The sequence below is a fragment of the Megachile rotundata genome, chromosome 7, assembly GCF_050947335.1.
Source record: "Megachile rotundata isolate GNS110a chromosome 7, iyMegRotu1, whole genome shotgun sequence".
Taxonomy (NCBI): Eukaryota; Metazoa; Arthropoda; class Insecta; order Hymenoptera; family Megachilidae; genus Megachile; species Megachile rotundata.
The window spans coordinates 1,689,369-2,689,737 of record NC_134989.1 but is presented as its reverse complement, the minus strand read 5'-3'; the positions used below and the strand labels follow the sequence as shown (position 1 = coordinate 2,689,737).

General features: G+C 35.4%; 10 protein-coding genes and 9 long non-coding RNA genes across 27 annotated transcripts in view; 11 read left to right on the top strand and 8 right to left on the bottom strand.

Annotated features, from left to right (window-relative positions):
* Positions 1-46,095: 46,095 nt before the first annotated feature.
* Positions 46,096-734,554, top strand: LOC100877819 (uncharacterized). 2 transcript variants are annotated; one of them, XM_076533686.1, is made up of 13 exons: positions 46,096-46,306; positions 49,373-52,957; positions 491,434-491,884; positions 505,554-505,787; positions 509,162-509,628; positions 700,433-700,626; positions 714,939-715,118; positions 724,073-724,398; positions 726,250-726,410; positions 727,079-727,576; positions 729,647-729,819; positions 733,013-733,162; positions 734,091-734,554. In XM_076533686.1, exons 2-13 carry the CDS (start codon positions 50,755-50,757, stop codon positions 734,208-734,210), a joined length of 5,157 nt encoding a protein of 1,718 aa, XP_076389801.1. In that variant the 5' UTR covers positions 46,096-46,306; positions 49,373-50,754; the 3' UTR covers positions 734,211-734,554. The 2 variants fall into 2 exon arrangements, with proteins under 2 accessions (XP_076389801.1, XP_076389800.1); XM_076533685.1 differs by having other exon boundaries at positions 727,079-727,633.
* Positions 118,898-120,601, bottom strand: LOC143264830 (uncharacterized). The gene is made up of 3 exons (XR_013038789.1): positions 120,365-120,601; positions 119,854-120,229; positions 118,898-119,771 (listed from the first exon to the last, which is right to left on the bottom strand). It is a non-coding gene; the product is annotated as an uncharacterized LOC143264830 (long non-coding RNA).
* Positions 184,653-356,676, top strand: LOC143264825 (uncharacterized). 3 transcript variants are annotated; one of them, XR_013038784.1, is made up of 3 exons: positions 184,653-185,664; positions 354,954-355,016; positions 355,931-356,676. It is a non-coding gene; the product is annotated as an uncharacterized LOC143264825 (long non-coding RNA). The 3 variants fall into 3 exon arrangements; XR_013038783.1 differs by lacking the exons at positions 354,954-355,016; positions 355,931-356,676 and adding exons at positions 200,168-200,956; positions 201,782-202,210; XR_013038782.1 differs by lacking the exons at positions 354,954-355,016; positions 355,931-356,676 and adding an exon at positions 201,782-202,210.
* Positions 227,389-231,589, bottom strand: LOC143264829 (uncharacterized). Its single transcript, XR_013038788.1, has 4 exons — positions 231,399-231,589; positions 231,088-231,301; positions 227,959-228,532; positions 227,389-227,863 (listed from the first exon to the last, which is right to left on the bottom strand). It is a non-coding gene; the product is annotated as an uncharacterized LOC143264829 (long non-coding RNA).
* On the top strand, positions 267,341-292,508 carry LOC143264828 (uncharacterized). The gene is made up of 3 exons (XR_013038787.1): positions 267,341-267,520; positions 274,688-274,866; positions 292,226-292,508. It is a non-coding gene; the product is annotated as an uncharacterized LOC143264828 (long non-coding RNA).
* Positions 407,591-408,692, top strand: LOC143264827 (uncharacterized). Its single transcript, XR_013038786.1, has 2 exons — positions 407,591-408,286; positions 408,538-408,692. It is a non-coding gene; the product is annotated as an uncharacterized LOC143264827 (long non-coding RNA).
* Positions 595,606-598,663, bottom strand: LOC143264820 (uncharacterized). The gene is made up of 2 exons (XM_076533688.1): positions 595,976-598,663; positions 595,606-595,749 (listed from the first exon to the last, which is right to left on the bottom strand). The coding sequence occupies exons 1-2, from the start codon at positions 596,963-596,965 to the stop codon at positions 595,735-595,737; spliced, it is 1,005 nt and encodes a 334-aa protein (XP_076389803.1). The 5' UTR covers positions 596,966-598,663; the 3' UTR covers positions 595,606-595,734.
* Positions 624,248-626,721, top strand: LOC143264826 (uncharacterized). Its single transcript, XR_013038785.1, has 2 exons — positions 624,248-625,476; positions 625,614-626,721. It is a non-coding gene; the product is annotated as an uncharacterized LOC143264826 (long non-coding RNA).
* LOC143264821 (uncharacterized) lies at positions 642,606-649,604 on the top strand. The gene is made up of 2 exons (XM_076533689.1): positions 642,606-645,624; positions 649,307-649,604. Exons 1-2 carry the CDS (start codon positions 645,242-645,244, stop codon positions 649,338-649,340), a joined length of 417 nt encoding a protein of 138 aa, XP_076389804.1. The 5' UTR covers positions 642,606-645,241; the 3' UTR covers positions 649,341-649,604.
* LOC143264831 (uncharacterized) lies at positions 673,540-676,076 on the bottom strand. The gene is made up of 2 exons (XR_013038790.1): positions 675,953-676,076; positions 673,540-674,363 (listed from the first exon to the last, which is right to left on the bottom strand). It is a non-coding gene; the product is annotated as an uncharacterized LOC143264831 (long non-coding RNA).
* Positions 734,555-744,164: 9,610 nt separating the features above from the next.
* Positions 744,165-747,715, bottom strand: LOC100877708 (E3 ubiquitin-protein ligase RAD18). Of its 2 annotated transcripts, XM_076533687.1 has the most exons (8): positions 747,148-747,715; positions 746,864-747,074; positions 746,688-746,766; positions 746,081-746,609; positions 745,688-745,949; positions 745,544-745,604; positions 744,748-745,470; positions 744,165-744,624 (listed from the first exon to the last, which is right to left on the bottom strand). In XM_076533687.1, the coding sequence occupies exons 2-8, from the start codon at positions 746,891-746,893 to the stop codon at positions 744,422-744,424; spliced, it is 1,887 nt and encodes a 628-aa protein (XP_076389802.1). In that variant the 5' UTR covers positions 746,894-747,074; positions 747,148-747,715; the 3' UTR covers positions 744,165-744,421. The 2 variants fall into 2 exon arrangements, with proteins under 2 accessions (XP_076389802.1, XP_003707819.2); XM_003707771.3 differs by having other exon boundaries at positions 746,864-747,715.
* Positions 747,716-748,234: 519 nt separating this feature from the next.
* LOC143264822 (MICOS complex subunit MIC13 homolog QIL1) lies at positions 748,235-902,200 on the top strand. Of its 5 annotated transcripts, none has more exons than XM_076533692.1 (3): positions 748,235-748,576; positions 748,670-748,829; positions 902,078-902,200. In XM_076533692.1, the coding sequence occupies exons 1-3, from the start codon at positions 748,563-748,565 to the stop codon at positions 902,183-902,185; spliced, it is 282 nt and encodes a 93-aa protein (XP_076389807.1). In that variant the 5' UTR covers positions 748,235-748,562; the 3' UTR covers positions 902,186-902,200. The 5 variants fall into 5 exon arrangements, with proteins under 5 accessions (XP_076389807.1, XP_076389808.1, XP_076389809.1 ...); XM_076533693.1 differs by lacking the exon at positions 902,078-902,200 and adding an exon at positions 750,113-750,662 and having other exon boundaries at positions 748,240-748,576; XM_076533694.1 differs by lacking the exon at positions 902,078-902,200 and adding an exon at positions 753,118-753,427 and having other exon boundaries at positions 748,241-748,576.
* On the bottom strand, positions 765,242-767,313 carry LOC143264824 (uncharacterized). The gene is made up of 2 exons (XR_013038781.1): positions 767,230-767,313; positions 765,242-766,584 (listed from the first exon to the last, which is right to left on the bottom strand). It is a non-coding gene; the product is annotated as an uncharacterized LOC143264824 (long non-coding RNA).
* LOC143264823 (uncharacterized) lies at positions 891,381-896,308 on the top strand. Its single transcript, XM_076533695.1, has 2 exons — positions 891,381-895,375; positions 895,806-896,308. The coding sequence occupies exons 1-2, from the start codon at positions 895,010-895,012 to the stop codon at positions 895,833-895,835; spliced, it is 396 nt and encodes a 131-aa protein (XP_076389810.1). The 5' UTR covers positions 891,381-895,009; the 3' UTR covers positions 895,836-896,308.
* A 3,769-nt stretch (positions 902,201-905,969) lies between the features above and the next one.
* On the bottom strand, positions 905,970-908,217 carry LOC143264767 (uncharacterized). Its single transcript, XM_076533378.1, has one exon. It carries the CDS (start codon positions 908,091-908,093, stop codon positions 906,273-906,275), a length of 1,821 nt encoding a protein of 606 aa, XP_076389493.1. The 5' UTR covers positions 908,094-908,217; the 3' UTR covers positions 905,970-906,272.
* An 11,444-nt stretch (positions 908,218-919,661) lies between these two features.
* LOC143264774 (uncharacterized) lies at positions 919,662-926,407 on the top strand. Its single transcript, XM_076533425.1, has 7 exons — positions 919,662-920,127; positions 920,304-920,803; positions 921,082-921,808; positions 921,947-922,053; positions 923,918-924,042; positions 924,907-925,059; positions 925,519-926,407. The coding sequence occupies exons 1-7, from the start codon at positions 919,662-919,664 to the stop codon at positions 926,405-926,407; spliced, it is 2,967 nt and encodes a 988-aa protein (XP_076389540.1).
* Positions 926,408-935,708: 9,301 nt separating this feature from the next.
* LOC143264799 (uncharacterized) lies at positions 935,709-939,242 on the top strand. The gene is made up of 2 exons (XR_013038735.1): positions 935,709-937,291; positions 938,035-939,242. It is a non-coding gene; the product is annotated as an uncharacterized LOC143264799 (long non-coding RNA).
* A 12,232-nt stretch (positions 939,243-951,474) lies between these two features.
* On the bottom strand, positions 951,475-953,500 carry LOC143264863 (uncharacterized). Its single transcript, XM_076533841.1, has 3 exons — positions 953,147-953,500; positions 952,998-953,110; positions 951,475-951,640 (listed from the first exon to the last, which is right to left on the bottom strand). Exons 1-3 carry the CDS (start codon positions 953,337-953,339, stop codon positions 951,584-951,586), a joined length of 363 nt encoding a protein of 120 aa, XP_076389956.1. The 5' UTR covers positions 953,340-953,500; the 3' UTR covers positions 951,475-951,583.
* A 44,215-nt stretch (positions 953,501-997,715) lies between these two features.
* The window catches only part of LOC143264773 (uncharacterized), a 9,869-nt gene continuing 7,215 nt past the window's right edge, over positions 997,716-1,000,369 (top strand). Inside the window, exon 1 of the mRNA XM_076533422.1 lies at positions 997,716-1,000,369. This exon is cut by the window's right edge and continues 1,111 nt beyond it. Within this exon, the coding sequence (XP_076389537.1) occupies positions 997,716-1,000,369 (2,654 nt within the window).

Below are 1,000,369 nucleotides of genomic sequence, written 5' to 3'. Positions count from 1 at the left end.
TGAGCTACCAAAGCCGAAATGACGCTTTTTCCTTTGATAGTCCTTATCTCATGAACCCATTATCGCACAGAAATTGTAAATACGGTTCCAGAAAGCGGAGAATGCACTCTTTAATATGGCTATATCAGTTTTTGATTCGATGTGTTCTTTTATGCTTAATATTGATGTAAAAAAACGTCAAAAAACGGCGTTTTTTCCTCAAATTACAAAAGTTACGGTATCTTTGTAAGTAAGTATTGTAATGATTCTGCCTAGGTTTTTTTTTAAAGCTCATATTGCCCACAAAATGTGTGCGAAGTTTCAAATGGCTCCGATTCTTTGTTCCCTATGAGAAGATGTATCAAACTTCGAAAATTGAACGATAAGTGTTAAGGAAACGTCATTATTGCTCCTATCCGCGACTAATCTGTTTGTTCGGTAAAAAAGTTTGTGTCTCTGCATTTACCGGTACTTTTGCTGAATTTTTAAAGAATGCTTTGGTCTGAAAAGGTCGGATTTACGCTTCCCCTTGTGTGTGTGAGTTCGTGCGTATGTGTGCCGTGTATATGCAGGTACATGAACGTGGGAGCGCGCAGGTATGTGCGCCTGCAGCAATGTCTGCGCGGGTGAGTGTAATTTTGTTGTTTCAATAAAAATTCGAGGACTTGTAAATTTAATATCGAGTATTACCACCACGGTTGTGAATTACATCTTGCAAACGTTCGCGCATATTAATGCATCGCCGTATGATGGCTTGGGGAATTTGGTTCCAAATTCGAAGAAGCGCATTTTCCAGCGCACGTAAATTCCGTAAATGCGAATTCGGATAGCAAGCCGGTATATCAATGAAATTTTAAGTCCGCATGTCTTACCTATTCGTCAATACACTTGAAACCGATTTAGATTAGTCCAAGACAATGCTCGACCACATACAGCGGACGTTTCAAAACGGTTCCTGCGAATTAATACGCTACCAGATCCAGCAATGAGCCCAGATCTCAATCCAATTGAATACGTTTGGGATATGATGGGGCGTCGATTGCGAACGGACTATTCGCATTTACGGAATTTACGTGCGCTGGAAAATGCGCTTCTTCGAATTTGGAACCAAATTCCCCAAGCCATCATACGGCGATGCATTAATATGCGCGAACGTTTGCAAGATGTAATTCACAACCGTGGTAGTAATACTCGATATTAAATTTACAAGTCCTCGAATTTTTATTGAAACAACAAAATTACACTCACCCGCGCAGACATTGCTGCAGGCGCACATACCTGCGCGCTCCCACGTTCATGTACCTGCATATACACGGCACACATACGCACGAACTCACACACACAAGGGGAAGCGTAAATCCGACCTTTTCAGACCAAAGCATTCTTTAAAAATTCAGCAAAAGTACCGGTAAATGCAGAGACACAAACTTTTTTACCGAACAAACAGATTAGTCGCGGATAGGAGCAATAATGACGTTTCCTTAACACTTATCGTTCAATTTTCGAAGTTTGATACATCTTCTCATAGGGAACAAAGAATCGGAGCCATTTGAAACTTCGCACACATTTTGTGGGCAATATGAGCTTTAAAAAAAAACCTAGGCAGAATCATTACAATACTTACTTACAAAGATACCGTAACTTTTGTAATTTGAGGAAAAAACGCCGTTTTTTGACGTTTTTTTACATCAATATTAAGCATAAAAGAACACATCGAATCAAAAACTGATATAGCCATATTAAAGAGTGCATTCTCCGCTTTCTGGAACCGTATTTACAATTTCTGTGCGATAATGGGTTCATGAGATAAGGACTATCAAAGGAAAAAGCGTCATTTCGGCTTTGGTAGCTCATAACTTTGCAACCGATCGTCGAAACGAACTTCGTGGACGTGCAAGTTATAGGGGAAGGAACAAGGAACAGCAGTCTGGAAGTGGCATTAATCAAAAAAATTTTTCCATGTTTTTACAAGCCTTAAAAAAAAGAAAAAAAATTCTAAAATTTTTTCATCGCCATTTTTTGTATATTTTGTTAATGATAATGGGTTTAACAAATTTTTGAGATAAAGGGTCGAAAACTAGAGACCTGAAGCTTCAAAATGACTATTCTGGATGTCTTCTGTGATGAATTTCAACGGAGGCAGAGCAATTTGAAAATGACCTAAAAATTTAAGGAATTTTTCTGTTCCCTTAATTTTTTTGACTAGTGTATATTGTGAAGATATACATATATATATATATATATATATATATATATTGTCAGAAATTGTGAGCCGAATGTAGCCGAATATTGTTATACATACATATTTTGTTTGCGTGCAGCTTCACACAAATAATAGCAATCTGTTCCTTTCTTAAAATTCTTCTTTTTCAGTTTCTCATACATTCTACTTTCCGTAAACACACAATCATAATAATTGTACTCATAATGACGAATAATAATTTATGTATGTAATCTGATAACCTATTCCCATGTGTTAATTGCCTTTTGTAATTGTTACATGTAAAATAATAGGTCTGATTTTATACATTTTTCAATTAGTTGTTACTGTAAGCTTCATATAAATGCAGCATTCAGAATATTTCATTTAAATTCATCATCCAAATTATTTTGATTGTTATGAAATATCGACGTTCAAATAATATTTCCAGTAATTTGGGACAAACTTTTTTATCGCTCTGAAACCATACAAACATCCGTCAGATATTTTACCAAATTTTCGATACCATTGAAAATATAGATTTAAATGGGACATTTTATGTCTGCATTTACACATCTTTAATACTAACATTGCAACATTTGAGGACAAAGTTTGACACGATTAAATTAATTTTTTAAACAATTTTTTATACAAATATATTCAAGTTCTTTGGAAACGGTATTTAACTAAACGTTCTTTTACACTTGCAATAAGACAGGGTGTTTAAACAACATATTTTGAAAATATTTTGCTTCAGTAAAAATATAATTCAATACAGAAATGCAATGTTAATATGATAATGTTAATATACATATGTGTACAGTTAATATGACGTTAATATAACTTATATATAATGTTAATCATGTTCTGTTGTTTTTTATTCACTTAAAAAAAAGAATTTGACTATTTTTAAGTAATTTTTATAAATATCAATTTTAAATTAGAAAAAAATGTATATGTAAAAGTTTGAAGGTTATACGTAAGAAAACAAATAAAAACATTACATTTACTAATTAAACAAGAAGAAGTTCGTTAAAATTATATTTTTATGCTTATAAGATGTTTGTAATGTTCGTAAATTGTTAAAAATGATTAAAAAATACAAAAAATACTTTGGAATTGTTTATATAAAATCACTACGTGGTAAAGTTTACCATCGTGAAAAACAAAATTTACGGATCCCATTAGGGAATTATTGTTAGCATTGCGGAAAAGTAATAATAAAAACTCGAAATTATTGCTACAAAAAATTCCAAAAAAGGAGAAAGGGGAAGGGGAGAAATGCACATTGCGTTCTTCTATTAACCACAAAAAACTTGTGCGCAAAATTTCAAATCGAAATTTACAAAATGACTTTCCTTACTCGGTTTCATACAAAATAAAAATCGATGTATGAAATTTACTAAACGTCAATGAAAGTTTACTTTTATTGCACAAATTGTAGGTCTCGTCGTCTACTGGATATATCATTGCAATGTTAAAATGTTTATTTTCGATATAAAATGACTTAACACTTTGAGCTTATAAATTAAAATATAAATTGATCTATAATGCACACATTAACATTGTTAACACTTTTAGATTATAATAGATACATGATAGAGTAGATTAAAGTGGGGAGAAGAATAATATCAAAATAAACGTATGAGTAAAAATTAAATAAAAATTATACACACGTTCCACGTTCATGATGTAACAAAATCTTGTCTTTAGTTTATATTATGAGAAATTATCTTTTGTGTATTTCATATTATGAAATTATTTTCTTTATTTATACTAGAAATTGTTTAGAAATGTTATTTTATATTATGAAAAAATTTTTACATTTTGTTATATGATACAAGTAAAATGCTCATTTGATCCTTTTAAACAATTTGATTGCAAATTTAAGCAAATTAACGAGACACCTCGTTATTATTCGTGACACTTTCCGACAGTTTGCAACTGCTGTTTTCTTCAGAAACGCGCTTTTTCGTTACACAATCGCTGGAGATGAGTAACGAAGTGATATATGGTACATATGGCGGGCGCGGCAATTTTTGGCAATTACGTATCCAGCGTTGACTCACGTTTTGCATAAATGTTGCGTAAATGGAGCGTCTATTACCGGTCTTTGCTATCGATTAATGGCAGCTCACGCATATAATTCTCCCTAAATTTAGGTTGCTAGTTGGATCGCATGATACCAACGACACGATCGAATTAACTTTATCACAAATGAACTGAAATATTTCAAGCGTTTCGAAGCATTGCCGTCATTTCACAAAATTATGAATGAAATAGTGTCGAATAGTTGCAATCGTAATAATTGCATGATATTTGAACGTCACAATATTGGAATATACTAATGATTCCTGGGTTGAACATGAACTTTGGTGTTTTGGAACTACGAAATTTAAAAACATTTTATCTTTAAGACTGTCAGGCGTCGGAATTATAAAATTTTCAAATCTTAGGGTTTCAAGATTTCAGACTTATACAATTTTGTAACATCAAGGTTTTGAAATTTCGAAACTACACAATTTTTAAACTATGAAATTTCTAAGTTTCTTAAGTTTGGGATTGTAGAATTTTTAAACTTCAAACTTTTGATAGATATGCTTACTTCGATGTAAAATATTTTTGCAAAGGTATCAAGAATCAGATTCAATGACGACAAGTCTGCTGCTGGAAACAAACTTAACATTTGTTCCGATAAATTGACCGATTTATTTGTGCATTCAGCCGTGATGCATAGGTACACATGCATTGTTGTACGCTGTGATCGAAAGTAAACAAATTTTCCATAAACCATTGATCCACAAGGACTACGCTTTATCTTGAGCAAACAATGTCGTGTAGCTCTAATGCACGAGCACCTGGAGAGGTCTTCATCTCGTCAAATTTCGCGTTATGTACAGCTGGAAACTTCTAGGAAAACTTTTGATGGAACTTCGCGTCGAGCTTTTAGTCACTCCGGCAGGATTCTTGTTGGTTATTATGTTAATGCTTCGAATGGCGTTAAGATTAGCGATTTTTAGGAAAAATCGTGAAATTTGTAAGAAATTTTTGTCAACAGAGACAAGTTTACTGCACATTATTCTACAGTAAGATTCTTAGCTGCCCATCTAATAGTACCGAATAATATACAGTTAAATGTACAGTCAATTAAACAGACATTACCAAGAAATAGTAATCCATAGCGTTTAATAGAACAATATGATAGGATTAGTATATTAAAAAACAGTTACAATGAGAGCGACAAAAGTAATAACTACTGTTCATAAAAAATGAAACATTTACCAGAAGAAAATTATAATGTTATCATATGTGGAACGACTTTATTAATGCATTAGAAAAACAGTTTGAAAAATTCAATTCTATCGTAATGATAAAAAGCGCTATGTTTTAAAATTAGTAAGTTCGATAGAGAATAAAATTAGAAATACTGATCGTTCAAATATTACATAAATAATTGCACGAACTTCCTCGCGAATTATATTGAACAAACGAGAAGATGTTTAAGACTTAAGGCACGTAATACTTAAGAAATAAGAATCTTCATACAGTACACTGTGTACTTTGACCTCGAAAAAATTTAAATATTAAAATATGAAACTTTGTATAAAGGATTAATTTTGAAAATGTTAAATATAAGGGATAATAAAAATTCTGTCAATAATAGAACGATTAGAACGATAAATGTAAACAGTTTGAATTTAGATTATGTTATATAATATTATTATACTTTAACCCATTAACAGTATATCCTGAGACAGTCACGGACAGGATAAGCCGTTCAAACTATTTAGTCTACCAAAGATATCTAAGTCTATGGCTAGATTCTTTGCTTTCTCTGTTTCCTAAGATTGTTTTAACTGAAGAATGAACCTGGATATTCTTTTATTTAAGAGCTTTATTTAGATTATCGAAGAACTAGATATTTTTTTCATTAGGATTCGTAATTTTACCTCATTATGAAAAGGTTAATAAACTTGAACCCTATTTGTATATATTACATTATTTTCTAGTAAAAAAAATTTTAAATAAGGATCCATTAACATACGGTAAATTTACGCTTAGTGTAGCTTACGGAAGCGACGCAGCTACACCATGATTTATTGGAGTACAATTTTTCATTAAAATGTACGAAAATTTATTATAAAATTCAAATGATACATATTGTACTAAATTTACACACAAATGGAATATGTCAAAAATAGTAGACATTTTATATTAAAGCATTTTCCTTTTTTTCCTGTTTATTTCACACATTGACTACTTCGGAAATTTAATATTATTGATCTATTGATATTATGTTAAATTAAACATTGAATGAATAAGTTGCATCATTTGCACACAACACTATTAAGGAGATCGGAAAATATAACGACCATTCTTATATACATATAAGGTGTTTCATAGCAAACTGCTAAAACCGAATCTATATCACTACCATTTATAACTTTACAAAGTTTTTGTTGAACCATAATCGTTTATTCGAAACTCCATAGTTTTGCTCCAGGTTTAACAGAAGTATGAACACGTGTATCAGAATGAGTAATTTTACAACAGGAGAAAACATTTTACCACATATATTTAGATGCAAGCAAAGACACTGTAATATATGTGTAAACATTAATCAATTATATTCACTTTTGTGAAATGTTATACAAGTTTTTAAATTCTTTTTCACATTGTTTGCATCTTTTGGAGTATTTTTTACAAAAAAAATCGACAAATTTATTACATAAAAGACTTACTATGTATAATAATATAATTTACCATGTATAATAATTTTTGAAAAAGTTTTAATTTTTATATGGCTTCTGGTGGTGCATATCTTGAAAACAATTACTGCTAGTCTTTATTTTACTAAAATATAGAATATAGAATGCATATTTGAAGTCGCTATGTATCATTTATAAAAAACTAAATGCATTTTTTTGTGAATAAGTGCTAAAATAATAGCCACTTGATTTCACCAACTTGCCAAGGAACACCCAGTACATAATACGGATTAGTAGTGAGGTAGAATGAACGTAGACTGTATTTATGGTATAATGAATTTTACGTTTAGTTCTAATTAGTGACGATGAGACGAATTTGCATACAATGTACAACGTAGATATTTAGGTGACCTCCTTTAGATGGGACATCCTGTACACAGCCATATTGCTTGGGTCCAGAAAGTTTACATAAGTTTCCACAGTAAGTATTTCATTACATGAATATGCAAAGAAAAGTCAAGATTTTACCTAAGAAACTGAAGATTTACGTAAAAATGACATGTTAAATTTTATTAATTAAAATTATATATTAATATTAATTGAATATTAATCACATTAATCTAGCCGAATAAGGTAGTCAAATATGCTCCTGAGCCAAATGAAACACCTAATACGTCAGTCTTGGATAGAATGTCCAAAAAAAGATCTCATACCAAGTTTCAACCTCCTGTCTCATCCGTAGGTGTAGTAAAAAGGAGAAATCAAAATTTCGATTCTTGGCCTATTTTTCGTAATTAATTTCGTACAAAAATTCTGAAGAAATGCTGAAATATTGAGGTTTCACGCAGTTCCTCCGTAGTTCTACGATCATAATTAAATATTACTTTGCTCACCCAATCGGGAGGAATATTCGAGGTATACAATACGTGAATCATATATTTTCAAAGCACGATCCGAACAGTTCTTTATTCATTGGTTTTATACGTTTTCTTGGCTAGGTTCTGGGAGTTTCGAATCACGAAAAGAGCAAAAAGTTTCGAATCACGAAAAGAGTACAAAGTTTTGAATCATGAAAAGAGTACAAAGTTTGGAATAACGAGGAAAGTGCAAAGATTCGAATTCTCGAAACTTTCCCGTATTTCGAAAAGTTTCGAGAAACTAATCCCCACTATTAACGCTGCAATAAACTATTAACACGTTGACAGCCACGTCACTCATATACATATAGGTGACACTTAAGGGGTAACACCACTCTAGAGCCCGAAAAAGAGGCCTAACTTTGACAATTTATTTTGGAAGAGTGACAAATGGAAAAGAATTTCTTTTCAGAGGGTTTATTTAACACATATTGAACTACAAAAAAATATTTTTTTATTGTCAGTTTCGTACAAAATGGTGGCGACAGAGCCCATCGTCGGAAACACGTTTTGGAAAAACACCGCCACGGGAGGACGGATTTCTCGCCATGTGTGAGTCCCGGAATAAAAAATCAGAAAAATTTAGAATCTGTATACCATTGGCTATAGAAGTACGTAGGGGTTTTCTGATTAATCAATTTTTGTGGAAGTTATGCGTTTTTTAAGGAATGAATCGACTTTTTGCATGAAAAATGAGCACTAAATTGTTTATAAAAAAAAAAGTTTACATTCAATCAAAAAACGGCTACGTACTTCCAAGGACAATATTGTTGTGCAGCTACTGTAAAAATTTCAATTCAATCCATGCAGTAGTCACCGAGAAATCCGTCCTCTCAGTATGAAGAAACTGGTTTCGAGAAAAACGCGTTTGAAGTTTTATGAACATTTTAATCCTCAAATTCTCTATTCACCGCTAATCTGCAATGCTTGTGTAACGTCTCTGGGGAAACGTTTTTTTTCCCTACCACCAACATCACGACAATCTTCTGCCCACCTATTAGAATACCCAATTACCGACAGTAGTTGCCAAATTATCGACAGTATGTCGCGTATCGATCATCGATCTATCAAATTCAACAGTCGGTAATCAAAGTAGATACATATATATATATATTTCATTTATAATTATCTTATAATTCTGATTTAGAATATATTTTTCATACCAATAATTGGATGTTAAGTTAGAATGATTAAAACCAAATTATGTATTATTTTATTTTTAATTCTAATAAATGCGTAATTTAGTATGGAAATTTCCGTGACGCTATGATGTGCCTACGTGCCGCAATACACGTCCGAAATCCTTGAGATCAGCGCTAATCCTAGAAAAGGATGGAGCTACTATTTCTATTTTCGGCATTTTTGACCATTAAACTAATTAATTAATTAAATCAATTTATGTACGTAAAATCAGTCATTACTAAACTACTTATGGCCGGAACCACGATTATTTTCTTAAACTAGAAAGCTGTAAATCGAAATAGACTCGCCTCTGATAGAAAAGGATAGAAAATGTATTTTTCGCTAAAACACCATTAGAGTACCATTTTAGTATCGAAACGATAGCCATTAATTAAAGAGCGACATTTAAAACATAATTAAACCGTTCAATTTCATAATTAATGTATAATAACGAAATTATATGGAGATTTAGAGATTCTGACGTCATAGAGATTCCAGGAATTTGGCAAGCCTGCGAGTATAAAAGGGCGAGCGAAACCCGTCTAAGAGCAGAACAGTTTTCGCAGTCGAGCACGATAGAAGTATTATTGATAAGAATAAGAACTCAGAACAATTTCCGCTGTTAAGAGCCGCAACGAATCTTGATACTTGATTGGTCAAGCGAGTATACGCCATTTGGATACTTGGTCGTGGGTCGTTTTAGTAGCTGGCTAACGCAGAGCTCCCCATTCAAACGATCTCGTATCTGAAACTCCGTCAGGAGAGAGCTATACTTAGCACCAAGAAAGGCTAAGATATCGAAACGATAGCTCTCAGCTACTCATAGTTGATTTTTGGTCGAATTGTTAACGCGCCATCAGATTCTCGGAGCTCGCTCTGGGTAGTTTAGTAGCCAGCGAATAGCAGGCTCCCCATTTGAGCGGCTTGGTCTCTGAAGCCCGTGTTTTTTGGGTGGCAGTTCAGCAATCACGACTTTACGTTAGAATCAATTGATTTGCTACCCTGTCAGGCTTATACTTCTTATCTGACTTTGGATCGTTGGGTTGTTTAGCAGCTAGCTAACGCAGGCTCCCCAATTAAGCGATCTGGTTTTGATTGTCAGTATTCGTTTTGGCTAAAAGGGTCATGGACCATTAGTTGTCGAGTCAGATAATAAAAGAGTAACTGTTCCGAAAAGTAATTCATTTAGATTCAGATAAATTTCGATAATACGAGTTATTAAAGGAATACTGTTCTCACGTTAGCGTAATTTACGTAGTCGACTACACCGCGTTAGATAGTAGAATAAATCTGTCTAATTTTTGCGAAAGCGTATTTAGGTGCGTTTAGAGAATTTCACTTAGGTCGAGTTCCTCGCGGCGGTAGATTACAAAGCGCTAACATTATAAAATCTATCAAATTTCGTTTATACAAATCTAGATACCGAATTGCTCTTAGATTATAGCGTCGAGCACAAAAATCGAATATCAAATTTAGTTAATATTACGAATGCGAAGTTTGCTTTATCAGAGACTCGATTCAGATACGGTCCAATATAAAGTATTAAATTGCGAGTTTCATATCGTTAAATTCACGATTATCAATTACATATTGTTTAATTTACCAAATTCTATTACTATTATTATTTCAAGATCTATTTAGTTCTCTATTCTAATTAATCAATTATAATCTATATATTGTTCTTTATTTGTTGTTCTTGTTATTTGTTAGTTCTATTTCTTATCGTTTTATTGAATAAATCTAATTGTTGAAAGATCTTGACTTGTGGATTTCAATCCTTAACCGCACACCACACGAATCCCACAATCTTTATTCGTAAAATCGAGTCGTTTAGAGGTAAAAGCCGCTCTTTACCTTTTAGCGCTTGTAACTAACTAAACTTAGGTTCTAGGGACGTTACACTTGTACTATACATTTGGCTATCCAGATCAGTGTTTGCCACCTTCTCCAGCTTTCTGGATGCTTCTGTTTGTTTTGTAGGAAACAAGTAAACTTATATTTTAAATGATAACAATAATACGAAAGCGATGAATTGCAACATACCGCGCGAGTACTCAGTGCGCGCTCTGAGGCGCTGTGGCAAAATTGATAATTGAACCATTTAAAATCTGTTTTCCACTATAAATCAAACGGCATTCTGTTCTTAAGTCCCTGAAGTATTGTTTTAGCAAAGAAAAAAAAAATTGACTTTCTGAAAATCCTAGAGTGGTGTTACCCCTTAAGTTTCTATACTAATCTAATATGTATTAGGTTGTCCGGAAAGTTCTTTTCGTTTTTTTAATAGGTGTTAAGTTTGAAATATTTTGCGTTCAGTGTATTATTCTTAAGTAATATATAATAATCCGTTCTGTTCTACCACCCTTCTGCCATCTTTCTGGAAGCCTCATAATGCCACTTTTCCAAAATTCTCTTGGTTTACTGTTAAAATATTCTTCAAGACCGTTTTTTATTTCATTAATTGATGTAAATTTTTTATTGCGAAGAAAATTTTTTAGGGAAAGCAACAAATAATAATCCGATCGAGCAATGTCTGGAGAGTATGGGGGATGTGGTAGAACATCCCAATCGAAGTCTGAAAGTTTCTTTCGCAGAGGTAAAGAAATATATGACCTCGCGTTGTCATGGTGGAACGCGACACCACGTCTATTCACCAATTCTGGACATTTTGTGAATATAGCTTCCCTAAGTTTTCCGAGTTGCATGCAATATTTCTCGTTGTTAATTGTTTCCCTTGGTTTTTCATCGAGGTAGGCCTTGATAAGATCGGTATCAGTGGTGGATGGACGACCGCTGCGAACTTCATCTTTAAGATTGAAATTTCCGGCTTTAAACCTCCTAAACCAATTACGGACATTTTAAACAGTTATAGAATGATCCCCATAAACATCACAAATCTCCTTTGCTGTATTTCCAGGCGTAAGGTCTCTTTTAAAGCAGTAAAACATGACGCAAATGCATCTTTTGATCTTCCATCTTTCACAACGCGAAAAATACTGGATTGAATTTCTACTGATGCTGAAAACAGTCCTCTTGTAGTGTCAGAGAATGACACTGGACCAAACAATTGATTTTGGAGTGATCTGGATGTTTGTTTACTTAAGCACAACAATGTAAAGCTTCGAGCGACAAACGCGAAAAGAACTTTCCGGACAACCTAATATATTATTAAAAATTCACTTTCTTAATCGAAAGTTGTCGAAAGTTGTTGAGAAATTAAAACATTACTGAATGCAATTTTCAATTGCTTCAGTGTGGTAATCAATGTGTTAAAGACGACAATGCTATATATTTTAAGAAGCCAAACCGTGCGATTATCTTTATTTTATTATCTATACTTACAGTTTCTGCGTACTTTACTATGTCGATAGGTTTTATTGTGGTCTCACAAGTAAACCTACCCAAGTGTCACTCTCCGATTTGTATGAAATTTGGATATGTTATAGTACATGAAAAATTAGGGGACACGTATTTTTTTTTATCTGCGGCAAAACATATTTAGGGTATGAAACAACCCCCCAAAATGTGAGGGTAAAATGGAAAAATTGCGATATTTTCGAGATCAGTAAAGCAATTTTGATGATTTTTGGTATGAAAGTATTGATCATTGATCACATATTTTTTTAATTCCTTTGGTTTTTTTTTTAATTTTATTTTTTTTTATTTGAATAAATAATTCCACACACACCAGAATATGAATAAAGACAGTTATATTTGACAAAAGACGATATAATAAATATATATTTTCTTAACGAATACATACCATGTATGCAACACTTTTAGAAACTAATTTAATCGTTAAATCGGTCATTTATAAAATAAAAGTAATAGCAAGAAGATAAATAAAATACAAACACAAAAAAATAAAATTAAAAAAAAAACCAAAGGAATTAATAAAATATGTGATCAATGTTTCCATAGACATTTTTTGCATACAATGAATGCTGTCATCAGATTTTAAAAAATTTCATTTTTAAGCTATATTGTTCAAACAATTTTGTTATAAACAATATACAATATGTTCTTAACACGCTTGATTCACCTTACACACCTAACAATGAATGTCAGAAATTGTATTATATTTTGAAAATCGTATGTCACAGATACAGTCTATTTAAGTAGGTTTTCGAGTTTTCGTCCGCCATAACGGATCCGTTATATTGAATTTTGATTTCAGATTTCCATTCAGTAACGTAAAAAACCGATATATTAAAAAGATCGAACAGTTAAGAGATACAGTTTTGCAAGGCGTTTCATGCGTAGTGCCAAACGAGCGCGGTAATTTAGGAGTTATTTACGTCCCAAATATTTATGTAAAAAAAAAAAAAAATACGTGTATGGGATGAGGACGCGGCAGGGAAAAATAATAACTTTACTTTTCACCCTTAGCTCTCCGTTTATTTCGTAAGCAGGTCCACGACCTTACTCTTCGACTAACAGTGATGAACTAACTTCATGCTTGCAACACTCACCCCCACACACCCTGATGCATTCTCACTCGGAATCATTCTTTCCTCGTCCAAACCGAATCGCTCTCGCTCTAAACCAATCATTCAACGATACACGCGTATTTCACAGGCATTCCTCGAACTCGGACACCCAACGCGACACTCGTCTCGATGATCCAAACATCCTCTCGCAAACTCTACACTCGGACTCAGGTAAACAACTCATTATCGCATCTCATTCACACCTAAATTCTTAAGACTAGACTAAATATAATAAATTAGACAGGGACGTGGCGGCCGCTAAATCGACGCCACACGTGTTCCCTAATTAACTTTCCTCTTGAAGTTTTAATAGATTTTATTTCGATCAGATCAAAACTGATTTTTTTGCAGCAAGAAATTGGTCGCTTTAGGGTATTTCACCCCCTAATTTTCACTCCCCTTCCAACATACCTAGGCCAATTTTTGTCTTCTATCGAAAAATACTTTCATACCAAAAATCATCAAAATTACTTTACTGATCTCGAAAATATCGCAATTTTTCGATTTTACCCTCACACTTCAGGAGGATGTTTCATGCCCTAAATATGTTTTACCGCAGATAAAAAAAAAATACGTGTCCCCTAATTTTCATAAAAATCGGAGAGTGACACTTGGGTAGGTTTACTTGTGAGACATATAGGGGGCTAGCTTGCATAATATATGTTCAGTGGAAACAACTAGGCCGATTTATAATGAGTAAACTTTCGAAGACATTTTTGAAATAGTCGTAACTAGTTCATTTTTAGCAACGCATTTTGAAACAATTTTCAATCAGCGCGAACAGCATAAAATGAAAAGAGCGGCCTCTTTCAAATGTCATAAATCGTGAGTTTCTAAAGGGCTTGTACGACAACGTCAAGCAACCCTCATCAGATAAAACACGGACCTCTTGGGACCTAAGGAAGCGTCTACATTATGCCAGTAACTGATGCCAATAGCTTTGTTAGTAGGTAGTTGAATTTTTTCGTTCTTTACTTTGACTTCAAAACTTCAAAAATTGGAGGTGTGGAAATCTAATGATTTGGTGATCTAAGGTTTTGAAGATTTGAGAATTTAGGAACCTAGGAATGTTGTATGACCAACTACAAGAATCATTTCACAAACAGTACCGATTCATCCCTATATAAATCACTCCACAGACTCATCCCTATACAAACATACTAATCACGATTCCTAAGCCTTACTCATCCTAGACCTCGCAACCATCCTGAGTCACGCTGTCCCTTGACCACCATCCCTACCACTACCTATCCTTAAGCTAGTATTTAAAAACCCACAAGTTTTAGAATAAGTTTAGAATTAGAAATAGTTCGGTACTCAGCGAACCGCATTCGAGTTGTACGTTTCGTCTTCGTAATAAAGTGTTGTATACCAGAACCCAACAGAAATTTCAAAATTTAGCGATTTGAGAATGTAAGCATCTAAGGATGTAGGGATTTGGAAATGTAGAAATTTGTGGATGTAGGAAATTGTGGATATAAGGATTTGGGGATGTAAGGATTTAGGGATGTAAGGCTTTGAAGACGTAGGGATATGGGGATGTAGGAATTTGAAAATGCAGTAATTTGGATATTTTGAAAAAAAAAAAAAAAACGGTTTCCTTTCTTTCCTGCCTTCTTTTCCCAAGTTCAGGCGAAGCAAGAAACGCAAAAATTTGACTACCTTCTGGCGCGGCTAGAAACACCAGTAAAGGACATATGTTCGGCCGCGAACCGAAGCCTTTGTCGCGATCAAGGAATTTACAACAGGGTTCAAGTGGTTCGGCGCGCGGACCGCCGTGAACCGTTCATACCTCGAAATACGGGTCACCGAGGACCCTTTTGTCTCTCAAATCCTGTCCGAACTAGTCTTACTGTAAACACGTGCGTGTCATAAATCAGCTAACAGCTATACCTCTCTTTTTAAACAATTTTAACGAACGAAAGCATAGAGTTCTTCCTAACCGTTACCTTCGGAAACGCGAGGGTATTTAGGCGATCTTTCGTACAACGAAAGACACAGTCGAACGTTGAAGCTTACACGGTTCGGAACGAGAGTCGAAGAAGTCAATTGTGACTTAGAAGTTTCCGCGTAACGCGACGTAGCATAGCCAATGCAGGGTGGTTCGGAAATCATTCACGACGCCATTCGAGTGAGACCCTGCACTCCTCGAATGGGCCACGGTAGGGTGGTTAAGTCACACACTGTATACTGTTCGTGCGAGTCCTACACCCTCGAACGAGCCACGGTAGGGTGGTTAACGTACATACACTGTACACTGTTCGGGCGAGCCCTACACCCTCGAACAGGCCACGGTAGGGTGGTTAAACGTACACATCAACATGATCCGAGTGAGTCCTACATTCTCAACTCGATCATTGTGAATAATCTCACGCAACGTGAATTATCACTCAAAACGAACAACGCTGAGCGAGACTCTGTTCTCCTCAAATCGAACGACATTGAGCGAGACCTTGTTCTCCTCAAAACGATTCTCATTCAATACGCAATCAACACAACGTACACATACTCGTACACATTTTCACCGTAGAATCATTAACGAACACATATTTTTGTAAGGGGTTTTTTATGCCGCAAGGCTTTTTCCCCTAATTCGAATCGATAGAGCCAATAAACGATCACGATTTTTCAGGCTCAATTGTGTCTAAACAATTTTTATTTACCCTCTTCCTCAATCGAATTCATATATTCCTTGAAACACGAAATTTCTCCATGTTGGACAGATTTCGACGATACAACATAATACAGGTGCTCCTTAAAGGAAATTCCGTTGCATTGTGAAATTTCACCAGAAATACTCTTCCACCAAAATTGTAACGAGATTTTACATAGTCAGAAAAAATCTCAGGCAAAGGTAGACTTTTTCAGCGTCTCATAGGGTACGAATCTCGGCACGGAATTGATGTTTATTTGGACTCGCGACAACTGCCAAGTAATCACCGAGTACATATAAAGTGAAGTGCACTTCTGAATCCGAATACTGTGCGGATTGATTAAATCTACCAAGTTTTCCTCCTAATAAGAAACCTTCCTTTAAACATCTAAAATTATCGTATGTAATTTATTATGCGTCATTCACTGCGCAACAAAAGATTCTTCCCATTTTGAAATATTGAATTACAAAATTATATTAACTACTGGCAGTGTTTCTTATATAAAATATGTATTACCATCACAACAGGGGTCCCTCTCATAATTACCTAACAATAAATGGATTGGACTATGCTATTGTTACGTACGGGAGGCGCAAGTTATGTTACTGGAAGGTCGAATGGTTTTTAAAATAAATGCACAATACTTTGAAGTAAATACGTTTCTTTTAATTTTGTCTGTTCGTACAGGCCACAGGCTTAATTAAGAATGAATCAGTGCCTCGTCGCCAAGGCGATGGTACCCACGGCTGTTATCTTTTGTTTCATCTATGGCGGGGCCTCATCCCGCCGGTGGCGGTAAGACCGGACTGCAGGTGGTCACATAACTTGCGCGTATAAAGCCGCGAAGTTGTATGCCCTAGCGAAATTAATTGTCAATGGGATTTAATGTTTTGTGGATCCGGAAATACGCTAGTCCCATACGGGTTCTTTCATAAGATCGCAAGTGTTAGAAAATTCCCAATGACTCACCCCAATAAAGCAGGGACGACGGGCACATGGCCGTCCTACGACGACCATCACGGGGTAGAGGCCTGACGCTGTGACGTCCGGGCCATAAAACAACCCTGGGGCCTCAAGTTTCGCGGGGACTAGGAAACCTCGCGGAACGGGAAGAGGGCATTCGTTTAGAGACCTTTGGAAAAGGCATTCGTCTACAGACCTTGGAAAGGCATCCTTCTCTTGAGGACATTACTTCGCCCACGGAATCGGCATATATAAAATATATAATATCTTTGAAACCGAACTCAGTTAGCGTTTCAATCATTTTTCTACCTCGTCTTACACAAGGTTTATGGAATATGTAGGAGGCAATAAAAGAAATGTAATTCAAAATAATTAAAATATACAAAACATTATATTTTGCAAAATATGAAATGATTAGAATGATAGCGTGTGCACTATAATATGAGTTACGAAGGTTAAATTTTGAACGGAACAAAAATATTGTTAATACCCAAGATACGTAATTCGAAGTGTCGAGTCGAATTCCAAGAAAAAGGGGGAAACGCGTAGCCCGAAATTGCGTCGCATACACAAGCACGTGTTGTTGATCGAGAACACGTGCGCCTATAGCTAGAATCCATTTTTTAACCGACTTCGAAAAAGGAGGAGGTTACTCAATTCGATCAGTATATTTTTTTTTTTTTTTTATTATTATTATTATTTTCTATGTGTGCCCGCCGATTACGCCTAGTTGGATGCACCGATTGGAACGAAACCTTTTGCATCTGGTAGGTTCTGACTCCCCATTGGTACCATTATCAAAAAATTTTTCATTTTTTAATTGCAAAGTGTTGTTATTGCAAAAAAACCGGCAACTTTTGAAATAAACTTTTCTCGATTTTAGTGCGCTTTTAATATCTCATCACGGACATGATTTTGAACAATTTTGTTCATATACAAATTTCGCGGAAAGCTTTAGTTTTCGAGATATTAGTGAAAAATTGTTGAAAATTTTTGAAATCAACTTTGGACGATTTTAATGTCGTTTTAATATGTTATCAGGGGCATGATTCTGAACAACTTTTTCCTTATCCGCAATTAAGAGGAAGCTTTAGTTTTTGAGTTACTAGCGAAAAACTATTGTTACTAATATATCGAATTCTGCGTACGCCTTCGTGTCTCTGGTGGTGTACGAGTCAACATGCAGTCGCCGATTTTCTACTGTTTCTACAAACACGTCTTATCAGCCGAAAATCAGTATACAGTGGATATTCTATATAAGCAAATCTTTCGGGAGTGAAGTTGTGCTTATATCGTACAGGTCCTACATTGATTGATGTCTTGCCGAACGTAGAAAAGGACAGAAGAAAAAAATATCACGGTCGCCGTTTGCGTATATCGTAAAGGTGCTACATTTCGAGCGATGGAGACCGAACGTAAACAAACAGTGACCTACTAGAAAGACACTCCTAATGCAAAAATAAAACTTTTTTATTTTTTATTTTTTTTTGTTTAAATTTTTTCCATCATATTTGTAACATTTTTCTCATTAAAATGAGACCAAACACGACATACTTCGGGACATATTTACTTGTAATTTCAAGTGTTACGCGTACATCGATGATTTTACTCTAATAAGATATTGGAAGTAAATATAACTCAAATTACGTCATGTTTGGTCTCATTTTAATCAGAAAAATGTCGCGAATATGATGGAGAAAGTTATATAAAAAAATGGATGGAAAATAAAAAAATTAGCAATGCTCAAGTATTGCAAACAATCGAACAGACTTTTGATCTTTGCCGACTGCCACGATCGTAGCGTCTCTTTCTTTTTGACTCGCTATCCTCTTCGACGTGAGAAACTTTTATCGTCAATTAAACCAGTAAATATAGTCTAAATTATGTCGTGTTTGGTCTCATTTTAATCGGAAAAATGTCAAGAATTAATTGGTAAAAGTTTGATAACGAAAAAGTCAAAAATAAAAAAGTTTTATATTTGCATTGGTATTGTCTCACGGATACACTAATACCCGGGTCACGTTACATTTCCCGGCGAGCGAACCTCGGGCGTCTCGAGGGGTCTTCCCCCCAGTGGTGGGGATAACATTTGTGCTTATATCGGAAAGGACATTTTTGCTTATATGGAATGAACACTGTACATGTATAATAACTATTGTTATTGCAAAATCCTATTCTTTGGTATTGTTATGTAAGAAATGTCTCACAGTATCCTATACAATTCTCCCCAATCCACTAAAAAGCGTGAAATAAAATAATTTTAAGAAAAAAAATACGCCGACTTCGAAATGCACTAAAAAGTATAAAATAATTTCTATTTCCTAATGAAGTAATTTCACATAACAGATTTCACGTAACAGATATGAATGAAATCTATTTACTCGTTAGGTAGCATATTAAATGCATTTCAACCTTTTCGGAGGCGAAAATACTGAGGTATTCTTAATTTTGCGCCGCCTCCGAAAAGGTTGAAATGCATTTAATATGCTACCTAACGAGTAAATAGGTTTCATTCATATCTGTTACGTAATTGTATGATTGAATGAAATAGAAATTACTTCATTAGGAAATAGAAATTATTTTATACTTTTTAGTGCATTTCGAAGTCGGCGTATTTTTTTTCTTAAAATTATTTTTTACCGGATCATTCGAGAAACGACAGGTTCGAGCTTGTCCGTTACGATTCGCGAATCGACAGGTTCGTCCGGGATCGGTTTGGTTCAGGGACCTTCGTGACCGTGACGGCTACTCCGCGGTGGCGCGGGGTGGTCGCGCGGAAAGCGAAGCCGGTGCGGCACGCGCCCGAAAAATTAATTGCTAATCGACAATCGAAAGAATCACAGCTCTAATACGCATAGTCGTCCCCTCCACGGATTAGTCATGTCGAGTACAAGTATAATTCAGTGTTCGGTGCGAGCTACGATCAGTAGATCAGCCGCATCCTTTACCGCGTTAATTAAAATCTGATATTATTCATCAATAAAATAATTTTAAGAAAAAAAATACGCCGACTTCGAAATGCACTAAAAAGTATAAAATAATTTTTATTTCCTAATGAAGTAATTTCTATTTCATTCAATCATACAATTACGTCACAGATATGAATGAAACCTATTTACTCGTTAGGTAGTATATTAAATACATTTCAACCTTTTCGGAGGCGGCGCATATTTACCAATATAATTATAATATTATTACATGTATTATTATATAGTATTTCATTTAAAAAACTAAAAGTCGCTTTCACTTCTCTAGCCATAATGCAAATATAAAAAGCATTAACTTTTATATATTAATAGGTTATCATATTCTTAATAAAATATATTACAATTCTTTTATTTTTCAATTTTTGTTAATACTTGTTTTACATGGAAACAGCACAGGTACATATTACCGCGAACATCCTGTATATTGGAAGTTATAACCAATTTTCTGTTTCACCCTGCAGGTGACAAGTCCTTCTGAAAATTTACTCGTCACCCAGATCTGAGTGATGAGGCACTCAAAGTATTAATAATAGTTACTGTATCGACACCTTATATGAACAACTTTATAACTAGTTTATATTTCCGTTAAAGTTACAACGTTATTCATAGCGGATGTCGATATCTTTAACGAGCAGACTGCAATTTGCAGGCACAATCGAAAAAGAGAAAAAGTTGCATGAAAAAAGAAATAAGTTAAAAATACAGAACAAAATTTTTTCGCATGGAACTTCATTTCCGAAATTGATTTTGAGGTAAACATATGTAATAAACTTTGCTCACGACACAAAAAGTTATAAGTGCAACTTCTGTTTTATTAATTGAAGAATTAGTAGATGTTAAATAAATAAATATTGTTGTTTATATAATTAGATCCTATTAGTGGTCATTCTTCACAGTATTATCGATGTAGGTATTAATGTAACAAGATAAATTTAGATGATGATAAGAAGCAACAAAATGTATTATATGAAATTAAGATAAATATAATTTAATGATATTAATAATTACATTAAAAATATATTTTACAAGTACGCTTGAAATGTTTGTTTCGCTACATTAAATTAAACTATTGGAAGTTTTATTTTTATCGAGAAAAATTTGTAATGTACCATGATTTTATAAATTGCTTTTTCCTGCCTGATGATACATTAATCACAGCTATAAAATTTCGGTTTTCAAATTTTAGATCGACGATTCTTAACCAGTGATACATTTCGATATTTTTTCAATAATCAAAACGTCAGGTTAAATACTATTTTCAATGTTACATATAGGAGAAAAACTTAAATTAAAATCAAATTCACGTTTAAATGTAAGTAAAATAAAACAAAATATACAGAAATTGCTTTCAACCAAGTCAATACAAATATCACATTATATTATGTTATTGTTTCATTAATAATCATATTGTTTGTTAGTTACGTGTATTGGTTTATCTCTTTTCGCATATCTTTTCATTTGTAATACATGTTAGCGTCGAGTTCTCTATAGAGGACATGCACGTGCCAAAAGTCATACACGTGTCAGAAGGCAATGCATTCAAGGTCTTTGACCTGCTTCTAAGAGGTCTTAGGTTGCCGATATTGAGGACCTACGTCTGTCATCGGCTGAGGATCGGTGGTGGCCGATATCTAACTGCGCGACGAATTCTAAGAGTCGCGGATGTTATGGTTAACGGTCGATGCCTTCTTCTTTGAGGATCACCGAAGGTGTCGTGTCTCGTGGCCGATGACCCGACGTCATGGTGCTGCGTGGCACGTGCATAGAGATTAGGATATTCCTATAGAATCTGGCCACGGAGTGAGGAGGCAGGGATGCCTTTGGTAAGAGGACTGAGTTTGACCTCTTGGCACTTACCCCAGAATCTTCGTAGCAAAAAGATCGTTTTAATTGGCATAGTTTTTAACATCAGAAGTGGGATACGCAATCCAATTTAGTTCGTGCGATCACATTATTTTTTTAGTTTATTTACTTCATTTACTTTATTTACAGACTTTATTTACTTTTTATTGACTTTATTATTATTATTTTTCTGACTTTACCATTTTAAGGTGTTGACTATTGTGTGTGTGTAGTTGTTTGGTTATTTCACGTGTAACATTATTTTGTGCTTCGTTAAAAATGGAAGGTACTAGTGCTGCACTCGACATAGAGGCTATCGTTCAACGGGTGTTAGCCCAAGTAAAAGTACAACCGACGATAGAACCGTGAGTGTTCCCATGCCACTGTCTCATCCTTTGCTAGAATCTATACCGGAATTTGACGGTGATGAATTGGGGGATGACGCGACAGTGTGGTGTAGTTTAGTTGCGGAAATAACCGCAGGTGTGAATAACTAACAGAGACTCAGCCTGGCTACACACGCTCTAAAGGGAGCGGCTAGAACCTGGTATCGAGAGTGGAAGGGAAGACCTCGCACGTGGGAAAAATTCCAGGAGGATTTATGTGCAGTTTTCGTGTCCGAAAAGAAGCTACACATGCGTCTGCAGCGAGCATTAGCTTATGACAGCAATGGTGCCTTGACCTATGCTGAATACGCACGACGGAAGCTGACGTACCTGGAGCAAACGCGAGTGGCCTTTACCCCCGAAGAACTGGTGGAGCTAATAAACGCCACAATCGTAGATCAGAACGTGCGTCAGGCCATGATTAATGGACAGTATAAAACCACTTCGGCAATGCTCGTCGGCATTTCGCAATATGTGAAGGAGAAGCGAAACGGTAAAGAAAATAAGGACTCAAAGGACGGATACAAAGAGCGGGACCAGGGACAGGGTTCCTCCAGAAAGCGCTGTTATGGCTGTGATGGGATCGATCATGTCACGAGCGAATGTCCTAAAAGGCGAAAATTTGTGTCTGTCTCGAATACCAGAAACCACCCTGTCCGAAAACACTCTGTGTCATGCACATATTGTGCGAAGAAAGGACACGAAGAGTCTCAATGCTGGACCAAGCAACGGGCTATCCGCAACAGGGAAGGCCACAGGAAACCAGCTGTGAACGCTTGCCTTTCTAACACTTGTAGTTTGACGCCCGTCGTTATTCGTAACGTGACGCTTCGGTGTCTGTTAGATAGCGGAGCCGAATGCTCCCTAATACGGGAAGACACCGTCCAACGCATTGGCTGCAGGATACTGCCACTATCAGGAGCGGTCCAAGGATTAGAGGGTCAACGGGTGAAAACGATAGGCCGTATCATTGAAACGCTTCGATTTCAAGATACTGCTGTCGAATTGGAGTTGCTGGTGGTACCAGATTTCCAGGTCGTACCGGAGGTAATCATCGGAAAGAACGTGCTGAAAAGGAAGGACTTAAAGATGGTGACCGATGCTACTGGCTCAAGACTGGAGTGTGGAGCAAACCTGCATGAACCGGTCGAACCATCAAACTTGTCGCAGTGTCTCCAACTCACCGGAGTCGAGGATGCTGTGCGAGGACCGCTGAAGTCTTTGCTTGGAAAATACCAGGAGATGATGACAACTGGTAATCCCGAGCGTCAGGTAACGACTGGAGAAATGACAATTACGACGCAGGAAAACAAGGTAATCAGTTATCATCCATACCGATTGGCGTATACTGAACGTGAAAGAGTTCGCGCCATAATCGATACTTTATTAAAAGACAATATAATTAGAGAAAGTACATCTCCGTTTGCCAGTCCCGCAATCCTCGTAAAAAAGAAAGACGGATCGGATAGATTGTGTGTAGACTTCCGAGCGTTAAGTAAAATTACTATCCGCGACCGGTACCCACTTCCTCTAATCGATGACCAACTCGATCGTCTGGGAAAAGGGAAGTATTTTACCACTCTAGACATGCTGTCCGGATTTCATCAAATTCCGATAGCTCCCGACTCAATTTGTAAAACTGCTTTCGTAACACCCGATGGGCATTATGAGTATCTACGTATGCCTTTCGGTTTAACGAATGCGCCGGCTGTTTTTCAGCGGGCCATTAATACTGCTCTAGGTAACCTCCGCAACAACATAGCTTTGGTTTATGTAGATGACATACTTATTCCGTCACAGACGATCGAAGAGGGATTGGAAAGACTAGATCAAGTGTTGAACGCTCTAACAAAAGCTGGATTTTCACTCAATATAAAAAAATGTAAATTTTTCCAAACTACCGTCGAGTATTTGGGTCGCGAGATATCTGCCGCGGGAATTCGGCCCAGCAAAGAGAAAATAAAAGCGTTGCTCGAGTCCCCGGTGCCTACGAGTGTAAAGCAAGTAAGGCAATTCATGGGATTGGCTAGTTACTTCCGTAAGTTTATACCATCATTTTCAGTTCGTACAGCCCCCATCACAAAATTAACAAAAAGTAATACAACCTGGGAATGGGGCAAAGAACAAGAGGACGCTAGACAGTATATTGTCGAAAAACTGATTAGCAACCCATTGTTAGTTATTTTCGATCCGGAAAGAGAAACCGAACTGCACACCGATGCAAGTGCTATCGGCTACGGCGGAATCCTATTTCAAAAAGTAGATAGGAGAATTGCGGGTTGTCTCCTACTTTAGCCGACGAACAAGTCTCGAAGAGTCTCGATACCACTCTTACGAGCTGGAGACTCTTGCCATAGTAAACGCCTTAAAATATTTTCGCGTCTACCTGTTAGGTATTAAATTTAAAATAGTGACAGATTGTAATGCTATTAAAGCAACTAGTAATAAGAAAGATTTAGTTCCACGAGTCGCAAGGTGGTGGATCTTCCTACAAGATTTCACCTTCGATCTGGAATATCGTAAGGGAAAATATGTAGAGCATGTGGATTACTTGAGTCGTAACCCACGACCTGATTACCGAATAAATGTAATTCACGATCAGGATCACCGAAGGTGTCGTGTCTCGTGGCCGATGACCCGACGTCATGGTGCTGCGTGGCACGTGCATAGAGATTAGGATATTCCTATAGAATCTGGCCACGGAGTGGGGAGGCAGGGATGCCTTTGGTAAGAGGACTGAGTTTGACCTCTTGGCACTTACCCCAGAATCTTCGTAGCAAAAAGATCGTTTTAATTGGCATAGTTTTTAACATACAAATAGAGTGAAAATATATATTAGCAATCGAATTACGTGCATAACGTATCTTCAATTTTTTAATTTTGGTTTCAATGATTACAGATATTTGATAAGGATGACAAGTATTTTTTTAAATAATAAGGAGAAATGTTGGAAGTATTCCTGGCAAAAGGATTTTTTTAAAAGAAATCACTTTTAACATAAAGCCATTTGCCAGTAGTACTATGTCAATTTTATTATTTAAGCAGCAGTTATTGAAACTTCAAGTTACTAACCTTACCGGATACCGTATAAACTTAGCCAGTCAAAACTTAAATTCTAGTTTGGATGTAGCAATTGTAGAGTGGGCACTGGAGGTTTAAAGTGAAATTGTGTATGCAGATATTAAAGTCTAATTATATCTTCCAGGTGCTACTTACGTCCATTTCAGACAACTTGAGGTTCAAACATTTAACTGTCTCGACCATTCAAGTAGAAATATCTACAGGGTGTATATTTTAAGTCGACTTTTTAAAATAGAAATCTAAATTCTGAAATTTCAGAAAGAACTGTAAATATTAAAAAGTGATTTTACACAAATTATTTGGAATGATGCAGAAGTAACGTAGTTTAAATACTTCTTTCATAGGTGAAGCAGATATTAAAGCAAGCTAATTTCTTTAAGTGGAACACTACATATCTTTTACATGGGTTAATTCTCTGAAAGACTCTGCACAGAAAGGTATCAAGGTATAAGTACTAATTCTTAAGAATTTAAATAATAAATTTATTGTTTTTTAACACTGCTGTAATATTATTTTCAGTAGAACGTTCTAAAAAATAAATTCAGATAAAAACAAAGCACGGTTCTATTTGAAAGCAGAAAATAGTGAATTTGCATTTCATTTTTTAATGCAACTACATTATTCTTGGTATGGATCGATTCTTTGTTATATCATCCATAAAAAAAAAAACATTAAAATTTTCAATAATAAAAAATAATTGGTGAAATTTTATAAGTCCTTACATGTCACATACCATTTTAAAATTTAAAGCATCCCATGAATTTATTTACTTTTTACATATCATATCATAATACTTTTTTTAATACAGAATGTGTCAAAGAACTTATATACACAAACAAATCTAGTGTTAAAAATGTTTAATTTTTTAAAAATTAAGAAAAATTAATTCGATTTTGAAACTTCCTCAGAATCTCATCTGTGAAATACCCATTCATACTACATTATGTCTGTCTCACACCCCGCTCTTACACCAAACGATTTTTGTAAACATATATTTTTTTATATTTTTAGTTCTTTCTACAATACTTCATCGAATCAACGTAAAATGAGTACATTATATGTGTATTGTAACGAGGCATATTTTCTTTTATTTGTTTGCTCTTTTTTTTTTACGAGGATCCCCCAAATTGCCGGCCTCACTCATCCGCCCAAGCGGACCCCCCGCCGCTAGGGCAGGAATTATTGAAAGTTTTTTTTCTTTTTTTTTAACGCTTTTTCCCCCTTTCCACCCTCCACCCATCGAAGAGAAGTCGCCGGCCCCGGTCGCGGAGGAACCTTTTCCTGAGCGACGGAGCCGCGGGACGGGCCCACTGTCTAGGTGTCCAGTCGCGGCGCCACCCCGTCATCCTTCGCGGGGGCAACCGGCAGCCCGCTACCGAGAAACGCCAGGCCTGGGGACGAGCCACCCCCAACCGCCACCTTGAGAGGACCCCAGGACCTGGCCGCAAGTCACCATGGGATGGCCCATCCCCGACGCTGAAATCCTCGGGGTGGGGGAATACCGCGAACCGGGGAAAAAGAGGAAGAAGGTGAGAGAGAAGTAAGCGAGCTACCGGAGCGTCAAGGTGGATCTTTCGCAAAAGCCCCCCCCTCTAATTTCATTTGCTTTTTCAATTCTTTTACGCGTTAAATTTTCTTTTTCTTCTGTTTCTTTTGTTCTTTTCTTCAATCGCCATGATGCGTTTTTTTTATTGTGTGTGCGTTTTGTTGATGTTGTGTGAACGGTCAACTTGCGGAGTACTGTGTGTGGATTCATCGCCGCCGCCCAGGTAGAGAGTTGAAGGACCACCGCGCCTGATAAGGTAGGCGTTACCTCCTTACCCACTATTCTTCTTTTCTTTTGCGCGTAGGCGAGGGCGATAGGACCCCTGGCCCCAGTGACGAGGACTCTAGAGGCCGCGAAAGATTTACGTTTAACCCCCTTACTCTCTCTTTTTCTTTTCTTGTATTTGATACATTTAGGGCCAGTGTCCCCTTATTTGTCCACGACCCCTAAGAGGGCGTGTTCCTTAGCGTGCGTTTTTTTTCTCTTTCTCTTTTTGTACAGCTCGCGCGTAATGTGGCCCCCGCGCCGCGAAAGCTTCCCACGCAATTGGCGAGTCAACCTCGTTCCCTCCGCCGTTGCTTGTAACGCGTGGGCCCACTCCATTTATTTTGCTTTTGTGGCTTACTTTAGAGACCCGAATAAAATCTCTTTTTGTTGGATACCTAATCGCAGGTCATTTACTCATTTTCTGACATTTACCCCCTTTGATTTCCGCTTCTGATTGAGCAGCCGGAAGGGCGATTCCCTCGGACGCGTGCATTGGCACTGGCGCCCCGTGAAAGAAATCGTCCGTGGGTGTGAGCGTCGGTACGTGGAGGGCTGCTTTCCCTGACCGCCCCCCTCCCTAGAGAACCTCTTCCCAGTTCCCCACCGACCCGTCACAGTATCTAGCATAAAACTCTATAATACAAATTATTAAAGACATTAAAGGTGTTAGAAGCAATAACATTGTTTTAATATTATTATAATATTTAGATATTATTTTTTAATGTAACATTAAAATTTGCTATTTCAAATTATTAATGTGCTCTTTACTTTAAAACTTTCCTGCTGTGCTTTCTTTTGTTACCTAATAAGACAATATCTGAGTTGATTCTAAATTTATTAATATTGCACCCATTCAGAAATTAATTTTATTACAAATATGGACATAATTACTTTTCCGTTTGTTAAATTTCAGGATCTATTAGAGAATGAATTTCTAAAAATCAATAATTTTAATTTCATTTAATCTTAAGGTTTTAAATTGTAACTTATGAACAAAACAAGGCTCCCTTCATTTATAACCTAGTGTTAAAAATACATGTGAAACGAAATTTTTAATTTCTTAATCTTTTGTTTTTTTAACGAAGGTGTTTGCAATGATCGAATCTTGTAACGAACAAGTTTTTAGAACAAATAGTTCGAAAATTAACGAAAACGTATCCTACCTATGGTAATTACAATATTTTAGTATATTTTTTCAAATCCTTGCAAACTTTCAGTACTATATACTTTTTATTTGCATTAATATTTTTAATTGCAAAATATTTATTTATTGTCATTTTTGATTAGTATAACTAATGAGAATTCAAAAATTCTTTATTATAAAGTGAGAAAATCATGGAACAGAGAGTAACATCGCAATAACTTGTTGACAAGAATAAGAGAAACAGAAGTAAAAACTATCATAGAATGTTAATTTTACAGTATCATAACCTTAATATTATTAACATAGAATAGAGATTACAATTAAAACTCATAAGCTTTATATTAAGTAATAACACATATGCCATTTTTAGACAAAGCGAACACAAGAAAATAAAGTTGTAAAATATGATTCATTTTTTTGGTTTCAATCAATGGCCTAGATAAAATCGAGTACTATGTTATATGTGTATTGACCCGAGGACCTATAACAACGCTAAAGTAGTGTGCAGTAGGTACCTCCAAAAACGAATTTTTCTGTCGTCGCAAATTTAAAATTTTTTCATTCGATCGGCTAAAATAAATTGGAATACTCCATATCGTTGGCTACTAACTTTTAATCCATTTTTCCGATGTGTAATATCCAGAATAACTTTCACGTGCTCTTTTCGTTCCATAATTATCGGGCTGTAACTTACTTGAAATTTCATTGTACATTTTGTCGGAAAAATATTCAATTTTATCAAATATAGGAATATATTTTATATTCCTCAGCGTACAATTTTATTAGATATTGTTAACTATGACCAATATCATAACAAAGTAAAGACTTCTACTTCTAAATTATTGATATTTGAATAATTAATAATGTTTATAATATTCAACAATATTAATATTTATTATGAACAAGATAAACAATATTATAATAACATATAAGATATTAGTTGTAAAGCAATTTTAAATAATATTTAAATACTTCTTCGGTTTGCTATAATTAATATAATCCATGTCACACCGTGTTTCAGTGAACATTGTCAAAAATGCTGAAATTTCATTATTATCGATAAACACATAAAATGATATAATTTTAATAAATAAAATTGACACGTTTCTTTTGTATTTTGTTGATGAAACAATTTATATGATGTAAATATGTTATTGTAATAAATCGGTGAACGTTATGCAATTATTTTTAAAATAACGGTATGTTCCAACTTTATCCAGATTCTTGGTTTTGTTCTAGTGTTCTCTATAACACGCAGACGGTCGCACAGTCCGTTTTTATTATCGGTTGAACGAACGAATGTTATTTATACTTATAGTTCCAGTGAAATCTGCAGCATTCGGAGGTTATATTACAGTCTTAATACTATTGTATAATACGTCTTTACAGTTATCCACATTAACATTCGAACAACCTTATTATATAGTACACGTGTGATATATAAAAAATGACGTTTTTACTCTTATGAAAGTAATGTAATATAATATCGTAAAAATTAGTCTTCGTATCTTCCATTTCTAAATATTTACGTAAATCCACAGAATTACGGCTTCCGTGGTAACTGTTGTTTTTTTATCAGATATGTTCCAAGTTGCTCGGAATATAATTAGCCTAATATTTGTGGGTATTTTGTCAAACCCAAAAACATTTCACTCTTACAATTTTAAGCGGATATTTATGACCACATGAACGTCTCCACAACTTGACGTTCTTAACTATTAACAATAGCCTTCTAACAGGCCAGAAAAGCACATCTTTCTAATGCCAATCTATCTTTCCTTAAAGAAGTTTATTTCAATGGTTCTAAAATGTGCACACCAGCTGTGCGCAATATTTACCAAATCCTTACTTTTCCATCGGGCCAAAACATTCAAACAATCGACAGTCTAGCAATGTGCCCCACTAAAGCGGGACTAGGCACTCGGACTCAAACGATAAACAGCTACACATGGCACCCATTCCTCAATTCAGTGATTGGGTCACCTTATTAACAAAACGTTATTTACAACCTTGGAGTGAGGGCTAAAAGTCTTACAATCTCATTCGTTGAACCATCTCACCAATCACTATTTTTTCCAAATAACAATCTGTCCTGATTGGTCCTTTTGGTAACGCCTTCACGTCCTGAACTTCCTCCATTGCTTTCTTTTCTGGCTGTTTAGAGGCGACTAAGTCAGTCTTACACTACCTTCGGTGAAACATACTAACGTTCACAAACTATAGTCACTATCAACGATAACGACATTCATCAATTATTACAACTAGTCAGATGATGATCTACATCCTTCATTGACCTGGGCACACCAGTGTGGAGGATTCTGAACCACTCTATAAATTCTATTTTACAACAATAATTCTACATATAATTCCATTACCGTAACAAGTTGTGGAAACGCTATGGGTCGACGAAGATTTACATCCTTCGAGAACAGCAATAAAAAGTTCATATTTTACCCATCGCGCGAACAAGATATGCAAAAATAACCTAACCTAACCTCACTTTCCATAACTTTCTAATGTCTTAAAAATGATATTACACTTTCTCGCATAGAAAATAAATCAATACCTTGTATTAAACCAACTTCCCACCCACTACACATCATGATAATGCTTAACTAATTCTATTTCACGATTTTTATTCTAATAGTTATAAAAATTAAGTATTTGTCTACATGTGGAATTGTCCATGAAGAAACTTTAGCGAGTTCTTATTTTATAAAAACAAATTTTTTATTCCATATGTTTAAATGTTAATAACGGTTTTATGTACGAATTTTTCATGATGCACCAATATATAATAGCTATTTGTAAGTAAATATATTATTTAAGAAAAAATAAAAAATAATAAAAATGCGGTAATTCTTTATATTTACCAGTATTTATAACTGACGAAAAGTTCCATTCTTCTTGGTACTGTCTTTTTTTCTTCAAAAGGAAATTGAGAAATGTAAACATATAGACCATGTATGTATTTGTTGAAGAAAAAAAAGCAGAGATGCATAAGTTGCATTTACCCTACCTTGCGCTCAAATTATGCCATAAGAAGTCATTAATGTAAAAATATCGTCATATAATAATGCGAAACATACAGAGTAGTTAGACATAATTACATTGTCTTGAAATGACTTAAGGGACTTGTACAGGATTTTGTGGGCATAAATAATTTAACTGCAAATTTAATAATTAATATAACCAATTTTATTTCACGAAAGTATTGAATGAGGAACGCAAACGTCTTAAAATGTTATTTACTCGGTCGCCGGGAAGAGAATGAATACCTGCTCCGCGCTCACGGACTCGACGGAGCGATAACGCGATACCGATTGTTGATTAACGCTACCGATAACGTCCGAAAATGCTTCGCCCTTCATAGACGCGGAACCTCGCTACTTACGAGCATTTCTATCGAATTTTCTTATAAATTCGAATAATCACTCATTAAAAAAGTCAACTCTGCCGGTTTCGCCGGTAGCTTAGGGGCCCCGGGTCGACTTCGTCTTCCCGTGCACGCGTGGACCTTCATAGCGGTAGATGTCTACCCAATTGAGGTCTATAGCGGCCTCGAAAAGATTTTCATCTTTCCGAGCACACGGGGGAGCTTGACGGCCACAGAAAACCCTTTAGTTTTCCGCGCACGCTGGGCTACACCGTTGAGAGTTGACACAATCAGACTTTTCCGATTTTAATGACAACATATGCCCTTTATAGCTAATATTCCCGCGTCTATGATTACAATGTTGCGAATCGGTGCATCAATCGCTTATAAAATAAACATCAGACTGAAATAAATGCGCTTCTTATAGTTTTAATGGAAACTTAACATTAACATACATTAGATATTAAACATTATAAATAAATTTTCCATTACGATACATTAAATAAACTTAAACTAAATCTATACTATACAGGACTATTCTAGTCTAAACTTATAAAAAAGTTTATTTTTTATTTTGTATTATCTGGAAGTAGGCATTTGTACATGTAAAATTATTATAAACACTAAAAACTAAAAATTAGGACTATAGAAGGATTTTTTTAGACATGAAACAAATAAGCCGATAGTAGAAACTTAGTTATTATAAATAATAGCTTTAGCTCTGAGAAAATAGTATACCTGTATCCGACTGCGTATTTGGGACAACTTTTCGCATAAATCTTCATATATTTGAAGTTTCAAATTTAGAAAGTTTTAAGTTTGCGAATGTTTAAACGTAGAAATTTGCATATTTACAAATTTATAAATTTGTGAGTTTACAATTTTTCAAATTTAAAACCGCCCAAATCTTTAAATTTATAAAATTTCAAGCGTTATATGGAAGAACGTTTTTTCAAATCTCCAATTACCATAGCTCTACCCGTAACGAAAATCAATTATATTTATTGATACATCGATGTAATGCAGCCAATAGTTTAGAAGCGTCGAAAAAAGCTTAAGAGAGGCCCTATAAATTGTGAAAGTAGTTTTGATTATATAAAAAGTGTCATTGGCTACGAGGAGTACAGTAAAACTATTCTGGAATCGTAAATAACAATACTGAGTCAGATTTTATGTAATTTTTTTCAATCGTATAATTATAATTCTTGTATTTAAAGGAAGTGGTCTAGTTTAAGATCTATAGATGAGCTAGTTGAAGTATAGGGCAATATTAGGTGCTTCATTATGGAGGAAGTAGGATAGAATTACGATTCAGAAAGATACGAAGTTGTAGGAAACAGACTGTCGTTTATATTTGTTATTGTAAAGGTGTGATATAGAGTTGTATGGATACAATTTTACTTCTTATACCGTTTTAAAGATTTTGCAGGTGTGTTATTATTTTATACATATTGTAGAATTAATAATTGTTTGTTTATTAAGATTAGAATAAATTCAATATATGTAAATTGAATATAGATACTATTACTGCATTTAATATATCTACATCCACATAAATACAAAAATATTATTTCGAAATAGAATAACATAAAACGAAATATAAAAATCAAAGAAATCAAGAGTTGAAAAAACAAAATAAAGATAATTAAGAAACTATGTATATTTATGCATTAGAAAATTAAATATTAAACATCGTTTTGAAAATATTACTTCTGAGTAATACGTATTAAACAAAGTGTTTAAATACGGACCTGTTTATTTTTTATTTAGATGCTCTAGAAAAATCTACAGTCACGCAGATGTGAGTTCTTCTTGCAAGAGATAATTTGGTAAAGCTATTACAGTATCGAAATTTGTAAGATTATCTTATCATATAAAATAGCGTTATAAATATTCTGTTACGTAATAAATTTCATTCCGTAATAATAATTACCACTGTTTTAAACATACCTACACAAGATCTCTAAACAGAGACTGTAAACCTAGCTCCATGGTTTAACTAACATTTATTTCACTATTTAGGATGTTTCAGCATATCTAGTATTCGAAAATTCACGCTATTACATCAGAAAATGTTGAAAATTAGAATATTTGAAAGTGTTGGAAACTAGTTAAGTCTTATTATGTTACATTATGTGAGCACACAATGGCTCTGCAGGTATTGAGAAAGGCACGTACATTTGTAGCCGCTGTATATTCAATGATCTATTGACGATTAATATTTAATTGTAAGTTCATTTTTATCATCGTTTTCATAATGATTTTAAATATTTTTATCTGGCAATGTTCCGAAGCGCTCGGAATATAATTAGCGTAATATTTATGGGTGTTTTGTCAAACCTTTACTCTTGCAATTTCAAACGGATCTTCAAGACCACATGGATGTCTCTACAGCTTGACATTCTTAACTATTGACAATAACATTTTAACAGGCCAGAAAAGCACATCTTTATAACGCCAATATATCTTTCCTTAAAGAAGTTTATGTCCATAGTCCTAAACTGTGCACCCTTGCTGTGTGCAGTGTTTACGAAAATCCTTGCGTACTCGGCGGACCAGGCACCCTGACTCGGTCATTCAGCAGTCTCGCAATGTGTCCCACTATTTAGTTCTTTTGAAGGACCCAAATCACTTAACTGTTTGGGTCACCTTATTAACGAAACGTTATTTACAACCCTGGAACGAAGGCTAAAATCTTACAATCTCATTCGTCGAACCATCTCACCAATCACTGTTTTTAACAAATAACAATCTGTCCTGATTGGTCCCTTTTGGCAACGCCTTCACGTCCTGAATTTCTTCCTGTGCTTTCTTTTCTGACTGTTTAAAGGCAACTAGTCAGTCTTAGATTAACTTTGTAACTATCAACTACATTAACCAGTTAAGTGCGTTCGACGTGTATACACGTCGGACCAAATCTCTATTGCGGTGCATTTGAATAACGTATTCAGAAACGAATTGTTAGTTTTTTTAGCGAATAAAAATGTAATCCTTCCTCATTTTTCGTAAAATGTATAATAGTACCATTTGCCTTGCATTTGACGTGTATACATGTCGTTGCTTGTTTTTAATTCCGCACACTGTGGTGATCTTTCGAAACTAAATTCCACAGTTAACTGGTTAACACACAACAACCAGTATAACTAGTGGGATGATGATCTACATCCTTCATTGACCTGGACACACCAGTGTGGAGGACTCTGAGCCACTATATAAACTCTACTTTACAATAAAATTCTACTTCATAATATTAACTTTAGAAATATTCCACTACTGTAACAGGTTCTGGAAACGCCATGGGTCGACGAAGATTTACAACCTTCGTAAATAACTGTAAACAGTTTATATTTTACCCATCGCGCGTAACAGGCAATATGTGGTTTGTCATTTTTTCTTGGTTATTTTAAGATTAGTCCGCATTTAGGCCACATTTTTACTAATGAGTACTTTTACTTTTATTTTAAATCAATCATTTTAAACAAACATTAGTTTTGTTCAATTTATTGTAGAATTATTTTCATTAAATATAAACATGTGTCATTGTTAGATGTACGTAACCATATTGTGAAGTGTTATATCTCAAAAATGTTTAATAGATTTGAAGTCTTCAAATAAAGGCGGTGGCATATATTGTTTTAACAATAAATTATAGAACAGTATGTATACATATACATAAATATTAATCACTATTATATATATGTACATTCATAAATAAATATCGAGGTTAATATTATCTTGTCTCATATAATTTTCTATAAAATTTATTTATTAGTTTACCAATTTTGAAGTTTTGAAATCACAAATATTAGTCGAAAGGCTATCAATAAATATTAAGGAATAAAATTTGATAACGGAGTTTTATGCTGTCTGAAGTTCGTAATTTCTTCATTTTAATATAATTAGTTCGACATCAATGAGTAGCTAATTAACGTGTAAATGTTGTCATTAAATTAAGCTAAATACAGCTTGTAGCCAAAAAATTGGTACCATTCATATTTTTAAATTACAAGGTATATGTGTTATACCTATATTTATTACATATATATATGTTATTTTTTCATTTTAGTATTTTATTATTCGATAATTTAACTACTTCACCGTTTCACTATTTTGCTATTTTCCTACTTTACTACACTGCTGGCCAAAATTCTCTCACTTCGTTTTCCAAGTAGTCTAGTTTAGGCATAATACTATAATTTTTTTTTTCGTAGTGCCATATAAAAACATAAAACAAAACAACACATGTAATTTATTATTATTTTTCTTATAGAAAATTCTATTTGTAAGTAAGACAATACTGTTACTTTACTTATAAAAAAATCATTTATTTACTAATTATTTACAAGAAAAATTGTTTTTAATAATAAATTGCTGCTCCCTTGTAGTCAATTAACTACAAAATTTCGGTTCTTATTCTTTGTCAAAGTTTTCAATTAACTTTTTATCAATTTCTTCTTTTATTCTTCTTTTATTCTCTGATCAATAGTCGTGTTTAACTCTTAAATTGGTGAATCTTTTTTCTCTGGAAAATCTCTAGGCCTGATTAAAGTTTGTAATCAATAAGCTATGTTGCGCGCTTGCACTACGACGTGGAGGAATATCCCGTTAAAATGTAAATATTATATCATCGTTTTTTTGACAATAAGAGAGCAAACATAATTATAAAATTCTTTCTTGTTTTTGACTATTCATACTTGCAATTCGAATATTTGCAACTTCATATATTAACTTATTGTCGTAAAATATCATATCACACTCGTGACACACACCACAGTTCATACTTGATCAACCAGACTCATATTTTTATCCCAATTGACTTTTGGGTTCACTTTTGCTTATAATCTTCACAATCGAGGATCATTGAATACAAAACATTTCTAACTTTTTAACTTTTTTTATTCGTCTTCTCATCGTAGGAATAATTAGTCATCGTACGTAGCGCAACTGTCTAGAAAATTGTAGGTTAGAGGTTAAAAGCTTCCCGTACCATTTCACAGTCTGCTACAAAATTACGTAGGAAAAGATATATCTACTTTCCTTTTTAATATTGTTATAATAAGGATTGAAATTATTTATTATTATAATCCATCTAACGTGACTACGTTTATATTGTAGACTATTCTAAAAATTGTTAATTCAAATTGAGATTTTATTTTTCCAGTTGCATAATTTTGATCTGATCTTCATATACATGCAGAATTTTTGACATTTTATTTATTTATTTTGATATTTTATATTCATATTGTTCTTCCCAAGAATCAGGCGCAACCGGCATTTCACATTTTGTAAAGGAAGTTGTTAATCTTAAATTCATTCAAGTACAGATATTTCGGTGAGTTGTTTCCTTTATTCTTCCAGTTATTTTATATTTTAGGATTTTGGGATTTCCCTCACTGGATTATAATTTTATTTGGTATTTGAGTAATTGCTTCTCCTTCAAATCTTCGAATTGCGCGTCTTGGATATTTACAATATTTTTGTTCAGTTCATTGCAATTCACATTATATTATATACGCTACCATTTTAATCGTTTCATATTTACAAAATATAATCTTTTGTATATTCTAATTATTTTGAATAACACTTCTTTTATTGCCTCCGTCTTATCCTCTAAACATTGCGATCTTGTGAAAGGGCCCGTATGGGACTAGCGTGTCCCCGGAACCACAAAAACATTAAGTCCCGTTAACAATTAATTTTGTTAGGTCAAACATTCTTCGCGGCTTTATACGCGCACTTCCCGCACGTAACAGTACACAGCTTAACTTAAGAATTACGATATTTAAATTTTTGTATGTCTACACGTATTGCAGATGTAACATTGAAAATGTACAGCGAATACGAATGAACCAAATCTATAACGAGAACAGAAGTATTCAACGGTTCAGTAATTAAAAATCATTATTAAAATGTGAGAAAAAGTTTATAAAAGTTTAATCGAAAACTGTGTTAAAAGCTTAAGAATCCGAGTTTGCAGCTAATTAATCGTAAATAAGTTATCAGTTGATTATTGTAAACAAATTTTATTGTAAGTAAACCCGAATAAATGATTTTTAAATATGCGAACTTATACATGTAGTTCTATCTAACTTACAAATACATTTTTCTATAAAAAGATCAATAATTCATTGTATATGTAAAACTGATGAAATTCCATCTCATAGACCACTAGTGTACTTTTCAATTCTACTACTTTACTATTTTATAATTTTATCATACTGCTATTATATTATTTATTTATTCCAATGTATTATTATAACCCCACAATATTATTTCATTATTCATTATTCTACTATTATTTTATTTAAGCAAATTTTTATACTTGTAATACATAAATTATATACAAATTCCAAACTAGAAAAATTTAATTATTAATTTTATTAATTATTATGTTTGGTCGAGCCCTGATTATTGCACTTCGTGCCGTCTAAAGTCTATATGGAGTCGAAGGACCACCCAATGTTTTTACGGATTGGGGCCGTGTAGAAACACTCACTGAATTGTATTAAAAATAGTTTTTAATAAAGACGTGGGTGTGTGTATAAGCACACCCACGTGTGTTGTGTGTGTGTGTGTGTTTTAGTGTGTCGAAGTGTTCAAATATTTATAAGTATTAAACTAGTTATGTTCTATATTAACTGAACTCTGTATTATTCTCTATCTATACTGTTTTAAATCTGAACTGTTGGCTATCTGTTCTGTTGTCTATCTATACTGTTGGTTATCTGTCTGTTTTGTAATTTTCTAGCTTCGTTAACACCTCTGTCCTCCCTTCCATTGCGCCCTTAGCGTGGTCAGTTCCTGTCGGCGGGACCCGTTACTTCTACGGGCCAGATCGCCTTCTGACCTTCTAAGTTGGGAGATTTATGACATGACCTGTGTCACTGAAACCAAAAACTGTAAAGACTAGTGCAGCAATAAAGAAATCTGCTAAAAACTACAAATTGTCACGTACCATCGTAGTGCTGACATGCAGATGGTACGGATACTAAATTATGGGGTTCAAAAGTGACCATTCTCTCGTCATGTCGTAAACCTCATTTGTATGAAACTCTAACAATTACATTCCGTAGTTATCAATAATCCACATTTCGTGGATTATAATAAAAATAATCCACTACTTAATAAAATACATTTTTTTCATTTTTGGCTTAGTTTATTTCAAAATCAAATTTGAAAATTTAATGCGTTTCCCTGTTGTTACGGTAATAGTACTGTCCGTCGAGCAACGTAAACATATATTTTCGCCACACTTCAATTGAAATATAAAAAGATTTTTTTAAATGATAATTATAATTATTGGATAGAACGTGGGAGAACGATTACTGGGCCTCACAGGTTCATAGATCGTGCGCCCATAGATTTTTATCTATGGGAATACATTAAATAAAGAGTATACAGTGACCATATTGAAAGTAATATATTAAAAAAAAAAGCGAACAATAATGTTATCGAAATCACGCATTGATGGAACTGAAAAGACAAAGCACATCATTGAAGGTACATGTTTCAGTAATGAGATGGACATATACTATATGCACATACATATATGCAGCTATGTGGCAACATTGATAACAATTTCAGTAATTTTGTAATTGAAAAAATAATGTTATTTTCGTTGAAAATTTCTTTCATATTTTCCGTTTCAATTGACATTTACAAGCTTTGTAGACATCGTTTGCAAGCGGGTCATTCCACGCCAAATCGATCACTTTTGGAAGTCACCATCTCCGATTTTGCTCTAATTGAAATATGTTGTAGTTCATGTGAAATTAGAGGGGGTTTAAGTCACCATTTTCCCGGTTTCGAAATTTTTAAGGAATGGCAAGCCTTCACAATTTGCAATTTTTGCTCATTTTGGCTAAAATAGGGTTCACATAGGAATTTTTTTCTCAGAAACTACTTAACCGATTTAGCTAAATTTTTTTTATTTTATTCACGAAAGATTGGGATATTTTAAAATATTTTTCTTTACTTTGTTAATTTGTCATCAAATGTTGAAAAATTTAAATAAATTCTTTTTTTGCGTGTTTCTCAATGAGGGGCGTAAAGGGTTAAAATTTAAAAAAAACATGGTCATATTCTTTGAAGCTTCCCCTTTAAAATGAGCCCTTCAGAACGATAGAACCTCGAAAATTGACGTCTCTACAAGCTGGAAAAGGACGCGGTGTACCCCCGTTTTAGGTAGGTGAGTCCTGTGCTCTGCTATTATGATTGGTTTTTTTATACCACCGGTCTGAAAACAATACGACAAAACTTCGTATACGACTAAATGACTCTGTTCATACCTAGTAATGTACATTAGTACTCACTTTTGGCGAGTCACACATTTTTAGTTCCTATATTTATAGTTTATATTTTAAAAAAGGCATCATTACTTGATAGAATCCGCAAAAAAGTGGTGGTTTCTTTCTATCGCAATGGGATAATGATGAGTTGTGATCAAAAGTATGGAAAGCATTGTGTGGTTGGAAAAAATATAATGACAGTTAGTTCATACATTAACAAGGGACATTACCCAATCGCCAATCGCCGATTTTGATGCGCTTTGAGTATGATATAGAACGCAAAAAATTTTAAAATAAATTTTAAAAATTTACGTTCACTTTTAAATATTATTCAGTCCAACCCTATATGGACTATTTATACAAGAAAACCCCATTTAACGATTGAGCCCTATACAGTTAATATAACCAAAGACAAACAATAGAAGTTACCTGAAAAGTTATCTAAAAGAGTCAACAGGACAAAAATACATGAAGATAATGAAACTAGTGTTTGTGAAAATGAGGAGTAACAAGAACTTTCGATGGTTTTTCTACAGAAAAGTTTAGTCATTACACCGGAAATTATGGATCAGTTTATACAAAATAATTTAAATTTTGATAAAAGTTTATACGTAAGGCGAAATATCATTGATGCGATGACTTTCTATCGTCAACAGCTTGCTGAACAAGTAACTTGTAGGAAAGGACAAACGACGTTAGATGACTTAAAAAAAAAAAACCAAAAATGATAAATAAGGAACAACCTTCATCATCACAAACATAATTTCTTTACTCAAATTTTTTTCTGACTTTCATGAATGTTCCATAAATGTTTCAGGAATGCTTTAATATTTTAAAAAATATTTAACAATAAATATTACAAAGCAAAGCAAAAAAATGATCAATTTCTTTATTCTTTGTTCTGTTTCAGTTATCCTCATTTTTATAGTTATAAGAAAACCTTATTTAACGTCGTTTCGTTTGGCATTATAACTTATTGGAATGTATCCACCGCATTAAGCAGGATCTTACTGTATGTATGAAATATACATATTAATAATGAATAAAATTTACAATTAAATTCTGTTCAGATTTTCAAATTTTGTTAGAAATGCGAAAGATGCTGAAAACTGTGAGCGTGAGACTAACGTTCTAACCAGTATCCCTACATTTTCAAGGACACAATATTAACCCCTTGTGCTATAACAACAGCTACTACACTCATGATGCACTTCCAGTTCAAATATGGTAAACTTCTCTTATATTTTCAGTATGATTAAATGTTCAATTTAAGCCTAATTGTAATCTGCATAGTCAAGGATCGCCAAATACAAAACGGTTATAATTTTTGTCAGCCAGCATAACATTGCAGCAATGAATATTTCGTTATGTCTGACGTATTTAGCAAATAAATGGTAGTATAAGAGGTTAAAAACCCCTATACTTTTTGAATCGCGAGTCAGAGAAGTGGTGTTTGCTCGAACTCGTTTGTATACTTGTAGGATGGTAGCATGTGGGATCGTGATGGCAAATAATATTCGTGACACATCCCACGTGCCGGAATTCCTGTATGCTAGCCATTGGATCCCGCGGGATTTATTTTAAGATCGGTATGACGCCACCATAGGTTTACCGTGAGGCCGGTGCCGCCACGCAGCCGCATCAAGTCGCATCGCGGCGCGGCGCGGTCTCAGTGAATCCGTGGCTGGCTCGTACGCGAGTCACGCGATCGACGATGCTGCACGCCGATAGCGATCGATCGATCGATCAAACGGTTCGTACACGGAAAGAGTCGTGATCCGTGTTTACGTAACCGGATTCCAGAAGTGAGTTCGATCGCGGATTCGATCGATCTTTCGATATCTACGTTCGTTCTTGCTGTTCCTGCTGTTTCGTGACGTTTGCTGGAACATGGTTGGCTGTTCGTCAAGAATCGACCAATGATTTGGTCGGATTATTTGCTCAGTAGGAATACGTAAATGGAATGATTTCAGACTTGCAATGGTTTCACCATCTTCGCTCAGGTGAAGATGTTAGCGTTCTTACGAAAGATGGATGTGGAGCAAAAATTAAAGAAAACTACTTGTTGCTGCGGATGTACGAGTTTTAAATGTCAGATTACTGTCTTGTAACATCTTAACGCGCTGACTGACAACTATAAGTTAGTCAGTATTTTACTGTTTCATTATCAAATAACTAAAAGAGAAAGTTTAACTGTGACAATTTTCATAAAAAAAATTCGTTCCAAGAAAATTTTAATGTGATGTTAAAATTAAATTATTTACGGAAGGTAGTAAGTGTCAAGTTTACATTAAAAAATTAAGTAACTGCACCTTGAATAATTGCAATTATAACTCGTTCTACCACGCACGGTTTTTTTCACTATAGCAGTTATCTTGTTAAATCAGGCTCTTACGAAATTTAATGGTGATGTATGCTAAATATTAATTCTTGATACTAAAGACAATTATACTCATTTACCATTAAATTGTATACTGCCGATCATCCTAAACTTTCCTAAAAAAGAAATCGATGCATAAATAGTATAAATGCATAAACATCATCAGCCCAATAATCATACACTCCAATTTATGATTAAAAAAAATATGTTATTCTAAACAAATTTGAAATATACCATAAATATCAAAATTTCATCAAAATACCTTATATTCAACGAAATTAGGTTAACAAAATTTAGCTAATATTATCGCATAACATCTCTTTAACCTTAATGGATCTTGTCGCTTCGCATGAAAATAATTAGAAACTGTATAAAAGCCTTGTGTTTTTTTTACATTTCATCCACTGATACGTACACTCGTTTCGTAGTTTTTCGTTTCATCCGGCTAACTGGCTATATATTTCCGAGATATTTTGAGATCTGTGGGTACAGTTACTGGCAGGACGTCGATGTCGGAAACCAGGACACCTTTGAACTTACAATTAGTGTTTCATGATCAAATTCGTCGAAGGGAGCCTCGTGGAATCATACCTTTGAGCCACGTTTCGTTTCATTTCGTTTATTGATCTTGTTCGAAATTGGACTTGCGTTGTTCCTTTCGTAGTATTTAGCCCACAATTTCGACGAATTGGAATGGAAGTTCATTTTTTGGAATGAATGCACTATGATAGCGTTAAAGAAATACAGTACAGAATTCAGCAACACTTCTTCTCTAAAAAAAAATCATGGTAATTTTCCTAATAGTGATAGATCCCTTTAGAAAAAATAACGATATAGAAAAAGCAATGTAAATCTTCGTTCAAAATAATTCTATTTCGTTATTTGTATATTTTAGTTATTAATTAAAGTTTGCAATATACTTTGAGACATGTACTTTTAAAATAATAAACATTAAAAAAAATACAGTGAAATATAGTCTTTATAATGATGGATTATCCTATCAATCGATTATTACTATTATAATCAGTCGGCCGTAAAGTAGTTTATTAAAATTGTTTAAATATAATCCGCTTATTATAATAATACATCTGCTATTATTATCAATTGTGATAACTATTCTTACGATTAGGAACAAATGATAAGAATTGTTAGCAAATTTGTGCTAAAGTGTTTCGTCAGCAAAATCGTTTAACGGAATCATATGAGCAGTAAATAACACTTCATAAGTTTTCTGAGTAGTGTGATATTGTTTTCAAAAATAGAGTTGTACGAAATGTAGCATATATGAATATGTAATGTAGCATATATGTATAAATGTGTATTAAGCTTATGATAAATATAAACTCAACGAATGTTGCACAATGAAACACATTATTTATAGTAAAGTGAATTCAATATTGACAATTTCTCACCCATCGTTTAACATTATAAATTGGTTATTATTATAAAAAATTATAAATTCTAATATGGTAATAAACGGATTCAACTGCGTTAAAATAACTTCCGCAGCTTGCCATTTTTTGTAGCAAAAGAATAATTCTTTTAAAAATTCATTAAAGAGCTACCTCGTGAATCAGTCCGATCTTTCTTTACTAAAAAAAGAACGCGCTATAGATTATTTTTAAAACATTTTCAACATGTACAGATTACTTTTAAAACATTTCAAACGTGTATAGATTATTTTTAAAACATGTCTAACGTATTAATAACCATGACCAACAAAGTGCTTTTCATACATGTTCGTAGGATAATTATAGATTTACCGTTTACACGATTTTAATTTCCACAGTGGTCTAATTAGAAAATGGATGGTTTTTAATTAAATTTTCATGAACTAATTATAACATTTTAAGGCAGATTTATAAATTTTTTCGCACTTACAAAATTATGTTATTTAAACAAAACGTGGCATATCATGCACAAACGAATTTCCTTATTGACGAATAAACACTTTAAAAATTAAAATACAAAAAAATGCTTGATTCACAATAGATAATTTTGGCAATGACATGCACATCCAATGTCGTGAAAAGGTATTAAAAATTTGCAGTATATCGTGCTGACATTTACCAAAAAATGTTTTATGAGGAAGGCTCTTAAAGTTTTACACGATAAATTTATTATTAATTGAAATATGTAATGTTTTATTGATCAATTTAATTCCCTTTGCTTGGTTTAATTTTTTTAATTATTTATAGAAAAATTTGTGTGTCGAAATTATTACTAATTACTTCTCAGAATTGTCATAATTCTGATTATAAGATCGGTTATTTTCAGAATCGTCTAATAAAAGGAACTGGTGCAGAGATTTCAAAGTTCATTACCTTACTGTTGAGTCCATTAGCAAAAAAGAAACAATAAAATCTGAAAAATTGGATTAATTACGATTAACTATATTAATTAACGTAAAGAATTATTATTATTTTTTATGATTGCTCATTATTATCCTTATAATTTCGATATAGCATACCTGCACTTAATGCAGAACATTTGATTTTAAAAGCTTGCCAAAAGTAAAGGCATGTTTTTTCTTCAACATTTTTCTTCAAATAAGAAAGTAATGCTACTATATGACATAGTAGATATTTGTATATTAATAGTTAACTATGTAAAATTATATGTATTTTGCAATTGTGACAAAAAATATAAAAACTAAAATATAAACATATGAAAATGTAAAAGTTCGACAGACGAAAATTTCACTTTTATTATCTAAAATACATATTTATTTAAATAAAAATGACTAATGAATAAATGTCTTTTACTTTTTCAAAATTTATCTTATGTGATATTTTTCAACATTTTTTGCTTTGCATACACATTACTTATACATGCGAATACATTGAACTCTTTTTTTTCTGATCATTATAATACACTCAGAATGAAAAGTATAATTGAACCATAAACTGGGACTTCAACATGAGCTTTTAATAATCAACCATGAAATAAATTGTATAACATATAACACAATGTAACATTAGCAAAGAACGTTTACGCTGTATTGAACAAGTTCCACATTACGCATATGAAACGCATTAAATAAGTTGTCCATGCGCATAGTAAAATAAATATTCTAAGAAGAAAAAGAATAACAGTCAATTGCTTTTGAATACTCGAAAACAAACAAATTGAATAAATCATCCAAAAGTAATTTATACTTTAGCTTCAGTAACAAATTTAACTATTTAACTTACTTTCTAAACATTTTTAAGGACTATAAAATCAAGGAATGCATTACATTTAACGACATATTTTTAACTGCAAGCTCAAATGCATGCTCTCTTTATGATGACATATTTTACATGATCACTGTTAAAATTAACTACTAATTTACTAAGAGATTGTGACGTATCCACATTAGACGTTGATCCTTATTCGGCACAATTATCCTGATCATTCGATTTGATCGAATTTTTATTTAACAAGATTTTTAATTTCACGAGAGTTTCGATTTGTCATTCTGTTACAGCAGAATATTCTTCTTAAGTACAATTAAGGATGTAAATTATAAAGAAACAATTTTTTGAAGTTCGCAATGGGGTACCTCGTTAGAGAATGAAATTGGCAAGAACTAGAATAGTTGGACGGAACTGTATTTCTACTGGAAAAATTTCAATATCCTAGTCGATTTTCCGCTAGATTATTTATAACCGGTGTATATAAACACGCGTACTTTGGCTTCCGTGCAAACCAGCCGTCATTTCTCGCCAGTACGGATGCGAAACGAGCGGTGAACGTTACGTTCTTGCCAGACGTTTATTCCGACGTTGTTGTGTTACGTGTTAATTAAACCGGGATTTCGTACTTTTTTCAGTGCTTTTGTGTGTGAAAGAAGAATTGAGATAAGTTGATGCTTTGTTTAGTGTTTCTTCGATTCGTTTCAAAGTGTTTGTAATAGTTTTAATGAGTATTCATATGGTAAATAATTTACTCTACTTGGAGTAATGGAAATGACAGTAATGGAATAATAGGGATTACATTATATGTAGACTATCAAGATTGTTACACATAGTTCGTTTCAAAAATATTTGCATACTTTTCAAAATAGAATAACTCAAAATTATGACAAATGGCATAGTTCTTTAGAAAAGCTAGAAAAATTGTTGTCGTTTTGATCGAATTGTTAACAACTTGTCATAAAGTTACTCTCATAAAGAAGAATTTTTTTAATCGCTTTTATGTGATATATATGCAATATATTAAATATCTGTAACTAAAAAAAGGTTGATTTTACGTGAAAAATAAGTGAATAATATACGAGATGGGAGCATTAAGTTGCGGGACTTATCCCGTATATGCACATAAGGTCACCTGTTTCAAATTTCGCTACTATCCCCTTCAAAGTAGTCCCCTTGTGCAGCCATGCACCGATCCCAGAGCCTCTGCCATTTTTGGAAAGCTTCTTAGAAGTCTTTTTGTTGAAGCGTGTCAAGCACCTCCTGCGATTCGCGTTGAATCTCGTCCACCGTGTCAAGTCGGCGACCTTTGAGCTTTAATTTCATTTTGGAAACAAAAAGCAATAACAGGGTTCCAAATCTGGTGAATACGGAGGGTGAGGAAGGACGACCATTTTCCATATTTCTTTCTTTCCATGTTTCTTTCAAAAAATTGTGTCCCTTTCTTCCAATTTGGAGTCCATCGTGATTTCGCCAAGGAGAGCGTACGTATGCTACCATAAACTTGTATAACACAGGATTGAATGAAGATATCGCTTCCAAACTTCGTGTCCTTTTTCTCGAAGATTGTTATTCTTATGTTCTGCGAGCGCATGTCAATCGTGTGATCCATTTGATCACAGCAGACACAATCCCGGAACTTAATGATCGCACCTCGTAGAGTACATTTTTTTATACGTAGGTTCGTTTCAAATACTAATTGTACCAGTGTCATAATGCACACATAATTTGAAATTGAAAGTAAAGTATGATAACAAATAAACAAACGATTAAATATAATTGAATGTATACATTAATTTTCTATCTTAATAAATATTAACACAGATTTTAAGCAAAGTACCATAACAAATTTTATTATGTTAAATAAGAAATTTGTGAACTGGTCATTTGATCGATTTGGTAGTTTCAGTGTTAAGAAAATTTGTTTGAAAGATTTGTCTAAATATTTGATTATTAGATTATTAATTTTATTAGATTAGATTATTAATAATTGTATGTATTAATTTATAAAATTAGTTGTTATAATCCAAGAAGATTTATTAAAATTCTCATTTCTGACATAAACAAATTTCTTAAATATTTTGAAAAATTTTTTAATTCACTTTTCTTGCGAATAATGTTATTTTTCTGCCAGATTGGTAAAATCCTAAATAACAGGACACATAAAGAAAAGTGGGCAAGTTTCAATAACTTTACAAGAAACAAAAAGTAGTAGATTATCAAATAAATTTTGTACGTCGTGAAATTGTATTAATTATGAAAATGCAGTTCATTAGTAAAACTACTTGTTGTGAATTTAGTAATGTATTTTATGTCAATGCATTAATTTGTAAATATTAAATTTGGCTCACCATCACATCTCACATCTCGTTGATTAGTAATTTCAAGCCATCCTACAGCTGTTAACACAAATATAAACTAAATATTGAATGCATTCGTGTTAATGTAATTCGTAAACATACGGACAGTGTTATTTTTATTAAGTTGTTGTTCGTTCTCCATTGCTGTAACAAATATTATTTATAACGTCTTTAAATTTCGATCACTTTTCCTTCCTGTACCATATGTTTCCATCCGATCGAAAGTACACTTTTCCTTATATGATTGATATTCGAATTTGTTCGGACAATAATATTTTTATTTTTTACTTTACTTTTTTCATGATCAATAAGGTTCAATTAACCTATTAAATTTTTTTTTGTGTTAGTTAGTATTAGTTATGATTAGTTAGTATCAGAATTGGGTAATTAAAAGAAATCTCGTTTAAATCCGCCAAAGTAGGTAGGTTTCTTCATTAGTAACAGAGTATCTAACCTTTTCTCAACGTCATTGAAAACCAACCACCCGTTTTTCATTATCCTTTTGCATTATACATGTATATGTCATAATAAAAGCCACTCAAAGATTTTATTCAATTTATGAACGAGTAGCTTCCCGATAAATTCGTCAAAATTACAATTCAGAATAGCACAGAAAATAGCAAAGATCGTTTTTCACAGCCCTTTTATATGAGCCTGTAATGAAAATTGAAGTAGTACTTTTTACACATTTCAATAGGATATGGAAAATTTCATTGAAAATTATGGGAGGACATATCGTAATAGGTAGCTACTTGTATGAGTTTATGTCGAAATAAAAGTGAAAGCTAAATCTTTTATGGAAATAATTAACGAAATCGTGTTATACTGATCTTCACGCACAATACTTAAAAACTATTTTACCTCCTTTCAACATTTATTTCATTATGTCTGTCTCAGAATCAGTAAAACTATTTTTGCCTTAAAATTAAAGAGACCGCATTATTTTTGCAACGCAGAGTTTTTCAAAATTTTTGCATAATCATAGTACATGATTCTAGTACTAATTCTGAAAAATCATAATATGCAGTTTTCTCAAATAAGTCAAAATTTCATATTAAGTTTTTAAATCTAATAGTGAAAAACTAATCTAAACACTACGAATCAGATTTTCAGATTTTCATATGCTTTAACTTTTAAATTCTAAAACTTTTGCAATTTTTTATATTTAAAAATTTTTAATTTTGATTTTCAAATTTTTCAAATGTTCAAATTTATACTTTCTTGTAGCAGTACGAAGTTTGGTCTTAATCAGTGTTCGAAGTTCGTACCCATGACATGTTAGCCCATATCAACAAACTCTAATAAAATTAAATTTCAAAACAAAAGAAGAAATACGTAAAGATACATGTTTCAAAACATTTTACCTTAAAAAGCAATGTTTTCTTTTAGAATAAAATATATGTAAGGTGAAACAAGTTACGACTAAATTTACCTGTTTACTTTTTCAGTCACGCTTTCAAACCTCGCGTGAACCCATTATTTACTCATAACCGAACAACCTGTTTTTCGAGAAAAAAGAAGCGTTACTCAATATTCATTACACTCGCTCCTCCCCAACTGAAAGGGAAAAAACTCTCGCGTACGCTCGTGAATAATAAATGTAAACACAAAGAAGCAGGATCGTGGAACTGCATGAAACCATTTCGGAAGCGACACAAAGTCAAGCTTCCTCGATTTTGACAAGCTGCCAAACGTTTGAGGTCACGTTGCATAAGCGACGTGATTCTCGTACGATTCTTCGTCGAAAAACAATTTTCGATCTTATGGATATCGATGGTCGTCGTTCCAAAATAAGCTAACAACAATCCAAAGCAGAACAGCGTGAACGAATGTGAGACAATGATCGATGTTGCGATCCCTAATGCGTCTGGCAATTGATTAACGAGCCTGAAAGGGAAAGCAAACAGCAACCGTTGAGTTTCGAGTGATTTTCGTGGTGAAAATATTTGTGTTCTGTTTGAAAATATTTTATCAGCTCGGCTAAATGTTTGACTTTCGATGATGGATACAGTGTAGCAGGTTCTGTGCAACAAAGTGAATGGACCTGGCAAGTGTTACAGCGTTGTAGACTGTGTTTTCCACGGTTTTAGGTGTTGCTTCGGAAGAGTATAACGGTTTCACTGTTTTCTAGACAACAAACAGGACTTCGTTAACTTCCATCGAGACTTTGTTCCGCTATGAAACAGTCTTGCGAGATAAACGAATATTTGTGCATCACGGCGAAGACAAATGGTCACGCTTCGATATTGATGTCTACTTTAAAATTGTGGACGTAACTTCTGATTTTAACTTGCTTCTTCAGCTTAAGCGAATCATGTTTTGTAGCTAATAGTTTGATCTGAAATTGTCAAGAAAGAAATGTGTCAGAGTGAATAAGATTTTGGTATTGATATTTTTCTTGAACACCTTCAGTTGACTTAAATTGAAGTGTACTAAAGAGAATTACAAAATTTTGTCGAATTACAAAAATCAAATTCAAGACGGAGATGATGACACTATAAATAGTAAAACACTTATACAAACGTATGTCCTGAAATCACGAATATAAACCTGGATCTTAATTTGATACTTCAGCCAAAATAATGATATTTAAGTATTAATTCTACATTCTCAAAGTTTAAATTCAACACTAATTTATAAAAACCGAAATGATAATTTCCAATTTTATTATCTCTAAAAGTAGCGATATCGTGTAAGTAGACTCTGGCAAAACGCTGAACGATTCTCTGAAATCATTAAGGGACCCTCGCAAATTTACGGCGGTCCTTAAGTTGAAGGTGATCGAACCCGCAGCAAGAAACGAACCTCTGCGTATTCGAGAACCGGAAACATGAAGAACGCTCACCCGATTATAAAAGCTGCATCGTCGAGTCTGGTCAATCCGGATTCCTCGTCCTCCAGTGAACTTACAGAACCTATCATTAGATTGAAGGTGGACAAGCCGCCCCACTGGGAGTGGGAGCTGACCACGTCCGCAGACACGGTTCCTGTCATCCAGCTATTGGACAAAGATGGCCGTTTGTTGGTCGAGACAACTGGAAGAACCGCGCAGAGGGCTAGAGGTTCCTTTCGAGAAGGTCTCAGGTCGCATGAAGAGTTTCCGAGCAGTGAGAAGATTTCCACTGTTTCCACCTCCTTCTCTTCGTCATCGACTCCAAGCACGATTATACTCCCAGCTCAAGGGAATCGGAACATTGACGGATTCAGCACGAAGTTTGGAAGCTGCGATTTCGGATACAAGCCGACAAAATCTCGAAGTGAGGTGACAGTGAAGGAGAAAGAGAAAAAAGGAAAGAAAAGATATTCTGTTGGTTCAGAAATGAAACCGAATGAAGATACAAAAACAACCCCTAAGAGGTATTCTTTAGGCGACTATCTGCGACAGCAGATCATCGACGACCTTCGAACGAAGAACACATTGGGCAAAAGTCCAGAGGAGATCGCTAAAGAGAGATGTAAAAAGGTGAATGCCTATTTTAGAAGCCAGAGTGAGACTTTGCCGAGACTTGTCCACGTAGAGGAGGAGACTAGCGATGACTCAAAGTCGAAGATTAACGAGGAAGAAGAAAATCGATGCAGGAGAATCGAGGAGGGCTTCAATCGCCTACGAGAAGCGATTAAACAAGAACACGCCGAACAGCCGTTAGAATCGAATGGAACTTCGGCATCGACAGATAATGTCAGAAGTAAAATTAAGGAGGAGGAACTGGAAAAAGTAAAGGCGTTTCTACAGAGGAAGATTCAGCAGAAAATGGATCAAGAACGATCTGGAAGCACGAGTCGATGCGACACATATCAGGCGGAAGGTGGAATTAAAAAGAGGTACTCATATTACGAACGACCTGAAGATCCCAGAGGTTATCGTACTCGAAAGGTGCGCAGCGAAACGAGTGTCATCAGGTTCGAACCAGAAATTCTTCAGAAGGACAGGCAGAAGACGAGGCGGCAAGTCGAGAGGGAGAGATCGAAGACTGACAGGTCACATTTCGAGGATTCGCTCAAACAAAAAGCTCACCAACGATCCAGAAGCAAGACGAATCTCGAAACGTCCAAGGTGACGGAAGCGACTGGTCGACAAAGATCCCAGACACGAGAATCCACTAGCACGGAGAAGCGGAAACTGTATCGAAAAACGAAGAGCGACGTGTTGTTAGGTCAAATGGGAGGCAATTTTGACTCAGAACAGGAGCATCCTCCGAGACGCATCAAGAGCCAGGACAACGTCGACTTGTCCTGGCGGGAGTACAAAGAGAGAAAAAAACAAGAGAGACTGCACCAGGAGTTGGAAAAAGATGTGAAGGAGGAGGACTTCATGAGCAAACCGAGATGGAAGGATCTTCAGGTGGGTCTGTGTTCCACCAGGAATTGCACGGTCTGTCAGAACTTGCAGAATTGCCTGAATCCGTTAGAGACGCGAGACGACAACCCCGTGACCCAACGATTCCCTGAGGATGGACCGACGAAGGATTCCTCAGACGTGATCTCCGATTGCTCCGACAGACCCAGCACCAGTCTGCAAGAAAATTACTTGGTCGTTGATAAAACATCTGATGGTTCGAAGAATTCCGCAACCACGAAGATCCAAGCGAAGAGTCATGGAAATACCGTGTCTAACTTGAACTCTCCCGATTGCGGTTACAATACGATTCCAAGAAACGCGAGTAAAGATTATAAGGAACTATACACGCGATCGAACGTAAAAAAGAGCGACACATTCAAGATCGTGGATGGTAGTGAAGACCCTGAAGAGACGATGGATCGAAGCAATTCTAAGAGGGAGCTCGATGAAGAATCGATTGACAGTTTCGATTGCTCGAAAAGCGAAGGTTTACTAACGAACAAGTCGAATGAAGATATTGCTAGAGATTACTTTAAAAGAGTGTACGAGTTGTTGAAGAAGCGTCAAGAAGAAGCTAGAAGGATCGCAGAGAAGCAAGAAGCACCGGGTTGCGACGATTCGTCGTCTTCTAATTACGCGGAGAAGGTGCAGAGGAGAAGGCTTCGACGCAAGAAAAAGGAGCGCAGTGTGCAAGGTAAGGATTGAATTGCTTTTGTTCTTTGTCTGTTTGCGAGGAATGTGAGATTGTATTATACGAAGAGGAAGAAGTTTTAATTGAGTTTGATCGAGGGTAACGTAGCTTACTGATACCAATGAAATAGTTATGAAGAGAAAATTGTTTAGCTCGATCATTTTTGACTTTGAATAGGTTACTTTTGAAGCAATGAAACTGTTAGATACAGAATTGTAGAGCAATTAGGTAGCCGGAAAGATATAACTGCGCAGTAATTAGGACAAGTATACTAAAAAATGAAAGAAAAATACTGGTATACTTCAGATATAAGAGTTGGTTAATGAGACTGTTCCACCGTGCATAAAAATAATGAACCCACGAGTTGCTATTTTCTTAGAATTAAATGAAAATTCCGTGTTTGTTTTAAATGATAGAAATAAGTCAAAACAGCGTAATATGGAATAAGACTACATTAAATACCTGCTAAAGAACTCGGAATATTAGAATGCATAGGGTGTATAATTATGATGTGTTAAATATTCTCGGATGCCTGAAATGTCCATATTGCTGTGATTTTAAAATGAGAAAATTGAGAGATAAAGAGAGAAAGTGAAAAATTTAGAAATTTAAAAATTTAGAAATTTAGAAATTTAGAAACTTAGAAACTTAGAAATTTAGAAATTTAGAAATTTAGAAATTCACAAATATGTATAAAAATACAAAGATTTCAAATGTTCAAACTTCCAAATTTTTTAATTTAAAAACCCATTCCTAAGTAGAAAAATTTTGAGAAAAGTTTAAGAAAATTACTTTGAGTTAACATATTTAATTTTTAGATATTTTATAGTGTATGACCTGCTAAACAAAACAAAAACGTAAATTATGATGGTTTCTCTTTTTCCAGAGTACTAGTCAGATTTTTCTAATCAACAGATGTTTTGTAAATCTAATGATCACAAATTAGATGTTTATACTCAAACCTCAAAGAAGTCAATTCTTTTTGAAAAATAGTTAACTACAACCGCATTACATAGGGTAGGATTTGAAGGAAATGGAACATCAAAATATATTAAACAAGGAATGCATTTTACGAACAAATATTGTATACAAAAACTGGCAGATTTTATGAGATCTACTAATCAAATCAGTGTTATTACGGTCTCAAGACCTAGTTTTTTCTCTGTAAGATGCAGGACATTTTTAATAAAATTCCTCTGCTTTATATTTCTTTTTAATTCTATATTTTAAAGCAAAAATACTTTTTACTGAATTAACTTTTTTGAACCTATTTCGCAAGATCCAAAATGGCACATTACCTCCAATTATCTTAATTCAAAATATTATTTTGAATAAATTGGAAGGAATATACCAAAAATTAATAAAATTGATTTCATGCAGAGTTTTTTCCGATTTTAAACGTAGAATGTAACTCCACAATAACAGAAAGTGTTATTTGAGAATCATCTGGAACCTCATAAAACTTGAAATAGAAATCGACACTTTTTATTCCAAATTTTGATTTCACATTTCAAAATGAAAAGATGTTACACATATTATGATCTCCTTTATCATATATTTTAGATACACAAATGTGAATTTCCATTTCGTGCCGCGTCAAATCCATTTTTAAATACCTCTTTTCTTGTTGCTGCAGATTTTTATTCTTTATTTAAAAATGAAAATATTATTTATCAAATCAATTTTTGGTAAACTCCTCCCAATTTATTCGAATTAGCGTTTAAAGTTAAAGAAAGTGACGAAATTTTTCTCCTTGTGAAACTGGTTTAGAAGAAACTGAATAGGTAAAAATTATTTTGACTACATTGTCCGAAAAGTTCTCTCGCATTTTGCTTCTGTTTAGTTTTAAGGAGGATTATAATATTTAGTCGGTAAAGTAATTAAACTGTCATCGTTACTGCATTGTTTTATGCGCCATAACCTATATTTTCATTAGCTACAATTAGCTTAAATGGGTCATTTGTGAGTGTTTATCTAACCATGGGGAATCATAATTTACGTATTGCTTTTCTGTGCAAATTTAAAAACGAATTATCTGCTGCTGAAACAGCTCGTAAGATTAGTGCAGTGTTTGGCATTGAATTAACTACTTTTCACACAGTTCAGCACTGCTTTTACAAATTTTGTGGATGAAATGAAAACCTTGAAAATGTCGAACGACCTAGCCGTCCAAGCATCGTTGGTAATACATGTCTTGAAAGAACTAGTTGAACAAAATCCAAAAACTATAGTACGGGAAGTTGCAGCAAAAATGATTTGCATCCGTTAGTACTATTCAAGGACATCTGAAAAGCATAGGAAAAATTAAAAGAATGGATATGTAGGTTCCACACAAATTATCCGAAAATCAATAAATACTTCGTGCTTCCATTTGTTTGCATATTCTATGGAATGTCCATGATTCTTTCTTTGACTGAATCATTACCTACGACGAAAAGCAGGTACTCCATGATAATCAGAAAGATCTGAATAGTTGTTAGATAATAATGATTCACACAGACATTTTCCAAAACCTCAAGCACATTTTAAAAAACATATAAGTTGTTTCGTGGTCTATTAATGGAATTTCCCATTACAATGTTCTAACATAAGCAGGAACTCTTACGTTGAATAAATACTGTAATGAAATTGACGAAATGCATAAAAAACTGTGAATTATCAGTCTAGCATTAGTAGACAGAAGGAATTTACATCGCAAATAATATTATTAGTCTAGTGAAGTCGATTTCTTAACGTAAGAATATTTCTAACGAACTTAATTGGTTCATAGCAGTAATACAGACTTTTCCTTCATCATTGGTATATAAGTTGTAAATAATCCGACTATCGGATTTATAAAGAACTTCATGTATGAATTTTGTCATTTACAATATTAATGTAAGCGGGTTGCACCCTCTAGGATATTATAAAATGTAATAAAACTTTAGGCAAGTCAATTTCTTATCATAAAAAACAGAATGTTAAAATATTAAATCAACATTTTAAAAGAGGAATGTTCAACACCACCGTATTCAATATGTAGAATCCCCAATTCCAAATTTAAAGTATTTTGGTCCATCCAATTTGGAAATATGCCCAAAACAGGCCATTATATGTACCATCAATGAATAATATCCCATCTATAAATTACCTCCGTTTCCCTGTTCTAAAAATAAATTTTCCATTCATAGGATTCTTAATTCCAAATTTGAAGTATTCGAAACCATTCTATTTCAACCAAGTCAACATTCATATACTTATGCTGATCTATAAATTATACTTTCTTCTTGACGAAAGTGTCTCAATATTTAATAGTAAAAATGCTTCACAGATAAAATTTTTAATTCCATATTTTGAACATTCTTATCCATTTAGTCTAAAGATGTAAGCCTAAAAACGAGTTCACATATGTAGACTCTCGTATACACTCGTCTACACGCATAGAAAATTTCATGCGTTTTTTTTTTTTCATTTCATCTGTAATATGTTATAAGTGGTAGGAAAGTGAAAAACATTTGATTAAAAATAGGTTTCTATATTATCTTAAAGTTAATGCTACGTATAAATACACGCTATTTATTTTTACTGAATATCTTTATAAATTAAAAGATTACAACACTTTTGATTTAACTGAAAATAAAAGATTTCAATCAGACAAAATTATAAGAAATTAATATATGAAACACAGAAAATTATTATAAATAATTGTCGAAATAGTTTTAATACTGTTAGTAGGTCAAACTTTTTTTATTTCAACATATTTTTTATTTTTCATCAATTAATTTGATAAATTTGTTCAATTTTTTAACCGATTTGGCAGATTTTTATATAATTTTTCTGTACACACTTATCGAAGTCTTTGTATATGTATACACATAATCGCTATTTTTAACTGTTTAATATTAGTACTAAATATTAATAACAGTTAATAATTTTGAATACGGTTACAGTAGTTGTTGCGTTCATGCAGTATTTTATTCAATTTTCCTCGCATATATTTACTTACTCCGAGAACGTGCTGGCAAGTCCAAAATTGATATATTTTTAGTACTAACAATAAACTATATATAATTTTAGCTTTATGCACAGGTGCATTGTCACGCTGGAAAATTAAATTTTCTGCAACTGTTGTGCTGACACAGTTTTAAATTTAATTTTTGCTTAATTTTAACACGTTCGCTACAGCCATGTAAGAAAATGTCATTTTCACAGATTCAATTCCATATTTCCATAATGTTATATAAGTTATATTTTTATAAATTTGTATTTTAATATTACAATATGTTTTATATACTTTATATATTGTTGTTGCATATTCTTGTTGCATATGCTTTTGGATATGCATTACCGGTGTATAGATATGTGAGACTAAACTTTGTACACTTTTTTCAACGTCACCCATGTGTGACGCTTGGCATCACACATGTTAAGTAATCGGTACATTTCATTGCACCATCAACCAATTTGATTTCTGTCTTTTGGTAGAAAGCTATACCTGTTCGTAACATTATTGAACCTCCACTACACTGACGACAATTTTGAAATTCATTCCTTTTTTTGAAGATCGTGAAAATCGTATTTCCGGCCATCAGGACCACCCAAATTCATCTTCTCATCTCCAAAAAGTATTTTTCGCAATTTTTTTTCTCTTTCATTGAAAGTGGCTAAAAGTAAATCTTAATCGACGCTTTTTGTACATATCTATTAATGGCAGTTTAATAACATATTTTTTCTTTTCAGGTGTTTTATCCGCTCCTTTCACTATTTCCACTGCAATATTTAGATCATATCCAGCTAAAGTCTGACCAAAAATAGGGATTGAATTTCATTTCATACATATTTTAAAATCGTTCTCTTGTTCCTTGAAAACAAAGTTGTAAACTCCATTCATTTCCTTTTTTTCTGTAATTTTGCGGACATTGCGTATAATGCACTAACTATTTTACATTTTGAACAAAATATCATGAAATCCAAATTTATAAGCTGATAGACACAAATATATTTTGATAAGATGATTTTCTCTGAGAGACTAATCCTAATGCTATAATTTCCTCCTATATCCCTTCAGAAACATTCTTTACAGAGAAATGCTTTGACATTTTTCGTTCGTTCGTGGTGATATTCAGAGTACACGCTTTTTATATCTATTTTTCTCCTTACTTAAGTGCACATAAAATTCATAGACCTATTTGAAATGACTTTCTTGAATATTTACAAAATGCATGCAGTAGACATGATTTGATGTTAATAAGTTTTTTGTACGCCAAGGCATGAAGAACGCATGTAGGTTAACTTCATTACTTCATTCTTAAGGAAAGTATATATCTTTTAATACCCCAATGTTGTAACATACAAAAACAGTCATTCACTTATTTATATTGAATAACTAGTTTAAAAGATTTTTAAATTTAATGTCAGATATTAGTTAATTCCAACCTAGTCAAAATCCATAAAATTGAATTCTCTCTGCTTCTTTGGATGTTTGTAAACAGAGATTATTGCGTAAGTTGTTTGTAAATTACGGTTATAGCAGTATTTGAATAACGTATAGAAAATACAAATTAGATTATTAAGTTGATACATTAAGTATTATTTAAATAATACTATAATTATTATTATAGTATAATTATTAATTAATACTATAATTATTATTATAGAATAATTATTTATAGAAAATAATGAGTTACATCACTCGTTGTATTAAATGTATACTATTCATGTATACTATTCATGTATACTTTAAATGTATCAAAAAAGATTTCGAAGGGATCACTTCAAATTGAAGTTCCTGTATAGATATATACATATTTATGAAAATTAAAACTTATAAATCAATATACGCTACACAAAAAAATTAAGCGAATATAAAAATTCCTGAAATTTTTAGGTCATATTCAAATTGCTCTGCCGCCGCCTAAAGTTATCGCAGCAAACTACTAGCATAGTCATTTTGAAGCTTCAAGTGTCTAGTTTTTGACTCTTTATCTCCATATTATGTTGACCTTTCTTTATTAATGAAACAAATAAAAAATCGCGTTGGAAAATTTTTCGAAATTTTTCTTTTTGAAGTTTCTACAGTAGCAGGAAAATTTTTTTGATTATTGGCGCTTCCGCACCGTTTTTTATTATTTTTTCCCTATAATTTGCACTTCTATGGGGTTTGTTTCGATGATTGGTTGCAAAGGTACGAACTACTTAAACCAAAATGACTTAACTCTTCTTTGACAGTCTTTATCTCATGAACCCTCCATCGACCAGCACTCTAAGAGTATACCCTCCAATATAGGTAAATCAGTTTTGGATTAAATATTTTTCTTTGATGTGTGATATTGATGTAAAAAAACGTCAAAAATGGCGTTTTTCCCTTAAATTAGAAAAGTTACTATATCTTTGTAAGTAATAATGATTTTTTTTTAAGTCTCTAGTGTCCACGAAAAGTGTGTGAAGTTTTAAATCGTTCTGATTCTTTGTTCTCTATAGCTCGAATGCTCAAACTTTGAAATTTGTGTGTAAAAGTTAATGTTATCGTAAAAGTAAAAATGATTGCTTATATCCATGATACTGGTACTATTGCTAAGTCTGTAAAAAAGTTTTGGTTTCAAAACAAATGTAAAAAAAGTTTTTGCTATCCACTATTAACACTAGAATTACCTAAAGTATACTCATACACACAAATAGAAGCGTAAATCCGTCCATTGTATGTAGCATACTCCAGTTGTACTGTTTTGTTTAAACAAGGTTTACTCTTAATGAAATAAGTATTTTGATAAATAAAAGAAATACGTGTAAAGTGAAATTACTATGCTAATCTTAAATGAGATTTAACACTAACCACACTGACGTATAATACATGTATCATTCGAAATAAAAAAAAAATTGTAAATAAGAAACAAATAAATGATAAAACGATTGAATATACACACTAATTCATTATCGCTATAAAAATCAGTACAGATTTTTCAAGAAAAGCATGTTATAAAATTTTGTAAGCATAAAAAATATACGAATCAGTCATTTGACCGCTTTAGTACAATTAGATTAACTTTCAGAAATATTTAGAGCTACTAAACAAAGACAGTTTGTCGCTAAGAAGTCATAATGGATTACAATATTTGTAATATTATTTTGTCTGTGGAATTTCTATATTATAGAAATAATATAATTTTGTACATTATTTATGATACTTCCATCATGTAATATTTTAATGTAGAAAACAAAAACCAGAAGAGTAAAGTGCCGTGTAGTCTTAACAAGAGATACTTTCGTATGAAACAAAAAAATAATTGTCATATGATGCAATTTTTCAAAATATACTTCTAGGTTTGTTGGTGTTAACTGCTCGTGTTTACCGTGAAGGTTTTTGAGCTTTGTAGGCGTTATGCACGCTTGTACCAACGAAAAACTAGGTTCTATACTCGAAGGACCACTCGATGCTTCGGGGAAAAATGACTAAGTGTTTAGGGTTCAAAAAAGATCTATTCGAATACTATGATAGTTTATTTCTAAGTCAAGTACTATGTTCTATCGAGTGCTATATGGTATCTAGTGTTGCTTATGTCAAGTTCTAGTTTGTATTTAAGGGGTAACGCCACTCGAGAATTTTGAAAAAGTCGATTTTTTGTTTTTTGCTTAAATGATGCTTTATTATGTATAGAATATGAGAAAAAAATTTTAGGTGAGGGGCAGGTCGGAAACACGAATTTTTTTACAATTTTTGCCTACAAACCGACGCCCGATGCGTAGAGTTTTCAGAACGATCTTTGAATGAAGCTTCAAAAATATCGAGATTGAATCTTAGATTCAATAAGAAGGAAGAGAACATGGAGGATGTTAATATAGAAGGCCAAATGTATGGTGCAGGCATCGCTGATTAAAGTTATATAACAAATTTCTTATGCTGAATGGCAATCAAAACTTTACACGCGTTTTTCTCGAAATCACTTTATTTGAACTGGCCGGACAAATAACTCGAAAAGTTTTTAACTAATCAACTTGAAATTTCGCGGAGAAGTGCAAAATAGTATAATGCAGTGAACATCGTACGGATTTTTTGATTAATTAACTACTTTAATTAATTAACTAGGCATTAATTTAATGCCTAATTTTCTGCCGTTTTTCGAAACTTTTTGTTCATATCTACACTAAATTAACAATTATTAATATTTTTTAATTTCCGTACGATGTTCCATAGATTTTGGTATATAATATGAGAAATTTTTGGATTTTTTGACTTAGGACCATGCGTTAATGAAAAAACAGTCCGGCCATGAAGCCCTTTCAAAGAAATAGTGTTGTTGCTTGCTAGCACCTGCAGCCGCCATTTTTAGTGCAAATTGTTTATAAAAATTTACCAACCATCTTCAAAACACATCTAATAAAGCTTTTTTTATTCTGACCTTATAACTTGTACGGTTATTACTTTAAAAATTCCCGAAAATCACATTTTTTTCTGATTTCTAGAGTGGCGTTATCCCTTAATGCTGTTTTTGTATCTAAAATGTCTAAATCTATACCGATGTAACCTCGGTAAGGATGTTCTTGGTGGGGCAGGAATGTTCTGATTGGTTTACAAAAAATGTGAAATCTAGGGAAGGGAGGTAAAGGTTTCCGCCCTTCCTGGGTTTTTCCCAGTCGCCAAATATGACCAATTTCGGCCCTTGACCGTGGCAAGTAATAAAATCAAGCAGCGCGCTGACCGTGGTAAAACATGCGAGAAATAACGGACTAGAAAGTTGGAAATGATGATACCTAGCGACTATATGCGAAACGAAGAACGAAAAAAGCTACGGTAAGAATCGCGGGTGTTAAACCCAGAGTCTGAGTCTCCGAGTTTTGGGTATTGCACTTCGTGCCGCCTAAACTCCGAAGGACCACCCGACTGATTCGGGAATAAAAAACTAAGTCTGTTGGTTACTAACTGATATATTCTAAGTGGAAAACTGATATATTGAGACAAGATTTGCTGAGCTGAAACTGTTACTGATACGAGTGCTAAAGATTTCTGATTCTTCCTGACGACATTCGCTTCGACGTCAAGTCGATTTCGCACCCCACCTCTTTCTCCTAAAAAGAGGGTGGGTCCTAATTCTAAGTTTGCTATTTCCTAAAACTAAGGTGACCAATACCGTGTCATCCCCTTCCAGTGCGCCCAAAGCGCGGTACATCCCTGGAACGGGGGTGACAGGCTGGTCACTGTCGTCAACGCATGTTTGGCAACATCGGGGAAATTCCGTCAGGTCAAGATCCTTGGGGACACTAATTTCTGAATTTCTAAGGAACCCTCTGGAATACGACTTTATGATACCCGGGCTGAAGCAAAAAAACTGAACAATAGCTAAATTTCTAAGTGACCTTATGTGCCGCATACTGGCTGCAGGCCGGCCTGCTGAAACTCATAAAGAGGAAAAAACTAACGGTTACAAATGACTCTACGAATATTTAGCCGTATCATAAAGTTGTCCCCTTGATGTCTTAACAGCGGGTCTTTATGGCTTCATGAGTTTACTGCTGCCACAGAACGTTTTACAAAATTTCAAGGGATTGGCTATAAATCAACGAAAAAGTTAAATACTATGAATTTACAAACTAAGGCTAAGCTAAATATGTACAGTTGAATATATGGCAAGTCTTAACAGTTGGTATCCTAAATGCAAAAACAAAGTCGAATATATAACGAGCATAAAGATCATTATTCTTCTTCAAAATTTAAAAGAGTAATAATCATAATAAAACATTAGGTTATTATTCGAATTACAGTAAGACCTCGCTTAACGCGGGGGATACGTTCCAATAAGTTCCAGCGTTAAACGAGGAATAGTCGTTGGAACCTTTATTTTGGACAGAGTAACAAAAGAGTGTAGTGAAACAAAAATCATGTGCATCGTCGCTGCATAATGCACCGCTTATAGTTGTTGCATGCCGGCTTCTTTTGCACACATATACAAGTATCAATACCGTGTGCCATTTCGAGAAATCCAAATACAACCGCGTAATACCGAAATAGCGTTAAGCGAAGTAGCGTTAAGCGGGGTCTTACTGTAGTTAACATTTTGCACATGCAATAAAGAACCTTAGATGCCAAAAACATTTACGTAAGGAAATATTATAAAATTCTCTTTATACCAGGTAAAGCCTAACATAGAATCATCTAGTTTATAGTCCAAATATTTCTTGTTTCTTTTTAATCTCATTTCTCTGTGTAACCCACTTCCGTTTCCATATGTTACCACCCATTCTGAAGTAATATGGAAATCATAAAACTGTAGTATGTAAAAATAACAATAAAATCATCATATACATCTTGTTCGGACGCTAATTTAGACCTTTGTCGGGACTGAAAAATTTATTACAGAGTTCAAATAGTTCGACGCGCAGACCATCGTGAACAGCTCCGTACTTTGAAATACGGGTCAACGAGGACCCTTATCTATCAAGTCGCGTCCGGATCGGTCCTAACGAAAACATGTGATTACCATAAATTGGCTAACGACTATACATTATTTTTCTCGCAGTATTAGCAAACAAAGCATAGATGTTTCCTAACTGTCACCCTTTGAAACGTGCCAATGGTGCTCGGACGATTTTTATATCGAATAGTCGATCTTGTGCGGGTCGGACCAAGAGTCAAGAAGCTCCGTGTATCGTGGAGTAACGTAAGGTATCCAATGCAGGGTGAATTCCAATACAAATCATAACGCTATTCGTGCAAGATCCTGCCCTCCATGAATAGACTAACATAGGACAACCAATGCATTGTGATTCTTAATACAAATCGCAACATTATTCGAGTGAAACACTACAATCCTCAAACAAACTACCGTAACCAACTATTGCAGGGTGGTTTCCAAAACAGATCGTAACGCTATACGAGAGGGACCTTAAACTCCTCAAATAAATCGTCGTGAACAATCATACACCATGTGGATTATAACACGAATCGTAACATCATTTGAGTGAGACCCTGTGCTCCTCGAATCAATTAACAATCGTACTCACTTACATACATATCATATACATAATCGCTCACACTTTCACCGTTCAATCACGAACAAATATATATTTCGAGTTTTTTATGCTGCAAGACTTTTTCCCCTAAATCGAATCATTCGAGCCAATAAATTATTATGACTTTTCAGGCTCAATTCTGTCTAATTAATTTTGTAGTCACCCTCCTTCTCAATCTACTTCAGATATTATTTTGAAACACGAAATTTCTCCATGTTGGAAAAACTTTGACGTTACATACTTCATTAAGAAAAAAACAATCAATTCTTGATATACCCTCACAATGATTGTAAATTTTCATTATTTTAATAAATTTTTGCTGTTCATACGTAGCATTAAATAAAAGACTTTTAAGCTTGTCTTCTTTAGATAAACAAGATAAATAGTATTTGCATAAAATTATCGCTGCTTGTCGTTTTGGATGTGTTCCACATTGTTCGCTTTTACGTGCATAATAGCAATTGTAAATAGTAACCATTAACTTTAATATTACAAAAAAATTGGGTTAGAAAAATACGAACGTATGAATACGTAACTTCAATATTACTATTGTAGATATTTTAATTAAAACGATAAATATTTCATAAGTGACTTACTAAAAAAAAAGTAAGGTAACATTAACTCATGTCGACGGTTTATCTGAAGGAGGTTGAAATCGTCAAAAAGGATATTTTCATGAGTAAACTCTTTAATTACCACGAAATTTCAACGATTTCGGTTCTCGAAGACGAATAATGAATTATCCTTTAAGCAGATGGTCCACGTAAACGGACGTCTTTCGCTAATGCGAAAACTTTTGCCTTAAAAGCTCGCTCGCTCTTCACCGCGATCCGTCGTATTTACCCGACACTGATTCTCGATGGCATTCGAGAAATATTCAGCGTTCCGTTATGACGAAACTTTTGCATTATATCAAAGAGAGTTCGTTAATATTGTTCCGCGAACAATGTTAGTTCTTGCTGTTTGTATGCGACTCGTGGCCGATAATACACGCGAGGACGACGAAACAGAATGATAAGTGTGACTTGAATAAATGTCGCGTCTATCAATGTATACCACCTCCGTTTCACTCTGAAAAATATTTTCAATTCTTTTTACAAACAGTCAAAAATAGTATAGTACCAATGATTTAACGATCCTCTTTACTATTTTATTAAGTCTTGATACTGACAAGTCTTTAGTAAATATGAACTTCAAGCTTTTTCGGTACAATAAGATATAATATTTTGATTTACATACATGACGTATTTAAGACATAAAATGAGTAATACTGTACAATTTTGTATTAAAAATTAAACTGCAAATGAGCATTATTTTCTTTAAAATCGTTTTATTTATAAACGACCATAAACTGGTTAAGAGGAATTCTACTCCATAGATTTTGAACATAGTAGATTTCCGTTGCATTGTCAAAAGTAGAGCTATAAAATTGAAATATTCATGTAATCGGTAGTATACTGTTTTGGCAGAAAGTTCTCTTGTAAGATTATGGCAATTTCTGTATATCTTTCTGTCTCAAATGCTGTCGAATGCGGTCGTATGAGTTCGTATAAAGGTGACGATATTCTGTTGTATTATTCGTAAAAACATGCAGTTACATTTTATGCATTTGCGGAGACACGAGAAATAATTTGATCGTATGAATTAAAGTTTAATTTTGTGATTATATTGCATTGCTAAATAAAAAACTGTCCTGAGAAATCAATAAGCTTATTAGGAATAAAACGTATCCGAGCTACTTTTATGCTAAATAAATTGAATTTTTAACTAAATTATATCTTATACTAAAGTAATGAATTTTATTTAAAAAGAAGAGCCCATCTGCGTAATTACTATAATTCATCATCAATTTAAAACTGATTAATTTTTCTTTGTAAAATTATGAGATCAAAAATTTTAGATGGGTACTGTTATAATAAAATTACGTTTACGAAAAAGGCCGTTAAAAATACTATTGTAAAAGCAGAAAGCTTTAATGAGATACATTTTGCATGTGAAAAGACTGACGTGTAATTAAAACCATAACGGTGTAGAGAAACTAAACGTATATCTTTAAAGAGTGGGTTAAAATTTTTAATTTAAGGAATATAAATAGGAAAAAATATAAATTGGGCCAATGGAAAAATTACCAAAGAAGAGATCTAGCATATGCAGGAATTATCGGCGAATTTTTACTCTTAATGTTTATTTATAGTTGGCCCGTCCATCGCGCGCATAAAATAACAAAAATCGAACCAAACTTGAATAATAATTTAGCCGCTGCTGTTGGAAACATGATCGCGTCTACGTAGGTGGTTAGATATAGCTAACGTCCAATTCTCATTGGAAATTGAATTACTTGTCTCTTTGAAGCTTTTAGTGATTTCTCTGCTGGAGTATTCCAACGGAATGCCCAACGAAATAAAGGTCGGATTAAAGTGGCTTTTAAACGCTTCCTGACATTTCAGTCTGCGCTCGATAATCTTGCAAATAAATTTAGGAGAAACAGTAAACTATATCAGTTATTAATTAATGACGCTTTACTTAAAAGTACATTTTAGTGCAATCACATGTTTTCGACGTTAAGGCAAATTATAAACCTATTCATTTTCAGGAATTTCTGATGTTTTCAATCTTCTATTATGTGCGAAAGTATTTAACAAATACATAATCAGCAGTCGGACTATTTTATGGTAACTGGAGGCCATAAAAGTGAAATCTGCCGATTGCAGACCTTCCAGGAAGGTTTTCAGGAAACATTTATCGAGAACTACTACAAATTTCCATGTTTTAGAATTATTAATTTCTAGATTTATTATTTGTAATTATTTTGCAAAAAGTCACCCATGTGTCTCGTAAATACATGCCCAACTAATGGAAGGTTAAGTATTTGCATTTTTGTACTTGTTTACACAGGATATTTCAAAGAATTGTTCCGTACAGAAAAATTTATAGCTCGGTTGCAAAAATAAAGGTTACCTTAGTTCTTTGAAGAACATCGCAAAAGTAAAAAGATCGTATATTCTGTTATGTTGACTGTGAAAAACAGTGAAAGCGTTTCCTTTTTCATTTTCTTTTTTTAATGTTATTTGCAAGAAAAATATTGACAGATTGTACTGCAAAGACCCCGTAAGGTAAATGTACTGAAGGAAGATTGGGGCGAGTTCACACAGAGACAGGTTGATACAGTGACATTTTCTATAAACTGCATATGTATATAAAACTCCACCTAAACGAAGTGTCTGAACTTTACTACGAATTTAACTGTTTATCACGATAGAACGTACATTTGTGCGTACGTCCTTTTCGTTTTTAACCGACTTCGAAAAAGGAGGAGGTTACTCAATTCGATCAGTATTTTTTTTTTTTTCTTTTTCTTATGTATGTTCGTCGATTACGCCTAGCTGGATGGACCGATCGGAATGAAACCTTTTGCATCTGGTAGGTTCTGACTCCTCATTGCTACCATTATCAAAAAATTTTTCATTTTTTAATTGCAAAGTGTTATTATTGCAAGACAACCGGCAACTTTTGAAATAAACTTTTCTCGATTTTAGTGCGCTTTTAATATGTTATCAGGGGCATGATTCTGAACAATTTTGTTCTTATGCAAATTTCGCGAAAAGCTTTAGTTTTCGACATATTAGCGAAAAATTGTTGTTAACTTTTGAAATCAACTTCGAACGATTTTAATATCCTTCGAATATGTTGTTAGGGGCGTGGTTCTGGACAACTTTTTCCTTATGCATAATTGACGGAAAGCTTTTGTTTTCGAGATATTAGCGAAAATTGTTGTTAACTTTTGAAACCAACTTCGAACGATTTTTATGTCCTTCTAATACGCTATTAGTGGCATGATTCTGAACGAGTTTTTCCTTATGCATAATTGACAGAAAACTTTAGTTTTCGTGATATTAGCGAAAAACTATTGTTATTAATATTAGTGGAACGCCGTGCTATGCACGGGAAAGACAAGAAAGGGCAATTACAATGCACTGTACCAAAACACTAACTAAGCTTTGCCGCTTTGACACGCGACTTATGCAGCAAGATGAGTTCACGTTGACGTTGGTGTATTATTCCACCTGTACCATTGCTTGGTACAGTCTCCGTATCGTTCTAAAAATGCATCAATTTGATTTGTTAGAAAATTTGTTGCGCAGGATCGGCTATTATTTTACGGATACTTTGACCTTTGCGCAGTCCTAAACCGTAAGAGATACACATGCGCAGTAAATTCTTGCAATAAAAGTTAACAAAGAACAAATGGATGAAGCACCCTCAATCATGAAGTAATTAGTTCGTACTTGTCCCTGAAAGAGTGTCCCTTATTTTTTTTCTATGCATGTTCGCCGGTTTTTCCTAGGTGGGTGGTGCGATCGGAACAAAGCCTTTCGGATCTTGTAGAGTCTGACTCCACATTGGTACCATTATCAACAATTTTTTCATTTTTTAGTTGCAAAGGATTATTGTTGCAAAAAAAATTGAAAAACGAATATCCATGTTGTCTTTTACTTAATTATGTTCATGGCATTTACGCAGACAAAAGAAAAGCCCGGAAAAACTGTCTCACAGTATCCTATACAATTCTCCCCATTCCACTAAAAAGCGTGAAATAAAATAATTTTCAGAAAAAAAATACGCCGACTTCGAAATGCACTAAAAAGTATAAAATAATTTCTATTTCCTAATGAAGTAATTTCTATTTCATTCAATCATACAATTATGTAACAGATATGAATGAAACCTATTTACTAGATAGGTAGTATATTAAATACATTTCAACCTTTTCGGAGGCGGCGCAAAATTAAAAGATTTTCTTGAACATGTCAACCTTTGGACAGCCGAACATAGGCAAAGCTTGTATAGCTATTTTTTTTTCTATACATATAACTCGACAGCACGCCGCGAAGTAGGTGTTAGTGCATATAGAATGTATTGTAACTATGGTCTATCTAGATTCATAGAGTATGCGACGGAAAGACTCGATCGCCGTATATACTATAAAGATAGAGCCCATCTGCCGCAAATTTGGTAATTCCCGCGTCGTGGGCTCCGTTTATAGGTTCTAAGATCCATGGCTTCCACATGCGAACGAAGTCGATTCAATTTCATTTATATCAAAAACGTTGCGAAATGAAGATGCAGTCGTTACATTTATGTACGTATATTACCAGATATATCTATAATGGTTCGTATTCTTTCTCAGGATTTATTAATTTGCAATACGCCATATCACAATCAACTGGTTATTGGCAGCAACGTTGACTGAGGTATTTTTAATTTTGCGCCGCCTTCGAAAAGGTTGAAATGTAGTTAATATACTACCTAACGAGTAAGTAGGTTTCACTCATATCTGTTACGTAATTGTATGATTGAATGAAATAGGAATTACTTCATTAGGAAATAGAAATTATTTCATACTTTTTAGTGCATTTCGAAGTCGGCGTATTTTTTTTCTTAAAATTATTTTATTTCACGCTTTTTAGTGGAATGGGGTGAATTGTATAGGATACTGTGAAACAGTTCTTCCTGGCTGTTTTTTGTCTGCGTAAATGCCATGAACATAATTAAGTAAAAGACAACATGGATATTCGTTTTTCAATTTTCTTTTTTCGCTAATATCTCGAAAACTAAAGCTTTCCGTCAATTATGGATAAGGAAAAGGTTGTCCAGAATCATGCCCCTGACAGCATATTAAAAGGACGTTAAAATCGTTCGAAGTTGATTTCAAAAGTTAATAACAATTTTTCGCTAATATCTCGAAAACTAAAGCTTTCCGCGAAATTTGTATATGAACAAAATTGTTCAGAATCATGTCCGTGATGAGATATTAAAAGCGCACTAAAATCGAGAAAAGTTTATTTCAAAAGTTGCCGTTTTTTTTGCAATAACAACACTTTGCAATTAAAAAATGAAAAATTTTTTGATAATGGTACCAATGAGGAGTCAGAACCTACCAGATGCAAAAGGTTTCGTTCCGATCGGTGCATCCAGCTAGGCGTAATCGGCGGGCACACATAGAAAAAAAAAAATATACTGATTGAATTGAGTAACCTCCTCCTTTTTCGAAGTCGGTTAAAAAGAAACAAATATTAAGAACTTCTCATTTTCAATAAAGAATTGTTTTATTTCATCCATTATTCATTTAAATAACATTCAACACTTGCCAGTAACCTCTGAGAAAAATGTACGTCTAGATAAAAAAAAGTAATGTGTTACGTCACTCGCGACAAGACTGAATCGTTGCAATTCGGGCCTATGAGGGTCGTAAATCCTCACTCGAATTATTTCGATGTCCCGGATTCACGTATTTCCTAACCGGTGGTTAAAGCGGTAAGGATAATTCTATGGGTTTTTGAATGGAGACTATGTTTTAACTTTAACGAAAATACTGTCTATTTTAAAAAGACGATGGAGTTTGGAAGTGTATGTGTTGCGGATAGAACTGGCCAATTGAGGCATTTCAGAGCATGGAATGAGAATTTAAAGATAAACATAAGATTTAATGAATTTAGCGGGGTTTTCGGGGACGACTGGTCAAAAGCAGCAGGCATGGCGAGTTTCCATGCCTCGAAGCCCTACGTGCACGGGGAAATCTGTGGCCGTATTTGTCGAACACCATGAGTGTCTCGGCATGAAAAACACCATCGTAGCACCGGGGTAACCAATCCGCCCGGGAGTGGTGGTGCTCACCAAAACACCGAGGGCCACTCCGCTCGGGAGAGGTGAGAACCCGGGCGGGGGCAAGCTTGCTTGCCCCGCGCTCCGGCTAGCTGTCTGCGGGATCGGTTGCACTCGAAGACGATAGATAATTAATTTTTCTAAGAAATGTACACGTGTGTGGTGCACGTGGCAATGGCACGTGGCAAAAGTGGCACGTGGCACATGCTCTGAAATTCCGAGGAAAATGCCAATTAATAAGTACAGTATTGCCTCGAAACAAGCAACACGCTTCGGATCGGCCAGTTGCTTATTTCGAGGGTGGTATGCTATTCGGCTTGCCTTTGTTCCCGAGCGCGCCGACGGTAGCGGTAAACTATAAAGTAATCGGTCGAGCAGCGATGTTATTCTTTAGACGAGGACAGAACATAACATGCTTTCCCTTTTTAATACTAGTAAAAATTCGTGAATGGAACATGTATATAATACATATTGCCTCGAAACAGGCAACAGTTTCGAGCCTCGAAATTAGCAACTGGCCGATCCCGAGCGAGTTGCTTGTTACGAATCAATGTAGAATCAAATGAATGGATCACGCTCTAATTCCTAACTTGTCACACTTCATCTTATTTTTTTACAATTATGTGAATATCAGTATATAGCTACATATGTATGTGTTGTGTTATTATTGTGTATTGTATATGTATAATTCATATAGTATTATTATATTGTATATTCTATATACTGCATTACACTTAAATGATGTTTCATTTGATTGTTAAATAGCTTTATTCAAATTATTAACTAGGCATTAAAATTAAAAAAAAAAAAAAAACCAGCACTATAATTTCAGAAAATATATTTTTCGTAATACTCCAAAATCGCTATGTGTTAGAGTGAGAAAACAATACATTTATTAAACTTAAATAATTTTTCCTCCAATTTTTTTTTATTTGTGTTATATAAATTAATTGAAATTATAGGTAAAAATATACCTGAAATTATTGATCATTGTCAACCATTAGATTTAAAAAAAAAAAAAACATTGATATAATATAATTTCGGAGAATATACTTTTCATAATACGACAGAATCGCTATGCATCAGAGTGAGAAAACAATACATATGTTCTGTCCTCTTTCCGCTATACTGTTCAGTCAACCGTGAAAATTTATGACTTCTTCGGTTTCGCGGACCTCTCACTCCTTCTCGGATCTCTCACTCGGCGGCGGACTTCAATCAAAGAAGTGGGGATAAAAATTTGCTAATTTCGAGGCTCGAAACTGTTGCTTGTTTCGAGGCAATACTGTATTTGATCCACCGCGAAATGCCGGCGAACCCAGGTGCGCACTTCGGCAGAAAAGAAAGGCACTCCTTGGCGACGTCTCCTGATGCGTAATTTTCGAGAAACGAGTACAAAGGCGCGGACCGCTCCGTTTGACGGCGGGTACCGGCAAGTGCCGGCGCGACATCGGTATCGGCGCGCGGCGTGGCGGCGCGGCGGCTCGGCCGCAAAGGGCGGGCGGCATCGCGAGGTTCGGTCGTAGAGGGATGACCCCGAAGCCAAGGTCGACGGAGGGCACGTGGCAGATTTCGAAGAAATTGGGTGGTTGCTAGGAGACGTCGTAGGGGAGTGAAACGTATAAAATAAGCGAGGGCACCGGGCCCGCACTTCATTCTTTAAATTTGTCGTTACGAGGCTTCACTTATAATTTGTCGCTACGGGACTTACTTTCGTATCGCTCAGTACTTCACTTTGTATTTTGCTACTTCGAGATTTACTTGGTATTTGGCATTATGGATTATACTTTATATCTTGTCACTACGGGACGTACTTGTTTTGTCATTACGGACTTTACTTTATATTTTGCAAAGACTTTCGTTGCAGGATCAAGTATTTCGGCATTTGATTGTAATATTGAGGTCTATCACTCGTAGACTGAATTATAATACGTTGTTATACAATAATTGAAATAAACTGTGTGTATTCACCGTCGCAAAAAGTGAGTTGTTCCGATACAGTATGATTGTGTCGGATGTTTGTTGAATTCTGATTTCTGAGTGAAGAGATGTCGTGTAGGTAGGTTCGTGTGGGTGTGTTTAACGGGGTAGTGTTAGGGGGTAGTTGTCTGCTATTGGTGTGAAAAAATGTGTAGTGAGGGGTCTTAAGTGACCGCCTACATGTGACGACAGGGTTTTTGAGAAAAACCCTGAAATGGTCACGTTGCCTTGATTTATTAAATGGACCCTTGACCTTAGCAAACAATAAAATTAGAATGCACCTTGACGTGAAGAAACATATGTTTGGAAAAAGCGAAAAGCTAAAAACTATTACCGGCAATAAACATGGGCAAACGGTGACTCTAAAGAAACTCGCGGGGTTCGTACTGGCTTCATGAGTTTATTGCTGCTGTAGAGGGTCAAAATTCGTGCGGACGACGCACAATGGGCCAGAACGACGAATTAGCTGTTCACGGCCAATTGTAGCGCTATTTGAAGACTTAAAACGAAAGTATAGCGGCCGCTGTGTCGTTCCAGCATTTAAAACAAGTATTATTATTGCATTTAATCACACCGGATTATTTTCTTGCCGAAAAAATTAAAAATAAAACAAAAATAAGCGTTATATTTCAAAAAGTTAGTGAATATACTATACTCTTAATGTGGACGTTCAGTCTATAAGCATAATTTTTATTAACGTAAACATAAGTTTAACATGGAAACAATTTTTATGAATAAAAATAAAATTTATTTATTATTATTTATGTATCATCGTCATCGTCTTGTAGGTCTGCTTGTAACATTAATTTTTCTATTTCATCCTTGAAAATATTAAAACGCGAAAGTGTTTTATAAACTTTTCTGTCTCCTGCCGAATTTGAAGATATTAAAATATTGGACGTATATAATAAAGTCTGAAAAAGGTCCGTCAATGTTTCTAATTGCGAAAATTTTCGTGTGTGGTCTCTTCTAATATCTCAGAAATCTTTGTTTCGTGTCTCCATTGCTTCTTCAGAAAACAAGAAGGTTTACAATGAAGGTTTTCAAGCTGGTTTCCAATGGGCAACCCAGCACTTTGTATTATATCTGCACCATGCAATAATATTTTGTGCAAACTTAATGGCATATAAAACCAGTATAAGTGTACGATTTACCCGCTCAAGTTGCCCATTTCCCCTCGGAATTCCAGTTGTAATTAGCGAATGTTGAATATTTTCCCTACTACAATACTCTTGAAATTCATTAGATGTAAAAGCAGTTCCTCTATTCGAAATAATACGACGTGGGTTTCCAAATGTTACTGCCTGTTTTTCAAGTCGCAGAATCACTTCACGAGTATTAGCTGACTTCGTCGCATAAAACCAAACAAACTTAGTTCTTTCCTTTACCCTTGAGCTATGGATTGTTAATTAGCTATTGAATAATTTTACATGCATAACCAATACAATATAAAATGTTAATCTGTATACATTATAAAATTTAGAATGAAACATTATCTATTTCGTTTTACAATTATTAAAGTTAAATCGCGCTCGGTACTGTAACTATTGTGGAACTGATTGACGTGTGCGTATTAATAATAACGGTATAAAGAAATACTATGAGTAATTTATATAATTTTGTAGTGTTGCAAAGACAATTTCTATTACAATTTTATATTGCGTCGTGGGCCCTTGAGGAACATTCTAGAACGCTTGGCGTTATCGGACCACACGAGTGTGATTTCAAGGAAGGAATGTGTTATATTAACAATCATAGCTTAGTCGCCAAAAGATAATCTATCTAATAAACATTGAAAGACCGTTACTGCGTTCGATCAGGGTGTTCCCAGAATGCAATACGCATTATCGATACACATCCGGTCGGTCAAAACTACAAAGGAAATTTTGAAAAAGATTCCTGTTCGGAACGTAACAGTGTAAATATTAACTGTTCTTTACAACATAACGGACGCGGTATCTGGCCGCGTAACAAATGGTTTCCCAATAAATGCTTTTAAATTATATAACAATTTACAATGTTATTACAAATGTTTTCAGGTAATTTTTATTTCTTTTATGAAATTTTTGATATGCGAATATAACATAAAAATTTATATTTTATGGATAATCAGAATGATCTGTGTCAACTAATTTATAATATTAATCACCTTTATGTTTTATTAAAGCTTAAAGAAAATTTAGAAATAATGAAATATTCTGAAAGTAACAGTTTTATACAGTATCAAATAAGGCATCTGGACTCTTTAAAGATACGGATATTAACAATACTTTCTATTGGGTATTGAAATTGTTTACACTTAAGGGCAAATAAACTGTACTTGAAATAAACTGTAAGTATAATTCCACACAATGCTTTCCTCGATCGCAGATAGGTGTATAACACAAAACTGCAGCGCGTGCAGTATTCTACTTTGTTGAATAACAGTTCGTGAGCACGAAATGCAATAGTGATAAAGACTGCTACGTAGGGAACTATTACATCGTGATAAATGAACATTACTCCTCGTAGTAACCGAACGTTAATCTACTAAATGTTGCTGTTGATTTAATGTCCTTTTTTTGGGAAGAACTTTCATGTTACCGATAAACTGAGCGTATTTTCACGTTAAGAGAAAGTTATTGCGTGCAAATGGGTACTGCAAATAAATTAATTGTCTACATTAATTGAAATTTACCGAAGCTTACAGTTTTTGCTAATAATAATTGTTTATCGATACATAAGTACTTTAAGTTCATTGATATTAGTAAATAAATTTTTAATATAATACTATTTTTTCTGAAAAATAGATTTTGACAAAAATTTGTTTCCTTCATCTGTCGTAAGAAATGTTTTATCTATATTATTTATTTATTTGTTATCCAATAGGTATAATAATATTACCTAGTTGTGTAATATAATTTCTTATCATACTCTCATACTCTATAATATAAAATCATAACGTAACGGTGTAACCCGTAACGCGTAACGCGTAACGCTGTCACGGTTATATTGTATTCTATCCTACCCTATCATACTCTCTACAGTATAAAATCATAACGTAACGGTGTCACGCGTAACACTTTCATACTTACTAACCTAACCTAACCTTTTTTTTTCACGCGGGGAAAACCTTGCATAGGTTCCCCGCACCCGCCGGGGGAGGGGCACAGGCATATGTCAGATTCCTGCTGACTAAAAACCCCGCGGTGGCCATTCCCTGGCATCTTCGGGTGAGGACCGGGACCAAGCTGAACTACTCTGCCTTTGTGTCCTCCCCCTCCCGCCAGCTAGTGCTCCTCCTGGGCAGGCCAGAAGGATCTCCCCATAAAACATCACACTGCCGACACCAGCGACCACTACCGCTGCCGGCTCATCCAGGGCCGCGTGTAAGGGTACCGAGTCCCCCGACTCGGACGCCTGTGGCCCGGACGGCCCTGCTGCAAGGGAACACTCACAGAGTGATCCCGGCAGGGCCGTTATCTCTATTTGGGAGGATACCGCCGCGCCGATCCAAGCGCTATGCCTTAAGGACCGCACGGACACCCACCCCCCTCCCGTAGGGGGACAGTCCTAGCCGCGGCGACCGGAGTTACGTCTCCAAGCCACCGCCCGTCCCCCTCTACCTCTGCGGCCGGGATCGTGATTCCGTTCGCGATCCCGTTCCGCGGCCTCCTTCTGCGACATAACCCGTTCGCAGAAGGAGGCGAATTCGTTCCATGACCTCTCACTGGCGATGATCTCCCTGATCACACTCGCGAACGAGAGGTCCCACCCCATGTGGCACCGTAGGCCCACTCTCGGCCCAGCCCACGCCGGACAATGTTCAAGCGTGTGCTGGGCCGAGTCCACTGCCTCGTCGCAATGGTGGCAGCGTGTCGTTGCCTCACGTCCGATTCGGCACAGGAACTCACCGAAGCACCCGTGTCCGGTGAGTGCCTGTGTCATCCGAAAGGTGAGCCTTCCGTGACCGCGGTCCTGCCACTCCCGCAAAACGGGCAGGACCGCGCAGACTGCACGCTGACGGGCGGCGCCGCTAGATATTATCTCGCAGCGCCACTTCGTCAGCGGAAACCGTCGGGCCTGACGCTTGAGGGCTTGCGCCTCTGACTCCAGCCGAGGTACCCCCTGCTGCTGATGGAGACGCCAATAGACATCAGCGTCCCCCTCAGCCAGCAAGTGGTAAGGGATAAACCCGGCCAGAGTCATCGCCGCCGCATAGGAGACCGTGCGGTACCCCCGTATGACAGCAATGGCCACCTGGCGCTGCACTCTTTGCAGTAATTGCTTATTACGCCGGGAGGCCAACAAATCCCCTGCCCATACGGGTGACCGATACAGGGCCATGGACCGCACGACTCCCGAATACAGGCGGCGAACCCTCTCATCTGGCCCACCCAGGTTAGGGAGGATGCGGCCCAACGCTGCCGCAGTCCTCTCCAACCGGGGGGCCAGTTGTTTGAAATGCTCCACAAAGCGCCAGTGGCTGTCCAGTTGGAGACCGAGATACTTCATCCCGTCTCCAATCTGGACATATTGCCCACCTATTCGGACGAACGACTGGGGCGGGCCCTCGCCCCGTCGGCGGCAAAACCACATCGCTTCGGTTTTGCCGACCGATAAGCTTAACCCCAGCAGTCCGATCTCTGCAGCGACCGCTGCCACTCCTATCTCGGCGAGGCGGATGGTCTCCGTCCATTTCCTCCCGGTGGCGAGGATGTGCGTGTCGTCCGCAAAGCAGGTCACCCTCATCCCGGAAGGTAGGGGAACCCGCAGCGCCGCGTCGTACCCCACATCCCAGAGGTAGGGGCCAAGCACTGCCCCCTGGCGTACGCCGCGGTCAACTTCCCTCCGGTACACGACACCGTCCCGACCCAGGTACTCGATCCATCTATCCTTCAGATAGTCCCCGATCATGGCCTTTAGATAGGGAGGCACCCCGTGGTATTCGAGTGCCTCCCTAATCTTCCCCCAAGGCAGGGTGTTAAAGGCATTCTTGATATCTAATGAAATACCAAGTGCCACCCCACCCTGGGAGAGGGCCGATTCCGCGAAGGACCGGACACGACTTAACGCGTCGACGGTGCTGCGTCCTTCGCGGAACCCAAACTGCCTCTCGGCCAGATCGGGGCCGACCCGGGCCATGTGCTTGGTGAGGCGGGAAGCTATGATCCTCTCAAACAGCTTCCCAACCTCATCCAAAAGCACAATCGGCCGGTACGCGGAAGGGGAGTTTGCGGGTTTCCCCTCTTTGCGTAGGAGAACCAACCGCCCCACCTTCCACTGGGACGGAAACCTCCCCGACTTCAGGCAGCCATCGAAAAGCCGCCTGAGTCGGGGAGCGAGGACGCGGAACGCCATCGCCCAGGCACGGCCGGGGATCCCATCGGGACCCGGAGCTGTGTTCCGGGCCGCCATTTTGCGGATCGCCACGGCCATTTCCTCCTCAGTGACCCCCATGTTGTCGGACCAGATGATTTGGTCCGACGTGGCGGGAGGTGGCGTCCCCTCACCCCGAGGAAAAAGGGTGTTCACCACCTCCGCCAAGAACTGGCGGTCCATGCTCTCCGTGAGGGGGGGGGGGGGGGGGGGCGCCCATGGTCTGAGTTTCCCCATGACCATTTTGTATGGGCGCCCACACGGATCCTCAGCCAGCATACCGAGGAGGTCCTCAAATGCCTGGGACATGGCGTCCCTGATGGCCCGTTGCAGAGACGTCGCTAACGTGCGATACGTCCCATACAACACTTCCTCCCTCGCTGCATCGCGGGTTCTGCATCGGCGGTCCCGCTGCCACCGGCGACGGGCACCACGACACTCACCGCGCTGCCGCGCGATGTCGCCCGTCCACCAATAGGCGGCACGACTTCGGAAGCCTTTTGCCCGGGGCATGGCAGCGTCACACACCATCTCCATGGCGCCCCGGAACCATTCGGCTTCCGCTTCCACATTCGCGACTGGCCCAGCCGGTCCCTCCGGCCAAAACCTAACCTAACCTAACCTAACCTAACCGTGACAGCGTTACCCGTGACACCGTTACGTTATGATTTTATACTATAGAGAGTATGATAGAGTACAATATAACAGTGACAGCGTTACGCGTGACACCGTTACGTTATGATTTTATAGAGTATGATGATGATGATGATATCATTCTCTATAGTATAAAATCATAACGCAACGGTGCCACGTGTAACACTTTGAGACTTATTCCGCACTCTACAGTACGAAATCATATCGTAACTGTGTCATGCGTAACGTTGCATCGCTTATACCATACTGTATAATATAAAATCATAGCGTAATGTTGTCACGCCTAACGCTACCCTTTGTATTCCACAGTCCACGCGCATGAAGCGCATTCACACGAAATCGGCGCGAAGTGCATTGGGGGGTTGGGCCGCGAAGCGGCTAGGGGGCACAGCCCCCTAGTAAATATAATATATACACAGTGCCCCACGCAATTGAAGTAGGCTGTACCTCCTGTTTTCTGAATTATCTCTTAACATCTTCTATTCCCATCTGTTCAGATGGTGCAGCCTGTTATAGTTGCACGGAATATCCTGTATAGTCAAGTATTTTCAAATTATTTGTATCATGAATTGCTGAAACATAAATAATACAATTAAATAATAATTATAATAAACAATTAAATAATATCAATCAAAAAAGTGTTAAAATATTGAAATCAAATCGTTTTGACTATTGACAGTTTTTAAATTATTTCAAAAATATTGTGGCCCACTAATTGTATTGCATATATGGAATATTTTTTTTGTCTACTAATATAAAATTCACATAATGACATTATATTTTTAAGATTATATTTTCCGTGTAATAACATTGTATTTTTAGATCGATTGAATGCTTCTGGAATTAATTTTGTGGATAGGCCGATTATTTTTAACCGACTTCGAAAAAGGAGGAGGTTACTCAATTCGATCAGTATATTTTTTTTTTTTTTTTTTTTTATTATTATTTTCTATGTGTGCCCGCCGATTACGCCTAACTGGACCGATCGGAACGAAACCTTTTGCATCTGGTAGGTTCTGACTCCCCATTGGTACCATTATCAAAAAATTTTTCACTTTTTAATTGCAAAGTATTGTTATTGCAAAAAAAACGGCAACTTTTGAAATAAACTTTTCTCGATTTTAGTGCGCTTTTAATATCTCATCACGGACATGATTCTGAACAATTTTGTTCATATACAAATTTCGCGGAAAGCTTTAGTTTTCGAGATATTAGCGAAAAATTGTTATTAACTTTTGAAATCAACTTCGAACGATTTTAACGTCCTTTTAATATGCTGTCAGGGGCATGATTCTGGACAACCTTTTCCTTATGCATAATTGACGGAAAGCTTTAGTTTTCGAGATATTAGCGAAAAAAGAAAATTGAAAAACGAATATCCATGTTGTCTTTTACTTAATTATGTTCATGGCATTTACGCAGACAAAAAAAAGCCAGGAAGAACTGTTTCACAGTATCCTATACAATTCACCCCATTCCACTAAAAAGCGTGAAATAAAATAATTTTAAGAAAAAAAATACGCCGACTTCGAAATGCACTAAAAAGTATGAAATAATTTCTATTTCCTAATGAAGTAATTCCTATTTCATTCAATCATACAATTACGTAACAGATATGAGTGAAACCTACTTACTCGTTAGGTAGTATATTAACTACATTTCAACCTTTTCGAAGGCGGCGCAAAATTAAAAATACCTCAGTCAACGTTGCTGCCAATAACCAGTTGATTGTGATATGGCGTATTGCAAATTAATAAATCCTGAGAAAGAATACGAACCATTATAGATATATCTGGTAATATACGTACATAAATGTAACGACTGCATCTTCATTTCGCAACGTTTTTGATATAAATGAAATTGAATCGACTTCGTTCGCATGTGGAAGCCATGGATCTTAGAACCTATAAACGGAGCCCACGACGCGGGAATTTCCAAATTTGCGGCAGATGGGCTCTATCTTTATAGTATATATGGCGATCGAGTCTTTCCGTCGCATACTCTATGAATCTAGATAGACCATAGTTACAATACATTCTATATGCACTAATACCTACTTCGCGGCGTGCTGTCGAGTTATATGTATAGAAAAAAAAATAGCTATACAAGCTTTGCCTATGTTCGGCTGTCCAAAGGTTGACATGTTCAAGAAAATCTTTTAATTTTGCGCTGCCTCCGAAAAGGTTGAAATGTATTTAATACACTACCTAACGAGTAAATAGGTTTCATTCATATCTGTGACGTAATTGTTATGATTGAATGAAATAGAAATTATTTTATACTTTATAGTGCATTTCGAAGTCGGTGTATTTTTTTTCTTAAAATTATTTTTGTTACATTCACAATTATCTATTACGTATTGTTTAATTTGCCAAGTTCTATTATTTCTATTATTAATATTATATCAAACTCTATTTAGTTTCTTTTGATCAAACCAGTATACTTTTTATATTTTGTAGTTATTTGTTAAGTTCGTCATCTTCGTTATTCTATTGAATAAACCTTATTGTTGAAAGATATTGACCTGTGGATTTCACTCCTTAACCGCACACCACACGAATCCCACAATCTTTAGATTTAGTTATTTTTCAAAACGAGTTGTTCAGTAGAATCTAGGTTCCAGAGTCGTTACAGAAATAAAAACAACAATATTTTCTATGTTATTAAGTATATTTAATCATATATAGCTGTATATTAGACATTACACTTACAGCAACAAACGATCCAAAACCGAAGGCAATAACATCATGTAGTAACTTGAAATGACTTGAAATTCACAAGAGTGTAAGAAATTGCCGGGACAAAAGTATTCGTACATTTATTTATTGCAACAATTATTTTAGTAGGAATTTTATAAATTAATATTTTGTATGGTAACCCTTTCGGCAAATCACTTCATGTAATATATCAGGCATTGACAACATCAAACATTTAACGAAGTCAGGTTCTATATTACACCATTCTCTTTTTAATATTTCTTTCAAGTGTTCTTTCGACGTTATATTATGTTTTTGTACATCTTTTTCTAGTTTTGCCCATACATTTGATAGGATTTAAGTTAAGCAATTGTGGAAGAATTGCTAATCTGTGGGGAGTATTGGTATTAACAACCACTGACACACTATTTATATAAGCTGTATGTTTTGCGTCAAAGTCTTGCTGAAAATAAAATTCATCTAATTCATAAATCTAATTAATTCTAATTCATCGGCACTGTTTTATAAATTTTCTTTTAAAATATTTAAATATAAATGTTTTCTCCATTATGTAACCGTTCGTACAAGGTTACTCGCGTCGCGAAATTGATCACACGGATTTTTTAATTCCGTGCCACGAGGTTGTAAGTCTTGTGACTCGTTCGATTACGATTATTCGCGACGCACTGCTCTGCCGAGTTAACTTCGGAACAGTAGTTCAAAGTCAGTTCGAACGTTCGACTCTTAAAAATGACTAACAAGAGACCATCCCGAAGTGATAATTTCCGATTTTGATGAAACTTGGATATAATGTAGTTCTCGAAAAAATATTCGACGCGTATTTTTTTTAGCTGCCATCGTTCATGTTAAGGGAGTGAAAATAGCCCTCAAAGTGGGGGTGTGGGGGGGGGGGGGGGGGGGTGCGAATCACGTTTTGTGGAATATCTCGGGAACCAGTAGAGCTAGAGGGATGGTTTAAATTGCAAAGTTGTGCATCTTTTAATGCGGAATCCAACTATGCAAATGGATTTTAAAAAATCGCATTTGTTTAAATAATGTATTAAAAAATGACACTTTTTTTGTTAATTTTTCTATTTAAAAGTGGTTCGGTACCAGAGCGTACGTGAGAAATCCGCAAGTTCGGCAATGCCGGGGTTTTTTCTCTGGGTCTCAGGCCCGATGGCTGTAAAAGTACCGTAACGAATGTACCGTCGAAATGACCCTTCAGAATTACTGAATTTATGACAGGAATTGGCTATCGAGGACGAAACGAAACTAAAAATTTAACGCTATTGTACGAAAAAAGGTAAATGAATATTGCAGGAAATAAGGAAAAAGTCTTTCTCAAAAATAGCCTTTGTCGCGGACCTATCATAAACTCTCCAAGCGGAATCCTCACGTACCGTGTTCCGACGGGTGGAACACATTATTTTATCTATTATTACTAAATTGCCGCCTCCAGAAGGAACAATACGTCCCCACACCATCACACTTCCATCTTCGCGTTTCGTCGGTGGTTGCAAGTCGTCGTTTATAACCTGCAAGAATTGAAGAAATATAGAAAAGGAAAATGTTTTAGTATATTAGACTGGCAATACTAGGACATATATTAATAGTTCATACTTGCATTATTTCTCACGAAATGGAGGTGATCTTCAGTTTCTGAAATGCTATGCTATATTTGTTTATATCGTATGAAATTGTGTGTTGAAACAAATTTAATCTTTAGTCTTTAATTTAATTTAATTTTAATACTTTGATAAATTCTATTAGATTATTTATTAATAACTCATTTTAATTATAACACTCAATTTCAAAGTTTGAATTTCATTAAATTATACAAATTTTTATTTAACTACACATTATAACTTAATTAATTCTTCGATATAATTGAAACAATTGTGATTTCAAAATAATTTTGTATTTAATTTCTATAACAGAAATCTCTTTCGAATAAATATTATAAAAATAATAATAAATATTAATAAATATATCTTAAATATTTCAAAATTTATTTACTTCAAATAAATAAATTTTTAAGCCTTCCACCTTGTATTATTTATTTATTATTAAAATTGAGATGTGCATATTAATTGAACGATCTTTTAATATACATTTGGAATAAAAGCAATGAATAGTATTTAAGCCAAAGTACTCGAACCTATAGAAATTGAAAATAATTGGAATTAGTTTTACATTTGCGAGTTATTCCAATAATTCCCAATTCTGCTGGAATTAATGTTTGCAAAATTAATCACATACCAGTATGCATATTTCGATACAGTGAAAAAATAATAATCAATGCTAGGAGGTTCAAGTAATCTCTGCGATTAATATTTACGTACCAGTGTTATTCAATGAATAAGAAATCGAATAAATTACTTCTATTAACAGATTCCAGTATTATGTCAGTAGCTAAAAGATATCTCGAATAGTTACGATCCTCAAAAACAAAACAAAATTTTTCACATTATTACTACTTTCAAAAGGTCTGAAAGCTTTTAGAAAAGGCATTTAAGCAAAAAGAGCTTCACCTAAGGACAAAGATTGACACAGGGATAGGCGCGGCGTTGATCATAACCGCGTCACGCTCATACCTGCGAGGCTTACAATAATTATTCAGAAATCAATTAACGGCATATGAAAAGGTATCAAATGTCTAAAATATTGTAAAAGATTTTAAAAATAGTGATATTTTTAATAAAAATGCTGATTGCCCCTCTTCACAGGAGGTGATGTTAAATTATATATCTAATAAACATTGCAACAAACAACAAATTCCAAAAACACGTATCCTCTATTTTTGTCCATAGTTTACGTACACGAAGTTGCAAAAAAATAGATCAACATTTAGTACAAAAATTTAAACAGAAATGATAAATTTTCAAAATATTATTTAAACAAATAAAGTTTATTGAAATTTTTTTACGTACAAAAATTTCCTATTTAAAGACAAACAATTTACAAAAAAAAGAATCCAATTATCTTCTTTAATTCCGGAGATATTCCCAAAAATATGGTTCCAACCCTCAACTTCGAGGGCTATTTTCACCCCTTCAATATGAACGATGGCCGATAAAAAAAAAATACGTGTCAAATATTTTCTTCAGAACTATCTTTCACAAAAAAAAAATATACTGATCGAATTGAGTAACCTCCTCCTTTTTCGAAGTCGGTTAATAAGTTTCATTAAAATCGGTGTGCCGCGGTTCGATATGTTTCCTTGTGAGTCGTACACTCTAATACTGTATCTATGGGAAAACAGAGGAGTAAAGGTTTTATTACTTATACCTGCAAAATGGTGAGTGTTCACTTACCGCGTTCATTCGTCACACGGTTTTTGTGCAGTAAAGTTCAGTGTGCAAGAGCGAAGTGTAAAGTGAATAATTTTAAACAGACTATATTAATTTCAATTCTGCAAAATGTATGCTGTTCCTGGAAGTAAATAGAATGTTTTTCAGTACTATTATATTGAAAATTGTTAATGGTAACGGTGTATGATTGGGTATACGCGTAAGCGTATTATTCGCTTTCGCGAGAGTCCCACACTATCCAGGAGAGGATTTACCTAAGTGGTAGCCTCCCTGGTTGTGCGTAATGCATTTCCCCTCCCACAAAAAAAAAGAAAAAAAAAAAAAAACGGTGTATGATAGGGATATTCAAAATAAATAATAAAAGGTGAAACTTCATGCGCGAATGTCAAAAATGTGGACTAAAAGTTGTATATTCCACAATATCCCGCTAAAATTTTTGTTCAGGCTTGTAGCTGATACTATTAGCTTGCAATATTTGCAAAAATTAGCTGCGACTAAGTGCTATCTTGATCGTATGACCATTTTTTATAATGTGACGTAGGCGCGATGTAATGAATTTTCTTTAAACTGATGAAAGTACTGATGATGACTCTGACAGTTCGGATAATTCGATGTGACATTTCATTTGATGTTTACATTCTTTATTTATTGCTGTATATAATTAATTTAATAAATGTAATATAATTTGTGACTTAAGTATTCTCATTTACAAATGCCTCATAATTCCATCACGAGTTACTATTTGGATCGACTATTTAAAAACAATAATTTTATCATTTTAGTTCTTTAGAATTCTATAAGTTTAGTTTTTATTTAGAATATTTGGAGCTTTAATACCGATTTAGCGATTCGAAAACATCATTATCCTTTTTTTCGAAAAGTACAAACAATTTTTCAGTATACACAACACTCATATCGAATTCGCCATTTTGTTTTTTTTAAACATTGACTTCTGCTTTGTAATTAATAACATTAAATACTCCTATACAGTAAACTTCAGCCAATTTTAACACCTTTTTCGTACATATATTTACTACGTCAGATATCGCCATTTTGTTTTTTGTAATTTTAACTTTTGATTTGTAATCACCGACCTCGAAAACCCCTAGGTACGAATTTTCACTTAAATTGGAGAACGCCTTCATATTTTGGCCAGGTTTTAGCAATTTGGGACCATTGTGCGGCGCGCAGTGTGTCGTTAGGCCAATCTAGCGGGACAAAAATCCTGCTTCAACGAAATACTGATTATTTTTCGTTTTATTGGTATTTTATTAATCAAAAACATGATATTTCATTAAATATTAATGATTATATATATTTGCTAACTTTTTAACAGTTAAATGAACATAACAATAAAATAAACATATAAAATTATTACACAAATTTTTCTATTATATTATACATTATTTATTCAATAAAACTAGTATACAAAATCTTTATTATATTTGTTAAAACATGAATATATTTTTTAGTCAGCGTTGCTTTCGTGTGATACGTCTTTCGAGGATCTGGGATCAATTAATGGTTCTTTCAATAATTGTTGTATTTCTATTGTAGAATAATATTTAATAATTAGAAAGGTTAATGAAATTTATTAACAAAGAATGAATAGTTATAATTAATTAAACACAACACAACTGGAATCTCTCGAATTATATATCTCGCACATCTTTATCTCACGATTTCTCTCAAAGCAAAGCGCTCTTTGTTTTGTTCCCAAAAACATTCGATTACACCAAAAAGACAATCTAACAATCTTCTAGCAACCTTCATTACATGCAAACTTCAATCATACCATATGCAAGCTTCATTCATATTATGCACCCATGTCGATCATACAATTACATACTACATACACACACACATACCACACTATTATTATATTTTTCCGGACAGTTCTTGGAGAAGTTTGTAAATGTGAAATAAGCGGATCTGAAGAAATTAATAATCTGTTTAATAAATCCCTGTTAGTATCCATTCTTGAAGCTTTTCTGTTTTAACGAGAAGCGGATGCGTCAGCGCGATATGTCTAAATAAAAATGATAGATGTCAATATTTGTCTGTAATGTCCTTTCAGGTTTATATTACTTATAAGTCTAGCTTTCGACACAAGAAGTGGGAACGTTGTATAAAGTGGTATACTGTGTTAAAAGTCTACCTATATTGTGAAATAGAATTTAAATTATATGCTAACATTTGAAAAGGTATAAAAGATTAATAAAATGCTATTTCAAAATATGACAAGTGTAGAAATCATTCTGAATGATAGAAGATAACACTACATATACACAAATATTAATATTGAATACTGGTACAACACAATTGTTAAAAATCTCAAGCGCGGAAAAAGTACTCGTAGAAGCAGTTGCGTCAAACTACATCTTCAGATACTATTAACAGATCATTACATATTGTTTCTCACATTGATATTGATATTTTCTTATAAAATGGACATTCTACTATCGATACATAATGTCAGTGAACATATCTGTGTAAGTTGCAAAATTGATTTTTGTCCCGCTAGATTGGTCGAACGACACACTGTGCGGCGTTTATCTGAACTACTCAGGAGAACATAGAAATGTGTTTCGCGTATCTATGGTATCACGCATTCGACGTTAATACTATGCATACTTCAACATTGATATGCATTATGATTTAATTATCTTATGATGTAATATCTTGTAAATGTTACACTGAAGTACTTGCCTCTCAAAACTATTACACATTTATTGTATTATTATGTATATACCTGAAGTTTAAATTTTCATAAACTATTTTAACGATGGTTTATGGAAACATTTTGATATTTAACTAATTTGAACAATTAACATTCACATTGTATCCTTGTCCTAAATACTTTAAAAATAAAAAGGTTTGATTCAACTAAATAAATATCGACGAATAGTTGAAATTTAATTGATGAACAAAATGATTATACAGTTGAAAATATTTCAAAATTTAATACAATTAATAAGCACTTATGTGATTCATATTTTATGGGTTCGTGAATATGAGAAAATCTGTAGCACCCTATATATTATAAGGAAATTCTATCAGACCTGCATATAACTTTCGAACTATTATAGTTTCGAAACTATCGACAAGTGCGGAACGAAGTGTTCAAGCGTAAAATGGATATTATAAATACACCATTCAGTTAACGCGTATTCGCAATGCATTTCAACACCGCTTTTGCGTGTATTTCTGTTCAAGCTGTTGGCATTAACTCGAAAGTACTTAACAGTTCTTGTCGCATAACTATCGGTTTGATCTCAATGTCGGTGAGCAGACGTTCGCTTATAGACGGAAACATCTACTTGTTGCTAGACATGAGGCGATACAGCATTTTATGTTGGCAGAGGAACAATTGGCGAGTACCGTACTGTCAACTGTAAATCGAGTTTCGTTTAAACATCGTCGTGATATTTACAAACCCAGGAATTTGAAAGATCATTCTCGACATTCTTTCATAATCGATATGGCGTGCAATTGTGCACTTTACTACAGCATTTTAATTTATGTAATTGTATAACACTTGATATGATATGCTGAGCTTTTAAATTAGGTTATTTAGCATGAAATCGAACCATTACAATTCTTATGGAATTTGATGACATGAAAGTGCTATAAAATAATATTTATAATAATTGTCTTATGCATAATACGAAATACGTCTAATAAATACGTGTTATATTGTATAATATGAATTGGCTGGTTACCAGAGAATCTCCTGAATTAAATTACACAGTGCGCGAGAAAGATAGTTATCGAATAATCAGCAATTTCATCTTCAGAACCTTAACAAATTAGTTGCAAAAATATTAGTAGAATACTTTGTATAGTTATTTTCAGTACATGGTAAATGGTAAGGTGACTATTTCTCAAATATACTTTATTATAAAATTTCTTTCAAATTTAAATGAATATGAAATGTAATTGAATATAATGAATTTCAGAAAAGGTTAACTGTACTAAAGTGGAGTATAGTATATATAACTTCTCTACATCATATAGCTACGTACAGTATGCAAAAACTTCAAATACTTATAACATAAGGCTATTTCAAATCTCAATTGAAGAACTAAAGTATTATGAAATGACATAACACGAATTACTTTGAAAAGATGAAGGTTATTCACCCTATAGTTTCAGACATAAGGCTTTACAAGAACAAGTATACTTCTTATCAACAGCTTTATGTTCACTACATTAAAGAAATGGTACATTCTTTGTTTACTTAAAAGTGTTTGGATTTTTTACTTGCTATATATCAATTTCGTATTAAAAAATTTCGCATTCTGGAAATTGTTAACTACTTCTAGGATCACTTTATTCATGTTGTTTACTAATGTCTTAATTGTTTAACTTGATTGTTATCAATAATGCACCTACTGTTTTAGTATATTTATATCATTAAATTGCATTAAGTTTTAAACTTTAATGTTTTGAGGTTCTAAAATAGATTATTGTTTTTTATAACTGATAACTATTTCCCACTAAAAGTATTGATAAAATGTTTACGCATTTATTTTCATTGAATTATAAGCTTCAAATTGCTATAATGCAAATGTTATTTCATTTTTATGTCATCAAATCATGTCAGACTTTGGATATTTCAAAATCGTCCATTTAATATATAGTACTACAATCTAATTATATAGTATAAGACAATTATTTAACAAATAGTCGGTTTGATGAAAAAACATAAATAAGCAGATTAAGTAATCATTTTCATTAAATTTATTTTTATTAAAGCTTTAAAGGGACTTGAAGCCGCAGTAGACAACCAGCATTTTATATTAATATTTAACATTTTATGTTAAAAATATAAGAACTAATAGAGGGTTAACGCAATCTTTTACATTAAGCTCTATCTTAAAATAATGTGCCATAAATGCTTTTGTGTAGTATTTTTATACCAGCAAATTGTATTTAACTTCCTATTTTCAAAACCAGATATTTTTTATGCACTAATATATTGCACTAACTACCACAACTATGCACATATATTTCCATCCAGGAAGTGTAATACATATAAAAAGAAAAGTACTATTTCTTAAGTAACCTTAAGCAGTTAGAGCAGTAATAAAATAACATATCGAATAGAGGACCACGTTCCAATAATCTTCATTTGGACATACATACATACATGTATTTATAGACACCTTCAGAGTAACTTTTTCTATCCACTCAATCGTTGGTTATCGTTTACTAAAAAGTGATTAAGAAATAAATTGAATGTTATAGTTTTAAGAACTTGTTTATTTTTAAATTTATGTATAACAAACGGTATAATTATGGTAAAAGCATAGATATATTTTGCAGTATAACGAGTTCAATATGTTCATCTCAAATAAGCAAATAAAATTTCTGCTCAATTTATATAATTCTATTTATATCACAAGTAAATGATAAATGTAAAGATATGATCAAATCTCTAAGGTATATGATCAATTCACGGAAAATGTTAAAATAACAACTCTGTGGGATGATTTCCCTGAAGAAAGCAAGTGATTTGATCAAATACATTAACTGTTTTAGAGAAAAGATGAAATAATATTGTTTAAATATTAAAAGTATTTATTTAGTAAACTATGCATTATTAAATGTAGAATAGTTAATATAACAATAGTCATTAAAACACAAACTATTTATTCGAAACTAATTAACGAAAGAAACAAGTATTTAAGCTGATATTTTTAAAGACAAAAAGGATATTTTTAGTAAAATTTCAAACATTTTTCGTGAATGTAATTAATAATAAATAATAATGTTTATTCATTTTTCTTAAAACACATTGTAGAATTGTGCAATTTCGAGTAACAAAATTGTTATTTTAATATCTTCCATAAATTGATGATATACTTAAAGGATTTGATCAAATCCCTCTTTTTATCATCTCCCTGCCACATATTGTACATGTAAAGTTTCCGTTACACCAGAAGTATTTCTACATATATTCCCGCTTCTTTAGTAGACCTGATACGTAGTTCTGTCTTTCATGTGACAGGATTTCATTACAAAAATATCTATCGTAAAATATCAATAGGCATTAAAATCATTTATATGGACTTATATAGATTGAGAATATTCACTTCCAAAAACATCCTAACCTAATTTAACATATTTCTAATCCCATTTTTACATCCCATGACTAATTATAAAATGTAAATTAAGTTAACCCTTTCGAACATGACGTCCTCATATAAGGACGTACTAAGTAGGTACTTGGTGTATCTAAATTCTGTAAATTTTATTGTTTCTAAATGTTGTCCTCATATTGTCACAACCATAAACTCTATTTCTTTCTAATATTTTTAAGGTATTTTATACAACTGAAAAAACCTATTTTAATTTAAAGAAATATTTAACTATGTTGCGTTTATTTAAAAGCAGGAATGCATAAATATATAGAGTGATTCAAGGAATTTTGACAGATTACTGTTCTTTTTTAAGTAAAAATACAACAAAAATGATAGAGAAAAATATCACATGACATAATATGTCCAAACTTCAAATGACCTTATTTCTTGTACGGATATGCCAATGCATCTGCCTTGCACTTTATTCTTTAATGCAACCGAATTTTCTTGTTATACCAATCGAATCCTTTTATTGTCCTGCGTATAAAAATAGTAACCCAAAGATATCGACATATCAATACTTCGCGAGATATTTGACATTTTGCATCAAGAACGCGCTTTATTAGAAGTGTTCGATTCCTCTACCACTGCTTCGTAGAAATGGAAACGAATTTTTTTTTACTGATATTTTCATTTTACTACCATGATTTAAAAAAAGAAAGATTAGTAAAAAAACAAAGACAAATGGGTGGGGTGGTGTAATGATTTGGGCTGGAATTTAAACGGAATGGATACAAAGGCAAAACAAATGAGCAGTTTCTTCAAGGAAAAATGAATTCTCAAAATTATATAAATTTACTCTCAAAACAAAGTATTGAACACGCACTACGAATTACCACTGATAAATTTATTTTTTAACATGACAATGCTGCAATTCTCCGAATTAAAGTCGAAGAACAATTTTTTCAAAGAGAAAACGTATCAGTTTTTCCGTTGCCCGCACGCTCCCTGGACCTGAATATTATTGAAAATTTTTGGTGAGAACTAGCACGTGCTGTATATAAGAATGGAAAACAGTATGATATTATTAAACAATAAAAAGAATGCTATTAAGATGCATTGGGATAATTTGCCACAAAATACAATTAAAAAGTTATACAAATCCTTACCAAAGCGGGTACTCGAAGTAATAGAAAATAAAGGCGGATTATTATTATTATCATATCATTATTAACTTTGTATTAATTGCAATGTAACTTTCTTTTTTTGTGAAAATATATGTATAAATTTTGTGAATGTGCTATCATTTCGCCGCCAGTATTTGTATATTTCTTCTGCTTGCTCAGAAAGCTAGCAAGGTCAACCATATTTACTAAGAAGTTCCTTCTCTCTGCAATGTAACAATTAGAATGGTATGTATTACATTAAAAAATTCTAAGTAGTTTGCAAGAAATTAAAGATAGCACACATGTGCTATCTTTTTGTCCAAGGGTGTAGGAGTACTTCGTGCTAAGAAAATCCACATTTTTGGAAAAATGACAGCAAATTTTTCAATGCTTTTGTTATTAATAACTTTTTAATAAACAGTGACCACAGTTAAATTATAAAACGTACAGAGAGGAGTAACCTGTATAATACATATGAAGGCCAAGGTCATCGATGAGGAGTTCCCTACCACATACGATATGTTTACTGCAATGAACACTGCGGGTTCAATTACAACTAAAATATTTAACATCAATCACTACATTGGATTGTGACATCATATGCACTCACGATAGAGTTAAGGATATATAAGGTTGGACATTGTTATCGCGGGCAACAATTCCCTTCGTGTGATTTCGCTTGCATTAGTAAAGTAAATGACGGAGTATTATCAGCACAAGTGACCCACCTATATGCTACAATCCTATCCACGTAATTTATTATTTGTTCTATCAAAGTAAACTGTGCCTTTAAATTACACCAATCACCTATCCAATAGTTTACATAAATACACACTCGAATATCAATTACTTGCACTAATTGGAACAGAATTGATTTAGTAAATCGAATTCCTTGGATAATTAAACATGCAGCTACTGTCTCAGTTGATAATTGTATGAATTAAGCATAAAATGACGTATTACATACATAAATATCATTGGTGTAATTTGAAATGTCTTTGAAAAATTGCTTTAAAGTAGCGATTTATAATTATTATTAAATAATTATATTTATATACATATATAAAATTCCAAAATCCTGGCATTTCGAAATCCCAAAATCTTGACACTTCGAAATTCTAAAATTATAGTTTCGAAATTTCGAAATCATAAGGTTCGAAAGCTTCAAAGTTTTTAAGTTGTAAAGTTCCAAAATCTCAAGGTCTTATTTTCCAAAACGGTAATTATTTACTACCTGTCAATAGAAACGTAATAATAGTCTGCATTACATATTTACTGTATTTAATGATTTTTTAAAGAAAATCGTTCAATTTTTAAATTGAACATTCTTAGATACATGCCTCCTAGTCAAGTTTAATTTCAAATTATGAAAATACTGTAATTTGTATTAGAGTATTCAGCGATATTAGAATGTTTCAGCTGCATGTGTAACGACCGCGGGACATGTTTACACATGTATAAACAGTTTCCTGGATGTACTACTCTATCTTCCATTTAACAAATTGTATTATAGCTGGAGTGCATCGTAGAATCTGAATTCTTAGGCCACACACACTGCGTAGTGAAGGTTCTAATCATTTTCAGTAAATTACTACTATCTAAGCTAGTTTCTGCAGTCGTATATCAATGCCTCTTCCGTACGATAAGAAGAGCTTAACGAGAGCCTCGTCTAAGCGGTTCCCTTTAATCAAAATGTATCGTATCTGCGTGTACGTTGGATATACATGGTATGTATGTTTAATGCACGCATGTAAGTGTGAGTACAGAGTTCTTGGTCGGAAGAGACATAGAAACGAAAACAGAATACTATGTTCGACATCAAAACATGCGTTGAAATGTGATCAACGTTCGGTTGACATGTTGATTAACACAAAAGACGTACTCACATCTACGTAATATAGTACATGATTTATATATACATATAGTTATTCACATTAATATTCGAACGCTGCAGTAATTCTGTATTTGTTATTATATACAGTGCCGGACAAAATGATAGGACGATTAATGTATTTGTGTATATCGTATAATATAACAAGATATATTTACATTTTACAAACCCTATGTATTAGATATGTCCTCTAAAGTGTGCCTATAGAATTGCAAGTCTGTGTCTGGTACGCAAAAGCAGTTATAGAAATAAATGTAAATACGTTTTGATTTTAGTAGGACAAAATGATAGGACTTTATTAAAAAAAAATACAATTATATGAACAAAAATATCTTAAATGATATATTAATATTTTGTGAAGCCACCTTTTCGCTGAATAACATCTAATAAACGATTAGGAATCGATTTGAATAATTTTTTAATACGTTTTTGTCTTAGCAGACTCCAATTTGTTATAATACTTTGTTTTAATTCTGCAATATCTTTGTACTGTCTTCCATTTTCATATACACTTCTTGATAGATCTGCCCATACGTTTTCGATGATGTTAAGGTCCGGTGAACGGGCCGGCCACTCGAGACATATCAAATTTTTAGATTTTATATACGATGTAACACACTTTGCAGTATGTATAGCAGCATTATCTTGCTGAAAGATAAATGTTCTGCCTGCAATACGTGTCGCGTGCTTACTTAATTGTTCGTCTATTAATTGAATATATTTTACACTGTTTTGACGGCCTGATAAAAAATTTATATCAGTTTTTCCGTGATACCCAATACCGGTCCACACCATTATATTACCACCACCCATTTGCCGACGGCTTAAATATCGTTCTTCTTTCCTTAGATCATGAAAATAATAATTCCAGCCGTCAGGACCGTCCAAATTAAATTTTTTTTCATCACTGAATATCACACTTCTCCACTTTTTGTTCCATAATACATGATTGCGAGCGAACTTTAAACGAACTTCCTTATGTTGTACACTTAGAGGAGGTTTTCCTTTCAATTTTTTCCGTTTGATTTGTTTGCTGCTTTGGATGATACGTCGTACAGTCCTTACATTAACTGAAACTCCTGCTTCTTCAGCAATTCCTCTTGCAGTTCCCTTATAATTAGAAGCTACGCGTAATATGGCCCGTCTTTCGCGTTCTGTTGTAGCACGAGGCCGGCCAGTACTTTTCTTTTTGCCATAGATCTTCGGATTTTTTAGAAAGTTGTATACAACGTGACGGCTTCTATTCAATAACTTCTCAATTTTCGTGATAGTTTGATTTTGTGACCGTAATAACAGGATTCTGTCGACTTCACTTTCGTTTAATTGTTTTCCTCGACCCATTTTAACTTTAATAGCACAAATATTATAGATAAAGGAAGATTAATACGTCTGCTTCTGCTCACTACTGATAGATTACTGAGGGAATACGCAATAATGAAAAACATCGCACGTGTCCCATCATTTTGACCGGGCAATGTCAGCCCATGTTTACATTTATTTCTATAACTGCTTTTACGTACTAGACACAGACTTGCAATTCTATAGGCACACTTTAGAGGACATATCTAATACATAGGGTTTGTAAAATGTAAATATATCTTGTTATATTATACGATATACACAAATACATCAATCGTCCTATCATTTTGTCCGGCACTGTACAGGAAGGAATGATTTATACATATAGAGTATTGCTTATTTTGTAAAAACATAAAGCATTTATTGTAGATTGAAACTATATGAACAATTTATAAACTATAACTTTTCGATATGTAAAACATTTCTATCAACAGCTTGTCACATTTTCACATCATAGCGAGTAGGTGTGAATGTGCAAATGGGAAAATGTATGGAAGCGTGCATGAACGTATGAAGGATAGAGTACGAATGAGTGTAGGTAAGTGCGTGTATGCGTGCAAAGGAATACGAGGAAAACAACAGAAAGACAAAAGAAAATTAGGTCTTGAACAATCAGTCGAAAAGTGATCGGCAACATGGATGGCCCTCACAACACGTTCCTGTGATTATTCTGTAATTGTTCCTATATATTCTTAATTATTCCATTTATCGTTAGATTATATTACATATTTTTGAAAACCAACATATGATGAGCCTTTATTTTGCCAATTTCCTCAAACACAGTTCTACATTAATGTTTCTATATTTTATGAAAAATGAAGAATTTATATTTAAAATATAGAAAAAACTAGAATTTTTAATTTGGTTGAAAATTCTTTTTAAAAGAAAATTGTAAATAAGTTCTTTCAAATATTCTGAAGAAGCAAAATGCCATTTTTCTTTCAGCCGCAGCTTTTAAATTTGTTGATGTTCTTCTAACTTTGTGGTCTAATTTACCCTACACTTTATCTATGGGATTTATGTCTGGGGATTGTGAAGATGTATGTAAAATTTCTATAGTATTCTTGCTTTGGATCATTGTCCTGATAAAATTTGAAGGTATTTTTTATTCTCATATTGTTTGCACTTTTTAGTAATTTTTTGTAGAAGATTCAAATATTTATTTTTATCTAAAATACTGTACATGAACAGCACTTCAATAACGTTTTCACTGGAAATGCACACCCATACAATCACAGAATCTCATCCGTACTTTAAAGTAAATTTTAGATTTTTTCGCTTTAAAACTTTATTTACTTTTCATCACACTATACTTTTTTTGTTCATACCAAAAATACAATATTTACTCTCTCAGCGAAAATAACATATTTTCACAGATCTTGAGTCTTTTTAATAAATTCTCTGACGAAAATTGAAAAAAAAAAACTTTTTCCGTTTAATGTACAGTGTTCCTCTTTCTATTTGACCATTATATTCGCTGTTTCTCATTATTCTACATACAGTTGTAACACTGATTTTCTTTCCACTTTCATGCTAAACATCTAAAGCTAATTCTACAGCACTGCAATGCGGATTTTTTTGACTCAGCTCATTAATTTCCTTTTTTTCCATTCAAAAATCGAGGTTGTTCCTTTTGTTTCTTAAATTCGGCCTGATTTCCTTCCTTATATCTTTTATTGATATCTGCTACTCTTCCTCATTATTAATAACTGGGTTATTTTTCGGTAAGTTTTACTTTTCTCGCTATTATAAATTACAAATTGTCTCTTATCAATACTGGGATTTTTTCCTTTTCGCTTTTTACGCTTGGAAATGCAACTTTATACCGAAGTAGAATTGTATTCCAGACATATGAATAGAACATAAAATAATTTTTAGAAAAAAAATACGCCGACTTCGAAATGCACTAAAAAGTATAAAATAATTTCTATTTCCTAATGAAGTAATTTCTATTTCATTCAATCATACAATTACGTAACAGATATGAATGAAACCTATTTACTCGTTAGGTATTATATTAAATACATTTCAACCTTTTCGTAGGCGGCGCAAAATTAAAAGATTATTTTGAATATGTTATTTAATTTTGCGCCGCCTACGAAAAGGTTGAAATGTATTTAATATAATACCTAACGAGTAAATAGGTTTCATTCATATCTGTTACGTAATTGTATGATTGAATGAAATAGAAATTACTTCATTAGGAAATAGAAATTATTTTATACTTTTTAGTGCATTTCGAAGTCGGCGTATTTTTTTTCTAAAAATTATTTTATTTCACGCTTTTTATCGGCCGGCAAGACGTGTTTGTAGAAACAGTAGAAGATCGGCGACTGCATGTTGACTCATACACCACCAGAGACACGGAGGCATACGTAGAATTCAATATATTAGTAACAATAGTTTTTCGCTAATAACTCGAAAACTAAAGCTTCCTCTTAATTGTGGATAAGGAAAAAGTTGTTCAGAATCGTGTCCCTGATAACATATTAAAAGGACACGAAAATCGTCCAAAGTTGATTTCAAAACTTTTCAACAATTTTTCGCTAATATCTCGAAAACTAAACCTTTCCGCGAAATTTGTATATGAACAAAATTGTTCAGAATCATGTCCGTGATAAGATATTGAAAGCGTAGTAAAATCGAGAAAACTTTATTTCAAAAGTTGCCGGTTTTTTTGCAATAACAATACTTTGCAATTAAAAAATGAAAAATTTTTTGATAATGGTACCAATGGGGAGTCAGAACCTACCAGATGCAAAAGGTTTCGTACCGATCGGTCCATCCAGCTAGGCGTAATCGGCGGGCACACATAGGAAAAAAAAAAAAAAAAAATATATATATACAGTCGGTGTGGAAAGTATTCGTACAGCGACCAATTTTAAATAAAATGTTGTGCGTAAACGTCAATTACAAATTTTAAGGGGAAAAAATGATGAATAAATATTCTTGGGTGTTTGTAGAAAAGATGTCGTGAAAACTAAATTTTATTTTCTTCAGGATTAACAAAAATATACAATAAGATCAATTGAATGTAAGAAATCGTCGCACAGAAAGTATTCGTACAGATATGAATAATGAAAAATAAACTAATAATGTAAAACATAACACGATCTTCGGATTGTGGCGAATAAAAACAAAAATTATTAGTTTGTACAGAGCACTAATAGAAATAAGTTGGTTTATAATATACTCCAATATGGGTCGTAAAAGTCGCGAAACGACGGAAGAAGAGCGAAAAATTATTATTCGATTACACAATCAATGTAAATTACTTAGTGAAATTTCTTCCATAGTGAATAGAGCAAGATCTACCATTCAAAGCATAATTGATAGATTCGGAGAACGAAAAACTGTATCAAATAAAAGGAGAAATGGGCGTCCGCGTAAGATAAACGAGTATGATCGACGACTAATTATTCGTAAAGTGAAACAAAACCCACGTATAACTGCTGTACAAATTGCAACGGAACTTAAAAACAACACTGGCATAGATGTGTCAGCTAGTACTGTGCGTGACTATTTGAGAAGTAGTGAATATCATGGTCGAATAGCACGAAAAAAATATTTTGTAAATGAAACTAACCGTAAGAAAAGATTAGAATTCGCGAAACAACATATTAATACTCCAATTGAATATTGGAATAAAGTAATTTTTACTGACGAAAGCAAATTCGAAATATTTAACTCTAAAAAAAGATTTACAGTGTGGAGGAAGAAAAATACACAGTTCAAAAAAGAAAATTTGCAACCGACGATAAAACATGGAGGAGGATCTGTATTAGTCTGGGGTTGTATGAGTGCAAATGGAGTGGGATCTCTACATTTTATTGACGGTATTATGAACCACACAGTTTATATTGATATTTTAAAAGAACATCTCCATGCTAGTGCAAATAAAATGGGTCTTAAAAACAATTTTATATTCACACACGACAATGATCCAAAGCATTCTGCATATAATACAAGGCAATGGGTATTATACAACACGCCAAAATATTTACAAACGCCACCTCAATCGCCAGATATCAATCCCATAGAACATCTATGGGATTACCTCGAAAAAAAAATACGTAATCATAATATTTCGTCAAAAGAAAGTTTAAAAATCGCTTTGTTAGAGGAGTGGAACAAAATAGAACCGGCTGTAACATCCAATTTAGTAAATTCCATGCCAAGAAGACTCAATGCTATTATAAAATCCAAAGGCAATCCTACAAATTATTAAAATATAAAAAATATATTGTTCTTTTATAGTTTATTTTTCATTATTCATAACTGTACGAATACTTTCTGTGCGACGATTTCTTACATTCAATTGTTCTTATTGTATATTTTTGTTAATCCTGAAGAAAATAAAATTTAGTTTTCACGACATCTTTTCTACAAACACCCAAGAATATTTATTCATCATTTTTTCCCCTTAAAATTTGTAATTGACGTTTACGCACAACATTTTATTTAAAATTGGTCGCTGTACGAATACTTTCCACACCGACTGTATATACTGATCGAATTGAGTAACCTCCTCCTTTTTCGAAGTCGGTTAATAAAACTATTTCGCAGTTCAAATGACTTCTAAGTATTGCTAGCTTGTACAAAGTGTACCAGTGTCCGAATATTGATAGAATGTGAAAATACATTTTACTTAAATTAATTTTACTAAATAGTAAAATAAAATAAATATTAAATAGTAAAATAAAAACAAGTTGTTGATATATTTTTAATCTAGAATGAATGGTTCATCTTTTTGTAAAATAAGTAACTCGTCATATGTAAGACAACAAAGTTGAGGGTAATATTGTGTTCGAATATTAATGAAAGTCACTACATTTAAAATTAACGTCTTAATGTGACGTATTGCTTTGAATAATTGAAATAATACTCAACGTTTTACTTTCTTAGCTATTCTACAAAATGGTTCATTTAATTAAAGCAACCTAAATATCTATCAATTTGAGTGCTACATGGAAAAATAATTTTTCATGGATCACCTATTTCAGAGTCTTCATTGATACGTTTTGGTTTCTATTATTCTATTTGTAGACATAATGTTAGATTTTAGGATGTTTTATAATATTGAAGGTTTGGCATAGCAGTAATAAAAGACCAAGGAACCGTTACTTGAGTAGCGTTAAGCGGGGTCTTACTGTATAACTTCATTGGTTGTGATAATTTTTCTTTACCATAAATTTTTCGTCATAGTAAATCAAAATCTTTGAAATAGGGCTCGAAGATCTGTGTATACAAGGTGGTTCACTCAACTTGCACACCCCGCATAACTTCTAAATATACATCGTAGGAAAACCTTTTTTATACAAAACCTCCATAATTTAGATGCATACATTTCGAAGGTTTCAAGATCCATCAATAAAGCGAAATTATTTATTACTGTTAAGTTAAGAGTCAATGAAGGTTTTGTTTTACTCAAAATACAACATACTTGCATATTTGGTACAAAATACAGTATTCTGTTTAAAATAATAGTTGTCTTTGATATCTTCGAAACACCTTCATCTATAAGAACAGTATGTTCATTGTATAACGTGTTCTTTTAACAGATAGAACTTTTGTATAAAAAGATTTTTTTACAACATGTGCTTCACAACTAATTCGAAATATGCGGGTTGGGTGGATCACCCTGTGTAGTGCATCAACAGTCACTTAATTTTGAGAAAAATTGCTAAATATGTGTCAAAGATATTTTGATTTAAATATACGAATTGGAACATCTGTGGCAGATAAATAATTAACTGCAATGAAATACTTATTGTCGAGTTTGTCTGCCAATAACACAAGTTTCATACTAACTTTTTGTACATAATTACTATGTACGCTTAATTTCCACACATGGGTTTAACTCTCAAGGTTATTTAAAAAAATGGTTCTTTAAACAATATCATAATTTAAAATATGTTTGTTATACATCTTTTAATCCAATGATACACACTAACCAAACTCAGTTTTGTTAGTTTTATACAATTAAGTTGGGATAGTCCTAAAATCTCACTGGCATTTTTTAAATTATTTGATTAATTTCTTTCGTAATTAATACATATTAAATAGTTAACACTATCATAATATCTCTAATTACAATTGATTTTTGCGACAACTAATATGTTAATAATAAATTGTTTATTTTGTATTGTTTAAACTGGATAATTTGAAAGTGAACGCTAAGAAGTTTATTTATGCCTTTAATTCTTCGAATTATATTACTTCCATGTAATTTAATTGAAAAAGTGGATCGAAATTATGATCAGTAATTAAAATTTATTGAACGGTGTTAGTTTTGAATATGACGAATTTCATTAATCCATCAATTATCTGTATACAATCGACTCTGCGTAATTGCAATTAACAGCATAATTCGAACCTTGTTTGCACTTTGGTAATGTAGTATTTATTTATCTGATCCGCTTGCATTTGGTTACTGCTTTGCATATTAAAATTTAAAATGTTCGTTGAATTGCAATCAAACCTTTATTGTAAAATGGAATAAGTTTCCAACAGTTAACTAATTATACGAGTTATGTTTGTTGAAGAGAATTTTATGGAGTTACCTGTAGTAAATTTAATATTTCCTTATTAACCCTTCAAAAGCGAACGCTTTGTAACTAGCGTTGTAATTGAATACAAAGCCACTTTGTCCTTTAATAATGTCATTATGATCGTACACAAACTTTAAGATACATTTCCGTGACTAAATGTATTTAGCAATAAATGAATATAACAAAGCATATATAGTACATACGGAAAGTGATATACAACTAGAATTGAATCAAAATGATCTTGCATCAGGCGTCCTAGAGTTAATGTGTGTGTGTCAAATAATAGAATATACAGTCGTCATTATTAAAAATAATTTAGAACACGAAAGTTAATGTTTGAAGACCTGTTTCATCTGAAATAAATAATTTCGTTCAGGCGATAATATTAACGGAACAAAGTCTTGTTATTAAAATATCTGTACTTTATGAAATAAAACAAACTTCCACAAGAGAAAAGTAGTTTTTATTCTATCAAGGAAAAGTCACGTAGTTCTCTTGAATTTAGGGCTCGTGTAATCTTAGAATTGCTTAGGTAAGGACGTTATACTTTTAGCTTACTCATCAGCATTGCCAAAAAAGAAAATTCGTATTTTAATCAAAAAGGGGTATTGAATTTTATGAGTGAAATATGAATGTAACTAGTGATGTAAATGATTGAAACAAGTTAGATGAATCACACTGTATAACTACACTGTAAGTATTTTTGTCAGATGCAAGAAACTCGGCCAATTTTCTGCGACGAAGAATTATTTTTAGAGGGAAATATTCGACTAACTTAGTTCAGCATGAATATCAAAATTTCATTTCTCAAATATAATATTTTCAAAACTTCATTCATTTGTTAACAAAGTCCCTCAGTTTTGTTAATAAATTTAATGAATTTTTCCAATATAATTTGAGTCATATGGCGAATACTCATAAGTTATACATATCAACATGTAGTGCCCGCTGCTTACATTAACGAGATCTGAGAATTGACATCAAGGACAGTATATACTTGCAGATATGCGAGATCGAAAGTGAAAAATTTTTCATGAATATTCACCATTTTACTCATCACTGCTGCTATCGAACTTAATAAAAAAGTCTTGAGTGTATTTAGAGGGTGATTTAATACGTATACATTCAAATGTATCACATATTCCAGGTATCATATTATTGTTATAATATGAATATCCCACTGCACAAACTTCATTTTTATGTGCTTTCTCAACCTGATTTTAACACAATTCTAAACAGCCCGCAGGCCGATATAAGTCGGATGACAATACAATATTGCATTGTTAAACAACCATTTTCTCATTATCTCCTACCTTAAGACTGAAATGAAAATTGCGGAGGTTAAAGAACAAATAAATATATCAAGTTGCAGTTTCCTATCTTTTAACCCTTTCAAAGTATTCCTAAAACACAAACAATTTTTAAAATATTCTTTTGTTAAAAATAAATCATAACCAAAAAGCAAAAAAATAATCCCTTTGAAAGGAAAACGCAAATATTAATATACAATCATATTTTTATTATAATCTTATAATAAAAAGCTTTTTTGTAAATATACATGTTTTTACTTTCAAAAATAGTAAAACGTGCTTATATCTCATTAATATAAAATAGCGTCCTATCTTCGCCATTAATGCTCCCATTTCAAAGATATTCTTCCTTAAAAATCCACCAATGAATAATATTGTATATAAAGTGATAGCATATTCGTTTAGTTTTCATAAATAGAACGTTGTTAAAAATATTTCCAAAAGATTATTTTTAACTTTTTAGTACAATCTAATTGTAAGAAAAGCATGTTTTAAAAAATTTGTTCTTGGTTTCTTCTCTTTATTATAACTATGACAATACGTTTATGTTACTTATTTTGTTATTTTTTACAGCCAATACATCGATGTAACTTTTTATTATTTTGTTTATTTTTTTTTGTTAGAGAGTGTGATATTACTAAATGTTTCGTTGTACTTCAAACATGTATCATAGAAATAGAAATTATTTTATACTTTATAGTGCATTTAGAAGTCGGCGTATCTTTTTTCTTAAAATTATTTTATTTCACGCTTTTTATCGGCCGACAAGACGTGTTTGTAGGAACAGTAGAAAATCGGCGACTGCATGTTGACTCATACACCACCAGAGACACGAAGCCATACGTAGAATTCAATATATTAGTAACAATAGTTTTTCGCTAATAACTCGAAAACTAAAGCTTCCTCTCAATTGCGGATAAGGAAAAAGTTGTTCAGAATCGTGCTCCTGATAACATATTAAAACGACATTAAAATCGTCCAAAGTTGATTTCAAAAATTTTCAACAATTTTTCGTTAATATCTCGAAAACTAAAGCTTTCCGCGAAATTTGTATATGAACAAAATTGTTCAGAATCATGTCCGTGATAAGATATTAAAAGCGCACTAAAGTCGAGAAAAGTTTATTTCAAAAGTTGCCGGTTTTTTTGCAATAACAATACTTTGCAATTAAAAAATGAAAAATCTTTTGCAATTAAGGGGAAGCTTTAGTTTTTGAGTTACTAGCGAAAAACTATTGTTACTAATATATCGAATTCTGCGTCCGCCTTCGTGTCTCTGGTGGTGTACGAGTCAACATGCAGTCGTCGATTTTCTACTGTTTCTACAAACACGTCTTGTCAGCCGAAAATCAGTATACATGTATAATAACTATTGTTATTGCAAAATCCTATTCTTTGGTATTGTTATGTAAGAAATGTCTCACAGTATCCTATACAATTCTCCCCATTCCACTAAATAGCGTGAAATAAAATAATTTTAAGAAAAAAAATACGCCGACTTCGAAATGCACTAAAAAGTATAAAATAATTTCTATTTCCTAATGAAGTAATTTCTATTTCATTCAATCATACAATTACGTAACAGATATGAATGAAACCTATTTACTCGTTAGGTAGCATATTAAATGCATTTCAACCTTTTCGGAGGCGAAAATACTGAGGTATTCTTAATTTTGCGCCGCCTCCGAAAAGGTTGAAATGCATTTAATATGCTACCTAACGAGTAAATAGGTTTCATTCATATCTGTTACGTAATTGTATGATTGAATGAAATAGAAATTACTTCATTAGGAAATAGAAATTATTTTATACTTTTTAGTGCATTTCGAAGTCGGCGTATTTTTTTTCTTAAAATTATTTTATCCCTATGGAAGCTTACCCCGCTTGGTACTTTATCTTAACGATCGTCCTAACTAAACTTCAATTTTTATAAACATCTACTTTTTAAAATTTCATTCCCAATTTCTAATACATAATTTTCAATTAATGGATTAAAATTAAGCAGCATATTTTTTCAGTAAAGTTCATTTAACGGTATAAACACTCTACGGTGGATTACAATTATCATGATGAAATATAAATGAATTATTTTAATTAAAGAAAAGTTATGTCTGTGATTGCTGCCTACGTTAAACATAAAGTTTTGTATTTATTATGGATCGAAATTTAGGAATCTGGAAATTTAATGATTCATAGATTTGGAAATTTTGAGATCTGGAAAATAAAAAATTTGAAAGTACATTTAAAAATTATCTAATTCTTCAATTCTTCAGTTCTTCAATTCTTCAATTCTTCGATTCTTCCATCTTTCAATGTTTCAAATGTTCAATTTGTTAAATGTTTGATTTCTCAATTGTTTGGCCTTTTAATTTGTCAATGTTCAAATTCTTAATGTATAATTTCGGTCCTTATTCTCCTCGCTAGTATACACATAAAGCGTCAGCTAATATTATTTCTACTTTTATTATAGCATGATTATATTAATTTATTATAGTTTATTATAGTGTGTTACAATAAAAGCGATTGTACATAATGAAACAAAAGAATATAACATAACGCAAAACGTATTAAATCCTCAGAGTCATCCCAATTTATTAGACAGATTACATGCTTAAATGCAATTTTGTTGGATCACAATTAACCACGAATAAGTAGCGCATTATATCATAATATTTCCACACCACCACAATGGCAAAATAAAGAAACCTCCATGCTAGCAAAGAAAAACCACAATCCCTGCCAAAGAAGTTTCGATACCTGTTTGTCCCATGCTTTTATTGTCGCTAATAAAATTTGGTCCATAAACCTTACAAGGCTGCCTATGAACTTCAACAACAATATGTAATTTATCTTGGTGATAAAAATCAGATAACAGCACGAATTTTATAGTTATCGAAATTTTTTATTGCAACATTTCCTCCAAATTATGGATATTCGGTTACAAACTGATGGAATATTTAAGCGATAATATTTAAATACTGTTTTAATTTAAAATTTAAATATTTTTATTTTTATTAGTCATATGAAAAAATTCCAAAGGGAAAAGTTATACGTTTGAGAGTGTAATTCGTTAATAAAGAAGGCTTTTTTTAAAACCATACTTTTTACAAGATTTTATGTTCGTCGTTATTTATTAAATGGAACTACATTTTTTGTTTATATTCTTATAGAGTATCAAATTGCAAATGTAGCCACCTAGTAGCATATACAGTTTCACACATTTGATCTCAAAATTTTTACAGTTTACTTGCATGCTCTAAAATCGGTAATTATTTCAAATAACAGAGTCTGCTCCAATGATCTTGACCTTGATGTGTGTTGTCAAGGACATGTTCCCGAATAACTTTTTTCAATAACGTAATTGTCGCTCATTGCTTATTGAAAAGTTATTAACACAAAGTTGTAAGTAGAATGCAAGTAAAATTTAAAGCCAGTCCGAAGGGGAAAATTAGTTAGGAATGGTTATTTCGGAGATGGTTAGTTTATATTATAGAATGAAGTATAAACGGAGAATTAAATGGAGAATTTATTTGCTCTTATTGAATTTTAAACAAAATCTGTGTTATAACGTTTTGTTTATATTTTTTTAATAAACAGCTAGCTACTGTTAAAACTTTGTGTATGTTATTCAGGAACATGTTCTTGTCAGCATATGTCAAGGTCAAGGAAATTAGAATTGGCATTTTAACTCCAAAATCATATGCTTTGTTCAAAACGATCTCTAATTGTATTGATACATTACTAAATTCTCTGTATATATGTAGTATTTATCATATCCTGGGACGTCATACATTTTTTTGGTAATAATATTTTTTAGTGTTATTCATAGATAGAAATCTAATAAAGTGAGGTACCAAGAACGAGTTGACTATTATCTACTTTTTCTCTTTCGTCTAACCAAACGTAATGGAAATTTAGAAATACTCCATGGTTAAATATACAGTAATCAATCAGTTAAATGGAAATAGTATTATACAAATGATATACGAAATATAATATACCGGAGTACATATATTACTTTAGGAATATTTATAAAACATGCCATATTATATACATTATTTATTGAACTGAATTCATTGAATTTAACTAAATGTTGCGTTTATCCTAAAAAATAAGGTCAAAACATAATTACATAAGTAAATAAAGAATTTAAAATGTTAACCTTGACAATGTATTCCAAGGCTACCGAAATCGGTGAAATGCGTACCTTTTGTACATAACATTTCAGATTAAAAATATTTTTGCGAATATCGCTGAAATTAAAGCCGAATGACAGTTATTACATACAGGAAGAAGTTGCTCGAAATGATAATAAGATTTTTCGCTGTAGTTGAAATTGATGAGATGTGCATTTTTCCATATTATTACCTTATTAGCAATATAAGTTAATATACAGCATCATTAATAAACATTTGGCAATTAGTTAATGTATTAAAGAAAGATAATACATATATGTATAATTAAAATCCTATTGCCTTTTTGTACTGTCGGTTTTAAAGGGATCTTTATTTCAAAAATACGCTTGACGTAAAGGATGTACCAAAACTCCGACAATTCTGGAATATGTTAGAAAATAAGAATGATATGAAAAAATGATTCGGATAAAAATAATACGGTATTAATCAGCATACAGTATAATCTTGTCTATTTAATCTTACGATGACCTTGAGGAATCGTAAATATCGTGCTTTATTTTTAACGGACTGGCATTTTTTTGTATAGATTGAATTTTTGTAGTATTCTATATAAAAAAGTACTGAGAAAAGTACCAATATTATAAGAGTATAGTATGCATCTTTCGATACTATACAATTTTTATATTCAATACATTCAGTGTTATTTATTCATATATTTATTATCCTAATTAATTTATTGCCCTAATTTATTATCTTAATTAATTTATTATATTTATTTATTATATAAATTACCTAAATAATAAATAAGTAATTTATTATCCTTTTAATTCGTAATATGCTCTATTCTAAATTTTGTAAATATTATTCTTATTACTTTTTTTATGACTTTGTTCTAACTATATGAAATTTTTTTTTCTTTTATATTCGATGTTCTTTGTTTAGATACAGTTATTTCAGTAAATACTAATAGAGTTAAGCGTTCTCAGGCTTTAAAAGCATTCTTTATTTTCCTTTCAATTCGAGTTAAATTAAATACGACTACAAAATACCTGAAAAATGTTAGATTTGAAAACTTGATTTTGTCGTTGCTTCGTTTAAATCGTTCTGTTACCTTTTGATGAGCAGTTCGTCTGATTAGAGAATCGAAGCCGAAGTTGAAAGAAAATGGACGCAAACGTTATTTTGTGGCAAATGTCTTTGAGAATGAGCTTGACGATGAGCCAAACTCACCGTCGTTGATTTTACTTTCGTACACGGTAATAGATTTCGTATGTTGGTACAAATATCGAAATGAAAGAAGGAAAAAAAAAGAGAAAAGGAAATAGGAGGCTGCACGTTTGACCGATTCTCGTTATGTAACTTCCTGGCACCGATCGGAAGGACGAACTTTTTTATTTCCGGCTAATTGGGTCCTCATTATCTTGAAATCGAATCAAGTACTCATCCATGAGTCATTGGTGAATTATCAATGGAGATATCGATGACGTACAGAGGATGTCCTGTATTTAAACGTAATCGTGCGATGTCGTTTTAATTCAATGCGGATGTTTCCTTCGAGAATGGCCAAGAATATTGAACCTATTACAACTTGGCGTGCGTTCGAATGTGTTTAGATATTCATAGAAATTGCTTGAGAATTTTCAAGGTGATTGAATGTATTTGTTTGATAAATTGAGCATAGCGAAGGTATAGTGAACTTTCGTTATATTTACTTCAATGTCAACAAACTATTATTATTTCATTCAAAATTTCCTACTAAACCAGTTCAAAATTTGAACTGATAATAATAGTTCTTTTTAATCTTGTAGGTTAATAAGATGGATTTAATTTGAGGTTAAGATAAAATTTGGTAAATAGTTGACAAAAATTAATTTTCGCTAAAAATTAAATATACGAAACATATGCAATCCTATTTCAATTGAAATTCGGTGCTCAAATTTTTAAACTGAAAGATTTTGTACGTGACATAATGAAATTTTAAACAATTAAAATAATGTAGCAGGTAACACTATATTTAAGATGTTCTATCCCAGCAGCCTGAAATTTAAAAATGAATAATTAATATTGTACATATATTTAATTTCTTTAATATACAGTGTGGAAATGACGTGACATTTTATTTTTATAAATACGAATATTGTATACATATATTGTACGAAATAACCCACAGAATTGAGCCAAGTTATATTTTTAAAATGGTCAGAGTTATAAAAGAGTTAAAAAAGAAAATGTCGTATTACGTTTATATTTTTTTTTAACATTTGAGATGTTTATATAACTATAAACTTTTTTAATTATTAAAGGAGTTCAAATATGACACTTGAAACTCTTTGTTTAAATACTAATAACAATACTATTGTACAAATTTACTTCCTATATTTATTGCATAATCTTCTTCTGGATATATTAACACAAATACATAAAAGTGTCACATATATACACAGATGTGTGTATATGAAATGAATAATATTTCATTCTGACGAGTATTTGGAAAGATTAATAAGTTTCAACGATTTGTTGCAGTGTGTTTCAAATGCATTGCCCCGGACGTATTACATTTTAACGCGCTTGCAGGAGTTTATTTTTAATTAAACGTATGAAACATCTTAGAATTAAGCTTTGGTTTTTCAGACAGTGGAAAGAACATTATTAAGTAAATATTTCCATGAAAATGTTTTACTTCAAAATGCTCAATAATATGATTAATTTACAATACAAATAGGTTCTTTGAACTATTCTGTATAAAAAAATATTAGAGTGTGACATTAAAGAAAAAGAAAAGAAATTCATGGAATCTTTCAATTTCAGAAATAAATTTTATACAAACGTTTCAAATATTTCACGAATTCTTCATTTTATGACACTTCATTCTAATGCATTTTATGGAGAATATTTAAATCTATGTAAATAAAAAATTTATCTATGTAAGGAAAAAGTGCATTTGTTTTCTTTGTTTAACATAACTATATTTGTTTTCAGACAGATTGATTTTTGTAAACATTTTGTGTAAGACATTATTATGGTATAATTTCAAAAAATTAAAATCGCATGTGTTATTTCAAATTTTGTAGAAAATATGATATTTTCTAATTTCAAATACAGTTTAGGAACTGCTGATTTTTAAATATTATATCCTAACATCTTTTTTGTATCAAAAAAGGTTCTGAAAATCGAACTGCGGAAAAAATAATATATAGTTGCATTAGAAAAATGCATATGTTGTTGTATTTATATTGTTTTTGTGCATTGTTGTACTTTTTTATGTCATCTAACTTATTCCTCTAATACAAACGTACATATATGCACAGTCCGTGGCTATCAAATTAGGACCACGTAGGAAAAGAGTTTAACCGAATAAAGTAGTCAAATGTGCCCTTGAGCCGACTGAAACACCCAATACTGGGTGTGTCAATAGCATATCCAAAAAAGACAACTCACACCACGTTTCAATTTTTATACATTTGTCCATTCATAGAATAAAAAGTAATAGTATTATATATATGTATACTCTTATACTAAAAACTACTGTATATGTATGCATATTGTATGCAGGTTCTTTGTACCCTGTAGATACAGAAATGTATAACAATTATTCAACAATACTTTGAATCTACATTATTATTACAAAAGATTAAAAAAAATGAAAAACATAACATGGAAGAACTAAATCCACTGGGACTTGAATCTGCGACCAAAAAACATGTGCAGATAATAAGGCAGGACTACTAACCTCCCTGCTAATGCTTTCGCTGCAGTAACATTTTACGTTCCGGAATATAACCAATTACGACCTAAAATTAATTACTAAATGAATTTTATTTCTTTAAGTAGTATATTATTATTTGTATCAATTATGAATGTGAATCTATTTAAGATTATTTGATAAGTATACTGGGGAAAAAAGGCATGCAAATTCAAAGTCGAAAATACTTTTTTGACGGAATGTATTGGTGTATAAATTTTTAACTACGGCGCACATCACCGCCAAATATGAAAAGGGAATAATAGTAATAGCAATATATAATTACCACATTAATATAAAAATAGTGCTGCAACATCCTCAATAAAAAAAAGCATTTTTTCTCATTTTCTTTCGGTTTTTGATTTTTTGGAACTACCATTTGTGGTAAAAAATCTGAAAAAATGTTCATAATATGCATTATGTGGACCACAATGTTTCAGAATTTTTTTATGCAATTAAATAGTGTAGCCATCTTATACACAGGTTAGGATATTCGGACACAAGGAAATCGTAAGGATAACAGGAATTCTGGAAAATAGAAATATTTATTCGGAGATTAGGAGAGGCGTACAGGAATTAATGGGGTTACTTCTCTTTCGCAATTTACGCAAAGAACATACAAATGCATAACTCTCTCTCTCTCTCTTTCTCTATATCTCTCTCTCTATCTAATCTTTTCCTTTCGTCAACCAGGTGTCCAGGAGTAACTCTGTTCTCTCCCGTTCGAATGGCGTCCAGGTATTCTCTCCGAACTCTCCATTCCGAATGGGCGACCAATAGTTTTCTCCCGTACTCTCCTGTACTTTACCTGTGGCGTCCAGGAGATGCTCTGTCCTCTCTCAGTCGACAGGCGTCCAGGAATATTCGCCGAACTCTCCATGTCGACCGAGTGTCCAGGAACAAACTCCCGTACTCTCCCCCTATTCACCAGGCATGCGTCCAGGAGGGTTTCGCCGTACTCTCCTGCCTGGGTATCAACAGTTATCTCCAGGTGGGCGTCCAGGAATTGTCGCCGAACTCTCCCACCGGAGTCTCTTAAACTTTACCCCACGGCAGGCGTCCAGGAGGGGTTTGCCGTACTCTCCTGCCGGGGTCTTAAACCTTTACCTCCGGTCGGGCGTTCAGGTATTATCGCCGAACTCTTCCACCGGAGTCTCTCTTTACTCTGCTCCAAGCAGGCGTCCAGGAGTGTTTCGCCGAACTCTCCTGCTGGAGCTTCCTCTATTTCTACTCTCCGGGCAGGCGTCCAGGTATTTTCGCCGAACTCTCCTGCCAGAGTTTCCTACTAGCTATTCTCCGAGCAGGCGTCCAGGTATTGGTCGCCGAACTCTTCTGCCGGAGTTTCCTACTAGCTAGTCCTCCCTAGGCTAGTCCGAGAGCGGCCGATGGTACTTACCTCGTCCTCTCTCCCAGACTGCCAAATAGGCCCGTTCCGGGCGCGCGACTCTATTTTATATAGGCCGGTTGCTATCCTGCGGCCGTGCTATCAACAACGCGTCGCTAAGTTTCGCGCTCGCGGCTCGCGGGTCGCGCCTTGCCTCTCGCTCCGCTGAGCGGCCTACGAACTCTCGCATCGCGACAGAATTTCGATTAATCTGAAGTATTCGCTTTTCTGGAATGTTCTCGACGCTAAATATTATTTCCATCTATTCTATTATATTTCGCAAAGGGAATTCTAAGGATTTTCTCGTCTGATTCTCTTTGAATATAATTAATTTATTTGTCGCGCTTTACAATTATTCCTGTACGCTACAATAGGATAAATAGACCAAATACCGGAATTTCGAATTTTCCCCTTTAATTATCTCTACCGGTGAGATAAGGGGTTAAATTTTGTGAAATGTTTCTTTTTGGATATGCTATCGTCTGTCGTATTGAGTGTTTTATTTGGAACAAGGGCATTTTTAACTACCTTATTCGGTGAGATTCGTTCAAATAAGTACATTGATCACATTTCGATGATTTTAATGTAAAATATATACATAAAAAGTTTACTGTTTTTATTGTTAGCCTAATATTCATATATTATTACATTTTGTAACAAACTATTATATACAATAACGATCTTCTTAAACCAAAGAAACTGATCATGTTTTTGCGATTAATGTTTCTTGACTGAGTGTCTTAATGTTGTTACTTGGGCAATATTCTCAACAAGTACCATCGTATTACGACTTTTTAACACTTCGTCGATCAATATAAGTCAAACTGTTCTTTTCTTATATTAGGACTATCACAGACATATATCACAAATGATTTTATCTCATGTCAGCAATAAATAGAACACGTGGATGCATTTCGAAATTTACAGGTAGAATGAAAAATGCTGAATTGAAACGTGTAACTCAATAGAACGGTATTGTAGAGGCGATAGTCGTTACGATCGCCTTCACAATACGACCGTAACACGGTTTAATTACATCATATCACACATTATATCTATTCCTGTAATTGAATTCGAAATGTGATGAATCAACCGCAGACACCGCGTTGCTAAAATTAAAAAGTAAACTGTAATTTAAGAGCCTCGATGCTTCAAGGGAACGTTCATCGCGTTTGTTACACAAGGCCATGCATGTGCGCTTTAGATGCGTGTAATGGTACTTCAGAAAATGCAGGAAAGAAAATAGAAAAGATAAATAAAAGGTTTCAGAAAATGAAGTAGTGAATTTTTGAAGTAATAACATCGTCTCGAATATTTAAAAATTTAATGATTCTGTATATGTATTGTAATTACTAACTGAGCAACATATTTTATACCGGTAGCAAGAGATTTTGAATACTTTCATATTTTATAAAATTCAATAAAGAAAGTAAAAACCAACTACCTTTAAAAATAAATTTTATTTGAAGAAGTTTTTTTGAACCTTTTTAAAGCTATATCTGTAATTTAAAATGCTTTAATGAAATAATTTTGGTGTATAGTATTATATGCGTCGTTGGAATATTCCATCGACTGGAATGTTCCAGAATCGACCGTTAAATAAAAGAATTTCGGTCGAAGGAGTCGATGTTCGCCTTTAGCGTCGTGCGATCGCGAGACGATAAATAATATGTTGACTGACCTACTATAGGTGCTTGTATTATTTATAAAAAGTTTGAAAGTGGAAGGAAAGAATCTCAAAAAATACAGTATGCCTTTTTGGAATATTTATTGTAGAAACTTATTTCTTTACAGTTTTTTAGCCTCTCACAATTCCTACGATTATGAAGGAGTTATTTTATTACTGTAATAATATTATGATATTTATACTTTTATAATTTATATCGAATGAAATTTTGGATTAAAAATTTTAATAACCTGCAGCATTCCGTACATGCGAGGAACTGTTTATGAATATACAAGCACATAGAAGCACATAATTTACAGATTACTGAGAACGTAAATGAGCTCTTTTACATGAATAAAATTACTTCCTTCTAAAGTTATTTTACATTAGGTATATATTCAAATATTCATCTGGCTATAAATAATGAATACACAGTATAAATGATTAAAATGAGATCTTTAAAAAATTTCAAAATCGCTCCCTTATGATCATTAAATTATGTAATACATTAAAATGAAAAATAGGAGAGTTGCTATGTCTAACATTTCAAACAGTGCAAAATTTTAAATATTATTACATCAATTATTATAAAAGGAAATTTACAAAACGAAACTTTCGTAATATTCTAAGTATAATTAAATGTAATTTATTAATTTAATTATAATTAAATAATTACATAAATTAAGAATAATTAATTAATTAAGTATAGGTAACAATATCATATATCGAGTGACTTATTTAACATTATTTTAAAACTTAAATTACCAATAAGTTACTTGCAAATTCATTAGACTTGTTATATTGCCAATATAGCAAGTTCCACTTTATGTAGATTTTGGAATTTATTAATAATGCTCTCAATTTTATCGTGTATACAACTTTTTGATACAATACTAATTAGTTTTTGTTATATTTTCTGACAATCCCCATATAACCTCTTATAACCAACAATACACGAATAATTTAAATTAAATATACAAATGTTTAAGTTAAGTTACTTATTTTATATATCACGTTACTGGATATAGTTAATTAAATAATTACTGCAATTAATTTATTTTATAGTCAAAATATTATTTACATAACAGTTCAACAATATATCTAGTTGCTATATTAAAATTTGGACGACCCATTTTTTTTGGATGTCGGATCAGATTCTTAAAGTTATAAGAATGTGGATGTTCACAAAAATTTATCATTAATTATTTATCGCAAAGTGTCAGTTTTTCGATCTACATTACGAACTACAGCTGTGCTCGATAATAGAACGTCGAAAGTAGAAATACAACGCTGTAGAAAAAGAGGAGAGTGAAATGAATGCTTGTAAAGCAGAAAGGATTGCCTCCGATTGAATTATACTCATCCTGACAATGTTACAGCGTTTGAAGCCTTTTTTAAAAACTCGTTTCACAATGGAAGTGCAATTTCAGTTATCATCAAACATCTAAAATGTTGATGGGAACTACTCTGTGATAATGTAATTTGGTAAGTACTAAAGGTACTACAAATTTTTGCATACTAGATCTCTCGAACAGCAACTGCAATTACGTTCTTCATGTTAGGACACAATTTAAATTTTGAAATGCACACTTTTTTAGTTGAATTTGCATTTTACTTAATTAGAAGAAGTTTCGATCTAACTTAGGAACATAAAAAACAGCATTATTTAATAGTTTGTTTGGCAATTTTTATTTTTGTCAAGATGTAAATTAGATCGAATTCAGAATAAACATAATTTGGGTATGAAACAATTACCATATAAAATAATGTAATTAATTAAAGAATTAAGTATTACAGCATATGAAATTGAAACAATAATGTAATAAGACTCATATTTAATTCTGACAGCTAATTGTTTCACAATGTCTAGTCAAATACTAGTGATTTTAAGAAAACTGTAGCAAATTATACATATTTGTGACTCACATTTATATTTGTGTAACAGATTAGTTTCTGATTCTTTAGTACTGTGCGTTACATGTATAAATTACTAAACGTAGTGAGACTCGTAGGGCGACTTCGTCTGCATTTTTTCTTTTGTCTGCTTGTTTATACCATGCTACAGATTGTAAATTATAAGGATAGACTCATGAGACACACTAAATTGGCTATATTTTTGGCAATGATCTAATGATAGTGGCCCGTCGTCATCAATATAGATTGTCGTCGAATTAACAAAAACCCGTATTTTAATATTGTTTTCGATAATTTTTGAAACATAAAATCGAGTGGATTCGTACCAGAAACTCTATAACTCATCGCTGACGACAATTATTCGTTGTCAAATCCACAATAATCATGTTCATAACGTTTTCAATAGTTTCAGTTACATTTAATCGTTTGGAACGACTTAAAAATCTCTACATCTCATTCTTGTTCCATCTATAGGGTGTTCAGAGATTTACTAGCCAGCGTTTTTCTCGTAAACGACTGGTACGAGAAAAAAATGAAAGAGGAAAAAGTGATAGTGTTTTTTATAATCAACATAACAAAGTATATATTTTTTTCGTGTTTATACTTTTTTTTGAGACATGAAGATAACCTTCAGTTCTTTAAATGGAATGGTATATATTTTTTTTACATCATATGAAAGGGTGTATCGAAACGAATTCAATGATGTATCATATCATGACCTTGAAACCCATTCAGAGCCAAGAACAAACGAAATAATTCAAATATTTCGTATTACTGTACTTACCGGTAATTCTTACTGATATGTTTACATTTCTGTAACGTCCCCGGAAATATCACAATAAATCCAGTCGATAAATAAAGAAACATGCTAATGCGTATATCTTTTTCTATTCTATTACCGACCGCAAATTACCGACTACACCATAAAAATTTGCGTGGTAATGGGATGGGATAGCTCACGCGTGCAACATTGTTTAGAGTAGATCACCGATCGATGGCGCGCGCGTTAGTTAGAAAGAGACAAGAGATATACTTCGAAACAGAGTTATTATAAATTATCATTTAAATGTTTATATTATATATATTATTAATTATTCACTCATTATAAATTGCGTTATATTTTTAGCTATTATTTTATGTATTGTTTGCGATTAATTATTTCTTCTATTGAAACACTTATAATTTGCGTATATAAAAATTATTAAGAATACGATTTAACGGGAAAACTTGTGAGAAACTAATTAATAATAAATCAAAGCGTATTTTTATTAATCAAACTAATATATATTTGCTACTAAATAAAGCGTAATAAAAGAATAACTACTTTTTGAGCGGGAAAAACCCATGATTCTCTGGGTATAAAAGGGCGTGCAGCAGAGGCTGCGAGCGCAGAACAATCTTTGAAGTACTACGTGCCAGACCTCTTAGGAAGCGACTAACTAGAGCAGTTTTAACTGGTAAGAGCCTACAAGATTCTTAGTTTTGACTGGACAGCGGGTATCAGCCATTTGGATACTCGATCATTGGGTAGTTCTAGTAGCCAGCTAACGCAGGCTCCCCGTTCAAACGGTCTTGTATTTGAAACTCCGTAAGGAGAGTGCTATGCTCAGCCCCAGAAAGGACTAAGACATCAAACAAGAGCTCTCCAGTCACTCATACATATTTCTTATTTTTCTGAGTTATCAACTCGCCGTCAGATTCTCGGAGTCCGCTCTGGGTAGTTTAGTAGCCAGCTAACGCAGGCTCCGCATTATTGAGCGGCTTGGTCTCTGAAGCCCGTGTCTTTTGGGTGGCAGTTCAGCAATTACGATTTTATATTAGGATCAATTGATTTGCTACCCTGTTAGACTTATACTGTTCATCCTGTTCCTGCATCGTTGGGTCGTTCTAGTAGCCAGTGAACAACAGGCTCCCCAATTAAGCGATCAGATTTTGGGTGTCGATTTGTGCTCTGACGAAAACGGCCATGAACTAATTAGTTTAGAGTCAAAACAAGGTGTAACTGTTCCACGTCTAATATAAATTTTAGAGTTTTTGTAATTAATCAAACATTGTTCTGACAGTTTGTTAGGACCTAGATCCATCGTAAAATTGCGTTATATTTTTGCGTTGCGTATATTTATTGCGTATTATAAAACCGCGTAATTCAAGTAGTTAGCTACCGTTCTGCGATTTACGACAACAACAAGTCTATTATACTCCGATTTACTTATAGAATTCAGTCATACATACATTTTTATATTCGCTGAATTGTTAATTATAAATTTTTTTCTCATCATTAATTGAATAAACCTAATTAATGAAAGGTATTAACCTGTAGATTTCACTCTTTAACCACACGCCACCACGATCCCACATTCTGTTAGAATGTTATAGTAAAAACGAGTCGCTTAATAGGCAAAAACCGCTCTTTGCTTCATAAGTGCTGTAAAATACCTGAGTCTAGTCGCAGGGACGTTGCATTTCGTGTTGAATGTGATTTTCATTAGCTAGAAAGCACTTTCGGTGGTTTTATGTTATGATTAGGTCATGATAATGGTGTTATGATAATAGATAAAGTTTGAACCATTGGATCATAGGGAACAAAGAATTGGAGCCATTTGAAACTTCGCATACTTTTTGTGGACACTATGAGCATAAAAAAAAAACCTAGGCATCATCATTGCGATACCTATTTATAAATATACCGTAACTTTTATAATTTGAGGAAAAAACACCGTCTTTTGACGTTTCTTTACATCAATATTACGCATCAAAAAAAGAACATTTAATGAAAAACTAATATACCCATTTTGAAGGGTACACTCTTCGCTTTCTGGAACCGTCCTTACAGTTTTTGTTCGCTGGTGGGTTCATGAGATAATGACTATCAAAGGAAAAAGCGTTATTTCGGATTTGGTAGCTCGTAACTTTGCGACCGATCATCGAAACGATCTTCATGGACGTGCAAATTATAGGGGAAGGAACAGGGAACAGCAGACTAGAAGTGGCATTAATCAAACAAATTTTCCTACCTCTGTACAAACCTTAAAAGAAAGAAAAAATTCTAAAATATTTTCATCGCAATTTTTTGTATGTTTCATTACTGATAAAAGGGCTAAAAAATGTTTGATATAAAGGATAGAAAACTAAAGACCCGAAGCTTCAAAATGACTATTCTGGATGATTTTTGTGATGAATTTCAACGGAGGCAGAGCAATTTGAATATGACCTATAAATTTAAGGAATTTTTCTGTTCCCTTAATTCTTTTGATTAGTGTATTTTATAAGACACGAGTGGCTTGTAGTTACAATTTGTTTTTTTGTAGATTATATTTACTGACGAGAAATAATTCAACTTGATTGTGCCAGATGGTTTTAATTTGTACTGATCCGATATAAATATAAAAAAATGTGAAATATTTTTCGAAACACAACTTCGGTGGCTAGGTTATGGTTTGAACGTGTTTTTTGATTCATGGAAAAAGCTCTGTAACATTTATTATAATTCGTGATGATAAAAACACAATCAATTATTCAGTTTCGTATTTTAGTATATAAAACGTATTAAAACAGATTTTCTTAAACCGTTGGTGTTTTATGGAACTTCTACAAATTAATTTTAGTTGCGTTTATATGCCAAATTCTTTCATAAAATTTTTTTGCTTATTTGAATTAGTATTTATAGAATATTAGCCATAATTTTCTACCAAAAACTTAGATTATTATAAACAAATGGAGGTGGTATATATATATTTATAGCATGCAGTGTGTAGTCACTAGTATAATATCTATTGTCCAAGTGTCTATGTAGTTTCGTTGTTGTACGTCTTCTTCAGTCTGAAGTGCGCAGTTTAATTTCGTGCAGTTTCCCTGTTTCGCATCCAACTTTTATACTTTACTGCAACCATGGGGTTTATAACTTCTGTTTTCATAGATACATCTGTGTACAGACCGTGTTATCCGTCGACATGTCCAACTTCTCCCTGAAATTTTTGCTTGCGTGCTCACGTTTGTTGAATTCATAGATTTCGTATGTAAATACACGTATAAAATTAGAAAACTTACAATTGAATAAACCTGCGTACTAACAGTGGAACATGACTTTTAAATATACGATACACATTTCGAAATAATTAAAAATTTAATTTGATTTATAGCTGACTGAAGATTCTAAATGATTTTGATCTTTTATTGATATAGTTCGATTTGTTACATTAAACAATAAGATAGAGAAAAATGAAGCATGATTTGACTTTCTATTAATTCGTTTTCTTTGAATTACTATTAATATTTTCATTTTATATTTTTTATATTTCTATATTTTAAACTCAGATGAGATATTTGTGTCAGGCGCCATTCAATAGTAGTGCCTACATCACAATTTTTATGTATGTATCTGTCAGATTCATACACGATTTGTTGAATTCGCAGAGATTTTTTTCTGAAATATTATTTATTTATTATCAGATAAGTTATTAAATATCTATTTAAAATTTTGTATATTTTGTAATTTTCATATTCTTCAATTTGTATGCTTCTCACATTTTTATATTTCCAAACCTTCAAATGTCTGTACCTCTAAGTTCTTCAATCTTCTACTTTCTATATTCCACAGTTTCTATGTTTTTCAAGTCTCTATATCTTCAAAGCTTAATGTTTCCAAATTCTTACGTATCCGAGTCCATATTCCCAACGTTCGAAATTCTTATACCGTTCAATTTCTGTATTCTCAACGGATTCTGCACACGTTATACCTGTAAAAGTGGTCGAATGCTCTAATATTTATATAAGTTGTGGTATTAGACGCTGCTGATGAAAGATCTATAAACGTACACAAAAGTAAGTAATATAGAACATAGAAGACTGTTCCGAGTTGCTCGGAATATAATTAGCTTAATATTTATGGGTATTCTGTCAAACTCAAAAACATTTAATTCTTACAATTTTAAACGGATATTTACGATCACATGAACGTCTCCACAACTTGACGTCTTTAACTATTAACAATAGCCTTCTAACAGGCCAGAAAAGCACATCTTTCTAATGCCAATATATCTCTCCTTAAAGAAGTTTATTTCAATGGTTCTAAAATGTGCACACTAGCTGTGCGCAATATTTACCAAATCCTTACTTTTCCATCGGGCCAAAACATTCAAACAATCGACAGTCTAGCAGTGTGCCCCACTAAAGCGGGACTAGGCACTCGGACTCAAACGATAAACAGCTACACATGGCACCCATTCCTCAATTCAGTGATTGGGTCACCTTATTAACAAAACGTTATTTACAACCTTGGAGTGAGGGCTAAAAGTCTTACAATCTCATTCGTTGAACCATCTCACCAATCACTATTTTTTCCAAATAACAATCTGTCCTGATTGGTCCTTTTGGTAACGCCTTCACGTCCTGAACTTCCTCCATTGCTTTCTTTTCTGGCTGTTTAGAGGCGACTAAGTCAGTCTTACACTACCTTCGGTGAAACATACTCACGTTCACAAACTATAGTCACTATCATCGATAACGACATTCAACAATCATTACAACTAGTGGGATGATGATCTACATCTTTCATTGACCTGGGCACACCAGTGTGGAGGACTCTGAACCATTCTATAAATTCTACTTTACAACAAAGTTTGATATATAATTCCATTATCGTAACAAGTTGTGGAAACGCCATGGGTCGACGAAGATTTACAACCTTCGAGAACAGCAATAAAAAGTTCATATTTTATCCATCGCACGAACAAAGACTAAGTTATAAATAAAAAATGTGAAAGATACGATGACTTAAACTTAACAAAACTAAGAATTCAAAAATATTTGTTTTTGTTCTAACGTGTATAGTGTAAATTTTTCAGTACACTTGCAACAATACGTTACATTAGTAGATATTGTTATAAAATAATATAATCTAGATATCAACAATAAAAAAAGAACAGATAACTTGTATGTGAAACTTGTAACGAGGCATATTTTCATTTGGTTGATTACCTTCTTTTTTTTTGGTTATGCCTCGTTACGAGGATCCTCCCGAATTGCCAGCCCCACTCCTCCGCCCAAGCGGAATCCCCTCGCCGCTGGGGCAGGTATGAATGAGCGAGCGTGTGTGTTTTTCTTTTTTTTTATTTTATTATTTCGGACGCTACGTCTTCTCTTCTCTTCTCCCCCCCCCCCCCCCCTCTCCAACACCAGGAAGGGGCCACCATTGTCCCCGGTCACAGAGGAACCTTTCCCTGAGCGACGGAGGCGCGGGATGGGTCCACCGAAGGGGACACCGGCTGTCCGGTCGCGGCGCCACCCCGTCATCCTCCGCGGGGACGACCGGCAGCCGACCACCGGGAAACGCCAGGCCTGGGGACAAGCCACCCTCAACTGCCACCTCGAGAGGGCCCCAGGACCTGGCCACCAGACACCACCATGGAATGGCCCATCCTCGACGCCGAAATCCTCGGGGTGGGGGAATACCGCGAACCAGGGAAGAAGAGGATGGTTCAGGAGAAGCTAGCGAGCCGCCGCATGCTAGAGAAGTTTTTCGCCACAACCCCTCGCTTTAGCCCAAGTCCGTTCTCTTTCTTTTGTATTTTTCTTTTTTTTTTTTGCGTCTCAGTTTTTCTTTGTTAATAGTAGTGCGTTCCGTTTTTATTGCTTCTTTTTTTTTTCTGTATTGCGTGCTTGTGTACTGTATTGTGTGCCTGCGTGGAGAGTTGTCGCCGCTGCCCCAGCGTGGATTTTTGGATACACCTGCGCAAAAAGGTAGGAGTCATCTCCTTACCCTTCTCTTTTTTTTTTTTTGTTATTCATTTGCGCGTGGGCGAGGGCAATAGGACCCCTGGCCCCAGTGACGAGGACCCTAGAGGCCGCGGACGGTTTATACGACACCGTCCCCTCTAATCTAGTTTTTTTCTCTTCTCGCTGTATTTTGGTATTTAGGACCAACGTCCCCTTACTGTCCACGACCCCTAAGAGGGCGTGTTCCTTCGCGGGCGAATACCGCAGCGTTTTCTTTGTACCCTTCTATCTTTGTACTCGCGCGTACCGTGAGCCCCCGCGCCGCGAAAGCCTCCCTCGCAACTGACGAGTCGACCCCTTTTCCTCGACCGTTGCTTGTAACGCGTGGGGCCCACGCGAATTCATTTTTTCTGTTTTGCTTACGTGGCCTACTTGGAGGCCCGAATAAAAGCATTTTCTATTGGATACGAACTCGCGGGTCTTTTACTAGTTTTTTTTCTGACCCCCTCTGATTCCCGCTCCCGACAGAGCAGCCGGAAGGGCGATTACTACGGACGAGTGCATTAGCACTGGCCGTGGGTGTGAGCATCGGTGCGTGGAGGGCCGTTTTCCCTAACTGCCCCCACTCCAGGGAACCCCCTTCGGGCTTTCCCCCACCGATCCGTCACAAACTACACAAACGTAATTAATTTATTTGATGCAGAAATTCAATTCAGGTTATATGTATGTACATGTATACAGGGTGTATAAAAAAGGTCGGAACCCTTGAATATTTCGAAAAATATAAGTTTTATCAAAAAATGTTTCAGACAAAAGTTGTAGGGTTTAAAAAGTTCTATTTACTGGCAATATCATTTTGTCCTTGAAGAGTCACTGGAAGGTCACGTGAAGGTCACTTCAATTTTTTTAAATGGAACACCCTATATATTTTTGCATATTCTTGTAGCTTACCTCGAGAGCTTTCTAAAACACTATGATAAAGTATTTTTTGATTAAAAACTTTTTGAGTTATTAAGGTTTGAAAGTTCCAATATTTTGACAAATTACAAAATATCTTACAAAATATTCATTTTTCAATAATCTTACCCTAATACTTTTATGCACAGAATAATGAGATAAATTGATTGGCGTAAAGAAAATAGACAATTGTTTAAAAAAAATAAATAAATTTGCAACAATTATAAATTTACGATGTTTCAAAAAAGCTATCTTTTGACATGGATACTGATCATTCCCCACTTCCAGGTACGCGGGAGTACAAGGGGGGTTAAAAATTTTAAATAGGACCCCCTATTTTTTATTGCATATTCTTGTAGCTTATCTCGAGATCTTTTCAAAACATTATAATAAATGATTTTTATATTAATTTTTTTTTGTGTTATAAGTTCATTTATTTCATACATTACATCTTTTTCATCGTCTCAACGACAATACCAACTGGCGAGTGAGATATCATTTTATGTAAAAATACTGTAACTTTTAAGCCTCATAACTTAAAAAAAAAATTAGTCTGTCGTTTTCCGTATGTGTATGATTTTTTACGGCGATTTTGTCACAATTAATTTTCTGAAATACTCGGAAGTTTACTCAACAATAAACGAGTAAATATTATAAAAATTGTTTCCAAAGAACTGTAGGAGTGGGTTGCGTGTCTGAATAAAATCACAAATATATTTGCGTTTTTCTGTTAACTTTATTAAAGGAGCGCATGTCTTTTGGGAGTTGGTGGGTGAATAAAAATGTCTAAGTCTTTTAAGCAATACGGAGCGAATTTTTATTTTAAGAGATGAGGTGCTAAGCACGAAGGATTGTTAGTAACTGATTTTCTGCACCCTTGATGCGTTTCTCGACACATCGTATATCCCTTGGTGGGGGTGTCTTCCAAACGATAAATTTGGCAACGCAGCGGGATTTCCCGGTGACCACTTACCGCTCCCCTGCACGGTCAGGGACTGCCAGGCCCGGAACCGTGGTCCCTTCGGGAATCCCTGGTTTATAATGCCGTACGTAGCTATTGAGACCGTTGACGAAAAACTACAAAACATGCGCAGAGAAAATCTAACGGTATCCTCAAAAATAGCTGTTTCGACCATACACGTCATAAACCGTGCTGGCCTTTTGCACTTACAATGATCGCTTAAAAATCACGAAGCCAACCGCTATAGTCTTATTTTTCCGAAACTTGCAAGACTACTTGTACAGAACTTTGAACTCTGAACTATGATTGTGAACTATCTAATTTTTGCGCTAGAGCTTCTTGTTTTAAAACTTATGCTTTTTCCTAGGCCAACCCCCGAGTAGATGGGGTTAACCAATTACAGAAACCTAAATCCCGCCAAATCGTATGACCTCCCTCTTATGCCCGAAGCACGCTTGCTTGAAGCAAGGGTACGATTTGACGGGGGTGCGTTTGCTGGTAAAGGTGGCAACGCAGCGGAATTTCCCCGGGCTCTAGGTCAGCTACGCGGCCAGCCGATGGTCGCTTGACCTCTCGTTGAAGGCCCACGGGGAAACCCAGGATTTATGACACTTAAGCGTTTTACTATTGAGACCGTTGGCAAAATTCTAAATACGGTCATGCTTTCACTAAAAATTCTAAAACGGTTTCCTCAAAAACAGTTCCACTGTCGTCCCTGTCATGAACCGTGCTAGCCGTTTGCACGTTAACAAGCTATTTACAAAATTTACAAATTTATAGCTAGCCGCTACAGAACAAAATAATTTATCAACATGACTTTCTATAATTTTAGGTAAACACTGAAAGTGCTAAAAAGTAATCTTCACCGATTTTAACGATTTTTGTATGTATCTGCAACGGCATATCTAAGAGCGTACACCTTATAATACATATAAATGTGAGTTCATTTTATGTATATCGTGTCATTACGCAAAATGTACTGAATATTTTTGCATAAAATTTTTCACAGGTGTAAATCTGACACTGTAGATGGTTTTAGGATAAGTTTCGTGGTGATAAACATTACTACAAACATCTCCTTAACCGTAATTTTACATGCATTTTGACAGCAAACAAATGATGTCAAAACAAAACAAAAAATAAACAAAGATACGTTTGATATCTTATACTCTTATTGAATCTTGTAAGTGATATTTATTTTTAATCCTACAAAGTGGGTAGATTGGCTAGTTTTAGTGTATGATAATTGGTCCTTTCAATTATTTATATCATTAAGAATTATTTATTTATGTATACATATATCAACCTGGCTATCATTTTGAAATAATTCTCGTTAATAAACCATTATTAATGCATAAGTTGGCTATATTGTTAAATAGCTACAGTAATTATAAACTGGAATAATAGGAAACAATATTACATTGGGTATATTACAGAATTTTTATTTCGGCAACGATTGCATTTGAATACATTGAATATTTACATATTTGGCAACTACATTTTTCGATATAGTAGCAGAAATATTTGATCGTTACATACATACGTTCCTAGCATTCTTATTAAGTTTTCATCAAATGCCAATATTAGGCAATTGTCACTTGCAAACAGATACTATTGTCCGTTTTTTTAGCTAATTGACAGATCGAGTGACAGAAACTTTCACGAATTAAAGTATTCGAAGGCTTCAAAATCTTTTTGGAATATAATTGAGATAAAAATTATCTTTTCCAAGACACCAAAACTATTCCTGAGCAGTAAATTCACAAATAGAATATTTGCCATAAACCCCACAATCGCTTTCAGCGGTTTTGGTAATATTTGAAACCTGGTTATATTTGAAGGTATCAGATGACGGAAGTGTACGCTTTTCTCCCTAATGGTCTATTGTTTCCAATCTATAAATAGATAACTTCAACAGATAACAAAATGAATAGAAGATAAATCTTGTACGAAAAGAAATCATCTGTTCAATGATATGTATTAAATGCCTGAAAATCAATTACACGGTAACAACATTTTTTGTTCAAAAGTGATAACACTATTAATTTATGTTACAACCAATATTTACTGTTATATAGTATTAATAATAAAATGTATTAGTAAGTTTGAACAAACACAATTTAAAATTAATTCCAACATAATTTGAATCTAAGCCAAACTCGTACCATTAAATGTACAGGATATCGAAGTAAGATGCAAATATAAAATAAAACTTTCAATACTAATTTAATGTCTCATAAAATTCTAGTATTAACTATTGACCACGTTGTTAAAATTCTACAATAGGTTCTGTTCTTTTTCATATAAAAATTGATGCAATTTTCCTGCATTTAAAACCAAAATGTTTCTAATTGTAAGGATTAAATGGTCAAATTAGTTTTTGTTTACGTGGTAGTGATTCACATCGGATCATCTGTTGTGCTAAAGTTGTAGAAACAATTCCTTTGCTTGCTAGAAAAGTACAGTGAAGAGCAAATCTCAATTCCCTAGGGAAAAATGATAATTTGGTGTAAAGAATTCTCTTAATTGCTGATGCATAGTTACGAGATTTCTAAACTAATAGTCGTAGAAATTTGGAAGTTTATAATTCTGGGATTTAAATATTTGGAGATTGAAGAATTCGAAAATTGCAAAATTTCAGGATGTAGAAGTTTGGGAATTTGATAAATTTGGGAATTTCAAAATGTAGGAATTTGAAAATTTTGAGAATTTAGCGATTTAGGAATTTGAAGATTTCAAAATTTGTGAATTAAAAGATATAGTCACTTAGAAAATTTCGAAATTTAAGCATTTGGAAATGTAAAGATTTGAGAATTCCGGAATTCGGAGATTTGGAGATCTTGAAATTTGAAAATTCTGAGATTTTGGAATTTAGGATATAGAAATTAGTGAATCAAGATTTGGGAAATTGCGACTTTGAAAATTTGGAAATTCGAGAATTTGAAAATTTTGAGAAACAGAAATATTGGAATTTAAAAATTTACTTTGGAAATTTAAAAAATGTAAGTACATGAAATGTGGGAATGTGTGAATTGCGAAATTTGAAATTTAATCATTTTCAATTCTGCATAGAGTTGTTCTTATCTAAAGGAAGGCTACATATGTAGTCTCCAAATATACACACTATACCAGCGTATTCGTAATAAGGCATACCATTGAAGAAGCTAAATTTTTCATTTTTTTTCAATTGTATAGTAGGAGAACTCCACATATACCTTACATTTAGCTACCTTAAGGCTTACAATTACTTTGAAAATGCAATTTTAACCTGTATATTTAATTCAATAACAATTTGTAACGCAAGCGTTTAATTACTCGACTGTGCCTAATAAATTATTGTAAAGTGTACAGTAGCATCTTTATCAACTCGTTGAATCGAAAGTTAAAACATCTGTTTCGCGAGCCCATTAAAGTTGGTACCTGTAACGAAGGATTACACGAACGAGGGTTAAGGAGCAAGAGGGTTAAGACAGGAAACTTGATAATTAGAAGTTCTCCAGTCTTGACTTGCAAACTACAATAGCTATAGTCACTTTTTTGGTGTCAAGCAGTTTTGTGCGGGACGTTTTGCAGGAACTGTTTCCACAACTCGTCGAAGTTATCCACTAATCCGTGCACTTCACTTTGTTAATTTGAACTGAATTTCAAAGTTTACTGATTGCATGAATATTCCTTGTATCTTGTGAACGGCGTAATATCGAAGTGTCACTAATGAATTAACACAATTGATGAAAACATTACTCCTGGGCGTTGGATTTAATCGAGACGTTTGTGCCGTCATGCGGCAAGTAGTTACATCTCGTGGTTTCGTTTAACATTATGTAGATGTTATACGGAGCATAAATATGATATTAAAGATTATGGTACTAAATCATTTTATATTTATGTGTAGTAAAAGTATAGTTAAAATGCTAAGGAATGCTAATTTATCCCAATTACCATGTCCCTGGGTAACATACACAAAGTGTCAACCATCGCTCATTGTTTACTAAAGCAAATATAAACAAAAAGTTATAACATAGATTTTATTTAAAACTTCATTTATACTCCATCCTATAATACAAACTAAACGTCTTCGAAGTAACCGTCCCCAACTGACTTTTCCCTTCGGGCTGATTTTAAGTTTTATCTGTATTTTACTTATACCTTTTTGTTAATAACTTTTTAATAAGCAAAGAGCGACAGCTAAGTTATTACAAAGTTATTCAAAGACATGTCCTTGGCAACTATCTAGGTCAAGGTCATTTGTGTAAGACGTCTTATCCGGCATAATTATCAAAATTTGTACTGAATAAATATGATTTTGAAGAACAGAAATGTTAAATTTTAACATACATATTATTCAATTATTATACGGGTAGATTAATTTGTGATAAAATTATACATGTTTCTGTTGCACCAATGCTTTGATCTTTTTGTCATGTTCTAACCAGATAGAAAAGTTGCTATAATAAAAAGCTGTGTAATTTTATTAGAAATAACTGTTTGTATATGATTGGGTTGTTAAATTATTAATAAATTTAGCATATAGCGACATCTTACAGTATTAGAAATGATGTGCGATGTTAGTAACAGAATAATTGAATATTAGAAACAGAATAATTGAATATTGTACTTCCGTCTTGTCGTTATGAAAATGTAAGCGTTCGTGATGTTTTATTTGAAGTAAAAGTAATCCCTGTTTAAATGGTTAATCTTTAAGTTAAAATGTTTGTTGTTTGTGTCTTATATTAAATAATTTGTTCGTGTTCAAAAGTGTATTATTAGTTTTGTTATTTTCCATAATTCTGATTATTTAACATGGGTAATCAGTACATTAAAAGGATAAACTTTGTTTTAAAATACATGATTTTAAATGTTGGAATTTATGAGAATTAATTTGTTTCGAAGTCCAATTATTGTTCAAGTTCATAATTTATTTTGGTATAGAAAAATATGAGTTGTTTAAGCTAAATATTCATTCGTAATGAAAATGTATTACAAATCAATTCATATTTCTACATAATATCAAAGATCGACGAAACGAAGGGCGAAAGAAGATACAATCATGTGTTACGTGCAGGAAGCGCGCGTATAAAGCCGCGAAGATTATTTGCCCCAACAAAATTAATTGTTAACGGGACTTAATGTTTTTGTGGATCCGGAGATACGCTAGTCCCATACGGGCCCTTTCACAAGATCGCAATGTTTAGAGGAAATGGCGGAGGCAATTAAAAAAATGTAATTCTTTAAAAAGATTATATTTTATAAAATATGAAGCGATTAGAATGGTATCGTATATAATATAATGTGAATTACAATGAACTGAACAGAAATATTGTAAACATCCGAGACGCGCAATTCAAAGATTTGAAGGAGAAGCAATTACTCAAATACAAAATAAAATTATAATCCAGTGAGGGAAATCCCAAAGTTAAATAATTAACTACTGGTTTTACTTGCCGAAACATTCATAAAATAGCTGGAAGAATAAAGGAAACAACTCACCGGAATATCTGTACTTGAATGAATTTAAAATTAATAACTCTCTTTGCAAAATGTGAAATGATGGCTGCACCTGGTTCCTGGGAAGAACACACACACATGTAAGGACTCAACCAATGAGAATTTTGAATCTGACAAATTGCTGAATTCAAATAAACTATAAAATAAAATTGTACTTTAAAATTAAAAAAAAAATTGAATATAATTGAATGGAAAAATAAAATAATATATTGAATTAAAAATTTAACGTGATTATTAACGCGAAAGCTTTACGTGGAAATAGAGTCTTTGTCTGAATTTTGCACTTTAACAAAATCAAGAACAAACTCGCCTCTAAACCCTTTCTCGGACTTTCGACACGCACCTCGCGATTATATACCGAAGAGTGTTGCAACTTGCACCTCTCGCAGAAGACCAGAGTGGGCCTAGTCCGAAATTGTCTATGTTGCATTGATATGTGCCTAACGAATTAAGCTGCGAGGCCAATGTGTAAGAGACCGTGATTCGTTAATTAGGTGGTGATGGTGGGTGCATGTGTGTTCCTCCCTTGTCCAGCTCTTATCTCTCTCTCTCTTCCTAAATAGTTCTTTTCCTTTACTCTTGAGCTATGGGCTGTTGATTTACTATTAAATAATTTTTACATGCATAACCAATACAGTATAAAGTGTTAATCTGCATATATTATAAAAATTTAGAATGAAACATTATCTATTTCGTTTTACAATTATTAAAGTTAAATTGCGCTCGGTACGGTAACTATTGTAGGACTGATTGACGTATGCGTATTTATAATAACGGTATAATGAAATACTATGGACAATTTATATAATATGGTAATGTTACAAAGACAATTTCTATCAACACAATTCTATATTGCGTCGCGGGCCCTTCAGGAACATTCCAGAACGTTTGGCGTTATCGGACCACATGAGTGTGACTTTCGCTTATGTTTGGCAGTTCGCAGAAATAAGACGATCTAAGAGATTGGCCGTGGGACTACGTTGATTTCAAGGAAAGAATGTGTGATATTAATAATCTTACTTTGACGCCAAGAAATAGTCTATCTAATAACATAAAAGACCGTTACTGCGTTCGATCAGGGTGTTCCCAGAATGCAATACGCATTATCGATACACAACCGGGCGGCGAGAACTACAAAGGAAATTTTGAAAAATATTCCTGTTCGGAACGTAATACATGTCAGAAAATTAGACATTCATTGAGGATGATCAACGCTAACACAAACGACTATTGTATGACTGTAATTGAGAATCATATGGTACTCACTATACATGAACGGACACGTTAATATCGGCAGTGAAATTTACACGGACTGTTTCAAAAGTTACACAGGACTTAAAACAAAAGGCTGTATACACAAGAGTAACAATCATAGTACAGAGTTGGTAGACAAGTATTGTTTGCTTTGAACTTGAATTAGATTGTAGCTATATTTTGATTAAATTTTAATGAAGTGAAGTTTAATAAATTTTAGCTAGTGACGGCACGTATACTCAAAAAAATGGAATCATATTGATGCCCTGCAAAAGACTGGATAAGACGAGGGATACATTTTCAGAGCAATAAATTAGTGACTTGTGCGAATACTTATGACGACAATTCTGTCGCTGCGATAATATCAGCCTAATGGCATTTTTAATTTATGCGATCCGAGTACAAAATGTGTTTTATTAAATAATAAAATTCACCTGGTTACCATATTAAAGAAAGCCGAAAGATATACTGCACCAAACTATCGAATTTTAACAATATGTTACTATTGAACCAATGAATTCTGACATTCGAAATTATTATATTTCGTCTATATGTATTGAATGCTATCAGATTATGTAGAGAGAGTTAAAAAAATATTGATACTCAAAAACGAATTTGAACTAATTGAAGTATGACATTCTCGTTGTTAAAAGCAACTAATCAATATTAAATTGTATACTACATTATTTTGGAGAATGTAAATAAAATGTATTACATGAACATAAAAAATTTCATCGTTTCATTAATTCATGAACCGTTCGTGGTGTTCTCATATGTAGTCATACAACGTATGGCGATAAATAACGTGTGGCAATACAACTAACGTGGTGCGACACCACGCACATTGTAGTTACGCTAATTGGGTAAATATGCCGATGGAGGGAGCCAGCTCCGATGACCTTGACCTTGACATATGTTGTCAAGGTCACTGTCCTGAGTAACCTACAATAAATTTTAGCCGTCGCTCATTGTTTATTCAAAAGTTATTAACAATAAAAGTTACTAAATAAAATGAATATTTGTGACATTACATACATTTAAATATATTATATGTTTGAACATTCTAGAACACCCTTTACACCCAGGCAAGGCAAAATTAGAGGTTAGGTTTCATTTTATTTAGTAACTTTTATTGTTAATAACTTTTTAATAAACAACGAGCGACGGCTAAAACCTTCTGAAGGTCACTCAGGAGGGTAACCTTGACAACATATGTCGAGGTCAAGGTCATCGGAGCTGGCTCCCTCCATCGGCATATTTACCAAAAAAATTTAGCTTCCTTTCGACTGATAAAGTTCAGCTACGTGTTACGTTATACGTTTATCCATGTCTCGAAATGAAGGACTTTATAAAAAAAAACTATTGAGGTTCGAATAGTTCGTTCGATGCTCGATGTTGATCTTGATCTATTCGACGGTTGATTGTGTTCTCTCCTTAGCTCTCGATAGTGCGAGCTAAGGAGTCCTGGCGAAAGTTTCGGAAACACGTTGATTGGTCATCGTTCGATTTTTGATTTTTCAATCAACGTGTCCCTGACTTTCTCCCACCCTTCCGTTACGCCCTTAACTCGTTTTTTAGGATAGGGTGGGACGGTACCAGAGCGTACGTGAGAAATTCGCAAGTCCGGCAACGCCAGGGATTTTCCTCTGGGTCTCAGGCCTGATTGCCGTAAAAGTACCGTAACGAATGTACCGTCGGAATGACCCTTCAGAATGACCGAATTTATGATAGGAATTGGCTATCGAGGACGAAACCAAACTAAAAATTTAACGCTATTGTATGAAAAAAGGTAAATGAATATTGCAGGGAATAAGGAAAAAGCCTTTCTCAAAAATAGCCTTTGTCGCGGACCTATCATAAACTCTTCAAGCGGAATCCTCACGTACCGTGTTCCAACGGTTGGAACACTAATGATGGAACTTCATTCTTTTTTATGTAGGTCACTTTTTTTAACTTGACACATTTTCGTATCTGTACAAAAGACAAAATAATTAAAAGTAGTATAGGATCATTGAACGTGGTTATAGTAAAAAATAAATTTATTAAAGTAAATTTAAATATAAAGTGTGCTCGCCGTATACATGTTTGTTTTAGCGCGTCGTAGCTTCAACTCCCTCGCGAACGCCTGATCGCCGCAAATATATATTACCCTAACGCTCTTTTGTCTTGATTGGGGTTTTTCCGTACGCAAATCGTGCCATCGCGCAAAACATCAAATTCTACACTCGGCCGTCCTGCACCGACATTCGACCCCGAATGTCTTCCTCTTCACCGTTATCTTGCCGATTGAATGCAACTTCCTCTTCTTCGTAGTATTCCAGGTCATCATCATCGTCTCTCACCCACAACTTCATAAAGTCTGCAGCCGTTGATGTCCGTTGGGATTCCTCGTTTTCGCCGACCTTTTCTACAATATAACGATTCAAAAACTTCGCCGTAAATTTCCACCCCGGTGTTTGTTGCGTTCGCTTTATGGCAACCAAATCACTTTCTCTGTACATGCGTGCCTGCTTCCGCTTTCCGTCAAATCCTCGTCGGTTTTCTTCCTGGATTTCAGCGATCTTTTCCTTCGCCTGGGCACGCAATTCTTCCCTATCGTCTTGAAGCGAGTTGACCCATTCCTTCTCGAGTAGCTCTCGAATATTATCGTCTTCGTGTAGTCGTGCGTGTGTTCCAAACAATAAATGGAACGGCGTCGTGTCAATGCTTCGATGCACCGTCGTGTTTAGGTACTGCTGAGCGATACTCAAGTATCTATGCCATTCAGCAGGCTTCGGAGCAGCTAATTTCGTCAAGAGCGGTATAAGCGTTCGATTAACTCTTTCTACCTGCCCGTTCGCTTTCGGAATTCCGGTCGTCGTCAAAATATGTTGGATTCCCTCGTGTTGACAATACTCCTTAAAATCGCTAGTTGTAAATCCCGTACCTCGATCAGAGACTATTCTACGCGGATTACCGAAAACTGCAGATTGTTTTTTCAGACGGTCCAGTATCTCAGCGGTGCCCGTCGACTTCGTGGCATACAGCCACGTGAACTTACTAAAACTATCGACAACCACGAATATATGTTTGTAGCTCTTCTTCGTCGTAGCCAGCGGACCCAGATGATCGACGTGAAAGGTGTCCAGTGGAATCTCGCCCTTATCGATAGTAAACAGGAATCCTTCTTGCTTTCCCTGTTTTTTCTCGGCTAAAATGTAACTTATGCAATTCTTGCAGGTTGGGTATGTAATAGTCTCGTTTAACTATAGCTTTCGTCTTTGCTACTGAAAAGTGTCCCCTTTCGTGAGCTCTTCGTATAACCTGGGAATGCATCGGAACTATCAAACAATAATCGTCGTCCACTTCTTTAAACAATAGCCCGTTTCTCGTAGCATACCCTGAGATCTCCTTTTCTTTCATTCGTTCAGTCATTTTTCTGGTCTCGTCGTCGTCGTGTTGTGCCTTCTTGAGTCGAATCGTCAGGCTTTCATCACTCTCAGCGATAAGCAGACATGTCGGTAGCGGGTTTCGGCTTAAGGCGTCGACGTGGGGCATGTTTTTTCCGGACCGGTGCTCGATTTCGTAATTAAACTCCTCGAGCAGGAGCGCCCATCGCGCCACGCGTATGCATAAATCTCTCTTCGCCATGGTCAAGGTAAACGCGCGACAATCGGTGACGATCTTAAACGCGATGCCGAGCAAATAAACTCTAAACCTTCGCAATGCCCTAACTATCGCGAGAACCTCAAGCTCATAGCTGATTAAACCATTTCGACTCGCGACTTCTAACACTCGCGCAAGATATTTCAATCCCGTTTCAAAATCTACTGAGGGTATTATCAAATCGTCTATATAAACTAATAGCACATGCTCGCGAATAAGATCCCGGAAAACAGCGTTTACAAAACTTTTGAAAAATCGCGGGTGAGTTACAGAGTCCAAACGGCACTCTGAGAAATTCATAATGCCCATTGGGAACTATAAATGCGGTATATTTTCGACTTGACTCTTCTATTTGTACGTGAAAAAATCCGTTCTTTAGGTCTAACGTGCTGAACACCCTTGCACTTTGCAGTGCATCTAGCTGATCTTCTATTAAAGGCAGCGGATACCGATCTTTGACTATCTTTTTATTTAATAACCGAAAATCTACGCAGAGTCTGTTCGATCCGTCTTTCTTCTTTACTAAAACAACTGGGCTTGCGTACTCGGAAACGGATGGCTGTACAATGCCGTCATTGAGCCATTCTTCAATTTGCTTATTAACTATGTCTTTTTGAACCGCCGATAATCGTCTCGCGCGCTGATAAACGGGTTCCTCGTCTTTTAAAACTAAATTCATTTTAACATTCGCGTCTTGGGTTCGTCTTGGTTTATAATTATCTATTAAGTCTCGTATCGCCTGTTTATGTACATCGTCCTGAATGTTTGCTAAATCTACATTATCGGTCCGCAAACTACGTCGATCTGACAAATTTCCGCAAAACTGCAATCTTTTTCATTCAACGGCTTAATCGTAGCTTTTCCACATTTAATTCAATCTCGTCAAGGAAGTTTTCCGATCAACAACGAATATCGCGTCAATACATCGGAAACGACATTAATCGATATCGCGTACGAATGATCATCAACCGTTAGCTTCGCGTGAAACTTGCCCATCGTTGCGTTTTCGTCGGTGGCTATCCCTTGGAACGGCGTGATATCGTTCTCGAGTCGCGGTGAACCGATTTTCGTATACGCGTTCGCGCTCATGATCGTGATATCGCTTCCCGTATCTACAATCGCTTGGATCGGAACATCGTTAATCAAAACGTCTTTAACATGCTTACTTAGTCTCGACTGGGACACTGCGCAACTATTTTTTGAAACGTCGTTCTTTTTTATGCAATTACGCGCGATGTGACCGTATTCATTACATTTAAAACATTTCAGGCTCTTACCTTTCGTCGGACAATCTGCGCTTACGTGATCTTTCATGCCGCAATTAAAACAACGTTTTGACATACCTGGATCCCTCTTAATATATGAATCTTTCTTTTCGCTTCTTTCACCTGTATCGTCCTTAGAGTTCTTATCTATCTTACGCCGTGCCACACTTCTGTCTCCGTTCTTCGAGCCGGTCGATGTCCCTGCGAAACCCTTGTCCTGTAGGGAGATCTCCTCAAACGCCTGCAGGATCTGCTCCTTCGTCGTGAATGCCTGCACTCGTGCCATGTTGCGTAGGTTCCGGTCTGGGATGCCGTCGATTATGTGGCCCATGATCTCGTCGTCGTCGATAGCGATTCGATTCCCCATTATTACCTTCTCGTGAACGTAGCTGTGGAATGTTTCGTCTTCTTTCCACACTCTGTCTTCGAATTGTCGTCTTAGAGCGATCTTATTTGGGCGGTGGAAAAACATACCCCGGAGCCCTGCGAATAACTGGTCCGACGTCATATGCATATACTCTGGTTTCGAATGGAACCATTCCCACGCCTTTTCTTTTAGCCGCTTGCCGATCAGTATCTTCGTCATGTCTTCCTCGAGCTTAAAGGTCATCTTCAGGAACTTCATCTGTTTCTCCCACGTTTCATACATCTCCTAATTCCCGGAGAAATTACCCAGAAGATTTGCCACTGCCTCTACGTTCACTTTCTGCGGTATAGGGAGCGATTGCACTGATTGACTTGACGTCGATTGTCCGTCGCTTTGAAGATCGGCACTTCGGCGCAACATTTGGATTTCACGACGGGCGAACTCAAGTTCTTTCTCAAGCACTTCTTTCTCCCGTCGGCAGACCTCGATTTCTCTTCGTCGCAGCATTTCGTTTTTTTCGCTGCTTGCAAGTTCGTCGTCACTGTCGTGCGGTGATTTTTTGTCACATGCACCATCACTGTTTATGCACATTGTCATCCACGCACCACTGGGATCGTCGAGATTCAAGCGACCTATCAATTCGTTCTTGCTACCTTTGGTAGCGAGTCCTTTTACCCTTAGAATCTCCTTCAACTCAGCGAGCGTGAACGATTTCGGATCTTTACCACCTTCCATTTGGTATCACTTTTGTCGTCGTACGTGTCTTTAACTCAAAAGTCTTTAACTTGAAATCGCCTTTAAATCGTCTTTAAATAGTCTTTAAATCGTCTTGAAGTCGTCTTGAAATCGTCTTGAAATCGTCTTGAAATCGTCTTGAAGTCGTCTTAAAATCGTCTTAAAATCGTCTTCACACACTTCACTTTGACTAATAACTCACACTCGATCCCGGCGGAGCCCCCAAAATTTATAGGATCATTGCACATGGTTATAGTAAAAAATAAATTTATTAAAGTAAATTTAAATATAAAGTGTGCTCGCCGTATACATGTTCGTCTTAGCGCGTCGTAGCTTCAACTCCCTCGCGAACGCCCGATCGCCGCAAATATACAGGGTGTTCGGCTACTGGTGGGCATAATTTTAGGGGGTGGTAGCTGGAGTGATTCTAAACAACTTTTTCCTTTACCAAAATGCTGGTTAACCTTTATGATAAAAATCTGAGGAATTGTAGGAGGCAATATTGTATATATATATACCAATGGATTTGTAATAAAATTCTCTACACTTTTTGTCATTATACAAATTTGAATAAATTGTAAAATAAGGTTATGAAAAATTTTTTTGTTATAAACAAATTGTATTTTGCAAAATTGGTTAACATCCTGTTATTATACGTAAGAAACCATACAACTTTTCTATTAGAAGTTTTAATGTATCTCGTATGGTTTTCGAGATAGCCAAAAGGGGTCGAAACTTTAAGGGCTCGTTTCACCCCTTAAACCCGCGTCTCAGCCGATAAAAAAAAATACGTGTCCCTTATTTTGCCTGCTTAACAAACCTACGAAGTTTCATCAAAATCGGAGGGGGACACTTGCGTGCCTTTCCTTGTCAGAATGATTTCTACACTTGTCATACTTTGAAATAGCATTTTATTAATCTCTTATACCTTTTCAAATGTTAGCATATAATTTAAATTCTATTTCACAATATAGGTAGACTTTTAACACAGCATACCACTTTATACAACGTTTCCACTTCTTGTGTCGAAAGCTAGACTTATAAGCAATATAAACCTGAAAGGACATTACAGACAAATATTGACATCTATCATTTTTATTTAGACATATCACGCTGATGCATCCGCTTCTCGTTAAAACAGAAAAGCTTCAAGAATGGATACTAACAGGGATTTATTAAACAGATTATTAATTTCTTCAGATCCGCTTATTTCACATTTACAAACTTCTCCGAAAGCTGTCCGGAAAATATAATAATAGAAATACAACAATTATTGGAAGAACCATTAATCGATCCCAGATCCTCGGAAGACGTATCACACGAAAGCAACGCTGACTAAAAAATATATTCATGTTTTAAAAAATATAATAAAGATTTTGTATATTAGTTTTATAGAATAAATAATGTATAATATAATAGAAAAATTTGTGTAATGATTTTGTATGTTTATTTTATTATATTCATTTAACTGTTAAAAAGTTAGCAAATATATATAATCATTAATATTTAATAAAATATCATGTTTTTGATTAATAAAAAACCAATAAAACGAAAAATAATCAGTATTTCGTTGAAGCAGGATTTTTGTCCCGCTAAATTGGCCAAACGACACACTGCGCGCCGGGTGGCGACGTCATCGCCCGATTTTCTTTTTTTATAATGGTCACTCGATTCTGAAATATTCCAACGACGTAAATAATACTATTGTACGCTCGCTCTTACAAATCGATAATATTCCAGTTGTTCAGTTATTTTTTTCTTATTTTCGTGGAATCATTTTGGTCCGAACTGCCTTCATATCTACAGTGGCGGCCATATACTTACGTACACTTACTAGAATTAAATATTATTTCCTCTACACTTATACGTTACACGAATATATGAAAATCAATTATATTTTTTATAGGTTTACAATATACATAATAAGATTTCAAAATAGCTTTCTTTAATTTGCTATAATTAAAAAGTTTTTCGTATTTTTATGACAAAGTGTCAAGTTTCTGCGGACATATACTTAAGTACACATCGAAACACCTATATTTTCACATGTTTATTTAACTTATAATTATAATACATTAATATTTCGTATGTAGAGCCTTATTTTTTATAACTGCGGCACACCTTCGCGGCATGGATTCGATAAGTCGAACACATCTGCTGGCGGGTATCAAATTCCATGCTTCCTGTACAATAGTGTACAATTCATCAATATTTTTGGGTTTCTGCTTTTGTACATGTTTGTCGACATCAATCCACAGCATCTCGATTGGATTTAGATCCGGAGATTGTGCTGGCTAGTTCATTACGCGAATATTATTGTCACTCAAAAATGTCTTGACAACTTTAGCGGAATGTTTTGGATCATTATCTGCTTGGTAGACCCATTCCTGTGGCATGTATTCTTCGGCGAATGGTAGTAATACGTTTTTTACAATATCCAAATATGCGTATCTGTCCATGATTCCAGTTATGCGATGAATAGGACCAGTACCTCTTACTGTCATAGCTCTCCAAACGAGTACCGACCCACCACCACCTTTTACAGTCGGTTTAATACAATTTTTATGAAATTCTTCTCCTTTACGACGTCTCATGTATACTTTGCAATCAGATCCAAATCGATTAAATTTCGATTCATCTGTAAAAATTACTCTGGACCACTGCTGAGGTGTCCAGTTTAAATGGTCTTTCGCAAAAGCAATCCTAGCCCGACGATTTTTTTCTGAAATGAGCGGTTTCTTTCTGGCAACGCGTCTGTATAGTTGAAACTCATTAAGTCTTCGCTGGACAGTTCTAACACTTATTTTTTTATGGAGATCTGCTGCTATTTCTTTGTGGATGGCAACTGCAGTTTTGAATCTGTCCGCTTCAGATAATCGGTGAATCTTGCGATCTGTTCTTTGATCAGTTTTTCGAGGTCTCGCTTTACGAGGAACGTTGTCTGGTGTTCCATGAAGGGTAATATGTTGTATAGCTTGATGGCAAGCCATAACAGAAATCTCTAATTTCTCGGAAATCTTTCGGTACGACATTCCATCCTTCCGAAGCTGTTGCACTAATCGCCGTTGTTCTGGCGTGATATTTTTTCCTTTACTCATTGCAGCACTATTATAATACGTCTAACTGCAAACACTGCCCACTAAATACTGGTAAATATTGTTTACAATTGGCGTAGCTGTGCGAAACAAAAGCGTACGTAAGTAATTGTCCGCTGCAAAACCGACAGAACAAAAGAAAACATTTACAAAGTACTCATTTTTTTTAAATAAGCCAAAGCTCTACTGTAAATATGAACATCAGGGTTCAAGATTCTTAGAAATTAATTGTTCATACCACTATCTGAGCTTTGTAGAAATATATCAGATTTTAAAGTTAATATATGAGGTGTGCGTAAGTATATGACCGCCACTGTATATCCTGATTCCAAGATACTCCTTTTATTACCAATTTGCATGGGACTTATTTCTGTAAGTATAATAAAAATTATGAGATTCCTTGGAAATGAGGAGTGGCGTTATTACCCAGAAAAATATTTTTATTTTCTTTGATGACTCGTGAGCAAAATAGTCAATTTTTTATATTGAATGATACTTTCGAGAATGCTCACTTCACACGCTGAATTCACGGCGAATGAATATTTGAAAATAATGGATAGTGAATAATGTTAAAGTACAATGTAACACTTATATTTAATAATACAACTACAAAAATTTCAGAGTACAAGTTAATGAATTCTATCGGACGGCACGTAGAGGATGATTTTTATGTTGTTCGTATGCTAGTATGTTTTGATCTTATCTTTCTCGCAAAATTTTCTATCGACGTTAACTTTTTCTTATAGTGGGGGCTTTTTCTAACGACGTTTCTGATTGGTTATTCGAGATTTTCTCTATTTTGGGGAAATGGCATACATTTGGCGGGGACTACCGTTAGACTCAGGTAGGTTCTCTGGAGCTTCGATGTTTAGGGCGGTTAAGATTGTAAATTTTTTAAACTTTCCTAAGTGTGTAAAACCGGTGACCTTTTTTATGGCATCTATAGGGGTAATTATGTATATTACTGAACTTTTTGGCTTCATGATCTTCGGAGATTTCCTCGAAATATGTTTTTCAAATTGTCCTACCTGAATAGTTAATTTTTGTTACCTTGGGAGGTCACGGGTCACTTAAACGAATTACAAATTTATACAATATTTGTTACGCAGTAACATTCTTATTATTTCTTATGAGCTTTACTTTGAGATACATCACAATGGTAATTTTCATTGAAATAATTCTGAAATAAATATTTCTTTTTGTTGAAATTGTTGAGAGATTTAAAATAAGAACTATGTATTTTCTTTTGAGTATTCATTAGAAACTGAACTAAAAAAAAATCATCAATGATACTTATTGTTAGACAGACCTGCAATACATTTTCACTTACATTGAGGTTACCTATACCACTATACAATTTGCAGTTTTGTATAAGACATCTTATACCACTTTTAAAATAAACGGCATATTTGACGTGCTTCATTTCTAATTACAACACGAAGGATGTTTTTAAGGAGATAAACAGTTAGAGAAGGTTAATATGAGTTAAATGTATTCTGAACAAAAGAAATGCACATAAATAAATGATGGGATTTGCAGAGTAATATTTCATTTATTTGAAATATAATACACAACGGTTTTAACATATAACGGTTTTAACAGAAACGATTCACACACAATATTTACTTGTTCGCTATGATACATCGACTTATATTGGTTGGGGGTCTAGAACGTTCGAGACGTTACGACGCAGACGAACGAATTTTGAATATCCCGAACAATAAAACCTTAAAGAAAGAATAAATGCATTCACGCTTCATTCATCGTTTAACTGATTTTGATAGGAAAAATATTTTTTTTTAAATTGCTTACGTATTGTTGGGTTGTTTTATATAATCCTCAGTAATATTAATTTAACAGTTATGTAGGAAACAATTAACACTTTGACTATACTTATTGCATTTGTTAAGTTTTCCAACGTTATCATTATTCAATGTAACTATTACGATATAATCAATTCACAAAGAAGATGCGATGATCTTTAAGAAACGTAACTAACAGAAATTGGTATATATAAAAGTATATACATAGAAGATACAAAAAGATCGAATTGTAGTCACTTTAAATACAATGTAATTTATTTAATATTAGAAGTACCGACAGTTAAGACGAAACTATTTTTATCAAAACCAATCAAAATAACTGGTCTTTAGAAAAGACGTCATAATAAAACTTACTTATGGTTTATTACTTTATTTCAAAAGAAGTTGCATGATATGTAGTACATTTTTAGTATTTTCAATCCATCTGCAACCATGAACCTAAACGTGAGTTGACACAATTTATCATTTGCATATCTATAAGAACAATTGTAATAAAGAATATATACTTCAGTACCAAAAATATTTAAGTAAATTTCCATTTCAAAGGTAAGTTATGCTTATAGAACATAGTAAATTTTTCGGTACAAAAAGTCATAATTTGTAATTCTTTTTACGAACATAAAAAGTTCGTTTTTATTCTGCGTGTATTTGCCGCATACAAATTTTGTACAGTTATTACAAACGGTAGTAGATCCATTGTGCAGTAACCTATTTGACACCATTTGCACGATCAAAGCGAACTCTGAAATTTTTTAGACATTAAGCTCTCATGATTTCATCCCTAGATTTACATTTTTATAACAAAATATTCTTACCAACGTTTATAATAAAAATTTCAGTTTACATTCTACGTCTCCAGATTTAAATAAACGACTAAAGGTATATTTGAATGAATTAATTATTTTTGCATTAGTATTACAATCGATCCGTAATTTTCTTAATAATTATGACTATTATATTGAATTATATGCAGTAAAAATTCTAAAAGCAATTTAAACTCGCACAAAATGGGAAAACTGGTTTATTTGAATTCGATAAACAGACTATAGAACCCTTTTGTACTTTGACAAATATCAGTAATTTTTATTGGTATTGATATAAGTAGCCATGATACAGAATTATTTTAACATTGAATGAATACAAAATACAATAAAATTCATGATGTTGTTTCTTTAGTCATCACTGCAAAATTCTTTTTGAAATATATTAAATTTTGAAATATAATTGCAAATTCAGACGTTTTGACTGTTGTAGAAGTTCTAATATTAAAATTTTTCTTGGTTTGGCTAGCGGAATAGGAGTAAGGAAAAATAAAGGAGAGGAGAGAGAGACGTTTCATCCGAAACCTGCTAGTGCATTCGTCAGTAGGGCATCCTAGCAAGCCCTTGCCTTAGACACGGGGATATATGGAAAGGTTGGACAGGAACTATTTGTAGGAATCGGAATGCTCGTTGAGTACTATTAAGGAAGTCAGTCTCACAAGGAAAGGCACGGAAATGTCCCCCTCCGATTTCGATGAAACTTCATACGTTTGTTAACCCTTTCGCGCCGAGCGCCGCATATATGCGGCATCCACTCGACGACCTGTGAGTATGAGCGCCGCATATACGCGGCATCCGCGCCACGACTTTCGGGTATGAGCGTTCTGTTCCGTGACGGTACTTCGGCGGACGGGCCTACCGTAACAAAAGGGTTAAGCAGGCAAAAATAAGCGACACGTATTTTTTTTATCAGCTGAGACGCGAGTTTAAGGGGGTGAAACGATCCCTTAAAGTTTCGACCCGTTTTGGCTGTCTTGAAAACCATACGAGATACATTAAAATTTCTAATAGGAAATTTGTATGTTTTTTCCCGTATAATAACAGGATGTTAACGAATTGTGCAAAATGTAATTTATTTATGACAAAAAAGTTTTTCATAACCTTATTTAACAATTTATTCAAATTTGCATAATTACAAAAAGTGAAGAGAATTTTATTACAAATCCATTGGTATATATATACGATATTGCCTCCTACAATTCCTCAAATTTTTATTATAAACATTACACGTGCGCGCTCGTTGACGCACCGCACGATACTGAACCGAATCATGTCTCACGATATTACACTATCAGTCAATGTTATTTATAAATATAAATGAGAAACAATTATATTTGCGTTATACATAACTGTTAATTTTATTAAATTTTTTATTACCAAAATACTTGATGTTAATATAACCGTGCCTTTCCTTGTCAGTCTTATACGCCATCTAGTGGCGATGAGCGTAGAAATGAAACCGCCACAAGATGTTAATACAATGAATAGTTACTGAATTATTACAGATAATAGTTCCCATTAACATTTTTATACAATAAAGACTGTATTAGACTGACTATAATAAGCACAAAAGTATCATAAACAAACTCTGTTTATCCAAATATGCTATAAATCAACTGTTAACTATATCAAACAAGTACTTTTATCATAGAGATTAGTTTTATTTCCTTAAATAAAATCGAAATACTGGAATTGTCCTTTTTGATATCTAAAGAAGAGTAGAGAAAAGAATTTTTTGGAAATGTTAAATTACGCTTAAAGTATTGAAATTACATTTTGTGTCACTCGTGACTTCACAGCGTCACGTTCAGACCGTACTAAAATTATTATCTCATTTTGCATGGTACCCAAATACGAAAACTATGGATTACAAGGAGGATTTAGATCATTCAAATTCAAGTTTGTTAGACGCGAAGCCAAACCTTGACGTAGGCACGTGAGGATCTTCTCATTGTTCCCGTTCTTGCCTTTTGTGCACAAGAGTTAGGCTGCAGACAGCCGAATAAACGTGAAGGACCAGCAAAGATGATATTCGCTTATCTCTGCTCGCGGAAAGTCAAAAGAAGCCGACTCCTTAGAAGATTGTAATAAATCAGATAAATTACAGTAATAAGATGAAGAAGAGCTGCGTTCCTTTCCGTTTTACAGCACAGCAATTTTGATTAATCGTTCGCCATCTTTGTACACAGATTAATATAATATCATCATGAGCTTTGTTTACAATAATTACTCGGTCAGATGCAATTAGTTGTTACCGTCCTTTTTATTTAACTAAAGCGGAAATTGTAATCTATGACGTTCTAAAATAATTAAAACCATGAATTGCAAAACCGCAATTGCGCAAGTTCATCAATCACTGATTCAAGGAAAAATATTTCTTGTTTACGTTCGTTTATGCTTCAATAATCTTTTTAATCCTTTCTGAAAGCATTGTCATTATCTTTACATTACCTTTATATTTTCAAACTTTTCAGATAACTATTTCGCTAAAAGGATAGTAGATAAGTATAACCGCATTTTTACATGGACTACCCAACACTTTTATAATTTAAAGACTTTCAAATCTGAAAAGGGTATAGCCGGATAAGGTGGTCAAATATGCCCTTGAGTCGAATTTGAGACCCAACTCGTCAGTCGGTAGCATATCCCAAAAAAACATCTGACACCAAGTTTCAACCCCCTATCTCATCCGTGGGGGTAGTAAAAGGGAAAAAACGAAATTCTGGTTTTTGGCCCTTTTTGCCTATTTAATTTCGTACAAAAATTCTGAAAAAATTCTAAAACGTTGAGGTCCAGATAGCGCATCTTACAGAATTTTTTCAGATTTTTTGATCGCAAACTGTAGTCGTGAAAAATCAAAAACCGAAAAAAAATCCGAAAAAATGCGATTTTTTAGTGAAGATGTCGGAGCACTACTTTTATATTAATGTGGTAGTTAGGTATTAGTACAACTATTATTCTCTAATTTTTTCAGATTTTTCGGTGAGGTGCGCCGTAGTTAAAAAAATCAAAAACCGATTTTTTCGCGCGAAAAACTAACTTCTGCTTTGAATTTTTATGCCATTTTCCCATAAAAGATGCATTAAGTAATTTTAAGAGGATTCACGTTTACACAATTACTACCCCCACGGATGAGATAGGGGGTTGAAACTTGGTGTGAGATGTTTTTTTGGGATATGCTACCGACTGACGAGTGGGGTCTCAAATTCGACTCAAGGGCACATTTGACCACCTTATCCGGCTATACCCTTTGGAAATTTGAACATTACGAAAGTTTTTAATTTTTAGATTGGATAATTTTAATACATTTACAACACCTTATAACACTTAAATTTTCAAATCTAAAAGTCTATAGCAAATTAGAAATACAAAAAATACGAATTTTCAAACTTTTCAATTTAGAAATTTAGGAATTCAGAAATACAGAAATTCAGGGATTCAAGAATGTAAAAATTTAAGAATTTAGGAATTTAGGAATTTAGGAATTTAGGAATTTAGGAATTTAGGAATTTAGGAATTTAGGAATTTAGGAATTTAGGAATTTAGGAATTTAGGAATTTAGGAATTTAGGAATTTAGGAATTTAGGAATTTAGGAATTTAGGAGTTTAGGAACTTAGGAACTTAGGAACTTAGGAATTTAGGAATTTAGGAAATGAAGTGTTTAGGAATTTAGGAATTCAAAAGATAAAAAATTTAGAAATTTAAAAATTTGAAATTTATAATCGTGGAAATTAAAAAAATTGGAAATGAAGAAATTTGGAAATTTGAGAACTTAGGAATTAAAAAATTTGGAAATTATTAATTTGGAAGTTTAAGAAGTTGGAAATTTAGTTATGTAAAAACCAAATGATTGACAGTTTAGAAACCTGAAATATAGAAATTTGGAAATTTACTCATTTATAATTTTCAAGTTCTATAATTTAGAACTTCTAAGCTCAAAATTACGTTAGTATCATAACATCTCATTTTGTCATGTTTTGATCGTTTTCAACTATATGTAGGTATGCTTGCAGTAGTTATAAGCAGTAATAAATTACATGGTGTCGAAAAATAGACTTATGTTGTTTTGGAATTGATCGCTTCAATTGCTACGACCATATATTTCATTCGGATGAAAGGATGGTCTGTTTTCGCAATTTGTTACGATGCCAGCAAACGTCACTGAGAATTTGAGGGAAATTAATTGAATTGCAGAATAAAATAGATGCGATAAACTCGACGATTAGAGCAACATGAAATTCAAAATTGCATTGGATAAAAGATACAAAATGGAAGAGACATTTTGTCGGTGTTTCCTTCATGCTTTATTTAAATCGTTGTTTCTGCAACTTAGGAATAGAGTATTCTAATTTTAGAAATGAGTTTGATCCACTTTAGCTCTTCCTGGAACTTTTTACCCAATGCTGCAATTATAAACGTCATTATTGTTTCTACGACTGCTGTCAGCGTTTTATGTTCCGATTACCTTAAAGAAATATTTTTTTAATAGGTAAGGAAACTTTTTGAAGTATGTTAAAACTTCGACACATTTTCTTACATTGTTTTCTATAACGTGGAATATATCGATGATTCCATTCATTATGCGTCAGGCATAATTAATCGACTGCAAATTGGAGTAGATTAATATTTCAAATATTTGTTTTATCTTAAGGGTTGGTATTAGTATATCAATTATACATATCTTTTCTCCATGTGTACGTGAAAGAATTAATGTGAAGAAATATTTCTCTTACTGTACACACGGCAAAATGTTTGAACATTATTTTCATTAAATACTTATGATATTTATGTTTATATATCTTGTGACGGATCGGTGGGGGAAAGCCCGAAGGGGGTTCCCTAGAGTGGGGGCAGTTAGGGAAAACGGCCCGCCACGCACCGATGCTCACATCCACGGCCGATTTATTTAACGGGGCGCCAGTGCTAATGCACTCGTCCGTAGTAATCGCACTTACGGCTGCTCTGTCGGGAGCGGGAATCAGAGGGGGTCAGAAAAAAAAATTAGTAAAAGACCCGCGAGTTTGTATCCAACAAAGAAAACTTTTATTCGGGCCTCCAAGTGGGCCACGTAGACGGAACCAAAAAAAAATGAATTCTAGTGGGCCCCACGCGTTACAAGCAACGGTCGAGGAAAAGGGATCGCTCGCCAGTTGCGAGGGAGGCTTTCGCGGCGCGGGGACACACGGTACGCGCGAGTACAGAAATAGAAAAAATACAAAAATGCCGAGGTATACGTCCGCAGGGAGCACGCCCTCTCAGGGGTCGTGGACAACAAGGGAACGTTGGTCCTATATACCAAATACAGCGAAAAAAAAGAAAAGCGATAGATTAGAGGGGACGGTGTCGCGGTAGACCGTTCACGGCCTCTAGGGTCCTCGTCACTGGGGCCAGGGGTTCTATCGCCCTTGCCCACGCGCAAATGAATAATAAAAAAAAATGGGTAAGGAGGTGACTCCTACCTTTTGCGCAGTGGTCTCCAAAAATGTTCCACACAGGGGCGACGGCGACGAAAAATCCTCGCAGGCACACACACACGCACAATATACAAAGAAAACCAATACCGAAAAAAAAGAACGCACTACTAATTAATTGACACACAAATCTGAGACGCAAAATATATAAGAAAAAAAAAGAAAGAGAACGGGCTTTAAAGTTAAGCGGGGCTTCGGCGAAAAACGGGTATATATCGCGACGGCTCGCTTGCTTCTCCTATCCGTAATCTTCTTCCCCGGTTCGCGGTATTCTCCCACCCCGAGGATTTCGGCGTCGAGGATGGGCCATCCCACGGTGACGTTTGCGGCCAGGTCCTGGGGCCCTCTCTAGGTGGCGGTTGGGGGTGGCTCGTCCCCAGGCCTGGCGTCCCTCGGTGGCGGGCTGCCGGTCGCCCCCGCGGAGGATGACCTGGTGGCGGCGCGACCGGACAGTCGGCGACTCCTCTTCGGTGGACCCATCCCGCGCCACCGTCGCTCAGGGAGGGGTTTCTCCGCTACCGGGGACAACGACGGCACCTTCCTGGCGCTGGAGACAAATCAAGTATCATAAGAATTCAGTAAACTGTCGGTAATAAATGTATAGTTCTATATGGAAAATTCCGTAATGCTATGTGCCTACGTGCCGCGAAGCTCGCCCCGAATTTCCTAGTATTCTCGCGTTATCTTAGAGAAGAATAGGAATACATTTTACAATTCAGACATTATTAGTTATTAAAACCTATTAGTTAAACAAATCAATCAATACACATCAAGCTTACTGATATTATGTTATCCGGAACTAGAGTCAAATGTTAGTTTATTGCAGAATATACTGTAAATTATAATATTACGCTATGGAATGTTCGAGAAGCATCGTATGCTTATACATTTAGCTCCGATCCGTGTAGAATTCATGCGTAGTATATATGTAGAAGAAAATGGAAAATGCAATTTTCATTAAAACACTATTAAACTATTATTTTTGTATCAACAACATAAACTACCGAGTAGAATGCAATATTAATAATGTAATTAAATCGTTCGTTTTCATAATTAATGTCTAATTGCGAATTTATACGAAAATTATATATTTCGACGTTATGGGGGTTTTCTAAGAAATCGACAGGCCTGCGAGTATAAAAGGCCGAGCAAAACCCGCCTAAATCGCAGAACAGTTTTCGAAGTCAAGCGAGCAAGAAGTCTTCAAATAAGTATAACCGGAACAGTTTTCGCTGTCAAGAGCCGAAACAATTCTTAATACTTGACTGGTAAAGCGGATATACGCCATTTGGATACTTGATCGTGGGTCGTTCAAGTAGCCAGCGAACAGCAGGCTCCCCATTCAAACGGTTTCGTATCTGAAACTCCTTTAGGAGAGTGCTATACTTAGCGCCAAGAAAGGCTAAGACATCGAAACGATAGCTCTCAGCTACTCACATTTGATTTTACATCGGATTGCTAACGCGCCATCAGATTCTCGGAGCTCGCTCTGGGTCGTTTCGTAGCTAGCTAACGCAGGCTCCCCATTTGAGCGGCTTGGTCTCTGAAACCCGTGTCTTTTGGGTAGCAGTTCAGCAATTACGATTTTATATTAGAATCAATTGATTTGCTACCCTGTTAGACTTATACTGTTCACCCTTTTCCTGTATCGCTGGGTCGTTCTAGTAGCCAGTGAACAACAGGCTCCCCAATTAAGCGATCTGGTTTTGGCTGTTAGTGTTCGTTTTGACAAAAAGGGTTATGGACAATTAGTTGTTGAGCCAGATTAAAAGAGTAACTGTTCCGAGGAAACAGTTCATTAGATTCAGACAAATTTTGGAATTTTGAATTAGTAAAAGAATATTGTTCTGTCATTAGCGTAATTTTCGTAGTCGACTATACCGCGTTAGATATCAGATAAAATCATTAATCTGTCTAACTTTGCGAAAGCGTATTTAGGTACACTTAGAGAATCGCACTTATGTCGGATTCCTCGCTGCGGTAGACTATAACGCGCTAATATTATTAATTTCGTAAAAGAATAATTCATTATAAATTACAAACGTATATATTCAGATAAATTTTGTCATTGTGATAGCGTTCAAAACGAGAATATAATAATATGGAATATCGAATTTAGTTAATTTATAAAAGCGTAGTTAGCTTTATCCGAAATCAGATTTAGGTACAATTTAATATAAAGTATTCACTAGCGAGTTCCATTTGTTAGATTCACAATTATCTATTACGTACTGTTTAATTTGCCAAGTTCTATTATTTCTATTTTTAATATTATATCAAAATTTATTTAGTTTCTTTTGATCAAACCAGTATACTTTTCATATTTTGTTGTTATTTATTGCTTGTTATTTGTTAAATTCATCATCTTCATTATTTTATTGAATAAACCTTATTGTTGAAAGATATTGACCTGTGGATTTCATTCCTTAACCGTACACCACACGAATCCCACATTCTTTAAATTAGTTATTTGCGAAAACGAGTCGTTCAGTGGGTAAAAGCCGCTCTTTACCTTCCTAGCGCTAGTAACTATCTGAACCTAGGTTCCAGAGTCGTTACATATCGTATAGTGAATAGGTAGTCAGTTATTTTTAATACTTTATGTAAAGATTACTAAATTACTGAGCTATCATTTAGCGATTACAAACTACTGTATTTCACTGTATACCATTGTAAAGTAAAACGAAATAAATACCATTGTACTCAAATGAATCCACGTTAATGCATATACATTTTTAAAAGCTAATAGTCATATTTCAATGAACCCATTTCAATAAACAATTAACACCGTTTTATTCTATTTATCTTCAGTTTTGACTGGACATTTTTATCCAATTTAAATAATATTGTGTACCTACAAATTAAAATTCTGTACGCTACTTTATTTATCGTAAAACGTGTTTATACTAATTGCTGAAACCTTTTGAATATACGAATGTGCTTCCAATTATTATTCGGAAGATACAAAGTAGCAAATTTAATTAGTATTCGATGTGAACAAGCTCGTGATTTGTTTCACTGTATGCGTGTTATCGACTATTATCGGTCCTTACATTTTTTTTTCGCTCGAAATTCTCGGTGAATCGCAATGCAAATGACTGTTACGTGCATTCAATTTTAATTCCCTTAAATACTTGGAGTATTCCTCCTCTTAATTGTCGAGCAAAGTTCTCTTTTAAATACATTAACGTTTTACGATTAACCTATAAATAGGAAGAAATAAGCTTTAATTTAATGCGTTCACTTACGACAGCGACGGCGATTTATTTATACCATTCATAGAAGATGTAATATATTATCATAAGCAAATAGTATCTGCTTCTTCTTTATCTCTGTACATTATTCCATTACTTGTTAAATGATATTGATGTGTAAAATAAATGGCCATCGGAGTATACAATGTGTACTGTATAAAGATGTCAAAGATACATGAAGATTTCAAACTTTCATATGTATATTTTAGTAATTTACTAATTTGATAATTAGGAAATATGGAAATATGGGAATGCAGAAATTCAGAAATATAAAAATATCGAGTTTATAAATTTACAAATATGAGGATACACATATTTTACGTTTATGAATTTTCCATTTGTCAAAATTACCAATTTTCAAACAGTAAATTGAAGAATTTAGAAAAATAGGAATTAAAAATGTTCAAATTTGAGTGCTTACAAGGAAAGGTACGCAAGTGTTCCCCTCCGATTTTGATGAAACTTCGTAGGTTTATTAAGCAGGCAAAAATAAGGGACACGTATTTTTTTTTATCGGCTGAGACGCGGGTTTAAGGGATGAAACGATCTCTTGAAGTTTCGATCCCTTTTGGCTATCTCGAAAACCATACGAGATACATTAAAACTTCTAATAAGAAAGTTGTATGGTTTCTTGCGTAACTTAGCTTCCATCGTTGATAGAGATACCGTTGGTTGTTTCTTGGATTTCCAGCTTATCGCTCCTCCTGCCAGAATTATAACACTTCCTGACTGTGACCGTCGATCTTCAGGGTTACCTGCCCAATTTGAGTCGGTGTAGGCGTTCAACTTTTGATTAGTTTTGTCGTATTTGATACTGTAGGTCGTAGGTCTTCATTCCCTTCAAATAACGCAGCAAGCGTTTCGCCAATTGCCAGTGTCTCTCTCCAGGATCTTGTGCAAAATCTGCTCAGCGCATTCACAGCATAAATGATGTCTGAGTTCTCTATAAGGGCGATTTTTCATCCGGTCTCTTTCCTCGTCGTCTTCCGGTCCTAATACCTTAGTAATTTTTGTATTCGATTCTATTGGGGTAGACACAGTTTTGGCTAAATTTACGTTAAATTTCTTCAATAAATTGTCTATGTATTTTCCTTGAGATAATCTGATGCTACCCGTATCACCCTCTCTGTCAACTTTTATTCCTAGAATGTCGGTAATTTTTCCTAAGTCCACTATTTCGAACTCTGATTTTAATTTTTGTTTTATTATGTTTAAATTTTTTAGGCTTCTCGATGCCAAAATAATATCGTCTACATATATTATCATTATAACGCGTGTTTCATTTTTACCGAATACGTATAGACACGGATCAGCTTCTGTTCGACATCCACCTCGTCGAGTCACGAACTCGTCTAGTCTTTTATACCACTCTCGTCCCGATTGCTTAAGACCATATAGTGGTTGTTAACGCTCGTGGTTGAAATAAATTCTTTCGAGCTTTGGTGAATATTGCACGTGGTGTGCCGACTAAATTTGTGTTTATTCTAAAGTATATAACTATTTCCTTACTCGAAGGACCATTCCAAAACTTGGAGACTATACAAACTAATACAAGTTGTTACTATGACGAATGTTGAGAAGCGAATTACATTTCTCTTATGAGCATGAAAGTACGTTACATGCTTACAGTTTTTACATGGTGAGGGTGAGGGAAAAAATACTTAATTTCTATTGGCTGTACGAATGGGGTGGAAATGGAAGCTTGTGACGTATGAAGAACATGGGGTTTTCCCAAAAAATGACCATAGCAAGTAATAAAACCAAGCAGTACCTCAACATGAATAGAAACTGAGAGTAACGGACTCGACTGCTAAGCTTAAGGTACTGGCAATCAGATGTAAGGCAATAAACTAAAATACTCGATACAATGTAACGACTCCTTGGGTGTTATTGCTGCTATAGGTAAAGAAATTAACCGAAGGTCTGACCCTTGGCTATGGAACTAAATTCTAAAATTTAATAGCGGGCCTAAATAGTGATTTATGCAGTTTACAAACTCTTTTGTCGTTTTTTTCCTTGAACGGTTCTGGCTGTTCCATGAAGACTTCGTCGTAGAGGTTTCCTTACACATATGCAGACACCACATCCATTTTATGTACATGCATTTCTTTTTCGACCGCTGCTGCGAGAAGAGTTCTTATTATGTCATAGCGAGCGACTGGTGCGAATATTTCTTCATAGTCGATACCAGCTTTTTGAGTGTGACCTCGAGCTACCAAACGTGCCTTATATTTTTCTGTGTTTCCTGCTGAGTCTCTTTTAATCTTAAATACCCATTTGATCGAAAGAACCTTTTTATTTTTAGGTCGGGGTATCAACAACCATGTTCCGTTTTTCGTTAGAATTTCAAATTCTTTTTTCATCGCTTCTAGTCACAAGTCAGCATCGTCTCGCTCAAGTGCTTCGTTGACCGTCAATGGATCTTCCATGATGATGTCCGCTTTGGGCTCTTCTGTTGCATAAATCTTTTTCGGACGTCCAAGTTTTCCTGTTCGGTTAATTTTTGGCCTGCCTGGTTTGCGTTTTGGTGTTTCCCTTATGTTTTGTTCTTCGTTATTTTCTTCGAAGTCGTCATCTTTAGCATCGTCTGTTTCGTTATCCTATTTTTCTTCAATATCATTTTCTACGTCTAGATTTACGAAAACATTATTTCCAGCTTCTTTCTCCATATTATCGAAGAATCTGACGTCTCTTTGATGATTTTTCTGCTACCTCGTTGCCACAGTCGATAGGCCTTTGACTCATGGGAGTAACCAACAAGTATATATTCTTGCCCTTCCGGGTCGAATTTCTTACGTCGTCCACTTTTGTTTAGAGCAATTACTCAACTACCAATTATTCTAAAAAATCCAATTTCTCCGAACCAGGCTTCGTATGGTGTTTTGTTATTAACAAATTTTGTTGGACACCTGTTTCGAATAAATGTGGCAGCATTGACTGCTTTCGCCCATAATGCATTCGGTAATTTTGCTTAAATCATGATGCAACGTGCCATCTCCACCAGGGTCCGATTCGCTCGTTCAGTCACGCCGTTCTGTTGAGGCGTGTATTCCACCGTCAGCTGCCTTTGGATGCCTTCATCTTCAAGAAACTTCTTGAATTCTTCGGAAGTGTATTCTTTACCATTGTCCGTCCTCAGTCGCTTTATAACGCATCCGGTTTCTTTTTCAACTCGGTTCTCAAAATTTTTAAACGCCTTTAAAATATCCGATCGTTGTCGAAGCATCGTCGGTTCCGTGTATCGTGAGTAGTCGTCTATAAAAGTGGCAAAATATTTTGCTCCGCCTAAGGATTCTGTGCTCATCGGTCTACAGATGTCCGAATGAACGAGACCAAGTTTTTCTTTTTGCCGATGCTCCGAATTTTTATACGGTAATTGTTGCATTTTTCCTTTTGCGCAAATGATGCATTACGTACCGCTAGTTTTTGAATTGAAATGTATACCTTTAACCATATCATCTGACTGGAGTTTCTTTAAATCAGTATAATTGAAGTGCCCGGAACGATCATGCCATCTCTCGATATTACCTGGGGTGGTAGGTGTTTGTAACATGCGATCTTCAATGGTGTCCACAATGTACAAGTTATTTTTCTTTTTGTGGCGTTTGAAATAGGCGCCGAGCGTGAGTGGCAGGGATGCGTGCGAGGAGCGGGAGAGAGTGAGTGTGAGCAGAATGTGAAACGGAGCCACACCGAGTAGACGTATGAGAGAGATTAATAAAGTTTTTGGATTTTTGGCGACTGATCTTGAGTACTTCCTACAAATTCAGAAGTGGGATTCACCTGCGTGAATCGCGTGAACGTGAATTCGCGAACGGGAGTGAAGAAAATCAAAGTTTCAAGGTGTTTTGGGTGGGTCGACACGTGGAGAGACACGGGAAATCGACGCCATAGTGGAATTTGAAATTTGATTTCGTACGAGTTCGCGAGTTTGTCTTCTCCGGTCGTGATGGCTAACGAAGGGCAAGGCAGAGAAGAACGGTGTTTCCGCGAATTGGCAACGGTATTGCCGGCTTTTGACCCTGTGGAGGGTGAGTTCACGATTGACGAGTGGATAGAGAAAATCGAGGAGTACGGGGACCTGTACCAATGGGACGAGGTAGCTGTTCGTCACTACGCCCTGATGAAGCTAACGGGTGTGGCGAGAAAGTGGAGGGACAGTCTACCCCGTATGGACCGATCATGGGTGCAATGGAAGGAACTGTTGAGGGAGAATTTCCCGTCGGATGAAAGCATGGTGAGTGCCAGATTACGGGCTGAAACCTATAAGAAAAAACCTAATCAGAACATTATCGAGTACTTTTACGAAAAACTGTCGAGGTGTAACAAAGCGAAGATGGGAGATCGCGAAGCAATCGAATGGATCGTTAACGGCCTCGATAATTTGCGAATTAGAGATTATCTAGAACCGTTAACTCGATACAAAAAAAACGAGCGAATTGCTAACGGATTTACGAAGCGCGGGGGTCTATACGAAAGAAACGGCAACAACATTCAACGAACGACCCGGCAACAGCGGTGCGGGAAATCGGCAATCACCTCTAAGGTGCCATGAGTGTAAACAGATAGGACACACGGCACGGTTTTGTCCCAAGCCGAGACACGTGCCTACATGTTTCAAGTGCGGAGCTAACGGACATATCTCGCGTACGTGTACGGTAAACAGGGCGTGTGGGTCGTCGGGAGGTGGAACCGAATCAACACCAATACATTCGCGGGATCGAACAGTGTTACACGTTAATGGGGACACACACCAAAAGTATTTTAAAGACGCGAATATTAACGGGCGGCAAGTTAAATGCTATATTGATCTAGGAAGTAGTGTGGTGGCCCTGCGAAAGGACGTTGCAGACGAACTTGGACTCATTTATCACGAGACAAAATTGAATTGTTTTGTGGGCTATGGCGAGGGGCGCGTGCAGCCACTGGGTGTGCTGACCGCCGACATCACCATCGAGGGCGTGACCGTGAGGACGGAAGTACACATCGTTCCAAGAGGGAGCCAGGCCGTACCCCTTTTGGTTGGTCATCCGTATACGGAGAATCCAGGCGTGGTCGTGATCAGCAGGGCAGGAGAGCTTCGAATAACGGATAGAGAGGACAATTCGTTGTCGATCGAGCCGCACAGTGTGAGTAAAACTGTGCTTCGTGCTGATAAAATGTGCGTTATTCCAGATAATTACTTGGGACACATTACGGTTGCGGGGGGCGCCCCGAACCAGGAGTTATTCATCGAAGGTGGGCTTCGTGAGAGGGGCCCAGCCATCCCGAAGTGTGTCGTCGCCACGGACGGAGAAGGAAAAACCATCCTGCCGGTCCTGAACGTGACGGGGCAGACGGTGGCGATCAACTCTGGAGACACCGTCTTACGTGCGGAGGCCTGCGAGGAGGAGACGCCACGGCGCGAAGTCAACGAGGAAGCGGTGACACCTGAAGAAGTCGACACCGATCTCACGGGCGAAGAGGCGGAGAGGCTGATGGCTGTGCTGAACGATAATCGTGATCTAGTAGCGCGAACATTAAGGCAGGTGGGCAAAGCGAATCGAACATCTATGCGTATCGAGCTTGTTTCAGATAAACCCGTAATTTACCGACTATACAGACTGTCGTATTACGAAAGACAGCAGTTGAGGGATATGATCACCGAATTAAAAGCAGCAGATATTGTTGAGGATAGTACGTCGCCGTTTGCTAGTCCGGTGCTATTGGTCCGGAAGAAAAGCGGAGAGATACGCATGTGTGTCGACTATCGCGGCGTCAACAAGGCCACCGTAAAAGACAGGTATCCGCTACCCCGAATTGACGATCAGCTAGACAGGTTGGGGGGGGCAGAAGTATTACACGTCCTTAGATCTTTTTAGTGGATATTACCAAATCGAAGTAGAAAAGGGCTCGAGAGATAAAACGGCTTTCGTGACGCCAGATGGGCACTATCAATTCACGCGGATGCCCTTCGGGTTGTGCAATGCTCCTGCGGTTTTTCAACGGCACATAAATACTGTATTGGGGGCGATGCGGTACGACGTTGCGATGGCGTACATAGACGATATTGTTATTCCAAGCACGACTGTGGATGAGAGGTTAGCTCGGTTGATTGAAGTGTTTGAAGCGTTTAGAAACGCTGGTCTTACTATTAATTTGAAGAAATGTCATTTTTTAAAGCCGCGGATACAATATCTAGGGTTCGAGGTATCGGTGATGGGCATACAGCCCAGTGATCAGAAATTAGCGAGCGTTAGCGCGTTCCCGGAGCCAAATAACAGTCGCAGCGTGAAGAGCTTCTTAGGTTTGGCGAGCTACTTTCGCCGGTTTGTGAGGAATTTCGCGGTGATGGCGAGGCCCCTGAGCGATCTGTTGCGCAAGGGTGCTGAATTTTCATGGGGTCCGGAACAGACTAAAGCGTTCAACGAAATAAAGGAAAGATTAGTGTCAAAACCCGTCCTCGCGATATACGATCATCGCGCGAAAATGGAGGTTCATACCGATGCGTGTATGGCAGGCTTAGGCGCGGTATTGCTTCAGAAGCAAGACGAAGGAAAGTGGCACGCCGTGAGTTACTACAGTCGCAAGACGACCCCCGAAGAAGCACGGTACCACTCTTACGAGTTAGAAGCTTTAGCCATCGTTAGCGCACTTGAAAAATTTAGAGTGTATCTGATCGGGATTCATTTTGTGATACGTACGGATTGTAACAGCCTAAAGTTATTAGAGAATAAAAGGGATTTGAATCCGCGTATAGGTAGATGGTTCGTCAGACTCGCAGAATTCAATTACACGATCGAGTATCATAAGGGCGACCAAAATAAAGTGGCGAACGCGTTGAGTAGGAACCCGGTCGGGGAAGGTGAGGAAATAGAAGTTGCGGGACTACCCATCTTAGGTGTCAGGATCACGACGGATTAGGTGGCCGCGATGCAGCGAGCGGATCCGATAATTTTGGCGTTACGAGACCGTTTAGAAGCTGGCGATCAGGACGCACACGGAAAATTTACTATGTGCAACGCGCGAGTTTATAAAATTACTAAGGGAAGGTGGAGGCTATACGTGCCCCAGGATTTGCGATATGAAATTGTATCCGAAGCGCACCGAGCGTTATCACATCTCGGAATAGACAAAACCCTCGCTAAGGTGAAGGAAGAATATTATTTTCCAGGAATGCGCGCCTTCGTTACGAATTATGTTAACCGATGTATAAATTGTTTGTATTGTAAGGCGTCAGGCAGAAAGCAGGGTTTTCTTCATCCACTTGATAAGGGTAGCACGCCGTTCCACACGGTGCACATGGACCATCTGGGCCCATTACCGACGACCGAATTAGGAAATAAATACGTGGCAGCGATCGTGTGCGGTTACAGTAAATACGTAGTGTTGAAGGCAGTCGCGGACGTAGGAGTAGAAGCGACGTTACGATTTGTACGTGAATTTATATCGCATTATGGCAAGCCCAGCCGCATAATCACAGATCGAGGAACAGCGTTTACTGCGCACAATTTTGAAAAATTTTGTAAGGATACGGACATCCAGCACATTAAAATAGCGACAGGCGCACCACGAGCGAACGGCCAAGTAGAGCGTGTCAATAGCGTTATTTTGAGTTGCCTATCGGCAACCACGGAATCGGTCAATGGAGAAAATTGGGATGAAAAATTGTGTGAAGTGCAGTGGGCAATTAATAGCTCCCAGCACAAAATAACGAAGCAGACTCCGTATGATATCGTTTTTAACCATAAAGTTATAGGGTTACGCGACAATCCACTAACGCGAGAAATCCCTGAGTTAAACGAAACAATAAGCGCGCGGGAAGCGCACACTGAAGTTTCGGCGTTGCTCGAAAAAAATAGAGAAACTCAGCGCAGACAGTTCGATAAGGGAAGGGTTAGCGCACGGCAGTTTGAGGTAGGCGATCTAGTGTTAGTAAGAACCGAGCCGACTGCAACCGGAGAAAGCAGGAAGCTGTAACCGAAACACCGCGGTCCGTATGAAATTACCCAGGTGTTAGGAAATGACTGATATGTCGTGCAGGACGTAGAGGGAGAAAAGCAAAGTCAAAAGATATACAGCGGAATATGGGCCGCAGATCGATTAAAGTACATTTGCAGCGCAAAAGATTACAAGAATCGCGCAACGACACGCACTCGAGACATACGTAATGTCGCCGACGATGAATGATTCGCATGTACAAAAAACCTAGAGCGTAGTTTATAAGATATAAAATATGTATGTGGTGCAGAGTATACGTATAATATAATGCATGTATAAACGATGAAATAGATTGTAAGCCGTAAAATGTATTATCAACGCGAAATTGAATGTAGTGCGCCGTCGTGGGCGACGGATCAGCAGGAATGGCCGAATGTGGCGTTTGAAATAGGCGCCGAGCGTGAGTGGCAGGGATGCGTGCGAGGAGCGGGAGAAAGTGAGTGCGAGCAGAACGTGAAACGGAGCCATAGCGAGTAGACGTATGAGAGAGATTAATAAAGTTTTTGGATTTTTGGCGACTGATCTTGAGTACTTCCTACATTTTCAGCTATCAGTGCCGTTGATCCGTCCCTTCGTTTGACAATCGCCTTATCACCGACGAAAATCACTTTAAATCCGTTTTTCGTTATTTGCGAAACTGAAATTAAATTATTTTTAAGCGCTGGCACATAAAGCACATTTGTTAATTTTATTCGATTCGTTTTATTATTGTTTAGTTTCACCTTTAACTTTATTTCACCGACACCGCACGAATTTGTCAATTCACTACATGCAGTATTTACTTTCGTTTCTGCGTCTTCGTTGAATTGGTATACCTTCCTTTGTCGTTCGTCATGTGTTTTGTTTCTGCGCTATCTAAACACCACATAAGTACTTGACTTTAACACTTCGGCGTTGTAGGCTATTGCTGTCATTGCGTCTTCTCTCCTTTTCACTTCGCGTTTTTTTTTCTAACATAACAATCGGCTCCTCGATGTCCAATTTTTCCACACTCGAAACATTTTCCAGTAAATTTCGATGGTTACTTCGATTGACTGTATTTATTTTCGTTCGTGCGGAAATTTACTTGTTTTGATGTTTTCGTATATAATGCCTCGTCGTTGACGTCGTTTTTCTTTTCTTTTTGACTATTTTCATTTCTTTCATTTTGCCGCGCTTCTTCTTCGAGTAGTTTAGCCTTCAAATTATTTACGCTAGGAATTTCATCTCGCGATTCGATTACTACTATAAAGTTCTCGTACTCTTCGGGCAACGACTCAAGCATCATGATCGACAGTAGATCTTCGGATATGTTAATACCTGCCCCCGTCAATTGCTCGGCTTTACTCGTAAAATCATTAAGATATTTTGCCATGGATGTGTCTGGATCTTTTTTCATTCTGTATAATTGTTCGTATAACGTCGCTCCACGAACAGGGCCTTTTGATTCATATATGCGTTCAAGTTCCGTCCATGCCGCATGAGATGTTTCAGCCTTTTTTATGTGATTTAATTGACCACGCGATACACTGAGCATAATCATGGCCAATGCTTTCTGGTCTTTCTTCGTCCATTCGACGCAGTTTTGTTCGGTTTTTACTTCCTTACCGTTAACGTATGACCATAGTTCGTTGCAAATCAAAACGCTTTTCATTTGTAGCTTCCAAGATTCATAGTTCTCGTCGTCGAGCTTCTCAACGCTTTGCGCACCGTTCCACGCTGCCATGTTCGTTTTCTTCGTGACCACGTTTCTTCACTTTCACTATTCTCATCGGAAATTTTTCGTATTTCCTTCAGTAATAGTTTATTGCGCAACAAATGCGTCTCCTGGGCCCATAACCTGTCAGGAGCGAGAATAAAACACACGGTTTTGATGAAAGTAAAGAATAAATGTATTTAATATAAGTATTTACAACGTGACGCGCACTCGAGACTGTATTCCAGAGGACTAACTTTCGGAGCACGGTTGTCGCCGTTGCGACAATACATAAAACCGAAAAATAAACAAAGTAACCCAGAGAGGGCAGCAAGATGTCGGATCGATCTACATCGTTTTATTCTATCAGTATGGTTTCTTGCGTCTAATAACAGGATGTTAACGGATTTTGCAAAATACAATTTGTTTATGACAAAAAAAATTTTCATAACCTTACTTTACAATTTATTCAAATTTGTATAATGACAAAAAGTGTAGAGAATTTTATTATAAATCCATTGATATATATATATACGATATTGCCTCCTACAATTCCTCAGATTCTTATCATAAAGGTTACACGCGCGCGCCCGCTGACGCTCCACACTATACTAAACCGGATGAAGTCGAAGGATATTACACTGTCAATCAACATTATTTATAAGCATAAATGAGAAATAATTACATTTGTGTTATAATTAACATTTATCGTTAAAGTACATAGATATTCTATATGTTAATTTTATTAGGTAACAAATAGTTTGAATAAGTTAGGGAACATAATCACGGCAATGATGGTATTGCTCGAAGAAATGATTCAAACGGTTTTCGATGCACCATACACATGAAATAATTGTTGCGTTACTACATATGTGGCATAGTGGTTCATTATGTGATGCATAGCAAAATACGGGATTTTGAAAATGAGGTGATCTTGACGATATATATTCACTTTATACCATGGAGTATTCGAACCTCGATTACAGCAGACCATGTTCAAGGTGATGAATATTTTTGTTATGGCATCGACATCCGGAAAATTTGCAAAAGAAAATTTTAAAACCTGGTTAACAGAAGTTTATTCTTCAAATATAAACAACAAAACAGCTCTATTATTAGATTCTTGGAGCGTGTATTGTTGTCGTGGGGTTGACGAAGCTATTCCGATAAATAAAGAAATAACGTTATTTATGATTCTAACTGGAACTACAAAATATTTACAATCATTATACGTGTACAGATTTCGCGTATGGAAAAATTTTGTTCGTCGCTTTTCGGACATAGTTGTTATATTGCAATATGACATTAATCTCCACACACGAGATAGCATTCTGAAACTACAATGACTTGTTCATAATCAGTTTTCTTCACCGCGATTTGAAAATTTCATTAAGTGTTCATGATATAAAAGTGGATACATATCGTCAAGACCACCTCATTTTCCAAATACAGTAGAATTTTATTATGAATCACATAATGAACCACTATGCCATATGTATACATATGTATGTGGTGACGTAGCAATTATTACATATACTTAATGTCGAAAATCGTTGTGTTTGAAACATTTTTTCGAAGAATACCATTATTGCCACGATTATGTTCCCTAACTTATTCAAACTATTCGTTACCTATAAAATTGACATATACCATACATAGAATACCTATGTACTTTAACAATAAATGTTTTGTTATACAAATTTAATAAAATTAACAGTTATGTATAACGCAAATATAATTGTTTTTTATTTATGCTTGAAAATGACGTTGACTGGTAGTGTAATATCATCCTATATGATCCGGCTTAAATTCTCTACACTTTTTGTCATTATACAAATTTGAATAAATTGTAAAATAAGGTTATGAAAAATTTTTTTGTTATAAACAAATTGTATTTTGCAAAATCCGTTAACATCCTGTTATTATACGCAAGAAACCATACAACTTTCCTATTAGAAGTTTTAATGTATCTCGTATGGTTTTCGAGATAGCTAAAAGGGGTCGAAATTTCAAGGGCTCGTTTCACCCCTTAAACCCGCGTCTCAGCCGATAAAAAAATACGTGTCCCTTATTTTTGCATGCTTAACAAACCTACGAAGTTTCATCAAAATCAGAGGGGGACACTTGCGGGCCTTTCCTCGTTAGTAGTTTAGAATTTTGTTAACATACTTTGGATGCTTAGGAATTTATAAATTAAAAATTTTTAAGCATAGAAGTTTCCAGTTTGAAAATTCTTAAATATTCAAATTTTTTTATCGGAAAATTAAATGTATATCATTGTCGGCAAATATACAGCATTTTCATGTCAATACATCACACTTTAATGGTCGTAATTGCCCATGCTTTGAAATAGAATGTCAAATGAAATTTCAATGCCAGATATTAAAATAATAGTAACTCAACGGGAAAATTTAAAAAGTTTCCTTTCAACAATATTCATAATTGTTTTTGATTATCTCGGTTAGATTAAATCATAATTTTTCATGTGATCGTCACTTAGCTATAATTTATTATTATTCATGCATTCATCGGTTACATTAATTTGAACTTTCACTTTAATCCACAGCAGCCTATTGATATGTCGTGTACGTTGCACGGTAATTAACCTTGAATTATCAGCTATATGTAAGCTTCTCTTGGTTTCTGACGAAAGTATGACGTAGTTAATTTATTCGGAACACGTTTTAAAGCTTACAATTTTAATTTTAATCGCTACACTATCGATTGCTCTAAAACCTACACATAAGTCAAATAAATGAATGGTATTTGGTCAAAACAATAATTAAAATATAGCGACGTATTTCTTTGAATAGAATATAAATTCGAAGCCCAGTGTTTTATTTACAACAATATGAAATCTTTCTCCACGACTTCGTGCAATACGCGTTCCAATCAAAAAATCCCGTCACGATATTCGTCAAACGAAACTCCATTAAATTCGACAAAGAAAGAGAGAAAAAAAAGATTCATCGAACGAATCGGCTGTTTCATAAAACAGTCAACCGAATAGATATGTTATCAGTGGGGGGTGGGAAGGGTAGCAGGTGACACAGAAAAGGGGATTTCGATTGCCCCGATCTGAGTCTGGGATAAGTTCGAAAAGGGAATGCGTGTCAAAAGGTCGAAAGTAACAAGAGTACAGAACAATGGGTGAGGTTAAGACTTGGTGCATATAAAACGTCATTAAATTCGAGGAAGAAAGAATATATGCTCAACGAATCAAAGGTTGTATAAAGCAATAGCTAAATTGATCCTTTTGTGACCCATGAAATATATAAAATAAGGAAATTTAACATGTTCATAGCTACGGTCAAAAATTGACGTTTGTAGTCGGACACACTATAGTATACATTATTAAAAACAGAGGTATGTAATTTTTCAACTTCATCTTTTGATCCACTAGTGTATATCATTGTCTCAACATTAAGAGTCCTCAAATGTTTCTCTCCTTTGCTTTTTCTGTAAATAATTAATTTAATTGAATTTGCAGCGCCCGTTAAATATAACCACCTTGACAGTCAACACATTAAATAGGCATTTATGAATATAATTATTTATAACTTTTATAATAGACCTCTTATAACATGTTGATAACGCTACTTTTATTCGAAGAAGACCCCTTAGTTTGTTTGACAATGATATTCTGTTATTGATATGACTGTACATATTTACATAGTACCACTATAGCAATAAGTGTGAGTCCTTTTGCACGTAGGAACAAAATCCTTTATACAACAATAATATTGCAAACTAATAAACACATAACGATTCTCTCTTTCTTTTTCATGTATACATAAATTTTAATAATTAGTCGAGACATCATTTATATCAACGAAACGAAGCCATAGATAATCCGGAGATATTAGGCAATTAATACTTAAAAGCAGCATAAATGCGTTAATATTTAAAGAAGTTGGAAACGTATGAAATTTTAAACACAAGAGTTACAAAGATAAATGTAAAAAAGTATGATACTACTTGTAACTTAATAAAATCTAGTACATCAATGAAAACTTTAGGTAGACATGTCAACGTGATAATATGTACAATAAAATCTAATTTCTCTTTCTCATTCCGAGAAATGGAATAGAACTGAAATTTCAGAATGATACATGAAAGAACAGTGACAGTAAAATTAAATAAAAACGATATACTTTCATAAAACATAATTCCGTTTTGTAAAATTATGGTGACTTTTTATATCGTTTACTGAACTATGTACGTTATTGTCGAATCAAAGATGTAAGTACTGTATTTAACGAACTATTTTTATATTTTTTACGGTTAAAGTGCAATAATAGTGCTTTTTACCTAAGTGTATTTCTTTTTCTTTTACTATAATGAAGATACATGATTTTGATTCATATCTTTATTTATATTTAAATAATACTTTTCATTGCTTAAAGTCGCTTCATGCTTTTACGCGAAAGTACTAATACTAATACTAGATAGGGTCATTCAAAGTACCTTTTTTATTGGCTTGTTGATTTTATTTAGTGAAAAAGGTTTGAGAAGTAGAAAAACTGAGAAAAGAGATACGAGATAGCTTAATGCATTGCGGCCATTGCAAAGTACTTTCTTTTATTTCTACTTCAGAAAAAGATATTTGTACTTTATTACAAATAATTCTTAGTACTCGTCATTGTGATTAATTAAAATTAGTCAAAATGTCTTATACAAATATTCTAATACTCTTATTAGTATAATAAGATTGTACTCTTATTTATAACATCTTATTAGACTTACAATGCCATGTGGGTTAGTAGTGATATATGATGTTTATCAAAAATATATGTTTAATTAATAGAGAGAAATGTATTTTTGTATGTACGAGGTCTGTCCCAAAAGTATCCGACCTTCCTTCATATTTCCCTGCTGGTGTTATCCTGCGTCATTAGGCTGGTGGCATCCTTCGAAGTAATCCCCATTTGATTGTAGAATACTCTGCCAACGACCTTTCCACTTATGGAAACAGTCCTGGAACTCGTTTTTCGGAATAGCCTTTAGAGCTTTCGTCGTATTAGTTTCGACCGTTTCTTCATCGTCGAATCGGTGTCTTTTGAATGGCATTTTCAATCTTGGAAACAACCAAAAATCGCAGGAAGCTACATCAGGATCGTACGGAGGCTGACGGAGCTGTAAGACTTTGTGCTTCGTCAAATATTGCTGCACAAGATTCGATGCATGCGCTGGCGCGTTATCGTGATGAAGAAGCCAATCACCGCTTGACCAAAACTGAGGCCAAAACTAGTTTTCGGTATTCCAAGATCACATTCTAGTTCTCGCACAGTCAATCGACGATTTTCGTTGATCGCAAGTCGCACACGTTCGATATTATTAGGTCTTGTTGTCGTGGAAGGCCGCCCAGAGTGTGGGTTACTATCAACAGATGTGCGGCCATCTTTGAACCGCTTATACCACTCTTCGATTTGTGTGTTACTCATATATTCAACCCCAAATGCCTTCTTCATCATATCGATGGTTTCCGAACAACTCTTTTCGAGTTTTAAGGAAAATTTGATGCAAATTCGTTGCTCCGATCCTTCCCTCATTTTTCACAACAGCAGAATGCGACGAACGTAAAAAACGCTTTGTAAACAAATACACGTTGCACATGAACTAATACTTTTGGGACAGACCTCGTATATATGTTATGTATATTTTCTGTATTTATCGCCTTTGCCACTAGTAAAAAGATTGTTTTCATTTGTTTTAATACTAGATTCACCCATACACTATTATTCTTGATTCACGGATTAATTATTACAAATTGGCATATATAAGCAGTCAGCAACATACAAATTTTAATCAAGATATTAACTTTCGTAACTTCTTGTGCAATCAAGAGAAACCTTTACTTCATTCTATTAATATACAGGTTGTTCTACCTGAATGAAGCCACCTAAATATCTGCCTTGTTTATTTCTCCATGCAAAACTTTCTACCTTCTATAAAGTTATACTTCAACATGAAAAAGTAGAAATAATTTCTTTTATAATCAATTTTTTCAAACGTTTCTAAATGAAGCCACACACTTTTTTATTGAAGTTGAACCGTTTCTGTGTAATATTTTATATAAAACAAGTAATATGGTGTAGTGTTGATAAGAATGAGCGATTCGTGAAATGTTATAAATTCAAAAACGAAGTATTTTCTACAAAAATTTTAAAATCTTATGAGTGGGTGATTTTATTAACATTGTACTTCACTGTATTGTTCCACAGAATACATTTGAAAGATTATCCTAATTAAAAAGGTACACAACTGTTTACAAAGAAATGATCAATTCTCATTTCATTATGCTAATTGCATTGTATATTTTTTCTATAAGGCAATTATTTTTTAAGACATGTTAAGGTATATATATAAAAAAAGCACTAATTTGTAAGACTTTTTCAATTTCTATTTAAAGTATCTCATATTTGAGTTTAAAGTATTTCATAATTTATTGAACTTTGTATCATTGCAGTATTATACATTGTGTTGGGATCCGGGTGAGAAACGTATTACACCGATACACAACAACAAGTATATTTCGGACGTTTTAAAAAATACATTCTGGATACAACTAACGTTCGTGGAAATCGACACGCAGAAGGTTCAAAATAAGTCTAGCTAACTCTAAAGGTTTTCGGTTCTTATACCTTAGGTTTCTGGGATGAAGAGGGGTTATCTGTGACCCTTATCATGGATGACCAACTACCCTACTATGACGCATTGATGAATCTTCAAGTTTTCTCCTAAGTTTGTACACAAATAGAAAATGTGAAAAACAAGGCTGACTAAAATATGTACATGGGTTCCGATATTCTTATCTGGAATGAATCATTAGGTTGGTAATCCAACAATTGTATGCAGAATGTTTAAGACAATAGATCGATATAAAAATACATTTTTATGGTTTCACTCAAAAAAATATCTTGTAAGAAAGGTGACATTGAGATTACATGTGCTTCTTGAAAAGAGGCATCGCATTCTGAGGAAAAATTAAATTAAATGTTTTGATTTACTTGTCCAAACTGTTACATATGCATAAGCACTTTATTATTGATTATTGCACAAATGGCTGTACCATGTAGGTACTACTCGCGGTTACTACACGAAGGTAGTACAATTATACTTTCAATATACCATTTTTAGTCAGTATCCGATGTAAGTATATTTTATGATATATTGCTGAATTTCTTATATACATCACTTATGAAATATTCTTTAAAAATAAGTATCGCATCTGTGGCGGTTTCGCTTCTATGCTCATCGCCATTAGACGGCGAATAAGATCGAGACTGATGTTCTCGCTAACACTCGACAAGCCTTCCGATTCCTATAAATAATTCTTATCCTTCCCTGTAAAAAATCACTGTACCTAAGGCACGGATCTGCTAGTAGGGTGCCTTACGAACAAGTCGAATTATCAGATCCCGGATGGAACCGCACTTTTCCCTCTCCTTCATTTTCCCTAGCCTTTCCATCTTTCTTGCCTAACCGTCAAATCATCTTTATGACAAAAGTAATACTATTATGGGATGTAGAGTTGTGTAAGGGAAGAGAGAAGACTCTTAATTTTATTCTTTAACTCTTTCAGACTTCATTCAGATATGCGGTAACTGACTGACTTTCACGCACTCAAAAATTTCTCACCCCCATGTACTCTGACGCATTCTATCTCGGAATCATTTTATCTTCTTCCAAACCGGAATCGCTTTTACTCTGAGCTAATCACTCAACGATACACGCGTATTTCTCAGGCACTCTTCGAACTCGAACACTCGAACGTGACACTCGAACCGATCATCCAAACATTCTCTCGCCAACATCACGCAGCATTCATTCGGACTCCTTCATGCAAACAATTCATTTACCCATTTCATTCACACGGATATTCTTAATTCTGGACTAAATATAAATGTCACAAGGATGTGGCGGCCACTTATTATTGACGCCACACAATTAAAAGTATTAACTCAATTTTTGGATTATCACTTTGATAATATTGCAAAAACTATGTTTGAGTTTGGATGAGTTTGTCAAAATCTCGAAATACCAGAAAATTTCGTGTTCCAAAAATTCAAAATTCTGCACCTTTTTCGAAATTCCAAACTATCGAAAGTCAAATAAGAAAACATAAAGTCAACAAATAAAAAAAACCACGTGTGTTTAAAATATTTGATTCGTGTAGTCTATACCTGAAATATTCGGTGCATGATGTTTTGTGAAAGTTCGATGATTAATTTTTGTCTTTGAGGATATAAGTAATTACATTCAATCGTAATTGTAGAATTGCAGAGCGAGTATGTGTGTTGTTTGTGCACTAAAAAATTGTTAACATCGGTTCTTATAATAAAATATTACTTTATATTCTATAAGTTACTACACTGCGAAAATAATACTAATGATCACGACAAATAAACTTGTAATTAAATACATAAACATATTATACATACATATCATATACAGCGTGTCTCGCAACTAATGTAGGTCCCTGAAATGTAGGATATCTGACGTAATTCTGAATAAGATTTGCCTTTGCAAAAATGGGGTTTGAAGCTTCGTTTTTGAATGGAAAAACACGGACCAATCAGAGCGCGAGGATCACGTGTGCTCAGCCACTAGGCTCGAAGCTGTCGCTTTCGCATGTGAGCTTGCGTAATTCTCGCGCTCTAATTGATCCATGTTTTTTCTTAATAATTCAAAAACGAAGCTTCAAATTCCATTTTTGCAAAGGGAAATCTTATTCGGAATTACGTTAGCTACCAGGTCCATTTCAGGGACCTACACTAGTTGTGAGACGCCCTGTATTGTTTAATTTATGTATTAATTTAATAATATCTAATTATTTTAAAAGACAGTGTTCTGATTTTTCTAGAAAACATACTGTTTGAACTTATGTCACTTTTGTTATACGATAAAGAGATTATACAATAAAATTCAGTATTCACCTTTATTAATTACAATAAATAAGCATTATCAAAATATAAAAAATATTAGTGACTTATGAATTTATATAAGATTTAAAAATAGGCTTATAAAGTAGATAAAATGTAATGAAGAATGTAGTTTATATAATCCGTAGTTAGGCAGGTTTATTCGTTACAACAAAACCCATTTAAGTATGTTTAAGAATAAAGGATTAAATCATTCTTAATTCTTTATTTTCCGTTAGTCTTATAAACATTAGAATTATTCTAATATAATATTTATATTAAAATTTCTATTAAAAATTTTTTATATACAATTTTTCGGAATAACTTTGTAAGTAAAGTCATATTGAGTTACATCAACCTGTTTAGTTTTATTAACCGACTTCGAAAAAGGAGGAGGTTTGTTACGCGCGATGGGTAAAATATAAACTGTTTACAGTTATTTACGAAGGTTGTAAATCTTCGTCGACCCATGGCGTTTCCAGAACCTGTTACAGTCGTGGAATATTTCTAAAGTTAATATTATGAAGTAGAATTTTATTGTAAAGTAGAGTTTATATAGTGGCTCAGAGTCCTCCACACTGGTGTGTCCAGGTCAATGAAGGATGTAGATCATCATCCCACTAATTATACTGATGTGTGTGTTGATGTAGTTGATAGTTACAAAGTTAATCTAAGACTGACTAGTTGCTTCTAAGCAGCCAGAAAAGAAAGCACAGGAAGAAGTTCAGGACGTGAAGGCGTTGCCAAAAGGGACCAATCCGGACAGATTGTTATTTGTAAAAGACAGTGATTGGTGAGATGATTCGACGAATGAGGTTGTAAGATTTTAGCCTTCACTCCAGGGTTGTAAATAACGTTTCGTTAATAAGGTGACCCAAACAGTTAAGTGATTTGGGTCCTTCAAAGAACTAAGTAATGAAACACATTGCGAGCCTGCTGAATGACCGAGTCAGGGTGCCTGGTCCGCCGAGTACGCAAGGATTTTCGTAGACACTGCACACAGCAAGGGTGCACAGTTTAGGACTATGGACATAAACTTCTTTAAGGAAAGATATATTGGCGTTATAAAGATGTGCTTTTCTGGCCTGTTAAAAGGTTATTGTCAATAGTTAAGAATGTCAAGCTGTAGAGACATCCATGTGGTCTTGAAGATCCGTTTGAAATTGCAAGAGTAAAGGTTTGACAAAACACCCATAAATATTACGCTAATTATATTCCGAGCGCTTCGGAACAAGGTTATTCAATTCGATCAGTATATTTTTTTTTCTTTTCCTTTTTTTTTTCTGTGTATGTTCACCAATTGCGCCTAGCTGGGTGGACCGATCGGAACGAAACATTTTGTATCTGGTAGGTTCTGACTCCGCATTGGTACCATTATAACAAAATTTTTCATTTTTTAATTGCAAAGTATTGTTATTGCAAGACAACCGGCAACTTTTGATATAAACTTTTCTCGATTTTAGTGCGATTTTAATATCTTATCATGGATATGATTTTGAACAATTTTGTTCCTATACAAATTTCGCGGAAAGCTTTAGTTTTCGAGATATTACAGAAATTGTTGTTAACTTTTGAAGCCAACTTCGAACGATTTTTATGTCCTTCTAATACGTTATTAGTGGCATGATTCTGAACGAATTTTTCCTTATGCATAATTGACGGAAAACTTTAGTTTTCGTGATATTAGCGAAAAACTATTGCTGTCGAGTTATATGTATATAGAAAAAAATAGCTATACAAGCTTTGCCTATGTTCGGCTGTCCAAAGGTTGACATGTTCAAGAAAATCTTTTAATTTTGCGCCACCTCCGAAATGGTTGAAATGTATTTAATATACTACCTAACGAGTAAATAGTTTTCATTCATATCTGATACGTAATTGTATGTTTGAATGAAATAGAAATTACTTCATTAGGAAATAGAAATTATTTTATACTTTTTGGTGCATTTCGAAGTCGGCGTATTTTTTTTCTTAAAATTATTTTATTTAGACGAGTACAATTGTCTCAACTAAATCTACTGAAATAAAATTATACCAAATTTATGTAAACACTTAAAAAGAAGAAAATTCATGAATTATATTTAATATTTAATATTATGTAGAACCTCTGTTACATCTAATATAAGCATTCGTAGCAATCATAGCAATTTTCAATAATGTTTAGATTGAGTGACCTTGTTAGCCCAAATAAAATACCTCCAAATAATAACTTCACTATTTTCATGGAATGTGTTACGATGTTATCACGATAGAAAATAAAATTATCTCCAGCAACTCTTGAGCCATATGCATTTATCTATCGTCTGATCACTGCAATCATTAATCATTTTTATTAATGCTGTTCCGTTTCTTCCGCTTTAAGTTTCATATTTTTTATAAAATAAAATTATATTTTTGTTTCCAATTTGTTGCCTTCATTTATTTTGTTCTAGACATATACAACATTTAATGTTACTTCTATGTGATTAATGCACAGTAAATTAAAGATTTATAACGTCAATTATTTTCTACGTTCAATATTTTCAATTTTACTAACCAGATTTTTACGAAAATATAAAAATTCATTTTTATAGTAGAATAACGGGCAAAGGAAAGTGTAAAACTTAAACGATATAAATACCGCTACAGCCTTACAGAAGGGAGTTATAATTTAAAACGTAATAAACATATCATAAATAAGTGATATCAAGTAGGAACAACAAGAAGGTCAAACATGAAATTTGATGTATAAGTTTTATTATCGAGAATGGAACAGGTAATGAAATCAGCTAGATAAAAATAGATTTAGCTGTATGCTTTTATAATTATATCATTGATATTAACACATATACTACTTTTAATATTTTATGTGTTTTTCTTTTTTTTCTATCAGAGCTTGTAACCTCTTTAGGATACTGTCGATTAAGTTTTTCAGTTTACTTATTGGAAAATAATACAGATTTTTATCTAATTTTCTATTAATGCAAATATTTAAATGAAAATAAAAAGCTAAAACATGTCCATGATTCTTAATCGAACTGATGCGGTTGCTGATTAAATTTGTCAATCCTTTTTTCTTTAAATATTCAGATGTAACTTTAAACACGTTTAGTCATTTAACGTAATCAACATCAGCCGTTTCTTCGTTAGTTGTGTCCAACGTTTCATACGTTTTTACAAAAAAAAGCCGAAAATCGTTATCAAGTTTCATTTAATGTTACGTGTAACGTTTTGCAAATTACGGTAATTTAACAGTTTATACGATATTAGTTTTCTTTTATTTTAAAATGAAACAATTGATGCTCTAACAAAGTCAATCAACCAATAAATCAATCAATTGATCAAAATATAACGCCGAAAACTATAACAATTTGCTTATGAACTGTTTAATCAAAGGCAGATGAGTCGTATGATTTTTAAAGCACATAAAAGATTTCCTTTGACTATAAATTTTAGAGCCTTTTTTTCTTCTTTTTCATTATTTAATCTTCTTTTAACCATTCGTCCATGTATATTATATGTTTTAATTTTGTTTTGCTGTTTCAAATGAAAGCAAGAATCTTCGTTTATTTAGTGGATTATCATCTTATCAGATATATAAGGTTATATAAAGTTATATACATATATAATAGATATACATATAAAATTGCTCTTACAATTAGTGTATTATATTTGTCTAAACTATTAACAGTGTTCAACATATTTTCTTAAATCTAATGTTTCTAATATCTTTAAACATTCATACATTTTGTCTAGCTTTAGCTATTAATTGCTTAATATCCATTACTGTACTGTGTAAATCAAGTCCTAAAATTATTTAAATTAATACATATGAAATGAAAGAACTGTCAATATACACTTGCTTTTTTGTAATGTTATTATTATTTACCAAATGTTTAACTTAATTTTGTCCATTGTACCATTTTCAGAACTGAATTAGTTATGTAAAATGTAAATACAGCAGTACATTTAAAAGAATAATTATATCAAATAAAATGAAAGAATACCCTATAATATTATAAGCTCATTACAAAATATCTATTGTAGAAGTTACAAATGTTTATGTACACTCTTAGTTATATTAAACTGTCTTTTGTCTGCCACTATAAGTTATTTGTCTTTTATTGCGAGTCCTTTAAACGCCTGCGTTGCTGTATGTCGGAATTAACCTTGCGACGTTTGCGGTCCTAAAACTTTCATGAAGTTCGCGGTCTGTTTGAAAGATGCAAAATGTAAAATCGGTGTGGTAGCGTTAATTTTTGTAGAAAAGTTATATGAATATGTAACATCCCTGTGAGTTATGGATAAGAAAAAATTTGATGTGAATTTTATTTTTCTTATTATATACTATTATATTTTTATTTATTGACCGTGATTCTCTTTTTATTTATTGACCGTGATTCTCTTTTTATTTATAGACCGCGTTGTTGAAACAATGATTTATCATAAAACTTTAGTTAAACTGTCGCTTATGTACATAATCTGTAATTTACAAATATGTATTAAAATTATTGAATAATTATTATATCAATCAGAATATACAAAACCAATCAATGAAATGTTGAGTTAAATTATTAGTAATCAGATTCGTGTATTATTTTATCGTTTTGAATAAATAGTAAATTGTAAAAGTATTGTAAATAATACAGCAAATAAATAATTGAGAAATTATACGTAAAATTATATACATTTAACATAGGGGTAGATTTACATAGTCTTAAAAAGGAAAAGGCGAACTGCGGAATTTTTGGGGTATAAAAGGGCGAGCGAAACCCGCGTAGGGTGTAGAACAGTTTTCAAAGTCGGATAAGTTGGATCTCCAAAGAAGTATAACCCGGAGCAATTTTCGGTGGTAAGAGTTAAAAAGATTCTTAGTTCCTGATTAGGCAACGTGTATACGCCATTTGGTTACTTGATCGCTGGATCGCTTAGTAGCCAGTAGACAACAGACTCCCCAATTAAGCGATCTTGTTTTAGGTGTCAATGTATGCTTAACTAAAAGGGCCATGGACATATTAGTTGTCGAGTCAAATTGAAGAGTAACTGATCCGTAATAAATTAATTTATTAATTTCACATAAATTTTAGAATTTTTAATTAATAAAAGAATATTGTTCTATACAAGCGTATCTTGCATAGCGTACTAGTAGTCAACTACTCACACGTTAGATGACCGAGTAAAATTCCAGAACTTTTTAATTTTGTAAAAGTGTATTTAAGTTAGCCTAGAAAGAGAATCAAACTTAGGTAAGATTCATTGAAACTCTAATGTGGTAATATTTGATTACAACAAGAAAAAAAAATGAAAATAATGCATAGAGAAGAAAAACCAACGCACTGGTCCGAATTCGCAACTGCTCAACACACGCTTTTCGTGATCGCTGTTCGAAATCATATCTTTCTTTGCCGCGCAACGTACAGGATAAGGAGTGGGAGAGCTTCGACCGGAGACCCCACGCGCATTCGGCGCGGAATTTAAATGTTATCACTAGGTTCCAAAATTATTAACTAGCGAATTGCATTTCTGTTAGATTCATTTTACATTCACAGCTTATATATTATTTAACTTATTGAGTTCTATTATTATGCGATAAAGTCTATTTTGTTCTTTAGATAGAGTCGTTCGCTATACGAAATTATAATATTAAATACATATACTTGCCATATTTTGCAATAATATGGAAGCTATACGGATCATATGAGCGATTGCACCTTTTGAGATGGAAGAGAGGAGGGTTCAAACTTCGTGAAAGGCCAATCCGCGGAATGCCAATTGCCTCCAATAAGTCGTGGCTGCTAGGTGAACTTGGAGTTGAAAATCTCAAAATTTCCACTTTTTAGCATATCGCGTGAGAACGATTCGAGTAATCGACTTGAAAATTTGTACAGAAATGCTCCAATGATCCCTTAATCGATCGCATGCACCCAATTTACCCGCCCACCCCCGGGGGTGGATTGAGAGGATTGGAAGATCCCTCAGCGGGGGTTGGTTTTACACCAGGCCCAAACCATCAACAAAAACAATACCGTTGGCACGGAAACAAATTTTTCCATGAACTGCAGGTCCAAAATTGACTTTTAACTGTGAAAAAAGTGAAAAAACAGTAAGAGGTGATTTTTTGACAGCGTGTAGCGACCAAGGAGATGGTGCAAACGCGACCAAGCTTTTACCAGGTATAACTGGCGTCGAGAGGAAGCTTCGCTAAAAGTTTGAGCAAAATCGAAAAAACCGCCCCTTTGGGAGGGGCGGAAAATTATGAAGGGAGTTGGGGGTGTCGCAGGCGGTTGAGCCGGGCATTTTCGGAAAGGCCGCAACCTAAAGAACCTCATTCTGTAAAAAAATTTCGGATTTTTTCTTTTTTTCTGTCAAATTTAGAGCCTTTTTTCCGGTTTTTCGACCCTCTAGCATTCAAGGGGTCGCCGATACCGCAAGGGGGTGGCAGGCAACAATGGCACTCCTGGAGCATTGAGATAACCCATGGGCCCACCTATCCTCAAAATTTCAAAGACCTACCTCCAACAGAACGTAAAGAAAGAAACGGCTAAGGAAAGTGGTGCGTTAATTTTGGCCAGCAAACTATTTACTTCTACTAAAATATATATAATTCATAATTGCTCATGATTAATGATATATGAATATTTTAACGAAAATGAAAAGATTTTGTCATAACAGAACTGATTACAGTCAATATGAAATTCTGAAATATTCCATATCTATATGAAATGTTATTTTTCCTTACTAGTTTTATTTGTAGGTTTTTTCTGTTTTAAAATACATCAAAATACTATATAACCCTGTGAGCTGACTGGCATATACAAACTATCGTATAGAAGGAGGTCAGACACAACTCTGGCGATGTGAAATTTTGACTCAGCACCTTCGAAACCCTCGTTGAAAAATTGTCGAAAATGCCAAAAGGTGACTAACGAGGGGTCCGGAGGACATCGCCAAGCAATGAGCGAAAACGAGTTTTTGCAATATAGTGGATTTACGCTGTAGGGATATTCCATAGAATACTTTAGTATTGCAGAAACAAAAAAAATGGATAACCGAAGTTCGTACAAATGAATAAAACAAGCCACCCGGTGTCGTCTGCAACGACGATCAGTCAGTCTTCTAGCAAGCGGCAAATCGTTTGTTGTGCATCCTTACGTTCCCTGTTTAATAAATGAGCCTTTTATACTGAAAATAGGGCAAGACCATTTTGCATTCTTGAGAAATATTTAAGGGTTTTCACTACAATAAATTTTAAAATATTTATAAGGACCAATAGACAAATTTTTTATATTTTATTGTGTTAGATAATATATTTTTATTATCTGATAGTGTTTAAAATGCTGGCTAAATAAAACAAAATAAAATTTTATTATACCCAAATAAACTTGTCTCACTTTCAAAATTAATGAATTATTCTAATTTAATTTTGAATTATTTTCATATTCAGATCTTGACTCCAAAATACTTTCTTTTATTACCAATTTCCACGGATATTATTTCTATAAGCATAATAAAAGTCACGAAATTCCTTGGAAATGGGGATCTTATTGGAATGGTATTATTACTCAGAAGAGTATTTTTATTCTCGTATTATTACTTATCCGTTTCACTTTGAGATGCATCACAGCTATAATTTTCGTTGTAGTAATTCTAAAATAAATATTTTTTCTGTTTAATAAAATAAACCACAATTCGTAATTAACTTTTAAATAACAGTGAAATTGTTGAGAGATTTCTTGCTCTAATACTAAAATAAAAACTATGTCAACTTTGTTGACTATTAATTAGAAACTGCACTGGAACTTATTTACAAGCTAATAATAGAAATCAGTAATAATATCTAGACAAGTTTACAGCACATCCTCACTCATATTGATGTTACTTATCTTACCAATATTATATAATTTGTAGTTTTGTACAGTGTTGTTAGTATTGTAAAAATTTACGGAATTGTAGCGTAATATGTTCGACTAAAAATAATTTTAACCTAAGGTAGGTTTGCACTACTTTCAAGATCTTTCGGGTACCATCAAACACCTAAACTTTCATTGCCCAAGTATTAGGGAGTTCGAATTATTTTGACTATAGATTACTTACAAATAAAAATACATATATTAAGTTTTATTTATTGTTGCTATTATCTTCAATTTTTTTTTTAAAGATTGACATTCTGCACTTTCAAAACAAGTGACTCAATTATATCATTACTGAAGTGCCGATACATTTAATGCTATTGGATCTTCGCCTACTACATCACAAACAATACAATATAGTTATTTTCATCATTTTCGCTCTGCACGATAAAACTATTTTACTTACATTTTATAAGCGCATATAAGAAATATTGTTTTCAACTCTTTTTATTTTGATACTCAATTTGTTCATCTTTTATATGAAATTTAAGCAATACTTTCTGAAATGTTCCAATACCTTTTAGGTTATCAAATCAATGTGTAACGTCCCCGGGAAGAATTTTTTTTTTGGTTCAACATCACGACAATCTTGGACCCACTGACTAGAATAATCAATTATCGACTGTAGTTGCCAATTACCGACAGTATGTCAGATATCGATTATCGATCTATCAAATTCGACAGTCGGTAATCATAATATATATATATTATCATTTACATTAATTATCTTATAATTTTGATTTACAGTAGGTAATATTTTCCGCGAAAATAATTGAACATTAAGTTTGAATCATTAAAACAAAATTATGTATTATTTTATTTTATTTTCTAATAAATAGTTTGTACGAGAAAATTCCGTTACGCTATGATGTGCCTACGTGCCGCGATACTCGCCCGAAATCCTTGAGATCAGCGCTAATCCTAGAAAAGGATAGCGATACTATTTCTATTTTCGGCATTTTTGGACATTAAATTAATTAATTAATTAAATCAATTTATATACGTAAAATCAACCAGTGTTAAACTACTCATGGCCGGAACCAAAATTATTTCCTTGAACTAGAAAGCTGTAAATCGAAATAGACTCGCCTCTGATAGAGAAGGACAGAAAATGTATTTTTCGTTAAAACGCCATTAGAGTACCATCTTAATATCAAATTGTTAGCCAGAAATTAAAGAGCGATATTTAAAATATAATTAAACCGTTCAATTTTATAATTAATGTATAATAACGAATTTATATGAAAATTTAGATATTCTGACGTCACAGAAATTCCAGGAATTCGGCGAACTTGCGAGTATAAAAGGGCGAGCGAAACCCGTCTAAAAGCAGAACAGTTTTCGAAATCGATCTATTCACAAGTCTCAGTAATAAGTATACTCGGAACAATTTTCGCTGTACGAACCAAAAAGATTCTAAGTTCTCGATTGGCAAGCGGGCATATGCCATTTGGATACTCGATCGCTGGGTTGTTTTAGCAGCTAGCGAACAGCGGGCTCCCCGTTCAAGCGGTCTTGTATCCGAAACTCCGTCAGGAGAGTGCTATGCTTAGCCCCAAGAAAGGCTAAGACATCAAACCGAGTGTTCTCAGCTACTCATACTTAATTTTCTGTCGAATTACTAACTTGCCTTCAGATTCTCGGAGCTCGCTCTGGGTAGTATCGTAGCTAGCTAACGCAGGCTCCCCATTTGAGCGGCTTGGTCTCCGAAGCCCGTGTTTTTTGGGTGGCAGTTAAGTAATCACGACTTACAAGTAGAGTCACTTTAATTTGCTACCCTGTTGGACGTATATTGTTCATCTGACTCTGGATCGTTGGGTTGTTTAGCAGCTAGTGAACAACGGGCTCCCCAATTAAGCGATCTGGTTTTGGGTGTCAGTATGCGCTCTGACAAAAAGGGTCATGAACAATTAGTTGTCGAGTCAAATCATAAGAGTAATTGTTCCGAATAAAAATTCAATTGGATTCAGATAAATTTTGGTCACTTGAATTAATACAAGAATACTGTTCTCACTTAGCGTCATTTCCGTAATCGATTACACCGCGTTAGATAATAGATAAATCTGTCTAATTTTTGCGAAAGCGTATTTAGGTGCGTTTAGAGAATCTCACTTAGGTCGAATTCCTCGCAGCGGTAGATTATAAAGCGCTAATATTAATTAATATTGAGAAAAACTTTGTCATTGCGATACCTTCGAACACGAGAATCGAATACGTGTAAAAGCGGAGTTAACTTTATCAGAGATCAGAATTAGATACGGTCCAACATAAAGTACTGACCAGCGAGTCTCATACTACACATTGTTTAATTTATCAATTTCTATTATTTCTATCATTATTATTATTTTAAGATCTATTTAGTTCTTTATACTAATCAATCATTTATAATTTATATACTTTCTTTATTTTGTTGTTATTGTTGTTTGTTAGTTTCATTTCTTATCGTTTACTGAATAAATTTAATTGTTGAAAGATATTGACCTGTGGATTTCACTCCTTAAACGCACACCACACGAATCCCACAATCTTTATTCGTAAAATCGAGTCGTTTAGGGGTAAAAACCGCTCTTTACCTTTTAGCGCTTGTAACTAACTAAACTTAGGTTCTAGGGACGTTACAAATGGACCGTTTCAGCATTTTCAAAGGAACGACCGACAAGTTCCGAGAACGGTATTTATACATATAATAAGACGGATAAGTCCTATGAACTTTTGAAAAAACTCCAAGTCACACAGTGACAATCGGGGTTCATGAAAAAATGCCGATGTAGAGAGTTGTGGAAAGTCGATTTTTTATATGGTCCTGAAAAAGTGGTCTCAGGATGGATTGCATTTTTCAGCTCCATCAATCTCAATGCAAAGCAATTTTTTAACGACCAATAAATGGTCTTTAAAAAAAGCAATTTGAATATATGTGAGCTATCAGATTAATGGTTTTGCGAGTCTGCATCGAATAGTATAATCTTTATTTGTGGGAAAAATCGGGATTTTCCGCGAAATCAGGAAATGTCACACTGCTATAAATAATTTTTGCCGTTTAAACTAATCCCTGTTATTGATCTTATTCTTAACGACTTCGATAGTTAATCTTTAAAAATTCCAATTGTCTTTCACGAATAATTGAGCATCGATTTCAATAAAAATTACTTTTGAAACAAACTCTGTTAACTGCGAGGGCAAAGTTCGCGAGTTTCACTATTTAAGTGGAACATTACTAATTATTATTATAAAAAAAATACTATTAATAGAATTTTAGTAGGACAAATTATCGTCGAACATTTACTGGATTCGATCAATTTAAAGCATATTTGTTATTGCTAAAGACAATACAGGATGATGATCCCTATAAAATGATCAATCTCTTTCCTAAAAAAGTACAAAGTATTACATAATACTTTCTTCATGTAATAAAATATAATAGATATATTTGTTTCAAGTATACTTATATTTTCACTAAGGTGAAGTGGGGTAAGTTCGTAAACGGGCAAGTACGTATATAGGCTATTTTTATTATAATATCAGAGAAATTTCTCCATTTAGTATGTTTGCTTCCTTGTTTTGTTTCACTATATCTCCTTTTATATTTCTGCTAAGAGTACTTGTTTGCAGTATAGAGTACTTACATAATGCAGTAAAAAGTATTTTATAGCAGATTTGTTAATAATTCTGCTCTTGCCTCATTGCACATGAAATAAAGTTTCAAAGTATTTAACTTCAAGTTACGCTCTTACCCCATTTTCCGGGAAAATAATTGATATTTTAAACAATTTCCTATAAAAATCAAAATGTACAAGGAAAATTAAGGTTCTAGTTAATATTAATTAAATAGTAGTAATTGTGCAAAGCGTTCGATATCGATAGCGTTAAGCATTTACATAATCATAACGTATTAGTAAATGATTTTTGTACGTTTTTAATTAATAAGAATTATAAAAACTCATAGTATAAGTGTATGTATATGTATAACATATAGTCCAACGTTTTCGAGAAAAAGTTACATGAAAAAAGTATGTTATCAAATACATAACGAAGGTTAAGGTGTTCCATTACAATGTTTCTACATTTTGTTAGTGTCTGATTAAGGAAGGATAATACTAATTTATACAAATTACTAAATTAGTAAAATTATTCACCTAAAAAGTTAATACTTGATAATGAAGTGAAGTAAAGTATTGCAGATAAAAGATATATAAGGAGATATTATTCTGAAATGAGCTGAACTTTGCAAAATACTGTTTCAAAACATCTACTTTATTTCAGATATGCGAAATAGCTAAATTAACATATTGTCTTAATTTGTGTGTACAATTACGTAATGTTACTTGTTTTATTATTCTCAAATATTTTCAATATGATAACTACAGTTTTTATTCTCTGATTTCGGCAATAAACGCTTCCATTCCATAAATTATGCAACAGTGGTCCTTAACTAGTTAACTGGGTTTGATGTGTATACTCGTCATTGCTTGAGGGATTCCCTTGAGGAATTTTTGAAATTAAATTCCACAGTTACCTAGTTAAACTATTAGTGACTGTATACATTATCCCACATTGTCTGCATTCGTTCTAATGTAATGGATATAATATTGAGAATTTCTATATCTACAGTTATTTTTGTCGATGAACTCATGGTGCAAAAACAAAATTTTTCTGTATATTGAGATAACTGTAAATAACATCTGTGTTTTTGTACGATTGTTTGTTCACTTGCAGTGGTTTATATGAGGTGTGTTTTGTGCTTTGTCACAATTTTTGTGGTGCTGAAAACTAACGATCAAAGAAAAAAGGGATCAAAGAAAAAAACTGCAAAACTACTTGACTGCAAACTATATTAATCTCATCCCGCAAGCACCACATTTGATTTGTCACCACGTGACGTTTCTTTCAAGTTTCGTAGCGACTACTTATTTTGAACTGGTAACAATTGGTATTGATAAATAAATGAGTAGTTCGTATTTTACTTAACAATTCCAATTACCTTTGGGATAGAAAGTATACTACGATTTTTGGAGTATTTGTAAAAAAATGCTATAGATGTCATAAATGATAAGATAAATGTATTGTTAAAGTAAGTATCGGTAAGTAATAATTGAATGAGAAGTTTTTTAATATTAACATTTCTGCTTATTCTCAACATTTAAAGTAATAAAAACGTATTAGCAAAAGGATTAGCTATAGACAGATATAATTATAAATTTCTGCAATTCATTGCTCATATCGCGCATAAAGTATTATTGCACAATACTCCAAGATTTAACGTTTTTAAATTTCATTACAACTCAATATTTTAGATTGTTTTATGACAAGTTGTAGTTCATAAATGTTATATCCTCCTTTAAGTAGTAAAATTCTTTTTCAGGTTTTTTATAGTGTAGAGTTCAAATTAATCTTATTTTTTATTGAAAGTAAATATTGCGTTTTTCCGCTAGCATATTATAATATAAATCTGGCTAATCAGTAAATATCATTAAAGTACATGTGTTTTATATTCCACACATTTATGTTAATAATAAATATACAAAAATATATTTCTACTACATAATTATTATTCTTAAATTCGCAATAATATAGTCTAAATTTTATAATGTATATTTAATTTTTCTTATATTATAATCATAAATTTTTCAGAATGTTCTCCAGAATTCTTCAGAATACTTTCCTAAGAAAAAGAAAAAAAAAGACACTGAAAACCTTTAAAACATTATAATAGATTAAAATACTCTCACCTTGATTTTTTCGTTAAATAAGAAAACAATTAAATTAATACATATTTAATATTTACGAAAATAATGAATAAAGTAATGAATAAAAAAATTGTTATAAATTGTTCATTTACTGAATGATACGTATATTTTCAAATATTAATTAATATGCACCAGCTTTTACGGAACCCATGAAATTAATAGATTTAAAATTCATTTCAAATTTCAAAAACTATTAAGAAGCTTTTGTAAAAATGTATGTTAACATTCGTTGAGATCAAAAAATCATTATATACGTTCATTCACGTGTTAGCCATTACTTATTTATTTTTGTAGTTTAGTTTCAATTTAAATATAAGCGGTTATTAAGCGTCCATAAACGTACAAATCTAATTCACTATCTAAATATAAGCGAAGTTGTAGTCTTAACTGCTCCTTTAATCGATTGAGTATAAGAACATTTACCTTACATCTACCCTATATCCAGCGGAAGTAGTTAAGAGTGTGAATAAGACACCGTATCTGTGAAACTGTTAAATTCAAGAAAGAAAGTCGAAGGAAATCGGTAATTTCATAAAACAGTGAACGAAATGGGTACGTTAATAGCGAGGACGGAAAGGCTTTACATGTGACACAAAAGGAAGGGTTTCGATTACACCGATCCAGGTCTGGGATAAGTTCGAAAAGGGGATGCGCATCGAAAGGTCGAAAGTGGCGAGGGTGCAAAGCAATGGCGGTGAATGGTGGGGGTAAGTAAGGGACGGTACCTGCGCGAGATTCTCGACTCGAAAGGGGCGGTCGGGTATCGCATTAACGCGCGGCCGGCAGTTTCACGCGAGCCGCAAGCCGTGTCGTATCGTCAAGGTGCGCGCGCAATCTTTCTTCATTCGTTCCTGCACCTGTCACGTCTAACTTCGCGCCTCAGTGATGCGACGCCACACAACACGGTTGTTCGTGTTTCCGCACCGTTTGCGGTTAATCGATGATCGTTTTCAAAAAAGTGTCTCGAATACACAGTTCTCACCGTTGATTCATAACTTTATATTTTTTCTTCACGCTAGTAGCGAAACGCGATTTATATCGCGTGCGTGATCGAAATCGACTAAGTATTCCCGCGAGAAACTCAACACCAAATTCGAACAGTGATTTTCGTGGCAACGAATCGATTCGCGATAGTCGGAGTTCTTTCGAACAGAAACGGAGTGCGGGATTCATCGATGCCACGGTCTGAATGCAATTCGCGTCTATTCGCTAAACGATAAGCCCCGAATCGACCGTCTCGAGGGCACTCGACCGCTTGAATCTCGAGTGGTGATCGTCGAACTAATTGCCAGTGAGTGTGTGCCCAGCGTAAAATCTGTCTAGTCAGAGGGGCTTGATAAGAGAGTGTTCTAGCTGCGCGTGACTTCCGTGCTCGCGACCAAAGTCGAGAATCGATTGTGTCGAGGTGAATCGCGGCGCTGTTACGGTTCTTGCAAAGTTGTAGCACATTTTAGACCACCCCTGACTCACTTTCGAGAGATCGGGCCAATTGTCTCTTTCTTGTCGACACGTCGTCGCGTTGCGGTTCGAACGTATCTTCTCACTATTCGAAACCGGGGAAGCTCTTTGTCCGAAGTGAACTGTGACAGAGTTAAATTGCGATCTCTGAAGCGGGACGTCGCGGCTGGTGTGCGTGCGTGAGGCCAGAATTTAGGAGAATTCAGGGAATGGGCCGCAAGTGCAGCGGAACTGCTAGCCACAGTAGGCAGCTGTGCAAGCAAGTGCATCAGCCGGTCACCGAGGTAGCCGTACAATTCTCGATCGCTTTTCCAGCACCCGTAAGTGGCAAACACTTTTTTTTTCTTTTGTATATGTTGGCACCTGATACGAAGAATATTGTAACTACTTTATGCTGGGTACACAGAAGAATAATTTACAATTGTTTACCCCCCTTTTTCTGTATTTGCTGTTTATCTTTGTTGATGTGACAAAAACTTAAGTATAACTTTTTTCTTAATTCTTTGTATGTTATTAAAAGTGAATATTATGTTTTTTGTAAAACTATTAGAAGACAATTTTCGTGGGAAATGTGCGAAATTTAACAATTATAATACAGTATTATTGTACGTAATAGTTAGAATGATATGCGTAGATGTCTGCGTAAAAATAAATGTAATGTAGATTACAGAATTACTTCTGTATATATATTTCTTAGAATATCATTGTAATGAACACTCACTGAGACGTTTATCAAATTTTTCGAACTATTTGAACAAAAAATTCATTAAATCTTACATGAATTACTAACTACAATGAACTATTTACTAAGTCAAGTACATAAAATTGATTTTAAAACAAGAACCTTTCTTTTGTGTTTTCTTTTCAAGTTTAAAAATTTTTGACAGACGGAACGATTTATTATAATTATGTAAAAGATCAATTTTTATTCTAAATTAACAAATTTATGGTTAATGAATGAATTCATTCATATGGTTAATGAATGAATGAATTCATTCATTCATTTTTAATTTTCTAGATACTTATATCAAACGACATTATATGATTTCATTAATGTAATTATTAGTAAAAAAATAAACATATAGGAGATGTTAAATGAAAGCATTCAAATTTTTCCATCACAATGAACTATTTACTTTATTAAGGACTTTTACATAAGAACAGAAAGAATCAGTCTTTTAATAAGGTACGTAAGAATAATAAAAAATTAGTTCTTTATTAAAGCACTTAATAGTAATAAGAAATCAATCCTCATCATCAGATAAATTAAATTGCATTAAATTAACTCTGCTATAATTAAGTAAGCTATAATAACATTACAGAAATGTGTATTAATAACATTGTAACTTTATATATAATATTGTTTTAATCTTGTTTCTGTTTAATTTCGGATACCATTATTTTACTTCTATTATTTATATGAATAGTACATATATCGTCATAATGAGGTAAATTACTATTGTATTGTTTAGGAATTGCATCACTATATACAACACTATAATGTTATGACATTTTATGTTATTATAGTGTTGTATATAGTGATGCAATTTCTAATATTGTATTTTATTAACCAATGTTATTAATAAGGAGGTGGGTAAGTAGTTAGTTCTCATATTTTTTGTGGTTTAAAATACAATGTTCATAAGGTCCAAAGTCTGAAAATGGCGACCTATAATGTCTATAATTTTTAATAATTAACCTTTAAACAGTCACACTGTGGTGTGAAACGACCCCCACCAATTTAGCTTTAATTTTAGCCATTTTATATCCTGAAAATCCTGAATAAATACTTTCTTTGAAACCCCGGTAATTTTATTTTTTTTTTCTCAAACTGTTATATCTCAAAAGTGTTCAACTAAAATTTTAGCTCTTTATATTCAAATTGAAAAAAGTTTTGAATTTTTCTGTGAAAACCATAATTTTTTCAAGTCTCTCACGTTTCTTAATTGTTTATATATTGAACGTTTAAATTTATTGAAATCAGCTTTGATACGTGTTAAAACAACTTTCAAAGTTTAGTTATAATATTTTTAAAATTAAAATAATCAGTAGCTTTTTTGTAAGAAACAAGTTTAGTTACTGGGGTGTTACACATTCTATTGTGCCAGATATGTTATTCTGACGAAGTGTGACTGTTAAGAGTTAAAAATAGTTTCAATTGTAATGGAAGCGCGAAATCAAGAAAGGAAAGTCTTCTTAGAATCAAAAAATGTTATTTTTTTCTATATACTTTTTTTTTTACAGCAGCATCAAAAGTAACAATGTTCATATCAGGTGTTAATATATTAGAAAACCAAGTGAAGTCAAAGTAATGTATACAGGGTGTCCCGCAATTAGTGTAGGACCCGAAAAGGGGTGGTAGGTGGGGCGATTCTGAACAACTTTTTCCTTTGCCAAAATATTGGTTGAGGCTCCATTTTCGAGTTATTAGCAAAAAACACTGACCAATGAGAGCGCGCATAGACCGGGTGCGCGAAAGCGTGAGCAAAAGCTTCGAATATGACGGCCGATCGTCGTCGTGAACAAATGTATCGATAATGTCGGTATAACGACGGTATAACGTCGGAATAACGTCGGTATAATAGAAAGCTGTTAGATGAAAGTTACATTAAATAATGAATAAAAAAATCTGGATTATTTTTGAATTATCATTTATTCATGAATAAAAAATAACAAAATTAGTCTCTACTCACGTAATCAAAGTAAATCGAATTTATTCGATACGTTTATTCGTTATGGCAAAGAAATAACAGATAAAATATGGAAAATTATTTTCGTTCGATATTGTGATGATGAAAAAGAACAAATTCTCATTTTTAAAAAGTAAATAACTTTTCTATTCAACAAATAAAAATTTGAATTGAATAATTAATAAATTTAAATGTAACTCACCCATTGAACCGCAAATAATCACGATGAAAATGCATCTCTGTCACTGGGCCAATCCACCGATCCCTACTGTTCTCATAAATAATAGAAACTCTGAAAAAACTCTCAAGAAACTTCACTGTCACCTATCACTGTCATCTCTCATTATTAGTTTTCATTATCACTTTTTTCTGTCATTTTTCACTAATTTTCACTAATTTTCACTGTGAGTTCAGCACATAAATACGACGAATGAAAACACATAAACGAATATTCATAAATAATTTAAACTATATTATCTTGAAAGCAAGAAAACAGAATTTTTTATTAAAAACAACGATACACTTTATTTCAACACGTATCTTTCGACAATAAACGATGACTGTCGATCGACGCCGCAGTCGTTCAACAGATCATCGTTGCATAGCAACCGTTCGCGACGTATGCCTCGCGATCGAGAACGAAACCGCGATCCGTGGCCATTCTAACAATGTCTTCTAATAAAATACAATATAATATCGATTCCTCAATTCGGATACCTTATAATGAGAATATAGCGTATCGTTAAACATACATATCTATGAATAATCGTTCACGCGTTTTTATTCGGTCCGTTTACCGGTCGTGCTTATGTTGTGCAATTATTAGAAAGAGACAGTGAAATAAATTGAGAGTTCATTGACCCTGCCAGGATATCAGCTGTTGATGCTCTGATCGGTGGATCTACCCGGTGACACAAATATTTTTTATCGAAGCTAGTTTTTTCATGAATCAATGGGTAAGTTTTATTTAAGTTGTTTCCGTATTTTTAAAATTATACGTACGCAGCAATTGATTCATTTCACTTCAATGAGGTACTGCATTAGATATTTTATTCCAATTTTATCCCATTTCGTAGGGAAGGTACTCATTCGTTTTGAAACGTGAATTTATTCATTTGCTTCATTAGAATAATCGACAGAATGAATTTTCGTGAATTTATTCTTTTTCCTTTTTGAAGACTTAAAATAAATACAAGATACTTGGTCTGGGTAAACAACAACTAATTGGTTTATCTCCCATTCACGAATTACGAAGAACTTAATATTATTCTTAACATGTTAATTCATTATTCGGTTTAACTTTTACCTAATAGCTTCCTGTTATACCGACGATATACCGACGTTATACCGACGTTATACCGACGTTATACCGACGGTATCAATACGTTTGTTCACGACGACGATCGGCCGTCATATTCGAAGCTGTCGCTCACGCTTTCGCGCGCCCAGTCTATGCACGCTCTCATTGGTCAGTGTTTTTTGCTAATAACTCGAAAATGGAGCCTCAACCAATATTTTGGCAAAGGAAAAAGTTGTTCAGAATCGCCCCACCTACCACCCCTTTTCGGGTCCTACACTAATTGCGGGACACCCTGTATATTACCTATATAGGCACTATATTTTGCTTATATGTTTCTTAAACAAATCTACAAATTACCTAAACTGCTTTAAGCAAAGTATTAATGTAATATATCTAGAATGTCTCAGCTATAGAAGATCACCTAAATATTTATCTTTTCCATTATTATTTAAGAAAATTTTTAGAACAAAGCTATACATTTAATATCAAAGAACATATAAGATGACTCATGAAAACGTTCAGATATCTCTTAAAACGGTATAATATTTTTAAAATTGCAGTAAACAATGTCAACCAACTTTAACAATTAGAGGGATAAATCTCCTAGATGATATGCATTCATTATTTTAAACAGTTTGCAATTCCTGAGAGTAGTAAAGAAAGAAATAAAATTGAATATACTTTTTAAAGATTTAATTAAGTTAAACGTACACATAAGTATATTAGTGAAATCGACTAATGTACTTAAAAGCTACATGCAAATAGAATGAGGAAAAATTGTGTTTTATCTTCTAAAATCACGATTAGTCATGATTCTAGATAAAAAGATGTAATTTTTATCAATTTTAAATGCAATTTTAAAAACATTTTATGTCGAATACTTTTGAGAATCACTGCATAATAGTGCAGATATTTTAAACGTTTTTTTGACGTGATTTTATAATGTACGATATATTTTTAATTCGAACTATGCATTTTTGTATTAAAAAATTAACTGTTCTTGAAATATTCTCTATTCAAAAGTGAGGTGTTTCATAAAAGATTGTTGAAACGTCATAAATTGCTGATGTTCTTAATAATGTACTTTAATACTGTTGTACAAAAAGGATACTATGAAGAATGAGTTCATGCGAAGAAATATGCAATTCCATTAAAGGGGTGATATGTAAATTCGCTGCTTTTTTATTTTGAACGATGTTTTTTAGTATACAAAAATAAGATAAAATAATAAAATAATTTTCAAGAACAAATATAGGAGTTGTAGACTACTATACACAGAGTGTCGCAAATAAAACGGAACTTTAATTTCCTTTATGATTTTTACATCATCATTTCAAAAATTCAAATTACTATAATTCACATTACAGAATGGCAATAAAATAACGTTTAAGCGTTAAATTCTTCTAAATTGATAAAACAAATTTATAGCCTTCCAAAAAGTAAAAATGGCGACGAAAAGAACGTACATATCCTGACTTTAAAATTGTGCAGGTCGTTCCGATAAAGATTGTCAAGTTTATTATGAAAGTCAATTTATACAAATTTGTCTGTAAATTAATATACAAGAAAAACATTTTATTTTTGCACAAAATACAATCCTTAGTGAATTACGCGAAGTGAAGCAACGAATAATTTTAAATACATGTATAAGTATTTCTTAAACTAAAATTTAGCAATAATTTTAAGAATCAGTTAATTATTTAAAATATCAGTACAACTATGTAAAAATCAATGTTGTACTTGCAATATTAATACATCTGGTTACTCTGGCATAGATTTGTATCACTGCGTAGGAATAATAGGTCGTTCATGAAAAATTGTTCCACACTAAACGATCTATGCTGGTATACATTTTTAAATTGAAAAAATAAATGAATAAAGGATAAAAAATAATTTAGCATGTATCTATAATAGTTTTCTATTTAGATTAAAGTCAGCGTAATTTTTAACAAAAACTTAAAATAACTTCTGCAATTAAAAATAAGAAACTAAATTATTTTATCAGATTTGATTATTCTATTCCTAAATTTTGCATTTACATCATTTGTGTATTGTATATTTGATTGTATGTAGTAAATAGTTTGTTTTGCGCTAGTTTATTTTTAAATACATTTAATTTATAGGTAAGTGTAAAATGTGTTCGATAATATAGGTACATATAATAAACGAAATTTGCATATGAAAGTTATAAAATATTATGAGTATTTTTTTCCACATTTCACAATCTTGTTGTTGATAATAGTCTATCAAGCACGTTCTTTTACTATTATAATTTAAATTTCATTGAAGTTGACTTATACAAATTTTTTTTGTTAAAATATCTGAAATATTTGAAGCAAGTAGTAAATGAAAACGAAAGTAATGTACATCAGTACTGAAATAACTTGATTTGTTTAATTTTACGCGTTTGAACAACATTTTTGTACTGTATTTTTTCCAGATTAACAATTTAAAATAGTTGGCAATTAATAATTTAAATAGTTGGAAAAATGTTATGAGGCCTCATCTTTTACTAACTCAAATAAAATGATAAATTTCAGTGTAAAATATGATGTTTTTCGTAATCACTTAATAATAAATAGAAACAAAGAATCATTTTTTTCTATTATTTTTATATTTATATTCCTTGTATTATTATTGTTATATTTTACTATTTTTATACAATAAGACGAGAAATGAGAACTGTGGTACACATGTTTCTTTTGTTCATTCTTTTGTAGATAAAGAATGTCGATAATGTGGCAATGTATACAAATAATTTGAAACTTATAGATAGTACTACATACATACAGTATGTATAATAAATATGAATATGTTTATAAATGTGTTTCAGTACACGATATTTATAAACATATTTATAAACATATAAAATAAAATTTCTTAGTGGAATTTTACAAAATATTTTCATTTTTTTATATAATCTGTAATGTTTGAACGACGATCAATTTTTGTAATTTCTCATGCACCGGATTTTCTTAAAGCACCTTATCGTGTGATGGACAGCTAATAAAGATAAACGTCAACAACATAGTTTGAGGAATTTAAAGCAGAATTACATTATTCTCGTATCTTTATTCGCACATGAAACACATTTACCATTAAAATGTAGAATATTTTTATGCCTCTTCTTTTTAATTTATTCTGGCGAAATTTCTTGAAAATTTCGGTCTCTCCCAAAATTTACTGAAGAAGTTCTTTGTTAATTTATATAGAACAAAAAATTATAAAAGAAGGAAGTACCTTGACCGATTGTATCTCATATTTATTCTTATAAAAAGAATCTGGAGGATTGTAATGTGAACTTGGTGGTAATCTGTGTCGCAGTAGATTTATATTCATGAAAATTAAATGCGATTGGACTTAAAATTCCTTGAGAACGATTTCTTGGGTTACCGTTTAATGGGTTACGGAAAACATCAAATATGACAGTCACCCTTTTTACTTGACAATCCCATAGAGCGGGTATCGATATACTCTTGTGGATTTTAGCGAGTAAATAGGTATCTTGTCATACGACGATATACTTCAAAATTAATGAAGAATTCTCGCATCGTAAATTCACTCTAGAGATAAGCGTCCGAGTATTCTTTAATTTTATGTCGTTAAACAAATAATCATTTTTTTTAATTATCTAAAAAAACTGCGCTTGATCTTTACCTTTATTTTCGCTTAATCCATATAATTAGTTTCGTTAATAAATTTATACTTATTAATAGTTGTGAATTTTATAACTACTTACCGACTGACGTATTACCGATGATGGTAACTATGTTACCGATATCGCGCGATTTGTTTGTTCACGACCAGGGTCAACCGTCACGCTTGCACCCGTCGCTCTTGCATCTGAGCGCGCGCTATTCTCGCGCTCTGAATGGTCAGTGTTTTTCATTAATAATTCAAAAACTAAGCTTTAACCAGCATTTTGGTAAAGGAAAAAGTTGTTCAGAATCACCCCAGCTACGACCCCCTAAAATTATGCCCACCAGTAGCCGAACACCCTGTATAACTCTTTGATCTGTCATTATAACTAGGGTATTTTTTAGGAGGCGCTAACTTTGCATTACAACCTCGTTATATTGTCAGGCATTATGTATCCACGTATTAAATTTTGAAATAACTTGTTATTTATTTGAAATAATAATGGAATAAATTAAAAATATGAACAGAGATAAATATCCAGGTTGACATTTTATTTTGCCTTTCATAATGTTTTGTAAAATTTTTTAGATTTTCAATTTTTAATCACAGTTTTTAGTGTATGAGAATAAGGGTTATATGTATGTAAGGGACTACAAAAAGATTCTGACTTTGGAATAACAATAAATAAAAATTATCCATATGAAAGTGAAGGGTATAGTGAACAATAAACTTCAGTAAAAATTTGTTTATATTATTTTAGTATATAAGAAAATATAATATAAAAATTGATTTTTCATCGTTGCATAACTATAGCACCATATGAATAAATGTCAAATATATACATATAAATATGATTTTAATAACTTGTAGGGCCTCCTTGTTTTGTTATAAGTGGAAAATTCTATCTGGCATGCTCTTGATGAGTTTCTGAGAAATTTGTTGACTAATTTCACTACATGCTCTTACAAGTAAACCTACCGAAATGTTACTCTCCGACTTTTCTGAAATTTGGATATGTTATAATTCATGGAAAATTAGGAGACACGTATTTTTTTTTATCTGCGGTAAAACATATTTAGGGTATAGAACAACCCCCCAAAGTGTAAAATGGAAAAATTGCGATATCTTTGAGATCAATGAAGTAATTTTAATGAATTTTGGTATGAAAGTATCTTTCGACAGAAGACAAAAATTAGCCTAGGTATGTTGGAAGGGGAGTGAAAATTAGGGGGTGAAGTACCCCTAAAGTGACCAATTTCTTGGTGTAAAAAAATCAGTTTTGATCTGATCGAAAAGAATCTAGTAAAACTTCAAGAGGAAAGTTAATTAGAGAACAGTGTAGACTATTCCGGGTTAAGAGGTGGGAAAAATAAATCAATGGCCGACCACAATTTAAAATAACAACACACGGAAGAGGTTTAATGTTTCCAATCACAATTCTCAATGAAGACTCTCTCGCATCCCCTTGTACACGGTGTTTTATCATTTCCTCAAGACTCCAAGAAGGGAGGAAATACGGGGTGGGGAAAGTGTGACGTTCTACAAAATTGGAAATTCCCACTTTCCCCTGCAGCGGTCATCCGGCCCAAAATCATTGACCGGTGACCCATCCGTCCCTCGATTTACAAATTACCGTAGCAGTAATAAACCCAAGGATCGCCTCGACTTTTCAAATTACATGTACCGAAAAAAAGAAATACAACTACGCCAACCCTGGGCTCAATGTGTCTACCAAATGTTAAAACGGACAAGTAACGGTTCCTTGGTCCTTTATTACTGCTATGTCAAACCTTCAATATTATAAAACATCCTAAAATCTAACATTATGTCTACAGCAGGTATTTTTTTTTTTTACATAAATATTTGGGGTGTAAACAACAATTAAATTTCCGCGCTCGTTTGGCACTACGCATGAAACACCTTGTAAAACTGTATCTTTTATCTGTTAGATTTTTTTAATATATCGGCTTTTTACGTTACTGAATGGAAATCTGAAATCGAAATTCAATATGACGGATCCATTATGGCGGACGAAAACTCGAAAACCTACTTAAATAGACTGTAACTCGATACGCGATTTTCAAAATGCAATTTCTGACATTTATTGTTAGGTGAAACAAAAAAATTAATAAAATATGTGATTAAAGTTTATGTAGAAATTTTTCGCATACATTTAATGCTATCATCAGATTTTTTAAATTTTATTTTTAAGCTACATTGTGTAAGCAATTTTGTTATAAATAATATATATTTTGAACACGCTTAATTCACTTGGCATAACTAAATAATAAATGTCAGAAATTGTATTTTGAAAGACCAACAATTAAAAAATATAGTTTTAGAAGGTGTTTCATGCGTAGTGCCACACGAGCGCGGTAATTTAGGAGTTGTTTACACCCCAAATATTTATGTAAAAAAAAAAAGAAAATACGTGTTTCCTAATTAACTTTCCTCTTGAAGTTTTACTAGATTCTTTTCGATCAAATCAAAACTGATTTTTTTGCACCAAGAAATTGGTGACTTTAGGGGTACTTCACCCTCTAATTTTCACTCCCCTTCCAACATACCTAGGCCAATTTTTGTCTTCTGTCGAAAGATACTTTCAGACTAAAAATCATTAAAATTACTTCATTGATCTCAAAGATATCGAAATTTTTCCATTTTACCCTTTCCATATTACACTTTGGGGGGTTGTTCCATACCCTAAATATGTTTTACCGCAGATAAAAAAAATACGTGTCCCTTAATTTTCCATGAACTATAACATATCCAAATTTCAGATAAATCGGAGAGTGACACTTCGGTAGGTTTACTTGTTAGTACAATTGCGTTTTTTTGTATTAAAATATTTTCATACTGCCGATTTTCGACATAAACTTTTTGGACAATAATGGCCCAAATATTTTCCATGTGATTTTGGTCTGGTGAACACGCTGGCCATTTAACAATATTAATTTTGTTCTTTTCCAACCATAATACTGTTTTTCGACTGGCGTGTACAGCCACGTTGTCCTGTTTGAAAGTTCAATTCATTACATTATGTTTGTTTATAAAAGGTAACAAGTTGTTGCGATAAAATTGTGGTGTCATCACTACCCACCTTTTTCGATGGAGAAGCCAATTGTAACATGCCATAAATAACCTTGTTATCAATAATAGAAGTTTAAGTAAATTAGTGTAAAAAAATTTTGACATCTAAGGTTACCTTACGCTTTTCCAGTCGTGATGCATGTTCGCTCAAACGTATTCAAGCTTCGCAACATTATGCCGTGGTACAAGTTTTGGTGTAGATTTTAATTTCTGCCTTACTATGTTAAGTTTACTTTTCAAAATTCGACGAACTGTCCACCGTGAAATATTTAAGCTGAGTTCCTTTTTAATTTGGTTACAGCTGTTTTGGGTGTTACTGGCTGCTTTTACAATTGCACGTTCGATACGGGAACTCAATTTTTTCTTTGGACCACCCTTTTTATTATTGCCGTAATTAACGGAATTATTTAAGAAAATCAAAATGACTTTATGTTCAATTACGCGATGTTTGATCGTCAATCTTTGGATTAACTCCCGCACTTTTCGCGTTTCCTTACTCCTTTTACGGTAATAAGGATGATTCAATATGTTATCAATGCTCTTTTTGAAACGAAATATTACTTGGTAAGAAAGATGTTGTTAGAATTTGATTGTACGAAAACGCTGCTCCGTAACGAAAGCTAATCGACTATATGTGATCGTCAACTCGAAAATTTAAACTCTGAATATGTCTTTTCGTTATAGATTGAAGTAATATTTACATGTACAATTGTCTGAACTGAACTTGTTCTCTTATCGGTTTCTTGTAAACCGATTCATCTCTCTGTCCTGTCCAATCTGATTAGCAATTGAGCTTCCGGAAGTTGGTCTAGTATGAATGTTATCAAAGGTAACCAATCAAAGTGGTTGTTTGATCTTTGAAAAGATATGACAGGTTAGTTTTGAACAACCGTAGACACTTACATTGTATGCCCGCCATAAATCCTGCTGCTGTGGTGCACGTGGTAACTGGTATATGGTTCAAGCCCGATACATTGGGAACCCACGTCCTTGAAGTATGCTTAATGAGAGGACCCCTTGATAGGTCTCATCTCTGACTTCGCGGAAAGTATCACAGGAGGTTTGGTGAAGACACGGGACAGAGATTCAGAGATGGTCTAAGCCAGTTCAGAATGTCGAAAATCAATTTCTATATACAATGATCAAAACAACAATTACAAACATTATTTGAAAAAATGAATAGACTGTATTGCTTGTTTGAACTATATATTTGCAACTCCACGGAACACTTTATGTCAGTGCCCTAGCCTACGGGCAATTTCCCGAACACTAATTTTATCCTCCTTAAATGCCAGAATTTGAGGATTTGGAAATTTCCTTTAAATTTAAGGATTTAGGCCTTTGGAAAATTGAAAATTTTGTGTTGGAAAGTTTAGGTATTCAAAAATTTGCAAATTTAAAAGTTTGGCAACTCAAAAATTTTATAATTTGGTAATTAAGTGATATAGAAATTTGAAAACTCGGTAACTTAGATATTTGGAAATTTGATAATTAAAAATTTTTAGATTTGAAGACTCGGTAACTGAGGCATTTTGAAAGTTGATCATTTCAAATTTCAAAGTTTAGGAATCTAGTGACTCGGACATTAGAAAATTTCAAGGTTTGGTAATGTGGAACTTTGAGAACTCTGATATCTTGAAATTTTAATACTTTAAAATCTAATAATGAATTTAAAAAAAAAAAAAATATATACTGATCGAATTGAGTAACCTCCTCCTTTTTCGAAGTCGGTTAAAAATTAGAAATTTCGAGAGATTAGTAGTTTGGAATGATGGAATTTTGTAAACTTGAATTTTGGTAATTTCGGAACAAAAAGTACTAAAACGTTTCTCAAACTTCTACGTATGGAATTTCATAAGCAAAGTCTCATGTGTGGAGTACACTCGACTGTGCACCTATTCTATTCAACTAACGCTATGTATGGAAAACAGAGTTTATGCTACCCGAATTTGGTTATTGTACAATTATAATATCTGCAGTCTAATTATTTGTTTTAGCAAACATAGAAAATGTGGTGAGTTGCCTTCTAAATTCGTTTAATGCTGATGTGAAATCGACATCCGAAGCAAAGAGCTTTAATAATCCATCATGCTCTGGATTCCTTCGAAGCTCCCTATTTCGCCCGTAATGGTCGGAGTCTGAATGACGAAAATTCAAATCGAAATCGCTTTGCGAGCAACACAACCAATCGGTTCTATTCTTAACCTACAACGCGGACTTCGTTCAGTCAGCAATGATCGGTTATACGAACGTTCGAACTCGTGACGCGTAGAAGACAAGAACATGAACCGACAAATCGGCAGTCCGAGTGTTTCACTTGAGGATTCCGCGGATGTTTCAATCGTCTTAAATTAACCCGCGTCTGTTCTCACACAACGGTGCGTTACGGGTCGGTTTTGATACTCGGAAATAAAATCTTCGTGATCGAATCATGGTTTCGTGGAATTTTATTTGTACAATGAACTGAACGAAGCAAGTGCTCCAGTGGTCAAACGGTTAAGAAAGCAGTTAAGATAATTAAAATTTCATTTACATGTAAACAATGCAAAATTATAATTAAATATGTTTATCCAAAAAGATAAAGTACCTACTTTTAGATAAAATAATAAAAATCTACCTTCTCGAAAGAAGGAAATTCGAAAGGCAAAGTTTCGAATTAAATAAAATAATTAAATTAATTAGAATTTGAAATTGTTGATATGGACCAATAATTAAACAATATTCATGGTATTAAAGTAATTAATTATTACTGTCCCAAGTAATAAATATGTGTCACTTTAATTACTTCCAACATTTAATTTAAAAAAAATCATATGATAATGTTTTATGGAATACAAATATTTTATTTATAATAAATTCATTTAATTAATTACAATATGCATTTTTTCTTGAATGAAATATAATGTGCGTGAAACTTTACACTGGCAAGTTGTAATGATGTGCTTGTTTTATAGTTTTTCTGCAACACAAATATTTTTTCGTGTATAACATTTTCTCTTTTTTTTTCTCGTCATTTTGAAGAATGATAAATCATTCTTCAAAAGTTATGAAGTATTATGTTATCATGTACTGGTGAAGAAACACAATGCTTAATTGCAATATTTAAATAAAATTAATAAGAAATAAGATATATTTGAATTTTCTATTATTAAATAAATATAAAACAACTTTACTATCTAAAAAATTATATAACGTTAATTAACCAGAACTTTAATAAAACTTCTTCATTTGCTTAAGTCATTACGAAACGATTTAGAACGTTGAATTATAACGAAATTGGAGAACATTTAATCTTTGAGTAGTGTAAAATAATATTTTTGTGTAATATCAGTATTGAATTGTAGAAATAACATCTGTAAAGCTAATATATTTTAGTATCACATTTTGATTATTTTAAACGTTTAAAATAAGCAGATATGTTATTATAAACAAAATTCCCATTCAAATGTGAAATACCGAAACTCATTTGAGCAGTAAGTCATTCACCTTAAAATAAGGAAACTACTACTTACAGCGAAGCAAAAGTACTACTTACAGCGAAGCAAAAGTGTTGTTGAGTAATCAGAGGTGAATTGTTTCGATTCTGTAAACCTTAAATGCTAGAAAATATAAATACAAAATTAGTGTATATTAATATGTTAATACCGGCTTATTTAAAACCAACTGAATATATTAATATTCAATAATTTTATATTCTATTACTATACCTTAAAATTACAATATACTCTTGAATTTGTAATTACTTATTAAATGTATTTAAATATATAATTCAATGATATTTAAATTTTTAAAGTTTTTGTCCTAATGTACAACGTACATTTAATTTTTTAATTATTTATTATATTTATTCAATTAAGCTATAATATAATACAAAAATTGTAGTAAAATTGTATAATACAATTTTTAAATGCCGAGTCTATCGATTTGAAGATAATGTATCAAATTTCTACTGTAAAAAGATTTTCTTCCTTCTTTTCACTGCGTATTACACTGACCATCGTATCCTGTAATAAGTAAACAACGTAACCAATATTGCGTTTTAATTGCATGTTATAATTTAGAAACATAAATATCTTTAAAGTTATTTTAATTATTTGGTTTCAGACATATATAAACGAAGAAAATTCTATCGGACGTCATTTTGAATAACGAGCTTCGGATGGTATTATAAACTGCAGCCTTCTTTTAAATAAATTCAATATAAGTGATCCTTTTAGGAGTGTTACAAAACTTTCATCCAGGATTTTCCTCTAAACTTGAGAATTTGGATCCTATTACCAAGTTACTCTTAAACGATTACGATGGTTACATTGACATTTTCTACAGTGATATTCTCACTACCCTTTCAAGCAAAAATTCCGTTCCATCTTGTTATCATCAATGTGGTCCAGTACTTATTGTTAATTAAATAAATTTATAATTCAAAGGTTTCGTTAAACGAATAAATAAATAATTTAAAGTATAAAAAGTTGTAAATGTATTACGTATTCGAAGATTAGTCAGAATTTGTAAGACAGCTGTTAACACCTAATGGCGTTTTAAACCGATAAATTTTAAACATGCATCGCGTTTAATTTTTCTCTGCACGTATTATAACATTTTTAAATTTCATTTCATTTAAAAACTTGTTAATTTTTGTTTAGCGACAATTGTAATTGTGTTAAATTGATTAATGAATTCGATTTACATTGTGTACCGTAATATAAAAAAATGCGTCACAAATCTCATTCGCAAATAAGTCTAGAGGATTAATAGTTGTTTAATAGTTTGCGTTTTTTATGGAAGTTTTATGGGTATATTAAAAATTCAATAAACTTACGAAGTTAAAGGTATTCAAATAATTTCAGACGATTTAAAGTTATTTTAAGCTTGACGTTAAAAACTAATGTTAAGGTGAGTGCTTCGTTTCATATTTGTACATATACAATATATTTATAATTGCAACTGATTATTGTTAGATTGAGAATTAGTGAAATAACTACTGTTAATAATGTTTCATATAATAGGTCATTGAGGCATGGACTAAATAAAAACAAGATTACTAATCAACCTTTAACAGTCATACTTCATCAAAATAACATACCTGCCACAATGGGTCGTTTGAGACCCCAGCCGCTAAAAATGCTTTTTACAAAGATATTACTGATTATTTTAACTCGAAAAAATTATAAATAATCATTGAAAATTGTATTAACATATGTCACAATTGATGTCAGTAAATGTAAACCTTGTATATGAAAACGAATTCAAAAACGTGAAAAAATTAAAAACAATGATGATTTCCACAGAAAAATTCAAAACTTTTTATGAATTTTAATATAAAGAGCTAAAATTTTAACTAAACAGTCTTAAGACATACCAGTTTGAGAAAATAAATAATAAAACTACTGCGGTTTCAAAGAAAGTATTCATTCAGGATTTGATGGACATAAGGTGGCTAAAATTGAAACTAAATTAGCTGGGGTCGTTTCATACCGCAGTGTGACCGTTATGGGTTACATAAAATTGAATTTGCAAGCCTGCATTAAGTACAAAATACATTTTTAAAATATGTACATGTCTCATATATTCTTTTTCTTTTTGTATTATATTACAAACATTATTAAAGAGAATTTTGTATTAACAGAGTACATACAAGTGTATAAAGTACGCGTAATGAAAATTCAGTTATTGGGTCAAAAGTAACCTAACGACGGTCTACCTCCTCACTGTTTTCAGTTGACCATTCAAGGATTCAATGTAAGAAATCAAGAAGCAGCTTCATAAGAAAAGCAAAGACTAGGAACTAGTTTTCTCGAAGATGGAAACCGTGTCGATCTTACTGGCGATTCGCAGGTGCAATACGAACGTAATTCAGAGCAGAACTAACGACCGATAACGAGTACGAGGGTTTGCGATCGTTAAAGCCAGACCAAGTTTCATGTAACAAGCGTAGATGACACACAGCGGACATAAACCATTTTATTTGCAACGCTAACACTATGGATTCTGAGGATTTTACACTGTTTTTTATGCTCTTACACCAATAAATTTCGTAATAAATAATTTTTTAGCCTGATGATACATAACGTCTCGATGTATTTATTGAAATTTAAAATCTGTGAACTTTACAATATTAATAAATGTTAAATAAAATTAATAATTTCACATTTTGTAATAATTTTTTTTGCGTTTCCTTCGCATTTTCTCACATTCACTACTTTATTTCCTCACAGAATTTTGAAAGTAATGTTTTTGCTATGTAACATATTTATTACCTAAATTTAAGATACCAGGAATGTTTGCAATAATTGCTGTATTTTCTTTACATCTTCTTAATTATTCAAAATTTCCTCAGCATTTTGAAAATATGTACTTCTTTAAGTAAGCAATAAGTAATGTTCCGAGATGTTTAATAAAATTTAGAATATAAACTTTTGCATTATGTTTTCATATTAACTGATGCGAAAAATTTGTATTTCTACATTTTCTCAAACGTAGTGCAATATGTTTCCTCGTTGATGTTTTGTGCAGATGATGGACGTCTCGAAATTTTTATCGAAATTTGAAACATTTGCATGAAACAAAAAAGTGTAGGTTCGTTTCTATGGAAATTTGTAAATAGCAGATTATGATAATGAGTTTGTTTTTTCTTCAAGACAAAAGATAACATTTTTAGTAGAAACTTTAGGGAAGAAAAACTTCGGGCTCCCCTTTACTTTGCATAACGTACACACGATTGATGCAGGAACGACGGAAAGCTTCTTTATGAAACTAATGATGAATTAAAAACTTAATCAATATGCGCTATTTTACTCCTACATAAGTCTACTAAGTATTATAACTTTCGTTTCTTAATTGAAATTTTAAAGATGGATTTTGAATGGAAGGAAGTTTTTTTCATCAAACTTTTATAATGTAGGAGTTCAAAAAATACGGAAGTATAATATTAATTACTTCACGATGAAGTGAAAAATTCCTAGCTGGTCATTTTCTATATTTTGATCAAGATTGCTGATGGGAAGAAAATCCCATTAATTTTCTCAAATTAATAAACCGTTTTATCTTGCAACTTAATATTAAGATAATAAGAATTGTTATTTAAATGAATTTCTTATAACGAAGTACAACTGTTTGTGGGTGTGAAAAAAATAATATATTATTTCTTTTCTAAAAGGACAATTTTCATATCGTCAGTAAAGGTTGAAAAATTGTTATAAAAAGCGTTACCAACAAATATTTTACTTTTTCATACTCAATAATTAATATTTTTGTTTTCTTTTAAATAATTCTCAGGAAAAATATGAGTTTAAATTTTCTTCTAAAATTATTGAATTAGAATTAATATGATTATCGATTACCAGTGATTAAATAATGTGTTGTCAATTTTTATTTCTGAGGAAACGATCAGTGCGTAAACGTGTATGATTCGTTTGAAAAATCTAACCCCATAGAATTACTCACAATTCCCTAACGTGAATTCAGTATTTCGAACAGTATCAAAAAATATTTTCAACGAATATCAGCAGAAAAGAGTCCCAATGGTTCTGCCACCATACATCGTCATGTATAAATGCGACGTATATTAGAAATAACGACCAATAACACCATAGGTACAAGTATTTATGACCTGCAAAATGGATACGTGTCTGCAATAGAAGAGGATTTTAAGCACTTCGCACGTTTTTCGATATCGTTTATTCGTATGAATTTTTAAGACTCTACATATCTTCATGGACACGTATAGCTGATTCAAACGATACAATGCGGTCGTAAAGTCAATCGATTGCTAAAACTTGTATCTTCTTCAGTAAAACTTAAAAATAACTATTTCTTTAAGATTAAAAATTTGGCAAATATAAGTTCATTTAAAATGTATAGCTCTTACAGTATTGCTTGATCAAACGAACATTCAACAAAAGCTTTTACGGTTTCGATTCATAATATATTCGTGACCATTGAAGTGAATATTTAATATACTATTATCTGTAATTTGTGTTTAAATGCATTTCTTCGGGAGGTCAAAGGATGTGAAATTTAATCCCTTGTATTTTATTTATCCGTTCAAGTTGCTAATGAATTCAACTTATTGTAAATTAATGTGTAGAGTATCACAACGAATACTTTAGAAAATAAAGTCATGAAATAAAAATGAAAATTTATACTTATCTGAATTTTTTTGTCATTACAATTTTCAAATTTTATAGATGTTGAAGCGTCTTTATAGTGTACATATAGGGTGTCTCACAACTCGTGTAGGTCCCTGAAATGGGGGATAGCTGACGTGATTCTAAGCAAGATTTCCCTTTGCAAAAATAGGGTTTGAAGCGTCGTTTTTGAGTTATTAATGAAAAACACGGACCAATCAGAGCGCCGGGATTATACGCGCCGAGAAGCGGGAGCGAAAGCTTCGAGCCAGTCGCCGGAGTACGAGCGCGAACAACTGAGTTTTCCTCGGAACTGTTTTAACGTCTAATAAGAAGTCTTTACATCGAAACTCAGTTAAATAACGAACAGAATAATTAAAAGTAATAATTAATTTATTATGACCCAAATGATAAATCATATACCATATAAAAAGGTAATATCTGGAACATAGAAAATATTTAAAAACGAATTTACAATTGAAAAGTTCTAAACTATGCTTTACGATTTGAGACTTGACACAATTAAGTATTATGAAAGTAATAACTTATCTGCTTAATAATTTTCAAATATACTAGAAAGTCTAAAGTTTAAATGTTTTGAAGATGAATAGTATATATTCTATTATTGAAAAATAATACATTTAAAAGTTCCTTCAAATGTTTGTATTAAAATTTATTTATGGCACCAGAAGTAACAATATCATCAAATTTATCATTACTATAGTGTAAAACGCGTGAATAATTGAGACGATGGGGGCTAAGTCCGTTTATAAAAATACGTTTTATTCTATGGAAGATTGTCAGGGAAGAAACGACGACTCCGAGCGCTCTTTCCAGAATGGCCTCTTCTCGTTCCGCGAGGTGTCCCAGCCCCCGCGAAACTTGGGCTTCAGGGTTGTTTTATGACCCGGATGTTACCGCGCCAGGCTTCGTTGCCGGGCGGTCAGGGTCAAGATGGCCATGTGTCGCTTGTCCCCTGCTTTATTGGGGTGTAGTTGGGAATTTCCCAACAATAGAAATTAATAAATGTGAACTAATATCTGTAACTATTTGTTAGCGTCAAGCCGTGTGCAAAGGTGGCACACGTGTCAGGGTCATCGTATCCCGGATTTTGACCCGGTTCTTAGGGGTCTTGGGATGACGATAATATAAACTCATGTCCGTCATCGAGCTAAGGATCGGTGGTAACCGATAGCTAAGGACCGCGACGAATTCTAAGAGTCGCGAATGTTATGGTTAGAAGTCGATGCCTTCTTCTTTGAGGATCACCGAAGGTGTCGTGTCTCGTGGCCGATGACCCGACGTCATGGTGCTGCGTGGCACGTGCACAGAGATTAGGGTATTCTAGTAGGATCTGGTCACAGAGTGGGGAGGATATTGCATCCTTCGTTAAGCGGACCTTGAGGGACAGCAAGGCACTTAACCCAGAACTTTCGAAGAATACGGATCGCTAATTATCACAAAGACTTTTTATCTAACATATTAGTATCGCTGAAATATGTATCTAATGAATATTTGATATGTATAAAACTCTTGATGTATTAACATGTGTAACGTAATATGAATTATTTGTACGATAAATATGTTCGTAATATTCATTGCGCATATTAACTACATATGTATATAGACTAATATACAAACTAAATACAGACTAATCATACATTTGAATAACATTAATAATATCATTTATTAGTTAATAGAATCTATTGATTGCTGAATTTACACAGGAACTGTTGAAATTTTTATTTTCATTGTCGTCATTGTTTATACATATTTTTATAAACAATCCAATTCAAAAAAGCAAAAAGTATTTTTTTAAATGTACTGTTATAAAATATATTACTGTAATGTACATACCTGACTTCAATGTACCTTTAATATATCTGACTTCATTGGATAAAAATGTATTAAAAAGGATACATGTAATTTCATCCATGTGATACGTTATAATAATTTTTTAATATCTAAGACCTCAATAAGATGATATTAAATCATCTAAAATTTTAAACAATCATGAATGCACATTAAAGGACACTTGAGGTTTACAGAGTTGTAGTGTCTAACCTCTGTAATCTAAAAATGGATTAAATGCGTCATAGACCTAATAAAAAGTCAAATCACTGCACAGTGTTAATAATTATTTCAGTAGAAAGCGGGACAGAATAGAAAATAAATTAGATCTGACTAGCATACATAATGTACGAATCTAACATTTTTCGGCCTAAAATGATTATTATATTGAAATCATATTACGGGAAATGTAATTTTGATATAGTATTCAAACATCTGAACCAATATCGTAATAGTAATAATTAATCAGTCGACCAATTAATCGGATCACATTTGCATTGCCTTTAGGGAATCATGATTGATTCCTAATATGGGACTCTGTCATTTATGTCTTTGATCTATCCAATTTTATTCGATTGGATTGTGGGTACTAGTACTGATTGCTCCATTTATTAAAACATTGTTAAATTATACCCAAATGTTATTTTTGCGCTTTTCTAAACCTCCAAGATTTAATATATCTGACAATCGTTTTAATAATTAACATCTTTTTATTATTGTTTAGAAATTACAACATTTTAACTGCTTTATGGTACGCTAACTTTGCTGAAGTTTTATCTGGAAAATAAAACGAATCATTCTGCATCAAAAATATCTAATTGAAGATTCGAAAATAATTTTTTTTGGACAAATAAATCACTGTTTTTCGGGAACAAAGTTAATAGTGTTGCATGGTTTTGCAAAACTTAATGAAATACTAATCAAGTGCTATTGCAAATTGCAAGAATGTCATCAGCTTTTTTGATTGAAAGACTTTGTGTTCACGTTTGTCAATTGCAAGCATAAACATGTCAGTTATTTGCAATCGATTCAAAGGCTGGAAGTGGTAGTACAACAATAAACGGGTTTGTCACACTGTTAATTCGTTAAATACATAAACGGTTTATGTGTTGTGACGTGTCACAACAACAGTCCTTTTCTTCACAATTCAAGAGTGTTTCCGTTTCTCCTGAATGTTTGTTAGCACTAACTTCATTAGTTTCATCGCCGTTGTATTTATTTTTCTACGAAGATAAAATTGTCTCGTTGCGAACGATCGTTGCATTTAATGTATTAAATTGGGGACGAATTTTAATACAGATAAAATAATTTTCAGAAAAAAAATACACCGACTTCGAAATGCACTAAAAAGTATAAAATAATTTCTATTTCCTAATGAAGTAATTTCTATTTCTTTGAATCATACAATTACGTCACAGATATGAATTAAACCTATTTACTCGTTAGGTAGTATATTAAATACATTTCAACCTTTTCGGAGGCGGCGCATAATTAAAAGATTTTCTTGAACATGTCAACCTTTGGACAGCCAAACATAGGCAAAGCTTGTATAGCTATTTTTTTCTATACATATAATTCGACAGCACGCCGCGAAGTAGGTGTTAATGCGTATAGAATGTAACTATGGTCTATCTAGCCCTTTGCGAACGGGACGGTTCGAAGTGAACCGTACCGTGGGACCGAGCTCCTGCCGCGATAGTCATTAAAAATTGCCAGCGCATATTTGTGCTTTAACGCGGTTTTCGTTCATAGCATTCCAAGTCAAATTCTGGACATATTATATGTACATGCACAGATTTATGTGCATGCACACATGTACGCGTTTCTCGGCTCTATCAGTTGTTTTCGCGGAACGCATATATGAGTTCTTCGGCCAATTTGATGATTTACGCAGAACGCATATATGCGGTGGTAGTCCGCAAAGGGATAGATTCATAGAGTATGCGACGGAAAGACTCGATCGCCGCATATGCTATAAAGATAGAGCCCATCTGCCGCAAATTTGGTGATTCCCGCGTCGTGGGCTCCGTTTATAGGTTCTCAGATCCCTGGCTTCCACATGCGAACGAAGTCGATTCAATTTCATTTATATCAGAAACATTGCGAAATGAAGATGCAGTCGTTACATTTACGTATATTACCAGATATATCTATAATGGTTCGTATTCTTTCTCAGGATTTATTAATTTCCAATACGCCATACCGCAATCAACTGGTTATTGGCAGTAACGTTTACTGAGGTATTTTTAATTTTGCGCCGCTTCCGAAAAAGTTGAAATGTATTTAATATACTACCTAACGAGTAAATAGGTTTAATTCATATCTGTGACGTAATTGTATGATTCAAAGAAATAGAAATTACTTCATTAGGAAATAGAAATTATTTTATACTTTTTAGTGCATTTCGAAGTCGGTGTATTTTTTTTCTGAAAATTATTTTATTTCACGCTTTTTAGTGGAATGGAGAGAATTGTATAGGATACTGTGAGACAGTTCTTCCGGGCTTTTTTTTTGTCTGCGTAAATGCCATGAACATAATTAAATAAAAGACAACATGGATATTCGTTTTTCAACTTTTTTTGCAACAATAATCCTTTGCAACTAAAAAATGAAAAAATTTTTGATAATGGTATCAATGGGGAGTTAGACTCCACAAGATGCGAAAGGCTTTGTTCCGATCGGACCACCCACCTAGGAAAAACCGCCGAACATGCATAGAAAAAATAATCCTTTGCAACTAAAAAATAAAAAAAATGTTTGTTAGAACGGTAGGGAGACTGTACCAAGCAATGGGAATAATACACCAACGTCAACGTGAACTCATCTTGCTGCATAAGTTGCGTGTCAAAGCGGCAAAGCTTAGTTAGTGTTTTGGTACAGTGCATTGTAATTGCCTTTCTTATCTTTCCCGTGCATAGCACGGGGTGTTCCACTAATAATAATAACAATAGTTATTCGCTAATATCACGAAAACTAGAGCTTACCGCCAATTATGCATAAGGAAAAACTCGTTTAGAATCATGCTACTAATAACGTATTAGAAGGACATAAAAATCGTTCGAAGTTGGCTTCAAAAGTTAACAACAATTTACGTAAAAGTAACGAAGAAAATGACGTACGATATATTAGTAAAAAGCTTAAAGTTCAAAGAAAAAACCACACACACTTTTCATTATATTCTAACTATATAAAATAACGATTGATCTTAAAACAAAGTTTCACACATATTGATAACATAAATGTATGTTATAACAATATTTATGCTATATCAATACGAAGTTTCCACGAAAAAAATTGGATCAACACGTTTTTCAATATTTTTCACAAAAAATGGCTAACTGGCATGTTTCACTACTAGAATGCATATGTCATGATTTTTATGTGCCTGTCATATACATGCCGCATCGAAGCCCATTGGAATCTGAGAGATATTTTTCAAAAATATGATATACTAGCTATTAAATGAATTATTAATTATTTTGTAGAATATTTTTGATGTAATTTTATTCTTCACGTTAATCACGACAAAACATAATTTCCAAATTGACAAAGAATCAGATGTAATCCAATTTCTATATTATACAACTTTTACTTTGTCTAATTTTCTTATGTCCAAAATTTCTATATTTCTATGTTTCTGTGTTTGCAATACCTATGTTTTCAAATGTCCATATCTCCAACATTATATGTTCCTCAAATCTTTATATGTATATCTGTATCTGCATTTCCTCAATTTCTATTTTTTTACTTGTCTGCATCCCAACATTGTTATATTCATTCATAATTGTATCATTAATATCATGAACAAGGAGCACCGATTATTAATTGTAGAAGACAATGATTAATTTGAAAATCTATATATGTACAGTCTGGTACACTTTGATGATATAAAACCATCGCAAAGTAGCAGTTATATTATTAGATTCGAGATGTTCTTGCATTTGTGATATGTCGAAGGCTGAAAAGTACTAATCATGTAATCTATTGATTGATTTATATATGTCATAAATTTATAAACATTCGTTTGGTATATACTACATTTATAAACGTAGTTTACAAGATTTTTCATTAATCTTTTTAACACAAAATTGTTAATTGATAAATGACTATCTGACTAATCCGTGAAACGATGTAATTTGTAAAATGATTTTCTATCACTAGTCGATTCGTACCAAAAACGTATTTTTAAAATTGATGTATTCATTTTCAACGTATTTTAATCTTTAAACTGATGTATTATAACACTATTTAATAATACTTGTAAGACATGGGTGAAAATGACCTATACGTTCGCTAAGTCCGCTTTTGAAAATACAATATATTCTATAAAAACGCGATCCCAAGTGCGAAGTCACGTCTTCCAATGCTCTTTCTAGAATGTCCAGTTCTCTGTCCGCAAGGTTTCCTAGTGTTCCGTCCCGAAATGCGTCTAATATTTCAATGAATTAATATCAACACGTTTTAACTTAACACTATTTATTATCTTGTCAGATACTGTGCTGACTCGCGCACGTTTATTCAACAGAAATGAATCCGTTGAATAATAATTGAATATGAGTCCGAACGGTTGACTCGAAGACGTCCTAAACGTTGGACTCGTGAAATTGATAAGTCCGTCGCGAATGACTCGTGAAATTTCTAAGCCCGTAATCGAATGACTCGTAAAATTTCTAAGTCCGACTTAGATGACTTTGCTCGAGATTAATGTGTCCGATATGATTGACACGACTGGTTTATTTTCATGTCCGACTCGGTTGACTGATGTTGGAAATCTGACGAGACGTTCCGTCGTTACTTCCTCGAAACGTCGGAAGTGCAAGGAGGCATGCTGATTGGTTCTCATTAGAAACGTTGATTTTCCAATCAACATGCCCCTTGACTTGGGCCCACCCTCTCTTGCGCCCTGAGCGCGCCTTTTTTGGAAGAGGGTGGGAAAAGATACCGATGAGTACGGGAGGATCTCGAAGGCCGGCAACGCCGGGGTTTTTCCCTCCAGGTGACACGCACGTTGTCCTAAAAAGTACCGCTAGGACGGAACCGAGGCCCATCCTCGGTGACCCTTCGGGAAAAACCCTGTTTATGACGGAGTAGTTATTGAAGACTAAATGAAACTTAGAAATTCTAAAGGCATTGTTCGAAAAAATGTAAAACTAAATTGCCGTCGATGGCTAAAAATCTGTCTTTCAAAAATAACTGTTACCCGGACCCATCATAAACTACCTACGAAATCCTCGCGTATTGTGTTCCGTAGCACGTTCGGAACATGCTCCCCCCCTTGAGAGCCTTGCCGATCAAAATACATTAACTAATCGAAAAATACTAAATCTAAATCACGCTGAATAACTAATAAAAAAACACGAAATAAGATAAATGAAGAATACAATAAAACGATATAAAACGAGAAATGCTACGACGCCGTGACGCATTCCTCAGAGTCAGCTATCGGAAGCTGAGCCAACTTCTGCACGTTCCTCCTGTAGCTGCCATGGGAAGTCCGAACGGTGACTGCTCTGATGACGTTGTCCTGACCAGGATGAATCTTCTCCACACGACCGAGATGCCACTGGAGCGGTGGTAGATGATCGTCCTTCATGACAACAAGGGATCCCTCCTTGATCTCGTGCGAGCCTCTGGTCCACTTTTGGCGCACGTTTAATTGGTGTATATACTCTTTATACCACCTGGACCAGAAATCCTGCTTCACCTTCTGAATGTGCTGCCATTTTGATAGACGATTCGATGGTGTTTCGCTAAAATCAACCTCGGGCAAACTCGTTAAAGAATTACCAATCAGAAAATGGGCAGGGGTTAAGGCTGAGGGATCGTTGGGGTCAGAGGATAATGGAACGAGAGGACGAGAGTTAAGGATAGCCTCGATCTCGATGACCAACGTGTTGAATTGTTCAAACGTAAACAATTCCTCACCGACGACGCGTTTCAGGTGATTCTTAAAAGATTTAACGGCGGCCTCACATAAACCCCCAAAGTTCGGTGACAAGGCTGGCATGAAATGCCATGAAATTCGCTTATCCACCAAAAAATGCCGAACCTTTTCGTCCTCTTGAAGTTTTCGTTGTATGTCCAGTAACTCTTTATTCGCCCCTACGAAATTTGTCCCGTTGTCCGAATAGACATTTCGACATATTCCTCTTCGCGCGATGAATCTTTTTCAATGCGGCAATAAAAGCTTCCGTGGTCATGTCACTGACCACCTCAAGGTGCACGGCCTTGGTTGCGAAACAAATAAATACCGCGACATAGATTTTAATACGGGAGCGGTTTCGCACGCGTCGCTCCTTTATGAAAAACGGACCGCAATAATCGATGCCGCAATTAGTGAAGGGCCTGCTTTCCGAAATGCGCGTAGCAGGTAGATTGCCCATAATATATTTCGTTACCGGAGGGTTAATACGGAAACACCTGACGCACTGACGGACAATCTTCCGTACGGTGTTTTTGCCGTCGATGAGCCAGTAACGCTGTCGAATATTGTATAACGTGGAATTGATGCCTAGATGGTGTCCTTCCAAATGCGCGTTGCGAATAATTAAAACTGTGATGGGATGATTTTTCGGAAGCAGTATCGGATGCTTTTCGTCGAATGGAATTGCTGCGTTCTGTAGTCGACCACCAACCCGTAATATTCCCTTTCCATCGATGAAAAGTTGTAGTGGCAATAATTTACTAATAGATTGCAGTTTTGACCCGTTTTGTAGATCCTTTATCTCTTGCGCGAACGATGAAGACTGGACCATTTTAATAATTCGCTCGTCGGCGTCGCGAATTTCCTCAACGGTAAGAGGACCTTTAAATTTGTTGGATGTACGAAATCTTAAACAATAGGCAATAATTCTACGGAGCTTCTTAATGCATGAATAGCGGGTTAAAAGTGAATCGTCACGATTAACAGTTGCAAAACAAGCCAATGGTCTCGATTCTGGAATTTCTTGCGTGATGACGAACTTAGACTCAGGCCAGACCGATTCGTCGCTGGCGAGCCAAGCTGGTCCATGACGCCAAATAGACTCAGAGAGGAACTGCGACGGCGATTGTCCTCTGCTGATCAAATCAGCTGGGTTATCTTCTGATTTAACATGTTTCCAGGCATCGGTTTTCGTTTTTAATTGAACTTCCGCGACGCGATTCGCAACGAACGTCTTTAATGTGGAAGGTTCTTTGTTGATCCAATTTAATACTATTGTCGAGTCGGTCCAAAAGTTGATACTATTGAAATTGTGAGTTATTGCCTTCGAAACGGTGTCGTATAACGATGCTAATAAAACTGCTCCGCATAATTCCAGACGAGCCAAACTAACTGTTTTTAATGGTGCGACGCGCGATTTCGCACATAATAGTTCTGTTTTAATGTCTCCGGAATTGTTAATGGAACGAAGGTAAATACAGGCTCCATAGGCCCGCTCGCTCGCATCGCAAAACCCATGGAGTTCTAACCTTTCGACGGAATCTTGAGATACTCTTCGACTGAACGAGCATATGTTTAACGTATTAAACTCGGTGGCAAAATTACACCATTCAGTGTGAAGACTGGCTGGTATCGACTCGTCCCAGTCCAGCTTCAATTGCCACAAGCGTTGTAGGAGTATCTTGGCGGTGATAATGACCGGTGCCAATAACCCTAACGGATCAAATATCTTTGCGATCGATGATAATATTGACCGTTTCGTAACTTTATCGGTAGTTATGGGTTCGACGGTGTAAAGAATTTTATCTTGCCGCGCGTCCCAGGCAATTCCTAAAGTTTTCACCGTAGCAGTCTCTCCTAAGATCTTGGGATGAATCTGGTCTTCATCGAGGCCTTGGAGAAGATTCGGGTCATTAGAAGCCCACTGTCGTATGTTGAGGCCACCCTTCGTGAGCATCCTGCAGATTTGACCTTGTATCGCTTGAGCTTCTTCGAATGTGTCCGCACCGGTGAGAAGATCATCGACATACAGATCTCGTTTCACGATTTCTGCTGCTTCCGGGAACCTGCTTTTTTCATCATCCGCGAGCTGATGAAGACACCTGATAGCGAGGTAGGGGGCTGATGAGAGACCGAACGTTACCGTGTTCAGCTCGAACGTTGCTAAATTTCCACGGTTGTCTCTCCATAATATTCTTTGGTATGCACGATCTTCCGGCCGAACGAGGAATTGCCGGTACATTTTCTCGATGTCACCGGTCATGACATACGCGTACATACGAAAGCGCAGAAGCAGTGAAAAAAGGTCATCCTGGATCGTGGGGCCTGTCATTAGCGTATCGTTAAGAGACAGACCGCTACTCGATTTAGCTGATCCATCGAAGACGACACGAACCTTCGTGGTCGTGCTTGAGGGTTTTACCACTGCGTGATGCGGTAAATAAAAACCTTCTCGTCCGTATGGCTGAACTTCGCTCATATGTCCGAGCTCTTGATATTCCCGAATTACGGCGGAATACTCGCGTTTCAAACCCGGATCGCGGTTGAATTTCTTTTCCAATGATAGGAAACGATTTAAGGCGCGCGCACGAGATTCGCCTAATTGTAATTTCCGGTCATTAAACGGTAACGCTACGATGTATCTACCCGTGTTATCCCGCGTTGTTGTTTTCAGAAAATGCTCCTCGCATGCATTTTCCTCGTTAGTCAGGTGTCGTACCTGAGGACCTTCCTCTATCTCCCAAAATTTCTGTAAATCGAAATTTGGAGTAGCGATGTATGTCCTATGCTTCCCCGTTGTCGTTGATATGTTCCCCCCGATTATCCATCCCAGCAACGTCTTCTGGAGAATTAAATCGCTTTTCTTCGACGGAGAAATATCTATTTGACCAACGCTCAAGCATGCTAAGGCCGGACCGATGCCTATAAGCATGTCAACGGGCTTTGGTTGGTCAAATTGCGGGTCAGCTAAATTTATATTCGCGGGAATCGGAATTTTTCGACGATCGATTTGTTGATCCGGTACAGCTCCTGAGATCTTCGGTATTGTGATAAATGTGAGGGTGCGTTTAAAGTTCGATACTCTAGATTTGATAACTGCGGAAACGATTTTACTGGTTACTGTGCTTAATTGATTTAGTGACTCGATTGTCGTTGTATGATTTTTAGTCGTTAGCCGTAATTTCGATGCCAGTTCGTCAGTAATAAAATTCGCATTTGAACATGTGTCTATTAACGTTCGACATTCTACCGGTTTCTGGTCTTGGTCCAGAACATAGACTTTCGCGGTAGCTAGCAACCCGTTCGTAGGCACGTCCGTTACGAACGCGGTGCCATGTCCAAAATGCGACCTTTGTTGGTGTAGTCAGGATCTCGATTCGCCGTTCGGTTGCGCGTCCTGATGCAACTGAGTGTTGTGTGCTCGTTTGCACACACGACACTTCCCGAAAGTGCAATCCTCGATTACGTGGTCCGATCTGAGGCAATTGAGGCAAAGTCGAGCGTTCTTCGCGGCTTCGATTCGTTGCGGAACTTCCATAGCACTAAATGTCGGACATTGATACTCCGCGTGATGTCCTGAACATATTCGGCATTTCGCATTTGAAACGGACCTCGATGGCTGGACGTTAAACGATTCGGTGCTCGCGTTGACCGGCGGTTGTCGTCTTCGTGAACGCGGTGACGTTGGCGGCGATCGCGAACCCGATTTCTGTGTTACGAATGTCTGTTGCCTCGGTTGCGACGGCATTGTTCTCGCGGGAAAATTATAGGAACGCGCTGGCGCTGGACGCGGTTTAAAATGATCCGGTTGCTGATGATATCCTCTCGTTTTAACATCATCCGCGTAGTCCTTGCTCTGATGGGACGCGTTGTGTAGATATTTAAAAATATCGTCGATAACGGGGACTTCGGTGTTCGATAAGGTACGCTCCCAAGCCCTTCGCGTCTCTTTTCCCATCTTCGATATTACGACGCTACACAAAAGATCGCTCGCCATTTCTTCCCACGACCTGCCCAGTGCTTGTAGCGATCGCACGTGCAGCTGCATGTGATTCACCAGATCTCGAATCGCTTCTGATGAATCGTTAGACATCGCGGGGGTATCACGCAACATGGCGGCATGACGCAAAACGAGCACCCGTTTGTTGTCGTAAATTTCGGAAAGATGCTTCCACGCGGCCTCGTAATTTTCTTCGGTTATGGTAAACGCAGCAATCGCGTCTTCGGCTCGTCCAGACAACGAGAGCTTCAAATAATGCAATTTTTGGACTCCACTAAGACCCGGTTGCGTGTGAATTAACGTATGGAACGCGTCTTTAAATGTAACCCAAGTTTCAATCCGTCCGTCGAACTTGGGTAAATCTATCTTGGGTAAATTGACTGGCAATGAAAACCGTGAGGCATTTAACGCGGGCGATCCTTGTGAAATTTGTTCCTCCGACGGCAGCGTTGGATTTACGGTTCCCTCTGCATTTTCTAATATTACTGTCGCGGTCGCAATAATATCATCGAAAAAGTCGGTCGTCGTTTCGCGCTCCTCTTCTGCCTTTTCGAAATTCTCGAGCATCCCTAATTCGTCTTGAATCGCGTTAAATGCAATAAATTGCCTACGCAGCCGCTCGATTCGATCACGTAGTTTAGCGCGTTCTTTACGGGAGTCTTGGTATTTCTCAATGTATTTAGCAAACATGGTACATTGGGACTTGAAAGTACGCCGTTTATGCTTAAGTTCCTCAATATGCGCGTCGGTTTTATTGGAACTGTCTGAGGTAGCCATTTCAACCGAGATTGGAAAAAATTAGGAACAACGGAAACGAAGTGCGAAAGGAGAAAATGTACGAGGGATCTGACTGGTAATTCGTAATAACGAGCCTACCTTTGGCTGGATTCTGCGTGCTGGAGTCGTCTTGAGCTCGAATCGTCGCTGTTGACCTGTAGTTCCGGTTGTAAGGCGGCAGTACAGCTTCCAGGCACAGGTGGTCCACTCCAATATAGTCGATCCCGAGCGATGATCTCCTGATGCTGATGGACCCACTTGGTAGGAGTTGGCGCTTGCAAATAGGAAGACCCCTTGGTCTTCTTGAACGGGTTAATAGTCTTTTTCGAAACGTAAGACAAACGCACGTGGCACTATTGTAGTTCGTTTGCGCACTGCACTCCACAGATCGCGGATCCGGCTCGAAGGACCATAAAATGTGCTGACTCGCGCACGTTTATTCAACAGAAATGAATCCGTTGAATAATAATTGAATATGAGTCCGAACGGTTGACTCGAAGACGTCCTAAACGTTGGACTCGTGAAATTGATAAGTCCGTCGCGAATGACTCGTGAAATTTCTAAGCCCGTAATCGAATGACTCGTAAAATTTCTAAGTCCGACTTAGATGACTTTGCTCGAGATTAATGTGTCCGATATGATTGACACGACTGGTTTATTTTCATGTCCGACTCGGTTGACTGATGTTGGAAATCTGACGAGACGTTCCGTCGTTACTTCCTCGAAACGTCGGAAGTGCAAGGAGGCATGCTGATTGGTTCTCATTAGAAACGTTGATTTTCCAATCAACATGCCCCTTGACTTGGGCCCACCCTCTCTTGCGCCCTGAGCGCGCCTTTTTTGGAAGAGGGTGGGAAAAGATACCGATGAGTACGGGAGGATCTCGAAGGCCGGCAACGCCGGGGTTTTTCCCTCCAGGTGATACGCACGTTGTCCTAAAAAGTACCGCTAGGACGGAACCGAGGCCCATCCTCGGTGACCCTTCGGGAAAAACCCTGTTTATGACGGAGTAGTTATTGAAGACTAAATGAAACTTAGAAATTCTAAAGGCATTGTTCGAAAAAATGTAAAACTAAATTGCCGTCGATGGCTAAAAATCTGTCTTTCAAAAATAACTGTTACCCGGACCCATCATAAACTACCTACGAAATCCTCGCGTATTGTGTTCCGTAGCACGTTCGGAACAGATACTCTTTTTAGCTTATAACGCTAGGCAATAAAAATGATCTAAATTAGTATCTAAATATATTTGAAATAACTTTAATGAGAGCATTGAAACTAATGACTTTTTAATATTGTTTTATTTCTAATGTTTCTAATTTGTATTTCTAATATTTTGTCGTCTATACCCGTCCGTAGTATTTCATCATCTGGTGGCACCCCAAATCCTGATAAGCTATAGCCCCGGCAGTCAACATACTGACTGCCATAATCCCGAGTATACTCATCCAACGCACCACATGTGAGGTTTTAAGTAATGAGTATGTTCATCAAATACAGTGAACAGGCAATGTTGGGTAAAGTTAGGTTAGTTTTATATATTTCTTGATTCGACGAGTGTAATGGTCGACCGCCTCACAGGCAAGGTTTTAAATAGTGAGTATATTCGTAAAATGGAGTTAACAAGTTATTCCACGCTTCTCCGCGTCCTCTACGGGGTTGCAGCAAGTTTGGAAGATATCCCTTCGTGGAAAAAAATACACGCGATTTCTCTCGAATTTGGCTGTTGATATTTTAAATCGTCGGAATTTTGGGCTGTTGGGATTATGGGTGTTGCGATTTTGAGGTGAACCTCCCGTGATCATGTTATGTTGATATAGATATCTACAGTCTTTAGTAGCGAAAGAGTTAATATCGTACAGAACATAATGTTATAAAGCACGGACGTATCTGTTGAAGCAAGCGTAACATCCCTGGCATAATTTTTTTTGTTTTCGTCCCCAACTTGGCAATTCTGTGTTCTATCCATTTACCCGCCGTAAGAATAGTTTTATTACCGACAGTATTAGACTATTACCGACAGTATATTATATATCAATTATCTTATGTATTTAGTTCGACAGTCGATAACCGATATATATGTATATACGTTTCTAATTTGCAATAATTATTTTATATTTTCGATTTGAAGTGAGTAATATGTTTCACAAAATCAATCAAATGTTAAGTTAATTCATTCAAAACAAGATTTATGTATAATTTTCATTTTTGTAATAAATGTATACATATAATTCTGTATGGAAAAATTCCGCAATGCTATGTGTCTACGTGCCGCGATGCTCGCCCCGAATTTCCTAGTATTCTCGCGTTATCTTAGAGAAGGATAGGAATACATTTTATAATTACGATATTATTAGTTATTAAAATTATTAGTTAAACAAATCGGTCAATACTTATCGAGCCTACTGATATTATGTTATCCGGACAAAACTAAAGTCAAATGTTAGTTTATTGCAGTATACGTGGTGTGACCCAAAAGTAACGAGCCTGGTCCAATAAATCATTGTACCTGTAGAATCAGTTCTCCGTGACATTATTACCTTCAAAGTAGTCCCCTTCAGCATTCACACACTTTTGCATTCGGTGCTGCCATTGCTGGTAACAGTTCTGAAACGTGGTTTTTGGTAGTCCTTTCGGGAGATTCTTCGTTTCTGCCTGAACCTCTTCAACTAGGGTGAAATGGGTTCCCATTAAGCAAAATTTAACTTTAGGAAATAAAAAAAAGTCGCATGGAGCCAAATCAGGTGAATAAGGAAGATGCCCCATCACAGTAATATTTTTACTGTTCAGAAACTGCTTGGCAGACAGTGCCGTGTGAGCGGGTGCATTGTCCTGGTGCAACAGCCATCCATCGCTCCACAACTGTGGCCTTTTTTTCCTAATTTTTTCACTAAATCTTTTTAGTACTTCAATGTAATAGTGTAGGTTAACAGTCTGATCACTGGGAAACCACTCAATCATTACAATTCCATTAATGTCGAATTTTGATTTTGACATGCGTGCTTTTTTGGGTTTTGGGGATCCTGAAGATTTCCACTGCATCGACTGGCGCTTACTTTGTGTGTCATAGGTAAAAATCAGTGTCTCATCACATGTTACAACAGATTTCAACAAATTTTACAAGAAACTTGATGTTTATTCGCTGTTCGGTTTTCACGTTAGACATTTTTCTATACATAATAACGTATTGTTTAATTTGCCAAGTTCTATTATTTCTATTATTAATATTATATCAAAATCTACTTAATTTCTTTTGATCAAACCAATATACTTTTCATATTTTGTTGTTATTTGTTACTTGTTATTTGTTAAATTCATCATTTTCATTATTTTATTGAATAAACCTTATTGTTGAAAGATATTGACCTGTGGATTTCACTCCTTAACCGCACACCACATGAATCCCACAATCTTTAGATTTAGTTATTTTCCAATACGAGTCGTTCAGTTGGTAAAAGCCGCTCTTTACCTTACTAGCGCTAGTAACTATCTGAATCTAGGTTCCAGAGTCGTTACACAAGTATCAAATCTAAAGTTGTTTTAATTTGAAATGTTTAAATTACAGTTTCAGAGCAAAAAAGTATTATAGGATTTGAATGATTTGGCGCAGAATAACATATGGACTTGATGTTATTTTTACATTAATATGTTAAAAAATAAACAACTTCAAACAAAATAGTATTTATTATAGGAAAGAGCACAAAATTTAATATAGAAAACAATGGAAATATAATCTTTTTCCAAAAGTGAACGTAGTACGTTCTGGTTATGTAGTTCAGATAAAAGAAACCAAAACGTGCTAAATTAAAATCATATTTTTCCCCTAAATACAGAATTTTTTATCTGTTACTCGCATGTATTTACTGTATTAATTCTGCCATTCAAATGAACTTTGTAATTGGTATTTCATTTCTTCGTGTTTTGTAGCATTATTATGGTGTAAATTGAGTTAAGATTGTTTATTCGCAATTTACGGTATTTTAATCTACTTTTATGTGGAACCAACGAAAGTTTGCCGAATAAATCAGCCATTTTATCGCCAACAACCATTAAAAAGAAAAGGCAATAAAGATTACTTACGATTCATTAATGGGTACATTTAAATAATGTTCCAACAGTTAAATGATAAACTTGTCTCTTGCGAAATAAATGCAAATTTATTTCGACATCCAAGGGCACAAGATATATTAGCATCGATTTTCATTAAGTCGATCGTATGTGCATGTTAGTTGATGGAGTGCAGCTTGAAAAATTGCCGTCTAACGGCCTATTGTCAGCTTTTTTATGTATCCGGCGTCGTAAACCATATCGTGAAACTCGTGCAATGAGAACGGGTTGCCGAATAAGGCGGCATAAAAAGTATTGAAAAATATTGCGGGAAAAGATACGAGTTAAAAAAAGGAAGAGAGTTTACGTCACAAAGAGAAGAGGCCTATAAAAGTTTTGCTTTATCTTGTGTATGTCTGAACGAGCTAACTTTTGCGCCGAACATTTTTCCGCGCGACTGAAGAATTGCGACAGCATGGATGAAATTGCGATAACGCGTGTTGCATGGAGTTGTTGGAAACAATATGGAGTAACTATAACTCAACACATTTCATTCTTATACTAAAATTATTTGTACCTTGCGAACGTCATAAATTTTACTTTACCATTTCTATACATATTAGCTTCATATATGGGAGTAGAGAGCATGTCACCATTGTTTAAAACACTTTTTTGACTTTTTCTACTCAACCTCATAAATTTATTGTAACGTACTGTCGACAGACGTTAACACCGTATACATATAATACTTGGTTATTGCTAGCAGCCCAATGAATCTATACATATATCAAGGATAATATTTCAATAGTTAAGATATAAATTTGCAGTTGAAAATATCGTAAACTAAAAAAATTATGATTTTCCACAAAAACTCAGTTTTGTCGGTAATTGTAATTTTTTATAACCGAAAACTGCAGTGGGTACAATGAACACACAGTGGTAACTACGGAGTTCAAAGTGAATTTTCAAATTTCCAGAACTCGAATTAGAAGGTTCATAAAATTTGAAATTCTCGAAATTTGAAGTAGTGATTTTGTTTTGAAAGAGGAAAATTTTATTTTAAGAGCCGATCACTAATTACTGAGCATTTGCAAAGCACCACACTCTAAATATTCAGGATATACAATACATGAACCAAATATTCTGAAGGCACGTTATTACTTCAATATTCATTGATTTTATGTATTTTAGTATCGAATCACGTAAAAAGTACAAGGTTTCTAATTCTCGAAACTTGAAGCTTTCTTACGAACCCAGGCGTTCCGAGATCCATCATTAATAGAAATATGTACGATAATTGTACGCTGATACTGATATTGATATTATCGTATAATATTATATGTATAAATTTTTGTAAAACCGTCTATAGGTCTGGTTATTCCATTTCGTAATAGCGAATAAAATATTGGTAAATGTTAATAATTTCAATGTGAAGTTATATAGTATGTATATAGCATAGTATAGTTTATATAGTATATGAACATTGAACAGAATTACTAAGACAGTTACAAAAATATTAGGGATTTTTTTGTTGTAAACAGACTTCTTTTCCTTTAAACTTGTATGAGTCTATTTATTCATGTATGCATATTATTCAGAATTTATTTATTAACTTAATTGAAAATATTGGTGTTATCTATTCAGAGCTAAAAGTAATAAATATAGCAAAATGTTGTGAAATGTTTAGTATGATTTGTTGACAATAAAGATGCCTAATAAAATTGATAACTTTCAACGTCGCTTTCTACGTTAAATTTTCTACTTTTATATTTGGTATTATTTTTTTTATCTTACTACTTATGACTTCTTTACATTTTTATGTAAATAACCATTAACACTTTCACGACCGCATCTTTGCGCAGTGAAACGTCGCCATGAACCGGCAATATTTTTGACATCACGTGCAAGTCAACGGCTAATAACAACGGCCTATCAATGACACCACATAAGTGTCACCGGCCAACAACGACTGGCCTGCCTATGGCACCACGTTGATGTCACCGGTTGTGAAAGTGTTAATGGACGAATATCAATTAATTTTGTTGTCGATTAACATTAACTTTGGGGAAAAGTAAATAGAATCTACTTCTTGGTAAACTTTTAAAGTCAGATATACCATGTCCAGCGAAGATAGTTATCTCATTAGCATCAAATGGCTAATTTTGAAGATATGAACTCAGGTATAATGTGATATGCATATTATTTTAAAACTTACTGTCTGAAGAAAAACTGTACAAATCTTTGATTAATATTCTTAATATCAAATAGCTAATTGCCAGTTGAAGAAAGTAATGATCGATTTTGAAACTTAGAAAGTCTTTCACAAATTGATAACATAAAGGTACTTATGCTATATCAAAATAGCTCTTATGTTATATAGATTTAATGTAATCGTTACAATTAACGATATAATCGTTTTTAGAATAGAATAATCCGTTGATTAATATTTCTTTAACATTCACTAGTATTTATTGAAAAATGGTGAAGAGTTACAGAATCACTTCGAGGTGTGACAGATGAAGTGAACAATTAAAAAAACAAAAATCTGATAAAATTGAACGACATAATAAAATAACATTGTATTATATCTAAAACGCAATTCAAAATATAAGGATCAGAAAAAGTAACTGCATAAATACTTTATTAACATTTTGAGTACAAAATTTAATTCTTCCAATACAAATCTTAAAATCTGTGATGTTTGATATAATTTCATGACGTAGAAATACTATAATATAATATTTATATTACATCAATTTGTAACACAATGTCTGTTGAAAATGACTATAAAAATTTTTTTTTCATTAATTCTTTGAACATAATCGCGTCAAATGTTTGCGTCATATGTTAAATTTGGTTGTTTGGTACTGATAAAATGCATACATTTTGGACGAATAACATATGTCCTGAAAGTAATATCAGTAAGTTGACAAAAATCATTTATTGAACTGCTCGTTACAAATGATTAAAAATCTTCAAAATAGGCTCCTTCTGCGTCAATACATCGGCTCCAGCGAATCTTCCAGCTCTCGAATGCATTGCTGTAGGCCTCCTCCGGAATTTCCTTCAATGCCACCGTACAAGCTCTTTTGATTTCGTCTACTGTCCCGAAATGCTTGCCTTTCATGGGTGTTTTCACTTGCCGATCTGACAGGGCATCTTCTTTATAAGCTGACTTGATCACAGTAACCGTTTCCGCCGCGGTCTTCCCAAGTTTCACACAAAATTTGATCGTAACTCTTTGTTCTAACGAGCGCTGCATTTTGACTTGTACAGTGACACAAAACAATTCTCACGGACAGGCTCGTCCTCACTCTCTGGATGGTCGGAGCACCTTCAGCAGCGGAGATCTGTTTAGCTGACGTCCTGTACTACCAATTTTGACCGAAACAATCGCGGTCCGACGTGAAGTCGTGTCACAATAAAGTCACTGACATTACTTTCAGGACATACCTTGTACATACGATATTTACGTATTTTGAATTAATTCAAAAATATTAAATTTGCTGTTATGAAGGGCGACGTTATTACACCACATATTTTTCTTAAAAACAAATTCTTTGAAATAATTAATCTTTTGTCATAACTTGCATCGTTGATAAACGGTTACCCGTAAACCACTGCATCTATTTTGTCTCAAAATTCGGCGTACAGTAATGGGCAGATCAAGTCTCTGCTGAAGAATTCATGGATACCAAACAAGCAAAATGCGCACGGAAATGATATACATGTGCAACAAATAAAGAAATATTTAATTATTCTTCCCATAATTAAGAATTTGAATATTGAAATTTAATAGTTTACAAATTAAAAAAGTAAAGAATGTAGAAATTCAGAAATTAGATAATTTTCTGATTTGAGACTTTATTATGTGAGGATACATCTAATGAAAATAAAATTAATATTTTTCTCTAAATAAGCTATGCGAAGATATATTGTTTCAGGCAACAACTGTCAACCAAAAATTCTTTAATGTTAGTTTAATGGATATGTTGCATCGCCTTAGAGTGCGATGCAGCTATCTTTTCATATTTTTACAAGGCAATAGACCGAGGATCTCGAGCTGACCGTACCGGCATGCGGCAATAAGTTTATGAAGCCATTGACCATTTTTTGTTAGCAAAAAATACCTTCGCGTCGGCAACCCAAGTTTACTGCTTGGGACCAGCATGTTTAATTTCCTATTCCGCTACTTTCAATCATCGTCGTCAGGGTCAGAGTGCTTTTTCACCTTATTACCTGCTACGGGTTTTTCTCAAATCGCTGAATCCCTCGTGCGTCACCCCTTGGTCGCGGCTACTTCCAGGGGTGACCATTTCTTGTACGAGGGAGGTGATCATTTCTTACGAGGGCAGTCACCTTTCAAAAATCACGACCAATGAGAAAACATACCCCCTTCCAAATTACCGATTCCGAGGTAATGTCGATAGTTGCTTTTGCGGAAAACGACAAAACTCACTTATATCTCGAACAGTAATCATTTAAGTCACGAAAAGAACTCAGTAATATCACGAACAACACGCATCTAAACCACGAAGAAAATCATTGTACACATCTCGAACACACTTTAAATCACGAACCGAACGCATTTATATATCAAAATAAATAGCACTTAAAAACACGAACCGAATCGACTAATATCTCGAGCAACGTACCTATAACACGAAACTAATTGAACATTATATCACGGACATCAATTGGAATCAGACTCAGAGCTCGTTAAGTTGGGACTGAGTCAGAATAGTGTCAGGTGCTCGAATCTGCGCTGTTCACGCAACAGGATACGTACTTTGATATATCTTTGTTTCGAATTTATATCTGTCGAAACAATTTGACAAAAGGTGCGATTTATTTTCACAAACCAACAAATCATAAGTAAATGATTCATAAGTCACGTACCACAGTTTCGCGTGTACGATAGAGGAAAAGTAATTCGAAAAAGAAATGGCACTACTGTACAGCCATTACAATGAAACGAGAAGACATTTCACGTGACTTACGTGAACGAATGTTCCTTATAATTTGTTTTATAGTGTATCCACAATAGAATTTTCAAATTTTTATAACATTACAATACACCTGCGTGTACAAAAGCATTGCTTCAACGTATTGTGTAAACACGATGTTACGGAAGTTCCTTGTACAATGCGATCTAACGTGTATTAGAGGAGCCGCTTGCTCGTGTTAAGCCGAGCTTAACTTTGTATCGGATACAATTCTAGTAAGGATATAGCTCGTTGATTCAAGTTCTGCAGAGAACGGATTATAAAAGAAGAATAGCGAAAAGCTGAGGGGATTCAACCAAAATACATGTGATTTATTTGACAATAGGTAAGGTGCAAGCAAATTTAAATATTACATTCAAATTACAAACTACAAAACTTGTAAGCTGAAAACTTACATGAAAATTTAGAAGTATAAGAATAGAAGCATTTTGAAATTTCCAAATATTTTAAAATTTCAATCTGGTAATGTAATAACTAAGAAACGATTAAATTTAAAAATATTCAAAGTATATAATTACAAAGTTATGATTATCAGATTAACTTAAATTCGTAAATTGTTAAGTTAAATATGAAAATTTGTAAATTTATAAATTCAAATTTATAAATTCGTAAATTTCCAATTAACATATTTTTAAATTTAAATATTTCTTAATTGTCAAATTACCAGGTACAAATATTAAAATATTTTGGAAATTTAAAAATTTCTAAATTCAAAAATTTACAAAGTTGCTAATTAAAAAATTTAGGAGTATAGAAATTTCAAACTTTCAAATATAAACAATTTGGAAATGTTTTATTATAGAAATTTGAGTACTTAAATATTCATATATACAAAACAATTTGAAATTTTTAAACTGAAAAATTGATTACCCATGAGTGTACACTTATTGCATACTTATGCAACTATGTAGTGCGTCGAATATACCAAATTTCAAATTAAGTTGCTGAGTAACATATCTACAAAAAATTTACAGATCATCATCCATTTTACAGCCTCATAAGGAACAAGTTGCCCTTAGGTAGGAAATTATGTATGGAACGTTGTATATACAGACGATTTTTTCGAATTTATTATAAAGAAACTTTTAGATAAATCATTCTGAATTTTTCAGTGCTTTATGTTTATTATTCATAATTATAACAAAATTTAATGTATTAAGTATGTTAGTTGCAGATACCGTTATTAAAGAAAGTTTACTATAATTTTACAACGTGTGATATAAATTGATGAGAACGATGAAAAAAGGTTGTTTAACCAATGTACATTTTCCTGAGTATATAACTATAGTATAAAAATATGAAATATATACTGTTATAAAGTACATATGATTAGTTAAATCTACATAATTAATGAAATAATACATTTAAACAATTATATTTTACATAAATGAGTCAAGAAATTACCTTAAAAGTCGTTCTTTTTTTACAACTATTATAACTTTCGAAAGTAATAAAAGCTATATTTGCTTTTTTGATTTCAAGCTCTGGAGGAACCAGAATGTCAACAATGTATGTCTTCGACAATAAAGCTGTAGCAAACTTTCTTCAATAGCCACACCTGCAGCCAACATTTTTAATGAAAGAAATTTTTTTGTGATTACAAATAGTAAATATAAAATATTGAAAGTTTAACAAAAAATGAACAATTTTCCAAACAGGTTTCCTGTTCTACTTTTGCAATAGACATTCTTTTCAGCGTTTTATGTACATGTAACTCATCTTGCCTAACTTACTCAGAACCGTCATAACAACAAAGAATTCTTTGAAAAAAAAAATAATTTCTTTATTACTTATACAAAAAGCATTTTGCAATTTAGCATACATTCATATATGTCATATATTCTCCATCCAGATAGCAATTCCTCTACTGCAATTGTTTTCTCTAAATCGCTGATATTTTCTGAACTGCGTCGTTGTTTGTCTTTTAACTATATGCAGTGTTACATTTCAATGTCTGTTTTTTTTAATTTAAAATTTATTTTCTTTCACCAGATATAAATGGATATTCAAACCAGTATATGAACAATATATATTAATGAATTCCACCATTCGTATTTGTTTCGTGTAAACCTGCCAATTGTACAATAAAGCATTAACTTAAGTAGAACTACAGAAATTTCGTACACCGATGTTTATAAATTGCATAATTTTTAAATTAATTTTACCTTACAACTAATCAAACGTCGTATTGTTAGTAAAACTACGCAAAATTTCAAAAAGTTCCATGCAGAATTTTCTCTAGCGTACCGAAATATTCAAGTGTTATTAGAATTCAACGTCTGCAATGATAACATTAGTTTTTACGAATATTACCGGAGTAAATCGTCATAACTGAAAAGTAGGCGTAAATGGACTTCAATGAAAATAGGTATTTAAGAAGAGGAAGCGTCAAATGCTTCACCAACAACGCGGAACGCATTTGCATTAAACGCCCATCCACAGCCGCTGCGTTCATTTTCCTGTTTCTTAAACAGAGCAACCAAGAAATTTCTGAGTTTAAATTCCCGTCCTTTCTGTTCGCAAAAATTTACTCTATCTACGACACAATCTACTTAGGAGGTTAAATTAAAATACATTTACCTACAAAACTTAAAGTTTTAAAATTTAAACAAGGTGGCTGTACACAACTCTGTCATGCCACTGTTTGGAGTCCACAGCGTTATTATTCTCTCTAAGTATTTATTTAATGAAATTTCTTGGTGTTTCGTACAGTTCAAACTTTTAAACTACATTTGGTACCTAAAATAAATTAAGAGAGAGGAAAGTAAATTTTCATTAGTCTATAACGAACAGAATAAAACGTTATAGCTGGTGGAACTATTTATATCGGGTATTTGATGGCGTAAATATAATCGCAATATGCTATTTTTACATATTATTTTATAGATTAAAGAGGATTTCATAAACTATAAAAACTCAATATATTAGGTATACCCAAAAGTCCTAATCTACACATTTACAGGTGTTTACTTCGTAAATAAAGCACAATTCAACCGTTATAATATTTTCTCTTATTTTATATAACCTTTTATTTAATATATTTTACAATTCTCTATTTTCAATCTCATAAATAGTATAAATAATTTAGGAAAAAGGATCATACTGCTCCTTATTTTAACAAAGTATTGAACATTATTCTGCTTTTTATTAACCGACTTCGAAAAAGGAGGAGGTTACTCAATTCGATCAGTATATTTTTTATTTTTTTTTTTATTTTTTTTTTATTATTATTATTTTTATTTTCTATGTGTGCCCGCCTATTACGCCTAGCTGGATGCACCGATCGGAACGAAACCTTTTGCATCTGGTAGGTTCTGACTCCCCATTGGTACCATTATCAAAAAATTTTTCATTTTTTAATTGCAAAGTGTTGTTATTGCAAAAAAACCGGCAACTTTTGAAATAAACTTTTCTCGATTTTAGTGCGCTTTTAATATCTTATCACGGACATGATTCTGAACAATTTTGTTCATATACAAATTTCGCGGAAAGCTTTAGTTTTCGAGATATTAGCGAAAAATTGTTGAAAAGTTTTGAAATCAACTTTGGGCAATTTTAATGTCCTTTTAATATGTTATCAGGGGCACGATTCTGAACAACTTTTTCCTTATCCGCAATTAAGGGGAAGCTTTAGCTTTCGAGTTATTAGCGAAAAACTGTTGTTACTAATACATATGTACATTGAATTCTACGTATATCTCCGTGTCTCTGGTGGTGTATGAGTCAACATGCAGTCGCCGATTTTCTACTGTTTCTACAAACACGTCTTGTCGGCCGATAAAAAGCGTGAAATAAAATAATTTTCAGAAAAAAAATACACCGACTTCGAAATGCACTAAAAAGTATAAAATAATTTCTATTTTCTAATGAAGTAATTTCTATTTCATTCAATCATACAATTACGTAACAGATATGAATGAAACCTATTTACTCGTTAGGTAGTATATTAAATACATTTCAACCTTTTCGGAGGCGGCGCATAATTAAAAATACCTCAGTAAACGTTGCTGCCAATAACCAGTTGATTGTGATATGACGTATTGGAAATTAATAAATCCTGAGAAGGAATACGAACCATTATAGATATATCTGGTAATATACGTAAATGTAACGACTACATCTTCATTTCGCAACGTTTTTGATATAAATGAAATTGAATCGACTTCGTTCGCATGTGGAAGCCATGGACCTAAGGACCTATAAACGGAGCCCACGACGCGGGAATTACCAAATTTGCGGCAGATAGGCTCTATCTTTATAGAATATGCGGCGATCGAGTCTTTCCGTCGCATACTGTATGAATCTAGATAGACCATAGTTACATTGTATACGCACTAACACCTACTTCGCAGCGTGCTGTCAAGTTATATGTATAGAAAAAAAAAATAGCTATACAAGCTTTACCTATGTTAGGCTGTCCGAAGGTTGACATGTTCAAGATAATTTTTTAATTTTGCGCCGCCGCCGAAAAGGTTGAAATGTATTTAATATACTACCTAACGAGTAAATAGTAAATAGGTTTCATTCATATCTGTTACGTAATTGTATGATTGAATGAAATAGAAATTACTTCATTAGAAAATAGAAATTATTTTATACCTTTTAGTGCATTTCGAAGTCGGTGTATTTTTTTTCTGAAAATTATTTTATTAAGCTCCACTTATATGCATGTGTTTCTGTTATGTTGCAAACTTATTATTTAAAGAATTGATTTCATATTCATTCCGAATTGACTTTTACCTCTCTTATACTATTTTACAGAAAATAGGCACGGATAGCAAACATTTTGGCATTTAAAAATACGTTCAAAACTTTGTTTGAAGAACTTGGAACAAGTAAAAAATTCTTATTTTCTCATTCCTGCTTTACTTAAATGTTTTCCATATAATTATAGTTTTAAACTTAAAGTTTTACAAACCAAATGCAAAGTCGGACTTCGTTACATTTTCTATAGTTACGCAACAAATATTATTATTAAAATATTTATTTTTAGAAGTGCATGAAAAAATTTTGCTTTTCCATTTCAAATTCTTAGAATAATGAAGTCGTTTATTAATATTAAAATATTATCTGACTTTTCACCAGATGAAGCTCCTAAAGTCAATTGGGAGTTATTTTCTCACTCTACCACGCCTTAATTTATTGAAAATTTCTTTCCAGACTAATCATATCTATGTTTACGCCATATAATAAAAGAAGTAACCTTCCTGCCACGATCTACTTTAATCAAAACTCATCCACTGTACAGAAGACAACAAGAGTACTTGAATGATGAGCTCTTTTATATTACTTACTTGTTTTCATATTTGTAAACAATATTATCCTTCTTGTATTGTTGTATATTAATTAAACGTTGTGTTTCTACATTACATGTCAGTTTCAGCTATCGATTAATGGTTTTGGTATGTGTTTGATGTCCAGAATTACCAATGTGGTTTTGGGTATATGTATGCCTTTTGCAAATAACAGTCTTTAGAAGATATACATATATGTATGTATATGCGTCATCTGTAGCAAAAATGCCAAGAGTTATAGAACTTTAAGTAATTTACCATTCAAATATATGCTGTGCTGACTCGCGCACGTTTATTCAAAAGGAATTAACCTTAAGAATAATATTTTAATATGAGTCTGAACTATTGACTCGGAAGTCGTCCTAAACGGTTGACTCGTGGAAAGTTGCTAAGTCCGTAACGAATAACTTATTTTACGCCCGACACGATTGGCATTTATGTTAATTCTCAGTCCGACTCGGATGACTGGAATTTGACTTTTTTTTTATGTCCGACACGGTTGACTTATATTTGAAATCTGACGATGCGTTTCGTCTTCGCTTCCTTGAAACGTCGGAAGTGCAAGGAGGCATGCTGATTGGTTCTCATTAGAAACGTTGATTATCTAATCAACATGCCCCTTGACTTGGGCCCACCCTCTCTTGCGCCCTGAGCGCGCCTTTTTTGGAAGAGAGTGGGAAAAAATACCGATGAGTACAGGAGGATCTTGAAGGTCGGCAGCGCCGGGGTTTTTTCCCTCCAGGTGACACGCACATTGTCCTAAAAAGTACCGTTAGGACGGAACCGAGGCCCATCCTCGGTGACCCTTCGGGAAAAACCCTGTTTATAACGGGATAGTTATTGAAGACTAAATGAAACTTAAACATTCTAAACGCATTGTCCGAGAAAATGTAAAACTAAATTGCCATCGATGGCTAAAAATTTGTTCTTCAAAAATAACTGTTATCCGGACCCATCATAAACTACCTACGAAATTCTCGCGTATTGTGTTCCGTTGCACGTTCGGAACATATGCCATTTCGCAAAATTTGGTTTAGTTCTTCTAAAATGCAACGACAGAAGTTTATGTAAATTTTAAATGAGTATATCAAAACATGGAGAAAACATATTACATCTTAATTATGCCCCATTTGCAACATAATAATTCAAGAATCAGAAAAAAAAGATTTAACCAAAAGAGTAGGTGTCCTAAAAAAGTGTACTCACCTTTTATTAAGTAAAACTTTTTATACACGCACGGATGCATAAACAATTTGCAGCAAAGATTAATCTACTCCTTGACTAATGAATCTACTCATTAACTAAATGGCTATTTAATTCATTACGTTTTGTTAATTTGTCCTATTGGATTTGTAAATACGTCAATAAATACACTTTCATCTAAGTTAAATATATGTATAATAGCTAGTTAAAACGTGAGTATATTTTTCGGGATATCCTATCTAATAAATACCTTTAGAACCAAAAGTAATATACACTTGTGAGTCTCAATTGCAGTTCAATTAACAGACTGAATGCTGTGAAGGCTATCCGTGATCGACACCACAAGTTATATATACTCGAGTAATTAAAAGGACATAGTAACGAAATAGTGCATTAAATGGAGTTACTATTTATGTTAATAATGTGAAATACTAAATTGAAAGTTTAAATTTCTAAATTTATAAATAATTACTATTGTTATTAATAATTAGATTTTCGATATATCGAAACATGTTATTTTCATTGCAGCAGTCAACATGTTAATCACAGAGATATAACAATAGAAGGCGTGAACTGCACGCTTGCTTAGAGTGAAATAAATAAAATAATTTTTAGAAAAAAAATACACCGACTTCGAAATGCACTAAAAAGTATAAAATAATTTCTATTTCCTAATGAAGTAATTTCTATTTCATTCAATCATACAATTAGGTAACAGATATGAATGAAACCTATTTACGCGTTAGGTATTATATTAAATACATTTCAACCTTTTCGAAGGCGGCGCAAAATTAAATAACATATTCAAAATAATCTTTTAATTTTGCGCTGCCACCGAAAAGGTTGAAATGTATTTAATATAATACCTAACGCGTAAATAGGTTTCATTCATATCTGTTACCTAATTGTATGATTGAATGAAATAGAAATTACTTCATTAGGAAATAGAAATTATTTTATACTTTTTAGTGCATTTCGAAGTCGGTGTATTTTTTTTCTAAAAATTATTTTATTTCACGCTTTTTATCGGCCGGCAAGACGTGTTTGTAGAAACAGTAGAAAATCGGCGTCTGCATGTTGACTCATACACCACCAGAGACACGGAGGCATACGTAGAATTCAATATATTAGTAACAATAGTTTTTCGCTAATAACTCGAAAACTAATTGTGGATAAGGAAAAAGTTGTTCAAAATCGTGCCCCTGATAACATATTAAAAGGACATTAAAATCGTCCAAAGTTGATTTCAAAACTTTTCAACAATTTTTCGCTAATATCTCGAAAACTAAAGCTTTCCGCGAAATTTTTATATGAACAAAATTGTTCAGAATCATGTCCGTGATAAGATATTAAAAGCGGAATAAAATCGAGAAAAGTTTATTCCAAAAGTTGCCGGTCTTTTTGCAATAACAACACTTTGCAATTAAAAAATTAAAAATTTTTTGGTAATGGTACCAATGGGGAGTCAGAACCTACCAGATGCAAAAGGTTTCGTTCCGATCGGTGCATCCAGCTAGGCGCAATCGGCGGGCACATATAGGAAAAAAAAAAAAAAAAAAAAAAAAAATACTGATCGAATTGAGTAACCTCCTCCTTTTTCGAAGTCGGTTAAAAAGGAAATACTATTGTATGAAAACCTCTTATGTCATTGCCTGAGTACGAATAATATCTCATCGGTATCGTCATGATCTTATATAGCCACTCAGCAGTTGCGATACAATCATTTCCAATATTTATAAAAAAAAGTACATAATTATGTTGATTACATAGATTCAGAAATCTTATGTTTTTAATTAATTTCAGTTCTTATTAAGTCATTTGAACAAGAGAATAATTACGTCTTGTTACTCTGTTCAAAAGTTTCGCATTATTGTATCAAAATGTTTCCATGTATAATGACTTTTTATATGTTAGATTAATGTGCCACGATAAAAGAAGGTTCATTGTTCCTGATAGTGTAAGCTGTAAAAAAAAATTGTAAATACGTATTAAATGAATAAAATGATGTTTATTAGGTATTTTCTATATTCTGCAAAAATTTAATATGACTTATCCTTCTAGGACACAAAAACGGAAACATTTTATGCATTTTACACATATGTATATCACATATGTATATGTGCTTACTCCACGATGACGTAAGTTAATTTTAATTTCATCAGATGAACGTTTTCCAATTTATTTATTTGCAATATATTATTTTCACATGATCATTTGCAATATATATAGAAAACAGTATAAAATATAGTTTAGAATATTTTTGATGAAATAATTAATTTGAACAAAAGTTGTAAGAATGAAAAACTGCAAAATGTATCAACTATAAAATCATGTGACAGGGAAAAGAGATTCTTCAATGTAGCGTTCTCTTTTTATATTTTTCTTACATTTTACAACACTTAATCTTGTAATATACATTGTAATACATTATACAATGTGTAATATGTCTTGTAAAATATACAAGATTAGGAAAATAATAACTACGAAGAAGAAGGACTAGTATATGATATATGTTGTAAAAACGGGATATATATATTTTTATTTTAAGAATATATAAATAAAGAAACACATAAATATTTATTAAACGAATTTATCAAAATAATTTATATGAAAAGTTCAGCGTCGATCAGTTGTAATAGCATCTAATATATTAACTAAATTTTTAACCGAAGTTAAATGAAAATTAAATGATTAATGAATTAATGAAATAAAAACTGTCAGAGGTCTTAATAATCATATTAATGAGGCGTACTAATGATCCTTTCTCAAATTATCTCCGGATCCTCGTCTTACGACCAATGATTCATGTAATTATATGTCTCGAGTCTCGAGGAAAGCATTAATAAAATTATCCTGCTTCAATGCCAACCGATGACAGTGAAAAACACATGAACGCGAATAAGAAACGCGTTAAGAACCGTATGCTAATCGAGTCGACATGTTGATAAAAAATGTCTATCGATACAAGAAAAACCACTGCGGTTTCCGCTACTTATTAACCACGCATGCAGCATGAAACGTGATTACCTTCTATGAACTATAATTAATTCAAGTTTCCAGTTCTCGATTTATCTCTTGTTTTGCGATACAAAGAAGAATATGGCAATGTCTCTCGATTAAAAGGAACTGCAATGTATGAATCTTATAATCTTTATACATTTTTAATACGTGGGTGAATCAAATATAAACGAGCCTTTTTTTAAAATAAAGTTTATTTTATAGATATAATTTGCAGGTATACAAATTACTTTTCTACATAGTCTCCTCCTAAGGTAATGAATGAAGCTGTGCGCGTACCCAACCAGTCGCGCACGAATGTTTCCACTTGATCGTTTTCCTCAAATCGCTCACCTCCAAGTGCTTCTTTTAAGGGTCCAAACAGATAGAAATCACATGGTGACAGATCTGGGCTGTAAGGTGGGTGATCCAGCGTTGTCCATTTCATATCTACCAATTTCTGCTGCGTTACAGCTGCTGTATGCGGCCTAGCGTTGTCGTGGAGAAACAGTACATCGCGGATAGGACAATCTCGCCTTTTGCGTCGATACTGAAGCCTAACTTCATCCAAGAGGTTGCAATAATAAGCTGCATTGATGGTTCGACGATCGTGTAAAAAATCCACGAGTAGAACCCCTCTCCAATCCCAAAAAACCGTGGCCAACACTTTCCCCGCAGACAGTCGAGTTTTGGCTTTTACAGGATTTCCTTCGCCTATCCTTCTCCATTCCATGCTTGCACGTTTTGACTCGGGAGTGTAATGGTGCACCCATGTCTCGTCACAGGTGACGATTTTATGCAAAAATGGGTCTCCTTCTTTTTCGAAACGTGTTAGCAGCAATTGAGATATCCGAACTCGTGTAGCTTTCTGATCTGCGTTTAGCAGTTTTGGGACCCAACGAGCTGTGATTTTTCTAAATCCCAACTGTTTCCTAATTATCGATTGGACACTGCCATAACTAATTCCAAGCTCACCCGAAATTTCGAGCACTGTAAGGCGTCGATCATTTTCAATCAATTCACGAATGCGTGCAATGTTTTCGCTAGTCGTACTGCTCCGAGGACGACGTGCATGCGCTTCATTTGCAACGGATTCACGACCTTCTTTAAATTTCTTACACCATACCTTCACACGTGGCCATGAAAGGGTATCTTCCCCAAACTGGGCATGAAGTCTACGATAAATATCGGCCGGTTTTACATCCTCACGAGTTAAAAACTTTACTATTATACGTTGCTCAATGGAAACGGGCACAGTTTTCTCAGTCATTGTTAGAAATATTAAACGAACTACAGGATCACCCGATTGCTCTTGTTTTCTTACTCTAAGAATGCCTACCAAACGACTTCAACTGTTTAACAACACATAAAAATATTTCTAAATACACAAAGAACAAAGGCTCGTTCATATTTGATTGCCCCACGTATAATTACTCTTACATTAGTAACTTATTGAGATATACAAAGTGAGAAATAGTTCAAATATATTACTAGATCAAAATTCAATTAATAAAATGTTAACTGACAAATGTCATCAGATAGCTATGATAAACGTAAATTCTTAAATATTTAAATTTAAACATTAATGAATTTAGGCCACTTTTAAAATGAAGGACTCATGTTCTATTTTTGCATATGTTCTTGTATTGTACATATATTTATATTTCATGAAGTATATTTGCATGTCTCTACCATTTTCTGATATCAATGAATTTGAAATTTTGTATATTATTAAAGTTATCATTTGGAATAATGTCATAAGGTTTTACTCGGCACTCAGTATTCGGTGAAAAGTTATAGGCAAAAAAGTTTACTATATTTATTGACTATATTTCCTCAAAACTCTAATTTATTTCTTATCGCATATATGTACGTGTTTTTAGACTTCCATGTTGTTGATATTCGCAAACTCGACATTGCAAAAACTGTTATGACGAATCAATACAGAAGAAATTGTTGCAGTATTAACATTATTTAAAATAATTACCAAAATGTCCATTTTGCAGAATTGAACAAATCGTAATGTTTAAATAAATTACATTTTAATAAAATGATAATGTTTCTTCATTTCTTCTGATTGTTGTCTATTATTATTGACTTCATTTAAAATAACGAAATACTAATATTATGTTAACATTCAACGTACTGCTCATTTTCCGTAATAATAAAGTATAAAAAGAACGGTTCTTGCTGGAACTTTTTACTAGAAAAAATTCTAAAAGTGAACTTTTACAAAGGAGCACCTGAAGGAGGTTTTCGTGTAATGACCGAGCAAAGTTATTTAAAATATTTGAACTCGCTTTTCCTGAAATCAAAGTTGTAACATTCCCGAAGAATTTTCAAACTTTTATCCCAGTGTTATTTCTTCAGTTATCGACTGTATTTCTCTCTTACCGACCGCGACATTAGACAAATCAAGTATCATAAGAATTTAGTAAACTGTCGGTAATAAATTTATAGTTCTGTATGGAAAATTCCGTAATGCTATGTGCGTACGTGCTGCGACGCTCGCCCCGAATTTCTTAGTATTCTCGCGCAATCTTACAAGGAAACATATGTATCGAACCGCGACACACCGATTTTAATGAAACTTATGTGAAAGATAGTTCTCAAGAAAATATTTGACACGTATTTTTTTTTATCGGCCATCGTTCACATTGAAGGGGTGAAAATAGCCCTCGAAGTTGGGGGTTGGAATCATATTTTTGGGAATATCTCCGGAATTAAAGAAGATAATTGGATTCTTTTTTTTGTAAATTGTTGTTCTTTAAATAGGGAACTTTTGTGCGTAAAAAAATTTCAATAAACTTTACTTATGGATAAAAATAGAGGATGCGTTTTTTTGGAATTTGTTGTTTGTTGAAATGTTTATTAGATATATAATTTAAAATCACCTCCTGTGAAGAGGGGCAATCAGCATTTTTATTAAAAATATCATTATTTCTATAATCTTTTACAATATTTTAGACATTTTATACCTCTTCATATGCCGTTAATTGATTTCTGAATAATTATTGTAAGCGTCGTAGGTATGAGCGTGACGCGGTTATGATCAACGCCGCGCCGTACGGAACATAAGCTCTTATATCCACTTCTGCTTTTATACTTTTACAGGCGTAAAGTCTTCAATCTAAATAAAATATTTAGAACTTTTGAAAACATTGGGATTTTTTAAGAAACTAAGAAAATGGAATTACATTAAATTATTTTTTAACAATATTCGCCATAAAAGCCTACGTTCCTTACAGCGTTGATCATAACCGCGTCACGCTCATACCTGCGAGGCTTACAATAATTATTCAGAAATCAATTAACGACATATGAAGAGGTATAGAATGTCTAAAATATTGTAAAAGATTGTAGAAATAATGATATTTTTAATAAAAATGCTGATTGCCCCTCTTCTCAGGAGGTGATTTTAAATTATATATCTAATAAACATTGCAACAAACAACAAATTCCAAAAACACGTATCCCCTATTTTTATCCATAGTTTACGTACACGAAGTTGCAAAAAAATAGATCAACATTTAGTGCAAAAATTTAAACAAAAATTATAAATTTTTAAAATATTATTTAAACAAATAAAGTTTATTGAAATTTTTTTACGCACAAAAATTTCCTATTTAAAGACAAACAATTTACAAAAAAAATAATCCAATTATCTTCTTTAATTCTGGAGATATTCTCAAAAATATGATTTTAACCCCCAACTTCGAGGGCTAATTTCACCCCTTCAATGTGAACGATGGTCGATAAAAAAAAAAGTGTCAAATATTTTCTTGAGAACATCTTTCACATAAGTTTCATTAAAATCGGTGTGTCGCGGTTCGATATGTTTCTTTGTGAGCATTGTTCTAATCGTGTGCGCATAAGTGGGGTAAAAACTTCACTTTATCTACGTGATAATTTATTCCGAAAACACTTACTAAATTAAATTTCTTCAATACTTACAGCAAATTGTTTGAAAGTAAAAAGTACAGATTTATATTTATAAATTCAAAACGTAATATTTGTATGTATTATTATTTTTATATTATTATTTTATAGAAAACAATGACAGATCATTTTACCAACCGAAATATGTTATTCAGTTTTGCTCTATCGTAAATTGTGCGAAAATTTCTAGGAATAATGTAAAAATGTTACTATTACGTATTTAAGATAAGTTATATATTTTAAGAACTTGATTGATTGATTTGTAATTTGAATTTCAGTAATGTAAGATACAGTTGTATGATTTTAATATTCAGTTGTATGTATGGGATAATATAACCAATAGGATTTAATGCTTTTTATATTTAAACCAATATTTTAATTGTACCGATTATAAACAATTAAATATAAATATGATAAATATTACGTTCTCAAAAAGTGTTTGTTAGTCTATGTAGATTTTGTAATTAACGGCGCTTTCTTTTCAATTGCAGGCTTTCTAAACCTATTGAACTATAATTTCACGGAACATAATTCATTATGGTAGAAGCAAACGTTCGGGTGTGTATACTAATTGAATTGTTAATCACGGATGTGCAAATGCCGATTAGTTGTAGAAATTAATTTCAATGAACGAACACGTTCACATGAAATTTCATGGAACACGCTGAATTATAATTAATGAATATCTAAAAAACATGAAAAGCTCAAACTATAATTTATGACGAAATTATTTAAATTTTAATGATCTTTTATGTTGTATTATATTCATTTAGTTATATAGCGACACAATTTAAAAACTTTGTAACGACTCTGGAACCTAGGCTCAGATGTTAACAGCGCTCACGAGCTAAAGGCGGTTTTTACCTATTGAACGACTTGTTTGTACAATAACTAAATCTAAAAGAATGTGGGATTCGCGTGGTGTGCGGTTGAGGAGTGAAATTCACAGGTCAATATCTTTCAACAATTAGGTTTACTCAATAAAACAATGAAAATGATGAATTTAACAGACAATAAATAACAAATAACAACAAAATATGAAAAGCATATTAGCTTGATCAAAAGAAACTAAATAGACTTTGACTTTAATAATAATAATGGAAATTTGACAAATTAAATAATACGTGATTAGAGAATGTAAAATGAGCCTAACAAAATGTAATTCACTAGTTAATATTCTATGTTAAATCATACCTAAATCTGATTCTTGGATAAAGTTAACTACGCTCTTATAAAATTAACTAAATTTGATATTCTGTATGATCCGATTCTCTTTTCCGAAGCTGGCACAATGACAAAATTTAACTTGATTAATATATGTATAGTTCACAGTGAATCCTACCTAAATGTGATTCGGTTTCTGAATTTATATGAATGTGCTTTTACAAGATTAATAATATTGGCGCGTTTATAGTCTACCGCTGCGAGTTATCCGACCTAACAAGGAAACATATCGAACCGCGACACACCGATTTTAATGAAACTTATGTGAAAGATGTTCTCAAGAAAATATTTGACACGTATTTTTTTTTATCGGCCATCGTTCACATTGAAGGGGTGAAAATAGCCCTCGAAGTTGGGGGTTAAAATCATATTTTTGAGAATATCTCCGGAATTAAAGAAGATAATTGGATTATTTTTTTTTGTAAATTGTTGTTCTTTAAATAGGGAACTTTTGTGCGTAAAAAAATTTCAATAAACTTTACTTGTTTAAATAATATTTTGAAAATTTATAATTTTTGTTTAAATTTTTGCACTAAATGTTTATCTATTTTTTTGCAACTTCGTGTACGTAAACTATGGATAAAAATAGAGGATACGTGTTTTTGGAATTTGTTGTTTGTTGCAATGTTTATTAGATATATAATTTAAAATCACCTCCTGCGAAGAAGGGCAATCAGCATTTTTATTAAACATATCATTATTTTTACCATCTTTTAGAATATTTTAGACATTTTATATCTTTTCATATACCGTTAATTGATTTCTGAATAATTATTGTAAGCCTCGCAGGTATGAGTGTGACGCGGTTATAATCAACGCCGTAAGGAACATAGGCTTTTATGGCCAATACTGCTTTCATACTTTTACAGGCGTAAAGACTTCAATCTAAATAAAATATTTATAATTGTTGGAAACATTGGGATTTTTTAAGAAACTAAGAAAATAGAATTTGTAGGATGGATTTTCGCAAGGATAATCGCAAAGGAAACTTCTCAAAGGATTCTGTGGAAAACACAAATAACAATATTTATTCATATTTGGTTTTATACAACACAAACATAAAATTCCAAAATCTGTCAATTAAACAATTATACAAGTACAATTTTAAACAACGGAGAACGGATCGGACGGAAACGTCGTGTTCGAAATTTACAATAGTTTTGTACAATTTCTACTAGAAGCGTCCGGGAGATTCTTCCGGCCATTCCCTGGAAGACGACCGGCGGATAATCCAGCCGTTCTCTCCATTCCAAGGGCGGCCAGGATAGAATTCCCGTACTCTCTTCATTAGCAGGCGACCGGCGCGGCGGCAAGTTACAACCGTTCTCTCCCGAAATGCAATATACTGGGCGACCGGCGGCGAGTTCCAGCCGTTCTGTCCTATTTAATGCAAACCAGAGAGTATTCTCCCGCTTGCTCCTCCTGGATGGCGACCGGTAGTAGGTTCCAGCCGTTCTCTCCAACCCAGGAGAAGAGCAGAAGGTGCTTTCTGGATTCCCTCGGGCGTCCGGGTGGTTCCACCGTCCATTCCCTGGTAGACGACCGGCGGTAAGATCCTGCCGTTTTCTCTATACCAGGGCGGCCAGTTAAGAGCCCCCGTACTCTCCCGTGACTCTAAAGGGCGACCGTGGCAATTACTTCGTTCTCTCCCAAAAGAGCTCAGCAGGAATCTGCTGCGATCGCGGCTCCGAAACCGATATTTTTATTACTGCGTTGCTATGCTCGGCCTGCTCTCGTGGCTTCGCGAACGTTCGATGGCTCCGTGGTCGGCGAGCCACGCGCTCGTTTCGGAGTTCGCAAATGTTCGGCTCGTTTCTCGAAGCAAGCTCGTTTCGCAGTTCGTGAATGTTCGGCTCGATTCTCGACGCACGCTGCTCCGTTTCGCCAGCTGGTTTTCTCGATTGTTCCAGGCGGTCGAGAATGTTCGGTGTTGTTACAAATTAAATTAAATTATTTTTTAACAATATTTTTAACCTGCGACACTTACCTCAACAATAAGACCGTTTTTATGACTTACTACTCAAATCGTGACGTTTCTGCTGATAATTAGTAAATTCCTAAGCGTTATATCTCGAAAACTAATAAAAATCGGATAACTATGTACATAAAACCTTGATGAATTCGTCTTGAAAAGCACTATCGCCTGATGGAAAAAGAAATATGCAGTTCCATTTGAGAAACGAAACTTCACCATCATATCTTTTACATTAATAACATTAAACAAACTTTTTTTACGCCAAAACATAGAGCCCCTTTTACCCAGCAATTACCATAAAAACACTTTTCCGTGACATCAATAGTTCATGAAATATCGCGCTGTCATACTTAGGCGTGGACACCCTGTATAAATATTGTCTTCAGTCCTGTATTATATTTTGGAAATATAGAGCTTTACTGTATATAAAAATATTACAAGTTAAAAACAATATACCATATTTAATATTTTATACATATTAATAAAATTCCTATAAGTTTAAAAAAAATGTGATCTTATATATCATTACAATTAAGTAATAAATCAAGTTATAAATTAATATATACTTACACACATATCTAAAAATTATATCAGGTACCATGCAGTCTATTATTATCCAAATTATTTTCAAAGGAAGATATTTCTAATCAAAATACTGATAAGTGTACATATGTTTGAGAATTATTATATAACAAAGTGCAAAAGAGACTGAATACAATGTTTATGTTATGGTACAATAACTTTGTGCAATATATGATATTTTGTGTAATTACACTGAATTTATAACAAAAAATAATAATAAAAAATGTTTTGAGAATAACAAATAAAATAACTAAATTACATACTATTTTGGTTCTGTTCAATACATTTTAAAACATGTATTCAGTAATATTACGTAAAGAACACGAATAAATAATTATTTATTTATATGAATTGTGTTCCGGACATTTTGTCACGCAACCAGAGTTTGACTTGATGACTATTGTAAAATGTTCCTTCCAAGATTGATGGAAATAAATATTTCTATTTATTTTTTCTTAAATTTTCTTTACTACATCGACATAATTCTGAAGAATTTAGTAGAGAACGCCCGATAAAACTACTATTACTCTAATAATTATACATGCACTTACACATACACTATTATCCGAACTAACTAACCTAATCCTCGAATTAGAACGTCGTCATATCGACATAGTGTGAAGCGTATACAATGGCATTTCCATTAAAGTTGAACGTTCAAATTTTCAAGCAAGCGCCTGTTTTACATTGGAAAAATAATATCTGAAATAGCAATTCAAGATCTTAAGAAAAATTCAAAATTAATTCATTGGCTTACAACGTCGAGTCAGACTTGTGACGCACATTGCAGTTCAAACATGACAAACCTAAATTTTATTTGCATAAGGATTAAATTTTGAAGTCAATACCGATTACAATCTGTACAACTAAGGATTGCCAAATGCAAAATATACTTAACATTTCAACTTTCTTCATGTATCTTAACACTGCAGTAATAATTAGTTACCTATGACTGACGAAATTGTCGGCAAAAGCATATATGTAGGTTAAGGGGTTAAATTAAAATTAGTACTATTTTCATGATCTGCCATCCGAGGAATGAAACTTTTTTTATTTCAATTAACATAAAAAAGTATAATAATAAATGAATAATATAATAAATAAAATACACAAGAATCGTCTTCTAACTCTAAATATGTAAGAATACAAAAACAATTCTTTAATTCATAAAATCTATTCAAAGAATTATAAAATTATATTGAAATATTAGAAAGTTGTTAAGAGTACAAACAGATGTCAACAGATGTCATAAACTTTAGGCAATATATTATTTTGAGAGGGAACCAACATTTCATGCGGGCCATTAATTTTTCCATTTTTTGTTAGGCACCACTGAATTATTATTGGAATATTTTTGCGCTGAACTGTCAAAACAAGCTGGAAAATCATGATGAACGAGTTGTTGACTGCTTTTTCGAAACAGGAAACAACGCATGAATTTACTGGTGGAAACTATAACGGTCGTAAAATGATCAACTAGAAGAAATCTGATTTCATTTAGCAGAAATATTAATTGCATATACACTTCTTTATCGTAAAAACGATATTTCTATACTACGGAGATAAAGAAACTTCATAAATGGAGAAAAAAAATTTATATGTTTCGACTCTGTTCAAGTTTGCTATCATAGATTTCAGGCTTTCCTCTCCACAATGTTTTTGACTGTTTCATGCAATGTGTTTTCCGACCTTTTTCGCGGTTGCATACGAAAAGCAGGCAAAAAGAGTAGAAAAAAACGTTCGAGTGAAAAGGTATTGCTTTTCAGCGGGAGTGAATAACGTTTGAATCGACGCTTCACAGAAAAAAGCTCAAAGTTCTAAGGGGAAAATGCAACTGAACGTTTGCAATTAACTACGCTTTTGTCCTTGCCGATATTTAATCATTAATAATTACTTTATTCAATTGAAAATATACTTTTAAGCGTGTTATGAATTTTTGAACGATGAGGCAGTTAAATCTTCAAATATGAAATAAAATAATTTTAAAGGCGAATTCTTTCTATATAAAAGAAAATATTATAAATATGCAATAAAATAGCTGGTTTGATGTCTTTTTAAATAATAAATAGCACATAGAGGATATTATATTATAGATTTTTCAAATATCAAGATTAGTAAACGTTTATTAATTCCATTTTTGTTTTCTCACTGATATTATTTAAAAATAATATTAATCTCGTAATAACGTCATCAAAAGCAAAAATATAACTATATCCGCAAAAGATGACAATTTAGATCCTTTTCAAACATTTAGTTTATTCCGAAACTGTTCATGTGACACAATTCTGACACAATATGCGGCAACCTTAAGTACCCAAGAAGGAAATTGTTAAATGAAATTAATTACAGGAAGAAACACAGAACTAATTACAGGAAGAATTACAGAAAGCACCGAAATTAGGATAGAAATGCTGTAGTGTAACGTTTATACACAATACGCACAATATAACGGTTATATACAAAGAGAAAAAGAAATAGTTTAAGATTCTCTTATTTGACTTTCGTTATAATCATTATTATATTGCAAAAATTATTAGGCAAATAAAAACGACATAAAATCGATTTTATATTTGGTCGAATAATTTATACAGTAATTATCCCGTGTGTTGATTTCTATGTAAAATGCGAGTCAGTGCAAACCGCAATTAATCAAGCGTCATCTTGCGTCCTGTTTTCGAATTAGTCGTCATGAATTGCGTTAAACCGAACCCTTCTCGTGATCCACATCGAAAATTTCCTATCGTGCAAATATTCCTGTACCCAGGGCGATGAAGATTTGATACCGAATGGACGATCGTGTCAATGTTTTGCATTTTAATCGCCATGGATCAATAGCATACTCGCAATAACGACCGCCAGTCTAATTTTCCTCTAATTATCCAACTAATTTTCACTGCAGTTTAAACACGTAGCCTCGTATTTATGTTCTTTCCAATATGCACGAATGAGCCAACAGGTGAATTTTATATGCTGTTTAATCGTTATTACATGTTCTCGACATTCTTTTATTCGTTTAATTAGGTAAATCAAAATTAAATGCATGAAAAGGAATTTATCCGAGTTTCAAATATTTTTTAATCAATTTCTGAAAACTGTTGTTGTATTCTTCTTCTTCAGTCTACATGTGAATCGAATTAACAGCACGTTTAAAAATATTGATTATACGTGTTCGTATTAAGATGTTTTTATTTAATTACTAAGTTATTATTATTTAATTACTTTTAAAATGACGTTATTGATATACGTATTCAATGCATAAGAAATATTACATTAAAAATATTCAATATTAAATATTGAATACAAATATTATTATATCACATGTTATTATATTAGATTTCTATTGTTTTTCTAAATTATTTGGAAGATTTTCAGATTTTTCATTTTTTCTTTTACACTTTAACCCAATGTTTTCCACCTTTTACAGTTAATGGTATCGTTAGTACATTATCATTTTTCACGACGTCTTCAGTATTTCAGAACTTTTTCACGACACCCTTAGTATGTTAAAATCTTTCCGTGGGACCTTTATTATATTATAATTTTTTCATGATGTTTTTAACGTATCCATCGTCCGAATAAAATCCTTCGTATCACTAATACATCAATGATCTAATTTTAAGCACACACGTACCTGTAAACTACATATTTTGAGAATTACTATATTAACCACGTCAATAACCATACATATCACAAGATATGACGATATGAGTTATTTAGGATATTAAACATTAATTTTTTAATCTAAAATTATTCGAATAAAGTTGCATCGAATTAGTTTCAATAAAATTCAAAACTCCCTTTCCATTTTTCTTCGTCCTTCAAATATTGGATGTGATTAACTCCTTTCTGCATAATGGCTCATACATGAGCCAAACATTGTTGAAAAATACTAAACTGTATTCTTATGTCTATAAGTGCCTGATGTGCTACACATAGACCAAACCTATTTTTAATGAAAATTTGAATAATAAAAAGATTTTTTTCAAAACTGCTGGCTTTTATTAACTACTAGCATTGAAAGTAACAACATATATTTTTTCAGCTCTTTCCAAAAAATCGTGCAGAAATGAGTTAATCCAAGTGTTAAGCAATATGTTACACTTATTAAAATAATATTCTTTATTTGTATGATCAGTGTATAATGTATAATGTATGACTTAAAAGCTATAATCTATTTTGTATTATTTTTGATTACTAAAATATAATTTTTATTATGTTCTTTGCATAGGGCCTACGTTTATTACTGCCAAAGATAAATAAGTATCAAAAACAATTAGTTTTATTAAGTAATTTAATTAACGAGTTTTATTTCGTAGTAGTAGTAGCACTATTGTCAACTCTTTATATGTATAGTAGCGCCGGATCATTTGTGTCATAATCATAATCTATTATATTTATATTATTGCAATATACACTACCGTTTAACCGCACAACACCGAAATTCCGTCATGCGTTAATATCGTGAATAACATGATATAATTAAGTATTATTGAAACGGTAATATTGATAACTGTTATATCCATTCAAACTTTAAATAGCATTATGATTTATATATAATTTATTTGTTTTCTACAATTTCGGATGCGTTTCAATTTTTAGCAATACCATAAATATGACATAAAATATTAGCTCAAAAGAAAGAATGATACTAATCAGCTAACGGGTGATCATATTAGAAAATAATCAGAATTGTAACGGAGTAAGTAGACTAACTCATGAAAATTCGGTTTTGTAGCACTCAAATGAAATACTCTTAATTTAATATCCTTTTTAAAATGAAATATTCTCATTTTACTTTTCCAATTAAATATTATTATTTGATTTTTCAATTAAATATTCGTATTTCGCTTCAGAAATTAAATATTCGCATTTCATTTTTGCAATTAAATATTCTTAATTATTATTTTTTGAATGAAATATTCTTGCTCTCCATTCTCGTATTCGCCACGTATTATAAATGCATTTCAATGATTTTATCATTATTACGCTCTCCTTCAGTTACCTCTGTCTGAATACTGTTTACCAATATCATAACGATGTTGACACATCTGTAACGTCCTTAGACCTTTCACAGTGAGGAGGGTTGGCATAGATAAATAAGGAAGTTCTCATGTCCGACCATTTTTTTACTTTCTTATCGGCCGTGAATTACCAGCCGCACTATGGAAAATCGCGCGATAAGGGTCACGAATTGATCACGCGTTACGTATAACATTGTTAAATTAAATCACCGATTGATGGCGCGCGTAATTGTTAGAAAGAGACGGAAAATATGTATATATCGAAAATAAATTATTATAAATTATCATCTAAATATTAAAATGATTAGATATTAGTACATCATAAATCGGAATGTATTTTTAGTTATCATATTGTGTACTTTTCCGATTAATTATTTTCTTATTAAAACACTCATAATATTCCCCCATGTTTGCATCAATTCACATTTCAAAACACATTTTTATCAATCAAATTAATGCATATTCTCTATTAAATAAAGCACAATTAAATAATAATGGTTTTTATACGTGTCTAAACTCGTCACTTGGTGAGAAAAACCCATGATATTCTGGGTATAAAAGAGCATGTACCAAACGATGCGTGTACAGAACAATCTTTGAAGTAGTACGAGTCGGACTTCGGAGGAGACGTATAAAGGGACAAATTGGAACAGTTTTAGCTGGTAAGAGCCTACAAGATTCATAGTTCTGTCTGGACAGCGTGTATCAGCCATTTGGATATTATCATTGAGTCGTTCTAGTAGCCAGCGAACAGCAGGCTTCCCATTTTTGAGCGGTTTGGTCTCTGAAGCCCGTGTATTTTGGGTGGCATGTCGGTAACTCCGATTAATAAATTCGAGTCACTCTGAATTTGCAACCATATTAGGTATATGTTTGATCATTTAACTCTTGTATCGTTGGGTCTTTCTAGTAGCCAGCGAACAACAGGCTCCCCAATTATGCGATCAGGTTTTGGTTGTCAATCTGTGTTGCGTCAAAAAAGACAGCCGCATAAATAGTCGAACTGTCAAAGAGCAGCTGTTTTAAGTCCAACTATTTCTAACATAAATTTTCGAGTCTTGATAAACCAAACATTGTTCTGTCACAAGTTAGAATTTAGATCAATTATAAAACCGCATTTCTTGTGTTGCGTCATAAGAATCGATTAAATAATTAATTAATAATATGTACTCTATTGAAAACCGTGCAAACGAAGTAGTTAGCTACCGACTTGCAATTTGTGACACTAATAGGTCTCATATATTTAATTTCTTTTACTAAACATACTAGAATACAATATTAGACATACATATACTTTTTATATCTTTGCTAGAGTAATTGTTAAAGTTAATTCTACTTTTACTTTTAATTACTTGAATAAACTTAAATATTGAAGGTATTAACCTGTAGATTTCACTCTTTAAGGACATGCCACATAATCCCACATTCTTTTAAAGTTAGTTATAATAAGAACGAGTCGCTCAATAGGCAAAAACCGCTCTTTGCCTCATGAGTGCTGTAAACTCCTGAGCATGGTTTCAGGGACGTTATACATTGAAACATTTCGATATTACCGATGAAGGTGTCGACAATAATAAAATAAAACAAAATTAATACGTATAGTTTTTAATAAGTATGGCTAGTCTGGACATTGGAGTGTATTGGAAAATTGTGGATAATTGGCCAAAGATTTGGGAAGGCTTCATTATTTCAAAAATAATGTTTATAAAATTATAGTAGTAATTAATTGATATAAATAACTGTTGCATAACTATTCAGTGTATAACTAAAGGATTAGTCTGTCGGTAAGAATTTAAGCCTCAATTTCCCCGATTAATTAGTATCTACCTCATAAATTACTATTTCCTTCATTTTATTTTAATTTTTCTAGCCATATGTTGCGTGTGACAGGAAAAGGAACGAAGAAGAAGGAACACACTTCGACCCTGCTCCTTACTTTTAGTTGCAAGCTTCCCGCCGTTCGAATAAGCTCCTCAGTGTATTCTCGATTCTTATTACATGGATTTGTTCTATGTGTCTCGTGCGAAAAACGTTCGATCCTATCACGCACGACGGAGTTCACGAATTGTTTACCGAGAGAGGCCAAACGAAAAACAGGGTTAGAAAGAGATTCGAATCTAGGTCAACCTCTATATTCTGCCCCTACCATTTTACCCCGCTTTCTACTTCCATTTCTCTCACTCCCTTTCTTTTCTGTCTTTCTACCCGGTTCCAACAGCGTTTCTAAATTCACCCACCAAACCCGTCGCGATGCATAACGACGCGTTCCAAGCTACTACAGAATGCCAACGGCGTTCGTCCATTTAAGCGATACCGTTTCACTCAAACTTTCGAAATGACACGCAACGTATCCCCCAACCCTGTTATCGATAAATCGAACGCGATCAATCGTGTCCGTTGATTGGAAAAAGCGAATTATCGAGGCCATCGCAAATTTGCCTGAAGCATAATGTGACCTGATTCTTTTTAAGGGATACATCCATCTTTTAATTTAACCCTCTTGCATCTAACGTGTACTGGGTAATAGTGACGAATGATATTGCAATTGATACTGTATCTAAATTATTGATATTGATTGATCGGTGTGATTACGATCAAAATTATATTATTGTTAGTGTTTTCTGCGTTTAAACTTTCGATGAACGGTAATTTGTAAGTTTTTATGGAAAATTAAACATGGAAAATTTGCAGATTTACAATTTTTATAAATTATAAATTAGCAAATTTAAAAATAAAAATATTTTTTAAATTACAAATTCTCAAATTTAGAAACCTGCAAAATGATAAACTATCAAATTTAAGAACATGGAAATTCCTACATATTCTAACTTTTATGTACCTATTTTAGAAAATTTTTAAATGTATGAAAATTCAGAAAATTTACAAACTTTTAAATGTGGCAATTTAGAAATGTTCAAAATCTGAATGCGCATACACAACATGTATACAATACGTGATCACAATAATAAAGTTTGATCATACGATATAAAGAAAATCCATTGTATGTAAATTATTATTTATTGTATTAGGTATCATCAATACGTAATATTGATTTTAACCTCTGGTCTAATATAAATCTAAAAGTATTTATTTGATATTTATGCGAAAATGTTAATACCAACTTGATACGTGAATGAAAATATCAACGTATTATTAGTTCGTCATAACATGAATTCTGTTACAATATTAAACGATGCAGCTGCGATTGTTTAAGTTGAAAAGTATATTCTAGGTTTTATACAGATTTTTGGCAAAAGTGAACAATCGATTATATCAAATCAAATCGAAAAAATAAAAAAAGTAGACTTATCTGTCACATGTGTAGCACGTGCTGTATTTGAGTCATTTCTTTTACATAGTATAAATTCAATTTCAGAAAAAAATATATGGTGGTGGTTTTAGTTATATTATATAATAAATATCTCCCTTTCGTATTTATAATAATACAGTCAATAGTGCACAACATTATTATAAATTAATGTAAAGAAGTTTAATTATAAAACGTTATTTTATAGAATGCTTTTTTTGAAAGTGATGTAAGTCCATTCATAATAATTAATAATAAACACAACTTTCAAAATGTAATTAATTATTGATTGTTAAAGTTACAATCTGCATCGTCCATAAAGTCTTTAAAGCCGAAAGTATTAAATATATTTAAAACATAACGCCATTGATAAGATGCTGATGATTAGATGAAATGATAAGAAATCCCACGTTTTTATTCCATTTAATATTGTTTCGGAACCTTTTAATGATTGATTAGATTTCGTAATCTAGTAGATTTCATATATTATTTTATATAATCGAAGTAAGTTTTATTTGATGTCATCATTATCGAATCTGAAAATGTATTATCCGAGCAATTGCAACGTCTGTGAAACAGACGGTAATATCGTAATTTAGACTGATATTGACAAGTAATAGAAATACATGTTTTCATAGAAATATTGCAATTCTTTTTACTAAGTGCCTTTTATTGATCAAGAAAATAGTTTGAGAAATATTAACTCAAAATAGATGTAAAATAAATATAACTATATCAACAAAGTATTTTACTTCCCATAATTGTATTATTATAAATTATTATATAGTATAACTGAAAATATTTCTTAATAAAGATATTTCTTCATTTATTTACATGTTGCCATTTTAATTATTACCTATACATTAATAAATGTTACATGGAATATTTTTACATTAAAATGATACATTTTCGAAAAACTAACTTCAATTAAAATATAAATTTTAAATTGATATTGTGTATGTTATTTAGAATTTGTTATTATTAATACAATATTTGTGATTAAAAAACCCGTTTATTTTTTTAACAATATTATTAATTTTACTACACTAACAATAAGTAAAATTTAACATATTTATTAATGTTTACCAAAAGTTTACTAATTCACACGTACATCCTTAGGCTTGGCATAAAAACCCAAATGTCACCCATATACAAGGTGACATGACAGTTAATGTTAAAGTAAACTGAAAGAACTTTAATTTTATCGTGAAAAATGAATATTTATCTAGATAATAAATACAAATAGGCGATGAAAAGTGATCTTGAACTATCTTTACCAAAAAAAACAACATTGTATAACAAGTATCAATCTTATATTTTAACCGTATTATTTCGTTAATTACCAGAGAAATTCGGATTGTCGAGTTGCACTCTACTTTTTCTATTCAGGTGTATGTACAAATTCTGAAAAATTGTTAAATACATTGTAAACATGCCAAAGAATACACGAGAATTATTCGAAACTTTTTTACTACAAGAAGTGCTAAAAAATATAGACTTTGTACTAAAATCTGTCAGCGACAATTTTCTGCCGTCTTTAGTAGAAAGATATTGGCACAGCTATGATCCCATTTTTCACATTTTTTAGTAGGGTGCGCCATAATCTTTTTCGACGTATTTCGTGCAAAAACGTGGATTACTTGCTTCAAGTTTTTCATTTCTTTCTCATATGCTCATTGAACTTAGTCGATAGTAAAGTATGTGATTGCAAAACTGCTCGTGGATTCTTTATCATAGATATCCCACAAAGAACTAAGTTCATTTTTTATTTCCTTCCACTCTAACTTATTTATTTGTCATTGCTCCATTAATTGAGTAGTATATCAATTTTATCAATTATATGTAATTTTCCTTCGATTCAGAGGAACCTGGCAGTATTTTTTCATTATATTGTTAATTCTTGCTAAATCTTCTACAAGCTAAGATTGTAAGTACGAGGATGATAATTTCCAAGAAGAAATAATTGGAAAATAAGTTATATTTGTCAAACAATTCTATTTACCTTTTAGAAAGTTTTAGGTAATATGAGGTACATACAACACTTCGTATTCAGCGACGCATTTTTAAATGAAACATTAATATGATCATTTTTTGTTTATAATGAAATATTTTGGTCTCATAGATTTTGATACTTCTGTATTGACTACATGTCTGTATTCTAGATTGTTCGAAATTAGAGACTGCTCTATACTAGAGACAATCAGCCTAAAATACCTAATAATAATTAAATTGCACCGTATAAGGGAATTTCTGTCAGTAAATTTTGGAAAAATTAATTTCTAGTTATCAAACAGATTAAATATAAAGAGATAAACCATTATTTTTCTCTCAGTTCATTTATGAGTTCTTCATTTAACAACAAATTCCGTTTCCAAATTAATCCACCTCTATCATAGTCCACTTACAATGTACATAATCTATTCGTTGCACCGAAACCATGTCGTTATTTATTTAGTCATTACAATCACCTACTAATTACTCGACCTTAAACGTGACTACAATAATTTACCGAGTACCACTGCGTTTATTCATCCTAGGGATTACGGCCGTATCGTAGCGAAATCGTCGTCACAGTCAGCCCTAAAGAATGCAATAGTTGATTACAATGGACGATACGTCTGCTTTACGTGCAGGATCGCGTAGCAAACGAGCGTAACACTCCATCTTCGGCTTTTGCTTCCTCGTCGTGAGGAGCAAGCGTAAGGATACGATTGCCCTTGCGTTGTCTCGCAAATAAACAAATACCTCCATTGTTCTTTCAATACTATCTTTTTTGTAGAAGTATTTCAACTCTTCATTGGAACAAAGTGAAAACTGTATAATTTTCGTTGACTTAATGAGTGCAGTTTGCAAAATCAACTGTAAAACTGATGAAAAGATACTCGATGTCTTGGAAGCAAACAGGATGAGAATAAACATGATTCTCTTATTGATTACGTCACATGCATACTAGTGTAACTGACAGTAGAATAGCAGACGTAGCAGCAAAAGAAACTGTCGGTATTTTTCAAAATCATACCTAAGCAATAATACACCATATTAATGTCTCATTTTCAAGAAACTAAAAATGATATGGAAAACAATATAGAAAACTACATCCGCATACGCACGTAGTTAAAATTTTATCTGATAATTCAGATAGAAATATCGAGGTTCATAAGTAGTAAAGAATGTTATCTAAGTAGCTTTCTCCAAAAAAATTTTTAACAAAAGATTTCTAAAGTTATGGTTGTAAAACATATTTAAACTTATATTTTGGGAATTATTCATTAAAATGTAAATGCTGTGTTTTTCAATTGTTAAAGTGAACGAACGTTTACAAAATTTTTAATTCTTTGCATTCGGAGATTTTGGTACAGCATTAAAATGTCTCCTCACAAAGAGCGGTCGAATGTAAGGGGTTAAACTAATATGCGATTATAAATCACTTTTATAAAAGATCATTCTTTCTTTGAGATAAGTTTAAATACATGAATTATACGTTCTATACATATATTCTATATTAATAACATTTTATTACTGAAAACAAAAAAGTTTTAATTGAAGGAGTTTTTGAAAATAGTTTGAATGATTGCTCGAATATAATATTCTCGGTCCATAGTTGTGTCTTTATAGCTGGAGTTTGCACGAATTTTTACAGAATAACAAATGGACAAAGTTGTGACAGCAATGTGTGCACAGAATATAAATCACAATACAAATATGTTACACCAAGAATGGTTGTACGTACGTGGGTAGGTTTTCAGGAAACATAAACCTACATTGATGTGATGAACATGCAACGCACTTTAGAATAAAGCTCCTCGCGGCGTTTCACTGATACTGTTATGCGCAGAGTGCTTTGGCCCTTCAAATAAACCAAAATATTTTATCTACCCACAACTGATGTTTTGTACATATTCTTCAAAATATTTATATCCTCTCAACAGACACTCCGGCCCCTCTATGTTATTTGCATTGTTAAACAATATGTAAATCTTAATAATAATAATAAACAGATGACAAATGTGATAGATAATTAATTTCTTAACTTGAGCATTTTTTAGTTTTTTAAATTTCTACATTTTTGAATTTCTGAATTTCTGAATTCCTGAATTTCTGCATTTCTGCCTTTCTGCATTTCTGCATTTCTGCATTTCTGCATTTCTGCATTTCTGCATTTCTGAATTTCCCAATTTCTGAATATCTAAATTTCTAAATCTCTGTATTTCTGAATTTTTGAATATCTAAATTTTCAAAAAAATATTTTCACATTTCTATACATGTCGCTGCTCGTGACTGCTAATTGATTTATGGGATGAGGACGCGGCAGGGAAAGATAATACTATTTTCCGCCTTTGATTTTCCGTTTATTCTGTAGCAGGTCCACGACCTTACTCTTTGACAAGCAGCGATGAACTAACTTTTTCCTACGACATTCACCCCCACACACCCTGATTCATTCTCACTCGGAATCATTCTTTCCTCGTCCAAACCGAATCGCTCTCACTCTAAACCAATCATTCAACGATACACGCGTATTTCTCAGGCATTCCTCGAACTCGGACACCCAACGCGACACTTGAACTAATGATCCAAACATCCTCTCGTAAACGCTACGCAGCATCCACTCGGACTCAGGCAAACAATTCGTTACGCATCTCATTCACACCTAAAATCTTAAACCTAGACTAAATACAATAATTTAGACAGGGACGTGGCGGCCGCTAAATCGACGCCACAGATTTATCACTTTGGAAAAAATATATTAAGGAATCAACTGCGGGATAGAAATAACAGAGTTTTTCATACTGTTTTCTGAATATTGGCATTAGGATTAAATTAGTCTATTTTTAATTTTTGAAATCTGATATTCATGTTGTAGCTATGAATGAAGCGTAATTGTAAAAACGATAATTTAAATCGCATAATATTTTTTGTAATAATGAAAATATAGTCACTAGGCCATAATTAGACAAGAGTGTACGCTAGCGTCAATAAACATGTATTTTTAACTGCCCACAATTACCACCTGCTGAATTTAATAACAGGAATTTAACTCAGTGCTGTAATGGTCTACTTGAAATAATTGAGGGTTCACCAAATCAAACAAGATATACAATACGTATTGAACGTGTAATGCTTAAAAACTGGACGACGAAGTATCTTGTTACTGTAGTTATAATGATTCACATTAATATTAATATAAGCGCATCAATTTTTGTAAACAGAACTTTTGAAAAATTTATTTTCAAAAGTAAATTGGTTTCTCTATTCTTAATACAAATATTAAACAGTATTATGTATGGCTGTTTCATATTTTTAATATAGTAGTAACACAAATCTGTTTTATGTGACTTACCGTAAGAAGTAATTTTACAAAATTCCTAATTTTTTTTGGTAATTTCAATGCAAAGGTATATACATCAATATGGAAAATTGTTAATCTGTTTTTATATATCTGCTTTTAAATAAAGTAATTTTAAAATTTTTGAAAATATTCCTCTTTTTATTCTAGGGTCATGATAGATTCAATAATCCATCAAATTATTTCAGATGTTTATACCATTTCCGCATAAAATAAATTTTTGGAAATTCGTATAATATGTTCTTTTTCTAAATATTGTTATCTTTATATCAAACTTATTCTGTATAATTCTACAAATTAATTACGAATTTAAATTTCTAACAAATTACTTTCAGATAACTCTCGTCATATAATATTACTATTACGAAATCGTTCCAGTTTTCCAACAATAAAAGTCGAGTTTTTCAACGTACAAAATGGTGTCACGATTGTGTCAATTTCGATGTTAAACATTTAACCAGTTACATAAGCCTCGTTGTTGCATACCTGTTCTACAAATGAGTTCGCGTGCATATGCATCGTTGTTTTCGCTTCGTCACTATCTACATACATGACAACACGTGTGCGTTCTAGTTTGCTTTGTAAACGTATGGATATCACGTTCGAGCTTGCTATATGCTTTCATTGCCGTTTAACGAAGTTCTTTTTTCTGACATATCAATGCGCTCGTTTTTCCTATAATCGCAGATCACTCATCAGTTGCGACGACACAAATTGAATAAAAGTTACTACAAGAATAATTCATACTCGTTGGAAAACAATGCAGAAATAATGTCGTATGCTTTCATTAAGTAAATGTTTACTTTCTGTTGATAGGAAATCATTGTTCCATTTTAGAGCTCATGCACATGTACATGGTAGTCGATTCAATGAAACGTAAAAATTTAACTCCAGAATTGGAATAAAATGACAGTAGAATGGATCGTTATCAAGTAAAAATATTTAGTTATTAATTATTATTAATTATTCGTGATATATTATTTATCAACATTGAATTGTAGTCAATTTGTTAATTTCTAAATTTGAAGTTGTTACATTTATAAATTTTCAAATTAACAAATTCTCAAACTTGAAAGAGAAAAAATTAAAAAGTTTTCAATTTATAAATTTCCAAGTTTGGTTCAGAATGGGCGAAGTAATTCTTTCTATTAATTCTTTGAACGTTTTATTTACCTCTAGAATAGTGTATTTACGTAGTTGGCAATTTTTAAACGACGACGTCTATGCTTAACAAAAACAGGACATGTATATTTGCTATAAAATTGAAATAAATTGTAACAAAATGATAAATTTCTTTCTGTGCTTTTTTCAATTTGTTTTTGCATTGTTTGGAGATTCATTAATATTAATTATAAAGTTTAAACCCTTATTAATTCTTAAACAAGAAAAATATTCAATCTGGAATTAAAAATAGTATTATATTAAATAATCAAATATTTGAGAATCAGAAATTAGAAATGAAAAATTTAATTTACTTTTAGAGAAACGAATGATATTTTTTATAAAACGTTACACTATTTTTAAATTCTTTGTGTTTTTCGTTACAACTAAATTTTCACTTTATGCACTAAACTTGCTTTTTCCATGACGAGAACGCTCATTATTAACAAAATATTACTTTTTTTACAGCCAGTATAGTAGACATAAATAGTTGTAAATGTCCACTTTTACTTAATGTTTCAAGATATTGTTTAGTAATAGAAGGAAAACATTGTTATCGAATATTGTTTTAATTTATTTTTAAATCTCTGTATTTCAAATGGGATTGTGAATCAATTAACTAATTGTTTCGTGTAGAACTTGTAAAAAGGAAAAAAATTAATAAAAGATATGACTCTAAAGTTTTGATTATAAATGCAACTGTTTTTCTTTCTCAGTAAAACTTGGAACAACACAAACACGAAAATATGTATCAATTTGTAATTAGTCAACCGAATGAAAGCATACGCTTGACGTAATAAATGTCACGCGCAGCAAAAAACGAAAAGTTCGATAGAAAACAGTACTGGATAGTGGAAATAAATAGAAGTAAAATTTCACCAAGGCAATTACAGTTATCTAGAAAGGTTGAATTTAGATTATTTTTATTTTTTTGTTTGAATTTTTATTTTTACTCATCAACTTCCACCTATTTTTTTGAAAATTTCTATGTAATTTTATTACATTTTAGTGATCTTCTGATAAATATTCTTTTTCCAAACCATTCTGCTTAAACACACAAATTTAGAAAACTATATAACATTTTCATAAATTAGAAATTGATTAAGGATGATTTTTTATACCAATCATTGACAAAGTCTAATTATTTTAGTTTTTGTGCATTCAAAAAATTTAAAAAAACTTTTATAATCTTATACGAAATCTTGTTTCAGGATAGTTTCCTGCAATAAAACAAAAATTAAAAGAATTAACAATACAATCAAAGGCAGAAAATGTACTTATACATTTTTTTCAAGAATCTTTTTAAGTCAGTAAAATTAATTTCTAAAGCTTTGTTATCACGCGAAGTAACAAAATTTAAAGATATAGTAACACTTTAAACGATGTAAAAGAGAAAAAGATGCAGTATGAAATGTATGAGATTTGCAATTTTAATTGGTACCTAGAGTATTAAGTGTCGTAGTTCATTTTCGTTAACGATTATTATTAAGACTAATTGTATTGTATTCCTTTTCTTCAAGCTAGACGATAATAGTTACTCGTACTCATTGTCAGACCGGAACAAAAGTCGAATTACTAATTTTTTAAAGAGAATTTACAATATTATCGGGAGATCGGAATAAATTGATACATTTTGCAACATTTAATTTTTAATTTTTGCAATTTTTGTTCGAATTGAATATTTAATCAGAAATATACTGAATTATATTTTAGATATTGCAAATGAAAATGTGGAAAATGAACAGAAAATACGGTAGTGAATGTATATTTGATGAAATCAAAAACTTATGCTTACCATGGAATAAGTTGATAGTACTTTGAGGTATATCGATATAACCGTATCTTACTGTAACCCGTAATATTTACTTCCATTTCTATATACTTGAAGGTGATTTTATATTTAATTTTTGAGACATACATTTTGCATTAATGTCGTTTCTATTTTGTATGTATTCGCACTTACATTAGTCTTGTGTTATCAGAATGAATAATGAATCTCCTTTTATTGCAGCACAAATTTTATCAAAACTGACTTGTGATATCGAAATATAATTTATTTTCTTAACATAATTTTGAACCACTGTTTACGTAAATAAGCGGAACAAATTCAGTAAGAGTAGTTGGTATAAATCAAAACTTTATCAGCATATTAGTGATAAAACATATTAACCTAACACATAACAAGTCATTACGTAGAAATATTATTATACATACAAGTAATGTAAAGCACATAAGCAAAATATAAGAATAACAAAACGTAATTATTTCAAGTGATAAAATAAGAAGTCAAGCTAATTCAAGAAATAATGTTTCATACATTGTTTCTAGATGTAAGTCAATATTATAAAAACAGAAATAGTTGAATCGCAGCTGCTAATATCGGAGTACATGTGTAACGTTCCTAGAACCTAAGTTTAGTTAGTTACAAGCGCTAAAAGGTAAAGAGCGGCTTTTACCCCTAAACGACTCGATTTTGCAAGTAAAGATTGTGGAATTCGTGTGGTGTGCGGTTAAGGAGTGAAATCCACAGGTCAAAATCTTTCAACAATTAGATTTATTCAGTAAACGATAAGAAATGAAACTAACAAACAACAATAACAACAAAGTAAAGAAAGTATATAAATTATAAATGATTGATTAATATAAAGAACTAAATAGATCTTGAAATAATAATAATGATAGAAATAATAGAAATTGATAAATTAAACAATATGTAGTATGAGACTCGCTGGTCAGTACCTTATGTTGGACCGTATCTAATTCTGATCTCTGATAAAGTTAACTTCGCTTTTATACGTATTCGATTCTCGTGTTCAAAGGTATCGCAATGACAAAGTTTTTCTCAATTTGTAAGATTGATTTGTATAAAGGTTCTTTGACGATATTAATTAATATTAGCGCTTTATAATCTACCGTTGCGAGGAATTCGACCTAAGTGAGATTCTCTAAACGCACCTAAATACGCTTTCGCAAAAATTAGACAAATTTATCTACTATCTAACGCAGTGTAATCGATTACGGAAATGACGCTAAGTGAGAACAGTATTCTTGTATTAATTCAAATAACCAAAATTTATCTGAATCTGAGAACTACTCTTCGGAACAATTACTCTTATGATTTGACTCGACAACTAAATGGTTCATGACTCATTTAGCCAAAACGAATACTGACATCCGAAACCAGATCGCTTAATTGAGGAGCTCTGCGTTAGCCAGCTACTAAAACGACCCAACGATACCAGAAGCAGGTGAACAATATAAGTTCGACAGGGTAGCAAATCAATTGACTCTAATTGTAAAATCGTAATTGCTGAACTGCCACCCAAAAGACGCGGGTTTCAGAGACCAAGCCGCTCAAATGGGGGAGCCTGCTATTCGCTGGCTACTAAACTACCCAGAGCGAGCTCCGAGAATCTGATGGCGCGTTAACAATTCGACCAAAAATCAACTATGAGTAGCTGAGAGCTATCGTTTCGATATCTTAGCCTTTCTTGGTGCTAAGTATAGCTCTCTCCTGACGGAGTTTCAGATACGAGATCGTTTGAATGGGGAGCTCTGCGTTAGCCAGCTACTAAAACGACCCACGACCAAGTATCCAAATGGCGTATACTCGCTTGACCAATCAAGTATCAAGATTCGTTGCGGCTCTTAACAGCGGAAATTGTTCTGAGTTCTTATTCTTATCAATAATACTTCTATCGTGCTCGACTGCGAAAACTGTTCTGCTTTTAGACGGGTTTCGCTCGCCCTTTTATACTCGCAAGTTCGCCGAATACCTGGAATTTCTGTGACGTCAGAATATCTAAATTTTCATATATATATATATATATATATATATATATATACATACTGATACATACTGATTACCGACTGTCGAATTTGGTAGATCGATAATAGATACCTAATGTACTGTCGATAATTGGCAACTACGGTCGATAATTGACTATTCTAATCGATGGATATAAGATTGTCGCGATGATGCCGGTAGAAAGAAAAAAAGGTTTCCCCAGGGCGTTACACATGTATGTACGGTTTATCGTGATAAACAATTAAATAGTGAAGAAATTGACTTGAAGTATATACAAACAGCGGTAATATATAATATTATAATATTAGCGTTCTTATTCTGTTTTGATCAAAGCACAATCACTCTTTTGTCTATGCATTGATTTGATGATATACACGAGACTTGGAAATTATTCATATTTTCTATAAAAATATGTGAAACTACAACCAAGGAAACATAAAATGGTAGAAACAGTATTGTGAGACGAATTACTTTTCATACAAATTTTCAACACTTTTTATATGAGTTGATAAAATGATTTAGATGAAAGTGAGGAATATTCAAGCACCGTCACAGTAACTAATCTTATCATGCACTTTTCAATAGACAAATATTTATGAACGCCTATGTTGAAAAGAAATGTCGCTCGTTTGCTGTGCGCATAACTATAAAATACCGCAGCTCATTAGTTATCACGGAAGAGGTAGGAACTATAAGTAAGAACCAATTAAAAGAAACGGGGGTATCATGAATCACACCTCGTGATTTTCACGGGATACGACAAACCTCTGCAGACGTATGAACGCAAAAAAATCGTACCATCTCCTATAATTCCCATGCAAATTGCAAATACTTTTTTCTCTCAGTATTTTACGCGTTGGTCAGTGATTAGTTTGCATAGGTGTAAAACTAACCATCAACCATCTGATATGAAGCTTGAGAGCAACTTCGATTTTTGCTTTCATGCAAGAAAGAAAAATTTACATAGTAAAGCTTGTGCACACAAGCCAGTATAGAGGGTTTTAACACGGTTGGCGATCGAATGAACAACAGTAGCTTTGAAGTCGACTGGTGTTTTTAATATCGTTAGTTTACTACGAACCCTCCTTTTTTACACACTTTTATTTTTTGCGGATCAATCTCTTGACACGTTCAAAAACAAGGTTATTTAAATCACTATTTTTGAGTTAACGAGAAATATATTCCGACAAAATGTTTCATCACTTAATGTAAATAAATTGAAGTGCGTGATATTACACAAAGGATTTAAGCATACGTTTATTGAATGTTGTGTTATACACATAAATGTAAGAAGACAAGATTATTGCATTATTACTTTCGTTTATACATACTTAAAAGAAATACCAAATGGGTAAGCTCTATTATTTGCTATGCTATGAAAACAAAAAGAATGTAAAAGGAATGTAAAATTAACGGTTTTAAAAATGTCTATAATATGAGACGCAATTAGACAGTTTAACAATTTATACACCATATACATAGGTTTTCCTTTCTTCATCAATAATTAGCTTCCTTTTAATTGCTCTAAAATTATAAAGCCAATCGTATAAATTAAATTTGTAACTGAAGCCTCTATAACATATTTTAAACTCTTAATTTTTTGTGAAGGTAGTAGTATAATTGCTGACTCAACGGCATTATGGATGTTGATTTATAAGTGCTTGCTGGAAAGAAGCTTAGCAAACTACGCAGAAGAAAATCGGAAGGCAGAAAGGTTCGTGATTTATAAATATCGTACAATAGATATCGATTCCTGCTGTACCGTTGCAGCAGCTGCTATCATTTTTCGGGTGAAATTTCGACGAAACGTGATTTAGTAGTCACCATAGATTCTGAACATTTTCAGTTAGCTACTGTTCACGGAACCACTATATTTGCGAACGAAAGAAAGTAATGATGCCATTATATTGGTATACCATGATTAATCGAAACTACTATTTCATGATTATAGTTGGAAAAATATATTCTTTATTGTGATGTATGTACAGACAACCTTTAAAGCTGAAATTTACGTACATAAAATCTCAATACGATAAAATTAAATCGACTATCAAACTTGTTTGTATACCAGACGTTTAATGTTTTTAACATACTTGCATTGAAGATTTAACATTTTCTGTTGAAATTGATTAAAGCAATACCAAAATATCAATTATTGTTAACTGTAATTAAAGTATACGATATAAATTTTCTAACACACTTACTGTATAAATAGTACTAGAAATATAGAATTTGGAGATATAGATTTTGATTTCAATATAATGTATTGATTTTAGATCTCATTGTCAGTATAGTGTATACATATGTTGCATTTGACTAATAAATACTTTTACTTGTTAGTTTCAAAATTTGATGAGATAATATACAAAAACATAAAAAGTCCAAAATTTACTACCCTCGAATATTTATATTAAATTAGCAGTAATATCATTGTTTATGCGTTTGTATTTTCGTCATACCTTTTATTTGTCTCCATGATTTAACTATATCACATAAAAACGTTGAGAATCTAAATGTGACGAGGGAACAGCTGTATAAAATGGCGATAATTGATCGTTCTAAAAGTACAATCACGAGTTTTGTTATTACAAGACGTAATTATAATTAAAATATGTATCCAGATTGATAGAAATTGTCTCTTCGAAAACAACGAAAAGTACTTTGAAACAATTCTCATTTAACTAAATCGTTGATTACAATAAAATATGAATGTCAATTATATGTTTCAACAAGTACATATAATTTAGGTGCTTTTTAAGATTATCGTACATTGTGAAATGAGACAGCATAAAAACTGAAAAACATATGTGGAAACAGAACTCCCGTTTGCTTCAGCATACATAAATAGAAATTGGGAAGTGGAAAAAAGTCCATTTTTTTGTAGAATATGTGATATACCTAATGATTCCGGTACAATCAGATCTATTTGCGGCGCTTCGAATCCCATTTTTCAGATACTTGCGCATCTATCTGATGCGTTTCCTTAATCACAATCCTAAAATTCTGTTCTCGGGAGTACCCCTATTTTCATTTTTATTATCACTGTATCAAATTGGGGCTTTCCGAGGTCCCAAAGTCACTAATCTTTTCACAGTCCCTTTACTGGTGTTATACTCTTTCATAATAATTGTGCTAAAATATCAAACTTGAAAGCCTGGAGAAATAAGATATTAAAAACCAATTCGTCAATATCGAAAGGCGATACGAAGGCAAGCCTAATCATTCGTTTCAAAATCTGGAATTTGTCGAGCGGGATCTAATCAAAAGACAATCTCAGTGAATAGAAGGCTTTTAAACTCCTAGAGCTATAATAAAATATTGCTTAACCAGAACTTTATTATCATTTTTGTTTCCACTTATAAATCCTAATAAGGCTAGACCTAAGTAATTCGCATTTGCTACAAATTTCAACTCATTTAAAACAATTCATTGTTGTTAACCACGAAGCAAAATGTGTTTCAGAAACGAAACCCTAAAACAACTTCGAGTATGCGCAGATCAATTTATCATCAACGTGTGTCGCAAATACGAGTAGTTTTCATGTTTAAGGGAAACGAACAATTCAATACAAAATCCTCCCCTTCAACTTTTCACGAAGCGAGATTGATTCGTAGATAAACTATCTCATTATAACTTCCGAAACTTTATGAATTTTGTAATTATTTCATCACTTATCATAGACAACTAATTATAATTTACGTTAATCACATTTTCTGTAGTTTGCGTGTATGATACAAAATATGACTTTTATTCAAATTCTTAGTTATTTGTCATTAAATGCCAAGTATTAAGAATTTCTATGAGCATTGTTTAACTTTTGTTTATCTATTTATTCAAACTGGCTAAATAGCATTAATTTTAATATGGTACGTATGTATCACCGCTGCGTTTGAAAATAACGTTTTCAATACAGTAATATTCTATTTTCAAAATGTTTCTATTTTCAAATTGATAAAATCTTTATTTCTGTAAGTCAGATTTAAAATATAACGATCTTTTCTAACAGTTTGTATACATAGTTATGAAACACGGTTTAAACATTTTCTACTCTTCAGCTACTTATTGTAATAAACTAATAGTATTATTTCTGATATTCAATTTTATAATACTACGTACATAGTAATGGGAAGCAACATTATAAAATAAGTTGCTTCCAAATAATAATTGTACGATGCTTAATACAAATATTTGTGAAACCAAAAAACTAATAATTGATAAAAATGATAAAAACCTTGAATAATGGAAACCTTGGTTAAATTATTAAAAAATAAATGGACAATCAAAAGTATGAAAGATTAAAGAAAAAATTTGTCAAGAATTTTCGTGACTGAATAAAAATTCCTTTTTCAGTTCAATATTGACGTAACAATATATTGTTCGCATCAAGTGAAATCTCAGAAAAGAGATCGGTTTCCTTGATATGTGCTAACACGAGCTTTTAACACACACATCGAACGATATCGAAATATCGTATACCGGAAGCGGTATCGGCTACAATGGCAAACGTGCTTGCCTTCCTGGTTGAAAGCTGCCAGGACGCTCAACAATGACAGACATTACGTTTACCTCGTTCAGCTTGCGTCTGATTTATGGGGTCAACCCCTTGATACTTAATTTACATCGAGCTTTTGTGGGTCAACCCATGAAAAAGATTGGATGAACGACTGCTGTCGATATAAAAGCTCAGCAAGTTTTGAAGACCTCGAAAATATGGATGTTTTTCTACGGTCTAACACTTTCTTCCAACTTTATTGATGCAGTAAGAATTTCTAAAAATATTAGAAAATAAAAATATTTGGTTTCTCAAATATAAAAACTATTACTAACTAAAAATTGAAAACTGATTATAAGGAACGAATTTTTACTTTGTCATCTTTTTTAAATTTTGTTTCTTAAAAAGTTTATACTGGGTATCGTTATTTTTTGCTATCAAATTTTGTTACCACGTTTTATTCATAAAAAGAGAATTTAATATTAACTTAGGGTTACAATCACTTTGTTAATAAATTATAACAAAAATACAAGGACTGCTTTGTTGCTAAATATTACATACAGAGCGTTCTAGTTTCTTCCACATAATTTTATTAGCATATTCTATAAATAAAAATAAGAAAAAATGTTTGTATTAGCATGGGCTCTTGAATGTATTATTAAAAGTTATTAAACAAATATATGAAAATTAACAATTATTTGTATGTAATAGTGAAGAAGAAAATCATTCATTATCATTTCGTGTATTTTTGTATGTTTTCTATATTTAAAATCATATGTTTACATAACATTTTTTTATCATTTCTAATTATAGAACATTTGCTAGTAAAGTTTTACCTACAAAACTGGGATACATTACATTTTGCATCGGAAAACAAAGTATTCCGAAGTCATTCTGCACTTGTATTGTAACTTTTTAATACAGTGTTTAAAACCTTATATTAATATAACATACTTTTTTATTTTTGCGTACAGAATATGTTTGTATCATTTTGCGATAAAAAACTGGAACACCCTGTATATTCGATTCCAAACAGAATTCAGGTCTTTTTTTATATATTTTTTTTTAACTGCTCGAATTCTATTGTAGAGTTTTCGAATAGCTATGGTAAATGTGGTAAAAAATGATCTATTTAGATTATGTTTACGAAAGTAAAAATACTTGTTTATTAAGATTTAATATATTATACTGCAGGAAGAAAAGCGTGAGGGTTGTAAATTGTTGGTACTTGAATCTCTCTAGACTAGAAAATAAGTTGGCAGCAATATCGAAATATGCATTCAATTGTTTATTGCAATGTGTTGTACGGTTATCGGCAAAGCACGTTGCCACGTGCATTTACGCGTCTCATTTATACTTCCATTACGCATTTATCAAGTAAGATCTTTTTCCTTTTTAATAAACTATTCTTTAATTTAACTATTAATATGTGTAACTCGGTCATAAATTTAGTAATCTAACAATGTAGCGTACTTCTGAAAATCAAACTGAAAACATATTTCGAGTAGAAGACATGCCCATTTATGGAGCTATAAATTACAGCCCCATGTCAGATATAATAACGATTTATAGCAGATTATTACAGCACTACTCATTATGTCATGTACGAATTTATCCCTGTTGAAATTGTTTGTGCAATCAAAATGTCGGAATTTAATGCATGTCTTCTGTTTATGGAGCAGTAACGTTTAACTTAATTTCGAAATTATGAAAATTTCGAATACATTGTGCATTTATCTTTTGTATTTTAAATATCATATCAACACGGATTAAATTAGAATAAAATCACAATTAAGCAACCATCATATAATTAAGCAGAATTTTTAATACAATAAAACTTATATTTCAGTAATCAACTCGAAAAGTTTTTTGTGTTAATTTATTTTTCATTATTGGATCCTTAATTTTATTTGAAAATTTTCTGGTTTGTAAAAGAATGTTAATTAAAAATTTTTCAATTTAAAAATTTAAGACAGAAATGGCATATTTCATTTTTTTTACTCAATTGTTCGATTTAATGATAAAATATACCAAAATATTTTTTAAAAATGTATATATATCTTTAACATTTTGATTGCCACGTGTCCCACATATAGGTGACGCTTAATCTTCCATACGAATATATCATCTATATTATTAAGAATTTGTGCACAAACTAAAATGGAAATATTCGTATTAATTATTTGAAACTATGCATAACAAATGATAAATAAATAATACGTTGTGTATCGTCGAAATCTTTCCAACATAGAGAAATTTCGCGTTTCAAAAGAATGGATGAATTGATTGAGGAGGAGGGTAAATAAAAAATATTTAGACATAATTGAGCCTGAAAAATCATGATAATTTATTGGCTCGAATGACTCGAATTAGGGGAAAAAGCCTTGCGGCATAAAAAACCCCTTGCAAAATATGTATTTGTTAATGATTGTACGGTGAAAGTGTGAATGAGTATGTATACGTTGTGTATATTGTTGAGCTTGATTATTGTTTGATTTGAAGAGAACAGGGTCTCGCTCAATGTTGTTTGATTTGATTTGAGGAGAATAGGGTCTCACTCAATGTTGTTTGGATTCGTATTATAATCCACGTTGCGTGAGATTATTCACGATGATCTATTCGAGGTGTGTAGGGTCCCACTCGAATAGTGTATAATGTATGATTTCTACCACCCTACAATGGCCTACTCAAGGAGTGTAGGGTCTCACTCGAATAGTGTTATGATTGATTTCCGAACCACCCTGCAATGGTTATGCAATGTTACGTTACGCACAACTTTCTCACTCTCGATCCGACTTTTTGACTCTCGATCCGATTCGCCAGAGATTCAACGTTCGATTGTGTTTTTAATGTAGAAAAATCGCCTGAACGCCCTTGCGTTTCCGAGGGTGACGGTTAAGAAAAACTCTATGCTTTGTTTGTTGAAACTGTTCAAAAAAGAGAGGTATAGCTGTTAGCTGATTTATGGCAAGCACATGTTTACGGTAAGACTGGTTCGGACAGGATTTGATAGACAAAAGGGTCCTCGATAACCCGTATTGCGAGGTGTAAGCTATTCACAGTGGTCCCCGCGTCGAACCACTTGAACCCTGTAATAAATCCCTTAGTCGCGGTAAAGGTCTCGGTTCGCGGCCGAACACGTTGATCGCGAATGAATAATAATATTTAATTCGAGAAATCTTGGTACGAATACAAATAATTAATATGACAGATACAAAACATTACCTGTTATTCAAATAAAATATAATTTGAATATTTTGATGTTCTACGTATTATTTTCCGCATTTCGACATTTTAGTGACAGCATAGCTAATTTCCTTAAGGGTTCGATAAGGTAGTGACACATATCACTATCATAACACTATGTATCAGAATATTGTTTCGGAGAAGACAGTATGTACCTATCTGTTGCATAAATTACAGTAATCTACATACCATGTTCTATCTTAATCTTGCGCGTGTCTGCTGAGTATTGAGTATTGCACAGATGCTGTGATCTTACCTTATGATATCAGGGTGTGAAATTGCATAATTGCTGTTAATTAAACTGGTAGCTATAGAATGTCTTAAACTGACACAGATTCGAAATTATAATAAAAGTTTTTGAAACCATAACTGATAATATGAAGAATTTTAACAAATTAATATTGTCTTGTCCAGTAAAATCATTATTTTTTAACGTGACTGCAATTATGCAATATTTTAACAGTTCCAATATCACTTTATGTTCAAACACTTGTTCAGGTAGTTTTCTTCTATTAATGTTTATTTAACTTTAGCTTAAACTTTTAAAGGATAAAATTTTATAAAATAAAATTGATCTTACTTTTATAATATATAAGTTACATTGTCCTATAGTTAGTATTTTTATCGTTTTACAATAATATACAGGTCTTTCTATTAAAGAAGAATAGTACTTACAAAGTTTAAATCCTGGCTTTATTTTTTATTATAATCTTCTAAAATGTAATATAAATAATCTGAGTAAAATTAATAGTTTGTTATCATTGTTATGTTTCGATCTGGAAAAATGAATACACCATAATGATTCTTATTTTCATAATAAATTTTAATTTTAATTCTAATGAATTTCATTCTAAGTTAAAATTATTACTTAAAATTGCTGCATAAAAATTGTCATTATTTCTGCACCAACATAATCTCGTATAATAATTACTGAAGGATTTTATTATTTTTGTCCCAATTATTATAAATATAACTTGTTCTATAGAAAAAGAACCTATATTTAATATACTATATTATGGCTGTAGCGTGCCGAATGTGTCGCTACTACGTCACGATAAAATTTGAAGTTAAAAGATACCGCAACGCGATTTGCTTCTAATACTAAATATTACAAGCAATGGTTCAAGTTCTCCCGGCTGTTGGAGGTTTGTAATGTTTCTTTCAATACTGAGTGAATGAATCTGACGACTCGCTGTCGTCTTGACTCCGACGTCGACGATGGAGTCAGAGGTCGTACGCTGATTGGCTTTTCGCCTTTTTTAGGAAATTCCAATCAGCGTGTCCTTTGGGATTGGGCCCACCCTTCATAGCTCCCTTAGAGCGTCTTCGTCTAGGAAGGGTGGGGAATCCGGTGAGTTGGCGGGAGGACCCCGAACGTCCGGCAATTCCGCGATTTTTTCTTCTAGGTACATTTGGCGACCATAAGTTCCCGTTAGGTCCGTGAGTGACCGTTCCTAAAGTACCCTTCGGAAAAAACCGTGTTTATGATCGGAAAGTGACCGTTGAGGATGAAGCGAAAATTAACTCTAAATTTATGGCAAGACATGTAGTAAAATTAACAACTAGAAAAAAACCCGAAATATTCTAACTCAAAAACGGCTGCCTAACGGACCGATCATAAATAAACTTTCGAAATCCTCACCCAGATGTACCGTCGTACGGAACAATGGCAAAGAAGTTAAAATGTGAATTATATGCTGCCAATTATGTATTATTTGTTGAATTAGATACAAAAGTAATTTTAAGTTTAAATTGCTATCGATTTCAATGCATGGATAATAAAGATCACAGTCAAGTTGTTTCAAAACTTTGTTTGCAATTAGTAAAGAAAATTACCGATCAACCTCACAGAAATTAGTATCGATATTCTTTAATTATTAAAACAGCTTCATTATTCACATTTCCCAACCAATAATTGTCTGAGCGTTAGCGAAGACTATAAGATGAAAAATGTAGGGAAATTACCCACGCTAGGGCCAAAACTACTGGACCAATCTCAACCAAATTTTGAACTTAGCATCCTCATGGCATGGGGCATTGCAGATGAAAATTTGGTTGAGATTGGCCCACTTTGACAAAATTAGTTCTCTTGACAATATTCAAAGGAAACCATCCGTTGTTGAAAGGAGAAGATTTATGGCATCAAGAGATTTGTAGTTTTTAAATACATCCTACTTTGAATATAAGTTGTAAATTATCTTTTCATATTGTTTTCCGCATAAATTGCTTGAATTGATTCCATAATTTTCACATATCACAAATTTCATCCACAAAAATAAAAAAATTTTAAAACTTAATACAATTGACATAATTTACATGAAGCATAATCGATAAAATAAACAAACTAAATATTATCAAAGTTATAGAAGTTTTTAACAGCATAAAATGAAAAAAAAAGCTCGAGGCTAATGCTATTTATATCTTTTCAAATCATAGAATGCACGATTGATTTTTATTGGTGTAGCACAATCAATCTATATACGCACGCTCAGACTTCACTGTTATCAACAGTAGTCTAGTATTATATTTTATTAAAAATTAATATTTGAGTACGTTTAACGAGTCAGATTCGTTATGCGTCCATTGCGTTAAAATGCAAAATTGTGAGTGTAATTCGTCACTCGATTTAAAATATTTAGCGAATTTAAAATTGCACGTACGTGTTCATTTTGAATTGCTTAATTTAATGAGGCCATTAATATTTGGAACATAGTAAGCGGTCACAGGTTTCAATGTAATTTGTCTGTGAGATATAATTCCAAAGCGGCAGTTGTGATGAAATCAATTTTGAATAATTTGATTAAGAATTTGATTTTGTAAGCGAAAATCACAGTGAATTAAGAAAATAATGGCGCTATACGAATTAGTGTATACACATCATTTTGGGAACTGGGATATGTTACTGCTCTTTTTTAAGTAGAAATAATAGAACTGATAGAGGATAAAATCTTCTCTTTTAATATGCCTTAATTTCCCTGACCTTATTTTTTACAAGGATAGATGCACTTGTCTAGTGTAATTGCACTTTATTCTTTAATGCAACTCAGACTTTTTGTTGGATCAATCAATTGCTATTGTTATCCTGCGTAAGAAACTATTGACTTGAAGTCCAAATATCAATGCTTAACAAGATATGAGATGTTTCATTTCAGAAGCGTATTTTATTACACTAACAAGTAAACCTACCCAAGTGTCACTCTCCGATTTTGATGAAATTTGGATATGTTATAGTACATTGAAAATTAGGGGACACGTATTTTTTTTTATCTGCGGTAAAACATATTTAGGGTATGAAACAACCCCCCAAAGTGTGAGGGTAAAATGGAAAAATTGTGATATTTTCGAGATCAGTGAAGCAATCTTGATGATTTTTGGTATGAAAGTATCTTTCGATAGAAGACAAAAATTGGCCTAGGTATGTTAGAAGGGGAGTGAAAATTAGGGGGTGAAATACCCTAAAGCGACCAATTTTTTGCAGCAAAAAAATCAGTTTTGATCTGATCGAAATAAAATCTATTAAAACTTGAAGAGGAAAGTTAATTAGGGAACACGTATTTTTTTTCTTTTTTATTACATAAATATTTGGGACGTAAATACTCCTAAATTACCGCGCTCGTTTGGCACTACGCATGAAACGCCTTGCAAAACTGTATCTCCTAACTGTTCGATCTTTTTAATATATCGGTTTTTTACGTTACTGAATGGAAATCTGAAATCAAAATTCAATATAACGGATCCATTATGGCGGACAAAACTCGAAAACCTACTTACATGGACTGTATTTGTGATATGCGATTTTCAAAATATAATACAATTTCTGACATTCATTGTTAGGTATGTAAGGTGCATCAAGCGTGTTAAGAACATATTGTAAATATATTGTTTATAACAAAATTGTTTGAACAATGTAGCTTAAAAATGAAATTTTTTAAAATCTGATGACAGCATTCATCGTATGCAAAAAATGTTTATGGAAACATTGATCACATATTTTATTAATTCCTTTGTTCAAATAATTTTGTTATAAACAATATATTTACAATATGTTCTTAACACGCTTGATGCACCTTACATACCTAACAATGAATGTCAGAAATTGTATTATATTTTGAAAATCGCATATCACAAATACAGTCCATGTAAGTAGGTTTTCGAGTTTTGTCCGCCATAATGGATCCGTTATATTGAATTTTGATTTCAGATTTCCATTCAGTAACGTAAAAAACCGATATATTAAAAAGATCGAACAGTTAGGAGATACAGTTTTGCAAGGCGTTTCATGCGTAGTGCCAAACGAGCGCGGTAATTTAGGAGTATTTACGTCCCAAATATTTATGTAATAAAAAAGAAAAAAAATACGTGTTCCCTAATTAACTTTCCTCTTCAAGTTTTAATAGATTTTATTTCGATCAGATCAAAACTGATTTTTTTGCTGCAAAAAATTGGTCGCTTTAGGGTATTTCACCCCCTAATTTTCACTCCCCTTCTAACATACCTAGGCCAATTTTTGTCTTCTATCGAAAGATACTTTCATACCAAAAATCATCAAGATTGCTTCACTGATCTCGAAAATATCACAATTTTTCCATTTTACCCTCACACTTTGGGGGGTTGTTTCATACCCTAAATATGTTTTACCGCAGATAAAAAAAAATACGTGTCCCCTAATTTTCAATGTACTATAACATATCCAAATTTCATCAAAATCGGAGAGTGACACTTGGGTAGGTTTACTTGTAAGTGTTGGAATGTTTCACCGAATAATTTTATTCCATTGGATTCCCTTTTTGTGTTCTTCTAAAAGACAAAGTGGGTTTTTGTTTGTTTGTATGCATTGTTCGAATGCCAATGCAAATCAACTAAAACATGTAATAAAAAATGTAAAAAGACGGATTAGAAGATATTTGAAGCACAGTGGTGAAATATTTAAACATATTATAATACATATGTCTTTTTAAGTTATTAACTTATTAGGAGTAAGTATGTCTGACCTTTGATTATCATTTTTATATACAGGACAATAAAAGGAATCAATTGGTTTAACAAGAAAATTAGCTTGCATTAAAGAATAAAGTGCAATGGTACTTGGCACGTGCGTTAATGCATCCATATAAAAAATAAAACCATTGGAAGTTAGGACATTTTATACCATATAGGTTTTCTTTCATAATTTTATTCTATTTTTGCTTTAAAAAGAGCAATAACCTGTCCCAGTTTCTAGGATTGCGCTGTATAGTATCAAGGTTTCAGGAACGTGCAATATGCTTATCGAATAGTGATTATGAATCTTCTTCACAGCCATTATTGGAGGAATAAATTTAGAAGAAAACGTCCCTGAGGTAAAACCTTTTACTGAAATACCTGGATTAAAAAGAAGAAACATTGACTGCCTGGCAAAGTAAAAACTCCTAAGTGTTACCGCATCGGCAGAGGCCGAAGATATTATTTTGAAGATACTACTTTTATTACAAGCAAAAGTAAATGCAAGTAGAATAGTAAAATAGATATTTATTTATAGCAAAAAGTAATGTACTTTTTAAATGAAATATGTATAGGGTGTGGCTAGATGGGTTGTACAACCGGGCGCGGGGTGATACTACATGTAAAAATAAGTCGAAAAAAAGGAATAACATTTTATCGTTTAACGCTTCATTTTCTAGAGAATCGAATTGGAAAATTCTATCCAGTACGCAGCACTATACTTTAGGTTTAAATATGTATTGTAAGAAATATTAATGTTAATGTTATGTATTGCGATCAATAGTTCTGGTACTGGTATTATGATGAGCACGAAATTTTCGTACACTTATTGTAGGATTATTAGCAACGGTATTAAGAACTTCTGTTTCTAAAAGGGATCTTCTACTACCACCAGAGTTATCGTAATTATGAAAAGAACCACACTCAATTAATCTTTGCTCTGTTCTGTGTGTTCTGTGTCTCTGTTTCTGTATCATTGTCCTATCCGGAAAGCAACGATTTGGAAATTGTTGCGTATAATAGTGCTGTTGCATTTCCATGACAAGCTCCTAAAGCTTTTATCATATCGACATATTCGCACTTACTATAAGTAGACATTGTCATGGCTTGATTGATCGAAACTGAATAAAAGTAGAGGAAAGTCGTATGGTTGAAGAAAAGATGTAAATATTAGAAACGTCAACATTAAAATGCAAAAGAAAACTCGTAGCAAACAATGACTTGAAGAGACAGTCCAGTGGACACGTACTGAATAGAATTTTCAAATTCGATTTTCTTGAAAACAAAGCGTTAGCAAAAAAATGTTATTTTTTTTCAACTTATTTTTACGTGTTGTATCACCCTCTGCTCGGTTGTACCACTCGTCCGGCCACATCCTATTAAATATAAATGCGTAAATAAGTAATGTTAGAAAACATATTTGTGACCTCAAAATGCAGCAAAATGTTACGTACCAAAACTTGAAGTATTAATGGATTTAAAAATACGATGCTTTTCAAAAATATTACTGTTGAACCGTTCGTATTGGGTCAATTGAGTTTCAGATTTATGAAATTTATGCAAGGTCGTTCTGACTAAAATTAAGCATTCACATTTTTTAACGCAATATTGCCATATGTCGGAATACTAATACTTATGGAAATGATCTTATATTTCGTAAGTGAAAAATGGTAGGAGACTGTCGGATTTTGAATAATTTTTGTTTTGCACAAAATAAATAAAAATCTTCGCAAAATTTATTACGTCAATATAATGCCTAGAAAATTTGAATTTTCATTCATAATATACGTTGCAGGAATAGACATGTATCAGGTATGAGGTACCAATTAATAAGAACAATAACTAATATTAATAAATGTTGCGTGAACAGCGCCGATTCGGGCACCCGACACTATGTATTCTGACCCAGTCACGATTTAACGAGCTTTGAGCCTGGTTTTAAGTGATAATTGTGATGTGACGATTCGTTTGAAATTCGTTGTTCGAGATATTAGTCGATTCGTTAGTGGTTTAGGTGTTTATTAAATGAGTTCGTTCGTGATTTAGATATGTCTTATAAGAGATATTATCGTGTTCCTTTTCGTGTTTTAGCTACGTGTTGTTCGTTGTATTACTGAGTTCTTTTCGTGATTTCGATATGTGATGTTTGAGATATTATCGTGTTCTTTTCGTGTTTTAGCTACGTGTTGTATGAGATATATTCGTGTTCTTTTCGTGTTTTAGATACGTGTTGTTGAAGATATATTCGTGTTCTGTCGTCTTTCGCCAAAGTGGCTGTCGATGTTACCTCGGAATCGGCAATTAAGAAGGGGATGTGTACGTTCATTGGTAGCTAATTTTTGAGAGGTGACCGTCCTCGTAAGAAATGGTCACCTCCCTCGCACAAGAAATGGTCACCCCTGGAAGTAGCCGCGACCAAGGGGTGACGTACGAGGGATTCCGCGGTTTAGGAAAAACCCGTAGCAGGTAATAAGGTGAAAAAGCACTCTGACCCTGACGACGATGATTGAAAGTAACGGAATAGGAAATTAAACATGCTGGTCCCAAGCAGTAAACTTGGGTACCGACGCGAAGGTATTTTTTGCTAACGAAAAATGGTCAATGGCTTCATAAACTTATTGCCCGTACGGTCAGTTCGAGATCCTCGGTCTATTGCCTTGTAAATATATGAAAAGATAGGTACATCGCACTCTAAGGCGATGCAACAATAAGTAATAAAAGTAATAAGAGTAGTTAAACTGTGGGATGGTGTGGAAAATAATAATAGTTCTTTATAGATTTAATAATACACACACATGTATATATATATTTCACATTATAATAAACGGTTCGGAGATACAGAAAGATACGCGTTACTCGATTGCTAGCTTGAACGGAAGTGATTTATCGATCGCTAATGGTAAAGTCTACTAACAATAAGATCAGAAGATGGCGCTTCCTTCTTCAAGTGGGAAGAGCAAACTCCTTCATAAACATCATTTAATTCTACAATAAAATTTATTTAATACCTTTTCTCGTAAAAGATGCATCCGATTACACTCAGCACATGCATGTATGCATTAGCAAAAACATCATGCACTAAAGTGCTAAAGGCTAGAAGCATCTTCTGGAAACAAATTAATTTTATAATTAAATCTGTTGATATACTTTTTGCATTAAATCGTGTAGAATACTTGTTTAAATGAAATCGATAACGAACGATGATACGATTTAAATACTAACTTTAGTCAGATGAAAAGAAAAGAACGCGGAAAAACAATCAACGTTTATTTCTCTTCACTCCTAGATATGCATTTCCCTGTTATTTTTCGCTCGTTTCACCCTCTATATTCTACAGCTACATGTAAATGGGGCCTTGTTCAATCGTATTGACGGATTCGAAAGTGGACGAGTAACAATAGCACGGTTCCACGCAGATTGCAAATTGGGCATCGAGGCTGGTCGAGTGCACTGCAAACTTCTGCGATTTCGTTCGACAGAAAATTCTTGTGAAAGTCATTAAGCCGCTTAATTTCGAATCTATAAAAGTCAATCAATTCCGATACTCTGTACCTTTAATTGGCCCGTTAAAAGCAATTAATATGTTCGTGCTATAGCCACGTTCAAGCACGCGAATATCGTTGACGATCCAATAACGTGCTCGAAGATTTTCATTTGCTTACTCGAGAGATAGGGAATACACGTTCGTGCATGCTTCGATCTATGGTAAATAATATACCAAACGTAGTTAAAAGCTTTTCGTTTTCCATTTTCCTAATTATTGCAATGAGAACATTACCAAGAAGAATACCAAATAACAATTTTGTTGAATTTTCATATAAATGAAATTGGCAAAAATAAATACATTGAGAAGTTGGTAATGTATTAAGAAGTCGGTAATTAAGTATGTTCATTTATCGATTATGTATATGATACCGCTCGATTTTAATTAGATCCTCACATGTTAATAAAATAATATCCACATACTTCTTCTTTATTCTTTCTCTGTGATTACGATATTTTCACGCGTATAAAAAATAGTCCTTCCTAGTTATTTTTCCTTATATAATAAATTCATTTAGTGTTTAAAAGTCATTGTGTTATTTGTGCTATTTTAAATTTAATAATCTCCCATATTTCATTCGAAACCATACCCCATTTCCATCATTAAGTCAATAAATTAATAAATAAAAATTTGCAAGATATTACCAATTTAGTAATACAGAAGAGAAGAAAGTGCTTCCACGTGAGAAAGTAGATCGAAATATACAATAAAATTTTTTCATATGCGACTTCACTTTTCAGAAAGGGTATAGCCGGATAAGGTGGTCAAATGTGCCCTTGAGAAACCCAATTCGTCAGTCGGTAGCATATCGACTTTTTGGCCCTGTTTGCCTATTTAATTTCGTACAAAAATTCTGAAAAAATTCTAAAACATTGAGGACCATATAGCGCATATTCTGAAGCCACTACTGACCTGCTCTTCAAATCAAATGATTTCTCCCCGGTCTCTTCAGGTTTAGATCAGTATGATCTGTAACTACTCATTAAATCATCATTTCTGCATTCTTCTTCTTAAATTGTGTTTGTGGTGCGTACTTAATTAATTCAGTTTGTGCTTATAATATAAATATCATAATATATTAAATAGTCATCTGGCATGTCCATAATATAATATAGAAATGATAAAGACATTTGTAAATTATTAACATAGATTCAAATTTATATTAGTAATGTTTTACAATATACATATATGTTATATGTATAGTATATTACATATACAAATAATGTATATGAATGTATACAAATGTACAATATAATATACAATATACTATTTTGTACCAATATATTATTATATTATATATTACATTATGAAATTATGCATTGCTTAATTACACATTACATTATACTATACAACATTCCATTGTATTACATACATATTATATTCTAATGTGTATCAAGTATCAGTAATATATCAAAGTTAATTAACATCGCGTTTTGTTTGAATAAATAATTCCACATACGCCAGAATGTGAATAAACCCGGTTATATGTATTTGACAAAAGACGATATACATAAATACAAGATATGAAAAAACGATGGAGCGCTCACGAAAATAGTACTGATACATGCGACAGTTCGAGACTAACTATTGTACTTTTAAAATACGGACGGTTTCGAAAAGGTGACCCGTCGCGTCGTTTGCTTCGTGTAAACCGTTAGCTCACGACCTTCGCTATCCTCAACGCATTTATTGTTTATTTTTACAGAAAAAACATTTTGAGTATAATAATATGGCTATCCATTATATTATAAATGTATAAAACATTACGAATATAACTTTATTAGAAAATTATATGTTCTGACTAAAGTGCCACTAAAATATCATAGTAAATAGTAATATTTGGAAGAACATCATTATATTTCTGAAACGCCTAATTGGAACAGCCAAAAACCTAATAACCTAATGACTTTTAATGATGGCTTACTATGCACTTAAGCGTAAATTGTTGGCTTCAAAGTATGTTAAAGTGATTGAGAGTATAGAGCTGTTTTACGTTAATTGATATGGAGTTGGAACGAGGTTTCTGTTTACAATTAGATTTAAATTTAAACTCCCAGAGTTTACGTTTTGAGATAAACACACACTCAGTTTGGCTGTGATCTACTCAAACTTAAAATTACCGATTCTTATATAATGAATCGAAAAAATGACGCTGATATTAACATTACTATTAAAATATTGCTCTTGTATAAAGTATTTGTTTTCCTTAATTATGTAACATATCATTCTGTAGTCACAAAAAGTAATTTATATTCATTATGAATAATGAAAATTTATAATTTAAACCGTATTCAAATGGAACAATGATGAATCAAGAACCAGTAAATTTTTATCAACTAAAGAGATATATAATATTTAAATGTACAAAATCTTTTCTTTCCTTATACTCGATTTCACTGCTAACAAATTAATTTATGGTTATATTTTGAAATTATTAAAATTACATGGTTTTCTACCTGTCTTCTGATAGAGTCTTTATAGCGTTTGTATTTTAAATATCTTCAGGTCACTACTAGATATGCAATTAATGTTACCGTATACAAGTAACCGTGTTTACATAATTATATACATGAATTTATTACACTGAAAATAACAGCTACATAAGTTTCATAAACTCGGTACATTAACCTGTTTAACAAGGCAAGTCTTTTACCTTGTAATTTACTTTATTCGCAAGGAGGTATTAAAGTGTTGTAGACTGTATTAAAGTACTGTAATTAACACTACCTGTTACAGTAAATGGACTTCATAGTAAAAACTAGTTCAATATTACTTTTGGTCGAGAAGATATTATAGAGCATTATACATAATTTATCTCAATTTCGTAATTCATTTACTTTAGATGAGTACATTTTAGTAGATCGAGTAAAACGAAACAATAAAAATTTTCATCTACAGATATATATCATATTCTATAAGTATAACATCGACTTATCTAAAGGGATATTAATATTTGTCTTAAATGAAAGCAAATAGAATATAAAAAAAGTTATCAATTAGTTACTTATATTATACAGCCAGTATTTTTATTGATTTACAAAGAATTTTAGAATTGAATTGAAAATATAGTTTAAAAAATATTTATGTTTTCAAATAATATATTACAAAAAGAAAGTTACAATATCTTCGATACATCAAACTAATTATTACATTGGTGCATACGAAATTGCGTTTTCTAAATACAAATTTAAAAATGATAATTGTCTATTTGTGTAATAATTCTATTATAAGATAATCGAAGACATGTTCAAATTTTACAAACTAATCTTTGACAGATTACAAGTTTCTATATGCCATTTTTGAATGATAAATTAATTTTTTTATGAGGTTCTGCTGCATTATTACCAAATTTATATTCTTCTCAAGAAGCTTCCATTACATTTAACTGCCGGAAATTATTTTTGCATACTTAATCGGCTATTATCGAGTATTAATATGCGCATAGTATAAGAAACTCATTCTTGGGTAATATGACTAATAACTGCCACAATGAAATACATAGTTTACAAAAATTTAACATGAACGAATCTAATAAAATGTCACCTTAAAAAAGCAATGTTTTATACATTGTAATATATAAAATGTATTTTACCGTAACATAAAATAATTAAAAGAGTAATATGTTACAAAATATATAATAAAATTATTATAGTCATTCCAATTAATTTTATATTATTTTTCGTTACAAACATTTTGTTGTTCAAATTAGTAAAATTGCTACAAAAATTCGCAAGTTGTATTTGTTAAAAATGTTTATTAATAGAACAATTTATAGTCCATAAAATAAGTTATATTAATTAAAAATTTGCGTAATATAAAAAATATACGAATAATGAATGTATCATTAATTTTATTATCATCATAGGTGGAGATATACATATAAAAATGTATATTATAAAATTTTAAGTTTCTTTAATAAAACAAACATTAACAACGTAATAAATTGAGTAAAGCTGATTTATTCAATAATTCGGTGTCATGTGGAATCTCATCTATAGTCAAGATTAATGATTGGTCAGCGACTTTAGTAGTCGTTGGTAGTGAAAGCACAGAATATTTAATTCCAATATTTAAACAAACTTAACAAGAAATAAGATTAATTTGAATTCTAGGTTATATTATTTACCATAAATAACTTTACCTTATTGTAATTACTTTACTACACTTTATTATATCTTATTTTATTCTAATTTATTTAATAAATTATATGTATCATGTTAATTAATTACAGCCTTAACAAAAGTACTTTTTCACTCACATGAATTATTATGAAACGATTTAGAACGTTGCGTTTTAACTACATTTAAGAACGTTGAATCTTGGATTACAATGCTATAATACTTTTTACTTCTTGCATGATATAAGTATTGAGTTGTAAAAGTTTATAATTATGTCTATATAAAGCTATTGCATTATGATTACTTTACACATTCTAAATATACACAAATGATATTTTGATTAATGGCAATTACAGCGTGTCGTACAAATTGTAGGTAGAATAAATTAAAAAAGAAAGCTACCCTGGATAGTAAAATCTCTAAAGATTCCCTTCTCAAACCCTATTTCACAGAAATCACTGTCAACTGATCAGATAAAAATTCCGACTACGTAAGATTTCTGGCAACGGAATTCGTATTTCCGGTACCGACATTCAAGCTTTTACGTGACTTTTCCGCGTTCTTTAACGGATTATGGGGTTTATTTGAATTCCTAAGGAGGATATCCGTAGTGCAGAGATGTAGGTACACCAGTTACCTGTGATCCTACATGACTAAACTTCCTTGGAAATGAAAAGTTTCGCCGTAGCTCCAAAATTCAAGCACGGAAATGGGAAACTATGCAACTCGGAATTAGAGCAAACACGAGATCGATCGACACGGCGGGAGAGTTGAAAGGAAACGAGGGGAAAGCTGGCGATTCGCACGCAGAAGGAATTTCAAATTTTCCTGACGATTCCGGAAACGGCAGAACGCGCGAAATTAGATGTACGAAGGAACTGACGACTGACTGGAAAACTGGCTAGGAAATTTCGGGGATTATTCCCCGAATTATCGAATCGAGTCAAACAAATGAGGGAATGAGAATTTTATTGTGCAGTTTTTTCTGGTTTTTACGATTCGTGTTTACGGTGCACCATTTTTGTTCAATAAAAGATTATGATCAATCTTTCAAGTGTTCTTGTAAAGATTTAAAACTTTCATTATAGGTACTATGAAAGATTCTTGCGTGGTATCGTAAAAATTTTAATTTTTCATTCAGAACTCTGGAATGGCCAAGTTTATGACTTTGGTTTCAGATAAAAACATTATTGCAAGAAACCTAAAAAGATATTCCAGTATAACCAACTTAGCAGAGAAAAACAAACAATTTGGTAGCGTAGTAGGTATCGTGTTTTATGACAATTACTTAAAATAGTTTTAGTATAATTTATATATACGTACTTCGTAAATAAATAAACTTAGTTTAATATAAAATAATTAAAATAATACGTAGTATTATGTTGTTAAACTGGTTGTCATGTAGTTTAAGACTTTATTAAGGTCAATACAGTACTATTTTAAAAACCGCAAGTTCACTTTACTTCTTGATATACACAAGTTATACGTACATAATTTGTGATGTCATATTGTAAAATATTTATTGTATTAAGTTATCAAAACTATTAAAACACATTAAAAACATTAAAACTAATGTCTTAAAATCACGGCCTGTGTAATGTCTTAAAATTTCAAATTGTAGTTGAATGAACATTTATCAACTATATTTTAAACATGTACCTTATTAATTGAAAACTGGTCATTCAAGAGATAAATAATTTTGCAGAATTTATCAGTAGTAACTGGTATGAGTACTTCAACATGATTAAAATTAGAAAAGACGGTAATCAAGATAAATGGTCCGACGGCAGAGTTGTAATTAGTTGGAGAATTAATTTTCTGTTATAATTTGTGATAAACGTTTCCGTGTAACCTTTAAGTGCAGTGACAGAGGCAGCTTTAATCGAGTTACAGTTAGATTTATAAGTTTACTCAAAAATATACATTATTTACTATAAAGTGGCCCATAAGGTGCAATAATAAAATGACGAATATAGCATCAAATATATTTTAAAACAAATAATATTATGAAAAATGACATTTGGAATACACATATCCACATTCTAGCAATTTAAATACACGATATAAACATGTACAATGAATAAAATATCCTATTGATATTCAAAAGTAACTTTCTTATTGGTTTAAAATGGTAATACAAACACATTGCAGGTATCTGTACTTTCTCTATTTTGATTCTTTAATTTGTGCTTTGTTAATGAAGACAACAAATATTTGATTCACAATTAATAATTAATAATTGCTTATAATTTTTAGTAACTATTTATTAAACATATTAATGACATAAATTATTAATTTGGAAATTCTCAAGTGATTAATTGATTTTTTTATTAAAATAGAATATTTACAGAGTGATCTGTTACTGCAATATTCGTAACTCATATTGTTTTATGTTTTTAAAATCGGACATTTGTACTTAATATGGAAATGAATAAATAAATAAATGCTTAATAATTGCCATAATATATTAGTAATATTTTTTTAACATAATTTTTCTTTCTGCATCAACCTAATTTCATATTGTTATTTTTTGCATGTACTTTCATATTATCGAATCATGTCAGATTTTCTGCAGTTCTAAAGTCGACGTTTGATATTGAAGAACGTAAAATATATTTCCATGGGAGGTTATAAATCCCTTACTAGAGGTCTGTTAAGTACAACGATATTGGTCGACATATCGCTCTGACAGAACGTAATCATTCTTCAGACCGAAGAGATGCTAACTTCCTAATTCATACAAAAAGTTCACTTCTAAAAGTTTGCGTCTGTACTTCGTTAACTGCGAAACTTTCGAACGAGAAAATGGCATTGAGCTTTACCGCATCGATGCCGTCGAGTTTACGAATAGCCTTCCGCAAGTTTGAAAATAAAGTAATTTAATTACGAATCAAACTTCTACTATATCTGCTTGACAATTTCCATATTTCTGTAATGCAAGGATGTTTGCACAGAATCATTATTCTACGAAACGTATACAGAGATCAATTTCACATTTAATATTTCGTATGAAGTTAATGTCTCATTTTTGCCTTGCTGTAAATTATAAATAATTCATGGCCTTTGTTTATTGTTTTTGGTATTAAAAAAAATGGTATAAGTTTAACATGTTTGCTGATAAATAGTACAAATTTACAAATGTACAAATGCCTATTAATACGCGAATATTCATTTCAGATATAAAAATGATAACAAATATATTAGTTGATGCTGATAATCGTCAGCATTTTATTCTATAAATATGTATAATGTAGAAAAAACGGTCAGTTTCAAATTTTGTTTACTATGTAAAAGCAAAAATTATTTTATTGAAATCGTCACTTAAATATGATTTTTTGAATTTATATTGTCTAAAGATTTGTAAATATTAATGTAGGTTATTAATTTAGTTAAAGAATAAAAATACTTAAGAATGCATAACAAAATAAACTTACAAGTCATTTCAAAATAACATGAAATACAGCAATAAATTTTCAGAAATGATTGAACAAAAATTCTGCATCCTACAAAGCGGTATATGATGTCCCAAGGGTGCTACTAAAATATAACACAGGAAAGCATTTTTAGTACCACCCATGCACTGCACGTCTGGTAAATTGGCAGCCGGAAGTAATGCGAATCCTATTAGTTCGTATGCCAATTTACAAAGGCCTCACAGTACCATTTTGCAGTGTGTGCAAAACACAGTATTTTACAGCACCCAGCATCAAATTTATACAGGTCTCATACTCCAAATTAATCCTTTTATAGATCACATTCGACATTTTAAGCTATAAATTATCCATTTTGCAGCACTCATTCATCTTTTTGCAAAACAAATTCGTCGCTTTGTAACCAAATCCCTCTTTTATAGATCAAATTCACCTTTCACAGATGGAATTCACCTTTTTGTAAATAAAACCCGCCATTTTGCAATTCAAGTATATCTACAAATTTTGTTAAGTGACATATACACATAAATTTATTTGTAATGGCTCTCTTGCTACTATGTGGAGTAAATTTACGAATATATTCATGTAATAATTATAGTAATCTGTGAGAGTGATAATTACGACATAATGATTATCTCTTAATGGCCATACTTCGTCAGAGTAACATACTTGGCACACTGGGACGTTCAAGACTCCCGTCAGTAAAAATATTTCTTACAAAAAAACTATTTATTCTTTCAACTTGAAAAGAATTATAAATAATCTTCAAAAGTCGTTGTAACATCTTTCACAGCTGATTTCAGTAAATTCAAACGTTCAATATGAAAAGGAGTTGAAAGAATGACAATTTTCACAGGAAAATTGAAAAACGTTTTCCGATTTTTATATAAGGAGCTAAAATTTTAGCTGAATACTTTTGAGATATAACAGTTTGAGTAAAAAATTATTGAGGTTTCAAAGAAAATATAAAGTGGCTTAAAGTGAAACTAAATGAACTGGACGCGTTTCATGCGTCAGTGTGACCGTTAAGAGTTAATAACATCCACTTAAGTGTTCTCAATGTTTGAATAATCAGCCCAAATATTTTTGACGCAGAATTTAATTATTGAGGAAACTTTGTTAATAAGATTCATTATTGAAAAGTATGGTGATAGAAATGATAAAATATACCTTGTCTAAATAAGAACATGCATTTATTGTGTTTTATGGAGGTTTACATTGTTCAGACTACTCACACTTCTTGCAGATTATATGCATTCAATTTTTGCCACAATCTTTGAAGAAATTGCTAAAAAAAAAATATTTTATGTAACTGAACATGTAATTATTTCATGTAACACTGTCATAAATATTTATTACAATAATTAGAAAAACATTTCATTCGTTAATTATTGGTACGATTACGTCGACTAGTGTGTTAACTTCTAACCGTACTTTTGTTTATCGAAAATAATTTAATTCCGATTCTTCAATCAATAAAGTAAATATTCTAGAGATAAAAGAATTATAGAAGTATGTTAAGATAATTGCAACTTCTGTTATATTTAAACAATGTGAAATTATAATTAAATATGTTTATGTAAAAGGGTGAAATTTCTACTCTCATATAAAATAATAAGAATTTACATTTATGGAAGAAAACAGTTTACATTAATTAAAATCTGAAACTGCGCATATGACTCAGTAATTAAACAATGTTCACGACATGTACTAATTATTAATTATTACACTTCCAAATATGGAATACGCATTAATTTAATTATTTTCATCATTTAATATTTTTTTTTCAAATGATGCAGTCTTTTATGCATGGTGGGATTAATTGAAACTTACCTCGAAAAGTTAAAATTACTCATAGCCCTACAGGTTAGTAAAACTAATTTAGTTAATTCAACTTGTTTATAGTTTAATTCTGTGCAATTTGAGCTTCTGTTTTCTTTAAAATCGTGTGTTTCAAATACTTAATGACAAGTTTGTGTTATATTATCAAGTACTAATGGAGAAATATAATACTTAATTTCAATTTTATAATAAAATTAATATGAAATAAGTTTATTTTGAATTTTCTGTTACTTAATAAATGTAAAACAGTTTTGTTACTTGAGATATGATGTAACATTAATTAATTACATACTCACTTGCATGCTTGAGTGATTATGAAGCATGTTTAGTAGTTAAACTACTAAACCATTCAAAACGACCGAACACTAGTTTTTTATTTTAATTCACAAAATTTGTTAAAATGCTTTTTCTTATAATCAGTGATGATTTTGATTAAGAGTAAGAATTAATGTATGTACATATTGCTTTATAGTTTAAGTTTATTTATTTATCATAATCTTTTATTTTTAATTTCAAATTAAATGAGCATTATACACCAATATGTTAAGTGTTAAAGACATTGAATCTTGGAATAGTGTGCAATACTTTTTGCGTGATACGAACATTGAATTGTAAAAATTTATAATTTTATCTACGTAAAGGTAATACATTTTTATTAATTTTATTAGTTTAAAAGTTAAAAGCAAACAGAAATAATATCATTAACAAAATTCTCACGCAATTGTTCATTAGCGAAACTCGTTTGAACAATACTAGAACATTACTATCTTTTTGTCTAGCTTCTGAAGCCTTCCGAAAAAAAACTAACGCGTATTATTATTTTTTGCTCATTAATTGTCTTTTCAAAATTTCAACAATCAACTTGTTATGATGTACATTTTAATATCATCCGTATTTCATTTTTTGTACTACAACATTGTACTATGTCACTTTTAAAATACTTTATATGTTGAATTTGATTTGCAAAGAAGCGAATTTGTCCTGTGAAAGCGTGAATCTGATTTGTAAAACATTGAATTTGATTTGCAAAAGGCCGCATTTTTCCTGTGAAAGAGTGAATCTGATTTATAAAACATTGAATTTGATTTGCAAAACGTGGCGTATAAAACCTGTAAAAGGGTTAATTGAAAGTGCAAAAAAGTGAACATGATCTAGAAAAATCTAACTTGTATTACATCGGAATGCGTCTGGCTGTGTAAAAGTTCTGTTCCCTGAAAGTTGATAAAATACATGTAACCCTGACTTTGAAGACGTGCAACATACCGTGATGCATATTTCGGTGCAGAGCAACGCAACCCCGAATAACAGCATTCCAACGAGATTCGTGCAATGGCATTCCTTGCGTTGGTACATTGTCGATGATACTTCGTGTGGTATTGGTGTTGACCCGGCAGTATAATCCACTGATGCACAAGCAAAACACGGACCCATATTTATTTTATGGATACAGTTCCAACCCAAAAATTGTGCTGTTTTCATACATTTAAAAAATACCTTATCTGATAAGGGGAATGCATATCAAATTGCGTATATACAGTAAAATTTCCTAATATGAATCCTTTTTAACCGACTTCGAAAAAGGAGGAGGTTACTCAATTCGATCAGTATATTTTTTTTTTTTTTTTTTCTATGTATATTCACTGATTACGCCTAGCTGGGTAGACCGATCGGAACGAAACCTTTTCCATCTGGTAGGTTCTGACTACCCATTGGTACCATTATCAAAAAATTTTTCATTTTTTAATTGCAAAGTATAGTTACTGCAAGACAACCGGCAACTTTTGAAATAAACTTTTCTCGATTTTAGTGCGCTTTTAATATCTTATCACGGACATGATTCTGAACAATTTTGTTCATATACAAATTCCGTGGAAAGCTTTAGTTTTCGAGATATTAGCGAAAAAAAAAAATTGAAAAACTAATATCCATTTTGTCTTTTACTTAATTATGTTCGTGGCATTTACACAGACAAAAAAAAGCCCGAAAGAACTGTCTCACAGTGTTACGTGCGGGAAGCGCGCGTATAAAGCCTCGAAGATTTGTTTGCCCTAACAAAATTAATTGTTAACGGGACTTAATATTTTTGTGGATCCGGAGATACGCTAGTCCCATACGGGCCCTTTCACAAGATCGCAATGATTAGAGGATATGACGGAGGCAATTAAAGAAATGTAATTCAACTAATTAAAATATTCAAAAATTATATTTTATAAAATATGAAGAGATTAGAATGGTAGCGTATATAATATAATGTGAATCACAATGAACTGAACAAAAATATTGTAAATATCCGAGACGCGCAATTCGTAGATTTGAAGGAGAAACAATTACTCAAATACAAAATAAAATTATAATTCAATGAGGGAAATCCCAAAGTTAAATAATTAACTACTGATTTACTTGCCGAAAAGTTCATAAAATAGCTGGAAGAATAAAGGAAACAACTCACCCCAAATATCTGTACTTGTATGAATTTAGAATTAATCAACCTCTTGTAAAATGTGAAATGCCAACTACGCCTGGTTCCTAGGAAGAACACACACACATGAAAACGCTCCACCAATGAGAATTTTGAACTGGCCAATTGTGAAATTCAAATAAACTATAAAATAAAATTATACTTTAAAAATTAAAAGAATAGAATCGAATATAATTGAATAGAAAAATAGAATAATTAATTGAATTGAAAATTTAATGTGATAATTAACGTGATTATTTGACGCGAAAGCTTTACGTGAAAATAGAGTCTTTGTCTGAATTTTGCACTTTAACAAATTCAAGAACAAACTCGTCTCTAAACCACTTCACGGACCCTTGACACGCACCTCGCGATTATACACCGAAGAGTGTCGCAACTTGTACCTCTCGGAGAAGACCAGAGTGGGCCTAGTCCGAAATTGTTTATGTTGCAGTGATATGCGCCTAACGAATTAGGCTGCGAGGCCAATGCGTAAGAGACCGTGATTCGTTAATTAGGTGGTGATGATGGGTGCATGTGTTCCTCCCTTGTCCAGCTCTTATCTTTCTCTCTTTCTATATAGTTCTTTCCTTTACTCTTGAGCTATGGATTGTTAATCAGCTATTGAATAATTTCACATGCATAACCAATACAATATAAAATGTTAATCTGTTTACATTATAAAAATTTAGAATGAAACATTATCTATTTCGTTTTACAATTATTAAAGTTAAATCGCGCTCGGTACTGTAACTATTGTGGAACTGATTGACGTGTGCGTATTCATAATAACGGTATAAAGAAATACTATGAGTAATTTATATAATTTTGTAGTGTTGCAAAGACAATTTCTATTACAATTTTATATTGTGTCGTGGGCCCTTGAGGAACATTCTAGAACGCTTGGCGTTATCGGACCACACGAGTGTGACTTCCGTTTATATTCGGCGGTTCGGAGAAATGAAATGATCTAAGATTTTAGCCGTGGGACCACGTTGATTTCAAGGAAGGAATGTGTTATATTAACAATCTTAGTTTAGTCGCCAAAAGATAGTCTATCTAATAAACATTAAAAGACCGTTACTGCGTTCGATCAGGGTGTTCCCAGAATGCAATACGCATTATCGATACACATTCGGTCGGTCAAAACTACAAAGGAAATTTTGAAAAAGATTCCTGTTCGGAACGTAACAACAGTATCCTAGACAATTCTCCCCATTCCACTAAAAAGCGTAAAATAAAGTAATTTTAAGAAAAAAAATACGCCGACTTCGAAATGCACTAAAAAGTATAAAATAATTTCTATTTCCTAATAAAGTAATTTCTATTTCATTCAATCATACAATTACGTAACAGATATGAATGAAACCTATTTACTCATTAGGTAGTATATTAAATACATTTCAACCTTTTCGGAGGCGGCGCACAATTAAAAGATTTTCTTGAACATGTCAACCTTTGGACAGCCGAACATAGGCAAAGCTTGTATAGCTATTTTTTTTTCTATACATATAACTCGACAGCACGCCGCGAAGTAGGTGTTAGTGCGTATAGAATGTAACTATGGTCTACCTAGATTCATAGAGTATGCGACGGAAAGACTCGATCACCGCATATACTATAAAGATAGAACCTATCTGCCGCAAATTTGGTAATGCCCGCGTCGTGGGCTCCGTTTATAGGTTCTTAGATCCATGGCTTCCACATGCGAACGAAGTCGATTCAATTTCATTTATATCAGAAACGTTGCGAAATGAAGATGCAGTCGTTACATTTACGTATATTACCAGATATATCTATAATTGTTCGTATTCTTTTTCAGGATTTATTAATTTCCAATACGCCATCCGATAAGGTTGAAATGTATTTAATATACTATCTAACGAGTAAATAGGTTTCATTCATATCTGTTACGTAATTGTATGATTGAATGAAATAGAAATTACTTCATTAGGAAATAGAAATTATTTTATACTTTTTAGTGCATTTCGAAGTCGGCGTATTTTTTTTTAAAATTATTTTATTATAAATATTTATATACGGAGGAATACACACAATTATTTCAAACTACGTTACCAATGCAATTGCAAAAAAATATTAAAGAAAAAAAGGTTATTGGTTTAAACAGTATTGCATACGTAGGATATTTTATGTAAAACCGTATTGAGGTATGAAAAGAAAAATATTTCATTTTTTAATTTCAGAATATTCGATAACCTAATGATTTTCTTAACTTTGCACACCAATATTTTTCGTGCAATGCAATTGTTGATTGTATAATTATTCTATTACTTAAAAAGTACGCCCCCACATGTCTAATATTTATTAAACTATTCATTTTCTACATTGAAAGAATTATAACCCAAAATAATTGCGTTGGTTAACCTGTGTAGTCCTTTCAATAGATTTTTAGGTTTATTAGTTGTATATCATTTAGCTAAGAATATGTTATATGTATTACAGATTTCCAAGCTTCCGCAACTCTTCGAATTAATCGATGCTCGAAGTACTGAAAATCTTATCAAAGAATTGTAGCGTACTTTACATCGTGAAAAGCATAACTGATGAAAAATATAAGTTATTGAACGTTTTTTGTCGATGTTGGAACTAATCTTACTATCTACCTTTTTGCTGTGTACAATTTTAGTGCAAAATGAAGAATATTTTTTATAATGCAAACAGTTTTTATTTTTTCGTACAATAATTTTCAAAGTTAAACAGTAGATTAAAAAAGTATTAAACACGTATCTTTTTCCTGAACATAACCATTTATTATTTAATGCTGGTCGTCTCAAAGCTAAAGATCGAAAATATATATTTTTTTTTCATATTTCAGAAATCAAGGAGCGTGAAAAAAGATTTTTTATTGCGTAGTCACGTATGAATGATAAGGACAGATTTTGACAATTTATAATACGTAAAGTGTTTCGAATAATTAAGTTATTTATGTTAAGAATTTTCGTAAATCATAATAATAGGTGAGATTCTGTACATAACAAAACAGAGAGAAAGGTATTGATTGATACAGGTTTCGCGAAAATTGAAATTGAATAACAGAATAAATGAAATTTAAACCGTGTTTTCTGTTGCTAAATCTGATCGGATATATTTAATATTTCAAATATGATTTTCAACGGAATTCATTATTTATGTGTTCCTTTATTAATTAAAATCTTGCAAGTACGCGTTTCAACGGATCATCATTTTAATCCGCCATTATATTTCTTGTTAAAATTAAAATGAGAAATAGAAATACGTTGTAACATTGTTGTTTAAAATTAAGGGAGAAAAACTGTTGCAGAAAAGTTTAACCTTTTACCATTTTAGTCTCCATTACATAAAAGTTAAACATTTTTTACGCTTTAACTTCACGTTGAACTCAATTTACTACATAGTGCTAACCAACTTTTATTTTATTTTCGTGAAGAAAGAAAAAGCAAAAACACTTTGAAGAAAAAGTTCTTTCTTTATTATAACGTTTTCTGCGTTATAATTATGAACATGTGTGATTTAAAGATTTAAAATGACTGTTCCAACCGTTGGAACACGGTACGTAGGATTCCGCTTGGAGAGTTTATGATAGGTCTGCGACAAAGACTATTTTTGAGAAAGACTTTTTCCTTACTTCCTGCATTACTCATTTACAGAACAAAATTATCATACGAACCGAAATCACAGTCGCGCAGAACATATCTTTCAATAAGTCATTCGTTACGGACTTAAACATTTTCAAGAATCACACGTTCGGACTCATTTTCAACTAACTGTCCTTTATCAGTCGAAAGGAAGCTAAGTATTCTTTGAATTACTGCTCAAAGTTAATTCCGCAGAGCAACGCGTCGCAGCAAATCGTAATCGAACGAGTCACGAGACTTACAACTTCGTGGCACGGAATTCAAAATTCGTGCGATCAGTTCGCGACGCGAGTAACCTCGTACGAACGGTTACAATGACTATGATTTATATTTCACTCTTTCATTTATTGAAAATAAAGACTGTTTATCATTTCTTAATAATTAATTTCTATAATTATTATGGACATACAAAGTCATTCATCTAAGTGATTTAACTAAATTACTTACGAATCGTTATATGAAAAAATGGTTGAGATATATTTAAGTACATGACGTAATAATTAGTTTGTTGCTTCTTTTATTCAGATTATTCTTAGATTTTTGGAATTTGATTATACTTGATTGCACACAGTGTTAAACACTGAATGAGAAACTATTAAAATATAATACAATAATAATATACGTATATTATTATAACTGTAATAGTTATATTATACATAATTATACTATTATTAATATATATATATACTACTATTAATATATATATATATATATATATATATATATATATATTATTTATACTATTTATTTCTTATGTTTATAGTTATTATATATAATGTAACTAGTACAGTATATGCATATACATATATTATAATAAGTATTTACGTACATTAACAGTTATATACATATTATAATTATTAAGATGTATTACATAACAACTAGTATAATATGTAATCCACATTCCATATGCTGCTTCGTACATGTAGAGTTATACAATATCATCTACTATATTAAATTATTACTATAGAAAATTTGGAATATTTTCATCATATTCACTTGCGAGCACAGTAAGTTTCCCGAGGGAAGGTGGTGATGTGAGGAAAAGAGACTTCATCACAAATTTTAATGCATTCGTTGGAAAATAAGAATTGCAATCATCCGCTAAGCGAATGAAATAAATTTTATGAATTTAAAAATTTGCAAATGTTCAAATCAGGTATTTAAAATTTGAAATTTATAAATTTTAAAATTTGTTCATTTTCTGATTTCAAAATTCAAACATCTCCAAGTTGTTAATTATACAAACTTTCAGACTTACAATTAGAAATCTTCAAATTCAATCAATTTTTAGATCTTTAAATTTAGAAATCTTAAAATATAGAATTTTTTCAATTTACAATTTTTCAAATTTAGAAATTTGGGAGTTTTTAAATTCATATATCTAATTTCCAAAAATCAGGAGGCTCTCTTTTCTATGCATATTTTTAACTAATGAAGATCTACTATCTACATCTCTCAAGAAAATTTACGTGAGGAATTTAGGTCTAATTGGTCATAGCTGAAAAAGCATGACTTGATTTTCACGTACATTGCGGCTACAGTGTGCTATTAATTTGAAGTCTAAGCAATCGCATTTATTAATCAAGTTCGTATGAAACTAAAGAACAGGATGATATATGCTGAATATCTCTGTTGTTCTTGTGACGTCTCACGCGATTTCTTGTGTGATAAGAATACATTGTACCTAAAGAATATAACAAAGAATATCTTCTACCAGAGTATTCATGAATCTCAAACTTAATTATTTTTTGTATCACAAATTTCTAAAATTTATACGATCTTATTAACCTATAAAATAAAATCAATATTTTCAATAGCAATGATAATAAAAACAAAATCAAACTATAACAAATATGTCCTAAAGAATTGGAATAACAAACAAATATGTACGATTGCGAACAGGCGGCGAGTGTTTCCTGTGAAATTTTTCGATTATAAAACTCGTTTATCTTTCCCTGGAATATCCATGTCACATATATTTTCATGAAAAATATCCTGCTGTCTCGCGTAACAAGAGATGAAGCCTACACCTGCGTATCTCTTGCGTTTGAATTTAAACAGAGCGACGTAAGATTACATGTTCGCAGGGGACATGAAGGAAATGATAGTCAGGTAATTGCAAATTAAGACATTTAAATGATCGCTTGAAAAAGTTTTAGAATCTTTAGGAGTATTTTAAGCAACTTATGAATAATTATATTGCTTAGATTGTATTATCCGTACATTTACAAGTCAAATTAAAAATTGAAGAATGTACTATCAACACGTTACTATCGATGTATTATCATATACGTAACATAATTTTATTGTAATTCTGTAGGTTTTCCAAGTTTCTTTTAAAATATCGAATATAAAAAGTTAATTGTGAAAAGCATCAACTATGAAAGTATATTCTGAACTTGCCAATTTAAAATTTCAACTAATCATTGTTATTTTGTATCGTAGAAAAATGGAATCATAATCACTCTTGCACTTTATGCATAGCTTAAAATGTTCTTAACGATAAGTAATTATTCCGCTTGCCACAATTCTAAACTAAGTTTAACACAAAGTAAAATAGCAATTAGCCCACTGACAGAATTATTAAAGTTTCTTAGCGTGAATTGCGATTAAAACAATATTTCCGGGGGACAAAGTTAAACTGTAGATCACGGAAACAGGGAAGAAAAGGTATTATAAATCAGTTGGTACTTACACGTACCATGCTTGAAGTCATTATACTCCGCAACTCTAAAGTAAATAAATTTGCACGAAAGTTTTATGAAATCAATCTTCCTCCACGTCGAAAGATAATAATGTAATAACACTGATAACTACCACAATAGAATAATTAATAACTATAACAAAATTTAACAATAATTCAACGAAATTTCGACAAGACAATGAAAGAAAATTCAATTCCTGGATCTTAGAATACAAGGAAACATAAGTACAGCCAGCAAGCTGCATCAATTATGAAATTCTCGTGTCACATTAGAACATAGTGTTTTGCGACAAAATAGCGGCTTGATTTTCCTGGAAACACATATTGAATTTGCTAATGATCCTCGTGTTTCATTTATATTCTACACTAGGTAGAATACAATTTCAAGGTAACGACTATATGAGATACTACGCAGAGATATTTCAATATTGCTGTAATTGTGAAACGATAAAATTAAATAGTAAATTACAGAATTTAATTAAAGAATTAAAAAAATTTAAATTAAAGAATTTTGTAATTCAATGAAATAAATAAAAAGCAAGCGTATAACTTTTATTAGTACCTACATTGACAAGATTAGTTTCGGATCCTTGATAAATTGCCAGGAGTTCGGTTCTGATTAGAGTTTATAAAATTCAACCCGCAAATTTAATCAAAGATGCGTTTGAATAAATTACATTAGAATTGTAATACACTTCGATAAAAGTATTAAACTAGATTTTAAATTCTGAATCTCTAAAAATGTAATATAGAAGTAATAAATTCGTCATAAATCTTTAAATTTATTTTTAAATACTGTATTGCCGAATATACAAAATACGTATATGTATATGGATAGAATGTGTTACATAGATTAACTCTGCTACAAACTTCAGTTTAACTATGTTCACAAAAGCTATATACATATAACGTGATATCTCATGAACTATTGATGTCACGAAAAAGTGCTTATATGGAAATTGCAGGGTAAAAGAGGCCCTATGTTTTGGCAGAAGCAAAATTTTTTTATTGTTATTAATGTAAAAGATATGATGGTGAAGTTTCGTTTTTTAAATGGAACTATATATTTTTTTTCCAATCAGGCGATAGTGCTTTTCAAGACGAATTCATCAAGGTTTTATGTACTTACCCGATTTTCATTAGTTTTCGAGATATAACGGTTACAAATTTAGTAATTTTCAGCAGTGACATCTCGGTTTGACGAGTAATTCATAAAGGCGGTCTTATTGTTACGGTAAGTGCCGCAAGTTTGACTCTGCCTGCCGAAACAGATAGGCGGGGTCTATGGTCGAAATGGCAGATCCGAAGAGTAAGAAATGTGAAAAGTATTGTCCATTACAGTTTAAGTTTTCCGTATCGAAGATGATATTAATTGTAATTTGGAAGAATGGGACATTTATTTAAATGTTTCAGTAGAAGGTAAGTATAAAGACAATTTAACAAAAAATTTATTCCACTTGCTTTCCGCTATTTGAAATACAAGTTTGTGGCTGCGTAAAGTATTCAACGACAAATGGTTAGGCCGTGGTGGACCAATTTCTTGGCCACCGCTGTCACCTGCTTTAACCTCGTGCAATTTCTTCTTGTGGGGTTACATTAAACAAGAGATTTATAAAACGCCGATAAACAATATAACTGACTTAAAAAATTTCCATATAAGCACTTTTTCGTGATATCAATAGTTCATGAGATATCACGTTGTAACACTTTGGCGCGGACACCCTGTAGGTTAGGTTAAGTTAGGTTAGATAAGCTTAGTAGCAGAAGCAGGAAACCATTCTATACAAAAAAAAATAAACTAAAAATGTACAATAAAATTATTTCGTTCGATTTCATTTTCAGAAAAACAAAATTTAAAGATCTTTCAAAATATTTGTCCAGCATTTGGTTTACGGCATAAAACTTTCTAATAATTCAACAATTACTAGATATTATAAATTGATAAGCGCAATTATCAATATCACTAAACTGTATTATTTATCGCTACTCTTCATGATATTGTTAATATTATAAATTTTAACAATGTGGTATTTTGTGATAATCATCATGATGAATTTATTTGAAAGTATGATAAATTCATCATGGTGAATTATCGTAGGTAACAACATTATAATGGTTACTAAACAGCAATAATTCAAAAATATTTATAATTACGTTTATTAATTTATAATTGCTATCTTACATTTTATAAAAATATTATAAAAGTCCCTTTCTTGTTTAAACAAAGAATAGAGAGGCACCCTATATAAAAACATTTTATATTGGTACCCAGATGATAAATTTTTCACACAATGTTAATGAAACTATAATATTAATAATATTCTATTTTGATCGCACCTTTTTGATAATAGTAAACGGTTTTAAAGCTATAAAATTCCAATGGGTAAAACAGATTTGAAAAAACTATAGCTACGCTAAAGTCAAAGGAAAAATTAATATAGATAAAAACTAAAAACTACACGTTAAATTTTAATTTTTAGTACAAATTGGTAAAAAAAGTACAGTTGATCAAAATTGTGAACCAAAAGTTTCAGATCCACGTGCCTACATCATCGTATTTTCCTTTTATAAATCAAGTTACAGGAGCCTTACGATGCAATCATGGGATCCAGTTTCGCGGTTAGCAGCTTCGTTTTCAGTTACTGATACGAAAAATATCAACGAAGAATACTGTGGACAACTGTGTGCAGGAGTTAATATAGAAATCTAGGTTTTCTTGTTTTCAACTGTTCGATATTGCTCGACTGACTTTCAGATCCCTTTTAAATCGAGGTGGTTTAATTTCGAAGCCCATCCGGGGGCGTTCGAGTTTATGACCGAATAATCACGCTTCCGCGAGTAAATTGAGGACTTTCAGTCGTTTCTGAACCCTGTACACTGTTTGAACGTTTTAATTAAGGTAATTAAAAATATGAAGATTGAACTGTTCGTATGTGTAATATTTATATTTAAATTTGTGCAATATGGATTGATTCAGACTTTGATCAAATCTATTGAAGAAATTATATTTTAACGAGGTCGAGTAACTTACAGATGAAATCGGTAGAACTATTCTAAACTCAACTACAATCGTAATATTGTGTGGAATGAAAATATTTTACTTATAATAAATTCATTTAATCAATAATAATCGGTATTTCTCTCCTGAATTAACATTGGCATATGAAACGTTTCACTGCCATCCTATAACTAACAATAAGTACTTATTTTATCAATTTTTACTGTGGCACACACGTCTTTTTATGTACAATCTTTTCTTTTTCTTTCACTTCCGAATTTTAAAGAGTTTATCTGACTTTACAATGCAAGAAAAATTATTTAAAGTACTTTATGAAATCATAGGTTATGTTGATACTATGACGGTATTAAGAATTAGCAGAATTAAAGGGTATAGCCGGATAAGGTGGTCAAATGTGCCCTTGAGTCGAATTTGAGACCCAACTCGTCAGTCGGTAGCATATCCCAAAAAAACATCTGACACCAAGTTTCAACCCCCTATCTCATCCGTGGAGGTAGTAAAAGGGAAAAAACGAAATTCCGGTTTTTGGCCCTTTTTGCCTATTTAATTTCGTACAAAAATTCTGAAAAAATTTTAAAACGTTGAGGTCCAGATAGTGCATCTTACAGAATTTTTTCAGATTTTTTGATCGCAAACTGTAGTCGTGAAAAATCAAAAACCGAAAAAAAATCCGAAAAAATGCGACTTTTTAGTGAAGATGTCGGAGCACTACTTTTATATTAATGTGGTAGTTAGGTATTAGTACAACTATTATTCTCTAATTTTTTCAGATTTTTCGGTGAGGTGCGCCGTAGTTAAAAAAATCAAAAACCGATTTTTTCGCGCGAAAAACTAACTTCTGCTTTGAATTTTTATGCCATTTTCCCATAAAAGATGCATTAAGTAATTTTAAGAGGATTCACGTTCACACAATTACTACCCCCACGGATGAGATAGGGGGTTGAAACTTGGTGTGAGATGTTTTTTTGGCGCTTAGAAATTTTGTGTTTGTGTTACTGAGAGCACCTATAGGCGCCCACTTTTATACCAACAGAGTTCTTTCCTAGCGATTAAAAAATTTTTATAAAAAAGAGTTATGACGGTGTGTTATAACATTTGTCATTTGTATTATCCTTTGTACATAAAGGAAGGATAAAAAACTGTATAAAAAGGCTTTAGCTTTGCTTTTTATAAATAAGAATATCTGACTTTTTATTATAATAAATAAGACCATAATCACATTTCTCAGAAAAAATCACCGTAGCGAAAGGGTTAATTTATACTATGAGCTCCTAATATAAGTTTATACTGTACTGTCAAGATATTTAAACATAAGAGAGGAGCATTCCTAATCGTGAAATTAATATGTAGAGTATATGTATATGAATATATATCATGCAATTTTTATTTGCAGCTCAAATGCGTCATACGAGTTCAAAATTAACCTCGAGAGATTCAACTATTTTTCGACATTGTTTTGGAACTCATTGCATATAAAAGATATGCAAAAATTTCAAATAAAAGATACTTCGATTAATCAAATCTGTTTAAAAGGTAAAAGTTCTACCAATTAATTAAAAAAATTATAAACAAATATATTAACAATTTCTTCAACCATTCATTTTCTCTCGTCAATTTTCTTCTTTAAAACATATTTTCAAAATACCAAACTGAAGTGATTCTACTAGTATATTTTATTTTGTATAGTGAGTTACGCGGCTTCTTTTTTCTATATTACCATTTTCCTCGATTAAAACCTAACGTGCACAGTAGTCGACGATCTCCAGAAGTCATAAATCACATCTCGAAGTAATTCTTTATTGTGGAAATCCATGCTTTCATATTAAAATCATGATTCGTTTGGTTTATCACGGCAAACAGATATAATCTTCATCAACAGTATAAATTAAAAACAGTTTAAAGAATGATAATTATGCATTAATTATCATTTAAAAACATCATTTCATTTTCACCGAAAGAAAGTGGTTTCTCCTGAGTTATTTCAGAAACTTCATATTTTTCACAGTTCGTGAGATGCACATTCATTTGCTCACTTTCGTGTTCGATCCACGGAGTAGAGGAAAAGTTTGATAGCGCGATGTTCAGCGAAAAGTTTCATTCATTTATTTACACACATCCAAACAAAGCGCAACAACGCGTGGCACGCGTCTACCGTATAATTTCTCGTATTTTATTTTCTGTATTCTAGTGTTAATTTCAGTATTCTGCCAAAATTGCTTTCCATTTGGTATTACAGAAGATTGAGAGAAATATTGTTAAAAACAAGTTTCCTAACTTATACATACACTGGAACAAAATAATTGTATTTTTATATCTTTATATATGATAAACTACATACAGGTATAAAATGTTACAAGTCATTTCCTCCGTACCGACGGAAGACAATTTCAATTTTTTTTTTTTTTTTTTTTTTTTTTTTTTTTTTTTTTTTTGTTAACACTAGATTTACGAAATCCTCAAAAATGACGAATTGTAGATTTCTTATTAACCGACTTCGAAAAAGGAGGAGGTTACTCAATTCGATCAGTATATTTTTTTTTTCTATGTATGTTCTCCGATTACGCCTAGCTGGGTGGACCGATCGGAACGAAACCTTTTGCATCTGGTAGGTTCTGACTCCCCATTGGTACCATTAGCAAAAAATTTTTCATTTTTTAATTGCAAAGTATTGTTATTGCAAGACAACCGGCAACTTTTGAAATAAACTTTTCTCGATTTTAATGCGCTTTTAATATCTTATCACGGACATGATTCTGAACAATTTTGTTCATATACAAATTCCGCGGAAAGCTTTAGTTTTCGAGATATTAGCGAAAAATTGTTATTAACTTTTGAAATCTACTTCGAACGAATTTAATGTCCTTCGAATATGTTATTAGGGGCGTGGTTCTGGACAACTTTTTCCTCTTGCATAATTGACGGAAAGTTTTTGTTTTCGAGATATTAGTGAAAATTGTTGTTAACTTTTGAAACCAACTTCGAACGATTTCGATGTCCTTCTAATACGTTATTAGTGGCATGATTCTGAACGAGTTTTTCCTTATACATAATTGGCGGAAAACTTTAGTTTTAAGTATTAAGAATCGTTGCGGCTCTTAACAGCGACAACTGTACCGGTTATACTTATCTGAAGACTTCTAGCTCGCTCGACTTCGAAAACTGTTCTGCGATTTAGGCGCGTTTCGCTCGGCCTTTTATACTCGCCAGCCTGGCAATTTCTTGGAAAACCCCCATAATGTCAAAATATATAATTGTCGTATAAATTTGTAATTAGACATTAATTATGAAAACGAACGATATAATTACATTATTAATATCGCACTCTACATAATAGTTTACGTTCCTGATATAAAAGTAGTAATTTAGTAGTATTTTAATGAAAATTGCATTTTCTATCTTCTTCTATATATTGCGCACGACTTCTGTACGGATCGGAACTAAATGTATAAGCATACGATGCTTCTTGAACATTCCATTGAATAATATTATAATTTAGAATATACATGCAATAAACTAACATTTGACTCTAGTTCTGGATAACATAATATTAGTACGCTTGATGTGCATTGATTGATTTGTTTAATTAATAGGTTTTAATAACTAGTAATGTCCTAATTGTAAAATATATTCCTATCCTTCTCTAAGATAACGCGAGAATACTAGGAAATTCGGGGCGAGCATCGCGACACGTAGGCACATAGCATTACGGAATTTTACATATAGAACTATACATTTATTACCGACAGTTTACTAAATTCTTATGATACTTGATTTGTCTAATGTCGCGGTCGGTAAGAGAGAAATACAGTTGATAATTGAAGAAATGACACCGGGATAAAAGTTTGAAAATTCTTCAGGGATGTTACACATGCATAAACATCCGCTGTCTAGAAATAACAATTCAGTCGAATGAAATTAAATAGTTATACAATAATTATATATAGGTGGGCAGTGCTATATAAATTTTCTTTGTAATTTTTTTCGATCAATTTACATTGTTGGATTTTGTTTGGCTTGCAGCATTAGTGTTGTAAAATAAAATTTCTGCTTTATTTAATTACTTTCCCGTATTTCAGTATTTCTTCTTCCGAATCATCAATTGTATAAAATTTGAAAAAATTGAAATACTTATAACAACATAATAAATTACCCATTTTTGTGATAAAAATTGTGTTTGAGGGCAATAGCATTATATTGAAAGGTTTTAACGTATCCCTTTTGGCTGATGATCTGATTTTCCGTGGGATTTTTCACACGAATAAAGTAGTTGGAATTCTTTTCAACATCAAAGCTTACTTTTTATGTACACCAGAAATTCTTGGAATAATTGCGCACTGCGAAAGTATGCGAGTAAAGGGTGAACCGAGTCGTTGAAGTTTGATAATGGAATTCTGCTCCTTTAACAGCTAGTTCGTGTCAATTGAATTTGCGACGAGTAAGTAATTGTAACTGAAAATTACAAAATGTTAAACTTTTAATTGAAAAATTTGATTTTAATTTAATAATGAAATCACCAAACGTATACAAAAGGTGATTTCCAAATTACTAATTTTAAATGACATAAATTATTAACGTATTCTTATCAAAATATTTGGTGGCTTTATCAACATGATGATTTCTTTTCCATTTTTTATTTAATTATTTCTTCCAATATATTATCAATTTAAAATCTGGTATGTATCCAACGCTGCGTCAGTTTTTCAGTTTTAATAAATGTATCACAAAACTAATTATAAAAATGATCATCAGTGTCTCAGTAACTAAAATCATTTAAGTTTTAATTCATAACTTGAAAATACTCGTACTAATATAAACGGTATTTATAATTATTAACATTTGACTTTAAGTCTAAATTTAATTTTTAACCGACTTCGAAAAAGGAGGAGGTTACTCAATTCGATCAGTATATTTTTTTTTTTCTATACAGAGTGTTACCTGTAACGCTACTCACGATTTTTCTCCCACTTGCAATCACCCTACGAAAAAATGTTTAAAACAATATTTGCAAAGTATAAAGTGCACAATAGATATTAGTAAAGCAAATTTTGAAAATCGTTTGTTCTCTTGACAAAATCAAGGTCACCTTGGGTTTTTTAAATAGGAACATACATTTTTTTTTATTCATATCATTAGAGGACATCGAAACGAATTCAAAACATATATTACATGATATTTTTATTAACATATTACTCGATTTACATGAGTAGAAATGTGAAGTAAAAGCCCGGAATATTACGTGATGGGAGCGGAACAAAGCCTTTCGCATCTTGTAGAGTCTGACTCCCCATTGGTACCATTACCAAAAATTTTTTCATTTTTTAGTTGCAAAGGATTATTGTTGCAAGAAAAATTGAAAAACGAATATCCATGTTGTCTTTTACTTAATTATGTTCATGGCATTTACGCAGACAAGAAAAAAAGCCCGGAAGAACTGTCTCATAGTATCCTATACAATTCTCCTCATTCCACTAAAAAGCGTGAAATAAAATAACTTTAAGAAAAAAAATACGCCGACTTCGAAATGCACTAAAAAGTATAAAATAATTTCTATTTCCTAATGAAGTAATTTCTATTTCATTCAATTATACAATTACGTAACAGATATGAATGAAACCTATTTACTCGTTAGGTAGTATATTAAATACATTTCAACCTTTTCGGAGGCGGCGCAAAATTACAAGATTTTCTTGAACATGTCAATCTTTGGACAGCCGAACATAGGCAAAGCTTGTATAGCTATTTTTTTTTCTATACATATAACTCGACAGCACGCCGCGAAGTAGGTGTTAGTGCGTATACAATATAACTATGGTCTATTTAGATTCATAGAGTATGCGACGGAAAGACTCGATCGCCGCATATTCTATAAAGATAGAACTTATCTGCCGCAAATTTGGTAATTCCCGCGTCGTGGGCTCCGTTTATATGTAGGTTCTTAGATCCATGGCTTCCACATGCGGACGAAGTCGATTCAATTTCATTTATATCAGAAACGTTGCGAAATGAAGATGCAGTCGTTACATTTACGTATATTACCAGATATATCTATAATTGTTCGTATTCTTTCTCAGGATTTATTAATTTCCAATACGCCATACCACAATCAACTGGCTATTAGCAGCAACGTTTACTGTGGTATTTTTAATTATGCGCCGCCTCCGAAAAGGTTGAAATGTATTTAATATACTACCTAACGAGTAAAGAGGTTTCATTTATATCTGTTACGTAATTGTATGATTGAATGAAATAGAAATTACTTCATTAGGAAATAGAAATTATTTTATACTTTTTAGTGCATTTCGAAGTCGGTGTATTTTTCTTCTTAAAATTATTTTATAGATTCTTCCCTGTTTCATTTTGTAAATTTCATACTATTTATATGGACATTATTCTCCTAATATATAAAAATCTTTAAAATATATGAATCTTGTAGCCTTTTCTTGTAAATACCATTGTTTTGTTAAAATTGACAGAAATAGCTTTAAAACTATGTATTTCGGAAAAATAATAACAATTCTAATTATAATGAAACTATAATATAATATATAATTGTTTTTTTTTTTTGGACTAGAATGGACTCAGCCATATTGTTGAAAGTGTTAAATAATGTATTATATAGTTACAATTTGTCACACCGTTACAATAGAATTGTTTTCTTATATGTAAATTAATTTTTTGTACTTGTATCCTTTGTCAAATGTTTTATATCTTAGGTTGAATAATTAACAATATCGAGATTAATTAAAGTCTATACCCTGGAAATATCATTCAATATGCTTTCAATAAGTAAACTAGCATGAATTATTGTCAAAAGAGTGTATCGTTCATGGAGAAATGCAAATCCGATGCAGAAAGTAATTAAATTGGTTGTTATATTTTTAGTTGCGACAGCAATGCCTATTACATTGCTTCCACTGTATTAATCAATTTTAATTAAACATTATCGTACAATCGATAGCTAACACGACGATTGATGTTTAATATGTACCATTCTATTATGTAGTTACTAGTCCATTAAATGATCTTTAATTGATAAATTGAACGAAGAAAATGATCTTATAAATGTCGTTGTTCAAATTACATACACTTTAACCCTTTTATTGTCGAACAATGACATATCGTTGCGTATACAGTGGGGTCTTATCTTATTTTCATTTGAATAATTTTGTTATAGTTTAAAATACAGTATGTCTGCTTTATACTACGTGTTCTGCATCGAATTATGACCAAACGATAATTCTTCTTTGTAAACACAATGTATAAAATAAAACTTATTTTTCTAACTTTCAAAACATAAAAGGAAACAGTACTTACTTTCTCAGTATGCAAATGAAATCTATTAGACTAAATTATAAATTACGAATTTCAAAAATGTATAATATAATAGTAAAATAGTAACAACTGTATTATTCTTTTCACATTGTAATTTTTATAACCCTTTGTTAATTCTACATCTTTAAAACTTTCACGTCTTCGCTGCTTTTTCTGGTACCCTACCACTTTTTAAAATTAAAAATACTGCTATGAATGGATTATTGCATTCACGAATACTAAAAAGCGCAGAAAACAGCTTTCTGAGAAGTAACTTCGCTAGTACATGTATTAAAATTATTTTCAGACTAAATACTTTCTTTTGTGCTGATAGCTGCTCGATTTAACAGAAAAAATCTCGAGAAAAGTGTATTTTTGAATCGTAGCATATTGTGTATTGGTCCCATCTGCTAATAAAACTACTGCTATAATATCTACTTTATATAACACAATTAGGTTGTTTTTCTTGACATAAACTGAATATTTCGCCTCAGTGTTCAATAAACATTTGGAATGGCTAAATTAAAATATTCGATGTTATGAAGAAAAATCAAACTACGGAACCATACAATCACCCCTTCTTTTAAATGTTTGAGTGATTCAACTTACAAAGAGGAGAAGAATAATTCAAAGATGAATCTTGATACAAATTTATTATTTCATAACCTTCTTCGATATGTTCTTTCTACAGAAAAAAAGTGTATTCATTTTCAGCATGAATTATCGCTTTTCTATCTAAATCGTGTCCATTGGGAGATCTTTCTTTGTAATATTCAGTTGCAGTATTAATCTGTGAACGACAGGAGCTAAATCAGTAAGAACCGAGAATTGAATCGAACAACCGAATTGGTAGAAATGAAATCATGCTATGGACAATGCCTGCAAATGTATATACAACGTGGAGTCACTAACGAAGGTCTTCGAACATCGAACGAAAACACCGTTCTCACGAAAATGAACAATAACTTCATATAATAATATATTTATTTTGTAATAAATGACTGTGATGTTTCACGTCATTATTCTTTCCATAGGTATGTACAAAATTATAATTACATATTACATCTAGAATTATACTGAATAAGACTATAATAATACGATTAATAATACGATTATCATTTGCAGACACATTAACGCATTTACCGCATTGACGACGACTATTGTTTATTACTTTGCAATATTTTATTGCTTTTATTTTGTAAAATTTGGAGTGTCCAGCATGAATACTTTTGATTAGATAAATAAAAATTCTTAAATGAAATTCACGTGTATACAAAATACGTATACAAAAATAAAAAACATGAACGAAAACTTTGATTTCAATTAAAGCAAAGCTATATTCAATTTTTTTATAGGTACATATCCAAGGTTGTACATAAAAAAAGGTTGAAATACGAAACATTAAATAGTTGTATTTTCTTGTGTGATATGATGTTAAGGCCTGCCGTAGTTTTAGACATTGTATATATTTATTTTCGTCATAGGTTTTGTAGTTTGTACAGGGTCAGATTTTCTTTAGTCGTAATACCTTCGTTCCCGTTACGATTTACGCCCGGTTCTCTCGGGAGTTTCGGAAACCGTTCCGTGATAGCCTTAAGTTCATGAAACCTTAAAGTCCAGCGATTTTTACTGTAGTTTTTAATTCATTGTCCACATTTGATTGGCAGATACTAGCATTTCTAAAGGTCCAAACGCGTCGGTTATTCATCAAAATCGACGAGTGAAAAAATCCAAGAAGGGCGGAAACTTGTCGTCTCTCTTCCACAGTGTTATAGATTTTTAAACTTATCAGGACGTTCCTCCTCTGTCAGGAAAGACTATGCTGAGGTGACATCGACCATAATTTGTCACGATTCAAATAGAATCACTTAATCAAGAAGTTGAATCATTTAGTTAGAATCATCCAGAGAAACTATAGCTAGTACTAGAATACAGTTAAATGCAGACCTTAGTTAAAATTTTAGTTAGACGCAACTATTTCACATCGTTGAGATTCAAATAGTATGGTACATTTGCCGACTTTGGAAGTGCGAACATAGTTGTCGCGTCATATACGTTTAATTGATACTTCATAATGCATTTGTGCATTTCAGAGTTAAAAATATACGAACTACAAGACACTGGCTTTGAATCGTTCTCGAATATTCGAGTGGTCCTTTGATCCAGTATTTTTTCTGTCGATACACGCGTGCAAAGCGCCTACAAGGCTCAAACACCTCTTGAGGTAACCGCGAAGAGTTAACATATAATGTTTCGAGTTGCATCGACTCTTGTAATTCGTCACAGTTAAAAGAATATTCTTAGAACTCTTAGAACTATTTTATGACCTTTCAAGAACGTTTCTACGCGTTCATGAGCGGATGCGCTCATGCTCAAGCATTTAGTAGCCTTGGTCCTTCAGTATACCTCAAGGCCGAGACCCATGGAAGAACTCAAATCACTCAAGTGTTTGGGTCACCTATATCCATCATCAACACTTACCTTAGAGTGAGGGGTAAAGATCTTATGATCCTATTCGCTCAGTCATGTCACCACTCGGCGGTTCGGCTATCCCCTCCCATGCTCTCAGGTCTTACTCTTTTTTAAGCAACTCATCAGTTTTGATACGTATCTCTTGTGAAGACCAATTCACTCGGACAAGCCATCGTCTTGGAGATTTGCGTGATAGCCATCTATCAGTTGACGACCTTCGTTTTCAAGACACGAGTACACACATTAAATTTGTGGGGAGCAGCCTTACAACCTTCGTTAACCTGACTGGCCATTGTGAGTGTCCCTCCACGACCCATTGCTCGTAAACATACAGCGTATTACTATACTATAGTGTTCGATTTACGTTAAAGTATTCCATTTCTACTCTTAATTTCATGTATTATTGTCAAAAAATAATAGATTGTAACAAAATATACAATGCATTATATTGTAAAAATAATATATTATATAATAAATTACTTTAGTAGAATGTTATATAATAAGATGTTACCTAGTGTAATATATGTATAACACAAATACATATATTATAAAATAATATATTGCATATTATATTGTAAAAATTGTTTCACAGTATATATTTGAAAATCGCGTTCCTTACAATAGCTTTAGAAAACTTTAAATTTATGACTTTGTTTTTCACGAAGGCAGCTAGCAATTTGGACACGGGACCAACATTTGGCCTGCACGTTGCTAGAGCGTTCATGGCATGCAAGTACCAGAGCTGTTTTTGAGAGTCTTTTTGTATTTTTAAATTTACGATTTCTATGTCCAAGTTCTTTCGACAGTCTCAACAGTTAATTGCCAATGCCATAAACGTGAATTTCCTGAGGGTCCGAGGACAGGGCCTCGGAGACATAAACCAGGTCCTCTTGTTGACAACCCAACGGAAATTCTGTCTTACGTCCACTTTCTTTTTCCACCTCCACAAGGCCCACTGTACTCCGCACGGATCGCGCTAAGGGCTCACGGGGTAGGGTGATGTCCTTTTTTAAACAATATTATTGGCAAACAGAAGAGCCAATCAGGAAGTCACCCCATTTTCTAGCTTTTCTCAGTTTTCCTGCCTAGAAACAAACCTTGCAGGATTACTCTCGCAAAAACTATCGTACAGTAAAGATCTCTCTTAAAAAAAAAATCGTCTACATACAACTCTCGTAAGAAAACATTCCAACATTAACAGTACACGTATTCAACAGAGTCACATCTTGTTATATTTCTATCTTAGTTATAAGTGTTTCCTACGAAATATTAAAATAGTTTATTTAGTTTTCAAGAAAACAGTACTTTATTTTCAAAGACACCACCTATTTAAAATTAAACGATTAAAAAATCGGGCAAAGATTTACAACCTTTGTTGACTTCGGCAACCACAATGTTCGTACAGTCGCAGCGCGCCGCGTATTACGTGAAAAATAAAAATTATATATCATAATATTACAATAAAAATATCTGTTTTGTCATATCGGTTAAAGTTATAAAATATTTTATTGTTTGAATATAATAATTTGGTCATGCACTGTATTTGCACAAGTACAATTACTATTTTTTATTATGCCGGTAGTTAAGGCATATTCTTAACATTTCAGATACATTTGATATACGTTTTGAATATATTTTTGCACCTACTGTGCATGTATTTTGTTTATTCTGATATATGATAATTGTATAAACATCCGCAATCTAGTGACAATATACGTAGCACAGTGTGGTCTTTGGATACACGCAATGGTAAACCAAATCACGGTGGAACTCGTTTATTCAACATGCTCACGAAGATGCATCGAGGTCGAGGGTAAATTTTTCGAAGGACCCTCACTGTAAATATCGCTGTGCGTATTGAATTCTCCTTCGAGGGGTGAAACGTAAGCAAACGAAATACACGAGTGAATGCCGGAACAAAAGCAGTTTCTCACGTTTTATTTACTCTGTGCCGAGCCATGATTTCATATACAATCGCGTTGTTCTCTATTTCTATAGCTATTTTTAACGGCCATTTATTCAGGAGCACAATTTTGTATCGATGGATGATAGGACGAACGTGTAAAAATAAATTTCACGGTCTATTGATTATATTGGTCTCTGAACTACAATTTTCTAGAAATTTTTCCGCTGTTTTTCATGGAAACTTTTTTCACGTAGGTTTATAATGAAATATTTCTGAGTCAATTACTGTACTGCGTTATTACCATAAAATTTAACGGATGAGTCAAATTTGTATTTGTATGGAGTAAAAGGCGATAATTATACAATAAAAAATAATATTTTTTTTCGTGTGTTTCAAGTTTAAAAAAGTTAGATTTAAAAATTCTTCCACACATTTGTACATAAAGTCGTTTACGACATAAAAAATGGTAATTTTAACAATTTTACCAGTAAAATAAATATAATTTTAACAATAAATATAAATATTAAAACCGTTAAAATACATGACTAATCATTATTTGTTATAATAATATTATATACATACTATTGTACAAGGTGATAAATTCAGTTAGAAGTACAATAAATAACAATAAATAAATAACAATATCAAATATCAAATAGTACACTGACTAATAACATAAATAAATAACAATATCAAATATCAAATAGTGCACTGACTAACAACATAAATAAATAACAATAACAAATATCAAATAGTACACTGACTAACAACACTCATTTCCTTAGTAATTACGTTTATTAATTATTAGTTTCCATTAATTGTTGAATTAACCAAACAAGTGTTGGAACTGTTATTAAGGAATATAAAACATTTTATAAATGTTTTTTAAAAAAAATAAAAGTTTTAATTAAACCAATAGAACATTCCTTTTTTAATCGAACTATAAACTAAATTACGGTGTGCACTAATTTTTCCTCCTATTTGCAAACAAGTATAGATTGTATCAATACACATGAATGTTTTAAATAATTTGTCTTATGCAACCGTACGAATTCTATCTACGTACATAAACCAATATTTTTAAATCGTTGACTTACACCATCGTGACTTTTACCCCCTCGTGTATTGAAGTCCGCAACATGTACATAAATTATGTAATCTATAGATTGTCGATTCCTGTACGTGACAGACACGTGTACACTTTATATTTATATATAGCATTACATTTAAAATGTGTCCATTAAATGTCACCATCATATTTATTACAATATACTCTTATTATTTAGAAAACAAAATCAAAATGTTCAATTTCTTGTACACAAGTACCAAACTTTAATAACGCATAATTTTCATGAACACTAAAAACCGCTGTATTTCATATATATTTACCAAATACCATCCGATTATGCAAAACAAAAATTTTTTTAACTTGTGCCCCATGACGATGTTTAGCCCAAATGTTCAATTTAGTTTCTGTAATAGTACATATTATTTTATACAAAACAGTGTTCTGTATAGGCTGATTTAATAGGAACAATGCATGTCAAATTACATATACGTCTATTACATATTTGTGTCTGGAGGCAATTGATCAAATTAAAAATAAATAAATACGAAAGGAGAATTCCTGACATTATTTCTGAAAAATGTGACAATGCTTTCATAAATCAAATTCAACCTGCGGCGACATACCTAGAAAAAGCTTCAACATGAAATATTCAAAGTTAAAATTCTGCAGCGCGATTCGAAAGATTGATAGGTGTCTTCCGGTGGCCGCCTCGAACAGCACAACGTGACACGAGGAACTTCAGTTTCGAATTAACTTGTTAAACCGCGTTTGGTTCGCACTGAGGTACGGACAGAAGCAAAAGAGGGAATGTTGACGAACGAAACTCCCCTTTGGGTTAAGTTCCAGAAAATGGGGTACCCTCCGATTTAACTGATTTATATATCAAAAGAAAGCCCTTGACTTGGCGATTTCAACGGTGGTCATCCCACCCCTTAACTCCCACCCCTCTGCCCCCTAGAAGCCAAAAACTGAAACGTTCCAAAAAGTGATTTTTCCACATATCTCAGCGAGTTTATCATTTCTATCCCTTTTTTTTTATACGTTAGGTGAATCTAACCGTAAAAAACCGAACCTAACCTAACCTACCTAACCGACCTAACCTAACCTAACCTACCTAACCTACCTAACCTCACCAAACCTACCTAACCTAACCTAACCTACCTAACCTAACCTACCTAACCTAACCTACCTAACCTACCTAACCTAACCTACCTAACCCAACCTACCTAACCTGACCTACCTAACCTAACCTACCTAACCTAACCTAACCTAACCTACCTAACCTAACCTACCTAACCTAACCTAACCTAATATAATTGAATGTTTATATTGCACGTTTTCGACGCTTTGGCTCGATTGGCAGGTTCGGCTGCGGTGGGGCGCAGACCAAGCATTCACACTCACCAGGCAAGAAATATAAATACAGTTCAAAATCTAAACGTATTGGCAGGGGAGGGTCTACACCCCTCCCCCTGCACCCCCGACCCAAACGAATAACCTAACCAAATCTGATTATAAAAAAAAAAGGGATGGAAATAATAAACTCGCTGAGATATGGGGAAAAATCACTTTTTGAACCGTTTCAGTTTTTGGCTTCTAGGGGGCAGAGGGGTGGGAGTTAAGGGGTGGGATGACCACCGTTAAAATCGCCAAGTCAAGGGCTTTCTTTTGATATATAAATCAGTTAAATCGGAGGGTACCCCATTTTCTAGAACCCAACCCCCCTTTGTCTTCGTTAAATCGTCAGTGAAAGGCAACGAAGATGAATCCACACGAGAAATATTCTTTATCTTCAAAAGCTGCTCACACAAAAGATTCTCTCTTCGCCAGTGCCTCCGTTCTATTCTACCCTTATCACTACTCCCCTACGATTCATTCCCAACTGTTTCATGACTTTTCTGTGAAACAAAATGCTGCTCTTCGTCATTTCTTGATAACAAACAATACGAGAAGTCGTTCGAATCTGCTTGCAAAAATAGGACATCGTAACTATATCGTTTGTGTTGTGAATTCTAAAGCGATAACCATCAATCAGCAACGATTTCAATTGATTAGCTAATGATTGTAAATCAGAAACTCTCAATGTTTTTTACAGATCGTGTTAAATATTAAAAAATTGAAAATTTTTAAATATAAAATCGATATATTTAATTCAATACTTCCTTTCCTTAAAAATGTTCATTACAAGTAATTGAATCGTGAAGAATTATCATTCTCAATAGCAAAAGTTGGGGACATTGGAATTTTGAAATTTACACATTTTTTATCTTTGAAATTTGAAACTGCAGAAAATTATTAATTAAATTATTTATTTAGTACACAAATAATTACCGATGTAATACGTAAGGAACAGAGATTTTAAGTTATGTAAATTGTTACAAAAAAAGTTAGGAGAGCTGCAGACAGTGTCGCGTGACGTATAAAGTCTATTGATCGTACCGTATTTACCATGTAATGTAAAGTGCGTATCTAGAGAAAAATGAACATGATGTTTGGGATTTCGAGATGTTACATGAAATTTAATTAATAATACGGTTTCGCAACGATCGATACAATATTTGTAAACAAATATTACGCCAAATATCAGTGGCTGTTCTTTTTAAATTACAGAATTCAATTTACGCAGTTTATATTTTTTTATAATTTTGCTTATAATGTACTCTGACTGAGTGAATTGTGAAAAGTTACCATTTATAAAAGTGGATACTTAATACTTCATGAAAATTTCGAATACATTGATACTGATTTATTTTACAAATATACAGGGTGTTCAGCGATTTACTAGCCAGCATTTTTCTCGTAAATGACTGGTACTAGAAAAAAATGAAAGAGGAAAAAGTGATAGTGTTTTTTATAATCAACATAATGAAGTATGTATTTTTTTCGTGTTTATACTATTTTTTAAGATATGAAGGTAACCTTCAATTTTTTTAAATGGAATGGTATATATTTTTTTATATCATATGAAAGAGCGTATCGAAACGAATTCAACGATGTATTATATCATGACCTTGAAATCCATTCCGAGTCAAAAGCAAACGAAATATTTCAAATATTTCGAATTACTGTACTTATCGGTATTTCTTACTGATATATTTACATTTCGTGCTCAATGTGGTTTCCATTATCATAACCTAATCATAACATAAAACCACCAAAAGTGCTTTCTAGATAATAGAAGCCACATTGAACACGAAATGCAAACATATCAGTAAGAAATACCGATAAGTACAGTAATACGAAATATTTGAAATATTTCGTTTGCTTTTGACTCAGAATGGATTTCAAGGTCATGATATAATACATCGTTGAATTCGTTTCGATACACTCTTTCATATGATATAAAAAAATATATACTATTCCATTTAAAAAACTGAAGGTTACCTTCATATCTTAAAAAATAGTATAAACACGAAAAAAATACATACTTCATTATGTTGATTATAAAAAACACTATCACTTTTTCTTCTTTCATTTTTTTCTAGTACCAGTCATTTACGAGAAAAACGCTGGCTAGTAAATCGCTGAACACCCTGTATATGTATGTACACTTATGTATGTACTTATACATACCAAATCATTTTTCATTCATAATCAAAGAGCGGTCGCTGTTAATTGAACTGTAAGAATTTAAAAGTTATATGTGTATAGCAAATTACAAGAAGTATAACATAAGTGTGGCTCATATAAATGGTGAAATGCACGCATTCTCTAAATATATTTATCACATACACTTTTAAGATATTTTATTTCTTTGTTCGAATTGTATATTGATGACTAAATCTGCGATGTCCGCAAACATTTTGCTCAAAAATTTGTTTACTTCTACGACAGAAAAATAAAAGAATTATAAAATAATATTACAAGAAATTATTCATTTAAATAGTACCTCGCATTGATCGAAAACTGTTCTTTGCAGAATTTTAATAAATAATTTTGTAATGAAAAAATTGAAGATCGTAAATTTAGTTGTCATCATTAACCATTATGAAATAGCACTTTATATTGAAAAGATAACTCTGAAGTGTATGTCATAAAAACATTACTGTAGGTGAAACGTGACCAGGTATTAGCACGCTACGGTATTACAGGGGTCCGAAAAAGTAGATTTACAGTTATAAAGATACAAAACAGAGCTCATTTGTGTACTACTTGTACATTCGTTAATTTCTACATTATTTGATTGTATTGCTTGTCTTCTTCTGTTTATTACAATTCTACTGTTCAAGTTATTATAACAATCACAGTCTACCCTTTTCTTTACACGAACAATTGTAAACCTACTTTTGCCATTTCTTCATTGTCAGTCGATTTTTGGAGGTTTGCTGAATGTTAAGGAAACAGTCACAGTTTTCACTAAAAAATCATAAACTATATTTCAAATAATAACTTTAACTTTGCAAAAGACTGCATTTTTTAAATCTCACAAATAATGTTAATAAAAAAGATACAATCAACAAACATTTTCCGTTTAAAAAATTCATTTAAGAAAAATTAATACGATATTGCATTTATAACATTTTCAGAAGGCAAAACAAACAGTTAAAGCTATGAATGAATGAGTAATGTTTTCAATAATTCTATCAATTACGTAATTCGATATTCGTTCATTATTGACAAAATACAAGAATAGCCTACTATATTATCTCATGTATAATGTATTCAGATAAAGATTAAAATAATTACTAGAGAATATGCTTAATTGAATTGAAGGTATTTAAATTATCATTGTATTAATCCATTAAATACGGATGTTCGGCCGCGAACCGAAGCCTTTGTTGCGATTAAAGAATTTACAACAGGGTTCAAGTGGTTCGGCGCGCGGACCGCCGTGAGTAGTTTATACCTCGAAATACGGGTCACCGAGAACTCTTTTGTCCCTCAAATCCTGTCCGAACCAGTCTTACTGTAAACACGTGCGTGCCATAAATCAGCTAACAGCTGTACCTTTTTTTTTAAACAGTTTTAACGAACGATAGCATAGAGTGTTTCTTAACTGTCGCCTTCTGAAACGCGAGGATATTTAGGCGATTTTTCGTACAAAGAAACGGTCAGTCGAATGTTGAAGCTCGGACGAGTCAGATCGAGAGTCGAAAAGTCAATTGTGAGTTCGAAAGTTCCGCGTAACCTAACATAACATAACCAATGCAGGGTGGTTCGGAAATCAATCACAACACCATTCGAGCGGGACTCTGCACTCCTCGAATGGGCCACGATAGGGTGGTTAAATCATACATTACACACTGTTCAGATGAGTCCTACATTCCTCAAACAGGCCACGGTAGGGTGGTAAGATCATTGCAACACTATTCGAGTGAATCCTACACTCCTTGAATAGATCATCGTGAATAATCTCACGCAACGTGAATTATCACGCAAATCGAACAACATTGAGCGAGACCCTGTTCTCCTCAAATCAACCACATTGAGCGAGACCCTGTTCTCCTGAACAACATTGAGCGAAACCTTGTTCTCCTCAAATCAATCCACAATCAACTTAACCATACACATAACGTACACATACTCGTACACATTTTCACCGTAGAATCGTTAACGAATACATATTTTTGTAAGGGGTTTTTTATGCCGCAAGACTTTTTCCCCTAGCTCGAATCATACGAGCCAATAAATTATCATGATTTTTCAGGCTCAATTATGTCTAAACAATTTTTATTTACCCTCTTCCTCAATCGAATTCATCTATTCTTTGAAACACGAAATTTCTCCATGTTGGAAAGATTTCGACGGTACACATGAACTCACATAAGGGAAATTTCAGTCCTAATCCACACGGATTTTAATGAAATTTAATGTAATGAAAGTTCTGTATCTATGTGAAATAAACATATATGTAATTGTAGCCTTTAATGCCAACAGAACAAGAAAAAATTAATTAAAAGAAAAATCGTGTATTTGCTAGTATACATTAAAGCAAATATTTTGATAACAATTGTGGTGAAATAATAAATATATTCAAATATAAATCTTTTGTTTCAAATTCGCATTCAGTTAAAAACATTTGTTTAGAACAAACTTTGAATGATCTTATAATTTGTTATAAGAATATTATTTTTTATTTAACTCTAGTAAGAAAACTGTTCCTTTGAAAGTAACGTATCAGGGAAATACAGGATGTCCCAGGATTTACCAGCTAAATGTTGTTAGTATATTTCATGTTGAAATAAGGAAAAAAGTCATATAAAGATAAGTATTTTAAGAATGTGCCGAAAAGTTTTGATAATAATATAAAATGAAGAAAACTGTAGTAAGCTTACAGTTATTGTAATATAATACAGAATAATATTTACTCTGTTTATTTAAGAAGCAATTAATATTCGATCTCAAAATTTCTACCATTCTTGATAATATAAGATTTATATGAGTAGAAAATAAGGTTTATTACTTCTTGAATTTATAAATAATTCTGGCATTTCAGTATGAGCTTTATAAACTTCTTAATGAGACTGGTATACATCAACCTCAGGTAGTAAACATAGCGCATATAAACAGAGTAAACATAAATATTGCTGATCTGTTTCCGTATCGAATCAAATTAACTGTTTGCTACTGTTGACTTATTTGGTATTACTGTCGTAACGTTTTAATAATGATTTAAAAGATCCATATATTTATAACATTTCTTTTTCATTTCCATCTATAAAATATACAAAAATTTTACCATTAAAATCTGGAATATTCTATATACTGTCTTTTATGAAAATGTTTCATCCAGGATAAATCAGAAATTAAATTTAATTGAAATCTGTGAAGACTAAGTCGGAAGCCTCCTTGTTGGAAGATGGTTGGAAAGAGATTGACATTGCAGAATAATGCAAATACTTTTTAACCTATATTTAAAAGGGTCTTATGTGTAACTAAGCTGTGTAGAAAATTTAAAATATTCGTACTTTCACGTATAAATATTATATTTTAGTATTCAATAGCAATACTGTTTAAAGCAATATCATTTTATTATTTGCGTTTGAGTATACAACCACATATACGGTTACATTAATATTTGGGCGCAATACTATTCCTGCATTTGTTGCTTTGTATTAGATATTAGTTACTTATTTTACAGAAAAATGAACCAGATATTGTAGATTAAAAATACATCAACTACTTCTTTTCGCTATATTATTTATTTGAACGAATCATTTTAAATAAAATGTTGTCTTTTTACGCTTCATTAATATTTGGACACTGTGCATTCCCTTCAAGCTTGCAATATTTAGAAACCATTTGAGCTGCGGGATAAAATGTTTTCTATATAAACATTTGTAATATAATCCTAATACAGTATAATATGTATTAATATTAATATATGTATTAATATGCAATGAAAAGAAAACAATACCAGTTTTAATAAGAAAGGTAAGACTTATCGAGAAATAGCACAGTTATTAATAATAAAGAAGACTACTGTAGTAGATGTCATTGAAGGATATAAGGAAAGAAATCGCATCGAATTTAAAAAACTAAAGGGACAACCTCGAATTTTTAATGGAAATAACACAAAAAATTAATATGAAGAGTTAAAAAAATCCGCATTGTGGTTAGTTTTAATTTTAAGAGTTAACATGGAAGGATAATCAGTGCTGAAACTGTGTATAAAATAATGAGAAATAATAGGTATAATGGTCAAGTACGGAAAAAACCGTACATTATAGGTATTCATTGTCCATATTTTAAATAAGAATACATATTTGGATCTTTGAAAACATTTTATTAAAGAGACCACATATTACAGTACTTTCAAATTTTATCAGGATAATAATTCAAAGAATATTACAGAAATATTTATTATATTATTATTCAAAAGTTTTACATCCACTGTTTTGGCAGAGCAAAGATTAAAAATTTTATTTTTGAAAGGAACTTTCGGGAATGCTCCACTTCACACGCTGACTTAACAGCGAGTGAATATTGCAGTTTAAAAAATGGATGCTGTTTTTAGCAACAAATTACACTTATTTATTATTTAACAATGACAGTGAACTAACAATTTTTGTATAATTAGGATGTGTTTGAATGTTATGTTTAAATGATTCAATGTGTTGAGTGTTTAATGTTTGACTTTGCCTTGCTGATTGATTTTTGCTTTCTTTCTATTTGATTGATTTTGTGTTTCTGATTGACTTTGTATTTCTGCTTGACTTTGTATTTCTATCGTTTTTCGGCATATGTTGCTGTATTTAAAAATTCTGTTCTCCCTTCCTTTGCGCCTTTGGCGTGCTACATTTTTGGAAGGGGAACAGGGTTGTCTGTATGGGGGAGGACAACGTCACAGAAAATAGGTTTCTCCCAAAATTCGTGACGTCTTCCTGAGGGACCTGGAACCATTACTCTCCAGGCCCACGTTACCCTTCGACCTTTGGGTCCGCAAGGTTTATGACATGGCCTGCACCGCTGAAGCCAAAGATTCGACTAATGATGTATCAATAAATGAATTTACTAAAAACTAAATTGTCACGTACCATCCTAGTGCTGGTACACAGATGGTACGGATACTAAATTGAAGGTCTTCAAAAGCGATTACTTTCTTTCGCCACGTCGTAAACCTTTTCCTAAAATTTTTATGTGTAGTCTGATTTATACGTTATTTGTTACGCCGTAACATCCACCTTCGCAAACGCCAGAAAAATCCCATAGAAAATGTAAAAAATAAATTAAGCCCAAAAATTAGAACATCAAAGAATACAAAAGTTGAATTACGAACAATACTGAAAGGAGAATGGCAGTCTGTTTCTTCGAAATATTTAAAAAACATTTTTAATATGCCCAAACGATTAAATAGGGTTATTAAACAAAAACGGTTTATAACAAAATATTGAAAATTGTAGATTTCCCTCGTTTTATATATAAATTCTCTGCTCTTTATAAAATGTATGAATATATGTTTCAAATGTAATATACATCGAAAAGTTATAATTAAAAAGAAATTGTTAATGTATTTTTAAACTGCAATAAATGATTCGTGTTTTTGTAAAATAATATATGTATAGTAATACATATAAATCATCCCTTCCTGTATACAATATCAAATATACAAGTACTGCAGTAGCTGAATGTTAATGTGAGTAACTGTATCTAATCTGTGATCACGGTAAACGGCGAACTTCATGGCATTAAACGCGTTAATCTTTATATGTTCGTATTACGTTTTTGCTGGTACATAAAATTATTATCATCTTTTTATCTCGGCTCTCTTACGGTTCACCCCTTGTCATGTTATAACTTTACTGTGAAACAAACTGCTACGCTTCATCATTGTCCGATAAAACACAATACGAGCGAATCATTCGAAGCTGTTCGGAAAAGTGAACAATCGTACGTATTAGAGGATCATTATTCGAAAACGTCTCTTTGTCGCATTCCCATGAAACGAGAGAACGGAGCGATATCCGCAGTGCGTATGTCGCACGCTCGTGACCCGCTTCGAAGACGCTTTGAATATCCGGCAGGGAATAACGAGAGCCCATTGTTTCAATGGTTTTCGTTGGAGTATCTGGTTATTTTTCTGTCGCGATAAAACGCTTCAAGAAGACTAAGGGTTGGGGGAAGGGTGTAATAAGAACACCTTTATCCCTAGAAAACGACCATGTGACTGATGTTCGTCGTTTGTAAAATTTTGGAAGGAAAAATTGACTGTACGTTGGAGACACATCGATACTACGTTCATTGGTTCATGGATTCTGTTTTTGGAACGAGGTCTGGGTCGTCTGCGAGCAAAAGATCTAGGTGAACTTTTTAAGCAGGATAATCTGAAACGTGCAGAAACGCAGTACAACTTCGTGTATTAAATAAACTCTTAGATTAACTTTAAATATGGTAATTATGATACTAGAAAAAATCAAATTAATTAACTAATATGTTTACAAAGTTTTTTTACGAATTCGAGCCAAGAAGTAGTAACAAATTTCTTATCGCGAATCTAGATTCACATTTGTTAACATAATACTTTAGATTCAGAAACAAACAAGATGAAAGTAATAAATGATTTTAATATTGCGTGATCGATGTAACCCGTTAAATACTGTTAAAGTTGTAACGCAGTCGTAACGTGAAATGAGATATATTTACATAATTAGGAGGTAATAGAAATATGCTGATTTCTGTTCTTGGTTCTACATACAAATACTAATTCTATAGATATAATATAGAAGGAAGTTCATCCACGAAAATTAGATTTCCAAATTTTCAAATTTCCAAATATTCAAATATCTAAATTTATAAACTTGCAAATTTATAAGGTTTACATTTTTGGATTTCTATATTTCTTAATTAGTAAACTACTACATTTGTAAATTTATGAATTTTCAACTTTCCGAATTACTTAACTGCTATATTTATGTCGTTTTAAGTTTAAAAACATTTAAATTTACAAACTTTAAATTGTTAAATTTTAAAACTTTTAAGTGTGTAAATTATTTAATTTAATTTAACTTTTAAATATTACAGTTAAAAATTTTTGAAGTTTTTAAGTTTTTAAGTTTCTAAAATTGTAGATTTGAAAGTGCAAGCATGAGATTCTCACAAACGCTGAATTCGCGATAAAGTATCTCGTTTGCTCGACACTAATAAGTGGCACTAATGATACTAATAATAACACGCTTGCGGTGAGTAATGCAACACTATATAACGCAAGACTTTATAACGGATGGTGATGTATCACGAGGTTACGCAAGGCATGGCCATGCAACATGAAACGGTATATCACGATTCTGTGCAATATTATACACTACACATGTAGATTAATAATATAAGGTAATAAACTGCAAGCTTTAAATTTGAAGTTTGGCCACGACCTATTTCTACTCTTCAGTTTGTCTTGCGAAAAATGTGCACTTTTACTGTAACAGTCAACGAGGAAAATATTAAAAAGCAAATCTATGTAAAATCTATGTAAAAGTAGATCACGCTATCTACCATTAAAATGTATCAAAGCGTTTATGAGACAACGTCGCGCCAACAAGGTGGAACATATTTAAAATGAATAAAAATGCTTTCATGAGGTAGGGGATAGATATTACAACATGTGGGCATAACTTCAGCGAAGCATTCACACATAAAAAACAAACAGTTTTAATTAAACTGAACTCTTAATTCAGCATTTTATAAGCAGCGCTTGAAATAACTTTACTGATTGCGCTGTTTAACGCATATTTGGACCATTTACAGTTACTCGATTTAATATTCGGACACAATGGTATTTACGAAATTAAAGCTTTATGTACTTACTTGCAATGTGATTATCGAATTTTCTGATCCGTAATGAGTTAAAGCACATATTCTAGTTTACAAATATGTAAACTTAAATACTTTATTTTTTATTGTTTTCTACATAATAAATGATAAATGAAATTAAACTCGATAATGGTGTCGAAAAAATATTCGGACACTTAATATTACATAAAGTTTTTTCTTATTTAGAGTGTATGTAACAACAAAGTTATAATTTTAATATTAATTTAATATTTTTTGGGACATTCCTTTTGTCTCATGACGTGTTGCAAACGTGTTGGCATGTTTGAAATTATTTTATTTAAATAATTTTGAGTAATGCGTTTCCACTCTTCCGTCAGTCGCATTTTTTAATTCGTCTTTTGTTTCTATAGGGGTGGTTTTAACATTACGGTCCCATAAATTTTCAATTGGATTTAAATCTGGTGATTGTGGTGGAGGATGGAGCACTTTCGGACAAGCATATAATAAATATTCCTGAACTATTCTCGATTTGTGTTTCGGATCGTTATCCTGGTAGAACTTAAAATTGTCGCGTATACCCATATTCGTTGCATTTTTTAATAAATTTTTTATTAATGTGTCTAAATATTTGTTCTTGTCCATAATATGTTCAATAAAAACCAGCCCCCCTACTCCAACACTAAAAATGCAGCCCCATACCATCAAGCCTCCACCACCGTGTTTAATCGTCGGTCTCATATTTCCTATTTTTAATTGTCCGTTCGATTTACGTGATACTAATTTTCGTCTGTTAAGTCAATTTCATGTTACTTGGTGTAACAAACGAAAATTGAAAATCTATGGGACTTATTGAATCGTAATGTTAAGACCACCCCTATAGAAACAAAAGACGAATTAAAAAATGCGACTGACGGAAGAGTGGAAACGCATTACTCAAAATTATTTAAATAAAATAATTTCAAACATGCCAACACGTCATGAGACAAAAGGAATGTCCCAAAAAATATTAAATTAATATTAAAATTATAACTTTGTTGTTACATACACTCTAAATAAGAAAAAACTTTATGTAATATTAAGTATCCGAATATTTTTTCGACACCATTATCGGGTCTAATTTCATTTATCATTTATTATGTAGAAAACAATAAAAAATAAAGTATTTAATTTTACATATTTGTAAACTAGAATATGTGCTTTAACTCATTACGGATCAGAAAATTCGATAATCACATTGCAAGTAAGTACATAAAGCTTTAATTTCACAAATACCATTGTGTCCGAATATTAAATCCAATAACTGTATGTATTCAATGAACGCTTCTTGCGGATTTTTATTCGTTAAATTTGAATCTGCAAGCTGTTTTTTTTGTTTTATAGGAAAAGTAAATTGTCATAAAAATCAACAATTAATGAAAGATTTCAAATTGTTGTAGAAGGCACTCGTATCTCATGTCTCCATTTAAAATATCTTATAAACTATTAATTTCCTTCCTTATAATGCATTGACACTTTTTTATACAAAATGTTGCAAAGAATAAGGTCGCATAAACAAAAATGAACCGTCCCGTTTTAAAATTTCAATATGGTCTTTAAAGGATTTTTCCGGGTCATCGGAAAATCAAATATACATCAGACGTCATTTATGTCCCGTGCTGCCCTTCAATTTTTCTCTGAAATATTTTTCTGTGTTATCTATGCTTACAAGATATTTACAGCTTCCGAAGCAAATCATACATTCTGTAAAAACATGAAGTCACCTGCAGTAGGGCACTTCAAGTTTGAAGTGAAAAAATTAAAAGTTCCAGACTGTTCGTACTTGACCGCGTGTAAAGAATAGAAAAAGCGGCCTCTTACCGTTCTTCCGGGTCTCTCTTGATACTAGTTAGTCAAGAAAGCGGAGTTCTTCCACAGAAATCCGTCTCCATAGTTTCTTGATACATACCGAGGAGTCGTTAAGACAAGGCAACCTTTGTACTCGTTCCAATTGGACCACTAATGGCTTGTGTAACTCGTTGAAACACATATTCGTCTTCGGTGTATCTGGAGCAAACGGATGACGACGGGTACACGTATATACTACGTACCACCTTCTGGCTACGCTTGTGACACAGTTCGCGACTCGTAAACGCTTGTATTGTGAATCGTAAACGTAGCTCCTGCCGCGAATCGTGAGCCTATTACATCACTTCTGGGTTGCTTTGAACCGTAAACGGAAATCGAGTGTGATACGAACGAAAGAATTTCGTATGAGGATAACACTGGAATTTGGACAAGAGAAATAAATATAGATTTATATTAAAAGGGCATTAGGCTACTCGCACATTAAATGACTTATTTCAAACTATCCGCAATCTAACAAAATTTAATTATATAGAATTGTTGTAACAGGATATCTATGCCACATCTATATGTAGCTTGAATTTTGCTGAAAATGAGTATGTAATCGTTTCATTAATGTTCTTTATATAAATTGACTATTTGCCAAAACATAGCTAACAATGGCCAGTTTCGAAACATTGAAAGTGTAACATGATTTCACGACTTAAAAGTGCAGCAAGACTCGAGATAGTACTTATTATACCTCACTTCGAAGCTTGAAGTTTGATAAAAATAATTGCTTAAATATTTTATCCGTTTATACTGCAAAAAAAAACACGTGCGTGCACGTGAGTGTGTGTTATCAAGATATTTATTTCTAAATTCCTAGATACCTTATATGCAAATGTCCCTAAAACTCTGTGTCCATATCCTTAGATTCTAATATCTAATTTCTAGAACTCATAATAATTTCGTTCGGCTATTTTAACAATAGCAGAAGCCATTAAAGATATAATATTGCAAAATAACTGAATGTCTATCAGTGTACTATATATGTATAATAATCAATAAGATGATTCTTTGGTAATCAGCCAATTCGTGTCGTATCACAAGAATATTTGAGCCGTTTGTAATGCAAGTGGAGTGACTCCACTTATTAAAAGAGTTTAATTTTCTCTAATTTAATAAAACCAAGAAATATGGTTTTTAATATGGTATAAATAATCAAAGTGTTTACTTAGTACCTTTCAGCAGATTTTAAGCTCAAAATGAACGTGTTATTAGTGTTATTAAAATGGTGTTTTACCTATATTTCAAAATCGACAACAGTTAGCTATGCAAAAACTTAATATTTACGATTGCAGACGTATGAAATAGCGTACAAAAAATATGTATGTAGCTTCCAAAACCGCTGGAACTTTCTAGAGCAGCTGATATTTCGTACACGTGTTAAGGTCCGAAATTAATTTGCCTGGCATTAGTCAGCGTGACTGCGTTCTTCGCGTTTCGCCATAAATCACAGTCGACCGACTGTCATCGTTTTCGTTCCAGTTCCTTCGACGAAGGCCGTTTCATGTAACAAGGTAAAACGCGCATTCATCTCCGTACAGAGTGCAAAACATAGAAGCGTGTGTAGATCACATCACCCCTGGGTGTTGACGCGGCACGTACACGTCGAGAAATCGATGAACACTCGAAGGAGATCAACGAGTTCACTTGCTACCACGTCACAATGGCGAAAAACGGCGAAAACGTGGACAAAAGTCAAAAAATGAATATCGCAATTCTTGAAATCTGTCTAGTGGAATTAGTTTAGAAGGAATCTGTGCATAATGTTCCTGCACTTTAAATGATTTTTAACCGACTTCGAAAAAGGAGGAGGTTACTCAATTCGGTCAGTATATATATTTTTTTTTTTTTTATTATTACCATTTCGAAGAAATGAGCTTCCAAAGTTGAACATTCTTTAAAGTCAATTTTTCTGGGCAAAGTTTAACATAATGTTGTTCATTATTTTTTAAATATTATGTTCATCCAGTAGCATTAGCTTTTTATATGATATTTTAGTATTATAATTATGTAAGTTGCACAACAAAATGTTTATTTTTAACACTGATATAAACTAAAGAATGAGATATAAACTATAGACATATTTAATGTTTATTCAAGGTAAAAGTTGTGATTCTCGCCTCGGTTCACCCATCAAATAGGCTTAAATGAAAGCTGGAAGCTTCCCGAATAAGAATCTGCAACGATATTTTGCGGTAATTTACGATTTTCTGAGTTATTCATGTTTTTGTTCACTTGCGCGCCTTAGTATCATATGCGACAACAGCGGTTTCGGATGTTTTTCAAATATGTCGTTGCTGATCTCTGCAGAAGGTCTTGTTTTGTAGGTAAGATTTCAATATCCTCATCCATATATATATATTACATATTAGATATTTAAAGTTTATTCAACAATTTAAAAAATAAAAATTTATTTACAATTTCTGATATTAAAAAATGAATTTGTTAATGAAAAAAATATTATTATGATAGTTCAAACATTCAAGATTAAAATGCAAAAAGATTTAATTAATTTCGATAAATAGTTTCCGAGATAAAAATTCATACGTACTAGTTAACTAACCGTATTAGTTAACTAACAAAACAAAATTCGATTTTCAACACAAAAAATTAATTTGCAACATTAATACAATCATCTTATCAAAAAACATTTGAATAATTTATCTTAGAATCGAAGATATTAGTTTTGTCTACGTTTTCGCCGTTTTTCGCCACTGTGCGCGTGTCAGATCTTGCTGAAAGCCTTGTCGTTCTCTTACTACTGTTTCGAAGGACCTCCTTTAAATCTCGCTCAAATTTTCATGTACGAAGCTCGGAAGCTTCTGAGGCTTTGTAGTTCGAGGCAGAATGTTCAAATCACGAGGTGTTTGTCGAAAATGATGAATACAATGAAACGTCGATTATCCTACTTAATAGGAAGACAAAGCCGTTCTAATGAGCAGATTCATAAATAATCTACTAATAAAAACCAAATTTACAAGTATAATAACATTGTATTGTATGCAATTACAGAATATGTAATTGAAAAAATTATATAAACAGTATTTACTTTATTTTTAATAATAATTTATTGTTTATTATTTTTTAATACTTTAAAATGTTTGTGATACAACTCGAACGATTTTGAAAGACAATTGTTGTTTAAGAAAAAGGCAGTACAAGTTAATCTACTTCCATTTTGATGACAGTTAGATACTAATTGCATTTGGTAATTGAGAAATATATAAAATATACATATGACAAAACCCACGTTATGATCTGCAGATTATCTTGAACACCACTATACATATGTATATATTGAAATTACAAGAAATTATAAAATAAGAATGATATATGACCTTGATTAGGTTAGAAATACACAAGGTGTATTAACAGTGATAACATTGATACCAGTGAGATACGAAATATATAGCATTATATTTACCAGCAGATAAAAATAAATATTGATTAGAATAGACAAAATAAGTTCCTGTCGAAGAGCTCACGCATACCTCATAGTGCAGTCTAAAAATTTTGGAAATTCATGTAAATTTCAAAGTTTTTAATTTTCATATTTGAAAAGTGTGCAACTTGATAAATTGTAAATGCGAAAATGAGAATATTTACTAATTTGAAGATCAGGAAATTTAGAGATCAAGAATTATTCCTATATCCAAACTATACATTTAGAAAGCTTAAAAATATGAAAATATTACATTTTCACGCTTCTAACTTCTAAATTAAAAAATTTTTAAATTAAATATTCCGAAAAGTTATAAACTGTGAAAATTTGAAATCTTGGAAATATAGAAATTTAAGTATTAAGGGATTTAGAGATTCAGTAGTTTAGCCTTTGAAATCTTGGAAATATAGAAATTTAAGTATTAAGGGATTTAGAGATTCAGTAGTTTAGCCTTTGAAAGTTTGGAAATTTAGAAATTTAGAAGTGTAAAAAGTTAGAAATTTAGAAATTTGAAGATTTAGAGATTTGAAAATTTAGGAAGTTGTAAACTTTCAAAAATTTAATAAATTTATTTTAGAAATCTTAAGATTTAAAATTTTTTAACTTCCAAACTAAAACATTTCAAGACTTTATTTCTTCTGTATTTAAGAAATTAAATAATTATCAGCGTCCGTAAGAAATATCACTTGTATGTTCATCCACAGCCATAGTTGATTTTATAAAATTTGATTTCCCGATGTTTAATTTTATTTAGTAGTAATATTTTTTTTGGTAAATTATAAGTACATTATAATGAATGTATTGAATGTATGTTATTTCCAGTCTATTCGTATAATCGACTATCATATTTACTTAAGGTTAGACTGACAGATCTTGTTATGGATTAATGGCTGTGTTCATGTTCATAAATGTTAGCTGTGGGAATATTCGCTTCCATCAATCCTATTATCTCCCTCAGTTATCTGACTCTGTCAAGTAATTGTGATGGAAAGTACAGTAATCGATAGTGTATAAACGCGATTTTCGTCTACAGATATCCAGCGAAGACTATGTTATCAATGATTCATGAAGCGATACAACATATGAGATATTTCATAACTTTTTGATCAAACTTCTGTTGTGTATTTAATGAATAAAAATGAGGAAAATGTTTTGTACAAACATGGTCCGAAGAAATTTTTCTTCGAACATATAATGAATCATGATACGAACATATAACGAAATATTGAGATGCAACAAAAAAATAATATATGATGGCTAAAATGTTTTAAATTTCGTATTATCCAAACACTATCATGAAATTAATATAGAAGCTAAATTTAAAGGACTTGAAACAAGTAATTTTGCAACTTGTAAACTAGAAGATTAAAAGGTTTTCAGATATGAAAATTTGAGAGTTTGGAGAATTTAAGAATTTAAGAGAATCTTAATATTTAGAGATTTAGAAATTTCAGAGTGTGGAAATTTAGAAATCGCGAACAAGCAACATGTAGCTGTGAATCTCAATGTAGAAAAAGTTTATAACATCGTTTGGTGACACTGAATTCTAAACAAGCTCTATGGATCGAGAATTGAGAAATTTCAGAGTTTGCAAATTTAAAAGTCTAAAAATTTAGGAAATTAGGAATTAGAGAATTTGGAAATATAAAAATTTAGGCACTTAGAAATTAGAACAGTTGGAAATCTAAACATTTGAGAACTAAGAAATTGGGTAATTCCTAAATTTGTATGTTTGAAAACATTATTTTGTATAATAAGAATTTTTCGAATTTGTTATAAGCGTTATGATCTAAGGTAATATAAACTTTAAAATCATAATATTAAGAATTTTTTACATATTTCAATTTTTTCAGTACCTTATATAACTTATAGTCTCACGCTGTTCATCACTACCACCGCTCGAATATGACAGTTATTCTTTTAATCATGTTTATCACACAGCTTAATAGCGACGTTCAGTGAGAACGCTATTATCAAACGTAACCCAGAATTTACAAACAGATTATATTGCTTTCATGGCCCGTACACACGTACAAATATGCGAGATTCTAGGCTACGCTTTCCATGGACAATAATTTCGCACGATTATGCGACTACTCGACACATTCCCGACGATTCCTGTCTCACGATTCCGTGGGCGACCTCAGGTGAAATCTGATTAATCTACCTTTCTTCTGTGATTTCCTCTACAACCCAGAAACGGCATCTCGTGATCCCCTTGGATCGCGAACAGAATAATCCCTCGTTGATGCGTTTTAGCGTGGGCGACGATGGGATCACGGTGACTGTAAAGTCAGAAATAATTTTTCTCAGAATCTCGACGATTCACTAGCTGAATCACGTAAATGTTAAGTATTATATACAGTAGAAGATAAATCTAACAAGGAAATCACTCCTATACCCTGACAGGTATTCCAGATTTTAATGAACTTTTAACAATTGATAGATCGAGTTGTTACGAGTTTCACAATGCATTGTTTTAAACGGGATCAGTAATTGAAAAGATATTGATCATTATAGTTTCGATTGGATTTGTCTTTCCTGTTGCAAAACAATTTTTTTTTTAATCTGTGTGGAGTTTTGCCTACGCGATAAAAAGTTACAAAAGTTCATCTTTGTGCACGCGTTCAAATCTCTGCTGGCAACTTTAATTCCTTCTTCAATTCTAGGGTTCACACAACGTTAATTTCAAAAATACACATTTTGTGTTAATAACAGATTTACGATCACAAGATTCGTACATTCCGGCTGTAAAAATGTTATTATAAAAAAATAAATAGTTTCAAAGCTTTTAGAGACAACGTTTTGATCTTGTGAAATACATATATTGAAGTCAAGGACAGCTAACTAGACGTAGCGTCGCTTGACTCTAATTTACACAATTCTATTTAGAATTATGTGAATCTAAACCCTCGAATTATACAATTATCTTCGTAAACTCTATGCAGTAGATTGTTATATGTTAATAACTTTGAGTTTAATAAAAACAATTTTAGATATCTTTTTTGTATTCAATGCTGTTTTCCTTACACAATAAATGTGTAATATTGCACAAAATATTTATTTTGTATGATATAACAATGTTTTATCGCATGGGCTTTTCAACCTTGATTTTAAATGTACGAATTCTTATATGCGTGTAGGTATTTTCTGTGCAGAAAATAGGTATCGTAAAATATTAGAATAATAGAATTTATTTCAGATAGTAAAAACTGTATTAAAATTGTGTTACTAGAAAATGTAAGAAAATTGTTGAATTTGCATTCGCTATAATAGTATTTTTTAATTAGTAACCATTCATATACAGAATGAACTGGTAACTTGCAAAAGCAAATTAATATCTAAGTGGAGCTCTTGTAGTTATTTCTTCGTAATTTTAGTTTACATAAGTACGTTAATAAACACATAGTTTATTGAATTATATTACCTAAATTTAATTAACTAAAAGTACATGCAAGCATAATTTATAAAATATATAAACTGAATTATGAAAAACAGAAGACCTAAATTCATCTGCTGTTTATAGAATATGAAAACAATTTATGCATGCCAATTATGTGTTATTAAGCAGCCATCATGTAATAGTAATGACTTTTCTATACATAATAAATTTTTAGTTATTTCAAGAATAATATTGTCGTTTTAACTGTGATGGTATATTTTTCCTTAGATAGATCCATTCTTATATGTTGAAATATTGTACCAGAAAAATAAACAGTTTGTAACATAATTTAAATTAAACATTATGTTATATTCCGATGTTTGAGTTAACGGTGCTCTAGTAAGAAATTAAATAAAAAGTTAATTTTTAGCCAAATAAATCTATTTATTCTTCTAATATTTCGGTGGCGAATCGGAATAACAAATCTTTTTGTTGGTAATTTGATTTACTCTGCTAAGATTTGATAGAGTTCTCTAAAAAACTTGTGCGAAGAAGAGGGGCGATAGTACGATTAATTTAATACAGCGAGAGAAAATTTGGGTAGTGTCGATTGGTCCCGACGATGAAGGTAAGGATTGCGCTCGACGCAAATTTAAGTTAAGAAAAGGATGATTTCACAGTTTGTCCTCGAAATTTTCCAGATGAACTAATCGCTTTTTAACAGCCAGCATTTTTGTTGTCTGAATAAAGATATATGGTCGAACGCGGTGCAACGGTATACGTTATAAAATGGTTTTGTCTTGCCTTCGGAGGATTTATATTTTAATGACATGCTGTTAGGATTTTTCAGTCGGTTAAAATTTTTAGATGAACAAGAATTAATAATAGTAAACGGGTCTTAACACATTGAAATACTTAATATAGAAATAAATTTCTTTTCAATGATGTGTTTTCTTTGTATATTACATTCTTCTTTATGCATAATCTTCTGAACAGTCGATGTATACAAGAACAAAAATATAATTATTTGTTAAAGATTTGTATTTTAAACTTTGAATGGACCTGCATATTGGATGTTACATAAATCGGTTCTATGATCCATATTTAACCCTTGACACTTGAAAAACCTTACGGACCCGCCATTTAATACAATAATTTTAAATAAATATTTTGTAATTAAATCTATAGTGTTATACACGTGACGTTTAAACACAGCGAAATAGGCTGTAGCGGCAATTAATAAAAGAAAAATAATAATATCATCAAAACTTGTCAAGTTCTCCAAATATGAAATTTTAAAGTTGATACTTATCAACAAAATAAAAAATAAAAAATAATTAAAAATTAAAAGTTAATTAAAATAGCTTTTAATTTCTGTTGTGAGGAAAATATTAAAAAAGTAGAATAGTTAATTATGTCTAAAGATGGTACTTCTAAGTCAACACTAACAAAGAAATTTCAAAGAAATCCTTAAGAGCGAGTAATGACTTTACTGTCAGACATTCATCGAAATCACCAGGCCGCAACGTTGCTACGTAACCAGAATGTCCAAACAAATGTTATCGATCACAGGTACTACTGGCTAAAACAGTATGAATCAAGTGTACAGTAGTTCTTCATTGATCAAACAGCACACATGATACAATAGCACGCGTCAGCATGAAACAACGAGAACTATTCACAAGGAATGTTAACCAAGTTCCCTTCCCGACGTTTAATGAAACTTTAATATAATGTAATATTTTGAAAAGATTTTTATTTTTTGTTTATAATAGAAAGACATATGTAAGAATTCGTACACTTAAAATCAGGATTGGAAAGCCCATGCGATGAAACATTGTTATGTAAAAAGGAAACAAAATCAAAATAAATATTTTGTGCAACATACTTTAGTGTAAAAACAATTTCGTCGTACTTCCTTTAATTTTTATCTCGTATCAACATACACATTTTTGTTCATTACATAGAGAATCATACGCTTTGCTCACATATGATGGTGTCTTCTTTCAGGGATTAACAACGTTTAGGATAACTCAGGTTTGGGAGCGATTAAAAAACTAAAGTTCACCGATAGTCGGGGAAAAATAAAAAGGGTTTGATTAGTTACTGATTTGTGACCTCAAGCTATTTTTAAGGACGAGTATGGTTTCTACATCGTCGAGTTATAAGAGTTTAACAGTAGGAATGTCCATATTTAGTCGTATCGTAGGTTTTTTTTCGTACGACACGTGTCGCCGAGTTGCACATTTTTCAACAAAGCGATGATGGTCGCTCGTAGTGTCTCACGTTGTAATCTTAAACGTACAGTCGAAAACAAATCTGGCTTCCATATGAAAAATATCATAACTAAAGATGCACATCTTTAACATCCGTCATTTTTAGGGATTTTTGGGGATTTCACAATTTGTAAATATGAGAATCTTTGAATTTGGGGGTCAAAGGATTTGATGATCTATGTATGAATTTGGGATCTAGGGATTTGGGAGTATAAAAATTCAAAAATGAGAAATTTAAAAACTGTGATATCAATTTTTTATATGAGACTACATTCTAAAAAGAAATTGAATTTGAAAAAGACATTAATACAGAGTGCTTCTGGGAATTAAGACAGGTTACTGTTCTTTATTAAGTGAAAATGAGAAAAAGTATCATATGATATTATATCCTAACTATGTTCTGTAATGTAACTCAATTTTTTTGTTAAATTAATCGATCCTTTTTATTATCCTGTATATAAAAGTACTAATCCAAGGTCATCTAAATGTCAATACATTGCGAAATGTTTGACATTTATGTCGTAAGTTATTATTACAATAGGTACTTACCATTGCACTTTAAAGATTTTCTAATACGTTTTTATATTTTCTATTACATTAAATCCATCAAACTTATTTCTTCAGAGTTGTCTAAAAAATACAGCGAATTTACGACCATTTGTATCAGTTGACGATTTGAAGAAGTGTATCAAAATGCATTGTTTAAATGTTAATGCAAGTTTATTGTAATAAAATACAATCGATTGATTTAACAAAAAAATTGGGTTGCATTATAAAATAAAGTGCAAATGCATTTGGCAGATAAAACAAGTTAGGACATATACAATATGATTTTATCCACTATCATTTTTTCTACTTTTACTTGAAAAAGAATAGTAACCTGTCCCAGTTCTCAAAATCATCCTCTATATTTGTAAGAAAAGTTGCTTGCAACCAGTAAGTGATCAACAAATTTTTTTTAATTTTATGAGTGAGGAATATTATAAATTAATAAATATCTATATTGAAACCGTTGAAGCATGTTATTAACCTATAATATCTGTTAATTGTTGAGTTAACCAAACAAATTCTGATTGAAATTGTCATTTTCATTGCTGTAAATAGACTCCTTTATAAATATTTTAAAAAAATTTCAAATTGAATTTTATCAAAAACGAAAGCAAATATGAAAACATATTATTTCATTTTACATGCAGAGTCATGCAGGAACTTGTACCAGAATATGTGGAATATTCTGTATTTTAAAAATACATGGAAATAGAAAGAAGTTGCAAAGAAAGAAATTGAAGTCGTAAGAGGATAAGCTTCTGTATAGCATTATGGCTTAACCCAATTATGTAGGAGTTCGTGTGTAACAAAGTTTCTATTAGTCGTAAAATGAAAATATCTAAAATAACAGTTTTCTTTCTCAAATTGTGGGAATTGATCATAAAATTACTCTTATTTTCGCAGAAATTAGTTGTTATTAAATTTCACAATGACGTAAAATATGACGTGATTAAGATATGTTAATTCTTAATTGTTCTGATTAATAATGACTATTATGTAACTTTTGTTAACTATTAGTAAATCATTACCTTAGAGTTTCATTTATCATTAGTAAACCATTATTAATAACGGTAATTAATTTCGAATAGGACAAACCGTTATAAATGAAGGAAATTTAATCTTCATTGCTGTTAATCAATGCAAATGATTCAAATTTCTGTTAGTTGTTAGTAACTGTTAATGATGACGAAAATTTTATTTTGGTTACCGCTTAACTAATACCGATGTCGAACATTTTTTATTGCATTTGATCTAATGATTTCTCTGATTTTATTTATTCTGTGATGTTATTGGTAAAATTTAAAAGTGAATGAGAAAAAAGTGCTTCTTTATGAATGACTATAGTCAATTATGACTAGAAAAAATTTTACTCTCGATACTCGTTAGTCTTACCGTCAATTAATAATGGTCATTGATACTGAAATGAAATTTTGATAATCGATAGTGGTTACTAATAACCTACAAAAATTAGGTCATTTATATCGATTAATGGTAACTATACTTAAACTTCGGTCATCGATAACGATTTTTTGTAACCAAAGTTAAACTCTACCATCAATAATGGTCACTATCGGTTACACAAACTTTTGTTAAATTCATAATAGTTTTTGTAACCAAAAATATTTCATCTTATAACTTTACATACTTTTTTATGAATAACAGTGGTGACATCTGCTAGAAAATTGTTGGGGGTTAAATTTCAAATCCTGACATATTTACCTCTGGTTGGGACTTCTAGTGTACATAGATAACGGTTTCTAGTAACCAAAATTAAATTCCATTGTTAATAATATACAGCTTATAAAAATTATTGTTAAATTTATCATAATTATTCGTAACTAAAATTATGGAGGTTGAATTCCAAATCCCGACAAATTTTATTAAGAACAAAATGGCCCCCTGTGAGGATTTCTATCGCAACAGTTAACGCGTTAATAGCCGGTTTTCAAGGACATGTATATGCGCCGAAAGGATTAAAGGGAACCAAACATTTCATCGCAGACATGGTCGAATTTCCTCCACTCGTTACCGTAATTACGCCGTTCCTGAGCAACCATCCATATATCCGTACATTGTGACCATCCAGCTGGCATCGGGTCCCATCTGTTTCTGGATCGTCGGTTTGGACAATTGGCTGCGCTGTCTCCGCTATTTTATACTCGGTCATCGTGGTTCGACCATCGATACGCGGTTCCAATTACCGGAAGATGCGAAAAACGATTGCGTGACGAGACACGCGAAAACGGTTTCGTTTATGGAACGATCGGAGGCTAACGATGGAAAAGATTGACCATGGATATTGAGAAACCGTTTAGAGAGCCAATTTTTGGACCGGGTGCAATTTTCAATGGTGATTGAGTTTTTCGGCGGAAAATTTTCGCTTAAGGGGGTATTTCAGTTAAAACTGTTAATATGTTCGTTCGAAATACGCGGCAATCATCGCGTGGTAAGGTTAATATCGATATTGCAATGTTCTTTTGTTTTTTTTGGTGTTCGTGTCGTTGCACGTTGCATAGTTCTTTCTTCTCTTCCTGGCGATCACGCGGATCGGACGCGTCGACTACACTTCTGCGTATAATAATTTTATATCTGCATTTCACGACCCTTTTGTATATTTCAATATATATAAATCATAGTCCTTAACAAAAACCCTTGACAAAAATATATTTCTTCATTTTGCAGTCCTTAGAAATAGACATTTATAGACGTGAAGCTGTAAAAGGATTTTTTCAAATTCGCGAAATAGACAAAGTTACATATAGTTACCGATGATACGTATGCCGCGGAATGCGACCATACAACTCTCATATAACGGATAGGAGAAACTTTAATAGCATTTTCCTCGATACAACATCTTATTACATGACTGACGTGATATCTCAAACTGTAAACGATCGATTAACTTCCAATTTGGCATACATCTTCAGTGCATATGTCGTTATCATCTGAATTACAATTATTAAAAAGAAAGAATTTTTACTATTTATTTTAGCTTGCTAAACATGAAAAAAAGTCAATTGAATTTATATTTAAAACTCAAAGTGCCGCCATTTTATACATTTTCTCTGATTTCTTTTCATTCTAGTTCATACCATAATCACAATCGTACTAATCAAAACTTCTTTTAATGTTTGCATTTCAGATAAACAGAATAATCAGAATCATGTTGGCCTTTTCTTTAAAAAAGGAACCTTGTTCAATAATACATAATTTAGTTAGTTTTTATTATTTTCTCGTAGAAAAAATTGTGAACATTCTTAAAACATAAATAAATATATACGCTAGATGCTAATATTGTAGAATGTATTTGTTTGTAAATACATTCCTAAAAATGCCAAGAAAATGAGTTTGTAAACTAGAATACCCTCTTAATGACTTGAGGGTACATGCTTTGAAAATACTGATAACACCATACAGTTTTCAGTATTTCAGGCGTCATTCGTTTTGAAATTATTTATTGTTAATTCATTTGTAATGAATTTCATTTGTAATTGTTAATTCATTTATCATGCGTAATAAAGGCATTGGGGTAACTCCGATTTATATATTTATAGATAATATAGAAAAGGATAAACAATTTTCAATAATTACGTAGTATGATTTAATTTGTCAACCAATTTTCATGCATTTTTCATAACAGTATTTCAGTAGTATTTAAATAGTATTAATAATAATAATTAAAAATAATTAATGCCATGAATCGTGTACGAAGAATGGTGCAACTGTTAACAAACTATTGTTAATTGTAATAAAAAATAAAAAATTATAACACTTAGATATAAATATACATGTTTTACCAATATTTTCTGTGCAATATGCATACAATAAGTATAAAATACGTATTATACATATTGTCATTTACAATAGAATACAGGGTGTTACCTGTAACGCTACTCACGATTTTTCTCCCACTTGCAGCCATCTTACGAAAAAAAGTTTAGAATAAAATTTGCAGGGTATGAAGTGCACAATAGATATTAGTAAAGCAAATTTTGAAAACAGTTTGTTCTCTTGGCAAAGTCAAGGTCACCTTGGGTTTCTTAAATAGGAACATACATTTTTTTTTATTCATTGCTTTAGAGGACATCGAGACGAATTCAAAACATATATTACATTATATTTTTATTAACATATTACTCGATTTACAGAAGTGGAAATGTGAAGTAAAAGACTGGAATATTATTGTGATGGAAGGCGGCATATGTTACATTTTGAACATGTAATTAAATAAAGTGTATTTTTCTTATATTCTAGTCGCGTGTTTACATTCAGTGATCTCTTTGGAACCAAATAATGGTTACCCTACCAAAGTCAAAAGCTAAGTACTTTACATTTTTCCACTTCTGTAAATCGAGTAATAGGTTAATAAAAGTATAATATAATATATGTTTCGAATTCGTCTCGATGTCCTCTAAAGCAATGAATAAAAAAAAATGTATGTTCCTATTTAAGAAACCCAAGGTGAACTTGACTTTGCCAAGAGAACAAACTGTTTTCAAAATTTGCTTTACTAATATCTATTGTGCACTTCATACCCTGCAAATTTTATTCTAAACTTTTTTTCGTAAGGTGGCTGCAAGTGGGAGAAAAATCGTGAGTAGCGTTACAGGTAACACCCTGTATATGTATAGACTATGGAATTATATATTAACTATACTCTTTTTTGCTGTAAAATATAAAATAACATGCGATATATTTATGGGACATAATATGAAATAATAAGAACATTATTTACATGCTATAATATAATTTGCTAGAAAATATAGGTTGACCATGACAATATTGATTAATTATACATTTTTCTATAATATTTAATAAGAAATAAAATAATATAACTTTAGATTATTAACACTGGGTTTACTGGAGCGGTCAAAGTGACAGATCTTAGATTTTTTATTTTCGATGATGAAAAGTCTTAGGAATCTTTTATTAAAATGTGTGTTAACCTTCATCGAGGTAAAGAGTCATGTGGTATAAGCTGGTTTACGTATTATCAATTATTCAGTTATTTTTGTATCGTTCTTATCTAGGGTAAATGTCGTTTTCTAAAAATAATATAAATTTTAACATGCATTTCAAAATAAAATGTCAAAATAAAATTCAAAATAAAAATAAAAGGAATTATATAGAAAAAAAATATAAACAGAAGAAAGGGTGAATAAATGAGAAGTAAGAGGAAGTAAGAGGAGCAGTAGAAAGAAAAGTAGAAGGAAGTGTTGAAAAGAGTAGTGGGAGTAATAAAGGGAAGAATAGGGGAAGAAACAGATTGCCGAATAAAAAAAGATGAAAAAATAGAATGGAACAGATGAATGGAAGCATGTAGGTATGAAATAAAGCAAAAGGGAATAAAAGCAGCAATGGAAATAAAAAGAAGGAGCCAAATCGTTTGTTCATATTCCGTACCATTCTGAAAAATAAATGTAAAATTGAAATGTCAAGATCAAATGCTCAAAGCAAATTCAAAGCATTTTATTATATGTTAGAATGTATTAGAGAAAAAAGAAATTAAATTGTTCGTCCATGTATGTACCATATACCATTCAAAGTAATGAATATGAAGTTGAAATGTCGAAATTAAATACTGAATACAAACTTGAAGCACTTTATTACGTACTGAAATATCACTTGTTATAATCAGAAAGATGAAGAATATTTCTTTCCTTTCAAAAATAAAATCGTTAAAGCTGCCCGTTTTATTAAGCTTTTTGGTGCACATATAATAAAACTTTGAGGTAGATGAATACACATGGTCAAAATGTTAAAAACATGTTAAAAAAATAAGAAAGAGAAGGAAATTAATTTTTTGTTTCTATTAATCGTAAATATAGTTCGATTAGTTTGATAATTAGATAACTTTTGTAGATATGTGGCTGCTCATGCACAATAAAATGCAAATAAACAAAATTATATTCGTTTTGTAGATAAAAAATACTAGTATATAATTCTCTTAAATATAAGTTAAATAACAAAACTAAATGCAAAAATTTCTCAATCAAAACACATTTCACCTGTCACGGATTTCAGAAAAACATGTAAATTGAAATTGTGTAAATCGAAATTACCATGAATTAAACTGATAGATATTGTCTAAATTCAATAAGTTTGGTTTCACCTTAATCAGGCCAAACGTCAAAAACCTATTCGTGAATGTATAAACCTATTCGAATAAGAAAATGAAACATATTAAAGTTTTATCTGTGCATTGATATTATTAAAATTTACCAGTTTTTGTTTAAATTCGTTATTTTCAAATCGTATAAATAAAGTATCGTTTAAATCGGCAATATGTACATTTTATATGAATACATTCAAAAAATATTACGTTAGCCAAAAGAGTGGAAAAAATGTCTCTAATAGATGCTGGGGAACTGAAACCATTATTTAGTTCAAAAAATCATCAGCTTCTGTACTGGTAGGTTTTTATTTTTGTTGAAATACGCAATGTATCATAAGTTATAATATGTGTGGTCCAAATGTCGACATACAGAAAAAAAACTGGTAAATGAAATGTGATACATAATGATAATTTCTCTATAATATTTCGTTTCAAAATATATGAATAATAAATGAAATTAAAATTTTTTCTAATTCAATTAGTAAACCATATTTACTGAATTTTCAGAGGAAAAATACTGCAATTATTCTTCTTTCATTACGTTTCAGACTTTTATATTAATTATACACATTAAATATTTTAGTATTAAAATTCATTTTTATTATGTTGATATTTGAGACCTTCTCATTTATTTTATTCTGAAATTTCCAAAATTCTTTTAAAAAAACTTGAAAAATGACAAGAAATATGACAAAAAATTATTAATTAAATTAGGCAACCAATATCAAGTTTAGCACTGTCGTAATCATTGATACATCCAATTTTAGTAAGAATACATTAAAGTTGCATATTAAGTGTTATTTCCTTTCAGTATAAATCTATTGCCTAACAATTATGTTTAGCAAATTGATTTTTTCAATTTGCAAAATCGCCATACGTTCTACACATTTATTAAAAAATTCATACTTCCTTTATCAAAGTAATACAAAATTATAATACGTCAATTATTGGGATACAATTTCAATCACAACTGTAAATACATCAGTAATCATACTTTGTAATATTTTTTTATCGTTTTTACAATGTATTTCATAATTAAACATCCCTAATTATTCATATTATTTTCTCATCTAAAATTTTAACTGAGGATATCAATCATTCTGTAACTCCCTCTACTTTTATTTAAACATTATTATTGGTTGAATTTTAACAGATAATTCTGCACGATCTTGTATATGAAAAAGATAAATTTAACTGTCAACGCAATAGTAAGTATGGGAATTATTTTTTTTATTTCCACTCGTAGAACATTGTGGAGTTTATTCTTTATTCTTGTAATGCACTGTATATTTTAAAATATCCTCAATCCTGGTGCTTACTCCAATAAATTTTTCTTCCAGCATTATAAAATACATTTGTATTGTATATGTATAATAAATACATGATAAATACAAGTTACATGTAATAATGTATCATTTCAGTGAGAATAAGACAAGCTATTTCAATGATTTCTTCAAATTTATTGAACGCTATGTAAATCATTTTCTACCACTTTAGTAATCAAACTTTAGATTATACTCCAATTTGATTGTACTCGAAAAGAGCAAAATAAGTGTAACTAAAATTTAAATTTAAATTTTATTTAGAAGTGTTACTGAGAAGTCGATATAATATCATGCAATATTTTAATACCGCAATGTTTGTACAAAACCAAAACGATGTTACAAAAAAAGAGTATTTTTATAAAATAAAGTTCAGCGATTCCTATGCATCTGAATTTTTCATTTACACTCCCTACTTAATTACGTAAAAGATTTATCATGTTGAAGCATGTTTTGCAGCAGACAGGCCGAGCTGAAACACAGGCCAACAGCAGGATAAGCTTTGGCTAAATAATTGCAGTGTTTCGCGCCTCGGACCACTCCAAGCCTTTTCTTTCGTCATTCTTTTCGTAAAGTACCAGCTTAACTCTTATGTTTGAAACTTCAGAAGAACATTTAATTATCCTTGAATCCCTCGGTTTTTCTTCGTTGCATATCGCGTGTGTTTTGTTTTCCCTTTTTGTTGTATACGTACTGGAATTTAATTGTTAGGTAAATATCTGTTGTAAAATAAAATAAAAACGTATCACTGCTTAATGAACTACTTTTCTCTGTTATAATCTTTACACAAAATATATGTATTTTAAAGATTATTGAGAATTTAATTTTCGAGTTTCAATAAAAATAGTAAAACATAACAATAATTCAACATTTAATACGAAATGTTTCATGTTTTTGTTCTCTTTTTTATGTTGTGTTAATCTCTTGATGATTTACTTTGTTTCATTGTGATACTTAGACATAATATTTTTTTATATTAATACAATTTCTACATGTATAATATTTTCGAGTTATAATAATAATTACGGATACAATTCGGAAAAGTCTCCAACTGCGATTGCGCTGAAATTTTAACCACAGCTCATCCTTACTTAAAAAAGGAATTCCGTAAAAGGATTTTTGTTGTAATGGCCTGTTTCGTTCCTCACCTCCCTCTACATATCACCACAGACATTTTGAAAGAAAAAGTTCAAACAGAAATTAGGGCCCGTAAAAAACTATACAAGAAGAGTTATGTGCATTTAACTCTAAATTAATATTTTCGAAAATATACACAAAATTTTTCCAAACGTTAGACGAGGGGAGGGGGGAGGAGGCGATGCAAACAAGGTCTAAACTGTGAAAATCATTTTAGAAAAATTTTTCTTTAATTAACCCTTCCGCTACGGTGATTTTTTCTGAGAAATGTGATTATGGTCTTATTTATTATAATAAAAAGTCAGATATTCTTATTTATAAAAAGTAAAGCTAAAGCCTTTCTATACAGTTTTTTATCCTTCCTTTATGTACAAAGGATAATACAAATGACAAATGTTATAACACGCCGTCATAACTCTTTTTTATAAAAACTTTTTAATCGCTAGGAAAGAACTCTGTTGGTATAAAAGTGGGCGCCTATAGGTGCTCTCAGTAATACAAACACAAAATTTCTAAGCGCCTATAGGCGCCCACAGTAGCCAAGGGGTTAAAGGTAATTTTTGTTTAAAATTTCAACACAATCAGAAATTATAGTATCTTCGAACTGCAGCCGCAATAATAAGTAACAATACTTTAATGATTAGTAATAAATGTTTTAACATATTTTTAATTATTTGTATCGTAATAATGTTAGAAAAATTAGTGTGATAAAGAAAATTTAAAAAAAATTAATTGAAATAAGGCACCAAATAAAAATAATACATAACACTATGGTGAGAAGAATAACGCGATATTCGAAAACTAGTAGCAATACTTGCCAACGATAAATCAAATAGTAAAATAGATGGTTCCTAATGATACTTCGCTATCATCCATCCATTGATTGATGTTGATACGAAATAGTTTATTGCGTGCCATAACGTTGCATCAACTGGTAAGCTCAGCTTGATTTAGATTGACATCAACCGTGAAACACCATAAAATAAATAGTTCTCTTCTTTATCAGCAAAATTTATACATGTATCTGAAAGAAGATACATGAATAATGTAATATAGATGGAATAAAATTGTGTTAACTCTTTACATATTATAATAATTGCACTATATTACAATAAATCAATCAATGACTTAGATTAGTTCGTGATTAAGTATTCTCCGTAAAATTTTTTGTCTTCTATAGTAAAGGATTAGATAAATCTAACTTACTTCAAACATAAACTACTTAATTATGTTAATACTTTTGTAGTAGGTCAGGCGTCAAGAATGATGATAATACTAATTGATTTGAAATGCTAAGGATATACATATATTTCTTTAAACATAAATCACCGTTGCTGACTACTACAAGACTAACGACGACTGTTCGCCAGATAGTGACGTCGTTGCATAATTTTCATTTGTTTCTCGATTATACAATTTCTTCTGGAATATTTCTACGATGTAATTTATATTATACTTTAATATATGTATATTAGAAAAAACGAACCAGCCTGTTGAAGTTAATATAACTAGTCGGGCAGCATATTTACTCAAGAAAATATTGAATGTTTTTGAAGATAAATAGGCTATTATAAATATTGATAAGTGGTAAGCACACGATAGTGAAATAATTGCGTAGGCAATGTGGTACGTAAGGAGTCATTTACCCTGTGCCAGTAACCCATATTAGTAGCATTGCTAATAGATAGTCGAATTTTTACGTTTCTTACTTTACCTGTACCTAACTTGTCGCTGGAAAGAGAAAATGGTTTCTTTCCTTTCTTGCCTTCTTTCTAATGACACACCTCATACAAGCAAAGTAAGAAACGTAAAAATTCAATTAACTACTGGAAATGTTACTAGCATGCGTTACTGGTATAGTGTTAAACCTCTTTCGGGGACTCACATCCATTAATGGCAGTTGCGGACTGTAAGTATCGGTAGTTTACTATTTCGGATGCGTTGAACCAGCGTTGTTCGTTTTCGGTCAATCAGTCGCCGAGTGAACGTCCGAGTAATAGGATAAGGTGGAGATTATGCTAGTTTTAGCTAGTACCAAATAATTGCGAAAGAAATGTAATGAGTTTATTTAAATTTATATCTCCTTGCAATAATTTATTAAGGGCTAATGTTACAATAATCGCACATAAAAGTATCAGTATCATTTGTGCTCACCAAATGTAATTAAATTCCATATTAGTTGTGTTTAAGTCAACGTTTCTTGTTGTATATATGTATGTATAATTCCTTGCCTTATAATATCGTGTTTCAAACGTGACGCACATAATTGTTGAAATGCGAAAAAGTCATGAGTAAAAATACTAGAGACAGATACCGGAAATAATATTTCCCTATGTCGCGAATATTTGACTATTCTGAAACGTCGTTCACAAATTATATTTTTACTCTTCGGCCAGCTATGCTTTTAGTGTAACCTTTTTTTTTGTATGTTGTTTTCTCTCGATATCATCAACGTTAAATTTTTTCAGAAATACAGTAGAATAAAAGGGTAGATTTTCATAAACAATTTATCACTCTTGAATGTTCAAATTGTTCATATTGTTAATACCATGCGCTTTTCTTATAGATTATAAACATTTGAAAAACATAAAAAAGGAAAAGTTTTATATTTTCCGGTAGCCAATACGATGTACTTACATTCTTTGCATTTATATTATTGTTCACGAAATGAAGATGTTCGTTCATTTTTTAAGTCAAACGGTGCATTTTTTTTTATAGGAATCGATGTTTTGAATTATTCCAGAAGATCGGAAGTGTGAGTCCAATATAGCGTTTCAAATGAACGCACAAAAAACTGTTTATAGAATTTCCACGATTTTGACTGATCTGTTTATGACATAAAGCTTGACAAACTTCTCATTTAACATAAGTCTAAATAACGATAGAAAATAGAACAAGAAGAAGATATGGTAAATTGAAAAAGTAGTGATTTCCTAAAGATTCCGATATTTACAACTGTTGCATTGTTCGGCCGCGAACCGAAGCCTTTGTCGCGATCAAGGAATTTACAACAGAGTTCAAGTGGTTCGGCGCGCGGACCGCCGTGAACCGTTCATACCTCGAAATACGGGTCACCGAGGATCCTTTTGTCTCTCAAATCCTGTCCGAACTAGTCTTACTGTAAACACGTGCGTGTCATAAATCAGCTAACAGCTGTACCTCTCTTTTTAAACAATTTTAACGAACGAAAGCATAGAATTTTTCCTAACCGTTACCTTCGGAAACACGAGGGTATTTAGGCGATTCTTCGTACAACGAAAAGTCAGTCGAACGTTGAAGCTTACACGGTTCGGATCGAGAGTCGAAGAAGTCAATCGTGACTTAGAAGTTTCCGCGTAACGCGACGTAGCATAGCCAATGCAGGGTGGTTCGGAAATCATTCACGACGCCATTCGAATGAGACCCTGCACTCCTCGAATGGGCCACGGTAGGGTGGTTAAGTCACACACTGTACACTGTTCGGGCGAGCCCTACACCCTCGAACAGGCCACGGTAGGGTGGTTAAACGTACACATCAACATGATCCGAGTGAGTCCTACATTCTCAACTCGATCATCGTGAATAATCTCACGCAACGTGAATTATCACTCAAAACGAACAACGCTGAGCGAGACTCTGTTCTCCTCAAATCGAACGACATTGAGCGAGACCTTGTTCTCCTCAAAACGATTCACATTCAATACGCCACCAACACAACGTACACATACTCGTACACATTTTCACCGTAAAATCATTAACGAATACACAATTATGTAAGGGGTTTTTTATGCCGCAAGGCTTTTTCCCCTAATTCGAATCGCTAGAGCCAATAAACGATCACGATTTTTCAGGCTCAATTGTGTCTAAACAATTTTTATTTACCCTCTTCCTCAATCGAATTCATTTATTCCTTGAAACACGAAATTTCTCCATGTTGGACAGATTTCGACGATACATGCATTTTTCCAGAAATTCAAGAATTGAAGAAAAGGAAAAGTCATTACTAGATATATGCTCGACAAGTATGCACTAATAAGACACGAATGCTATCTTAGGAGACATAATTAAAGAAGGAATCATGTTTAAAGTTTTAAGTGTCGTTTTCATATAAACAATTCCATTTATAATTGATCAACTAAGCCAGAAGAGGACTTTTCTTTGCTTAAAAAAATTTCGTTCGGTTGAAGAAAAAACATTTCAGCAATGTGATAAATAACATTGTTGTAAATATTAACTAATTTAATTTCCTTTAATTTTGTGCTAACAGTTAAAATAACTGTTAGCTTAGAAATTTTTATAAATTTATAATTTTAATAAACTTGTGTACATTCAACTAATCTCACATTTATAATATTTTCTTAGTAATACTTTTTTATAATGAAATATCACGAAACGATTTTCAAATTAATACCTATTGTTTCATTTACGTAAAAAAGAGAAATGTAGATAATCATTAGATGTAAATGAAAAATGTGTATATACAAGGTGTTACCTGTAACGCTATTCACGATTTTTCTCCCACTTGCAGTCACCTTACGAAAAAATGTTTAAAACAATATTTGCAAGGAATAAAGTGCACAATAGATATTAGTAAAACAAATTTTGAAAACAGTTTGTTCTCTTGACAAATTCAAGGTCACCTTGGGTTTTTTAAATAGGAACATACATTTTTTTTTTATTCATATCATTAGAGGACATCGAGACGAATTCAAAACATATATTAAATGATATTTTTATTAACATACTACTCTATTTACAGGAGTGGAAATGTGAAATACTTAGCTTTTGACTTTGGTAATGTAACCATTATTTGATTCCGAAAAGATTACTGAATGTAAACACGCGACTAGAATGTAAGAAAATACACTTTATTTAATTACATGTTCAAAATGTATGCCGCTCCCATCACGTAATATTCCGGTCTTTTACTTCACATTTCCACTTCTGTAAATCGAGTAATATGTTAATAAAAATATCATGTAATATATGTTTTGAATTCGTCTCGATGTCCTCTAATGATGTAAATAAAAAAAAATGTATGTTCTTATTTAAAAAACCCAAGGTGATCTTGACTTTGCCAAGAGAACAAACTGTTTTCAAAATTTGCTTTACTAATATCTATTGTGCACTTTATTCCTTGCAAATATTGTTCTAAACTTTTTTTCGGAAGGTGGCTGCAAGTGGGAGAAAAATCGTGAGTAGCGTTACAGGTAACACCCTGTATATATCTTTTTTATACTAACTAGATTCCATTTGTGTAACAAAATTGTGTTAAAAATAAAATGGTTTCTAAATAATAAATATGGAACATTATCTTAAAGCTTTAAGGCTGATGAAAATGCTTACTCAAATCCTTCATTAACATTCTTAATATAAGGTGGCAGAGTGCCAATTACAGCACGTAACAAGTGATTTCAAAACGTATAAAATCTGACCCTATTTAATGACATAAAAGTATTCCCAAAATAACCTTTATTGGAACATCAATTTGAAGCTTAAGGTTTGATGAACACAACTACTCGAATGCTTCAGTGATGGTTTTAATATAAAATGCCTGAGTGTTAAATACAGTAAATAATAACCGATTTCGGAACATTTAGAATCTGACATGTTATAGTGACATTAAAGTACATTAAAATAATTTTAACGGCACGTTAGTTTTAAGCATAAGGTTTAATGAGGATAATTATACAATCGCCCTGTTAATACAATATTATTCATATAAAGAAGTTAATATTTCGTTGAAACAAACAGTAATTCCAGTATCTCATAGGTACTTTCAAAGTATAATAACCTCGATCTTTTCTTTCGTGTACAACATATTCCAAAAAAAGGTTATAAAAATCGAAAGTTATAGAGTTTCGACATAATAGCAAATCGGAAAGTTAATTAGAATATAAACATTTAGATACTGAATATTCGTTAATAAACAATCATAAACTATAAATTACTTTTTCTATTGTTTGTTCTGATGAGAATCAGCCATATATTATAGGAGCTATTTTGTAATATTTTTATGTTATAAAATTAGACATTATTTATGTTTCAAAATGAACTATTTTATATGCAATAATTGAATAGTTTACTTTATTTTCGCTCTCAACCTAAGGTTATTGTCAGTTAAGTGTTATTTCGTGATAATTTTATGTCACCAAAGAAAGTTTGAGTTTATAGGTATATTTTGCTATTTGATAGGAAACAACCTCGTATCTTGTCGAGTTGAAATATAAAATCCTGATTTTGTACCAAGATTTAATCGAAACTAGACCATATTATTTTCAACATAAAATCAGGATTTACAAAATCTTTTTAATTTGTAATACTCTACGAAAGCGAATTAAATCACATTAAACTTAAAAACCTAATCTGGGTCTGACACTTTCCTTCCTCATATGAAAAATATGTAAAACTTCTACCTATACCTGTAATGCAATGAATTTTACCTTACCTTCAATAAATTTAAATTGTTTTCTAATGAAAACAATTTTTTTTTATATCATTTCTTAATAAAATTTGTCTATTATCTCATTCTGTGAAATTCTTTCCACGTATACATGTATAATATTTCTACAACAATCTTTCAAGTCAAATTTTAAATTTGATCTGCTACATTTTATATCAAATTTATTTCTGATTTTGCGTTACACAGGACATTTCGAAACTATAGATACAAACGAATAAGATGTTATTCTACTAAAAAACTAAGCATGAAAATAAAAATAAATAATTTTAGAAACATTGAAAAAAATTGTCTATTACTTTATATCTACTTTGATTACATAGTAGATAACATCTATTCCATATTTTATACATATATATCTATGTGTCGAATAAATTGAGGAGCAAATGTATTTCTAACAGGGATTAAATAAAGGTAATAAGAAGAATGATGTCAGAATAAAACAGATGAAATAGTATACAGTATTATTCTTTCTCAAAACTTTCGCAATTTGAGCTCAGAATAACAGTTAAATATTAAATAGTTACGTGCAGAATGAAATTATGTTGAATAAAACAGAATCAAGTTGATCCAAATGAAATCTGATTAAATACTGTGTGACATGTCCATTAGACTGAAACCAGGTTTTAATTCTTCAACTTCATTTTCATAAAGTGCGGATAATGAGGTTCTAATAGTAAACTTATCGATTCCTTTTCGCAGTTCCTGATTAGTGTCTCTCTTGCCAACTTATGAACCTGTATATATACAAAACGAAATCGAGGAAGAATAAACGAGCGACAAGGTTCAGTTGCCAACGCAAAAGTTTCGAGTGCAGCGTCGCGTCAGCTCGACGGCTCGTTTTTCGGTAGCAATGGTACAACTGCATTCTCCGGTACCAAAATGCCGTTGATGCGGTGGAGAATGCGCTCCTTAGGACCGCAAGTTATTTTAAGAGAACTGGTTTGGTCGCTGTGCTATATTTACTTTTCTCTGGCATGCCAAAGTCATTGACAGGGACTCTTGCAGGGACCACCTCACCTTCCTCGTCCTTCGGATTTGCTGAAACGCGAGATGGATATCGAGATTGAGATTGGATGCTTTATAGATCTATATTGAATACCTGTCGAACCAATAGTGTTCTTGACTCGAAAATATTATACTTTATCGAACGGAACTTTCCGGAACTTTCGATCACCTGCGATTACCGATGATTGAAGCTTTATATTAACACTTAACATATTGACCTATAGTTGCACAGATTATTACAGCAATTGTTTATCACACAAGTTTTTAATTTGACCTCTTATACAGTAGACTCTTGCCATGTCGTCATAATTTACATTGCCGCTTGGGGCAATTCCCGTCGCACAAAGTTTCCGTATACAAGCAGCGCTCTTTCAACATCGAAACGCATGAAGTTCGATAAAGACTACCGATGGTGACAAATCGCTAATAGAAGAACTTCCGCTTTTACAGCTTTTTCCGTGGCAATAAAACAATAAAATGTTGTACAATACTTGAAGTTTTATTCTATAAATATCCTGAATTATCTTTTCGAAATATGCAGCTCTCAGTAAAAACGAAGAAATAATGAATATTTTTAAAATAGAATTTAAATAAAACTTCTGCTGATAGAGTTAAGGAAAACTTCATTTTTAAATACTGGGTTTATTTCAATTATACTTTAGAAAAGAAGTGAATGATTCAAATCCAGAGTCGATTCTTAGATTCATTCTTGCAGGAAACCTTTAATGCGTTGAATACTTGCGAGGTTTGACTGGACTTAATTAGGCAAAGTTCAATGGACTTTTAGTATATACAGTCAGTGTAAAAAGTATTCGTACAGTAATTAATTTCAACAAAAATGTTGTGAAACGTCATTTATTAAAAAAATTTGAACAAATAAAAAATACATACACATTCTTACATAGAATACATAGACATCTAAGAATATGTATGTATTTTTATTTGTTAAAATTTTGTTAATAAATGACGTTTCACAACATTTTTGTTGAAATTAATTACTGTACGAATACTTTTTACACTGACTGTAGGTTGCACAGGTTTCAGTACTTTTATATCTGCATTTTAATGTCAGCAATATCAGGGTCTGCATTCTAATTCAAACCATATCAGAGGTTTTCTGCAATATGGGAAGTTATACGTACTTTACTTTTATTAACAATACCAAAGATTCTTAGTAATGCCAGAACTTGTATTTTTATTTCAGTAATATAAGAACTGATACTGTGTTAAAAGCAATATGAGAAAATGTTTCTGATTATCATACAATATACAGGGTGAACCAAAAGTCACAGAAGAATTTGCTAAGATAATTTGTTATTTTATTTGGTATCGTATCTTTTTCGTTGGGATTTACTTCTTCTACGGATTTATTGAAAATCTTTAGCAACATAATTATATAACTAATAACAAATTTTTAGTTCTACATTTAAAAACTATTACACAATAATTGTAAGGGAATTATAATAATTAAAAAACAATCCTATTGCAAGTAGCTGTGGTCATTGTTCACAGTTTAAATAAAATATAAGCATTAGAATCAGATATTTTGCAATCATTTACTAATAACAGAATAACATGTTACATAATTTATATTATATTCGAATAACAGTCTGAATTACAGTTATTTGAAAAGTAATAAATGAGAATTAGTCTAACAAGTAAACCTACCCGAGTGTCACTCTCCGATTTTCATGAAATTTGGATATGTTATAGTACATGGAAAATTAGGGGACACGTATTTTTTTTTAGCTGCGGTAAAACATATTTAGGGTATGAAACAACCCCCCAAAGTGTGAGGGTAAAATGGAAAAATTGCGATATTTTCGAGATCAGTGAAGCAATTTTGATGATTTTTGGTATGAAAGTATCTTTCGATAGAAGACAAAAATTGGCCTAGGTATGTTGGAAGGGGAGTGAAAATTAGGGGGTGAAATACCCTAAAGCGACCAATTTCTTGCTGTAAAAAAATCGGTTTTGATCTGATCGAAATAAAATCTATTAAAACTTCAAGAGGAAAGTTAATTAGGGAACACGTATTTTTTTTTTTTGTTACATAAATATTTGGGACGTAAATAACTCCTAAATTACCGCGCTCGTTTGGCACTACGCATGAAACATCTTGCAAAACTGTATCTCTTGACTGTTCGATCTTTTTAATATATCGGTTTTTTACGTTACTGAATGGAAATCTGAAATCAAAATTCAATATAACGGATCCATTATGGCGGACGAAAACTCGAAAACCTACTTAAATAGACTGTATCTGTAACATGCGATTTTCAAAATATAATACAATTTCTGACATTCATTGTTAGGTGTGTAAGGTGAATCAAGCGTGTTAAGAACATATTGTATATTGTTTATAACAAAATTGTTTGAACAAAGGAATTAATAAAATATATGATCAATGTTTCCATAGACATTTTTTGCATACAATGAATGCTGTCATCAGATTTTAAAAAATTTCATTTTTAAGCTATAAAGTTCAAACAATTTTGTTATAAACAATATACAATATGTTCTTAACACGCTTGATTCACCTTACACACCTAACAATGAATGTCAGAAATTGTATTATATTTTGAAAATCGCATGTTACAGATACAGTCTATTTAAGTAGGTTTTCGAGTTTTCGTCCGCCATAATGGATCCGTTATATTGAATTTTGATTTCAGATTTCCATTCAGTAACGTAAAAAACCGATATATTAAAAAGATCGAACAGTTAAGAGATACAGTTTTGCAAGGTGTTTCATGCGTAGTGCCAAACGAGCGCGGTAATTTAGGAGTTATTTACGTCCCAAATATTTATGTAATAAAAAAAAAAATACGTGTTCCCTAATTAACTTTTCTCTTGAAGTTTTAATAGATTTTATTTCGATCAGATCAAAACCGATTTTTTTACAGCAAGAAATTGGTCGCTTTAGGGTATTTCACCCCCTAATTTTCACTCCCCTTCCAACATACCTAGGCCAATTTTTGTCTTCTATCGAAAGATACTTTCATACCAAAATCATCAAAATTGCTTCACTGATCTCGAAAATATCGCAATTTTTCCATTTTACCCTCACACTTTGGGGGGTTGTTTCATACCCTAAATATGTTTTACCGCAGCTAAAAAAAAATACGTGTCCCCTAATTTTCCATGTACTATAACATATCCAAATTTCATGAAAATCGGAGAGTGACACTCGGGTAGGTTTACTTGTAAGTAAAAACTTACTCGAGCAAAAATAATTTATTGCATTTAGAATTAATCGTGCTTTATTTGAAATATTTATCTAAAAATATTCGAAAGTATTTTCGTATACAAAAACACTGTTTGCTATTTTCTAATATCTCAATTTTACTTGAAATTTATATTCGAGTTTTTTAAGTAATTTTTATTTCTGATTTTAAACATGAACCGTTAGTTGCAACGTAACAATTTCAAGCACTGATTCTTTATCTCGGAATTCACTGAAATCAATGTACAACAAAAAAAGTGTCTGAAGAATCGATGTTAATTTTATATAAACTAAGTTAGTTACCGACAACGGAGGTACTTTGCATTCCAGGTCAACAGGATAAAACTGTCTTTGTTATTTTCGTAAACGTTTATTCTGGTTTTGCCAGGTATTTTTAGCTATGACTCTGCTAACCACCATGCACTACGGTCTGTCGTAGTTTATATCTATATTCAGCATTTATTTGCGACAAATTTATATGCTTTCAATGTCATTTGTTAATTAAAGACAGGAAAAACTTAAAAGTTTTTAATATCAAGATGAAACATGGAGAAATTTACAACAGTATACAGGTTGTCTAAAACATCATTGTACAATCTACTGGATGATTTTACTAATTGTAAGAAGAATGAATCCAAAAGGAAGAATAACATTTTTTTTATTTTAAAAACTTCGCTTTCGAGAAAATAAATTTTAAAATCTGTTAGGTACGCACGTATCTATTAACTGCATATTGCGTGACGTAAAACTGCTGCTTCTGTGCGTGCTGTATTATTAAATATGGACAACATGGCGATTTACTTGTTCATATTGCTGTTATCTTATTTCCACGATATTCTGTTGTTCCTTACTTTTCATTCTATGTTTAGTATCAGGAAAATAAGCTGGGAATTTTTCTGGGACAAAAGTGTCACGAATGTTTACACACAGTTTGTATTTTGAAGATTTTCCGAAAATCTTATTTATTTCACGAATTTCTGGACGTTTATTTCGCCATTTATTGAAGAAAGCATAAAATTTGTTGACATTTCGTTTTTCAAGAAATTGACTCATCTGATTCCTACAACGTTTCTGATTACAGGTAATGTTTCAATCCCGGTCATATTACAAGAACTTATAGCCACATCCAAGCACAGGACAGAAGGTAAACTGCATTTTGCAACAAATTTTCACATTTTGCTAAATTAATGTTTAATTCGTATTAAACACTGTTTTTGAATACAGTGGAGGACAAACGTATTCGTACACTTGAAATATAGAAATAAAAAGAACGACATTTTTTATATTATTAAATATATTTAATTATATGTATATAGCTATATATTAAACAGTGTGAACTATTTGATAACTGTCAGTTGTATAGGTGCGTTTTAATTTCCAAATTCATAAATCTTTATGTTTTAAACGATTATATTTTTAAATTTCACACCTTCAAGTTTTTTAATTCGAAATTTTTTAATTTTGATATCATGAAGTTCAAAAATTTCTAAACTCATAAAGTACTTAATCCACAAGTTGCAAATAATCCTCCTGCAAGTAATGCTCCTCATACTGCAAATAATCAAAATTTTCAAAGTTCCGAAATGCTAAATTTTCAAATCTCGAGTTGCCAAATTTCTACATATCTACATTGGAGGACAAAAGTATTCGTACACTTGAAATATAGAAATAAAAAGAACAATATTTTCTATATTATTAAGTGTATTTAATCATATATAGCTATATATTAAACAGTACATTTACAGCAACAAATGACCCAAAACCGACGGCAATAACATTATGTAGTAACTTGAAATAACTTGAAATTTTCGAGACTGTAAGAAATCGCCAGGACAAAAATATTCGTACACTTAATTAATCTTACAATTATTTTAACAGGAATTTTATAAATTATTATTTTGTATGATAACCCTTCCGGCAAATCACTTCCCGTAATACATACACATGTCAAGCATTGACAACACCATACTTTTAACGAAGACAGGTTCTATATTACATTATTCTCTTCTGAATATTTCTTTCAAGTATTATACCATGTTTTCGAACATTTTTTTCTAGTTTCACTCATATGTATTCGATAGGATTTGAGTCAAGCAATTATAGAGGATTTGCTAATCTGTGGGGAGTATTGGTATTAACAACCACTGACGCACTATACATACAGGCTGTATGTTTTTCGTCGCAGTCATGCTGAAAATAAAATTCATCTAATTCATAAATATGATTAACTCTAATTCATCTGCACTGCTTTATTAATTTTCTTTTAAAATATATAAATTGAAATGTTTATCCATTATTTTATCTATTATTACCAAATTGCCGCCTTCAGAAGCAGCAATATATCCCCACACCATCACACTTCCACGTTCGTGTTTCGTTGTCAGTTGTATATTTTTGAAATCAAATTCAGTATTAGCTTTCCGCCATACTTTTTTACTACCGCCCGATTAAAAAATATTAAAATTTAGCTCTTCGGAATATATTACATTTTTCTAGAAGTCGTCGCTAGCATTTACGTATTGATCTGCAAATTCTAAAGTCTTCTTTGTTTACTTTGCTTATGAATGGTTTCTTTCTTGCTATTTTACTGTTATATCCAGTCCGATATCGATTACTTTTCGTACTTGTTGAAATAAATCAGTGGAAATTCATGCCCTATGTTCCTTACGGTCCGGCGTGGATCATAACCGCGTCACGCTCATACCTGCGACGCTTACTATAATTATTCAGAAATCAATTAACGGCATATGAAGAGGTATAAAATGTCTAAAATATTGTAAAAGATTGTAAAAATAAACATTGCAATAAACAACAAATTCCAAAAACACGTATTCTCTATTTTTGGCCATAGTTTACGTACAAGAAGTTGCAAAAAAATAGATATACATTTAGTTCAAAATTTTAAACAAAAATTACAAATTTTCAAAATATTATTTAAACAAATAAAGTTTATTGAAATTTTTTTACGCACAAAAATTCCCTATTTAAAGTCTAACAGTTTGTTAAGACTTGTCACAGATTTAACTGTGAATATTTAGTTTATCCTTAGTTTGTAAATTCATAGTATTAGTTTTTAGTTGATTTATAGCCGGTCCCTTGAAATTTTGTAAAATGTTCCGTGGCAGCAGTAAACTCATGAAGCCATAAAGACCCGCGATTCTTACCGTAGCTTTTTCGTTCCTTTGTTTCGCATATGGTCACCAGGTACCATCATTTCTAACTTTCTAGTCCGTTATTTCTCGAATGTTTTACCACGGTCAGCGCGCTGCTTGACTTTATTACTTGCCACGGTCAAGGGCCAAAATTAGTCATACGTAGCGACTGGGAAAAACCCAAGAAGGGCGTTAACTTTCACCTCCCTTCCCTGGTTTCCATAATTTTTGTCACCCAATCGGAACATTCCTCCCCCGCCAAGTACATCCTTACTGAGGCTACCTCGGATATAGTTTTACACATTTTAGACAGATAGAAACTAGATAGAAAACTTGATAGATAGAAAACTTGATAGATAGAAAACTTGATAGATAGAAAACTTGATAGATAGAAACTAGATAGAAACTAGATAGAAACTAGATAGAAACTTGATAGAAAACAACATAGATAGATAGCAACATAGATAGAAAATAGTACTCGATTAGAACACAGTATTGTACTTAGAAATAAACTAGCACAACATTTTCAAACCTAGACACTTAGATTTTTTCCCGAAGTATCGGGTGGTCCTTGAGTGTTAGAACATTAGCTTTCGTTGGCACAAGCGTGCATAACGCCTACAAAGCTCGACTATCGTTACGGTGGACACGAGCAATTAACACAGTTTACAAAAAAAGAATCCAATTATCTTCTTTAATTCCGGAGATATTTTCAAAAATATGATTTCAACCTCCAACTTCGAGGGCTATTTTCACCCCTTCGATATGAACGATGGCCGATAAAAAAGAATACATATGTGTCAAATATTTTCGTGAGAACTATCTTTCACATAAGTTTCATTAAAATCGGTGTGTCGCGGTTCGATATATATTTCCTTGTAAGTTGTATTTAGAAATGCGATAGTGCGTGGCACTCTACTTAAACAAATATTGAAGTATAATAGTAAAAGAGTTATTATAATTAAAAATATTATGTAAAAAAGTTTACATAATTGTATCAACACCGGTAACAGCGTTATAACAGGACACAGTTGCATGAATCATCCCATATAATAAATATTGAAATTCCATTTTCGTGTATCAATTTTTTCAATAACTAATATTATTTTTATCGTTCAATTAATAATTGGTTTACTACGTATTTAAGAAATCAATTTCAGTATTTTCTGTAATGAAGCATATATTTAAACATTGTTATATAAACTTTTCTTTTAAATTATAATTCAGAAACATAATTTTGTTAAATGCAACCTTTTATTATTTTTGTTCTTGAGCATATAAAAGTTGTTCATATTACTATATTATTTTAGGCATTAAATAAATATTTTAATTGTATGATACATTGAAAAGCGTTGTTAAATAATTATTTAGGAGAAATATAAAATACTCTAAACATTAATGCAATAAAGTTATGTGCTAACTTAATTAACTCATTACATTCATTTAAAATATACAGAACCAGTATTGGACGATCTGAAATAAAAATAATGAGTGAAATTATAAAACATAAATGTCTAAATTTTAAAAGATTTAGAATTTACGATATATTGACTAAACTTTGTTGTTCGTTATGCAGAACGCTGCACAGAACCACACAATGATATTGAACCACACAATGATATTGAGTAAATCGATATTTACCTAGTTTTTAACAAATTTGTATTGATTTGTTCCATCGTGAGATATGAAATGTACAACCAGTAACATTTTTTGCTCTCACAAAAACAAATTTGTCCCGAGTTAGTTTACAGAAAAATATTCATACTTAAATTGATTTAATTTGGTTGAAATATCATACGTATTCTCTTTTTTTATTTCGCTATCTCAATCGCAATGTAATTATTATCAAAATTGCGTTTCACTAAATATTACAGAAATAATTCTTAATAATCATACATATTTGGATTGTGGTAAATTGTAATATTTAATATCAGAACACGGAATGTCATGACTTTCATCGTCATAAAAGACAAGAGTTGAACTGTTGCGACACGAAATGAAATCAAACCAATTCGGGAACGGGCGATTAATTTTGCGTGGTATGAGTGTGTGTGAAACAAAAGAGTGCGAATGCGAAATATATAAAAGCGCGACGGCGTCGAAAGGGAAGAGTCTTGACCGAACTGTGGAAACGTAAACTACAATCGATTACTTCAATTTTGTGTATTTGTTACGCTGAAAGACCGAAATTGGAGACTGTCGACATTCACCGGTGAATGTCGACATATACCAAATACGTCGGTGAAAGACCGAATATTTATTACATTCTTGTACATTCGGACCTTCACCGGTGTATGTCGACAATCACAGATATGTTCTGGTGGAGGTCCAAAAGAGAGAAGCCGACAAAGGAGCGACTGGCTCTCTCCCGCCAAATCCTGTGTTCTGCTGGGAGTCAGTCAGCTTTGTCAATCTTATGCAAGCTTTGATAATGCGAGCAACGTTTTCTTAATTTTTTTTCCAATACCGCAATTTATACTGAATGGATACTGCAGTAAATCGTGATCTTTTTCTTCAAAAGTTAAATGCATTAATTGCGAGTAAACGAGAAGACAATTGTTTTTATTTTTTTCAAGAAAAATACTGTAAAATACTTTCTGAAGTGGTTTCTGCTAAAACTAAGTGCAACACACCTTTGGATTACAGACGATTAAAACGTTTTGACATTTTTAACCGACTTCGAAAAAGGAGGAGGTTACTCAATTCGATCAGTATATTTTTTTTTTTTATTATTATTTTCTATGTGTGCCCGCCGATTACGCCTAGCAGGATGCACCGATCGGAACGAAACCTTTTGCATCTGGTAGGTTCTGACTCCCCATTGGTACCATTATCAAAAAATTTTTCATTTTTTAATTGCAAAGTGTTGTTATTGCAAAAAAACCGGCAACTTTTGAAATAAACTTTTCTCGATTTTAGTGCGCTTTTAGTATCTTATCACGGACATGATTCTGAACAATTTTGTTCATATACAAATTTCGCGGAAAGCTTTAGTTTTCGAGATATTAGCGAAAATTGTTGAAGAGTTTTGAAATCAACTTTGGACGATTTTAATGTCCCTTTAATGTTATCAGGGGCACGATTCTGAACAACTTTTTCCTTATCCGCAATTAAGGGAAAGCTTTAGTTTTCGAGTTATTAGCGAAAAACTATTGTTACTAATACATTGAATTCTACGTATGCCTCCGTGTCTCTGGTGGTGTATGAGTCAACATGCAGTCGCCGATTTTCTACTGTTTCTACAAACACGTCTTGCCGGCCGATAAAAAGCGTGAAATAAAATAATTTTTAGAAAAAAAATACGCCGACTCCGAAATGCACTAAAAAGTATAAAATAATTTCTATTTCCTAATGAAGTAATTTCTACTTCATTCAATCATACAATTACGTAGCAGATATGAATGAAACCTATTTACTCGTTAGGTAGTATATTAAATACATTTCAACCTTTTCGGAGGCGGCCCATAATTAAAAATACCGCAGTAAACGTTGCTGCCAATAACCAGTTGATTGTGGTATGGCGTATTGGAAATTAATAAATCCTGAGAAAGAATACGAACCATTATAAATATATCTGGTAATATACGTAAATGTAACGACTGCATCTTCATTTCGCAACGTTTCTGATATAAATGAAATTGAATCGACTTCGTTCGCATGTGGAAGCTATGGATCTAAGAACCTATAAACGGAGCCCACGACGCGGGAATTACCAAATTTGCGGCAGATAAGCTCTATCTTTATAGAATATGCGGCGATCGAGTCTTTCCGTCGCATACTCTATGAATCTAAATAGACCATAATTACATTCTATACGCACTAACACCTATTTCGCAGCGTGCTGTCGAGTTATATGTATAGAAAAAAAAAATAGATATACAAGCTTTGCCTATGTTCGGCTGTCCAAAGGTTGACATATTCAAGAAAATGTTTTAATTTTGCGCCGCTTCCGGAAAAGTTGAAATGTATTTACTATACTACCTAACAAGTAAATAGGTTTCATTCATATCTGTTACGTAATTGTATGATTGAATAAAATAGAAATTACTTCATTAGGAAATAGAAATTATTAACATTTACGGAGTGAATACTGTATATTGAATTCTACGTATGCCTCCGTGCCTCTGGTGGTGTATGAGTCAACATGCAATCGCCGATTTTATTTACCAATTTTACAACAATAAAAAAAAAATTGAAAAACGAATATCCATGTTGTCTTTTATTGAATTATATTCATGGCATTTAAGCGGACAAAAAAAAGCCCGGAAGTACTGTCTCACAGTATCCTATAAAATTCTCCCCATTCCACTAAAAAGCGTGAAATAAAATAATTTTAGGAAAAAAAATACACCGACTTCGAAATGCACTAAAAAGTATAAAATAATTTTAGGTAGTATATTAAATACATTTGAACCTTTTCGGAGGCGGCGCAAAATTAAAAAATTATCTTGAACATGTCAACCTTTGGACAGCCGAACATAGGCAAAGCTTGTATAGCTATTTTTGTTCTATACATATAACTCGATAGCACGCCGCGAAGTAGGTGTTAGTGCGTATAGAATGTAATTATGGTCTATCTAGATCAGTGCTCGGATTTAGTTGCACTTTTCGGGCCGATTTTGGAATAGACGCCTACCGTGCCCCTACTCCCGCGCTAGACTGCCCACGTGATGCCGTGTGCCAGGCACGTCGTACGATAGATTTGTCGGGATCCATCCGTGATTAAAAATTTTGCTTGCACTGTTAATAATTATTATTTTTACAGATTATTAAAGTTTTTAATACTATGTTTACATCTATAAACATCTTCTATATATACATATAATAACAATAATATATGTTATAATAATTACAATTTTGTCAATAGTTTTCCATATCACCCAAGAGGTACTATTGTTGATGCGTTTTTTTAAAGTGGTTTCTCCTATAGGTCTATTCCACTAAATAAGAAGAACGCAGTGACTTAACAGGAAAGTCGAAATTGAAAATATTTTAATTTTCCTTCGATCTACTGGGTCGGTTGGATTCTCCTGTCGAGTCACTGTCGTTTGTCTTATTTAGTGGAATAGGCCTATAGGGAAAACCAATTAAAAAAAATGACGAGTAAATAGGTTTCATTCATATCTGTTACGTAATTGTATGATTGAATGAAATAGAAATTACTTCATTAGGAAATAGAAATTATTTTATACCTTTTAGTGCATTTCGAAGTCGGCGTATTTTTTTTCTTAAAATTATTTTATGGTACAGTGCATTGTAATTGCCCTTTGTTGTCTTTCCCGTGCATAGCACGGGACGTTCCACTAATATTAATAACAATAGTTTTTCGCTAATATCTCGAAAAGAAAAGCTTTCCGTCAATTATGCAAGAGGAAGAAGTTGTCCAGAACCACGCACCTAACAACATATTCGAAGGACATTAAAATCGTTCGAAGTTGATTTCAAAAATTAACAACAATTTTTCTCTAATATCTCGAAAACTACAGCTTTCCGCGAAATTTGTATATAAACAAAATTGTTCAGAATCATGTCCGTGTTAAGATATTAAAAGCTCACTAAAATCGAGAAAAGTTTATTTCAAAAGTTGCCGGTTGTTTTGCAATAACAATACTTTGCAATTAAAAAATGAAAAATTTTTTTATAGTGGTACCAGTGGGGAGTCAGAACCTACCTGATGCAAAAGGTTTCGTTCCGAACGGTCCACCCAGCTAGGCGTAATCAGTGAACATACATAGAAGAAAAAAAAAAAATATACTGATCGAATTGAGTAACCTCCTCCTTTTTCGAAGTCGGTTAAAAAGTTGATAAATCTTCTGAAAATCTTAATTGCATTATAAATGAATTTCTTTTTAAATAGTTATTAATAAAATATTCTTTGTTGAAATTTAAGTTTTTATTATTAATGTGTAAACTTATAATTTTGTCGTTAGAGGAAACTGTGGTTTTACTACAAGATACAGTTAATGAAATTTCCATAGTTCCACTATAAATTTGACAGATTTTTCATTATTATCAATAATGTTTTTAAGTGTTATTGACTGACAAGAAGAACACAATGTTTTAGGACAGTTGATTTAGCTCGTACTTTGTGTACTGACAGATTTCGATATTCTGTTTATAGAAATAAATAGAATAGTGAGATTGTTGGTGAAAATTATAGTTACAGGTATCTAACAGTTTTTTAGATATTTATGATTATAGGTGTCTCCTTAACATAAATACTGTTTTTATTCTTAACACTATTAAATATCGTTGTGATGTAGCAATAACATACCCAAATAATGCGCCGTTTGTCAGGCTTTTATTCTTTGTGAATATGTTTTATCGATTAAGTGTTTTTTTTATTTAGTCTACTATAATATTATTTATATTATTATGACATGGCTGCTTTGGCATGCAAAAATGCATATTCAATATGCAGATAAACAAATGTAATCAATAATAAATTTAAGTATTCGTTATTAACAATACCTGGAAATAATAAAGTATAACATAAAAATCGGAGAGTACAAAATTATTGAGATGCTATAAAAATGCTGTAAAAATAATAGAGTACAGCATAAAGTAAGTACATACTCAAATTAATGAACATTTCGTTTTTGAATTCTTTTTTATAACAAAAATTAAGACCTTTACAAAAAGTAAAGCTGTTTCATTTAAAATGAAATATATAAGAGATTATATTATGTTACAGTAAGTAAACAGGAAAAGTTTAATTAATAAAAAAACATTTGCCTTTACAAATAATGGAACCCTGATCTAGAGGAACAACATGCCAATATACTGTTGCTACGTTACAATAGTACTTTTTTGCATTAAAATTGTATTCATGATACAATCTGAAAGTATCTGCATCTTGTAACAGGATATGTACACTCCTTGTGAGACTATGAGATGTTGAATTCCTAGTTCAACTGCTTTTGCATTATTAGTATTTCTGAATTTTGCGCTTTATTTTCATTACTATTGTCATATTTTATTGCACTTTGGAATGAAATTACCGTAGATTCCATCCTTCTTTTTACTTATTCAACTGTGTACGTATTCTGCAAAATATAAAGAAATATGAATTTAATTTATTTTGTAGCGTACAGGAAATATTGTAAAGTGCGGCGAATAAATTAATTATGTTCAAAGAGAATCAAACGAGAAAGTCCTTAGATAATCCCTTGCGAAATAGAATAGAATAGATCGAAATGCTATTTAGCGTCGAGAACATTCGAGAAAAGCGAATATTCCAGAATAATCGAAATTTTGTCGCGATGCGAGAGTTCGTTGGCCGCTCAGCGGAGCGAGAAGCAAGGCGCAACCCGCAAGCCGCGAGCCGCGAGCGCGAAACTTGGCGACGCGTTGTTGACAGCTCGGCCACAGGATAGCAATCGGCCTATAATTTTAAGAAAAAAAATACACCGACTTCGAAATGCACTAAAAAGTATAAAATAATTTCTATTTCATTCAAACATACAATTACGTCACAGATATGAATGAAACCTATTTACTCGTTAGGTAGTGTATTAAATACATTTCAACCTTTTCAGAGGCGGCACAAAATTAAAAATACCTCAGTAAACGTTGCTGCCAATAACCAGTTGATTGTGGTATGGCATATTGGAAATTAATAAATCCTGAGAAAGAACACGAACCATTATAGATATATCTGGTAATATACGTAAATGTTTCTCCGCCATCCGGCCAGCCGGACAGCCACGACAGCCAGCCGTGCTCCCTTCCAGGATTAACTCTGTTCTATCCCGTTCGAATGGTGTCCAGGTATTCTCTCCGAACTCTCCATTCCAAACGGGTGTCCAGGAATATTCGCCGAACTCTCCATGTCGACCTATTGTCCAGGAACAAACTCCCGTACTCTCCCCCTATTCACCAGGCAGGCGTCCAGAAGGGTTTCGCCGAGATGGAGCACGACTGGCTTGGGAGCACGGCTGGCTGTCATGGCGAGCGCACGTGTTCGGGGGTCGCTCCGCGTTAAAATCCAGTTTTGGTGGGAAAAAGTGGTAAAAGTGTGGTAAATAAGGTTGTGAAGTGAGGGGAGACCGTGGGGGAAGTGAGCGGTGTAGTTTTGTGAAAATCGGAAGTAAAATAATGAATTTATAAATAAAAAACGAAATTTCGGTAATGGCGACCTTCACACGACGCGAGGGAAAGCATGGGGTGCAAACCCATGAGTAAACGAAAGCGAGGAAACGAGTGCTCGGGCCGACCGCGGATTAAAATAAATATGTGCGCGACGTCAACACGATTATTTTTATATATCGCGAGTGAAAATAGTGCAATTTAAGGGTGGAATTTGCCCCCGAAGAAGGACTTGCGCGAACACGTGGTCGTACGACATGTCGAAGTTGCGAGAGAAAGTCGCAGAAATTAAATAAATTAAATAATGTAAATGTCAGTAGGGATTTAGAGTGCGGGGAAAGGCGAATGAGGCATATTGAATGCACGTGGTGATTAGTTTTGGCTATTTTCGTATTTTCGTGATTTGATAGTAAATAAATAATAGCGTCGGTTGAGCAAACTTCGATATATCGAACGAACACGTGGGCATCTCCGCGCGAGGGAAAGCGTAGAGCGTAAAGGCCAGTTCGCAAACATCCAACATGGCGGAGGAAGAATCGCCGCAAGCGCATGGAGAGCTGCCCTTAAGGACGAAGCCTAAGGGTGAAACGGAGGCACGCGGCAGCAAGCAAGATGGTAGAGACATGGCGCATTTTTCAAATGGCAAGCGGATAGGTTGAAGCAAGAAGACAGTGAGGAGGAGAAGAGGAAGAGGCGAGACGACACGGAACGAAGTGAAGGAAGGAAGTAACTAATTAATAAATAAATAAGGTGAATGAGATTAATAATAATAATATTAATTAGTTAATTAATTAATTATTGATATATAGTGAAGTGATTAGTAGATTCATAAATAAATAATAAATAATAAATAATTAACAGATAGGCAATTAATTCGGTGTAGTGTTGGGAAAGTGTTATGGGAGTGCAGTGAAGTGCTGTGAGTGTTGCGGGTACAGGGGAATATACGTGACCACGTGCGCGAGTGCAGAGGCAGCAGTGCAAAGCGGGAAAATGGCGGAAAAGTGTCGGAAGGACAGCGGAAAACGCTCCACCACCCTGGAAACTCCGAAGTCACAACAATGGTGGAGCAGAGGGGTCGGATCGAGAATACCCAACATGGCGGAGGAAGGACCGCTGCAAGCGCTTGGAGAGCGGTCCTAAAGGGTGAAGCGAAAGGATGCGGCAGCAAGTAAGACGGCGGAGACATGGCGCGCTTTTCAAACGACAAGAGGAGGGGAAGAAGCGAGAAGATAGTGTTACGTTCCGAACAGGAATATTTTTCAAAATTTTCTTTGTAGTTCTCACCGACCGGATGTGTATCGATAATGCGTATTGCATTCTGGGAACACCCTGATCGAACGCAGTAACGGTCTTTCAATGTTTATTAGATAGACTATCTTTTAGCGACTAAACTATGATTGTTAATATAACACATTCCTTCCTTGAAATCAACGTGGTCCCACGGCCAAAATCTTAGATCATTTTATTTCTCCGAACTGCCGAATATAAACGGAAGTCACACTCGTGTGGTCCGATAACGCCAAGCGTTCTGGAATGTTCCTCAAGGGCCCACGACGCAATATAAAATTGTAATAGAAATTGTCTTTGTAACAGTACAAAATTATATAAATTACCCATAGTATTTCTTTATACCGTTATTATGAATACGCACACGTCAATCAGTTCCACAATAGCTACAGTACCGAGCGCGATTTAACTTTAATAATTGTAAACCGAAATAGATAATGTTCATTCTAAATTTTTATAATGTATACAGATTAACATTTTATATTGTATTGGTTATGCATGTAAAATTATTCAATAGCTAATTAACAATCCATAGCTCAAGGGTAAAGGAAAGAACTATATAGAAAGAGAGAAAGATAAGAGCTGGACAAGGGAGGGACACATGCACCCACCATCACCACCTAATTAACGAATCACGGTCTCTTACGCATTGGCCTCGCAGCCTAATTCGTTAGGCGCATATCAATGCAACATAAACAATTTCGGACTAGGCCCACTCTGGTCTTCTCCGAGAGGTGCAAGATGCGACACTCTTCGGTGTATAATTGCGAGGTGCGTGTCGAGGGTCCGTGAAGTGGTTTAGAGACGAGTTTGTTCTTGAATTTGTTAAAGTGCAAAATTCAGACAAAGACTCTATCTTCACGTAAAGCTTTCGCGTTAAATAATCACGTTAATAATCACATTAAATTTCAATTCAATATATTATTCTATTTTTCTATTTAATTATATTCAATTCTATTCTTTTAATTTTTAAAGTATAATTTTATTTTATAGTTTAATTGAATTTCACAATTGGCCAGTTCAAAATTCTCATTGGTGGAGCGTTTTCATGTGTGTGCGTTCTTCCCAGGAACCAGGCGTAGTTGGCATTTCACGCTTTGCAAGAGGTTGATTAATTCTAAATTCATACAAGTACAGACATTTTGGTGAGTTGTTTCCTTTATTCTTCCAGCTATTTTATGAATTTTTCGGCAAGTAGATCCAGTAGTTAATTATTTAACTTTAGAATTTCCCTCACTGAATTATAATTTTATTTTGTATTTAAGTAATTGTTTCTCCTTCAAATCTACGAATTGCGCGTCTCGGATATTCAGAATATTTTTGTTCAATTCATTGTAATTCACATTATATCATATACGCTACCATTCTAACCATTTCGTATTTTATTATACAAAATATAATCTTTTGTATATTTTAATTATTTTGAATTACATTTCTTTTATTGCCTCCGTCATATCCTCTAATCATTGCGATCTTGTGAAAGGGCCCGTATGGGACTAGCGTATCTCCGGATCCACAAAACATTAAGTCCCGTTAACAATTAATATTGTTAGGGCAAACAAATCTTCGAGGCTTTATACGCGCGCTTCCCGTATGTAACAATAGCGAGAGGGAGAAGAGGAAGAGCAGGAGTGGAAGAAGCAGAGAAACAAAACATAGACACGACCGATCAAACGACTCAAACCTGCAAGGGAGGAAACCGGTGTCAGCCTGGTCATAGCACCATTAGGCGGCACAAAACAGGGACCGACGGAGCCGTGGAGAGGAGGGAGAAAGGTCAACTGTGTCAACTACCCTTCTGATCAATTGTCGGTTCAGCAAGCAACTCAGTCGTCAGCCTGGTCATGACACCATTAGGGGGCGACAATGGGGACCGAGCGGGATCGGCAGAAGAGAGGAAGGAGAAACTACATTGTTCGGAGAAATAGGTACTGAAGTAAAAGGTTAGGGGCCATACTAGTTAAACATAGAGACGCGAATAGTTGCGTAAAGCTACGGGAAATTTTTAATTTTTGAGGGGGGGAATTAGGCTAACATTAGCAATTTAGTAGGTGTAATGTGGTGGGGAGAGGTCGCGATTTTAGGACCGTATGTTTGGACGGAATGGAAGGCCGCAACGGGTGGCATTACAGGATGAAGCTGGAAGCTGGAGCGCTTCCCCGAGGAACTTGACGAAATCACCTGGGCCAAGAGCCACCGCGTAAGGGGATCCTCTCTCTGCATGCAGAGCATTCGCGAAAGATGGGGTTCAGTCTCTTTTCCTTTCTTCAACGAACGCGAGCAACGGCCTAGCGCAGGGGGACCATATCCAACGCCAGGAAAACCTGCCGGGTTACAGCCACCCCTCGCCTTTGTGGCGGAGGCGAGAGACAGTTTTAGTGGGTCTGCGTGGAAACCGCCCCCAGTAGAAGGGACGCCGGAAGCGTGAGTCTTTCCACACTACCTGGGCTATCTTCCCAGGTGTCCGTAATTGGATTTCTGTCTTCCTTAAACAAAAAAAAAGAGTTACTCCTGCAAACCTGGTTGACGAGAGAAAAAAGATAGAGAGAGAGAGTTGTACTATGTTTTTTGCGTAAATAAAGAAAGAAATTTGCAACTCCGTTATTTCCTGTACGCTCTCCTAATCTCCGAATAAATATTCCTATTTTCCAGAATTCCTGTTATCCTTACGATTTCCTTGTGTCTCTGAATCCTAACCTGAGTAAAAGATGGCTACAATTTTAAAATTAGAAATGAAATGCTGAAACATAAGTTGAAGACTGTATTATACAAGAAAATACAATTATTTAATATTTCAGTCCGTCTTTTTTATTCATAATTCTAAATATATACAAATCCAGCACTTACCAAGTGTACCGTCGTTTAAATTGAAGTCAAGGTTTTGATCTAACCATTAACAAAAGCCCGAAACATAGAATGCGTAAACTTATATCAACACACTCTTATTATTCTACTAATTAGGTTTACGTTGTAACGCATTATTTACGGGTTTATCTTACATTGTAGCTAATTAATATATCAAATATCAGTAACAATATTGAACTAATTCTGGTCGTGTCTTTCGCATATTTTTAAGAAGAAATTTTTTGAATATAATAATTTGTCCATCCACGTTTAAAGAAGGCTTAATACAAGTATGCTATTTTCCTAAAGTAGCCTTAGTCTACATAATGGATAATAAATATCTTTTAGCAAACAAATTACATAATTTAATAACGATTCACTACTTTTACAATATGTTCGAAAAGTTATGAATATTTCATAAAACAAAATTTTTTAATACAGAGTGTTCTCAAAAAAGTACGCTCACTTCGACATTTTCGACACGCATGAACGTGTAAATAACTTGCGGATAATCCACTCAGTATCACGTTACATTTTGTTCATTTATCCTATTATTTATCCTATTATAGCTATAAATATGTCAACAAATGTGTGAAAATGTATAATAGTCAGTTAAAACGTGAGTACACTTTCTGTTTGGTCGTAAACCCAAACTTATGTCGCGACTAAGGAATTTATTGCAGGGTTCAAGTGGTTCGGCGCGTAGACCACCGTGAGTGGTTTATACCTCGAAATACGGGTCACCGAGGACCCTTTTGTCTATCAAATCCTGTCCGAACCAGTCTTACCGTAAACATGTGCTTGCCATAAATCAGCTAACAGCTATACCTCTCTTTTGTGAACAGTTTTAACAAACGAAAACATAGAGTTTTTCTTAACTGTTACCTTCGGAGACACGAGGGTGTTCAGGCAATTTCTTCTACAAAAACACAGTGAGTCGAACGTTGAATCTTGTGCGAATCGGACCGAAAGTCAAAAAGTCGGATCGAGAGTGAGAAAGTTCCGCTTAACGTAACATAGTATAACCATTGCAGGGTGGTTCGGAAATCAATCATAACACTATTCGAGCAGGACCCTGCACTCCTCGAATAGGCCATTGTAGGGTGGTAGAAATCATACATTACACACTGTTCGAATGAGACCCTACACTCCTTGAACAGGCCATTGTAGGGTGGTAAAGATCATACATCGCAACGCTATTCGAGTGAGACCCTACACTCCTTGAATAGATCATCGTGAATAATCTCACGCAACGTGGATTATCACACGAATCAAACCACATTGAGCGAGACCCTGTTCTCTTCAAATCAAACAACACTGAGCGAGACCCTGTTCTCCTCAAATCAATCAACAATCAACTCAACCATATACACAACGTATACATACTCATACACACTTTCACCGTACAGTCGTTAACAAATACATATTTTTGTAAGGGGTTTTTTATGCCGCAAGGCTTTTTCCCCTAATTCGAATCATTCGAGCCAATAAATTATCATGATTTTTGAGGCTCAATTACGTCTAAACAATTTTTATTTACCCTCTTCCTCAATCAAATTCATCCATTCTTTTGAAACACGAAATTTCTCCATTTTGGAAAGATTTCGACGATACACTTTCCTAGAACATCCTCATTCCTAGTTTAAATTTAAAAATTTTATTGTATTTTCTCCAACGATATTTCGTTTATACGATATTTTTTTAGCAAAATGTATCAAGTATTCCTGTTTACCCCATTCGTAATTATAATGATTATATCAGGCTAACGCAACAGACCTGATGTACATAAAATTGCATTAACTTTTTCATTATTAGTATATGAGCATTACTAGAAGCAATTTGTACTTGTTACGACTGCATCAGGGAGTTGGGAACAGAACTGATGTACATAAAACTGCATTATTTTGTAAGTTATCAATATGCGAAAACTACTACCTTCTTTTACTTGTAAGTAAGAAGAAATATAGATGTTTTAATAGAAGAAAATCTTCTTTTAGTCGTCATCTTCGTAAGATTCAGATGATACTTGATTAAAATATTCATTACTTCTCGTAAATGTCTTTAACATGTACTTTTATACCTATCATTTTCCACATTAAAGTAAAATTTAGTGAATGTTTAAGTAAGTAATATTTTAGTGAATATCTCGGAAGATATTAGAAATAAAAAGAAGATACTGATTTATGAATGTTGTCTTTAAACTCTTTAAACTAAGTCTTTAAGTCTTTAAACTAAGATTTTTTAATCTTTAAACTAAGAATTTGATGGTGTGTCTATTTTTTTAGAACATTATATGTATATTTCGTTAATTTTTTTTGCCAAATATTAATCCCTTTTCTTCTACATATTCATAAAGAAACTATTATATCCATATGCAAAATACAGCCAAATTAAAATATTAATTTTTTCATTACATAGAAGGTTCATGTATGTAGGATGGGAGCAAGAAGACTAGACAACGGATTAAAGTAATAATAGAAATTTAATAATTTGGAAGGAACAATGAATACACAAAACTAAAGTTAACGTTTCCATGGTTCGGTCAAGACTCTTTGCTTTCGACGCCGTCGCGCTTTTATACGAGGTCTGTTCCAAAAGTATCCGACCTTCCTTCATATTTCTCTGCTGGTGTTATCCTGCGTCATCAGGCTGGTGGTATCCTTCGAAGTAGTCCCCTATTGATTGTAGAATACTCTGCCAACGACCTTTCCACTTATGGAAACAGTCCTGGAACTCGTTTTTCGGAATAGCCTTTAGAGCTTTCGTCGTATTAGTTTCGACCGTTTCTTTATCGTCGAATCGGTGTCTTTTGAATGGCATTTTCAATCTTCGAAACAACCAAAAATCGCAGGAAGCTACATCAGAACTGTACGGAGGCTGATGGAGCTGTGTGACTTTGTGCTTCGTCAAATATTGTTGCACAAGATTCGATGCATGCGCTGGTGCGTTATCGTGATGAAGAAGCCAATCACCGCTTGACCAAAACTGAGGCCAAAACTAGTTTTCGGTATTGCAAGATCACATTCTAGTTCTCGCACAGTCAATCGACGATTTTTGTTGATCGCAAGTCGCACACGTTCGATATTATTAGGTCTTGTTGTCGTGGAAGGCCGCCCAGAGCGTAGGTTATTATCAACAGATGTGCGGCCATCTTTGAACCGCTTATACCACTCTTTGATTTGTGTGTTCCTCATATACTCATCCCCAAATGCCTTCTTCATCATATCGATGGTTTCCGCATAAATTTTTTCGAGTTTTAAGGAAAATTTGATGCAAATTCGTTCCTCCGATATTTCCTTCATTTTTCACAACAGCAGAATGCGACGAACGTAAAAAACGCTTCGTAATGAAGTGCATGTTGCACATGAACTAAGGCGTCCCGACGAAAACTGCGATATAGTTGGAGTTCGTAAAGCTTTGCAGTTGATACTCATACCCGGCAAATGACGCTAAAACTGTCAGGTACGAAGAAATTAAAGAAGGTCGGATACTTTTGGGACAGACCTCGTATACATACTTCGCATTCGCACTCTTTGTTTCATACACACTCATACCACGTAAAATTAATCGCCCGTTACCGAATCCCGTATTTGATATGTTATCATAATTCTGCACCATGTGAAGTGTCACACCACGTATAATCAAACGTTTTATGATATTTATTGTTAGACAAGCATGTGACAGTATGCTTTTAATATAAAGCGATGTAATATGATATATAAATGTTGTCAATCGTAAAATCTTTGTTAAGAACCACAGTTCTTTTTAATCTTACACAATTTATGTTCACTATTTTTCCGTTTATGATTATATTGCAGCTTTGAAAAGAATCTGCTGGTATTGTCAAATACTGTGGAACACCAGATGGTCGAAATTGAGGTTCTACCTGCTGAATCCTCAGTTTTATATTTCTATGGTTGAGTTAGTAAATTGTACTTGAGATGATCCTAAAAAGTGTTATGTTGTTGGTCTCCAAATAGTTTAAACTCTTTCTGCAGGTATGAAGCTGTGGACAATGCGGATTTCAAGTGCAAGTTGTCTTGCTTTTATTGTGGATCTTTATTGCAGGACTATGTTTCCTTCGTATTTATACCTTGTTTTTCATAAAAAGGGGCTGCGTAAATGTCTCTGATTGGTTGTGGTTATTCAAATAGGAACAAAAATAACTGGCACTATATAAAATCGTACCGAAGATATATAAGCACACAACTTGTGTTAAACTTTCTGTATGCCCATTGTGGTCTATAGACTAAATCAGAATATATACTCTTTTACTTTAGTCTATGCTTTTATGTTGCTGCACTCGAGTGTTCCCTCTGAGGAGACTTTTGAATGTTAAAGCAAAATCTTCGAGTACAAAAGGATAACAATTGTTCAAAATTACAAACGAAACGTGACCCACTACAACATGACAATGCAGAAAATTGCAGTAAAAAATACTTTATGTTTAACCCTTTCGCGCCGAGCGCCGCATATATGCGGCATCCACTCGACGACCCCTGGGTACGAGCGCCGCATATACGCGGCATCCGCGCTACGACTTTTGGGTATAGTATCTTGTTCAGTGACGGTACTTCGGCGGACGGGACTGCCGTAGCGAAAGGGTTAATTGCTAATTTCTCCCAGACACTGAGTATTACATCGTTTATGTTGATATTCACATACTAGTTCAATAACTAAATTTGTAAATAGTAATTTGCAATAAGTACTTGTTCTACTTCAGTTTTATTATGATTATTGGTTAAATGATCACCATTTTAACACAAACCTTTCTCTCGATTAAATTCTATTTTTTTACTTCATAAACGATTAAAAATTTATAAATTATCGCGTTATAAGTCAGGGGTAGTAAATTTTTATATGTTGCATACTTATATCAGCATCACAAAATGACGTAACACATCATTCTGGACAATATTTGACATAACATCGTCGCCTCGAAGGCATCTTATCTCGCTTGTACACGAGTACGCGGTTCGGTTATTACATTAAACTCGGCTTCGTGTCACAGTTTAAACTGTCACCACGAGGTTTCCTCGGAGAATTTGCCGATTAGTTCGCAAAAAACCGAGTCATCGATGTATGTCACGTAACTCGAAGACTTGAGATTTACTCGAGACGAATCACTGAACGTAAACTTGTATATTCCAATTACGCAATTACTCAACTCGTTCTGCGTCATACTGAAAGGATTAATGTAATCATATATCTAAATTATGTAGCAAATTTCCTTTTATGCGAGGTTCAGGAATTTTAAATTTAAAAACATTTCAATTTCAAAATATAAAAATTTACAATATGGAAATCTGAAAATTTACACCTTAAAGAAAATATGCTGATGGAAATTCACCCTAAAACAGTATGAAAAGTGATCGATATCGGACCGAATATAACAGTAATGTTGCGAGGAAGAAACCATTCATAAGCAAAGTAAACAAAAAGAGACTTTAGAATTAAAAGATCAATACATAAATGCTAGCGATGACTTCTGGAAAAACGTAGTATTTTAACGTTGTATTTTAAAGTAAAATTTAATATTTTTTAATCGGACGGTAGTAAAAAAAAGTATGGCAGAAAGCTAACACTGGATTGGATTTCAAAAATATGTGACCGACAACGAAACACAGAGGTGGAATAATAGATAAAATAATGAATACCCATTTATATTTGAATATTTTAAAAGAAAATTTACAAAACAGTGCAGATGAATTAGAGTTAATTATATTTATGAATTAGATGAATTTTATTTTCAGCATAACTGCGACGAAAAACATACAGCCTGTATGTGTAGTGCGTCAGTGGTTGTTAATACCAATACTCCCCACAGATTAGCAACTCCTCTACAATTGCTTGACTCAAATCCTATCGAACACATATGAGTGAAACTAGAAAAAAATGTACGAAAACATGGTATACATAATACTTGAAAGAAATATTCAGAAGAGAATAATGTAATATAGAACCTGTCTTCGTTAAAAGTATGGTGTTGTCAATGCTTGACATGTGTATGTATTACATGAAGTGATTCACCGGAAGGGTTATCATACAAAATATTAATTTATAAAATTCCTGTTAAAATAATTGTAAGATTAATTAAGTGTACGAATATTTTTGTCCTGGCGATTTCTTACAGTCTCGTGAATTTCAAATTATTTCAAGTTACTACATAATGTTATTGCCGTCGGTTTTGGGTCATTTGTTGCTGTAAATATACTGTTTAATATATAGCTATATATGATTAAATACACTTAATAATATAGAAAATATTGTTCTTTTTATTTCTATATTTCAAGTGTATGAATACTTTTGTCCTCCAATGTAGATATTTAGAAATTTGGCAACTCGAGATTTGAAAATTTAGCATTTCGGGACTTTGAAAATTTTGATTATTTGCAATATGAGGAGCATTACTTGCAGGAGGATTATTTGCAACTTGTGGATTAAGTACTCTATGAGTTTAGAAATTTTTGAACTTCATGATATCAAAATTAAAAAATTTCGAATTAAAAAACTTGAAGGTTTGAAATTTAAAAATATAATCGTTTAAAACATAAAGATTTATGAATTTGAAAATTAAAACGCACATATACAACTGACAGTTACCGAATAGTTCACACTGTTTACACACTATTCACGTAAATAGAGCAATATAGAACATTCTAAGTGTTCAAATAAAAACGTAAAAATATAAAACTTCAACAATAGCATGAGTGATATTAGCATGAACTATATTATCTATATAATCTCATAAAAAATTCAAGTAAACTTTAATAAAATGAAAATTAGAAATATTTCTCGTTTTTCTATGTTTCTACTTTGACAGTTTCTTTCTTTATTAGTATATGGAGCAGTATTAACTATTTTATAAACATGTAGTATTCTGTAGAAATATTTATGCATATAAGAAATGAATCATGCATTTCATAAAAATGTTCGTATAACTGTATTTTTTAATGATATGTAATACATTAATATTTTAGAACTCATCTTTCTGTCTCTGAATCAGGTATAATTTTTAAACATGAAACGTTAAAAAAATTGATTTTCGCGATGAAATCTATTAAAGCTTTGAGCCATTCTTAAAGCAGTTTTGAGGATTTTCTTATGAACTATATTTCTTATATTTGAAAATAATTCCAAATATGTTCATAGAATTTAAATTTGATGATTAAAATGATGAATAAAGCCATTTTAAAATAACATACATTAAATTTCATTTTTTTTTTTTTCATTAAAACAATCTTTCCACGAAGTATATAAAGTCTTTTATAACTAACTGTACATTACAGTAGCGTAAATTAAGAAAAATGAGAAAGAAAGACATAAAAGAGGGAAAAAATGTGGCATTTTGCTTTAAAACAGGTACATGTTGAATTGTAAAACGTTGTAAATTAAATAGCCACAACGAGTATTAGAAATAATTTAAAGGCGTGCTAATTGGAGGGCCAGAAAAAGCTATAGTTAGAGTGGAAATTTTGGTAAAAGGACAAGAAAAAAGAAACGCGTAAATTTGCAGGTGTTGATTAGCTGAGAGAAGGAAAGTACTGTGGAACGAAAAAAAATTTTTTAGTAAAATGTACTAAGTCAATTTGCTAGTTAAATTTTGAATTATAATAAAAAAAGGAAGAAAAGAGTCTTATGCATAGAAAAATTCAAGATGCGTGCACAAAACTCTTGTTATAGTTGAAAGTCCAAGTTAATTAGCGATTTAAAAACAACAGGCCGGTATAAAACATAAGAAGGTACAGTAATTAGGTAGTAACGACTACATAGTATTATAATCTCGCAATTATTTATTAACATGCTTCTGGGCACACTGAGTAGAGAAATTTTATAGCTCTAAATTAGTAAGTAGAAAATATTTAAATAATAGAAATTTAGATTATAATGTGCTATTTGAATTAATAAGTTTGTTTAATATATTCAGATTATTGCTAAGATATGTAATAAAGGATTTTTGAAGAATCTATTTGATATCATTTTAACTTCAGATGAAAAAAATTAAATGGCTTTTGTAACCAGAGAATTGAACAAGAAACAATTGTTTTGGGGTCATTCCACGCCAAATCGATCACTTTTGGAAGTCACCATCTCTGATTTTGTTCTAATCGAAATATGTTATAGTCCATGTGAAATTAGGGGGGGTTTAAGTCATCATTTTGCTGGCTTCGAATTCGTTAATGAATGGCAAGCTTTCAAAGTTTGCAATTTTTGCCCATTTTGGCGAAAATAGGGTCCACTTAGGAATTTTTTTTCTCAGAAACCACTCAACCGATTGAGCTAAATTGCTTTTTGTTTTATTCATGAAGGATTGGGCTATTTTAAAATATTTTTTCTAACATTGTCAATTTGTTATAAAATGTTGGAAAATTTAAACAAATTCTTTTTTTGCGTTTTTCTCAATGAGGGGCGTAAAGGGTTAAAATTTAAAAAAAATATGGTCATATTCTTTGAAGCTTCTCCTTTAAAATGAGCCCTTCAGAACAATGGAGCCTTGAAAATTGACGTCACTACAAGCTGGAAAAGGACGCGGGGTACCCCCGTTTCAGGTAGGTGAGTCGTGTCCTCCGCTATTATGATCGGTTTTTTTATACCACCGGTCTCAAAACAATACGACAGGACTTCGTATATGACTAAATGACCCTGTTTCATACCTAATAATGTATATTAGTACTCACTCTTGGCCAATGATACACTTATAGTTATGTTAGATTTAATCCTAAAGTGATATAAGCGTGAACTATTTGTTTGGTTATCTGTTTGAAAATAATAAAGGTGTAAAAGTTATTAGGCTGTAGAAAACATATCTCACGAGATAGCTACGCAGTATGAAAGCAAAAAGAGTTTTATTAATTCAACTATTCATTTAAGTGATTTCGGTGTTTTTGCAAAATGGCATTCTTATACAACTACTCACGATAGAGGGGCCATGCTATCCTATTGAAGGGAGCACTAAAAAACTGGCAATGTACGTTAGCTTACAAAGATTGTTAGAAAAAATTAATTTCTCACTCCTAAAGATTTATTTGAATGGGCAGAATCATCTGTTTCGAACATAGCATTTAACTGTGTAACACGAATTGAATATATTAAATATACCGATTATTTATAAGCTCCTTTAGCAACAGCATTATCAATAATAGGGTCTAAAAGTTTTCACAGCTTCGCGTCATTATCAAATAAAGATAAAATAATTTTCAGAAAAAAAATACACCGACTTCGAAATGCACTAAAAAGTATAAAATAATTTCTATTTCCTAATTAAGTAATTTCTATTTCATTCAATCATACAATTACGTAACAGATATGAATGAAACCTATTTACTAGTTAGGTAGTATATTAAATACATTTCAACCTTCTCGGGGCGGCGCAAAATTAAAAGCTTTTCTTGAACATGTCAACATTTGGACAGCCGAACATAGGCAATGCTTGTATAGCTATTTCTTTTTCTATACATATAACTCGGCAGCACGCCGCGAAGTATGTGTTAGTGCATATAGAATGTAACTATGGTCTATCTAGCCCTTTGCGGACGGGACGGTTCGAAGTGAACCGTACCGCGGGGCCGAGTTCCTGCCAGGATAGTCATTAAAAATTGCCAGCGCATGTTTCTGCTTAAACGCGGTTTTCGTTCATAGCATTCCAAGTCAAATTTTGGACATATTATATGTACATGCACAGATTTACGTGCATGCACACATGTACGCGTTTCTCGGCTCTATCAGTTGTTTTCGCGGAACGCATAGTTAAGTTTCGCGGCCATAGCCACGCATTTACGTGGGACACATACAGGGTTTGTCCAGTAAGTATCGGGATTGATGTCCTAAAATGAAATTCGTTGAAGATATATGTACATTGAGTTAATAATCTTCAAAGTATGCCCCTCCTGCATTAATACATCGTTGCCAGCGGGTTTTCCATTGTTCATACGCTCCCTGGAAATCGGCAAGCGTAAGACTCTTCAGGCACTCCGTCGAAGCCGCTTGAACCGCCTCAATCGTCCCGAAACGATGTCCTTTAAGGCTTCTTTTAATGTGAAAGAACAAAAAAAATCAGAGGGAGCCATATTTGGACTGTAGGGTGGTTTCAAAATTCAAAATTTCCCGCACTTTGTCGACATTCGTATCGGATCGGGACGACGTCGGTCGTCCAACGCGTTGCTCGTCTTCAACGTCTTCACGGCCATTTTTGAACTTTTTGTGCCACTCAAAAACACGCGTTCTGGACATGAAATCGTCCTTGTAAGCTTGACGAATCATATCAAATGTCTCCGTAGCAGATTTACTTAGCTTAACGCAAAATTTAATGGCACAACGCTGCTCGATGGTTCGTTGCATCTTGAATCTCGACGCGAACGTTAAATACGCTTCCACTTCAAGCACAATATAAACAAAACAAATGGTGGAATACAAATGAACCTAAATTTCTATTATACATAACAACCTCCCGCATCGATCTAGTCAATAGAGATTGCTTCCTGACCTTCCAAACTAGTAGAAAAAAATCAGTCCCGATACTTATTGGACAAACCCTGTATATGCGTTTCTCGGCTCAATCAATTGTTTTCGCCAAACGCATATATGAGTTCTTCGGCCAATTTGATGATTTACGCAGAACGCATATATGTATGCGGCGGTAGTCCGCAAAGGGATAGATTCATAGAGTATGCGACGGAAAGACTCGATATATGCTATAAACATAGAGCCCATCTGCCGCAAATTTGGTAATTCCCGCGTCGTGGGCTCCGTTTATAGGTTCTTAGATCCATGGCGTCCACATGCGAACGAAGTCGATTGAATTTCATTTATATCAGAAACGTTCCGAAATGAAGATGCAGTCGTTACATTTACGTATATTACCAGATATATCTATAATGGTTCATATTCTTTCTCAGGATTTATTAATTTCCAATACGTCATACCACAATCAACTGGTTATTGGCAGGAACGTTTACTGAGGTATTTTTAATTTTGCGCCGCCTCCAAAAAGGTTGAAATGTATTTAATATACTACCTAACTAGTAAATAGGTTTCATTCATATCTGTTACGTAATTGTATGATTGAATGAAATAGAAATTACTTAATTAGGAAATAGAAATTATTTTATACTTTTTAGTGCATTTCGAAGTCGGTGTATTTTTTTTCTGAAAATTATTTTATTTCACGCTTTTTAGTGAAATGGGGAGAATTGTATAGGATAATGTGAGACAGTTCTTCCGGACTTTTTTTTGTCTGCGTAAATGCCATGAGCATAATTAAGTAAAAGACAACATGGATATTCGTTTTCCAATTTCTTTTCTCGCTAATATCTTGAAAACTAAAACTTTCTGTCAATTACGCATAAGGAAAAGGTTGTTCAGAACCATGCCCCTGACAACATATTAAAAGGACATTAAAATCATTCGAAGTTGATTTCAAAAGTTAATAACAAATTTTTTCGCTAATATCTCGAAAACTAAACATTTCCGCGAAATTTGTATATAAACAAAATTGTTCAGAATCATGTCCGTGATAAGATATTGAAAGCGCACTACAATTGAGAAAAGTTTATTTCAAAAGTTGTCGGTTGTTTTGCAATAACAACACTTTGCAATTAAAAAATGAAAAATTTTTTGATAATGGTACCAATGGGAAGTCAGCGCCTTCCATATGCAAAAGGTTTCATTCCGATAGGTCCATCCAGCTAGGCGCAATGCGCGAACATACATAGAAAAGAGAAAAAAGTTGCCGGTTTTTTTGCAATAACAACACTTTGCAATTAAAAAATGAAAAATTTTTTGATAATGGTACCAATGGGGAGTCAGCACCTTCCATATGCAAAAGGTTTCATTCCGATCGGTCCACCCAGTTAGGCGTAATCGGCGAACACACATAGAAAAAAAAAAAAAAAAAAATATATACTGGTCGAATTGAGGAACCTCCTCCTTTTTCGAAGTCGGTTAAAAATAAAGTAGGACTTGCTCTTACGATAATGATGGATCTGTGTACTTTTGATCATAACCCACCATAATCCCATTGCGATAGAAAGCAATCACCACTTTTTCGCGGATTTTATCAAGTAATGACGCCTTTTCTAAAATATAAACAATAAATATAGGAACTAATATTTATGAATGAAGTTATGATTAAAAAATGTGTGATTCGTCAAAAGTAAGTACTAAACCGATCATAATAGTTGAGCACACGAGTCACCTACCTGAAACCAGAGTACCCCGCGTCCTTTTCCAGCTTGTAGAGACGTCAATTTTCGAGGCTCCATCGTTCTGAAGGGCTCATTTTAAAGGGGAAGCTTCAAAGAATACGAACATATTTTCTTTTAATTTTAACCCTTTTGCGCCCCTCATTGAGAAAAACGCAAAAAACGAATTTGTTTAAATTTTTCAACATTTTATAACAAATTGACAAAGTTAAAAAAAGAATTTAAAATAGCCCAAACCTTCACGAATAAAACAAAAAGCAATTTAGCTCAATCGGTTGAGTGGTTTCTGAGAAAAAAATTCCTAAGTGGACCCTATTTTCGCCAAAATGGGCAAAAATTGCAAACTTTGAAAGCTTGCCATTCATTAACAAATTCGAAACCGGCAAAATGATGACTTAAACCCCCCCTAATTTCACATGGACTACAACATATTTCGATTAGAATAAAATCGGAGATGGTGACTTCCAAAAGTGATCGATTTGGCATGGAATGACCCTTTGTTAAGTTTCTGAATTCAGAAGTACAGTAAGTTTTCAAAGTACTGTAAGTTTTTCAAAATTTGTATTTTTCAAATTTTCATATTTGAAAAGTTAAAAAATTACGACTTTGAGAAATATATTGTAGGAATACTAAATTATCACAAATAAAAATTTGTGAAATATTGAATTTCTAAATTTAAAAATTGTTTACCCATCAATACTTGTGAATGCAAACCATTTGCATATGCATATACCGCGTACTGCACATACATAGATGTGCAAGTATATGTGACAGTACTAATTTGATAATCAATACCATTATTTTTTAACTTGTGTAAGTAAAAATTTAACACTTTGACAGTGTGACAATTTGACTATATCGATATTTAAAAATCTGAAAAACTAAATATTTTAATTAGAAAATAATTAATTTTACATATTTCAATTACCACTTTTCTAACATCTCAGGTGTTTAAATGTTCAGAATTCCCAATTTCCAAGTTACTATAGTTTCAAGTTGGACAATTTGGTATTTCTAAATATTCAAAATCCTAATTCGAAATATGATTTGGTACTCCATAATTTATTCTGTCCGTCACTAAATATAAAGCGAACAATTAAATCATTAGAACATAGATATTTTTAACACTGCATTTCCTTCTTCTAACGTATAATGAAAAGGTCAAATCAATATATCGTATCGTCTCCGTCATAAGTACTAATGTATTACATTGTTCCAAGAAATTTCTCTCGCACCTATTTGCTAAATCTGGGGTAGCTGTGCTCGTCACAACAGCAAAGGAGTAATATACAATTGCGTAAATTGGATTAGAAATTAAATAACGAGCCTTAGCAGAGATGCCAGAAGAAGATTTAAGCAAGGAGGAAGTATAATAATTGGATGTCAACAAGCACGAGCACATGGAACATTGGTCTACGTACGATTCTACTAGCATGTCACTCCAGCCATTCTTGAACGCCTTACGTATTCTGCCTCTTTCTCTGTCTTTTACACTCTGCCGAATGCCTTGTCATCTTCTTGCTTGTCCTCTCTTTTCTCAACTGGTTGGAGCCCATAAATAAAATAAGCGGCTGGCTGACACTTAGCAAGCCCTAACTGTACGCGTTATGCGTCCGCCAAGAAAATTGATATGTCACCGACAGAGTTAATAAAGTTAGTCGTGGATGCAAAGTAAATTAAGGGCATCGCCTTGAGGGAGAAGGTTAACAGGAATGTTGAGGTCGGGATGAAGGTCAACAGTTTGCTAGCTGAAAATTCAGCTGTGTACAGATAACCCTCTTATAACACGCATGTACTTCGCGAACACATTTTTCACGGCCTGAAAATTAACGAAGCATATTCGTGTAATACGTTATTCCAGCAGACAGTTTGAACACGAAACGCGAACATTTATATGTGACAGCGAAGATAGAAATGAGTAAAATTTAAATTAAATGCTATTTTGAATATTTAGTATTTATATTATGTATATATTTTATTACCTTTAATATTACATATTTTTAATTGAAATACTGTAAGAAGAATAAAGTGGAACTTCCGTTTATGTTAATTTATTTTTGGCATTACCAATTTCTAAAATTATGAAAAATTTAGAACTTCTGTCAAAATATGTATGTATTAGAGTGATGCTGAATATTCAGCTTTTAAGATACTCTTCAGGTACCTTAACATACTTTTTTGTATGTTGGGAAATAGCCTGGTTAAAATTTGCTTATATTTCATAATATTTTACAAGGTATTACCCGTATATTAATATTTTTAATGACAAATCCATACACCGGGATCTCAATAAATCTGACTGAGAGTTGAATTATCAACAAATTATATATCACAAACAAAGAATGAAGACAAACTGAATTTATTCATGCTATATTTATTCATATTATGATATGAAAATTTTTATAAACTTAAATTTGATTTTAATATTTATATAAATTATAAATATAAATAAATAAAATTTTATAAATATGAAGTGGCATACATATTTATTTTATAATAAAATTACAACGTTAAATGCACATATTCTAATATTATAATGTGTCGAAAAAAATTGCATTCTTTATCTTCAAGAAGATTATTTTTTAATTGAAAGATGTAAATAAAATAATTTTAAGAAAAAAAATACGCCGACTTCGAAATGCACTAAAAAGTATAAAATAATTTCTATTTCATTCAATCATACAATTACGTAACAGATATGAATGAAACCTATTTACTCGTTAGGTAGTATATTAAATACATTTGAACCTTTTCGGCGGCGGCGCAAAATTAAAAAATTATCTTGAACATGTCAACCTTTGGACAGCCTAACATAGGTAAAGCTTGTATAGCTATTTTTTTTTCTATACATATAACTTGACAGCACGCTGCGAAGTAGGTGTTAGTGCGTATACAATATAACTATGGTCTATCTAGATTCATACAGTATACGACGGAAAGACTCGATCGTCGCATATTCTATAAAGATAGAACCTATCTGCCGCAAATTTGGTAATTCCCGCGTCGTGGGCTCCGTTTATAGGTCCTTAGGTCCATGGCTTCCACATGCGAACGAAGTCGATTCAATTTCATTTATATCAAAAACGTTGCGAAATGAAGATGTAGTCGTTACATTTACGTATATTACCAGATATATCTATAATGGTTCGTATTCCTTCTCAGGATTTATTAATTTCCAATACGTCATACCACAATCAACTGGTTATTGGCAGCAACGTTTACTGAGGTATTTTTAATTATGGGCCGCCTCCGAAAAGGTTGAAATGTATTTAATATACTACCTAACGAGTAAATAGGTTTCATTCATATCTGCTACGTAATTGTATGATTGAATGAAGTAGAAATTACTTCATTAGGAAATAGAAATTATTTTATACTTTTTAATGCATTTCGAAGTCAGCGTATTTTTTTTCTTAAAATTATTTTATTTCACGCTTTTTATCGGCGGACAAGACGTGTTTGTAGAAACAGTAGAAAATCGGCAACTGCATGTTGACTCATACACCACCAGAGACACGGAGGCATACGTAGAATTCAATATACATATTAGTAACAATAGTTTTTCGCTAATATCTCGAAAACTAAAGCTTTTCGCGAAATTTGTATATGAATAAAATTATTCAGAATCATGTCCGTGATAAGATATTAAAAGCGCACTAAAATCGAGAAAAGTTTATTTCAAAAGTTGCCGGTTGTTTTGCAATAACAATACTTTGCAATTAAAAAATGAAAAGTTTTTTGATAATGGTACCAATGGGGAGTCAGAACCTACCAGATGCAAAAGGTTTCGTTCCGATCGGTCCATCCAGCAAGGCGTAATCGGCGAGCATACATAGAAAAAAAAAAAATTAATATATACTGATCGAATTGAGTAACCCCCTCCTTTTTCGAAGTCGGTTAAAAAAATGCAAAATAATTTATAGAACATTAAGTGCCCCACTGAGAAAACAATTTTTTTATTCAAACCATCCTAGTATGTATATAATTTTTTCTATTTCTGGTATAATTTTTTTCCTTTCGTTTGTAATATTCATTTGAGAAATTCAGAATGCACAGCAAAAATTATAATTATTTTCGATGCTACTGGAAGTTGCATAAACCATAATGTAATTCCCAATGTATTGTTACGAACGAAACTGTATAAATTGATAATACAGCTTGTTTGTTTGGTTGTTTGGTATTTACACATTTGAGAAATTAAAATTTTATGAATTCTTCGGTTAAAATTTTGTTTAATTTCAGAAGAAGCGAGTTAAATAATTTTAAAAATGAAAGTTTGTACCTTTGAAAAGGTAAAAATTCAAAAAGTCCAAAATCTGTGAATTTGACAATTTTACGGCTTATGAAATCGCGCATATGAAAATGTTTTAATTTTTATGTTGGAAAAATAGAAAATTGGAAAATTAATAAATTAGGAAATTAAGGAGTTAAGAAATTAAATAATTGGAAAATTGAAAAGTAGTATACGAGGTGTGACACAAAAGTAACGAGACTAGTCCACTAAATCATTGTACCTGCAGAATCAGTTCTCCGTGACATTATCACCTTCAAAGTAATCCCCTTCAGCATTCACACACTTATGCATTCGGCGCTGCTATTACTGGTAACAATTCTGGAACGAGGTTTTTGGAAGTCCTTTCGGACGATTCTCCGTTTTTGCCTGAACCTCTTCAACTGAGGTGAAATGGATTCCCTTTAAGCAAAATTTAACTTTAGGAAATAAAAAAAAGTCGCATGAAGCCAAATCAGGCGAATAAGGAGGATTCCCTATCACAATAATAATTTTGCTGGTCAGAAACTGCTTGACAGAGAGTGCCGTGTGAGCGGGTGCTTTGTCCCGGAGTAACAGCCATCCATCGCTTCACAACTGTGGCCTTTTTTTCCTAATTTTTTCACGAAGTCTTTTTAGTATTTCAATGTAATAGTGTTAGTTAACAGTTTGACCACTGGGAAACCACTCAATCATTACAATTCCATTAATGTCGAATTTTGATTTTGATATGCGTTCTTTTTTGGATTTTGGGGATCCTGAAAACTTCCATTGCATCGACTGGCGCTTACTTTGTGAGTCATAGGTAAAAATACATGTCTCATCACATGTTACAATAGATTTCAACAAATTTTACAAGAAACTTGATGTTTATTCGCTGTTCGGTTTTTACGTTAGACATTTTTCCGGCAGAATGCAGTTGCACGTGTTCACTAAATAACGCAATATTTCCAAATGGTATGACCGATTCAATCGAAATTGGCAACATGGATAGAGGAGGTATGTGGGATGATGCCACAAAAACAATTGCTGCTAATTCCATTGTTTTTTCAAGTTACAGACCTAGTCTCGTTACTTTTGTGTCACACCTCGTATTCGACTGTTAGAAAGTTAGACAGTTAGAGAATTAGAGGACTACAGAGTTAGAAACTCGGGATTACAGAATTAGAAATTAGAGAATTAGAGAATCAGGGCTTTATGGAATTAAAGAATTAGAAAATTATAAATTTTGACAATTGATGAATTATAACATCTTTTAAAGTGCAAGATTTATATGTATATTAAAACTGTGCAAGTTAAATATGTACATATCGTTCAATTCGTGAATATTAACATTTTTTAATTTAAAAATGTTTAAATTCCTAAATTGAAGAAGTGAATATTCGGAAACTTAAAATATTTAGCGTTTGTAAATTTATAAGTTTAAGAAAATTTCTGAATTTGAAAATTTGTAATTTTAGAAAGTTGGGAGCTTGAGAGCGGACACCACTAAATATGGGGTCGGGGATAAGTGCTCTGCACAATGCTAAGGAAGGTACTGCCTCAGATAATAATAATATGCCGCTCTCGTATAGCACAGCTTTGTACATAACGTACTTCGTATAACACGCAACAGATTTTCATATCATAAGAGGATTACCTGTATAAAGCTTGCGCAGTATAAAGAATAAAGGGTAATTAATAATTATAAATCTTGTTACGTAACTACGCACTATTAAAAACGAAAATTGATATATACAGATAATAATTATTTGTAATTATTTGTGAGCTTTAGTTACGAAAGATACTGTGAAAACAAATAGTAACAAAGATTATTTCTTGGCCCATTTGACTAGAACTATGCATACCATTAATTAATATACATATAACTATATATCAATTTTACCAAGAAAGTATGATATCGTTGATAAAAGGGAAAATGTTTGACATTTAACATTTTTTTTAACTCAGTAAGTTGAGAAAAAAATTATACTTAAATTTATAAATATGTATACCACGTTAAAAAGTAAATATACAGGGTGTCTCACAACTCGTGTAGGTCCCTGAAATGGGGGGTAGCTGACGTGATTCTAAGCAACATTTTCCTTTGCAAAAATCGGGTTTGAAGCGTCGTTTTCGAGTTATTAACGAAAAACACGGACCAATCAGAGCGCCGGGATTACGCGCGCCGAGAAGCGAGAGCGAAAGCTTCGAGCCGGTCGCCGGAGTGCGAGCGCGATCAACTGAGTTTTCCTCGGAACTGTCTTAACGTCTAATAAGAAGACTTTACATCGAAACTCAGTTAAATAACAAACAGAATAATTAAAAGTAATGTTCATTTATTCATTCCTCATGAAGGAGAATCGGAATTAGTTATGTGTAATTGACCTAGAGTATGCAAATGGAATTTATTGAATACTGCAATTCGTTATCGACAAGGAATGTGCATTAAATATCGAAATTTATTTGTTTTATTTCGGACAATAATATTGGCCAACGAATTTACGTATTTTAATAGGAAATACTTATTCTGTTTGTAAAAAAAAAGAGTTTCAATGTGAGATCTAACAAATGTATTAACGTCTCTACTAATTTACAGGTAATTTATTAAAATAAGACTCACCCATTCTTTGAAAATAATCCTGTTTGTTAATAATCCGAGAGTGAAAGTGATGGGGTAATTGCCACTGGGTCGTCCTGCCGATGTTGACCTGTCGCAGACACTAGCACCGTATAACACAGCTGGTGGCACTCACAGGTCACTGCACTGTCTTTATTTCAAAACACTTTTGTTTTCACTTTCACTTTCACTGTGCAGAATCCCTGGTAAAAGGTATTGTCCCTTTCGATGCCTCCGAGGGTGTCCGAAAGTGGCCGATTATTTGAATGTTGTCCTGGACTGCTCCTGTGATTAATAATAAGTAGCTCCGAAAGGGGCCGATTTTGTGATTGTGGTATTTTTTGGCTCCGAAAGGAGCCGATTCAATGTTATTGAGATTGTTTGGCTCCGAAAGGAGCCGATTCAATGTTATTGAGATTCTTTGGCTCCAAAAGGTGCCGATTATGTTAAGTTGAATTTTTATGGCTCCGAAAGGAACCGATAATGTTTTTCCTGGTTGTTCTTCGTATAAGTCAATGAGTGGCCCCGAAAGGGGCCGATTACTGCCGGCAGTCACATGAGTGGCTCAATGTGCCCCCCGCCTGTAGCAACACACGCCCGCAACCGCTTAATAATATTCTTCCGCACCCGCCGCAATAGATTTGGTGTTATTTTGGCAACCGCGCCGTGGATGCGGGCTACCACCTCCTCCGGTGTTGTTACCTCCTCCCGGTACACCTCATTCTGCAACAATTAAATTGAAATGCAAATTGTTAATTTTTGAATTATTGTCAATTGTGAATAGATATCATACCTTCAAGAACCCCCAGAAGAAAAAGTCTAGCGGATTCAAATCCGGGGATCTTGGGGGCCACGCAACTGGGCCTCCGCGGCCAATCCACCTGTCCTGAAAGGCTTCGTTCAAGTACGTCCTGACATCAGCGGCATAATGGGCAGGCGCACCATCATGTTGTAGGACCATGTTCCTCCGAGCCTCTAATGGAATATCTTCCAACAGAGTTGGAAGAACACGTTCTACAAAAATTTTATATGAAGGACCGTCCAATATGTTTGGCATAATGTACGGTCCAACAATAAAATCCCCGCAAATGCCAGCCCATACGTTGACAGACCAGCGGTTTTGCGCAGAGCGTGAACGAATCGCGAGCGGATTTTCGACGTCCCACACATGCGAATTGTGGGCATTGAAACACCCCTCTCTTGTGAAAAGGGCCTCATCTGTCCACAAAACGGATGAGAGGAACGACGGATTCCGCTCGATTTCCCCCAAGATCAATTGCGAATATTGCAATCGTTGTGCAAAATCGCTAGCATTAAGATGTTGCACCCGTACATACTTATACGGGTGCATCTCGTTTTCTTGTAGAATACGATGTACCGTGGAGCGATGCATACTGAAATAAAATACAGAAATGTATTAATAAATGAAGAAAGATACTTTAATATTGACGTTTGAATATTTTTAACATTACTTACTCTAAGCGGCGAGCGACGTCTCTTATGCTCAACGTTCCATCTTCATGGAACTGTTCGAGTACCTCGTCCGTTCGTTCAGTTGGAATCTGGCACGAACGCCCTGTATCAGATTGTACAGATTTAAACGAGCCAGTCGAATATAATGTATTCGCTAATCTGCGAATAAAGTTCGCAGTCGGAGCTTCCATATTGCGATACTTTTCCGCGTAGCGTCGGGCGGCAAGCTCCGCGTTCCCATTACACTGACCGTAAATGAAAAAAATGTTGAACATATCCGCGTTCGTTCTTTCTACAGGCATTGCGATGATAACTGTCCGGCAGTTCTCAAGAAAATGCTCACAGGTCAAACATAGTTTTCTTTCCTAAAAACACTCTGCCTTTCCCCACCCCATGGCCAGATATTTTAACAAAAGTGTGCATATTGTTTGAACGACTACCCCGAGTCTCATTGCCATTTTTGAACGTCCGCACGTGTTTTTCGAAACAATCAATTATACGACAGCCGATAGCTGCGAGACTCGAATTCACCTGGATTGCCCATTGTCCCGTTTAGGCTTGACCGTGCAATAAACTGTGCGAAGGCAAACTAACGAAAAGCTAATTACCTTAGATGACCCTTTTTACCAGATATTAAACATTCTGGTATAGCACGTACCAGCAGCCGTTTTATAAAATAACGTTCGGAGCCGTAAAACAGTCCGTTTCTTAAAGCCGACTGCTTTTTGTACCACTGGCCACATGGCGTTCGCCAATACCTGGCCAGATAGTACGGAAATACAAAGCAGTCGGCTTCGAACGTTATTTTATAAAACGGCTGCTGGTACGTGCTATACCAGAATGTTTAATATCTGGTAAAAAGGGTCATCTAAGGTAATTAGCTTTTCGTTAGTTTGCCTTCGCACAGTTTATTGCACGGTCAAGCCTAAACGGGACAATGGGCAATCCAGGTGAATTCGAGTCTCGCAGCTATCGGCTGTCGTATAATTGATTGTTTCGAAAAACACGTGCGGACGTTCAAAAATGGCAATGAGACTCGGGGTAGTCGTTCAAACAATATGCACACTTTTGTTAAAATATCTGGCCATGGGGTGGGGAAAGGCAGAGTGTTTTTAGGAAAGAAAACTATGTTTGACCTGTGAGCATTTTCTTGAGAACTGCCGGACAGTTATCATCGCAATGCCTGTAGAAAGAACGAACGCGGATATGTTCAACATTTTTTTCATTTACGGTCAGTGTAATGGGAACGCGGAGCTTGCCGCCCGACGCTACGCGGAAAAGTATCGCAATATGGAAGCTCCGACTGCGAACTTTATTCGCAGATTAGCGAATACATTATATTCGACTGGCTCGTTTAAATCTGTACAATCTGATACAGGGCGTTCGTGCCAGATTCCAACTGAACGAACGGACGAGGTACTCGAACAGTTCCATGAAGATGGAACGTTGAGCATAAGAGACGTCGCTCGCCGCTTAGAGTAAGTAATGTTAAAAATATTCAAACGTCAATATTAAAGTATCTTTCTTCATTTATTAATACATTTCTGTATTTTATTTCAGTATGCATCGCTCCACGGTACATCGTATTCTACAAGAAAACGAGATGCACCCGTATAAGTATGTACGGGTGCAACATCTTAATGCTAGCGATTTTGCACAACGATTGCAATATTCGCAATTGATCTTGGGGGAAATCGAGCGGAATCCGTCGTTCCTCTCATCCGTTTTGTGGACAGATGAGGCCCTTTTCACAAGAGAGGGGTGTTTCAATGCCCACAATTCGCATGTGTGGGACGTCGAAAATCCGCTCGCGATTCGTTCACGCTCTGCGCAAAACCGCTGGTCTGTCAACGTATGGGCTGGCATTTGCGGGGATTTTATTGTTGGACCGTACATTATGCCAAACATATTGGACGGTCCTTCATATAAAATTTTTGTAGAACGTGTTCTTCCAACTCTGTTGGAAGATATTCCATTAGAGGCTCGGAGGAACATGGTCCTACAACATGATGGTGCGCCTGCCCATTATGCCGCTGATGTCAGGACGTACTTGAACGAAGCCTTTCAGGACAGGTGGATTGGCCGCGGAGGCCCAGTTGCGTGGCCCCCAAGATCCCCGGATTTGAATCCGCTAGACTTTTTCTTCTGGGGGTTCTTGAAGGTATGATATCTATTCACAATTGACAATAATTCAAAAATTAACAATTTGCATTTCAATTTAATTGTTGCAGAATGAGGTGTACCGGGAGGAGGTAACAACACCGGAGGAGGTGGTAGCCCGCATCCACGGCGCGGTTGCCAAAATAACACCAAATCTATTGCGGCGGGTGCGGAAGAATATTATTAAGCGGTTGCGGGCGTGTGTTGCTACAGGCGGGGGGCACATTGAGCCACTCATGTGACTGCCGGCAGTAATCGGCCCCTTTCGGGGCCACTCATTGACTTATACGAAGAACAACCAGGAAAAACATTATCGGTTCCTTTCGGAGCCATAAAAATTCAACTTAACATAATCGGCACCTTTTGGAGCCAAAGAATCTCAATAACATTGAATCGGCTCCTTTCGGAGCCAAACAATCTCAATAACATTGAATCGGCTCCTTTCGGAGCCAAAAAATACCACAATCACAAAATCGGCCCCTTTCGGAGCTACTTATTATTAATCACAGGAGCAGTCCAGGACAACATTCAAATAATCGGCCACTTTCGGACACCCTCGGAGGCATCGAAAGGGACAATACCTTTTACCAGGGATTCTGCACAGTGAAAGTGAAAGTGAAAACAAAAGTGTTTTGAAATAAAGACAGTGCAGTGACCTGTGAGTGCCACCAGCTGTGTTATACGGTGCTAGTGTCTGCGACAGGTCAACATCGGCAGGACGACCCAGTGGCAATTACCCCATCACTTTCACTCTCGGATTATTAACAAACAGGATTATTTTCAAAGAATGGGTGAGTCTTATTTTAATAAATTACCTGTAAATTAGTAGAGACGTTAATACATTTGTTAGATCTCACATTGAAACTCTTTTTTTTTACAAACAGAATAAGTATTTCCTATTAAAATACGTAAATTCGTTGGCCAATATTATTGTCCGAAATAAAACAAATAAATTTCGATATTTAATGCACATTCCTTGTCGATAACGAATTGCAGTATTCAATAAATTCCATTTGCATACTCTAGGTCAATTACACATAACTAATTCCGATTCTCCTTCATGAGGAATGAATAAATGAACATTACTTTTAATTATTCTGTTTGTTATTTAACTGAGTTTCGATGTAAAGTCTTCTTATTAGACGTTAAGACAGTTCCGAGGAAAACTCAGTTGATCGCGCTCGCACTCCGGCGACCGGCTCGAAGCTTTCGCTCTCGCTTCTCGGCGCGCGTAATCCCGGCGCTCTGATTGGTCCGTGTTTTTCGTTAATAACTCGAAAACGACGCTTCAAACCCGATTTTTGCAAAGGAAAATGTTGCTTAGAATCACGTCAGCTACCCCCCATTTCAGGGACCTACACGAGTTGTGAGACACCCTGTATATTCAAAAGAATAGTATCCAGTATATATGTAGATGACTCTTATAAATCTTTAATAAAATTGCATATATCAATAGATTAGTGCCACCTTAAAATTCGTATAGTTTACCCTATTTGCATAATTTGTAATCAATGAGACAATTTTATAGTAGTAGTTACAAAAATAATTTTATTGATAAGGTAATTTTCCTTTTCTGTGGACAACAAAATTATGCAAATAACATCCCCAATATTAATGTACAAACCTATTTTATGTGAACAATTACTATATTAAAAAGTATTATGCATGTAAAACTGTTTATCTAATCTGTAAATACAAAATAATATGATAACATTATATAAATAAGGATGATATGAATAAGGAGCAAAAATATTTTAGTGAGAAGAGAAAAGCGTCTTATGTTTTAAAACTAGAAGTAAGATAGAGTTTGACGTCGAGTGAAAGCTGTTCGATATCACGGCGAACGTATCATACATCTTTAAAACTCAGCAAAGGTTGTGAGGTCTTCCTTGAAGGTTTTCGGGGTAACGAAGGTCGCCTAAAAATAGTGTCATCGTGACATCTGGCAGATTTGACTGAAAAACTCTTTTTATACAAAAAGGTCTTAGGGGAAGGTAGCCTAATTTGGACCAATTTTATATTATTCACTATATAAAAGAAGTGTCAATAAAAATTAAGTAGTAGAAAAGAAACTCACTAACAAGGGACATCACCAAGGTGTCACACGCGGATTTTAATGAAATTTACATATGTGGTAGCTTTTCAAAAATCATTTGACACGTATTTTTTTATATCTGCGGACATGCATGTTGAGGGGGCGAAAATAGCCCTCAAAGTTCGGGGTTGAAAACACATTTTCTTTAATATCTCGGAAACTAGAGGGTGCAGGAAGGTGAATTTTTTTTAAATTGTGTAGTTTTTAGTCAGGAAATTAGTTAGTGACAAAAATTTCGGGAGAAATTATTTATTTAAATAATATATTAAAAAATTGGACTTTTTTTCCAATTTTTCACCCTAAATGCAGTTCGATTTTTTTGCAGATTTGTATACGAAAAATATGGATCAAAATAGGGGATACGTGTTTTTGGAATTTTTTGTTTATTGCAATTTTGCAATAATTATTGCATATACAATTTTCTCCTACTTTTTGCGGAGAAATGATTTGAGATTTGTTTTCGAAGCGGGTGAGCCCTTTCTATACGATAATTTGTCATGTTTTTAACAACTGAACAATGTCAGATGTTTATTGTTTCATCGGTAGCCAGGGAATTTCCAGCGAACAGGTATAAATCCGCCGCCGTACCTGTCGTCGCTATACGGAACATGGGTTTCTATGGCCAATGAAACTTTTAGCCGAAGGTATACGTTTATTTATTTGACTTTTAATAATGAATTTCTTCATTGAATTTCATTATTGTGCACACTATATAGCATAATCTTCAGAAGCAAGCATTCAACTTTAGCTTTATCAATTTTTATTACATTGTCTTTTGTGAATTAATTTGTATCTAAATTTAATAAAATTAAAGGATTAGAAATTTGTCGAACAAAATTTTTTCAACTTCGAAACCTGTTAACGTCAAATGGTTGAATAAACGGTATGTTATTTTTTGGCAGTTTTAATATTTCCTGTTTCTTACACTGTTTCTTACCTAGACATTGATCGTCGTAACTTCTCACTATATCTCTTCTATGAATCAAGAAGCAAAACAGTATTTTCTGGTTCACACGGATCAAAAAAATATTGGCAGGTTTTGATGTAGAAGGTGGTTCCATGTCCTCTTAATTCGCAAAAATAGGCAAGATGTAGAGGTTAGTCAAGTCATTAAATATAACCTCTTGTTGCATTTCTATATCTGCATATGCCCATTCTTTATACATGTCAATTGCATCTGTTATGCTTTGTGCTAGTTTAACTTTGTTTCGATTTATGTGTTCTTCCTGCTTATTAGAGATAAATATTTTCATTAAAATGTTTATAACATTAATAGGATTAACATTCATACTTATAAAAATTAAATTTTACAAATGTTCAAAAAGGGAAACAATAATACAATTACTTATTTATACCCACTTTCCTGCAACAGTATATTTTGGAATAATTTACTTACTTACCCTTGTTCGGATTACGACGACCAACACAAATTTCTGAAATTTCCCACTTCCACTTTAGCAACGTATAAAAAACCAAGAAAGAACAGCAGCGCACTGCTCAAATCTCCAGCTCTTTTCAGAGATACCGAATCATTTAAACGAGGAACATTTCCGTCCAAATTATTAAAAGTCAAATAAATAAACTTGTACGTTCGGCTAAAAGTTTCATTGCCGATAGAAATCTATGTTCTGTATAGCGACGATTGGTACCGCGATGGATTTATACCTGCCCGCTGGACCTTTCGTGGCTACCGATGGAACAATAAACATTTGATATTGTCTAATTGTTAAAAACGTGACAAATTATCGTACAAAAAGGGCTCACCCTCTTCGAAAACAAATCTCAAATCATTTCTCCGTAAAAAGTAGGAGAAAATTGTATATATAATAATTACTGCTAAACAAAATAAACAAAAAATTTCAAAAACACGTATCCCCTATTTTGATCCATATTTTTAGTATACAAAGCCGCAAAAAAATCCAACTGTATTTAGGGTGAAAAATTGAAAAAAAGTGCAATTTTTTAATATATTATTTAAATAAATAATTTCTCCCGAAATTCTTGTCACTAACTAAATTCCTGACTAAAAACTACACAATTTAAAAAAAATTCACCTTCCTGCACCCTCTAGTTTCCGAGATATTAAAGAAAATGTGTTTTCAACCCCGAACTTTGAGGGCTATTTTCGCCCCCTCAACATGCATGTCCGCAGATATAAAAAAATACGTGTCAAATGATTTTTGAAAAGCTACCACATATGTAAATTTCATTAAAATCCGCGTGCGACACCTTGGTGATGTCCCTTGGAAGTGTACCTTCAAGATAAAAACATTTATGAAATTTTAAATACCATTTATAATAGTAAAAAATAAATTTAAAAAAATCTTGTCATCGGTACAATTTAGGAAACCGGTTTCCTTATTTGGACCGCTAGCTTCCTAAATTGGACCATTAGCTTTTTTAACGACAATTACAACAATAGAACGTTTTAACTGCAAAACTAACTCCAGTACACGGAGTATGAATCCAAATGCGACATTTCATACATTGTATCATATCTTCTTCCTTGGTTTCCTCACACAATGTGCAAAACAATGAACCACCATTTTCTTTTTTATGTTTCGGCATTTTGTCAAAGTTTGGTGAACTTATTTTTTTAAAGTTTTTTAAGTTTATTCGATCTAACTGCGATTTGTAAGGGCTGCTTGTTATTTCTACTGCTTTCTGGGCTATTGGCGCACTGCAAGAAGACGGAGGACTATCTGAATTTTGATTTTTCTTTGCTCGCGGTGATATTTCTTCAAGAACTCTCCTAAATTGTTTACTCTCGTTGTCACTTCTATCTTCTTCATCATCACTGCTAGAAATTGTAATGTGGTTGTCGAAATTGAACCAGTCCAATTTCGGCAACTGTTTTCGCTCCAACTTCGGCAACTTGAATATTTTATACTTAATATTATACAAGAACGCCAGACTAACATAACCTCATAAAATTGTAACAGGAAATTATAGATAGATAAGTAAGCTTTGTGATGATATAATAAGACCTGTAATTAACTTACGTTTGGACGAATTAACGGCTTTCACTCTTACATCAAAATAACAAAGTTTGTTCGTAGTCAAACAAATAACACTTCTCTCAATGTAACCACGAGACGTTTCTTCAAAAACACGATTGCATTAACCTTGTCTACATCTACGTATAACAAGTTGCCTATCTAAAATCGCATAAATTTTATCAATCTTTGGATACCACAGCGGTCCAAATTAGGCTACGGTCCAAATTAGGCTACCTTCCCCTATATGTGTACAAAAATTTCAATGCCTGGATGTATTATAAACCTTTTGCGATTGAAACATCAAATAGAAACATTTTCAAAAGCAAAGCTTTCAGTGCAAAACCGTCTTTAAATGAAGAATAAGTGATTTTAAAGTTATTTTTGACAAACTTGAAGTGCAATGAAAATTTCTTTAATTATTTTTTGGCAAACGTGATTATGTATCCATTGAAATTTATTTTCAATTTTTAATAAACACATTTAAATATTAAAAAAGAAGTAAGAAATTTGTTTAAATTTAAGCTGTTATTTATTTTTAATTTGATTTTTTAATTTTTTTATGTTTTTCTTTTAATTTGTTTATTATGATTATGATTATTGCCTAAGAGATGCACGTTCCTGAATGCGATTAAAATCAACCGGGGCTCTGCTTCACCCTTTAACTTACGATTATGTATTTTTTAAATCACTTATACCTGCTCGTTCCTACTAAATACATAAATAGAGCACAAAATCACGTGATCGAATTGCTGAAGAATTTTCTTATTGGATTAGAAATTGCATTTCTCGTGAAGGATAAAAGAATGAAAACAAAATCGTTCTAGGATATGTGCACACAATAAAAATCTATGTGTATACATATGTATAGATAATCAAGCTGCTTCGACGAATTCTTTATTTTAAAATCAACTTCTACTATCGATGTTATACATTCGATTGAAATGTAATAAAATCTTTAATGATATTAAAATCGTTAAATCTTTAAAGATAATGCTCAAATGTTTTAACAAAAGTAATATTGCATTTATGAAGTCAAGCAGTAAATGAAGACATAATAGACAGTATTTTGTAATAAAATATTATTGCATTTTATTCATATTTTCTATGTTGGAAGAATTCTTATTAAACATAATATTGTTTATTTCAATCATTGCTGCATGTTCCCTTCCTCCCATAAAATGTGGTCCGATTTTCATCACACAGTTCAAGCTACGCAGGATATCTGACATACTTGATATTATAAATTAAAACATTTTTTAAATTAGTATTTTTCAAATTTTCACTAAAATTTCAAACCCATAAATTCTCAAATATTCAGATTTCTGCACTTCTGAATTTAAAAATCGTAATATTCCTTAACTTTGAAATTTTCGTGTTTTCAAATACTTAATTATGCAACTTCAATTTTCTAAATTTCCTAATTACTAAATTTTCAAATCTAATTAAAAATTAGAAAGAATTTCTTAATCATTAATTTTTCAATTAACCTCTTAGGCATGACGCGCCACTATAGTGGTTTTCGCGGATACCATATCTCTTTGTACGACGCGACGGTGCTCTATAGTGGCTTTCGCGAATGTGATTACATTACATAGTCGTAGATTACATAGCGCCACTATAGCGACTCACTCTACTGCCTCACTTGCTCACCGTTTCAATTAAATAATCATTTTCATATGTTTTGATTTGCACTTTTTTGTCTTCACCACGTTTTATAAGAGTATTAACAAATCCCACAAAAGTACATTATATGTAAATAATGCATTAATTATGCATTAATACACGATATTGGAAACATTTGGAAATTACATACTTCGTGAATTTTCTAAAATAGTAAATTATCAAGGTTAAAGCATATCATATCTTTGAGAAAAATTATAATTTAATCATCAAAAACTTCATTCCAATGTACTCGCTAAGAGAATAACATTGTCACACACTATAGTGCTGTATACACGCGTAATTCGTGTCGAACTCTGCCGTATAGAGAAACAGCATCGCGTATAGTTCAGCCGTGCCTAAGAGGTTAAAAAGTTTCTAAATAACTACATTTATAGAGCGGCACTAATAATATACCTATGAGACCTGGCCTGCTTAGGACACAAATTTTTGTTGCACCAATTGTAATAAATAAACATTGATTCTCATATATTTTTTAAAGTAGCAGCTTACATACAATTTAATTCAAATTTTAATATAATTAAATTGCAGTAAATCTATTTGAAATTTTAAGTACTATATTCTTGTATAATTTAATTTTCTATGAACAAAGTCGGTACATTTCATAAATTATACAGTTAAAAAAAATTAGCGTTGAATCAATTTTTCAAATGATTTACTATTAAGTTGTGTGGTGATGTTGAAATAACCTGAACGTGTTCCATAAACAATACTCGATAGAGTACTATAGTCGTTTAAATTTTTCTCCATTTACAAATGTACTCCAAAAAAGTGCGAATAGCTAAACAAAGATGATCTGACAATTGCGGTATTTTTCAATTTTCGTAAGGGACTTTGCGATATAAAATTTCATGATTTGATTCAATGATTGTACACACCGTTTAGTTACAGCAACGCATAAACTAAAGTATCAATATACTAGAATATTTCCCTGTATGTAATAATAATACAATTCTAGGACAAACGGTCACGAGAGCACAACGGACAAGCCTAGCTCGAGTATAGTACAAGAACGCTTGTTCATGTCGGAGACGAAAATCAACTTGGCCAAGTAGCATGATAGGGGAGAGCGTAGTAATCAGTCGGTGAACGACAAACAACGTGGCCAGATGAAATGAGCACGCGATGCAACCGCTGACGAATATCTCTAATTTGCGTTTGCTTCGAAACACGGTCTTAACTCGTTAGTTAATGCAGCCACCTTGGCTGTACATATTCTCTTGGTGTCTTTATTAATTTTCTTTTTTTTGTTGGTCCGTTACGATTATACGAAACGTGAGGTGTGAATTAATGTTTCTTTTTAGATAATAGGTTAAAGGATTTTACGATTGCACTATTCTTCATGTAAATACATACAAAAAGGGTAATACATAATGAGACAACATTTTTATTCCCTTGTGTACCTTTCTTGTTTAAAAAGAAAATACAGATGATTTTATACGTACACTAACAAATAAGGCACTGCTGTATGTGTATAATGATTTTATATATGCACAAGCAAGGCATTTTTAAAAACATTTTAGATTTTGGAACTTTGGACTTTGTTGATTAATTCTCGAAACTGAACTACAACTTGCTTGCAAGTTAATAATGGAAATTAGCAATGATGCCCTGGCAGACCTATGGTATATTCTCATTCATATTGATGTTACCTATTACCACCAATATTGTACAATTTGTAGTTTTTCGCAGTATTGTCAGTATTAATAAAATTTATCGGAACTAAATTGTACCGTAATGTATTCCAAATATTTCTAGGCTAAAAATAGTTTCGCCCCATATGAACTTTCATCACTTTTAAAATAAACATTTATCCAATACCGTTAATCACCCAAACTTCAATCGGTCAAATATTAGGGAATTTAAATTATTTTAACTATAGATTGCTTGTAAGTTAAAATATCATAAGTTTTATCTATTATTACTATTACCATAATTTTTTTCTTAAATTAACGTGCCCCACTTTCAAAATTATAAGTGTACCACGAAATGGCTATTTTTGGAAAATAATAGACAGTGGACAGACATGCGACAAATCTTTTAGGAGCTTGCATGAAATGCAATAAATTGCATTGCATAATTGATCTTTGTTAGTTTTCTCGTGCTGTTCGCGAGCGTCAGTTAGTATCTCAAACAGTTTTTACTGGCGTACTAAAAAATACATAAATTACTGTTATCTAAAAGAACTAACACAAAGATATAATAAAAACACAAGTGACTGTAGAAAAGAATTAAGTAGTTTTAATCATAGGAAATGTACTAAAGTAAAAGCAGGAAGAACTAAAACTATTATTTCGAAAACACCAAAATTGGGTCACTTCTCTAAATCACCGCAATTAATGCCTAATCAATGTGAAAATGTGAATATTTACTACTATTACAATTATTTACATTTCAATTCGAATTGAGATAAAGTACTCTTTACGCAATCATCCGAAATATAGCACTTTCTAAAGTTTAATTAACTTGGGTTTATTTTATAAATGAAAAAGGTGTTTCATAAAAAAATTTGTTAACTCTCAGCAATAGGTAGTTCTTTCAATTTCCTGTTCAAAAGTGGATCAATTTTATTTGCAGTTTTGATTTGTTATAAAAAGCACATGTATTTTAGAAAAGCTGTAATTCTTAGTTGCCCTGAAATTTGAATTAAAAGTCATCTTTGATTCGACAAGAAAGTTTTTAAAAGGATTTTTATCGACCAGGACTTGTTTACCTTCCATCCCCCGTTTAAAGTTTGAAAAGGTTGACTGTACAGCTTCGAAAACACTGCAAAATATCAGAAAAACATGTAATCAATTACATTCGGTCATAACAGACAAAATAATAATTTTACGTAATAAATGTATATACTTAATTTTTCGATTTTTTGTTTTAAACTTTTTACGCCAAAACCAAAATTTACGGAGATATATGTATAAAAAAAAGTTTGTAATCTTTGGAGACTGGTAAGAGATGAACAACATCTTGCGTCGAAAATCTTCTTATAAGTTACAATTACTTGAATTGTATCATAAAAATTATATCAATGATAATAGAACAGAAATTAAAAACTTGTAACAACACCAATCGTTTGCTACGACCTAGAAGAATCCAGAAAGCCGTCTGGTGAACCGGAGCAACTCACGTTGTGCCGACTTGCGCACGTTCAGCTATTGCGTCTTCGATTAAAAAATGGTCGGGGCTTATAATCGGCGGTGAATTCTAACCGAGGCGCGGGTTTATTCGAAAAAAATTTATCTTCAGAATAATCATTTGAAGTAGATTATGTGCGAACGTTGACACGAGTAATCGATCCAAAATAATATGCATCCGAAAACAATGCGATGAAAACGTTATAAAAGTCGTCCGAAACGTTGGCGCTAGAGAATTCTAAGTCTGAAACAATTGACTTGAATTCTACGTCGGAAGCGGTTGACGTGTATATTCGGTTCTATTCTAGATCTGAAACGGTTGATCTGTGTAATGAATTCTATGTTCGTAACGGTTGACGTGTGAACTACGAGGTGTGACACAAAAGTAATGAGACTAGGTCTGTAGCTTGAAAAAACAATGGAATTGGCAGCAATTGTTTTTTGTGGCATCATCCCACATACCTCCCCTATCCATGTTGCCAATTTCGATTGAATCGGTCATACCATTTGGAAGTATTGTGTTATTTAGTGAACACATACAACTGCATTCTGCCGGAAAAATGTCTAACGTAAAAATCGAACAGCATATAAACATCAAGTTTTTTGTAAAATTTGTTGAAATTTTTTGCAACATGTGATGAGACTTGGATTTTTACCTATGACCCAGAATGTAAGCGCCAGTCAATGGAGTGGAAGTCTCCAGGATCCCCAAAACCCAAAAAAGCACGCATGTCAAAATCAAAATTCCACATTAATGGAATTGTAATGATTGAGTGGTTTCCCAGTGGTCAGACTGTTAACTACCACTATTACATTGAACTACTAAAAAGACTTCGTGAAAAAATTAGGAAAAAAAGGCCACAGTTGTGAAGCGATGGATGGCTGTTGCACCAGGATAATGCACCTGCTCACACGACACTGTCTGCCAAGCAGTTTCTGACCAGTAAAAATGTTACTGTGATGGGGCATCCTCCTTATTCACCTGATTTGGCTCCATGCGACTTTTCTTTATTTCCTAAAGTTAAATTTTGCTTAATAGGAACCCATTTCACCTCAGTTAAAGAGGTTCAGGCAGAAACGGAGAATCTCCTGAAGGGACTTCCAAAAACCTCGTTCCAGAACTGTTACCAGCACTGGCAGCACCGAATGCAAAAGTGTGTGAATGCTGAAGGGGACTACTTTGAAAGGTGATAATGTCACGGAGAACTGATTCTGCAGGTCCAATAATTTATTGGACTAGTCTCGTTACTTTTGTATCACACCTCGTACTTCGGAGAGGCGCCAAAACAAGGATTATCAGTCGAGCCTCCGTTTCTGTAACACCGCATTTTCTATATAGTTTCCATAGTACTTATTAAAACCTCTTCTCTTGCAAACATTCTGTTGCGAGCACTTAATCATTTACCTCACCTACTTCGCGACAAAACGATAAAACATACATTAATATACACATTAATTTATTAGATTTATACGTATTAACAGAGATACGTATTAACGTATTTCAAAGAAATCGCCTTAACAAATTTTGTAACTTAAAACTTGGAAAATAATTTTCAGAAAAAAAATATACCGACTTCGAAATGCACTAAAAAGTATAAAATAATTTCTATTTCCTAATGAAGTAATTTCTATTTCATTCAATCATACAATTACGTAACAGATATGAATGAAACCTATTTACTCGTTAGGTATTATATTAAATACATTTCAACCTTTTCGTAGGCGGCGCAAAATTAAAAGATTATTTTGAATATGTTATTTAATTTTGTGCATAGCACGGGGCGTTCCACTAATATTAATAACAATAGTTTTTCGCTAATATCACGAATACTAGAGTTTTCCGTCAATTATGCATAAGGAAAAACTCGTTCAGAATCATGCCACTAATAACGTATTAGAAGGACATTAAAATCGTTCGAAGTTGGTTTCAAAAGTTAATAACAATTTTTCGCTAATATTTCGAAAACAAAAGCTTTCCGCGAATGTATATGAACAAAATTATTCAGAATCATGTCCGTGATAAGATATTAAAAGCGCACTAAGATCGAGAAAAGTTTATTTCAAAAGTTGCCGGTTGTTTTGCAATAACAACACTTTGCAATTAAAAAATGAAAAATTTTTTGATAATGGTACCAATGAGGAGTTAGCACCTACCATATGCAAAAGGTTTCATTCCGGTTGGTCCATCCAGCTAGGCGCAATGCGCGAACATGCATAGAAAAAAGAAAAAAGTTGCCGGTTTTTTTGCAATAACAACACTTTGCAATTAAAAAATGAAAAATTTTTTGATAATGGTACCAATGGGGAGACAGCACCTTCCATATGCAAAAGGTTTAATTCCGATCGGTCCACCCAGTTAGGCGTAATCGGCGAACATACATAGAAAAAAAAGAAAAAAAAAAAAATATACTGATCGAATTGAGTAACCTCCTCCTTTTTCGAAGTCGGTTAAAAATAGTAATTTGGCTGCTTTGGTAGTTTCACTGTTAAAATTAAAGCTAGACATCACTCACATTCTCTGCTCGTGGAAATTAATCATCTTTAAGAATCAACAAAGCCATAGCCCTCTGCATAATGGATAATTACCAGACAACTACGCAACCATTTTTTTATGAAATTGGTGTGCAAATAGTAAAGCAATTAAAGACCATGTATTGCGAGTTTCATTTTTTTCTTTGCTTCTAACGTCTTCTATACAAGGAGTCTTTGAATGCTTTGGACTGCATTTATACTATTATACTAGTATACTATTTATACTAGTATAAATGCAGTCCAAAACATTCAAAGACTCCTCGTATATCTAACCGTATATATACCAATGGATTTGTAATACTATTATTACGATTTGTAATACTAGTATACTATTTATACTAGTATAAATGCAGTCCAAAACATTCAAAGACTCCTCGTATATCTAACCGTATATATACCAATGGATTTGTAATAAAATTCACTTCACTTTTTGTCATTATGCAAATTTGAATAAATTGTAAAATGAGATTATGAAAAATTTTTTTATTATAAATAAATTACATTTTGCACAATTCGTTAACATCCAGTTATTATAGGCAAAAAACCATACAACTTTCCTATTAGAAGTTTTAATATATCTCATTGTCAGCCGATAAAAAAAATACATGTTCCTTATTTTTGCCTGCTTAACAAACATACGAAGTTTCATCAAAATCGGAGGGGGACATTTCCGTGTCCTTCCTTGTCAGAAAATTGGGGGTGAACCTTCATTTCTCAAAAAGAAATGTAAAAATAAAAATATGCTGCAAGTCATTGTGTTGCTAGTAAAATCTGGCACAACTTTGTCTCTTTTGCTAATGTCCAAATCCTTACTGTATACAAGAAAATGGCCTACATCATTACGAGCATTCTGTTTATAAAAGCGGAAGTTAAAAGTCTTGTTGTTTTCATTATAACATGCATAAATAATAAATAACCTTTTGTACATTTAATGGCTTATACTAATGGGAACAACTGAATCAAACTTATGAAGTGGCCAGAGAACAGCATTTTCCAGTAACTCAATTATGTTCAACATTTTTGTGGATATTATTAAAGGTAATATTCAGTCGAACTCGATTATTTTTTTTCATACAGTCTGTAATATAGACTCTATATTCTACTGGGAAAGTTTTAGACCAAGTTCCATGACTTCTAAAACTGCAATTATGGACTGAACGAAATTTGTGTATCTTTGTACTTGAAATAGTTGCCACATCAATGCTAACCCATATTGAATTTAAGATTTGAACTTAAGTACGTAAAACATTTACCCATTTAAATTAGAAGATTACCGTTTACTAAACTTTAGAGTTGTTTGGACTTGTATTTTAGAAAGCTTGTAAATTGTGAGCCTTGTAAATTCACACGCGCAATCCAGGATAAGGACTTATTGTTTAGTTAGGAATAATTTATTGGTTTAGGAAAAACATGGTTTTAGTGGGCCATAAATTTTGCCATCTGCACTTAATCAGGATGGGTCATGGGGTGCTCGGCTTCAGGGTGAAGTGTTTGGGACTTTCCAGCCGTGTCACTTATGCTGTATCTGAGGGACCAGAGGCGTGGATTTTCTAACGAATCGCGGAAAAGATGACCGCCCTTTTGCTAAACAGGAACCCAATCAGAGAAGTCACCCCCATCGACAATCCTCCACCAAGTTAATAAAAGGACTGTTTTTCGGAAGATAGGACAGAATATTTCAGAATCGTGCAGAATATTTCAGAACTTTTTGAGAACTTTGTTAACCAGTTAACTGTGGCGATCTTTTTGCAAAGCGCGCACCAGTGTGTGTCGCGAGAATCATGCGATGACGAATTAGCTCTCAAGAATTCATGAACCCATCTCAAATCATTTACACTTTTTATTTATTTATTTCATTTCGTGTTGACCTCTAAACATTTTAAACATATTACAATTTACGAATATAATTTAGTTTTCGACAAAATTACAATTTAAATAACAAATTTTAGCAAAATTTTACGCATGACGGATACAGTCGTCATGACACAAAATTTTGCCACATTTCCATGACGGATATAGTCGTCAAACACACTTAACTGGTTAATCAAGTCGTGCGGACTCGCAACTCAATTTTGTACACAAGCGTACTCCTGTAATGCAGAATTTTTTACGAGCGAACTCTCAAACGATTGTTAGTTACTACTTCATTGAAACTTAGTTGTAATTTTTACAAGTTTTTAGTTTAAATTAAAGTACTTCTACACAGTGCATCTCGATATTTAGTTAAAATTTCCTGGTGTACAATCAAGAATCATAACTTATTGTTAGAAACAGTTATATCTTTCCAGAATTCGATTTCAATACACATGCAGACAAATTCGCAGGGAATAGCTGGTGTCATACATTATCATGATTATGAAATTTATAAGCATTTCACGTTTGGAGCGATCAAAACTTGAAGTGCAACGAAGTTGTGACGTTCTAAGTTTGAAGCGTTCTGGGATTAAAGTGTTTCGAACTTGAAGTGTTCCCAGTTTGAAGCATTTTCAGCTTGAAATACTCTAAGTGTAAAGCGTCCCGAACATAAAGTATTCTGTACTGGAAACATTTTAAACTTGAAGCATTTTAAATTTGAAATATTTTGTGCGTGAAACATTTCAAGCTTGTAACGTTATACATTTAAAACATTTTGAATATAAAATGTACGCAGAATTACAAATTCCAAAACCTGGTTTTGCACAGTTTGGCGCCTGCCTTGTGTTCATTAGATACCTAGGAGATAAATTGGGTGTATATAGACCTGTAATTTAGGGCATTCCTAACAGGAAATTATTTGCCGACTACTCTAGCTAAAATCGGTATTAGTTTTAGAGCACTTTCGAAAGTAATTCAATTCTCAGTTTTCAGTGTCATTAACCTGATTGCTAAGAAAAATTTCATGAATATCTTTTAATTCACAGGGTGTTTATCAAAATCGCGAGCACGATTTTAGAACCATTCTCTGTATTGTGATAAAAAACGATTCAAACAGAAATTAACCTGTTCTTAAATATTTGTAAACAGTATTAACTAAAATATTAGATTATCATTTTCTCAAAAAAATAGGAAGTATAAAATAATGTAGTGCTTGCATAATAAAATATATTCGTAATATTTCTGTTGTTTAAATACGTATTTCGAATACAATCCTCTTTCGTTATAATCTTCATGCTATAAATGTATAAATAAATGTAAAACATTACACGGATTCCAATTTCACACAAGTGATATTATGTACTTGATTTTGTGGCGGATCGCCGCCAAAAATTCTAGACACGCGCGCGAACGCTCGATATGCGGCACGAGCGTGAAGGAACATTCGCGAACGCTTGCTATACGGCGCGAGTGTCACGTAAAATTTACGAAGATAGAAAAATAACTTGTATGATTTCTATCTGTAAAACTTTTATTATTTCACAACGTTCAAATGGCTGGTTTCAGAGTCGGAAAAAACTGAGCTTCCAAAAATGGTTGGGGAACTTTTATGTCTTTTGGCTTGGTGGATATGGTGGGATCAGGAATGAGTAATGGTTAACAAAGTATGACTATTGCAGTGTTTACAGGTTCAGGGTGTAAGGGACTTAGGTGACGCATGGATGGATGACGTGTTGTTTGGATGGGACTGTTTGTTACACGAGCGTGGAAGAACATTCGCGAGGCCGCGCGCTAGAACATTCGCGGCGAGGCGTGTGCGACGAGGCGCGCGCTAGAACGATCGCGAGCGGGAAATTTCGAGAAAAGACAATTGACTATATAAATCGGACGGTTCGCGATCAATTAATCAGTCGATGTCCAGTTCGCACGCCGAACACTCCGAAAGTCATCTTGTCAACGCGCGTTTCCATATCTCTGTATAAAGTCTAATTTTACAGTTTGTAGTTATAGTTCCTAGTTCATAGTTAATTACTTTAGTCTGTAAATAGTTAAGTGTTTTATTTTAATAAAGTAGTTAAGTTATTTAATCCGCGTATTTAATCCACGCAATCACTTCAATTTAAAATTCGTAATACTGTAGTCAATAACCCTTGCATATTTTTAATCAATAAAGAGTTTAACAACTTATATAATTATTACTTATGTGTAAAATATAACTGAAAGTTTGCAGAAATGTACAGCAATTTATTTGAGGTTATGTGAGCAACATCTTATTAATTGACGTGTAATTTCTTATAGCTAACAATTATTGAGGACTATTGAGGACTATTGAGGACTATTGAGGACTATTTAAACAATTACATAGTTACATAATATGTAATAATAACATAAATAACACTTTAAGAAATGTATAATATACGCTATTCTCTACAATAAATTGAGTTTGCAAAATACTTTTCCAAAATATTGTATTTTCAAGTCATAGTAATAATTTTCTAGTAACTAACATGCAACTTTTTCTTCTTAATTGTAAGAATCATTAGTAAGTATTAATATAATTATATAACGTATTATGGTAAAAAAATTACAAATTAAAGACCATACAGGTGTTACTTTTAAATGGGTTTGACATTGTAAAATTTAAAAGAAATATAATAAAAACAAAGAAACGGTAAAAAATATAGAATATTACTAAATATCAGTAAATTATACAAAAACAATAAAGACATGATATAATTTATGAATACTACTATTTTTATTAGATAATTAATTGTAGAAGTTACTATTATTTAAAATGGTAGAAAAATATTGTTTAATATCACATATGACATTAAGTGGTTTAATGTATATTACAAACCGTACCGTGTTATTTATACTGTATAATTATTTATCCATTTTCAGACATAAATAAACAATTTTATACGATTTAAATAATCAGTTAACATTCTTATGTCTGTCATAAGATAATTCATATCTACAATATCTATTACAGATGCTGCTAATGTAAAATCGAGTGATTCGATATAATTTTTAAAACATTATTAATAATTAGTGATTTTTAGGAATTTTTGTTTGAAGTTTGATGTTTTTCTAATTATATCTTCTGTGATTAGTTGTCACTTTTTAATTTTAGACATAGACGCTTTCCTTTTATGGATTAAGTAACATTCGTTCTCAAACTGTCAAGTAGACGGTACGTTGTCTTCATCAGATGGCCTTGACTTCAGAAGTACAAAACTGATTCTCAGGAACATTAATTAGTGAAATTTGGTTTTATAAGGTATTAAATTGTATCTTTACAAGGAAACTATTGAATTAAAGATATTTACTTCCAAAGACCTTGACCTTAGAATATGTGATCAAGGTCTATATTCTTAACAACTTTTTCTTGCATATTTTTCCATCATATAATCTTATTTTTCGAGACATTCGCAAATATTATTATATTTTTAACATTTACGATACATGCGTAAAATAAAATTTTCGTTCCACAATCGATTTATGTTTCTAGCTATAACTATAGGGTGCTCGGACATTCCGCGTATCCTTCGAAGTTCGCAAGTAATAAATTACAGTATATAGCTGCTATTGCTATCATCGCAGCTTCAATTATTGTAATTTCAATCGCTTCAGGATATTTGATGTTTTAATAGGATGTTTTACCTTCGCATTAAACAAATCTTTTGAATCCACGAAATGATCGTTTTCTAAATCAGTTTATTGATACTTATCAGTGATTTAACGACGCAATAAAACTATATAATTATATACTGAGAATTTATTCATTTATTTGTTTTAATTATTACATTACAAAACTGGATAAAGCAGTATTCTAAATAGTCAATAGTAAAGAATCATATTTATTTTAAGGAATGCACATAACTGTAAAAATATAACATTTTATTTAATACAGTATCTTGTTAAAATAATATTTGAAAATAGTTTTTATTTCAAGAATATTGCCAATATTTGGATTCTGTTTTAAAATATTTTATTTATTTCAATCTCTTTTTTCATTTTAAGTAATATAGCTGAAAATAATGGCTCGCATTCAAAACATTAGTAAATATAAATAGTTTTCTAATAGAAAGATACAAAATTGTAGCAGACATATGCTGTGTAGGTTATACAGTACTTACAAGGGACATCACCAAGATGTTACACGCGGATTTTAATGAAATTTACATATGTGGTAGCTTTTCAAAAATCATTTGACAAGTATTTTTTTATATCTGCGGACATGCATGTTGAGGGGGTGAAAATAGCCCTCAAAGTTCGGGGTTGAAACACATATTCTTTAATATCTCGGAAACTAGAGAGTGTAGGAAGGTGAATTTTTTTTTGTTTTTTGTTTTTTTTTTTTTTTGTAGTTTTTAGTCAGGAATTTAGTTAGTGACAAAAATTTCGGGAGAAATTATTTATTTAAATAATATATTAAAAAATTGGACTTTTTTTTCAATTTTTCACCCTAAATGCAGTTCGATTTTTGTGCAGATTTGTATACAAAAATATGGATCAAAATAGGGGATACGTGTTTTTGGAATTTTCTGTTTATTGCAATTTAGCAATAATTATTATACAGGGTGTTCGGCTACTGGTGGGCATAATTTCAGGGGGTGGTAGCTGGGGTGATTCTGAACAACTTTTTCCTTTACCAAAATGCTGGTTAAAGCTTAGTTTTTGAATTATTAATGAAAAACACTGACCAATCAGAGCGCGAGAATAGCGCGCGCTCAGATGCGAGAGCGACGGATGCAAGCGTGACGGTTGACCCTGGTCGTGAACAAACAAATCGCGCGATATCGGTAACATAGTTACCATCATCGGTAATATGTCAGCCGGTAAGTAATTATAAAATTCACAACTATTAATAAGTATAAATTTATTAACGAAACTAATTGTATGGATTAAGCGAAAATAAAGGTAAAGATAAAGCGCAGTTTTTTTTGGTAATTAAAAAAAATGACTATTTGTTTAACGACATAAAATTAAAGAATACTTGGACGCTTACCTCATGAGTGAATTTACGATGCGAAAATTCTTCATTAATTTTGAAGTATATCGTCGTATGACAAGAAACCTATTTACTCGCTAAAATCCACAAGAGCATATCAATACTCGCTCTATGGGATTGTCAAGTAAAAAGGGTGACTGTCATATTTGATGTCTTCCGTATAATAATAGTACAATTTCCGAAATCCAAACTAAACAAACACACAATCACATAAGCACCACGATTGTCCAGTCCTTAGTATCGAAACGTTAAAAATATCCACCTTTTTTACACATCAATTCGTTTACGAAAGTTCCTCGCCATGTACACATTACACATTATGCGCGATGAGTAAAGAATCAGTTATTGCAAGATGTATTATTGCGATCGCACAACACATATTACCGATAATATTTAATTTACTTTAATGTTTGAAATGTGCACCATTCTCTTCTAAGCACTCTCGTTCGATTATCGACAACCAACTGACGTTTTGTACAGAATTTTAGAAACAAAAAACTGGCATTGGTATTGTCTTCCCACTATACCCCTCCTCAGGCTGATCAGGTTACATTTCTCGACGAGCGAGCTTCTTAGGTTATTGTGGAATCTTTTTCCCGTTGAGAGAGAGAGTCACTGTTTCGCTCTTCTTTTGTGATGTTTGTTTATTTTGAAACTTTATAGTAAAACGTTCTGTGCAAATACGCATCTGTGCATATTCGTTAAAAGTAATTCGTATCATAAAAATAAATTTTTCGACTCATCAAAACAAATAAATAAATAAATTTAATATTGTCGGTAATACGAGTTGTGCGATCGCAATAATACATCTTGCAATAACTGATTCTTTACTCATCGCGCATAATGTGTAATGTGTACATGGCGAGGAACTTTCGTAAACGAATTGATGTGTAAAAAAGGTGGATATTTTTAACGTTTCGATACTAAGGACTGGACAATCGTGGTGCTTATGTGATTGTGTGTTTGTTTAGTGTGGATTTCGGAAATTGTACTATTATTATACGGAAGACATCAAATATGACAGTCACCCTTTTTACTTGACAATCCCATTGTCATACAACGTTATACTTCAAAATTAATGAAGAATTTTCGCATCGTAAATTCACTCATGAGGTAAGCGTCCGAGTATTCTTTAATTTTATGTCGTTAAACAAATAATCATTTTTTCTAATTACCTAAAGAAACTGCGCTTGATCTTTACCTTTATTTTTGCTTAATCCATACAATTAGTTTCGTTAATAAATTTATACTTATTAATAGTTGTGAATTTTATAATTACTTACCGGCTGACATATTACCGATGATGGTAACTATGTTACCGATATCGCGCGATTTGTTTGTTCACGACCAGGGTCAACCGTCACGCTTGCATCCGTCGCTCTCGCATCTGAGCGCGCGCTATTCTCGCGCTCTGATTGGTCAGTGTTTTTCATTAATAATTCAAAAACTAAGCTTTAACCAGCATTTTGGTAAAGGAAAAAGTTGTTCAGAATCACCCCAGCTACCACCCCCTGAAATTATGCCCACCAGTAGCCGAACACCCTGTATATACAATTTTTTCCTACTTTTTACGGAGAAATAATTTGAGATTTATTTTCGAAGAGGGTCAGCCCTTTTCATGCGATAATCTGTTACGTTTTTAACAATTAGACAATATCAGATGTTTATTGTGCCATCGGTAGCCAGGGAAGGTCCAGCGAACAGGTAAAAATCCGCTGCGGTACCAGTCGTCGCTTTACGGAACATAGGTTTCTATGACCAATTAAACTTTTAGCCGGAGGTATAAGTTCATTTATTTGACTTCAAACAAAGTTAAACTGGCACAAAGCATAACAGATGCAATTCATATGTTTTATACAATTCATAAAGAATGGGCATATACAAATATAAAAATGCAATAAGAGGTTTAATGACTGGACGTATGTCTAAATCTTGCCAAATTTTGCGAATTAAGAGGAAATAGAACAAGCTTCTACTTAAAAACCTGTCAATATTTTTTTGATCCGTGTGAACCAGAAAATACTGTTTTGCTTCTTGATTCATAGAAGAGATATAGTGAGAAGTTACGACGATCAATGTCTAGGTAAGAAACAGTGTAAGAAACAGGAAATATTAAAACTGCCAAAAAATAACATACCGTTTATTCAACCATTTGACGTTAACAGGTTTCGAAGTTGAAAAAATTTTGTTCGACAAATTTCTAATCCTTTAATTTTATTAAATTTAGATACAAATTAATTCACAAAAGACAATGTAATAAAAATTGATAAAGCTAAAGTTGAATGCTTGCTTCTGAAGATTATGCTATATAGTGTGCACAATAATGAAATTCAATGAAGAAATTCATTATTAAAAGTCAAATAAATAAACGTATACCTTCGGCTAAAAGTTTCATTGGCCATAGAAACCCATGTTCCGTATAGCGACGACAGGTACGGCGGCGGATTTATACCTGTTCGCTGGAAATTCCCTGGCTACCGATGAAACAATAAACATCTGACATTGTTCAATTGTTAAAAACATGACAAATTATCGTATAGAAAGGGCTCACCCTCTTCGAAAACAAATCTCAAATCATTTCTCCGCAAAAAGTAGGAGAAAATTGTATATGCAATAATTATTGCAAAATTGCAATAAACAAAAAATTCCAAAAACACGTATCCCCTATTTTGATCCATATTTTTCGTATACAAATCTGCAAAAAAATCGAACTGCATTTAGGGTGAAAAATTGAAAAAAAGTCCAATTTTTTAATATATTATTTAAATAAATAATTTCTCCCGAAATTTTTGTCACTAACTAAATTCCTGACTAAAAACTACAAAAAAAAAAAAAAAAAAAAAAAAAATTCACCTTCCTACACTCTCTAGTTTCCGAGATATTAAAGAATATGTGTTTTCAACCCCGAACTTTGAGGGCTACTTTCACCCCCTCAACATGCATGTCCGCAGATATAAAAAAATACTTGTCAAATGATTTTTGAAAAGCTACCACATATGTAAATTTCATTAAAATCCGCGTGTAACACCTTGGTGATGTCCCTTGTTAGTTGTGTGCAACTGAAGGAAAACTGTACTGGTACTCGAACTTAATGACTGTTCAGAATACTAAGCAGTCAATCTAAATAAAACAAAAACATTCAACTTTACCGAAAATATTTTTTATCACTATTATTTAAAAGCTCTTTATTAATGTCTTTCAATACTTTCACGATATGATCTAAAAGGAAAGACAGCTATTTTATTGTATGCCGCAGTAGTTAGATAAAATATTTTATTTTATAGTTTAGATCATTAAAGAAAAACTTTATTTTCAGAATTATTCATACTGTTTAAAACAGAAAAACATAATTTCGATCATTGAAAGCAAATCTACTGAATAAGATGATATTAAGTTTTATATGTCATTATTGTTATTCGAAATTGGACACTTTCCGGTCATAATATTGAAAAATTCGATTATTCGATTATCGTACTCATATTAATTTATTTGTTTATAAACAAAACTGCAGTCAAATATTTTGTATTTAAAGTACTTCGCAGCAACAACATACATGTAAATGGCAAGATATTGTGTATTACATTGAAAGTATGTACAAAAAGATGTTACGTGGGTCTTAACAGTAAAACTACAAAACTGGTTAAATGACCGGTTCACTAGTTTCTTATTTTAAATTGCAAAAATTGTTAAGATACTTTTTTCCGAAATGTGTGTTAATGTTTATCGACATAAAAAGTTAATGTGTATATTCAATTATATTTAATCATTTGATTACTTATCCTTAACTTTATTTTTAATTTCAAATTATATGTGCATCCAGTTATTGATGCTGTTACGTGCGGGAAGCGCGCGTATAAAGCCTCGAAGATTTGTTTGCCCTAACAATATTAATTGTTAACGGGACTTAATGTTTTGTGGATCCGGAGATACGCTAGTCCCATACGGGCCCTTTCACAAGATCGCAATGATTATATGATATGACGGAGGCAATAAAAGAAATGTAATTCAAAATAATTAAAAGATACAAAAGATTATATTTTATAAAATATGAAGAGATTAGAATGGTAGCGTATATAATATAATGTGAATCACAATGAACTGAACAAAAATATTGTAAATATCCGAGACGCGCAATTCGTAGATTCGAAGGAGAAACAATTACTCAAATACAAAATAATTTTATAATCCAGTGAGGGAAATCCCAAAGTTAAATAATTAACTACTGGATCTACTTGCCGAAAAATTCATAAAATAGCTGGAAGAATAAAGGAAACAACTCACCGAAATATGTGTACTTGAATGAATTTAGAATTAACAACCTCTTGCAAAATGTGTAATGCCAATTACGCCTGGTTCCTGGGAAGAACACACACACATGAAAGCGCTCCACCAATGATAATTTTGAACTAACCAATTGTGAAATTCAATTAAACTATAAAATAAAATTATACGTTAAAAATTGAAAAGAATAAAATTGAATGTGATTAAATGGAAAAATAGAATAATTAATTGAATTGAAAATTTAATGTGATTATATAACGCGAAAGTTTTACGTGAAGATAGAGTCTTTGTCTGAATTTTGCACTTTAACAAATTCTAGAACAAACTCGTCTCTAAGCCACTTCACGGACCCTCGACACGCACCTCGCGATTATACACCGAAGAGTGTCGCAACTTGCACCTCTCGGAGAAGACCAGAGTGGGCCTAGTCCGAAATTGTTTATGTTGCATTGATATGCGCCTAACGAATTAGGCTGCGAGGCTAATGCGTAAGAGACCGTGATTCGTTAATTAGGCGGTGATGGTGGGTGCATGTGTTCCTCCCTTGTCCAGCTCTTATCTTTCTCTCTTTCTATATAGTTCTTTCCTTTACCCTTGAGCTATGGATTGTTAATTAGCTATTGAATAATTTTACATGCATAACCAATGCAATATAAAATGTTAATCTGTATACATTATAGAAATTTAGAATGAACATTATCTATTTCGTTTTACAATTATTAAAGTTAAATCGCGCTCGGTGCTGTAACTATTGTGGAACTGATTGACGTGTGCGTATTCATAATAACGGTATAAAGAAATACTATGGGTAATTTATATAATTTTGTACTGTTACAAAGACAATTTCTATTGTAATTTTATATTGCGTCGCGGGCCCTTGAGGAACATTCCAGAACGCTTGGCGTTATCGGACCACACGAGTGTGACTTCTGTTTATATTCGGCGGTTCGGAGAAATGAAATGATCTAAGATTTTGGCCGTGGGACCACGTTGATTTCAAGGAAGGAATGTGTTATATTAACAATCATAGTTTAGTCGCCAAAAGATAGTCTATCTAATAAACATTGAAAGACCGTTACTGCGTTCGATCAGGGTGTTCCCAGAATGCAATACGCATTATCGATACACATCCGGTCGGTCAAAACTACAAAGGAAATTTTGAAAAAGATTCCTGTTCGGAACGTAACAATACGCTTAATGTCAACAATATATGTATTTCAAGGTCAAGGTTATTGAAAGTAGGTTTCAATAACTCATTCTTACTTCAACTTTTCTCCATGGAACCATACTTTATTTAGTTACTATCTAAAACGGCATCAATGCAAGACTAAATAAATACGTACAGATCCATGCAAAAGTTCAAAAAGTCTTGCATATTCTATTAAATAAATAGTACTCTGTTATTTGTTTATAATGATCTGATCTCGTGTTCTATTAAATTAAATTTTATAAGTTAATATTCGTCTGAATTAAATCCATATTTTTGAACTCAAGATCTCCTAAAGGTCATAGTATGTAGATCACTGAATTCATTTTAATATTAGTTACCGCGATATGAAATCAAAAAAATGTAATGTAATTCTAAAAAATTGTGTTAATCTCCATTTCCTATCGGAGAAGTATTTTGTGGTGACTTTAAATATTGAAATTTGGAGCTAACGGTCTTCACCGATCTAAACACTGATTTCACTAGAAATTTATGGAAAACATCAAAGGAAATAATTTTTCAAAACTATAGCACGCAACTCTCTATAAGAAGAGAGAAATTTTAATTTAAATGTTTGTAATTTCTAATTAACTATTTAAGAATAGAATAAAATTAAGTATACTGGCTGACGAAAGAGTACTAGGTCTTTCTGAACCAAAAGTTACTTACTAGTTGTGACATAATTGCTAAATCTTCAGCAAATAACAATATAGAAAAGTAAATGATAACTAAATCGTTTCTATTATAATGAAAATGTGTCATAGATCTGTCTAAGTATCATCACTAATTTTCATTATCAGCTTGCAAGTAAGTTTTAGATCCATTTCTAGTGAATACTTAACAAAGGCGTCACGTTTCTTGTTTCAGTATTGAAACACAAAACTTCTCAACAATATCACTGTCATTTGAAAATTAATTTCGAATTATGGTTTATTTTATTTAAACGAAAAATGTCTTAGAATGACTTCGGCGAAAATTTTAACTGTGATGTATCTGAAAGCGAAGCTGATTGATAATAATATATAAATAAAAATACTTTTCTTTATTAGTGAAGTATTTACTAAATAAAATAACTTTAAGAAAATAAAATAATTTTAAGAAAAAAAATACACCGACTTCGAAATGCACTAAAAAGTATAAAATAATTTCTATTTCCTAATGGAGTAATTTCTATTTCATTCAATCATACAATTACGTAACAGATATGAATGAAACCTATTTACTCGTTAGGTAGTATATTAAATACATTTCAACCTTTTCACTAACAATAAGGTAAATTTCCTCGTACGTTATTTTACTCATATCGGCAAGCAATACCAGGACAGCGAAGCTCGAACGCATAAAGCTGCAGGCAATAAAGCTTATAGTGAAATTCCTTGGCACATAACAGCTGGAAAAACCGGTACACCTCGTTATACTCTTATGATTTCGAACTGTCGTACAATTGCCTATTGATAACATCTTTCTAATAGCATGGTATCATCTGTAAACTGAATAACAATCTGACCTATATTCATCCCTAGATATTGGACCATTGAGAAGCTGATAAGCTAAATTTAATTTTAGTCTTTCCAATACTTAAAAATCTACTTTCTTAACGCTTAAGAATTGAAAGCAACGAAAAATTAATATATTGTTCAAAGCTTTTTGTTAAAAATCTTCAAAGTTATATTTGAAACGTTAAATTGTATTTGACTATTTCACGAATACGATTTATTTCATCGTATTTAAACTGTAATCTGTAACGCGAGTGTGATTATAAGGCAAAGAGGTTAATCGACGCCCCAGTTGATTGGTTCCATTGTTAGCTTAATGGAATTAGTTACGTCACGTGCGAGCGTTTTGTATAAAATGGATCTTGCAATTGATTTCCACATTTATTTATTTCTGTGAAATATCAGTACGGTTTATAGGGGATATTTCATTACTCATCTCGTTTTTAGCTAGCAGTTGTTTTTTGAAAAATTTTACAAAAATATACATATATTTGTATAACATAAAAGTGTGATATGTTTACTTCTATAAGATGAAGTTGAATATACTTTAGTGGACAGTTATCATGAAGAGAATGTGATAATTTTGAGAATTTACAAAATTTTAATTGTATATATTCTCAGCCTAATTTTAATGTTATAATCAGAATTTTCATAGATTATATTGCATTGAACTTCAGATTAAAATAATGTATATACATTAAAGAATATGATTACGTTATTATAATAATTATGTCTACATTGTAATCTTCGATATAAAAATAATAAATTATAGTAAAAATATTAGTGGATGACATTTTAATACTCATTTACCATTTTCATTATTATTCTACAAGTTTTTTTTTAGTAAGCAATTTTGTAGATGAATTACTTCATTCGTCGGGTATTTTTAGACCAATAGAGCCCATTAGTGTCAATAAATAATGCTATAATATCTAAAGTTTTATTAAAATAAATTGGGCTTTAGAAATTAAAAGAATGGTCGATAGGTTCATGAATCACTAATTGACTTGGGCAAAAAAAGCGTAGTATTTATTTGGAAGTAAAATGCAAAATAAGCAAAATAAAGCGAAATAAAATGCGATAAAATTACTGCGTACAACATTTTAAAAACCCAGCAAACAACGCATTATTAAAAAAATGGTATCAGTAACATGTTTACTTTCTTTAATTGATGATAAAAATATATATTATTAATACCAACGATCAATGTAGTCGTTTATAATATACACTGCTCAAAAGAAATATGGCATAGAAAAATTTTAGGCAAAAATTGGCCAAAGGGTATAGCCGAATAAGGTAGTCAAATTAATTAAGTTAATTTCATTGTTGTAATCCATAAATCAATTGTGTGAACGTGAATCCTCTTAAAATTACTTAATGCATCTTTTATGGGAAAATGATATCAAAATTCAAAGCAGAAGTTTGTTTTTCGCGCGAAAAAATCGGTTTTTGATTTGTTTAACTACGGCGCACCTCACCGAAAAATCTGAAAAAATTAGAGAATAGTAGTTGTACTAATATCTAACTACCACATTAATATAAAAGTAGTGCTCCGACATCTTCACTAAAAAATCGCATTTTTTCGGATTTTTTATCAGTTTTTGATTTTTCACGACTACAATTTGCGATCAAAAAATCTGAAAAAATTCTACAATATGCGCTACATGGACCTCAATGTTTTAGAATTTTTGTACGAAATTAAATAGGCAAAAAGGGCCAAAAACTGGAATTTCGCTTTTTCCCTTTTACTACCCCCACGGATGAGATAGGGGGTTGAAACTTGGTGTGAGATGTTTTTTTTGGATATGCTACTGACTGACGAATTGGGTTTCTAATTCGACTCAAGGGCACATTTGACTACCTTATCCGGCTATACCCTTTTACTGATGATAACTCCGTGAAAAATCATGACAAAGTTATGCTCTTTGTTCTAAATTAAAGCTTGAGATCCCTACTTTAATACCCTGTAGTTTGATTTTAGATTTGATGCATCCCTACCACAATAACGCCGTAAATGTGAGGTCATGTTTGCAATATTGAAAATTACAAAGTTTGACGAAATGAATGAACTAGCAACATTTTTGTTTGGTGATACTGTTTGCAGCAGCATAAAGTCCAAACCTTCATCTTTAATTTCCAGTATGTAAGACGCCGCTACCATTTTTTCCCGCAAAGATACAGAACTTTAAAGAAACCCTTGCATTTATGGCACATACCGCCGACATTAGCATTACCCGATATGCACCTCGGAGAGGTTGCTGAACAGATTTTGCACATCATATGGCTCTGACAAGAGCCTTTTTTGTGTGTATTTGTGTGTGAGTATCTGTGTGTGTGTGTATGTTTGAATTCTAATAACGCGTGTTTCCTCCGAGTTTTTGAATTACCCCTTGCAGACGATTACTCATGTTAATGCAAGCCCTAATTTCTTCCTGTGGAATGTCACTCCAAATTTGAGTTAGGACTCGCGACAAGTCTTGCAGATTGGCAGGTTGCCTTGTTAAGGGGGAAGACCAGTATGACACCTTAAAAAAATCGATTTTTTTTTATCATCTTAAAAAATTCTCCCTTCTTTCCTACGTATAATGCCGAAAACCGGGTTTAAAAATTCGAAAAACTCTCGTCGCTAGACCTGTTTCCGTATCGCACATAAACTATCCCTCGTATGCACATCTAACTTTAACCTCGTTTTTCTCGGAACACCATTTTTGGACCTTGCAACCAGCCTACAGCCTAAACGGAGGTTCAGATCACCTTGAAATTTTTTGTGGTAGTATTTCAAATCAATGGCTATTGGCCTAACCTAAAACATCCCAGAAAACAAATCTAATTTTGGAGAAAAAAAATAAAATGTCGGAAAAATTTGCGTAATTACGTGTTTTGCCACTTTGATAATTTTTATATGCTATTGGGTTGAATAATCAAATCAGGTCGGAGGTTAGGCCGAAAACAGCATCGATTTCCTTATAATTTTATTTTATGCATTTCTGACGACTCGTTTGATCTGTACCCTGGTTATAGTGAGGAAGTGTACCGAAGTGTAGACCATCTATCTTTTTTTGTTTTTAACTATACCGCCCTTATTTGCACTGATTTTTTTTGTTAATATTTAAATAAAGGTCCATTTTAACCAAATTCATCAAAAGATTTGATTTTTCTTAAGCGACAAAACTCTGACGATCTTTTAAAGATAGGCCCGCTTTAGGTTGCGTCATACTGGTCTCCCCCTTAAATTTCTATAGGGTTCAAATCTGGACTTACTGCAGGATATGGAAGCAATCGAATTGGGTCTGCAAAATTCGAGAATGATTCTCAACGAGGCTTCTCGACGATAATTCATACACATATACAGATACTCACACACAAATACACACAAAAAAGGCTCTTGTCAGAGCCATATGATGTGCAAAATCTGTTCAGCAACCTCTCCGAGGTGCATATCGGGTAATGCTAATGTCGGCGGTATATGCCATAAATGCAAGGGTTTCTTTAAAGTTCTGTATCTTTGCGGGAAAAAATGGTAGCGGCGTTTCACATACTGGAAATTAAAGATGAAGATTTGGGCTTTCTGCTGCTGTAAACAGTATCACCAAACAAAAATGTGGCTAGTCCATGCATTTCGTCAAACTTTGTAATTTTCAATATTGCAAACATGACCTCACATTTACGGTGTTATTGTGGTAGGGATGCATCAAATCTAAAATCAAACTACAGGGTATTGAAGTAGAGATCTCAAGCTTTAATTAAAAAAAAAGAGTATAACTTTGTCATAATTTTTCACGGAGTTATCATCAATAAAATTTGGTCAATTTTTGCCTAAAATTTTTCTATGCCATATTTTTTTTGAGCAGTGTATTTGAAAAATTTTTAATTTAGTGGACCGAAAAAAATTAACTTGAGATTCATCTTCATTCAAAGCAGCTGGCAATGACGTCACAGCGTTACCATTGGTTTAAAAAGTAGCAATAGTGTACAAATTCTCCTATTACTCATACATCACCAGATCGTAAACACTTCGGCAAACCACTTGAAAATCTCTGCGAGTTTAGAATTCCGTCAATCGTGGAATTCCATTCGTGGCTCTAACAACGATAGCGTGCACCTTGCTGTTCCCACGTGTTCATTTTCCCATTGATGTTGGCGCTTTCAAAAAATTCGAGACATCGCACTCACACCCTCAAAAATTCCACATGCGAATCAACATACCGTGATAAAGTTACCGTAGTAAAATTTCTCAGCGTGTATACGAAGATGTGGCTGGTACGCGCCACCACCTTACGGTTCCAAACGGTCACCAAATAGCTGGGATCTAAACTGCATTCACACTAGTTATATTAACGCGTTCATTACAAACGCTACGGATCTAAATTAATTATAGTTATAACGTATAAAGTAGATTCCCATCACACTCATTGTCGATTGAACAATTGATGAGTTCAAAAACAGAGCAATATCGAATATTGTTGATTTCCCTAGAGTCAACAACAACATAGGAAAGCAGAGGAACCATTACGCACTACAAGTCTTGAAACACATTATATCGAACTTGTATGTATTTTGTGTTTAACAATGTACTGGGTATATGTTTACACATAACAGGTGAAATATCCCCTACATTACTATTCTTGCTAAAGAAGTTTGGCGCATTTGTTAATATATAAATTCAAAATACATATTTTAAAGGATTAAAAGAAATAATTGTAACTTCCATATATTATCGATATCATTAATTTTACTGTCAAAGTTAAACACAGCTGTGCTTATCTAGATAAAATTTCACATATATGTATGTTTCACTTCATCAATATACTATATGATCCAAATCAGACTAACTTACTCATCACAATATTTGGGCACTTCCCAACGTGTTAGACATTTGCGGTCTTTTTATACAATTCCTCTCATCAACAATTGGGAATGTAAAAACTATCAACTGTTCAGGAGATCTAACTGAATAAGATAGTTAAAAATGTCCTTGAGTCTGAAACACCCAATACATCAATCAATAGCATATCCAAAAAAAGTCTCACACCAAGTTGTACAGTTATTTACAACTGTAGTTGTAAAAAATGAAAAAAAAAATGGAGAAAAATGTGATTTTTTATTAAAGATGTCAGAGCACTACTTTTATATTATAATGGTACTTACGTATTGACACAACTGCTATTATCCAATTTTTTCAGATTTTCCGGTGAGGTGCGTCATAGTTAAAAAAATAAAAAACCGAGACATTAGTCTAAAAAAGTACTTATCGCGTCGAATTTGCATGTCTTCTTTTTCACATTCATAGTTGGTGCAAAGGATATATTAATTAAAGAAATAAAATTCATTTATTAATTAATTTTATATCATAATTGGTTATATTCTGGAATGTAAAACGTTATTATAATGATATCATTGGTGAAGAGGTAAGGAGTCCTGCCACCTAATAGTTACATGTTTTTTGGGCACAGGCTTGCACCCCGTTGGACTTACAGGGAAAGACACGCAAGTGTCCCCCTCCGATTTTAATGAAACTTCGTAGGTTTGTTAAGCAGGTAAAAATAAGGGACACGTATTATTTAAGTTTCAACACCTTTTGGCTATCTCGAAAACCATACGAGATACATTAAAACTTCTAATAGGAAAGTTGTATGGTTTCTTGCGTATAATAACAGGATGTTAACGGATTTTGCAAAATACAATTTGTTTATAACAAAAAATTTTTCTTAATTTTATTTTACAATTTATTCAAATTTGTATAATGACAAAAAGTGTAGAGAATTTTATTACAAATCCATTGGTATATATATATACGATATTGCCTCTTACAATTCCTCAGATTTTTATCATAAAGGTTCGCGCGCGCGCCCGCTGACGCTCCATACTATACTAAATCGAATGAAGTCGGACGATATTACACTGTCAGTCAATATTATTTATAAGCATAAATGAAAGGCAATTACATTTGCGTTGTAATTAACATTTATCGTTAAAGTACAGAGGTATTCTATATGTTAATTTTATTAGGTACTGAACAGTTTGAATAAGTTAGGGAACATAATCACGGCAATGGTGGTATTGCTCGAAGAAATGATTCAAACGGTTTTCGATGCACCATGCACATGAAATAACTGCTGCGTCACTACATATGTGGCATAGCAGTTCATTATGTGATGCATAGCAAAATACGGGATTTTGAAAATGAGGTCTTGACGATATGTATTTACTTGATACCATGGAGTATTTGAACCTCGATTACAGCAGACTATGTTCAAGGCGATGACTTTTTTTGTTATGGCATCGACATCCGGAAAACTTACAAAAGAAAATTTTAATAAAAAAAATTTAAAGGTCTATCAACCTAGTTGATGGAAGTTTATTCTCCAAATACAAACGACAAAACAACTCTATTATTAGATCCTTGGAGCGGGTATTCTCGTCGTAGTGTTGACGAAGCTACTCCGATAAATAACGAAATAACGTTATTTATCATTCCAATTGGAACTACAAAATATTTACAACCATTAGACGTGTACGGATTTCGCGTATAGAAAAATTTTGTTCGTCGTTTTTCGCACATAGTTGTTATATTGCAATATAACATTAATCTCCACACACGAGATAGCATTCTAAAACTACAATCACTTGTTCATAATCAGTTTTCTTCACCACGATTTGAAAATTTCATTAAGTGATCATGATATAAAAGTGGATACATATCGTCAAGATCACCTCATTTTCAAAATCCCAAAGAATTTTGCTATGCATACGACAATGAACTACTATGCCATATGCTTGGTATCGAAAACCGTTGTGTTTGAAACATTTCTTCGAGGAATACTTTTATTGCTGCGATTATGTTCCCTAACTTATTCAAACTATTCGTTACCTAATAAAATTCACATATAGAATACCTATGTACTTTAACAATAAGTGTTTTGTAATACAAATATAATAAAATTAGCAGTTATGTATAACGCAAATATAATTGTTTTTTATTTATGCTTAAAAATGATGTTGACTGGTAGTGTAATATCGTTCGATATGATTCTGTTTAGTATCGTGCGGCGCGTTGCGGGCGCGCACGCGTAATGTTTATAATAAAAATCTGAGGAATTCTAGGAGGCAATATTGTATATATACCAATGGATTTGTAATAAAATTCTCTACACTTTTTGTCATTATACAAATTTAAATAAATTGTAAAATAAAATTATGAAAAATTTTTTTGTTATAAACAAATTGTATTTTGCAAAATCCGTTAACATCCTGTTATTATACGCAAGAAACCATACAACTTTCCTATTAGAAGTTTTAATGTATCTCGTATGATTTTCGAGATAGCCAAAAGGGGTCGAAACTTCAAGGGCTCGTTTCACCCCTTAAACCCGCGTCAATCCTACGAACAAACCTACGAAGTTTCATCAAAATCGGAGGGGGACACTTGCGTGCCTTTCCTTGTTAGTCTTTTTACTGTATGTTATTCATTTTTTTCTCTTTTGTAATAAATTTAATATAGGTTCAAAATATTTGTTAACTGCAGTTATACATTTTTACAATCACAGGATAAAGAGAAATAGTATTATATACAATATGTTTACTATTATATTAAATATTTTTGCATATACTATCATATACATTTTCATTTTACTAGGACGATGTAGAAATGTGTAACAATAATTCAAAAACATTTGATTCTATATTAAAATTAGTACAAAAAGGATAACATAATATTAAAAAACTAAGTCCAGTAAGGCGCGAACCTGCGCCCTAATCGCAATCTTGAATCGTATAAAATGAGCCATAATATTAATTCCCCGAAATCGTTTGTCGGAATGGGACTTAAATTTCCGGATGGACAATCATCTATGCGAATCTCGTGAAAACTACGCCAACCATTTTTTACGTCCTATAAGATATCACAAGAAGTATAATAAAACCGTAAAGATTCCGAGGGTCTCCTTTTAAAGACATAAGTCATTGACTTGTTAATAAGTAGTCTTTCGATAATAAATTTCTTAATGACATGATTATGTTTCTCTTAAGAAATTATACAATACTTCATCGACTTTATCGTAATGTAAATTTGTTATTCAATTATTGCCACCTGTATTGGGGAGGGTCTAGTTGTTATATTTTTATTGTGTTTTAAATTGTAGGAAAAAGTATATTAATTGAACTATATTCTTTTACTATAGTATGTTTGGCAAAGAAGGAATTAAAAACATAATTTACGTTATGAATTCTATAGTTACAATTTGGTTATTCTGTTATGATATTAATTCTACATATAATATATTAAGTATCATAGAAAAAATTGAAGTATATATTATATGTGACATATTTGAAGTTAATATATATACTTAATATATTGAATTAAATAGTTACATTATTCTCACGTAAATTAAATACATTCACCTTAAAAAAATATAAAATTGCAATGCTGCAAAAATCAGCAATTCATGGGATTTTTCAAATTATAACGTAAAAGATTGCATTTTTAATTAAAAATACCTTACAAACAGTGAATTTTATTAACCTTGTCTCTAAGTGGTTTCTTCACACTGAATGTTTCAGAGAATGGATCTACATAAAAAAAAGTTATTGTTCTACATATTTAGGACAGTACTAATGACCTTGAAATTTCGTAAGAAAGAGATAGAAGAAAAATTGAAATTGGAAATATTTGAAATAATGTAACTTTGTTCAGAGTCAACTTTTAATGCAATACTTACGGTATAGATACTACATAATAACATAATAACCAAATTGTAACTGTAGGTAATGACGCTGTATATTACATTTTCGACGTTGTTCCTAATAAAATCACAGTTTCATTACAACTGTGCTTAATGCACCTTTCAGTAATATGCACTAAGAAAAATTTATAATTGAGAAAAGCCCGAAATAGGTCGAAATCTTGCAATAAAGCACATGCTTTCTTTAATACATTATACCGATTCAAATACACTGTTAGTCAAAATTATAAGCTCATATTCTCAAATTGAATTCAACTCAATTTTAAACTACTTTTAGCAATATCTTATATTTTTTGTGCAGACAATTAATTACTGCTGCATGAAACTACAAGTTCATTTATAAAACGTTATTTACTCAGTAATTAATTTTAACAGAAATTTTTTAAAATAATTAATTACTGCTCCATTATAATCTTATTTCCTTTACAAAGTTCTCAATTAAATTTCTTCTTATATTGTGTCAATAATAGTTTATAAATGAACTGTCAAATAGTTTTCGTTTTTGTTACAAATACAGTTTACAAATAATCTACACACATTTTCAATAATTAAAAGTTTCAAGTGTTACATGGATAAAACTTTATAAAAATGTAATCAAAACCCCTGTTAAGAGCATGATATAATTAATTACTAAACAAATGATTTTTACACAAATGATCTTACAGCTGTAGCCATGTTGCAGACGGAATTTGAAAAATGCAATAATGCATTATATATATAAAAATTGCAAAGCTTAGTCTCATAGCACATACATACAATTTTAACCATCAATATAGATTGATAACGAACATGAAATGTTCATATCTAATATTTCAAATTTGAACTCCGATACAGTGTGAAAGCAGCGACACCTTGACGCTTATCTGGCGCCACAGAGAATGGCCAGTCTGAAACGGGCTTAACGACTCGAAGTAGGTATAGAGTATACCTACTCTGGAGGTAGTGGCGGCACAAACACACGCACTGACACAACGTTCGAGCGTGGTATAGTACGCCGGCAAAGTTTCGCGTCTCGAACGAAGCAAGTAGTCGTGCTCAGAATCGCGGAGCTTCAGCTCGGTTTAGCGACGCCGTCTTGCGACCCGACTTGGCTCTCTTCGAACAGGCGAGAAACGAACGGAACGCGGCTCCTCTGAATACCTGTTCTTTGGCCCTCTCTCGCACCTGGCCACCAGGGAGAACGATCCAGTGCATTCCGTGAAAACGGCGACCATCCTATTCCAACAGGCTCTGTTCGCGACGCAACGCCTCGCTTCGGTCTGATTTATGCACGGTGATACACGTGATTTGTGCGCGACGGGAACACGGTTTCCGGTGATCCGCCGCTGGGAAACACGGACACGCTTGTCCTGTGGAGCACCTCTGCTGTTTGTGGTGAATCGAGGAAGCGAATTTTCTCGTGGCATTCGCTCCAGTTTAACCATCTAGCTTCCTGTGGGAGCCTGTTGTTTCGCGTTCGAACGGTGATCGGTAATTTGTGAGCGTCGGAAATACCGACGGCTAAAAACTGGCCGTCCTTCCGAGCAGTTGAACGGTGGTTGCCGTTCCGGCTTTGTGGTGTGACAGAAACAGCCCCTGTTTCAAAGGACCACTCAATTTCCATGAAACTCTTCTGAGGAATATAAGGAAGAGTGAGACGCGTCTGGATACGCTCTGAATTCCATGTTGACCATTATACTGTGGGCGAAGTTATATTGCGCATTGTTGAATAAGACGCGGCAGGTGCGTTCAGAAATCAGTGACAATCTTTATGCGCCTATGAATGACAGAAAAATTAAACGTGTAGTTAATAACATAGTTTTTGGTGCAGTATTACGTTCAAGAGTTTGATGATTTGACCGGTTCGCAGTGCTAAATTTATTTACTTAAGCAAGATCGTGCCACCTAAGGAAAAGGAATTTTTAAGTGAATTATGTGATGTACCGAAATTTAATTCGCTGTTAAGAAATGTGGAGATATGTTACAATTATAAGTGCATTAGAAGTGAGAAAACATTGAGAGTGATCGTAAATACATATTATCTTTCAAGATATTATATTCATCTAAAATAAATTAATGTGGGAAGCTGATTTTTTCCAATTAATTTATTCTTACATAAAATATATGATGAAGTTTGGTAATCAAGGTGTCAATTACAGTTGTGTTAAATACTGTATAATTAATCATTTTATATTTTTTTTAATTTGACATAAAAAACTAAAATAACTTGATTTTCCAACTAGATTTCAGTGCTTATTAAATATAAATAAATGCAAATAACAGGAGAAATTTTTAAATTGTTTCATGCATACATAAAACATCGTGTTTCAGAGAGTTCTGCAATCATTTATGAATTAGTGTCAGTTACAATATTAGGAATTTCCTGTTTTCTTAAAATTTGTAAAAAAGCTAAAACACTGATTTTATGACCAAATTTGCCATACTCATATAAAATAAATGATATGATGAAAATCTTATCTTTAATAGCCGTGAATTTGTTTCATAAAAAGAGTATCAGTTAATCTACATTGATTTATGAGTAATATACTATTCCCTTCGTTATGCACAAAGAATTAGCGTAAATTGATTTTGTAATTGAATTTACAATATCTATTGAAAATAAATTAACACGAGTAAAAGTTGTTCTTTTAACAATGATTCACCCACATGTAAAATATTACATTTAAAAAAGCTATTGATTCGTTGGGAAATTATGACATGTATCGATTATCTTTATATTAATATATATATCATTAAAATTTCGTTCTGTTATGTTGAATCATGCACAAGAAGCTAATATAACATGATTTTCTAACTAAAGTTACAATGTTTACAGCAAGTAAAATAATAAGAAATGATGAAATATTATATTCTAAAAACTTAGACATTAATTCAATAATCAACATTTACATCAATTTATGGCCAATAAATTCCTATTTTCGTTTTGGAGATTTGATTTACTATTAGTCTTGGAGATTTATGACTTGTGAAAAACTACATCACCCAAATGCTTTCCATTTTCGGCTTCACATAAACAGACCCTTCTTACGGCCTATTCATTGCTATAATGTTCTTATCACTGCCTCAGTATTATCCTGTAATTCTTGCACGCTTGGGCAAATCAAATCAAATGATAAATCAATTACGATACCATGTTGAAACCGTTATATTAGGCAATAAATCTTTGATCAGATAAAACCATTTCCGGAGTTAAAATGTCGGCGATATGTTTTTTTCAGGAACAGAACGTTGATATTTTAAATAAAATTCCACAATTTTTATTCTTTATTGAATGGTATATATCTCTATATTTCTTTGAAAACCTGTAGAAAAAATAGCAAAAGAATCGATAAACAAAAAAATTTGTATTGATTTTAAAATGGTTCATCACATAATCCAATTACGTAATATTGCACTGAAAGATAAACAGAGGTTCAGAAGTAGACAGGTATATTCAAAGATCCACGATTTTACACAAATTGTATGGATGAATTGTGTAAAAACTCAGGCAACACGTTACCTGGTGCTGAATTACGTTCAGCGATCGTGTCTGTATTTCCAAATGAGGCATTTGCATCGCTCCAAGGTCGGCTGATTCACGCGTCTTATAAGAAAACCAAAAATCTTCCTATCTGGAACTCCAAGGACCGCCGACACGTTACTGTTACGAAATGTAATTTCGCAATTGTATTTGTTTGAAGAAAGATTGTTATGGTCTGTGATGCACTTTCAGTAACCATCGTTTTTCTTAAACCACTCATTTGTAATATACATATATCTCTAAATAATAAAGCCAAGAAGTTGTCTGACTGCGGCGAACGTCGTGAGATCCCCTTCCTGACTTTTGTTTACCTTTTGTTTTAGTAGATTAATGAGTAATTTAAAAACAGAGTCTTTTAAAACCTAATTGTCGTTGACTGAAGTCAACGACTAACTGGCCTACTAGTTTTAAAACAAAGAATGAGTGATTGAGTAAAAAATATTGCTTTTGCTACTGTTAAATTCTTCATATTTTAATGTTTAAAGGCATTGATCACTATTTGCAAACCGTCAGTGTGAGGAGACGTGCATTTACTAGCACTGACAGATAGCTAATTTTTCAATTAGAAAATTGGGAAATATGGAAATTCTTTATTTCAAAAATTTGAAGATTTAAATTTATATGTGCAAAATTTTTTAATCCCTCAATTTTTAAATTCATAATTTGAAAATTGGAAAAATTGAAAGTTCAAGGTTTCTGTATTTTTAAATGTTGTAATCTATACATTTTCAAATTTCTAAATTTCTTGATTTTAAATTTACATATTTTGAAGCTTCTAAATGTAAAACTCCTAAGTTTCCAAATTAAAAATTTCCAAATATCCAAATCATAAATTTCTGAATTATAAAATTTTTAAATCTATACATTTAAAAAACTGAATTCCACCAGTGGTCCAAATCTTATGTATCTTATTAGTCGAAGTTATTTGGCATGCAAGGTAACAAACTAAAAAAATTCTTAATCATCTATCCTTAGTTTAGCAACGAAATTAAAAAAAACTGTATAAAATATTCATTATGCCCTTCTTGATCGTTGACCCGAATTAATAACATATTTGAAATACAATGGTAGTTGAAAGGGAGATATACTACTGCAGCGGGTTAAAGCCCAGGAAGTTGAGTACAGTTTATGGATACGTCACGTGAACACTGATGGTTTCTAACGACGTTGAAGTATTTGAAATTGGAAAGGTCAGAGGAGCCTGATCGGTGTTCAAGTTGTGGCTAGGTTAGTTGCATGGACCGTTATCGCGCGTTTCTCCAAGCATTCTTACGTGTCATCGGACGAGTCAAAGCGGTGCTATGAGCAAGGATTTGTACACGCACGGAAGTCAACGTGGCTGCTAATTAAGGTGTAATTAACAGATCGTAATCTGTATAATGAGGAATCAGTGCAGGAAGCCAAGCCATGAAATACTCAGGATCCAATTACTTCGCGACCGCAGCTAGAAGATTTGATTGGTTCACATGGTAAATATCTGAGTGATTCGTTTACCTGGTTTGCGCGGTATGAATTTCGCTGTCACATTACACTGTAGAATGCTGTGCATAAACAGCTAGGACAATCTCATTACGACAGTAAATTGCGTGATGTACTAAAACTAAAGCAAAAATACAAAGATATGCGCCCGTAAAATGTTTTGCAAGATATTGTTTATGTTAATGAATTGATATGAGATTGATCGGGTATTTGAGGTAGTCGAACAATTCATAAACTAACTCAATACTCAGAAGGACAGAATATGGACTACTAGATATTGATTATTACTAAATTTTATATACTTAGAGAGGACTTCAAAAGAAATAATTTAGCACAACAAGCATTTTTCCCATACAACTTTTCAGTTCCATTCTGTATTTTTCAATTTTCGTGTTTTCAAATTTTCAAATCTTAGTGCTTTCGTATTTCCAAATTCTCGAATTTTATCATTTTTATATTTCTGAAGTTCTACATAATATTTATATATTTTCAATCTTTTGAGTTTTCATATCGTTGAATTTTTTAATTTTAAAATTTTAATTTCCTAAAATTTTTATATTTTCCAATCTTTATATCCTCAAATTTTCATATTTTAAAATATTTATACAATCAATTTTTATATTATTTCAGAAGGCCATAATAAAATTTCTGAACGTCAAGTTTTTCCCTATTTTGAAAAAGTGCGTGCTACAATTTTCAAAATTATTACTCCTTACAATTATACGAAATTTGTAGCTAATTAACACAATAACAATTCTCTGTTAGTAAGAATTAAAAAATGTACAGTTTCAATTATTAACAAATGCAACCATAACAGTAGTTAGAAATAATTTGAAAATAGTTTATTGGATCTAATTCGCTATCGAATAAAATGAAAGTACATGTTCAACGGAAAGTAATTGTCTATAATTGATATATCCAAAATGTAAAATGGAATATATGAGTTAGTCGACAAATTCTAAAATTGTTGAACATATCAGTAATATACCAGTTAAATTTATGTTAGTTCGTTATATTTCGTAATATACAATAAAATTGTATATTCTCTTCAATTAAAAATTTTACTATTTCAATTATTGACAGACGCATTAATAAAATAGAAATAATTCAGCATAATTAAAAAGTTGTTCACAAATAACAAGGTAATGTAATTTCGTAAATTAATTATTAGAAGAATTAGATTTATGATCGAGGAAGGCGCTATTGAGAAATGTGAAGATACATGGTCGTGAACTATTTTTCAAGAGAGTGCGTTCATTTGAAATGAATTAATGTGAAGAGAAACTAATTTTTTATGATTGGTGTGTATACATGTATCTATAATGTAGTATTTGAGAAAGTCGAAGAACTCTGAAATTGATGAACTCGTTCAATAACTAGAGTAATGATTAGATTTATACCGACCTACGATAATAATTTTCTCTATTAATGGATCATTGCACAATTGAAAAAATTTTATTCTATACCCACGATGTAACACTAAAACTGGACAAATTTAATTTTGGATTTTATGTAATTCTTAGATCTGATATAATTTTAAGTACAAGTAGAAAATTTCGAGAGTGATCGCACACTACTTTTCAAAAAACTCTATTCGTTTAAAACGAGTTATTACGAGGAGAAAATGTTACGAGGTTAAAAAGTGACCTAATATACAGGGTGTTCAGCGATTTACTAGCTAGCGTTTTTCTCGTAAATGACTGGTACTAGAAAAAAATGAAAGAGGAAAAAGTGATAGTGTTTTTTATAACCAACATAATGAAGTATGTATTTTTTTCGTGTTTATACTATTTTTTAAGATATGAAGGTAACCTTCAGTTTTTTTAATGGAATGGTATATATTTTTTTATATCATATGAAAGAGCGTATCGAAACGAATTCAACGATGTATTATATCATGACCTTGAAATCCATTCCGAGTCAAAAGCAAACGAAATATTTCAAATATTTCGTATTACTGTACTTATCGGTATTTCTTACTGATATATTTACATTTCGTGCTCAATGTGGTTTCCATTATCATAACACCATTATCATAACCTAATCATAATATATATATATTATCTAGAAAGCACTTTTGGTAGTTTTATGTTATATATGTGTGTGTGTGTGTGTGTGTGTGTGTGTGTGTGTGTGTGTGTGTGTGTGTGTGTGTGTGTGTGTGTGTGTGTAAATAGCAACTGCAATTAAAATAAATTTCAGTTAAAAGAAATACTTCAATATCATACATTTATACTAACAACGTATCGCATTTAACTTATCATATGAATTCCATTGGTCACTTATGGGGCCTTGCTAATCAAAAAAAACATTACGTCAAAAATACCTGTAAGTCAGATAACCGATTAATCGAACGATCAAAGTATCGACACACCTTAATCAGTCCTTTATACGACCACAACTTGAATAGTCCAAAAGACAATACTCCGAACGGTGTTTGATTAAAATTATGCATACATACCGCGTCACATATTATATAATAATATTTAATAAGATAGTATAAAATTAGAAAATGAAAATAAAATAGAGTTAAAAATTTTACAGTTAAAATTAGGAAATGAAATTAAAATAGAATTCAGATTTCAGTCACACGTCTAATATAGTTGCACCTTGTATTGTTTCAAGATGTGAAAAGTTCTATTAAATTGAAAAAAAAACATTTTCATGGTTCTTATATCCTGATAGTTTTACTATAATATTGAAGTGCAAGCAAATTTACGACTTATAATAATTTTTCTTTCGACAAACAGATAAGTATTGATTGTATCGATGCTTGCAAGTCATTAATACTTTAGTCTACTTCACGTTTGCCCGTACATGTTAACGCATTCGCCACCGGCAAATTTTTCCCGTTTTTAATACTAAGTACCAGCGAAAATGATGAAATTCTGAAGCTGGTTGCCGCAAACTTGTACCGTTAAAGCAAGGATAACAATAATAAAATTTGTTTTAAAATATCAATGTTGCAGTAATGTGTTCTTTAAAATAAAAAGATTTGTATAATTTGTATATTTGCTTTATAGGTAGATAATAGACCACTTGTTATTATTGTGCTGAAATTATTTAACGTTATATTACAAGTATTTTAGGAAAGTCGAGTAAAAACAAAAATTAATATTTCTGTTTTGTGTGATAAGTATAAAAACAAGAATTTTTGCATAAAGGAACTTTACATAATTTTCATATATACGAAGTGTCACGACGTTTTCCACGAGTTTTGCAAACTTTACAACGTTTTTATGGGTATTTTGATGTCTCTGTTTGTGCAATTCCTTTAATTGCATGTATTCTACATTATTATGAAGATATTACATTTCACATAAATACAATTTACGCGTTTAAGACCTTCCGCGCGCCGAATACCGCCACCATTACGCGCCCATAACGCGGAACAAATAGGATATCTGACTCGTACTCCATATTTTTGTAGAGGCGCCTATGGACCCGTAAGTTCTTTTTTTCAATAAATTAGTATAAAAAATGTAATATAATACAATTGCCACAATACTATGCATAGAAATCAGCCGTGCACCGAACGGAAGGTATAAAATTTACGCATAGCTTCAACGGCAGCAATATTTTTTCCACAAGCAAAATTAAAAATTCCAATTTATCCGTATTTTTTCTTTGGACCCATAATTTATGTATGTGAAATTTGATCAAAATGGAACAACGTTTTATTTAAAAAATTTGCAAAATAATGTTAATTTTTAACATATTTTTTAAACAAATAAATTTTTAAAAAATCCACTTACGCCATATTATTGGCCCTTAAAAACAGAAAAATTTGCACTTTGAATTTTTTGTCTAGGCCTAATAGTTCCCAAGATATTTGCGAAAATAATTTTTTCAACCCCAACTTTAAGGGTTATTTTCACCACTTCAGAGTGGATGTTTGCCGATAAAAAAATACGTGTCAAATAATTTTTCGAGTTCTATAACATATCAAAATTTCATCAAAATCGGCGTGTATCAATTGGGTGATGTCCCTTGTAAGCAGGACGTGAATTCACGTCAGCCGCAACCAGGAATAGAATTTAAAATGACGTGAATTCACGTCAGCGGCAACCAGGAACAGAACTTTAAAGGACGTGAATTCACGTCAGCGGTCACGAATGTGTTAACATGTATTTACAGATTGCATTACTTTAATAAATAAACACGTATAAATTATATTTGCGTAAAAAAGTCAATACTTTTAATCATATGGCGTATATCACTATACCTCTAATCCCCTAATACTTATAATTAGATAATACTATAGCGTCTAGCATTGTTCGAAATATTCGAAAAGTATTTCCAACGATGCGTCAAAGTTGCAGTTAGCTTCATCAGGCGTCTAAACATGAAGGAGCACTGCTAAATATGACAATTTAATCTGTAAAAACTTAACAGTTCTTAACTGAAAGTGACACTATTTCAGGCGCATATCAATCTCGGGGTCACGCGGGCGTTTAAAATAACGTCAGTTGCGACAGATGCCGATTCGAACCAATATATGCTGTCAGTCAAAACTTTGGGATTATTAGATCAATTAGGTTTTTTTTATAGAACAAATTGAATACCTGTAAAGTAAAAAAAAAAGCGTGCTTTCACAAAAACATGTTTAAATCTTATTTCTTTTCAAATTGTCCTTCTATGGGATATGTCACTTTTAACCCAGGAGCATGTCTAGAGCTTGCTAGGTCCTAAATATACAAATAAAGTCGGATTCCTCCTTATCAGAGCGCAAATAAATATATTTATTTAAAAAAAAGATAACAATTCTTTATGTTATGTCAATTTATGCTATTAATACTAAAAAATTAAAATATAAAATGAAAATAAAGAATCAGTGGGTATACTATAATTTTTAGAAATTTATCATTTTTATTTTATATTGTTGATGTCTGTAAACTTATACAAATTGCATATTAAAGATTTTTTTAAATAATGTAATAATACTTACTTCTATGTAGGTCCTCATTTTCTAACAGGTCCTAGAATTAAATATAGTCCTGCTCTTACTTTTAATGGCAATTTCACGTATTTTGTACATCGTATATAACTTTTTCAACCGTTTTCAACGTTTTACTGTCCCATATTGCCTAGAGTATTTGAATAAGTGTCTTTAACGTAATAACAAAATATTTCTACGAAGCTGCAAAAAAGTCAGATTAAATATTATTTTCAATTAGAACTACTATTGATGTGCTAACGCTTTCAATTGATCAAAATCGGTATAGACCAATGACGGTCGAATTCAGCGCTGTTATATTAAAAAATTGATAAATTAAGAATTAATAATTTATCAATTCATAACTTTGGAAAATCGAAAATATAGAGATTTCTGGAATTTCTAATTTTCTAATACAATAATTTAATAATCAAAGAATTTAAACATTTCCAATTCAGAAATTCCGATGTTTAAAAATTTAAAAATTTGAAAACTTGAAAACCTAGAAATTCTGAAATACAGAAATTTAGAATCATAGAAACTTCAAACTTTCAAATTTAAAAATATAAAAGCTGCAAATTTTTGAACTGAGAAACTGACTATCTATCATGCCTTGTGATTGTGTGCGATTGGTAGATATATCATGTCAATACAATAAAAAAACATACAAAACTGCGAATAGTAGCATTGCAAAGATTTCGAGTACCGTACATCATTCTAAACGCTGATGTTGATTCACTCTTACAATTAGAGTGGTATAGGAGAATGTTTCAGTTAGCAAAAGCTATCCTCTATCAATGAATATTCAATAATTTTCTTTTAAAATTATAACTACGTGAAAGTTTCTCTGTAACTTCCCTTGCATAGAAAATTTCACGTCAGTTATTTTTTGTTGCACATAAAGGCCATGCTGCGCTCGTACGTTAAGGATTAATGACTCAACAATCATTTAAGTCCACCCTGAAGGTGTTAAATCATGTGGTTAATTATTAGTGCAAATGCATAATCTAACTGTAGTAGTTTCAACAAAAGGACTAATCTTTAAACCATTATCATGTTTAATCGTGTTCGGAAGTAAGAAAACCGTTCTTGCGCGTACGTACCATTGGTTTTGAGTGATGGAAAGGATTCATGATTATATTTTTACGGTATTTAATCGGTGAGTTTCCTCGAAGCATCTCGTTGACGTTCTCAAATGTGACTGAAAACTTGAATAAAGGACAACAAGAAAAAAAGGTCGCGTTAATCGCGACGAGTACGAAGAATGTGTGTCGAGAAGCAAGAATGCGAGAAATGAAAATGGATGAAGATCATCGAAGTTCAAAGAGTCGAGTGAATCTTTCAGTGTATTGATGTGAATATTTAGCTGAGACACGAAATATTCATCAACTGAGAACGTGTGGTTAATAGCGCAGTTCGAGATGTAGACTAAAACTCATTATAACAATAGTGCAACGTGACAAACGTTTAATAATTTTTTGCGTTGCGATATACGAGAGTGATCTGTTTCGTGATTACCGTGGGAAAATAAATTTCATGGAATATTCGACGTTGACAAAGGAAACATGCGTAAGTATTTTTAATTCAAAAGAAAATAGTTCGACAACTTTTTCCACGCTATTCTTGGGTACAGTTCCGAAAAACGCAAACCTTCGATCACGCTAAAATTATAACTCTAGTTCACGCTTGATTAGAGAAGAAAGATCTTAAAAGGATTTTTGCTGACAAAGTCCCATTTGCTTTCCTGTCCTCTTCAAAATTTTTTACAGTTCTTACTAAATATATCCGAAAATATTGAGTTTTGAGAAAAGAGTTTACAACAAAAAATGAAGCTCATAAAAAGTTCTACAAGGTAGAGTATATAAATTTCTATCTATTATGACTTAAAATAACTTAGAAGTCAAACTGACTTCTGCGCAGAGCACTTCTATTAACAAGACTTTAGGAAAAGGAGCGAGGACCCCCATTGTATTCGCCGTGTGCATGTTTGTTCTTTATACCACGCGTTCTTTATATCTATTTTTCAATTTTTGTCGAGATACATAATGAAAAATTTCAAAACTTTTATAAAAAAAATACTTTTTTTCCTCATGATAGCCAAAACAATAGTATTACATAAAAAAAGGTGTAGAATATATTTTGTAGTCCTTTTTACGAGCTTCATTTTTTGTTTGAAACTTTTTCCTTTAAAATTAATATTCTTGCAGATACAGGTAACCCTCCTATAACACGATAGATAGGTTCCTAGAAAGTGCCGTGTTGTGTGAAACCGTGTTGTATGAGACCCAGAGTCAGTACAAAAAGAGGGGTTACGTTCCAAAGACTTATTAAAAACAAATATTTTTGCGTGATCGTTTCTAAAGTACCCTTCGGAAAAAACGGTGTTTATGATCGAAAAGTGGCCGTTGAGAATGAAGCGAGAATTAACACTAAATTTATGGCAAGACATGTAGTAAAATTAATAACTGGAAAAACCCGAAATATTTTGATTCAAAAAACGGCTGTCTAACGGACTGATTATAAATAAACTTTCGGAATCCTCACCCAGATGTACCGTCGTACAGATCAGCAGCGTGAGACACTTTTGTTTTAAAGAAATACCTACTTTCCGCAATATTATATCTTCTAGGCGGCAAGCCTCGCCGCGGCTGTAGGAGTACATTGTTGTACAAAGGTTTTCGCAATTTTCTTATTGTGTTAGAGCGAAACCGTGTTATAGGATGCCGTGTTGTCGGAGGATTTCCGCAATTTATGAATCGTGTTATAGCGAAACCGTGTTATAAGATGCCGTGTTGTAGGAGGGCTACCTGTATTTAATAAGAACTGTCAAAAGAAGGTTTTGAGAGGGGCTGCAGACATACGAGGCTCTGTCGCTAACAATTTTTTTAGGGATTTTCTTATTTAATCAAGGACGAGCTTTGGTTAAAATTTCAGCGCGATTGAAGGGTTGCGCTTTTCGGAACTTTAACAAACTCTTTGAATTAACAGAATTTAAGTTCTGTTTTGTACATGACAGTAGACCTTCGTTGTATTGTCATAGATGAAATTGTATCAGTAAAACGTTTTACAAATTAATGGTACATTGAGTTAAACGAAAGATTTCTTTGGTCTTTGTGGTTCCCTTCGTTTTTCGGTAGTAAACGAGTGCTACTAGCGTACGCGAAAATCCATTTAAAAGTGGCAATGTGATTAAAGTCTATGATAAAACTGTATTTGTAAATTTCAATTTACACACATCGTGGAATTGTTGATGTTTGAATTGTACTTAATATTTGATATTTGTACAATAACGCAAATTTGATCGTTAACCTTTTGGATTAACTCCCGCACTTTTCGCGTTTCCTTACTTTAATATTACTTAAAATATTACTTGATAAAGAAAGATGTTGTTGGAAGTAACGAAAGCTAATTGACTATCTGTGATCGTCAACTCGAAAACTTTAAACTCTAAATGTGTCTGTTCGTTATAGATTGAAGTAATATTTACATTTGTGTGAACTGAACTTGTTCTCTTATCGGTTTCTTGTAAACCGATTCATCTGTCTGTCCTGTCCAATCTGATTAGCGATTGAGCTTCCGGAAGTTGGTCTAGCATGAATGTCATCAAAGGTAACCAATCAAAGTGGTTGTTTGACCTTTGAAATGATATGACAGGTTAGTTTTGAACAACCGGAGACACTTCCCTTGTATGCCCGCCATAAATCCTGCTGCTGTGGTGCACGTGGTAACTGGTATATGGTTCAAGCCCGATACATTGGGAACCCACGTCCTTGAAGTATGCTTAATGAGAGGACCTCTTGATAGATCTCATCTCTGACTTCGCGGAAAGCACCACAGGAGGTTTGGTGAAGACACGGGACAGAGATTCAGAGATGATGTAAGCCAGTTCAGAATTTCGAGAATCAATTTCTATATACAATGAACACAAAGACAACAATTACAGAGATTATTTGAAAAAATGAATGGACTGTATTTCTTGTTCTAACTATATATTTGCAACTCCACGGAACAATATTAAATACCCTTTAAAAGTAAGATAGGTAATATACCTGAACTAATGTAAAACATTGAATTAGTCTTTCTTTGATTTTACATTGCTAAACATTTACATAAATTATAATAGAAAATTTTTTAATATTGTAAAGCTTTGAACGTACTCCCTTTAAATTTTAATACTTTGAATTTGTGGTAGGTCTAATGTATCGTATAATAAGTTTATTTTTTTGCTGCATAGCGTTTTTAGTGTAAAATGCCTTGCAGTTTAGGAGTGTAAATAAAAGAATTTATGTTTACTTATTTTTCTAGAAAAATTTCCATGATCTTTCAAAATTGTCTGTTAAATTAAGTATACTATCAACCTTACATTTTTAATAGTTTCTCCCTAAATATCTATGATACCAAAATAAATGTAAAAATTACGAATACGTAACAGCCACTGTTAAAACATAAAAATTTTTCATTTTATATTTCTTAAAAAAAAATTCTTTCAACAGTAAAAGAAATATAATATGTTTTAAATGTCATAACGCGATAGAGTAAGCGATGTAAGCAACAAGGTACATGCTTATAAAATTAAAAAAAATTTAAAACTTTAAACATTCTAATTATCATGAAATTCAAATTTCCAAATTTTTATATTTAGGAATTTTTAAATTTAGTGATTTTGAAATTCAAGAATTTAGAATTATAGGAATTTAGGAAGTTAAGAATTTAAAAATATAGAAATTGTTGAAGTTAAAAATTTATAAAACCTCAAAATATAAAAATTTTTAATTCTCTAAGTGTCAGGTTCTGAAGCATTAATTTAAAAATTTATACGCCTGGTAATTCAGTAATTTAAGGATTTAACAATTTAGGAATACAGAATTTTCAAATTTTCAAATTTTTCGATGTAGAAATCGAGAATTTTAGTGATTTGAAAATTTGGAAATTTGGTAATTCGGACGTTTAATAATGATTTCACATATTGGAATTTTGAAATTTAACATTTTTTAAATTGAGAAATTATTGATCACTACAATCACAAGCGTAGTTAGTTGTCTGATATAAACCAGAACGATAACACGCGATCATTTGAACATATTTTATCAATTTTATCATAAAATTTCTGTTTACGAGCAACGATTTTTCTCACTAAAAGTTGCTTTTAAGTTACGTGCAAATATTTGAAGGGCGCAGAACTAATTAACCAAGCTTTACGAGAGTTACCTGTAATTTCCAACAATTTTTCACGCAAAACAAGCCAAGGTCAACAGAACTGGGCAGAAAAATGAGCGCTGGCTCAGCACAGAAAAATGACGACTAGAAAACACGGTTAATAATAGAGTAGAGTGAAAAAATGAAACGTCTGCGTTACAGCGATTAACCATGGTACAACTTAAGAATTTCATATAAGAAACAGGCTGAACGAGATACATACTACCAGTCCGCCCACTATATTCGTTTGATCGTTACGAGAGAAGAAATAAAAAAGAAACGAAAAGGAATAGCGATGTTCGCTGGGAGCCTATTGATTCATCTCATCTCCCTTGATGCATTATTCAAGAACCGCCACGAGATACAGATAGCCAAGCATTGAATTCAAAAATATGTTCGCATCCGTTTGGGTATTGTAATGCCCGTTTGCGTAATTACGGACAACGATACAATTTATAATGGTATCTGTACTTTTGGATGATATCAAAATATACAGAACATGTTAGGATTTAACTGTGGTAAAAAATGTAGCACAATTATGCGGCACCTATAAAAAAGTTGTTTAAAATTCAAGATTGAATTGTATCTAAGTATCCAAATAGATGTTAGCTTTTTTGAAATATATCTTTTTACTTGCACAACCGTTATAATATGATATAAATGTAGAATAAAAAGAAAATGTTTGAATCAGTTAAAATTTGAATTCCAAATCTTTCGTAAATCATTACATTTTAAGGATATCAGTTTTAAAACTTATAGTTCACAATAAAGAGATAGTTTCACTTCTACTTAGATATCCCACATTTCTGAATCGTTATAGTATTCTTTAATTTTGATTCTATAGTTATTATTTATGCCAATATTAAGGTTTTTAATCTTTACTATTTCAATATTCTGTACATTTGTCACGCTTTCAAATTAATTCGAAGAACCGGTTTTGGACGAGTGTCACAATTTTTTAGTAATATTTTGGTCTACGTTTCGCCAATATTCTTGGTTTACAAATTTTAAGTCATTTACCTTTAAATATTGTGTATTTCATTTATAGACACTTTTTCCAAGCAGCCCCCCCCCCCCCACATTTTCTATTCTATTCGTGTCAAATGAACGAGCTGGCAAATTGAATTGATCGATTTGAAGTTCTTCCAGCTCTCCTGCAATTATACGGGCAGTATAAGTACATATATCATCTTGTTGAACAAAAAATCCTGCAATCCAAACATTTGAAAACTCTGTGATTTTATATCATCAAGAACGTCTCTGTACGTTAGAATGTACACTTTATTGTTATAAAGCGCAATTTAATTTTTCTCTTCGTAATCAATTGCCGTTTGCGCCATAACCGATCTACCACTGACTTGTTTTTTTCATAAAATCATTTCGTCCTTTCTTAAATTATGATGACAATAAGAAAAACATCTCATCGTTATTTTATTTTCTTTGTATTCAATAGTTTATGATATTGTTACTCTGCGAAACTTCACGGAATCATAAAGATTTCTTCTTATTTCTTTATTTTTTATTGCTTTTTCATAAACTTTGGATATTACAAACATTAAATGTAAGCAGGGAGCCTGAAATTTGATACAACCCTTGAAATTGTTCCTTTCTCTCATCTTGTCAAGGCATTTGACCTACTGAACTTGACTGTAGAATAACTTTCTGTTTCTTTAAGAAAATTATTTATCACATCTAAATTTGGTTTATCAACCGTTATATGACCTTGCATTGTGTGACTAAGTCTTTAATAATAAACAAGTTTTTGTGAGAAAAATAATTATTAGCAGCATCATATTATACATGGTATGTCCTGAAAGTAATGTCAGTGACTTTATTGTGACACGACTTCACGTCGGACAGCGATTTTTTCGGTTAAAATTGGTAGTACGGGAAGTCAGCTAAACAGATTTCCGCTGCTGAAGGTGCTCCGAGCATCCGGAGAGTGAGGACGAGCCTATCCGTGAGAATTGTTTTGTATCACTGTACATGCAGCCCTCGTTAGAACAAAGAATTGCGATCAAGTTTTGCGTGAAACTTGGAAAGACCGCGACGGAAACGATTGCTATGATCAAGTCAGCTTATAAAGAAGATGCTCTGTCAGATCAGCAAGTGTTTCGGTGGCACAAGGCCTTTTTGAAAGGCCAGGAAGAGGTCGATGACGAGGACCGTGCCGGACGGCCATCCACGACCACCACAGCCAACAATGTGACACGAATGAGGGAATTGTTGAACTTAGACCGACGATTAAGTGTTCGTTTAATGGCCGATATGCTAAATATTCCAAAAACTCAAGTTTATGACATCGTCACGAACCATATCGGTAGACAACTGAACGTTTCACCACGCTCCGGCCCATACCGCCTTTATCTTCTCCGACTACTTGGTTAAAGCAGGGGTGCCAACGATTTCCCAGCCCCCGTACAGCCCGGTCATAGCTCCCCCCGACTTTTTTTTGTTTCCATGAGTCAAAACACCCATGAAAGGCAAGATTTTCGGGACAGTAGACGGAATCAAAAGAGCTTGTACGGCGGCATTGAAGGAAATTCCGGAGGAGGCCTACAACAATGCATTCGAGAGCTGGAAAACTCGTTGGAGTCGATGTATAGACGCAGAAGGAGCCTACTTTGAAGATTTTTAATCATTTGTAACGAGCAGTTCAATAAATGATTTTTAATCAACTTACTGACATTACTTTCAGGACATACCATGTACATTCATAATTTGAAAAAACTGTATCAGAATTGAATTAAGGTTTTCCGAAAGTCTGTTTAGCAATTAACATAGTTTTTAAACAGCTATGTTAGTCAAATTGAAGTTTGTTGATAAATAATAACTATAACGGTGGTATGATGGTACAAAAATGAGAATAATAATTTTAAATAATTTTTATATCTATTCCAAAAATTCATTGTTGATATAAATAAATGCAATACTAAAATCAAATATTAAATTAATTAGCGTAATAATTGAGCGACAAATATAGCAACATCGTCATCATTTGTAATATATTATTGTCTGAGCGTTAGCGAAGACTATAAGATGAAAAATGAAGGGAAATTACCCACGCTAGGGCCAAAACTACTGGACCAATCTCAACCAAATTTTGAACTTAGCATCCTCATGGCATGGGGCATTGCAGATGAAAATTTGGTTGAGATTGGCCCACTTTGACAAAATTAGTTCTTTTTTTGCATAATAGATGGTTAATAAAATGATGAAATTTTGCATTAAATTAAATTAATTAAATTGTATATTCAAATTGCATATAATAACAGATTTGGCATTTTTAATTTATAATTATTGAAATGAAAGTTGAAATTTTATAATAGAATCAAATTATGTAATATTTTCTAATATCTTGGTTAAGATTATATTTATTTTATATAAAACTTAAATAAATTAACCTATGGCTTATTGGTTAGAGCCATAGCTCACATGAGCATGAGTGACCCGAGTTCGGGAACAGCTGGTGGCAAAGATTTGATTTATAACTTTTGATCAAACAGAAGGTATTTTAGAATAAAATTTTTATTCTTAAGTACATTTCATGAGCCATACGTTGTTGAAAGGAGAAGATTTATGGCATCAAGAGATTTGTAGTTTTTAAATACATTCTACTTTGAATAGAAGTTGTAAATTATCTTTTCATATTGTTTTCCGCATAAATTGCTTGAATTGATTCCATAATTTTCACATATCATAAATTTCATCCACAAAAATAAAAAAATTGTAAAACTTAATACAATTGACATAATTTACATGAAGCATAATCGATAAAATAAACAAACTAAATATTATCAAAGTTATAGAAGTTTTTAGCAGCATAAAATGAAAAAAAAAGCTCGAGGCTAATGCTATTTATATCTTTTCAATAACAAATTGGCAAAAACTATTCTCCTTTATATTGCAGTGGTTTTCGCTATTTCTTTGCCATACGCTGATGGAGGCGCTTAGTGAGCATAAACGCCTATACACAGGTGGTAATATCTAGAAAACCCAGCTTAAAAACTATACAGTCCGAAATTTTTAATATTTTAACATATCAAATTTGTGCTGACTCGCGCACGTTTATTCAACAGAAATTAATCCGTTGAATAATAATTGAATATGAGTCCGAACGATTGACTCGGGAGTCTTCCTAAACGGTTGATTCGTGAAAAGTTGCTAAGTCCGTACCGATTGACTTGAGTAACTCTTAATTATTACTAAGTCCGAAACGAATGACTTGTAATAACTTCGTGATTTGTGTCCGAAACGATTGACTTATTTCCTTGTTCTTTTTAGTCCGACTCGGATGACTAATGTTGGAATTCTGACGAGACGTTCCGTCGTTACTTCCTCGAAACGTCGGAAGTGCAAGGAGGCATGCTGATTGGTTCTCATTAGAAACGTTGATTTTCCAATCAACATGCCCCTTGACTTGGGCCCACCCTCTCTTGCGCCCTGAGCGCGCCTTTTTTGGAAGAGGGTGGGAAAAGATACCGATGAGTACGGGAGGATCTCGAAGGCCGGCAACGCCGGGGTTTTTCCCTCCAGGTGACACGCACGTTGTCCTAAAAAGTACCGCTAGGACGGAACCGAGGCCCATCCTCGGTGACCCTTCGGGAAAAACCCTGTTTATGACAGAGTAGTTATTGAAGACTAAATGAAACTTAGAAATTCTAAAGGCATTGTTCGAAAAAATGTAAAACTAAATTGCCGTCGATGGCTAAAAATCTGTCTTTCAAAAATAACTGTTACCCGGACCCATCATAAACTACCTACGAAATCCTCGCGTATTGTGTTCCGTAGCACGTTCGGAACAAAATTCATTAATTTATAAATTTGAAATCTAGAAAACTAGAAAATTAAAAAATTATAATGCTGGCAAATTTCAAAATCTTTGAAATGTGAAAATTCCTTTATTCTTAATGTTTGTAAATTTCCAATTTTCCATGTTATTCAAACTATTATGCATCCAGTTAGGATGAACATAATTGTTAAAAAATACAATTGCTTAATCTTTTATTTAAACTTACAAATTGCTATGATGCAACTGTTGATATACACTGATGACATTTAATCTTTTAACGTGTTATGCGCAATAATGAAAATATATATTATTATAATATCCGCTAAAATATACGATATTTTTATTTCAAATTTATAATTTCAATTTATTACTTATAAAAATCATTATATTAAACGAAGAACGGAATATACGCGGACGGTAATCAAAATACCGGAAAATTATAAAAGAAAATTATTCCTTTGCAATTTATCGTAAAGAGCTGTACAATGCTTGAACAAGAACTTATTTGCTTGGTACGTTTGATAATCATCTTTCTTAGCTGCGTGGAACACAATTAAATGAATCTTTCATATGGTCGTTTTCATATGGTAAAAAGGGCCAGTCATTGATATTCTTTCTGTCGGTGATTCTGCTAACGTGCAACCATATTCCTCGACGACGCTTCACGGAATATTTGCAATTCCTGGTTGTTTTGTTCCTAGATAACATCTGCGGTACACGGGTCGACTGTCAGCTAAATCTCGAAAACGTTTTATTGGCTGAATTTTGTTCACAAAACTGGCGATCTGAGGGTCGTGGAATGCTGACAGGTAATTCAATCTGACCAACAGCAGACAGACATCTCGACGACGTTGGAGAAAAATTCGTGGCTTCGCGTAAATGTTATTAAGCGTAGACGCGAGTTAATCGAACTTCCGGCTGGCCAGGTTTGCGGACGATTTTACTCCACTCGGATTAGTACTGGGGAAAATATGGCGCTAAAGAGGAATTTTTCCGCTTTAACTCCTAAATGTATAGTGTTGTAGAATACAACGAATGAAAGAAATATACATGCATATTATCCAGCAAACAATTTCCATGAAATTGAAAAAAAATTACATGGTGTTTTTTGAGGCAACAAAAATTAGTTTACCAGATGACGTGCTTACACTGTCTTGAAAAAATTTTAATGAGTTGGAGATACCAAGAAAATAGTGAAGGTTAGTTTTTGCAACGTTATCATCTGATTGTAGATTTCAATAATTTATACAGAATGTCAATTTAAGGATATACACTTGAATTATTGTTGCTAATATCAGCAATATATAAAACTGTTTTTAATGAAAGTTGTGTGGTATTAAAGAAACATAATACATTTATCTGTATGACACTGCAACGAAGAGCCTTGTAGAAGTCATGTATACATTTTTTAACGGAATGGTATATTTTCTTTTCCATAGATATATTCTTTGGAACATACTATGCAGAAAATTGTAAACGATTATATAAAAACATAAATAGTTAGTGATATTTTTAATATTAAGAAATGAGATATTTCATATAAAAGATTGAAATATCTTATGATTTATTAACATTTTTAATAATGTACCGTAATACATTTTTATATAGAATGTTTTATTTACTTACAAAGCAGTAGGTAATTCCGTTCACAAATGCAACTATACTTTTTTTAAAAAATGCAAGTACATATTTTTTGCATATATAAATCAATTCTTTGGAATGTTTAATATAAAAAAGTATTAGAGTATATTAATAAAAAATAAAAAATTAACTATTTGTGAGCTATTTCAATTTTTATTTATGTTTTTGCACTTTTACTGTTGTTTTCATTTTTGTACTTTTATTCCTATTTTTATTTTTCTATGGAAGTCTGAATTGCATGCATATGTACTTAATTGTACAAGTCTTTATTAGAAAAGAATCTGTAGAATATGTGGTACACAGTAAAGCTTTTCAAGTAAATAGACCGCATAATCTTGTTCAAACAATCAAAACATAAATAATTTAATAAATGTCTCTCTTCAAAAGTTTGATCCTCAAAAGTTACATCTAATATTCGAAAATCCTTCGAACACAACCACTGCTACTCTTCAAGATATTCATAACTTTCATGTGCTCAAACAGCCATGTCGTTCTGGTTTCAGTCTGTCAATATACGTCGCAACGATCCAAGAATCGTAAAGAATCTCAGTCTGGATCGCTTGGTTGCCCCCGAACAGGCCAATATCGGCAGGTCGATTCGGGAACATCAGGTTAGTTTGGTGTTTCGTATCGATATACAGAGGCGAACGTATCATGACTGGTGTTAGCGTGCATACGAAAACACGCAAAACTGTGCCTGTACCGGTGCGCAATCGGGACGTACGTATATAGATGCAGCAAGCAATATCCGTACGGCAAGCTCGAATGGTTTGGTAATATGCAATACCCGCCCCGCTTGACCCCTTCCTCACGAGATCGATTCGTGCAACGTGATACAACGCCGCGAAACTTCATCCTGTTTGGCCCGTGCTAGCTATATTTTCCCATGGAAGGACGGAAAAAATGCAGTTGCACCGGTTGCGGATCGCTTTCGGGTTCAGAAGACAGGTTGTGCGGTGACGAAACGCATTTGAATCAAGGTCGGTGGTCCCACTCGCTGAATTTTCGGCAAGTTTATGTGTTGCTGAGGACATTTAGTATATAGATAGTCAGGTATAGAAAAAATCGTGGCAAGTTGATATAATTTGAAATTGTGAATCTTTCCTATTTTTGTTCAAATTAGTTATTTAATATGAAATATTCTGTATTTTGTGTACATATTGTAAAGTAGAACGGAAAAAACTCTCATGAAATAAATTAAAGAATGTGTACTTGAGCCGTCATTTTAAAAGTAGGGCAAATCCATTTTTAAAAATAAATGAATATAATGATAACAATAGAAAACTTGATATAAAACTTTTATCTGTGAGCAATTTATAGGGAAATAATAATTTAGGCAAATGAAATTTGGATGAATAATGGTATTGGAAAAATATTTATTTTATAAGCGGTGCAAGTTTACCGTAGAATAAAATCATTCTTCGCCGAATATATTACGATACAATTTAGCTCTGACAAATTTTAATAATTTTAGTAACTCAATATGAATGAAAATGTGTCATAGATCTGTCTAAGTATCATCACTAATTTTCATTATCAGCTTGCAAGTAAGTTTTAGATCCATTTCTAATGAATACTTAACAAAGGCGTCACGTTTCTTGTTTCAGTATTGAAACACAAAACTTCTCAACAATATCACTGTCATTTGAAAATTAATTTCGAATTATGGTTTATTTTATTTAAACGAAAAATGTCTTAGAATGACTTCGGCGAAAATTTTAACTGTGATGTATCTGAAAGCGAAGCTGATTGATAATAATATATAAATAAAAATACTTTTCTTTATTAGTGAAGTATTTACTAAATAAAATAACTTTAAGAAAATAAAATAATTTTAAGAAAAAAAATACGCCGACTTCGAAATGCACTAAAAAGTATAAAATAATTTCTATTTCCTAATGAAGTAATTTCCATTTCATTCAATCATACAATTACGTAACAGATATGAATGAAACCTATTTACTCGTTAGGTAGTATATTAAATACATTTCAACCTTTTCGGAGGCGGCGCAAAATTAAAAGATTTTCTTGAACATGTCAACCTTTGGACAGCCGAACATAGGCAAAGGTTGTATAGCTATTTTTTTTTCTATACATATAACTCGACAGCACGCCGCGAAGTAGGTGTTAGTGCGTATAGAATGTAACTATGGTCTATCTAGATTCATAGAGTATGCGACGGAAAGACTCGATTGCCGCATATTCTATAAAGATAGAGCCTATCTGCCGCAAATTTGGTAATTACCGCGTCGTGGGCTCCGTTTATAGGTTCTTAGATCCATGGCGTCCACATGCAAACGAAGTCGATTCAATTTCATTTATATCAGAAACGTTGTGAAATGAAGATGTAGTCTTATACATTTACGTATATTACCAGATATATCTATAATGGTTCGTATTCCTTCTCAGGATTTATTAATTTCCAATACGTCATACCACAATCAACTGGTTACTGGCAACAACGTTTACTGAGGTATTTTTAATTTTGCGCTGCCTCCGAAAAGGTTGAAATGTATTTAATATACTACCTAACGAGTAAATAGGTTTCATTCATATCTGTTACGTAATTGTATGATTGAATGAAATAGAAATTACTTCATTAGGAAATAGAAATTATTTTATACTTTTTAGTGCATTTCGAAGTCGGCGTATTTTTTTTCTTAAAATTATTTTATTTCACGCTTTTTATCGGCCGACAACACGTGTTTGTAGAAACAGTGGAAAGTCGGCGACTGCATGTTGACTCATACACCACCAGAGACACGGAGGCATACGTAGAATTCAATATACATATGTATTAGTAACAATAGTTTTTCGCTAATATCTCGAAAACTAAAGCTTTCCGCGAAATTTGTATATGAACAAAATTATTCAGAATCATGTCCGTGATAAGATATTAAAAGCGCACTAAAATCGAGAAAAGTTTATTTCAAAAGTTGTCGGTTGTTTTGCAATAACAATACTTTGCAATTAAAAAATGAAAAATTTTTTGATAACGGTACCAATGGGGAGTCAGAACCTGCCAAATGCAAAAGGTTTCGTTCCGATCGGTCCATCCAGCTAGGCGTAATCAGCGGGCACACATAGAAAAGAAAAAAAAAATATACTGATCGAATTGAGTAACCTCCTCCTTTTTCGAAGTCGGTTAAAAAGGCCTAATGTTAATTAAATTAACATTAATGTTAATTAAATCCTAGTAAATTCATTTAAATAATAAAATACTTCAAAATGACTTTTTATTCCTAAAAATTTTTATTTACGATTTTGTTGTTTATAGTGGAAATAAAAAATAGACAAATTTTTACTTAAAAAGTTACTGCAGTTTTGTTAAACTGTTGTAAAGTTTGAGTAAAAGTAATCATTGTAGCAGAAATTAAACATTCATTTGCTGGTATGTATTTGTTATTATAAATCAGGAGATGATTCATAAAATCATATTTGCAATGTTTTTGGGTTCATTTGTTGCAATGTGCGCACTGCACCGAATTGTCATCACAAACACTATCGCTATAAGCTTCATCGCATACTAGACAGTGTACATTATCTTTACTTGAAGACAACGAATCTGATTCAAATAATATACACATATTGGATAATGTAGAACGTTCTTTTCGAAAAGAAAATTTAAGTAGATCATAGAAAAGGCACAAGGAATATTGAATTAATATATTAATAGTTATGTTATACCGTCCATACTTGCTTAAATCAGTCAAATTTAACACACTAATAGCTGCTGATATATGATCTTTACTCATTAAATAAAAACACTATCGTAAAGTATAGTTCATCTAACACGCTTTAAAAATATTTATAGAATGAATATTACATAAAAATTCATAAACGATTAAAACAAAAATATTTATTTACCGTCTATGCTTTTAAAATTTGTATATCCCATGATACAGTACATAAATTTTTGTTACGATATTGTACTAAATTGCAAACTAGTATTCGTGTATTTCAATATCACGGAGGGAAGTAGCATCTGTTTTATAATACAATACTTAGAGGGAATTAGTCAACTAACCCCATTAGTCAACTAGCCTCGGTTTCCGTTGCGTTTCCAACACGGATGAATTTATTTCCGTGGCTTCGCAATTCCGTATTACAATTCTCAAAAGTTTATTGTATAAAGTTCTTCCATTAGATCTAACAATGCTTGTTGTAATGATAATGAAGAAATAAATATGTTACTAGTATTTGGAGGATACACAAAAACCGTTTTTTATTGAGAAGAGCAGAACTTTCTGTCACAGAAGACAAAATGAAATTTGAGCATTTGTTGTACCCCGTCAGCAATAAGAGTTGCACATAGCGACGAACCAGGTAATTGTGCAACAACTATGGAATGGTTATCGTCAGTAGGACACCATAGTCAGCATTAAAAGTATGTCAAACCTGGTCCAATAGTAGTACACCATAGTCAGCATTAAAAGTATGTTGAACCTGGTCAAAACCGAATTGCGAAGCATATAAAAGGCGATACACCGCCAGGTCCGAGAGTTCGAAAGTAAGAGTTAAATATTAAAGATCCTTGTGTTATTGTCAGAAGGAATAAAGTCTTTTCCAATTTTACACTCGTTAACCGGTGAAGTCTACTTCTTTGACGCTCCCTAACCCCAATCTGTCCTCCATACAACATTGTACCCCGAGGGGCACAACACATTGTACAAGTATTTATACAGTGGAAATACATTTGTCTTGGAGACGTCAATATTATGCAAGAAATCATAAATAATTATACAAAAACAAACTGTATTATTATACCATCAAATAATTAAAACAAAACAAGTTATTACACCATGGAATTTGTCTTATTTTGTATTTTAACACTATGATAGTGAAGATACACAGTTCAGAATATAAAAAATGCCTTCTGTTGTTTTAATAAAAAAATGATATCTGTTAAGAGTTGTCATATATTTCACTGTAAATATTTAGCTTATCCTTAGTTTGTAAATTCATAGTATTTAGCTTTTAGTTGATTTATAGCCGGTCCCTTGAAATTTTGTAAAACGTTCCGTGGCAGCAGTAAACTCATGAAGCCATAAAGACCCGCGATTCTTACCGTAGCTTTTTTCGTTCCTTTGTTTCGCATATGGTCACTAGGTACTATCATTTCTAACTTTCTAGTCCGTTATTTCTCGAATGTTTTTCCACGGTCAGCGCGCTGCTTGACTTTATTAATTGCCACGGTCAAGGGCCAAAATTAGTCATACGTAGCGACTGGGAAAACCCCAAGAAGGGCGTTAACTTTCACCTCCCTTCCCTGGTTTTCACAATTTTTGTCACCCAATCGGAATATTCCTCCCCCGCCAAGTACATCCTTACTGAGGTTACCTCGGATATAGTTTTACACATTTTAGACAGATAGAAACTAGATAGAAAACTTGATAGATAGAAACTAGATAGAAACTAGATAGAAACTAGACAGAAACTTGATAGAAAACAACATAGATAGAAAGCAACATAGATAGAAAATAGTACTCGATTAGAACACAGTATTGTACTTAGAAATAAACTAGCACAACATTTTCTAGCCTAGACACTTAGATTTTTTCCCGAAGTATCGGGTGGTCCTTCGAGTGTTAGAACATTAGCTTTCGTTGGCACAAGCGTGCATAACGCCTACAAAGCTCGACTATCGTTACGGTGGACACGAGCAATTAACAATATCTTCGAAATATCTTCTTTACATCTATAAGTTCCTTATTTTATATTAGGGGTACCGAAAAGTAATCAAAATTTCTTCGATGATTTCAAAGTTTTTTTATGAAAAATCGAAGGACTTTTTTTAGGAAGGGAACAATTGCCTTTACGCTGGCAAAAAGCGTTAGAAAGTGATGGAAATTATTTTGTTGATTTAAGACTTCTTTAATAAATAAATATTTTTCGCCAGCAAACAAAATTTTGATTACTTTTCGGTACCCCTAATATTAACACATGTTTTTGAAAACATTTTTTAACCACTAAAAACAACTAAAATATCTCAGTTTTATTTATTCAAAATCTAAAATTAAAAAAAAAACAGAACTTTTATTTTTTAAATATAATATCTCCCAAACCTTGAACTTCAAACTAAAATGGCAATAAAGTTTTATGATAATTTTAAGGCACTAAATCATATTAGAATATGTTGCGAAATTATTCATTTAGTATGTATGAACCTAACAAATTAATCAATTGTAGAAAAGTTGCTATTTCAAAATATCGTTTAGTTCTTTCTCTAATCGGTGCAACTATTATATAGTCGCCCAATGCAAAAGTTTACGTTTCATAACAGTAATTACTGAATGGAAATCCAAAAATAGCAATTAAACTTTAATGCAATCAAAATACTATATACCTCGTTGCAAGTAGTATATCTTAAACAAAATTTCATTTATGTTTGGTACATTAAATTTAGTGATTTAAAATAGATACAGCTATATTTCAGCATTTTTTTATAAGGACAATCACGGTGAAAGGTTCACAAATTATGTCTGCAAACTATAAAAAGAAACATGAAATACAGAATAGAAGTAAAATGTTGAAATGCGAATACATCACATACACACCGTTTTCTATCTTTTCTACAAGAAACCATTCATTCTTGCATATTATTCAGGTCACACATATTTTACTTTGCTTCAAAGTTTCTTTATAAGATGTATTTTCTGCGAAACCTTTGAGTAGAAAGTCCATTTTTCTTTGAAAAGCAACACGTTACCTTACTTCTACGGTTATTACTGCAATTACAACATACGGAATCGTAATGAATCACCGGGGATCGCTGATTCGAATGAGAAACCTACTTTAACGCCATTCATTCGCGCTCAATTAAATCACTTCGCCAGCTTGAACCGAGGAACACTGAAAGAAGGCACAGCCGATTTCTTGTGCTGATTTTTTGTTTAAGAAGAACGATCTTTTTTGCGCGACGAGTGCGGTCTTACAGACACTCCCTGTACATTTTTTCTGATTACATAGCTTGCGTCTAACGGAAAACCTTCATCTTTCATCTTGGCGTTCTTGTTTCCATCCGGTTTCCTATTCTACCTCAGCCTGGCCCACCCTTTCAGACGAGGGACTAATTAATTGTACGAGCATCCAGCTCGTCTACGACTCGTTATGCTCCTTCGTTTCGCTTCTGCAAAAATTTCCGCCGACTAAGTAAGCCTCGTTGCTTTTGTCTATGCTTCTAATCTCATTTTGTCGCCCTTAAGAACTGGTCGTTTTCCATAAATTAACACGTTGAATGTTTGGTGGCTCGAGGAGGTCTGAGACGTAGCCAGGATTATAAATTAAATGTATTTGAATAATTAATACAAATGTATCGAAATTTACGTCACTTTTAACAGGCCAATTATTATCCTTTTTCAAGAAAAGGAGTTTTTTTGCAAAATTGAATTTTTCGTACAGTTAACCTATTATCTATTTGAAGAAAAAGATGATTTTGCTCATTCAAATATATCTTTAGGGGTGAGAATTTGATTTTCTAACAATCTTTGTAAGCTAATGCGTATTGTAAGTCTTTTAGTGCTCTCTCCAATATCATCCCTTAACATGAGTTGTTGCAGAAGATTGCCATTTTGCAGAAACATTGAAATTATTAAAATAATGAATTTGATTAATATAATTCGTTTCCTTTTATTGCCCAAATGCCCTGTTAGTCATGTTTTCTAGAACCTAACAACTTTTACGATTTTAATATTTTCAAACCGATGACTGAACAAACGAATCATGTTCATATCACTTCACATTTAAGCCTAACATAACTAAATATGCATCATTGACCAAAAGTAGCTATTAATATACTTTTCAAGATGTGAACAGAGTCATTACGTCGTATACGAGGCTTTGGGTTCAATGGTATAAAATAATTTTAAGAAAAAAAATACGCCGATTTCGAAATGCACTAAAAAGTATAAAATAATTTCTATTTCCTAATAAAGTAATTTTTATTTCATTCAATCATATAATTACGTAACAGATATGAATGAAACCTATTTACTCGTTAGGTAGTATATTAAATACATTTCAACCTTTCGGAGACGGCGCAAAATTAAAAGATTATCTTGAACATGTCAACCTTTGGACAGCCGAACATAGGCAAAGCTTGTATAGCTATTTTCTTTCTATACATATAACTCGACAGCACGCTGCGAAGTAGGTGTTTGTGCGTATAGAATGTAACTATGGTCTATCTAGATTCATAGAGTATGCGACGGAAAGACTCGATCGCCGCATATTCTATAAAGATAGAGCCTATCTGCCGCAAATTTGGTAATTCCCGCGTCGTGGGCTCCATTTATAGGTTCTTAGATCCATGGCTTCCACATGCGAACGAAGTCGATTCAATTCCATTTATATCAGAAACGTTGCGAAATGAAGATGTAGTCGTTACATTTACATATATTACCAGATATATCTATAATGGTTCGTATTCCTTCTCAGGATTTATTAATTTCCAATACGTCATACCACAATCAACTGGTTATTGGCAGTAACGTTTACTGAGGTATTTTTAATTTTGCGCCGCCTCCGAAAAGGTTGAAATGTATTTAATATACTACCTAACGAGTAAATAGGTTTCATTCATATCTGTTACGTAATTGTATGATTGAATGAAATAGAAATTACTTCATTAGGAAATAGAAATTATTTTATACTTTTTAGTGCATTTCGAAGTCGGCAGTATTTTTTTTCTTAAAATTATTTTATTTCACGCTTTTTATCGGCCGACAAGACGTGTTTGTAGAAACAGTAGAAAATCAGCGACTGCATGTTGACTCATACACCACCAGAGACACGGAGGCATACGTAGAATTCAATACATTAGTAACAATAGTTTTTCGTTAATAACTCGAAAACTAAAGCTTTCTCTTAATTGCGGATAAGGAAAAAGTTGTTCGGAATCGTGCCCCTGATAACATATTAAAAGAACATGAAAATCGTCCAAAGTTGATTTCAAAACTTTTCAACAATTTTTCGCTAATATCTCGAAAACTAAACCTTTCGGCGAAATTTGTATATGAACAAGATTGTTCAGAATCATGTCCGTGATAAGATTATTAAAAGCGCACTAAAATCGAGAAAAGTTTATTTCAAAAGCTGCCGGTTTTTTTGCAATAACAATACTTTGCAATTAAAAAATGAAAAATTTTTTGATAACGGTACCAATGGGGAGTCAGAACCTACCAAATGCAAAAGGTTTCGTTCCGATCGGTGCATCCTGGTAGGTGTAATCGGCGGGCACACATAGAAAATAAAAAAAAAATATACTGATCGAATTGAGTAACCTCCTCCTTTTTCGAAGTCGATTAATAAAACAACCCATAATAGCTGAACGCGCGACTCGCCTACCTAAAACGGAGATACCCTCTTTTTCAGCTTCTAGTGACGTTAGTTTTCGAGGCTCCATCGTTTTGAAGGGCTCATTTTAAAGGGGAAGCTTCAAAGAATATGGCCATATATATTTTTTTTAATTTACACCCTTTACATCCCTTAATGAAAAAACGCAAAAAAAAGAATTTGTTTAAATTTTGCAAGATTTTATAACAAATTGACGGAATTAACAAAAATATTTTAAAATTACCCAATCTTTTATGAGTGAAATAAATCAAAATTGAGCTAAATCGGTTCAGTAGTTTTTGAGAAAAAAATTCGTAAATGAAGCCTATTTTCGCCAAAATGGGCAAAAATTGTAAACTTTGAAGGTTTATTATTCCTTAACAAATTGGAAACCGGCAAAATGATGACTTAACCCCCTCCCCCTAATTTCACATGGATTACAACATACAGGTATTTTGATTAAAGTAAAATCGCAGATGGTGAGGTTTAAATGTGATCGATTTGGCGTGGAATGACCCACTTGTAATTTTGTATTGTCCAAATATGATAGAAATAATGCTTACATCTGAAAAAATAAGTATCAGCCATCTAAATTTTAAATAATATATTAAGGATCATATGACTATTTTTTTTCAAAGTTATATTAAAATTTGTATGTTCAATTTATTTAGAATTATTAGCAGAGCATTCGTGCAAACAGCACTGATATCGATACGCTAGTTTTGAAAGAAATGAATCATGGAGCTTTGTACCAATAGAGTTCGGCTGCAAGTCTTCACTCAATCTAACTACATAAATGTATCGTCAATATTCGTTAGAAATACACAAATTTTAGTTATTTTAAGTATGAATATACTAAGCTCTCAATATACGATTACCTTTGTACAGATCTTCACGCACACTAAGGGCACTTGCTCATTGAAAATCACCACAATAAAAAAAAGCTAATTTTATACGTGTATATTGCCAACTCTAGAAATGCTATACAAGTTTGACGGTAGCAATATAAAAATAATAATATGTGCAGTTAATTATTAAATTTTAAATTTCAAGTTCTCAACTTGTTACTATTCATTATTATTATTACAACTATTCAATATAAAATTTCCTTTTTGCTGTTAATCCTTCGAGAATATTCAATTTGAAGTGCTAATCACTGATCACCCCTACAGCCTTCAACCTGTTAAACATCTATCAGGGTCCAACTAGTAGAAATTCTGCTTTACTTGTATTTTTTCATACCAAGAGTGCTTGAAGTTCTCTTGTAACATTTTCTATCTATTCTATTATTGAATCGAAACAGAATCAGTGAGAGAATGTCGCAATTTTCGTTTCGAAACAAAGTGGGGGCAATCGTGTTATAACAGAAGGGCAATAGGATTTTAATGCATACTCACTTATTCTGCTCTCTTTCTTCTCTTCTATTGCATTAGGGGGCACGTGATACGTTGAATTACAGCTCAACGAACGGAGCAACGCTCTTTCGTGCTGTTTATCGTCCGCATTCCATTAGAATGAGCTCTAGATAACGCTGAAAGACATTCCATCGAGGGCAGAAAAATCTTGGAGAACGTTGTCCGCCTCGTAAAGATACGGACAGACGCTAATGTAGCTTAGAGCAGTTGACATAGTATCTAGAATGCAGTGGAGAATGTAAAAATTATATTACATTATTGCATATCAAACGGTAAATTTCAAAATATAGAAAGTTTAACATAGCGTATTAATTTGAACTCTAACCATTCAAGAAAACAACTTCGCAGACCCTTCTTTTATGTGTAAAATAACTATAATAGTTGGCAGTTTCAATGAGCAGTGACTGATTTCAAAACACTTAATATCTAACACAATTTAATTACACGATTAATAGTTATCTTTATTATGGTATTTTATTAAACTATGTAATATCTCTAAATGCCGTTAAATGCAGCATAAAAGCGTACTTGCTATAAATAAATTTAATATCAAGTTTCGTTTTAAATTTGAACCTGTAAGCTGCAGTGTATAAGTTCTCTGTGACAGAACTAATTAATAATATCATATAAATTTATTTATATCGTTATAAATAATAGAATATAATATACCTTGCAGTGTATTAATTGAATTTAGTAACTGAAACGTTAGCGACGTACATGAATAATTAAAATTAAAAAAAATTGTTAATTCAATATCTAATATGTTACACAAGAATTTGTTTCTGTATTACATACGTATGTATAAATTAGAATGGTATACATAGAACCAACCCATGTAAGTATGTAGAAACGTTTGAATTTACGACAGTAGTATGATATGTTAGCTCCAAGTTACGGGAGCGCATAATGTATTAATAGACTTTTTGGCGTCAGTGGTTATAAATTTAAAAACCAATTAATAAGCCTTTGATCGTTAATTGTTCATTTAGCTCAGTTGAAATGATAACATGTAGATATACTAAGAGCACTTTAATAATGTTACCTCGATCAGTTATAAATTATTATTATGTTACTATATGATATGGTTCGTTTATTCCATATGTTCTCGATTTAAAACAATCAAAATTTGATAAAAATTATACACGAGTTATATCTCAATATGAAGAAGACTTAATTTCACGTATTATTAAATACAAAAATAACTATACATATTGTAATTGTTCGGCCGCGAACCGAAGCCTTTGTCACGATTAAGGAATTTACAACAGGGTTCAAGTGGTTCGGCGCGCGGACCGCCATGAACCGTTCATACCTCGAAATACGGGTCAACGAGGACCCTTTTGTCTCTCAAATCCTGTCCGAACTAGTCTTACTGTAAACACGTGCGTGTCATAAATCAGCTAACAGCTGTACCTCTCTTTTTAAACAATTTAACGAACGAAAGCATAGAATTCTTCCTAACCGTTACCTTCGGAAACGCGAGGGTATTTAGGCGATCTTTCGTACAACAAAAACACAGTCGAACGTTGAAGCTTACACGGTTCGGATCGAGTGTCGAAGAAGTCAATCGTGACTTAGAAGTTTCCGCGTAACGCGACGTAGCATAGCCAATGCAGGGTGGTTCGGAAATCATTCACGAAGCCATTCGAGTGAGACCCTGCACTCCTCGAATGGGCCACGGTAGGGTGGTTAAGTCACACACTGTATACTGTTCGTGCGAGTCCTACACCCTCGAACGGGCCACGGTAGGGTGGTTAACGTACACACACTGTACACTGTTCGGGCGAGCCCTACACCCTCGAACAGGCCACGGTAGGGTGGTTAAACGTACACATCAACATGATCTGAGTGAGTCCTACTTCTCAACTCGATCATCGTGAATAATCTCACGCAACGTGAATTATCACTCAAAACGAACAACGCTGAGCGAGACTCTGTTCTCCTCAAATCGAACGACATTGAACGAGACCTTGTTCTCCTCAAAACGATTCACATTCAATACGCCACCAACACAACGTACACATACTCATACACATTTTCACCGTAGAGTCATTAACGAAACATATTTTTGTAAGGGGTTTTTTATGCCGCAAGGCTTTTTCCCCTAATTCGAATCGCTAGAGCCAATAAACGATCACGACTTTTCAGGCTCAATTGTGTCTAAACAATTTTTATTTACCCTCTTCCTCAATCGAATTCATATATTCCTTGAAACACGAAATTTCTCCATGTTGGACAGATTTCGACGATACAGTAATTATAAGAGTAAATATTACTTCTTTAACGCTTAACTATTATGATCTGGTCGTAAAATATCACATTGCGGCCAAATAACAGATGATAATAAATATTCAATGAACTACAGTTTATAGATTAAGCTTTATGATTTATTAATTACTTTTATTGATAGTTAAGTTTGTTTTGGAATTAAAAGAAAAAAATTTTGAAATACCCCACCAGAATGCTAAAACGGATTTTTTTCCAGTAAAATCTTTTAATTTTGCTTTAATTGTAAAGATTACATTATAATTTGTATAATTATTTACTAATTAAACTTGATTAAAAGATAAATATATGTGAGATACTCTTACCGCTTGTAAATTTTAACGTATTTTCTACGCCTAAAAATAAAACATCTGTGTCCTTTCCCAAACATTTTCCGTTCCTATAACCCCAAAACAGGCAAGCCCACGGTCCTCAAGTCCTTCAAAACATAAATCACCGCCTTCCTAAGTCCCAAACTTTCTCCTCGAGCACTTCCGCCACCCTCTCACTGACCAGCCTAAACCTTAACATCCCCTCTCAGTCCTTAGCCCCCACCTTAATTTTTTCCTTCGTCGAACTCGCACCCTCACTCTAGAACCAGAATTATCTTATTCCTCATCCAGTCAACATCAAAAAGTCAAAAGTCTAATAAAGTTCTGTTTTTATAAAAATCTATATCGACTTCGAATATTTCTTTTGCCTCCGGGATCACGACATATATTATAAGCGCAGAACATGCAGAACATGCAACAAAATCTTGATGAATATTGAATTATGCTTTAAGTAAATGTAAAGGATCGACAGTAACTTTTTAAGAGCCATAAGTTAAAGGTTTTAGTTTAATACTGGCTTAGTTGTTACCGTTCACGCATCTTAAATTCAAGTGTATCTCTCCGAAGATACAAAGAAGTTCTCTTCGTACATTAACCGTATCAAACTAATTTACCGCGTTGTGAAACACCGATTACTAACCAGAGGCTGCATAACGAGAGCTGCATAACGAGAGCTGCATACACAACTGCATGCTATTATGTACCGTATTAGATATGATTTTCATGCGTACCGAGGGTGTTAAGGTACCTAAAGCAATTGGAGCTTGAAAAACGAACTCGAAAACGTGCACCGTAAATCAGATAAAAGTACACTTTAAGACACTTTAGTGCTCAAAACTGTAAAAAATTTATCGAAATTAGTCACATAAGGCATAATATTTTTTTTTAATGCAACAAAATGATTTCAGTAGGGAAAACTAAAAGTTGTTAAATTAGAAAACATGATTCAAAGTAAAAATAAATCTGTAAAGAAGTTGGACAACTCCAAACATGAACATTTTCAAAGACCTTTTCGAGCTAGAAAGTCGCAAATCGCAATTTTAAATTCAGATCAGTTTTAGACGAAATAAAAAGATATTTTATATGTAGCGTCAAGCCGTGTGCAAAGGTGACACACGTGTCAGGGTCATCGTATCCCGGATTTTGACCCGGTTCTTAGGGGTCTTGGGATGACAATAATATAAACTCATGTCCGTCATCGAGCTAAGGATCGGTGGTAACCGATAGCTAAGGACCGCGACGAATTCTAAGAGTCGCGAATGTTATGGTTAGAGGTCGATGCCTTCTTCTTTGAGGATCACCAAAGGTGTCGTGTCTCGTGGCCGATGACCCGACGTCATGGTGCTGCGTGGCACGTGCACAGAGATTAGGGTATTCTAGTAGGATCTGGTCACAGAGTGGAGAGGATATTGCATCCTTCGTTAAGCGGACCTTGAGGGACAGCAAAACACTTAACCCAGAACTTTAAGAGAATACAAATCGCAAATTATTACAAAGACTTTTATCTAACATACATAATAGTATTATAATACTATTTCTTTTTCCCCAGTGCAAGTAGAAATGTATAACAATTATTCAAAAATACTTTGAACTTATATCAAAATTATTAAAAAAAAAAAATGAAAAACATACTATTAAAAAAACTAACAACGGACATCACCCAGTTGATACATGCCGACTTTAATGAAATTTTTATATGTTATAGAACTCGAAAAAATATTTGGCACGTATTTTTTTTTTATCAGTGAATATCCACTTTGAAGTGGTGAGAATAACCCTTAAAGTTGGGGTGGAAAAAGCTATTTTGCCAAATATCTTAGGAACTATTAGGCTTAGACAAAAAATTTAAATGCGCATTTTTCTGTTTTGGAAAGCCAATAATATGACGTAAGTGGATTTTTGAAAAATTTATTTGTTTAAAAAATATGTTAAAAATTAACATTACTTTGCAAATTGTATTTGCTAATTTACTTAAAAAGAGAAGTTAAAGATCCGTAGGTGTCCCTATGAAACATTGGGCCCGAATCAGGGATCCCGTTTGTTCCGCGTGATGGACGCGTACTGATAGCAGTATTCGATGCACGAAAGAGCTAAACGCGTAAATTGTACTTGCATAAAGAGTAATGACTTTATTATTAATTTAGACTATACAATTAATGGATTGTATCTGTTCATTGAGTAGTGCATCACATTTGTAAAAAATATGTTAATTCTGAAAATATTTTATTCTTTTATAATTTCAAGAACGGTAATTTTTATTTTAAAAATAGGAATTTCAATTTTCTCCTTTTACTACCCCTCAGATAAAATAAGGGGTTGAAACTTGGTATGATATTTTTCCTTGGTAATATTTCATGTAAATAAAGTTAGTAAAACATTCCGTATACAAAATGTTTCAAAAATATTTATTTTCTATAATTAATTCCTAATCCGTTGCTCACAATCTAAATAAACGATCACTACAATAAAACACGATATCAAATCAATCTAGACACGATTTATAAAGAATTTAGATTTATTCTATTTCGTGACCTAACGTTACTGTAACTACTGTTCGTAAAACTAGGTACGAGTTCATAGCATGTGATTAAGAATGTAGATCACGCAATCACCGTAACTCACTTCGAGGATTCGTATATTCGTATCTCAGAAGCAATAAGTAAATTTCATGCAAGCTTCGATGAAAACCTCAATGGAATTACATTTTATACTGCAACGATGCGTCGAGAATATACAGAAACAGTCAGATTACAAATATGTATGGTTCAATTAGAACGATAGACGAAACTCCGTTTGGTTTAGCTTGAGCACGAACACGACAAAACATTCGTATCGCCAAAATGAAACACTTTCCACGATGGTGTACCTAGTATTATAAAACTTTGGAACTTCATCGTAATTAAGAATCAGCTGCAGCCATTAGCATAATCTGAATGTTTAACTAGGATAATTCATAAACATTTATATACTAGATATAATACATGCGTTTAGAGTCAGACAACGTTAATTCCAAAATTTCACTTTTTATGTTAATGACAGATTTATGATTACAAAAGTCATACGTTTCGACTACAAAAATGTTATGAAGATATGAATATTTGAAAAATTTGTGAAGATAACGTTTTGATTTTGTGAAATTCATTGGCAGTCAAAGAACTTTAACTCAGCATTTGTTTTTTTGTAAAATTACGTTTATACAGTTAACGTTGAGTCTAAACCTTCGAATATTGGAATCGGTAAACTTCCATAAAGAAAATTAGAATGTAGCGTAAATGATCTAAGAAATAACTCAGTACGATAATCTGTTCCTTAGAGAAACATTAATTAATATTAATTAATTAATTTTTTAAATGAATATTAATGTAGGATAGGGTTTTAAGAATAACGTCGCTGATACTGGCGACGTGAATGTTATTAGTAATACGGTACTGAATCGATTGAATCTTGCAATATCTTTTCATCATTTGTCTTTTGCGATTTGATTACGAGGTAACGAAATATAATTTAAAGAAAGAGAGAATCGAGATTGAACCTTTGAGTTGTGCACATCGAGGAATTAGTTAATTTGCTAAAGCGTGGTTAATAATTATTAAGTTCATTGTATTTCGTGTTTTGGAAGCGTAGAATTGTAGTTTTAATTATTTAAATTGTTCTTGTTAATTTTATTAATAAAATTCCTATATTAATTATTTCGAAATTCTTTAATTTTGAAGTATCTTAAATGATTGTGAAGGGGTTATATCAATTAATAGGAGACATTTTTAAATAAATCCGACATTTTTCATTTTATGTTTGTAAAATCATATTCGTAATAAACAATTCCAAAAAACTCCGAGTAACAAGATTCAAGCAAACTAATTTGATTAATAAAATTGTGTTCTCGATAGAAAATTATATTCGTCATATCGTATTATTTGTCATTGTGAATGTGATAGTTTTAACACCGAATTCATAATTAGTTCTTCCAAAAAGTTTCTTAGAAAAAACGTGACACAAGCGATTAAACAAGCAGTACTTTAATTAAAACTAGATAATATTCTCATACGTCATTTACGAATTTTAATATATGACGAACTCGATATTATCTCTATAAACATTGTTTGTGCATAGGTGCCGACAAAGGAATATCTACGTTAAAGTGACACTTCTCTTATCAATTGTAACGGTAACACACATTTTAACGTTATCAATGTTATCGAGCTCATTCAGTCTCATACCGAACCGATGAGTCTAATACACGCTTTAACAAACGAAAGCCAATTTCAGTGACCGTATTTTAAGGTTAACTTCATTCCACAGTATACGCATGAAATATTTTGCTTTAGGTAAAATAGGAATATTTTCTGTATACGTCATGCTCGTTTGTCTGACTTTTAGTCGAGGAATTTTAGCTTTTACATAAATATTTTTCAAGAAACCTTGTGAAAGATTAGAACCTAATGACTGCAAAGACGCCAGTTAAGTTGTTTTTCGTTTTTATACAACTTCGTATAGCATTTTTAAAGAAGTACAGTAAAAGATAGGCTAATAATAATAGAAAGGCTAAGAATTCCTGTGTATGAAAAATACTAATGAACGATATATGTATATCACCAGCGGAACCGTTTTATTTAATACGTTAAATATTATAAGAATCATCGATAACCGGCATCTCAAATGGTGCCTAAATATATTTGTATGGTTTGGTATTGACCGTGCCAAATATTAGTATTTCAAAATTTGATATATTAGAATCTAATAATATATCAACTTCTGATGGTTCTGTACACTTATCTCCTAATTTACGCGGTATTTTATTTACACGATTTCGTCCTTACAAGATTTATAAAGCAATGGATTTAAAAAACTGTTAAGAATATTTTGACCATGCAAATTCAAGGGTAGAACTTTTATATTTTTTATCTTTTTATTATTAAACTTTTACCAATACGTTTCTGACATTTTTCTGGTTAAAATTAAAACGGGCACGATTTAATTTGGACTATCTGAAAAAACTCTGAAAAATTCTGAAAAACTTATCTTGAATATAACTCTGAAGATAGATATACAAAAGTTATTGTGAACATTTTTGGGAAAATATCGAAATTATTGTTTCTTATATGGAATATACAATTGTTTTGCAAATTCAGTAATAAATTTTACTTATTTATTTTTAAATATAATATTGGCATTTTTCGCATTCAGCGACAGATTAGTATGCAATTTTTCTTTTTAAGTTTATTCTTCAATTTATATTAAATAAATCTATTCATTTTGTGTAAAGTGCAATTTAATGATCGTTAGATGTGTGCATAAGGTTCCAACTTGTTTAATTTGTTTCAATACTGTATGAGTCAGTAAGTAATATTAACAAACGCAGCTGTGGAGAAAGTCACAAAGTAAAGAGTTAGTAAGTTGCAATTGCAGTAAACAAACGACAATGCTGAATGATTGTTGTATATTGATTGATGTTTCAAGTATTAACAACGTTGAAATTTTTACTTTCTAATCACCCAATCTGTTTTCAATTTAGGAATAGAGACCCCTGTAAGGAAACTTCCTCTATTTTAATTATGCTAGCTCATTTTGTTTTTGACACAGTTTTATATTGTAACTTACTTCTTACATTATAACCAATTTTAATAACTATATATATTGTACTGAATTGTACTGTCAAAGGATTAATTAATTCCAACTTAAAATCGATTGAAGACTTTCTATCGGAACATAATATTATTATTATAATGAAGAAGTGAAATTAATCGGGCTGTGGTAGAACACATTTCCTCTCTTTTAAAAGTAATATTTCTTCATTGTAAGACATACTCCTAGTCTTTTAATGCTTGCCTTAAATGTCACGTGCTTTTGTTTTGTAAAATCTGTACTACTGAGCAATTTAAATTACAAAAGTAATTTGTTTGTCTTTATATTAAGGGAAAAAAGAATAAGAAATATTACTGTTATAAAGTTTAAGTTTCCAATACTTTTTTTCATTATTAGAATAAATACCTTTTGCAGAAAAAAGATCATTCTTATTGATTACACTCCGAGGCAAAAAGCACATCCTATATTTTGTTTACATTTGGTAGCATAATATGGAAGTCGTGTATATTATACTAAATGTCATTCATAGTATTCATTTCAACAAATTTCTATTTATTTACCATTATCATTGCACACAAACAGAACAAAATAATGACACAATGAATAAATCCACATTCATCCGCATTCTGGATGAAGAATCTTATAATAACATTATATTGCTACTTTACAGTACTACTTATAACACTAACAAATTAAAATAATAAAATTAAAACGGAATTATCATTTGTAGACTAAAATATTCAAACTACGGGAGGTGAAATCGAGAGTGAGGCAGACACTAAATTTTTAATAACAAATAACAATGGTTTAATTTTATTCGCGAGCGAATGTTGCAAAACACACATCTTGACTAGAGGGCAAATGTATGTATAGCTTCTCGGTAAAACGAAAAAGTGGGAAGCGACTTTCCCGAATTGAGAATACCCCAATTTCCCTGCCAACAGTCATCAGGCCCAAACCGTTACACAGTTGACTCTTCGGCACTCAACCTTCTACAAATTGCCGTAGCAGTAATAAATCCAAGGATCGCCTCGACTTTTTCAAATTACATTCAGAACCTAAAAATCACAACTACGCCAACCTTGAGCTCAACGTGCAAACCACCCGGGTAAAAACTAATAAGTAATAGTTCTTTAGTCTTCTATTGCTGCTATGATCAATCTTCAATATTTTAAAGTCGCTTAACTGTACAATATTTATCCAACAGGTCTATACATTCAATATTACAAATAAATTGATGTGTGCTTAAACTTGAATTTTTCTTTAATCAGTACAAAATTTTAATGAAACAAAATAATTGAAATTCGTCAGAAATATCATATGCTCTTACAAGGAAAGGTACGCAAGTGTCCCCCTCCACACACACACACACACACACACAGTAAACTGCGAACAAAGGAGATTAAACGCAAATTTGACCATATCCAACAATTATTATTATTATCATCATCATTATTATTATTATTATGCGTACTACTATTATTATTACTGTAATCATCTCATTATAAGCAAATAGCATAAGTGTAACTTTATGATAAGAATATGCAAGAATAGCACAAACCTATTCCCACAGTCCGACTGTCCTTTTCTGCTTACCTACCAGGAATCTCCCTTCTCTTCAGGCCAAAACTCCTAACCCTGATCAAGATCGAACGAAGAGGTGACACTCTCGTTAATTACTCCACTGCAGTCAGTTCGTTAAATATACGTTTTTATACTCATCTAATCAGCACAAATCAAGTTAATTTCCTTTGCACCTCTTGTAATCGGGACTAGGACCCAAGCTTTTTTCTCACGGTTGTATTTCCATCTCCTACATCGGTGGGGATATAACATCCACATTGCAGAATTATCGCATTTTCAAATTTTTAAGTTTTCAAATATCTGAATTCTCAAATTTCAAAATAATTAATTTGTCGAATGCTGAATTTTGTTCAAGAAACTGTATGGCGGGTGCTTAGTCTGCCTACTGTTGGAATAAATTGTAACAAATCTGTTCGCGATTCGTATTGATAGGTGCGGTCAAATATCTCTCTCATACAGACAATTAATAACAGCCTCGTCTTTAATGATTGAATTTAACATATAATAAGACTTCCGAGTTAATGTTGAAAATTAATTTAATACAAAGTTCACGTTGCTTCTTTTAAAGATCGAATGAATGTATGGATGTATTAAGGATACGAGTACACTACATATTTTAATGATTTCAAGGTATAGTTTTAACGAAAAATATACTAAAACAGCAAAGTTATGTGCTTTTTTATTTGTTATCGACTTGTAGTTATTTGCAGAACAAATTTGATACATTTTAGCTTAAGAGATCAATCGATAATGTAGTAACAAAGATAACTTGTTACTAATTGGTTGTGTCAAAAAATGTTTCAAATTATTTATGTTACATTTGATAAAAATTATAACACGTATTTTTTTAATTTTTGTTATATTTCCGATATTCTTTAAAATATCAAGATAATTGCATTTATTTTGATTGGATTTATTCGAGATTAATGTATTTTTTTAATACTGCCCTGTAGTTGATAAAAAGAGTAATTCAATGATTTATAATGAGATTACATAGTTTGAATTGCACTTAAACCGTAAAATCAGGTAAGATAATGCTATTAAAAGTATGTTATGTAATTGCACTCAATTATATCTGAGTTTATAGTACAAAGAAAATTATAGATCATGTCACTATTAGTCATTGAATCCCATTTTTCGTTGGTTATAGCAAAGTATTACAACAATATCAATTTACCCCGTAAAAACTCAATCAATGCAAAAACAGACAACTTAATATTTCCACATAAATATCACATATAAGAACATCAAATTATTTTGAAGCATAGTGATAGTTATAAATTGTTATCGTTGTTGTAGCGTGCCGAATGTATCGCTACTACGTCACGATAAAATTTGAAGTTAAAAGATACCGCAACGCGATTTGCTTCTAACACTAAATATTACAAGCAATGGTTCAAGTTCTCCCGACTGTTGGAGGTTTGTAATGTTGCAACGACTGCAAAGCGAATAGGTGAGATGTTTCTCTCAATAATGTGTAAGTGAATCTGACGACTCGCTGTCGTCTTGACTCCGACGTCGACGATGGAGTCAGAGGTCGTACGCTGATTGGTTTTTCGCCTTTTTTAGGAAATTCCAATCAGCGTGTCCTTTGGGATTGGGCCCACCCTTCATAGCTCCCTTAGAGCGTCTTCGTCTAGGAAGGGTGGGGAATCCGGTGAGTTGGCGGGAGGACCCCGAACGTCCGGCAATGCCGCGATTTTTTCTTCTAGGTACATTTGGCGACCATAAGTTTCCGTTAGGTCCGTGCGTGACCGTTTCTAAAGTACCCTTCGGAAAAAACCGTGTTTATGATCGGAAAGTGACCGTTGAGGATGAAGCGAAAATTAACTCTAAATTTATGGCAAGACATGTAGTAAAATTAACAACTAGAAAAAACCCGAAATATTCTAACTCAAAAACGGCTGCCTAACGGTCCGATCATAAATAAACTTTCGAAATCCTCACCCAGTTGTACCGTCGTACGGAACAGTTGTATTTTGTCTAAAATATTTTCTTAATATATGTATATACATATTTCTTAAATTTACATTTGAAATTATTATCTCAAAAATGTTAACGCTACATTTTTCAACAGCGCTAAAAGATACACTCGTTATCACCATTGTAATAGTCTTGTCAGGATGAATAAAAAAGGCGTTACTCGTTATAGATGGTTAATAACTGTATATATATTTTAATAAATAAAAAGTAACGGAAGGCAATGTGCACGATGTGCACGTCGTAACACGTTTTTATCGAATGTCTTTTTTCTCACCGTTATTGCCACCGACAACGTCAATGACAACTGCCGATCGTCGCTCGGAATTTCGGTTGGCCTCGATGCCCGCCACCGATCACGCCATAACACATATATACAATGCACAACATATATTACATACAATGTAACGATCTAATGCGCAATACAGTATTCTTTTACAGTTCGGCCATCCTGATGATAGACCGTCCTCGGGCTACGCTACACTAAAAAGAAGAACCTTAACATTAAACGAAATTATATAAACACATGCATTAATCTAATTCTAATTACTAACATTATTTGACATATTTACATTTATCCACGGTCGCATGTTTTTAGGTTCCCATACACCTTGATATTTTTTCTGTGTATTTTGAAAACCGTCTATATCTGCCACAACATATCTATCGTTTCTAAGTTTTTTCGTAACAACGTACGGGCCTTTAAATTGCGGAATCAATTTCTTTGATGCCCCCGCAGTAGTGTCAAAATTGCGCAACATTACATAATCACCCTCACGATACTCATGAGGACTTTTATGCCTCTTGTTAAAATACTGTATATTATAATTTTGTGACGCAGTAATTTTATGAGCCGCTTTGCTTCTTACGTCTTCAAAATCCCTATTTTTATCAATCTCGAACTTGTCTAAATAATCTTTAATTTCATCGTCAATTCTACCGCGCTGAGATATGCCGAATAACAATTTGCTTGGGGTTTCGCCCGTAGATTTACAAACAGTATTATTAATACAATATTCAACATCTGATAGTATTTTGTACCAGTATTTCCCAGTGTCGTTATCAGTCAATTTACTCAACATAGGTGCTATTGTTCGGTTAAATCTTTCCACTTGCCCGTTTGCTTGTGGTGAACCCGTCGCTACTAATACATGTTTGACATTACACTCGTTCAAAAAATCATTAAATTCCTGAGATGTAAAACACGACCCACGGTCCGACACAATATATTTCGGTTTACTATAATTATTAAAATAATCAGAAAGACACTTTACCGCTTCGGAAGTAGCAGTTGTTTTCGTCGCATACAACTTTACAAACTTGGTGAACGCATCAACTACAAGAAATACGTATCGCTTTATCAAGTGTCGCTTATCGACTGGGCCAAAATGATCGATGTGCAAAGTAACAAACGGAATGTCCTCCTTCGGTATTGCATGCAACACAGCTTCGGTTTTGCCCGCTGTTGGAGAATACACAACACACTTCATGCAATTTCTTATGTGATCTTGGATTTTTTGTTTCGCATTAGGAAACCAATAATTTTTAAATATTGTGTCTTGTGTTTTCTCCACCCCCAAATGACCCATTTCATCATGATATCGAAACATGACACTTTTCTCCATTTCCTCCGGTACATAAAAAAGTAATGCCGCATCTTTTTTCCGATACACTAATCCGTGTCTCATTTCGTAAAACGAATTTTCATTCTTGCTCAATTTATCCATTAACTCTTTTATTTTTTTATCCCGGGCCTGACAAATAGCTAATTTATGCTCAAACGAATTATCCTCTACAATTAAAATTCCAACCGATCTACTCAATGCATCTACATGTTTCATTTTCTCTCCTGGTCTGTGCTCTACCGTATAATCGTAAGTAGCCAATTCCAACGCCCATCTTGCAATTCTCGGATTAATATCTTTTTTCTGTAGCGTTAACTTTAGTGAATTACAATCGGTAACTATTTTGAATTGAATTCCTTGTAAATATATTCGAAACCGTTTGAGTGCGTATACGATGGCTAAAGTTTCAAGCTCAAAACTGTGATATTTACTCTCTACCTCGGTCGTTCGCTTAGAGAAATAAAATACAGGATGCAATTTTAAGTCATTTTTTCTTTGCATAAGTACCGCGCCAAAACCCAATGCGCTAGCATCGCAATGCAATTCCGTCAAATCACGCGGATCGTAGATTGCCAAAATTGGAGCTGCGACTAACCTCGATTTCAAAGTCTCGAATGCCCGAAGTTCTACCTCCGTAAATTTAAACTTGACATCCTTTTTTAACAAATCGTACAACGGTTTTGCTATTACTGAAAAACCTTCTATGAATTTTCGAAAATACGAGCACAAACCAAGAAAACTCTGTACATCGCGAGTAACTTTAGGCATCGGAAATCTCAGCACTGCGTCAATACCCTTATCGGTGGGTTTAATTCCCTTCTCATTAATCAAGTAACCTAAATATTCAATCTCGGTAAATAAAAACTTACATTTATCAATTCTTAACTTAAGCTTATTTTCTACTAATAGTTTAAACACATGCTTTAAAATAACAAAATGATGCTCCAAAGTCTGCGTCGCGATAAGGAAGTCGTCTATATACACCACTACATCACCGGCTCGAATTAATTCATCGAGTACTTCGCTCACGTATCTCTGAAATTTTGTCGGTGCCGGTTTCAACCCAAAAGGCATTTTCGTAAATTCAAATTGGCCAAACGGAGTAATAAATGAGGTATATTTGACGGACTCTTCGGCAATTGGTATATGGTGAAATCCATCCTTCAAATCAAGCAAACTAAAATACCTCTTTCCCTTTAAGACACTCAGCTGATCCTCAATAAGTGGAATCGGATAATTATCTCGAGCAAGATGTTTATTCAATTTACGATAATCAATGCACATTCTAAATTCACCATTTTTCTTCTTTACTAGTACAATGGGTGATACATATTCCGATTCACTCACGCGAATCACCCCTTCTGCCAATAATTTATCCAAAATTGCACGTAAACTATTTCTTTCGGCATATGATAATCTACGAGGAGAAAAACTAAATGGCTTTAGATCTTTTACTACTAATTTTAGCTCAGTTTTGACTTTCACTTCTTCAGGACGTTTAGGTTGTACGTATTCTGCCGTAAATAGATTTTTCAAACGTAACTGGTCAATTTGTAATGCAGCCGAATTTATCAATAAAGTGTCAGTATTCTCCGTAAGAGTTTCTTGCGTATCAATATTTAAAATTTCGGAAATTATCTCATCCACCCCGCCTGCCGAAGGTACCGTCAATTTTAAATCGAATTTTTTAATAACATCCCTGCCCAACACTACTGAAGCCGCCATAGTATTTTCCGGTACGACATATAAATTTACTCCGTCTTGCCTATTTGCACCAAGTTTAATATTCGCCGTTACGATCCCGGCTATTTCTAATTTACTACCGTTAAGCCCGCAAAACGTCTTATTCGTAATATCTGTAACATTTATCAAATATCGCGGAACAAATGTATCTTTAATAAAACTAATCGGACTGCCGGTATCAATACGACTATCTAACTGTACTACAGATTGCATTCTCGAATCTCCTAATTCAAAAATAGCGGTTTTCATAAATTCGTCATCGCTCGACTTACGAATACTGTCCACACAAGCTACTTGTTTATGTTCGGATTTACCTTTGCATTCATTGTACGTATGTCCCATTTCACCACATCGAAAACACGAACCTTTCTCTCTTCGGGGTTCTCTGCAGTCCTTGGATAAATGCCCGTACCTGCTGCAATTGTAGCACCTCGGCTTTGTCTGCCACGTGTTGTCCTCCCGAGGAAAACTGCTCCTGCTCGGCGTGAACGACGGTCTGCTCTCCTTCGTTTCCGCTTTGCTCGCCGACGCCGGCTCACGAGGCAGCCGATTTCTTCCATCTGTTAATGTTATGACTTCAAATGCCGCCAATAAGTCCTGCGCTGATGGAAAATTCTGGATCCTGGCTTGGTTTCGGAGTTGCCTATCCGGTATCCCTTCCACTAGATAGTCAACCATTTCCTCTTCAGAAACGGGCACATGGTTACCGAGAATAATTTTCTCGTGATAATAAACACTGAAAAGTTCATTTGGCTTCCAAACTCTGTCTTCGAATTTTTTTCTTAGCACTAATTTGCTTTCCCGTCTTCCGAACATCTTCTTCATCTCCTCCAGCAATTTATTAGTATCCATCTCGATGTGCTCTGGCCGCGAATGGAACCATTTTAGAGCTTGCCCTTTCAGTCTTGTACCGATCAAAATTTTCGCCGCACTATCTTCAAGATTGTAGGCTGTACACAATAGTCTAACTTGCCTTTCCCAATTACAGAAAAGTTCGCTGAGGCCGTCAAAGTCACTTAATAAATCACTAACAGCTTTTATGCTGATTTTTGTCTCTGTTGCGGAAGTAGTAGACCTTGGCGAACCTCTCAAAAGTTCATTTTCACGTCGCAACAATCTAAGCTCCCGTAAAAGAAGATTTTCTTCGGATATTCTTTCATTACTCTCGCGAGGATTGTGACTCTCGCACGCAGACGCGTTTACTACATCATCTTCCATAATTTCGGTTTGTCCTATGTCTTCAACCGGCAATAAACTAGCGTCTTTTATCCAATCGCCACTCGGATCTGCTTGGTGCAATCTATTAATTAGTTCAACTTTTGCTCCGGAAGTGGATAATCCCCGCTTAAGCAATACCTTCTTCAACTGTACCACTTTTAAATCGTTGGGATTCACCATTTTGTCGATCACTTTACACCAGCACAATCCACACTATTAATTATCGTCACAAATAACTCGATTCAACAAACAATAAACTTTATATACACATATACATATATTAACCACACACGGAAGTTCTATACGAGCACGATCCCACTTCTGAAATTGTAATAGTCTTGTCAGGATGAATAAAAAAGGCGTTACTCGTTATAGATGGTTAATAACTGTATATATATTTTAATAAATAAAAAGTAACGGAAGGCAATGTGCACGATGTGCACGTCGTAACACGTTTTTATCGAATGTCTTTTTTCTCACCGTTATTGCCACCGACAACGTCAATGACAACTGCCGATCGTCGCTCGGAATTTCGGTTGGCCTCGATGCCCGCCACCGATCACGCCATAACACATATATACAATGCACAACATATATTACATACAATGTAACGATCTAATGCGCAATACAGTATTCTTTTACACCATCGTAAATAGATAAACAATTATTAGAGTGTTAAACAGTTATTAAAGGAATAGATAATTCTACTTTGGTATGTCCTTTTTGGTGCAATTTTGTCCTATTTTACCTATCCCCTTGATGGTAATATCAAAATCACAAAGGGTCAAGCGATTTTAAAAATTAATCATTCGATCAAACAATTTTATGAGCAAATTGCGAACAACCTTCTGATTTTGTTGATTCGACAGTAACCAGTATGGATGGAACCCCGTGTTCGATGTAATAAATTTCAGATCAACTATCCATCTTTCGATGAACTCTTTTCTGGACGCCAATAATCTTCCTCGTCGACCCAGATTCTTCTTATCGTTTCCGACTTGAACATTTTCAACGTTCCAAGATTAATTCACACGCCAGTTTAAAGAAAAAAGCGTTTCACACGTTTTGATTAATTTTTAATATATTCATGAGATTACTTAGATCATCAAATTTTAATTTCTGTATTTAGAATAATTTTTACTTTCCGTTTTACAAATTCTTTCTAACATAAATCTTGAAAGAAATATCGCTGTTACATTGTTGTAATAATTTTTCATTGTTTAAATTATCCAATTTATAATTTTGGATAATTTCGTTTAAAATGTATTTCACTTTTTTCCTTCAAAATCATATTAAGATTTCTTAAATGAAATATTGCAATAATGTTCTCTGTTGCCATTTTGTCTTCATTGTAGCCTTTATAGATCAAATTCAAAGATTTAATTTCAATTAGTGTTTTCCTCATCGTATATTATAGCTATAATAAGTAAGTCGAAAAGTAAGCAAAATTCTTCTCATATCGTTATAGTGAAATTTTCCGTTCTCTATAAAATAAGTATACATAATAAACAGTACATAAATAAGAACATTCTATCTTTATAACTTAAACGATGTTATATAGTTATCACCGGATTTAAGTACAATCGAAATGTTATGGACGGTTGTGCAGGAGAGAGTTTCAGCTCAAAAGCCGTTTAATCTGTACAATTTGGTTCGATGTTATTAATATACACATGATATAAAAAACATATATCAGTACTTATTAACATTCCTATTTATTTACTATTTATTTACTATTTATTTACGCGTACCTGTAAGTGTGGCGCGCGTCTGCTCTGTTGATGTGTCAGTATGAACATGTATACACAGATTTAAATGCTAAGACTGTTATGTGTATATAGTGTAAGTGTAGTCGAACGAATATATTAATATAACGCGCGTCCCTAAACCTACTGGATGTACAGGAACAGGTTAAATATATTTTTTATTTCTGGGTTCGTGTATAATCTAATCCCATACGGGCCCTTTCATTAGATTGCCCAATAAATAGTTCAAAACAGAAGCTAACTAAAAGAAAAGAAAAGGAAATTTTGTTATAAACTGTAAAATATATTGCATAAAAAGGAAAAGAAAACATGATGTGTTATAACATGGTTATTAATGAATTAAAATATGTATAACTTTACTGACTAAGAGTATAACTATGTATAGCACAATCAAATCAATTGTTCGGTTTTAGAGGTTCAAATTGACAGAATATAAATGAAATACGTAACTGTTATAAAATTTAGAACATAGCTGGAGGCGTGAAGGAAAAGGTCTTACCAAAATGATTTAAGTTTCGATTTGGTCAAAATTTATACGATTTAAAATTTTGTTTAGATTTGATGAAATCAGGATTGTTTTTTGTAGATTAGTATTAAGTCAGTTGAATCAGTGATGACCATGTCTACATATACCAGCGGATGAGGAAGAGCGCGCACTCACCCTTTTATTCTGTTGCACTTTATTAATTTAAAATAAACTATGTATGCAAAGCTAATTCAGTAGGAAATGAAACCAGTTACATTTAAAATTATAGAAACAAAAAAAATGATTAGCTATATGATTTTTATACATAAGGATAACGTCCCTTTTGCCGTATTTTGTTGAATGCGCGTCGAAGAGTATCGCAACTTTCCACGCTCGAAGAAGACCATGGTCCGTCTAGTCCGAAATTGTTTACATTGCGTTTCCGTGCGCCTAACGAATTAGGCTGTGAGGCTGATGCATAAAGTACCGTGATTCGCTAATCAAATGGATGGTATATGCATGCGTGTTCTTCCTCCCCTTTCCAACTCCATCCTTTTCTTTTAAGCCAAATACTTTCTTTTATTCCCATGGCGTTATCGGACCACACGAGCGCGCGTTTGGTTCATGGTTATCATTTCGGAGAAATGAATTGTTTTAAAATTTAATCATGGGATCACGTTTATTCTGCGAAAGGAATATGTTATATGTATTAACATACTTAGATTATTCGCCAAATCATAACTTATCTTAAAAATGTCAAAAACCGTTATTGCGTCCAGTTGGGGTGTTCTCAGAATGCTATACGCATTATCGGTCCGCATCCGGTCGATGAAAAACAAGAGAAACTTTGTGAGAAATTTTCTGTTCGAAAATGTCCTCATAGTTACAATGAGTATTCCAAGAATTGAACATTTATCTCGTTGTACTGTATAAAGGTATATCTATAATTTAAAAATAGTTAATGCCAGTTAAATATCTAATGGTGTATATTCCTATTTATTATACATTCGTCACTATAGAAAACATTTAGGCGTTTTTGGGAATGATAGTTGCATGTTGCAATTTGGTAATAACGCAAACATCCAGATAATGATAGACTAGAGAGAAATACGCTTTCTATTGCATTGAAGCGCAGAAAGTGAGTCGTTCTTTATTGTCTATTCCTTCGCTATCCATCCTCTTTACGAAAGCAAATGCTTATCAAAGATCGTGGCTAGTACGGATTTTAGATGTAAAGTTAACTGACTGTTAACGGACCTGAATCTCGGTGCTTATCGATTGAACCTGACACGAATATCTGTCCTTACCGCCGATCTGACTAATCGAGAATAAATAGATTGCGAATATACTGCTCTATCATCTGCAAACGGTTATCTAGATGCTTCATCAATACGTTGAATAGATATGTGATGCACATCGAAAGCTCCATTTGCAGATAATTGTCGTTTGTATATTGCTGACAAGATACAGGAGTAATTTTAATTACTCTCTTCATTATACGTGCTATTAAGAGAGTGCAGATACTACATAAGATTTTCTTATCTAAGATAAATGTTCTAATGTTTAAACGAATCCGTTTTTGTTATGTTATAAACTAATTAACTCTTCAGAACATCAAAGAAAAGCAAAAGAAAAAAAAAAATTAGACATAAGAAGATATTTACACAGCAATAAAAGCCTTTAAAACAGGCATTTCAAACTGCCAGTGAACAGTTTCACGTATTAAAATTAATTCAGCAGAAAAAAACCATTGTAATTGATTAAATGAAATTATTATAAATAAAATGTCTTCTTTTCACAAAATGTTGCTATTTTGATTTTGTACTAAACAATGAGAAGGAATACATTTTAATATTCGGGACAGGAATAAGTAATGTTTAAGACGTGCCACGAAAATTGTTAATTGCTGAGATATATGAACATTTTCAAAGTTTAATAAATGTGGGGAGTGAAGCGTGCGACACGTGTAATGGAAAAATTATGTTAAGACAAAATACGATCGACGGGAGAAAGAACGCCGAACAGGGCGCGTAGCACGGACAGTCTTTGTCCAGCATCCAAAGCATTCACAACGTTAATTGTTCTTTTAAATATATATATACATTTATTATTCATATTCAGTGTGTCGATTATTCACCTTCATCTTTAGGTTTATTTTATTTTATTTTCGAGGATCCTCAACCAGAAATATCCTTTAGGAAGATTCAGTCAAACAAATAGGATCCCACATAAATTTAAAACTTTTTCTCCCAATAATATAAATTCTTATTATTTTATCGGAAAGTAGAAATTTTTCCCTTTCGGGTAAATATATTTAGTTATAATTTTACATTGTTTAACTATAAAAGAAATTGCAATTATCTTAATTGCTTTTTTCAGTCATTTGACCATTGAGACATTTACCTTTTTAAAAGGTTTCCTTCTAATGAAACCAATTATCATAAATATTTAGTCAGTGCATACGAAATGTGGAATTTGAAAATAAGAAATTAGTTTATGTATGTATCACAAAATAATACTTACCATATTAGTATCATATTAGTGCTGTATCAGTTTAATGTTTAAAGTTTGATCAAAAAGCTATATGTATGAATTCTATATTGATACTTTTGATATAAAAAGAATGTTAATTAGAATAAAATAATGTAAGATAAAATTTATTAAAATTTTTCGGAAAAACTGGTTACCTCGTCTCACTCTGCACTAAATCGTAGTACATTAAATAAACAATTTCGTTAAAAATATAAATAAAACATAATATAATATAATATTTTGTTATATCAGCCTGGGCCCGAAGTTCGCTAAAAATCATTACATAAAAGTTGGATAAGTATTATGAAAACCAAATACTCGATTGCCAATTGTGACAAATATTGATATCTATATTTTTTAATTTAAAATCTGATCGAATCTGATAATATAAAACTATTACACAATAGCATATTTGTTACGCGCACGATAAAAAATTACCGAAAATTTCGAATGCGTGACTCAAGGCGTTTTACGGAGATAGAGTTGATTGATTGTTTAATTAATGGTAGAACTATTAGGTTTTGAAAATAACGATTTAATGTTTGAAACACTTAAACTAAAAAATAAGAATGTCTGTGTTGTAAAGTGTTACTGGATTTGTGAATGTTAAAAAGTGAAACTGTTAAAATTGTAAAGTCCGTGAATGTAAAAATGTTTTTAAGTATAACTGTAGACTGTTTCGAGCGTTCTTTACTGTATGAACGAATTTTCAAGAGAGATCTTTATTGCACGGAAGATTTTTTGAGAGTGTTCCTTCAGGACTTATCTCGAAGAAGGAAAACTGAGAAAAGTGGGAAAACGGGGTGACTGTCCTAATTGGCTCTTCTGTTTGCCAATAATATCGTTTAAAAAAGAACATCACCCTACCCCGTGCGCCCTTAGCGCGATCTGTGCGGAGTGCGGTGGGCCTTATGGAGGTGGAAAAAAAAAGTGAACGTAAGACAGAATTTCCGTTGGGTTGTCAACAAGGGGACCTGGTTTTTGTCTCCTAGGTTCTGTCCTCGGACCCTCAGGAAATTCGCATTTATGGCATTGGCAATTAACTGTTGAGACCGTTGAAAGAACTTGGACATACAAATCGTAAATTTAAAAATACAAAAAGACTCTCAAAAACAGCTCTGGTACTTGCATGCCATAAACGCGCTAGCAACGTGCAGGCCAAATGTTAGACCCGTGTACAAATTGCTAGCTGTCTTCGTGAAAAACAACATCATAAATCTAAAGTTCCAAAAGATATTGTAAGAAACGTGATTTCGAATATATACAGTGAAACAATATTTATATTACATTAATGGACACGCTCCTTTTGCAAACGGTTTTAATCCATTTAATCTTATTTCGTGATAAAGGGTTGCGTATGAATTACTTAAAAAAATTGGTAGGTAATGAATTCATATGATGCATTTTTAGATATAGGTAGACATATAACATTTTACTCTTCGATAAAAATTTATAATACTATTAAATAAACACTAGGTTTTCTAAATTACAAATGGACTTATATCATTTTAATGCAAAACGAATAAGCCGTGTTTTTAAAGTAGTAGAAGTATTGAGATAGTATTAAGAAGTATCTCATCTATTGAGATATCTAACCATTTAAGTCGATACAAAATTTCTTCATTCATAAATTCAAACATTATTCTTAAAATTATATATTTGTTAAATTTTACTATGTTATAAGAATTAATAAAAGTTAAAAATATGAATAATTGTTTATACCTACACATGAATTTATGTTATTACTATAACAAATTATAAATTACATAAATAATAGAAATTTAAAACTTATATTTTAACTAAAGTTGACTTCTTTAAATGTATTCTTTAATGTAAAAAACAGTACTTAAAATAAGAACATGTAAGTAAACATACCATTTATTAAGAAATATTTTCAGTTATACTACATAAGAATTTATAACAAAACAATTATGGAAAGTAAGCAGTTACGTTAAAGTAATTAATAATAACTTATTCATATCTCAATCTTATGTCTCTTCTTCATGCAATTTGTGTTTATTAGAAGTTAATATTCAAACTGTTGTTCAAATTAATTTTTTATCAAAATTAAAATCTCCTTCTTCAATATTGTTCAGCGATCTTATTTCCCTAAATACAAAATTAAGATATCACCGTTTGTTTTATAGGCATTGCAACCTATTGTATAATAAATTTCCTGTTCTGAAAACGATGGCATCAAATAATGCTTACGTTAAAACCTTTTAGATTAAGAAACACAAATATCACTTAAAGCTTGCGGAATATTGTCTATTTAAATATTTTTCAGCATTTTATTTGTGCAATGATACGAATATGTATTGTCTATGACGTTCTATTGTAAAGACTTTAGTTAACAGTAGATGTAAAAACAAATGGTGATGTGCACTGAAATTGTAATAAATAATAATTAATGCGATTTGAATGTTGTTTTAATTATAAATTGTTACGAATGGATTTATACCACTTTCAAAAAAACATTATCCTTGCAATAACACTTTCCAATTAGACTTTCTCTGACTAATTTATGAGGATAGTATGTACCATTGACTGACAATGAGTTACTATAAATATCGGAAAAGACATCTGTATATAATTACTATCATGCACTCATTTCTTTTCAAAATTGGACTTATACCTCTTACAAAACAGGATTAATTAGTAGTTTAATGCATATTGAAAATGACCATACAAACATATCGTTATATAAAATTGTTGACTGTTAGATTAACATCTTATTTTAAACTACACAAAGTAATTTAGTAAAGTCTGTATAGTCTATATTTTAATATAGATTAATATACCATAAAACTAATTATTAAATCCAATTTTTTATACAGACAAAAATTTAATTATGCATATCCTTAAAAAAATATTTGTGTAAAATTACGAGTTTGTAGACACAAATTCTTTTGTCATCCACTATAAAATTTTATCCCGATCAACACGTTTATTTACGCCATATGTTGTTTTTGCTATAATTCTTTAAGCAAATGTTGTTGTAGAAAAAGTAGAACATTTCAATTTAGCGTAGAAGAAACAACAGTTACGACGAGGCATATTTTCCTTGTTAAAAATGGGAATCCACGTGAAAAACATTACAGCATCAAGTTTTTACTGAAGATATATCGCAATGCTCGGTTTTTAGTTGAAAACAGTAGAAATGCGTGTTATTTGTTTCGTGCAAATGTGGTCATGCACTGGTAAGATGCAATTATCGATGCAACGGTGGTTTCAAATACACCGTTCAACATATTTTTCTTCTCACGAGCACGAGCCATGAACACTTGCATAAATCACTACTGTCAACACTCTGTTATTATTATTGCGTCATAATTTAAAAAAGGAGAATTATCTGGTTTGTAATCAAAATAACACATACGTTTCTATTACAATCCATCTTGTGATATAAATGCGTCGTATAATAATTAGAATCACTTGTAAAATTGGCACAGATGGGATATAGATATATAATACATTGTACATTAAATGTAAATGATTTTTTGAATGCTTCGCAATATATTAATGTAAGAGCGAGCGTGAAGAGCGCGAGTAAAACATTGTATTTTCCGTCGATGGAATATTCCATCGACCGTTAAAGAAATGAAAATTGGGTAACGACGTCACCCCCCGGCGTCGTCGGTCGATCGGCGAGTCTGGGATTGTCCGTTGAGTCGTCAAGATCGATCTCGCGTCTACCCTCTACGTTTTTTGAAATAAATTTCTCATCTTTCTGAACTCATCAGTGTTTCCTTTAATTTTATGTTTATCCTCGGAACCTGAAGTTATTACATTAATAAAATAATTAAACATAATGTTCACATGTTACACAATAATCACTGATATAAATTACAAAAAAATAAGTTTGAGTTACTTTTTGCGTAGTTGCAAAATAAAATGGGACATTCATAATATTCTGTCTAAATACAAAATTAACTTATACATAGACTTTTATTATTAAAAGCATGATTTAAATTAAAGAACAAAAGAATGGCACTATGGCACTACAGTGCAAGAATGATATAATAAGTTAAAATGTAAAATAGTAAAATAGTAGAGTTGCGAAATAATGGAATAGTGAAATAATAAAGTTGCAAAGTTGTAGAATGGTGCCAATTGAAAAATAATAATACAGTTGATACTAAGATATAAAAATACTAAAATGATAAAAGAATAACAAAATACTGGAATAGTGTAGTAATATAACAGTGGAATAATAAAATAAAAAACAGTAGAACAGTCGAAAAATAAAAAAACATAATATCAAAGAAAAGAAAACGCAAAATAATAAACTAATAAAATATCCATACAAAAATAACATTTGTTACTTTAAAAGTGTGTACTAAATACAAAGAGAAAGGCTGTTCATTTAAATAGAATACATAGTAAGATGATAAGTAAAAAGAATAAGTTCCTTTAGTTAGATCATTTCTAAAATAAAAAATTTATATAACGTAGATTATTAATTTCTAAATATTGGTTTAAAAATATAAGTTAAAAAAATTATATATCTGATTTGTATATTAATAAATTACATAAATTAGTAACAATATTATATAATACTATGTAATATAACATTAATATTATTTTAATATTATTACTAATCATAATTACATATTACAGGGATTAGACAAACGATATTTTCTGTTGTATAAAAATATATTCTTCTCAAAATAGTTTTAAATCAATAAAGTCTTACTTATTGATTTAAATTAATTTCCTTAATCGTCAAGTACTGCATGTATACATGTACATATGTGTACAGTTACGCACATATTTGTAGGAATAGAATTTTTAGAACTATCCTTTTATTCAAGAGAACACAATAACAATAAACTCACAATAAGAACACAAAAACACAATAACGTATTGAACTTTTAAACCGTAGTAAAATCGTAAAACGTAGAACTTATAATTCGTATTTCGCGGCGTTTCGCACGTCAAGACCGTTCAACTTCCGTTTCTAAACTGAACTAACAACAACACTTTTTTCAAAACGCTGGCAACCACTTCCGCATATTTCATACTGTTCCTTTCATAAATCGTAATTCACACTTGCAGTCATACATACAATTTCACAGCGATTATCAAACTATACAAACATTCCACAACTCATCAAACATAAAATACAATACACTCCTACATATTTATCCCTTTCTTTGCCCACTTTATTATATTGAAATGTAATATTTACATTTGAAAATATATTTAACAATTTTTGCTTTCAAGTCCGCGTGCAATAACATCGCAATAATGAATCAAAGTGATTCTCCGTTTGTAAAGTTTCAGAACGTCCCTTAAAATTAATTAAGGCCCAGTATGAAAGCATTAATTAAATATGCATACTCTGTATAAAAATAAATTAAACTTTAAACAAAAGTACTAAAAAATAATTCTAAGAAGTCCTTACACAAATTTACAAATTGCATTGAATAATAAATATAAATACTACTTTTCAAAATTTGTTTACGTGATAAGACTTTTTCCTTCACGTAGTCATACATTTTAAAAATTAGAATGATTCGAAAATGATTATTTCAAACACATGACATATAACAGAAAAAAGACCAATAACTATTATTAACATTTCCATAATGTTATTTTTTCTAACATATACAATGTTTGAATTAGAAAAGATTATACTATTCGGTTAACAATAAAAATTGCAACTTGTACTGTATGATCATTAAAATCATTCGAATTTTAATATAGAGGAGTACAAAATTTGCTATATACGCAGCAATTGGAATGATATTTACTTAACGGAAACTATTAATTGTTAAATTTTAATAAGCAGTTTTGCAAAAAAGTAATACGAAGATTACGAATTTAAAGACAATTGTAATAAAACGTGTTAATCTTTAATAATCAGCTCTTCTATAACAAATTAAACAACACCAATTGAAATTAATTTGCAAACAACGTATAGCTGAATAATAGCGATTGTACGATGCATAGGAAGTTCATTGACTGAATAATCAGTAACTGTACAATTACTGATTAATTAAACTCTAATAAGAAGGAATTAGGTTCACCTAATTTCTGATACAGAACGAAACTGTACCGCGCGAAAGGCGTGAATTTTTCTTCTTAATATAAGATTAAGTTCGTGGAATGAGAAAGGTGCACAATTCAGTTTCTAATTTACCAACTTAATTACACGATGTACTTTCTAATGAGCTGACGCTGCTCTATTTTCATAAACGTGATGCAGACATATCTCACTGTCAGCGTTAACGTTGTTACTCCGAAAACGCAAGCACAGTTTAGCACGTATTTCTCATTTATGAACATAAAAAGGTATTTTCGTCAGCGAAATATGCATCTATTTTACTTCCTTAACATCTTCTCAGATGATAACTTATCATAAAGGCAACTGAAATTATATGAAGCTTTTAGACTTTATGATAGACTTTATGGTAAATTCTCGTTATACAGTGTTCATTCTATATAAGCAAAAATGTCCTTTCCGATATAAGCAAAAATGTTATCCCCACCACTGGGGGGAAGACCCCTCGAGACGCCCGAGGTTCGCTCGCCGGGAAATGTAACGTGACCCGGGTATTAGTGTATCCGTGAGACAATACCAATGCAAATATAAAACTTTTTTATTTTTGACTTTTTCGTTATCAAACTTTTAGCAATTAATTCTTGACATTTTTCCGATTAAAATGAGACCAAACACGACATAATTTAGACTATATTTACTGGTTTAATTGACGATAAAAGTTTCTCACGTCGAAGAGGATAGCGAGTCAAAAAGAAAGAGACGCTACGATCGCGGCAGTCGGCAAAGATCAAAAGTCTGTTCGATTGTTTGCAATACTGGAACATTGGTAATTTTTTTATTATTCATCTATTTTTTTATATAACTTTTTCCATCATATTCGTGACGTTTTCCTGATTAAAATGAGACCAAGCACGACGTAATTTGAGTTATATTTACTTCCAATATCTTATTAGAGTAAAATCATCGATGTACGCGTAACACTTGAAATTACAAGTAAATATGTCCCGAAGTATGTCGTGTTTGGTCTCATTTTAATGAGAAAAATGTTACAAATATGATGGAAAATATTTAAACAAAAAAAAATAAAAAATAAAAAAGTTTTATTTTTGCATTAGGAGTGTCCTTCTAGTAGGTCACTGTTTACGTTCGGTCTCCTTCGCTCGAAATGTAGCACCTTTACGATATACGCAAACGGCGACCGTGATATTTTTCTCTTCTGTCCTTTTCTACGTTCGGCAAGACATTAATCAATGTAGGACCTGTACGATATACGCAAATCCTCAGACCCGAAAGATTTGCTTATATAGAATATCCACTGTATTGCCAATGTTCGCGCCCGAATGCCCGGTTAAGAATGACGAGTGAGGTGGGAAAGTTTCACAATTTCACAATTGCAAAGTGGACTATATAAAAAAACTTTACTGTTTGACTTGGACGTGTGACTTATTAAGGGACTGCCCCTCGAAAATACAAGTTCGAATCCGTAAGTGTCCGACGGTCGGAACACTAGCAAGCCCCTGTGGCTGTCGAGAAAATTCTGGCGCTTTCCATGAAAATCAGAAATAAGGTAGACCCTTGACGGTTCCTCTTCCAGAGATGTTAGACATTTTTGGCGTTCAAAGTGGGGTTGAGAACTTTCCCTATTTGTACCATGTGACAGGCAACTGTGATGTTTTGCACAGTTTTCTAATTTCTCTGCCTGCCACATGGTTTACAACATTGACCTCGACCCGAGTCAACCCTGGCTCAACAATGGACTGACGGTCCAGCCATAAATAAACTATTATTTATGGGCCCCTAATAAGTTCTCAATAGCCAAATTTACACAAATTTTCGCACACATTAGCACTCCTCCCTCTACTGTATTCTACAGAAATCTACAGAAATCTATACAGTATTAAAGAAAACTTTCCTTCCACCTATCCAATATATTGTCAATTCAAAAAATTTTACTCTATCAGATTGTTAAATATCACATAGCGAAATTTCGCAATATCACAAATTTAATATGAACTTCATAATAAGATCCCAAAATAACACTTCACGCTATACTAATAATTAATGTTGGCATACTCACAAGGAAACATATCGAACCGGGACACACCGATTTTAATGAAACTTATGTGAAAGATAGTTCTCAAGAAAATATTTGATGCGTATTTTTTTTATCGGCCATCGTTCACAATGAAGGGGTGAAAATAGCCTTCAAAGTTAAGGCTTGAAATCACACTATTGGGAATATCTCCGGAATTAACACGTTCACGCCGCACAGTGGTTCCAAATCGTAAAAACTTGGCCAATACCTCGAAAATGAATTTTTCGTTGGGGCTATTTTAACAACTGAGTTGTACACTCTAATACTGTATCTATAGGAAAACAGAGGAGTAAAGGTTTTATTACTTATACCTGCAAAATGGTGAGTGTTCACTTACCGCGTTCATTCGTCACACAGTTTTTGTGCAGTGAAGTTCAGTGTGCAGGGCAAAGTGTAAAGTGAATAATTTTAAACAGACTATATTAATTTCAATTCTGCAAAATGTACGCTGTTCCTGGAAGTAAATAGAATGTTTTTCAGTACTATTATATTGAAAATTGTTAATGGTAACGGTATATGATAGGGATATTCAATATAAATAATAAAAGGTGAAACTTCATGCGCGAATGTTAAAAATGTGGACTAAAAGTTGTATATTCCACAATATCCCGCTAAAATTTTTGTTCAGGCTTGTAGTTGATACTATTAGCTTGCAATATTTGCATAAACTAATTTTCAGAAAAAAAATACACCAACTTCGAAATGCACTAAAAAGTATAAATAAAATAATTTTCAGAAAAAAAATACACCGACTTCGAAATGCACTAAAAAGTATAAAATAATTTCTATTTCCTAATGAAGTAATTTCTATTTCATTCAATCATACAATTACGTAACAGATATGAATGAAACCTATTTACTCGTTAGGTAGTATATTAAATACATTTCAACCTTTTCGGAGGCGGCGCAAAATTAAAAGATTTTCTTGAACATGTCAATCTTTGGACAGCCGAACATAGGCAAAGCTTCGATAGCTATTTTTTTTTCTATACATATAACTCGACAGCACGCCGCGAAGTAGGTGTTAGTGCGTATAGAATGTAACTATGGTCTATCTAGCCCTTTGCGGACAGGACGGTTCGATGTGAACCGTACCGTGGGGCTGAACTCCTGCCGCGATAGTCATTAAAAATTGCCAGTGCATATTTCTGCTTAAACGCGGTTTTCGTTCATAGCATTCCAAGTCAAATTCTGGACATATTATATGTACATGCACAGATTTACGTGCATGCACACATGTACGCATTTCTCGGCTCTATCAGTTGTTTTCGCAGAACGCATAGTTAAGTTTCTCGGCCATACCCACGCATTTACGTGGGACACATATATGCATTTCTCGGCTCAATCGACTGTTTTCGCCAAACGCATATATGAGTTCTTCCACCAATTTGATGATTTACGCAGAACGCATATATGCGGCGGTAGTCCGCAAAGGGTTAAATACATAAATGGTTTATAAGACAAAGGAAAATGATCTTTATTCTTCTCCAGTTCTGACGAGACTATCCGTCGAACGAAAATGTTAAAAACAAAAACGCATCGCGCCGCATCGACGCGACGCCTAGGCAATCCAGATGGCCCCCTCACCGCACTCGTACCCGCTACGATCGAGGGCCAACGATACGGAGTAGTCGCTTACAATACTACATATATACATACATGTCTTACATTATATAATGGCGTATAAATAAATAAACGAATAAGGCCTTATTTTGTACGCAAATATAAATGCTAAATACACGATAAAATTTCTTTATTTTAGAGTTTGTTTACAAGAAAACCGGCTCTGATGATATATTCGATAGATGTACACTTAAAAACAAATTTGATTTCTCTAGGAATTCGGGGATTTTACAATTCAGAATTATGAAAATGTGAATATACAGAAATATAAAAATGGAATGCTGAAGATAGGAAATTTGTGAATTGATTTGTAAACTTGGAAATTTGTAATTTTGATAATTTCAATATATGTAAAATTAGAAATGTAACAACTTGAGAATTTGGTAGCTAAAAATAGATAAATTTTAAATTCTGAAAATTTCATGGTGTGGAAATTTACAAGTGTAAAGATTGAAAAATATAGGAATTTAGAAAATTTGAAAATATGGGATTTGGAATTGTAGAAGTTGGAGACTTTAGAATCTTAGAAATTGAAGAATTTAGAGGTTATAGATTTATAAACTTGAAGATTTATAATAATCCTCCATCCCCACGTCCGTAAATCATCAAATCCAAAACTTCAAAATTCTTAGCTTATTTCTGAATTGTTGCATTCCTAAAAATAAACGTCTGATAGATTCTTTGATTACTACATTGTTCTTAAGGGAAGCCAAATTTGTTGTTATGTGCACCAAGCAGATTTTTAAAACCTGTTTTATCGGAAACGGAGGTTCAAATAACAATATTTGACCGTATATTTTTGACCTATACGTATTTTCATGTAGAATCAACCCCTATTCAGTTGTACCTCCAGTTACATGACATCCTGTATGTATCCTGTTTTATTCAACTTTCTTTTATATGTATACTGTGAAAATAGCAGAAGTCATGCTGGTGAAATCCTGTTTTCATTTTAGCTTCATGTTGTTTCGGTTCCTGTTTATTTTACTATGTTAATATTTAATACCGATTCGTGTGCAAGGATGACGTAACAATCAAAATTTGTATGAATTAGTAGAAAGAAAACATAACATTCGACATGTTATCCAACCTACCGCCTATTTTACAGCCAGATGATTTTTACTCCCGTAGATATACATAGAATTACGAAACCCATTGATTTCAAAAGGTACATGTCCGTCAAGATGGTAATGTATAATGAATTCAGTAATCGCTGAAACGACTTGAAAGACATCTAACGGTTGTAGTATAACTACATTGTCGAACTCGAACCTTAAACATTCACGGAACTACAGCGTAAAACGGTATTGCATCATTGTTACAGGCGAGGAAGTCGTAACCGTGCCTCCAACGAACGGAGGTCAGGAGAGCTGGAAAGTGCAAACGCTTTCATTGAACACCGAATCGCCGAGTTGCAATCGTCGCAAAGCTTATCGTAACCAGCTGCAAACGGTAGTCACAGGGAAACGTACGCGTCCAGCGCCGCCTCCACTACCACCGATATCCTGCAAGGTCAATGCCAAGGACATCGACAAATACTTCGATTGGCCGAACAAGGAGAATACACCCGGAAATGTCGTGAATGGTGACGAAGGAACGATCGAGGGAAAACTCGAAAACGAACAATCGACCATGGGCTCGAATTTGAGTCGACACAACGGGAAGGGCCTGAATGGCCGAAGAACGCAATCATCTGGGAACTTGTGTGATCCCAAGGGAAAGTTGAACAGCATGGGGAAGATCCTGGTACCTTGCTCGAGCGCGCAGCGGGAAAGGTAAGGAAATTTTATTATTTGAGAATTTGGGCGTAACACAATTTTCAAATGGATAGGAAGAAAAGAGAGTAAATAAAGTATTTGCTATTTGGATTTCTTATTTCTTTAAAAAAAGTTTTGGAAAAAATTTCAAGCAGACCCCATGATATTTAAAACTATTTCAAGGTGCTTGAACTTACTGATATAAGATTGCGTCTGTTATAAGCAAAAAGAACATATAAAAACGAGACTAGTAAATTTGAATTATAATAAATAAATTTCGAGTTTATTTCCTTTATTATATCATTATAGTAATTGCTTTTTACATGATTTTCTTAATCTCATCACTAAAGTGCGGATGTTCACGCATTTACATACTACATATAAAATACGGATCTCTATACATTGCAGACGGACGGATATTTACTTTGCAAATTTCAATGTTTATCATAAATGCAAAAACACCCACAATTTACATATCATTTTATGCACACGCAATCTACATATCATCGTTCAGATATTGTTATAGATATTTACATGTATTGAAATAATTCCATATTCAAGGAACATGCGTGTAATAATTATATTCGCCATCTTCTCATTTATGTGTTTACTAATGTATGCATTGGCATATATCTGCATGTACCATACATACATATAGTATGTAAAATTGTATACATCTTATCATATAAATAATATACATATCATAGATATAATATGGTAAACAGGCACATAATCTGGAATGTAACTGAAAATACATTATAAAAGCCGAAATATGATGAAATCATTGTATTTCATGAACTGTTTACTTGCAGAAAAGAAGAACAGAATCGATTAGCATTATTAACATATGAGAATTGATTTGCGTATGATTCTTAACTTACGCTTTAGTGTTCATGCTCGAAATAAGAACACGCTTGAAATGATTGATTAGAGAATATACATGTATATGGTGACACTATGATTAATATTCACTTTTAAGTTATTATGTAATATCATGTAATCTTTCAAAATTTTTACAGTTTTATCTTAATCCTCTGCGAATAACGCTAGTATTAGATATGAGATGTAATAGGAGAATGTCGACTTTCACCGGTGAATGTCAACACATATCAAATACGTCGGTGAAAGACCGAATATTTTATTACATTCTTGTACATTCGGACCCTCACCGGTATATGTCGACAATCACAGATATGCTTTAGTGGAGATCCAAAAGAGAGGAGCCGACAAAGAAGCGACTGGCTCTCTCTCGCCAAATCCTGTGTTCTGCTGGGAGTCAGTCAGCTTTGTCAATCTTATGCAAGCTTTGATGATGGAAGCAACGTTTTCTTAATTTTTTTTTCCAATACCGTAATTTATACAATAGGTACTGAATGGATACTGCAGTAAATCGTGATCTTTTTCTTGAAAAGTTAAATGCATTAATTGCAGGTAAACGAGAAGACAATTGTTTTTATTTTTCTCAAGAAAAGTACTCTAAAATACTTTCTGAAGTGGTTTCTGCTAAAACTAAGTGCAACACGCCTTTGGATTACAGACGATTAAAACGTTTTGACGTTTTAAAAATTCATGATGAAAGGAAATTAATTGTAACATTAAAATCAGGGGAAACGAATATATAGTCTTATGTTACCGATGAAGAATTGTTCAGTATACTATATGAAACTCATGCCAGAATAGGCCACGGAGGAAGAATACGTATGCTTAGAATGTACTATGTGTTTTAAATTCTTGGTCTCTCCTCTCAGAAAGAGAGGCGAAAAAGTTACGTCACCTTTGTGACGTTTTATAGCGACTGAATTACGAGAAAAAAATATAAATCTCCGACATGTTCAACATTCACCATTAGTGCATGGTGAATGTCGACATTTACCGGTGTAAGTCCGAAATAAAGGTATTTAGCAAATATTTCGGGCATACACCAAGCGACTATGTGAATGTTGACATTCACCGGTGAATATCAACATTCTCCAGATTTCGGTCTTTCACGGTAACATATAGATATGTACTAAATGCTTAGTTAATTGTAGTTTACCTATGAAAAACATTGTGACATTTATTTGAAAAGTACAATATAAACTATTTTATATCTACGTAATTTACTGCTTTAATTACTTATTTGATTGAAAATTCAATGTTAATATTTTTATTTAGATGTAATTTATGAAATTAATATTTTGTTGATTTCGTCAATATTTATCGTTTTTGTTTTCGAATTCGAGATCCTCGACTGTGTTTTATAGGTATCTAACTTATGTTTTATTTTTTAATACTTTGCCGTTTTTTAATGCTGCGAATTTCGATAAAACAACGAGGCTGTGTTCTGATCCAGTATTCATTCTGCATTTCTGCCAATTTTAAAGTGAATCTGCTTAATAGTTAAAATGTAATTGAGGAACAGTTAGAAATTTTTTATTTTTGTTATGTCAAGTATGATTTTGCTTTTTACTGCATTTTAAAGAATGTAGAAGTATTAAAACATGAAGCGGACCATAATTTGATTGAAACTTTAAAAAAAAATACTGTTTTTTATTTAGTTTAATACCAACAGTCTCCATATAAGATTAAAGTAAAGATAAAAAGGTTTTATAATATTGTACGATAGAGTTTTATAGAACAAATATTTATAAAACAGGTTGTTTCGAACTATAAATCGATTCTTGCGATGACGTTAATTCCAAATAATCGTAAAGAAGTTAATGCACGAATCGAAATTGAAAAAAAAGCATTTGAAACGACTGGTAGATGAATAAGTGGAAGCATTTGCTGTATATTATAAAGATATAGCATGTAGAAATAATGTAAATTGTAGCATGTAGAAATAATGTAAATAGATATATGTAGTAAAAAAAGAAACGCCGAGTACACGTGACCGACACGACGCGACGTACGAAACGAGGCACAGGCCATATCATAAAACCCTTACGCTCAGAGTTAAGCTTCGCTGATTGGGCGGGCCTAGCTTCCAGTTTTCGTATAAAAAGACAAGCATTTTCCAGAAAAAGGCAGAAATACCTAGCCTTTCTAAGAGAGAAGACGACACCACGAGCTGCTCGGCATTCTCTTAGTATAGGCCTTTTCCTAACCCAAACAAGCGAGGAAGACGTAACTCACGGCACCTCAAGCTTTCCTTGATTCCTCTAAAAAGAAAACGTCACCCACGGTGTACGGCACTTTGCAGAGATCATCTTTTCCTCACTTTAAAAACTCCTTCGTCACCCCAATAGATTTTACAAAAACTTGGATTGCGCTGCGGATACTTTACGTATCGAACTCACTCTGCACGTGGAAACACGCGCAGTTATTTCTTGTACTCTGTCCGATTACAAAATAAATACATTACTTTAATCTACTCTACAAAGAGATTTTTATAATGACATCAATTTAAATACCATTAAATGAGTTTATACATGAAAGTGATTCTTTTATTCTATAACACAGCCTATAATTATGATCTATAATTATGATCTATAATTATGATCTATAATTATGAAACCAATTTCGTGGAGGTAATTAAACGCTAATACGTAACATTAAAATTAACGAGTTCACATCAATTTCATATTCGTTTTGCGTAAAATATTATCGACATCTGACGATATTAATTCTTCTATTAATGGCTTTTTAATAAAATTAGTTATAAATGAATGAGCTTTTACACCAAAAGATACAATTAAATATTATAATTACTGTTCAACCCATACAAATAACCTAATAGAAAAAATACACAGAAATATCAGAAAATTAAGCTGCGAGGATTAATTCATATTCTTTATCTTTCACAGTCATTTCATGTATATTTAACCCTCAGCGGTCACACTTCACCAAAATAACATACCTGCCACACTGGAATGTTTAAGTCTAGTCACTGAAAATATTTCTAACAAAAAAGCTCACAGTTTTAATTTAAAAAAAAATTATGAATAATATTTGAAAGCTCTTTTAACATATTTCACAGTTGACGTCAGTAATTTTAAACGTTAAACATTTAAAAAAAAAAATTGAAAAACATGAAGAAATTAGAAAAATGACGGATTTTATAGAAAAATTCATCATTTTTCTCGATTTTAATATAAAGTGCTCAAATTTTAGCTGGACATTTTGAAATAGTCATATTTCAATACTGTTAGTGGTTTGGCAGAGCAAAGGTTGCAATTTTATGTTGAAAGGAACTTTCTGATATGCTCCGCTTCACTCTGCATACTGATTTTTCTAAACGAATAATGTAATACTTATTTAATAAACTATAATAACAGTGAATTCTAAATTTGTATGAATATTTTGGTGTTGAACTTGTTCTGTCGGAATGCGTATTGACTTCTCTTTTACTTCTGTTCTTTTTTGGCATATTTTTCTACATTTAAAACTTCTGTTTTCCCTTCCATTACGCCCTTAGCGTGGTACACTTTTGGAAGGGGAACTTGGGCGAGGACGGCGGTACATAGAAAATCTGGGTTTTTCCAAGAATTCGTGACGTGGTTCCTTGGGGACCAGGAACTGTTATTCTCTAGGCCCATGTTGCCCTTAGATCTTTGGATCTTCGAGATTTACAGGCATGGCCTGTGCCGCTGAAGCCAAAATTTCTGCCAATGAACGCATCAATAAATGAATTTATTAAAAACTAAAATTGTCACGTACCATCTTAGTGTCGGCACACAAATGGTACGAATACTAAATTGAAGGTTTTCAAAAGCGGTTACTTTGTAAACCTTTTCTCAAAATTTCTATGTTTTATATGATTTATGTTTGTTACGCCGTAACAGTTATTTTAAGGGAGAAAGTAGCAAAAACACCGGTGGTTTAAGTAAGGTGTTTATTCAAATTTTCAGGACATAGTGTTGCTAAAACTGAAGTCAAATTACCTTGGATCGTTTCAGTGTGATCGTTAAAGGTTAAATAAATTTAGCTCAGCATTGATTCGAGACGTTTAAATTGTTTTAAAACAGAAGGAAAGGAACAGCTTGCAGACAAATGGCCGCATCTCCAAATTAGAATAAGAAACGTCTGTGAAGTGAATTAAATTTAACACTGTCGAGAATTTATTGTTATAAGATGTAGCTTAGTGTTTTTTAAACAACCAGCAACGAGAGTGCATAAGGTCACATAACAAGCTGGTCACGAGATAATTTAAAGTCCCTTTAAGGTCGGTCAGTGGCCGAACTGGGGCGGTTTCCATTAAATCCTCGTTTGCGCGAAAGCGGATGCCAGTTGAGAGGGAACCAGGAAGAAGGGCGCAAAAAGGGAGGTTGGGGGTTAAAAGGCGCTCGTGTCTTGATCTCATTTACGTAAGTGCTGGTGTTTAATACAACGATACCGCGATATGCAAACCGTTCTCTACTTTCTTATATTTAGTTCTTTATGTAGTTAAAAAAAAATAAAAAATATTGTATTTTATTGTTAACTCAAATACAAAAACTTGTCAGGATATAATACATATACTACTACACTGTTCAGTTATAGTAAAAAATATCAAGTTGCTAGAAAAATCTGTAGTAAGATAACTAACTTAATTAATTAAATTAATTAAATATAATAATAAATAAATAGCCGGGTTGTTTAGGAATACCGGATTACTTAGAAAATTTGGCTGCAAGCTATCTGAGTAAATTGGGACAAAGTAAACGAGTACAAAATTAAATAAGTAAATTGAATAAATATGTATTATTACAAAAAAGCATAGGATCGTTTATGTAATAGTCTTATTTTGTAAAAAATCGGACTGTTTAAGTAATCGTATCTGTAAAATATCAAACCAAATCGAAAAATGTAAACAAAATTAAGTAAATATAACAATAAACGAGTGAAAATATTGTTGCAAAAAATAGTAGGTTAGTCAGAAAATCCCACAAAGTAATCAACCAGATTACTTGCCAGAATTTAATGAACAAAAATTGAATAAGTAAAATGTATGAATCAAAATACAATTTAATAAATTCTATTTAGACAGAAATCCTTGAGATATTTTAAGAAATGTAACAGAAACCTTTAAATGGTGCAATACATTTTTTACTGAAAGATTTTTTTGGTTAGCGAAGAGAGAAATACTTTTGCATCGATCTGATCTTTTCTTGTTTCGAGCAACCACGCTTTGTACTGAAAAAACCGTCGTGTATTCACAAGCCATTTAAACCAGAAAAACGAACAAACACTGCAGCATGCAATTCATGCAAACATCGAGGATGCACTTATCTGCAGTATCTGTTCCCTGCGTTTGATTCAACTTTAAACTAAACTAAAGAATCGTTTGTTATTTCGGAATTAAATATAAGCACGTTAAGATAACATAATATTCTCTATTTCAATGATTTACGCAGTATTTACTCGCAGGATGCAATATTAAGGCAAATATTTATATAATGCGAAATGCTATAGAAATTATTTTGATGAAAAGGGATTAAAAATAACCCTATATTTGTGTACGCTTTTGGGGATGATATTTAAATAGCTTCTGATTCGCCTTGAAAAGCAGTCGTGTGAATGTAGTACACTTTTTCCATATTTAAATGATACTTTTAACATAATTAAAACAAAAGTTATATTTGCCTTATTTAATCTCTCATTTGTCTTATTTGTCTTATCTGGGGACATTTTAATGCAACTATTGAATTATATACAATCTTTCATTATACAGTAAGTAACTTTAATATTCGGACACCACAACATTTTTATTTTGTCCCACTGTAATATTGTTAACAACAGACAAAGATCATACGTGGTCAGATACATTATCGAAGTATCGTGTCTAGTTAATAATAGTATAAATTTTATTCCCATAACTTGCAGCATTCAGAAAATAATACGTGTTAACCCTTTCGCTACGGTGATTTTTTCTGAGAAATGTGATTATGGTCTTATTTATTATAATAAAAAGTCAGATATTCTTATTTATAAAAAGCAAAGCTAAAGCCTTTCTATACAGTTTTTTATCCTTCCTTTATGTACAAAGGATAATACAAATGACAAATGTTATAACACGCCGTCATAACTCTTTTTTATAAAAACTTTTTAATCGCTAGAAAAAAACTCTGTTGGTATAAAAGTGGGCGCCTATAGGTGCTTTCAGTAATACAAACACAAAATTTCTAAGCGCCTATAGGCGGCCACAGTAGCCAAGGGGTTAAATAAAACAATGTCAAAATTTAACATTACTTTAATATTCGGACACAAGGATGCAGCAACATTTATAATACTTTATACTTCGGAATTCGAAGGTTGTGTTATGTTTATAAACGTATTAGTCTGTAAGTAAGAGCTTTAAGCCTTGAAAGCATCAGTTTAATTTCGATATTCCGAACATTCACATAACATAATGGCACGCAAAAGTAATATGTACCAGTTTTGAAATACACCAACTCATTATTTTTCATAATGCGAATGGAAAATCGTATAGACAAATTGCCGCTATACTGAATTTGAGTAAGAGCACAGTAGAAGATATAATTAGAAGGTATAAACAAGAAGACCGGGTAGAGTCTATACCACAAAAAGGGTAGCCAAAGTAGTTGGATATTCGTGACGAAAGGAAGATAATAAGAAAAATAAAGGTAAATCCTTCATTAAGTGCTCCAAAACTGGCTGATGAACTGTTGATGGAGACTGGGAAGAAGGTGCACCTCCAAACCATACGCAGGACGCTAAAAAAAAGTGGTTACAACGGAAGAATTGCTAGACGAAAGCCATTTATAAATGAAGCGAATAGAAAGAAGAGATTAAATTATGCACAAGAATTTGTTTTAAAGGAAGATACACGGTGGAATGATGTAATTTTTAGTGACGAAAGTAAATTCAATATTTTCGGTTCAGATGGGCGATGAATGGTATGGAGAAAGAAGAACGAAGAATTTAAATTTAAAAATACAAAACCCACTGTGAAACACGGTGGTGGAAATGTGCTTGTGTGGGGATGTATTTCAACATTTGGAACGGGCGAATTAGTTTTTATTGACAGTATTATGGACAAAAATATATATTTAAACATTCTGAAAAATAATTTACATAAAAGTGCATTGAAAATGGGTATTGTCGATACTTTTAAATACTATCAAGACAACGATCCTAAACACAAGGCCCGTTTTGTACAAGAATATTTGTTGTATAATTGTCGAAAATTATTACACCCTCCACCTCAGTCACCTGACCTAAACCCGATTGAAAACCTATGGGACGAATTGGAAAGACGAATTAGGAAAACTCCAATAACATCAAAAGAAATGTTGAAACAACAATTAAAAAAAGAATGGAATAATATTAATATCGAATACCTAAAAAAAATAATTGGTAACATGCCTCAACGTTTGAAGGAAGTTATTAGTCAAAAAGGTTACCCTACAAGATATTAAATCACTTGTTAAATATAAAAATTAAGGAAAAAATTACTTGTATTTTAAAGTGTCCGAATATTAAAGTAACGTTAAAATTAGACATTGTTTTATTTAACACGTATTATTTAACGAATTTTGGATGTAATGTGAATAAAATTTGTCTTATTGTTAACGAGACTCTGTGCCCAAATATTACACCTAACAATTTATGTTTTTGCCAGTTAAGAACAAAATAAAAATTTTGTGGTGTCCAAATATTAAAGTTACTTACTGTATATAGAGTTTCGTCAATACTGTTACCACAAATTTAATATACGTCTGCTGCAAATTTTATATTCAAATATTCATTTAAATATTCATATAAATACTTACCGTATTTGAGTCAAAGTAATAAATTATATAGTTCATTTCTTACATTTATTGCATAAAATTGTAAGAAACCATCGTTGTATCTACAACTTGAAAAGCCTTGTGTACGAGGTGTGACCCAAAAGTAACGAGACTGGTCCAATAAATCATTGTACCTTCAGAATCAGTTCTCCGTGACATTATCACCTTCAAAGTAGTCCCCTTCAGCATTCACACACTTTTGCATTCGGTGCTGCCATTGCTGGTAACAGTTCTGAAACGCGGTTTTTGGAAGTCCTTTCGGAAGATTCTCCGCTTTTGCCTGAACCTCTTTAACTGAGGTGAAATGGGTTCCCTTTAAGCAAAATTTAACTTTAGGAAATAAAAAAAAGTCGCATGGGGCCAAATCAGATGAATAAGGAGGATGCCCCATCAGAGTAATATTTTTGCTGGTCAGAAACTGCTTGACAGACAGTGCCGTGTGAGCGGATGCATTGTCCTGGAGCAACGACCATCCATCGCTTCATAACTGTGGCCTTTCTTTCCAAATTTGTTCACTAAATCTTTTTAGGACTTTAATGTAATAGTGTTGGTTAACAGTCTGACCACTGGGAAACCACTCAACCATTACAATTTCATTAATGTGGAATTTTGATTTTGACATGCGTGCTTTTTTGGGTTTTGGGAATCCTGGAGACTTCCACTCCATTGACTAGCGCTTACATTCTGGGTCATAGGTAAAAATCCATGTCTCATCACATGTTACAACAGATTTCAACAAATTTTACAAAAAACTTGATGTTTATTCGCTGTTCCGTTTTTACGTTAGAGATTTTTCCGGCAGAATGCAGTTGCACGTGTTCACTAAATAACGCAATACTTCCAAATGGTATGACCGATTCAATCGAAATTTGCAACATGGATAGAGGAGGTATGTGGGATGATGCCACAAAAACAATTGATGCCAATTTCATTGTTTTTTCAAGATACACACCGAGTCTCGTTTCTTTTGGGTCACACCTCGTATCATACAAAGCAAATTTTTTCATGAGGTGATATAACGCATGCTTCTACAGTTACTTCATTAAACTTTCCTTCATTCTGTTTCCTGCTAGACTGCATTACTTCAAAAATGTATAATTATACTAATACAATGAATTCTTGTATACGGCAAGTTCTCACAACGCGAATTCCTATAACGAGCTAAAGATATTGAGATTACTGTTTTCATATAACGCGATTATTCGTTGAACGCGCCAAATGACAAAACACAAAATTTTCCTACTGTTGAGAATTACAACTGCTTTAGTTGAGAATTACATTGTTTTCATCATCATATAAATTTGTAGAAATACATTTTATTAAAATTTAATAAAATAAAAAATTTCCATAAATAATAATGACTTTTTTATCAATTGCTTGTACATGCCATTTACTTTTTGAATACTGTGCTGTTTAATAAAGCATAGAAAATAGGGAGTTTACATAGCAGTAATCATTTTGAATATATTACCTTAGAGATTGTATGTGTTATGTAAGAAAAATTCCCATATACCACGATTTCCTATAACGCAAATTTATACATATGTATATACCGTGTTGGATTATTTATGTATAATCCTTTACAAAAATGAATCGTTGAGAATCACTGTTTTCTTTCTTTGTAAGAATCATACTGGCACCACCAGGTCTAAGGGCCTGTGACTATTTAGAGTCGAAGGCCAGGGTAATAAACATGGTGCAGAGTTTTCCTTTTGTATTAAGTGGACGCTAGCTTTCCCTTTTAGAGTCAGAGCGCCAACCTCACTTCTAGAACAGTTTTCAAAGAGTAAAGACGTGCTTCCGAGCCAGTATAAATAAAACAAGATAATAATTAGATAGAGGACTATAATCATTTACCCATAATCCAATATACCGCATTGTGTGAAAATGTACTGAATACGAATAGCTTCATAAATTTTTTTTTCAATGTCATGTTTAAGTTACTCTATTATTTCTAAAATAATAATTCTAAATAATAGAAATAAGTACAACTGACTGTTGTAAGAGCGAGCGTGAATAGCGTGAAAAAAGAAAGATTCTATTTTCCGTCGATGGGATATTCCATCGACCGTTAGACAAATGAAGATCGGCAACGACGTCATCGCCCGGCGTCGTCCGACGATCGAGGAGTCCGGCTTTGTCTGTTGCGTCGAGCAGATCTCGCGACGACCATTTTTTACGTTTTTTCGAATAAATTTCTGATCTTTCTGCCTCATCAGTGTCTTGTGTGTATAAATATTGGATACTGATTTTACAGAATGAATGACTTATTTATTAAAATAATAATAATAGCAAATTTTAGTTTAAATCTTATGAATAATTATGTGTACGTTTGGTTTTGACTGTGTTTAGTGCTAGAGAGGTTGCTGAATTCTGATGTCTGTTATTTTCTTCTGGTTGCAAGAAAATGTTTATACGCAGGAATATTTTAGATGTTTCTAACGCTTATTCCTATCGGTTAAAATGTGATTACTGATACCGTACGTAGGTAAAGGTCTGATTCCATTAGGGTAGTAAACAATATCTCTTCGTTGAAGTATTTGCTAATTATCATATGCTATTACTATCCTAGCGGATTTTAAAATAGTTTTACAAAATATTGACTTTTCTGTTCGTTATGTTCAAGTAATAAACCATTTCGGTCAAACAGACTTTTGGGAATTTCTAAAAGGGTCTGAGCGTTCCCCAGGAAACAAGATTCAAAAAAACCATATGGATCGTGTAGCCTGCTTCGAGTAGACCACGCGTACCCATGTTTGGCGTTCCAAATCACCGTCGTCGCTCCAGAAGGGGAGGAAATGTCTCCCGAGCGGTCGAAGTACATCGGACATACGGCGACTTGAAATACTCATATCTCACCCGCGTTTAGGGCTACAGAGCTAATCGAGTGTTCTTTGGAAAGCTGGAGAAACGTACTTTCTGATGCGCGTATCAAGTATTAAGAAAGTAGCGATAAAGATGCTACCGAGTGGAGGAACTGAAATTCATTGATTGCACACAAATGCATTCGACGGACCACTCTAGCTACACGCTCAATGTGTGCCCCCCTTCGAGGCGAACAAAATGCGATATCCCAATCGAAAATCCATTAGGGGCCCGATACTTTAATTTTGAAAAAACCGTAGATGGTCGCACCCGATTTTACACATTTCGCACACCTACCTCCATATAAGCATGAGAAAGCCGTTCTGGAAGCACGTAAGCCTCGCTGTCACTCTCTTCTGCTTCCGTTTCTTCTCCGGATGGTACGAAGAGCTCCGTTAACTGCGCAGCCGGGCGCAGGATCTGCGGGAGGTACCGAGCATGGGCCAAGTAGAAGATGGCAGCGACCACATGTGAGCAGCAGCCTACTGTCCGGTTTCCATTCGCGCACTCACACCAATATCGCCGAATTCCTTCAAACTGGTCCATTTTCGGTTCGTAATGAATATAGAGCCGGTAAGTTTTTGCGTTCACGTGTCGTGACTTGATTTCTAGACGGACGATGTTCGGTGTTTCTTTTACGAACATCATGAAGACATTGTTGGTGTCGATTTGATATGGGCCCAAGGTCAATAGGAGCAAGCGGTTTCGAGTCAGTTTCGGGAAATCGGACAGGGTGGTGGCCGAAGTCCGTTGCAGAAGTGTGCTTCTGCGCTCTATTGCCACCACTTACTTCGGCCACCACCCTGACCGATTTCCCGAAACTGACTCGAGACCACTTACTCCTACTCACCTCGGGCCCATATCAAATCGATCTAGCACAATCGTATTTAGCGGAATTGATGGAAGCCGACATCAACAACGTCTCCATGATGTTCATAAAGGAAACACCGAACATCGTTCGTTTAGAAATCAAGTCGCGACATGTGAACGCAAAAACTTACCGGCTCTATATTCATTACGAACCGAAAATGGACCAGTTTGAAGGAATTCGGCGATATTGGTGTGAGTGCGCGAATGGAAACCGGACAGTAGGCTGCTGCTCACATGTGGTCGCTGCCATCTTCTACTTGGCCCATGCTCGGTACCTCCCGCAGATCCTGCGCCCGGCTGCGCAGTTAACGGAGCTCTTCGTACCATCCGGAGAAGAAACGGAAGCAGAAGAGAGTGACAGCGAGGCTTAAGTGCTTCCAGAACGGCTTTCTCATGCTTATATGGAGGTAGGTGTGCGAAATGTGTAAAATCGGGTGCGACCATCTACGGTTTTTTCAAAATTAAAGTATCGGGCCCCTAATGGATTTTCGATTGGGATATCGCATTTTGTTCGCCTCGAAGGGGGGCACACATTGAGCGTGTAGCTAGAGTGGTCCGTCGAATGCATTTGTGTGCAATCAATGAATTTCAGTTCCTCCACTCGGTAGCATCTTTATCGCTACTTTCTTAATACTTGATACGCGCATCAGAAAGTACGTTTCTCCAGCTTTCCAAAGAACACTCGATTAGCTCTGTAGCCCTAAACGCGGGTGAGATATGAGTATTTCAAGTCGCCGTATGTCCGATGTACTTCGACCGCTCGGGAGACATTTCCTCCCCTTCTGGAGCGACGACGGTGATTTGGAACGCCAAACATGGGTACGCGTGGTCTACTCGAAGCAGGCTACACGATCCATATGGTTTTTTTGAATTTTTTTTTCCGGGGCCAAAAAGTGTATCTTATGCGCCGAGACCCTTTAATTATTTCTTGTCGTGATTTGTGGTTTATGACAGGTTGGTATGTTTGAATATTTTCCCAAAAATTCTCTAAATTATGTTGTTACTCTATAACAAAGTACTTATGAATTTTCTTGTATATTACCTATGATATGGAATTATAATTTTACTTCTCATTCGGACTTTCAATATATCTTAAAAACACATAATAATATATCATTACGTATGGACAAGCTCACTACAACAGATTAATTACACATGTTAATCGCCGTTAGAAATTATTTTTAACAGATGTTTTGAGAGGAATTTATCAAATGCTCACCAACGCAATAACTCTTTTACAGATACAAATTCTGCGGCTCTTTGCCTAATCATCTGGACGATAAAGATATATTGGACGATGATCCAAAGGAAAATAATAATACAATGACTGATACCATCACCGGGAACCTTGGTGGAACATTACCACACAAAAAACGATCGTTGGGTGTCCATTTTTCTGACAGTGGACCAACTGGCACTCTAGACCTCGTGAAACATCGATCACAGGACTCTCTGGACGAAAACGATCCTTGGAGGTATGCCATTATACATTTATATAGATTATCTATCTAACAAAATATCTGATATCACGTTTCAAAAATATACCAGTTATGAAAAGATTGAACCCGCATAATTAGTTGTTACATTATAAATTGCTGCTCAAAATTATAAGTTCATTTTATTTTTAACTTGCTTACTGTTACGAATAATATTATCTTTCTCTTTTTTAGTAGCTTATAAAAATACAAAAAGTAATGATGTAAGAATAAATTTTATAATTTTCACTTGACCCAAAAATTCGTTTTATGGAAAGTGAATATTTTATGGAATCGAGAACGTTTTATGGAACATTTATAGATTGGTCAAAAGTAGAAGTTCACTTATAGAAAACCATTTACTTACTAATTAATTTCAACATAAACTGGATTTATTAATCAATTGTTTGTTTATTACGATTATTTAATTCGAATGGTTAAATATCCGTGTTTTTAATACTTTACAAAACACGTAAAAATGACACATCCTAAATATTTTCTGTTAAATTACAGCGGTTATTAATATGGTTTAGTCGAAATGTACATTAACTTTTGTTGGGATAAATAACAATTGATTGTATGTTTCTTTCTTTATTTACTCATTGTTATATTTTATTTCTAATCTAAAAAGAGTTGCTTACCAAGAATCCATAAACCTGGTGTTAGTAAGATTTCAATTCAGTTTTTATTACTTGTTCCCCAAACTTAAACAGCAATAGCTTTTAATATTTAAATTAATATTTTTTCTTCCGCATATAAATTTGATTTACATGCAGGTTTTCTTCCTACATTTTCAATTATAGCTATAGTCAAAATCCATATCCATTTTGAAGATTCAATATTGCTATCTTTGAATCGTGTTTGTATGCTTACATTGCTATGAATAGTAATGTTATTCTATAGAAATTTGAATAATGTTTAATTATGATCCAGAAGGTAATGGAGCAAATGTAATTCTAAAACTCCTTAATATTCTTTACTATTTATCTCCGCAATTGGGAATTTCCAAAATGTGGTAGAAGCTTCGCACATAATTACTTGCTTCCTCCAAAATTGCACATCGGAGCAAAGTAATTTTCAATTGAATTAGTGATTTTCTATGTTACCTGTAACAATAGAAAATTTTAGAGCCGCAAAATGGTTTTGATTCATATTGACATAATATTTGAAAGTAAACAAAATTTCGAAACATAATTTCGCTATAGGCAATGTAACGGTATGAAATACTTTCAACGCAAAGATCAATGTTGAAAAATATAAAGAAATTTCAGAATCACGTTTACTCCCTTATTTTCGAGATAAAGACATGATGAAATATCACCCACTTTCAGCAGGGTGATTTTTCTAAGTGCATACCGCACCGCAAGCAAACAAACATGGATCGCAAGATCCAAGTTCAGATACAAAATATTATTGAAAATGTATGAAAATACTTGAAACCCGAATTTACATGGCAAGCAAATATTGGATGGTTTCGAACAAAATTACTCGAATTTTTCAAATTAAGAAACAAGTAATATCCGCTTTATTTGATAAAATATTTGGAATTTCGCAAATAGCCATTCGAAAAATATAGGAAACTCGGTTGTATACAATATAACTTAAAGTTACCAGACATTTAAGGTAGTTATGTCACCACTTAGCCCTTCTTTTTTTTTGAAATCAGTTAAGAATAGTGATATGTAGTTCAAGTTTTATCTCGAAAATTTGAAGTACCACACCACGCAATATACACTGCTCAAAAGAAATATGGCATAGAAAAAATTTAGGCAAAAATTGGCCAAATTTGACTGATGATAACTCCGTGAAAAATCATCGCAAAGTTATGCTCTTTTTTTTTAATTAAAGCTTGAGATCTCTACTTTAAGACCCTGTAGTTTGATTTTAGATTTGATGCATCCCTACCACAATAACACCGTAAATGTGAGGTCATGTTTGCAATATTGAAAATTACAAAGTTTGACGAAATGCATGGACTTGCCACATTTTTTTGGGGCGATACTGTTTGCAGCAGCATAAAGTACAAACTTTTATCTTTAATTTCCAGTATGTGAAAAACCGCTACCATTTTTTTCTGCAAAGATACAGAACTTTAAAGAAACCCTTGCATTTATGGCATATACCGCCGGCATTAGCATTACCCGATATGCACCTCGGAGAGGTTGCTGGACAGATTTTGCACATCATATGCCTCTGACAAGAGCCTTTTTTTGTGTGTATATGTGTGTGAGTATCTGTGTGTCTGTATGTTTGAATTCTAATAACGCGTGTTTCCACCGCGTTGTTGAATTATCCCTTGCAGTCGATTACTCATGTTAATGCAAGCCCTAATTTCTTCCTGTGGAATGTCATTCCAAATTTCAGTTAAGACTTGCGATAGATCTTACAGATTGGTAGGTTGTCTTGTTAAATTTCTATAGGGTTCAAATTTGGACTTACTGCAGAATATGGAAGCAATCAAATTGAATTGGGACTGCAAAATTCGAGAATGATTCTCAACGAGGCTTCTCGACGATAATTCATACACACACACAGATTCTCACACACAAATACGCACAGAAAAGGCTCCTGTCAGAGCCATATAATGTGCAAAATCTGTCCAGCAACCTCTCCGACCTGCACATCGGGTAATGCTAATGGCGGCGATATATGCCATAAATGCAAGGGTTTCTTTAAAGTTCTGTATCTTTGCAGAAAAAAATGGTAGCGGTTTTTCACATACTGGAAATTAAAGATAAAAGTTTGTACTTTATGCTGCTGCAAACAGTATCGCCCCAAAAAAATGTGGCAAGTCCATGCATTTCGTCAAACTTTGTAATTTTCAATATTGCAAACATGACCTCACATTTACGGTGTTATTGTGGTAGGGATGCATCAAATCTAAAATCAAACTACAGGGTCTTAAAGTAGAGATCTCAAGCTTTAATTTAAAAAAAAGAGCATAACTTTGCGATAATTTTTCACAGAGTTATCATCAGTCAAATTTGGCCAATTTTTGCCTAAATTTTTTCTATGCCATATTTCTTTTGAGCAGTGTATGTGCGATAAGGTGTTGGAAGCACACAAAAAACAATGTCCAAATTTAAAAATTTGGTAGTTTGAAAGCGTTGAAATTTAGAAACTCCAAAAGTTAATGAAATATCAAATTAAGAAATTAAACATACTTACCCATCACAACTTATGAACATACAAAAACATTTTATTATCATGTTATTGTAAATGACGAGAAACTAGTCACTGCTTCAAATTTGCTTTTATTACAAACAATTTCATTCATTTTAGTCGTTACTAAGAAAATGATATTTACAGCACTATAGAGGCTACTGAATTATTTCATTCGAATCTCTACCTTGCCAATTCTTGCATTTATACAGATATCAGCAGAGCGACCTTGATCTAGTCAGGTGTCGTCACGGCAATTTTGACTCGGTGAGAAGAAACCGCAGCGTCGACACGGTATCTGGCGATTCGTCGCGAAGATACGGTCGAGGGGTGTCTCTGGAAGACAGATGTCACCGTAATTCCGATCTTGACTTGGTGGGCACGTTGCCTAAACGAAAGCTGGACAGCAGAAACAGTGGAAAATCCTCTGAAACGAATTCCTCTTCTTCGCAACCCTGCATCGCTGATCCAACCGACAACGATTTGTTGATGCAGATCGTGCACAAACCTGATTGCGAGTTGGTCAGACATCGTCAGCAACTTAACAAAAGTATTGATCTGAAGTTAAGTAAACTTGCTGGTGGAGAACCCCAGGATCAAGGTTACGCGTCAGAACGTTCACCGGAAGATGAGCATCCTCCATCGATGCCTGGACAACCGTTCCCGAACATAACACCCGGTAAGTAGATTTATATCCTTTGTTTAATCTATGAAATTACCAAAGTATTTATTGTTTGAAATTACTAGTTATTTAATCAGCACTTTTGTAGTAAGCACTTGATTGAAAGTCTATTATATATTTTTCTTTGTTATAAAATAACATTTGTTACAGCAATGTTAGTTCACTGTAAATTAATCAATATTATGCTGCTTTTATGGTCACACGATAAAATTTAATTTTCATGTTTTAAACCTTATAAATCAATTTTGATTCCACATACAGGGTGTCCGCGCCAAAGTGTTACACCGTGATATCTCATGAACTATTGATGTCACGAAAAAGTGCTTATGTGGAAATTGCAGGGCAAAAGAGTCCCTATGTTTTGGCAGAAGTAAAATTTTTTTATTGCTATTAATGTAAAAAATATGATGGTGAAGTTTCGTTTTTTAAATGAAACTATATACATGTATTTTTGTTTCGATCAGGCAATAGTGCTTTTCAAGACGAATTCATCAAGGTTTTATGTACTTACCCGATTTTCATTAGTTTTCGAGATATAACGGTTACAAATTTAGTGATTTTCAGCACTGATGTCTCGGTTTGACGAGTAAGTCATTAAAGCGGTCTTATTGTTACGGTAAGTGCCGCAAGTTTGACTCTGCCTGCCGAAACAAATAGGCGGGGTCTATGGTCGAAATGGCAGATCCGAAGAGTAAGAAATGTGAAAAGTATTGTCCATTACGGTCTAAATTTTCCGTATCGAAGATGATATTAATTGTAATTTGGAAGGTTAAATTGTCTTTATACCTACCTTGTACTGAAACATTTAAATAATTGTCCCAACCTTCCAAATTACAATTAATATCATCTTCGATACGGAAAATTTAGACCGTAATGGACAATACTTTTCACATTTCTTACTCTTCGGATCTGCCATTTCGACCATAGACCCCGCCTATCTGTTTCGGCAGGCAGAGTCAAACCTGCGGCACTTACCGTAACAATAAGACCGTTTTTATGACTTACTCGTCAAACCGAGACGTCACTGCCGAAAATCACTAAATTTGTAACCGTTATATCTTGAAAACTAATGAAAATCGGGTAAGTAAATAAAACCTTGATGAATTCGTCTTGAAAAGCACTATTGCCTGATCGGAAAAAATATATAGTTCCATTTAACACTAGATTTACGGAATCCGTCAAAATGACGGATAATAGGTCTATTTTAGATGACAGAATTTGTTAAGAAATTTTTGTAAAAATATCAACTTGCATCAACTTTCAGCAAAAGAATCAATGTTTTAGGCAGTCCACATATCATCTGCAATTTATTCATTTTTATACTTTAGGTAAATTTAAATAAAAGTGACCATCAAACGTCCGTAAATCTAGTGTTAAAAAACGAAACTTCACCATCATATCTTTTACATTAATAACAATAAAAAAATTTTGCTTCTGCCAAAATATAGGGACTCTTTTGCCCTGCAATTTCCATATAAGCACTTTTTCGTGACATCAATAGTTCATGAGATATCACGGTGTAACACGTTGGCGCGAACACCCTGTAGAAGAAAACTACTAAAACATTACGCAAGAAACGCTGTTTTACAAGCGAGTTAGTAATCGGACAGAAATAATAATTTTAATTGAGTAGCTATAGAGCTTTCGTTCTGATGTCTGAGATTTTCCTGCAGCGGAGCATAGCACTCTTCGATTGGAATTTCAGAGACAAGATCACTTGAACGAGGAGCCTGCTGTTCGCTCGTTACTAAACAACCCAGCGATCAAGTATATAAATAACTTATGCACGCTTTGGAGGATTACTCTAAAATATATTTAACAAATTAAAAAGAAGTGTTGATATGAATGGAGTTTTGGATGGGGTGATTTTATGTGTACAGTGCTAGTGCAGGTGTTAAAAAGGATATACGCATTTGTGACGATTATAAATGAACTATCAGTATTTTGAACATGTTTCTAAATATTCTAATTATATTGTATGTAATATATCACTATCATAATGTTTATGATAGTAACAATTTTAACAGTAATAATTTTACTGCGTAAAATTGGATATATAATATAATTAGAATATATATAATTATATATATATATAATCGATGCGGAAAACTTAAACCGTAATGAACAATTCTTTCCACGTTTCGTACTTTTTGGACATATCGTTGTGACCGTTGACCCTCGGCTATCGGTTTCGGTAGGCAGAATCAAACATGCGGCACTTACCACAACAATAAGACCGTTTTTATGACTTATTATTCAAATCGTGACTTTTCTGCTAAAAATCAGTAAATTTCCAAGCGTTATATCTCGAAAACTAATAATAACCAGGTAAATACATTAAACCTTAATGAATTCGTCTTGAAAAGCACTATCACTTGATCGAAAAAATATCTACAGTTCCATCTAAAAAACGAAATTTCATCATCATATCTTTTACATTAATAACATAAAACAAATTTTGTTTACGTCAAAACATAGAGCCCCTTTTACCCTGCAATTTCCATATAAACACTTTTTCGTGACATCAAGAGTTCATGAAATATTGCGCTGTCACACTTAGGTGTGCACATCCTGTATAATATATTCGATTTCTTAAATCTCTTACATTTGAAAATTGGAAAATTTATAAATTTAAAGATTTTCAAACAGTACAATAAAGAGACTGTAAATTTAACTAGCAATTTAGAATAACTAAAGTTTCCAGATTAATTTAATGATATTCAAATAACACTGTTAATCACACAAAATAAGAAAACGAGGACGTTCCTAAAATTGCTTACGTTCTATGTATTTGTTCACCTTTTGTAAGTTCTAAACAATATAAGTTATATATGAATGACAAATAACTTTTTAACTGACACCCAATAAAATCGGAGTTCGATGATGGAAAAGCCTCGGAAAGTCGCAGAAGCAAACATTACTACGCTTTCAGCAGCGAAGTATCCTATCATTGAAAACAGATTATCGGCGAAAAATTGAAGACGGATAGGATATAAAAGGGGGAAAAGGCATTGAGCCATCCACATATTCATTTTAACTGCTACAAAGAGCCGTAAATTCGACGTGCACTTCGCCGTCTATCAGCGACAAAAGATTCCCAGAAGATACCTGCACGTCTTATCCGCGAAATTCACTCGACAAAAGTGTGTCAAGCTCGAGCTCTTCTCGTCCTTACTCGACCATTGTGTTTCTACCCTACTCCACTTAATGTGACGCAGGCTAGACGGCAAAAAGCCCGCGAGTGCTGGAAAATGATAGAACTAAGGACCAAACGGCAACGAATGGGCAAGAAAAAAACGCCGAGTGAAAAGAATCTTGAGACACTTGTAACGCGATGAAACGTGCAGTATATACGAGTCAACTAACTTGTGCTCATTAAGTACGCGGTAAAAAAAATGTTTCTAAATGAAAACTTATTACTGAGCCAGTACTGCCGTTAGCATTTAGAGAAATCTTGTACTTAGATTTTAAAACTTTCAAATTTAATCATTTTTAAAACTGAAAAACTGGAAGTTTTGAATTTTCAAATTAATAAAAATGAATAAATTCAAGAATTTTCGAAATTTTTAATTTTTAAACGTTCAGTGCTGTATGAAAGAGCTCTACCTATATTTCCAATCGCTACAACTTTGTTAATATAAAGAGAATTAGCTGTACTGATTGGTGTCTATTATGAATCTAAGAATCGTCGAAAATAATATCAGTTTGTACACAAAATCCCTCTGACAGCAGCTCTAATACGAACCATTTTATATTAAAATAATATTATATTGTCATCGATTTGTTCACCCATATCATTATAATGCCTAAAATTTTATTTTCTATCTCGAATCGATCTTGATTTACCTTTTGAAACTGGAATTCAGTAGCTAAAATAACAAACGATGTAATATGAACAGGTTTTGTCATTCGAGTTCAATCCTTTTATAAATCTTATTCACTTTTCTGCAAATCACGTTCATCCTTTCATTTATAGATGACTAAAAACTAAATTGTACAATAGCATAAATAGTATAATGCCATTTTGTCATTTTCATTTTGGAATTTAAATACAAAATTAAGCATACGTTCCGATTAAATAAATTGCGGAGTACGTTCAAATGTATATCATTATAATTTATTTGTAAAAATTTTGAAAGAATAATTGGTGAGTGCAGTGTATGCATTACATTTTACTCGATTGCTTAGGAAACACGACCGATAATAATATTAATTGATAAGTTGGGATTTATTTATAACTTTCGGTGAATAGAAACGCGATTACAAATTAATGCTGAAACTCATGTGACTGTGTGAGCAATTTACAAACGAAATGCTTCTCTCACTACTGCAATAAATATTCACAGTATAATGTGGCATGCAGTAATTGGACGTTCAGTTATTTCAAATATTTTTTGCGAATTTTCACAGAGACTACAGCAGAAATTGAATATTGTTATTTAAAGAAGGTATACTTTATTATTTCTACAATTATATTCTCTAATGACGAATCACCATTGAGAAAGTTTTCGCAAAAAGTAATTTCTCTATAAGGAATATTTTCATAAATTCTTCAAATTGTGGAGAGTTAATGGATGTGATTAATCATTCTGTTGCTGCCAGCACTCCAATAATATAATAATAATTTTGATCGGATATTTTTTTGTCAAATTAGCTTAACAAAACCAATTGATAGAAGAACTTAAGTCGCAAAATGGTAAAATTGGTATGCTAAATGAAGAAGAGTAATTCGAAGTGTGAACGAGTATGACCTACAACAGGATTCATTTGAAGTACAGAATCCGTTTACACGTAAATGTCAAAACTGAAAATGCTCAATGGGAACAGAAGAGTCATGTTGTGTATGTTGACAGTTGCATCGTTATTTTACTCCATGACTTTTAACATTTCCATCCTTTACAGATTCAATGCTACACTGTTTCATTATTGACACTGTCATTGTATTTTTTTATAATAAAGTGATCTCTGCTTACTTTGCTTTTATCTTGTGATAGTTTTAAAGTTAAACTAAATTGAATTCTTGAGTGGAAGAGATTAGACAAAACAATATTTCATGAAAATTAAGATATATGTATTTATATAAGGATAAATCCGTGAAACAAATTGTTTGTTGTATTGTGTATTAAAAGTAGATAATCCTATAGAGAATTTGTATACAGCGTTTGTAAGTAATACAAATATTGTAATATTGTAAATTCATGTTTCAAAAACAAATTAAAATTGACAATTTCGCCAGTGTAAGATATGAATGAAAATGAAAGACACGTTACTCTAAGTCCGTTTTGGAAAATAATATATATTTTATAAAAGCGCATTCCTGAAGGCGAAGTCACGTCTTCGAAAGCTCTCTTAAGAATGTCCTCTTCCTATTCCGCAAGGTTTTCTAGTCCCCCGCGAAACTTGGGACCTCGGAGCCATGTACCCTTTGTCCCTGTTGTATTAGAGAGGGTAATTCTGAATTTGACCACACCAATTTGGTTATAATATCTTTTTTAAATAAATAACATAAAATGGTAAACAAATTTTGTTTCGTTTCCATTGTACTATACAGTAAATTATCTTGTATCCTGATAATTAGAAAAATTTTATTCATATTATTATTTACACTAAGGATCCTTAAAATAATATTATCGAAAAAATTCATCGTGCTTCATATCACTCTTATTTTAGTTGTTATTATTTCATTTTATAATATAACATTTTTATCCTTTCATGGCAATCATATTTTCTAACCTTAAGGGGGGCAATACCTTTAGACCGATGAAAATAGGCTAATTTTTGTGAATTTTTTTGTATAGGATATCTTTGTTTTGCGTTTTTGAAATTTCACGTATAATTTATTATAACTATTGCCTATTACAAAATATTTTTTGTTTTTAAATACATTTAAAAATGGCGGAATTATAACAGTCTTTCCTGGAAGTGTTTGGCGCGTCTCGTAAATCGGTGTGGGTTCTAGCCTTAGATCCATTGGTCTGAAACAAGTTTGCAGACAATGTTTCGAAAACTAACATTTACAGTTAGTAGATGAACCTCAGAAATGTGCAAAATGTGTAAAATTAAAGAAATGGCGCGCTTTTAAAGAAAAACTTCGAATTTTACTAAAAATTTTTGCAATATTTTGCAAAAAAAGGACTTTAATGTTCAATTTATTTCATAAATTTAGGTTCATATGTTAGATACTATTGTCATGGATATGTGCACAAAATTTGAGCGCGATTGATAAACTAGTTTTTGAGTTATCAGCCACACCAATTGTAAAAATGTAATTTTGAGAAAAACGCGTTTAAAGTTTCAGTCCTCTGTACTGAACGCGTGTATACCGCGGCGCTAATCGGCCATAAATTCAAAAGGGTTCGGTATTTCGGTTTAAAATTTGGAGACCATATTTTTAAGATGTTGCACTAACATTTTATGGAAAAAAAAATTTTCAATTTTTTAAGATTCTAAAGGTATTGCCCCCCTTAACTTCCTCTTCGAAAGATTTTGTTTTTATTATCGTTTTCTTCTAATTGTAAGACGACAAAAATGAAAAATTTTCTGTCTGAGCCTTTTAAGCCCGATCTTTTTACGGTGCTTAGCGTGAAATTCACATTTCTTTACGCTATAAAGACTATTTCTCATTTGTTGACAGTCACATCATTTCAGCTGTCCAATTCGTGTATAAACAATCATGTAATAAAAATACTTTATATAAGGTATAAGACAATGTCTTTTCATATTTTTTTAATAATTCATAAAATTAATTGACTTGATAATTGAAAACATTTAACTCCCTCAGCTACGTACATTTTCCAACATCGATCGAGAACGTGTAAGAATGACAAAGTGATATGAAAAATAAAAGAACAAAAAGTAAGCAGAAGCGGTAGAAGGGATCCAAAAAACAGATTGGAAAGTCAACAAAGTTATTGAGTAACGTTAAAGGGACGCCTTTCCATAGAATCAAGGGATGAAAGAACTTTCGCGAGGAAGAAGTCAAATAATGCGGTGAATAGAAAGAACCCCGGGGCAAAGGAGAATGAAGGAAAATTAAAGGAGTGATTGTAAAGGGAGATAAGAAGTTATTTGAGAGATACGCAAGAATGATTGTTAAAATGAGAGTGGAAGAAAGCAATGATAGGGCAAATACATTACACCGGAACGTTATTAAAGCATGTGCATTTGGTTGCAGGGAATGCAAAATAAATAAGAAAGAATATGCGAACTAAAAATTAGGACGAAACAAGAGGAAGTTTGAAGTAATTACTTTGATAGGGATTCACTGACATAACTAAGATTTTTGTGTGGAGGAAAATAACCTACATCATAAAGGGTGCCGCTACTAACATTTTAACGACCGCACGTCTACGTAGTCAAACGTCGCCAGGGACCGGCAGTATTTTTGAAGAATTAATTTAAAAGAACTTTATTAAATTCACGAAAAAGTTAACATAAAACAAAAAACGGCAATAATTTAACAACAAATTTAATATTTCGTAGAGCGCCGACATTTGCTCCATAATTTACATGGTACACCACTGTAGTGTAAAATGTAAAATTAAAAATAGGCAATAATTACCTAAAATCAAAGACGTGGCGATGAAATACGAAGCCAATAGCAATATCCACACTTGTTTACATTCATAAACTATCACACAGAAAGTGTGGCACTGGACAACAACCTTCGGCGGTAGCATCACACACATGTTGTGTGAGCGGTCGTTAACGGTTGTTCCGGCTATCACACACGTGTTGTGTGAGCGGTCGTTAAAGTGTTAATACCAGACCCACCCTAACTTCCAATTAGTTAAACCAAGTAAGAAATTCCAGTAAATATTCGATATGTGCACAAATGATCTGTACGATATGTGCACCAAAGTTATCCCTACCACTGGGGGGAAGACCCCTTCAGACGCCGTGAAGCTCGGTCACCGAGAAATGTAACATGATCCGGGGTCGGGTATATCCGTGAAGCAATACATATACAAATATAAAACTTTTTTATTTTTGATTTTTCCGAGATCCAACTTTTACCAATAGATTCTTTACATTTTTCTGATTAAAAGAAAACCAAACACGACATAATTTGGGCTATATTTACTGGTTTAATTGACGATAAAAGTCTCTCACGTAGAAGAGGATAGCGAGTCAAAAAGAAAGAGATGCTACGATCGTGGCAGTCGGCAAAGATCAAAAGTCTGTTCAATTGTTTGCAAACATGTACTATTAGTCTAAATTATTTAGTGTTTAGTCTTATTTTAATCAGAAAAATATGAAGAATCTATTAGTAAAAGTTGGATAACGAAAAAATGGAAAATAAAGAAGTTTTACTCTTGCATTAGTATTATCCCTCACTATGTTTCCGTTTGTTTACATTCGGTATCCTTCGCTCGCTATCCTTTTCTACGTTCGGCAAAACATCAATCAATGTAGGAACTGTACGATATGTGCACCAGTTCAGACCCGAGAATGGTGCACATATCGAATATTTACTGTACTACTGAAGCAAGATAAATTTATGAAATAAAGAATATCAATGTTGAATGAAAAAGCTGTATAAATTTATACTATGTTTGACATTTTGCTGTAAGGAATATTATTTATTTCTCTGATTTATGATTAAATCTACTCAATCGTTTATTAAGACGTTTTATTATAGTGATAGAAAAATTTAGTTGTTTTGAGACTTTTGTGAATAAATACAATATGTGCTGTAATAAACTCTTATAATATATTAATAATAGTATTACCATTGGTGTTACCACTGTGGCCAAAATGATTTGCTTCAGATCTCATATTTTAATTGCATGTGCTACTTTATGTTTTTCTTATTTATTAATTTTTCTATATTATTTTCAATTTAAAAATAAATATACGTTGAATACCGGCTGTATTATTGTTAACTAAATACACTAGTACTGATAAGTAGTATATAAATTTATTAAAATAAAGAAATAAAAATTATATGTAAAATAAAATAATGCGCTAAAAAATAAAATAGCAAATCTAAGCGTTCACTAATTAACAATTCTTACTACGGTATACATCGGAATTAAAATACAATAATGTCTGTAAATAATTAAGCTGTAACGAAAGCATCTTAAATGGGAAATATTTTTTAATAAACCAGTTTCTATACTGAAATCATATTTTAAACAAAATTAAATTTGAATAAGAGGTTTTACAAATTCATAGACATAATTCATATGTTTAATCTACAAATGTTTATAAAGAAATTATAAATGGACCAATTTTATTTTAATTTATCCCCGTGCACTTTTTTTCATGAAAACCGTTTATTATCAAGTGCCAATTTATCTACCTGAAATATTATAACTAATTAAATCATAACATGTCTCACACCTAAAATTTAAAATTCTTCTCAGCTTTTATATACTGATATATTTCCATGAAAAAAGAGAACATTATAATGAATTAAAAAAGTTAATTTCAAACTGCTCAAATTCATTACGCAATTTATGATCAAGTAGTATGGCGGTATTGATATGACCTAAATTATGCTTTCGCCGATTGCGATCAATTATTGGAGTGACTTAAATCGCTTTCAACTCTTAAAACTTGCACCACAAACTTTCTATACTTCCCGGACTCCAAATATTGAACTTGGAATAAAATGCGAAAACGTTGAACTACAAAAAACTGAAAACGTATTTTATGCTTTATTTTTGCGATTGATTCAGCATTGCACAGTTTCGTAATATACATGTCTCATGTAACTCTACAGGCCGCATTTCTTTCAATTCCAATTTCTACTTCAATTTCAATTTGAAATTAATTTCTTATGATTTCCTAATTCATAGAAAACGTAACATATTGTTTAGGATACATCAAGGTTTTGTTTCCAGAAAATGCAAGGAAATACATCGACATATACGCAACAAACTTATCATGACTGATATTAAGGGGGGAGACCAGTATGACGCAACCTAAAACGGGCCTATCTTTAAAAGATCGTCAGAGTTTTGTCGCTTAAGAAAAATCAAATCTTTTGATGAATTCGGTTAAAATGGACCTTTATTTAAATATTTAAAAAGAAAAATTAGTACAAATAAGGACGGTATAGTTAAAAACAAAAAAAGATAGATGGTCTACACTTCGGCGCACTTCCTCACTGTAACCAGGGTACAGATCAAACGAGTTGTCAGAAATGCATAAAATAAAATTATAAGGAAATCGATGCTGTTTTCGGCCTAACCTCCGATCTGATTTGATTATTCAACCTATGGGATGAGGACGCGGCAGGGAAAGTCATACTTATTTTCCACCTTTAACTTCCCGTTTATTTCGCAAGCAGGTCCACGACCTTACTGTTCGACTTACAGTGATGAACTAATTTTTCTTAACACATTCACCCCCACACACCCTGATTCATTCTTTTGTTAGTCGGAAACATTCTTTCCTCGTTCAAAACGAATCGCTCTCACTCTAAACCAATCATTCAACGATACACGCGTATTTCTCAGGCATTCCTCGAACTCGGACACCCAACGCGACACTCGAACTAATGATCCAAACATCCTTTTGCAAACGCTACGCAGCATCCACTCGGACTCAGGCAAACAATTCGTTAACGCATCTCATTCACACCTAAAATCTTTAAACCTAGACTAAATATAATAAATTAGGCAGGGACGTGGCGGCTGCTAAATCGACGCCACAAACCCAATGGCATATAAAAATTATCAAAGTGGCAAAACACATAATTACGGAAATTTTTCCAACATTTTATTTTTTTTCTCCAAAATCAGATTTGTTTTCTGGGATGTTTTAGGTTAGGCCGATAGCCACTGGTTTGTAATACTACCACAAAAAATTTCAAGGTGATCTGAACCTCCGTTTAGGCTGTAGGCTGGTTGCGAGGTCCAAAAATGGTGTTCCGAGAAAAAAAAGGTTAAAGTTATATGTGCATACGCGGGATAGTGCTATGTGCGATACGGAAACAAGTCCACCGACGGGAGTTTTTCGAATTTTTAATCCCGGTTTTCGGCATTATACACAGGAAAGAAGAGAGAATTTTTTAAGATGATAAAAAAAAATCGATTTTTTTAAGGTGTCGTACTGGTCTCCTTAAGTGTACAAATAAGTTTTCGCGATCGTGTTTGATTACGTTAGTAAAGGTGCACATTTCTGGGTGGAAATCAGACACAGATGCGATAACTTGTCATACAACTTGAAGGGAGTCAAATCACCGTTTCCAGCGGTCGCAAATGGCCAGAAAAATATGGAAGAAAAGAAAATGTGTGCCGCAGCAATTTTAGACCATTAAAACCGTTCCTGTATTTTAAAAAATTTGCATGTCGTAAGTCAAGATAAAGAAAAAAAGATGGATCTTTCATAATAATTCCAAGCGCCATAAATCGCGAGTAAATCCTAAGCAAACGTTTATAATTTTACACTGTTTACAGTCTACATCGACACTGAAATTCAATATTCACAGATACAATAATTCTTCTGTTTCTGGTGAGATGAAAACACGAGATGTATTCGTCCTGCACTCTTTCTATTAATTCGAACAATCATGCTGAAATGTAATAAAAGTTACGAAGAGAGACTAAATTATTTGAATGAAACATTTAAAGACAAATTTTCAGCTTGTGCAAAAAAACTATGTGAATGGAATTAAATAATCTATCGTTATGATGATATGAATAATTGACAATATAGCTACAATGTGCATGAAATACATATAAAATATACTTATTAAATGAACACATAATTTAAAACCGTGGTCTACGATATCAAAATATTTTTATTGATTGTTTTAAAACAATTCTATCATATCACATTAATGTGACTCAAAACGTGAATAAAATTCAATTCATACTGAATGTTATATTTTAAACAAATTGACAGCAACATTGCATAACAAATAAAGAAAGAATTAAAAATGTACATTAAAAGTTCAAATGTACTTAAGGATAATTGTTATTTGAAATGGCTTTTCAGAAAAATGGAAAAATTTTCTAACCTAATTTTTTACTGAGATCTAACATACGAGGTGTGACACAAAAGTAACGAGACTATGTCTGTAGCTTGAAAAAACAATGTAATTGGCAGCAATTATTTTTGTGGCATCATCCCACATGCCTCCTTTATCCGTATTGCCAATTTCGATTGAATCGGTCATACCATTTAGAAGTATTGCGATATTTAGTGAACACGTGCAACTGCATTTTGCCGGAAAAATGTCTAACGTAAAAACCGAAAAGCGAATAAACATCAAGTTGCTTGTAAAATTTGTTGAAATCTTTTGTAACATGTGATGAGACATGTATTTTTACCTATGACCCACAAAGTAAGCGCCAGTCGATGCAGTGGAAATCTTCAGGATCCCCAAAACCCAAAAAAGCACGCATGTCAAAATCAAAGTTCGACATTAATGGAATTGTAATGATTGAGTGGTTTCCCAGTGATCAGGCTCTTAACCAACACTATTACATTGAAGTACTAAAAAGACTTCGTGAAAAAATTAGGAAAAAAAGGCCACAGTTGTGAAGCAATGGATGGCTGTTGCACCAGGACAATGCACCCGCTCACACGACACTGTCTGCCAAGCAGTTTCTGACTAGTAAAAATATTACTGTGATGGGGCATCTTCCTTATTCACCTGATTTGGTTCCATGCGACATTTTTTTATTTCCTAAAGTTAAATTTTGCTTAATGGGAACCCATTTCACCTCAGTTGAAGAGGTTCAGACAGAAACAGAGAATCTCCCGAAAGGACTACCAAAAACCACGTTTCAGAACTGTTACCAGCAATGGCAGCACCGAATGCAAAAGTGTGTGAATGCTGAAGGGGACTACTTTGAAGGTGATAATGTCACGGAGAACTGATTCTGAAGGTACAATGATTTATTGGACTAGTCTCGTTACTTTTGTGTCACACCTCGTATATACATATACCATTGTGTAGCATATTTTTTCCAGATTCTTTGGTACGATTTTCAACATATCAAGTGAACTTTTGTACAATTTTTATCATATTCTCGGTATGGTTTACCTTATACAATCGTTTAATCAGTTCGACTACATTGTGTCCCCCCCCCCCCCCCCCAATTGTTACAACTGTTGTTATTGGCTGCATTCAGAACTATTGTGGTGCTATATCCCATGCTGACACCTCTAATTTTAAAGGGTTGTGTTACCCTATAAAAGCGGCTTTCCACAAATATTAAAAAATAAGTGTCGGTTTATATCTCGAATACTGCAACATGTTTCCTTTCCAATGTAGTCTTCTGACACTAGACCATTTAATTATCATTAGCTTTCCCCAGTGTACTGTGATTTTTAAATAAAAAATAGTTCGTTCACGTTGTTATATCAGAATGTAAACAATTTTTATTGTCATGTAAATAATAATAGAAATATATAAATCTACATATCATATGAACAACAATAGAAGATAATAAATCCATAAATCAAATGCTCTAGTTTAGATGATAATATTGATTCTTTCATATTAAGAAATGTATTTTTTAGAAATATCGGTGGAATTTACTTATATACATTATAATGTAATTCGGAAATCGAACATTGTAGAAACGGGAACAACTGTATTATACCTGTTTACAGCATCGGTCCTTCTTTAATCTTCTGTCAAACTTTCTCAAGTTTTCTGCTAAACTTTATTTGCATCTCGATGTTTTACGAAAGTTTGCAAGAAAATACAAGTATCGGTATCTGTGTCAAATAAATAAAAGTCTCGCAACGGCAAATTTAATTAAATCGCTGAGAGAATAATACTACGAACATATAGCGAATTAATAACGAACTTTGAACAATTAAAAGTTCTCAAGATGTATGAAATTTCAACTTTCCTTGGAACGAAATGAAATTCACCACATGGTACATCGTTAATTTCGCCTCAAACATTACTATGTCAAGAACAAAAAAATTTAGTATTATAGCCATCTTTTACTCGGGATAGGATACTCAGACAAAGGTAATCGAAAGGAAATCAGGAATTCTGGAAAATAGGAATATTTATTCAAGGATATTAGGAGAGGCATACAAGAATTAACGGAGTTACAAATTTTCTTTCGCAATGCACGTAAAGAACCTACGATTACATAACTCTCTCTCTCTCTCTCTCTCTTTTTCTCTTTCCTTCCCTATATTTTACTCTCTATCTAATCTTTTCCTTTCGTCAACCAGGCGTCCAGGAGTAACTCTGTTCTCTCCCGTTCGAATGGCGTCCAGGTATTCTCTCCGAACTCTCCATTCCGAACGGGCGACCAGTAGTTTTCTCCCGTACTCTACCTGGGGCGTCCAGGAGATGCTCTGTCCTCTCTCAGTCGACAGGCGTCCAGGAATATTCGCCGAACTCTCCATGTCGACCGAGTGTCCAGGAACAAACTCCCGTACTCTCCCCCTATTCACCAGGCAGGCGTCCAGGAGGGTTTCGCCGTACTCTCCTGCCTGGGTGTCAACAGTTATCCCCGGGTGGGCGTCCAGGAATTATCGCCGAACTCTCCCACCGGAGTCTCTTAAACTTTACCCCACGGCAGGCGTCCAGGAGGGGTTCGCCGTACTCTCCTGCCGGGGTCTTAAACCTTTACCTCCGGTCGGGCGTCCAGGTATTTTCGCCGAACTCTCCCGCCGGAGTCTCTCTTTACTCTGCTCCAAGCAGGCGTCCAGGAGTGTTTCGCCGAACTCTCCTGCTGGAGCTTCCTCTACTTCTACTCTCCGGGCAGGCGTCCAGGTATTATCGCCGAACTCTCCTGCCGGAGTTTCCTACTTCTACTCTCCGAGCAGGCGTCCAGGTATTGGTCGCCGAACTCTCCTGCCGGAGTTCCCTACCAGCTACTCTCCGAGCAGGCGTCCAGGTATTGGTCGCCGAACTCTCCTGCCGGAGTCCCTAACAGCTACTCTCCGAGCAGGCGTCCAGGTATTGGTCGCCGAACTCTCCTGCCGGAGTCCCTAACAGCTATTCTCCGAGCAGGCGTCCAGGTATTGGTCGCCGAACTCTCCTGCCGGAGTTCCCTAACAGCTATTCTCCGAGCAGGCGTCCAGGTATTGGTCGCCGAACTCTCCTGCCGGAGTTCCCTAACAGCTAAGTTCCTTCTCCAGCAGGCGACCAGGTATTTTCGCCGATCTCTCCTGCCGGAGTCCCTAGGCTAGTCCGAGAGCGGCCGATGGTACTTACCTCGTCCTCTCTCCCAGACTGCCAAATAGGCCCGTTCCGGGCGCGCGACTCTATTTTATATAGGCCGGTTGCTATCCTGCGGCCGAGCTATCAACAACGCGTCGCCAAGTTCCGCGATCGCTGCTCGCGGCTCGCGGGTCGCGCCTTGCCTCTCGCTCCGCTGAGCGGCCTACGAACTCTCGCATCGCGACAGAATTTCCGATTAGTCTGAAGTATTCGCTTTTCTCGAATGTTCTCGACGCTAAATATTATTTCCATCTATTCTATTATATTTCGCAAGGGAATTCTAAGGATTTTCTTGTCTGATTTCTCTTTGAATACAATTAATTTATTTGTCGCACTTTACAATTATTCCTGTACGCTACAGTATTTTATTTAGAAAAATAACCTTGACGTTGAAATTTTGTCCACAACTTCAACCACGAATAAACCACTTACGTTACATTATGTTATTTTTAAAAAAACATTTATTGTAATTTCAATTATCCTCTGAGATACTCCGCCGTTTCTTATTAACAGAAACACTCTACGTGTTCCGAAACCTGCCATTTGATATGTAAGAACCTGATACAGCAGAACGTGAGTTACCCGAACCATCGATTATTCGAACCAGTATTGTTTCATCATTGCTTTTACTAGTTTTAAACAAAAGCCTAAAAAGTAATTCTTTAAACATTAATCATACAGTTGCTCCGCATTCCACATATTTGTTTTATTTATCCACGACCAAAGAATATATCTGTATACATATGTCATATATCTGCATTGCTACTTCATAGTATTTCTTTAAATAGTATTCGTAATAATAATATTTTGCGTAATATTCGTTACATTTTAAATTGCTACAACGATACATATTATTTCAATTATCAATTCCTACGATTATAAATTTGATAAATACTTGCGTGTTTAATTATCTGGTCAATTTGATTTTCTGAATCATCTTAATCTCAATTACTTTCAATAATAGATACTCTCTCATATGTTAATTACTTCGTATAAGTTATAATCCATCGCAGATAGATATTGGAAAATGGAATATTTGACGGAATTTGATATTATGTAAAAAAAGTAGAGATAATTTTTATTCTTGCTGTCAAAATGAGTTTACGTTCACTTTCCTTCATACCACACTAATAACACGCTGGTCAGAGTTCTATAATTTAAAGCGTTTCTAACGAGCGATCTTGTCTTCACATCGATAACTAAACGTGTTATTGATGCAATTTGCGAACAAATAAATCAGGAGGCAACTCATAAATTTAATCGTATAACATGAAATCTCAAGGAACGATGATTCTACGAGGAAGGCGCTTATAACAGGGCATGTCGATTCATAGAAGCTCGCCTATACAGGATGTATCATGATACATGACACCAATTTATCGCGTTGTTTTCTGACTTTTCAAGTAATTATATAATATTATTGTTCAACATATTATAACATATGTATAAACATTGACAGTGTAATCATTGTGAAAAAATTAAGTAAAATAAATATAATAGCAGAAATTTACGATTTTTTTTATTTTCAAATAATATAGAACTTAAAAGAAGAAATAAACTTTACTCTGTAAGTAAAGTAATATCAAGTACAGTGTGGTGCAACATAGACTTTCTAAAGCTGGAAATGAAAGAATAAGCCCCTACTTTCGGTTTCACAATTTAGAAAAAACGTAGACCTAGGAGAAACATGGGATTCCTATGAATAAATATTAAAAAATTTCCGTATTATTTACTATCAGTTTTCAGACAGTATTTAATTAAGAAAACCTGAGACCCACAAAAGCATGGAATCTCATATTTTGGGTTGTAAAAACCAAAATTAAGGATAAATAATAAGAAGTTTAAAAAGGACGGTTTGTACAAAAATTAACAATTTTTTCTTACATATAAAAACAAAAGAAAAAGTAAAAATAGTAAAGTAATACGTGTAAGTAGCATTTTTTATCTATAATGCTAAAAATCTCCTAACTTTACTATAAATGATAAATGTTCAGTGTCTTTTCATAACAAGAGCTTTTATTAATAATTTCATGTAATAAAAATATTATTTGGTTTATTAGTTCATATTGATTAAAATTAATTATTGCGATCAAAACTATTTACAAGTCATATTTTAAAGAAGGCCACATTTACCATCATTGCTCCTCTAATGTTTCAATTTAGTTACATAAATGAGTAATTATGAAGTAGCCTGTACATTTACCGCAGATCTGAAATGGAAAATTGCACAACTTTTAGCGAATGTTACGTTTTCTTCTTTTACGTTTCTTTTCTTTTTTACGTATTTTGATACATTGCATCTGTTTCTGGCAAAAAGAATATTCGCGAAAAGCCCTGGGGACGTTTCTCAACCCTCAATTGGCATGTCTGATTGACTCGATGTGAAAAATATGCGTTAAATTGCCCGAAGAGCATTCTTCAAGCAGGTTAACATTGTAGCACGATGAATTGTTGGTCACAGTTTACCAAATGATTCATCGTTTAGGCTTTTTCACATAAATATTCAATGCTAGATTTACAATGTAAATTGTAATGTTGTAACTGAAGTTCATCTTTGGAAAAATAAAGTAATTCAGAAATTTATGGCCGGCTGAACTTTTTAATACTATATTGCATTGAAATCGGATCGTATTGTATAGTTACAAAGTTTTTGACGTTCTTGTGGTTATAATGTGATATATACCATGTATCCGTTAATTTAAGAAATAGATACCTCAAACTGCTTAAAAATTAAAGTTAAAGCACGTGTTATTATATATTTTCTGGTGAAAATTATTATTTAATTTTAATTTATCATTATAGCTTAACTATAATACATATGATATTAATAACTTGTTAAAATAAAAGGTTTAATGGAAGTTACGTAGAATGTAATAACAATGACAACTGCAATGAAATGTGTTGCCTATGTTACTATGTCTTGGAAATATTGATTCTTTGAATATGTAATGTCCCTAGGACGTTGTTAACAGGAGTTAACAGTGTTCATCAGGCAAAGGGCGAATTTTGCCTATGGAACGATTAGTTTTTATTATAAGTATAATATATCTAAAAGAATGTGGAATTTGTGAGATGTGTGTTTGAGGAGTGAAATCCACGGGTCAATATCTTTAGATTAGACCCTTGAGGGAGAGCGCGGGGTTATGTGAGATTTTTACACACTAAAAGCCCCACGGTGGTCCTTCCATGACGCATTAGGGATCCCATGAACTCTAGAAGAACACAACTGGAAAATGTGGAGCCTGTTAAGAGTTTTTTTGATTGTTATCAATAAAAACTTTCCCAAATTCTTCTTCCATACTTCTCCTAAGAGATCCAACTTGTACTATTTCGAAAATTGTTCTGCATACTACGTGTGTTCCGTACGTTCTTTTATAACCAAAAATCTACGGTCTGCCTTTTATTTTTCAATAATTTTGAATTGTTTAATTAGATATTAATTAGTGAAGTAAATACATTAATCAGATCGTGAGTAATAAAAATGGTAATTTAATAATAATTCCAAACATCTTTTTTGTCCTTTGTTAGCGATTGGACATGCATCTTACAGAGGATTAATGCAAAATCCTTTAATAAGGCATTAATTAGCAAAAGAATATATTAACTTCGACTACTAATAATTTATTTTTATTTATTATTAATTCATTTCGTATGTTTCAATCTATTTAATAATAATTTAATAATTTTAACATTTTGCGAATTAAAAGTTACATGTTATTGACTAATTAGCTAAGTTCGTATCGTAATTGAACTCTCCAACTATTGTTTTATTACGTGTCGATAGTTTTTATGATCGGGATTGGGAATTCAGCGAAAAGAATACCAATATTATGAATTATTCTCATCCTAACGTGATAATAATATAATAATATATAATAGAACATAATATTACCTTGTTTCTTAACAATACAGTAATATGAACTATTATACACCTGTATATTAAGTAAGAGCAAGTATTAATTAATATTTTCTTCTCAAGATAATGAGAACCATTATTGATACCATATTTTTTATTTCTCATCTAATATTAAAGAAGTTTTGTTACTTCCCGCCGCAATAATCGATTTTACTAGTTGAAAAACGCTTAATGCTCCATAGTAATTAATTATTTAGCTGTGATGTAGACAAAAAGTCGATCAGATAATGCTGGAAAGAGTACGGGTGCGCTTGAAAGAGTTTTGAATAACTAATACGCCATTTACCATTATTCGCCGAAAATTTCCAGACAATTTGACCAATAACGGGTTAAGTGTTCGTCGCAGATTGCATTTCATATGAATATGTCTATAGAGGCGGCTGGAAAATCTACATATTTTCAATTTCAGCCTCATGCATTCAGAAAGAGCCGCTTATCGACTGACGTTGACAACTTTACCAAATTATTTCCGTCTGTTATTTTTAACCGTGCCGCTCTATATCAACGTGCACGATAGCAAACTACATACATGGTATGTCCTGAAAGTAATGTCAGTAAGTCGATTAAAAATTATTTATTGAACTGCTCGTTACAAATGATTAAAAATCTTCAAAAGTAGGCTCCTTCTGCGTCAATACATCGGCTCCAGCGAGTCTTCCAACTCTCGAATGCATTGCTGTAGGCCTCCTCAGGAATTTCCTTCAATGCCGCCGTACAAGCACTTTTGATTCCGTGTACTGTCTCGAAAATCTTGCCTTTCATGGGTGTTTTGACTCACGGAAACAAAAAAAAGTCGGGGGGAGTTATGACCGGGCTGTACGGGGGCTGGGGAGTCGTTGGCACCCCTGCTTTAACCAAGTAGTCGGAGACGATAAAGGCGGTATGGGCCGGAGCGTGGTGCAACGTCCAGTTGTCTGCCGATATGGTTCGTGACGATGCCATACACTTGAGTTTTTGGAATATTTAGCATATCGGCCATTAAACGAACACTTAACCGGCGGTCTGAGTTCAACAATTCCCTCACTCGTGTCACATTGTCGGCTGTGGTGGTCGTGGATAGCCGTCCGGCACGGTCCTCGTCGTCGACCTCTTCCCGGCCTTTCAAAAAGGCCTTGTGCCACCGAAACACTTGCTGATCTGACAGGGCATCTTCTTTATAAGCTGACTTGATCATAGCAACCGTTTCCGTCGCGGTCTTTCCAAGTTTCACGTAAAACTTGATCGCAACTCTTTGTTCTAACGAGCGCTGCATTTTGACTTGTACAGTGACACAAAACAATTCTCACGGATAGGCTCGTCCTCACACTCCGGATGCTCGGAGCACCTTCAGCAGCGGAGATCTGTTTAGCCGACTTCCCGTACTACCAATTTTAACCGAAAAAATCGCGGTCCGACGTGAAGTCGCGTCACAATAAAGTCACTGACATTACTTTCAGGACATATCATGTATGTCTTAACATTACACAGCAAAATTTAATTCATCGTTTTTATAGAGCTATTTTAAGCTTTAGTTTTCAACGAAAACTTTGTTTACATAGCATATTCCATCAAGATTTCGACATTGAAATTATTGCTATAATCAAGAGAATTATTTCTATATAAAATATATTACGTAAATGAAATACATTTTGGATATTTTAGTGGAGAAAGTTATGTCCTCGAAACGTTGGCCTGTATGACGCTGACGTTTCAAAGTGATAACATAAAGCTGTGTATTCACTAAAGCAACAACAGAAAACACTTTGTTATCAGTTATTGCTGTATGTTTCAAAGGGTGTACAACAAGTACCAACTTGTAAGAACATTTTTTGCACACTAAAGCAACGTAGTTCAAGTAATATTTCAATTTCGATGCTCTAGTTTATTTAGAGTAACAAGTTGTCCACATTCACGTATAAAAATTAAGTTGTTGTAAGTTTCGAATGATAACTAAAGGACATTTGCTCTTTACATCATTTACGGTTAAATGATAAAAAGAAGAAACGAGTATTGTGGACATAAACAAGGCTTACAGAAATTCGATTACATGTAACTTACCAATGTATCGAAACACGATATCTTAATAACAGACAAATAACACTGTCCAAATTTTGAGTACAGAATATCTGTGTCGGAACATCAATAATTAGGCCATTATCCACTTTGCAATTTCAACCATTTTAATACAATAATATGTAAACGACGCTGATGTTAACACATGGTAAAGAGTACAAAACAAGGCCTCACTCAAGTTTGACATAAAACGAAGATATTTATAAATCTAGAATAAATTATTTATTTGAATAAACTTTTATCCCAAATAAAAACTTCCTCGATTAATTAAACTAACCAGAAACTAAGAATTTAAATAGTTATTAAAAAATAAAAGTCGAAGTTAAATTTTGGTAAAATTACTAATGAAGAGCATCCCTACGAATTTTGATAATCTTGAAATATTTTGTCAAAAACAATATTCTAAGTAACTTTTCTCTGCATTTATTACTTGGAATCGACTTTCCTCCCAAAGGTATTTATAAAAATAGATGTAATGTAATAATTGTTTAAAAAATTACACTTCATTAATCTCGATAATTTTAACACATGTCAATGATAAACTTTGCTTACATATATGTATAGAGCCACTCGACCCTAGTTTCAAAGATACGTTAAAAGAATCGTATTAAGGGGTAACACCACTCTAGGATTTTCAGAAAGTCGATTTTTTTTTTCTTTGCTAAAACAATACTTTAGGGTCTTAAGAACAGAATGCCGTTTGATTTATAGTGGAAAACAAATTTTAAATGGTTCAATTATCAATTTTGCCGCAGCGCCTCAGAGCGCGCACTGAGTACTCGCGCGGTATGTTGCAATTCATCGCTTTCGTATTATTGTTATCATTTAAAATAATGTTTACTTGTTACCTACAAAACAAACAGAAGTATCCAGAAAGCTAGAGAAGATGGCAAACACTGATCTGGATAGCCAAATGTATAGTACAGGCATTGCAGATTAGCGGTGAACAGAGAATTTAAGGATCAAAATGTTTATAAAACTTCAAACGCGTTTTTCTCGAAACCAGTTTCTTCATACTGGGAGGACGGATTTCTCGGTGACTACTGCATGGATTGAATTGAAATTTTTACAGTAGCTGCACAACAATATTGTCCTTGGAAGTACGTAGCCGTTTTTTAATTGAATGTAAACTTTTTTTTTTATAAACAATTTAGTGCTCATTTTTCATGCAAAAAGTCGATTCATTCCTTAAAATAAGCATAACTTCCACAAAAATTGATTAATCAAAAAACCCCTACGTACTTCTACAGCCAATGGTATACGGATTCTAAATTGTTTTGATTTTTTATCCCACGACTCATACATAACGAGAAATCCGTCCTCCCGTAGGAGTGTTTTTACAAAAGCTGTTTCCGTCGATCGGCTCTGTCGCCTCCATTTTGTACGAAAATGACAATCAAAAATTATTTTGTCGTAGTTCAATATGTGTTAAATAAACCCTCTGAAAAGAAATTCTTTTCCGTTTATCGTTCTTCCAAAAAAAACTGTCAAAATTAGGCCTCTTTTTCGAGCTCTAGAGTGGTGTTACCCCTTAAAGGGTCTAGCCGGATAAATATGGGAAAACGGCCCCCGCACCAATTTTAATATTTATTCATTCTAAATATTCCTTTATATCCAGAAATCAATTACAGAAAGTTTCAAATGCCTACCTCGTCGTATAAGGGAGATATAGGGATAACAACCCTCAGAGTTAACGCCTATTTTCTGGAAAACGAGTTGCGATATCTGCACACATTCAAAAGGAAAAGACAGATATTTATTAACTGTATAACATATATTTTTTTCAGAATTTTAGTTTAATCATAAGGGGTGGAAAAAAATTATTTTAATTTTTGGGGGTGGTTTTTGAGAACAACCCCTTGATTGACAATCTCAAAAAAAATTAGGAATGATGCATTGCTATCGAACTATTATGTATAAAATCCTCAAGAGCGTCAGAGGGGTGGAACATGGTTAAATAAATTAAAGAATGTAATGATAGCACGATTATTTCGATAACCGGTAGCACACAGGTTGCAATGATTAAAATATGATTATAATATGTATAGAAAAAAAATAGCTATACAAGCTTTGCCTATGTTCGGCTGTCCAAAGGTTGACATGTTCAAGAAAATCTTTTAATTATGCGCCGCCTCCGAAAAAGTTGAAATGTATTTAATATACTACCTAACGAGTAAATAGGTTTCATTCATATCTGTTACGTAATTGTACGATTGAATGAAATAGAAATTACTTCATTAGGAAATAGAAATTATTTTATACTTTTTAGTGCATTTCGAAGTCGGTGTATTTTTTTTCTGAAAATTATTTTATTTCTCGCTTTTTAGTGAAATGGGGAGAATTGTATCGGATACTGTGAGACAGTTTTTCCGGGCTTTTCGTTGTCTGCGTAAATGCCATGAGCATAATTAAGTAAAAGACAACATGGATATTCGTTTTTCAATTTTTTTTGCAACAATAATCCTTTGCAACTAAAAAATGAAAAAATTTTTGGTAATGGTACCAACGGGGAGTCAGATTCTACAAGATGCGAAAGGCTTTGTTCCGATCGGACCACCCACCTAGGAAAAAACCGGCGAACATGCATAGAAAAAAAAATAAGGGACACTCTTTCAGGGACAAGTACAAACTAATTACATCATGATTGAGGGTTCTTCATCCATTTGTTCTTTGTTAACTTTCTTTGCAAAAATTTACTGCGCATGTGTATCTCTTACGGTTTAGGACTGCGCAAGGGTCAAAGTATCCGTAAAATAATAGCAGATCCTGCGCAACAAATTTTCTAACAAATCAAACTGATGCATTTTTAGAACGATACGGAGACTGTACCAAGCAATGGGAATAATACACCAACGTCAACGTGAACTCATCTTGCTGTATAAGTCGCGTGTCAGAGCGGTAAAGCTTAGTTAGTGTTTTGGTACAGAATATTGTAATTGCCCTTTCTTGTCTTTCCCGTTCACAGCACGGGGCGTTCCATTAATATTAATAACAATAGTTTTTCGCTAATATCACGAAAACTAGAGTTTTTCGTCAATTATGCATAAAGAAAAAATCGTTCAGAACCACGCCCCTAACAACATATTCGAAGGACATTAAAATCGTTCGAAGTTGATTTCAAAAGTTAATAACAATTTCTCGCTAATATCTCGAAAACAAAAGCTTTCCGCGAAATTTGTATATGAACAAAATTGTTCAGAATCATGTCCGTGATAAGATATTAAAAGCGCACTAAAATCGAGAAAAGTTTATTTCAAAAGTTGCCGGTTTTTTTGCAATAACAACACTTTGCAATTAAAAAATGAAAAATTTTTTGATAATGGTACCAATGGGGAGTCAGAACCTACCAGATGCAAAAGGTTTTATTCCGATCGGTCCATCCAGCTAGGCGTAATCGGCGAACATACATAGAAAAAAAAAAAAAAAAAAAAAAAAAAAAAAAAATTATACTGATCAAATTTAGTAACCTCCTCCTTTTTCGAAGTCGGTTAAAAAAGTATAGTTACAGTAAACTTCCGCATTCCCCGAGTTCTCACAACTCGAATTCGCATAATCCGCTAAAGATATTGTGCTGACTCGCGTACGTTTGTTCAAAGGAAACTAATCTTTTGAATAATATTTGAAAATAAAATAATTTTCAGAAAAAAAATACACCGACTTCGAAATGCACTAAAAAGTATAAAATAATTTCTATTTCCTAATGAAGTAATTTCTATTTCTTTGAATCATACAATTACGTCACAGATATAAATTAAACCTATTTACTCGTTAGGCAGTATATTAAATACATTTCAACCTTTTCGGAGGCGGCGCAAAATTAAAAGATTTTTTTGAGCATGTCAACCTTTGGACAGCCGAACATAGGCAAAGCTTGTATAGCCATTTTTTTTTCTATACATATAACTCGACAGCACGCCGCGAAGTAGGTGTTAATGCGTATAAAATGTAACTATGGTCTATCTAGCCCTTTGCGGACGGGACGGTTCGAAGTGAACCGTGGGGCCGAGCTCCTGCCGCGATAGTCATTAAAAATTGCCGGCGTATATTTCTGCCTAAACGCGGTTTTCGTTCATAGCATTCCAAGTCAAATTCTGGACATATTATATGTACATGCACAGATTTACGTGCATGAACACATGTACGCGTTTCTCGGCTCAATCAACTGTTTTCGCCAAACGCATATATGAGTTCTTCGGCCAATTTGATGATTTACGTAGAACGCATATATGCGGCGGTAGTCCGCAAAGGGCTATGTTCATAGAGTATGCGACGGAAAGACTTGATCGCCGCATATACTATAAAGCTAGAGCCCATCTGTCGCAAATTTGGTAATTCCCGCGTCGTGGGCTCCGTTTATAGGTTCTTAGATCCATGGCTTCTACACGCGAACGAAGTCGATTCAATTTCATTTATATCAGAAACGTTGATCAAATGAAGATGCAGTCATTACATTTACGTATATTACCAGATATATCTATAATGGTTCGTATTCTTTCTCGGGATTTATTAATTTCCAATACGCCATACCACAATCAACTGGTTATTGGCAGCAACGTTTACTGAGGTATTTTTAATTTTGCGCCGCCTCCGAAAAAGTTGAAATGTATTTAATATACTGCCTAACGAGTAAATAGGTTTAATTTATATCTGTGACGTAATTGTATGATTCAAAGAAATAGAAATTACTTCATTAGGAAATAGAAATTATTTTATACTTTTTAGTGCATTTCGAAGTCGGTGTATTTTTTTTCTGAAAATTATTTTATTTCACGCTTTTTAGTGGAATGGGAAGAATTGTATAGGATACTGTGAGGCAGTTCTTCCGGGCTTCTTTTTGTCTGCGTAAATGCCATGAACATAATTAAGTAAAAGACAACATGGATATTCGTTTTTCAACTTTTTTTGCAACAATAATCCTTTGCAACTAAAAAATGAAAAAATTTTTAATAATCGTATCAATGGGGAGTTTGACTCCACAAGATGCGAAAGGCTTTGTTCCGATCGGACCACCCACCTAGGAAAAACCGCCGAACATGCATACAAAAAATAATCCTTGCAACTAAAAAATAAAAAAAATGTTTGTTAGAACGGTAGGGAGACTGTACCAAGCAATGGGAATAATACACCAACGTCAACGTGAACTCATCTTGCTGCATAAGTTGTGTGTCAAAGCGGCAAAGCTTAGTTAGTGTTTTGGTACAGTGCATTGTAATTGCACTTTCTTATCTTTCCCGTGCATAGCACGGGGCGTTCCACTAATCATAATAACAATAGTTATTCGCTAATATCACGAAAACTAAAGTTTTCCGTCAATTATGCATAAGGAAAAACTCGTTTAGAATCATGCTACTAATAACGTATTAGAAGGACATAAAAATCGTTCGAAGTTGGCTTCAAAAGTTAACAACAATTTCTGTAATATCTCGAAAACAAAAGCTTTCCGTCAATTTTGCAAGAGGAAAAAGTTGTCCAGAACCACGCCCCTAAAAACATATTCAAAGGACATTAAAATCGTTCGAAGTTGATTTCAAAAGTTAACAACAATTCTTGCTAATATCTCGAAAACTAAACATTTCAGCGAAATTTGAATATGAACAAAATTGTTCAGAACCATGCCCCTGACAACATATTAAAAGGACATTAAAATCGTTCGAAGTTGATTTCAAAAGTTAATAACAATTTTTTTCGCTAATATCTCGAAAACTAAACATTTCCGCGAAATTTGTATATGAACAAAATTGTACAGAATCATGTCCGCGATAAGATATTGAAAGCGCACTAAAATCGAGAAAAGTTTATTTTAAAAGTTGCCGGTTTTTCTGCAATAACAACACTTTGCAATTAAAAAATGAAAAATTTTTTGATTATGGTACCAATGGGGAGTCTGAACCCATCAGATGCAAAAGGCTTCGTTCCGATCGGTCAACCCAGTTAGGCGTAATCGGTGAACATATATAGAAAAAGAAAAAAGTTGCCGGTTGTTTTGCAATAACAACACTTTGCAATTAAAAAATGAAAAATTCTTTGATAATAGTACCAATAGGGAGTCAGCACCTACCATATGCAAAAGGTTTCATTCCGATCGGTCCATCCAGCTAGGCGCAATGCGCGAACATACATAGAAAAAAGAAAAATGTTGCCGGTTTTTTTGCAATAACAACACTTTGCAATTAAAAAATGAAAAATTTTTTGATAATGGTACCAATGGGGAGTCAGCACCTTCCATATGCAAAAGGTTTCATTCCGATCGGTCCACCCAGTTAGGCGTAATCGGCGAACATACATAGAAAAAAAAAAAAAAAAAAAAAAAAAAAAAAAAAAAAAAAAAAAAAATATACTGGTCGAATTGAGTAACCTCCTCCTTTTTCGAAGTCGGTTAATGAGTCCGAACGATTGACTCGTATTAGACGTCCTAAACGGTTGACGTGTAAATTGTCCTAACAAGGGAACATATCCAACTCCGACACGCCGATTTTGATGAAACTTATGAGATATAGTTCTCAAAAAAATATTTGACACGTATTTTTTTTTATCGGCAATCGTGCATATTGAAGGGGTGATAATAGCCCTCGAAGTTAGGGGTGGAAATCATATTTTTGGGAATATCTCCGGAATTAAAGCAGATAATTGGATTCTTTTTTTTGTAAATTGTTGGTCTTTTAATAGGCAATTTTTGTGCGAAAAAATTTCAATAAACTTTATTTGTTTAAATAATATTTTGAAAATTTACAATTTTTGTTTAAATTTTTGCACTAAATGTTGATTTATTTTTTGCAACTCCGTGTACGTAAACTATAGACAAAAATAGGGGATACGTGTTTTTGGAATTTGTTGTTTGTCGCAATGTTTATTAGATATATAATTTAAAATCACCTCCTGTGAAGAGGAGCAATCAGTATTTTTATTAAAAATATCATTATTTTTACAATCTTTTACATTATTTTAGCGATTTTATACCTCTTCATATGCAATGATTTTAAAAATCATTTGACACGTATTTTTTTATATCTGCGGACATCCATGTTGAGGGGGTGAAAATAGCCCTCAAAGTTGGGGGTTGAAAACACATTTTCTTTAATATCTCGGAAACTAGAGGGTGTAGGAAGGTGAATTTTTTTTTAAATTGTGTAGTTTTTAGTCGGGAACTTAGTTAGTGACAAATATTTCGGGAGAAATTATTTATTTAAACAATATATTAAAAAATTGGACTTTTTTTCAGTTTTTCACCCTAAATGCAGTTCGATTTTTTTGCAGCTTTGTATACTAAAGATATGGATCAAAGTAGGGGATACGTGTTTTTGGAATTTTTTGTTGATTGTAATTTAGCAATAATTACTACATATACAATTTTCTCTTACCTTTTACGGAGAAATGAATTGAGATTTGTTTTCGAAGAGGGTGAGCCCTTTTTATACGATAATTTGTCACGTCTTTAACAATTGGATAATATCAGATGTTTATTGTGCCATCGGTAGCCAAGGAAGGTCCAGCGAGCAGGTATAAATCCGCCGCGGTACCAGTCGTCGCTATACGGAACATAGGTTTCTATGGCCAATGAAACTTTTAGCCGGAGGTATACCTTTATTTATTTGACTTTTAATAATGAATTTCTTCATTGAATTTGATTATTGTGCACACTATATAGCATAATCTCTAGAAGCAAGCATTCAACTTTAGCTTTATCAATTTGTATTACATTGTCTTTTGTGAGTAAACTTGTATCTAAATTCAATAAAGCTAAAGGATTAGAAACTTTTCGAACAAAATTTTTTTAACTTCGAAACCTATCGACGTCAAATAGTTGAACAAACGGTAGGGTATTTTTTGGTATTTTTAACATTTCCTGTTTCTTACACTGTTTCTGACCTAGGATCGACATAACTTGTTCTCGGTATATCTTTTCCATGAATCAAGAAGCAAAACAGTATTTTCTGGTTCACACGGAACAAAAATATATTGGCAGGTTCTTAAGGAGAAGCTTGTTCTATTTCCTCTTAATTCGCAAAAATTGGCAAGATTTAGACATACGTCCAGTCATTAAATATAATCTCTTATGGCATTTGCATATCTGTATATGCCCATTCTTTATACATATGAATTGCATCTATTATGTTTTGATCCAGTTTAACTTTGTTTCGATTTATGTGTGCTTCCTGTTTATTAGAGTTAAATATTTTCATTAAAATGTTAATAACATTAATGGGATTAACATTCACACTTATAAAAAATAAATTTTACAAATGTTCAAAAAGGAAAACAATAATGCAATTGCCATATACTTATTTATACACACTTTCCTGCAACAGTATATTTTGGAATAATTTACTTATCCTTGTTCGGATTACGACGACCAATACAAATTTCTGAAATTTCCCACTTCCACTTTAGCAACGTATAAAAAACCAAGAAACAACAGTAGCGCACTGTTCGAATCTTCAGCTCTTTACAGAACTGCCAAAATTAGCTCTTTTCAGAACTATCAAAATCAGCTTTTCCGAAATACCAAATCATTTAAACGAAAAACATTTCGGTTCAAATTATTAAAAGTCAAATAAATAAAGGTATACCTCCGGCTAAAAGTTTCATTGGCCATAGAAACCTATGTTCCGTATAGCGACGACTGGTACCGCGGCGGATTTATACCTGCTCGCTGGACCTTCCTTGGCTACCGATGGCACAATAAACATCTGATATTATCCAATTGTTAAAGACGTGACAAATTATCGTATAAAAAGGGCTCACCCTCTTCGAAAACAAATCTCAATTCATTTCTCCGTAAAAGGTAAGAGAAAATTGTATATGTAGTAATTATTGCTAAATTACAATCAACAAAAAATTCCAAAAACACGTATCCCCTATTTTGATCCATATCTTTAGTATACAAAGCTGCAAAAAAATCGAACTGCATTTAGGGTGAAAAACTGAAAAAAAAGTCCAATTTTTTAATATATTGTTTAAATAAATAATTTCTCCCGAAATATTTGTCACTAGCTAAGTTCCCGACTAAAAACTACACAATTTAAAAAAAAATTCACCTTCCTACACCCTCTAGTTTCCGAGATATTAAAGAAAATATGTTTTCAACCCCCAACTTTGAGGGCTATTTTCACCCCCTCAACATGGATGTCCGCAGATATAAAAAAAATACGTGTCAAATGATTTTTAAAAAGCTACAACATATGTCAATTTCATTAAAATCCGCGTGTGACACCTTGGTGATGTCCCTTGTGAGTTTGATTTAGCCCATTTGCCCGCTGCCGTCTGAATAGCCGGAATACAGCGTATAGGGCGCTTCATTTTTTGTGTGGCTTTCCATAGTGAGTAGTCTGCGTCTTTAGAAGGGGATAGGTTGGTAATCAAGTTATTGAACTGCTGGTTATTGTAGTTTTAGAGTGTTCTGTTTAATTCTTTAGTAGCTGCGTTTAGAAGTTTTTTGTTGTATGGAGTTTTCTGTTTTTGCCAAGTCTTTTTGAGTTTTCTTTTGTCTTTTATTTTCTGTATTATGTAGTTCCGAAGTGTTGCAGTATGGTGGAATACGGTGGTTGGTGGTGTTGCTTTTATAATAGCTTTACGAATAATTTTATTCAAGTTTTCGACAGCTAACTAAGTCAATTTGCTCGGGAGTCTTAAGGGGGATGTTACAATTTAAGTTTGCTTCTATTTAATTTCTAAAGGAATTCCAGTCGGTTCTGTTATTGTACATTGTTAATGATTTGTGGATGAGTACAGGCTTTTGATTGTACTTCAATATGATAGGTGAATGGTCCGAGCTTAGATCTAGGCAAGATTCAGCGATTATGTGGGTTTTATTAATATCTTTGGAGATAGCGAAGTCAAGAAGATCAGGTGTCTTTTCCATTGCTTGGGGCCAGTAAGTAGGTTCAACCGTCGAAATGACTTCAAGGGAGAGGGTTTGTATCACCTGCTCGAGGCACCTACCTCTTGGGTTAGTGGATTTTGATCCCCAATGAGGGCTTTTTGCATTGTAGTCACCCCCAGCTATGAATAAGGAATTAAGGGAATGGAAGAAGTCAGTATACTCTTGTTCTGAGATTTTAAATTTAGGTGGATTATAAATAGCTGCAAAGTTTATTGTGTCATTAGCTGTTTTAACTGTTATTACTGTTGATTAGAAGTGGGGAAGGTTGATTTTGCTGTGAAGATAGTGTTTGATGTTATTTTTTATGACTATTGCAGTACCACCATGGGCTTTACTTAGTGGGTGCTTTGTATCCATTATTGCATATGAAGGGATTTTGATGCAGTGCTTGTCGGTTAGGTGCGTTTCCAAAATTAGCATTATGTCTATGTTGTGTATCGTGAGGAATACTTTTAGTTCTTGCATTCGTTTTGCTAGCCCATTTGCGTTCCAGACAGCAATTTTAAAATTATGGTCCATTATGTGGTTTGTTAAGCATTAGTTTTGAGAATAGTTCTAGCATTGTGTTTATTTGTTGCATTTACTGTCTAAGTAAGTTAGTTTGTTCTTAAAACATGGTTATAAGGATTTCTGTATTTTTAGCGGATTGAGTAAGTAGAGTTTTTATATCGCTCATGTCTGTTGAGGTATCAGTTGCTGAAGTTCTGTGTTTGTTAGTTAGGACTGTATTTACCTGTAAGTGAGTGTTGTTGCTGGTTACCTGTGCGTAGGTCATAGCGTTGGCCTGATTTTCAAAGTGACTGGTGACTTTGGTAAAACTGGTAGATGAACCTGGTTGGTTTTGCAACGATTTGTGCCTCATCTGCGGAAACAATTTCTGTTGAAGCTGCTTTCTGGTGGTGCAGCCTTTATAGCTGGCTGGGTGATTGCCGCGGCAGTTGATGCATTTGACATTGTCTGTATGGCCTTTAATTGGGCAGTCTTTCGTGAGGTGATTTTCTACACATTTAACACAGGCTGGAATTCTATTGCAATAGTTTTTTGTATGGCCATACGATTGGCATCTACTGCACTGTGGAATATCTCTTTTTGCCCTAGGTGGTTCGAAAGTAACTACTGTATTTAAAAGTCTGTTAATACTGTAGATTTGTTTGTTGTTAGTGTGTGGTTCGAGTTCTATGATAAATAGTGGGAGTGGATTTTTAGTATCGTATTGGGTTATATAGTTTATTGAACGTATTTTGTGGTTTTGTTGTTCGATTTTATTTTTGATATCATCCTTATTCGTTTTTGGGTGAATACCTCTCAGAACCACTTTATAGCTTCTGTCCGTTTTGGGTTGATATTGCTACGCGGTATTTCGCGGCTAGCTCGATCGTTGCCCGCGAATACTCGAACGGCCCTTTCCGACCTTACCCGCGACTACGACCGTCGTAGCGCCTCCGCGGATTCGCGGACGAGTAGCACTTCGGCGCCCGATTCGAATGCGTTCAATATCGCTTTAATTTACTTTGTAATTGACGACAGACGCTTCTTAGCGTCGCGATAAAGAACTTTGACGCGAAACGAGATTCGACAGTGGAAGGATAGTAAAATCGCTTATATCAATCCCGGAAAAACGCAGAAGACTCGAATCGGCGGCGGAACGACTCGGTAGCTCAGTAACCGAACGGAATGGTAGGAGTGGCGGGATTCTTCAAGGGTAAAGGAGGCAGACAAGATAGAATATCCCGGGATAATTTGTGAGAGACCTCAATTCAGCGGTATTTGTTAAAAACAGCTGTGTTTATTTTAATCTAATTAATCTAAGAGGCGTACAGCGTGATCCAGCGTACTGATACTCAATTAAACCGTTTTACACCCGGCGGAAAGCCGAGGTACGAGATTCGCGAGATTTTATCCACGAAAACGGTAATGCCAGTTCCTAAGCGTGATACAGTCTTTGATTTAGTATCAATTCTCGGAACGGTACGCAACGCAACGAAATTAACTAAAACACAACGCAAATAGTTGAACGAAACGCGACGCAATTATCCAAACGGAACGTAACGCGACGAAACGCGACGGAACGCGACGAAACGCACGACGCGTAACTGAACATAATTATTCTAACGTAACGAATTTTAACGTACTTAAACTACGCGCGACGCGATTTATTACTACACGCGAATCGATTCTGTATCGGCGACCGTTTAGAGAGAGAAGGCGAGAAGTTACGCGACAAACCACGAAATGTCCGGTACGACAAAACATGCACTTTACGATCTGCTCCCGTACGAAGAGTTCGCGAAATCGAGACGTGAGAGGGTACAATATGGGCAAAGGCCTACTCAAGACGATACTTTACATTGTGGCTAACGCTGTACCATTCCCCAGGTCAGGTTCGGTGATCCAGCCGAGTGGCTCTTCGAGAGATCGAGAAGCGACTCGAGGTGGACTTACCGAGGGGACTTACCGAGGTGTCCTGGCACAGGCTGCAGCGGGATCTCTCTTTCTCCTTTCGGATCGGCAAGCGATACTTTACTATGCAACACTTGGCAATTGCAGGATACAGAATAATGATCCGCGAGCCTGTTACGGCGTAACAAATATAAATCACATTACACATAAAAATTTTGGGAAAAGGTTTACGACGTGGCGAAAAAAAGTAACCGTTTTTGAAGACCTTCAATTTAGTATCCGTACCATCTGTGTACCAGCACTAGGATGGTACGTGACAATTTAGTTTTTAGTAAATTCATTTATTGATGCATCATTAGTCGAGTCTTTGGCTTCAGCGGTGCAGGCCATGTCATAAACCTTGCGGACCCAAAGGTCGAAGGGTAACGTGGGCCTGGAGAGTAACGGTTCCAGGTCCCTCAGGAAGACGTCACAGATTTTGGGAAAAACCCATTTTCTGTGACGCTGTCCTCCCCCATGCAGACAACCCTGTTCCCCTTCCAAAAATGTACCACGCCAAGGGCGCAAAGGAAGGGAGAACAGAGGTTTTAAATACAGCAAAATATGAGGAAAAAGTCAAGCATTTGAATAAGTCAAACATTAGAATACTTCAAACAGTCAGTCAGAACACATCAAACATAACTAAAAAAAGTAAAACAAATTGAATCATCGTTTAAACACAATATTCAAACACAACATAATTATACAAAAGTTGTTAAAGTTTACTGTCACTGTTATATAATAAATAAGCGTTATTTGTTGCTAAAATCAGTATCCATTTTTTAACTACAATATTCACCCGCCGTTAAGTCAGCGTGTGAAGTGGAGCATTTCGGAAAGTTTCTTTCAAAAATAAAATTTTTAATCTTTGCTCTGCCAAAACAGAGCCCTTGTGCCGGTATTAGAACACCTCGTAGTCTTCCCCCACCGGCCGGAGTCTCCGAATTTTTGTGAAGTCTTCTTCGGCAGGACCTCCTCCTCCGCAGCCTCTCTTCCTCTATCGTAGAACCGTAGCGGGGAAGCGGCAGGGTAGCGGCACTTTCCTTCGGCGTACGTCGCATAGTGGCGAAAAACGACGAAAACGTGGACAAAACTAATATTTTCGATTCTGAGATAAATTATTTAAATGTTTTTAGATAAAATGATTATATTAGTGCTACAAATTAATTTTTTGTGTTAAAAATCGAATTTTGATTTGTTAATTAACTAATACGGTTAGTTAACTAGTACTTATGAATTTTTATCTCGAAAACTATTTATCGAAATTAATTAAATCTTTTTGCATTTTAAACTTGAATGTTTGAACTATCATAATAATATTTTTTTCATTAGCAAATTCATTTTTTATTATCAGAAATTGCAAATAAATTTTTATTTTTTAAATTTTTTCATAATGTTTAAATATCTAATATGTAATATATACATATATATGGGTGTGGATATTGAAATCTCACCTACAAAACAAGACTTTTTGCAACGGTCAGCGACGACATATTTGAAAAACGTTCGAAACCGCTGTTGTCACGTATGATAATAGGGTGCGCGCGTGAACATAAATGTGAATAACTCAGAAAACTGCAAGATATCGTTACAGATTCTTGTTCGGGAAGCTTTCAACTTTCATTTAAGCCTATTTGGTAGGTGAACCGAGGTGAAGATCACAACTTTTACCTTACACAAACATTAAATATGACTATGGTTTATATGTTTTTCCATATCAGTGTTAATAATAAACATTTTGTTGTGCAACTTACATAATTATAATGTTAAAGTATCATATAAACAACCGATAATAGTGGATGAACATAGTATTTGAAAAATAATGAACAGCATTATGTTAAACTTTACCCGAAAAAATTGACTTTAAAAAATGTTCAACTTTGGAGGCTCATATCTTCGAAATGGTAGTAATAAAGTCATTAAAACTGTGAAAACAGTATGCACAGATTTCTTATAAACTAATTCCATTAAACGGATTTCAAGAATTGCGATTTTCATTTTTTGACTTTTGTCCACGTTTTCGCCGTTTTTCGCTACTGTGCATCGTTCTCTCGCTGGCCTTTCTCCTCTTACTCCGCGGCCTCTCTTGGTCTATCGTGTGGTCCAAGCGGGGTAGCGGGAGGGTAGTGGCGCGTTCCCTCGACGTACGTCGTTCCCTCGTGGTTGGTGACGTCATTCCCCCGGCGGTACATACAAAATAATACAGCGGCAGATTTCGTTCGTACGATATTACGCGTGCTTCGTTCTCTCTCTAGACGGTTTCTGCCAACGACCTATGACCTGTCCGGTCTCCCGAGAAGGCTCCTTGTGACGGGTATAAAATACCACGTATGGTAATTGGCATTTTTTACCTTTAGAGCTGCAGTCAGTTTCCTGTAGTCTTCTGACGTGTTAGTCTGAACCTTGATTTGGTTGTTGTATAATTGTTTGATGGTGTAATCATTTTGAATAGTTTCTTCTAGAAGTTTCCTTAGTGGGTCGATTATTTGGGCTTCTATGAAAATTGGTGGTGGTTTTGGCTGTATGGTTCGTGAAGATTCTGTTGTATGTTTGTCTGATTTGGAGAGGATTTCAAACGAATTTGAAATTATTTAGTAGGCGAATTATCGGAAGTATGGCTTGTGTTGTTCATTTCCTGTAAATAAGTCCTGTAGGTCTTTAGCGTTTCGGTTTCAGTAGACATGTCATTTGACTCTAAATCCGTGGTTAGGTCCATACACGCGTCGGATAGGGGTACATGAATAACCCTTTTCTTGCCTGCAAAGTTCAAGGTGTAGCTGCCGTCCTTCTTTTTTAGTTTAATGTTTAGGCTTTTGTCATTAGCTTGATTTGTAGAGCTCTCCATGGTCTAGCACAAGGCGGACCACAGAAATTGGCTCTTGATTTGCTGTCGTATTTAATTTAATTTGATATATAGCTGTGATGAGACACTGTAAATGATTATGTGTAGCTGCACGTTATTACAATTACTTGCTCACTCGGAACACTCACTCGGAACACTCACTCGGAACACTCACTCGGAACGCTAGTTGTAAACACCAGCTCACTCGTAAACACACGTCTATCCAGATCGGTTACCACGATAAGACTGCCGAAAGAATATGGTGCTATGTTATATGTACTATTACATAAAGAAATCAATTATTTAAACAAATCTTAGATAGCATCTTGCGTTAACATGTTACTCATGCATTACTACTATAGTATTGCAGCTTATCAATATATCAAATATCAACAATATTGTTAAACTAATTTAAGTTGCATTTATGACATATTTTTTAAAAGATATCCCTTGAGTTTAATAATTTGGTCACCCAAAGTATCGACGGGGAGGCACTTCATCATGACTGTCATATCTGAACGTGTACAGATCGTAAAAACTGTGACGAACAGTGTACGGGATGTGACTTTAACTGTACAATCATTTTCAAATTGATTTTGCTGTTTTCAAGGATATCGTGCTCGTAAAAAACCTCGTTTATGGATGACCGGTAACTTAATTGACAAATCAATCACCACACACTTGTTCAGATTGAGTTTTCGTTAATTCTCGCCTATTTCCGAGTAGTTATTTGGAGATAACGGTGACTGGCGATAAGAGTTTAGATGTTTTTAGATATATAAAGTAGCTTTTCCGCTACACGAAATCAAGAAAAAATGTTACCATAAATAGCATTTGTTTATATCATATACAAATTATATTTTGTAAAATTTTAATTTCGTAATGCACAATTACATATAAATATCATGTATTTAAATTATAACAAAAATTTATGAAAATAGTAAATTTTATAAAATGTGTAACTACCACACTACTAATAATTTTGCGTATTTGTTATTCCTATTATAACTTTTCTTTTCCAACTGTATTTCTGTATTCGTTTTGTTCTGCACTGAAGAGGCATTTTTTTTTAATGAATGGAATAAAAAGTATTCCTACCATCATCATAGTGATGTGGAATTACTGCAATTCCTAGAACAAATTAATTGCTGGACAATGGTGCGATAATTTGATAATTTAATAACGATTCAACGTTTAATGCATTTTCCGGACGAGTTATTACCGTTGCATCACTAAATATCACGGACTCTACCGCGAACAACGATTCTCAAAGCTAACATAAGAGTCTACTTCATGTTCCAGGAAGCTTTTCATCCACCTCGTAATCGTAATTCGCGAGTGGCTCGTTCGCGTTTCCGAGACCCTTTGAAAGTGTTACGAGCAGGCAATATGTTCCCTATGTATCCTCTTTTACTATACGCTGTTTATACAAATCTCTTTTAGATTTTTGGCTAGGGAATATCTTATCCGTATTTGAAAAAATAATGTTCACAGCCTACGTAAATTTTAAAATCAAAACAATTCGCTCTGTGTATTTCTGTACAAACAGCACTCTGATCTTTAACTCAGAAGTGGATTATATAACATTTTACGGAAATATGTTCACTGATGATATATTTATACAAAAAGACATATTCTTACACGTTTACTGATTTATATATTTGCAAAGATACAACTTTTCAAATTTAACATTTTATAAATACAGAAGAGATTTGAAAATTTGGGAAAATGAAAATAAAAAAATAAAAAATGAAAAAATAAAAATTTTGAAATTTGTTGATCTTACGAAATCAGAAACAAGTAAATGCATATTCTAAACTAAAGAAAACTTATGTTGCATACGCCTAAGTGTACAATAGCAAGTACGCTAAGATTTTCTAGAAAAAATGACAATATTAGGGAAGAAAGCAGTGCCATTCACTGTAACGTTTAAAAATTTCACTCATTACGCTTATTTAGCATAAGATATTTTCGTATTTAGCAAGCAATAGATTATGGAGAAGAAAAATAACCGAACAGTTGACTCCGGAGACAGTTTCTTGTAACGTATTAAAAGAATGTCTCTCATGTACGCTTTCACTTCGTAACACTTGACATGTGTTACATATTTAAAGATTTGTAAACAATTACGAAGAAATGTAAAACGAAAAAATAAACACAGAATTTCAATGCATTGAATATTAAGAGGAAATATTTAAAAAACGTTATTATAGAATCGTTATCGTCATATTTGGTTATATGTATACAGAGTAGAAATTCAAAATGTTCGATTTCGAATATCTTTTCTAAATTACTGAAGTTTTCGTGAAAATGTTCTATATTGATTTCTTTAATAGTGTTTTCATTATACATATATATTCTACCAATCAAAACTAAAGTTCAATATGTTTTAAAACCGCATCATTTATGAAATAATTAACTCCTTTTTAGTGAAATATGTCAAAAATAATCCCTTATTCACTTGAAATAAAAAGAAAAAGAAGAACAAAATTTTAAGTAATTCAAATCTATAATTTTTCATTATACTTATTATTGAATTACATCAATTTCTTGGATAATTTGTATGAATTAAAATTAATCAAAATGTACATAGGTATGCATATAAAAAGGCTCAAATTGTAAACTTTGTTTAAATCAAATAAGATTAAGTTAACAAACGCGTTATTTCAAGTCTGAGATTACTATAGAGTAAATGAAAAACTACGTGATATAAATTTGTTCAGTCCTAAACTTCATAAGTTGAAAAATATTTCGCGGAACGAACGAGAGATAAATACGAGAGTCAAGTGCCATTATTACGTCAATGGAGGGGGACGATATCTTCTTTCTGCAAAGCAAATTATCATCTCGACCAGTGAACCGGCGATATCACTGGAGATGTTACTTTACCTTAGAACTTTATCTCAGCGAGATGTACCGTTCTCTATTTTCACCTCCTTGACGTTGGATTCCATTTCCTCGGGCCACTTGGTTATTCAGTGAAGAAAGGAGAGAAAGATATTCCCGAAAGCTCGAAATCGATGTTATGTCCGAAAATACTTGCTTGACTGTACTTTCTGTCGATCCGTTTGCCACGCTACAGAATTATCGCCTTAATCCTTGAATACGAAACGTTTTCTCAGGCTTGAAACGATTTTGATCCCAGTTTCATCGTAACGAAGCAAATTGTTTCCGTTTCACACTTTAAATCGAGCGATTAAGATCCTTAAACTGTGAATGAAACTTCCTTAGAATTCATGGAGGAATACTTTAAATAAATTGTAATTTATGATGTACCGTTTTAATGTATTAAACATCCAAAATTTGATTAGAATTAATAACATAAAAGTACCGCAAAATAACACAATCTATAGCACAATATATAACACAATCCATAACTTAATATATATCTATAATTATATAAATCTTTTATTGGTGTCTTAATATAAAGTGATATTTTTCTCTTAATATCTTAATCGTCAATTATCACAAAAAATCATCAATATTAAAAAATTGAAATTCGCATATAAAGTAGTAAACATGAAAGTGTTCCAAGAAGAGGAAATTAGTTATCATAATATTGTGTTGTACATCTTTATAATAATGTGCAGAATATACGCATTAAGATTGTTAGATCTTAAAATACAATGCCATAGCTAGAAGATTAGACCTCGATCCAAGTTTCTAACGATACAATAATATACCGTTTTTTAGTTTCTCTGAACACTTTATATATATAGTTTCGAATCCAAAGGTTCTTTACCTGTAGCAGCAAAAACACCCAAGGAGTTGTTACATTCTATCGAGTATTTTTTGGTTATTATTATTTACATCTGTCTGCCAAAATTCTTAACCTTACAAGGGACCATCCCGAAGTGATAATTTTCGATTTTGATGAAACTTGGATATAATGTAGTTCTCGAAAAAATATTCGACACGTATTTTTTTTTAGCTGCCATCATTCATGTTAAGGGGGTGAAAATAGCCCTCAAAGTGGGGGTGAGAATCACGTTTTGTGGAATATCTCGGGAACCAGTAGAGCTAGAGGGATGGTTTAAATTGCAAAGTTGTGTATTTTTTAATGCGGAATCCAACTGTGTAAATGGATTTTAAAAAATCGCATTTGTTTAAATAATATATTAAAAAATGACACTTTTTTGTTAATTTTTCTATTTAAAAGTTGTTGTATCTTCTCGTAATTTTTTATGTGAAAAGTATACTAGTAAGTATAAAGTACGGATAAAATGGAATTTTCATTTTTACATTGTAAATATAGTTAACAAAATTGTATTTTTATCGTACCTTTGCGGGACGCAGCCTCGAATGCATATGTATAATCAAGTACGTAAAGAGTTTCTACGTCTTTACTGGTAACTAATTGGAAAATATTTTATAAAAATATTCTCGGTCTAATTGTTGTAAACAATGCTCATTTCAGATTCTGCGATGTTTAATATAATTTAATAATATGACACAGTCGCAAATAATATTCATGTAACACGAATTTGAAACTTCATGTTTATTGAAAATAATTATACAAACCTTTTATTGATATTCATAACAAGTGTTAATCGTTGAATTTTTTCATGCACTGTACAGAATAAATAAATCGATTTTCTGACAAGCAGCTAATTCATATTAAAAATCTGTTTAAAATTTAGGAACTATTTATGTGCCCATTTTTAGCCAACTAACAAGGAAATATATTGAACCGGGACATACCGATTTTAATGAAACTTATGTAAAAGATAATTCTCAGGAAAATACTTGACATGTATTTTTTTTATCGGCCATCGTTCACATTGAAGAGTTGAAAATAGCCCTCAAAATTAAGGGTTGAAATCATACTTTTGGGAATATCTCCAGAATGAAAAGACATAATTGCAAGCTTTTTTTTTAATCTTTCGTCTTTAAATAACGAATTTTTATGCGTAAAAAATTTTAATAAACTTTATTTGTTTAAATAATATTTTGAAGATTTATAGTTTTTGTTTAAATTTTTGTACAAAATATTGATCTATTTTTTTTGCAACTTTGTGTATGTAAACTATGAACTAAAATAGAGATTACGTGTTTTGGGAATTTGATGTTTGTAACAATGATTATTAGATATACAATTTAAAATCACCTCCTTGAAGAGGGGCAATCAGCATTTTTGTCAAAAATATCATTATTTTTATAACCTTTTACAATATCTTAGACATTTTATGCCTCTTCGTATGCTGTTAATTTCTCAATTAGTATTGTAAGCGTCGCAAGTATGAGCGTGACGCAGTTCTAATCATCGCCGCAAGGACCATTTATGCCCAATACTAATTTCGTATTTTTACAGCCGTAAAGTCTTCAGTCCAAATAAAATATTTAGAACTTTTGGAAGTTTCGAGATTTTTAAAAGATAAAAAAAAATTAAATTAAATTATTTTTTACCAATATTGCCCATAAAAACCTATGTTGTACGCGGCGGTGATTAGAACCCCGTCACGCTCATTCCTGCGACGCTCACAATAATTATTGAAAAATCAATTTTATAAATAATATGTAATATATTTTAGATTAATCAGCCAGGTACATTAATTACTTTAATGTACTAAGCCATTTTATTTTCCAAGCATTCAAAGTTTAAGTCTTGAATTATATAGTAGAATACTAGACAAGTCGCATTTAAGAAAAAATTCAAATATTACTTTAATTTTCACAATGAAAAGACCTTAAATTATTAAAAACCTGCAATTAAACATGTTTGTTGTAAAATTTAATTATCAGATCATGTGTATGCAATAGCTTTCACAAGTTGTATAGAATTATATTAATTCAAAGAAAGACTATTAACTGCTAAAATTATGAAAATAAAAACTATTAAAATGTTTAAAATGAAAATACCTTCTCTTATGATTGATAGTTATACTTTTGATTTTGACAATCCATAGCCATCTGACTGCAAGACGTTCTTCGTGTTCTAATTTTTCAATTTTCCTCTTTCACGAAATAAATTGCTGTCTTGAATTTCCCTCGGCGAAAGAGCGAAATTTTAAAGAAGCATTGAAAGTATCAGCTTCCTCTCTGGAATTCCTTTTCCCGACAATTTAAATTACTAGCTTAACGTTCCTCCAGTGCAATAAAAGGATTTGAAACAAGCATTGAGAGTATCATTTCGAAGTCTAAAGTTCCCTTTTTGATCTGAATTGCTACCCCTAATATTCAAGAACCCATACTACGAGATGCTTCACTACTATGTTGCTTTTATCGATAATAAAACGGAGTATAATTATAGCCATTTTTATTTCCTCGATATAATATTTTGCTTTATAAACGGGAAACATTCAAATGTGAAAGAGAATGAAAAAGATTTCTTTTACTTACAAAATATAAATATGAAACCCCTTAATCTTATGTACTACAATTCATTTATTACATAGCCAAAACAATGATTTATTTCATTAGCTGGGATTTCTAAGAGCATTACCTGAATCGTTATTTCTTGTACTTTTAACAATACTACACAGATTTCACCATGCAACTGGGCGAGTTGCATCCTGTAAACTGTTAGTAACAGAAAAACAGTGCGAATTGGAAAATTGAATGGTGTAACAAGACATTTTCTTTTGATTCCATTTTCTTTTATAAATACACCGACATGCTTAAAAATATACATGTCCTCTTTCTTAAAATGTAACTGTATAGTATTTATTATGTAAATTGATGTTGTAAAATATTATATACAGGGTGTTCGAAAAAATAAGTCGAAAATATAGAATAAAAATTTTTCATGTGAGGCTTTGTTTTCGCGAAAATCGACTTTGAATTTTCGCTGGGTACGCGTGCACTTGATCATGTCTCGTTATAATGGATCTCACTGTAGATCATTGTTTCGATGGATATTGTCGCAGTTTAAGTTTGTTTTTATCGTAACGGAAAATTAGAAACACGTAATGAAATAGGATGTTGAAGTAATCGTGAAATTTATTATTACAGAAATTACTGAAAATGTTGCCCATTCTGCCGAACACATAATTCTACTCTTCTAATTAAATTTCTATGAACGCTTTCTAACGTATTCTGTTGTTTTAATGTATGAAAGGCTACAGTAATCTTTTACAATAAACATTTCCGTGATACTGGAAGTGTTTATCAACATAAACTTCAATCGAGACAATGATCTACAGTGAGATCCGTTATAACGAGACATGATCAAGTGCACGCGTACCTAGCGAAAATTCAAAGTCGATTTTCTCGAAAACAAAGCCTCACATGAAAAATTTTTATTCTATATTTTCAACTTATTTTTTCATGTAGAATCACCCCCTCTTCGCTTGTACCACCAGTTATCGAACGCCCTGTATAATACAGTTTTAAAGTATAGCATTAAAATATTGTACATCATACATTTCACGTTTAACAGTTGTTACGATGGCAACTTGGCGATGATCGTTGCCGGCGCGCGTTCACCCACGCGAATTTTTTCCTCGGAGGAATTTGTAAGATTCCTCTTACCGTTTAGGCTCGCCGGTGTTCGCGGCCGATGTTGTCAATATATAAATTGGCAACACCTTTTTTTGACGTGGGTCTCCGAACGGTTGAGACCCAAGAACTTCGATGTTGCGAATACGAAATGTGAATGCGAAGTGACGATCCGCTGTCGTCCTGTCGTTCGCGAAAAGTTCGGACGTCCGGAAAGTCACGCTGATGGGTTTTCCGAAATTCGTTAATTTCCCAATCAGCGTAGTTTCTAGATTCTAAGTCCCCCCTCTATTTCGGCCTTAGCCAGGTCGCTAAGAGAGGGTGGGGTGCAGACGCGCGTGTACGTGAGAAGACCAAAGATCCTGCGACACCGGGGTTTTTCCCTCCGGGTAGGCTCTCGAAAGCCAGGACGATCGTTACGTCGGTTGCTCGCGAAATTACCCTTCGGGAAGGACCGAGTTTATGACATGAGCTGAGCTGTCGAGAATAAAACGAAACTAAAAATTTGGAATCTATTGTCTGAAAAAAGGTAAATGACTATTGCTGGTAATCTAAAATATTCAAACTCAAAAACAGCTGTTCGTAGAGGCTCTGTCATAAACTCCCTTTGGGAATCCTCACCTCATGTTCCGTTAGCGACGGAACAACTGTAAAATGTTTTATAAAAAAATCTGAAGTACCCACTCAATTATTTTTCTTAGATTGTACTCTAATACATCTTTACACAAAATGCTCTAAAAACTCAATTTTTTAAGTTAAATGTGCAATTTTATAGAAGGAAGAAATGTAAATACACTTTTTTTTAAATCTACATACGTGGATACTTTTTGTTTGCCTATATCGACTTTTCGAATCGTTCAATAGAAAATCAAATTTTTGTACGTCTAACATTATTTTCAACCAAATTGAATTGAAACTTTCCAAGATTTGTAAGAAGATTTGTTTACAATAAAAGAAATGACATTTTGACATCATTTTGTTAATTCATTTGAGGATGTGGGTGTGTGTGGATGAAAAAAGTCAGTTTACTTAATGAACACTAAACAATGAACGCTAAATATATTTTTAACAAACAACAAGGCTTAGCTAATAAGAAGGTAACGAGAATATCAGTGATTTTGCGGATACAAACGTGACAGTCCTAAAATAACGAATATCTCGAGCGGCGCGATGACCAGAGTTTTTATGTCTTTTTTGAGTAGAGATAGAAATAGGAAAAGAAAAGGAAACGTGCAGAGTAGAAAGTTGAAGGAGTGAAAGAGAAAGTCAACGGAAAACAGAAAAACATAGGCCCGCACAAATCTGGCTGCCAAATGTGCGATCTGATATTGACCAGACTTGCATGAGACCTTGGGAAAATTGAAGATTGCAGAAAAAGCAGGACGTGCTTAAAAACATTCAGGCAAAAGAGAAAGTTAGAAAAGTTTAGAAGAAAAGATAAATTAACGCGAACATAGTGGCGGACACTGCCGTTATAAATTAATAATTGCATTAGCTGTATTGCTTGAATTAAATTGTAATTATCTGTAATTTCGGTCCTAATCATCGAAAATGGAATGCAAACTTAATCGTATACCTTTGAAAATATTGACTTTGAATGTTTACGCATTTATGATCTGTCTTGGGAATAAACATACATATGTACAATATAAATTGTGAATCTCATAAATTGCATGGTTCATTCAATTTTCAACCTCAATATATAATAAATACATAAATATTCTATAATACTTTATTAAAAATACAAAATGTGTTTTGCATCATGAAAAACATGGTTTTGGAAAGGTAAATTATCTGACAAAGGTACCTATTTTTTACATGGATTTGTGCAAGAAATGTAAAAATCAATTTTATATTTTTAAATCTTATTATTTATTTTTTAATGCATCGTCCGATACACCTTGTTCTCCTCAATACAAAAGTATTAAATCATTTACACTAAAAAATTATGAGATTAGAAAATATTATTTTTGTAGTACTTAGCGATAAACATCCACACAAATAAAAGATATTAGTTGTAATACATTTTAGCTACATTAAAATAGATGTTTCGCAATATGAAAGTGATTTTTCTAATGTAGTAACTTTTTGCTATAAATGATTTTATAGCAACATGTCAACATGTCAATGTACAAGGAGGCTATTTTTGCTGTATAATTTTCTTTCTGACATCACGTAACTTTTGTCTAATATATTTTTTCGTATCATCAATATTCTCTAACATTTTTAAATGCAACGACTTAAATGGAACGCCTCGTATAACTGAATATTAAGTTGCAAGTGTTGACATCAGAATAATTTAGTTTATTTCAAAATAATAAATACTTGTATTGAAACGTATCTCCGTATTGAATTATATGTGTACATTATGTGTACACGAAAAAAATGAGAAAATTACAAAAACAATGGCAAACCAGAAAGCAATATAATTTCATAATTACAAGAGTTTATTCAGCTTGATAAAGTAGTCTATTTTATTATTTTGTTGCTTCACTATTTACAATGTAATATTAGCAACAAAACATCAAAACAAATTCAATTGGATTTATAGTGGAATTCTATTCTACGTTTCTAGTATGTAATTGTACACTAAATGGGCATTTTTTGTATTTGTTACAGGTATAATGGAATTTAATTAAACTAAGCGTTTACTTGCGATATTAATTTTGTTCACATAAGAATTTATTATACCTCGTGTCCTACTTAATACTACTACCTCTAGTTATTTTCTTATTTACAATCCCAGAACAAAATATTTTGAGAAAAAATTGTAGTATTTTAGAAAGAAGTTTGACTGAGTGAAGGATCACATTTTCAAAAATTTCACATCGATCGGTGGTTTCTTAAATAAAAGTGCAGATTTATTTTACATGGATTGATTTTTTAAAATGTTTTGTCTAAAATAGTATTAGAATACAATATTAAGTAAGTAACAATTCATAAAGACGAATCAAAATATTAAAAGAATGAAAGTATTTATTGTTCCGGATAAATGAAGCAAAAAGCGCTGCATTTTGTGCAAATAAATTTATTTTCGTATGTTCAAAAATAACACAGAGCCTCATAACATTCAATTTTCTCAACGAACGAAGTCCATATTCAAGCACCAGATCCCTAAATACTTGTACCAATTTCTTCCATCTTGCCAACCCATTTGGCACAGCTACGACGCTATCACTTTGGCACGTTAACACACGACAAACGATGCCGAAGCTGCTCTCTTCTAGGTTGTTGCTGATGTCGATGTTGCCTGATTCATCGATGCTGAACGGGCGAAGCTTTCCCAGCGATAGCTTATTTCTCTTTAGCTACTCGAGACTACTCGAGACCCTTCTGCTGACATTGTAAATTTTTTAAGTCAAGAATTCCTTATCGATCGTGCCACCTTACTTCGAACTCGGTCAGTTCGCGTATGTACGTTCCACGCGTCTCGCCCATTGACCCATTTATCCATGGGTCAGTTACGTTGTTTCGGCTCCTATGTGTGGTCGCAGTTGTTTCGTGGGTCACGTTCACCCTATCGTGATGATGAAAGTCGTTCTTCGAATTCCACCATAAGCCAGAATTAGAATCACGGTCGATCATGAGTTTCATTTATCATATCTTCCTTTTTATTACTTAACCCTACATTGTTCTGATGAATAAAAGTGACACGGGAGATGTGGCCGAATATTTATTGCACTTAACACTAGGTTTACGGAACACGTCAAAATGACGCATCTTAGATTTCTGACCTCAAATTATAGAAATCAGTGAAATACATTTGTCAACATACGAGGTGTGACACAAAAGTAACGAGACTAGGTCTGTAACTTGAAAAAACAATGGAATTAGCAGCAATTATTTTTGTGGCATCATCCCACATACCTCCTCTATCCATGTTGCCAATTTCGATTGAATCGGTCATACCATTTGGAAATATTGCGTTATTTAGTGAACACGTGCAACTGCATTCTGCCGGAAAAATGTCTAACGTAAAATCCGAACAGCGAATAAACATCTAGTTTCTTGTAAAATTTGTTGAAATCTGTTGTAACATATTATGAGACATGTATTTTTACCTATGACTCACAAAGTAAGCGCCAGTCGATGCAATGGAAGTCTTCAGGAACCCCAAAATCCAAAAAAGAACGCATGTCAAAATCAAAATTCGACAATAATGGAATTGTAATGATTGAGTGGTCTCCCAGTGGTCAGACTGTTAACTAACACTATTACATTGAAATACTAAAAAGACTTCGTGAAAAAATTAGGAAAAAAAGGCCACAGTTGTGAAGCGATGGATGGCTGTTGCTCCGGGACAAAGCACCCGCTCACACGGCACTATCTGTCAAGCAGTTTCTGACCAGCAAAATTATTATTGTGATAGGGAATCCTCCTTATTCGCCTGATTTGGCTTCATGCGACTTTTTTTTATTTCCTAAAGTTAAATTTTGCTTAAAGGGAACCCATTTCACCTCAGTTGAAGAGGTTCAGGCAAAAACGGAGAATCGTCCGAAAGGACTTCCAAAAACCTCGTTCCAGAATTGTTACCAGCAATAGCAGCGCCGAATGCATAAGTGTGTGAATGCTGAAGGGGACTACTTTGAAGGTGATAATGTCACAGAGAACTGATTCTGCAGGTACAATGATTTATTGGACTAGTCTCGTTACTTTTGTGTCACACCTCGTATATGTTAACCTCTGTCAAGATAAAGAAAAACTTTATAAATGAATTTATATTTTATCCCTCATTTACTGATTGTTGTATTTCATATCTAATCTAAAAGTAACTGCTCATTGGATATCCAACAAACCTAGAGATAAAATTGTGATTAGAATATCAAATGTTGAAAATATCTTTTGTTTTTTGCTTTTTTAAATTTGCTTTTATAGGATCAAGAATAGCCTAAAGGCCTTCGAAAGAAAAAGAATTTTAATCAGAACATTCCTTGAGTAATTTCGGAGTACGCAAGGAAGATAAAACAAAGATATTTGACAAAAACGAATAATTTTATCTTTTATGTGAAAGTATCTTCGAGGATTTTGAAATAAAAATGATGAATAAAATAACATTATTTTAAGTCTAAAGAGCAATTTTTAAGTCCAATAAGTTTTTATTTCTGTTAAATTATAATTTGTTGCTCTCACTCAGATAACTGTTTTATTCGAAAATTGTTTTTAATAATTTTTGAGTATATTTCTATGCAAGTAGAAAGTTACTCGTTATTTGAAAATACCTTCTATTCATTCGCATTTTATACTTGAATGTTGGTTTAATGATATCCAACCTTAATTGTAAAAGTAAAATACTATAAAAATATGACGCGTGCGAGAATTATATAGGTATTTTTAAAACTAAGTTTCGTTTGTATTTTTGGATATTAAAATAAAAAATAGATACAAAATGGTAGTACAGAAGCCAAAATAACTAAGTTCTTTGAAACAAGTTCTCCCAATGCATGTCATAAATACTGTAATCGTCATTTACAATAAAAAATACTTATATTTTTAATATTCGCATTAATTTTTTTAAAAAACTATTTTAGACTTTCAAAAAGGATTAATAAACGTGAAAATAATGAACATACAAAGAAAAAATTTAATGTTTGACTGTATAATTAAAAATAAGTACTCTGAGTATAAATTTAAAAAAATATGATGTACATTACTGTAAAATCCTAAAATATTTATGGTACTAAATTAATATAGATATTAAAAACTTCGGCATCTTTCGCAAAACCAATTGAAAGTTTTACAGCTCATACCACGGACACTTAATTTAAGTATGAGATTTTGCGATTTTAAGTTATACACCACCATTTTATCTCTTATCTGACATCATAGCGTCTGGAAGTATGAGCGAAACTTTATTTTATTAATATCTATAAAAAAGATCTTTCGTATGATTCTCTGCGAAATTGTTCTTAAAATTTTATATTTACTATTTTTTAATCTTCAAAGTAATCTTACTTTTACCTCTATTGTATCAGAATACTAAAAATTATAACAAAATTAATGATTTTATTTATTAGTTTTAATGCTTAAAACATTAATGTATGTAATCTACGTACATTTCATAGCGCGTTATGAAACTATATTCTATTTCAAATTTAGAATAAGTTAATTCTACATACTGACAGTAGGAATATAATTGTTAATGTATACGGGATTCTGCAGTGACGTTTACTGCAAAACTGTTTTCATTCTCGAACCTTGGGTTATATGATACTCCAACATATCAACGCAGGGTTAATTGCGTCACGTACTGTGTGGGAGTATTTGGATTTATGAAGCTCTTGGTTGGTCGTTCCTGAGGGTAGTTTGCGAGTTCGTCGGGTATTGCAAGATAATATTGAATATAGTTCAAGGTTGTTTTATAAAGAGCGTATTAAAAATCGTGACAGAAATGAAACTGAGAGGATTCTTACAAAAATTAAATGTTGGGTTTTAATTAATAATATATCTATCTTTCACTTGTAATATTCTTTTAATATTAACGAATTACAAAATGCACGTATACATCGCACCACGCGCCATGCCACGATGAAGACTCTCTCCGTTTATTCTTTTGTCTCCCACTGCTGCTGACTCGAATATTACATGTATTTCGTACAAAAACAATAGAATATAAATGGCGCGAATAATATAAAGCGTAACGCAAGTCTCCACATTAAATAAAGATAAAATTGATACTCGATAAAAAGATCGTGTGATCTCGTTTGGAATTTTAATAATTTAGTCATATTAAATTTCTTAAATCATTATTCGGCCCACGATAAAAATTTTAATTTAATTTTCTTGTTTAATCCTTGAAGCTTTTTGCCACCTACTACTTTGTACATAAAAATCATAATTCTTCTCTTGGTAAAAATCTTATAAATTACCATAAATAATTTGCTAAATTGCACAAGAAGAATTCACTATATGATGAAGAATAATTATATTGCAATATTAAAATGATTACAAATATTCTATTATAGAAAATAATTCGTTTCAATATGGCAATTAATAAATCTGCTTTATTAAATGTTGGATTCAAAATCTTCTCCAAACATAATTACACTGTTTTAAAAACTATGTGTAACGGTAACCATATGTAGTAAACATAATTTTATCTTGAAATCATTTGTTTACGAAATTTTTGATTATTTTATTTAATATAGAACTATATATTTTTCTACATTCGAGATAGGATACAAATATAATAAAATTAACGCTTCATTAGGTTTATATTTAAAAATGATAAAAAAATACAAAAATTTTAGAAATCTTATGAATTGCTAGATTTGCGAACTTGTATTTATTTACATAAAATCTTGCAGAAGGTCGAGTCGTGTGATACAATACATGCACTTCCATTAAAACAAAAAATCACTTTGGTTTGAATCGAACTGTGATAGCGAGCAGACGTGTTTACTATCATCGTCCGTGTTGTGAGCGCGAACCAATTTTTACGCTTCCCTCGGTGCAATCTATTCACCGAAATGGCATCTATCCGTGAAAAACTAGTACCCCAAGGTAACAATACCGAATCTAATGTACAACGACTTAGCTACAATAAAGTGGTGCAAAGCGATTGCTTTCCCAAAAAAGATCAGGCGATAATAATCGAAGCCAAAGACGGGATACAGTTGAAAGAATACGCAAAGGCAGTGGGCAGAATTACAAATCCAGCAAATATTAGATTTATGTCAAGAGTATTGAACGGTAGAATTTGTGTTTTCTTAGCGAGCAAAGAGATCGCAGACAACCTCACCGATAAACACAAATACATCATGGTGAACGGTACTGATTTAACCTTAAGACCATTAATCAGCAAAGCCCAGCGTATAATACTGTCAAATGTCTGTCCAACAATCCCTCACTCGAAGATTGAAGAAATTTTCGACAAAATTGGAATTAAAAGGGAATCAACTATCTCCTTTTTAAGAGTCGGCATGGCAGAAGAAGGCTTCACGCATATTCTCAGTTTTCGGCGCCAAGTATATGTTCATCCAGATGATGCACACAAAATTCCGGAGTCGATTAAAATTGAACACGAACAAACCACGTACTGGATTTACCTCTCGACAGACACATTAAAATGTTTCATATGTAGCCAAGAAGGACATGTGGCAAGAAATTGCAAATCTGAGGATAAACAGCCTACTCCTTTTGAATCACAACAAACAAGTGTTTATAGCCCCACCTGGACCCAAAGTTGACGATACGGACAGATTAAAGAAACCAGAAATCCCTAGTGGCAACAAAAAAATAGAAACCATGGACATCGACTTACCGCTTAAATCATTAAAACGTACCAGATCCGAAATTACCGATGACTCAAGCCTTACAGAGGAAACAAACAGCTCAAACCTTTTTACAGGAAAAGCAATCAGTCTTCAACAAATACTAGATAAAGAGTCAAAGCCTAAACAGCCAAAAAAGAAACCAAATACGGAAACAAGGAGCGACAAAAGTATAGATGACATGTTACAACCAGTGAAACAAGTATTAGAAGAACCTGGTAAGATGTTAAATTTTTATCAATTTAAAAGTTTTATCGAAAACACACTTGGATCTCCTAATACTAGGGAGATCGCAATAGAATACACAAAGGACGTATTAGGTCGAGTCATAAGTAACTTCCGATGCAGCTAAATAGATTTTATTGTGTGTATGGTGAGATTATGAAGGTATAAGTCACCACGAGTTGTTGAAGTCAAATTTAACGATTACTGCGGATAAATACGTTCAGCAATTGCAAAGAGTGCAAGAGAAACTCCTAGAAAAGCGCCCTGCACTCGTCAATCACAGAAATGTCATTCTTTTACACGACAACGCGCGACCGCATACAGCAAGGGTGACTCAAGAAAAAATTCTTGAGCTTGGATGGTCTGTTTTACCATATCCACCTTACTCCTCAGATCTTGCCCCGACAGACTACCACCTTTTCTGTTCCTTACAAAACTTTTTAAATGGAAAAACCTTCAATTCTGAAGAGCAAGTCAGGCAGGCTGTTGAAAGCTTCTTCCAGTCCAAACCAACCACATTTTACAAGGGAGGAATTGATAAACTACCAGGAAAATGGGACAAGGTTATAGAAAATAGTGGTGAATATATAATAAAATAATATAATTTTGTTGTTTAATGAGAACGAAATAAATGTCTGATAAAAGAACGGAAGTTACTTATGACTCGACCTAATAGAAGTTCTTGCGAACTTCATGAAAAATCTTTACCCTTACCTCACGGATCGCTGTATTAAAAACCGATTCACAAGAATCATTAAAAGGTTAACAAAACCTACTGACGCGAATCTCCCAACAAGCTCTCCTGCTCTTTTGGAATGTTCAGACACTCCGCAGTGCTCAGAAGACGAATGTAACAATTGACTCAATCAATCAACTTAATATAAAATAATACCTCAAGTAACTCAAAATGCAAAAGAAAATCGTTCAATGGAATGTAAATAGTTTAAAAACAAGGTTTGAATTTTTACAAAAACTTCTCCAAGATCATCGGCCAAGTGTATTATGTTTGCAGAAGACCAATTTCAAAGCAAATGAATCTATTAATATTAAAAGTTTCAATGTAGTTAAGAAAAATAGAAGGAACGCCTCGATTGCGAGCGGTGGAGTAGCAATTTATATGAAACAAAACTTACATTACACAGAAGTACCCCTAAATACAAATATTGAAGCAATTGAAGCAAATATTGAAGTAGTTTCGATCATTCTGCACCAAAGGGAAATATGTATACGAGGTATGACCCAAAAATAACGAGACTGGTCCAATAAATCATTGTACCTATAGAATCAGTTCTCCGTGACATAATCACCTTCAAAGTAGTCCCCTTCAGCATTCACACACTTATGCATTCGGCGCTGCCATTGCTGGTAACAATTCTGGAACGAGGTTTTTGGAAGTTCTTTCGGGAGATTCTCCGTTTTTTGCCTGAACCTCTTCAACTGAAGTGAAATGGGTTCCCTTTAAGCAAAATTTAACTTTAGGAAATAAAAAAAAGTCGCATGGATCCAAATCAGGTGAATAAGGAGGATGCCCCATCACAGTAATATTTTTGCTGGTCAGAAACTGCTTGACAGACAGTGCCGTGTGAGCGGGTGCATCGTCCTGGTGCAACAACCATCCATCGCTCCACAACTGTGGCCTTTTTTCCTAATTTTTTCATTAAATCTTTTTAGTACTTCAATGCAATAGTGTTGGTTAACAGTCTGATCACTGGGAAACCACTCAATCATTACAATTCCATTAATGTCGAATTTTGATTTTGACATGCGTGCTTTTTTGGGTTTTGGGATCTTGAAGATTTCCACTGCATCGACTGGCGCTTACTTTGTGGATCATAGGTAAAAATCCATGTCTCATCACATGTTACAACAGATTTCAACAAATTTTACAAGAAACTTGATGTTTATTCACTGTTCGGTTTTTACGTTAGACATTTTTCCGGCAGAATGCAGTTGCACGTGTTCGCTAAATAACGCAATATTTCCAAACGGTATGACCGATTCAATCGAAATTGGCAACATGGATAGAGGAGGTATGTGGGATGATGCCACAAAAACAATTGCTGCCAATTCCATTATTTTTTCAAGATACACACCGAGTCTCGTTTCTTTTGGGTCATACCTCGTATGCAACGTATATATTCCCAATAATTATCAATTTCAAGAAGCTGAACTAATTGACCTGATAGAGCAACTTCCCAAATCTTTCTTATTAGTAGGAGATTTCAATAGTCACAATACAATGTGGGGATCCACAAACACTGATGCTAGAGGAAAAATAATCGAAAATATAATACTTGAAACAGGTATCGTATTATTGAATACCACCGAACCCATTCATTTCAATATATCAAATGGCTCTTACAGTGCTATAGACTTGACCCATTTCCCCATATTCGTGGAGTTTATCGATAACAATACTGGTATCCCCATAGCCCAACCTAGGTGGAAATTTAAAAAAGCGGACTGGCTACTATGCCAAGAGGAAGTAAATCAAAATTTACCTTCATTAAAAGCCCCTAATTCCACAAATTATATGGAAATAAATCAAATATTAAAAGAATTTGAAGAATTAATCATTCAAGCAGCAAAAAAATCGATACCGAAAACATCAAATGCTATAGAAAAGAACAACCTCCCATGGTGGAATAATGAATGCCACGAAGCAATTAAAGAGAAGAAACACGCTTTTAATGTGTACAAGGAACATAAACCTGACATAAACTTAATAGAATTTAAGCGGGTAAGGGCCAAAGCTAGAAAAGTCCTTAAACAAGCGAAGAAGGATGCATGGATTAATTACATTTCATCTTTAACAAAGAACACTCCATGTGACAAAATGTGGAATAAATTGAAGAAAATAAATGGCCAGAAGGTAAACTCTCAAATTACTGCAATCAAAGGCATTGACAACTCAATTATTACAGACTCCATAGAAATGGTCAATCTATTAGCCACTACATTCGCAAAAAATTCAAGTAATGAAACCTTCGACCCGAACTTCCTCAAAATTAAAGACAGTGCCGAAGAAAGTGCAAGGATCGAACCAATTGACTCCCTGGAAAAAAACCAGCCCCTCAACACAGAAATCTCGTTCGCCGAATTGCAATCTGTATTAAAATCTGCGAAAAAATCTAGTCCAGGACCTGACAACATTCCAAACGTTTTTATACAACAATTATCAAAAGAAGGACTAAACTATTTATTAGACTTATACAACTGTATATGGCTGGATGGTGTCTTCCCCGACAAATGGCAAGAAGCAATAGTGGTCCCCATACTAAAAACTGGGAAAAATAAACTGCAAGTCGACAGTTACAGACCTATTGCCCTAACATGTTGTCTATGCAAGCTGTTAGAAAAGATATTATGTAAAAGATTACGATGGTATCTAGAAGTTAATAACCTACTAGAAGGAAATCAAAACGGGTTCAGACAACACCGCTCGACAACACTGTACAACAAATTTTGACTTTTTTTTTATTTCGTAACGGCTACTCTGAAATTCTTATAGATTTTTGCGAGCTGAATACGAATCTGAAATCAGTTTTTCTCTAGGACGTACAGTTTTTGAGAAAATTAACTTTAAAAAAAATTGCAAATTTTCAACTTTGGAAATTTTTTGTGCTTTTACCGCAGCAGCTATTCAGTGGCTTTTTACACGAGAAGAATCTGTGAATTTTCCTGAATAAAACTATATGAATTGTTATTACATTGTAAATATTTAAATATGTTTAAATGATGATCAAAGTAAGAAAGATACCAAAAACGCACCAATTTTTCCTGATATTTTTCAATTTATTTAAAAAACTATGGGTCTAGGCGAAAATCTAACCATCCCACATGATAGAGTAGACATTTCTGCAGAAGAAAGCATCAAGCGAAATTACAAAATCACTTTTGCTTTCCTTTTATAAAAAAAATAGTTCAGCAAAACACGCGTCGCTATCAGTGGTACTCAATGTTGGCGCGGCACGGCAGTCGCCCTGCCTATTGTCTTGGAGTAACGAAATAGTTATTTCGCGACTGCCGCGCCGCGCCAACATCGAATACCACTGACAGCGGCGCGTGTTTTGCTAAACTATTTTTTTTATAAAAGGAAAGCAAAAGTGATTTTGTAACTTCGCTTGATACTTTCTTTTGCAGAAATGTCTACTCTATCATGTGGGATGGTTAGATTTTCGCCTAGACCCATAGTTTTTTAAATAAATTGAAAAATATCAGGAAAAATTGGTACGTTTTTGGTGTCTTTCTTACTTTGATCATCATTTAAACATATTTAAATATTTACAATGTAATAACAATTCATATAGTTTTATTCAGGAAAATTCACAGATTCTTCTCGTGTAAAAAGCCACTGAATAGCTGCTGCGGTAAAAGCACAAAAAATTTCCAAAGTTGAAAATTTGCAATTTTTTTTAAAGTTAATTTTCTCAAAAACTGTACGTCCTAGAGAAAAACTGATTTCAGATTCGTATTCAGCTCGCAAAAATCTATAAGAATTTCATAGTAGCCGTTACGAAATAAAAAAAAAGTCAAAATTTGTTGTACAGTGTAATGGTTCGTATTCTTTCTCAGGATTTATTAATTTCCAATACGCCATACCACAATCAACTGATTATTGGCAGCAACGTTTACTGAGGTATTTTTAATTTTGCGCGGCCTCCGAAAAGGTTGAAATGTATTTAATACACTACCTAACGAGTAAATAGGTTTCATTCATATCTGTGACGTAATTGTGTGATTGAATGAAATAGAAATTATTTTATACTTTTTAGTGCATTTCGAAGTCGGTGTATTTTTTTTCTTAAAATTATTTTATTTCACGCTTTTTATCGGCCGACAAGACGTGTTTGTAGAAACAGTAGAAAATCAGCGACTGCATGTTGACTCATACACCACCAGAGACACGGAGGCATACGTAGAATTCAATACATTAATAACAATAGTTTTTCGCTAATAACTCGAAAACTAAAGCTTCCCCTTAATTGCGGATAAGGAAACAGTTGTTCAGAATCGTGCCCCTGATAACATATTAAAAGGACATTAAAATCGTCCAAAGTTGATTTCAAAACTTTTCAACAATTTTTCGCTAATATCTCGAAAACTAAAGCTTTCCGCGAAATTTTTATATGAACAAAATTGTTCAGAATCATGTCTGTGATAAGATATTAAAAGCGCACTAAAATCGAGAAAAGTTTATTTCAAAAGTTGCCGGTTGTTTTGCAATAACAACACTTTGCAATTAAAAAATGAAAAATTTTTTGATAATGGTACCAATGGGGAGTCAGAACTTACCGGATGCAAAAGGTTTCGTTCCGATCGGTCCATCCAGCTAGGCATAATCGGCGGGCACACATACAAAATAATAATTAAAAAAAAAAAAAAAAAAAAAAAAAAAAAAAAAAAAAAAAAAAAAAAAAAAAAAACTGATCGAATTGAGTGACCTCCTCCTTTTTCGAAGTCGGTTAAAAATATACTGATCGAATTGAGTAACCTCCCTTTTCGAAGTCGGTTAAAAGATGAGAATTTGTTCTTTTTTATCATCAGAATATCTAACAAGAATAGTTTTCCATATTTTATCTATTATTTCTTTGCGATAACGAATAAACGTATCGAATAAGTTCGATTTATTCTGGTTACGTGAGTAGGGATTAATTTCGTTATTTCTTATCCATGAAGGAATGATAATTCCATAATAATCTAGGTTTTTTATACTCATTATTCGACGTAATTTTCATCTAACATGTTTCTATTATACCGATTTTATATCAACGCGGTATGGATACGCTTGTTCACGACCACGATCGGCCGTCATATTCGAAGCCATCGCTCACGCCGTCACGCGCCCGATACCACCCCTTTTGGGGTATTAAAGTAATTATGGGGCACCCTATATATGTAGATGTGTGCGTGTGCGTGTGCGTGTGCGTGTGCGCGCGCGCGCGCGCGCGTGTGTGTGTGTGTGTGTGTGTATATAGACTACTGTTCATAAGTATTCGGGCACGAGCGAAATACGTATTCGCATTGCATGAAGACTACTTAATTATCTGCAACAGTAATTAAAATCGATTTTTTTTCTGTAAGGGTCAGAATACTGGAACGTTTTTCGATTGATAATTCTTGTTTCGAACTCATGTCTCGATGGCAAAGAGGCTATAGATGAACTGAACTGAACTGTCCAGTGCATAGCGTTACCTCCATTCTTATCTCCATTGAGGGAACCTGAACGTCTATCAACAGTTTACAAACATTTGAAACATATCGAAGAACTCTCTGAATACGTTATGCATCATAGAAATGAAACAAAGTAAAAATTGAGTTTTTTTTAGCATCGAAAGCGATCCATTAGATTTTACTTTTGCACTCTCATTGTATAATTTGTACTTAAAAATTAATTCTATTACGTTATGATACCTCAAAAAAAATACTAGTAATTATTACAAATGATATAGTAGCCCTAAATACCTTTCATACAAAGTTCAACTATGTTTTATGTAACGAAAGAAAGTGTCCGGATACTTATGAACGGTAGTGTATACATATAATCTGTAATTTACATCTCTTTCCATATCAGTATTAAAAATAAACATTTTGTGCTGCAACCTACATAATTATAACACTAAAATATCACATAAAATAACAATAATAGTGGGTGAATATTTAAAAAATAATGAGCAGCATTATGTTAAACTTCGTCCGGAAAAATTGAAAGATTTAACGGTTTCCGGTAGAAACCAGCATGACAGTTAAATTGATTTCGCATTCAAAAGAAGTAATCACAAAAAATCTGCCAATAGTTAATGAACCGATACAGAGAAAGATAACATCAGTTGAAAAGCACGGTTAATTAATGAATGCAAACTTTTTACTGCGATTTATCAGTTTTCATTTATTTCCAACCGTTTTTCTTCCGGGCACCTTTGATTCATAAAACCGTGAGACATAGAAACGGAAAGACGAATTTGTTGATCTAACAAAGAAACCGAATCAATTTGTGAATTTGTAAGTTTGCCGCACGAACAGTTCGATAACTTACGATCGTCTCTGTTCCTATAGTCGTAGTAGAAGTTTCCTGAGTTTGATTAGCCCTACATGAATTATAGCCATTGCTCCGCAGGATGGCGTGCATAAAATGGGTCAGTAATTAAGCATGAGAGCAAAGATCTAAATTGATAGTCGAATCCATTGAAGTGATAGTCGAGATATCGTTCAGCCGTTGTAATTGAATTTGAAATACCGGATGATCGATCTGGATTATTTCTTTCGTTGTTTTAGCTCTCTAACTGTTCATTATCAAAACTTTTATCAAAGAATTTTATGAGCGAAAAATTTTGACAAAAAGGGACGAATGAGGATTTGAAATGTGGCACTTTAACTGTTCTTTTGTTAAATAGAAAAGCATATAACATTACTTTATATCGAATTGCCAATTTTGAATATGAGAAATTTTTCACAACTTAGTGGCATAATGACATAAATACTATAAAGTATATAATATATCACAGTGTGCTGACTCGCACACATTTATTCAAAAGGAATTAATTTTTTTTTTTTTTTTTTTTTGAGATGGAGAAATGCATTACGCACACCAGGAACCCTGGTTATGTGGGACTCTCCCGTCCTGTAGGGCATACCCACTAAAACTCCATTTGTATTGTGCCTGAGAAGGCAGGCGGCACCAAAGAAAATCCAGAGGTGATAATCCTCTATCCGACTCCAGCCCGTGGCAAGTTGTTTCTTCTCCGGGTCTGCGTAGTTCTATTGAATCTCCAGAAGGCGTTAAGTCCCCCCACAAGGACACGAGTTGAAATGATCTTTAATTCACTCTTCTTGAGTATGCCTTCTTTGACTAGTACTTCGGCGGATGCCACACTCCATACACCGCGGTAGGAGAGCGTGGTTGTCGTGATGGATACGTGGTCAACTCCGTATCTCTGCTTAATAGTATCCACACTATCAGCGTACTTCTCAATCTTGTTTTTGTGTGCTGTAGTCAGGTCAACGTTTTCGCTGACTATTTGCGTGTCTATGACTAAGGCTGAACAGCCACGTATGCCAATTAGATCAGGTTTCCTGAGACCTTGCGCGGTCTTCAGGTGAGGCTCAACCTTGATCTCGTCGTACTTCTTTCCCAGAGCTCTCTTTATACGTGGTTTGTCCGGAAAATACGTATAAAAGTGGAATAATTATTTTATTTTACAATTATTCATGTATTTCAATATGGTCCCCTTCAAAGTACTCCCCCTGGGACAAAATACACTTGTGCCAACGCCGTTTCCATTGTTGATAACATCGCTGAAAGTCTTCAGTTGTGAGGCTCTTCAGTTGCTGTGTCGTAGCTGCCTTGATGGCTTCCACATCTCCCAAGTGCCGCCCCCAAAACACCATTTTGCATTTCGGGAACAGAAAGAAGTCGCAAGGGGCTAAGTCGGGTGAATAAGGCGGGTGTTTTGTCACGGTGATTGAATTTTTGGCCAAAAACTCACGCACAACGAGCGACGTGTGAGCGGGCGCATTGTCGTGATGAAGGATCCACCTGCCCCCTTGTGCCAAATCCTTTCGAACTCGGGCCACACGAGCTCTGAGACGTTTCAAAACTTCAACGTAGAAGTTACCGTTCACTGTCTGGCCGGGAGGAACAAATTCTTGGTGAACAATGCCCCGAGAATCAAAGAAAACAATTACCATTGTTTTTACATTGGACCTTGATTTTCGCGCCTTTTTTGTTCTCGGTTCCCCTGCTTCCTTCCACTCCTTGCTTTGAGATTTGAGCTCTACATCGAATTCGTAAAACCAAGATTCATCTCCAGTGATAACCCTGTTGAGAAAGTCCCCCCTTTCCTCAGCTTCCAACCAATCCTCACAGCAAGCAACCCTCCTTGCTTTCTGCTCTGGAGTTAAGAGCTTCGGAACGATTTTCGCGCACAATTTTTTCATTTCAAGTTTTTCTGTCAGAATTTCGTGAACGATTGTTTTAGGAATTGACAGATCTTCAGATATCATTCTAATTGTCAATCGACGGTCTTTAAGAACACAAGCCCGAATTCGTTCAACATTTCCCTCAGAACTCGATGTGGAGGGGCGTCCTGGACGAGGGTCATCTTTTACCTCTTCGCGGCCCTCCCGGAACCTTTTTAACCACTTGTTTACAGTTGGTTCCTTCAGAGAATTCTCCCCATAAACTTGTTCCAAACATTCAAAAATCTCGCGGCCATTCTTGCCAAGCTTTGCGAGAAACTTGATGTTAATGCGCTGTTCCTCAATCAGAGAGAGCTCCATACCGACGGCCGGTCGAATAGCGTGACTTTCAACAAGCGACCGTTAATTCCGACTTGTTGGTACAGCGTTTTCGCTTGAAGTCAGCGTCAAGTGGGTGGCATAGAGTGGGGGAACAACCGGGGCGCCCGTTTACGACGCCTTGATACACTGCCCCGATGTTTTTATACGTATTTTCCGGACAAACCACGTATATGATGTTATTGCATTGTGGCTCTCGATTCTGGCTCTGTGGGCTCTGTGGCATTGCTGGAGCACGTGGTTTGTTGTTTCCACTGCGTGACAGCCAGCCCGACAGCTTCGGTCCTTAACCCGACCTCGAGCCGTACGCGACCTCGTAGGCATAGCATTGATGCGCAGCTTAGCTGCATTTATGAAATCACGTCCACTTAGTAGACGGTTACCCTCTGTTACCCAGCGGTGTTGCTGGGGCGTCCTTTTCGACTCCCTCAGGGCTTTCCCATCAACAGATGAGTGCAGCGCGTCAGCCCATCTCTTTTCGATCATCTGAGACGACTCGTAATCAATACGGTTCTCGATCAAGCGCCTTGTTGCACGTTGGATTTCTTGCGTGAGGAACTTATCTGGCGAGTCAGCTTTGACAAACCTTTGTAGCCTCACTCGTCTATGCAATGGCATTAGCCACCTCATCGACGGTATCGAGAGACCGCCATCTTTCACGTTTGCGTGAAAGTATGCATTAGGCACATCGTGCGGACGGTCGAGCCACTTCCTAACCCCAGCGCGCACCAAGAGGTCTACCTTCTTCAGGCGGCTCAAGGTATTACAACCCAGTGTTAATAGATGGTAGAGACTGGGCAATACCATTATCCTGAGCCTAAACAACCTCTGTTGTGGTTTTAATGGTGCTTTTGTTAGTTTCTCTAATGCTTCCCATAACTTCGCCTCAGGTCGTACTGTCATTCGTCCCTCTGGTGAAAATGGGACGCCGAGATAGCGCCACTCATCGCTCCTCCTTAGGGCCGGAAGTTTTCTGCCGAGGCAGTGAAACTCCATGTTGCCGTCAATCACCGACCTCTTCATGTGCGGGACACTCCTCATGGACACAGTAAAGGACTTTGATGCGTTGATCAGTAGTCCACATTGAGCGAGGAATCCTGCAGATATATCAATGGCAGTTTGTAATCCGCTCGGTGTTTGAGCGAAGAATAAAAAGTCGTCGGCAAATGCCAACGCATTGTAGTGGTTGCCACCAACATGCACGACTATATCAGTTGGTAGGCGTATTAGGAGTCTTTCGATAACCATGTTGAAAATGATTGGTGATAGTGGATCACCTTGTTTTACTCCGCATGTCGGTACTATATCCTCGGATTCATAGCTTCCGAACTTCAATCTCGTGGAGCTCCTTTTATAGGAGTCCATAATGTAACTAATCATTGGGCTAGGAAGGCCCATGATTTCAAGTGTATCACTGATGGTTTCGTGCGAGACCGAGTCGAAAGCCTTCGCTAAGTCGACCGACGCCATAAAGAGCTGTTTGAAGTTTTGCCGGTGATCCCTCAGAATCATGTCCAGCGCGAAAATGTTTTCAGAACATCCGTCAAATATTAAGAATAATATTTGAGTCCGAACGATTGACTCGTAAAAGTTACTAAGTCCGAAGCGAATGACTCTAGTAAAATTTCTAACAAGGAAAGGCACGCAAGTGTCCCCCTCTGATTTTGATGAAACGTCGTAGGTTTGTTAAGCAGGCAAAAATAAGGGACACGTATTTTTTTTTATCGGCTGAGACGCGGGTTTAATTACCATACGAGATACATTAAAACTTCTAATAGAAAAGTTGTAGGATTTCTTGCGTATAATAACAGGATGTTAACGAATTTTGCAAAATACAATTTGTTTATAACAAAAAAATTTTTCATAACTTTATTTTACAATTTATTCAAATTTGTATAATGACAAAAAGTGTAGAGAATTTTATTACAAATCCATTGGTATATATATATATATATATATATATATATATATATATATACACCAATATATATACATATATACATACGATATTGCCTCCTACAATTCCTCAGATTTTTATCGTAAAGGTTCACGCGCGCGCCCGCTGTAGCTCCACACTATACTAAATCGGATGAAGTCGGACGATATTACACTGTTAGTCAACATTATTTATAAGCATAAATGAGAAACAATGACATTTGCGTTATAATTAACATTTATCGTTAAAGTACACAGGTATTCTATATGTTAATTTTATTAGGTAATGAATAGTTTGAATAAGTTAGGGAACATAATCACGGCAATGGTGGTATTGCTCGAAGAAATGATTCAAACGGTTTTCGATGCACCATGCACATGAAATAATTGCTGCGTCACTACATATGTGGCATAGTGGTTCATTATGTGATGCATAGCAAAATACGGGATTTTGAAAATGACGTCTTGACGATATGTATCTACTTTATACCATGGTGTATTTGAACCTCGATTACAGCAGATCATGTTCAACGCGATGAATATTTTTGTTATGGCCTCTTGATTTGGGCCCACCCTCTCTTGTGCCCTGAGCACGCCTTTTTTGGAAGAGGGTGGGAAAAATACCGATGAATACGGGAGGATCTCGAAGGTCGGCAACGCCGGGGTTTTTTCCTCCAGGTGACACGCACGTTGTCCTAAAAATTACCGCTAGGACGGAACCGAGGCCGATCCTCGGTGACCCTTCAGGAAAAACCTCGTTTATAGTGGAGTAGTCATTGAAGATGAAATGTAAGTTAAAATTCTAAAGGCATTGTTCGAAAAAATGTAAAACTAAATTGCCGGCAATGGCTAAAACTGTGTCTTCCAAAAATAACTGTTAGACCCAGACCCATTATAAACTACCTACGAAATCCTCACGTATTTCGACGTGTGTTCCGTCGTACGTTCGGAACACACAGTTTGCAATTTAAAACACGTAACATGTTGATTTCCATACACGGAAGGTTGGCTATTTCATTAACCTTTCAAGTGTTTTATTTGAGTTTGAAATTCTACAGCAGTGTGTTTAATTATTTTCTTAACAATGTCGAGTATAATCGATAGAAGAAAATAAGTGCACATTCTATAAAATTGAAAGTGAATGTGAAGAAATCTTTTAGTCGTTTTTATGTTTAATTTGTACTTGTATTGTTGAAAGTTTAAAAGTTCATTAATATCATGTAAAAAATGTATAAATTGATTAATTTAAAAATGAATATTTTAATTAAAAATTTAATTCGTTTTTGGAGGAAAGAAGTATATCTTTTAAACAAAGAGCTACATGTAAGAAATTTTATCTTTCTGAAATATTTATAAATATTTGTTAATAATACTTTTTAAAAATGCCTATATAGAAATTCAAGCGTTACCTGTATATAATCGGTATGGTAATCAACACGTTAATACAATTGCAATATATAATAGAGTTCTATTATTATTATTGTGTATCAAATCGCTAATTTGATAACAGAAAGAAATCAGGCACAACTTCATGACATACGCAAAGATATTGCAGAAATTACATTGATAACATGTCAATTTAACGTTTACAGTATGAATCAAATGGCTACACATTAACACATCGTTAATATACCTGATATAATATAATTAATTGCCAATTAGATTATTGACTGATTTCAAAACATAACAAAGATACAGTTTCAGTACATAAAAGTATATTCTGACATATACATATTATTTAAAGTTTAGATCTGATGAACATGACAACATAAGTGAATTATTAATATTTTTAATAGAAAATGAGTGATTCTGCATTAAAATAAACAATGGATTCATTATTTTTCCTATCGATATGGATGAAATATTTGTGGAATTATTTTTGTGAATTTTTAAGTTGCGAATTAAGTTATAAAATGTCCAATATAATCAAAGTAATTTAATAGTCTTTTCGCTGATGCACAAATTGACTTTCCGTCGATATTGTCATATAAGATTTAATATTTCATGAAAATTTTTTTTATTAAGTATTTAATATATACATATAATAACATCAATATCTAGCAATACCATGAAATATTTAAATTTTAAAATTGTGGTAGACATTGAAAAAATTACCAAATTGTTCGTACAAAATAACTTACAAAATAAAATCTTTCAGAAGCGCAATTTTACACATTTTTTTGTGCAATTGAAACATTTCTCTGCCATCGTGAGTTTCGAACGTTTTTATGCAAAAATTGAATAAAATGGGAATAAACAAACAGTTATAGTTACATGTAAATATTCAATAAAAGCTGTTTTTCATATGAATTCTGCATATCACAAATATTAAATTGTTATGCAAATAAACGCTTCACTGTGCAAAGTAGAGAGGACCATGACCATTTTTTAACCGACTTCGAAAAAGGAGGAGGTTACTCAATTCGATAATTTTTTTTTTTTTTCTATGTACATGGTATGTCCTGAAAGTAATGTCAGTGACTTTATTGTAACGCGACTTCACGTCGGACCGCGATTTTTTCGGTTAAAATTGGTAGCACGGGAAGTCAGCTAAACAGATCTCCGCTGCTGAAGGTGCTCCGAGCATCAGGAGAGTGAGGACGAGCGTATCCGTGGGAATTGTGTTGTGTCGCTGTACAAGTCAAAATGCAGCGCTCGTTAGAACAAAGAATTGCGATCAAGTTTTGCGTGAAACTTGGAATGACCGCGACGGAAACGGTTGATATGATCAAGTCAGCTTATAAAAAAGATGCCCTGTTAGCAAGTGTTTCGGTGGCATAAGGCCTTTTTGAAAGGCCGGGAAGAGGTCGACGACGAGGACCGTGCCGGACGGCTATCCACGACCACCACAGCCGACAATGTGACACGAGTGAGGGAATTGTTGAACTCAGACCGCCGGTTAAGTGTTCGTTTAATGGCCGATATGCTAAATATTCCAAAAACTCAAGTGTATGGCATCGTCACGAACCATATCGGCAGACAACTGGACGTTGCACCACGCTCCGGCCCATACCGCCTTTATCGTCTCCGACTACTTGGTTAAAGCAGGGGTGCCAACGATTCCCCAGCCCCCGTACAGCCCGGTCATAGCTCCCCCCGACTTTTTTTTGTTTCCACGAGTCAAAACGCCCATGAAAGGCAAGATTTTCGGGACAGTAGACGGAATCAAAAGAGCTTGTAGGGCGGCATTGAAGGAAGTTCCGGAGGAGGCCTACAGCAATGCATTCGAGAGCTGGAAGATTCGCTGGAGCCGATGTATTGACGCAGAAGGAGCCTATTTTGAAGATTTTTAATCATTTGTAACGAGCAGTTTAATAAATGATTTTTAATCGACTTACTGACATTACTTTCAGGACATACCATGTGTAACATCCCGGGAAGAATTTTTTTCATATATGACAGTCCCATGTTCAATTTTATTACCCACTGTGAGAATAGTTTAGTTACCGACAATAATAGACTATTACCGACAGTACATTATATACCAATTACCTTATGTATTCAGTTCAACGGTCGGTAACCGATACATATATATATTTATATTTTCAATTTTCAATAATTATTTTATGCTTTCAATTTAAAAGGAGTAATATGTTTCATAAAGTCAATCAAATGCTAAGTTAATTCATTTAAACCAAAATTAATGTATTATTTAATAGTTACTCTAATAAATGTATAATTCTATATGGAAAACTCCGTAATGCGATGTGCCTACGTGCCACGATGCTCGCCCCGAATTTCCTAGTATTCTCGCGTAATCCTAGAGAAGGATAAGAATATATTTTACAATTTCGATATTATTAGTTATTAAAAACCATTAGTTGAACAAATCACTTAATGCATATCGGGCGTACTAATATTATGTTATCGGGAAATAGAGTCAGATGTTAGTTTATTGCAGTGAATATTGTAAATTATAATATTGTTCAATGGAATGTTCTAGAAACACCGTATGCTTATACATTTAGATTCAATCCGTATAGAAGTCGTGCGTAGTATATAGAGGAAGACAGAAAATGCAATTTCATTAAAACACTACTAAAATACTACTTTTATATCAACAACATAAACCATCGAGTAGAATGCGATATTGATAATGTAATTAAATCGTTCGTTTTCATAATTACTGCCTAATTGCGAATTTATACGATAATTATATATTTCGACGTTATGGGGGTTTTCCGAGAAATTGCCAGACTGGCGAGTATAAAAGGCCGAGCGAAACTCGCCTAAATCGCAGAACAGTTTTCGAAATCGATCGAGCTAGAAGTCTTCAGATAAGTATAACCGGAACAGTTTTCGCTGTCAAGAGCCGCAACGATTCTTAATACTTGACTGGTAAAGCGGGTATACGCCATTTGGATACTTGGTCGTGGTAGTAGCCAGTGAACAACAGGCTCCCCATTCAAACGGTCTCGTATCTGAAACTCCTTTAGGAGAGTGCTATACGTAGCGCCCAGAAAGGCTAAGATATCGAAACGATAGCTCTCAGCTACTCAAATTTGATTTTACGTCGGATTGCTAACGCGCCGTCAGATTCTCGGAGTTCGGTCTGGGTAGTTTCGTAGCCAGCTAACGCAGGCTCCCCATTTGAGCGGCTTAGTCTCTGAAGCCCGTGTCTTTTGGGTGGCAGTTCAGCAATTACGATTTTATATTAGAATCAATTGATTTGCTACCCTGTTGAACTTATACTGTTCACCCTTTTCCTGTATCGTTGGGTCGTTCTAGTAGCCAGTGAACAACAGGCTCCCCAATTAAGCGATCTGGTTTTGGCTGTCAGTGTTCGTTTTGACAAAAAGGGTCATGGACAATTAGTTGTCGAGCCAGATTAAAAGAGTAACTGTTCCGAGGAAATAATTCATTTAGATTCAAATAAATTTTGAACTTGAATTAGTACAAGAATATTGTTCTGTCATTAGCGTAAACTCAGTAGTTGACTACACCGCGTTAGATATCAGATAAAATCATTAATCTATCTAACTTTGCGAAAGCGTATTTAGGTACACTTAGAGAATCACACTTAGGTCGTGTTCCTCGCTGCGGTAGACTATCACGCGCTAATATTAATAATTCCGTAAAGAATATTCATTATATAAACTACAAACGTATTAATCAATATAAACTTTGTAATTGCGATAGCGTTCGAAATCGAGAATCAAATCCTATAGAAAACCGAATTCAATTAATTACATAAAAGCGAAGTTAGCTTCATCCGAAATCAAACTTAGGTACGATATAATATAAAGTATTAACTAACGAGAATCAGATTTAGTTAGATTCACAATTACCTATTACGTATTGTTTAATTTGCCAAGTTCTATTATTTCTATTATTAATATTATATAAAAATCTATTTAGTTTCTTTTGATCAAACCAGTATACTTTTCATATTTTGTTGTTATTTGTTACTTGTTATTTGTTAAATTCATCATCTTCGTTATTTTATTGAATAAACCTTATTGTTGAAAGATATTGACCTGTGGATTTCACTCCTTAACCGCACACCACACGAATCCCACAATCTTTACATTTAGTTATTTTTCAAAACGAGTCGTTCAGTTGGTAAAAGCCGCTCTTTACCTTACTAGCGCTAGTAACTATCTGAATCTAGGTTCCAGAGTCGTTACACATGTATGTTCGCCGATTACGCCTAACTGGGTGGACCGATCGGAACGAAACTTTTTGCATTTGGTAAGTTCTGACTCCCCATTGGTACCATTATCAAAAAATTTTTCATTTTTTAATTGCAAAGTGTTGTTATTGCAAAACAACCGGCAACTTTTAAAATAAACTTCTCTTAATTTTAGTGCGCTGTCAATATCTTATCACGGACATGATTCTGAACAATTTGTTCATATACAAATTTCGCGGAAAGCTTTTGTTTTCGAGATATTAGCGAAAAATTGTTATTAACTTTTGAAATCAACTTCAAATGATTTTAATGTCCTTTTAATATGTTGTCAGGGGCATGGTTCTGGACAACCTTTTCCTTATGCATAATTGACAGAAAGCTTTAGTTTTCAAGATATTAGCGAAAAAAGAAATTGGAAAACGAATATCCATATTGTCTTTTACTTAATTATACTCATCGCATTTACGCAGACAAAAAAAAGCCCGGAAGAACTGTCTCACAGTATCCTATACAATTCTCTCCATTTCACTAAAAAGCGTGAAATAAAATAATTTTCAGAAAAAAAAAAACCGACTTCGAAATGCACTAAAAAGTATAAAATAATTTCTATTTCCTAATGAAGTAATTTCTATTTCATTCAATCATACAATTACGTAACAGATATGAATGAAACCTACTTACTCGTTAGGTAGTATATTAAATACATTTCAACTTTTTCGGAGGCGGCGCAAAATTAAAAATACCTCAGTAAACGTTCCTGCCAATAACCAGTTGATTGTGGTATGGCGTATTGGAAATTAATAAATCCTGAGAAAGAATACGAACAATTATAGGTATATCTGGTAATATACGTAAATGTAACGACTGCATCTTCATTTCGTAACGTTTCTGATATAAATGAAATTGAATCGACTTCGTTCGCATGTGGAAGCCATGGATCTAAGAACCTATAAACGGAGCCCACGACGCGGGAATTACTACATTTGAGGCAGATGGGCTCTACCTTTATAGTATATGCGACGATCGAGCCTTTCCGTCGCATACTCTATGAATCTAGATAGACCATAGTTACATTCTATACGCACTAACACCTACTTCGCGGCGTGCTGTCGAGTTATATGTGTAGAAAAAAAATAGCTATACAAGCTTTGCCTATGTTCGGCTGTCCAAAGGTTGACATGTTCAAAAAAATCTTTTAATTATGCGCCGCCTCCGAAAAGGTTGAAATGTATTTAATATACTTGTTCGGGGAATTTGCTCGATAGAGAAATATCTCGAGTACAAACTGTCTGCCCGAAAAGAAATTTGCCGGACTGCACGAATGAAGCTACTCGTTATTCGTTAGCACGGGTTGGAAGAATGAAAGAGTGTATTTCAAAGAGAACTTTAAATGTATTTTAAAGAATATAATCACAAAACAAAAAAGGAAAACTTGATGTTTATTCGCTCGCTTCTATTTACGTACTGTAACGCGACCGTGATTACCCCTCCTTTTATAATAGTCTTCCAGGAACTCTCCAGAACTTTGGTGTTACTCGAAATTTCACGATGTCTCGCGGCCACCCGCCCGCTCCGCACCACTCTCCCCGAGGCCGCCGAGGCGGGAAGTACACAAACGGAAGGGAAGCTCGTCGAGACATCATTCGTCAAATTTAAAAACAAAACCTGATTATAAGAACGTTCTGGGAAGTTCTGGAGCGATTCTTGACCGTTCCTTGAACAATACTACCTAACGAGTAAATAGGTTTCGTTCCTATCTGTTACGTAATTGTATGATTGAATGAAAGAGAAATTACTCCATTAGGAAATAGAAATTATTTTATACTTTTTAGTGCATTTCGAAGTCGGTGTATTTTTTTTCTGAAAATTATTTTATTTCACGCTTTTTAGTGAAATGGGGAGAATTGTATCGAATACTGTGAGACAGTTTTTCCGGGCTTTTTTTTGTCTGCGTAAATGCGATGAGTATAATTAAGTAAAAGACAATATGGATATTCGTTTTCCAATTTCTTTTTTCGCTAATATCTTGAAAACTAAAGCTTTCTGTCAATTATGCATAAGGAAAAGGTTGTCCAGAACCATGCCCCTGACAACATATTAAAAGGACATTAAAATCATTTGAAGTTGATTTCAAAAGTTAATAACAATTTTTCGCTAATATCTCGAAAACAAAAGCTTTCCGCGAAATTTGTATATGAACAAATTGTTCAGAATCATGTCCGTGATAAGATATTGACAGCGCACTAAAATTAAGAGAAGTTTATTTCAAAAGTTGCCGGTTGTTTTGCAATAACAATACTTTGCAATTAAAAAATGAAAAATTTTTTTATAATGGTACCAATGTGGAGTCAGAACCTACCAGATGCAAAAGGTATCGTTCTGATCGGTCCACCCAGCTAGGCATAATCGGCGAACATACATAGAAAAAAAAAAAAATAAAAAAAAAATATACTGATCGAATTGAGTCACCTCCTCCCTTTTCGAAGTTGGTTAAAAATATCCTTCCATACACTAAAATTAGTAGGTTAATAGAAAATATCGGATTTCCAAAACATTCATGTAGCTTGACACAATTTAATGGCATAAAAGTACAGCAAAGTAGCATTAGAGCATACACAACATTTCGAAACTTGAAATTTGACTAAAGACTACATTAGCCCATTTTTATTATAGAAAAATTAAATTGATAAATTACACAGAAAATAATGACCGTTTTGGAGCTTGATGTAGGAAAATTAAAAAGTATTTAATGACATTAAGATTAAAGATGTTACACCAGTTAAAACCATACAGCTTACTGAAAATTATTACATAAACATTGCATTAATATATTGAAGACAAAGTAATTGAATATTATATTTATAAGTAATTATAGCATATAATAGGATTTATGTATAATATGACGATATAACAGTATAGCACTAATACTACATTAGGTCAAAATCGTACATTTATTAAAAATATAACTTTATTATTATTACACAGCCATCTTATTGTATATTGTATAATGTTTTGTATATTAAAAACGTTATGAAAAGTTGATGTTCCGTGGAGTTACAAATATATAGTCATAACATGAAATACAGTCCACTCATTTTTTCAAATAATCTCTGTAATTGTTGTCTTGTTCGTCGTACGAGGTGTGACCCAAAAGAAACGAGACTAGTCCAATAAATCATTATACCTTCAGAATTAGTTCTCTGTGACATTATCACCTTTAAAGTAGTTCCCTTCAATAATCACACACTTTTGCATTCGGTGCTGCTATTGCTGGTAACAGTTCTAGAACGAGGTTTTTAGAAGTCCCTTCAGGAGATTCTCCGTTTCTGCCTGAACCTCTTCAACTAAGGTGAAATTGGTTCCCTTTAAATAAAATTTAACATTAGGAAATAAAAAAGTCGCATGAAGCCAAATCAGGTGAATAAGGAGGATGCCCCATCACAGTAATACGAGGTGTGACCCAAAAGAAACGAGACTCGGTGTGTATCTTGAAAAAACAATGGAATTGGCAGCAATTGTTTTTGTGGCATCATCCCACATACCTCCTCTATCCATGTTGCCAATTTCGATTGAATCGGTCATACCGTTTGGAAATATTGCGTTATTTAGCGAACAAGTGCAACTGCATTCTGCCGGAAAAATGTCTAACGTAAAAGTCGAACAGCATATAAACATCACGTTTTTTGTAAAATTTGTTGAAATCTTTTGTAACATGTGATGAGACTTGGATTTTTACCTATGACCCAGAATGTAAGCGCCAGTCAATGGAGTGGAAGTCTCCAGGATTCCCAAAACCCAAAAAAGCACGCATGTCAAAATCAAAATTCCACATTAATGAAATTGTAATGGTTGAGTGGTTTCCCAGTGGTCAGATTGTTAACCAACACTATTACATTAAAGTCTTAAAAAGATTTAGTGAAAAAATTTGGAAAGAAAGGCCACAGTTATGAAGCGATGGATGGTCGTTGCTCCAGGACAATGCATCCGCTCACACGGCACTGTCTACCAAGTAGTTTCTGACCAGTAAAAATATTACTGTGATGGGGCATCCTCCTTATTTCTTTATTTCCTAAAGTTAAATTTTGCTTAATGGGAACCCATTTCACCGCAGTTAAAGAGGTTCAGGCAGAAACGGAGAATCTCCTAAAGGGACTTCCAAAAACCTCGTTCCAGAATTGTTAGCAGCAATGGCAGCGCCAAACGCAAAAGTGTGTGAATGCTGAAGGGGACTACTTTGAAGGTGATAATGTCACGGAGAACTGATACTGCAGGTACAATGATTTATTGGACTAGTCTCGTTACTTTTGTGTCACACCTCGTATTTTTGCTGCTGAGAAACTGCTTGACAGACAGTGCCGTGTGAGCGGGTGCATTGTCCTCGTGCAACAGCCATTCATCGCTCCACAACTGTGGCCTTTTTTCCTAATTTTTTCACTAACAAGGGACATCACCAAGGTGTCACACGCCGATTTTAATGAAATTGATATATGTTGTAGCTTTTTAAAAATCATTTGACACGTATTTTTTTATATCTGCGGACATCCATGTTGAGGGGGTGAAAATAGCCCTCAAAGTTCGGGGTTGAAAACACATTTTCTTTAATATCTCGGAAACTAGAGGGAGTAGGAAGGTAAATTTTTTTTTAAATTGTGTAGTTTTTAGTCAGGAATTTAGTTAGTGTTAAAAATTTCGGGAGGAATTACTTATTTAAATAATATATTAAAAAAATGCACTTTTTTTCAATTTTTTATCATAAATGCAGTTCGATTTTTTTGCAGCTTTGTATACTAAAAATATGGATCAAAATAGGGGGTACGTGTTTTTGGAATTTTTTGTTTATTACAATTTAGCAATAATTATTACATATACAATTTTCTCCTACTTTTTACGGAGAAATAATTTGAGATTTGTTTTCGAAGAGGGTCAGCCCTTTTTATGCGATAATCTGTTACGTTTTTAACAATTAGACAATATCAGATGTTTATTGTGCCATCGGTAGCCAGGGAAGGTCTAACGGGCAGGTATAAATCCGCTGCGGTACCAGTCGTTGCTTTACGGAACATAGGTTTCTATGGCCAATGAAACTCTTTACGAAAATTATTTCAAAATATACTGTTGCAGGAAAGTGGATATGAATAAGTATATGGTAATTGTATTATTGATTCCCTTTTTGAACATTTGTAAAATTTATTTTTTATAAGTATGGATGTTAATCCCATTAATGTTATAAGCATTTTAATGAAAATATTTAACTCTAATAAGTAGGAAGTACACATAAATCGAAACAAAGTTAAACTGGCACAAAGCATAACAGATGCAATCGACATGTATAAAGAATGCGCATATACGGATATAGAAATGCAACAAGAGGTTATATTTAATGACTTGACGTATGCCTAATTCTTTCTTATTTTTGCGAATTAAGAGGAAATGGAACAACCTTTTATTTAAAAACCCACCAATATTTTGTTGATCCGTGTGAACCAGAAAATACTGTTTTGCTTCTTGATTCATGGAAAAGATATAGCGAGAAAAAGTTATGACGATCAATCCCTAGGTAAGAAACAGTGTAAAAAACAGGAAATATTAAAAATAGCAAAAAATACCCTACCGTTTGTTCAACCATTTCATGTTAATAGGTTTCGAAGTTGAAAAAATTTTATTCATAAAATTTCTAATCCTTTAGTTTTATTGAATTTAGATACAAATTTATTCACAAAAGACAATGTAATAAAAATTGATTAAGCTAAAGTTGAATGCTTGCTTCAGAAGATTATGCTATATAGTGTGCACAATAATAAAATTCAATGAAGAAATTCATTATTAAAAGTCAAATAAATAAACTTATATCTTCAGCTAAAAGTTTCATTGACCATAGAAATCTATGTTCCGTATTACGACGACTGGTATTGCGGCGGACTTATACCTGTCTGCTGAACCTTCTCTGGCTACCGATGGAACAATAAACATCTGATATTATCCAATTGTTAAGGACGTGACAAATTATCGCATAAAAAGGGCTGACACTCTTCGAAAACAGATCGCAACCCACTTCGTAAAAAGTAGGAGAAAATTGTATATGTAATAATTATTGCTAAATTGCAATAAACAAAAAATTCCAAAAACACGTATCCCCTATTTTGATCTATTTTTTTAGTATACAAAGCTGCAAAAAAATCGAACTGCATTTAGGGTGAAAAATTGAAAAAAAAGTGCAATTTTTTAATATATTATTTAAATAAATAATTTCTCCCGAAATTGTTGTCACTAACTAAATTCCTGACTAAAAACTACACAATTTAAAAAAAAATTCACCTTCCTGCACCCTCTAGTTTCCGAGATATTAAAGAAAATGTGTTTTCAACCCCGAACTTTGAGGGCTATTTTCATCCCCTCAACATGGATGTCCGCAGATATAAAAAAATACGTGTCAAATGATTTTTAAAAAGCTACAACATATATCAATTTCATTAAAATCGGCGTGTGACACCTTGGTGATGTCCCTTGTAAGTCTTTTTAGTACTTCAATGAAATAGTGTTGGTTTACAGTCTGACCACTGGAAAACCACTCAATCATTACAATTCCATTAATGTTGAATTTTGATTTTGACATGCGTGCTTTTTTGGGTTTTGGGGATCCTGAAGACTGCCTGTTCCGAAGCGCTCGGAATATAATCGGCGTAATATTTATGGGTGTTTTGTCAAACCTTTACTCTTGCAATTTCAAACGGATCTTCAAGACCACATGGATGTCTCTACAGCTTGACATTCTTAACTATTGACAATAACCTTTTAACAGGCTAGAAAAGCACATCTTTATAACGCCAATATATCTTTCCTTAAAGAAGTTTATGTCCATAGTCCTAAACTGTGCACCCTTGCTGTGTGCAGTGTTTACGAAAATCCTTGCGTACTCGGCGGACCAGGCACTCTGACTCGGTCATTCAGCAGTCTCGCAATGTGTCCCCTTACTTAGTTCTTTGAAGGACCCAAATCACTTAACTGTTTGGGTCACCTTATTAACGAAACGTTATTTACAACCCTGGACTGAAGGCTAAAATCTTACAATCCCATTCGTCGAACCATCTCACCAATCACTGTTTTTTACAAATAACAATCTGTCCTGATTGGTCCCTTTTGGCAACGCCTTCACGTCCTGAATTTCTTCCTGTGCTTTCTTTTCTGACTGTTTAGAGGCAACTAGTCAGTCTTAGATTAGCTTCGTTGAAATATACTTACTCTGGTCAGTCTTAGATTAACTTTGTAACTATCAACTACAACAACACACAACAACCATTATAACTAGTGGGATGATGATCCACATCCTTCATTGACCTGGGCACACCAGTGTGGAGGACTCTGAGCCACTATATAAACTCTACTTTACAATAAAATTCTACTTCATAATATTAACTTTAGAAATATTCCACGACTGTAACAGGTTTTGGAAACGCCATGGGTCGACGAAGATTTACAACCTTCGTAAATAACTGTAAACAGTTTATATTTTACCCATCGCGCGTAACACTGCCATTGCATCGACTGGCGCTTACTTTCTAGGTCATAGGTAAAAATCCATGTCTCATCACAAGTTACAACAGATTTCTACAAATTTTACAAGAAACTTGATGTTTATTCGCTGTTCGGTTTTTACGTTAGCCATTTTTCCGGCAGAATGCAGTTGCACGTGTTCGCTAAATAACGCAATATTTCCAAACGGTATGACCGATTCAATCGAAATTGGCAACATGGATAGAGGAGGTATGTGGGATGATGCCACAAAAACAATTGTTGCCAATTCCATTGTTTTTTCAAGCTACACACCTAGTCTCGTTTCTTTTGGGTCACACCTCGTATATAGAAATTGATTCCCGAAATTCTGAACTGGCTTGCACCATTTCTGAATCTCTGTCCCGTGTCTTCACCAAACGTCCTGTGGTGCTTTCTGCGAAGTCAGAGATGAGACCTATCAAGAGGTCCTCTCATTAAGCATACTTCAAGGACGTGGATTCCCAATGTATCGGGCTTGAACCATATACCAGTTACCACGTGCACCACAGCAGCAGGATTTATGGCGAGCATACAATGGAAGTGTCTACGGTTGTTCAAAACTAACCTATCATATCTTTTCAAAGGTCAAACAACCACTTGATTGGTTACCTTTGATGACATTCATGCTAGACCAACTTCCGGAAGCTCAATTGCTAATCACATTGGACAGGACAGAGAGATGAATCAGTTTACAAGAAACCGATAAGAGAACAAGTTCAGTTCAGACAATTGTAAATATTACTTGAATCTATAACGAACAGACACATTCAGAGTGAAAAGGTTTCAAATTGACGATCACTTGCGGTCGATTAGCTTTCCAAGCAGCGTCGTTTAGCAATCGAATTCCAATCTTTCTTACCAAGTGATACTTCATTTTAAAAGAAAAGCTTTAATAACGTTTGAAACATCCTTACCTCCGTAAAAGGAGTAAGGAAACGCGAAAAGTGCGGAAGTTAATCCAGGGATTAACGATCAAACATCGCGTGATTGAACAGTTGACATGGTTACTTTTCACCAAATATATGCTTGAAATTAATTTAGAAGAAGTAGAATTTGTATTTGATAGCAGGTTACAATTATATTATAGTATTTTTGTGCCATTGTATTCTCTCAAGCATCTGATGTTTTGGAATCCGATATTCCACATGCAACAACCTAATATTAACGATTCTAATACAATTAAAAAAGAATAAACTGTTTGTACTGCGTACTATAATAATTAATACTTGCAGCTTTCTGCACCATATTACCAAGTAAAGAAAGGGAACCATTTTGAAACACTTCGACAGAAAGCTGAGAAATACTTCCACTGTCGATCAACGACCCTGAAGCGTGCAGCACCTTAAGTCGTTAAGCGAAGCCATGATTTCTAGCATAAATAATTTTACTATTCTACCAGCCACGATAATTTGCCCCCGACGAACGTGGTACAGAGGAATTTTGGCTGTTCGTTCGAGTTTGGTTGGCGTGCGCCATGAGCCACGCCACAGTGGTAATTCCGACCAGGTTGTTATCAGGATCCTACGTCGACAGAATAGCCAAACAGACGTCCGGTCGGCCACGACAGGGTTCCAGGTATATCCATGTTCAACCCTCTAGCACAGGGTAATTCATAGCCCGGGTAATGGCGATCGCGTTATCATAGTTTAATGCCCCTTTCCGCCCACTGGAATTCCCGTCACTGGTCTCACTTTTCCGGGACGATTGCTAGCTGGCAGAATGGAGGAATTGATCAACCGATTGAGTTGGTTAAGGAAAGGAATAGTTAACGAACACCGAAGAAATCAGATTGATTACTTTTATTGATTTCGTAGCTTTACAGAATATTAGAAAGAATAGATGTCGTAAGGTTTTCTCATCAGGGATCGGCTACGGATTAATTCGTATTTTATATCCAAATGTTATTAACCCAAATATTGTTATACGTAGATATTTACGACTTAACTCATATTTACACTTGTGTAACGACTCAGGAACCTAAGTTCAGATAGTTACTAGCGCTAAGAAGGTAAAGAGCGGCTTTTACCAATTAAACGACTCGTTTTGGAAAATAACTAAATCTAAAGATTGTGGGATTCGTGTGGTGTGCGGTTAAGGAGTGAAATCCACAGGTCAATATCTTTCAACAATAAGGGTTTATTCAATAAAATAACGCAGATGATGAATTTAACAAATAACAAGTAACAAATAACAAAATATGAAAAGTATACTGGTTTGATTAAAGAAACTAGAATAGACTTGATATAATATTAATAATAGAAATAACAGAACTTGGCAAATTGAGCAATACGTAATAGATAATTATGAATCTAACTAAATGACTCTCGCTAGGTAATACTTTATATTAGATCGTACCTAAGTCTGTTTTCGGATGAAGCTAACTTCGCTTTTATATAATTAATTGAATTCGATATGCTATATTATTCAGTTCTCGTCTTGAACGCTATCGCAATTACAAAGTTTATATTGATTAATACGTTTATAATTTATATAATGAAAAGTCTTTTACGAAATTATTAATACTAGCGCGTGATAGTCTACCGCAGCGAAGAACACGACCTAAGTGTGATTCTCTAAGTGTACCTAAATACGCTTTCGCAAAGTTAGACAGATTAATGATTTTATCTGATATCTAACGCGGTGTAGTCGACTACTGAGATTACGCTGATGACAGAACAATATTCTTTTACTAATTCAAAATTCAAAATTTGTTTGAATCTAAATGAATTATTACCTCGGAACAATTACTCTTGTATAATTTGACTCGACAACTAATTGTACATGACCCTTTTCGTCAAAACGAACACTGACAACCAAAACCAGATCGCTTAATTGGGGAGCCTGCGTTAGCTAGCTACTAGAACGACCCAACGATACAGGAAAAGGGTGAACAGTATAAGTTGACAGGGTAGCAAATCAATTGATTCTAATATAAAATCGTAATTGCTGAACTGCCACCCAAAATACACGGGCTTCAGAGACCAAGCCGCTCAAATGGGGAGCCTGCGTTAGCTAGCTACGAAACGACCCAGAGCGAGCTCCGAGAATCTGATGGCGCGTTAGCAATCCGATGTAAAATCAAATATGAGTAGCTGAGAGCTATCCTTTCGATATCTTAGCCTTTCTTGGCGCAAAGTATAGCACTCTCCTAACGGAGTTTCAGATACGAGACCGTTTGAATGGGGAGCCTGCGTTAGCTAGCTACTAGAACGACCCACGACCAAGTATCCAAATGGCGTATACCCGCTTTACCAGTCAAGTATTAAGATTCGTTGCGGCTCTTGACAGCGAAAACTGTTCCGGTTATACTTATCTGAAGACTTCTAGCTGGCTCGACTTCGAAAACTGTTCTGCAATTTTGGCGAGCTCCGCTCGGCCTTTTATACTCGCCAGCCTAGCGAATTCTCGGAAAACCCCCATAACGTCGAAATATAATATTGTCTTATAAATTCGTAATTAGACATTAATTGTACAAACGAACGGTTTAATTACATTATAAATATCGCATTCTACATTATGGTTTACATTTCTAATATAAAAATAGTAATTTAATAGTGTTTTAATCAAATTGCATTTTCTATCTCTTTCTATACGCTGTGCACGACTTCTATACGGATCGGAGCTAAATGTATAAGCATAGGATGCTTCTAGAACATTCCATTGAATAATATTATAATTTACAACATATATTGCAATAAACTAACGTTTGACTTTAATTCTAGATAACATAATATCAGTACGCTTGATATGTAGTAACTGATTTGTTTAGCTAATAGTTTTTGATAATTAATAATATCGCAATTGTAAAATGTATTTCTATCCTTCTCTAAGACTACGCGAGAATTCCAGGAAATTCGGGGCTAGCTTCGCGGCACGTAGGCACATAGCATTGCGGAATACATTTATTACAATAGCCTATAAAATAATACATTAACTTGTTTTAAATAAATTAACTTAACATTTGAATAGTTTAATGAAACATATTACTCATTTTGGATTGAAAACATAGAACAATTATTGAAAATAAAATAAATATATATATGTATCAGTTACCGACCGCTGAACTGAATACATAAGGTAATTGGTATATAATGTACTGTCGGTAATAGTCTATTATTGTCGGTAACTAACTATTCTCACAGTGGGTAATGAAATTGAGCATAGGACTGTCATATATGAAAAAAAACTCTTCCCGGGATGTTACACCTTCCCCCTTATGAAGGTCTCTGGTCCTCCAGAGACTGTTGTTTGGCAAATTTGTAGATAATACATTTTGTACAGCGGCAGTTGTCTTCATTATTTCTGGGTGACGCAGCTCCCTGCCCAAACAGCCATAACAACTTCCAATATTCCCGCCTTGGATCCTTAGGATTGCTTATTTTTTTATAATCCTTGTACGGGGTGTCAGGAATTTCAATTTTAATCAGGTTCCACTTATTAGTGGACTCCTCCTAAATTATATGATAATTTGTTCTATTTAGTTTTATATGTATATATGTTATATGTTTTTGGATTACCTTGCTCAAATTTTTCTGTATTTTCTTCCTCAAATTTCTCAACACGGCTCGTCTGCCTGCTCTTCTCGCCATTTTTACAATAATTAATATGGCGTCGTTTTGTAGAAGTATCGTAGAATATATTGCAATAGCACGTGTTTAATTTATATATGTTATATGTTTCCTTTCTTTTCTTCTTTTTTTTTCTTAATTAATTTTAATAGTATGGGTAACAATGATTTATACACCATCATTTATCCGTAAATAACAAAAGAATTTATTTTATATATTACAAAAATTAAAATTTCTCTCTTTCTTTATAAAATATAGATAAACACAAAAATATATATATATAATTAATTTTGAAGCCCAATATTTTCCGCTTCGATAACTGGATATGTCTCCTCTATATTCAGCATTACTCCGTTATTATATGCCTCGATGTCATTTATGTCCATAGTAGCAGTTTTATTATTGCATTCGCTGCAAGCTATTGCTGGCATTGTGTAGGATATTATATTCGCACAAGCTATGCAACAACTTTTTTGCAAGGCGTAATCCTGTTTTACCATAAAATGTGAGCCTATATGTACAAATATATATATTTATATATGTATATCAAATCATATTAGTTAAAATAATATTAGAAAATTAGTTCTTGCCTATGCTCCACCATTGCTCTTTCGCTTCCGGGTGTGCCCCGATTATGCAATTTAAGCATAGTCTGCCCATTAATGGGTTATATTTGAAGAAGAATGATAAGTTAATATCTTTTACGCAAATTGCGTTCAATACGTTTATGTTTTGAACCATTTTCTCACGAATTTGTCTGATATTTATTGGAGTGATTTATACGGTTCGAGCGGTTCACTGCACTCTTGCGTTCTGACGCAATTCGAAGTGCGGGAAATTTGAATTACTTCACCCTTGGTTACGCGCATGCTCATCTTACTATTGATTCTTGATCTCTTATTGGTAGATGAGCCCTCTTAATGCGATCTTTATGAACGATTCGCCTTTTGTTTTTCCTACCGATTTGCAACTCTACATTATTTGGCTCTATGGTCCTTGTAATTTTGTATGGACCAGAGTATTCTTTCTCTAATTTGTTTTTTCGTGGTGGGTTGAGAAGAAATACGTCTTCGTTTGTTTCGTATTGTATGGGTCGAATCTTTTTATCGTAGTAATATTTTTGACGATATTTTGATGATTTTAAATTGTTTCGCGCAGTGGTTCGGAAATTATGTAATTTTGTGATGAGGTTGTCTACGTAATCCGGGTATGTACATAATTCTTCTTCAACTGGATAGTTTGATGGTTGCCGCGCTTTCCTGCCATATACCAATTCGTGAGGCGTAAACTTAGTTCCTTCATGTATACTTGTATTATATGAGAACATTGCCTGTGGTAACCAATCGTCCCATTGTTTTTCTTGAGTGAGAAAATGTTTTAAATATTCTACTAAAACTTGATGGCTTCTTTCTAGAGAACCGTTTGACTGAGGATGGAAGGATGAAGTTCTGTATGTCTGAATGTGGAATATTTTTGCGAGCTTTTTCATCAAGGAACTCATAAAGCATGTCCCCTGATCCGTCAAAATTGCTTTGGGGCAACCAAATTTACAAATGAAGTGCTCAGTGAATGCTTTGGCAACATCCTCTGCAGTTATCGATACAATAGGTGCTGCTATGGAGTATTTAGTTAGATTATCCTGGATTGTCAGTATATAACCATGCCCTTTTGAAGTTAAAGGCAACGGTCCTAATATGTCTAATGAAACTTTGTCAAATGCATCCAATGGGGTGTCTGTAATGACCATCGGTTCTTTATTTTTGACACGAACTAGCTTATTTCTCTGACAATCTATACAAGTTTTAACGAAATCAGCTATGTCTTTTTTCATATTTTTCCAGTAATAATTGTCTCTAACACGGTGATAAGTCTTTCTTATTCCTTTATGTCCCCCAGTGGGTGTAGTATGATTTTCCTGGATAATGGGAATTCTTTCTTCAAATGACGGAGTCTTAATATCACCTGTACAAATTGTGATTCGAATGGGTATGTCAGCAAAGATCATGTATACTAATTTCCTAAGATATTTATCATTTGGTAAGCTAATGTCACTAATTTTGTGTTTTCGAAGGAGTAACGCAAGTTTCCTAAGAATTTGTGGTAATTCCTTCTTTGATGTTACTGTTACGCCAAACAACCATTGTTTCTTTAGCTTAATTTGTATAATTTCTTTCCTAGGTGCTGGTCTGATCTTCCTTCTTTTAATAAACAGCTCCGATTCAGGGTCAAGAGGATTTCCCTGAGAGTTCCAGAATACTGCTACTGGTCCCTTCCTAGTCCAAAGATGATCTTTAACTTCTGTTATAGAACTCACTATCTCTTCTGTTATTTTCGGTTTTCTTGCTTTGCTAACAGTAAGTTCTCCATCTTCTCTTTTAATTTTAATAGGAGTTACTGGACCGGTTTTGTTTAATATTTCAGGTGTAATAGGAGGAGTTTCTTCTTCCCGGGGTGTTGGAGAGGAAGAGTCGGCGTTAATTTTAGGAGGATCTTTGAATAGGTGTTTGGGAATTATGGTATCTTCATTGAACTCTTCTATTTTTTCCCCAATTACTACAGGATCATTTTTCCTCAAAATTAATGGTGGCGGAGTTTTTACTTTAAATTCTGAGGGTGGTGGATGTATTTCCGCTTGTACTTCCATCTTAAAATCTTCATTTTCTTTTTGGCTAGTCATTTCCTCGTCTGAATCGTCTGTATCATAGTAGTTTGACTCGTCGGAGGTTTCTTCTTGTTTCATTTTTCTTCTTCTTTTATTTGGTAGTTGATCAGTACTTATGTCTTCTAATGGACGTGTAGGGTATTGGTGAAATTTCTTCTTCTTCTTTTTAACTTCTTGCGAACTGGTTGTTGATTCTCGTGGTCGGGTTTTGTATTGGTGCCATTGTTTCCTTCTTTTAATTTCTCTGGAGCTAGTTGTAGTGGAATCTCGTGGACGAGTTTTATATTGATGCCATTTCTTCGTCTTCTTGATTTCCCTTTTGGTATCAGTGCTTGTGGTTGATGGTCGAGGTCTTTTAGAATTGACTGGTAGTATTTTCGTCTGAACGGGATTACGGGATAATGCGTCCGTATTTGCGTTCAAACTTCCAGCTTTATATTTAATTTCATAATTGTATTCGCTTAGTTTTATTCGCCAGCGTAATAACCTTGACGTTGGATCAGCGACACTGTTCAGCCAGACCAAAGGTTTGTGGTCCGTGATGAGAAAGAATTTCCTTCCGTAGACGTATGGGCGGAAATGATGTACTGCATAGACTATGGCAAGTAATTCTCGCTCCGTAGTTGAGTACCGTGTTTCAGCAGGGTTAAGAACTCTTGAAGCATACGCGATAGGCTGGTCCTTTCCAATTTCACCCTGGCTGAGGATGGCTCCAATTGCAATACCTGACGCATCTGTAGTAATATTAAATGGTTTGTTGAAGTTAGGATGCGTTAGGATTGGCTCTTTACACAAGCTTTCCCTAAGGATGGTAAAGGCTTCCTGTTGGAGGTGTGTCCATTCAAACTTCCGCTCCTTTTTAGTCAGGTCCGACAGTGGTTTGGCTATCTTCGAGAAATCCTTTATAAATCTTCTATAGTACCCGCAGAGTCCTAGGAACTGCCTTACATTTTTGACTGTTTCTGGTACTGGAAATTTCTCTACTGCTTCTATTTTTTTGGGGTCTGGTTTCACTCCGCTTTCATCGATGATGTGGCCCAAGTATGTCACTTCTTTTTTCAAAAACTCGCACTTGTCAGGCTGTAGGCTCAAGTTGGCATCTCTTAGCTTCTCCATTAGCTTGTGAAATTTGATTTCGTGTTCCCTAAGTGAACTGGCGTAAATTACAATGTCGTCCAGGTATACAAATATTTCTATCCCTTGCAGTCCGGATAGTACATTGTCCATTAGTCTTTGAAAAGTGGCCGGTGCGTTCTTCAGTCCGAACGGCATTCTATTGAATTCATAATGGCCATAAGGGGTTGAAAATGCAGTTTTACTTTTATCGTCAGGGTGCATGGGGATTTGATGAAATCCTGACTTTAAATCAAAAATTGAAAAATATTTCGCGCTTCCTAATTGGTCCAAGATGTCGGTGATGTTAGGAAGAGGATATGCGTCGCCAATTGTTTTTTCATTTAATTTTCTAAAGTCAATTACCAGTCTCCACTTCTTTTTGCCTTGGGAATCTTCTTTTTTGGGTACAATCCACAGAGGTGAATTGTAGGGTGATGTTGACTGTTCTATTATACCCTTTTGGAGGAGATCGTCGATTTGCCTATTAATTTCTTCTTTATGGCATTGTGGGTATCGATATTGTTTAACGTTAATTGGTACATCATTGGTAGTAATGATCCGGTGGTGTACTTTATTTGTTGCTGCTAAATCTTCCCCGGGCAAGTTAAATCTATCTGCATGTTGTCTGATTAAATTTTCAACACTAGATTTTTCCTCGGAGTTTAAATGGTCTAAGCGTAATAGATTAAATAATTTTTGTACCCTAGGTGTATCTGGTGAAGGTAAATTTTCGATGGGTGATTCTTCAAATAGTTGTAATTCTACTTCTGGCATAGGAATTTTAATTTCTTCAGAGGAAACGTTAATTGCGTATATGAATGCTACTCCGTTTCTATTAGTGACAATAGCGTTACCGATATGTAATTTGGAATTTATATTTAATTTAGGAACGTATCCGGTGCTGACATTAGTGTTTAAGACTTTAATTGGAATCACGTCTCTTTCCCTAGGTTGTATATGGATTACTGGATCTTCAAATGGTATTGTGAAGTCTTTGGTAATCACAATAGATTTTGGATAATTAATGACTGCTTCGGTGTTTTGAAAAAATTCATTTCCAAGGATTCCGTCCTGTTCAATCGGCAAATTTTCGGCAATGTGTAATATCGTCTCGTGGTTAAATATCTTCATTTTGATGTACCCTATTGTAGAAATTTTCCCTTTAGTTATACCACTTAATTGCAAACAGACATCTGTATAAATTTGTGTAGGGTGTGCTAATGACGATTCTTTAATTAAATTTAAATCAGATCCCGTATCGATCATAAGTAAGGCTGACCCGTTTTGAAAAATTCTATTCTTTACTGCGATGCTAGGAGGTTTCTTAATGACTTTAGTAGGTATTATAAAATTTGTTCTACTACGCACCTGCTCAGTCTTTTTATCTTGATATGCTTTTTTCCTGCATTGTTCTATAGTATGCCCAATATTTTTGCAAAATGAGCAAGTAGGAGGAGGAGGCTTAGCTACTGGAGGCCTTCTAAGAATACTTTGGCTAGCTATCTGACTGTTTGGACTTGGGGCTGCATGTTGTGGCCCTGGTTGTCCTTGGTTAGTTTCCGTCCATGGTCTTCTCGGTTGATTTACATTTCGACAATCCTGCGTTCTATGCCCTAACCTTTGGCAGTGTTGACAGAATTTTTGCTGCCACTGTATCCTAGCCGTCTGCTGAGACCCTGGTATATAATTCGGACGCCTATAACTACTAGCGCGAGAGTAATCTTCTGCCATTTTTAAACGAACTTGATTTTCCCTAAATTCTGCTTCGGCGAGAATCGTTGCGCTAATCGCGTCGTCTAAGAATATATATTCATGACTTCGTAGCCTACCGTAAATTTCTGACCTTAGACCTGTTAGAAATGCCCTAACTGCGTTTGTCTCGGCGGTTTTGTTATATTGCGGCGCTAACTGCGGTTGCTCTATTTCGTTACAATTTTTGATTTGCAGTAAAAGACTCGAAACACGACTACTATAGTCTACTACTGCTTCATTTGGCATTTGCGCAATTTTAGAGAGATCGCCGTATAATTGGTATGAAGTGTATAATGGTGCAAAGCGTGATTTTAGAACATTAATTAATTCGTCAATAGTATTATAATCTCCGCTTGAAATGACTCTAGACGCTTGTCCGAATAATTTATTTTTGATTAATTGAACTAAACCGTACTCGGCGTGAGGTGAAATAATGCTCTTTGCATTCAGACAATTTTTTGTAAATTGATACAAAGGAATATTATGGCCGTCGAATGCAGGCACAATATCTGCTGCGTCCCGTATACTAATCTGAGGAACGGGGAGAGTAGTGCTCTCTGACTGAATTCCTAAACTTCCTTCCTGAGCTTCTGATTCGTTCTCCATTTTGAGTAACAAAATCTAATCTACTATAATTAATTAATTAATATATGTATTATTTATTATATATGTTTTTTTTTTTTTTCTTTTATATTTTCCTCTTTATGTATATACTTTTCAATTGCCTATTCTTTATTTTAGATATGAATGATCTTGACCTCCGCAGAGAAAAGTTCTCTTACCACACAGGAGATCAGTGACACGTATCTGCAGCTACGTTCAATGACCCATGCCTGTTATATCCCACCGCTGTCACCAAAAATTTATTTGTTATTATAACGTGTAACGACTCAGGAACCTAAGTTCAGATAGTTACTAGCGCTAAGAAGGTAAAGAGCGGCTTTTACCAATTAAACGACTCGTTTTGGAAAATAACTAAATCTAAAGATTGTGGGATTCGTGTGGTGTGCGGTTAAGGAGTGAAATCCACAGGTCAATATCTTTCAACAATAAGGGTTTATTCAATAAAATAACGCAGATGATGAATTTAACAAATAACAAGTAACAAATAACAAAATATGAAAAGTATACTGGTTTGATTAAAGAAACTAGAATAGACTTGATATAATATTAATAATAGAAATAACAGAACTTGGCAAATTGAGCAATACGTAATAGATAATTATGAATCTAACTAAATGACTCTCGCTAGGTAATACTTTATATTAGATCGTACCTAAGTCTGTTTTCGGATGAAGCTAACTTCGCTTTTATATAATTAATTGAATTCGATATGCTATATTATTCAGTTCTCGTCTTGAACGCTATCGCAATTACAAAGTTTATATTGATTAATACGTTTATAATTTATATAATGAAAAGTCTTTTACGAAATTATTAATACTAGCGCGTGATAGTCTACCGCAGCGAAGAACACGACCTAAGTGTGATTCTCTAAGTGTACCTAAATACGCTTTCGCAAAGTTAGACAGATTAATGATTTTATCTGATATCTAACGCGGTGTAGTCGACTACTGAGATTACGCTGATGACAGAACAATATTCTTTTACTAATTCAAAATTCAAAATTTGTTTGAATCTAAATGAATTATTACCTCGGAACAATTACTCTTGTATAATTTGACTCGACAACTAATTGTACATGACCCTTTTCGTCAAAACGAACACTGACAACCAAAACCAGATCGCTTAATTGGGGAGCCTGCGTTAGCTAGCTACTAGAACGACCCAACGATACAGGAAAAGGGTGAACAGTATAAGTTGACAGGGTAGCAAATCAATTGATTCTAATATAAAATCGTAATTGCTGAACTGCCACCCAAAATACACGGGCTTCAGAGACCAAGCCGCTCAAATGGGGAGCCTGCGTTAGCTAGCTACGAAACGACCCAGAGCGAGCTCCGAGAATCTGATGGCGCGTTAGCAATCCGATGTAAAATCAAATATGAGTAGCTGAGAGCTATCCTTTCGATATCTTAGCCTTTCTTGGCGCAAAGTATAGCACTCTCCTAACGGAGTTTCAGATACGAGACCGTTTGAATGGGGAGCCTGCGTTAGCTAGCTACTAGAACGACCCACGACCAAGTATCCAAATGGCGTATACCCGCTTTACCAGTCAAGTATTAAGATTCGTTGCGGCTCTTGACAGCGAAAACTGTTCCGGTTATACTTATCTGAAGACTTCTAGCTGGCTCGACTTCGAAAACTGTTCTGCAATTTTGGCGAGCTCCGCTCGGCCTTTTATACTCGCCAGCCTAGCGAATTCTCGGAAAACCCCCATAACGTCGAAATATAATATTGTCTTATAAATTCGTAATTAGACATTAATTGTACAAACGAACGGTTTAATTACATTATAAATATCGCATTCTACATTATGGTTTACATTTCTAATATAAAAATAGTAATTTAATAGTGTTTTAATCAAATTGCATTTTCTATCTCTTTCTATACGCTGTGCACGACTTCTATACGGATCGGAGCTAAATGTATAAGCATAGGATGCTTCTAGAACATTCCATTGAATAATATTATAATTTACAACATATATTGCAATAAACTAACGTTTGACTTTAATTCTAGATAACATAATATCAGTACGCTTGATATGTAGTAACTGATTTGTTTAGCTAATAGTTTTTGATAATTAATAATATCGCAATTGTAAAATGTATTTCTATCCTTCTCTAAGACTACGCGAGAATTCCAGGAAATTCGGGGCTAGCTTCGCGGCACGTAGGCACATAGCATTGCGGAATACATTTATTACAATAGCCTATAAAATAATACATTAACTTGTTTTAAATAAATTAACTTAACATTTGAATAGTTTAATGAAACATATTACTCATTTTGGATTGAAAACATAGAACAATTATTGAAAATAAAATAAATATATATATGTATCAGTTACCGACCGCTGAACTGAATACATAAGGTAATTGGTATATAATGTACTGTCGGTAATAGTCTATTATTGTCGGTAACTAACTATTCTCACAGTGGGTAATGAAATTGAGCATAGGACTGTCATATATGAAAAAAAACTCTTCCCGGGATGTTACACTTGCATTAGCTAGATCAATTTTGAAAATTCACTGTAATACAGGATTTTGTAAAAGCCTTTGTCATGGTGTTCTATAGTGCTTGTTTTATTGTAAAAAATTTCTTTCTGTGGTGTTTTGATTTTTATAACATTTTTAATATTACAAAAATTTCAGCCATGATGAACCATGACAATGAAAAATTTTTCAATGAATTATATGCAAATGTATATGATTGCTACAAAGTTTATCATATCAAAAGAAATGATTAAAAGTTGTCATGTATATAAATAAAGTATATTAATATTTATTTAGATTACTTTACTCTCCTATTTATTTACATGTAAAGAATTAACGCGCAAAAATGCAAAATATGATAATTAAATTATTTGTTTATAACTGATTAATTTTGTAAGATGAACGTAATATGAAAATTACATTTTGTACTGTAAACTTAAGTTGCTTTGTACCAAAGTTTGAAAATGATTAATACAGTTGTAATTTTAAGCTATTTATAAAATATCTCATGAAAACTTCTTTGTATAGGTAATTGTTTAATTACAGTTTCAGCTACTTTTAAATTTATGTTAATTATCTTATTAGCACTTTCTGAAAGTTTTAAAACCTCATTGAAACTTTACATCGACGGTTTCAAGGAAAATCATAAATAATATCGAAACAAATTTCATAACGTGTTTTTCGATGACATATAATATGATACATGTATATAATAAATTAATTGATATTCTATTAGCTCAAGGAAAAACTAGTGCTACAAATATTTAATTATTATGGAATTTTACAAATAACATGGACTTTCTTTAGCGTAATCTAATTCTACCCTTCCATGTACAATATAATTTTGAAATAAACAATATTTTTCTAGCTACTTTAGTTCTCAAAATAATTAATTTCTTATCTACACTATATGCATAAATCAGATTGTAACGGTATATTGAAGTTTAATGCTTTTGCAGTGAAATCTTTTTAGTATCGAAATTGATCCTGAATGTTTGTAAACGAATAAATTCGTGAAGAAGAGAGTAAAAGTCGAAGTTAATTGCGTGAAAAAAACCGACTTTGATCGATGATCTGTATAATAAAAATTCTCACTTTATTGATTTTGAAGCATCGTTGCCAGCTTAATGAATTTGATTAATTGCACGAAGAAAAGGGATCATTAATCACTGTTTGCAATGCATACTCACGCTAGCCGCCATATTATCGTCATGAAATTGATAACTGATTGTCGATTCTATCGGTCACCTAGACGTAACATGAGCATGTATATTCATCAGATGAAATACGGAAAATTGTCCGAATAATACCACTCTAAATGTTTCACTTTAATGCATTTATAATGGAAAATTCCATGTTACAAACTGCAGTCAACGTACCACATAACTCTAAAATGTTCGATGCTTAAGAAATTTCGAAACTAAGTTTCTGGTAGTTTGATGCTAAGTGCCATAACGATAAAAGTACGAAAGTAACACAAATACAAGTATGATAATATTTGAAGTCATCTTCTTTTATAATAAAACTGACAAGTCTCTACGGTTTATAGTTTTGTGTACATTACTCGCAAAAATATAACCGTTTTGATAACTTCAATTATCAAAAATATAAAATAATTTTAATAAAAAAAATACGCCGACTTCGAAATGCACTAAAAAGTATAAAATAATTTCTATTTCCTAATGAAGAAATTACTATTTCATTAAATCATAAAATTACGTAACAGATATGAATGAAACCTATTTACTCGTTAGGTAGTATATTAAATACATTTCAACCTTTTCAGAGGCGGCGCAAAATTAAAAATTGTAGAGTAAGATTAAAATAAGATGTTTATTTTGTAATCGGACAGAGTACAAGATATAAGTGCGCGTGTTTCCACGTGCAGGGTGAGTTCGTCACGTTAAGATTTCGCGGCACAATCCAAGTTTTTCGGAATCTACATATTGGGGTGTCGAAGGAAGTCTTAAAAGTGAGGAAAAGATGATCTCTGCAAAGTACCGTACACCGTGGGTCTTCTTTTTAGAGGAATCAAGGAAAGCTTGAGGTGTCGTGCATTACGTCTTCCTCGCTTGTTTGGTTTTAGGAAAATGCCAAAACTAAGAGAGTGCCGAGCAGCTCGTGGTGTCGTCTTCTCTCTTAGGAAGGCTAGGTATTTCTGACTTTTTGTGGACAATGCTGGTCTTTTATATGAAAACTGTAGGCTAGGCCCGCCCAATCAGCGTAGCCTAACTCCGAGCGCAAGGGTTTTATGGTATGGCCTGCGCTTCGCTTCGTACGTCGTGTCGGTCGCGTGTACTTTCTCAGTACTTTTCTTATATTATTTCTACATGCTACAACTTATATTATTTCTACATGCTACAAAATGATAAAACAGATTTCGTGTATAGCGCGATAAATTCAAATTACGAATCTTTGTTCAACCTGTGGTAACGAAGTACAATCTTCATTAACTTAGTGTACGCTGTTTGCTTTTAATCTCATCAGAGTCCTAGGAATTTAAAGACCTGAACATCTAAGAATATAAAGATCTAAAAATATAGGGATCAGGGAATAAAACGCTCTGAGGATCTAATTCTATAGCGAAATAGGAGCCTGGGAGCTTCGAGATCTAAAACACAGACATTTTTAAAATACGAGTATACATACGTATAAATTGTATAAAAGGGATGAAATAGAAATCTAGGAGTACAGGGATTTCAGGATCTAGGGATAAAGAGGTATAGTGACTTACGGATATAGGAATTTAAGTGTAATTTTCTTATTATTCATATTATTATTTCACATATTGTATAAGTCTTTCGTTTATTCATGTATAAATGTTGTTACAATATGATAATTATAATCTTTGTATTCTCTTAAATATAGAAAAGTAGTATTAATTTTCCTTTCATTTAAAATAATTCGTTTATGTTGCACAATAGAGACTGTAGAAACAGTAAAGCATGCGGTTCACCTATCATTGACCTGCATCACTGAACTCACAATGCATCTTCAAATTGACCCAGCACTAACTTACGGTTCAGCAATCTTACTGATATATCTGTATTTGACACTAAGTGTTCTATCGTGTACAATTTGGAAGGGACATCAATTTCAGTACATCAGATCGTATTCTGAAATTGCAAAAATTAATGACATCCTCCTGCAATTTCATACCTGATATTCAGAAGACGGGATTTAATTATTGACACATTTATGCAAATATATAATAAAAGGGTATTCATAATTTTACAATTCGGAAATATTCGTTAACAATTATTACTTGATCTCATTGTTGTTTGTTAATTAATATTATATTTTTTACAGTGATTGTTGTACTCTTTAGGTTCCTTTAAATTTCCCACAAAAAATATTATTATCATTATCGTGATCAATTTTTATCGCACTTTTAAGTTTATAGTTAAAAATTGGAACTATTAGGAAAATTTAAACGGCAAGACTCAATCATGATCCAAATGTTCTTCGACATAAAGTATTTGATTAAATATTTTATATAAAGTATTTAAACTTTTAACGAAATACAATAAAGAGCAGATGAGGATGAAGAAGGATAAAATTTTTTTATTGGATTCAATAGGGATTCAGTGGGTCCAATATTTTCCGTTTGGATCACAGTTTTATACATTTATCCAGTAAAGTTTGTGTATTTCTACTTCCAGGACAAGTAATATATTTCGATTTCCTTGTTATTTGTGTATTTACATAAAGTTTTATAGAATCACAAATTAACCATTGTATTACTATTGGTGCTTATAAGTGCTCGATAAATTCGCATATCCTCTACTGTAAGTGCTTTGCGGTATCCAATTAATTTGACCGATCATGAGATATTGTCGCTTTCGAATTCCCGATAGATATCACAGCAACTTTACTATTTACAAATTACAAATAACGTTAAACTGTCAGGAAACGACTTTAAACCGACCGTGCTAAACAAAAGAAAAACAAAAAGTAATGATCGCAGACTCGATTCGCAATCAGACATGATCTATTAACTTGTAATTCTTCAATTAATTATCGATCAGTCTGTCATTGTTCTCTTGTCCTTAATGAACTAATTATCATATCACTTATCACGAAATCCTATGCATTCTTTATAAAATGGTACCAAATTATTTGCTGTTTGCTAAAAGAGCATACATAGAACAATGTATTATCGATATTGGTACGATGGTTTAGTGAACCAAATATCGGTCGACGACTCTCATAGTCCATTTCAACGAAATTCTTCTCGCTCACGTGCAATGTGAACGAGATGTAGTGATAAAAAGTAGAACGGAATGAGAAGAAAAAGTGCTTCTGTTTTTAGATTTGAAACATCCTTATGCAGGTAGTTTTACGGCACGAATGTGTAAAATCACTTTTAACCATTTTACGGTTAGTGTGACATGCACATTCAATTGCACTTCTCTTATTTTTTAAAGGAAAATTAAACAGTCCAATTATTTCTTGGATTATAGAGATCTAGATGTATAGCCATTTAGAAATGTTAAAGATATAGGAAATGAAAAATATACATTTCATAACACATATATTTCCTGAACCTGTTTATAGCTCATTGTTGCATAAGTTAGGATAGTGTTAAGAGCACAGTTATTTACAACTTGGAAGGGTCTTTTGTCGATTCCAAATTTCTGATTTTTATTTCAAAATTTATGTTTAGGAAAAAACTAAATTACGGTTTAGGATTTACTTCCCTTTCATAGTTGTCGGCAATAGACATACCACAACATAGGCACAAATATTCAAACGGTACATTCTATCTCCATGCGAATCTGGGTTTTTCCTTAAGACGTACCCAGAGAAGAGGGCAGAACAACCCCCGACATCAACTATAAATTATGATTTGTACAGTGACATTTCCCCACCTTAATTTTTGGTCATTACCTTCCAACTCGCGCCCATAGTCGAACTTTTATAAAAATCACAGATCGATAGTTTTAAGATAGAATTGTTGTAACATCAGACAAGCAAACATTAATAAATCAGTTATCGTAGAAAGGTAAAGTTAGCAATTGCTCCATCATTAGTAACAATTCAGTACATCAGTACATATGAATTTAACATTCATGTAGGATCGGAAATTATCGAGGTTGATGGATCAATAGTTTTTTTTGGGGGGAATAACAATAAAATAATTTTAATAATTTAATAAGAATATAAAAATCAACAAAAGTATAAAGAATCAAGTACAGACAATTATTTGACAACTTTTCTGACGACGTGCTTCTTCAACGGTTACGACTGGACTCACTCGCGACGCCACGCCGTTTTCCTCGTTCGCTACCAATTCCCGCGTAAAAGGAAACAAATGCTATTCGATCTTTTGTTCCGTTGCTAATTTTCGCGCCAACTCGTAATACCGCCAAATTCTCTTGGCGCCAATTGTCCGCGTTTCCCGCTCGCCCGATCGCACTCGATGACACCCGAACAAACCGATCCCTCATTCATGTATCAGCATGACATTAAGCCTTACTTTATATTATAAAAACGAAGAAAATTAATATTTGTAAAAACGGTACCTAATGAGTGACTTGGTGTTTTTAATCAAAAGATTTCCTAAATAAGCTGTTCTCGAACCGTACAATTTTATAATCATTCACTGTTTATTTTTTACATTTGATAGAGTAAATAGTTTTATTTTATCGTATTAGATATAAATATTTTTTTACATACTGCACATTTGATTAATGCAATTAATTCAGAAGGATGCTGTAAGTATTTTTCTTTTGAAAGTATTTATATACTGACTGAAATGAAGTAAATATGAAGTAAATTTCATTTAACATTCGCTAAGAACGCGAAGACTATTTGATCACTCAAAAATTCCAGAAAAGAAATTTAATTTGATCACGAAGGAATTAATATATTTTCTACTGGAGGATCATGCATTCAAAATATATCTACTGAGCTGAAATATATATTCAGATGGAATCCTTAATGCGACAATTAATTTACTTCGTGGTTAGTATAGGTCTGAATAATCAGAAAACTGGAAAATTGAAGCCCCTTTAATCTGCAACCCACTTTCCAGAAGATGCCGGATTATCCGCGTCGCTAAAAAAATTCATTTGACTGAATATTGCTTTGATGAAATGTATTTAAGACACGCTTATCACAGATGAAAATGATTACTTAAGACTTAATAAAATTTCTTATTTTGTAAAATAAATATTTAGGAAACGTTTTAATTAGAATTTAATAGTAATAAATATTTTGACAAAAGAAATATCTCAGGGTTATATCGTGTGTTTTACTATGCATAAAGATTTCAATAATTAATTTTAGCTGATGGCATAATTTCTTTTAATTTTATACATATATACAGTACAAAAAGTCGTGGAACAAATGGCCACCTGATTATTGTGTACGCAAAGATGAGTCGAAAAAAGAGATTGACACTTTTCTGTATTTATCTGTATTTTTTGAAAAATGAATTTGAAAAATTGTTGAAAATATTTATTAAAAGATTTATATAGAACAATAAAAATGATAGTATCAATCAAAACTTGTTTTAGTAGTTCAACAACTAACAAATTAATAAATTAATAAACAAGTTAAGAAATGTAATTATTAATAAAATTATTAGTAGTTAACATTCCTTTTGATATCATTATTTAGATGCGTATTTATTGCATTTGCAACTACATTTATTACGCTAAATATTAGTATATCAACAATATTATATAGAATAATTACTAATAATATATTTCAACAGTTTCAATATAATATGTAATTATTAATCGATAATATCCATTAATTGTTAAAATAATGAAAAAGTTGAAATTACCACTAGTCTTATAATAAACAACTCTTCTTACTGTAATCTTTGTATCGACGAAATCTTTCCAACATGGGGAAATTTCGTGTTTCAAAGGAATGTTTGAATTTGATTGAGGAGGAAGGTAGATAACAAATTAGTTAGGCAGAATTGAGTCTGAAAAATCAAAATAATTTATTGGTTCGAATGATTCGATTTAGGGGAAAAAGCCTTGCAGCATAAGAAACCCCTTGAAATATATACAGGGTGTTCGGCTACTGGTGGGCATAATTTTAGGGGGTGGTAGCTGGAATGATTCTGAACAACTTTTTCCTTTACCAAAATGCTAGTTAAAGCTTAGTTTTTGAATTATTAATGAAAAACACTGACCAATGAGAGCGCGTATAGACCGGTCGCGCGACAGCTTCGAATATGACGGCCGATCGTCGTCGTGAACAAATGTATCGATACTGTCGGTATAACGTCGGTATAACGTCGGTATAATAGAAAGCTGTTAGATGAAAGTTACATTGAATAATGAATTAAAAAATCTGGATTATTGTTGAATTATCATTCATTCATGAATAAGAAATAACAAAATTAGTATCTACTCACGTAATCAAAATAAATCGAATTTATACAATACGTTTATTCGTTATCGCAAAGAAATAATAGATAAAATATGGAAAATCATTTTCGTTAGATATTGTAATAACGAAAAAGAATAAATTCTCATTTTTACAAAATGGAATAACTTTTCTATTCAACAAATAAAAATGTGAATTGAATAATTAACAAATTTAAATGTAGCTCACCCATTAAACCGCAAATAATCACAATAAAAATGCGTCTCTGTCACCGGTCCGATTTACCGGTCCTTACTGTTAGTATAAATCAGAGTTCGGATGTAGCTGTACTTTTCGGGCCGATTTCGGGGTAGACGCCTACCGTGCCCTCACTCCCGCGCTAGACTGCCCACGTGACGTCGTGTGCCAGGGACGTCGTATGCTAGATTTGTCGGGATCCAGCCGTGATTAAAAATTTTGCTTGCACTGTTAATAATTATTATTTTTACAGATAATAATTTACAGAAATTTATTCGTTTGCTTCATTGGAATAGTTGACAAAATTAATTTTCGTGAATTTATTCTTCTTCCTTTTTGAAGGCATAAAATAAATACAATATACTTCGTCTGGTTGTTGTAAACAACAACTAATTGGGTTATTTCTCATTCACGAATTACGAAGAATGTAATATTATTCTTAACTTGTTAATTCATTATTCGATTTAACTTTTACGTAATAGCTTCCTGTTATACCGACGTTATACCGACAGTATCGATACATTTGTTCACGACGACGATCGGCCGTCATATTCGAAGCTGTCGCTCACGCTGTCGCGCGACCGGTCTATACGCGCTCTCATTGGTCAGTGTTTTTCATTAATAATTCAAAAACTAAGCTTTAACCAGCATTTTGGTAAAGGAAGTAGTTGTTCAGAATCACCGCAGCTACCATTCCCTAAAATTATGCTCACCAGTAGCTGAACACCCTGTATATCTTAACAAAACTGAAGAAAACTATCGCTCGCGTTACTTTCTACTAACGGTCTGATTCGATCTGAATTCCCTGATTTCCACCGACACGTACCTTTTCTTTCTCTCTCTCACTCTCTCTCACTCTTCCTCTTTCTCTCTCTCACTCTTTCTCTCGTACTCATCGCTCATTCGTTAGCCCATTCGCTGTTACCATTCGCGCGTTTTTACAAAACCTATGACACCCTGTAATAAATCCCTTAGTCACGGTAAAGGTCTAGGTCAGGGGTCGGCAACCTGCGGCTCGCGAGCCACATGCGGCTCTTTGGATGTGAAGCTGCGGCTCTTTAGTTCCATACGCAAATATTATTTATTTCATCCAAAAAAGAAACATTTAAAAATCGTTCTGAATCGATTAACGAGGATTAGGCACCGATTCTATCTCTCAACCACTTGCACTCGCTTTTCACGCACCCCTCCCCTGTGACACGCGTCGTCGTTGTCGTCAATTGTTAGTGTTGTAAGTAAATGTTTAATTGTTTTAATTTTTTACTTAAATAATAAGTAATTATCTAATAATGCCATATATATATTATCTAATTTGTTGTGAAAAACACTACTTATATATGAATAAATAGATATTTTTTCTTATGAATAAAGAGATTAGCTTTTTGTTATCAAAAAACTTTATTTATGCGAGTACTATTTATTGTTGGCAAGAAAAAATTTTGTGGCTCTTTAAAACCTTTGAAATTTTGTAAATTGTAATTTTTGACTCTTCCGACTCAAAAGGTTGCCGACCCCTGATCTAGGTTTGCGACCGAACAATCTTTTTTATCAAGATTGTTAGAGTTTCATACAGATGAGGTTTACGACATGACGAGAGAATGGTCACTTTTGAACCCCATAATTTAGTATCCGTACCATCTGCGTGCCAACACTATGATGGTACGTGACAATTTGTAGTTTTTAGCAGATTTGTTTATTTGCTGCACTAGTCTTTAGAGTTTTTGGCTTCAGTGACACAGGTCATGTCATAAATCTCCCAGCTTAGAAGGTCAGAGGGCGATCTGGCCCTTAGAAGAAACGGGTCCCGCGGACCGGGACTGACGTCACGGGATCTGGGAAAAACCCAGATTCTCCCCGGAATGCCGTCCTCCCCCGTAGGAACTTCTGTTCCCCTTCCAGAAAAGTACCACGCTAAGGGCGCAATGGAAGGGAGGACAGAGGTGTTAACGAAGCTAGGAAATTACAAAATAGTCGGATAACTAACAGTACAGATCGACAACAGTTCAGATAACCAACAGTATAGACAGCAGTTCAGATCTCCAACAGCATAGATAGCAGAATAGTTAGATAGTATAAAGTTCAATTAGTATAGAACAGAATCAGTTAAATACTTATAAATATTCGAACACTTCGACACACTAAAACACACACACACAACCTCCGTTTACACACACACCCACGTCTTTATAGAAAACTATATTTTTAATACAATTCTGTGAGTGTTTCTACACGGCCCCAATCCGTAAAAACATTGGGTGGTCCTTCGACTCCAATAGACTTTGGACGGCACGAAGTGCAATAATCAGGGCTCGACCAAACCCTAACAAAGATGATAGAGAAAAATAAATTATACGCTTATATTTATTATAAAATTTCGATTAGATATATTTAAAACAGAAATAAAATATTCAACGATGTACAAGTCTCAACGTATTTTTCCGACTATCAATTCTTTGATTACTCATTACTGTGTAACCATACGCCATTCAACAATTTGTCGATTTTTATGCAGTGGCAATTCACTCTCTTACAATTCTCTTCCACCAATTCTATCACTAGAATTCTATCACTATAGCTAGAATCACTATTTAGCTGTGTGTACCATCATTTTTGGGACACACTGTACTTCAAATGCATTTCAAAATCATTATATTTCAATTTGGAAAATTATAAAAATAGAAATTTTTTTAACACATATTACCGGAATAGTTATTTAGCATTATTAAGTGTCTTTATAAAAAGAAAAATCTCGACTTCATTGTATTTCCATAATGAAGTAAAAAATTTTAAATAAGATTTCTAGAATCTCTTTTAACTTCCTAATTTTTTTATTTTATTTTTAAATAATTACATTTGAATATTTATTAATGTTGCTACTGTAGTATTTCCGACTATAGTATTATATGCGTCGTGGAATATTCCATCGACAGGAATATTCCAGAATCGACCGTGAAACAAAAGAATTTCGGGCAACGACATCGCCGAGCGGCGACGTCGAACAACAGTCGAAGAGTCGAAGGAGTCGATGTTCGCCTTTAGCGACGTGCGGTTGCGAGACAATTCTCGTATGTATTAAAGAATAAATATCCTTATGTTTCAAGTGAATTAGTTATTTTACGTTCTTTACGCTCGAACCTGACCTACTACACGACAAATACACTGCTCAAAAGAAATATGGCATAGAAAAATTTTAGGCAAAAATTGGCCAAATTCAACTGATGATAACTCTGTGAAAAATTATCGCAAAGTTATGCTCTTTTTTTTAAATTAAGGCTTGAGATCTCTACTTTAAGACCCTGTAGTTTGATTTTAGATTTGATGCATCCCTGCCACAATAACACCGTAAATGTGAGGTCATGTTTGCAATATTGAAAATTACAAAGTTTGACGAAATGCATGGACTTGCCACATTTTTTTGGGGCGATACTGTTTACAGCAGCATAAAGTACAAACCTTTATCTTTAATTTCCAGTATGTGAAAAACCGCTACCATTTTTTTCTGCAAAGATACAGAACTTTAAAGAAACCCTTGCATTTATGGCATATATCGCCGCCATTAGCATTACCCGATGTGCAGGTCGGAGAGGTTGCTGGACAGATTTTGCACATTATATGGCTCTGACAGGAGCCTTTTCTGTGCGTATTTGTGTGTGAGAATCTGTGTGTGTGTATGAATTATCGTCGAGAAGCCTCGTTGAGAATCATTCTCGAATTTTGCAGTCCCAATTCAATTTAATTGCTTCCATATTCTGCAGTAAGTCCAAATTTGAACCCTATAGAAATTTAACAAGACAACCTACCAATCTGTAAGATCTATCGCAAGTCTTAACTGAAATTTGGAATGACATTCCACAGGAAGAAATTAGGGCTTGCATTAACATGAGTAATCGACTGCAAGGGATAATTCAACAACGCGGTGGAAACACGCGTTATTAGAATTCAAACATACAGACACACAGATACTCACACACATATACACACAAAAAAAGGCTCTTGTCAGAGGCATATGATGTGCAAAATCTGTCCAGCAACCTCTCCGAGGTGCATATCGGGTAATGCTAATGCCGGCGGTATATGCCATAAATGCAAGGGTTTCTTTAAAGTTCTGTATCTTTGCAGAAAAAAATGGTAGCGGTTTTTCACATACTGGAAATTAAAGATAAAAGTTTGTACTTTATGCTGCTGCAAACAGTATCGCCCCAAAAAAATGTGGCAAGTCCATGCATTTCGTCAAACTTTGTAATTTTCAATATTGCAAACATGACCTCACATTTACGGTGTTATTGTGGTAGGGATGCATCAAATCTAAAATCAAACTACAGGGTCTTAAAGTAGAGATCTCAAGCTTTAATTTAAAAAAAAGAGCATAACTTTGCGATGATTTTTCACGGAGTTATCATCAGTAAAATTTGGCCAATTTTTGCCTAAATTTTTTCTATGCCATATTTCTTTTGAGCAGTGTACTATCCAAAAGTAATTTAATATTAAGAAATATTCTAACAGAATAAACTGATTTTATTTTATTTGTAAATAAATAAACGTATTTATAATACTTTCGAAAAGTATCTCTGTTAACATTGTCATTACTTTCAATCAAATTTTGTCGAGTTTACTTTCAAATGTAATTGACATTTATTACTTTTCAATTTTAAAAGTGATTACTTTAATTTGAAGATATTATCATCAAAAGTATTTTCTAAAAACAATATCGAAGAGAAAATACTATTTCTTTAATGTGCTGCAGTCGTTATTTTTATTAATTATTCACTCGTTTGTAATTAATATAATTTATTATCAACAACAGAGTAGTAAACAAAATGTTATAAATCGTTTAACTGGATTCAATATTGAATATTGAATTTTATGGAGCTAAATTTCTAGTAAACAGCCACTTCTCACCCGGCAATTCATAATCCAGTTACACTGTTATCAGACTTTAACACCCCTTCATGTAGTCCTCTTTTATACCCCAGATCTTCGAGCGAATGGACCGACTTTCACAGAAAAAGCTTCACCTCTTTAATAACAGTTTCTTGTTGTGCTACGTAATGTATCGACCAGACGAAATTACGTGAACGATACTGAACGTCGATTGAAAGCATCCAGCTTCTTTACCTCTTTGTAAAAGAGATCTTTTTATGAACAGAAGAGGAAGAAATTGACTTGTGTCGGAAGAATCGACAATTTCGCGATTGAATTTCAGACAGGAGGAAAGAGGTCGTTTCTTGCGTTTTTATATGTAAAAATTAAATAATAATGGCAATTATCATACACGAATATCGTCCTTATACTCGTATCCTCAATTATCAGATCATGCAATATAAACTACCTACATTTCTAAACTTTTAAATTTGAAAATATCTCAATTTGAAAATATTTCGCAATTTTTCAATTTTTCGACTTCTCAGAAAATTTATTTCACGCAGTTGACAAATTTTTACTATTTTCTAATTGATTGCTATTTTGCCATCAATATTCCCGCAATATTTAATTATGAAGAATTAATTTTTCCTCAATTGATCTTAAAGTACTATAACATCTTATGAAAATTAGAAATAATGCGTTTTCAGTATTATAAGTGTGGGGTCTTCTTCCTCTATAATTATGTTTTTCTTAAAAAAGGTATATTTTGATCAAACGTGAATTTAAACATTTTTTATTAAATTCTTTTAGGCTGCAACTGATCGCATACTGAACGTTCCACTATAACGATTTTCTAAATAACATTTGATTACTGTTAAAATTTGGTAAAATATTAATATAGATTTTTATACAATTAGTAGATAACAGATACTTGTCCATAGGTTGTAAATATTAGAACCGTGTAATATTGTAAACATATAAAACTTAATCCATTGATGCATATTTTTGTCTAAAAACAGAAAAAATATCTAAAATATGTTTACATTTGATTTAAAAAAATTTTAAAACAATAACCTAATCGAGTACATGTTCTTGTTCACGAACAATGAAATAAATGTGTAACGTCTACAAATATTTACAAATATTCGTTGCAATATATTTATAAATAATCTTTGCATTTCTTCGTTTTTATCTAGGATGGAAAATATTTGTTTTAAAAAGAGGGGAAAAAATGGTTTGTATCATGACTCTCATATTTTTTTTTAGTAATGATATTGCAAATTTTATGTAAAAAATATGATCTATCAAATTAATTACATTTCTTAGAAATGCTTAATTATTCCGCTTCCCTTTTACCTCTTTCATATTTACTTTAAATTTGTTTCAATGAAAAGAAAGATGAAAGTATAGAAAAATCACAATTATTGTTGCACAAAAGAAGTCATTGTTATGTCAATCGCGACAAGACCGAATCGTAGCAACTCGCGCCTATGAGAGTTGTAAGTCCTCACTCGAATTATTTCGATGTCTCGAATTGACGTAATTCCTAGCCGGTAGTTACAGCGGTAAGGATGATTCACTGGGTATTTGAAATTGAGACTAAGTCCGAACCTAAACGAAATTGTGTTTATTAAAGATAACTATGGAGTATGAAAGTGTATGATCGTGTCGGATGTTTGTAGAGATCTGATTTTTGAGTGATGAGATGTCGTGTAGGTAAGTTCGTGTGGGTGTGTTTGACGGGGTAGTATGAGGTGATAGTTGTCTGTGATTGGTGTAAAAAAATATGTAGTGAGGGGTCTTAAGTGACCGCCTACATGTGACATTAGGGTTTTTGGGAAAAACCCTGTTGATCATGTTGATTTGATTTATTAGATGGACCCTTGACCTTAGCAAGCAATAAAATTAGGATGCGCCTTGACGTGAAGAAAACATGTGTTTGGAGAAAGCGAAAAGCTAAAAACTATTACCGGCAATAAACATGGGCAAACGGTGACTCTAAAGAAACTCGCGGGGTTCGTACTGGCTTCATGAGTTTATTGCTGCTGTAGAAGGTCAGAATTCGTGCGGACGACGGTCATACTTGTGTAAATATTAAATGTTCTTTACGAAAATAACAGACGTGGTATCTGGCCGCGTAACATCTTATCAGCTTTATTTCTTATTATTTCCATTACTTCCCAAAACAAATTCAAGTAAAACTTATTTCACCAAGTGCAAAGAGAAATTATCTGAATTTCTTTGCAATTATACAAATAAAAAATTCACGTTTACAATCGAAAAAGAAAATCGCACCCATATCATTTCTTCTAATTTTTATTATTTTCCAAAACAAATCCACTTGAAACTTGAAACAATGAATAACAAATGTTTGTTGAACTAATATTTGTTTGTGTTTTTCGTTTTCAGAACAAATTAAAATAAGTAAAATTTTATTTCATTTTGTTTTAAATCAGTATCTATGAGAGCTTATCGGCGAAACAAACAGCTATTCTGACACTGACAATGAGAAAATTTTATTTTCCTCGATAATCAAATATTTTTCTTGAAGTTGCACGCAACATTTTCTAATACTATTAGATCACCTTAAAGTGGGCAATCGAGTTTAAATTATTTCTTGTTGTTTGATTTTTCGTCACAAGATAAAATACGTAAAATGTTAATTTTAATAATTTCAATGTTATAAGTGTAAAATATCTCAGTATTCATAATAGAATACAGGTTACGATAAATTTGTGTGTAATAAATCGAAGATGAAAGATGAATTTACGTTCCATATATGTATTTAAGTTCCATGAAGGTGTTTATTGACATATGTACAGACCTAATGAATAAACTAATAAAATATAATGAGATACTGACACGAAAAGGCACGGAAGTGTCCTCCTCCGATTTTGATGAAACTTTGTACGGTTGTTAAGCAGGCAAAAATAAGGGACACGTATTTTTTTTATCGATTGAAACGCGGGTTTAAGGGCTGAAACGGCTTCTTAAAGTTTCGACCCGTCTTGTCTATCTCGAAAACCATACGAAATACACTAAAACTTCTAATAGGAAAGTTGTATGGTTTTTTACGTATAATAACAGGATGTTAACGAGTTGTGCAAAATAAAATTTGTTTATAACAAAAAAATTTTTCATAATCTTATTTTATAATTTATGCAAATTTGTATAATGACAAAAAGTGTAGAGAATTTTATTACAATTCCATTGGTATATATATATACGATATTGCCTCCTACAATTCCTCAGATTTTTATCATAAAGGTTCGCTCGCGCGCCCGCTGACGCTCCACACTACACTGGTGGCCAAAATTAACGCACCACTTTCTTTACACCGTCGTCATTTCCACTGTGTAGGAGGTAGGACTTTGAAATTTTGAGGATAGGTGGGCCCATGGGTTGTCTCAATACTCCACGAGTGCCATTGCTACCTGCCAACCCTTCCGGGATCGGCGACCCCTTGAATACTACAGGGTCAAGAAAGTGACAAAAAAGGTTCTAAATTCGACCGAAAAAAAGAAAAAATCCAAAATTTTTGTCAAGGATGAGGCTCTTTATGTTACGGCCTTTCCGAAAATGCCCAGCTCAACCCCCTCCAACACCCGCAACCCCCTCCATAATTTTCTACCCTTTCCAAAAGGGTGGTTATTTCGATTTCGCTGAAACTTTTGCCGGAGCTTCGTCTCGATCCCTGTTACACGTGGTAAAATTTTGGTCGCATTTGCACCAACCCCTTGGACGCTACGCGCTGTCAAAGAACAACCCCTTACTGTTTTTTCATCTTTTCCACAGTTAAAAACCAATTTTGGACCTGCAATTCACGGAAAAACTTGTTTTCGTCACGACAGTATCGTGTTTGTTGATGGTTGGGCCCTAGCGTGAAACCAACCCCCGTTGTGGAGGTTGGTACCCCCAACCCTTTCAATCCGGCCCCGGGGGTGGGTGCGTAAATTGAGTGCATGCTATCGATTGAGGGACCATTGAAGCATTTCTGTACAAATTTTCAAGTCGATTGCTTGAACCGTTTTCGCGGGATAAACAAAAAAGTGGAAATTTTGCGATTTACAACCCCCAAGTTCACCTCACAATCCCTACTGATTGGAGGGGGTTGGCGTGCCGCGGATCGGCTTCTCATGAAGCTTGAACCCTCCTTTTCTCGGTCCCAGAAGATGGAATTGCTCACACGACATGCACAGCCTCCAGTGATGCCGCCAAAATACCCTGTCATCGTCGTGTCGGCCAAAGCGAGCACCGCGGCCTCCAAGCGGCGAGTATGTGAACCAAAAGCGATCCGAACGATATGGACTTTCAGCCACCCAAAAAGACTCAACGAAAAATCACAGATTTCACACGCCAACAATTAACAATTGGAACTACAAAATATTTACAACCATTAGACGTGTACGGATTTCGCGAATAGAAAAATTTTGTTCGTCGTTTTTCGCACATAGTTGTTATATTGCAATATGACATTAATCTCCACACACGAGATAGCATTCTAAAACTACAATCACTTGTTCATAATCAGTTTTCTTCACCACGATTTGAAAAGTTCATTAAGTGATCATGATATAAAAGTGGATACATATCGTCAAGATCACCTCATTTTCAAAATCCCAAAGAATTTTGCTATGCATACGATAATGAACTGCTATGCCATATGCTTGGTATCGAAAACCGTTGTGTTTGAAACATTTCTTCGAGGAATACCTTTATTGCCGCGATTATGTTTCCTAACTTATTCAAACTATTCTTTACCTAATAAAATTGACATACAGAATACCTATGTACTTTAACAATAAGTGTTTTGTAATACAAATTTAATAAAATTAGCAGTTATGTATTATGCAAATATAATTATTTTTTATTTATGCTTAAAAATGACGTTGACTGGTAGTGTAATATCGTCCGATATGATCCGGTTTATGGTAGTATCGTGCGGCACGTCAGTAGGCGCGCACGCGTAATGTTTATAATAAAAATCTGAGGAATTGTAAGAGGCAATATCGGATATATAAATACCAATAGATTTGTAATAAAATTCTCTACACTTTTTGTCATTATACAAATTTGCATAAATTATAAAATAAGGTTATGAAGAATGTTTTGTTATAAACAAATTTTATTTTGCACAATTCGTTAACATCCTGTTATTATACGCAAAAAACCATACAACTTTCCTATTAGAAGTTTTAGTGTATCTCGTATGGTTTTCGAGATAGACATCGGGTCGAAACTTTAAGGGCTCGTTTCACCCCTTAAACCCGCGTCTCAGCCGATAAAAAAAATACGTGTCCCTTATTTTTGCCTGCTTAACAAACCTACGACGTTTCATCAAAATCGGAGGGGGACATTTCCGTGCCTTTCCTTGTGAGTAGATCGTCCGCGAAGTGTGCACACATTTGTCGTTGAGAAATGCACAAATGAACATATTTTTTTGGAACACACTGTAATTGTAAAGAATGTGTAAACTCTAAAGAAGATTATAATTTTGACAAATTGTCGATTAATCATACTGTATGTGCGTCGTCGTGCCGACAATATTTAGCGGCGGTCTCTGACGCGTTAGAATTTGTGACAATTTTCAAAGTTGGAGTGGACTGTATTAACTGGTTGACCTCGAGTTTAAAACAAAACAAAATTTATTAAATCATGAGTGACTTGTGTGTAAGTTAAATGTATAAATTTAGAGTTTGTATGTATGTTGAACTTTGTATTTTGTATATCGATAGTTTGCCTAATGTCTAATGTTTATGTTTAATATCTAACGAAGTTGTCTAATGTCTAACTCTCCGACGATATCCAGGAAATTTCCGCGATCCAGGAAAGCTCGAAGTGGGCGTTCACACTTCCTCAAACTTGGAAGGGATAGCAAAAATAATGTTCCTATTGGATAACAAATATTGAGTGGAAGTAGCAAAAAAGTGACGTAGAGAAAGTTGGGTTTTTCCCAAAATGACCGTAGCGAGTAATAAACCTAAGGAGTACCTCGACATGAATGGAAAGTGCAAACAAAAGACTCTACGACTACCGGCTAAGGGTTCTGACCCCAGATGTACTGGCAACAAATCAAGAAAAAATTCGCTCGAATGTAATGACTTCTTGGGTCCTATATCTGCTACGAATCAAAAGCTATTGAAATTAATAAATGTTTTCTGAAGGACCTAAAAATTACAAACTATTGTGCCCAAAACTTGGCCTAAGGTCTAATCCTCTCTAATATGTATTCTACAATCTAACACATACATTTAATGTATACAAATCAATAAATGTAATTATTAATATCATTAAAACGTATTATTAATTAGATATGTTAGTTATGTGCAAACTTATATTTTGTTTACTATATTGTGTAAAAGTAAATTCAAGTACTGTTTTAAATTTATATTTAAAACTAAAACTACAGAAGATTGTCCAAAATTCATTTTGAAACCTTAATAAAAGCGAATCATCCCCGAACTGTTTTACTCACTAAAGTTATCAGCTAATTACTCAAACGGAATGTTTATCACGGCGCACTCGAAGAAACGATTACGTTTGAACGTACCGTGATTTCAGATGTTGGTAATATCCGCGATGGATCTACGATGAGTGTGGCTTTAACCCCGTAAAGCGGCCTCAGTTATTAGCCGCCCGCTTTGATACGAAGTCGAAACTGACTTCTGCTCGGCAGGCATTTCGATTTAGCCGAGATTAGATCTCTTGATCTTGTTTACTGGCTGTATAAACGTTCTCCGATCACGCGAAAATCGTATCTAACCGTGTATGTCCGTTTGCATTGAAGGTAATTAACGAAACTAGGCAGTCCAAAAGATTGATTTTTTATTACATTTATCAAAGCTGACATTCTATTGCTATTACAATCTCTCTAAGCTACAATAAATTACGTTCTTTTGTTCAAGATCCTATGTGTATCACGACTTGTGAAGTATGATGAAACGTGCGTTTCGCGTCTGTAATATTCGTTCAATTGTATACATACAGTGGAGGACAAAGGTATTCGTACACTTGAAATATAGAAATAAAAAGAACAATATTTTCTATATTATTAAGTATATTTAATCATATATAGCTGTATATTAAACATTACACTTACAGCAACAAATGACCTAAAACTGAAGGCAGTAACATTATTTAGTAACTGAAATGACTTGAAATTCAGAAGATTGTAAGAAATCACCGGGACAAAAGTATTCGTACACTTAATTATTGTTCCAACTATTTTAGCAGGAATTTTATAAGTTAGTATTTTGTATGCAACTCTTCCGGCAAATCACTTCACGCAACATATCGGGCATTGACAACACCAAACTTTTAACGAAGTCGGGTTCTATATTACACCATTATCTTTTAAATTTTTCTTTGAAGTATTATATCATGTTTACGCACATTTTTTCTAGTTTAGCCCACACATGTTCGATAGGATTTATGTCAAGCAATTGTGTATTGGTATTAACAATCACTGACGTACTATACATACATGTATAGGCTGTATGTTTTGCGTCAAAGTCTTGCTGAAAATAAAATTCATCTAATGCATAAATCTAATTAATTCTAATTCATCGGCACTGTTTTATAAATTTTCTTTTAAAATATTTAAATATAAATGTTTTGTCCATTATTTTATCTATTATTACTAAATAGCCGCCTCCAGAAGGAACAATACGTCCCCACACCATCACACTTCCATCTCCGCGTTTCGTCGTCAGTTGCATATTTTTGAAATCCAATTCAATATTAGCTTTTCGCCATACTTTTTTTCCACCGCCTGACTCAAAAATATTAAATTTTGATTCGTCGGAAAATGCTACGCTTTCCCAGAATTCGTCGCTAGCATTTATGTATTGTTCTGCAAATTCTAATCTCTTTTTTTTGTTTATTTTGCTTATGCATGGTTTCTTCCCCGCAACTCTACTGGTATATCCAATCCGATGCAGCACTCTTCGTACTGTTTTAGGGTGAATTTCCTTCAGCATATATTCTTTAAGGTGTGGTGCAATTTCAGATGCACTGGGATCTGGTTTTTGTTTAATAGTTCGGATGATTTTGCACTTTTCTCTCGTACTTAATTTTCGGTATCTACCGGTTTTTTTTTTATTCTGCAATGTTCCTTTTTTTCATACTTGTTTATAATGCTTTGTACAGTCGATCGACTTCTTTTAAGTATTTCTAATATGTTTCTACATGATTTACCTTCTTCATGTAACCGTATAACAATTTTTTTTTCTTTTAATATTGTTTCATTACGTTTTCTTCTCATATTGCAAATATTAGTGTTCAAGTATATTTGCCACGATTACTACTGACTACACTAACAGAATATGACTTAATGTAATGGTTATATTGATCAGAATGTCCTAATACCATCGTAATTGTTGTATATATCGAGATAAATATATCAATATAAATTTTATCCCGGTGATTTCTTGCGGTCTTGGGAATTTCAAGTCATTTCAAATTACTACATGATGTTATTGTCTTCGGCTTTGGGTCATTTGTCGCTGTAAGTGTAATGTTTACTATGCAGGTATATATGATTAAATATACTTAATAATAAATTAAGTACACGATATTGCAAAAATATAGATCCACATTTAGTGTAAAAATTTAAACAAAAATTATAAATTTTCAAGATATTATTTAAACAAATAAAGTTTATTGAAATTTTTTACGCACAAATATTCCCTATTTAAAGACGAACAATTTACAAAAAAAAGAATCCAATTATCTTCTTTAATTCCGGAGATATTCCCAAAAATATGATTCCAATCCCCAACTTCGAGGGCTATTTTCACCCCTTCAATGAGAACGACGGCTGATAAAAAAAAAATACGTGTCAAATATTTTCTTGAGAACTATCTTTCACATAAGTTTCATTATAAAATAATTTTCAGAAAAAAATACACCGACTTCGAAATGCACTAAAAAGTATAAAATAATTTCTATTTCCTAATGAACTAATTTCTATTTCATTGAATCATACAATTACGTCACAGATATGAATGGAACCTATTTACTTGTTTGTAACGTCCCCGGGAACATCACATTAAATCCAGTCGATAAATAAAGAAACATGCTAATGCGTATATCTTTTTCTATTCTATTACCGACCGCAAATTTCCGACTGCACCATAAAAATTCGCGTGGTAATGGGATGGGGTAGCTCACGCGTGCAACATTGTTTAGATTAGATCACCGATCGATGGCGCGCGCGTTAGTTAGAAAGAGACAGAAGATATACTTCGAAACAAAGTTATTATAAATTATTATTTAAATGTTTATATTATATATTATTAATTATTCACTCATTATAAATTGCGTTATATTTTTAGCTATTATTTTATGTATTGTTTGCGATTAATTATTTCTTCTATTAAAACACTTATAATTTACGTATCTAAAAATTATTAAAAATACAATTTAACGGGAAAACTTGTGAAAAACTAATTAATAATAAATCAAAGCGTATTTTTATTAATCAAACTAATATATATTTGCTACTAAATAAAGCGTAATAAAATAATAACTACTTTTTGAGCGGGAAAAACCCATGATTCTCTGGGTATAAAAGGGCGTGCAGCAGCGGCTGCAAGCGCAGAACAATCTTGGAAGTACTACGTGCCGGACCTCTTAGGAAGCAACGAACTGGAGCAGTTTTAACTGGTAAGAGCCTACAAGATTCTTAGTTTTGACTGGACAGCGGGTATCAGCCATTTGGATACTCGATCGTTGGGTAGTTCTAGTAGCCAGCTAACGCAGGCTCCCCGTTCAAACTGTCTTGTATCTGAAACTCCGTAAGGAGAGTGCTATGCTCAGCCCCAGAAGAAACTAAGACATCAACGAGAGCTCGCCAGTCACTCATACATATTTCTTATTTTCCTGAATTACTAATTTGCCGTCAGATTCTCGGAGTTCGCTCTGGGTAGTTTAGTAGCCAGCTAACGCAGGCTCCCCATCATTGAGCGGCTTGGTCTCTGAAGCCCGTGTCTTTTGGGTGGCGTTTCAGTAATTTCAGTAAATAATTAAAGTCGAGTCATTTTTATTTGCAACTCTGTTGATCACACGTCGGTCACTTGATTCTTGCATCGTTGGGTAGTTCTAGTAGCCAGCTAACGCAGGCTTCCCAATTAAGCGATCAGGTTTTGGGTGTCGATTTGTGCTCTGACGAAAAGGGCCATGAATCTAATTAGTTTAGAGTCAAACAAGGAGTAACTGTTCCACGTTTCATACAAATTTTAGAGTTTTGTAATTAACCAAATATTGTTCTGTCAGTTCTGTTGGGATCTAGATCCATTATTAAATTGCGTTATTTTCTTGCATTGCGTATATCATTATAAAACCGCGTAATTGAAGTAGTTAGCTACCGTTCTGCGATTTGCGTCAACAACAAGTCTATTATACTCCAATTTGCTTATAGAATTCAGTCACACATACATTTTTATATTTACTAAAGTAATTGTTAATTATAACTCTTTTTCTCATCATTATTTGAATAAACCTAATTAATGAAAGGTATTAACCTGTAGATTTCACTCTTTAACCACACGCCACCACGATCCCACATTCTTCTAGAATTAGTTATAGTAAAAACGAGTCGCTTAATAAGCAAAAGCCGTTCTTTGCTTCATAAGTGCTGTAAAATACCTGAGTCTAGTACCAGGGACGTTACACGTTAGGTAGTATATTAAATACATTTCAACCTTTTCGGAGGCGACGCAAAATTAAAAGCTTTTCTTGAACATGTCAACCTTTGGACAGCCGAACATAGGCAATGCTTGTATAGCTATTTCTTTTTCTATACATAAAATTCGGCAGCATGCCGGGAAGTAGGTGTTAGTGCGTATAGAATGTAACTATGGTCTATCTAGCCCTTTGCGGACGGGACGGTTCGAAGTGAACCGTACCGTGGGGCCGAGCTCCTGCCAGGATAGTCATTAAAAATTGCCAGCGCATGTTTCTGCTTAAACGCGGTTTTCGTTCATAGCATTCCAAGTCAAATTTTGGACATATTATATGTACATGCACAGATTTACGTGCATGCACACATGTACGCGTTTCTCGGCTCTATCAGTTGTTTTCGCGGAACGCATAGTTAAGTTTCTCGCTCATAGCCACGCATTTACGTGGGACACATATGCGTTTCTCGGCTCAATCAACTGTTTTCGCCAAACGCATATATGAGTTCTTCGGCCAATTTGATGATTTACGCAGAACGCATATATGCGGCGGTAGTCCGCAAAGGGATAGATTCATAGAGTATGCGACGGAAAGACTCGATCGCCGCATATGCTATAAAGATAGAGCCCATCTGCCGCAAATTTGGTAATTCCCGCGTCATGGGCTCCGTTTATAGGTTCTTAGATCCATGGCTTCCGCATGCGAACGAAGTCGATTCAATTTCATTTATATCAGAAACGTTACGGAATGAAGATGCAGTCGTTACATTTACGTATATTACCAGATATATCTATAATGGTTCGTATTCTTTCTCAGGATTTATTAATTACCAATACGCCATACCACAATCAACTGGTTATTGGCAGCAACGTTTACTGAGGTATTTTTAATTTTGCGCCGCCTCCGAAAAGGTTGAAATGTATTTAATATACTACCTAACAAGTAAATAGGTTCCATTCATATCTGTGACGTAATTGTATGATTCAATGAAATAGAAATTACTTCATTAGGAAATAGAAATTATTTTATACGTTTTAGTGCATTTCGAAGTCGGTGTATTTTTTTTCTGAAAATTATTTTATTTCACGCTTTTTAGTGGAATGGGGAGAATTGTATAGGATACTGTGAGACAGTTCTTCCGGGCTTTTTTTTGGCTGCGTAAATGCCATGAACATAATTAAGTAAAATACAACATGGACATTCGTTTTCCAATTTCTTTTTTCGCTAATATCTTGAAAACTAAAGCTTTCCGTCAATTATGCATAAGAAAAAGGTTGTCCAGAACCATGCCCCTGACAACATATTAAAAGGACATTAAAATCGTTCAAAGTTGATTTCAAAAGTTAATAACAATTTTTTTCGCAAATATCTCGAAAACTAAACATTTCCGCGAAATTTGTATATGAACAAAATTGTTCAGAATCATGTCCGTGATAAGATATTAAAAGCGCACTAAAATCGAGAAAAGTTTATTTCAAAAGTTGCCGGATTTTTTGCAATAACAACACTTTGCAATTAAAAAATGAAAACTTTTTTGATAATGGTACCAATGGGGAGTTAGAACCTACCAGATGCAAAAGGTTTCGCTCCGATCGGTCCATTCAGCTAGGCGTAATCGGCGAACATACATAGAAAAAGAAAAAAGTTGCCGGTTGTTTTTCAATAACAACACTTTGCAATTAAAAAATGAGAAATTTTTTGATAATGGTACTAATGGGGAGGCAGAACCTACCAGATGCAAAAGGTTTCGTTCCGATCGGTCCACCCAGCTAGGCGTAATCGGCGAACATATGTAACGTCCCCGGGGAAACCTTTTTTCTTTCTACCGGCATCATCGCGACAATCTTCTATCCATCGATTAGAATAGTCAATTATCGACCGTAGTTGCCAATTATCGACAGTACATTAGGTATCTATTACCATATCTATCAAATTCGACAGTCGGTAATCAGTATATATATGTACAGTGGGTAACAAAAGTAAGTAAACACTTTGAGCTTGTAGCAAAAAACTATTTATGTCAAAGCAAATATGTAACTTCAAAAAACAAATTGTATATCTACAGAAACTACATGAAATAATCTATATAATTATGCTGATAAAATGTTCATTAGTGCTGGATTTGCTCGTAAAAAATAATAAAGATTCTCGGTATGCAACGAATACACGTTCCAAAAGTAAGTAAACACGACCGGCATTGCTCGATAACTTTTTAATACTTGCAATTTTGCTATTTATCTGTAAATGACTCTTATAGATTATTTCATGCTGAATCTGAATTCACAAACCGTTCCTTTGTAGTGGTTATCGTTCTCGAGAAAATTTGACTTAAAGGAAAATTGTAAGTTTTCAACTTTGGAAATGTTTCACAGTCTTATAGTTGCTTCCATTCATTTTATTTTTATACCAAACTATTCTGCAAATTATCTTGAATAAAATGATAGGCATTGTGATAATGTTATAATTATTTAATTACGTTTAAATGCCAATGGAAGTGAAGAAGAAACCCAAGACTCGCCGATGTCTGCTGATGTTTTTTAATTTATTTCAACGACGAAGAATTTCAGAACAATTCTAATCAGATCAAACGAAACAGTAAATATTACAGTTGAAGAAGATACTCAAGAAAGATAACAAATCGTGTTATGCTTTGAGTACATGTGTCAAATGTTTCGGAAAATTATTAGCACGAAATCCGAAAAACGTTCGTACAAAAAAGATGACCGCCAGTGATGAGTATCACTGCCATTACTATGTGAAGTTGTTACATGTTTATTTATTCTTGATCAATGAGTGCAAGACTCGGCATTTAAACGTGTTGACTTTTTAGTGTTAAATATTATTAAATTAAATTTAAATTTGAAGGTAAGTTATCTTAAATATTTTCAAGAAGTGTTTAACATTCCGTATATTGCATTGTATTTTTCAAATCGTGGATATTGTACTGTTTAGTTTATTATTTATTTAATTTTACAACATTGTGCATTTCTGTTTTGTCATAGAAAAATGGAAGGAAGAAAACAGCTCACAAATGAGGAACGCAAAATTGTTATACATATGCATAATGAAGGCCATTCGTACCGAAAAATAGCAAAATTTTTTTAAAAAACCCCAGCTGCTATTTTCAAAATAATTGCTGCGTATAAGAAAGACGGACGAGTTTCTATAGGGCAAAGATCTGGACGGTCGAAATGTACAACAATCCGTACAGATAAAAAAGTTATAAATATATCAATGGCATCACCAAATTATGTCGGCACCAAAGATCCAAGCTCAATTAATAGAAACAAATATAAATGTGCCGAGTACATAAACAATCAGAAGAGTATTGCATGCAGCAGAAAATTATGGGCGTGTTGCAAGAAAATTGCCCTATTTAAGCAAAGCAAACTTGAAGAAGCGTATGCAATTTTACGAATCTCATATGTTGCAAACCGACGATTTTTGGAAAAAGATATTATGGACGGACGAATCCATGATTCGCATGAAATACAGTCATGGTAGGATGTACGTGTGGAGAAAACGAAAGGAAGAATTTTCATACAATTGTATAAGACCTACACACAAAAGTATGAACGAGGGTATAATGGTTTGGGGGTGTTTTTCGGCTAGTGGCATTGGGAAAATTATACCACTAGCCGGAAAAGTGAATTCGAAAGTGTACCTAAAGCTGTTACAGGACGTCATTATACCCGAAGGACAGCGCTTGATAGGAAATGATTTCATTTTACAGCAAGATAATGCCCCCATACACAAAGCAAAAATTATCATGAATTATCTTAAAAGTAATGATATAAATTTATTGGATTAGCCGCCACAAAGTCCGGATCTGTCACCAATAGAAAATATATGGGCCATTCTCAAGTTAAAAATAGCTGAGAAAAAGCCAAAAAGTATTAAAGAGTTACAGAATATTATAATTGCAACTTGGCAGGAATTTACTGCAGATGATTGTTTAAAATATGCTTTATCTGTACCAGGCAGAATTTGCAAAATGTCACAGAGACAAGGATATCATTGCGGGCATTAAGTACAATATTTAAATGTTTTAACTTTGTAATTTTGTGTAGCAATAAAAAGTTATATTTATAACTTGTGTTAAAATTATAATTATTTTGTTTTTTACATAATTCTTATTTATAATAATACAGTATTTGCGCAAATGTATAATTGTTACTATTATTATTTTATTAAATTATACTAGCACATTGTTTTATGTAGAATCTGTTATACGTTCGTTAAATTTAAGGTTAAATGAATGACTGATATCGTATTCTTCATTGCTTAACGCGAATATGCAGTTACAGCAGTGAGACTCATCACTGACGGACATCTTTTTTGTACGAACGTTTTTCGGATTTCGTGCTAATAATTTTCCGAAACATTTGACACATGTACTCAAAGCATAACACGATTTGTTATCTTTCTTGAGTACCTTTTTCAACTGTAATATTTACTGTTTCGTCTGATCTGATTAGAATTGCTCTGAAACTCTTCGTCGTTGAAATAAATTAAAAAACATCAGCAGACATCGGCGAGTCTTGGGTTTCTTCTTCACTTCCATTGGCATTTAAACGTAATTAAATAATTATAACATTATCACAATGCCTATCATTTTATTCAAGATAATTTGCAGAATAGTTTGGTATAAAAATAAAATGAATGGAAGCAACTATAAGACTGTGAAACATTTCCAAAGTTGAAAACTTACAATTTTCCTTTAAGTCAAATTTTCTCGAGAACGATAACCACTACAAAGGAACGGTTTGTGAATTCAGATTCAGCATGAAATAATCTATAAGAGTCATTTACAGATAAATAGCAAAATTGCAAGTATTAAAAAGTTATCGAGCAATGCCGGTCGTGTTTACTTACTTTTGGAACGTGTATTCGTTGCATACCGAGAATCTTTATTATTTTTTACGAGCAAATCCAGCACTAATGAACATTTTATCAGCATAATTATATAGATTATTTCATGTAGTTTCAGTAAATATACAATTTGTTTTTTGAAGTTACATATTTGCTTTGACATAAATGGTTTTTTGCTACAAGCTTAAAGTGTTTACTTACTTTTGTTACACACTGTATATTTCAAGGAGTTTCTTATATTGCAAGGCTTTTCCCCTAAACCGAATTATTCGAACTAATAAATTATTATGATTTTTCAGGCTCAATTCTGTCTAATTATTTTTTTTTATCCTCCTCCTCAATCAACTTCAGACATTATTTTGAAACACTGTGCATGTTGGAAAGATTTCGACGATACAATACAATTGTAAATGTGTTATATAAAATATTAAAAAATGTGATATTCAATTCTATTTATCATATTATTAACTATATGATGTTTAAAAATTTCCATAATTATACGACATACAGTATTTCATTATTCGAGAAAAGTCATGTAGATACATTAACTGTAATATTTCCAACCATAACACCGCACACTGTGGCGTTTCATACTTAAATTTTACGATGCATTTATCAAATGCCGGCAAAACCATCCACTCTATTACTTCCAAACAATCTAACTCGTGATAAAACGAGCGTTTCACAGGAAATTCTGAAACTACGAAAATCCGTGGTATTAAAATGAGATAGTTGGGCGAAATCAAATGTGGTTTAACATTACCTGCAGATTCCCTGTATTTGAGAATTTTCTGGTTGACCAAGTTCTCAATAATTCATTATCTTCTCATGTAACAATACACTACTAATGTACGCAATTTTATAATTTCACATAAATTAAAATTCTAATTGATTGTATAAATTATAAATGATAATTTGTATTGTATAATAATAAGAGTTTAAAGAACTCAACATTCTTTTTCAACATGTTAATTTTCATAGCGGATCATTAATAAACGAAATTATACATTTTATATAGTTAAATAATTAAATTAAAAAGAAGAAAGGACCACTTTGAGCATCATTACTATTACTCTAGTAATATAGTGTAACGAATTAAAAATTTAAGATCCATAATTGAATTATTACATAGCATGTAATACATACAGGAAGTCTTACAACTCATAAAACTCCCGGAAAGGGGTGGTAGGGAACGTGATTCTGAATAAGATTTTACTTTGCACAAGTAGGGTTTGAAGCTTCGTTTTTGACTTATTAAGCAAAAACATGCACCAATCGGACTAAACAGACCAAAAGCGTCTTTGCTTCGGAACAGTCAAAACATCTAGTTAGAATTCTTTATATAAACTCAGTTAAATAACGAACAGAATAATTAAAAGTAGTGTTCATTTATTCATTCTTCGTGAATACATGACAAGCAAATTTGAATCAGACTCACGTATTGTTTAAAAATAATCCTGTTCCAGTAAGATTATGTTCTCGTGTCTTTATCGATCCTGATCTTTCATGAAAAGACACACTGCACAATATCTGATGCCACAGCTTGGTCAGTAAACTCATTTCACGTCGCTGTCACTTCTAATTGTCATTTTTAACTGTAATATTCTGCTGCCATTGTTCACTAATTTTCTAATGTAACTAGGGGGCTGTGCCCCCTGGCCGCTTCGCGGCCCAACCCCCCAATGCGCTTCGTGCCTATTTCGTGTGAATGCGCTTCCAAAGTGACATGGTGGATGGACCGTGGACTGTGGAATGCGGAGGGTAGTGTTGGGCGTGATAACATTAACGTTATAACGTAACGGTGTCCCGCGTAACGCTGTCACGGTTATATTGTACTCTATCATACTCTATCATACTCTCTATAGTATAAAATCATAACGTAATGGTGTCACGTGTAACGCTGTCACGGTTAGGTTAGGTTAGTAAGTATGAAGGATCAGGGCGTGGACTGTCGTGGCGAGCGCACGTGTCCGGCGGTCGCTCCGCGTTAAAATCCAGTTTTGGTGGGAAAAAGTGGTAAAAGTGTGATAAATAATATTGTGAAGTGAGGGGAGACCGTGGGGGAAGTGAGCGGTGAAGTTTTGTGAAAATCGGAGGTGAAATAACGAATCTACAAATAAAAAACGAAATTTCGGTAATGGCGACCTCCACGCGACGCAAGGGAAAGCATGGGGTGCAAACCCATGAGTAAATGAAAGCGAGGAATCGAGTGTTCGAGCAGACCGCGGAATAAAATAAATATGTGCGCGACTTAAACACGATTATTTTTATATATCGCGAGTGAAAATAGTGCAATTTAAGGGTGAAATTTCCCTCGAAGAAGAACTTGCGCGAACACGTGGTCGTACGACATGTGGAAGTTGCGAGAGAACGTCGCAGAAATTAAATAAATTAAATAATGTAAATGTCAGTAGGGATTTAGAGTGCGGGGAAAGGGCGACCGAGGCATGTTGAATGCACGCGGTGACTAGTTTCGGTTATTTTCGTATTTTCGTGATTTGATAGTAAATAAATAAATAATGGCGTCGGTCGAGCAAGTTTCGATATATCATACGAACACGTGGGCATCTCCGCGCGAGGGAAAGCGTAGAGCGTAAAGGCCGGTTCGCAAACATCCAACATGGCGGAGGAGGGATCGCCACAAGCGCATGGAGAGCGGCCCTTAGAGACGAAGCCTAAGGGTGAAGCGGAGGCACGCGGCAACAAGCAAGATGGCGGAGACATAGCGCTTTTTTCAAATGGTAAGCGGATAGGTTGAAGCAAGAAGACAGTGAGGAGGAGAAGAGGAAGAGGCGAGACGACACGGAACGAAGTGAAGGAAGGAAGTAACTAATTAATAAATAAATAAGGTGAATGAGATTAATAATAATAATAATAATAATAATAAATAATTAATAATTAACTAATAAATTATTTATAAATAGTGAAGTGATTAGTAGATTAATAAATAAATAAATAATAAATCAGGAATAATTAACAGATAGGCAATTAATTCGGTGTAGTGTTGGGAAAGTGTTATGGGAGTGCAGTGAAGTGGAACGATGGTGGAGCAACGGGGCCGTATTGAGAATATCCAGCATGGCGGAGGAAGGAACGTTGCAAGCACTTGGAGAGCGGCCTTAAAGGGTGAAGCGAAAAGATGCGGCAGCAAGCAAGACGGCGGAGGCATGGCGCGCTTTTCAAATGGCAAGAGGAGGGGAAGAAGCGAGAAGACAGCGAGAGGGAGAAGAGGAAGAGCAAGAGTGGAAGAGGCGGAGAAACGAATATAGACACGACCGATCAAACGACTCAAACCCGCAAGGGAGGAAACCGGTGTCAGCCTGGTCATAGCACCATTAGGGGGCACAAAACGGGGACCGACGAAGCGGGGGAGAGGATGGAGAGAGGTCAAATTGAGCAAAGCACCCTTCTGGTCAACTGTTGATTCAACTAGGGACCCAGTCGTCAGCCTGGTCATGGCACCATTAGGGGGCGACAATGGGGACCGAGTGGGATCGGCGGGAGAGAAGAAAGAGAAATTTTACCAAGAGCAATGGGTTCATGTAGCGTTGTGGAAGGAGACTGTGGCGTGATAGGAAACGCGGGGAAAATCGGACAAACAGCGATGATGCAAAGGGCAAGGGGACGGGAAAGGGGGAAACAGACACGAAACACGACGAAACGGTGATGCGCGAAAATTCGAAAGGTGCGGGGGTAGGGACGGGAACTTTGCGGAACTCATCCGACGGAAATTTATGCACGAAAGGGTGGGGCTGGAGTGGGGGTGAGCGAAATTTCGAACTCAGGCAACATTTAGTTGAACATATCGCGAGTCGAACGTATCGCGACACTTAGGTGCGAAATGGTGGGGAGAGGTCGCGGTTTTTTGCTGTATGTTCGAACTCACCGGGATGCGGTGCCGAGGGGGCGTTACAAGGTCAAGCCGGAGGTCAGTGCGCATGCCCGGGAGCCCCCCCTTGCAACTTGACGTAGCCCTTCGGGCCAAGACCCTTTGAGTAAGGGCATCCATTCTCCACACATGGAACACACACGTGAGGGGGTGGGGCGTGGAGGGAGGGGGATAGTCTTTCTTCCACAACAAGCGACCGATGGCCTAGCGCAGGGGGACTATATCCACCGACAGGAAAGCCTGTCGGGTTACCGCCACCCTCCGCCCTTGTGGCGGGGCACAGTGGGCCAGCGCGGCGAATTAGCTGTTCACGGCCAATTGTAGCGCTATTTGAAGACTTCAAACGAAAGTATAGCGGTCGCTGTGTCGTTCCAGCATTTAAAACAAGTATTATTATTACATTTAATCACACCGGATTATTTTCTTGCCAAAAAAATTAAAAATAAAACAAAAATAAGCGTTATATTTCAAAAAGTTAGTGAATATACTATACTCTTAATGTGGACGTTCAGTTTATAAGCATAATTTTTATTAACGTAAACATAAGTTTAACATGGAAACAATTTTTATGAATAAAAATAAAATTTATTTATTATTACTTATGTATCATCGTCATCGTCTTGTAGGTCTTCTTGTAACATTAATTTTTCTATTTCATTCTTGAAAATATTAAAACGCGAAAGTGTTTTATAAACTTTTCTGTCTTCTGCCGAATTTGAAGATATTAAAATATTGGACGTATATAATAAAGTCTGAAAAAGGTCCGTCAATGTTTCTAATTGCGAAAATTTTCGTGTGTGGTCTCTTCTAATATCTCAGAAATCTTTGTTTCGTGTCTCCATTGCTTCTTCAGAAAACAAGAAGGTTTACAATGAAGGTTTTCAAGCTGGTTTCCAATGGGCAACCCAGCACTTTGTATTATATCTGCACCATGCAATAATATTTTGTGCAAACTTAATGGCATATAAAACCAGTATAAGTGTACGATTTACCCGCTCAAGTTGCCCATTTCCCCTCGGAATTCCAGTTGTAATTAGCGAATGTTGAATATTTTCCCTACTACAATACTCTTGAAATTCATTAGATGTAAAAGCAGTTCCTCTATTCGAAATAATACGACGTGGGTTTCCAAATGTTACTGCCTGTTTTTCAAGTCGCAGAATCACTTCACGAGTATTAGCTGACTTCGTCGCATAAAACCAAACAAACTTAGTAAAAGCATCGATAACCACTAAAATATGTCGATAACCCTTCCTTGTTGAAGTTAATGGCCCGAGGTGATCAATATGATATGTGTCTAACGGAACTTTGCCTTTGGAAATTGGCGTAAGAAATCCATCTTGCTTACCCATTTTTCGTTCCGCTAAAATGCAGTCAATACAATTCCTCACAAATTTCTCCGTTTTAGACTTCATACCTGGAAACCAATAATCCTTTTTAAGCAATTGTTCCGTTTTCGTTGCTGCAAAATGTCCTTTTCCATGAACTTGTTTAATTATCTGAGACTGCAAACTTTTCGGTACAACCAAACAAACGTCTGCATCAATAATTTTAAAAAGTAAACCCCCCCGTATTAAATATCCGTCCATTTGCTTTGCTTTCACACGTTCAAAAATTCTACATGTCTCATCATCTTTCTGCTGTAATTGTTTTATTTTAAATGTCATTCCATTGTCCTTGCGAATTGACAAACACTCTGGTAATGGGTTCCTGCTAAGCGCATCTACATGAATCATTGTCCTGCCCGGTCGATGTTCTATACTGTAATTAAATTCCTCCAATAATAAAGCCCATCTCGCGACACGCACAGATAAATCCCGCTTTTTCATAGTTAACGCAAAAGCTTTACAATCCGTAACTATTTTAAACTCAATGCCTAATAAATATATCCTAAATTTTTTAAGACCTTTAACAATTGCAAGAACCTCTAATTCGTAACTCGGGTACTTCTCCTCCGCTTGTGTTGTTTTACCGCTTGCAAAATAAACAGGATGCATCTCACCATCATCATCACATAACTGCATCAATATTACACCCAATCCATGGACAGATGCATCCGTATGTAATTCAGTCTGCGCTTCTAACCTATATAATTTTAATGCTGGTGTATCACATAATTTTAATTTTAGTTCCTCAAATGCCGCTGTTTCCTTTGAACCGAAAACAAATTCAACATCATTTCGCAACAAATTGCTCAGCGGTCTCGCGATCGATGCATATCCCTTAATAAATTTCCGGAAATATCCAGTCAAACCCAAAAAACTCTGAACCTGTTTGGCTGTTGTCGGTTTTGGAAACTTAGCGACAGCATGCATCTTCTGTTTCGTGGGCCGAATACTGCCATTTTCCACTATATGACCTAAAAATTCAACTTTACTCTGTAACAATGCGCATTTTTTCCAATTAATTTCCAAACCGGCTTCCTTTGCAACTGTTAAAACTCGCTCTAAATTTTTAACTCCTGTTTCATGATCAACGGACGGTACAATTAAATCATCTACATACACTAATACTATCTTTTCTTTAATTAAACCTTTGAACACATCATTAATGAATCGTGCAAAAACCGCAGGCGAATTACACAGACCAAACGGAACGCGTAAAAATTCATATTGTCCATCCGGAACAACAAACGCTGTGAATTTGCGACTGTCCTCGCTTACCGGAACATGAAAAAACCCGTTTTTTAAATCAAGTGTACTGTATATTTTCGCGCCTTGCAATGCATCGAGTTGTTCATCTATAATCGGTAATGGAAATCTATCTTTCATAATTTTCTGATTTATTTTCCGATAATCTACACATAACCGTTTTGAACCATCCTTCTTATTCACTAGCACAACAGGACTCGCGTACTCTGATAACGATGGTTGTACAATATTTTTACTAAGCCATTCATCAATTTGATTATTAACGATGGTCTTTTCCCCAGGCGCTAAACGCCGTGCTCTTTGATAAACAGGAAGTTCGTCCTTTAATACAATACACATTTTAATATTTGTTTCACGCGTCTTTTCGGGAACATAATCAATAACCATATGTTCAAGTTTTTCTCTTAAAACAGCATTGCTTACATGTGATAAATCTATTCCGCTATTGTTTTCTGTACATTCAATACGGCATACATCCAGACTATTTTTATCGGTAACATGTTCCCCTTCACTTCTCCTTATTCGAACAACTTCCCTACTAATCGCGACCTCTACTTTATTTAAAAAGTCGGCCCCTATAAGTAAATCATATTTTAACAACGCATCTGACACTACATGAACCATAATAGCATACAAGCCGCCGTCGATAGAAATTTCTGCAACAAAACTACCGCGCGTCTTGATAATTTCTGAACCTATCCCACGAAAATTAACCTCACTGTTTTGCATTGCCGGTGCGCCAATTCGAACATAACAATCAGCTCTCATGAGCGTCAGGTCACTGCCTGTATCGATGAGGGCTGCTACATCGAAATTATTAATTCTCACCGATTTGCTGGTTTTCGGTCCTGAAGGCTGCGCCACCACATTTGTACTTTTTGATGTACTCACTGAATTCTGCTGCGTACAACTTGGTGCAATGTACCCGTGTTCTCCACATCGGTAGCATCTAAAACCACGCTCTTTTTTCGGACAGTTTCTGCTTAAATGCCCCATTTCTGCACAGCTAAAACAGTTTCCTGCATCTCCTCTTGGCGCCCTCCAATCACTTTGCCCACGCTCCTCAGATCTCGTTGATGGATTAACTCTCCACCGTTCACCATGCATACTACTTCCCTGATTCGACTGTGGCAACAATAATCTTTCAAAAGCTCGTAACATTGTTTCTGGGCTGTTAAAACAACTCAGTCGCTTGATTTCTCAGTATCATGTCAGGAATACCCTTTATTAGAAAATCAACCAGCTCGAAAGGATCATCAATAGGAACTCTGTTTGCCGGAATCATTTTGTCATGGTAATAATCTACGAACGACTCGCTTCTTCTCTAAACACGTTCCTGTAAATCCTGTAATCTTAAAGCACCACTTTTACTATGTCGAAAACAGAACATTCTACGATACTCATCCAATAATTTATCAACTGGCATAACAACAAATTCAGGTCGAAAATATATCCATTCTTGAGCTCTACCACGCAATCTCATTCCCATTAATATCTTTGCCTCATCGTCTGACAATTTCTATGTATTTTTCAACATCTGAAACTATTGCGCCCAAACCGGAAAATCCTCTAACATCCCGTCAAAATACCCCAATAATTCAGCTATTGATTTTACACTTACATTCCTTCTCGACTGTAAAAATTGTTGTTCCTCCATTACACTGCTATTACGTTCCTGCTCCTCATGATGTAAGCATCCACGCTTCATATTTTCCAATTCCTGAGATAATCTTCCAACTTCACGCAATAAATATTCCAGTCCTCCCACAAAACAGTTCGATTCGTCGCTGCGATTTACACCTCCTGAAGCATTCTCCTCTGCTTCGACCCCCTTAGACGACGTATACTCCCTATGATCCGCCTCATTTTCTTGACACATATTCATCCATTTTCCTAGTGGATCATATTTATCTAAACGTGCTATCAATTCCGTTTTCGACCCACTTGTAGGTAACTTCCGATCTTCCAACAATTCCTTCAATTTCTGAATCGTCAAATTGGCCGGTTTATATGCCATACTAAATTGTATGTTTTGCACCGATTTAATTCTGATAAATAATGTTAAATTTGGACGAGCCCCCAATTTTGTAGGAATTAAAATGATAAAAATGGTTTTGTACCGTTTGGATTCGGTTTTGTGCAAAATAAAAATAAACTCTGTTTATTATTTAACAAGGAACAAATTTTAACACGAACATTAACAAACAAAACTTAACTCTAACACTAGCAAAACACAGAACTTTTTAAAATAAACGACTTTTACAATCTTTTAATAAACGCCGAGCTTTCACGACCTTTATCGACTTTTACAACTTTTTTTTCTAATGCGTCTTCTCTTACAACCAGGTTTCTAATCAACAACGCTCTTTTTTCCCGATAGGCTTTTCAAAAAAAACTCATCAACCCCGCTCGCTCTAAAATGCCTTGAAACGTCGGTAAACGTCGGTAACTCTTACGCAAAATAACAAAACACATATTCTAATATCATTCATTACCGACGATTAATTATCAACATTCGGTCTGTTGGTTACTGACAGCATCATTCTCTCATTCCCGCACTCCCACATTATTAATTAATTAATTTAATTTCTGTGTAAGGATGGCTTAAATAAAATTTCAGAATCGATGTAAACGTGTTTATTCGGGCAACCGTTAACGACTGACGACCGGCTCCCGGTCGTCAGCTCTCTCGTCCGTTAAAACAAGCGACGATCGGCAATAATTCCTACAACGTACATATATGTATCTCGAATAGCGCACGCTTACATCTGCGACTTTCTCTCGCAACTTCGACATCTCGCACGACCACGTGTTCGCGCAAATCCTTCTTCGAGGGCAACTTTCACCCTTAAATTGCACTATTTTCACTCGCGATATATACAAATAATCGTGTTTAAGTCGCGCACATATTTATTTTATTCCGCGGTCGGCCCAAACACTCGTTTCCTCGCTTTCGATTACTCATGGATTTGCACTCCATGCTTTCCCTCGCTTCGCGTGGAGGTCGCCAATACCGAAATTTCGATTTTTATTTATAAATTCATTATTTCACCTCCGATTTTTACAAAACTTTACCGCTCACTTCCCCCACGGTCTCCCCTCACTTCACAACACTATTTATCACACTTTAACCACTTTTTCCCACCAAAATTGAACTTTATCGCGGAGCGACCCCCGAACACGTGCGCTCGCCACGACAGCCAGCCGGAGTCTTAAAATAATATTTATATTATAAAGTACAATTCTTGGTACTTCACGAAAACGATATATTGCCATACAAGGATTCAAACGGTATTTTTCTTAATTCCCCATTCCTATCTTTCTCAGCCTCCTGGTATCTTCTCTTTCTCCCCCCTCCCCCACTTTCTGAATTTCTTTCTTTCCCCTCTCCCCCATTGCCCGTAGCTGAGGAAGTTGTCTACAACTATTTTCACAACCCAAAGTCAGAGGGAAGCCCATTACAATTTCGGAAAAGATTTTCGTCCGCAGGGAGATTCGATCTGGGGTCCTTCAGATCGTCGATCCGACACCCTACCCCCTTACCCATCGAGGCCCTATGTGACAGATGTAGCCTAACCTAACCTAACCTTTTTTTTCCACGCGGGGAAAACCTTGCATAGGTTCCCCGCACCCCCCGGTGGAGGGGCGCTGGGATATGTCAGATTCCTACTGACTAAAAACCCCACGGTGGCCATTCCCTGGCATCTTCGGAGGAGGACCGGAACCAAGCTGAACTACTCTGCCTTCGTGTCCTCCCCCTTCCGCCAGCACTATCCCGGGAGGCCAGAAGGACCTCCCCATAAAACATCTCACTGCCGACACCAGCGACCACTACCGCTGCCGCCCTATCCAGGGCCGCGTGCAAGGGCGTCGAGTCCCCCGACTCGGACGCCTGCGGCCCGGACGGTCCTGCTGCAAGGGAACACTCGCATAGTGATCCCGGCAGGACCGTTATCTCTATTTGGGTGGGTGCCGCCGGTCTAAGTGCAATGATAGAGACCGGAATAGAGACCGGTTAGAGACCAGACGGTCACTCACCCCCCTCTCGTAGGGGGACAGTCCTAGCCGCGGCGGCCGGAGTTACGTCTCCGAGCTGTTACCCGCCCCCCTCTACCTCTGCGGCCGGGATCGCGATTCCTTTCGCGATCCCGTTCCGCGGCCTCCTTCTGCGATATAACCCGTTCGCAGAAGGAGGCGAACTCGTTCCATGACCTCTCGCTGGCGATGATCTCTCTGATCACACTCGCCAACGAGAGGTCCCACCCCACGTAACACCGTAGGCCCACTCACGGCCCAGCCCACGCCGGACAATGTTCGTGCGTTCGTGCCGGTGGCAGTGTGTCGCTGCCTCACGCCCGATTCGGCACAGGAACGCACCGAAACAGCCGTGTCCGGTGCGCACCTGTGTCATCCGAAAAGTGAGCCTCCCGTGACCGCGGTCCTGCCACTCCCGTAAAACGGGCAGGATCGCCCTGACTGCGCGCTGACGGGCGGCGCCGCTAGATATTATCTCGCAGCGCCACTTCGTCAACGCAAACCGTCGGGCCTGACGCTTGAGGGCTTGTACCTCTGACTCCAGCCGGGGAACCCCCTGCTGCTGATGGAGACGCCAATACACATCAGCGTCCCCATCACCCAGCATGTGGTAAGGGATAAACCCGGCCAAAGTCAGCGCCGCCGCATAGGGGACCGTGTGGTATCCCCGTATGACAGCAATGGCCACCCGGCGCTGCACTCTTTGCAGTAATTGTTTACTACGCCGAGAGGCCAACAAATCCCCTGCCCATATGGGTGACCCATACAGGGCCATCGAACGCACGACTCCTGAATACAAGCGGCGAACCCTCTCGTCTGGTCCACCCAGGTTAGGAAGGATGCGGTCCAACGTTGTCGCAGTCCTCTCCAACCGGGGGGCCAGTTGCTTCAAATGCTCCTCAAAGCGCCAGTGGCTGTCCAGTTGGAGACCGAGATACTTCATCCCGTTTCCAATCTGGACATATTGCCCACCTATTCAGATGAACGACTGGGGCGGGGCCTCGCCCCGTCGGCGGCAAAACCACATCGCTTCGGTTTTGCCGACCGACAAGCTTAACCCCAGCCGTCCGATCTCTACAGCGACCGCTGCCACCCCTATCTCGGCGAGGCGGATGGTCTCCGTCCATTTCCTCCCGGTGGCGAGGATGTGCGTGTCGGCCGCAAAACAGGTCACCCTCACCCCGGGAGGTAGGGGAACCCGCAACGCCGCGTCGTACCCCACATCCCAGAGGTACGAGCCAGGCACTGCCCTTTGGGGTACGCCGCGGTCAACTTCCCTCCGGTACACGACACCGTCCCGGTCCGGGTATTCGATCCATCTATCCTTCAGATAGTCGCCGATCGTGGCCTTGAGATAGGGAGGCACCCCGTGGTATTCGAGTGCCTCCCTAATCCTCCCCCAAGGCAGGGTGTTAAAGGCATTCTTGATATCTAATGAGATACCAAGTGCCACCCTACCCTTGGAGTGAACTTAACGCGTCCACGGTGCTGCGTCCTTCGCGGAACCCAAACTGGCTCTCAGCCAGATCGGGGCCGACCCGAGCCATGTGCTTGGTGAGGCGGGAAGCTATGATCCTCTCAAACAGCTTCCCAACCTCATCCAAAAGCACAATCGGCCGGTACGCGGAAGGGGAGTTTGCGGGTTTCCCCTCTTTGCGTAGGAGAACCAACCGCCCCACCTTCCACTGGGACGGAAACCTCCCCTACTTCAGGCAGCCATCGAAAAGCCGCATGAGTCGGGGAGCGAGGACGAGGAGCGCCATCGCCCAGGCACGGCCGGGAATCCCATCGAGGCCCGGAGCTGTGTTCCGGGCCGCCATTTTGCGGATCGCCGCGGCCATTTCCTCCTCGGTGACCCCCATGTCGTCGGACCAGATGATTTGGTCGGACGTGGCGGGAAGTGGCGTCTCCTCACCCCGAGGAAAAAGGGTGTCCACCACCTCCGTCAAGAACTGGGGGTCCATGCTCTCCGTGATGGGAGGCGCCCATGGTCTGAGTTTCCCCATGACCATTTTGTATGAGCGCCCCCACGGATCCTCAGCCAGCGTACCGAGGAGGTCCTCATATGCCCGGGATTTGGGATCCCTGATGGCCTGCTGCAGGGACGTCGCTAACGTGCGATACGTCCCATACAACACTTCCTCCCTCGCTGCGTCGCGGGTCCTGCATCGGCGGGCCCGCTGCCACCGGCGACGGGCACCACGACACTCGCCGCGTTTCCACGCGATGTCGCCCGTCCACCAGTAGGCGGCCCGCCTACGGAAGCCTTTGGCCCGGGGCATGGCGGCGTCACACACCATCTCCATGGCGCCCCGGAACCATTCGGCTTCCGCTTCTACATTTACGACTGGTCCGGCCGGTCCCTCCGGCCAGGCTGCAGCGAAGGACGCAGCCATCAGTGCGTCCGCGTCCATGCACTTAAGCGCCCATCTCCGCGGTGGCGCGTTCTAGGTGCGACGGCCCGTAGCGGAGGAGATATCCAGCCGGATATACAAGTGGTCACTCAGGGTTTCCACCTCCTCCGCTACCCTACAGCCAAGCACGCGGCGCACCGCAGGGGGTGTCGCCCGTGAAAGGTCGACGATAGATTCCCCCTGCGGACGCACACTTTGCTGACGGTACCCCGGTTAACACGTTGAGCCCGGCGCCGAATTTGCTGTCCTTTCCGTTCAGCCGGCAGCGAGCGATCAAGCGGTACAATGTTGCAGGGTACCGCGACTTTAAGCAGTGAGTAGAGCTTATCTGTTGGTGAGCTTGGTCGGCTACCGACATACAAGCCCTGCCTGTGCGTGACAAAGCTCGTGGTCCCGAATGTTAGCGGCGGCCCGCCTTTGAGCTCGCGTTTGAAATAAGGAGGTTTTAATTTCTTTTTCTAAGTAAAACAATGGAACAGTCAATACGTACGTACCTCCAAGAGGCGATCAGTTGGGAGAGATTTACCGAAGTGTACAGATTGTTTGTAAAAAGTAAGTTGGGTTTACTTTTGAAAATACTTATTGCCCATAAGATTGAATATGTCCGAAAGAGAAGAAGATAGTGACACGTCAAGTGAATTATTTTTACCTTCCAAACGTCGCCGAGTAGTACGGTTGTCATCATCAGAAGATGATAATTCATTCGGCGAGGAAGGGCAAATTGAGAATGACGGTAGTGACACAGATGCTACTGAAACCTGTGATCGAAATGAATGGTTTGATCTACAAGGTAATCAGCCAAATATTACGTCCTTTACGAGTGCTGCCGGCGTGAAAAAAACTAATGAGAAAGTGCGGAATTGTAAGACAGTAGAAGATTTTTATACACTCTTTGTCACTGACGAAATGTTCGAACACATCAGTGAGCAAACAAATCTTTATGCTGCTCAATCAAGAATTGTTTGTAAACGTAAAAATAAATGGACGCCAACTAATAAAAATGAAATAAAACGTTTGTTTGGGCTAATAGTATGGATGAGAATGGTGAAGCTTCCATCCTTACGTTTGTACTGGTCTCAGGATCCATTGTTTTCTCAAACATTCCCGCGGACAATAATGAGCAGAGACAGATTTGAAATCCTCATGACGATGTTACATTTCGCAGATAATGAAGCAGTTGACGCATCTAATCGTCTATCAAAAATTCAATTTATGATAGACGAACTAAATAAAAATTTTCAAAAATTTTATGATCCACCTGAGGTATTATGCATTGATGAATCACTAATCCCATTCCGCGGGCGAATCATATTCAGGCAATATTTAAAACAAAAAAAACATAAATACGGCATTAAAATATTTAAATTATGCTGTAATCGCGGATATACCTACATACAATTTTCATGTGTACAGTGGAAAAGCTCTTGACAAGCAGAATACAACCCCATCAAATATCGTAATGTCCTTATTCAAAAATTTATTTCATAAAGGCCACACGTTGTGTACTGATAACTGGTACTCCAGTGTCGATTTGGCAAAGAACCTAATACGCAAAAACACCCATCTAATTGGTACACTTCGAACAAATCGTAAAGGAAATCCATCTGAAGTAATAAATACTAAATTAAAACGCGGAGAAATTATCGCGAAAGAAAATAATCAGGGTATTACTGTCTTGAAGTGGAAAGACAAGAGAGATATTTTGGTTCTGTCCACAAAACATTCAAGCGAAATAATAACCGTAAAAACAAAAAGAGAATTTTGCCCAAAACCAAAAATTGTGACTGAATATAATAAAGCAAAGACTAGTACTGATTTGTCAGATCAAATGAGCGCGTATAGCAGTCCCTTGAGAAAAACTCTCAAGTGGTATAAAAAGTTAGCATTTGAGCTATTTCTAAATACCGCTGTTATAAATGCATTGTTCACGTATCAAGAAATGACAGGAAAAAAAATATCAGTCACGGCATTTCGCAGGCAATTGACGGATGAACTCACACGGCGGCTAGATGAGGAACTCCAATCCAACGTGAAAGAATTATTCACAAATTATACAAAAAGGAAGGAGACGTACATAAAGTCCGAGGTTATTGTACAAAATGTTACGCTGACAATTCAAAACTATTTGGACGCAAGAAAGCCAAAAATGTTACTAAAAAAGTTATTACGTACTGTAGTATGTGTAAAGCTAAGCCGTATTTTTGTTTAGAATGTTTCAATAAATTTCATTAAAACTAATCACATTTCATTGAGACTATATTTATTTTTTCACTTTAATACTGTCGGTCCCACGGACCGACGCCAGCCAAACGAAAATTCTAGTGCCGGTCCCCAGGGACCGACACCGGCCAAACGAAAATTCCAGTGCCGGTCCTCAGGGACCGGCGCCGGGCTCAACGTGTTAAGTAACCGAAGCCCGTACGTCGCAGCCCAGTCTAGCACCGCCTCGCCCCTCGCGTCTGTGTTGGGGGACCCCCAGGCATGGGCCTTGGAGTTAAAATCCCCCAGCACGAGCACCGGACGGGGCAGGAGACTCGAGACACATCTCCCTACCTCGTCCAGCAGCTCCTCAAATAACGCGAAGGTAAGTCGAGGCGGGGCATACACGCCCACCACCGCGGTGGTGGACAGCCCAGTGGACAGCCACGAATCCCTGACCACGAGCTTCCAGCTCGCAGTATGAGGATCCGGGCTGCATATTCCACACGATCGCTACGGAGCTCTCATCGTCCCCGAACCAGTTAAGACGATCGAGGACTCTGTAGGGCTCCGAGGCGACAACCTAACCTAACCTAACCGTGACTGCGTTACGCGTGACACCGTTACGTTATGATTGTATATTATAGAGTATGAAGAGTATGATAACCACAGATAAAGAACACGAATGAAAACGTTAGAAAGATTATTTACAAATAATTTAAGCGTTACGTCTAATTGTAAGAAACCATGATCGAGAATGGGGGCCTCTGGTGGCGAACTGGGAAGCTCTAGACAAAGATAGATAGATCCTTGTCTCTCCAACGTATCTTTCTTTTCACGAAACGAAGCAAAATTCGTTTTCTGGCATGCTACGGCGAAACAATGGTGCCGTAGCAAGGTTGGCGGGCTCCCGAGGCATCGATTTTTAACAATTTTTTATATGCGGATGTATGCACATGTAATTTTTTGTTGTAATTTTAGTAAAGGAATATATTGTTAATAACCGTTAATAGTTGTTAGTTTGTTTTATTAGAAAATTAGTCATTCTTTCACGTACAACTGATTATAAATTTGACTGCGATTGACGTTTGGCGCAGTATTTATAAATAATTTGTTTGTTATTTAGTCTGAAATCATATATACTAAACTGGTTCGAAGAAGATACCGTATCGCATGAAATATAAGATGTTTATAATACATTTGGCGCGTTACTGCCGCGCGTTCCTCGGGAGAAATAACGCAGATATAAGAGAAGAATCGATTGCTACTACGAGACGAAATAGTTAGTTATATGAAAAATAGATAGAAGAGAAAAAAATTTATAAATAAAGCATATGCGTAATACAAAGACTTTTTAAATAAAATGTACTGTTTGTAATAATTGCAATAACTCTAAATATTTTTTAACGTAGATATAGATTTAATGATAAAAAAATGTTACATACTTTAAAAAATAATTTATATGATTACTTTAATGCTATTCCTGCAAGAGAAAAATATTCAAAGATCAGGTATAAGAAATAATGTGTTTCGGGTGATTAAAATTTTTAACGTGAAAGAGATTGGCAAATGGAAAAAAAAGAGATAGAATGTTGAATCGGTCGGCAAACAAGAAAGACTCGTTTTGTCTTTTCCATTCGAAAATCAAAATTCTTTATTTTTGGTTTTTCGTGAATGAAACTTTGATCATCGTATTCGTCTTGTTGTTCTAATTAAAATGAGACCAAACACGATATAATTTGAAGCATATTTACTGGTTTAGATTTGACGATAAAAGTTTCTGACGCAGAGGAGGATAACGAGTGAAGAAGAAAGAGACACTGTGGTCGTGGCAGTCGGCAAAGATCAAAAGTCCGATCAATTGTTTGCAATGCTTATGCATTGCTAACTTTTTTATTTTTAATCTATTTTTTATACAACTTGTTTCATATTCGTGACATTTTCCTGATTAAAATGAGACCAAACACGACGTAATTTGAGTTATATGTACTTGCAATATCTTATTGGAGTAAAGTCATCGATGTACGCGTAACATTTTACGTCGTAGTCGGTTATGTGTCGGAATGTAAGACACTCCTCCAAGTAAAGAATTGGCTGACAGGTTAGGAGTCCTGCATCGTCATTCGTCACTGACCCTCGCACGGGTAGGACCTACCTCCGAGCCCCCCGCGAAGTGACCGTACCGTTTTCGTACATACTGTGACACAGTGTGAATGCAGTGCGCTCAGTGAAAGTTTTCTCGTGACAAGTACCACAAACGAAGCATACAAGAACAGAGGACACACAACGCCACCAAAATCACACACACAAACCTGCCAGGGGCCCTGCCCCTGGACCCCAGGACATCGGACTCCACCGCCCCCGCAAGAGCAGCTCAACAGAATAGAACTACTAAACTAATCACCAAGGACATAGACGAACTGCTAAAAATCATTCAGGACAGCAAGACGGTTAAAGAGAACACCACAGCCCTGAACGCATGGGCCAAAGACATAAGAAGTAAAATCTGCCCCCAGAGGAAAGCATCTCCAAGACCCAACCTTCTAAGCAATAAACTCAGAAGAACCAACATGCCTCCAACGAAGAAAAAGGAAAACGCACCCAGCACCGCCCGCAACATAAGCAACCAAACCAATCAGCAAATCCAGCATTCAGATCTCTACAAAATTATAGAGAAATTTAATAAAACGATGGAGCATCTCACGCAGCAGCTAGCTGAAGAAAGGGCGAAGAATGGAAAAACCCAGGAAAGCTCCCAACCGCCAAACAACCGAAGCCAAGGACCAGCTCCCATGGAAATCACAAAGGTCAGCGAACAATCAGACACCCCAGGTACCAGACTAAAACAAAGGAAGGAAGAAACTATCCGTACAAAGGAAGCAGCGAAGCGGCCGCTACAGTGCACCGAGGACACTAGCCCAATAGGACCCCCCACGAACAAGAATGCGTGCAGGTACGTTACCTCTCAACCGGCCAAAAAGGTCAAGACCACCGCGCCAACAAACACAGACACGCAGGTAAACAGCCCAAAACCTCCCCCCATAATAATAACGGACTCACCGAACAAACGAACAATAGAGATAGCTAATAAACTTTCAAACAACTTTTACACAAAAATAATCTCAGACAGGAAACACATACTATACATGGACTCTTTAAAAAACCACATCCTTGCATGCGAAACACTCAAAAATCAGAACATGCAATTCTACTCATACACACCTAAAAGCCAAAAACAACACACAATCCTGCTAAAAAACCTGGACGGAGACTTTGACCCGGAACAAATCTTAGAAAACCTTAAAAGTAAAATGACACCAGACCTAACATTCACTTCAGTAAAAAAATTCAACACCAGGAGATTTACCATCGAAGGTAGATCCCTACCCATATATATAGTCCAACTCGCGCCCGACAGCAAACTAGAAAACCTGAAACACATTAGAGTAGTCCTACACACTCTCATCAAATGGGAGAAAATAATCAAAAAAGATAGAGTTCAATGTAAAAGATGTCAGAGAATAGGACACATTGCCACAAACTGTAACTTAGACTACCGATGTGTAAAATGCAACACAAAACACAATCCAGGAGAATGCCCCAGAAACAGAGAAAACACAAACGACCCCAACTGTGTAAATTGCGAAAAATTCGGGCACCCAGCCTCATACCGCGGTTGCCCCAAATTAGCTGAAATCAAGAATAAATTAGAGGAAAAAAGCAAACACAGATCGCAGAAAAACACAGAAAACAAAATTTAATGAACAAATTCACCAACCCAAACACATCCTATAGTGCAGCATAGGATGGGCAATGCCCCCACCCCCCACCGCTCCCTCCCAGACAAACCCACCCCCAGCCCACTAACAATCCCACATAACACACACATCAACAGCAACACGCCACCACATTCCCTATTCCTCGAAGAAATAAAACAATTATCTATTTCAATCAACACCCAGATAGCGCGCATAGCTGAAAGCGTTAAGATAAATGCAAACAAAATAGAATTAATAGCCCAAGCTCTGAGTTTAGATTTTTAATGGCTACCTCCCACCCACCGAACAAACCCACAATAGACCAATTACAAATAATTCAAATAAACGTAAATTCAATAATCAGCAACGACAGACGCGCATCCCTCGTAGACTGCCTAGAAACCCACAACCCTGACATAATGCTCCTATCCGAGACCAAACTCAACCACCACCACAAAATAGAATTCAAAAATTATAACTTCATTAGGAACGACAGAAAAGACGCGAAGCGAGCGGGCGGCACGGGAATCCTCATAAGAAAAAATATTAAATTTAAACACATCCCCAACAATAGCAACGAACCTCCAAAAAGTCTAGAATCTTCAACCATAAAACTCAAACTACACAACGTCAACCTCTTCTTAATCGCCGGATACGCCACCAGCAATTGCAAAAAAGAATTCATCAAGGAACCCGACGACCTATTCAAATCCCTAAAACTCCATAAATCAGAAAACTTCTACCTACTCGCAGGAGACCTAAACGCCAAACACAAAAACTGGGGCAACCCAATCAACAACAGTAGAGGAACCTCCCTAAACAAATGGATACAGGACAACACCATCCAATACCGCACCTCCCTACTCAGTACAACGGTCCCATGGTATCCAACCAGCGGAGCCTTTATGGATATATGCATAGCCGACAACCGAATCAAAATCATGAACTCCCCGGGTCCACAAAAACTAGAATCATTCGACTACGACAGCGACCACAAAGTAGTAAAAATCCAAATCCAGACACCAACCCGACAAGCCCTAGAAACAGCCGAACCATCACACACACACAAATTCAACTACCAAAAAGCAGACTGGAATAAATTCAAAAAGCTACTCACAAAAACAGACATCTCATTTTTACCCAACAACAGAAACATGACAATAGAAGAGATAGACCACAGCATAAACACATTAGACTACCACATAAACAACGCCCTAGAAGCCGCCGTCCCACGCGCATATTCAAACCAGAACTCCACAGACAAATACATCACCTCAAAAATTACCAAACTCTGCAAACAAAAAAAACTACATTCTCACGCCATTAAACAGACTAACCAAAATAAAAAACTACACACCTAATAACCTCCCCACAATAACCCTTCTTAGAAACACCATAAAAACCGTTAGATCGGAAATAAAGAAAGTCTTCAACGAGTCAGTCAACAACTACTGGAATAAAGAAATTTCAAAAATCTCTCCTCGCGACGGCCACAAATTCTTCCCAAAATTCAACAGCATTTTTCGCCCAAAGGAACACAACACAGTAATAAAATAATTTTAAGAAAAAAAAATACACCGACTTCGAAATGCACTAAAAAGTATAAAATAATTTCTTTTTCATTCAATCATACAATTACGACACAGATATGAATGGAACCTATTTACTGGTTAGGTAGTATATTAAATACATTTCAAACTTTTCGGAGGCGGCGCAAAATTAAAAGATTTTCTTGAACATGTCAACCTTTGGACTGCCGAACATAGGCAAAGCTGGTATAGCTATTTTTTTTTCTATACATTATATAACTCAACAGCACGCCGCGAAGTAGGTGTTTAGTGCGTATAGAATGTAACTATGGTCTATCTAGATTCATAGAGTATGCGACGGAAAGACTCGATCGCCGCATACACTATAAAGATAGAGCCCATCTGCCGCAAATTTGGTAATTCCCGCGTCGTGGGCTCCGTTTATAGTTTCTTAGATCCATGGCTTCCACACGCGAACGAAGTCGATTTAATTTCATTTATATCAGAAACGTTGCGAAATGAAGATGCAGTCGTTACATTTACGAATATTACCAAATATATCTATAATGGTTCGTATTCTTTCTCAGGATTTATTAATTTCCAATACGCCATACCACAATCAACTGGTTATTGGCAGCAACATTCACTGAGATATTTTTTATTTGCGCCGCCTCCGAAAAGGTTGAAATGTATTTAATATACTACCTAACTACTAAATAAGTTCCATTCATATCTGTGTCGTAATTGTATGATTGAATGAAATAGAAATTATTAACCGACTTCGAAAAAGGAGGAGGTTACTCAATTCGATCAGTATATTTTTTTTTTTTTTTTTTTTTTTTTCCTATGTATGTTCGCCGATTACGCCTAACTGGGTGGACCGATCGAAATGAAACCTTTTGCATATGGAAGGTGCTGACTCCCCATTGGTGCCATTATCAAAAAATTTTTCATTTTTTAATTGCAAAGTGTTGTTATTGCAAAAAAACCGGCAACTTTTTTCTTTTTCTATGTATGTTCGCCGATTACGCCTAACTGGGTTGACCGATCGGAACGAAGCCTTTTGCATCTATTGGGTTCAGACTCCCCATTGGTACCATAATCATAAAATTTTTCATTTTTTAATTGCAAAATGTTGTTATTGCAGAAAAACTGGCAACTTTTAAAATAAACTTTTCTCGATTTTAGTGCGCTTTCAATATCTTATCGCGGACATGATTCTGTACAATTTTGTTCATATACAAATTTCGCGGAAATATTTAGTTTTCGAAATATTAGCGAAACAAATTGTTATTAACTTTTGAAATCAACTTCGAACGATTTTAATGTCCTTTTAATATGTTGTCAGGGGCATGGTTCTGAACTGTAGCGTGCAGCGTTGATTTTTTCGCCGCTACAAAGTCGATGTTTCGGGGCCTGGGAAATGTCCAGATACCGGAGACAATAAAACTTTCGCCGACCAGATGATGTTCCGTTGTCGTGTGTTTACGGGATTTCTCCTCTTGAGTTTTTCCCCGTGCTTGCGGGGGTAGGCTCAAGAGGCAACGAAAAAGGTCATTCGAATTACCGACTTCGACTCGAACGGTCACTTTTCGATCATCGAACACCACGCGCATTTCGATCAATAAAGTTCTCGTTATTGTTAATCGGACTACGATTCATTTGTAACAACCCTAGAACCTAAGTTTAGTTAGTTACAAGCGCTAAAAGGTAAAGAGCGGCTTTTACCTCTAAACGACTCGATTTCGCGAATATAGATTGTGGGATTCGTGTGGTGTGCGGTTAAGGATTGAAATCCACAGGTCAAAATCTTTCAACAATTAGATTTATTCAATAAACGATAGGAAATGAAACAAACAAACAACAATAACAACAAAATAAAGGAAGTATATAAATTATAAATGATTGATTAGTATATAAAAAAACTAAATAGATCTTGAAATAATAATAGTAATAGAATTTGATAAATTAGACAATATGTAATTGATGATCGTGAATTTAACGATATGAAACTCGCAATTTAATACTTTATATCGGACCGTATCTGAATCGGGTCTCTGATAAAGCAAACTTCGCATTCGTAATATTAACTAAATTTGATATTCGATTTTTGTGCTCGACGCTATAATCTAAGAGCAATTCGGTATCTAGATTTGTATAAACGAAATTTGATAGATCTTATAATGTTAGCGCTTTGTAATCTACCGCCGCGAGGAACTCGACCTAAGTGAAATTCTCTAAACGCACCTAAATACGCTTTCGCAAAAATTAGACAGATTTATGATTTTATCTGATATCTAACGCGGTGTAGTCGACTACGTAAATTACGCTAAGTGAGAACAGTATTCCTTTAATAACTCGAATTATCGAAATTTATCTGAATCTAAATGAATTACTTTTCAGAACAGTTACTCTTTTATTATCTGACTCGACAACTAATGGTCCATGACCCTTTTAGCCAAAACGAATACTGACAACCAAAACCAGATCGCTTAATTGGGGAGCCTGCGTTAGCTAGCTGCTAAACAACCCAACGATCCAGAATCAGATGAAAAGTATAAGCCTGACAGGGTAGCAAATCAATTGACTCTAATTGTAAAATCGTAATTGCTGAACTGCCACCCAAAAGACACGGGTTTCAGAGACCAAGCCGCTCAAATGGGGAGCCTGCGTTAGCTATCTACGAAACGACCCAGAGCGAGCTCCGAGAATCTGAAGGCTCGTTAGCAATCCGACGAAAAATCAAATATGAGTAGCTGAGAGCAATCGTTTCGATATCTTAGCCTTTCTTGGCGCTAAGTATAGCTCTCTCCTGACGGAGTTTCAGACACGAGATCGTTTGAACGGGGAGCCTGCGTTAGCTAGCTGCTGAAACAACCCACGACCAACTGTCCAAATGGCATATACCCGCTTGACCAATCAAGTATCAAGATTCGTTGCGGCTCTTGACAGCGAAAACTGTTCCTAATTATTCTTATACAAATATACGCGACGTGTATCGTGCTCGACTTCGAAGACTGTTCTGATTTTAGACGGGTTTCGCTCGCCCTTTTATACTCGCAGGTTCGCTGAATTCCTGGAATTTCTGTGACGTCAGAATATCTAAATTTTCATATAACTTCGTTATTATATATTAATTATGAAATTGAACGGTTTAATTATGTTTTAAATGTCGCTCTTCAATTAATGGCTATCGTTTCGATACTAAAATGGTACTCTAATGGTGTTTTAATGAAAAATACATTTTCTGTCCTTTTCTATAAGAGGCGAGTCTATTTCGATTTACAGCTTTCTAGTTTGAGAAAATAATCGTGGTTCCGGCCATAAGTAGTTTAGTAATGACTGATTTTACGTACATAAATTGATTTAATTAATTAATTAATTTAATGGTCAAAAATGCCGAAAATAGAAATAGTAGCTCCATCCTTTTCTAGGATTAGCGCTGATCTCAAGGATTTCGGACGAGTATTGCGGCACGTAGGCACATCATAGCGTCATGGAAATTTCCATACTAAATTACACATTTATTAGAATTAAAATAAAATAATACATAATCTTGGTTTTAATCATTCCAACTTAATATTCAATTATTGGTATGAAAATATTACCTATTCTAAATCAAAATTATAAGATAATTAATGTAAATGCTAATATATATATATATTTATATGTATCTACTCTGATTACCGACTGCTGAGTTTGATAGATCGATGATCGATACGCGACATACTGTCGATAATTTGGCAACTACTGTCGGTAATTGGGTATTCTAATAGGTGGGCAGAAGATTGTCGTGATGTTGGTGGTTGAGAAAAAAAAACGTTTCCCCAGAGACGTTACACATTCACCCTTCACCTCAGAACAATTTTGTTCATATACAAATTTCGCGGAAATGTTTAGTTTTTGAGATATTAGCAAAAATTGTTGTTAACTTTTGAAATCAACTTCGAACGATTTTAATGTCCTTTGAATATGTTGTTAGGGGCGTGGTTCTGGACAACTTTTTCCTCTTGCGAAATTGACGGAAAGCTTTTGTTTTCGAGATATTACAGAAATTGTTGTTAACTTTTGAAGCCAACTTCGAACGATTTTTATGTCCTTCTAGTACGTTATTAGTAGCATGATTCTAAACGAGTTTTTCTTTATGCATAATTGGCGGTAAGCTCTAGTTTTCGTGATATTAGCGAGTAACTATTGTTATTATTATTAGTGGAACGCCCCATGCTATGCACAGGAAAGACAAGAAAGGGCAATTACAATGCACTGTACCAAAACACTAACTAAGCTTTGCCGCTTTGACACGCAACTTATGGAGCAAGATGAGTTCACGTTGACGTTGGTGTATTATTCCCATTGCTTGGTACAGTCTCCCCACCGTTCTAACAAACATTTTTTTTATTTTTTAGTTGCAAAGGATTATTTTTTCTATGCATGTTCGGCGGTTTTTCCTAGGTGGGTGGTCCAATCGGAACAAAGCCTTTCGCATCTTGTGGAGTCTAACTCCCCATTGATACCATTATCAAAAATTTTTTCATTTTTTAGTTGCAAAGGATTATTGTTGCAAAAAAAGTTGAAAAACGAATATCCATGTTGTCTTTTCCTTAATTATGTTCATGGCATTTACGCAGGCAAAAAAAAGCCCGGAAGAACTGTCTCACAGTATCCTATACAATTCTCCCCATTCCACTAAAAAGCGTGAAATAAAATAATTTTCAGAAAAAAAATACACCGACTTCGAAATGCACTAAAAAGTATAAAATAATTTCTATTTCCTAATGAAGTAATTTCTATTTCTTTGAATCATACAATTACGTCACAGATATGAATTAAACCTATTTACTCGTTAGGTAGTATATTAAATACATTTCAACTTTTTCGGAGGCGGCGCAAAATTAAAAATACCTCAGTAAACGTTACTGCCAATAACCAGTTGATTGCGGTATGGCGTATTGGAAATTAATAAATCCTGAGAAAGAATACGAACCATTATAGATATATCTGGTAATATACGTAAATGTAACGACTGCATCTTCATTTCGCAACGTTTCTGATATAAATGAAATTGAATCGACTTCGTTCACGTGTGGAAGCCAGGGATCTAAGTACCTATAAACGGAGCCCACGACGCGGGAATCACCAAATTTGCGGCAGATGGGCTCTATCTTCATAGCATATGCGGCGATCGAGTCTTTCCGTCGCATACTCTATGAATCTATCCCTTTGCGGACTACCACCGCATATATGCGATCTGCGTAAATCATCAAATTGGCCGAAGAACTGATATATGCGTTCTGCGAAAACAACTGATAGAGCCGAGAAACGCGTACATGCGTGCATGCACATAAATCTGTGCATGTACATATAATATGTCCAGAATTTGACTTGGAATGCTATGAACGAAAACCGCGTTAAAGCACAAATATGCGCTGGCAATTTTTAATGACTATCGCGGCAGGAGCTCGGCCCCACGGTACGGTTCACTTCGAACCGTCCCGTTCGCAAAGGGCTAGATAGACCATAGTTACATTATATACGCATTAACACCTACTTCGCGGCGTGCTGTCGAATTATATGTATAGAAAAAAAATAGCTATACAAGCTTTGCCTATGTTTGGCTGTCCAAAGGTTGACATGTTCAAGAAAATCTTTTAATTATGCGCCGCCTCCGAAAAGGTTGAAATGTATTTAATATACTACCTAACGAGTAAATAGGTTTAATTCATATCTGTGACGTAATTGTATGATTCAAAGAAATAGAAATTACTTCATTAGGAAATAGAAATTATTTTATACTTTTTAGTGCATTTCGACGTCGGTGTATTTTTTTTCTGAAAATTATTTTATTTTATACTTTTTAGTGCATTTCGAAGTCGGTGTATTTTTTTTCTTAAAATTATTTTATTTCACGCTGTTTAGTGGAATGGGGAGAATTGTATAGGATACTGTGAGACAGTTCTACCGGACTTTTTTTTTTGTCTGCGTAAATGCCATGAGCATAATTAAGTAAAAGACAACATAGATATTCGTTTTTCAATTTTTTTTTGCAACAATAATCCTTTGCAACTGAAAAATGAGAAATTTTTTGATAATGGTACCAATGGGGAGTCAGAACCTACGAGATGCAAAAAGTTTCATTCCGATCGGTCCATCCAGCTAGGCGTAATCGGCGAACATACATAGAAAAAAAAAAAAATTATACTGATCGAATTGAGTAACCTCTTCCTTTTTCGAAGTCGATTAAAAACACTAAAGATCCCACCTCAGAACGCAGAATTACTCGCATCCGCCAACATACAACCACAGAACCACCAAACAGACACAGAAAACACACTAATCACAGACACAACAGAGAAACTAAATATACTAGGAACTCACTTCGAGAGTACCCACACAAAAAACCTAGACATAGAAAGGAAACAATTGGAAAACATAATAAAACAAAAAATAGGAACCCTAAAAGAAGACATGCACACAGACTCAACAAACGACGTCACGCTTTGCATATTTAACAACTCCAACACCGCGGACAACCCCGACACGGACAATGAACCTTTGAGTTACTTCACATCACCCTATAAACTCGCAGCTCTCCTCAAAAAAATAAATAATAAAAAAACATCTAGCTTCGACAATATACCCAACATCGCTCTAAAAAACCTTCCGCCTAACTACATACGCGCATACGCAATAATTCTTAACAATTGCCTAAACAGAACCTACTTCCCCTCCGCATGGAAAACGGCAAAACTAATCCCCATCAAAAAAGAAAGGAAAAGACGGCAGCCTCCCATCACACTACCGTCCAATCAGCCTCCTCCCAAACATGAGTAAAATTTTCGAAATAACAATTAACAACGCCATAACTGACTTTTGTGCCAAAAACCACACAATACCCGAAACCCAATTTGGCATCAGACACCACTATTCCACAACCCACGCAATATCTAAATTCACCTCCAACATCTGCTGGGCCCGAAACGACAACGAGTGCATAGGGGCACTCTTCATAGATTTAGAAAAAGTCTTCGACACAGTTTGGCTGGATGGCCTGTGTTTCAAGTTAATGAAAAAAAAAAAATTCCCCCAACACCTAATTAAAATGATATGGAACATGATACACAAAAAAAAATTTATAGTCACCAACAACTCACAAGGGACATCACCAAGGTGTCACACGCGAATTTTAATGAAATTGACATATGTGGTAGCTTTTTAAAAATCATTTGACACGCATTTTTTTATATCTGCGGACATGCATGTTGAGGCGGTGAAAATAGCCCTCAAAGTTCGGGATTGAAAACACATTTTCTTTAATATCTCGGAAAGTAGAGGGTGTAGGAAGGTCATTATTGTGCACAATATAACATAATCTTCAGAAGCAAGCATTCAACTTTAGCTTTATCAATTTTTATTACATTGTCTTTTGTGAATAAATTTGTATCTAAATTCAATAAAATTAAAGGATTAGAAATTTTTAACAAAATTTTTTCAACTTCGAAACCTGTGAACGTCAAATGGTTGAATAAACGGTATGGTATTTTTTGGCAATTTTAATATTTCCTGTTTCTTACATTGTTTCTTACCTAGGGATTGATCGTCGTAACTTCTCACTATGTCTTTTCTACGAATCAAGAAGCAAAACAGTATTTTCTGGTTCACACGGATCAAAAAAATATTGGCAGGTTTTTATGTATTAGGGTGTCCCATAAGTTTCTTCCGCGCCACGCTATGAATGAATCTAACTGGCTATGTTTATATAAACATGCAGGCGTATCTCTTACAATTAGCCGTTTATGGCATCGGTTTCAGTCGTCCCAGAGCTCTTTCAGAGTACGTTTCGTTGGTGACAAAGTCTCTTTTAAAATTTTTTCTACGCCGTTCAATATGGAGAGCCAAAAGAAGCATTTGCGGCATGTTATGCTTCATTGCTTTAAAAAAGGCAATAGTGCAAAGGACACTGCAGACGAGATTTGCACCATTTACGGGAATGGTGCTACGACTATTAGGACCGTCTGCAATTGGTTTAAGAAATTTAGAGCTGGCAATTTCGAGTTGAAAGATGAAGACCGCAGCGGCCGCCCAATAACGACGGTTACGGACATTATCAGGACTGTGCTTGCTGAAAATCCGCGATACAGTGTGCGTGAGATAGAGTGGATGCCACTAACATTCTCAAAACAACGGTACATAAGCATTTAATCAAGATGGGATATGCGAATCGATATGAAGTTTGGGTTCCACACCAATTGACGGAGACCGGCCTTATGAACCGCATCTCTACATGCGATTTGCTTCTTCAGCGACACGAAAGAAATCCTTTCTTAAAGAGTCTTGTCACTGGAGACGAGACCTGGATTTTGTATCAAAATGTGCATCGAAAACGCACTTGGTCTAAAGAAAATAGACCTTCAACTGTTGCGAAGCCTGGGCTTCATCCGAAGAAGGTTCTTTTGTGCATTTGGTGGGACTGGAAGGGTGTACTGTACTACGAGCTCCTTCCTGAAGGTGATATGATCAATGCTGACAAATATTGCAATCAACTGGATCAAGTAAAAGCCGCCATAGCAGAAAAACGGCCAGAATTGGCGAACCGACGAGGTGTCGTATTCCATCACGACAATGCAAGACCGCATGTTGCGTTGACCGTAAGGCAAAAATTATTACAGTTTGATTGGGACGTTCTACCTCAACCTCCATACTCCCCAGACCTTGCTCCATCCGATTATTACTTGTTCTTCTGCTTAAAAAATTCTCTCCGTGGTAAATCTTTCAAATCCATAAGCGAAATAAAAACGCACCTAAATGAATATTTTGAAAGTAAGCCTCAACTATTTTGGAAAAAGGGCATAATGAGGCTTCCTGAGAGATGGAAGAAGGTTATAGAACAGAATGGCTCATATACAGGGTTTGTCCAATAAGTATCCGGACTGATTTTTTTCTGCTAGTTTGGTAGGTCAGGGAGCAATCTCTATTAGCTAGATCGATACGAAAAGTTGTTATGTATAATAAAAATCTAGGTTCATTTGTTTTCCACCATTTGTTTCGTTTATATCGTGCTTGAAGTGGAAGCGTATTTAACGTTCGCGTCGAGAATCAAAATGCAACGAAACATCGAGCAGCGTTGTGCGATTAAATTTTGCGTTAAGCTAAATAAATCTGCTACGGAGACATTTAATATGATTCGTCAGGCCTACAAGGATGATTCCATGTCCAGAACGAGTGTTTTTGAGTGGCACAAAAATTTCAAAGATGGCCGTGAAGACGTTGAAGACGAGCAACGCGTAGGACGACCGTCGTCGTCCCGATCCGATGCGAATGTCGACAAAGTGCGGGAAATTTTGAATTCCGATCGCCGTTTAAGCATTCGTTTAATTGCACAGGAATTAAATTTAACGAAATCCACTATTCATTCTATCGTAACCGAGGATTTGCAAATGCGAAAAGTGTGCGCTAAATTGGTTCCGAAGGTTTTAATAGAGGAACAGAAAGAACGCCGTGTGACGATTTCTCGTGAACTTTTAGAATGTTTGGAGAGGGATTCAAATCTTTTAGACAGAGTGATTACCGGTGACGAAACATGGATTTTTGAATACGATCCGGAGTCAAAAATGCAAAGTGCTGAGTGGCACACAAGCGGCTCTCCTCGACCGAAAAAGGCTCGCATGAGCAAGTCAAAGATAAAATCGATGCTTATTGTCTTCTTTGACGCAAAAGGTGTTATCCACAAAGAGTTTGTGCCTGCTGGACAAACAGTGAATGGCCAATTTTACGCAGAAGTGCTCGAACGTTTGAGACTTAAAGTACGCCGCGTACGAAGGGAGATCGCGAATTCCTGGATGCTCCATTACGACAAGGCGCCAAGTCACACGTCGTTAATTGTGAGACAGATACTGACGAAGCATAACATCACAACACTACCCCAACCACCCTACAGTCCAGATATGGCACCCTCTGATTTTTTTCTGTTCCCTCGCATTAAAAGAAGCCTTAAAGGACATCGTTTCGGGACGATTGAGGCGGTTCAAGCGGCTTCGACGGAGTGCCTGAACAGTCTTACGCTTGCTGACTTCCAGGAAGCGTATAAACAATGGAAAACCCGCTGGCAACGGTGTATTGATGCAGGAGGGGCATTCTTTGAAGATTATTAACTCAATGTACGTATATCTTCAACGCACTTCATTTTAGGACATCAATCCGGATACTTATTGGACAAACCCTATATAACATAATAAATCAACCTTAAACAACAAATATCGTGTATTCATTTCGCATCAAAAAAAGGGAAGAAACTTATGGGACACCCTAATAGAAGGTGGTTCTATGTCCTCTTAATTCGCAAAAATAGGCAAGATTTAGAGATAAGCCAAGTCATTAAATATAACCTCTTGTTGCATTTCAATATCTGCATATGCCTATTCTTTATACATGTCAATTGCATCTGTTATGTTTTGTGCTAGTTTAACTTTGTTTCGATTTATGTGTTCTTCCTGCTTATTAGAGATAAATATTTTCATTAAAATGTTTATAACATTAATAGGATTAACATACATACTTATAAAAAATAAATTTTACAAATGTTCAAAAAGGGAAACAATAATACAATTACCATATACTTATTTATACCCACTTTCCTGCAACAGTATATTTTGGAATAATTTACTTACTTACCCTTGTTCGGATTACGACGACCAATACAAATTTCTGAAATTTCCCACTTCCACTTTAGCAACGTATAAAAAACCAAGAAAGAACAGCAGCGCACTGCTCAAATCTCCAGCTCTTTTCAAAGATACCGAATCATTTAAACAAGGAACATTTCCGTTCAAATTATTAAAAGTCATATAAATAAACTTATACGTTCGGCTAAAAGTTTCATTGGCCATAGAAACCTATGTTCCGTATTACGACGACTGGTACCGCGGCGGACTTATACCTGCCCGCTGGACCTTCCCTAGCTACCGATGAAACAATAAACATCTGTAGGAACGGGGTGCGGGATAGCAAATAAAAAGGAATTATCCGATGAAGTGAATGAGTAATTCTATTTCGCTACCGTATACAAAAATTTCAAATGATCGCTGTTATCGCTATTACCGTTTCGCTGTACTCGCATTCGCTTCTTTCCAAAAACTGCTCCGTTTCGATTCTCATGCCTTGACCCTCTCGCAATCTACCTTCCCTCTTTCTTTACATGTTCTCTCTCTCTTTCGCTCGTCAAATGTTTCCTTTGTTCACCCGCATCCATACTTTGCATTCGCACTATCGCATTCGCACTGCTTAACGGCAATCCCTCGAACGGCTGTAATGCAGTGTTTTTCTAAGCGCGCCCAAACATATGATCGGCCCAGGTTAATGCCCTCCTACACATCTGATATTGTTCAATTGTTAAAAACGTGACAAATTATCGTTAAAAAGGGCTCGCCCTCTTCGAAAACAAATCTCAAAACATTTCTCCGTAAAAAGTAGGAGAAAATTGTATATGTAATAATTATTGCTAAATTGCAATAAACAAAAAATTCCAAAAACACGTATCCCCTATTTTGATCCATATTTTTCGTACCCAAATCTGCAAAAAAATCGAACTGTATTTAGGGTGAAAAATTGAAAAAAAAGTCCAATTTTTTAATATATTATTTAAATAAATAATTTCTCCCGAAATTTTTGTCACTAACTAAATTCCTGACTAAAAACTACACAGTTTAAAAAAAAATTCACCTTCCTACACCTTCTACTTTCCGAGATATTAAGGGGGGCAATACCTTTAGACCGATGAAAATAAGCTGATTTTTGTGAATTTTTTTGTATAGGATATCTTTGTTTTGCGTTTTTGAAATATCAGGTATAATTTATTATAACTATTGCCTATTACACATATTTTTTGTTTTCAAATACATTTAAAAATGGCGGAATTATAACAATCCTATCTGGAAGTGTTTGGGCGCGTCTCGTGAATCGGTGTGGGTTCTAGCTTTAGATATATTGGTCTGAAGCAAGTTTGCAGACAATGTTTCGAAAACTAACATTCACAGTTAGTAGATGAACCTCAGATATGTTCAAAATGTGTAAAATTAAAGAAATGGCGCGCTTTCAAAGAAAAACTTTGAATTTTACTAAAAATTTTTGCAATGTTTTGCAATAAAAAAGGACTTTAATGTTCAATTTATTTCATAATTTAGGTTCATATGTTAGACACTATTGTCATAGATATGTGCAAAAAATTTGAGCGCGATTGATAAACTAGTTTTTGAGTTATCAGCCACACCAATTGTAAAAATGTAGTTTTGAGAAAAACGCGTTTAAAGTTTCAATCCTCCGCATTGAACGCGTGAATACTCGCGGCGCTAATCGGCCATAACTTCAAAAGGGCTTCGTATTTCACTTTAAAATTTTGAGACAATATTTTTAAGATGTTACACTAACATTTTATAGAAAAAAAAATTGTTTAATTTTTCAAGATTCTAAAGGTATTGCCCCCTTAAAGAAAATGTGTTTTCAACCCCGAACTTTGAGGGCTATTTTCACCGCCTCAACATGCATGTCCGCAGATATAAAAAAATGCGTGTCAAATGATTTTTAAAAAGCTACCACATATGTCAATTTCATTAAAATCCGCGTGTGACACCTTGGTGATGTCCCTTGTTAGTAACGGACATTTAAATATTATAAAAATTGTTTAATAGATTTATGAAAAATAAAATTACTAATTGAAAGCATTTTCCATGATTTTAGGGTTGTACTCAATATTTAGTATTTAATTTGTATTTCTCTATTCACTAGAGTATCACAAAAATATAGAGCCTGAGGTAAAAATATTTAAGTAATATTGAAATACGACATATTTCAGACTTGCACCACTGTTTAGTGTCCATATTGGAAATTTTACAGAGTTCGAAACACGGTATGTAGTTCACAACAAACATTTATAGACATCGCAAACAAATGTCAACAAGTGAAAAACAAAAACTGGTAAATATTGGTAAATGGTCATAAATAAAAAATTATATCCAATTTACACACTGTCAACAAATTCTTGTACAGCAACAATATGTTTTTGCCAGATTACTATACTAGAATAGCGTTTAATCTAGCTGTTTGTCAGATATTCATTTGTTTGATTTTACAAAATGGCATTGTTTCATATTATGTATAGTGTTCCATATTTGGCAACATTTCTGTATAATTTATAAGGCCAGAAAAAATTTATATTATAAATTAGGTCAATATTAATCATCAACATTACGTTCAGTATATAATATTTAATAATTTATATTTTTATTTCTTAACATTTGACACATTACAAAATCACCATTATGACTAGTCAGTTAAATGAAAAAGTAAACATGAAAATGTGTAATAAAATATGTTGAATTCCAAGTATAACAGACATGTAAGTATTTAATTTCCAAACTTAAACTCCCAATTTGCTACCTTACACTGTTAGTATAATATACTCATTTTAGATAGCTTTTTTCTATCAATTATATAATTTGATTGCATGTGACATGTCACCTACTGTGACCAACATAACAATCAACACGTTGAGAGTCACTTTCATTACAATCCAAATTCAAAAAAAAGGCAATGAACATATGTCAATTTTAGAACAAACGATTCTACCGAACGTTCGGGTTTCCCTCAACTTCGTTCGTTTGTTTTCACCGATGAATTTGAAGAGCATAGCGAAAAAGCGAACGAATCGTTTGTTTGCACTGCAAAGACAACACACGCCGCGCCGTTCCGTAAATATTTATAACATGCAGGGAAGAACGAGGTTTTTTTTATCGCTGTGTGTATTTCCTAAAATTGTAGTCAACTTGTAATTTATGACCGCTCGTCTGATGCATGACCTAATATTTGAAATTGGATTATGTGAATAATTACTTTCTACCTACTATTCTATGCAATGTTGCCGCGTCAGCTGTATATTTCAGTTGTGGCAGCACTTTCATGTGGTACAATATTAGTATCTAGTTGGTCATAAGTTTTACGGTATTAGAGTGATTATATTAACAATGTATCACGTATATTACATTCAGTCACGATAAAGATGAAGTGCTATTTGAAATTGACTATGGAAATTGACTGTTTGAAACTCAGATTATTATTTAAGAGTTAATTTATTTTTTTTTATACAGGGCGTTACCTACAACGTTACTCACGATAAATATTAGTAAAGCAAATTTTGAAAACAGTTTATTACCTTGGCAAAGTCAAGGCTGCCTGGAATTTTTAAAGTAGGAACGTACATTTCAAAGAATTTCGTCTTCTGTAAATCGAGTAATATGTTAATAAAAATATCATGTAATATCTGTTCTGAATTCGTCTCGATGTTCTCTAAGGTTATGAATAAAAAAAATGTATGTTGCTATTTTAAAAAATCCAATGTGATCTTGACTTTGCCAAGAGAACAAACTGTTTTCAAAATTTGCTTTACTAATATTTATTGCGCACTTCGTCCCCTGCAAATATCGTTCTAAACTTTTTTTCGTAAGGTGATTCCAAGTGGGAGAAAGATCGTGAGTTACGTTACAGGTAACACCCTGTATATATAATCTGACAATTAATTTTGTGTAAGCAATCGTTAATATATTATTAATGAAACGTAAGTTAAAACACTTAAATTTATTTTATTTAAGTAAAGTACAGTTGCTCGATTTAATATTCGGACACTATGGTATTCCCGAAATTAAAGCTTTATGTACTTACTTGCAATGTGATTATCAAATTTTCTGATCCGTAATGAGTTAAAGCACATATTCTAGTTTACAAATGTGTAAAATTAAATACTTTATTTTTTATTGTTTTCTACATAATAAATGATAAATGAAATTAGACCCGATATTGGTGTCGAAAAAATATTCGGACACTTAATATTACATAAAGTTTTTTTGTAACCGTTCGTACGAGGTTACTCGCGTCGCGAACTAATCGCACGGATTTTTATTTCCGTGCCACGAGGTTGTAAGTCTCCTGGCTCGTTCGATTACGATTTTCCGCGACGCGCTGCTCTGCGGAATTAACTTTCAAGCAGTGATTCAAGTGAGTCCGAACGATTGACTCCGGAAAATGGTTAAGTCCGTAACGTTGACTTATTGAAAGTTATGTTCTCTTCGAATGTGCGAGATGTTCTGTACGAATGTTAGATATGTTTGGTTCGAATGATAGATAGGTTCTGTCGTACGATGCGTTCTGCCCTTAGCTCTCGATCGTGCGAGCTAAGGAGCCCTGGCGAAAGTTTTGGAAACACGCTGATTGGTCATCATTCAATTTTTGATTTTCCAATCAACGTGTCCCTTGACTTTCTCCCACCCTTCCGTTACGCCCTTAGCGCGTTTCTTTAGGGGGGTGGGACGGTACCAGAGCGTACGTGAGAAATCTGCAAGTCCGGCAACGCCGGGGTTTTTCCTCTGGGTCTCAGGCCCGATGGCCGTAAAGTACCGTAACGAACGTACCGTCGAAATGACCCTTCAGAATTACCGGATTTATGACAGGAATTGGCTATCGAGGACGAAACGAAACTAAAAATTTAACGCTATTGTACGAAAAAAGGTAAATGAGTATTGCAGGAAGTAAGGAAAAAGTCTTTCTCAAAAAAAGCCTTTGTCGCGGACCTATCATAAACTCTCCAAGCAGAATCCTCACGTACCGTGTTCCAACGGTTGGAACATTTTCTTATTTAGAGTGTATGTAACTGCCAGAGTTTGGCGTGCAGTGGAATGAAACGATAATACGTTTGGAACACAATTAATCAGATATATTCAAAATGTAATTATACAAAGTAAAAGTCACGAGCGCGCCTGGGTTCAACCAGGACATATTGCGAACTGGACGAACAACGCACAAGATGCGAAACAAAAGAAACAGATAAATGCGCCCTCTTTCCATAGATTGGAGAACACATATAGATATCATTTTAACACCCCCTCTATCGATATGTGTTCTGAAACAACTAAAAAAATTAAACATTATTCGTGACATAGGTTTAATAATTTAACGCAACGCTCATGTTTCGCTCGGCTTAACGCTTTAGTAAGAATATCGGCTATCATAGAGTCTGTACTCAAATAATGTACGGTTATTTCGTTGTTTTCTACTAATTCTCGCGTGAAATGGAATCTAATATCGATATGCTTACTTTTCTTATGAAATACGGCATTCTTTGCCAGTTCGATCGCACTTTGATTATCGCAGTAGACATCAATCGGATTACATACGAAATCACCAAAGTCCATGTAATTTAACAGTCTTTTAATATAAATTATTTCACGAGACACTTCAGCAAGAGCTGCGTATTCAGCTTCCATAGTCGACAAAGCAACCGACGACTGTTTTACACTTTTCCAGCTTATAGGACCACCAGATAAAACAAGCAGATTTCCAGTACATGACGTAGTATTTCCAGTATTGCCGTCCTTTATATATGTAATGCAGTACTTCGACGTTGCCTTAAGATAACGCAGCACACGTTTCGTAAGGATCCAGTGCATTTTTCCTGGATTGACAACGAAGCGGCTTAACATAGCAACTACAAAGGCGATATCCAGACGTGTGGCGTTTACTAAATAAATTAGGGCCCCAACCAATTCACGGTATGGTTTCTGTTGCATTTCATGTACTTTATCAGGCGTCTGGGGACTCATCTCCTTCGTAATCTTCGTATTAGATTCAATTGGTGTTGCAATACCTTTTGCATTTTGCATACCAAATCTTTCACTAATTTCGTCAATATAATGCTCCTGCGACAGTTGAATTCTTCTAGTATCTCCTTCTCGTTTAATGTTAATTCCTAATACATTGTGCACTGGTCCTAGATCTTTCATTTTAAACGATGATTTCAGCTTCTGTTTGATCACCTCAAGTTTTTCCATTTTTCTCGATGCTAAAATCAGATCATCCACATAAATTATAAGAATTACGCGGTCTTCTCCAACTCCAAATACGTATACGCATGGATCGGCAGCTGTGCGTCTACCTCCGCTACTTAAAATAAAACTATCTATTTTTTCATTGACGTCCTGACTGTTTTAATCCATAAAGGGATTTTAACAGTTTGCACACTTTTTCTTCCTGTCCTTGACGAACGAACATTTCTGGCTGCTCCATATATACTTCTTCAATTAACACGTTTCGTGCCACGTGTACCACCGGTGGTACACGGTAAACTTGATAGTCAAGCCACGTGTACCACCAGTGGTACACGCAGTCATATTTATTCAATGTGCTGAAAACATATATTTTATTACAAATATAATTTTGTAAACTATATTTCTACCTAAAAAATGAAGCATTATACAAAATGCAGTATAGAACAAAAGAAAAAAAGAATTACTTATGTATTGAGGATGTAATGAAATATTGTGTGATAATATATTAATCTTTAGTCAAAATATCAAATGGCCTGAACGACAAGTCAGGCAAAAATGGCTTGGCATGGAACGTGTTAACTCGCCCTGTACATATGCTGCTACAACATCCATTTGATGTACATACAATGGGTCCAAAAAGTATTTGTACACCTAGTTTTTTTGCAATAACTTTATTTACATAAGTAACAAATACAAAAAAAATTGCTTCCATTAATAGCCTCCTATAAACAAAAATAATATGTACATTAAAAACTTTTAATAATATGTTATAAAAGAATAATACAATAAATATAAAAATTTGAGGGCCAAAAAAGTATTTGTACACTTACGGCTTCAGTAGAAAATTTCAAATTATTAATGGTTTAGATCCTAATTAATATTTTGTATGCATTCCTTTTGCATTTATAATGGCTTCTAGCCTTTTTGGCATAGATTCGACCAATTTTTTTGTAATTTCTTTAGATATTTTTGGCCACTCTTGTAAAATAATTCGTTGTAAATCTGTTTTATTTGATATCTTTCTTTTTCTTATTTCAATATTTAATAGGTGCCATAAATTTTCTATAGGGTTAATGTCGGGAGACTGGGGTGGTGTAATCAGTTGTTTTGGGACATTGTATAATAACCATTCCTTCGTTTTTTTAGCTGTGTGCTTTGGGTCATTGTCTTGCTGAAAGTAGTAAGTCCTATTCAGACCCAATTTCTTTGCACTTTCGGGTAAATTATTACGCAATATGTCGATATATTTTTCGGCATTCATTGACTCCTCGATAAACGCAATGTTTCCAACACCATTGTACCCCATGCAGCCCCATAACATCACATTTCCTCCGCCGTGCTTAACGGTTGCGTGGATGTTCCTTTGCTGAAGTTCGGTATTGGGTTTTCGCCACACAAATTTCTTCCCATCTAAGCCAAAAATGTTAAATTTACATTCGTCTGAGAATATAACGCTTTTCCAAAATTCAATTGGTTTTTGTAGGTACGTTTTAGCGAATCCTAACCGTTTCTCCCTATTCACATTATTTATAAAGGGCTTTTTTCTAGCAGCTCTACCATATATTTCAGCGGAGTGCAAAATGTTTCGAATAGTTTGAGGACAAACATTCTTTCCTGATGTTGATGCGACATCATTGCATAAAGTTCGAGCACTAATAAATGGAAATTTTGTAACTTCTTTAATAACACTCCGACGTTCTCTATCTGTAAGTATTTTCGGCCGACCTGATCGTGGCCTATTGTCCGTACTTCCCGTTTCTTCATACTTCTTAACAATATATTGCACTGTTGTGAAGTTTAAATTTAGAGCTTTGCCAATTTTTCGGTAACTTTCCCCACCTTTCCGATGAAAAATCACACGATCTCGCAGCGATACAGATATTTCACTTTTCTTGCTTGCCATGGTTTCTCTACGTTGTTCACAGACGTACTAACGTCGTGAGAAGGTCGAAACCAATGTGTAAATAAACAAATGTTTACATTTTGATCAATGTCACGAGGGTATGTGCATTCTTTCAAAGTTTAGCAATAGAATTATAAGTGTACAAATACTTTTTTTGCCCTTAAATTTTTATATTTATTGTATTATTCTTTTATAACATATTATTAAAAGTTTTTAATGTACATATTATTTTTGTTTATAGGAGGCTATTAATGGAAGCAATTTTTTTTGTATTTGTTACTTATGTAAATAAAGTTATTGCAAAAAAACTAGGTGTACAAATACTTTTTGGACCCACTGTACATTTCCTCGTGCACAGATGCAGCGAGCAATGTCCGAATTGTTTCGTACCTAGCGACCGGAGAAAATACTTCATTATAATCAATACCAAATTTCTGAGTGTGTCCACGCACGACCAGTCTCGTCTTGTATTTTTCAATTTCCCCCTCTGGGGTAACTTTTCGTTTGAAAACCCACCTGCTCGTTAAGACTTTCTTATTTGTTGGCCTGGGTACCAGCTTCCACGTTTTATTTTCCTGTAAATTTTTGTACTCGACTTTCATGGCTTCTAGTCATGCTTCCTGGTCTGGTCGATTAATGACGTCTGATACTTATATTGGGTCGAAATCTTCGATACTCTGTTGTTGACATATTTTTCTGGGTCTTTCCCGTTGGCCCGTCTTTTCAAGTTTTGGATGACCCCGTCCACGTTTTTCTACATTAATTTGTGTTTTATGTGTGTTTTCAACCATCTCATCTTCGTCGGGTAATTGAATCAAATCTGTATCTTCATTTTCCTCTTCTTGTGAATTTTGACTTTCATCATCTCGTTCCTCAAACATTGAATCAGAGAAAACAATAACATCTTTTTGTAGTGAAGCGGCTTTACCGTTACATGTTAAAAATCATAGGTTGTAAGTCGTAGGTCATCGGCGGTTCGTGACCATTAAAAAGGTCCAGGTTTTTCCCGGAGGGCCTTATGCGGGGGATTCCCAACTCGGGGAATTCCCATTTCCTTTCTGCAGTTTTTGGCGCGTTTTTAGGCGTACTAGCCGTCCTTGTCTAAAAGGACGACTTTATAACCCAACGGGAATGCGGAAGTTCAGACACTCGTTACTGACCCGTCACGCCGAACGTTAGACCTGTATACACGCGAACCGGCGTGTTTAATAAAGTAACTTCCGATCAAATATTTCGGTGCACAACATTTATTCTCCTACCGTCATCCGCTAAAGTAGTATTTTATCTTGTGTGAGGAATTCAAAATATTTAATATCTCGGGCTTTAATTACCATTTTCGTGCCTCGTTTCCACAGACGATAAGCTTTTGTCTCTTCAGAGTAACCTATTAATACATACTCATTGTTACGATGGCAACTTGGCGATGATCGTTGCCGGCGCGCGTTCACCAACGCGGATTTTTTCCTCGGAGGAATTTGTAAGATTCCTCTTACCGTTTAGGCTCGTCGGTGTTCGCGGCCGATGTTGTCAAAGTTTAAATTGGCAACACCTTTTTTCGACGTGGGTCTCCGAACGGTTGAGACCCAAGAACCTCGATATTGCGAATACGAAATATGAGTGCGAAGTGACGATCCGCTGTCGTCCTGTCGTCCGCGAAAAGTTCGGACGTCCGGAAAGCCACGCTGATGGGTTTTTCGAAATTCGTTAATTTCCTAATCAGCGTAGTTTCTAGATGTTTCTAGGGTTTTTCCCTCCAGGTAGGCCCTCGAAGGCCAGGAAGACCGTTACGTCGGTTGCTTCGGAAATTACCCTTCGGGAAGGACCGAGTTTATAACATGAGCTGAGCTGTCGAGAATAAAACGAAACTAAAAATTTGGAATCTATTGTCTGAAAAAAAGTAAATGACTATTGCTGATAATCTAAAATATTCAAACTCAAAAACAGCTGTTCGTAGAGGCTCTGTCATAAACTCCCTTTGGGAATCCTCACCTCATGTTCCGTTAGCGATGGAACACTCATCACCCTTTGACTGAAACTTTCCTTTGTTTGGTCCCTTGTATAGTGCTATTCCCTACTACCGATAATTCGTAGAAAACCAACGTACGGTTTCCGCCGTGTCCGTGCTTCATATGGGGTTATTCCATCAAGTGCCTTGGTTGCGCTCCTATTTCTTAAATATGTTGCAGTATTAATGGCTTCGGCCCACAAAGAGTTCGGTAAATCTGCTTGTGCCATGAGGCACCTCGCCATTTCAATTAGTGTACGATTAGCGCGTTCCGCGACGCCGTTTTGTTGCGGTGTGGTATTCGATACTTAATTGATGGATAATTCCCTCTTCTCTAAGAAAATTTTTAAACTCGATAGAAAGATATTCTTTCGCATTATCCGTGCGGATTTTTCTAATTTTTCGACCCATTTGTCTTTCAACTTTTATTTTAAAATCTTTGAAATCCTGAAATATATCCGACCGGTTTCTAAGCATCGCTGTATGTGTATATCGTGAATAATCATTAATGAACGTTGCAAAATATCTCTTAAATCGAGCGGCCCTTTTTCGCGACTTTCGGATTTCTTCACCCATTGACTGCCAGACATATTTAGAGCGTCTGGCCCTGGGTGCCAAGGTTTTATTTTGAAGAATACATGAAATTTTACAAAATATAATTATATTAAGTTACTGATATAATATTGTAATAGCATTTACAGTAATTTTTATTGAAAAAAAAAAAACACTACGAGATAACTCGTAGCTAGCGTCACTGAATAAAATTCCTGTGCTGGTTGCCACTTACGAGCCACGCACTACGAGATATCTCGTTGCTGGCAGTTTTGATACACACGCTTACTACGAGATATCTCGTAGCTGGCAGTCAATGGGTTAAACGGTAGTACATGGATCTTACATTTAGCACATATTTCACAGTTCAACTCGCTCAACCCTGTTGAAAAATTCATACCATCAACCACCTTACATACTTTAATTTTTTTCAAATCATAATTTGCCCATCATCATTAATATGCCCATACCTTGCATGCCATCTTATTAGTTTGTCATTATCATTATTATCACATGTTTGCATAGCGTCCTAATTTTTTTCGTTTACAATATATAATTGATTACGTTTTGTGGCTGTCAAGACCTTTACACTATTTCTATTTCTAATCGTCGCGTGATCTTTTTCAAATGTTACTGTATAACCGCGGTCTGTCACGCGCAAGATCGACAAAAGATTATTACGTAAACCTGGTACATACAACGCATTCTCTAATTTAACGGGCTTCGACGAAAATCTATTTGTTTTCTTATTTAAATTTATATTACTTAACACCGGTTGATTCTAAATAATGATCGTCAGCCGTATACACTTTGCATTGTTCGTTATTATCTACATTTTCAAATTTATTTTGTTCGCTACACATATGTCTTGTCGCGCCGCTATCAAGACACCAAACTGTCGTTTTTTTTAACAGTTTCCGTATTACACGCAATAGCAGTCATCGCTTCGCTTAATTGATAAGAATTTTCTCGTTTCACACGCGGTTTAGATCTACACTCATTACTTCTATGCCCTGTTTTCCGCAATTAAAACAAATACCATTAACCGACGATTAAACACAGTGGTGGAGGCTTGGTGGTATGGGGCTGCCTTTTTAGTGTTGAAGTAGGGTACTGGTTTTTATTGAACATATTATGGACAAGAACAAATATCTAGACACATTAATAAAAAATTTATTAAAAAATACAACGAATATGGGTATACGCGACAGTTTTAAGTTCTACCAGGATGACGATCCGAAACACAAATCGAGAATAGTTCAGGAATATTTATTATATGCTTGTCCGAAAGTGCTCCATCCTTCACCACAATCACCAGATTTAAATCCAATTCAAAATCTATGGGACCTATTGGATCGTAATGTTAAGACCACCCCTATAGAAACAAAAGACGAATTAAAAAATGCGACTGACGGAAGAGTGGAAACTCAAAATTATTTAAATAAAATAATTTCAAACATGCCAACACGTTTGCAACACGTCATGAGACAAAAGGGATGTCCCAAAAAATATTAAATTAATATTAAAATTATAAGTTTGTTGTTACATACACTCTAAATAAGAAAAAACTTTATGTAATATTAAGTGTCCGAATATTTTGTTCGAGTAACTGTATATAGCGTGTCCTAAAAGAGGAGTTCGGAAAGGACGACGGTTTTCCTTTTTGAGAAGCTGCCTTGAGAAGCACGATTTAGGGACTCCGGCTGGGCATCCAAGCAAAAGTCGGTGCTTTTGAGAGTTGGCAGAATTCTAACTCTGGTATTTTCCAGGAGTAGTCGAGTCTTGGGGGGAGGGGGATTATGCGGTTTTTGGAATTTCGAAGCCCTTATGTGTTACTTCGGTCGGGTGAGTTTTATTGCAGTTAATACCTGCAAGTACGCTGAGGCTCGCGGCATGCCGGTCGTCTCCCTGTATTGCATTTTCTCTTAATTCAGTTTTTTATAAAAAGTCTCATTACAAAGTTGAATAACTGAATTTCTAGTTTAAAATATAAATTCAGAAATACCGAAATATCAAATTCTTTTAGTTACAATATATCGCATATACAAATTTAGATATTTAAAAGTATAAAGAATTACAAATTCTCAATATTTTCAAACTACCAAATATTTAAACTTTCTATCGCAGAAATATTTTATTATCATATATTTACACGATTACAAATCTAGAAATTCGGAAATTGAAGAATTTCAAGTTAAGAAAGTGTGAAAAAATATTAATTTATACATGTTGATAATATTTATAAAAAATATAAGGTCTCGTTATCGATATAATGATTTCATATCACTAAAGTATAGAATTTCTTAATTATTAGAGAATTGCAACAATTATTGGTTTAAAGATATATTTTTACTAACAGCAAGTTACTTTATTTTTGCTGCTATTTGAGAACACATAAAATACATTATTGCACCTTAATGAAAATTAAATGTTTTGAGCAGTTTTAACTGTTGTATTTTACTGGTAGTTAAGAACCTTTTAATTTTACAATGACTTTTCAGAAATAATTAAGATGATCACGATTAATACGTTACTCTTATGGAAAATTACAACATTAAATACATTAATGCAGAAACGATTTCGAGATAATAATAACAATTTACTAATGCAATCTAACAATAACTGAAATGTATTGTTTACTGTTCCAACATTTTATATCAACAATTTTTATTGTGTATTTTTGTCTTGCTTTTTTTTTTATGCGCAATCAGCGGCTTTTCAGTTGTACCACAATGTATGATTTATACGGTACTGAAATTGTACTAAATAGGATAGGTGGTAGGAGAACCTCTGGTAGGACAATAATATATAAACAGAGTGAGGAATGTGAGCGAGGACAGTCATTTTTTGTTAATAGCAAATTTAGAAGAAGCGAGCGTACGAACAAAAGAAAGTAATAAAGTCGGCGAGCGTGTCGATAAACGGAGTACGGATTTTTGTTTGTATATTTACCTATTGTAATAGTTAAATAAAAAATTGTGAGAAGTTCTTTTATTTTTGCATAAACCTTACAAGTTACGTGATACTCTGCATACATACATATGTATAATATTTTGAGATACATATAAAGTACAGACACATTATTAATGTAATGCAATTATGATCAGCTGATGAAACGATTTTATGTATTGGAAGACTAATGGAAGTTATCTATTTTTTTTCTAATAAGTACTTACAATTAGAGTAAGTGTACATTGGATTGCTTTGTTAACGTTTATAGTATTATATTTTGGGAAATTTCCAATGACCCACCCCAATAAAGCAAGGACGAAGGGCACATAGCCGTCCAACGACGACCACTACGACGTCGAGGTCTGGTGCTGTGACGTTCGGGCCATAAAACAACCCTGAGGCTCCAAGGTTCGCGGAGGACTAGGAAACCTCGCGAAACAGGAAAAGGACATTCTTTAGAGAACATTCGTAGACGTTACTTCGCCCTCGGAATCGCCTTTATAGAATATATAGTATTTTTCAAATCGGACTTAGTTAGCGCTTCAATCATTTACACCCCCGTCTTCCAAGCTTTGTCTTACATATACATTTTTTCAAAATAATTATGTAGTGACAATTCTAAATGTATAGTATAGTGAATAATATAGTACAGTATACCTTCATCTAATATCTCAGAGAAATTAGTAATTTGCTTAATTAAGTATTAAACCAATATGTAATTGATTGATAAGTAGATAAAAATAAAACAAAAATTAGAAGATTAATTATTGAGAGTAATAATACATGAAAAGCTTTCAATATTCTTTGTAAATTAAGAATTTTGTTATGATTGTGAATTTTTGCATATAAAGAAATGTAATTTTTAAAGTTTTAATTAATTTTGTGGAGACTTGCGTCGCTCTTTGTATTGTTCGCGTCATTTATATTCTATTGTTTTATGTACGCAATAATATAATATTTAAGTTGGCAGCGATGGGAGACAAAAGAATAAATGGAGAATCTTCATGGTGGTGTGGCGCGTAGTGCGATGCACACGTGTATTAAAATTATATTAAAAGTGAAAGATCCATATATTATTAATTAAAACCCAACAAATTTTAACCAAATTTAATTAAATTTAACAAAATATCTTAAAAATGTATTGTTTACAATAAATAGTAAATAATAATGAATTTCATAACACAAAAATAAGTTAAAAACAAAAATATTCGTTTATATTTTCTAACTATACCTGTATTTAAGTAATTAATTTTTATTATTAATGGTGAGGATGTTGTTGTCTGTACATAAAAAAGTCGGTTAACTTAACAGTCATTCAATGACACTGTATATTTTTAACAAACAAACAAAGATTAGATAATAACAAGGTAACGAAAGTATCCGCGGATGTAAACGTGACGGTGCAAAAATAATGAATGTCTAGAGGGGCGTATTAACCAGAGTTTGTATGTTCTCTTTGAGTAGAGATAGAAATAGGAAAAGAAAAGGAAAAGTATCAAGTAGAAAGTTGAAGGGATGAAAAAGAAAATCAACGGAAAAACATAGCCCCGCACAAGTCAAGCTGCCAAATGTGCGATCTGACATTGACCAGACTTGCACGAGACCTTGGGAAAACTGAAGATTGCAGAAAAAGCAGGACGTGCGCAGAAACATTCAGGCAAAAGAGAAAGTTAGAAAAGTTTAGAAGAAAAGATAAATTAACGCGAACATAGTGGCGGACACTGCCACAATGGTCTTTTTTTCTTTCTTTAAAAATCAAATTTTGAATTTGAAATGATTTACAATATTCCGGAGAGATTGATGAGAGGTAGAATAGTTAATTCATAATATCGTTATATTTTTTTTTGTGTTGTTGGTCTAAGAATTGTATATGATGTAAGTAACGAGATATTTTCGCATAGTTTTGGCTTTCCCTTTTGAGGTAAAAGATCCAATTAGGTTTTGTGAAATATTTTATATAGAGCATTTTCGAAAATCATATTCATTGTATTTTCAATCAAAAGACAGATACTTCGTCACTATTTCTTCATACCCGTGTCGTTGCTTTTTCCATTTGTTTTGTACAAATAAAATTTTCCTGGGTCATTCGTTCTGATGAAAATGGATTCTTTTTTCTTTTTCCATAGGCCTGTTAATTAATAATAATTTGCATTATGTGTGAGTCATATATATGTGTGTACAATTTATATTTATATAGAATACATTTTATATACACACATCGCACGCGCACCACACATACACACATTATGTATACATTATTATACATATGTAGTTTGTATATTTGTTGTACATAAATTGCAAATTCACCCGAATGTAGCTGCCTTAGTCCACTGATATGATTACACGATTTGAATTTTATTCAACGACATAATAATACTACTGAAAAATTTAATTTTTATATTTTTGAAGCAAATTGTTTCAGACCAATAGTGTAAGAGAATGCAATATGAAATAATTGAAAACTTTCCTCTTTTTAGATTCTTAACTTCAACCATTTTCATAATGAGAGAAACATTTAATTATGCAAACAGTGAAATGAAAAATAAACTATGGTTTCATATAAAAGAAAGAACATAAAGTTCATTAGCATGTTTACATTTATCAATATTACAGCAAGCAATTGATAAATATAATAGATAAATATATTATTTTTTATAACGACGATTATTACTTACTAATACGCTCAGTTTTTCTATGAAACACTGTAAATTAAAATTCTGTTCCTACACACAGTGAAGGACAAAAGTATTCATACAATTAATTATTGTTAGCATTAGCAGGAATTTTATAAATTAATACTTATAAATAAATTTTTCAAACATCCATTTACGCCATATTATTGGCTTTCCAAAGCAGAAAAATTCGTATTTTGAATTTTTTATCTAGGTCTAATAGTTCCCGAGATATTTGTGAAAATAACTTTTTTATCCCCAACATTAAGCGTTATTTTCACCACTTCATAGTGGATATTCGTCGATTAAAAAAAATACGTGTCAAATATTTTTTCGAGTTCTGTAATAGATAAAAATTTCATTAAAATCGGCGTGTGTCAATTGGGTGATGTGCCTTGTTAGTTATTAGATAATTATAATGATAAAGAAGTTGGGAGCTTAATTTGTTTATGTTTTGCAAATCGTTAAGTATATTTAAAACGGAATAAATTTTATTTCATTTCTGATTTGACATGGTTTCTGAATTCTTTTATACATATAACGCGATCAGAAATAAAAGTCTGATAGAAACTTGAACATTAAATAAAGCACATTAATTAAATTTACTTTTAAAAATTGGATGAATGTATACAGAAATTGATTTATCAGATTAATATGTGTCCAAGAAAATCACGAACTTTTTGTCTTAGTAAATTCTTTAATGCGGAGAGACTGTTCTTTACTTGAAAATTTAAAAGCGTTTCTTAATACCTTCTGTTGGCACTATTCAACACAGCAGTATTCGTAAAAGATGAAACTTTTTGCAAATTTAACATTTTCATTTATTCGTTCTTCCATTAATAGTCTTTTAAATTTCTTTAAGTTAGTTACACAGGGATAGATTTAGACGAGACAATGGAAGCGAATGGACTATTCGTTTGCTCCAAAAATATGAAATTTTAAATATAATAAATTTGTTACGATGGCAACTCGACAGTGTTCGTTGCCGGCGCGCGTTCACCTACGCGGATTACTTCCTCGGAGGAATTTGTAAAGTTCCTCTTACCGTTTAGGCTCGCCGGTGTTCGCGGCCGATGTTGTCAAATTTTCAAGTGGCAACACCTTTTTTCGACGTGGGTCTCCGAACGATTGAGACCCAAGAAAACTCGATGATACGGATTCGAGATATGGAAGTTAAGTGATGATCCGTTGTCGTCCTGTCGTCCGCGAAACGTTCGGACGTCCGGAAAGCCACGCTGATTGGTTTTCCGAAATTTGTTAATTTCCCAATCAGCGTGGTTGTGAGATTCTAAGTCCCACCCTCTATTTCGGCCTTAGCCAGGTCGCTAAGAGAGGGTGGGGTGCAAGCGCGCGTGTGTGTGAGAAGACCCAAAGTCCTGTGACACCGGGGTTTTTCCCTCCAGGTAGGCCCTCGAAGGCCAGGAAAACCGTTACATCGTTTGCTCGCAAAATTACCCTTCGGGAAGGACCGAGTTTATGACATGAGCTGAGCTGTCGAGAACAAAACGAAACTGAAAATTTGGAATCTATTATTTGAAAAAAAAGGTAAACGACTATTGCTAGCAATCTAAAATATTCAAACTCAAAACAGCTGTTCGTAGAGGCCCTATCATAAACTCCCTTTGGAAATCCTCACCTCATGTTCCGTTAGCGACGGAACAAAATTGTTATAGCAAAATGATATTTAAATTGTTCAGGTTTTAATAAATCTATTATTTGTTCCAACTGTTTCGTTTTTTATAATATAATATATGTATAAATAGTTATTTATTAATAGTTATTATTCATTTTCAAGCTAGTTAGCTTGAGTTACTCTAAATAGCAAAATTTCAAATACTGCATATGAAGATAAAATCAAGATTTGTAACTGTTTTGCAGCATTCTAAATATTTACTATTTACCGATTGCATAAAATTTTCATCAACTTCAATCAAGTTCTGCGGAGAACAATCTAACGTGATCGCTAAAATTGGCCACAGTTATTGTCGTCTTCTTTTTTCCTATTTTTTTTTTTTACGCCATGGTGAACTCAGCACGGGACGAGTTCTAGCTTAAAATGACTTGCCTTTTACCGGATATTGACCCGATCCGGTCGACATATCGCACGTATTGTTCACTTTGTTCTCCATTTAAATCGGGCCCTTTCGGCTGGGTAATTTACGTTTGTCACGTTATTGTCGAGGATCGTGCAATGTCAATCTTCCGAAAAGAGCCTACCATTGTTGAAGTCGTTCGAAATCATGAATATCCTGAACACAGATCGTTTTCCGAACATTCAGGCAAGTTTAAGAATTGATTCCGAAGCGATTTACGACTATTATCTGTCATTATCGGTGGCTAACAATTCTTAGTAAATGAATGAAACTTTGAGTAAAAAACAGTTGAAAAATTTAATAGAACTTATTGTACAAAAATGAAATTAGGAAATAATCATTTTTTCTAATGACAGAAGGTGGGTGGATAAGGGCCTGCTTTTGCTTTTTAACCAGTTGATGTGACATTCTTTTTTTATAGATACACTATTAATTACAATAGTATAGTTGATGCAATTTACGGTTTTAATTAGAAAAAAATAAGAAGAACTGACTGTGCGTAACGATTCATTTTCTTTATTTCAAAATTGTCAGAATTTTCTTTAAATTTATATTTATAAATCTTTTATAAAACTGTCTTTATCTGAAAATGTATCAATCAGTGCGTGTAATTACACATTCCTGCAACGTTTCTACGTTTTTCTGTGATTTGTGAAAAATGTAAGTTTCTGTGTTTTTTTATGTATTAACACGTTCCGTGCCAAGCCATTTTCGTCCAACTTATCGTTCAGGTCATTTGATGTTTTGACTAAAGACTGACATACATATATTATTTGTATAACAATTAAACAAATGAATGTACTTTGTTCGATACCGCATTTTCTATAATATCTCATTCCTTTAGTGGAAATGTATTTTACAGAATTAAATTTGTCATAGAATTTACGTTTATTCCGTATTGAATGAGTATGTCTTCGTGTACCATAAATGATACACGTGGCACGGAATGTGTTAAATCCAAATTAAAAATCTATTTTTATGAAAATAAAAATAGTGCATTGTTTTTATTTTTTCTTAAAGATCCACATTTTAACGTCATTCAAGATGTGTTAACTTTAATGATGTTAAATAGGAGTATGTTTCGTAACAATAATTGCAATATGATACGTAACGTACGGGTCATTCCACGCCAAATTGATCACTTTTGGAAGTCACCATCTTCGATTTTGCTCTCATCGAAATATGTTGTAGTCCATTTGAAATTAGGGCGGAGGGGCTTAACTCATCATTTTACCGGTTTCGAATTCGTTAAGGAAAGACAAGCCTTCAAAGTCTGCAATTTTGCCCATTTTGGCGAAAATAGGGTTCACTTAGGAATTTTTTTCTCAAAAACTACTCAACCGATTTAGCTAAATTTTTTTTTTGCTTTATTTGTGGAGGATTGGGTTTTTTTAAAATGTCTTTTTTAACTTTGACAATTTGTTATAAAATATGGGAAAATTCAACCCTTTCGCTTCGGCAGTCCGGTCCGCCGAAGTGTCGTCACCGTACGGAAGCACGCGCCAGAAATGTGCACAGTGCGCGTGGTTTTTGTATATACATTTTTTAAGTCTTAAATAATTACTATGCTTAATAAAACAATTGTTGCTCTAATATAGCATGTATTCCTCACATTTTAAGATGAAAACAGTTAAACAAAATTATATTAGTTACTCTAAAGACATTAGACTAATTACAGTTGACAAATTCTTAGCTATTTACATATTTACAATTTTTTATTCTTAAAAAAAGAATAATACCTTGAGCCGATCTATTCTTAATTCTTATAGAACACGATATGTATTCGTAGAAAAATGAATATAATCCGCAAGATTCGATAGATATTTTGGATGCGGTTCTGATATAACACCAAAGAGTAGGTGTACTTTATTGATATATTGGATTAATCAAATATATCAATAAAGTACACCTACTCTTTGGTGTTTGATATATTGGATTAATCGAATATATCAATAAAATCAGTTCAAAACGTTCTGCCGATGACGAAAAATTTGTCATTGACCACAGATGGTACTTGTATACACATCATGTGGATGCCGGATATATCCGGCGCTCGTACGCACAAGTCGCCGCGCGGATGCCGGATATATCCGACGCTCGAAGCGAAAGGGTTAAACAAATTCTTCTTTTGCGGTTTTTTTTTCAATGAAGGGCGTAAAGGGTTCAAATTGAACGATGGAGCCTCAAAAACTGTCGTCACTATAAACTGGAAAGATTGCGGTGTACCTCCGCGACGTAATGATATGTCACAACTCGTATAACTCCCAGTTGTTAAAGGATGTGATTCTGAACAAGATTTCCCCTTGCAAAAATGGGGTTTGAAGCTTCGTTTTTGAATTATTAAGGGGTAACACCACTCTAGGATTTTCAGAAAGTCAATATTTTTTTTCTTTGCTAAAACAATACTTCAGGGTCTTAAGAACAGAATGCCGTTTGATTTATAGTGGAAAACAGATTTTAAATGGTTCAATTATCAATTTTGCCGCAGCGCCTCAGAGCGCGCACTGACAATGAGTACTCGCGCGGTATGTTGCAATTCATCGCTTTCGTATTATTGTTATCATTTAAAATAATAAGTTTACTTGTTACCTACAAAACAAACAGAAGTATCCAGAAAGTTAGAAAAGGTGGCAAACACCGATCTGAATAGCCAAATGTATAGTACAGGCATTGCAGATTAGCGGTGAACAGAAAATTTAAGGATCAAAATGTTCATAAAACTTCAAACGCGTTTTTCTCGAAACCAGTTTCTTCATACTGGGAGGACGGATTTCTCGGTGACTACTGCATGGATTGAATTGAAATTTTTACAGTAGCTGCACAATAATATTGTTCTTGGAAGTATGTAACCGTTTTTTGATTCAATGTAAACTTTTTTTTTTATAAACAATTTAGTGCTCATTTTTCATGTAAAAAGTCGATTCATTCTTTAAAAAACGCATATCTTCCACAAAAATTGATTAATCAAGAAACCCCTACGTACTTCCAAAACCAATTGTATATAGATTATAAATTCTTTTGATTTTTTATTCCACGACTCATACATAACGAGAAATCCGTCCTCCCGTAGAAGTGTTTTTACAAAAGCTGTTTCCGCCGATCGGTTCCGTCGCCTCCATTTTGTACGAAAATGAAAAAAATTATTTTGTCGTAGTTCAATATGTGTTAAATAAACCCTCTGAAAAGAGATTCTTTTCCGTGTATCGTTCTTCCAAAAAAAATTGTCAAAATTAGACCTCTTTTTTAACCGACTTCGAAAAAGGAGGAGGTTACTCAATTCGATCAGTATAATATTTTTTTTTTCTTTTTTCTTTTTTTTTTCTATGTGTGCTCGCCGATTATGCCTAGCTGGATGGACCGATCGGAACGAAACCTTTTGCATCTGGTAGGTTCTGACTCCCCATTGGTACCATTATCAAAAAATTTTTCATTTTCTAATTGCAAAGTATTGTTATTGCAAAAAACCGGCAACTTTTGAAATAAACTTTTCTCGATTTTAGTGCGCTTTTAATATCTTATCACGGACATGATTCTGAAAAATTTTGTTCATATACAAATTTCGCGGAAAGGTTTAGTTTTCGAGATATTAGCGAAAAATTGTTGAAAAGTTTTGAAATCAACTTTGGACGATTTTCATGTCCTTTTAATATGTTATCAGGGGCACGATTCTGAACAACTTTTTCCTTATCCGCAATTAAGGAGAAGCTTTATTTTTCGAATTATTAGCGAAAAACTATTGTTACTAGTATATTGAATTCTACGTATGCCTCCGTGTCTCTAGTGGTGTATCAGTCAACATGCAGTCGCCGATTTTCTACTGTTTCTACAAATACGCGTTGTCGGCCGATAAAAAGCGTGAAATAAAATAATTTTAAGAAAAAAAATACGCCGACTTCGAAATGCACTAAAAAGTATAAAATAATTTCTATTTCCTAATGAAGTAATTTCTATTTCATTCAATCATACAATTACGTAACAGATATGAATGAAACCTATTTACTCGTTAGGTAGTATATTAAATACATTTCAACCTTTTCGGAGGCGGCGCATAATTAAAAATACCTCAGTAAACGTTGCTGCCAATAACCAGTTGATTGTGGTATGACGTATTGGAAATTAATAAATCCTGAGAAGGAATACGAACCATTATAGATATATCTGGTAATATACGTAAATGTAACGACTACATCTTCATTTCGCAACGTTTCTGATATAAATGAAATTGAATCGACTTCGTTCGCATGTGGAAGCCATGGATCTAAGAACCTATAAACGGAGCCCACGACGCGGGAATTACCAAATTTGCGGCAGATAGGCTCTATCTTTATAGAATATGCGGCGATCGAGTCTTTCCGTCGCATACTGTATGAATTTAGATAGACCATAGTTACATTCTATACGCACTAACACTTACTTCGCAGCGTGCTGTCCAGTTGTATGTATAGAAAAAAAAATAGCTATACAATCTTTGCCTATGTTCGGCTGTCCAAAGGTTGACATGTTCAAGATAATCTTTTAATTTTGCGCCGCCTCCGAAAAGGTTGAAATGTATTAATATACTACCTAACGAGTAAATAGGTTTCATTCATATCTGTTACGTAATTGTATGATTGAATGAAATAGAAATTACTTCATTAGGAAATAGAAATTATTTTATACTTTTTAGTGCATTTCAAAGTCAGCATATTTTTTTTCTTAAAATTATTTTATCGGGCTCTAGAGTGATGTTACACCTTAAACTGCCGATTGTGACTCCAAATGTTTCGAGGCTAGAGAACGCGATAGTTCTCGACAATGTCTTCGGCCGTTCGGACCGTCGCACAGTGTGTCGTTTGGCCAATCTAGCGGGACAAAAATCAATTTTGCAACTTACACAAATATGTCCACTGACATTATATATCGATAGTAGAATATCCATAAGAAAATATCAATATTAATGTAAAAAACAATATGTAATGATCTGTTAATGGTATCTGAAGATGTAGTTTGACGCAACTGCTTCTACGAGCACTTTTTCCGCGCTTGAGATTTTTGGCAATTGTATTGTACCAGTTGTAACGACCCTGGAACCTAGGTTCAGTTTGTTACAAGCGCTAGAAAGGTAAAGAGCGGCTTTTACCCCCCTGAGCGACTCGTTTTGCAAATAAAGATTGTGGGATTCGTGTGGTGTGCGGTTAAGGAGTGAAATCCACAGGTCAATATCTTTCAACAATTAGATTTATTCAATAAACGATAAGAAATGAAAGTAACAAACAACAATAACAACAAAATAAAGAAATATATAGATTATAAATGATTAATCAGAATAAAGAATTAAATAGCTTTTGAAATAATACTAATAATAGAAGTAATAGAATTTAACAAATTAAACAAAATGTAATAGATAATCGTGAATTTAACGAAATGAAACTCGCTGGTTAATACTTTATACTGGATCGTATCTACATCTGATCTCTGATAAAGCTAACTTTGCTTTTATAAAGGTAACTAAATTTGATATTCTTTATATACATATATTCGATTCTCGTGTTCGAAACTATCGTAATGACAAAATTTATCTTGGTTCGTACGATTGTGATTTATATAAATATTCTTTGACGGAATTAATTAATATTAGCGCTTTATAGTCCACCGCTGCGAGGAATCCGACCTAAGTGTGATTCTCTAAGTGTACCTAAACACGCTTTCACAAAATCTAACGCGGTGTAGTCGACTACGGAGATTACGCTAGAGTGAGAACAGTATTCTTTTATTAACTCAAATTACCAAAATTTATTTGTATCTAATGAATTATTTCTTCGGAACAATTACTCTTTTAATAATTCGACTCGCCAACTAATTGTCCATGACCCTTTTAGCCAAAACCAGATCGCTTAATTGGGGAGCCTGCGTTAGCTAGCTACTAGAACGACCCACGACCAAGTATCTAAATGGCATATACCCGCTTGACCAATCAAGTATCAAGATTTGTTTCGGCTCTTGACAGCGAAAACTGTTCCGTTTATACTTATCAATGTGAGACTTGTGAATAGCTCGACTTCGAAAACTGTTCTGCTCGTAGACGGGTTTCGCTCGCCCTTTTATACTCGCAGGTTCGCCGAATTCCTGGAATTTCTGTGACGTCAGAATATCTAAATTTTCATATAAATTCGTTATTATAACACGTCACTCAATAAGTTTCGTAATTTTGAAGACAATGGATAGAAAGGAATTTCGTGTGTTGATTAAACACTGTTTTTTAATCGGAAAAAATACTGTTGAAGCCAAAAAGTGACTTCATAAGCATTATAGGGACTCTGCACCAGGGAAATTAACTATCATTGACTAGTATGCTCAATTTAAACGCGGTCATACAAGCGTCGATGATGCCGAACGCTCTAGTTGCCCAAAATCAGCAATCGTTCCGGAAAACATAAAAAATGTCCACAAAATAGTTTTAAAGAGCCGTAAACTTAAGTTGTGTGAGATAGCTGATGCCCTGAAGATATCAGAAGGTAGTGTCTTCACAATTTTGCATGAAAATTTGGGCATGTGCAAATTGCTTTCAAAGTGGGTGCCGCGTTTGCTGTTTCACGAAGGCAATGCGCCGTGTCACAAGTCGATGAACACGATGGTTCAATTGAATGAATTACGTTTTGAATTGTTTCCCCACACACCGTACTCCCCAGATTTGGACCCCAGCGACTACTGGCTCTTTGCAGATATAAAAAAAATTTGGCTCAAATGAAATGAAGTGATTGCGGAAACTGAAGCTTATTTTGGGGGCAAAGACAAATCGTTTAATATAAAGGGAATTGAAAAGTTAGAGGTGCGTTGGAATCAATGTATCACACTGGAAGGAATGTATATTGATGATTAAAGTGGAATTTCTAAAAAAAAATTTGTTTTTCTTAGGTATACCGGAGACTTATTGAGTGACGTGTTACATTAATTATAAAATTGAATGGTTTAATTATACTTTAAATGTCGCTCTTTAATTTCTGACTAACATTTCGATATTAAAATAATATTATAACGGTGTTTTAGCGAAAAATACATTTTCTGTCCTTTTCTATCAGAGCCGAGTCTATTTCGATTTATAGCTTTCTAGTTTAAGGAAATAATTTTGGTTCCGGCTATGAATAGTTTAGTACTGGTTGATTTTACGTATATAAATTGATTTAGTTAATTAATTAATTTAATGTCTGATAATGCCGTAAATAGAAATAGTATCTCCATCTTTTTCTAGGATTAGCGCTGATCTCAAGGATTTCGGGGCGAGCATCGCGGCACGTAGGCACATCATAGCGTAACGGAAATTTGTCATACAAAACTATACATTTATTAGAATTAAAATAAAATAATACACGAGTCTTGTTTCAATCGTTCTAACTTAATATTTGATTTGGTGACACATATTACCTATTCTAAATCAAAATCATAAGATAATTAATATAAATGAAAATATATATATATACATACTGATTACCGACTGTCGAATTTGATAGATATGGTAATAGATTCGTAATGTACTGTCGGTAATTGCCTAATACTGTCGATAATAGATCTGAGGTGTGGTATTGTACAAAAGAGGGTTCCGCGGAACGTTACACAGTATCCAATATTAATATTTGTGTATATGTAGTGTTATCTTCTATCATTCAGAATGATTTCTACAGTTGTCATATTTTGAAATAGCATTTTATTAATCTTTTATACCTTTTCAAATGTTAGCATATAATTTAAATTCTATTTCATAATATAGGTAGACTTTAAACACAGTATACGACTTTATACAGCGTTCCCACTTCTTGTGTCGAAAGCTAGACTTATAAGCAATATAAACCTGAAAGGGCATTACAGACGAACATTGATATCTATCATTTTTATTTAAACATATCGCGCTGACGCATCCCCGCTTCTCGTTAAAACGGAAAAGCTTCAAGAATAGATACTAACGGGGATTTATTAAACAGATTATTAATTTCTTTAGATCCGCTTATTTCACATTTACGAACTTCTCCAAACTGTCCGGAAAAATATAATAATAGAAATACAACAATTCTGGGGAGAACCATTAATCGATCCCAATTCCTCGGAATTCATATCACACGAAAGCAACGCTGACTAAAAAATATATTCATGTTTTAAAAAATATAATAAAGATTTTGTATACTAGTTTTATAGAATAAATAATGTATAATATAATAAAAAAATTTGTATGATGATTTTGTATGTTTATTTTATTGTTATGTTCATTTAACTGTTAAATAATTTAGCAAATATATATAATCATTAATGTTTAATGAAATATCATGTTTTTGTTTAATAAAAAACCAGTAAAACGAAAAATAATCAGTATTTCTTTGAAGCAGGATCTTCGTCCCGCTAGATTGGCCAAACGACACACTGTGCGTCGCGTTGAGTCAAAGAATCATAAAACAATTAAACGGTTCCGTTTTGCTCGCTGGACGGTCACTTCGTGGGCATCCGAGAAAACCGTTGTCCCTTTCTCTTTCTAAAAGACAAAAATGGTTTTCGCCTTTTTCTAAAGAAAGGCATACTTTCACTTCCGTTCGAGTGTCGAAGGTCCTTGTTGCAAGGGACTGTTGTCTAAATTTTCCGTCGAAGATGTTCGTCGGGTTACGTTCGGCAGTTTAGGACACACCGTCGAGTGTTCAACAGCAAAGAGTGACAGAGTTTTGCACAGATTAATATTTAATATATAACGTTTATTGAAATAAAAGGATGTTACTATAAAAATGAGATATAAATGAAGACGCGCTGGTGCACGTTTCGACGTGCATCGCCGGTAGCCGAACTGCAAGAAGACGCCGAATTAAACAAAAGACATTCGTATATTAACACTCCTACCAACTCATTTTTCGGTAGCCTAGATTGATTCCAGTACCAACAAAGAGGAAATAAAAAGTCGCTTAAGTCCAATTGAAAATCTATGGGACTTATTGGATCGTAATGTTAAGACCACCCCTATAGAAACAAAAGACGAATTAAAAAATGCGACTGACGGAAGAGTGGAAACGCATTACTCAAAATTATTTAAATAAAATAATTTCAAACATGCCAACACGTTTGTAACACGTCATGTGACAAAAGGGAAGTCCCAAAAAATATTAAATTAATATTAAAATTATAACTTTGTTGTTACATACACTCTAAATAAGAAAAAACTTTATATAATATTAAGTGTCCGAATATTTTTTCGACATCAATATCGGGTCTAATTTCGTTTATAATTTATTATATGGAAAACAATAAAAAATAAAGTATTTAATTTTACATATTTGTAAACTAGAATATGTGCTCTAACTCATTACAGATCAGAAAATTCGATAATCAATTTGCAAGTAAGTGCATAAACGTTTAATTTCGCAAATACCATAGTGTCCGAATATTAAATCGAGTAACTGTATGTCCTGAAGTATGTATGTCATGTTTGGTCTCATTTTAATGAGAAAAATGTTACAAATATGATGGAAAAAATTTAAACAAAAAAAGAAAAATAAAAAATAAAAAAGTTTTATTCTTGGATTAGGAGTGTCCTTCTAGTAGGTCACTGTTTGTTTACGTTCGGTCTCCTTCGCTCGAAATGTAGCACCTTTACGATATACGCAAACGGCGACCGTGATATTTTTCTCTTCTGTCCTTTTCTACGTTCGGCAAGACATCAATCAATGTAGGACCTGTACGATATACGCAAAACCTCAGACCTGAAAGATTTGCTTATATAGAATATCCACTGTATATATATTTTGATTTTCAATAATTATTTTATGTTTTCAATTTGGAAAGGATAATATGTTTCATAAAATCAATCAAATGTTAAGTTAATTCATTTAAAGCAAGATTTATGTATTATTTTATAGTTATTCGAATAAATGTATAATTCTACATGGAAAATTCCGCAATGCTATGTGCCTACGTCCCACGATGCTCGCCCCGAATTTCCTAGTATTCTCGCGTAATTCTCGAGAAGGATAGGAATACATTTTACAATTAGGATATTATTAGTTATTAAAGACCATCAGTTAAACAAATCAGTCAATACATATGAAGCGTACTGTAGCGGCACATGGTTCGCAGCATTGCACAGTGGCGAAAAACGGCGAAAACGTGGACAAAAGTCAAAAAATGAAAATCGCAATTCTTGAAATCCGTTTAATGGAATTAGTTTATAAGGAATCTGTGCATACTGTTTTCACAGTTTTAATGATTTTATTACTACCATTTCGAAGATATGAGCCACAAAAGTTGAACATTTTTTAAAGTCAATTTTTCCGGTTAAAGTTTAACATAATGCTGTTCATTATTTTTTAAATATTATGTTCATCCACTATTATCAGCTGTTTATATGATACTTTAACATTATAATTATGTAAGTTGCACAACAAAATGTTTATTATTAACACTGATATGGAAAAACATATAAACCATAGTCATATTTAATGTTTGTGTAAGGTAAAAGTTGTGATCTTCACCTCGGTTCACCTACCAAATAGGCTTAAATGAAAGCTGGAAGCTTCCCGAACAAGGATCTATAACAATATCTTGCGGTAATTTGCGGTCTTATGAGTTATTCCCATTTTTGTCCATGCGCGCACCCTATTAACGCGCGCGACAACAGCAGTCCCGGACGTTTCACAGTTAACAAAATTTAACATAATACTGCTTAATTATTATTTAACTATTATATTCATCCACTTTTATTGGCATTTTTTATGGTACTTTAGTATAATAATTATGTAGGTTGCACATCAAAAGGTTTATCTTTAACACTGATATAAACTGAAAAAGGAGATATAAACCATAAACGTACTTAATGTCTATGTAAGGGAAAAGTTGTGAACTCTACCTCGGTTCACCTACCAAATAGGCTTAAATGAAAGCTGGAAGCTTCCCGAATAAGAATCTCTAACGATATCTTGCGGTAATTTGCGATTTTCTGAGTTATTCGCATTTATGTTCATGCGCGCGCCCTATTATCATACGTGACAACAGCGGTTTCGGACGTTTTTCAAATATGTCGTCGCTGACCTTTGCAAAATGTCTTGTTTTGTAGGTGAGATTTCAATATCCACACCCATATATATATATTACATATTAGATATTTAAACATTGTTAAAAAATTTAAAAAATAAAAATTTATTTGCAATTTCTGATAATAAAAAATGAATTTGCTAATGAAAAAAATATTATTATGATAGTTCAAACATTCAAGTTTAAAATGCAAAAAGATTTAATTAATTTCGATAAATAGTTTTCGAGATAAAAATTCATACGTACTAGTTAACTAACCGTATTAGTTAACTAACAAATCAAAATTCGATTTTTAACACAAAAAATTAATTTGTAACACTAATATAATCATTTTATCTAAAAACATTTAAATAATTTATCTCAGAATCGAAGATATTAGTTCACTACTTAAACGAAGAAGAAACAAATAACGTCAAACGGTTAATACAAAATAACGCAGACAGGTTCAGTTTACCCGGAGAAGAATTACCAGCCACTAATAAAGTACACCACCGAATAATCACCACAGATGAGGCACCAATCAACGTGAAACAATATCGTTACCCTCAATGCCACAGAGAGGAGATAAACGTACAAATTAATGATTTACTACAAAAAGGAATAATTGAACACTCAACGTCCCCATATAATTCACCTTTATGGATAGTCCCGAAAAAAGAAAATTCTCATGGACAGAAGAAATGGAGATTAGTGATTGACTTTAGGCGACTAAACGAGAAAACTATTGACGATGCCTACCCTCTGCCTAATATAACGGATATTTTGGATCAGCTAGGAAGCGCAAAGTATTTTTCAATTTTTTATTTGAGATCAGGGTTTCACCAGATCCCGATGCATCCAGACGACAAGCACAAAACTGCATTCTCTACACAATACGGGCATTACGAGTTCAACAGAATGCCGTTCGGGTTAAAAAATGCCCCAGCTACTTTCCAACGACTAATGGATAATGTATTAACGGGTCCTCAAGGTTTAGAACTATTTGTCTACTTAGACGACATAGTCATTTATGCAAGTTCGCTACAAGAACATGAAATTAAATTTAATAAATTAATGGAAAGGCTAAGAGAAGCTAATCTTAGTTTACAACCGGACAAATGCGAATTCCTGAAAAAAGAAGTGGCATATCTAGGACATATAATTGACGAAAATGGACTGAGGCCAGATCCTAGGAAAATCGAAGCAGTCAAGGAGTTTCCAGTCCCAAAAACGGTAAAGAATATTAGACAATTCCTGGGCCTGTGTGGATACTATAGGAGATTTATCAAAGACTTCTCCAAAATTGCAAAGCCACTCTCTGACTTAACAAAAAAAGAGCGAAAGTTCGAATGGACTAAGCAGCAAGAAGACGCCTTTACGCACCTTAGGGATGCTTTATGTAAAGAGCCAATTTTGACATATCCGGATTTTTCAAAGCCGTTTAATATAACTACAGACGCATCTGGAATAGCCATAGGAGCAATCCTTAGTCATGGAGAAATCGGAAAGGACTAGCCAATTTCATATGCCTCAAGAGTCCTTAATGAAGCCGAAACAAGGTATTCAGCAACCGAGAGAGAGCTTTTGGCAATTGTCTACGCCGTGAATCACTTTCGTCCATATGTCTACGGTAGAAAATTTTCTTTAATAACAGACCATAAACCATTAACTTGGATAAACAAAGTCGCCGATCCTACATCCAGACTGTTGCGCTGGAAACTAAAGCTAAGTGAATACGATTACGAAGTGAAATACAAAGCCGGAAAATTAAACTCTAACACAGATGCATTATCTCGTAATCCAACTCAAAATATCGATACACTACCAATTAATGCAAAAAGATCACACTCAACAAACACATCTGAAAGCAGGGAAGTGAAAAGGCCGAAATATTGACACCAACACGTTAAACGTCCAAGAGGTTCCACTACATCGAGTCCCAGAGAAATAAAGAAGAAGAAGGAATGGCACCAGTATAAAACACGACCACGGGAATCAATAACTACCAGCTCAAAAGAAATCAAGAGAAAGAAAGAATGGCACCAGGACCCTACTCGACCACGGGAATTAACATCTACAGATTCATTACCACAAAGGAAAAAACAAAAACAGTATTCATCAAAGGAAATCAGCTCAGATGAATCTAATTATTATGACACGGATGACTCAGAAGACGAATTGACGAACAAGATCAAGAGGAAAAGGCCCTTAAGTTCAAGCACATCACAAGAAAAACACAGAATTAAAAAAAAGACACAGGAAAAATGAAAGAGAAGTACAAGTTGAGATTCATCAGCCACCTTCGGAATTTAAGGAAAAGACTCCTCCACCGTTAATTTTAAGAAGAAATGATCCCATAGTAATTGCAGACGAGATAGAAGAATTAGACGAAGCAACAATTCTGCCTAAATATATATTCAAAGATCCACCAAAAATTGACTCCTCTTCTGAAACACCTAAGGAAGAATCTTCAAAACCTGAAAAATTAAAAGAAAAATCAGATTCAAGCCCCACAAGAAGTGCTCCCATAACACCAATTAAAATAGTTAAAGAAGATGGACAACTCACCGTTAGAAAATCAGGACAACCAAAAGTAATATCAGAAGAACCGGTTCATATATTTATAGAAGAAACAAAAGACAACCTGTGGATAAAAAAAGGAACAGTAATAATATTTTTGGACAGGGAAGGAAATCCTACTGACTCACAGTCAGAAGAATTTATAAAGAAAAAGAAAATTAAAATACCTCAATGCAACCCTGGACAAATAATAGAAATTAAATTGAGAAAACAATTAGTATTGGGAATAATAGCACCAACTAAAGAAGAATTACCTCAAGCCTTAAAAACTCTTTCTCTTTTACTTCAAGAACAGAAGATACAGGAAATCAGTATGCCAGACAGGAAACACATTAAAAAGATCTTGTGCATCGTCTTCAGCAATACACACATAAAAATTACATTGTGTACAGGAACAATACAAATACCACTGCAACAAGATAGATTAGAAATTATTAGAGAAAATCATGAAACCCCACTGGGAGGTCATAAAGGAATTAAGAAAACTTACCATCGTATAAGATATAATTATTATTGGAAAAACATGAAAAAAGATGTAGTAGATTACGTTAAAATTAGAAATACTAATTAGGGGGAAAAACCGAAAAAGAATAGTTCATAAGGACCGTGTCAAGAGGGCGCACATGCCATTAAAGGATCGAGAATCAATAATAAAGGAAATCAGCAAAAAGGACCCCAGGCGAAAAACATAGAAGATTCTATGGTTATTCGGAGAAGGCGCAACATCCCCGAGAAATGATCCAGCCACTTGCGGATGCTGCAAATGTGCAATCAAACGTTGCAACGAGTGTCTCTTGAGGACAAGAGACTCATTCAAGGGGGAAGGTGTAACGTCCCCGGGTACATCATATTGAATCCTGTCGATAAATGAAGATATATGCTAATACGTATATCTTTTTCTATTGTATTACCGACCGCAAATTACCGACTGCACCATAAAAATTCGCGTGGTAATGGGAGGGGGTAGCTCACGCGTGCAACATTGTTTAGAATAGATCACCGATCGATGGCGCGCGCGTTAGTTAGAAAGAGACAGAAGATATACTTCGAAACACAGTTATTATAAATTATTATTTAAATGTTTATATTATATATATTATTAATTATTCACTCATTATAAATTGCGTTATATTTTTAGCTATTATTTTATGTATTGTTTGCGATTAATTATTTCTTCTATTAAAACACTTATAATTTGCGTATCTAATAATTATTAAAAATACAATTTAACGGGAAAACTTGTGAAAAACTAATTAATAATAAATCAAAGCGTATTTTTATTAATCAAACTAATATATATTTGATACTAAATAAAGCGTAATAAAATAATAACTACTTTTTGAGCGGGAAAAATCCATGATTCTCTGGGTATAAAAGGGCGTGCAGCGGCTGCGAGCGCAGAACAATCTTGGAAGTACTACGTGCCGGACCTCTTAGGAAGCAACGAACTGGAGCAGTTTTAACTGGTAAGAGCCTACAAGATTCTTAGTTTTGACTGGACAGCGGGTATCAGCCATTTGGATACTCGATCGTTGGGTAGTTCTAGTAGCCAGCTAACGCAGGCTCCCCGTTCAAACGGTCTTGTATCCGAAACTCCGTAAGGAGGGTGCTATGCTCAGCCCCAGAAGAAACTAAGACATCAACGAGAGCTCGCCAGTCACTCATACATATTTCTTATTTTTCTGAGTTACTAACTCGCCGTCAGATTCTCGGAGTTCGCTCTGGGTAGTTTAGTAGCCAGCTAACGCAGGCTCCCCAATTAAGCGATCAGGTTTTGGGTGTCGATTTGTGCTCTGACAAAAAGGGCCATGAACTAATTAGTTTAGAGTCAAATAAGGAGTAACTGTTCCACGTCTAATACAAATTCTAGAGTTTTTGTAATTAACCAAATATTGTTCTGTCAGTTTTGTTAGGATCTAGATCCATTGTAAACTGCGTTATTTTCTTCCATTGTAAATTGCGTTATTTTCTTGCATTATTAAATTGCATTATAAATTGCGTTATTTTCTCGCGTTGCGCATATTATTATTATTAAAACCGCGTAATTGAAGTAGTTAGCTACCGTTTTGCGATTTGCGTCAACAACAAGTCGATTATACTCCAATTTGCTTATAGAATTCAGTCACATATACATTTTTATATTTACTAAAGTAATTGTTAATTATAACTCTTTTTCTCATCATTATTTGAATAAACCTAATTAGTGAAAGGTATTAACCTGTAGATTTCACTCTTTAACCACACGCCACCACGATCCCACATTTTTTTAGAATTAGTTATAGTAAAAACGAGTCGCTTAATAAGCAAAAGCCGCTCTTTGCTTCATAAGCGCTGTAAAATACCTGAGTCTAGTACCAGGGACGTTACAGATGTTTAGGTGTAGGCAGTTAAGCCTACCCTAAAGTCTGTAAGTCGGCGAAATTATTTTATGTTTTTTGGACGTGCGTAGCTCAATAGACTACCCTACCATAAACGCTGCCAGCCATGTCCCATTACGGTTCATTAGGCCACATGGTCAGCACGTGCCGGAAGGACACTTTCGGTTGACAAACTCTAATTTATAATACTTTTTCCCCCGCCGAAAATGGGAGGACTCAGCAAGGAAAGTAACTCCACCCTCTACTGCGTAAGGAGTTACGCCTTCTCCGAAAAGTTTATATACATATACTGCGGAAAGGCATCAAAACAGAGATAATCAGTCGAGCCTCCGATTCTGTATCATCGAATATTCCATTATATATTCAATAGCATTTCTGTAACACTGCATTTTTCCATAGTTCTCATTAAATACCTCACCTCTTGCAAACACAGTGTTGCGAGTATTATTCATTTCACACCTAACTTACTTCGCGACAGTACTAATATTATGTTATCCAGAACTAAAGTCAGATGTTAGTTTATTACAGTATATATTATAAATTATAATATTATTCAATGGAATGTTCCAGAAGCATCGTATGCTTATACATTTAGCTCAGATGCGTATAGAAGTCGTGCGTAGTACATAAAGGAGGATAGAAAATGCGATTTTCGTTAAAACACTATTAAATTACTACTTTTATATCAGGAACATAAACTATTATGTAAACTATTATTCGTTTTCATAATTAATGTCTAATTACAATTTTATACGACAATTATATATGTATTTCGACGTTATGGGGGTTTTCCAAGAAATTGCCAGGCTGGCGAGTATAAAAAGCCGAGCGAAACTCGTCTAAATGGCAGAACAGTTTTCGAAGTCGAGCACGCTAGAAGTCTCCTGGATAAGTATAACCGGAACAGTTTCCGCTGACAAAAGCCGCAACGATTCTTAATACTTGACTGGTAAAGCGGGTATACGCCATTTGGATACTTGATCGTGAGTCGTTCTAGTAGCTAGCTAACGCAGGCTCCCCATTTAAACGGTTTCGTATCTGAAACTCCGCTAGGAGAGTGCTATACTTGGCGCCAAGAAAGGCTAAGATATCGAAACGATAGCTCTCAGCTACTCACATTTGATTTTACATCGAATTGCTAACGCGCCATCAGATTCTCGGAGCTCGCTTTGGGTCGTTTCGTAGCTAGCTAACGCAGGCTCCCCATTTGAGCGGCTTGGTCTCTGAAGCCCGTGTTTTTTGGGTGGCAGTTCAGCAATTACGATTTTATATTACAAGCAATTGATTTGCTACCCTGTTAGACTTATACTGTTCACCCTTTTCCTGTATCATTGGGTTGTTCTAGTAGCTAGCTAACGCAGGCTCCCCAATTAAGCGATCTGGTTTTGGCTGTCAGTGTTCGTTTTGACAAAAAGGGTCATGGACAATTCGTTGTCGAGTCAGATTAAAAGAGTAACTGTTCCGAAAAAATAATTTATTTAGATTCAAACAAATTTTGAACTTGAATTAGTAAAAGAATATTGTTCTGTCATCAGCGTAATTTCCGTAGTCGACTACACCGCGTTAAATATCAGATAAAATCATTAATCTATCTAACTTTGCGAAAGCGTATTTAGGTACACTTAGAGAATCACACTTAGGTCGTGTTCCTCGCTGCGGTAGACTATAACGCGCTATTATTAATTTCATAAAAGAATATTCATTACATAAATTATAAACGTATTAATGAAGTTAAATTTAGTCAATGCGATAGCGTTCGAAACGAGAATCAAATCTTATAAAATATCGAATTCAATTAATTTTATAGAAGCGAAGTTAGCTTTATCCGAAATCAGACTTAGGTACGATTTAATATAAAGTATTAACTAGCGAGAGTCATTTTTGTTAGATTCACAATTATCTATTACGTATTGTTTAATTTGCCTAGTTCTATTATTTCTATTATTAATATTATATCAAACTCTCTTTAGTTTCTTTTGATCAAACCAATATACTTTTCATATTTTGTTGTTATTTGTTACTTGTTATTTGTTAGATTCATCATCTTCATTACTTATTTGAATAAACCTTATTGTTGAAAGATATTGACCTGTGGATTTCACTCCTTAACCGCACACCACACGAATCCCACAATCTTTACATTTAGTTATTTTCTAAAACGAGTCGTTTAGTTGGTAAAAGCCGCTCTTTACCTTCCTAGTGCTAGTAACTATCTGAACCTAGGTTCCAGAGTCGTTACATATTCTTAAAAGTACAATATTTAACCTACAGGTTTACATATTTATCTTAATAACGAAATCTTAATATTCAAGTATATTTATATATTACACTTGCTGTTTTTTAGTATTTTTATGTTATTAAATAATATTACACTCCCCATGTTTGAAAATCCATCATTTGACATACAATAACTTAATATTAAATATTTCAATTTGTTTGACATTTATAAGTATGAACATTGTACATTATGTTAATGGAATAAAAGTTGTATTAATAAGATTAAAATAAATTGTTATTATAATAGACAGCACTTGTGAAATAAATCTGAAGCATGACTTATTTCACTTTTCACTACTGATGTAATTTCAGTAGTAAAGGAAGGACGGTATTACTGATCATTTATTGAAATGCTAAAAAAATTAAAGGTAAATGAAATACGTTTAAAATAATTTCTTAAGTTGTTATTATTGAAATATTATATTACTGCAAATATTGATATATTCTTTCCATAATAATTTTAATAATAATTGGAAAAAATCCTGTTATGGGAAATCGTTAAGAGATTGAAGAGGAATATTAGGAAATTAGCAGGTTTTACAAAACATAAATATTCAACCAATTTCATAATAAATACAACAGCTCGAGATAAATTTACAATTCATAAACGAATATGAGATAATGGAAAATATAACTTCTGGACATTCATTTCTTTCAATTTGTTAGTTTTTTTCGAAAACTAGGTTGGAGATACGCAGGAGCTCCTTTCATCCATTCCCAGGGTGGTGACCAGCGGATGATCCAGCCGTTCCTTCCACTCTAGAAGGGACCAGGATAGAATCCCCGTACTTTCCTCATCAGTAGGGAACTGACGGTAAACTCCAGCCGTTGTCTCCTATAATCCTAACGCGTCCAGAGAGCATTCTCCGATTCGTTCCCTTTAGATGACAACCGGCGGTAGGATCCAAGTGTTCTCTTCATCCCAGGGCGACCAGGTTTGAGCCCCCGTACTCTCCCATGCTGAACAAGGCGTCCGAAAGCTAGGCTTCGTACTCTCCTTTATTCTAATGGGCAATCGTAGTATTTACCTCATTCTCCCCCAAAAGATATCAGCAAGAATATGACGCGAGAGCGATATTTATAGTATTAAGGCGTTACTAATGACTCGCAGTCAATCAACAACGTCACATTGCTATACACAGCCTGCTCTTGCAGCTTCGTGAACACTCTACAATTCCGCGATTCGCGAACCGCAAATTCGCTATCGACGTTTGCGAAATTGCTATCCGTTTCTCATCGCGCATTTTTTCCCTTCACTTAAAAATACGAGTTTGAAGATTCTGTTTAATTAAAAGATTTTATGACTTTCCTAAATATAACGGTATCTGTTTATTATGCATACTGAATATTTACACATGTTTAAACAATCATTCAACGCGGAGAGAGACCGAGTTTGCACCAATTTTTATGTATGTTCTTCAATTTATGTTAAAATGTAAAAATCTAGTAGAAAATTGAACCATGCTATGCGATAGAGCAGATTTTCATTTTTAAGAAACAGCCAAAGAAAGTTGCAATGCCGTTTTTTTTCGATGTCAAAAGGCAAAATAGCAACATGCGAAATGAAGTGGTGCTCCGCGCCGGAGCGATCGTTCGGTATCCCCTCGGTATATTATTGTGGGATCTTGCTTTCTACTCGAATATTTTTGAAGGTTCTTTCGAAAAGTAAGGGTCCTCGTAAATAAGTAAAGAATGCAAGGAATCGATAAAATAAGTATATTAACGGCAGCTTTTTAAAAAAGTGATTCCATACAGTGCGCCCAGTCGAGGTTGGACGTAGAAAGCGCGTTCCTACCTTTTTTATCCAGCCTTCTCCTTCATTGATCGTACATTGTTTTTTCGTGCATTGTCAATGTATACGAAATAACGTTATATACAAGGTGTTTGTGTAACGTCCCTGGGGGAAACTTTTTTTTCTTTCTACCGGCATCATCGCGACAATCTTCTATCCATCGATTAGAATAGTCAATTATCGACCGTAGTTGCCAATTATCGACAGTACATTAGGTATCTATTACCATATCTATCAAATTCGACAGTCGGTAATCATAATATATATATATATTATCATTTATATTAATTTACTTATGATTTTGATTTAGAGTAGGTAATATTTTCCGCGAAAATAATTAAACATTAAGTTTGAATCATTAAACCAAGATTATGTATTATTTTATTTTATTTTCTAATAAATAGTTTGTATACGAAATTTCCGTTACGCTATGATGTGCCTACGTGCCCCGATACTCGCCCGAAATCCTTGAGATCAGCGCTAATCCTAAAAAAAGATAGCGATACTATTTCTATTTTCGGCATTTTTGGACATTAAATTAATTAATTAATTAAATCAATTTATATACGTAAAATCAACCAGTGTTAAACTACTCATGGCCGGAACCAAAATTATTTCCTTAAACTAGAAAGCTGTAAATCGAAATAGACTCGCCTCTGATAGAAAAGGACAGAAAATGTATTTTTCGTTAAAACACCATTAGAGTACCATTTTAGTATCGAAACGATAGCCAGAAATTAAAGAGCGACATTTAAATTATAATTAAACCGTTCGATTTTATAATTAATATATAATAACGAAGTTATACGAAAATTTAGATATTCTGATGTCACAGAAATTCCAGGAATTCGGCGAACCTGCGAGTATAAAAGGGCGAGCGAAACCCATCTAAGGAGCAGAACAATTTTCGAAGTCGAACGCGATAGAAGTCTCTCTGATTAGTATTAACCGGAACAATTTTCGCTGTCAAAGAGCCAAAAAGATTCTTAATACTTGACTGGTCAAGCGGGTATTTGCCATTCGGTTACTTGATCGCTGGGTTGTTTTAGCAGCTGGTGAACAACAGGCTCCCCGTTCAAGCGATCTTGTAATTGAAACTCCTTTAGGAGAGTACTATACTTAGCGCCAAGAAAGGCTAAGACATCGAACGAAAGCTCTCAGCTACTCATATTTTTGTCGAATTACTAACGCGCCTTCAGTGTCCCGGAGTCCGCTCTGAGTTACTCCCCCTCATTGAGCGACTTGGTCACTGAAGACCGTGTCTTTTGGGTGGCAGTTCAGCAATTACGAGTTCATAATTAGAGTCAATTTTGATTTGCTACCTTGTTGGACGTATATTGTTCATCTGACTCTGGATCGTTGGGTTGTTTTAGCAGCTGGTGAACAACAGGCTCCCCAATTAAGCGATCTGGTTTTGGGTGTCAGTGTGCGCTCTGGCAAAAAGGGCAATGGACAATTAGTTGTCGAGTCAAATTAAACAAGAGTAATTGTTCCGAGGAAACTTATTAACTTTAGATAAATTTTGGAAGTTGAACTAGTAAAGGAATATTGTTCTGTCTCTAGCGTACATTTCCGTAGTCGACTACACCGCGTTAGATAGTAGATAAATCTGTCTAATTTTGCGAAAGCGTATCCTAATACGTTTAGAGAATCTCGCGGCCGAATTCCTCGCGGCGGTAGACTATAAAAGCGCTAACATTACTAATTTTGTAAAATTTCATTTATATTAAGTTAGAAACCGAATCACACTTAGGTAGGATTCATTATAAATTACAAGCGTGTTAATCAAGTAAAATCTTGTCATTGCGATAGCGTCGAACACAAAAATCAAATATCAAATTTAGTTAATATTGCGAATGCGAAGTTTGCTTTATCAGAGATCCGACTCAGATACGGTCCAATACAAAGTATTGAATAGCGAGTTTCAAATCGTTAAATTCACAATTGTCAATTACATATTATTTAATTCATCAAATATTATTATTATTATTATTCAAGATCTATCTAGTTTCTCTATTGTAATTAATCATTTATAATTTCTATACTTTTCCTTATTTGTTGTTATTGTTAATTGTTAGTTTCATTTTCTTATCGTTTTATTGAATAAATCTAATTGTTGAAAGATTTTGATCTGTGGATTTCACTCCTTAACCGCACACCACACGAATCCCACAATCTTAATTTGTAGAATCGAGTCGTTTAGAGGTAAAAGCCGCTCTTTACCTTTTAGCGCTTGTAATAAACTGAACTTAGGTTCCAGGGTTGTTACATTTGCACGATACGATATCCAAATTACAACACAACGACACTTTCTCCTCAACTATCCTCTTAAACTTTGTCATACATAAATAACGTTAATTAAATCGTTTAAGTAAATAAGTTATAATTTTTTATAAAATTATAACGCTTTTTCTTCTATCATAAAATACATTATCTAGAATAAAACGACCATTTTTTAAATATATAAAATTAAATAAATAATGAAGAGACTAGTAGTGTACCAATAAATAATATAAAATAAATATAAAATAAATAAATAATAAATAAAGTAATAATAATAACTGTAATAAACTGATGCAGTTTATTAAAGCATTTGTGTCGCTCTAATATAGATGGGATTCCAAACGACCGCTCTGGCGCGGAGCCCCACTGTCTTGACTTTGTCTCCTGCGTTTTGTTTTTTGGCATTGTAAAAAAACGGCGTTGCAATTTTCTTTTGTTGTTTCTTAAAAATGAAAATCTGCTCTATCGCATGCCATGGTTTAATTTTCCACTAGACCTTTGCATTTTAAGATAAATTAAAAAATATACATAAAAATTGGTGCAAAATCGGTCTCTCTCCGTGTTCAATGATTGTTTAAACATATTTAAATATTCTGAAAAAATAAAAAAACAGATACCGTTGTATTCAGGAAGGTTATAAAATCATAGTTACCTCACAAAATTAATTTGAATCTGAAAAATGTGCTTTTTCTTAAAAATCAAATTTCCCAAACACTATGTGCTGGTGACAAATGGCATGCAGATTCGTAATGAGCACAAGAAAAGCTATATCGATCACTGAACAAAAGTCGAAATGCCAATTGGCTGTTGGATAATGTAATTAATAGGCTGGGATCATAAAGTTTTTTTTTTTATTACATTTCAATAAAAAGTGAAATACTGTTTACAGGAAAAAGTTCTTAATATACAAATTCTTCCCGAGATGTTTGAAGGTCTTTGATTGCAGAAGAAGAAACAGTTTCTTATTTGAATAAAAGAAACCATGCAAATTCTTAAACAATTGTATCCTAGTTATTTTTTAATTAATTCAAAACAAATTTTTTCTGTAGAAATTTGATTTTTGAAAAACTTCTCTTAAAATTAAACTGCGTTCTTATCGTTTTCAGAGAGCACGTTCCGAGTGACGTTGCAGAAATGCAGCCGAGGTCTTGGCCTGAGCGTTTCCGGTGGTGGTACCGCTGGTCCAGTTAGGGTGAAAAGACTGTTTCCTCAACAACCTGCGGCCTTGTCTAACAAACTTCAACCGGGTGATATACTTCTTACTGCCAATGGAATTGCTTTGACTGGTCTCACCAACTATGTAAGTTTAAGCTGTCATATTACTCCCTTTAAATGTAATTAACACGTTGTATGCCATGAGTGCTACAAACAAGACTGGTTTGATAGTTAACCCTTTGCTTTATAATATCATCTGCTATACATGACGCACATAACTGTGAAAATGCGTCAAATTTAGCTTATATTTTCACCACAATTAAATTTCGAGTTTAATTTTAACTACAACCGCCTACCTATGATCTCCATACCTAGAATAGGATTAATACGACCCTGAGCAAAACCATTGCACAGTAAAACATTTCTTAATTTTTAACTAAAATGTTCAGTAATGAATACGAGAATAATGGGGCAATTTTCAAAAAATTACAATCCCTCCTCCAAGGCAAATGACTCGCGAATAATAATCGACTACTAATTTTACTTTCCCATTCTACCGTGCTGTAGAGATACGAAAAGTTGCCACATTTTTCATTTCTAAGACAATCGAATTATAAAAAACAGGAAAGAGAAACTGCAAGTATAAATTCGAAAATTACCTTACGCTTAATAGCACTGTTGAACTCGTGTGCTGTTTTACAGTAATTAGAAAATCTACTACATGTGATATTATACATTCCAACTTTAAAAAATTATACAATTTGCTATATACTTCGATGTATGCTTAAATATTAATACGAGTTTAGATAACAGTTTTCATAAGATAACAAATAATTGCAATTATTATACTTTCGTATAATATTTTTAATTCGTTTTAACACGAAGCTGACCTTTGTTTAGTCATTGCCACCAGTCGTTTTCCTTCATCGCTGTCACCGAGCTCAAACACGATCAACTGGTTACGACAAAATAGCGATTACTATAGCTTTAGATAGAAGCTACGGGTTTGTCTTCTCGTAACTCTTAGAGATTTGCATTTGATTAGCATAATGTAACTACATCCGGAACTCGTAGCAAAAATAGACACTATCTTGCGTAAAGTTACCAGTTTGTCCCTCGAGAATCAAGCTACAATATAATACCCAGTTTATAACATGTACCGCACCCTATGATTTTCCTTCTAAATAATAGAGAAAATAGTATTTGAACTGTGTAACGTTAAGTAGCAAAGTGTAATATTATCAGTTTACAGTAAAATTATTAATATGGGCATAAGCTACGCATAATTTGAATTTATCTTAAAAATTGCAGAAGAAAGTAAATTTGATTTATGTTTAAGGTGCAACGATTAAAAGTTTGTATTAGAAATATTATCGATCTAATTCATCTTTTGAATAATATGTATATTAATTACTTCAAATTATATGACAAAATAATAAATTGTCTAAGTCAATAAATACACTGCTCAAAAGAAATATGGCATAGAAAAATTTTAGGCAAAAATTGGCCAAATTTGACTGATGACAACTCTGTGAAAAATCATCGTAAAATTATGTTCTTTCTTTTATATTAAAGCTTGAGATCTCTACTTTAAGACCCTGCAGTTCGATTTTAGATTTGATGCATCCTTACCACAATAACACCGTAAATGTGAGGTTATGTTTGCTATATTGAAAATTCCAAAGTTTGACGAAATGCATGGACTTGCCACACTTTTTTTTGGTGGTACCGTTTACAGGAGTATAAAGTACAAATCTTTATCTTTATCCCGCTATAATCTTTTAATTTTGCGCCGCCTCCGAAAAGGTTGAAATGTATTTAATATACTATCTAACGAGTAAATAGGTTTCATTCATATCTGTTACGTAATTGTATGATTGAATGAAATAGAAATTACTTCATTAGGAAATAGAAATTATTTTATACTTTTTAGTGCATTTCGAAGACGGCGTATTTTTTTTCTTAAAATTATTTTGTTTCACCCTTTTTAGTGGAATGAGGAGAATTGTATAGGATATTGTGAGACAGTTCTTCCGGGCTTTTTTTTTGTCTGCGTAAATGCCATGAACATAATTAAGTAAAAAACAACATGGATATTCCTTTTTCAATTTTTTTGCAACAATAATCCTTTGCAACTAAAAAATGAAAAAATTTTTGGTAATGGTACCAATGGGGAGTCAGTCTCTACAAGATGCGAAAGGCTTTGTTCCGATCGGACCACCCACCTAGGAAAACCCGGCGAACATGCATAGAAAAAAAAATAAGGGACACTCTTTCAGGGACAAGTACAAACTAATTACATCATGATTGAGGGTGCTTCACTCATTTGTTCTTTGTTAACTTTCTTTACAAAAATTTATTGCGCATGTGTATCTCTTACGATTTAGGACTGCGCAAGGGTCAAAGTATCCGTAAAATAATAGCAGATCCTACGCAACAAATTTTCTAACAAATCAAATTGATGCATTTTTAGAACGATACGCAGACTGTACCAAGCAATGGGAATAATACACCAACGTCAACGTGAACTCATCTTGCTGCATAAGTTGCGTGTCAAAGCGGCAAAGCTTAGTTTGTGTTTTGGTACAGTGCATTGTAATTGCCCTTTCTTGTCTTTCCCGTGCATAGCACGGAGCGTTCCACTAATATTAATAACAATAGTTTTTCGCTAATATCACGAAAACTAAAGTTTTTCCATCAATTATGTATAAGGAAAAACTCGTTCAGAATCATGCCACTAATAACGTATTAGAAGGACATTAAAATCGTTCGAAGTTGGTTTCAAAAGTTAACAACAATTTTCGCTAATATCTCGAAAACAAAAGCTTTCCGTCAATTATGCAAGAGGAAAAAGTTGTCCAGAACCACGCACCTAACAACATATTCGAAGGACATTAAAATCGTTCGAAGTTGATTTCAAAAGTTAACAACAATTTTTCGCTAATATCTCGAAAACTAAAGCTTTCCGCGAAATTTGTATATGAACAAAATTGTTCAAAATCATGTCCGTAATAATATATTAAAAGCGCACTAAAATCGAGAAGAGTTTATTTCAAAAGTTGCCGGTTGTTTTGTAATAATAATACTTTGCAATTAAAAAATGAAATTTTTTTTTCTAATGGTACCAATGGGGAGTCAGAACCTACCAGATGCAAAAGGTTTCGTTCCGATCGGTCTACCCAGCTAGGCGTAATCGGCGAACATACATAGGAAAAAAAAAAATACTGATCGAATTGAGTAACCTCCTCCTTTTTCGAAGTCCGTTAAAAATTAAAATTTTACTATGATTCAAAATATTTGGCGATAGAACTGTAGTGATTTGGGCCACACTTAGCTTTACAAGAAAAATGCCAATATGTCGGATATCAACAAAGATTTGAGGATGTTTTAATCTCATTCATGAAACACTGTTCATGCGATGGGTAAATATGAATTTTCCGTCGACTGTTCTCGAAGGTTGTAAATCATAGACCCATTGCATATCCACAACTTGTCACGGCGATGGAGATTGTATGTTGAATTGTTTAGGCTTGGTGTTAGAAAAAAGGATTTATACAGTGACTCAAAGACCTTCGCACTGGTGCGTCCAGGTCAACGAAGGTTGTAAATCATTATCCCATAAGGTGATAGGTTTCTTCGATGTAATGGAAGCAGTTTGATTGTGAATTCGTAATGAAATCAGTTTGGTTGTGAGTGTGTAGTGGAATCAGTTGGTAAATTCATAGTGGCTCAGGGACCTTCACACTGTTGTGTTCAAATAAACGGAAGTTGCGTTGTCCGCCCTACATGTTACAAATGTTGTATAGTTGTATTGCGGGCTCACGTGGCTCAGGGATCATTACAAAGCTGATCAGATCAGCGGAAGCTGCGTTATCTGTCCCACCTTGTACGACGTGTACACTTGTGTGTTGAGTGATAGTTGAATAACACTTGAATCTGTTATATTGAATGTTACCATGGTTCGTAAAAGTGAGTGCACTTTACCAGAGGTTTACCAAGCCTAGAACGAGTTGTCCAAAAACTGAATCGTGAAGGCATTTACCATAAAGGACCAATCAGGACAGTTTGTAATTTGGTAAAAACATTGATTGGTGAGACGACTCAGCGAATGGGAACACGAGATTTTTAGTCCTCACTCTAAGGTTGTAAATATTGTTTGTTAATATAGGTGTTCGGCCGCGAACCGAAACCTTTGCCGCGGTTAAACGATTTATTGCAGGGCCCAAGCGATTCGGCGCGTAAGCCATCATCAATAGTTTTTACTTCGGAATACAGGTCACCGGAGACCCTATTGTCTATCACCTCCGGTCCGAACGAATCTTACCGTAGACATGTACAGACCATAAACCAGCTAACAGCGGTACCTCTCGTTTTAAACAGTTTTTGACAAACAAAGGCATAGAGTTTCTCTGGACCGTTACTTTCGGAAACGTGAAGGTGTTCAAGCGATTTCTTTTATAAAAAATAGTCAGTCGAACGTTGAAGCTTGCACGGTTCGGATCGAGAGTCGAAGAAGTCAATCGTGACTTAAAAGTTTCCGCGTAACTCAACGTATTATAACCAATGCAGGGTGGTTCGGAAATCATTCACAACACCATTCGAGCGAGACCCTGCACTCCTCGAATGGGCCACGATAGGGTGGTTAAATCATACACTGTACACTGTTCGGGCGAGCACTACACCCTCGAACAGGCCACGGTAGGGTGGTTAAACGTACACATCAACATTATTCGAGTGAGTCCTACACCCTCAACCCGATCATCGTGAATAATCTCACGCAACGTGAATTATCACGCAAATCGAACAACATTGAGCGAGACCCTGTTCTCCTCAAATCGAACAACATTGAGCGAGACCCTGTTCTCCTCAAATCGAACAACATTGAGCGAGACCCTGTTCTCCTCAAATCGAACAACATTGAGCGAGACCCTGTTCTCCTCAAATCGATCCACAATCAACTTAACCATACACATAACGTATACATACTCGTACACATTTTCACCGTAGAATCGTTAACGAATACATAATTTTGTAAGGGGTTTTTTATGCCGCAAGGCTTTTTCCCCTAATTCGAGTCATTCGAGCCAATAAACTATCATGATTTTTAAGGCTCAATTACGACTAAACAATTTTTATTTACCCTCTTCCTCAATCGAATTCATCTACTCCTTGAAACACGAAATTTCTCCATGTTGGAAAGATTTCGACGATACAATAGGTGACCCAAACACTTGAGTGATTTGGGTCCTTCAAAGAAACTCGGCAATGAGGCACACTGCGAGGCTGCTGAATGATTGAGCTTGAGTGTATTGTCCCGCTGGGTAGATAAGAACTTCGTAGACACTGTATCCTGCAGTGGTGTACAGTTTAGGATAAAGGAACTAAATTTCTTTAAAGAAAGATCTATTGGCACTAGAATGACGTGTTTTTTGGCCTGTTAGAAGGCTGTTAACAATAATTTAGAACGTCAAGTTGTGGAGACGTTCATGTGGTCTTAAGTATGCATTTAAAATTGCGTGAATGAGACGTAGACACGTTTTGGGTTTGACTGGATACCCATAAATATTAAGTCAATGTTATTCCGAGTTACGAGAATGGTGCAACTCGGAACAAATACTCAGATATTGAAAAGTGGATATTTTAACAAGCTACTATAGCGATCTATAATTCAAGGTTCACAAAAGAATGGTTACCAACTAAAAATATCCAGTTAATGCAGTGGTTTGCTTGATGTCCTGACCTAAATCCAATTGGAAACCTTTGGGGAATTCTAACTCGCAAGCTATACATAAATTGAAAGCAGTATGCTACAGTTTTGGAGTATAAAAACAGCATAAAGCAAGCTTGAGATAGTCTAGACATATGAACTGTACAAGCTTTAATGAAAAGCATGAAGGGTAACATTTTTGAAGCAGTTCAAAAATGTGCACGCATTATTAGCATAGATGAAAGATGAAGTAAAAAGTTTTAGCCATGTCTATTTTAAATGAAATATTGTAATAACTGGAAACATAAATATTTCGCATATTGCTTTCTTTATTATCCTTTATTATTTTTCATTAAAATTAATTTTGATTAAATTAATTAATCAATTTTATTAGTGCTTTATATTATTTCTAATATTTATAACAATAATATTTATTCCAATTTATTGTTAATGTTTACTACTTAAACTTAAATGCGACAATCGTATTTTGAAAATTTATAATTTTTGTTTAAACCTTTGTACTAAACTATGGACAAAAATAGAGGATACGGACACCACCGTATGGTACTGCTACCTTGTTGTTTGGTAGTAAAATCGTACAAGCATAGTTCATCATCATATTGGGTAACCGAAGTGTCGCTCAGCCCACATATTGTGCCTGCCGTCATCTTCTGGTTGTTCTTGATAGGTTTATGAATTTCATAGTACAAACACCGTTTGACTTTTCCCAAACTACTCGACAAGGTCAATTTGAATGTTTCTGCACTTTCCGCGTCGCGAATAATACGATCGGATTTGCATTGTTAGAATCAGGCGTCCAGCATTGGACGATGTCTTGAGCTCCTACACGGTTCTCTCGACAAACTCTTAGGTGTCTCAACCTGGTTTTAACTTCGTGCGTGTCTCCACCAGAACAACTCCACCGATTTATCGGCCGAATGTAGAAGGTGCTGCGGCGGCTTTCAATCGTACTTTCCTCCGAGAATTTCACGCCAACGACAAATACGTTCTACTTATAAAATTTAATTTCTTTTTCATGCACCATTGCGTGCCTGTATATTAAACCCATTAGAGATGATACAAAACATGTTTTCGTACGTATCGAAATAAGTACATATTTGGGTGAGGTTTTTTTGACAAATTAGCGTATTACATTTATTTCATCAATACCGTGACCATTCAGTATTTTACGAATGGATTGCGTGTTACGATAAATAAGCGATTTTGCTACATTATCTCGAAGTTTGAATAACTAAAGATTTGATGAAATACAGGGTGTCCCGTAACTAGTGTTACTCCCTGAAAGGGGTGGTAGAGGACGTCATTCTGAATTTGATTTTCCTTTGCAAAAATGGGGTTTGAAGCTTCGTTTTTCAATTATTAACGAAAAACATGGACCAATCACAATGCGAGGATTTCGCGCGCTCAGTCGCGAGAGTGACAGCTTCGGAAATGACGGTCGATCGTCGTCGTGAACAAGCGTATCGATACCACGTCGGTATAGCGTCGATATAATAGAAAGCTGTTAGATGAAAGTTACATTGAAAAACGAATGAAAAAATCTAAATTATTGTTGAATTATCATTTATTAATGGATAAGAAATAAAGAAATTAGTCCTTACTAACGCAATCATAATAAATCGAATTTATTCGATACGTTTATTTGTTATTGCAAAGAGATAATAGATAAAATAGGGAAATTATTCTCGGTAGATATTATGATGATGAAAAAGAACAAATGCTCATTTTAAAAAAATTAAATATCCTTTCCATTCAACAAATAAAAATTTGAATTTGAATAATTAACAAATTTCAATGTAACTCACCCATTGAACCGTAAATAATCAGAATGAAAATGCATCTCTGTCGCCGGGTCGATCCACCGATCTTTACTGATAGTATAAATAAATCACCATACAGAAACTCTCAAGAAACGCGTAAGAAACTTCACTGTCATCTTTCATTATTAGTTTTCATTATCACTTTTCTCTGTCACTTTTTACTAATTTTCACTAATTTTCACTGAGTTCGACACGTAAATAGGACAAATGAAAACACGTGAACGAATATTCATAAATAATTTAAACTATCTTGAAAGCAAGAAAGCAGAATTTTCGGTTAAAAACAACGATCCATACATTTTATTTCGACACGTTTCTTTTGACAATAAACGATGACTGACGATCGACGCCGCAGTCGTTCAACAGATCATCGTTGCATGGCAACCGTTCGCGATCGTGAACGAAACCGCGATCCATGGCCAGTCCAACAATGCTTTCTAATAAAATATGTAATATAATTTCGATTCCTTAATTCGGATACATTATAATGAGAATATAGCGTATCGTTAAACATACATATCTATGAATAATCGTTCACGCGTTTTCATTCGTTCCGTTTACCGGTCGTGCTTATGTTGTGTAATTAATAGAAAGAGACAGTGAAATAAATTGAGAGTTCATTGACCCTGCCAGGATATCAGCTGTTGATGCTCTGATTGGTGGATCTACCAGGTGACACAAATATTTTTTATCGAAGCTAGTTTCTTCATGCATCAATGGGTAAGTTTTATTTAAGTTGTATTTTTAAAATTAAACGTACGCAGCTATTGATTTATTTCACTTCAATGAGGACTGCATTAGATATTCCATTCCAGATCTATTCTATTTCGTAAACAAGGTTCTTATTGGTTTTGAAACGTGAACTTATTCGTTTGCTTCATTGGAATAGTTGACAAAATTAATTTTCATGAATTTATTTTTTTTCCTTTTCGAGGGCATTAAATAAATGCAATATACTTGGCCTGGGTAAACAACAACTAATTGGTTTATCTCTCATTTACGAATTACGAAGAACTGAATATTATTCTTAACTTCTTAATTGATGTAACTTTCACCCAGTAGCTTCCTGTTATACCGACGTTATACCGACCTTATACCGATGCGGTATCGATACGTTTGTTCACGACGACGATCGGTTGTCATATTCGAAGCTATTGTTCTCGCGTCTGAGCGCGCAAAATCCTCGCATTGTGATTGGACCATGTTTTTCGTTAATAATTCAATAACGAAGCTTCAAACCCCATTTTTGCAAAGGAAAATCTTGTTCAGTGTTATATCCCCACCGATGTAGTGGGTGGAAATACAACCGCGAGGGAAAAACGTTGGGTCCTAGCCCTGATTTCAAGAGGTGCAAGGGAAATTAACTTAATGATTATAAAAAGATGAGTGTAAAAACGTATATTTTACGAACTGTTTGGAATGGAGTACTTTACGAGAGTGTCGCCTCTTCGTTCGGTCTGGATCAGGGTTAGGAGTCTTGGTTTGAAGGGAAGGGAGATTCCGGGTAGGTAAGCAGGAAAGGACAGTTGGACTGCGGGAATAGGACTGTGCTGTTCTTGCACATTCTTATCATGAAGTTACTCTTATGCTACTTGCTTATAATGAAATGGTTACAGTAATACGCATAATAATAATAACGACAACGACAACGACAACGACAACGACAACGACAACGACAACGACAACGACAACGACAACGACAACGACAACGACAACGACAACGACAACGACAACGACAACGACAACGACAACGACAACGACAACGATTATGATGATTATAATGACGTCCTCCTGTATATCTGTTAGTGTTTGTTATTGCATCAATCGTTTCTAACTTTCTTCAACGACCAAACAGATGTCTCCGCTATCCAGTACCTGGAGGCCCAAATCCCTCCGATTAAAATCCGTAGTAGAATTTAAGATATATTAACATAACTTTCATTTATACGTAAGCGGCCTACCTGGGCATTAGATCTGTCAAAATACACCAAAAATGTAAATATGACGTTTATAAAATTGGCGTTCAACGTGGGGCTCACCAAAAGTATATACAGGGTGTTCGGCTACTGGTGGGCATAATTTTAGGGGGTGGTAGCTGGGGTGATTCTGAACAACTTTTTCCTTTACCAAAATGCTGGTTAAAGCTTAGTTTTTGAATTATTAATAAAAAACACTGACCAATCAGAGCGCGAGAATAGCGCGCGCTCAGATGCGAGAGCGACGGGTGCAAGCGTGACGGTTGAACCTGGTCGCGAACAAACAAATCGCGCGATATCGGTAACATAGTTACACATCATCGGTAATACGTCAGCCGGTAAGTAGTTATAAAATTCACAACTATTAATAAGTATAAATTTATTAACGAAACTAATTGTATGGATTGAGCGAAAATAAAGGTAAAGATGAAGCGCAGTTTTTTTAGATAATTAAAAAAAATGACTATTTGTTTAACGACAAAATGAAAGAATACTCGGACGCTTACCTCATGAGTGAATTTACGATGCGAGAATTCCTCATTAATTTTGAAGTACATCGTCGTATGACAAGAAACCTATTTACTCACTAAAATCCACAAGAGCATATCGATACCCGCTCTATGGGATTGTCAAGTAAAAAGGGAGACTGTCATATTTGATGTTTTCCGTATAATAATAGTACAATTTTCGGAACCCACACTAAACAAATACACAATCACACAAGCACCACAATTGTCCAGTCCTTAGTATCGAAACGTTAAAAATATTCATCTTTTTTCTTAATAATACATCTTGCAATAACTGATTCTTTTCTTTGAATTACTCATCGCGCATAATGTGTCATGTGTACATGGTGAGGAACTTTCGTAAACGAATTGATGTGTAAAAAAGGTGGATATTTTGTGGTGGATATTTTTGTACCGGATATAAATCCGGTACATTAAACGTAACAAGGTACCTAATGCTTTTAGAAGAAAATGCCTACATTTTTTTAAGATAATCCTTTAAATATTTGTTGAGGAATATGATACCACTATGATGGCTGTCCAGCTCATTTTTCATGTATTGCAGATTTTTTAAACATTAAAGTTACCATAACCAACGAACATAAGAGAACGAATATTTAGATCTTGCAGAACAGTTCGAATGAAAACAATTAAAAGAACAATTGATTGCTCTGCAAGAATTTCACTGTTTGCGTGACTGCTGAAGATCATCATTTTAAACATGCCTTACTTCAATTTAAATAAAATGTTTGTACATTTTTAAGGTATCGTTTATTTAAAGTCATTTGAAAGTTATGTGGGAGTGCGGGAATGAGAGAATGATGCTGTCAGTAACCAACTGACCGAATGTTGATAATTAATCGTCGGTAATTGTTAGAGTTTCGCATAGATGAGGTTTACGACATGACGAGAGAAAGCGGTCACTTTTGAACCCCATAATTTAGTATCCGTACCATCTGCGTGCCAGCACTACGATGGTACGTGACAATTTGTAGTTTTTAGCAGATTTATTTATTGCTGCACTAGTCATTAGAGTTTTTGGCTTCAGTGACACAGGCCATGTCATAAACCTCGAAGATTAGAAGGTCAGAGGGCGATCTGGGCCTCCAAAGTAACGGTTCCCGCAGACCGTGAGCTACGTCACGGAATTCGGGAAAAACCCAGATTCTCCCCGGAACGCCGTCCTCCCCCGTAGGAACTTCTGTTCCCCTTCCAGAAAAGTACCACGCTAAGGGCGCAATGGAAGGGAGAACAAAGGTGTTAACTAAGGTAGAACACTCGAAAATAGTTAGATATCCAACAGAGCAGACAGCATTCAGTATAGTTAGCAAAGAGTATAGTAGAGTCACGGTTCAGAGTGACACTTTAGTTAGAACTTGCTAGTGATCAGACTAGTCAGTAACCAGTACATAGAAAATTCAAGTTTCACACACTCTTTCACACACAAACATATAGTTCCATCCACATATTCAAATAAACTGTTTTCTGTTATTTAATCACGTGCATCATTATTAACGGCCCCAATCCGGTCAAATTGGGTGGTCCTTCACAACACAGCACATAGACGGCACGTAGTGCAATATCAGGGCTCGACCAAACCCTAACAGTAATGAATGATATTAGAATATGTGTTTTGTTATTTTGCGTAAGAGTTACCGACGTTTACCGACGTTTCAAGGCATTTTAGAGCGAGCGGGATTGATGAGTTTTTTTTTAAAAGACTATCGGGAAAAAAGAGCGTTGTTGATTAGAAACCTGGTCGTAAGAGAAGACGCATTAAAAAACAAGTTGTAAAAGTCGATAAAGGTCGTGAAGGTTCGGCGTTTATTAAAAGATTGTAAACATCGTTTATTTTTAAAAGTTCTGTGTTTTGCTAGTGTTAGAGTTAAGTTTTGTTTGTTAATGTTCGTGTTAAAATTTGTTCCTTGTTAAATAATAAACAGAGTTTATTTTTATTTTGCACAAAACCGAATCCAAACGGTGCAAAACCATTTGTATCATTTTAATTCCTACAGTTATGACATGTATCACATCATGTATCACATTATCGTACTCATATTGACATCCGGTACAACCCTATGATGTTGAAAGTATATGTTACAATCTAAAAATTGCCGATGTCCTTTAAAAAACCTTTAAAACGACAAAAGTTGGAAAATTTTGTTATATCCCAATATTTGTCTCCTTAAGGGGTAACACCACTCTAGAGCCCGAAAAAGAGGCCTAACTTTGACAATTTATTTTGGAAGAACGACAAATGGAAAAGAATTTCTTTTCAGAGGGTTTATTTAACACATATTGAACTACAAAAAAATATTTTTTTATTGTCAGTTTCGTACAAAATGGTGGCGACAGAGCCCATCGTCAGAAACACGTTTTGGAAAAACATCGCCACGGGAGGACGGATTTCTCGCTATGTGTGAGTCCCGGAATAAAAAATCAAAAAAATTTAGAATCTGTATACCATTGGCTATAGAAGTAGGGGTTTTCTGATTAATCAATTTTTGTGGAAGTTATGCGTTTTTTAAGGAATGAATCGACTTTTTGCATGAAAAATGAGCACTAAATTGTTTATAAAAAAAAAAGTTTACATTCAATCAAAAAACGGCTACGTACTTCCAAGGACAATATTGTTGTGCAGCTACTGTAAAAATTTCAATTCAATCCATGCAGTAGTCACTGAGAAATCCGTCCTCCCAGTATGAAGAAACTGGTTTCGAGAAAAACGCGTTTGAAGTTTTATGAACATTTTAATCCTCAAATTCTCTATTCACCGCTAATCTGCAATGCTTGTACTATACATTTGGCTATCCAGATCAGTGTTTGCCACCTTCTCCAGCTTTCTGAATGCTTCTGTTTGTTTTGTAGGAAACAATTAAACTTATTATTTTAAATGATAACAATAATACAAAAGCGATGAATTGCAACATACCGCGCGAGTACTCAGTGCGCGCTCTGAGGCGCTACGGCAAAATTGATAATTGAACCATTTAAAATCTGTTTTCCACTATAAATCAAACGGCATTCTGTTCTTAAGACCCTGAAGTATTGTTTTAGCAAAGAAAAAAAAATCGACTTTCTGAAAATCCTAGAGTGGTGTTACCCCTTAAGCCATATAACTAACTGTTTAACTTATTTTTTCTCTAACATTTTCTTCTACTTTTAAGGTGAACCGAAATAGTTAGATGTTCTGTTTCTCATGAATCACCTGATATTGTACACAATTATGTTTGAAAATTTGAAAATATAAAAGTCATCAAATTTTATTAGGAAAAGGCGTTATGAAAGATTAAATGATTTTCTTTGTTTATATTAATTATTTAAACATAAACACGACACCTTCCATAACTGACAGCTGTCGTATATCTGCCGTTTCCTTTATTTTACTTAATTAAAGAAACTATTCTAAAAGATCATCGCCAATAAAGTTATGTTTTGTACCTATAAACGTCTAAACTCGCTTGTGCTTGCTGAAGGGCTCTCCGTCCCCTAAACCCGTCCTAGAGACCGTTCGGCACGTTCAACAATTTTTCTTGGAGTTTTGGCCTATTTTAAAAAAGTTTAATTCTCTCACAAAAAGTCATATCTGGCACGATTTAGCCAGTGAGTGGTTGGGGTGGAATTTAATTAATTTTTTATGGCCGATAAAAATTATTTAGTTTGAATTCTAATAAGATCAAAAAAAGTACTGTTGATTATTATTGGATGCGTCATATAAGGTTTGAAGTTAATAATTTTAAGAGCATCATAAATTCTTTTGTGGCGTCGATTTAGCGACCGCCATGTCCCAGCCTAATTTATTATATTTAGTCCAGGCGTAAGGATTTTGAGTGTGAATGAGATGCGATAATGAGTTATTTGCCTGAGTCCGAGTGAATGCTGCGTAGCGTTTGCGAGAGGATGTTTGGATCATCGAGTCGAGTGTCGCGTTGTGTGTCCGAGTTCGAGGAATGCTTGAGAAATACGCGTGTATCGTTGAATGATTGGTTTAGAGTGAGAGCGATTCGGTTTGGAAGAGGAAAGAATGATTCCGGGTTAGAATGCATCAGGATGTGTGGGGGTGAGTGTTATAAGTACGAAAGTTTAGTTCATCACTGTTAGTCGAAGAGTAAGGTCGTGGACCTGCTTGCGAAATAAACGGGAAGTTAAAGGTGGAAAATAAGAGTTACCATTTTTTCCCTGTCACGTCCTCATCCCATTTTATAATGTAATAATTATTAATTAAGTATTTATATTTCACGCATAAAACATCGTTATTTTATAAAATAGAAGTCATTTATGTAATGTAAGAAAAATATAACTTTTTCGGTTCGGAAAATATTAACGACGATAAAGTGGCAATAATAGAGATATTTACTCTAGTTGTTAAACTCTTCAGCAATAATCAAATTCGACTTTTAATCTGACATCGATGCAACTTGTTGCAGGAAGCCCTCGAGGTTCTACGAACGACACCCAGCACCGTAGAACTGGTGGTGTGTCGACTTCCAGGCGATACGAATGTCACACCACCGGGTGCACCACCGCCACCCCCGGCTAGACGAGAACCACCACCACCCTTACGGATTCTTAACCCTCTACCGCCTCTTCAAATCGAACCCTGCGGCGTAAGTAACTCTTATCGAAAATTCTCCTCTGTTGCGATCCACTAGATAGCCGAATTTCTTGGATCACTGAATCACCGAATTCCTCGATTTTCCACCTCTTTGGCCATTAATCAAAAAAGTGAAATTGAGATATGGTGGTGTCCTTATTGATACAATGTTGTCAGTATTGGAAAATTCATATCACGATTTCACATTATGCAAAAATGTTTTTCTTCATATTTGTTCTTGTACAAAATTTTAGATACCTTTCTTTTTTTGAAAATCTGATAATATTAAATATTATTATTAATATTAATATTAAATAAATTTTATATAATTTTATATAACAAATGTTATTGAATATTATCAGAACAAATAGATGAAAATGAAAATAACATACACATTGTATACCACTGCAATTATATGAGATTATTAGAAATTTTAATCAGATTGATTTGAATAAATCTGTAAATATGTGATAGATAAAAATAAAAAGAAGTGTTATATACATACACAAGTGGCTATAAATGCTTTCATGTTTCTTCTATAAAATAATCTCGGTTCCGAATATAAGTTTGACATGTTTCGTGTATTTGATTTTAACTTGATAAATACATACATCACTAGTCCGTTCAATTAATTTTTGCCTTAAATCGACTTTTATAGCATACCATATTCCTTCACAGTTTCTCGCAGATAAAAATATAATATAATAAAATTCAAAAATATTTTTAGATAAACAATCACAATAATGTTCACCTAATTATTCAGGCAGCTATACGTATAATTAAAACTACGTCTGTTAATGATACTAGAAACGAGATTTCTTCTAAAAATACTAGTAGACGGTAGTCTAGAAATAGTGAAAACGAATGTATGATCAGTCCAGGTAAAAAATAAAATCTTATTAATATACATATTATTAAATGAAATAGCAAGCATAACCATTATGAGTAGAGACGATAAAAATCGTTAGATTATTCCTGCATTATAATGTATCAGAAACAAAATCGCTATTGTTTTCTAGTTTTATATTTTTATTATAATTTTTCTTCTAAATGACTTATATCTGAATAACATTTTTTACTTATATTTTTTCACAGAATAACGAATAAAATTTACTCGTTTAACTTTGAAACACCTTATATAAAAGATAATAATAGTGGTTTTGTTACAAGTAGACAAGGATGAATTTTCTATAACAGTACATGAATGACAGGACTTATCTCATTATTCAGTTATGTGGCATTTATTATCTCCATGCCAGTAATGGTTAATACCATTAAGAGCGACTACACTAGTAGTTTTTATGCACTCAAAAGCAAAATTATTCACCAATAGATCTGCTATTCGAAAGATTGCATAGTGATGCAACAAAGCTGTGCCAAAGAGTGAAGCCAGTCTCCTATAAGCCAATAAACCAAATTTTTTCGCAGAAGGGATTGTGGTTATGTTTGGTATAAATTAAAGGTCTCGTAACGTTGATCACAAAGATACAGATTGCCTTGTAACTGATAGTATAACCGGAAAGGGGATGATTCTACATAAAATAATTAGTCAAAAATGTAGAATAACATTTTTTTTATATGAGTAAACTGTTTCTTTTTCTCTCTATAAGAATATACAATGTTTGTATGCATGGAATACATTAGGAGTCAAGGCTACAATATTTAGGAGTAATTTCGCTCAGTTTATAAATTGCTAGTAGTGATTTCCATGTTGTTGCGTACACAATTGTCCTCTTTTTAACATATTCCTACGAATAGGTTTACTTATTACGTTATTACTACACACAGTGTGACTTAACCCTTTCGCTTCGAGCGCCGGATATATCCGGCATCCACATGATGTGTATACAAGTACCATCTGTGGTCAATGACAAACTTTTCGTTATCGGCAGAACGTTTTGAACTGATTTTATTGATATATTCGATTAATCCAATATATCAATAAAGTACACCTACTCTTTGGTGTTATATCAAAACCGCATCCAAAATATCTATCGGATCTTGCGGATTATATTCATTTTTCTACGAATACATATCGTGTTCTATAAGAATTAAGAATAGATCGGCTCAAGGTATTATTCTTTTTTTTAAGAATAAAAAATTGTAAATATGTAAATAGCTAAGAATTTGTCAACTGCAATTAGTCTAATGTCTTTAGAGTAACTAATATAATTTTGTTTAACTGTTTTCATCTTAAAATGTGAGGAATACATGCTATATTAGAGCAACAATTGTTTTATTAAGCATAGTAATTATTTAAGACTTAAAAAATGTATATATAAAAACCACGCGCACTGTGCACATTTCTGGCGCGTGCTTCCGTACGGTGACGACACTTCGGCGGACCGGACTGCCGAAGCGAAAGGGTTAATGTAACCCTACAAATAAAAATCCAGTGGTGAAAGATTGGAAGATAGTGGCAGTCGAGAAATTCTACCACCGCGGCTGATCTAGCACCAATAATTTTTATTTAAAAACTACCTTACCTCGCGACTATAGTGTGATGTTGCTTTGTCCTGTTGAAAAATTAAATTCCTTCGAATACGAAGTGGAACATTCGAGGATCATATCAGTATACCCTCGATTACTGTATGTTGTCACGAATGCGCGGAAATTAATCGTTCTGTTCGAAAAGCATAAGATAATGTGGAGAATAACGCAAGAAATATTATGTTATCACCTTGACTCCCAATGCATTCCATGTGTAGAAATATTGTATATGCTGATAGAAAGGAATAAAAATAGTTCACAGCAATCTTTCACAGCGAAGTCAAACAGAAAGTAAATCAAGTGTAGGCATACTCGACAAATTTTTATTCATTTTCGACTTATTTTTGTATGTAGATACACCACTTTTCCTGGTTATACCACCAGTTACGGGACCTCCTATGTAGTATATGCCTCCTTGATGTCCCTGTTCTCGGGGAAATTGTGTCCAAAGATCCGTTTTCAACAGATAATCTCGTACTTCTGCACATGCGAGTATGGTGCGTGCACCGTCAGCTATTGCAGTAATGACTATCATCTGATATTTGTCCTACGGACACAACAATTCAGTTATTATACCCCACCCTTCCCTGCGCAACATTTCCTTTACTGGCAATACCCGATAAATAATTAATAAAAGCGACTTTATCATTTCTTTTATTGATTCTTCTTTGGTTCTACAGTTCACCAAGGTTTCTATTTTCATGACTCCTCTCAAATGCACACGAGAAAAGAGGATTCTACTGCAGAGTAAACCAGAGGCGACACTCTCAGTCGACACCTTTGATTTATCGAAAACACTGTTTCTTTAAATTGGTTGTACAAACGAGCGGAAATTTAAATCAAGCAAATCTACTTTCATGTCAACCGCTAATAATTTGGAATATATTTGTAGCGTGAAGAATGTATCGCGTACTACGTTACGATAAAAATTGAAGTTAAAAAATACCGCAACGCGATTTGCTTTAACAATCAATGTTACAAGCAATGTTTCAAAGTTCTCCCGACTGTTGGCGATTTTTTATGTTCGCAACGAAATGAAGAGCGAATATGAGAGATGTTTCTCTCGATAATGTGTACGTGAATCTGACGACTCGCTGTCGTCTTGACTCCGACGTTGTCGACGGACGCTGATTGGTTTTCGCCTTTTTTAGGAAATTCCGATCAGCGTGTCCTTTGGGATTGGGCCCACCCTTCATAGCTCCCTTAGAACGTCTTCGTCTAGGAAGGGTGGGGAATCCGGTGAGTTGGCGGGAGGTCCCCGAACATCCGGCAACGGCGCGATTTTTTCTTCTAGGTACATTTGGCGACCATAAGTTCCCGTTAGGTCCGTGCGTGATCGTTTCTAAAGTACCCTTCGGAAAAAACCGTGTTTATGATCGTTGAGGATGAAGCGAAAATTAACTCTAAATTTATGGCAAGACATGTAGTAAAATTAACAACTAGAAAAAACCCGAAATATTCTAACTCAAAAACGGCTGCCTAACGGACCGATCATAAATAAACTTTCGAAATCCTCACCCAGATGTACCGTTGTACGGAACATGTTTGTAATAAATTTTCCGTGTATTACTTATATATGTATAAACTTTTGAGGTATTTTTATCAATTTTACGACGTTGAAAAATTGAAAAAGGAAAAAGTATACCAAAATTATTGCTCTACAAAATATATTTGGACAATATGTATTATGGAAATGATCATTACAAATAACTTATAAGAAAATGAATAAAATAATTTTCAGAAAAAAAATACACCGACTTCGAAATGCACTAAAAAGTATAAAATAATTTCTATTTCCTAATGAAGTAATTTCTATTTCTTTGAATCATACAATTACGTCACAGATATGAATTAAACCTATTTACTTGTTAGGTAGTATATTAAATACATTTCAACCTTTTCGGAGGCGGCGCATAATTAAAAGATTTTCTTAAACATGTCAACCTTTGGACAGCCAAACATAGGCAAAGCTTGTAGAGCTATTTTTTTTCTATACATATAATTCGACAGCACGCCGCGAAGTAGGTGTTAATGCGTATAGAATGTAACTATGGCCTATCTAGCCCGTTGCGAACGGGACGGTTCGAAGTGAACCGTACCGTGGAGCCGAGCTCCTGCCGCGATAGTCATTAAAAATTGCCAGCGCATATTTGTGCTTTAACGCGGTTTTTGTTCAAAGCATTCCAAGTCAAATTCTGGACATATTATATGTACATGCACAGATTTATGTGCATGCACGCATGTACGCGTTTCTCGGCTCTATCAGTTGTTTTCGCGGAACGCATATATTAGTTCTTCGGCCAATTTGATGATTTACACAGAACGCATATATACAAAGCGATAGATTCATAGAGTATGCGACGGAAAGACTCGATCGCCGCATATGCTATAAAGATAGAGCCCATCTGCCGCAAATTTGGTGATTCCCGCGTCGTGGGCTCCGTTTATAGGTTCTTAGATCCCTGGCTTCCACATGCGAACGAAGTCGATTCAATTTCATTTATATCAGAAACGTTGCGAAATGAAGATGCAGTCGTTACATTTACGTATATTACCAGATATATCTATAATGGTTCGTATTCTTTCTTAGGATTTATTAATTTCCAATACGCCATACCGCAATCAACTGGTTATTGGCAATAACGTTTACTGAGGTATTTTTAATTTTGCGCCGCCTCCGAAAAAGTTGAAATGTATTTAATATACTACCTAACGAGTAAATAGGTTTCATTCATATCTGTGACGTAATTGTATGATTCAATGAAATAGAAATTACTTCATTAGGAAATAGAAATTATTTTATACTTTTTAGTGCACTTCGAAGTCGGTGTATTTTTTTTCTGAAAATTATTTTATTTCACGCTTTTTAGTGGAATGGGGAGAATTGTATAGGATACTGTCAGACAGTTCTTCCGGGCTTTTTTTTGTCTGCGTAAATGCTATGGACATAATTAAGTAAAAGACAACATGGATATTCGTTTTTTAACTTTTTTTGCAACAATAATCCTTTGCAACTAAAAAATGAAAAAATTTTTGATAATGGTATCAATGGGGAGTTAGACTCCACAAGATGCGAAAGGCTTTGTTCCGATCGGACCACCCACCTAGGAAAAACCGCCGAACATGCATAGAAAAAATAATCCTTTGCAACTAAAAAATAAAAAAAATGTTTGTTAGAACGGTAGGGAGACTGTACCAAGCAATGGGAATAATACACCAACGTCAACGTGAACTCATCTTGCTGCATAAGTTGCGTGTCAAAGCGGCAAAGCTTAGTTAGTGTTTTGGTACAGTGCATTGTAATTGCCCTTTCTTGTCTTTCCCGTGCATAGCACGGGGCGTTCCACTAATAATAATAACAATAGTTATTCGCTAATATCACGAAAACTAGAGCTTACCGCCAATTATGCATAAGGAAAAACTCGTTTAGAATCATGCTACTAATAACGTATTAGAAGGACATAAAAATCGTTCGAAGTTGGCTTCAAAAGTTAACAACAATTTCTGTAATATCTCGAAAACAAAAGCTTTCCGTCAATTTCGCAAGAGGAAAAAGTTGTCCAGAACCACGCCCCTAACAACATATTCAAAGGACATTAAAATCGTTCGAAGTTGATTTCAAAAGTTAACAACAATTTTTGCTAATATCTCAAAAACTAAACATTTCCGCGAAATTTGTATATGAACAAAATTGTTCAGAACCATGTCCCTGACAACATATTAAAAGGACATTAAAATCGTTCGAAGTTGATTTCAAAAGTTAATAACAATTTTTTTCGCTAATATCTCGAAAACTAAACATTTCCGCGAAATTTGTATATGAACAAAATTGTACAGAATCATGTCCGCGATAAGATATTGAAAGCGCACTAAAATCGAGAAAAGTTTATTTTAAAAGTTGCCGGTTTTTCTGCAATAACAACACTTTGCAATTAAAAAATGAAAAATTTTTTGATTATGGTACCAATGGGGAGTCTGAACCCAACAGATGCAAAAGGCTTCGTTCCGATCGGTCAACCCAGTTAGGCGTAATCGGCGAACATACATAGAAAAAAAAAAAAAAAAAAAAAAATACTGATCGAATTGAGTAACCTCCTCCTTTTTCGAAGTCGGTTAAAAACTATATATCACTAGAAATTACAGATGTTACGGAGATATGACAAAATATTTATTACAAATAAATTACTGGTGAATATGCAGGTTTAAAATATTTTTTTTTCGATTGCCATACTTTTACACTATACACATGCGCACCCCCAATTCTTTTGATTTGGGCATTTAAATTGGTTATGTCCTCTGTCTCTCTCTAGGAGGTAGGTTTCCTTGTCTAGTGTCGTCTCCTGTTATAACCCTACTCTTTGATTGTACTCTGAAATGTACAAATGAGTTTCCGGTCAAATGAGAATTAAACTGGTAATTTTCGCATTTCAAAAAGATCAAATTGTCTATGCGCCATCTGTTGGAAGCGGACCTTTGGACCATATTCTCTCGAGTACAGGGCCAGATTTTTCAAAAAGATATGTATATTCCTGATCAGCGTTACAAAACCTTTAATTTTATATCAAACATGACAGAATCCCTTCTGCGAAAAAATCTGGTCTAAACTTGGCCTCACTGTTTCAGTTAAATAAATGGGTTTAGTAATATTTAAATAAGCGCGATGACCACTTATAAACATCCAATCTTAAGAAAAACGCATTTACAATTTTATAGCGTTTGAATTAACGTATTTTGCATTATTATTACGAGTCATTAATTCTATACCTATAAAGTATATCAGTTGAAAATGAAATAGTTTTTGTTGTGTTGCTCTTCTTGTTCAAAGTTCCACTTTCGTTACAAAAAATGTACTTCCTGTCTAAAAAATGTATCTACGACATTTTCGAAAATTGCTCGTACAAATTTAAGAAAACATTCGTAACACACAAACATAGAAAAACAAATTTTCATGTTAATATTTGTAGCATGAAATTTATTTGTTGCAAATGTCTTTATACGATTTTCAATTGCAATATAATTAATATATTGCTAGAAAAAAATTATCAATTTATCGATTACACAATTTCCACTCTTTTTCAACGTTCCATTTTGTGTCTTCAACTTTCTGAAAATGTTAAGAAATTTGCTATTTCATATTCCTTTTATTAAAAATAGGATAACTATTTATTTAATGAAAAATTGAGTACAAAAGTAAAAATTAATTATAAAATAATTTCAATGAATATTTATGTATAGTGCTTCTGTGAAATCGAAAAAAACTTTAATTTAAACTTGTAACAATAATTTTTTATTGGAAATAAGTAATCATAGCCGTTAGTTACTTTTAATTAAAGACCGAAAACAATATACAAATTTTATAAAGAAATTACACTAGTTACAGAGTATGGAGATCATAAAAATATTCAGGATAATCAGTGTTTAATCGATTTTGATTCAAGTCCAAAAATATTTGAAAACAATAATTTTGCATTTACTTAAAATAGAATTGAAACGGAGATTTTCTTAAAATCTTGTTATTTAAAAAACTAGTATAAATAATTGAATATTTTTTAATTCGTACGTATGCGTAAGAATCAGTACGAGTAGTCTAATTAGCACATAACAGTACTCTAATTAGCACATGCACAATTTTACCAATAACTAATACTAATATAGTTGTGCAAAAGGATCCAAGTGTATATTGACTACCGAAGGAAGATATACATTTTCAATTTCCTCTTGTTTCTGAGTGGAGCTAGCAGTGCAATTAACATTCATAACGCAATGATCAATGAATATACTATCTGTTACACCTAGGAAATCCCCGGGAGTGTACAAAAGCCGATCGAAGTTCGTTTACAATTTAGATTTTGGTGTTTCCTGCGGAATACGTAGTTTCCGATGCATTTATGATGAATGCCTCGTGTTTATACATATATCACCTACAATGACTTCTGTAGGTTATGAATTATACGAAAAACAAATTGGTCAGTATTTATTTTATTGAATTGTTATACATCAAGCAGTGAATTTTGAAATAGAAAATTTTACATAATTTGATGAATAAAATAATAGTGCCAAGGACAATTCTTACAAATACGGTTTCATTCACATCGAGAAATTAACTAAATGCTAAAAAATATTGGAAGCGAATTTCTTATTTATTTCAGAAAGATCTGTAATATACTTCCACAAAATTTTTAATTTATGGATCCGCTATAATTTGATAAAGTTCAGATTAAATACGACCAAATCTTGTACATATTTCATATCCAGTATATAAAAAATTTGTAAAATATTTGTTACAATGTGATAAACTTTAAAATGCTCTATGACAAAAGTAATGAAAGTAGTTATAATTAGCTTCGTTTTCCTTCGTACTTGTCTCAAGAATAGTTTCAGCTCCTCTTTTGCAGTTTCCTAACTTGCAAAAAAAAGTTAAGACTTTCGATCCGTATGTAATCTAATTAAACGAAATGCTTGTATAATTTCTTGCAGGAGTTCGACATAGAAATGACGAAGGTCGATGGTAGCCTGGGTTTTACCCTGAGGAAGGCAGACAGCAGTGCGTTAGGTCATTATGTGAGAGCATTAGTGCGAGAACCAGCGTTAAGTGACGGCCGAATTCGACCCGGAGACAAAATAGTTGCTGTAGATGGTGCTCCATTGTCGCCCATGAGCCACGAAGAGGCTGTCCAATTGTTGCGACAATGTGGACCAACCGTGAAGCTTCGACTTTACAGGGATCTGGCGCAAACTCCTGTCTCTGCGCTTTCTCCGACCGAACCTGATCATCCGCTCCGTCCACCGCGAACAAGTTTGAGGTAAACTTTTCGTTTAATTTTGAGCTTCTCTTTCTTTGATTAAACCGCTTTTGAGATTTAATGAGAACGTGAAATTTCGTTAATTCACATGCACCCTTCTTCCAGTTGAAAGACTGCAGAGCTTTTCATTTCGCCAAAAAGTTTTTTTCCATTATCTTGTTCCATTTCTTGAAGAACTATTCATTTGTTTCAAATCACTGTTCGAATATTTGTTAATGCTTTCGTATATTCTACAATAATAACCATTTTTACAAAAATAATTTCGTTTAAAAAACATTCTGTATAATTATGCTGAGTGTTTAGGAGAATATGCATATTGGAGTATGGGGTGGTTATTTATTTAAATAAAATAGATACTAAGAATGTTTAAAAATAAATGAATTTACTGAAGTGACTAGGAAACGTCTGCACGGCTCAAGGAGCGAACTAAAAATGAAAAACTTTTCTAAAACGCACAGTAAAACTGGCGCCCAATTCCTGAGGAAAAGTAACGGTCTGCAACGTATTCGTTCAATTGACTCTTAGGTACAAACACGGCCTGAGGCCCATTGACATTTTTTTCGTGTGAAACTTCCTATCTTTAATAAACAATGTTGAATAAATTCAAAGAATCATAAATGAATCATAAACTGAATCATAAATTCAGTTATGCTCAATTACATTTAGGAGTAATGTTAATGAAGTAATGTCAGTCAAAAGTTTGGAACAGTTAAACAAATTTCAAGAAGAATTACTAATTTTTTATTAAGTTCATAATTTTACATATTATGAAGATTTATACGTACTTCCATAAATTGTATATTACAATATCATTTTAAGAGTACCAAAAAACATATTATTACCACATTTTTTTACTGATACAATGATCATCTACGAACAAATCTAGAGTACTTAATGTGTTGAGTTATCCTTATGTTCTTCATATAGGATTTTTTATCTCATTTTAAAAAGTTTTACATTTTTTATCAAAAAATTTTCATAAACTTTAAAAACAAAAAGATGAACAAAGTACAAACTTTTTAAAGAATAAGGTTTGGAACCGTGCTTTTTACACACTACTTTAGCAACACAATATGTTAGTTCTAATATATCGATAAGTTATTTGTTTAAAAAAAAATATGCTTCCGAAATTTTTATTGAAATTCAAAATGATCAATTCAACAATCTAAAGTTTGATTGTATATTCAATAAATTTTCGCCATTAACTTTTTCGAAAATGAGATTTCGTACAAAAAAAAGTGTCGCTTATTTCCAACATTTGAAAATGAATTCAAATGTTGTGTTCATGAAAATCACGAATAAAATTAAAAATAAATGTCCTTGTAGGTACTATGCAACTTTATCTTCTACGACTTTCTTCTGTCTATAATAAAAGCCAAAATTATAACTCGGATCAATTACATGATTTATGCTTCACATATGTATATGCAGATTGCAAGATATGTATTAATACATATGGTTGTAAATAAAATAATTTTGTTTAAAACAACTTTCTTTGCGCTACAATTGAAAAATTAACTTTAAACTAATTTCAAATTTAAAAATCTCATTTCAAAATATAAAAATTTTGACTTTCATATTCTCGAATTTAAAAATTCCCAAATCACAAGTTCATAAATTTCCAAATTTTTAAACTTCTACATTCCTAACTTACAAAATTGTTCACTTCTAAACTCAAAGAATATTGCTACACCGACTCTGTATATAATTATGAATTTATCTATAGTGATATCATACATTGGAAAGGAAAATAAGGTTTAAACGTTCTTATTTTTTCAACTAAATATTAAATTGCCAATCAATAAAATCATGGTATTTCGTCCAAACATTATGTTTCAAATATTGTTGCAGGCAAGAAGCCGTAGATATGCTTTGCGATCTAGCAGTTCGAAAACTCTCACCAGGTACATCAAGTGGTTCTAGTTGTAAACAATCACCTGGAGCATCTTGCAATTCGCCAAGAAGGCTTCGTCGACTTGCCACGCGTACACCTAATACCGATAATGATCAAGGTATTATTTCGTCACATTTCATTAAAGCTAAGTAACTATTCATAGAAAAATAAAAACAATTTAACAAGCAAACAGAATAACTTAATAATTGCAATTTTGTATTGACCTAGGGGTACTATATTAAAGATATATATTTCGCTGATCATAACACTTAATAATTTTAAGAAAAAAAATACACCGACTTCGAAATGCACTAAAAAGTATAAAATAATTTCTATTTCCTAATGAAGTAATTTCTATTTCATTCAATCATACAATTACGTAACAGGTATGAATGAAACCTATTTACTCGTTAGGTATATATATTAAATGCATTTCAACCTTTTCGGAGGCGGCACAAAATTAAAAGATTTTCTTGAACATGTCAACCTTTGGACAGTCGAACATAGGCAAAGCTTGTATAGCTATTTTTTTTTCTATACATATAACTCGACAGCACGCCGCGAAGTAGGTGTTTGTGCGTATAGAATGTAATTATGGTCTATCTAGATTCATAAAGTATGCGACGGAAAGACTCGATCGCCGCATATTCTATAAAGATAGAGCCTATCTGCCGCAAATTTGTTAATTCCTGTGTCGTGGGCTCCGTTTATAGGTTCTTAGATTCATGGCTTTTTAAACCCCATTTACAAAAAATAAAACACGATCTAAAACATCCATCCTTGCAGAAACTCTGGAGAAGCATTCAAGCGTGCAAACGACATCGACGGCCAGCCAAGCAGAGACATCCGATTCCGACCAGTGTTCGATCAGAACGCAGATAACGAATTCCCAACCGAACACACCTGGAACAGACATAATCGATCCGCCACCGCTGTACGACGTTTGCGATTCCAGTGATTCTTCGAAGGCACCGGCGCGACCGAGTTTTCTCGACTTATCAGCACCCCAGGGAAAGCCTCATTTTCAGTTCTGCAGCCAAGACTCTGATGTGGAGTATCCTGGAGGCGGGCCGATTATCGGTGAGGATGAAGGGAATAACGGAACGGAGACCGATTACGAGAGAAGAACGATAAACGCGTTGTCCAGCGACGAACACGACAATGATCTACCCTCGGAACCGGCCTCGATGCCACCGGTACTCTCCTCGACGAGTAGCTCGAGTACAACCGCGTTCAGTTACAAGAATCCCGCTTATCAGAGCGCCAATCCAGCCTGTAGCGCAGGTATCGATACCATGACGAAAAACAAGGCTACCCATTCAAGTGACCAAGACATACCAGGTTATTTGATGTTTCATTTTATGATACAGCAGGTTTTCGTTATGCCATTATCATTTACATTGCCGATTTATGATTAGCCGAACATTACAGTTAGACGTCATACCGCTATACATTACATTGCCACGTGATGTGTGGTCATGTGATAGTTTGTCACATATTACATAGTTATGCATTAGATCGTCACGCGATACATAATAATTATCCGTTAAATCGTAATGCGTGATATAGTGATGTATCAGATCGTTATAAGTTGAATAATCAAATTATTAAATCGCCGCACATTGTATGATAGCGCGTTAGGTCTTCACGAGTAAAAAGATAATCAACTCATTATTCAATCGACGAAAGTTTAAGCAAAGCATACAATGCAAAATCGAACATACAATATTTAAATTAAAAAATAATACAAATTTTGACAAATATTTTTAAATAAAGACTTTTAATTTTTTATAGTCATTCCTACATAAACTTAATTATTAGTATCACATTAAATCTTGATAAACCAAATACAATAGCATCATTACTTCTTCATATTTGATTAGACAAATTTACATTTGTACACTTAAGTAATTTGGAACGTTTTTCATAAAAAAATCAGTAAATAATTAATTTTCTTACTACATAAATTGAAATTATATTAATACTAACTGTAGCAGCGGATAATACGCACGTACTTTGAAATTAAAAGTGCAGTAGAAACATGACAAAGCAAACAATAAAACATTCTTTATTTCCAGAAAAATCAGTACAAATTAAAAAAAAATCATTTTAAAGATTAAAATAAAAAACGCCTGAATTGATCACTCCGATTTCATAGGATTAGTGTTAATAATTTTCCCAACTGATAATTTGAAATTAAAATTTTAAACATCTTTTTCCTTATTACTCTTCCTTGTAATAATTTGTAAAGAATTAGATACTAATACGGATATAAGTATTTTGCAGTAATTACGTAATAAAATATAATTTTAATAACATCGTACACATTGCTTCTTTCAATCAGAAAAATTTAGATAATCAAATGTTCGTGATGTATGTAGATTCTTATAGGTATTATACGTTATATTAAATTATAGTCAAAATATAATTAATTAAATTACAATATTCACCACATGTAGACCACTGTGAATATATTGTATATAAGTAAATATAGCTGTATACGTATTGAGAAATGTAGAAGCTAACTGACAAAAATACGTCACTGGTGTATAATGAACAGTACTATCTTATCTCATATTAACACATAAGCGTACAATATCTTGTTACTAACACACCAAGCCACCTTTCTTATCCATACAATTCAACTGTGTTACTTGTTTGCGAACAATTCACTTTATAATTGTTAAATAGTTCGTTTCATAATTGTTAAATAATATCCCTGTAGTAATATAATTAAACCGTGGCATCTTTTGTTTTATATACAATTGTTCAATATCTTTCGAATATTTTTCGAATATTGTGAAACAGATTTCTGACGCGAAAGTGTAAGTGAATTGTCATTCACATTATGGATGACGTTCTACAATACATTTGTCATCTAAATTCATTTTTCAGTGATGGTACAATGTAACAATTTATAAATTCAATTAAGTAATAGTTTACACTAACAGTACAATTAGATCTATATGTACATCAAACTGAGGCTTACTACATGCTTAACTTTAACTTTATTGACTGATTTTATGAAATATGGCCTATGAGTATGACAATGCATTTAAGACGACCATTTAAATTGTTTTCATTGGCATTAAATGTCAATAAATAAAATGGCATTCGCGGTAATCTTGAAAAAATTTTTTGTCAGCACTAAACATATTTCCGTGCTGAAATTATATCCTGTCAATTATTTTATCTACTTTCTATAATAATAACAATAATTTAAATGTTCGTATATCGAATATTTAATAATTTACATATTTTGATAACACTGTCGAAAAATTTCACAATATATGTATATCGTTACAAATTTCAATAATTTACTATAACTTGTGTCTCATAAATTCGATTTTTCAGGAAAAATATTGGGAACGGATGATCCTGGTGGCAGTAAAGGTTTGTTGAAGTGGAAAGGCGTGATGTTTGCTCCAGATGATGGAATAGATAAAGCCAAAAACAAAGACGAGAAAGTCGGAAAAGACACTACCGATTCAGCTATTCCCAATACAGATCTTGAACAAGGAACTGAGGTAAAATGATATAATAAACTAGCAACAAATTAATAAAAACTAATTATTTATAGTATAATACTAAATAGTAGTAACTTGCCTCCTTGTCTTCTGATTTAATAATACCTTAGAAATTACGTTTAGAAACTTAGCCAATTATGGAGTAAAATCTTTAATTGATGTAATAAACTTTCCATACTAAAATGCATATGACATATAGATTATTTTTAAACTATTCGCTTTTTCGAAAAAATATTGTCTAAGTAACCGTTTTTACCTTTTCACATACTTACGTATTTACTATATACATATGTACAGCAGTTCTTTGGAACGACTTTGTAAAAAGGTAGCAGGTTACAATATTGATAAGATAAATAACTCTTAAAATATTCAAAATTTTTACATGGAATTTTGAGCTTAAAGTATGTAATTCATGAACTATGGAATATTCTAATTTCATATCTTAATACATTTTCACGCCCAGTATTAAAACAAATTATATAAGAACAGATAAATTATCGTACTAATGAGAAATAAAAATCACTGTGAAACTTTAGGTGTACCTCATATAGACAAACGGTTACATGCGCTATTGCTCAAAAGTTTGAAGTGTACCATAATATCGAGGAAATATGTATTTTTTTAATACGTTTTACAAACACTATACATTACTGATTTTATCAGTGATAAAATAATTTTCAGAAAAAAAATACACCGACTTCGAAATGCACTAAAAAGTATAAAATAATTTCTATTTCCTAATTAAGTAATTTCTATTTCATTGATTCATACAATTACGTCACAGATATGAATGAAACCTATTTACTCGTTAGGTAGTATATTAAATACATTTCAACCTTTTCGGAGGCGGCGCAAAATTATATTTTTTTTTTCAGTATATATATATATATATTTTATCAGTATATATCACTATTCCTACCGACACTTCACGTATACCTATTCCTACCGCGACCGGTCAAATGACCGGTCTTTAGCACAACTTATATTTTTTAATATAGGATGAAAATAATAGCCAATTTAATAATATAAAAATATAGTTTCTTTTATTTAGAAGTATATACTATGTACTTTATTCGTTTTCACCACATTTTTTGCAAATAGGCCTCTCGATTGTACATTTTCCACATACATACTTTTTACATTGCAGACCAATTTTATTGGTTTTATTATCTTTGCACTATCTAATTTGACATGTTTTACGTTTTTCTGCACTGTCATTTTCAATATCAAAAATTTCCTGATCATTTTCGGTACATTCTTCATCAATATCATTTATTTTTTCTAATAATGAATTTACACTCTTCAAACTTGACATTTGGGACATGAATATTCAACTGAAAATAAATTTTATTCAAAATAAAAACTAAAATGTATAAATGTAAATCCAAATACATAAAGAAATGAATAAAAGATAAAATGTGAAACTTACGGCGAAGTACTGATGATTTTGTCTAGTTTTTTTGGAAATGACACTTATAACACATAAAACAATACTTATAACAACATAAAATACAGGTAGAATAATAATAGAATAGAAATACAAAATAATAAAAAACTGCTGAATATACTTCTTGTGACTTTGACGTACTGATGTTCTATGTTCGCGTCGCAAGAGTTTATTGATTTCAAATTCATCAAAAAACGTTTGGGCGTCCCCTTCGGCTAAAATTTTATTTATTTTATAATCATAGTAAATGAGACAGTGTTAGAAAATCCTAAGTTCTTGACTGCGTCGAATACCAATCAGGCAAATAAATACCGCGAGACCGATAGGCGAGCGAAAGCTATATACACTTGGAAGGGCCGTAAAGCAGTACCTGGAAGGCACTTTTTGGATAATATCATGCTAAAACTGCATTATCTATCGTTTATAACGTATTTATAAGTTCGGAATTGAGCCTCTGAGAGAATACTATTACAAAAAGGTATAAATCGTTCTACCGGTCAAATGACCGGTCGTGGTAGGTAAGACAGACTACTAATTTTTCTCAAAAACTAAACAATAAAGAACGAAATAAATATTGAAAAAAGTATTATATGCATGTTTCAGGAAAAGTCATGAAGTTTAAAGGCGTTTCAATTACGCTTTATACAGGAAATTCTAATCGAAATTTTGAAAACGGTCATTTGACCGGTCGCGGTAGGAATAGTGATATATATACTGATCGAATTGAGTAACCTCCTCCTTTTTCGAAGTCGGTTAAAAAAGTTTGTGTTTATATGAGAATATGGCACAGAATCGTTTATTTAAAACGATTGAACAACTGTTCACAAATCACAGATACAAATTGTTAAACATTATATTCTTACTTTATAATTTTCGCATAAAACAGTACTTTGTATGTTAGTCGTCTTTTTCAAAAAGTGTCCGACATATAATTCTAATTCTAGTCGTAAACACATTTAAGATATTCTGCTATTTTTCGATATGAATATCGTTAAAAAAAATACATCACATTTATTAAAAAACAAAAAGTAGATTTAACTTTTGAGCGGCATTGTACATGCATATTATACTATATAGTATACGTTTATTGCATATTTAACTGATATCATTGAGACAAAATAATACATTTAGTAAAATTATAATATTATAATAAAATTATATTTAAAACATTCCTAAGATTAAATTGCGATTTTGCAAAATATTGGAAACAATATAGTCCATTTTCTATGTATGAAACAAAAATTTCGTTTCATTATTATATTCATAACAATAATTTTTATAAGAATATGTAATTTCAGATATTAGCCTTTTTTAAACAACCTAGGTCGTTAAGGATGTAATCAAAATTTAACTTTCCACCGAATCTTTATATTAATCATAAAAATGTTTTACTGGGATACTTGCTCAGAGTCTGAAGAAACGATTACTCACCGAGTAATACGATATACGGAGAGAATATTATTTTTAAATAAATGTATAATGGACAATGGTTTTATTATGTTTTCCGTATTGATTAATTCAATTATAAATTGTATACAATTGAACATATTTTATTTACCAATTTTTCAAAATGTGTACTACATAGTTACAAATAAATTGCATTATTTATTCCTCAGAATTGAAACGTAGATAAACGAATAATCGTATTTTATTTAAAACATTTCACTGTCCAATTAAACAAACTGGAAAATAAGTAATATTAAATCGTACATAAGTTAATTAATGTAGTTACTATTATTTTGAAAGGTGTTCATGGTAGAGCTGACACGTGGGTGGAACAGCCGACTAGGATTCAGTTTACAACCGGAAGGAAACCACACTGTTATATCAGTGGTCCATCCCGACAGTGTAGCAGCCAAAGACGGAAGGCTCAAACAAGGAGATGTGCTCATGATGGTAGTATTATTTTGTAACAATTTTGTATTTCATTTTAATATTTGTAATTTCCTTAAACATGTATATACACGCTGGCAGAAAAGAATGAAAATTTATCATTTAATACGTAGAAATTTGAAAGAAAAATTGATATTCTTAACATTATAATTTAATGTTGTTCATATTTTCTTAGTAAGCATTAATGTAGAATAAATTAGAAAAACAGAAAAATTCATTTTGCTAAATAACTCATTACATAATATCAATCGTTTATTTTCCAATAATAGTCTATTATATCTTTTTCTCAGTATTTTGATTTATATTTTTATGTTAAATTCGTTAAAACGTGGAAGAATATAAAATTTAAAGAAATATGCTGTTTAGTCAAATTGATAGATGTTAAACAACAAGTGTCATTTTTACTTTGCAATTTCTACATAAAAACGTTAATTCTTAAGGAGTTGTAAAAGTCATATAATTATGTTTCCAAAGAATATTCAATAAAAAGTATTTTCTCCAAATTTTAAGCAAATTTGACAAAAATTATAAGAGTTACCATGTACACTGATTTTAGATATCATATTTTTACAATGGAATTAAGTACCATAAAAACATTTAATTGAATTATTGGAATTATATTCTTAAGACTGAAAACTAATGATCTAAAATCTAAACTACAAAAAACTATAATTTAGAGTTTGGCAAATTAGGTATTCAAACAATAAAACAAATAAAAGAGACAAGAAAATATTGAGTATTACTATTGTACATGAACAATAATAATACGGGATATCACAGATATAAAGAGATTGGCAAAAATTGGTAAAATTATTATCCCTAGCCGTGTTTACCTTCATGTACTGTACTAGAGACAGCTATTCCTATTGTGTCAAACTTTCTTAAAAACTGCCCCTATAGATTATTTCCATTATTTCCATTTTCATTTCAGGTAAACGACGAAAGCGTGGAACATATGTCAACAGCTGATATAATTGATCTGTTACGTAAAATAAGAGGTTCCATAGGTATTACGGTGATGAGACGAAGCAAACGAGAAAATATAACGTGACGCTAATCACGTTAAGTATAATTGAAGAGCCTTAAAGAAGAAAGAGAAAGAACTCTCGAATTACGAAGATCAATCTCATAACGAAAATCAATACCTTGCAATTTGTTTATTAGTTTGTTAACAGATAATCTATGAGATGATTCTGCATAAATAAACATAGAAGCAAACGTGGCGCTCGAGTGCAATACACATACAACCTGTATATTAGCTTTGTAAATATCTACGAAAATTGAAGCCTTAAACATGCTGTGTTGATTTTATTACTTGTAAAAAATGCTTCGCTACTTTTCGCATCACGAGATGTAATAATTAAAATACTTAACTAAACATGTTGAAATATCAAACTGTGTTTATTGTATTTCTCTGATTCTTAAATTAAGTAGTAATGCTTAAATGTAAATTATTGGATCTAGCAGGATTTATGCTTCGAAACGATTTCTCAAAAAACTCGTTCAAAGTAATAAAACTATTATAAGAACTAGAGAAATGTAAAGGTCATTGGCGTAACTAAAATTTTCATCTAGGTTGAGCCAGGTTTTCTGCTGGTACGAATTGGCTATACTAGACATGATCAATTGACACTAAACAATAAAAAATGAATAATAAATATTTGACAATTACGGAATTACGAAATGTGGAGACACTGAATTTAGAAATGTAAAAATTTGGAAAATTGAAAATTTTCAAACGTACAAATTTGAGAACGGACATTTGGAAATATCGAAACTTAAATTTCTCAAAATATGAAAATTTATTTTTTAACTTGCACCGTTTACCATTTAGTTGCACCAATGGTAAAAAAAGGAGAAAAACACATAATTGCAATGCAGTTATATATTCAATAAATGAAAAAATATAGTTAGAATTTGTATTTTTGTGACATTCATTAAAAAATATAAAAAATTATTGAATTGATTATAAAGCTGCATAATATTTTTGTAAATCTTCGCTCTCAGTAATTGTCTTCATCCTTCGAAATATTGGAAATCGTAAAGAACTCTATACAATCTTATTGCATTAAATTTTATATACATATACATATACAGTATATTTCAGTATATTATCATTTGACATAACTAGGATATTTGTTGGGTGACCAAATGACTTTTAGAAAGAGAATTTCAGTACTTGAAAGTTTTTGAATAGTGAATTTGAAATTTGAAAATTAGAACATTTGGAAATATCGGTGTTTCTGACATGAACTATACATATAAAGTACTTCATGAAGTATCCTATGACTTTCGTCTTTCGCGTTATGTAAGAAGAATCAATCTGTATTTTCGTAGTACAAACAATGCCCATTCTCATCTCTATCTAGTTGCGTTAATGATGATATGCAAAACTATTTAATACTAATACGATATAAAAAAAATTTCATAAATATTATTCAGTCAAAATGCAATCATATATTCTAAGCCGATTAGATGAAATTTTATATTTTTGATTGCAAAGTAACAATTCTACAGTTTTTGCAAATTCGTTGAAATATGAGAAGACTTAAATTATAAGCTTTTAAACGAAATAGACGAAAATTCAATAGCCTCAATTAAACAATGCACAGCTTCGATTCCTACGAATATTAATGGAAATTCATATTCACGATTTGATGATCACTATTCAACTATGAATAAATTTAAGAAAGTGCTACAATGTGATTCGTAGCAAAATATATTGCAGAAGAAAAAATATCGCAATTTTCGTCGATGAACGTAAATAAATATGTATATCCGGTATTCTTAAAATTATTTATTGAACTCAATCATTTTAAACGTAATAAAAAAGATAGCGTGAATCAAATACGATAATCAAAGAATTAATCAAAATATCGCGGAACAAAAACTGTAATGTAACCAAAATGTTGTTTTTGTTACATCATTGAAACATCGAGCCTATTGTAAATAACTATAGAAATATTTCAATTTTAAAATATCATGTCCATAAAGTTGAAAAGTGATAAAACATAATTTAAATATTTCGAACATATCGTTGCGAATTAAATCGCATACCAACACGTGTTCTATGCATTTGTAAAACACAATGAATGTAAAACACAAATTGAAAAATACTTATATATGTGTTCATGAAATTCACGTATCATACTTTCTTTCAAATAAAACATATATACAATAGCGAAATTCTTCTATATACTTTATTTTACATCTTAAACTTATTTAATAAAAATTAAATTGAAGTATTATTTGAAAGAAAATATAATGGTGGATATACTAATCTTGGATTACTACACGTCGTTTGTTAGCGAAACAATACTGTTCATGCGTACTAATGGATGATAAGGAAAAATTATAGAACTGCAACTAAAAGCAACATTATTTTGTCTTGAACACTGCGTTAAACCAGTGGTAAGTAACAGCGATTGTTGATGACTTTCGTTATATTGCTATGAACAAGGCTATGGCATGTTGCAATATAAAATATTTCCATGCAGGGCTCAAAAATTTGCAAGTTTGAAAGTTTGAAAATTCATAAACTTCTCAATTAATAGAATTTTAAATATTTAAATTTGAAAATTTGTGATTTTGAACATTTATGAAATTTATAAAATTCAAAAATTTGAAGAATTCTATATTTCTAAATTTCTAACTTAGGAAATCTAAAAATTTAAGCACGCCCCTTTTCTGTTCCTAAACGTGAGTTTTGGAACAAGTTTCCGATTCAATCGGCGCTAGCGACACTATTGACCGCAAGAAATACAATCATCAAGTGTATCGTGTTTAAATTATGTATCGTGGAAGGAACTTAAAGCTATTAGAAATGAAAATTCTACGTAAACTCTTCGTTAGATTTAGTATTCTAAAGTATTAAAAAAATCGGTTTATGCAACTCTTACATTGTGTAATGATTGTCTTTCTTTATTTACAAAATTATTAATCAATATCAATTCAGTATTCGATATATAAAAAATTACAATTTTGTAATGCTTGTTTTTATACAACTAAACTTAAAAATATTTACAACATGCAAAACATCAATTCACCAAATTTTGTTTCACATATAAAAAATAATTAAATAATCAAAGATTACAAATGTTAAAAGTGTCATAAAATATTATTTCTATGTTTTCTATCTTCCAAGATATATTCTAAATTCTTATACGTAAGAAAAACTAAACTCGCTTGTAGAATATTTAGGAGTGTAGTAAACGTTGAGTAACTACCTCACGTGATGCCATACCATAAAGCAGTGGTTCTTAAACATTTTATGCGTAACCATTAATTCTGAAAATTTAAAATTGAAAATCTTATCGTGTAACACAAATATTTTTGAACGCAAATTTATTTTTGAATTCTGAAAATGAATTAATATAGGATAAATTGTATCAAAGGATTGAATATAAAATATATTACTATATGGTAATATAAAATAAAAACAATACATGTGTAGTAATTTGACAATAGGTGCTAAGAAATAACAAAGTTATTTATTTCATAGTTATCCATCAAATTGTGTTTACCAATAGCTTTTTACTCATTAATATATAATGTAACAGGGAATAGTTAAATGTATTTTTAGCAAGTGTGCTCCTACAAATTATACTATTTACCAAAAAAAATTAGAGAAGAAAATAAAGAAAAAAATTTTAACTTTCAGGTTTCGCAAAAAATAGTTTCAGAAACACTGCCAAATATGAATAACATATATAATGTCAAAATAATGTATGACAGTGCAATTTACAGATGTAGAATATTTCATTCCTATAAGAATGTTGAGCTTATATTTATTTGGAAGAAAGGATATATATATAGGTATAAAATAATATAGCTATAAAATACATTATAATAAATCATTATTATAAAGATTCTAATAGAATATTGAAAAAAGGAGCTATGGATACAATGTTTGATAAATGTGATAGATGTTCAATTAGAACATTAGAAGCTTTCAAAGTTCTACTGCATAATATTATATATAGAGAGTGTACATAAAATTAAATGTATAAATGATACCAAAGTATGTGAGTAATAAAATATATAACAAAGATAAATATTTTATGCGTAAAAACGTTAAACACAGCTATTCTAAGATAAATAAAGCTTATTATATTGTTAATATCTATAAAAAGGTGAGATGTAGAAGTATACGTGTTTATCATTATTTACCATTGTTGATTTTTTGCTGATTAAAACACTATAATGTATTCAATAAAATTCAATGTCTTTGATATATATAGATTTATTTTTCTTGTAACATACTTATTTATATTATAATGTACTAAATGATAAAAATGAAATTACAAAATTATACAAGGTAATACCATAGGGCCTTTGTAATAATAAAATTATTGAAGATTTATTTCCATATACTCCACTTTATAGTGCATAATCTTCCAGCTAAGATTGCAATGATATACATATAATGACATAAATCACTTTCTCTATTATAAACGTTAGCCAGGTTATTAATTAAAATAGGCCCTTCCAAAAATTTTTCAAACTTCCCATAGAGAATTCATTGCCAAATGACCTCGCACAGATCTTATGGAAAATGGCCCCCAGTTAAATTAGCTGAATTTTTTATATAATGTAGTTCATGATGTCCTGATCAAAAGTTCCAATGGGCTCAAGGTCGTAAGTTGAATAGTTTCCGAGATATGGAAGGTCAAAAGTCAATAATAGTTTCTTATTCGAAACTACCACGTTTGAGCATATCTGAGTGTAAGAAGCACTGTTGCGCACTGTCCATTTACTTGATCCCTTAAAACCCAATGGTAGTACTGTGGACCCTTAAAAAATATGACCCCTTGACCCCCCGACGCTTTAACTCCCCTTCAGGAGTCAAAATGAAAAATCGCGCAAAAGGTAAAAAATGATTCTCTTTTTCTTTCATCGTATAAACATGAAGCACCGTCGGCATTAGCATTACCCAGTGTGCACCATGAGGAGGTTGCTCGATCGGATTTTGCACACTATGTGGCCCTAAAAAGGCCCGTTTTTGTAGTTTTTTTTATTCGCCCATTAGAATTTCAACATTTATACTCTCTTGATACTCTCTATTAGCGGCATCTCTGGTCGTATTTAAAAGACTGCCATCCGGATATTTAACATACCTTTGATGCCGAGCAACACCGTTACTCCTACTCTAATGGAATTGTTGACAAAACACAGAAAATGCACCGCGAAGCCAGCATCGCCGCAACGCTATCACCAACTGCCGAATTCTATTGTTATGTTTGCTATCCTACAGTACTTTATTTAAGTGGCATCTTCTACGGTCTTTTCACTTGTCCTATTAGTTTTGAAGAAAGTAATGGCTCCGAAAAGTAGATGTGTAACGTCCCTGGGGAAACCTTTTTTCTTTCTACCGGCATCATCGCGACAACCTTCTATCCATCGATTAGAATAGTCAATTATCGACCGTAGTTGCCAATTATCGACAGTACATTAGGTATCTATTACCATATCTATCAAATTCGACAGTCGGTAATCATAATATATATATATTATCATTTACATTAATTATTATCTTATAATGTTGATTTAGAGTAGGTAATATTTTTCGCGAAAACAACTGAACATTAAGTTTGAATCATTAAAACAAAATTATGTATTATTTTATTTTATTTTCTAATAAATAGTTTGTACGAGAAATTTCCGTTACGCTATGATGTGCCTACGTGCCGCGATACTCGCCCGAAATCCTTGAGATCAGCGCTAATCCTAGAAAAGGATAGCGATACTATTTCTATTTTCGGCATTTTTTGACATTAAATTAATTAATTAATTAAATCAATTTATATACGTAAAATCAACCAGTGCTAAACTACTCATGGCCGGAACCAAAATTATTTCCTTAAACTAGAAAGCTGTAAATCGAAGTAGACTCGCCTCTGATAGAAAAGGACAGAAAATGTATTTTTCGTTAAAACACCATTAGAGTACCATTTTAGTATCGAAACGATAGCCATTAATTGAAGAGCGACATTTAAAATATAACTAAACCGTTCGATTTTATAATTAATGTATAATAACGAAGTTATATGAAAATTTAGATATTCTGACGTCACAGAAATTCCAGGAATTCGGCGAACCTGCGAGTATAAAAGGGCGAGCGAAACCCATCTAAGCAGCAGAACAATTTTCGAAGTCGAACGCGATAGAAGTCTCCTTGATTAATATAACTGGAACAATTTTCGCTGTCAAAGAGCCAAAAAGATTCTTAATACTTGACTGGTCAAGTATTGAGGAAGCTTATTAACTTTAGACAAATTTTGGAAGTTGAATTAGTGAAAGAATATTGTTCTGTCTCTAGCGTACATTTCCGTAGTCGACTACACCGCGTTAGATAGTAGATAAATCTGTCTAATTTTGCGAAAACGTATCTTAATACGTTTAGAGAATCTCACTTAGGTCGAATTCCTCGCGGCGGTAGACTATAAAAGCGCTAACATTACTAATTTTGTAAAATTTCATTTATATTAAGTTAGAAACCGAATCACACTTAGGTAGGATTCATTATAAATTATAAGCGTGTTAATCAAGTAAAGTCTTGTCACTGCGATAACTTCGAACACGAAAATCGAATATATATATAAGGAATATCAAATTTAGTTAATATTACAAATGCGAAGTTAAATTAGATACGGTCCAATATAAAGTACTGACCAGCGAGTCTCATATCATTAAATTCATAATTATCTGTTACATATTGTTTAATTTATCAATTTCTATTATTTCTTATTATTATTATTATTTCAAGATCTATTTAGTTCTTTGTACTAATCAATCATTTATAATTTATATATATATATATTTCTTTATTTGTTGTTATTGTCAATTGTTAGTTTCATTTTCTTATCGTTTATTGAATAAATCTAATTGTTGAAAGATTTTGACCTGTGGATTTCACTCCTTAACCGCACACCACACGAATCCCACAATCTTCATTTGTAAAATCGAGTCGTTTAGGGGTAAAAGCCGCTCTTTACCTTTTAGCGCTTGTAATAAACTGAACTTAGGTCTCAGGGTTGTTACAGATGTTTTGTTTGTAATCTTTTGGGAAACGTAAGGCAAATGCCTCGAATAGGCGATGATGAAGCTAGACAACAGATTGCAATATCGCGCCGTGACTCTATGAACTTACCGAATATAGACATTCAAAATGGCACTCGCATTTATTTTAATTGCAACCAGTCTCTTACAAATGAACTTGGAATAATTAGAAATAACCCAACCTGTTTACGATTGAATATTGTAAAACAGAAGCATAATCGTGCCTGCATCTTTTGTGAAGTAGTGGATAATACAGTTCGTATATCTATGGAAAATAGGGTCCATATCTTTATTAAAGGAAATATTTATGTTCCTGATAGTGCTCGTTGTTGTGCTCATCATCTCAATCATGATGGCCGCATTATTTTGGATATCATACCAGGATTGACTTTCGTCAATCGACCTTATGTTATTCCAGGCCCTGAGTTACAAGTTTTTCTCGAACAACTTCGCAAAGAAGCAAACCATCAGAGGAGATTAGAAGATCTCGATAATCTTGACGATGAAGAATTCTCGTGCTTATTTTCTTTGAATAAAGAACAGTTTCAAGATCTCCACATGTTCTGTGATCCTGTTCCAGATCCATATGTTAGAAACATTTCGAAGAAAGATTTAATGACATTCTTATGCAAGTTAAGACAAGGGTTATCCGATGAATTTTTAAGGGTAATTTTCAATTATCCAAGCAGATAAACTATTAGTATGGCGATAAGTAATGTCAGAAAATCATTGGAAGGAAGATTTGTTCTTGGAAACATTGGCGTTAAGGCTGTTAGTAGAGAGAAGTTTATAAATTGCCATACAACACCCTTTGCAAATGAACTATTTAATAACGAACCTAACATTCCGAAAGGCATTGTTATATGTGATGCGACCTATGCTTACATTCACAAGAGTAGCAACTTTCGTGTCTTGAGACAATCTTATTCCCTTCACAAAGGAAGACATTTATTAAAGCCGACCATCATTTTGGCACCAGATGGATATATTTTATCCATGTTGGGTCCGTATTTCTCAGATTCATATAACAATGGTGCCTCAATACTCGTTAATGAATTCGAAAGAGATGCTCAAGATCTAGATAACTGGTTCCAGACTGGCGATATTTTTCTCATCGATAGAGGATATTGAGATTGTACACCTTTTTGAACGCGCTTAGGAATTGCTTATAAAATGCCTGCTTTTTTAGAAAGAGGTCAACGACAGTTACCTACTCTAGAAGTAAATGATACTCGGATTGTTACAAAAGTAAGGTGGATTGTTGAATCCAGAAACGGACATTTTAAAGCAATCTTTAAAATCTTGGCTCAAACGTTTAACGTGCAGAATGCTAAACATATTGGAGATTACTATAGAATATGTGGTGCTATCATATAGCAATAATAGGTATCCTTCTATCAATATGCAAAGTGCAACGATTGAATTAGCCAAAAATATGCTTCGACGAAGGAACGACGTCAATGTTGTTCAGGCACGAGTGGAGGTAGACAATCTGTTATACCGAAACGCTCAGTGGTAGAGACTACATGATCAAGTGCGCAGATTTCCTCAACTGGATATTGATTACTTGCGCGATTTGACTATTGGTGTATATCAGGTCAATCTCGCACCTCCTTATATTCAAGATAAGCTGCAAAGGGACGATGAAGAATTACAGATTGACACTGCATTGGTAGATAACAACCTTATAAGACTCAGAATTTATTCATGATTTCGGAATCGTATGAAACATCAAGTCTTTATTTCTTACATTCCGGAAAATGAACTGGAGCTAGAAGACGACATAATAAATGGTTACTACTGCACCTGTCAATCCGATGCCAGAACATTAGGTACATGCGCACATGTTGCAAGTGTTTTATGGTATTTAGGATTTGCTCGTCACCAAAGGCATGTTAAATATCCGGATGGCAGTCTTTTAAATACAGCAGAGATGCCGCTAATAGAGAGTATCAAGAGAGTATAAATGTTGAAATTCTAATGGACGAATAGAAAAAACTACAAAAATGGGCCTTTTTAGGGCCACATAGTGTGCAAAATCCGATCGAGCAACCTCCTCATGGTGCACACTGGGTAATGCTAATGCCGACGGTGCTTCATGTTTATACGATGAAAGAAAAAGAGAATCATTTTTTACCTTTTGCGCGATTTTTTATTTTGACTCCTGAAGGGGAGTTAAAGCGTCAAGGGGTCATATTTTTTAAGGGTCCACAGTACTACCATTGGGTTTTAAGGGATCAAGTAAATGGACAGTGCGCAACAGTGCTTCTTACACTCAGATATGCTCAAACGTGGTAGTTTCGAATAAGAAACTATTATTGACTTTTGACCTTCCATATCTCGGAAACTATTCAACTTACGACCTTGAGCCCATTGGAACTTTTGATCAGGACATCATGAACTACATCATATAAAAAATTTAGCTAATTTAACCGGGGGCCATTTTCCATAAGATCTGTGCGGGGTCCTTTGTCCCCAAAAGAACCTTCAGATTTAATAGTCTCGGAGATCTCGCTAAAATCCTAAGGTCGTTCTTAAGTTTTTGTACTAAACTTTCTATTACTTTAAATGGATGTCAGGTTTATTATTTCATACAAAATACTAGTATATATTTATAATTGAATATTTTTTCCTCTCTGATGCATTAAAATAAAATCTAACCTTTTCCTTCTATGATAGAGATAAAAATATTTCTTCCCCCAAGGAAGGCAAGATTCCCTTTCTGCCCCTTTGTCAGCATCCTACTAAACATACATACTCAGCAGGAAATATTCTTCTATGCAATGTTTGAGACCAACTTTAGTAACGTTTTATATAAATCAGTTCCACCTTTACCTATGACGTGTAAAAGTTGCGCATTTTCCAAAAAAAAGTTTTCTATTTTCTGAACATAATTGCTTTCAAACAGCATTTAAAGTACAGCTGTCAAAATTTATAAAAATAAGGATAGTACAATACGTTTAGTTTATTACATTAATTACATTATAATAACATGTCCTCCATTATTACTATATAAGATACATATTGCAAGTATATTGATTAAAAACAAACTAGAGAAAAAACATCATGAAAGCAATTAAGTATACTATACTAAAACGATAATTTATAAATAAATTAAGGTATAAATATATTAAATCCTCCAAGATAAACAGGTAAAAGCAATTATCCTTAAACCTAACAACTTTTTTATAGATTATGTCCCGTTCATTTCTCCTTGTTAGATGACTTTTTAATTTTTTTCTTCTTACTTGAAACAGTATGGTGATCGTTTTGTATTACATCGCAATTTCTTTTTGAGCACAAACGCTTTCCACTACATTCAGAAAGTGCACTAATATTTTGTTTTTCTGAGTTAAATGTATTAGTCAAGCTCTTATTTAAAAGTCCACGCGTAGATCGTCTTTTCCCTGCAAATCGATTTGACATTTCATTATTTTGAAAACAATTATATTTTATATGGAAATAGATATTTAATATTTTATTAACGATATAAAATAGTGTTAAAATTTTAATAAAATAAAATTAAATACCGTAATTAAATTTACTATCAGTGCTGTCGTTACTTGATAAATCAGGCTGAATTTCTTGTAAATTAAGTATTGATTTGTCATCTTCTACCTCCTCTTGATGTATAATATTTTTAAAATTGTCTCTCATATTAGAAATAACAGAATCTGCTTGTTTTATATTATCATTCATAGGCAAATTTTTCTTTCTTTGTAATAGCTTCTTGTAGCTTGAAGTGTTAGAATTTTTAGAATCAGTCTTTGACATGAGTTTGGAAAATGAAGTTTCCATTGCTGAATGTATTTCTTCGCTAGGCGCCGAAACATTGTTACATACATTCGAAAGAAAACTAGTTTTTATAGACAAATAACTACATTCACTATTACCAATACATTCCTCAGAATTTAACTCAGATTGATTATGTGAGACATTGTTGTTACCACTGTCGGGAGATAACTCATCATTAAGAAATTTTTTTAGATCAGTATTTGAATACACTTGCAAGGGGCAGGAAGTATCTGAATCAGAATCTTGAATGTATACGGCAGAACCTAAAGACTGAAAATCATTTTTTTCAGTATTAACCATTGAATCATCTAAATCTTCAGCCACTGCTTGCCGCGAAATATTTTCATTATTATCTGGATATTCACGCAATAAACTGCGCCTTGCTGACAATTTTTTCGGGGACTCAGTATTCTTAATTTTCTTAATTAAATTTTCAAAACTATTTTTGTGTGCTTCCACTAATAAAAAAAAATTAACATTATATATTTTATTGTGGGCAAATAAAATAATTAAAGACAATTTTAAACTTACAATACTTTTTTCTTTCATCCTCTATAATACTTTGTTCTGTATTTCGATTAATTTGTAATTTCTGAAAAAGTAAATAATTGTAAAAAGTGAAATGAAAGATCTAATCTCATGAAATTTGAGATAATTACAGTTTTGAATATTTACATTTAAAAACAATGAGGTTTTATTAATTTTTTTTTCCAGGTTTTCCTCATCTTCACATTGTTTAACCAACTCTAAGACTGATCTAGGATTTGGTTTATCACATTCTGCATTATAAAGAACAATGTATCTTTGTAATCGAGCTTCCATAGCTCTTCGATCCCCTTGAGTTGATAGGCTAAATTCTTTCAATTTTTTCCTTATCATAGCATCTTTCATTAGATTAAATACTAACTTTGGCAGTGGTTCACGTTTAGATTCTATTCTATGAAAATAAATATATATTATGCTTTTAATAATTATCAATAAAATATTAACTTAAACAGAAGAATATAACATCCTAATATTAAATATACTTGCATAATTTAAAGATAATATCAGTAATATTTTTCTTACATCTGTGGTTTCTCTTTTATTGCTTCCCTTTTCAAACAATCATCAAGATGTCTGTTTATGTTTACTTCTGAAACAGTAACTTTACATACAGGACATATAACAACTTTGGTTTCTTCCATATTTGTTACATTTGTACGATTATAATTTTTTGGTGTAAACATTAAAGGTATTCTAGGTTTTCCACTGGTACTAGGACCAGATGTATTTCTTTCCGCACATAGAGAAGGTGAGGTAACAATTCTGGATTTAGTATTATTATAATTAGAATTATTCTCTTGATCATTCATATGTACATTTTTATACTGTCGCATTACTTTTGGTGTATTTAAAACATTTTCGGCTTCACTATCACGCATAAACATTATTTGACTTCGTACACATATTTTTAATTTGTCTTTGATTTTTAAAAATTGTGTTATAATTTCATCCAATACTTTATTTTTTCTTAAGTCTTTTTCAAAAGTTTCCGTAAAACAAGCAGGACATTGAGTTTTATAATGTAAATATTTTCTAATACACAAAGAGCAATCTAAAATTTGAAGAAAACAATAATTAAATAAAGCTGGTTATGTTCACATTAAAGTATAAAAATACAATTTTTCCTTACAATTATGAGAACATGATGTTATAACAGAAGTATCCATATATTCATAACATATCCCACAAGTTAGTAGATTATCTATATACTTTAAAAAATAATAATGTATTTTTCATATACATTATAATGAAAATAATTAACAATAAAAAATAAACAGTATTCCACATAAAACATTAAATAGTTACCTTCAATTCAATATAGTCTTGAGGCCACATTATACAAAATATAAGATACACAGATATTCATATAAATATGTTTACATACACAAAATTTGTGGTTATGTTAACTCAGTATTTTCTAATTATCATAATTAATAATTATTACGTAGAAAAAATGCATGAAAAAACATGCGCATATAGATCTTCATAATAGAGATAAATATAGATTTTGAAAACTCTAAAACAGAAAATTCGACTAAAATGAGTTTAACGTCAAATACTCATGATTTAAAATTTAAAGCATTGAATACATTATATCTATAACACAGAGTACAGAGTAAACCAGAGGCGACACTCTCTGTCCGCATCTTTGATCTTTTAAATTGGTCACACAGACTACGTTTCCATCGAGGGTCCAAATCGGGTCAGAGTCGGGTTAGAGTCGGGTTGGGGTGAGCGCTTTTACGGTGGAAACACCAAAGGTTTAGTTGAACTCTACCCTACAAAATTTTAGGGTAGCGTTCAATTGGGTTCGATGGAAACGACAAGAGTCGAGTTCGTGTTGCCAACATAACAAATCCAAATTGCATTGTGTATCACGTGTTGTATTAATCGGTGTAGAAGAGGTTATTATTACTTTTTGTCGGTGATCTTGTAATCTGAGAAATAATTTTTGTATGTTATTATGATATTGTAAAATTAATATTGCTCTCCTTTACATGTCAGAATATGGTAGTTGACTTTGTGCAGTTGGTAATGTTCAACCCTGCCGCAACTCCAACCCGCGACTCAAATCCGACTCTGACCCGATTTGGACCCTCGATGGAAACGTAGTCGATGGAAACGTAGTCACAGGGCGCAATGAGCCAGTCTGTGGCCAAAAAGCGCCATCTTCAAACATGAAGAAAATAAAAACCTAAACCTAAACCTAAATTGGTCACACAAACGAGCTGAAAATTTAATTCAAACAAATCTATTTTCATATCAGCCTCTAATAATTTGGAATATATTTTTAATAAATTTTCCCTATATTACTAATATTGTTTTTTGAGGTATTTTTATCAATTTTACTACATTGAAAACTTGAGAAAGATAAAAATATACCAAAATGATTGCTTTACTAAATATATTTGAAGAATATGTATTATGGAAATGATTATTATAAATAACTTATAAGAAAATGAAAAACTATACATCACATAAAATTACAGATGTTACGGAGATATGACAAAATATTTATTATAAATAAATTACTGGTGAATATGCAGGTTTAAATTATTTTTTTTCGACTACCATACTTCTACAATATACACATGTGTACCCCCGATTCTTTTGATTTGGAAAATCAAATCAAAATTGGTTGTGTCCTCTATCTCTCTCTAGGAGGTAGGTTTCCTTGTCTAGTGTCGCCTCTTGTTATATGTATCAACTCTTTGGTTTACTCTGCGTCCACTGTTTAATACCACAAATTACGCTGCAAATCATAAAAAGTTCTTACGAATATTCAAATACGGTTCCCAAATATAAAAGTGTTGTACTTTATTTAAAAAATATTTTATGTATGAATCTTAACATACAGGTGTAGACAAAATTGATATATATTTCATATAAATATTGAATTGTATAACCGGATATCATTAAAACATCTTACGTAATTTTCGTGCTTTTGTATAACAAACGGAAAAGTGACATAAACTTACGTGTTAATATAATTTATATTTTTGTAATGGCTATAATTCGGTTAGTATGCATATTAAAATCTAAAAATTGTACTGTTATATTATTTACATGTTATGATGAATATAAAATATAAATTTGAGGTTATATTTTTAGGTTTGCCGTAAGAGCCAGTATTGTAGGTGGTATAGTATATTATTCATATACGGAAGGTTTGTGGTCAAGATCAGAAGAAACTGCCAAGTTGTATGAAAAAATATATGTCAATGTTGCTCCATATGTTAAGGAAAATATACCTAACGAAGTAACACAGCAGGTAATATTATCTTCAACATCTTTTATGTTTAATCACATAAACATGATCTAAAGTGATGATTACCTTGAGGTCATTTCACGCCAAATCAATCACTTTTGGAAGTCACCATCTCTGATTTTGTTTTAATCGAAGTATGTTATAGTCCATGTGAAATTAGGGGGGGGGGTTTAAGTCATCATTTTGCTGGTTTCGAATTTGTTAAGGAATGATAAGCCTTCAAAGTTTGCAATTTTTGCCCATTTTGGCAAAAATAGGGTTCACTTAGGAATTTTTTTCTCAGAAACTACTCCACTGATTTAGTTAAGTTTTTTTGTTTTATTCATGAAGGATTGGGCTATTTTAAAATATTTTTTTTAACTTTGTCAATTTGTTATAAAATGTCGGAAAATTTAAACAAATTCTTTTTTTGCGTTTTTCTCAATGAGGGGCATAAAGTGCTCAAATTTAAAAAAAATATGGTCATATTCTTTGAAGCTTACCCTTTAAAATGAGCCCTTAAGTACGATGGAGCCTTGAAAATTGATGTCTCCACAAACTGGAAAAGGATGTGGGGTACCCTTGTTTCAGGTAGATGAGTCGTGTGCTCCGCTATTGTGATTGGTTATTTTATATCCCTGTTCATGTCTAGAAATGTATATTAGTACTCACTCTTGGCCATTGATACATTTATAGTTATGTTAGATTTAATCCTAAAGTGATGTAAGTGTGAACTATTTATTTGGTCATCGGTTTGAAAATAATACAATCGTAAAAGTCATTAGGTTCTAGAAAACATGTCTGATAGGACAGCTATGCAATATAGAAGCAAAAAGAGTTTTATTAATTCAACTAATCATTTAAGTGATTTCTGTGTTTTTGCAAAATGGTATTCTTGTACAACAACTCATGATAGGGGGCCCATGCTATGGAATTGAAGGGAGTATTAAAAGTCTTGCTAGCTTGCAAAGACTGTTAGTAATTTAATTTCTCACTTCTAAAGATTTATTTGAATGGACAGCATCATCTTATTTGAACATAACATTTAATTATGTAACACAAAATGAATATATTAAATATACCGATTATTTATAAGTTCGTTTGGCAACAGTATTATCAATAATTGGGTCTAAAAGTTTTCACAGCTTTGAATCATTATCAAATAAAGAAAATAAGGTAGAACTTGCTCGTATGATAATGATGACTCTGTGCTTACAATTAGCATATGAACTAGTTGTCATTATATTTTTTCATACCACACACAATGCTTTCCACACTTTTGATTACAACCCACCACTTTTTTGCAGATTCTATCAACTGATGATGCCTTTTTTGTAGAATATAAACAATAAATTTAGGAACTGTTATCTATAAATGAAGTTATGATTAAAAAATGTGTGATTCGCCTAAAGTAAGTACTAATATGCTTTGCTAGGTATGAACAGAGTCATTTAGTCGTATAGGAAGTCTTATCGTGTCGTTTTGAGACCAGTGGTATAGAAAAACCGATCACAATAGCAGGGCACACGACTCGCTTACCTAAAACGGGGGTACCTCGCGTACTTTTCCAACTCATTAACGTAGAGACGTCAATTTTCGAGGCTCCATCGTTCTGAAGGGCTCATTTTAAAGGGGAAGCTTCAAAGAATATGACCATATTTTTTTTAAATTTTAACCCTTTACGCCCCTCATTGAGAAATGAGGAAACACGCGTAGGAAACACGTGTTATTAGAATTCAAATATACACACAGATACTCACTCACAAACACACACAAAAAAATGGCTCTTTTCAGAGCCATATGATGTGCAAAATCCGTTCAGTAACTTTTTCGAGGTGCACATCGGATAATGCTAATGCCGGCTGTATACGAGGTGTGACCCAAAAGAAACGAGACTCGGTGTGTATCTTGAAAAAACAATGGAATTGGCAGCAATTGTTTTTGTGGCATCATCCCACATACCTCCTCTATCCATGTTGCAAATTTCGATTGAATCGGTCATACTATTTGGAAGTATTGTGTTATTTAGTGAATACGTGCAACTGCATTCTGCCGGAAAACCGAACAGCGAATAAACATCAAGTTTCTTGTAAAATTTATTGAAATCTGTTGTAATCTGTTGTAACATGTGATGAGACATGGAATTTTACCTATGACCCACAAAGTAAGCGCCAGTCGATGCAATGGAAATCTTCAGGATCCCAAAACCCAAAAAAGCACGCATGTCAAAATCAAAATTCGACATTAATGGAATTGTAATGATTGAGTAGTTTCCCAGTGATCAGACTGTTAACCAACACTATTGCATTGAAGTACTAAAAAGATTTAATGAAAAAATTAGGAAAAAAGGCCACAGTTGTGGAGCGATGGATGGCTGTTGTACCAGGACGATGCACCCGCTCATACGGCACTGTCTGTCAAGCAATTTCTGACCAGCAAAAATATTACTGTGATGGGGCATCCTCCTTATTCACCTGATTTGGATCCATGCGACTTTTTTTTATTTCCTAAAGTTATATTTTGCTTCAAAGGAATCCATTTCACCTCAGTTGAAGAGGTTCAGGCAAAAACGGAGAATCTCCCGAAAGAATTTCCAAAAACCTCGTTCCAGAATTGTTACCAGAATGCTGAAGGGGACTACTTTGAAGGTGATTATGTCACAGAGAACTGATTCTATAGGTACAATGATTTATTGGACCAGTCTCGTTACTTTTGGGTCACACCTCGTATGTCATAAATGCAAGGGTTTCTTTAAAGTGCTGTATCTTTGCGAAAAAAAAATAGTAGTGGTTTTTAACATACTGGAAATTAAAGATAAAGGTTTGTACTTTATACTCCTGTAAACGGTATCACCAAAAAAAATTGTGGCAAATCCATTAATTTCGTCAAACTTTGTAATTTTCAATATAGCAAACATGACCTCACATTTACGGTGTTATTGTGGTAGGGATGCATCAAATCCAAAATCGGACTACAGGGTCTTAAAGTAGAGATCTCAAGCTTTAATTTAAAAAAAAGAGTATAACTTTGCGATGATTTTTCACGGAGTTATCGTTAGTTAAATTTGACCAATTTTTGCCTAAAATTTTTCTATCCCATATTTCTTTTGAGCAGTGTATGTACAGCAGTTCTTTGGAACGACTTTGTAAAAAGGTAGCAGGTTACAATATTGATAAGATAAATAACTCTTAAAATATTCAAAATTTTTACATGGAATTTTGAGCTTAAAGTATGTAATTCATGAACTATGGAATATTCTAATTTCATATCTTAATACATTTTCACGCCCAGTATTAAAACAAATTATATAAGAACAGATAAATTATCGTACTAATGAGAAATAAAAATCACTGTGAAACTTTAGGTGTACCTCATATAGACAAACGGTTACATGCGCTATTGCTCAAAAGTTTGAAGTGTACCATAATATCGAGGAAATATGTATTTTTTTAATACGTTTTACAAACACTATACATTACTGATTTTATCAGTGATAAAATAATTTTCAGAAAAAAAATACACCGACTTCGAAATGCACTAAAAAGTATAAAATAATTTCTATTTCCTAATGAAGTAATTTCTATTTCATTGATTCATACAATTACGTCACAGATATGAATGAAACCTATTTACTCGTTAGGTAGTATATTAAATACATTTCAACCTTTTCGGAGGCGGCGCAAAATTATATTTTTTTTTCAGTATATATATATATATATATATATATATATATATATATACAGTATATATATATATATATACAGGGTGTCCCGCAATTATATATATATATATATATATATTCACAAATCACAGATACAAATTGTTAAACATTATATTCTTACTTTATAATTTTCGCATAAAACAGTACTTTGTATGTTAGTCGTCTTTTTCAAAAAGTGTCCGACATATAATTCTAATTCTAGTCGTAAACACATTTAAGATATTCTGCTATTTTTCGATATGAATATCGTTAAAAAAAATACATCACATTTATTAAAAAACAAAAAGTAGATTTAACTTTTGAGCGGCATTGTACATGCATATTATACTATATAGTATACGTTTATTGCATATTTAACTGATATCATTGAGACAAAATAATACATTTAGTAAAATTATAATATTATAATAAAATTATATTTAAAACATTTTTTTAAAATCTGAAATAAATTATAATAAAACATTCCTAAGATTAAATTGCGATTTTGCAAAATATTGGAAACAATATAGTCCATTTTCTATGTATGAAACAAAAATTTCGTTTCATTATTATATTCATAACAATAATTTTTATAAGAATATATAATTTCAGATATTAGCCTTTTTTTAACAACCTAGGTCGTTAAGGATGTAATCAAAATTTAACTTTCCACCGAATCTTTATATTAATCATAAAAATGTTTTACTGGGATACTTGCTCAGAGTCTGAAGAAACGATTACTCACCGAGTAATACGATATACGGAGAGAATATTATTTTTAAATAAATGTATAATGGACAATGGTTTTATTATGTTTTCCGTATTGATTAATTCAATTATAAATTGTATACAATTGAACATATTTTATTTACCAATTTTTCAAAATGTGTACTACATAGTTACAAATAAATTGCATTATTTATTCCTCAGAATTGAAACGTAGATAAACGAATAATCGTATTTTATTTAAAACATTTCACTGTCCAATTAAACAAACTGGAAAATAAATGTAGGATTAGTATTTTTTAGAACTAAGCCTTTATTAAAGTGCACGACGAAACAATAGTGAAAAGTACACGAAAATTTATAAATACACACACACACGCACGAGATACAAAAGTACAAAAGTCCAAAAACCGTAATTTGTAAACCGTAAGCCGTAAATCGTAACCGTAATCGTGATCGTAATCGTACTTGCACGCTCGCTCGTCCGCGGACACACCCTTATATTAACGCGGTGACCGAATATTCTCGATTTCGGCGTTCGAACGATTCGCGAATCTTCGGTTGTTCGAAGCCTCGCGACCGTTTTTCAACGTTCGACGCGTTTCTCATTCTCTCTCTCTCTCTCACACTCGCACTCATAAACGCACGCATAGACGGGACGACACGCTCGAAGGGCTGTTCTCGAACTTTCACGCACTTTCGCAGTATGATCGTTGCCACTGTCCTACATAAATGATGACTTACAGCCCCTCTAATTTCACATGGACTATAACATATTTCGATTAGAGCAAAATCGGAGATAGTGACTTCCAAATGTGATCGATTTGGGGTGGAATGACCCCTTGTTAAAAACACAGTTATCCACAAAAGTATTTATGCAGTCAATATGTATATATGTATTGTATAATTTACGTATTTAGATAATGTTAAATATAAAATTACTCATTATTATTTACATTAGTATAAACTTCGATGTGTACTATGTACATCAAGACATATTTAATTGTTACAATACGCAATTACCTGTCAACTGTAATAAATTTTGGAATTTTTAATATGCTTGAATTTGGAGATTTTCAATTATAATTTCGGCCAACTCCTGGGTATAGTAAAAGATTGCTGACTACAAAATTGACATAACATTTTGACTTTTCTCTTTTATTTTAAAATATTGTAGCTGATTAGTTAATTCTGACTTAGGGGTTTGGTTATTGTATAGAGTATGGTATAAGCGATGCACGTAACACCGTTAAGTTATGATTTTATATTATAGAGAATCATATCATACTCTATCATACTCTACATATAATATAAAATCATACTCTTTTCTTCTATAATATAAAATCATTGCGTAACGGTGTAACGCGTAATGCGTAACGCTGTCACGGTTATATTGTACTCTATCATACTCTATCATACTCTCTACAGTATAAAATCATAACGCAACGGTGTCACGCGTTACGCTATCACGGTTAGGTTAGGTTAGGTTAGGTTAGGCCTAATCTGTCACGGTTACATTGTATTCTATAGTATAAAATCATAACGTAACGGTGTCACGCGTAACACTTTCATACTTACTAACCTAAAACAATGAACGCCGTTTATTGTTATCTTTATATTTATTAACAAAATTAGTAAAATAGTCTGTGCATAAGTTTCCGGCTACATCATTTTACAAAAGATATCTTACAATATGAAAAAGTTAACATCCATTTTATTATACGTTACTGTTAATATTTAGTAGCCATGCCTTTTGCGCGGAAAATAGCAGCACATCGTCGTGGCATGGAGTCGATTAATTATTCGCGCGATGGGTGAATATGAACTATCCATTGACTGTTCTCGAAGGTTGTAAATCTTCGACCCATTGTGTCTCCACAACTTGTTACAGTGATGGAGAATATACAGGGTGTCCGCGCCAAAGTGTGACAACGCGATATTTCATGAACTATTGATGTCACAAAAAAGTGTTTATATGGAAATTGCAGGGTAAAAGGGGTCTATGTTTTGGCGTAAACAAAATTTGTTTAATGTTATTAATGTAAAAGATATGATAGTGAAGTTTCGTTTTTTAAATGGAACTATATATTTTTTTTCTCGAGATATAACGCTTAGCAATTTACTGATTTTCAGCAGAAATATAATTATTTGATAATTATTAGGCCTAGACAAAAACCTGTATCTAATACTGCCACCAGTACGCACTCATAACGGGGAACAAACAGGATACTTGACTTGGGATTCATGTTTTATAGAGTCACCTATAAAACATGACCATCAAACCTGGACCATCAAGTTCTTTTTTTAAATAAATTACTATAAAAAATGTAATATAATAAGATTTCCAGAATATTATATACAGAAATCAGTCGTGCACTGAACAAAAGGTACAAAATGTACGCATAACTCGAACCATAGTAATATTTTTTGCATGAGGGAAATTAAAAATTCCAATTTATCCTTATTTTTTGTTTACACCCATAGTTTACATATGCGAAATTTGATCAAAATAGTTCAACATTTTATTTAAAAAAATGTGCAAAATAATGTTAATTTTTAACATGTTTTTTATACTGTATTATTTATATATTATATTATTATATTTGGGAAAATAGCTTTTTCAGTCCCAACTTTAAGGGTTATTTTCACAATTTCAAAGTGGATATTCGCCGATAAAAAAATACGTGTCAAATATTTTTTCGAGTAATATAACATATTATTAGAAAATAAAGTTTTAAATGAAAATTTAGACTTATTAAATAACTTCTACGTTTCGCTTTCACTTTCGTTTATTCGGTACTGTTGTATATAAACAACTGTTCGCTCCGATCGCTCGACATAGAATGAATTCTTCGCCGCTATCTGCCTCGAAAGGTGTTCTTTACCCCTCGTCGCGCTATGGCCGGTTATCCTGTTAAACATTCCTCACTACTGCCTACCGTCTTTATTCCAACACGGCCTCTCCTGACTGCGGCGCGTCCTCGCCCGCTTCTTCTTCCGGTTGTATCAAGGAGTTGTACGTGTAATTTGATGGGCCTGCAACAACACCGTCCTTGGGATCTTCATTATCACCTGGAATATCATTATCAGCATGGATTAACCAATTTCAGCTCCAACTGAGCATTCCAGTACGATTAGCAACCCCTTGAATTAGCAACCAACTTTAAAGGCAGAGCCCTCAGGTTACCTCACAAGTTGTTGGGGTTAAGTCCTCAAAACATCCAGAAACCAACTTCTCAAAATGTCCCTTAACCAAAGCAAAGGAGTAGAGCCCTCGGGATACTCAAAAGATAGAGCCCTCAGGATGTCTTTCAACCAAGCCACTGGAGTAAAATCCTTAGGATACTTCCAAGACAGAGCCCTCAGGATGTCTCAAATCGATACACAATGAGCAGAGCCCTCGGGATGCTCCAAAGGAAACAAAATCATCTTTCATCTAGCTTATACTCACACTCAAAGAAGGATGTACATACTTCTGGCGTCCATTCACCATGCCATAACGTCATATATGCAGCCGCTGCTTGTGTGACCTTTCCATACGACCCAGCTAATAGTTTCAATTCATATCGATCATGTGGCAAGGCCCTCATGACTTTATAGGGTCCTTTCATCCCTGAATCCAGTTTACCAGTCAATTGATTGCTTTTAGGCACAAAAACTACATCTCCTTTTTGGAAAGAATGGGGCCTTTTACGCCTATCATTTACACGTGCATCCTGCTTAGCACGATTTCTGTCTAGAGAACTTGAAGCACGTTGTCGGGCAAGTTCACGTAATGATTCTCGATTCGGGCTCTTTCCTTCCAAAGCCACATCTCGCACTATGGATGGTATGATGGGTGTCACAGCTTCGTTACCCGTCAACAGATTTAGAGGCGAATATTGAGTTGACTTTTGTTTCGTAAGGTTTAAGGTGAGCTGTATTTTCCATAAAACATCAGACCAAGCTTCCTGTCGAAAATTAGCTTCCACACGAATCATATTCAATACTGTTCTACAGTATCGCTCAACCTGGCCATTACTTTGATGCATTCCTTGTGTAATCAAATATAAACTGCTACCTAGCTCTTTCACCCACAAGGAAAGGCACGCAAGTGTCCCCCTCCGATTTTGATGAAACTTCGTAGGATTGTTAAGTAGGCAAAAATAAGGGACACGTATTTTTTTTTATCGGCTGAGACGCGGGTTTAAGGGGTGAAACGAGCCCTTAAAGTTTCGACCCCTTTTGACTATCTCGAAAACCATACGAGATACATTAAAACTTCTAATAGAAAAGTTGTATGGTTTCTTGCGTGTAATAACAGGATGTTAACGAATTTTGCAAAATACAATTTGTTTATAACAAAAAAATTTTTCATAACCTTATTTTACAATTTATTTAAATTTGTATAATGACAAAAAGTGTAGAGAATTTTATTACAAATCCATTGGTATATATATATACGATATTGCCTCCTACAATTCCTTAGATTTTTATCATAAAGGTTCGCGCGAGCGTCCGCATGATACTAAACCGGATCATATCGGACGATATTACACTACCAGTCAACGTCATTTTTAAGCATAAATAAAAAACAATTATATTTGCGTTATACATAACTGTTAATTTTATTAAATTTGTATTACAAAACATTTGTTAAAGTACATAGGTATTCTACGTATATGTCAATTTTATACGTAACGAATAGTTTGAATAAGTTAGGGAACATAATCGTGGCAATAATGGTATTCTTCGAAAAAATGTTTCAAACACAACGGTTTCCGACATTAAGTATATGTAATAATTGGTACGTCACGACATATGTATATGGCATAGTGGTTCATTATGTGATGCATAGCAAAATTCTACTGTATTTGGAAAATGAGGTGGTTTTGACGATATGAATCCACTTTTATATCATAAAATGAAATTTTCAAATCGTGGTGAAGAAAACTGATTATGAACAAGTCATTGTAGTTTTAGAATGCTATCTCGTGTGTGGAGATTAATGTCATATTGCAATATAACAACTATGTCCGAAAAGCGACAAACAAAATTTTTCTATACGCGAAATCCGTACACGTATAATAGTTGTAAATATTTTGTAGTTCCAGTTAGAATCATAAATAACATTATTTCTTTATTTATCGGAATAGCTTCGTCAACCCTACGACAACAATACGCGCTCCAAGAATCTAATAATAGAGCTGTTTTGTTGTTTGTATTTGGAGAATAAACTTCTGTTAACCAGGTTTTAAAATTTTCTTTTGTAAGTTTTCCAGATGTCGATACCATAATAAAAATATTCATCGCCTTGAACATGGTCTGCTGTAATCGAGGTTCAAATACTCCATGGTATAATGTAGATACATATCGTCAAGGCCTCATTTTCAAAATCCCGTATTTTGCTAAACGTCACATAATGAACCACTATACCACATATGTAGTGACGCAGCAATTATTTCATGTGCATGGTGCATCGAAAACCGTTTGAATCATTTCTTCGAGCAATACCACCATTGCCATGATTATGTTCCCTAACTTATTCAAACTGTTGATTACCTAATAAAATTAACATATAGAATACTTCTGTACTTTAACGATAAATGTTAATTATAACGCAAGTGTAATTGTTTCTCATTTATGCTTATAAATAATGTTGACTGACAGTGTAATATCGTCCGACTTCATCCGATTTAGTATAGTGTGGAGCGTCAGCGGGCGCGCGCGCGAACCTTTATGATAAAAATTTGAGGAATTGTAGGAGGCAATATTGTATATATATATACCAATGGATTTGTAATAAAATTCTCTACACTTTTTGTCATTATACAAATTTGAATAAATTGCAAAATAAGGTTATGAAAAATTTTTTTGTTATAAACAAATTGTATTTTGCAAAATTCGTTAACATCCTGTTATTATACGCAAGAAACCATACAACTTTTCTATTAGAAGTTTTAATGTATCTCGTATGGTTTTCGAGATAGCCAAAAGGGGTCGAAACTTTAAGGGCTCGTTTCACCCCTTAAACCCGCGTCTCAGCCGATAAAAAAAAATACGTGTCCCTTATTTTTGCCTGCCTAACAAACCTACGAAGTTTCATCAAAATCGGAGGGGGACACTTGCGTGCCTTTCCTTGCCAGTCAGAAAATAAAACGCTTTCGTACATTCGCCCCCTATCAGCCACAATCAGTTTTGGTGTACCAAATAAAGAGATAGCATTTTGAAAAACGCGTTTTAGTTCAGTGGCATCCTGTTTGTAAATTGGGTAGAGCAAACAATACTTTGTGAACGCATCTATAATAAGAGTGACAAATTTAAATCCATTTGAACTAGGTAATGGCCCCAAGACATCACTGCGTATTGTCTCAAAAGGTTTGTCTGGCTTGTGGTATGACTCGATCGGCTGTAAAGGCTGTCTGGGACGCTTTTTATGCGACAAGCACACAATACAATATTGTACATATTTTTGCACAAATTGTCTAAGACCGGGAAACCAAAAATGTTTCGCGATTAGATTAATTCTTTTGTCTATGCCAATATGTTGGTGTTCGTCATGAAAAATACGTAGCAGACTCAGACGAAGTCCCTTAGGTATATAACAAAGTAGACGCGGCTCTTCACCAACCTTTTTTTTTCTTTTTTCGTTTGAGGAAGACAGAAATTCTATTACGGACACCTGGGAAGATAGCCCAGGTAGTGCGGAAAGACTCACGCTTCCGGCGCCCCTAGAAGAGGGACGATTTCGGCGCATACCCACTAAAACTGTCTCCCGCCCCCGCCACAAGGGCGGTGGTTGGCGGCAACCCGCCAGGCTTCCTTACCGGTTGGGCATGGTAGACCTGGTCTAGGCCATCGCTCGCAGTTGTGGAAGACAGACTTCCCCCTCCCCCCGCCCCCACCCCTCGCGTATGTGTTCCATGTGTGGGGAATGGATGCTCTCAACCAAAGGGTTTTGGTCGTAGGGGCTGCGTCAAGATGTAGGGGAGGCTCCCGGGTAAAATGCGCTGACCTCCAGCTGACCCTGTAACGCCCCCTCGGCACCGCCTCCCGGTGGGCTCGAACATACGGTAAAAAACCGCGACCTCTCCCCACCATTTCCCACCTAAGTGTCATAATATGCTTTCCTATGCTTAATTTTAATTCATCGCACTTTCTAATTACCTGTTTTGTTCTCGCGTTTCGAAAATTTCGGCTCCCCGCCCCCACCCCCACCCCCACCCTCTTCTCCCAACAAGAAAGTTGCCTTCTTAGTATCTCCTATCACCTCTGTATATCCTACGCTATTTCCGACATCTGATTTTCCGCTCATGTTTTTAAATTTCCACGCATCGCTTTCCATCGCGTTTTCGCGATGTTTCTCCTTCCCTTGCGCCCTTCAACCCTTTGCGTTATCGCCGCTTACCAATTTTCCCCGCATTGTTTATGTTTTCTGTTCTTCGCGGTACGTTTGCAGTACAACCGTTTCCACTGTCCTACATAGATAATTGTGAATCTAACTAAATCTGATTCTCGCTAGTTAATACTTTATATTACTTCGTACCTAAGTCTGATTTCGGATAAAGCTAACTTCGCTTTTATATAATTACTGAATTTGATATTCTATATTATTTAATTCTTGTTCGAACGCTATCGCAATGACAAAGTTTATATTGATTAATACGTTTGTAGTTTATATAATGAATATTCTTTACGGAATTATTAATATTAGCGTGTGATAGTCTACCGCAGCGAGGAACACGACCTAAGTGTGATTCTCTAAGTGTACCTAAATACGCTTTCGCAAAGTTAGACAGATTAACGATTTTATCTATTATCTAACGCGGTGTAGTCGACTACTGAGATTACGCTAATGACAGAACAATATTCTTTTACTAATTCAAGTTCAAAATTTGTTTGAATCTAAATGATTTATTTCCTCGGAACAGTTGCTCTTTTAATCTGACTCGACAACTAATTGTCCATGACCCTTTTTGTCAAAACGAACACTGACAGCCAAAACCAGATCGCTTAATTGGGGAGCCTGCGTTAGCTAGCTACTAGAACGACCCAACGATACAGGAAAAGGGTGAACAGTATAAGTTCAACAGGGTAGCAAATCAACTGATTCTAATTATAAAATCGTGATTGCTGAACTGCCACCCAAACGACACGGGCTTCAGAGACCAAGCCGCTCAAATGGGGAGCCTGCGTTAGCTAGTTACTAGAACGTCCCACGACCAAGTATCCAAATAGCGTATACCCGCATTGCCAGTCAAGTATTAAAAATCGTTGCGGCTCTTCACAGCGAAAACTGTTCCGGTTATACTTATCTGTAGACTTCTAGCTGGCTCGACTTCGAAAACTGTTCTGCGATTTTGGCGAGCTTCGCTCGGCCTTTTATACTCGTCAGCCTGGCAAATTCTCGGAAAACCCCCATAACGTCGAAATATATAATTGTCGTATAAATTCGTAATTAGACATTAATTGTACAAACGAACGATTTAATTACATTATTAATATCGCATTCTACATAATGGTTTATATTCCTGATATAAAAATAGTAATTTAATAGTGTTTTAATGAAATTGCATTTTCTATCTCCTATACACTACGAACGATTTCTATACGGATCGGAGCTAAATGTATAAGCATACGATGCTTCTAGAACATTCCATTGAACAATATTATAATTTACAATATATACTGCAATAAACTAACATCTGACTCTATTTCTGGATAACATAATATTAGTACGCTTGATATATATTGACTGATTTGTTTAACTAATGGTTTTTGATAATTAATAATATCGAAATTGTAAAATGTATTTCTATCCTTCTCTAAGCAACGCTAGAATTCCAGGAAATTCGGGGCGAGCTTCGTGGCACGTAAACACATAGCATTGCGGAATTTTCCTTATAGAATTATACATTTATTACCGACAGTTTACTGAATTCTTATGATACTCGATTTGTCTAATGTCGCGGTCGGTAAGGGAGAAATACAGTCGATAATTGAAGAAATGACACTGCAATAAAAGTTTGAAAATTCTTCAGGGATGTTACACTTGTTAGTACTCTGCCGTACCCTCGTGTCTTTTTAGTGGTCGTTGAATGTTACTTATGTCGATAGTTGCGATGATTTGCAAAAGTGGGTGCACTTCACCAGAAGTTGTCTAAGACTGAACGAATTGCTCCAAAATTGCCAGACAAGAAAGGAATGGTGGAAGGTTAAGTCATGAAGGCGTTACCATAAAAGACTAATCAGGACAGTTTGTAATTTGGCAAAAATAGTGATTGGCGAGACGGCTCAGTGAATGAGATCGTGAGACCTTTAGGCCTCACTCTAAGGTTGTAAATATTGTTTGTTAATAAGGTGACCCAAACACTTGTGTGTGATTTGGGTCCTTCAAAGGAACTCGGTAATGGGGCACACTGCGAGACTGCTGAATGATCGAGCTCGAGTGCATTGGCCCGCCCGGTAGACAAGGACTGCGTAAACACTGTACAGTCAGGGTATCACGTCCTCAATAAAGAACACTTTTTTTTAAAAAGAAATGATTTGCCGTTGATAGTTCGTCAACGACAAATACTACTTTTATTTATTCACAATTATATAAATAATTTTAGGTAAACACTCCTAAACACAAATGCTTAACTACCACTGGTCAGTAAACAATCGGTGATCAGTTCGTTTCGCGTATATTATTAGTGTCGCGCCGCTGCGCGTTTGCTCTATATATATTCCTAATATGCTGATTCCCCGCGTTTGAGGAATCCGCATTATCAGCGTCTGTGACAAAGGGTATACAATTTAGCATCAAGGAAATAAACTTCTTTAAGGAAAGAGGGACTGGCACTAAAATGATGTGCTTTTTGCCCTGTTAGAAAACTATTGACATTAGTTAAGAATATCAAGTTGTGGAGACGTTCATGTGGTCTTAATTATCCATTTAAAATTTCAAGAATGAAACGTTTTGGGTTTGACAGGAAATCCATAAATATTAAGCCAATGTTATTCTGAGTTAGAACATCGGAACATTTAATTTCGAAGTAAAATCTGAAGGAATGTTATTCCATTCCTTCTTTAAGGCTTCAAATAGTTTTGTTTTGTTTCAACGTTTAGCTCTCCTCACAAATGTTCAATTGGATTAATATCCGGGAATTGAGCAGGCTAAATCATAACTTTTATATTTTTGGAAGATAACCTCTGTGTCACCACTTTTGATGTGCGTTTTGGGTCGTTACCGTGTTGAAAACGCCAATTTTCCATCATGTTTCTTCCTGCGTATTGTAGCACATTGTTGTTTAACCTGTTAACCGGGGAATAAACTTTTGCTCAACTCGTTTCACAATGGGGACTTTTTTCTTCATAATTATAAGTAATATCATCACACCTCAATTAATAAAAGGAAATGGTCTTTAACTTATAAAAGTCTTTATAGTGCCTTGTTGTCTCTTAACCGTTTAAGTGCGGGAGAATTTTCTTATGCATATGCTAAAAGTCCGGGATGAAATGCGTAGTATTTCTTTTTTTGGGAAACAATGAAAATGGTTATAATTAACACTAATTGTTATGTAACATTCGTCTCTGTCGCCATTGTAGTGAAGAGCGAAATTGAAAAAATCTTATTGAAATATTCAATTGGTTTCGCATCAGGAGGAGGGGCATGCTTTGGTCCAGGTACTTCAGAAAAAGTATTCGATTTGTTCGAAAAAATTGTATCCACGGGTAAAAACTCATCAATAATATCGTAATCTCTTAGAACGAATGATGATGTCACTTCCACTATCGCTTTCAAGGTCATTACTATACTCTTCATTATCACTTCTCATAACATAGTCATTTTCAAATGAATCAGAACTTGACATGGGTTATTTCGTAATTATCAGTATAACACTTGGTAAAAAAATGAAAACAATTTCCAATTCCTATAAAACAACTGCTACTGATATCACTACATCTGCTCTCAATAATTGCGTGAAGTATACTAACCAACAGCAGCGTCTTCGCATTCTCGATACAAAACAAGAGAAGCGCTATTGCGCTGCGCCGTATTTTTGGCATACAAGTGAAGCGCGATAGTGCTTCCCCGGACTCAAACGGTTAAGGTCCAAAAGATGCAATATCCTCCCCACTCTGTGACCAGATCCTACTAGAATACCCTAATCTCTGCGCACGTGCCACGCATTTTTTTGATCCTCAAAAAAGAAGGCATCGACCTCTAACCATAACATTCGCGACTCGTAGAATTCGTTGCGGTTCCTAGATATCGGTTACCACCGATCCTTAGCTCCATGACGGACATGAGTTTATATTATTGTCATCCCAAGACCCCTGAGAACCGGGTCAAAATCCGGGATACAATGACTCGACGCATGTGCCACCTTTGCACACGGCTTGACATACTACAGTATTCACTCCGTAAATGTTAAAAAGATCTCTACCGTAAATGTTAAAATTCTATCCCCACTACTGGGGGGATCCCCCTCGAAATCAGTCAAGAATGAAACACGATCGGTCGCCGAAACGACGAGGACCGAATATCGGTGAGACACATACTAATGCAAGCAAAGGAAGAAATTGTAACTTTCTTATTTCTTACTATTTTTTTATGAAACTTTTACTGTTGTATTTGTCTAGATTTCCTGATTAAAATGACACCAAACATGATATAATTACGTTAACAATTGCGTGTGTAACGAGTGATTAAAGTTTTTAACATAAAAGAGGACGGCGAATGGAAAAGAAAGAAAAGCAGAAGGTTGACGCGTTCGGCAAACATGAAAGACTCGTGCGTTTTCTGTCTTTTAAATTCAAAAATTAAAATTCTATATTTTTCTTTAATGAAAGTAATAGGACCACCAGTGTCTATCAAAGTTTCTAACTGCAGACAACATTTTACATCTGGTACGCTCAAATAAAAAATAACAATTTCTTTAAATTCGTCTGCCTGACTAGTCGTTTTCGAAATCAAATTTATCTGTGGCCTTTCGTTTTTTGGACAATCTGTAATAGTATGATTTAACTCACCGCATTTGAAGCATGAACCTCTTTCTATTTTCGCTTGTTTACAATCATTGGCGAAGTGTCCGCTGTTACCGCAATTTTAACTTCTAACAAATTTAGACGGTCCGGTAGCACTTTCCTTGAAATTGGCCTTGATATTCCTTGATTCCATTTTTCCAGCTTGTCCTTCCCTCGCTAGTCGATCTCTTCGGTCGAATAATGAAATTTTTTCAAACGCTGCCAGCAACTCAGTTTTGGACGTGAATCGATAATCTCTTTGTTTGCAACCGGCACACTATTTCGCATGATTAACTTTGAATGATAACAGTCACAGAATGCTTCACCGCGTTTCCATATGCCCTCTTCAAACTGCTTTCGTAGTGTTAATTTACTGACACGCCGATCAAACATATTCTTTATCTCTAGTAATAGATCATTAAGGGGCATTTCTATATGACCTACGCGCGAATGCAATCACACAAGCGCTTTATCCTTTAATTTGCTTGCAATCAGGATCTTAGCAGCACTATCGTCGAGTTGATACGTACCGCACAATAATTTTACTTGCCGCTCTCAATGCACAAAAGACGAACTATTTCCATCAAAGTCACACAACAGATCGCTCACTGCCTTCACAATTGTCCCCTGCGGTGCTTGCTGCGAAACCACACTAGATTGTGGTGAGCCTCTTAATAATTCTTTTTCTCTGTGAATTAATTTTAGCTTCCTTTGCATAATGTCTTTTTCTTTTCGCAACAATTCCATTTTACGCAACATAATCGCAAAATTTATACATATTGCTGGCACCTGAGGTACCTGCACTTTCCCTGTTCGCTTGAACTCCAGCCGTCACTCCCTCCTCCGCATTGGACACAGCGGCACATTCTTCGTCCTCTTCTGGAACTATATCGTCTATCCACGCTCCCGACGGATCGGCTGCTATTAGCCTTTCAATTATATCCGGTTTATTTCCTATACTTGGCAATCCCAACGTAACCAATTTTTGTTTTAACTGCGAAACTCGAAAACTCCTTGGATCTTTCATTGTTCACTTATACAAAGCAAGACTAATCTTAGCATCTTCACACAAAAATAACTGAAGTCTTTGTTGCACGGCACAATCACAAAACATAAAACTTTGCACAAACTAAAAACTCACAACGAATCTTAATTAGCCTCGAATCCTACTTTTGAAATTTTGCGAGCGATTACGGGCGTTTTCTATGACGGTACGCGACATAATGCCCCGAGGCTTTTTTTTTTTTCTCAAGATGGCGACGAGATGTTGAGGTAGGGCAACCACAAACCCGAGGTGACAGTTCTCCCCATGCACAATAGATGGCGGCCTCCTCTAGAGTCGTTCCTGCCAGCCTTAGCCGACTTACCGACAGACATGAAAAAAAAAAATGTCGTTAGCGACCTGAGATTAAAAGTGACCTGAGATAGGGTGTGGAAAATGTGCAAAAAACCACAAAAAACGGAAAAATAGAATAAGCAGAAAAGGGATGAACAATCACGGCCAGGGGGAGGGGCCGGTTTGAACGAGCGAGACAAACAGCCCGTGAGAACGGATACGAAATTTACAGGAAAGACATTCGAGAGGAAAATAGACAGAAGAAACTCAAGAGAAGCAAAGCAAGAGTAAAAACTGGGATGATAATTAGGTTAAGCATGGTTGGCTAGTTGGTTGAACCTATTAGTAAGAGGAAATCTATGTTTAATTCTATATGGAATGTTATGAATATTGAAGTTTTTAAGGTCGCGAATAAGGAGATTTTCAGGAACATCAATGTTAAATCCTTCAGACAGGCGCAAGACATATTCGTCTAAACGAGGTGTGTGAGCCATAACACATAGGTCAGTTGTTCTAATTACGAATGGGAATTTGGGAATATTCAAGATAAATTTAATAATTTTGTTTTGCACACGCTGAAAAGAAGCTTGCGCGAGTCCGAAACACAATCCCACCAGACCACGGACCCGTACGTGAGCACGGGTCGGATGCACATGCGGTACAAGGCCAACCTGATGTTAGAGTTCAAGTTTGAAGATCTCGCTATGTGTGGCTTAAGTACTCCGAAAGCCTTCCAAGTTTTGGCTATACGGTCGTCAATGGCCGGAATCCAGTTGAGTTTATTATCAAGTATGATTCCAAGGTATTTCACCGAGTTGGACTACTCAATCGAGATGCCGTTCACCTTAAGGGTGGTGCAAACGGGCTCACGCTTCCTGGAAAAAACAATCGCTTCAGTTTTATCAGCGTTGAGAGAAAGTTTCCATTTCGCGAAGAAATCAGTAATGAAGTCGAGGTAAGATTGAACGCGAAGACAAGCCACATGCACCTTGGAGGAAGAAGTGAGTAACGCGGTCTTCAGCATATAGAGCAAGCATGCAGTTAAAAAGAGAAGGAATGTCATTGATGAATATATTGAAAAGAACAAGGCCGAGAACAGACCCTTGAGGCACGCCCGCAAGGACCCGACGAGGGGAGGAACAGGACCCATCAGCCTTGACAAAAAAGGATCTATTGGAAAGATAGTTAAAAATGAGCATTATTAGATTCCGGTTAAATTTAAGGGAGTGAAGTTTAAAAATCAGAGCATGGTGCCAAACAGAATCAAAAGTCTTTGCCAGGTCGAGCAGGACCATGACAGAGGACTTATTAGTATTAAACCCGTGAATTATACGTTGGGAGATTCTAGTAATCTGGTGTAGGGTTGAATGTGACTTCCTGAAACCGAACTGTTGGTCAATGAGAATTTTTTGATCTTTTAAATGACTATTGATTGATCGGGAGATGATTATCTCAAGCGTCTTCCCGAGAATAGAGAGCAGGCTGATGGGCCTGTAGCTCGAAGCCTGGTCGGCAGGCTTGCCGGGCTTGTGGATGGGGACAACCTTCGCCTGTTTCCAGTCGACAGAGAAATAGGAGTTAATCAGACAGAACTGGAAAATGTAGAAGATCTGTACGATGAGCTTTTTGGAGGCATTTTTAAGCATAGGAGCAGAAACTCCATCCTTCTCAGGAGCTTTGGAATTTTTAAAACCCGAGATAATATCAGCAACAGCCCTCGGAGTTAGATCAACCTATGACGTTGGGGAGGGGGTTTGATTTCTGGAGAACTCCGTGATGAAGTCGTTGACCGTTGACTGGAGGGGAGAGCTGGCAGCGCTGGCCTCGATGTAGACTGACTCAAACTGGTCCGCGAGAATTTCAGCTTTTTCAGGCGCACTAGAAATAGGCTGGCCACCCTTACTCAAGACGGGAAGCGGAGTACTTGTAGATTTACCGGCAAGAATTTTGTAGACTGGCCAAAAAGTAGGGTTCGGTTTTTTGAAGGAACTGAGTTTATTAATCCAGTCCTTATGTGTAAGATATGAAATTTGTCTTTTGATGGAAGCAATAAGGTCGCGAGCAAACGGGTGTAAAAAGGAGGATCCAAAACGCTGGGCGTGCTTTCTAAGATGTGTCCTTTTCCTGATGAGCGAGAGGAGATAAGGATCATTTTGAAGAAACGCGTGTCGAGTGCGAGCTGTGTCGATTTTCAGGGTGACAGTCCTTCTAGCGGAATGCATCAGAGTGACCATGCTCCGGTTAACATCATCGATATCCCGCGGACCAGCGAAGGCAGAACGCATGTTAAAGTTACCCGTCAGAGATCGATACTTCTCCCAATCAATCTCAACATCAATCCCACGGGAGGGGCTCTCCGTAGATGCAGCAAGGACCACTGGAGAGTGGTCAGAGGGACCCAGGTCACGGGTGTCACATATGAAAGAAAGGTCCGAGTCTATCAGAAAGATGTCTAAGGTAGAGGGGCTCACACCAGGGGCCAACCTGGCGAAATGATTTGGGAAAATCACGTCATAGTTGTTGTTGGAGAAGTGATGATATAATGTCTTCCCGCTGTGGTTGGCCCTGGAATTGTTCCAATGGCGGTGCTTGGCATTAAAGTCACCACCGATGACGAATGGAGAACCAATACTGATCAGCTTATCCAAATGGGAGGGAGAGAGAGTGGTGGAGGGAGGGACGTAAGCCACCCCCACATAGAATTTTGGATGCCTCAATTTAACAGCGCAGAACTCAATCCCGTCAACTCTATTTATGTTGATCACGGAGTGAGCGAGATTTTTATTAAGAAGAATAGCAACCCCACCTCCAGTACCAGAGACTCTATCCTGTGTAATCATGGAGAAGCCTGGGATGCTGACGACGTCAGTGGGAGACAGAAAAGTTTCTGTAATCAGCACAATATCCGGTTGCTCCTTCGAGATAGAAGGAGAAGCTCATTTCTGTTCCTTTTGAAGGACCTGATATTCCAAAGAAGAATGTTGGGGAAGGAAGCCATATATTTATTTTATGCTACCAAGAACCGAGATAAAGACTTGAAACTTTTGTGCATCAGAATTACAGCCGCGAAGGCGAGCATTGAGGGTTTTGACGGTCGACAACATTAGGTCAACATCCACCAGCGAGTGGAGGGCTTGGAATTCGCTCATCAATTCATTGAGCTTAGCCCCCTCATCGGAAGGAGCCGACTGAATACGGGGCAGTGGCCCATACCTAGCAGCATCAGCGTATGACAAAGCACGGGGCGCGTGCTCTTCAGATGATAGAGGACCCATGGGGCGGGATGGCCTGGCGGGACGGCCAGGAGGGGAGGCCAAGCTACTCAGATTTTGCCGGTTTCTGAGGCCCGGAAAGTCAATCGCCGATGGAGGGGCAAGAGGCTTTGGTCTCTTGGAGTCTCGACGACTAAGATAATCTAGTAATGAGGGGCAGCCGGAATAATTGGCTGTGTGCTGCCGGTCGCGGTTCGCACACCTCGCAGGGGTATCGGGCGTCTTGGAGCAATCCGCAGTGTGGTGTTTGGCACCGCATTTAACACACCTCGGGGGCATGTTGCACTTTGACGCCGAGTGCCCGAAGGCCTGGCAGCGGAAACACTGAGTGTGGTTCTTGTTGGAATAGTATCTGTCCCAATCGACCCTGGTTGAAAACAAGAAGCCAATTTTATTGACTTGAGAGAGACTAGTACCAGCAGGGAAGTTGACACGGAAGATTGGCTTGGAAGTCGATTTGCCAATCTGTGATATGGAGGCTGGCAAGAAGCCGTGGTTCTTGATTTCAGACAAGACAGCGTCCGTAGGGGTGGCAGGGACGCCACGAAGGACAACGCTAAGGATCTTCTCGCTATTCCTTGTAAAAGTAAAGAAATTCTTATTGTTTTCTTTAAGGAAGTTGATCATTTTTTTATGCGAGTCAAGATTATCGAATTGGATGCGAATCCCTTCTTTGAGCAATTTAAGTTTAAAGGTTTTACCGCATAAGTCCGTGAGTTGCTTCTCGAAAACCGAGGCTGAGCAAGAAAAGTGGGAGGCATAGATAGGTGGGACTTTCTCCGAGGTACGGCGCGAGTGGCTGTTGGGTTCCGCCGCTGGTATGTCAGTGTCGGTATTAGCGCGACCGTCGGTAATAGTACCGACTGGGGACGGATTCTGCAAGGGAGCGCTGGAGTTCGCTACCAAACAATCGAATGCGTCAGCAAGAACGCTGAAACGGTTACTTGTCGGGACGCATGGGATGGCGTCCATTTTGATCGATGAATTGACGGGGGCCACGCGGTTAGGGTTTTCGAATTTAAAAGAAACGCTGCTAGCAGCGGCCAATATGGGCAATTTCTCGCGATTCGCGAGAAGAATTCTACTTAACTCCTCCTTGGAGGGGGTACCACTCGCTTGAAGGCTAGCCGGCATGTCGATTAATTTAATCGACTTAGAACGAGGCTGCGAATCAGTAGAGCTATCGGACGAGAATGAGCTCTGCATGAGTAAATTATTACATGGGGTTGGGGATACCGATTCCCCAACCGTTAGGTGAATAAACCTAAAAGCACCTGCGGGAGAGTGATTGATGAAAAGCGAATGATTCACCGAACTGCTAGTAGTGGCAGACTCCACCAGCCCACCTTTATCGGGAAAAATTTCCTCCAGATTTAACGACTTATCCTCAGTTGTCAGCTCTCGCAGGGAAGCAGCCACGGAAATAACGGGCTCCACGCTCGGGGCAGCCACGTGGGCGTCTAGGTTAGGTGACTTCGACTTCACGGCGAAGGGCCGCTTTCGCCGACCACTAAATACTGGGATCCCAGAATCAACGATCGAACTCGTGCTAGAAATCACTTTAGCAAAGGACAAGACACTGATAAACGGTCGCAAAAAACTTTGAAACTCGCACGGTGCGCATTGGCGATGCACACTCGCCGGTTGCCACGCAAGGAATGACGCGACATAATGCCCCGAGGCGCGCGCCTCTGCGCCTTTTATTGTTTTGCGTATGGAACATTCTGGATTTCCTAGCTTTCTATTGTTTTTTTCCGGGAGGGCTCCAGAACAGTCCCGCTTTCCGCTCGCGCCACGCTTCCAGAATCATCTCGATCATTTTCGATCGTTCGTCCATGCGCTCGTCGGGCTAATGACCATAGTAGTCGACGCCCATAACAATAATCAATCAATCAATCCATGCGCTCATTAACGGCGCAACACGCGACGGACGCACACACGCACACATTCAAATTAACGCTTACAAATGGCAATTTTGTCACCTTTCCTAATTTTTGCTAAATATGAACAGAGGGGTGCTTGAATGTGTATTTCATCTTTAATAAAACGATGATTGAAATTAATAATTTCAAGAAAACTACGTAGTTCTACAACTGTTATAGACTTCCGATAATTCTGAATAGCCTTAACTCGATTAGGTAAAGGTGTAATTCCAAAAGCGTTCACTTTATAACCTAGATAAGTCACTTCTGTTTTTCTGAAAACAGTTTTTGTAATGTTTATAGTTATTCCAAAATCTTTAAGACGTTGAAGTAAAATTCGATGATGCTTTTCATGTGCTTTCAAACTCTGAGATGCAACAAGAATATCATACAGATAACAATAAACAAAATCAAGTTCTCGAAGAACAAAATTCATGAATCCTTGAAAAGTTTGCGCTGCATTTCAAAGACCAAATGGCACAAAAACGAATTTGTAGAGTCTGAATGGCGTTGTCACAGCAGTTTTTTGAATATCTTCTTCTGTCACCGGGATTTAATAATAAGCTTTAACAAGATTAATGGTTGTAAACATCTTTTTACTATGAAGACGGGAAGAAAAATCTTGAATGTGTGGAATAGGATAATTATCTCAAATTGTGATTGAATTAAGCCGACGATAATCTCCACAAGGTCTCCAATCACCTGTTTTCTTTGGAACCATATGCAAAGGACTTGCCCATTAACTACAAGAAGGACGACAAATTCCTTGTTCTATCATGGCATCAAATTCAGTCTTAGATAATTTAAGTTTATCTGGAGGAAGACGATGCAGACGTTCAACAATTGGAAGACCTCGCGTAACAATGTGATGTTGAACTTGGCGAGTTGAAGTAACATTAATACATCTGGGTCTTGTCACTTCAAGAGATTGTAAAAAGATTTGGCTGAACGGATTATCTTTTTTAACAGAGGATAAATTTGCCGCAGTTTCTGTAAGAATATTTGATGAAGTGAGTTGTGGTATGCCATCACGTAAACAACGATGCTTAAGATCAATTAAAAGTCCAAAGTGTTTTAGAAAATTTGCTCCAAAAATTGGTCGCTGGAGATCAGCGACACAAAACTGCCACTTGAAAACACGTCTAACAAGGAGAGTGCAAGATCTTGGGGTCACAGATTTAGTTCAAATTTTGTAGGATGGTAGATTTAGTTTCCCTGTTAATGAAGATATATGGTTATAGGGGCCGCTACTCAATAATTTTTTAGATATTTGCAATTGAAGATGCAATTCATTCGTTAAATTCAGTTCTGTAGCAAATGATTATACGTAATGGGTGTAGCGTAGCAGCAACGGATCGGTGTTCCTCGTCGTTAGGAACCGGGTTCGAGGGTGAATAACTTTTTTTTTATTTTATGTCTATTTTTATATATAAAGATACATAATGGAGTTTGTAGCCATAATTAATCGGTGTAAGGATAGTTTGATACAGGAAATAGCAGTATATAAAGGTTCTCTGGAAAGTAGGAATTTATTCCAAGGTTAAGGAGATTGTACAAGAAAACGGGGTTACAAATTTTCTTTATTTCCTATCACAACTCAAACATTATGACTACTTCAAACGTTTCTCAATCTCTCTAATCAACCAGGCGTCCAGGAGTAACTCTGTTCTCTCCCGTTCGAATGGCGTCCAGGTATTTTTTCCGAACTCTCCATAACGAACGGGCGACCAGGAGTATCCTTCCGTACTGTCCCGTATTCTACTTGGGGCGTCCAAGAGATGCTCTGTCCCCTCTCGATCGACAGGCGTCCAGGAATGTTCGCCGAACTCTTCATGTCAGCCAAGTGTTCAGGAACAAATTCCCGTACTCTCTCTCCCCGTATTCTCCAGGCAGGCGTCCAGGAGGGTATCGCCGTACTCTCCTGCTGGAGTTTCCTTTCTTTCTACTCTCCGGGCAGACGCTCAGATATTATCGCCGAACTCTCCTGCCGGAGTTTCCTACTAACTACTCTCCAAGCAGGCGTCCAGGTACTGGTCGCCGAACTCTCTTGCCGGAGTCCCTAGTCTAGTCCGAGAGCGGCCGATGGTCCTTACCTCGTCCTCTCTCCCAAACTGGCAAATAGGTCGGCTCTTGTCGCGTGCTCCTATTTTATATCCGCCGGCTGCTATCCCGCGGCCGCGTTATCAAGAATCTCGTCGCTAAGTTGGCGGCTCGTGACTCACGGCCAACAAACTCTCACATCGCGATACAATTCGATTCTTCTAGAACGCTCGCATTTTTGGAATATTCGCGACGCTATATAATATTCCGACCTATTCTACACTATTTCTAAGGGATTTCTAATGGATTTCTACGTATGATTCTCAATGAATGTTATTACTTTATTCGTTCGCGCTTTACATATTTTCCTATACACTACAAGTTTAAATAAATTGGAAATGAAATGTCTTTAATGACTAGAAATCTTATAAAAGTTTTATTTGTCATTATCATTCGTATAAGTACTGATAAGGTTTGGTCAAGCCCTTGCATTGTGTGTGTGCGTGCGTGCGTGCGTGCGTGTGTGTGTGTGAGTTAACGTGTATATTCTAAGTACTAAGTGTTCTAAGTATTAATTCTGTTCTATGCTATTTCTGTTTCTAACTACACTGTTTTCTGATCTGTACTGAGCTATCTGTTCTGTTGGTATCTAACGTTTTTGGTAATTTCTGCTTTCGTCAACACCTCTGTTCTCCCTTCCATTGCGCCCTTAGCGTGGTACTTTTCTGGAAGGGGAACAGAAGTTTCTACGGGGGAGGACGGCGTTCCGGGGAGAATTTGGGAAAAACCCAAATTCCGTGACGTCGGTCCCGGTCTGCGAGAACCGTTACTTTAAGGGCCAGATCGCCCTCTGACCTTCTAAGTTGCGAGATTTATGACCTGTGTCACTGAAGCAAAAAACTCTAAAGACTAGTGCAGCAATAAATAAATCTGCTAAAAACTACAAATTGTCACGTACCATCGTAGTGCTGGCACGCAGATGGTGCGGATACTAAATTATAGGGTTCAAAAGTGACCGCTTTCCCTCGTCATGTCGTAAACCTCATCTATGCGAAACTCTAACAAGTACAGAATAATATTTATTACAAAACAATAAAAGCATTTCGCAAGAAGAGTAGGAAAAAAGCTCTTTAACTGCCAGCTAATCGTGCCTGGAAACAATAAATTGTGAAACGAACCAATAAATAAAACATTTATCAGATTAACAGAATTAGTATAAAAATATTACTAGCTTCTTACCTCTCATTATCCGTACAATGGTAAAACTTGTCATAAAAGCAAATGAAAAATAATTTCGAAAAACATCTCGTGCATCTTTCCTGGTTGATATTTCTCGCTCAGGTTCCATTACTAATAGGTGATAGCAGTTCTGAATTTTTTTTAGGAAGTTTTTCACTTGATGATAAAAGTACATGTCACAGGGCTGGACCAGCGGCGTGCACTTGGGTGGAACGACTTTGACGGTGCAGGTATAGTCGCCTTCATCGGTGGTAAACAAATCGTCATACATCTGCATACAGGATGTTCGGCCATACAGGATTCTGACGCTCTGATTGGTCAATGTTTTTCATTACTAATTCAAAAACTAAGCTTTAACCAGCATTTTGATAAAGGAAAAAGTCGTTCAGAATCACCCCCTAAAATTATGCCCACCAGTAGCCGAACACCCTATATTTGTCTGCCCTCCCCAAGAATCAATAATTAAAAGAAATTTTTTATCTCCCACGTAGGGCTGGATCACTGATTTTAAAAATGACTTATATAATTCATTAGTTAGTTTGCCCGATTTTGATGACGTTACAATTACATTTTTATATCCTTTTTCCAATTTCTCCTTGGTCCTGATTACCGTTTTAAATTCTGCTGTATGCGTGGTAGACTTTAAGATAACTAAGACCACTTTAAGACTTATTAGATAATTGAAATATTGCCTCCCCTCTTTTGAATCTTTTTTCAATTTTTGGCATTCCTTTTCTCCTTTTTATCACGGTCCCGCACGCCTTTGTGCAATTATTATGTAAAAACCTAAGTAAAGTGAGACTTGAATACCAATTATCTACATAAAGGGTATGGCTTTTTCCTAGATGAGGCTTCATAAGGACTTCCACTAATGCTTCAGATTTTGAGCATTCACCATGGATGATTAGGTATAAACAATTAAATCTTGTACAAAACCTGTCTCACAGTCGCTCAGAATAAATGATTTTATACCAAATCTGCTTCTTCTTAATGGGATGTATTCCTTAAAAGAAAGCCGTCCTTTAACAGTAAACTTTCGTCAATGCTGTTAGATTTCGATTTTTTTATTAGATTTACAACAAACACTTAGGATCTAGAATCACGCTGCCATTCAACTTTTGTCTAAACTCTAGTATATCGATGATAATGTTAAAAGACGTTCTGGGGAGCTTCGGAGGTTCTTTTAAGGATTTGGGATTCGATCTTGGAGGTGGTGGGAATGACGAAAAGGACCAATAGGGATTGTTAGATATCGAGGAGACAGTGAGTAAGGGTTTAAGGGTCGCGTGACTAATTGTGTACGGAAAGATGACGGGATTTAGTTGGGAACATAAAAATATTGATTATTCTAGAATGATAAAGATACTGACTAATCTAAAGAAATAAAAATATTGATTATCCTAAAGCGATATCCAACAATGCATAGCCGTTGGTAAGGCTGAAATGATTCACTAAATGTTTTTCGTAATATTTCAATGACGTTCCGTGTTTTGTACAAACGGTCATTGCTAGAACCGACATCATCGGTGAAATGTAGCATTTGTAGTAATTTAAAATAATAGTCTTTAGTCATTATTTCTCTAAAAATATTGCTACGCAGAAACTTGTCTTTACCCTAATAACACTGTACAACAAATTTTAATTTTTTTTTACGTTTTGATTTTCGTTCAGTGATTCTTATAGCCTTTTTTGTGCTGATTACGAATCTGTAACTTATTATTTTGATTGATTATACAGCAAAGAAAGGTTTCTTGTACTTATTCCAGGATTTTGCAACACGTTCTCTAGTATTTGCTGTTCAACATTCACACTAACGCGTCGTCGACGACCACCATGTCGTCGGAGTTGTTCAAAAGAACCATACTCGCCGAGGGTTCGTTCTGCTCTTTGATTAACTCGTCTGTCAGGATGTCGACGATTGTGATACCGGTGTCTGTAATAATTAGCTGCGGCTGATGCGTTTCCATCACACGCACCTAACGAAAGTATCATGTCCGTATATTCCCGATTGCTGTATGTAGACATGATGGCAGACTGATAGATACTGATCGTGTTTAGCGGTAAAGATAAGATAGGTACAATAAACATTTCCGTGATACTGGAAGTGTTTATCAACATAAACTTCAATCGAGACAATGATCTAAAGTGAGATCCGTTATAACGAGACATGATCAAGTGCACGCGTACCCAGCGAAAATTCAAAGTCGATTTTCTCGAAAACAAAGCCTCACATGAAAAATTTTTATTCTATATTTTCAACTTATTTTTTCATGTAGAATCACCCCCTTTTCGCTTGTACCACCAGTTATCGAACACCCTGTATATAGATTATAAATGATTGATTAGAACAAAGAATTAAATAGATCTTGATATAGTGATAATAATAGAAATAATAGAATTTGACAAATTAAACAAATGTAATAGATAATCGTGAATTTAACGAGTACTTTATATTGGACCGTATCTAATTCTGATCTCTGATAAAATTAACTTCGCTTTTCGTAATATTAACTAAATTTGATATACTTTATATATATTCGATTCTCGTGTTCGAAGCTACCGCAATGACAAGATTTTACTTGATTAACACGTTTATAATTTATAATGAATCCTACCTAAGTGTAATTCGGTTTCTAGATTTATATAAATGAAATTTTACAAAATTAATAATGTTAACGCTTTATAGTCTACCGCAGCGAGGAATTCGACCTAAGTGAAATTCTCTAAGTGTATTAGGATACGCTTTCGCAAAATTAGACAGATTTATCTACTATCTAACGCGGTGTAGTCGACTACGGAAATGTACGCTAGAGACAGAACAATATTCTTTTACTAATTCAACTTCCAAAATTTATCTAAAGTTAATGAGTTTCCTCGGAATAATTACTCTTGTATAATTTGACTCGACAACTAATTGTCCATGGCCCTTTTTGTCAGAGCGCACACTGATACCCAAAACCAGATCGCTTAATTGGGGAGTCTGTTGTTCACCAGCTGCTAAAACAACCCAACGATTCAGAGTCACATGAACAATATACGTCCAACAGGGTAGCAAATCAAAATTGACTCTAATTATGAACTCGTAATTGCTGAACCGCCACCCAAAAGACGCGGGCTTCAGTGACCAAGCCGCTCAATGAAGGGGAGTAACTCAGAGCGAGCTCCGAGAAACTGAAGGCGTGTTAGCAATTCGACCAAAATCAAATACGAGTAGCTGAGAGCTTTCGTTCGATGTCTTAGCCTTTCTTGGCGCTAAGCATAGCGCCGAATCTAATATAATCGATAATAGATGCTTGATGTATTGTCGATAATTGTCAACTACTGTCGATAATTGGGTATTCTAATCGGTGGATAGAAGATTGTCGTGATGATAGTGGTAGAAAAAAAAAAGGTTTCCCCCAGGGACGTTACACAGTCACATGTGTATCTTGTTACTGTCATGTAACTAATAGAATTTGGCACATATTCTATATAACATTGGTACGTTTTTTGATTAATATGACGTGAGCGCACCTTCATTCTAATAATGTTCTTGTTTTCTACCAAATACTTTACGTTTAAAGAGTTTTTATTATTTAGTAATTCTGCAAGATAACACACTGCTTGCGCTAACTGATATGTACCTGTAAATAATATTCAACATTGTAATATTCATTATGCATTAATTCCGCAAGGTAGGATCCTGTTTATAAGAATTAACATTTACCTGTAAATAATATCTGTAGGTCTTTTTCAGTTAATGCCAGGACATCCATTACGGAAGTGGTAGTCATTGGTGCGAAAGGTTTTTTTGCGGCGACTTAATTTATTAGTTTCTATTAATTGTTGCAAGGCATTACTTTCAAATCGGCGTGTTTTCATATAATTGGTAATTATATCTGCAATCTCCGGATTTGATTCGAGTCTTTTCCCAAACATATTATGTAAAAAATAATTTTCAGAAAAAAAATACCGAGCTCCTGCCGCGATAGTCATTAAAAATTGCCAGCGCATATTTGTGCTTTAACGCGGTTTTCGTTCATAGCATTCCAAGTCAAATTCTGGACATATTATATGTACATGCACAGATTTATGTGCATGCACACATGTACGCGTTTCTCGGCTCTATCAGTTGTTTTCGCGGAATGCATATATGAGTTCTTTGGCCAATTTGATGATTTACGCAGAACGCATATATGTGGCGGTAGTCCGCAAAGGGCTAGATTCATAGAGTATGCGACGGAAAGACTCGATCGCCGCATATACGATAAAGATAGAGCCCATCTGCCGCAAATTTGGTAATTCCCGCGTCGTGGGCTCAGTTTATAGATTCTTAGATCCATGGCTTCCACATGCGAACGAAGTCAATTCAATTTCATTTATATCATAAACGTTGCGAAATGAAGATGCAGTCGTTACATTTACGTATATTACCAGATATATCTATAATGGTACGTATTCTTTCTCAGGATTTATTAATTTCCAATACGCCATACCACAATCAACTGGTTATTGACAGCAACGTTTACTGAGGTATTTTTAATTTTGCGCCGCCTCCGAAAAAGTTGAAATGTATTTAATATACTACCTAACGAGTAAATAGGTTTCATTCATATCTGTTACGTAATTGCATGATTGAATGAAATAGAAATTACTTCATTAGGAAATAGAAATTATTTTATACTTTTTAGTGCATTTCGAAGTCGGTGTATTTTTTTTCTGAAAATTATTTTATTTCTCGCTTTTTAGTGGAATGGGGAGAATTGTATGGGATACTGTGAGACAGTTCTTCTGGGCTTTTTTTTTGTCTGCGTAAATGCCATGAGCATAATTAAGTAAAAGACAACATGGATGTTCGTTTTTCAATTTTTTTTGCAACAATAATCCTTTTCAACTAAAAAATGAAAAAATTTTTGGTAATGGTACCAATGGGGAGTCAGACTCTACAAGATGCGAAAGGCTTTGTTCCGATCGGATCACCCACCTAGGAAAAAACCGGCGAACATACATAGATAAAAAAATCAGGGACACTCTTTCAGGGACAAGTACAAACTAATTACATCATGATTGACGGTGCTTCATCTATTTGTTCTTTGTTAACTTTCTTTGCAAAAATTTACTGCACATGTGTATCTCTTACGGTTTAGGACTGCGCAAGGGTGAAAGTATCCGTAAAATAATAGCAGATCCTGCGCAACAAATTTTCTATCAAATCAAATTGATGCATTTTTAGAACGATACGGAGACTGTACCAAGCAATGGGAATAATAAACCAACGTCAACGTGAACTCATCTTGCTGTATAGGTCGCGTCTCAGAGCGATAAAGCTTAGTTAGCGTTTTGGTACAGTGCATTGTAATTGCCCTTTCTTGTCTTTTCCGTGCATAGCACGGGGCGTTCCACTAATATTAATAACAATAGTTTTTCGCTAATATCACGAAAACTAGAGTTTTCCGTCAATTATGCATAAGGAAAAACTCGTTCAGAATCATGCCACTAATAACGTATTAGAAGGACATTAAAATCGTTCGAAGTTAGTTTCAAAAGTTAACAACAATTTTCGCTAATATCTCGAAAACAAAAGCTTTCCGTCAATTGTGCAAGAGGAAAAAGTTGTCCAGAACCACGCCCCTAACAACATATTCGAAGGACATTAAAATCGTTCGAAGTTGATTTCAAAAGTTAATAACAATTTTTCGCTAATATCTCGAAAATAAAAGCTTTCCGCGAAATTTGTATATGAACAAAATTGTTCAGGATCATGTCCGTGATAAGATATTAAAAGCGCACTAAAATCGAGAAAAGTTTATTTTAAAAGTTGCCGGTTTTTCTGCAATAATAACACTTTGCAATTAAAAAATGAAAAATTTTTTGATAATGGTACCAATGGGGAGTCAGAATCTACCAGATGCAACAGGTTTCGTTCCGATCGGACCATCCAGCTAGGCGTAATCGGCGAACATACATAGAAAAAGAAAAAAGTTGCCGGTTTTTTTGCAATAACAACACTTTGCAATTAAAAATGAAAAATTTTTTTATAATGGTACCAATGGGGAGTCAGAACCTACCAGATGCAAAAGGTTTCGTTCCGATCGGTCCACCCAGCTAGGCGTAATCGGCGAACATACATAGAAAAAGAAAAAAGTTGCCGGTTTTTTTTGCAATAACAAGACTTTGCAATTAAAAAATGAAAAATTGTTTGATAATGGTACCAATGGGGAGTCAGAACCTACCAGATGCAAAAGGTTTCATTCCGATCGGTCCACCCAGTTAGGCGTAATCGGCGAACATACATAGAAAAAAAAATATACTGATCGAATTGAGTAACCTCCTCCTTTTTCGAAGTCGGTTAAAAAAAGAAGCTATCCGGCATATTGATTTTAAAGTGGGTAGGAGTTTGTTATCCATTTTGTTATTTAATAGACGGTACTTTTGGGCAATGGCACCATGTACTACTTCGACCACCCACCGTATTTTGTAATGAATCATGATTCATTGGTCCCTTGAGTCGTTAACTGTAGTCGATTGTATTTGCACGCCGGCATCAAGACATTATAACCTTGCACTTGTAAGTATTTCGCAATATCTCAAAATCCGCGATCGACGATGCAAAAGTCACCCGGTCGTAAAAGTGTTTTTATTCCATTTTCATCTTCTAACAGTGGCTTCAGTATTGTAGCGTCATTCACATTTGCGTTAAACAGACCTGCTGTATCGATAATATAGCCGTTTGTTGTGCAAATAGTGAATGGTTTTCACTAAGATGTTTTTTTTTGTCTGGAGTACGATTTTCTTTGGTATTCGTTATTTCTACTTTTTTCGTGCCGGACATATGTGCCATCAAATATTATAGCTGGTGCTGATTCTTCCATGTTAAACAGTTTCTTTGCAACATAGGCTGTTTCATTTCGTTCGAGCTCATCCCTCGATTTTACATGTACTCTAAAGCGGCTGGGTAATACATCCTTTTCAAATGCGGTAACTATTTGGTGAAAATATTCCGACACTTATTGTTCACACTCTAAACCAAACGTACTTTTAATTACAGCATTCGGCGCACCACTTTTTAATTTGAATAAAAACACAGTTAGGGCCTGCAATACAGTTCGTGATTCACTATTGCGCATACTAACCAACATATCTACTAGTTTTTTAATGTTTTCACAGTTAAAGCTAGGGAATGTTAGCAGTTGCTCTTCATTTAAAGAGAAGTCTGCTATTTTATCAAATAATGTCAAATCAACATTAATCGATAGTTGCTCCAGAAATAAGGCAACATCTGATACTTCTACTGTACTGTTACGCGGAAATATTTCAAATCCGCGCGGCTATGCTAGCCTCTCCTGAGGTTCTTTAGCTGAACGCATCGAAAATATATTTTAGCGCCACTTCCTGGGCGATGCAACGCCAACGCCTAGGAGAGGGGGAAAAAGGGACCGAGGCTTAGCTACGCGCGATGCACGCGAGTCAGTTTTTTTTGTGCGTTACGCCCTAGTGGTTCTGCTTTCTCAAATTCAGTTTAAAAAGTCATTGATATATTTTGCAACGAATTCTAACACCGTTCAGCTATCAGGTATGTAAGGTATCATACCCCCTAAAAACATTTATAAAACAAAAACACGCGGTCGCAAGACCCGTAGAGGGGTACGTACATCGTACTCTCTCTGACTACATACACGCGGTCGCAAGACCCGTAGAGGGGTACGTACATCGTACTCTCTCTGACTACACACACGCGGTCGTAAGACCCGTAGAGAGGTACGTACATCGTACTCTCTCTGACTATACACACGCGGCCGTAAGGCCCGTAGAGGGGTGCGTCAATCGCACTCTCTCTGACTCTGCACGCGGTCATTCTTATGACCCGTTTCGGGTTTGCGCTTTGCGCAATCACCCTAGTTGCACGCACACATCTCACACTTACACAAAAGAGTTAAATACACGATTTTCACGAGGTTTTTTGGCCGCAAGGTCTTTTTCCTCGGGGTTTACACCCAAAACTATTGTTGTTTTTTATTTTAATGACACCTGTCCTTTTTTACATGAACCACGTTACTCAGACACGAGGTTTGAGTTACGACGCCTCAACAGTACTGTATGTAGAATGTACACGCAGTAACCGTAGGTCATCGTTATAAAATCGCTTCGTTATTATATGTGCGGGGCAACACCGATCATCTTTCGATATACAAATTCTTTTTCGCGTAAATGCTTGGAGGCGCGCAACTAGCGGTATCACGATTAGTTAATTTCGTGCCTGACATAAAATACAATATTCATGTGTATGAACAACTCTTCTAAGGGGTAATTCCACGAAGATTTCTTGAGAGTTACTTGGTCGACCATGGAAATCCTGGTCCGTTGTAACGTCATCAGTATCAGTTGGCTCATCACTATCAGTATCACTCGGTTGTCGATTTCTATAAATAATCAATCTGCATTTACCACAAAATACAGATCCAATTATTACCGTATTCGCACAGTACTCCTGATATTTGACAACTTCATCTTCCGTGATAATCCGTTTCACTATCGCTGTTTCACTATCGTTTCACTATAAAAGCCTGTTCCTTGCGACGGTGATTATAACCGCGTCACGCTCATACCTGCGACGCTTACAATAATTGTTCAGAAATCAATTAACGGCATATGAAGAGGTATAAAATGTTTAAAATATTGTAAAAGATTTAAAAAATAATGATATTTTTAATAAAAATGCTGATTGCCCCTCTTCACAGAAGGTGATTTTAAATTATATATCTAACAAACATTGCAACAAACAACAACTTCCAAAAACACGTATCCTCTATTTTTGTCCATAGTTTACGTACACGAAGTTGCAAAAAAATAGATCAACATTTAGTGCAAAAATTTATACAAAAATGTGAAATTTTCAAAATATTATTTAAACAAATAAAGTTTATTGAAATTTGTTTACGCACAAAAATTCCCTATTTAAAGACGAACAATTTACAAAAAAAAGAATCCAATTATCTTCTTTAATTCCGGAGATATTCCCAAAAACATGATTCCAACCCCCAACTTCGAGAGCTATTTTCACGCCTTCAATGTGAACGATGGCCGATAAAAAAAAAATACGTGTCAAATATTTTCTTGAGAACTATCTTTCACATAAGTTTCATTAAAATCGGTGTGTCGCGGTTCGATATGTTTCCTTCTTAGTAGTAAAACTTTTTTATTAGGCTAGCTTTTATAAATGGTCAGGGTACATTTCTCAGATCTATACAGTTTTGTAGAAAACTGTGTCATTTTATCTTTCTTGGCTTTCGTAATTTTAGGTAATTCTTTTCGGTTTGCACGTATAGTGCCAACCAAAGTAGTTTTCTTTGCAAGTAACTTTTTTGCAAGTGATATGCTAGTAAAAAAATTATCTCTGGTAATATTTCGTCCACAGTCTAAATATGGCTGTGCAAGCTTAGTTACTACAAATTCGCTCAAGGGAATGTTTGATCCTCGGGTTTCATCCTTGCCCAATTACTTAACTAAAAACCAACGTATGTTTTTAAAAAGTAATATTAAAGTTTTATATTGTAAGACGAGGTAATAAATGAAACGGCAGAGGCTAAGTCCAATTATGAAAAATACGTTATATTCTACAAATTATTATCGGGGGAGAAGCGACGGCTCCGAATGTTCTTTCCAGAATGACCTCTTCTCGTTCCGCGAGGTGTCCCAGTCCCCGCGAAACTTGGGCCTCGGGGTTGTTTTTATAACCCGGATGTCACCGCGTCGGGCCTCATTGCCGGGCGGTCAGGGTTAAGACGGCCAGGTGTCGCTTGTCCCTGTTTTATTGGGGGTGTCGTTGGGAATTTCCCAACAATATATATATAGTGATCAAATTTTTAATGAGTCAAATTGGCTCGGTTCGTAAATCTAGTGTTAAATAGTTGTGAGATCACCGTGAGCACCAACAAAGCAGAATTGATCATAGAAATGCGATCCAAAATCCTTACGTTGTCTAAAGAGGGATATTCGATAAGGAATATAGCAGAGAAAGTAAGAGTTTCGAAGTCTTGCGTCAACTGTAGCATTCAAAGATACGGTGATACAGGTGTTTGTTCATCTAAAAGAAGATATAGAAGACCTAGAAAAACGACTGCGGCAGAAGATCGACATATTATAAGAACCAGTAAGAAAAATAGAAGACAACAGCCCCCGAAATAACAGCCGAATTAAATAAATAGAGGGAGAATGATATTTCCGTTTCCACAGTTAACACTTTATCTACCGCTAGCCTATTATTAGGCTTTTCGATTGCCAACGCTTGTCGAAAAATTGAATTACTGTTACCTTGAATTTATTTTATGAATGTTAGTTTATACGGCCCTTTATTATATAAAATAAATGTAAAATAAAGTATAAATATTAATAAAATTACATTCCTTTGAAACAAAAGGAATAAGCACAACACAATGAATAGCGAAAATTTAGCCGGTACTGGGAGTAAGTGCGCGCGCGACTCAGCCGGTACATAGTGACTTTTTTTTTTGAGTTAGGAAGACAGAAATCCAATAACGGACATCTGGGAAGATAGCCCAGATAGAATGGGACTCTCGCTTCCGGTGCCCCTAGAAGAGGGACGGTTTCCACGCATACCCACTAAAACTGTCTCCCGCCCCCGCCACTAGGGCGGTGGGTGGCGGCAACCCGCCAGGCTTCCCTACCGGATACAGCATAGTCCACCTGGTCTAGGCCATCGCTCGCAGTTGTGGAAGAAAGACTGCCCCCCTCCCCTACCCTTCGCGTATGTGTTCCATGTGTGGGGAATGGATGTTCTCAACCAAAGGGTCTTGGCCCGAAAGACTGCGTCAATATCTAAGGGAGGCTCCCGGGCAAAATGCGCTGACCTCCAACTGACCTTGTAACGCCCCCTCGGCACCGCCTCCCGGTGGGCTCGAACATACGGCAAAAACCGCGACCTCTCCCCACCATTTCCCACCTAAGTGTCATAATATGCTTTCCTATGCTTAATTTTAATTCATCGCACTTTCTAATTACCTATTTTGTTCTCGCGTTTCGAAAATTTCGGCTCCCCGCCCCCACCCCCACCCCCACCCTCCTCTCCCAACAAGAAAGTTGCCTTCTTAGTATCTCCTATTACCTCTGTATATCCTACGCTATTTCCGACATCTGATTTTCCGCTCATGTTTTTAAATTTCCACGCATCGCTTTCCATCGCGTTTTCGTGATGTTTCTCCTTCCCTTACGCCCTTTTAATCCTTTGCGTTATCGCCGCTTACCAATTTTCCCCGCATTTCCTATTACGCCCCAGTCTTCTTCCACAACGCTACATGAGCCCATTGCTCTCGGTAAAAATTTCTCCTTCCTCTCTCCTGTCGATTCCACTCGATCCCCGTTGTCGCCCCCTAATGGTGCCATGACAAGGCTGACGACTGGGTTCCTTGCTGAATCAACAGTTGATCGGAAGGGTGCTCGATTCGATTTGATCTCTCTCCCTCCTCTCCCCCGCTTCGTCGGTCTCCGTTTTGTGCCCCCTAATGGTGCTATGACCAGGCTGACACCGGTTTCCTCCTTTGCAGGTTTGAGTCGTTCGATCGTTCGTGTCTTATGTTTTCTCCTTCTTCTCTCCCGCCGATCCCCCTCGGTCCCCATTGTCGCCCCCTAATGGTGCCATGACCAGGCTGACGACTGGGTCCCTAGTTGAATCAACAGTTGATCAGAAGGATCCTCTGCTCAATTTGACCTCTCTCCCTCCTCTCCCCCGCTCAGTCGGTCCCCGTTTTGTGCCCCCTAATGGTGCTATGACCAGGCTGACCCCGGTTTCCTCCCTTGCGGGTTTGAGTCGTTTGATCGGTCGTGTCTATATTTGTTTCTCCGCTTCTTCCACTCCTGCTCTTCCTCTTCTCCCCCTCGCTGTCTTCTTGCTTCTTCCCCTCCTCTTGCCGTTTGAAAAGCGCACCATGCCTTCGCCGTCTTGCTTGCTGCTGCATCCTTTCGTATCACCCTTTAGGGCCGCTCTCCAAGTGCTTGCAGCGTTCCGTTATTCGTCATGGTGGATATTCTCAATGCGGCCCCTTTGCTCCACCATCGTTGTGTCTTCGGAGTTTCCAGTGTGCTGGAGCGTTTTCCGTAGTTCTTCCAACACTTTTCCGCCATTTTCCCGCTTTGCACTGTTCCTCTGCACTCGCGCACGTGGTCACGTATATTCCCCTGTACCCGCAACACTCCCAGCACTTCACTGCACTCCCACAACACTTCCCTAACACTACACCGAATTAGTTGCCTATCTGTTAATTATTTATTATTTATTTATTTATTAATCTACTAATCATTTCACTATTTATAAATAATTATTAGTTAATTATTAATTTATTATTATTATTATTATTATTATTATTATTATTATTATTATTATTATTATTATTATTATTATTATTATTATTATTATTATTATTATTATTATTAATCTCATTCACTTAATTTGTTTATTAATCTACTAATTAATTACTTCCTTCTTTCACTTCGTTCCGTGTCGTCTTGCCTCTTCCTCTTGTCCTCCTCACCGTCTTTTTGCTTCAATCTATCCGCTTACCATTTGAAAAACGCACCATGTCACCGCCATCTTGCTTGTTGCCGCGTGCCTCCGCTTCACCCATAGGTTTCGTCCCTAAGGGCAGCTCTCCATGCGCTTGCGGCGATCCTTCCTCCGCCATCTTGCTTGTTGTCGCGTGCCTTCGCTTCGCCGTTAGGCTTCGTCCTTAAGGGCCGCTCTCCATGCGCCTGCAGCGACCCTTCCCCGGCCATGTTGGATGTTTGCGAACCGGCCTTTACTATATTCGTACTATATATCGAAGCATGCTCGACTGACGCCATTATTTATTTACTATCAAATCATGAAAATACGAAAATAGTCAAAACTAATCACCGCGTGCATTCAATATACCTCATTCGCCCTTTCCCGCACTCTAAATCCCTAATGACATATACATTATTAATTAATTTATTTAATTTCTGCGACTTTCTCTCGCAACTTCCACATGTCGCACGACCACGTGTTCGCGCAAGTCCTTCTTCGAGGGCCACTTTCAACCTTAAATTGCACTATTTTCACTCGCGATATATAAAATAATCGTGTTTAAGTCGCGCACATATTTATTTTATTCCGCGGTCGACCCGAACACTCGTTTCCTCGCTTTCGATTACTCATGGGTTTGCACCGCATGCTTTCCCTCGCGTTGCGTGGAGGTCGCCATTACCGAAATTTCGATTTTTATTTATAAATTTATTATTTCACCATCGATTTTTACAAAACTTCATCGCTCACTTCCCCCACGGTCTCCCCTCACTTCACAACATTATTTATCACACTTTAACCACTTTTTCCCACCAAAATTGAACTTTATCGCGGAGTGTCGGAGAGTAAAATCGAAACCGCCGGGAAAACAACATCGAAACGCTCGGAGGAAAGGAACGCGATGTCCTTGCCTCAGCAACAGAAAAAGACAGTCGCTACGGGTCTATGGTCGCGATCGGTCGAGCAATCTCGCCGTGTACCGGGTGATAAAAGTTTCTATATTTTTTCTCGCGACGACGATAATCCGCGGTTCGCGTTACTACTACTCGCGGGGCCCTGCCGGCAACAAACACAAAAGACATCGTTTACGACGACGTCTGGACGTCTTCCCGAGCTGGAGACTCCAACGGAACCTGGTTTCCGCACGATCGCGATTCAAAATCGCCAAAGGGAACTGTTTCCCAAAAAACCCGGTGTCACGCGATGAACTGATCGCTGACGGGCGCCCAACCTTTGTGTACACATTATATCATCAAACGCGACACACTCACACATGCCTCAATCATACGACTTCAAGTATGTATTTTCAAATTCAAGGGTTTTTTATGCCTTCGGGCTTTTTCCCTTCATCAATTAACATCAAGGGTTTTTTATGCCTTCGGGCTTTTTCCCTTGCTCGATAATTCGAATAAACAATCAGTTCAACTCATCATAATCCAGAGTTTTTATTTAATCAACCGCATCCTTACTCTATCGTCCAGTCCATTGAAATTTAATAACGTAGTGATTCCTTCACTAATCGAATAGAATTGGAATTCTTCATGTTGAAGAGTTTCGACCGTACACGGAGCGACCCCCGAACCCGTGCTCCTCGCCGGTACTTAGTGACTGGCAGCCTCAAAAACGACCGGTCAATAAAGTGTTAAAAGACGTCTTAAGGAAGATGGTCTTAGAGGGCGTGTGGCGGTGAAAAAACCACTCTTATGAAAACACAATAAAAAGAAGAGACTACAGTGGGCAAAAATTTCACGAAAATTGGTCATTAGAAGTCTTGGAAAAAGTGCTGTGGACCGACGAATCGAAGTTTGAAGATTTCGGTTCCAAGCGTCGTGTGTTTGTGCGTCGGAAAACCAGTGAAAAATTAAGTGACAATTGTGTTGTACGCACAGTGAAGCATGGTGGTCGTTCGGTAATGATATGGGGATGTTTTGGAAACAGTCGTATCGGAGATTTAGTAAAGATAAACGGCATTTTATGAAAAGAAGGGTATTTGAACATTCTGTGCGAAAGTGCAATACCGTCCGGATACCGGATTATTGGCGATAACTTCACGTTCATGCATGATAATGACCCGAAACACACTTTTAAAATATGCAGAAATTATTTACAGCAACTGCAAGAAAATTCAGAAGTGAAAATAATGGAATGACTACCCCAATCGCCCGATTTGAATCCCATAGAAAAACTATGTTACCACCTGGACAAATAAGTTCGGAAACAGTGTCCAAGATCCGAAAAACATTTGTGGGAACTACTGGAATCGGAGTGGAATAAGGACCACAGTGAAATAATAAAAAAATTAATAGCCAGGTTTTCGCCCCGAGCCGTTTGAGCGCCACGGTGAGCTCCTCGTCCATGACCCCCAGTTCGTCGGACCAATTGCCAGGGTCCGACATCTCAGCCGCGTGGCCCTCCACGGCCCCGGAAAGGGGGAAGAGGGTTTCAACCACGCGGTCGAGGAACTGGGGGTCCAATGCCTCCGTCACGGGGGACGCCCATGGTCGCAAACGACCCAGTACAATCCTGTACGGGCGCCCCCACGGATCTCTATCAGAGGCAGCGAGGAGCTCCTTCCAAGCCTGGGCCTTGGCCGCTTTGATGGCCAGCTGCAGGGCTACTACCTTTTCGCGGTAGAGCCCGTACAGCGTAGCCACCCACGCCGGATCTTCGTTTTGACGCCGACGGGCACGGGTGTACCGGCGGCGCGCCCGAACACAATCGCTGCGAAGTTCAGCGATCTCGGGCGACCACCAGTACACCGATTTCCTTCCCGGGGTCCCGCACGTGGCATCGCCGCATCACAAACCATTGTGATTGCGCAGCGAAACCACCGGGCCTCCTCTTGCCCGTCGGCTGGCCTGGCAGAATCACGATGCCAGGCCACGACGTGGGCAGCAGCCACCAGGGTGTCCTTGCCCACCTTTTTAAGTGACCACCGCGGTGATGGTCGCGCTCCCTCCTCTGGGCGGCCTCGGGGAAGGTAGTGTTACTAGGCTAACTCAGGTTTGTTACTTAACCTGAGCACCAAAGGAAAATAGACGCAGGGATGAGCCGACGTATGGCTAACGCCGGGGGTCACAGGATTGGTCAAGACGCGGGGATGTACTGACGTATGGCTAACGCCGGGTGCCCCAGGAAAATGATATGTGAACTAGCCGACGTATGGCTAACGCCGGGTATCACAGGAAATGTTAGTATTTTGTGCCCGTAACAAAGATATGCCAGTATACCTCGAGCGGCTACAATATACCGACTGGTGGGTTTGTTAGGACTTTGATTATAATTGACAAAGGCAAAAATTAAGTTTAAAAATAAAAGGTTGAAAATATATTCTTTTCCCAAAACCGGAATTACAAATGGTTATGTGTATTTGTCGGTTAAGGTGATTTTTACAAGAAATGTTCTTGACTTGATTTTACTTGAGTTTAAAATGTTTGGACTCCGACAAAGCAAGAATCTAATCCTGCCTAGTTTTAACGGAAAACAAGCGAAACGGGGACCCGAAAGTACTTTAGAAAAATGCCTAACAGTAAACTATACGTACTGTATGGTTATCAATGTTGCTCGAAGGGGACTCTAACCCGATCTTGCTCAAAAGTGACTTAGTTTTAATTCAACGTGAATGACTCTAACTAAACTCTGACAGAGATTCCTCGTTAGTCCATGTTCGAGAATTAACTGGGTCCAAGATGTCTTCTCCACGACCCTTTTTATACTCAAAAATGGGTAGAAAACGAGTAGTGGTGGAGACGGTGGAAACGAATCAACGCGACGTTTTCGTCTAACGAATTTTCATCGCGTTGGTCCGAAGACGTTAGATGATTCTCGAGCGAAGCCTAATAAGGAAACCCTGGTAACTGGGAAAGCTAGGCAAGACTAGATTCTCGCTTCGCGGTGGTCTTAGGCTATTCTCGAATATTCATCTCCGAGAAGTAAAAATCATTGGCGTACGTAACAGTCCACATACTTTTAAGCGGCAGTGTATGTAAGAACTCGTCATTTCGATTTGTTCTCAAGTTTTCATAGTAATCATGTTTAACAGGAGCAATGAATTTCAGCAGATCTACATTTTTTGACCTACATTTTTCAAACTTTGTGGTCTACCTGCTATAGATTTCCTTATATTAATGGCATTAAATTCTGAATCTTCATTATAATCACATTTGAATTGTATAAGGTGGAGTTGGACTTTTCTAACTTTATCCATCGCATTTTAAGTTAATTGACGTGAGATCCAGTAATGGTTACTTTTCAGTTAATGATTGAATTTTCTAAAGGTTTTGTTGAAAAAAAATCTTGGTGAGTCATTTGGATTAGATTAAATGGCGCTTTCTTTTTACATACTTTGATTATATTGTTCCAATCATTTAGTGAACAAATATTTTGAATTTTTTTCGCATGTGAGTCAATAATGGCAAAATCTGAATCATTAGGCAAATAGCTATGTTCACTTACCAAAAATTTCATTTCAATTGACTGAGCTCTTATTTCCGTACTTTGAATAAGTTCCAATAAACTTAAGACAGTTTTGATATTTCTATTTTGTCCGGTACAAGAATCTAAATATGTTATTATCTTTTTAAAATCTTTAGCATAAGTCTTTATGTATTTTATTAGGCATGATGAACATGTGGCCTAAATTTTTATTGAAATCATGGCAACCGAAATTATAAATATATAAATTTCGCTTATAATAAGCCACGGATGTGGTCAGTTTAGGAAAGGCTAAAGCTTTTTCTAACAATATGTCGAAAGAAAATACGAAAATTTTTTCTGATGCTGCTGTTCGATCGTTCAGCCTCTTCTAAGTGATTTTCCTTTTCAATTTTTGCCATCTGAATTTCTTCACTGTCTCATGATCGAATTTTTATTTGCAAAGAATCGCAAGTTTGGCATGTATGCTTAGATCGTTGTTTAACCCTTTGCGCTCGAGGCCGTTTTCGCTCGGGCGAACCAGCAATTCGAGAGCAGTCAGCTGCTCCCGCTTATTTCATGAGTTCTTTACAGTTAACTTAAAATAATTTTAGACACAATAGAACACTTTAAACTTGTATTTTTAACATTATGCGTATTTTCATAGTTTAATGAAGGATATTTGTTACACATTACGTTCTATATTTTTGTTTTATATGATATTTTATAAAACAATCTCCTATGTGCATTCTTGGCTTGTCGGGGCAAGTGTCATAGTAGTACACAGTTTGTCGCCTTTGGCTAGACGTTCATTGGGAACAAACTTTGCAATCCTTTTTTTGTCCAACCAAAATAATATGCAGTTTCCCATTTAATCGGATGCTTTCAGAACTGCTCTGCAAAGTAGAAGCTGTGCTAGGTTGTTTTTGTCGGAAGTCTTCTCTTAATTGATCAACTAAAGTTTTCAAATATTGCAGGCGACTAAGCGGCCGTTCGTTTCTCTGCTTCTTTGCTGATTTATAAAGAATATATGAATTGATGGAACAGATCTCCAACCCCAAAAAATTGTTTTTGCGCTCGTTTTTTTCTTCGACATATTGAAAGAAGCGTTGCGACGTGTTTTTGAGATACGACATCTTTATAGCCATTTAGACACCTCATAAAATGATCTACAAAAGGCCAAGTAGACTCGTCAAGCGATATTCGGTAGGCCAAACATAAATAAACACCGTTACCGCTTAATTTACCGCATTGATTCGAGTGGTGCCTGAGAGGTATGGGGCTGCATTTTTAGTGTTGGAGTAGGGGGGCTGGTTTTTATTGAACATATTATGGACGAGAACAAATATTTAGACACATTAATACAAAATTTATTAAAAATTGCAACGAATATGGGTATACCCGATATTTTTAAGTTCTACCAGGATCATTTCCGAAACACAAATTGAGAATAGTTCAAGAATCCTTATTTTATACTTGTCTGAAAGTGCTCCATCCTCCACCACAATCACCGGATTTAAATCCAATTGAAAATCTATGGGTCTTATTGGATCGTAATGTTAAGATCACCCCCATAAAAACAAAAGACGAATTAAAAAATGTGTCTGACGGAAGAGCGGAAACGCATTACTCAAAATTATTTAAATAAAATAATTTTAAACATGCCTACACGTTTGCAACACGTCATCAGACAAAAGGGATGTCCCAAAAAATATTAAATTAATATTAAATTTATAACTTTGTTGTTACATATACTCTAAATAAGAAAAAACTTTATGTAATATTAAGTGTCCGAAAATTTTTTCGACATCAATATCGAGTCTAATTTCGTTTATAATTTATTATGTGAAAAAACTAAAAAATAAAGTACACTGCTCAAAAGAAATATGGCATAGAAAAATTTTAGGCAAAAATTGGCCAAATTCGACTGATGATAACTCCGTGAAAAATCATCGCAAAGTTTTTTTTTTTTTTTTAAATTAAAGCTTGAGATCTCTACTTTAAGACCCTGTAGTTTGATTTTAGATTTGATGCATCCCTACCACAATAACACCGTAAATGTGAGGTCATGTTTGCAATATTGAAAATTACAAAGTTTGACGAAATGCATGGACTTGCCACATTTTTTTGGGGCGATACTGTTTACAGCAGCATAAAGTACAACCCTTTATCTTTAATTTCCAGTATGTGAAAAACCGCTACCATTTTTTTCTGCAAAGATACAGAACTTTAAAGAAACCCTTGCATTTATGGCACATATCGCCGCCATTAGCATTACCCGATGTGCACGTCGGAGAGGTTGCTGGACAGATTTTGCACATTATATGGCTCTGACAGGAGCCTTTTTTTGTGTGTATTTGTGTGTGAGTATCTGTGTGTGTGTATGAATTATCGTCGAGAAGCCTCGTTGAGAATCATTCTCGAATTTTGCAGTCCCAATTCAATTTGATTGCTTCCATATTCTGCAGTAAGTCCAAATTTGAACCCCATAGAAATTTAACAAGACAACCTACCAATCTGTAAGATCTATCGCAAGTCTTAACTGAAATTTGGAATGACATTCCATAGGAAGAAATTAGGGCTTGCATTAACATGAGTAATCGACTGCAAGGGATAATTCAACAACGCGGTGGAAACACGCGTTATTAGAATTCAAACATACAGACACACAGATACTCACACACAAATACACACAAAAAAAGGCTTCTGTCAGAGCTATATAATGTGCAAAATCTGTCCAGCAACCTCTCCGACGTGCACATCGGGTAATGCTAATGGCGGCGATATGTGCCATAAATGCAAGGGTTTCTTTAAAGTTCTGTATCTTTGCAGAAAAAAATGGTAGCGGTTTTTCACATACTGGAAATTAAAGATAAAGGGTTGTACTTTATGCTGCTGTAAACAGTATCGCCCCAAAAAAATGTGGCAAGTCCATGCATTTCGTCAAACTTTGTAATTTTCAATATTGCAAACATGACCTCACATTTACGGTGTTATTGTGGTAGGGATGCATCAAATCTAAAATCAAACTACAGGGTCTTAAAGTAGAGATCTCAAGCTTTAATTTAAAAAAAAAAAAAAAACTTTGCGATGATTTTTCACGGAGTTATCATCAGTCAAATTTGGCCAATTTTTGCCTAAATTTTTTCTATGCCATATTTCTTTTGAGCAGTGTATTTAATTTTACATATTTGTAAACTAGAATATATGTTCTAACTCATTATGGATCAGAAAATTCGATAATCACATTGCAAGCAAGAACATAAAGCTTTAATTTCGCAAATACCATGGTGTCCGAATATTAAATCGAGTAACTATAGCTACTGACAGCTTGAAGGAGACTGGAGCGTAATTCTCATCCCGATTGCTCCAAATCAATGCATGTTTTATTTTCGGGGTAAAATAAATTAAAAACGAGTCAGAAAATGTGTCAAGTGCCATCGATATACAATATACCTACAAAAATAATAACACATCACTCAATAAGACCCCGGTCTGACACATATATGGCGACACTGGTGACAGACCCACGTTATTTTCGAATAATACTAACCTTCAAACAGTACGTGTCAAAATTTCATGGTATTCTGACCGATAGTTTAGAAGTTACAGTCATTTTAGTACTCGCAGTTTCGTAATTTTGAAGACAATGGATAGAAAGGAATTTCGTGTGTTGATTAACACGTTCACGCCGCACAGTGGGCCAGAGCGACGAATTAGCTGTTCATTTGTCAAAAATTCGATTTTCCTAGATCGATATGAAACGAACATATATTGCTTATTAAATACCTGTCGAATTCAAAACTGATGAAATTAATGAAATTCATTAAAAGTTGTAGTCATAACAAGCATTCAAAGATCAGACTTTTATGAATGCTATTTTTCACCGAAAAATTTACTCTTTTTCATATTGATGCCCTGATAAAAGTATTAAACATTTTCGCAAAATTTTTTTTTCTTTAATAAACAGCATATGTTTATATTGAGAATACACATGCCATGACAAATTATTAGCTGTAGTTTATTTACAAAATAATTCTCAATGAACTAAAGATTATTTTCATAGTTGTTCATCTTTAGCAAGGGATATCTTTAAAAGTTCAAAGAGTTGCGTGCTCTATCATAGTGCAAAATTTTCAGCAGGATTTCTTTATTTTAATCCAAAAGGAATCATGTCCCCCCTCGTCCCACCGCAGAAGTTATTATTGTTTGAAGCGTCGCGTGACACACGCTTCAGCAACACGTACATAGGTACATATTGAGTATTTAGTCGAATAGACATTACTCAATTTTATTATATATCCTGTAAGTATATTAATTAATTAATTCGATTTTATTTCAAGAATATGCAATGGCAACATTTAACTTATATGTAACAGAGTACGACTGGTTTTATATGTCATTAAGTTTGCACAAATTATTATTGCATGGTGCAGATATAATACAAAGTGCTGGTTTGCCCATTGGAATGTTTTCTGAAGAAGCAATGGAGGCACGAAACAAAGATTTCTGAAATATTAGGAGAGACCACACACGAAAATTTTCTCAATTAGAAGCATTGACGGACCTTTTTCAGACTTTATTATATACGTTCGCGTTTTAATATTTTCAAGGATGAAATAGAAAAATTAATGTTACAAGAAGACCTACAAGACGATGACGATAATACATAAATAATAATAAATAAATTTTAGATTAATAAATTAAAAACCTAGTGAAAAATGTATCTATTTCTATTCATAAAAATTGTTTTTAGGTTAAACTTATGTTTATGTTAATAGAAATTATGCTTATAAACCGAACGTCCACATTGAGAGTATAGTATATTCACTAACTTGTTAAAATTGTAACGAGGCATATTTTCATTTGGTTGATTACCTTCTTTTTTTGGTTATGCCTCGTTACGAGGATCCTCCCGAATTGCCAGCCCCACTCCTCCGCCCAAGCGGACCCCCTCGCCGCTGGGGCAGGTATGAATGAGCGAGCGTGTGTGTTTTTCTTTTTTTTAAATTATATCGGACGCCACCCTTTTTCCCCCTTTTTTTTTGCTGCCTCCAACCACCACCGAAGGAGCCGTCGTCGTCCCCGGTCGCGGAGGAACCTCTCCCTGAGTGACGGATGCGCGGGATGGGTCCACCAAAGAAGACCCCGGCTGTCCGGTCGCGGTGCCACCCCGTCACCCTCCGCGGGAGCGACCGGCAGCCGCCACCGGGGAACGCCAGGCCTGGGGACAAGCCACCCCCAACTGCCACTTCGAGAGGGCCCCAGGACCTGGCCACCAGACGTCACCACGGAATGGCCCATCCTCGACGCCGAAGTCCTCGGGGTGGGGGAATTCCGCGAACCGGGGAAGAAGATCTCGAGGAGAGGAAGCCAGCGAGCCGCCGCGATAGATAGCCGCATCCTTTCGCGAAAGCCAGTTTCTTTTTTTCCTGTCCGTGTGTTTTACGTCTCCGTTTCTTCTTTTTTTTTTAAATCTGAGTAGTGCGTTCTTATTTTTTTCTTTTATTTTCCGATATTGTGTCATTTTGTATTGTGTGCCTGTGGATTATTCGTTGCCGCCGCCCCACCGAGGAATTTGTTTTTGTGGAGTCCACTGCGCCAAAAGGTAGGAGCTTTCTCCTTACCCTTCTTTTTGTTTTCATTATTCATTTGCGCGTGGGCGAGGGCGATAGGACTCCTGGCCCCAGTGACGAGGACCCTAGAGGCCGCGGACAGTCTACACGACACTGTCCCCTCTAATCTAGTTCTTTTTCTTTTCGCTGTATTTGGGTATTTAGGACCAACGTCCCCTTGCTGTCCACGACCCCTGAGAGGGCGTGCTCCCTGCGGGCGAATACCTCAGCGTTCTTTTTGTATTTCTATATTTTCTGTACTCGCGCGTACCGTGAGCCCCCGCGCCGCGAAAGCCTCCCTCGCAATTGGCGAGTCGACCCTTATTCCTCGACCGTTGCTTGTAACGCGTGGGGCCCACGCGAATTCTTTGTTCTGCTTACGTGGCATACTTGGGGCTCAAATAAAAGCATTCTTCCTTTGTTGGATACAAACTCGCGGGTCCTTTACTAATTTTTTTTTTCTGACCCCCTCTGATTCCCGCTCCCGACAGAGCAGCCGGAAGGGCGATTACTACGGACGAGTGCATTAGCACTGGCGCCCCATTAAAGAAATCGTCCGTGGGTGTGAGCCTCGGTGCGTGGAGGGCCGTTTTCCCTAACTGCCCCCACTCCAGGGAACCCCCTTCGGGTTTTCCCCCACCGATCCGTCACAAAATATAACCCTTATTTTTGTTTTATTTTTAATTTTTTCGGCAAGGAAATAATCCGGTGTGATTAAATGTAATAATAATATTTGTTTTAAATGCTGGAACGACGCAGCGGCCGCTATACTTTAGTTTCAAGTCTTGAAATAACGCTAGAATTGGCCGTGAACAGCTAATTCTCGTTACGCTTTGTGGGGCGGGGCGACAATGTTGCTGCTCTGAAGCTTCGACATGCTAAATACGAGATCAAAATAATTTTGACATTGAGTTTTCGGAACGCACATTTCTTGCATCAAGTGCAAAGGTAGGTAAAATTATCTTTTCTCCTACAGAGGCGGTTAGCACTTTTTCTTTTTGAATTTTTCACAGAGAAATCGAAGAAGGTGAAATAGAAAAGAAATAACGGTCAAGAAAACACACACATTTTCTACAATCGTTCAAAGCGGCTGTCAGAAAAACAAGAAAACGATGTAAAGAATGTTAAAAACAATTATCGAAAATACAAGGTAGATTATACGCCGCGAAAAAAAGTAAAAAAGTAAGAACATATTGTAAAAGTTGTAAGGGCCAGCCCGCATTATGTTTAGAATGTTTTAAAAAGTTGCATGCTTATAAATAAATAATTGTTATCAATTTAAAATATTGAATGTTAATGCTTATAATACTCAATTTTTGTTTATAATGTTGACAAAAAATAAAATAAACTTATTTTTTGAAAACCCACCTGTAACAATTAAGCGTAACCCACCGGTGGGTCACGCCGCCCCACGTAACAGTCAAGTGTGACCCACCGGTGGGTCACGCCGGCGTGAACGTGTTAAACACTGTTTTTTAATCGGAAAAAATACTGTTGAAGCCAAAAAGTGACTTGATAAGCATTATAGGAACTCTGCACCAGGGAAATCAACTATCATTGACTGGTACAAGCATCGATGATGCTGAATGCTCTGGTTGCCCAAAATCAGCAGTTCTTCCGGAAAACATAAAAAATGTCCACAAAATAGTTTTAAAAGACCGTAAACTTAAGTTGCGTGAGATAGCTGATGCCTTGAAGATATCAGAAGGTAGTGTCTTCACAATTTTGCATGAAAATTTGGGTATGTGCAAATTGCTTTCAAAGTGGGTGCCGCGTTTGCTGTTTCACGAAGGCAATGCGCCGTGTCATAAGTCGATGAACACGATGGTTCAACTGAATGAATTACGTTTTGAATTGTTTCCCCACACACCACATTCCCCAGATTTGGACCCCAGCGACTACTGGCTCTTTGCAGATATGAAAAAAATGCTCCAGAGAAAGAAATTTGGCTCAAGTGAAGAAGTGATTGCGGAAACTGAGGCTTATTTTGGGGGCAAAGACAAATCGTTTTATATAAAGGGAATTGAAAAGTTAGATGAGCGTTGGAATCAATGTATCACACTGGAAGGAAAGTATATTGACGATTAAAGTGGAATTTCTAAAAAAAAATTTGTTTTTCTTAGTTAGATCGGAAACTTATTGAGTGATGTGTTACACAAACATAATAAAATACACTGACGTCGTCTATAGTGAACGCTAGTACACACAGGCCGTCGCGTGGATACCGTCTATAGCCGATACTCGTATCAAAAGAGTTAAACCAGAGAATCGAATTTTCTATCCAGAAAGGATTTAACTTAACATGCAGCTTCAATTGCAGCCTCTGGAATATTTTGTACTGATATTTTGTTGCAAATAATTTCCATGTTGAATTTGTTGATTCATTTGTGATTCCTCGTTATTTATTTATGATGAAACTTTCCTCCTGCATAGAATTTTCCCGTGATTGTTTTTTAATTCAATTTTCTAATTTTAGTCAACAAATGTACGGACTATGAAATATCACCCGCAATCAGACCTGTATGAAGTTACCAACACATTTTGAAAATTTTAAAAATCTAAAAGTTGTACCAGGTTGTTTTAGACCCGTTGTAAGTTGTCCCTGAAGATAAAATACACAAAAATGAGGATAGCACAAATTTCTACAAACGATTAGGAAAGAGCATCCGCAAGAAGATTTAAAAAATTTCAAAAAATGACGAAGGTACCTCTAGAGGATTTTTTCAGAAGCCAGTACAAACGTAACCTTTGAGGTACAAACGAAAGTGAAGGTGGTACAAACGGGTACAAACGAATACGAAACAACACCCGCAAGAAGATTTGAAATATCTCAAAAAATCGCGAAGTTACCCTTTTGGGGGTACTTTCGAACGGCAGTACAAACGCACCCCTTGGGGTACAAACGAAAATAAAGGTGGTACAAACCTCTACAGACATTCCTTTTTATGATGGCGTTGAAAGACATAAAAAATGTTAATATGGGGTGCTGGGGTATTTTCATCCCCTAGTAACTTTTCACCCCTTAGGGTACAAACGAAGAGAAAGGTGGTACAAACGGGTACAAACGAAGCCGAATACGATACAATTAAAAGAAATAAAATTTTTGAAAGTCGGGTGCCAGGTTCAGATAGGTCAAATCGACAGACGTGTTTCGACGGCGTACTTACAACTGATTTTAGTGTTCTAGAGAATAAACATTTGAAAATAAGTGTTGTTGCAAATAAACATTCAAATGTAAACATTTGAAGGTACTGAATATCTTAAAATACGAAAATAACCGGAAACTTTTGAACACACTACTTTAGTAATAATGTAGATAAGTAGATTCAATGTGACGAACAGTATTATATTGCTGCATTATTTCCCTTTATTTTTGCATCCCTTTTATCAAATGTTAATGGTAATTTCTGTAAATATCGCTTCTGAACTATAAAACGAAAAATGTAACTGGAAACTTTTACACGCAACTGTATATGGCAGGGGTGGCCAACCTGCGGCTCGCGAGCCACATGCGGCTCTTTGAAGGGTTATTTGTGGCTCTCGATAAATGTACCCAAGTTCCCTTTTCATTTTTGTGCTATTATATTTTAAAAAATTATTATCGTTCCATATGTGTTTCAAAATTACTGACGACAGATATGAAAGACTAAGTGCAACGTTGAAACAAATTTCATTTCCGTCCAAGTTAAGAATAATATGACTCATCGAAAACTGCGCCATCGAAAATTGCGGCTCGCGAAACATTTCAAACTTTGAAAAATGGCTTGGACTATCAAGGAACTTGGCCACCCCTGGTATATGGCTATGTTATCCATTGGTCAATGTTCACTTCCCGAAGCAGCGACTTGGCCCAAATACTTCACTATGCTGGACAAGGCAATGTACTCAGCCTTTATAGTCATAGTTGAGATAGATTTTTGTTTGCATGTTTTCTATTTAACAATATTATTTTTTAATTCTTCAGGGCTAGGTGGATTAAAAACTTTCCCATTTTTTGACGCCTGATGAGATATATTTTAACCTACTTCAAAAAGGAAAGGTACGGAAGTTGATGAAACTTCGTACGTTTGTTAAGCACGCAAAAATAAGAGACGTATTTTTTATCAGCTGAGGCGCGGGTTTAAAACCTCGAAAATCCATCTCGAAAACCATACGAGATACATTAAAACATCTAATAGGAAAGGTGTATAGTTTTTTTACGTATAACAACAGAATGTTAACAAACTGGGCAAATTGCAATTCATTTATAACAAAAAAATGTGATATAATCTTTATTTTATAATTCATTCAAGTTTGCATAATGACAAAAAGTGAAGAGAATTTTATTGCAAATTCATTAAACCCGCGTCTCAGCTGATAAAAAATACGCGTCTCTTATTTTTTCCTGCTTAACGAAGTTTCTTCAAAATCGGACGGGGAGACTTTCGTGCCTTTCCTTGTTAGACAAATAATTATGTATAGTAATGTATGAAAAGTACATAATATATATTTTACTAAAATCTATTTCTATCAGATTAATTTTTAATTTTAATACTGTAACACGTAGAAAGTTGGATTCAAAGCAAATTGTATGCAAAGTCTATACTATAACAATATGCACTCAATGCCTCTCTAAATAATAAAAACAAATGATAATGACAATGCAACTTCCGATTGTGAGGAGGACATTTAAGAATAGTCCAATATACTTAAAGAATTGTGTTTATGTTAAATTGGCAGCAGTGAGGCTTAACACAGTCTTGTGAAAACAATATAACATCATTCTTTTGTTACTTTTGACTTTGTTTTTCCATCAGTCCCTAAATGGCTTTCATGTTTGATGGCATGAAGCTTTGAGTGTTGCAGATACGCTGCATTTTCAACATATTAACACCTTTTGGCAAACAACTTATGTTAAGCGAATATTTTCGACCCTCATAAAGCGTTATCCTTACTTTGTCGATGTAATTTATTCAAGACTTTTTCTGGATTTAGTATTATTAAAGATTTGATAATAATAAATTGCAAACTAGAGGTCGATACCATTTACTTATTTATTATACGAGTTGAAAAGAAATAGCTGAAACAAAATAACACGCAGTGTAGAAAATGTGTACATGTTCGTTGGAATCTGCATGTGATCTCAACTCTTTGGTCGTGAAGTTATACAATATAAAGTCCGGTTAATATTTGACTAACCCTTGTAATTGCGAACAAATTGTAATCTATACTTTGTTTTATGATTTATAAAAATTATTTAATTACATCAATTTTAATAAATTGATTTCAGTACGCACAACTGCCAAGTGTTACAACTATTTCAAGTTGTATTAAAAAATCTTGGAACAAGGGAGTTATGACCAGCATGGAGTTTATCTGTGACTTACCAACGCATACTACAAATGGTGCTAAGAATCTATATACAATGGTGGAAAACTTCAACAAAGGAAATTAACATAAAGAAAAATTATACGTTATATCGTTAGAATTGTTTTATATATTTTAAGTAAAATTCGTGTGATTAATATTTATAAATAAGAAATTATGATCGTTTCATGTTTACATTTTGTCTGTCTATAATAAAAACTTAGTAGTATATGATATTATTGCCTAGATTTTTTGTAAATATATGTTCACAAAGTCCTCCGAAACCATCAAGCAACTGCTAAAAAAAATCGCAGTTTTTATTTCATCAATACCTCATTAAAAAGTTTTAATATTTTCAGCTATATGATGTTCGACAGTTAAATGTCACAACTGCGACAATATCATTCTACATCTCTGCATCAGTGAAGATTTGTAAAAGCTGATCACAAAGTTTAAATTGGCCTCGATAGTTAACACGTTCCGTGCCACGTGTACCACCGGTGGTACACGGTAAACTTGATCGTCAGGCCACGTGTACCACCGGTGGTACACGCAGTCATATTTATTCAATGCGCTGAAAATATATATTTTATTACAAATATAATTCTGTAAACTATATTTCTACCTAAAAAATGAAGCATTATACAAGATGCAGTATAGAACAAAAGAAAAAAAGAATTACTTATGTATTAAGGATGTAATGAAATATTGTGTGATAATATATTAATCTTTAGTCAAAATATCAAATGGCCTGAACGACAAGTCAGGCAAAAATGGCTTGGCACGGAACGTGTTAAGAACCGTGAACACTTTTTTTTCAAGTCGACAGTTTTTGCAAAATGATAATTAGCATCTATATGTAGAAAAGAGGTGATTTTACATCAAAAAATAGGTAAGAAATTTGATATAAATTTGTTTTGTTCGAAGTTTTATTTCTGAAAAAAATTAACTTTAAATGTTTGTGAAATCTTCGTCATTGTGTTATTTTTGTCATAGCACCGAAGTACGTATTATACACATATCTGATAAATTTTCCAGATTCTGAAAGAAAGTAATGTTTTTTATTTATTTTTCCGTATAGAATTATTTCTTTTGTTCAATACATTAAGACTTATACCATATACACATCCCCCCCCCCCCCTCCATTCACAGTTATGGCTAATGAAATTTTAACATTTTTTGAAAAGCAGTTTAGTTCTGATCAATGGTTCTTTTAAAATTTTGGTGAATCCACCGATGTGTAATGCCTTCATAGATTTTAATAATTTTTTAAATTAATTTGTGACATGTATTTATATAACGGAACACTTGATAAAAATAGACGATCAAGTCCGAAAAACTTTTAAAACATAAAAATGGTACAAAGTCTTCTCTCTATAAATGTAAAAATTTTGGCTCTGTAGACTCACATTTATAAAAGGGATGCTGCATATCGTAGTCAACTCAGAAATTGGCGTGTGAAGACTTCCAGTCCATAACTCTAACTATCACCAACGTAAAGATTTGCAGTGTAACATTTCGGCAAATGAGGATAATAATGGCAATAACAACAGCATTACGTATTTCGCATTATCTCATACATTTTCGAGACGTTTGCCAACTGTCATTGTTTTTGGTGCAATTGGTGTGCGTGACTGTTCCGAACGTGCCATGGAACACAATACGCGAGGATTTCGTAGGTAGTTTATGATGGGTCCGGGTCTAACAGTTATTTTTGAAAAACAAATTTTTAGCCATCGACAGCAATTTAGTTTTACATTTTTTCGAACAATGCCTTTAGAATTTCGAAGTTTCATTTAGTCTTCAATAACTACTCCATCATAAACGGGGTTTTTCCCGAAGGGTCACCGAGGATGGGCCTCGGTCCCGTCCTAGCGGTAATTTTTAGGACAACGTGCGTGTCACCTGGAAGGAAAAACCCCGGCGTTGCCGACCTTCGAGATTCTCCCGTACTCATCGGCATTTTTCCCACCCTTTTCCAAAAAAGGCGCGCTCAGAGCGTAAGAGAGGGTGGGCCCAAGTCGAGGGGCATGTTAATTGGAAAATCAACGTTTCTAATGAGAACCAATCAGCATGCCTCCTTGCACTTCCGACTTTTCGAGGAAGCAACGACGAACCGTCTCGTCAGATTTCAAATACAAGTCATCCGAGTCGGACTTAAAAATAAACAGTAGTGTCAATCGTGTCGGACACAAATTTAATCTAGAGCAAAGTCATCTAACAAGGGACATCACCAAGGTGTCACACGCGGATTTTAATGAAATTGACATATGTTGTAGCTTTTTAAAAATCATTTGACACGTATTTTTTTATATCTGCGGACATCCATGTTGAGGGGGTGAAAATAGCCCTCAAAGTTGGGGGTTGAAAACACATTTTCTTTAATATCTCGGAAACTAGAGGGTGTAGGAAGGTGAATTTTTTTTTAAATTGTGTAGTTTTTAGTCAGGAACTTAGTTAGTGACAAATATTTCGGGAGAAATTATTTATTTAAACAATATATTAAAAAATTGGACTTTTTTTTCAGTTTTTCGCCCTAAATGCAGTTCGATTTTTTTGCAGCTTTGTATACTAAAGATATGGATCAAAATAGGGGATACGTGTTTTTGGAATTTTTTGTTTATTGTAATTTAGCAATAATTACTACATATACAATTTTCTCCTACCTTTTACGAAGAAATGAATTGAGATTTGTTTTCGAAGAGGGTGAGCCCTTTTTATACGAAAATTTGTTACGTCTTTAACAATTGGATAATATCAGATGTTTATTGTTCCATCGGTAGCCAGGGAAGGTCCAGCGGGCAGGTATAAGTCCGCCGCGGTACCAGTCGTCGTAATACGGAACATAGGTTTCTATGGCCAATGAAACTTTTAGCCGGAGGTATACGTTTATTTATTTGACTTTTAATAATGAATTTCTTCATTGAATTTGATTATTGTGCATACTATATAGCATAATCTCTAGAAGCAAGCATTCAACTTTAGCTTTATCAATTTGTATTACATTGTCTTTTGTGAGTAAACTTGTATCTAAATTCAATAAAACTAAAGGATTAGAAACTTTTCGAACAAAATTTTTTTAACTTCGAAACCTATCGACGTCAAATAGTTGAACAAACGGTAGGGTATTTTTTGGTATTTTTAACATTTTCTGTTTCTTACACTGTTTTTGACCTAGGATCGACATAACTTGTTCTCGGTATATCTTTTCCATGAATCAAGAAGCAAAACAGTATTTTCTGGTTCACACGGAACAAAAATATATTGGCAGGTTCTTAAGGAGAAGCTTGTTCTATTTCCTCTTAATTCGCAAAAATTGGCAAGATTTAGACATACGTCCAGTCATTAAATATAATCTCTTATTGCATTTATATATCTGTATATGCCCATTCTTTATACATATGAATTGCATCTATTATGTTTTGATCCAGTTTAACTTTGTTTCGATTTATGTGTGCTTCCTGCTTATTAGAGTTAAATATTTTCATTAAAATGTTAATAACATTAATGGGATTAACATTCACACTTATAAAAAATAAATTTTACAAATGTTCAAAAAGGAAAACAATAATGCAATTGCCATATACTTATTTATACACACTTTCCTGCAACAGTATATTTTGAAATAATTTACTTACCCTTGTTCGGATTACGACGACCAATACAAATTTCTGAAATTTCCCACTTCCACTTTAGCAACGTATAAAAAACCAAGAAAGAACAGCAGCGCACTGCTCAAATCTCCAACTCTTTTCAGAGATACCGAATCATCTAAACGAGGAACATTTCCGTCCAAATTATTAAAAGTCAAATAAATAAACTTGTACGTTCGGCTAAGAGTTTCATTGCCGATAGAAATCTATGTTCTGTATAGCGACGATTGGTACCGCGATGGATTTATACCTGCCCGCTGGACCTTTCGTGGCTACCGATGGAACAATAAACATTTGATATTGTCTAATTGTTAAAAACGTGACAAATTATCGTATAAAAAGGGCTCACCCTCTTCGAAAACAAATCTCAAATCATTTCTCCGTAAAAAGTAGGAGAAAATTGTATATATAATAATTATTGCTAAACAAAATAAACAAAAAATTTCAAAAACACGTATCCCCTATTTCGATGCATATTTTTCGAATATAAATCTACAAAAAAGTCGAACTGCATTTAGGGTGAAAAATTGAAAAAAAAGTCCAATTTTTTAATATATTATTTAAATAAATAATTTCTCCCGAAATATTTGTCACTAACTAAGTTCCTGATTAAAAACTACACAATTTAAAAAAAAATTCACCTTCCTACACCCTCTAGTTTCCGAGATATTAAAGAAAATGTGTTTTCAACCCCAACTTTGAGGGCTATTTTCACCCGCTCAACATGGATGTCCGCAGATATAAAAAAATACGTGTCAAATGATTTTTAAAAAGCTACAACATACGAGGTGTGACACAAAAGTAACGAGACTAGGTCTGTAACTTGAAAAAACAATGGAATTAGCAGCAATTGTTTTTGTGGCATCATCCCACATACCTCCTCTATCCATGTTGCTAATTTCGATTGAATCGGTCATACCATTTGGAAATATTGCGTTATTTAGTGAACACGTGCAACTGCATTCTGCCGGAAAAATGTCTAACGTAAAAACCGAACAGCGAATAAACATCAAGTTTCTTGTAAAATTTGTTGAAATCTATTGTAACATGTGATCAGACATGTATTTTTACCTATGACTCACAAAGTAAGCGCCAGTCGATGCAATGGAAGTCTTCAGGATCCCCAAAATCCAAAAAAGAACGCATGTCAAAATCAAAATTCGACATTAATGGAATTGTAATGATTGAGTGATTTCCCAATGGGCAGACTGTTAACTAATACTATTACATTGAAATACTAAAAAGACTTCGTGAAAAAATTAGGAAAAAAAGGCCACAGTTGTGAAGCGATGGATAGCTGTTGCTCCGGGACAAAGCACCCGCTCACACGGCACTATCTGTCAAGCAGTTTCTGACCAGCAAAATTATTATTGTGATAGGGAATCCTCCTTATTCGCCTGATTTGGCTTCATGCGACTTTTTTTATTTCCTAAAGTTAAATTTTGCTTAAAGGGAACCCATTTCACCTCAGTTGAAGAGGTTCAGGCAAAAACGGAGAATCGTCCGAAAGGACTTCCAAAAACCTCGTTCCAGAATTGTTACCAGCAATAGCAGCGCCGAATGCATAAGTGTGTGAATGCTGAAGGGGATTACTTTGAATGTGATAATGTCACGGAGAACTGATTCTGCAGGTACAATGATTTATTGGACTAGTCTCGTTACTTTTGTGTCACACCTCGTATGTCAGTTTCATTAAAATCCGCGTGTGACACCTTGGTGATGTCCCTTGTAAGTCGGACTTAGAAATTTTACGAAAATTATTCGTTACAGATTTAGTAATTTTTACTGGTCAACCGTTTAGGACGGCTTTCCAAGTCAATCGTTCGGACTCATATTCAAATATTATTCTTAAGGTTAATTCCTTTTGAATAAACGTGCGCGAATCAGCACAGTGTCCGCCTATACAGGGTGACTCGTAACTCAGTGTTACTCCCTGAAAGGGGTAGGAGAGGATGTCATTCTGAACAAGATTTTCCTTTGCAAAAATGGGGTTTGAAGCTTCGTTTTTGAATTATTAATGAAAAACATGGGCCAATCACAGCACGAGGATTTCGCGCGAAGTGATAATTTCCGATTTTGATGAAACTTGGATATAATGTAATTCTCGAAAAAATATTCGACATGTATTTTTTTTTAGCTGCCGACATTCATGTTAAGGGGGTGAAAGTAGTCCCCAAAGTGGGGGGTGAAAATCACATTTTGTTGAATATCTCGGGAACCAGTAGAGCTAAAGGGATGGTTTAAATTGCAAAGTTGTGTGTTTTTTGTGTATTTTTTTTAAAAAAGTCGCATTTGTTTAAATAATATATTAAAAAATGACACTTTTTTGTTAATTTTTCTATTTAAAAGTTGTTGTATCTTCTCGTCATTTTTTATGTGAAAAGTATACTAGTAAGCATAAAATACGGATAAAATGGAATTTTCATTTTTACATTGTAAATATAGTTAATGAAGTTGTATTTTTATCGTACCTTTGCGGGACGCAGCTTCGAATGCATATAATCAAGTATGTAAAGAGCTTCTACGTCTTTACTGGTAACTGTATTACAGTCAACTTGACAAATTTTTTCAATTCGGATCAGAATTACCGTCCCAAGTATAAAAGTTAGCCGACGGTGACTGTTAAGATTTTTCCTCGCCGGCACAAAGCTTTTAGTGAGGAGGCTTCTGCACTAAAGTTTTTTAAAGTTTTTGGCAACTGAAACCAAGCTGTTTCACGTTTCGAATATATGGGAGCTCTGAAAAGAGCTAGTTTTAATATTAGTTTCTGCAATTTTTTAAAAGGCTAAAAATCATGAAAGTATTAGTTCATTCAATATATTGATTCCAATAATGATATTCCGCTAGAAAATGATTAAAACATAAATGCTCCTGACAGCACGAACATTTTATATTGGGTTGTCCGGAAAGTTCGTGCCGATTTTCGGTAGGTGGCATGAAAACAGATCTGAATATATTATATAATTATTGAAAATAAATGAAATGCTGGCCTATTCTAAAAGGCGGTACTTCAGGCATATTTGGGAAAAAGTTTGGTTAAGATACATTAATTTTTGTGAGTTTTATTCGTCTTAGATTATGGTGGCAAACAAGCTGCATTATAGGCATTTAATGCTTTTCTTTTTCCGGAAAGGTAAAAATGCCACACAAACGGCAAACGAGATATGCGAAGTTTATGGTGAAGGTGCTGTAGCCGAAAGAACTGTGCGGAAATGGTTTGCTCGGTTTAAGATTGGAGATTTTGAGCTTGAAGATCAAGAACGCTCGGGTAGGCCGTCCACCACGGACAAAAATGTGATAAAATCGATAATCGAGGATAACCCGCGCTTTACCTTACGTCAACTAGCAGACATGATGAACAAATCGAAATCAAGTATCCACGCGTATATTACGAAGCTCGGTTACATAAATCGGTATGATGTATGGGTTCCCCACGATCTGACGGAGAAGAATCTTACGGATCGCATTTCCATTTGCGATTCTCTGTACAAACGGAATGAGGAGACGCCATTTCTCACGCAATTAATAACGGGGGATGAAAAGTGGATAGTGTATCAAAATGTTGAACGCAAAAGGTCTTGGACAAAGCGTGATAACCCACCCTTAACCTCCCCAAAAGCCGGACTTCATCCGAAGAAGGTGATGCTCAGTGTCTGGTGGGATTGCAAAGGAATTTTGTATTATGAGCTTCTACCAAATAATGCAACAATCAATTCCGAGAGGTATTGCGATCAATTAGACAAATTAAAGACAGCAATTGAAGAAAAACGGCCCGCAATCGCAAATCGTAAGGGCGTCGTGTTTCAGCAGGATAACGCGAGGCCTCACGTGTCTTTGACAACTCGTCAAAAGTTGTTGGAGTTCGGATGGGATGTCCTACCCCATCCACCGTATTCGCCGGACATCGCACCCTCAGATTTCCATTTGTTTCGAGCGTTGCAAAATTCCCTTAATGGGAAAAATTTCATATTCTTTGGACGAAATAAAAATTCATTTAGAAAAATTTTTCGACGAGAAACCAGAGTCATTCTGGAAGGACGGAATTTTCAAATTGCGTGAAAGATGGAGAAAGGTTATAGAACAGAATGGCAACTATATAAGTTAATAAATATATACCAAATTTAAATGAGCTGTGTTTCAATTCCCCCTCAAAATCGGCACGAACTTTCCGGACAACCCAATACAAATAACACTACTACAACGATTACAAGTTATACGTGATGTGATGGTGAAACAAAATTCTACGGGGTTTTCAAATTCTCCTGGCCTCTCGTCAATATGTACAGCTGCATCGAAACCATGCATATTGGAACAATTTTGTTTATTGAGGTGTTGATAATTGGTTGTGTGTGTGAGCGATTGAATTTTTATTATAGTATCACTGGCATGTAAATTTATATTGAAATTTTATGTTATGACCAAATCTGATAATTTTCATACGAAATTTTTCCAAGCGCGACAACTGGACACATATAACGATTGAATTAAACCTGTAGTATTTTTTGGGATTTTTAAGATCTCCAAATTTATTCCTCATGAGGCAATACTTTCAAGTTGACTGTAATACAGTTACCAGTAAAGACGTAGAAGCTCTTTACATACTTGATTATATGCATTCGAAGCTGCGTCCCGCAAAGGTACGATAAAAATACAACTTCGTTAAATATATTTACAATGTAAAAATGAAAATTCCATTTTATCCGTATTTTATACTTACTAGTATACTTTTCACATAAAAAATTACGAGAGGATACAACAACTTTTAAATAGTAAAATTAACAAAAAAGTGTCATTTTTTAATATATTATTTAAACAAATGCGATTTTTTAAAATCCATTTGCACAGTTGGATTTCGCATTAAAAAATACACAACTTTGCAATTTAAACCATCCCTCTAGCTCTACTGGTTCCCGAGATATTCCACAAAACGTGATTCTCGCCCCCCACTTTGAGGGCTATTTTCACCCCCTTAACATGAATGATGGCAGCTAAAAAAAATACGTGTCGAATATTTTTTCGAGTACTACATTATATCCAAGTTTCATAAAAATCGGAAATTATTACTTCGGGATGGTCCCTTGTTAGCGTAACGAGATTGAACCGGAAAAATTCAAACTTTCGGCAATCGAGTCGCACAAATTGATTTAGTTAATTAATAAGTTTAATGTCTAATAATGCTGTAAACAGAAATTGTATCGCTACCCTTCGCTAAGATTTGCACTGGTTCCAAGAATTTCGAGGCGTCGCACAGTGGGCCAGAACGACGAATTAGCTGTTCACGGCCAATTGTAGCGCTATTTGAAAACTTGAAACGAAAGTATAGCGGCCGCTGTGTCGTTCCAGCATTTAAAACAAGTATGATTATTGCATTTAATCACACCGGATTATTTTCTTGCCGAAAAAATTAAAAATAAAACAAAAATAAGCGTTATATTTCAAAAAGTTAGTGAATATACTATACTCTTAATGTGGACGTTCAGTTTATAAGCATAATTTTTATTAACGTAAACATAAGTTTAACATGGAAGCAATTTTTATGAATAAAAATAAAATCTATTTATTATTATTTATGTATCATCGTCATCGTCTTGTAGGTCTGCTTGTAACATTAATTTTTCTATTTCATCCTTGAAAATATTAAAACGCGAAAGTGTTTTATAAATTTTTATGTTTTCTACCGAAATTGAAGATATTCAAATATTGGACGTATATAATAAAGTCTGAAAAAGGTCCGTCAATGCTTCTAATTGAGAAAATTTTCGTGTGTGGTCTTTCCTAATATTTCAGAAATCTTTGTTTCGTGCCTCCATTGCTTCTTCAGAAAACATTCCAATGGGCAAACCAGCACTTTGTATTATATCTGCACCATGCAATAATAATTTGTGCAAACTTAATGACATATAAAACCAGTCGTACTCTGTTACATATAAGTTAAATGTTGCCATTGCATATTCTTGAAATAAAATCGAATTAATTAATTAATATACTTACAGGATATATAATAAAATTGAGTAATGTCTATTCGACTAAATACACAATATATACCTACCTGTTGCTGAAGCGTGTGTCACGCAACGCTTCAAACAATAATAACTTCTGCGGTGGGACGAGGGGGGACATGATTCCTTTTGGATTAAAATAAAGAAATCCTGCTGAAAATTTTGCACTATGATAGAGCACGCAACTCTTTGAACTTTTAAAGATATCCCTTGCTAAAGATGAACAACTATGAAAATAATCTTTAGTTCATTGAGAATTATTTTGTAAATAAACTACAGCTAATAATTTGTCATGGCATGTGTATTCTCAATATAAACATATGCTGTTTATTAAAGAAAAAAAAAATTTTGCAAAAATGTTTAATACTTTTATCAGGGCATCAATATGAAAAAGAGTAAATTTTTCGGTGAAAAATAGCATTCATAAAAGTCTGATCTTTGAATGCTTGTTATGACTACAACTTTTAATGAATTTCATTAATTTCATCAGTTTTGAATTCGACAGGTATTTAATAAGCAATATATGTTCGTTTCATATCGATCTAGGAAAATCGAATTTTTGATAAATGAACAGCTAATTCGCCGTTCTGGCGCACTGTGCGTCGTCGTAGTACGTAGCGTCATAGAAATTTCCATGGAGAACACATACGTTTATTCCAATGAAATAAAATAATACATAAATCTTGTTTTAAATAGACTAACTTCATAATTGTTTGATTCTGGAGAATATATAACTTAATTTTAACTCAAAATTTCATAATAAAATAATAATTGTAAATTAAGAATCATACTTCATACTCTTCTATAATATAAAATCGTAACGTAACGCGTAACGCTGTCACGGTTATATTGTATTCTACCATTCTATCATTCTCTATCATACTCTCTATAGTACAAAATCATAACGTAACGGTGTCACGCGAAACGCTGTTCACGGTTAAGTTAGGTTAGGTTAGGTTAGGTTCGGAGAGAGACGATCCTCGGTGACCCTTCGGGAAAAACCCTGTTTATGACGGAGTAGTTATTGAAGACTAGAAGAGGTCTCAGGGCTGTCGTGGCGAGCGCACGTGTTGGGGGGTCGCTCCGCGATAAATTACAATTTTGGTGGGAAAAAGTGGTTTAAGTGTGATAAATAATGTTGTGAAGTGAGGGGAGACCGTGGGGGAAGTGGGCGGTGAAATTTTGTGAAAATCGAAAGTGGAATAGTGAAGTTATAAATAAAAAACGAAATTTCGGTAATGGCGACCTCCACGCGACGCGAGGAAAGCATGGGGTGCAAACCCATGAGAAATCGAAAACGAGGAAGCGAGTGTTCGGTTCGGAGTGTTCGGATCGACCGCGGAATAAATAAATATGTGCGCGACTTAAATACGATTATTTTTATATATCGCGAGTGAAATAGTGCAATTTAAGGGTGAAAGCTGCCCTCGAAGAAGGACTTGCGTGAACACGTGGTCGTGCGGCATGTAGAAGTTGCGAGAGAAAGTCGTAGAAATTAGATTAATTAATTATAAAGCAAATGTCATTAGGGATTTAGAGTGCGGGAAGGGGCGAATGAGGCATACTGAATGCACGCGGTGATTGGTTTTGGCTATTTTTGTATTTTCTTGATAGTAAATAAATAATGGCGTCGGTCAAGCATGCTTCGATATATCGTACGAACACGTGGGCATCTCCGCGCGAGGGAAAGCGTAGAGCGTAAAGGCCGGTTCACAAACATTCAACATGGCCTGGAAGAGTCGCTGCAGGCGCATGGAGAGCGGCCCTTAAGGACGAAGCCTAAAGGCAAAGCGAAGGCATGCGGCAACAAGTAAGATGGCGGAGGAAGGATCGCCGCAAGCGCTTGGAGAGCTGCCTTCAGGGACGAAGCCTATGGGCGAAGCGGAGGCACGCGGCAACAAGCAAGATGGCGGAGACATGGCGCGTTTTTCAAATGGTAAGCGGATTGGTTGAAGCAAGAAGACAGGGAGGAGGAAAAGAGGAAGAGGCGAAACGACACGGAACGAAGTGAAGGAAGGAAGAAATAAATAAATTAATTAATTAATTAATAAATGAAGTGAAGTGAATGAGATTAATAATAATAATAATAATAATAATAATAATAATATTAATTAGTTCATAATTAACAAATAAATTATTATAAATAGTGAAGTGATTAGTAGGTTAATAAATTAATAAATAATAAATAATAAATAATTAATAGATAGGCAACTAACTCGGTGTAGTGTTAGGAAAGTGTTGTGAGAGTGCAGTGAAGTGCTAGGAGTGTTGCGGGTACAGGGGAATATACGTAACCACGTGCGCGAGTGCAGAGGAATAGTGTAAAGCGGGAAAATGGCGGAAAAGTGTTGGAAGAACTGCGGAAAACGCTCCAGCACTCTGGAAACTCCGAAGTCACAACGATGGTGGAGAAAAGGGGCCGCATTGAGAATATCCAGCATGGCGAATGAAGGAACTCTGCAAACACTTGGAGAGCGGCCCTAAAGGGTGAAGCGAAAGGATGCAGCAACAAGCAAGACGGCGGAGGCATGGTGCGCTTTTCAAACGGCAAGAGGAGGGGAAGAAGCGAGAGGGAGAAGAGGAAGAGGAGGAGTGGAAGAAGCGGAGAAGCAAAAATAGACACGACCGATCAAACGACTCAAACCCGCAAGGGAGGAAACCGGGGTCAGCCTGGTCATAGCACCATTAGGGGGCACAAAACGGGGACCGACGAAGCGGGGCAGAGGAGGGAGAGAGGTCAAATTGAGCAAAGGATCCTTCTGATCAACTGTTGATTCAACTAGGGACCCAGTCGTCAGCCTGGTCATGGCACCATTAGGGGGCGACAATGGCGACCGAGGGGGATTGGCGGGAGAGAAGAAGGAGGAAACATAAGACACGATCGATCGAACGACTCAAACCTGCGAAGGAGGAAACCGGTGTCAGCCTGGTCATAGCACCATTAGGGGGCACAAAACGGGGACCGACGAAGCTGGGGAGAGGAGGGAGAGAGATCAAATCGAATCGAGCACCCTTCCGATCAACTGTTGATTCAGCAAGGAACCCAGTCGTCAGCCTGTCCATGGAACCATTAGGGGGCGACAACGGGGACCGAGTGGAATCGACAGGAGAGAGGAAGACAAAATTTTTACCGACAGCAATGGGCTCATGTAGCGTTGTGGAAGAAGACTGGGGCGTAATAAGAAATGCGGGGAAAATCGGTAAGCGGCGATAACGCAAAGGGTTAAAAGGGCGCAAGGGAAGGGGAAACTACGCGAAAACGCGATTGGAAAGCGGTGCGTGGAAATTTAAAAACATGAGCGGGAAATCAGATGCCGGAAATAGCGTAGGATATGCAGAGGTGACAGGATATACTAAGATGGCAACTTTCTTGTTGGGAGAGGGGGGTGGGGGTGGGGGCGGGGAGCCGAAATTTTTTACAAAACAGGAACAAAACAGGTAATTAGAAAGTGCGATGAATTAGAATTAAGCATAGGATAAAATAATTTTCAGAAAAAAAATACACCGACTTCGAAATGCACTAAAAAGTATAAAATAATTTCTATTTCCTAATGAAGTAATTTCTATTTCTTTGAATCATACAATTATTCACAGATATGAATTAAACCTATTTCCTCGTTAGGTAACATAAATTAAAAGATTTTCTTAAACATGTCAACCTTTGGACTGCCAAACTTAGGCAAAGCTTGTACAGCTATTCTTTTTCTATACATACAATTCGACAGCACGCTCCGAAGTAGGTGTTAATGCGTATAGAATGTAACTATGGTCTATCTAGCCCTTTGCGAACGGGACGGTTCGAAGTGAACCGTACCGTGGAGCCGAGCTCCTGCCGCGATAGTCATTAAAAATTGCCAGCGCATATTTGTGCTTTAACGCGGTTTTCGTTCATAGCATTCCAAGTCAAATTCTGGACATATTATATGTACATGCACAGATTTATGTGCATGCACACATGTACGCGTTTCTCGGCTCTATCAGTTGTTTTCGCGGAATGCATATATGAGTTCTTCGGCCAATTTGATGATTTACGCAGAACGCATATATGTGGTGATAGTCCGCAAAGCGATAGATTCATAGACTATGCGACGGAAAGACTCGATCGCCGCATATGCTATAAAGATAGAGCCCATCTGCCGCAAATTTGGTGATTCCCGCGTCGTGGGCTCCGTTTATAGGTTCTTAGATCCATGGCTTCCACATGCGAACGAAGTCAATTCAATTTCATTTATATCATAAACGTTGTGAAATGAAGATGCAGTCGTTACATTTACGTATATTACCAGATATATCTATAATGGTACGTATTCTTTCTCAGGATTTATTAATTTCCAATACGCCATACCACAATCAACTGGTTATTGACAGCAACGTTTACTGAGGTATTTTCAATTTTGCGCCGCCTCCGAAAAAGTTGAAATGTATTTAATATACTACCTACCGAGTAAATAGGTTTCATTCATATCTGTTACGTAATTGCATGATTAAATGAAATAGAAATGACTTCATTAGGAAATAGAAATTATTTTATACTTTTTAGTGCATTTCGAAGTCGGTGTATTTTTTTTCTGAAAATTATTTTATTTCACGCATTTTAGTGGAATGGGGAGAATTGTATAGGATACTGTCAGACAGTTCTTCCGGGCTTTTTTTTGTCTGCGTAAATGCTATGAACATAATTAAGTAAAAGACAACATGGATATTCGTTTTTCAACTTTTTTGCAACAATAATCCTTTGCAACTAAAAAATGAAAAAATTTTTGATAATGGTATCAATGGGGAGTTAGACTCCATAAGATGCGAAAGGCTTTGTTCCGATCGGACCACCCACCTAGGAAAAACCGCCGAACATGCATAGAAAAAATAATCCTTTGCAACTAAAAAATAAAAAAAATGTTTGTTAGAACGGTAGGGAGACTGTACCAAGCAATGGGAATAATACACCAACGTCAACGTGAACTCATCTTGCTGCATAAGTTGCGTGTCAAAGCGGCAAAGCTTAGTTAGTGTTTTGGTACAGTGCATTGTAATTGCCCTTTCTTGTCTTTCCCGTGCATAGCACGGGGCGTTCCACTAATAATAATAACAATAGTTATTCGCTAATATCACGAAAACTAGAGCTTACCGCCAATTATGCATAAGGAAAAACTCGTTTAGAATCATGCTACTAATAACGTATTAGAAGGACATAAAAATCGTTCGAAGTTGGCTTCAAAAGTTAACAACAATTTCTGTAATATCTCGAAAACAAAAGCTTTCCGTCAATTTCGCAAGAGGAAAAAGTTGTCCAGAACCACGCCCCTAACAACATATTCAAAGGACATTAAAATCGTTCGAAGTTGATTTCAAAAGTTAACAACAATTTTTGCTAATATCTCAAAAACTAAACATTTCCGCGAAATTTGTATATGAACAAAATTGTTCAGAACCATGTCCCTGACAACATATTAAAAGGACATTAAAATCGTTCGAAGTTGATTTCAAAAGTTAATAACAATTTTTTTCGCTAATATCTCGAAAACTAAACATTTCCGCGAAATTTGTATATGAACAAAATTGTACAGAATCATGTCCGCGATAAGATATTGAAAGCGCACTAAAATCGAGAAAAGTTTATTTTAAAAGTTGCCGGTTTTTCTGCAATAACAACACTTTGCAATTAAAAAATGAAAAATTTTTTGATAATGGTACCAATGGGGCGTCAGCACCTTCCATATGCGAAAGGTTTCATTCCGGTCGGTCCATCCAGCTAGGCGCAATGCGCGAACATACATAGAAAAAAGAAAAAAGTTGCCGGTTGTTTTGCAATAACAACACTTTGCAATTAAAAAATGAAAAATTTTTTGATAATGGTACGAATGGGGAGTTAGCACCTACCATATGCGAAAGGTTTCATTCCGGTCGGTCCATCCAGCTAGGCGCAATCGGTGAACATACATAGAAAAAGAAAAAAGTTGCCGGTTTTTTTGCAATAACAACACTTTGCAATTAAAAATGAAAAATATTTTGATAATGGTACCAATGGGGAGTCAGCACCTACCATATGCAAAAGGTTTCATTCCGATCGGTCCACCCAGTTAGGCGTAATCGGCGAACATACATAGAAAAAAAAAAAAAAAAAAATACTGATAAAATTGAGTAACCTCCTCCTTTTTCGAAGTCGGTTAAAAACATATTATGACACTTAGGTGGGAAATGGTGGGGAGAAGTCGCGGTTTTTTGCCGTATGTTCGAGCCGACCGGGAGGCGATGCCGAGGGGGCGTTACAAGGTCAGCTGGAGGTCAGCGCATTTTGCCCGGGAGCCTCCTCTAGATCTTGACGCAGCCCCTAGGACCAAAACCCTTTGGTTGAGAGCATCCATTCGCCACACATGGAACACATACGCGGGGGGCGGGGGGCAGTCTTTCTTCCACAACTGCGAGCGATGGCCTAGACCAGGTGGACTATGCCGTATCCGGTAGGGAAGCCTGGCGGGTTGCCGCCACCCTCCGCCCTTGTGGCGGGGGCGGGCGACAGTTTTAATGGGTATGCGTGGACCGTCCCTCTTCTAGGGGCGCCGGAAGCGTGAGTCTTTCCACACTACCTGGGCTATCTTCCCAAGTGTCCGTAATAGGATTTCTGTCTTCCTAAACCAAAAAGAAAAAAGGTTAGTAAGTATGAAAGTGTTACGCGTGACACCGCTACGTTATGATTTTATACTATAGAGTACAATATGACCGTGACATATGTAACCTAACTGTTTTTTTTTGGAGTCAGGAAACCTTCATAGGTTCCCCCGATCCTTCGGAGAAGGACCAGGGAATATGCCAGATTCTTACCGGCTAAAACCCGACTATGGAGCCTTCATCGCGAGTTGACCGGGTGAAGGGACCGGAACACACACCCTCCACCCGTCCCCGCTGCGAGCCATGCTGTACCCTTCTTCTCATCGGAGGTTAAGCCTCCTCTCCAAGTGTAGCGGAAATGTTCCCCAGAAAACTAATCCCGAGAATACACCCCCACCCAGCGCCCATTTTGAACCGTTGACACCTCCATGTTTGCCAATGTCTCACCCCGCGGCCGCGTGCGGTGAACCTTGCAAACCTCGTCCAAGGCCAGTGCGGCCGTGCGACCCCCGCGATGGAGACCGGCTCTCCCGAATGGGGTCGCAATCCCTCGCGAACAGCGCATGTGCGCCCCTACGTCCTAACTACGATAAAAGTGACTCCCCGGGGAATCACGGACGACACGGTGAAACCGCGCCGCCCCTTACCGTCAGCTATTTCCGGCTTGCGCGCGCGGAGCCGGTATACCCACGCGCGTCCGACGACCATCCCCTCTCCCGGGACGAACCGCCCTCGCGATCCGCCGAGCCCCTCGGCGTTCCCTATCGCGTTCCGCCGCCTCCTTCTTTGAAACAACCGTCTCGCAGAACTTGACGACGGCCTCCCACTTGTTGGCCGAGTCTAGCATGGCCCGGACGACCCTTCCCGGGGAGAGATCAGCTCCCACCTCGCATTAGAGGAAATGTCTCTCCCACGCGAACGCGGGACTTTCGCCCAGCGTGCGCTGAGCGGTGTCCGGCCCTTCCCCGCAATGATAGCACTGCGGCGATTGCTCCCTATCCATCCGACACAGGTACTCGGCAAAACAACCATGCCCGGACAGCACCTGTGTAGTCCGGAACGTGAGCGCTCCGTGCCCACGATCCATCCACTTCTCCAGCAGCGGAAGAATCGGCCCGACCGCTCGCTTGCCTACAGCGCCAGTGCGCAGGAGTTCGATTCTCCATTGCCAAATAGCGTCACGGCGGACCTGGAGCCGGGCCTCCTCAATGCTCGGGTCCGGCAGGTCCCCCCCATTAGTATCAGACTCGTTACGATCGCGTAGACGGCGCCTGAGATCGTAAATCCCCTCTTCGATTTGCGTTTGGTAGCGGCACGGCAAAACACCCGCCAAGACCATCGACGTCTCATAGGAGGTCGTGCGGTAGCCCATCACAACCCTGATGACAAGCCTCCGCTCGACCCTCCGCAGCAACTGCTGCGAGTCCTTGCTCGCCACCAAGTCGGCCGCCCAAACTGGGGCGCCGTATAGGCCCATGCTCAGCACGACCTCCATGCAGAGACTCCTCACGCTCTCATTAGGACCCATCAAGTTGGGTAAAAGACGCGCCAACGCGTCCGCACCTAACCTAAACTTAACCTAACCTTTTTTTTTACGTAGGGGAAATCTTCCAGAAGATACCCCGCACCCTTGGCGGAGGGCGCAGGGTTATGCCGGATTTTTACCGACTAAAACCCCCACGGTGGTCCACCTTGGCGCATTAGAAGGGGCCCCAGGAACTCTCAAAGAACACAACTGGGACCCCTCCAAAAGCGCCCTCGCTCTGCCTAGAGCACTTCCCGGCGGAGGCCAGTGACCTCCCCCAATACTACAAGCTGCAATTTTACGGCGACACCCGGACCACTAAGGTGACGCCGTCCGCCACGGGGCCGCGTGCAGGGCGTCCTGGGCCCCCACTCAGGACGCCACGACCCCTGCGGCGGCGCTGCCAGGGGAGGCAGGAAACCTCCCCGGAGCCGCCGCAATCCCGCCGGGCTAAAAAGGCCGGACGATCGGCGGCTTAGTGCCGCCGAACACCCCCCAGACGCCGAAGAAAGACTGCCCCCCTCCCCCCGCCCCCACCCCCCGCGTAAGTGTTCCATGTGTGAGGAATGGATGCTCTCAACCAAAGGGTCTTGGCCCGAAAGACTGCGTCAATATCTAAGGGAGGCTCCCGGGCAAAATGCGCTGACCTCCAACTGACCTTGTAACGCCCCCTCGGCACCGCCTCCCGGTGGGCTCGAACATACGGCAAAAAACCGCGACCTCTCCCCACCATTTCCCACCTAAATGTAATTTCTAGTTTTTATTTCCCCCACGTTTGCCTATTTCGCCCCAGTCTTCTTCCACAACGCTACATGAGCCCATTGCTCTCGGTAAAAATTTCTCCATCCTCTCTCCTGTCGATTCCACTCGGTCCCCGTTGTCGCCCCCTAATGGTGCCATGACCAGGCTGACGACTGGGTTCCTTGCTGAATCAACAGATGATCGGAAGGGTGCTCGATTCGATTTGATCTCTCTGCCTCCTCCCCCCGCTTCGTCGATCCCCGTTTTGTGCCCCCTAATGGTGCTATGACCAGGCTGACACCGGTTTCCTCCCGTGCGGGTTTGAGTCGTTTGATCGGTCGTGTTTATTTTTGTTTCTCCGCTTCTTCCACTCCTCCTCTTCCTCTTCTCCCTCTCGCTTCTTCCCCTCCTCTTGCCGTTTGAAAAGCGCACCATGCCTCCGCCGTCTTGCTTGTTGCTGCATCCTTTCGCTTCACCCTTTACGGCCGCTCTCCAAGTGTTTGCAGCGTTCCTTCATTCGCCATGCTGGATATTCTCAATGAGGCCCCTTTTCTCCACCATCGTTGTGACTTCGGAGTTTCCAGAGTGCTGGAGCGTTTTCCGCAGTTATTCCAACACTTTTCCGCCATTTTCCCGCTTTGCACTATTCCTCTGCACTCGCGCACGTGGTCACGTATATTTCCCTGTACCCACAACACTCCTAGCACTTCACTTTTTTTTTTTTTTTTTTTTTTTGTTTAAGGAAGACAGAAATCCAGTAACGGACACCTGGGAAGATAGCCCAGATAGTGTGAGACTCCCGCTTCCGACGCCCCTAGAAGAGGGACGGTTTCCACGGCCTACTCACTAAAACTGTCTCCCGCCCCCACCACAAGGGTGGAGGGTGGCGGCAACCCGCCAAGGCTCCCGTATCGTAAACGACATAGTCCCCTTGGTCTAGGCCATCGCTCGCTGTTGTGAAAGAAGGACTCTCCCCCCCACCCCTCGCGAATGTGTTCCATGTGTGAGGAATGGATGCCCTCAACCAAAGAGATTTGACCCGAGAGGCACGTCAAGAACTAGGGGAGACTCCCGTGCGTGTAGCACCGATCTCCAGCTGAACTTGTAACGTCCACTCGGCGCCTCCTCTCGGTGGGCGAGAACATACGGCAAGAAACCGCGACCTCTCCCCACCATTTCGCACATATGTGTCGCTGTCGACTTGGTATTAAAGGTAAGTATGTAGGGTAAGTCTAACTCTGTTCGCTAAGCTATATTCGTTATTTCCGCCCCCGCCCCCGCAAACGGTATTCTGACTGCTATTGTTGTTTCTGTACTATGCTTTCTAGTTGTCCTATATTTGTTCCTTCTAGGGTAAGTCTAGCTCTGTTCGTTTCAGCTATATTCTCGTTTCCCGCCCCCACCCCCGCGCCCCCACAACACTGTTCCTGACTGTTATCTTATCTCCGTATACCCTTACTCTTATCTCATTACGCCGAACCCTAATTTCATTTTCCCTCTGATTTTGCATTCGGTTTTCGCTTGTGCCCCTCACCCCGGCTGTTACCCCGTTCCCTCTTACCGCGTTTCCTACTTCGTCCCAGTCCTCTTTCACAACGCTACTTGAGCCCATTGCTCTCGGTATTTATTTCTTTTCTCTCTTCCAGCACTTTCCCTCGGTTCTTAATCCGTCCCCTAATGGTGCTGTGACCAGGCTGACGTTCAAGTTCCTCGTTCCAGTACTTTCCGATTAAAAAGTCTGCCAAGCTTTCGGATCGCTCATAGCGTTGCCCGCCATTGTTGCTGCTTTCATTTGTTGCCGCCGTTTAGGCGCCAGCCAAATTTCCTTATGTTTCCTCCTTCTTCTCTCCCGCCGATCCCCTCGGTCCCCATTGTCGCCCCCTAATGGTGCTATGACCAGGCTGACGACTGGGTCCCTAATTGAATCAGCAGTTGATCAGAAGGATCCTCTGCTCAGTTTAATCTCTCTCCCTCCTCTCCCCCGCTCAGTCGGTCCCCGTTTTGTGCCCCCTAATGGTGCTATGACCAGGCTGACACCGGTTTCCTCCTTTGCAAGTTTGAGTCGTTCGATCGACCGTATCTTGTTTTCTCCTTCTTCTCTCCCGCCGATCCCACTCGGTCCCCATTGTCGCCCCCTAATGGTGCTATGACCAGGCTGACGACTGGGTCCCTAATTGAATCAGCAGTTGATCAGAAGGATCCTCTGCTCAGTTTAATCTCTCTCCCTCCTCTCCCCCGCTCAGTCGGTCCCCGTTTTGTGCCCCCTAATGGTGCTATGACCAGGCTGACACCGGTTTCCTCCTTTGCAAGTTTGAGTCGTTCGATCGACCGTGTCTTGTTTTCTCCTTCTTCTCTCCCGCCGATCCCACTCGGTCCCCATTGTCGCCCCCTAATGGTGCTATGACCAGGCTGACGACTGGGTCCCTAATTGAATCAGCAGTTGATCAGAAGGATCCTCTGCTCAGTTTAATCTCTCTCCCTCCTCTCCCCCGCTCCGTTGGTCACCGTTTTGTGCCCCCTAATGGTGCTATGACCAGGCTGACACCGGTTTCCTCCTTTGCAGGTTTGAGTCGTTCGATCGATCGTGTCTTGTTTTCTCCTTCTTCTCTCCCGCCGATCCCACTCGGTCCCCATTGTCGCCCCCTAATGGTGCTATGACCAGGCTGACGACTGGGTCCCTAATTGAATCAGCAGTTGATCAGAAGGATCCTCTGCTCAGTTTAATCTCTCTCCCTCCTCTCCCCCGCTCCGTTGGTCACCGTTTTGTGCCCCCTAATGGTGCTATGACCAGGCTGACACCGGTTTCCTCCTTTGCAAGTTTGAGTCGTTCGATCGACCGTATCTTGTTTTCTCCTTCTTCTCTCCCGCCGATCCCACTCGGTCCCCATTGTCGCCCCCTAATGGTGCTATGACCAGGCTGACGACTGGGTCCCTAATTGAATCAGCAGTTGATCAGAAGGATCCTCTGCTCAGTTTAATCTCTCTCCCTCCTCTCCCCCGCTCAGTCGGTCCCCGTTTTGTGCCCCCTAATGGTGCTATGACCAGGCTGACACCGGTTTCCTCCTTTGCAAGTTTGAGTCGTTCGATCGACCGTGTCTTGTTTTCTCCTTCTTCTCTCCCGCCGATCCCACTCGGTCCCCATTGTCGCCCCCTAATGGTGCTATGACCAGGCTGACGACTGGGTCCCTAATTGAATCAGCAGTTGATCAGAAGGATCCTCTGCTCAGTTTAATCTCTCTCCCTCCTCTCCCCCGCTCCGTTGGTCACCGTTTTGTGCCCCCTAATGGTGCTATGACCAGGCTGACACCGGTTTCCTCCTTTGCAGGTTTGAGTCGTTCGATCGATCGTGTCTTGTTTTCTCCTTCTTCTCTCCCGCCGATCCCACTCGGTCCCCATTGTCGCCCCCTAATGGTGCTATGACCAGGCTGACGACTGGGTCCCTAATTGAATCAGCAGTTGATCAGAAGGATCCTCTGCTCAGTTTAATCTCTCTCCCTCCTCTCCCCCGCTCCGTTGGTCACCGTTTTGTGCCCCCTAATGGTGCTATGACCAGGCTGACACCGGTTTCCTCCTTTGCAGGTTTGAGTCGTTCGATCGATCGTGTCTTGTTTTCTCCTTCTTCTCTTCCGCCGATCCCACTTGGTCCCCATTGTCGCCCCCTAATGGTGCCATGACCAGGCTGACGACTGGGTCCCTAGTTGAATCAACAGTTGATCAGAAGGGTGCTTTGCTCAATTGACCTCTCTCCCTCCTCTCCCCCGCTCAGTCGGTCACCGTTTTGTGCCCCCTAATGGTGCTATGACCAGGCTGAACCGGTTTCCTCCCTTGCGGGTTTGAGTCGTTTGATCGGTCATTTCTATTTTGTTTCGCCGCTTCTTCTGCTCCTGCTCATTTCCTCTTCTCCCTCTCGCTGTCCTCTTGCTTCTTTCCCTCCTCTTGCCGTTACCTCTTCTCCCTCTCGCTGTCTTCTTACTTCTTCCCCTCATCTTGCCGTTTGAAAAGCGCGCCGTGCCTCCGCCGTCTTGCTTGTTGCTGCATCCTTTTGCTTCACCCTTTAGGGCCACTCTCCAAGTGTTCGCAGCGTTCCTTCCCTCGCCATGCTGGATATTCTGGTTATTCTCAGTGCGGCCCCTTTTCTCCACCATCGTTGTGTCTTCGGAGTTTCCAGAGTGCTGGAGCGTTTTCCACAGTTCTTCCAGCACTTTTCCGTCATTTTCCCGCTTTGCACTGTTCTTCTGCACTCGCGCACGTGGTCACATATATTCCCCTGTGCCCGCAACACTCCTAGCACTTCACTGCACTCTCACAACACTTTCCTAACACTACACCGAGTTAGTTGCCTATCTGTTAGTTATTTATTATTTATTATTTATTAATTTTTTAACCTACTAATCACTTCACTATTTATAATAATTTATTCGTTAATTATGAACTAATTAATATTATTATTATTATTATTATTATTAATCTCATTCACTTCACTTCATTTATTAATTAATTAATTAATTATTTATTTATTTCCTCCTTCCTTCACTTCGTTCCGTGTCGTCTCGCCTCTTCCTCTTTTCCTCCTCCCTGTCTTCTTGCTTCAATCAATCCGCTTACCATTTGAAAAACGCGCCATGTCTCCGCCATCTTGCTTGTTGCCGCATGCCTCCGCTTCGCCCATACGCTTCGTCCCTGAAGGCAGCTCTCCAAGCGCTTGCGGCGGTCCTTCCTCCGCCATCTTACTTGTTGCCGCATGCCTTTGCTTTGCCTTTAGGCTTCGTCCTTAAGGGCCGCTCTCCATGCGCCTGCAGCGACTCTTCCCCAGCCATGCTGAATGTTTGTGAACCGGCCTTTACGCTCTACGCTTTCCCTCGTGCGGAGATGCCCACGTGTTCGTACGATATATCGAAGCATGCTTGACCGACGCCATTATTTATTTACTATCACGAAAATACAAAAATAGCCAAGACCAATCACCGCGTGCATTCAGTATGCCTCATTCGCCCCTTCCCGCACTCTAGATCCCTAATGACATTTGCTTTATAATTAATTAATCTAATTTCTACGACTTTCTCTCGCAACTTCTACATGCCGCACGACCACGTGTTCACGCAAGTCCTTCTTCAAGGGCAGCTTTCACCCTTAAATTGCACTATTCCACTCGCGATATATAAAAATAATCGTATTTAAGTCGCGCACGTATTTATTTTACTCCGCGGTCGATCCGAACACTCGCTTCCTCGCTTTCGATTACTCATGGGTTTGCACCCCATGCTTTTCCTCGCGTCGCGTGGAGGTCGCCATTACCGAAATTTCGTTTTTTATTTATAAATTCACTATTCCACTTTCGATTTTCACAAAATTTTCACCGCCCACTTCCCCCACGGTCTCCCCTCACTTCACAACATTATTTATCACACTTAAACCACTTTTCCCACCAAAATTGTAATTTATCGCGGAGCGACCCCCGAACACGTGCGCTCGCCACGACAGCCAACGCGCCTCTCTACTCCTAGCACTTCACTGCACTTCCACAACACTTTCCTAACACTACACCGAATTAGTTGACTATCTGTTAATTATTTATTATTTATTATTTTTTAATTATTATTTATTTATTAATCTACTAATCACTTCACTATTTATAATAATTTATTCGTTAATTATTAATTAATTAATATTATTATTATTATTATTATTAATCTCATTCACTTCATTTATTTGTTAATTAATTAATTACTTCCTTCCTTCACTTCGTTCCGTGTCGTCTCGCCTCTTCCTCTTCTCCTCCTCACTGTTTTCTTGCTTCAACCTATCCGCTTACCATTTGAAAAACGCGCCATGTCTCCGCCATCTTGCTTGTTGCCGCGTGCCTCCGCTTCACACATAGGCTTCGTCTCTAAGGGCAGCTCTCCATGCGCTTGCGGCGATCCTTCCTCCGCCATCTTGCTTGTTGCCGCGTTCCTTCGCTTCGCCCTTAGGCTTCGTCCTTAAGGGCCGCTCTCCATGCGCCTGCAGCGACCCTTCCCCGGCCATGTTGGATGTTCGCGAACCGGCCTTTACGCTCTACGCTTTCCCTCGCGCGGAGATGCCCACGTGTTCGTACGATATATCGAAGCATGCTTGACCGACGCCATTATTTATTTACTATCAAATCATGAAAATACAAAAATAGCCAAAACTAATCACCGCGTGCATTCAGTATGCCTCATTCGCCTTTTCCCGCACTCTAAATCCCTAATGACATTTATATTATTAATTAATTAATTTAATTTAATTTCTGCGACTTTCTCTCAATTTCTACATGTCGCACGACCACGTGTTCGCGCAAGTCCTTCTTCGAGGGCAACTTTCACCCTTAAATTGCACTATTTTCACTCGCGATATATAAAATAACCGTATTTAAGTCGCGCACATATTTATTTTATTCCGCGGTCGGCCCGAACACTCGTTTCCTCGCTTTCGATTACTCATGGGTTTGCACCCCATACTTTCCCTCGCGTCGCGTGGAGGTCGCCATTACCGAAATTTCGACTTTTATTTATAGATTTATTATTTCATCACCAATTTTTACTAAACTTCACCGCTCACTTCCCCCACGGTCTCCCCTCACTTCACAACATTATTTATCACACTTTAACCACTTTTTCCCACCAAAATTGAACTTTATCGCGGAGGGACCCCCGAACACGTGCGCTCGCCACGACAGCCAGCTGTGCTCTCTCAACATAACCTAACCTAACCGAACCTAACCGTGACAGCTTTACGCGTGACACCATTACGTTATGATTTTATACTATGGAGAGTATTATAGAGTACAACATGACCGTGACAGATGTAACCTAACCTAAACCTTTTTTTTTTAGCGTGGGGGAAATCTTCCAGAGACACCCCGCAGGCTTGGGGGAGGGCGCGGGGTTATGTGGGATTCTTACCCACTAAAAAAACCCCTACGGTGGCCCTCGAATGACGCATTGGGGGGCGCCGGGAACTCCGTGGAAAACAACCGGGATCCCCGCGCCTTGCTCTTTCAAGCCCTTCCCGGAGGGAGATCATAAAACCTTCCTCCGACAAAACAAACTCATCTTTACGGCGGTGCCCGGACTACCGCTTCTTTGCGAACCCGCTCCGCAGCCTCCTTCTGCAGCATCATTTGCTCGCAGAAGGAAGCCACGGCCTTCCAAGACCTCTTGCTTGCCAGCAATACCCCAACTAACGCTGGCAGCGAGAGATCGTAACCAACATCCTGAATAAGGACACGACGCGGCGCTGAAAAGGCGGGGCACACCTCCAGCGCATGCTGCGCCGTGTCCCAAGCCTCCCCACAATGGTGGCAGGCCGCCGTCGCCTCCTTCCCTATTCGATACAGGAACTCACCGAAGTAGCCGTGCCCGGTGAGCACCTGTGTCATACGGTAGGTGATCCTACCATGCCGCCGCTCCCGCCACTGATCAGATAGTGGCAGGAGGGCTCCGACGACTGGCTTGCCGGAATAGGTGCGTAATTCCACTTTCCAACGCGAAATAGCCAGTCGCCGGGCCTGACGCCTGATCTCAGCGATCGCTTCCGGCTCCGGCGGGACACCGTCGAGACACTGCAGGGCGCGAATGCGCGTATAAACGAGCGCATCAGCCCCTGCCAGGTACTCGAACGGTATAAGGCCCGCCAGAGCCATCGCCGCCCCGTAGGAGATGGTACGGTATCCCCTAACGACCCTGATGGCCAGCCGCCTCTGCAGACGATACACAAGCTGCAAGTTGCGGCGGCTGACCACCAGGTTCGACGCCCAAACAGGTGATGCATACAAAATCATGGACAGCACCACCCTCACGTACAGGCGGCGAACACTCACTTCCGGCCCCCCGAGATTGGGCATAAGGCGGTCACCGCCCGCTCAACTCGGGGGACTAGGCGATCGAAATGGAGATCGAAGCGCCAGTAGCTGTCGAGGACGAGGCCCTGATACTTCATACTGGCCCCGACCTCGACCCAGGCATCACCCACCCGGATCCACGAGGGGGGAGGACCCCGCGACCGAGGTCTGTTGTGGAAAAACATGGCCACGGTCTTACGGTCTATCCTCAACCCCAGCTCGTGGATCCGTCCGACGACGGCGGCAACAGCCACCTCGGCCAGACGGATGGTCCCTTCAAACGTCTCCCCGACGGCTAGAATGCACGTATGTCATGTGCGTAGCAGATGCGGACTTTCTCTACCGGCGGCGCGCCCGAATGCAATCGCTTCTTAGATCCGCAATTTCAGGTGATCACCAGTACACAGCCTTCCTACATGAGGGACCCGCTCTTGGCATCGCGGCATCGCATATAAGTGTTAATGCGCGGTGAAGCCAGCGGGCCCCTTGGTGCCCGTCGGCTGGCCTGTCTCTATGCCAGACCACGACGTGGGCGGCGGCCATCAGGGCGTTTTTGTCCAAACGCTTTAGTGACCACCGCGATGGTGGGGCCGCTCCATCCTCTGGGCGGCCTCGGGGCGACGAACCAGGAGGGGCGGCGGAGAGGACCAACATTATGTACCGATGGTCCGATAGGGGTTCTACCTCCTCCGCCACCCTCCACCCCGACATACGGCGCGCAGCAGCAGGTGTGGCGAATGAGAGGTCAACAATTGACCCCCCATGCTGCCGCACGCATGTATGGACTGAGCCCGTACTAAGCAAACGGAGCTCAAGTCCAACCACCCAGTCGAGCAATGTCTCGCCCCTCGCGTCAGTCCTGAGGGACCCCCAGGCCGTGGCCTTGGAGTTAAAGTCCCCTAGGACAATGACCGGACGAGGGAGGCAGCGGGACAAGCACTGGCTGACCTCGTCCAGAAAAGTCTCAAAAGTCGCGAGGGGCCAGGTCGGAGGAGCGTAAACTCCCACCACCACCAGTTGACGGTCACGAATTCTTGCCCGCTTTCGATGAGTGTGCAGAGCGGGGATCCGGGCCTTCCTGTCCACACAATGGCGACGGAGCCCAAACGGTCCCCGATCCAGTTTGGATGGACCAGGACTTTATAGGACTCCGCCAGTACTCCTATACCTGCTTCCCGCTCGGACAGGGCCTGCGCAAAAAGGTCTTGCACTCTGGCCGAGTGGTTCAGGTTTGCCTGAATAATTGGGCCCGCGGGCCCCATTATTCGGTGTCCATAGGGGCCTCAGGCCCGTCAACTTCGGTGCCTGTGCTAGGCGCTGGCACAGCCGAAGCCAGTGCCTCCCGCACAGTTTGCGGACTTTCCAGAGCTCTCTGGGTCGGCGTCGCCACTGGCGCCGGCTAGGAAGTATCCGCCAAAGCGGGGTCGCGGCTGCTAGGGCCGCAGCTGCAGGGGCTGCGGCCGCTTGGACTGCAGACATCTTTGCAGCAACCGCCCGTTGTCTCGCGCGGCGGCGCCTACCGCTCCGCCCACTCGGAGCTGTCTCCTTGGTCGCGGGGCATGGCTGCGTGCCGAGCCTGTGTCCCGCCGGCCTGCCCTGGTCGGCACATAAAACGCCCCGCAGTGGGGCCGTGCACTGCGATGCCCGATGCCCTTCTCCCCCGCAGGCATAGCACCGCCTCGTTCGGTCCACAGTGCCAGTGCACCGCTGCCTAACGTGCCCAAATTCCAGGCAGCGGTGACACTGCAAGGGGCGTGCCTGCAGGGGGTCTACAGGGACACGGGTCCATCCCACCACAATATTGCCGGCCAGGGCAAGCCTGCGTGCCGCGGCAGCGGGGTAGTGCAGCCATATAGTGCCAAGGCCATTGGGGTCCCGTCGAATATCCCCAATCCGGATTTCGCCGGGGGTACAACCACCCGCCGACGCAGCAGCGGCCGCAACCTCCTCTGCTGTGATGCAGCTTCGAGCCAAGTCCTCCCTTCTGGGTACCCCGGGTTGTCGGGGCGCCCGCCTTTGCAGGCGCCGCTTTCGCCGCACCACGACGTGCCTTCCGCTCGACGACGGTAGCCCATGACTCCCCCGGCCCAGCAGGCTTCGGTGCCAGAACCGCAGCAGGCTGTGCAGCCCGACGGGACGCAGTCCTCGGATCCTCAGGCAGCAGGGAAGCGGGCTTGGGCGTCTTCATCTGCCCCTTCTTACTCTTCTGAGTGGGGGCCGTTTTCAAGTTGGCTTTGGGGGAGGAAGACCCACCGCTGGTGGTGCCGGCGGCGGCCTCCTCGGCTCCTCCAACGCCGACATGAGAGGAAGCATCTCCGCCCTAAGCGCAGCGAAGCGCTGATCTATCAGCTGCGTTATCCGAACTACCGGATCCTCCTGCCGCTGTATATAGGCCGGGTCCCTGCCCCTAGCAGTGGTTGGTTGAGGCCCTGATGGACCTCTCTGACCCCCCAACGACGACGGTGTCTTCGGCGATTGTGGCCCCGGCGACGGCGGCAAAGGTGACGTACCTGCGACCTGGGACACGGGCGCCGGCACCACAACGGGCACAGTGTCCGATCCCCCCGCCGGGGTGATTGGCGCGCGCCGCCTCGTCTCCATTTCCTTGCGGAGCTGTCGGAGGTCCGCCTCCAAGTCCTCCACCCTCTTTTGGAGGGCCCTGTTCTCGGCCTCAAGTCCCGCCGAGGACGAGGTCGCGGACCGAGTGGCCAGTTCGGTCTCTGCTATCCTCGTCTCCTGCGCGGCTACGCGTAGTGCCCGGGCAAACCTGCCGTGCAGGTTCTTGCTCTGGGCGGCCACCTTATCGACCAGCTCCATGTGGTCGAGAACGCGTACCGCGATGGCCGCCGTGGGCATCGTCCTAAATGCACGAGCCAGCACGGCCTCGTACGGCAGCGGGATTGCAGACCTTGACGGGGGCGGTGCCGGCACAGTCGGGTCCAACACCGCTTCGGCAGCTTGTACTTCAGCCACCCGCTCCTCCACCAGAAGCAGCCTTCTTTTTGCCACGGCCAAATACACGTATTCACCCGAGGTGGGCAGCCTACCCCGTCTTTTCCTTTCCAGGGAGGTTCTCGTCGTTCACGAGGCAGTGGATACGTCCGAATCGCTGCCGTCGAGTTCCAGGGCACCGACATCCGCCATCATCGACGAATGGACGGACGATGCCTTAGAAGACGGCCTCAAAGTGTGTCGATTCCTGCTGGATGGTCGACCCCTATCGTCCGGCACAGGCTTGCTGGCTGGAGGCCGAAACGTCTCCTCGCAACCGCTTGGCCCAGCCATAGCCGGCGACAGACCGCGGTGTTCTTCGGTCCGTGCCACCTTCATAGCCACGGGAGACCGGGAGCGCGAAAGCTCCATCGAGTCCCCGGGCAATCTCTCCAATTGCACTTGACGTGTCCGTTCTTGCGAGCGAGCCGCGCCCCCCCCCCCAATCCCCACGATTTGTTTGTTTTTATTTTCTTCAGTTCCCATAGTGTTCCCATGAATAGGTCGGAAATCCAGTCCGCCCCGGCAGAGCCGTCTACCGTGGTAAGCCTACTTACTCGGGGGGGTCGGCAAGTACCCCCGAGGGAACCGTTCGAGACCGCCCTGTTTCACGCCTGGGCGGCCACGCAATCCTCGGCACGGTTGCCTATACACCTTGATTTCAGGCGTCCTCACTCGCCCCCGCCGCCAGCGTTTTCATCCCTCGGCGTGTGCCTTACCGGCTTGGGAGGCCCTACCAGGGTCCGAGGACCCCGCCGGCATCGCCTCACGCTTCACAGGGCCTACTTGAAGACGACGGGAGCACCTCTTTTAGAGGACTCATACCTCAGGCAGGGGATACCGTGGCCAAATTCCATCCCGAGGCCACACAGCAGATTTTTTATAGAGGTTTACTCCTCGCGGGCCAGCGGCTAAGGCAAGCCCCCGTTCCTGTGAAACATGAACACAGGCTTACGGTGTGAGCATGAGCCCCCTCCCCCCCCCCCCCCACTGGGGGACCCGCCGTTCTCCCGTCAGAACGGAGGCTCCCACCCTTGGGTAGCACCGGAGTACTTCCGAAGGGCACAGATCCTCCGTCCCAGCAGGCACCACGTGGAAGTGGGAGATCCGAGTTGTGCCACCCTGGCACCATTTCGTCAGCCACCTAACCTAAACCTAACCTTTTTTTTTTACGAGGGGAAATCTTCGAAAGACGCTCCTCGGGAGAGGAGGGGGGGTAGTGTGGGATTCGGACCCACTAAAACCCCTCGGTGGTGACCACCCCGACGGGTAGGTGAGCCACGGGATCCTCCTCCGGCTCCGCGACTCACCCCCGTTATGCGCGGAAGGCGCCCTTCTCTGAGGGGGAGAGAAGGAAGCTCCCCCTCAACCAACCCACCCCGTTTTGAGCCGACCACGCCACCACGGTCGCCGTCGGCTCACCCCTCGGCCGCGTGCAATGGTGTCCCGCGTTCCCCGACCCGAGATACCTGCGGCCATGGCGGACCTCGTCAAACGGGGCATTCGGGACCCCGGACGGAAGTCCGCCAAATCCCGGAAAATATTGGGACGGAAGTTGTCGCCGAGGAGGACGACAGCCCCGTCTCCACACCTCTCACACATACTACACTAGCACACACCACTCTCATACTACAATATTTTACAAAATATTAAAATAAATCACACATCTCACTAATCCATTCACACACGCATACATTCATACTTCGCATTCACATCACACATTCACTTCCACCCATTCTCTCCCACCCAGTCAGACAATGCGGTTTGATGGACCGCGGGCGACGCGGGGAGGCCGCGCCGCCCCACTAATCTCAGGATGGAGGCCGGGAAGCCGGACCCGAATTTCCCGGCCTTCGCCTCCTTCTACTCGCGACCTCCCCGCGCCGCTCCCTCTCATGCTCTGCCTTCTCTTTGTGAGACATTACTGTCACACAAAAAGTGGCCACAGCACTCCATGCACATTCACTCTGCAACATTCTCTCCACAAGCGTACCCACACTCACATCCACACCTACCTCGCACTGCAAAAAGTGCCGAGGCCACACATACGCCGGACACTCGCCCAGCGTATGCTGAGCGGTGTCCATCACATTTACTCCGCACTCGTAGCACCCCGGCGATTACTCCTTGCCGATCCAGCGCCGATACCAACCGAAGCACCCGTGCCCGGTCAGCACCTGCGTGATCCGGAACGAGAGCCGCCCGTGGCCGCGATCCATCCACTGCTCCAGTCGTGGAAGGATCGCCCCGACCGCGCGCTTCTCCACGGCCCCGCTGGCGATGAGCTCCGCGCGCCAGCGGGAGACAGCGACACGGTGGGCCTGGAGCATGACCTCCTCGACGCTTGGTTCCGGCGGGCCACCCTGAAAATCCCCGTCCAGACGGAGGGCGCATCGGTGACGGTACACCTCCGCCTCCACCTCCGCCTGGTACTTCCAGGGGATTACACCCGCCAGAACCATCGCCGACTCCCAGGAGATCGTGCGGTACCCCATAACCACCCTGGTCGCCAGCCGCCGTTCCACACGCCGCAGAACACCCTGCGCGCGACGGCTGGCTCCCAGGTTGGCCGCCCAAACTGGGGCGCCGTACAGGGCCATACTCCGCACGACCCCCATGTAAAGCCGGGGATCCTTCTCACTTGGTCCTCTCAGGTTGGGTAAAAGACGCGCCAACGCGTCCGCAACGTGGCCCAACCTGGGGGCCAGAGCGTCGAAGTGGCCAACGAAGCTCCAGTGGCTGTCCAGTCGGAGCCCGAGATATCTCATCTCGGACCCGATCTGGACCTCGACTCCGTTAACCCGGACCAGAGCTCCGACCGGAGGCTTCCCCCCATGTTTGCGGCAAAAGGGCATCACCTCCGTTTTGTGGGGAGCCACCTCCAGCCCGAGCCCCCGGATGGCTGAAACAACCACCGAGGCTCCCAACTCGGCGAGGCGGCTGGTCCTACCCCAGTCGAGCCCCGTTGCCAAAATGTGCGTATCGTCGGCAAAGCACGTAAGGTGCAATCCCGGTGGCAACGGGGCCGACAAGACGGGGTCGTACCCCACGATCCACAGGAACGGGCCGAGCCCCGATCCCTGAGGTACGCCCCGCCTTACTACCCACGATCTTTCCGCACCGGACCGATCGACGCAATGTATGGACCTCTCCTGGAGATAGTCCCCGATGATGCCTATTATTTCTGGAGGCACGCTGAGCCTCTGCAATCCTTCGATAATAACTCGGTGGGGCAGGGTGTTAAACGCGTTAACAATATCGAGCGATATCCCGATCGCTACCCCGCCCCTGGACGTGGCCGACTACGATATTCTGCGGACCCTTTGTACCGCATCCACGGTACTCCTCCCTCGTCTAAACCTAAACTGACTGTCGGCCACGTCCGGACCATCTCCGGAGAGGTGCGCTATAAGTCTGTTGGCTATCACGCGCTCGAAAATTTTGCCTACTACGTCGAGTAAGACGATCGGCCGGTACGACTCCGGTTCCCCGTCAGGCTTTCCCTCCTTCTTTAAAAGGACCAACCGCCCCGCCTTCCATATCGATGGGAATTTATTTTCCCTGAGGCAGGCGCTGAAGAGGCCGGCTAACCTCTCTCCCAAGTAAGGGAGCACCAAGGCCCAGACCCGGCCCGGTATGCCGTCAGGACCCGGAGCTGTATTCCGGGCACTCGCCCGTCTGACGGCATCGACGAGTTCCCCCTCGGAGACCCCCATATCGTCGGTCCACTGAAGGTGGGCCCTCCCCCAAGGGTGCGGGGTTATGCGGGATTTTTACTCGCTAAAACCCCCACGGTGGTCCTTCACTGACGCGTTCACGGGGCCCCGGGAACTCTGTAAGAATGCGACCAGGGCCCCCAGCGCCTTACTGAGGTCTTCCCGGGGAAGGTCGGAAGGACCTCCCCCTATTCGCTGGAGTAATAAAATCGAATCTTTACGGCGATGCCCGTCCCCCCCGGGGCAGCGTGCAAGGCGTTCTGGGCCCCCACCCAGGTCGCCACTGCCCCTGCGGCGGCTTCGAGGATGCGGAAGGCATCCCCCCGAGAGCCGCAGCCCCCCGACAAGACCGACGTCTTGAGAAGGCCGGCAGACCCCGCTCTAACGCGGGGCACCGCCGGCCAGCCAACCTCATCCGGGGGAATCCAGGCGGGGTCTGCGTCGACCCCGCCCGTTCCCCCGGCCCCTCTGACTTAGGGGCACCGCCGATCCACGGCGACGCCCCCACTCTCTAGCCCGCGAGCTCGTCGCTTCTCGGGCCCGCTCTGCGGTCTCCTTCTGCAGCATAACTTCCTCGCAGAAGGAGGCCACAGCCCTCCAGTTCCTCTCGCTCGCCAGAAGTGCCCCAACTACTGCCGGCAGCGAGAGGTCGTACCATCTGTAGGTACAGGACACGGCGCAGCGCTGAAAAGGCGGGGCAAACCTCCAGCGTGTGCTGCGCCGTGTCCTCAGCCTCTCCGCAATGGTGGCAGACCGCCGTCACCTCCTTACCTATTCGACACAGGTACTCCCCGAAGCATCCATGCCCGGAGAGCACCTGCGTCATGCGGTAGGTGAGGTACCCGTACCGCCGCTCCCGCCAGTCCTCAAATTGTGGTAGGAGGGCACCGACAACTGGCTTGCCAGCGCACGAACGGAGCTCCGTGCGCCAACGGAACACAGCCAGTCGTCGGGCCTGGCGCCTTATGCCCTCGACCGTCCTGGGCTCCGGCGGGACACCGTCGAGTCGCCGCAGGGCATGGACGCGCGTATAAACAAGCGCGTCCGCCCCCGCCGAAAACTCGAACGGGATAAGTCCCGCCAGAGACATCGCCACCGCGTAGGAGATGGTGCGGTATCCCCTAATGACCCTGATGGCCAGCCGACGCTGTAGCCGGTGCAGCAGCTGAAGGCTGCGCCGGCCGGTCATCAGAGCGGGTGCCCACACTGGTGCTCCGTAGAGCACCATGGACCGCACCACCCCCACGTAGAGGCGGCGGACCCTCTCCTCAGGTCCCCCGAGATTGGGCATGATGCGACCCAACGCGGCCGCTGCCCGTTCCACTCGGGGGACCAGACGGTCGAAATGAATCACGAAACGCCAGTGGCTGTCGAGGACGAGCCCGAGGTATCTCATCTCGGACCCGACCTCGACCCAGGCCTCACCTACACGGACCCACGAGGGGGGCGGACCCCGCGACCGAGGCAAGTTGTGAAAGAACATTACCTCGGTCTTGCGGGGGTCTATCCGCAGCTCCAGCTCGTGGATCCGTCCGACGACGGCGGCGACTGCCACCTCGACAAGACGGATGGTCCTCTCAAACGTCTCCTCGACGGCAAGAATGAAAGTGTCATCTGCATAACAGATGACATACGTTCCGTCGGGGAGGGCGACCCGCAGGACTGGGTCGTACCCCATGTTCCACAAGTCGGGACCTAAAGCGGATCCCTGGGGTACGCCGCACGTCACCTCCCTTCGAACATGGCCGTCCCGGCCCATGTACTCGATATACCTGTCGCTCAGGTAGGACCCGATCTCCGACCTAAACCTAACCTAACCTAACCTAACCTAACTTAACCAAACCGTGACTGCGTTACGCGTGACACCGTTACGTTACGACTAGGCACGAAGCGCATTGTGGGGTTGGGCCGCGAAGCGGTCAGGGGGCACAGCCCCCTTGTTCGGGGAATTTGTTCGATAGAGAAATCTCGAATTCAAATTGTCTGCCCAAAATGAAGATTTGCCGGTCTGCACGAACGAAGCTACTCGTTATTCGTTTGTAAGGGTTGGAAGACTGAAAGAGTGTTTTAAAGAGAGATTTAAATGTATTTAAAGAATATAAGTTTACAAAAAAAGACTGTTGACGTTTACTCGCTCGCTTCTATTTACGTACTACACTCGATCGCGATTACCCCTCCCTTTATACTGGTCTTCCAGGAACTCTCCAGAACTTTGGCGTTACTCGAAATTTCACGATGTCTCGCGGCTGCCCTCCCGCTCCGCACCACTCTCCCCGAGGCCTACGAGGCGGGAAGTACACAAACGGAAGGGAAGCTCGTCGAGACATCGTTCGTCAAATTTAAAAGCAAAACACAAACGTTCTGGGAATTTCTGGAGCGATCCTTGACCGTTTCTTGAACATACCGCCCGCCTTCTTCGTAAAGCGAAGAATCGGCTATAGACAAAGAAAGTAAAAAAGAAAAACAAAAAAAGAAATCCAATGTCGTGATCGCAAGTGTACAAAGGGGGTAAATCGCATAAGCACAAGAAACTAAATGAACATAGCAAAACGCAAGAAACAATAAAGAAATTTACCGCGAGCTTAGAGTTAATATATATACATAAATATATACAGAGCGAAAAGGTATATTAAGAGTTGGTGGTAAGGCGTGTCGCTCGCTAATCTTTTTCTCAGAATTCGGCCGAGCCGAAAGATCGGAATGCGAGAACCACCGGCTACAGGGGATGGGTGTCAACAAGCCCTACCACCTTCTCACGCGAACAGTGTTCACGCGGAATTTTCCGAGCTAAGTGGCGTCCGAAGGAGGCACCGGGAGAGGGCAGATTTTGACGATGGGCCGCGTTACGAGGCCGTTGGCAGTTCGCACGGTAACGACTCGTGTGTGTCCATCAGTCCCCGGGTGTAATGTTTCGATTCTACCCATTGACCATTTTGCTGGCGGTTGCAGCTCGTCTCGAAGAAGTACAAGTCTGCCAATCTCCAAGTTTTCCTTCTGGTGCCGCCACTTAGGGAGTTGTTGGAGCGTGTGCAGGTATTCGTTTCTCCACCTACGCCAAAATTGAGAACGCATATTAGAAATTAATCGCCATCGCGTAGTGAGTGACATTAGGGGAGCGGATGGATCGGGCTCTGGTGTAACGCATGTTGGTTCCCCTATAAGAAAGTGTCCTGGTGTAAGTGCAGAGAAATCCGATGGATCTTCGGACAGTGCGTAGAGTGGCCTTGAATTTAGGCAAGCTTCGATTTGGCAAAGCAGCGTCGACATTTCCTCGAAGGTAAGTTTTGACTCGCCGATTATTCTTCGTAGATGGTATTTGACTGACTTTACGCCTGCTTCCCAGAGACCTCCGAAGTGCGGGGCGTAAGGTGGAATGAAACGCCAAGTAGTGCCGTCCTTTTCTAACGCCAGGGCGGTTTCCTTGTAGAAGGTAGAGGCGGCGTTGAACCTTTGCGTCAGTTCCCTGTCGGCGCCGCGGAAAACGGTGGCATTGTCGCTGTAGAGGGTGGCGCAGCGTCCTCGTCGTCCGATAAACCTTTGGAAAGCGGCTAGAAAAGAAGCGGAGGTTAAATCGGACACGACTTCTAGATGGACGGCTCTCGTGGTAAGACAAACAAATAAGCAGATATATCCTTTATACGCCTTATGCCCTCGTCCCGACGTCGTGCGTAGCATAATCGGTCCCGCGTAATCTACGCCCGAGATGAGGAATGGTCGGTGGGGCGTGATGCGGTCCAGCGGCAATGAACTCATTAATTGAGAAGCAGGACGACCGCTGAATCGAGCGCAGCGGACACAGTCCCGAATAACCGAGCGTACCAAAGCGCCTCCACGCAGAATCCAGAATTTCCGTAAAAGTAAACTTCTTGTTAATTGTGGTCCTCCATGAAGCGTGCGGTGATGCGCATCCAGAATAAGAAGTATTGCAAGGGGGCAAGATTTTGCCACGATGATGGGATGTTTTTCATCGTAGGAGAGCATTGCGTTGGTTAACCGCCCTCCGACTCGAAGCAACCCTTCCTTGTCGAGAAATGGTCGGAGCGAAGCCAATGGAGAACCCTTGGACAGTTCTCGACCTTGACGGAGTTGTTCGATGTCCTTTTCGAAGTGGTTCCGTTGAGATGTTCGTAGAGCGACTCGCAGGGCGTGAGCTCGCTCTAGAGTGCGGATGGGACCCTTTTCGCACGGCTTCCTCTGAACTAGTCTTGAAAATCTAAAACAATAGGATAGGACTTGTAAAAGACGTGTTAACGAGGAGAAGCGGGAAAAGAGTTCTTCCTCGGTCCTGTTCGTATGCACGTGAACAGTGACCCTCCTCTTTTCCAGGTCGATGGAGTCATCTTCTTCTGGAAGACTAGTTGGCCAGAGGTTGGATGCCTGAGCTAGCCAGGAAGGTCCGTGCCACCAAAGCCTAGAGTCCAGCAGTTCCGAAGGTGAGATACCGCGCGTTGCCAAGTCCGCGGGATTGCTGGACGATTGCACGTGCCTCCACCGATCAGCCGGAATGCGTGTCTGAATGCTGGACACCCGATGAGCCACAAAGGGTTTCCAGAGCGATGCATGGCCTCGTATCCAGCTCAGAGCCACACTGGAATCGGTCCAAGCGGTCAACGTTGCCGGTAAGTCCAGACCGTCCCTTACTTGGGTCATGAGTTTTGACAAAAGTACCGCGCTGCACAGCTCTAGCCTTGGTATTGTCAGGGCTTTGACTGGGGCCACCTTGGTCTTCGCCACCAAAAGCATGGTTGAAATTTCTCCCTTATGCATTACTCGCAGATAGACGGCTGCAGCGTAGGCCCTTTGAGATGCATCGCAGAACCCGTGCAACTCCACCTTCTCGGTGCGATCTCCTAAGTAGCGAGTCCAGCGCGGAATTGAAAGAGCGTCGAGCTGGCTAAGGGAGGTCCTGAAGGAGCGCCAAGTGGTTTGGATAGCTTCAGGTACGTCTTGGTCCCAATCGATACCGAGTAACCAGAGATCTTGTAATAATATCTTGGCGTAAATTAACACAGGTGCTGTCCAGCCCAGTGGATCGAAGAAGCTCGCCACCTCCGAGAGGATCGATCTTTTTGAGATTTTATCCGATTGGCTCATTGGACCGGCGACCCGAAGAGAAAAAGTGTCGTCGCGGGGACACCAGATTACACCCAAGGTACTAACTCCTGTTTTCTCATGAAAGCGGTGGGATTCAGTACTGTCCTCTTCCTGAAGCTGCGGTAGATTCGAAGCCCACTTACTTAGTTCGAATCCACCAGCTCTAAAGATAGATATAACCTGGCGTTTTAATTCGAATGCATTTTCTAAATCATCCGCTCCGGCTAGAATATCGTCGACATATGTATGTCGTTGTATCGCTCGAGCTCCAAGGGGAAAACGACCTCCTTCATCCTTAGCCAGTTGTGCCAGCACCCTCAATGCCAAAAAGGGGGCACAGGCGGTCCCATAGGTGACTGTGGTTAATTGGTAATCTTGCACTGAAACGCCAGGGTTCGGACGCCATAAAATCCTTTGCCAATCCGCATCTGCCTGGTGTACCTTTATTTGACGAAACATTTTAATAATATCAGTAGTAAAAGCTACACGAAACAGACGCCACCGGGTCAGAATGAGCCATAAGTCAGTTTGCATTTTAGGTCCAATTGCCAAACAATTATTGAGAGAGTATCCTGAAGAGGTCCGGAACGACGCGTTGAAGACTACTCGAATCTTCGCAGTGGGGTCGTGTTTCTTCACAACAGCGTGATGAGGCAAATAGTACGCCGGATGCTGGGGATCCGGTTCTGATGCAACCTGCATATGATTCAAGGTTAGATACTCCTTCATAAAGCTACCATAGCTTTCCTTCAAGCTGTCATTTGACGCAAGCCGACGTTCACAGTTTAACATTAATTTTAGAGCTGTTGACCTGGAAGGTTTAAGTGTGGCAACTGGATCTCGGATGAATGGTAAGCAAACAATATACCGACCGTTTGAATCCCGCGTATGAGTTTCCTGGAAATGCCTCTCGCACCTCTCCTCTTCCTCGGATAGTGGGGTTGGCTCCCTCACCTCCTCCACTTCCCAGAACCGTTGGAGAAGCTTGGTGACGGAGTCCTCCGTCTGAGTGTGAAAGCTACGAGCTGTCCCAGTTACCAAAGAGTTGTCTAAGGAAGTGGTCCCCATTAACACCCAGCCGAAAGGGGTGAGTTTAGCGACAGGCGATCCTTCGGGTCCCACACGAGTTCCCTCCTGGAAAAGGCTCCCGCACACATCGGCTCCAAGAATAAGATCCACACGAGATGGCACGCCAAAGTCTGGGTCTGCCAAAGGAAGGCCTTGAAGGTGAGGCCAAGAAGAGCCTTTGACTTGGTGTGTCGGCAACAAAGAAGTGAGCTTCCTTAGCACTAGAGCTCGAACGGACAGCCGGAAGTCTTCGGAATGACGGGAACGGACGACAAAGTTCACTTCACGGGTTGCAACTCCACTTTCCTGTTCCTGGACTCCCGAAATTGCGACCCGTACCGCCCGCCGTGGCAAGCGCAGGGCTTGGGCGACCCAGGAGGTCACGAAGGACGAGTCCGACCCAGTGTCAAGAAGAGCTCGGACTTCGATCATTTCTCCAGACGGCGCCTCCAACTTGACACGGGCTGTAGCTAACAGTGCGACTGAACGGGAAGCTGTTAGAGCAAGAGCGTTTGCAATAGAAGGGCCTTGCTCGGAAGATAAGCCAGCGGTGTCACCAGACGTTGATGCCTTTTGTACCATCTTTGTTGGAGACGGGCTCGATGTCATTGCATCATGCAGCAGAGTGTGGTGTCGTCGACTGCAGGCCAAGCATTTCTGCGAGGAAGGACACTTCTGCTGCTCGTGTCCAGTGTTCAGGCAGTTGTAGCAAACACCCAGTTCTTCTGCGCGTCCCTTGCGTTTGGCCGGAGATAATGTTTTAAACTTTGTACAATATCCTAGTCCATGATTGCCAGAACAAGAGGGGCATTTCCGGGAAGCCGTATTTTTCGTTGTGTGGAAAGTCGATGCAGACTTCTTAACGGCGGTACCCCCTTTAATTTTAGACTTGCCGTCGTTGCTGGGAGTAGCCTGAGCAGCAGGGTCTGTCATCTGAGCGGCATCCAACGCCTGGATGCGGTTTTCCAGGAACTTAGACAGCTCATAGAATGATGGTATCTCCCTAGAATTCACCAAGGAAGTTTCCCAGGCCAGGTGAGTAACTTTGTCCAATTTTTGGGTTAATAGGTAGACGAACCATTCATCCCAGGCTGTGACTGGTTTCTTCAAGGTAGTATATGCTCGAATCGTTTGTCGAAATGTATCGAGCAGTCGTTTTAATTCCGAAGCCGATTGTTGTTTTGCAGGTGGGCAGGCGAGGAGAGCACGATGATGCGAAAATGATAATAAGCGAGAATTTCCGTATCGTAGCTCTAAATCCTCCCAAGCTCCACGGTAACCAGCCTCCGTAATGGGGGTATTTTGAATCACTTCCGCCGCACTTCCGGTCAAACTTGACTTCAAATAGAGGAGTTTTTTAACATCCGATAAGTGGGGTACGTCATGTACCAGGCTCTTAAATAAGTCGCGGAAGCTTTCCCACTGTAGGGGGTCACCGGAGAAGGTCGGAAGATCAATTTTTGGCAGCTGTGGCTGCGCTGCAATCTGCTCGACCTCAGAGCGTAGCGAAGGAGTTCGATCCGCGAGCTGCTGCGCTATCATTGCCGACGTGTTTAAATAGGCCTCCTCTATCGCTGAAAAAACGTCTTGTTGCACATAAGAACTTGCTGCGGCTTCTTTGCATCGCATCAAAGCTCGATGCCCGGAAAAGAAGGAACTCCAGTAGCGGTCAAGGAGACCCATTCGCTGCTCCAATACGGCGCGAGTTATTTTATCCTTCCCCAGTTTGCAAAGGTTGCTCCAGAACCGCTGGATCCAGCCGGCGAGTTCTTCCTGTTCACGTAGGAGGTCGGAGAATAAGGTGTCGTTCGGCATGATGACGAGATTTTTTTCTTGAAGTTCTCACTTAAGTATAATTTTTAAAAAATTTCAGATGCAGCTGTTGAAACCACCGATAGTTGTCACCGAATTTGGATCGACTTCTAGAAGTATCAGCTGTCGCGAGTTTGTAAACACTGACTGGTCGGCCAACACCGAAACGACAACAAGTGACGTCACAGCACGAGTACGAAAGAGAAAAGAAGCGAGGCAACGCGAGCGAATTGAGTTTAGCAGATCCGAAGAAGCGGAAAACACACTCCACTTTTCGAAAAGGCACTCACTAGTTCTCCAGCACAACACTAGTCACTTCCACTCAAGGCACGAAGGAACGGGTTCGTTTCTCGCATCCGGCTCGAAGGACCAAATGTTCGGGGAATTTGTTCGATAGAGAAATCTCGAATTCAAATTGTCTGCCCAAAATGAAGATTTGCCGGTCTGCACGAACGAAGCTACTCGTTATTCGTTTGTAAGGGTTGGAAGACTGAAAGAGTGTTTTAAAGAGAGATTTAAATGTATTTAAAGAATATAAGTTTACAAAAAAAGACTGTTGACGTTTACTCGCTCGCTTCTATTTACGTACTACACTCGATCGCGATTACCCCTCCCTTTATACTGGTCTTCCAGGAACTCTCCAGAACTTTGGCGTTACTCGAAATTTCACGATGTCTCGCGGCTGCCCTCCCGCTCCGCACCACTCTCCCCGAGGCCTACGAGGCGGGAAGTACACAAACGGAAGGGAAGCTCGTCGAGACATCGTTCGTCAAATTTAAAAGCAAAACACAAACGTTCTGGGAATTTCTGGAGCGATCCTTGACCGTTTCTTGAACACCCCTAGTATCTGTATATATATTGTGACGTCGTGCGACGACGTGGATATTCTATACAGTATTGCCTCGAAACAAGCAATAGTTTCGAGCCTCGAAATTAGCAAATTTTTATCCCCACTTCTTTGATTGAAGTCCGCCGCCGAGTGAGAGATCCGAGAAGGAGTGAGAGGTCCGCGAAACCGAAGAAGTCATAAATTTTCACGGTCGACTGAACAGTATAGTGGAAAGAGGACAGAACATATGTATTGTTTTTTCACTCTGATGCATAGCGATTCTGTCGTATTATGAAAAGTATATTCTCCGAAATTATATTATATCAATATGCTTTTTTTTTTAAATCTAATGGTTGGCAACGATCAATAATTTCAGGCATATTTTTACCTATAATTTTAATTAATTTATATAACAGAAATAAAAAAAAATTGGAGGAAAAATTATTTCAGTGTAATAAATGTATTGCTTTCTCACTCTAACATATAGCGATTTTGGAGTATTACCAAAAATATATTTTCTGAAATTGTAGTGCTGGTTTGTTTTTTTTTTAATTGTAATGGCTGGTTAATAATTTTAATAAATCTATTTAACAACCAAACGAAACATTATTTAAGAGTAATGCAGTATATAGAATATACAATATAATAATACTATATGAATTATACATATACAATACGCAATAATATACACAATATATACATTATAATAAATATACAAGCAATATATACAATATAATAAATATACAAGGAAATCTTCGGTTCACAGGAAGGCGGTTTGGCAGGAAAGACGCGCCAGTACAATGAATCTGTAAAAAAAGGATATAATTAATTTTCATGTTCAAAGATCTCTTCTTTAAATAGGTCGGGATTTAAATTAATTTTGTTTTCATTTTACTTCATTTTTAGCTGACAGATTCTAATTTTACCTTACCAATATTAGTCGTCCTTTATTTGTGGCGGTTCGTTCTCTAAAATTTTCTTTATTGTTTGCCCCATCATTATTGTTGCCTGATTATTATTTGCAAATTCTTCAATAATGCTTAGTATTAGTTCTAATTTTTTTTTCTTTCTCTCGATTGCACAATTGTTTTCATTTTTTATTTGTAGCCAAAGCTTCTAAGATTTGCTTGCAGTCGTCGTAGCTAGTATTTTCACCAGTTATGGATTAGATCATCTTACTCACAGAAGAGTGAATAGAAATATTTAAAGTATCTGGATTTGTTTCATCCTCGTCCTTGTTATCTCTTGGTAGAATTTTGCTCCAGCTATTGTATATATTTGTTGCGGTAATATCCATCCAGGATTTGTTGACTAGATCTATACAGTCTTTTATATTAAATGATTTGTAAAATTCTTCCATTCTCTTTTCGTATTGCAAAATACGACGTAGAATTTGGTGTCGGTACAATGTCTTGAACTTTGCAATAACACCCTGGTCCATTGGCTGAATGAGAGATGTAGTATTTGGAGGTAGGTACAAAACTTCGAACAATTCCTCTGGTTCCCTGTCTTTGTGACTGGAGCAATTGTCAACGAGTAATATCACTTTTCCTACTACTCCATTTTCCAACTGATATTGCCTGACACTGGGCTTAAAGTGGTTGTGATACTAGTTCTTAAAAATTTCAGCATTCATCCACGCCTGTTTTTGTGCTGTATATAAGACTGGTAGTTCATTTGCATTTTTTAATGCTCGCGGACTTTTATATTTATGAATAAATATAGGAGGCAGTTTATGTGTTCCGTTCGCATTGGCGCACAATCCAATGGACACTCTATCTTTCTTCAGCTTTTTTCCTGCCAATTTTCCTTCCTCAGAACACACCAAACTCTTTGATGGAACTGCCTTCCATAGCAGCCCCGTTTCGTCCATGTTATATATCGTGCACAAGTCAATATTATCTTCCTTCACTTGCTTCGCAAAGTTTTCTGTAAATTGTTGTGCACTTTCACTATCGGCACTTGCTTGCTCGTCATGTGCCCATACCAGTCTAATTTCATACCGATTCTTGAAGTTATGCAACCAGCCCCTGCTTCCGGCAACGGACGTGGATCCGTGCTCCTGGAACAATTCGTTCGCCTTTTCTTGTAACAGCAAATCCGTTAGCGGATTTCCCATTGCACGTTGTTCCAGAAACCACGTATATAATCTGTTTTCTAAGTCTTCGTTTGAAGACGTCCTGCGATTTTTATGATGCCCTCTCCGAATTGCGAAATGTTTCAGCTGTCCACATTCTCGACGAATCCGATAGATAACGTCTCGCGAAACTGCATATTTATTGCACAATGTTTGCATCGACACTCCTTGCTCTAACTCTTCCACAATTTTAATTTTTTTGCTCACAGGCAGAAAAACTCTTTTCTTATTTTGCTTTTCTGCCATAATTACAACAATACTTAAAATACTATTATTATCACGAAGGACAAAAAAAAGGTTCTAAGTTCGACTGTTGTAACACACTGGATTATAGATCGCGGAGGAGTGATTGTAGGCTGTTTAAGGCTGTTCGTAAGATGGTTTAAGACTGTTTCCTTCAGAACTAGTTCCTGAGGAGGAAAGCTCGGAAAACGGGGTGGTTGTCCTGATTGGTGTCTTGTTTTGCCAATCGAGACGTTTTTAAACGACAATATCCAACCCCGTATGTCCTTAGCACTGTCCACGCGGAGTTAGGTGTGTCGCGTGGAGGTAGTAAAGGAGACAGTGGGCCCCAGGCAGGACTCCTTGGGTTGTCAACAAGGGTGACCTGGCTAATGTCTCCTAGGTCCTGTCCTATGACCCTCCGGAAATTCACATTTATGGCATTGGCAATTAACTGTTGAGACCGTCAAAAAAACTTGGACATACAAATCGTAAATTTAAAAATATAAAAAGACTCTCAAAAACAGCCCTAGTATTTGCGTGCCATAAACGCGCTAGCAACGAGCAGGCCACATGTTATTCCTGTGTACAAATTGCTAGCTCCCTTCGTGACCGTGACGAACCCCATCGTAAATCTAATGTTTTATTTCCAAAGATATTTGTTAAAAAAGAAACTTGAATTTATGCTGCTAAACAAATACTTATAACAGTTATAACTGCGTAGTCGATTGCTCTCAACAAGACGACGTGCTTTCGAGAAAACGAAGTGATGAAGTGAATGCTCTAAGAATTTCATATTCCATTTTATTTATTATTTTATATTCCATGCCTCCTTTCTATGTATCCTAGCAACTATGCCGATTTTTCGAGGAAGATGGGGAAAAATTACTGTGGCGAAACATTAACGCGCGAGATAAAAAAAATCAAAAGAATAATAAAAATATTCCGTCGATTACATATGTAACTCAAATATCTTTGTTATTTCAGTAAAACTAGTATTGATGTATTAGTTATTAAAAATAACTAACACAATAATAACACAACACATACATATGTAGCTGTATGCTGATATTCACATAATTATAAAAAAATAAGGCGAAGCGTGACTAGTTAGGAATTGGAGCGTGATCCATTTATTTGATTCTACATTGATTCGTAACAAGCAACTCGCTCGGGACCGGCCAGTTGCTAATTTCGAGGTTCGAAACTGTTGCTTGTTTCGAGGCAATATGTATGTATTATGTACATGTTCCTATTCACGAAATTTTACTACTATTAAAAAGGGAAAGCATGCTATGTTCTGTCCTTGCCTAAAGAATAACATTGCTGCTCGACCGATCACTTTCTAGTTTACCGCTACCGTCGGCGCGCTCGGGAACAAAGGCAAGCCGAATAGCATACCACCCTCGAAATAAGCATCTGGCCGATCCCAAGCGTGTTGCTTGTTTCGAGGCAATACTGTATAAGCAAATCTTTCGGGTCTGAGAATTTGCGTATATCGTACAGGTCCTACATTGATTGATGTCTTGCCGAACGTAGAAAAGGACAGAAGAGAAAAATAACACGCTCGCCGTTTGCATATATCGTAAAGGTGCTACATTTCGAGCGAATGAGACCGAACATAAACAAACAGCGACCTACTAGAAGGACACTCCTAATGCAAGAATAAAACTTTTTTATTTCCGATTTTTTGTTGTTGAAATTTTTTCCATCATATTTGTAACATTTTTCTCGTTAAAATGAGATCAAACACGGTATACTTTGGGACATATTTACTTGTAATTTCAAGTGTTACGCGTACATCGATGATTTTACTCTAATAAGATATTGCAAGTAAATATAACTCAAATTACGTCGTGTTTGGTCTCATTTTAGTCAGGAAAATGTCACGAATATGATGAAGAAAGTTGTATAAAAAAATGGATGAAAAATAAAAAAATTAGCAATGCTCAAGTATTGCAAACAATCGAACAGACTTTTGATCTTTGCCGACTGCCACGATCGTAGCGTCTCTTTCTTTCTGACTCGCTATCCTCCTCTGCGTTAGAAACTTTTATCGTCAATTAAACTAGTAAATATAGTCCAAATTATACCGTGTTTGGTCTCATTTTAATCGGAAAAATGTCAAGAATTAATTGGTAAAAGTTTGATAACGAAAAAGTCAAAAATAAAAAAGTTTTATATTTGCATTGGTATTGTCTCACGGATACATTAATACCCGGGTCACGTTACATTTCCCGGCGAGCGAACCTCGGGCGCCTCGAGGGGTCTTCCCCCCAGTGGTGGGGATAACATTTTTGCTTATATCGGAAAGGACATTTTTAACCGACTTCGAAAAAGGAGGAGGTTACTCAATTCGATCAATATTTTTTTTTTTTTTTCTATGCGTGCCCGCCGATTACGCCTAGCTGGATGGACCAATCGGAACGAAACCTTTTGCATCTGGTAGGTTCTGACACCCCATTGGTACCATTATCAAAAAATTTTTCATTTTTTAATTGCAAGGTATTGTTATTGCAAAAAAACCGGCAACTTTTGAAATAAACTTTTCTTGATTTTAGTGCGCTTTTAATATCTTATCACGGACATGATTCTGAACAATTTTGTTCATATACAAATTTCGCGGAAATGTTTAGTTTTCGAGATATTAGCGAAAATAATTGTTATTAACTTTTGAAATCAACTTCGAACGATTTTAATGTCCTTTTAATATGTTATTAGGGGCGTGGTTCTGGACAACTTTTTAGTTGCAAAGGATTATTTTTTCTATGCATGTTCGCCGGTTTTTCCTAGGTGGGTGGTACCCCGGGCCTGGCCGCAAACGGCAGAGAAGTCGGTAGACCGTTGTCTCGCGTCCTCCACTCCTATTGAGCTGGGACTTGCCGCTGCTCCATGGCTGGTGGAGGCGCCGAGGGTTGGCGTGGCCAGCCCCGGTGCGTGGCCTTGCCTTCGCACCAGTGCCGACCTCCAGCTTTCCCAGTCCGAGCCTTGTCCGCAGACTGGGGAAGCCGAATTTGCCTGGAGCGGACCTCCGAAGAGGTCCTGTCGGGGCTGACGCCCCAAGCCAACTCATCGATCACGCGATCGATCGGTGATTAAGTGTATCGGGTCTCGGTGGGGGGTCCCCACCTCGCGGTGCGCGGTCGACGACCCGTGGCTGACGGAGCGCGGCTGACGGAGCGCGGTTGCCGGATCGTGACGTATACGTCACAAACTTAAAGAAAATCAAATATTTGTAGAAATTAAAAATTTATAATGTTGCTTTCGTGTGATATGTTCTGAAACAGCGAACGATGCTCAGTGGCACTTTGCATGTCGGACACCAATACCGAGAGTCTTTTCTAATTTTGTTTTTATAACAAATAGAACATCTTCAGGGTGGATTTTTTGTTGTTGAAGTGTCTGGTATGTAATCCGTGAAATGTTTGTCGATCAAAGGTGAAACATTGGATGTCATTGGGCGAGGTTCTGATGATTTTTGTGATTCGATGGGATACGATGCAACTGTATCCTCAATATATTCTAATAAAAAGTTTACTCTGTTTAATTTTCCACCATTTTTTTTATAAATTAAATATGAATTTAAATACATAACATCTAAAAGGTGGAGAAATATTTTTTTATAATATTTCTTTAACCTTTTTCTTGCTGTTGAGTATGCAATAATTATGCCATCACTTACATCCACTCCACCCATTTTATTATTGTAATCGACAACTACTTCGGGTACTTTTTTGATCACGTTTCTTTTTTCTATCTCTACGATGTTATCATTATGGACGCTACTTACAAGATAAATTTCCCTATTATCTTGCCATTTCAATAACATAATCTTGTTTTTATATTTTGCAATATATTCGCCTTTTTTGATATGCGTTTCTCTAACTTCTTTACAAATGAGAATTTTGTTTTTTCGAATTGTGCCAACAACGTCCGTTTTATGTGCACACAGTGTCTCTATGAGTGGAATACTAGTGTACCAATTATCTAAATAAAGTCTAAATCCACGTTCTAAAAGTTCATCGCATAAATGAAGGACAATACGAGCTGAAATGTTAAATTCTGAATACCGTGGACCATAATCGGTTTCTTTTCCTGTATATATATAAAAATTCCAGATATAACTTAATTCACTCTCGTATAGCACGAAAAATTATATGCCAAACCGACTTCTTTTTGAAGGTATATATTGCTTCCATGATAACCGCCCCTTCCACATTAGCAACAATTCATCAATGCAGATATCCATTTTTGGAGTATACAAAGATTTACATTTATCTACTACATATTCCAAAACATTTTTAATTTTCCAAAGCTTTTTCGATTGCATATTATTGTGGTGTTCGTTATTTTCAAAATGTAGAAATTTGCATAATAGCAAAAATCGGTCCACAGAGAAAATTTTGGCAAAGAACGGTGTACTAATGGTTTCCCTTTTCGAAAAGTACATCTGGAGTGCTGGCTTCTTTACAATACCTTGCAAAACCAACATCGCGATAAAACATCTAATTTAATTATTAGTTGTTGGATACCATTTTCTCATTCTTGATCGCGGCTTTAGGTTCGGGTGACTTTGCAAAAATTGATCCGCATATAAATTTGTTTCTTTCACTATAAGGTTGATAAGATTATCGTCTAAATATTGTTCTATATAACATGAACACTTGAATCGCAATCTTCTTGGTACAATTTCATTTTGACCATGATTAGCAAGAAATTCAAATGGTTCTCTGTTGCCGCCTGTACTTTTCCACACATTTGGATCTTCATTTTCTTTGTCGCTTTTATTGTCTTCCGAATAGGTGTCATCGGATTCATTGCGGTCAGTTTCACTATCAGACTCGGTGCTTTCATCGCTAACATCTTCAGAAGACAAAAATATATGCAACCGTTGTCGCTTTAGTACAGGTCTAATAATGTCATCGTCACTGGAGGAATCACCCATTTTGGGGATAAAATATGCTAAGAATAAAAAAAATAGTAGTTTACGAAACTTTTCTGGATAACTTTATGATAATTAGGCACTTGAAATACTTACATTGCACTTTACGTCGCTTCGAGATATCAAAAATCAAATGACAAAAGACAAGACGGCAAATGAGCAAGTAGTCAACGCCGCAAACAACAATACAATACAAAAGACAAGAAAGCAAATGGGAACAGGTTTACATTCCTGTTATCTATATTAGCGGCGGGGGGGGGGGGGGGGGGGGGGCGGTGGCATGCGTAGGAGCCAATGAACGGATATCGCGGCTGCTTGTAAACCCAAGTGGGGGCTTCTAATCGCGGCCTGCACTTCAGGTGTGCCGCCATGCAACGCGAACATCCAATTCTCCGAAAACTAACCGGTAAAAAAAAGAGGTTAGACAGCGCGGACATCATCGCAGATGGAGAATCTAATATACTTTGTTTTTTTGGTTATGACACGTCAAGATGAAAATCGGGATAATCAAAGATCCAGTGTTACTGCAGTACTTACGAGTTAGCTCTCAGGAAGTTAGAAATCCAACTCAAATTATCTATAATTTTCATTTGTTTATTTCATTTCGTCCTGACCCCTGAACATTCTAAACGTATAAAAATTTACGAATATAATTTAGTTTTCGCCAGAATTACAATTTAAATATCAAATTGTAACAAAACTTTACGCATGACGGATATAGCCGTCATAACACAAAATTCTGCCATTCTTCCATGACGGATATAGTCGTCAAACACACTTAACTGGTTAAATACATTTCAACCTTTTCGGAGGCGGCGCAAAATTAAAAGATTTTCTTGAACATGTCAACCTTTGAACAGCCGAACATAGGCAAAGCTTGTGTAGCTATTTTTTTTTCTACACATATAACTTGACTGCACGCCGCGAAGTAGGTGTTAGTGCGTATAGAATGTAACTATGGTCTATCTAGCCCTTTGCGAACGGGACGGTTCGAAGTGAACCGTACCGTGTGGCCGAGTTCCTGCCGCGATAGTCATTAAAAATTGCCAGCGTATATTTCTGCTTAAACGCGGTTTTCGTTCATAGCATTCCAAGTCAAATTCTGGACATATTATATGTACATGCACAGATTTACGTGCATGCACACATGTACGCGTTTCTCGGCTCTATCAGTTGTTTTCGCGGAACGCATAGTTAAGTTTCTCGGCCATAGCCACGCATTTACGTGGGACACATACGAGGTCTGTCCCAAAAGTATCCGACCTTCCTTCATATTTCCCTGCTGGTGTTATCCTAAGTCTTCGGGCTGGTGGCATCCTTCGAAGTAGTCTTCATTTGATTGTATAATATGCTGCCAACGACCTTTTCACTTATGGAAACAGTCCTGGAAGTCGTTTTTCGAAATAGCCTTTAGAGCGTTCGTCGTATTAGCTTCGATCGTTTCTTTATCGTCGAATCGGTGTCCTTTGAGTGGCATTTTCAATCTTGAAAGCAACCAAAAATCGCAGGGAGCTACATCAGGACTGTACGGAGATTGACGGAGCTGTATGACTTTGTGCTTCGTGAAATATTGCTGCACAAGATACGATGCATCCGCTGGAGCGTTATCGTGATGAAGAAGTCAATCACCGCTTGACCGAAACTGAGACCATAACTAGTTTTCAGTATTCCAAGATCACATTCTAGTTCTCAGACAATCAATCGACGATCTTCGTTGGTCGTAAGTCGCACACGTTCGACATTATTAGGTGTTGTTGTGAAAAGCTGCCCAGAGCGTGGATTACTATCAACAGATGTGTGGCCATCTTTGAACCGCTTATACCACTCTTTGATTTGTGTGTTGCTCATACACTCGTCCCCAAATGCCTTCTTCATCATTTCGATGGTCTCCGCACAGCTCTTTTCGAGTTTTAAGCAAAATTTGATGCAAATTCGTTGCTCCGATCTTTCTGTCATTTTTCACAACAGCAGAATGTGACTAAGGTGTCCCGATGAGAACTGCGATATCGTGGAAGTTCGTGAAGCTTTGCAGTTGATACTCATACCCGGCAAATGACGCTAAAATTGTCAGGTACGAAGAAATTAACCCCTTAACTTGTACGCTCGAGTTAATTCCAGCGCGCTAAACAGGCCAAACTGTGCACACTCAAGATAATTCGAGCGGCGTTGTATTTTATGCTGCTATAATTTTTCACACTCGAATATAATCGAGAATTGAAAATAACAATGTGAAAGCAAAGAAAAAAAATCGTTTTATTGATATTTATCATTTACATGGGATTGTAAGCTATAACACTTATTTATTCAAGAGTAAAATATAGCCTTTTTCCATGGAATAAAAGCGCAGTATATCAAAATTCTCCATCAAATTTGGTTGGATATTGCTTATCTACTTCCAATCAACGGCTATATCTTCTTCTGAACTATCTTCAGAATCACTACTATACTTATCACTTTCTTCTGAGTTGCTTTTCGACAGCGTATTCATATTCAGATTCTGATTCGCTCATTTTTCAATGTATATTTTACTAAAATATAATGTAAAATAAAACATAATAACAACAACAACAACAACAACAAGAATAATAATAATAATATTCTGAAAATTAGAAATCATACCAATTGTATAAATATCCATTTTACCCAATTTTATCTTCTGTAATCACAAAATGACTGACTGTCTATAAAGATACACTTATCTTTGTTCGCCGTAGGTGCTTTCTTTTGTTTTATATAAATAGTTTGATACACAAGACTACATTCTTGCATTTCTGCACTCGTGACGATTGACTGCAGTACGATTTAGTCGTGAAATATCAAACACTTGTTTCTCTTCTTTTACAGTTTAGTTCAGTATTTATCTAAGTGTTCTAAACTTGCAAAGATAAGTGTATATTTATAGACAGTGAGTTATTTTGTGATTACAGAAGATAAAATTGAGTATATTGGATATTTACACAATTGGTATGATTTCTAATTTTCAGAATATTATTATTGTTGTTGTTGTTATTATTATATTTTATTTTATGTTATATTTTAGTAAAATATATATTGAAAATGAGCGATTCAGAATCAGAATATGAATACGCAAATTTGTCGGAAAGCGGATCAGAAGAAAGTGATAATTATAGTAGTGATTCTGAAGATAGTTCAGAAGAAGATATAGCCGTTGATTGGAAGGATATAAGCAATGTCCAACCAAATCCATCTCCTCAAAGGTTTCCATTTGTTGCCGCCCCTGGTTCAACTTTCCTTTTGGAGGACAATTTTGATATACTAACATATTTCAAATTATTTTTAGATGATTCGGTGTTGGATATATTAGTTTTAGAAACAAACAGATATTCGGAACAACAACCGAGCAGATCTGACAGTCAATGGAAACACGTTGACAAAAATGAAATGATGATATTTCTTGCTATAAATATACTTCAGGGCCTTATAAAAAAACCAGAAGAAAGAATGTATTGGTCGACTAACGAAATATGGTGTACTCCTGTTTTTCCAAAATTGATGAACCTACGAAGATATCAAAGTATAAAAAGAAATTTACATTTTTGTAATAATGGAACATTTGACCGAAATACTCATCCCAACCCAAAACTTTACAAAATTTGGCCTATTTATGAAATAATAAATAATAAATGTTCTAGTTTATATATACCAGAACGAGACATAACGATTGATGAAAGTCTAATGCTTTATAAAGGTCGATTAGGTTGGATCCAGTATATACCACTAAAAAGATCGAGATTTGGAATAAAATTATTTTTGTTGTGCGAATCTCAAAGTGGTTATCTGTTTTCATTTATTATATACACAGGAAAAGGCACAGTAATAACTGACAAATATAAAGATCTGCCAGTTACTTCCCAAATTGTTGCGTCGTTGCTAGATCCACTTTTAGACCAAGGCTACTGTCTCACCACTGACAATTATTACACATCACCACAACTAGCAAATTTTTTAGTAAGTCATAAAACGGACACATATGGGACTGTAAGGAAGAATAGAAAAGATGTACCAAAATTTATTCAAAACAAAAAATTGAAAAAGTGTGAAACAGTAGCTGCTCGACGTGGAAAAGTGATGATAATGAAGTGGCAAGATAAAAGAGATATTTGTTTGCTATCTACGGTACATAATATCGAAAAGGCAACTAAAAACAAAACGGATAAAGACGGTAATGTTATATCTAAACCGAAAGTGGTGATAGATTATAACGAAATGATGGGAGGTGTTGATCGTCTAGATCAGCATTTACATGACTATCCCATTACCAGAAAAAGGGGGAAAAAATATTATAAAAAAATATTCTTCCATTTGTTAGACATTAGCATTTGGAACGCATATGTCTTGTATACAAAAAATGGAGGTGAAAAAAAAATTTAGAATTCAGAAGCAAATTAGTAGAAAGACTTATACAAACCTACCATAGTCACACAAATATAAAAAAATCGGGTAGCCCAAAATCTTCTGGAATTCTACGACTAATGGAACGTCATTTTCCCAGTTTTGTTCCACCAACACCAAAAAAAGAAGCTCCCACAAGATATTGCGCTGTGTGTTGTGCTAAAAGGGATAGCAAAGGAAAAAGGAAACGAAAAGTCGTTAAATGTGTAATACTTGCAATGTTGGGCTATGTGCTGCACCTTGTTTCGAAATATATCACACAAAAGAAAATCTTGAATAATTTTTTAAAATAAATACTAGTATTATTATTATTTATGTTGTAAAAGTGTAAATAAATATTTTTACTGATAAAAATATGTTTTTTCCGAAATAGCAATTCGTAAAGAAAGATAAAAAGGTCGATGTACGTGTAACATTGCAACATTCGGCTCTTTTCTGCAATGTGGATCAAAATCCAAAATTAAAACAAAAATGTTGAATATTTTTGTATTTTTTTAATTTTTTTGCCGAAACAATGTTCTAAATTGTGTTTTTTTTACATTAAAAGAATTGATTTTTTTTGGCCGGTTTTTTTTCAAAAAAACTGTGCGTTAAGGGGTTAAGGAAGGTCGGATACTTTTGGGACAGAGTTTTTCGGCCAATTTGAGGATTTACGCAGAACGCATATATGCGGCGGCAGTCCGCAAAGGGCTAGATTCATAGAGTATGCGACGGAAAGACTCGATCGCCGCATATTCTATAAAGATGGAGCCCATCTGCCGCAAATTTGATAATTCCCGCGTCGTGGGCTCCGTTTATAGGTTCTTAGATCCATGGCTTCCACATGCGAACGAAGTCGATTCAATTTCATTTATATCAGAAACGTTGCGAAATGAAGATACAGTCGTTACATTTACGTATGTTACCAGATATATCTATAATGGTTCGTATTCTTTCTCAGGATTTATTAATTTCCAATACGCCATACCACAATCAACTGGTTATTGGCAGCAATGTTTACTGAGGTATTTTTAATTTTGCGCCGCCTCCGAAAAGGTTGAAATGTATTTAATATACTACCTAACGAGTAAATAGGTTTCATTCATACCTGTTACGTAATTGTATGATTGAATGAAAGAGAAATTACTCCATTAGGAAATAGAAATTATTTTATACTTTTTAGTGCATTTCGAAGTCGGTGTATTTTTTTTCTGAAAATTATTTTATTTCACGCTTTTTAGTGAAATGGGAAGAATTGTATAGGATACTGTGAGACAGTTCTTCCGGGCTTTTTTTTTGTCTGCGTAAATGCCATGAGCATAATTAAGTAAAAGACAACATAAATATTCGTTCTTCAATTTTTTTTGCAACAATAATCCTTTTCAACTAAAAAATGAAAAAATTTTTGGTAATGGTACCAATGGGGAGTCAGACTCTACAAGATGCAAAAGGCTTTGTTCCGCTCGGATCACCCACCTAGGAAAAAACCGGCGAACATGCATAGAAAAAAAAATAAGGGACACTCTTTCAGGGACAAGTACAAAGTAAGTACATCATGATTGAAGGTGCTTCATCCATTTGTTCTTTGTTAACTTTCTTTGCAAAAATTTACTGCACATGTGTATCTCTTACGGTTTCTGTACGGTCGAAACTCTTCAACATGAAGAATTCTAATTTTGTTCGATTAGTGAAGGAATCACTACGTTATTAAATTTCAAAGGACTGGACGATAGAGTAAGGATGCGGTTGGTTAAATGAAAACTCTGGATTATGATGAGTTGAACTGATTGTTTATTCGAGTTATCGAGCAAGGGAAAAAGCCCGAAGGCATAAAAAACCCTTGACGTTAATTGATGAAGGGAAAAATCCCGAAGGCATAAAAAACCCTTGAATTTGAGAATACATACTTAAAGTCGTATGATTGAGGCATGTGTGAGTGTGTCGCGTTTGATGATATACTGTGTACACAAAGGTTGGGCGCCCGTCAGCGATCAGTTCATCGCGTGACACCGGGTTTTTTGGGAAACAGTTCCCTTTGGTGATTTTGAATCGCGATCGTGCGGAAACCAGGTTCCGTTGGAGTCTCCAGCTTGGGGAGACGTCCAGACGTCGTCGTAAACGATGTCTATTGTGTGTTTGTTGCCGGCAGGGCCCTGCGAGTAGTAGTAATGCGAACCGCGGATCATCGTCGTCGCGAGAAAAATATAGAAACTTTTATCACCCGGTACACGGCGAGATTGCTCGACCGATCGCAACCGTAGACCCGTAGCGACTGTCTTTTTCTGTTACTGAGGCAAGGACATCGCGTTTCTTTCCTCCGAGCGTTTCGATGTTGTTTTTCCGGCGGTTTCGATTTTACTCTCCGACAGTTTCTCTTACGGCGCAAGGGTGAAAGTATCTGTAAAATAATAGCAGATTCTGTGCAACAAATTTTCTAACAAATCAAATTGATGCATTTTTAGAACGATACGGAGACTGTACCAAGCAATGGGAATAATACACCAACGTCAACGTGAACTCATCTGGCTGTATAAGTCGCGTGTCAGAGCGGTAAAGCTTAATTAGTGTTTTGGTACAGTGCATTGTAATTGCCCTTTCTTGTCTTTCCCGTGCATAGCACGGGGCGTTCCACTAATATTAATAACAATAGTTTTTCGCTAATATCACGAAAACTAAAGTTTTCCGTCAATTATGCATAAGGAAAAACTCGTTCAGAATCATGCCACTAATAACGTATTAGAAGGACATAGAAATCGTTCGAAGTTGGTTTCAAAAGTTAACAACAATTTTCGCTTATATCTCGAAAACAAAAGCTTTCCGTCAATTATGCAAGAGGAAAAAGTTGTCCAGAACCACGCCCCTAACAACATATTCGAAGGACATTAAAATCGTTCGAAGTTGATTTCAAAAGTTAACAACAATTTTTCGCTAATATCTCGAAAACTAAAGCTTTCCGCGAAATTTGTATATGAACAAAATTGTTCAGAATCATGTCCGTGATAAGATATTAAAAGCGCACTAAAATCGAGAAAAGTTTATTTCAAAAGTTGCTGGTTGTCTTGCAATAACAATACTTTGCAATTAAAAAATTAAAAATTTTTTGATAATGGTACCAATGGGGAGTCAGAACCTACCAGATACAAAAGGTTTCGTTCCGATTGGACCACCCAGCTAGGCGTAATCGGTGAACATATACAGGGTGTCCCGCAATTAGTGTAGGACCCGAAAAGGGGTGGTAGGTGGGGCGATTCTGAACAACTTTTTCCTTTGCCAAAATATTGGTTGAGGCTCCATTTTCGACTTATTAGCAAAAAACGGTGACCAATGAAAGCGCGCATAGACCGGGTGCGCGAAAGCGTGAGCAAAAGCTTCGAATATGACGGCCGATCGTCGTCGTGAACAAATGTATCGATACTGTCGGTATAACGTCGGTATAACGTCGGAATAACGTCGGTATAATAGAAAGCTGTTAGATGAAAGTTACATTAAATAATGAATAAAAAAATCTGGATTATTGTTGAATTATCATTTATTCATGAATAAGAAATAACAAAATTAGTCTCTACTCACGTAATCAAAGTAAATCGAATTTATTCGATACGTTTATTCGTTATGGCAAAGAAATAACGGATAAAATATGCAAAATTATTTTCGTTCGATATTGTGATGATGAAAAAGAACAAATTCTCATTTTTAAAAAATTAAATAACTTTTCTATTCAACAAATAAAAATTTGAATTGAATAATTAATAAATTTAAATGTAACTCACCCATTGAACCGCAAATAATCACGATAAAAATGCGTCTCTGTCACTGGGCCAATCCACCGATCCCTACTGTTCTCATAAATAATAGAAACTCTGAAAAATCTCTCAAGAAACTTCACTGTCACCTATCACTGTCACCCTTCATTATTAGTTTTCATTATCACTTTTTTCTGTCATTTTTCACTAATTTTCACTAATTTTCACTGTGAGTTCAACACATAAATACGATGAATGAAAACACATAAACAAATATTCATAAATAATTTAAACTATATTATCTTGAAAGCAAGAAAACAGAATTTTTTATTAAAAACAACGATACATTTTATTTCAACACGTATCTTTCGACAATAAACGATGACTGTCGATCGACGCCGCAGTCGTTCAACAGATCATCGTTGCATGGCAACCGTTCGCGACGTATGCCTCGCGATCGAGAACGAAACCGCGATCCGTGGCCAGTCTAACAATGTCTTCTAATAAAATACAATATAATATCGATTCCTCAATTCGGATACCTTATAATGAGAATATAGCGTATCGTTAAACATACATATCTATGAATAATCGTTCACGCGTTTTCATTCGGTCCGTTTACCGGTCGTGCTTATGTTGTGCAATTATTAGAAAGAGACAGTGAAATAAATTGAGAGTTCATTGACCCTGCCAGGATATCAGCTGTTGATGCTCTGATCGGTGGATCTACCCGGTGACATAAATATTTTTTATCGAAGCTAGTTTTTTCATGAATCAATGGGCAAGTTTTATTTAAGTTGTTTCCATATTTTTAAAATTATACGTACGCAGCAATTGATTTATTTCACTTCAATGAGGTACTGCATTAGATATTTTATTCCAATTTTATCCCATTTCGTAGGGAAGGTACTCATTCGTCTTGAAACGTGAATTTATTCATTTGCTTCATTGGAATAATCGACAGAATGAATTTTCGTGAATTTATTCTTTTTCCTTTTTGAAGGCTTAAAATAAATACAAGATACTTGGTCTGGATAAACAACAACTAATTGGTTTATCTCCCATTCACGAATTACGAAGAACTTAATATTATTCTTAACTTCTTAATTCATTATTCAATTTAACTTTCACCTAATAGCTTCCTGTTATACCGATGATATACCGACGTTATACCGACGGTATCGATACGTTTGTTCACGACGACGATCGGCCGTCATATTCGAAGCTGTCGCTCACGCTTTCGCGCGCCCGCTCTATGCACGCTCTCATTGGTCACTGTTTTTTGCTAATAACTCGAAAATGGAGCCTCAACCAATATTTTGGCAAAGGAAAAAGTTGTTCAGAATCGCCCCACCTACCACCCCTTTTCGGGTCCTACACTAATTGCGGGACACCCTGTATAGAAAAAAAAATATACTGATCGAATTGAGTAACCTCCTCCTTTTTCGAAGTCGGTTAAAAAATCACGGTCATTCGGTAGAAAGTGTTGTAACGAACTAGAAAAACGGCTAATTTGAAAAGATTAAGAAAATAACTGAACTTCACACGGGAACGGTCGAACGACGAATACAATATGAAAAACACCTTAACGTTTGAACATCACGAATACATTACATGTGCTCTGTTACACACACACACCATACCATACTGTTTACGTACACATAGAGCTCGGTTACTTTGCTATACTCAACACCCCCCCTCAAAGTGACGAGCTCTAATCGCATTTTCATCTACATTTATCATACCTAAATTGCGTAAACATTCGCGATGCTTCACACCACTCAAACCCTTTGTCAACACGTCTGCAGGCATTTTATCTGTCGAAAGATATTTTAACTCAATATGTCCTTGTATGAAAGCGTCACGTATGAAATGATGCCTGACATCGATGTGCTTCGTTCGTGAATGATAATTATTATTCTCGACTAATTGTAGAGCACCCTGATTATCATTAAATAGTATAACGCATTCAGTCGGCCATTCCACATAATTTAACACGCTTTTTAAATACAATGATTCTTTAACTCCTTCTGATAATGCCATATATTCTGCTTCGATGCTAGATAACGCAACTGTTCTTTGTTTACGCGCCTCCCAACTTACTGGCGCTCCTGCAAGTATGAACGCATAACCCGAAAAAGATCTACGATCTAAGTTGTTCGCGCCCCAGTCCGCGTCCACGACTCCAAACAATGACAATTTAGTACTTCTATACATTAAACCATAATCTAATGTGCCTTTCAAATAACGTAAGACTCTCTTCGCGGCTTTCCAATGATCGACACAATAATTCGTTGTAACACTTCTTCCTTCCCCGATTAGCCGAGCGAAAGGAGATGTTGCGAGAGGAGAGTACGGACCTTTTTAGAATAGGGTTCGCGTTGAAAGATTTCAAGGCAAGAGGAAGGACAGTAATTCAGCCAATGACACACTCTTTAAAATCTGGTAGACACGAAATTTATTAAACTTTAGTATTTAATATGGATAGTTTATAAATTCTTTGTTCTTATACCCCGAGCGCTTGAACGTGGCCCCGCGATATTAATGGCAAAATTCTTTGAAAAGCAAATCCGCTGATGGGAGATTGTGATATCTGCTTTAGACTAGATATCTGTTCTTATACTCCGGAGAGTTTACAAAAACGATTTGGAATTTGCTAGCTACTGATGTTTATACCCAGATGAGCGTTCGTCACCTAGCGTGGTAAATATACATTCGGCCTTGACAAGGCCGCGGCAAGTGACACGTGCGACAAAAACCCCTTTGACTTTAATACATTGTTTGGAAGTTATTCTAGCTAGGATGCTGGTGCTCAACTCGCGGCGCACTATCGTTAGACTACGCTCTTTAGAGCGTGTGACACAGGAATGTTCAAAATATGATCAGTGGGTTTGTGAGCCACTCAATCACATTTGACATTGGCCACGCCACTGTGGCTATGAGCTAACAGTAAGAGAAGGAATGCACACTCGAGAATCGTGTGGGTTCCGGCCCCTCTGTAACTCACGACACACAAGGGTAACGATAGCTCCAAATCCTCAATTCTGGTTCCGAGTCACGCCAAAAAGAACTTCCAAATTGCAGTAAACTGCCCGAGCTCAGGAGAGAGTGAATAACGAACCTGAGGGTTTCTGGGGCCTGAAGGCTTCGTTATCACCCCTGGCTTTGCTCGTTTGTAATTCGTCTATACGTGAGATGGGAGAGGCACTCGTCTGAGCGAGCGGGTCTCGTTTCTCCGATTTTCAAATTAACAATAACTTGGAAGTTTTCTGTCTATTAGATTTATCACGTCACCTACTTCGCACTCCAAACTGCATTAAAATGCCTGAGCTCAGGAATGGATGAAAAACGAGTTTTTGGGATCTAGGGCCTCAAACACGTTATCACCATTGGCTTCACTCGTACGACATTCGCGAGTACTCAAGATGGGAGAGGCACTTTTTAGAAATAAGTGAGTCTCGGTTCTCGGATCTTCGAATGTACGTAAATCTGGAGTGGTTTCCTAATTGACTCTGATCCCCCGGTTGCAAAATCTCCGATTTTCCAAATCGCGGGAATAACGCGTAACCGTGCCGTGATACAGTTTGGATCAACGACTCCTCAGTTTGAGGCGCGAACAATAACCGCGAGCACCAGCCGTTTTACTGCGTGTTCGATAGTCAGTTTGACTCAAGCTATGTTCCGTTTTTCGTTAGGCGGACCCCCTTGTTAGAATTACGAGTGATCTAGAAGCCGGTCGAGATCAGAGTGACAATCGATTTCACGGCTTGCGGGTCGATCGCTCCCCTGTTACCTGGAGGGGATAACACGCATGCGCTATTAGGACGTGTGACGAAATAGTCTGCCTAATTGCTCTCTACCCCACCCCGCAATCCGCGAACTATGAATCGCTAATATGTGAGCGTACTTTGTACGGTTACATCGTGTTGAATTGGCTAAGGAAATTTACAGCATACGCAATATCGGGTCTTGTTTGTGACCGCTAAATACAATAGGGCACCTATTAAGCTTTGATATGGGTATTGTCTCATTACGCTTTCATTCACACTTTCAGGCTTTGATAATTTGCACTTTGCCTCAATAGGAGTCACCGCGGGTTTACAATTTTTCATGCCAAATCGTTCTAATATTGTCTCTGTGTAATAACGCTGTCGCAAAAATACACTATTATTCTCGTCACGTGAAAACTCAATTCCGAGGCAACGATTTACTCTACCTAGATCCTTAATTTGAAAAAATGTTGACAGTGATCGCTTTATTTCACTCATCCAATGATTGTCGTTACTCGCAATTAACATATCATCCACATAAATCGCAATCAACATAATTTTATCATTCTTTCGAGAAACAAACATACACGGATCTTGTGGTAACGCATTAAAATTCAACTCTTTCAATTTATCTACAAGTTTACGATGCCACTGCAAACCCGACTGACGCAAACCATACAATGATTTTTTCAATAGACATACACAATCGCTTTTTGCACTTAAGGTGTTATACCATCGATTCGCAACTTCCTTCACGTTTTTATCACGAACTATTTCCGCATTCGAACCAACTTTTTCATTGTGTTTGATACTTTTCAGCACTTCACGTAAACATTCGGGCACTTCCATATATACATCCTCTTCTAATTCACCATTTAAATATGCTGTCACTACATCCAGTTGATGGATTTCCAATCCTAATTCAGCAGATAATGCTGCCAATAGGCGAATTGAAGTTGATCTCACCACCGGCGAGTACGTCTCCTGATAGTCTTCTCCTAACTTCTGGGAGCACCCTTTCGCAACTAATCTTACTTTCTTCTTCTCACTCTCGCCGTTCATTTTTGTGCAGAATACGAACCTATTGCCGATGACTCTTCGCCTTGACGGGCGCGCCACAATCTCCCAAGTTTCGTTTTTGATGTGAGCCAGATGCTCATCCTCCAATGCAGTTTTCCACGCATCAGCGTCCTCGGACTCTTTCGCCTGTTCCCACGTCACAGGATCTAATGTCACCGTCAGATTTGCATTTTCCATAAAGGAGTCATCATCAAAATCTTCTCTGTCTTCGGGTTCATTTATGCGAAATTCATCGCCACTGTTATCGCTTTTATTGTTTACTGTTTCACTAACTACACGCGCACGATTATGCACTTTACGTGGTCTTCCGACAGATCCGGTACGCTCTATTCTCGGACGTCCGCGGCCACGTTTTACCGGTGGAACTAATCTTTCCCACGTTGTTGAAGTCGTTCCTTTCGTTGGCGTTTTCATCTCATTACGTTTTTCTTCCATGTTGTCGAAATCTTTACGAACTCTTGTTTCCTTTGTATGCATTCTGTCTGCAGTCTCTTCATATTCTCGTTGCACTCGTGGATCTTCCTCATCACCCTCGTCTGTGTTTTCCGAAACAGTTACTTTTTCAGCACTGCTTTCATTTTTCTCCTCAACCATTATTTCACTTTTGTAAATATCATCGTCATAAATTTCGTTATATTCACCTCGATTGCCGAGCTCACTTAAAAATTTCACGTCTCTTGAAATCACTATTTTCCTAGACGGTAAATGCACGCGATAAGCTTTTGAGTTAGATGAATAACCTACAAATATACCTTGCACTGATCTCGACTCGAATTTACCCTTGTTTTGGCTCTTATCTAACACGTACACTTTTGTACCAAACACTCTGAAATAATCTACGGTGGGGGTCTTCCCCTTCCACACTTTATGGGGTACTTGTCCGTTTAAAGCACTTGTCGGGCAACGATTTCGAATGTAACAGGCCGTGTTGACCGCTTCAGCCCAAAAAATTGGGGGTACATGGGCTTGACGCATCATACAACGTGCCATTTCGATTAAGGTTCTATTCTTCCTCTCTGCAATGCCGTTTTGCTGCGGCGTGTATGGTGCAGTTAATCTTCTCTTTATGCCGTTTTCCTTTAGGAAGACATCAAAATCGTGATTCAAATATTCGCGTCCATTGTCCGACTGCAACATTTTAATTTTCTTGCCAGTGAATGTTTCAACCTCTGTTTTATATTCCTTAAACACTTTCAAAACGTCGGCTTTATTTCTTAACATATACACTTCGCACCACCGCGATTTATCATCGATAAACGTCACGAAATATTTATATCCCGAAAAAGACGAATGTCTCATCGGTCCGCAAACATAGGTGTGCACTATTTCTAATAAGTCTTTTGTACGTTCACCTCCACTTTTCGGGAACGGCAGTCGCGTTTGTTTTTCACTAACACATATTTCACACTCAGTTAATTTTTCATCATTTTTTATTGTCATGCCATGCACCATACCACTTTGAGCCATTTTCCGCAAGTCTCGTTCATTTAGATGACCCATTCTCGCGTGCCGCTCATCAAAGTCACTTTTCTGCGCGATTTTCTTTTCCACTATGTTTGCTCTGTTACAAGTCTCTCTCAAATAATATAAATTTCCAATACGCTTTGCAATAGCACACACTTCCTTGCTGGGGGTTAAAACTACTGCCTCTTGCTTTCTAAAAATAACTTCACATCCTTTATCTGTTATTTTCGACACTGACAACAAGTTCGTACGAAGGTCTGGTACATAGAATACCTTTTCGATATTTATTTCAAACTCTCCTTGACCTCCCTCGACCGTTAAATCCACCTTTCCGGCACCCGATATTCGCGTTTTCCCGTCATTTGCTAGATTCAACTCACTGTTTACACTTTCAAAATTTGATATTATGTCTTTGTTGTGGCATAGATGAGCGGTACTTCCACTGTCTATACACCACTGATCCACTTCTACTTCCCCGTACATCACCTCTTCGGTGGCACTGTACATCGATTGTTGATTTTGAGAACGTCTAACGTACATGTCATCAGTGTTTTTCTCTTCTACTTGCTTCGCGCTTTGTTTATCTCTGTTGATTCGATCAATCCTAGCGGTACACGTTTTTGCCATGTGACCAGGGCGTCCACAACGATAACACTCGACTTTCTTCTTAGATTTGAATTTGTCCTGGTTCTCAACTTTGTTTTCATACCTTCCGCTTGGCTTTGTATTAGAATGTATTCTCCGAACATTAGACTTTCTCACATAGAGAGCCCCTTGACTGTCATTTAACGTTCTTCTAGCTTCAAATTCTTCAATAATTTTAATCTTCAAAATGTCTGTCGATGGTAATTCGTCCCGAGTTTCCATTGCAGTACGAAACACATGAAATGACTCCGGTAAACTATATAACAGCAATATGGCTAGGAGTTCATCAATTATTATTAAACCAATTTCTTTCAGTTTCTTGACCGTATCGAAAAAATCTGTTATATGTCTCTTCAAATCTTCCTCGTCTTTCAAGCGTGTCAGCACGAGCTTCTTCAGCAACGTAGCTTTTCTTGCTGGTCCGCTAGACTCGTACATATTCTTCAGTTTATTCCAGATTTGCTGAGATGTCTCTAATCCATCCAGGGCTAACAGTTCAGATGGGCTTGTCGCTAACAAAATGTCCGCCATTGCCTTCCCATCGTTAATCAGCCATTCTTCTACCTCGTTGGCCTTTGTAGGCGCTGGCTTCTTCTTTGTTCCATCGACATAGCCCCACAAATCATTTTTCATGAGTATGGCCCTCATATGGATTTTCCATGTGTCGTAGTTGTTTCCCGTTAAAGGGTCAATTTTAATTGTCGCGGCCATTTTAACGCGAAACCCACAAAATGTCTATAACTCGCTCGGTTTTCCCGCTGCGAATATCTCACGTCTGTCACACGATCACTGTACACTTCAAGTTTTCCACTTGATTAATTATCCATTCGTTGATGGATTTCGTTTCCACTTAGTCTTTTGGGTCGTCTGGGCCCATAACCTGTTGTAACGAACTAGAAAAACGGCTAATTTGAAAAGATTAAGAAAATAACTGAACTTCACACGGAAACGGTCGAACGACGAATACAATACGAAAAACACCTTAACGTTTGAACATCACGAATACATTACATGTGCTCTGTTACACACACACACCATACCATACTGTTTACGTACACATAGAGCTCGGTTACTTTGCTATACTCAACAGAAAGCAATGACCCGATACCAAAAATTTGTTGTCTACCGTTTCAATATTATTATTTGATGACTGAGCAATTTTCATCCATGTCAATGCTACTTTAATGTTACGATTTTGGCCTGAACAAGCATCACTGTAAGCTATTACGTGTTTTTGAGTAGTTATATCCTCCATATGCGATAAAATGCATGATGCTACTTCCTCTGCACCTCTTGAAGCTGTAGTTTCACCCCATACATACATTTTGACATTGTCATCATGGAAATTATGGAAACCCAAGTTGTATACGTACATATTTCGCTTATAATAGGCTAACGAAACAGACAGTTTAGGATACGGAAGTGCTTTTTGCAAATCAAATGAAAATCCATAATATTCCCTGGAATTTTCTTTTGCTTTTTTCTGGTCCTCTGCAAGACAGTTCCTAGCTCGTTCGGTATTTTGTAAATGTACATCATGACTTTCTCTAAGATGTAATTTCTCTTCCTCATTGTTAATTGCTCGTGTTCACCGTGAAGATGTTCGAGTTTTGTAGGCGTTATGCACGCTTGTGCCAACGAAAAACTAGGTTTTAACAGTCGAAGGACTACCCGATGCTTCGGGAAAAAATTACTAAGTGTATAGGGTTTAAAGGATCTATTTGAATACTATGATAATTTATTCCTAAGTCAAGTACTATGTTTTAATCGAGTGCTATTTGTATCTAATGTTGCTAGGGTCAAGTTCTAGTTTATACATTGTAACGAGGCATATTTTCATTTAGTTCATTACCTTCTTTTTTTTTTGGTTATGCCTCGTTACGAGGATCCTCCCGAATTGCCGGCCCCACTACTCCGCCCAAGCGGACCCCCTCGCCGCTGGGGCAAGTATGAACGAGTGAGCGTGTGTTTGTGTTTATTTTCTTCCCCTTTTTTTTCGTTCGAGCGTTTTTTTTTTCTGCATTTTGCGAGCCACGTTTTTCTCCCCCCCCCCCCCCCCCCCCCCCCCCCCCGCTGCCTCCAGCCACCACCGGAGCCACCGTTGTCCCCGGTCGCGGAGGAACCTCTCCCTGAGCGACGGAGGCGCGGGATGGATCCACCGAAGAGGACGCCGGGTGTCCGGTCGCGGCGCCACCCCATCATCCTCCGCGGGGGCGACCGGCAGCCGACCACCGGGAAATGCCAGGCCTGGGGACAAGCCACCCCCAACTGCCACCTCGAGAGGGCCCCAGGACCTGGCCACCAAACATCACCGTGGAATGACCCATCCTCGACGCCGAAATCCTCGGGGTGGGGGAATACCGTGAACCGGGGAAGAAGATCCAAGAGAAGCAAGCGAGCTGCCGGGTGATAAGGATCGTGCCGCCAAAGTCCCGCTAACGCCCGTTTCTTTTGTATTTCTTTTTTCTTTTGCGTCTCAGATTTGTGTGTCAATTTGCTATTTGTAGTGCGTTCCGTTCTTTTATTGCTTATTTCTACTGTTTGTGTGTGTGCCTGTGTGGATTTTTCGTCGCCGCCGCCCCAGTGTGGAGTATTTTGGATACACCTGCGCCAAAAAAGGTAGGAGTTACCTCCTTACCCATTTCTCTTGTTATTCATTTGCGCGTGGGCGAGGGCGATAGGACCCCTGGCCCCAGTGACGAGGACCCTAGAGGCCGCGGACGGTCTACACGACACCGTCCCCTCTAATCTAGTTTTCCGCTGTATTTGGTATTTAGGACCAACGTCCCCTTGTTGTCCACGCCCCCTAAGAGGGCGTGTTCCCTCGCGGACGAATACCTCGGCGTTTTTTTTAGTACTTCTCTATTTTCTCTATCTTTGTACTCGCGCGTACCGTGTGCCCCCGCGCCGCGAAAGCCTTCCTCGCAATTGGCGAGTCGACCCCCTTATTCCTCGACCGTTGCTTGTAACGCATGGGGCTCACGCGAATTCATTTTCTGTTCGGCTTACGTGGCCCACTTGGAGGCCCGAATAAAAGTATTTGTCTTTGTTGGATACAAGCTCGCGGGTCTTTTACTAATTTTTTTTCTGACCCCCTCTGATTCCCGCTCCCGACAGAGCAGGCGGAAGGGCGATTACTACGGACGAGTGCATTAGCACTGGCGCCCCGTTAAATAAATCGGCCGTGGGTATGAGTATCGGTGCGTGGAGGGCCGTTTTCTCTAACTGCCCCCACTCCAGGGAACCCCCTTCGGGCTTTCCCCCACCGATCCGTCACAACATGTATCTAATGCTGTTTTGTATCTGTCTAAAATGTCTAAATCTATAATTGATGTAACTTCGGTAGGGATGTTCTGATTGGTTTACAAAAAATGTGGAATCTAGGGAAGGGAGGTAAAGGTTTCCGTCCTTCTTGGGTTTTTCCCAGTCGCCAAATGTGACGAATTTTGGCCTTTGACCGTGGCAAGTAATAAAGTCAAGCAACGCGCTGACCGTGGTAAAACATGCGAGAAATAAGGGACTAGAAAATTGGAAATGATGGCACTTGGCGACCATATGCGAAACAAAGAACGAAAAAAGCTACGGTAAGAATCGCGGGGCTTTATGGCTTCATGAGTTTACTACTGCCACGGAACGGTTTACAAAATTTCAAAGGACAGGCTATAAATCAACGAAAAGCTAAATACTAGGAATTTACAAATTAAGGCTAAACTAGATATTTACAGTTAAATCTATAGCAAGTCTTAACACTCATTATTGCATGCTTCGATTTTTCCCTTCAGCAAATCACATTTTTGGCATGTGTCTTTTCGAGGAGCATGGAAATTTAAGTTAAATTCAGTAATAGTTTCCTGTAGATCCATTCCTTAACAAAGGATTGGTTATTTTCCTCACATTTCTATATATACAGGTTATACATTTTACGAATATCTAAATCAGGACTCAAATATTTTCGACCAGGAGTGTGACGAGCTCTGGTGTAGTGGCTCTCATATGCTGGGAAACTTAAAATATGTTCTCGTACAGCTTTTATTTTAATTTCATCTGTTTTTCGCGAAGATCCAGGCATCTTCCCACGACGTTCCAGGTGTTTCAGCATTCAGAGCACGAGTTAACCGCCCTACAGAAATTTTATAGGTGTCTAAAAAAAAGTTCCTGCAGTCCGACACGACTTCTGACTTATTATTTCTTGACAGAAAATATTTATAGCTGCATTTTCTCATAGGTCTTTCAAAAATTCTGGGCCGCCTTTGTTTTATTAATCGTTGATGAACTGTAGTACACAGATATAGATTCTGGGTTTCAAAATCTTTTAGTTTCCAGAAATTATCAAAATTAGATTTTCTTTCATTATATTTTACGCGATCGAAACATTTTTTTGAGCAAAAGCAATCCTTATTTTCAAAAATGTTGGCACTCACAAGTTTTGATTTTTTTGTCGTGTATTCTTCGCCATTATTTCTCTTAATTTTTCTGATATTTTGTGCGTAACTATCTTCATTTCTTGCCCATTTTCTTTTCTTATCTTTTTCTATCTGCACGATTTCTATTGTTTTACCTTGCACCATTTCTGGGGTTTCTAAATTTACAGTGAAGTCTTATTCTTTTCCATTTCTTGGAAGTATTACGTAGTCGTGTAATATCTGCAGATCACATCATATCTGAATAATAATTAACATATTCACATAATAAGTGCGTTGTCATTAACTTACCTGAACTGCTATCTATTGACATAGTGATAAAATATATAAATTATTTCCCGCCAATAATTAGTTCCGAAGAGCCCAACTGAACTATATTGTTAGATAAACCAGAATGAAATTGCCGTTTTTGTTATTATTTGACTGTCATTTTTTTATCGGCTTATTGTGTAGTTCAGAAACCCGTCAAAGAGGGCCACGCGCCATTTTCAAGTTATGTTTATATACTTTTTTTAAATTTTTGACTTAGACCACTTTCATAATTATGGGCACATTTTCAACATTTCATTCTGTGCTTGGATATCAAAGTCCACCCTGCTAGTTCACGAAACTATGGCCGTCTGCGTTCCTATTCCTCTCAGGGAGACGTTAATTCGCGGGCCGCGAGCCTCTGTCAAGCGCGAGATCTTGTCATCTATTAGCGATATAGTCAAACCTTCATCGAGCAGGGCGAAGGCATCGACAGAACAAGTTAGTCCGATCGCGCGCATGGGAAGGATTTTTAACAACGCTTTTGGATAATTTAGTCAAGGGTTTTTATCATTGGTTTCTGTGGCGTTAACCAAGGTTCCAACGCGTTCCTTTCTAGTTTCTGTCGCCGTCGCCGCCTTCCTGGGGTATGTTCTAGCTTTCTTTTCCACAACACGCCTCGGAGCATGTAACAAATTATGGTGTCTTGAATTACAAATGGAACAGTTTTTTGACCCACAGGTATTTTGAAAATGACCCGGTCGTAAGTGTTAAATTCGTTTGTACTGGTGTACGGAATTTTAAAGTGATGTAGCAAATGCCTGCTTTGCCTTTCTACAATTATTAGTTTATTTAATGTCTTACTGTGTGTTGTTACAAGAATTCTGCTTAAAAACTATCAAATTGTCCTTTTTATCAATTTTCGGATGTGGGCGTGTATTCGGAGGTGAGAACTAAAACTAAGGTAGGGAAAAGTCGTTGTCCAATCATCATTTTTGGATAATGTCAGGGGTTGTTTTTCCCTTTCCTCGGGGTACGTGTTTCGGAAAAACCCAAGTTGGCGTGCAGGTAGTGTGCATATTTTGCCTATGGTTTATGATGTGTTTTATTGCCGACGATTATGAGAGGGAAGTGAATTAGGTTTTAAACCGGACCGTAATTTAGGTTTTTTCCTTGATCATAAACGTGCATATAAAAATTAGAAATAAGGATTCGGAAAAAGACCCTTCCTGGTTATAAAATAACTGTGCTCTTAACAGTAAGCATTTAAAACATAGCTTAAATTTCCTCACTATAAACTACCGACGTTCTGGTGTATTGTTCGTGAATATTCGACACTCTGGCAGACTACGGTTATTTCTATTGCATAGGACGCACATTTTATGCAAATTCGTATGGGAAGTTGAAAAAGTGTCGCTAGATTCTGCATGCACAGTGGTGTATGCAGCGGTTGAGTGTACTGGTCGGGAACTCGTTTTGACTCTTTCGGTACGTTTACGTGATGTTATGTTTTGAGCTTTTGTGACAAAGGCGCTGGCTCTTACCGCTAATTCGGCTTTCTGATACAGGAAGTCCGAAAGCTTTTCGGCTTTGTGACAGTTCTTGCGTCACTTCCGCGACGTATCTGTGGTAGGCATACCTCAATGCAAATGGCAACTTTCCGCTAATATTGCCAATTAAATCCATGCTGTACAGTATGCACATCTGAGAGTGCTCGCGAATGGCGTTAAGCTGATTTTGCCGGAGTCCACTACAGGCATGCTTTTCAGATCGTCCACGATTTTTTCGGCTATAAACTTTTTATTGTCATAGTGAAGCTCCAAAACGTCCAGCACGTATTAAATAATAATGCAATAATTATAGAATAATTATGCAATAACACAATAATGGTCAAATATTAATATGCAATAATTATGGAATAATACAATCATTGTCAAATAAGGAACATAAAAATTGAAGAAAGAAAATGCAATTTGTATTGCTTTGTATACAATGGATACGGGACGCTAAGGACAGAACGATGTGTAACAACCCTGGAACCTAAGTTCAGATAGTTACAAGCGCTAAAAGGTAAAGAGCGGCTTTTACCCCTAAACGACTCGATTTTACAAATAAAGATTGTGGGATTCGTGTGGTGTGCGGTTAAGGAGTGAAATCCACAGGTCAATATCTTTCAACAATAAGATTTATTCAATAAAACGATAAGAAATGAAACTAACAAATAACAATAACAACAAATAAAAAAAAATATATAGATTATAAATGATTAATTAGAATAGAGAAACTAAATAGACTTTAATATAAGTATTAGATATATTTTTTTTTTATTTACCTCAAAAAACCAGCCAGTACAAGATTCAATATCACATAATAACGCAAATCGCTTTCGCAATAAACTAATTTTCCATCAACAAACATTTATCCACATTTCAATATTATCAGTAAATATTAAAAACCCTGTGTGAGATATCTAACACACGTATATCCATTACAGAAGAGGACTGAACTGAACTAAGCGCGAGACGACAAAAGGAAAAGAAAGAACTCAACGCAAACGCACGCCTATGTTCACACTATATAAACGCCCGCCACGTTTAATTTTACTATTTTACTAACAATAAGAATAATAGAATTTGATAAATTAACACGTTCCGTGCCAGCCATTTTTGCCTGACTTGTCGTTCAGGCCATTTGATATTTTGACTAAAGATTAATATATTATCACACAATATTTCATTACATCCTCAATACATAAGTAATTCTTTTTTTCTTTTCTTCTATACTGCATCTTGTATAATGCTTCATTTTTTAGGTAGAAATATAGTTTACAGAATTATATTCGTAATAAAATATGTTTTCAGCGCATTGAATAAATATGACTGCGTGTACCACCGGTGGTACACGTGGCCTGACGATCAAGTTTACCGTGTACCACCGGTGGTACACGTGGCACGGAACGTGTTAAACAATATGTGATTGATAATTGTGAATTTAACGATATGAAACTCGCTATTTAATACTTTATATTGGACCGTATCTCAATCGGGTCTCTGATAAAGCAAACTTCGTATTCGTAATATTAACTAAATTTGATATTCGATTTTTGCGTTTGTGGCGGACCGCCGCCGAAAATTTTCGACGCGCGCGAACGCTCGCTATGCGGCACGAGCGAAAAAGAACATTCGCGAACGCTCGCTATACGGCGCGAGCGTGGAAGAACCTTTGCGAGCCCACGCGCTAGAACCTTCGCGAGCCCGCGCGCTGGAACGTTCGCGAGCAAGAAATTTCGAAAAAGACAATTGACTATACAGGGTGTCCCGTAACTAGTGTTACTCCCTGAAAGGGGTGGTAGAGGACGTCATTCTGAACAAGATTTTCCTTTGCGAAAATGGGGTTTGAAGCTTCGTTTTTGAATTATTAAGGAAAAACACGGACCAATCAGAGCGCGAGGATTTCGCGCGTCGAGAAGCGGGAGCGACAGCTTGAAGTCCAGCGGCTGAACGCGAACGCGATCAAGAGTCTTTGCCTCGGAACAGTCTAAACATCCAACGCGAAGTCTTTACATCGAAACTCAGTTAAATAACGAACAGAATAATTAAAAGTATTGTTTATTTATTCATTCATCATGAGGGAGGAACGAAATTAATTATGCGTAATTAATGCAAGTTATGCAAATGAAATTTATTGAATATTGCCATTCGTTATCGATGAAGAATGTGAAATTAAATATTGAAAATTTTTTATTTTACTTCTAACAATAATATTAGTCAATGAATTTACTCATTTTAATGAAAAATAATTATTCAGTTCGCAAAAAAAGAGTTTCAATTTAATATCTAATAAATGTATTAACCGGTCTACCTTACATTCACAGGAAATTTATTAAAATAGCACTCACCCATTGTTTGAAAATAATCCTGTTTGAAAATAATCCTTCAATGAAAGCGTTGGGGGTCCTGAGTCGTCCCGCTGATCATGACCTGCCGTAACATCGGCACCGTATACCACAGCTGACAGCACTCAGAGGTCACTGCACTGACTTCAGTTCACAATACGATCATTTTCACTGTCATTTTTCAGCAAATCTTTTCAGCTGCTTTCTTCACGCCGCGGTTCGCGTTTGTAAAGCGAAAATTCACTCACGGTTCCCGAGTCAGTCTATCGAAACAACCCATTTTTTAATAAACGAGAAACATTATCCGCGTTATATCGCGTTTGGTCTCATTTTAATCGGGAAAACGTCACCAATATGTTTAAAAGATTTTAACACGCTTCTGCCCAAACGGTAAAGCGGCACTACTTTTCGCGACCATTCTCGTGCGGAACGCGAAACACAACTGCCGAACAGAATATGCAGGCGTTTTTCTAAAACATTTGAACGTTCTTGACGCGGCGACGAGCCGTGCTATTGCGAACGTTTCTGGAAAAATACTACACAACTGAATATCTACGACACGATATTACCGATGTATTGTTATGGGTGTAGTATTTTAAAATACTACACAACTGAATATCTACGACACGATATTACCGATGTATTGTTATGGGTGTAGTATTTTTCCAGAAACGTTCGCAATAGCACGGCTCGTCGCCGCGTCAAGAACGTTCAAATGTTTTAGAAAAACGCCTGCATATTCTGTTCGGCAGTTGTGTTTCGCGTTCCGCACGAGAATGGTCGCGAAAAGTAGTGCCGCTTTACCGTTTGGGCAGAAGCGTGTTAAAATCTTTTAAACATATTGGTGACGTTTTCCCGATTAAAATGAGACCAAACGCGATATAACGCGGATAATGTTTCTCGTTTATTAAAAAATGGGTTGTTTCGATAGACTGACTCGGGAACCGTGAGTGAATTTTCGCTTTACAAACGCGAACCGCGGCGTGAAGAAAGCAGCTGAAAAGATTTGCTGAAAAATGACAGTGAAAATGATCGTATTGTGAACTGAAGTCAGTGCAGTGACCTCTGAGTGCTGTCAGCTGTGGTATACGGTGCCGATGTTACGGCAGGTCATGATCAGCGGGACGACTCAGGACCCCCAACGCTTTCATTGAAGGATTATTTTCAAACAGGATTATTTTCAAACAATGGGTGAGTGCTATTTTAATAAATTTCCTGTGAATGTAAGGTAGACCGGTTAATACATTTATTAGATATTAAATTGAAACTCTTTTTTTGCGAACTGAATAATTATTTTTCATTAAAATGAGTAAATTCATTGACTAATATTATTGTTAGAAGTAAAATAAAAAATTTTCAATATTTAATTTCACATTCTTCATCGATAACGAATGGCAATATTCAATAAATTTCATTTGCATAACTTGCATTAATTACGCATAATTAATTTCGTTCCTCCCTCATGATGAATGAATAAATAAACAATACTTTTAATTATTCTGTTCGTTATTTAACTGAGTTTCGATGTAAAGACTTCGCGTTGGATGTTTAGACTGTTCCGAGGCAAAGACTCTTGATCGCGTTCGCGTTCAGCCGCTGGACTTCAAGCTGTCGCTCCCGCTTCTCGACGCGCGAAATCCTCGCGCTCTGATTGGTCCGTGTTTTTCCTTAATAATTCAAAAACGAAGCTTCAAACCCCATTTTCGCAAAGGAAAATCTTGTTCAGAATGACGTCCTCTACCACCCCTTTCAGGGAGTAACACTAGTTACGGGACACCCTGTATAAATCGGCCGGTTCGCGTACAATCAAGTAGTCAATGTCCAGCTCTCACACCGAACACTCCAGTAGTCCTCTTGTCAACGCGCGTTTCCATATCTTGTGCAAAGACTAATTTTATAGTGCAATAGTTTATAGTCTCTAGTACTTAGTTTAGTTTGTAAATAGTTAAGTGTTTATTTTAATAAAATAGTTTAAGTTAATTAATCCGTGTATTCGAACCACGCAACCACTTCACGTTCGACGCTATCGCAATGACAAGATTTTACTTGATTAACACATTTATAAGTTATAATGAATCCTACCTAAGTGTAATTTGATTTCTAGATTTATATAAATGAAATTTTATAAAGTTAATAATGTTAACGCTTTGTAATCCACCGCCGCGTGGAATTCAACCTAAATGAAATTCTCTAAACGCACCTAAATACGCTTTCGCAAAAATTAGACAGATTAAACTACTATCTAACGCGGTGTAATCGATTACGGAAATGACGCTAAGTGAGAACGGTATTCTTTTATTAATTCAAATTCTTAGCAATGAGACTCCTAACTAGCTTGACTGCGAAAACTGTTCTGATTTTAGACGGGTTTCGCTCGCCCTTTTATACTCGCAGGTTCGCCGAATTGCTGGAATTTCTGTGACGTCAGAATATCTAAATTTTCATATAATTTCGTTATTATACATTAATTATAAAATTTAACGGTTTAATTATATTTTAAATGTCAGTCTTTAATTTCTGGCTAACAATTTGATATTAAAATAGTAGTATAACGGTGTTTTAGCAAAAAATACATTTTCTGTCCTTTTCTAATTAACTGCGCACGAATTCTACGAGAGTCGAATCTATTCCGATTTACAGCTTTTTAATTGAAGAAAATAATTGTGGTTCCGGCCATGAGTAGTTTAGTAATGACTGATTTTACGTATATAAACTGATTTAGTTAATTAATTAATTTAGTGTTTGATAATGCCGTAAATAGAAATAGTATCGCTATCCTTTTCTAGGATTAGCGCTGATCTCAAGGATTTCGGGCGAGTATCGTGGCACATAGGCACATCATAGTGTAACGGAAATTTCTTATACAAAACTATTTATTAGAAAAATAAAATAAAATAATATATTATCTTGTTTTAATTATTCTAACTCAATATTCAATTACTTTTATGGAAGATATTACCTACTCTAAATCAAAATCATAAGTTAATTAATATAAATGAAAATATATACAGGGTGTCCGCGCCAAAGTGTTACACCTTAATATCTCATGAACTATTGATGTCACGAAAAAGTGCTTATATGGAAATCGCAGGGTAAAAGAGGCCCTATGTTTTGGCAGAAGCAAAATTTTTTTATTGTTATTAATGTAAAAGATATGATGGTGAAGTTTCGTTTTTTTAAATGGAACTATAATTTTTTTCTCGATCAGGCGATAGTGCTTTTCAAGACGAATTCATCAAGGTTTTATGTACTTACCCGATTTTTATTGGTTTTCGAGATATAACGCTTAGAAATTTACTGATTTTCAGCAGTGACATCTCGGTTTGACGAGTAAGTCATAAAAACGTTCTTATTGTTACGGTAAGTGCCGCTGGTTTGACTCTGCCTGCCGAAACAGATAGGCGGGGTGTATGGTCAAAATGGCAGGTCCGAAGAGTGAGAAACGTGAAAAGTATTGTCCATTACGATTTAAGTTTTCCGTATCGAAGATGATATTAATTGTAATTTGGAAGGTTGGGACATTTATTTAAATGTTTCAGTACAAGGTAGGTATAAAGACAATTTAACAATACAACTGACTTGAAAAATAAAATACACAATGCATGCGTAAATATCCCGTGCGAAATTATGGAAAACGTCGAGAACGAATTTGTAAAACGTATACAAACTTGTATTTCAAATAGCGGAAAGCACGTGGAATAAATTTTTTGCATATTATTTTTTGTTAAATTGTCTTTATACCTACCTTGTACTGAAACATTTAAATAAATGTCCCAACCTTCCAAATTACAATTAATATCATCTTCGATACGGAAAACTTAAACCGTAATGGACAATACTTTTCACGTTTCTTACTCTTCGGACCTGCCATTTTGACCATATGTAACGTCCCTGGGGAAACTTCTTTTCTTTCTACCGGCATCATCGCGACAATCTTCTATCCATCGATTAGAATAGTCAATTATCGACCGTAGTTGCCAATTATCGACAGTACATTAGGTATCTATTACCATATCTATCAAATTCGACAGTCGGTAATCATAATATATATATATTAGCATTTACATTAATTATCTCATAATTTTGATTTAGAGTAGGTAATATTTTCCGCGAAAATAATTAAACATTAAGTTTGAATCATTAAACCAAGATTATGTATTATTTTATTTTAATTCTAATAAATGTGTAATTTAGTATGGAAATTTCCGTGACGCTATGATGTGCCTACGTGCCGCGATACACGTCCGAAATCCTTGAGATCAGCGCTAATCCTAGAAAAGGATGGAGCTACTATTTCTATTTTCGGCATTTTTGACCATTAAATTAATTAATTAATTAAATCAATTTATGTACGTAAAATCAGTCATTACTAAACTACTTATGGCCGGAACCACGATTATTTTCTTAAACTAGAAAGCTGTAAATCGAAATAGACTCGCCTCTTATAGAAAAGGACAGAAAATGTATTTTTCGTTAAAACACCATTAGAGTACCATTTTAGTATCGAAACGATAGCCATTAATTGAAGAGCGACATTTAAAACATAATTAAACCGTTCAATTTCATAATTAATATATAATAACAAAGTTATATGAAAATTTAGATATTCTGACGTCACAGAAATTCCAGGAATTCAGCGAACCTGCGAGTATAAAAGGGCGAGCGAAACCCGTCTACAAGCAGAACAGTCTTCGAAGTCGAGCACCATACACGTCGCGTATATTTGTATAAGAATAATTAGGAACAGTTTTCGCTGTCAAGAGCGGCAACGAATCTTGATACTTGATTGGTAAAGCGGGTATATGCCATTTGGACACTTGGTCGTGGGTTGTTTCAGCAGCTAGCTAACGCAGGCTCCCCGTTCAAACGATCTCGTGTCTGAAACTCCGTCAGGAGAGAGCTATACTTAGCGCCAAGAAAGGCTAAGATATCGAAACGATTGCTCTCAGCTACTCATATTTGATTTTTCGTCGGATTGCTAACGAGCCTTCAGATTCTCGGAGCTCGCTCTGGGTCGTTTCGTAGCTAGCAAACGCAGGCTCCCCATTTGAGCGGCTTGGTCTCTGAAACCCGTGTCTTTTGGGTGACAGTTCAGCAATTACGATTTTACAATTAGAGTCAATTGATTTGCTACCCTGTCAGGCTTATACTTTTCATCTGACTCTGGATCGTTGGGTTGTTTAGCAGCTAGCTAACGCAGGCTCCCCAATTAAGCGATCTGGTTTTGGTTGTCAGTATTCGTTTTGGCTAAAAGGGTCATGGACCATTAGTTGTCGAGTCAGATAATAAAAGAGTAACTGTTCCGAAAAGTAATTCATTTAGATTCAGATAAACTTCGATAATACGAGTTATTAAGGGAATACTGTTCTCACGTTAACGTAATTTACGTAGTCGACTACACCGCGTTAGATAGTAGAATAAATCTGTCTAATTTTTGCGAAAGCGTATTTAGGTGCGTTTAGAGAATTTCACTTAAGTCGAGTTCCTCGCGGCGGTAGATTACAAAGCGCTAACATTATAAAATCTATCAAATTTCGTTTATACAAATCTAGATACCGAATTGCTCTTAGATTATAGCGTCGAGCACAAAAATCGAATATCAAATTTAGTTAATACTACGAATGCGAAGTTGGCTTTATCAGAGACCCGATTCAGATACGGTCCAATATAAAGTATTAAATTGCGAGTTTCATATCGTTAAATTCACGATTATCAATTACATATTGTTTAATTTACCAAATTCTATTACTATTATTATTTCAAGATCTATTTAGTTCTCTATTCTAATTAATCAATTATAATCTATATATTGTTCTTTATTTGTTGTTCTTGTTATTTGTTAGTTCTATTTCTTATCGTTTTATTGAATAAATCTGATTGTTGAAAGATATTGACCTGTGGATTTCACTCCTTAACCGCACACCACACGAATCCCACAATCTTTATTCGTAAAATCGAGTCGTTTAGAGGTAAAAGCCGCTCTTTACCTTTTAGCGTTTGTAACTAACTAAACTTAGGTTCTAGGGACGTTACACATACACCCCGCCTATCTGTTTCGGCAGGCAGAGTCAAACCAGCGGCACTTACCGTAACAATAAGAACGTTTTTATGACTTACTCGTCAAACCGAGATGTCACTGCTGAAAATCAGTAAATTTCTAAGCGTTATATCCCGAAAACTAATAAAAGTCGGGTAAGTACATAAAACCTTGATGAATTCGTCTTGAAAAGCACTATCGCCTGATCGAGAAAAAAATTATAGTTCCATTTAAAAAAACGAAACTTCACCATAATATCTTTTACATTAATAACAATAAAAAAATTTTGCTTCTGCCAAAACATAGGGCCTCTTTTACCCTGCAATTTCCATATAAGCACTTTTTCGTGACATCAATAGTTCATGAGATATTAAGGTGTAACACTTTGGCGCGGACACCCTGTATATATATATGCGATTAACGTAGGAGTCCCACACTAGTCTAAGAACGTATAGACTGTGCGTAAATAAATCCCTTTCCCCAATGAAAAAAAAACAAACCTTGAAATATTTCTAAAGTGCGTTAGAAATGTTTTTAAATAAGTAATATCCATTGTTCTATAATTAGAATTAAAAAAATTAACAATTTAAAGAAAGAAAAAAAAAGGAAAAAAATATAAGTTCGGGTGGGATCGAACCCGCGTCAAAAAAAGTATGCAGCGGTTTACGAGTCAGACGCCATAACCGCTGCGCCACCGATGTTATTGAAAGACCTTCAAACATTTAAGTATATAAAGAACGTACCATAAAACTAATTAATTAAGTTAATTGCATTGTTGTAATCCATAGATCAATTGTGTGAACGTGAATCCTCTTAAAATTACTTAATGCATCTTTTATGGGAAAATGGCATAAAAATTCAAAGCAGAAGTTAGTTTTTCGCGCGAAAAAATCGGTTTTTGATTTTTTTAACTACGGCGCACCTCACACAAAAATCTGAAAAAATTAGAGAATAATAGTTGTACTAATATCTAACTACCACATTAATATAAAAGTAGTGCTCCGACATCTTCACTAAAAAATCGTATTTTTTCGGATTTTTTTTCGGTTTTTGATTTTTCACGACTAGAGTTTGCGATGAAAAAATCTGAAAAAATTCTGTAAGATGCGCTATCTGGACCTCAATGTTTCAGAATTTTTTCAGAATTTTTGTACGAAATTAAATAGGCAAAAAGGGCCAAAAACCGGAATTTCGTTTTTTCCCTTTTACTACCCCCACGGATGAGATAGGGGGTTGAAACTTGGTGTGAGATGTTTTTTTGCTATACCCTTTAATATTATTCTTAACTTCTTAACACTATGCCGTCCGGCGACACCAGTGTGGTGACCTTCGCAAAGTGTTGCCTGACGGCCGGCGACACCACAGTGGTGACTACCGCAAAGTATCGCTCGGCGGCCGGCGACACTGCATTGGTGTCGTGCGCACGGTATCGCCCAGTGGCGAACGACAACACTTTAGTATGTTTTTTACGGAAACGAAGAATGTGCCATGTATGTTCCAAACAAAAAAAAAGAAAACCAACAAATTTGATGTGCAAGTCGTGCCGAGTTCCATTACATATTGGAGATTGTTTTGCTTCGTATCATTTAAAAGAGAAATACTAAGTGAGTACCAAATAAAATGTAATTAAAAAATATATAAAATACAAATTTTACATTTACTTATCTATGTACACTTTTGCATTTTCATCTCCCGTAGACTTTCAAAATTTATCATCTCCCAATAACTTCAAAAACAGCCGGCGACAAGCGAAGTAACAGGGGAGGGGTGCCGGCGCCAAGCGAAGAAATTTTAACAAACAGTGCGGCCGCCAAAGTGTTAATATGTTATTCTATTTAACTTTCATTTAATAGCTTCCTGTTATACCGACGCGGTATCGATACGCTTGTTCACGATCCCGATCGATCGTCATTTTCGAAGTATGCTGAACTTTATTTTAATAACGAATATTTGATTTTTAATACTTAGAAAAATGGCACAATGTAGTTACGGACTTTTAAGAGTGTTTACTTGATGAGAGCTGACGAGAGAATCTACCCTGTCTAAAAAGAATGTTTTCCAAGAAAACTAAAAATGAGGATTGGGATCAGCACGTAGTTGGGGCTGGACAAGCGACTTGTTAACCCTTTCGCTACGGAGCGCTTGTGACAAAATGTGATCGCTGTAACCGGAGCGCATTAGTGAGTATGTAGTTGACACTGAAGTACGGAACGCTACGAAGTAATTAAAAGTTTCTTGATCTCTAAATTTTATAGTGATATTTATTATATTTAGCATATCATTTTACTTTTACCTGTGAATTTACCTGTGAATTATTAAAATTAAGTTAACAAAATTACTTTGGAATTATAAATTCGTGTGAACACTTTAACCACTACTATTATAAATTGCTGGTATTGTATATCCGTCGCTGACGATGTTATAATGAAGACTGAAACAGTGCATCGTTAAAATAAAACACAATATCGTCTTGTCAATTGTATTTTATTTCATGATAGTAAATTGCTTTAGGCATGCAGCATTGCCAAATACTCGATTAACAAAAGTATCTCATGTAAAGTAAGAAATATAAGTATATATGGTATGAATGTATAAGTACGCTCTTCATACCTGAGCATCCACTTTTCCAGAGCGTATACATATACAGGGTGTTCGGCTACTGGTGGGCATAATTTCAGGGGGTGGTAGCTGGGGTGATTCTGAACAACTTTTTCCTTTACCAAAATGCTGGTTAAAGCTTAGTTTTTGAATTATTAATGAAAAATACTGACCAATCAGAGCGCGAGAATAGCGCGCGCTCAGATGCGAGAGCGACGGATGCAAGCGTGACGGTTGACCCTGGTCGTGAACAAACAAATCGCGCGATATCGGTAACATAGTTACCATCATCGGTAATATGTCAGCCGGTAAGTAGTTATAAAATTCACAACTATTAATAAGTATAAATTTATTAACGAAACTAATTGTACGGATTAAGCGAAAATAAAGGTAAAGATAAAGCGCAGTTTTTTTAGATAATTAAAAAAAATGACTATTTGTTTAACGACATAAAATTAAAGAATACTGGAACGCTTACCTCATGAGTGAATTTACGATGCGAAAATTCTTCATTAATTTTGAAGTATATCGTCGTATGACAAGAAACCTATTTACTCGCTAAAATCCACAAGAGCATATCAATACCCGCTCTATGGGATTGTCAAGTAAAAAGGGTGACTGTCATATTTGATGTTTTCCGTATAATAATAGTACAATTTTCGGAACCCACACTAAACAAACACACAATCACACAAGCACCACGATTGTCCAGTCCTTAGTATCGAAACGTTAAAAATATCCACCTTTTTTCCACATCAATTCGTTTACGAAAGTTCCTCACCATGTACACATGACACATTATGCGCGATGAGTAATTCAAAGAAAAGAATCAGTTATTGCAAGATGTATTATTGCGATCGCACAACACGTATTACCGACAATATTAAATTTACTTTATTTATTTTTATGCGTCGAAAAATTTATCTTTACGACACGAATTACTTTTAACGAATATGCACAGATGCGTATTTTGACCGAACGTTTTACAATAGTCTCAGAACGAACAAACATCAACAAAAGAAAAGCGAAACAGTGACCCCCTCTCAACGGGAAAAAGATTCCACAATAACCTAAGAAGCTCGCTCGTCGAGAAATGTAACATGATCAGCCTGAGGGGGGTGGGGGGTATAGTGGGAAGACAATACCAATGCAAGTTCTTTGTTTCTAAAATTCTGCACAAAACGTCAGTTGGTTGTCGATAATCGAACGGGTGCGCTTAGAAGAGAATGGTGCACGTTTCAAACATTATAGTAAATTTAATATTATCGATACGTGTTGTGCGATCGCAATAATACATCTTGCAATAACTGATTCTTTTCTTTGAATTACTCATCGCGCATAATGTGTCATGTGTACATGGTGAGGAACTTTCGTAAACGAATTGATGTGGAAAAAAGGTGGATATTTTTAACGTTTCGATACTAAGGACTGGACAATCGTGGTGCTTGTGTGATTGTGTGTTTGTTTAGTGTGGGTTCCGAAAATTGTACTATTATTATACGGAAAACATCAAATATGACAGTCACCCTTTTTACTTGACAATCCCATAGAGCGGGTATCGATATGCTCTTGTGGATTTTAGCGAGTAAATAGGTTTCTTGTCATACGACGATGTACTTCAAAATTAATGAGGAATTCTCGCATCGTAAATTCACTCATGAGGTAAGCGTCCGAGTATTCTTTCATTTTATGTCGTTAAACAAATAATCATTTTTTTGAATTACCTAAAGAAACTGCGCTTGATCTTTACCTTTATTTTCGCTTAATCCGTACAATTAGTTTCGTTAATAAATTTATACTTATTAATAGTTGTGAATTTTATAACTACTTACCGGCTGACGTATTACCGATGATGGTAACTATGTTACCGATATCGCGCGCCTTGTTTGTTCACGACCAGGGTCAATCGTCACGCTTGCACCCGTTGCTCTCGCATCTGAGCGCGCGCTATTCTCGCGCTCTGATTGGTCAGTGTTTTTCATGAATGATTCAAAAACTAAGCTTTAACCAGCATTTTGGTAAAGGAAAAAGTTGTTCAGAATCACCCCAGCTACCACCCCCTAAAATTATGCCCACCAGTAGCCGAACACCCTGTATACGCTCTTCGTATATGAATGGTCATTATTCAGGGGCGTATATGTACGCCCGCGAAATGGTTAAAATTGACTACTAGATTGGTCGACAAAATATGAAGAAAAGGGGACAAGTACCGCCCTTACAAAATGTTTTGCGCTGAGGTCAACTTTGACCTGAAATGTCGACTACGCCGTTGCACGTCACCTGACGATTCGACAGTAATAAACCATAAAATATGCTGGGTGTTAACAACATGTATAAAAATAAAAAAATTTTGGAATTACAAATTGCCTGCAATAAACTGCTGCAAATGTAACTGTCATTTTCTCAAGAACATTCCAAAAAATAAAAATACGGTCTTACGATTTTAAGAGGGAGTCCCAACAATATTATTAACTTTATTATTGATTATTATAAATTATATTTTGACAAAACAATATTTAACGATGAGCACAACTCGACGTCTGATAACCGACTCCCTACTATTTTATTATTTCAGTACCTCGTAACGAAATTGAACAAATGTTCTTTTATATATCGAATGCGTCGGCTGTAAAATACATCTTGAGATGCCAGTATCGGCGACGTCGCCGTTTAAACGGTGCTATCTCACAAATATAATATTGTAACGTTTTGTCTAGCGAACAGTCACGGCGCGCGCCACTCATAGGTCCCCTGGTGCTGGAAGCTTCAGTCAACCAAGGTCTTCGCGAAGAAGCCGGTTGCGGGAGGAAAAGGACTGGAACGGGGTAAAGAACAACGCGTAGATTCAACCTACCTGAACTTAGCACCCGACTTTCAAAAATTTTATTTCTTTCAATTGCATCGTATTTAGCATCGTTTGTACCTGTTTGTACCATCTTTGTTTTCGTTTGTACCCTAAGGGGTGAAAAGTTACTAGGGGGTGAAAAATACCCCAGCACCCCACTTCAACATTTTTTAATTCTTTCAAAGCCATCATAAAAAGGGACGTCCGTAGAGGTTTGTACCATCCTCACTTTCGTTTGTACCCCAAGGGGTGCGTTTGTACCGCCTTTCGTAAGCACCCCCAAGAGGTAACTTCGCCATTTTTTGAGATATTTCAAATCTTCTTGCGGGTGCTGTTTCCTAGTCGTTTGTACCCGTTTGTACCACTCTCACATTCGTTTGTACCCCAAGGGGTGCGTTTGTACCGCCTTTCGAAAGTACGTCCAAGGGGTAACTTCGCCATTTTTTGAGATATTTCAAATCTTCTTCGGGGTGCTGTTTTCTCTTCGCCTGCAGAGGTTTGTACCACCTTTACTTTCGTTTGTACCTCAAAGGGTTCGTTTGTACCGCCTTTTGAAAAAAATCCCCTAGAGGTAACTTCTTCAATTTTCAGAATTTCTCAAATCTTCTTGGGGGTGCTGTTTCCTCTTCGTCTCTAGAGGTTTGTCCCACCTTTACTTTCATTTGTACCTCAAAGGGTTCGTCTATACCCACTGTTCAAAAAATACCGTAGGGTTAACTGCGACATTGTACATATACAGTATGGTGTTCGTAAATGTGAAAAACATCTATGTCGTAAGAGTAAAAATTAATAAACAGTCAAGGCTACATACGATCGTTTACAGAGCGGACGAACATCGAGTATCGGTGAGACACATAATAATGCGAGCAAGGCAAAATATCGCAATTTTATTTCTTATTATTTTATTATAGAACTTTTATTTTTATAAATTTTATGGGAATTTTATGGAACTTTCTTGTTTGAAATGACACCAAACACAATAAATTCTAATCATAATTACTTCTCTAGTAAACTATGAATCGGACTTTTATACTTAAGACTAAATTCACGTATACGACAGAGTTGTGAATTGCTCCTAACGACTCGCTACTCAAGTAATTATGATTGTAATTATATCGTGTGTGGTATTATTTTCATGATAGAAACGAAACGAATGCGATAGTAAAAGTGTCATTTACGAAAAACCGAAGACATAGAATTATAACTTTTTAATTTAGAAGGCTGCACACATTTTTTGTATCGCTAATCTTTTCTACGTTCGGTACACTATAAATAATGCAATACCTATTCTATAATTGTGAAAGTTCAGACTCGAAATTTTCATACCTATGGAGAAAATAGTGTACTACATACAGTAATTCGTCTCAGAGTGCTGCTCTTGTTTCCCTCCCACAGTACGCAAGACATCTCTTTCTGCGCCTATGTCTTGCGTTATTGCTGCGCCTATGTTAGTCTCGTTCGAGTCAGTCAAATGCAACACTGTATTCACCGCTTTGCCTTTGACGCAAGCTGACATAGCAATATAATTTTTCCATACATTAGGAAAATAAATGTTTCTGATACAAATAAATGTTCGTAATATAGAAATATAATTTTTTAATTTTTACATTTTTTGACTGCTAACTTGTGTAACATTCTTGTGAGGGTTTTTCAATTAAATTGAGACCAAACATGGCATAATTTGGCTAATATTTATCATTCATTAAAAAACGGATTGCTCTAACATGTCGATTCGGGATCCGTAAGTGATTTTTGACTTTGCAATGAAGAATACAAATTCCCTACAGACCGGCTTAAAAACAGCGAATGAATTTTCACTTCGCAATGTGCCCCCCCTCCCCCCCCCCTCCCGCCCCGCCGTCCTTCCGAATCAATTCCTGTATTGCTTCTGGAAAGTCTGTTAAAACATCAACAAGCATTTAAGGGCAGGATCCCGTTTTGGCTTATCTCCGAATCGATCGAAGCGACGATGTCTATGAGCGGAGAATACTAGAAATAAACAATCTATAAACTAGACAACTCGCGTTGCGTCATCTATCGACTAGATCTACAAATATATCTAAACTCTATTAGCCACCTATTCCTATTCCTATTACCAACCAACTTTTGACAGACAAAGGACGCGAGGGCATCGTTGCCGGATTGTTACGCTGTTGCCATATCTATCAATCTATTTTTAGACGTCAAGCAAATTTTATAAATACGGGTTCGAGCCAAGTTTCCTAATCCTAGCGAGCGCGACTCGAGGAAAGAGGGAGGGGATGATAAAAAATGCACTTGAGCCAAATGAAATATCCAATACGACAGTCGATAGCATATCAAAAAAAGACATCTTACATCAAGTTTCAACCCCTTATCTCAACCATGGGGGCAGTAAACAGGGAAAAACAAAATTTCGGTTTTTGGCTTATTTTACCTATTTAATCTCGTACAAAAATTCCGAAAAAATTCTAAAACATTGAGATTTACATAGCACACGCTACAGAATTTTTTCACATTTTTATATTGCAAACTGTAGTTGTAAAAAATGAAAAAACGCATTTATTAATTTTACATCGTATCTGGTTATATTCAGAAACGTAAAAGGATACTGCAACAGCATTATTAGCGAAAGCGGTAGGGCTCTTGCCTCGCAATTGGTGGATGTTTTCTTAGGCGTTGGGATCGAATCCCCCCGTTAGTTTTGTAGAACTCTTTAGTTTTTCATGTTATGTTTTTAATTCTCTTTTTTGTAATACTTTTAATATGGGTTGGGTTAGGTGATATTATCCATGATAGTTCCAGTATTATATTAAATACTATTGCATATATTATTATATACAGTTTCTTGATAATTATTCATAATTTTTTCAAATATATTTTATAATAAGGAGACGAATTAACGGGTCAATAAAGAAAATATAAAAATTCGTCGAAGGTCGTCATCGTTACGGTGACGCATCTTCTCCGTCGGAGATTTTGAGGTGGAGCACCGCACGAGGAGGTGGAAAGGACGAGCGGACTGACTTTTGAACCGCGAAGCGAACGAGTTGATTTTTTTTTCGTTGTGTTACGAGTTTACCTTTATTTTTAATTAAAAATATATTATAAAATTTCTTGTTATATATTGTAATCCTACAGAATTAACAGCCGGCAAGAGGTAATGTGTTATATTATTTTCTGTTATATAAATTTGGTGCAATGTGATTCGTTTATTACGACTATTAGAAAACAAATTTGCAAGAAATTGCGTAGGTAAACGCGTAAGGTCGGCTGCTACGATTTTTGTGGTCCTGAGTTCGATTCCGGCAACCGAGATATCGCACTTTTTCTCTCTCCAATTCCATAATATTATATCGTAAATGAGATTCGATGATTCTAATAATGAATTGTGGAGATTAAAAAATTCTCCAAAATCTAACGATTAAACATTTTTATTCTTGCACCACAGTCTATTGTAAGATTTTATTTTGCTTTGGTATATGCACTATATTGTTACGAGCCGGAGGGGTCACAGCTGCGTGGCTGGGGGCTGTATTTTGGTCAAGGTAGTGTTACTAGGCTAACTCAGGTTTGTTACTTAACCTGAGCGCCAAAGGAAAATAGACGCGGGGATGAGCCGACGTATGGCTAACGCCGGGTGCCCCAGGAGGTTGGTTATCGTGAACTAGCCGACGCACAGTGGCGAAAAACGGCGAAAACGTGGACAAAAGTCAAAAAATGAAAATCGCAATTCTTGAAATCCGTTTAATGGAATTAGTTTATAAGGAATCTGTGCATACTGTTTTCACAGTTTTAATGATTTTATTACTACCATTTCGAAGATATGAGCCTCCAAAGTTGAACATTTTTTAAAGTCAATTTTTCCGGGTAAAGTTTAACATAATGCTGTTCATTATTTTTAAAATATTATGTTCATCCATTATTATCGGCTGTTTATATGATACTTTAACATTATAATTATGTAGGTTGCACAACAAAATGTTTATTATTAACACTGATATGGAAAAACATATAAACCATAGTCATATTTAATGTTTGTGTAAGGTAAAAGTTGTGATCTTCACCTCGGTTCACCTACTAAATAGGCTTAAATGAAAGCTGGAAGCTTCCCGAACAAGAATCTATAACAATATCTTGCGGTAATTTGCGGTCTTATGAGTTATTCCCATTTTTGTCCGTATGCGCACCCTATTAACGCGCGCGACAACAGCAGTCCCGGACGTTTCACAGTTAACAAAGTTTAACATAATACTACTTAATTATTATTTAATTATTATATTCATCCAGTTTTATTGGCATTTTTTATGGTACTTTAGTATAATAATTATGTAGGTTGCATATCAAAAGGTTTATCTTTAACACTGATACAAACTGAAAAAGGAGATATAAACCATAAACGTACTTAATGTTTATGTAAGGGAAAAGTTGTGAATTCCACCTCGGTTCACCTACCAAATAGGCTTAAATGAAAGCTGGAAACTTCCGGAACAAGAATCTGTAAAGATATCTTGCGGTAATTTGCGGTTTTCTGAGTTATTCACATTTATGTTCACGCGCGCGCCCTATTATCATATGTGACAACAGCGGTTTCGAACGTTTTTCAAATATGTCGTCGCTGACCGTTGCAAAAAGTCTTGTTTTGTAGGTGAGATTTCAATATCCACACCCATATATATATATTACATATTAGATATTTAAACATTATTAAATAATTTAAAAAATAAAAATTTATTTGCAATTTCTGATAATAAAAAATGAATTTGCTAATGAAAAAAATATTATTATGATAGTTCAAACATTCAAGTTTAAAATGCAAAAAGATTTAATTAATTTCGATAAATAGTTTACGAGATAAAAATTCATACGTACTAGTTAACTAACCGTATTAGTTAACTAACAAATCAAAATTCGATTTTTAACACAAAAAACTAATTTGTAACACTAATGTAATCATTTTATCGAAAAACATTTAAATAATTTATCTCAGAATCGAAGATATTAGTTTTGTCCACGTTTTCGCCGTTTTTCGGCACTGTGCGACGTATGGCTAACGCCGGGGGTCACAGGATTGGTCAAGACGCGGGGATGTACCGACGTATGGCTAACGTCGGGTGCCGCAGGAAAATGATATGTGAACTAGCCGACGTATGGCTAACGCCGGGTGTCACAGGAAATGTTAGTAGTTGTGCTCGTAACAAAGATATACCAGTATACTTCGAGCGACTAAGATACATGTATACCGACTGGTGGGTTTATTAGGACTTTGGTTATAAATTGACAAAGGCAATAATTAAGTTTAAAAATAAAAGTTGAGAATATATTCTGTTCCCAAAACCGGAATTACAAATGATTATGTGTATTTGTCGGTTAAGGTGATTTTTACAAGAAATGTTCTTGACTTGATTTTACTTGAGTTTAAAATGTTTCGACTCCGACAAAGCGAGAATCTAATCCTGCCTAGTTTTAACGAAAAACAAGCGAAACGGGGACCCGAAAGTACTTTAGAAAAAATGCCTAACAGTAAACTATACGTACTGTATGGTTATCAATGTTGCTCGAAGGGGACTCTAACCCGATCTTGCTTAAAAGTGACTTAGTTTTAATTCAGCGTGAAAGACTCTAACTAAAACTCTGACAGAGGTTCCTCGTTAGTCCAAGTTCGAGAATCAACTGGGTCCACGGACAGAGGTTCCGTATTAGACGAGGTTTAATAATCTACTGGGTCCGAGGCGTCTTCTCCACAACCCTTTTTATACACAAAAATGGGTAGAAAACGAGTAGTGGTGGAGACGGTGGAAACGAATCAACGCGACGTTTTCGTCTAACAAATTTTCATCGCGTTGGTCCGATGACGTTAGATGTTCTCGAGCGAAGCCTAATAAGGAAACCCTGGTAACTGGAAAACCTAGGCAAGACTAGACTCTCGCTTCGCGGTGGTCTTAGGCTATTCCTGAATATTCATCTTCGAGGAGTAAAAAATCATTGGCGTACGTAACAATATGATATAAACTTATATTTAGTCTAGCTGTAAGGATTTCGGGTAAAGATTTAGAGTAAATCTCTAAATTTTGCGTAAAAGCGAAAATACGGCGCAACGTGTCTAGGAGCGGCCATCTTGACTGTCAAAATTTATATCTGTCTCACGTGTACCTCCGAAGAATTTTTCGTTTTATTCAAAATGTGATGTTTATTGACGTAAAATCGATAGCAGCCCGATATTGTAGATAGTTAACGATGCTAAAGTTATCCTCAGAAAGTGAATTTATGCAATTTTCGAGACGTTAGTTTAAAAGTACGAAATCGGACCTCTCACTCGCACATCGCCTATACGTGCATGCGCCGCTATGTGTTAGTATACAAGCACAGTTACTGCGGGATTCTGCCCTTAAATGGGTTCAAACAAAACCAAATTATCTTGTTTTGTCTGCCACTCAATTACTCGAAGAAATGAAGTTGGTTTTCGATCACCGCCCAAGTAAACTCGCACTACGTAGGGAAATGGAGATTCGAACTTGGAACAGAAACGAGACGTTCTACGATTATTACCTTGAAAAACTGATTCTAGCGATTAGAATTAATGTCGATCTAGAAGAATTGGTAGATTTATTAATTGATGGTATCCCGGACATACGGTTGAGGGATCAAGCACGTATGAACTGCTATAAGAGTGCTGAAGAATTGTTACGAGCATTTAAGAAAATTGCATTGGAAGAAAACACTAGTTTTGATCGGAAGAGAGCAGCAACGTCAAGGCATTCAACGCGAGATGGAATAGTAGCAATGTCAAGACAGTCAACGCGAGATGAAATTGTTGCAATTCTTCTTGTTGAATTTAGGGATTTTGTTGGCGAGGTTCAATTCTCAAGAAGCGCTTGGGCGCTTGGTTTAATTCCGCGATTTAATCAAACAACAAAAAGGAAGAATAAATAAACTAATTGAAACTTTGAAATGAATTAAATAAACTAAACAACTAAATTAAACTTTTGAACTTCTTTAATGAACTTTAACAAAGATTAACTTTTAAACTAATTTAAATGAAACTGAATTAACAAAACGAATTTTAATATATTGCTCTACTAAGTGAAGAATACGTGCGTTACTTTTTAGCTCTGAGAATTGAATCTAAAGAATGACGAAATCAGATTTCCAATTGAAAATCAAGGATAATTATGAATTTGTTTTACAATTTGTTTCATTTCTCCAATAAAATTAATATTTATAATTAAAGTGTCGTTAATTGGTTGCCTTATCATACTTCACTTATTAGATACGAGTATTTACAAGTAGTCTTTGATTTTAGCTTACAATTTATCAAATATACCCTGTGTTCATCTTCAAATGAACCTTTTACAATCTAAATTTTGCGCGTTTTAAAAGTTACATATTTTGTCGCTAGATGGAGCCGCTTTTACGTTATGTGTGGGGGCCTTGAATAACGTAGGACTCCCACTTTATCAAGTGTAGGTTATTGAATAGTAATGTTAACTCGATTTAAAATGGAAAAGTTCAAAAAGTTTATTTAAAATGCTTGAATTGTTTATAACGTGAATAATATAGTATTCTTTATAATTCACTATACACATGAATAATTACACAAATAGTTCGCGATTAAAGTATAAACTGTATGATTCGACGTGTCTATCCACAAGAACGCTTTTCAGGGAAGTGACTTTCTCTTTCCGAGGGAAAACCCCTTCCAGGAAAAATGTACCCTTCGGCGGAACGGTTGAGCGGAAGTAGGTGCAGCCACATATGTTTCGCTTCTTCTATGTTCATACAAGAATTAAGTTGGTAACAAATGCCAGCACACAACAAAATAACAGCAACGTCAAGGCATGTTATAATTGCAACACGACAGGGCATTTAAAGAAGAATTGCCCAAAGCCGCTGCGATCGTGGGGATCGTGCTATCGTTGTGGAAGTACTCAACATCGGGCAAATAATTGTTCTTTGAATGCAGCTTCAACATCTAGAGCAGCAGGGACAACCACTTTGAATCTAATCCAGCCAAATTCACCTCGTGATGCGTTTGAAGTTCCAATATCATGGGAAGTTAGCGGCGGGAAATATGGTAACCAACAAGTCAATTTAACAGAAATGCTTGATTCGGAATCACCGGTAAGCTTAATTAAAGAGAATTTATTAGAAAATGATTGTTATGAACATGTTTTGCCGAATGATTATGCTTATTACGGTGTTAATGGAACACGTTTGGAAATTAAAGGCATTTTTAAGCGAAAGGTAGAGATCAATGGTTTCCCGGTTAAAATGACATTTTTTGTTGTGCCTAGTTATACCATATCATTTCCTACAATATTAGGACGCGATTACATTTTAAATGCGAATGTAAATATTTTTTTAGGGACAGAATACAAAATTAAGAATGTAATTGTTGTAGATACTGAAACGCAAAATTTTGTTAATGAAATAATGAATATTGACATAAATGATAAATTAGATTCTTCGTTAGATAATTTAAATATTAATCAAAATATTTCAGAAGAAAATAAGTTTAAAATGCGGAATATGTTTGTGTTAATACATTTAGAACCGGAACGACCTGCAGAACCAAAAGTAAATGCGGAAATTTTGCTGTCAGTTAAAGAGCATCAGCCTTCTCATTTTTCCCTGCGTAGACTGTCGTATTCCGAAAAGCAGGCTGTTCGAGAAATTTTGGACAACTTATTAGAGAAAAATGTTATTCGACCCAGTAATTCAGAGTATGCATCACCAATTGTGTTTGTGAAAAAGAAAAATAATGAATATCGTATGTGTGTGGATTTTAGAACACTTAACAAATTTCTGTTAAAAGATAATTATCCTTTACCTCTAATTGAGGATCAATTAGATATTTTGAATAAAAAGAAATATTTTACGTTGTTGGATTTAAAAGATGGCTTCTTTCATATACGTGTTGCAGAGAGTTCAATTAAATATACATCATTTTTTACGCCCTTGGGGCAATTTGAATATTTAAAAATGCTTTTCGGTTTGAAAACTGCACCAACACGTTTTCAGAGATTTGTTAATGAAGTGTTTAGACCCCTTATAATTACGGGTGATGTAGTTACTTATATGGATGATTTTCTGATTGCTACAGAAACAATTGAACATCATTTGCAAGTTTTATCGAAAGTTTTTAAATTACTTGTAGAAAATAAATTAGAATTAAGATTAGATAAATGTAAATTTATGTTTCGTGAAATTGAATATTTAGGATATTTTATTTCTGAGCAAGGAATTACTCCTACTAAACGGGGTGTTGAGGCCGTGTTGAAATTTCCACTACCGAAAAATGTACATGATGTGCGCAGTTTCATTAGCTTATGTTCCTACTTTCGGCAGTTTATCGAAAACTTTTCAATATTAGCAAAACCTCTTTATGATCTTTTACAGAAAAATGCCATATTTAAATTTGAGACAAAAGAATTAGTGGCTTTTGAAATTCTTAAAGAAAAATTAGTACAGACTCCAATTTTGTCAATTTATGATCCTCGGGATGAGACGGAGTTACACACTGATGCCAGTGCACTTGGGTTTGGGGCTATTTTGATGCAGAAGAAATCAGACATGAAAATGCATCCTAGCTTTTATTTTTCTAAAAGAACTACTGAAACAGAAAGTCGTTACCACAGCTTTGAATTAGAAACTTTAGCTATTATATATGCGCTTAGACGTTTCCGTGATTATTTGTATGGTATTAAATTTAAACTAATTACAGATTGTAATTCATTAACTTTAACGTTGAGTAAAAAGGAAATAAATCCTCGGATTGCGAGATGGACTTTAGAGTTACAAAGTTTTAATTATGTTATGGAACATCGTAGAGGCACACAAATGGGCCACGTGGATGGTTTAAGTAGGATTGGTATTGGAGTTATTGAGGATAATTCGATTGAATTTAATTTGAGTATTTGTCAAAATCAGGATCCAGATATTAAAGAAATTCGGGAAAAATTAGAAATTGAGGAAGACAAATTCTTTGAGATGAGGGAAGGGTTAGTATATCGGAAAAGAAATAATGATTTGCTCTTTTAGGTCCCAAAAACTATGGAAACTAACATTCTGTTTAAGTATCACGATCAATTAGGCCACATGGGAGTGCATAAGGTGTGTGAAAATATTATGAGACATTATTGGTTTCCAAAGTTAAGAGAAAAAGTTCAAAATCATATAAAGAATTGTCTTAAGTGCGTAGCTTTTTCACCACAGTTTGGAAAAACTGAGGGATTTTTGCAACTTCCAGAAAAGGGAACTATGCCCTTTGAAGCTGTACACATAGATCATTGTGGACCGTTAGCTGTAGGAACATGTGCAAAGAAATATTTATTGGTTGTTGTAGATTCGTTTACAAAATTTGTTAAACTATTTGCGGTTAAATCGACTACTTCTGCGGAAACGATGAAATGTTTAGAAGAATATTTTGTCAATTATAGTAAACCTAGAACAATAATTTCTGATCGCGGAACGTGCTTCACGTCAAAGGAATTTAAAAATTTCGTTGATCAGTTTCAAATTAAACATGTTCTTGTTACTACAGCGTCGCCACAAGCTAATGGACAGGTTGAAAGTATTAATAAGATTGTTCTACCTATGATTGCGAAATTGACGGATCAAAAGAAATGGTATCAAGTGATAAGTGATGTGGAATTTGTATTAAATAATTCATTAAACAAATCAACGGGAGAAACTCCGAGTAAATTATTATTTGGAATTAGTCAAAATGGTAAAATCTCGGATAATATACAAGAATATTTAGACGAATTGAATATACAAGAAAGAAATTTTGAAATGCTTCGTGAAAAAGCGAGTAGGGAAATTAAAAATTCACAGGAATACAACAAAAGATATTATGATAAGAAAAGGAAACCTCCGTTTAAATATAAAGTAGGTGATCTAGTTTCTGTTAAAAATTTTGATTCGACTCCTGGGGTTGCACATAAATTAATTCCACGGTTCAGAGGTCCTTATGAGATAATCAAAGAATTGCGTAATAATCGATATGTTGTAGCGCATATAAAAGGTTTTCAATTATCACAAAAACCATATCAGGGTGTTTGGGAGCCTGCTAATATGCGTCCATGGCGTGCGGTAACATAACCTGACTATCGTTTTTTTTTTTTTTTTATGTTGTATATAATGTGTGTTTAATGTATGTTTAATTTCTGCGTTTAACAATGTTGCAATTTTTTGTTGAATGTATTTGAGTTTATATTAATAGTATTTGTAATTGTTCGGGGCGAACAAATTGTCAGGAATGGCCGAACTGTAAACATTTCTTTGTATTAACATGATTGCGCACCCTTCATTGCCGACACCGCATAATGAATGCAATGCGTGAGCATGATTGTATATCGATTTTGTACATCGATTGGACATTGATGCATTTTGTTTTGGAGCGAGCGCGAATGTGGTAATCGCTGAAGCTGGTTGCGAGGACCGTTGTTATAAAGAATTATTCATTCGTTATTTAGATTTGAGGAATTACGGTTGTATTTTTCTGAACATTAAATTATTATATTTTCAGTTCCGTTTTCTACTCATTCTTCGTCGTCTTCTTATAATTGTTTTATTTGCACTGTTGTAAATCGATGTAAAGAAAAAAGAAGTGTACAACAATTATGAAAGCCACTATAGTGGCGCGTCGTCCTGAGAGATCGTATCCGCGAAAGCCACTATAGTGGCGCGTCGTCCTGAAAGATGGTATCCACAAAAGCCACTATAGTGGCGCGTCGTACCTAAAAGGTTAAAACTGCCTAATCCGAATACAAACGACCGCTCTCAAAATTGTGCTTTCTTCCCGTTTCGCTCAATGGCGAAAACTACACCGCGACGTAATTCATAAACTACGTTTCGAATCATAACCTATTGTCCACGTGTCCGCGAGAAACCTGTCAATAATCTAATGTATTTCGATTTTAGTTTTAAGTTCGAATTATTAAGTAAGAATAAGCAATTAAATACTGTACTTACCTTATGCGTCATTATCTACACCCATGTAAGTGAGGTTCAATGGAATCATTCACTTCTCCGTGACCGAACTGCCTGTTATTCATTCATTCAACGGGGGGGGCGGTGTGTTCGGAATCGTTCGAACAGGCTAGAATACACCGCGAATAGGTCGCGTCAGCACACTCGGTTGGGAAAAATGCCAACTAATTAGCGTTCAGGCATGCGCCTTACCCACCGAAATTTTTCAAGATTTTTGTCAAAACCGTTTTTCGAACACAGTCGTTGACAAACCGCTAACCGAATAACCGAACCCAACCATTGTTTCTTTACCAATCTTTATTATCTTCGTATCGTTACAATTAATTGTTCTTCGTTTTGTGATTTACGTGTTTGTTAAATAAATTGACAATCAATTTAAATTGACATAAAATTTCACCGGATTGCCCTCGAAAATCCAATCTTAAAAAGGTTGATCAGGTCCCGCTCAACCCCACTATCCAATAGATGAGTTACATTTAAATTTGTTAATTACTCAAATTCAAATTTTTATTTGTTGAATAGAAAAGTTATTTAATTTTTTAAAAATGAGAATTTGTTCTTTTACATCATCACAATATCTAACGAGAATAATTTTCCACATTTTATCTATTATTTCTTTGCCATAACAAATAAACGTATTGAATAAATTCGATTTATTCTGATTACGCGAGTAGGGACTAATTTCGGTATTTCTTACCCAGGAATGAATGACAATTCAATAATGATTCAGATTTTTTTATTCGTTTTTCAATGTAACTTTCATTTAATAGTTTTCTATTACATCGACGCTATACAGACGTGGTATCGATACGCTGGTTCACGATCACGATCAACCGTCATTTTCGAGACGTGGGAGGGCACAATATTGGCAAAGGCCTACTCGAGATGATACTTTAATTGTGGCTAACGCTGTACCATTCCCCGGTACAGGTTCGGTGATCCAGCCGAGTGGCTATTCGAGAGATCGAGAAGCGATCTCTCGACGATGCGATAAGTCCGAACGTCGGGATCCTCGACCGTCCCGGACAGGGGCCCCCGGGATTTACCCTTCTAACTTAAACTAATTTCCCTACGATACAAAGCCACTGCGGTCACACTTTGCAGAACCTGCCCGTGAATGGCAAGCCAGGTGGACGACAACCCACGATATGGTAATCTCGATTTCGCGCTCTTTTACATATATAGCGGTAAATGAGGGGGCTTACCAAGTTGTGCAGATACGGGGCGCGATGGCTCGGGATGGTTTTTCCTCACGGAACGATATTACATGATATTATGCGACTCTACCAAAACCAGGCAATTGCCAGATACAGAATAAGGATCCGTGAGCCCTTGCGCCGGTATTAGGACACCTCGTAGCCTTCCCCCAACCCTCGGCCGGAGTCACCGAATTCTAGCGAAATCTTCTTCGGCAGGACCTCCTCTGGCTCCACGGCCTCTCTTTCTCTATCGTAGGGCCGTAGCGGGGAAGCGGCAGGGTATCGGCACTTTCCTTCGGCGTACGTCGTTCCCTCGCTGATCTCTCTCCTCTTACTCCGCGGCCTCTCTTGGTCCATCGGTGGGTCCAAGCGGGGTAGCGGCAGGACAGCGGCGCGTTCCCTCGACGTACGTCGTTCCCTCGTTGATAGTGACGTCATTCTCCGACGGTACATACAAAATAATACAGCGGTAGATTTCGTTCATACGATATTATACGCGCTTCGTTCTCTCTCTAGACGGTTTCTGCCAACGACCTATGATCCGTCCGGTCTCCCGAGGAGGCTCCTTGTAACGGGTATAAAATACCACGTCACACCTGTGTCAAACTATCCTTACACTGATTAAACATGGCTACAAATGTTAAGTAAAGATGACATTGTAAGAAATCTCGACAATGTTTGATTTAAGAAAAACGAACAGACACGTGTCCTTTTTGGAAGTCAAATAGTATTATTAATTTTTTAACGCACGGGCATCTTCGAGATTGTTTCAAGATCATCTTACCTTTTTCCTCGTAGAATCATATTTTATGGAAAGAAAAAATGCACGGCTTTTGTTTAACACATTCTATTGTATTCTATTAACACATTCTAAATTCATGAAAGAAATGTCGAATAGAAGTGAGTTATTGGAAAAGCTAACGGACATAAGTGCAGAGTGCTCCAATGTAGAATCAGATGCAACAAATTCTGTACTATTATCTGAAGATGAAGCGGATTATATTCAAAGCGAAAAAACTGACACTGAAGATAGCGATGAAGAATCGATCACCAATGATAAAAATGAAAGTGTCATCAATATGCCCAGGAAAAGGTGTAGGGTGCTAAGTAGTTCAGACTCTGATGAAGAAACTGAAAACACCTTTCAGGAGACCGAAACAGTTGCCGATGGTACTGTGTGGTCAAAATTTGACGAAGATGGTATTCCTGGAAGATTACCATCTACTTGTATTTTCATCAGAACATGAGGACCCACAAAGATCAACTGCAACATCATCAAATGCAACCCATTCTAACAAACACAAAATTTGTCAAGTACGACTTTGCCACAACAACAAAACAAATAATATATGTGAAAAATCTCAAAAGTATGTTTGCGGAAGATGTACACATAGAAAGATTTCCATTTTCATTTGCAAAAAATGTACAAATAATAATGCATACATTATTTTTTTTTCCTAAGCGAAGTAAATTTTTTTATTGTTAATATTTACTAATAATTTGTTATATAATTGTCTCTTTGCACATTAGTTATTGTTTCACAATGCCGTCATTTTGAGGCATTTTAAGGTTAGGTATATACTAAGTTTCAGTCTTTCTATTGTTAATTAATCTTTTTTTTTTGTTTAAGGAAGACAGAAATCCTATTACGGACATCTGGGAAGATAGCCCAGATAGTGTGGTGACTCACGCTTCCCGCGCCCCTAGAAGAGGGACGGTTACCACGCATATCCACTAAAACTGTCTCCCGCCCCCACCACGAGGGCGGGGGTGGCGGCAACCTGGCAGGCTTTCCTGTCGTTGGATATGGTCCCTTTGCGTTAGGCCATCGCTCGCATGTTGTGGAAGGAAGACTACCCCCCCTCCCCCCTCCCCCCTCCTCCCCACCTACTCACGCCTGTGTTCCATGTGTGGGAAATGGATGCTTTTACACTACCGGTTCTTGGCCCGGGAGGATACGTCAAGGCCCAAGGGAAGGCTCCAGTCATACGCTTTGACCTCCAGCTTAACCTTGTAACGCCCTCTCCAGCTACTCCTCCCGGTGAGCTCGAACATACGGCGAACCGCGACCTCTCCCTACCATTTCGCACCTAAGTGTCGTGATACGCTTGTCTGTTTCTATGCCTGATTCTATTTTGATGTTGTAGATGCTTGATTTTGCTTTTTTGAAAATTCCCCCCCCCCCCCCCGGCGCTTTCCTGAGCAAGAAACATTTCTTATCCTCTAACTACATCTTGTCGTATCTATCTATCCTAGGCTACTCGGTATTGCGTAAGTTTCTGATCAGAGAAATTCGCGAAATTTCCGCCCCCTTCCCCCACCCCCACCCCGACCCCCCGCACCCGCGCTGATGCCCCCTATTTGTTTAACTGTTGCTAAGATTTACTTCATCTCGACTGTTTCCCTTCCTTGCCTGTATTTGCGCTTTAGCTCGCGTTGTCCTATTTTTATTTATGATTTCTGTATAATAGGATAAAATAAAATAAAATAAAATGAAATAAAATTTTATATTAATAAGGTTTATTTCCCCTTGCCGTGCATTCGCCGCTAGCATTCCGTTCCGCAATCGCTACGTAGTTCGAATTTTCCGCGCACCGCTTTTCATCGCGTTTTCGCGTTGTTTCTCCCTCCCTCGTCCCCTTACCTTTTGCATTATCGCTATTTAACCGATTTTCCCCGCGTTTTCTATTACGCCCAAGTCTCCTTCCACAACGCTACATGAGCCCATTGCTCTTGGTGATAATTTTCCCCTCTTTGTCCAGGTATTTTCACTCGGTTCCCAGTTCGCCCCCTAATGGTGCTATGACCAGGCTGACATCTAAGTTCTTTGCTCCAACACCTTTCGATTGAGAGGTCTGTCCGAACCCTCGAGTCGTTTTTCGTAGCGTTGCCCGCCGTTTGTTGCTGCTTCCATTTGTTGCCGCCGCGAAGGCGCCAGCCGGAAGTTGCCAGCAACGCTCCATTTCCTACTCTCTTTGAATTTGAATTTTCTAGTTATTTTTCCTCCCTTTCTCCTGTCAGTTCTACTCGGTTCCCGGATCGCCCCCTAATGGTGCTGTGACCAGGCTGACAACTGGGTTCCTTGCTGAATCAACAGTTGATCGGAAGGGTGCTTGGTTTGATTTGGCCTCTCTCCCTCCTCTCCCCCTCTCCGTCGGTCCCCGTTTTGTGCCCCATAATGGTGCTATGACCAGGCTGACACCGGTTTCCTCCCTTGCAGGTTTGAGTCGTTCGATCGGTCGTGCCTAAGTTTCTCCGCCTCTTCTACTCCTGCTTTTCCTCTTCTCCCCCTCGTTGTCTTCGTGCTTCTTCTTCCCCTCTTGCCGTTTGAGGAGCGCGTCCTGTCTCCACCATCTTGCATGCTGCCGTATCCTTTCGCTTCACCCTTTAAATCCGTTCTTCAAGCGTTTGCAGCGTTTCTTCCTCCGCCAGGCTGGACATTTTCAAAGCGGCCCCTTTGCTCCACCATCGATGTGACTTTGGAATTTCCAGGGTGCTGGAACGCTTTCCACTGTTCTTCCGACGCTTTTCCGCCATTTCCCGCTTTGCACTGCTTCCTTTGCACTTGCGCACGTGGTTACGCGTATTTCCCTGTGTCCACGATATTCACAGCACTTCACTGCACTTCTATAACACTTTCCCAATACTACACCGTATTTCTTGCCTGTTGTTAATTATTATTATCCATTATTTGTTTATTAATCTATTAATCACTTCACTATTTATTAATTATTTTATTCAATTCATTAGCTAATTATTAAATAAATAATTAATTAATTAATATTGTTATTATTAATCTCGCGCATTTCATTAATTAATTAATTAGTTAATTAATTAATTCCTTCCTTCACTTCGTTCCGTGTCGCCTCGCCTCTTTTTCTTCTCCTTCTCACTGTCCTCTTGCTTCAACCTCTTCGCTTGCCATTTGAAAAGCGCGCCGTATCTCCGCCATCTTGCTTGTTGCCGCGTGCCTCCGCTTCACCCTTAGGCTTCGTCCTTAAGGGCCGCTCTCCATGCGCCTGCAGCGACCCTTCCTCGGCAATGTTGGATATTGCGAACCGGCCTTTTCGCTCTGCGCTTTCCCTCGCGCGGAGATGCCTACGTGTTCATTCGATACATCGAAGGTTACTCGATCGATCTATTCACCGTCAAATTACAAAAAGAAAACTCAAAGGCTAACTACCGCGTGCATGTAATATGCCTCATTCGCCCTTCCCCCGCACTCTAATTCCCTTCTGACATTTACATTATTTAATTTATTTAATTTGCAACTTTCTCTCACAACTTCAACATATCGCACGACCACGTGTTCACGCAAGTCCTTCTTCGAGGGCATATTTCGTCCTTAAATTGCACTAATTTCGCTCGCGATATATTAATATAATCATGTTAAGTCGCGCACTCACTTATTTTATTCAGCGGTCGGCCCGAACACTCGTTTCCTCGCTCTCGACTTCTCATGGGTTTGCACCCCATGCTTTCCCTCGCGTCGCGTGGAGGTCGCCATTACTGAAATTTCGTTTTTTATTTATAACTTCACTATTCCATTTCCGATTTTCACAAAATTTTCACCGCTCACTTCCCCCGCGGTTTCCCCTCACTTCACAACATTATTTACCACACTTTTACCACTTTTTCCCACTAAAATTGGATTTTAACGCGGAGCGACCCCCGAACACGTGCACTCGCCACGACAGCCCCGAGCTTCTCCTATTGTTAATTAATCTGCGCAAATGTATAGTCTCTTTCGTTACCTCAGAAAGGGCTACATATTTCGAAAGGGCTACAGTTGTCTGTTTCTTAGAGAACCAACTTATTGGAACTTGTGCCAAAAAATACACACTTCGTGAGCATGACTTACGATCATCCTGATCGTCGGCCCAATTCGCGTCTCTATATACATGAAAAGGTTTTCTTGCCTTTAGATATATTATCACGTAGTCTACTGTCTGCTTTAGATAACGAACAACATACTTCACACGCTTTCGTTGCTGCGGACCTGGATTTGTATTGTATCTGCTCAATGTTCCTACTACAAATGATATGTCAGGCCTCGCAGTATTAGTTAAGGAAGAGAGCGCGTTGGCTGTCGTGGCGAGCGCACGTGTTCGGGGGTCGCTCCGCGATAAATTACAATTTTGGTGGGAAAAAGTGGTTTAAGTGTGATAAATAATGTTGTGAAGTGAGGGGAGACCGTGGGAAAAGTGGGCGGTGAAGTTTCGTAAAAATCGGACGTGAAATTTATGAATAAAAATCGAAATCTCGGTAATGGCGACCTCCACGCGACGCGAGGGAAAGCATGGGGTGCAAACCCATGAGCAAACGAAAGCGAGGAAATGAGTGGACGGGTCGACCGCGGAAAAAAATAAATATGTGCGCGACTTAAACACGATTATTTTTATACATCGCGAGTGAAAATAGTGAATTTAAGGGTGAAAGTTGTCCTTGAAGAAGGACTTGCGCGAACACGTGGTCGTGCTGTTAAGCCGCAGCAAGGAAACGAAATCAAACACTACCAAAAATTACTACTTTCAAGGTTTATTGCAAAGGTCCGAGATCACGTACAGAGCACTGTGGTAAAGATGGACAGACTCAGGATAACTGAACTGTTTTGGGGAAATGTTCGGGGTTTTTATGCCCTTCGAAATACAAACTATGACGCTTAGATTGATAGGGCGGTTGTGACGCATGGAGGATGACGACGGTGTTGGTTTCGGTTATCGGTGCCCTTTGAAAGTATACGATGACTATGGAGGATGAGACATCGATGGTAATGTGTCATATCATAACACTCCTCCTCTTATTTTGAATTTTCGTTAGAAAATTCATAAAGGTGGTACTTGGAATCTGACCGTTGGTTTTTTATGTCGGCGGTTCGTTGATATTGGAATTCTTGCTGTTTCTTCTTCTCCATTCTTTTCTTCTTCTAAGGTATGGTTATTGGCCGATGCTGAATAGGTGACTGTCTGTGGTGCTGTTGTGTATTTATGTGTACCTCCCATCGTAGTGTTGTAACAATTATTATATGTACATGGTCTCAATCCGCAAAGTTTCCAAATTTTGAATTTAAAGGAAGCATATATAGTAAGAACAAGTGTTAACGCTACTAATAAACCTTTTACTGTCATCCATGTGCTTTCATTTCTTGAAATACTTCTAGTTTGAAGACTCATACCAGAAGCTTCACTTACTATTTCATCTAACGATCTAGAAATTTCATAAATTTCCTGAGGTTTCACTAATTCCTTTGTTAATTCTGGAACTCTTGCGTATGCTTTTACAGAGTCATTTAAATATACTAGACTGACATTCATAAAACCTAATGTTAGCTGTGTTTCTTCAGTGTTTTGTACTGTATTTGATGGGAATAAAGTTAAAGTAGTTGTCTGACCGGTACAACCTGGCTGAATTTTAACTAAATTTACTCCTTGAATGTGATAAGTTTTTACTTTTGTTACGCCCTCGCATGTTATGTGTAAGCTTTCCGGAAAATAAGACATTGCAATCCATTCACTGTTTGAGTGCAATTGAATCCAAATAGAATTACTCCGTTTAATCATATGCATTGGACAAACTTCTTCTGATGCTGGTAGACCATGAAGTGCCTTTTGGATACATGGATCTGGTGTGTTCCCAGTGAATGAAGGGCTATGCCTTTCACAGATTTTTATATCAAATATGTTTAAACAGTTGGTTACATCGGTGTCTGACATATACGTAAAGTGTCGTGTATTTTTTTCAATTAGTATGTATCGTTCTATTGTATTTAATAAGTATATGTAGTCGCTAGTTAGTTGCGGTATCGGTACCATTTGATATAAAATGTAAATTTCTTCTTCTAAAATAGGAAATCTTATTTCGAAACAAAGTTTATATGATGATAACACAAATACATTGATTGATGCTGACTTGAGAAATCTATATGCATACTCATCTGTGATTGGAAATATCATTCTATTGGAACCGTACTTTTGTTCAATTGTTTTCAGTATTTGTGTTAACTGTCGCGGTTCGACTAGTAAGGGATCGATTTTTCCTTGTTCTCCGTTTACAACAATATTACGCAAATTACTGATTAATTCGTTGTGTTCTGATATAATTTCATTTAGTTGTAACAAGGATTCCAAGACTATCTCGCGTTTGTTTAGTCTATATAAATTATCATTAGTTGTATTCGTTAATTGTTCTACATAGTTATTAATCTTACTATCAAACGCATTCATATTCTTTAGCATACTTCTAACAATAGTAGTTTCATTAGCAATTAGTGTATTAATTCGTTTATTATTCGCATATAATTTGTCGATTTCGTTATTATAATACTCTGCGTCTTTACTGCTAAGTGTACCGAATAAAATGTTTGCTACCTCACCGATGGGGTTTAACCATCCGCGCTTAATCCTATTATGTTCATTATAATTAGTTTTTCTATATCCTAAGCTACTTAATAATATATGTTTATATCCAACCCCCCTTTGAAACCTTTCTTTCATATGTTCCAGGGTGAAGTGTGTCACTTTGTTACCTGACTCTAGAAATGAGTGTCTCAAGGCTTCTTTTATTTGGAGTTCTATTGTTTTAACATCCCTGAGGTCGATGTACAGGATTGTCTTCCATTGCTTGTGGTATAATCTCGTGGTGCCCATAGGATCAAAGTGGATGTTGGGTAAATTCGTTAACTGGGTGACAGTTAGTCGGTCTTCGTCCGTTAGGCCTGGTTGCCAGAGGAGGGCGATGGCGAATCTAGAATAGAAGACATGTTGGCGTATTTTAATCTATTTAAGTGTACCAGTTTGTCCTTTCCATTTACTATAACGATTGCATTAACGTCTCCTTGTAATTCTTTAATTTGGTAGGGCCCTAGATATGGTTTTACTAATGCTCCCAGACGATCTCTTCCTTGATTCTTAATCCAAACCCAATCTCCTGGTTCCAATAGTAGGGGTTTTATATTCTTGTCGTACTGTTTTTTTACCTTCTCCTTACCATGGATTATTGCATCCGAAGCTCTGAGATGCATTCGTTGAAGATTTGCTCTCATACTTTCTACCAAGTCGCAATATGTGACTTCTGGTTCTTCCTCAAGTTGGTTCATTGGTGGTGGGTCTCTTCCAAAGGCTAGTGAGAATGGTGTTACTCCTGTGGCTGAATGAATCGTTGTGTTATATGTGAATATAGCGGCTTGTAGAAAATTACTCCAATTAGAATTATCATTTTCTTCTCTTGATAACTGACTTTTCAAATAATCCTTTATCACAGCATGAGCCCTTTCGAGAGATCCATTTGATTCAGGCCTAAACGCGGTTGTGTGTTTTAATTCAAATCCAAGCGCATCTGCTAACTGTTCCATTAATTTACTTGTAAAATTTGCTCCTAAATCTGTGAGTATCAATTTAGGTGTTCCATATCTTAAAATCCAAGTATTTAAAAGAGCTTGAGTTATTGTTTCTGTTTTTTGATTCGGTATTGCAACAGCTTCTATATATTTTGATAATTGATCTTGTATAGTAAGGATATACTTCATATCTATTGAATCTCTTTCTAAAGGCCCAACTATGTCCATGGCTATTTTGTCGTTAAAAGTTCTAGGCGTATCGGTAATTTGAATTGGCATTTTTGTGGGATTTCTGACAATTTTGTTTTCTTGGCAAATGAGACATTCATTTATATATTTACTCACGTCTCGATGAAGTCCGGTCCATGTATAGGAATTCTGGATTTTGCTTATAGTTTTCCGAATGCCTGTGTGTCCTCCAAGCATTGTATCATGGGCTTGCCTAATGATTTCCAGCTTCTCGGCTTCTGTTTCTGGCTGTCTTAAATCTTTGGTTAGTAATGTCACATGAACAGAAGGGTCGTATAAATATTCTAGTAAAAGATTCTGCAATGTTTTATTATCAACAAGGGCTAATTTTTGTAGGGTGCGGTAATCTAATGTTAATCTACTAATTTCTTGAGCTATTACGGTATCTCTAATTGCTTCAAAGGTTTCGCGTAGTTGTTCTTCTTTATATTCTTCGTGGAATACTTCAAAATGTTCCTGTTCTTTAAATATTACTTCCCGTCGGCCTATATGGAATCCGATAAATATACTATTGGGATCTATTTCTTCACTGTAAACAATTCCTTTCCTTAGTGGTTTCTTCGGGGTTTTTGTGATTAATACAGTCTCGTTGTGGTGGTCTATAGGATTTCTGCTAAGTGCATCGGCATTGGTGTTAAGACATCCTTTCTTGTAAATAATTTCATATTCATACTCCATTAGGAAGACTCTCCATCTTTCTTGCATTGCGCCAGGTGTTTTCGATTTGTCCATGTAGGGTATCGGTTGATGGTCCGTCAAAATTTTAAACTTCCGTCCGTACAAGTATGGCCTGAAATGCTTCACGCTCCATACTATAGCCAGGGTTTCTTTATCTTTCGTTGAATACTTTAATTCTGCTGGATTAAATGTTCTGCTCGCAAAACTAATTGGTCGTTCTTTTCCTTCTTCATTTTTCTGTGCTAACACTGCACCAATTCCTTCTCCTGATGCGTCTACTGCAAGAATAAATTCCTTATTAAAATCAGGATATGCGAGTACCTTGTCTCCGAGTAGTTCATTCTTAAGGGCGTCGAATGCTTTTTGCTGCTGTTCTTTCCATTCAAATTTCACATCCTTCCTCAGAAGCATGTTGATTGGTTTTGCTATTTCTGAAAACCTTTCGATGAACCGTTTATAGTAATTAGCTAAACCTAGAAACTCTTGAACTTTCTTAGATGTTGTTGGCACGGGAAATTCGCGCACTGACTTTAGGTTTTCGGGATTAGGTTTCACGCCCGCGGGAGTGATTACATGTCCCAGATATTTCAATTCCGTGCTTAAAAATTCACACTTGTCAGGTTGGAGCCGCAGTCCTACCTTCCTTAGACGTTCTAATAGTAGCTTCAACTTATCCCGGTGTTCCTCCGGTGTCTTGCCCCAAATGATGATATCGTCCAGGTAAATTAAACAGATTTTTCCTATTAGACCTCGCAAGGCTTGATTCATCATTCGTTGAAAGGTAGCCGGAGCGTTTCTAAGTCCAAACGGCATTCTATTGTACTCATAATGTCCGGACGGCGTTGAGAATGCAGTTTTCTTCCTGTCATTAGGGTCCATTTCAATTTGGTGAAACCCTGAGGCCAAATCAAAAGCTGAAAAATACTTAGCATTGCCTAGTTGATCAAGAATTTCTGTGATGTTCGGTAGCGGATATGCATCATGAATAGTTTTGTTATTGAGCCCTCTGAAATCAATGACAATTCTCCATTTTTTCTTACCACTTGCGTCGGGTTTCTTCGGAACCACCCATAGTGGGGAGTTATAGGGAGAGGTAGAATCCCTCAGGATGCCTTTATCTAACATTTCATTTACCTGTTTACTAATTTCTTCTTGATGCATAGGTGGATATCTGTATTGTTTTGTATTGATCGGTATGTCATCCGTTGTTGGTATTGAATGTTGAACAAGTTTCGTAGCCGGCAGATCATCCCCTGGGAGAGTAAACACATCCTCGAATGATTTAATTACTTCCCATAATTTCTCCTGTTCTGCTTGATCCTTGATGTGGTTAAGTCGCACATTTTCCTTAAGTTTCTTCAGTCGTTCCGGATCCGTCCGCAGACTAAAAATCCTGTGAACTGTTTTGGTTAATTCAATAGTTTTTTTCTTTACGTTAATTTCTGCATCTTCGGCTTCCAAAAATGGCATGCCTAGTATGCCATCTTCCTCGATAGGAAAGTCGTCTTTAACAACGGTTAACGCGTGCTGTCTGTCTCCTATATCCAGTCTCGCTTCATATTTTGTCTCAATTGGTTCATTAGTTACTCCATAAAACTTATTAGGCTGTCGTCTCGATGGTATTCCACTTTCTCTAACCTTAGTACCCTTGATGATATTAATAGATGCACCGGTGTCAATCAGAAATCTTCCGGTAATGTCCCTGCCATTGTTGTCCGTTCCCATTCTGACGTCAATTCTAAGTTGTTTACTTTGGTCTCGTCCGAGTTTACATACCTGATGTCTGGCGGTCTTTGGTTTCGGGGTTTCTGAAAATTTTCTTGTTCTCTGCAATTCCTAGCTATATGACCTGGTTTATTACACTTATAGCAGGTAAATGGGCCAGGTTGTTGCCTAGACCTATCTGGTCGCGGTTCACTGTGGTTTTCTGTTCTTGCTACAGGATTCGGTCTCATAAATCTATTAAATTTTGTATTTAACTCTTCTTCGCGTTGTTTCTCATACGCCATATCTTGTGCTTCTCTTAAATTTCGCGGACGCGCGTGTCTAATGAGTGATCGTAACGGTTGTGACAAATTCCGAATAAATGTTGCTAATGCAGATTCTTCCTCGACTTCGATTAAAAGTTTTAATTCTGTAGATGTATATCGACGGTTATTATTTATAACGCGAATAATATCTTGATGTAACGAATTAAATCGTTTAATATATATTCTAACGTCGTCTTTTCCTTGTTTTAAATGATTCCGTTCATTAATTAGTAATTCCTTAGTTTTAGAGATACCAAATTCTCTTGACACGGCGTCAAATAATTCTTCAGCGGTTAGTATTTGTCGATTGCTTAGAAATGAGTCTGCTACCCCCGTGGTCTTGTGAACAATGACTAACGCGATAAACATATCTTGGTTAGGGACGATACTGAGGCCTGTTTTTATTTGTTGGATCCATTTCTCAACTGGCATATTATAACCGGAAAATTCTTTTACGAAATCTAGTGCCGATTTACATAGTTTTCTTTGTCTTTCTAATACTAATCTATCTCTATCGCTAGATGATGTTAAACTACCATCGAACTCGTCTTCTGATAATTCCGGTGTTATCGGTCTCTTAACTTGACTTCCTTCCATAATTCTTCGTTGCTTCCTAATTTCTTTTAATTTCTCTAACAGAACGGTTTCACTGTCCAATAATGCTTCGATTTGTTCAGAAATATCGGATTGCTCCTTCAAAGTTTTACTTGTAGAGGGCTTGTTATCCGTCATTTTTAGTCCGTAAAAACTTCGAGATATTTCACTAATGTCAAAGTCTTCAATGGAATGCGATTGCTGACTGTTTTCTGAATCGGTCTGATATTCCTTCGAGATTCTATATGTATTGAACGACATCTACTTACAGTAGGAGTATCCACATATTCCGTAGGTCCTTTCAATTCTTCTTAATTTCCTCTGCAGTGATCCTGGCAGGATCGCCAATAAAAGTCTCCTGTTAAGCCGCAGCAAGGAAACGAAATCAAACACTACCAAAAATTACTACTTTCAAGGTTTATTGCAAAGGTCCGAGATCACGTACAGAGCACTGTGGTAAAGATGGACAGACTCAGGATAACTGAACTGTTTTGGGGAAATGTTCGGGGTTTTTATGCCCTTCGAAATACAAACTATGACGCTTAGATTGATAGGGCGGTTGTGACGCATGGAGGATGACGACGGTGTTGGTTTCGGTTATCGGTGCCCTTTGAAAGTATACGATGACTATGGAGGATGAGACATCGATGGTAATGTGTCATATCATAACAGTGCGACGTGTCGAAGTTGCGAGAGAAAGTCGCAGAAATTAAATTAATTAATAATTTAAAAGTCATTAGGGATTTAGAGTGCGGAGAAGGGCGAATGAGGCATATTGAATGCACGCGGTAATTAGTTTTGGCTATTTTCATATTTTCGTAATTTGATAGTAAATAAATAATGGCGTCGGTCGGGCAAGCTTCGATATATCGTACGAACACGTGGGTATCTCCGCGCGAGGGAAAGCGTAGTGCGTAAAGGCCGGTTCGCAAACATCCAACATGGCCGGGGAAGGGTCGCTGCAGGCGCATGGAGAGCGGCCTTAAGGACGAAACCTAAGGGCGAAGCGAAGGCACGCGGCAACTAGCAAGATGGCGGAGGAAGGATCGCCACAAGCGCATGGAGAGCTGCCTTCAGGGACGAAGCCTATGGGCGAAGCGGAGGCACGCGGCAACAAGCAAGATGGCGGAGACATGGCGCGTTTTTCAAATGGTAAGCGGATTGGTTGAAGCAAGAAGACAGGGTGGAGGAGAAGAGGAAGAGGCGAGACGATACGGAACGAAGTGAAGGAAGAAAGAAATAAATAAATTAATAAATTAATAAATAAATGAAGTGAAGTGAATGAGATTAATAATAATAATAATAATAATAATAATAATAATAATAATAATAATAATATTAATTAGTTCATAATTAACGAATAAATTATTATAAATAGTGAAGTGATCAGTAGGTTAATAAATAAATAAATAATAAATAATAAATAATTAACAGATAGGCAACTAACTCGGTGTAGTGTTAGGAAAGTGTTGTGAGAGTGCAGTGAAGTGCTAGGAGTGTTGCGGGTACAGGGGAATATACGTGACCACGTGCGCGAGTGCAGAGGAACAGTTCAAAGCGGGAAAATGACGGAAAAGTGTTGGAAGAACTGCGGAAAACGCTCCAGCACTCTGGAAACTCCGAAGACACAACGATGGTGGAGAAAAGGGGCCGCATTGAGAATATCCAGAATATCCAGCATGGCCAGGGAAGGAACGCTGCAAACACTTGGAGAGCGGCCCTAAAGGGTGAAGCAAAAGGATGCAGCAACAAGCAAGACGGCGGAGGCACGGCGCGCTTTTCAAACGACAAGAGGAGGGGAAGAAGCAAGAGGACAGCGAGAGGGAGAAGAGGAAGAGCAGGAGTAGAAGAAGCGGCGAAACAAAATGGACACGACCAATCAAACGACTCAAACCCGCAAGGGAGGAAACCGGTGTCAGCCTGGTCATAGCACCATTAGGGGGCACAAAACGGGGACCGACTAAGCGGGGGAGAGGAGGGAGAGAGGTCAATTGAGCAAAGCACCCTTCTGATCAACTGTTGATTCAACTAGGGATCCAGTCGTCAGCCTGGTCATGGCACCATTAGGGGGCGACAATGGGGACTGAGTGGGATCGGCGGGAGAGAAGAAGGAGAAAACAAGACACGATCGATCGAACGACTCAAACTTGCAAAGGAGGAAACCGGTGTCAGCCTGGTCATAGCACCATTAGGGGGCACAAAACGGTGACCGACTGAGCGGGGGAGAGGAGGGAGAAAGGTCAAATTGAACCAAACACCCTTCCGATTAACTGCTGATTCAGCAAGGAACCCAGTCGTCAGCCTGGTCATGGCACCATTAGGGGGCGACAATGGGGACCGAGGGGATCGGCGGGAGAGAAGAAGAAGGAAACATAAGGAAATTTGGCTGGCGCCTAAACGGCGGCAACAAATGAAAGCAGCAACAATGGCGGGCAACGCTATGAGCGACCCGAAGGCTTGTGCAGACTTTTTAATCGGAAAGTACTGGAACGAGGAACTTGAACGTCAGCCTGGTCACCGCACCATTAGGGGACGGATTGAGAACCGAGGGAAGGTGCTGGAAGAGAGGAAAGAAATAAATACCGAGAGCAATGGGCTCATGTAGCGTTGTGGAGAAAGACTGGGGCGAAATAGGAACGCGAAAAGGGAAAAACGGGCGGCGAAACACGGGGGAATCGGGACAAGCGAAACGACAAAACGAAAAACGGAAATAAGACGCGGAGCGGAAATGCTAGGGATACAAGCAAATATCACCGAAATTGCGCAGGGGGAGGGGACGAGAAACAGCACAACACGTTACATATAAAACAGCGCGGAGACGAGGGGTGGGGCGGGGGGGCGGGGGCGACGGGACCGTAACAGAGGCTAGAATAGGATTAATAGCGGTAATCAAGCATAGGTAGGAGGCAGATAGTTAAACACGGAGTATTTATCAATCGACGAGCGAGGGAGTAGGGGGTGGGGGTGGGGGTGGAAAAACAGAAAAATTAGATATGAGCGACAGGCAACACAAATGATAGGCAACAAAGAGCAGATTATAAGCGATACTTAGGTGGGAAATGGTGGGGAGAGGTCGCGGTTTTACCGTATGTTTTCGCCCACCGAGAGGCGGCTTTGAGGGGGCGTGCAGGTTCAGTGAAGGTCAGTGCGTAACGCGCGGGAGCCTTCCCTAGTCCCTGACGCAGCCTCTCGGGTCAAATCTCTTTGGTTGAAGCATCCGCTCTCCACGCATGGACCACACTCGCGAAAAAGGGGGGGGGGGGGGGGGAGGGGGGTAGTCTTCATCCACAACTGCGAGCAATGGCCTAGACCAGGTACACTATGCCCCATCCGGTAAGGAAGCCTGGCGGGTTGCCGCCAACCCCCGCTTAGCGGGGGCGGGAGACAGTTTTAGTGAGTAGGCCGTGGAAACCGCCCCTCTTCTAGGGGCGCCGGAAGCGGGAGTCTCACACTATCTGGGCTATCTTCCCAGATGTCCGTTACTGGATTTCTGTCTTCCTAAATAAAAACAAAAAAAAAAAGTATTAGTTAAGGAAAGTAGACTTCCTACCAATTCTTTGTTCAGTTTATTTACCATCTCCCTTTTTCTGCCAAGGGTCTTTGCCTCAATTTCCTGTGATAATTTGATTCCTGATGTTAATGAAGTAGATACGGATTTACATTCATTCATTTCAAACTTTTCTATCAACTTATTTATGTACTTGCTATGCGAAATTTTAATCGACCCTGTACTTCTCTCCCTTACAATGCGTATCCCTAACATTTCCTGTACCGGCCATAAATACGAGGTATGACACAAAAGTAACAAGACTCTAGGTCTGTAGCTTGAAAAAACAATGGAATTGGCAGCAATTATTTTTGTGGCATCATTCCACATGCCTCCTCTATCCATGTTGCCAATTTCGATTGAATCGTTCATACCATTTGGAAGTATTGCGTTATTTAGTGAACACGTGCAACTGCATTCTGCCGGAGAAATGTCTAACGTAAAAACCGAACAGCGAATAAACATCAAGTTTCTTGTAAAATTTGTTGAAATCTATTGTAACATGTGATGAGACATGTATTTTTACCTATGACTCACAAAGTAAGCGCCACTCGATGCAATGGAAGTCTTCAGGATCCCCAAAATCCAAAAAAGAACGCATGTCAAAATCAAAATTCGACATTAATGGAATTGTAATGATTGAGTGATTTCTCAGTAGTCAGATTGTTAACTAACACTATTACATTGAAATACTAAAAAGACTTCGTGAAGAAATTAGGAAAAAAAGGCCACAGTTGTGAAGCGAAGGATGGCTGTTGCACCAGGACAATGCACCGGCTCACACGGCACTGTCTGCCAAGCAGTTTCTGACTAGTAAAAATATTACTGTGATGGGGCATCCTCCTTATTCACCTGATTTGGCTCTATGCGACTTTTGTTTATTTCCTAAAGTTAAATTTTGCTTAATGGGAACCCATGTCACCTCAGTTGAAGAGGTTCAAGCAGAAACGGAGAATCTCCCGAAACGACTTCCAAAAATCTCGTTCCAGAACTGTTACCAGCAATGGCAGCACCGAATGCAAAAGTATATGAATGCTGAAGGGGACTACTTTGAAGGTGATAATGTCACGGAGAACTGATTCTGAAGATACAATGATTTATTGGACTTGCCTCGTTACTTTTGTGTCACACCTCGTATTTCATTTTAAAAACCTTACTTACAAGGAAAGGCACGGAAGTGCCCCCTCCGATTTTGATGAAACTTCGTACATTTGTTAAGCAGGCAAAAATAAGGGACGCGTTTTTTTTTTATCGGCTGAGACGCGAGTTTAAGGGGTAAAATGACCCCTTAAAGTTCCGACCCCCTTTGGCTATCTTGAAAACCATATGAGATACATTAAAACTTCTAATAGCAAAGTTGTATGGTTTTTCGCGTATAATAGCAGGATGTTAACGAATTGTGCAAAATACAATTTGTTTACAACAAAAAAATTTTTCATAACCTTATTGTACAATTTATTCAAATTTGTATAACGACAAAAATTGTAGAAAATTTTATTACAAGTCCATTGGTATGTATATATATATATATATACGATAGTGCCTCCTATAATTCCTCAGATTTTTATTATAAACACTACGCGCTCACGCCCGCTGACGCCCTGCACAATACGAAATCGAATCTAGTTGGACGATATTACACTATCAGTCAACGTTATTTATAAGCAGAAATGAGGAACAATTATATTTGCGTTATCAGTTATTGTTAATGTGCGTAGATATTCCGTATGTCAATTTTATTAGGTAAGGAACAGTTTAAATAAGTTAGGGAACATAATCGCGGCAATGGTGGTATTGCTCGAAGGAATGATTCAAACACAACGGTTTTCGACACCAAGCATATGAAACAATTGCTACGTCACTACGTATGTGGCATAGTGGTTCATTATGTGATGCGTAGCAAAATACGGGATTTTCAAAATGAAGTGGTCTTGACGATATATATTCACTTTTATACCATGAATACTTAATGAAATTTTCAAATCGTGGTGAAGAAAACTGATTATGAACAAGTAAGTGCAGTTTTAGAATGCTATCTCGTGTGTGGAGATAAATTAAAGTTAAAGAGGAATCTTTTGATTGGTACGCACCTCGCTAGGTGCGAAATTCGATGTTCAGGAGCAGGTCGGCTCGCGCTTGCCTTATTAGTTAAGCAGAAAATGGTAAGGCCCTCTCAACGTCTGCTCTTACAATTCATGTAACCGTATCGGGAATCCTGTTGATCAGTTACAGAGTAAGTCTTATTTCAATTCATTATTGTAATATGATTGAGGTGGAGGATGAATAAAAAATAAAGCAGATAAAATTGAGCCTGACATATAATAATAGTTTATAGGCTCGAATGATACGACCTTGTTATCTATGTTTGTTCGTGATTGAACGGTGAAAGTGTGAGTGGTTTACGTATGTCATGTATGTGGGATTCGCTAACATGGATTGATTTTGCGTAGTATGAGTGTGTAGTTTGTATGAGTGTGCGTGAAACAAAAGATAGTGCGAATGTGAAATTTATATAAAGCGCGACGGCGTCGAAAAAAGGGAGTTTCGACAGAACCGTGGAATCGTTTACTTTAATCGGTTATTTTAATTTTTTTGTATTCCTTCCAATTTATTAAATTTATATTATTACGTCGATATGTTTTCTGATCTTCTTGCTGCCATCCTACATGTGTATGTAGTTGTGTGTGATTGGTGATTAATTCCTTTGATTGATTGTTGTCAAATTCGAACACCGAAGTGTGTCCTCTAATGTGTAGCGCGATTCGCAAATGTGTCATGATTCGGATTATAATCCACACTGCATTGGATAATTTACGAAACAAATTACGAAAACAATAAAATATGCTGTAAAGACAATTTATTTGTCATGATTTTTCGAATATAAAAGAGTGAATTAAACAACTTTCATTTATATTATGCTATATTCATTACTATGTGTTTCGGACGCTGGTGAAGGAGGATACTCGCGCAGAATAATATCACGGATTGCACAAATTTTAAAGTTCACCGAACGTTTATTAACACAGAGACAAAAAGAGAAACAAAACCAAAGATGAACACAAAAAAAACAATGAAATACACAAAATTGTTTAATAACGCTTGAAATATAATTGCCCGCTGAGTGGGATTAAATAATCAATTTTTATGTCTGTTGGGTTTGGCGGTTAGAACCTCTCTGAGCTCGCTGGTATTCGAAGTACGGTAAAGAACGGTGTACGTTGTATTCGAAAACAGAGGGGTAGAGGACGAACAATATGCTCGGGAGACACAGTCGTTTAAATTTGTCATCAAGTAATCAAAACCGGGATGAAAACAGAAAGTTGTTTCAAATGCGTGGAATCTGAAATAACGGTCAACCGGTGTCCCGAACACTATGTGTTGTGGAATGATGCTAAAAGGTCCTCATTATTTGGAATAAATTACTGTAAAGTACGAAAAGCATGTTTTTATTAAAAGAAAGAGAAAGAATATTTTCATTAAAGAAAAGCATATTTATGTAATTAAAGCTTAGTTTTTGAATTATTAATGAAAAACACTGACCAATCAGATGCGAGAGCGACATCCTGGAGTTTTGCATCACGGACTTGCATCCTGTAGCGAAACTTTGCTCCTGCGGGATTCACATTGGATGGCGTCAAGGCCAGCTACGTGACAGGAACTCTAGGACCAAGGTACATCGCGGAAGTTCGTGACATTTTATTGAACCCTCCAGCTTCCGGGCTGTATGAAGTTTTGAAGTGGGAATTGGTCCGACCATTAAGTTTCGCAAGGGCAAAAAGTTATGAGACTTTTGGAACTCGTAGAGATCGGGGATCGCAAGCCGTCGCAATTTCTTCGGCATTTACGTGGTCTGGCAGGCACATGCGTATCTGAATCATTGTTAAGGACCCTTTGGCTGGGACGTCTTTCTGCCAATGTGCAGGCCATTCTGGCCACTCAAATGGAAACACCTTTGGACAAGGTCGCCGAGCTTGCCGACGCAATAACGGAAACAATACCCAGCCGTCCCATGGTGGCTGACGCCACGTTATCAAGATCGGCAGCGCAATCATCTCCAGTAGATCCAGTGACAAAAAGAATGATGCAGCTGCTCATTACGTTACAAAGCCAAACGGAACTGATGCAGGGACAGATTGCAGAGCTGCGCGCTTCGCGGGGTGACCAGCAACCTGGACGACAATTTCAACGGAGACGCAATAATTCGAGGCGAAGATTTAATTCGCGAGGTCAATCACCGGCGTCTGGCGGTATGTGCTGGTACCATACTAATTTCGGGACGAAGGCACATCACTGTATTGCACCATGCTCATGTCCCTCATCTTTGGGAAACGAAATGGACAGTCGTTGATGGCGACATGCGACATGAGCCCGACGTTCCGCCGTCTCATTATTCGCGATCGGGAATTAATTACGCAATTCCTAGTGGGCACAGGAGCGGATCTCTGCGTTTTTCCAAGGAAATTAATCCATGGACTATGCACGAGTTCTGAGTATGAGCTCTCTGCGGCCAACGGTTCCCCGATCGCGACAAATGGCACAAAGACCCTTACCCTGAACTTGGGTCTCCGCCGGGACCTTACATGGAGATTCGTGGTAGCTGATGTTTCCCGGCCTATTATTGGAGCCGATTTCTTGGCTCATTTTGGACTTCTCGTGGACATTCGGAACCAGCGGCTCATTGATCAAACTATGACGTTGACTTCCAGAGAAGCACCAGTACAAGACAATACCCCATCGATTAAGCAGGTGCAAGGAGAGACAGTGTTTCACGGGCTGCTGCGACGGTTTCCTGAAATCACCAAGCCGAGCGGGACTCCTGTTGAAGTTAATCATGGGACTTGTCATTTTATCAGGACCACTCCAGGACCATCCGTAGTCTGCAAGCCGCGAGGACTTGCACCGGATCGGAGATGGTACGTCTTGGTATTGCGCGTCCGTCGGAAAGTAGTTGGTCCTCCCCACTTCATTTAGTACCCAAAAAAGGTAGCGATTCCTGGAGGCCGTGTGGCGATTATTGTGCCTTTAATTCGCGGACTATTCTGGATCGGTATCCAATTACACACATTGAGGATTTTGCTCGGTCAGTACGCGGAAAGAGTATATTTTCGACTGTAGATCTGGTCCGGGCTTACAATCAAATTCCAGTTGCAATAGAAGTTATTCCGAAAACCGCTATTACTACTCTCTTTGGTTTATTCGAGTTTCCGTTCATGACCTTTGGTCTTCGCAATGCCGCGCAGACATTTCAGCGCTTTATAGATGAAGTGTTGCGGGGATTAGATTTTTGCTATGCGTACATTGATGACATTCTAGTAGTTTCAGATTCAGAAAAAGAACACTTAGAATATTTAGAGATATTATTCAAACGTTTGAAGCAATTCGGTATAGTCGTAAATCCGGGCAAGTGCGTTTTCGGTCAAGCTACAGTTAAATTTCTTGGGTATACCGTTTCGGAAGCAGATACGAGTCTATGCGCCGAAAAAGTTCAGGCCATTCTTAACTTTCCTGAGCCTGTAACTGCCAAACAATTACGCCGTTTCCTGGGTATGGTAAACTTCTATCGACGTTTCATACCCAGGGCGGCCCAGACTCAGGCCCCGTTAAACAACCTTCTCGTAGGTAATACTAAGGGTAGTCAACAAGTTCAATGGTCGGTTAAAGCACGTGCAGCGTTTAGCCAATGTAGAGAGGACCTGTCGCAGGCGACTTTATTAGCGCATCCTAAGCCCAATGCAACCGTGGCTCTTACCTGCGACGCCTCTAATACGATGGTCGGTGCTGCTCTTCACCAACGTATTGGTGATGAGTGGAAACCATTGTCTTTCTTCTCCACGAAACTTTCGCCTGCCGAACAGAATTATTCCGCATTTGATCGGGAAATTTTAGCAATTTATCAGTCTATTAAACATTTCCGTCGCCTACTTGAAGGTAGACATTTTATTATATTCACCGATCATAAGCCCTTAATTTTTGCATTTTCAAATAGTTCCAATAAACACACTCCCAAACAGATTAGACACTTAGCTTTTATTAGTGAATTTTCATCAGATATACGGCATATTTCAGGCCGCGATAATGTTGCAGCGGATGCATTGTCGCGGATTGAGGCGGTGGAGGAGAAAGTTAACTTTGACGCATTGGTCGCGTCTCAATCGAACGACCCTGAATTGCGGGCAATAATGCAGGGGGAGTCAAGTCTCAAAATTAAAAAATTATTAATTCCGGGTTCTAACGTATACATTTTTTGTGACGTGTCAACAAATTCTGTACGTCCTGTTTTAACGGCCCCCTTCAGGCGGCCTATTTTTAATGCATTGCATGGATTAGCACATCTAGGAGTTAAATCAACGGTCAAATGCGTAACTCAGCGCTACGTCTGGCCGTCGATTAAGGCAGATTGTCGCGAATGGACTCGTGCTTGTTTGGCATGTCAGCGAAACAAAGTTAACAAACATGTCGCGACGCCACTCGATTCTTTTCCCCGGCCTTCAGGACGCTTTGAACATATTGATATTGTCATTTTACCTGTTTCTGAGGGGTATCGTTATTGTTTAACCTGCGTCGACCGCTTTACGTCGTGGCCGGAGGCTATACCGCTAGGCTATTAGGAAGCGGCTACGGTAGCTAGAGCTTTTTGTGAGGGATGGATTAGCCGTTTTGGAACTGCGCTACGTATTACTTCAGACCAAGGTAGACAGTTCGAGTCGGCCCTCTTTAAAGAATTATTAGGTTGGGGAATAAGTTCGTAGCGTTTTGACATTTTCTTTTTTTTACAGCGACATTTTGCAGTTTGCAAGAAGTTATAATATTCATTCGATAGAGCTCTTTCTACTCTACAAAACTGTGTTAATCGTTTTTTTCAGTAGATTCATTCGTCATTACTATTGAGGCTCAGAAATGGAATATCAAGAAGGTCAAAAGCAGCATTTTCGACACCTGCCCCTCTTCGCTTTCCATCGCGGCCAAAAAGTTGCGAAAAGTTGCTGAAATAGGCCGGGATATTTGCAATGTATACGGAGAAGGTGTCATAGGTGAGTCGACAGCACGGAAATGGTTAGCAAAATTCAACCTAAGGTTGGGCAAGAAGTTCGTAGCGTTCACTTCGTGAGGCACCCAGGCTCCCAATTTTTCGACAAATCCCATTGAATGTAGATGATTGAGAATAGTTTTGTGGTCACAGTTTATTTTTTCGACCAATTCACGACTAGTTTGAGGACCATCCTGCTTCACAAGTGCTCAGAGATGCTTTTCGTCGAACTCAGAAGGTCTTCCGCTGCGGGGCGGGTTTTCGACGTTAAAATCGCCATTTTTAAATTTGACAAACCATTTCCGTGCTGTCGACTCACCTATGACACCTTCTCCGTATACATTGCAAATAACCCGGGCTGCTTCAGCAGCTTTTTGGCCGCGATGGACAGCAAAGAAGAGTAGGTGTCGAAAGTGCTAATTTTTACCTCCTGGATATTCCATTTCTGAGCCTCAATAGTAATAACGAATGAAACTACTGAAAACAATGATTAACACAATTTTGTAGAACAGAAAGAGCTCTATTGAATGAATATTATAACCCCTTGCAAATTGCAAAATGTCGCTGTAAAAAAAAGAAAATGTCAAAACGCTACGAACTTATTCCCCAACCTAATAAATTCTTTATTAGGAGCGACTCATTTGCATACCACGGCGTACCATCCAGCTGCTAATGGCATGGTGGAACGGTTCCATCGCCAATTTAAGGCCGCGATTCGTTGCCACCAAAATAATCGGTGGACAGCAATCCTTCCGACCATTTTATTAGGAATTCACGCTGCGTGGGAGGAGGATTTGCAGTCCACATCCGCGGAATTAGTGTATGGCGAATCGCTTCGTTTACCGGGTGAATTTTTGTCCCCGTCATCTGACAATCGCGATACCGCTGTGTTTGTGAAAGAGTTGCGTAGACATTTTCGCGATATTGGACCAACCGCGGGAGTGCGTCATAGTGGTCGGTGAATTTTCGTATATAAGGACCTTAGTTCGTGTAAACATATTTTTCTGCAGAGAGATGCTGTAAAGGGTATCTTAGAGCCTCCGTATGATGGGCCGTACCAAGTGTTGGGCAGAACTATTATAATTAACATAGATAATAAGCGTAGTACTGTATCATTAGATAGAGTTAAGCCTGCGTATGTTACGAATGAGGACATCCCTGTACCGGCAAATGATGTCCAGATCATTCCGCAGATCACCAGAGTACCGAGTTCTGACGCCACCCCTGTTAATTCCGAAACGCGCGTAGAACCAGCCAATTTAAATAAAACCGTAGCACCAGTTATTACGCGTTCTGGGAGGCGCGTTAGATTTCCGGTAAGATTCCAGGCTGGGCTTGCTTAGTCAAGCACTAGCAAGGGGGTGATGTAGCGGCTTTACCGTTACATGTAGAAGTGTTTACTGGTACGTGTACAAAGTGAACATTTTAGACTATTGACATTATAATGGCGAATCAAAAAGATACTCTGGACAAGGAGGAAATAATAAATATTGTATAATAAATATGTCCGTCCCGAAAGTAATACGATTCGTTTATTTCTGGTATTTTCCCTGCTCCGAACGTGTTCGGACTCGTTGGAATATGTGGAGGGGACTCTTATCTTTATATGTTTGCAATCTCAAGTTGATCCATGCTCTGTAATCGTCAGAATCGTTGTAAACGTAAACCTATTATTAGTGTCCATGTTACGACGCGTAATGGAGAAAACTATCGAACAAGGTTATGTGATGAAATTCTATGCTAAACTGAATAAAAGCCACGCCGAAACCAACCAAATGATTAAGGAGGCATACGGGAATTCTGCTCTTACCTATTCTTAAGTTTCCAGGTGGGTGAATTTGTTCAAAAACGGTCGGAAAATGTGGAAGATGGCTTCAGCTCTCGGACGGCGGACAAGCACCAGAATTGACGAAAATGATTCCCGTGTATAGGAAACATTTACTAAGACACTATTAACTTCTTAACAGTGATCAACAAATGAGTATTCGAATGATCGCAGATCATATAGTCCTGACATGGCTGCAGTAGATTTCTTCCTGTTCCCGAGGAACAAGTCTGCCCTTAAAGGAATGGATTTTGGAACCATAGATGCGGTTCAAACCGCCGTGACAAAGGCATTATACGGGGTTCCCATTAAGATCTTCCAGGATGCGTACGGTACATGGAAAAGTCGCTAGCAAAGGTGTATTGAAAGCCAAGGGGTGCACTGTGAAGAATTTTAAAGGTTTATATTAATAACAAATAAATTTTTTTTACGTACCTAATTGCATTACTTTCCGGATAGCCTATATATAACCGAAGACGATACGAAATTTGGTTTCCTGATCGCACAATTAGATGGGAAATATGCCGTGGAAGTCGAGGATGTTATTTGTATTCAGATATAATGCGGATTCGGAAATTATTGGAGACCGAAGAAATAGATGATTGGACGCTAACTCAATTTTGGCTCCACCTAAAAGATTTAGCAAACCCTGCTATTAATGAGGAATTCCTGGTTGAAATTTGGAAGAATTGCCTTCCGATGAATACGTAGCTTGTGCTTGCGATGACCTCCGATAAGGTAGGGTCTAAATTGGCCAAAATTGTATTTGTATTTTTAATTATATAGGTACAATACATCTGTACCGTTGTCAGAAACAGTAGAGAGATTTTTCGCGGATATTAAAGAAGGTCTTGCGAACGTCACATTATTAGTTCGCCCAATACTCAATGCTCCAGTTAGTATTGCTGTAGATGCATCAGATTATGCTGTAGGAGCCCTATTGCAACAGTTTATTAATAATATGTGGCAACCCCTTGCTTTTTATACGAAGGTTCTTTCTGCTGCACAGCGCAAATGTAGTGCATATGATCGCGAGTTATTTGCCATTTATACCACAGTTAAACGTTTCCGATATTTGGTAGAAGTACGAAATTTTATCATTTACATCGATCATAAACCATTAATATTTGCATTTCGACAAAAATTAGATAAATGTTCATCGCGACAGTTTAGATATTTAGATTATATTAGTCAATTTAGCACGGACATTAGACATATTAAAGGCGTTGCAAATAATGTGGCAGATGCGTTATCTCGAGTAGAAACTGTTTTCTCGCCTCTTGATTACAAAGCGTTTGAACAAGCTCAAAGACAAGATTTAGAGATGAAACAGATGTTAGAGACCGAAACTTGTATCCCGCAGTTAAAGAAAGTACATTTCCCAGACATTGACGTTTTCCTACATTGCGATGTATCGAGTGAATCTATTAGACCTTTTATTCCCTCTCCATTACGTCGGACAGTTTTTGAATCTTTTCACGGATATTCTCATTCTGGAGTCCATGCTACACAAAAGCTGTTAACAGACCGGTTCGTTTGGTCAGCAATAAATAAGGATTGTCGTGAATGGGCTAAACATTGCATTTCCTGTCAGCGTGCTAAGGTCACTGAACACGTTAGAAGTTCTATTTCTGATTTTAAAAATTCTGGTACGTTTGACCATGTAGCATACTGAAACACTTTGTCTCGGTTGTAGCGTACCGAAGTACTTTGTCTCGGTTCTGTATTTTTCCATGTGTAACGACTCTGGAACCTAGTGTAACGTCCCTGGAACCTAAGTTCAGTTTGTTACTAGCGCTAGAAAGGTAAAGAGCGGCTTTTACCCACTAACGACTCGTTTTCGCAAATAAAGATTGTGGGATTCGTGTGGTGTGCGGTTAAGGAGTGAAATCTACAGGTCAATATCTTTCAACAATTAGATTTATTCAATAAAATGATAAGAAATGAAACTAACAAATAACAATAACAACAAAATAAAGAAAAGTATATAGATTATAAATGATCAATTAGAACAAAGAACTAAATAGGTTTTAATATAATAGTAATAATAGAAATAATAGAACTCAGCAATTTAAAAATAATTGTGAATCTGACAAATGAAATTCGCTAGTCAAGACTTTATATTGGACGGTACCTAAGTCTGATCTCTGATAAAGCTAACTAATTTGCAATATTAACTAAATTTGATATTCTTTATATACATTCGATTCTCGTGTTCGAAGCTATCGCAATGACAAAATTTAACTTGATTAACACGTTTATAATTTATAATGAATCCTACCTAAGTGTGATTCGGTTTCTAACTTTATTTAAATGAAATTTTACAAAATTAATAATGTTAGCGCTTTACAGTCTACCGCTGCGAGGAATCCGACCTAAGTGCGATTCTCTAAGAGTACCTAAATACGCTTTCGCAAAATCTAACGCGGTGTAGTCGACTACGGAAATTACGCTAGAGTGAGAACAGTATTCTTTTAGTAACTCGAATTATCAAAACTTATCTGAATCTAAATGAATTACTCTCCGGAACAGTTACTCCTTTAATTTGGCTCGACAACTAATAGTTCATGACCCTTTTAGCCAAAACAGACACTGACAACCAAAACCAGATCGCTTAATTGGGGAGCCTGCGTTAGCTAGCTACTAAACAACCCAACGATCCAGAGTCAGATGAAAAGTATAAGTCTGACAGGGTAGCAAATCAATTGATTCTAACGTAAAGTCGTGATTGCTGAATTGCCACCCAAAAAACGCGGGCTTTAGAGACCAAGTCGCTCAAATGGGGAGCCTGCGTTAGCTAGCTACGAAACGACCCAGAGCGAGTTCCGAGAATCTGAAGGCTCGTTAGCAATCCGACGAAAAATCAAATATGAGTAGCTGAGAGCAATCGTTTCGATATCTTAGCCTTTCTTGGCGCTAAGTATAGCTCTCTCCTGACGAAGTTTCAGATACGAGATCGTTTGAACGGGGAGTTTGCGTTAGCTAGCTGCTGAAACAACCCACGACTAAGTATCTAAATGGCGTATACCCGCTTGACCAATCAAGTATCAAGATTCGTTGCGGCTCTTGACAACGAAAACTGTTCCTAGTTATTCTCATCAAAGAGACTTGTATAGTGCTCGACTTCGAAGACTGTTCTGCTTGTAGACGGGTTTCGCTCGCCCTTTTATACTCGCAAGTTCGCCGAATTCCTGGAATTTCTGTTTAATTATATTTTAAATGTCGCTCTTTAATTTCTGGCTAACAATTCGGTATTAAAATAATAGCACAATGGTGTTTTAGCGAAAAATACATTTTCTGTCCTTTTCTAATCAACTGCGCACGTATTCTACGAGAGTCGAATCTATTCCGGTTTACAGCTTTTTAATTGAAGGAAATAATTTTGGTTCCGGCCATGAATAGTTTAGTACTGGTTGATTTTACGTATATAAATTGATTCAGTTAACTAATCAATTTAATGTCTGATAATGCCGTAAATAGAAATAGTATCTCTATCCTTTTCTAGGATTAGCGCTGATCTCAAGGATTTCGGGCGAGCATCGCGGCACGTAGGCACATTATAGCGCAACGGAAATTGCTCATACAAAACTATTTATTAGAATAAAATAAAATAATACGTAATCTTGTTTTAATTATTCTAACTTAATATTTAATTACTTTTACAGAAAATATTACCTACTCTAAATCAAAATTATAAGATAATTAATATGAATGAAAATATATGTATACATGTATCTATACTGATTACCGGCAGTCGAATCTAATATAATCGGTAATAGATACGTGACCTATTGTCGGTAATTTGGCAACTACTGTCGATAATTAGCTATTCCTATTGGCGGATACAAGATTGTCGCGATGATGAAGGAACAAAAAAAAAAGATTCTTCCCAGAGACGTTACGCCTTTCCCCTCATTGAAGTCTCACCCCTCATTGAGACAGTTCTTTAGCTGGTAGCCCATTGGTGGTGCATTCCTGGCTCTGGCAGGACTCCGGGTTGCTCCTGGGCAGCTCTATACCTCGTCCAAATAACCACCGAATTTTCCAAACCTTGCGTCGTGGATCTCCCCGTTTGATGTTCTTGTATGTTTCGTAGGAGGGTTTGGGCGTGTCGATTTTAATTAGCTTCCACTCGTTAGTGGGTCTCTTTTGATTAAATCGTAATCTTAATTACGTGCATGTGAAATATATATATGTATCTATTTTATCTGGGTTTTAGGCTTGGTAATATTTGATTTTAGATTTCGTAGCCAGCTTCGTCTCCCTGCTCTTCGTGCCATGTTGACTGTAACGCGTGTTGTTGTCTACTATTATGGGATCTATTATGGCGCGATTAATTATGGCGTCGCTGATTATCGCGGTTACATAACGGCTTTTAGAAATTATTATTATTATTATCATTGAGGAGAAAGGGCTGAGAGCAATGATTATTACGAATTTACGAACGTGTATATATATTTATTTGTTATATATATATGTAAGGGATTTGGTCGGTAGGTTTGTTTTTTTCTCTCTGAAGAATCGTACAACTTCGGTATTTCTTCCAAAATCTGGAGTTTAACATTATATATTTGAGAAGATACAATTAACACTCGGATAAACAGTGAAATAATTACAATTCGGGTAACATATACAACACGTGGTTTAGTCTCCACCTGGAGAAGCCGAAGAAAAGATGTCGTTCCACAGGTAGATGGCTCGTTCCAGGGTTCCAAAGACCCGCGAGTGGTTTCACCAGTTTTTGCTTTATAATGTAATTTCTTAACAACAATTCGCCGTGCTAACGATGGACGGCATGACTTCACACTCTATGCAGAGTCTCTTCATCAACGCGTTGATTTTACTAGAAAATGCGTAGTACTTGTCTACGACGCACATTCCCTTAAGGATGTTCGTTGCTTTCCTGTCCGAGTCCATGTTTTCGCTTTCCGTCCTTTCCATTCAAAGGTTGATGAAAGACTGATTAAGGATTGAACGGATATTGTGATCCGAAATTTGTTAATCGCGTCAGGGTTCATCTATTAATTGGTCTCTGATTTGCGATTGGTAAATAGGCTCGTTTAACTCGGTCCTTATGAACAATTCTTCTTCTGTTCCTGTTGTCTATTTGTAATTCTACGTTATTGTTTCCCATGGTTCGCGTAATCCTGTAAGGGCCTGAGTATTCCTTCTTAAGTTTATTCTTCCGTGCCGGATTTAGGAGGAATACGTCCTCGCCTATCTCGTAATGAATCGGGCAGATCTTCTTGTCGTAGTAGTGTTTCTGACGGTGTTTCGCCTGTTCGAGATTATTTCGTGCGGTTTTTAGGAAATTGTGCAGTTTTGTGATAAGATCGTCGACGTAGTCCGGATAAGTGCATATTGCATCTTCTGTTGGAAAATTTGACGGTTGTCGTGCTTTTCTACCGAATATTAACTCATGAGGAGTAAATCTTGTACCTTTGTGAAGACTGGTGTTATAGGAAAACATTGCCTGTGGTAGCCATTCGTCCCATTGTTTTTCTACTGTGAGAAAATGTTTTAAATATTCAATTAATAATTGGTGGCTTCTTTCCAGGGATCCATTTGATTGCGGGTGGAAAGACGATGTCCTGTATGTTTGTATGTGGAATATTTTAGCTAATTTCTTCATTAGAGCGCTCATGAAACATGCCCCTTGGTCAGTCAAAATCGCCTTTGGACAACCAAATGTGCAAATAAAATATTCAGTGAATGCTTTGGCTACGTCTTCTGCAGTCATTGAGGCGATATGCGCTGCTACTGAATATTTCGTTAATTTATCTTGAATGGTTAATATATAGCTGTATCCTCTTGATGTTAATGGTAAGGGTCCTAATATATCTAACGAGATTTTATCGAATGCATCTAGGGGAGTATCTGTAATTACCATTGGCTTTTTATTCTTTATGCGAACTAATTTGTTTCTTTGGCAATCTATACAGGTTTTAATGTAATCGGCTACGTCTCTCTTCATATTCTTCCAATAATAATTATCTCTGACGCGGTGGTAAGTTTTTCTTATTCCCTTATGTCCCCCGGTGAGTGTTATATGATTTTCTTGAATTATGCGGGTTCTTTCCTTGAACGACGGAGTCTTAATATCCCCGGTGCAAATGGTGATTCGAATGGGCATGTCAGCAAAGGTTAAGTGTATTAATTTTTTTTAGATTTTTGTCATCTGGCACACTAAGGTCACTAATTTTATGTTTTTGAAGGAGTAATGCGAGTTTCGTAAGGGTTTGAGGTAATTCTCTTTTTGATATGATAGTTACGCCGAATATCCATTGTTTTTTTAATTTAACTTGAATTATTTCCTTTTCAGGTGCTGTTTTAATTTTCTTCCTATTGATGAATAATTCCGATTCGGGATCTAGAGGATTTCCTTGGGAGTCCCAAAATACTGCTATCGGTCCTTTCCTCGTCCAGAGATGATCTTTCACCTCAATTATAGAGCTTATTATCTCTTCTGTTATTCTCGGTTTTTGCACTTTGCTTACTGTAAGTTTTCCATCTTCTCTTTTTATTTTAATGGGAGTTATTGGACCTGATTTGTTTAATATTTTAGGTTTGTAAGGTGGTTCTTCTTCTTCTTTTACGGATTCTGAAGATGGAGGTGCAGCATTAATTTTTGACGGATCTATAAACAGATGTTTTGGAATTATTGTATCTTCACCGAATTCTTCTATTTCATCTCCTATTACCAGAGGGTCAGTTTTCCTCAATACTAGTGGTGGCGGAGTCTTTGCTTTGAATTTGTAGGGTGGTTGGTGAATTTGTGCTTGAACTTGCATTTGGTATTCCTCATTTCTTCCGTGGTTAATAATTTCTTCATTTTCCTTCTTACTAATGATGTCTTCGTCGGAACCGTCTGTGTCATAGTAGTTCGATTCATCAGAGCTTACTTCTTCTTCTTTTATTCCTTTTCTGCGTTTATAAGGTAATGCGTCTGAATTCTTATTTTTCAATGGGCGAGTAGGGTATTGATGATACTTCTTAGGTCTTTTGGTTTCCCTTGAACTAGTTGTAGCTGATTCCCATGGTCGGGTTTTGTATTAATGCCATTCATTCCTCTTTTTAATTTCTCGCGAACTAAATGTAGCTGACTCTCGTGGTCGAGTATTATATTGATGAAATTCCTTTTTCTTCTTTATTTCCCTTTGGGTGTCGGTACTTGTAGCTGATGATCGAGGTCTTTTCGCGTTGACCGGTAGTACTTTCGTTGGAACGGGGTTACGGGATAGTGCATCCGTATTGGCGTTCAGGCTTCCGGCTTTATATTTAATTTCATAGTCATACTCACTTAATTTAATTCGCCAGCGTAGCAACCTCGATGTGGGGTCGGCGACGCTGTTCAGCCAGACTAACGGTTTGTGGTCAGTTATGAGGAAGAATTTTCTTCCGTAGACGTACGGGCAGAAGTAATGTACTGCGTAAACGATGGCGAGTAATTCTCGTTCCGTGGTTGAGTATCATGTTTCTGCAGGGTTAAGAACTCTCGAAGCGTATGAGATCGGCTGGTCCTTTCCAATTTCACCTTGGCTGAGAATGGCTCCAATCGTTATACCTGACGCATCCGTAGTAATATTAAAAGGTTTGGAAAAATCTGGATGCGTGAGGATCGGCTCTTCACACAGTCTTTCCCTAAGGATTGTAAAGGTTTCCTGTTGGAGGTTAGTCCATTCGAATCTCCGCTCCTTTTTCGTCAGGTCTGACAGTGGCTTAGCTATTTTTGAGAAGTTTTCGATAAATCGTCTGTAATATCCGCAGAGTCCTAGGAACTGCCTTACATTTTTCACCGTCTCTGGTACCGGGAATTTTTCCACCGCTTCTATTTTCTTGGGGTCCGGTTTTACCCCGGTTTCATCGATAATGTGACCTAAGAATATTACTTTTTTAAAAACTCACACTTATCGGGCTGCAGACTAAGATTGGCATCTTTCAATTTTTCCATCAGTTTGTGGAACTTAACTTCGTGCTCGTGTAGTGAACTTGCGTAAATTACGATGTCGTCCAGGTACACGAATATCTCTATTCCTTGGAATCCGGATAGAATGTTGTCCATCAGTCGTTGGAAAGTAGCCGGTACGTTCTTTAGTCCGAATGACATCCTGTTGAACTCATAGTGACCATAGGGGGTCGATAACGCAGTTTTGCTCTTGTCGTCCGGATGCATTGGGATTTGGTGGAATCCTGATTTTAGATCCCGGAGACGCTACACTAGGTCCAGACGTTAACAGCGCTCGTGAGGTAAAGAGCGGCTTTTACCTACTGAACGACTCGTTTTTACAAATAACTAAATCTAAAGAATGTGGGATTTGTGTGATGTTCGGTTAAGGAGTGAAATCCATAGGTTAATATCTTTCAACAATTAGGTTTATTCAATAAAATAATAAAAATGATGAATTTAACAGACAACAAATAACAACAAAATATTGGCTTGATCAAAAGAAGCTAAATAGACTTTGATTGGATAATAATAATAGAAACTCAAAAAATTAAACAGTACATAATAGATGATTGTGAATCTAACAAAATGAAACTCGCTAGTTAATACTTTACGTTAAATCGTACCTAAGTCTGATCTCGGATAAAGTTAACTACGCTTTTATAAAATTAACTAAATTTGATATTTTACATATATGATTTGATTCTCTTTTCCGAAGCTGGCGCAATGATAAAATTTAACTTGATTTATATGTATACAGTTTACATGTATAATGAATCCTACCTAAGTGTGATTCGGTTTTTGAATTTATATAACTGTGCTTGTACAAAATTAATAATATTAGCGCGTTATAGTCTACCGCAGGGAGGAATCCGACCTAAGTGTATATAAATACGCTTTTGCAAAGTTAAACAGATTAATCATTTTACCTAACGCGGTGTAGTCAACTACGGAAATTACGCTAATGACAGAACAATATTCTTTTATTGATTAAAATTCTAAAATTTGTTTGAAGTTAATGATTTTTTTTCGGAACAGTTACTCTTTTTTTTTTATTTGTCTCGACAACTAATTGTCCATGACCCTTTTAGTCAAAACGAACACTGACGGCCAAAACCAGAACGCTTAAATGGGAAGCCTGTTGTTCACTGGCTACTAGAACGACCTAACGATAACAAACTTATTCTGTATCCGGCCTCACCCCTTGTTTCAGTATACGTACAGACGAACTTACCCATGTTAACAGAATTCCTTCTGTAACGTTTGATGGGTCTACGTCGAGGCAAAGGCAGCTTTGTACCCTCTACAACACATCATACGCTATCGGCGGCATCCGTTGCCCAGAGACTGGGATTGGGTAGCTCGCGCTGATAGATCTACGGGCACAGATCGTGTTGTCTGCACTGCACCCGACGCAGGGCCGTAGCCCTGCGGTTTGTTGCAGAGTAAATTTCAGAGATACCCGTGAGACAGAACTACTTCCGTCGCGCATACGGGATTTCAATCACCGAGGGCCACTTTCGCAGCACCTCTACTACGCAAATCTGCTTCACGGTCGCATCCGTTGCCCGGGTATCCGGGATTGGGCAGCCCTACCGCAGCTTTCTCGGGCATAGCGGCGCGTGGTCTACGGAATCTCGTCTCGGATACTAGGTTGCCCCGACACCTCAAACGACGGCCCCGACTCGCTAACCCTTGGGTACAAGATCTTGAAGAACTCGAGTCACCAATACGCATAATTATTTCTGTTGCCGTTTGTACTTTTAGCCAGATTCCTGGAATCGTACAACACCGAACAACAGTTTCATAGCCTACAGCAGTGTGGTCTGACTGTAGGCCCCGAGTGTATGTACATGTGTTTTGTCACGAGTGTCGTATACGTCCATCTTCTTACGTGACGTCGGGCTGTTTCATCAATGTTCAATCTGATCGTGACGTCAAATGTGTTTTCGTCATTAGATGTTCCTATACTGTGTATAATTGCTCTATGTTCGTCTCTTAGTACCATATAAATCTCTTGGCTGCGTGCGTATTGCTTTATGTGTTGTTATGTCTCAAAACGCCGCATGGGTTGGTCATCGTGAAAAAGTCCCTTGTGACTCTTCGTTGCAGTGTTTCCGGTCCATGGTGCAGCCTTCCATGTCCCTTGTCTCCTGTCTTCGTAGTTCCTGTCCAACTCCATGTGTCACGTCGAGTGAATACGTCGCGTGCCTTCGTCTCTCTGTGTATTCCTCATGTACTGTGTATATGTTTGTGACACTCGTACCCGTGTTATTGGGCTTCCGACTAAAACGTATGACGGGTGATCGTCGAGGGTGACTCAAGTACTCCCTCTACCATGCATTGCTTGACCGCGATGGCATCCGTTGCCCAGACCTTCTGGGATTGGGTAGCTCCTGTCGCAGCCTTTTTAGGGTTAGGCGGTGCATGATATTCTGGACTCGTCTCGGATACTAGGTCTGTGCCCGACACTTCAAACGACGGTCAGTCACGCCTCCCTTTATCCTTTGCCTAGAGGGCTAATCTGTCGGATAACGACCACACATCAGTTTCATGGCCAACAGCAGTGTGATCTGACCGTAGGCCCGCCCAACGATACTAGAATCAGGTGAACAGCATAGGTCTAACAGGGTAGCAAATCAAAATTGTCTCTAATTATAAAATAATTATACCGATTGCCATGTGCCGCCCCTATGCCTATTACGAAAACTCCTCGACCTCTAAATCGGCTACAAAGGTACCGAGGCCGGCGAAACATCAAACCCTACAGAGCTTTCGCGTTTAATCGGTACAGTTCATTTACGAACTGCTTACCATCCGCAAGCAAATGGTATGGTGGTGTTCGAGCAACGGTTGAAATGTTTTCAAACGCGCGTTCTATCTCGCTCACTCGTCAGCTCGCGCGACTGCTGAGCCTCGTGGCGAGGGTGACGCGGGGGGGCGGAGGTAGCCTCCAACGATATATGTTTTGTTCCGCGACGCACAGTGGCGAAAAACGGCGAAAACGTGGACAAAAGTCAAAAAATGAAAATCGCAATTCTTGAAATCCGTTTAATGGAATTAGTTTATAAGGAATCTGTGCATACTGTTTTCACAGTTTTAATGACTTTATTACTACCATTTCGAAGATATGAGCCTCCAAAGATGAACATTTTTTAAAGTCAATTTTTCCGGGTAAAGTTTAACATAATGCTGTTCATTATTTTTTAAATATTATGTTCATCCACTATTATCGGCTGTTTATATGATACTTTAACATTATAATTATGTAAATTGCACAACAAAATGTTTATTATTAACACTGATATGAAAAAACATATAAACCATAGTCATATTTAATGTTTGTGTAAGGTAAAAAATGTGATCTTCACCTCGGTTCACCTACCAAATAGGCTTAAATGAAAGCTAGAAGCTTCCTGAACAAGAATCTATAACAATATCTTGCGGTAATTTGCGGTCTTATGAGTTATTCCCATTTTTGTCCATATGCGCACCCTATTAACGCGCGCGACAACAGCAGTCCCGGATGTTTCACAGTTAACAAAGTTTAACATAATACTACTTAATTATTATTTAACTATTATATTCATCCACTTTTATTGGCATTTTTTAAGGTACTTTAGTATAATAATTATGTAGGTTGCACATCAAAAGGTTTACCTTTAACACTGATACAAACTGAAAAAGGAGATATAAACCATAAACGTACTTAATGTTTATGTAAGAGAAAAGTTGTGAATTCCACCTCGGTTCACCTATCAAATAGGCTTAATTGAAAGCTGGAAGCTTCCGGAACAAGAATCTGTAACGATATCTTGCGGTAATTTGCGGTTTTCTGAGTTATTCACATTTATGTTCACGCGCGCGCCCTATTATCATACATGACAACATCGGTTTCGAACGTTTTTCAAATATGTCGTCGCTGACCGTTGCAAAATGTCTTATTTTGTAGGTGAGATTTCAATATCCACACCCATATATATATATTACATATTAGATATTTAAACATTATTAAATAATTTAAAAAATAAAAATTTATTTGCAATTTCTGATAATAAAAAATGAATTTGCTAATGAAAAAAATATTATTATGATAGTTCAAACATTCAAGTTTAAAATGCAAAAAGATTTAATTAATTTCGATAAATAGTTTACGAGATAAAAATTCGATTTTTAACACAAAAAATTAATTTGTAACACTAATATAATCATTTTATCTAAAAACATTTAAATAAATTATCTCAGAATCGAAGATATTAGTTTTGTCCACGTTTTTGCCGTTTTTCGCCAGTGTGCGACGGTTAACTTACTTATCGTATCGAATTGTTACCAGCAACTTCGTCAAGTGGCACGTTTTCGCCATGATCGCTGGATACTTTTCTTCGTAGGGCAGCAGCGCGTTCCCAAGTCGCCCCCCCCACCCGAAGCACCCCATGAGGGTCGAGATAGGGCTTCAGCGAGGCGAGAGGCGACGTCTTCTTCACTTCGCTGCACTGCTGAAGACGTTGAATTTCCTCCGGAAAGCTGGTCCCCTGGGAAAGCCGAATGAGACTCAGGAGTGCATGGGCCCGTTCCTTGGCGGTCAGGTGTCCAGTCTCGTAGGTTTTACGTCTGGTAAGTAGGCTGAACCTGAAGCAGTATGCAATGACTGATTTGAGGCGCGAAAGGGATGAGAACCTCGTAAGAAAGTCGTTTCCCTCAACAACGCTGGCCGAGAATACGTTGGCTTTGGCCCTTTCTTCATACAAATCTTCAACCTCGAGCGCTAGTGGAGGTGGCCATGTACAGGACGGAGTGGTCAATCATGCGGGCCCATGCCACCATAGGTTGGATTGTCTTAGCTCGGTGACGGCGATCCCCCTAGTTGCCAGATCCGCTGGGTTTTCTGACGTTCGGCAATGTCGCCAATGGTCAGGAGGGACGCCGGTTTGGACTGACGCCACTCGGTGAGCCACAAATGGCTTCCAGAGAGATGCGTGGCCCTTTATCCAGTGCAGCGTCACCGTGGAATCCGTCCATGCTGTTATGGGGGCGGGTATGTCGAGCCCTTGCTTCACTTGGACAATCAACTTGGCCAGGAGGACCGCCCCGCGGAGTTCCAAGCGCGGAATGCTGATTGTTTTCACCGGTGCCACCTTGATTTTGGCCACCAATAACGTGGTGAAGATAGTCTCTCCCTGAACCACTCGCAGGTAGACGGCAGCTGCGTAAGCCCTCCGAGACGTGTCGCAAAAGCCATGCAGCTCGAGCTCTTGATGGTCACTCGTAAAATGGGTCCACCTGGGAACGTTTAGCGTGTTAAGCAGGTACAGCGACTCCTTAAAGCTTACCCAAGAGGTCTGCAATTTTTGTGGCAGGTCCTGGTCCCACTCCACGCCGAGGATCCAGAGGTCCTGCATCAAGACCTTGGCGAAAATGAGCACTGGTGCAGCCCATCCTAGCGGGTCGAACAGGTGGAAAGGTTTCATCATCAATCCAAAGCAGCCATTAAATGCCACACTACCGAAAACTGGGCAGAGGTTCTACTTATTATCTTGCTCGGTATTTGGTCAGCCTTTAAGGAGAATTTAAAAGCGACACCGGCCAAATTACTTTACGGCGCAGGTATATGATTACCTGGCGAATTTTTCATTTCTCGTGGAGTTGAGGAAACTTCCGATTTTGTAATTCAATTACTGAAATGTATGAACCTACTTAGGCCCTTAGCCATTGTTCGTCACGGTATGTATAAAACATGTATTTACAAGGAACTTGCTACGTCTGCTCATGTATTTTTGAGGCATGATGCAGCTGGAGGACCGTTACAACCTTCTTATGACGGACCGTTTAGGGTCATTCAACATGACAACAAAACTTTTGTTATCGATATTAATGGTAAAGACATTAAAGTTTCTATTGATAGTTTAAAGCCTGCTTTCATTTTGGCGATCGATGATACTCACTGTATACCTGATCATAATAGAAATGATGATATATAAGTATCACAATCAGACACTGATAATATTAAGACGGCAGACAATGGTTTCGAAACGCGGTCAGGCAGACGCGTCCATTTTCCAAAGCGATTACAAGCTGGGATTTGATTAAAATAATATTTAGAGGTTCAAACGTGTTCGACGTTTTTTTTTTTTTGAAATGTATGAATATTATATTTTCTGAATATGTTGTAATCTGAGTAAAGCGTAAATGTTGTAAATATTTATATATATGTAGAATTAGTATTTTTCAAACTAAGCCTTTATTAAAGCACACGACAAAACAGCAATGAAAAGTACACGGAAAATACAAAAATACACACGTACGATAGTTACAAAACGCGTACGAGAAACAAAAAGTACAAAAGTCCAGAAACCGTAAATCGTGAACCGTAAATCGTAAGTCATAACCGTAATAATCGTGATAATCGTGGTGACCGTACTCGCAAACTCGCACGTGATTCGTTACATTCCAACATTCGCACCGCGGACACGAAAAAGGAGGAGGTTACTCAATTCGATCAGTATTTTTTTTTTTTTTTTTCTATGTATGTTCGCCGATTACGCCTAGCTGGATGGACCGATCGGAACGAAACCTTTTGCATCTGGTAGGTTCTGACTCCCCATTGGTACCATTATAAAAAATTTTTGCATTTTTTAGTTGCAAAGGATTATTGTTGCAAAAAAAATTGAAAAACGAATATCCATGTTGTCTTTTACTTAATTATGTTCATGGCATTTACGCAGACAAAAAAAAGCCCGGAAGAACTGCCTCACAGTGTTCTATATAATTCTCCCCATTCCGCTAAAAAGCGTGAAATAAAATAATTTTAAGAAAAAAAATACGCCGACTTCGAAATGCACTAAAAAGTATAAAATAATTTCTATTTCATTCAATCATACAATTACGTAACAGATATGAATGAAACCTATTTACTTGTTAGATAGTATATTTGTTAAAGATATCGATAAAACTGAAAACTTTAACACCATAGATTCTATTATATGTAAGAAGTAAGGAGAGTGTTTTTTTTGTTACCCTAGTGTATATAAATACCGGCTCAGCGAGAGCGCAGAGCAGATAGCAAGGACTAGTTCAAAAGTACGAAGCGTTCGGTTAAATATTATTTGTTTCTTTCTGTATTAAATAAACATTGTTATTTTTGTTTAAATAAATAACCTTAACAGGTTATGGGCCCAGCCTATCGCGTCTTTAGTGAATATTAAGTGAATTACTAAAGGTGAAAGAGTGTTGCAAAATCCAAGATGGATGTTTCAAGTCTGAAAATTGAGAAGCTACGTGACAAAGATAATTGGCATCAATGGCGGTTCATTATTCGTACCTTGCTGGAGAATGAGGACGATCTATTGGATGTCTGTGAGGGAAAACTGATAAAACCTACAGATAGTGTACTGGATCGGGACGTGAAGCTTAAAAGGTTTGAAAAGGCCGACAGAGCTGCTAGGAAACTAATCGTGACGACGGTTGAGAAAAAGCCGTTGGATCTACTTTTGAACTGTACAACCGCCAAGGATATGTGGACGAAATTGAATTCCATATATGATATGAAATCTAACGAAACTCTATCTCTGATACAGAAACAGTTCTTTGAGTATAAGTGCATAATTAAGCGCATAATTTATCTAAACTGGAAAACTTAGTTAGAAAAATGAAAAGTCTTGGTGGTGAAATTCCTGATTCCATGGTGCTAACGCGAGTGTTGTGTATTCTACCAGCAAAATTCAACCATTTTCATAGCGCGTGGGATTCAGTAGACGAACAGAAGAAAACGTTGGAAAATTTAACCACGAGGCTAATGGCGGAAGAATTAAGAATTCAAACACAAGAAGAATCATGTGAGACAACGGTTGCGCTGTTTACAAATTCAAGACACAAAAGTTCGACGAATAACAGGAATGATCGAAAAGGTCAGGACGAGTATGTACAGAGAAATAAACAGATAATCTGTTATACTTGTGGACGGGGAGATCATTTGAAAAAAAACTGTCCGGGTTGTTATTCGTGCGGTTCAAAGAATCACGTTAGCAGAAATTGTCCTAAGAAAGGAAGGAGAATAGCAAAGCTGGATGGTGGGAGTTCAACACAACATATGCACACCAGGCAGGCATTCGTAGGTGTCAATGGCACTATCACTGGAGATGGCTGGCTGATAGACTCAGGAGCATCTGATCATATGTCGCACCGACGGGATTGGTTCCATGATTTTGAAGAGTTCGGGAGTCCAATAAATATCAAGGTTGGAAATGGAGAAGAAATTTGCGCATATGGGAAAGGTAATATTGAAATAGAGACTTTTGTAAACAATGACTGGATTCCAGGGACTATGTATGATGTTTTATATGTACCGTGTTTAAAACAAAATTTGTTCTCGGTAAAAGTAGTCGCGAAGAAAGGCGTGAATTTTTCTATTACAAATTGCGGAAAGCGTTGCTCATTTACGCGTAATAATAATGTCATAGCGACAGGTTCGGATAGCGGTAACTTGTACAAATTAGATGCCCGTGTCGTAAAACCGAAAGAATGTTACGTTGTCGATAAAGTAGATACTCTTCAACTATGGCATGAACGACTTTGTCATCAAAACAAACGACACGTCAAATCGTTTCTAGGTAATAGCGGGGTAAACTTAGAAGTTGATAATGATTTTTGTGAAGGATGTGCGTATGGAAAGATGCATGGATTAACTTTTCATGAAAGAATGGAACGTGCAACCGAGGTTCGAGAAGTTATACATACCGATGTTTGCGGACCAATGCAGGTAGAGTCTTTAGGTAAAAAGCGATACTCCTTGATTTTCAAAGATGAATATTCAAGTTTTAGAAAAATTTATTTTCTACGCGAGAAGTTAGAAGTTTTTGAAAAACTAGAAATGTTTTGCAGAGAGATTAAGAACCAGTTTGGTAGAGACATAAAAGAACTTCATAGCGACGGTGACAAGGAGTACATGAACAAAAAGGTAGAAAATTTTTTAAATAGTAGAGGTATAAAACACTCGGTAAACATTGCTTATACACCACAACAAAATGGTGTAGCGGAACGCGACAATCGCATTATAACCGAGGCTGCACGATCTATGATTTACTCAAATTCAAATCTACCTTTATTTCTATGGGCAGAGGCAATGAATACAGCGGTATACGTTATAAATCGTACAGGTCCATCAAAACAAACAGGAAAAACTCCGTATGATCTATGGTACGGCAAAACCGCGAATGTAAATAATCTTAAGGTCTTTGGTACGGAATGCTTCATTCATATACCAGACGAGAGGCGGAAGAAGTTTGATAAAAAGGCTGTTAAAGGTTTCTTTGTTGGATACGTAGATAACTGTAAAGGATTTCGCGTTTATATTCCTAGTTTAAGAGACGTAGTTTTAAGCCGCGATGTTTTGTTTACGAAGGAAAGGTTGATTGCGAGAGAGACTATTCTTGAAATGCAAAATGCAAGTACAAGTAAGGATGATTTAGTCATTAAAACAGATAAGGACTCGTTTACTAGTGCGAGGGATGATGCTGAGGATAATCAGGTAGAAAATATCAAATCTTTAAGTGTAGATAACAGTAGTTCAACGCGACAGTTGAGAAATAGGCAAATGATAAGACCAACAGATTTTTACGGATGTCCAATAACGTATTTCGCAGAAAAATTGCCTACTAGTTATAAAGATGCTATCAAATCTAAAGACAATTATAAATGGAGAGCAGCTATGCAGGATGAGATTGAATCTCTACGTGAAAACCAAACATGGGTATTAGTACAAAAACCAGAAAATCAAACGATTATCAACAATCGGTGGGTTTATACAAAAAAACTTAATTCAGACGGTACTGAACGGTATAAGGCACGATTGGTCATAAAGGGTTACAATCAGGTAGAAGGGTTAGATTATAAAGAAACATTTAGTCCAGTAGTTCGTTACGATACGATAAGAATACTGTTGAGTATTGCAGCTCGCGACGCACTATGTCTTGCACAGTTTGATATAAAAACTGCCTTTTTATATGGTAAATTAGACGAAAATATTTATATGAAACAACCTGAAGGATTTGATGATGGGACATCGAGGGTATGCAAATTGCAGAAAAGTTTATATGGGCTAAAACAAGCACCGCGATGTTGGACCGAATATTTTTCAAAATTCCTAAAAGATTTTGGTTTTCAACAAAGCACAGCTGATCCCTGTTTTTATATATATAGTATGAATAGTGAAAAACTGCTTCTAGCCATCTATGTAGATGACGGACTTCTAGCTGCTACACGTGACTTTCTGTTGGACCAATTCCTATATGAATTAAATCAACGATTTAAAGCGACAGCTACAAAAAATGTAAATAGTTTTCTCGGAATAGAAATTAATAGATTAAACGACGGATCAATCTTTATAAGTCAATGTAAATATATTATGAAAATTTTAGGAAAGTTTAAGTTGAATAACGCAAACAGCGTTTCTACTCCAATTGATACGGGATGGGAGTCAAATACGTCCGAAAAAGAGAATTGCGATGTACCGTACCGAGAAGCTGTTGGAAATTTGATGTTCTTACAAGTAGTTAGTAGACCAGATATAGGATACGCCGTTAATGTAACTGCAAGAGCTTTAGAAAATCCTAGCAAAGAACATTGGCTATTAATTAAGCGTATACTGCGATATCTTATAGGAAGCAAAGATGTAGGTCTGCTTTATTGCAGGACAGGGTTTTTCGAAGCATATAGCGATGCGGATTTTGCAGGCGACAAAAAGGATCGAAAATCGACTTCGGGTATAGTATGTAAATACGCGAATGCGGCCGTCACATGGCAGAGTAAACGGCAACAATCCGTAGCGTTGTCTACAACTGAGGCTGAATATGTCAGTGCAGCATCAGCTGCCAAAGAAATCATCTGGTTGAAAAAAATATTGACTGAGTGCGGTAATGATGAGAATTATGTACTTTATGTAGATAACATAAGCGCGATAAAATTAATAAAAAATCCAGAATTCCATCAGCGAAGTAAGCATATTGATGTGAAATATCACTTCGTGCGCGATTTATACGAAAAAGGCGAAATTAATGTAAAGTATATTCGAACTGAAAAACAGATAGCAGATGTATTTACGAAAGCTCTGTCAAAACCGCGATTTCTAGAATTAAGAAATAAATTAGGTTTAAGAAGCAAAAGTGAACTGGAAATAAAAATACATGAAACCATTTGTAATTAAGTTAAGTGAAGTGTGTAAAGTTTTAGGGGGAGTGTTAAAGATATCGATAAAACTGAAAACTTTAACACCATAGATTCTATTATATGTAAGAAGTAAGGAGAGTGTTTTTTTTGTTACCCTAGTGTATATAAATACCGGCTCAGCGAGAGCGCAGAGCAGATAGCAAGGACTAGTTCAAAAGTACGAAGCGTTCGGTTAAATATTATTTGTTTCTTTCTGTATTAAATAAACATTGTTATTTTTGTTTAAATAAATAACCTTAACAATATTAAATACATTTCAACCTTTTCGGAGGCGGCGCAAAATTAAAAGATTTTCTTGAACATATCAACCTTTGGACATAGGCAAAGCTTGTATAGCTATTTTTTTTCTATACATATAACTCGACAGCACGCCGCGAAGTAGGTGTTAGTGTGTATAGAATGTAACTATGGTCTATCTAGATTCATAGAGTATGCGACGGAAAGACTCGATCGCCGCATATACTATAAAGATAGAGCCCATCTGCCGCAAATTTGGTAATTCCCGCGTCGTAGGCTCCGTTTATAGGTTCTTAGATCCATGGCTTCCACATGCGAACGAAGTCAATTCAATTTCATTTATATCAGAAACGTTGCGAAATGAAGATGCAGTCGTTACATTTACGTATATTACCAGATATATCTATAATGGTACGTATTCTTTCTCAGGATTTATTAATTTCCAATACACCATACCACAATCAACTGGTTATTGGCGGCAACGTTTACTGAGGTATTTTTAATTTTGCGCCGCCTCCGAAAAAGTTGAAATGTATTTAATATACTACCTAACGAGTAAATATGTTTCATTCATATCTGTTACGTAATTGTATGATTGAATGATATAGAAATTACTTCATTAGGAAATAGAAATTATTTTATACTTTTTAGTGCATTTCGAAGTCGGTATATTTTTTTTCTGAAAATTATTTTATTTCACACTTTTTAGTGGAATGGCGTGAATTGTATAGGATACTGTGAGACAGTTCTTCCGGGCTTTTTTTTGTTTGTCTGCGTAAATGCCATGAGCATAATTAAGTAAAAGACAACATGGATATTCGTTTTTCAATCTTTTTTGTAACAATAATCCTTTGCAACTAAAAAATGAATAAATTTTTGGTAATGGTAACAATGGGGAGTCAGACTCTACAAGATGCGAAAGGCTTTGTTCCGATCGGACCACCCACCTAGAAAAAAACCGGCGAACATGCATAGAAAAAAAAAAGGGACACTCTTTCAGGGACAAGTACAAACTAATTACATCATGATTGAGGGTGCTTCATTCATTTGTTCTTTGTTAACTTTCGTTGCAAAAATTTACTGCGCATGTGTATCTCTTACGGTTTAGGACTGCGCAAGGGTAAAAGTATCCGTAAAATAATAGCAGATCCTGCGCAACAAATTTTCTAACAAATCAAATTGATGCATTTTTAGAACGATATGGAGACTGTACCAAGCAATGGGAATAATACACCAACGTCAACGTGAACTCATCTTGCTGTATAAGTCGCGTGTCAGAGCGGTAAAGCTTAGTTAGTGTTTTGGTACAGTGCATTGTAATTGCTCTTTCTTGTCTTTCCCGTGCATAGCACGGGGCGGTCCATTAATATTAATAACAATAGTTTTTCGCTAATATCACGAAAACTAGAGTTTTCCGTCAATTATGCATAAGGAAAAACTCGTTCAGAATCATGCCACTAATAACGTATTAGAAGGACATTAAAATCGTTCGAAGTTGATTTCAAAAGTTAATAACAATTTTTCGCTAATATCTCGAAAACAAAAGCTTTCCGCGAAATTTGTATATGAACAAAATTGTTCAGAATCATGTCCGTGATAAGATATTAAAAGCGCACTAAGATCGAGAAAAGTTTATTTCAAAAGTTGCCGGTTTTTTTGCAATAACAACACTTTGCAATTAAAAAATGAAAAATTTTTTGATAATGGTACCAATGGGGAGACAGCACCTTCCATATGCAAAAGGTTTAATTCCGATGGGTCCACCCAGTTAGGCGTAATCGGCGAACATACATAGGAAAAAAAAAAAAAAAAATGTACTGATCGAATTGAGTAACCTCCTCCTTTTTCGAAGTCGGTTAAAAATAGTTTTTAACGCTTTCAATATCAATCTTATTTATACGATTCTCCTTTACCCCGCTCAATTTCAAGGGCCATAAATCGAAAGCTTGTAGTCACTGTCGGCCGATTAATGCCGGTCCCGTACCGGGTAAAACAAAACATTCTAATACTTTTTTTTAATTTCTTAATTCAACAGTTAAATTCGGCAATTTACGAATCGATTGCAAAATATTACCGCCATATACTTTGAATTTCCTATCGGATCTTACTATTTTAAATCGTTTAAAATAATCATTATAAATTATTTCCTAAATTATCGTGACGTATGTACCTGTGTCTAATTCCATTTTCAACTCAATCCCGTTCACGGTCAATTCAACAAGCACCGGTTGCGCGTCTCTGTCGCTCGCATACATTATACTCTCATACTTATCGCTCGATTTGATGTTGTAGAACTCATTGCGATGTGTAGTCAATTCTGGAACCAGTGATGTCTTGTTCTCCTCTCGCATTAGCTTGACGTCGCGCTGGTTTTGAGATGATCCGGCAACGGTCTTCTTTCGGCACGCTCGCTCTATATGACCTTTCTCCCGCAGCCGCGGCATATGCAGTCTCGATATCTACACTGCCTGTTCGTGTGATTTGGCTTCCCACAGTAATAACACAACATTCTTCGAATCCCCTGGCTGCTTGGCATGTTGTTGTTTTGAACTGGCTTCCGGTAATTTTGAATTTGCCTTTCCTGTTGCTCCAATTTTTCGGCTTGCGAGAATTTTGAAACGCGTATATTTCACTTTTGCCGCTTTTATTTTCCAGTACTTTTAATGTATCCGTTGCATTTTTCTCGGCAGCTTCCCGAGATACGGCTTCTTTAAATGCCGTTTCATAGTCCAATTTGTCTATTCGAAACAGCGCTGCCTTAGTATCGTGATTTCTTAATCCACTCACAAATTGATCACGGAGTGCCACTCTTATATCACTAAAATTGCACTGTGACGATAACCTTTTTAACCTTGCTGCAAACTCAGCCACTGATTCACTCGGTTCCTGTTTAGCCACATTAAATTTGCATCTTTCCATTATTTCCGATGGCTTTGGATTTAAATGTTCAGTCATTGTTTTTACTAGATCATCGAATGTTTTAGAATTTAATCTGTCTGGTTGCACTAACTGCTTCATTAGAGCAAACGCTTCTTCATCTAAACGTGTCAACAAATGTGCGGCTTGTTTTTCGGCTTTAATGTCTTTAGCTATGAAGTATAGTTCTAACCGTTCCACGAAATTCTCTCAGTTGTCTTTATGTAAACAAAATTCTAGTCTGATACCTTCGCTTGCCATGTTGTCCTCCAGGTCACTTTCTGCTTCGTTTTCGACTTGACAGTAAACCGCCTTGCTGGACGTACTTTTGTTCAGGTCGACCTTCCCTTCGTCGATCGGCTTATTATTTATATTACTTGTATTGGCTCTTTCTTCAGCTATTTCTTTTCTCACTGTTTCTGTCAGTAACTCGCGTAAATTTTCAAATTTGTCGGTTTCAACGAATGCGATGCACCTTTTAATTAGTTCTTTAATTTGTTTCTTATTAAGCTGCTGAACCCACGATAGTCCTTTTTGTTCTGACATATATTTAATTATTTAATTTCACTGCACCTTACTACAGCGTATTAGCTTTTTGATCGGTTGGACCTACTAATTTTATTATGTAAATATAATGTTTAATTGCGCACGTGGAACGAAATGCGGCTCGCGACTCGCCTTCCCGAGTGATGACCGTGGCGTTCTGCACGATAATACGCTTGTGCGTATATTTTACGCGCTTTTATTCGATTGCGTCACTTGCACACCAGATCCTTATTTCGTCGATCCTCGTCGCCAATTGTAATGTCCGAAGAATCAAGCCATTGGTCGTTAATAATAAGGTTTATTATAAAAGATATTAATACAAGAAAACGTGGAACGAGATCTCGACAGATTGCGAGCGGAATCTGCACTACGCACTATCGAGCCCCCTCTTAGTCTACATAGCACGCAATTCGGGCACGACCCGCGGATCCACGACGTCACACTCCCAACACATCATAACTGGTATATAAATTTGAAAGAAAAAGTAACTTCATACATTCAAAATTGTGTTAAGGGGTAACACCACTCTAGAATTTTCAGAAAGTCGATTTTTTTTTTTTTTGCTAAAACAATACTTTAGGGTCTTACGAACAGAATGCCGTTTGATTTATAGTGGAAAACAGATTTTAAATGGTTCAATTATCAATTTTGCCGCAGCGCCTCAGAGCGCGCACTGAGTACTCGCGCGGTATGTTGCAATTCATCGCTTTCGTATTATTGTTATCATTTAAAATAATAAGCTTACTTGTTTCCTACAAAACAAACAGGAGCATCCAGAAAGCTGGAGAAGGTGGCAAACACTGATCTGGATAGCCAAATGTATAGTACAAGCATTGCAGATTAGCGGTAAATAGAGAATTTAAGGATTAAAATATTCATAAAACTTCAAACGCGTTTTTCTCGAAACCAGTTTCTTCATACTGGGAGGACGGATTTCTCGGTGACTATCGCATGGATTGAACTGAAATTTTTATAGTAGCTGCACAACAATATTGTCCTTCGAAGTACGTAGCCGTTTTTTGATTGAATGTAAACTTTTTTTTTTATAAACAATTTAGTGCTCATTTTTCATGCAAAAAGTCGATTCATTCCTTAAAAAACGCATAACTTCCACAAAAATTGATTAATCAAAAAACCCCTACGTACTTCTATAGCCAATGGTATACAGATTCTAAATTTTTTTTATTTTTTATTCCGGGACTCACACATGGCGAGAAATCCGTCCTCCCGTGGCGGTGTTTTTCCAAAATGTGTTTCCGACGATGGGCTCTGTCGCCACCATTTTATACGAAACTGACAATAAAAAAATATTTTTTTGTAGTTCAATATGTGCTAAATAAACCCTCTGAAAAGAAATTCTTTTCCGTTTGTCGTTCTTCCAAAATAAATTGTCAAAGTTAGGCCTCTTTTTCGGGCTCTAGAGTAGTGTTACCCCTTAAACGTATACGAGGTGTGACACAAAAGTAACGAGATTAGTCCAATAAATCATTGTACCTGCAGAATCAGTTCTCTGTGACATTATCACCTTCAAAGTAGTCCCCTTCAGCATTCTCACACTTATGCATTCGGCGCTGCTATTGGTGGTAACAATTCTGGAACGAGGTTTTTGGAAGTCCTTTCGGACGATTCTCCGTTTTTGCCTAAACCTCTTCAACTGAGGTGAAATGGGTTCCCTTTAAGCAAAATTTAACTTTAGGAAATAAAAAAAGTCGCATGAAGCCAAATCAGGCGAATAAGGAGGATTCCCTATCACTATAATAATTTTGCTGGTCAGAAACTGCTTGACATATAGTGCCGTGTGAGCGGGTGCTTTGTCGCGGAGCAACAGCCATCCATCGCTTCACAACTGTGGCCTTTTTTTCCTAATTTTTTCACGAAGTCTTTTTAGTATTTCAATGTAATAGTGTTAGTTAACAGTTTGACCACTGGGAAACCACTCAATCATTACAATTCCATTAATGTCGAATTTTGATTTTGACATGCGTTCTTTTTTGGATTTTGGGGATCCTGAAGACTTCCATTGCATCGAGTGGCGCTTACTTTGTGAGTCATAGGTAAAAATACATGTCTCATCACATGTTACAATAGATTTCAACAAATTTTACAAGAAACTTGATGTTTATTCGCTGTTCGGTTTTTACGTTAGACATTTCTCCGGCAGAATGCAGTTGCACGTGTTCACTAAATAACGCAATATTTCCAAATGGTATGACCGATTCAATCGAAATTGGCAACATGGATAGAGGAGGTATGTGGGATAATGCCACAAAAACAATTGCTGCTAATTCCATTGTTTTTTCAAGTTACAGACCTAGTCTCGTTACTTTTGTGTCACACCTCGTATACTATGCGCCACTTATGTTGGAAAAACCAAAACGTCGCTTGTATAGTATACCGAAGTGGAATATGCCGTTTCAGATCAAACAATGATCACTTCGGACCTGCAGACAAACGATGATTGCAGAAAACAAACATATTTTTAATAGCAGATTCTGCTTAAAAAATAAAAATAACTATTCATTGGTGCAGATTTTATAAATACTATACTTAAAATTAAGGTAGGTATAAATTTGTAGCGTGCAGCGTTGATTTTTTCGCCACTACAAAGTCGACGTTTCCGGGCCTGTGAAATGTCCAGGTACCGGAGACAATAAAACTTTCGCCGACCAGATGATGTTTCGTCGTCGTTTGTTTACGGGATTTCTCCTCTTGAGTTTTCCCCCATGCTTGCGGGGGTAGGCTCAAGAGGCAACGGAAAAGTCATTCTCATAACCGACTTCGTTTCGTACGGTCACATTTAGATTCTCGAACACCACGCGCATTTCATTGAATAAAGTTCTTGTTATAGTTAATCCGTCTACGATTCATTCACCCTTCACCTCAAATTAATACCTACGCCCTTACGCCCTTAGCCACTCTGCTGCTTAACCTGTCGTTAACGCGAACTCTTTACGAGAGAGTAACACAATTTCTCAATGCAATTTTCTCGGAAAATCTTGAGAAGCGCACGCTACTGCTTTGCCTAATTAAGTTTAGATACGTGATCTTTAAACAGTGCAAGTTTCAGGAAAATCCGTTTGCCGTCGACCCTGATGTCCTCTTGTTAATTAGTCTTTCTTGGGATTGAGCATAGTACTCTCCTAATGAAGTTAGCCTATATATTGGCTAATTTTGCCCATGTCCTTCATTGCAAATCTTTCCATTAAACTAGCCTTGACTTGATTTATTTTGATTTTATCTTTACAACAAATTAGGAGATCATCTACAAATACCAATATATATATTGTATCCTTGCTTGTATTATTCATGTACAGACAATTATCATAGTTGCTTCTAACAAAGTTTAAATTTTCCATGTATTCATTGAAACAATTATACCAAGCTCTTGGGCTTTCTCTGAGTCCATAGAGTGCCTTTTGCAATTTACAAACTTTATTGTCTCCAGTTTCATAGCCCTTCGGTAAGACAATAAAATTTTCAAAGTTTGCATTTTTCCTACTGGTGAATAAACATTATCTATGTATTCCTTTTGTTGAAAACCTCTAGCAACTAATCTAGCTTTATAAACATTATTGCTTTTCTTTTTGTACACCCATTTTACATCAATGACCTTTTTTTCTTTTGGTCTTTCAACAATTTGCCAAGTGTTATTTTTCTTTAAACTATTAATTTCGGAATCCATTGCAATTTTCCATTGTTTATATTCATTTGAGTTTAGCGCCTCCTCAAATGTATTCGGTACATTTGCATCAATATAATTTATATATATAAAATGAGTTACAGGATTTCCATATCTATTTATAGGACTTTTCTTTCTGTTAGATTTTCTTTGTATCTTTAAGCTTGAATCATTATTTTCTGCAATATCAAAGTTTAATTCGTCATCTCTACTTTCCCCGAAGGTCTGAGTAGAGATAAGAGATTTTGTTTGATTTGAATTTACATCATATTCATTTGTTTCAGATTCCTTTTTCAGTATTACATTTTCTACGTTTTCAGATTCGCTATTTTCCAAATCTCTATCCTTTTCATCATCAAGTTTTTCTAAACAGATAATTTTTGTATTTTCTTCAACTACTTGTACATGTCTAGCATGAATAACTCTACCGTTGACTAGAACCTTATAACCATTTTCTAGATAGCCTACTAGTACACCTAATTGGGCTTTATCATCCCATTTGCTTTTTCTCAACGCTTCTGGAACTCTTACAAAGACTCGACTTCCATAAATTTTCAAGTTTTCTACATTAGGTTTTATTCCAAAAAATATTTCATAAGGAGTTTTGTTTTCCGCTGTATTTGCAATTGTACGATTCTTTAAATAAGCAACAGTTTTCATTATTTCGGGCCAATAACGTCTGTGAATTTTCGCTTCACGCATTAAGCATCTACCTATGTCCATAGCTGATCTATTGTATCGTTCCGCTACTCCATTTAGTTCATGAACGTACGGTGGACATGTTACTAACTCTATTCCTTTAGACTTTACAAAATCATAAATCTCGCGGTTCAAGTATTCTTTGCCATTATCACATTGCAACTTTTTTACTCTTTTATGAAATTTATTCTCTACTAAATTTACATATTCTTTCAGACAACTGGCAGTTTCTGATTTGTTTTTAATGCAAAAGATTCTAGTACACTTACTGTAATCATCAACACAGGTAACAAAGTATTTCTCTCCACCATAACCGATTGTATTATGTGGACCATTTAAGTCTGTGTGAATTAATTCTAAAATTTCAGTAGTTTTCGTTCTATTATTTTCAAACGGTACATTAGACATTTTACTTTCAATACAATTTGCACATTTCATTTCTGTATTTTCAATTTTTTCTGGCAGGCCTTCTACTAATTTATTTTTTACTAATTTATTTAAGTATTGAAAATTTACATGACCAAGTGCCCTATGCCATTTCTCTTTATCAGTTAGTTTAATTGAATTAACATACATTTGTTTGCTGTCTTTTCGTGTTACAAAACTTTTCATAAAATATAAGTTATCCTTTTTATATGCAACTGCTATTAATTCTCTATATTTATTATATATTTTTGCATTATCATGTTTAGCTACTACTGTACAATTGTCAGTTACTTTAGATAAACTCAATATATTTTGTCTAATGCCTTGAACATAATAAACATTTTTTACTTCTACTTGTTTTTTGTTGTAATAATTTTTAAAGAGTAATTTTACGGTTCCAATTTTAGTAGCTTTCAAATTTTTACCATCAGGTAATTTTACTTCAACAGGCTCTTTTAAACAAATGAATTTATCAAAGAATTTATCGTTATTTACAATGTGGTCTGTACAGCCACTATCTAGAATCCAATCAATTTGACCTACGTTTACGCTACTATTTTCTAACGCAGTTACCTGATTTACCTCTGGATTGCAGACCTGTGTCAACCATGCTTCGGATGAGTAGTCACCCTGTTGTTCGCCTGAGGATTCAGCTCTGGGTTGACCTTGACCTCTACCTCGTTGACAACCTTGACCTCTGTAGTTTCCACCTCTGTTGTTGCCTCTGTTGTAGCCTCTGTTGAAACCTCTATTGAAGCCTCTATGGTGACCTCGTTGACCTTGACTGGAATGAGCACCTCGTCCTCGGTTGCTCTGCTGCTGTGATCTCGTGTATTGTCTACTGTAGTGACCTGGTTCCCCACGAGTATAGCATTTTCCTTTAGTTTGTACCACAAAGGTACTGACGTTGGCTTTATTATTAGACTCTGGTTGAGTCATATTTGTAGGATTAGTATTTTCAAGAACTAAACCTTTATTAAAGAACACGATAAAACAGTAGTGGAAAGTACACGAAAAATTACAAAAATATACACGCACGCACGCACAAACAACAAAAGTACAAAAAGCCCAAAAGTCTAAAAGTCCAAAAATCCGTAATTCGTAAATTCGTAAGCCGTAAATCGTAATCCGTAATCGTAACCGTAACAAAGATCGTATTCGTAATCGTCGCACACTCGCTCGTCACTCGTTGTTCTCTCTTAGCTTCTCGCACCGCGGACACACCCTTATATTTACTTGTCGATCGAACATTCCCGAATTTCGGCATTCGAACGTTTCGCGAGTCTTCGATTGCTCGAAGCCTCGCGATCGTTTCTCAACGTTCCACAGTGGCGAAAAACGACGAAAACGTGGACAAAACTCAAAAAATGAAAATCGTAATTCTTGAAATCTATTTAGTGGAACTAGTTTATAAGGAATCTGTGCATACTGTTTTCACAGTTTTAATGATTTTATTATTATCGTTTCGAAGATATGAGCCACCAAAGTTGAACATTTTTTAAAATCAATTTTCTCCGGGTAAAGTTTAACTTAATGCTGTTCATCGTTTTTCAAATATTATGTTTATTCACTAATATCGGCTTTTTATATGATACTTTAGTATTATAATAGTGCAAATTACACAACAAAATGTTTATTTTTAACACTGATATAGAAAGAGATATAAACCATAGACATATTTAATGTTTATGTAAGGAAAAAGTTGTGATCTTCACCTCGGTTCATTTACCAAATAGATTTAAATGAAAGCTGGAAGCTTCCCGAACAAGGATCTGTAATAATATCTTGCGGTAATTTGCGGTCTTCTGAGTTATCTACATTTTTGTGCATACGCGCACCCTATTAGCGCGTGCTTCAACAGCAATTCCGGATGCTCCACGATCAATGAAGTTTATCATAATATTTCTTAATTATTATTTAACTATTATATTTATCCAGGTTTATTGGCATTTTTGATGATATTTTAGTCTAATAATTATGTAGGTTCCACATCAAAATGTTTATCTTTAACATTGATATAAACTGACAATGGAGATATAAACTATAAACGTACTTAATGTTTATGTAAGGTAAAAGTTATGAATTCCATCTCGGTTTACCTACCAAGTAGGCTTAAATGAAAGCTGGAAGCTTCCTAAATAAGAATCTGTAACGATATCTTGCGGTAATTTGCGGTCTTCTAAGTTATTCACATTTTTGTTCACTGCGCGCCTTAGTATCATGTGCGACAACAGCGGTTTCAGATGTTTTTCAAATATGTCGTTGCTAACCTTTGCAAAAGGTCTTGTTTTGTAGGTAGATTTCAATATCCTCATCCATATATATATTACATATTAGATACTTAAAGTTTATTCAACAATTTAAAAAATAAAAATTTATTTACAATTTCTGATATTAAAAAATGAATTTGTTAATGGAAAAAATATTATTATGATAGTTCAAACATTCAAGATTAAAATGCAGAAAGATTTAATTAATTTCGATAAATAGTTTACGAGATAAACATTTGATTTTTAACACAAAAAATTAATTTGTAACACTAATATAATCATTTTATCTAAAAACATTTAAATAATTTATCTCAGAATCGAAGATATTAGTTTTGTCCACGTTTTCGCCGTTTTTCGCCAGTGTGCGTCGTCGTAAACGATGTCTATTGTGTGTTTGTTGCCGGCAGGGCCCCGCGAGTAGTAGTAACGCGAACCGCGGATCATCGTCGTCGCGAGAAAAAATATAGAAACTTTTATCACCCGGTACACGGCGAGATTGCTCGACCGATCGCGACCGTAGACCCGTAGCGACTGTCTTTTTCTGTTACTGAGGCAAGGACATCGCGTTCCTTTCCTCCGAGCGTTTCGATGTTGTTTTTCCGGCGGTTTCGATTTTACTCTCCGACAGTCCTCGTCACTTTTTTTTTTCTTTTTGTTTGAGGAAGACAGAAATCCTATTACGGACACCTGGGAAGATAGCCCAGTTTATTGTCTAGTTGAGCATCATGGCCTTTTGCCGCTCCGCCGGTCCTGAGCTTCCGCTTATATCTTCAGGTGTTCGAGTCTTAGATCCACCACCGCACAAGAGTCGGAGCCCAGTCCAATCCGCGGGTTCCAAAGACATCACCTGACTCCATTGCCTGCTGTAAGGAATTTTTCTCTAGGCCCCCGGCTTCCCTGAGACTGGCTTTGAGACACCAGCCTCCCGAACCTCGACTCGGATTCCGGGACGCGACACGAAGTCGCCAACCGTTCACCTCGCCCAGGCCCGGCACGTCAGCCTGGCCAACAAGATAGTTCAGGTAGTGTGGAAAGACTCACGCTTCCGGCGCCCCTAGAAGAGAGACGGTTTCCACGCATACCCACTAAAACTGTCTCCCGCCCCCGCCACAAAGGCGGGGGGTGGCGGCAACCCGGCAGGCTTCCCTACCGGATGCGGCATAGTCCACCTGGTCTAGGCCATCGCTCGCAGTTGTGGAAGAAAGACTGCCCTCCCTCCCCCCGCCTCCCACCCCTCGCGTATGTGTTCCATGTGTGGGGAATGGATGCTCTCAACCACAGGGTCTTGGCCCCAGAGGTTGCGTCAAGATCTAGGGGAGGCTCCCGGGCAAAATGCGCTGACCTCCTACTGACCTTGTAACGCCCCCTCGGCACCGCCTCCCGGTGGGCTCGAACATACGGTAAACCGCGACCTCTCCCCACCATTTCCCACCTAGGAATAATTCTATCTTTAGTTCTGCTTTCACCGCTCTTTTTATTTAATCTTATTTCTAATAAAGTCGAGAAAAAGTTTAACCTTCCCCCCACCCCCATGCATACCTTAATACCCTGTCTATTTCGCTGTCATTAATATTACCTCATCCCCACTATTCCTTGCCTTGCCTATATTTATTTAATATTCTATCTCGCTTTCCCTACTTTGTCTATGCCTGTATCTTACGCTGTATTATCTAACTCTAAATGAAGGAGAAATATAAAAGCGTTTGAATATAGCGTTTGGTATTGTGGGGTTTTCCCTTATTTCTATTACCGCCGCGCGCTTACCGCTACAGTTTCAATCCGCGATCGTTTGCTTTTCATTTTGCGCGTCGCTTCATTACGTTTAACCTTCTTCCCGCCGTGGAATTTCTCCTCCCTTCCCGCTCATTCGCGATTAATATTATTCGCCCCTTAATCGCTTCGTATTTAGTCTTCGCGCGCCGCTTTCGATCGCTTCGTATTTAAGGTTCACGCTTCTATTCCTTGTGTTCCACGCTGTTTCCCCCTCCCTTACACCCTTTGGCCCCTTTCATTTTCGTCAGTTTTCCCCCGCGTTTTACCTATTTCGCCCCAGTCTTCCTCCACAACGCTACATGAGCCCATTGCTCTCGGTAAAAATTTCTCCTTCCTCTCTCCTGTCGATTCCACTCGATCCCCGTTGTCGCCCCCTAATGGTGCCATGACCAGGCTGACGACTGGGTTCCTTGCTGAATCAACAGTTGATCGGAAGGGTGCTCGATTCGATTTGATCTCTCTCCCTCCTCTCCCCCGCTTCGTCGGTCTCCGTTTTGTGCCCCCTAATGGTGCTATGACCAGGCTGACACCGGTTTCCTCCTTTGCAGGTTTGAGTCGTTCGATCGATCGTATCTTATGTTTTCTCCTTCTTCTCTCCCGCCGATCCCACTCGGTCCCCATTGTCGCCCCCTAATGGTGCCATGACCAGGCTGACGACTGGGTCCCTAGTTGAATCAACAGTTGATCAGAAGGATCCTCTGCTCAATTTGACCTCTCTCCCTCCTCTCCCCCGCTCCGTCGGTCACCGTTTTGTGCCCCCTAATGGTGCTATGACCAGGCTGACACCGGTTTCCTCCCTTGCGGGTTTGAGTCGTTTGATCGGTCGTGTCTATATTTGTTTCTCCGCTTCTTCCACTCCTGCTCTTCCTCTTCTCCCTCTCGCTGTCTTCTCGCTTCTTCCCCTCCTCTTGCCGTTTGAAAAGCGCACCATGCCTCCGCCGTCTTGCTTGTTGCTGCATCCTTTCGCTTCACCCTTTAGGGCCGCTCTCCAAGTGCTTGCAGCGTTCCTTTGTTCGTCATGGTGGATATTCTCAATGCGGCCCCTTTGCTCCACCATCGTTGTGACTTCGGAGTTTCCAAAGTGCTGGAGCGTTTTCCGCAGTTCTTTCAACACTTTTGCGCCATTTTCCCGCTTTGCGCTGTTCCTCTGCACTCGCGCACGTGGTCACGTATATTCCCCTGTACCCGCAACACTCCCAGCACGTCACTGCACTCCCACAACACTTTCCTAACACTACACCGAATTAGTTGCCTATTTGTTAATTATTTATTATTTATTATTTATTTATTTATTAATCTACTAATCACTTCACTATTTATAATAATTTATTCGTTAATTATTAATTAATTAATATTATTATTATTATTAATCTCATTCACTTCATTTATTTATTAATTAATTAATTCCTTTCTTCCTTCACTTCGTTCCGTGTAGGGTCCTCGTCACTGGGGCCAGGGATCCTATCACCCTCGCTCACGTGCAAATGAACAACAAAAAAACAATAAAGGGGTAGGGAGGTAATTCCTACCTTTTTCGGGCGTAGTGGTCTGGTACTTTCCATCTCTGGGCGGCGGCGATAAATCTTCACACAAGGCACACACACAATACAAAACCAAAGGAAAACACGTACTATATAAAATAAAAAGCGAAGCAAAAGAGAAAAAAAACAGAAAAAACGACGTGCGACTCAAAACTGGGCAAACTGCAAAATTTAAATTTAAGGGGGGGGGGGGGGGCTTCGGCGAATGTGACTCTTGTCGCGGCGGCTCGCTGGCTTCTTCCTAATCCACCCCGAGGATTTCAGCGTCGGAGATTGGCCATTCCACGACGTTTTGTGGCCAGGTCCTGGGGTCCTCTCGAGGTGGCGGTTGGGGGTGGCTTGTCCCCAGGCCTGGTTTTTCCTGGTGGCGGGCTGCCGGTCGCTTACGCGGAGGATGATTAGGGGGGGGGGGGGGGGAGAGAAAAACGTAGCGTTCAAGTGAGTATAAAAGAATGAAAATAATAAAAAAATATGCGCGCAATTAAAAAGACACAAGGCACTCTTCCTCACTCATTCTTGCCCCAGCGGCGACGGGGTCCGCTTGGGCGGAGGAGTGGGGCCGGCAATTCAGGGGGTCCTCGTAACGAGGCATAAAAAAAAGCTAAGCAACTAAATGAAAATATACCTCGTTACAGAGTATAGTATATAATATTAAAAAGAATAGTTTGTAATATTAAACTAATTTTAGCAAATTAAACCTTGAGTCAAGTTCATTTCAATCCCACAATTTTAACATAAAAATGATAGTTTAATAGCATTTTAACTAGAAAAAATATTTCCTGTCCCTCCTGATGAATGATACCTGAATTCAAATATCAATAGTTCAACTCAATATTTTATTAATTAGCTTTGTATATATTGATTGATCTAATAATTATTTAATGATTCTAATATTTGTAAAGCAGAGAATATACAAATTATCGACAGTTTAACTAACTTCCTATGGTATATCATGATTTTAACGACGTGGTCGGTAAATAAAGAGAAAATCATGGTTGATAATCGAAAATAAATGCTGTACAATAATATAAATGAAATATACATAAAGATTTTTCGGTTTATAATCTTCAAGAATGTTACAAAAAGGACTAACGATAGCGCATTATGGTATCGGACGTCGTAGAAGAAATATTGTGTATATTAAATATTTAGCTGTGTTGCTTCTTTAAGTTTTTATTTTCCGTCCCAATTCAGTTTACACGTGAATTTATTAGTTTGATTTATTATAATAGTTAACAAAATTAATTTTCGAGAACTTATTCTTCATTCTTTTTAGAAAGCATAAAATAACTTGTATTTACCATGTTACGCGCTAAAACTTGGAATGAAGGTTTTGCAAATCTTTATTCCGATTACCCGCGTTGAAATGAATTTTTTTCCATTACTGACCGAGTTGAATTTACCCCTAATTCAACTGCTGCATATTCACTCTTGGAACTATCCCACCCAATTTGATATTTCGTTTAGATCTCAGCTGAGCCCCCAAATTTTAGGGATATGGTTTGTTAAGTTGATTACCCCTCGTAATTTTTCGGTTAGGATAAACATATTCGCCGATTTTTCTTACAATTCTCGCTGTCTCACAATCTTCTCGCTGTGTGCTCGCTGGTATTGTTGAGTGTGAATGATAATTATCTAATGTGTGACTGAGTATGTTTGAGAACCTCGAGTGACTGGATGTTTGGAAGAGGATATTTGGATGATGCCTAAAGCACAAGTTACAAGTATCTTCCACAAAATCAGAGGTGGTATTGCTGAGAGACTTCTGTGATGATAAGCACACATAAACAGTAAAAATTGAACAAAATTTAATGAGAATACCGTCAATGATACGATACCCGAAGATTCTCTTCAGTACACGGTACAATATAGTTCTATACATGCACCGCATCACGACTAAAAGCAAAAAAAATGTTGAATATATTATCACGTATTACAAAAGCACACGGACAAATTTTTGTATAAAACGTTTTTTACAAGAACATGACGATACTGAACCGGAGCATTTTCATGTGAAGTGAAATGGAACTATTGAAAAAACACACATCACTTCAAACTGATGACGCAAGCCCAAAGATATGCCCTAATTCGCGCTACGAGAGCATACTAGACAATTTTCGCAGATATGTTTACAGTCGTAGCAGCTGCAAAGCCAATGTAACAGCAGGGAAACTGAATTAAAAAGCAAATAAGGAAATAGATTTTGAGAGCATAACAGAGTAAATGGGAGCTAATCCTGTAATAGTAGAGCCGCGTTTTTCAGCAAGGTGGATGACATTTACCTATAATAATATTCAATTGTCCTCTGACTAGGGGTAATTAAAAAATTATCTGAAAAAGATATATGTAGGACCGTTATTGCAACATAAGGACTCAGTACAACACGTAATACAGTAAAGACTGGATAACTGCGACAAACGATGGACTGGATAACTGCAACGTTACTATCCCCACCACTTAGGGGGATCCCCCTTGAATTTTGACACTTGACGAGCGAGCAGCGTATGTAATGTAATCCGAACCGGCGTATCGATGTGACAACACTAATGCAACAGTAAAACTTTTTTATTTTTTGGTTTTACTAAATATTACTTTTACCAATGTAATTGTGAAATTCTCCTGATCAAAATAAGACCAAACACGGCATAATTTGAACAACATTTGTTTATGTAGTAATATTGTTTGTTTTTTCGAGTGTATGGAGGCGCGATTTTGTATGGAACCAAAAGACTATTACTCGTCAGACTTCTCTAAAAATTTAATTTTAAACAGCCTCACTCGTTCGCTCTCTGTCCTTTCCTACGTTTAGCGGTCGACGCGAGCCAAATGTAAACAAGGAATCGACACCTCGACTCGATAACTGCAACGCTTGTTCCCGATTTTGTTGCAGTTATCAAGTCGAGGTGTCGATTCTTTGTTTACATTTGACTCACGGCGACCGCTAAACGTAGGAAAGGACAGAGAGCGAACGAGAGAGGCTATTTAAAAGTTAAGAATCGACACCTCGACTCGATAACTGCAACAAAATCGGGAACAAGTGTTGCAGTTATCGAGTCGAGGTGTCGATTCTTTGTTTACATTTGGCTCGCGTCGACCGCTAAATGTAGGAAAGGACAGAGAGCGAACGTGAGAGGCTATTAAAAATTAAATTTTTAGTAAAGTCGGGTGAATAATGGTCTTTTGGTTCCATATAAAATTGCACCTCAATACACTCGAAAAAACAAACAATATTGCTACATAAACAAATGTTGTTCAAATTATGCCGTGTTTGGTCTTATTTTGATCAGGAGAATCTCACAATTACATTGGTAAAAGTAATATTTAGCAAAACCAAAAAATAAAAAAATTTTACTGTTGCATTAGTGTTGTCACATCGATACGTCTCTGCCGATTGTTTTCTTTCCTCGGACCTCTCTCTCTTTCAGTCTCTGTCCTTTTCTACGTTCAGCGCTCGGCTCGAGCCAAATGTAAACATAAAATCGACACCTCGACTCTATAACTGCAACGCTTGGGTCCCGATTTTGTTGCAGTTATCCAGTCTTTACTGTATATAAGTGCATAGATTGAATATTATAAACATTCTATAAATTCTATATAAAACAAAGCTGCTGCAAGTGCTGTAAGATGCAGTAAGAGAAAAGTCATGTAGACTACCGGTCCTTGTCTAAAAAGAATCTTCAAGGAAAGAAATTTTGAGATAAAGGAAACATACAGAATATCTGACAGAGTAACAAGGACAATGGCATGACAACAATAACTACAAGCACATGCAATTGTAATAAATAACCAAATAACACAACACAAACAACTTGCACAAATATGGCGTGCAAGACAAACAACACTGGTAAATTCCATTTCGGGAAGGCAGGACTGAGTTCGAAACAGCACAATATGTACAAAGACGCAAGGTGCGCTGAGTTTGCATTAGTTAAATCCATCAGTGCTGAGTTTTGCATTAGTTAAAATTAACCTCACAATTGACTCTGCTAAGATTTCATTTATAACTCTATGCCTGCTTGCCTGCGCAGGCTTTCAGTTCAAATGGCTAAATAGGTCACTTCATCAAAGAATCTTATGATTCTTAAGTGGTGAAGAAATAATTTTACCAAATCTACCCCCACATAATACCTACAAGTGTAATTCTTCGCAGTATTTTGAGAGTTTTAAATACCAGCTGGTATAAGCTTAGATACGGCAGAAGGGTGCATGTTCTGGTCGACGCATAATGTCGTTTGGCCAATCTAGCGGGACAAAAATCAATTTTGCAACTGAAGTGGTTGCGTGGTTCGAATACACGGTTAAATAACTTAAACTATTTTATTAAACTAAACACTTAACTATTTACAGACTAGAGTGATAGTAATAAACTAAGAACTAGGAACTATAAACTAATACACTATAAAATTAGACTTTGTACAAGAGATATGTAAACGCGCGTTGTTGAACTTCGAAGCTTTCGGAGTACGAGCTGGACATCGACTGATTGATTGATCGCGAACCGGCCGATTTATATAGTCGATTGTTTTTCGCGAACGTTCTGGCTCGCGAACGTTCTCGCGGGCGCCTCGCCGCACGCGCCTCGTCGCGAATGTTCTTTTACGCTCGTGCCGCATAGCGAGCGTTCGCGCGCGTCGAGAATTTTCGGCGGCGGTCCGCCACACAACTTACACAGATACGTTCACTGACATTATGTATCGATAGTAGAATGTCCATTTTATGAGAAAATATCAATGTTAATGTAAAAAACAATATGCAATGATCTGTTAATAGCATCTGAAGATATTGTTTGACGCAACTGCTTCTACGAGCACTTTTTCCGCACTTGCGATTTTTGACAATTGTGTTGTACCAGTATCCAATATTAATATTTGAGTATATGTAGTGTTATCTTCTATCATTCAGAATTATTTCTACATTTGTCATATTTTGAAATAGCATTTTATTGATATTTTATTCCTTTTCAAATGTTAGCATATAATTTAAATTCTATTTCACAATATAGGTAGACTTTTAACACAGTATACCACTTTATACAACGTTCCCACTTCTTGTGTCGAAAGCTAGACTTATAAGCAATATAAACCTGAAAGGGCATTACAGACAAACATTGACATCTACCATTTTTATTTAGACATATATTAAAACGGAAAGGCTTCAAGAATGGATACTAACAGGGATTTATTAAACAGATTATTAATTTCTTCAGATCCGCTTATTTTACATTTACGAACTTCTCCAAACTGTCCGGAAAAATATAATAATAGAAATACAACAATCCTTGGGAGAACCATTAATCGATCCCAGTTCCTCGGAAGACGTATCACACGAAAGCAACGCTGACTAAAAAATTTATTCATGTTTTAAAAAATATAATAAAGATTTTGTATGTTTATTTTATTGTTATGTTCATTTGACTTTAAAATAATTTAGCAAATATATATAATCATTAATTTGTAATGAAATATCATGTTTTTGATTAATAAAAAACCAATAAAACGAAAAATAATCAGTATTTTTTTAAAGCAGGGGTTTTGTCCCGCTAGATTGGCCAAACGACACACTGTGCGACGCTCTGTTCACGAAAACCAATATTGCGAGTATTACATTGTTAATTCTTTTTCTTCGTGGACACGTTTGTTTTGGAAAATAGTGAGGAAAAGTTAGTCCACGGTAGGAAAATATTTCTTTCCATTCCAAAATAGCCTATTTTCTAGGAACAAATTGATAGGATGTGACATTCCCAACTACAACGTTTGGAATAATGTTTACATCTCAAATTAAAAAATAATTGAATTCAACAACTATTACTGCCATGAATAAAAAACTACTTTTGGGAAAGGAGCCATAGGAATGATGCTTAGAATACACTAATAATGTAGAAAGACGCTATTATTGACGATGATGTTTTTAATCAATTATATCTGCTAATGAAAGATTTGAACGTTTTTGAAGAAATTCATTATGAAATTTATTGTTGTATACTTTGCATATTATAATGTGCTTTCGAAAATATTCGTTTCTCAGCGATTTTATCTCTTATCGATTAGTTTGCATCAGATTAAAAGCAGAGTAAGAAGTTTTGAGCAGCTGCAAACACAAGATAATCCAACAATTTATGTGGTTCGTATATTTAAGCAATAATTGGTACTGACCGACATAAAAGATTCAAGATTTAGAGATACTATATGCATACTAGTAAATTCTATGGGTATCTTTGACCGTCTAATAACCATCAGCAAAACCATCTTGCAGCTCTTACTTCAAGATGGCCAATTACTACCGAATATTTTATCGGAGAAGTCGATACTCTGCAATGAAGAAAGAAAATGAGATTAACAGTGTGTAGTATGAGTCAAAGAGGAGAGATTTTATGTGATATTTTTGTTTTTGATAAGAGACCTTTGATTTGGCCATGTGACCATAGAAACAGTAGTAAAATATCTGTGAAAACACGCATACCGACAACGCCGCCGCTGCCATCAGCTTTCCAGTATTTTCTGCGTATGACATTCGTTAAAAATTTAAACATATCACAAGAGTGCTAACAAAGAATTGAAATGCTGCCATTACAGAGTACTTTTCGTTTGCCATTTTCGCGAATCTGGAATAACCCACATTAGGAATCAAATTATAATACGTACAGAATGTTCGAGTACTAATAATACGAGCTTTGTCTAATATGTATCGAGACAAATTTTTACCGGACATTGGGGGAGGGGGGTGGAATGGTGTAATATACAGGTATTTCACAACTCGTGTAACTCCTGGAAAGGGGTGGTAGAGGACGTGATTCTAAACAAGATTTCCCTTTACAAAAAAGGGATTTAAAGCTTCGATTTTGAATTATTGAGCAAACACATGGACCAATCAGGGCAAATCAGAGCAGATCCAAGAACAAATCCATCTCTATAACGTACATTATGCAGTGCCTTCATGGTTTGGAATGCACTGAATACAAACACCACGCTGAACAGCCGATATCGACCCGATCTCAAAAAAATGTGAACTTTATGTGAAAACTTTTGAAATGTGATCGCTCATTAAGTGACCATTCCATAACACAGGAATTGAGTTTGGGGAAATTTACTATACATTCAATTTTGAACGATAAATTTTAAATTCGAAGTATGCGGTTCTCAATTGATTCCGAACAAAAACAATACTATCGGTGTGACGTTGGCCGAGCCAACGTTGGATCTAGTGGCTAAGGTTATATTAAGGTTATATAAATTTCAAACATACTCTTTATTATATTAGATTATAAGTACACAACCACCACACCTGTACGACTCCTTTGTACTACACATAAAAGCATTGCCGCGCTCCTTCGCAGCGCACCGACACCGCGTGCGACGCAACCGAAAACACCAAAGCATTGCCGCGCTCCTTCGCAGCGCACCGACACCACGCGCGACGCAGCCAAGAACACCAAAAGAATTGCCGCGCTCCTTTGCGATACACCGTCACCGTGCCACGTGCAGAATGAACGTAATATTGCGTCACATACTTTCCCCCCCACGGCCCTCGAACATATAAAAACACATCGCATCCCGCGAAAATAGTCAGTCAGTCTTCTCAGTTAATCGGTGTGGGTCGGACGCGGAGATACCGCCGCGAATAATCCAGTAATACTTACAAATTTCCTAAACGATCCATTTCTAGTAATTAATACGAATTCGTAAACCTGCGTTAGTCTTTAAGTTTCCATTTTTTCGTTTCGTATTCTATGTGCACATTATATTATATTTAAATATTATCGTGACACCCAACTAACTTATCTTTGATTTATTTGCGGTAAATATCTAACCTATTGTTAAGTGACGGAAAAGAGTGACACGAAGACGTCGTAAACACCTTGGGATCCCTGACAGATGTCGGATGCAAGTGCCGCATGGTCAAAAGATCGTCATATTGTCTGCTGTTCCGGGCTTAAGCGATAAGTTGACGTGGGCAACGATCCGGGACGTAACAGATATTTTTGGTGGCAGCGGTGGGAACGATCACCCATTGTGTGTGACAAAGTGTTGCCTTTCCAAGTAAGTCAGTTTCCGTGTAGTGAATAGTGACCGCGGGAAATTTCGCGTTTACCTACATACGTCATAAAATACGTCCTTCGCCAACCGATCCGCGTTCCGCTCAATGCGTCCCCACTCCGCGCCGCGTCGAGTCGCCCAACGCTCACCTTGACCGTGACAGGCCACTGCTTATTCCCGACCGAGCAAGTCGCCCTGACGAACGCGCCCCGTTGTACCATCAATGAACATTGTGAAGTGTTAGTTGCACAAATCCGAATAAGTTAGCAATTAAATTCAATTTTTTTATTATTATTACTATAGCCTAATTACCCAATTTTGCGCGAACGCTTTTTGCGCTAAGAGGCCGCAAAAACCTAATCGCTGCAAATCTCCATTTGTACGGTATTACTATTCCTATTAAATATTTTGTCATTTTATTGAATTTCTTGCTTCCTAATATTTCGCGTCCCCATTTTAGTCCAATCAAGTAAAAATCGGCAAAAAGCGAAAACGTGGTTGCCGCGCCGGTAGGAAGGTCCAGGCGAAACGTTTGATAGCGGCTAAGAAACGGCAGGAAACAGACTCAGCGCGAATTATCGCAGCGGAGGCGGGTTCCTGCACCGATCCAGCGCCGTCATTCGACGCGCCAAACTCACCGAAGGGCAGTGAAAATTCACGAAACGCCGAAGGAAATTTATCTACCGCAAACGCGAAAGTAAACTATTGCACCGTTCCCCAACCTATAGATTGCAACGATAATATTGAAGTTATAGATCTAGTGGACAGTGAGTGTGAAACTCCCCCGCGTACCCCCTCGCCCATCGAAGAAGTTGATGTTGATACCGATACTGCGGTAAAGGTGTTACCGCACGAGTACATCCCTCATGATATATTACTAGCCCACGTTCGCCATAAGGACACTAATTCCATACCCAGTAACGTGTACGAGTGGTGCTTGTTCCAAAGTTTTAAATTGTAATAAAAACCTGATTTATTTTTTTTTATCAAAATGCCGAAGGGTCCTGAACTTAGGTCCGCGTCGAAACCCAACCCCGACGAGTCCCTTTCGGAACACGAACTTCTTGCGTATCAGAAACAAATTTCTGATCACGAGCGCCGGTTGCGCCAGCAATCCCAGGCCCTCAAACTCGAGCGAAATCAAATCGAAACAGAACGTCGCGAAAAGGACAATTTACGCCGCGAGCTCGAAGAAGCTTGCCGACAGATCGCGCAAATGAATGAAACACCCGCCGTCCCTTCGACTTCCGCCGCACCCCCGCCGCCTGTATCACCCTTAACACACCCTACCGTGCACGAACCCTGGAAATATACCCTTCGAGAAACCGTGAGCACAATCCCCGCGTTTGACGGAAGCAATGTCTCCGTCCTGCAATTTACTCGCGCTTGCCGTCGCGCCCGAGATATCGTCCCCGTATACGCTAAACGAACTCTCGTTAAATTAATCCTCACTCGTCTACGCGGACGCGCCGCGATCGCGACACAGGACGAACAGCTAAACGACGTCGCGACATTATGCGAAAGATTAAAAGATGTTTTTGGGCCCAGTCGTTCCGTAGACCATTACCGAGGAGAAATAGCCAATATTTTTATGGGAGGTAATGGACACATTCTCGATTATATAAGTAGAGTTAAGGATTTACGTGATGCCATTGTAGATTTTCACACAGTACCCGCGCAGGAAATAGATACGCTTACTATTAATAGCTTCATCGATGGATTAATACCAGGCATCCGGCCTGAAGTTAGATATTTGCGCGATTGTTCCATCGCGCGAGTTTTTGACGAAGCAATACGCGCTTTTAAACAACTGCAATTAGACAAACAAAGATACGACCGACCGCATGTCGAAACCCGTCGCGTCCAATTTTCCGAAACGCGGAATCAATTACCCGATAAACGGCTCATTTTATCATTTTCCCACTCATATACGCCAACGCGCGAATCATGGCACTCCAGCCCCTCCCCGCGGTCAATAATACGAAACGAACCCCCCGCGCGCGATTTTCCCCGATTCAAAGAGGAACCGCGCTACGAGTACCGATCCCCGTCACTTTACCGCACCGATGCACGTCGTGATTTTCCCCGCGAACAATCCCCTTACCGCACCGATGCACGTCGTGATTTTCCCCGCGAACAATCCCTTTACCGCACCGAAGCACGTCGCGATCTTCCCCGCGAACAATCACCTTACCATGCTGAACCACGCCGCGATTTTTCCGGCGAACAACCCCCATACCGTACGGATTATCGTGAACTACCCTCGAATCCCCCACCTTTAATAACCTATGACATCGCGCATCCAAAACCTCCCACACCCACGTGTTCTTATTGTAAAATTCCAGGACACGATATACACCAATGCCGAAAACGCAAATACGCGAATTCTCAAAATCCGGGAAACGGACACACCCTCCCGCCGAACACGGATCGTCCCCGGGAGGAACGATCAGTAAAACCGATCCGAATAAACAACGTGAAAGCCCCCAAATCGACAGTAGAAGTAGAGACCCCCAAATTGCCATTGTCGGTGTGAACGAAAACATAATTTCCCAAGTTCAACTCTCAATCCCGCAATTATTACATAACTGTAATTTCATGGTAGACACGGGCGCTGAACCCAATTTAATTAAACTCGGTTCACTCAAACCGGATACTCTTATCGATACGAGAGGGAAAATAGATATTTCTGGAATAACTTCCATCAGAGTCCCCACCCTCGGATCAACTAATATCTCAATATATGGAGTAAACTCCAAATTTCACGTTATCCCCAACGAATTTCCTATTCCTATGGATGGAATAATCGGCAACGCGTTCCTCTGCGAAGATGCAGAAATCTCTTATAAACTAAATCACGTAATATGGAAAGGAAACACTATCCCGTTACCACGATCCCCGTAAAAATTACCGGTCCTTGCATTGGGTACATCCCCCGTCAACAACTGGCCCCAGGTGTTTACGTATGCGATAGTCTTGTACAAAGTCAAAATAATAAATCGACCTTGCGATGTATAAATATGTCGGAGTCCGATGCGATGTTTGACATTCCAACCATCGAGTTGCAGAAGGTCGAAACGATCTCGGATAACATAGACAACGCCTGTGCGGATAAAGTTATTAGCGCCAACACGCCTAATATTCCCCCGACTTACGCAGATGTAACAAAACGTGCAAATTCCGGTCATTCCTCCAGTCATAATAAGATAAATCTGTTAGCGTCAACGTATTTTGGAGAGTCGTCAAGGGCAATTAGCCTGTGCTATTTTGCCTTTGAACGATTTATGATAGGGATGGACTATGTGAGGTCTATGCGAGAGGTTGTTTATGAGAGTCTAAGTGAGGCGACAGATGATGGCTATTGACTTGGAGTCGAGTGGTCATCAGATGTCGCAGGACTGTGTTCTTTGTCAGTTTGTTATTGCTTTACCTAAATGTATAGGAACGTTGTTCCTTAAGGATCTGGCCACGGAGTGGGGAAGGCATCCTTGTCTTTGGTAAGAGGACTGAGTTTGACCTCTCGGCACTTACCCCAGAACCTTGAGTTGATTCGGTCTTTGCCTTTGCCTTTTTGCCTAGCAGAATATTTTTTTAAAGTTTCATCGATTTCTAACAAATCTTATCGGCAAGCGCACCCCGACAGATAGAATCAATGAAGTTTTAAAAAATATTAATTTTGAACATTTAAACGCGGAAGAAAGAGAACATGTACAGCATTTAATAGAAGATAACTACGACCATTTTCACCTCGATGGAGACAGGCTCGGTAAAACAAACATCGTAGAACATAAAATTCCAACGACCGATACAGTTCCAATTAAGGTAAAACAGTATCGATATCCGCCCATTCATAAACAGGAAATTGATAAACAAATGAAAGAATTATTAGACTATAATATCGTAGAACCATCCACATCCCCTTACAACAGTCCCTCTGGATTGTACCTAAAAAACCGGACGGAAATGGCAACAAGCGTTGGAGAATGGTCGTTGATTATCGCGCTCTTAACGAAAAGTCCATTCCAGACGCGTATCCGCTACCCAGTATTTTGGAAATTCTGGACCAGTTGGGTAGTGCGAAATATTTTAGCGTATTTGATTTAAAAAACGGATTCCATCAAATTGGCATGAACAAAAGCGACAGCGAAAAGACCGCGTTTTCAACACCTTTCGGCCATTATCAATTTAACCGTATGCCGTTAGGACTGCGCAATGCCCCCGCAACTTTCCAGAGATTAATGGACGCCGTTTTGACCGGATTGCAAGGACAGGAACTGTTTGTATATATAGTATTCACTCCGTAAATGTTACTTTTACCGGTCCTGATTGTAACATTTACGGTAGAGGTCCTACATTTTTTGTAGTGTGCCGAACGTAGAAAGAGACAGCGATACAAAAGACAAGGAGGGATAGAATTTTGAGCGTTCGGCAAACATGAAAGACTCGTGCGTGTTCTGTCTTTTAAATTTAAAAATTAAAATTCTTTATTTTTGGTTTTTCGTCAATGGAACTTTTACCACCGTATTTGTCTCGTTTTTCTGATTAAAATGACACCAAACACGATATGATTTTGATGAAACTGATGATGTTGTCATCAACACGCCACCGCCCCAGTCCGATGTCAGCATGGAAGAAGACCCCTCCGAAGACGACGAATCTCTGGATATAGACCCGCCAGTGGAGATAAGACGCTGTGTAATCACGATAACCCGCGACCGCCTAACCATGCGAAAGGACAACATCGCATGTTTCATCACCCTTCATGGTTAACCGATCGACCCCGGAGCCATCGACCTTACCGTCTAAGGAAAATTAAAGGCCCCGAAGTGCATGCGTGTGGGAAGAGCAAAGGTACTAACGTCCGGAACCCACAATTTGATCCTTCTCCCCGCAAAAATCACCCCCCTTACCTCCGTCACCCCGTCCGACCTCCTCAAATGTCTAAGATCCCTCTACGACGTATGCACAGAATTGGGACTCCCCACAGTTAGCCTCTCCCAAACATGCATCGACGATATCGCATGGCCTTCTATCAAACAAAAATTAATTGAATTGTTTTCCACCACGAACACCCACATTTACGCGTGTTCCCATGAAATTAGAATTCCCCGCGAGGAAGAGAAATTAGACATACTCCGCGAAAATCACGTATCCGCTTACGCCGATCACAAAGGAATCTCAAAAACATACAAAAGAATCCGTGAACGTTACTTCTGGCAAACTCTAAAAAAGGACGTCGTAAACTTCGTAAACGCGTGCGAAAGCTGCCAAATTCGGAAATTAACCCGCGTTAAAACGCGTCAACCTATGATCCTCACCGACACACCAGGATTAGCCTTCGATAAGGTCTCTTTAGATGTTGTAGGTCCCCTTCCCACCACTCGCGATGGTAATAAATATATACTAACAATTCAGGATTTACTAACCAAATACTCCCTCGGAATTCTGCTTCGAACGATAACTTCAATCCGCAGATTGAAGCGATAATCAACCATCTAATACGCAGGTTCGGCGCACCCAAAACAATTCTTACCGATCAAGGCTGCAATTTTACAAGCTCGCTAATCAAAACAGTAATGAAACGTTTCAAAATTTCTCAGCTAAGAACGACAGCATTCCACCCCCAGAGCAACGGTTCGATAGAGAGATCCCATCACGTCCTTACCGAATACCTAAAACAATATGTATTCAAAAATAATTGGGATGAATGGGTAAATCTCGCAATGTTTTCATACAATACGAGTGTCCATGAAGGCATCCTGTATACACCGCACGAATTGGTATTCGGACGCATCGCGCGTGTCCCATCCGCAGATTCCTACCTTCTCGACACCCCCGACGAAACCTATAACCAATACTTACACGACTTACAAACAAAACTCACCACCACCATCTCCCAAGCCGGTAACAATCTAACCAGGGCGAAATCTCGTTCTAAATTCTATTACGACAGGAAATCAAATATACATACAACATTTTTCGGTTGGAGAAAAAGTACTCCTTCTAAAACAACCCCGCAAAGGGAAATTCGATGATCAATATATCGGACCGTATGAAATACTTGAAATCCTTTCCAATTATAATATTAAAATACTAGTAAAAGGTCACCCCCGCATAGTCCACGCAAACAAGCTCAAAAAGATCAAGAGTCAAGGTCAAATGTTACTGTCGGATTGTGTGGATCAATAAACAACACTGAGGTTAATATTAATAATGAATATATTTATATGTAAGTGGCATAAGCCATAGTCGGTAGTGCGTCCGCTCAGCTTGGAGTCTTACAGGCAAGAAAAAGTGTAGAGTACAGTACAGCATAGTCTGACTCCACGAAGTATAGTATGTGCTTAGAGTATATACGCGAGGCATGCGCACTATGCTCGCGTTCGCTCGAGCTTGTCTCGTTGTACGAAATCGTCGACAACCAGTAGATGGCGCGACGAGTACCATTTTATGTATTACGACTATTGTAAATTCACATATTACAACAGTTACGAACAAATATTATTTTCGCACAAACACCCCCACTTATCGTAAAACCCTTACTAATCAAAGCATGCGAGCTCCCGAGAGAGCACTTTTTTATTATATTTAAATACAGGAACAACTTGAAGAACACATCAACCATCACCTTCATCCCCAGCATCTTTACAGCCCCAGCACCTGCAGAACGAGATTCCAATAGCCATAAATGCCTATGTTTCTGACGGCGTTGATTATAACCGCGTCACGCTCATGGCTGCGACGCTTACAATAATTATTTAGAAATCAATTAACGGCATATGAAGAGGTATAAAATGTCTAAAATATGGTAAAAAATTGTAAAAATAATGATATTTTTAATAAAAATGCTGATTGCCCCTCTTCACAGAAGGTGATTTCAAATTATATATCCAATAAACATTGCAACAAACAACAAATTCCAAAACACGTATCCTCTATTTTTGTCCATAGTTTATACACAAAGTTGCAAAAAAATAGATCAACATTTAGTGCAAAAATTTAAACAAAAATTATAAATTTTCAAAATATTATTCAAACAAATAAAGTTTATTAAAATATTTTTACCCACAAAAATTTCCTATTTAAGGATCAACATTTTACAAAAGAAAGCATCCAAATATCTCCTTTAATTCCAGAGATATTCCCGAAAATATGATTACAGCCCTTAAATTTGGGGGCTATTTTCACCCCTTCAATATGCACAATTTCTGATAAAAAAAAAATACGTGTCAAATATTTTGTTGAGAACTATATTTCATATAAGTTTCATCAAAATCGGCGTGTCTGCGTTGGATATGTTCCCTTGTTAGCTCAATTAATTTCATTTTATCATTTTAGTCCCGAAACTTATTGGACAACCTCTGTACGTTTTCGAAACAATTTGAATTAAAATAACTGGTATTTGATGGAAATTGATTTGCAGTAAATATTGGCAATAGAATAATCTCCGTCTGGCTTTTACCATCGATACTAGAACATTCTGTACCTTATACGTAAACAATTTACCGCGAATCATCATACTCTATAATATAAAATCGTAACGTAACGCGTAACGCGTAACGCTGTCACGCGAATCGCTACCTCCTCTACTCCACAGTCCAAGGTCCACTCACCATGTCATTTTAGAAACGTATTCGCACGAAATAGGCGCGAAGCGCCTCGGGGGGTTGGGCCGCGAAGCGGCCAGGGGGCACCGCCCCCTAGTTTTCTTAAAAAACGTCTGTAACGCATTAGTAGGCGCGATTGCCTATTACCAGGCGCGAACGCTATCGCAGGAAATCACCGATAGATGGCGATTAGCCGCGACCGCGGTTCTCGCGGTAGAATCGGCACCCGCGGCATATACAGTCGGTCACGAAAATATTTAGACACCACTATAGTTTTGACTATAATAGTCCGTACTTCAGAAGTGTAACGTCCCTGGTACTAGACTCAGGTATTTTACAGCGCTTATGAAGCAAAGAGCGGCTTTTGCTTATTAAGCGACTCGTTTTTACTATAACTAAGTTTAGAAGAATGTGGGATCGTGGTGGCGTGTGGTTAAAGAGTGAAATCTACAGGTTAATACCTTTCATTAATTAGGTTTATTCAAATAATGATGAGAAAAAGAGTTATAATTAACAATTATTTTAGTAAATATAAAAATGTATATGTGACTGAATTCTATAAGCAAATTGAAGTATAATAGACTCGTTGTTGACGCAAATCGCAGAACGGTAGCTAACTACTTCAATTACGCGGTTTTATAATGATATACGCAACGCAAGAAAATAACGCAATTTATATTGCAAGAAAATAACGCAATTTATAATGCAAGAAAATAACGCAATTTATAATGCAAGAAAATAACGCAATTTACAATGGATCTAGATCCTAACAAAACTGACAGAACAATATTTGGTTAATTACAAAACTCTAAACTTTGTATTAAACGTGGAACAGTTACTCCTTATTTGACTCTAAACTAATTAGTTCATGGCCCTTTTTGTCAGAGCACAAATCGACACCCAAAACCTGATCGCTTAATTGGGGAGCCTGCGTTAGCTGGCTACTAGAACTACCCAACGATGCAAGAATCAAGTGACCGACGTGTGACCAACAGGGTTGCAAATAAAATGACTCGACTTTAATTATTTATTGAAATTACTGAAACGCCACCCAAAAGACACGGGCTTCAGAGACCAAGCCGCTCAATGATGGGGAGCCTGCGTTAGCTGGCTACTAAACTACCCAGAGCGAACTCCGAGAATCTGACGGCGAATTAGTAATTCAGGAAAATAAGAAATATGTATGAGTGACTGGCGAGCTCTCGTTGATGTCTTAGTTTCTTCTGGGGCTGAGCATAGCACTCTCCTTACGGAGTTTCAGATACAAGACCGTTTGAACGGGGAGCCTGCGTTAGCTGGCTACTAGAACTACCCAACGATCGAGTATCCAAATGGCTGATACCCGCTGTCCAGTCAAAACTAAGAATCTTGTAGGCTCTTACCAGTTAAAACTGCTCCAGTTAGTTGCTTCCCAAGAGGTCCGGCACGTAGTACTTCCAAGATTGTTCTGTGCTCGCAGCCGCTGTTGCACGCCCTTTTATACCCAGAGAATCATGGGTTCTTCCCGCTCAAAAAGTAGTTATTATTTTATTACGCTTTATTTAGTAGCAAATATATTTTAGTCTGATTAATAAAAATACGCTTTGATTTATTATTAATTAGTTTTTCACAAGTTTTCCCGTTAAATCGTATTTTTAATAATTGTTAGATACGCAAATTATAAGTGTTTTAATAGAAGAAATAATTAATCGCAAACAATACATAAAATAATAGCTAAAAATATAACGCAATTTATAATGAGTGAATAATTAATAATATATATAATATAAACATTTAAATAATAATTTATAATGACTCTGTTTCGAAGTATATCTTCTGTCTCTTTCTAACTAACGCGCGTGCCATCGATCGGTGATCTACTCTAAACAATGTTGCACGCGTGAGCTAACCCCATCCCATTACCACGCGAATTTTTATGGTGCGGTCGGTAATTTGCGGTCGGTAATATAATAGAAAAAGATAGAATTAAACTGCTTCTCTATTTATCGGCTGGATGATGTACCCGGGGACGTTACAGAAGTGTATACAATAGGAACAAAAAATGGGTTTACATATGTTACTATACAGTGTGTAGTTAACAAAAATATAAGAGATATTTATTTACGATCAGTGTTTACAAAAATAATTAAACAAAAATGGTAAGTGTGCTTATTTTCATGTCACGAAAATATTCGGACACCATGAAAACTATGTTTATAATACTATTTATAAATCTTGTTTTTAAAAATTAATATTTTGTTGGATATCCCATGCGTTTTATGACATGCCGTAATCGCGTTGGCATATTACAAATTATTTTTTTTAAATAATCTTGCCCAATACGTAGCCATTCTTCTTGCAACCGTCTTTTTAGTTCATCTTTTGTGTTTATGGGAGTTGTTCGAATTCGACTATCTAATTCATCCCATAAATTTTCAATGGGATTTACATCTGGCGATTGCGGTGGTGGGTGGAGGACATTCTTGCAAGTGTATAATAAGAATTCTTGCACAATACGCGATTTATGTTTTGGATGATTTATGTTATCCTGATAAAATTTTATCCCACTTTGTAGTCCCATATTATGAGTACTTTTTTTTAAATTGTTTTACAAAATGTGCAGATATCTATTTTTATCGAGCATGTCGTTGATAAAAACTAATTCTCCTACTCCATGGGCCGAAATTCAGCCCCACATCATCACAGAACCACCACCGTATTTCATAGTCGGCTGCAAATGTCTCGGATTTAGTTCTTCTTTCGATTTCCGCCATACTCTAATCCTTCCATCGCTTCCAAAAATATTAAACTTGGACTCGTCCGCGAAAATTACATCTTCCCACCACTCACTTTCTTTCGAAATATAGTTTTTTGCAAAATTCAGTCTCTTCTTTCGGTTGTTCGCGTTAATATACGGCTTTTTCCGTGCTATTCTTCCGTTATAGCCCTCTGATCGTAACACTCTTCTTATGTTTTCCGGATGCACTGATATTCCACGGTCATTATTTAATTCAGCTGCTAACTTTGGAGCACTTATCCGAGGATCACATTTGATTCTTCTAATTATCGAGCGTTTGTCCCGAGTATTGAGGATCGGTTTGCGTCCACTTTGAGGGATAGATTCAATTCTATTTTCATTTTCATAACGTCGCACAATATCCCATACCGTGCTCTTACTAATGTTTAATATATCCGCAATTTTCCGAATTGATTTCCCCTTTTGCCGATGAAAAATTACTAATTGTCGCATATTAAACGACGTATTCGCACTTTTGCGTCCCATTTCGCATAAATTTTGAACAAGACTGACAAATATTCGATCTATAACGTACTCTGTACATAGTATGAATGATATGTTTACAAACATTATTTCAGTCAGTTCTTGGAACCTGGAAACATCAGAAGTACGGCAAGTGTCCGAATATTTTCGTGATATGAAAATAAGCATACTTACCATTTTTGTTTAATTATTTTTGTAAACACTAATCGTAAATAAATATCTCTTATATTTTTGTTAACTACACACTGCATAGTAACATATGTAAACCTTTTTTTTGTTCCTATTGTATACACTTCTGAAGTACGGACTATAATAGTCAAAACTATAGTGGTGTCCGAATATTTTCGTGACCGACTGTATAAGACCGAGCCGCGGACGGATTCAGCAGAGAGCACCAGACGAACCGATTGTAACAGAGACCGACCGCTAATCGACCGTCACTGTGCTGGCTCTTTCCACTCTTTTTGGATTGTATTTCCTATCTTTCCTCCAACGGAAGGCGACCTGAGGCAAGGCGTATTCGATCGTCCTCAGGCTGTAAACCAGACTCCGTGTCCTCACCTTACGACGCACAGTGGCGAAAAACGGCGAAAACGTGAACAAAACTAATATCTTCTGAGATAAATTATTTAAATGTTTTTCGATAAAATGATTATATTAGTGTTACAAATTAGTTTTTTGTGTTAAAAATCGAATTTTGATTTGTTAGTTAACTAATACGGTTAGTTAACTGGTACATATGGATTTTTATCTAGGAAACTATTTATCGAAATTAATTAAATCTTTTCGCATTTTAAACTTGAATGTTTTAACTATCATAATAATATTTTTTTCATTAGCAAATTCATTTTTTATTATCAGAAATTGCAAATAAATTTTTATTTTTTTAATTTTCTAACAATGTTTAAATATCTAATATGTAATATATATATATGGGTATGGATATTGAAATCTCATCTACAAAACAAGACATTTTGCAAAGGTCAGCGACGACATATTTGAAAAACGTCCGAAACCGCTGTTGTCACGTATGATAATAGGGTGCGCGCGTGAACATAAATGTGAATAACTCAGAAAACCGCAAATTACCGCAAGATATCGTTACAGATGCTTGTTCGGGAAGCTTCCAGCTTTCATTTAAGCCCATTTGGTGGGTGAACCGAGGTGGAGTTCACAACTTTTCCCTTACATAAACATTAAGTACGTTTATGGTTTATATCTCCTCTTACAGTTTATATCAGTGTTAAAGATAAACCTTTTGATGTGCAACCTACATAATTATTATACTAAAGTACCATAAAAAATGCCAATAAAAGTGGATGAATATAATAGTTAAATAATAATTAAGCAGTATTATGTTAAACTTTGTTAACTGTGAAACATTCGGGACTGCTGTTGTCGCGCGCGTTAATAGGGTGCGCGTATGAACAAAAATGGGAATTACTCACAAGACCGCAAATTACCGCAAGATATTGTTATAGATCCTTGTTCGGAAAGCTTCCAGCTTTCATTTAAGCCTATTTGGTAGGTGAACCGAGGTGAAGATCACAACTTTTACCTTACATTAACATTAAATATGACTATGGTTTATATGTCTTTCTATATCACTGTTAAAAATAAACATTTTGTTGTGCAACTTACATAATTATAATGTTAAAGTATCATATAAACAGCCGATAATAGTGGATGAACATAATATTTAACCCTTTCGTTACGAGCGCCGGATATAGCCGGCATCCACTCGATGACTTCTGTGTACGAGCGCCGGATATAGCCGGCATCCATTCGATGACCTGTGTGTACGAGCGCCGGCTGCAGCCGGCGCCAGCGTGATACCGCTCACCCAACGGCCCCGCGATACTTTTATTTCTTTTGTTCGTATGCACGTAGCACATCAATAGCACTTGTCACTCTTTAGTTCGTTTTCATTTGTTTTACTCCAAAAATAAGACATGCACTGGTTTCGAAGCAATCGGGACAACAATCATGCTCCACTCTTCTTCAAACAAACAGTGTTCGCGAAGCTTCAAAGCACGAACCAGTCCTTATTTAGCAAAATGACGTCTTTTAAGCTTTTTAACGTCTTCAAGTAACCAATCGCAAGCTTTAATATGATATATAAGGTAACAGGTGAGATTGCAAACTATTGTTAGAGGGTCAACCAATTAGATTTGCTGATTAAGATAACCCTGGACAATAATAATTGCCAGACCTATAAACATGTCACTATGTAACACGTAAAGAAGAGTATAATCTGGAAAAAGACACGGTAACGTTGAAAGATGTAAGTCCGAACACCAATTTCCCGACTCACAGTATGCACAGTTTGCGGAGAAGCTCTCCGTTCAATAGCACTACTCCGACGGCGCGGTGCCCCGTTTGGTGGCGTTATTCCAACGGAGCGGAATGCCGTAACGAAAGGGTTAAAAAATAATTGACAGCATTATGTTAAACTTTACCCGGAAAAATTGACTTTAAAAAATGTTCAACTCTGGAGGCTCATATCTTCGAAATGGTAATAATAAAGTCATTAAAACTGTGAAAACAGTATGCACAGATTCTTTATAAACTAGTTCCATTAAACGGATTTCAAGAATTGCGATTTTCATTTTTTAACTTTGTAACGAGGCATATTTTCATTTAGTTGATTACCTTCTTTTTTTTGGTTATGCCTCGTTACGAGGATCCTCCCGAATTACCGGCCCCACTCCTCCGCCCAAGTGGACCCCCTCGCCGCTGGGGCAAGTATGAGTGAGCGTGCGTGTGTGTTTTCCGTTGATTGTTAATCGCGTGCCTTTCCCTTTTTATTTTTTTTATATATATATTTGTTTTGCGAGCCCCGGTTTTGCCCTCCCCCCTTCTACCCTCCAGCACCAGGAAGGAGCCGTCGTCGTCCCCGGTCGCGGAGGAACTCCTCCCTGAGTGACGGAGGCGCGGGATGGGTCCACCAAAGAAGACTCCGGCTGTCCGGTCGCGGTGCCACCCCGTCACCTTCGGCGGGCGCGACCGGCAGCCCGCCACCGGGAAACGCCAGGCCTGGGGACGAGCCATTCCAACCGCCACCTCGAGAGGGCCCCAGGACCTGGCCACCAGATATCATCGTGGAATAGCCCATCCTCGACGCCGAAATCCTCGGAGTGGGGGAATGCCGCGAACCGGGGAAGAAGATCACGGATCGAGAGAAGCAAGCGAGCCGCCGCGCGATAAAGCCGTTTCCCCAAAGCCCCCCGTTAAAATTCAAAGTCTTTTTTTTTCCTGTTCAGTGTATCTTGCGTGATCGGGTTTCTTAGTAGTGCGTTCTGTTTCCGTATTTGAGTTTTCTTTTTATATTGTGTGCCTGTGTGGATTATTTTTCGCTGCCGCCCCAGCGTGGAGTTTGGACACCCCCTGCGCAAAAAGGTAGGAGTCTTCTCCTTACCCTTCTTTTTTTTTGTATTATTCATTTGCGCGTGGGCGAGGGCGATAGGACCCCTGGCCCCAGTGACGAGGACCCTAGAGGCCGCGAACGGTCTACGTCGATACCGTTCCCTCTAATCGCTTTTCTTTTTTTTTTTTCGCTGTATTTGGTATATAGGACCAACGTCCCCTTGTTGTCCACGACCCCTGAAAGGGCGTGCTCCCTGCGGACGTATACCTCGGCATTTTTGTATTTTTTCTATCTCTGTACTCGCGCGTACCGTGTGCCCCCGCGCCGCGAAAGCCTCCCTCGCAACTGGCGAGTCGATCCCTTTTCCTCGACCGTTGCTTGTAACGCGTGGGCCCCACTATAGTTTTTTTGGTTCCGTCTACGTGGCCCACTTGGAGGCCCGAATAAAAGTTTTCTTTGTTGGATACAAACTCGCGGGTCTTTTACTAATTTTTTTTCTGACCCCCTCTGATTCCCGCTCCCGACCGAGCAGCCGGAAGGGCGATTTCCGCGGACGAGTGCATTGGCACTGGCGCCCCGTTAAATAAATCGGCCGTGGGTGTGAGCATCGGTGCGTGGAGGACCGTTTTCCCTAAGCGCCCCCACTCTTGGGAACCCCCTTCGGGCTTTTCCCCCACCGATCCGTCACAACTTTTGTCCACATTTTCGCCGTTTCTCGCCACTGTGCGACGCCTGGCTACGCCGCGAGACGAAGGTATCCCGACCGCCGAGGGTCACTAGTAAACGTGCTCTCGGGCCAACGGTCTCCTGCCAGAGGGACGACGCAGGGCTATATGCAGCGTCGAACCCAAACCAGCGGCAAAAGGTCAAATCCTCTTCCCGATTTTCCTTCTTCCCAGTTAGCGACATTGTAGTAAGCGATTTAGTAAGTAAGCTGCGATAGATAGTAAGCCGCGTTTGCGTTTCCGCGTTTCCGCGTCCTGCGTTCCGTGTTCCACGTTCCGCGCTCCGTGATCCGTGTCTCGCGTTTCCGCGTTCCGCGTCCGTCCTCCGTTTAGTTTATAAGTCGCGTTTAGTGAGTAAGATTCTGTTTCGTGTACCTTGGACCGAACCCGGCATACCGGCTGAGCCGGCAAAGAATTCAATAAAAACCGCCGGACCTAGCCCGGCGATTATACTTCTTTATAGCACTTCGAGAAACAAACTCGTATATATGATGATGATGCGAAGTACACCGATTCATCATAAAGAGGTCGTCTCCAGGAGCAGTTTTAATACGATGCGTGAGAATTTCGAATTGGCAGCAAATTTGGAGTACAAGCCCAGAGTACAAGGAATCGCAGACAACAGATATGGAAACACCATACATAGCTACTATAAATTGGTAAAACGTGCTTAGCACATAGTGGGATAAAATTGTGTAATCATAGGGCAGCCAAACTCGACTAACTAGATTCCTGTCCTTATAATCGATGGTAATCGATATGGCAAACGTAGCAATCACGAAGAACTCAATTATAACGGTGTACACTTTTGAAGTCAAACTGAAAAATTAAAAGCTTGTTCATCTTTTCTTAAATCATGATAGCCAAATTGATTTTGTTTCTTTAGAAATAGTGTAGAATAAATAAAAACAAATGATCCTTTCATTAAGAGATTACTCAACTGAAATTTATAATAATTCAATTAAAAACAACTTACTCAACTATCTTGTCGCATCTCGATCGAATTTCCAACTCCTATTTGTCTGTAGGTAAAAATAAGTTTTCATCCAGTTTTGCGATTAGTTTTAGAATACTACCACGGTGCGTTGAAAAAATGTTTGATTTTAAGATGATATTTAATATTATTAATGTAAGAGCACAATTCTCGGAAAATTCGTCCTGATTTTCGACATTGATGAGAATGTCTAGTAGTTGCAAGGTAAACAGGCTAAGTGTTGAACTCCATCCGATAAATGCGTAAATGTTATACAAAAACCTTTTTAAAGGGGGTAAGTGTGTAATTGCAAACTAATACCACCAATGGTGATCATGGGCTGTGTCCATTGTAAAACGCCCATTCGTGCAGTAATTGATGCAAATTAAGTGATAGAACTTGTTCAAATTAAGTTTCACCGCAACAACTAAGAACTTCATAAATTTGTTTTTTGCGATTCGAAGAAATTTTGTTTCTTTAATATAAAGCGAAAGTACTTGAAGTTGTTGCTATTACTTGTTCTCTGAAGGCGCAAGCTAAAATTGCACAAACATGAAGATCTGTCCTCATGAAATTACCTTTTTGTACTGACCATAACCAACCACCGATGTTTCTAATGTCTTCCAAATCAACCCTTTGCATAGATGAGTACGCTATTATCAGTAATAGTACGTCATATATTCCTTATGACTGACAGTTGAACCCTTATTGTTTTCTACCATTGTATTACTGTTTTCTATAGTAGTTTATACCAGCTATAACTCTTTTAAAATATTAACTACACGCAAGAGGAAAAATTCTGTCTGTAATGATTTTCAACGTTGAAATATGGAATAGTCATTTGTGTTGCAAGGAAAATGTATTTTTTTAACGAACAGAGCTAAATTTATTCTAGTTAAAAATTTATGATCGCGGGAACCATTCAGGCAGAAACGTTGAAATCGTATTAACGGATGTTCTGTAATAATAGGTCTATTAGGAGTTGATAGGATCTTGCTTCACATAATTCAATTTTGATTTATTTCGCGGTTTGTTGTAACTTCTATGATATTCCTTTACTCTCTTCGTTCTACTGCTTCATTGACATGATCATTAACAAAATCATTAGCAAAACTAAGGACGCAGTTTACAACGAGACACCGTTTCTATTCTACGTTGGAGCTCTTCATTTGCTTGAATGTGAAATATCTTATATTATAAAATAGTGAAGTCTTTGATCATTGATGCAGTCTCCAACAATTGCAAAAGAAAAATGGAAAAAACACGGTAAATAAATCTTTTATGCTACCGGAAGTAAATCGCACAATAGTTTGAAATTAAAAGCTGACATGAACTTGATAGTCGTACATTTCGTTTATTATAAACCTTGTAATGAGGCATATTTTTTCCCTCATTTTTTCTTGCCTTGTTACGAAAGACCACCAAGGCCGCTGGCGGACCCCTCGTCGCTGGGGCGTGTGTGTGAGAGTGTGTTTCTTTTGTTTTCATTTTTTTTCCTAAATACTTTTGTTTTATTTCCGTTGCATGCTCTTCTCCCTCTCCACCCTTTTGGTCGACGACATCGGTCGAAGAGGAATCCGCCGTCCCCGGTCGCGGAGGACCTACACCTGAGTGATGAAGGCGCGGGATGGGCACACCGAGAGATGGAGCCGCCGGCTGTCCGGTCGCCGAGCCACCCGTCACCCTCCGCGGGGGTGACCGGCAGCCCATCGCCGAGGAATGCCAGGCCTGGGGACAAGCCACCCCTAGCCGCCACCCCAAGGGGGCCCCAGGGCCTGGCCATCAACAATCACGTAATGGCTCACCCCCGACGCTGAAATTTTGTGGGTGGGGGAACACCGCGCACCGGGGAAGAAGAAGAAGACTCGGAAGACATAAGCGAGCCGCAGCGTGAGCACGATAAATACATCGTTAAGTTCCCCTTAAATTTTTTTTTCGTTTTGCATAATATCAAGTGTTGTTTTTGGTATTCTTCTTTTATTTCTTATTTTTGTGTGTTTCTTTTCTTTGGGATTATTTATCGCGTATCGTTTTTTTTTTTTTGTGTTGTGTCTGAGTGTGCGTCATACCGTCGCCCCCGGCAGGGAGGTTTAACGAATAACAGCGACTGATTCAGGTAGGATCTTTGCCTCCTGTTTGGTTTTTGCATGGGTGAGCGTGTATTCGTGTGGATAGCTCTTCGCGACAGGACCACCAGCCCCGGCGTCAAAGACCCTAGAGGCCGCGGATAGCTGTAATCTTTTACCTTTACCGTTCGTTTCGTTATATTTCGCATCTAGGACCAGCATCCTCCTTTTTGTCCCTGACCCCCAAAAGGGCGTGCTCCCGTCTGTGTTACGTTTCTCTTTATTGTATTGCTCGCGCGTACCATAAGTACCCGCGCCGCGAAATCCTCCTTCGCAATTGGCGAGTGCGACCTTTTTCCTGGCCGAACTCTGTACTGCGTGGGGCTCATTTCCGTTCCGTTTGCGTGGCCTGTTTCGGCACTCATTAAAGTTTTTCGTTGGATACGTACTCGCGGGTCATCTATTTATTTCCTGACCTCCTCTGATTTCCGATCCTGATCGAACAACCGGAAGAGCGATTCCTCCGGGCGCGTGCATTTGCACTGGCGCCCTGTTATAGAAGTCGTCCATGGGTGTGAGCGTCGGTCTGTGAAGGGCCGCTTTCCCTGGTCGCCCTTCACCTCAGGAAACCTTTTTTCAGCTTCCCCACCGCGCCGTCACAACCTAAAAAACTTTCAGGTTCGTAATAATAGATATTACATTAAAAACATATGTTTCTTGAATAAATGAATAAGTGAAATAACCTTATCTTCGAAATGTTCGCAGCCTTGATAACTATGTATGTAACTTATATAACATACTGTTCTCTAATTTGATAATATAATGACTAGATAAAATTCGCATGAAGCAGTAAGTTGCTCCAAACATATTAATGGATTTATGTGATTCAAGGGGATAAGAGACATGGTTATTTTGTTACTATTATTAAGCGTAATAGATTTTTTAAAAAACTGTCTTTGATTACATAATAATGAGTGAACTTGTTGGGGCAATATCGCTCTTGACGAGAATCTCGTGGAGTTAGATATTGTTCCCGAGGAAATAAAAACGATAGGTTTTGCCGGACTTCCGACGGAACAATAAACTTATATATTTAAGCGCAAAAAGAACTGTACATTTGTCAAAAGTATTAAATTTAAATCGTACAATACACACACAAATCAAAAATGTCTTTTAATTTAACTAAGTAACTTATTAAAAACAAAAATAGAAGTCTCCGAAGCAGTACGTGTTACTGTTCGTCTAAGTAATCGCGAGGATAACTCAAAAGCGAAAAAGCGAAATATCGTTTAGTTTGCCGAAGTTGATAATTACAATTCGGAACGACGAGTGTCAGTTAATCGTCGCGGAACCAAGACATATATCGTTGGAGGCTACCTTCGCCCCCCTCGCGTCAGCCTCGCCAAGATGCTCAGCATTCGCGCGAGCGAGACAGAACGCTCGTTCTAAAACATTTTAACCGTTGTTCGAACAGAACTTTTATTACATTTTCCTGTGTACTCTGTAATGGAAGAAAACAATTCCACGACAATTTTAGAAATTCCAATCAATTTTTTAAACCATCTTGGCAAGTAGTATTATATTTTCAATGTACTACTATAAACCACTAAATTTTTTTCCCCATATCTTTGCACTTGAAAAATGACTTAATTAATATTTTCTTCGACAGGAAAAAATAGTTCATATTTTTACAAAATTACAATATTAGACATTCCATTTTAAAGGTGCTTAAGCTGTTTTGTGCAACATCTAATGTTATACTCAATTCGCTGACACTTTTAAATTTTTATTTTATAAAAAATTCTTTGTACTCTTGGATTCTGGTAGAATTGACAATACATTTTATTTAAGAAAACTTGTACAGTTTTATTTGATCGACTAACAAGGGACATTACCCAATTGATACACGCCTATTTCAATGAAACTTTTATATATTATAGAACTCGAAAAAATATTTGACACGTATTTTTTTCATCGGCGACTATCCACTTTGAAGTGGTGAAAATAACCCTTAAAGTTGGGGTTGAAAAATCTATTTTCCCAAATATCTTAGGAACTATTAGGCCTAGACAAAAAAATCAAAATGAAAATTTTTCTGTTTTCGAAGGCTAATAATATGCAATAAGTGGATTTTTGCACAATTTATTTGATTAAAAAATATGTTGAAAAATTAACATTACTTTGCAAATTTTTTAAATAAAACGTTGAACTATTTTCATCAAATTTCGCACACGTAAACTGTGGATCCAAAGAAAAATTACGAATAAATCGGAATTTTTAATTTCTCCCATGCAAAAAGTATTACTATGGCTCGAGTTATGATGCGTATATTTTATACCTTCCATTCAATGCACAACTGATTTCTGTATACCATATTCTGGAAATCATACTATACTACATTTTGTTCTTTATTGGTAGTTTCTTATATAATAGCCGCGGAGATATAAAAATTATCTCGATTAGAATTTCTGTTTGCGTCCAGTATTTCTTCTTCTCTTCAATTGTATGAGGAGATTCAATTGTAATTCCGCACACCAGTGGTCAATAAATATTTATAATTTATTACAAGTTATTTTGATCGACTACCTCTCGCAGTAATTAAATTCGCTCTGACCTGCTGCATAACGATTTCGAGTCTCGCCGGTTGGTTTCGAACGCGGGATTAGGGAGGGGGACCAGCGATCGCAGAAGCGCCACGAAGGTAGTACGATTTTTGAGGTCGGCAAGAGCGATTCCTAACACATTTTTTATACTAATTTATTTAAAAAAATAACTTGAAGGTTCATAGGTGTCTCTATAAAGGAGTCCGAGGCAGGTATTGTTTCGCTGCATAAATTCAAAGTCTTTTTCTTACAAATTTTTAGAAAACAGTAGATTTACGATGGGGTTTGATTTTCACGAAGGCAGCTAGAAATTTGTACACAGGACTAACATTTGGCCTGCACGTGGCTACCGCGTTTATGGCATGCATGTACCAGAGCTGTTTTTGAGAGTCTTTTTATCTTTTTAACACATCCTCGCCGGGGCGAATATTTACGTTTCGCTTCGTGGGGCGGCGCGACATTGTTGCTCCTTCGAAGCTTCGAACGCGCTAAATACGAAATCAAAACAGTTTTGATATTGATTTTCAGAACGCACATTTCTTGCATCACGTGTAAAGGTAGATAAAATAATCTTTTCTTCTACAGGGGCGGTTAGCACTTTTCCTTTTTGAATTTTTCACAGAGAAATCAAAGAATGTGAAATAGAAAAGAAAAAACGTCAAGAAAACACACACATTTTCTACAATCATTCAAACGAGCTGCCAGAAAAACAAGAAAACGATGTCAAGAATGTTACAAACAATTATCGAAAATACAAGATAGATTATACGCCGCGAAAAAAAGTAAAAAAGTAAAAACATATTGTAAAAGTTGTAAGGGCCAGCCCGCATTATGTTTAGAATGTTTTAAAAAGTTGCATGCTTATAAATAAATAATTGTTATCAATTTAAAATATTGAATGTTTATGCTTATAATACTCAATTTTTGTTTATAATGTTGACAAAAAATAAAATAAACTTATTTTTTGAAAACCCACCTGTGATGCATGTCGCCCTGGCGCACATTGGGCCAGAACGACGAATTAGCTGTTCACGGCCAATTGTAGCGCTATTTGAAGACTTGAAACAAAAGTATAGCGGCCGCTGTGTCGTTCCAGCATTTAAAACAAGTATTATTATTGCATTTAATCACACCGGATTATTTTCTTGCCGAAAAAATTAAAAATAAAACAAAAATAAGCGTTATATTTCAAAAAGTTAGTGAATATACTATACTCTTAATGTGGACGTTCAGTTTATAAGCATAATTTTTATTAACGTAAACATAATTTTAACATGGAAACAATTTTTATGAATAAAAATAAAATTTATTTATTATTATTTATGTATCATCGTCATCGTCTTGTAGGTCTGCTTGTAACATTAATTTTTCTATTTCATCCTTGAAAATATTAAAACGCGAAAGTGTTTTATAAATTTTTATGTTTTCTGCCGAAATTGAAGATTTTAAAATATTGGACGTATATAATAAAGTCTGAAAAAGGTCCGTCAATGTTACTAATTGCGAAAATTTTCGTGTGTGGTCTCTTCTAATATCTCAGAAATCTTTGTTTCGTGTCTCCATTGCTTCTTCAGAAAACAAGAAGGTTTCCAATGGGCAAACCAGCACTTTGTATTATATCTGCACCATGTGTAACAACCCTGGAACCTAAGTTCAGCTAATTACAAGCGCTAAAAGGTAAAGAGCGGCTTTTACCTCTAAACGACTCGATTTTACAAATAAAGATTGTGGGATTCGTGTGGTGTGCGGTTAAGGAGTGAAATCCACAGGTCAATATCTTTCAACAATTAGATTTATTCAATAAAACGATAAGAAATGAAACTAACAAATAACAATAACAACAAATAAAGAAAAATATATAGATTATAAATGATTAATTAGAATAGAGAAACTTGATATAATAATAATAATAGAAATAATAGAATTTAACAAATTAAACAATACGTAATAGATAATCTTGAATTTACGATGTAAAACTCGCTATTTAATACTTTATATTGGACCGTATCTAATTCTGATCTCTGATAAAGTTAACTCCGCTTTTATACGTATTCGATTCTCGTGTTCGAAGCTATCGCAATGACAGAATTTATCACAATTTGTACGATTGATTTGTATAAATGTTCTTTGACGAAATTAAGACCTAAGTGAGATTCTCTAAACGCACCTAAATACGCTTTCGCAAAAATTAGACAGATTTATCTGCTATCTAACGCGGTGTAATCGATTACGGAAATGACGCTAAGTGAGAACAGTATTCTTTATTAACTCGAATGACCAAAATTTATTTGTATCTAATGAATTACTTCTTCGGAACAATCACTCTTATGATTTGACTCGACAACTAATTGTTCATGACCCTTTTTGTCAGAGCGTACACTGACACCCAAAACCAGATCGCTTAATTGGGGAGCCCGTTGTTCACTAGCTGCTAAACAACCCAACGATCCAGAGTCAGATGAACAATATACGTCCAACAGGGTAGCAAATCAAAGTGACTCTACTTGTAAGTCGTGATTACTTAACTGCCACCCAAAAAAACACGGGCTTCAGAGACCAAGCCGCTCAAATGGGGAGCCTGCGTTAGCTAGCTACGATACTACCCAGAGCGAGCTCCGAGAATCTGAAGGCAAGTTAGTAATTCGACAGAAAATTAAGTATGAGTAGCTGAGAACACTCGGTTTGATGTCTTAGTCTTTCTTGGGGCTAAGCATAGCACTCTCCTGACGGAGTTTCGGATACAAGACCGCTTGGACGGGGATCCCGCTGTTCGCTAGCTGCTAAAACAACCCAGCGATCAAGTATCCAAATGGCATATGCCCGCTTGCCAATCGAGAACTTAGAATCCCTTTGGTTCGTACAGCGAAAATTGTTCCGAGTATACTTATTACTGAGACTTGTGAATAGCTCGACTTCGAAAACTGTTCTGCTTTTGGACGGGTTTCGCTCACCCTTTTATACTTGCAGGTTCGCCGAATTCCTGGAATTTCTGTGACGTCAGAATATCTAAATTTTCATATAAATTTGTTATTATACATTAATTAAAAATTTGAACGGTTTAATTGCATTTTAAATGTTGCTCTCTAATTTCTGGCTAACAGTTTGATATTAAAATAACAGTATAACGGTGTTTTAGCGAAAAATACATTTTCTGTCCTTTTTTAATCAATTGCGTACGAATTCTATGAGAGTCGAATCTATTCCGATTTACAGCTTTTTAATTGAAGAAAATAATTGTGGTTCCGGCCATGAATAGTTTAGTAATGACTGATTTTACGTATATAATTTCTTTTAGTTAATTAATTAATTTAATGTTTGATAATGCCGTAAATAGAAATACTATCGCTATCCTTTTCTAGGATTAGCGCTGTTCGAGAATCCAAACAAAGAGGTAAAAGCAAACCGTTAGAACCGCGAAAAATATACTTTTTCTAGTCACCGTTCCACAACATCAGCAAAAGTCGTTGTCTTGTTTTTCTAGCGTAGCCGTTGTCGCGACTCCAACCGTCAAACCGGCGCACGGCGACAGCTAAGCCAATCAGGCGATCCGCGAAACTTCACTCTTTGTTTGGATCCTCGAACTGCCGCAACGGAGAAAAATTGAATTCTCCAATCGCGGAATTCTGGCGAGTACATATAAGAGCGTGAAACCCTTGGGCGCACCTACTGATTTACGAAGATTCACGTTAACATAATCGCGAACAAGCATCTCTGCGAGATTCAACTCCGTTCAAAGTGACTTAGCTAAGCGCGACTGCGTCGCCACATAAAAGACACTCAAATTCTAGTTTCGCGAAGCCGCCCAAGGCTCGACCCCAATTGTGAACAGTTTAACAAAGACAATTCATTGCATTTCAAACTGTATATATATTTCTTTATGTGTCGTTAAATATAAGGTGTACAGTCAAGTTTTGTCGTGTAATCGTGAGTGTATGAAGTCTGTCGTGAATCTAGCTTATAAAATAAACTTTGTTAATTGTCTATTTGCACTTTTCTTGCACCCAAAAACCAATCCCACGTTATCTAGCTCAGCGCTGAGCGTTCTGGTCCGGATGACTCAACATCTCCGTCGAAACAAGCGCTGATCTCAAGGATTTCGGGCGAGTATCGCGGCACGTAGGCACATCATAGCGTAACGGAAATTTCTTATACAAAACTATTTATTAGAAAAATAAAATAAAATAATACATAATCTTGTTTTAATGATTCAACTTAATATTCAATTATTTTTATGGAAGCTATTACCTACTCTAAATCAAAATTATAAGATAATTAATACAACGATAATATATAAATATATATATATATATATATATATATATACAGGGTGTCCCGCAATTAGTGTAGGACCCGAAAAGGGGTGGTAGGTGGGGCGATTCTGAACAACTTTTTCCTTTGCCAAAATATTGGTTGAGGCTCCATTTTCGAGTTATTAGCAAAAAAACACTGACCAATGAGAGCGCGCATAGACCGGGTGCGCGAAAGCGTGAGCAAAAGCTTCGAATATGACGGCCGATCGTCGTCGTGAACAAATGTATCGATACTGTCGGTATAACGTCGGTATAACGTCGGAATAACGTCGGTATAATAGAAAGCTGTTAAATGAAAGTTACATTGAATAATGAATAAAAAAATCTTGATTATTGTTGAATTATCATTCATTCATGAATAAGAAATAACAAAATTAGTCTCTACTCACGTAATCAAAGTAAATCGAATTTATTTGATACGTTTATTCGTTATGGCAAAGAAATAACGGATAAAATATGGAAAATTATTTTCGTTCGATATTGTGATGATGAAAAAGAACAAATTCTCATTTTTAAAAAATTAAATAACTTTTCTATTCAACAAATAAAAATTTGAATTGAATAATTAATAAATTTAAATGTAACTCACCCATTGAACCGCAAATAATCACGATGAAAATGCATCTCTGTCACTAGGCCAATCCACCGATCCCTACTGTTCTCATAAATAATAGAAACTCTGAAAAAACTCTCAAGAAACTTCACTGTTACCTATCACTGTCACCCTTCATTATTAGTTTTTATTATCACTTTTTTCTGTCATTTTTCACTAATTTTCACTGTGAGATCAACACATAAATACGACGAATGAAAACACATAAACAAATATTCATAAATAATTTAAACTATATTATCTTGAAAGCAAAAGAACAGAATTTTTTATTAAAAACAACGATACATTTTATTTCAACACGTATCTTTCGACAATAAACGATGACTGTCGATCGACGCCGCAGTCGTTCAACAGATCATCGTTGCATGGCAACCGTTCGCGACATATGCCTCGCGATCGAGAACGAAACCGTGATCCGTGGCCAGTCTAACAATGTCTTCTAATAAAATATGTAATATAATTTCGATTCCTCAATTCGGATACTTTATAATGGGAATATAGCGTATCGTTAAAGATACATATCTATGAATAATCGTTTACGCGTTTTCATTCGGTCCGTTTACCGGTCGTGCTTATGTTGTGCAATTATTAGAAAGAGACAGTGAAATAAATTGAGAGTTCATTGACCCTGCCAGGATATCAGCTGTTGATGCTCTGATCGGTGGATCTACCCGGTGACACAAATATTTTTTATGGAAGCTAGCTTTTTATGAATCAATGGGTAAGTTTTATTTAAGTTGTTTCCGTATTTTTAAAATTATACGTACGCAGCAATTGATTTATTTCACTTCAATGAGGTACTGCATTAGATATTTTATTCCAGTTTTATCCCATTTCGTACTCATTCGTTTTGAAACGTGAATTTATTCATTTGCTTCATTAGAATAATCGACAGAATAAATTTTCGTGAATTTATTCTTTTTCCTTTTTGAAGACTTAAAATAAATACAAGATACTTGGTCTGGGTAAACAACAACTAATTGGTTTATCTCCCATTCACGAATTACGAAGAACTTAATATTATTCTTAACTTCTTAATTCATTATTCAATTTAACTTTCACCTAATAGCTTCCTGTTATACCGACGATATACCGACGTTATACCGACGGTATCGATACGTTTGTTCACGACGACGATCAGCCGTCATATTCGAAGCTGTCGCTCATGCTTTCGCGCGCCCGGTCTATGCACGCTCTCATTGGTCAGTGTTTTTTGCTAATAACTCGAAAATGGAGCCTCAACCAATATTTTGGCAAAGGAAAAAGTTGTTCAGAATCGCCCCACCTACCACCCCTTTTCGGGTCCTACACTAATTGCGGGACACCCTGTATATATATATATATATATATCTTTGAACTTTTAAAGATATCCCTTGCTAAAGATGAACAACTATGAAAATAATCTTTAGTCCATTGAGAATTATTTTGTAAATAAACTACAGCTAATAATTTGTCATGGCATGTGTATTCTCAATATAAACATATGCTGTTTATTAAAGAAACAAAAATTTTGCAAAAATGTTTAATACTTTTGTCAGGGCATCAATATGAAAAAGAGTAAATTTTTCGGTGAAAAATAGCATTCATAAAAGTCTGATCTTTGAATGCTTGTTATGACTACAACTTTTAATGAATTTCATTACTTTCATCAGTTTTGAATTCGACAGGTATTTAGTAAGCAATATATGTTCGTTTCATATCGATCTAGGAAAATCGAATTTTTGACAAATGAACAGCTAATTCGCCGTTCTGGCCCACTGTGCGGCGTGAACGTGTTAGGGAAATGTGAATTTCCTGCGGGTCCTAGGACAGGAGCTCGGAGACATTAGTCAGGTCCCCCTTGTTGACAACCCAAAGGAAATTCTGCCTTACGTCCACTTTCTTTTTTCCATCTCTAAAAGGCACGTCGTACTACGCACGGATCACGCTAAGGGCGCACGTGTTAGGGTGATATCCATTTTTAAGTATTACTGTTGGTACACACAAGCACCAATCAGGACAACCACCCCAGTTTCCTAGTTTTCCTTCTTAGGAACAAATCCTGAAGGAACACTCTCAAAAAATCAAGCAGCCAAGAACAATCTTACACAGATTTCACGATCGTTCTTAGAAACATTTTTACATACTTTACAATTTCAACAGTTTACTTTTTGTATTCACGAATCTGAAAACATTCTACATTACACAAACAATCTTGTATTTTTAGTTTAAGTGTTTGAACATTAAATTTTTATTTTTAAATTAATCAGTATCCACAATTCAGTAACAACCAATCCACTCTATCGCCGTAAAACGCTGTAGAGTCACGCGTTCGAAATTTTCCGTAATTTTTTATTGTGTGCGTAACAGATATCCTATGTATTCCATGTTATGGGCCCATGCTGGTAGCAGTATTCAGCGCACGGGGTACCTAAACCCGTGAATTGTACGTCCATACATAAAGTATAACGATTTTATGATTAATTTAGATTATGCAATTGGAGGATTGTATCTGTTCATTGCGCAGCGTACTACGTTTTCGAAAACGGTAATTTTTATTTTGAAATGATCACCTAAATTATTAAAAAATAGTAGTAGGTTTATACATATTATAATATATGCATAACTCTAACCACAGTAATATATTTTGCATGAGAAAAATTAAAAATTCAAATTCGTTTGTTCTCTTTGAACTCATAGTTTACGTGTGCGAAATTTGATCAAAATTGTTCCGAAATAAAAATAATAATAATAGATCTAGGCACTTCTGAGCCATATTACGCCGCTGCGTACAGGCGCTAATCCCTTCCGCACGGGATTAGTCCTATCGCAACGCCATCGATCGGATCGAAGGTTCAGACGATTACCGTTCCGATTTTAAAATTCAGATCCTTGTAAACCTTTAGCGAAAGCAAACGTCTTAGCAATTTTCAACCTAAATTTCAACCGCTTTTCCGAGTATTTCAACCAGTTTGTATTATCGTTATAATTGTCCATTGTCCCGGGGTGAGCGTGCGTGTGAAGTGTTTAATAAATCATTTTGTGAACGTTTAAATTTATATCTTTTATTTTATTTTAACAACTTCACGTGACAATGCCTAAACATCCTGTGCGCCGTATCCTCGCTTGGATAGAATTAGCGATCCGAGAATCGATCAACCGACTCGAGAAAACTCGTCGGAAAAGGTGATCACGAAACATCATCAGATATTCGTATCTTGTGTTGCATGTACTTGTGTCTCGTGTGAACATCGCTCAAATGTTTGTGTCTCGTATTTTTACGTCTCCTGGGTGCATATTGCTTTAGCAATACAGCAATACCACCACAAAAACTCCTCGTTCCATGTGTTTATGTCTCGATATCCTAGTTTTCGTGAATATCTGCGTCCTCGTATATCCTTCTCTATAAGTACTGTGCGTCCCTGTCTGACATCCAACGTTCTTCTTTGAGGGTTATGTTTTTTGTCGCTGCTTGTTAATTTGTTTTAACTTTATTCTGTAACACTCGTGCCCGAACATCGGACTTCCAATCGAAACGTATGATAGATAACCGTCAAGGACTTTCGTCCTCCTCTACCACGCAGGGGTTTGAACACGATAGCATCTGTTACCTACACAGCTCCTGTCGCAGCCTTTTTAGGGTAGACGGTGCGTGGTATTCGGGACGCGTCTCGGGCACCAGGTCTATGCACGACGTCCCGTCACGCTTACTTTCGGAAACGAGCCGAAACTCTACCAGACGTTCCTTACTGATAGCGGTTTGCTCGGACAACGACCACATACTAGTTTTAGGGCCCACAGCAGTGTGGTCTGGCCATGGGCCTCAGGTGTCTGCACACGTTGAAGCCCTTTGTGCCATCCTTGTTGGAGAAAAATTCGATGGAATTGCATCATGCAGGAGTGGTGGACAAATGGTGCCAGGGTGGCACAAGTCGGATCTCCCACCTCCACTGGGAGTCCGCTGGGATAGGGGCACTCTATGCCTTTCGGTAGTCTGTATGGCACCTCCAGCACGGGATTAGCGGTCCCGAGGTCCTGAGCTTTCATCATACCGTAAGTCTGTGGTCATGTTTCGCAGGAACGGGGGGGCTTGCCTTAAACGGCCGGTCCGCGAGGAGTAAACCTCTATAAAAAAATCCGCTGTGTGGCCGCGGGGCGGAATACGGCCATGATATCCCCTGCCTGTTATAGGAGGCGACTAAAAGGGTGCTCCTGTCGTCCCTGAAGTAAGTGTGAGGATGTGGGAGGCGATGCCGGCGGGGTTTTCGGACCCTGGCAGGGCCTCCCATGCCGGTAAGGCTCGGACCGAGGATCGAAAAGGGGGCAATGTTCGGGACGGAGGGACGTCAAAACCTAAGGTGTGCAGGAAAACTGTGCCGATGGGTGCATGGCTGGACATTAAACAGGTGCAGTCTCGAATGGTCCCTCCGGGGTACTTGCCGACCTCCCACTCCCCTCCGAGTAAGCAGGCTTGCCCGGTGTTCAAGAAACGGTCAAGGATCGCTCCAGAAATTCCCAGAACGTTTGTGTTTTGTTTTTAAATTTGACGAACGATGTCTCGACGAGCTTCCTTTCCGTTTGTGTACTTCCCGCCTCGTAGGCCTCGGGGAGAGTGGCGCGGAGCGGGAGGGCAGCCGCGAGACATCGTGAAATTTCGAGTAACGCCAAAGTTCTGGAGAGTTCCTGGAAGACCAGTATAAAGGGAGGGGTAATCGCTATCGAGTCGAGTACGTAAATAGAAGCGAGCGAGTAAACGTCAACAGTCTTTTTGTGAACTTATATTCTTTAAATACATTTAAATCTCTCTTTAAAATACACTCTTTCAGTCTTCCAACCCTTACAAACGAATAACGAGTAGCTTCGTTCGTGCAGACCGGCAAATTTTCATTTCGGGCAGACAATTTGAATTCGAGATTTCTCTATCGAACAAATTCCCCGAACATTTGGTCCTTCGAGCCGGATGCGAGAAACGAACCCGTTCCTTCGTGCCTTGAGTGGAAGTGACTAGTGTTGTGCTGGAGAACTAGTGAGTGCCTTTTCGAAAAGTGGAGTGTGTTTTCCGCTTCTTCGGTTCTGCTAAACTCAATTCGCTCGCGTTGCCTCGCTTCTTTTCTCTTTCGTACTCGTGCTGTGACGTCACTTGTTGTCGTTTCGGTGTCGGCCGACCAGTCAGTGTTTATAAACTTGCGACAGCTGATACTTCTAGAAGTCGATCCAAATTCGGTGACAACTATCGGTGGTTTCAACAGCTGCATCTGAAATTTTTTAAAAATTATACTTAAATGAGAACTTCAAAAAAAAAAAAAATCTCATCATGCCGAACACCGCCTCATTCTCCGACCTCCTACGTGAACAGGAAGAACTCGCCGGCTGGATCCAGCGGTTCTGGAGCAACCTTTGCAAACTGGGGAAGGATAAAATAACTCGCGCCGTATTGGAGCAGCGAATGGGTCTCCTTGACCGCTACTGGAGCTCCTTCTTTTCCGGGCATCGAGCTTTGATGCGATGCAAAGAAGCCGCAGCAAGTTCTTATGTACAACAAGATGTTTTTACCACGATAGAGGAGGCCTATTTAAACACGTCGGCAATGATAGCGCAGCAGCTCGCGGATCGAACTCCTTCGCTACGCTCTGAGGTCGAGCAGATTGCAGCGCAGCTACAGCTGCCAAAAATTGATCTTCCGACCTTCTCCGGTGACCCCCTACAGTGGGAAAGCTTCCGCGACTTATTTAAGAGCCTGGTACATGACGTACCCCACTTGTCGGATGTTAAAAAACTCCTCTATTTGAAGTCAAGTTTGACCGGAAGTGCGGCGGAAGTGATTCAAAATACCCCCATTACGGAGGCTGGTTACCGTGGAGCTTGGGAGGATTTAGAGATACGATACGGAAATTTACGCTTATTATCATTTTCGCATCATCGTGCTCTCCTCGCCTGCCCACCTGCAAAACAACAATCGGCTTCGGAATTAAAACGACTGCTTGATACATTTCGACAAACAATTCGAGCATATACTACCTTGAAGAAACCAGTCACAGCCTGGGATGAATGGTTCGTCTACCTATTAACCCAAAAATTGGACAAAGTTACTCACCTGGCTTGGGAAACTTCCTTGGTGAATTCCAGGGAGATACCATCATTCTATGAGCTGTCTAGGTTTCTGGAAAACCGCATCCAAGCTTTGGATGCCGCTCAGATGACAGACCCTGCTGCTCAGGCTACTCCCAGCAACGACGGCAAGTCTAAAATTAAAGGGGGTACCGCCGTTAAGAAGTCTGCATCGACTTTCCACACAACGAAAAATACGGCTTCCCGGAAATGCCCCTCTTGTTCTGGCAATCATGGACTAGGATATTGTACAAAGTTTAAAACATTATCTCCGGCCAAACGCAAGGGACGCGCAGAAGAACTGGGTGTTTGCTACAACTGCCTGAACATTGGACACGAGCAGCAGAAGTGTCCTTCCTCGCAGAAATGCTTGGCCTGCAGTCGACGACACCATACTCTGCTGCATGATGCAATGACATCGAGCCCGTCTCCAACAAAGATGGTACAAAAGGTATCAACGTCTGGTGACACCGCTGGCTTATCTTCCGATCAAGGTCCTTCAACTGCAAACGCTCTTGCCCTAACGGTGTCTCGCTCAGTTGCACTGTTAGCTACAGCCCGTGTTAAGTTGGAGGCGCCGTCTGGAGAAATGATCGAAGTCCGAGCTCTCCTGGACACTGGGTCGGATTCATCCTTCGTGACCTCCTGGGTTGCCCAAGCCCTGCGTTTGCCACGGCAGGCGGTACGGGTCGCAATTTCGGGAGTCCAGGAACAGGAAAGTGGAGTTGCAACCCGTGAAGTGAAGTTTGTCGTGCGTTCCCGTCACTCCGAAGACTTCCGGCTGTCCGTTCGAGCTCTAGTGCTAAGGAGGCTCACTTCTTTGTTGCCGACACACCAAGTCAAGGGTTCTTCTTGGCCTCACCTTCAAGGCCTTCCTTTGGCAGACCCAGACTTTGGAGTGCCATCTCGTGTGGATCTTATCCTTGGAGCCGATGTGTGCGGGAGCCTTTTCCAGGAGGGAACTCGTGTGGGACCCGAAGGATCGCCTGTCGCTAAACTCACCCCTTTCGGCTGGGTGTTAATGGGGACCACTTCCTTAGACAACTCTTTGGTAACTGGGACAGCTCGTAGCTTTCACACTCAGACGGAGGACTCCGTCACCAAGCTTCTCCAACGGTTCTGGGAAGTGGAGGAGGTGAGGGAGCCAACCCCACTATCAGAGGAAGAGGAGAGGTGCGAGAGGCATTTCCAGGAAACCCATTCCCGGGATTCAAACGGTCGGTATATTGTTTGCTTACCATTCATCCGAGATCCAGTTGCCACACTCAAACCTTCCAAGTCGACAGCTCTAAAATTAATGTTAAACTGTGAACGTCGGCTTGCGTCAAATGACAGCTTGAAGGAAAGCTATGGTAACTTTATGAAGGAGTATCTAACCTTGAATCATATGCAGGTTGCATCGGAACCGGATCCCCAGCATCCGGCGTACTATTTACCTCATCACGCTGTTGTGAAGAAGCACGATCCCACTGCGAAGATTCGGGTAGTCTTCAACGCGTCGTTCCGGACCGCTTCAGGATACTCCCTGAATGATTGCTTGGCAACTGGACCTAAAATGCAAACAGACTTATGGCTCATTCTGACTCGCTGGCGTCTATTTCGTATAGCTTTTACTACTGACATTATTAAAATGTTTCGTCAGATAAAGGTGCACCAGGCAGATGCGAATTGGCAAAGGATTTTATGGCGTCCGAACCCTGGCGTTTCAGTGCAGGACTACAAACTAACCACAGTTACCTATGGGACCGCCTGTGCTCCTTTTTTGGCATTGAGGGTGCTGGCACAACTGGCCAAGGATGAAGGAGAACGTTTCCCCCTTGGAGCTCAAGCGATACATCGACATACATATGTCGATGATATTCTAGCCGGAGCGGATGATTTAGAAAATGCATTCGAATTAAAACGCCAGGTTATAGCTATCTTTAGAGCTGGTGGATTCGAACTAAGTAAGTGGGCTTCGAATCTACCGCAGCTCCAGGAAGAGGACAGTACTGAATCACACCGCTTTCATGAGAAAACAGGAGTTAGTACCTTGGGTGTAATCTGGTGTCCCCGCGACGACACTTTTTCTCTTCGGGTCGCCGGTCCAATGAGCCAATCGGATAAAATCTCAAAAAGATCGATCCTCTCGGAGGTGGCGAGCTTCTTCGATCCACTGGGCTGGACAGCACCTGTGTTAATTTACGCCAAAATATTATTACAAGATCTCTGGCTACTCGGTATCGATTGGGACCAAGACCTACCTGAAGCTATCCAAACCACTTGGCACTCCTTCAGGACCTCCCTTAGCCAGCTCGACGCTCTTTCAATTCCACGCTGGACTCGCTACTTGGGAGATCGCACCGAGAAGGTGGAGTTGCACGGGTTCTGCGATGCATCTCAAAGGGCCTACGCTGCAGCCGTCTATCTGCGAGTAATGCATAAGGGAGAAATTTCAACCATGCTTTTGGTGGCGAAGACCAAGGTGGCCCCAGTCAAAGCCCTGACAATACCAAGGCTAGAGCTGTGCAGCGCGGTACTTTTGTCAAAACTCATGACCCAAGTAAGGGACGGTCTGGACTTACCGGCAACGTTGACCGCTTGGACCGATTCCAGTGTGGCCCTGAGCTGGATACGAGGACATGCATCGCTCTGGAAACCTTTTGTGGCGCATCGAGTGTCTAGCATTCAAACACGCATTCCGGCGGATCGGTGGAGGCACGTGCAATCGTCCAGCAATCCCGCGGACTTGGCAACGCGCGG

Coding starts and splice junctions, on each gene's coding strand:
- LOC100877819 (XM_076533685.1), top strand. CDS start 50,755: ATGAAGAACGCTCACCCGATTATAAAAGCTGCATCGTCGAGTCTGGTC. Junction 724,399..726,249: donor CCACCGCGAACAAGTTTGAG/GTAAACTTTTCG, acceptor ATATTGTTGCAG/GCAAGAAGCCGTAGATATGC. Junction 733,163..734,090: donor AAGGAGATGTGCTCATGATG/GTAGTATTATTT, acceptor TTTTCATTTCAG/GTAAACGACGAAAGCGTGGA.
- LOC143264820 (XM_076533688.1), bottom strand. CDS start 596,965: ATGGAGAACGAATCAGAAGCTCAGGAAGGAAGTTTAGGAATTCAGTCA.
- LOC143264821 (XM_076533689.1), top strand. CDS start 645,242: ATGCCTCCAACGAAGAAAAAGGAAAACGCACCCAGCACCGCCCGCAAC. Junction 645,625..649,306: donor ACGAACAAGAATGCGTGCAG/GTACGTTACCTC, acceptor ATATGTTGTCAG/GGGCATGGTTCTGAACTGTA.
- LOC100877708 (XM_003707771.3), bottom strand. CDS start 746,893: ATGTGGCCTCAAGACTATATTGAATTGAAG. Junction 746,610..746,687: donor AACATCATGTTCTCATAATT/GTAAGGAAAAAT, acceptor TTCAAATTTTAG/ATTGCTCTTTGTGTATTAGA. Junction 745,471..745,543: donor GGATGAAAGAAAAAAGTATT/GTAAGTTTAAAA, acceptor TTTTTTTATTAG/TGGAAGCACACAAAAATAGT.
- LOC143264822 (XM_076533690.1), top strand. CDS start 750,989: ATGGAAATCTTCAGGATCCCAAAACCCAAAAAAGCACGCATGTCAAAA. Junction 751,061..751,146: donor AATTCGACATTAATGGAATT/GTAATGATTGAG, acceptor TGAAAAAATTAG/GAAAAAAGGCCACAGTTGTG. Junction 751,454..753,117: donor TGAAGGGGACTACTTTGAAG/GTGATTATGTCA, acceptor ATATAATTTCAG/ATATTAGCCTTTTTTTAACA.
- LOC143264823 (XM_076533695.1), top strand. CDS start 895,010: ATGTTTCGCTTCTTCTATGTTCATACAAGAATTAAGTTGGTAACAAAT. Junction 895,376..895,805: donor TGCTTGATTCGGAATCACCG/GTAAGCTTAATT, acceptor TAATACATTTAG/AACCGGAACGACCTGCAGAA.
- LOC143264767 (XM_076533378.1), bottom strand. CDS start 908,093: ATGGGCACCACGAGATTATACCACAAGCAATGGAAGACAATCCTGTAC.
- LOC143264774 (XM_076533425.1), top strand. CDS start 919,662: ATGAGACTTTTGGAACTCGTAGAGATCGGGGATCGCAAGCCGTCGCAA. Junction 920,804..921,081: donor ATCGGAGATGGTACGTCTTG/GTATTGCGCGTC, acceptor GGTTTATTCGAG/TTTCCGTTCATGACCTTTGG. Junction 921,809..921,946: donor TTTCCGTCGCCTACTTGAAG/GTAGACATTTTA, acceptor GGCATATTTCAG/GCCGCGATAATGTTGCAGCG.
- LOC143264863 (XM_076533841.1), bottom strand. CDS start 953,339: ATGACTCAACCAGAGTCTAATAATAAAGCCAACGTCAGTACCTTTGTG. Junction 953,111..953,146: donor CCATAGAGGCTTCAATAGAG/GTTTCAACAGAG, acceptor GCAACAACAGAG/GTGGAAACTACAGAGGTCAA. Junction 951,641..952,997: donor CCGAAGCATGGTTGACACAG/GTCTGCAATCCA, acceptor TTATCTGTTTAG/AAAAACTTGATGATGAAAAG.